General features: G+C 45.2%; 20 protein-coding genes and 3 long non-coding RNA genes across 69 annotated transcripts; 10 read left to right on the top strand and 13 right to left on the bottom strand.

Annotated features, from left to right (window-relative positions):
- Positions 1-4051: 4051 nt before the first annotated feature.
- Positions 4052-82122, bottom strand: CEP350 (centrosomal protein 350). 8 transcript variants are annotated; one of them, XM_064454506.1, is made up of 40 exons: positions 81904-82122; positions 73424-73517; positions 70910-70995; positions 69250-69293; positions 68190-68304; positions 67270-67402; positions 64130-64728; positions 63481-63591; positions 59951-60064; positions 56759-56902; positions 55304-55956; positions 54519-54640; positions 51933-52996; positions 50441-50594; positions 49084-49247; positions 47922-48111; positions 46151-46371; positions 45868-46031; positions 45049-45207; positions 44720-44851; positions 42495-42631; positions 42011-42130; positions 40089-40255; positions 39378-39574; positions 38645-38829; positions 37651-37738; positions 37126-37272; positions 36198-36355; positions 32535-32657; positions 28728-28927; positions 26915-27126; positions 25525-25669; positions 22236-22396; positions 21624-21763; positions 20784-20866; positions 18005-20088; positions 16618-17019; positions 16384-16530; positions 15111-15233; positions 4052-8064 (listed from the first exon to the last, which is right to left on the bottom strand). In XM_064454506.1, exons 3-40 carry the CDS (start codon positions 70983-70985, stop codon positions 7900-7902), a joined length of 9543 nt encoding a protein of 3180 aa, XP_064310576.1. In that variant the 5' UTR covers positions 70986-70995; positions 73424-73517; positions 81904-82122; the 3' UTR covers positions 4052-7899. The 8 variants fall into 8 exon arrangements, with proteins under 8 accessions (XP_064310576.1, XP_064310575.1, XP_064310578.1 ...); XM_064454505.1 differs by lacking the exon at positions 73424-73517; XM_064454508.1 differs by lacking the exon at positions 73424-73517 and having other exon boundaries at positions 40089-40252.
- A 4868-nt stretch (positions 82123-86990) lies between these two features.
- Positions 86991-99061, bottom strand: LOC135313898 (torsin-1A-interacting protein 1-like). The gene is made up of 6 exons (XM_064454504.1): positions 98780-99061; positions 98395-98463; positions 94477-94593; positions 93242-93298; positions 90638-90697; positions 86991-89570 (listed from the first exon to the last, which is right to left on the bottom strand). The coding sequence occupies exons 1-6, from the start codon at positions 98922-98924 to the stop codon at positions 88762-88764; spliced, it is 1257 nt and encodes a 418-aa protein (XP_064310574.1). The 5' UTR covers positions 98925-99061; the 3' UTR covers positions 86991-88761.
- A 4116-nt stretch (positions 99062-103177) lies between these two features.
- LOC104050968 (torsin-1A-interacting protein 2-like) lies at positions 103178-112422 on the top strand. 2 transcript variants are annotated; one of them, XM_064454503.1, is made up of 6 exons: positions 103178-103349; positions 104322-104516; positions 106211-106513; positions 106661-106981; positions 107391-107489; positions 108387-112422. In XM_064454503.1, the coding sequence occupies exons 2-6, from the start codon at positions 104483-104485 to the stop codon at positions 109151-109153; spliced, it is 1524 nt and encodes a 507-aa protein (XP_064310573.1). In that variant the 5' UTR covers positions 103178-103349; positions 104322-104482; the 3' UTR covers positions 109154-112422. The 2 variants fall into 2 exon arrangements, with proteins under 2 accessions (XP_064310573.1, XP_064310572.1); XM_064454502.1 differs by having other exon boundaries at positions 107391-107555.
- Positions 112423-118101: 5679 nt separating this feature from the next.
- Positions 118102-140437, top strand: LOC104044106 (ADAMTS-like protein 2). Of its 7 annotated transcripts, none has more exons than XM_064454499.1 (18): positions 118102-118246; positions 125197-125339; positions 127547-127622; positions 128132-128234; positions 129212-129357; positions 130080-130203; positions 131461-131541; positions 131983-132158; positions 132447-132873; positions 133496-133916; positions 134754-134860; positions 135047-135176; positions 135536-135749; positions 136377-136532; positions 136905-137075; positions 138782-138958; positions 139631-139775; positions 139899-140437. In XM_064454499.1, the coding sequence occupies exons 1-18, from the start codon at positions 118238-118240 to the stop codon at positions 140015-140017; spliced, it is 2925 nt and encodes a 974-aa protein (XP_064310569.1). In that variant the 5' UTR covers positions 118102-118237; the 3' UTR covers positions 140018-140437. The 7 variants fall into 7 exon arrangements, with proteins under 7 accessions (XP_064310569.1, XP_064310570.1, XP_064310571.1 ...); XM_064454500.1 differs by having other exon boundaries at positions 118103-118246; positions 125202-125339; XM_064454497.1 differs by lacking the exon at positions 118102-118246 and adding an exon at positions 118579-118905 and having other exon boundaries at positions 125202-125339; positions 132447-132762.
- Positions 140438-140619: 182 nt separating this feature from the next.
- LOC104044107 (protein FAM163A) lies at positions 140620-157188 on the bottom strand. 3 transcript variants are annotated; one of them, XM_064454493.1, is made up of 4 exons: positions 157147-157188; positions 145470-145566; positions 144396-144510; positions 140620-143681 (listed from the first exon to the last, which is right to left on the bottom strand). In XM_064454493.1, exons 3-4 carry the CDS (start codon positions 144486-144488, stop codon positions 143283-143285), a joined length of 492 nt encoding a protein of 163 aa, XP_064310563.1. In that variant the 5' UTR covers positions 144489-144510; positions 145470-145566; positions 157147-157188; the 3' UTR covers positions 140620-143282. The 3 variants fall into 3 exon arrangements, with proteins under 3 accessions (XP_064310563.1, XP_064310562.1, XP_064310564.1); XM_064454492.1 differs by having other exon boundaries at positions 156984-157184; XM_064454494.1 differs by lacking the exon at positions 145470-145566 and having other exon boundaries at positions 156984-157184.
- An 11670-nt stretch (positions 157189-168858) lies between these two features.
- Positions 168859-186551, bottom strand: TDRD5 (tudor domain containing 5). 3 transcript variants are annotated; one of them, XM_064454489.1, is made up of 11 exons: positions 186262-186551; positions 184781-185266; positions 183849-183976; positions 180224-180444; positions 179113-179319; positions 177469-177535; positions 176294-176494; positions 174902-175063; positions 172722-172868; positions 170135-170351; positions 168859-169309 (listed from the first exon to the last, which is right to left on the bottom strand). In XM_064454489.1, exons 1-11 carry the CDS (start codon positions 186491-186493, stop codon positions 169110-169112), a joined length of 2268 nt encoding a protein of 755 aa, XP_064310559.1. In that variant the 5' UTR covers positions 186494-186551; the 3' UTR covers positions 168859-169109. The 3 variants fall into 3 exon arrangements, with proteins under 3 accessions (XP_064310559.1, XP_064310560.1, XP_064310561.1); XM_064454490.1 differs by having other exon boundaries at positions 183849-183973; XM_064454491.1 differs by having other exon boundaries at positions 184835-185266.
- Positions 186552-189140: 2589 nt separating this feature from the next.
- On the top strand, positions 189141-198850 carry NPHS2 (NPHS2 stomatin family member, podocin). Its single transcript, XM_009510994.2, has 8 exons — positions 189141-189468; positions 191093-191196; positions 192109-192181; positions 192499-192581; positions 193385-193588; positions 194292-194347; positions 195162-195240; positions 195873-198850. The coding sequence occupies exons 1-8, from the start codon at positions 189192-189194 to the stop codon at positions 196149-196151; spliced, it is 1155 nt and encodes a 384-aa protein (XP_009509289.1). The 5' UTR covers positions 189141-189191; the 3' UTR covers positions 196152-198850.
- Positions 198851-199212: 362 nt separating this feature from the next.
- On the bottom strand, positions 199213-219389 carry AXDND1 (axonemal dynein light chain domain containing 1). The gene is given in 25 exon segments (XM_064454488.1): positions 199213-199549; positions 199869-200020; positions 200870-200961; positions 202151-202279; positions 202426-202652; positions 203413-203542; positions 204532-204628; positions 205231-205439; positions 206108-206201; positions 206782-206995; positions 209706-209940; positions 210395-210458; positions 211290-211456; positions 212028-212129; positions 212734-212854; positions 213502-213606; positions 214042-214182; positions 214690-214811; positions 215589-215694; positions 215817-215873; positions 216989-217074; positions 217419-217545; positions 218173-218273; positions 218594-218775; positions 219293-219389. Coding segments are annotated over 25 exon segments (3258 nt in total). The 3' UTR covers positions 199213-199448.
- Positions 219390-221874: 2485 nt separating this feature from the next.
- Positions 221875-254901, bottom strand: SOAT1 (sterol O-acyltransferase 1). 8 transcript variants are annotated; one of them, XM_064454480.1, is made up of 16 exons: positions 254793-254901; positions 249232-249364; positions 240958-241016; positions 235242-235390; positions 235088-235147; positions 234544-234651; positions 232521-232803; positions 231309-231387; positions 230524-230605; positions 229768-229813; positions 228485-228614; positions 227974-228071; positions 227401-227499; positions 226726-226861; positions 225227-225372; positions 221875-224421 (listed from the first exon to the last, which is right to left on the bottom strand). In XM_064454480.1, the coding sequence occupies exons 1-16, from the start codon at positions 254802-254804 to the stop codon at positions 224365-224367; spliced, it is 1677 nt and encodes a 558-aa protein (XP_064310550.1). In that variant the 5' UTR covers positions 254805-254901; the 3' UTR covers positions 221875-224364. The 8 variants fall into 8 exon arrangements, with proteins under 8 accessions (XP_064310550.1, XP_064310549.1, XP_064310551.1 ...); XM_064454479.1 differs by lacking the exon at positions 254793-254901 and adding an exon at positions 252686-252795; XM_064454481.1 differs by lacking the exon at positions 254793-254901 and adding an exon at positions 252670-252760.
- An 18006-nt stretch (positions 254902-272907) lies between these two features.
- Positions 272908-323265, top strand: ABL2 (ABL proto-oncogene 2, non-receptor tyrosine kinase). Of its 3 annotated transcripts, XM_064454475.1 has the most exons (12): positions 272908-273279; positions 306844-307014; positions 307785-308080; positions 308750-309022; positions 309792-309876; positions 311558-311735; positions 312341-312525; positions 312825-312977; positions 314189-314278; positions 315545-315718; positions 316363-316596; positions 316912-323265. In XM_064454475.1, the coding sequence occupies exons 1-12, from the start codon at positions 273096-273098 to the stop codon at positions 318060-318062; spliced, it is 3174 nt and encodes a 1057-aa protein (XP_064310545.1). In that variant the 5' UTR covers positions 272908-273095; the 3' UTR covers positions 318063-323265. The 3 variants fall into 3 exon arrangements, with proteins under 3 accessions (XP_064310545.1, XP_064310543.1, XP_064310544.1); XM_064454473.1 differs by having other exon boundaries at positions 316363-323265; XM_064454474.1 differs by lacking the exon at positions 272908-273279 and adding an exon at positions 302495-302744 and having other exon boundaries at positions 316363-323265.
- A 113-nt stretch (positions 323266-323378) lies between these two features.
- TOR3A (torsin family 3 member A) lies at positions 323379-331448 on the bottom strand. Its single transcript, XM_064454487.1, has 6 exons — positions 331023-331448; positions 330582-330695; positions 329576-329841; positions 328729-328904; positions 326174-326298; positions 323379-325671 (listed from the first exon to the last, which is right to left on the bottom strand). Exons 1-6 carry the CDS (start codon positions 331309-331311, stop codon positions 325424-325426), a joined length of 1218 nt encoding a protein of 405 aa, XP_064310557.1. The 5' UTR covers positions 331312-331448; the 3' UTR covers positions 323379-325423.
- Positions 331449-335679: 4231 nt separating this feature from the next.
- Positions 335680-362304, bottom strand: FAM20B (FAM20B glycosaminoglycan xylosylkinase). Of its 2 annotated transcripts, none has more exons than XM_064454485.1 (8): positions 362224-362304; positions 353915-354446; positions 351148-351234; positions 348579-348688; positions 346177-346348; positions 343239-343430; positions 341473-341532; positions 335680-339454 (listed from the first exon to the last, which is right to left on the bottom strand). In XM_064454485.1, the coding sequence occupies exons 2-8, from the start codon at positions 354289-354291 to the stop codon at positions 339223-339225; spliced, it is 1230 nt and encodes a 409-aa protein (XP_064310555.1). In that variant the 5' UTR covers positions 354292-354446; positions 362224-362304; the 3' UTR covers positions 335680-339222. The 2 variants fall into 2 exon arrangements, with proteins under 2 accessions (XP_064310555.1, XP_064310556.1); XM_064454486.1 differs by having other exon boundaries at positions 353915-354345; positions 362224-362285.
- Positions 362305-382560: 20256 nt separating this feature from the next.
- LOC135314068 (uncharacterized) lies at positions 382561-387871 on the bottom strand. Its single transcript, XR_010373551.1, has 3 exons — positions 387386-387871; positions 386569-386629; positions 382561-384411 (listed from the first exon to the last, which is right to left on the bottom strand). It is a non-coding gene; the product is annotated as an uncharacterized LOC135314068 (long non-coding RNA).
- A 2052-nt stretch (positions 387872-389923) lies between these two features.
- RALGPS2 (Ral GEF with PH domain and SH3 binding motif 2) lies at positions 389924-546980 on the bottom strand. Of its 9 annotated transcripts, none has more exons than XM_064454463.1 (21): positions 546956-546980; positions 494551-494682; positions 491248-491355; positions 481112-481162; positions 473991-474074; positions 465565-465654; positions 462146-462238; positions 457746-457872; positions 432019-432156; positions 430652-430742; positions 427870-427937; positions 427074-427209; positions 426097-426248; positions 421706-421747; positions 415554-415608; positions 411870-411947; positions 410202-410307; positions 407395-407487; positions 399927-400032; positions 398585-398676; positions 389924-396426 (listed from the first exon to the last, which is right to left on the bottom strand). In XM_064454463.1, exons 2-21 carry the CDS (start codon positions 494605-494607, stop codon positions 396397-396399), a joined length of 1797 nt encoding a protein of 598 aa, XP_064310533.1. In that variant the 5' UTR covers positions 494608-494682; positions 546956-546980; the 3' UTR covers positions 389924-396396. The 9 variants fall into 9 exon arrangements, with proteins under 9 accessions (XP_064310533.1, XP_064310538.1, XP_064310541.1 ...); XM_064454468.1 differs by lacking the exon at positions 546956-546980 and adding an exon at positions 521452-521703; XM_064454471.1 differs by lacking the exon at positions 546956-546980 and adding an exon at positions 521064-521228.
- On the top strand, positions 434903-454483 carry ANGPTL1 (angiopoietin like 1). Its single transcript, XM_009514055.2, has 5 exons — positions 434903-435093; positions 441816-442673; positions 447689-447882; positions 450166-450436; positions 451444-454483. Exons 2-5 carry the CDS (start codon positions 441848-441850, stop codon positions 451629-451631), a joined length of 1479 nt encoding a protein of 492 aa, XP_009512350.1. The 5' UTR covers positions 434903-435093; positions 441816-441847; the 3' UTR covers positions 451632-454483.
- A 12996-nt stretch (positions 546981-559976) lies between the features above and the next one.
- On the bottom strand, positions 559977-751724 carry RASAL2 (RAS protein activator like 2). 3 transcript variants are annotated; one of them, XM_064454460.1, is made up of 18 exons: positions 751327-751724; positions 664199-664326; positions 654995-655121; positions 615838-615944; positions 602537-602646; positions 592295-592448; positions 590622-590720; positions 589296-589850; positions 586775-586919; positions 583350-583494; positions 582210-582446; positions 581335-581536; positions 578421-578620; positions 576700-577561; positions 572210-572344; positions 570619-570821; positions 570037-570124; positions 559977-565256 (listed from the first exon to the last, which is right to left on the bottom strand). In XM_064454460.1, the coding sequence occupies exons 1-18, from the start codon at positions 751487-751489 to the stop codon at positions 565092-565094; spliced, it is 3825 nt and encodes a 1274-aa protein (XP_064310530.1). In that variant the 5' UTR covers positions 751490-751724; the 3' UTR covers positions 559977-565091. The 3 variants fall into 3 exon arrangements, with proteins under 3 accessions (XP_064310530.1, XP_064310531.1, XP_064310532.1); XM_064454461.1 differs by having other exon boundaries at positions 578421-578599; XM_064454462.1 differs by lacking the exon at positions 751327-751724 and adding an exon at positions 711543-711606.
- On the top strand, positions 625273-639159 carry LOC135314067 (uncharacterized). Its single transcript, XR_010373550.1, has 5 exons — positions 625273-626039; positions 626632-626840; positions 628807-628894; positions 632474-632625; positions 636219-639159. It is a non-coding gene; the product is annotated as an uncharacterized LOC135314067 (long non-coding RNA).
- An 11315-nt stretch (positions 751725-763039) lies between the features above and the next one.
- LOC104044992 (quinone oxidoreductase-like protein 2) lies at positions 763040-770881 on the top strand. The gene is given in 10 exon segments (XM_064455759.1): positions 763040-763114; positions 764512-764616; positions 768148-768233; positions 768235-768321; positions 768776-768884; positions 768886-769002; positions 769694-769728; positions 770350-770455; positions 770675-770735; positions 770823-770881. Coding segments are annotated over 10 exon segments (840 nt in total).
- A 10194-nt stretch (positions 770882-781075) lies between these two features.
- SEC16B (SEC16 homolog B, endoplasmic reticulum export factor) lies at positions 781076-801583 on the top strand. Of its 6 annotated transcripts, none has more exons than XM_064454453.1 (26): positions 781076-781179; positions 782192-782531; positions 783609-783715; positions 784285-784390; positions 784509-784623; positions 785362-785503; positions 785857-786014; positions 786615-786676; positions 787960-788095; positions 788636-788866; positions 789459-789556; positions 790245-790326; positions 790445-790562; positions 791181-791292; positions 791537-791642; positions 792202-792342; positions 795304-795417; positions 796132-796204; positions 798418-798669; positions 798950-799020; positions 799383-799526; positions 799712-799819; positions 800701-800782; positions 800910-801007; positions 801079-801171; positions 801463-801583. In XM_064454453.1, exons 2-26 carry the CDS (start codon positions 782263-782265, stop codon positions 801529-801531), a joined length of 3087 nt encoding a protein of 1028 aa, XP_064310523.1. In that variant the 5' UTR covers positions 781076-781179; positions 782192-782262; the 3' UTR covers positions 801532-801583. The 6 variants fall into 6 exon arrangements, with proteins under 6 accessions (XP_064310523.1, XP_064310526.1, XP_064310525.1 ...); XM_064454456.1 differs by having other exon boundaries at positions 799380-799526; positions 800949-801007; positions 801103-801171; XM_064454455.1 differs by having other exon boundaries at positions 799380-799526; positions 800949-801007.
- Positions 801584-838349: 36766 nt separating this feature from the next.
- On the top strand, positions 838350-925080 carry LOC135313895 (uncharacterized). The gene is made up of 20 exons (XR_010373389.1): positions 838350-838439; positions 839099-839172; positions 850665-850884; positions 854274-854411; positions 856082-856381; positions 863934-864019; positions 867655-867903; positions 868310-868533; positions 876454-876720; positions 879925-879982; positions 880416-880578; positions 881360-891350; positions 891466-893590; positions 894609-895057; positions 895230-895443; positions 895736-895909; positions 917151-917287; positions 917858-917996; positions 923600-924196; positions 924992-925080. It is a non-coding gene; the product is annotated as an uncharacterized LOC135313895 (long non-coding RNA).
- Positions 923429-937104, bottom strand: BRINP2 (BMP/retinoic acid inducible neural specific 2). 2 transcript variants are annotated; one of them, XM_064454457.1, is made up of 8 exons: positions 936765-937104; positions 929289-929659; positions 927546-927736; positions 927212-927402; positions 926711-926816; positions 926131-926367; positions 925695-925917; positions 923429-925415 (listed from the first exon to the last, which is right to left on the bottom strand). In XM_064454457.1, exons 2-8 carry the CDS (start codon positions 929591-929593, stop codon positions 924299-924301), a joined length of 2370 nt encoding a protein of 789 aa, XP_064310527.1. In that variant the 5' UTR covers positions 929594-929659; positions 936765-937104; the 3' UTR covers positions 923429-924298. The 2 variants fall into 2 exon arrangements, with proteins under 2 accessions (XP_064310527.1, XP_064310528.1); XM_064454458.1 differs by lacking the exon at positions 936765-937104 and having other exon boundaries at positions 929289-932221.
- A 2150-nt stretch (positions 937105-939254) lies between these two features.
- On the top strand, positions 939255-995893 carry ASTN1 (astrotactin 1). Of its 3 annotated transcripts, none has more exons than XM_064454449.1 (23): positions 939255-939596; positions 959704-959891; positions 962970-963363; positions 964144-964290; positions 964741-964848; positions 965927-966076; positions 966809-966976; positions 967173-967257; positions 974786-974860; positions 975381-975518; positions 975898-976048; positions 977343-977509; positions 977703-977897; positions 978223-978350; positions 980635-980739; positions 980913-981101; positions 984146-984414; positions 984645-984778; positions 985466-985617; positions 985962-986097; positions 986228-986328; positions 986947-987130; positions 994551-995893. In XM_064454449.1, exons 1-23 carry the CDS (start codon positions 939314-939316, stop codon positions 994645-994647), a joined length of 3744 nt encoding a protein of 1247 aa, XP_064310519.1. In that variant the 5' UTR covers positions 939255-939313; the 3' UTR covers positions 994648-995893. The 3 variants fall into 3 exon arrangements, with proteins under 3 accessions (XP_064310519.1, XP_064310518.1, XP_064310517.1); XM_064454448.1 differs by having other exon boundaries at positions 992137-994646; XM_064454447.1 differs by having other exon boundaries at positions 964117-964290; positions 992137-994646.
- A 3760-nt stretch (positions 995894-999653) lies between these two features.
- On the bottom strand, positions 999654-1094989 carry PAPPA2 (pappalysin 2). The gene is made up of 22 exons (XM_064454446.1): positions 1094494-1094989; positions 1088333-1089395; positions 1066287-1066432; positions 1059069-1059362; positions 1058093-1058285; positions 1056454-1056575; positions 1054070-1054562; positions 1053382-1053510; positions 1051633-1051724; positions 1051181-1051374; positions 1049854-1049991; positions 1046292-1046427; positions 1045840-1046056; positions 1035290-1035461; positions 1032802-1032979; positions 1030347-1030560; positions 1023581-1023749; positions 1022712-1022844; positions 1021462-1021571; positions 1018691-1018762; positions 1004489-1004587; positions 999654-1002499 (listed from the first exon to the last, which is right to left on the bottom strand). The coding sequence occupies exons 1-22, from the start codon at positions 1094987-1094989 to the stop codon at positions 1002425-1002427; spliced, it is 4935 nt and encodes a 1644-aa protein (XP_064310516.1). The 3' UTR covers positions 999654-1002424.
- Between the last annotated feature and the right edge of the window lie 16911 nt (positions 1094990-1111900).

Here is a 1111900-nt window from a genome sequence, read left to right as displayed (position 1 = left end):
GTGAAGGTTCAGGGGCAGGGAGATCCTGAAATGGACTTTCTTCCTTGAAAATTAACACGTTCCTACCTAATTGTGTGATTCCAGGAACTGACTCCAAGAAAAACATGCAACCAATGCAAGACTCATGATACAATCATGGCAACCCGGTCACCTGGCCCTGGCATTTTGAAGGCCATTCAGAGAAGTTTGCACCCAACTCCCCTATGAGCATCTCAGAAATACCAGTTGCAGAGGAGGCTCCATAGTTTTCTCATCTCTCGCCAGCCTTCACGAGATGAACTGATGAATTCAATGAAGCCCTCCTCAACCTGGAGCACAGCACCGCTTAAAGCGTGGTCCTTCTCTAAATAGAAGAAAAAGCTCAATTTCCCCAATTCACATCTCCAAACAGCCTCAGAGAGTGAGTTAAAATTGTGCCACCTGTTACCTCCCAGCTGGCTGAAGTCAGCTGGGACACTCCAATCCAGGTGGCACTTTTTCACTGGTGGCACCAGTCACACCTCTGCTGAGACATAGTTTCAGACCAGACCTTTGGCAGCACCTGCGTGATAAGCTTGCCAGCTTCCACAGCTTTGCCGAGACAGGTAATAATGCATGGAGTGGATGTAAACCCGAACTGCTTCCCACACCCTGCATCAGCTCTGCCGGGCTCACACGAAGACCAGGAAAGCCCCTCGTAGCCCCCACTGGTAGCTGGGAATTGCTGACTATGTGAGACAGGCTTGGTCGGATACACTAGATTTCTACCTTTCAAGCCCAACTAGCCTGTAATAACAATAGACGTAAAAGAAAATCCGGGGTGCATTCTCAGGATGTGATGAATGTGTTCACATAGTTTGTGTCTGCAGAGAGACTACAGCAGTACCAGCCCCTTTCTGCTATTCACCCTCTGCTGATTCATCCCCACTCGAAAGGATGGCAGCGACACAGCCCTTGCTCTTTTTGGAGGGACTGGGGGGGGAGCCGGGAGGGACTGGTGTCATCTTTGGTATGTCTGGGTAGGAAACATTTTACCTGCAAATTTAAGATCTACTTAAAGTCATAAATCATCACCGTGACCCCGGATCCACTAAGCAGATGTTTTCCACTCCAGCTCATCTGCCCAGCTTCCAGGAACAGATCGGGCCACACCGCCCAGATTTGCCACATCATTATTTAGCAGCTGGTTTAATTGCAGAGCATGAAACTGAGAATACCACATGGATGACAATGGAGCACTCCTCTCCTGCTGTGGCAGCAGTCCCGCAATATAAGCAAGGTCTCACCTGCCAAGGACTGGTGTGCCCAATTTCAGGTTCACCAAGCAGCACTGGCTCCATCGCCTCCGCAGAGCAATGCAGCCAGACATGGACACCGGACCAGGCTCCTTGGTGAGCTCCTTAAGTGGAGCAACATGAAAGGTAGGATACCCTGCAGCCTCCTTTGTTTTGCTGGAAGAAAATAAAATCTCTGGGACACCCCCCAGAACTGACGTTAATTCCGTCTCCAGCAAACACACAGACAAGACCCTAGTTTGAGTCAGCCTAGATTTCACGGGGTGGTGACAGACAAATCAGCCTCCAAGAGGAAGCCATGTGAAACCAACACTGGGGAGGGAACTCAGGTCTTGCAGAGCTAGAGCAAAGGGCTAGAAAACTAGAGCCAAGAGAGACATTCAGAGCAAGAACCAAGCAGACCTGCACCAGGCCATGCTCACGTAGCATGCTTGGCAGGCAAAAGGCGGCATCTCCCCGCTGTGCCCTTCTCCTGCCCAACCCTCACCCTCCGGAATGGAGCTGCTGCCCCCCAACAGCTCTATTCTCCTTTCCCCAAAACCTCTGCTGGATCTTACTGGGGAAGAGGCAGGAAGGCACAGGGCTGGGGCAACACATTTTGTTTGCTCTAGTTTCCAGACCTAGCAGGGTCCCTCCCCTGCAGGACCCGCATCCTGGAGAGCACCCTGTGTTTTCAAACTCCATTACATCTCATCCACATTCCTGCCCACCAACAGCCTGTGCTCTGGGCTGGGCGCCAGCGGCCAGCAGCCCCCCTCCTCTCCTTCCTGTGCGCTGAAGAGAGCTGCTGGCTTTCAGCAGCTCCCCACTGGCTCTTTTCTTCTTAGGGCTGTGTTAATGAGAGCTTGGACATTGCAGAAGCCCTTGTGCTAGGCAGGGCGCAGCAATATCTGGAGCAGAGTCAACATTTCAAGTGCTCCAGCACTCTGCCAGGCATTTTAGGACATGGGACAGCTGCAGCTGGCACCACCTCCCTAGGGAGGCACCTGGGAGCGGGTGGCACCAAAACAGTCCCACTCAGTCCAGCTGCCATAGGGAAGGTGGCTGCCTGCCATTGCCCAACCCGGGAGTTTCACCAGGTCCACGGGTGAAATGGCTGTTGAAGGCAACTGCGCTCTGAGGGTTCTGGGAAGAGTTGCAAAAACACCACCATAGAAAGTCAGTGCCAAAGTGAAGCAATGTAGACTTGCAAATGAGGAAATTAGAGCCTTCATCAAGCTGATTACTAGGCATCCTGGGCAAGGACAGCAGTAGCAATGCAGCAGTTTGCTGTGTCACTCGCCAGAGCGCTGTGGCAGTGTTCCCACTGCTCGAGCTGTTTTAAAGGGAAGCCAGTTCTTTAGCCAGAGAAGCACAAATCAATTTTTTTTTTCAACATGAAATGCACTCTAAGCCAATTCCAGGGACAGATGCTGATGGCTGCAAGTAGATCACTGTCCAAAAATACAGAACTCGCAGAGCAAAATCGCTGCAGGGCAAGGAAAGCAGTGACACAGATGCTCTCCTGCTGCTTGGTAATGAGAGCACAGAGGATGCAGCACCACTTTGTCTCGGCCCTTTGGACATCAAATGACCCACCGTCGCGCTTTGGCTGGTTCAACCTCCCAAGCTCAGAGGGCTGCAACGTGCTTCTCTGTCTGTACGAGGGCTGCGGATGGTGTTCCCAGCATGCTCCGCTGAGCACTACTCCTACCCCACCGCTGGCACCGCGGGACTGCAGCAAAGCTGCTTTCATAATTAAAGTCCGAGTGCAGCAAGTCTTCCTCCAGGACGAGATACCTCTGGCTAAGGAAAGGCAGAGCAAAGAACTGCTCAGCAGAGCGCAAAGCCCTGCAACGGTTTTGTTCACACAGGTCCCCCCTGGTTGATGCATACGCCTCTCCCAGGCAAAGAGCGGTGAGGAGCAGGCTGCCACACAGCATCCTCCAAGCTGGAAAGACCAACACTGAGTTTTGAAGACATCTGTAGTGAATGGAAAGCAAAGCCTTTTCTGCTGGGCTGTATGGTAGTAAACGTCACCAAACCACAGAGGAGGTACAGGACCAGCAGCGGCTGTAGGCGCTGAGGAGACTCAATAAACATACTTCGTCTTACACATTTCATGCTGCCACTCGTTCGCCACGTGCCCACAAACCTGTGGTTTGGCACCGCAGCTGTTCAGCCGTCCTCTTACAGAGCTCTGGGACCTTCCACATGTTAAAGTGGGCCTGTTTTTTTTTTTTTCTGGAAAGGAAACAGCAAAGATTTAGGAAAGTTCCACCGATACATAGTTTCCAGGGAACAACATTTGGCCCCTCAGTGAAGAAGCGATCGGCGCTGGTAACAGCGGCTATATATTTAGGAGACTAACTGAAGGATCCAAAACAAGGCTGAGGCTCTGAAGAATTTAATTCCAAGACTGTTGTTCAGCATAAAAGTAGCTTTCCCCCCCAAATGTTTTAAACAATGAGTTTTTAAAACCTATTTTAAATAAAAACATGCAAGGCGTAATTTTTCTCCCACAGATCATGAGGTGCACTCCTGCAATGATCACGCAATGCTATTTTTTGGTTTTGCTTTTATCAACACTCCACTTTAACAATAAAAATATTCTAATAATGTTATGATTATAATGAAGGCAACTCTAATGAGATTTTTGTGGACTGTGATTGGTATCCCAAGTACAGCATGAGACAGAAAGGGGAACGTACAAGGGACAAGTCTCCAGGACACCTTCAGAAGTAGCAACCATTTGGGTAATTATAAAGCTCAATTTTACAAAGAACCAGAAAACATGATTAATTTATAAATCAGTTTATTTACAGATTTTGTTCTCTTAAAGTACATTTCAGTTACCAAAGATATTTACACTGGTGTACACAGGGACCACCCTGGTTATTTTACAGCTCTTAATTACAAAATAAACCAAAACCAACCCACAAAACCCCTCCACATCCTTGAGTCTGTCTACTGTGCAAAGCCACTCTGGATGTGAACATTAGCTGAAACTGGGCCAAAAACCAAGTTATCAGGTTATTTACACATACACAGTAAATGCGTTTCTTTTCACCATCTCCACTATAGAGTACACAGGGAGATGGAGCCTTCCAAAAGGTGGCTTTGCAAACGTATATCAAAAGGCTCTGCAAAGTCAAGGAAAAAACTAGTAAATGCAAGTTAATTACAGTATTCCTCTTTCATCTGTATATATTTTTGCATTTAATGTTTAAATTACAAATAAGTTCAATAGTTTGCTTTTCTCCATTTTAGTTGATTTGTAAACACTTCAGATGCACTGAATACCTTCTAAGACTCAACTGTTCTCTGCTGAAAATTATTTTTCTAATATTCTTAAGGTAGCAAAGGGATATGAAAGTCAGAACTGCAGGCAGTTCCTTGCAGAATAGTCGCTTAAAAGGTCTCTATCACTGTGCTACTGAAGATCTTCTGCAGGTACACACTTATTCAAGTATTGCAAAAAGCTAAGGCCACTTTTTCAAGAAAGGAAAGTGAACAAGACGGGATTTTTCAATCCCTCATTCCACCTTGTGAGCAACAAGCCTTTTCTGAAAGGCAGAAGTACTGATATTCCACAGCTCGGCTCAGGGAGCGTCCTGCTGTGAGAGAGGTACTCGCGCTTCTTGTCCTCACAAGCCTGGGCTTTCCCACCTGGCACCGAGATCCTTCTCAAGAGGGAACTGCATCCCCCCAGTGATAACAGCCACTGCCCCAAGCAGCTTACGGGTCTCGGCCTTGAATCTTCTAATACAGTTGCACCAAGATAACCAGGACCCAGAGATGTAATCTTGTTCTTACAATGGGAAGGTTGGGGAGAGGATAGAAATAGAGAATTCAGCCTCTGCTTGTGAGGCTCCAGGCTTCCCCATACCTTCTCATTTCCAGCCACGACCCAGACAGACCACTGCTTCATCGCGGTAACCAGCAGTCCACAAGTACTCAACACCCTCGAGGTTTTGAGTTTACACTCGAAGTAACTCAACACACCTGAGGTACTGAGAAGATAATTCACATACGTTCAAGTCTTTTTAGGGTTGCTCCTAGCAAGGATTGCTACCAAAAATAAATGGTGACATTTGCAAAGGAATAAAGCCATTACTTAGACACAGCTTCCTTCTGCCCACACAGCTGTAAAAATAGGTGCTACTTCTGTTGAGGATACTAAACTAGTGCTATCCAAGCCAGCAAGACAACAGGCATACGATCTCCAATGGTCCTTGGTACGTTGGCAGGCCAACCTTCTCCCTGCTCAGGGATGCAGGGCAACCTTCTCAACACTGGCCATGGTATCTACACAGCAGAAACTAACTTAGTCTCTCTGATACTCCAGCTATGAATCTACGCTGCAGGTTTCCACCTTCTTTCCATAATTGCTACCTATAAAAATAGCAATCCTGGCTATTGAAGAAGGTACACCCAGGAAAGGGAATCTGAGGCGGTGACCCAATGAGTGACACCATGCTGGTTAAATGTAGCAGCTTTAGTTTGCTTCCATCTTAAGCGTTTGAGTGTTTCCTGGTTCAGCATCATGACATTTTATGTAGACAAGTGAATCACTTAGGAAAAAGAGCTGAACAATGCTCCATCAAGACCATCTGACTTCCAGCCAGCCAGAAGGGCCACTACTGCAGGACAGACACACATATGCCCATTGGAGGTGTTCCTATACACCATGACCTCCTCCTTGTTCTTCCACTCATTAAGCTCCCATGAATATGGCTCACCATTAACTCACAAGTGAGGTGCTGGCAATACTACATCTGAGAATTTGCATGGACTTCTGACAAAGCCAACATTTCCCAGCGCTGTCCCTGAAGAATTACCAGCTGCATGTCGTTGTGCAAAATGCAAATATTCCAATGATAGCTGTCAAAAAAAAAAAAGTGGAAAAGAGAAAACAAGATGGAGCAGTAGCAGAGGTATGCATAGCAGGAAGCCCAAGAACCAAGCAAATGAATGAAATGGTTGAGATCTCCCCACCATGCCTATTGTGGGCTGCAGCATCTTTGGGGTACCTTCAAGGTCTTCAGAGTGTCTTTCCACGCTCCAGTGTGTCTGAAAAATGTGACTCTCCTCTGGGTCTTGTCCCACGTTGGCAAACAGGGACATCCACTATTAAGGCATCAACATTTCGACCCCAAATTGTCTGTGTTCCTCCAAGAAAAACGCAAGAATGGGAGGGATGGGTTAGGAACGAGCGCTCAGCAGAAGGACGCTGCAGTTGAACCCAGCACTGAGTCAACCACTAACGGCTACCCATGGCCTAGAAGTTCTGGGAAAGGAAGGACACAGACGGCAGGAAGTTTCACATCATTTTTGAGCTCAGTCTCCTCAACTCTCCATTGTCTCTGAACCAGGTGTGGGCAAGGTCCATTCCTAGTTCTGCCTTTGCTTCCAGCCCCTGGTCACTGAGGTTTGGTGGTTCTTACCTTCCCCCCCCCGTATTGGTCTCAAGAAGCTGGAGGCTTTATGCAAAGAATACAGGGCTCTGGAAATTTCCAGAACAGATGCTTTCTCAAGTTCAGCTGTCACAGTGCAGCCAACTGCACAGGACACTCTCCTATAACCCACTTAATAAATTATCTGGAAATAAATAAAAAACCCACAAGCACAAAACATGCAGACAGTCAAGCACCAGACACCACTTTCTTTGGTGAATACACTCTGTTCTCTAAATTGTTCAAGTAACGCTTCTCCAATTTTTTAGGTGACAGTAAAGGGAGGAAGCTGAGAAATTGAAGGCCAAATTTTTGAAGGAAACATTTTCTACTCCTGCGTGCCTCATGCCTGAGAAAATCCTGAGTATCCATTATCTGGGAGGAAGTGGTGCTCCAGGAAAAGAAGTGCTACATGGTAGGAGGAAAGTTGTCCATGGGCTCATGTTTCACGCTTGACATTAGGCGGCCTTTATCTTGCTCCACCTCAGGACTGAAGCAAGTTACACAGGAAAAGCAGCAGGAATTCTTTACTTGAATGCAGAAAGCAACATCATGTAATTTCCCTGGACTGGCTGGCACCACACTTGGTACCACATCACAGAAGAAAGATGAAAACCAGCTTCACAGAGAAGGGAATTAAATGGGCTCTGGAGCAGAAGAAACTGATGCACATTGTTAGGGCTGCAGGAGAAGAGGTGTTAAGATTATAACACTGTTCAGTATGGTAAGTCTCCATTTACGACTGAAACCTGACCAAACCGTTTCTTCTCCAAATTACTCACATTACTAAAGACAAGTACTGATGGCTGACAACCACTCCAGCAAAGCAGCCAATACCCCAACTCAACCCAACCCTTTCAGAGCACAAGCTGAACACGTCAAAGCCCCAGGCTGGGGCCCCAGACAGCTGCTGACAGTTATGTGGCATAACTGTATTGGCACACGAACAGTCTTGAGCACACCACAGTACAGCCTTGAGTGAGGGATCAGCTTGTTCCAAACAATAAATCCGGTGTGAGGTCTCTAGTGGCAGCGGATGCAAATTCAGGTTCCTTTAATCACATCTGAACTGCCTTTAAACCCCACATGTGGAAGTCCAGCAGCAGCGCTTGCAGGGTGGAGCGTATGTCAGGAGTCAGAAAGGCCCATGACTCAGTGGTTACGCAGGTCTAAGTTTATTTTCAGTACTGTCAGACAAGCAGCAATCTCCGCTGTTTCTCATTTATCTGGTTCAGTACATCAACCGTGTCTCTGATCAAGGCCTCGAAGATCCCATCTGCCAACTGCATCTTTACACACAGTTCATCCTCATCATAGTTCACCCACTGTGCTTCTTCCTCATGAAGCTCCTGCACCTTGGAGGTTAGAAAGGAAAAGGCAAAACAAACATTACAATTCTGTTGCTCTAGGAAAATATCTCCTGCAAAGTTCTAGAGTCCAAAACAGTGTGCATATACCAACAACATTATCTCCCTTTGTAAGAGACTACAGGAAATGCTTGGAATAGCAAAATGAGCACAGATCTCTTTGAACCAGGCTATTTCACTGTATGAATGTTTTCTACCTTTCACTGTAGTATCCATTTTAAAGGATTTCATACTCCTGCACAAGTTTCTCACTTGAAAGAACTCAGCTAATGGGATATTCTTGGCCAACAGCAGAAGCTTCATTAAAAAAAAAAGTCCCTAATTGTGGATTTGCAAGAAGCTGATTCCACGCAGCTTAAACTGGTAAGAAATCATGCAAAGGCCTTGAACAGGGGAAGGAGAGAAAGAAGAGACTTTACTGCAGTTCAGTTTATTTGTATAAGAACTAGAAAACCTAAAGGAAATAACTAACTTTTCCAATTCTTCTGTATAGGAAGATAAAATGCTAGCATGTGTTGAATGGTAGTATTACAACCCATTTGCACAGAATAATCCATGCTTTGTTGGGTTTCACAGCATTATTACAAATGGAATTTTGTACCATTACATATAAAAGAGTAAGTCAAAGAGTATTTATTTCCTTCTGTTCCTAAATTGTTAACAAAACCCTGTTTTACTAATCATCACTGGCAAATAGGTATTTTAGTAACAGACAGAAATATATTTGATTTTATTCAGCAAATCAAGTCTTATTGAGAGTCTCTCCAAATTGGACATCTCCTGTTAAACTTGTTAAAAATTTGTCTAACTGACCAGTTCAGTATTACAGATACATCCTAACAAAGCTCAAACTTTTGCAAAAAGGAGTGGGTGCAAACATCACTCATTTAAAATGACAAAGAAAACCTGCTGAAAGCTCTTTCTCTGCTCAGCTTTAGCAGAAAGCTCCTCTGACCATAAATCCTACACTCTGAATTCAAAATACATTTATACTGTCCACATAGACAAGTGGGCCAGACACCTAGACACTGCCAAAGCAAGGTTAAAACATACTGAAAATCCACTAATCCAGCATCGCTATGTTCCCGTGCCGTGATCTAAAGAATGCAAGAGCTATAGCCCCAACACCCCCTTCTCCCTCTTTCGCCTGAAGCTAAACCGCCCAGAAAGTTTTCCGTTTTGAAGGTGACAGCTGCTGCAGCATAATGATGATTCAATAACCCAAACACAGTGTGAAGCCCAAGAACAGGCTGCTGTGGGGACCCCAGGGAACCGGCGCCGCTTCAGGGTTTGTAGCCATTCATAAGGCTTCAGTTATACATGGCGTTTCAGTCTGACAGCTCCTTTCTTCCTCCCTCAAGAGAGCTTGGGGAAAGGGGCAGGGATCTCATCCTGCAAACAGCTTTGGAGGAGTCCTGCTTACAAGCCTCTGCACTACCACAGCCAGCACTCTTATTTTCCATATGGCTGTCAAAGATGAGGTATTAATGGCTTCATTATGCTTCTAACTAATAAGGAAGCAGCAGCAATATTGGCAATCAAACTTAAAAGGAGAGTTACAGGTGAAAAATAATTTAAATTGAATGCTAACAAGCAGCAGATAGCTGGGTGTAAGTTTGTATGTGGGTGAATGTCTGGAACAGACTTCTGAACTCTCTCTCAAGCGGAAGCTTGCTCCCTGGAACCGATATGTGCTGGCTGTAAATTTTGATAAACCCTGGACTAGACAACAGCAGCATGTCCCAAATCCTCCCAGTCCTCCTATCAATAGAGAGGCATAAGATAGAAGCACCAATATGGAGGCTGATCATGTGTTGTGTGTCTGTGTCACAGTCTATTTAGATGAGGAAAAGCAAGAGATGGGGGTCATGAAAAGAAGAGGTGGTGCCAAAGATAAAGGTTCCCAAAAAGCAGATGTGGTCTGGGAAAGAAAACAGGGCCCAAAGGGCGGTGAAGATCCTGACTGGAGGAAAGATCCTGGAAATGGGTGAAGATCTTGGAGGTGAAGGAGGTAGGTGGAGACAAATGCCAGAGAATGCCCAGGGACCTTGACTGATGACATCAGAGACTGGTAACAGGGAGCAGCTGCACAATACCAACTGATGGGATTTTCTGCCTGACCCACCCAGGCCAGTAGCAGCTTCGCTGCTGGGAAGAAGTCGAGACCTAGTGAACGTAACACTGGGGGTGGAGGGAAGCAAGTGAGTAAAACAATCAAGCAGGTTAAAAGCTCTGATCTCACTGTCCCTTAAACAAACCCCAGTATCCAGATCCACACTAAGCTGCTCTTTATTCTGTCTCACCTGCAACAATGTGCTCCAGGAGGGGAGGGGAAAAATAAAATAAAATAAATTAGTCATGTGATAAAGAAACACAGGTAAATGGGACAGGACAAGGTAACTTGATCCACGCAGAGAAAGGCTGGATGTTAAATAGCAGCAGAAAGATCAAGAAAGAAAAACAGTATCGGTGATTCATTTTTCTCTTGCCTCTATCATTCCCCTCTTTCTCAGAGGCACAGTGCACAATTTCCTTTGGCATTAGGAGGATGTCCTTGAGCATACTTTTGGAAAACTAAGGGAATGTGCAATTTGCAGCTGCAGGCAAGTCTTGTTTATAGTGTATTCAGAACACATGTGGAAACTGCGGTGCGGCTTTGCAGCTCTAGCTGCAGACATCTAAGCCAAGGCGGTTGCAACTGCTTTGTCTGGGAAATGTTTGATCCATTTGTTGTATTATAACAAACTGCTTCTAAACAATGGAGACAGTTTGCTTATATTTGGGAACTATCGTGGCTTTCACAGAAGTGGGCTTTGCATTGTCTTCAGTACATGCACAGCATTTAAGTTCTTGGACATTCTCATGACAAAAGTAAAACTTTACATATTTGATACCAGGAAGTAAGCTCTCCATACCAGAGAGAAACTGCATTTGGGCAAAGTCAGGAAAAACACAGTTTTAATGAAATTGAATTCCATCCTACAGAAAAAGATAAATAGTGGCACAAGGCAGAAGGCCGTGTAGTATGGCTTTTGTGTGTTTTGTTTGGTCTTTTTTTTTTTTTTTAAACACTCAAAGAAAGAAGGGGACAAGCACACAAAAGAAAAATCAGGAGATAATGAGGTAGGATAATCCTGCTGGCCATCTAATAAATACCACAGTACCCAAAAGCAATGCTTAGAAGAATATAATCTGAAAGAAACTTTAGAAAGTAAATTAGTAAATTTTGATTTCTGCAGGTTCTCATTCAAAACCATGAATATCTGCAAAATAAACTACATTTAAGGAGTAACTCGATCACTTGGAGACTGAAAAGTACAGAAATCCAGAAATAAACTACTGCCTTGGAAGAATGCCAGAGGAGGAAGGCAGGCAGGTGCATTCTCACAGCCTTTCACTCTCAGAGTGCCTGGAAATCCTAAGATCCACGACTATGCATATGAGCAGGCTTCAGTTCTCTTACTGTTGCACTCCCCTTGGGTTTAGATCTCAGGCACCAGAGAAGCGGGCGTTCCAATCAAGCCAGCTTGATTGGAACAGCTTTGCTTTGTTGCAGAGTTCAAAACTGCATGGAGAGAAACATTCTAGCCCTGAAGGCAACAGGTCAGAAGATCAAGTACTTTTCAGCACTCGGTTGGCAGGTTTCTCAGGTGCAAAAGCTAAACACACAGGTTTGGCAGAATCCGGTAAGCTTTGCTTTGTGAAGCTCTGGACAAAAGAGAAGAGGGAGTGGCAGGGAAAGCAATGGCAGAATTTGTGCAAACAGATCAGCACAAGGAGTTTTGGCTGAAGACCCAAGTGGAAAAAAAAAAAAAAGGAGTGGAAACAGTCTATTGTTAGCACCTGAACTGAAATAAGGAGATATGAGGGTGCTTGCTGTAGTTTAAAAAGAGGTTTTGAAAGGTGCAGGCAGCCCTGATGTACTGAAATGTGGCACCTCGGTCTACGTGTACATTTGAGATTCTCCCACAGAGCACAGACAGCATACACGAAATAAAGGTGGCAACACAAAGGGACATGAGGAAAAGAAAGCAATCACCTAAACATTCCTTTAACTTGATTTTAAACAAAGTAGCTTTTCATAAACATGCACCTCCTGTACTCATTTACAGAAAGCCAAGATTTGCTGTAAATGTTAGTAACTGCAGCAACTATCCAGCAGATCAGAGATCTCTCTTAAGAAATCCCAATACAAATGCCTTCTGAGAACAGAGATGCCTGATCAAAGTTAACAGTGCTGCAAAAAAGGAGAAGAGGAAGATGTTTTTCTGTCACTGTCAGAAAAACATGGCTATCTATATTGGTGCCAATGCTGGAAAAGCACAGACAAAAGTGAAAAATGCAACTAAAGCTGCAGTGACTGGGGGAAGCAGCAAAGATCAAGGCAGAGCAAGGAGGCAAAGGACTAACCCATCCTGTTCTCCCCTTAATTCCCAGCAGGTGTGATGGCTGACTGCAGTCACCCATAGAACCCAGCATCACAGAGAGCACCAGTGCAGTACAGGCTGCTTCTGCTGTTATGCCTCTTCCCCACAAGGCTGAACCTCTGGTGAAGTCAAGAACCACTGGGAATTGGGTTTAGTATGATAAACCCAGAAGGACACATCCAGGGACAATGAGGGAGAGATTAAAATGGGCAGAATAGCTTGGCACTTGCTTCTGTGTCTTCAGAAGAAATAAAATGAAATTGAGCAAACAGCTGTGGCTCCTGGTTTTGAAGCCACCCAACTATCCAGGTACACAATGCCACTATTTGACAGTCATTACTAATACGCTGCAGAAGAAGGCATACAACAGAATCCCCTTCCTCTATATCAAAAACCCTCTCGCCCTTAGTCACGCCTAGCTCCTGGGTCAGCCAGCATTGGACAGTTGGATGCGTGCAATCCTCTCAAAGTCACTAAAAATACATAGTTGTCTCAACAGAAAACTATCAAAGGATGTTTTCATTTGAAGGTTAGTTTTACTTGAAGGGGAGACGAAGAAACTGGGAAGGACCTGTGCTCAAAGTTTAAATGCAAATAACAGAAGCCTAAGAATGTTTACCTCTGCTTTAAAAAGATCCTGTTTTATTTTAACAGTCTTTGCCCTTTATAACAGCAAAAGTATGTGGAGAATCGAACAGCTCATATGTACGCACATGACATCCCGTGCATAATGCAAGAGGCGTATATTGGCTGAGTCTTCACAAAAACTTGAACAAAGCATTTTCAACTCTAATTTCTAAAGAAGTTTCTACAGCAACTAAACCTACCAAAGTAGTCTTCACTCCTTTTTCAGGAAATTACTGTGTTGTACTACTTGAATACTCTTTAAACAAAATTTGGAAAACTCCAAAACTGACCTCTCAGTTTAGGGCTACACCGTGAGTTACTAGTGGACAGGCAGCAGATCTTGCACAGACCTGTATATCCACTTAAGACCTTGGATTTGCATTATCACAGAACTCATGGCCTTAAGCACAAGTTGGGAGGCTGACGAGGGCACAGAGAAAGCTCTCTAGATACTTCATGTTTTATTGAGATTTTAATAAAGCAAGGCAAGAGAAACTGAACACTATCTCCTCAGGTTTTCAGTTAGAAGTTTCCCTGATAGTGTCTCACATTACAGTATAAATTTGTTTGCAATGCCACTGAGACTACCCAATTCCTAAAGCATGGCATGCTGCAGTCTTCACAGAGTTATTTCTCAGGCTTCAGCTAATATTTTATTTCCATATTTTTGTGAGAACAAAATAAAATTAAACATTATTTATTAAGCCAAGTTTGTCAGAGCTCCATTAATCTTTGATGTCTGGGGCTGCATGTAAATCATAGACCAGATCATCTGAACTCCAAACTTGTTCCACCTAAAGCACTTTGGATGCCTTCACCTAGAACAATTTTTTCCAGTCAAGAATCTTTCTTTCCAGGTATGGTTCAAAGAAATTAGGAAATTGGTACACAAGCATAATGGTTGTACTATTAGTTCTCTCAGGGATTTTTGTGCATGCTCTAGCAGCCTCCATATCCCAGAAACAAGCGTATCCCAGAATCAAGCATACTAGGATATGCAGGTCCTATAGATAGATATTCTATTTACATACAATTAAAATTAAATCCCTGAGAAAAAGCCTGTGTTGGAAACCTGCCACTGATGGGCAATTAAAAGACCACACGACGATGACTCAAAGTTACTTATATGTATACGTGTGTGGAATCAATTTCAGGTATAATTAAGTGAAGCACAGTGTTAATGACGACTCATATTCCCAAGCAGAACCTTCACTATCATTATAGCCAATAAAGATGTTAATCATCCTGCAATACAAGCCAACAAATAACTTTCAAAAACTAATACACAGCCATACATGCTCTACCTTATGCAGTTTTAGCACTGAACTGCCTCTGCCCCAGTGGCAGCTGCATTCACTATTTTATGACAAGTACTACAGGAGCAGGAGTCCTACTCGTTGCTTAGCTTTGAGGAAACGCCTAGCTGTGGGTACCATCCGGCAGACAGGTTACCTTGTACTATGGATTATCATGTCCCACATACTGTCTCTTCAAAGTCTTTTGCTGTTCTAACCCAACAACTTCACTACCAGATTCGACTGAAAGGTTGCAGATCTGGTCTATTAAGTTCTCGGTATCACAGTCTCCAGTTAAACAATATTACTTTGAAATAAAAACATTTAAAGAAGAAAAACATACTCCTTTCCCAAATAAAAAGTTTACTTTCCTTTCAGTCAGGTATTTCAGTTTCATTCTGTAAATTCAATGTAAATTAAAAACTTTTGGGAGTGGGCAAATTTATACTCCAGTCAAATCAGTAGGCATGAATAAAGAATTCACTCAAGTCACCTTACTTCGCTGCCACTGGACTTCTGTTTTTGTCAGTAGGGTGCTCTCTAAAATTAAACACCTTCTATCAAAACCTCATACACACTTTGTATTCTTTAAACAGCATGACTGAACACTGAAAAATACAATCATATGTCACACTTCAGTCTGGTGGACAGTATCTGACATGATTGCTTATTTTCATCCACTGACCAGTATATGATCCACTCGGTCTCGTTTCTTCCGCCCAAATTTCATCATCTTCTGCCAGTCTGTTTTGTGATTAGGCTCCTTCCTCAGGCTGAACAACTTCAGTACTTCAGCTGCAATGAAGCTCTACAGAACAGTAAAGGCAAGATTTATCACATTTGAGCTAAGAAATTAAATGTATGCACACAGTACCTACCCTAAAATGTCACATTACAGAATGTGTAATGGTTTTCTGTTTAGCTAAGAGACATATGGTGTATGCAAGAAAGTTACAGTGAAAATCTCTAAGGCAGCATTACACAGGTAGAACAATTATTAAATCCAGAAGAGGAGCAGGAGGGGGAAGGAAATTACATTGCTGCTGTAACAATCTTGAGAACAGAAACTTTCCATTAAACAGTATGACAATTCATTTTATGAGAGGATATTAAAGAAAATCAGGGTTGGAGTTTGGTGTCCTTGTCCTGTACCCCTGCTCTCCCCTGCCACATGCTTTTGAAAGTCCTTTCAACTAAGTGATATAGATACAGCATGTTAACTGTCTAGAAAAGATAGAAATAGTATCTTCAGCAGGTTAGTCAAAAGACAAACCACCCCCCAAATTTCAGAAGAAACAGCACAGGTGGAAATCTTCATTTGTGTCCTGAGGAGCTGTATGGAAGGTTCTTTGTTGCGTGCTTTTGGGGAGACAAGTTTTTTTGCCCAAGTGTCCAGCCCTGCAAGTTTACCCTAGGTCCAGTCAGGCTCTAGCTTTTTGGGGTTTTGTACTTTCTTGAGCACTACCACTAATAACAAGATACTTCCTCCGGCTTGCCTAATACAACAATGTCCTCACCAGTCAAATTCTGGGTCCCTCTGGGCAACTCCCACTGTACTCAGTGAGGTTGACAGAGGTGTGTCTGAGTAAAAAAATCCAACTCATCCCATTTGGCCTGACCCTACCATTGGACCCATCATGCCAATATACCCACACAGAGTTCCACTGAAATATGCTAAAGCAGCAGTCTGTCAGCATATCAATTTTGTATGACAAGGTCATCCTGGCAGTTCTGCACAGAGGACTGAGGTTTAAAAAGCAACTAGTACCAGCCAAAAGGACAGGGAGGCAAATCTGTTGAGTATGAAAGGACCATTTTGACACACTCCCTTTCAGGTTTGTAATCTCATTTCTCTTCTCACCTCATCCCTTGCTGGTTATACCTGTTAAGATCTTTAACACTCGGGCAAGTGCCAATATAATATTTTTCATCTCAGTTTCCCTGCACGACATCCCTACCTTGATTTCATCCAGATCATTTGGATCTTTTACTCGGCGAAAGTAAGCAGATGCGATCCTACATGGTTTCATCCAAATAGGCTGATTTAGATTAGGATCCTCAGCGAAGATTTCCCCAAAGATCTCTCTTGTTAAATCAAATACCACCTTAACAAAGAAAGAGGTAGAAGTTAAGGCTTCTGTTGTTCACGGTAAACATTAGAAGGGCAAGAACAAAATGCTTGAAGACTGTACCTTTTTATAAACCTGCTTGTTTATCATGTCTGTGTCCTGCTCTTTGAGGGTACTACTTAGATCTGTATGAAGGCTGAAACTTTGAAGATCATGACCTAGCTCTTTCAGTTTCCAGAGTTCCTCAGCTGCTGCGTGCACCATGCCTTCCACCTCCACTGCAGTGTGAGGCACTGCCAAAGGCTCCTCACACGGCTTTGTCGGCACTTTCTGTGGTTCCACCTTGGGCAGCACTGCTGGTTCCTCAGCTTGCTTCTGCTGGACCTTATGGGAACTCAGGCCATAGTCCTCATCAAACCAGTCTTGATCATCTCCCAGCACACTCAGGAGCTCCCGATTGAGCTCCAGCTCTGCCAGTCTCTTGGCAAGTTCTTCCTGACCGCTGGCACCAAACACTGGACTCTCCTGTGAATTAAGAGCCACAGAGTAAATATAAAAGTGATGTCACGCTGTTGTCTAACTCAACTTATATTTGTAAATGCTCTACTGATGTAATCAGCAATATATGCACAAATACTCTAGAAAAAAAATTAAATAGCCCACAGTAAAACTAGAAAGGTTTTGATTCAGATACCTGGGGTTTCTACCACTCCTGATGAATGCTTTCAGAGGGTTCCTATAGAGCTTAAAAGACTGTGCACCCTGCCCACTGTCTGTCCTAATGTTTAACTGTCTATGAAAGGCTGAGTGGTTTAAAAACCGATAGCATGACATACAACTTTTCAGCACTTACCAGCAGTCTCAAATCTAAATCAACAGCCTCAAAAGCTTTTAGCAGGTGATGGCTGTTCTAGTGACTGAGCAGTGAAATGGGCTGAAGCTTTCTGTGATGATAATATATTGAGATCAATGGCAAAGCAGACCGGTTTACTGGGATCTTCAGCAGAACTGCCAAGTCCTAGATCTGTATTATTAATGGTTGTTCTGGGGAAGCTTGAACTTCCACTACTCATTATACATTAGTTCAGTGGATAGAGCAGTCTGACACCCCAATGACCTCCACAACAACTAATTATATTTGAGGTTGATTATTTAATAACAAGAATAGGCAGAAGTAAGTTTAGAGTCTATAGTTTTTTGCCATTTTTAGAACAAAAACTGAGTGTAAGGATTAAATACAAATTGAACATGTAAGCAGAATGCAACCTAAACAAAGTATTTTCACTTTCATGTGCCAAAATGTGTCTTTTGGCCTGTAGGGCTACAAAAATAAGCTGTGAACTGGGATACACAAGAACATACATGTAGAAGACATACATACAGGCAATCTCCACATCACCTAACAGAACTTGGGAGAAAACAAACTGGTGCCACACAGCATTCCCAAGATTCAATCATCATCAAAGGAACAAGTGACTCTTAAAATCAGCACAAGATGTCTGTTACTCACTGGTCTGGGACACATGTCTGGAGAGGAAAGTTCTTCTCTTTCTTCTTCAAGATCAGAACTTAGAAAAAAGTTATTCAGTCCGTCTGGAATGTGCTTTTCTTCCTGCTGGGATGGGGCACTAGATTCCTCCTTCACATCACAGTGCTCCTGGTTGCTGAGCTGGATTTTCTCATTCCTAACCTTCTTTATTTGCTGTAACTGACTGACCGTGTCTTTCACAAAATCTTTAAGTAGACTGTCAGTCAGCAAACTGACCTTTTCCAGTTGGTCTTTTGACTTTTCTTCCTCTCTAAGAGGTAGTCTAAGCTGGGCTTCTAACTGGTTCTTTTCTTTTGTCAGCAAATCCAGAAGCGGAGTTGCAGGCTTCTCCGCAACTCCAGGAGAGAGATCATCTACCTTTTCAGCACACTCTTCCCCCAGTGTCTTCTGCCTCTCCAGCTTTTCAGAAAGGAAATCTGAGATGTCATCCAACTGAACAGTGGAAATCTCATCCACAACACCAGAAATGAGAGGAGCAAGGCTGGCCTCCTCTTTTACAGCATGCTTCAGATAATCCACCACTGACTGGTCTTGGGCAAGTGATTCAGTAGCCACAGAAATCTCCTTTATGCTCTTTGCTTTAGAAGACAACTCCTCATCAACCCTTCCCCCAGATGAGGCTTCTGAAACAGCTGTGTCTACAGGAGCTTTACCCTGGGAATTGCTCTCTGTTGCATCTCTGCTCTGGCTTTCATTGTCTTTGCCAGATTTGGAACTTCCTCTGTCTTTCTGCTCAGCTTTTTGTTGCTTCTCCAGTCTATCATCAAAGAATGAGTCTTCATCCTCGTTTGTGTCTAAATGGCTATCAATACTTTCTGTAATGTGAGAGATTTTTTGAGGAGGAGCAAAAATACCATGCTTTTCTTTGCAATCAAAATATTTAATACCATCATAAGTTCCATTATTGTTCCCTTCAGGTTTATCCAACTCCACACCAGCCCAAAACCCTTTGGCAAACTTAGTCAGACCTTTGAATCTCAATGTTCCAGGTTGGACTTTACTCACAAGTACTCTATCACCAAGGTTAAAATTTGGCAAACTATCCGTTTCTTCTGTGATCGAAACAGAGGCCCACAATCGTGATTCGGTAGGGGCCAGTTCTTGCTCCACATCTCTGCGTTCAGTATTTCTTATAAGTTCTGTTGGGGACTTAAGTTCCAATAACTTCTCTGAATGCATGCTGCCAGAGAGAGAGAAAGACCTGTCACTGAGGAATTCACTGATTTCGCCATCACTACCAAGGCTGGTGGATCGACTTCTGCTGGTTTGGGTGTGCTGTGAGCGCTCTGTCAGTGACTGAGCATCCCCGTTAGGAGAGAGAAGAGATGCTTCAAAGTCACCTTTGTAGCATTCCCCAGGAAGTGTTTCTTCAACTGATGCCTGTTTCCTGGAGGAGGATCCCTCAAAGTCTTCAAGATATGATGGCTCTTTTTGACTAAAGAGTTGTTCTGAAAGCAGATAACCTTTTTCCTCTGCTGATTTGCTCAGTTTGCGAGAAGGCTCTTCTACACTTCGGCCAGTTATAGGATCTTTATCTGCCAGCCTCTGTTCTAAAATTTCTTCCGTACCATGAAGACTTTCCACAGCCAAAGCAAAGAGATCCTTCTGAGAGTGTTTGTTTTCAGAACAGAGGACTTTCTTCTCAACGATTTCCAGTGAGCTCTCCTGTTCTTTATCTAATGTCAACAAAACATCAGAACTCTCTAAAGGCTTAACATGAGAACCATCAATCTCGTATTCCTCTGATTTTATGTATACCGAGTCTTCCTGAATCTCAGATTTATGACTGAAGGCAGCCTCATCATTGGATGCGTTTACCATATTGTTCATTGACCCATGGAATATCCTGCTAATGTCTTTCAGATCTTTGAGAAGAGAGGATGAGGGTACATTATCTAAGGAGTCACCAGATCCTGCTCTGGAATTCCTTGGTGACATTAAAACAGAGGAAAGCATTCCAGAAGGTTCTTCTGCATGAAGATCTGTCACAGCCACCTTCTTGGTGTGCACAGACACAGATCTCTCAGTTCTTGATGACAGAGCATCTCGAAGGAAAATAAAAAGTGAATTACAGCAAATTGTACAGCTTACATTGTTTTACTGAAAACTGTAACCATAGGCAACAAAATTAACATCAAGGTTTCTATGCTAAAAGAAGATACAAACTTGGAAATATATATTCCTAGCTATCCTATGAACACGGGCAACACTTTCAGTTCCAGGGGTTCTAACACTTTCTTGCCAATTCTGTTCCCGTACCAATATTTCATAATGCCACATAATACTGAGCTCTAGGTAAGGGCTCAGTTATTTGTTTGCAAGCTGTAAATTTAACCAAGATTAGAATGGCAGGTAATGATTAGATAATGATCAAGAGCAAAACATTGAAAAGTACCAAAAACCCCCCTATTCCTAAACTCTTCATTATTTTTGGTTTCCTTACTTTCCTCAAGTGATAAAGGAACAAGAAACAAAAGAAAGGAAAAAGGTTGTCACTTAATTATGGATTTACACAAACCTCAGCAAGAGTAAAACTAAATACTGAATAGGCAGGAAACACTGAAAGCAGAAGCCTACTCAGTAAAAATAGTAAAAAACATAGCTCGATAATTATGGTTTTATGAAGTCTGCATCCTCTCTTAAAACCTCTTATTGAACGAAGAAAGGAAAGGTTAAAGAATTTTAAAACAGTCAGTCTTCAATATCTTCACCTGTAGTACAGATTCTTCCAGTTACCTACCTGCATGCTCTGAAATGGATTCCAAAGATGCTCTGGATCTCTCTGATTCAGCCAGCAATTTCCAGTTTTTAGCTGTCTCAGGCCTAAAGTTAAAAAAAATCAAATTGCATGAATCATGGTTACACCAGAGTGTGTTGTTTTGTGTTTTTTAAGTAGATAAAAAATGGCAATACAAGCATCTATAATTATAATACCACACCAGCGATAACAAACAGTTTGCTTCGTCAACACATTGTGACCTTAGAAAACAGGAATGGGGACAGAGAGGAGAATTTGGCAAGTCCTGGAAAGTAATTTTTAAAAAGACTAATCAAACTTTAAGCCTTTTTTGCAGCCAAAACAAGAGAAGAAGAAAATAACTTTTTTTTTTTTAAATGCACTAAAATTGCACCATCTGCTGGAGCAAATGGAACACTTAAAAATACAGTAGGAAGTGAAGAAATCAGCTGAATTCTCTACCTTTTAAAACCTAAGATCTAAACCACATTTAAGCTGCAAAGATGAATGATGTGCCTCACACAGTGCAGCAGGCATAACGAGTGACCAAAATGGGAAAAAATTCCTCCAGGTCTGTAATCCATACAACCATTTGGCACAATTCTTTCACAATTGAAGATTATTGTTCAGAAAGAACCTCAAAATAGGACCTGAAAGGCTGGGCAGGACAAAAGTGAGATGCATACAGTTACAGGGACAGTACATCTTTATCTGTTTTGGGTCTGCCACTGTCCAGTGCGTTAAGGAAGAGCAGTTACCAGCTTTCACTGCACTCGTGGTTTCTGATAAATCAGTATTCACTGCCGTTTCAGCATAATCTCTAAAAGAAGAAATGCCAGTTACCTATGGAGTGGTGGTGCCTTGATCTTAGGTTTTTCAGCAGCAGCTGAGGATGGAGTTTTAATCTGAGGTTTGGCTGTGGGTGATGCCTCCAGGTCTTGGCTCAGCTCTGCTTCAGTCTTCTTGATAAACTCATCATACGACTGCACATGGAAAACAGTTACGGCTGTTAGTCTACTAAGCTACAACTACAATTCAGCAATCAAAACCTATTAAATGAATAAAGAACACACTTGGTTTCTCTGTAAAGTGATCTATTTAATTTCCTAAAGCTCTACAGTTGTGAATCCTAGAAATTTTAATATTTCACTTTCAAAAACAAATTACGTCGGCATCACTCTTTAATCCAAGCCAGGATACTAATGTGTATAAGCCCCTGAACACTGCTAGTAATCCATTAAAGATTTAAAGATTTAAAAGGGAATAGCATTTTTGCCTCAAGGCTCTGGTTCATTACTGCAAACCGTTAAATAGCCAGAACACAGTCCTACTTCTATCAAAATAATGTGTCTTTCACAGCTGTTGACACAATATTCTGCCAACAGCATCCATACTATAATGATTTATCCAAGGCTAACGATCTTTTACTTCACCCTTCTTCCTATTTTTCCTAACCTCCAGTTGTTTGATCAAACTGGCTTCCTGGGCCTTCAGTCTCTCTTTTTGTCTTTTTTTCTGTTCCTTTTTCAGCTGGTAAACCACAGACTTCCTTTTCCGTAGTTCATCCTTCAGGGCCCTGATTCTTCCTTCGATGTCACTTTGATCAGATGTGGTTTCTGAAAAGGTTTAGTTTTAGTCTTTGTGAGCTTGCACCTCACAAAACAGTTCTACACAAAGCAACAGACAGTCTTTTATTTATGCCAACATTATATACATTTGTATCCATATATATCATATATTTGTATTATGATATACAATTCATACAAATTATCGTCCAGGTAAAAGATCAAATAATTTAATGTCAGCATGTTAATCTTAACATCATAAGACTCAAAGTGGGATCTCAGATTTACCACACAACTATGTAACATGAAAAAATGTTGCATCTTATTTAATTTAGAAGAGAAAGGCTCTGATACATACAGTTACTTGTTCACATCAACTGCCCATGTTTATGCTACTACCTCATTAGCTGCTTATCACGTCAACTGTTGCAGAAGTTAACTTTTTTCTGACATACTTAAAAATATGACAACTCAAAGATACATACAAAAAAATATTCTGAAGTATTTGTTTACAATCACAATATACAGCTTCAAGTTACAGGGTACACTTCATTGATGAGAATTTCACTTGGAACAGAGGACTCCAAAAAAAGTTTAGGTTTCTGGCCAGTTCAGATTTTCTGCCACATAGACTAAATACATCTATGAAATGGAGAGCTGACTGGTCAACAGTTGGAAGGAAAGTCAATCTGAAAAATGCAGAGATTTCCACTATTGTCAGGCCTCAGGATGACAATTTATTCAGGGTGAATGGGGGTAGTGTTGAGCTTAGATACATGGTGGACTACTCAATAATAGCTCATACAAAACTACCTGGCATATCTTTGCTCCAAGTTCAGTTTTACAGACCCTCCTATGATGCCATTACTGACTGCAGCTATCTTCCACCTCAACAATTTTTTTCTTAACCATTATCCTTAATAATTTTAGTAAGATCTCCTCCATTGCTCTCCATCCCTAGAACTCCCTGCAACTTGTTCTTCCAGTCCTCCTGATGTTGTACTACCTCTTTTCCATTGGGACACCGTCCTCAGATACTTAGATCCATTCTCTGCATGATAACCCCATTCTACCAGTAACTCTGCTTCTTTCGTTTTTTCTGCTGTAGCAAACTCTTAGTCTCTCAGACCTCTCAAGACTCTATAGAGAGACTGCCTTAAGTGTCTCATTACTTATTCTTCTCCACCCACCTGATTACATCCACTTGTTTCTTGTTTTAAATGTATACCAACATAGTGCAAAACAACATCCTTGTCCCAGATTGGTGCTGCCACAATTAGGCATCAAAAACTTTTCTTTTCTGAAGTCAAGAAACCACCATAATGAAGGATTTCATCATCAACAACAGTCAGTAAATACAATCAAACTACTGTATTCTTTTTCCATTAACAACTGTCGTTAATCACTTAGAGAGTTAAACCTCCCCCCGCAAAAAAAAAAACAAACAAAAAACAACAAACCAAAAAAACCCAAAAACCCACACACAAAAAACCCCACCCAAACAGCCCAAAAGGGATGGAATTGCACTTGCTAATCAGGAGTACTTCATGATGGCACTGTAACTAACAACTCCTCCCGAATAGTAAGTGACTACTACGTAATTATAGCTTTTCTTGATCAACTCATAAGGGAAAGATCTGCACATGCCTTCATCCTTGACAATCTTGTCTACGCATGCATTGGACTTACGTAGCAATGACTTCATTACTACTCAGCAGCTTGGAAGATTTGTCTCTTTACACTGGAATGATTTATTGTGAAACCAGCACCATCCTGATCAACTTCCCACCTCTTATACCTTTCTTCAGCATTGGACAACAAAGATTACAAATACTTTATTTTTAAAAAAGCTTGTTTTAATGATCACTGTTGCCTACTCTACTTTTCATAATGGCTTCCTCATGTGGTTTCTCAGTCAGAGCTTGAAAGTAACTTTATCAAGCTGCCGAATTCTTCCCTGTGTTGCAAGCTGCCTCTGGACAGAATCCCAATACAAATTACTCAGTGCAAATACCTAGGTGCTATGTATTCATTTTCTCTATCCAGCAGGAGAATAACTGCCTCGAAATTACTGTGTTTCTATTGCACTTACATATATATTAACAAAAAAACCAAACACAAAAGATTATGCTCGCTACATCAAGCGCCACAAAGAGCGGATGCGCACACGTGGCAGTAAGTTATCTGTCAATCACAACCAGCAGCCAGCACATACAACAGAACCACCTAATTCTTTTTCCACTAAAGACTTACTGATCATTTAGGGAATTAAAAAAAAAAAGCAGGAAAACGCTATCTCATTTGCTAATAGGTATTTTATTATGAGATATCAACTGCACTGTGGAATACAAGATGTTTTAGAGAATAAAAGCACAGGAAGGTTCAAAACAGACTTTGCAGCCTAACAGAGCCGATGATGGTGACCCACTGAATGGTGGCTCTGGAAGTCCTGCAATCCACATGACGAACAGACTGTGAGAGCACACCAGGGAAAGAACTGCTCTGTACCAGTTCACTTCTAGTATTCTCTCCCTCAGCATTTACTGGTAGACAGCTTGGATACTGGATAAAAAACCTGCGATAAAGAGTCCCCATAGTAGAACTTGTATTTTATAGCTCAAAATGCAATCTTTGCCTATTTTACTGCACACAGTTCAAATCCTCCTCCAAAAATAAAAACAAATGTCCTGAAGTATCCATTCATTCTGCGCATGCCAGCGCAGAACCAACAGGCTCGCTCATACTGCCATAACAACAGAGCTAAACTACTTCTGGAGCCAGGCTGTGTTCAGAAGGAGCATGATCATGTTCATATGCTGCTCAACCATATTTTGCTTTCTTACAACATGAAGGGTGGAGGAGTGTCACCAGCTAACTTGGTATTTTTAAATTCTAGGACTACCTTAACTATTGACTCTTACCTTCTTCACACCTGTTCACAGGAACCTGCACTGCTTTCTAAAAGAAGAGATAATATATAGACCTTCTTACATTAAGACCTTCTTACGCTGAAGCGATCCAATTACATAATGGGAAAATACTCCCATAAAACCCCAAACCTTGGCAATTTCCAGGTATTTCTCTCTGCCTCCACACATCTATATCTGCATTTCAAGTTTACTTGTTAAAAGAAAAAGCTTTGAAAAAGCAGTTTAAACCCAAGCAGATATTACACGTACCTGACTGCGTCATAGATAAGGATTCATCAGACCAGTTGTAAGATATCTGATGAGACTTCACAGGTGAACGTAGCTGTCCTCCAGTTCTATGGCTGCCTTTGCTGGAATCTTGCTTTGATACAGATATGCTGCTTTTGGGAGGAGACTATGGGAAAAGGACAAATAAGCAATTACTTGTAAAGGTCAGCTTGAAAGTAGGAGATCATTGTCATCAGGCATGAGTTACAAGGAAAGAGCAGCATGACTAGAGAACACCTCATAAGCAGTGGTACCTATCCAGCCATCTTAAGACAACTTTAATCTCAGTTTGCTAGACAACAAAACAAAAATACCAAGAGCAGCAATAACTGACTGCTTGCTTTGAGCTTAGATTTCAGTAAACCTGCTTAGACTAGTCTATTACTACCTAAGTGAACTGACATGGTTCTGACTCACAGGTGTTCAATACAGTTTATGTAATCTTACTTGGTAACAACCACGGCAATAAGAACCCATACTAAATATATCTGTGAAAGCAGAAGGACCATTTCATGTAAGAGGTGTAAGATGCCATTCTAAATCAAGAAAACAGAGCACTCTTTCTCTGTAGCCAGGCAAAAAATTCTAAGAGCAAATATTCTTCCAAAATGCTCTTACTGCTGCAACATTATACCACAAACCTTTAACACACCCTGAACACAACCTCTAGCACATATTAGACATTATACCTTGCTATCTTCTCAAACTTTCCAATAAAGTATTTGTAATAATTCTAGGTGAGCAGCTCTTTTACCCCACAGACACTGTATTTTTGGTCTCACTGAGCACAGGGCAAAGTTATCAGGATGAAACTTACCAAAATTATGAACCAAGAAGAAATAACAGTTGGAATAGAATAAGTCAGAATTCACTAGCAAGCAGACAATCTGAAACCCAAAGCATTGTGCGTGGTGTTACAGCTCTGCTCTTCATCCTATAGCTATACTTTGGGATACATTACTTGTGAGTAAAGCAGAGTGGAAAAACAGAGCATAGCTTCCATGGCCTCAAAGAATTTATACAATGGTAACAAGCTAGCCTACAGCTAATTCACACTTGTAAACTGGGTCAGTGTTCCACCACTTAATACTGCATACCTACGTGACATACGCAAAACATTTTGCAAGACTACCCACAAGTTTAAAAATATCTGAACTCTGTGCTGAAGCAATTTTTCCACAAGACTTCAAAGACCATATCTGATCTCAATGTTTACTCGCAGTAATATAAAATGGTATTGCAAACATAGCGAATAGTTTAATCTCTGCTTTGACAACTAGGTTGGCTATACTTACTACTCCGATAGCCTTTTACAAAGGTAGGAATATATATGTGTGTGTGTGTATATATATAGCATAAAAAGCTCACTCACAAGTTTGCTAGGTGAGGTAGAGGACTTAAACTCTTCAGAATAAACCACTTCTTCATTAGTTATATTCTGATCTGGGCTTTCTGGCTGTCCATGGCCCATAGTCTCCGATGGGACAGACTCAGCAGCTAGACTGCCAAGATCTTCTGGGATAGAGCTTTCACTGTTCAGATGAGAGCAAGAAGGCACTGGAGACTCCTCTTCACTAGCTGTTTCTGAGATCAAATAACGAGAGAAAAAAACCAAAGTGCCTAAGAACATGCACTGTCTTATATGTCTTCAGAGATACTTCTGCCTGTATATAAAGTAGTAACTGCTACCAACACATGTCAAATTGATAAGTGTTATTTCACTCACCTAGACAACAAGGATGGAATATTTAGCAAGAACAAGCATGTTTACCAGAGAACTATCATTTAAGACTACCAAACGTTCTTAGTGATTGCTGAATGTCTAAAAATAAAAGGGTTTTCAGGATATTCTAACGTTTTCCAGACAACACACTCCAAAAAGATCATTAGGGAAACCTGTCCTTCCAGTTGACCATACAACAGCAGGAGTCACTATTAGTCTAAAGAAGTCATGAAGAAGCATATAATCTGCAAGCCAGATCTTGAATTTAAAACTGATTGCTTCCTTTACAGTAGTTGCAGAACACATTTTGATGCTATGATTTCATCATGAGTCTCTCAGCTGGCAACAAGTAAAATAATAAGTTGGGATTTCAATATTCCTGTATACTAAATTCTGCAGGAGTCACAGGATTACTGAAGCAGCCATGGATAACTATTCAATATTTGAGCAAAGGCTGGGGAGAACTTCTAAAGCAGGGCTGTGCTCTGATGCTTACTGGTAGATATAATTAATAGAAAGCAAGTGCGTTTTCTCATCTGTTGATGAGAATTCAGCATTCATGCTGAATTTTTGTTCATTGGAACTTACTGACTCGTACACATATAATCTTTAAAATGTCTTACAATGCCTAAAATCCACATGATTATTTTCAGTAACAAGTGTAACAGAGCATAATTCTGAATTCCCTTTGCACAGTCAAAGGTCATGCTGCCTGCTTTCAGCAAAGTGGGAAAAAAAGGAAAATTGATTATTTCTAGAACAATCCCTAAAGTTTCATTATTTTCTCCCACTGCAATCCAGTTCTCTGTGCTTCATGCTGAAAGTATGGTTCACTTAAGACAAACGAGCAAAGCTGTAGCTCCCAAAATCTGGGAACTTATTTTTCCTCATGATAGGATAATTTATACCAATTACATCCTAGCACAGTTCAGCACAGTTGCAGATTTCAAACAGTTATACTGCACTAACAACAGAGGGAATTAAAAAATGGTTTTGATTTTCTGAAAACACAGACAAGGGGAAAGCAGCCCCTGATAAGAGCCATCCTCGCCAACAGTAACAAGGCTAACAGGATAGATACTCAAACAGTGCTATAGGGGAAAACTGTTTTAACAGAGTAAATTCAGAAAACGATCAGCAAAAGATCATGCAGTATTTTTGTTCTGAAAGACAGAAATATAGTGTAACTGTATTTAGAAACGTCTGATGGGCCTATGCTGCACTGTTCATTTGAGAAGATACACAGCAAAAGAGGAATACACATTTAACTAAGGTGTAGAAAGGCTAACAAGGCAACAGAAGGCAGTAAAGAGTGCAGAAATTGAGGTCCTAAGAGTGTCCAGAGAAGGACCACCACCACCGAAACATCAAAAAAGGAAGAAAGGGCAAACCTAAGCAATCATTGTGTCAAATTATGCTTTACTCTTGTCGTTTGCATAACTTCCCCCCCTCTTCCTATTACCTTTGGGCTCAGTTCTCTGATCCCCCAGGTCTTTCTTGGCTATTTTGGTTTTGAGCAGCTCTTTGTCCCAGGCAGCTAGAGCCTGCTTTTCTATTTGCCGTATTTCTGCTTCCTCTGCATCCAGGCGGCGTTTCCACTCCAACAGCTCTTCAGCATGTTGTCGACGCTGCATCAGCTTCTGTTCTCGCTTAGTTAGGAACCTGACAGACAGAGCATGAGACAATGGGAAAACAGCAAGCCACACTGAGAGGTCCCAACACCCAGGTGCTCTGTTGCCACAAATCCCAGAATTATAGCTGTTCAAATTGTTTTCTAGGATAGCACCCACGCTAACTGCTATCTCCCAAACTTCTGATGTGCTGCTGAAAAAAACCCAAACAACTAGATGAGGTTTTTTCTTTGCAGTAAGTAAAGGCTACAACATACTGTAAACATACTGCTTACATTTTAAAGATCTTCAACATCATTAAAAGTGCTGCTAACTATTCACTAAAATGAACAAGTTCCCAATTTCAGGACGTAGAAAGTACCTGTGGTATTAAACTGGAACCCTCAAGAAAGCAGTATGAAAAAATTAACCTTTCTTTTTGGTAATCCCAATGACAGAAAAACTGTAACCCCAGCTGCTCCACAGTTCTTTCCAAATACGTAATTATAAGAGAAGGTTATTGTGTATTAATAGTTCTCCTGAATTACTAGAATTTTTATCCTCATCCTTTAAGCATCATCTCTATGGATTGCCACACTTAGAATGTTAATTGTCAGCTGACAGCATCAAGCGAGAAAGGATGCAGGACTGTTTTTCCAAGCTACTAACAAATCTGCCTACTAATTTAAGAGTAGACAAAAAGTAAAGCTCATTTTGAAAATGAGCCTTTTTTTTTCCCTTTCTGACAAAGATCTCTTAAGTGATCCATGAAACCCCAGAAATGGGAAATTCTTTGACAACTTCATAGGTATGAATGTTTGTGTACACATACTAGTTCTCTTTGCCAGCTCTTGAACATTATCTCTCACCTTATTTCTAAAAATTGAAGTAACCAAGACCACAGCATTTAACCTTTAAGATAGTAAATGGAAGCAAGTTGAACATCAATTGCACACTACTTCCTCTGACAAGTCAAGTCCATAGAAGAGTGTACAGCAATCCATTCATCTCCTACACCGAAATTTTTAAGGTATCACAGAATCAATCTGTAGAAAATACATGGTTTGCCAGCTGGAGCAAGAGTTCGTCACTGGTACAGAATGTGTGGTGCCTAAAAAGGCAGCCTTCAAAGACTTGTGATATTTTGCTTTGCCAATGCCTTTGTAATTTGTAATTTTTAAGCCATCCCAAGGACTTAGCATCAAAGTTTTTAAGCTGCAAAGCAGATAATAATTTCATTTTTGCTTTTTAAGCTCCCGTGTTTCAAAAAACCCTTTTATTTACAGAGACTGTAATGACCAGCTGGCTAATCTGCAGGTCTCGCCTGCTAAGGGACATTTCTTGTTTGCTCACTTAGTTCTCATTCTGTTGCCTGGGAAACTGAGCTGGCAGTTGATCAGAAAGGTTAGGATTCAGATAAGTCCTTCTCTAAGACAGATTCAGATAAGGTAGACAAGTTATGATGTGAAGATAAAAAGTTTCAGAAGCCAGTAAGGTATGCCCACAATCTTCTTTCCTACGGTCAAAACAAAAGCAGGTGAAAAACAGAAGCACCTCAGTCTCTGGAACACATGCCACCTTCAAGCTGATGGATTCCACAGTTTTGTGCATTAGTTTATCACTTTCTATAGACAAACGTTAAACATTGTCTGCTCTTAGGCAAACCCAACAGATTAATATAATTAACAAACTAGACTTCCAACAGTAATTGCATTACGAACATGACATGAACAGTCATGCTTATGTTGTCCTTCACCAGCACTATCAGATTTATCAACTCTTACTGAAAGATACACACCAGTTCCAATTAGTCTAGTAGATCATGTATTTGGAACTCGTTACGGAGATCATTATTACATGACCTCAGTGCAAAGGACAACTTTTTCTTCTTCCTTCACCTGCTGTTTGATTTCATGAGAATGTCTGAATCTTCACAGTTTACTGCATCTTGAGGGTGGCAAGTCCAGTTGAAATAAAAATGGAAGAGAAAGGCTGAAATAAATGGATTCAAAAGATTACAACTCCTTAAAAGCAGATGACAAATGAATTAACCCAGAATACCACAAACAGAAGAAGAATTAACTAACTGACCATGAAACAGATCACCACACAATGACTACTTAATAAGCAAGGTAAGTCAAAAGAAGTGATGGGTGAGAAACAGGGTTTCAATGTACAGGAAGAGGATGACTAAAGCAGCATGGCTAAAGATGCGGACCTTTTTATAACCCTGGGGTTTAAAAGGTCAGAGCCACAAGGTAGCATACCTGCTGCCTTAATATTTACTACAGTCTAGAGGGTTCCAGTTGCAACACCACGGGTACATATTTATCCTCAAAAGCAGGGGTGCCTTCACAGAAAAAAAAAATATGCAAAAACACACCTGGCATCTATGAAACTGGAAATATGGGAGAGCAAAGAAGAAGCAGCATTCAGATTACACCAGCATGATTTTAGAGTCTAACTATTTCTATGGTGCTAACATCATACATTTTATCCATCCATTCCAAATTATCACCGGAAGCATTAACCCAGTGCACTAACCTGTACCGGTACATTTATAACCAAGGTATATCGACTTTAAGCCCAAAGTAGACAGTTTCAGCAGCTATTCTGTTGTGACCAGACACATAGACCAGAATCATCTAATGGTTTGGGTTCAAAGGGATCATCTAGTCCCACCACCCTATCATGGGCTGGGACACCTTTCACTAGATCAGTTGGTTCAAAACCCCATCCAGCCTGACCCTGAACACTTCCAGGGATGGGGCATCCACAACTTCTCTGGGCAGCCTGTTCCAGTGTCTCACCATCTTCATCTAAATCTTAATCATCTTTATCTACATCTGCTCTCTCTTAGCCTAAAACTGCTACCCCTGGGCCTGTCACTACAGGCCCTGGTAAAAAGTCTCTCTCCACTTTCCTTACAAGCCTACTTTACATATTGAAAAGCTGCAATAACACCTCCCCAGAGCCTTCTCTTCCCTAGGCTGACTAACCCTCAACTCTCTCAGCCTTTCTTCATAGGATAGGTATCCCAGCCCTCTGATCATTTTTTGTGGTCCTCCTCTGGACCCACTCTAACAGGTCCATGTCTTTCTTGTACTGGGGACCCCAGAACTCGATGCAGTACTCCAGGTGGGGTCCCCTGAGAGCAGAATAGAGGGGAAGCATCACCTTCCTTCACCTGCTGGCCACGCTTTTGACGCAGCCCAGGATACAGCTGGCTTTCTGGGCTGCAAGTGCACATTGCCAGCTCATATCCTACTTTTTGTCCACCAGCATCCCCAAGTCCTTCTCTGTAGGGTTGTTCTCAATCCATTCATCCCTCAGGCTGTATTGATACTGGGGATTGCCCTGACCCAGATGCTGGACTTGTTGACCTTCATGAGGTTCACACTGGCCCACTCCTCAAGCCTGTCAAGGTCTCTCTGGACAGCATCCCCCCCCTCTAGGGAATCAGCTGCACCACTCAGCTTGCTGTTGCCCACAAACTTGCTGAGGGTGCACCCAATCCCACTGCCTATGTTATTAATAAAGGTCTGGAAACAGCAAGGGAAGAGTCAAAAACGTTCACTGATTAAGAACCTCTTCATTTTCTAGGGCTGAACAGAGCATGCTCTATCAAAGAGTCTATCACTTGAGAAAGATACAGTTACCTGACCAATTGGTTGTAGATATACAGCTGGAATTTGGGGTGGAGGTTGGGAAAACAGACACTGAGAGAGGCCCAGTGGTGAGACGTAAAGACAGAGAAGAAGTAGTGAACAGGAGAGCAGTGTCTACAAAATAAGGAGGAAGAGTTTAAAACTAGAGATAGCAAAAAAGGCAGAAAGAACGAGAAAAGGATAGCATCTAGTAAAGAACTTTAAAATTAATTGCATTTAACATTGTATAGTTATTACCCAACATCTGAAGTTGAAAAACTATACACTGTTATGCACAAGGTAACAGCACACATACACTTAGAGCACTTCATTTCCTGTTAATTAAAGGCAAGCTACTTTCACACTGCTGTATTTTTCTTTAAACTTTGGAAGTTTTATTACTTTGATGCAGACTTCCACGTGCATTGGTTAATATAACTCAACCTGAACTTTTAGCAACTCCTGCTATTCTAACTGTCAATAGAGTATATTATTAGCATTAAATGGCATGCTGGTTTTGTGATATGAACAGCTTTCCTAGCCTGAAACCTTAAACACGTTTTCATTCACCTGCCAAAACCTCAGTAAAATTACTGCTCAAAAAGGTAAGCACCAGTGAAGGGGGAAGAAAAAAAAAGAGATTACATATATTTTTAAAACATGAGCAATTCCAGGAGAAGTTTGAGATATACCTGTGATTCAACCTCTAGCTGCTATTTTGATTTTTTCACAACAAAGTGCAGACTTGGTCCCAGAATATTCACGTATCGCCTCCTTCATTTGACTACTAACTGCAGAAAAATCATGCCTATTGTTTAAAAAAAAACTCCATAAACTTACAGCTGATCTTAAAATGGTACTTCCTAATGAATTACCATTTTAAGCTAATTCCTCCTGAATCATCGTATTTATAGAAAAATATCATGCTCCGTATAGCTCTATCAACTACAATGCAAAGTAAGAAGCATTATTAAGGAAAAGCAAAAGAAAATGAGCATTTAATCAGTACTTCTATTGCACAGATTATCATTAAAGTGCATATGCAAGGAAAGCAAGGGGAAAGTGGTTAATTCTCTTTGACAGAGCATGCTCCTGTTCACATGCAGGCCACACAGATTGATCAACTGAAACAAACAGAACTACTCTTTCATTCCCCTTTTAGCAGAAGAGAAATATTAAAGCTGCCTCATAAGTAAAAAAGCCAAAAGAATTTTCTCTTTGCTAAGGAGTATAGCAAATCCAGCATAGCAGGGTTTCCTAATTCCTTTTCCAGTTTCTTTGCATTTGTCATTCAGCTGCTTTTGTTTTGCAGTATCTCGCCATCTGAGTGATTCCCTTCAAATAGCAGCTTCCTAGCATTACACCCCAAACCAAAGGTCTTACTCTATTATGTTAATAACGTTCTTATGCGTTCACAGATAAGGACATTAAAAAAAACCCCAAGTTGGCACTGTTTTTCAATCAATAAGCACCGTTATCGTTATCAAAATACCTGCAGATGGTGTGCAAAAATTATACAACTAGGAAGATAGAGTTCTAGAGAATCATTTATGTTTACAGAAAATACTACTTCCTTTAAACATATATAGCAGCCCAAGATAAAACCACCAAAACAAAACACATGACCAAATACATTACATCACACAATTCCCACTTGTTCCTCCTAAAAGCAATTAAAGTATCTTTAAGGGTAAAACATACCTTGTATCTACTACTATCCCTTGTAATAGTAAGAACAATTACTTATTAATATGTAATTCTTTCTGTAATCATAAGTGTTGTTTAGAAATGAAGGCACTTTGAAAAAAATAAGATTTCGAAACCAATATTGACAAGAACACTACTTGGTAAAAGAAAGTATAGGAAGTCTTGAATACAAAAGTGTATTTGTCATCTCATAGTATTAATACAAGCTCAAAATTCACATGCTGTAACTTGGTTTTGTAACACTATTATCACTATTTGACCTTTTGCATGCCAAATCTCTGGTGAAAAAAATAAAGACCCTATTTTTAACAACAACAAAAAAAGGACTAGAAGAAAAATCTTGTTTTCTTGAAACCTGAGAAGTCAACATGGCCTACAGAGCACATCCTTTTCAAGTCCCCATCTTATGCCATTTACCAACCTCAAAACATACTTTGAGAAAGAGTTTGCAGCTATAATGATAGGGTGGTTTTCACATGACTTGGAATGCCACGAGTTTAGTCTTGGTAATATGACATTTCAAAAACTTGAAATCGTTTGTGATTTTGACTCTTCAATTTACCAGATCCTACCAGAAGAGTATGAACAAAATAGCAATCAATTCAGGCTAGAATATGAAGGCCATGTAACTAGAATATGGTTTTGGTTTTTTCATACTTACACCAAGTCCTCACTTACTACTACTGTTTATCTTCATCATGTACAAATACATGCAAGCATGGCAAATGTGCTTCTAAAATGATTGCAAGCAAATATGATGCTAAGAAGTCACAGACAGCTTGCCTTTACAAATGGCAGTGCTTGCTTTTTGATGTTTAATCTAGCTGTGTTAGGAGTCTCAAGAGAGAAAACATTACAAAGATCACCCATATGGACTAAAATATAGTGACCTACCTTGGTTATAAGTTAAAAAATAGTTTAAGCAAAGACTATTCCTTGTGGTAACTGGCAGAGGGCAGACTTTTAATGGGTTAGTCTCAAATAAGAATTTAAGGTTTCAAACTAAAAAGGACATGCTAGTGAAGCATTTGGGATGTTTAATACGGACAAAATAATTCCTACACTGAAAAGATGCAGAAAAAAATTTTGATTCAAAACAATTTAACAGGTGAAATCAACAGATTCAGTCTTAGTTTTCACACCCAGGAACTGCATATATACTTCATTATTTCCTTTTAAGACTAACTTATGGAGCACACAGGAGGAAAAGAAAGGCCTTATTAACTGCCTGTCTTCTCAAGTCACACACACAGAACTTCCATTAATTAAGAAAATACTTACCAAATTAATCCCCAGCTGATTTTAATGCAATTAGAATTGAAACTCAGCAGCTGAATAATAAGGCAGAAAAGAAACCACATGCCCGACAAGCTCAATGACTTTCTGTGAGCCAGATGTCACTCAGTTACTAGTTTTTGCATAAGACTATTCCTATTTATAACTTATATTTCAATTCAAGATAAAAATTGGTACTGTAATTTCAGAGTCTCACTCCCTATATTTTTTCCCTCTAAAATAAAAGGGGAGATACAAAATACAGGCACCACTTTGACTGCATGTCTCTCATTGCAAGAGGAACCCTGACAAAATGTACCATGAAGCTGGAGCCCATCCAAGTTCCTTGTATGCACAAACATCAAAATCTCTTGAACTGATGTGCTTTTACTGACTCTACCAAGTACAAAGAACATTAAAACAAATCTTCTACAATAAAACCTTGCCAACTAACAGTGTTTGAACCTCGGTATTCATGCAAGAATTGTAGCCTTTAAAATATTATAATCAAAGATTAATATAGTTCTATTAATGCTTCCAATCAGCTATTTTTCAGGCAACTTGGACCGAAGTGTATGTGATATCAATACCTCTGTAATTTTTAATGGCCATTTTTAGTGCAGACAGTGGCCAAACCAACTCGTTCTATTAAAATAGTAAACTTTTGTATAAGAAAAAAAAAAAATTAGTTACTTTTCATCCATTCTGCTGCGCATTTTTTTAAGTTTCTGCATAATGCTACTAGTCTCACTGCTGGAGATTGAGATTGGGGAAGGGCTGCGTGTTTCTGCATCAGTTGGAAGAGGGCTAGAACCATTGCTCTGCTTGATGTCATCCTCACTGTGAAGTTCCTGCAATTAAGTGTTAAACAAAACAAAAAACCAACATTGAAAGTAGGAAAAGTTATTCTACCACCTTTTTAAAAATTGTGTTAATTTAGGTTATTTCTCCCAAGAGCACATCAAAGACTACTTCAGATAAGTCCGTCCACCTGCAGATTTGACTGAATTTTCCAACTTCCTGTTTATTTGACACAGTTTTTAGTACACCCTTTTTCTCCATGATTTCTTCCCTAACTGTATCTAGAACAAAAACCCCACCACAATTCAGTTACCCAAACAGGAAACCAACCCTTATTATTCTACTACTATTAAACCTGTGTTTCTTCAAAATTTGGTACAGGGGCAGACAGTTATCAAAACCCCTTTTGCTCTCTCATAAAGCTGATGCAAGAAACAGTGTAAATACACTAACACACACACAAAGCAGCAAGTGTTGGGTTTAGTGCTTACATTTAGTAGTTTGGGATCTGACAAATAACACAAAATCAGCATCAAAAGACCTGATACTCCCAAAGTCATTACTTAAGCTTGAGAATTAACAATCACCACCTACTGCCCAGTTGAAACAAAACATAACTTCTCCAAATGCATTTCCTTAAATAATGCTTTAAAGAAATTAAACATAAAATTGCTGAGATAAAGATAAGACCACTTGAGGCATACAAAACTTCCAAGTGATAGAGCCAATTTAATAGCTTTCCATTCCTGTAGACATTGAAGTCAAATACCAGCTGCATGGCCAAAGAGGGAAGACTCCAGCTTCTCTACTGCACACTTACCAGCTTGTTTTCTCCTGCACACTTTAGTTTTTCCTGCAGTTTCATTGTAGTCTGACGGATTCGTTCTATTTCCGCCTGCTGTTTAAGGATCAGTTGTCTCTCCTTCCGAGCAGCCTTGTTAGCCTCTTGAAGACGCTTAATTTCTGCCTTTTACATATAAAAGATTAAGCATAAGAACCGTGACAGCTCTCAAGAACACATTTTAAAATCTGCCACAGTGTCCATGCTGTGCGTTTAAAATTACTGAAATTAGATGATGAAGTAACTAGCCTGAACTTCCGCAGCGAACAACAGAAGATCAATTAATACATCTAAGTCTCACCCAGTGAGATTACTGATACAGAAGGATCCTTTTAAAACAATGTGTTAAATACTGCAAATAGAACTTATTGGTAAGAAACACTGCTAGCTTCCTGTCCAAAAGTCTGGTATAGAGTTTTCTCAACTCTTAGCTTTTACAGTGTCTGAAACATTTAATGGCTATATAGGAGTTTCAACAGGATTTTCCTAAAGGGCATCAGTTACCTTCTCCTGCTGTAATCTCAACAGCAGACCACGCTGCCTCTTTCGAATAGGAGGCATTTTATCATCCTCTCCCTTGTCTCTCAAATGCCTGCAAATAGATTGGAAGAAAGGATTAAATAAGAAAAAAAGTGTGCAACAATGACCCTTTTACTCTTCAAAGTGAAAAAAAAAGGTTTTTTTTCCTAACCTGCAGAAGAGTATATGCCCGTACTTAACCACTAGAATTCTCTATAGTGGAATATTTTGTACTGTTTAGTCAAAGACACACACAGTCAAAAGGCCACTGCAGTAATATGAGATCTCACATGAATCGGCATAAGTTCTGCAGAGGTAGCATGCTCACCATTTGAGAAAGACAAAAGAAAGGACACTTGGGTGACTACCTCACAGTCCTTCATCAAACCCACAATGATAAGCAGTTGGAAGAAAGCATCTGGTGAACAATGGTACAGAGTGACCATAGAAAAGTATTATCGATTAAATCTGGCCACCACTGTTTAGTAGCACCACGAAGTACTTCAAGTGGCATTCCAGAACAAAGCATACGTTAGGCTGGAAAGAAATCATTAAGGACAACACATATCCAGATTCACAAAATTTGGCCTGAGTCAACTAAAATGACCTCAGGTAGACATCAAGCATATGAAGTTCTAGCTGTTTGACAGTTTTATACATTCTTGATTTATAACTTGTAATTTTTGGGAACTACCTTCTCTGACCAACAACAAACATCTGATGTTCTACTGTTTCAATGAAATTCTCTTTTACCAAACCCCATTCAACGTAAACATCAAAGCACGCTTACAAACTGGGTTCTGTTCCTTCCAAGTGACAGTAACATTTGTATAGATTATGGATGTCAGAAGACTTGTTCAACCATTGATACTTAAGGGAGGGGTGGGGTGGAAGAAAAATCTTACATTAAAAAAAATAAATCAAGTAAAGTATAAGAAAATGATCAGTCAGCAACAGTATAGATTCAGAGCTGTCTTACTTCTTTTGGTGTTCCAGCCAAGCTAATTCAGCCTTGGTCTTCTCTTTCAGAGCTTTCTCCCGGAGCCGAAGCAGCGAGGACTGATGAGCTGCTCGCATTTCCTCCTCTTTCATGTACTGTCTTACCATCTCCATGGTAAATTTAGAGAAACTATCTTGCCCCCCTGAGAACGGCATGCTTAGCTCCTGGAAGGCAGGACAGATTTGGCATGATTTGATAATACAGACATTCCAAGTCTTTTTTCAGTTACAAAGTGCGTGTGTGTCATCAGAGATACACACACAAAAAGAGCTATAAGAAGGGAAGCTGTTTTTTCTCTCTGAGCTTTGTGCAGACCAGCTTTTTCTGCCCTGGCTGCATGACAGTTTTGGGATGTCCTCTCTTGGGCCAGAGAGATGAAGCATCCTCTCTGTACTTCCCAGCTGTGCATAGGCATAGTAGGAAGACTTAATCCACTGGGTTTTTATAACCTACATCAAAAAGTCACTCCTCTTCTCCAAAGCCACAAGAGAACAGGTAGAGACCTGGATGGACAGTTCCATAAGTCACCGCACTTGTTCAACAGTGACATACAGCATGATTCATACAACTCTGTTTTGAGATGCTCAAGGAACCACAAGGAGGAAAAGAACCCTAAAGTTTGCGAACATGGCTAAGAATGGCTCCCTTGAAGCTCATCAGCTTAACCATCTCAGTTCAGTCAATTTACCTTTACTATGGTTGTCGGACCCACCTTGATAGATGACAGAGCTGTTTTTTCTGGGGATACTTCCTCATCAGAATCATCACGATTACCCCGTTTCTTCTCCAAGTTATTTCTGCGATGACTCTCAGAAGGCAACAAAGACCGAAAAGACTTTTCCTCAATCTCATCCTCTGTCATAGACTCATCAAATTTCAAGGAATACTCTGTTGCAACAGAAGCAGAATCTGAGGGAGAAATCAGAGAAGTGGTTTGATGCTCAGGTATGTTCCACAAAGGCAGCTTTACTCTGTCTCATCTCAATAATGTTAGGGGGGCAGGGAAGACAGGGAGATAATTAATTAGGAAAAACAGGTGTTTAGAAAAGAGTGACCTTGCATTAGGTCATGAAATACTGTTGTCTAGCTTAAAAAGGTGTAACAGACTTCTGTACAGAGGTATACTGGGGCTGCTGAAACATTTGGTGTTCAGCCTGCATATTCAGCAAGTGAACATTTGGCTACAGCTAGCACAGCAGAAAGCTGAATGGCCCACAGACTCCACCATTCTGATGCGCAGAATTTCAAAGGTTCCCACCTCACCATGCCATCCTCTGTTACCTCTTGAGAGGCTATCAATTCACCTGGGGCTCAGCTTTCTTCACACATAATCTCTCATTTATTTCTGAAACTAATTCTGAAACAGAGCCCCCCTCCCCTCTTACCACCCTCAGATTCATCATACACATATAGTACAGCAAACCTTTTTCATCTGGCAGTGATAAAATACTATCACTCGGCAAGGAATCATCCACACCAGTTTGAGCCTGCTCTTCAATACTGCTAGTTATCTTTTCACGACGGGAAAGCTTTTTCTCATTCTCCTTAGAAGATGGAACTGAAGGACTCTCTTGGCGGCTGCTGGTACTACTACGTTATCAAGAGATAATGCTTTTAAAAATTATTTTGCACATTTCAAAATATTTATATTACATTACTACTGTACATAACCATGACTAACATCCTCACAACAACCGACACGCAGAGGGTTTGGTTTTGTTTCTGAAATGCAGTTTGGCTACTTTAAAATTCCAAACCTCATCAAGCTGCTGACTGACAGTGGAACTTGTTGTTTTTAATCTACCTTAGAATGCAAGTGGTTTGTAGGTATGCACACCCTCTACCTGGAAATGAGTACTGGTAATAAAACATTGCAAACATCTCTCCTTACAGTTTTTAAAAGGAGGAGCAAGATAGCGATATGTTTTAAATTAGAAGAACTACTGAGGACAAAATCATTCCAGTTGGTCAAGATCAGAGAAGGGCTGTGACAAATTTCATGGGACCTAACTAGATCAGGTAGGTGAACAGGAAACAAAACACCTAAAATCCAGTATTCCACACAAACTAGATAGCAAGAAGTAACACCAGAAATGAGTCAAATCTAAACCTCAAGCAAGCAGCACTCCAGGCACTTCATGTAAAATCTCAAGCCAGTGCAAAGCAGCAGTGAAAAAACCCCAAACCCTAACAAAATGGCCCGATATACAGAGAGAATAGAAAGTAATGCACATTCCAGAGTAGGCAGTTCTACAGGTCCCTGCGCTGCATTTCCAGAACATATGCTCCAGCCTATGTTCTAGTCCATTTCAAAAATCACACGGAGCAAAATGAGAAGGGCACAAAATGCAAATATTTAGGACAGTGAAAAAGACTCAGATAAACAGAGACTTGAAGTGACTTTTTGGTTACACACATGATGCAACAGAAGTATGCAAGTAGGCTGCAGAACAGAAATCAGAATTATCTCAGCTCAACAATTTGTGAAGATATTTCATCCAACCAAAGTCAAGGCCACATCCAAGTTCTGGACACCTGCAAGGACAGAAGATCCCACAGCCTCCCAATACTCCTAGTCCAGTGTTTGACCATTCTCACAGGGAGCATTTTTTTTTCCTCAGTGATTTTCCCCTTTCTGCAATCTGTCACTGTTGCCTTTTGTCATCTCATTGTGCACCTCCAAGAAAAGTCTAGCCTTATGTTACCTAATAACCCATCTTTAAGATACTGCAACTAGATTCTTGCCAACTAGATTCCTGCCCCCTTAGCCTTCTCTTTCCTAGGTTAAGTTAGCTCAGCTCCTTCAGTGTCTTCTTTATATCACATACTCAGCCTCCTAACCATCTTGGTGGTTCACTGCTAGATGTGTGTCTATATGTTAACGTCTTCTCTTTACGAAGGAGCCCAAAAATGGCCACTGTATTACAGATAGAGTCTCACAAGAGCTGAACAGAGGGGAATAACCATTTCCCTTCACCTGCTTGCTAGACTCTTGCTAATTTAACTGAATGAGAAAGCAGATGTGGAAATCAATTACTCTTAAGTTATGAAACAGAAAAGCGTCCAATTAGAGCAAATACAGCAGATTCAAAACTGATTATATTAACACACAGCATACTATTACACTGTGGATCACAGTGTAGTACGATTTTTAATTAAAGGCAAAGTGAAGTCTGGGAGGCATGAAAACCTTCAAGCTCTGGAATATAAGACAGGTTTACCTGTTGAAGGTTAATACTGACTTTCCCTCTTTGTAAAAAAAATATTGAAGGAAATATCTTGATACTGCTTTGTACTTCAGTTCTTATTTACAGGAAAAAAATGCTGTGTAATCTAAACTCTTACCTTTGATCATGAACCTTTGATCTTGAGGACTCTGAATAACTATCAAACATTGGTGAGTATGTCTGTTTTGAGTCACCTGTCTCCTCTTTACCTTGTGATACGGCACCAGACTCACATTTTCTGAGAAAGAGAAGCATTTTGGGTAAATCTGCTTTGTCTGAAACCAAAGAGCAATAAAATTTTCACAAGATTTCATCAGTTTACTACAAGTAGTAACAGCTAAAATTTGTGAAAAGATCACTTAAAGCTTAGACTAGTTAAATCATCCCACAAAACATTTAGACCATCTTTTTCTACTCTTTTATATAGAGCTTCTCAGAACCAGTTAATGTCACCTTTGGCATACACTATTAAGGGCATAAAGATGGAATCTAATTCTTCTTCTTAAATACTCACTCATCATGACATCTTCAAATTTTCTTCAACAGCAAAACCTAACATATCTTATTTCCCCCTTCCCTAGATGTGAAACATTAGGCAAAACCTGGTTGTATCAGTTCGGGTCCTCAGTTGTTTCATGAACTCTGAATGATGCTGCCGCTGGTGATCAAACAAGGTGCCGACTGGAGCAGCTGGAGCACTGACTGTATCGGAGATCTGGGTTCGTGCTAACTCTGTCATCTGAGTATAATAAAAAACAAAGGAATACAATGAGCTTATCACCATCAAAATGTTTTTGAAAGAAAATAGTCACTCTCACAGGCAATTTACTGATTAAACAAATGTGTAAGACATGGATTTAAGATGGTTTGTAATGACATACATGTCAATTTTGGTTGTAGGAGGCACATATTGCTCTGTAAATATATATCCTTTAATTTATGCAGAGTGGAATTTTTGATATGAAACCACAGACATGCAAGATACTACTTATCATATCATTCTAATCAACTTAACCAAACTCTGATCAGTAGAATGATCCCCACATAACAACACATTCCAGACCCACCATTACGATTAATTAAAAAAAAGAAAACACCACCCAAAAAACAACAAACAAACAAAAACCCCAAAAAACCCCACAAATGCCAGAAATTGTGTGGGTTTTTTTCACTTGAAAGTACATGTTCCCCAAAGAGCAAGAAATATTCTTTCCACTCCAAAGGACACAACAGGTTTAAGTTCCAATATCATGAAAACTGCCATGTCTAAAACTGGCAGCATTAAAATCAACAGATAGCCATAAATTATCCTTTTTAATGTATGGTAGTCACTGTGTACCAGACTAGAAGCAGAAACTTCTTCAGAAATCAAAGCAGATAACACTGGTTTTTAGAAACTTTAGAATTTGGATTGTCTGTATAGATCACCCACTATTTTATCCTTCATTAGTACGACAGTCAACTCTAAGCAAACCAACTTGTATAGCAGCATGCTATAGTATCTCTTTTCCATAAGATAAACTTCTAATTGAAAGCAATGCAGAAAATTAACTCCATTCCTTTATACATAAGAAATTACAGTGTACAACCAAAAATATTTCCAGCATATTGGTGACCGGCATTTCCATTGCTGCATTCCAGTTAAAATAAACAGTTGTTCAACGGATTATCAGGAGTCACTTGTGAACATGGATGGAAAAGCTACTCTGCTAGCCCATCATCACTGACCAGGCTGACCCCATTGGCCTTTCCACTAGCAGCTCTTACTCTTGGACTTCAAACTTAAAGCAAGAGAAGAGATTAAAATCCTACACCAACTAAAAGCTGTCTCTGTTTCATCTACCTTGTTTCTTAATTGGTTTCCACCCACTTTGGCTCTATAAACTACAAATGTTTCTTTGTCCTTATCCAAGACTTCACTACCTACTATCAACAACCACTGCTTGCATCTCAAATGACTGAGCTTTTCTGCTCCTTTAACCTAACCCATTCTTGTCTATTCAAAATTTATTTAAACTTCACATATTTGGCAAAGCCCCAAACAAGTATATCAATATTACTCTACAGTTCCATTACCCATCATAAAAAGAGCCTTGCTGAGCACCAACATGTGCATAAGCTGTAAAAAAAGTTATGTTCATACTCATCAGCCTTCTGCACTCCATCCCATAACCTTAATCCACAGTCGTTGCGATTGCTAAACTATGAAGAAGCAAAAGGATTTTTTTGGTTACTGTGTTTCTTACCTATGTGTGAAACAACTGCTACATGTTGGGAACAAGTATAAAAACTGATAAACTGATAAAAATTCTGTATGCCACAAGAAGAATGAAGAGACTCAGAAAACTTCAAACTCTGTATCAAGTTAAAAGCTCTGCTGATGATCCTCACTCCTCCTTTTTTAGAAGTATTTGTTTTATTTGTTAGTCTCCTACCTTCAGAAGTAAGCAAATAGCAATTTCCCAGCTCTTCTAATTTAATTTGCATATGAAACAGATACACTCCATCAGGGACTGATCCTGTAACTCTAACAAATTAAAGTTGTTGTGTTCACTGTCATCAATCTACCCTGAAAGAACAAAAACTTCTTAACAGTTCATTAGGTGGAAGATCATAAGACTAGTGAACAGGGATTTAAGGCTGCCAACTGACTTCTAGGTAATGATGCCAGAAAAGCCCTTTTAAAGTCCTATCATTTGTCATGCTATGAAGGTGAAGAAGTAGCACTGAGAGTGACATTCAACAGAAAATAACCTAGAGGCAAAAAAAAAATATTCAAAATAATACTGAAATAAGAATAGCTTTTGCCTTTCAATCAGGACCTCACCTCACGGATCTGGTGAGCTGCGTCTGTAGCAAGAAGTGCAGTTTCCACCTGCTTGGCTGCAGCCTTGCATGGGGTCTCTTGTACAGCCTCCTGCCGTGACTGGACCAGATGCTGCAGTGACTCTGCATGGACCTACACAGAAAACACAGCCAGTTCAGCTCTTCAAAGTTTTCTGGCTGTAAGTAGTACAGTTTTATTTCTTAAAATCTGGGGGAAAAAAGTTTGAAATTAAGCCCAAGGGCGGGGTTTCTACTATGTTAAACCCCTTCACCATTTCTGTATGTTCACAGCTTCAAATTAAGGATATTCGTAGGCACGGATTTACTTACAGCATTTTGCCTCTTACACACTCCACATTTTTTGAAGGGCAGCATTACCTGAGCTGCCTTCTGCCTTGCCTGGTCCAGTTGTCTCTGACTTTCTAATGCTTCTTGTTCAGCCTTGATTTTCAAAAGAGCAAAGTCCCGTTCGTGGCGCTGCTGCTGTGCCTAGAGATTAGGAAAACAAGTTTTAATCATGCAAATTAAATGTGAAGACCTTTTTTGCTTTAGCCACTGGCTGCAACTACCTCTGAAAGACCTAGATCTATTCTACTGGTGGTGCCTCTTCTGCTAAAGTAAAATTTTCAGCCTACCAACTGACACCCTCCGTTTTTAAGTAGAGAGCAGACAATGTGCATTCCCCATACTCTTCCACCAGTGTAAAAAGAGGATTTAGGAGACCAATTAATTCAAGAAACTAGAACAAGCAGTCTCGCCAACATAAGGGAATTTCAACCAAAAATATCCTTTTCATGGAATAAGACAAATGATCCAGCCTGAACAACTACACTGCATGGCATTAGGACCTGACGTCAAACCCAGTAAATAATCAAGTTTTTGTTTTACTGAAGTACACATCCAAAGCAGTGATTCCAGCTAATGGTATACTCACGGCACATATTCTACAGTCACCATTTCCTTGATGTCAACTTAAAATAAGAAAGATAAGACATTAATCCTAAAAAAATGGACATTATCAGTGAGACTCCTTCATGCCATTACAATTTCTCTGCATTCCTTCCAAAAGCATAACTCACCCTAATTTGATTAATTTTCTTGCACGATAAAAAAAAAGAAGGTTAAGACAAGGCAGTACTTTTCCATTACCTTTAGAATCTGAGCCAAAGAAACGCTCTCTTGCTGGGCAAGTGATATGCCTCGCACTCGTTCTACATCTGAAAGCTGTCGCACAGACTCCTCAATGGCACTAAGGTAGTTCAATTCTGCCGCTAAACGATGCTGAAGACCAGCAGGGGAGAAGCGCATACATCCTGCAGGATAAGACTTACTAGTCAACCTCCACAGACTTTAGTGCCCCACATCAAAATATAAAGGAAAAAAAAGCCCAACCCCACTCTGGGATTAGTATGGTTTTAACAACAAAACTTACCGCTTGATGAGGCTGCTCCTGCTACAGACCTACTAGTTCCCAGACTCAGGTCAGGAAAGGTTACGTTAGGCTTCAGCCCTGATGCTGTACTTCCAGAAAAGCCAGCAGGCGACTTGACTCTTTCTCCTGTACTGCCTATAGAATCAAACTGCAACATTTTTTGGGAACCGGGAGATGGGGAAGAAGTTGGTGTCTTCTGGGATCTTCCCTTGTCTGAGAAGCTGACAGTGAAACAAAAAAAGAAACAAGTCACTATTCTCCTAAGTCCAGCCATTTGATAAGACAATAAAGCAATAACCTAGTTCTTCCATTTATATACAGCAAACAGATCCACAGAAGACAGAGTCTTTTATGGTTTGCACAGGCACAGTCTGCCTTCAGCACATGGCCTCATGAGATGGGCTTTGTACCTATATCTCAGTTTTGGATTAAGTTTCTTGAGCGCCCCATTTTTCCCCCCAAGTATTAAACCTAGCTAGCACACACACAAATTTAACATAGTATCTACATGTTCTACATGGCCAGACAAGCAGTTTCAATGCCTCCTGTTAGGAACCTGGCATGAGAAAGTCAGGATGCACTCGCCTGCATGTGCATTTACCCATCGTTTTGAGAGTCTGAGAGAAGAACTTTGTTTTACTCACAAGAAATTAGGCTAATATTTTGATATCCGAATATGATGAACAGTATTTTTAAAAAGTAAACAGGTTACTAGCAGCATATGGATGCAACTGAATGTCATAAGCCACTGCCCTGAGTCTCAGCCTCGTGCATCAAAATGCAATGAAATGCTTGAAAGCCAAAACTAAATTTGAACAGTTAGTAAAATACTACAGTAACATTTCTTAAGAGAAAGTTAAAGACATCTCTTTCCAAACATACAGAAAATTATGCAGACACTTCTTAAATTTACTATTCCAATTTTATTAAACCAAAAACGATTAACAATGTCTGCTTTAATCCCTTAGGAAGGTGTTCTGCTTTACTTGGCACATCTTAGGAGGTCACAGGACATTTCAAACCCAATATTGCATATCAGTGAAAGTCACCAATGTAAGTCAGTATCCCAGAACCATTCTATACCCACAGAGAATGAGTGAAAGGCCATTCATATTATTTGTTGCTTTTTAGAAAAAGTACGGTGAAAACTAAGCTGAGTGTATTTCATAACTATCTTCATTGCACAATCAGCAGAAAATAGACTGCATTCATAGGTAGACATACAGAGGATGCAAAAGGGAAAGTAATTTTTCTTTTCCTCTACACTCTTCTCTGAGGTGCAGTGCATCTCTCAAAAAACATCAGCTCAGAGCTGGACAGGCTTATGAGTATTAGCTGTACACGAGCCTAGCCAAAAATGTCTGTGGGTCCTACTGAAGAGAGCAAGATGACTGCACAGGTTCCTGGCTATTTTTTATTCTCCTCCACTTCTTACAGAGCGTTGTAGAAACAGAAAATGAAAATTGTGTTTCAATGCTTAAGGTACTAAACCTGACAGGACACCTATATTGGCCAGTTATCTTTAAAAAACCAGAGGGGTCATTTGGGAAGAAATCACTGTTTTGTATTTTCTCTTACTACAGCCATCTACTTTAGTCTTTCATATTTAAAATACAGGGGAAGACATCTTCTGCATGCCCATATTATTAACATTTGATAATTTCTGTTACTTTCCTTTTGCATATCCAAAGACACGGCCATTTTTGATGACGTGCCATAATACTACCAAGCTTAGCTATATTTGCATACAGTCTTATAATGTTCATGTTACCTCATCAGGGAGTGTCCAGACAAGTTTTCCAGGGTGCTGTCTGTATCTGCGTTCTGCTCATGATCTTTACTAGAAATTCTGCTAGTCGATAAGGATTTCTTTGCCTGTTGGGATCCCCAGTCTAATTCAGATAGCATTTTATCTTCTTCCACAGGAAAGTGGTGAGAACTTGCATTGAAAGAGTCCAACCCTAGAAAGCAACAATTGCCAAAAGTTTATGTTTGGTGTTCTATGTATGAATATCTTACCATCAAGAGCCCCAAAACAAATAATTGAGAACTTTTTTCCCCAATTAAAGATGCCTTTGAGTCAGAAGTCAATAAATCCAACACGCAAGAACCGTAAAATTGGCAGCTTCCTAAAGGAGTTTAAGTTCTCTTCTGCATACCGTGTCAACCGCCAACAAAACTGTCACTCAGCTTTCCTTTCAGCTCAATATCGGTTTAAATAAAAGTACACATTTGACTCTTTGATACTGATAATTAGAATAAAGCCTAGCTTCTTTTGGGTAAGGTAGAGAATTCTGAAAAAAATAGGAAGAGAGGTAATTTAGAATGCCCAATCCTATTTTTCTCAAGCTTTCACTGTTTTAAACCTAGCTTCTTCTTATGTTATTCACTGCTTATACAGTAAGAGTGTACCAAATCTAAAGTTTCTTCATGCTTTTGTAATGTATAAATTACTGTAGGAAGAAGTGTATTCATTAATTTGTGCACTTATGAAAACTGTATCTGTGATTCAAAAATTAAGCATACAGGCAAACTCGTCACCTTCATAAAGGTGGCCATAACTCTGACTTCTCAGCAGCCCATTGGAACTTCCTCAGTACAGAATCTGAGGATAGTTCCCACACGATATTAAAATTAACTCATTTGTTATAAGGCTGGTTTAGGAAAGGAAAGTTTTTGAATGCTGTTAACATCCTAGTGCTCATTTAATTTTAGATTACTGTATTTCAAATGTCAGAAAATAGAGCCAAAAAGAACTTAGGAAGGAATCACCGGAGGAATAAATAAATCATTCTATCGGTATTAGAACATAGTTTTCAGGTATGTAGAAAGACTGCAATTTTCATAACAAGAAAAACCTAAAACTTCCTTAAAAAACCAAACCAAAGAACTCCCAAACAAACCAAAACCCTACAGTCAAGTACTGCACTTACGTTCCTTTTTCCCTCTCTTTTTAGAGGAAGCAGATGAGCGAGAAGATGCTGCAGACCGTGGTCCAGATGAATGCTGAGAAGCGAGCTCTACGGATCGAGGTTCACGGGGAGACTTCCTACTCAGAATTTCTTCCTGAATGCTTGAATTACTGCTGCCAGCAATACTAAAAAGGAACACACCGACAATGATTAACTAAGGACTTCCAACTCCCGCATTACACTGTGTGCAAGAAATCCACCACACTTCAAATTAGAGACAGATGGCTAAAACTGCACTAATTAGCCCATCTTGAAAAGCATTGATTTTGAGATTAAAAACTATGACAGCTAAGACACTAGGAAGTTTGACATGATATTGAACATATTGAAACATACTTCCAATAATAGGAAACAGTAAAAGATGGATAACAACCACCCTTTCTGATGCTAACTCTGAAGTGCTATTTGACTACAGACTCAAACAACATGACTCCAAATATGACTGCATTTTAGATAATCTCCGGGCATACAGATATCAATCAATATGAGCAATTTTCAACAAAAGATTTCAAAAGATTTGCAAAAAAGAGGGTAATGCATCATATACCAATAGAAGACCTCTCAAGAAGTTTAATCAGAAAGAACCATTTTTTGCAGCCAACATTTTCAGCATGCGAAGTGCCTTTTACCTTCCTGTCTTCTGAGGTAAAGTATCACCAGCATTAAAACAGTATTTGTGGCCATCCCCAAGGTGCCCAAAAGATGTAAATATATCTCATTACAAAAAAAACAAAGGGTCTTAGGAAATTCAAGAAGCCATATGAATTCTGTAGTAACATGGAGAGCCTAGGATTCAGACTCTTCACATTTTAGTCTGAATAAAAGGTTTTAAAAGTTCTTACGGACAATTTATATATCCATTACTAAGCATTATTGAATCCTTACAGAAAGCAATGAAAGGCTTTTTACAGAATTTTGAAGTACTGAAGGTATTTTAACACTTTCAAATGTCTTGTCTTTTTTCTAAATTACAAGGACCAACCAACTGAGCATTATAGCAGCCATACAAGTTGGAGAACTAATTTTCACCTGACTACAAAGGGTAAGAACCTTGCCTAAAGCTACCTGCCAGATTAAAGAACAAAAATTAGGGAACAGGAATACTTCACTCTAATCTCTATGTCTTAATCATGCTAGTTGCTATATTAACTGCAAGGTCCTAAGGAAAGATCTCATCACTTTGACAAGCATTACAATACAGCATAACAGAAGAGACGTGCTGCTGATAATACAGCATATTATGAAACAAATTTTGCATTAACTATTTGCTCTCGAATTCTGTAGTTTGATTTTTACAAGAAATCTAACACACAGTTACCTGAGGTCATGTGCAATCTTTTTGTCTGTTAAAGTGCCACTTCCCTGCGATGATGCAAAATCATCTTCATAAGAAACCACGCTCTCTGGAGGGCTCATGGCAGGGAGTAAAGGACGCAGAATGGCAGCCCCTCCATTCGACCTTTCATCAAACACTAAAGTGTGGACAAAGGGGAAAGACAAAAATAATATCAAATGCAACGGGTAAACAGGCAATAAAACTGTAGAAATTAAAATGCTCCCAACCATGAGTTACAGAGACTTCCTTTCAAATATAAAAACATCAGGAGAACAATAGTATAGCCACCCCATAGCAGCTGTAACACAACATAGCAAGCACAGTCTTCCTCTTCTGGTAAATTATTGAATACTCTTTCATTAACACACTCCAGCCAAAACATTCCTGAAGAGCACAGCGCTTGAGTAGAGCCATCTGCACAAAATTTAAATGCAATCATCTTTAAGGGGTATAAAATGAGAGGAAAAAAGAACGAAGAAAAACCACAAGATAAAAATTAAGTTCTCAGAAATCATTCCTCCTCAAAATGAGGAACTCAAGGCAAAAGAAACAGTACTCCTAAAATGAAGAATAAAATTTGTATTAAAAATTGAAAATCAAATGAAGCATCCTGCATGACTGTAAAGCAAACCCTTGTAAAGCACGCCCTAAGACACTAACACTTGAAATGGGCTTGTCTAAACAAGAGACTCTTCCTATTGATATATCAAAATCTTACCTTCTCAAAATCAAATAATGTTACACGGGTTTTAATTGTCACACTACTTTGATAGAGTATTGAGTAACTCACATGAGCAAACACGCAAAAGGGAAGTCCATATCATTCATTCACTGAAGTTACATGTTTCTAATAATATAGTAAAGCTGTATTATTCTTGCATAGCAAGATCTCAGGATATACACAAGCACTGACGTTTATGCCATGAAGTGTTGCATAAAGCATGCATTTCATCCTTCTGCCTTAACTGAAACAGGAATGATGTGTTATTACAGATGATCTGGAGCACATATATAGTAGGAGGATGCACATTCCAATCCAGAGGATCTGATCTCCATGGTGGAGGGAACCATTTCAAAACACACTCTGGGCAATTTAGATTTAGTATGCAATTTTGGAATCAATAAATGTAAACTTTACATTCACAATTCTGTAAATATGGGTGTCCTTAATACATGTTACCCAACATATAAATTAGTTACCAATCTAGAAATACAGAGCAATCTAGTACAAAAAATTATCTTCTTCCAGCCCAAAAGTGTGGGGTTTTTTATATTTTTTTTTTCTTAGACAAAAAGGCAAAAGAAGAGGAAGAAATAATTTATCACCCAAAAGTACGGTAAGAAACCCTTACACAGATTCACATTTGAGACATCTAAAAGCACATTCCTTACCTGTCAAGTATAAAGTGTAAGGAGTAGTAAGACTGGGAAAATAGTAGTTCACAAGAGCTTTGAGAAATTTTTCCATTTTTACCTTTTCCATGAAGCTGATAACTTTTTGCAAAGATGTTGATGACACTGTGGGGACTTCCCTTCGTCAGTTCCTCCCACGGCCCCTTGCTGTGCGCACCACTTGTCTGAGTGAAAAGTGGCAAATACTTCTCAGCTTCTTTCTGGAACTCCTTTATGGGCTCAAAAGCATTTCTCTCCCGAATGCAGAAATCCTTCTCTTTTAATGTCTCCAGCACCTTCAGTGGCAATTGTTTGTGCTGGCCTCCCTCCTCTTCAGAGAGGCTTCCGTCACTCAGGAGAGGCCCTTCACTGATGGAGTCAATACTGGACTCGCGAGGAATTACAGCTTTGGTCAGAGTGTAAGCCTGGTTTTCACGCCCTGGGGAGTCAGTCTGTCTCTTAGATAAAAGTCCTAGTATCCCCTCATGCCTGTTGGGAGCAGGGGACCTCATTCCAAGGCTGACTGCAGCAGTATGAGGCCTGATCGTCTCAGGGAGCTTTTTAAATTCACTAAGGTTGCCTACCCCAGGAAGGTTGTTGTCAAAGGCTGTATGAGACACACAGGTACCCAACATCTTTTGAATTCTGGCTGAAAAAGCATCTTCGTTTTCCTCTCTCACAGGAGGACTCACAGCCTTTGCCCATCGCCCATCATCCTTGTTTTCTTGCATAAGTTCATGGTCTGAGTTCCACATGGTACCATAACTGATACCAGCTCCAGCCAGCTTTTTGGCTTCACTTTCAATCCTGCTAGAAAGGGAAGCAGCTGTAGCTTTCAAAGCTTCAATCCGATCTAATTTGCTCTTATATTGGTTAGCACTAGGTTTTACTAAGAGATTTTGTTGCGCAGCAGGTGAATTCAGGTATGGCTGAGGCACCAATGTCAGTAATCCTACAGGTGCAACATGGCTCCTCCTGCCTGCCAACATCATGTCACATTCCTTTGACAAAAGGTCCATCTGCTCCAGATTCCAGTGTTGGGAGCAAGGGCCTCCATTTGAGCCCATGAGAGCTTGCGGGTGAGAGAGCTGAACTCTTGGGCTCAACCTGTCTGGCTGTACCCACGGAGGCTCCATCAAATCACTCCTGAAACAAAAAGTCAACATTTTAGTTGATGACTGATACAAGTACTGTCATTTTAGATGAAAGTAGTGTTGCCACAAATTTATTTTTCAGGAAGAAATATTTTTTTGTGGAATCAGAGGGGCAGGAAATGGAACAGTAAATAGTTACAGAATGTTATTTTGAAAACCCAAACAACACAGCACCTTCCAAATTTGAAATGCCGTTTATGGTGTACTGTGTGCTTTAGAGTTGTAACAAGCTGACTGCTTTCATCATCATCTGTAAGTCTTTTCCAAAAGTCTCCTGACTTCAAAAGGGAGGAAACAACTTCCCCACACCCCTCCCCCTTGGTATTTCTTAGCCCCAGCCTTCGACCTCCAGTTGAACCCAGCCCATGTTTCACTGGAGCTGTCACTTAGGGTAGGCATGAAGAACACTTGGAGAAAACGAGGACTGCAAATAAAAGGGCATTTAAAGTTCTGTAACACATCTTTTTTATTTCTAGATAGCTCCCATTTCCATGACAGGAGCTCTGTAGAGACCCTCCTTTGCTAATATCTCTTGCACATATACTAAGCACTAGGAAACCTGGAAAGTTCCTTACTAAGAAAGAAAAAGCTTCTCTGCTTACTATAAGGCTCTCCCAAATAACTTACACAGTCCTTTAAGTCTCATCTCTCCCCTACTATTAGTACTTAAATTTCTTCCCTTATGATGTTACACTAACAATATTTATTACCATACAGTTTAGCAGCCTATTCTATACACATACTACACAGATTTCCTAGTGCTTCCTTTAACTTTTCTAGAAAGGAAACAGGTCTCATTGGATTTACAAAGTCTGTGTGGATTTGACCACGTTAAGGTACAGATAATGAAGCAAGTATATATTTAAGAAGCAGACATTCATTATGTAATTAAAAATGAAGACACACTTGCACAACAGGGATACTAAGGATATGCAAGAAACTTTATGATTTTCATTTGCTTAAATATAAGTGTTTGGTTAGGCACCTTGACTTACAGTAAGAAAAACTTTGATAATACACTGAACAATTAAGAATGGGGAAAGCAGCATGAAAGGAAATAGGGGAAGGCTAGTTCCAAGCAGAAGCAGAGGTTTGTGGTACTTTAGAGACAGTAACTCAAGGCCTGAATCGAAGACAATAGATGAAATAGAAACACTGAACAAATCAAATAAGAAAAATCAACAGACATTCATATGATCAGCTTCTCTTGCCCGACGGCAATGGCAGAGGAAATATAGTCTCCCAATATGAAATGCACATCACCTTGATGTCAGCAAAAAATTAACAGCAACCAACATTCACTTTATTTATTTACAGATTCACTAAATACCCATAGCCAATATTTTCACATGCTTCCCTACATCCACTTCCTCTTTACTGTGAGGAATGTTACAATTGCCATAAGGACAATTACTCTAGCTAGAACATGAACTTAAGAGCCTAGTCTATTTTCACCTCTCAGAGATGAATACTAGAGTATTTTTCTCTCTCTCAAAAGGCACACAATGGCTCACCTCAGTAACGGCTGCTGTGGTTCTGAAAGTGACATGTCACTACTTGAAGATGCACTAGGAGGACGCTCTTGAGCTTTGTTTTCTTTGTCGGATTCCCCAGATGGTTGATAACCAGGTCTGGGCTAGAAATGAAGACAACCAGAAAAATACATTTTCAAAACTCTGCAGGCATTTAGAAGCTCTTGTCTCATTAAAATTGAAAAAGCTTACATTTGTCAGTGTAGTATCACATCTTTCCTACCACACAAAGACATTAAAAAAAACATGACATTTAAGTTTTTGTCTCAGCAGAATGTACTGGGGAAAAAAGCTTTGCTCACATACTGAATTAGTTCCACCAAACATATAAATTGATATTAGTCTTTTATCATATATTAATCTTCTTTCATATTCAGTTTCTGATTAGCAAAACAAACTCACTGCTGGTGAAGTTTGTCCACTGACTGAAAGCAACTTCAGACAAAGCTCTTCAATGCACAGTTTGATGTTTACAGTTTTCTTAAGAGCCAACTTTTATAGCTGCTGTTAGCTAATATCCAGAATTCTGCTTCTATTTATAATAGAAAGATGATTTCCATTCACCTTTCTAGTAGGCTTTGCTATGCTGAAAAGTAGCCACTAGCAAGGAGGCTCCAGATCAAAACCACTATCTTTAAGCAACAGCTACACAGTTTTCTTTGTATCCTTCTTAACTGATAACCAGACCAAGTCTTGACCTTCCTAAACATATGACCTCCCATTCCGGCAAACAACTGCAACACATTAAGTTAGTGAATCAGCTATACCTGTGTTTCCTGCACTGTAGGCTGCTGAGGTGGCTCTTCTAAAAATGCACGTTCCAGCAATAGCTTAGAATAGGTTTCCTGTAACCGTTTGGTAGCTGAAGGCTCAGGAGGAGGCACATTCTTCACTTTAGTAAAAGCCTCCTTCTGCTTTCTGTAGAGCTCTTGGAGTCTTTTGTTCTTCTGTTCTGTTGCCTCCTTTTGTGCTTTCTTCTCTTCATTCTGCTTCTTCTTCCTCTCCTCTTGCTGCCTGATGATATATTGACGAACCTCATCTGTATCATAGTGACGTTTCTTAGAGATCACCTGAGGCTCCTCACTGGCAGCTATCTTGTCTGGTTTCCTTTTGGTTGGACTGTGGCTCCTGGCATTTTGAGTAGGCAAAACAGATTTCTGACTCTGTTTTTCCACATCTCTCTCCTGCTTCGTACTCATGGAATCCAACTGCAAGTCATCAAGAATTCCACGTATCTCCACAGGCAGGAAGTCCTTATTTACAGAGGCATGATCTTGGTTATCATCTGGAAGAGCAGCTTCCAGTTTCTTCAGATTATTCTCAGACCGTACTTTACTTCTTGACCTTTCAGAACTTCTTGAAGAGGTTTTATGGGTAACATCCAGTCTAGAATCTGAACCTGTCCTTCCAATACAGCCTGCTAAAGAATAAGACTTGTCAAATATTTCAGGTAAAAATAAAATTTGGGAAATTACATGCCATCACTGAAACAGCTGCAAAACTGAGGATGAGGGAGGAGTGCAGATCTCACTGTAAACATTCTTTTGCTTCACACAGTGTCATAGTCTGACACTGAGCTCACACCCTTTATACTCTTACAAGCCTCACAGGCATAAGCAGAACAGCAGCTACCACCATCCCTTACTTGCACTGTCTGAGATTCTGGATAAATTCTGAAAAGGGCTGGTGGAGGAATCAGTGAAGATTTATGATGCACATGGATGATGTTATATAGTGTCTGGAAGGATCACAATGCCTATAAAACAGGGATGCCCAACCATAGCTTACGTATTACATGCAGCACATCTAGAAAATTCATCTGGCCTGTGGACCACTGCTAGCCATTCCTTTCCCCACTAGCTTCAAGAGGCAGAGACAGATTATAGATGCTCCATATTTTTGGCTGCAACCTATGTCCCATCTTTTCCAGAGCTCCTGAGAACCTTTGCAGCATATACTGCCCCTCAAGTCACATACGTAGGGCATGCTTCCCATGACACCAAGAAAAGTTCGTACTCCACCCAGGAAGAGAGGTTATGCATCCCAACCATGGATGTGAGCAAAATTCTCCCCACTCGAATCCCAAGTTAAGAATAGGAGTTATTTTCTTAAGAAACAGATTACATTCTATCTTGGAAGTCTGCTTTATTCTGCAGACATGCAGTGTTATACAATAAATTAAGTAAAATGAAAAAAGTCCAGTGATAAAAAGTACAACTTACCAGACTTGGCAGCTCGCTCTCGTCCTGTTCTGTCACTAGATACAGCTCTTCTGTCCTGTTCTATTCTGGGAGCTGGACCCAGTATCTTTTTTACTAGCTTTTGTCCCTCCCGCCAGGAGGATGTGCTTATTACATAGTTTCCACCTGCACAATAAGTAATAAAAGTCAAACACTAGATGGATTTTCCAATGTATCAAAAATAAGTATTTATTGCAACCATTCATCATTGCTATACCATTTAGTTCTGCATAAGTGGTACAGCTGCAGTTACACACGCGAGTCATAAGTGATATACCATGAAGACACTCGATAGCTGACTTGCCCAACTACCAGTGCTTAACGACCACACATAACGCAACATAAAACCCCAAAACATACTGTAGCACATTAATGCCCTACAAAAATTGATTTAACAAAGAAGAAAGGGTATATGGGTCTAAAACATACAAGCAAATGTTACTGGGGAGAGGAGAAATATTTGCGGAGGGCTGAAAAGAAGCTGTTCATCTCCACTTAAATAAGGAAAATAAAAAAATTAAAGGCTTTAAAATGTTGTAATAAGAAAATAAAGGTGGGGGATAAAAACCAATTCACCTTCATATTAAAAGAATATTAGCTAATACTCTAGAAAAAAACCTAGAGATTTTTACAGATAATTAAAAGTTGAGATAGGTGTCTTGTCAGGAGTTTAAAAAAATATACTAAGCAGCAGGTGTTCTGTGCCAATGCTAATTCACTGTCCTCTAGCTGGGATTTCTGTGCCATGACTGAGAATAGTTAATATAAACCCTATTAGTTGATACTTAATTCAAGAAGAGACTACCTTGCAGGTTACAAACCCAATCAAAATGTTCTTAGCATTATTTTACCATCCTACATATAATTAAATGATGAAAACTGGGTACAGTGGCATCTTTACCTAATATTGTTTAGATTAAATGCTAAGTTTATTCAACTCACCTTTCATCCCACTAACTTCCAATATTTTTTATTTTTTTTTTAAATAAGGACCATGAAGAGCTTTGGAGAAAAGCATCATATAAAAAAGTAAAGTAGTAATTCAGACTGTTTAGCAGTATCTTATTGCTAGAAAATTACCTAACTTGAAAACGCAATTTGCAGTTGATTTCTAACCATTCAATTTCAGGTTCTACCTCTGACAGCGCTGCCTAAGCACACCCAGACACTGTAGCATGCAAACAACACAGCCAAACAAAAAGGGATCGTGGTCTGGGCCCAATCAGGCTTTGAAGACATGATACCAAAGCAATTTTAAGTGAAACCTAGGGCAGCAGACCAATAGCGTTTTGGCAATCCCAGTCCTCAGTTCCCACTCTCCCTATCTTTTTTTTTTGTTTGTTTTAAACCAGGAGGAGGAAACCCGTTCAGTCAGAAGTCTGTATCCCACTATTCATTCATTTACTAACAGTACTCCTTGATTCCATTGTAAATTATCCAAGTATTTTATAAATCTGTCACTTGAAACGTGTCACTACAAGCCTCTTTGAAACACACGTATCAGCCAAAGACGTTCTCTTGCCAAACTCACTGTTCTCAATTACTTCTGTGTGCATCTAAAAAGGCAGTGTAAAGTCTTATCTTCCATTTCAAGTCAGCTGTTTGAACTGAAACATGCTAACGGAGCAGAACATGAGCTGTGGCTATTTATAGCCTTGGCTATGTTAAGCAGTTTCTTATTGCAATGACTGGAAGTGGGCAGACCATCATGGATATGCCGCTTAGATCCGGTTCTTCTCCTCTAGGTATTTCAGGCCATCATTCTCCTCACATTTAATCAATTATGGAGAACAATCATTGCCATTAAAACTTGCAACAATCTATGTGCTCCTCCCTCACTTGGAACCGTCACAAATATGTAAGTTAGGTAATTACAGTTCCTTATGCATGAATTGATCAGGATAGGAAGGTGCAAATCCATACTTATAACTTACTTTTTTTTAAGTACTAGCATTCATTACCACAAAATATTCACATGCAGCTTTGTGATTTACAGCATGCAGAAGCACATATTCGGTCTCTAAAAAACCCTTTGTAATAATTTTTTAAAGCAGCTTTTTTTTCTTCAAAGTGTTTACTGATTATAGGTCACTGTACATAAGGAGAAAACTTAAAAGGTGCAAGAGATGCTTAACCTCACATGTATTTAAAGAAAAAATTTGCTCTGTAGTGTGCTTGCAGTCGTAACTACTTACTTTGTATGAAAATTAAAGCCAAATACGAAGAAGATGTGGAAGTCTTCCTAATTGTTTTGCTATACACAACATCAAAGATTAACATTATTGGAAAAGTAAGAAGCACTGACAGAATTCCACATGTAGTTAATTTCATTTTCTACTATAAGGCACTTCTCTACAGTAACCTGGTCATATCATCATCTTCAAAATCTTCAATTTTATTTAATAGACAGTGGAAATGTCAGACAGCAGTGAATATAAAAATGTCTTAATTGGTAAAAGAAATAAACATTCCTTTATAAATATCAAGACTTGTAAGGCTTGTCAGGGAACATGTTTTTACATTCTTTCACTAACTGAAAAAGCCCTGAATGGGTCAAGCACTTAAGGTGCAGGACAGCAACAACCTGACACAGGACGTAGAAGAATGAGAGGCAGAAGGATATCACGTTCTCTGCCTTCCCGCTGTGAAATCATACAAAAGAACAGCTTTCACTGCAGTCCCTCCTCACAGATGACAGCAATTTGGCAAGTCCCGCTGGTGCTGATTTTAATATCACCTCCACTCCTCCTCTCAGCATTATTCACTGAGCTGTAGGTCAGGCACTAACCAACTTCAACACAAACAAAACAGAAGCAGGATCCAGAAGAGTGCTATGGCTACTTTTTGTCTGTATTGGCCTGATAGACACCTAAGGATACCCACGCTCCCCCCCAAGAAACACAGACTCTTCAGCAGTTTCCATAAGGTGCGCATAGCAAGTGCAAAGGCAGAAAATTAAAATAAACGAAAACAAGCACACACAGCCAACCAATCAATAACAAAAACACACACATCCCCAATGCAGCATACAGTCTACAAACACACAAAAGCAGCATTGTTGCACATCTGAGAAGACTTTGAAAGCAATAAGCTTTAATTTTTCTTTATTTCTTGAGAAAAAACTCATCTCTGAAGAACATGCGACAGTCTTCCCTCTACAGTAGAGCTAGTCACCTTGTTTGGACTCTGGACTTGACAACCGTGTCAGTTTTTGCACTTTCCGCACTGGTCTGGTTGCTTTTTTCTCTTTGTTTCTCTCACTAGGTTTTCCTTTCACTGTTGAATCCTCTAAAAACAAATAAAAGCGATTAAGTGATATCCCACAGGAAAGAACACAGAATAACAAGCTTGCTTCAATATGTACATTGAAAAACCGGAACTCAGAGAAACACAATAAAATTCACTTACTCTTCCAGATTATATACTGAGATCAATTACCCTCAGTCCAGCATTTTAAAATCCTCATAGCACAAAAATTTTGAATCACGTGCTGTTTACCTATGCACTGGAGCATGGCAAAGCCACAGCAACGCCATAATAGATCTCTACAAAGTTCATTTTTAAAGAAATATTGACAGTTTGACAGGAACAATTGTTGGTTCTCTTCTACTATATATATTACCTTTTACAGCATTCGTGTTCCACAAAAAGATGTAGTTCCTTCCTGCCTGAAGCACACGGGCTGCTGCTTCCACATTAACGCATGACAGCACATCTACTGTTGCCTCCATGCTGGAGCATGAAAGACAGGATACCCGTGTGCTCTACTGTCTGCAAAACGTGTCGCAGAATTCACCCAGTGATGCAGAACTATTCTGTATCACATAAGCCCTCATTTACAACACAATTAGGTTTTAGGCTTTAGAGATGCCAGGAACACTCACCAAAGATCAAGTCATATTTTACCACATCTTCACATTAGGGCAAACAAAAGGAAACCTGAGATGTGGCTCAATCACCACCCCAGAGAGTGAGCTTCCCAGCTCCCTAAGGTACAAAGCAGAGACAATCATTGCCCAAGAAGGACAGGAAAGCTGTATACTCAGTCTCAGCAGTCTACACTGGACATTTTCAAAGATTTGTTAAAGCGCTTTAGTTTACATGCCTCGAAGACGTTATTTGCTTAATCCCAAAAGTGAACTGTAGATAAGGAACTCCACAGCCGCTATTACCTGTTTTCTTGTTCCTCTTCTATAAAGAACATGATCAGGCAACCTAAAACAACCAGAATGCAACCCCCTCCATTGATAGATCCGAAGCTTTATTTTGATGCCAATACTAACTTTTACAGCCCTTAATTTCAGCTGAATCCATTCTCTGATGGATGCCCATACAAAGTATCAGAGACAGAACAACAGGTCTCTGACTGTTGGAACGGAATTTTAAGAGTCTTTCTTCCCCTTAATATCCTTTCCTTACAAATTTCCCAGTTGTTATTGAGGCTGACAACGAGCACAGGGAAGACAGAAACAATGCATCAAATACCAGAGGCCTCAGTGACTGTATTTGCAGAAATCTAGTTTGCCACCTCACCTCTTTCAGTGGCAAACAGTTTCTTCCTGATACCAGGAAACTGCAGGCTGCTTCCGCTCACTCTATTCGTATTACAGCAATTCCGTTATTGTAACGCCAATCCTAAACATCTTTAAGACAGAATTACTGGAAGCTTGGGGTCCACACAATATCCTTTAGCCAAACTGTTAAACCAAGATAAAGATATTCTGTATGGTCTACACTTACATGTAAAAAGCTCGCTGTAGTGAAGAACAATGTTTCTGCAGATATTAGAGATCTTATAGCTTATTTTAGCACTAGAGAGCATGGAACAGTTTTGATACAACTGACTGTACACACCCAAAACTCCATATGCTCTAACTTTAATACAGGATTAACACATGGATAGATAACCTGACAACCTAAAAATATATTTACAGTATATTTTATGTGCAGCACTAGCATGTGATTACTTGGAATCAGCTATTCAATATAACCTTTTCAGGTCAGAAAGGAGACTCGTTCCACAACAGCTGTTCTATGCAGGTCATCGGGACAGGCGTACAGCTGAACACACACACAGCTCCCTCCTTCTGTAGGCAGAAGCCCACTGAACACATGATCCAAACGCCTTTTTAACTGGCCCTACCTCTTCAACGAAAGTTTTCAAAAATATGGATTTCTATAGAGGCCTCATGAATCATTCATATTATGCTTCTCAAAACAAAAAATGCTAGTGTAGATGAAAAGTCTTCAGAGATTTGGCATTAAATGCACGGACCAATGCTGACGAGTATTTGCAGAACAATTTTATTGAAAAGAAGCTGCTCTCCTTTCTGAACTTTTTCTGGAGTGATTCCAGAAAAATTCCTCAGTGTCTTGTCAAGCTGTACAAGTAAAAGAAACTAATGATTTCCATACCAGCCACTACACTATCAACATACAAAGAGGTTTACAATCTCATCACATTTCCTCCAGTCTTAAATGTTTTGACCAATGAGAACTGTTATTTTTAATATGTGATAAACAAACTCTTAAGCTGCAAAAATAGAGGTTCTCAGGGATTTTATACCTTCCATCCCCTTCTTTCTTATTCATCTGATCTCTTCCCCCTCCCCCAACCCAGTCAGTCAGAAGTAATTCAACTTTACAGCACTCCACTGTAACCAGCCTAGCAGATCAAAAAGCACACTTGGGCATCCTACCCTGTACCACCCAGAGAAAAGAGCTGCCAATGGTACTGCAGTTCTTCAGAGTGAAAAAATAATAAAGATTGAGTCTCAGAGCAGTACGTTTGAAAAAATAAAGCATATATTACAGTTTTGGTATTTTAGCAGCATAACTATCAAGCAAATATACAGGATCTTTTATCATCTTTGTTCATATTTTTAAGAATCAGAATATTGTGTTGCTAAATGAGTCCATCACATGAGAGACATTTTCCCCCCCATGTTGACATTTTGCAACAATGATATTTAATGTTTTTCAAAAGACCATTAAGTAAAGAGGAATGAGTAGCAGTTTTCTAAGTTTTTAGCATTCAACATTCTCTCCTACGCTTTCATGTGGAATAAATCCCAAAGGTAAAGTTCTGTTAATTTACCACTGCAAAGGTACACAGTTCCCACTCCCATATCCTATCCAAGCCTTACAATAACCATGGTAAAAGAGCAGCAGAGAAAATAAAATCTAGATTATTAAAAAGTTTCTTAAAACTTCTTCTGGTGTACCTGTTCTCCCACCCCTCAGGGAATCCAGGGAAGAACGCTAAAAAAAGTCCTTGTATACAAACCTCTGGGACATAAATTTCTCTAAGAACTTCAAGACTTGGATTATCCTGATACAAAGCACTAAACTTCTACAAGTTCAGAGATATTAAACCAACCTAATGCCATATAATCTCACCTCCACCACACATACCTGAAGGCATACCGCTTTTACTGCAGGCTACCTACTGCATATTAAACAAGCATTCCCAGAGACTTGCCACAGCAGATGCCCCTCATCCCCCCTTTAACTACCTATACGTTCCAACTAAACCACTAACAATTCCCAAAGCAGCTTCAGGACTGACAATTTGTTAACACCAATATATTTAGCACTCATTCTTTCGATTTTTTGTTTCAATGACTTTGTAGACTTGTACAAAACAAATTTCTCTGCCTCTTAGAGAAGGTTGTGTGGGTTAACCCATTCAGTGTGTGTCTCACCTGTTAAGTGGAGTGCTATCTCTCTATACAGCTCTCGACTAATGTGAAATTCATTCTCATGCCAGATCTTTCCATCTGGAGTGCGAATCTTTGTTTCGGCAGGATTGAAACCTGAAAGTAAACAATTTAAGACTTTAAAATAATGATATAAAGTGTAAATAAAGCTTTTTCAGAGTGGAAGGGGTGGGAAACTGCCAAGTAAGAAAGGAACTACTTGAATTTCTAATGCTAAATTAGAAGAAAGCAATATATCAGTCTGCCACTTGCTCACAGTTGAAAAACAGCGGACTGGATGAAGAAAAGATTATTAAAAATGTGAAATGCTTTCTCAATCAACACAATGTTACTAACCTCTGGGACCGCAAAAAAAAGAAGCTTATTGTATAACTGTTTGGGTTTCTTTTGATTTTCTTTTTTATAGTAGTTTGTAAGAAGAGAGAGGAAGAATTTCAAAAGAATCCACAATTCTGTAAATTGGCAATAAATTTTTTGTTTCTTGTCCATATCTGTGATCAAGCCATGCTATCCACTCCTGTATTGCCCAAACACAGCTATGAGTCACATTCATGCTTTGACATGTTGCTCAGTGAACTGAACCCTGCTTCTTCACCACATATAACCAACCGGGAGGGATTCTGTACCTCCATACCTCTGTATGATGGAGCAGCAGGTGCAGCTGCCACTTTCCTGACTTTGGGAGTCACCGCATTCTCTATGTTTGTGATCACGACAGGTTGCTCAGCATATCCCACGTGCTGCCGTCTGCCACCTAGCTCTTCAGAATGCTCCCACTGCTTTCGAATCCGCTCCTTCAGCTTCTCCAACTTTGCATCATGTTGCCGCCGTTTCAAGATTTCCAGCCTATGAGCACTAGAAGTACTTGTGGCAGAAGGGGAAGACACTTTCAGTTCACTGTCCTGGGATGCATTACTCTGAGGAGTTTTAGTGCTACTCTCATCTCCTCTGGAGCCAGGAGTTTTTTCCTCTTCCAATCTTGGAGCTGTTGCAACCTTAAGAAATGCCTCATTATTGTGCAAGGCATCAATTGCTGGTCGGTCATTTAAATACCTAACAACAGTCTCATCTGCAGCAGAAGAACATGGGCTTTCAAAATCTCTGCTGTGTAGATCCCGTTCATCTTGGTCATGTATCATAAGGCCTGTTATTTCAGTCTTCCCTTCTGCTTCGCCAAAGTCCAAACTAGAGAGCAGTTGCTTGGCCTCAAGTTGGCTAGAATTGTATGTATCCCTGATGTAATAGAAGGAAAAAGAAAATCACCATCAGAAACACAACCGTAGGACCTTCCAACTCAGCAATCAGCATGTTCATTAACTAAAAAAACGACTTCTTATGCCTTGTCTCCACTTTGAAGGCAAGTTCTTTTGAACTTTGATCACTGATCACCGTATATTTAATAGTGCAAGTCTGACAAAACTGAAAGAGGTTTCTGTTCAAAATTTAACTTTCTGCGCTCTCTAGCTGAACAGGACTATATAGTAAGTTGAGGAGTTGAAACTAGGGCATGTTGAAAAATAAGCAAGCAGTAGTGTCACCCTTTCATTTAAAAAGAAAAGCTTTAAATAAAAAAAGTCTAAAACTTAAATGAGAAGCATCATAAAATATGTTCTGTAAAACAAAGCAATGCACACATGCACAGTTCCTGGAGCACATATTCATTAGCTGAGAAAACAAACTGCACCCAACCCCCTGCCCTGTATTTTAGCATTAGAAAGGTAAGACCCTGTCAAGAACTTCAGAGTAAACTGCCTATATTGCAACAAATGTCACACACATGCCTGTCATCATACAGTGCAGTAATCGTTACCAATCAACATAAAAGTTGAGTGGTTTAATTGTACAGAATTTTACCAGAACTATATATAAATATACACACACAAATTAATTGTCTACTCAGCGCTTGTCAGGCCACACCTGGAGTACTGTGTACAGTTCTGGTCCCCGCTATACAAAAAGGATGTGGACAGGCTGGAAGGGGTCCAGAGAAGGGCCACCGAGATGCTCAAAGGACTGGGAAGCCTGCCATATGAGGACAGGCTGGGAGAACTGGGTTTGTTCGGCCTTGAGAAAAGGAGGCTTAGAGGGGATCTCATCCCCATGTACCAGTACTTAAGGGGCAGCTACAAAGAAGATGGAGACTCTCTTTTCACAAGGAGTCCCATGGAGAGGACAAGGGGGAATGGACACAAGTTGCTCTTGGGGAGATTCCGATTGGACACCAGAGGGAAATTTTTCACACTGAGGACAGTCACCATTGGAATAATCTCCCCAGGGAAGTGGTTGACTCGGCCACGTTGGACACCTTTAAGAGTCGTCTGGACAGGGTGCTGGGCCATCTTGTCTAGACTGTGCTCTTCCTAGAAAGGTTGGACTAGATGATCCCCAAGGTCCCTTCCACCCTGTGGTTCTGTGATTCTACCCGTTATTCTGTTTTTTGTTGTCTTACGCACACTTTAAGCATAGGCTACAGGCTGCTCTTAGAGAAGGACTAATGTGTTAATGCACTAGCTCTGATATTAATCCCCAAATGAAGTCCCCCCAATGTCATACAGTCTTCTGACTGTAAGAAAGCTCTTATTTTCAATTTAATATAATGGCATGAGTCTAGCTGCTCTCATTTTCTTCCTTTCCCTGAAGTCTGTCAAATTTACTACATGTTTTTTAAAAACTAGTAACTGATGTATGTAAGTTATTCCAGATAGGGTAGACAACAGAGCTGTTTGATTAACAAAGCTGACCCAAGATTACACAGCTGATCCAAATCAGCCTCCCATGCAACAAGGAAGAATCACCTCACAGCTAACAGAAGAAGCAGAAAAGGAGACCAAAACTTAGATGTTAGGATAACAATTATTAATAAAGATGTAGTGGTATAAAAACAAACAAACAAAAAACCAACTCTACCCTAATCAGTCAACAGCAATTTGACTTCACTGGGAGAACATTCAGAAAAAAATGCAAAGTATGTGTTAGAACCCAATAAAAAAACCTACTAAAAACTATTACCAACAGAACAAAGCTACTCATTGGGATAAGACCTGTGCAAAGGACACACACTGCTTATAAAATAAGGAACTGAAGAAGGTATAGTAAGGGTATTCTAGGCTCTGGTATTTCAGCAAGTTGTAACTAGTTTATTTCTGCTGCAGGTTCTCTTCCTTTCTGAAAGCTTTTGAGGTATCTTATATTCACTACAGTACTTAACTTAGGCTATGAAAAACAGGCTTTACACATTTTCCTCCATTCCTCACACCCCACCGTGTCCTACAGTCTGGAATGTTCTGTGCTACTTTTTCTCCTTTGTACAGCTGTTCTTATTTGGGTTTCTCTCACACACAAAAACTGAATGCATCTTTAGTACTAAATGTTCTTGCTCTACACTGTCTTATGGTAATACATTTGGGAACATGCTGAAGAACTAATGAAGCAAAGTTGGAAAAGCATGAAGAAATACTCTTTTTGGTCCTTATTACTGAAACTAAATACCTATCAAACCTATCAGGTCACTCCCACAGGCCACAGCCACACCAACTGGATGATCTGGCCCCATTTCAACACATTTGACTTTAAACTCATATCCACTGAACAAAAAATAAATTTGTAACCTTTTTTAGGAAAGGAAGACCGTATTATCCAATACCACATGTTGCTCATTTGGGTGGGTGAGGGGAGGAAGCAAATCAATTTTTGAGGAGTTGCCAGAAACATCATTATAGCTTAATTCTGATCTTAGCATATTCTTCTTTCATAGTCAACTGTCCCAGCACTGACCTGTATGAAGCCAATGGCTCACGAAATTCCACACGATTGCTTTTTTTCACATTGCTTTCAAGAGTGGTTGCTCGAAGAGGGCTGCGTGAGGACTTCTCCTTGCTGGATTTGTTTTGGCTGGAGGACCGGGAAGCTGAAGCAGAAACCAAAGAACCCTCTATGTACCTATCTCTCCAGAAAGAGAAGGTTCTTGGTGGTGAAAGATTAAGAGCACAGTTTTTCTTGTATTTAAGCAGCACTACAAAATTGCATTTGAAGTACTCCCTCTCTTTTTCAACAAGCTGATTTCAACAACCAGGAGCAAGGTGGTAAGTGCTTGAAACTGATTATATTTAAAGAGAGAGGTAATAATGCTTAAACATTAATTTTCCAACCTAAATTATTCTATAAGTGATTAAATCTGTGAAAGTTGACTGTGTTGCCACTAGAGGTCGATCTGTCTGTTCTTCTCCAGTGCCACACTACCAGAATGCTCTAAATAGTTACTATTTAAAACAGGGGCTTACTTCTTATAAACAAATGCTCTCCTTAAATGAAATAAAGGCAGCATCAGATTTAGCATTCTATCAGGGCGTAACAGTCAAACAAACATTAAAAATTATAAACAGCTGGTCCAGTGTAAGCATAGGCATATACAATTGTTATCCAAAATCCCCACCAAAACACAATATCAGAATGGGATAAGCACTGCTCGCTCACAGCCAGGAAGTCCTGTCACTCCCTCTAGCCAGGTGACTATGATAGCACGCTTTCTTTCCTAAGCTGAGGGAAGAACACATTATTAATTAAACTCTAATTGCCCAGGAGAAATTAAAGATCATTAGCAGGAGACAACTTGGGGGCAGAGAGGAGAAATCAAGTTTTCCCAGAATGCAGTGGCTTTATGCTGCCTTACATGCTCTGTCCTCATCAATACATACCCTTCCTGCTTATTTTCCTGCTAGCACTAGCAGACGACTTCTTGGCATCCATGACAGAATCGAATACAGCTGTGCTGGTGGGAGCTATTTCCAATTTGTTCTCTATATGACGTAGCTAGAATTTGAAGAGAATGCAAATTAGAATATTGTTTTCAATTTTTAAGCTACAGGTTTTTTCCCCTAACATGACAAATTTTTCAACATTTTCATAAAGAATAAAACTGCAGGCAAAAGCAACTTCACAAGGCTCATGTTGCAAAACTGTATAGCCTTATGGCCAGAAACTACATAAGATTATTAAGATTTGTTTAAAAAGATTATCTAAATTAGGTTTTGTTGCATAGTTTTGTTTCCATAAGCAGGCTGTTGCGAAGAAATTAATAACATATAATTCAGAGTCTTAATGGTTGGCCAGAATGAAATATTAATTCTACTTGGAATAAATTCTACAATACTTTATTCAAAATGGAGCATGATACAAGATTAAACATGTAAAACCCCACAATGATGCTCAACTATTTAAAAAAAAAAAAAAAAAAGAGGGACACAGCGTTGGAAAGAAATGAATTCCCCAAAAAACCCAAGCTGTTTGGTTTCACTGAAGCCAGGATTTAGAAGCTAGTGTGATATTTTAAGCACCTAAGTTATGCTCCCACAGAAAGACAGCAATTTCAGTGCTCAAAGATGGAAAATTATGAAATACATTGTGTTGTCCTAATTTCTGACTGGTTTGGGTAAGCAGGGGAGAGCTATTATTCAAGATTTCAGAAAAATGAAAAGTTGCCACTTTAGTAAACAGAAAGGTAATATTACACTCATGAATTAGCAGGAATTACTATACTCAAGACTAAGCTTACTGTGGCAAAAATTTCTGGTATTGTGTGTGGAGAACATTTTCCAAGATACAACAATGTTCAACACGCATGTACTCCAACCACTTGCCCTATTTTTAACTTGTTTAACAGACAATCACTGAGCAAAACACTTTGGTTAAAGCTTTTGTAGCCGTTAACTGATTTAAAAGGGTTAAGAAAAAAAAAAGAAAAAAACCAGTACTTACCGCAGCCTTAGTCTGAGAAAAAGTAGCCCATGCTGCAGTTAGATCTTACAAGGCAGAAACAAAGAAATAAATTTCTCATTAGTACATGGAAAACAATGAAATAAAATGTTGCTTCAAAATAATTTTCATGGGCTCACGGATCAAGTTCTTTTAATGACTCCATTCCAGCCTGTAAATCTCCTCTACGAGAGGCTGTTATCGGTCAAGACTCACCTTAATAGAGCAATAAAATATTTAATGTAAAATTTAATGAGTTCACTGAGTTAAGTTGAATGCATTATTACACTTGCAATCAAATCTACCATACGTTATAAAAGGCATTTAGAAGATAAAATAAAGCTGGTTATCTACCCCAACACAAACATCTTACATTTTTCCATTACGCTACAGTTTTAACTGCTTTTTTTCCCCTTCTGTTGTCTTTTCCAGTAAACTAAGCATGAATACATGGTCACTGAAAGACTCTACTCAAAAAACAAGCTTTGCACACGTGAACTTTTGAAGAGTAATCTTTTTGAACTGTATACCCTACAAACAAAATAGAAGCAATGTTTGCGAAGAACAAGTAGGAGGCACTCATCAGCTTCAGCCTTTCAATACAAACAGACAGCACGTGCTTTACGCGCAATCCAGTTCAGTAGGATGCAGTAGTATTTTCCTCCAAAAATATTTACTTCCTCAGTTTCCCCCTCTTCTGGTTTCTAGTGGTTTTCTTCTAATCTAATGGTTTATACAATGCAGCATACAAAACCTTAATGTGTGTCAGAACTATGGAGAGTAGTGGTATTAGTTAAAAAAAATATAATCTTTTTCTTATCGTACAAAAGCTGCCAATTTAATTTCAGGTAAGATGCAACAACACAAAGGAAGAGGTTTAAGGAAGTAACATAGAAACAACTTTGTTTTGACTTCAAGAGATGGTGCTTCATGTCTACAGAACACCTCAGTTTCACAAGGTACATAACTTTAAAAGAAGCAGAACATATCGCAGGAAACAATCAGCAATAATCTCCTCTTACAGATAAAATAATAATCTGTCTCTACTTTTAAAATCACTTCTGTAGTCCAGTTTTGTCATAGTGGAGAGCATAAGACTGATCTTGAACCACACACTTAACATGCAACTCAGCTGCTCTACAGACTAAAGCCTTCTTCCTCTCAGGGGTGTATTGTAATCCCCCCCCCCCCCTTTCCTAAATTACAGAGCAACCATGACAGTAAAAAGCTAACAGAATTTCTCCAGTTCAGGGAGACAGAAGTGCTGTAAGTCATCTTAGTGGTGATGTACTGCCTTATTCAAGAGTTTTTAGCTCCTCATCACTTTGGAACTGAGCAAGAGTCAGGACCAACTGCCCCTCTCGCACTTCTTTCAAGAGTCCTGTTCCTGTATTGTTCCACCTCTATGGCATTCAGAAAAATCTGTCTCTGTGCCGTCTTGGCAACCATATCAAATGCTGGCAATTCCTAATGCAGATCAGCAAATACTCTGCAGATCAGAGTAGAAAACTGCTATCTCTTCAGAAAGGAAGCCATACTACACATGGTCTTAGCTTCCAAACTGAGGCAAGAGAATGCTTTGTATAAAAGCTCTCCAAAGTTTTGAACAACTCATGATAAAACTTCTTCCAAAACAAGACAATAAAACAGAAAAAATCCATACCTCTGGTAGAATCCTTGTTTTGGTTATGCCTCGGATTTTGTAGAGGCACCTCATCTGACTTGTTGCTCCACATCATGTCAATTTATCTTAAAAAAAAACCAACTCATGTCAGAATCAGAGAGATATAAAGTAAGGACAAATGTATCTTATGCTAGAGAACATAACCTTATTGCTATGATGAATGTTCACCTCATACGGTGATTTCAAACTCACACCATGAACAAAATCAGAAAATCAGCACCAAATCTCAAATGCGTTTACAGCTTCCAGTTGTTCAAAAACCACGTAATTCTGTGGATAAAGAGGGGTTTGCTTCTGTTCTTGTTTTATTTGCTACAAAGAAGAGTGGACTTGATAAAAGGAAACCCAGACGTCACGCAATTTAGATCATATTAGCAAGTGTTCCAGCAAGTCTGAAGATGACCACACTGAAACAATGCACGTGAAGTAACAGAGGGTAACAGAGGCTGTACTACGTGACTTGAACCTATAAAGTTTGGCAAAAACACCTAATTCTGCCAATGACAGGTTAATGTGTCACCTATCTCTGTTAAAGGAAAAGGCAGAACAGAACTGCACAGCAGGACACTACAGCCAGGAAAAAAAAGACAAGGCAGGAGCTGCTGCTGCTTTCCAGTGAATCTAAAAAAGCATGAACCCCTCTGAGTAATAAACAAGGTAGCCACTATGACCAGAGGAGTTTTTAATAAGAAGAAGAAAAAACAAAAAAGCTACTCAATCAGGAAAGACAATTTCTAAAAGAAAAGGCAGGTAATTCATGCAAATAGTTACTTCTCATTACTTTCACTGCAAAAGATGGGCTGTCATAGGTAAATCTGTAACAGACTTTAAAGTGCTATATAAGGAAAAAATTAAGTTTAAGAGATCTAAGAGGAGCTTATTCAGCCAACAAGAACTCTGATTAGTCAGTACTGCCGCTGCCCTCTCACCAAGCACCTCCTGTCTGGTGGCATGTGCTTACTGAACTGTCTTCACAGCAGACAAGAGGGCATTTCCATTATGGAAAGAAAAAATTAGGTGACCACAGAATTCATACAAGAAGTTCTGGACCTCTGAAAGAGTCACAAAGGCACATTTTCCTCTCTCTTCTCTCATGCATTCCCAGATACATTTTTTTCTTATTTTCTTAACTTCTGAAAATTTCTTTTGCTTTCACTTCCCTACATAGTGTGCCACATAAAAGGGCATTCACATACAAAGTTCATTCTTCTGATAAAAGGTGACCAAACATTCCACTAAATTAATACTGTGTACTACTTACTGGAAGAGATCATTGCCTGTATATTTTGTGATGAGGATTTTAAGGATACTTACAGAGACCAACAGTGAAGTTCAGTTGTATACGTTGTATTTATGGCAGTAAGTTATCCCACAAAACTGTTCTTATACCCCAAGAAAGACTATCAATAATAAGAACACAGGTCTTCAAAAGACCTTTAGTTCTGCCTGTCTTTAAAGCAGCCAAATAAATGTTAGAGTGTGGTAAAGTTATGTGAGCTTATACTCGTGGGTACAGAAACACACATACACACACATTGGTGAAGTCTGCAATAATGCAGAAATTCTAGGAAGAAGTGGGGGTGTTTTGTTTTGTTTTTTAAGTATCTAGTTATGGGCAGAGAGCCAAGTGAAGTTAGAAAACCCTGCTTCTAGGACAGGTGCTGCAGAACTCATTCATGCAGAACTGCAGCTTTGTGCCTCACATCATTCGTGCAGTAAACCATAAGGCTGCCCTGCCCTGGAAATCATCTAACTGACCTTCTCCATCACTGGGGCAAAGAGCTGTTTTGCTAGAAAAGTAGAAAACAAGTATTAATAAAAATGGGGGAATTTTCCATACAGAACCAATTTTGAGGGCTGCTGGAAACATTGTATCATACCATTATCAGTTTCTTGCCCAAACATAAACGTAAAAAGATCTACTCAATATGTAAATTTAGCATAAGAGAACTTCTGGACAAGCAACCATTCTTAAGGGATTAAGTATCCCTCTTCATGTAACTGCTTAGGATTTAGTCTTACCATCAGAATTACTAGCATAGATCAAAGAATTTATGGACTCGAATTGTTCCCATTATTATACACACACAAATCTATATGGTTTATTTTATGATGCTCCCAAAAACATAGTATTGTAATATACTATAGGTACTCCTTAACTCTCTACAAAAAGTACCAGATCAATTAAAAAGCTTTGAAATTGCTTGTTATACCTTTCATCCTAACAGTCAAATAAAAGCTGTCAGTCCTTTACCTGAGCTGAACGGAACACAAGTCAGACAAACGGTGAACACACTTTTGAGAACACCTTTGTTCTACTAATAACTCACAGATGTTTGCTGATGATCACTAACGGTCAGTAATTCTGTCTCAATGCCTTGGTTCAAAAGCACATGACACCCCTCTGTAAAAGGGCCCCCCAACCTCTCCTCCTTTCTGTACAAGCTGTGAAGTAATCACAAAACATCCTGCTTTATTTCTCCCAAGGAATACCTGCAGTGCTGGCTCCACGTGTACGATACGACTTACTGGCTTCAGTGCAGCCAGCTGAGATCCACCAAGCAGTTTTGCTTAACTTGGGTTGCTGCTGTTTGAAAAAAAAGACATGAAGAACTGAGAATTCTGGAGCTGTCTACAGTTTCAGGAAGCCAACATGGCAGTAGCTTTCAGTCATGATGCCATCTTCATAACTATAAGAGTTTGGGGTTTAGATGTGTCCCCCTCCCTCCTTTGGAAGGGTGGGAGAAATTCATCAGCTTTTCAGAACCTACTTACAAATCATGTTGATTCCCACCAACCTTTGAATTCATACAGATTAACAGAATAACTTCTTTCTATTGTCACAGCTTACATTAATAAGCAGCACCCTACAAAAACCAAGTGCTTGTATAATTCAATACCATGTCTCTACAAGAAGTTAAACCAGACAGAGAAGGCACTTCAATGCTATCAAGAGTACAGATAGGGGGTGGGGGAGAAAACAAAAAATAAAATCAAAACCACAGGTGACATGTCTGTTTACAGGATTTACATGCAGGGTAGTGGACCAGTTAAACATGAAAATAAAGTGAAATTAATATTGCCTAGAAAATACTACCACACTAAAAATATATGCAAAAAGAAGTTTAAATTATATTTGAAAACACATCAACACAAAAGTTGTCTTGACATCGCATGAACAACTTTACGAAGAAACACATTGCAAAGATTACATTCCAAAATGACTGCTTCAAAAAGATTTTTTTTTTTTGCTAAACTAAATGATCTCACACTATTCAATTCAGAGGTTAAAGGAAAGCGGGGACAAAAAGCAGCTCAACAGATTAAATGCCAAAGAACAACTGAGGAGACAGCAGAGATGGCAAAAGGTTATCTGCAGGTTGCATTAGGCTACAAGGATCTTAAAAGTTTGTTGAAAAAAGGTGAAGGTCTGCAGAATCAGCAGAACTGACCTCCTGGTTATTTGGTTGTTCACTAGGAGACAGATATCCTACATAGGTTCATTAAAGGCCGGTCTGCCAAGCCTTATCTTGGGTGAACAGTTAAAATACAGACACCACTCTGTTCCAACATTTCAATCCCATGTCAAATGCCCATCTCATCCTCTACTCATTTTTCCGAGACAAAAAAAAAAGTACACAAGAGAAGGCACAGCAGAACTGATGGAGATGAGGACCAAAGTGTAAACTACCATGAAAAGGATATACTCCAAACTCCTGAAAGAACCAGGGACACACCCCCACCCCACACTCTTCCACAAACACTGTTCCCATGGAAAGACACTGAAAAGGACCAACAGATCTGAAAGCACACAAGAAGACACCAGAAAGGAGGAAATGGAAACTAAGAGAAAAACACTGCCAAATAGAAAAAGATGAGAAACAAGCACTAAATTTACTACCAAACATACCAAGGATGACATTGAAAGGTAAGAGAGATAACAAAATAATAAGTCAACATGGTAAGGACAGCATTATGAAAGGAGCAGGAGATACCAAAGTCAAATTTGCTTAGGAAAGGTACACAAAAACGTCAAGAGATAAAAAACAGGGCTGGAATAAGAGAAATAAAAGTGGTGAGAGAAGCAAGATATAAAAAGGAAGAGAATGGAGAAAGACAGGAAGGAGATAAAAATTTAATGAACTTTTGAAGAATCAGTAGAGAGAGCAGCAAAAAGGAAGAAATGAAACTGGTAAATGGGTCCAATTGTCAAGTTTTTCAAGCACCCTCAATATAATTTTTTTCTTAGCAGTACAACCTTGATAAGAAGAGGAAAGAGGAAACTCAGAAGTCATGGCACTGAAACAAGGAAACAGGAGAGGAAACTGAATCATACAGATTCAGAGAAGGCAGAGAATGTAAGCAAGAGATTGCCCACTGTTATTTTCACTATTGTTTAGTGGTTATGCAAAAAACCCCAAAAACTAGTATGCACAGGGAACAGTATTCCTCAAGACCTTGTTTCTTGTAAAAACACAGGGATACCAAATGAAGAGGAAAATATGAAGCTTTGCTAAGAGTAAGGAGAGAAACAAATTTAATATTGACTTCTATGGGATATTCTTAAATGTTTAATCTCCAAAGTGGCAGATATTGCTACAAATTGGGTATATAGCACACGAGGTCAGCAATTCACACAGCTTAAGCTACAATAAGACTGCAGTGCCAATAAAAGAAGCCAACTTTTCCTTTCTTTATGCCTTGGTCTCTCTTGCCTTATTCAGGTAGAAAGTCAATGGGATTATGTAGTAAAGCAAAGTGGACTGGGAATCCAGTAAAGTCTGAAAGTAGCTTTTTTGTTCTTTTTGCTTTCTTAGTTTCAGTTATGTCATACCATAAGCTACAACCTCTGCACAAGCAGGAGGAGAAGGAATGGAAGAATCGGGGAACAGCTGGATCAGTCCCAGTCCTGTATTAGCTGCTGTCATGTATCGTAATCTACAATCTACAGTTTTTCCCCAAGACCAAATGCTTGAGGTTGCTATTGCCTTTACCTCGAGGAGCGTGGGACTGAGGGAAATGAGAACCATTCCCATCACCTTCTTACAAGTGTAGGTACCAATGGAGCTCAAGGGCACCACGGGAGTCTATACACCCTGCTCCAGCACATCCCACTGCACCGATGCTGTGCACCGCACAGACCACTTGTCCATGGGGGAAAATGGGCACAGAGACAAATAGAAGGTTTTAGGGATGTTTTTTCCTGTTTACAAAAGTATTTTAAGTTTCCATGTACAAATAAATGAAAGTTGACTTCTGAATCCTAAAGACCCTGTGGAGCTCCTGTCTGTGCAGCTACAGTTCTGCATTACTGTCAATAAAGGACACACACAGGTGGACAGACACAATCAGACCTAGTTGAGCAAACTATTTTTCTGAGTCAGCCCACTGAAAGTGATGGAATTTCTATTTAAAGATGCCAGAAACACTTTCCATGTCTCCTCAAATACCACAGAATACAATTAATCATGATACGCTTGAGTCTAGAATACAAATACCTTTAACTACTAATTTTTCTGGAAAATGAGCTTTTACCATATTGCATTATCCCATTTAAATTAGAGCTAAAACTCTCTACGATACATTGATCTAAGACTTTATTTGATTATGTTTATGGACTTTTAAAATGTTTTCTGATACAAGAGTAACATACTTTTGGGTTTTTTTGCCTCAACATATTTTGAGAAAACTTTGTCTCTCAAAGCAATTAGATGCAGGTGATTTACTGACCTTCCTCAGGACTGAGGACAAGTTCCAGCACAACACACAAAATGCACGACGTACTTGTCAAAATAGCGCCACGCCTCCAGAATCTATAGCAACTCTGCAGAGTCGCACAGGTCCTCCCCACCTTCTTACAATGCTCATTTATATAATAAGCCTTCAAATGAAATGTATTTCAGGGGCAAAGGTTCTGAAAGGGACTTAATATTCAAAATCCAAGTACAAGTCCAACCGTACAATGCTTCACAGATGCAAACTTCATCTTAATACCTCTCCACCGTATTATCTCTAGTCTGTAATCTCTGCTTTGTGCCTCCAAAATTATTTTGGCTACAAAGTTGGGGATTTTTCTTCTCATGATTTTTAAGTGGTGCTAAGCTAAAGAGTCAATGGGTTCAAACTATTCAGAATGCCTTTACAAGAAGTTTTGCTGGTATTTAATCTGACTGGCTGCTAATACTATTCGACTTAGAAATATTTTACTGGTCTAGATTGCACTGCAACCCGTCAGCAAGGCTGTACGTAATGTCAATGGACACAATTATGTAAAGCTGACACAAGGAAAAACTGGAAGTAACAAACACCAACAATGCCAAAGGAGCTTGTGGATGCTAGCTGCTCTGAACAAGCAAAGTTTTAGATAATACTCAGTATTCTGTGTTGTAGTGCAAACAGTAAATATACCAGAAGGACTCACATTCCAACTCTGGAAAATAATAATTAAAACAAAAAACAAGCTTCAAAAGTAAAAGAAACATACCAATAAGTTTTTATCTGTCTCAAGCTAGAAAAACATACAAAAGCTTTTAGGGATGTAAAGGAAGTAAAAAGAAATGAACAATCAAGATACACACTTACAGACAGAAAAGCAGTAAAGAATTACAAAGCACATGTCACTACCTCTAACTGTTAACCAGGAAGATAAATTATATCAACAGTCACACATCCATCAAATGTCAGAAAATATAGTAGAAAAATACCAATATGTTTCATGAGCTATAAGATTAAGCCACTGGCATCAGTCAGCTACTAAGTTTGCATCCACACTATAGTGAAGATATTTCTATAAATGAAACATTACTGAATCTGATTCTCTCCAACTATACGCTGAGGATGGACATTTACAATACGCTTTTGCTATGAAAAGCCACAGCAACTTGCAAAAGTGTCTCTGCTTCATCACAAGTGATATAGAAGTGATGAAAACAACCCTGGCACTAAAAAATGGATTAGCGGTTTTACTGAAAGGAAAATGCATTGAATGTCTTACTCTGGTGCATCGCATGCTAGGAGGTACTCTGAGGAAATCTATTGACATGAACATTGTGACAGCTAGCATAACTCGCTTCATTGTTCATAAAGAAATCAGAGCACAAAGGCACAGAGAATGTGTCCATTTATTACAGAGATGCACATGAGGGTTTGCCGATCCATTCAGAAGTTCTGTGGTTTTTTGGTTTGGTTGGGGTTCTTTTTTGGTTTGTGTTTTTTTTTTTTTTTTTTTTGGTTTTTTTGTTTTTTTTACTTCAAAGAGCTTTGCATTTATGACCGAAAAGAAAATAAGCAACACACCCTAGTTTCAAAAACAAATAAAATACTCTGCATTTATTTCCTTGGCCTTCAAAAGTTCACTCGTTCCATCTCCAGTTACTAGAAACTGCACATTAGAAGATTTAAATTCTTGCAGCCCTTAATAAATCAATTCAGCAGAATATGCTCAAATTCTTCAACAAGTCCTGCCTTCGAAAGGCTAGCATCCGCTATCCTTCACCTCCCAAGGAACACTCCACTCTGAGGGAGTCGTCTTAGAATTCCCAAGCAATCCCCTGTGCCAAGTACTAGAACCAGACCTGCCAATTTTGAGAGTTTAAGACAACAGCTTTCAACTGCTCAATACCACCAAGGACATACAAGCAGAACAGCAACTTCATCTGCAGCTGTGTCAACTGCAGACTGATCACTATTTTCTTTCAAAGCAGAATAAAGTGCATTAAAACTTCAGGGAAAACATTCCAAATGTCACTTTCTTAAGTTTGATGCCTTTTCTCTGAAATTGCATTCAGAAGTAGTGTCTGAAAAATGTCTCAATAACAACATGAGATGTCAAAAAAACACCACCCTAACCCCCATGACAATCTGAACAGTGACCATCAGCACTGCCTCTGACCTGGCATTGCAGAGACTGGTACCACGACTCTGCTGAGAAGACTTTTTCTTGAACTAGCTAAAACCATCAAGAAAATATTTTCTCATATTTAAATAATTCCATCCCATTAAAATCTTTAAGTGCCTAAACCCTAAATGCAGATTTTTCTGACAATTCCACCTGATGTATTTTGCTGTTAGCAAACATAACACATCATGTTAATGACTGGAAAATATCAGAGCAAAATATAACTTTTTTTTCTTTGAACTTTTACACTCTTTTGCCATGGATCGGACTTAGTATAAAATTCTGCCCTCAGTGAGGCGTGTTCTTATGAAGCCAAAACACAGCCAGAATTTCTGTTAGCTTTCACTAAGTTTCAATTGACCTAGTATAATTGATTAGTTCATTTATTTGCTCTATTCTTTCACCAGTATATTGACAAAAGTTTCAGACTTATGCATACAATTAATTTTGTTCCCAATCAAGTAGTCGATTAAAGTCTATTATATCATTAGCACAATGATACACATACATCTTCCAAGCACTTACATCTATGGATAAATTTTACACTCAGACATTCTGATCCAGCCACATGCCTAATATATTAACTGTACTGGGAAAGCTTCCTCTGCACTCAGCTGACAAAACCCTTCTGTTACTGTTATTATACCACTATACTTGTTCTCATATTAACACAGCTTATATTGGTTCAAATAGCATGAATTACATCAGTTAAAGTACATCGGTAGGACAGTTCAAACAGCACTGCTGTACTGACAAAAAAGTCACACTCTCGATACAAATTTCTAAGGTAGAGTTGAGCAGGTTTAGCAACTTGACAGTGATGAAGGAACGCATATAATCCTCCCTAGTAACCTCACCACTCCTCTGTGATAGATGCAGTGCTCATCCAACTGCGTCACGAGCCAGTTCAACTCACTAACCCAGCAGAAAATTGTTCCGTGTTTTTTGGTTTTGTGGGTTTTTTTGTTGTTGTTGTTGGGTTAGTTTTCTACCAGTTTATCAAACTGAATCAGGTTGCTGCGTGGTCAATGCCAGAACTGGTCAAAGTAGGGGAAGCGAAGCAGCAGCACAGCATCATGCTTGCTCACCATACATTGTGCAGCTTCACCTCACTGCCATAGATATGGCAATACAAAATAGATCTAGCACTATGTGCCCTAACGCACCTGATTTCAAACACATGCCTAACTTTAAGGATCTTAATAAGACTACATCCTCATCTGGACACATTGAAGTCAATGAGACTAATCGTACTACTTTATCCACAGGTGCGGATAAAGCATAACTTTCTTTGCAGAAACCAGCAGCATGTCTGGTAGAGGGGTGCAAGGAGGTGCAGAAAGTTCATTCTACCCGAGTCAACAAAACCTTTGGAGTAGAAGTGGCAATTCCAAGATTAGATTCTTATCCATTTAAAGGCATGCTTATAATATGGTGGTACAAATTGCTGATAGTTATTTCAAACCATGAAAGACACGATCCACATTGCAACTGTTGTATCTGTCAAGTCTTCCCAGTGTTACAGCAGCATACTTCAGGTATGCACCAAAGCTTAGCAAAACAAATCCACGCATACAAAATGTTTTATAGTTTTAAAATCATGTTCTTTCAGTTGCCACCACACCTAGCCTAGGGAGTCTACCAGAAGATTTATACCAATCAGCAATGCAATTTCCACAGTACCCTGGCCCCATGCAGAAATGTGTCATTACAACATAATTTATGTTGTTCTATTCAGTGGATGCAGCATACCTTTGTCTAAGATAGCGTCACTCACAGAAACTGAAGCCTTCAACAGTTTACAGTGTTTGCATGGCCACACCCTCAGTTGCATTTAATTATCTACAGCATTACCTAATGAAACTGTTGTAGCAACCAGAACTATATGGAAGAGCGAGCAGTTCATATAACTCAGCCTGTCTACGCAGACAGTCGCAACACACTCTGACCTTGCATGCAACGCAATGATCAAGAACCCGACCATCTACAGCTCCTCACACGTTTGTCCAACAAGTACTAGGCTTTTGGTCACCGTACAGTCTCCTGAACAAGTTTTCAAGCCTGTATGCTCTGTAGCCCTGTGGAGTAGTTTAAGATGACCAAAATGCATAATTGAACAGTCAAGTTTTAAGTTTTCAAGTACAAGACACTGTAGCATTCATCTACTCAATGAAGCTATTTGACCCATAAGCCTCTACATGCACATACATACACAGTGTGCCAGGAGATGCCTGGGTGCTGAGATGCAGCTTATATCCAAGGAGAGAAAGCGATTAAGTATCCCGGGAAAACTACATCAACAGTAGGCATTATACCACAGAAAACCACATCCGCAGGAAAAAAGCCACAGTCATGCTAGTATAAAAACCTTTATGCCACCAACAGCCAAACTGAATGGTACCAAGGAAGTCGGGGCAGATGTCACCCAGGGATGCAAGAAGCACTCAAGCAGGGAGACAGCGAGAGCTCCCCGTCCTACTCCTCCTCTCCCAGCCCCAGCAAGCCACAGCCCAGGGTCTGGAACCCCACACGACAGCCACAAGCAGAGCCTACATTTAACCTTTAAAAGGGCCGTCCGAAGCCCGGCTCCGCAGAGCGGGGCGGTTCCCGAGAGGAGCGGGGCCCAGCTGAGCCCGCCCCGGCCGGCGGACAGCGAGCCGCAGCCAGCACAGCTTCACAGAAAAACCCGGTTTCGGCGGTTTTCCCCATACAAGGCGAAAAGACAACAGTGAAACTAGAGTTCCCTACTCTCCCTCCGCTACCCCAATACAATAAGCAGTAGTAAAACAAATGAAAACTAGAAGAAAAAGAGACTTAACGGTAAAGCGGCGGCGGTCGGAGCCCGGCAGAGGCCGGGCCAAGTGACAGCCGGCAGCGCCGCCCGCCCGCCGGCACTCCGGGCCCCGGCCGGGCCCGCCGGGCCCCCGCAGCGGCCAGAGCCGGCCCCCGCCGCCGGCCCCGCCCCGGCTCCACCTCGTTCGGCGCCCCGGCCCTCGGCGGGACGGCAGCAGCCAGCGGCGCCGGACCCAGCGCGGCCTGGGGCGGCGGCGCGGGGCCGCTCCCGGCGCCTCCTCACCTGGTGGCGGCAGCGGCGGCGGCGGCGGCGGCAATCGAAGCCTGCCGCCCCCGAGGCAGGTCGCGGCACATCCCGCAGAAAGTAGAGAGAACAGCGGCGGGAGGTGGCAGCGGCGCCTCGAGCTCGGCTCCGCTGCCCGCCGGCTCGCAGCCCCCTCAGCGGCGCCAGCCCGCCGCCATTACCGGCCAGAGACTGACACGGAGCGGCGGCGGCGGCGGCGCGGGGCAGGGCGGGAGCAACCGGCCAAATCTCGCGAGAACCGGGCCGCCGCGGACCTTTCCAACATGGCTTCCCTTTCCCCACCGCCCTGAGCCTCAGCCTCGCCAGCGGCCATGTTGTGCGGTTCTCACCCGAGGCGGCCCCGCAGCCCGCCTACCTTGCCGAAGCCGTGCTGAGGCGAGGAGCGGAGCCCGGCGCGCCCCGGTCCCGCGCTGCAGGTGCACCCCAGGCGGCGGGAAGGGCTGAGGGCGGCGCCGGCCGAACGCACCTTTCATGGTGCCCCGAAGCCCACGCAGCCCGGCCCCGGGCGAGGCAGCCGCCGGCGGCTCCCGGCCTCGGGGCGGAGGCGGCTAGGCCTCCCACCGCCTCCCCGGTCACCCCACCGGCCCGGGGGGGGCCAAGCCCTCACGGTCGTCTGGGCGCCAGGCCCGCCCTCAACTTCAGAAAAACCTCCAATATTTTCCTCGAAGCTTCCCCCCCCGGTTGTGCAGGCTTGACTCGCCGGTTCAGGCCACATGCAAATCGTGTAAAAATGACGAGCTGCGGCAGGGCTTTCGCTTTTGATGCGAGAACAGGACTTGGCAATGCTTATTAAATCACCGCTGCAAAGCAGTGCCAACGCTGATGCTGGCATTCCTGAAGCGGCTCCAGTCGAAACTAGGGCACCTTTTTTTTTAGTCATTTGTATTCATAGCTAAGTCACCTTAATAAAAATATTCTAATCTTTTTTGCAAAATGAAAGAGGCTCTGATTACAGGCTCCCAGTTGCCATATTTAAGTTTAAATAAACACCATTTGCAAAACTTCACAGAGCTGACTTGAGTACCACCGATTTGCTTCACTTTTAACAGTCATCATAAAGACGGAAGAGCTTGTTAGTGTACTATCTTCTACTGCATAGATTCCACATAGACTGCGTTAATACCACCCATGTTTCAAAAATAGGTCTGTTATCCAGCTGTAACAAAATTATTTTCACTGAAGAAGGAAAGTTATAATAGGAAAAAAGAAATTCTTCCTACAGTTATTTTTGGGAATGTGTCTTTCAGACCTTTTCTACAACTTCACCAGAGTCTGGTTTTCAGTCATTAGCATGATTGCTTCACTACAGATGCCAAATTTCTTGGGGAAGCACGGGGGTAGAGAGTTATCTACCCCAACCACTAAAGGATAACTAAAACTACTGGAGCTTTTTCTTTTTTCTTAACTAGAAAGGATTCAATTATTTTTAGATAGCCCCTCCTCTTGTGAATGGTCAACATTTTGCATATAAATTATGCCAATATGGGAACACCACACAAAAACACCCTAAACGCTGAGAGACCATTACAACTGTGAACCTTAGGCAATGCAGAACTTAATCATGTCACAATTACAGGATACCCATTTAACCTTAATTTGGCTCCTTTACATACACAAACTAATTACAGAGTGTATTTTCCAGCGTAAGCATACCTCCTTTGAAACAAGAGGTAAGCTTGAGATGTCAGTGGTTAAACCTTTGAAAAGGATTTTATTTTGCCAGATGAGGGAAAAAGTACATGAACATCGAAAGATGAGCACAGCTCCAATGGGAAAAAGCAGTAAGTAATGCCTAATTCCCTCCTGAGTCCTCAAAGAGCAAACCTGTTCCTGCCAAACGCAGGACAAGACTGTTAATAATAATGATGACAATTTCAGTCAATGAAAACAATATTACTACAGTGTATGGGAGCCCTGATCGCAGACTAGGGCAAATTAAATTATTACATTCCCTGTCATCACCTAGTGTTTGCTTAAATTTACTGCTTAATATTGCTGGATTGGCAACCTATTTAAATTATTCAGCACTTTTGTAATGCACTACCTCTTTAATTATGCTTTTAAACATAGTTTCTCTTTTCTGCTTGGAAACAGTTAATCTAGTTTCATGCTCCTTCTCATCTTCAGGCAAACAAGGCATCACATTAGGATTTTCTCAAACATGAAAATCATTTGTTTTCAGTCAGCCAGATAAAATTAAAGGGCAATGTTTGTCTACTGTTTTTGCTTCTATATGCCTTCTATTCGCCTTCTATTCATTCTCTGTATCCGTCAGTGGAACTTAACTGTAAAACTTCAGATTACTTTTTCAAAGATTCCCTACCAACGGGCATAAAGCTCTGACAGGCAAACGCCACACGAAAAGAGAAGAGAAAGATACTCTTATCGAAAATAAAATAATATTGTAAAATTCTCTAAGATTAAAAATAAAGAAGTTGTTTACCTGCAAACAGACACAGCTGAGAGAAAAGGAAGAATTGAACACACTCCAGTTTGATGAACTGCTCGCTAAATTGCAAAGCAATGGAGATAACCACAGCAAGCACTGCCCGAGCACTAAAAGTGGTAGATGGAAACAGATAGTAAGTTAAAACTAAAGAGCCACAATCTCATCTTACACCAACTTGGCTATTGCAGCTTTAAGAGAGAGGTTTGGAAAGTTTTCCACTCCATACTACTCTTGCACACCCCATCTAAAATTAGAAAGGGGCAGCTGGCTATTGCAGCCGAAAGGCTGGAGCCCCCCCAGACTCCCTCCCCCCTTGCCTTGACTGACGTGGCTCCCAAGAGCCATGGAGGAATTTGGGGAAGGGTGCTTCCACCTGTTGGACACGGAATAAGGTTGTTCAGGCATTCAATTATAAATCCAACTGTCAGGAGCTGACAATAAAACAGGACACAGGACAGCTGTGAGGACTATAGGAACACCCCCCCCCCCCCATTTTGCAGTTTGTCTTACAGCAGAAACAATGCATGAAAAATTGTTCTCTGCATGGTTTTGGCTTATAAAATAGAAGGAATCACTTCAAATTTATTCTCATAGCTTTCCAACTGTACTACAGGGTCTTAGCACAGAATCTGGCAAGTTGTTCATGTATCATTACACACCTCCAAAATCAGATATTTTTTTTTCCTAAATACAGCATACTGCCAATTGCACTGCAGACAGTGCACATAGCTGCATTCAGTACAGAAAATACTTTTAAAATACTTTTATGCCTACCTTCACATGGAGCTCACTTTGCCTTCCGCACTCAGTTTGAGCCAAATCGATCATTAGCTCAAAACATTTTTCAAAAAAGAGTGTATGAAAACTATAGTTTTTTTTTAAATCTGTGGAAAATGAACAAATGCTTTGTTGGTGTGAAAAAAATGGGGGGGGGGGGAATAGTCCTTTTAATGAACCTACTTAGCATGCTCAAAACTCCACTGCTCAGTGCAACGTGACTCAGGGCAGGGCAAGAGAGACAAAGTAACAACGGCAGGGCTGCGCATTGTTCTGTGTCTCTTTTACAACATCCCCTGCTGAAGGCAATAATGGGTATTGCCTTTGAGCACCTGGAGGATGGCAACAGCAGGAGTAGCAGAAGAGTGGCCACACTCCACCTTCCACCTGGGCTGGCTACCTGCAAGGGGGCTCCCACCAGCTGCAGGCATCCCTCTGCTCGCAATCCAAGGAGCAGTTTGCGTTTTCCAGTCCAATTTGCAGATTGCTGGAAATTTTTTCCATCAATTGGTGTGTGGCTGGTTCTGTTCTCCAAAGACAGTGTTCTGCCCAAAGTCTGTATGCTGTAAACTCGTAGAACAAGAAACATCCTCTTCTCAGTCCCAAGGCCAGACTTTGCATCTTTACTCTATATAAGCACATTTTTGCTGTCACAGACTATTTAATTTGCTGAGCTGCTGACAGTTAGGGACAGTTCAACTTCAGAAGTGAGATTGCTCTAGAAGCCAAAGCATTTTACAGTTGGAAAACATCAAATGGCTACGTTTGCTTCAGGCAATTAAATAATTATACAAGGAGGATAGTTATCAGTTGCCTATGAGCAACACAGACAGACATTACTCTTCACCTCTGCCTGAGGAGGAGTTACTTAATGAGATCTTCATTAAGTACCTGTGGATATTTAATGAGAGCCTTTTAAGGACAAAGCCACACAGAGCTATGAAAAGGACCTACTTCTTCAACACCAGGAACAGTCTTATAATCCCAAACCTTCCCCTCCTCCAGAAGAGGCTACTGTGTAGAGCATCTTGCTTTTGATTTATTTTTCCAGACTAAGCAACACACCATATATTTGGAAATAAACCTCATTTTTGCAAGTTAAAGCAAAACAAAAAGAAGTGATTCTCCGTTGTCTGGCACATTAAGCAGAACATTAAGTCTTCAGTTTCCAGGCACCTTCCTATTTTGTCTTGAAACAGGGTAACATAGCTCTTTAATACCCTATAGTTTTAGAAACAGAAAATAACCTGGTTTACATATGTTTTATTAGTATAAGTATAAAATTATGACAGGAAAGCAGGAGATTCAAGTCTTTTCTGGGGCTGCTAATTCTGCTAAATACATATTTTTTCCTAAGCTAGTTTCTAGTAGGACTGTTCCTCCAGTCAGTTCACAGTGCACTACTTTGCAACAGTAAAGATACAGGAACACGCAGCTAGGAGTGGAACAAGAATTAAGTCATCCCTTCTGTCAGCTGCTGACTCTTGTGTCATCCTAATGAAACAAGTGAACCATTTCTTATCATTAGTTCCAGCTGAAATCAGAACTGCAGAATAATACAAGAACACCAAGTAAAAGACAATTCAAAGCTATCATAATTTCCTGTAACACACTGTGGCACAACACAATTGTGCCCTGGTAAGAGAAAACCCCTGATATTACCAAATACATGCATTTGCATCCCAGCATCTGTCACCCCACTCAAGTTTCTTAGAAGTTCTAAATTTTGGAAAAGGTTGTATTTTAGGCATCTGTATTTGGTCAAAGGTAAAAGGAACAATCTTAAACATGTAAAAAAAGTCTGACCACTTAAAATTCAATGGGCAAATATTAAAACAGCTTATAAAACAAACAAGTAAATTTATTTTTAATGAGTACTAAAATAGTTTACATAATATACAAACAAATATGCTATCAGGAGACACTCAGAAATAAGTCACAGTTGGTTGTTTTTTTTTTAAAATTGTCCAGTGAAATGTCCAAAATGTAAATGCCATCTTTTCCTTCCTGAGCTATTCTTAAACACCCAGAACAGAAGCACTTCCATGTCTTTTTACTGTTTACATTTCTTCCCATTAAAATAAAAAGCACTATACATTGCTGCTCTCAGTGGTTAGAACAAATCCACCTCTGTTTTAAGTGTCCACAGGTCTGTCTCTCTCAAACTGTGCTCTTTTATATGCTCCAGGTGATTTTGGTCCACTCCATGTAACACCCCAAACCTTTGCTTGCGCAAAGAAGCCAGAAGCTCCAGCACCTCAAGAGGTTTTCCTGGTTAAGAGGACTTTTTGCAACAGGACAGCTCAAGGGGCTTGTGAATAAGGATAGGTCCAAGAATCACTAATCTCTCAGCTGTTACAAGAACACAACCTGTTTATTTGAGGGCAGCCTTCACTCGATAAAACCAAATGCACATGGACCAATAGTTCAAGAGTGTACACAAACAGCAATGACATGGAAGTGCTGCAATTCTCTTTTTTTAAAAAAAAACAAAACACAAAATACAATAGAAACAAATACACATTTTTAGTCTGGTGTGAGGGATTCTTGGCATGAGGCACACTAAAAAGTATTTTTAAAACACTCATTGCAAATCTGTTCTTCACTAGAAGCTTATATATCAAACAGCAGGTTATATGCAAACAAACGAAGAAAGGCTATTTTAATAGGATACCAAATATGACAAATAAATACATTCTCTTGATGCAAAAATAATTATCTGATTAAAATGAGAAATAACCTATGCCTTCCTACACTTCTGTTCAGAAAGGAGATGCAACAGGTACTTAGTACACACAGAGCTGACATTTTATAATTTCTCCCCAAATTTTAAGACTTGCAGAAATTTGACAAAGAGCAGAGAATTCTTGGAAGCAGTGAGGCAGAGAGGTGCTGAGGGATTATTTAACTGCCATCAGTACTACTAAGGTTAAGCAATACATTGTACCTCAGCTGTTCTCATTCTCCACAACTGTTGGGGCAGGCTCGTTTAAGAAATAAATGGTTGCTGAAAGGTTCTCTACAAGTTACAAATCTTTCAAGCAATTTTGCCACTTCTAGAGGTTGCCAGAGACAGATGACATCTATGTTGTGATCAGATGGATCAAGAAAAAGCTTGTGCTTATACCCACATCACTTTAGCATAATTTTCAGTTTATGTTTTTTTCTTATGTTAGAAGAAAAGTAAGCAATTCTGGCAGATGAAGGTGATGTTTTTGCATTCTATTACCTTGTCAAATACAATACCAGCTTTATGCACCACCTGAAAAGGGTCCTCATAGCAAAGCCAATAGTGCACCCAGACAGCTTCAGAAGCAGATGAGTGGTTCTGCACTAGTGGATGCTTACTTCCAGCTTCAGGACACCAAGCCTGAATAAGTCACTGAACACAACTTACAAACAACCAGGAAGTTCATTGCTTACATTCTGTAGTTAATTTAGAGAAGTCCCAGTTACTTTTGCAGAAACAACCTGACAGCTGGTAGAATATCTTTGCACAGAAAGGACTGTATGCTGCTTGAGCTTAGCAGCTGCAGTAAGTTCTTCCCTGTTCAGCCACTGTAACAAACATTTTCTGTCTTCCTCCTTTCCCGAGTCGTCTCCAATAACTTTTATGTGCATCCCTCCACAGGAAGGCCCTTTTCAGGCCAAATAGGCAACACAAGATGAGATATACGGCTCCACAGTCCACTCAGCTTATCTGTGTCCATGCTATTATAAGAACTAGGAACATCTGGACTGGTAAACTTTGCCCAGAGGAAATCCCGGACTTTCTCCTCAACTTCTTGTAAGGTGATGCTCTTTCTCAGCGACTGCTCATCCAGGAGAACTGTCAGCAGAAGAGCCACATCCTTAAATGCTGCATTTTCATGGTCACAGTACTTGTAAAAGATTAAGGTGGAGCCTGCAGGCAGTAACTCAAATCGATGCACCACTGCTACCTTCTTGCCTTCTCTGAACCCAGAGCTGAGCTCATTATCTACCTCCAGCTTGACAGTGTCACTATCCATTATGGCTTTGTCTGCCCCATTAATTTTGATTGTAGTAGCATTCTGGGAGAAGGCAAAAGCATCAGCAATCTCGTTACTTAGGCACCTCAGCGCTTTCTCAGCTTCTTGGCCAGCTGTGAACAGTAAGATGGCTGGCTCCAAATGCAGATGGGAAGCATTAAGGTGTTTCTCAAGGAAGACATGGGTTCTCTTCCACAGACTGGGGTCCTGACTTTGGTACGTATTTTTTATTTTCTTCATCTGGGCCCGAAACACTTGCAGAATTTGAGTATCTCTACTTGACAAAGTTGTATCCCAAAGACTTGGTATTCCACTCAACAGGACATAAAACAATGACAGACAAGACACAATTAACAGAACCAGTAACACAGTCCAGCTCTTGTGAAATCCACTCTGCGATTTACCATCATCTACAAAAAGGAGGAGCAAACAGGTAGAAAATATTTTAAAAGGAATCAGAAGTCAACAAGTGAGGGGGAAATAAGAGGAGACAGTAGAATTCAATGTACTCATCCCACTCTCAAGCTACTGGTACAGTAGTTGAAGAGCAAAAAAGACAACGTTCTAGTTAAAAAAAAAAACACACCAACTTTGAACTTCTGTAGTAACTTACTGAAGTAACAGCATTAAAAAGGACATTTTTACACATTTCCAGATTGACTAAGAAATCAGACATTCTTTTGAAAAAGGAGCTCTTCCAAAAGTTCATCAACACTCCACTCTATTTAATCAAATCCAAACTAAAAGCTTAAAATGGTTCTGAAAAAGGTCCAGCTTTTTCCTGCATTTAGGGTCTGCATAAAAAGCCCTGTACAAAACCTAGCATCACTAGAATGGTTTCTGTTTTGTTATTTCTCCTCTCTATTCCCATACGGGTAAAAATACTTTCTGCAGCAGTATTTGCATCTCAAACACTATCAGAAAACATCTGTGGTCTTTGGATCTGTCAGCTTCACAAAGAGCACAGACACCAAACAGTGCACAAGAAGCATATACAGTATCAGATATTTTGATTTGATTTTCTATTTGAAGAGTTAAATTAACACTTGTTTGACCTACTGCAAGGGTAAGGCTTGATTCTGTTCCCAGTCGAATTAGTGACAAAGTATACCAACCTCCCTGAAAACAAAAACAAACTGTATACCTTATGCTGCCTTTCTATACCTGAACTTTAATCAGGACAGCAGCACAACAGCTCTTAAATAAGAACATGGCTAAACCTGCCTCAGTTGTAATCTTGTAGCAAATCTTGTAAACACTACAGATGGAAGACCTTAAATTCAGGTGGAAATGCTACCTATTATATAAGACCCTTCCTTCCTTTGGGCTGAAAGCACATGCCCTAGCGAGCAAGTCATCTGTTCTGGCAAGGACCATCAGTTTAACACCAGCTACCAGGAAATCTAATACTTGAACTGGCATGAAAACGGTTAAATGGAACACATGAGTGAAACAGAAGTGAAAGCAGAAGTCTTACTTTTGGCCAAAGGCTGTGACAGCTTCCCTATACTGGGCTGATCTCGAGATTTACTTCTGCCTGTTAAGACATTAAGAAAGAAATATGAGAAAAATACTTAGGCAATAATTATAATCAATCTTCCAGCAGGGAGTTTAGCAGGGAGTTGAAACGACCAAACTGCAGTATTTTTATTGGAAAAGCTGTTCTTAGTTATACTTTTACATACAAACTTCTAGAAAGCTTACAGGAAGGTTAACAAAGCACCCTTGCACAACACCTTGAAGTGAACACAGTCTGCTAAGCAGGAGCAAAGGCAAGGCTGTGACCTCATCCCAGGCAGGGCTGTATCAAGTATGGGGCTTTCTGTTCTTTTCTGCATCATTCACCCTCCTATGCTCAAGCAAGGTTAGTCTTGAGCAAGGAAAATGACTCCTCCACCACTATTACTAGCCTGAGAAGTCCCATTCAACTGGCAGACCAACTCTCCATCAATGCTCTTTGCCAAATGTCAGTTCTTAAGACATCTTGACAATCTAGCATAAAAAGCACAAGTCCCAAACCTATCAAAAACCACCCCCAAAGATTTTAACTCTTGAAAAGTTATGCACATAAAGCCAGAGGCATTTCAAGTATAAGACAGATTTAATGATCTGTTATTTTCTGCACAAGGATCCAATGCCCCAATTAAGTTTCCTGATTCTGCTCAGGAATTTGAGGGACAAAAATGGAAGCTCACTTAACACACTTATTAGGAAAACAACATAATGCAATCTGTAAGTAGCAAAAGGAAGGCTATATGTTAAAGGCATAGTCTCATATTCCCTCTTGATCTACGTTGGGTCAGAGGCTTCATCAGCAGTCAGTTTCTTGGCATGAATTATACTTTTAAAGCAAAATGCAAGCTTTCAACATCAAAATATACTTTTAGTCTATTTATTTAAATGGGCTCAGACAGCAAAGTACAAGGGACATTGTTCATAACACTCTGTTATGGATAACTTTCCCAAGAGACCAGTATGAATATATACAGTGCAATTATTGGTCAGCATGTTTTCTGCATTTAGTCAGTTAATTAAAAAGACACAAGGATTTCTGACTCCTTGTGAATTACAGCAACTGGTTCAAAGCTGAAGGCTCTTTAATAACCAAATCAGGATACTGTCAGTGACACTATTGAGAATAAATTGAAAAAACACACCCTACAGTAGTTATTTAAGAACACTGAAATAAATTCTATAACCTTGTTTCTGTATGAACGTAATCTCAGAAGGTGCTAAAAGCAGCTCTGGTTTAAGCCAGAGCTTAACTGGTTTAATGAGCTATTCTATTCTGTAATTTCAACCCCTCCGCCCTGATGGGGGCACAGATGTGGAACTTGTAACTGGCTAAGCTTATATAAGTCTTCTAATAGTTAACAGATCAAAATCACCTCAATTCTGCAATATTTTACAATGTAGCCTTGTTTGCAGAGACTAGGTTTCACATTTAGGAGACAGCTGTGATTCATACCCTAAAGGAAAAGGTATTTCAATAAGTATTCTAAAAAACAGATCCTACCCTACCTAAGAATCTTGCCTTACTTACAACACAATTTGCATGAAGGCCAAGCAAATTATTTGTCTTGCCTAACTCAAAAGGCATAACTCCTGCAGACACCTTAGAGCTTTCAGAGTTTCAAGTGATTTTCTGAAGTTCTTCACCCAACACACAACTGGTCACTCCTGCAGCACCTATTACCTCTGGCACAGGAAAGAAAAAAGTACAAGACTGGCAAGAACTCCCTGCATCAATTCATTTTTCAAAGGCACTTCACAGATGAGCAGCTACAAGATGAGCTTTTCTTCCAGCAGGCACTGTGGTTTCCAAAAAAAAAAAACCAACCCTGAAAGACCCCCCCAGGTTCTCCAGATTGAATTCTGATTTACAAGAATTTGTTTACCTATATGTGTTCAGGATAGAAACAAGAGCCAAGACATTAAGAACAGAAGGCTAGTAAGAATTCAGAACATTTTTTTCCCCTCTCTTTCAAGTACTCTTCGAAGAGGGAAGAAAAAAAACCCAAACCAACAAATCCACACAACCAAAGATAAAAATCTGAAACAGAAGGGATCGGTCATTAGGTGAACAGACTGGAGTTTGCCAGCAAAGAAAAATGCTGCTCCTCTCCAGGAGTACAAGACAACTAATTCAATCATAGCAGGCCACCATTACTCAGGGAAAGGCTAGAAAGGAAGGTGATGCTTACAAACTCATCTAACATTCACTGCTACCAAAAGCAAAGGCTTTGCTCCCTTCCTCAGCTCACCCCCACAATGCTACTAGTACATGTTCTGCACTTACTGACTGTCCCATGAGCCAACTCCATTTCCTAACCCAGTCAAAAAAGGCAAAAGAAAAAGTGGGTCACTTTCTGTGGTCAGCAAGTTGAATAACCTCATAGAAGGGCTCTGGCATGTGCTGCCTTCTTCAGCTTCCATTTGGATCTGCCTCCTGGGCCCCTTTCCACCTTCCCAGACAGGGTGTCCCAGGGCTCAACAAAAAACATAAGCAGAGGAAAGGGAAAGAATTCTGTAATTTTCACTTAATTACAGGGAAAGACTAGGTAACTATTTTCAAGCTTACTCTGTGATGTAGTGGAGCAGTGATCTTGATTTTTCTCAAGGAAGTCAACCTTTCTCTCTGAAACCAAAGCACAAATGAAAGAACTTGGTTAACACATCAGTGGTCAGAATAAGACAGACAAGCTGTATGTGCTTTTAGCTCTATGAAATCTTCAAAGGTTATTTCGCAAGGAATATATGCTGTGCTTCCAAACCAAGCCTGTGCCATGTGACAGCTGCTCAGACCCCCCGTAGATGCGGAAAGCTACTATTATCCAATAGAAAGGGCTTAATCTGGCCCTTCACCCTGCTTTTCCCAGTATGACACAAAGTTACCCTTCCTATTTTTTCTTTAGAAAGAGTAATGATGCAATAACAATAAAATGCAAAGAATGGGAAATTAACAGCTTTAATTGATTGCTAATGGAGGGTACCAGATTTGTCACTTCTGAAACAAAAACTATTCAGCAGGAGGGAAAACTGAAAACAAACAGTGTAAAGCCACCACCTTAACACCACTGCTATCAGACCAGGGGGACTCCAGCAAATGTGGGCTTCATCTTAGCTGCCTTACCAAAACACCTGCACGTGCTCCTGTGAAACAGCAGGCTGACACAGAGGTGTTCTTACATAGTGTATACATTTGGACATATTCAAACCACCTGTAGTAACATAACTACCTTCTGATGGGCTAAAAAGTATCCCATATTTTCTTCCTCATATTTCCCTATTCCTTCTGTAACACACAGAGAAAAACCTCTCGAGCAACAAACAGAAAAAGTGCTCCCTCCCCTTGAGATCACTTGGTATAGTCAGCTTTCCCCTACTAAAGTCAGAAGTAACTCATCTTTTTAGAAAAATAACAGTTTTGTTTTGCTTTGCCTGAGGCAATTAAAGATCCACTCTCATAATAGTTTTTGAAGCAGGTATGATATTACTCATCATATTGTTTTGCTTTTCAAGGAAACAGATGTGCTTTTCAAAAAAACAGGTTATGTATTTATCAAAGTTTAAAACTGCACTTTCCTGAACTTCAAGGTTTTAGGCCCAAGATGACTGTCATACTACAATCAGTTTTAATTTAAGTCATGGGCAGGAGCAACCCCTGAAATTTTTTTTTTAAACTTGTTCATCTATTCAGATTTCAACTCAACAACTCCCCCTTTTTTAATAGAACTGAAAGAATGTCATTTTAGCACATTTAAGCAACCATTTGTTACAACATGGAAAAGGTTCTGATAAAACTAGTGCCATTACCTTTTAACGGTGTACAAATGTTTGGTTGATGCCCTGCTGGTTTCTTGGGTTCACCACTGTCATAAGCCTTTGTTTTTTCCTTTATTGGACTCTCTTGAAAGTAAATCGAAGAACTGCCTGTCAGGAAGGGGGGGGGGGGGGGAAGAGGATTGATGTAGGCACAGCATCAGTTGTCCTCACAACACCACAAAACCAAAGGACCAAGACACCATTTCAGAACATACACGATCAAAATCAGTGATTTTCAAGTTCTGATCTCCCAAGAGTAACTTTCTTAAAATGTAACCAAATGTGACCAAGACTTGAAAAGCTTATGGTAAATAAATCTGAGTTCACTACAAATATAGCTGCCTACACCACCACGTGCTTTTTTATTAGGGGTCTTTGGCTTAAAGACACTTAAACCCCACCCCCGACATCAAGACACCAAATGCTAACAGCCAAGAAATGCCTTACACTAAAGGGCTTCAGTGTAAAATAGTAAATACACAAGCACAGGAGCAAAGAAATTTTTTCCCACAGCTTTGGGCGCACAACTTACAAACAATAATTGTGCTCTCTTCCATAGCATTAGGCAGAGGGGAAGAGAGAGAAGCAAATACAGAATGTAAGTCCCCTCTTTATGTGAGTCCAAGCCATTCTTTAGGTGGGTCTCTTTCTCTATTAACCATAAGGGCAATCGAGGCACCTATGCTCCTAACTTAATCCCCTCAGGCAGCTGGGAAGAACCTAAATCAACACCTGTAGGTTGTTTGCTAAATTACACTGTCATTCAGAAGCTGAAACCCAAGTTAGTTCATGTTACTAACTCAAAGGAATAAAGCCCCATAAGATGACAGGAGTCACAGAGCAAAGGCCGGGGCTGGAAAGCCAGTCAAAAGCAGAACAGAGCAGGAGAGGTTTGAACAGATAAAGTGCAACCACATGGTCACCCAGATTCAAGGAGGGGGAAAAAAGTTCAGGTACAGAAAGAAATCTGGAGTACAGCTACAGTAGAGGCCTGACACACCAATCAACCTGAAGGGCATAAACAGAGGAAACAGCAAAGGGAAGAATATAATTGGTGAAACTTTTGCTCCATAACATTCACACTAGGCCCTTTTACTCTTAACAGTACTGGGTTCTCCCTGGATTTAATGTGTTTCTATAGCTCTTTTACCATATGCACAAGGGCAACACACAGCTTGCCACCTAGTGTTTATTAATTTCATTTCAAGAAAAGAGAACAGCCCTCTTCTACTATGTTCTGCATATTAGAAATATTCTAATATGTTCTGCCTAATAGCAGGTCTGTGTATGTGAAACATACAAAGGAGAAAAAACAACAAAAACAAAAACCAACCCAAAACACAAACAAGGGGGAAAACTAAGTTTTAAACTGAGATATTAAGTCACAGATACAACAGTAAAGTATTTGAACATAGTGCATGGGATACTATATTTTCAAAACAATCTTAAAAACCTGTTCAACAGTTGATTTCTCACCAAGATAAGAGTGAAGAAGCTCACCAAATAACGAGACTCTCAGGAGTGCCAAACAACATAGCCATATTTCACTATGTACTGAGGTTTTGCAAAGGAAAATCTCACTAGCAGCAGTGGCTGGTAATCACAAGACCAAAAATATCTAAGAATCTAAAGAGATGGACTGCTACTCATGCAGTCCATACTTTTTAATTCCTCTCCTTCTTTGCATCAATCAGTACTCTGTCTCTCAAAACGTTCTTAAAAGTTGTTGTAAAAAGGAAAGATGTAAACATATACAACTTCATTTATGACATGAAGACAGCTTATGCATCAGCACCTTCTGTAACGGGGTATTACCAACAGACAGGAAGAGACACACACACGTGAGCAGACAGCACACAGGGTACCCCCTAGAGAAAAAAATCAACTCCCCCTTTATGAAGTTTAACTTTCCTAAATATATATATATATAAACATAAATTCCAGTCCAGACATGCCTGTTCTTCCCTAACAAGGCCTTAAGCCTCCTATCCAAAGGATCATTCCTGCCTCCCAGGAAGCTAGCGAGGATTTTCCAATCCACCTTAAATCTGCTAGCCAGCCACCTTCTGCACGATCACCTGCCAAGAGAGAGTGATTTTCTTACTATCGCCATTTCATACATCCATTTAACCAAAGGGATTAGAAATCTGCAAGTTCATAAACTACAGTTTTATAAACAAAAATATAAAGCCACTAGTTTAATGTGGTGGAACTTGTTCTTTTATGTCTAGTACGTATCCCTGCGGGTTCAATCTTTTTCGACACAGAGATAAACCTGCGACACATCTGCTGCAATGTTCCACAGCAGCTACAGTCAGCAAAAACTTGAGCACCAAGAACACCTAGTGCCTGCATTTAACTCATACAGTAATACATGCTGCTTGCATATTTTAAGACAACTTCAACGGATACTGCTTTAGCTCACTGATCTAGAAGACGCCTGATTCGAGGCAGGGGTTGTAGGCAATTAAAGCTTTTTAGCTCCAGAAGCAAGTTGCCTAATCTCTATCTAAAACCTCTAAGCAGAAGCCAAAAACCAGTTTCTCAAGTTGTGGTTTTCCTTCCATTCTGCTCTTAGGGAAGCATAACAATTATGTCCTTACAAAAATCCACGCTGCTTGTCCCGCTGCCTCACAGACCCTGCATTCCCCCTGGTCTGCCCTAAACTCTGCAGAAAAAAAATCAATACTGTAAAGCTACAGGTGGGAGGACCGTATGGGGGGGGGAAATGACTCCTTCACTCCTGTATAAAGCATCACGGCCTCTTAACATCATACTATTATGCCTGTTGTGACTTTAATAAAAAACCCCCGTTAAGAGCTCAGGAAGGTGGGGGAAGGCATTCGTTCTCCCTCCAACCTCATTTTTAGAGATTAACAAAAAAAATCCTCAGCTGTATCTCCTAAAGCAGCCCAGTCACATTTAAAATATTAAACCTGTTAGTACCCTGTTAGCCATCATTTGGTTAACTCCCATAGCTTCTTTTCACAGATAAACCTTTGTACTTTTCCACAGAAATACTCACAACACCTCTCTTCCTCCCTTAAGATAAGTTTTTTCCATGCTTCCTGGAAATTCTGCTTCTGAAGCATAATACTGGCAGCCCTTTTTAAGGGCCATGCCCTGCAGTTGCAACAAGAGCTTGGTGACAGTCCTGTCGCAAGAATACAGACGGGAATGGAGAATAGTCTCAGGCTAGCCCAAATCATCCATGTGGAAATTGCCACATACTAATAATGCTTACAGTCCAACTCAGAATAGACAACACTAAAAGGGAAGGAAATACAGACAATTTGCTTGCAGTTTTCTGATGGAACGACAGGCTAAAGCCACAGGACTGTACTACACAAAGTAAGCATCTCTCAAATTTTGCGAGGAATACAATTTTCATCAGCTAAAGAAACAAGAAGGTAGCACACAGAGCTAACACAACAGCGTCCAAACGCAAGTACCAACACACACTTGGTGCTTCAGATAAAGGACAGGCAAGGCCCAACTATGCACGTGCTCACCAGCAATGCTCCTCGCTGTACAAAGCAGTCTTACAGCAATCTATTTGTGTGGCTCATGATGCTTTATTTAAATTCAGCCTTGAAAAACCAAGCAGTGTTAGTAAAACCAGATATTCCCCATTTGAATGCTGTGACAAAACAGTATTTCAAGTGATGTGCTGGGTAAAACAGCCACCTAAGGACTTCAGCGCACTCTACATGCACCAATCCTTCTGGAAGGCAGCAAAGTGCTCCCTGCCTCTTCTGTACGGAATAAAAACCACAGCAGGACTTCCTCACCTGTACGCCAGAGCCACGGTAGGAGCTAAATCCCAACAAACTCTGTTTCCTCTGGTCTCATGCATTGCAGCGCCTTTGCAAGTGGCGCGCAAAGCAACCTCACTGAATTAAAACCCACCTGCCGATCTACATGCTTTTATAGGGGGTCGAGTCAAGGAGTCCGGATTCCCAAAGTGATGCTCGTCTCCTGAAACGAGAAACAGGTGAAGGGCGTGGGCAAGGCGGGGGGGGGGGGGGGCTCTCTTGAGGCCTAACAGCCTTCCAGAAGCCCCAAACACCCCTTTCAAGCTCAGTGGGCCCGCCGAGGTGTTTCCAGCGAGAGTGCCCAGGAGCGATCCCCCCGCCCCGGGCTGCCCCTGCCTCCCCGCCCCGCAGGCAGGGCGGCAGTGGGAACGGAGAGGGCGAGGCTGCCCGCCCGCCCCTCTTCGCGCCGCCCCACCGCACCCTCAACCGCGGGATCCACCACCGGGCGCTGCGCGCGCGCGCCCGCCCGCCCCGCTCACCCTCCAACGCCCCTCCGGGACCGGGCTCGGCCGCGGCCTCCGCCTCGGCCTCCTCCTCCCGCGCCGCCGCCAAACGGGGGCTCTTCCGCCTGCGCTTCAGCTCGGTGGCGTCCGGCGGAGCCTGAGCGTCGTTCCCCCCCGCCATCCTGCTCGCTGCCCCGGCCGCCCGACGCCACCCCGGCTGACCGCTGCCGCCCCTCCACGCTGGCCTGAAGCTGCCGCCTTCCTGCGGCGAGGGCGGCCCCACCAGCCTCACTTCCCGCTGCGGGGCGGGCCCGCCGGCCGCCGCTTCCGACTGGGGTGGGGGAAGCGCCGCGGCGTCACGTGGCGCCGCAGCCGCCCGCCATGAGCGCCCTGCCCGCTCGGGCCGCCCCGCCGTGAGGGAGCGGGGCTGGGGCCCGCCGCCGCCGCCAGCCCGAGAGGAGGCCGGGCCCGGCGAGCGCTCCGGGCGGGACCGCGCGGGGCAGGGTGTCTCTCCCCCACCTGAGGGGCCGGGGTGTTTTTACCGAAAAGCGGGTTCGTTTGCCCGTTGCGCAAAACGCTAAACTTCCCCACCCGAGCGGAGGTCTCGCGTTAATTCTTGCGCAGAGGTGAAGGCCGGTTGGTAACTCCGCAAGGCGCCGAGACCCTACAAGGCATTGATGCAGTTAAATGTGTCAGTCACAGCTAATACTCACACCCCTCCGCTAATAATCGGTTTCCGTGTCACTTCACCTTAAAGGTACAGCTCCCGTTAAATTTACCACACGTGTCCAGAGAGTGAGGGGCTTATTTGAGTGGGGGGGTTTCAGGCCTATGGACGTGATTTTGAGTATTATGAGGGTAGTTCACCTAAAGGACACTTTGTTCTTACCGACATCCCGATTAGTTGTTCTCCTTGACTATATACTTTATCACCCAGTTCTCCGCATCTTTTGAGGCGGGTTGTTGGCTTTTATCAGTTTCTCTGTTCTTCAAGGATATAGTGATAAAACAAATGCTTCCCTATCTCTCAGCTCCCTTCTCTGGCTGCCACATTCTGTTTTGCCAAGCTGACATGGTTTGTTGTTATTACATAGAAGAAAATTCCATTTTTCCTTGGGATTTCAGGGGCTCAGGCAGCCTTGGGTGACCCCCTGGGTGCTGCCTCCTCCAAGCCCGGTGGGAAGGAGTGCTGCCTGCTCCCAGTGAAAAGCACCCATGCTGTATGGTTGCTATTTACTGTAACGGAGTATGCACGAGGGTTGCATTTGAAACTATTCCATGCTTGTGTATGCCTGGTTTTCCCCTCTTCCAACAGCAGACATGTTTTGTAACCGCTGCACAGATGCTTACCAGGGCAGCCAACAGTTCAGAAGCACTTTGGAAACACCTTGCTAAGCAAACAGAGGTCCTTTTACAAATTCTAAATGATTTCTACATACTGAAAAAGGATCAAGGCAGACGATACCGATGTCCGTAATAAACCTGATGGCAGTATCTTAACTTGCAATGCCCCTGAATGCATGTGCTCACATTTCTGACATTGTTTGTTTTGCAAGCTTGTAAATGGGGCAGGTGCATACATCTTCCATGCACCCAAACAAGAAGGCTGGGTGGGGAAGTGCCATTCAGTCTTCACTTCTGCAACTGTCTTGTCTGTACATCTATTTCAAAATATAATAGATTTTAATGCTATAGTAGCATATAGCATTATGTATACTGTGCTACCCTGTAAATGTTCCAGTTTCATCTAGAAGCAAGTGAATATTTGTGAGAGAAATCATGCATACCTCCTTCTGTACTAGCCATAGAGTAAATACTGCCATTCTTTTCAGATGTAAAAGCAGGACACAGATGTTGAGCAACGTTTTCTAAAGCAAAAATAAAAGAGGATGTAACAAACACCACATCAGGAGATTTCAAAGTACAGCTGAACCATCCATGCGGTTCAAGTCAAGTAGAAAAAGGTCTGCCAGCAACTGGCTCATGATTTCTGACCGGGCAGAACTACAGCTACAGCTGGTATCACTTTATTTGCAAGTTTCCAAAGCAAGTTACTAAATGATTACCTTATGTATATATTTACATAGCATGTCCTTTGTTACTCACCTAGTCACTGTTGGTTTTTCTGTGGATTGAGAGAAAGTGCTATTCCTATTTAAATAAAACCCTCCTTCGAACTTGAGTTAAAGAAAAAGACCAGATTTTTAAAGTTACTGTTCTACATCCCAGCTCATAGCATTTGTGAGCACTGAAGGAAGAAGAGCAAGGTTACACAACCTCAGCATGCTTCTTTTGTAACACTTTTGTGATGGTGGGTGACTCCATGTCCTAAACTGACCACTTAATTCTCCTGCCAAACTGCTTTTTGGGTTCTCAGCCTGCACAGGCTGAAGGTACTCCCTGATTTTGTCAGGCATTCGCCTCTTTCCCTTGCTGAGCTGGAGTTCTGCCACCGGTTTCAGGACACTTGTGCTTCCGTGGAGAGGGTGGTCCCTCTGCCCACACCTGAGTGCCTCCCATGGTGAAGGGACTGGCTGCTTGTAGGGAGAGAGGGATGTAAAATACTTTGATTTTCATGAAGCCCTTGACACCTAGAGCTCCTGTCTGCTTTGGCCACTATGGCTCTTCCTTACTTATGGCTAGAAGCAGAGCAAATCAAATCCGCCTTTGGCCAGGATGCAAGATGGATGTCAACCACGAGCAGGGCCCTTGGGGAGAGATCTTACCCTCTGTAGATTAGCCACCCAGACTCCTTCCTTCCCGCTTTGCCATTGTCCCCGGTTTTACAGCCTCTACTGCACCCAGTGAGAGGTTGGCCATGATAAAAGAATGTGCTGAATCTGCCAGGGAGGGAGGTGGACTCTGTCCCCTCCCTGCACCAGCAGGGTGGCTCTGCAGGTCACTGAGGAAGCCGCTGCCTTTCCACACTGCTAGAGAGGAGGTGCAACCCTGCTGTTGCTGCCCACGCACACCTCATGCCTTCTCACCCTCCTGACATGAACAGAGTCTGTATTGATACTTGTGCACATGCTCACCCCTTGTGTAGCGTGATGCACGTGTCTCAAAGCTGAGCAGTTTCAATACGGTCAAGGGATGGATGCAAAGCTGGCTATAGGGCAGGGGGCAGCTCATGGAGGCCTGGGGAGAGGCAGAGAGGAAGCAGGGCACTCTCTGGCCAGTCTTGCCCAGGGGGCACAAACAGGGCAGCAAACACAGCCCCTTTCGGCTTTGGCACCCATCCCCAGTGGGACAGTGCTGGGTGCTGCGGGAGCATGAGGAGAACAGAGCACAGGATGGGGCTGGGATCATGTGCTTCCCCTAAATGGCATCTCCCATTGCCAGGTACAGCCCTGCCTGGTCCTGAACTAACTGTTTATGGGCCTGCTGTCCACAAATGAGACTCAGCCTGTTTTGAACCTTCTGACACTCTGCCTCCATGGTCCCCATCCAGAAAGGTCCAGGAATTTCCTGCACACAGCATAAAGTAGTACTTTCTTCTGCCCACCCTGACCCAACCTCCTACCTGTTTTACAAGTGTCTCAAGTCCTAGTATTGGGGGATTTGGTGAACAACAGCTCCACATCAGTCAAATTCCCCCCTTCACCCTTCTGGTATCCAAACTGAGGCGTCCCAACTATTTAGTCTCTATTCCCTACAGGCACCATTTCAGTTGCCTTTCCCTGTGCTTCATTTCAGCCATTTGCCGCTGGGGTCCTCTGGGGATGTCAGTGCAAAGGCAGCAAGCTGACTTTGAGGGGAGGTTGCAGCCTCTGTGCTGCTGCTCCTTGCACTGATGCCTTTCTCTGGGGCATGTCTCCTGGGCAGGGGGGAATAGGGAAGGGCATTGGACCATACCTGTCCCCTGTGCAGCCACAGGAAGGCACAGCATCATTTTTTGGAAAATCATTGCCCAAATGAGGACAGGAACAGCTACACACACTCTCTCTGACCTTCCACCTGTTGCAGTCTCTGGACCATGCTGAAAGGGGAGCACTGGGGGGCTCCCCTTTCCTTGCCCTCCAGGTTGATGCTTAAAGACACTCCATTTCACAGCCCGCAGCTCCCCAGCCTCCCTGCATTTGCACAACAGGCGATTTCAAGAGTTGGGTCTTCTGGCTATGTGTTCAGGTTGTTTTTCCTGTGGTACTTTTCATCTTCATATATCTATTCTCAAAACAGTTCCCTCCTCACAATCATTTAGTTGTTTAAATCTGCAATGCTGTTACTTAACTCAGGAAACCCCCAGTCATCCAGTCTGCCTGAATGAAACCGCACAACTGCGGAGTTTCAGAAATACAACCAAAAACGAAGTTACCATTTCCTGAATGCTCCTGAGAATGACTGCTCTTCACTGGGGAAAAGCCGTCCACCTTTGGCGAGAAGGAGGGAAGGAAAACTACACCTCCCAGCAGCCCGCCGGGCGCCTGTGGAAGGGCAGAGTTCACTGTCACGTTGACAGTGGAGGATTAAGGCTGTGCTTTGGGGGCACAGGCTGTCCTGCTACAAGCAGAGCCAAAGGGCCTCTGGGAAGGACAAGCGGAGGGGCCAGCGCTGGGGCCTCTGATTCACTTCGCTGCCCCGTCTGGCTCCAAACCTCCAAGCCTGGGTAAGTGTCTGACTCTGCAAACCACTTTGTTCCTCTGACTTCCTTCTTCTCCCAAAGCGCCACCAGCGGGAACAGTACGGAGAGGGGAGGGACGAGAGCTGGGCGGCAGAGCGTGGCAATTATACCCCCCTGCACCACCAAATCTTGTATTTAGCAAGAAAACTCAGCTGTAGAGATAGTGCGGGTGGGGGAAGGCACCCCCCTATGCTAGAAGAACTGCTGTGAAGGCTGAGCTTGAGATTTTTGTATGGAAATCTGCACCAGACACTCTCCAGCAGGGAGTTTTCGATGCCGCCTAGTTATGCGCGGGCAGGCGTTGCCCTTGTGAAAGCCATCGACTTTCTCTGATTACACCAGTGAGCCTAGCTCCGTCCTATGCAGCCATCCGGTCCCAAAGCGCTTTAGCAGAGGAGACAGTTGTTGGGGGGGTGTAGAAGAGTCAGGCTGTGGCTCCAGGTTCACAACATCTGGCCAAGGCACTGCTCGGCCCCCTCATATGGGCACGAAGTCGGGTGGGGGTAACGTTGCTGCACAGGGCCTGGGCAGTGTTTCTGCCAGCAGCTTCGCCTTGCAGCACCATCATCTCCCGAGCCAAGACACTGGAGGCAGGAAGGTGAGGTGGAGTAGGCTCCTTGCTCTATGTCAACCTGGCTATGAGATACAAGGTGCCCGCAAGCACATGGGGCAGCCTGCCTCCAGGTTTGCCGTCTTGGAGCACAGCCGAATCTATCCAGATCCATCCAGATGAGAAACCAGTGCCTCACCCCGCTAGCTTGTCCCAAGAAAACTGTGGTTTGCTTTAGCCCTTGGACTGCTTGTAGCCTGCCAGGAAGCAAAATAGCTAATAGCCCTTGGGCTGAAGGTTCATAGTTATCAGTGACATCCCTCCATTTTCATACCACCTTAGTAAGCATGGAGGGAGGAGCCTCATTCTCCGCCATGAATCACTGCTCCTGTGTTTGTGCTTATCAGGGTTATGGGCATTTGGTTGTAATTCCTGAGGCCAAGATGGTATGGTGTCTGTGAGGAGGCTTGGTCAGCCACTTGAAGAGCGGCGAGATACAGCTTCTTATGACCAAAGGAGAAGGTGAAACAAAACAGTGCAGAAGCCAGAGCTCCAGGGGAGAGAGAATATGGAAGAGAATCCAAGCATGTATCTGTCTGGAGGTAAGTGAATCCTACACTTACTCCGTCTACTAGGAAAATCCCTTTGCAAGAAGTTTTCAACAGTGACATGAGAAATCTAAGCAAAAAAAAAAAAAAAAAGCCTCTTTTCTAGGCCAAGAAAAGGAAGTTGATATATTTTCTTGGAGGGTAAAAGATTAACCAGTTGCTTTCACTTTTGGATTCCCATAGGCAACAGGTTTAGACTCTGTGTCCAGGCTGGCAGCACAAGGAAGGCTAAAGATGGAGCTCCAGACTGGGGGCCTTTCTTCCCTCCATCCCAGTGCTTCCCATCTACAGATGCTTAAATAATAAGCCAGTTTCCCACCACCTATGGAGGTGGGAAGGGCAGGGCAAGGAGTACTGTTTGTGCCCAGCTTGAATAGCAGGATACCTCCAGGTTCCTCATATTTCAGTTTTTAATGTGTATTTACAATCTCCAGATGCCTTGTTATGGCTACTACGTGTGAGTGTTTCAGTGACACTGTGGTGCTATAACCAGCTCAGATCTGTCCTAGGTGGTCAGAAGTGTTCCCATAATACTCAGCAACAGGAATGTAAAAATCATTCTCCAAAGGATGGCATGTTCTGACAAGTGCAGCTTTTCCTCTGCTTTCCAATTAGTAGGGAATTCATTGCCATTTTTATCAGTCTTTATTCTGATTTAAGCATAATCATTTCTATGATATTGTAGTGCTTGATCATTCATAAGCAATTTTTCACAAATAGCACCTGAAATTCGAGCTGCACCGTTTGGTTTTATAAGATTCAGAATATGTTGCAAACGGTTGTGTTCAGCCTCAGATTTCTCTATTGAATTATGCTCCAGTGAGTGTTTGTTTTTCATTATACATTGCCGTAGCTCTTTGGGAGAGCAGCTCCAGTACAGGAGCAGAGAAGGAGCACAAGCAGAGCTAATATTTGTGTTCAGGCAGATGCTTGAAGTGTTCCGGCCAGTGCTCAACATCAGCCTTAGAAATTCTTCAAATCCATCAGCTTAATTTACCAACCTAGGAAAACACACTATCTGTGGAAGATGTGGTAACATATCCTACCACTTAATGAAAGAATTGACTGCCCACCCCACGGAGAACAGTGTGGGACATAGGCTGAGATAGAGTTAACTTTCCTTATAGCACCTGTACAGTGCTGTGATTTGGGTTTGTGGTTTAAAAAAAAAGTGTTGATAACACAGCAGTGTTTTGGCTATGGCTGAACAGTGCTGCACAGCATCAAGGATTTCTCTTTTCCCCCCTGCCTCTCCCCCCACCAAGCAAATAATCTGGGGTGGGCAGAAGATTGGGCGGGGACCCAAGGTGAGCAAAGGGATATTGCACACAGTGTAATATCATGCTCAGCTACAAGAACTAGGGTACAGGAAGAAAGGGAGAGGGTGTTGGCTTCCAAAGTGGCCATTGCTTGGAGACTGGGCTGGCATCAGCCCGCTTGTAGGGCATGGTGAGTGATTGCCTGTGCATCACTTGTGACTCCCCCCCATTTCCTTCACCTATTCAGCTGTCTTGATCTCGACCCATGAGTTTTCTCACTTTTGGTCACCCTATTCTCTCTCCCCCATCTCACTGGGGGTAGATGTTTCTGAAATGCAAGAACTGGGAGTTTTACAGGGTGGTGGTAAAGCACTAGGTATTCTTGACTCCTGTATGGCTAGCTGAGCTTGTGAACTCTGATCCCAACAGCTGGGCCGGCCCAAGATGAGGCGGAGAGCACAGCTGAGCATCCTGTGCACCAAGAGCCCACCCAAGAGACACTTGAGCACCAAGTGAAAAGCAGGCAGCCTGAGACCTCCTGCAAACCAGAGGAGGACTCTTTGGTGTGTGAATCAGCAACTACCGATGGAGGAGAGACAACACCATCAGATTCAGCTGGCCCCACAGTAGAGGAGGTGGCTCCCCAAGAAACTGAAGTATCACTGGACGAATCTGGGAAGACAAGAGATGGGGTCTCAGAAGGATGCCTGGAAGAAGACAACTTGGGTCAAGGTGAGTCTCTCCCCTTCTGTGTGTACAGCATTTCCAAAATGAAGATAAGCTGGGCCTTTGCTTAGAGGAGGCAGAGCAGGAGAAAGGGTTATTGGTTCTTGTGCTGAAAAAGATTAAGTGTAGGTCTGCGAATTTTATTCCTTGCAGCCAGCCTGGCTCATGATAAAATGGATGGCAAAGGAGACAGCCTTGTCCACCAGGAAACATGGAAGGACCAGGAGACAAGCAAGCAATGTGAAAGCTCCTACACAGCAGAGGAAGATGCTTCATCAAGAAGCAAGTCACTGAACTCTGACAGTAAAGAGACACATTCGGACGTGACTGCCACAGAAGATGTCACCAGGAGTCTCTTGGCAGAGAAGAGCACCAGTGCCCCTCTCCAAGACTGGGAGCCACAAGAGCACATAGGGCAAGAAGCACAGGAGAGCGGGTCCCAAGGCACATTAAGGAACAGACATGGGACCAAAGGTGAGCTGGTGGCTGCACACTGCTGCTCTTCCACCATGAACATGCCTACACTTTCCATAGGAATTAGAAAGATGGCATGGTGAGCTCTCCAGTGCTTGCTGCCAGTTTTCCAGAGTTGAGCTGGAAAGAAGGTATAAGAAATTAACTGGCTGCTCTCTTCCCCTCTCCTTTGGCTACTGTCCTGCTTTGAAAGGCATGAAACCACGCTGCACTCTGCATCATCTTTCTCCTTCCCCTGCCCCAAAAGCAGGGGGAGCCAAGACTCACAGCAGTATTAACCCAAAGCAGTATTCGCTTCTAACGCTTTCTCTCAGCTGGGAGCTCCAGACAGCTCTGTTGCTTTTCTTACTACAGCCCAACTTACCTGTTCCTTCAATGTTGAGCAGCACATTTCTTTCTCTTATTATAGGGCACACAGCCTCAAAGCCAGAGGCTCAGTGCTGCTTGCAGAATGTCACCACACAAAACACAGACCAGGAGAAGGCCAAAGTGTCCCTCTTGCTGAAAGGTGAGGAAAAGAATCTTCCCTCGTGCGTTACTCGTCGACCAGAAGTCATTGATCCTCCAGGAACAAGTAATGAAGCACATTTAATTATTCTTCTCTCTCAGGACCTTTCACAGCCTTTTCTGAGGGTTTGAGGGAAAAAAACATCCCCTTAAAAATAGGCTCAGTTTGAGCCTATAGTAGCAGCTTTCCCTCCAGCTCTCCAGACTCAAAAGCAGGCACATCATGTTCAGCATGCCAGGAGTACCCTGCCATGTCCTGGGAGGTCTGACGCTCCTACGCTGATAGTCCCCCTTCCCAGTTCCCCTTTCTGTCATGGGGCCCCAAGCAGGAACCATCATGGTGATCTGCACCATGCATTTCTCCTGATAGAAAGACACCCTGCTTTGCCATGGAGAGGGATGGAAGCAGTCTGGACCATGCTGTCCTCCTTTTCTGGGTAGAAGCATGGTAGCCTTTGTCCACCCAGCATAACTAGGACGAAGGCAGCAAACAGGACACCTTAGCTGGGTCAGACACCTCCATATGTAGGGGTCTGTGCTCCAATGGCCACAAACCTTAAAGAAAACAGAGCAGAGGGAAAAGAAGAAAGCTTGTAGCCAGCTGCAATTTCCTCAGGAAATTTTGCATTGCAACCACAAAGCTGTAGCCTTGCCTCTGTATCTGGAGCTGTAGTACCCCTGGCTGGTGTGTGAGAGCATGGGTCTGACAACATGGGGCAAGCAGCCTTTCACCATTCCTGCACCCACAGACAGCATGCCAACCTGAACCACTTTCCTGGGGTAGTGGGGAAGGTCTGGGAGGGGGAAAAAGCCCTTATAGCTACTTTCCAGCATACCACTGCAGGTCACTTGGGTCTGACTTCTGTTCCCCATCTCGGGTCTCTCCGCTGTTGAACAGGGCTTGTCGTCGTGAGCCTTGTGTTGCTTTGCTTCTGCCTATTCTGCTTCGGCAACCCAAACTCCAAGTCCCAGCAAGCCCCCAAGAACCCCACGGTGGAGGCCTTTCTGTCCCAGTTCAACCAGCTGCAGGACAGGTTTCCGGGGCAGAGTCCCCACCTGTGGCTTCGTGGGCGCAAGTTCCTGCAGAAGCACCTCAATGCGTCTCACCACACACAGCCGGCCATCATCATCTTCACAGCTGCCCGCAAGGGTGAGCGGACCTTGCGATGCCTTAGTGCCCGCGTGGCTGACACCTACTCAGCTGCCCTGCATGCCAGCATGGTCCAGATCGATGGCTTGGATATATCCAGGCTCCAGAGTGATGAGGCCAAGCTGGAGGTGGACTCAGAGCTGAGCTCAGCTTTCCAGGGTGGGGGCCGTGCTGCAGTGATACACCGCTTCGAGTTGCTGCCGGCAGGGGCCACCCTCATCTTCTACAAATATTGTGACCACGAAAGTGCTGCTTTCAAGGATGTGGCCCTGCTGCTGACCGTGCTGCTGGAGGAGGAGATGCTGGAGACCCACATTAGCCTCCAGCAGGTGGAAGAGAGGGTCCGTGACTTCCTCTGGGCCAAGTTCATCAACACCAGGACCCCCAGCTCCTACAACCACATGGACTCAGACAAGCTGAGTGGGCTGTGGAGCCGCATCTCCCACCTGGTCCTACCGATCCACCCAGTGCAAACCATCGAGAAGGGGGGCTGCCATACCCACACCAAACCTTAGGGTCAAAAGATGCCAGAGTCCCTGGAAGGGTTGGAAAGATGGTCCTAGCTGGCTCCGGTGCAGGCAGAGGCACAACCAGTGCTATTTCTCTTCAATTTGTTTCCCATACCTTCCTGCAAAGAATTGGACAGGTACAAATCGATCCAGGCCATTTGGCCAGCTGAGTCCTGGAAGTGATAGATCACATACTTCCTTCTGGCAAATGGAAAGACCAGGCATTTTAGACTGCTAATTGCACAGGAGGACAAGGCTGTGTGGGCAGGCAGGAGGGAAGACAAGACTTTGCAGGTAGTGTTTCTATCAGGAAATAAACAAATAACGTACACAACGATTACAGCAGAAAGATATTTCAACTCAGTAGCTCTTTCATTTCTCCCTGCCCTTCAGTTTGCTAATATTGTATATATCAGTCTCACAATGTACTTCATATAGAAGGTTTTTCTCTCTTTGCAGAGAGCCGCTGGAACACAGGAAGGATAAATTCCACAAAGCCCAACATTTTGAAGGCACGTTTCAAAAAGAAACCCAGTTTGCTAGTCAAAGATTTGACCAGTCAGTTCTGATAGAGTCCCACTTGCACAGACTGAATGACACCCAGCAAAGACCAGATCCTAAATATAGGATGTTAAAATAAACCTGCAATTCAGAAATCAATTAAAACACCAATCACAAGAAAATTCAGGCTGTCAGCACTCAAAACAGTGCACTAAAGGGGGGGATCACTTGAGGGGATCTCATATGCCAGAGAATAAGCTCCAAAGACAGAGAGCAATGAAAGAGAAACCACCTTATTGTCACTCTGATAGTGTGATGCCTCAAGGGATTGCACAGGTGAAAGAATGAGTAATACAGTTTAAATTAATGCTCTCTCTCTCAAAAAATAAGTCTAACTTCAATTGCATTGCCACCACAAGGCTATGAGTATCTCTTTGGGCTGATGCATCAGCTTTGGTCCTACACAATAGATCGTGCTTCCCCCAGATCTCTGAACTGTGTGTAGGGCCTGCCTGCCTCTTCCCCACCTAACTTTTATTGATGAATGTAGAGGTTAACATTGATATCTATTTCATACCACTTAGGGCAGCACACCAGGTCCTTGCCTTCCAAAGGTACATATGCCTCCCTGCCAACCAGCTGGTGCCCTGAGATGTGCTAAAGCAACTAGGACCAGAGCTGAGATTAGCAGGTAAAGACAGTGTCTCTGGTGTTCACACTAAAAATCCTCAACAAAGCAGGCTGGTTTCTTACCATGCCTCCTCTTCTGCATCCCAGGAAGAGAAATCTGAGCCCTGGAAACACTGTGGTGCCCCTACATACTGCATTTCTACAGATGCTCTGGGGCAAGGCAGCCAACTCAGGGAACACCTGAGGGGTGGGTGCAGGTTATAGCATTTGTAATAAGCCTACAGTCAGCCCCAGGTGTCAGTCCCTTGTGCCTACAGTGCTGCTTGCTGGAGAAGGAGCAGCTGTAGCAGAGCATGGCTTATTTCCATATAAGCAGCATAGACTGGGGCCTTGCAGACCCAGGCTCTGTATCTGAAAAAGACACAAGTCAAGAACACTACAGTGTTTTTACAAGCAGCACATCTGAGTGCTCCTTTCAGCAACTGGACAGGGTCTCCTGCCAACAGTGCCTTGCTGCCCTGCCCTGCCGATGGCTCAGCGGAGGCACAGCCCTGTACCCTAAAACCACAGCCTGTCTCTTCTTTCCTCCTGCCGTGTGCCTTGACCTGTCTCAGAAGATTTGTGGCCATTACCTGGAGGAGGTGACAAATTGAAGGAAGATGAGGGGGTTATTTATTCATGTTCTAACCAAAGAACAAATTTTTTGGTTGGCTGGGGACATGAAGACAAGACCACAGGGGTTTTAACTGTGATACACACTGGCCTAGATGTGAGAATTACCTGCTGAAGCCCAGTATCAGCAGGGCAGCCCAGGGCATAGTTTTGTACAAGATACAGGTTGCTTCCTCCCCTCCCTCCTTTTTATTGCTATACACTACATTGGTAACAGAAAACACTGTTTCTGTTCTGTGCGGTTCAGTATGGGCATTGATGTAAGCATCAGCAGAACACCATATATTGGTAGCTGGGCATGAGTGGGGCTCCCCTGGGCTCAGTGTTGGGGCCAGTCTTGTTTAATATCTTTATCAATGATCTGGATGAGGGGATCGAGTGCACCCTTGGTAAGTTTGCAGATGACACTAAGTTGGGTGGGAGTGTTGATCTGTTCGAGGATAGGAAGGCTCTGCAGAGGGACCTGGACAGGCCGGATCGATGGGCCAAGGCCAATTGTATGAAGTTTAACAAGGCCAAGTGCCAAGTCCTACACTTGGGTCACAACAGCCCCATGCAATGCCACAGGCTTGGTGAAGAATGGCTGGAAAGCTGCCCGGCAGAGAAGAACCTGGGGGTGTTGGTTGACAGCCGGCTGAACGTGAGCCAGCAGTGTGCCCAGGTGGCCAAGACAGCCACCAGCACCCTGGCTTTTATCAGGAATAGCGTGGCCAGCAGAAGCAGGGAAGTGATCATACCCCTGTACTTGGCACTGGTGAGGCTGCACCTTGAATATTGTGTTCAGTTTTGGGCCCCTCACTACAAGAAGGACACTGAGGTGCTGGAGCGTGTCCAGAGAAGGGCAATGAAGCTGGTGAGGGGTCTGGAGAACAAGTCTGATGAGGAGATGTTGAGGGAACTGGGGTTGTTTAGCCTGGAGGAGGCTGAGGGGAGACCTTATCACTCTCTACAACTACCTGAAAGGAGGTTGTAGTGAGGTGGGTGTTGGTGTCTTCTCCCAAGTTACTAGCGATAGGATGAGATAAAATGGCCTCAAGCTGTGTCAGGGGAGGTTTAGATTGGATATTAGGAAAAATTTCTTTACTGAAAGAGTGGTCAGACATTGGAACAGGCTGCCCAGAGAGGTGGTAGAGTTGCCATCCCTGGAGGTATTTAAAAGATGTGTAGACGTGGCACTTCAGGGCATGGTTTAGGAGACATGGTGGTGTTGGGCTGATGGTTGGACTTGATGATCCTAGAGGTCTTTCCAACCTTAAAGATTCTATGATTCTATTATTAATCATGTTATGGCCATATCTTAAGGGAAAACTGTATTTTAATGTTATCTTGCTCTCGGTTTTATGTACTGTGTTTGTAATGCATAGCCAAGGTGTGCAAAGGCGCTTGCATGCTGCTTGGGCATGTTGCTGTAAGCATCATCCACCTAAGCTGTTCTAATAAAGAGATATTTTTATGACTTCTTGAAGACAAAATATGTGCTTGCTTCTAAAACAAGACTTCTATTTAAAAATAAATAATGAGATTATGAAAGAAATCAGCAAAGTCTTCAAAGTGAGACTGGAGTCTTACCATATTCTGTTGGGGTTTTTTTTTCTAGTAATTTTCAGTTGATTAAGCAAAAGAGATCATTGATTTGGACAAAGTTTTATTTAGGTCAGGGCTGTAGTTGGGCAAACAAAGTGAATATTTGCTTTTTCCACAAAAACTCCAACCAACCTTTTTCTCAGTTGTTTGGGGCAAACAGTTGCAGCTTTTCAGCTAAGGCAAAACTGAAAACAAACTCCCAAACAGCTGCTGAATTCAACACAGGCTGAAACATACTAAGGTTTGCATAATACTTCATGATAATAATTAAAACGAAATCCACTGACAACTGAAATATTTTAGAAATACAGAAAGCAAATACTTCTAATTTCAACACCCTTGATCAGATCAGTTCCACCCAATGTTACACCACCTCAGCACACACAAATTTTTGATTTGTGGTGAATTATTTTGCCCAGTGAGAGGGTTGGAAAAAAAGAGGTTTTACCCTCTGGATTATTTCCAGATTATTGGAATAATCTTAAGAAACAAGAAGATCCAGAAATTATTCTGGATTTTCTTCAATCTCTGTCCAGACCCTGGCAACCTAAAAACTAATAACATTTGCATCTGTTTTCAAATAAATGTTCATGTGACCAATTGTCAAAAGTAAACATCACTCATATCCTGTTGTCTGATGCGAAAGGATAAGATTTGGTCCTAGCCCAAAGATTCAGATGCAAATCCAGTGTCACCAAGTGCAGTGATTTCTGGGTGCCAAGACCAGGCTGCTTTTTCAGTGTTGCACATGAATTCAAAAGTGATTCCAAAGGGAGCAGCTGAATGAGCTCCAAGACCGTCTCCAGGCAGAAAGATACAGCAGTGATTCTCCCTTAAATGATGTGCTCACCGTGATTTGTGTTGGTAAATAACATCATTGTCCTTGTACCTGCTCTAAAAACCAGGTTGAACCAAGAGTGGGAGAGGTGCCTTCTGTTGAAGAGAGGCAGGGAAACCAGGACAGGCAAGTCCAGAGGCTGTTCAGCAGTGACAGCACCTCTCTGTAAACTCTGGGGCAAAATCTGCAGCCCGTTCAGAGAATGGATCTTTAATATGTACCAAGCAAGAGCATCCTGCGAGAGTCCCTGAAATGGCCAAGCAGTACTTCCCCTGAAAGGAAAGTGAGAGACATCGACGCAGAGGTGCCAGGCTGACCTCCCCACCTGCCGCCAGGCTGAACCTTCCCACCCACCATGCTAAGACGCACCATTTCCACACCATCCCCTTCCTAGGGACACTTTGGGGGGGGCAGTGGGACCCCCAGCAAGGTCCTTCAGCTGGTTTCTCCCAGCTAGCAGTTTGGGTTCCCTGCTTCTTCACAGACTGATAGTTAATTCAGAAACACGCTGTGCTCCGGCGTGTGCTTCCCCAGGGCAGGGTGCTGGCATGGGTGCAGCATGTGCAGAGGGAGACCGTCGGGTGACACAAAGGACGTGGGGCACAGCCAAGGGTGGAGGCACTTGTGGCAGCTTCAGAGGAACTAAAGCTCCCCCTTCCCTCCGGCTCTCTGACAGCAGCAACAGGTCAGCACAAGACCAGGACGGAGCGCGACACAGTCCAGCTCTACACCATCTGAGGTAAACGAATTTATTCCTCCTGGGCACCACATCCACCTGTGCTAAGGGCAGCTCTTCCCTTCAACTGTCCTCCACATGCCTAGTTCATAATCTCTCCAGGACCATCCCTTCCTGCACACACACACATTCCCCAAGCATGCAAGGCCATGGGTTTGGCTGGAGCTTATCAGTTGCTTGCTCTTATGTCAATGCTAAAGCTAAATTATTTTTCAAGTCCTCATCTGAAAAAAAAAAAAAAATTATTCTACTTGGCCTGTCGAAGAATGCATCCCCCTCTGCAACTATCTTTCCTTTTTTTTGCAGTCCTCCTCTCTGCAGCAGTAGTTCTGCAGGGAAGGATGTGCTGCCACAAGGTGCTCAAGAACCCTAAAAATTACCTTGAAAATTACATAGCAGCTCTGCTGAGGGGCAAAACCAGTTCCAGAAGGCCAGTCTGGACTGCTTTGCCACAAAATAAGCACTGATTACATGTGTGAGAGTGCCACTGCCTTGTGAGCTGACAGAAACTCATCATCCCCAGCGTTTAAAGGTGAGTGGCTCAGCTGGCACTGCATGGCCTTGGCTTGCTATCCTGCTCTGCCTTCAGCATCCCTGTCCCTGCGACAGGCACATTGTGCCACAGCTCTTTTACCCCTTTGCATGAGTGCGCAATAAAGCACGAAGAAGGCAGAATGCAAAGAGACAGGTAGTGAACCCAGCTAAGCCACGTTTCTCCTGTTGAGCTTTAACCTCTGGGAGCTTGTCCACAGCTTAACTCTCCTGCAGCTCCGCACATGGGCAGGCTCCACCGCTGCAGGGCTGGTCCCTCGGGGGTCACTTTTAGGCCTACAAAACCTCCATTGTAAGAGAGATTTGCAGATATTGGGAGCTTAAGATGTTTTTTTTTTTTATTTCCCCCCTTCGCCTCCCCAGGGAAGCAGCCATACAATGGATTGCACAAAGGAGCTTGGCCTCAGCCTGTGGGATGTGGATCCAAGAGCCTGCAATGAAAAGGCTCAAAGAATACAGCTTGCAAGTGTGTTCCCAGCACAGGGAGGAGGCAAAGCCATAAGCAGACCTCCCACTGGCCTCTCCCTGCTTTGGCTGGACTGTGCAGTTATGCTCAGTCTGAGCAGGGGGCTCTGCAGATCCCTCGTGAGGGCACTCGAGAGCTGAAGATCCTCTCAAAGCCAGAGCAGAGGCAGAAGCATGGTTCGACAGGAGAGATGGAAACAGCCTCCCCACAGCACACCTACTTTGAGGTCTGCTCCATCCTCTGCCCCAGCAGCCCAGGGACCACTTAGACATCTCCAGGAAGCAGTTTCAGGTCATGGTGATCTCCATGGAGGAGCAAACCTGGCCTTTTCCCACAATTACAGCATGAGCTGAATGAAGCCACTGTTTTCTCGATGTTAACAGAGCTGAACTCTTGGAGCTGCTCAGAAGGACCAGCCATTTCCCTGGTCAGACCTTGTATCTGCAGAGTGGAGCCTTGGACCCCACAGGTTCCTCCTCACAGGGAGAGCAAAGTCCAGTTGCTGTTTCTGCTCCCAGGGGGCATCTGTGCTGGGGCAAGCATCAGGTAAAGCCAACTGAGTTACAGGGACTGTTCAGCCAGAGGGATGGACTAAAAACCAAGTGCAACGTCCTGCAAGACTGCTATCAAAGACAGGCTCCCTCCAGCAGCTTGGTCAATGGGAGGAAAACACACACATACACAGAGAAATGAAGAGGTGTCCAAAGACCTTTACACTCCAGGCCAGTCTCTCACATGCATTTTTCTAAACTCTCAGCCTCTATAATTACAATCCCAGGACTTTCCCCACAGGAAAATGGCTGTCACCTGTGGCAACTGCAAATGAGTTGTGAGCAGAATAAATGCCTTCAGGTCATGTTAGAGGATGATCTACTCCAGTCATGCAGGACCTGCTGCAACAGCAGCCACAAACACTGGTCCTCCTCACCAGAAACAATGCCCTTTGATTGCCCTCCTGACTATGTCTGGAAGCTTTTTGGAGAAACAGTTGGCCAAGACAAGAGGTTGAAATCCTAGGCAACGTCCAGAGGGCAGGGGATGAGTGCAAATCATTTCCCCTAAGCAGCCCATGTGTCTAAACTTGGCTGGCACCTACAGTGAAAAATGCTGGCTGGCCCCAGCTCAATTCTTGTTATGGAGCAACTGTTAGGATGAAACCACATGGTCCTGGTCTCGGGTGCTATTAAAGAAGAGATCCTCAACATCTGTGAATCTTTTAAACATTCCCTGGTGGTAATACAGACCTACTTGCTGTCAATAGTGCACGTGAAACTGGGAAGCAACTGGGGAAAAGCACCTTGTAATGGTAGAGCTGAATGCAAAACCGCAAAGGGCTGCTGCACGTGCAGAGCTCAGCCTGCTCATGCACATAATGCAGCCCACAGCAGAACGAGTTGGCTCAGTTAGAAATCAGCAACTTTACTTTATGGTCTAAGTAAAGACAGTAGGAAAAAAAAATACAAATTGTGAGAGATGGATTACAAACAGTTACAAGACTGGAGGCTGGTTGTGGTGGCTGGCGATGGTTTTATTAGCAAATTGCTCCCACATTGACTGAGAGTATTCAAAATCTCCTCTGAACAAGGAAACAACCACACTGCTTAAACTCGGGGTGTAAAATGGCAAGCAGATTTTAACATTGCCTTGCTGGCTTCCACACATCACTTGTTTTAGCCCTGTGACGAGAAGGTGCTCGGGAGTTGTGCTTGTGGGATGAGAGCAGGACTAGCAAGAAAGGTCAGGACAGAGGGGCCCTGGAGGGGAGAGCATCACAGGCCACCTGGATTTGCCCCGTCATGCTCCCGTAGCTCCTCTCTGCACTGAGTGGCACTCAACAGCCTGCTTCTGCCTCCCAGCGTTCCTGCTCAGATGCTGGTTTTGAGGGGGTCTGAAGAAGATCAGGCACACTGAAACTGGTGTGAGACCCACACTGCTACCCACTCCCTCACTCAAATGGAGCCAGCCCCCTTTTTTTCATACACACAGCCTCTCCCCCACCTTTGTGCCTCTCTGCAGCTTTGCTTATCTGCAGGGCAGGAGCTGGCTCCAGAGGAACATTACACAGGGCTGCAGCGGGGCAGGAAAGCCAAGAAGCTTTTTTTCACCCCTGCTTTTGTAGAAGGCAGCTCATGGCACAACCATGCTGTCAGCGTTCCTCCTCACGCTCATTTTCTCTGGATGGGTCAGAAGCAGGTCGCCCCCTCCTCCCCTCACTCCCAGTCTTCTAGCAAACCGCTTTGATCAGGGGTCCCCAGTCGCTCCCCCTGCTGACACCCCTCCATCATTCCTCTCCCTTGGTGGGGGAGAGGCAGAGGACTCCGATCCCTTCCCACACTAATGACAGCACATCTGGCAGGCAGAAACCACTGATCCCCAGACGCCCGCCCCAGGCGGGAGACACCTGATGCCATTTTTGCACAGCCTCTGTCCACAGCTTACAGCAGCCGGCTCCCAGGAGGGCCGAGGTGTGCTGGCACAGAGACACAGCGTCTTGCCAAAAGCTTCCTTCTGATCGCAAGCACAGCAAGGGGGGATCCAGAAAGGAGGGGGGAAGGTATCAGCAGGCAAATTCATTCCTCTTAGGTTGTGCAGTTGACTACCTCAGGATGTCAGCCTGAAAGCAGATCCGAAGATGAAGATGGACAGATTTCTTTAGCCTGGAAGGTCTCAGAGAACTCGTGGGGGCTTCTGAGGTGCCATTGCATCTCCTGAGAAGGCCTCAAGCAGGGAGCAGAGTGCTGTGAGTAGGTTCAAGCAGTGCGATTTTGCAGTGCGCTTTTGTGGAGTTACTGCATAAAGATGGGACACAAGAACCAAGGTGGTGGAGAACAGCTTTCACATGAGACTTAAGCTGGGCTTTGGAATGTGACTTAACAGACTGTGGCGGAGAACGGGGCCTCCGGGCAACAGTGTCCTCTTAGTAAGGAGCAGGTCATCAGGCTTGCTCACCATGCAGGCACGTTTCAGGTACCACACCAGCAAGAGCAGCTCTCCGTGGGCGATGTCTCCCTCCCACCTGTTCCAGCACAGAGCACACACACTGCCCTCCAGCCCGAGCAGGGCCAAAGGGATGCTCCAAGAACCAGAGCTTGCCCAGAAAGGGCAGGAAAGATGAGTCGGGTGGGGAATGGTTTTTGTGCAGGAGGAAATGAAGGGAGGGCTTGGCTTGGGAGCAAGGGGTTTGCGTGGGACAGGGGGTCCCCGGGTGTCCGAGGCCGCGGGTGGCTCGGCAGGGACTGCTTGCTGCCTCAGTCGCTGCCCCGGGACACTGCGAGGGGCGCCGAACCAGCTCCAAAAAGCGGTAAGAGAAATCCACGAAGGGCCGGGCGGTGGGACCGGCCGCAGGCAGGGCGGTGCGAGGGGGCAGAGCTCGGGCTGCAGCTCGCAGGCGAGACGCGGGGCCGAGCCCTGGGGCGGCGGGGCCTGAGGAGCGCCCGGCCCCCCCGCCATCCCACCCCACCCCACCCCACCCCACCCCATCCCATCCCATCCCCATCCCCCGCCGAGCGGCCGCGCCGCGGGTCGCCGCCCGCCACCCGGCAGGTTGTAAAGTCATTAACTCCCTCAGCCATGCCGGCCCGCGCTCCGGCAGCGGTTGCTCCCGCTACCACCGCTGGTGGGCCGCCTCGCCGCCTCGGCTGCAGCAGCGGCGGCAGCAGGAGCGGCAGCAGGAGCAACAGCAGCAGCAGCGCGGCATGGCCGCCGCTCCCCGCCTCCGCCTCCTCCTCCTCCTCCTCCTCCTCCTCAGCGCGGCCGCCGCCGCCCCCCTCGGCGCTAAGGTAAGCGGCGGCGGGTGGGCCCGCGGCGGCGGAGCCTCCCCTCACTCCCTCCTTCCTTCCTTCCTTCCTTCCCTCCCTCCCCTCAGGGAGCAGCGGCGGGGCCGGGGCCAGGAGGGGCGCTCCGGGGCCGGCCGCGGTCGCCGTCGCGGTCCTGGTCGCCCCGGGCCTGGGGCAGGGAGAGGGCGGCCCGGCCCGTGCGGGGGAGCGGGAGGGCTTCTAGTTCCTGCAGGGGATAGCCGGGGATTGGGGGGTCCCCCCCGCTGCCCTCCCTCAGTCTGGAGGTGCGTGAGAAGGGGGGTTTGTCGCGCCTTCCCCCAGATTCACCCCGAGGAGCCGACGCTTTGCCCGCTCCCTGGCGGCCTGGCACTAACAAAAGGCCGGCGGGGGGCGAGGGCGCCTGAGGAGGCTTCCCAGCATCACCAGAGGGACCGTGTGGGAGCAGGGCCTTTCCCAGGCTGGGGCTTTGCCCGGGGCTGCCCCCCGCGTTCATCCCTGGCAGAGGGTTGGCTCCAGTTTTGGGCTGAAAACAGATTTTGCTCTTCCCTCTCCCTCCCACCACCCCAGGCATGGGTTTAGGCGGCTGCTTTCTCTGCTAACAGTGGGGTGCATGTCTGGGCATTGGAGCCCCACGCTCCCCTCACCTCTGCTCTCCTCCACAAAACCTCCTCAGCCTGGCCTTCCTCATGGCACTTGTTTCACAGCAGCGACGAAACCTCTCTGCCAGTCCCCCTTCTCCTTCCCAAGGCCCAGCCTGGAAAAATTGCCCTGTTATTGTGCAGGAGAGGCAGAGATTCCAGCTTTGCAGGGCGCCTGCTGTGCCCCTGCCTTCACGGGTCACTGCATGCATTGTGGCTCAGCACTCCGGTTTCCCTGAGGGGAACCTAGCCAGATTTCGTTGCTGCTAAACGGATTCTGTTCTGCTAAAGGAAGAGGGTTTGGGGTTGTGTTTCCCACTCCCTCACCCCAGACTCCATGGCTGGTGTGAAGCAATCTCACATGAGCATTAAATGCAGAGAAGACGAGACACCGCAGCTTTGCGGACAACCCAGGTTTGAGGAGCAGCAGTGTCTCCTGTTCTGGGGTTGTCATAGTTTTAAAGCTCACATGTCTCATTTCCACTTTGTTTTTACCTTCATACACATCCGCAGCGGATGGGTATGGAATAGGCAGCCTGTTCTGTTTACCCCTTAACTGTAGGACTAAATCAGAGAGAAGTTTCAGGGAGAGCAAGCCAGGTCAAGTTAAACAGATGTGAAGTCCTTCATTTAGGACTGACCTGGATGGACTCCTCCATCAACATATGTACACAAGCCTTGGTTGCTCATGGTTCTCCCTGCCCCCAGCAGCTGAGTTTGTATAGCATCTAAGACGAGGACATCTGGGGCTGGGAAGAGAGCTGCTCAGCCCTTCCCAGGACAAATGCGCACCAGTACTCTTGCCATCTCTGCCCTGAGCACTCGCTTACTCCAGGAGATCCCTGCAGAGCACTCTGCTGAAGGAGTGCGTGGTGCGATATGGCCTGGCAGACGTGGTGGCTAGTATTGATTGGTATCTCTGGTGCAAGACAGCACACGGATGGTCATTAGGGGATTAACCTGCCATTCCTCTTGCTATCCTGTTTTCTATATACAACATGATTATACAAAGAGTGTCATAGAAAGCCTCAATCCATAGACATGGTAAGCAAATTCTACCTGGGGCTAGCTGCATTTAATGCCTGATAATAGAGATGCCTCTCACACACACTGCCTGTTACTCCCTTCTTCCCCTTCATGGATTTCCATCCTTTCTACTGTTTTGCCCCAGAATAAGTGCATTATCCCACTTGAAGGGAGTGACCTAACTGACCTGGATTGAGTATTTAGTAACGATGTACGGCACTTGCCTGTGGACTTTCTGTCATGGCAGGATTACGAATAGTACTTGGTAGTTCTCTGCTGGCTTCTGTTCACTGGTTTTCTAATTTGCTTCTCATCTGTTCCTCATTATATGTCCAGATTTCTGTTACTTGTCTGCCACAATATCACATCTTTAGCAAGGTACCATTTTTCCCCAGATTAGCGTTCTTCCTGATCCCTTAAAAATCAGTTCTACATTGCTCCTTTTACCTCAGGATTCCTTCCCCTCATCGAAAACTGCTTCTCAAATATCTTTTTTCAACTTTTCTAAGGAAGACAGGGTCTTGCATCTGCTTCCAACAGTGAATCTCTCATACAAACTACCCAAATAAGATAAAACAATGACAGGATGAGAAATAGCTTTGCACAAACACCAGTTCTTTTGTAAAACATTGGGGCGTAATTGCAAATGCTATTGTTTTTTTTTCACGGCTGTGGTAGAGTCTGTCACCACAGCTTGAGTCAGAGAATGACACAGGGAGCCCAAACCAGGGGAGCTAAGCATGGTCATTCATTTCCAGATAATAATCTGATGTCCTTTCCAAGCATTAAGACATCTGAAGGTACTTAGTATTTCAGTAAGTAGAGCGGTTTGCTGTAGAGACAAGCCCTTAAGTAAAGGGATCGTGGAAGTTTTTCATAGAGGACATGCAGTTAATGGCCTCAGAGAAGGTCTGTGAAGAATTTGTTTCATTTTCAGCTGCTGTTTCTAGTATCTTATAAGCTCAGGCAGGGTTGAGCGGAACAGTTTACAACAGCTACTGTGCCCTTCAGTGCTGGGCCAGCCCTTGAGGCATGCCAGGCTGCAATGGAGAGCCTTCCCCACCCAAGCTTCTCTATTAAGAGAACTAAACAGGCATGCTTGTGGTCTTCCCAGACAGCTTTTTTACAGGGCCCCAGGCTCTAATGAATCTCAAGATTAGGCACAACAATAAGCAACACAAGAGAATAGGCCACTGACACAGTAATTGCAGTTATTCCCGGATTTCTGGGAAACCCAGCATAGCTCAGAGCTGATCCAGAGCATGACAGAGAGTCAGCAGAGAATTTTATCCCTTTCAGCTCTTCAGAAAGACCGCCTGGAAATCCGATAGGATGTCAGTCCAGGCCCACACGTCTTTCAGGGCTGAAGCATTTTGTTCATGGCAGCTTTTGTTTGGCAGGAGGAAGAGGGGAAGCAGCTGCTGGGTCTCTGGTTAGACAGAAAAAGCTTTTCAATGATGCTGGCTTAGAGACTGATGTTTCTGGCATTGATATTGGCAATTCTAGAGGCAGATATTTTATCCCTTGCAGGTTGGGGTTCAAAGCTCTGGTCCCCTCAACAAGGGGATGGGAGGGCAACCCTCACCTGCTCAGTTGCACAGCCTCCAGCATAAGTGCAGAGACACAGAAATAACTTGGTTAGCCTCAGAGAGGAAGAACTGCAGCTGTATAATCACCGGGTGCCAAGCCACAAATGCCTCAGGGAAAATTCTTGCGGAGAGCACCTGACTGAACTGGAATATGGTCTATCTTTTCTATGGATGTAAATTTTCGGCCTTATATTCCCCATCACCTAAGGAATCGTACCTGACCCTCTTACCTCCTTTAGGCAGAGCCCTCACTGAAGCCCAGCCAGAGGCAGCCTTATAAAGACTGGACCTGCGTGCACCTCCTGGTCCGGTGTTTCTAGCCTACTGTGTTTCTGTGGTTCTGCAGCAGAGTGCAAGTTAGAGCAGCTACAGCATCTCCCATAATTAGGAGAGTGCAACAGAGTTGTTGTAAAGCCCCTTTGATTTCTCCTTCTGCAAGGAGGAGGTGGGGGGCGGGTGGTTCACTCAGCCGGAAAGTAACTCTTGGGATTTGCTGAGGGACTTGGGAAACTAAAGCTAGGAGCTAATCTAATCTGGGGTCTGTCCCACAGTCCTTAATTTATTATCTGGAAGTTTGGAAAAGGCAAGTATCTCTAATTAAAAACAAGAACCATTCGTGTGTCATGATAAATGCAGATTTATTTCTGACAATATAATAAATTCAGCACAGATTGGAACCAGCTGCCCCAGCTCTAAGTACCTGAGGTTTCCCCTCCGCATCACCAGGCCTAGGACTCAGATGCAGTCATGCAGTCTCACTGGCCAAGGGGACAGCTCAGCATTGTCCTTGCTTACACAAGGAAAGAAATGCTTCTTGGCAAGGATAGGCAAGGGAGCTTGGTTATGGAAAAACCTGAGAGCCAAATCAATCTACTTAAAAAGTGATTGATTCCTCCAGTGCAGAGAGGAAGCAGAAACAGGGCTTATGGATATAGGGGAACACATTTCATTAAAAATAGTTTCTTTGACTAGCATCCTTCAGTAAATCTTCATTTGGGCTCCTGTCATTCCTGAAAGTCATAGTGCAGAGAGGAATCCTATTCTAACTGAAAGGCACACAAAGGTAGAGACGCTGATCTTCTCCAAACCTCAACTCTGCCGCCACATGCCAAGTCCTGCATCCAGGCAAAACACCCAAAAGCAGTAACCCTGAAAAGGAGCCTGCAGCTCTCTGCCACTCCAAGTCCACAAAGTCTGTTTCATATCCAGGGATAGGTCAGTAGAACAGGCTATTTCACTTCTCTTCGCCTGTTTCCGTTCTGCCCCGTCTCACCTATTTGGATTGTAAGATCTCTGGAGGAAGACTACCTTGCAGGTTACAGCAACACAGAATTTTATTGCCACCAGGGGAAAAGCTATATAAACATTGCAGCTTTTGGTCCACATACCTTCCCTCCAGGCAGTCCATGCACCCCATGTAACTACTCTGTGAAGTGGTAAGACACCAACTTTGATTATTACCCCAGCTATGGGAGAATCTGTATTGTGCTGAGCTCTCCACACAGACACCAGGTAAATCATTGGCATTCTCCTTCCCGACAGTTGAGAAGAACTTTTCCTCCGCAGGCCTTGAGATGCTTATCACAGAGAAGCAGAGAAGGGGTCAGGGAAAGATTTTAGCTGAAAATACCTTACAGTAAGAGACTTTTGGTTTCTTTCCTTTGTAAATGTGGAAGCTACAGTGACCATTTCAATTTACAGCCTGATAATATACAGTCAGACCAAAGTTCTCATAGGAAATAGGCTGAGATGATAATTTGGAAGAAGAGAAGGTATTTTTGAAAACAAGTCTGTTTCTTTTAAATTTCATTTTTCTCTTGAGCAACTCAGCTGCTGGCCACAGCATTTGGTCCCTGTCAGGCAAGTCAAGTCCAGATAGAACATCTACATACAGCAAAGAGTTTTGTGGTATTGTTTTCGAAGTTGACTATTGTAATCACTAGAGAGTAAAGCATCAGGTAATGGTGCTTTTTGGCAGCAGAGTAGGTTACTTTCAACACGCTCTGGCTATCACCAAGAAGAGGCACTATGCACATTTCGACCATGCTAAGTTACAACTTTAAAACATTTGCATAAAACCAGCTGCATCTCTTCTGCCCAGAGGATGTTCTGTTGGCAGACGCTGTAGAAATGACAAGTTCTCGGGCAGGAATTACACTACAAGATGAATAACGCTTTGGCTTTATTGCACCATGAAAGAGCATAAAGCCAAGAGACAGTCAACCAAAATAGTGAACAGAGCATGTTTAGTGATGAGCAAACCCTGCTGACTTTTCTTTCACATCCATCAATTATGCTTTGTAGGTTGGTTCTTTGCAACAGGACTATCGGCCACTGCCTCAAAGCAGCATGTTTTGCTAATAGTAGCACTGATACAACTTCCCTGAGCACTTACTTTAACATAGCAGACTTAACACACACACAAATTATTAATTTTCTTCTACTAATACTGAAACACTCTCAGCATTTTCAGCTGGATAAATCCTTTCCAGTCCCTGTCTTGTGTTAAACTCATTGCTGCATTTAACACTACTCACAGCTGTATTTCAGTAAACAGCAAATTAATTCCTGCATGGGCTAGTTTGCCAAAGTCCCTGGGAGCTTTCAGGCCATGAGACACTAAACAGGAAAATATTGCAAGAGAAAAAAAAAAAAACGCAGCTAAAACACAGAATCCCTTGCCTGCTGGGAATTGTGGGGGCACAGCCAACAGCAGCCTGCTGCACTGACCGCACTGGGGCCAAAGAAGCTCATGTCACACATGTCCAGCCCAACAGCATTCTCTACATCATGTCATGAGATCTTGGAGGCATCCTCCTTCCCATGCATAGCTCAGTCTTGGAAGGAAATTTGAATTTTGAGATGTGTAAGCCTGCTGTGACCCTGCAGGGGCCTGATCCTGCCACGGTTGTCCCAGTGCTGCCCGTTTAGAAAGCATCCAAGTGACGTTCTCCCTGGGGGAGCTGCCTTTAGAAGGCCCTTTTCTGCACAGGGTGGTGGGGAGCCAGGTTCTCCAGCTAACCGTACTCTGTTTCTGTCAGGACAGTAGTGAGGCAGCAGATGGAGCTGGCCCCTGGGATGAAGAAGTCACCAAGTGGTGGGGAGAGTGGAGCTCCTGGTCCACCTGCTCCCGGTCCTGCGGGGGAGGTGTGATGTCCCGCGAGAGGCACTGCTTGCAACAGAGGTAAGTCATGTCCCAGCCTGCACCCTTGGCTGGGCCTCAAGCACCAGAGGGGAAACGGGGTGCCCCTGACCTGCGTTTTTGGGCCAAACCTCCTGGGTTTGCACAGTCGTCCATTCTCTTTTCTGCAGCCTCTCGGAAAGGAAGGCGGCTGTTGCCTGCGGGGTAGGTGGTGAACAGGCAGTGGTGGGGAGGGCTGACAAGGGAGAAGCATGCTGCATTGGGCAGGCAACAGGTCCTCTAAACATGCCACTCACTCAGCCTGGCTCATCCTATGGGGAGCAAGAGCTTGGTCCTCTCTTGGGGTCTGTGAAAGAGTTGAAGATGATAGGGTTGTGGGCTGGAGGAGACTAGCTCTATTCCTCTTTTCTTTCACAAACCCTCGCTTACTGTGGCTGCTTTGACACACCTAACGCTGATTTGTAGCCAGTTCCTGTGCTAAGGCTGTGGGTACATATTCCCAGACACCTTCTGGGGACTTGATTTACTCCTGGCAGCAGCCAGCTCAGCCATGTCTCAGCAATTTCCCCTCTTTATTCCCTGCAGAGCTTGCAAGTCTTTTTCCCTTCTGTCATTTATCTGGCTGTCACCTGACAGCATCTCCATTTGTCCCCTACAGCCACATTTGTCCTCTACAGCTGCTACAGTCCTGGTATTGGTTGGACAGGGTTTGTGGGAGTGGGGAGAGGTGGGGAACTGCAGCTGCCTGAACTCCTGATGCCCCCTCCGGGTCACCTTGCCACCAAGCCCTCCTCCTCCTCGGGCACCTCACTAGCCTGCTACTCTAGGCTCCTGAGATGTTAATGAGAGCTGGCATCCTGCAGCACGGCAAGCCCACAGGGGCTGCCCACTCCACACTCGGCTCCTTTCCCTTCTGCGTGAATGCACTACTGAGTGGAGGAAGTTCAGACTAGGGCCCCCACCTGCTCTCACTCCTGCAGCAGAAAACTTTTATGTGGGCTGGTTGGCAGCACGACGAGGGTCCAGAAGTGCTGCAGTACCTTCCATCTGGACATGGCTTTCCCACTAACCTGGCTTGCCAATGCCTCTGCTGCTACTCCTCCTCCCCAGCACACTGTGGCTATCATGGGAGAGCAGTGGGAAACAGGACAGGAGGGAGCCTGGGCTGCCCTACACTCCTGCTCAGCCAGAGGAGCCCTTTTGCCCTTTGCCTGCTGCCAGAAGAGAGATTTTTATCTCTATTTGGCATATGCTCCATGTTTGACTCCACAGCTGGGGAAGGGAGGGCTTTGCTGTGGCATTTTACTCCAGGGTTCAAGTCTGAATTAAAAAAAAAAAAAGCCCAACATAAAACCCAGCCAAAAGGTTTCTGCAGCTTTAAGGAGAACAGCTTAAGTGTGAGCCAAGTATGCCCACAGTACAATTTCTGCCTGAGTCTGCAGGCAGCCTCTGCTTCAGCTGGAAGGAATGGCAGTTTTCAAGCCTTTTGGTACAAATTTAGGCTTTGCCTACTTCATGAAAAGCATTGCTCTGCAGTACCTCTAGCCAGTCCAGCCTGAATATGCCTACAGGGCTCTTCGTTACACAGTGCATCTTATGTTCCCAATGCTGTTAACGCATTGTCTGCTGCTGTTCTTTACGCAGACCACATTGCCTTAATCTGCAGCCTCAGCCATTCTCCCTGTGTCTTCCCAGCTTTCAAGATGAGTCAAGGACTCCAGTATCCCCTGGATAACTCCTGCTGGCCAGAGCTAAAGCATTGTGTTGAAAAATTCCCATGGCTTTGGTCCATCACCTGCACCAAGCCTTTCTTGGCAATCTTTTAAGGTGGCCAGTCCCCATGAGAGGTGCCATCTCCCTGCCTGCTGCACAGTGAATCCTGAAATTGACTCCCCTGGTTACAGCAAATCCTGGGAGCCTCCATGGGAGCGATGGTTCATCAGGGTCTATGGTCCTTTTGTCACATCAACCCTTTTGGAGCTCAGAGGTGAAGGGACATAGTGGTGGTGATACTGCGGTTGCTCCCCATCTGCTCAACCTGCCCCAAAACAAGAGTAGTTTAAAATCACAGTCCGCCTAAAAGCACTGAAAATGTGTTTCAGAGATGTTGCCTAGTCTAGATCCAGAAAGCTTTGGTCCAATAAAACGCCTGCCTTGTTTCTTCCTATTAAGTCAGGCCTGACTTCTCTGTCATCCTCAATACCTTAGTACTTCACAGACCTCCAGCTCATTTTCTTTCTGCTTTACAGGCTCCAGATGCCCCAGGGAACAGACAGCACCGTGTGTCTTGGTGAAGCCAAGCACTACCAACTGTGCCAGCAGCAGGTGAAAACCACTTCAAGTACCCACTGGTCCTTACTGGGGGATGTGGGCCTTAGGGGGTCACATCTGGAGCTGCAAGAGCACCAGCACTCAGGGTGTGACTGGTCTGTCAGAGGAGTGCAGACAAGGGGTATGATCCACTCCTGGGGTGGCTGATGGTATGCCTTTGAAGAGGTGGGACATGGGCTCTACTCTCTGGGACTGAGAGGTGGGGGAAGAGGATATAAAAACATATTTGCTGTGGGTTGGAGGGAGGGACAAAGTTTTTCCGGTATGCTTTTCCCTTCACTGGAAGTAATTTTTGCAGGACTGTTAAATACAACTGTCTGAGGGGCCCTTGGCTATGGAGGTCTGGCCTTTCTGCCTGTATTATGGCACCTCAAAGTCCATCACTGATTCCTTCCAGGGTGGACAGGGCATTTTCATCCTCCAAGGATGCATCAAGGACAAGCAGGTGTCACAACCACGGCTGTGATGTAGGGAGCTTTTGATCACATTTATTCCCTCCATAGCCCTGCCCATCCAACACAGCAAGCTTCAAACAGCAGCAATGCTCCAGCTTCAATGCCAAAGCCTTTGGGAAGCGCTACTACCACTGGATGCCCCTCTATCCAGGTGGGTTTTCATAGCTTCACACAGAAGATCAGGGTGGGAAAACACCCACAGATTCTCCTCAGACACAGGAGAAGGGGAAGGTCCCAGGGGACAAGGGATGGATGTTCCTGGCTGGTCTGGAAGTGCTTCCCTATGCTCCCTGCTTCGGAGAAATCATTCCCTGTCTCTTCACATAACTACTCCACCCAGCCAGGCCTCCTCTCTCACCACACTGCTCCTGTTTTGGATCCTACATCAGCAAGCACTGGTGGGCAGACAGGACACAGGCTTTTCTGAGTTGTCTTGGCTAACCAGCAGTCATCTTGGCAGAGTGGGTGTTCACGCTCTTTGTGCCTTCTACCATTTTTGGCTGCCTCTGTCACTCAGTGTGCTTCCCACTGGGTTGGTGATGGTTTGTTCTGAGCAGGATGCCCATCGGTTTCCTCCACAGGCGAGACAAATTGCTTCACATGGGTTGCTAGGTGGCCCTTGAGGCCCAGATTCAGCTTGCCTGAGATATTACCCTCTTTCTGGACCCACTTGTTTTTCTCTTTCCATTAGCTGTCAAGGGGACATAGAACATCTGCATCTCTAGCTTCAGTTGCTCAGCTGGATGGGGTGTAGCTGGCCAACAGCCCCACACAGTCGGTACTCCTCTTACAGGTCTTGCTCTTGTGTATTTATGTGTGGCCTGGGATCTGGTGATAGAGATTCCCATGTCTGGCACAGGGAATGGCACTGCAAAGGGGAGAGGGTGTGGCAAGGAGGAGTGTTTACCAGCAAGAAGCATTTCTACTAGGCACGGTTCCCAGCTGCAGCCTTATACCATGTCCCCTTTACTACTACAAAACCTGTAGCCTTGGAGCCTCGTCTCAGGCGGCAAGAACATCCAAGGTGATATCAAACCATCAGTTGGGATAAGGGGAAAGTCCCCTTCCTCACTGCCTACCTCTAAGCTCCTTGATCTGTCTGGTGACTCTCTGCCTCTGTCCCTTCAGATGACTACACCATTATCTCCAACAAACCATGTGACCTCCAATGCACCACCCGGAATGGAGAGAGGCAGCTGATGGCCCGAGCACAGGATGGTACCTCCTGCAAGGACAGGACCTATCAAGGGGTCTGCATCAATGGGAAGTGTGAGGTGAGACTCCAGGAGGAAGTAGTACAGAAACGGAGAGTGTAAGTGCATGGCTGGACCTCCTAGTCATCACAAGGCCAGGGGTCCCAGCAAGGAATTGCAACTGAGGCCTGGCGTGCAGTAATTACCTTCACTCTTGAGTGCCTGTTGGCTAGAGGAGAGCAGAGAATTTCACACAAAGGGAATTATATACATCCACATGTTCCCACGGAGTGACAGCACTTTCTTCCCAGCTGAGAGAAGACTCAAATTGCAGGTTTGTTTACATAGTCATAAAAAAAAAAAGTCTTTGATTTGATTTTTCACCTCATACAGCAGGGATGAAGGGTGGCTCTATATAGTGTAACAGGAGTGCCTTTCAAGCTCAGAAAGACCTGCCCATTGATGCAGCATCTCCTGGAGGGTGATGATGTATATCACTACTTCAGGGAGAAGGATTGGCTTAAATACAGAGATAGAAGGAACTGAAACAGCTTACCCAATTCTTACTCCATTCACCTGCACGCACAAGTCCCTGCCCTGGGTTCAGGAGCACAGTGTAGATGGTTACAAGTTCACAGATGAATTTGTGCTGTTGATGTATTCATTCATTATTCCACTCCTAGCTAAGCTATATCCCCACCTAGAACCTCACCAAAAGAACGTGATAGCATTTCCTTGAAAAGTCCCTGACCTGTGTAGAAAAGCTGGCCCCAGGAAACCCTCTTTTCTTTTATTCTTTGCAGCCAGTTGGGTGCGATGGGAGGCTGTACTCACCCCGGACGATGGACAGATGCAGGGTGTGTGGAGGGGACGGCAGCACTTGCCACCGTGTCTCGGGCAGCTTCCGAAAGGCAATCTCACAGATAGGTACTCCCTGCTACCACAGTCCGGAGACTTCACCTGCTACTTCTTACAACCAGCTGGCATGAAGGGTGACTGGCTTGAATGCGAGTAGAGTTTCCTAGCTGCTTGGTAAAAAGAGCTGAAGAGTACCACCCCTGCTTAAATGCCTGTATTTTGCCCTTTTCACTTAATCATCAGAGGAAATTGGCTTGATGTGCTGTATATTAGGCTGGTAAGGTTTCCCTTCACCTCTTTACAATAGGAAGCAGCTGGGGATCTATTTGTTCCCATTGATTTTGGCATCTTGCCCACCTCAGATAATGTGAAGAGATCAATGAACCATCTTTTATTTGTGCTACATGTTCATTTGAAACTTAAACTCCTATGATGAGGGTCACAGCATTTTTTTCAGCCTGCACTTAGTCTCCTGCTTTCCCTAGTGCTGTGGCTGGCACAGCTGAGGGACAGTCCCTCTGAAACTGGGCTGAGAGTCATTCCTTGCAACCTCATGGCCCATTCCTCCACCCACAGGACGAATAGACTGTGGTATGCTTATTAGTAATTAACTAACTGTGGTTTGAGGATGCTTTGGAACATCATTTCACATTGTTGTTTCACTAGTCTGCTTCACTCTCTACAGACACCAGATTAGAAAAGCACTCGTCCCTTTCCAGAGCAATGGTGCTCTGGAGCTAACCCCAATGGTGCTAACCCCTCTAGCAGTACAGATACAGTTTTGGCTTCCTCTTCCAGTCCATATAAAATCTTACAGAATAGACAAGACCTGCATTTCTAGCAGGAAGGACAAGCTGCCAAACCATGTAATTTAGGAGCCTTATTTCCTCTCCCTTTAAAGGTCAATTTTTATGCTACTCCTCAGACAAATTCTGTTGAGTCAGGAGCTGAGGAGACCTACGATCTTTTCCATCCTCTGTTCAGCATCAGCCCTGATTGCTAGTAAGCTTTTTCTTTGCTCTTGCCAGGAAGAGCGTGAGAGCACATTCGTTCACACACCTAAAGCCAGGCTGTTTTACTTGTGCAGTTCCTTCCTGAGTCCAAACCCAGCAGTGATCAAACTGAGCCTTAGAGACCTGAAGGGGTCAGAGGGGACCTGGGATTAGAGCTCACAGACTGGCACAACATGCATTTATGTCCTTAGCGCCCTGCCCCTGAAGGACGGCGCTGCCCTCCTACATACACACTTATCCCACGAGCTGCTTTTCCTACTAGACCTTTTTATTCTGTCCTCAGGGTTTCCTCACCCTCTGTTCTGTTCCTCAGGTTACGTGTTCATCACCAACATCCCTGCTGGGGCCACAGACATCCTCATCATTGAGCGCAGGAAAACGGAAAACATCCTAGGTAAGCAGAGGAACCAGATGGGTATAGAGGTCCCAGTTCAGCTGCCTGTGAGGTGGGAGGAGGGCTCTGTGCACTCCCGCCTGTGCTGTGAGAGAGCTATATGTGAGCATTTCCTCCAGGGTAGCACGGGGCACTTAATCTCTCCATAAACCAAGGCTACTACTTCTCCAGCAGCCAGCGGCAGGAGGGACATTTGGAAACCAAGCTCACTAGGGTCAGTCCCTGCTGTGAAGACATTTGTGCTCTTGCTGGAGAGGGAAATGAAAGGAGCAGGCATTGAATACTGTTGATCTGACCTGTTGTGGAAGATAAACACAGGAGCACCTGCAGGTTTTTTTCTAGTGGGCTTTTCTCAGTCATGAGCGGTTTGCTCTCCTCAGTGCCAGTGCAGCCCTGGTGTTCAGCATGAGTATCACATTTATTGCTTTTCTCTCTCTGAAGCACTCGCAGATGAATCTGGGCATTTCTTCTTCAACGGCAACTCCGCCATTGACAACCCCCAGAACTTCAGGGTAGCTGGCACGATCTTCAAGTACCGGCGGCCCTCAAGCCTCAACTCAGATGGGCTGGAGTATATCATAGCTCACGGGCCCACTAACCAGTCTCTGAATGCCATGGTATGTGAGGAGCTAGCTTTAGGCTTTCCTGTCTTGCCTGTCCCAAAATTGTGAGCCTTCCTCCAACAAAGGGAATATTAATCTGGTTCCCAAGCCATACCTGAGTGTGTAGGTGCCTGAGGGAGCCAGATATTGTCTTGGGGGCGGGGGGGCTGTTCCTCTTGCATTTATCTGGATTCTATCTTTTCTTAACATCCATGACAAAATGGATGTGGATAGAAGAGGTCTCTGGGAAATACATATCCTTAAAAAAAAAATGGTTTTGTTTTCTTGCCCTGTTTCCTCCAGTACTATAACTTTAATGGGAAAATGCCACACATAACTTATGACTACACTGTACCACGGACACCACCTCTCCGAACTGCAGCCCCTGCAGTAGACAGGCCTGTCTATCATCACCTATCAGAGACCATCCAGAGCCATCCCATTCCAGCCAACTCAAGAGCTCCCCAGGACTTCAATGCCACATGGCTCTCCCTGATGCCAGATGACACCAGTGAACAGCTTCCTCTAAGAGAAGGGCATGAAGATTTAGGCTTTGGTCACCCGCACTTCTTCCAGACCAACTCCACCAGTCAGACTCAGGACTGGGGCTGGGAACAAGGTGAAGAGAAAGAGAAGTATGGCTTCCAGCTAAGACAGGTCTACCATGCAAACACAGCAGGAGAGGCAGAGGAGGAGGAAGCAGCAGCAATTGGTGAAGAAACAGAGTTGGGTTGGTTGCTTTATTTTTCCTTCTCTCCCATTTTATTCATTGAAAGCAGACATCCTACATTCATTGTCTTTAAATCTAAGGTGGCTTTACCGTCAGAGCAGACAGGAGGGAAAGATGATTAATAGCAGGGTGGAGACTGTCAGGGAGCAGCGAGGGCCAGTAGCTCCATAAGGGAAGGGTTGCTGGGAAAGGGTGGCCACAATACAGATCAAGCAGTGCCCTGTCAGGCAGGGCATTCCCATGGCATCTGAGCTTGGCAGGCAGGCCAGTGACAGCAATAGGTCCTAGCAACCGTCCAGTGATCATCAGGTGAAAGCAAGGTGACAAGTCAAATCTGAGGTCAATATGGGAAAGCCAGACAATAGTTCCAGGACAAAGTACACCTGCAGCATTGCTCAGGGCAGGTCTGAAGGCCCAGGCCTGAGCTTAAATGGAGTTCCTGAGCAATGGGCAGAGAGTGTGTGTGAGAGGTTGGTCAGGACTATTAAGACCTGTTGGTGCACCCTGGTGGCAATTTATGATTTTGAGGCCAAATATGCAACGGTTTTTGCCTTGTTAGATACCACCTGCTGAAGTAGAAGCCATCCAAGATAATTAAAGCATCCTTGTTTTTTCCTTCCAGCTCTCAGGTTCAATCAGATTTCCATCAGCACAGCTGTACCCTACAGCATGAGGAAATCCGAGCTCTCAGAGAACAGCCACATAGCATCCTCCAGGCTTCATCTCTTCAGGCGTCTGTGTCACCGAGACCCACACAACACTGCCTTCTGTAGGGAGCTGCAGCACCTGGCAGCCAGGCTGGCCCTGAGGAACTCTACAGCAGGACTGTGGACCAAGACAGTTGCCCGGTGGCCACAGGGCCTCCACAAAGCACTGGCCCATAAGAACTCACTGGAGGACTTGAAGGTGGAAGCATTTGCTGGGAGTCAGGGGGAAGCAGCCAACTACAGCATGACGGCATCTCTGGAGAGCCCCCTGCTAGGTGCCAGCCCAACCGTGGACATCAGCCAGGCAGAGCCTCTGCAAGCCCCTGGCACTGAAAGGTGGCACTTAATTTCCTGGGCAAAACAGGAGCGTGATTAGCTGGGGAGGGAGGGTCAAGCCAATCCTCTGGTAGTCTCACTGCCGTCCTTGATCTCCACATTCTCGAATGTCCGTCCATGCAGCTGCTGTAGATGCTTGACCAATGGTGTGTTCTCCAAAGACTGATTGCACAACTGGCCTGACCAGAGCTCCCAGAATGTATTGCCTCCCCACCCCTGCCTCAAAGGGATCCATTTAAATGGGTTCTGAAGAACCTGGGGTGCCAACACTAATGTGATTGTAAAGAAGGCCGGGAGTCTATAGCATGTCACATACCTCACATTTACCAGCACATCATACCCCTTCTGTCCCATTCTGGGCACACATGCCTCTGTAACTTCAGTAACCATTTGGCAGGAAAACGAGGGCCAACTTTTAAACGTTTCTGGCAGGCCACATGTGAACTATCCCACCACATTATATGGTAAGGGGGACCTTGCCTGAGCTCCCCTTTTCAACCTAATGTCATACCCCTCAAGGTGATAGCATGAACTGAGGCTGAGGGCACCTGCATGTTTGAAAGAACACGAAATAGACAAGTCTCACAATGAACGATGCCTCCGCTCAGACGATGTTGATCCATGGCTTTTCACAGCCTTGCTAGTTGAATTCAGGAGGTGCATCAAGGCTTTACATGCTCTGTTCATCAGTGGTCCGTCTTGCCCAAGGTGGGGGAGACTGAGAATGGAAACATGGGGTTTCTTCCCATCTTCAGAGACAGTGAGGAGGAAATTCACTATATTTTATGTTTGCAGCAATTTTTCATTTTTAGCTCACACCACCTCCTTTTTCCACAGCAATGAGTTTGTTGTGAGCCCCGTGGGCCATGACGACATTAGCTTGGCTGACATGTATCGGTGGAAAGTCTCGGCTTATGCCCCCTGCAGCTCCACGTGCACTTCAGGTAGGTTTGGCATCAGGTGACTTTTCATCTGAGGTCCTTTTTAGCTGTTGATGGAGAGAATACTGATATTTTTTAAAATGGCAGGTAGAGTTTCAGATGCAGTGAGCAGTCCAGTAATATAATCATGGTGGGAGTAGGCTTTTAGATCTGATCGAGCCTGACCAAGAGAGGGTCTTGATTGCCCAGCAGGTATCAGCACCTCCTATGCGATGTGTGTCCGGTACGACGGAGTGGAAGTGGATGAAGCATACTGTGATGCCCTAACCCGACCAGAACCTACTCATGAATTTTGCACAGGGAGAGATTGCCAGCCTAGGTGAGTGGAAATTACATCACCTGTCCATGAGGACAACATATCTTTGTAAGGATCATTTTCTGCTGAAAGTATACAGCCATTTCTGGGCTGGAGGATACACTTCAACAGCTAAGCCCTTGTATCCCCTTGTAAGCAAAAAGAGGGAAGGAATTTGCTGCCAAAATTGCCTGCTAAGGGCAAAGTTGGCTTTCAAGGCCAGCATCGCTTTAACACAGACATATACATGACGAGCAGATTCATAGTGGCAGCTACTGGGTGAGGGAATCCCAGGCACGCAGGCACTTGCCAGCCACCCCTTGTCGCTTGTCCCCCTTACCTGGGTTTTCCTTTGTGCTTTCTCCTGGGGACTGCCCATGGAGGTGGGAGACCAGCCGGTGGAGCGAATGCTCCAGAACCTGTGGTGAGGGCTATCAGTACCGCACTGTGCGCTGCTGGAAGATGCTGGCTCCAGGCTTTGACAGCTCCGTTTATGATGACCTCTGTGAGTCAGCTGGGCTGGCCAGGCCCATGGAGAGGAAAGCCTGCAAGAACAAAGCCTGTGGGCCCCAGTGGGAGCTCTCCGAGTGGTCCGAGGTAGGCAGCAGGGGAGCTTTGCTCCCAGAGGTAAGCAGGCGGGGCTGGGCTGGGGCCTGGAGGAAGGTGGCTGGCAGATGTTGGGTGCTGAGGAAGCCCCTCACCAGCTGCATCCTGGGGAGCCAAGGACTGCCTTTACCCACTGCTCTGCTGTTCTGGCGCTGCCCAGTGAACAAAGACCATTGCAAAAGATTTTTTCTAAGGTCACTTCTCAAGGGGGACATTGAACAAATGAAGGCAAGCACCTGTCAGCAAGAGGCTTTGCCTCCTTCTTTCCAGGGATTTAACTAAGGGCAGATGGCAAACAGCATGGAGACATAGAGGAGCTAAAACCCTTTGACTGATTTCCCACAGTCTGCTTGGGACTGGGACAGTGGAGCTGCCCAGTGACTTTGCATAGCAGTCCAGGCCTCAGCATCCTGGAGCATTGGAGCTCTAGGACCCAAAGTAATCAAGCAGCAGAGACAGAGATAGACCCACCTTTTTCTGTCCCTGCTGGGGCCCTTACCCTCTCCCCTAGTGCAGCAGGAGGAAAATGGGAGAAGGCATAGCTGCCTCCCTCACCTCTGCTTGCCCCCTTGTTCTCTGCTTCTGAGCCCTGGGGCTGACTCTGTATGGCTATTGCAGTGCTTGGCCCAGTGTGGCATGCAGGGGATGATGAAACGGGAGGTGCGCTGCTCAGTGGAAGCAGCCCTCTGCGATGAGTCCCGGAAGCCCAGCAGTGAGAAAGTGTGCACAGGCCCACCCTGCGACCGCCACTGGACTGCTTCGGATTGGGGCCCGGTGAGTCCAGAGGGTCTGTTTCTCCTTGAACCCAATGCTGGGGGTGCAGGGTTGGTGGGAGGGAGCAGGTGGGCAGTCATGCTCCTGCTCTCTTTTGGCTTTCTTCTGGCAGAGGTTAAACTAAAGAAACTAGAATAATCTCTATTGTTGCCTCTGCATGCTGTAAATTTTCACCAGCTGTGATGTGAGCTCTGTTCAATAATCTGGCAAGCTCACAGCCTCTGACCAGATGTACCTCTAAAGACCCTTGGGATCCAGTGCCACAGTCTCAGTCGCATGTCTAGGCTCAGGTCTCCTGGCACCACCAACCCTGACCTGACTCCTCCACCTTTCTGCTTTCTAATGTGTCTAAATGCTCTTTATTCCTCCAAGTGCTCAGGTTCGTGTGGTGAGGGACGCATGAGCCGCTTCATCACATGTCGCAACCTGGAGGGCAAAGTGATCTCTGACTCGCAGTGTGACCCAACCACCAAGCCCCTAGCTGTCCATCCATGTGGTGACAAGAACTGCCCCGCACACTGGGTGGAGCAGGAGTGGGACCAGGTAAAGCCAAGCCCAGCCCTGTGTCCTCAGCCCTCCTTCCCACCCCATATTGCACAGGAGATGGTGGGAACCTGGCTCCCTTGGTGGAGCAAGGTTGTGTGGTGCAACCTCCCACCGAAGAGCTGTACCCTCACGCTTGCTGCTTCCAGAGAGAGGGAAGGGCAATAAATACCCCGGCTTGTCCCCTACCGTACCTTAAAGACCATCCCAAAGTTTGTGGCATTTGCTGCCTTCCCAGGGACCTCCTTTGGAGGGCAGCAATGTCCTAATGAAACTGCCCTTTTCCACCTCTGGCTTCCAGCCGGCAGTTGCAGACACCTCAGCAGAGCTCTTTGTCCAGAATCTGCACTCAGCCCCTCAAGATTTTGGTCCCACCACTAAAGAGGAAGCCCCCCAAAAACCAGCTCTGACAAGTAATAGCCAGAAGTAAACCTGAACCCAATCCCTGCTCTGGAAGTCACATCCAGGCCATGACTGTACTTGTTTCAGGACTTACAGTCCAGTGAACGTGGTCCAGGTGCCCTGTTCTACCAAGCAATCAGTCTCTCCCAGTCTACTTACACCCCTCTGTTACTCAAGGCCTAGGGACTCTGGGCTTCCTGTTACAAGGTGGTCCAAATCTCAGAGCACCGGGAAGGAACACATTGAATCAGCTGTGGGGTTTGGGCTTTGTCTTCATCTTCAACAAAACAGTGATTCATTAAAAAAGCACAAAGGAAGAAGATTTCTAGGAAACCAGAGAAGCAGCCAAGGCCTCTCCCCGCCAACCGTAGCTAAACGTCTGTTCTCATTTTACTATCGTTTATAGCTGTTGACTACATTCAGCCAAGTCTCCCTCCAGCACTGGTAATGAGCATGAACTGGTTAAACCTAGGAACCTATGGCAGTCCCATAACCCTGTCCTGCTCTGGCATATGGTGTAGGTCACAAACAATTCTGCAGTGCAGTTTTTCAGCTGTGTCCAGGTTATTAAACTCACCTGAACTCAGAGAGACCAGCTAAGCTTCCCACCTTTGCCTGTGCCAGCTTCTTTGCCTTTGCTATGTTCTGTTGGCTGATCAGCTCTGAGTTCACAGGGTGGCTAAGGGCAGATGCAAGCCAGCTGTGCTGGCTCTGCTGTGGTGAAGAAGGGCACAAAGCAGTGAAATCTCAAACTGGCAACTGCCTCCATGGGCATCAGGGAGCAGAGCTGAGCTAGAATCAGACCCTGCCTCCTGCTGTTTCTCTTGGTGGTGTCCTGAGAGAGTGAGAGCTCCCAGCTAAGCTTTGGGCTCAGCAGTACTTGTCCATGCAAAGCACCTGCAGTGCACCAGTTTGGGCCCACGCAAAGCTTGTCAGTACTCCAAGCTGTAGGTTGCTACACAAATACGCTACATGGTTAGATACACATAAAATAAGACAGAAACAGCCTCCAGTAGTCTTACCTTGGCTGCTCCAGGTCCCTTGTGGTAGCTGCTGTCAAGGCCAGCCAAGGTGAATTAAGCATCCCCTGTGCTGACTAACCACCGATTACCAGCTCCTCTCCTCGCTCCCTAAGAAATTCATCTTTGCAGACACCCATTGCGCCTGTGACCTGGGCAGCACTGCCTCTGTTAGACTGGTGTTAGCACACGCATTAAAGACCTTGCTTGTGAGCAGATGCCATCTTGATGCTCTGGAGGTGATGAGCATCGTTTGTTTCCTGGCTTTTATGTTCTCTTTCCCAGTGTGATGCCAGCTGTGGGCGAGGGATAAAGACCCGTGTTGTCTTGTGTGCGGGCCTGGAGAACGGTGTGTACAGGGAGTACCCTGAGAAGCGCTGTGAGGCCTCTCAGAAACCTGAGGAGCAAGCTGCCTGTTTCAAGAGGCCATGCTCAACGTGGTTCACCACCTCCTGGTCTCAGGTAGGGCTCGGGGTGGTGGGGAAGAGGGAGAGGAGACCTCATAACCCTGGTTGGTGGAGGATGACCTGCACTGAGGACTTCTAGCAGCCTGTTCTGCTAAGGGCTCCGTTAGGTCTGGATGGGACCATGAGCTCTGCTCTTCCACAGACCAGGCAGCAGGTGGAAGGACTGGCACACAGGAGCTGGGGAAAACCCTGGAGCTTGTGGATTATTGCCTCAAGCAAGAGCACGTGCCACACTGCAGGCAATACAGCTGTGTCTCCTCCTCTGCCAGGAGGCAACATTCTGTCTTTCCCTGCTTTCCCTTGATTTTAAGTGGTAAGCATTTAGGGAATGGGAGGACAGGGGAAGCTGGGCCTGGCTCGCAGCAGCCATTTCCTCCAGCTTCTATCACAGCATCAACACTCAAAGCAAAAACAATTCTGAATCGCATTAAAGCGACGAAAGCAAACTCCTCCTTTGCTCTGCCCCAACCCTGGCTCAGGGAGGCTCTCCTCCAGCAACAAAAGGGGAGCATAAGTTTGAGATAAGTATGGGATTTTACCCAAACCGCCTCAAGAATAGTCTCCAAAGCAGGGACCGGGAGGCCTCTCTGGAGGAACGAACTTGGGAACTATAGAAAAATTAAAAAATGCCTCTCACGACCCCTTTCCTCTCTCTTGATCCTGACAGTGCAGCAAGACATGTGGTGCTGGTGTGCGACTGCGAGAGGTGAAGTGTTACCAGGGCGAAGTGCTGGCTCAGGGCTGTGACCCCATGTCCAAACCAGAAGCCAGGCAGACATGCCAACTCCAGCTGTGCCCCACAGAGGCACCAGGTAAATCTGGCAGGGCAAAGAGGGAGAGGAGCCCTTGGGAGCCCTTTCCTCTGTCCAGCTCTCTGCTGAGGAAGCACATCTATCTCCTTTTTAACCCCTTCTGTGGATGCTTCTGCTCCCCAGAAGAAGACTGTGAAGACAAAGCGGCAGCCAACTGCGTGCTGGTGCTGAAGGTGAAGCTGTGCTCTCACTGGTACTACAGGAAGGCTTGCTGCCGGTCCTGTCGGCTCAAGTCACCCTGACTGCTGCCAGCCATACTTCCCTTCCAAGTTCAGGGGCAAGAGCCCCCTTGAGCCAGACTTTACCACTTGAAGCCACCCCATTTGGCTTGGCTGTGGAGCCAGTCCCTGTAGACCAGCCTGCTCAGTGAGGAAGGATTCCTAGGACTTAGTCATCACTGTTCCCTCTCCACCAAGAGGATTTTACACAAGATAAGCCATCAGTTCCTAGAAAGCTACTGAGAAGTGAGTTGGGAAAGCCTGTTCGTGCTGTCGTCATCTCTGAAGAGCTCTAGTAGGAGGCGGCAGGGCGCAGAGGCCAGCCCGCAGCAGGGCACAGCTGACAGCAGCCAGCTCTCTGGCCTGCCCTGCAGGTTGTTCTAATATAAGGGTAATTTCCAAAACACACTGAAAAATTCTGTGTCACAATAAAGAGCTAAACTGTAAAACTATGGTTTTGGGATGCGTGTATCTAGGCCAGAGGCAGGGAGGAAGAAGGACACAAGAGGAGGGAAACTAGGAGCAGGAAGGGTGAGGAAGAAAAGTCCTTGCGCCAGTGCAGCTTCCAGGCAGCACCGGACAAACCCCGTTTGGTGTTGCCTGCCAAAGAACAGAAACCACTCCGGTTTTGTATTTCAAAGTCCTCGTTTATTTCTGACATTGTATTTGGACCCGTAGCTGAGCAACAAAGAGGATAATAACAGGAGGAATCTGAAGTGGAAAATATCTGAGATCCCTGCCCCTACGCTGTCCTATTTCTCCACCATCCCCAAAACCTGAAAACCCACAGTTGCATCTCCCACATTTCCAGCCCTTTCAGACTCACCCAGTTCACTGTAGCCATGCCAGGCCCAGGGTGTTGTGTTGGCTGTGGGGATAACCCTCGTCTTGGCCATCCAGCTACTCTGGAACTGCCTCGCCAGCCTCGGAACCGTGTTAGCAGGCACCAGCTCACACTTAATTTGCATGTGATGACGATGGCGATGTGGTTGCCTTCCTTTCACCAGAAGGGTGACCCATGGAAGCAAAAGCCCCGTGTTATTCCCACCCTCTGGAGGTCACGGCCCAGCACGTGCTGCTGTTGCGGTGGGAAGCCTCGCTGTATGCCAAGAGGTAGAGTTGGATGTCGGGAGCTGCCATGCCTGTGAGCTGGCTCTGCACCCTTCGAGGGGACGGTATTGCAGGGCCATCTGGCAGAGCCGTGCAGGCAGCAGCCCGTGGATTGCGCTGGGACATATTCTTGCGGCTCCCAGCAGGATGGAGACCTAGCTGAGCAGATGCTCTAGTGGGAAAGGATGGGCTTTACTGAGTTAGTTTGCCAAGATTTTTTTCCAGTTAGAGCCTGTATTTTCAGGGAGGAGTACTGGCTGGATGGGAAGCAGTAAGAGCTACAGACTATTGGCCAGTGGGATCCAGAGCACTTTCCTGCTGCTAAATTTCATCTTCCCTCCTGCCTGCCCTTACTGTGAGAGGACATTTTAAAACCTGCTAGCGCTATTTGGAGAATGGAAGGAGACTCTAAAAAGAGATGCAGCTAGACTGAGTCTCAGGATAATGGAAATGCAATGTCTTTCTGGGCCAGAGGTGGAGGAGACAGTGCGCGATGTTTGCTCAAAAGGCTGTGTACAATGCAGGTCGGGGCAAGGCGTTTGGTTACAAGGACCATCACCACATTTGTTGTTCATCTGGCTCCTTTACTTGGGATAGTTTTTGCAGAGGTGCCAGGGCACCAGCAGGTCCAAAGTGTAAATTAGCCTTTTGCCTGATAATGTAGATATCTGAGGCTCACGTAGCATGCACTTCCATGATGAGACCTACTTTTTCTGTGCATGAACGGGGAGGTTAAGTCCAAATCCTGTGAGCAGCAGAATTGTTTCTAAATTGCGGTGGTGGAAGGAAAAAAAAAACCAAACCCCACTCACATTTCTGAGCGGTTGTACCCTATATTGCAAAGGCATGGCAAGCAGTTCCTGCCATTGCCTCCAACAGCATCCGCATGGCTGCAGGGATCGTTGCTGTCTGGGTCTCTCCTCCCTGCCATGAATGGGAAGTGCTCAGCTGAGCGGTCCTGCACCGGTTGCTATGGAAGTGCCCATGAATGATGGCGATGTCCTTTTAGTAATTTTTCACCTAATTTGATTTATGGAGGAAGAAGGAACTTTCCCACATTCATTTTTGCAGAAAGGCAGAGTCACTGGCTGTCATTATCAGCTGCAGAACTGGTAAACCCACGTTCAGGTCTTGCATCTTCTTCTTCCAGAAGCAAAAGTGGGAGGACCCCAATCACCTGCACATCACCCTCCCATGGGAGGTCGTGAGCCCCACAAAGGAGGAGACACAACCCGGTGGTCTCTGCTGTTGCTGTCAAAAGCAAAAGCCATCCTAAAGCCAACCTTTGGCTGGCTGTCTGGAGCTGTCAGGGGGGCTGGGTAGGGCTTTGAAAGCTGGAGGTGACCAAAACTGCAGTTCTTTAGGGAGGCAATCCTTCCCATAAGTAAAATCTTGCCATTATTATGGGTCCAAGTTAAAATTGCTCCTAAGAAAGCTTGTGAAGAGTAGAAGAGGTGGGGGCTTCAGCCACAGAAGACTCAGCCTGTGCCCATTTGGGTGGGTGAGCAGTTTTGCAAGCAACTTTGCCTCCCCCAGCGGTGATCTAAATTAATGGCTTGAACTTCTTCAGCATGTGCAAAGACAGAAGCAGGTGGGGGCCGGTGTCCTATCCTACACTCGAACACAAAAGCTAACTTCTAGCGGCAACTAACGCAGTACGAGGGGAGCAGGATGATCTGGATCTTCCCTTCTTTGCTTTCCTGTTGCCGAGGAGCACTGCCATTCCCAGCTCAGCAGTGGGATTTGCTGGAGGCAGCAGCTTGTGGGTGGTCGTGCGTTGCTCTGTGTGCCGGAGGCATTGCCTCAGGTGGCTGCGTGGGGACAACCAGAGGCCTTGCTCGGGGCTCGGGGAGTCGGGGGAGCCTGGGGTAATTAAATTAGGTTGTACTGTACATAGCCCTCGTTAGACAAGTCCCTTCAGGAGATAGAGTAGAATAATAATGACACTTATGATGGGTTCGGAGGCGGCCAGTTTAACATCGCCCTTCGAGGTCTCTCTTGTCTTCTCGCCCGTAAAGCTTAGCCGTGCCGGGCGGTTCAGCAGGAGGACTGTGCTGGTCTCGAGCTGGGCTTATGGGGTCCTCTCTGCGCAACCCCCCCCCCCACCAAAGAGAAGCAAAAAGCCCCTTCCCTCGAGCAGGCGCCGTCTGGAGACACCCTGTGCTAGTGGCAATGGTGACTACACCTCCGTGCTGATAGCCCGCGGGTTCGGGAAGCTCTCCCGGAGGAGGCTGTGGCGGCTCACCGGGTAGCTTTGCAGGGTGGCCATGTTGATGGGCGGCCCCATCTCCTTGTAGCACGCGGGGGTGTAGGTGACCCTCTCGCCCCCGTTGCGCACCATGTCGGCAGTCCGGATGTAAAAGGGGGAGCCGTAGGGGGAGCAGGTCGGGCAGTAGTTGTGAGCCCCGTGCTGGTTGAGCTCGCTGGGGGCGGGCGCGGGGCTGCCCTGGCCATCCACCATGCGGGAGTTGCAGGCATTGCATGTGCCGAGGTGCGAGTGCATGGGAAGGTCAGGCTCTTCCTCTTCCTCCTCCTCCTCCTCTTCCTCATCGGAGTCATCTTTCTTGCAGCAATAATACTGTGCAAAAGGGAAAGGGTTACATTAGGGGGAGTGAGCAGCCAGTTGGCAGATTCGGCTTCACAGACAGCCCTGCCACATCCCTGCTCCCCTCATCCCGCTGCCAGAGAAAGCCTCCACCAACCTCCTGCTGCTCCACTTCATCGGTACCTGGGTCCCACAAGGCAACAGAAGCAGGACAAAACCTGGCCAGGACCTGAGCGTGCAGCAGGAGGCACCTGCCAGGGAACTCGTCCTCTCCCCTCCCAGCGAGGTTTGCAAGGGTACTGCACAGTATTTTACTGTGCCAGTTGAAAGCTCCTCCAAGTAACCGCTGTGCTTTTCATCACATGGGTGCTGCTGCATGGCACAGGCTTCACATTAACTTTTAAAGAGCAGGAGGTTGTAGCTAGCTGTTGTTGAAAGCCTCCTCACTTAATTTACAGAGGAAAAACCAAAAAAACCCCATCCCCATCTGGTATTGCATACCCAGCTAATCCTGCACCTAAATTAGCAAGCGCTGCAGATCCTCAAAAGCCTTAGGGGAGTCCCCCTGCGCCAGGAGGAGGAAAGAATGTAACTCTGCAGCACCTGGGGGAAAAGAGGGTTTCAACTCGCTGCCCATCATGGGCAAGAAAGCCCCCACCGAGCCCTCTCCTGCAGCAGCAGTTCAGCCCACAGAGCAGCGACGCTGCTGGGGTTTGTGGCAAGATGGGGGACGGCCACAGTGCTCACCTGTAGCCTACAGTAGCAGAGCACGGCAATGATGCACAGTAGGATCACCGTCGCTAGGATTCCCCCGGTGATAACAACAGTTCCCGCTGTCATCCGACCAATTCTCCATCAAACTCTGAAAGACAGGGCCACATGGACACGCGTCAGCCCAGGACATGAAAATCACCTACCACAGCTTCATCATCACAGCACAGACGTGACACCCATGAGGCATCCCAAACTAGTGCATCTCTGTTCCTCCCTCTCCAACTGGAAAACTATCACCCAATATTATTCTCCTCCTCTTAGCGAAAGGACACCTAAGATGCAGCACCGTGTTCCCTCACTGCAATCGCTGCCTCCGGCTTGGGGTCTTTGGAAAACACACCGTGGTCCACCCGCAGAGCCTCCCCCTTGCTGAGCCAAAAGGGCTGATTTACACCCTCCCAGCAGAAAATACAGCTTCTGCTTCAAAACACAGAAGCAAACCTGGGTTCCCACCAGGAAAAGCCAAAAGGGAGCCTTTGAACTCTGCAACTGTGGCAGTGTGAGCCCAAAAAATGCACCCCAGCTGCCTGCTGGGCACCGATGGGTCTAACTTGGGCTTGGCATGAGCCAAGCAGCCCCCCCCCACCGTCCCCGAGCCACAGGACCTGGGGACTACTTATGTTCAGTGACGGAGGCGTTGGACCTGGAAGGAGCAGAGGGAGAGGTTAGCCATGTCCTGCCAGCACCCCTCCCGCACGCTTCCCTGCTTCCTGAGAATTTGCCTTGATTTGGAACCTGCAGGAAGCCCTGCTTCATGTCCTGCATCCCACAGGGATGTGCCTGTGCCCCTGGGAGAAGCTTGGAGAAATACTCCGCAGGGCAAGGCTGTGCTATCAGCGGCTCATGAATCATACAGCTGCGCAGGACAAAGGCCTGGCTTAGTCAGCACTTGGCCTTTTCTTCTTTAAAACTAATTTTGGAGGAGGCAGATGCATCATCTTGCAAGTGGACGATGTCTTATGTGCCACTGGGGAAGGGGCTTTCCCCTCCATCCCCCCCAGGGCAGGTGAGCCCCAGCCGTCCCCCCACCACCCCGTGGGCACCTACCGGGAAAAGGACAGGCAGGGTGTCACAGTCACGCCGGCCCCAGGGCAGTCGGCTGGGTCAGGCAGCACTGCATGGCCATGGGGAGTTGCCAGCGGCCCTGGGAGGGAGGACAAGGAGGAAAACTCACCACCATCAGCTCGTCCCCCCACCGAAGGGGGCTGACCCGTGCCCCCATCCCTGCTGATGCCACCTCTGTCCTAAGGAAGGGCTAAATAAACTGCTTTTTTTGGGAGACCGGCAGGAAAGATGGGTGCTGCAAAGGTGGGTAAACCCAAACCGCCAGGAAAGGACAATCCCATGCCTAAAACCTCCAATTTCAGCAAAAGCGAGAGACTTGCACCCAAGAAGTGGGTGCACCCTTTGCCCCCATCACCCCCACCCTCCAGCGATGCCTGGCACAACCGCATTTCATTACCAGCCCCCGCGTCCCTGTGTGCCTTGTCCAGAGCAAGGCTAATTGATAGGGCCCAAGTGCCAGCCAGTTGCAGCCGAGGAGATCTAATTACCTGCTCACCACGCAGCCCTAATTGACAGAGAGAGGTGGCAGCTTCCAGATGAGACCTGCCCAACCCTGCCCCAGCCCTCCTCTGCTGCATGTGCCAGCAGGCACCGCAGGGACAGCCCTTTCCCAAAACAGTCACCCACCCTTCTCACTCTGCTGCATGATTTGCAGGATGCTGCCTGCCACAAATAGATTTTCAGCTCTTGGAAGGTTCCCATGTGAAGCCAAAAGGCAGGCATGCATTGGATTTCCTCCTTGAGCAGCTTTCACACACGAAACAAAGGGGAAAAAAAAACCCTGAGGAATCAATAGGTCCATAACCCAGCTAATATCTCCATCTGTCAGGAGACCCGACGCAGAGCTAATAATAGACCCCAACACACTCAGCTCCTGTGCCCTGTTACCAAACTGCTCCCTGAAACACTGCCAAGAGTGAGGAGCGCTGGGGACAGTGGGGGACACACAGAGAAGCCTTTGATGGAGTTATCACCTCCCCAGGTGCCATCCTTAACAGGGAAAAGCTGACAGAGGGTGGCTGGAAAAGGCAAATGTTGACCTTCGATGACCCCTGAGAGGGATGCACTGTGAGCCGGGCGGTGATGGATGATACATGCAGCTGTTTGCATCCAGAAAACTTCATTTAATGGGAGCTGTGATCTGATTTAGAGCTCAGAAAGCAGCATCCAATTAGCCTGAGGTTTGGAACAAGCAGGCGGCCTCGGAGAATGACCCTGGGCTGGGAGGGACCGGCCCTGGGGACCCTTTGGTCACCTCCAAGTCCCACTGGTGCTGCCTCGAGGACAGCTGGACTTCAACGTGCCCCATCTCCAGCATTCCCACTTCTGAGGATGCTGGTATCAGTGTTTCACCAGCCCTGCTTCGGAGCCAGGCTCCTGCTTATTAAGATAGAGACTGTTAAAAAAAAAAAGGGCAAAATTTAAAACAAACCGGAAGCGAAGTGCTGCCTTTCCTCATCTCTTTGAAGGTGATGCTTTCAGAGAGGAGGAAGTTTCTTACCCTCCTCCCCTCACAAATCCTACACACCAGCAGCCTAGCAGTTCATTTTCTGCCCCGTTTCTGCCTATAAACAGCCTTCCCTAGCCCATGGCTCTCTTTTGCAGGGATGCAGAAGGGGATGTTATGCTTTTCAGGGAAGGAGCAAGAGCCCCAATCTCAGTAATAATTGAGGTCTTGGGAATTATAAGGTAAATATTCCCAGAAAGGGGCAAGGCATCTACAGCAGCCTCTTCCAGCCCTTGCAGAGGCCATACAACAGCCCCAGCAGCCCCATCCCTGCCATTGGGGACCAGCCCATCCTCAGTTTCCATCCACTCCCCTCAAGCACATCCCTGCCTGCCGGGAAAGGGGCATTCTGGGCTCAGCTTCCCCCAGGCTCAGGTACTGCACAGCCCCACCACCCCATCCCAACAAAAAGCCATACATTTTTACGGGTCCCCTAAAAGCCTCAGGCTGCACTGTGAGCCGAGCCGAGCCCCGCAGCTCCCGCTCCCACAGCGGGATGGGACGCAGAGGCGTCGCAGGGGGATGCACAAGCCAAACTCGCTGGGGCACAGCCCATTTCTCCTTCTGGCTTAAACAGGGAGTTGAGAGTTGTTTAAACACTTAAATAGCCCACGCTGAGCAGATGCGCTGGTGCTTGCCGCTCACCTGCTCCTGGGCAGCTCAGAAGAGGGAACTATGACCCAAGGGCGGGCATGGGGACCCTCCGGTGCACAAACCATTGCCAAATAAAATCAGGGTTTATATGAGAGGGGCTGCATTACCTTCATGCCCCTCACTGGCTTTCAGGAAGCAATTCATGATGCTAGGCAGTGGTGTCACGCTGCCCCAGGTGGGGATGGGAGCAGGTGGAGGGAGGGTCCCTGGCTGTATCGAACTCCTCCAGGCAGGCGTACAAAACCGCTTGCTGCAGAGATACATTTTCTTTAATTGATGTCGCCTCACAGTGCAAAGTTATGGCCTGAAAAGTGGCTCTGGAAACGAGCAGCATCAGAGGCTTCTGTATTTATTCTTCTTCAATGACGTCCATAGCATATTTGCATGGTTTGCAAGTTGATGGTGAGGTTTTTGCCAGCCACCAGCACTCTCAGCCCAGCTGAGAAAGTCCCACCCTTCCTCTCCCAGCATGTCCCACCAGCCCCGAGCTCACCCCGCTAACCAACAAGGGTTGAGCACTAACACGGGACATCGGAGCAGGTTTTAGGCTCGGGCAGAGCACAGCTATTTGCTGTAAGCATCATGCCGAACTGCGCCGGTGAGTTGTGCCCCAGCCTGGGCTCTGCTCTCCCAGTTTTGCTCTGCAGCTGACGGGCTAATTCAATGAAATGTCTGCCTGGTAAATTAGCCTGGCCGCTGCCTTACCAGAATCATTTCCCAGGGCCTAATTGGAAGAAAACAGCATCAGGGGCTGCCTTTTCAAAACAGATTATGGCAGCAAACAACAGGGCAGCTCCCAGACGGCTGCAGCCTGCCCCACACGGGCTCAGCCCGGTGGGATTCAGGTGGATTAACCCACAGTTGCAACCCTTGGTGAAGCGGGGGAGGACACAGCAGCGCAGCCCCCTCCCCCGCCACGGAGCAGGACGGGTGCACAGGGAGGGCCTAGGCCCTGCAGACTCGTTGCATGTCAGATGGTCTGCGCTGCAAGGCTTAAGGGGACAAGCTGAGACACGGGGGAGCGGAATCGAGGAGACCTCCCCCCTGAAATGAGGCAAGCCCAAATGAAATTTCACCCAAAGAATGATGGCAACGTGGGATGCAAGAGGATGCGGGCGGCTGCACCCAACCGACAGCCCCCAGCAGCCCCGCTCTGGCCCCAGCACTTGTCCCCAGGCTTCTCGCTCAGGTCCCAGACCAGTGGGTCACGCTGAAGCCTTTAAACTCTTAATTAAGGGATCCACGGGGGTTGCCAGGGAGCTGAACCTGCCACCCGCCCTAGGCCCTGCGAACACTGGAGGAGTCTCACATTGCTGTTTTAATTTACCCTTGCACATAAACATGCTTAAGCCGCATCATTTTGGGGGGTCCAGGATGGGGCCAGTCCATTCTGACTTTTGATTTGCTGTTAATACATATATTAAGGAAAAAGCATCTTTAAGGCATAAAAATTGCCCGTTGCACTGGGCAACTGGAGCAACCCTGCTCACTCCTGCAGCAAAAACATCCCTGGGAGCGGTGCTGGGCTCCGTGTCTGGTTCTGCCCAAGTTATATTTGTGTTTGAACCAGTCTACAGACAGGAATCACAGCGGCGATTGGGAAAACTTTCATTTCAGCCTACTACAGAGACCACCAAGGTGGGCTTTCCCAGCAGAAAGGGTGCTTTTTGTGACCTGTTTCCTACCCAAAGCTTTTTCATGCTGTGACCTCGTTGGTGCCTTGAGCTGCGCGGGGTTTGGCCCATCAGTTTTGCAAGGGAAACTGCAGCCAACACTCAGCTCCTTGCTCCCGGACACCGCAAGGACAGCTAGGTCGCAGAGGTGACACCATCCAGCAGCTGAGGCTCCAGCGATTTGCAATCAATCGCCAAAACTGAAAACCCCATGCCCTGCTGCAAGCCTGCTCTTGCTTTCCCTCCACCACCTGCACCAGCTCCCCAGGGCTCCCCACCACCCTCTCCCAGACCCACTCCTCCCCAGCTGAGGGATGGGAATCACAGAATCACAGAATCCCAGGCTGGAAGGGACCTCGGGGATCATCTAGTCCAACCTTAAACCCAGTACCAACAACGTTTTGAAACCAGCTCTTTTCTTGCAAAAGCTTTGTGGAAAAGGCAAGATATTAACTGCAATTAACAAAAATCAAACCGCTTCAAGGGTGGAAGCTGCCAGCCAGACCCCAGCTCCTTCAGTCTTCGCAGGTGGGTGCGAAGGGCTGCGCTCCTGCTGCTAACACCACGCTCCCAACCCACTGAGCCCAGATCTGCTCTCCACCTTCTTGCCAACCCAGGTTTGCCTCCTCCCACACCAGGCCTCATCCTGCCCTGTGGGAGCCCCAGAGACTTTCTCCACTGGTGGCAATTGCCTTTACAACCACATAGGACCAAGCATCCCTCTCCGACCTCCGGCAGCACCAGGCATACGAAGCCTCGGCACATCTGTGGGATGGCACATCTGCAGGCCCAGGGAGACCTCCCAGCACTTCACACACTTCTGCAGGAAGGGTGGCTTTGCAGCCTGCAATGTCTCAGGTGTAGATTACACCAGTATCTCCTTACTTGGGCAGCTCATCTGCCCTTTATGCCCTTAAGTGACTATTCAGATCCTGTCTCACCTGCCTGCATGGATTAACTGGAGCCATGTGTAGGGACAGAGGGACATGGAAGGGACTGTCACCCCATCCTGTACCCCCAAACACACACATCAACATGATACTGCAAAGCTCATGGCATGGCTGGGGCTGCACCTGTATCTAGGCAAGTCCCTATGTAATTACACCCCCTTTGCAGCCCCTCCTCATTGCAGGATGGCTTAAAACCCGGGGCAGGAAAATGACACCTCCCTCCTCACCCCCCTTCACATCTCCTACCCTCTGTGTTTGCTCGGCTGGCTACGGAACAACTGAGCCCAGGAGCCATGGCGAGTGGATGCAGCCCTGGGAAGGGGCAACGTGCAGCCCCGGACACGGAGAATGCATCAGACATGGGCAGCCCACAGTGGGATGTGGGATGGAAATGTCCCTAGCCTGACCCACATGGCTCATCTCCTGCCACTGTGGCTGGGGTCCCTCCCAGGGCTGCTCCCGGCAAAAGCCACAGCTGAGGCCAGGCAAATGTGCCCGGGAAACACTCCATCGCGGTCCCAAACTAAGCAGGGACAAAACTGGTGGCATCAAGCTGTCACACAGAGAACGGCTTTTGAGATTATCCCCCAGGTCGGATCCCCATGGGCACCATCTTCAGTATCCCTGCCGCAGGCATCAACCCTCCCAGCACCCAAACATCCCCCTGTGATGAACAGCTGCCGCAGCAGCACCCACACCGGGAGCAGAGTGAGGCCGTGGAGAGCCAGAATGCTGGGTGTGCCCCGGGTGAGACTGACCCTTGCCAAAAAGCCAGAGCATTTCACCACACACGAGTGCTAAAGGTTCAGGACCGTGCCTGTGGCCACAGGCAGTGGAGAGCCAGAGCCCAGGCTGGATCCTGCCGTACTGTGGATCCCTGGAGGACACAGCCCCAGAGAGCAAGGACTTAGGTCTGATTTGCACCCCACATTGCCCCTAAATCCCCTGCCAGAGCAGTGCCCGAGTGTTTACAATGTACAGCACAAGAGATGGATCCTTGTGAGCATAGAAAGGAGTGGGGAGGATTATTTGCTTCCACCCCGATCACCACCCTTGGTGTTTGCACAAGCTCATTGCACCAGTGTAGGCATCCCACGGCTGATTTAACCCTGTGGTAAAGCACCAACACAGCACGGGTATTTCCCCTCACCAGCCAGCATTCCCAGCACTTGCCCAGGCAAAGGTGAGAAGGCACCAACAGAGCAAAGCGGAGCAGCAGGACCTCTTTAAAAGCTCTCAGCCTCCAGTCATTCCACACTGAGACTCATGACAGAGGAAGGTCCAGGTGATGGATCAGGATCCTGCAGCCTGGAGACGCTCCCCAGCAGCGTGACGAAGCCAGCCTCCCTTCGAGGATGCTCTGTTGTTCATTCCCAGCCCTGGGAGGGTATTTCTCCAGCACCCTTCCAAGACAAAACCTCCACCTCCTCACCTTCACCACTGATTTTCACACCAGCAGGCTCTTCCCCTCAAGGCAGGGGGACAGAGACCTCGGCCGGATCCCTCAGTCTCCCAGGAGTTACAAATACACCACGTAGAGATAAAATCTTCTCCTCAATTTGATTTTCTTGCTGCTCTACCACAGGAAGGTGTGCGCTCTGCTCTCCAGAGGGGCTAATCGCACCAGGGAACACAGGGACATCAAATGTACCTTCACCCCAGGCTTGAATTGGAAGAGGAGGATCAATCCCAGCAGCTGCACTGTGCAACAGTCTGGAGCACCCCCAACAAGATCCAACTGAGCACAGCAGCAAGTTCCCACTAAAGGTTTTTTTTCATTAAGTCAATTTCTCTCTCTTTGAAACAACCCCCAGAACAGCTTGTCCTCCAGGCACCGCCTTGGTACCCCCCTCCTTGCCCTGGACATTGGTGCTCTCTCACCCTTTCCACCTCATTTCCATCAGTCCCATGAAAATCCTCTGCTCAATTCCCACCTGGATCTGCCCTTGCTGCCTTGTCCCCGTTCCTCCCAGCCTGACATATGAAACAACTTGTGCAAAACCTTTCTGTGTAGCAGCAAGCTCTGCTCCCGAAAGCAAAGCCTGGGGGAAAAGCTCTGGCTGAGGCTGGAGCCTCTGTAATCCCATGGGCTTCAGCTCCCCCCGGCATGGCATGCTCAGGTAATGCTGTCTGAGTTGCGCCGGGAGGGATCTGTTGTGCTTTGACGTCACCCAGTTTATTTGTTTTGCTAAAATAATTTATAAAATAATTTCTCCTGCTCAACTCCTGGTTTTAACTCTTGCCCTCCCACAGCCTGGATAACACTGTGGGGCCAGTGGCTGAAATGGTGACTGGGTGTCTGAGGGACACTGCTCCCCAGGGACATGCAGGGGACATATCCCTGTGTCCTGCCAGCATCTGGCCTCCCACCTGCCAGTGTGTGTGCCAGCAAGACAGCCACCGCGGAGGGATTAAGTTAGCAAAGGCATCATTAGGGGTAACTGGACCGTTTACCAGTTGGGTGGAGTGAAGGAAGATGAGCCTTGTGTCTGCCCACGAGGAGAGGGGCCACCATCCCCCTTGGCTCATGAGCTCTCTTTGAATCCCATTTACAGCTAGGAAAACTATGCGTATGTCTGTCAGTGATGCACCACACTTTCCCTTTCATATTTCAGTGTCACCTCACATTCATCTCCCTCCTGCCATGGGACTGACTGAGATGTCCCCCAGCTGCCCACCAGATCCAGATATGGGTTAAAAAGGACACAGCCATCAGCAACTTTAACAAACCAGGAGCTGAAAACCGGGGGTGGTTACACCTCTGCCCACTTCTAGCCAGGCAGGTGCCCTTCAGCATCAGGGAGCAGATAACCCTCAGACCACCGCTCCTCCAAAAACACCCAACCCTAGGGCTGGTTATAATTTAATCCCACTCCCGCAGTAGCTGCAAACCTGCACGGTGCTTGGGAAACATCTGTTTTTTCATGGGCAGAAGAGATGGAGGGTGGTGTGGCCCAGTCCTGGGGAGGAGGGCGCAGGGAAGCGCAGCCTCTTCCTGTGCATGACGCAAGACCTGCTGCTCCGACTGTCAGCATCCCCCCGGCATGTTCGCTTGGAGTAGAAACAGAGATTTATTTTAATGACTCATTAAAGCCTAATTGCATTCAGGCAGCAATACAGAAAGAGGAGCCTCCCACGTGCGGCAGTACTACAGTCAGGAGGACTCTCAAAGCCTCCCCGAAAGCGCAAGGCAGACAGACTGTCTCTTTTTGGTGGGGCCAGACAGCAGGGCCAGGTGCTGGCTCTGGAGCAGTGTGGCATCGTGGTCAGGATCCAAAAAAACAACCCAGAAGTCTCTGTTCTTCTTTTCATTTGCCTCCATCTGCCCGACACGATGGCCACAGCCAGCTGCTCGTCCCTGAGCTCCAGGGAGGAGGCACGACCTGCCCTGGAGCTTGGATGCCCATCTCCAGAGCCTCAGGCCAGCGGCTATTTCAGGAGGTGGCCAGCTCCTAGCCTTAAGGACATGTGGGCTTTTAACTCCTCTGTGCTTTTAAGGACCCCGTAGCGGGCGTGGGGAGCTCAGCAGGGTGGGATTTGTGTGGGAGCCACTTCGCGTCACCCCAGCAGGGAGCCGGGCATGGCACAGGGGAGGCAAGAGCTGCTGCTCCCATCTCAGAAGCACCCTGGGTGGGGGCAACAAGGTGGTCCTGCTAAAAACCAGCCAGCTTGGAGATGAACCAGCCAAACCCCCGCCACCTGCAGTCCAGGTATCCCCTTGCCACTGACGCCAGCCATGAGCTCCGGGGTCTGCTTCCTCCATTTTTTAACGTGCCCTAGCTGGCTCTGCCCGCATAGCTCGTCCTTCCCATTGGGATGCAGACCCAGTGACAGCCCTGTCACCCATGGGGGCAGGAACTTACAGCCGCCCTGACCCCCAGGGATCCCCATCCCTGTCGTGCATGCTGGGCACTGGGGGTTATGACCTCGCTGGCGACCGCTGCTTCTCCCTGGTGTCGTTCCACCAAAGGTGGCAGAGATCTGGCCCCATTTACTCCTGCCACTTTCGGTAGCACTCAGCCCTCCTGCTAATTGCTTCAATTAGCAGGGGGAAATGTTTTTTTCAAAGATTTCACTGCCTCACTCCTCATGTTGCCTTCAGTCCCGAGCTGAGCAGTTGTAAAACCCTGCCACCGGGGATGTGTTGTGTGAGCACATCTCCCCTGCCAGTGGGTCTGGGCAGGGAAGCCTGTCCCATCCTTCTCCACCTGCACAGCCAGTGTGAATCAGTCTTTGTCAAACTGCAGCTTTCTCCTCCCAGAAAGCTGTCCCACTCAGGCACGAGAAAGCCACAGGCCCCCTTTCCCACTCCGCAGTTCAGGTGCCTGCAGTACCCACAACAATCCCCACCCGGTGCCGCGGGAGGACAGCCCGTCCGGGGACAGCCACCCATGGGATGGGCACAGGTCCCCAGCCACAGCTCTCCTTTCCAAGCCAATGGCAATTCACCCCTCCGGGACAGCCCATGCGGCGAGATCCTGGGCTGCAGCCTGCAGGCTCCGCAGAGCCAGGGAAAGCTGGAGCCGCATGTTGCTCCGGGCCAGCACAGGGGCACAGCACCTGATCCCAGCTCCGCTGTTTGGGGTAAATGCAAGCAGAGTCAGTCCAGGACCAGGTCCTGGAGAGACTTTCCATAAAGAAAATCTCACCCACAGATGCTTTACGGGACCATTCACACTCCTTTTACCTACTGCATCCCAGGTGGGGTGAGGAGGCACAATGCAGCCAGGCACGGATGGGTTGGCTCTGCAGAGCTAAACTCTCTGCTGATTTCACACCAGCTTTTTTTTTTTGTATTTGATTTATCACACACTGGAATACAGGCTTAGCCATTGCTCAAGGTGCTCCACCACACCCAGCCCGCGCTGCCCAGTCAGGCAGGAGCAGGGCTGGCTGGGATGGTCACGCACACACCATCACACGTGCCCAGAGAGAAGGAAAAACCACCATGAACTCTCTTAAAGTCTCCTGCAAATGAAGTGTGAAATGCGCTTTCAAGAAAACAAGGGTAACGGAGCCTCAATAAATATTTTATCTTGGTGGGAAAGCAGCGACAGGGAAGGTCAGGCGGGCAGAGACACCAGGAGGGATGAGGAGGTGTGGGGATGGAGGCTGGAGAGGGAGAAGAGGGAAGCAGCTGAGGCAGGGAACCACAGAACAGCACAGCCTGACCTTATTTCTGCTTGCCGCTTGCCCTGAGGGCTACCGGGTTTGAGGCATCACCACAAAGCAGACCCCAGAAAGGGGAGCAGCTCCTGTGCTTCTGTTCATACCCACGGCTAAGGTGGGTGATCCTGCTCCAGCCAGGAGCTGAGCTCCTCCAAACACCCCATCCTAACAACTCCCCAGCCGAAGGCAGCTGCCTGGGCCTCCCGTTGGATCGTGCACCCAAAATGCTGCCATGCAAAATGGCTGGAGGATGCTCAGCATTTCTCTGGAGAGGAGGGTTTGCTGAGTGGAAAATCCTCTGCACCCGATTCCAGCCCATTAAGGACCTTTTGGGCTGGAGCAGAGCGGGGCCAGGCTGCCTCATGTAAGCAGGGCTCTGGAGCCAGCTGCCCTGAAGCCTGCAGTTGAGCTGAAATCCTGTGCTTTGGAAAAGAGACAGGAGAGGATCTCACATCCCGGTGGAGATGGCACTGGAATGGGATCGGACTCACTGATCTGATGGCCTACTGCCACTGTTCCCTCTTGCCTTTTCAACAAGTGAAAAAGCCCTTTCTCCCCCCCATCCTTGGCAAAGCCCAGGCCAGAGCCCATCTGATCCTACAAGGGCGACACCGAATACCAACCAGCAGCCCCAGTACACCCAGTGCCCCAAAACGGCATCACAGGAAAACTGCACCTCGGACAAGCAAGGGGCAAGGCTGGGGGAGATAAAAAAAAAGCCCCAGTAATACCACCTCTGTCGGGGTGGAATATTCCACCACACCTTAGAAAATCTCTCTGCTGGAGAGACAATCAATAGCACACAAACAAAATCCAGCTGAAAACACTAAATGTTTCCGCATGCTCTTTCGGAGGGAGTAAAATCCTCCAGGATAGTCTTAGGAGAAAACAAAAGCCAGGCGAATAACTCTAGCGTAGGTCTCCTTTAATTACTGCAGCATGGTGAGAGATAAAACAGAGAGCATTCGGAATAAATGAAAGGATATGATTTCCTCCACTTCAGCAAAGGCAGCCACCATTTCTGCGGAGAGGTTTGGTAGCGAGGTTGGGGGTTTGTCAGGCTGTCACGTCCTTGCTGAGTGGCAAGGCTTTGGGCTCCAGCCAGGGAGCAAGAGGCTGAGCCCTGGGCTTGGGACTTCTAAAACTTCACCTGGCTGCAAAGAAGTAGGGTTTAGAGATGGGCAAACTCAGCCCTACCCACCCAAGCAGCCAGAAGAGTTAACGGTGACTTAAAAAACCCAGCTCAACTCAAAGTTGGACCACATAACCCTGAAGAAATAAGTCAGGACTTTACAGGGAACCACAGCCCTGGAGCTTCGCCCGGACGAGGCCGTGGTGCAGGGACTGGGCGCAGCCCCGGGATGCTGGGAGCGGGGTACTAGGAGCACCCCACCCGGGCACCCCAGCCCCCCCACCGCCCGTCCCCCTCTTCCCACGGCAGTCTCAAATGTAAGCGAAAGCTTTTCCCTTGCCCCGACCCCTCCGCACAGCTGCGGTGCCCGGGGAGGGGCGGGGAGAGGGCAGCGGGATGCCCGAGCCGTACCTGGGCGCCCGGGCCGGGCAGGAGCGGGCAGCGGTGCGGGCAGCAGCGGAGCCGGGTCCGGCAGCACCGGGGGCGCGGGGAGGAAGGAGAGGACCGGAGCAGGAGGAGGATAACGATAATAATAATAACAACGCTAATAACAAATAATACGAAGAGGAATCACCAGAGCGGGAGAGCCGAGGCGGGTCCGGCCGGCGGGGCTGGAGGCGAGCGGGGAGGGGTTTGCCCGGGGGCCGGAGCCCCCGCCCCCGCCCCGCCCCCGCCCCGCGCCCGCCCCGCCCCCGGCCCCGCCCCTGGCCCCGCCCCCGGCCCCGCCCCGCGCCCGAGGTGGGCTGCGGGGGGGCGCAGCCGCGGGTTTGCCCCCCGAAAATCCTCTGCAGGGGAGCCGGGTCACGGCCCCCCCGGGCCCCGGGTGCCTGCCCCACGGTGGCGAAAAGGGGAGCACACCCACGCAGCCTCCCCCCAGCCTACACCCCAGGGCCTGCAGCTGTCCCCGGGGGACCACGCACTGGCAGCAACCCCAGGGCACCCCCAAAGCCAAGCCCTGCAGCACCCCTGGGCACCCCAAACCCACCCCCGCAGCCTGCCAAGCACGCCAGCCCTGTCAGTGTCGCCGGTGCTGCCACGACCGCTGCCTCGGCCCTGTGCCGGGGGTCTGAAGGCTCTGGCTGGATCCATCCCGCCATGTCCCACGTAATGACACCCTTCTGGCCGCCAGCACAGGCTGGGGTCTGGTGCTGCAAACAGCCAGGAGAAAAACCCATCATGTGGCTGCGAGAGGGATGAGACGGAGCACGGGGGAGAATGCCAAGCCTACCCGCTATTTTTCAGACAAGATTACCCCTCTCCCCAGGAATCTCTGTAAAACAGAGCCGACTTTTAGCATACATCAGCTTCCCAGCATGAGGCCGGCTGCACTACGGCGCTGCCTGCTCTGCCAGAATCTTGTCCCATCATTGCATGGCCCCAAGCACATGCTGGCACTGGGGAGACACGAATGAATGCACATGGAAAGGTGTTGCCCCAGGAAGTGTTTCCAGCTGCTGGGAAGCTTTGAAGCTCCAAACCAAGAGTTTAAACTGGAGAAGGTACAGCTTGCAGCAGGCATTGCCTTTGGAAGCAGAGAGCCGCTCGCCTCTGCAAGGTGTGATAAAGATGATTGAATCTCATGCCTTGCACCGCGAGCTGACCGCTGCAAGCATGAGGATTACTGTGTGGGGAGAACATGTGTTGGCCTGTTTCTCTCTGACTTCGGTATCTACGGGGCATAAGAGCCACTGCAAGGCAGTGCAGTTTGTTGCGATTAAAGCAAGACCTCTGCTACAGGGAGTCAATTGAACCCTCCTGTGCCTCAGTTTCTCCATTTTTAAGTAAGGGACACCACCAATAGTTTTCCTCCCTGTAGAGCAATCTCTAAAGCTGGGGAGAAACACCACTCACCTTCTCCTCGCGCACCCTCGCTGTCAGTCAGGGCATCCTGTTGGCCATGGATTGCTCTCACCGTTACTCCAGCCCAGCCCTCACAGCTTCTCGTTCCCGGTGCCAGGAGCCTGATGCGCTGATTTCTCCCCAGGATCCAGCAGCAGAGCTGAGCCGGGAGGAAATAAACGCTCCTTTGGATGCAAACAGCTTTGTGCCTTTAGCAAAAGGGCAGGATGAATTATGAAATGCAAAGGCAAGATAAGTGGATCCTGTCACAGCACTTACCCTCCGTGCCGCAGGATCTAAGCGCCTGCTGGCTGCGCGGCGCACACGTACACCCGCACACAGCCCGGGCCGGGAGGGAAGCCTCCCTATTCCCCCACCAGTAAAGAAATCTGCATTACTGACTCCAGAACATCAGAGGGCTGGTAAATAGAGAGAAGCATCGAGCGAGAAAAGTGAGCACGCGGATTATTTCTGCGCAGGGTAGTAGAGACGCATTTTCCCTTAGCTGGGCTTCAGAGCTGCAGGAGGGATGTGAATTAGAGACATCCAGGCGAGCACAGAGGATGATGAGGAGGAGAAGGCCAGGAGAAGTGAGAAAGTAATTTCCTGGGCTGCTCTGGGCAGGATGCGAGAAGGTGATGACAGCCCAGGATGCAGGGAGAGCCACTTCTCCCCTTAGAAAGCGTTGCCAGGGCCATGGGAAGCATTATTACAGCTAATTCAGGAACTGACATTTTGCTGTTTCCATGAATGGATGTGGAAAAGAGTTTCTTTGGGATTAAGGAGTCACTTGGCTAATGCTGGGTTGAGATTGCCCAGATCTGGATTGTGCTCCTCCATCGCCCCCGCGGCTCTGGCCCAAAGCAGGCAGAAGATCACGACAGAGTGAATGCGAAACAGCATCGCCCTGACGAGCAGGGTTATCAGCTTGCGTGATTTCACTGCCAGCCTCATTTTTTCCCCCCAAGCCATGTTTCCTACTGTTGTGTCATTATTTTTTAAAGCACCACACGGGTCACCAAACAGAACACAAAAGGTGGGATTCCCGCCTCCATAGTGGTGGGGAAAACTCAGAAACGGGAGCGCCAGATGCTCCACAGCAGGGAAGAAAATTAAACCCAAAGTTGTTCTTTTCAGTCGACGTGGTTTTAAATAAAACACACGGCTGGGGAAGCCCAGCTGGCGTGTTTGGAGTGCTTGGGGTTAGTGCTGCTGGTAAATCGAGCAGCCGTTTGATCCAAAATAATTTTTAAGTTCTTATTTCAGTTTGTTTTGGGGCAAGGAAAACACAAAGCACCTGCAAAGCATCCCTGCCTGGCCAGCACCTGCCACCTCCCGGGGCACCTCACGCAGCGCGGCGCGGCTCAGCCTGCTCACGCGCCGGGTGCACAGGTACCCTGGCAATACAGGGATCGTAAACCTGCCAGAATCTACCCTCTGCAGCCCTCAGACATTGCAGCACCCACATGCACAACTGACTTTAAAGCTTATAAGTATTGCAGCTAAACTCATATCAGCCTGAGAATCTCGTGTGAGTTTTATGAGATTCCTTCTTCCCAGCGCTGAAAAGGATTTTACTGACTTGTTTTAAAACAAAACCATAAAATACTTCTATTCCCTTCTGGTTTTCCTCTCTTGTAAAAAATCTAAGCCCACAGACTTCACCGCTGCACGGTGATACTTCACTCACTTATTTGTTAGGACGTGCTGTTGGCAGCATGAGCAACAGCTTAATAATGCAGCGAAACCTTGTTTAGGTCCTTCTCCGGCGATATCGGCACATGCAAACCCTGCAAGACTTCCATGTGCGTGCACACACAGCCAGAGCCGCGCTGCAGTGATGCGGAGCGTGCCTGAAGCCCGGTGCTTGGAGTGCCCTTGCGTTATTACACCTTACACCCATGCACTTCAGCACATCAATAATTTCCTTCCTGTTCAGGCAAATGTTTCCACTGGCCCAAAACGCTGATGCCGGAGGATGCTCAGGAGCTGAAACCGCGGCTGCTGGCATGGGAATTTATTTTGTTCTATGCTGGATCTTGCTTTTATTTTCATTTTTAGCAGAGCCCGGGGCAGCTGTATCAATCAGAAAAAGCCTGACAGTGCAAAATGCCATCCCTGCCAGCGTCCAGCCTGCTCCTCGTGGGTTTGAAGCTATCTCCCTGCCTTGTGCAGTCCAGACAACTGGGCTGTAAATGTGGGCATTAGCCCATGGAGAGAACCTTGGGAGTCAGCCAGAGCAACCTTCAGCCCTCCTGTGCTTCTGGTGGGGGGGTAGGAGCATGCACAGAGCTGGTTACAGCACTTCAGAGTGATGCTGCGATGCCCTGATAGCACCTTCTTTCCTCCCAGCATGGCCCTGGGAGCACATTGCTGTAGCCTCCCAAGCCTGCCTGCTCCCTGGGGAGGGCTCTGGGAAGCACAGAGTTAATACACAGCTTTCCCCTCTGCAGCACATTCCTGGCCAGATGTGGATTAGTCATTATACACCTCAGTGGGTTCACTTTTGCCTGCACAAGCACTGGGAAACAAGCCCAGTTGCACAAGAAACACACAGCCTGAGCTGCCCAGCAGTCCCCACCTCTCCCTGTTACCCCAGCAGTGCATCGAGGGACGTGCCCATCATGCAACTCAACGTATCCAGGGATTGCACGTGCATCAGCATCACATCTCATGACAACACAGCTGTGCACCCCCAAATTTGGTATATTTAGGGGAGTGCAGTGCCAGTGGGGTGGAGCAGAGACCTAGCGTTGTGCCTGCACCCCATTTAATGAGGTGGATGGTTGGTTTCCCCCTGGGAGCTGATCAAGGGAGGTCATGCTCCCAAAAAAGGATCCTTCTCCATCACGTGACCACCTGCAAGCTCCAGCCTGGGCAGTGAGGGCCAGGGCTGCCCCCACTGCACAGGAGACACGCGGGGGACACAGGGCTACCTGCCTCAGTGGCATCTGTCTCTGCACTGGAGGAGAGGCAGAATGAGCCTTGGGTAATGTCTTTAGGCAAGAGTTATGCTGTCTCCTTCCCAAACAAAGATAAATGTCATTAAAGCTCAGCCCTTGTGTATTTTACATCCAGAGATTCAATGATGTTCCCCCAGGGAGGTGGGGTGGTGGTTTACAGCTTTGGGCTGCAATTAGGCAGCAGTGTAGTATTAACCCATTGCATTCCCAGAGCATCAGCCTGGGAGAGCAAGAGCCATTTCGACTTCTGTCCTGGAGCTGGCTCAGTAACCCCATCCCTGGGTCATGGGAGGCAGCAGGAGAACCCAAGGGCACTGAGATGCAGCACTTGAAGCTACTGAGGCGAAATCTGTGCAGCCCTTGGGGTGCGCAAGGCTCATACATCCCTGTCACCAAGGGGCCCTCGCAGCTGTTGGCAGCATGAGCAATGGCACGTGCAGAGCAAGGCACCCAGAAAGCATCCCGGCTGCCTGGTATTCACACAGCAGGCTCTCCCAGCTCTGGGCCAGGGCTGCTTTTTCTGATTTGTGAGCTACTTAAAGTCACATTTGGAACAGTCTGGGGAGGGTTGGGTTTTTTTTCCACCCCGTGCTGTGATTTTTTAAAGTGCCCGGTTAAGGAGCCATTGGCTGCTCACCATCTCAGTTATTTTCCTTAATTAGTGGCAAATGTGCAACATGGAGATTTATCTGTGTGCTCCTACACCCTGCCAGGGGCTGTGGGTGCACTTTACCTTACCCCAAGATAGTCAAGATATGGGGAAAAATCCCATGTCACATTTGGACTGTTCAGCTAAAAACTGGGATGTTTGCCCTGAGCTGGGTGAACACATCCCTCCAGGTTCATCCTCCCTGGCAGACACAGGGTGTAAAGGGAGCAGGCTCCATTGTAGGAGGTCTGGGGAGGTTTGCAGTAAAAAGTGGGGAAAAGGGTCAACATTTGGAGCAAAACTACCAGCTGTATCTGCTGGGATGGCTCTGAGAATGGAGAAATTTAAAAAACCCCTGCGGAGAGGCAGGATTTTACCAAGCCAACATGGGGGTCCCACGACATAAGTGCTGCCGCTCTACCCCTCACTAGCAGCTGCAGCACTGCCATGAGCTGCCTCTTTCCCTCTGCCCTCCCACAAACACAAAACCTAAATATTTGATGCAGCCAAGCAGCTATTCCCAGCACAGGGAAGGAAATGCTGCGCCATGCGAGCAACCCGGGGCTCTCCAGCAAGGAAATAAGCCCTTGGGTGTTTCACCCTGCTTTGGTTCCCATGGAAAAGTCCCCCGTTAGGCAAGAGGTGATGCTGCTTGGCTTGTGAGGGGACTGGGGACTTCCTCAGGGCAGCGCAGTGCATCGATCGGCTGAGGGGTCTCTCTGCCTGCCAAGCCGCAGCCCTGCTTGGCTTGGCAGAGGCTCATTGATCACCATGGGCACGGCAGCAGCATTGGGTTTGTAGGGAAAACATGCCCTGCGGGACTTGCGGTTCATGTGGCTCTAAGTGGAACCAACTCCAGGCATGGGGATAAGCCCACTGAGGCCCACTGTTCCCAGGGGGAGTTTGGGTGATGCTCAGGGGAGTGGGAAGGAAGGACAGACAGAGCAGAAAGTTAACTCCTTCCAGCCAAGTGTGACCTTGCCACACGTACACTGACCACTTCTCGGGGCTCATGGTAACGCAAGCTCCATGGTTCAGTCAGAGCATCCTCCCAGGGATCAGCCTTGGGCCACTGATGTGGCATGGCAGCATGGGGCAAACCCACAGGGATGAAGCCAGGCTCATGTGCCAGAGAAAAGCTCAGGAGCCACCAGCGAGGGGCAGGGTGTGCAGAGATGCTAACCCGACCCTGACTGGCACCAGCAGCCCTAAGCCCCTGCACGGGGCAGGGCTGAAGACCTCCACTGTGGGGGCAGCCCCATGAAAGTTTTTTTCCCCTCCTTCTGCAGCAGAGCCCTCTCCAGCCTCCCTGGCTGCACAGAAGCCTTTCAAAGCCACGCTCCAGCCATAATCAACACGGCAGAGCCTGCCAAGCCCTGGCACTGGTGGCCAAGGGCAGCTCTCCTTGGGCACAGCTGGCAGAGAGGTCAGGGAAAATTGAGGCATTACCCTGATGATCACCCATCTAGCCCCCAGGCGCCTTTAGGGCTCCAGCTCTCTGTATTCACATCCTCCCTGCCCTTCTTCATGCTCTCATCATACATCAGCTCCTTCCCAGGCAGATGCAAGCCCATGGGCAGATGGGGCTGCAAAGCTGCTGTGAACAAGCTCAGGAGAGCAACAACAAGCCAGGCTGGTCCTAGGGCAGCTCCCAGCCTCCCTGCAGTACATGTGTGCCTGGAAGCACTGGCACCCTAGAAATCCTGGGAAGTGCTCACATGTTATCAGTGGCCAGGGTAGGGATGAGTGACAGCACCTTCCCCTCCCCTTGCCAAGCCGTGCAGCCCATTTTGTGAGGCTGGGAAGGATGCTCAGCCCCAGTTTCTGGCCCATTATCTCCCCTTCCTGCAACCACCTTCTCCGGCTGCTTTACCTCCCACTGACGCAGTGGGAGCCGCATGCAGCAGCGCAGGGAGGGATGCCCAGCTGCACGCAGCACGAACATGGCCACACATGCTGTGATGGGAACAGGAGGAGGTCATGAGTGGGTTACTGAAATGCAGCCATGTTCCTGGCACAGAGAGGAGTGTGATCTGAGACTGCAGTGCCAAAAGGTTTTCAAACATCCTCAATGCCTGGGGAATGGCACTTGCTGCCACCCAAATTCCTCTCCACTTGGCTCCCAAAGTGACCAGACCACCAAAATAAGCCCATCTTACACCTTCTCGCAGACCCCTGATGGTTGGAAGTGCTGGAGAGGGCAGCGGGACTGCAACAGCCCCTAAAGCATCCCTGCCTCCCCAGCCCCTGCCCGCCCCAGTGTAGCCCAGGCTTGTCCTCATTTCAGGCTGGGCAAGCAGCAGCCCAGCCCCAGAGGTAGCGAGATGATGCCAAACCTCCTAATGGAGCTTGACAGCAGTGGGATTAAAAGCACAAGTGAGATCACAACCCCTCTGCAATAAGCTTCTGCCTTGGAAGAGCTCAACCAGAAAAGAAACCTCCTGGCAGTGGGGATGGGGCGAGGAGCTTGCACACACGCAGGATAAGGGTGGCAGGGGCTGGGGAGACCCTCACCTGTCCCGAGCCCTCCTTGCTTGCCCTGCCAACCCATCATCAATAGGAAGGAGCCAATCTCCCAGCCCTGCAGCACCAGTTAAAGGTTTCACCAGCAACAGCCTCAATTCCAACTGGTCCCTATGGGTTGGTACTTCTACTGCCCTAAACTTTGGATGTAGAGCAGCCCACACCATCCACTGCTCACCCCTTCTTCTTACTGCCTCTGAGCTAAAGGCATCACCCCTTCTCCCTCTCCTTTGGTCACTGTGCCTGGAGCAGTGCCACTGAAGCTATTAACACCACACAAGCAGCTGGGTCCAAGCTGGAGATGGGAGGACTCACTTGGTCACTGGTGGGTGCTCAGCAGGACACCCACAGCCCCTACTTCTGCAGGACAGGGTGCACACAGACCCTCACAGCTGGCACCAAGGCCCATCTGCCCCAGAGCACAGCCCTGGTTTCACTAAAAGGCAGTGCTGACCACATTTCGCACCTGAAGGATGCTCCAGCAGCACCGCTCCTGTAGGCCCCCTTCATCCTCCTTCCCACAAGCAGGAATATCACAGCATCTCCCCCAAACAGGCCTTTTCTGGGATGAAGTCAGGGTTAGATTGTACTAACAATCCCACAGGTGGCCTCTGAGTCACCCTCCAAAAAGCCAGCAAGGCACAGGCACCATCCCCACGCCTGCTCATCCGAAACCCAGTGGCGAGAGGCTGCTCTCCACCCAGCAGTCATTTGCTCCCAGGAAAGTGTAGGGGAAGGTGGGGCTTTCTATTGCAAGAAAAAGGGAGCCACTCCAGGGACCAGGGCATGCGCTCATGAGTGGTGCGAAGAGCTGATGGGCTTTGGCACAGTGCTGAATAGCTAGCTCCAGCTCCAGCCCTTGTTTTGCAGTGACCTGTACCAAGAATTGGCTTTTTCCTTTTTCTTGCCAAATGGAGAGAAAATGAAATCCTTCCAGGTCAGAGGAAAGAAAAGCATTTACTCATGGGTCAAGTGAAACTATCTGATGCAGGGTTGAGTGCACTTTTATCCTCCCCAAATCAGGAAAAGATTCAATTTCCATCTGAAAAAACATCTAAAAATAAAAAGACAAAGGGTTTTTTAATGTCAGAAGCACTCGAATTTGGTTTTTAAGCCCAAATGACTTGCTGTATTGAACCACACTGTGCAAAGCACAGGTCGAAGCACAGAGGGGTGGGGTGGGGGTGGGCTGAAGCAACGATCTGGAAAATTCCAACCACACTGCGATAGCACCAGCTGCAGCGGCAGTAGCTGCCGCAGGGGCCAGCCCAGGGCCCCCCGTGTCCCCGACATGCAGTTCGGGTACCCCAGCCTCAGCTCCTGCCAAGCCCGGCTGCGCGCCAGGGTGCCAGGCGGGAGGTGTTTAGCCACCTCTGCAGCACTTTGTTCACCCAAAGCGAGCTGTCGCTTTCCAGCCTCCTCCCTGCCAGCCAAATGCTTCCTGACAGCCCATTTAAGACTCAAAGCACCCGATTACCACCACGGCCACAGAGCTGCTCAGAGACGCTGCGAGAAACTCTTCCATAAACATCCCCCCCTACCAGAGCATCTCTCCTTACTCTTCCCAGACCTACCCACGCCCAGGGGGCACCAGGGTCCTTCTTGAGCTGATCCAGTCCTGGCTCTGTTCTCACGTGCATGGCCTCGGGTGAGAGGCCCCCACGTTTCCATCTCTGGAATGCCAGCACCTGCTTCCCACAACCCCCGCCCGCCCCAGCTCCATCCACCTGGCAGGGCTGACCCCAGACCCCACACATCACACGAGTCCATTAGCAAGTCCCCAGAGCACACACCTCACTGGCGTTTTGCTTAACCCCAGCTTTTAGGGAAAGCTGCGGAGCTGTGCTGCTGTTCAATTTTTAATTTGCTCTAAACTTTTTGGTCTTCTCCCCTGGGGACTCCCAGTCGATAACCTCTGCTGGCAGCATGGCTGCCCCATAGCTATGGGGAGGGTGGAAAGTGGGGGGCAGAGGAGAGGAAAATAGCTGCAGTCTAAGATGCTCTCCTTTGGAGGAGGCGAGACCCTTTGCATGCACACCCCAGGACAAGGGGCACCCACACCGGCTGCTCCGGTGGAAGGGCCCCCAGTGACCCATGGAGATGCTCCTCAAGGAGGATGGGGGGACCCCCAGCCCCTCCAGCCCTGCCACCTGCAGGGACAGGGATGTCACAGAGCAGGACATCTTCCTCTTTCACATCAGACACCTCCCAGCCTCACTGATGCCTGGCACAGCCACCTCCTTCCCCACAGCAGGAACGCCCTGGAGCAGTGACGCGAGTACAGCATCGCTTTTCAGTCCCAGAGGCGTCTTTCTCTTTTTCCACTGCCTTAAGCAACAAATGTACAAACAGGGACCTGCTGGGCATGAGAGACATGACCTGAGCCGCTCTGGGAAGATCAGCCCAGGCCACCCTGGAGCAGGGCAGCAGCTGCGGCTGGGTTTTCTGCCCCTCAGGTGCTGGGTGGGGAGGTCCAGGCTCAGGGTTAAGGCTCAGTTCTTCACACACCTTCCATCTTGATTGAAAGGATATGGAAAACACGCACTTGCAGACAACATGTGATTAGTGAAAACTCACAGCAAAAAAAAAAAAAGTATCCTGACCAGTTAAGCATCAGGAAAGGTACATGTGATCGCAGCAAAGCCCCGTATCCCACCTCCAACAGGTACCCAGGGAGAGAGTGCAAAAAGGGTGATGTCCAGTGCTAATAGTCCAGAATATGCTCCCTCCCTCCGAAAACTGGCAGATTAGGGAGCTCCCAGGTCACAGGGGATGCCTTGATACTGCTTAACACTTGCTGGCCCGCTCTCACGCCACCTGCTCCCTTTCTGCACACATGTAAGCTCCCAGTGTCCACACACCCCACTTCCAGACCCCCACAGCATCTCCCCATCCCCAATTTCCCAGGACAGCCCATGCCGAGCAGCAGTGGGACTCATCCCCAAAAGCCCCCAGTTACCCCTCCGGGCAGCCATGGGCCCCGCCGTGCCCCAGGCAGGGAGCAGGGACAGAGACAGCCCCACCTGGGCATGGGGCTACTGCCCTCCCAGCAGGGTCTTCCTCAGCTCCTCACCCTCCCAGATCCCCAGAGGAGTTTTAGGCCGAAGGGAGCCAAGCCGCTGAGAGCTGGCCTCGGCTGCCACCTAGCAGTGACCCAGCAGCTGTGGGGACAGGATGACAGCTCCTCCAGCCAGGGGAGGACGTGGGTGGCTCCTCAGAACACCCCACCCCAGCCCCAGTTCTCACCTCCCTCAAACCAAAGGGGACCTCTGCCGCAGAGAGGGCGGTGTCAGAGACACACACTGCGTTGCCCAGACAGCTCGAAGCGAGCTCAGCTCTGTTTCAGCCACTCCCCGCACCAGGTGACAAATACATGCGATGCAACCCCCCGGCTTGAACAGGGCACTAGAGAAGTCACGCAACCTCTGAACCCCACCGCAGGGCTGTCCAGCCTCTGCTTAAGCCACAGCTCCTCACCTCTCTGCTTCCATCTCCTCCGCTAGCTTTCCAGTCGGTCGTTTCCTAATGACCCCCAGATTTTCTTTCTTTCTACATTTTTTAGTGCTTTCACATCCAAAAACACTTCTAAAGGCTGAAATTAAAACAAAAGTCATAGAATCATAGAATGGTTTGGGTTGGAAGAGAGCTTTAAAGATCATCTAGCCCAATCAAAATACTTATGCTGGGCTTTTATCCATTCCAACATTGATGTTAAACCCTACCTTGAGCTCCGTTCGGTGGTTTGCAGTGAAGCATACCTCTGGCATGTTTGCAGGTCAGCAGAGCGGCCCTCAAAGTCTCTGAAGACCTGAGGAACAGTCTAGCCACCAGCAACCCAGCTGAATGCCAGCACTCATTGCCAGGGCACTTCTATTTTCACAGCTTTTCTGTGCAATAACAAATTCAAGCCCAAGAAGATTTCCTGACACAGGAACGGAGCTACATAAACATGGCCAATGTCAAGCTTTCTGTCACTGGATTCTTCATAGATCTCATTCCACACCTGTTACATGGGATCCCTGACGCTTCATATGCATGGCATCCTAATTCATCAACAAATCAGAGTGTCTTCTTCTTGGGGAAGGAGATTTCTTTTCGCAAGTTACCAGCACTTAACACAGACTGAGGCCTGAGCTGGGATACAACCACCTCTCCTAACAGCAAGGAGCATGTAGGGCATCCATGGTGTTAAAAACCAAAAACATCTCCCCACGCGATGTCAAAACTGCTCGTGCACTGAGGGCAGGAGGGGTAGGTAGCCGTTTTCCCTCTCCTAAACTTAAAGGACATATAACACAACGTGACACATTGATGTTCTCCCAAACCATTACATTAAAGAGCAATAAATCAGTACAACGCCAAAACAACAAAACCAAACTATTTTCCTGGGAGTAAAAGCAGCATTTGTCACGCACACTGGACACGTCTGAGAATATGTCAGACTTCAAGTTTTTCAAGGGATTAAACATTTCTGAACAAAGAAAATGACAGCATGGTCATACAGAGGGCATTTGCTGCTCTCAGCAGCCTTCCTTGGCATCTGCTCCAGCTTCTCCCCTCTTCTCACACCTTCTTTCTCAGGCTGGGGAGCCACTGGAAGTAGTCACTGGAAGTGGCTAAGCGTGCAGCTGCCAACACCGCAGGCAGCGCGGTAGGAGGGACATACAGTTTCTGAGGTGGCCCTTGGTCAGACAGCTCAACAGCACTGCACGGGCCAACGGCAAGGCTCCCGGGAAGGCCTTTATTCTTCATTTTCTCTTCACCTGCGTAAGGAGGGACACAGAAAAGAAAGATGGTATCTATATTGGCAACTCTAAGAGCTCCAGTTTAGACTGAAATCCCTTTTGCGTGGCCCTTACCAGGTCATGGCAAGCAGAGTTCCTACTGTACACCTATTTGATGAGCCCAGTCAGCCAGCCTCTCTCCCTCCCCTCCCAGTGCTCACTCCCCTCTTCCCAGAGGTGGGAAATCAGCTGTGCATTGAGTAGCTCCTGTCTAGAGAACTGGGTCTCCACTCCAGACAGAGGGCAGACAGCTCTGTTTCGAGGCACAAAATGGTGCTGTCTTTGGCAAGTCAATATACCTCCAATACTGGGCAACTCTTGTAGGGGTGTTGTAAATCCTTTCATCGTTTGAAAGATGGAAGACGAACACCCACACGGGGACCTTGCAAGGTTAAAAAAAAAAATGCTTTTGTCCCTTACAGTTGGGAGATTGAGAGACTCTCAGTATGAAATGAACACAGGCTAACGTAGAGAGTGGAGAAACAGAGACTTCTGCATGAAAGCAGCAGAAGGTCTAGAAAAGACAAGAAAAATCACCAGAGAGAGAAATAACCCTCAATTCCTTTGTTCCCATTAAACATTTAGAAAACCATTTTGCTGGACAAAGGTCAAACCGATGCACTGCATCCAGCCATTTGTTATTGTCACATCTCCATCCTGCAGGAATATCAACATTTTCAACTGTTCTAGCAAAGAAGCAGCTCCAGTCCTAGGACACCCAATAACGACTGCAAGACTCATTGCACAGTAACAGACTGCTCAGTTTTCTGCCGTGTTAAATTTTACTGACAAATCTATTCGTACTGTTATGGTTGTCCGGCATAAACGGTATTGCCATAAGTAGAACAGAGGGATGTACAGCTTCACGAAGTTGGGCCTTGTTGGAAAATCTTTCTATTTGATCAGAGTCATCTTGGTTCGTTTCCGCTGGTTGCTTGGAGTAGATAAAGGAGGTGTACAAATCTTCCACTGACTTGAATAAGACAGCAGGCATTGAGGACTCTCCAAGAGAATGAGGTGTCTGCAAATGTATATAAAAAGCTCAGGAGAGGGTGTGATTAGTGCACACTCAGTTCATTAGCTGCCCTGATCTTTATTATCTCTCAAAGTCCACAAAGAACTGGAATGTCAGCAACTGGATGATTAAAAAAAACAACAAACACAAAACCAAACAAACTACTAGTTACTCACAACCTTGGCCAAAGGGCAGCTTGTCCTGCACAGCAAGCTGAAAAGAGTGACAGATTATTACAAGATACAAATCACCATGTCTTAGCAAAAAATTAACAGCTGGCTCATCTCACAGCAGCCCCACACAGAACAAATGATAGCAATGATAGAGGGAGTTTCTGCAAGGGAGTGGGAATCAAGTTGTAGGAAGTCCCTCTGCATTTTTGCTTAAGAATACAAATTAAACTTAAGTTCCAGGGATGATGACTAGGGACTAGAGTCAAATTTGTATTTGTTAATTCAGCATGGAGGGGAAAAATAGTGAAACAACAGACAAGCAGCAGTTCACCTTGCCCAACCATAGCTGTTCAAAAATCAGGTGCTTGCTCTCTATGCTTCTTCTGTTGTCAAGGCAGCAGAAGGAAGGCATCCATCTTCAGAAGGGGTGAATCACCATCCAGAGGTGCTTCACCCACTGGTGTGTTCATAGGATTAGCCCAGATTTAAGCAGTTTAAACTGGACCCCACAAGGGGACCATGAAGCACTCCTGAAGCAGCAGAAATTCAGTGCTGACAGGATGCCAGCCCAGAATAATTTGAATGACAGGCATCACTGAGTCCAATTAACTAGCTACTCAGCCTGATACCACCAGCCCACTGAAAACCTCTGCCTAACATGCAGCAAAAACCAGAGTGTTAGGACAACAAAAAGAACAAGGTTAGAAGATTATTATTATCTCCTCTTGCAACCCACACTATCCTTGTTGGGGGACAGGCAGTGTCACTGCCACTCCAGGGCAAAGCAGAAACAGGGTGCAAGGGTGGACACTAGAAACGTCCGTTAGCGCTTGGAAAACCTGGGATGGAAATAATTAAAAAAGGGACGGTTCAGTTTACAGAAGAGGCAAATGAGACAGGATATCCTAGAGAGTGCTGTGAGGGGCAAGTAGTAAGGTAGTATCTACTCTTCCTCCTGATTCACACAATTAAGACCACCACCACTGAAAAGGAAAACATGAGCAGTAAACACTGGAAAGGAGGGAATATCACTTCATGATGCTCTAAGTGCCACAAAACACTGAGGTCAAGAGATGAGCAGGAATCAGAGAAAGGAAATCTTCCTGTCTGCCCTCATAACTAGCTGAATGATGCATTTTCCACCCCCCACTCCACCCCCCTTATGTCTATGGGCAGGATTATTTTTCATCCCACAGTCTTCCTTAATAGAATTCTTGTCACTTCTTATAAAGACTGTGACAGAGATCACAGCCAGGGACAGAAGATGTGCCCAGGACTTCTCTGATTGAGTTAGGAAATTCCTGTGCTTTGAAACTCAGGTAGCTTAATACTTGCAGGGGAGCATTTAAGTCAGCTCACAAGGACCCTGTTGCTCTCTACCCACCTGCCTCCATTACATTATACTTTCTCCCCATACTTGCTACCACAAACCTTCCTCTTCTCTTATTCCCTCAAGATCCTTTTCCCCAGCTTGCTTTCTATCCATCCCCTTCAGGTAACATCCCCTAGAGTCACCAGTTCTTCCAGCTTTCCTCCTCAGCCTTCTAGAAGGGGCTTTGTCTCAGCCACTATCAACCTCCAGATGTGCAAAGAGCTGTGGTTGTCCAAAACCTTGTAGGCACGCTCCCATTTCCAGATTTGCAATTTCCAGCTCTGTGGCTCAACAAATCCTGAGCGAATCCAGAGCGGAGCATTTGCAAAATGCCATGCTGCAGGCCCTGTTAGATTCATCATTAATCACTATTTAAGAAGCAAACTCACACCACCAGTGCCATGTAATGCCTCAAATCACAGCCCAAAACCCAACCCTCCAAACTCACTCTCCTAACTTGGGAAGAGAGGCCTGCGTGATCTAGAGTAGCCCCACAATCACTCCCTCTTACTCCCAGTAACCCTCAGGACCATGAATAGAGGGGAAGTAGAGGAGTGAAGAAGAGCCAGGTTTGATTTATAAAGTGCTGAAAACATCAGTCTTGTTTCCACAATACCTTGATAGGCCAGTGGAGGATGAATGTATCATCAATAACACCAGAAACTACAGCAAAGAGGGAAACGTACAGCTCTGAGCCCATGCTAATAGCCAGTCATTATTTCTCTGTCAGTCACCATAAAAAAAAATATGTCAAAGCCAAAAGGTTATTCAAATAATCTAAAAACAAGAACAACCCCTCCCAAAGGCAGTAGCTGAGAAAAATGCCCGTACCTTAACCGCTGCCATTATCTCTGCAAGAGTTTCATTTGTATCCTCCAGTGCATGTTCAGGGTCTTGGTCTGTTGTTCTTGGGACACTTACTTCATCCGAAAGTGGCTGCACATCATCCTGTGTCTCCTCAGCAGAGAGATGCCATTGCTAAGGAGATGGACAAAGCAGGAAAAGGTACAGCCAATGTCGGTAAAAGCAAGCAGGATGCACTGGAGCACATTACAGGGCAATCACACGACACCACTCAGAGGTTAACTGAGAGAGAAATGCAAAGGAGCTTTTCTATTCCGCTCAGAAGTTTTAACATTTCTATCTGGAGAGGTTTGGGCTACTTGGAAAGGACAGAAGGAACACGGGAAGGACAGGAAATAATGTGAACAAGAAACTAACTGCCACTTTTACCTTCTCTCCTCTACAGTGAAACTTATCACTTGGAAAGTACAGTTCTATTCAAGCGATGTTTTCTGATTATTGTTTGCTGCCTTCTGAGAAGTTTTACCGTGAAGAAGTGTCCTAACGTGGCAGAGCTGATAGAACGGTGTCCAGCATTTTTGCACTTAAGGGTCAGGGGACGGGGACAGGGATGGGATGGGACAACAGGGTGCTGTTAATACTGACAAGGCATATCTAAGATTGGACAATGCAAAGGGAGTTCCCCATTGCTTAAGAGGAGTTTTCAGAAAATGCTAGCTAAGCAGTAACAAGTGTCATATTAGACACATTTCATTCCATTTCAAAACATTTTGAGTAATTTTATAATTGACATTGTTGATCATGTTAGTGATGCACCAAGGAAAAGAAGGAATAGTTTTGGGCAGCTAAACAGAACAGCAGAGAAGAAAGCGCTTAAAGTCTTATGCAAAGAGAGATCTAAAGGACTGCAATTTCTGGAAAAGGATTCTAAGACCCTTGAAATCAAACAGGAGAAAACATGAATGCATTTACATTCCTCTAGTCTCCAAAATGCCAGCTATGTCTGACACTTACACACATGGATCTTGCTATAGTTAACCAGATTTTTCCATAAAAATCACAATAAGCTCAGATTTGCAGAGTCTATGTCACACTAATTTCTTCCAAAAACATAAAGATGCTGGTTTGAGACCTTCAGTTCAGACAATGTATTGACAGTGCAACGCCATCAATATCCAAGATACACAGCTTATAGAGAGTTTCTCTAGCACAAAAACACCGTTGGCTAAAAAAAATCCTAGGTAAAATGACTGCTTTACGAGTTATTACCATTACACTAGCTTCCACTTTTATTTCAGAGGAATGTCAGAAAAACAGCCCTGGAGCAGGCCCACTGCTGAACACTTTAACAACTGACATTTACTTGAAAGGTGCTTTGATCCCTGTAATAAAACGCATCATGAAAATACTACATTTAAATAACACGGAAGAGTAGAGACAGTCACCTGTAGGCAAGCATTCCTGGTATTTCTAACGGTACTACATTAGATTGCGCTCAAGACCTGGGTTTTGTTACCTGCTTAACCCCTCTGTTCATCAATTTCTCTATCTGTTAAATAGCAAAGGCCTCCTCTTTTTAACATGCTCTGAAATCAAAGGAGTAAAACAGTATTCAGATCTGGATATCACTCACCTTTAGAGATATCTTTTTAATAAAACTGTAGTTGTGTACAACCTTACCCCCTGCCACAATCAGGATTGCAAATTCCTTCCTTTCAGATAAGCTTAGAATGAGCAAGACCCTCAATGCAAATAATACACCACTAGTTCCTCCGGTCTTTTCCCACATTTAAATGATACCCCAAGTTACTACACATCTCCAGAGATGAGAGTGGAAACCACACCACTTCTTGGCTCCTGGGGATACAAAAACATGAAAATGCTAAACCAAACTGATCTCAAGAATCTGGTACGGGTCAGCGTTCTCAGAGTCTATTCTCTCTCTAACCGGAAAATTATGGTGCATACAGGAAGTTAGAGAAATCACTGAACACACAGACTCTCTGAAGTCTGCAAAGGGATCAGAGGACAAGCAGCTGGAGATGTATTTATGGTCCACATGTAGTTGTTTTTATATTATGGTTCTGCTTGCTTTTTATAAACAAAAAAAACCCCAAACCCACAAACCAAACTCCACAAAAAACTGCATGGGGTTAGAATAATACACATCTACCAATGCCTGGAGCTAACTGCAGTCAAACTCCCACCTGATCGCACAGTTCATCTCCATCCAGTTTTGAGCTTGCTGTTTCACCATCTGCATCTAGGGATTCCTGCTGCAAGCAACGGTCTGGCTCCAACAGTTCAGCATTCTCCTGCTTTCCACTGGGCTGAACATACAAGGCTGAAGGATTCAGTTCCCTGAATCCCTAGGAACAAACAAAAAACCCACCCCACTACAGTCAAGAAAAAACCATGTTGTAAATACCACAAAGAATAAAAAGGATTCAGCAAATTTCTAATAGGTTTACACCACCCATAAGTTAGCTCCAAATTCTTGCAGAAATTGTCTTACTATGAAAATCAACTCCCCTCCCTCCAGCAACAAAATTACTCAGCAATGCTCCTCTCCCCCCAAAATTGGGCATACACATGCAAAAATACAATCGTAGGATCTATCCTGCCAACACGTTCGGCATCTATTGAATAAAACAACAGATACAAGTACTCTGGGCTGTAAAGCCTGACTTTCTGCTGAGATATAAAATCATGCGGTACCTTTCTAAGGGTTTACATAGTCACACAGTGCTTACTGAAACTGAGCTGAGACATGCAGTTAAATGACATAGATGGGCCTACACCATAAATGCTCTCTGCACTGGCTTCCAACTTTTATGTCTGTCCAAGGCTCAATGTACAATCTACCATGGTTAGGCTGTCCAACCTTGCACATTTCACTGGCAAAGTAAGAGACTTTTTAAAACAAGACCATTTCTGTGATTCAGCTTAATGGCATAACCAATCTTTAATGCCTAGAGCAGAGAAGGCCAAAATAATTTAACTGTCCTGTTCCTCACTCAACTGCCGCCACCGCTGTGTAGCACTATTTTAAGTCAGACAATAAAATCTAATCCACTTGCTGTCAGTAATTGTTTGGATGAAGCAGCAGCCTCAACTTATGACTCACAAAACTTGCTGGAATTAACAATGGGTAGGGAAGTAACAAACATATCTCTTAACAACCTCTGAATTCCCTTTCAGTTTGGCCTTATGCTCAGAACATCTATAGCTATTTCACTTTTCCATGTTATTTATACAAGATGTGTGTCAGCTCCAGATGAATCTGCAATACTAACAAGCTAATCAATTTTTTAAAAAATCAAAGCCTTCTAATCCACTGTTAGAAGACAGGATGAAAATAATTCCTTCTACTAAACCAGAACATCTCTGCTGTATCATCAGATTCCACTTTAACCAAAAAGCAAACTCTCACCACAGAGTTAGACACTGCAGGATGCAGTCACAAAATGGTAAAGCAAGGAATACCAATTTTGCTCTTCACAAAACTACTTGCTTCAAGCTAAAGATCCTCCCATCCCAGGCACCCAACTGATCCCTTTGCTGCCCTTCCTTTTAGCAGCACATGCCTTCCTCCTCACCTGGGAAGGAATGTTCTCTCCACAGACCTCAGCACATCCCCCATCCCTCAAAACAGAGTGGAAGTAGATATCCTCCTCAGTGGATGTGTCGCACAGGAAGAGATGCAAAATGCCATTCACATATTCATCCACGATGCCCACAAGTAGCTTGGAACCACACAGCTTCTTGAATAGGAGAGTTGCTGCATTGGACCACATACCCTGAAGAAGAAACAAGAATATAAAATTGCTATAAACAGATCAACATCCACCGCCTGAGACTTTCCCTTGTGGACACTTGTCAAAAAGGCAATTAAGCTGGGTCAGCCTAGGGGCAAATACAGGAAAGTCAGGCAGACAAGCTTCCCAGCATTGAACTATTTCTAACTACCCCAAAGCCTGCACTGGGCATGCCCTTTCTCCCTAAATACATACTTCCAAAGATGGCTCAATGGCATTCATGAATTCACCAGTGATTTTATCACAATTGCATAAAATACAGTTGTTTGGGGTTTTTTTTGTTGTTTTGTTTTTTTAATTCCTGCAATCGTGTGATTATAAATGTTACTAGTATCAAAAGTTTTTAAGAAGCTACTAAGCCTCACCACAATGCAAACTGTGATTCTTAAACCCTCAAAAAACCAGAGGAAATAACTTTTTAAAAATATTGTCTTTACAACACAGAAGAAGCAACTCTGCTCACATGCTTTTCTTCAGAGATTATATTTCTCAGGCTTCTTGACCAAGAGGTTTCCCAGCACAGAGGCAATTTCATGTGACCTCTATAACCCTTTGGCTATGGTGATTGCATCAAACCGATTCATTTAAAGTTCCATCACAGGAGAAATTTTTAAAACAGAAGGCTGGACCTACCAAGGCTTCAGAAGGACTCTGGAGAACTACTGGCAGGGAAAGAAACAAATTTGCTCGTTCGCTTAACAGTAGCTATCTGTTTCTGCAACAATATAAGCAAGAATACTCTGTTCATAAGGAAAATGGACAGCAGAAAGGTGATCACTTGCAGAGAGAGACTTACACAGTGATACTGTGCTGAACTTAACAGCAGCAATACTGCTGTAAACATTAGTGGGACCTGCATTAATCCAAATGTTTGCCCTTATCAGGTGAAAAAGCCAACCTATACTTGGCAGCTCTCATACATACGTCAATAAATAAAACTGCACGTGAACACATACCTCCACAGGTTTTACCCACGCCAAGGAACATGGGATGGCCTGAGCAGGGAGCTTCAAGTAGCACCATCTGCAATACAAAACAAAGCCATTACAGAAAAAACAGAGCAAAGCCAGGCAGAAGAGCAGAACTTCCTCCTCTTCTGAATTTTAAAATCATCTTGGGAACAGAGAGGCATGTATTGGATTTTGCACTTATGAATGAAACCCAACAGCAGCTTTGGAAAACACTCCGTATCCAGAGAATGGGCACAGCAGAAACACCAATAACAACTGGTGCTTTATGCCTTCCCTTGCCCAAGCATCTTCCCATCATAAACCCTTATGATTACAAAGTTATGGACAGAGGGCAATGACTTTTGAAGCAAAGCATGCCAGTGGCCAGGCATGAATAGAGGCAAATGAGAGGGCAGAAGCAAATATGAGAAAGGTACTGAATTGGAGAGGAGAACGAGTACCTCTGACACTGCAAACCCATCCCACTTGGACTGAAATCCATTCAGGAGGATGTTTAGATCCATTCACAGAACCCAGGAAAGAGGATTAAGGAGCTTGCCCCAAAGTGACAGAAAGTGGTGAGAGAAAAGACTGAGGAACGAAGGCAGAAACAGGAAAGGCTTTGGCCCAGTCACCGCAAGGGAGCGATGAACAGGGTTGATGAGCAATGGGCCTGGAGTGATCAGCAAAACAGGTCTTAATGTCACCTCAAGCATTAGCATGTAAGCAAGGAAGTGCCTGCAAGGCACCATTAGTGGAATAAAAACCCAGATTCCTTCTAGGAAATCTGCATGCTGGGAAGCCTTTCTGAAGAAAGACAGGCCAGTCAGCCTCACCTTGATCCCTGGGAAGGCGATGGAACAACTAACCCTGTGAACCATTTCCAGGCACATGAAGGACAAGAAGGCAACTGGGAGTAGTCAGCATAGATTCACCAAGTCATGCTTAACCAACCTGACAGCGTTCTATGATGAAACGACCAGCCTGCTAGGTCAGGGGGAGAGCAGTGGGTATCCATTTACTTTGACTTCGGTCAGATTTTTGACACTGTGTCCTGTATGATTCTCATAGATAAGCTAATGAAGTATGGGCTGGATGAGCAGTGAGGTAGATCAAGAACTGGCTGAAGGGCAAGGCCCACAGAGTGGTGATTTGTGGTAGAAGGTCTAGTTGGAGACCAGGAAGTAGCAGTGTAGCCCAGGGTTCATACTGCATCTAATACTGTTCAACATCTTCATTAATGATCTGGATGATGGAGGACAGTATGAAAGTGGGAGGAGTGGCTGATACACCAGAGGGTCATGCTGCCATCCAGAGGGACCTTGACAGGATAGAGAAATGGGCAGACAGGAACCTCACTGAGTTCAACGGTGTCCTGCACTTGGGGAGGAGCAACACCATGCACCAGTACACGTTGGGGGCCGACTGGCTGGAAAGGAGCACTTTTACTGTGAGGGCGACTAAGCACTGGAACAGGTTACCCAGAGAGGTTGTGGAATCTCCATCCTTGGGGACATTCAAAAGCCATCTGGACATGGTCCTGGGCAGCCTGTTCTAGATGGCCCAGGGTAGTCGGACAGGATGACCTCCAGAGGGCTCTTCCAACCTCAACTATTCTGTGATTCTGTCACCCAAGTGTAATTTACTTACTTGAGGAATCTCAGCCAAGACTTCCGGACAATTTCGAGGTTTCCATAATCTGGGTAGAAGACCTCTACTTCTTGGTCATTGATCACACGGTGGATGATAACACGGTACCACCATTTCGAGACCGTTACACAGCAAAGTTGTCCAGGCTGTACTGAAGACTCAGGCATGATATAACGATCAGAAACAAGTTTATTTGAGTAACAGTGTCTGCAAAAGATCATAATGAAAAACTGCTTGGTAGGATGCAGGAGATGAACAAAGAGAAATACACAGGGTTTCAGGAGAAACCTGATTTCTCAAATTTCCCTATGACGTGAATTTTCAGGTGTTGTTTTAATAGATGCTTTACATGTCTGTTCTGCTACACTTAAACTGAAATTACAATAAAAAATGCAAACCCAAACTTTTAACATTAGGATGATATTCTTGGGGTCCAACAAAAAGTTAATTAATGGGGATTAATCAGGCTAAATAGTCATTCCGGTCATTAATGTTTAACATTACCTTGACATGTCAGTGCTTCTTATGATCCAGATTCTGGAGTACTGGATCATATACACAGTATCTGTCTGCAGAGTCTGTAATCACACTTACATGTGCCCCGCGGACATCAACCATTTACTTTGACACACAATTAACAGCAATTGTATCATTGTCGTGGTGGAATAGAATCCCAAATGCATAACGTAACCGACACAAACAAAGCCACCGATGGGGCTCTGCTTTCAAATGTAGGTATGACAAAGCCCTATTACCTGTCACTTTTTGATAAGTGTTGGATATGGAAATAAAAGCCTTAACTGATCACAACAGCAACAGTAGCGCAGACAACAGAGAGGTGCAAAGGAATCCTAAAGTTCCTTTCCATAACCTTTCCAGGCTTTTAAAGTTTAAGACTGTCTAAGACACAGACAAACAATCACGAATTGTTATTAAACGTACTTCTTGCTTGCTAGTTAAAAGGAATGGGTAAGCATTATAAACAAGTGTTTCAGTACAGCACCAGCATCTCTGTATCAAGTAATCAAGCCAACAGCTGGGTGCCCTGTTCCCTCAGGACAAACACACACACAATGGGTAGTAGTACTGAATCAGCATAGCATGTTCTCACCTCATCTCAATCATCATATCCTGCAGTTTATCGGATGTTTCCCTGCTACAGATGTGAATGTAGAACTGGCTAGGAGAGACAATGAATTCCACAAAGACTCCCACCAAGCATCTTCTCTCCAGTGGTGGTAAACTGCAAAGGCTTCTGTCCTGAACAGCATCTGGGGGGATTTCTGGAGTCATTATCAACTTGTCTAGTAGGGACTGCTCCAAATCGTGAGGCTACAAAGGGATAAGAGGAAGGTGGCACTCAGATGTCTCATCATGCACTGAACACACATGACTGGCCTTTCTGTTAAGGTAAAAAATTAGTTCTGCTTTCCTGGGGACCTGTGAATTACTAAATAACAGAGAATCCCAACAAATTGTGCAAACTTGGATTAAAACTTTCACTGTGAAGGAGGCATTTATTTTCACACTCTCTCCCTTCTTTCTTTCTTTCTTCCCTCCAGTCTAAAGAGGGGTGCAAAAAACCATACCTTGTTCATATTCTTGCAAGGAATAAAGGAGAGGAATTGAAGTCATGTCACATATTTAGACAAAAGTATTGAATGGCTATTGTGAAAAAAGTAGAACAAAACATAAACCCACACACAAAAATCCAAATTAAACACAATACACCTGTTTGTTGGATTTCACCCAAAAGATGCTATTTCCATGTTTCATGACCATGAAAGAGTACGTGACTGAAGCAGGGAAAGTATCTGGAAATTATTCAAAAGAGACAGAAGGCACAAATGTATCTCACTTTCACACTAGAGCTACTTCCCCAAGGATAAAAACAAACAAAACCAACAAATTCTGTTCTCTTTTCACTGTAAACAAACCTGTACGAGTGAGTTGTCAGCACAGCTTACGATTTTGCAGTATTCTTTTAACTGCTGTAAACATTATTTTGCTTGAACTAGTTGTTCTGGTTTTGGCTGGGATAGAGTTAAATTTCTTCCTAGTAGCTGGTAGAGTGCTGTGGTTTGGATTTAGTGTGAGAAAAATGTTGATACCACACTGATATTTTAGTTGTTGCTAAGTAGTGCTTGCCCTAGTTCAGGACTTTCTCAGCTTACCAGGCTCTGCCGGGTGCACGAGAAGCTGGGACAGGCCACAGCCAAGATAGCTGATCTAAACTGGCCAAAGTGATATTCCACACCATATGGCATCATGCCCAGTATATAAGATGGGGGGAGTTGGCCAGGAAGGGACTGCTGCTCGGGAGCAGGCTGGGCATTGGTCAGTGGGTGGTGAGCAGCTGCATTATGCCTCACTTATTTTGTGTATTCTTTTATGATTATTATTATTTCCCCTTCCTTTTCTGTCCTATTACGCTGTCTTTACCTCAACCCATGAATTTTACTTTTGTTTCCTCCAATTCTCCCCCCCATCCCACTGGGGTGGCAGGATGAGCGAATGGCCGAGTGGTGTTTAACTGCCTGTCGGGTTAAACTACAGCACTAGTGCGGATGGGAACCTTGATCAGACATCATTTACTTTCACTGCCTCAAGAGCTTGCCTTTGTGCCAGCAAACAGCACTCCTCCAACGATCAGATGTCAAAATTATTTCAATTTTACTCATCGTGAATATGCTACAAGTTACCACTGCATTATACATCATTCAATGTATGGGAAATTTGCCTTCCAGCACATACCCCATTGCTTGTCTGGCTAAATTCAGCTGCAAACAATAGGGTTTTGCAATACTGGCTCTTTTAACCATTTTTTTAAAGAAGCAGATGACAGTCTCTCCCTCTGCAGACTGAGCAAGGGCTAATGCCCTTGAATTTTTTTTTAGTTAAAAATGTCAACTAAAACATTGAGTTAAACAATGAGTTAACATTTTTGAGTTAAAGAGCAACTGAGGGAGTTCTTGCCTGAGCAGCAGCACCACCACCTCCAAAAACCCCTCACATTTTATATATTTCCTCAAAGAAGTGCCTGTGAATAGCCGCATTTCTAAAGGACAGGTTTGCTTCCAGAATGCTCTTCGTATCATACTGTTAAGGGCACGCGTGATCTTTGTAACCTAGCTCACATGCTGGCTGTGACAACAGACATTTCTGTGAAAGACACAGAAGATGTTTACTTAAAAACATATTTTACAAAAGAGCAACAAAATCATAAAAAGATAAATCAACAGAACACAGGGTAAAACCAGGCTTAAAAGAGCTATGGCTTGCAAGACTGGCTAACTCCTTGCTCTAAGCTGGACTGGCAGCTGCTGGACAGTGATGTGGATGGCACCTTTCCTTCTCCTCCGGGTGTCAATAAAAGCTGCTGAGAGCAACAGCTCTATACACTTTACCCTTCTCAGGGCCAAGCAGATTGACTCGTCCCTCATTTGTCCTTTAGGCTATTAGGCTCTCACAACTGGACACTTTGATACCTTGCAGCAGGGTGGGGATTGGGTTGCAAATTTCCCCTCTACCGCACAGCATCCTGATGAACAAGTGTTCGTTGCACATGCAAAGTAACACATTCCAACCTGCTCTCCTCCCTTTAGGGATTTTTTAAAAACAAAACGTCAAACTTGATGTTTCATGAGGAATACTCGTTGTACAAACGTCTTCCAAGACTTATCCTGGTAGTATCTTTAAACAGGTTCCCTTTGTGATACGTAAGAACAAAAATCTAACTTGAGGTTGGGATTACCAGGACCACACCCCCGTTTTAATGCTTCCCACAAGCCGACTTTCTTTGATCTAGGGGAATTCCCTGTGAACTTCACACCAAACTACAATTTCTTTAAAGGATCAGAACAGCCTGCCAAAAATCTCTAAATGGTATGATTTCTGAAGTGCTGCACAAAGTCCAACTCATAGTCCTAGGCTTCCAAGTTCATCAGTGCACAAAACATCAAATTCAGGAACAATTTCTGGGACCGTTTCCCTACCTACGTGCTCCAACCATACAGTTGTGTACAGCCACAAGACAAGTTTGGCAGACAAAATAACTCTCAGTAGGAGGATTTTTCCTGAGAAAAGTAAGGCCTAAAGATGTTCAAAGGAAAAAAAAAATAAAAAATGAGGGGACACACATCTCCCAATCAGGTTTGGTAGTTCAGAGCTTCTGTACTGCTCTTCTCCATCTCTTTCTAGAAATACAATGCTAAACAAATAAATCAAAATTTTCAAAGTCCAACCAAATAGTAGAGTTGAGGCAGCAGGAATCAAGATCTCTGAGGACCATTCCTCAGCTCTGTTACACAGCTGCTTGACACTTAGACCCTGCCTACTGCAGCAGGGGAAATTCCACGCAGCTCATCTGAGAACAAAGTTATTAAAGTCCAATTACAAGTAAGTACACCAAAAGGTATCACCGCTTTTATCAGGGAGCGAGATCATGCTTAACTGACTCCAGATGATCTGCAACATAGATCTCAAGACCCAAAAGAGACAAGAAAAAAACCTAGCCTGGACAGCATATAAAGCTATTTACCAGGTCAGTATGAGTCTGGTCACCTCCACACTCATCTAGAACAGGTACAAGAATTTTTAGAAGCAGCACCAACAACAGAAACTCAACAGAAACAAAAGCAGTAAGAAGAGTACCACGCTCCCCTCCCCGTCCGTGTGTCGTCCCCCCCCCCCAATATAACATGGTAAAGCTACAGATCACTCATCCAGCCATTTACTTGTTTGGGGCCATCATCCAAATGTACTGCTCGTGCTTCCACTGGCTCTGACTTCTCTTTTGCTATAAGGTGGAAGCTCTCTGTCTCATAGGTGGGTTCCAAAGGAGGCATCTCAACTACAGGTGCTGCTGTAAAGACAACAATTTGGTTGTTATTCTTTATTGGACTAACGCAGTGTTACATATTAAGCAGAAAGAGAAGACATCTGAAAAATCAAAGTCTGAAAACACTGGTGCTGTTTTCCTCATCTTTTGAGGATTCACTTGAAAGACATCCTTCACTGTTATTAATACATTTTAAAAAAAACCAAACCAAACAACACTTGCTCTTGTAAGTGTGCTAAGGGTTAAATCAATTGCTAGAACGATGCTAAAATGATTTTTTTCTCAGAAAAGTCAGGAATTTAGCAGAAAATATGTGATTTTCTGCCTTCTCTCATAGCTGTTATGGGAACACTGAGGACATCTGCAGTCTCTAGTGTTTTCTTTTGTGGAATGTCGTAGCTGTGCCTTTCAGACTAGTGCTAAACCTTCAATCTCAAAAAGCGCATCAGAAAGGCTTTACCAGCCTGCAGAGCAGATGTTGAGATCCTTCTAGTTTTGTTATCTATTGCCTGGAACAACTACAAATTCCAGTCTTGCACACATATTCAGAAAGTCTGTATTTTGAAAGGTCTAAACATGTCTTCCTTCACCTCACAACAAAGAAAGGTGGCAACCTGTAGAAAACTTCCCATTAAGCTCTCTGCTACCAAGGCAACTCCCTTGTGACACCTGCTTCTGCGCACCCTACAGCCCCTTTGTGCTAAAACCTAGGGGAAGCAGGACTACTACAGTGACTAGAAATGCAGCAATATCCACCTGAAACACAGTTGCTTGGCCACAGCAGATGCAAGAGCTATGTGCTTTCAGTTAAATAACACAACGCCTCACCTCGCGGCACCTCTTCCTGCACCTCACCTCGCGGCACCTCTTCCTGCACCTCACCTCGCGGCACCTCTTCCTGCACCTCACCTCGCGGCACCTCTTCCTTCTCTATCTCACTTGCCAGGTACTTCTTCAGGGTCAGCAAGGAACCTGCTTTTGTCTGCTCAACTGCAATGATATCAGACACACTTCTGAGGACTTCAAACATGGAGAAAAATCCATATTGCGTGTATTGGAACGCCCGTCCAAAGCGTCTGAAGAAGGCCTTATCAAAGTCCAAGAGCAGAAGTGGTGAGGAACTCAGCAGATCCTGCAGCTCATCCTTGACTGTTGCTGGCAGGACAGGAGCCCTGCCCCTCTGTGGGAAACTCTGTGGATTCTTAGATGGAGAAGCAGCATCTGCCTTCACAGCAGAACTCTTCCGTGCCCTAGCACTTCTCCGCTGTCTGGCAACCAGTTTGGCAATCGATTTGGTGGTCTCATCTGCAATGGCTACGACAGAAAGAAATAAACTATTAGACTACAAAACAGCGAACCATTAAAAGCTCTACAAAAAGCTCCTTTCCTTTCTTTCCCCTTCCCCCACCCTTTTCAGAGGAAGGTGTCTCCTTCAAAAGCAATCACACTAAATTGTGGCTGATTTCCAGCATGGCAACCACTGTTTCTCTCCTTTGCAACTTGGACTGAACCAGATTTAACAGCCAACAAACAATCTGCACCCTCATTCCTATAAATCTAGATCCAGGTAGGAAGGCAAGTCAAATTCTTGGACACAGGATCAAAACAGAAAACCCAGCTGCTGCGAGTTTTGTTGGGAAAACATTAAATAGCTCATTGCTCCTCTCAGCCAGAATCAAAGGAAATCCCCACTATAGAGCACCCACCCGCCCAGGCAAGGTCTTCCCTGGAGAGTAGCCCAGGTCTCTTCCATGCTTCTAAGCAACTTTTTCTCGTCTTACTATGGGACTCTAAAAAAAAAAATTTCATCCTTCCCAATCAACTTTTTGCAGTTATCATTTTTTTGTCCTCAGCTCTTCCCCAAAGAAACGGAAAATGAAAATGGTTCTTCAATACAGACTAAACTTCCCATGGTGTCAGGTAGGGGAAACACCGACAACTTCCCCCAAGAGGCCCCATCCCTGGTTTTGGCTCCTGCTGTAGTCTGCATTTACAGCAAAAGTGAAGCTTACCAGTTCTAGTGTACCCATAAGAAATGTACTACAGTTTCTAAACTAAGTGGAGAATGCAAAATGTACGAAGATAACTAGAAGCCTATATGATTTTCCAAGAAGAGTACAAAAGCATGAAAAGGCAGATCAAAATGCAAAAGGAAACATCAAAGACAAGAATTCAAACAGAGCTATATGTGAAAAAGAATAACAGAGATATGCAACCTAGAGCTCAGGAATTCATCCCTGCTCTGGAGCATCACTTCATGCTAGTATGTGGTCCCAAAGAACTCCACCCATAAAGAAACAAAACCTCACCTTTCAGGACAAAAGTGCCTTTCTCGTAAGGACAGACTCTGACAACTTCAGGCATATCTGCCACCAGCTCCAAGGTGGATCGGAAACCCAGGTCACGTAGAGGAAGAGGTTTGCCAATCATGGCCATGTACTCCTGCTCCAGCTCGTCTGGGGTTAAGCCCTCTTTGGCAGGCATTAGCAGCGATCTCACCTCTTTCTTCAGCACCTCCATAAGCTGCACCTGCTTTGACATGTCTGCACTAAAGGGGAAACAAAAGCAAGCAAAAACTACTCTCACCACAGGTGCTCAAACACAGCAGCAGACTTTTTACCACTTAGCAAGTAAAATCTGGTGCAGGGAGAGGGCAGCAAGCCAACACCAACAGCCACTACCTACCAACCCCTGTATTTCTCTGCCTGCACCCCTGGTGCTGCCACCCTTTGGCATCCACTGTCCCAGCTAAGATCATGTCTCCTCCCGCATTCACTGCCTGTCCCCATGTGATCAAAGCCCCTATAAGTATTATGTCCCCCAGAGTATAGTGCACCCCTAAACTCTGCCCCAGGGACTGCCCTCTATAAACTTTGCCACTCCAGAGATCCCTGCATCCCTAAACCCCTGCCTGAGGATCTCCCACACCCCATGGGCTCGCTGCCCCTCACAGAGACCCCCCCACACACACCCCATGAGCTTGCTTCCCCTCACAGAGATCCCTGCACCCCTAAACCCCAGCCCGGGGACCCCCTCCTCACACAGAGCCCCCACCCGCACCCACCACGCCATCCCTCCGCCACACGCACGAGCCGCCCTCCCCGCCCCTTCTACGCCTGCGCGCTCCCTTTCCCGCCCTTCCGGGGCGCGAGGGCGGGGCGGGCGGTCAGGTCGCCCCCTAGCGGGCGGAGGGGGCCGCCGCCGCAGTTCCCCGCAGCGCTCGCCCCGCGGCGGGCAGGGCCGGGCCGGGCCGGGCCGGGCCGGGGGACCTGGCGCTGCCGCCCCGGGGAGGCAGCCTGGCCTTTGGGACCCACCCCCGGGGGCTGCACCAGGCTGCTGCCCCTGCCTTCCCATCGGGAAAAACGTTAGGTGTGCTTCCCGTCTGACAGGAAAAGTTAGCGTGCTGCGAAAGAGCCACAGACAAAAACCGATCAATTCCTTTAAGTAGCCTTGTATTTTTTAGTCCCATCTGAGAAGAAAATCCACAGCAGAGACGCTGAGTGACTTTCCCAAGGCCAAAGAGCGCAGTGATCTAGGTTGCAATGGCAGTCATTTGAGAAACCTCAACAGTGCGGTTGATTTCGGCACGAGGATACGTTTCAATACAACAGGGGGGGACAGAATTTGGGACAGCAAAGGTTGCAAATCCATTAGCACATGCTCTCAAAGCATCGCCCCTGTCCCAAGGCAGCAGCCAAAAACATCCCCTGGGGACAGAGGAATCGGGACCCACTGGTTGAATTAAACATCAGACAAAACCAGGAAGTTTTGGGTTTGTAGTTGTTAAATATGCCATGGTGTTTCTGACAAGAAATCAACCAGAGCCTGTGCTGCCCAGCCAAAACCAGACCAGAGCCACCATTTACTGCTGCTGCTTCAAACATCACCTTCCCTTTCAGCAGCTGGAGACCATCTCCCCCTGCCCCATGCCAGCTGAGCAATAAACAAAAAGTAAAAAAGGTCTCTGGAGGTCTTCCAAGCCAAATACAGACACTGTATGAATTTTTTAATTATGGCCCATTTCCACCCAGCTTTCCTCCTCTGCCAGTAACCCTCTCCATCCATCGCTTCCCTGGTGACCTGCTGACAAGGCACCCAGCATGATGGAGCAGAGAAAGTAGGGAGCTGGTGTTCCTGCCCTCCCTGCCTGCAATATCCTCACTCTGGGTGGGCCACAAGTCTCTAATAAAATAGGAATCCATGAAAAAACAAGAGCAGCACCTCCCTGGCCATCTTCCCAGCTCTCTCCAGCTGCTCCTCCACACCAGAGGCTGGAATCCCTGAGCTCAGCACTGCCCCAATTGCCAGGGAAGTCACTGCTTTTTGTTCCAGCCTTGTCTTGCTGTAGTATGATTTCTAGCCAGGTGCTGGTTTCTTTAATACAGCCAGTGACTTAAAACAATTTAAAAGTGTTTCTTGCAGAGGTTTCCATAGATGTCACCACAGGCTCTGTGGCACAAAAAGAAAAAGCTCCTATGTTTGCTTTGCCATGCTACTGCTGTGGAAAACTAGGAAGGCGGTTAGGCACAAACTCTTTTATCAATTTTGATTCAACAGCTCTAACCCTGCAATGGCCTCCATGCTTTGCATCCATTCGGGAAAGTTCACAGCTGAACTGGGACCAGCTAATTTCCCCCCCTGCTAAAATGTGAGGTGACCTTCACATTTCGCTGCCTACATCCCTCCACTGTGCCAGCCAAAGGGTTTCAAAGGAACAGAACAGCATCAGGTGCTACTTACACAGCCATTCTCCACAACAACCCCTCCAAACACCACTGAATAAGCTACCGGTCTCATGAGTGAAGGTTTTTCAGTCTGGTGTTTATTGCTTTGGGCCACTTTCACCATGTGTCTTTGGAGCCACATGTCTGACTTTTAGGTTGCTTTTCAACAGCTTTGCAGAAAACATCTATTAAAAATCATTTGAGTACTTATGATTGTTTTGTATTTCCAAAAGCAGGAAGGACAAACAGAATGTCCTCCTGGTGTCCACCCTGTCCATGCCTAACCTTCCTTCCCTTCTCCACAGCAGTGTGCGATGAGAGCAGAGCAGCTGCGAAACAGCTTGCTCATTTCACTGTCCATTATGTCTGACACGCCTATGATAAACTTGAAACAAGACTTCTTGATCTGACACCTCCCCTTCTCTCACCCCCTGCCTGGTTTTCCTGCCTGAAGCAATAAATTCAAGCATGAATTCATCCAACTCCTACAGGCAGCTGCATGCTCCTCAGCAGAGATGAGGATGGATAAGAGGTCTCGGAGCTCTTCCAGAGAGTCTCATAGGAGACGCAAGGAGTCCCCAGCTACACAGAGCAAACAAGAGAAGAGGGAGAGCAGCAGAGAAGCTGGCAAAAGAAGGGGAGACACAAAGCAGGAGAAGGCAAAGGAGATCAAGAGCACCGCAGGGACTGACGGCAAGGTGCACACGTCCACAGTGGTGGACGTGGACGATGTGATATCTGATGAAGAAATGGAGGCAATGGCATTGCTGGACAGCGAGCAGCAGGAGGAAGGTATGGCTTATGGAAGGGAAGGGGCTGGAAAGCTATGGGTTCTCCGACCCTGTATGGTCACAGTATGACTCTGCTCTCTGCATGGTGAGTGTCACCACACCCGCCTTGCACTGACGTGGTTACCCTCAGGACAGGATATGGGAGGCTCCAGCCAGCCTCCTGGCCAGCTTCTGCAGTACTGCAGGCTGATCAGCACTGTCTAGCAAAGCAATGACCTTTGCAACAAGCAGTTACATCCCCAGTATCCTTCATGCTTCAGCTCACTGCTCCCCAGTTCTGTTCATGCCCTACTCTCTTCCTTTTCTCACTTGCCCTTCTTTAGGTGGATGAAGTTAGCCTCAATGCCAGTTTACAGCCCAAAGAACTGCACTGCAGGAAGAACTGTGCTTGAGGTGCACACTCGTAGCTCTCCTCCCAGACAACCTTTGAGAGCAGCTCGTCTCCAGGCCACACATTAGGCAGATTCCCAGCCTGCTGTGATAAGAGGGAGAACTGTGAGTCTTTTGGCAAGATGGCTGGGCCTCTTTGGACCCAGCATCACCACAGGCATCGCAGATGTGTATTACAGGAGACAGCATCACTTTTCCACTTCCATGCCAGCAGATTTGCTGCCGTAGAGTGACACAAAGGTTCAGACTTGCTCCTGTCTCTCTAATTTTTCATAACTGCCTCTTTCTGCCTCCATTACAGGAATCCCAGCAAATGAGGGATATTGTGGAGCTAGAGTGATCACGCAGGTTCTTGGGGTCTGAACCTCCCTCAGGACCTGGTGGCTGTGCAGAGAGCTCCACAGGCAAAGGGGCAGGGATGGAAGGGATTAAAAATTGGAGGGATGCACGGATGCTAACTTCACTGCTAGAAAACGTGGTCTACTCTCTGGGCCTAGATAGACCCAGAAAGAATTTATCTATTTGCATGCCATACCTGCAGATTTTCCCTCAGACAGGATCATGACAAAGGGCAGCTGGATCAAGATGACCCACATGCACTCTGGGGAGATAGGTAATAGTCATCTGGGGATGACCACCCTAGTCAGCTTCCAGCACCATGGTGTGACTGCTGTAGAGTACAGGGAGATTTCAGCAGCACCAGTGGCTTGGTTCCAGGGTATTAGGGAGCTGGGATGCGACTAAAATCCTATTCGAAAAGGACCTGAGATACTCTGATAGGGAAGGGCACTTCAGGCTGTGCATGTTGAAAGCTACCTCCTATTTACAATCTTTCTCTTAACCATTAGCTTATCTTTCCAGATAAGCTTCTGGGATCCCAGCTCAGCCACGAGTTTCCCATTCCAAGCCTTTCAACGCTGCTTGGTAGCTGCAGGTCTTCAGGGTAAAGGCTGCTCTCTAGTCAAGGCACTATGGAGAAGCATGGCTCAATTTCTGACAGTAAGGCAGAGACTATCAGTCTCTGCTTTACTGCTATGTCAGTCTATCCTAGCAGCTCCTGGCCACCTGGGGCAGGGAGTATTCCTCAACCCAGCTCCAGGGAGAGCCAAATGGTTGACATACACCAGGTCTAGGCAAAGGGCAACACTGAAGCTGATCTGTGCAGGCGCTTGCCAGGCTATCAGTATTTTGGGAGCAGTCCTATCCTAACTCTGTCATGTCTGATTTCTTCCTAGGTGTAAAGTCTCCAGGTCTGGGCATCTGTGAGTGGCTTCTGACCATCTTGTCCTTCCTTTTCATCATAATGACCTTCCCTATTTCTATCTGGTTCTGCATGAAGGTGAGAATAGTCTTGGGGCCTCTCTAGGTTTAGTATTTGGTGTCTGGTGTGGATGTAACTCACTGGTTCAGCATGTGTCAGACATGAGCGTAAAGATTTTTTGGTCTAAGGCCCTATTTACACTTCTTCAACTCATCATTAATTTTGACTTACCCTTTACCACATGTTGCTGCAGCAGAGAGGTACACGGGTCCAACCACTGCCTATCAAACACTCCTGATGCAATATCAGCAGGCAGGAGCTTAGGTTCCTCTTTTTTAAAACAAATTCCAAGTCTATTCACTTTCAAACATAACCCTCAGCCTACCCAGCCCAGAGATGGCTGCATTGCAGCAGCAGTATAAATAGGTTCCGAATTTAAAATTTTAAAAGATTGATCTCCTAGTTAATAGCAGTTTCCCTTTTACTCCCCTTTTCTCAGATTTATAGCATGGCTACAAGTAGGCCTATTTTGATTCCTACTTCGCAGGAAATTTCACATGTACCTCATTCTCAACACGAGTGTCAGTATTATGGCTCAGATCTTACACATGTGAGCACATACACACATGGTTCCCTTGGAGGGAAACAACCAACATGGAAAATTTTAGCTCAGGGTTCAAGTCTGGCCAGGCTATAAGGAAGCAGAATTCTGGCCTCATCCTTGGAAACCCCGGGCAGGTCTTACATGGGCTGCTCTCACCAAATCTGAGGCTGTCAGAGGGCTGCTCATACACAATGCCAGCCAGCAGTTCTGGGCAGGTTCTCCACTAGGGTAAAGGGACTCAGTGACAGGTGATACCACGAGCTCATACCTGCTGAAGTTCTCCCTTTGCAGGGCTTTCCCAGAACAGACTTCCTCCTGTACCAGTGAGGCCCCTTTCCCCAGTCCTACGCCTTCCACTCCTGCCTAGCTTTTATTTCCCTCTGCAGGTAGTGCGGGAGTATGAGAGAGCCATCGTTTTCAGACTCGGGCATCTCCTTCCTGGCAGAGCCAGAGGGCCTGGTAAGGTGTTTAGTGAGCTTCCCCCAGCCATGTTGCTCCTCTTCTTCATGCTCTACCAAAGTTCACATGTTGGTGCTCTTCAAGCAGGCAAAGCTAGACAGGAGATGGGATGTCTTGGCTCCCTTCCTCTTAAAGGCCACTTGGGAAAAGCCATTAGAAGATGGCTTTTACCATCACAGAAGCAGCCTCAGAATTTGAGCCTATGTATTGCTGTTCCTTTGTAGTTCTGCATGCCAACCCCCCCCTGTTCTCCAGAGCAGGAAAGGTAATTGCTATAGTTCTGATAATCACCAGCTGCCTTTCTCTTCCTCCCACAGGCCTTTTCTTTTTCCTTCCCTGTCTGGACACATATCACAAGATAGACCTCCGCCTCAAAACCCTAGAGATCCCCTTCCATCAGGTATGGCTGACACCCCCTCTCTATATTAATTTTTTTATCTCTTTAACATTACATCTTATGCTTCCAGCTTTCATCTCCACATACAACATTTTGAAAAAACATCTCAAAGTAATCCTAACGCCTCAGAGGATGGAAGGCCAAAAATTCACCATAGTGAATTTTCTTCTTTTTTTTTAAACTACTGCTTTTAATCCCATGCAATTTGACATCCTTTAGTGGTAACAAACACCCATAGGGATTGGGGGGCCAAAGATACCGGACAGGTTTTTTTACCCACCACGCTGAGGAGCACATGCAGCAGGGACAGCTGAACCATTGCTTCTAACCCTTGAACCTGCAACCCCCCTAGCCACAGCCCCTCTTGTCATTTTGGGATGTGTTGTCTGTGCTGCTGCCTTGCCAGTGGGACTGTCCCTGTCTGGCAGCACCTCCAGTCTCAGCCCCATGGTATATAGCAAATCCTCTGATGATACAATAACCGAGCACACACCTGCGGACACAGCCTATGCTCTCAGAACAGGAATAGACTAGGCAGCAATGGGCAGGGAAACACAGCATAGGATGATGACCTACTCACAGTCCCGAGCTCAGCAGCTGTACGGAGGAGACAGACACAAAGATGCTGCTCAGGGAACCGAAATCCAGAGGTTACATAGTTTGCCCAAGGTCAGTCAGTAACAGAGGTGGAAGCTACAAAGACTTAACCATCCATCTAGTCTTTGTCATTCTCTTAATTGTGTGCTTTTCTGTGCTACTTAGAGTTGTCAGAACCAGCTCCATCTCCACTAATGTCTTCTGCTTAGGTGGTGACCAAAGACATGGTTACCTTGGAGATAGATGCCATCTGCTACTACCGGTTGGAGAATGCCTCTCTCCTCCTCACCACCCTGACCAGTATCTCCAGTTCCATCCAGCTGCTAGTGCAGACCACCACAAAGCGCCTCCTGGCACATCGAGCTTTCTCTGAACTTCTCTTGGAGAGGAAGAGCATCAGCCAGGAGATAAAGGTGCTTTCACAGAGGGGAGACAGCAGAGCAAGGGGTGAACTGAGGCTCCACAAAGCAGCTCAGGTGATCAGTCCCTCAAAATCACAGACACTGGTTTGCAGAAGGGTACAATAACAACACGCATCTCCACAGAAAAAATTGGAGATATTTGTTTGTCTTTTTGACTCAGATCACTTTAGGGGAAGGATATACAATGTGGGCCCCACAGGCGGTCGTGGTGAGTAGCAGACAGTATGGTGTGAGGAGCATGAAGGAACTGCTTTAGACCAGCTTCATCAGTGCTTTGTGATACCCCAGCTTCACCCCAGAGAGGAAATGTATTCTGCAGCCTGAGTGAGTTGCCATAAACCCAGTATACATGGGATCTCCAGCAGCAGTACGTGTATCACGGCCACAGAGAACATGATGATACCAGTCAGGAACTGCATGTCTCCTATGGAACCAAACTGGTTCCACACTTGAACTGGTATGGACTAGTTAAATCATACTAAACCTGTTGGGCAAACACAAATCAGAAGCAAAGTGAGGGAAGTAATTTTACTTCTGGGGGCCTCACACAATAGCACACAAAACTAATAAATCTGCCTTACAGTCCTGCAGTTAACTGCCTTGAATTAATGTCCCTGCACTGTCTTAGTCCCTGTAAGGGGCCCAGGGCAGGGCTGGTGCTCTCCACATGCTCTAAAAATATTCCTCTTCACAGGTGGCTTTGGATGCAGTCACAGGCTGCTGGGGAATCAAAGTGGAGAGAACAGAAATGTAGGTAGGAAATGCTGGTAGAGGGGGCTTCCCTGGCCCTTTGCACATACCTGTTCTGCCCTGCTCACTGGTGCCCGCTCCTCCTCCTGCTTTGCCTTTGGCTCTCTCCCTGCAGCTATTCTGCAGTGGGTAGAGCCTCACCCTTTGCCTTCTTGTCTCCCCTGCCCCTTTCAGTCTCTGCCTCATGTAAAACTTCCACATGTGAAGACTGCTTGCTCCTGCACTGACAGCCAGGGCAGGATCCTTAATTGGGGTCTCATCACCATTTCACCACTGCTGCAGGCAGAATTTGCACCTAATTCTGGTAGCCCAAGAGGTGCAGCAGGCACCAAACCCTCTCTGCCCCACTCTAGATCAAAGCACTGGTTGGGATGGGCTCATCACTCAGAAGCCCATGCAGAAAGGTGGGACATGCATATCATGTAGAGGGCCATGGAAGAGAACGCCAAGCAGTGAATGAGTAAATCTATGAACAGAAGGAAATTCCTGTGCCTGTCTTGAGAGCAGACTCCCAGGGGATTCTCTGATGTCTCACAAAGAGTAAGCTTAGACTTAAGGCTCAGAGAAGAGGGCTCTCTGCTGCCCAGTGATCATGCAAGCCTGGTCATTAGAAAACCAGCCCAGAAAAGGAGGCTGGGAATGGCGGTAGAAGGCTAAAGTGAGACACACAAAGGAGGGCACCCAGGGAGCAAAGAACGTGAGTGAACAGCTCTGCAGAGACTGACTGATGAGCCCATTCCAAGCCTCAGACTGACCATCCAGTGCTGCCAGGAGAGCCCAGAGTCCAGCTAATCCTCGTCCCTTACTACCATAGCAACAACGTGCAGCTGCCTGCTGAAGTCCGGCAGTCCCTGGCTGTGGAAGCGGAGGCCCAGAGACAGGCCAAAGTGCGGGTATGCCAACTCCAAATACCTCCCATCTCCTTCCAAAGCATTCCTCCTTCCCTTCCCACCCCTGGTTTGAGGTCCCTGGGACATGCCACACTAGAGTACCGCTCTGGGAAGATATGTCTCCTTTAATTCCTGTTCAAGAGCTGTGTCTATCAAGGGGAGTTGCAGCAAGAGTCCAGCCCAGCCCAGTGGAGTGCCAGATCTGGTACCTGGCCTACAGGTAGGACAGGAAGACACATAAAGAAACCTGGGGTTATCCCTGGGCCCTGTCAGGTACCCTGCACTTTGCTCAGCCCACGCTGGTCTCCATCCCTTGCACTGAGCTGCTGAAGAGCCTGGGTAAGGTTGGTGTCCAGCACCCCTCCCACAAGCCTAGCCTAGGATCTACCCTCTGCTGTGCCTTTGCAGCCCAATTGTGAGCACCGATAGGCCCAGTAAAAACAAGTTAGACATGAGCTCCTAAACTTTTGGGAGCATCAGGAGGTCTAGTATATGCTGTGATCTTCAGACAACAAGAATGTTATAATTACATTGGCCGTGGGAATTTCATGGTGGCAACCTCCCTCTGTAACAAACAGTCCACATCCCCTTACTCCCAGCCTCACAGAAGCCTTCTTTATTCCCCTGCTTGGTAGGTGATTGCTGCTGAGGGGGAAAAGGCTGCTTCTGAGTCCCTGCGGATGGCAGCTGAGATCCTGTCCGGTGCCCCTGCGGCCGCTCAGCTCCGTTACCTCCATGCGCTGCACTCCCTTACTGCAGAGAAACCTGCTGCTTTCATCTTGCCCTTGCCTTTGGATGCCATGAACCTGGTCCCTCCAGCTACCCACAGTCCTCCGGCCGTAAGCAGCCTCCTCACAGACACCACAGAGCTCCCAGAAATACTAAAAGACAAGAAGGACTCACCCATGCTCTAACAGCTGTCCCAGAAATGCTTGCCACATTGCCCCTGCTCAGCCCTGCTCAGAGAAGAGCAAGAACATTCATCTATCTGCAGCCCACCAGCAGGTCCTGGTCTGGAGGCAGGAGGGAAGGCAGCCCAGGCCTGTAATATAAAGTTAATTGTACACAGAAGAAGCCTCTGCTTGTTTTTGGAAAGGGAGACGATTTGGAGCACAAGGAACAGGGCTGGCACGTGTGTGAGCAGGGGACTGAGGGAAGAGGGGTGTTGTCGCTTCCACTTCACAGGGCCAGATGCACCTTGACAGACACCCTTGGGCCTGGCCTCGGGTCTGATCCCTCCCACCCCCTCACCTTGGCAGGAAGGACAAACTAGCCCCTACGTACTTAAATGCCCCCATCCCCAAACTGGCCAGCCGGGCAGGTAGGTGTGGGAGCCCAACGGTCAGTGGGGGACAGGAAGGGGCTCAGCACTCTTGCAGGTTGAGGGGTGCCGCCAGTCTGATTCTCCTGCGGTGAGGGAACGAGCTGGGTCCTATGGCATAGTCCTGGATGTGGGTTTTCAGTCGCCACCCCTGCGCAGGTACATACATGCAGAGGCAGCTAAGGTGTTTAGCCCTTGTTCTAGAACAGGAGGAAAAGGGAGAAAAAAAGGGCAGCCTTTAAGGCTTGGCACTTCCCTGCAAGGCTGTGCAGAGGAAAGGCAGGCTGTGCTGCTGCTTGCTTCCACTGGGGGGTGATGCAGGACAAGGTCTGAGCTTGTGGGCATCTAAACCTTTTAGGGGTGATCCGTTTAACCAACTCCCACCGAGCTGACACGGGGGAATCCAGCACTGCTGGGGAAGAGCCACCTGAGGGCCTTAACAGGAACACTTTTGCCTGCTGCAGCTGCTTTGGTAACCTCCACACACAGGGAAGGAACAGAGGAAGTCCTCAAAACTTCTATAACCCTCAAAACTCCTGTATTACCTTCCCTGCCAAAAGCTATTTGAAAAAGCGGGAACCTACAGATACTGCAATCCTTTCCCTTGGCAAAGATATGGAGCACTGCCAAAGGAAATAGCGCTGCTCTCGGTTTCTCTGACCCTGGTGCCCTTTGGGTGGACATCAGCTCTGCTCCTGCCCTTTTACCCGACCCGCAGCGTCTCCCCTTGCCTCAAAGCAGACCTCTGTTGCACAGCTGTTCCCAGGCCCAACGTTCTGCTGCTGGTGGCCTGTAGAGGCCAAAATAGAGGGCACGTTGTGGCCCTCCTCTTAATTGCCCACATGGTAGTTAGCCATCATGCATGTGCCTAGCAGGGGTCACTTGCTCTTGCATTTTCACTCAATTTATTCAGTCCCGCTTTGCCTGCTGGTAACAGTCACGCACATTGGCACATATCATCAGTAACTCTTCTGTTAAATGCAGCTATGTCACGAGGGCAGCCTGTGGGTCCTGGCTTAATACTGCTGCAAAGGACAAGGATCCTGCTTTTACTAAGTACCACATATTCTGTATTTAATCAGTGCCTTCAGCTCCATGGAGATTCCTTCTCAACACCCAGTGCTCCCATAATACTCACTCTACAAGTATTTGCTGGCCTTTTTACAGCAAGGGCACCTGGCAAACCCGCCCTCTTAACAAGTGGCTGCGAAGTAGAAAAAATCTACTTGTGAACTTCTTGGTGATCACATGAACATCCAAGCTCCAGGCTTACCCTCACATCCAAACCATTCTGCCACTGCAACCCTCTCAGGAGAGGGTGGCAGGATGGCTGTGGCTCCTGCTTGTGTGTCTGTAAGAGATCTCAGCAGTGATCCACTCATGGAAAACTGTCTCTGGGAAGTGGAACAGCTTTGTAATCTTCCACTGGCAAACATGAGCTGCGTAGTTACTTCTCTAAGGTCTGTTGTAGTTGTTTCTCATGCTACTGGAATAGGGCCCTGTTTCCTAACCTAGGGCAAAAGGTTAGGAAAGACAGTGAGCTGCAGATGATCCTTTCTCTGAACACTTCTCTGGCTGAATTTCTAACTCCATGTACGATGATCCATCCAGACCAAGATTCCTTGGCACATCAAGGACCAACACCTCTACAAGTAATGTCTGAAAGGAACAACACTTAGCCTGAGAAATGACTGTCAAGAAACATGCAGCGCTATGCCACGGCACACATATTAGCCTATTTGCACTCATATCTGCAGAAGTCAGGCATAGCTTTTTCAAATGTGTAACTTTTCTGCACTTACAGAAGAGGCAAACTGTAGCTAAGAGCATCCTCTGTTCCAAACAGCATGCCTTGTTCCAGCAGGATCTTCCTTCTTTTCAATATACAGAGCTGGCATACACTTGTCATTTTACCTTCAGAAGATATTGCATTCAAAAGCCTTGCAGAAGGAAAACATAATATTAAAATGTACTTCAGGATTAGTGATATATGATGCTACCAAAATAGAATTTACTCCGAGGGAGTTGGCTGGGGTTGTCTGAGCTGACGCGATCCCTGACAGTTTTACTGCCTGCTCTTCCAAGCTGACACTGGGTCAGCTTGCGGAGTCATGCCAAACCCAAGCAGCTCTGCTGGCCTTGCCAAGCTTTATAACTATACAGACTGCGCTGGGCTGGGGACCCGACAGAGGCAGAGTCCTGGGTGGCTACCCACTGGGCAGTTTGGCCTCTTGAGCTGGCAGCAATTTAAGAAAGGCCTTTCAGAATCCTGCACAGCATCTGGCTGCTCCATGCTTTCTGAAGGAAGGACAAAACCTTCAAAAGAAAAAGATTCAAAGATGAACAAAAATTTTTCCATAAAATTTCTGTATGATTCTTTCCTAAGCTGGTAACTGGATCATCTGAAGCCCAGAGGATGAAGGCGGTACCCATTATCAGATACACAAGCAGGCCATGCTGGCACTGAGAAAAAAAACCAAACCCTTGAAACAAGAAGAAAGAGGTGCAAATGACTTACTTGCATGATCTGACAGGGATGAGGCAGGATGAGATAGGAGTGGCAAGAAGGTATTGATGAACGCAAACAGGAGGCAAGCACATGGCTAGGGGAGGGGAGGAGGGCACACAGGCAGGAGAGATGGGGGTAGGAGAAAGTCAAAGTAGCAATGGTATTTCAAGGAAGACAAGGCATAAAGATATTAGAGCTGTGGGAAGTAGCAGAGAACAAGCAAGACAGAGGTGGAAGTGAGAGAGCCAGCTAGAACAACAGCATAAATGCTGAGGTGGCACACAGAGATGTCAGGTTAGTGGATGAGGAGTAAGGCAGTGGATGAGGCGTGAGATGCTACTATGAATGGGCACTAAGAAACTACTCAGGCATTGCTGTTCTTTAATATTTGCTTTTCCTCAATCCCTTGGACTGGCTAGAGTTAGAAGTTTTGGGACTTGAGCAGGGCCCGACTTCTGAGATGTCTTCTTGGAAATATTTTTCTGAAAGAAAAAACAACAAACCAAAGCTATTAAAAATACTGCAGGAGTAAAAATGTACTCAGGGTATCACATTCTTAACAAAAAATTTAGCCTCTCCTTCTGCTCTGATATGAAAGAGATAGGACACACCGAAGGACTAAGGGAAGAAATTTTAATTCCCATTCTCTCTCCTTCTCCACATCTTGTATCTCTTGACAAAACCCTAGATTGTGCCCAGGAGGAGAGGGTCCTGCACTAAATGGGAGATGAGTGAGGCGTCCTTGAAGATTGCTTTCCTCTCTGAGTCTAGGAGAGAGTTCAGAATATTGATTCTCTTTACCCTGCCCTTCTTTGTGCATTGCTTCTGGGGTGACTTTGCCCTCTTTCTCCAGCTCACACTCCAGCTCTTTGATTCTCTGCAGAGCTTCTTCCAGCTTCTCTTCAAGACTTTCAGATCTTTTCTCTGCATTCTGAGCACGGATCTCTGTTTCTCTGAAACACAGAAGTAAAGATGATGCCAAAACCTGAAATATAAGCAGCTGTTGGCAGGATACCTAAAAAAGATTTAGAAAGCTGAAGTGTTCAGTAGGATTAACTGACTATAAAACACATTCATAGTTTCAGACAAGGGCATTGTTAAAAGATCTGTAAACGACTTTGTGGTACATCTGTGTAAACCATGCAAATTGAATTAATTTGAAAACTCAGTGTTTGCTAGTAAAGGGTGAGATGCTGATCTTCATTGTGCCAGGATAAATATGGAGCACAGTCAATTCTATTAGCAAGGCTAATGAGATGGGCTTACCCTGAATAAGCAAGCTCACAGACAAAACAAGAAGTATGAGGGAATGTAACTCAGAGTGCCTAGGCCTGCTTAAGCATGGGAGAAGTCACTACCAAACACAAACCTTAATGTGGTTCTGCACAGAGCCACTTGGGCATCCATTCATTGTGTTCCCTGCACTTAGGCGCAACACTGTTTGCCCACCACGCTCCTGAGCACTAGCAGTCCCTGACAGGGCTCAGCTGCGCTCACATAGCACCCTGTAAGTGCTACTAGGTCCTGAAGCATTAAGAAGTCTGGCAGAAAACCATCATGAGTACCTCTGCAATGTACCTCATGAGTACACAAAATGGAAAATCTGCAGACAGACAAAGGAGAGCTGACATGGGTCGTGTCTTCAGCTAACATAAGTCACAGTCAATGGCCCAAGACAATCGGAATGGAAGGAAACCAAAAATTAAGCCAACAGATATTGGATGAAACAGAACCTTGTCAGAGGGCAGAACAGCCCCTTGCCTGGGACAGAACCCTGCCCGGCCCATGCCTCCAGTACTCACAGGAGCTGCGCTTGCAGATGTTCCAGCACTGCCAGAGCTTCAAACTCTTTCTGAGAAAAGGGAGTCGACCACTTGGTGGCAGTCATCTCCCTCTGGTTGGGGAAGAGCAAAACCTCCTGTAAGTGAACGTGAAACCAACAGTGCAGCATTTCATCTGCAGCATGTGCTTAGTTTGGTGCTGGTGTCTCAGTGCACAGTCACAACACACACGAGAGCTCAGTATCAGCAAAATGTGTAAAATCGGGCTAGTTCAGGCACTGAACTGATCTTGGAATAAAAATATACTAAAATACTTTCCTGACTCAGACATGAAACTCTCACTGGGTCATAGCCTTGGGTGGCTGGTGCATTCATTGGGTTACAGAGGTTGGACATGGCTGTAGCCTGACCAGGAGTGAAAGAAACAACAAAACAATATTCAGAAAACAGAAAGAGGCAGCTCCTCACAGGGTCCAACAGGCATAAGTCAGTTTTCTTCATCTGAAGACAACCAGGGTTTTTCTGTAAAAGCAACTGTTAAAAGGCTCCTACTCTAAGCTTTGGGAGGTAACTGTGATTTCCAAGGATTCATTTCTGTAAAACAGAAGGACCATAAAGAAACGTTCCTGCATCTCCCACTGCCACTCTGCACTACCTGCCCACCTCTAAAGTGTGAAGGGCAAGGCACACTCAGCAGTGCAGCACACTTAAGGAGTGGGACCATCCAGCGACAGTTTGCTAAAGATCCACAGATCCTCTAGGCTCCACTCTAGATGACTGACTGGCTAGGGACAAACTGGAAAAGGCAGGCCCTTATGACTTCTGAAGAGCAACTTTACAAAAAAGTACCATCGCAAAGGCAAGTGGAGAAAATGAGGACCTAGGAGGCCAAAACAACCTGAACTTCTTGCTTCCCTGTTGTTGTGGGATCTCCCTGAATCTCTGAACACTCTTCAACTCCTACCATGTGTTCAGCACCATTTCACCATTTTCCCCATCCCAGTCTCTGCAGATAACCCTTATTCAGACCGCACACATCACCTATTACTGGTCCCACAAAAGTCTCAGGGCCACGGCAGTAATGCATAGGTCAGGAGTACAAATTGCAGCTGTGGTAACCGTGCTAACAATTATTTAAAGTTGCAAGAAGAGAGGAATCAGAGAGAACACCAGCACCTTCCACTGCCCCAGAAGATCTGACACAAGTGTTAAACAGGGTCTCAGAGTCTGAGTAGACAGCTAAAACCCAGCTCTAAATCTCTGCCAACAGGCTAAAAGCATTGGTGTAGTGGAGACTCCTACCCCTGTAACTGAAACGATGTCTGACTTCAGAGACTTGAGGTGGATGTTGGAGTCATGCCCCACATATCTGATCATGTCTGCAGTAGCTTCATTTTCCTCAGTCAGATAATCCATACCAGCACCTGGCTGCTGCTGAGAGAAAAGGAACAAGAAATAGGAGACGCCACTAGCCGAGTGGCATTCAAGGCAGTAAAGCCATGTTTCACAGTGCATACACTAAGCAATAAATAAAAAGGCCCTGCTTGAAAGTAGCATATTGCCGCTACTACAGTCACCTGCATAATAGTAATTTCCTCCTTTACTTCTAATGTTTCTTCCTCTGTTATGGGTTTCCTACAGGTGTTGGCATCTTCAGCTTCAAGCTTTTCCTGAGTTGAAGAAATGATACTGTCCTTAAGCTTAAGCTTCAACTGCAATTCCTGTAAGGCACCATAAGGATGGGTTTACTAGCACGCTCTCTTTGCCCATCCAAATAACCTAGGCAAAGCTAACTGGTCTCTGACTTTCTCTTGTACATATTTAGACTTGCACACCAGCCACCTAGGAGGTCCTGAGTATTAATCTATTTCAAATCACAAATGAGTATGCTAATTACTGAACATTACATAAGCAGGACCCACTGTGGCATACTTGCTTTGTATAGGCCATGGCACAGAGAAAAAGAGGGGCAGCCTGTGAGCTACAGCACTGGCTGTACACAAAGCCATGAACATTACCACTTTGCCTGGGGGTTGAGTTCAGAACTGACGCAAACAAATTGTTCAAGACAATAAATCTAAATCCATTTCCTCATCATGTGAATTTAGCCTGTTTCATACGAAATTAGGCCAATGCTACTCCAACCATCTATAAAACGCATCTAATTGACACAGGCAGCCTGTGATGAGATACCCATCTAGCCACATAAGGAATTAAACTAGAAGTCAGCCTGATCTTCTGGGCAAGGCAACCACCGGCATTCCAGCCAAAGTCCACCCCAATGGGTGGGGCAAAAGCTATCACACGCTATGCGGAACTGATCTACCAGTGGGGTAAAATCTCCTGTCTCCACTGAAGCTCTGGTTTTTGCCTCAGACATGCCCTCCCAAGAAGCACTGTGATTTTTAACCAGTTTACAATCATAACACCTCATAGTTCTAGCTGCCGCTTTGAGTGCAGGGAGGTCTCCATGTGAAACCTTCCCTTAGATGGAACTGCAGCGGCTTCCCTAAGGAAAAGTTTTGAAGCAGACCTTAATTCAGCATGGTTCAACCCAGAACAGCAAATGCAATCTGTGTATACCTCTGATCCAAAGAGATTTCTCAGTTCTTCTAAATCCAGAAAGGAGACCGGAGTGCCTTTCATCTCTGAAAGGAGAAGGCTACACACTTGAATCCAATTACAGCACTCAGTCTGGGAAGACATAACAGAAAATGATTATTCAGGGATTACTGAACAGAAAAAAAAAATAGCTGTTATCATATTCAGTCTATCAAGTAATTCTACCTTTCTGTCTTTATTTATAAGAAGGGGCCTACCTGGACCCTTCCATCCTTACCCTACAAGGCAAAAGGAAGACACATTTCTCCAAGCTTTCAGACATGGCATCTGTCACCAGCTAATCACTCCCACCAATTAAATCCTTCAACACACTCCTCCTCAGGCCAGCACAGAACATCTGTCACAGCCACTGCCCCAGCCCACGTGGGTAGAAATGAGTGTAAATCCCAGGAGTTAATTTTTCACTGACTAAGGTAATGCAGAACAGAAGAATGAGTATTTTCAATCCCTGCAGAGAATCTTCTTACACTCCTTGAAGCAACGCCATTTGCCCTGTGCTCAAAGGAGCCCTGGGCTTTCAGGAAAGGTCTACCTCTTGCATTCCTAAAGCACAGGCAAAGCTCAGCTAAACACTGGCAATGACAGTGGTGACAATTAAGAGCTTTACATGCAAGTGTAGAATAAGGAGGCAACAGGTAGGTCAGCTGACTGCTAAAAGTTTCAACTGCATTTGTATAAAGGTATATTGCACCAAGCACCTCCAGGAACTCTTAAGTATCACTCAAGTCTGGATGTAGGTGGCTCTGACAAGCTTTGAACCAGAGGCAAACCTACTGCCACTCAAATGGAGTAAATCTCACAGGACAGTCCTGTGAGATTTGTTCATTTGTACCCCAAAACAGGGAAAGGAAGATATGAACATGACTTGACTCAGGTTTATCTGCTTTCCAGGACTGCAGAGTCAGTAGGGAACTTGGGGGTATAACAGGGCAACCCACTGGAGTAGCAGGAGTCTTCCTCCTCCTTGAAACCCTCACATACATTTTTGTCTACCTTTTACAAAGTAAATGCAGTCTCATCTACCCCAGATCTAGTCAGCTGGAAACACAGGCACCTTTTACCTTGATCTTATTCAGCTCCTCCAGGTCAAAATCAGCTTCTAAATCTGTCTCTGACCGTTTCTTTTGAACAATCGCATTGACAATCTCGTGGCAGCAGCTGCAAAGATGCAGAATGTCATCAGCCCTACAGGAGTGCCCTCAAATACCTAGAATCACAGAGCCATTTAGGTTGGAAAGGACCCTTCAGTCAGGAGCCAGTTGCTATCAGCAAGGTACAGGAGCTATCTGTAGACCTCTGCACTAGAGAAGTCCCCAGAGGAGCAATCCTCACCAGTCCTGCTCACACAATGACCCCCCAGACAGCTTGTCCATGCCTGTGCTGTACTAACCCACAGAGGATGTGTGAGCACAGATAATGAATCAGGTGGAGGCTTTGCTCCAGATGACCTGGACTGCAGACTTGCTGCCTGTACTGCCCTTACTTCCTATGGAGGTCATCCTCAGAAGCGTGGGCAGAGCCCACTGCAATCACAGATGCCAGCATGTTTTATAGCAGTACTAAGTATAAAGCAGGCACTGCCACCATTCTATTTGGGTGTTCCTGTCTTATTAGGCTCCCTACAAATTCAGGTAAGGCCTATTTAGGACCTGGGAAAAGATCCAAGGACACCCAAATTGATTGTATCTGTCAATACGAACACTACACATTTTTTTCTTGAGAAAACCCCCTTAGATTAAATTGAAAACCTCTGCTGATACCTGACTATAGAACCAGAAAGTCTGGCCATCTCTGCAACCAGCTCTTCAGCTTCATGCTGCAGCTTACAAGCCCCCATAAGTCTAAGTTTCTCATCCATCTCTGTGCCTGGCTCTTGCCGCTGGGGACACTCCCAGGATGAGCGGTCTGCTGTCATGTGCCTCAGCAAATTCACCAGCCACAGGGTCAGGTTTCTGTGCAGTTCAGTCACCTGCACAAAACATTAGAGCAAATCTAAACCAGTAATAAATGACTGGTCTTGCCAAGTAGACTTACAAGAAGTGCACTGACTTCAGACAATGTCCTACCTAATTTACAAACTGACCTGATGACATAAGCATTTATTTTTACCATTTAAACTCCCATATTCACTCCAAATGCATCTTTTCCTCCTATGGATCTAGCCTTCTCCCAGTTCTTGTTTAGGATCACATGCTGCTTATCAGCCATGTGGCACTCTGTCATGTCCAGAATTCAGTGGGAAACCAAAAATCACACATCACACATACAGAACATTTAAAAAATGCATAGTGAGAGCCTCTATTCTCAATACTGGGAGAAAGAAGTAAAACTACAGAGAGCTAGCAGCCACAACAGCTCTCTGAACAGGAAATATCAACATTATTCCAGAGGAAATGCTTGCTAAAGATGAAACAATAAAATTGTTCTCATGCACTGTATAGGAGACCTTTCAGCTATTTTTAGAGGAGTTCTGCTCTGCTCCTTTGGCTGGAAGACAAAAGCCACAACTCAGCTCAAAAGTGTCAAAAGAGAAGCAAGCATTCCTCACAACTGTGCTCTGGCCAGATGGAAATTAAAGGAAAGACTGAATACTAGATATAGTGCTCTTACCCCTAGCAGTTTCAGGCTTACACTTACTTTTTCATTAAGATGTGTGATGTTCTTCTCAACCTCATTATTCATGGACAAAACCCATCGCTGAATCATCTGAAAAAATTCTCTAGGTACCACCCTGAAAAAAAAACCAAATCCAGAAACAAAGTAACCTCTAGTGCACCAGACCCCAGGATCTCCTGTCTCAAAGACACTTTTTACTTCCCAACTCAAGGAAGACAACGTATTTTAGTACACCATATGCTGGAAACATGACACAGGCTTTTTTGCTAATGCTATAGTTGTGGGCAAACTTGGCATTTGCTAGTCTTTTACATATACATCATGCATGTGCTCCGCAAATGATTTATTTCTTGATGATATTTATCAAAGGCAATGGAGCACCATGAGACGAACATGCCCCCACAAATCTGACTGTAATCACATTTTCGTTTTTCTTCAAATGTCAAGATTTCCAAACCGGGTGGCAGTTCTGAGGGAGGTGGTGATGCTCCAGGAGCGATACTGAAGCCACCAACTGTTTCCACAGATATTGCCAAATCAAAGCAAATGAAAGGCAGTCGCCAATCATCTTAACGCTTCAGCTGATCATTTATCCCACTGCACCAGTGCTCCCACAAAAGAACATTTCCCTTTTCATATGAGTGTTGTTTAACACACAAGGCCAGCCCAGACACAATCAACACCTCTGTCCTTACGGGAAGTGTGGTTTCTTATCACTCTCAGCTTCATGCAACTCGCTGGAGCCTATGCTGCTCATCACTGCATCCACCTGGGCCAGCCACACAGGAATCTTGTGGTAAAATGCCTGCAGCTCAGCTTTGTGCATGTCAGAACCTCTCTTCAGCTTTTGCACCTTGAATAACCAATCTTCCATACTGTTCACCAAGACTGTCAAAAACCTAGCTGTGCCTGTGGGCAAAGAAATATGAACCTTTAATTTAAATTCAGCCAATAAAACCAAAGCTGAGTTCAAAGAGGGATGTCAAGAGGGATGAACAGCCTATGTGGGAACTGTCTGTACTTAGGACTAAAAATGAGCTGTTTAGTAAGCACTGAATTCAAAGCAACCTGAAAGAAATTTGGCTTGATTTGAAGCCCTGACTGTCCTTCTTGACAGATTTGGCTCCCTCATTGCATAAAGGCTTAATATCACTCTTTTTAAAACGGCTTTGTAGTTACAATCCAATTCTTCAAAGATGCAGGTGATATGATATGCACAATTGCATAAAATGCCTGGACAGGGTAGGAAATTACTTGTGCATTCCCTCCTCTGGCACACACTGATGGATATTCTCTGTTTCTCGGGGAAATGCTTGAAATGTAACAATGCTTGCTTTTGATATTCAGTGTTTAAACTTTCTATAAATCCTGGTGAGGTCCTGGCCTCCATGACATCTTGTAGCAATGATAGCATGTTAAGCACATGGTGGCAATGACAGGTTTTTTAATATTTCAATGATTTTGATGCATGGCTCGGTTTCCCCACTGTATGGCTGTGTGGTAGAACTGGTTAACCTCTCCTCTGTACTGGGAGAAGTGCAATGAAGCACTGTTGGGATGTCCAGACTGGTAACAAATGGAGGAGGCTCCCCTCTGCAGGGTGGAGCCTTTCAGAGCACACGATAGGAGTTCCACAACCAGGCATTAGTTTTTAATGACCAGGAGGCCAAGGAGAAGTGGTAGGAACAATATTGTTTACATTTTCCTGCCATACGCCATCAGCTTAAAAGGAAAGACGAGGAAGGTCCCAGGAGGGCATGGAATGAGGGAGAACAGTCACTTCTGATCACTTACGTGTAAATTTGGCCATATTAGCCCTTACTGACCCTATTAGCCCTTACACAGTATTCTGGATCCTTATTAAGTAGCAGCTTGCTTTGGGAAGGCTGTCTGTGCCATTGCATTTGTCTTATAAACTTAATCAAGTCCCCAGCAAAAGAGAATACCTAACTGGAGCTTACTGGCGAGGTCACTCTAGTCCCAAGTGCCAATTTCAGAGTCAAAACCATCTTATTCTCACAAAAACAGACACAGTGAAGGCTTTAAGAGGTGATCAAGGAAGACTGAATAAAAGCAAAGACCTTGAGGCAAACCTATAGATTTCATAAAAGTCCTCTCATATATTTTCTAAAACAATCTCATATCTCATTTGTTCTCTCTGCATGTCTAATCCTTGTCATCAAATATTGAATCCTTTGTATTTCAGACACATGCTGCTTGAGATCGGGTAATCAGACTTCAGAAGACAAACACTTCAGGCAACTGAGAGCCACTGCCTTACACGACAAAATTACCGTGTTCTCAGTATTGTCTTTTAATTATTCTTTATAATCTCTTTTGTTTTCACTGTTTCTTGCCAAAAAGCCAATGTAAAGAGAAAAGATACCTTGTCTTTTCTACTGAAAAGCCATTACATTGTAAATTACATGTAAAAATGAATCCAAGCCACTCAAAATATGCTGCCTTGTATGGATCAAGAGAATACCTTTCCTGTGGCCCAGTTCCCAAAGCCTTTGTTACAATAAGCAAAAATCCCCTTTTCTGGACTTCACTGGCTGAAACAGTTTTGGATGAGGTATCTGTGCTGTGCTGCCTAGCCCTTTGTTCAGACCACAACTAAATATCAAGACTTCTGATAATCTGCTGATAACTTTTTGCCGTACTGGTGTCTGGCCAATTATGGCCCTGTTCCTCCTTCTTTCTCTCACTTTCTAATGAGAACTACCAAGAATACTTAATTCCTTTTGCTGTCTCTTAGGATGGCCAGGCTTACCATTCTATCTCATCTCCTTTAGTAGGCTGAAATATAACATGTTTCATAAGATAATGTAGGCAAAAGCACAGGATAACCCTGAGTGAAAGAACAACGTGACAGTATGAGAAGTAGCTTAGCAAACACGAGTAGCAGTTCCTGACAGCACATGTTCAGTTTAGTTTTAGTCTGCTAAAAGGAAATAAGATGATTAAAAAAAAAAAAAACACTGGAGAGGAAACAGTTCTGAAATCAGAAATGAGTCAAGCTCTTGCAGAGACAAAGGTTGAAAAGGTTAGTTGCAAATTACCCAACATATGTTTGTTGCCTTACACAGGACATGGTAACTTTATATGAGCAAGGAAAACATTTATTTACATACTTTATTATCAAGATCATTCAATATCTAGATTAAGATAGCTTTGTGTTAATGATAAAGTAATAAAGTATTACCCTCTGAGACAGTGTTACCTGGCTGGTGATCTCCAAAGCGATGTTTTACTTTACATTTTAAACATTCATTCTTTCCTTTGACATTTATTTTCTTTTCCATGCATTATCTACATAATCACAAAGTGCCCACACTCCCTCTGAACATAACACGTGACTTCCCTGTGTCATATCTGCATTGCATGTTCCTTGCACTGTATCACATTTAAAATTTCAGATATTCTTTCTACATGTGACTGCAAGTCACATTGTTTGGAGTTTATCCCTTCAATGTTCTTGGTTCCCAGCACATATCTGGGGGTCATACTTTAGCTTTGGAAGAAGCCAGTAGAGATTTTGTCAGCTGGTCCTGTATTATCTCCTACTTTCCTGGCATCCCCAAGGAAAACCTAAACTGCAAAACTGGTCATGCCTTACCATTATTCCCACTTATCCTTATATTGTATTGCTGGTAGAGTTCACACGCTGTTTGGTTTATTTCTTCCAGGGCAGCGTGCTGTGGAGGCAATGCTCCAGCAAAGTCCCTGTGTCGATTCAGCAGTGTTTGTCCCAGCTCCATCCAGTGCTCCTGCAGGCTGGCAGTGCTCCTGAGACTTTCAGCCTTTCTTAGTTGCACCTCCCCTCCGTACTGCTCTAGGTCTTCTTTTAGCATCTGAAAGAAAAGTAGCAAGCTTGCCGTGCCCCCAGAGTTGGACCACCCCTTGGCAGCAATAGAAAGGTGATGGAAATCAGGTAAAAGGAAGTGTGAGGAATCCATGAACGTAAAGATATCATGGCGAGTAGATAGCACAGTAAGTTGGAAACTTATCCGTGACAATTCTGAGGGCTTCTGTGGATTAATATCATTTATCAGTCACCAGAGCTGTAGGTCAGACAGTGCTCAAACACACAACTACGTTTAATGCACTGGCTGAACTACGGTATTGGTCAACTATAACTTCTCATGTGTAGACTCTTAGCTAAAGCTTCAGCACAAAAGATTTGAACTGATGTGTTTTCGTTCACATTTCTGATGGGCATAGATGCTCACCATGTCTCAGCTAACACACGGTAATTTGCTGAGCAGATACCACTCGATAATATGTACAACCCAAAAAAAATCTTACATTTATTAAGTTCTTGACATCCTGTAGGATTTCGTCCTGTAGCTTTTCATTCATCAGAGAGGAGCTAAAGCAGAGGAAAAGAAGGGGTGAGAGGAAAAACTCCTTTACTAGCCAAGGTAAAACCAAGAATCAAGGTATATACTCTACACATACCGAGTCTGTGATAAAAATTGTAACTTGAAAGAGAAGTAAAAAACACAAGGCCCTACTCAGAGATTTTTGTTCTCTCACGCAACATGATACAAACACTGGGTGTCAGTGAAGAAAATAAGTTACTTCCAGCAAAGACGAAAATTAAATTCAAGCAAGCACATATTGAAAATTCAGAGATGATTATTAACTCAATGATTGAAATCTATAAAGTGTTCTGTTGTTAATGTACACACTATGTATGTGTCTGCATTTTGTACCTGCATTTATGCTTTGTTTTATTTAACATCTCACAATGAACTAAAAGGCCTGCAAAATATAATCACCTTAACATACAAAATGACTTTGGATTTGAAACATCATGTGTCTCAGAGTCTCATTTTGTATCTGTACATGAAAGAATTGAACAGTCTATTAAAGCATTAATGCATGCCCGTTCAAGGTAAAATGAATCAACTAAATAGAAGAATTCTTTTATAGTAATGAGAGCTGCAAAATGGACACTCTGGTTCGCAGCAGGAGGGTACAATCCTTGCTCCATTGAAACCAACCACAAACACACAGCATCACATTACTGTTATAGACCTGATTATCAAAATAAATGCATCAAGCAGAAAAGCAGAGCAGTAAGAGACGTGCAAATTGCACCAAATCTCACTGCACCTGAGAGTCCAGTGAGACCTACTGGCACAAGAAAAAGGTTGAGGAAGTTGACTGCTACCCCTGGTCCCTCTGGGCCACTCACAAGTCACTGCTATGGAAGTACTGAAACCGCTTGTTGAGGCTGCTGCAGACAATTTGCAGTTTTCTTTGGCTAGACTCCTCGAAACACTCTATTTCCGCTCCAACACAACTCAACCTCTCCGTGAACTGCTCGATCTCTTCCTGCAGATCAGCCAGGTCTTCTGTGTCCTGCAAGCAGTGGGCAAGAGAGTGGGATAAGGGACTGTTGTGACTGTTTTGATCCAAGTTGGAGAAATTCTCCCTTTGCCCTAGCTATTTTGAGATACACTTGTATCGGAGATCTGGGAAACGTCTGTAATTCCACAGCACAGCCCTCACAAAACCTTTGACACAGGACTAGGGTGGCTCACCTCCCCAGGCATGCCAGAACTGAGTGCTTGACTCCTTGCTGCTTATATGCTACTGAGATAGCATGCAGCCCTATACACAAGGGCAAAATTACACTAGGCTGGATACGATTTGGTTTTATTGAGAAGGAATGGGGAGAGGGAATAAAGCTACAAAGAAAAAGGAGAAACGGGAAAAATAAAAGTTTGAGGTAGAGAAGAGGGGACATGGAGTAATGAGAGAAAAGCAGGGAGTGAACTCATTCAAATTTTAATGCTTGTTTGAAATTAGACCAACACTTGAAAGTTCAAATAACAGCCAAAGTACTGAATGATTTACTGAGAACTGTAGAGCTACATAAACCACGCATGCAAACACTTTGAACAGGTGCCCATCACAGGCAGGTCCTTACCTTTGAGGCCAAGAGGATGGTGAAATGCTTGAGAATGTTGGTCAGTGACTTTCCACTAACATAGAGCCTGTGAACCAATGTGAGCTGGTTTCTGTCTACTATCTGAAAAAAAACATTATTATTTGCACTGTTTTCTTCCGAGAGGACTGACAGCTGACATTAACATGGGACCTTTACCATCAGTGAAATGGAGCTCAAAGACTTGAGTCTGCTTTCCTTACAAATAAATTTCTCATCTCCCAGACAGCCCCAGAAGTCCTGCTAACAGATTTTAAACTTGAATAGGATAAAGTAGGATATTGCAAACAAGGGAGACACACAAACAAGAAAGCACAGAATTAACCAAGAATGATGTTTTTTGAGGATCTGTGAGGAATCTGGGTACAAAATTCTAAAGTATGAGGAATAGAAAACTTTAGTTAAACCCATATCTGAATGGAAATATTAATCTCACAGAAGATCTTCCTGCACAGAACCTGGCAATCCATACCAAACATGCTGTGTGAATTTACTGGTTTCCATTTGAAAAAACCCACACGTGAAATACAACAGACCTCAGGAAATGAGGTCAGGGCACGTATGAGGTATGTTACTACCCAATCGTATTGAACAAAAGTGTTCTTTGAGATGAAATCTGCCCTTGGAACAAGACTGCTGGCTATGATGGCTTATACCTTGCAATGCATGACTTATCTCCCACACCTACCTTCAGAGCCAGGTCACATGCAGCTGAGCTCCAAACGTCTCTTTCTTGTGCTAGCAGCAGAATTTGCTCTTCCAGTCGTCTCCTCTGTAACTTGTATAACTCCCGATATTCTTCCAAAAGGCTAGAAGAAGGGAAAGTCAATGAAATATGTTCACCTGTGTTTCTCATTCATGTTTACTGTTGTTCTCCCAATTCCTAAAGCTTTTCTTAGACACTTCCTCTTCCTTCCTCCTTCCTCAGTCACCTCCCACATGGCCTGTAAATTCACAGGTCCTTTTCCCCAAGCCCCTACAACACCTTTCTGTTGATATGTCCATTGCGACTTATATTCAGCATGAATACAAGTATCTGTAAGTGAATTTCTGTGCCTGAGCACCACAACTCTGATACCTAAGAAATCAGGGATTTAGGTGGTGGGTATCTGAAGATTCCCACAGAATCTCTTAGAAGCTCTTAGAAGTTCAGAGCTGCAGGCTCTGCTAGACTATGAAGAGCTCAGCAGCTGTGAACGTGGGGTGAAGAAAAGGGAATGCCAGCACCTGAGCAACAAATGCAACTCTCGTGACATAAAACTAGAAGTGTTTTGAACAGCTTTTGATCCTTTTGAGGGGTTTAGCATTTACAGCAAAATAATAGCATCTGTCATAAACAACCAAGCTCTCTTCCCCAGAAGGAAATCATCCCTCACCTCTTCTTCCCAACAACCCCAAGAGAATGAAACCAGCGTGCTGCAGAAATCTCCCAATGTCAACTTTGAAAACAACTTACTTTGCATTTGCCTTAGCCTCCTGCATGCCTGTAACTAGCTCCTCTTGAGCGTTTTCTGCTTCTTTGGTCACCTTGTGGTCATGCTCTTGTACCTTGTACAGCTCGCTGAAACAGCAGGGAACAGACTTAAAGCAACTTAGCCCAACCCAAAGGTCTCTACTCTGGCAGACGCAGACTGGCAGGCCCTATGCTATCGTGCAGGGCTCTCTTCCTGGAACACAATCATTTCACTGTAGGGGTGAAAGGCATCTCAAAGACCTCCTCGACCCATGCACACATGTTGCTCCAACAGCCCCCTTTTGCAGTTCCCCACCAATGAACCTCCAGCGTGCTAAGGAAAGGAGGTGGCTTTGGCATTATTTGGCACTAAAAGGGTGCAGTGAGAGTGTGAGGAGGCTCCAGTGTGGTCTCTGTAGCTCTGCTTCAAATCATAACACTATCTTCCTTCTCCTATGGGAGGAAGATTAGAAACCCAAATGAAAGCAACAGACTAAGCCTAGGGCATTGAGGTAATTTCTTAGGATCAGGCAGGATTCAGACCTGGCCAGCTGTTCAACAGATTCTTTAAAATAGAGTAGTTGTTCTGTAATATGTCTGTCAACCAACTGCTGTGCCATCATTTTTTTGTAGAGAGTCTTCATCTGTTCAGGAATCCGCTCCAGGAGACCCACGTACCTCTGCCTGCAGCAAAAGGAGTAAAAATGCGTGTTTCCCTGAGAGTACAGATCTCTCTTACCCCCCCTGAAGACCCTTTCCTTTCACTGCACAGAGGCTATCTAGAAGGCAATCTTTTGAGTGTTTGGATTGAGGATTTTAAACACTCTGGAACAATTTAATTGCTACAAATAATGGTAATCTGAGCATGGGAACACTGGCCATGAGGGAAGTACCAGCTAGTCTATGTGTGAAAACTTCCACTGAATGTCACCCCAGTAAGGAGCCCACACTGTCAACTGTGGTGACAGTGCCACCAACTTCAGCCTCCAGGTTACCTAACAGAGGCTCATTAGCCCCAGTTGTTAATTAGGCAGGGAAATCCTATTTAATTCCTGGCATCAGACCCCATGCCAATTATATCATGACAGGCTAGCTTTGCTGGGCAAGGGCATTAGGAACAATCTGCAATAGCTAATGCTGCTTCCGGAAGGACACTGCCATAAATCAAGAGGGGGATTGGCTAATGATGACCTGAGCTTTGAAAGCAGCTGTCCTCTCTCCACACAGTCCACGCTGACCTGCCGAATCAGCTCATGGAAAACGATGTTGTAGATGTTCTGCTCTGCCTTCATCAGCTCCAGCAAGTTGTGCAGCTGGCAAAACAGGTGAGAAAAGTCACAGTCTTGCAGAGCCTGACCAGCCTGCTCCTTCAACCACAGAGGTTAGCACAGATCTCTCATTTCTTCTGAAGGATATTTCCCTTTGAGGACAAAATACTACTAAAAGTATAAAGGAGAAGGGAAAGATCCATCCTCCATGCATTCACATGTTTGTTTTCAAATATGTTATGCACTGTCCTGGCTACCCTCCCATCAACATCCATGGGAGCTTCTCTGCTAACTCCATCTGGAGTTCCTGATGAGGCAATGCTCTACGTTTTTCAAAAATCCTCTCCACCACCATGAAAGAATAACAGAAAACAAGGCCAAGCAAGGTACAAATGTTCTTTGGCATCTGCTTTTTAGGTGTATGAAGGTTTCCAAAGGCCCATTTTGTAACACAGCAGCCTATCTCCCAGTGAAGAGATGAGACTGCTACTTCCTTCATTTCTCCATAGTAATAATGCCAAATGCATTATTATTTCTGGCATTTTTGCCAGAAACATAACTTCCTACACCAGCAAGCTAACTGTTTGTTCTCTGTGGATCAGATGAAGAGAAGCTCAGGAGAAGAAACCCCTGGTTATTACAGCACATACAGACAGCTGCCTTGGGCAGAAGCTAGCTGCTAGGAGGTAGTTTAGGCACAGCAGGGATGAACACTGGGGAAAACAGGATGTTATTTAAGCACAGCAGGGATGAACACTGGGGAAAACAGGATGTTATTTTTCTGGTACAAGGAAGTTATCTGGGCACAAGCAAGTTATTCACCTGTGAAGGTCCTGTTACTCTGATTAGCTTGTCTACTCCAGCTTTTTCCAACATGCTGTCCATCACCTCCATCAGCTGGATGACCTCTAACCTCCCAGAAGGTTTTCTGACAGACAAGAAAAAGGCACATCATTAGTCTGTATAGCATGTTATGATATTTTCTCAGAAAATGAAATTCAAACACCTGGGTATTTTTCCAACAACAACTTCATGCAGGGTAGTACTTACATGGATGGGAACAGCCGTAGTTTCTTTTCACGGTCTTCAAGCAGCGTTGTGTATTTACTGAAACAAAACACAATCATTAGAACTTGATTACAAGGCAATTCTTCCAGTGCTAGCTACAGGATCCTACTCCCTCCTTAAATCTCCTTGTCCCACGTATAAGGTGATGAAAGTTGGAGAAGCAGAGAAGGGTCTACAGGGTTGCTCTTCAGTGGGAGCATCTAGAGGCTAATGTGAGAATTGGACCTTCTGTAGCTTTTCCCCCAGCTAGAGCTCCTTCTTCTTGCCACTAACACCACAAATCTTGTAGGAACCTTCTCCCTTTAAGACCTCTCACGGTACTTGGCTAAGAAGTGACCAATGGGTTTAAAAGTTACAGGTGGGGCCAGAAGAGCACCACATATCCACATCACATCCACCCAGAGACTGATCACAGGAGACCATTGAAATAAAACAGTGTTCTGATACATCATGTTGGCAAAGAATTCATGAGGATTTCACTCCTGATCTCAGTATTTTAATCCTTGAACGATGAGAAAGAATGTGCTTTTAATTTAGTAAGTTGTCTGGAGAGACCGTGAGTGTGTGTGTGTGTGTCTCAGTAGCCTTTTCTGGGCAAGGCTTGGTAAATTAATTTCAAATCTGACAGCCTGAAAAAAAAATGCAAACAAACAAACAAAATCCTCAGGCTGATCAGATTCAAGATGCTAGCAGGTCTATACAAGCATAAAGTGAGAGTAAGACCTACCCAAAGCCTGCATATAGCTTTCTGCTATATGGCAGAAAGCAATTCCAAAAGAAAAACAGATAAATTAATTTTAAAAAAAAAAAGTCAGCAGCAAAAACTTCCAAAAGTTGCCTTAAGGGATCAAACCGGACTTCAGCTTCTACATTCATGTCCAACTACTGAACCCTGCCTGAGAAGCAGTACTAGTGTACAGGAAATTCTCCCTCAGCCACCCCTAAGCAGCAGGGACAAAGAAAAGGAGGGTCACCTACTCTGCAGGGTTAACTATTGCCTGGTCATTAGCATGAGGTTTGAACAACCTCCCTTTTATAGTCTCCCCTTCCCAACAGCAAGGGGTGTATTTGGGCAGCATCCTCAGCCTCTCATCGCTTTATCCCCCCGCTCTGAACAGTTGGGGACAAACCCTTGTAAACCAGGGAGCACTCACTCATCAAAGTACTTCAAGGGCAAAACTCCCCTGTTCTTCACGATGTGAAATTCCTTGGGAACCAGACTATCTGCTAGGGTTGCTCGCTAGGGATGGAAAAGAGAGAGAGCACAAAACATCAGCACAAGAGATGTGAACACACTCGCAGTTCCTTCCCAAAGAGGATGCGGGTCTGGCAGCCAGGAGAGGGAAGCTTTTCACACTGCTTTTCTCCTTCCCACTCCATGCATCCAGAGCCCAACAGAAGCCATCTATGTCTGAAAGCAGATCAAAACAACTAACATTGAACTGTGGCACGGGAGCTGGGGGGCTGGAGTTGCAAGGAGAGCTGGTGAGTTTTAGGAGCAGGGTAACATCAGGGGACGTGTATGAGGACGTCCCTTCTCCCAGCTAGTGATAAACAGAAAAACACCTGAACAGCAGCACTCACAGGAGCACGTGGGACCATACCACAGCTCCCTCTCCGGTCCCGACAATTCTTAGTAGAAGGGCTTCTACCAGTCATTGCTTTCTTCGCCTCGTGCCCAGTCACAATGTCACACAGGTAAGAGACATCCCTGAAACAGAGGGAAAGAGCTTGTACACTGACACACCCCAAAGGCAACCCACTGTTCCCATGCTGCCAGCCTAAGCCACGTGCATGTTTGTTCTGCTCAGCCTGAGGCCAGGCTTATGGCCAGGACTCCCTCCCCTGGGCCACAAAAGACTGATGAGATCATGTTTTTTGGGCAGATTAACCTCACATTGCCTATCCATTTTTCACATTTGCTGCCAATGCCCTATCACATACTTATCCAATGTCTGATAAAGAGCAAAACATTTTTCACTTCCTAGCACCGTTCAGCATCGCTTATTTACAAAGAAGTGTAAAGCTATTCCCTGCTAAGTCCGTTAAAGCCAGAGAGCTTCTTTTCTTAATCGTGGATCACAGAGCATCCCTGTGAGCCCAGCATCTTTTGGAAGGATAGTTCCAAGAATTGCTTATTTAGCAACTAATTTATTTATTGTTCCCTCAAATCTCTCCAGCCCAAACTTGGATGGGGCAGCTGGACCATTCATCCAGCCACGTGAGGCTGCACAGCCACCTACCATAAAAAAAAAAGACGAAGGGAGACATCTAGCTCTGCGTTCCCAGCTCTAACGTCTTTCCATTGCCCTCGGCTCCTTATCCCTTCTTTGCTTACCTGCCAGCGCCCGTCAAACTGACAGGGTGGTCTGTCAGGTGTCTGAACTTGCTCCGACGATTAGGATAATGCCAAAGCCGATCTGGGGTTTGCAGGCAGCCCTGCAGACAAGGCACACGTGGCTGTCACGTCTCAGCAAGAAATGTGCCAAGGAGCAGGAGAGGTCAAGGTGGTCTGTCTAAACAAACTCAGTGTCATTATTTCCCTCTTGGGCCTAAAGAAACCGGTGGACAAAACGTCCTCGGCAAGGGCTTCACAGCAGCACCAGGGTGCAAACACATTTTGCAGGGACTGGAAGGCAGCTCTTTGGAATTTATCTTACGAGGTCAGCAAACTTTCCTTTTGCGCAGGGAATGAACATGTGCCCCCAGTGAAGAGACGATTCTGGGCAGAGAAGAGCAGGAGATGGAAACACACTCACCCTGAAGCCCATTGGGATTTTGATGGTTTGTGGGGACCGTAAGTACTCTGGGCTGTAAAGAGAACTGCTGGCACAGGTCAGGCTTCGGAAAACCTCTTCTGGAACACAGTTATGCTCCAGGGAGTAAGAAACAGGCCTGATGCGGTCAAGCATCCTTGAAGTACCCCTCAGCTTGGGGATCTCTAGAAAAGAGCATGTCAGAACCACTTCAACATTTATTCTGTTTGTGAAAGCAAGCAAAACCGATGGTAAAATACAGGGCTGAGAAGAACAGCATGTCTTACCCCAAAAAGGTTCAACTCTCTCTAATCCCTTACCCCAAAGCAGGATCAACTACCTAAAACATAGGCAGCTAATCCCATTTTTAATAGTTACTAGATCTTCTGTGAAACCTAGAACAAGAGTTTCCTTCTAGCTGTGGGAGATAAAGCACTGGTTGCAGGACTGCACCAAGTTATCAGGTGCACAAACACTAAGGGATGCCCTAAACAACTAAAGATTGCGTGTTTCTGTAAAGCCATTTCCCTTCTTGTGGATTGCTAGCAGTCAGCTTTCTGCAAAGATACGAATACCCTAAAACACCAGCAATTACCCAAATAAAGGCAAAACTTAATGCATAGAAGCAACCTGCTGTTAAAGGGAAGCTGGAAGGATGGAGGGTCAGGTGTCCAACCCCTGCCACCTCCAGCCCAGCCCTACCTGACCGCTCCTCGCCCATCGAGCCTGCCCGCAAGGCACTGCTCGTTGTCCTTCCACTGGCTTTTGGTCCAGGAACCAGCGCTCCAGCTGAGGGCATGGTGAGCAATTTATTTTAATGCTTGGCCAAGGAAATGTGCAGTAATGAATGATCTAGAAACAGAATTAAGCCCATAGTTGTACTTCACAGCTTTAACAGGGTTTTTTTGTTATCCTTTATTGTGAACCCCCGCCGCCTTATGCCCGACACTAGGTACATCCGTTAGGAAAAAGACTCCTGATGCTTTGCTACATCCTCCATAGGGGTCCTTGTTTTTCCATCTACAAACCACACTAAGAACTGCTTCTTTTATACATTTAACTGGGCCAGAGATTTAATTCTACTTGAATTTCTCCAATTATTAATCTTAACTTTTTCTTCTTAGCAATATCCTACTAGTGAAGAAACCCCCCACGTTTCCATTAGTTTCCTAATCTCCATGAGTTCTCTTGCAAAGCCTTTCCCCCCCACTAGCCTTGCCAGGATATATTGTTCTGTATAAATGCTCCTGTTATTAAAACTTTTTGACTTCCTTTCAGCTGGATCCCTCTGTACTGCAGTTTCTAATTAGGTTAACTACATTTCTTTGCCTTCAGGTACATGTTTGTGGGTGTAGGTATAATCTAGGAGTAATCTTGCCAGGTAGTTTCATCTTGCTGCATAAATGGTTTCTTGGAGGAAAGAAAAAAAGTTTGCTAGAAACTGACAGAAGAAAACTTTCTCCTGCCCCATAACAGCTGTTTGGCAGTACATGATATTCCCACCAGAAAGGATGGGAAGATTAATGACATGGTTCTACAGTTTAAGGACACTGACAAGACTTTAGAGCATGTGCTACACAGGCAGAAAGTAACACATTAAGTTCTTGGCACACAAACCCTTTTCAGGCCCAACATAAAGGCAGAAATTGCCAACATGACATACATTTGGCAGTGGCTCCAATTTAATATGGATTAAATGGGGAGAGGTTAGAAACTGGTACATTCCAAAAGCTATCAACTCCTTTCCCGTGTGCCTCTCCAGCACTTCCAGGGACGTCCTTTCCCCTAGCAGAGATGTGATGGCAGATACACCACTTACAAACCCTCCAATGGTCCTTCTCAGCTGGCTCAGCATTTGGCTGCCAGCACCCTATCCCATCCACACCCAACGTCTGATAAAGCGCAAAACATTTTCCACTTCCCAGCCTGGGCACAGGCAGCCTGAGGCCAGGCAGCACCCATGGCTTGCAGGCCCCAAGGCAGGCCAGCTCCCCTCTACCCCAGGGCCCCCCCAAACCTGCAAAGCGTTACCTGCCGGGCAGCTCCGCCCTGGCTCCATCGCCACAGAAACACAGCGCTCTCCCTGCATTCTAGAAGGTGCATGCCCTCCCTCCCTCGCCCAAGGCTCTGACCCACATCATCTCCCCACAGCAGCTGCCGTCCCAGGAGGGCGGCCCCACATACCTTACCCAGCCCCACTCCCCTTTGCCCTCCTGCAACACCCTCTCCCCCCTCAACCCAAATCAGGAGACTCAGAGAAGAAACAGGCCAAGGCAATTTTTTTTTCTTCCCCTAATAGCAAAATATATTTCAACTGCTATAATCCAGTAGATTATAAACGGCTCTTCTGTGTGACAGAACATGGTACAGGTTGCATACATGGGACGGCTGGTGCCAGGGCCTGAGCACACAGCAGCGTGCGGCGGATGTTGGGCCATTCTGCTCCTGCCACAGGTGAGAGGGCAGCAATGGCTTCTTGGCCCTGGTTGCAGGCACAGGGAGAAGAGACGAGGCTGCACTCAGCTGGCTTGGAGGCACTGTGGGAGCCAGTTCATTCCCCTGATGCCACAGAGCGCAGGGGCTTGCTCACAGCTCGGGCCAGATCGCCATCCTTCCAGCCCAGCTACATTCAGAAGGTGGGAGCTCAAACAGTTCAGTTTTCCTTTAGTGGGTGGACTGATTCCCATCAACCATGCCACTTCACATTAGAAGAACACATGAGGATTTCCCCTCCTCCCGCTGCAGTGTGTAGCAGGTGCCTCCCTCAGACTGTCATCACAGGACAGCATACAGTCAGCAGCTCAGATGCAGGACTGCTTCACCTCTGAAGGCTGGAAGCTAAATACCCCAACAGAAAGGACGTACTAGGCATGAAAACTCAGCACAGCTTCAGTCTTCCTGAGAACAAACTGTTATCTGCATGAAAACCGGGACACGTTTCACCATATTAATACTGATTTTTGTGATGTTATTGAGCAAAGAACTGCAGCTGTACTGGCCGCCACTCAAAAGCTGGAGGCTTTCCTCGAAGCTGAGGGAGTTCGCGTGGAAGCAAGCTGCACAACTCTCAGGTTGGAAAAGACCACAGAAAACAGTATATACTATTACTAAGAACTTGTAAAGGGCAGGTTGTCAATCGTAGCATCCTCATTATTGACCAGAATGCCATATTGCTAGCTCTGGCACTCACAGCCTAAGAAAACTCAGATAAACATGATATAACTGACTTTAGTTAAACAAGCAACGTGCAAAAGAGTTCATATTTCCCTTCCAGTACTCTTGAGAAAAATGAGAATAAGCTCACATTCAAAAGCAATTTTTTAAAAAAAAAAAACACCAAACCAAAAAACCCCATGAAACAAAGTAATCCCAGTTGTTAATGCCCTGACAAGGCTAAAAACCTCAACCTGTCAAAAACTAAGACTAGTTCTGACAGCTTAGTGTCCCTTTCTGGTTGCCCTTTGCTTGCCAGATGCTCAAGCCCTCAGGCTTCAAACACCGAGGACACTGGCACAGTAACTGCTGAGTGTCTTTATGAGGAATACGACAGTGCCAGCTGCGAGCGAAACACCAAAACATGGCACGAAGTGTCATATTTCATCTCCTTTTGAGAACACTGAGACAAGCAAGACCAGACACAGGCATCAAGATAAGAAATCAAGTCCCTAATACCTCACGCCTGATCCGGGTGCAGTTTATGTCTGTACGTAAGTGTTTTGAGCACCACAGCTGAGAAGTACTGGACTGAATTTCATCCTACACTAAGGAGGTGGCAAAACTGTTTGGCCAAAGGGTGGGGGTTTTTTTGTTTCTTTTTTTTAAAACAGAAGCTTAGTTGCTCCAGCACTTCTGTCCCTGCCTCCCATAAAAACATATGGTGAAAGATTTAGGATCAGTCAAACTGAATGAGGATAAAGTAACCCATTGCATTGTCAGGATTTTATACACTAATACTGTCAAGTTTGAGTATACACATGAACCCCTTCCTCTGAAATTAACCCAACTGTTTCAACAAACAAGTTCTAGCAGGGGATATTTTCAGGAGAGCCGCATACACAAACACTGTATTTGGCAAATTTGACCTGACACAATGTCCTTATTGAAGAGTGGGATTCCTTCTTACAGAAGGCTGAAAACCTGGAAGAGTTTAACTATTGCCTAGCTTTCATGGAATTACTTTTGACTCAGGTTAGTAAAAACAGGAGCCGAAAAGATAGTCTTAAGTGGATTGGGAAACAAGTCCATCAACAGTCCCAATACTGCTGGCTGGTATCAAACGCCTAGACTGTGGGTCAGGGAGGAAAAAGCTGGTACCAAAAAGTGCCAGTAAAGAACATTTGAGTAACAAAAATCTCTGTGACTGAAGTTAGGTACCTCCACCAGGCTACCCTCCCTCTTCAATAATGGCAGCTGCAGTTCCAGTAAAACTGGAGATACACCCACCCAGATACTACATAAGTTCCCTTTCGTGCTTCACATCTGACAGAACAAGGAAACTGAAGGGACTAAGCCTAATTAATAGATATTGGAAGACCAAATTCACATTGCGCTTCTCCCTTTAGCAGTGTGTATGGGAGGGCTTCCTGAAGAGGGAGGATGGGGAGGGCAATACTCAGGAAACTGATCTTCACCTGAAGGCCCCACTGACATCAGAGCTGACACAGGCATATAAAAAAGCAGCTCTGGCTCCAGCCACAGTGTCACCCCTCATTTCCCACCAATGGCATTAGAAGCTGCTATAATACACGTCAGCAAGAGGCACCAAGATGTGCTGGCACGTTGAACTGGATGTAGCCATTTCAGATGAGAATGTGCTGGGTACTTGTGAGGTTGATTGCATTTTCTAACAGTTGGGTCATACTATTTCACATCTTTTGCATTAAAGAAAGCCTTAACAATTTGCATACCTTAAAGCACCTGCCAAATTAAAGCAGAAACTCTTTTCCAAGTTAATTGTGTTAAAAATTGATTATCTGGAGCAAGAGAAAGGAAGAGCTACAAGAAACAAACTATTCTGAAGTTGCAAGTGCCTTCAGAGAACAAAAATGCTGTAAGTCAGCTGGGAACTTAATGAATACAGAGGAAAAAAAAATTTTCAGTGTAAAGAGACCCCACATACTGTGTCCTGCTTCTGAACCTGATTCTCCAATGCAACCGCAAGTAAACTGACAATCCCCTCTCCCTCTGCCCATTAAAAAAACAAACTAGGCAGCCAAAATACATAGAATGCAGTTCAAAGCCATCCAGGAATACTCTGGCTACTTTTCAGAGCAAGAAGGCAAATATTCCCATTGCTCTGCCACTTGTCCTTGTCATAGTAGCAGACAGGATCACAAAGAACAGAAGTTTTGTAGACATTCCATTACCAAAAGGGAGAAAAAAGATTGCAAAGGGATGGTTAAGGAAGATGGACGGACACCAACAATGGGCTACTAGCAAATCTAACTAGACTATCTATTGTCCAGAAGAGCAGCAGCTTGGGGGAATCCCTGGCTGAGTAGGATTCCCATAGACTCCACCTTCAGCTCAAAGTTTTGCTGGCATGGAAATGGCTCAAAGTAGGACAGCACGTGGTAGATGCTCCCTATGAGGCCTGTGGCAATCCAGGTCAACTGGTTTGCCTCAGTAATGTTTAAAAAAATTAGTTTCTCCCCAATAATCAGGAGGCACAACTTCCCTTAGAAAAAGTCCATAGTGAGTTAGGTCATTGGTCCAAATACTTGGAGGACAACTCTGATCTTCTGCCATGATGACATGGCCAGAGTATACACTTCTTATATCTTCATGTGACATGACCATGAGCGTGGTTTTAAGTAGTCCAGGAACGTGGGCTGCAAAACACAGAGGCAGCAAGTTAGTCACAGGTCAACAGCACAAGCTGTGGTGTGGTCTGCTGAAGTCAAAATTCCTGAACAGGAAAGATCAAACTGCATTTTCACATCCTGCAACCCTATTTTTATCCTTACTAAACAGTGTGTGGAAGCGTAGCTAGTCACAAGCTGTTTGCCTGCCATCTGTTTTAACCCTAGTTCTGACACATGAGCTAAATGCTGTGTCTAGTAGCCTATTGTATCAAGAAGCCAGTAATTTATGATGGCAAACTCTTAACTGAGGAGAATAAAATTTAAAACAGAGTTTTCCTGAGGTTAAAGCTGAAGCCAACTGGCACAGCAAGAAGTTTTATGTAGAAGAGAAAGCAGCACCAACAAAACCCTGGTTGGTTATAGGCAACCAATACTCCCAGCCACTCTAGCCTGGAGAAGGCACAATAGGCTCGGTTTTTGTGGGCCTCCTAGAACAGTTTCCTGACCTCATTAGCCAAGTGCTGCAGTTCCATTCGCACAGCCTGACTGGCCTACCGTACTCTCAAGTAGTGGCTTACATCCTCAGATATGTAGGAAAAACACCCTCAGTTTCAAGTAGTGGAATACAATCAGTATAGGAAGAGCACTAAAGAAAGCACTTTTGTTAGAAAAAGCTTTCCTAGATTCTCTACAGTTTGAGACTAAATAACTCCTAATGAACAGCACACTGCCAGAAAGGCTCATACCATTTAACACATGCCCTGTCCTCACAGCAGGAAAGGACAGGCCACTCACATGGTCAGTTATCACACAGGAAAGGTCAGTCACTCACATTTTCCATGGGGCAGTACTGGCGGGCATACCACTCCTGGCTATAGAGGCAAATGATGACACCTTGGCCCAGAAAGAGGGATGTCCACATGATCACATTCCAGATGGGCCCTTTCCGACGGTCATTAAGGATGAAGTTGAAGACCACTGGAAAACGGTAAAACAAGAAGCATCATTCAGAAACAAATTTGGGGTTAAAGAATCAAAGACCAACTGATTTCACTGGATCTTTCCCTCTTTTCACTTAATCTCTGGAGCAAAAAGCCTGCTCCGTAAGGTCAGTACAGTGCAAGAAAATCTGATTATGGATCACAGAATCATTAAGGTTGGAAAAGACCTCTAGGATCATCAAGTCCAACTGTCAACCCAACACCCCCATGCCTCCTAAACCATGCCCTCAAGTGCCACATCTACACGTTTTCTGAACACCTCCAGGGATGGTGACACTACCACCTCTCTGGGCAGCCTGTTCCAATGCCTGACCCCTCTTTCAGAAAGGATCTTCTTTCCTAATACCCAATCTAAACCTCCCCTGATGCAACTTGAGGCCATTTCCTCTTGTCCTATCACTTTTTACTTGGGAGAAGATACCAACACCCACCTTGCTACAACCCCCTTTCAGGTAGTTGTAGAGAGCGATAAGGTCTCCTCCCCTCAGCCTCCTCTTCTCCGGACTGAACAACCCCAGTTCCCTCAGCCACACCTCATCAGACTTGTTCACCAGACCCTTCACCAGCTTCATTGCCCTTCTCTGGACACACTCCAGCACCTCAATGTCCTTCTTGTACTGAGGGGCCCAAAACTGAACAAAATGCTTGGCATTTGCTTTGCATATAGAGCATATATCCATATGCTTGGTAGTAGAGCAAATACAAAGCCATCTGATTCTGGCTTTTACTTCCAATAAGTTTGCCAACAAGCTGGCCCAGCTGTATGCCTCTGGGGATCAATATTGTTCACGTTAGGCTGGTGAGTAAGACATGCTGGCAGAGGTGGCCTAGAGTTTATTAGAGCCCTCTAACTCATTCTAACTCAAAACCCAAAATGAAATGCAAGAGCTCTAACTTCTAAATGGGATTTCTTCCTCACTGCAGTAGCAAAGTAACACTTTTCTTACCGTATGACTTTAAAGAGGAAGACTTCCAACCTGCTGACAAACGTCAATTTGACTAAGGCTTGGCAAAGAGGAGGCAGTGCTATTAAAGTATGTACAGTGTCACATGAAGAGCAGTATATCATATATAGCTCTCTTCCTCTCCATCAATACCTTGTTCATCTAAGTCCCAAGTTTGCAGACCCAGTGTGTGTATCTATCTACTTAACTGCATAAATCCGTTCAAAGTTTGGACCCACAATTCCAGCACTTGGACAAGAAACAGTTCTGTGTGTTAGTGCCTATAGAATAACTAGCATCATTATCAGAAAGGCAAAGCATGGTGGTTTTAAAAAAAGCCACAAAACCCACAACCCCCACTCTCATAGTCTCTTCTGGGAACTTACTTCCAAAGCCTGTGAACAGGAAAAAGAGAACGGGATAGAAGTAGCCAAAGCAGACGCTCAGAACATATTCATGCACAGCAGCTGATACTGTGAAGACAGATAGCATAGCTGCTGCTTTGAACTTCTTACCAAAAAACTGGAAGAGAGAAGAATACCAAATATTATAAGCTATTCTACTGTGGTTTTAGTTTGGCTGTTTCAACATTGTTTTGGGGTTGGTGGTGGTTTGGGTTTTTTGTTTTGTTTTGTTCTTTTTAAACCCGAGCTACAAAGGGCCCCCTCTGGCCAAGAGGCATACATGAAATGCTAAGTGCTTTACAGAGTACCTTGGATTTTAGGTGTTTTTATTCAGGCATGTTTCTGGTCTCCTGCATAAGTACTCAGGCTGAGCCCACTCATGAAATATCTACCATAGCTTATCAAAATAGTGCAACATTGAGTTCAGACTGTTGAGTCAAACCTTACACTCTTATGTCTCAGACCTACATTTTGCATGCATTAAGGACTTGGAAATGAGCAATAAATCCTAAAAAGCACAGTGGCTACCCACAACAGCTGAGACGAGACTTTTTTTGCTTCTCAGTGAACAGTGATGCTGCATCTTGACAAATGTACTGTCTTGGTTGGTGGTTAAATGTTTAATTAACAAAAAGTATACATCTGCTTGTTACTCACCCAAAGGAAGTCCCTGTAGGCATAGTAATACAGCCAGTCATGTACTACCACATTCCAGGTTCGGTAGTAGTTTGCATAGGAAGTGGAGTTCCACCAGTCCTGAAAGCACAGTTGAAAGAGTATAAATCTAATTAAGCATAAAACATTCTGCAGGTCTGTTGGATATTAAGTTGAAAAACATTGATCAGAACAAGACCAAGCTAATATAACAAGTTGCACCATGAAATAATGCATTCCACTGCACTTTCAACATTCTATTCTGTATATCAAAGTCTGCTTTTATCCCAGACTGCAGTGGCTGAGCTAATAAAAGAATAAAAAGAGTGATAACAGAGCTATTGGGTAGGTCTGGTAGCTGGTTCTGGTTTTGCACCCGGTATATTACCTTAAACAATTCAGATGGCCTAGTAGAAATCAGATCTGTTCTACAGCACAGCAACAAACAAGCCCTAAACCCTGTGGATGCTTTCCTTGGTAAAGAGTCTTCAGTTTCCTCCTTTCATTTTCATCAGGAAAATGAATTTTAGAAGCTTTATAAAACTTGCTTTATAAACTCTAACTCCTGCTTCTTACCTTGTAGAACATCCTATCTGCAAAGCGCAGCATCTCAGCAAATGCGTTAAGCCAACAGTGAAGGAACGCAAAGAAAACCAGGAAGAGAATCAGTACACCTAGAAACAAGGGAAATTCGACTAGTTTTTGCAGTGTTTTCTCTCAGCTATAAGCAAGAGCACGTAATGCAGTCAAGACCGTTCTTACAGGCACTGACACAGATGAGCTTTATGCCACCTATACAAAAAAGTAGAAGCATTTCAGCTTCTCGCTACACCAGGTCATGCTTACTCCAGAGGGCAACAACAAGATTGCCACAGAGCCTAGAACTTGACTTTGAAGACAGTTAAACTCAAATCCAAGCTTCTATTTTGTGCTGCTGACTCTGAAGTTTAATGCCATAATGCTGCAGCCTGCCCACAAGACTTCCTTTGCTGACCTTTGCCTATCACAAATGCATCTCACATGAAGCACTACCCCTCCCTTCAGCACCTTCCATAAAGATATAGTCACTCAAGAATCTGGGTCTTACCTGGCAGAATGGAATTGAAGATGCAGAGGACCAGCCCTCGAAGATTGAACGTTTCTTGACTACTGTTGCGAAACAGTGGAATGCAGAGTCTCACAAAGATGTAGTAGGCATAGAAAAGTGAACCGAGCACCTGGAACAAAAAAAAAAGTCTGACTCCATAACAGAAATGCATAACTAACACATTACCACTTGACAGCCTTACAAGAGGAACAGCAGCTGCCAACACAAGTCAAAATCATTCATTTTTACATTGCTGCTAATAAACATCCCTAAGGGTCCAGGCAAAAAGTAAACCACAGCCATCTCCATAGCACACTGACAGCCAGGAGCAAAATCAGCTTGTCTTTTCTACTACAGCAGCTGTAAGTTTCTCCAAGTCCTACTAACTCTTAAGTTATGACAAGAATGTGTCAATACCAAAGCAAGTGGTGAAAGTATCCTGTGATCTAGCTCTAAGACAAGTGCAGAAACAATTGAAAAATACTTACTGGAGTTAAACCTAATATTAAAGCTCACTTTTCTTTTGTCTCAAAGGAGGTATTTACAGGCCAAGTCATGTCAGGCCTTCTCTGGCTCATGAACCCATGTTCTGGAAGTTCAGGTCAAAATGCAAGTCACTACTTTAAATACTTTGACTACTGTAAGGCAGATGGGTGCTTTGTCACTCACTTTCATCAAAGAATAAGGACCCAAAGGCCTCATTTCATGCTTCATTTTCTTTTCTTTTTTTTTGTTTTTGTTTGTTTTGCTTTTTAAAACACAAATGCATTGTGTGACAGTGAAAGTTTCAATCATGCAAAGCCATTACTTGGAATCACATCCACAAGAAGCAATTGAAGCTTATGTCCAGACAAATGTGAAGATCAGGTCAACCTTGAGCTGAAATAAGCACTGAAGTTTTGCACTCCAGACCTCATTATTTCAAAATTGGTCTGAATATCTGCAGAGAGGTAGCTGTGCCAGTGCATTACAATATCGCATCAGTGTAAAGAAAGTTGGCCAGAGCACAGATACTGTGCTCCCCACACACCATGCAGCTTTTTTTTTCTTTTTGTGTGGATGAAGCCTTAAGGCTTCTTTAAGATTTTTTTTTTTTCCTTCTTTGACACAACCATTATCACAGCAACATCACTGCTTTTTTTTTTTTTTTAAGTATGAGAAAGTATTCTTTTCTGGTAAGCCCACACCAAGTAAACAGTGATTTAATGCCAAAGGGAGAACTGTTTGCAACACAGTTTAAATGATCTCTGAAAGTGCATTCTTCAGAAAGCTGCACTACTCACCTGTGCAAACTTGGTAGCTACATAGCCCCATCTTATTGTGGGATTCCTAGGAAAAAGAACACATGATATCATATCTGAATAGGACTTCAGAGCAGCAATAACCTCCCTTCCGTTACAGACTTTACTGACCTATACTCTGAAAAAAAACCAAGAAAAAACCATTTTTGAATTCCAGAGTTCCTAATGTCCTGACATCCAACTGATGTCTGCCCAAATTGCTGGTTCCTCACTTTAACTACAGCAGGACAACTAAGGCAATTCCATAAATGGAAAAGTATCTGGAGGGCAGCATTATGCAATTACGTAGGCGGTGAAGGTCTGCCCGATAGTCATTGCTGACTTGACACTGTCAAAGTGCAACCCAGCAAAGTACAGAAACATTTGGGAGTTCCCAGTTTTAAAGGCTTCAGCCTACGTCCTCAAACCCGAGAGGCAGGGCTGCTTATTAGCACCACACAAAACCACACACAAGCCAACCGCGGGAATTGCGTGTCACTAGATATTCAGTAGCAAGTTCTTCATTTGTTTCACTTCAAGTGCACTTCCCAAAGAAATGCAACCAGAACTGTAAAGTCAAACACCATTAGCATTAAAGTGAGTTTTCACAACCAAGTCGTGCTCTTGCCAGGTTACTGACTTAACCGCATCTTTATGAAAGCTCTACCTCGTAAATTTGATAGAACACATTCAGGGATGCTTAATGTTGGCTTCAGTTTTTAGACTACTTTAATATTCTATTAGTGTTGCTCACATTACCTGGGATAGTTGTCTCTGTAGATGAGGGTGGGAGCAAAGAGGAAGTACAGGTATTGAGAAATTCTGGGAATAGGTACTGTGCCTGGAAGAGCAGGAGATAAAAAAAAGAACACTCTGCAATCTTCCTGCTTACTGAAAGTTCAGTTTCCCCAGTAGTTTTTCACAACATACAACCCTTATAACCTCAAAAAAATATCAGTCTGGAACTAAAGGTATGGGATTTGCAGAGAATAAAACAAACTAGACTTATCAGATGGAATGGTCCTGCGTGTCCCCCCTGAAACATAGTTAACAAGTGAGGGTGACTAACAGGTGGTGCAGTGCTAACACCTTGATCTCACATTTTCTTTCCTCCTAGGGAAGGTGAAGCTGTAAGGCCTGTATCAACATGTGGGTTCACGTTCAGCTCTGGCATGCCCTGCTGAAAGAGCTTCTGTGCTTCTACAATTGCTGTCATTTCAGCTAGAGCACTGAACTGAGGGTATGCAGGCAGCCTCTACACACTTTTTCCTCCTAAAAGCAGAAATAAGGGATCCTGTTGAAGCAAGACTTCAGACACAGAGATGACTTTGACCTGAACAACAGTCTAGCTCATTGCCTATTACCAAATGAAAAGGTTCAGGCTGAAATTATGATGCAGAAGGCCAGCCTAGAGCCTCATCACCTGCCCATCCAAAGTCACCTACTCAAATCCTCTCCAATTCATAAGGGCAGCTCAAAACAATGGAGGGACAACAAGAGCCAGTTATGCATTGCTATCAGAAAAAGTAGGGCAAGTTACTCACTGGACTTGTCCTTTACAGAGGACAGGACTCTGGGGACATTCTCCCGGACAAATGAATGAGCCTTCATAACAAGACGAACCTGTACGACAGAGCGTGTATCAGTTTAATATTGTCAGTTTCTCAACTTCCCAATAAAGGTTGGATTAAGCATTTTAAGGCAACACCGTCAGATCTTGGTTTCTCTCCTATTTACCCCTTTTACAAGGAAAGGGCCGCTTCTTCCGCCCACAAGCCTGTTCAACTGACTGGAATTTAAAACACTGCAAGGTGAGACATGCAGTAACAATCATGACTCTGGAAAGTCTCATTTACACTCACAGGACCACAGCATACACAAGGACTCCAAATCACACCAGTAAGTCACTAACCAATTAACATTAACAGCAAAGTTGAAGAAAAAAAACCAACCCCCAAACCAAACAAAAACCATAAATCTCCACCCTATCCATTTCAATAGGCCAGTATGCTTCAAAGTCTTGAAACTGACTCCTTGAAGCTAGCTGTGTTCTACTGTAATTACCACTACATTTGAATAAGGTGGTGCCACACATAGATAGTCCCTGAAGGACCAACAGCAGGGCTAATCCAAAGTTAATTCTTAAGCCTACACTCTCATCTCTGACCATCCTTGTTTGAACATATGGTCTGACCAGTCCTCCACACCCTTGCACTCTTCCCCCCCTTCCCCTGAAAAAGAAAATTCAGCTTTCAGTAAAGTTCTGAATACCAAAGACAGTTGCTTCTTGGGAACAGAAAGGGAAACAGGAACCACTTGTTGACTATGTACTTGGTGGGGGTGTTTTTTTTTTTTTAAAAAAAAAAAATCAAAAAGAATGTTACAGCTTCCTCTGAACTACGGCTCAACAGGTTTTTAAAATTGGTTTTAAGCATTTAGCATCCAGAAGACAAGTAGAACTAAATGGAATTTCAGCCTTGAAGTATGTTCAAAAAAAAAAAATAAACACAGTAAAATCTTAAATACAGGGTAAAAAAACCCAAAGTGGTTTCCAGGTCAAAAATGAAGTTTACTATCTGCTTCTTCTCATTAGCCTTGCTGCACATAAGTCTGTCTTCAAGTCAAAGACAAACTCCATCCACAGCCCTGGCTTAATTTAATGAATAAAAAGCACCAGTTGACTCCTTAGGAAAAAGGACTATTTCCATTTTGCAAACAACATTTGACATATTCAAAGATACTGGGTAGGGACCTACCTGTTCCAGTATTACAATAAAACGTGAAGCCGGAGGCAGTGCATACGATACAGCAACATAGGTTGGTCCAAATCCAAGCCCAGCTGTTTGGAAAAGTGTGAACAAAATCCCATAGAAAAGAGAGCGGAGTACTCTATGGGAGGAACTGCAGTAGCCTTGGGCCCACCAGACAAAAAGATTGTATGGAATAGTAACTGTGGCACAGAACATGCACAGCCAGGTACAGAAGACGACTGGGAACTTTCCAAAAACAAAGACCAAGAGATCAAATCCTAGGACCAGCCTAGAAGGAACAAGGAAAGAGACAACATTCAGTGTCTATTGTTTCCTCCTGTACCCTCCACTAAGAGGCTACAAGATGCAAAGCTTCCAGACCACAACTGTTTGACAGTCTAGATGTGACTGTGGCAATTTTCCGCTCAGAAAGAGGGCTGCCTGTGGCAGATTTAAGTCAACATCCACAAGCACATCAGAAAGTAAGAGATGAAGGACTCATGCCATCAGTGCTGCCAGGCACAGCTTACCTTCAAATCCCACAGGACTTAAGCACATCTTTAAGATCAGCATGTGCTTTAAGAGTACACTCAAGCTCATCCCTGCTAAGAACAAGCACGTGACTAAATGATCCACTGCTGAAACAGGGACCAAAAAGGCTTTCAGTGAACACTCCCAAGACATCATCACTATTATGTTAAGAATCAGTTCTTCCCAGGAGTTTAAGACCTAAAGAGGCTTTTTTCCCAACTCTATAGGCGTGAGGTATTTTAACTTATAGCACACAAACCTAATTTAATTATGCTTTGTAAAAGCTGTAGGCATTCCACATGGACTTAGTTTAGAAGTCATGCAAAAGACTTAGGGTCATTAGATGGTCGGCCCAAAATGTCCACACGGTATGTACCAGGTACTTTATTTCATTAATCAAGCTTAAGACATAAGGACATAAACAAAAGGATGTTCAACCTTACTGGCTATCCAGGCCACCAGAGCTTACTCCTACGCATAAGCAGCTCTTCTAAACCAAGGTCAAAGGAAAGGAAGTACAGACTACACTAACACGATTTATTTGTTCTCTTGTGGAGGCTCAATCGCAAACTGGATCCAAATCCTCAGACCTAGCTGAGAACATAGAAATGATATTTTTTATTTTAAAGTAATCAGAGAATGCAGCCCTATTAGTTGATTTTAGAGGTAAATACCTATTCTCCCCCAGCATTCACACACTATTAAGTTAGGAACAGCTAAACAATATTCACTAGTGCAGGAGCCTTTTCTTACACCTAGACAAGAGGGACAATGATTATAATCAAGATACAGCTCTAGTTTTGTACACTGATGATAGAATAATCAGCAAGATAAACATGTAATCCTACTTGTGTACATAGGATACAGCTTGCCAAAAAGGTACTATTTAAAGTAACAAGCAAGTGTGAGGAAAGCTGTCTTTCACAACCTTGATCAGAGCCAGCTACCTGCAAAGCACAGTCCTTAACACAGGCTGTGCCAATATACTTGAGATTTTTTCCCTAGGAAAACCTTTTTATTTAAGCACCAGTACAGTGTTCCAAAAGTGTAATTTTTAAACACAGGAAGGACTGCTGAAGTATTTAAAGTTTTTCTAAACACAGTCCTCCTTCAAGCAACACAAGCAGCTGAAAGCTGCTGTTTCATTAAATATACTCAACTGGAGCAGTCTGCATTCAGTGATGACCCCTCCCTTTTGCCAGCATTGTAATGAACTTAAGCACATCAGGCTGAACTGTGCCAGCCATAATTCTCATGGAACACACCAATCTCTAGGTTTTCCCTAACATCTAGCTATCTGATTTGAAATGACTGTATCCCCTCAATAGGAATTCCAGCATAAATTTTAAGTATGTCAAGTTTAAAACCCCCTTTCCAACAGCCTCCAAAGGAAGGAATCCACCTTCTTTCTGAACAATTCTGCAGTTTCATGTAGTTTTGGTGCTTTGAAAACAAGCATTTCCCAGCCCTGGTCCCTATCTTTCCAAAGCATTCTTACCTTCCTTCATCAATGAAATCTACTAAAAGTGTGCTGAGGATGAAGACAATAAGAAGAGCGATGAACATGTGGTAGATCGTCCTGATGTGGCTCACTTCAAACAGCTCACTAAGGGAGAAATTCAAATGCTATCAGGCCATTTGTATAGCATCTCACACGTCTAGTATGTTAGCTTTCAGAGTGTTTCACAGTAAGGTAAGACAACATCACTGCCGCCCCAATTCAAAAGACTGTAGTTAATGCACAATTTGGGTGCCAGCCTACACAGACACTTCCTAGGTTTATCCTCTGGCAGAGGAAAATTAGCCATTACCTTAGAGGTACTTAGAAGACTGTAATTGAGGTTTACATTTGGAAGCCAGCAAGCTGTAGTAGAGATGTTTTAAAAAGAATCAGAGAAGCTTAAACAGATTAGTCCCCTGGCGTTTGAACATAAGACCGCAGGTGGTGGTGGGGAGAACACCTCAAAGCAAAGGCTAGTTAAGTTTGCTATCAAGGGTATTTGCAGTCAATTTCATGGAAAACGTGAAGTTAAGTTACTCACTCCAAGAGGGACCTTCTGGCAGTAAAGATCTTCCCATGTTCTGGAGGGGCTCTCAAGCTCCTGCAAATGCAGAGGAGAATGTTTGAGACAAGAAAGGAAACAAGGCTTCCAGGAAACATAACCTTGTTATAGGGACAGCTTAAAACTGACTTACTTGGCTTTGTGTAGTTCCTTCTCTGAGCAGGAAGCTGGGAAGAGAGAGGCTGAAGATGAGGAGTCCAGGAGCACTGACTTTGCTACCAAACTGTTCACAAACTCTGTGAAGTGACTGTCCACTTCCTTCATGAAAGCTGGTTTCAGTTGCTGATAGAGTAAAAACAGACCAGAAAATTGTTTAACACTCTGGATACATTTTCATAAAATACTTTTATTCCTTTTTATCCCAAAGCAGGACAGAGCAAGGCATCAAGAAAATATTCCTGTACCATCTGCCAACAGTTAGAGCCAACTTGGACAAGACCAGGGGCTTGTCCTGACCTATTCAAACACCTCACGCCAGGGGACTTTGAAAAATGTTTATCTTCTCTATCAGATGCAACACAGAGGAGCAAAGTAAACATACCAATCTTCACACATATGTCTGGAGTGGCAGGTACTTCACGTATTTTACAGTGCCAAGAAGGCTGAGCTAAACTTTACACATGAGCCCCAGAAACATTTCTCAATTTTAACTAGAGTTACACCCTTAGCATACACAACAAGTACAACAAGATTTACTTTTTCACTCATCTAGTGGTATTAAGGGAAGAAACGGACCTTTCCATGCTTGTGGCTAAGCAATCACTACTGATGTTTTCATGCATTAACGCAGAAGCTATCTCAGTGATATGGGTGCAGGAAGGACAAAATTTACCTTTCCGCTGCTACCACCGTTTGGATGAAAACATTCATGTACCACCAAAAATACAGAACGCCCAGAGAGTTTTCACTAAAGCAACAAAACAGGGTAACATTGCTAAGCATTAAGACTGAACAGTGAGAGAGACAAAACTGGTAGGCAGGAAGACTGACATTTAAGAATTCAGGGGTCAAATATCTAAGTTGAAACTTCTATGCTCCCTTTTCTTCAGACAACTTTATACAGGTTATCTTCTCTATCACAGCCAGTTGTGACAAAGTTGCACCATTTTTAGTCTAATCATATTTTTCTTCTCATTTTATTAGGAAAAGGCAACTTCTGAAGCACTGATTTACTAGAGACCTTAACTTCTAAGGGTGCATGAAAAACCACTGATGAGCATCTCCCTTCTCTACCATCTTTTTGGAAAAATGCACTGATACAGTGGAGAGGAAAAAAAAAAGATAATCAGTTGTGGATAAAGCATAGGCCGCCCTGGCCAGAGATTGCTTGCTTCACCTGATAGAGAATTTCTTTTCTAAAAGGGAAAACATTACTTAACCCTCCAATAATAAGTTATCTAGACAAGGACTATAATTGATGTTCAAAAGGCAGACTGTAAAACTAGCGTGTTTAATTCATTCCTGTGTTTTCCAGTCTACAATATAGTTGGATCTGCTATTTAGCCTCATAAAATTAACTTTCAAAGACCTGATCTCCCACACCCCACACAGAGTTTTAAAAACTAGATGCATTTAGAAGAAACAGAAAAATAAAATGTTCAGAGTCACTTATTTCTGCAGAAAGTGCTACACTGAGCTCTGGATAGCTCTTTGCTGTGGTGTAAATTCTCTTACTCTTTGCATGGAGAGAGGATCCTGAGATTTGCACAGCAGGATAAGTGTTATTCTTATGACTAGAAAAAAAGCAGGCAAAATGAATCCCCCTCAAGGAAAGAGAAAGGCAACATGCATTCACTGTATTACAGTGAGAACTCTGGGAATCTAAAGATCCTAAGATCCCTTGCTCTTCAGAAGACAGTGATTTGTGAGACTTCTGAGGATTCAATTCCATAATATCAAGTCCTCAGACACCAAATGGTTTTCCCAATACTTGAGCCTAGTGATGAAGCATGGCTGAGAGCTAAGTCCCAAGTTCCTGAATCATAAGCCTTTCTAGAATGCTCTGCCAGACAGCGATCATCTTCAGGACAAGAGACAGGCAAGTTTCAAAAAATTACTTAAAATCCAATTGCATACTGTGTTTTGTTCTTTTTATTCAAGTGTCTATTGGCAACATTAATCCTGGGCAAAAGGATGGTCAGACTTTTAAATTTTGCTTCCAGATTCAAGGCCCAAGCCTTCTTACATGATAATTTCATATTATTTCATCTAGTCTTCCTACTGATGAGATGCTTAAGAAATACATGTGTTGCCCCCATCACCTTCAGAATTCCTGACTGCTACCTACTTTCCAATCTTTGAGGCTGAAAAGTAGCAAAACTGAGAAATCCATTTTCAAGGAGGGAAAGGAAGAGCCTGGAAGTTGTGCAGATGAATGATGCTTCCTCAAAACGGAATTTGTGACACTTAAGCTTGTTTGTCAGTGGGTGTTTATGTTTCAGTGACTAACTATTAAGCTAAAGGAAGCTGAAAGCAGCATTGTTTTTGCTAAAAAGGAACAGCCACAAGGTATAAGAAAAGAAGGAAAAGCCAGAGACTGAAACAGGATCTGTTAGCTCTAAGCTGCAGCAGTGAAATGTTTGCCTCTTACACAGACCTCTTTCCACAGCTATGTTTTAAGGAGTCTATTTCTACTGGCAGACACTTGTCATCCATGATATAACCTTCATTTTCCAAGCACACTTGGATTGATTTTATACAGTAGATCACGTAAAAAACTAAGCTAAAAAGCCCTCTTTAGAAGTAAAATTTGTAGGCTAACTAAGTGTATCAATAGATGATGTATTCTTACAAAATGCTACTGTCTGATGCAACAACAGCCAATAAGTAAATTTAACTCTCTGGCAGGAAAAACAAGACAATCTGAAATGAGACCACATAAACCCAGAAGACCTTGAGGTCAGGATGTATCAGAACTCTACATTCCTCCTGTCTCATAGTGGTCTGATCAGAGAGATCTCTTGAAACAAACTGCGGCAGGAGAAGGAGCAGATTAATATTTAACTTAAAACATTTTCCTCCTATTTGGCAGCTGCCAGTATAGAGTAAACAAGCTTCACCAGTACTTAATGAAACAGAAGCTCTCGGGAGCTGGCTACTCTTAGATACTGCTTTTCTGGGAGGCAGAGAAGAGGATTGTCTCTGCAAGAGACGTGGACTTGTTCCTTTAAAAACAGGAGGGGAAAAAACTCCCCCACCAAAACCACCAAGTACTTTGGAACTACAACCTGTAACAGAACACGCTGGTCCCTCTGGCACAGTCTCCTTTTACAATACAGATGCACATATCCCTACCAAAACAAATCAAATAGAAATTCCTGCTCCTCTTGGAGTGCTCAAATTTCCATGCCAAACAAAGCACTACTCATTCCTACTAAAACCCTGTCTTTTCTTTTCTTTAAAGTCTCTCCCCTTTTTTCAGCCTAATCTCCTCTCAGCAAGAGTTTAACAGATATTATTTCCTTGAACCACCTCTTCCTTTTAGTTAGCAGTCTGCTGAGATTGCCTCCTCCTAGTACAACCCTCCAGGGTCAATAACAATACACGCACATGTTTGAATTGGGAGAGTAGGGCATGGGTTCTTGTTAGTCTAAATAAAATACAACCGAAGTACAGATCCTACCATAACTGTAATTCTGTACAACAAAACTGCACAACATATTGTGCTATATTAGCAACTACTACTACTGGAGCAATCTACTCGAGCAGCTGCCAGAATAACTGTTTGTGCTCAATAAGTCAAGTACATTCCACCCAGTCACCAAAGAAATGAAACTTGAGAATGCACCTCCCACCAGCCTATATGTCACTATGACAGGGCATGGATACATAAATGGCCTCGGCGTAGCTTCCCCCAATAGAGAGCACTTAACCAAGAGTTTCCTGAAGTATGCTTGAAGTCTCAGATGAGGAACTGGGTAGATCCACTCAGCTGTCACCATTAATTTTTTAAAAAAAAGCATCAGATCATTATAAAACCAAAAAGGAGGGCAAGTATGAAAAGAATGCTGTGCCACAAAAAGCAGAAGCTGCTGGCCAATAATTGATGAGAAGTCAGAGAAAGTTGAGGGAAGCAACCCTGTAGCTTACTTATAAAGAGAAAGTTGCAAAAGTTACCCGGCATTTTACTCATTCTAACATATTTAGTAATTTCAGTCACTGGAACATGACCACATCCAGCCCCAATGAAGTGACAGAACACACCATTCTCAGCACAGTTCAGGAATAACAAAGGACTAGATTTTCAGACTGGACTGCATGCGCATGAAGGCATCCTACACGTGATTAACACCTAGCACCTACAAATACTATTTAAATCAGTGGGAGCTGTCAGTGACCAGCACTTTTCAGAAGACAAGCATCTGTCTAGACCTCAGATACCTATCACCTCAAAAGGTAAACTGCAATCCAAGCTTCTGCTCAGTGGTTCACACAAAAGGGCAAGGCACTCCAGGAATTCTCAGGAATTCTGCAGTAGATGGAGGTTTTTACTTACAGCTGCTATTGTAGCTTTAAGTTTGCAAGCTGCCTAACTCAGGGTTTAAAACCTGAAGTCCCCATGTTCTGGGAGAAACCAGTAACTGAAGCGCCACTGCTGGTCATCTTCAATTCTCTTTGTTGGTCAGAAGTCACTTTGTCTACAAACCAGTGTGTCTCAAAGCTGGTAGCCAGAAAAAATTAGAAAAAAGACATTCCTGAAGAAAGAAAACCAGGATCATTATGTCCCCTTGCAGCCAAGTAGTGTACCCTGGAACTTACAAAGCTACGCACGCTTAACAGTCAAAGCTTTCTCATACAAGCATCTGTTGCCAATGCAGTGATTTGCAGTGACTGTTTTGTCTGCAGAGAAAAAGATGTGAGGCTTGCTCTGTCATGTCCTCAGTAAGAATCATTCTGAGAAAACAACGTATGAAATAAAATTCAAAGCTGACTATCCCTCTAATATGCTGAATTTTAGGAGTTTCAGCACAAAAAGCAGTACACCCTTTGCAAAAGACATTTAAACACACTTTAGTTATAGCTGTTTTAAATTACACATCACCTTTTTAAGCAGGAAAATATCTCGAAGTTGCAAGATATTTCTCTGTCTGGCAAGTACCCACTCCCTAATATTCACATAAGGGTGGCACAATTAGATTACTTCATCTTTACCATGGAATTCTCTGCAATAAAATGAAGCAAGAGTACAGGACAATTTGCCCTGAAGAACATGCGTGCTACAAAATAATGGTTACAAGGAGGGTACAGTTCATTGTTAGCTAACTTCATTTAATTTGGGCATAAATCACCTTAACATAACCTAAGACAATGGCAGCTCACAAAGACGCAGACTGTTAGAAATACCCAGTGCTATTTCCTCTGAGGATATTGCTCACTGACAAAAGGAGTGGGACCGGGGCTCAGGAAGGTCATCTCCACAGCCAGGGCAACAGAAGCTGCAGGATACAGGCTACACGCTGCCCTTTACTCAATGGGTAACAGGACACAGAGCATTTCAAAGACTAGCTATGCAAGTAGGCTAGCTAACAATCACACTGCCAAAAGTTACTGCTGAGGGAAGTTCCATTTTATTTACAGGCCTCAAAGTTCATTCTTATCTTTGGACTTCAACCTATTGGTGTCACATAAGCAGAACAGCATTTGATAATACTACCTCTCTTCTGACTTTGCAGAAGAAGAGAAGAAGAGAAGACGAGGAGGAGGAGAGAAAGAGGGCTGTATAAAAGTCACTGCACGCAAGCTAGGACTGAAGACTGATATTTGTGTTCCAGGACTAGTGACTCTCCAAAACAAATTCAGGGTCAATTTTCCCACTCCTCCCCATAAGCAAGCATTAAGAGTATATTTACCTCAGCTTCTGCTATTAGCTGCATTTTCCTCGTTATTGCATGGTCAACATCAACCCGGCCTAAGGAAAGAAAGCAAAATATTTAACATTTGCATTTTCAGTGATGCAAGCTGCATGTCTGAAAACACAGAAAGCACAACATACAGTAGCTTAGTCACTGATTTTTCAATAGTGCTTCTGTCTTCTAATAAGATCCCAGTAAGTTCAAAACTAAGCTGCAGGGAATTCATAAGCTATGGCCAAGTATTTTAAACAGCCATTTAGGATCACAGCGCTATAAGGCAGTTGACAGCTGATAACATGCTGGATTTTTGAAAGTTTCATTTTCTATCAGCAACTCAGCAAATCTTCCCAAGGTCCCTAAACATATTCAGCCTTGAAACAGCAATTAGAACAACCCTTAGAAGGTCACATCCCAGTGTGCTGATCTTTTATCAGAGTTTTATCTTACGCAGAGTGAACTAGATGTAAGAATAGGTTGTCTGGAGGTCTCTACATTGCTGATAGACAAGGCAGCCAAATCATGACTATCTGTAAAATACTGTAACCAGCTCTGAAGACAGGCTAAATGGCAAGTTGGAACGTTATCCTGTGTTCAAACCTGGTTACTCCCACTCCTTTCATCCCCCCAGAAGTGCTAGATATCAGTCTGATGTTTCATCGCTTAAGCAAACAGTCAGGTCTAACCATGCCATGAATATCATCTGACTTTTATCATTACTAATACCATTGGCTAGTAAGTAAAGCCTCAGATATCACTTTTCTTTTGCATGAAGAACTATACGCATTTGAGATGTCTCTATTACATCATGAGGAACAACACACACAAATCAGACATTTCAGACTAGCTGAGTTTTAAGACAAGGTTTGTCTGCAATGGTTGTAGTGTACTGGCAAGCCAGCTGGTGTTTCACTTCGCCAATAAGAATCACAACACAGAAGACAGTTACTTAAAACAGAGTCTTGCACATGAAGGAAAAGCAAGATTAAGGCAGTAACATCCACCTCCCTAAAATACTACTTGAGTGAAAAAGATAGCAACAAACTTTGCCTTGAGCATGTCCTGTGGCAATTATAGCTACACCAGTACGTTACACAATAACACATCACTAAACACAACTACTTTCATGTTCAGTTTTAAGACAACACTACCACTTTGAGAAGAAAAGGATACTGAACTGATTCTTTAGTAACTTTCCAGTGAATCATGAGATAACAGATTTGCTGTAGAGTAGCCAGTGTTGTGCTGCTGCATGATGAGAAGACAAATTCACAGCAATATCACAGTTCACAATGCAGCCTCCTTGTCTTGTCCTCCTTGTATGTGCACAGCCTGTGCACCCAACTGCAGTGTTTTGTTTTATTAGAATCAAGTTCTTCTGCGATGCACACTAGTCTGAAGGTGCTCTTATGAGCAACCAGTTGTAAGAAATTTAGATAGACCTGCTTCAGAGATGACTCCATCTCCAATACTGGAGAAGAATTAAGTGGAACAAGAGACTATCTTTAATGAAGCTATGAAGCTATGCTCAGTTGTCAGCATTAATTTCTCCCACTGCCCCAATCAATCAGGAAGTTTTGGGTTTTTTTTCTGTAAAAACTGCTACACAAGCTACAGACTTAAGAAGAGACCAGCAACAACAGCCCATTACTTGGCAGTCTTATAATGCAACAACAAACAAGGATACTGCTTAACACCATGAATTTTTGGATGCATGCAAAGATCCATTTTTGCAAAAATAGAATTCCTGGTTGCTAAGCATCTCACCTCCAAGACAAGGAAAACTACCTCAGCATTTAAGCTTATCACACTGTTACACTTGCTAAACAGCAGCAGTTTGGAAAACAATTTGAGAGAAGAGTGTAAGATACCACTAGAGTCCCTTGTCCCACTCAGCTTGTGCACTTTGCAAGTCTCAGATGGATTCCCCCCCAGTAAGTTAAAAATAAAACCAAAAACCAAACCAAGTTATTCCACAAGCAGAACTGTATCCCCTTCATATCATCTAAACGGCTCTACTCCCTCGCTGTGCCACTCTATAGCAGTATTACTAGCCCTCTCGCCCATTACTACTACGCTAAGAATCACTTTGTGCTTACCTGCTGGAAAACAGACCAGACAGAGCTGTTCAACTCAAAGCACAACTAACCTTCCCTGAAGAAAGGTAAGAATTTGTCTCTCTTGTCCAGCTGCCAGTCTTGAAGACTCATCAAGTTTGCTTGAAGCATCCAACACAGCCAAAGAGGACAGAACACCCAAGACTTAAGGGATTGCACTATTTCCTTTGTAAACTAAGCTAAAAATAATGACCGCTGCTTTGACCATATATTTCCTGTCAGATCTTGCATTTGAAGTGTCAGTTATAACAATTACCCAGGAGCTTTGGAAATAAAACCCCCTTTCTGACTTAAAAGGGCTTTTAAGATGAATATAGTTTTACAGGTACCTAATGTACAGCTTCAATGATTGCACAGGAAAGGAGGCCAGTCTCTCACCTGATGACGTTCCAATTGCAAAATTGTATGCAGTGTCCCTCCTACCACTTTATTCACCCACACACCAACTTATATGCACAGACTAGACTAGAAACACAGTATCTTTTAAAAGGCTTTATATTCAACACCCCCGTGTCTTTAGTATATGCACCTCATAAAAAAAGTAGAACCACACATAAGCTTGTTGCTTCTTTTCCAGAACAGCGTCTCCTGTAGAAGAAAACCCACCCCAAATTAACAACTCATTCTGTGGTGTTGCAATGCCCCATAAACTCAAGCTGCATCGCAATGCAGATACAAAAACTCATCATCTTCTTGAATCACTCATCTTCTGTTGTGCAAGCTGCTACTTAAGGTTCTGTGAGGTCATTCAAGACGAGAATCATCACGTGATTTTGAGTTTAGAAGGAACTGAACACTGCTGAAAAGTCTAAATCCTCATTTTCCTTTGAGACTAAAAATGAAGACTGGAACCCCCTGTATCACTTTGGGATTGCAACATACAAAATGGACAAAAATGGACTCAAGGCTGCACAATACAAGCAACCACACCGTAGCATTTAAAACAGGATTGGAATCACCTTAAGAAAATGAGAAATACATTTAAAGTCATAAGGAAGAAAATCTTTGAAGGCTAGTACAAAATAGTAACAGTTTCACAGAAGGCTGAAGTAGGGTTTGCTTTGAAAGAGGTTTTCTCACAGGGAGAAGTTTTAACTTAATGGGCCTCGTGTTCCCCTCCCATCAGCAAAGACAGTGAGAAGATCTTTATCTAGCTAACCACTTGTCTTGGGCCTGTAGAAACTGATCTTCGTAGGATGTGACACCTCTGCACAGCTCAAACTCAAAGCAGGTCCAGAAATCAGAAGGGGGGGAAAAAATTGAGCAATGTAAATGTAAGCTTTCTTTCCATAGGAAGCCAGGCTAATTAAAGATCACCTGAAGATTGAGAAAGTTTCTTATTGTTGAAAGCTTGAGCAACTTAAGTTTCACAAAAGATTTACCACGTGCCTTTCTTAAATGATCTCATTGTCCCTTTTTCAACCTACTCTTGCACATGTTACAGATAAGTGACACTTGAGACTATTAGAGAAGCGCCCCACTCACGTGATCTGTTAGCACTGCAGCTTAGGATCCAACAAAAACAGCTTCTATGTAAGTAAGACACTAGCCAGCACACCAAGCAAGCTCTCAAAAATTAACTGTGTTAAAAAGCATTCATTTTATTTAACCACTACAGTCTGGAATTACCACCAATGGCACAAGTGGGAATAAGTCATTTGAGTAAAGCTGTGGCTTGCATGCAGTGTTACAGTTCCAGACAGTAGTGACTTCACCAGCCACAGAAGCTGCCCGCAGCCCAGCACTCAGACAATTGTCACTCAAACTGTTCCTGCATTGTGGCAATAAGCTTATTATTGAGCAGTTAGAACAACCCAGGGAGACTATTGCTATCTAAATCTTGAATTATTTCAGTTCATTACCGTAGTTACTTCAAAAAGGAAAAAAACCCAAAAGGACACTTCTTGGAACAAGCAAGCACACCACTCACAGTTCAGAGGCATTTTCCCCTAATGATGTCAGGATCTGTTTAACTTCAGGATCTTCATGGAAAGTCAGATACAAACTGTACCCAATACTGCCCTTCCCTAAAAGAGTTTAAATATATTATCTTCCTTATTTCTTGATCAGACAACTTACCACTCAAGAGGTTAAAGCAACATAGGCAGAAGGATTTCCTGTTACTGTTGGATACCTGGATTCAAACATCTTTAGAAACAGTGGAGATGTTAACCGAGGAGCAGCAATGTTAAAGCCAACCTAGTACAAGGCTATTGGAAAGAGGGGAAGCCTTCAATATCTGGTACAATACAACATATGTTAATTTGATGCTAATAAGCCTTATTATGACTTATGATAATTTATTTGGCCACTCAGCAGACAGAGGCATGTTATGACTAGATTGCTCCCAGGGCTCAGCTGATCTGCTAAAAGAACACACAGGCCATAGGTCACTGCACTGCAGCTGGGCAAAGAATTCAGTTAAAGCCATTTTGACAGGGACATGGGACCCAAACAGCCTTTTCACTAGCAGGAGGAAACATCAGCATTCTGTGTCATACGAGCATGTCCACAGGGTCTCCCACAGGAAACTGCTGAACCTTCACCAAACCCATGGGCTGCAAAACATGAGAGTGCCTAGAATTACCAGAATCTACATAGTCTCAGACAAAAGAGCTCTGCTTAATCCATCTTCCTGTAACACATTCAAGAAACTCAGTTCAAGCATCTTAGCCCCAAATTCATTAATCTGTAAGAAACAGCATCTTGACACTTGGTGCTGTAAGTCAGACTGCACACCCTAAAGCTTTCCAAATTGCTCCCTGTTTTAGAGCTCCCTCCTCCCACATCTATCATGTCTAGGCACACACAATTCATGCATTTCATGAACTATTGCACTGAGAATGATCAATTGTAACCTCTTCATTGGAAGATAACAACCTCTTTGTAAGACCAGCATTACCAAGCAGGCTTACTCATAACAAACAAAGATGTGCCACATAGCTTGTTTGCAGATCAGTTGCTTGAGACACTTCTAATCCTTTTCTGATTTCTGAGGAAACAAGGGCAGGCTCCACAAGCATCAGTTTACTGTTTGGAATGGTCTAATCTCAGCATTTGAGAGGCACTCAGATATGCACCTAAGAGCCATGTTCTCTCTAACCGTTTAAGATTTGCCCATCCAGTTTCTATTACACTCACTCCAGGTTAAGTTTTCCTGCAACTGGTACTGCCTGACATCAATATCCTATTAAGCAGAACAGTTTTATATTTATGTATCTCCATGCATTTATGTTTCTCCTTTGCTGAAAACATAGGAGACTACTCTTATTAAGGAAGACCAGCTTTTGACAGGGGACTACTGCTGCCTAGGTCACCTATCGACTCTATGCCAGGGCCAAATTAGTTGTTCAGTTATGGCATTGGAGCCAATTCAAGATGAGGTGACATATAAGACTGAAGTTCAGCTACCCTGTCAAAGTGAAATTACAGGCTGAATGATTACAAGATACAAACGCATCCAGGGACAGAATTCTTCTGGCAATCTCAAAGCTATGAAGATTTCCACCTAAGTATAAATTTGGGGGTACCTCAGTACAAACTATTCAGTCTTAGAACTCAGCAAGCAATGAGAGAGTTTTCAGCAGCACTGATGAGGCAAGAAAAAAACCCTAAACTACACAAATGGAAGAGTCAGACCTAACGTAGCTTTACAGCCAATATACAGGTTAAAATTATTCCTCTGATCAAGTTTAGATCAACCAAAGCATTTGAGTTTTAAGAAAGAAAGGATTAATGGCCTAGATGTTTCTGTAGAAAGTTCACACACTTCTGGGAACAAGTCCTGGACACATTAACTCTTAACTTAAAAAGGCAATGGTGTTTGCTCATCAGGGAGGATCAAGACTGGGAAACCACATTAGCAACTTAGTTTTTCTACAAAAATAATGGCTACAAAGACACTACATATATACTTGCATAGGAGATACTACCTTGACCTGGCTAGAATCCCCTGACTGCAATAAGCATGCATCTTGTCTGAAACTCTCCACAAAAATCAGAGTTAAGATGCTACTGCATACAGATCTGCAGGATGTTGCAGATCATCAGCTTCACGCTGCCTTTATACACATCAGGACAAATGCCTTTGTCCTTAGAAACAGCTGTTCCGAAGTGAATGGCTAGGACAAAAGAAAGCCAGAAAAGTCTATGGCTACTGCTTTTGAGAAATTCTTCCGCTTCAGCTGTGCCTTCACAGAAAGCCCTACCTACTTACACAAGTATGCTGTACTACATGAAGAGGCCACTATCTCGAACATGTGAGCACGTCAGCTTTGTAAAGCTTCAACCTTTGTGCTACAGAGATACTGATCTAACCCCACTGTACAGAGGAATTCCTGACCAGAGGGATGCATCTTCCTCCTGGGCCTATGATGTGGTCAGGTATCAGACTTGTGCCTCCTGCCTCCCTGTGGCATTCCTGTTGTCCCCATCACTCTGCTGAGCAAAGAGTCTGAAAAAGCTGGTAACATTTAAAGTCTCTGTGACACTTCTGCTGAACTGGCAGCAACCCTGGAAGGTAAGAGGCACCTAATCTTAACCAGGTTTTCTCCCAGCTGTACTTGCTGTCCTTCACTGCAGTTTGTGCTGTATTAAAACACATTGCATTGTTCTAAGCCAACCCACCAAGTACATGTACATGCATGAAAGGTCAGTACACTTACAAGAGATCTACCCCAGAATGTTTACTTGCTACACACCCACATCATCTCACCTGCAGTGACATTATGCCACATCTCTGAGATATTAAAATGAAAGACTTTTAAGGACAAGTACACCTACCTATCAAGCACTACTTATCACAGCTGTATTATTCTTTACCCACAAGCTTGCAAGAACTCAGATTCATGCATAACAGTTAAGGTGCTTCCACAGATAGAAAGGTAGAAGTCTGCTTCTAAACCCAACATAACTGTTTTCCAGTAGCCATCAGTTCCTTGCAGCATTAATGGAACAGTCCCATTTGATTAATTAAAATGATGCTTACAGCTTAAAATACCAGTTCTCTAAGGAGTTTGTGGGACAGCTCTCTCTCCAACTTAATTTTTGCAAGAAGAAATCTGACTTGTCCTAAACTTAAATTTGCTCCAACTCCCAACTCATTTGAAAGTAGTACTATGAAATACCGAAAATGTTGAGAAGCATACCAGTAAGAATTATCTCCTTGAGTCACTGGCAACAGGGTTTTGGAACTTATACTCACATAGCACATTGTGATAAACTAGTTTAGCTTTTTGGTTATTCTGTCTCACAAAGAGAAAAAGAAACAAGCTGCAATTTCATCGCTAACCTTCTTATCACTGGGCTGGAATGTGGCACAGCATAACCCAGGAGTCTGTGACAGTGTCCACAGAGTCCACAAGCAACACCGCTCAAGCTGCCACACAATTGTCCCTGCAAATCAAGGGACAGGACATATGCAGCAGTGACCCTTCCACAAAGCCAACTATAAGCCACATTACTTTTAAGGTGACTACAATATAAATGAATATAAACTCAACTGTTTATTGCTCTGTGACCCCTTCTAAGGCAGCCAAGGTTGAGACTAGATAGAAGGGAGCTGTTCTGACACTGAGAGCACCCCACAGGAGCAAAGAATGGTTCTCTGTGGCATCCTACCTCCATCTGCCTGTCAGTAGGGATATACCAGCTTAGCCTGGTATGTTAGAGACCATTTTGTTCAATCTTGAGGAAGCCACATACTTAAAGCTTAAAAAAAAAAAAAGGAGAGAAGATGAAGTCCCCATAAAAAGCATTTACCAGGATCCTTGAGGTCCCTTCCAACCTGGTATTCTATACTCAATATATTCAATACTCAAAATTGCTATCAAGATGCATTTACACCCTTTGCAGCATTAAAGCCGCCCCTCCTCGTCATATACATTTCTCCTATAACAATTAATCACTTCATTCACTCTTGACCTCTGTAAGCACTGCAGTACACAGCCTCTGAGGGAAAGTTCTGCAGGACAGCACTCCAAACAACCTAAACCTGAAGAAGTACAGCTGGTACACAGGGAGCTCCACCTTGGCAGCCCTTCTATGAGCAGAAAAACTGAAATGAAAGAGCAAAGAGGCAAGAGCCATGAGCTAGAAAGGACACCTTAGAGGAGATCACATGCCAGGGATGCAATTATCCCAAATGAAAGAGTCTCACCATTGCTTGAGTTTTGAAATGACCTCTCGCTCTCAGGTCTCCTCTGCTTCTCTTCATTCTCAGGGGTCTTGCAGGTTGCAGTGGAGCCAGACTGGCGTTTTCTTACACAGTCTTCACCTGCCATTGTTCCTGGCTAGACCAGAAAAGGACAGCAGATAATTAACAGCAAAAGAAACTAATTTACTCTTTACATTGTTCAAATGTACATAGCCTTCTTTACACTGAAGTTAGACTTTCTTCCTGCCATTATGAATTCAGAGCAAGAGTAGGGTAAGCTAACCACATGCTTGTAAATAGTTACTCACTGTGGATCACACTTCCTCTCCCTTACTACAAGCAGTAAAGGAACAAAGTAACCAAGGAAGTTCCACCCACCCCCACCTCCAGTATCTCCCCACTGCTCCTTAAGCCTTTGTGAAATCTTTAAAAGGCCAAAAAAGCCCTTGCAAAGGCTTTCCAACAGTCAGTTGGACAGCAAAATTTGTCTTCCAAGAGACCTGGCAGGTTTGCTTCGCAGAATCACCCGCATTATTTTGCCTGAGCCAAACCCTTTCCTGTGAAGTTTTCAGTGCTTACTGAAAAAGCAGCTTCCTCAATAGATCCTTGTACTCTGCCTGGCCAGGCAACAGTTGCATTGCAAACCACGGAAGAACAGGAAGAGAGAATCAGGTTTGAGCCACGCCAGATTCAGTGACAAAGGTCACTGCTGAGGACATAGCTGCTAGCAGGGAACACCTGAAGCACCACAGCTAGGCTGAAAGCAGAAAATTTTCAATAAAAAGAGGGAAAGGGTATTCTAATATGGTCACAAGGTGACATTCCAGCATGCTTTCCAGAAAATTCAGCTCAAGAAGCTCTCAGAGATGTAGCTACAACTAGGAACAATGTTAAGAACTGGACCTCCGGGAAACCACACAGGCATGCATGTAGCCACACTTTCAAACTAACGCTTCTCCTTTTTGATATATTTTTTTTTTCACCTTGGCACAAACGCTTAAATAGACGTGTTTTGTTGCTAGCGAACAGAAAACATGCACCAGCACAAATGAGCTGTTAGACAAAGGCAAGGAAAATTCATATATTTGTAAAAAAGCGAGGAAGGCAGAACCTAGTTATTTCAGAATGGATTTCCTCAGAATACTGAGGCTGGCACTTCTGCAAAAGGGAAATAAAATTTATGATCAGATGTTTTCAGGACTCAGCACCCTGTGTTTGTCCCTCTAGTAGAACAGTCTCCCATTCTCCTTTCGGCCATCACAGCATACAGGGGAAAAAGCCCTTTCTGCAACACCAAACAACAAATCATTAATTCAATCACCATTTCTTACAGCACTGCCTCCCTTAGCTCCATCTCAAGAGATCACAGCCGGGTCTACAAGCTATAAAACAAAGACCATAAAAATAAACTTCCCAGCTGGCTTTATACAACTTCTGATAGCTCACACTATCATCATTTACATAATACAAAAAGCATTTACATGAAGAACAGAAAGAACCAGGTTAGACTACGGTAAATATTCCTACAGTGACTATGCTCACTGGCACAGAGAGGTAGCTAGCAGGACATATCCACTTCTACCAGCTCTCTACAACTACTGCTGCAACCCTCCCGAGTGCCCCTCTCACCTTTAAGGACAAATCGGTCATCATCATGAAGACATTACTCTTTCCACCTCCCAGCCTTCCCACAAGGTTCCCAGTACAGACACAGCCACATGATGGGAGCATGAGAGGAACAAAGGATCGTTTTGTCCACCTGGGGCTTACAACCAGGTGGAGATCCTGGACAGGCACACATTTCCATCTTTCTGCTCTTACACAAGAGGACATGTCCAAAACCCTATCGAAGGCAAAGAACGGATCACTCTGATCACACAATAGGGTCTACAGAGCAATGGAGGGAAAAAATCAAGCTGCCGTATGAATTCGTGCACTAACTAGTTACTCCCTGGGCCACTAGCAAGTCTCTCCACTGCCTTCTGGTGCAAGTTTAGCTGTTCTTGTGAGCCACATCTGTCCTTCAAGGGGCAGGTTTTCCACATCTAACAGAGGACCACAAGTTAATTCTTTTCCCAGTATACCTTTCACCTTCTTAAAGAGATAAAGAAGGCACTGCTTCCTTTCAGTGCAGAGCAGTTACAGTATCTGACTGAAAGGCTAACAGAAAGGAGTTATTAGAGTTGCAGGATGGAGGAAGGAAAGATCAGGTGTGGGAGAAAAAAAGTTAAAGCCAATAACTTAGAAGAGTTATTCAATTCAGATAGGCTAAGTGATCACAACCAAGCCTTTTTCACACAAAGCAAGACATGCTGGGGCAAATCTATAAAACCAACCATTTGCCTAGTCTAGTTTCCGTATAGATGAGAGGTATAACATTACAGTACCAAAGCAACTAGCAGCACATTGGTGCATAAAGAGGGCATCAGACCTTCCGTCTAACCTCTGCTAGATGCAGATCAATCACAACACAGTTTGCCAGTATAACTCCAAACGGCTCACCGTCCCTTTCACAGAAGGAAATCGCTCCTCACAACTAGTAAACAGTCACTCCATTCACGCCACTCTGTGCACCTGCAAGACATCTGGAATCACAAATGCGTCCCATTACCAGATTTCCCAGCAGAAACGCCTTGATTTGTGGTACAGTACTGTGAAAGGTCTCGGAAACCTTGAGTTTCACCATCTTTCCTTTCAAAACATCGGTAATTGTAAGCATGCCCTAGGAGAAAAGCAACACCCTACAGGAAGTACATCTTTGCATTTCAAAAAGCTTGGTAGCACAATGAGGGCGCATCGACTACCTCCAGTACCACTTATGCTAAACCTTATCGCAAACACCTTTCAGACCTCCAAGGATTTCCTTCGGCCCTTGGGCATAAGACTAACTAGCAGCCCCAGTGTGCTACATGCTCGCTATCAGCGGAGGTCCTCACGAAGTGGGCAGTTACCAGAACAAAGTTAAGGTCATTCCACAGCTCACCCGCAACGCGCAAAACACTCAGCGGGAAAAAAAAAAAAAAAAAAGACAGGACCGAAACCTGCAGGTAACAATGGAAACTGCTTAAAGCGCTGCCGAGGCTCCGAGCACCCCCCAGACCGTGAGGCCAGCTCCCTTCTCCACCAACTCCCTGGAAGCGAGCGGGGCAGCGTTACGCGGCGGTGCCAGCGCTGTCAGCAGCGAAGACCCGCCCCCCCAGCCCCAGTCCCAGCCCGGGGGCGCCCGGAGGCCTGCGGAGCGCTGTCCCCCGCCCCCGAGCCGCACGGCCCTGCGACGGGGCTCCGGGCACAGCTGTCCCCGCGCACCCTCAGCAGCGCCGCGCCGGGGACGGACGCCGGTACCGCTATAGGCGGAACGGGCCTAAAGCCGGCGGCGGGACGGAGCCGACCCGCTCCGGCGGAGCCGGCCGGGTCGGGGGCCGAGGGAAGGGCCGCCCTCACCCCGCGGGAGCGTCACCTCAGGGCAACTGAGCTGCTCTCCTCCTCCTCGCGCGCGCGCCGGCTCCCCAGAGCCGCTTCCCGCCTCCGCCGCGCACCAGGGCCTCCTCCCGGGGCTCGCGCACGTCACCGCGCAGAGGGAGGGGGGAGCAGCGACGCCGCCGCCCATTGGCCGGGAGGCGTTCCGCGGGGGCGGGGGCGGCGGGGGAGGCGGCACGTGAGGCGCACGTGGGGCGCGCGCCCTCCCCTTCGCCCCCCCTTTCCCCCCTCCCTTCCCAGTTTCCCGCCTTTCCCCTGCGTCCCCCCGCCTTCCCTGTTAGGCGTCGTGGCGGGAAGGGGTCGCTGGCCGCAGCCTTACCGTGGTCCTCTTAAGTCCTTTAAGTACAGCGGAGGGAGAGGTGCAAGGTGCTGGGTGGGCTCGGTCAGCACCCACCGGCCGGCCTGCCCATCTCCCCCTCCCGGCACAAGAAAAACTTATTTCAAGGAGCTGGGAGGACACAGAAGTCAAGGCTGGGAGGCCTGGGGGACCTGGTGGCTTTATCTGTCCTTGGCCTTGGGAAGGAATGCTGGGTTGCTCAACAAGCGCTGTGCCTGGGCTTCGGTACAAACATACATCCTCCCCAGTGAGGTTCTTCCAAATGGTTTTATGGGAGTGAGGACAAATATTTTTAAAGGGAAGTAAAAATGGAGTGCCTGGTGACTCGAGAAGCACCCCTCCCTCTCAAGAAGTGGGGGTTTTGTGGCAAGGGGGTGTCCACCCTCACACGTTTTGCCCTGGGGAGCATGAGCTGCAGCTCACCAGGAAGGGGGGGGTGCTGAGAAGGGGGCCTGGCTGGAGTGGTTTCGTTCCAGTCCCAGCCTGTACTCCAGAGGGTCAAAAACTGGGTGAAAGGCTGGGGTTTGCACCCTTGCTTTCTCTCTTTCTGCAGATAGATGCAGGCTCGTGACAGACGGTGAGTCACAGGAACACGTCACCAGCAAACAAACTCTAGTAACCTCTCAGTAGCTGTATTTCACCGTGTAAATGGGAAAGTTTTTCCAAAGTCAGGAGAACTAAGCCACTAATTTCCTACCGGCAAGTACATGTCTTTCCTTCTCATGACTTCAGGTCTGTTCTATGCACAATACATACTCAGGCGCACCTTGAAAGGTTGTACCAAACCAAGGTACGAAGCTACCATGAGGTATTAAAACATTTCTATCACATTTCACCTTATCAGACGTGCTAATAAAGCAAATTTGTTTTCACTAACACACGCCTGAGACACAGTCTTTTAAATGTGTAAGTCTGCTGGAACTATTCAGAAGTTGTTTTAAATAATCTGTGGGGACTTGGAGCAGAGCCACTGAGTGGAAAATTCTGAAACAGATTTAGTTTGCAATGTGTGTTCACACTATTACCCCATCACCCATCCTTCATGCTGCTTAATAGGAAAACTTTTGTAAAAATTAAAAGAAAAAAATAAAAAAACCTGTCATTGCTGAAATGCAAATAGCTGCATAGGAATAGCTGCACCAGGAATTTTTACATAACTTTGCCCCTATTCTTAAGAAGTTTATTTTAACACAATGCTGCTTAGAGATACTCTCAAGTCAGGCTATACACAATCACTGGTGACCTCAGGCTGAAAATGCTGTGCTAGCTATTTACACTGAAGTGTCGTCTGGTGCCGGTGCCAGCGCCAGCTGGGTGAGCAAGTGGAAAAGCGAAAAATAAAAAAAACCCAAACCCCAAACAACAACAACAATAATCCCTTCCAAAAGTTTCCTGAAGGTTAATAAATTGTTGATGAAACTGTTTCAACAGATTAGTAAAATCCTAACTCTGGTGGTAGGAAATGAGATACCTTTAACAGAAAGACAGGTGCATGTAACCTTCAGAGCTAGTCAGTTTGCTTTTCTTATTTTGCCCTACAGAGGCGGTGGTTAGGTGCCACCAGATTTTTTAGCACCTCTTGAGAAATCTCCCAGGCCAAATCAGCACAGTGTCATGGGCACCTAGCTCCCTCCCTGGTCTCTCCCTCTCCCCCTAGCAGACCTGTTTCCCAGCCTACCTTCCCCTCCGTTTAGAGGCTGTTTACCTGCAGCTGACCCAGGGTGAAAGGCAATGTGACCACTCGTGTTACCTTTCCTCCCATCCTTTACAGAAGAAATTGGAAGAAGGCATTTCCACCTCTGCTTCCTGCCACTCGCACCCATCGTCTGCTGTCTTCACCAGTCCAAACTGCTGCAGTCTTTCATCAGCTACATCGACTCTGCTTCTCACCACGGTGCTTACAATCTTGATTTTCTGGAGTGTTTCACATTAACCCTATGGATTGCATCGCTGGGTGATTGCCTAACCACAACTGGTCCTGAGCACTCCTGGCTGAATTGCTGCATGGTCGTTGCCATTTGTTGACAACAGAACCTGTGGCCCTGACACCCCAACCTTTTGATTAAGCTTCACTTGCTGTCACCTACCCACTTCCAGGCAGCAACTTGATTTCTGCAGCACCGCTTTTTTTCCCCCCTTTCTTTTTCTCTATCCCGCCCCAGGCAGTCTGCATAACAATTTACAGATCTCTCCTGCACATTATGTACCATCACTTTGATGGCTGCAGACATGCGTGACACAGTCGTGGCTGTCTGAGCCTGCCTTATGCCTATCAGCTCAGGGGGAGCGTAAAGAAAACCCTTTGCTGTTAGGGCACACGTGCTGCCCAGGGAGGAAGATACACATCCTAACGATGGGTGGTGGGGTCTGTGCAGACCAGGTGAGGCACTGGGGAGGCAGCAGCATGGCCTGTACTGGCCAGTGTCATGGAGAGGTGGGGACGGCAGGGGAGGCCAGGCAGAGGGTTGGGGCTCTCGCAACCCCTCTATAAAATCTGTGCCTGGTCCTGTTCCTTCCCATCACTTTTGGCACTGCTGCAAAATAGATGTGATTAACGCTGCCTACTTTTCATTCTGTGTAACTTTATTTTCTATTTTAAGATTTTTGGTGTCAGTCAGCACAGGGAATAAGTAGCTGTGGCTGTTTCTAATGCCTGCATTTATTGACCAGGATGATTAATTCCTTTAAAACGTCTATCTGGACTTTAAAGTCAGTCCCCCAAGAGCCTCAATACTTTCACATATTTCAGTAAAGTGTAGTATGTCCTATGATAAGCTGTTTAAATGTACGGTTTATAATTTCCCATTATACCTGCACAATAGCAATATCCTAACGTATAAATGAAAGAGCTCCCTCAAGTGGTTAAAATATATTGATACATGTTTCACTTAAATTTTTCCTTTACAAAAAACAGCCATCAAAATGACAGTCATGTGAGATCTGTAACTTAAAGCTGGTTATAAATGTAGCAATGAATGAGCTTCCATTTTTGCATAACCAGAAAAAATGGTGTGGATGTAAGACTTGAGGCCAAAACTCAAGCAAGTGAAAAGAAACTGTAGAGGACTTCAGCCTGATCTGATAATGCATGACTGAACTGTGGCAAAAAACCTGAAAACTAGCTCCACCAGATATCACATTGTTAAGGATGCCTGAAGTGTTTATAAATCATAAAGACTGCTTTTTTAAAAACTCTGGTTCAAGTTTTCATCGTTCCTGCTATCATGATGTCAAGATTTTGCATGTCATTACCCTTGCTCCTCTTTACTTTGTGTGAGGCGTAGAGTTTTCAAAATATTTTGTGAAAGAGATGCAGATCAGCAAACTTCAGAGGAAAGACAGAAGCAGCAGGAATTAAACTCAGGCTTCAGCAAGCAATTCCTCACACACTTGCTTTCCAGGCAATGAGGTTGCTAGTTTTGCTGGCAGAGGAAACAGTTGGAAAGAAACAAACCACATCTCTCTCGGCAGAGGGCAGTGGTATTCTTACTCAAACATCCCATCACGTTTTGCTACTGAACTGAAATCATCCTTTAAAAACAAAAAAAGGTGAAGCCCTACTGCCAGCCACCAGGTTGCTGGCTTCCTCTCCAAGCTCAGAAATTCAAGTGTTGAGCTTCTTGCCACGACAAGCCGGAGGTGCAACAGCTGACTTAATTGCTGTGATTCCATTGCTGAAAAGTGAAACTTGCATTATTTTTTGAGGAGCAGATAACTTTTCCTTTCCCTACCATGTTGAAGTAATAGAATTAATCTTGCCAGCTGGGCTGGTGTAATAGTTGGGTCTTTGTTTAAATTGAGGAGGTTATTTATTCAGTATATTTAAAAAGGAGAAGATCCTTCTAATCTGGCTAAACATCAGATCATGGAAAGGTATTGAATCTGTATAGGTATAACTACTGTCTAACCCTGCTAAACTGAACTGTGTTTTCTGAAACTATTCTTTACCCTCTGCGACATACCAGCTTTCTCTTTCTGTTAGGCTCAAAAAGAATTTCACCTGGGTCCCAACCACATTATATATTATCATCATTCTCCTTGTGTCACCAGCTCAAACCAGTCCCAGATTTATTTTGCATCATATTCTGCTGCTTATTAAAATTGCATGAAAATATTGAACTGCCTCAATGAGAGGGTCTCTGCAGTTGTTTCAGCAGAAACACATGACATTAAATATGCAGTCAGCTCTGGAGGAGTGACTTCAGGGAGATTAGTTCCAGAACAAACAGGTTTAGATTACTAGTATTGACTCTCCTGCTTATAAGGGCTTTCTAAATATTTTTGTGGAAATGCAGCACTGAACTTGGCCAGCGACTCCTTCCCGTTCCCACGGTAGCAACTGTACAGGTTCCTTGTGACTCCACAGATTGCCAGCTGTGTTACACAGCTGGGACCCTTCCTTGTGAAGGTAAGACACAGCAGGTGGAAGAACAGACATTTTACACATAGGTTAATGACTGCTTATTACTCTGTAGTAGTAATCTCTTCCTCTCCATATTTCATAAAAATGTGCATCCTTTCTCTTTTTCCTAAGTAAACACAAAATAGTTTGCTGTTGCTCTCTCCACTGCTGCTAAGGTGCTTAGGTGGAAAAAACAATGTAAGCCAGCATTTTCTACCATTTCGTTGTCTCCCATTTATTTCTTACAGTATAAAAGCCCTGACTGCTGATGGACATGGAAGGGAATTAGTGCTTGTGGAATGACTGGTCCAGGATGATTCCCAGGACAGTTGTTTGCTGGTAATCATACAGTCCTACCGATTCTGTACTTTGCAAAGTGCAGGCTACGGGCCCTAATATCTTTCTATGTGCAGTAACCAATCTTTTCACTTTTCTAATGTGGGAGATTTCCATGGCTTTCTCCACTCCCCAGTTGTAGAAACAGCATGTTCTTATGGCAGAGCTTTCATACACGAGCTGTTAATATATATATATATATATAGTAATCTTTTAGAATGTCTTCAAGAAAAACATTATGAGGCTGTGGGAAAGGTATTGGCCTTGAAAGGTGTGGGAAAAAAAACATTGAGGTGCTATGGTGAGAACAGATCAGCCTCTCTGAAGGAGAATGAGATCCTTAAGGTCATCAAGGAGAGGTCTTACGGAGAAACGTGACATAGGCAGCCAGTGTGCTTGCACGACACATGGGGAACACATGTGCACACAGGAGCATCGAAATGGCAGCTAGAATCATAATGCCAAAAGTGGTTGGTCTTTGTAATGAAAGACCCCAAAAAAATACGAGGACATGGGGAAAAATAATCCCCATCAAAATCAGGACACATTTCTCAGAAGTGAACAAATACCTTCATAAAGCCATGGAAGATTGACTCTCCATTGTAAACTAAGAAAGAATACATGTTTTCAGCTTTCAGTGTCAGGCATCTCCTCTTTTTCACCTTGCCTTAATCTCTGCAGAGATAGATGACATCTACTGAAAGTAGTCCCAAGCAGGTGACATTTCTAAATCTTCCCAGCAGCTATTTTGTTGTTTCCATGGCAATGATGCAGCACGTCCTGCTGCTTTCCCTTCTGTGAGAGCCTTTCCCAAGCTTGATATGGACTGACAACACCATGCGTTTGTAGCTCCCCTGCCAAAAACTTCCCTCTTCTCTGCTCAAGGCCATTCCCATCTGTTCCTTTCTGCTTCTCCCTGATTTTGGAAACACCTGGCTAGAGAGGGAATCCATCCATGTGTTCTTCTCTTCTCTGCCGCAGTGATTCAGGACCACTGCTGGTTATACAAGTTGAGAGACTGGAGAGGGCAGTGGCTTCCAACCTTCCTGCCTTGGAAAGAAGTTTTGGGTGATGGTAAGGGAGAACACTGTAGGGGCCAGGAGCATAAACAAAGCAGAAAGAAAGAAAATCCAGATTTCTGTCTAGTCTCCCAAAAGAATCGGTCTGAAACTTGGCACCTCTGGCCATAGCAACAAGTAGAGCAGTAAAGAATGTACAGCCTTGGTACAATGCAGTGCTTATTGCAGGAGATGACAAGCGTGAAGGAACACTTCCAAAACCCTGAACTGAGATAGATCTATGTCACAGCTGAGTCTCTGGCAGCTCTCAAGAGCATTTCACTGAAAGTGAAAAAAATAAAAGTCAGAGTTACAAAGCTGAAAGAGGAGCTTTTGCTATCAGCTGAGGCCTAGCAAAACCGGGAGTTTATAATGGAACTATGCTGGGAGGTGAAGCAATCTGCAGGCTTTGCTGCAGTTGATCTGCATTGGGCTGAGTTGATGTGGTTACAAAAACATCTTTGTGCTCAGCACTATTCCGTTGTTGGCCTAGTGCCTTGAGGCTTACATGCTTTGGAAATATGGATGAGGAGATGAAAACTTGAGCTTGTTTAAAGGATTTAAATCTGAAGATGGCAGGCCCAGGAGAGGGATTCTGAGTTCAGGCATGCAGGTCATGCAAGAGAGGTCTTGTCTTCACTAGCAAGTTAACATGAAATATAGTAAAAGTGTTCCTGTTAGTTCAACTCTTGCCCACACAAAAAAATTCCCTCATTGCATAAAGTGGCTGAAGAAACATGAATTGACAAACCAACCAGGGAACGGGGTAAACCTTGAGTGCATTCACTTCATCATTTATCACTGACACTTCTCTACAGTGGGGACCCGCATTAGTACCATCAAAACAACCAGCAGTGCTCGCTCCCAACAGTTTTTCCACTTGTGCTTTCCTTACCCACTGCTCGCTCCCTTGCTTCCTATTCATGAGCTTATTCACCCAGCTGCAAAAGGCTTCCAGTGCCCACAACAACAATCGTCCATCTTCAGCATGGAAGTATTTGTTTTATTATTTTAAATTGTGTCTAACAAGGCCTCATTTTACTGTTGCCTGCTGATCAGACACCAAGTTACGGGAGAATCACTGGCATGTTGCTACTGTAGTCTGTGATTTTAGGAGGAAGGATCCAGGCTGAAAGCTTTCTGGTGACATTCCAAGTAAGCTGTCATGAGGAGAGAATCCAACGCGCAAGACCTCAGTGCTGAGGGAAAATCAGAGGGTTTCATCTACTTGGAGGAAAAGTGTAGAACTATAAATGCTAACTCAGTAACTCCCCAGGAATGAGCATGTGCCGTGCTGAGACTGAATGCATCATTCGTGAATCCCTGAGGCCGGATGTCTATTTCAGACTGCACAGTATAACAGCTCCAGGGGACGTGCAAACAGAGGATGCTGATAATTTCAGTTTCTGCTTCCCTGTGAGGCAAAAAACAGAAGTGCTCTGAAGCTCTTTCCCAGGAATGCAGAAGTAATGTTTTCCAGGGCCATCGAAAGCAAAGGAAGATAGGTGTGTTCTCTGCAAACTGGGAGAAAGGGAAACAGAATAATCGGCTGCCATGGCTGCCAAAGGAGTCTCTTAGCTGATCATGCAAGCTTTGTGGACTGAAGCTATAGAACTGGTCCCTTGCAGAAGAGATGTTGGGGAGGGATGTGAAGTTGGCTCAGGTAGACGGAAATCTCAGAAGCACGTACAATCCATAGTGGATTCATGCCATATCAGTGTCTCCCCTAGCAGCACAGATTATTCATGTGCCTAGTATGTCTGCCCTTTATCACAAGCAACCCTTGGGAAAAACTTCCAAGACAGATGACTCAAGGTAATTTTGTAGTGTGATTGCATCCTAAGAAAGAGTAGACAAAAAGGGAAAGGCAGACAGCCAGGCGGTCTCTACCACGCTGAGGTCAAATTCCCCTTTCTGTCACTCTCGGGTGTGAGAAAGTTGAGGACAACACAGAGAGGTAACAGACATACTCCCGTGTCTGCTGGCAGAGACGGACAAGGCACCAGGCAGACTTCAACATACGCTTGTGTGAGCACAACAATATAATCTCTGACTATCAGAAAGAAGATGCCCGGGTTTCACTCCTAAATATCTCAGCTTCTCTGCATAGTTCGGATTGCACAGTAAATGCCTCAGCTGTATGAAATGTGCTTTTGGCTCTGGGGAGGTATTATTTCAGGTTGGCTGCAGCTGGGAGTACGTAGCATGACTTCAGGCCTCATTAGAGGCACACTTGAAAAGTTTTCTGCACAAACATCAGGGGAAGAAAGGTTTTCTTAAGAATAACAGGCTTATGCAGTTGTCCTATGTGTGTGGGGAAGGGAGTGTCTCTTCGCAGGCCCCAGCTGTCTTTTACCTCCCTGTAACTTTTGAGCCTGTCGGACAATTTTATACAAATAGAGGGTCCAGAAATATTCAGTTCCTATGAGTTTTGTGAAAAATTCAGCCTAGTTAGAGGACGGAGTCTTAATTAATGCTCTGAATGGAGGAAACCTGCAGATGAACTCAACTTTTATTAGAATAAGAATTTAGGTTGAATCCAGGGATCACTGGAGCCCAGCTAGTCCAGTCTCCTGCTCAAAGCACAGCCAGCTTCAAAGTTAGATGAAGCTGCTCAGTGCCTCATTTTGAAAACCTCCGAGGTGTCAGTGAATCCACTTTGGGCGTCAGCATCACAAAACAAATGTATCAAGTACAACTCCTTTGGCTCTGCTGATCAGAGAATAAATTTTCCTCTCTTTTAAAGAAGGCTTAGAAGCAGCAGCTGATGGTAAAGCCTGCAGTAACGATCCCCACACCAGGTAGTCCATAGGACTCTGCTTATGTTAAATACATTTAACCAGCAGCTAGTACTTTGTTTTGGCATTCTGTGTTAGTTAATTATTACAAGTACAAAGGTCAGACTCAGAGACACAAGGCTTTTTATATCTCATTGTTCCATTTACCAGAAGCTGCAAGGGAAGAGCGCTGCTCTGTATGAGTGGGAACTGCAGGCTACGTATCCAGCCTGACAACCTAATGAGAACAAGTCATTCATTAACAGAAGACTTGCTGCTAGGCAAACACACACAGCTGGTATGGGAGAAGAATTTGGATGTGAAATGAGACAGCATAGTTGTTTTTTTATAAGACGTTTCCTACTTCAGCAAGTTTACTGTCTAAATAAAGACCACACAAAACACATTAAGAGCCTGATCAGAGAAAGACTTGGGCTTATGTCTTCTCTGAAAGGTTTGGTAATGACAAGAGAGGCAGAATTTGCAAAGAGAATGGAAATATTTGCATGTTTAACAGAAAGAACAAGTTTTAAATTTAAGTGAGATTTGATTACAAATATATACGCTGCTCTCTTGGGTACCGGCCTATTCTGTGCACACACACATACATCTGCATACACAGAAACATCTTACAAAACCCTGATGCCTTCTCCTTCTTTAGTTGTGCGATTACATTTTTCTTTAGAGAAGTTTCATGCTACTGAGCATTTTTTTAAGAAATAACATTAAAGCTGGAAGCTGAAAAGCATGGCTATTTAATACTATCTAACTGCGTGAGGAAGGAACACAATGTCATTTGAAAGATAATCACTTACAATTCTTGCATAATTAAGTAAAGAAGCCTGCCAAGGAAGAATCTATCCAGACTTTCGAGAATGAAAAAATAACAATATTTTAGACCAAACTTTGACTTTTAAAAGTGATTTAATTATTTAGGAGCATTGCATAGAGCATGGCACCATTCATGGCCAGGGCACGTGGGCATTTACCAAAACGGTCCAGAGGAAGGATGGATCTCTGCCATCCTAAATTTATCACATAGAGCACCAGTCCTGCAAGAAGTTGTACCATCAGGCTTCCTTACAAGATCAAAGACTAAATTCAGAAGTTTGTACAACTCAAAACAATACTGGGAGTGCAATCACTGAGAGATTTATTATTGTAACAAGGACGATTTTGGAAGACACAGCTTTCAGTATAATTTAGAAAAGGGAAGTGAAGGCGCTGGGACCTCACTGGCTGGCAAAGTATTCTGAGCATGAGTGACAGTGTGAGGAGGGAAGAAGACAGAGGTGAAGGAGGTATAGGGGGAAACTAACACATGAAGCAAAGAGCATGGAGAGGAAGCACCACTATGTCCAAAGCCTTAATGGTCTTTTCCAACCTAAATGATTCTATGATTCTAATTCTAATTTATTTTAGCTGCACATCTTAGAAAAACAAGATAAGGATTTTTTTTTCTTCTGGCTAATGAAGGCTTTATTTTGTTTTGGACTATCATGGTGGTTATTCTAATCCAAATACAGTACAGTAGTCATCAAAGGAATCTAAGGTGGGATGAGGTTGGTCTCAGGGGCATTGATGGAGGTACTGCAGTATAGTATTGTGCTCTGAAGCATTTGCTATCCCTTAGCTAACTGTCAGCTCTCTGACTACAAACCTCTCAGGGACAGAAAACAGAAAACACAGGAAGAAAAGCTTCCATCTGCAAACTAGAGAACCCCCCTGCTGTCCAGTGAGCTAGTAAGATTTCAAATTAGGAACCAAAAAAATTAGGCTCCTAGACATGAATTAATGCAACCCTAGAACTCTGGTGGCAAAATGCTCATATTGACCCACCTGCAGATGAATGCCTAAAAGCCTGAATCACCACCAGTGCTGTCAAGGGACCTCATATTACCTCAGCAAATGTACTTTATCAGTGATCATACTGTTCAAGCTGAGTACTAATTTGTAATTCCCAGCAGATGCAGAGACTTGTCATCATTTTTGTTTGGTAGAGGCAATGTTTTCCATGGAAAAAGGCAAACAACCAACATTCTTAATGTTCTTACTAGCATACCCTTCTACGACCTCTTGTGCCTTAAACAGATGCTTGGAAAGGACAGTGCAGCCGTAGTACTTATAGAAATATATCAGATAGGAAAACAATTCCTGAAGAGTCCTATAATCTGCTTATTCCGTGTCTCCCTACCTCTGGCTTTACTCTGATGGAGGCTGTGAAAAGGTTATGGCTTATACCATGATGGGAATAGCTCTTGCAAAACCTCAGCACGGTTAATGTGTGTTGTTTAGAATTAATAGATATGTACGCAAGGGCTGGCCACATAGTTATGATCCGTGAGGGTGGTTAGTTACACAGTATACCTAACACAAAAACATGGGACCAAATAAAAGAATTGGGATGCCTAAGATGGTGTAGTGAGCTGGCTGTCTCCACACACACAGACACACTAATCTTTTTTTTAGAATACACACAAAATCATATAGGTTGGAAAAGTCCTTTAAGATCATTGAGTCCAACCATAAACCTAACACTGCCAGTTCACCACTAAACCACGTCCCTAAGTACTACATCTAAACATCTTTTAAATACCTCCAGGGATGATGATTCAATCACTTCCCTGGGCAGCCTGTTCTAATCCCTGACAACCCATTCAGTGAAGTAATATTTCCTAATACCCAATCTAAACCTCCCCTCGTGCAGCTTGAGGCCATTTCCTCTCGTCCTATCACTCATTACCTGGGAGAAGAGACCAACCCCCACCTCACTACAACCCCCTTTCAGGTAGCTGTAGAGAGCAATAAGGTCTCCCCTCAGCCTCCTTTTTCCAAACTAAACAACCCCAGCTCCCTCAGCTGCTCCTCATCAGACTTGTTCTCCAGACCCTTCACCAGCTTCGTTGCCCTTCTTTGCACACGCTCCAGCAACTCAGTGTCCTTCTTGTATTGAGGGGCGCAAAACAACACAGCATTTGAGGTGCGGCCTCACCAGTGCCAAGTACAGGGGTACGATCACTCCCCTGCTTCTGCTGGCCACACTATTCCTGATACAAGCCAGGATGCTGGTGGCCTTCTTGGCCACCTGGGCACACTGCTGGTTCATACTCAGCCAGGTGTCAACCTCCAGGTCCTTCTCTGCCAGGCAGCTTTCCAGCCACTCTTCCCCAAGCCTGTAGTGTTGCATGGGGCTGTTGTGACTGAAGTGCAAGACCTGACACTTGGCCTTGTTGAACCTCATACAACTGGCCATGGCCCATCGATCCGGCCTGTCCATGTCCCTCTGCAGAGCCTTCCTACCCTCAAGCAGATCAACACTCCCGCACAACCTGGTGTCATCTGCAAACTGACTGAGGGTTCACATGATCTCCTCATCCAGATCATTGATAAAGATATTAAACAGAACCAGACCCAAAACTAAGCCCTGGGGAACACCACTTGTGACCAGTCATCAAGTGGATTTAGCTCTGTTCACCACAACTCTTTGGGCCTGGCCATCCAGCCAGTGTTTTACCCAACGAAGAGTACACCTGTCCAAGCCATGAGCAGCCAGGAGAATGCTGTGGGAAACAGTTCCAAAGGCTTTACTAAAGTCTAGGTAGACAATATCCACAGCCTTTCCCTCATCCACTAAGTGGGTGACCTTGTCATAGAAGGAGATCAGGTTAGTTAAGCAGGACCTGCCTTTCCTAAACCCATGCTGACTGGGCCTGATCACCTGGTTGCCCTGTACATGCCGCATGATGGCACTCAAGGTGATCTGCTCCATAACCTTCCCCAGCACCGAGGTCAGACTGACAGGCCTGTAGATCCCTGATCCTCCTTCCAGCCCTTCTTGTAGAGGGGCGCCACATTTGCTAGCCTCCAGTCAACTGGGACCTCCCCAGTTAGCCAGGACTGCTGATAAACGACGGCATGCAGCTTCGTGAGCACTTCTACGAATTCCTTTAGTACTCTCGGGTGGATCCCATCCGACCCCACAGACTTGTGTGTGTCTAGGTGGTGTAGCAGGTCACTAACCATTTCCCCTTGGATTATGGGGGCTCCATTCTGCTCCCTGCCCTGTCTTCCAGGTGAGGGGGCTGGGTACCCAGAGAACAACTGGTCTTACTATTAAAGACTGAGGCAAAGAAGGCATTAAGCACCTCAGCCTTTTCCTCATCCTTTGTCACTATGTTTCCTCCCACATCTAATAAAGGCTGGATATTCTCCTTAGCTCTCCTTTTGCTGCTAATGTATTTATAGAAGTATTTTTTATTGTCTTTTACGGCAGTAGCCAGATTAAGCTCTAGCTGGACTTCGGCCCTTCTGATTTTCTCCCTGCATAACCTTGCTGCACCTTTGTAGTCCTCCTGACTTGCCTGCCCCTTCTTCCAAAGGTCATAAACTCTCCCTTTTTTTCTGAGTTTCAGCCAAAGCACTCTGTTCAGCCAGCCACTCATCTTCTGCGCTGGCTCGTCTTTTGGTACATGGGGACAGCCTGCTCTTGTGTCTTTAAGACTTCCTCCTTGAACAATGTCCAGCCTTCCTGGACTCCTTTGCCCTTCAGGACTGCCTCCCAGGGGACTCTGTCAATCAGTCTGTCAACAGGCCAAAGTCTGCCTTCTGGAAGTCCCAGGCGGCAGTTCTGCTAACCCCTCTCCTTACTTCTCCGAGAATCAAAAACTCTATCATTTCATGATTGCTATGCCCAAGATGGCCTCCAACCACCACATCACGGTATAGAGGACATCACCACAGTATAGAGGACTGTTTCCTGATACAAATGTTAGATGTGCCAACCAGGAATGAGGCACTGCTGGACTTGCTATTCACAAACCGAGAAAGCCTGCTTTGTAATATCTCAGTTAGTGATAGCCTTGGCTGCAGTGATCATAATAATGTGGAGTTTGGGATCCTGCTGAGTGTGCTGAAGGTCAGCTCTAAGACAAGGGTTCTGGATTTTAGAAGAGCAAACTTCAGCTCGCTCAGGGCTCAGTTGGGAGGGATTCCATGGGAAGCTTCCATGGAAGACAAAGGAGCTGGTGAGTGCTGGGAATTCTTCAAGAACTCTATCTTGGAAGCACAAAGCCGATTTATCCCCTACACAGGAAAGGGAAGTAAGCGGAGCAAGAGGCTCCCATGGCTCAACCATGACCTCCTGGGTCTACTCAAATCCAAAAGGGAAGCATACCAGAGACAGAGAAGTGGAGGATTATCCATTGAGAGCTACAAGGGCATTGACAGAGTGTGCAGAGATGCAGTTAGAAAAGCAAAAGTCCAACTTGAAACTGGCTGTAGACATGAAAAATAACAAGAAAGGTTTCTTCAGACATGTCAACCATAAGCAGAAACAGAAGGAAAACATAGGCCCACTGTTAAACAGAAAAGGAGAGTCAATCACCAATGATGCTGAAAAGGCAGAGGTCCTCAACACCTTCTTCGCCGCTGTGTTTACCAACACTGTTGGGTCCCAGGCTTTGGGAACAAAATTGCCAGTTGATCCAAACATAGACCCACCATCAGTGAAGGAAGAGTTAGTACATGAATTATTATGGGAGCTTGACCCCTACAAATCAATGGGCCCTGACACCATCCACCCAAGGGTGTTGAGAGAGCTGGCTGATGTCATTGCAAGGCCACTTTCCATAATCTTCAAGAAGTCATGGAGAACGGTGTATGTCCCAGAGGACTGGAGGAAGGCAAATGTTACCCCTATCTACAAGAAAGGCTCGAGGGACGATCTGGGTAAGTATAGGCCCAGCAGCCTTACTTCAGTCCCTGGGAAAGTTATGGAACGAATCCTCCTGGGAGCCATCACAAGTCAAATGAAGCACATGATAGGGAAAAGCCAACTTGGCTTCACTAAAGGCAGATTGTGCTTGACAAACCTGGTAGCCTTCTATGACAAAGTGACATGCCTGGTTGACAAGGGGTGGGCAGTGGACATTGTCTACCTGGACTTCTCCAAGGCCTTTGATACGGTCCCCCACAGCCTCCTCCTGGAGAAATTAATGCGTTATGGCCTAGACATGTGGTCTGCAGTGGGTGGGGAACTGGCTGACAGGCCACACCCAAAGGGTGATGATATCTATATAAGTTAATATCTTTGTAAGTGATCTGGATAACGGCATCAAGTGTAGCCTGATGAAGTTTGCTGATGACACCAAGTTGAGCAAGGAACTAGACACTCCAGAAGGGAGAGCTGCTCTGCAGGAAGATCTGGAAGATTGGGCCAGCAAGAACCTTATGAAGTTCAACAAGGAGAATTGTAAGGTCTTGCACCTGGGAAAACATAATCCGGGAGTGCAGCACAGGCTGGGATCCACCTGGCTGGAAAGCAGCTCTGTGGAAAGGGACCTGGGGGTCCTGGTGGACAGGAAGCTCAATATGAGTGAACAGTGTGCTGCTGCGGCCAAGAAGGCCAACAGGATGCTGGGTTGCATCAAAAAGGGCATCACCAGCAGAGATAAAGAAGTCATTATCCCACTCTACTCAGGGCTTGTCAGGCCACACCTGGAGTACTGTGTACAGTTCTGGTCCCCTCTATACAAAAAGGATGTGGACAGGCTGGAAGGGGTCCAGAGAAGGGCCACCAAGATGATCAGAGGACTGGGAAGCCTGGGAGGCCTGGGAAACCTGTGATTCTGTGACTCTGTGATTCTGTGATCACCCACAAGTCCTTCTCTGTTCGAGAACAACATGCCCAGCAGGGTGCCTTCCCTAGTTGTCTCCCTCATCAGCTGTGCCTGGAAGTTATCTTCCACACACTCCAGGCACCTCCTAGACTGTTTCCTCTCCGCTGTATTGTATTTCCAACATACATCAGGTAGATTGAAGTCCCCCCCAAAGACAAGGGCTAGCAATAGTGAGATTCTCCCAGCTGCTTGTAGAATAATTCATCTGCCTCTTCATCCTGGTCAGGTGACCTGTAACGGACTCCCACCATGATATCTGCCTTGTTGGCCTTCCCTGATTCTTACCCATAAACACTCAATCCTATTGTCCTATCATTAAGCTGTAGAAAATCCAAACACTCCCTAACATACAGAGCTACCCCCACCGCCTCTCCTGCCTTGCCTATCCCTCCTGAAGAGTTTATAACCATCCATTGCAGCACTCCAGTTGTGTGAGTCATCCCGCTGTGTTGCTGTGATGGCAACTATATCATAGTTTTCCTGATGTACAATGACTTCTAGCTCCTCCTGTTTATTGCCTGTGCTGCGTGCATTGGGGTAGAGGTACTTCCGCTGGGCTGTCGTCTGTGTCACCTTCTTAGAGGAACACCCCTTAATTCCTTTGTGGTGTTTCTACTACAACAATGTACATCTGGGCCCTTTCCTCCCTCTGCACAGAGCCCTTTGTTTGCTCACTCTCCTGGTAGGTGTCAATGGTTAGACTAGTAGCTGGCAGTGTCAGAAGAGTGGTTTGAGTGAGGATAATGCTGAAGCAGCATCAAAGAGATAAAAGGTTGGTCGCAGTGAGGAACCCCAATTTGTGTTTGGGGGAGGGTGTGGGTGTGGAGTCTTTATTTTAGCTATGGTGGAAGGAAGAACAGTTATTAACAGAGGAAATTTCATCTGTCAAGGGCTGCATGTGAACTCTTCTGTGCTGCTGGGAAAAATCTGCTAGAAAACCATACTTCCCCAGAAAGCTTTTATGTTCCTAGACTCTCATTGAAAAGGCATGTGAGTGCCCCAAGCTATCTTGCATGCGCTGTACGTAAATACTAATTTAAATCATAGTAATGATTCGAAATAACTTTTAAGACACCACTGAAACACTACCTATTGTGCCATGGAAGATCTGTGCAGACAGTACATTTTAAGAGCTGTCAGTCTGAGTGAAAGGGTGAGTGCTTGTACGTGTTGCACATTTTAATGTTTATTGCAGAGTAACTAACCTTGTGTCACAAAGCCTTTATCAGATTTTTAAATCTTTTTTTTTTTTTTAATGTCTTTCCCCAGAACCCGTCCATTAAGGCTCAGAGATGGTTGCCTGGTTTTCATGCAGGTGAAGTCCGGGGTGTTACAGGGATGCAGAGCAGTAATGCCACGGGCCATCTAGTGGACATTACAGATTGCCTTTGGAGACATCCCAAGTGAATTACAGCTGTCCCGAGCTCCACAACTTGTTCTGGTATTGCAATAGGAGTATAAAAATCCTGACATGTTATGCACACGTATCCGTTGCTCTTGAGAACTCAGGCATGTTTTTCTTAACAAATACCTTAACTAATACTATCTGTGTCCTAAATACCAGCCAAATGTTTAAGACAAATCTGTTTCTCTGTGTAGCTTTGATACACAGAAGGTATATGAGCTGGAAGAAGAGCAAAGGTTACTCCTAGAATTAATTTTCAAGCCACCAATAGAGTACTGCTAGTTAATTTTTCCTAAGTTACAAAGAGAAACTGCCCAGTTGACTCAACACTTACTTAGGCTCAGGAGTCTCCAATTTGTCCACAGGCTGCTTCTGGCACAGAACCCGTACTTCAGGCAGATGACAGTAGCACGCTCGTGACATGTAATGCTGAGCACGTAAGCCTGCTCAGCCAGCACTTATTTGATTGCATGATTTTTGGAGCACACTGTGGATGCAGAGCAATGCATTGTCAGTGCTTAGAGGAAACTTCAAGAAATGGATATACAGTGAATATTTAAAGTCAGTTCAGAAGTGATTCTAGAAATATCCATTTCTAGTCAGGCACATTACTGTAACCTCAATGCTGCCGTTGTTCCTTGGTCCTTTTTATCCCTGACTGCAACAGCTCATGAGATGGCAGATTGACTGGAGGCCCAAAATCGCCAGGAGGACAGTAACTGTTGCTATTGCCTCATCATTGCACGGTGCCAGACCTCTTTAAAAGAAATTACCTTCTGAGAAACAACCTCTTCCTGATACTACGTGAGGCTGATAACATCACAGCTGGTAATAATAGGTAGCATTGATACAGATTTTACCTCTTCAAAGCACTTTGTAACCTTTGTATGGTTAATAAACAGGACACTCTGTGGAGTAAATACTTATTAGTCCCTGTTTTAACAGTAAGGGACAGTGTGGCTCAGTGTCATTGGTGACTCATTAGCACAGAGTTATTTTCAGTTTGGGGAGTTTCTTCTTTAAATCTCCATTGCTCTTCTAGGAGGCACTCTAGAAGGGTGGTCACCAGCCAGGGCTCTGCATCCCCTGTTTATATGATACCATATAAACAACGTTGTTGCAAGGACCAAGTGGGGTACAGCCTGAGGGTAGGGCTTGTTTAGTACACTGTCCACAACCAAAAATGGCTGGGGCACTGGTTTTGAAGCTTTTTTAATAGGGTACAGAATGATCTTAAAATATTATTATATGACAGCAAACGGTAACCATGCTGCAGCCCTCTTCACCTTGCAACAGGCCTTTTTAGAAAGCCCCTGCCTGACTCCATCCCCAGTTAACATGCTTCTGTGTGTCAGACAAGTTCTGTGCAGTTGGACATTAACATAACCCACAACGAGCTGCTAGACGTGCGCAAGCTGCTGGTATGGAGAATGTGGGATTTCATGAGATCTGAGAAATAAGAACAGTGTTTAAACGCAATTCTCCCCCGTGCACTTATGAGTAAGTGTCTCTTGACATTGACATCTTCTTTTAAAATGGTAATGGCCTTCCTCTGGATAGCTCTTTAGGATCAGCAAGCAAAAGGCATTAGGAAAGAAGACGACTATTTCTGTTGATTTTTAAAGAGTAGTTTTATCCTGCATGGCAACTGCAAATGGCATGAGGGAGTTCTGTGTTTGTTGTCTCTCTACAGTCTCCAGAGAACATATATTTTGTTTACAAGGCAAACCATTTATAAATGCCAAACCCTACAAATTCTAGCTGGAATGAGACCAGGAAATATCCCCAGTGGAGGGTTTACCCATGTGGCCCAGTGCTGCCCAAGAGTGTCCATCCTGTAAAGACACCCTCTGCTCACAGACACATAACCGTGCCCGTACAAGGTCCCGGACTTGGTATTGTGTACCCTGTGCTACCCCAGATGTTCCCAGTGCTATTTTGAGAACTGTTTTGTTGTGTTATTAGCAAGTCTGTCTGTCATTCCTGATCTCCCCAATGTACTTAGTCCATTAATTTGATGACTTAAGGCATTTCTGGCTTCACATGCTCCTTACTCCTATTTACACCGGCCTGTGTCAGAGTACACACCAGCTCAGCTGGATGAGCCACTCCTATTTTAGGCAGAATTATTATTGCAGCATGGCACCGTTTAAGCACCTGTGACAGTATGGATAGCATTTTGGTAGCACCTCATGGCCCCAGGAAGGTAGAATATCTTAGAATTCCTGTTGCTAGGAATTCCATGCAAGAAAGCTGACTTCAATGGAGGTCAGAGAGCTCCTCCTCCTCACCTTCCCACCCCAGGACAGCCACACAGAGGTTGGTCCAGCCACAGGTTGCTGTGGCTCCTTGGAAGCTGGCTAGCTGAGCGTCACCAAGCCGATTTGTCATTGTCACATCTGAGATGAGCTGCATTGTGGCTCACCCACGATGAGGGAACATTGCCACAGCATTGCTGAAATACAAGCTAGCTTGGAGAGCAAACCAAGTGCCTAGGTCCTCTAAACTACAAGAAGCATCGATATCTTTCAGGATGAAACATCCTCCCTTCTGCTTTGGAGAGCCTTATGCTAATATTGCAGAAGCTGAAAGAAGACAGGTTACCAATTAGTTACAGAAGAGAGCGTATGTTCAGCCAACCGATGACAAGGTGCTGCTGCCAACTAGGTGCCACCAACGCGCCTGATGTTATTCATACAGCCGTGCCTTCCTCCACACCCTCGGCCAGGAGAGCAAGAGGTGGAGGAAGGCAGATCCTGGTGGGAGCCCACCCAGGCAGCCCACCCGTGGCCCAGGAAGCCACGAGGAGGAGGTGATGCATGCCACTTGGGACAGGCCCACCACGGCTCCCTTCTGCAGCCGGGTACGTGGCCCTGGCTTCACACCTCACACCCTCCCGGGTCTGCAGGCGAACCAGCCTGGCGTGTCGTGGGGCGGAGGTGCAGGTCTGCCATGTTGGGGCCATGGCCTTCACCTGGGTCCCCCACGCTTGGCCTCAAGCCGCGGCCATGGCGGGAGGACCCTCCGCAGGCGCAATCCGGCCGGTAACTCGGGCCTGGCCCCTCAGCGCACGGCCGGCCGCGTTGCCCCGCGGGGTGCCCGTCCCGCCATGCCCACGCTGCCCGTGTGACCGTGCCGGGGGCGGGGTGGGCGGCCTCCCTGGGAGGACCGGAGGTGGCTGCGGGAGCCGCTCCGTCCCCTCTCTCCCGGCGCTCTGTGGTTTAAGATGGCGGCGGGGGCTGAGGGGGCGAGTCCGTGAGTCCCAGGCCGGAGCGCCGCGGGGGCGGCGGGAGCCGCCAGGCCGGGCCGGGCCGCGGGGAGGAGGAGGAGCGGGAGGGCCGCCTGCCGGGCCAGGGAGCGGCGGTATGTGAGCGCGGGCCGCGGCCGGCAGCGCGGCGATGGGGCAGCAGGTGGGCCGCGTCGGGGAGGCGGGCGCCGGGCTCCAGCACCAGCCGCCGCCTCAGCAGCAGCAGCAGCAGCCGCGGGGGCTGCGGGGGAGCAGCGCGGCCAGGCCGGCGGGACGCCGGCGGGAGGCGGCCGGCCGCACCGCCGAGGGAGGCTTCAATATCTTCACCCAGCACGGTGAGGGGCCGGGCCGGCGGGGGGGGGAGGGGGGCGGCCGTGGCGCCTGCCGGAGGGTCGGGGTTGGGGGCTCGGGGGGAAGGGGCAAGTCCGCTCTGCTTCCCCTCCTCCTTTTGTTGTCGTTGGTTTAACTGGGGAAGGAGAGGGGAGAGCGGGGCAGTCCCCGCCGCCACGTCCCGGGGGATGCTTGCCCTGGCCTCGGCCCGGAGCCTGGCAGCGAGCTCGGGGCCGGAGAAACTTACCCCGGAGCTTGGGGACGGCGACTGCCCGCCGCCCCCCGCCCGAGCGAGGTGGCATCGCCGGGAATCCAAACTTGCGGTGCTTGGTAGCTGTCACGGCAGCGGTTCCTAGCTCTGCTTTTGTTTACAAAGGTAAACGTTACATGCGCTTTGTCTTTACTGAGCGCTTATAACCTGCCCTTCTAGATCTACAAGTCTCTAGCTGTATAGCTCCTGACGGAGCAAACGGCTTTGTTTTGATGGGGGGTATATGAGCTGCCATCTGATTCTCAGTTGAAGTTTTTGCCTGTCCGCTGCTATTCTTACTGCTGTAAACTGATACCGGAAACGTTTAATGCAACACGATTAGTTTCTGTAGTCTCTCTTAGGAGGAGCCCACAACTTCAAATCCCCCTTTGCAACTATGTTTTTTTATTTATTATATCTATTTGGCAACATCTTAATATAACGTGCAAGTTTTGGAAGGTATGATTGGCTGAAACCTGTCTACATTGACAAGCATGTTGAGAATAGATGCCTGGATCTATCTCTAATCCTAAAGAACCGAATCTGCTATGGAGAGCCCAGCTGGTTTGGCTTTTGGTGGAGGGAGATGTCAGTGCTTATAGAGCAAGGCTGCTTCTGACAATACGTATTTTCTTTTGCTCAATAGAACGAGCATAGGCAAAAAAATTAAGGAACATGCAACTAGCAGTCTAAATGTAAATATCATCTGCTGTGACTGCTGACACATAAGTATCTATCAAAACAAGAACGCAGCACTAAATCTGGTTCTTAAAATCTCAGTGTTCTCACAGCTTTTGAGTTCAGGGAGCAGAATCAACTTTAAAACCAAAACAGAACTTTGTGCTTGCTGAAGCACCTGACCCCGCTATTACTAAAATTAAAACTAAGGATTACAATTCTATTGCGTCTTTCAACGATGGTATCATCAACTTCATATTTTACTTTGTTGTCTTTGTATTTTTGTGCTTTAAAAGGCACTTTGGCAGAAACGTGACTATAAAATAGACTAATACTGTAAATCTACGATGTTAAGAGCAGCTCTCAGAAGTTAGGCACATACCCCACTTCTTTCAGTATGCTGAAGTCCATGTCTTTAGCAGCAGAGCAAAATTACTGCATAGATTGCTAAGTGTGACTTAGCAGGCAAGAGCACTCCTGCTAATGACAAACTGTCTGTCTTTCAGCACCTCGGTACCAGGATGACTGTTTGGTTCTTGCTCTTACAAAGCAAGGACAGAAAGGACGTTTGTGGGAAGTCCGGTACAGCACGTGGGGACATGTAGTTACTTCAGAATAACAAAGCTGAGACTGGCTCAAGCACATCTTTTAATTTATTGCTGCCTGTTTTAGTGGTATTTTAGTTCAGCATTCTGAACAAGTCCTTCTAGCTCCTCCCTCTGCCCTACTAAATTTTAAAGGTAGAAGGTAGGCAGAATTATTTACAAGTAGCGGCAAGGAAATGGAGATAAAAAGCTTCCCTAAGCATGCATACATGCCAAATAGACAAATTATGTGCTCTGCCAGCCCTTCTGCTCTGTCTTCCCTAGACACAGAAACAAGAATGAGCCTGGAAAGCCAACACACTCTGAATAAAACTGTTCAGTGGCATATAAAAAGAGCATTTCTCTGTGATAAGAGGAATTGTGCCTTTTAAAGTAATTACTACTTATATTGCTTAGGTTATCTGCTTCAATGCGAAGTTAATGAATATAATTTTACTTACGTTTTTCTTGCTTCTGTTATTTTTTTTTGAAGTCTGTAACGGAAAATTGAAAATAAGATACAGCTTTTTATTCTTCTAGATTATGTAAAAGGGGTGGGGTTTTTTGGCAACCCAAGGCAGGCTTCAAACTCCCATCCCATCTTGGTGAATACCTCAGCCGTGTTAAATTGTTCCCCAAGTCTATGCACATTTTGCTAGAAATGAGTGAACACCTCATTATTAATAATCCATAGCAGATACTAGTCAAAGTTGGGTATCTGTTTAAATAATAGTCTTGGGCAATAACCGAAGATTTTTGTCATGCTCCTGAATCAGGAGTTCACTTGCTTTCTCAGGGAAATTGTGTTCTTGTGATCCTGACGCCTTGTCTGAGGGATTTTTTCTTCTCTCAACCTCTATTCTTATTTTTCATTCGCTGACCTTGTTCTCTTGTTTTACTTAACCTGGCTTTCTGCTAGCTTTCTTTAAGTGCTACCCTGCTTTTGCTGTGGTTGCTGGTACTACTGCTTGATCCACATTTCTTTTTTCTAGTCATTTCTTTCTCAACCTGACCCTTCCATCTTGTCTTCAGGGTAAGTATTCACAGTGTTTGAAAAGTGATGGAAAAAGCACAGGATTATGGGCTAGCACTCTTGGACTGAGTGCTTGGATGAGCCAGGATTATCTACCCTTCTTGGCTTTCCTTGATGCATTCATTAGTGTGAGGAAGACAACCTGTTGAGTGGTGCTAGACCCTTACAGGTATAAATCTCTGCCTCAGCTCATGTTGGCAGGTTTCATACTATACTGTGCCAGGAGCAAGGTACTAAGTACTTTTGCCAAAGTTCATTTTGAGGGGTTGCTTCTTCTGGGTTGTTGATTAAAAGGATGGAAGTAAACAATGTTGTCAGCCTCAGACCTATTTTGCTACAGGATTTTGAAGAACAGGTTGTGTCAAATCAATAAAGTGTAAAATCTCTTATGCTAGGCTACCAAAAACCTGAGACAAGAACATTTTTACACAACTAATTTGAGTAGTAATTGCCCTTGAAAAATCAATAGATTGAGTTGAACCTGTTTGTCCCAAGCATGTTTGCTGCCTTAGAGTTGTGTAGGAGAAGCATTTACAGGCATACAGACACTACCTACTTCAGGATGTATATTTGGAAGAAGCAAGGATTTTGAAGAAGTTTTCTGCTTTATGGAAAGAACTATTGTTCCTGCTCTTCAGTCATGAGAACAGAGAACTGCACTCCCAGGGCCTTCAGGTGATCATAGTATTGAATTCTGTGAGCGCTGCTGTATAGTTGAGTAGAAAAGTCCTAAGCAAGCTGATATACTGTTGTGATTTGTTAGCTGTGAAGCAGTGTTCTCCAAGATGCAAAAGATAGTTGTGGATTTTGCAGCCTTTTGCAATTCAGAGTGCCCATTGCGAGCATTCCTAGTTTGTAATCTGTGATTTATAAAAGCAAGCAATGGATCATCAAGCACGTTGGTTGCTAGTAATGTACGAGAAAGGAAGGGTGTAAACAGAAGGATTATACAAACACTGGTGTTCCTGTGTACACTGCCTGAGAATTAACTAGTACCACAGGGCCAACAACTCAGGAGGGAGAAGCTGTAGTGAATGGTAGTTACGATCAAATTCTTAACAGTTCAGTGCAACCAGAAAAGATAAGTAGTACTTATTGCCATTACAGACTGAGATTGCTTTCCCTTTCAGAGAAGGAACAGGGGAGAAAACAGGGAAGCAGGTTATCTCCTTATCGTTTCAATAGTTTGTTTGAGGGAAGGGGTACAACTGGCGACAACCAACAACTTCCAAGTTGCATAGGCTCTGCTCGGCTCCTCGTATGACCTTTGAACAGTGACATGCTCTAATTTTCTTTCTGAAGAGCAGTGATAACTGCCTACTGTACCAAGATATTCTGTGGAATGGTGTTAGCATGCTTTTCATCTCCAAAAAGACTTGCTGAGTGTTGTAGAAAACATACTGCAGGAAAATCAGATTATTTAAATCCTGGTGAGGAAGCCTTTGCAATACCTGTTTGCAATACTGCTACAGTTGCCTTGGTGATATATTTTGGGGTTGCAGAAGGCTCTGCCATGCTTGAGCTTTTGATCCAGCAGGCGCAGGACATTTGTTCCCTGTTTTGTTTTCTAGAGGAGGAGTATAGCAACCTTTTACTGTGTGCATCAAGGTCAGGCAAGATAAGCCTATACTTTTAAAAATAAAATTATCATTAAAGCTCCCCTAAGGCAGTTAGAGTGCTATGCCACATGATAAAAGCGTCCTAAAATAGGAAGAAGCATAAATAACACTATCCCTTTGAAATTCAGTGAAACTGAAGGGCTGGCTACAGGAAAATGGAAAGAAGGAGAGAAAATAGGGTCAGTTTAACAACCGTACTTTGTGGGCTGCCTAAAATGTCCTTTATTTTTCATCCCAGTGAAGTGCAGCGAGCTCGGGCCAGAGCTACTTGCCCGCAGACTTTCCTGTCAGTAAATGCCCTGTGCAGATGGAATATAATCACTGTATTCAGTGCCTCACGCTTTGTACTGGAAATCAGAAATCTTGTGGGACCGTAATGTATAAATAACTCTCAACTAATTATTTGGGGAATAAAGGATGGTTCAGCTAAGCGTCTAGAGGAACACCTCCTGTAGAACATGAAATTGTAGGCGTGTTCCCTGTTGCATCATTCTTCATGTATCTAAATTATTTGTGCAGATTCAGTTGCATTCAATACTCATTTTATACCGTGTCTTATGTTGGGATTTTTGCACACTGTATTTCACAAATGAGAGGACTCCACCAGCTCGATGGAAGGGACAATATAACACAGACTACCGATCCGTTATAATTCCTGGCATATGTGTATTTCCTATGTGCTTTTCACATAGATGGGGAACATAGTCTGAAGGAGGTAAGACCAAAATGAAGTTACTTCAAAACATGTTAGTCAGAACTAACTTAAAAATCAAATTTCAAAGCCCAGACAGATCTCTGATTCTCAGTTCTCCACATGTAGCAGATGGTGTGGTACAAGTTGTTCTAGCAATATTTCACAAACTTGCCATTGCTTGCGAGTGCAATGTTTTGCGAAAGAAATTTGTGGGAATTTTTTTTGGAAATAGGGACACAGCCAAGTGAACAAATTGGTGGAAAGTGAACATGTAATCTATTGGACACAAAAACAAATTGTCACAAATGGCTTAAATCATCTTTTTTAATATAGTGGGACTGTCAGCTCACATAACTAGAGTTGGAAAATAGTTTGACTGTCTCCTAGAGATGCTGTAGCAGGGTTGGCTTCAGGAATATTTTATGGCTGGTACTGATTACAGATTCTAGGACAGATCATACCGGTGTTCAGGAGAAGTGTCCTGTTCTGTGACTCACTCAGTTCAGCATATGTCATGTTTGTTTGCTCTTCAAGCAGGCCAGTCCTTGCTGAAGTCTAATACTTTTTAGATCTTTGTTTTATAGGTAAAGCTAGATGGTCATTAGCGTGATTTATTCTAGCCCATTTTCCTTAGTTGTCACAACTTAATGTTTCCGGTATACTTACCATCCATAAACTGTCTTCTAAATATTGCTGACAGCTGACTAGTTCACACTCATAAGAAACTATGTTAAAATCCAATTAATATGAAGCAAGAAACAGCAGTTTATACTTATTCCAGTAGGGATGCATGTGAAAGTTATTAAAAGTAACACAGTTAGGTTTTGTTTAATGACTTGCCAAGTTCATTTTCACCTGGTTGTATTTCAAAAAGCCTAGCATGGATGACCACAGACTAAAGCCTCACTTCTGTTATAACTGTTTCAGAATCTGATATCTAAATCACTGCTTGCCAAACGGTTAGTAGTTCTTTCAACGTGTAATTATGAATGATGCAAAGCTTCGTAGGTGTAGTGCAAATGGCCCTTGACTGGCTTTCCTGTATGCCTACTGCAAATTAGGCATGTAAATTCCTTCTTAACAGCATTCAGAAGAGTATTTGCTGGTAAAGAAATATTTCTCTTAGTTGTTAGGACCAGCAGCAGTTTCTGTTTTCCTCAGTACAGCAGGAAAGAAACAAACACTTGCACTGAGTGGGGTAACACAGTTGACTTTTTGGGTCCGAATTAATGGTTCTCTCACCGTTACTGCATCATCCCTGACATTTCTCTGCTTTTGTGGTTGTGAAATACTTTATTTTAAAGGCTGATCTTGGTATTATTCATAGAGATTATTCTCTCTAGAATAAGTGACAGTTACAAAACCATTGAGGCTTCCTGTTGGTAAGACTGTAAACCACAACAACAAAGCTTAGTTATATTGCCCATATCTGCATAGGAAGTTTCATGTGCTTTGCGGGCTTTCTGTAAAGGCATGCGTATCTCCCAGTACGATTGCTTATCTGCAACTGTGTATAAATTAACTTTTTAATAGGTGGCTTTCAGTATCAGGTAAATCAGCACAGAATTTCAAAAAACAGTCCCAAAACAGGTTTGCCTTTTTTGATGGAGTTGACAAAGATGCACAGAAATACTGCACTAAGAATTGAATTGGTTTTATTTCAATCTTCTAGTACTCTTTAAAGGTATTTAAACATATTTCTTTTAAGACTGAACTTTTTCAAGATATTCCTTTCCTCTTCTGCCCTTCTCCCCCAAATATTGTCCTTAGGATCTTAATCTTACTAGGATACTTCCATTAAAAATAATCACGTGTTAATAAACTTGGAGCTTGACTTATGTTGTTTTGCAAGTATTCTATGACAAAAGTGATGTGAGAATTGGAACTACAATTATGTAAGAAAAGTAGCTCTTCAGTGAAGGAAAACTCCTTTTCTCTTGGACACTTCTACATCTCCTCATCCTTTATTTTAATAATGTTACTGATTTGGATTTTGGACTCTTTCCTGCTTTGTTTGATGGGTTTTGTTGTTGTTATTTAATACTAAAGTGAAACTGAAGTAGCTTCTTGTTACAAGCTATATATGGCATTTCCTGCCGCTGGTGGGGTCATATTAGGAAGTAAATTCAAGGATCGGAGGATGAGAACATTCTGGATTTGTCACCCTCTGGACCTGCCAGTCTATTTCTCCTTCATTTCTGCTACAATAATCCCAACAGCAAAGCACCAAGCATGTTTCTGCTGTTCCTCTTTGTTGTCATCTCAGCTAAGACATGTAGAATGGGCAACTATGGAGAAGAGTATCTCCAGAAAGACAGATAATGCTGGAGAGGAAAGAATGGGAATAAGGAGTGGAAAAAGAGAAAAGGGTAAAATAAGACCTTGCAGCTTCTCCGTAATAGTGCATTTCAATATACTGGAGATTTTATTTTGACTGTTCAGCTTTGGAGATAATGTTTTAAAATACAGTCTTGGGTATATGTGATAATTGTTGAATGACATAGGTGGGCCTTCTAAACTGATGTATGGTAAGTTTGAAGTTGATTAATCACTGATGTCCCTGTAATGATGGGCAGCATATCGGTTGGGGGGTTTCCCCACATAGAATAGAATAGACCATTTCAGTTTGAAGGGAGCGACAAAGATCTTCTAGTCCAACTGCCTGACCAATTCAGGGCTGACATAACTGATAACTGATACCAGGCACAAAAAGATGAGGAGTTCCAAGCTCCTGGTGCACAATCAAATGCTAATTTGCAGGACTGTTTTGGGAAGGAAAAACCCATGAACAAGATCTCCTCCTCCTTTCTTACCAGAGGTAGAATCAGGTACAACTGAATAGTGAAGACATGTATACACTCTTTAGAGTTCCTATGTGGGATTTACAATGGGTTGGCATAAGATACCAATAATCACTTTTGTTGCAGGTTAAGTGTGCTCAGCACCACGGCTGATTTTGAAACAGGTGTCAGTCTTGCTTCTGGTCAAAAGACATACCAGTATTGGCTGTTATGGTGGCAGTATGTAGCATAGGTTATGAAGTGTTCCTCTTTTTCAGGTTCTGTGTTCCCATGCTTTTTGGAAAAGTTGACTGTAGAGAGTAGTGTGCCTGCACAGTAGACACACCAAAACATTCAGGAATTGCAAAGTGAAGAAACACTTCCTCATCACAAATCTGTCTACACTCCAATATGGCTTAGCCTAGAAGCCTGTTTAAATATTGTCATATCCAAGTAGACCAGTATTACCTCCTACATTTACCTTAAACATCAAGGGTCTAAAAGGTGTTTGCAGAGCATGGATCTGTTTTCTAGACAAAAACCAAAAAAACATTTGTACATTCTAATCTTATAGCCCCTGGATTGTCAAGATAACCCTTCAAACCCAAGCTGGAGTGTTAATTACTATAATGAGGGCTTTTTTAGTTTACAGGGTCAACTCAGTTTCTCAAGATTCTTTCAAAGCCTTTGCTGCTCAGGGTTCATTTTGTTAACCAGCAGTGTTATGGAGTTAACAAGACTGTTCAGTTTTACTGCTGCTATTCAAAAACCTGTGGGAGGCTGTGCAACTGATGAGAATATCAATTTTGTGTTGCTGCTTGGAAAAGCCAAGAGCAGAAGTAGGGGCAAAGTACAGCTATACTAATATCTCTGAAATTTACTTAATAATAGAAGAAAACTGGAAAAATTATGTAGACAAGCTTGAAGGGATTTTAAAAGAAATAATTTTAAAGTGTGATTTCTGGTCCAGCAATATAATATGTCAGAACTTGGTAATTAATGAAACTATGGTGACTGTTTAGCAATAAAAAAGTCTGTTTATGCAAACTTTTAAAAAATTGACACAAGTTATGTCATCTAGGAAGAGTGAAATGGACTCTCAGATATCTAAATAACCTGAAGATCTTTTGAAATAGTTAGCATAACTTCTTTCCTCCATTAAGTCACTGGGTCCAGCAGATCTCAAGCTTACACTGGCCCAAGCTGGATTGTGTAAGCATGGATTTTACTCACTGTTTGTGTTTAATGCAGTTTTTTCTTAGAACACAGATTTTAGTTGCAAAGCTTTCTTTACATCTGCTGCTCACTTCAGTACAAGTGAAAGGAAAAAAAGCGTCATTTGTCTGAAGCTGATCTGTGGTTCCTTTTCTCCTATAAGTTTTTTCATCTTTTCATCTACAAACCAGCAAATAAACACTTTCAGTCTAATAGTTGGCAGCACTTGGGCTCAGAATTAATATACTAAAGTTAAAATAGCAAGTTTTTCAAACTTTAAATTGCTGAATGTCCTACATGTGCTCTTTAGAATATTATTGGTATTAATAGAGTTGAGTCTCGGTAAAATAACTCTTAGAATGGCACCTTGATCAAAGCATGAAGGCTGTGGTACAGGCAAGACCTGCTCTGAAATTTGTTTCTTTGATCCTTTTGTGGTGATATCACTCGATTCTGGTTTGTTTTCAAACCTGCTTTTTTTTACTGACTGGATTGGCGTCAATTAAGGCACGATGAGCTTTATAATTGATGGCAGTAACATAGATAAATAACGAGAGCCAGTCTCTGCAGGCCCTGGAGAATTCCTGAGCGTTCTCCTGACTGGGAAGATGAGTGGGGTTTCTGTAGGTTTTATCTTCTGTTTTTTGAGGCCGGGAGACGTATACAGCTTGGGCAAGGATGAACACTGCTTTTGCAGTTGATATCAGTGTGAAACATATGCCCAGTAGAGCACAGCAAAATACTTTTCCAGTCATAAATTGTATGCATGTTTTTCAGGATATTTGTTGGGTTTACTTAATTTTGATTTATGCCTTTTTTTTAAATTCCAAGGGTAAACAGAGAAAGCAGAGGTACTTTATTAGATTAAAAAGGCTTTGTCTAGAGAAGATCCTTAGAATAAATAGACAAATGGTATATACTGTCTTGCAGTGCTAGTATTTCAAATTATATTTAGTTTTTTTCTTCAAGATCTCAGACTGTGGATATTAAGATTTGCAGCATAGCTATGAGGAAGGAGCTGATTTTTCATGTTAGAAAACACACATCTATTTTTTTGAGTAATCTAATACATTTCAGTGATATGAACTATAAAACAACTAGCCAACTTCTCAGTTTTTTCGAGGGGTGCCTTAGATGGCTTAGGATTGATGTGCAAAATCAGTAGATGCTTAAATGATGATTTGAGTAGCCTGCTACAGCTATCCTGTGAAACAGAAGGCTAGCAGGTTTAGTTCTTGTTTTGTCATAACAGTACTAAATCTGCTTTGCCGGATTGTTTCTTTGTTTTGGTTGGTTGGTTTTTTTCCTGGTTTTAGGTTGTCATAATCAAATATATTTAATTTCTTTAGGGGTAAAATATTTAAAGAGGGGACTGCCCTCTAAATCAGTCATTTAATTGCATGATATTTCCTGCACTTTAGCACCTAGTTGGAAGTACATATATGCTTTGAGAAGTTGAAATAGGCCACAGGCTTAAGTCTGTCAAAGTTAAGCTTGTCTGTAGTCTTATACAGACGTTCTAATTTTTTCTTATTTTGATGCAAGTTTGTATAGCTTCCATCTATTTTTTGTCAAATGGTTAAGCTAAATTTGAATAAGGTCCTTGGTACGTGTCTTTCCATCAACACAGAAGCTTGTGCAATGACTTTTTTTGTGTGCCTTGTTAGTGTTTCTGCTAAATAAAATGTTTTTATCATTTTAGGAGTTGCTTGCAAAGCATATAACTGCTTATAGGTGCAGCCTAGCTCTAGAATAATGTGTAGCTGGCCTTTCGGTACCTGCTCAGCCACAGGTGGATGTCTTTACTCACTTGCATTGTGGGCTATGGAAACTGGAGTGCCTTAAGGCAGCTTAATTATAGGCTGTTCAGACTCAGGTGAGCTGTGCTAGTTTTCCTGCTTTACGCATGGGGGAATGGTTTCCCCAGGTGCTGATTATTAGCATGTTTTCTGTTGTGCATCAGCTGTTACAGAACTACGCCGCAGCTGATATGTGTGAGGCTTTGCCAGTAAGTATTTTGTTCCTCAACAAGAGCAGCACTTGACTACAAGGAACTTCTTAGCCAGCCTTTCCACTTTCTTTAGCCTTCCCCTCTCCACACAAAGATCACCTTGTTATGTTCGAGCACGGAAGCAGGCTTTGAAACACGCACTGCGTTGTCATTGGGGAGCAGATGAGTATGAAGGAGCACAGCCTCATGCTGGGCAGAACTGCCACATTAGCTGAGGAGCCTGGGCAGCACGCAGGAGCCTGGGTAGATTCTGAAGTAAGAAAGAAGATCGAAGGATCAATTGCAGCTGCTTACGGAGAACATGATTTTCCAGCCTACCACGAGAGGGTGCTATAATGCTTTGAACTAATTTATCCATTGCTAAAAGGTTTTTATGTTAGGAACAGTGGAGGGGTTTTTTTCAACATTACTGAGCTACAGTGAAGAGTGTTTTAAGTAACTGCTGGTTTATGAAAGCAGGCAAGATCCACAGGGCAAAAGGAAGATGTAGCTGTCTTAAAATTTAAGGGAATAAATTTTTTGCAAATAAAAGATAAAAACCAATATTTTGCTTTTGCCTTTAAGAGCTGAACTCCCTTTTTAGTTTTTTCGTTTCTCTTGGGCTCTATCCTAGATAACTTCCTCTGCCAGTAAGAGAGGTTTTCCGACTTGTTTATGTATAAGTATGCAGGCAACCGTTTGTGTATGAGAAGACATTAAGTCTGATACTTCCGCTAGGTAATGTGAGCCCTTAAATTAAGAGTAATTTCTTAGTGCTTCTGTGCACTTCTTATCTGTAAAATGGCAATAATGCTTGCTTGTTTTATGGAGATGTTTAGACTTTTGCATAAACAAACACAGAAAAGCTGTCTGCAGGCTAAATGTTCGGTCATGCTTTTTTTTTTTTGTCTCATCCTGTAGGCTGTTAGAGAAACATGTTTGTTGTGGTTCTAGCTTGTACTTCAAAACACTTGTGGCATGATAATAGGTCTGAAAGAAGGTTAGTGTTTGTGGTGTGTGACTTGCCTTGAAATGGAAGCTCAAAGTGCTGTGCTTGCTGAATGTTATCTATCAAGCTTCCATAAAGAGGCTGAAGTTACAGTGAATTACCAACAGAGAGAGGGCTTTAGTATACCGTGTTTGGCTGTTTAGCAACAGAAACAAAAAAAGTGAATTGCAGTAAGCATTCATGCAGTTGGGTTGTTGACTGGGAGACAGGATCTGTGCAAAGAGATCCGCAGCCTGGTGTGTAGGGTTTAGGTATGTAATTACAAAACAAAAAAGATCACCTGACACTACTGGGGTGTCCGTCATTGCTCAGCCATGGGGTAGTTGTTACACTGAATTGGAATACATGTGTGTTTTTATAGAATTTGCTCATCATTCGCTTTAATACTAGTCAGTGAAAGGCCACATTGAAAGAAACACATTAATCAGTCCTAAAACAGACCACTAGAAAGGAGATATGAAAATCTGTTTAAAGTACAACCAAGACAGGCTTCCTGTTTTGCATACTAGCATGTAAAAGCAAATGCATGACTTCTGGGTATGTGGTACCTGTCCTTTTTTTCTCCCCTGCGCTTTCCTAATTTCTTACAAAGTTAAGATCTTATGTGCGTTTCAGGCCTTGTCATCTGACTTTGTTACATTCACCCATCCATTATTTCCTCTTACAGAAGGATTAAAATACTCTTAATCACACAGTTACCCTTGTGCTCCACCCTCTGAGCCCACAGGGAGGTGAGCTTGTAGTTTTTGAAACCATAAAAGCTATTCTAGAAGCAACATCTTGGTTTAATAGAAAAGCAGCTTTAGTATATAGAATAAACTGCTCTGGTACAGCTGTGCTTCATATCACCAAACTGAAGGTTACCCTTCCAGGATTGCTCTTATGCTTTTAGAAATTAGATAATGATCCTGTGTGCTGAGAAGTGTCATTCCATGGTGAATACCATGTGAAATGAGGTTGTCCGAAGCTTGAAGGGAAACAGGACTGAATATCTAGGAATTGGTGCTGGTGACAAATTGGGAAGAACTATTCCCTTTCCTATGAGCATTTAGCATTCTTACTCAGCTGCCTGTATCTTTGAGCCATATCCAGTCTGAAAATGAGACAGGTAAAATCACAGCAGAGCAGCTTAGTCTAGTCTTTCTATTATTCTGTTCCTTTGCTATGTAACATTCAACCCTGTACTATGGGGATCTTCTATTATATGCTGCTGTTCTGCTTTTCCTTGCTTTAAGTCTACTTTCTGTCCCTGCAGTTCCTTTCTGTGTTGTTCAATGTACACAACCTTCTGTTTCGTTTGTGCTTTTTATCCTTCCCGTTGTTTGCATAACTTAATTTGCCTGGGTTTTTCCTCATGTTTTCTTTGCTTTAAATAGGTCCTCTTCCTTCTTGCCCTGTTAGTACAGTGTCTTCCTATGGGACTCTGTTCTTGGTGAAACAGTTTGTTCCCCAGTTTCTTGCCTTTGCTGACAAAGGATGTCAGCTTTAATATCACAATGCAGACATGCAGGAATTGAGGAAAATGGCTTCTCACCATGAAGGTACCATCTTTGTTTAAATATTAAAAAAATGATATATTGTCATGAGTAAAAATCCCTGCAGTTAAGAAAACTATAGTCCAATAGCCAATGCTGTTTAGTTAGCTACTTTTCCCCGGCTGGTAGAATAGTAAGTTTATAAAAGGAAGACAATGTTTTATCGTACTGATAAGCGAGAGGCATTAGTACACAAGATGGCTTATGCAACAGGTCTTTAGCAGAGCAACAAAGGCAGCACCATTTGCACAGGACCATGCTTTCTTTTCCAAGTTTGACTGTAGATGTTTTCTGTTGTGCTTGGCCCTATGACAGATTTTCTTCCCTTTTTTGATGCTTGAACTTAAAGCTATTTATTTTAATCCTCCTTCATTAGTGTGAGGAAGTATAGCAGACTTTGTTTAGCTAATATCAGTAGTTGAGACAGTAGCTGTTTTCAACGTGTTGTATGTCCTTGTATTGAAAGTGTTACTCATTAGTTAGATATGGTAAGAATTTTGTAACAAAAGCTCTGAGTATTGCACTTTAGGGAAGGATGGCTGATCAACGCCAGCTTGAGTCCTGCTCTGCCATAACTTTCAGTCTGATAGGTAGCAAACAACTGTTTCTTTGCTTTAGACCTTCTTCTGCATAGTACAAATTTTACCCTACTCAGTAGGACTGTCAAGAGAATAAAATATCAAAACTGTGAGGCACTCTAGATATCAAGTGCTACAAAAATATCCCATGTAGTATCAAGTCATAATATTAGCATGCCCTGACTGAGAATGTTCTGTAGGCTGTGAATTTTATGCATGCAAGGAAAAGCATTTACTGCTAGTGAAGGGTACAGCATGGTTAGCACTAGTGCAGGTAGTCACCCATGAAACAGGTAGGGCCTCAGCAGAAGCCTGAAATCTGATATGTTTTCTTTCTCTTCTTAAATTACTAACAAAGTGTTTCAGCAAAAATTGTGGATCTTATTGTTTAGTTGTAGACATCTGAGCAGGCTGGATGGTTACCTGCTAGAGGGTTTGGAAATAAATCTTGCTAGAATTCATATCCTAATTAGAGAAATATCGTTGCATCTCGTCAAAAGTCTGGAGAACAATTCAACCTCCAGAGAGCAATTATCTAGATCTAGAAAAACTTCACTTGTTGTGATGAGATACTCACGCTGCTGTTTCCTGACAGCCTCTTGTGTAAAAGAATAGGCACATCACTGGATGACATGTGTTCACTCTCAACTCTATGTTAGCACTCATGCAATTTTAAATCTGAAAAAATATGACTGTGCATCTCAGGCCTGGTCTCTGAGGAGGAATCCTGAGTCCTTTCAGCAGCATGCCTCTGAAGACAGCTGCGCAGTTAGCATTCATGTCTGCCAGGGTCTGTGCTCTCCACAATGATCCCCACCTCAGATCTCCAGTCAAAAACAGGAGATGAATCTCAACAGCTGCAGAAGGCTCACTTTGTGAATTGTGAATTAGGGTAAGGAGTTATTTGAAGTGTTTCTTTTCATAAGTCTCTAATGATGGTTGTAAGGGCTACATATCCCCATTCAAGTTGTCAAGATAATGCTAACCTCTATAGAGGTGGAGCTCTGGTGGTCTGAGCCCGTGCAGGTGCCATGTCCCTCTAAATGTAAATAATGCTCATATAGACCATAGTGTTTTTCTGTACTGTACCAGTGTGCTCTCGGTTATTCTTCCCCTTTTCCACTGCCCAGGTTGCATCTTTTTTTGCGTATGCTGATTTTTCCCTTGAGAGTAGGCTACCGCCCTTATGTGATATACTGCTTTCATAACATTGGCAAAGCGCCCAATAAAACTGGTTTGAGACCTCCACACCCAGACCTGAATATTTTTCCTCCCCAGTTTAAAGGAACAACCTGCATCTAATGTATTTGTCTTAGATTACAGCAGCCACCTTCATGTATTAAGAACAAAGCCAAGATTGTCGGTTTCCCCATAATTATATTGTACCTGTCATTATGGAGGAAGCCCTGCCCTTTCTTTAGAAGTAATATCATTAGATTCCATATATTTTAATTGGGTGCGTCATTTAGTTTCAGTCCTGCTGCTAGAGCATACATCTATTGTGTCTCATGTGATTTCCCCTTAATGGGGCCAACAGTAGTAGTACTGGTAGTATGAAGTCAGTTATAAATAATCTGTCTACAATATTCACAATACATAATTTCCAAAAGATTCACCAGGAATTTTCAGAGTAAGAATACTTGCATTAATTTTTTTCTGTGATGGAGAGGGTTATAAATTGATCTAGGACATACCTGATCTTGAAGTATTTTACAGGATATAGCCTGTTTGTATCCTGGTCATCTGAATTACAATATGATAAAGCTAAACTGATGAAAACTTGTCAAAAGAGAAGCTTGTCCCCATCAACACCGTGCTCCTACTTTACCACTACTGGTTCTCATCTAGCGCTGTGGTGAGCCAGGCCAGGGAGCTAAACCGAGGGAAAACTCTGCAGTGCTGGCTTGGTTTCCTGACCCACCTTACTGCATGTCAGGTGAACACAGGTGTGAGCATGTGGGAAGCAGCAAAGGAGGGAGCTGGGAGCAGGGGAAACAACCACCAATCTGGCAGCAGCTGCCTGCTGGCTTCACTTAAGCACATGGTCAGTCACACCCTCAAAACCTTAGCAAAATACTTCAGTGGTTTTGTGTCTTGTGCCTGGGGGAGGGCTTTGATGAATCCAGTTTAGGATTACTTAAAAAAAAAAAAAACAACAACTGATAGGCTATATGCAGACACTTAGCATTGTATCTCTTTAGCAAGGCTGCTATCTGAAGTGAGCCCCTGAAATTTGTCCTTTTAAAATATTTGAAATTTACAGTTGAGTTAACTCAGATGCTTAAAGAGTCAAAGGCACTATCTGTTCATAAAAAGGTTACTTCCCCAAGTTTCTAAGAATAGAATCACCTCTTGCCTGGTTTAAGGGTGTGTCTTTTTAATATGAATTTTACTTCAGTGCTCACTGAGTTCTTGGCCTTAATGGCTTTCTACCATGCTACACATTATGCCTTGAATGAAAAACTGATTGTCACCCAGTGCCCATGAAGAGCAGCTCTTCACTGCTGTCATTGCGTTGGTAAGACTGACAGCTAAAGGAGAAAGCTGGCTGTCCTTCAAGCTGAACTAGGTGTGAACTTAATCCATTAGTTATCCAACTTTATTCAACCAATATTTCTGCCAAAAGAGTCTTAAGTTCTGTGAATAAATCTGTTAGTCTAGTTTCTCTAGTAATTAGGAATTGAGTTCTTACATTGGTTATCTGCTGCATTTTAATTGGACCCAATTCTCAATATAGATGTTTTACTAAACAGTCGTACTTGACATTACTAATAAGAATACGCCAACCTAGATTAGTCAGTCCTTTTGAGGGTTGATTCTGGTTTTGTGTTTGAACATGAGAATTTGATGTTTGCCATTACTCAGCTTTTCCAGCTTCAGAACCTGAGATGTGACCCTGCATGTTTAATTGACTGGTCTTTTTAGTTTTAAAAAAAAAAAAAAAATCATACTCTGTGCAGGTCTCTGCTGGATATTCTCCAGAGTCTCATCTTTTGTATTTCAGTCATTGTTTTATGTGCTGTTTGTGGGTGCTTCACTTGGTCTTTGTGGGTGCTTCAGAGGTTTTCCCTTTTTTGGAGCACAGGCAATCTGTGACGAAAGCATGATCTTAAGAGGTGTTTGCCCCAGAATCTCTGCTGATACTTCATGCAGGAGCTTCAGCATCCTTGCCAGAGAATCTTAAATGTACTGGGTGCTTCCAGGTTTCTAAATTTCAGCTCTTGTTTCAGTTTTTCAGGGTTTGACCGTGCACCGTGCAGGCTTTATAAAAATTTAACATTGTTATGCTTGTATGGTTTATTTTAGATTGTAAGAGACTTAGATCTCAAAGCAATAATATCTCCATATAAACATCTTCCCTTGCCTCACTTCCCTCACTGTTTTTGACAGTTTTGTCATCTGCTCAGTTCTATAACCTGTCCAGGAAGTTGTTACTTCTAAGCAGCACGTAGTTATATTGGCTTTAAGTGCTTAAAGTAGCTTGAAAGCAATGGGAAAACTGTTTCTGGCAATGATGCAGATGAGCAGGAAACATTATTCCTTCTAAAGACCCTTCAAATAACTTTCAGATATTAATTAGCTTCTGATCCTATGAAGTCTTTCTAAGCTGAAAGACCATTTGAAGCCTACCTTGTACAGCAGCTTTCACTCTAAAGTTAATTGTATCTGCTTCTGGATGCTCTGTTGCTTTCCAAATAGCAATTCATGAGCTAGGGAATGTCTTGTAGTTTACATCAAGGGTACTTTTTCAAATAAATTTGAGGGTTAAGTAGCATGTCACAACAGCATGGAATTCCACTAGAGAAATGCCCTAAACCGCTGGGGTTTGGTAGCATCTCAAGAAGCTGGCAGTAGTTGACTATCTTGCAGTAGTGCTGAAAAAAAAGGTATCCGTAAGGGTGGGATGGATACTGCTTTCAGCAAGGGCTTCTCTACGCAATGTGATAAATGTTCTGCTGTCTACTGCATTGAGGAGAGTTACAGTTATTTTGAAAACATTTAAATACCGGATTGCTATAGGTAACTGCTGTAAATAGAAATGTAAATGAAAAATCTTCTCCCAAGCTACTAAAAGCCAGAGCTGCTTTAGTTTCCAGTATCTGGACAAAAGGCAGAAGAGAGCATTCTGCCCCTTTGTTTTAAGAGGCTAAGTCAGAACTGAGTACAAGTTCATCATGCTTTTGGTTACTCAAGTATCTGATTTGGAATAAGTTTGTACTGTAAGAGGCTCCAGAGAGAGAATGATTTTGACAGGAGCATTTGCAGGGCTGCCTGTTGTCTTGGAATATCCGACTTCATGATAGCACCTGGTGTGCTGGTATCAGCCTACTAGTGAGCCCTGGTCCCAAAGGAAGCACTTAGTGTGGCTGGTACTTGAGGGGATACAATATAGCCCTGTGTAATCCAAGCAGTCAGCTGTCCTTTGGACCTATATAGACCAGCAACAACTGGGAATGTTTTTCTGTGGAGCGGGAAGAAGAAATGAGGTGGAACTCTGTTGAGTGGGGGGGTGGGGGGTGTTGGGGAGGGAAGATCTTAAATTAACAAGATAAAGGGATCTTTCTTGGCCTTTCAAACCAGAAGATGGGGGGATGTTGCAAGCAAGTTCCCTTCTGGATGGCACAGTTAGACTTTGGTCTCAATCTCAGTTCAAAATTTACATTTCATAAAACACTCCAAAATTAAGAAGCAGTTTTACATACCTCCTTCAAAGCAAGCTGTGTGGCACAACTGGCAAAAATCTTGCTGTGAAACTGAATGCAGCTAATGTTCTTTTGTCAGAGATCTGATTTTCTAGTTTAGGTTAAGTCATCTTGCTTTTCATCGATGTCCCCATTCTTTGATTGATGGTGATGGCAAAATACAGATATCGTTCTTCCTGTGGGGTGCAGGTACTCCTATGAGCTATGTTGTGGCTTGATTTCTTTGATTTGCACGACTTAGTTGTATTTTTTTGTCTTGTTTGTGCATGTCGTGTATCAATGATAGCTTGTATCAACTTGAATGGCAGTTTGTTTGCATTTCTACTTGTCACTGCTACCATTGCTGCAGATGTAAAAACTCTTTATCAGTGCCACAAAAGGCAAGGTATTATTGATGCATCCTCCCTGTTCGTGATGTGCTGTTACTATCTACAGTAAAAGGCACAAAAACTGATGTTGTAGATGGATGCAATTTAGGAACTAACCAGTACTTTACAGAGGGAGAGGAAATGAACTGCTGAGTGAGCTGTACTGTTAGACCTCCCACTGGGAATTTCCAGCCCTTTCCCTCTTCCTTCCTTCCTCAGAATATATATAGTAAATAGAGTAAATTAAGCACTGAGGGAGGTGGCACCCGAAGGCAGCAGCAGTAATAGAGGCTAGAGTAGCCTTCAGTTAAAAACAGCTGACAATATACTGACCAATCCTCTGAGCATCCTAGTTGTACCGCCACAAATACTGGCAGCAGGAGAGATGTCTCAGACAGCTATGCCAATATTAAGTGGGAGGAAGGATCCTTAAATAATTAGCAGTGGGTCTTATTCCCTGACTCTGTCAACATTGAGTTGTTGTTTCACCTCTGAACAGGAGAAATTAGTCAAGTAATTGTGTGGCAAGTAAATGACAAAATGAATTTTTTTTTCTGCTTTTTCTAGTTGATGGACCTGTTTTAGAAGGCAGCAGGTACTTTCCGTGTCATTTTGCATTTCTATTCAAAAACCTCTGAGCAACAGATGAAAATAAGAACAAAAGAGGAATAGATTTGGTTAAAGTCAGGGGAGTAGCACTCAGTTGAACTTCATCACTGAAGCAGTCCAAAAGAACACTTGTGTATATTTTGGTTTTAGAGCATCTGCATTTTGAGGGGGGCAAAGGCAGCATTAGCCCCTTCCCTGCTCATTGTTAATCTTAACATGCTTTTAAGTTACTGTGCATAATCCAGTCTTGAAAAGCTATATTATAAGAGTAAGGCAAGCTTACATGGTCTGTCTCTTCTAATTCCAGGCGAATCAAAGGTTTTGTGGTACCAATTCAATAAAATGGGATTTCATTTAGTTAGGATTGCCTCAAAACCCTTTATGATCCTAGAAGAATCTAATCAACTGCTTTCCTCTTCCATGCTTCCCCAGCAAAAGGAGGGAATGCTTGCAGTGTTATAGAAAAACAAACTGTTAGTGTTCAGGTTAGCAATGTAAATTGGCAACAGATCTTGGCTTTTGTGGGGATTTGTCTTTTGACAAATTATTAGATAAATCTGGAACTGCAGCTGCCTCTATTATGATGTTTATTTGTCTGTAGATCAGATTCTGTCCTTGCTGGCCTAATTTAAGGTTAATCAAAGCATTTTCCATGCAGTTTCTGTTTTTTGAAGTGGTGATCTTTAACCTCACTAAAAGATTTGGCCTAATGTTTCTGGGGAATTAAGTCACTCATTTCCATGCTGTTGTACTTTGCTTTGCTTTACTGCTCTGAAAACAAAGTAGTAGGAAAAAAACCATAATCTACAGGATATTTCTGCTCTGTTTGCATCCAGGCACATTCAAATTTCCCATCTCCTGCAGTATTTCTCTCTGGAGCCAATTATACCTTCTTTAACCAGTCTTCTAGTTCAGCAGCTTCCCTTGCAAAGTCATTTTTGTCGTCTTTTATTAAAATGCTCCTCACCATAGAAGTATCTGATGACTTAACCAGATCATACACTGTACTAAGCACTGATTATAGTATATAACTTGCTGGAACACATTAATGTTTTTGTTTACTGAGAAGGTGCTAGAAATGAAGCAGTTATCAAATAGTAATAAAGAAAATGTCTTTTCCTCAACTTCCTGACTTTTCTTCAGTTCACCTGTTTTTAATTAAAGCTATCAGACTATGACAAATGATGTGAGGAGGAAGAAAGCAAATAGCAAGATTGGTAGCAATATTAAGTTATTCAGGTCAGTAGAGACAAAAGCTGACCGGAAAATTGCAGGAGGTTGCTAGCTGAAGAAGTGGTACAAGATTCAGTGTAAACATCTACACAGGAATGTTTCTAGCTTCACACATGAGGTATTTAGCTCTGAGCTGACTACTACAACAATAGAAATAAATCTTTGAGCTGTAATAAGACAGTATTGTGGCAACATTTAGAATTATAGTCCACAAAGCAGAGCCTTAGGAATAGAATAATATGTAGTTCTGCCACTGTACAAAGCTATGGTTTGAATACTGCATGTAATTCTGATCTGGTTATCTGGAGGGGTGTATGGCAGAGCTAGAAAAAACTCAGAGGAGGACTGTTTAAAGGTGACCAAAGACGACAATATCAGACTGCCTAAGACAAACTCTTCAGCCTGGAAGAGAGGTGGCTGAGGTAGAGTAAGATAAAGGACATTAAAAGTCACAAGTGGCAGGGGAAGCTCCAATGGGTAGTGATTGATCAGAATTTGTCACTGTATAGACTGAGGATCATCAAATGCAACCAGCAGATGTGTTCAAAACAAGAGCCTGTTCTTTGTTCTACAACATGCAGGTGAGCTATTGATAACATTGCAGTGGGATATTGTGTGATGCATTTAGTTTGCATTACTTCAGAGAGCTACCGGACAAAATAACGGAAGCCTGTTAGGAGGTTTAACTACAACAACGCCAGCTCTGGCTCAGAAAGACCTTTAGCTGCAACGTGTTGGAAGCTTGGAAAGTATTCTGGAATAATATAATTACCTTTTCCCCAGTCAACTTCTGTTGGCAATGGTAACAGCAGGATGCTGGGCTGTAAGTGACCCAGTATGGTGGTTGTTACCTGCCTGAAGAATCCCAGTTGTCAGCTAGCTGACTTGCTTTTGACATCCTTAAGTGTTCTGCTAAATCTGAGAGGCAGGACTTGTTTTTCCTATCATACTTCCATTAAATGTTCTACAGTTTTGATATCAACAATCAAGGAGCATTTGTACTTCTGAAAAAGAAAAAATAATCTCAATCCCTAACTTTACAGTAGATGCTATCACTATAGTAGCGGACGTACATAAAATGCATGTTTGTATTTTAGCTGTATAAAAATCCTTCAAGTTGAATGTATTGGGTAGCCTTACCTCTCTTCAATTAATTACTTTTAAAAGTTTTCTTTCATTATTCTGTCCAAAAATCAGACCTACCGAATAGTATCCATCACAAACCTACTAAATCATATAAGCATTTTCAATCCAGGTCCACTTCAGATATGAATAATCTTTGTCTATTCATTTACAGCTATCCTTCTTTGTAATAAAATTGATTTTATCACTACACCAGCAAGTCAAACACTGACTTTTTTGTAGCTTTGATTACTTCTAGGGGTATTGAACTTGCTCAGTCTTTACTGTAGTTTCTTTTCCTTCAAAGCTGTATTAATTCTTCCATAACCCAGAAGACACTTTTGGAAAATCCTATTTCAGTGAGTGCATTCTTGTCTTAATACTGGACTTGGACACATGAGGGCTAAACACTGCTGTTAGTAGATTTGAAAAAGCAAATGTAGTGACACAGCCTGAAATTGCAAAGCTGTCAGCACTGGGCTAGGAATTCTCCTTCTGCTGAGGCTGGGGTTTGTATTACCCTGGTTATTTAGCAGCTGTTCAAAGCAGCACTGGTGAATGGACTCCCTTGTCTGGTCAGCAGAGCCAATTAGAAGTGTCTGGATTTCACCAACGGGAAGTGGCACAGCAGCCAGTAACTAAGTTCAATGCGATGGATGTGTTTCTCTGACTTCATACGTGCATGTTTGCACTGCTCCCCACAAAAGTGAATCAGCCCATAGGGCTGAGAAGGAGCAAGGCAACTAAGACTCCCTCAGCCAGGGCTCAGCTGCATGTCAGACTCTGGGGATCTCCTGACAAGCATCCACATTATGATTTTTCCCTGGTTCTGAAGTTAACAAGACAGCATGCAATTTTTGGGCAAGTATTTATGCTAAAGCTTGGCTTTTCTTGGAGGAAAGGAAATGCTGGTTTATTTTCTAAGACAATTATATTTCAAAGGAGGCAAGATCACAGGAATATTTTAGTCAAATGAAATAAATATTTTAAAAAGGAAAACCTTTCTTTGTTCAAGAGAAGAAAATGGCTGTGGACAATGGCTTGACAGCATATTGGTTGCTGACAAATGAGGTTGACAGTTTTGTGATTTATTTTTAGCTAGAGAATTTTTAAAACAGAAGTACTGTGCAGCTTTGGCAGTTGCTGCATATTCAGTGTGGGTGGATGGAACTGAGAAGCGCATCTGTGCTAACAAGCGTATTGGGATTGCATTAAAAAAATTAAACTCATGTACTGGAAACTGAAGCTGTATCAGCTCACCTGGGGAGCTCTGCCCTCCGAATATCCTCCAAAAGGTAAGCAGTGCTGCCCGTCCAAGGCACTTGTAAAAATAATTACTTGGGCCTCAAGTTGTGACATCACCTCAAATTTGGTCTGTTAGACTGATGTTTTCTTTCACTCCTGAGATTACAGGTCAGCAAGTTAGGCTCTACCCTCTCCTTCCAAGTTTTCCCTCTGACTAGGAAGGCTAAAAATATATTTCAAAAAGCCAGCTGAGAAAGAGTTTAATGTGGTCATTGTTCCACGTGCTGAGTCTAAGGAGGGTACCTAATACTCTAGGACTTCTAAGAAGATGTAATTATGTCACTTGAAAAGCAGCTTGGACTTCTCTGTCATGTTAACTCTAAGTTCTGATCAGTTAGTGCTTTATATCTGCAAAATAAACCTCTCACCAGCTAGGCTTCGTTAGTGTAGATATTCCTGGCTTGCTTCGGGGTCGGTTGAGCCATGAGTTTTCTAGTATTCTTTCTGCAGAAGAGCCCTTGCTGCAAATGTTTGTCTTAACACTGTGTGAGTAGCTATTAGTCTGATTTGCTTAGAAGTAGATAATATCTTGACTTTGATCTGGCCAGTATTATGACTCCTCAGGAATTCTGCTGCAGTGAGGTGTAATCCACATTAAGCAACTTCTCTACCACAGAACTGATTAAAAAAACAAAAGCTAAATGACTTGCTGTAAGCTGTCAATGTTTGGCCATCCCACCTTTCGTGGAGAAGGACTGGGTGACCTAATCCTCCTTGCCCTTCATACTGGAAAGGTTTACTGGAACTTACCACGAGAGAAGCATGTCAAGTAGACTTGTGATCTAAATGTATACAGTTTCCCAGTTATCTTTGAAATCCAGGTGTCCCTTCATAGGGAAAGGAGTGCTAAAACTGTTATTGCAGGAGTAGTTACTGGCCACTATAGGCAGGATTCAGAGGAACAAAGATTGGATCTTCAGCACCTCAGTACTCAATGGAAAGAGGTATGTAATACAGAGCATCTGAAGTTGGTGGTCTCTCTGCTTGTTTCTAGATAGCAGCAATCGCAAAGCTGACTAGCTTTAAGGAGCTAAAAAAATCCATAGTAGTAAAAGTAACAAACACTTTAATGCAATAGTGAGGATTTTGCGAAGAGGTTGCATTTGTAGCTTTTTGTTCTGAAATCCTTTTTGTATGTAATTTTAATTGCATTAAAATCTTTCTCTTCAGGAAAGTGTATTTCTTATTATCTGTTGTGCTGGTGGGTTTTGGTTCCTCACCCAGAGGCACGTTTAAAGAAGTCAGGTTCATACTTTGCGTGGATTGTGGTGTTTCTGACCATTCCCAGTACCTGTAACAGGAAACATCCATTGCACCTTTTAATAACTGTCAAGTCAGCTCTCCTGTGCTCAAGAGTTCCTCACCCTAAAGTGTTTTTGAAATGCATCTAAAAACCCACATCATTTTGCTAGCTTCATTTATCCCAGGATCACTTTCCTGTCAAAGTTCTGTGAGGACAGAAAATCTTAGAGGTAATGAGAGCCAGCCTGTTAAGTTAGCAGCATCTGTACTGAAGGTGATCAATACTTCATCTACTTCAAAATTCTGTCTTAAGGCAGCAGTGCTACCAAAAGCTTCAGTAGAAGGTTTGGTCACTTACAGCCTATAGAGCTGTTCATCTGTGAAGAGATTTATACATATTGCACTGAATGAATGGGGATTTTTCAAAGGAATGCTTTGGACCTTAAGCTTGATTTATTTCCTTCTGGGTTCTGTAGCAAAACGATAATTCTTTACCAGAGGAAAAAAACCAGGGAAGTGCTGCATTAGGTTGATACTGGGGAAATTGTATACCTATCTCGCTGACATCTGAGCAAGGAAAGGGGCTGAGGGACACCTCTGAATGTTTGACAGCATTAATAACAAAGGAAGAGGGTAATTGGAACCAGTGAAAAAGGAGATGGGCAGTTCCTTCTATGAATATCAGTTTGTTTTAATCTTGACATAGATAACCTCTGTCTACCTGAACATGACAGATGTCTTGAATTCTTCATACACTGGTGTAACTAGTCAAGATCAATCTGACTCTCTGCCAATTACAATTCATTGACACCAAAAACCCAAGCCTTGTCTTCCTGTGGATTTTTTATCAAGCTAGCCAAAAAGCATGTCTTGTAGGTGAAGACCCACCACTTTAACCATGAAATAAGTGTAGGGGAATACCTCATGCAGCATTTTGTCATGTTGAAGAATAAATCTGCATTTAAGAGGTGAACTGTATGGAGAACTTTTAGGTTTCTCCATATATTTCTCTCTGTGATACCAAAGATCACTTTTATTAGCCTTCTCTATTTCAGATATATTCTGATAATTGAGGCAAGACAGTGCTACTAGCCTAGCTTGAAACATTTGTCTTTGTATGATATGAGCTGTTCATGATGCAATTATGTCACTGACTCTGAAGTCTCGTCCCATTCTGTGTCTCCCAGCCTGGTACCATAAATAGAAACCTATTCCTTGCCCATCCCAAGTTCTGGGCTTGGAGCTGTATTTCTTGGCTTTATTCAGTGGGTTGTTTGCAATACTTAAACCGTGCACCACTCTGTGGGAGGCCCAAAGACTAACTACAGATCTGTGCTTAGCTCAAGCAAACCATGTTATTAAGAGTCTGGTTGCTTGCAGGAGAGGAACACCTAGGAATGGCATTTAGTTAGGTTGCCTGCATTTTACTAAAGCCATATGTGAACTGTCTGAACCCTTTTAAACTGGTGTTTTCCATGGCCACATGTATGTCAGCAGAAAGACTAGGTGGTCCATTTAGGTAAGGGCTGAAGTCTGTTCTAGGGTAAAAAAAGTTCATAGGTCTGCTTCTGTGTTACCACATTATTAGACAGCGGGAACTTGGCCTGCTCTGTATTGGTTTGCTTTTTAGTATGTAGTTTGCCTAGAGTATTTTTGGTTAGTAGGAAGTGCCGAGATTTGGCTTCAGAAACAGCTACTGTAGAACTTGATACTATGCCAATCGTGTCAGCAAACTCAGAAACCCGCTTGCTGCTGCATTATCAATTTTGTTTCCTTGTATTCATTAAGGCAGAAATCCTCCCACTAACAAGCTGGTTAAAGAGCCTGAAGTCAAGTGATGTAAAGTGTACGTTTTGAAGATGCAGTGGAAAATACCAGTTATACTAGTAGTTGTTAGTTACTTGATGGTCTACTTTCTATGCTCTAAGTCGACCAATACCTATTCTTTGGTAGTCTTAAAAGCAAGCATATAAAATGAGTCTGTAAACTAGCATCATGGATATTTATACTGGTATTTAGTTTGAAAACACAAAGTGAAAATAAAGTGAAAGATGTGGCATGTGCACGGTCCTTGGTGGCCTTGTATTCAAGTGTCCCTCTGTGAAGGAGAGGCAGGTGAGAAGCCAGAAGACACAACACTGTGTGTGAATATACATGTACACCCATGCATATATACGCTCTATGTTTTTTGATGTAAAATGTTAGGATATTAGATTGAGACTGTATGCAGTAACCAGTATTTACCCTATAACCCTTTCTTTGTCTCTCTTCCTTCCATTGACTAACCTTGGTCTGCTGCCAACACCACCAAACCCTTTTCAGAGCTGTACTGCTATTTACACATTCTTTTGTTTGAGACATTGACAGTTGGTTCATAAATTCAGAGTACAGTGATTTTTTTAGAAGATCCCTGTACTATACACTTCAATGTAGCGTAATCAGCAAGATTTCCTTATATTCAACTTTTTCCCACTACTTGAACTGGAGAAATACTTCTAAATGGATAATTTAAGTTGTACAGGAAGGGTAACTGCTCTCAGGAAACAGCTTTGAAGGGCGCTACAGGGAACGGTCTAAAGAGCTGGGAAGAGCTGCTGTGCCTGAAAGGTGACTACTTCTTCCACTGAGGAAGCTGTGTATACCAGAATGAAGATTTCATATTGTGCACTTACTGTGAAGGGAATAGGAACAGGATGCAGATGTGGTGGATGTGGATGTCAAGGTGATGGCCGATAGTGTAAAATAACTATCTAGGAAAATCAGTTGTAAAAGAAATAATGCTGTCCAGAAGACAGAAAGATGCCTGATTTTTATTCTGCCTGGGTGTGTTTGACAGGACCTTATGAACAGCTACACACTGTGCAGGGACACCCTGGGTCCTTCCCACCAAGAAACACCTACAGGAGGGTGGCTGAAGGGTGCAGGGACAGAGTGGCCCTGTTACAGGAAGCTTACAGCCAAAATGGTACTTGCCCATAATGCCAATGCTGGCTTGATGCACATCAGGAGCTCATAGCAGACCAGACAGCCCTTAGGCTTTGGTTAAGGATACTCTTCTGACAGAGGCTAAAATTGAGAGGTTCAATAGATATATTTATAAGTTACATTTTTAATCCAACCTAACTTTCTGTTAATCCTTTGTGCTAGAGATACCAATTACTGATCTGTTGTATTTTAATTAACACCTAAATTGGTTATTAACTTTAACTATTACAGCTAAGACTAATTTAATCACAAATCCATATATAGTGTGCCATTTCCTGCTGCTATTTCAGACCAACCTCAAAAGGTTTGTCACAATGCTCATGCACATGTTTCTGAGGCTGTGCTCTCTTTGCCTACAAAGTCTGCTTATTTTTTGGCTATCAATAGATACACAAAGGTTAGTACAAATACCAGTGTAATGAAGAGTACTCAGAGCACATAAGAGAGGGGAGAAAACAATAAACTGCAAGAAGGAAAAGAAAAAAGGGGGGGAAGAGATAAAGCCTAGGAGCTTGTATGTAAAGGTATCTAAACCTGTAACTACTAAGCGGCATGCTGCAGATTCACCAAGCTTATTATTGTAGGAGGAAGTAAGGAGGTCACCCACTTGTCAGAAATTTAGGAAGACAACAGTATGCAGGTATTCCAAGGTATTTTCTTTGGTTATTTTTTCCACATATATTAGCTGGTGATGGTGGCGGAAATAAGTCATGTCACAGGCCATACGCAGAAAAGCAACTCCTCATCACCACAGCATATCCACAATTTTATGTAGTGTTTTTCCACATCCACAGCTTTACAGAACACAAACATTTGGAATAAGCCAGGTTGCTCATTTCTTACCTTTAGCCTGATCTGAGTCCTCATCATGAGGGGCAGCTGCCTTTCTCACAGAAAGGTGGAGTTCATGGGTTATAGAAATGCTGCTTTTTTTCCCCTTGGTGGGCTGCAACAGCTCTTCTCCCCCTACAAATGGCCAAACCACTTACTTCCCCTTCCCTGCTCCCTTTTATACCCCCCTGCAGGCCCACCACCCTCCCAGGTGTGAGACTGCCATGGTGATGGGTTGTTCTTTAACCCTTCCTTGTCCACATGTTAGGAGGAGCCTGTCCTGCTACAGCTTTTGCTAGAAAATTAGGGCTTTTAAAGAATTCATCCAACATACCTTATGTTCTTTTGAGAGGTAATTTGATGGTGCCCTTCCAGAGAGCTGTCCTGAGTCCTACTAAATTAGCAAATATGCAGCTCAAACTGGGTGTACTGTACTGCCCTTGCTTTCTCTTTCTGAAATCTTGAAATGTTCAAGAGTGTTTACTTGCTCAGTGCTTGTACATCTCTTAGATGTGTATTTTCACTAACATAGTTTCCTGTGATTCATGTAAATAATGCTCCAGTAATGGTATATGGAGTGGAAAAATGAATCAATCTGGGCGGTCCCCTTAATGGGTGATCTGTTTCATAATTTGTACAAAGGAATTTCTCCAAGGAAACTGTTTGCTTTCTTCCCAAACACTTTGTTGCCCAACTCTTAGGGGAACAAAACTGTCTTTATAGCTCATCTCAAAATTGTTTCAACTTGCAGTCCAGTCCCCACATCCTCTGTTTGTTCAGCGTTCCCTGGGAAGCTCCACCCTCACTTCCAGCTAATAACCACGTTAAGCCGCAGCTTGATTTTCCCAGTTTCTCCATCGCCCGCTCGGCAGCACTTGCTTTTTCATTGGCCAGCAGTCTTACAAGCAGTGATCACCTGCACGTGGTGGAGTTTGTGCTGGCAGTGGCAGCCCAGGACTTCTTGTGTCAAGCAGCCTTTTCTGCTTGCTGGGAAGCACAGCATGATTGTGGGGACAGTCCGCTTCCAGTCTAGCAGCTATGGCAAAGAGAGCAAGCTGTTCTGTTGCCTTGGTGAGGAAGCCTCTGAGCCTGGCGTGAGTTTCACAGGTATGATGCTCAGGCATGTAATGCTGTGCTATCCCTTTCCTGTATTTCTCCAGGTGCTTCAAGGAGGATGTTGGGTCCTTTTAAGTCTTTGTCTTGTAGTACGAGACCAGCCACAGACAGGACTGAGGTTGCCCACTTTTGAGGTGTGGCTGTGGGAGGTGGGGTTGTTTAGTCTGGAGAAGAGGAGGCTGAGGGGAGACCTTATTGCTCTCTACAACTACCTGGAAGGCTGTAGCAAGGTGGGGGTCAGTCTCTTCTCCCAAGTAACAAGTGATAGGATGAGAGGAAATGGCCTCAAGCTGTACCAGGGGAGGTTTAGATTGGGTATTAGGAAAAACTTCTTTTCTGAAAGAGCTCTCAGGCATTGGAACAGGCTGCCCAGAGAGGTGGTGGAGTCACCATCCCTGGAGGCATTCAAAAATCGAGTAGACGAAGCACTTGAAGGCATGTTTTAGGTTGACGGTTGGATTTGAAGATCCTAGAGGTCTTTTCCAACCTTAATGATTCTGTAATTCCATTATTTTATCTGGGTTTTAGGATTATTGAAATGCTTTATTGTTACGAGCAGTTACACAGGTAGTATTTCAGAAATAGAGATCACTTCAGCACTTGATGTGACTCTAAAATTTAAGATTTAGCATATACTACCTCCTGCTCCTGGACCGAAGAGATTGGTAATTGCAGTGTTGGCAGCACAGAGTGGGGGACAAAACACCCCTTACATGTTGGCGGAATAGGAAAAGCATTCATATCCGGAGAGAAGCAAATTGTATTGTGGGAATAAAGAAAAGGAAGGAGATGGATGAAGCATAATCTCCTTGCATGACCGTGTATTACTTGTACACCAAATGATGATGTAAGTTTTCCATTGTATAGGAAATGAAAGTGGTAATATATGATTTATGGTTGGCTTTTAAAAGGAGCTGATATAAAACAGAGTTTCCCAGCTCATTTCCTTACTTATAGTGTGAATGGAGTTTTCAACCTCTTCAGTTGGAGGGGTATCATTTGTGATATGCTTTGGTTACCCTAGTTTCCTTGATGAGGTCTAGGCGATCACCATGTTTCACAGACCTTCCATATCCTTATATACTGGATGGTATAGATCCCACGCTGTATTGAGCAGCATAGGTTATTATGTAATAATAACCTGCAGTAGGTACTCTTATACCCTGGTAAATTCCCGTTTAGTAGATATTGGGTAACCTTTACAGTTACTTAAGCATCAAAATCACTCTAAAAAGGAAAGTGAATGAAGTTAGTGAGACATGAACTCTTAAAAGCATTTGATTGTTAGGTAATGTGATTTTTCGGTAAGCACTGTAGCTAAGTGATTGAAGCTCCTCATCAAACATTAACTTCTGTTGGCTTCTTTTGTACATGAAGTGGGTGTTAAGAACATGTGCCAGCCTCCCAGGCATTCCCAAGGAAGTGGTAGTAGTCCCACATCTTTTGAGTCCTTGCTGGCAATCCAGCACAGCACCACAAATGGTTTCATGTGGGCAGAGCTGCTCAGCACTAAGCAGCAGGTGGCATTTCTGCTGGTTTTGTCTTGGCTAAAGTGCCTGCTGCTGGGTTCAGTGTGGGCAGGCTTAGCAGGTCATAGGACCTGCTGCAGCAGCTCTGAAGCTGAGCTGATACTAGGCTGCTGTAGGCTTACCCATCAAGTGCATGGTTAAGTGCTTAACTCTGTGCTGTCTGTTAAGTAGGGGTTGGATGCCCAGTTCATGAGCTTTTCTGGCTTGAGAAAGAAACTTAAAGTATGCTTTGATTTAGAACAAATGCTTTTATTTTTGTTTAAAGCCTTTCACATTTTGGTAGATACCTAGTTGAAAGTAAGAAGTTATTTAAACACCGTAACGATATTTTGGAGCCGGAAGTTCTGATATTTTTTTGAAACTGCCTACTTTTGTGTTTGCTCCTTAGCAGAGATGCGTAAGTCAGATTTCTCGTATAGCACATTTGCTGAGTGACTTTGCTTAAGGCACCAAAACAGTCTAACACAAGTCACTGTATGAGTGTAAAGAGTGTATTATTTCATTAAATATCTATTTTTACTCCATAAAGAGAGATGGATTTAGGAATTGGTTTTCTTTCCTGGTGCTTAGCAACTGGACATGCATATGCACATACCCAGTCCTAAAAAAATTACAGTGGGATGTTGGCAGCCATGCTGTCATGTGGGCAGCTGAGCAGACATTGGGATTTCCTCTCTTTTCCATGATAGCACCCAGTCTGATGGGTTAGTATATTGGAAAGCTAATTGCAGTTGATAGTTAGGAATAAGAAGTGCATGTAAATGTTGTATCTGCAGATAATGAAATCAAAGAAGTGATGTTTTGGTAGCTTAATCTCTAGTCACTTCTGTTCTTGCTAGGAGAACCTTGATAGGGTGCCTCTTTGGCAAGGCTTGGGAGGTGATCTGCTTGGGTAAGTAACTGCAAGATGAGCAGCTTATGCAAGCAGTATAACTCAGAATGATTACCAGAAATGCAGTCAAAACCCACTTAGCTACACGTTTAAAAACAAAACAGAACAAACCTCAACCGTTTACTTTCTCATGTACCTACAATAAAGTAAAAAAATTGCAGGTAGGTGCTGGGAACCCCCCTATGTCCTAATTGTCCAGGCTTGAGCTCTGTCCTGTGACACAGATTTGGGATATGTTTGCCTATTACTTGGCACAGGCCTCTTCCTGTTTTGTGTCTCGCTGACTTCCCAGTTTTCCTGTCCTGTATTGCATCTGAGCTCTTTGTTCTCTTTTAAAGTGCCTTATAGAGCTAGCTCTTGCTCACAAATGTAAATCTCTTGGGAGTGTGGGGAGAGGGGTAGTATATACACACGTTCTGTGGCAGTGGTCTGCTTGAAAACGTCCTGAGCCTGGCTTCTCAGCATCTCAGAAATGGGCCAAAGCAAGACTGTCAAGTGAAGAAAGCATCAAACTTCTTAATGAGGGTTTTTTGTGTTTGGGGCATTTAATTAAATCTTTTTACAGTGAATTTCCATACGCAAGTTCCACAAGAGAAGTTGGAAATACATATTGGGACAGGAACTTACATCAGTTGTGCCACCAGAGAAAATATTTGTATCTTTACATCTTCAATTTTTTTGCCCCCTTGAGCAGCCCACGTGTATGAAACTACATCATCGCTCTCTTTCTTGTCGTAATATTGGAATTTATTCTGCTACATATTCCTGGAAAACCTCGCTATGGATTAGAAAGCCAATGATGGTCTTGGCATAGCACTACCATGAAGCGTTCAGACAGTTTGCCTTTTGCAACAGTTCTTTCCAAAACCCTGAATATTTGGATTGCTTTTATTGCTTTTTTGTTGTTGTTGTTGTCTGTAAAACAAATCTGATTCTTCCCCCCCCCCCCCCCCCCCCCCCCGCCTTGTACTATTAAGTTTGCATCAGTTGTCCTTTGAAATAGCAGAACAGAACTGCCTGGTTATTCAGAAATACTGCTGCTAAATACCTAGCATCACCCTTACTACTTTCTGCCCCTGTCAGTTTTCCACCTTTTTTTTACACAGACTTGAAACATATCACAAACCATCATCATTCCAGCTAATTCCTACTTGGTTTCTGTCCCAACCAATAAATCTCGTGTCATAATTCAGTCTGTCTTACCTGTATTTGTAATGTTGGTTTCAGGTCCAGGCTGATCTTCAGCCACAGAAAGAGTAAAGACATAAAACATAACATTTCAGCATTTAAATGTTTCCTTCACTACTTCATATTTTTTTAAAAAGTGCTTTTAATTTCTCCCCTATTTTTCCATCTGTGAATGCCTAAATACTTCAAAATAGAGGTGTATATAAATAGAAATATCTAATAAATAGAATTTTTATATACACAGCTTGCTACTTGGTATATAGGAAGCTAATGTCCTTCTCCAGCCCCCTTTAGAAGTAAACTATAGAATCAAGAGTCAGCAAAGTGTGTATTGAAAACCATCGATCTAAGATGTGCAGGTGTGGTGTTCCCTTTCTGTAAAGAGCATGTTGTGCAGCAGGAGCTTCGCTCTGCTGTGTGTCAGGTTTTGATCTCTTTACAATTGTACACAAAGTAATTTCCTCTTCTGCTCTTTCTTCAGAGGCCCTTCACCGCCCCTATGGTTGTGATGTTGAACCCCAGGCACTGAATGAAGCCATCAGATGGAGCTCCAAGGAGAACCTGCTTGGAGCCACTGAGAGCGATCCCAATCTCTTTGTTGCACTTTACGATTTTGTAGCAAGTGGTGACAACACGCTCAGCATCACCAAAGGTAAGGCTCAGAATCGCAGACCAGCTACTAGGCTGAAAACTTAGTAACTGGAAATAGGAAGCAGAATCTTTCTCTGGATAGGAATAAGAATGAGTGCAGTTAGAGAAGATTATTCTGTAAACTGGTGATTACAAGCAGACGGTCTCTCTCTCACTTGTGTTGGAGAGACACCTGCTGGACAGTTCTCCTAGTACAGACACAGCTTTGCATAACACTGCCGAGCAGTCTAGCCCAGCTAGAGTTGTTCGTGTTCGAGGCTCCCCAAATCACCGGCTCATTGAGACACCTATTTTAGGGATGGGTAGAGGAAAACCTTTACATTATTGCTGACAACATAATTCAGCACTTTCAACTGGGGCAAAATCAAGAATTTCACAGAGATTTTTCTATTTCTGTTCAGTACATATATCAGAATACGACCTGCTGCAGACCTCTTTTAAATCACGTGCCATTTAAGGCTTCAAGAAGGAGACAAACCTCATCCCTCCAAGAAAAAAAAAGCCTTCCTCATCTAAAAAGCTGGACTACAGGAAGCCTTTTGAGTTCATCAACCACACTGCAGTAAATTAGGGAACAGTATCCTAGGTATTCTGTCTGAAGCTTTACTTCATAAATATTTTATCTATAGCAGTTTAGTTACAAGATTACTGCTGCAGATTTTTATTGTTAAGCTACAAACTCAGGCTTAGTCAGCTGATGGTGAGTGTCTCCCTTAATGAGACCCAACAGATTACACTGTGCTTATTTTGCTTTCTTCTTTCTGGTCACAGGTGAGAAGTTGCGAGTCCTGGGTTACAACCAGAATGGTGAATGGAGTGAGGTACGTTCGAAGAATGGGCAGGGCTGGGTACCAAGCAACTACATCACACCAGTGAACAGCCTGGAAAAGCATTCGTGGTACCATGGGCCGGTGTCACGCAGTGCAGCAGAGTATCTGTTGAGCAGTCTCATCAATGGCAGCTTCCTGGTTCGTGAAAGCGAGAGCAGCCCAGGGCAGCTGTCCATCTCGCTCAGGTACGAAGGACGTGTTTACCACTACAGGATCAATACCACCTCAGATGGAAAGGTAAGGATCTCTGGATAATGCTGTGGGGAAAGGAAATAGAATGTTAATTAAGAGGTGGTACAGAATCTCAAGTTGCACACTGTTAAGAGAGGGTGTTTCTCTCAGAGAAAACAGGTCCACTGGTTGATTAATATAAAAAAAAAGATGTATGCCAAGAGCTAGGTGGTAACTCACCAAACACCGCTTTGGAAGAAGTGCAGATGGTACGTATCCTGCCTGAAAACAGCTGAAAAGAAAGCAAAGCAGTTGTGGTTTGATGTGGTGGTATCTTTCCATTGGTCTGCTTAGAACAAGCAGAGCTTTAGCAAGTCGGTAGTTTTGATCAGCATTTAGGAACCTTGATCAAACAGCAGTACAATGTGTTGAGTGATGCAGAAACTCGCCTTGTGCTTGGCTACAAGAATTCCGGTTTCTAGTCCTGTAAAACAGGAGGCAGGAAACAGCACTGCTTTCAAGTGCTAGCTTATATCTAGCTGCCTTCTGCAGGTAAAACTCCCACAGATTAATGTTCGTTCACCCAACAATATGAGAACAAATACTCTGAAGCCTGGTTCCCTTACCTTACTACTTCTTTTTTTGTGGTGGTTTTTTTACTGTGTCTGTTTTCTAGTGTTATTCGAAGCTTCTAGCTGCCTTCATTTAAGCAGATTCTGGGTTCATTCTTGACAGGTGTATGTGACAGCAGAAAGCCGTTTCAGCACACTAGCAGAGCTAGTACACCATCACTCAACAGTAGCAGACGGACTGGTGACAACTTTGCATTACCCAGCACCCAAGTGCAATAAGCCCACTGTCTATGGAGTGTCCCCCATCCACGACAAGTGGGAGATGGAGCGGACTGATATCACCATGAAGCACAAACTTGGGGGAGGGCAGTATGGCGAGGTGTATGTTGGTGTCTGGAAGAAATACAATCTCACGGTTGCTGTGAAAACATTAAAGGTGAGTTTTCAGATTGTTGCGTGCTGTTCATTTGGTCACCGTTTATGATAAGGGTAAGGAAATTGTAAGGTTCTTAGTTATACCACCTAATGTTATGAATATCAGAAAATGGAGTGTGCAGATCTGCATAAGATCTATGCTTGAGAGTAGTTTTGCAGAACAGTCAGCTTATCAGACTTGTACCAGTGCATGTGGCTTAGCAAGCTCCTCCAGGAACCGTGTGTCCAAGTCAGATCTGTAGAAGTGGTTACCAAGTCCACTTCCCTTCCCTTAGAAAGCTGTGGAAGCATTAAGAAATTAAAGGTGTTGGAAATATCCTCTACAACTCCTGAAAAAATTTCAGCTTCTCTGTTTATCCTTCTTTTCAAAGCCATCTTTTTTTCAACATTAGCAGCTACAATTCTATGTACCCGCTACGTACAGGAGCTTTCAATCTTAATTTTTATAGCTAGGCAGGGGGACTAAGTCAGTGACCCTGGGAGTCTTCCTCTCACCAGCCACAACTGCTTTGGTAGCCACAATAGGTACCAAACAAGAAAGCCTAGCGCTTTCTGGGCACTGCAGACCTGTCACTTGGCCACGCTGCAGGCCAGCCAGGCAGCTTTTCCGGGGTGTTTTGGTTTTTTTTGCTTTCTTGCTTTGGTAAAAGCCAAAACAGCAGAATAGAGCTAAGAATGCCATCATTTATATTCAGCTTGGATATGTGGTGTTCAGCAGACCTTGGTCGTGAAGATAAATTTGCCCTTCTTTTGCCCCTCTGTTTATCTAGGAAGATACCATGGAGGTGGAAGAGTTCTTGAAAGAAGCTGCTGTGATGAAGGAGATCAAGCACCCAAATCTAGTGCAGTTGTTAGGTTAGTGAAATGCCTTGCTATTTCTGTTCTTACTTGAGTTTCCGCCAAAGTGAAATAAGTCTTGTTTAAAAGCAGTAGCAGATTTTCTGCATTTATATAACTTTTTGAATCAGGTCAGGTTCAGGGGCAGTATTTTTGACAGCTTACTCCTTTATGTAGTATTGGAGCTAAGAGACACTAATTTTAAATAAAACATCGAATATAGTAATTTACATTCGTAGAGAACTTTGCCATTGAGGCACAACTATGCATTATATAAAAGTTTGCAATATCAGCCTCCTGTTAGGTTGTACCCTTGGCTTAAACATGCTCCAGGGTTCAGTTATAAGGGTCAAGTTCATTTTCTGCTGTGTTAAATCAGATTTACAAAATTATTTTCCATGACTTATTTTTCTGATAGAACAGAGCAAAAATATAAGAGAATTTAAAGTAAAAGAAAAAAATATATTGGAAGCACAACAAATTCTATTCTTCATTCTTCTCAAATCAGAGACATCTGTAGAAAAATCAGTCCATAATTAAGCAGAAGACAATGAGATCACTGCTGTTGTAAAGGACCCTGATTATCACCAAATAAGTACATGAGATCAAGGCAGTGGAGATGCAAGTCAGATCAAACAGCACATGGATGGAAGAAATCACAGGCTTTACAGACTGGCTGTGCTCTGTTTGTCTCACTGGCAAATGCATGATATGATGATCACTATTAAATAGTCTGCATAGCTGTTAATTCTACATCTACAAAGATTCTTAAGGAAATACTCCAAACCTTCACTGGTGTTTAATTGTCTTTGGACTTTTGCTGCTTTCAGGAGCAAAGCTGTCAAGCCAAGCCTAGGATGAAAGGAGAAATGTGAAGAATGTGAAGGCTTTTAATAATGGCAACTATTCTGTACCCATTTAAACAACGGGCACAGATTAAATGTCTGTCCAGCCCTGTCTGGTTCCAGGAGTAGAGTCTAAAAGATTTCTCATCAGAGATGCATTTTCGCTCTTTCTGATGTGCAGTGTAATTGTGTTTCATTCCTGTATATGTGTAACGGTATAAACAGGCATTCAGCAGTGCTGCAGTGGGAGCTGCAGAGATTCGACATGACTATCCTGTTGCCTTCCTCCTCCGCTAATACATACTCTGTACATAATTGCAATGACTGTAGCAAGTAGTCATCTGAGGAATGTGTGAGAATGCTGCTTTAGGAGCAGGTCCCACCGTGCTGATCACTTACCCAGCTAGCACACATGGGAGTGCTTCACATTACTCTGTAGTGACATTTCAGTCTGAAAATCTTGCCAGTTGACAGGTACCCACTTCCAGTTGGCCACTCTTTAGCTTTATGAAGGAGGAGAGGGGAAGAAAAGCAAATCATATTTGTTCAAAATAATTCCTATTACATTCTATAACTCTCCGAAGAACAGAACTACTCCTTTATGTATATTACATAGGAATAGCAGTGATAGACATGTTCCTCTCTGTCCGTGAAGTGGATAGACAGATAAATAGACAGAAGCACTGAATTTTAAGTTGGGCTGCATTGGTCTGGGTCTTGTAGATGGAAGTCTTCACTTTCCAGAGAAACACTCATCGGTACAAAACACGACAAATGGATATTAAATCAGGAATAGTGGTAAGCTAGGGAAGAAAGGGAAGCTTTATTCACATGCTCCCTCCTCCTCACATTAGGTGTTTGTACCCTGGAGCCACCCTTTTACATTGTGACAGAATACATGCCGTATGGGAACCTGCTAGACTATTTACGGGAATGCAACCGGGAAGAAGTAAGTGCAGTTGTGCTACTCTACATGGCCACACAGATCTCCTCTGCTATGGAGTACCTGGAGAAGAAGAACTTCATTCACAGGTGGGTAGAATCCCATTGAGCTAGTACAATCTCAGGTTTGAATGGTCACCAGCATGATGGCCCAGGAGTTCTTCCTTTTGGGGATGTTTCTTCCAGATTTAGGTTTCACACTGGGTTATCCATTGGCTATTTGGGTTTCAATACTTTCTTGCAATTCCTTCTCTCCATAACTTTCATACCAGACTTAAAATTGTGTGTCTGACTGCCTGACAGCTATGAAAATCGGTGTTGTCCTGTTCTGATGTACACCCTTTGTGCAAGTCATTGTCAACCACAATGTCCTATTTTAATCCAGTCAGATAAAGCCGTGCCATAAAGCTGTTACCGCTGTGTGATGAGCTGCTGATCTCATCCTATTCTTAGGAAATGTAAACATCCATAAAACCTGCTATCGTTACTGGAAATTTAATAAAATTTAAAGAATGAACGCTCATCCTGACTTGCCATATTCCTCCTAAGAGAAAATTCAGTTAGTGTCTGACACTGTTCAGAGCAAAGCTCATATGACTTTTATCTGCTGTGTAAAGAGAGTGCAACCAGAAGACTATATTCAGAAGCCCTGCTCATGCTCCAGTAAAGGAATATGCTTTTTTTCCTTTTTACAGGGACCTGGCAGCACGGAACTGCTTAGTTGGAGAAAATCACGTAGTGAAGGTGGCTGACTTTGGCTTAAGTCGACTTATGACTGGAGATACTTACACAGCTCATGCTGGAGCCAAGTTCCCAATCAAATGGACTGCTCCTGAGAGCCTGGCCTATAACACCTTTTCAATCAAATCAGATGTGTGGGGTAAGAAAACCCACTTCAGTGGTCTGTTCTGTTTCATTTTGTTTTTCTTTGCCAGCCTAGACAGTAACTTGCTTTCTGGTTTGGCCAGAAACACCTGGGGAGGAGACAGACAGCCACATGCCAGGCCACAGCATCATGCATCAATGGCATTTTTAGCATGTCATGTCTTCACCTAGACTGGCCTAAAATATCTGCAAGAAAGAGATGTTGCCTCAAGCTGCAGTACAGGTCATAGTTAAAGAGCAACACAAGAAGAGGGCAGACTTATGACCAGGAATTTTGTTTTTCTCCTTTTTCAGCCTTTGGGGTGCTGTTATGGGAAATTGCTACCTATGGGATGTCACCATACCCAGGCATTGACCTCTCTCAGGTGTATGATCTGCTGGAAAAGGGCTATCGGATGGAACAGCCCGAGGGGTGCCCTCCAAAGGTTTATGAACTGATGAGGGCATGTGAGTATCTTCTTCTAGTTTGGGGGACAAAGACTGGGAGGGGAGGGAGAAATCTGTAGTAACTCTGAAGTCCTTGCTTCTTATGCGCTATTTTGTTAGCTAATGTGGAAAAGGCCCCGTCACCTGAGATCTACCTGGTTACTGATGCAAAATGAGGCTGGTGTCTAGGGAACAAGAATTCACTTTCTAAAACTGTCATCTCTTAGTACAGCTAGATAGCACTTTGGCAAATTTTACTGGTGTTTTGTCAGTAGGACTCTTACTGTGGAATCACCAGACTAGAAAGAAATTTAGTTCTCTGCAAATGCAGCACCTGTGCAGGAGACACATAGTTGACAAGGTTGCACAAAATGCATCCTCCAAGCACACCACGAAAAGCTCCCTAATGCTCCATTACAAATTGAAAATCTACTAATAAAAGGCCAAAAGATACAGTGGGCTACAGGAAGAGAACAACAGAGTTCAAGAGCATTGCCAATCTCTTTCAGTACTGCAAGAGCAGAGAATATATTGGGCAAAAGGCTGAAGATCCTAGGGAGCAAAGCAGGTTGTGCTGTTGCGCCAGGTAAGCAGCTCTGAGCAGAGAGACCCTGTCAGTGTGACCAGGGTGGGAGGAGACTCCTTGGTGCTAACTCAGGCAATCTGTGTGGTCTTCACTGTACAAGATGGACAAACCAGGGCTTAAGAGGCCATTCTACAGCCTATCTCCAGCGATGCCTGATCCCCATCATGTCAAAGAAAGTCAGGGTGAACTTCAGTTATAAAACAAAGATGATGGGTAATGATGAATGATATTGCTTCAAAAAGCCTTCAGAAAGCTGATGGAAGCCCAGAAGTTACACAGTTATCTGTGACTGGGCTAGATGCATTCAGTCCAAACAGCCAGGGTAGCAAACATGGAATTCTCCTTCCCCAAAAAATTCAGAAGGAGGGCTAGGGAGATGAGAAAAAAACTGTGGAGTTGGCAGAGAGCTGGATTTTTAGAATTGCTTCCTTCATCTCAAGATCCGTTTGTTAGGATACGGTAGGGTGACTGACTGCTGCTCTGAATTAACATCTGTGACTGACTCCAAAGCCTGTTTAATAGTATGGGATCAGAGTCTGACTACAGTTGAGAAAGCTTAGGTATTTTCTGTCTACTTGAACAGAATAAAAATTTATCTACTACCCATTTCAGGCACTGAGACTTACTCTGCTTTCTCACATTGCAGGCTGGAAGTGGAACCCACCAGACCGACCTTCCTTTGCTGAGACCCACCAGGCTTTTGAAACCATGTTCCATGACTCGAGCATCTCAGAGGGTGAGAGCCCCTGTTGCTTTATTTCTGAAACAGCACTGGAGGTTATCCCACAGAGTGCTGTGTCTTGTGGACGGGCCCTTAAGGCTCATGTGCTACCAGTAGAGGCTGTGGTGAAGCTTCAACCCTTACTTAATTTCTTAACCATAAGTGGGTAAATACGTTCTCTTACTTCCTGCACAAATACTAATAACCTTTAGACATATACCCATGCAGGGGATGGGACAGCATAATTTTATTTGAGCACTAAGATGCCAAAGAGCTAATGTAAAGAATATTTTCTCCTCTATTAGAGGAAGCCTCTTGTTTTCTGGACTGAAGAGTAAGGAATAGAGTGATACTGAGAGAGGGAAAAAGATGTATGCATATCACAGTCCCTTGCTGACTGCAGCAGTTAGATCATGGAATATTTTTCTACCACCCTTCATTTTTAAAAAGTGTGCCTTAAATCTCTGGATTTTCTACTCAGCTACTTCTAGGAATGAATCTGTGCAACGCAACTTTCAAATATAATCAACTATGTAATAAATACTGGTGAGAAGTGTGATACTAGACAGCACACAAGCAGAAATGTCTTCTGAATTTTTTAATTAAATACAAAGCTGATCCATCCACTTCCCTACTGCAGAAAAAAATGCCAGGGAGAATCTGTAATAGATACATCAAGTGGCCTGTGCAAATGCCAACCTGGGTGTGGCCAGGAGGTTGTGGGTTTTTTCCTGGTTTTTTTTGTTTGGTTTTGTTGGTTTGTTTCAATTGCATACCTTGGGTTGATGTTGGGAAGGAAACATGCAGTCGTCATTTCTAATAGGGAGGTGCAGTGCTTTGCCTCAAGTAAGGCAGCTTAGATCCAGATCCAGAGAGTACACAACTTTTGGGGGATGCCAGGAGCATGAACTGTGGAGGTACCTTAATTAAAAACAGAGGCAAATGCATTCAGTGCTGGCTTTAGACCTTCAGCAACCCTTAACCCAGCAGAGCGCTAGATTCATACTAGACCTCTTGTACAGATCCTACCACTGGGTTTTTTTGCTCAATTTATAAAGATGTAAATAAGTTTGAAAGCATTTTGAAAAACATCTTACCCTGAATACATCTAGACTTGAGCAAAAACTAAATCCATAAACTGTGTATTTCTCAGTTAAGTATCTCTTCTTGTCAGAGTTTGCAGTAAAGACCCAGATTTTCTTTTCTTCTTCCTCTGTTGGTCTTTGTTCCAACTTTTCTCTTTTTGGGTTTGGTTCCCCCCCTTCCCCGCCCCCCTTACAGAGGTAGCAGAGGAGCTTGGAAGAACAGCCTCCTCCTCATCTATAGTTCCTTACTTGCCCCGGTTACCCATGCTTCCCTCCAAGACTAGAACACTGAAGAAACAGGCAGAGAACAAGGAGAACATTGAAGGAACACAAGATGCTGCAGAGCACTCAGCTTCCAGCTCAGCACCAGGTATGGGCACTGGGACAGTGGCAGTGAGGCCATGTATTCTGGGATAGGCTTGTTGCTGGTGTAAATTGCCAGAGAAACAGAAGAAAACAGAACAGTGTGACATGGGAAGGTGCTTTGCACTGCTATGTCATTAGGGCTGTTGGCCACCTCAGAGGCCAGTTACTTACTAGCAAATAGAAAACACTGCAGCTTGTTCAATGTTCTTTTAGTAAATTGCATTGTAATTTTTTCTTTTACATCTAGCTTTGCTGCTTTTTTTATAAATGACAGCTTCAAAACCGAAGTTGACAACACAAAAGACTTTCTTTTATACTTGCGGTATTGGGGGAAGGAGGAAAAAACTACAGGAAGGGAATAAGAAACTGAAACTAAAAGGGCAACTTCACTTTTTCCTGAGCCTGCTCCTAAGTGCCCTTCTCAGTATAGACAACAGACAAGTGACGCATGCAGAAGTGGGGCGGGGGGGGAAGATCAAAATCAGGCCAACCTCACACAGAAATAATAGTGCTGACTTCCTCTCTCGATCTATCTCTGCAGAACCTGGGCAGCTAAATATGCCAGGCCTATAGAGCCCACTGCAGGATAGATGGGAAGGTGGAAATGGAAATTGATTTTGCAGATTCACACTTGCATCTTCTGTCTAGGTTTTATCAGAAGCACACAGCCAACAAGTGGGTCTCCCGCACTGCCTCGCAAGCAGAGGGACAAGTCACCCAGCAGCCTGTTGGAGGATGCCAAAGAGACCACTTTCACCAGGGACAGAAAAGGTGGCTTCTTCAGCTCATTTATGAAGAAGAGGAATGCTCCCACACCTCCCAAGCGCAGCAGTTCCTTCCGAGAGATGGAGAATCAGCCCCATAAGAAATACGAGCTGACGGGTAATTTTTCATCTGTTGCTTCCTTGCAGCATGTGGACGGGTTCTCTTTTGCTCCCACACAGCAGGACGCGAGCCTGGCGCCACCCAAGTGCTATGGTGGGGGCTTTGTGCAGAGGACCTTCTACAACGATGATGGCACTGGTACCAGCAGTGGTGGGGGCGTAAGCACTGGTGGTGGGTGGTCGGGCATCACTGGTTTCTTTACACCACGCTTGATTAAAAAGACACTGGGTTTACGAGCAGGAAAACCCACTGGCAATGAAGAAGCTTCAAAGCCTTTTCCAAGGTCAAACTCTACATCTTCCATGTCCTCAGGGCTTCCAGAGCAGGATAGGATGGCAATGACCCTTCCCAGAAATTCCCAGAGGTCAAAAATCCAGCTGGAACGGACAGTGTCCACCTCCTCTCAACCTGATGAGAACACAGGGAGGGCCAATGACCTGCTTCCCAAAAGGTTTGAAGAAGGCCCTGCTTTGACCAGAGAGAGACCAAAAGCAAAACTCTTGCCAAGGGGTGCCACAGCACTCCCTTTCCGAACCGCCTCTGGATCAGAAGAAAAGGAGGGTCCAGGGCTAGCAGCAGCTCCTAAGGTCAAAGAGAAAAACAGTGGCCCACGGCAAGGGGCCCTTGAGGATGGTGAGAGACCGGGGTGGTCGTCTCCAGTAAAGGCTGCAGCAATACTTCCAACCACTCATAACCACAAAGTGCCAGTCCTAATCTCACCCACTCTAAAACACACTCCAGCAGACGTGCAGCTCATTGGCACAGACTCTCAGGGTAATAAATTTAAGCTCTTATCTGAGCATCAGGTCACTTCTTCTGGCGACAGGGACCGGCCCAGACGGGTAAAACCAAAGTGTGCTCCACCTCCACCACCAGTGATGAGGCTCCTACAACAGCCAGCTGCCTGCTCAGATGCAGCAGAAGAGTTGAGCAATGTGGCGGGAGCGCAGCACGGACTGGAATCGAGCGAAGGGAGTAAGAAGGCAGCAGCAGCAGCAGCAGCACCTGTTGGTGGAAAATCTGGGAGGCCCGTGATGCCTCCACCTCAAGTGCCTCTGTCATCGTCTTCCACCTCCCCAGTGAAAATGGCCAACGGCACGGCTGGCGCAAAAGTAGCACTAAGAAAGACCAAACAGGCAGCTGAGAAAATCTCTGCAGACAAAATCAGCAAGGAAGCACTGCTGGAGTGCGCAGATCTTCTCTCGAGTGCCATTGCCGAGCCGACACCAAACAGCCAGCTGGTGGACACAGGGCACCAGCTGTTGGATTACTGCTCAGGCTACGTGGACTGCATCCCGCATACACGCAACAAATTTGCCTTCCGGGAAGCCGTGAGCAAACTGGAACTCAGCCTGCAGGAACTGCAGGTGTCCTCAACAGCTGCTAGCATCCCTGGGGCAAACCCCGTCCTTAATAACTTATTGTCATGTGTCCAAGAAATCAGCGATGTGGTGCAAAGGTAGCTACTGTCGATCTGGGTAAGAGAAATACGTACGGGGAGGGGGGGGGGCGGACTTTTTTTCTGTACTGATGCTTTCAAAAGGAAAGACTGATACTTGAGTATGTGAAGTACCTCAGATCACTGAGTTCTCCTCACGTTTACAGGTTCATCTCAAAAAAAATGGGGATGGAGAGGGTAGATTAAAGCTGTAAGGGGCAGAACATCAAGTATTTGTCCCTACCTAGTCAGTCTGATCTGCTTGGTATGGCAAGGGAAGGAAGTTCCTTGCTCCTCCCTTGGAGAGGCAGGAGAACCGATAGCAGGTTCTTGCCCTGGGAAGGATGGTTTGATGTGTGATAGCTGGAGTACTGGAGTGGCTGCAGGCCACTTGGCTGTACAGATCCTCCCCTGTCTGCACTAACGCATGCTTTGGCCTCCTGACAAGGCAAAGGAAAGGCACTGGGGCTCCGTTGGTACCAACTGCTGAGCAGCCTGAGCTGGAGTAGCTCTGAATGGGGAGGTCGCAGGAAAGGTCTAATGCACTGACAGTATTCAGAGCTGCTGGAGGTGGATGCACTAGCCCAGATGGCTTACTTCCACAGCGCTGTTGCTGCTGTAATGAGAACTGCAAAATTGGTTAATATATGAAACTCTCCCTTTTTCCTCCTGTCCACCTCATCCACCACATGTTCTCATCTTTGTTGTATCGGAAGCGTCAGGGATGCTGGGCAGACTTACCACTGGAATACCCCCTTCCCCACCACACAGCCTTCACTCAGTTGTTACCTATTTCTAGTGGTCTAGCACGGGTGCTGCTTGATGGTCTTTTGTGAGTAGTTTGGGGCTCTTGCACAACTTGCCAATGTTGTTATTGGGGTGGGTGGGTGTGGTTTTGTTTGGGTGGTTTTGTTTTTTGTTTGGGTTTTTTGTTTCTGTTTTTGTTTTTTAAGCTCTAGATTGATTTTAACTTGTTACCAGGTTGACTCCCCAATTCAGTTTCATCACCTTGAGGACCCATGGTAGGTAAGGCAGAGCTACCACCACCCCTGGCTGTCCTCCACATTCCTTTAGCAGTCACAGCACTGCAGGGCCAGCTGGAGAGCCAGAAAGTACAGCCTCACCCGCCCACCACATGCCCTCACACCTGCAGGATTGCCTGGACCAGTCCCTGCTCTTGGCATAACACTAACACTTCACGCTGACGGCTTCCCAGGATTTGTTCTAGTGCTTACTGGTCTCACAGGCTTTTAGCTTCCCTGCATATGAAGGTGACTAGGTATGTCAGCGCATGGGGGGAATTGCAGCCATGTTTGTTTTTTTTTTTTATTCCTGTATTTTAAAGGCTAGACCAGAATCTCGTGCTGTGGCATGGGGAACATGCACATACACTGTGCGCTCCTCTGCCTAAGATGTGACAAGCGTTACAGCTCTGCCTACCAGGGCTCCTGCTGGGTTATGGTCTCTGATGCCTAGTGACAATCCCAGAATGAAAGCAGTCATATGGTTGAAGTTGTCTTCTTTGGTCCTAGTGCTGTTTGTAGACTGTTGTGGCCTCAAAAAGCTGGTCTTCTGCGTATATGCACAACTCCCTGGGAGGTAAATGTACTGACAAGTAGGAAGACCTCAACTAACTGTTGGCTTGAGAGAAGAAAACAGGCCCGCTACCTGGCTCCAAATACACCTTACCCTGCATGCTGCTGCTCACTTCACTCTGTTGGTGATGGTAGAGGATCTGGCTTGCTTTGCACCTTAAATCTTTTATTTTTGGCTAAAATGCTTTTTTAACTTGTTTTTAAAGCGTTTTTGTGCTGCTTTTAGTTTGAGCATTTAGAGTTGAGCTGGGGCACAAGTGTGAATTTAGGAGGAGGGCACTTCCATTTCTGTCTAGAAGCATTGCCCTGTTGGTGCTTGGAAGTAGGCTGGGCCATCTCAGTGAGTTTTTTCCATGGAGCACAGTGAGACACTGACCTGAAAAAAATCTTTAGAAATGGGCTGGTGGCTGAGAATTCTCTTTTTGTTACTGGTCTATGGTAAACAAAGTTGTGTCACAATGCATGAACGGGCACCAGTGGAGCAGACAGTGAGCTATGCTGTCCTGGTAAGCAGGGGGAAAAAAAAAGCAACCCCTCCACCCCAACTGATGAGTGTTAAAGTGAATTAGTTACACCTGTGAGTCAGTTTTACTCCACTGAGCTAGACCTAAGTGGAGACACACAAAAGTACAGCATGGGTTACTCATCCTGACTTAGCAGTACCAAGCCCAAAGCCTGCTGTCTAGGACTGCAATAGGATGTGCAGCTTGCCCAGGCTCTCCGGCAGCCCTCGGGTCAGCTCTTTCGTAGCCGTGCTCAGCCATAAGGCAGAGTATCAAACTGTTATCTGCTAGACTTTACTGAGGGATTTTGTGGTTTACCTTATCTCTTTCAGTCATCTTTACTGAAGGTGTGCATCACTGCACACCAAACTAACTGCCTTTGGAAAGATGACCTGCAAAGGGAAGAACACGTGTGGTATTGCTTCATGTGGCCTTTTAAACAATCAAAAGGTGTATGGGAGCTTTCTTCAGGGCAGAAAGGCAGGTCTTGTTTGCCCTGGCAGACAATCGTGTGATTTCATCATTGTACTACTCCTCAGCCTAGGACGAGTGGGCTGACACTGAAGTGATTCTCAGGACAAAGGTATTTTAACCAGACAATTTTAAGGAACTTAGTCCAGTTCTAATAAGTACTTTGAAAAATAAGCCTTTTTCTGTTCCTGAATGCCAGTGTCCCAGAAAAGCTCCAGCAAACAATAGCATAGATGGACTAGCAAACAATTCCTGGAATTTCTAACTACTAAACCTCCCCTCTTTCAGCCATTTCTGAAGAAACTAACTGTGTCCTAGCAAAGGACTGGCTCCCCTCCCTTGGTCATCCCTGTGTCCTTTCTGATGCCACCTGGTTTCTCCTCTGCCATGGCAGAGGTAGTGGGCAGGGGGACAGGGCAGTGAGCAGTAAATCTGCTTTTAGAGAGCCACAGACTGGCTGAGGCTGGAGGGAGCCCCTCTGGAGGGGCTGGCTGGTCCAGCCCCTGGCTCAAGCAGTGCCACCTGCAGCCGCCGCCCAAGGCTGCATCCAGAGAGTTTTTGCATATCTCCAAGGATGGAGACTCCACAACCGCTGTGGGCAACACAGAAGCCCCTTCAGTTTTGATGACTTGCTCCAGTGGAGGGAAAACACAGAATAGCAGAATTCTGGGATTTGCCAGTCATCACTTCTATGGACAGCGTTTTCTCTGCTTGTACCTCTTGTCTTACATCGTAGGTAGGTGATGGCAGAGGTAGCGCTGACTGACACTGGTTTTTTTCCCCTAAATAGGAGGTTGTGGAATTGCTTCTGCTGCCCAATGGTGTTTTATTCCAAAACTGGAATTCTCCCCTGCCCGCTGGCAGGCTAGCAAAAGGATGGGAGCTGGGAAAGCTGCTTCTGATGTAAATCACTGTTCATTGTTCTTCCTTCCACAGCCACACTCCTAAAATTGTTGCTGGTCCTTTTCCCCTTTGCTAGGTTTGGCCTTCTGTTCGGCCTTAAAGGCCTCCACCGTAGCAGCTTCTCTGCTTTCAGCCTTGCACAGCGTGTGCAAAGTAACGCAAGGATGGTGAAGCCCTGTTATTTGTCCCAGTGAAGAGCGCTTCTTGCTCCACTGTTCAGGGCAGGGACGAGGCATAAACGCCTGTTTTGTTTCCTTTCCTCAACACTGTGAGACAGCCTTGTGGGGTGAGGATGCAATTGCAGCCGGGCGCTCTCGCTTGCACTAGTATGGGCTAGAATTTGCAGTGGTCTTTGCAACAGGGGATGGCATCATGTAGGGCCTGGTAATGCCAAGCACAAAGCATGCGCTCACATGAGTGACTTGATGTGGGGCACTTTCTCTTCCTAGCTACTGTGGGGAATTAGCTGACTCACAGGTGCAATTCTGTTTCCTTCCTGCACTGTACACCCTTTTTAACCCCAGAACTGGTGCACTCTGCTGTCTGACCGGCAGCACTTGATTTAATCATATATTTCATTAGTGCGGGTAGAGGTGAAGCTGAGTTAAGAGTCTGGCTCTTGGGGCTGTGTCAAATTTAGCCACTGGGAAAGTGGAATTGAATGGAGCAGCGTTGCTGATGCAGAACGCAGTGGGGAAGGGGGGTGTTTCTGTCCCCGTCCTCCTCATACAAGACACTTCTGAGCACCACCGGCCTGGTGTCAGTGAGACGGCCAAACACACACGTTGACATCCGTCAGGTGCGCTTACGCGAGAGTGTTACAGCGCACCGCTCGCTCTCCGTGGGCGGCAGAACTAAACCCCACAGCGTGGGGCAGTGGCTGCACCAAAACTCTGTGTTACAAGAGCAGCCCCTCCCCAAAAGGCAGCAGGCGTGTGAGCAGGTAGGACAGGTTACGCTCTGCAGTCATAAATCCAGACCCTGCTGTCTGTACCGCTTACCTAAGGCAGGCTTCCCCAGCAGCTGAGGTGCTCTGCGTTTTGCTTGTCAGTGCACTTGGGCAGCAGCAGCTGTGACAAGCACTGACGAATCCAGAAGATCTTTTTTTGTAAATGTAACAGGCTGCCGTCTTCTCTTTTAAAACACTCGGCCCAGCCCTGCTGCTGATCAGTAACTGGCAGGAAAACCGAAGGGTAGCAACTACAGCACGCTCGGAAACCTCCCGCTGCAGAGCCCAGCACCGACTAGCACGGGTGGGCGCTGGGGTCACCCTCCGGTTGCCTGTAGTGTAGAACAAAACCTTCCGCCTGTTCCCTGGAAGTAGGAGATAAGAGGTTATGGGACACCCGACTTACTTATACCTACACAATAAGAAGCGTCTGTACCAAAGGAGGTCGTTCTTCCGAACGTGTCTGTTGGGCACGGGAGGTGAAGCCCGATCGGCTCGGCGTCGGCACGCTGTTTGTATCAGTAGTGAACTCGTTGAGGGCAGGAATGGATTAAAATGAAACACATTAATCACCAATCACTCTACCAGTGTTGTCAACTGTTTTTGTTTTTAATTGTTATTGTAATATATTTTGGTTGTTTTTCTAATTTAATTCTCTCACTATTGTCTGACTGTGAACTGCAAACAGTGTTAAACTTGATGTAAATAAGGTCCTTTGAAGGGCCTCTTTGCCTGTCGTTCCACAAAGTTTTGCCAATTTGCATTTTGTTTTAAATAAAGGTTGCAATATTTTATTGGCAAAAAAAATCCCCTTGAGTGTGTGCTGCCTTTTTTTCCCCCCTTAAGGAATAGTCAAAGCTGCTCAGTAGTAACCTGAAGTTTGTTATTTGGGTGGAAAAGACAAGACGATTACAAACCTGTTAAAAAGAAAAATATTTTAATTCTGCCAGATTGCAAAGAAAAGCAGACTCTTTATTTATGCCCTTAAAATTAAACTTAACTTTGCCGTGGAGTGGTCAGAGGAAACTGGTTCTTGCTGTTGGGGTTGCATAAGCAAGCACTTAATTCTCAAACATACACAAGCCTGACCTGGCAGCGCGCAGGCCTTCCATCATCAGTTTGACATTGCCCTCATCGGGAACACCACCACCTCCTTCTTCAGCAAGGCCTGCATAACGTGCCAACGCCACCCCAGCCCCGCACTGGTGAAACGGCTGCCAGACTGACTCCCGCCCACCCCAAGCAGCCTCGGTTTAACCCGGACAGCTGAGGAGTCTTTTACATTTTTTGGGAAAAAAAAAAAAAAATCATAGGTTATCCTGGCCTAGACAACTAACCTTCAGCTAACTAACAACTTTCTGCCCAGGTTATAGAACACAAGCCGAGTTGTGTCCTCCGTGGGGCTTGCAGCCGCCCTTCCCCAGCTGCCTCCCTGGGCGGAGCGCCCGCTGCTCTCTCCCAGGCTGACGCTTCAGTCCTGACACTCGTGATTACAAGATTATCCACAAACCAAGTCTGAGAACTTCCAGGTAACCTCGCACACTGGCACAGGCCCTGAGGTCCAGTCTAGAGCCAACAGGTAAGTTTAAACTAACTTTGCATCAGTGGAGCAGTAAGAAAGCAGCTGGCTCGCCTTCCTGCCTTGGCCCGTGAAGCCTTGCTAGCCAACAGTCAGCGTGCCCGGGCAGGGAACTGCGGGCTCAAAGTCTGCAGGGGGGTAAGCGTGTCTGGTCAATCTTTTCCCAGAGGTTGCGCTGCTCATCGCCGGCACCGCTGAGAGGTTCAAAGCTTAAAATAGATCAAAGGTCTGCACACGGGTTGAGGGCCCAGGGAGCTCAGCCCTGTCCTTGGCATGTGCTGGTTCACCTCATCACCCAGCCCAGCAGTGCTGGAAGGGAGTTTTGACCTAGAGGTCACAAAGCGATTCCCATAATGCTGTTGAAATTTTTTGGTCCTGCTGTAACATACTTATCACCTGGCAAGTACCCAGACAGCAAACAGCCCCGTAGCATAGTAATGCTGATACCAGCAAAAAAAAAACAACAACCCACAGCATTCAACAGCCGGTGGGGGGGCAGGGGGGAGCTGCCAGGAAAAAAAAAAGTACCCAAAGCTCACTGGGTCCGTGAAAACCTGAATTCAACTGCAGTCGGTTCCTTCAGCCACCATCCTGCTCAACTGCCCTTTGCCCTTGAAAGGGGAATTAGTCTCCCCTTTTTCTTCATTTTGCAATGAAGCAAACAAGCTTTTCACCAAACTGGTTAGAAAAAGAATTTCAGCACAAGCTTGCCTCATCCCTGCAGCTGCTTCCATACAACGAAAGGCTCTAACAAGAGAGGGGCACGCCAAAGCGAGAGGCTATGGCTTCGACATCGCCAGAGGCGAGGATTCAGCCATTTTCCTATGCAAGGGCCTCCCTGCACAAACTGCGATCCTGGCACGTGTGGCCCTGCGCAGCAGAGGCCTTGAGAGTGCAGGACAGCAGCGGGGGGCGGGGGGGGGACACCAACAACTCCAGCTAAACAGGTCTGTGCAGTTTGAAAGCTTGTAAAGTGACAGCGAAAACTGGGGACGGGGATGAGGACGTGGCTTCTGCTGGACTGTCTCACCAGGGCCAGTGTGTCCAAGGCCCTCCTTGCATGCTAACAAACCAAGGACTCAACATCCCTGCTCACGTCAAACAAAGCACCTGTCAGCACAACCTAATTGCTACAACCTGCTAGAGGAAGGGACTTAAACACCAGACAGAGTTAAAACGCAGCCAAGCGCAGGCTGTCCTCGTGTCCCAGGCGTACGGCTGGGCAGGGTGCGCCTCCTTCCCTGCAAACAGCCCTTGGAGTAACAAAGCGTTGTCTCTGTCCCTGTGCAAGTGCACGGCTGGGCAACCTGCTTGCCTGAGCTTGTGCAAGGAGCAGCTCCTAGTGTGCAGAACCACCTTCACCACTGGTGTAGTCCCACCTGGTGTTCAGGGAAGGAAGTAATTGATGCGCTGGGATACAGATTTACAGCCCTGTGCAGAGAAAAGCTTCTCCTCTTTGGGGACAAACACCATCATCCTGGCCACCTCATCGAGGGCTGCCTCAGTGTACGGAAGTCCACGGGCCAGGAAAGCATCCCGCGCACAGAGCTTCACGTGTGGGTACTCCAGGGGCAGGAATGGCACAAAGAAATCAATGAGGTTCTCTTCGAGGAGGTGGCTGCGGGCATAATTCTCTGCACCAAAAAGCAAGATAAAACAAACTTCAGAAGCTTCATCTGAGCGCAGGCATCCCTCTGCAAGGCAAGGCTTGTCTTTCTGAGGGGGCTGTCTTGGCTCATCCATCCGGATGCGGTGGGACGCGCACCCTCCCACTGGTAAAGAGCTGGCCAGCACTCAGTCTGAACACGTCACCACAGCTTGCCCACCTCAGGCCAAGGGGAGCCTGAATCCCCAGAGAAGCCTTGACATCCCCGCAGAGTGTTAGGCTGCCTCTTGCAACCTGGCCGTTTTCAGGGCCAAAGGGGCAAGGCAGAGTCAGAGCTTAAGTAGATGAAGGAAGGGGCTCACGTTTCAAATAACCCCAGGGTGGGTCTTGGAATAAAGGCTTGTCCTGCGGCGCATACACTTGTGCCGCAGAAGGTGCATGGTGCTGGGTAAGTGGGGCCCTGAGCTGGCAGAGGGGCAGGCTTGCGGGCCCCCTGCCCGCAGCATCCTGGGAGCAAGCCCAGCCCTTACCTGCAGGCTCCTGCAGCTCCAGCTGCAGCCGCTGCTCCAGGAACTCCATGGAGATCTCCTCCCGTGCCCGGCCGGCTCGCCAGAAGTCCAGGGCTACCTCATTGATGGCGTTGCCACCGAGATTGCTGCAGATAGAAGGGAAGTCACTCAGCCGTGCCCCCAGAGATGAACTGCTGACAGCTGCCAGCAGCCTCCCCTACAGACAGGCCGCAGCAATTATTAGCAACGAAGGATTTATGGTGTAGGATCATCACCTGAAACATGGGCAGAGGAACCAGCTTTCCTCCCAGAGAGCCCCTTTCTATAGGCATCTATGCAGCTATCTTCCATCTTGCCAGCCCAGACCCTGAGGCAGCTGCTTTCTCTCCCAGGGCAGGACCGGGAGCCAGCAGAATCCTCCCATGTCCATCAGTCCCATCCTGGCTTGGATGCCCATTGACCTCGCAGGTATCCCTTGGCCCCACACCAGACTCTTAACAAGCCATCCCTGAAAATCCAAGTTGGAGGGCAGAGCATATGGCAGGGGTCACACTAGAAGTAAAGGTCCAGGGCAGGGATTCAAGTGGCAGCCCAGGGCTTGGCAAAGCATCCTCTGCCCGAGGGACGAGGCAGCGCAGTTCCTGTGCAAGTACTCCTCTGGACACCCACTGTGGGGGCAGCTCCATGGTGGGGGACGTGAGGTCCTGACAGCCATCGAGGCTCCCAGGGCAGCCCTCACCTGGAAAGGCAGTTCAAGGCCAGGCAGCCCCCGCATGCTGGTGAGGGGTTTGCAACAGCCTGAGACAAGACCCCCCCCCATCCCCAAGTGCCATGGTGATACTGGGAACCAGCTGGCTGCAGGGCTTCTGTAGGGGGGAGACAGAGAGGCACTGTGAGACACAGATCTTGCACCTGTCTTTCCTCCCATGTCAGAGGCTCTGGACCCATTCCCCAAATGGAGGGGAGGCAAAATTAAAAAGCCACCACTATTTCCCCTCTACTCCCTTGCGGGGGGAAACAGCTTGTACTGATCCTGCTCCCACCCAGACCACGGGAGAAACAGCCCCTTCTGACTGAGGACAGCCAGCCAGTCCCACCCCATCCCCATCACACAAACCTGGCTGAAGCTGCAGGACCAGGGGAGGTTTAGGTTGGATAGTTTCAACTATATAGTTTAGTTTCAGGGGAGGTTTAGGCTGCATATTAGGAAAAGGTTCTTCACTCAGAGGGTGGTGGAGCACTGGAACAGGCTCCCCAGGGAGGCAGTCACGGCACCAAGCCTGACAGTATTCAAGAAGCACTTGGACAACACCCTCAGATACATGGTGTGAATTTGGGGCTGTCCTGTGCAGGGACAGGAGTTGGACATGATGATCCTTGTGGGTGCCTTCCAGCTCAGGCCAGTGTCCAAAGGAGCCCTGGGGCAGAGCCAGCCCTCCTGCCACAGGTCTGTGTCACACTGCCATGGGGTATGATGAAACCCCCAGGATTACACACTGCTGCTGTTCAGGGCACCCTGCTCCCCTGTGCTTGGACACGAAGGGGCTGACGTCGCCCTCCCAACACCTGCACAGCTTGCCAGGTAGGACACGAGGTCAGCTCAGCGCAGCTGGCAGCACGTCCACCCTGCCCCGAGCAACGAGGGAGAATATGCCCCCTCCACCATGGCTCCTGCCAGAGGACCAGACAGGTAGGACTGAAATGCCACAAGCACCCAGCAGAGATACAGGTCTTCCACTGGCAGAGGAACTTTCCTGGTGAACTACCAAGCTTGGATGAACAACAATCGCCTGGATGGTGGGAGATGGAGAACAAATGCTCTGCCCACCTCCAGCCTGTGGGAACACCTCCTGCCAGAGCCAAGCAGAAGGCTGTAAATGCAAAATTGAAGGGGGCCCAAGATGCTTGTCTCTCCTTGGCATTTCTCACTGGCTACTTCAGGCACATGCCTACGTCACACCTTGGTTTTGAGATGTCCTACTTGTCCCCCAGGGTGTGTCCCACCCAGGCCTGGGTCAGGGACAGCACTGGGGTGCACACAAGCCAAACACCTTTCTCCCTGCAGATTGGAAAGGAACTAACCTCCAATGACTAAGCCACAGGGCGAGCTGATGCCAGGATCAGCCCTCACAGCACAGCAGATGGATGGCACCTCAGCCTGCAGCCACGTGAAGCAGCGAGAACTCTCCACTCCCGCTCCCAACTAGCAGTGCCACTTCATTACAAGGGGTCCCCACCAAGACCTGCAGCCCCAGCTTTGTTCCCTGGAGTACGGGATCTCCCTGCTCAGCCATCCAGGGTGCAGGGTGACACCACGCTAGCTCTGACTCTCGCTTGTTCCTCGTTTCAAAGTCTAGACACTGGCTCAGGTGTCCCAGCTAAGCTGGACCTCAGCTCCTCCTGCAAGTGCCCAGGGAGGATGCCCAGCATCAATAAGCAAAACTAAGCATGGAGGCAACTGCCACCTAGATATCTCTTTCCCCTCCTCTGCAGCCTGAGCCCCTCGTATCACACACCTCAGGGGATAAATTCTATTGCTCTGTTCCTCCCCATCCCTTTGGGGGCCCAGAAATCACCTGAGGAAGAGGAAGATGGATCTTCGATAATCCGCCTGGCCCTTATTGTCATAGCGAGCCATGAAAGGCTTGATGGCATCCAGGAGGCTGAAATGAAGTTTCTCTGCCTCATCAAAGATGAACAGGGACTGCTTGCAGAGCTGCACAGTCTCGCTTATCTGCTTCTTCAGCTGAGCCTGCAGAGCGGCAGGGAGGAGTGTGAGAAGCCCAGCAGCAGTCACTGCCGCCAGGAGATCGTGCAGGGGCTGAGCCTGGATGCGGTGGGTTAACCCTAGCTGGCAGCTAAGCACTGCACAGCCACTTGCTCATTCCCTCCCACCCAGCGGGACAGGGCAGAGAACAGGAAGAGCAAAAGCAAGTAAACGTGTGGGTCAAGACATATATAGTTTAATAAGCGAAGGAAAGAAGAAGAAAGAAAGAAAACCAAGCAAGTCGTGCAAAGGCAATCACTCACACCTACCACTGATGCCCAGCCAGTCTCTGAGTAATGGATTCCTACCCCAAAATCCCCTCCCCTCAGTTTTTATTGCTGAGCACGACATTAAATGGCATGGAATATCCCTTTGGTCAGTTGGGGTCAGCTGCCTGGTGTCCCCCCTCCTCCCCCAGCTTCTTGAGCACACCCAGCCTACTGACTGCAGGGGCAGAGCAGGAAAAAGAGAAAGCTTTGAGGCTGTGCAAGCGCTGCTCAGCACTAGCCAAAACACTGGTGTTTTATCAACACTGTTCTACTCACAAATCCAAAACACAGTACCCTACCGGCTGCTGTGAAGAAAACAGACTCTATCCCAGTCACACCCAGCACGCCCAACCACCCCTGCAGCAAAACCGTGTTGTTGGGTCTCACCTTGTACGAGTCCATGTACTTGTGATGGGGGAAGTGGAAGAGCGAGATGAACACCCTGACACACTTGCTCTTCAGCCCATCCCGGTACAGGTGACTGGCCAGCATCCGGGCCACAAAGTTCTTGCCTGTGCCGGACCAGCCATGGAAGGAGAGGACCAGAGCCTTCTGTGGCTGCGGGCTCTGCAGAAACCCTTGCACCGCCTGGACGACAATTTCTTTGGCCAAGTGCTGCCCATGGAGCTGCTTGTTGAGGTCCGCTTCTAGCCCTGCAGGAAACAGAGAGCAAGAGCTCAGCTTTAACTTGCAAGCCCAGCTGCTGCTCCTGCTGCAGGTGGGAATAAGAGGGGACGACGTGGCAGGGCACGAAGCCCACTCAGCCCCGCTGGTGGGGCTGCCTGTCTGCGAGGAGTCTGAAGTGGCATTAAAGGCACAGGGTTAACGAGGCAGGCTACCAGGACCCTGCCTGCATCAGCCACTGACTGCAAAAAGTCACAGATCTTCCACTGACTCCTTTTTCCCTTGGGGAAGCGGAGGGAATACTCGACGACTGTGGAGGACGCTGAAGCCCACAGGCCCTCACAAGTTCCCAGCAGCGAGTATGGATACCAGAAGCCTCAGGGCCAGCAAAGCACAATGGCACCTGCACGGGGCTTACATGCTCTTGGTGCACCCTCCCAACCTGGGGCTGGATACTGGGCCAGTTTGGATCACACCGCATACGGCTGAGAGTTACGGGATGAAGGCAGGGCTTGTGGCAAACCAGAGCAGATACACTGTACGGTAAGGAGCAAACTCTTTTGTGGTCTCAGAGCTACAAATGAATAACGGGAAACAGGACTTAGCTCAGCACCCTGCCCAGAAACGCCCTTAACTTACATAATTTGCTAAAAAACACTTTTTAAAAAAGAAAAAAAACCAACAACAAACAAACAACAAAAGAGACAAGAGGGAGAGGCAGCAGAAGCAAGCACTGCTCGGGGTCTCCCAAGTACAGAACAGCACCTACCCGTGATATTGTTGACTATCCTGCAGTCTCCTGTCTTGCAGCACTTGCCGAAGCTGCAGTACCAGGCAGAGAGGATCTCCAGGTAATCCTGGCCCACCAGGGGCAAGCTCCAGCCTAGAAAAGGCAGCAGTCTGATCAGAGACTTGCCAGCAAATGTCTTTTTTGCGGTTTGTACGGCCACTCGGCTGGGCGCAGTTAAGGGCAGCCCCCTGCCAGGCGCGGGGGGGGGAGGCAGCACCCGCCTCACGCAGGCACAGAGACCCGCGCCTGTAGCAACCCGGGGGACGCTGGGTGAGCCGGGAGGCGCCCAGGGCAGCGGCCCTCAGGAAGGGCATCCACAGGGGCCGGGGGCACAGACCCTGTGCCGGGGGACGCGGGGTGTTCGGACCCGCTGCTGTTCCTGGGATACGGGAGAGGGAGGGAAAGGAGTGAGGTGCTTACCTGGGCCGGGGCTGGACTCTTCCTCCTCCTTCTCCCCTTCGCAGCCCTCTTGCCACACCTTGCACGCCAGGTACTGCCAACACTGCTTGGAGAGAGCACCCACAGCTCCCAAGTGCTTCTTCACAGCTTCATACCTCGCCCTGCCCCACGGTCCCCGCTCTGCCGCAGAGCCCTGCTCCTCTTCCCAGGGCCTCCGTGGCACCCCTTGGCCCCCCGAGCCCCCCAGCAGCAGCAGCAGCAGGAGGCAGCAGGCCAGCCCCAGGCGGGCCGGGAGCCTGCCCTGGCCCATGGCGGCGGGCTGGGTATCCCCGGCGGGGCGGGAGCGCGCCCTGCCGCGCGCCCGCGGGCTCCCGGCCTCCCTTAAACCGCCCGAGCTGTGACCTCACTTCCCGGCCGCCTGCAATGGGAGCCGCCCCACGCCGGGCACGGCCGCGCGCCCGCCTGCCCCCCGTCCCACGCGCTGGGGCGCTGCCGGCCTCCCCTGCGCCCCAGAGCTGGCCTTGACACGGCTCCGGCCAGCGCCGCGCTGCAAAGCCCCACCCCGTTCCCGAAAAGAGGCACCGGGCACCCGCCCAGCCTTTGTTCTGCGCAAAACCTGGACCCCGTCCTCCCCCCAGGTCCTGCCGACCCTCACGGGGAGGGGCGGCGAGCGGCTCCCCCTCCAGCCGGGCTGCAGAGGTGCCCAAGGCAGCTCCCCGGCACCGCCCCCAGCCTGCTCCCACAGACCTGCGCCGCCGCGGCCCTCCCCCTGGCTTCCATGCTGCAGCACCAGCAACAAATGCCCGGGCAAGGCAAATAAATAATCTGGTCTTTAGGCAGCCCAGTGGCCCGGCTGCAGTTTTGCCGCCACAAATGCAAGACACGTTGGCGGTTGTTGTTCATCAGGGTCATTTTCCAGGAGACGCAAAAATAACAGGCATGAACAAGGGAGCAGGAGGTGGTGAGTCAGACCGGCAGCACAGGGAGCTGTCAGAGGTGTACTTGCTGCCTGCTGTGCTACGAGTTAAATGTAGTAAGTAGATCAAAGCTGCAGGAGAAATGGTTTTGTTGCTAGCTCTGGGACTGGCTTGCTGTGTGACACCAGATGTGTGTCATTCCTCATCTGCCCCAAGAAGCGTTGCTGCCTACTTTGACATCTGGGCATCTTCATACATCTTGGTACATCCAAACGGTAACGTGGGTAGGGTGGGCTCCACTCAAGCAGCCAGGAAAAAAGATTAAGACCAGCGCAGAACTACCATGAAATCACATACGAGAACTGAGGTACAACTCGTGACCACCACTAAGCTCACCACCACCAAGCGGTTTTCTCCAACAAGCTGTAAAACCCCTCCTGTACGGGGGAGCACCAAGCACAGCCATCGGGGCTGGCTGCCCCTGCTTTCGCTGGAGATTCTAGGACCCCACGCAAAGCCTGGCTTTGATTTTTGGAAACAGGTACACGTCGACCCTCCAAAGCACAACTGGTAAGTGCTGCTGCCCTAAGTACACACTCAGCTGCGCCTGGGAGAAGAAAAGTGAACAAGCCCCATATAACTTGCATTTCACCTTAAGCTGTACCCACTGCTGGCTTACTCTAAGACACTAACACCTCTACAAGTTACTGAGCATCAGGACAAGTCCTCCCACAACTTACCCTAACCGAGACAAGGCCAAGATGATGTGGACATGGAAAGGATGTCAAGGTTATCCCACATGCTCAGAAAAATAAAAATAAGAAGGACACTAAATGCAATTCATCCAGCCGGGCAATTCACTCGTTCAGGTGGATGGGGAGCAGGACCCAGCACAGCCAAGGCGTGGAGTAGAGCATATCACCATCTACAGGTGGATACATATATTACACATCGGCCTTAAAGATACTGGTATTAACATAGTTGCCCCCTCCAGCTTCAAAAATAATCAGCGAGGCTAAAATCTTACCAGCTGCAATAACTTAAACAGGACTAAAACCTGTGTGAATTAAAAAAAGATCAATTAAAAACCGAACTCACTGTAGCCTTTGCAAATTCAAGTGCTATCAGCCTTTCTGAAAACTAGGTGGAGAATCTGAATTGAAGCATTTGTACATATCTATAAAAAATTCATAGCTGTAACATTCAAACTCTACCCTCCCAGGGATAAGTGCTTTAGCTGAAGAGAGCTCATCAAAAGGGACAGACTTAATAAAAAATAGATGCTTCCATGTTCCAAAGAAAAAAAGTTTGAGAAAGCAAATTCTGAAAGATGAAACAACTGACTCTCCACCACCACACCCGCTCCACGGTACTATGGCATCATTCCTGCGACATCAGCTTCGCACAAACACGGCACATCACAAGAGCTAGAGGGGAAAATAAAGCAGCTGTTTAATAATCTGCCAAACTATACCTGCTCTGAGGTTAGCAAGACACTGAAGTGGGGAGAAACAAAGAAGGGGGGGGGGGAAGTCCCCCCAAATAATTCAATTCCCTTTGCAGGACCCCAGGGAAGAACCTATCCCCAGGAACTAGAAGGGAAGCTGCAGGAGACTGGAGGAGATCCTAGCGCCCTACACTGACAACTCGCTCGTACGGGGCTTTGGAAGGCTGGGGCTCGGAAGCACAGCAGTCAACGCCCCAGTACAGCTTGCTGGGATTATACCCCCCTCCTTTTATTTGCTTCCCCTGCTTCTTCCCAAACTCTTGCTATATTATTTGCTAATCTTCAACCCACAGTCCTGCAGGAAGAGGTAGCTGCAGGGATCTGCGTGGCCCCAGGGATGAACTAGGATGCACATTTTTTCACCTCACGGCTGGTTATTCCAAACGAGTCCTGGTGAGCAGCAGCTGCCTGATTGAAAACCCATGACCTCGGCTCCAGTCAGGTCTTACAGCGAAGGCATCATCTAAAAAGGAAGAAAACCCACCACCACTAAAATGTGGTTACGCCTGGCTTATTCAGCACCCCTAACACCACTTGGTACCAGCAAATACTCGGAGAGAACCCTGCAAAGTCAGGATTTTATACGGCAGGCTGTATCTGCTTGACAGAAAAATGTCATGCATCTGTCCTGTCTTGGTCTTTCCAGTTTCCACACAGCAATTCCTTCTGCACATCCACAGATGAACTCTGACAGAAGGCAGGAGGAGAGTCTCCCTCCAGAGCTCAGTATAACACAGCTATGGATTAGATCACTAAATAAAAGGAAAATCTGGAGTAAAGGCTATAAGGGGAGTCCTTTGCCCTCCTTCCTTTAGTTTTTTCACCCCACAAAGGCTTATCCCCAGTCTCTTCAAAATATTGAGAGACTCCACAAAGGAAAAAACAACAGAACAGCAGTCCCACCCTTGGGACAGATAAACTATGACCTCCTTTTATTTCTAATTTTTAGAATCAATAACACTTTGTAGGGAAGAAATTTGAAAGGCACTCAGGGTAAGTGCTAATTTTCAAAACCCTTTGGTCCTCCATAGGCTCAAAGTTGTTTCTGTTCATTCTTCTGTAAAATTATGTTCATTACATAATCAAGAACTTTTAAAATCTTCCAGTTATATGAATTCTCACCCTGTTACTAAGGCCAACCACTCCAAAATTACATCGCAGTAATACAACAAAGCGCTTGTGAAAACAGCTCTCAATACTAGCTATTTCAGCCTTTCAAAACTTAAAAGCATCTGTGATTTCTGCAAGTTGTTGAACTGCTTATACACAGGCAAGAATCCTGTCCTGCTCCCTGAGCAAACTGGCACCCCAAAAATAGAGATGGAGGGTATGAAAAAATTACTGTCACCACACTATGCTAGGAGACAAAAAAAATCCCAGAGCTTCCTCCCCCCCAGAGCCCCAAAAATAAAACCCCCAAAACCAGTTCTTACAGAATTCAGCAACGCTGGAGTCCAAAGTTTGAAATGAGAAACCCTAGTTTAAAAAAAAGCAGACGCCTTTGGTCGTTTTGCAACACCACGCTGATGCTACAGGCCCGGCCAAAGATCATTCCCGCATTCCCAGAAGCAGCACAGTGACCGGGTGGCTTTGTGGTGTCTCGTCCCCAGGAGTCGCATGGGGGTTGGCAGCAGCTCTCAGTGGCTTCCTTGGCTTCCAGACGCCTGGCATTCAGAACTGTAAGCATCACCTCCTACCTCTGAAAAACCTCACTGCAGTGTGTTATTAAGAGAACAAGCTCCGACAGAAGCAGATTAAATCCCCATGCTCTGTGGAAACAGATTTTGATGGCTGTTTACTTGCCCAGTCTCATAAAAGGGCTTCAGTGAAAGCCTAGAAAGGCCAGCCATCGACACCTGCCAGCTCTACATACATCTCTCGCCAGCTCATTACCTATCCCCTGCTCCCTGTAACACAGCCAACCTAACGGGACACAACGGAGGAATCAGCCTCGGTGCTTGGCGGATGCTGGGCCTTGGGATGCGCTTTCAAAAGCTGACTGAAGACCACTTAAAACTAGGCGCGTTGTTCTTTTGTATCACTTCGGGACACTTCTTGAAACACATCCTTCCTTACCAACAAGGCTCTGGCAAACAACCTGCACATTTGGCCCCATTCTTGGAAATACGTGACTGGAATAAATGCTGTTGATAACTGTTAGTGAAGAAATAACCGTGAAACATCAGTAGCAAAACACACTAAACATTCAGCCCACCACATGTTGGAACAAGAGAGACAGACGGGGAAGAAAGACTTAAACAATCCATCAATGTTGCTTTATTAAAATCTTTATTCACACAATGTCGCTTTATGTGGAATCTGACCCTGGGGGATACAAGTAGAAAGTCATGATTGCATTCTGTTTTCTTATTAGCAACCTCCATTTGTGCAGCTGCTCCCAGGGGCAATCCTCTGACAGCTCCAGGAGGGGTGCCTGTTTCAAGCACCTTGCTCCAGCTGCCACAGCAAATAAATTACCTTCTTAATAAATTAGTATTTTTCAGTTGAAGTTTGTTTGGCATGACACGCTCCAGTTCATTAGCTGCTGGAAGAGGAGCTGACTTCAGTGGCTCCTCCAGCCCAACTGCTGACTTAGGATGGAGGAGATAAATAGCAGATGGCTGATGATGCTCTCTTTTTTAATTAGTTCTTGATTTCTGTGCTTCAAGCACTCTGATATTACTAGTATCCACAACACAACCATTTTGTAACATCTGGAGCCAGCGAATTACAGTGTGCACGGTGAACAAGAATTAGAAGGTGTCATGAAAACCTCATCGACAGAGCACAGCACCTGCCTCACAAATGATGCTATTTTTCAGAAATTCAAGCTGACCCTGTTTGCATGTGGGTGCTGCTTCTTAATCTCCTTTGCAATGGCTACAATTTGAAATTTCTCAGGGTTCTGTATTCAGGCAAAACAATCACTGCCAAAACGCCAGAGATAATCACAAGGCCAAAATCAGATCTTCCTGATTTTGGGTAAAACAGGAATTTATTCTTCTTTCCTGCTGCAGAACACCAAGCTCCAGTGGCATTTACAGTGACCAGAAGTGTCAACGTGACAAAAAAAAAAAAAAGAAGAAAAAACCACCACCATTTCTTGCTTCCTCCTAATGATGATGCTGGACTTCACACCCTTTGTTTACAATTAAACCAATACAGTACTTTTAAATCTTTGACATTCATACCGGGGAAATACTTACCCCAGGTTCCACCTTATGGCAAAAGCTTCAGCTTAGAGCCCCAGGAACAAGCAATACATAAGCCCTGAACACTAATTTCATAAGGACAGAAAGACTTTTTTTGGAATCCATTATTAAATCCAATCTAAATTATCAGGAGCGAACAAATATAAATCAAAACTTCAAATTTAGGTAGATCCTTCCCAAAATATTAAGTGCTCATGATTAAGCTCAAAGAGAAGAACATGCTTTTGAAATTGCTGCAGACCACTACCATTTGCTTCACTGTCTCCCCTTTGCATAAATCACTTTCAATTTCCTGGGAAACGGTTTATGCCAAAATGCCTCAGTATGAATCTATTCTGCTTTAGAATAAAAGCGTTCGCTACCCACCTAACTGTTGCCCAGGGTACCTCCCAACACTGTCTCACTCAAGCACCGAAACCTGACAGCGAGCCAAGCAACAGGCCAGCTCAGCCAGCGAGGGAGCAGGGCCATCCCTGCCTGGCTCCTGCCCACGCTCACCGTCACCCAAGCACACTCGCTTCTGCCCTAAAAGAACCTGCAAGGCACAATCCTCGCTGTGGGTTAAACTCACCAAAGCACCCTGGCTTCTGAAGCATGTGTTGTATTACCAAGTACAGCAATAAACAGGCACTAGCTTAACACCAGTGTCCTAAAAGCTGGCTGTGTGTTACAGTCCTGATTAGTAACACCAATAAATAACTCCACATCCCATCCTGACTGTGCGGCGGGACTGTGATGTGGCCAAGAGATCTAGAAGGACATAAAATTAAATTCCAGGTAAACAGTTGTATTCTACTTTCAAGATACTCTGCTCAGGCAATGACAAAATAAAACTACATTTTAAAAATAAACTCTCTCACTAATCACCTCTTTGATCAGGTACGGCAGCAGGTGCAAGAGTAGGAAACAGCTTTTTATCTGCCTGCCACACTACTGCAGAGCTAGAAAGATTTTGAGACACAAATCAAGGAATAGGTCTTAAACTGACATTTTGCTGCTCACAAGTTCAATAATACGCAGTCACTTTGGGAAGTGAACTCTTACCTTACTTCTAAGGACCACGCTGTCTGAACTGAAAAATTGATGCAAACCTGTTAAATTTGGAAATGTAATGACAAAGCTGTTTCCCTTCTGGAGACACAGATGCAGACCTACCACAAGTGTGACAAGTTTTAGGGCCGCAAGCTCACCCACAGTGCAGGCTGATGCAGTGCTGAAGGACGACAGGACTAGCACAAGATGAGTGCTACAAGTCTGCCCTGAAAAGCTCGCTTGCACCGACTCACCCCATCTACAGCAAAACCATTAGGAGTGAGCACCCCATCCCCAATGTCAGAACATTACAGTGGGGGTTGTTGCAGGAAGCAGCTGGGGAAGGCGGAAAACTTACTGGAAGTGCTCAGAGCTCAGCCACAAGCCAGCCCAGGGAGACAGTGGGACTGAAAAACTGCTGGTGTTCCACAAAACAGCAGCACTGAGCTGTAATTACAACATTGAGCAGCAAGAAGCTCCCTCCATATGAGAGGATGAGGAAAGACCACAGCTCAGGGTTCTCTCTACTCTTTGGGGCCTTGCCCACGGCTGTTGGTTGCTGGGGAAGTCCAGCAATACACCTCACTTTTGCCAGTGCAACACGCCCAGATTCCCCACATTCAGCAGGACATACAGTAAGCAGTGTGCCCTCGCTAAACGGAACCTGCTTCCAAGGACAGATTCTGTCCCCCTCCTCGGCTACAATGACAATTTGGTTAATATGGACAGAAGACTGCAAGGATATTTCCTCTACTCAGACCTTGTCAGATTCCTTATAAATGCAAAACAGTGACAGGACACATGGAAACTTTAACCCCTTAACTACCAAGTGCTGTATAACCACCCTGACCTCCCCTAAATCTCCAACCCTGTGGATAAATCGATAGGGCTTCAGCAAAAACACTGAAGCATTATCATATGAGGCAAACCCTGCTCCCAGCTTTTTATCGAGGAAAGGACAACTGAGCAGCAGAGGTCCCCTCTCCCATCCCTAATGGCATTCAGAAGAACATCCCACCCCCGGGGGGGTGGCACAACTCTTCAGTCTAATAATTATTTTATTCACCACTTCCTCTTTCTCTAAAGAAGCAGTAAAATGCCTAACCAGCTCACAGCTGATTATGTACAACCCTGAATCAGACAAAAACTCCCAAGAGTATACGTGGGGAAGAGAAGGGGAGAGGATTGTACTGTTCATCTCCATTTGTCCCCTCTAGATTCAGTCCACAAATTAGTGTCTGTATTCCACGCGCTTCCACCAACACCAAGAGCCATTGTTATCCAGTGCAATGTCCACTGCCGGCAATGGACACACCACAATGGCCAAGATGCGACTACGGGTACTGAGCCGTCCAAAGCTCCAACTTCCCATCTCTCACTGCTGTCAGCCCAAGGTAAAAGCCAGCGTCACCTCTGTTTCTCTGGCTCGGAAGCTTTCCTGTTCATTTCAGTCCATCTTGGCCACAGCCCTTCCAAACTGATTGTGCTGTTTTTCTATCACTTTTTTGTTTGTTTGTTTTTAAAAAAGGAGTTTCATCTGTGTTCCATTATAATTACAAATGAGACAGTGTCATCCTGTCTTCCACCAGCACAACATCTGGCCCAAACTGGTCCGTGCATTGCTTCACTGTAGCCAGAATGCTGAGAAGCCGCTGGTCTAGGGCATCCAGATGAGGGTCAGAAAGCACTGGTGAGATGGGGTCATGCGACATTGCAGTTTTTAAGGCAGACTTCAGCACTCCATTCTTCAGGTAATTGAGTCTGTTCCAGGTAGAAACCCGGACGCTGCAGAAGAAAGAAACAAAGACATCATCATACCACTGTCCAGCTAAAGTCCCATCAGCAATACCAAAAGCCAACCTCTTGAGGGAGCCTGTTACATCATTGTTGCTGTACACTTCTGTGGGAGAACTTATCTTGGGCCGCACATCTCCGGGACACAGGGCTCTACCCACCCTGGGGACAGTGATGCACAGACATCAATATGATGGATGCAAAATGTCCGTTTATTTAACTGCGTCACACGCTTATATAGCTCTTGTGCTTCCTGTTCCTGCCACTCCTATGGGGAGGAGTCTATCTTTCCGTCACAGCGCGTGATCTTCTGGTCGCCGATGCCTGTCTGTTTCCCTACACATCATGATTTTATTTAAACAGAAATGAGTCTTATTACAGAAGTGGTTGTGGCATGGGGGGTCCAGGTATAACTGCATTATATGCAATATCTAAGTGAAACTTGGAAACTAAAGGCGAAGAAGGAAGAATCTAATGTGGTATAATTCTTACGTTACACAGGAACGCTTTCAACTGCTAGCATGGAACTTCTTCAGCCCTGAGGCTTCCCAGACAGTTTGAAAAGGAAAGAAAATTAACAGTTTGGCTGTTAATTCAGAAACAAACTGACATCACCTCAGGAAGAGCATCCCTGACCAACAATTAATCACAAAGGACACAAGTTAGTCGACTGAACTTCCACAGAAAGTGAACACAGCAATGATCTTTCTGGTTCATTGGCCATTGAACCTGTTCACATCAGCCCGTCTAAACTGCCCTGTTCTGTGAAGTCTCTTGGGATTCTCCCCAAATTTTTGTGTTTTAGCACCACTGGTCTAAACTCTTGACTTGTGATGGCCTCCAAAGACACCAGCAACATTGCTGTAACAAACTATAGTTAAACCAATTGTACCTATGATGACTTATATGGCATTCACCTGGTATCAGAAAGAAAGGATACGTGAAAAGCGGGAAACTGGCACATCTCTTACATAGGTAAACTTCTCTTCTGGTTGCATTTGGGAGAATCTAGATGAAAAAGACTCCTAAAGATCCTCATGAAACAGGAAATCAAAAATGGGTTTAAAAACAATGTAGGAAAACTAAAGAATTTGAAAATAATTTACTTCAGTTGTTCTCTATATGGATTCTGCAAGAATCTTGCAGAATGTAGGCCAGGTGTGCTATGGCATGCATACAGCCTTGCTTAGCACTAGCAGGGGGTGAGAGCTCAGGCCTTCTGCGATGTTCCCAGGTTTCACAGGCCCCAAGGAATGTGGGAGACAGAACCCTCCAAGGACAAGCTCAAGGAACTCTCAACTAGATGTTTAATTTGGAAAGTTTAAAGGCGTTAATGTTATCTTGAAGTAACAAATGCAGGAAACTGATGTAACAGTATTTTTCTTCCTGGTACTCTTATCTATTTGCTAATGAGAAGTAGCAATGGCCTGGTGAGAAAGTGGCCACAGAAATCAGAAACCAACAAGTCACAGCCTCTAAAAACAAAACAAACAAAAACACAGCTCACAAGGCCAAAGCAGAAACAAAATCCTGCAAAAACCCTACAAACTTCACTTTGAAAGAAGCACCCTGAGCAGCGCTGTATCTTGTTTAGACAGAATATTTGGAAACAAAGGTAGTTAAATTTGCAAGACACGTTAAGTCCTTAGCTTCTGTCAGGGAGAACTCAAACTGTGATGTGAACTTCTATTCAGCAGAAGCTGGAAGCAGACAGCTGCAGATGCAAAGTACCTGTCATACTGACTAAGGATAGACTTGAACCAGTGACCTCGAGGTGGGACTACTTCCAACCGCCTACCATCTGATTTACTACCTTAATAAAAATGTACTTCTCAGCTTCTTGAGCAGTGACAATGCATCAAACGAACATAGTATCCAAAAAAAAGAAAGTGCGATGTACCTGAGTGAACATTTTCAGGTTGCCAGAAGGCTTCAAACTTAATTACATTGCACACCTAAGGGCAGCAATTGCATATGAAAAGTGAACAAGATCCCTGCATTTCACTTACATGCAGCACTGATAAAGAGGAGCCAAGATGCTTCTTTCATCCAGGGCAGGGTTTCCAAAGCTGAAAAGCGAAATTAAAACCAAGTGAACCAGTTGAACTCCTAATGTTGTTCTCAACATCAACAGATTTGTAAAGAATTAAAAAAAAAAAAAAATCAATACTAGGCAATTTCATGCTCCAACGGCTCAAATCATTTAAATTACAATAAAAGCAGGCCATGTCCAATTGCAGCTATAACTCTCAACAGCATCAGCTAACATACCAGATAAACGGAAGCAACACCAGCATACCTAGTTTTTTATCACACCAAGGCACCTTAGAAACAAATTTCAGAGGAGTTTAGAAATTAAGCTCATCTTGCAAAGCAGGGGAAAGGAATAATTGGTATTCTGGACGTAGAGAGCAGGAGCATGGCCTGTCTGACACAGCTGGACAGGGCATGAACAAAACAACAGCCACATGCTGGTTTAGATGGCCAAGCTCAGGTCAACAGTCCAACAAAACACGGTGATCAACTTTTAACATTTCATGATCACACTTTCTAAGGGAAGCCTGCCAAAAGGATTTCATAGTATTTCAAGCCTCACCTAAACATGTGCTTTTAAATTTTTTTTTTTAAATAGTTTCACGCCCCTCGTAGTACCATTTTCAACAAAGAACTTGCCCTTCAATAAAGGTAACTTACTCTAGGAGTCTGGCATTACTCTGCTCAAGTAATTCTGTTATCAGTAGCTTTAAGACTGGAATAAGCTCCCCAGGGAAGTGGTCACGGCACCAAGGAGCATCTGGACGATGCTCTTAGTCATATGGTTTAGTTTTGGGTAGTTCTGCAAAGAGCAGGGAGTTAGAATTGACGATCCTTGTGGGTCCCTTACAACTTGAGATGTTCTGTGATTCTATAAAAAAACAGTCCCCCTATCCCTTATCTCAAAGGAGCTGAAAGAACTTTACTTAAGCTTTCAAGAAAACAATTTACTTCCGGGCCTGCAAATTGTAGAGCAAATTGTTATAATTAAACAAGACCATATCTTCAATAGGATTTTTATCTTAAACTATACCAGCCAACATACAAAAACTATAGCAAAGACAGAACAACTCACATTTTAAACACATGTGCTTAGTAATAAAGTCTGGCCTCAAGAAGGACTTCTCATCAACCTCTCTCAGTTACCACATGCTTCATTTTTGCTTTGATAATAGTTAACGTCCACACTCAGGACATCATCCTATTTTGCTCTCAGTATCAGTTTTATCTCAATTTTAAACTTTTAACCTTTTAAAGCCAGAGCAGACAGATCCAGAAGGCAGGGAATGCCAAATTACTCAGAGACACATTTTGAAAAGATCTACTTTTACTGTGGCACTCACTAATACTCACTAGTACATAAAAAAATCTGAAGGTTTTAATCTTTCATTAATTAAAAGCAGAAAAGGAAGAGGCTTTTCTGGGGATAGGAGGAGACATACAAACAAACCTTTGAAAGTTGCTTGGGGAAAAAAGGTCATACTGTACTAATTTAGGCATTTCTGTAGTTTGAGTGAGACTTTGCCCAAGGCAGTCACAGTATCTAGAGCACAGAGTAAGCACTACGGCCTTTGAAGGGCCCTAATATTTGGTGAGTGATTTCTGATAAGAAGGAAAGCTTTGGATTTTTAGCACAAAAGCTATTAATGAAAAAAATAGTGAGAAAAAACAGAGAGATACAGAGCAGATAAATGTATACCCTTGTGCTCACCCACTGCCTGGCCACCAGGATTTCTGTTACCTTTTGGCATTATCCAAGAGAATGAGCATGCTGGCTCCTTCATCATCCTGGAAACTCTCATAGTGATGCCGGTCAGCATTCCCAATCAAATAGTCAAATATGGCAGTATCAATGATATCAAGGAGACGGGGGCCCGAGTCATAGGGTGAAGTCTTCTTCACAGCATCACAGTAGCTTTCATCATACTCCCACCTGTGGGCCATCAAGAGAAAACAAATCAAATCTTTGCACACCAACAATCAAATCTTTGCACATCACCACTGCACACCAACGGTATTTATTGCTGCCCCTTTATTCACTTATGAGTGCGTAAAGAAAAAGTGAGCACAGCAGTCAAGGCTATACAAAGAAGAAACAGCTAGACAAAAGTGTTTTATTAAAAAAGTAAATCCTGTACTAACACCCAAGTATATGGAAGAAGCTGTAGTTTCAGTGCCAGGTTACACGTCATCTTCCTACAGAAAACAAGGTCAGAGTTTGCTTCCTCATTGCTCAGAATTCAGCAGTGGTCAGGCTGCCTCACAGCAAGATTGCCACTGTGACTCGCCTCCCTTAATTTCCTAGTGAAGGACTTCAAGTACTGTGTCTGTATGCATAGCCGTGACTGGCTTCCATCAGTCTTGCTTTCCAGTGATCCTCTTCATTTTTTCTTTCTAATGCAAATAACCTCATGACAGTTAGTAATGACCTCTTCTGTCCTGAAAAGGGCCTCTTATGTGTTCATTCTCCTTCGCTCACAATTGTCTCTTTTCTCCCCACTTTCCTTTCACAGCCTCTCAACTTCTTCTCCAACGGCAAGATTTCAAGCTTCCCTCTTCTCTCCTTCTACATATAACCTAGGCATGTACTCGTGGCCTTATAACACAGATATCATGTCTCAGTTCTCCAAAACTAGGATTTTAAATTTTCTCGTTTTCTTACATTTACAGTTTTCAAAGCTATTCACCACCACCACTAAAAACAGCCAAATCTCTGGTGTATCCTTTCCATCTGTCAACCTAAACAATAAGTACATCTGTAACATCTTCCTTGTAACATCTGAAACAATCCTTCGCAAAATAGCAGTTAAGTTGGAAATGCCTTAAACCATCTGTGAACTGGAGTCAGAAATGGACGAAACAAGCTAGAGACTCACTGACATGCTCAAAAATGCAGGAAGTCATAAAAGCAGGGAGAAGATCAGACTGGCACAGCTGTCACATACCCCACCTCATCTTCTAGAGGTCTGGAACCTAAGCTCCCAATATCGTGGTCTTTCCTCCAGTTATCCAAATCAGGGTGGCCAAAATTTTATCTTCTCAGTGTTTTTGTTAACACACCACACACACTCCTCAAATGCTGTCTCTAGCTCCCTCTTTCTTTTGCACTGAGGTCCAACTCACATTTAACCTACAGCACAAACCCACAAGGCAAAAGTCTCAGAACACACTCCTCCTTGTACTGGATACATGTCTTTTATTCTACATCTCTCTCTCCCTCACGTGTTTCCCTTTCCTGCATTTTACTTTAGGTCAGTACTTAATCTCCTTGCAACAATTTTCCAGACTACTATGCTCTCTCTTCTCATTTTTCATTCACTCTTTCAAGATAGACCTTTCTCCAACATTTATTTCTGATCATTTATATTGTATTAGCATAGGACTTTGAAGGTCAGGGATTTTATCTATTACACGTCCATTAAAAATTACGTACGCTAATGTGATTACATGAATTATGTTCAAAAGGTCAACTCAGGACAGAGTAGAAGCAGCTAGATTGGGAAAAAAATTCCTACGGAGTTATTTTCCATAATTACCAGACACAGAAAAAGGAGAGCATGACATCTAGAATGTTTAATTCTCCCGATACTCTCAAAGTGAAAAGAGCAACATGACAAGGTGCTAAACAACAGAACCATGCAACCCCATCAGAATGAGGCAAGAGCAAGTAAGTTTAAAATACAGCAAATATCAAATCGGCATAGGTATCAGGGTAAACTCCGGTATAAGCAGGCAGGTTATGATGAAAAACAGCCTCTCAAAAAAAGAAACACCTCCAAGAAATTAAGTCGATTAATTACTGCAATTTACCGTGTACAAAATACAGCTCATTTTGACCTGCTAAAAAGGAGATAACATCTGCTGCTTAAAAAATCAAACTGTATATTTAATACTCTAAAACAATTCAGTGAAGCCTTTGGATGATATTCCTTCTGAGAACAATCACATCATTGGAAATCAATGGATATTTTAGATCAAGGACTAAAAATATCTTTCTAATCACCTGCCCAGGACAGAGACTTCGAAAAATTTACTAAGCTCAAAACCATCTGCTCTGGTCATATCAAACACATCTCCAACCCAAATAGTTGGATACGTCACCTCTATTGTACAAGCTTGCCAGATCCCATGTTTGTCCTTCTCTGAAAGCATTCTTTAGATGCTGTGCACAGTCACCAAATACTGATGGTATGCAAAGCAAAGAGAACTTTTTGGTGCCTACCTACATAAGCTAAACCAGCTCCACAACTTTTTACAACAAACTACAAAGACCATGAAATCAGGTCTGGCAGAAAACAGCACGGGGTTGCCATATTTTAGTGGGCCACAGAGAGGCACAGTGTCAAAAGAAGGTCTAGCAGCACAAGAGAAGAGTTTTGGTTTGCCCAGGGCCAAGATTTTCAGAGCTTGGAGTGATTGTATGGTAGAGTTATGCTCCAGGCAAGAAGTAGTTTTCTACAGAGCTTAGTATCATTGCGGAAAACAACAAAGATTTCTTTCTTGCTTACTTTAATTTAAATCTCATCCTAGAATTCCTGACTTCTAATGTCATAACAAGAAAGCTGTCAGCAAAACTCCAGGTTTTGAGAACACTTGCTCCTTAATTAGCCACTGTATTGCAAGGGTAATCCTAGTACAAATTATCATGTATAAAGAATAATCCTATCATGTTCTCATACCTGGCAAGTTTGCCTTCACGGTAAGTCCTACCCCATGGATGCCGATGCTTCTGAAGAGGCCAGACATCTGGTAGCCACAGGGTCACTGACCCCTCCATAACGTCCCCATCTGCACAGGCTGGTTCTGTTTCCCGACAGTAGTAGCACTTCCCATAGAAGCAAGTGTTATTACCTTTAAAAAAATTAAAAAACCCCAAAGAGCTATCAAAAGAGCAGAAATTAATCCAACGGGTGCCAACTGAAATTCAGGAGCATACTGTTGCAGCAGAGCCTTCCCTGCAATAGGATTTCACTGCACTTGACCTCATGCTTCCCATCTCAGAGGCAGAGGCTCGAGAGACTAAACAGACATCTATTCATGCAAAGCAACATTAAAGACTAATATTCAAAGGAGAGAGTAATTATATTTTCTGATGGTTTTATCACACAGAGTTAATACAACATTGCACTATCAACAAGGTTTTGTGATCCCCTCCTAGTCCTTAGGACCTTGGTCTTGCAACCTGAGCACTCCTTGTTTTTTAAATTTCACACTTCATGTGTCAGATTTCTCACTTTTTTTAAAAGTTGACCAAAAAGAGACAAGTGAAAAAAGACTGAGCAGAACTCAGGATGGATTTGGAGCCCTGAGACCTGCCACCATCTCAGTTACTTGAGCTGACTGAGCAGAGGAAACACAAACAAGCTGTCATTCTTATATGACCTAGGAATGCAGATCTGTCAAAAGTTTCACGCATGTCTTCTGACAGGAGAGGAACAACGGAACCCTGCAGTCTTTAGTCCATTAAGGCCTATATATCTGTAGCATACAGTGATCTACATGACCTAGATTAATATTTTCAGGTTAACCTTTTCTATTTCACCCTTACAACATGCCTTTGCTTGACTCTTGCCAAGTTAATTGCAGTTCCATATTCACAGATGTTCTTCCAAAACATTCTTCACCTACGTTTCACTTCCTTGTGATTCCACTCATTCCCTGTCCTTTCTTCTTTCAGCCCTATATCCAACATCCTCCCCAAACCAGGCCCACCTCACTGACTGATGTATTTTTCATTTTCCATCCTTACACCATGAGCCCAAATCCCACATCACAATTCTTAGCCAGCCAGCACTCCTTTGCAGTCCTCTATCCAGACCCAGCCCCTGTGCTCCTAGTATCCCAGTTAGACAACCTGAGGACATCAGAGAGATGATCACTTACAACACAGAGCTTGCAGCAGACCAGATCTCCTATTTGTATGAAAAGCCCTGCAAATCCCTCTTCCTATCCATGGCCTGCAGCAGGTCTAGCAAGAGACAGAATTCTCTGAGATTCTAGCTGCAACTCTAGCAAATCCGCACTGAGTATGCATGAATTATCTTTTCTTCAAAACCTCAGAAACTTCGTCAAATTTGGGTTGATAAGATCCTTCTCCCCACATCCACCCATTTCTTTGGTTCATGCTCTGCAAAACAGGTAGTTCTAAGGAAAGGCAATGAAAATTTCTGGAGCCATACTTTTCAAGTCAGCATTTCTGCTAGAAAACTTCTTAGTTATCTTGGCTGAAATTAGAAAAAGTAAAGTCTGTCTGAGGCAGACACCTATTCTGAATGCAAAAAGAGTTTGGCAAGGCAGAGCTACTCTCATCTGAAAGTTACACCTTGTAACTGAAAGTGTAAGGTGAACTTAATAGGTGAGACTACCAGCAGTGCTTGTAATAGAAATATACACAGGCACATATATTTATCAGCTGTAATGAACAACCATCTCTAGAGCCTTCTTATTAGTGAAAAAAAAAGATTAATAATTGGATATTTTATGAAAGCCTGAAGGAGTTAAGGCTGCAGCATAAGACATTTCTTGGTGCTTAATGACCACCTGGTAGGAGTTCTCATTAATAATTCCCATTAAGTGCCCTTCACAGCATTATTACTGTAAACAACATACGGAAGTTCTGACACATTTAGTTATGAATGCTCAGCAGACTCTGATGTAGCACAAACAACATCTAATACCAACCAATGCATCAGCTCTATAAATAATCCCAAATCACCACTGTGTTCCTGTTAAATACAATTCAATTTTTTTTCCTTTCAGGTCTAATCACAGACTTCTCTAACCACCTCTGATAGCAAATAGAAAATTCTTACTAAAGAATAAAGAAAATCCCATCTGTAACAGCAGCATGAGGGAACACAGAGAAATCAGAGAGGAAAAACTGCTTGGAGAACATCAAGCCCTCCTCCCCTGCCAAGTGGGGTTATACAAGCATTACAATCCCTCTTGGCACAGAGATAGACTTACCAGCTTCCTGTATCATAGTTAACTGTTATATAACTGTGTCAGATTCCCATGGCTCTTTTTCCCCATTAAACATGTTTTTCTTTACTTCGCTGCACAATCCCTGGAATCCACTTACCCACAGTCATGAAGGTACCCAAAAGCTGCTCTGTGGCTACTGGTTTGATCTCTGTACGTAGATTCACAAACCTGCCGACCACCAGTGGAGCTCGTCGGAAACCCAGAATTCTGATTTGGGGTGAAAAAAACGACATGAGAATTTGCAACAGGCAGCAGTTCTAAATTACAAGAAAAAACACAGTCTCTGTGCCATTGTCTGAAATTGAGATGACTGAGACCAAAGAATAAAGCTGGAACCCTGCAGCAACCTCCTCTTCTCCACAGCAAGGTAAGGAAACTCATTTTTCTGAAGAGCCTGGATGTTCAACTTGCTTTATATGCCAACAGTGACACTCCTTTATTAGAGCATTTGCAGCTGAGCAACACAGGATGTACCATGCTCCAACTCTCAGAAATCAGACCTCATACCAGAAATATCCATCATCTGTCTTGTATACAGGCTGAAGCAGTAACCACGTAGCCTTTGGGCTGGTCACCTGGAAAGATCACTTAACATTTTAATAGATGGTAATTCCCACAAATTGTAAGTTTAAGTCCAATTCAATTATACTTGAAATTAAACAATCTAAGAGTTATTTTGTTTGGCATGAGGGGGTAGAGAGAATGGTGGAACGAAACTGAATGTGCCTGAAGTGTCAGGAAAAAAAAAGACAGTAGGGAAGAATAATTGTAAAACTTAGTGTCAAAAGATCCAGGTTCCACTCCCGTGTCTGCCACAGCCTTTGCTCTGTGACCACAAATGACTTGGGTATTTGTAATGGAATTTTAAAAGCGCTTATAGGAGGAGTACAAACATCAGTACAATGTCAGCCCCAACTCTCTTAATGTACTTTTGATACCCTTTTGGTAGTCTTTGCATTTCCAGAAGAGACTGCCCCTTCTGAAAAAGGGACAATCTATATTCCAGAGAGATACTGGAAGAGTCACTCAAACAGCTGCAAAGTATTTGTTTTAGATATTCAACAAGTAAGTCCCCTTCCATAGGTATAAAATACCTCTAAGAAAGGGCAACACAAAATGTCTGCCTGAACAAATCCTGTATGGATAAAGACAAAATTCATAGCCAATACAGACAGTTATGCAGAGCTTGAGAAAATGCAGGCATTCCGAGTAAATAAGCACAGAGCCTAGGATCTGGAAAACCTGTCCGTGTATTTTCAGGCCTCCAGCTGAAAGGCCAGTATCCTGGATAGCACAACCTCCCCATTACTGGTAAACACACAATATTTTTCAGGTCCTTCTTGAAACAATGGCATCCTCAGGCAAAATATGTAATTGTCACCACTCAAAACAAAGGTGCACGCTAAAGTTATGTGGGCAGGAGGCTTCTGCTAGGTGTTCTTGAAGAACACAGAAGTGCACAGCCACAAAGAGAGGAGAAAGGCCAGAGAAACAAGCACCAAAACACAGCCAAAGAAAAAGCAAAGAGCTAAGAAAGAGGGGTTTGGACACTGGAAAAAGGCTTTGAATTTTTGCTTAACCATGTTTGAGCATTGCTTTTTCAGGTAAGCACAAGCCTGCATTTTTCTTGAAAGCAGAAATGGACAACAGACATCTGGCTACATCTCTTTTTTAAATTTATTTTGTCTTAAAATACCCTGATTTTGGCCCACTACCTAAAGATTGGAACAGCAGCAATGGATATTACACAACTAGTTCTACCCAACTAAAATTAGTAATTCACGTTACTTGTGCAATGAGTTCCACAGCTGAATTAGGACTAACATATCTTTTACCACCTATGAATTCAGTCAGTGATGAGCCTCTTATTTATGTACTAGGAAAGGAGGACTAAAACCTCAGTTTATGTTCAACCATTCAACACTCTGTTGTATTTGTCCCTCCTTATTCCCTTTCCCAAGATTTTAAGACTCTTCATAAAAGAATTTTTCACATCTTTAATTATCCTCAGAGATCTTCTCCAAAGTGTCAACATAGTCCTCTTACAATGAGGAAACCAAGACTGTGCTCATTTATTCTAGATGAAACTGCACTTTTCACTCCTGTTTCAGAACTACCAACATTCAGTGTTTGATAATTTCTGTCCCAGTCTTTGCATGTCCCACAAAGTTGGGTTTGTTGTTTTTTTTTTTCCTGGTAATTGCACCTCCAGCTCAGGTCCACAAAACCACTTGGACACCCCTGAATAGAATTACTATATGAAGAGCTGTCTTTCCTGTAGGATGTAATGATTTATAGTTAGTCTAGACATTAGACTTAACTTTTTAGCATACTGGACATCAACTCAGCACATACATGCAGCATTTCAGACTCTTCCACAGGATTTGGCTAAGCTTTTTGTTACATATACTATGAAATATCAGTGGTTTCAGTGCTCATTCTCCCTTTCAGATTTCTTAAACAAATCTTAAATGTTAGACAGATCTTCAAAATGAAGTTTCACAAAAAAAGCTAATAATTTTTATTTTTGGCATCAATGTGATATGTTGGCCAGTTTAGAAATAGCTCACATCTGAGTCGTAGTCTTCAAGGGACCCCATTTTTCCCCAACCGTGAAAAATCATTTACCAGAGACAATAAAACCAGGTAACCCAATAGTTCCATACCTATCCAAGTGAAAGGCTGCCACTTCTGCGTTGTGTCTGTCATAGCCAGCATATGGTTCTCCTTCCACTACATAATCCCTGGCATATCTGTAATTGAAATAAGTCAAATAAAGTGATTCATGCGGGATTCCCGTCAACTCTGCTGTTCAGAGTACAAGTGCAATAACAGTGCTACGTTAAATGGACTCTGGGTCACTTTCAAAATGATTGCCAGTGGGAGAGGGAAAAAATTATTAATGAGATTAAATAGCGTACAGACTGCTGAGGTTGTAAATAAGGACAAAAGGTCAGTAACGTACAGTGGTTTCAAGATCTTGGGAAGTGGTGGCCATTCAAACTAATGAGTTTTAATTCAACCATATGCCAAGTCACATCTAATAACAGAGAGCACAGACCCAGCTACAGAACAGGGGAGTACTTATAATGGGAAGCAGCAACTCCACAAACGATTTCAGGGTTAGAATGCATTGTAGATTAACATGAAAATACAATCTGATATTGTGGAAGAAATGCCAAATGCAATCTTTTGTAGCTAGAAGATCAGCAAGCATGAACCTGAGAACAATACTAGATATAAAACCTCCCTTTATTCTGGTGGAGAAAAGACATAATGAACAGCAAGAAATAGAAATTAGATGCTCATTAGAACAACAATGGCATATTTTTGTGAAGCAGTGGGCTTTTTTATTTAATAGATGTTACTTAAATAGTCAAAACAAAAACAAATTTCTGAGATTCATGACATTTGAATCAGGTCTAGATACTGCTTAAGAAGCATGCTTCAGATGAGCATAAAATACCACAATCGATACCAAGAAAATGGGTGAAATGCAATACATTTTCAAATAAAGCAAGGCCAAATTAGATTAGCTATCTTCTCATTTCCATCTATATATCAAATTATGTAAACTGGATTATTTCCAACAGCCTTGGGGTTCAAGCAGTAGGAGCGACAGTGTGAGAGAAGTTCTTTGTGCTCAAACTCTGAAGTCTGAACCCTGCTCAGAGAAGATCTGGGGCCAGACAACAGTCCATTTCATCAGTCTCAGCAAATACTTTAGCTTCTCAGCAAGGCAGGTCAACCAGTGCAGGATGGTATGGAGTTTTTGGGAGGAGGATTTGGCAGATTCCTGCCAAATGGGAACGTACTCTAAATAAGTATCTTATTTCACATATACCACTGGCATGTGATGGTAGCAACTATTAATCATTAATAACTCAGGCTGGATTTCAAGTAGTCTTGAAATAAGATAACTAATCCTCAGAACACATCCTTCGAGTCAGGCCTTTTGAAAATATGGTCACCTTTTGAAAGCTGCAGAGCTAAAACTTATTGGTAAAACACAACCAACTTCTTGCTTCCATGTACAGTGGGCATCTAGTTCTTTCCTGAGCAAAGGTAGCAAACCAAGAGAATTCATTCTTCCCCAACCAGTAACTAAAATGGTTTGTAGCAGTAATTTTCACGTGCCTTTCAGGTCAAAAGCTAGACTATCTTGCAATGACAGAACAGGACTCTGCCTACAAGCCTAGCTATTCAGCAGTCACAAACAGAACACAAGTCTACCAGTATGGCTAGGGCCATACTGTCTAGCACTCCTATAAACAGTCCCAGCTGCACGTGTCCTTGATGGAGCATAGTCACTGTGTTCGCCTGCACAGACATTCCATTATGGGAATGTAATTTAATGCTTGGTGAAATGCATTACAGCGCTCACTTATACAAAAAGCACTATAGAAATGCCACGTCTTGTTACTGCATTTATTGGACGAGCCTCCTGCTGTGCCACCAAGACTTCTGTGTGAAAAGTTCACACTGTTTAAACAGAGCCCAGCCCCACAGTGAAGTTCCAGCCAGACCAGTAATTGACCATACAGAAACAGGGCTGTGAATTCAAGAAGTGGAGGGCAGATCTTTTTTTCTCATTCTCTAATCATTCATTAACATAACAGAAAAACTTCACGCTTGCTCAACCCAATATCCTTTGGAAAGAGATGTACTCATTCCGGGATGACAACACTACATCTGCAGCACACTTCCATAAAACACAGCTGCCTCACTGTTTTTTACATCTATCTTTCTTCTCCTTTTCCCTGAAGGCAAACAGTTCAAAAAGATTTACAGACGTGCACAAGACTCTTCATAAATGTTCAATCATGTCAAATTTCCCTGTGGATCACCGTAAGCAAAGACCATACCAAGGAAGTATCACGACCCACCCATTCTTACATTGCTCCTTCAGTATTCACTGTTGGCAGACAGGAAACTCAGGAGCTTTCACTCTGACCTACCAAGCCATTTTTACAGTCTTCACAGAGCTACACCAGACACCCAGACCTACTTGTAAGACCACTGTCAACTTTCACTCCTTCCCTGTTCTTGAACTGCATTCTCTCATGGCAGTTTGACATGACCCTTACTCAGAAAATGTAGGCAAGACTTGTCTCTGCACTGCCAGAACCTCCTCTTCCACAATCAGGAAGATACTGCTCAGAAACACCAGGTTTAACCAACATTCCCTCAGGATTGAACACAGTGATTATTCCTTTCACCTAAAGACAGGCTGTTTCGAGCATCAAAGCTATACAGCCTGAGAGACAGTTGGCACAGCAACCTAATGTTACTAGGGGACCAGCAAGGCTCTATACTGTCCGCCTCATAAATAAAAAATTTACGTGTAAATTTAACTTAAACATTAATGCATGGAGGTAAAAAAAAAAAGTATATAAAGCAGTTATTAATTCAGTCATTGAAAGTAATATTTACCTCTTGGGTTTGAAGACAACTTTCTGCCCTCCTTCAAGTATTAGCAAAGCTTTCAGTTGGGTCCCTTTGTAACCCACATCAGCTTTCACTATCTTCTTTGTTGTCATGGCATGCATAACAGCCCCTAGCTCAGGCGTCTCCTCAGGATACACCTCCCGGGGCACCACCCATTGGGCTGCAATTTCCCAAGGAGACTGCAACGTATGGTCAAGTCGGGGGTCCAGTTCTACATGGAGGCTTGCCATCATACGGTGAAAGGCGCGCTGGTCCTCCCGGTTGGCAGCTGAGGTGTCCAAGTTGTCAATGAGGAAAACTTTTGTGAAAATGAAGATGACAAGGAGGATGGCCAACAGCACAACTCGCTGCTTTAGCTTCATGGTGACCTTCAACCCTTCTCCCCTGACTCTTTCCTTCCAAGCGTTACAGGAAGTCTGTTGGAGATCAGGGTGAGGAAGGGGATGTTAGTTAGTGAATTTCATTCATAACTTGCATTGTGAAAGAGGTATTGCCACTGAAGCATCTCCTGGTACCCCTAAAAATAAACAAAACACAAACTTAAACTGCATTCCTGCAGATCCCACCAAACTCAAAATCAAGTTTATTCTTAGAACATAAGTCTGCATTTATGTGCACTCATACCCTAAAGCCCAAACGTTTCTGTTAAAACACATGGGGTTTGCTGTCTTCCTGTGGCCTTTGGGTGAGCTGCACAAAAAGGAAAATAGCCTGATAGCATCTCTACACAGCCGGAATCATCACAGCTGCAACTACCATGGGCAAGACTTTTGCAGAGAATTGTAGTTTAAGGCTCCAATTTCAAAATCACTTTTCCATTAGTAAGAGAACCCACAATGTCTGGTTTCCTAAGGATTTGTCCCTCAAGAGAGAGTTCCCAGGTAGATTTCCTGGCATCTGACAACCAGTGAGACCAGCTGCACAGCCTAGTTTCCTGAAGGTACGAGGCATAAGGACAGAATAGACTTAATTCGTTTATTGCCTTTCATTTGCTGCCACTATAATTTACCAATCTTTTTCCATTCTTTAAAAAAAAAAAAAAAAGCAAAAAAAAAGGGCCCCACCTGTACTTCCTTGTGGTTAACTATGCATCTTCCGCAGTCAACTGTAAAACCAGTGACCACAAAAATATACAGGATATCTGTAAATCTCAACACCAAATTAACAAGAAGAAAAGCCCCAAAACACTAATACTGCCTCTTCTCAGAAACCTTACCTACAACACAGTTAAAGCCACATCTGTGTTTCCATATTCACAATGGGCTGCAGGACATGTCTCATGCCTCCACAAGTCTTTGCCAGTAGAGTGTTTAGAGTGTTAGCGTATAAGGACCACATAACACACAGTTAATCAACTGTATTTCAATCATGAGAACAGAAATTATGTTCATATTAGTTGAATGTAGTCAAAACCCAAACGGACATGGATACTAAGGCACACCTCTGAGGAATGCTCAGAGCCAACAGAGATTTCTCTTTGCACAAGCTGTGCTAATCATGGAAACCACAAATGACATCCTGAGCTGTGGTAGGACTAATATAGAAAAGCCTTTTCATGTGATTTAACAATAAGCGTATAAACCAGTCATTATTAATCATGTCACTGGAAAAACAAGCTGCACAGGGTAAGTTAATTTACCAGCAGCAACGAAAGGGCAGCCAGACTATGACTTGCTGGCCAAACACAGATCACAGCCATCTTCAGTGTCATGTGGACACCATGCCCTGCCTGCAAAGGTCACAGGGAGGTACAGTAGTTCTGAGGGGCCTGAGCATATCCTTGAGGTATATCCCCATCAAAGATTAAGGCCATGGCAAACAGCAGATGGCAGTAAGGCACATCCTTTGCACAAGTCATCAGTGCAGAATCAGGTTTGGCACAATGTAAGAGTACTAGTATAAAAGCACATGCAAGCCCAAGAATGATTCCACAGAACCTTAAATTTACATTAGGTCTATAGCAGACCCATCCTACCACCCAGCTATATGGCTCTCCCACCTTCCCGTGTGTCAGTGTTAGTCTTCATACAAGCCAGCTGCAAGGTGGTTCAATGATCCAGGTTGCCAACCCACCCAAACTTTAACCACCTTCTTTGGTTTGTGTGTAAACCCCCTACCAGAGAGACAATGGAAGGCAGCACAGCAGCTCCAACGGTGGGAGAAGCCCTATCAAGTATCTACAGAGGGGCACCTTAAGTTACTCAAGTCTGCACTGTCACCTAAAGAATAGCCCTGCCCTCCACCTACTTCCCATCTTCATGCAATGAACTCCATGAAAGACTGGATCAGCATTAAAGCCTGAACATTTTTATTTATTAATTTCTGGCTTCAGCACTCCTTCCCCCAAATCTAGTTTCCTCTGTAGTTTCACAAGTGTCTGAGGAGGGCACACCACGAGGCCAAGAACAAGTGTTTCTCCTGGCAGCCGCACTATTCATCATATGTGCAAGCAAAACTATGGCCCAGGCCAGCCCAAAAACTAAGCAGCCGAACCACTTGGAAACAGTCCCAAAGAGCCCACCAAGAGGAGGAAGGAAATTCATTAACAAGCTGCCACACCTTTCTATTTTCAAAGTCACTCTTTTCAGCAGAGCAACCAAGCTGAGCACCACTCAACTTCAGGTGACATACTCTGATGATACAGAAGCATGGCTTTTAGCCCCACTGACCATTTGAATTTTTTTGCCATCATTACCCCGCCTCAGGAGACAGCTCAGTTCAGTTTGGCTCTTCCCAAGTTACACCTTTTGCCTCTTAAACACTTCCTATAAAAACCTGTCTGCTGAAGCAGGAAAGAAAGTGAAAGTCTCCTAATGACAATGAGTTAAAACTGAGATGTGAACAAGTGGTTTAACGTTGACAGCAACCACTTAAAGCAATATAAAAACCCCATGTAACGTAGAGTGAAAGAAGGCTACCAAGTCGCAGGGATGCCTCGAACTAGTACTATGGTCCCACATTAACGATGTAATACTGATTTTAATCTACTGGAAAATAAGTGCTTGTGCTAGTAGTGAAAGACAACAAATCACATGTCTATATGGAAATTAAAACATATTATTGTTCATCTCTGTTCTGTTTAGGCAGCCTGTATTTCTCCAAGGAGCATGTCAATCTGCACATTACACACTGCAAGCATGAGAATGAGCAGCACAGACAAGATGCACCTGACCTGAAAGCCCTCATTCCTGCAAACACAGAGTCACCCAGGAGAGCACTAAATAATAATACTATTCTTAAAGCTAAGAAAGCAAGCAAAGCAGATCAGGCTGTAACTGTATCCTCTCATTGTAACTTTATAATTTCACTTCTTTAAAACTAGTAATGCTAAATCATTTGAACATTGCTATTATCAAGATCCACTTTCATACATTTTTAAAATCCATTAGAGTTTGTAAGAAGTTACACAGAACACAGTTCATTTCAGAACAGTTACTCATTATGATATATGTATACATGCACACATATATTTTAAGAAAGCTTCAAAGCCCACTGCTGGCCAACTAAAGCACAGGACAGAAATGTTTCATACCTTTGGAGCTCAAGGTAGGCACTCGCTCTCCTAGACTGATTTTCAGGAATGCTAAGTTTCTCTAGGGGTATTCTTTTTTGCAAGAGAGAAGAGAATACAACTCGAGCCACTGCTTAAATTAAGGGTCATTTACTTAGTTTATCTTTTGTGACAGCTTTGAAACTAATTTTGCCTGAAAACCTCCAACTACGTAGATAGAATTTAAAAAAAAAAAATTGCTATAAGACAGTCCAGTAATTCCCTTAACTGAACGACCAATCCTCACCAAACATTTCTCCTGAGGTTACACAATTATTCCCAACACCCCAACTAAACCCCTACCCACCTGATTTTGCTCTCTGTAGCCTTAAGAAGGTGAGTCGGCTCTGACTTTTTACTGACATCTGCCAAAATGAGTCATCAGCTGCTTTTCTCCAACCAACAAGACACCCTGAGGTTGCTATGAAAACGATTTAACACATGAGCTGCAGAGCCTGCACATTACTCCTTAGGTGCCAACATTATGCTCCTCGCTGTACGAGCCAACAAAAATGAACCCCTTCATGAAGAAGTTTACTGTGGAGATCAAGAACTTAAGCTTTATTATTTTAAATTGAAGATGGCAAGAGTGTTGAGGTGTTCTAAAAAAGTGTTTACCCAGTTTTGGAAGAAGTTAATTTGAAGAAAAGGACAAGGCTTTGAAAAAGACTTGAATTAGAAAAGCGGATTATAAAAGCTCAGGAAGCGTGTATCTGGTCCTAGAATGCATACAGAGATGGGAAAGGTGGCCACAGAGACAAATGAAACAGTAACTAACTAAATAATTTTAAAATAATTAAAAAGGGGAAACTAGGGTGAGTTGTGAGCAGAACTCTGTGGAACAAAGGGCAAAAGGGTCTAGGACAATGAGAAAAGTAAATCCAAGGATAATCTCAGGAGACCCGAAACGCAAATAATTACGGAAACTGTCGGGAGGAGAGGATAAGGCGAGGGTCTTCATGCTTCACAAAAAGGGGCAAGGGACAGAGGAGCCACTTATTTCTGCATAACAGTTGTGGGAATATGGGATGCAGAAAACGATGCTCTTTGAACCAGAAGGCATCACAGAAGGAAAAACCCAAATGAAGTTTTCAGAACTCAAACACGTGTTAAGCCTCCAACCAGAGCTAATGTGATGCAGTGACAGAGCCATCCCTGTATACCTACAGTCCCAGAGCAACACACATTCATTCCCTCCTGCTGTTGGGCAGCAGCCACTGATCCCTTACCAAGTGTTTTGGTTTCATTTTTTTAAAAATTTTTTTCTTCCTGAGTTCCTGCTTAGCATTATCTCCAGCTACCATTACTAAACAGAAGACAAAATCCAAAGAATTTTGTTGCTTTACCACCCAAATTCCATCTCAGCGTTACAGAAGTACAGAAAACCATGCCTCCCTCTACCATTTTACCATACCCCTGATCAACAAGGAAAACAAAATACTCAGAAAAAAACAACCACATCAGTGTTTTAACAGTGCAGTCAACTGGCAAGTTTGCTTAAGAAATGCTTCTTGTTTTTCACTACCTGTTCAGGATATTTTCTGATGAATTTGTCTCTCCTTACAGCCAGGTCTGTATTCTCAGCAAGTAACACGTCTTCCAATTCAATATCCAAGTAACAGTGTCTTCTAAATATCACAGTGGGGCCACTGTGCACACAGACGCCTGAACTAAAGCATGCCCAGTGGCACCAAATACCAACATCATGCCACTTTACTCCCAGTTCTAAAAGCAGCATGAAACTCTCCCTGCTACAAACAGCAGCAAATCACAGCCACTGTAAGCGGCCTACAAAGTTAGCAGAGGAGCACATCTCAGAAAACAATTTTTATTTGTCACAAGACCAACACTATGTCACATACCATAATCTTATTTTTACAACGTAAAGCTAGAAAGCTGCTATCTCAAAAATACACATGTACAACGTACAAGGATTTTGTTACGCTCTAAATGACAAATAAGGTCTGAGGGCAGGCAAAGGTTTGGTCTGTCAGCACAAGGAGACACACACAAAAAATCATAGCTCAAACAGATGCCAATCTGAAATAAATATGGTTAAATATACTCTACCTCCTGTTTTAAATGCAAGTTTTCTGTTCCTAAATACGCTATGTCTTTTGGGATCTCCTATGAAAAGGTCTTTAAAAGTTCTCCAGTAAATCCCAGAAAATTGAAAAAACAGTGTATACAGTAGTGACATTTTCCTCTTCCTAAAATGTACTTCAGTCTCACCAGATCAATCATTCTTCCTATCCTCCCCTCTCTGGCCAACTCCTCGGTAGCTCACACTTTCCCTCTCTGCATAAGCCTTGTTATTTCAGCTTTCACAGGCAGGCTCCCACAGACCTTTGCCTAGATTTTTCAGACTTATTCTGTCACTTCCACTCTCTGTATCCTGCCTGGCTTGTGCATGACTTTAGCAATCCAGTGCACAAGGCTTCACACGTATTTACTTGTCTGCTGTTTCTCCACCTCTTTTTCTGTTAAAGCCCCCACTCTCTATAGGCAAAATCTTTGCGACAATCTATCCTCAAACTTTCCACGTGCCCAACTGCATCCCTAGTTGAGGGCTGCAGTGTAAATAGAAAAACTGCAAGCGTTTTAACCACTGCATTATCTATACCTGCAACTGTTAAAGTCAATAACTACCTGATATATTCTCACACTTCTGAGAGAAATGAAGTAATTTCGTCTACCTGTCTGTCCACCTTGTCCCTTTATGTTCCTCAGCAACTTTAGAATCCGTTACCTACAGTTCTGCCAAATTTGTCAGAATACATCCACGAGCTTTACTAGAAGAGCTGGCCAGATAGAGAACAGAAGCCTCAAGAAGCCAAGGACAACTTGGTGTGTATCCTCAGCCTTCACCAGCGGCCAGCCTGCTGCTCAGCAAACAGGAACACCCAACTGAGCTGGCTGCACAAATAAAGACGGGGCAGATCAGGACACAGACAGCACCTGGGGACCGAGGGCAGTAGGAGACAGGCAGGAGTTGCTACAGTAGGATGCAGAAAACAAGCCCCTAGGAAACCAGGCTTCATTAATTCTCCTCACAGAACAACTTTCCTTCGAGCACGGTTTCCTATGGAAACAAAGTTTATATAATCACGCTTCTCACTGGTAAGCTTTAGAACCCTTGGCTAATTTCAAACGCATCTAAGAGAACAGTAGATGTTCTGAAGGCAGAGTTTACGTGTTTATTGGGAATTGGCAGCTGGCGAGCACTGAGGGAAAGGCTGCAGCGCTAGCTCAACAGTTGTCTGTTCGCCTCGGCCATCTGGGCAACCAGTGTGCGCACAGCTGGTACACGGAGGGAGCTGGGAACACTGTACGAGAAGGACAGAATTGAAAGTACTGTAAAGCAGAACAGTACAGGACATGGGCAGGAGCCGAGAGTACCGAAGCAGAGGGTGCTGGGACCTGCTCAGAAAACGTGCCAGTTTCACGGCTAAGGGAACAACTCTCCCTCACCCCCATCCCAGTTACTGAAGTTCCACCTGACCATCACGGGTAGATACACAACAACGTGAGTCAGAAATGTTTTAGGGAGCCTAGTCCAGCTCGGAAGTGAAGTCAAAGCAGCAAGAAAAGCCTGTAGTTTTTCTTCTCGACTTGATGTTCTTATGTTTATTCAGTTCATACCTAAGATAGGCACCAAAATTTTGACGCGGGTCTCTATACCCATCTAATATTTAGTGACAATGAGCCTACCTCTGCTATAAGATAGTGCCAATTGCTTTCCCTTACTCCCAAGAAGAGAGGCAGCTGACAACCAACCAGAGGAAGAGAGATTTTGGTATCAGTACTGAGCTGCCAACTTCGTTAACATACGAGAAAACAAAATCCACTTCACACACTGAGATTTTCTACCGCAAATGGAGACAAATCTTCTTGAGACTAAGTCAGTCAGACTTAAAGACGTTAAGAGGTATGTGGAGTCATTTTCAAATTAAAATAAGACCATGGTATTAACACCCTGCTCTGTAATCAGTACTGGATGGGATCTACACACGCGGAATTCACTGCAAGACTAGAGTCTATGTTCTACAGTTTTTTCCATTTGCTCAGACCCTAAAGCACGCCTGTGTATTGTGGCCTCAACTAGCGAAAACTGAAACAGCTGCACTGCTTGCGCACATCTGCATCCAGAAAGATGCACATCTGTACCCAGAGAGGATTTAAAGAGAGATGTCCTTTAAAAACAGTTAAACCCAGAGCTTTGACAACTGCGAGCGGCGATTCTGCTCGGCGACGCGCGCCGCATCTTTCACAACCTGACAACGACCTTCGCTTCTTCCTCCTCCTCCTCTTCACCCCCCTCCCGCGGGCCGCTCGGCGGGAGGCCGGGCGGCGCCAGGCCCGGGCCCGGCAGAGCAGCCGCGCACCTGCGCGGGGGTGGCGCGCCCCCAGCCAACGGTCGTAACGGTCATAACGGCTCCTCCCTACCTCCCTCCCTCCCTCCCCCCCCCCGTGAGGCTCCTCAGCCGGCACCCAGCCCCGGTGGCGGCAGGCGCCCGACCCCCACCGGCGAGCAGGCCCGGCCCCGCCGCTGTGCCGAGGAGCGGGGCCCACCGGCCGCCCCGTCCGCCCGGCCGGTGCCGGTGCCCCGGGCAGGGCAGGGCAAGGCGGCCGGGGCGCGCCCGCCCCTCAGGTGCCACCGCTCCGCAGGCAGGGGCGGGAGTCACCTCCCCCCGCCGCCCACACCGCCCTCTCCCGTCTCCGCTCCGCGCCCGGCCGCGCTCACCCGCCCCGCGGCCCCCGCTCCATGGCCCCGGCCGCCGCCGCTGCCGCCAGCCCCCGCCACCTCCCCAACATGGTGCCGCCCGGCACCCCGCCCCCGCCCCGCGGCCAATGAGCGCCCGCCCCACCTACCCCGCTCCACTCGGCGGCCAATCAGCCGGCCGCCTTCCCCTCGCCAACCGAACGCGGCGTGCCCTCCCATAGGTCGGCTCCTAGCGCTGTCCGCCTCTAATAGGAGGGGCACAGGGAGCACCGCCTCCGGCCGGCCAATGGGGTGGCAACGGGAGTTAACCCCGTCCTGCGCGGCAGGGAGCGGGGCTGGTCGCGTTCTCGTGCGCCGGGGGAGGGCCCGGACGTTTTAGGGTGAAATCAAAGGAAAGGGGCATATTTTAAATATATTAAAAATGCTGAGCTGTGACACCATGCACGGGATGCTGTGGCAAAGATTCCTACAATATTCAGAGATATTTAGAAAATATACAACCCTATTATATATTAATTTATTATAATAGGACTAAATATATTATGTTACACACTACTAGGACTATCTTTAGCCCTAAACAATATACCTCCTTTAAAAATGTATCTATGACCATGCTATCACAAGTAACATGTTAATTTTTCCCCCTATGTTTACACATTCCTAATTAAAAAAAATAACGCTCAAATGTTGATTTAATTTAGCAGGCGTCACTCAAAGTTTGGCAGCAAAGGGGCAGCTGGTGCAACGCCGACCTACCTCAGCAGGAGTCAGCACCGAACAGCGCAGAAATGTCTCGGAAAAATATGGCAGCAAGGAAGGCAGGGGAGCGGGGGGTTGGTGGGGCACGGCTGTTCTGGGCACACGCACCACCCGGGGCACGCAGGCACCGTACATGTTACACACCTATAGCCTATACATCCTGTTCCTCCATGGCTCCTTGCTATCCAGAACACTTTCTCCATCAGCTCTGCTCCACTTGCTGTTCCTGATAATTTTTTATTCATTTTGCTCACTGTATTTCCACTTATTCCCGGAATCAGTCCTGCAAACCATGGAGGATCACTCCCTCCCTTTTTTCAGACCTTTTGAGGGCACTTCCTGTAGTTCTTCCCCAACCCAGTACCCACCATCCAGGTCTCCCTCAATTGCATCTTGCTTTTTATTGCACAAGTTGTTGCTCAAGACTAAACACTACTGTTTTTCTTTCTTTACATGGGGAAAAGGAAGGAGTCCCATGCATATGTTCTTGGGAGACGGTCTGCTATACAAACCAGTCCCTACCCTTCAGTGAGACAAGTGAAAGAAGCAGGTCTGAAAGCCAAGTCAGAAATGGGGAGCACCAAATCTCAGTTACCAGGGCAATGAGAAATAGTACACGATTTCCATCTCAGAAGTTCACGGTGGAGGAAGCGGACTGCTACAGGGCAGCTCCATCCCTCAGCTCTCCTGCTCTGTGCTGTGAGGGAAGGAGTTCACCCTTGGGCACAGTGCGACTGCAGACATGGGATCGGCTGTCAGGAAAGGGGGGAGCTTGTGAGAAATGCACTGCGGTTAAAATCCTGATCCGGCTGGCTTCCACTGACTCCTTCCTAAGCCAAAGGTGCTGGAAAGCAAGCAATCCCTTGCAGAGAGACAGACAAAATTTGGCAGGGAATTTTTCATCTTGCACATGGATCTAGTCTTTCCGATGCAGGGCTTCCCAGATTTGTTTGGTGCCATGCATCCTAACCACTATTTTTCTTACCATTGGGTCGCTTTACTTTATAAACGTATGCAATACCTTCAGGTACTTTAAGACTGCAACAAATACTGCATTTGCAGACGGGCCTGTCTGAAGTGGAAAATAAATACACTTATTTCCAGGAATTTTTCCCTCCCCTCCTCCATTTTGAAGCCTAGGAATGAAAACCTTTTTTAAAGGGACTTTTTAAAACCTCTTTGAAAAAAAAATCATACCTAGTACTTTATGACTTCTGGCTCCAAGCTTCCAAGCGTCACAAGCAAACTTCTTCACAGACATCCAAACACGGGATACTTTTCTTGTGCAATGTTACTGCTAGAGGGAAAGATACTTTAATATATATACGTATTAACAGCTCAGTTTCATTGTTATGGACTGCATCTCTGCTAACTCCTCACTGAATTAAAATTTTAAACCCAACTACAATTATGGTTTTCATTATTAATTAGCACATTAATATTTAAGTCCTGATCTTTTGACTACAGCTATAGAAACATTATGAAGTGGCCAAGTGGATTAGGTCATGGATAAGCCATGGAGCTGGGGATGGTGGATGGCAGAGGGACCAGGAGGAGACAGGGTCATGATGGGCCATCATCTTCTGAAGCTGACAGGCAGAAGAGCTCCCTTCTCCCTTGCCAAGGAGACAGCAGAATCCAGGAAGATCAACAAATAGAGCTGGTAGAGCTGGGACTGCCTACAAAATCTATAGGTCACAGGAACAAGGGCTGTCTCAGGCTGGAGAACAAGGTCTGACTGGGGAATAGCAGTCACAGGACCATCTCAAAAGCTGGGGCTGGTGTGGGAAGGAAGCCAGATAAGTTGTTAAATAATTCTATCTGCTCCAGGAAAATCTCTGCATGCTCAGGAGGAGAAAGCTTTAAATCAAGATACACAGTGTCACCAGATGCTGTACAGATCTTCCTATTCAAAGAGGTGTGTGATCCTGGCAACAGACTGAAATCAGATTTATACAATACAAAAGAAATTCTCAAGTCAAGAACACCACTTAGACCCAGTGGTGCATGTTAAGTGTTGCTTTACAGAAGATATCTATGTAAAATAAAAGTATGTGCCAATGGAAACAATAAGCTAAAGTTACAGGAATCATTTCAGACAGGGTCAGGTATCAAGTGCAGGCCCTCAGATGGAAACTCTCCAACTAAATAGGTGCTACCCCCAACTCTGTATTTCCCCCTGCTAGGCAGTGGTAAAAAGAACAGGTATCAATGCCTTGGCTTACCTCTGGAGAGGCATTCTTGGATATTGTGAAACAGGAACAGCAAAAGAACCTGAAATAGCAGGACCAGCTCAATGCTCATGAGACAGAGCCCAGGGAAGGATGGGGCAGGCTGGTTCAGGAGCACTTATGTGCACAGGGTCTTATCCATCTTGCCAGGGTTGACTGCAGCTCATCGTGTTAGTATGGTCATTAATGCAACCTGGTGGCCATCCTCCCCACGCCCTCCTATGGTGCTACCCACAGGCAAAAGGAAGGACCACAAGGTCATTGTTCAGTGAAAAGATACCACAAGAAAGCTTTCATCATGACTAGTAAGTCGCAAAGGGGTCCCACAGTATATGGTCAAAAAGGCCAGATACTTAGTACTGGGATCAGATGGATGGGATCTGGGCTTTGGACAATGTACAAAGCATGCAGGAGTCTCCTGAGCAAGCAAGAAAAGCAACCATGACACTTGACGACTCAGTCAAGGTGACCTAATCAGTTGACAGAAGGTTTGCTGGCACCGACAGCGCAGGGAGGCCGGGCAGGGCTTGCTCCTCTCTCCTGGACCTGTCCAGAGGTAAGGACGGGATGCTGCTTTGGGGAAAATTTCTGATGCTCCTCAAAAGCCAGTGAAGCTCAAACTGCTTGCTGCATACAACAGTGTGCCTAAATTAACACGTTGTCCTTGCTTGTGGTGTCCGAACTGTACCAGATTCATGCTAAGATGACCAAATTTTTTCCAGCTGAGAAGTTCTGCATTACCACTCCCTCATACGCTTCAGGGGAAAAAAGAAAAGGGAGGAAGAAAAACCCAGCTTCAAACAGGGTTGGTTTGTGTAGGTGCTTTGAGCTACCTTGGGTGCTTTTGCCTGAAGCAGATGAGGAAATGCACACCCCAGCTGCTCCCCAGACAATACTGGGAAGAAGAGTTACAGTAAGAAATGGCATGTGTTAGTATTTTAATTGAGCACCACACCCTGAAGCATGAAGTTAAAGCAGCTACACTAGAGATTAAAGATCTTTTTATAGTAAGGAGTGTCAGGCTTATTTATACAATTAGACTGTAATTTTTATAATTAAATATTGAGGATTTTTTTTTCTCCAAAACTTTGTGTTTACTCGAAAAGACAAAAGCATATGTTTAACATTTAACTTCCTTAATTGCTTTTAAATGTCACTGCAAATTAAACAATGATTATTTGCAGTAAGATTGACAAGCAGCACTAAGACATCACCTCTCCACCTGAGCAGGAAGGCTGGTATGGGAATAGCACCACAATACAAATTTGCATCGCACAAGCTGATTTTATGCTCCCTGCCTCCCCGCTGGCACCTCTGCGTGTGTGCGCGTGCGTACCTTCGACAGCCCTGTGCCTGCTTCTGCCTGTTTTCCTGCATGGCAGGTGCAGAACCCCAGCCTCGTCCCCCGGTGGAGCGGCAGCCAGCTCGCTATAAATCAAACCTCCTCCTGGTGAGGGAAAAGAGTCCTGGTCCCTTGGAAGAACAAAACAAAGCACGTCGAAGCCCAGATTTTGGCTGGGGGGGTTCCCGCGGAGCACAACTACCACCCTCTGCGTCCTTCCCACCAGAGGCTGCGCTGGGAGAAGAGAGAACTCGGGGATCAATACAATCTCATCAGAGCTGCACGCACACCAAAAGCCTGACAACAGCACCGGAGTGGCCATTTCAAATTTATCAGCTGAGTCACTGCAAAAACAAAATCCAGGGAGTTAGAGGTGGTTTTCTGTGCTATCCTGCTCTGCATGAAAGGAATGAAAGATACAATTTTTTTTTTTTTTGACTCTGAGAGCTTTTAAATTAAACTGCAAGCCTTGTTTGGTTGTTTCATGAAGCGTCAGTGGCCAAAATCAGTTTTTACAAGGTAGAATATGGTGAATAAAACCTGTGTGTGTTTTCAGCCTTGTTTAAAATACATGGGGGCATCAGCACAGCCTGTGAAAAAGAAAGCAGGAAGAGGGGCTGCCGAGCTTGGAAAACAAACTCCCAAAGTGAGATGGTGCCAAAGAAAAGGAGCAATACCTACAGTACAGAGATTTTTACCTTTCTCACTAGAAATAATAGACGTGTTAGAGATACGGAATTAAAACAACCATATTCTCAAGCTTCTCATAACAAGTCAAACCCCCTTCAACTGAGAGGTTGAAACAAGTCACTGTGCCACAATAATGCCAGCCAGGCTTTTGTACACCTTTCTTCTTCTCTTGTATGTGTGTATTGGTCTGTAATAATTCAAGATGTATAAATCATAAATAGCTGACTTTAGAGCAAACCAAGTCATACAGAGGCTCTTATGATTCTTCCTATCACTTTTTCAGGCTGTCAGCAAAGTCTCACGGATATTTTATCTGTGTGACTGTTTTATCCGCTTTCCAGTATTAAAGTCCTTCATTCTTCACATGAGCCTTCTGAAAGCGTGCTCAGCCATTCTGAGAGAGGTCAGAGCAAGGATCCTAAACACAGGCTTGAGAACTGACCTGGGGAACTTTTCTTTTAAGTTAAACATGACCCCAACTTGGCTGCTTACATGACAGCTATGGTTCTAGGGCTGAAAAAGAGTTGCTTTCATGAAAAAGGCTTCCTGTTCCTCTCCTGGTGAGACGGGGCATCACCCATACTTACCTAACCTTTATTTAAAAGGAGTGATTGATGCTGTTTGTCCTCCACGGTTATGGGTTGAAATACTTCCTTACATATACACTCTCGACAGTTTCTCTTCAGGGCTGTAAGGCAACTGCTGCAGCATATGGGGTGAGTTTATCTCTCGCCTTGCGTTCAGAAGGCGGCCACAGCACCATTCTGTGGCTGTAAATTTAGGAGACAACCAAAAGGAAATACACCTCTGAACGGCAGCCCTTGCAGCCAGAGTCGGCTTGGCAGAGGGGGAGCACACATTACCCCATCTGCAGCTGGCAGGGCTGTGGATACTGTGTCTGGAGTACAACCAGGAGGGGTTTGGGGAGGAGGGGACAGGAAGAGAGCAAGCTCAGCCACTTTAGGGCTAGGTTATTCACATGTTGAGTCTTTAATCCTATTTCCATGAGTGTTTCCAGTCTTGGAATCTAGATCCATCTGTAAGAACTTTTCAAGTGTCTAGAAATACTTTTAATCTCAAAGCTTTTTACAAACAGACATGCTGGGTCTGCACAGAAGTCCCTTCCCCGATGGCTGAGATAGGGCTCCTGCTTGAAAACAAAGCAACTTCTTGGCCAGCTTACTGCTCCCCCACAAAGCAGCTTTGCATAGCGTATTAAATATTGATCTCAGCAGAGATGAAAGTATGGAGCTTGAGGGAGGGTTGAGACGGCTAGTTAGCTAAGTAAAACCGCACTGCAATTTGGCCACAGTCCTGAAATATCCATTATTTTGAGAAGTGAGATGGTACCTTTAAAGCCCTTGATGCACTAGACCTTGAACTTCCTCTAGGGTGGAAGCCATCTCCAAAGATAGGGTGAGGGTCCAACATGAAGGCTGATCAACCAACGTAATTTCTTCAGTGGAAAAATGATTTCTGAGCACAGTGTAACACTAACTGTATCCAACTTTGCTGACCCACAACACCAGATATCAGCTTCTCCTTACAAACAGCTCTAGCAACCATTGAGTTATATATGACAACTCATTTCTTCTGCATATTCTGTCCTCGCTCAGCCCAATCTGGCTCAGAAACAGTTTTCCCTTCTGCAGACAATGCAAGCATAAAAGAATTAAGCATGTTATCATCCTTGGAGAAAATTAGACTAGGCAATTCGCGAGGTGAACAGTGCACTTCCAGCGCAGGTTCACTGTGTTTCAGATAGTGTATGAGAAACAGGAGTGCTGTCAGGCTGCCACCGGCTCCCACGCAATGCCTGGCTGCACCCAGGAGCCTCCTTGATAACCATCCTTTTATATCTGATCTTTAACCCTGCATGTGAACGGGGATCCTGTGCTCAACTGGAGTGAAAAGGGAAACGTATCTCTCTTCAGTTTGGATGCTCCCTGCCCAGAAATAAACACAGAATATAAACACAGTAAGGCATCTCAAGACACAGTCCTAAGAGCCAGTCAACTAAGTGACTAGCAGCAAGAACAAGCAAAACACAAAGCTGTTGCTCTGCACACTCAAAATGTACATTTACAATCTGACAAACCTTTTTGCTCTTGCACTTTGAAACAATACTCCAGACTGGAAGGAAAATGATTAGTGTGCCAACTTCACCTGGAGCAGCTCCCTCCAATGGGTCTAGCTGCGCAGAAGCAAGTGCTTTAGGAATTGCTTGTAGATTGTAGAATTGGGACTCTTGTAGGATATTCTTCATCATCCTCTTTCTGGCAAATAAGCTTTTATGGGTTTAGCTGCAAGATTTAGAAAAAAAGAATTATTTCTAATATAAAATACATAAAGGATTTTTATTTTTAAATTGGACTTAGAAAAAGAGTAAACTTTTCACTGGAAAAATTAAATTTTTCTCTAAAAGATGACATGAAGGAACCTAATTACTGGCCTACAGTAACAGGAACAAGGATCAGGAAGACCCGCAGGCTGTTCCTCCACACGTCTCCACAGGGTGTCAGTGTTATTTCAAATTTGGGTCATTTTACACCGGACTCAGACTTAATTTTCTCACCACGTTATGAGCCTGGCTCCTCAGAGAGCTGCTGCCACCACAGCCTGCTTGTTCCAGAGCTCCCCCTTTCCTTCCACTGCCAGTATTAAAATGAAATTTCTTAAAACAGGAAGACAAACACATAGTCATGGTGGTCTGGGGACAATGGGAGGATTTCAGAGAGATTTGAAACACGGCTGACATTCACCACTCCAAATCTGCTACCAGTTTGCTGGCGGGATTCCCAGTTCCTGGTGGGTGATGATCTTTCAGCGGGTGATGATCTTTCAGCAGGTGATCCAGAGCTCCAAGGGCTTTCCTTGACAGATACACAGCTGCAGCCATGAGCATCTCTGGCACTCCAAGAGTGCTGCAACCCATTCAGTGTTTTAAAGCTGTTTGAGAGCTGACTCTGAGGCAGAATAAAGCTGTTTAAGTTGACCCTTGCCAAAAATCATTTTCCAGACACGTTACTAATATGGCTGTGCTGAAACAAGGTCCCACTGTACTCTGGCAGCTGTGGCAGATGTGTGGTGAGAGACACAATATCCCCACCGACCCGTGTACTCCAGGTGACCGCACAAGCCAGCTTCAGTTCTTCTGCAGGGGCTCTGCTAGGATGCGCTCCGAGCCAGCACTCCCATTCTTAGTTTTCTTCAGCTTCCGTTGGTCCAGCCTACCTTCTACAATAGTTCCACTCATACAATAGCTCCCCTTCTAAACTGTAATTTTGGGAGAGTTATTGGAGGCAGACCACAGCTGTATGTCCAACAGGGATGAATCCTGGGTCAGGAAGTTTCTACAATTATTAACGGCTCAGCATTTCAGTTTTTATCATATTATTCTGAAATGGGGCATCTCTTACTGATACTAAGGCATCATCCCAAAAAACTTTTCCTGAAAGCAATACTCAAGAACATGCTTGTATCAGGACAGGCAACAAACAGGCAGAATATTGTGTGCTTATCCCTGCAGAGCTAAGGGCATGCTCTGCCTTACATATTAGGCTATAGTTCAACAAACAGTAGTGCTTTTCAGCAGAACCACCAATTTAAGTTGCCCCTGCCATGCTTCTCACTATTTATCCTCCCATCCCTATGGCAGCCTTTCAGTTGTGCCAAAACAATAGCCTGTAAGGCCGTACAGTAAAATGAATTGCAGAATTGACCTCGATTAGAAGTAATCCAGAAACAAAGTAAGTACATCTTTAACCCAGAATAATTATCCCATCTAATTCATCAACTGGCTGCACAGTAGTTGTGCTACCAGGAGCAAGCATGGGAGGAGCGGTGGATGGGAAGGAGGTGCTGGACATTCAAACCAGTGCTGTTGACAACAGCGATGTTCAGTCTATACCCGAGGAGTTTGACCTGCATTAGAGTAACAAAGACATGGAACCCCAGATCTCCCAAAATACCTAGGGATCCAATTTCCCATAGATTTCAGGGTTTTCATGTTTCTCCTACACAAGCAACCAGCTTATTCTCTCCAATGAATCTGTCCCAAGCTCTGCAAGCAGACAAGCTCAGAGTCTGGGATCAGGCAGCTGGACTCCTAATCTCCAAGCTGATACTTACTTCACAAGCTCTGCAGCTCTCAGATTCATTCACAAGATTCCAGTTAATCAGAAGCTGGCTGGTGGTTCCTCTGCTCAGTGGCCAGCCGCCTTTGCTGTAGCCCTTTTCAGACTTTTCTATAGGATGACCACTACCTCTACTAAATTATGCTACTTTTTCAACTCGAAGGAAGCCAGAGGCGCTGGGATGTGACGGTGGCAGGTCACACAAGGGGATAAGGACCTTGCGTTGGACAGGTGACCTGCTGGAAGGCCAGGCTCTGGGACCAATGCCAACTATTTCCAGCACAGAAACGGGTGAGGAGGATATTTCCTCTAGTCGCAGTTCTCAAGGGGATAGTGAGGAAGATCACTTGCCCCAAAGAAACTCCAGAACAAGAGAGCATCTTGCAGACCTTCACCAGGACTCCAGAGCAGTCGTTGCACTACAGGTTGTTTCTAGCTGGACTAAGACAGCTGGCTCTTTCTGCTTTCCTGTACCACAGCTGAGCAGGGCACCAGGCAGGCTACCAGCCTCACAGCAAGCCCTGCTGCTACTCAAAGCTACCTGGTGGTCTGCAGAACGTAAAAAGATTTTGGAACAGCTGCACTAGATGATGGTAGAGAAGGAATATTGACTGAGACCGCTGTGGCTATTTTTTAAGTCTTATAAAAAAGAAACATCACGGCAGCTGTTTAGTATGGTTTTTGAAAATTCAAATATTGACAGAAGGAAGTTTTCCAAAGGATGCCAGCAGCTTTTGCAGCAACCCCAGTAGTAGAAACACACTGTGGCGTCAGATGTGGGCTGTAGCGTAGACCAAACCCACAAGCTCCACACAGGCAGGAGAACTACCAGCTGAGCAACAGCAGCACTTCACCCTGCTGGAAGATGTTTGACTGTGCACTGGAGCAGGGGGGTGGCGAGGGTCGGAGGGTGGAAGGGAGAGGCTAAAGTGCCCTGAGGAACTACAATCGCACTTGCCAAATTCTGCATTTTACTGGGAAAGGGAGAGAGTGACTTCACTTTTTACCTCTCCTTCCCCGCTTCCCCTGCCCCAAACAGACAGATGTGGCTTTGCAAGAAATTAATTACAGATGGAGACTAAAAAAGGGGGAAAACCCCCCCCCCCCCCAATCCTCAACCACAAGACTTTTTCCTCTGCAGACGAGGATGGATGGGGCGACCTGGGAAAAGCTGCATATGGAAAACCCATTACAGATGTGAGGTTTGGAGAATAAGGCTGAGGGACAATTTGAGAGTTGTAAATTTTAAGTTTGGGGGGGAGTATAAATGCACTGCTTAGCAACAAGAAACAAATAGGAAACAAGAAGCCTCACGAGAGAGACACTTAAATATTTTAGAATCCCTATTTGAGGTGAAGACTACATTACCAGAGACCTGAGGGGCTGATATTCTCAACAGCTAGAGTCAAGGTAGAAAGGAAACGAGGACTTAAATACATTGCTGTGTGGAAATGAGATTCAAGTTATTTTGGGAAAAAAAATAGTTATTTGTTTGTTCCCACACATATTTTGCACGGCGTGTTCCTGATAAGATCACAATACACAGAATATCTTTAAGCACTTAGCTACCCAGGAAAGGTTTCTCATAATGTGTTCAAATATATGCAGGGAGGCTGCTTTACTGGGGTGTAAAATCATTGCTACCATATGTCTGACCCTCGCTACATGGTCCAATGCCTTTTTATGCTGCTTCATAAATCTTCTCCTAAAATTCCTGACATCTCAAAGGGTGGCAGGGGCCTCCATCTCAAGGGAGAGAAGGGTGAAGAAGAACGGATCACCTGGAAACAAATGCTGAATGTTATACACTATTTCTTCGCCATGCAAAGGCAAGGACAAAGGAGAAGGGAAGAAAAAAAAGAAGTTACCAGCTTTGGAAGGTCACATGTTACTGCTTTTGCTTTTTCTGATCCATTGAAACACTAGAAATACAAAGTAAAGCAAAGCACAAAGCTTCCAAATAAGCCTGAAACCAAAGCCTCACCTTCTGCAGCAAAAGACTAAAGGGAATTTATTAAAGATTAAAAGAGAAATTCACAAGAAACCAAAACTCCCTTCAATACCTCTTTTTCTTCTGAAGACCCTGTAAAAGTAGTTCTTCAAATACATACATACACACATATATGCACGCACACATTTATATGTAAAGAAGTAAGCATTAGGTAGTCCTCTGCCTTATTATGGCATTAAGCCATGCTGGGGTATGCTGGTAGGAGCATGCTCTGATCCTCTCCTGCCCCACTGAACATGAATCATTCTCTCTCTTTCACAAGGGAGGTCCACAACAGCAGAGTTCAGAAATAACCCAGAGATTCCCATTTTGTTTTGCTCCTTGAGCTAAAAGGGATGCTCCAGGCCATGGGTTGGTGGTTTGTGGTTTTTTTCCCACCTCTTTTTTTTTTTTCCCCCATCTGAAAAAAACCCAAACCAGAAAACAAGCCCAAAACCAAACCCGAGCAAATAAGCACAACCAAATAACTCCTGAAATAACTAAAGATTACATGAGTTAAAATCAGTAGGGAAGTTTCTTGGCAGCTTAGAACTTCAGGCCAATAAACCCAGCTGTATGGATATATACTTTACCTTCAAAATTAATGAAAAAAATAGAAACATAATGGACACGACTTGTTTAGTCTAATGGCCAGAAATTGAGAGCAAACACCACTTAGAGAAAAGTCATTCTGATGTAGAACAAAATAGTTCATCACTTGTGCAGTTCTCATGTGGAGGACTAGAAGAGTTTTATAATTCTCTAGAAAGGGAAGGCAGAAAATGCAGCATCAAAGAGAACAGAAAATTTTTTTCCTAGAAATTTATGGAATTGCAGTCTTTAGTATACTAATAAAACCAGTTCCAAGTTAAAAAAACAAAGTCTCTAGGGAATTTGGATAATGATTATTCTTTACTTCAATACAAGTTAGAACAAGTCCTGGAAGGGCTGCCCTGGGTCACTGCCTCCTGTACTCTTGCAGCCCTGGGATCACATAATTCTTTTAAGGAGTGCACCTGGCTTTGTTTGCTGCTCAAAAAAGGTGAAGTAACAACATATAGGCCACCTGAAGCTGAAAATGTGAAGAGCTAACATGACAAGTATCAATAAATGTTGAAGGTCTATCAGAATATTACAAGCTAAGGCTACCTTTAAAAATGAGGGAGAAAGGTATTTCTATATAGATCCTCAGCGGTTTTATAAGTAGCACTACATCAGCTGAAACTACCAGATGCAAATACCATGGACAAGACTCAAAGAACCAAATTCAGCTGTGGTTAATCTTCTAGGATTAAGAGATGTTCATAATCCAACCAAATACCATTTTGCAGGTGTGCTACGAAGACGGTGTAAATCAGAACACAGTGTCTGCTGCTATATATCTGTACACCTGCCTGAAAGCCAACACTAAGCTGTTCCTGGAAGACAGGCTTTTGGGAAATGGCTTGATCTTTGGCCAAGAGTCATGTAAAAAAAAAACTCATATAGGAAAGATTTCAGGGAGATAGTTTTAGCTTGGACTGAGACAGGAGGGGAGAACATAAGCTGGCTGAGGGTAGAAACATAGTGTGTTGAAGGTACATGAGCTCGCATTGTTCCTCTTTCCCATCTCCCCAGTCTAAACCCATACCAGCAGGACTACCAAGACTTCTTTCCTCCACTGTCCTTGCAAGAAGTGTTTTTGCTTTACAGGCTAAAGTAGTGAAGGAGCATCTTTCTAGTCCCTGAAATAAAGACTAGGTTATTAAATCACCCACATCTCTTGTTTACCACAGTAAATTTGAGCAGAAGAAAATGCCTACTAAAATAAAAACCAAACCCCAAACAAAACAAAACCCCAACCCCAAAAACCCAATCACTTGGTTGATCAGCACCAGCAGATGACCTTAATACACAAGGCCCTAGCAGCTCCCAGTAGTTTTTTCTACAGTCAGTTAAAACTATTTGACAAGATGGTAAATACATACCAGAAACTGATAGTCTCATCTAGGCACAGACTCCCTGCTGCTGCTAATGCTAATAACGCCACTAATCCAGGGTAACATTAGCTGGAAAGTTTTAGAGTTCCCTCAGATGGCCAGGGGTATAGATTTCTAGGATTAAAAAAAAGGCAAGAAAACCTGGAATCTTACACAAAAAAAAAAAAAGCCCTATCATTTCCTATATTTTCCTCTCTGCAACATTCACACGGGTCTCCACTGCACAACGCAAGAAAACAAAATAAAACAGCAGCTCATTATTCCACCTTTGCCAGCTGCTTTTCCTTGTGATGAAGGTTCTTTTTTCCATAACATTCCCATCACAGACGCATTGCGAGCCTGGCCTGCTGCAGCACCGCCGCCCAGCCTGGCTTGCCTTTTTTTTTTGGGGGGGTGGGGGAAGAGAGGGGCATAGAGGAGGCATAGTGAGAAATGAGCCTCACTTTGTTGGATTCTCTCCTGGATAAAGGTAGGAACTCCTACCAAACCCCACGCACTTGGGGCCAAAAGCATTCCCCGGCCAACGATGTGACACCAGGTCACTTGACACAGGGAGCTTAACAAAAAGGGAAAAAAAAAACCTGCAGAGTTTACTCGTGCTCTTGAGTGAAAACAGGTTGCTAAAAATTGCACTCGAATTAAAGAGCATTATAGTGTGGAAACTGAAATCTCATCAGATATTCCACTGGAAAACAGAAGGAGCGGCTTCTCCAAGCGCAAGCCAGCGCTGCTGCTCTTGGAGAGCGAGAGGGAGCGAGCAGCCAAGGGGCTGGACAGGCTGGCCCAGCTGAACAAGCCTCACTTTTTTGGATGCTGCTGAAACTTGCCACTGTTGCTGAAACCCTGGCTTTGATATGCACTTCACACAGAGGAGATAGATGTGGGGCAGGGGAGATGACAGGGAACAGGGAGCACAGAGATAGGGAGGGAAAGGGGCCGCTCTGTTCCAGAAACCCCTGCCTACCCCATCCCTTGTGAAAAGGCTCCTTCAGCCAGACCTATCTGTCAGTCTCCGATCTACCTTTCAAGATTATGATGCTCTTTGATTTTATTCATTCCTGCTGGAGGTTTTGCTTAAATATAAACAGCAGAGCAGTTCAGCAGGAATTAAAAAAATACAAATAAAAGAAATACGAAATTCCCCAAACCTCCAGGCACATTTTAAAACACATTAAAAAAGACACAACAGTAACAGCTTCATACATACCACAGCTGCAGTGATTTGGAGCAAAAGTAAGGAACTTTGAATGTGCTAGTGTTTTGTTTTAAAATATGGCTTAAAGACTTCATATTCAGGCAGGAGCCCTCTACAACACCGAGATCTCCCCTTCTTCCCCCTGAAGGAGAGTGAGAAATTCAGCGATTCCCACTTTCCCACCTTTATTTCTGCTCCTCCATCTCCTCCACGTGCTGGGCAGGCTGGACTCCAGGAGACCAGAGGCTTTTGTGAGGTCCCCAGGACTCCAGGAAACACAGGCAGCTTTACCTTAGGATTTACAACCAGTAGGTAAAGAACAACTCAAGAGGCATTTTATTACTTGTGATGAGGGACTATCAAAGAAGCCACAGGGTACTTTGTCAACTGCTTGGTGTTGTTTCTTTAGTTCTTATTGGCAGCGGTCTTGGTTATTGCTCTATTTTTCTTTCCCCTCCCACTCACTTATCTTTCATCTTACAGCCCCCAATATTGACTTAATAGCAATGCACTATATGTTGGAAATTAATCCACACAAACGCTGAAGAAATTAGAGCTGCTAAAGAAAAAAGGCAGCAGCTCAAGCTCCTGACACACACAGGCCAAGATACTAGTCCAGCACTTTATCAGAGCACTGGTTGTGAAGACAGAAAATGAAACTGTGGTCTGGAACTTCAGGGCTCCCAGTAATCCTGAGCCAAGGATACTCGGCTCAGTAGCACCTCTTTTTGATTTTGCCCTGTCAGCACAAGGGCTACAGTGAGGCAAAACAGGAACCAGAGACAGAACTCTTCAGTTGACCAACACACAATTGAGAAGCTCCCCCATAAAAGATAAGGATGACCACAAGCCTATGAGCTGTGCTCCTTTTTAACCTTAACCCAGATGCTTTTCCACTTCCTCTGTTCAGAACAGGAAAGTGTACTGCCATTGCCTGAAGTCAGCTCTGCCAGTCTCTCGAGCTACCAGTAAAGGCAGAAGGCTCTTTTGCACGGATTTTGACATTTTTATTTTCTGGTTGGAAACGTGGTCAAAAGATAAACAGCTTTTCCTTCCGTAAGCACAGGGCTTTAATAACACGTCCCACCTTGCAATTAACAGCAATGCCTTGGTTTCGTGACTCTTTTGACATGAAGAATGGAACCAGATAGCCACTCAAACAGCATGTAGAAACTGTATGTATTTACCGTATTCTTGTCCTCCTAGCATTTCTCAAATACCACCCAAAATAAAAGCTCAGACTTGCACTGTGAGTGGCACGTGTACAATCTCTGTGAAAGACAAAGCAATTTGCCGGTTTAAGAAACACAAGTGGAGATCTACTGACACTCATTTGCACTATGTGCAAGTAAAAGAGCCCAAACCAGGGCAGCTATGTTTTATAGCATCACAAATGTCAACAGAGATGGACTAGCTGCTTGTGTAACCTAAACAAGAATGAAGAGAGGTGGTAAACGCTGTTAATCTATGCTGGAGGATTTACAAGCAAATAAACCTCTATTAATCTTTCCTGGATTGTAGGTACAGATGTTTTAGTTTTTGTAACACTATTTCAAGCTAGATCCAGATGTAGTAAATCAAGATGTAATGCTCATTAAATATTTTTTTAAAAAAGCACATTTATTCCATCCCTTCAGCATTCCAAGCAGTTCAGCAGGGCCGAGCACCCACCCTCTGCAGGGAGCGCAGATAGCATGCTTGACCCTGGCAACTACTCATGGTTCAAGCAGCAGATCTCTTTGTAAATGGCTCCTCCTCGAGCCAAGACAGACTAGCGTGTCTCTGAAACAGGAGGCACTGGCGTACATAAAATACACCCACCCCAGAAAGAGCAGATGATAACCATAATTATTGGACCATGTATGCAGTTCTTTTTAGGATGAGATTGTTTTTTCTTTCTCTCTCTCTCTCTCCATTGAGAGGTACGAGGCATTCTGGATACGAAAACTGAATTTGAAAAGGTACTAACAATTTTTCTTAAGTTTTTTTGGTAAGGTTTATCTTCACCAAGAATTCTTCATGTATATGAAATTCCTATTCACTATTTGTAGTGACCGTTCAATTCTATACAGCCCGCTATATAAATGATCAGTTAAGCCTAAGTAAAAATCCACCTTGTTTTTCCAATCCCACCATTTCTCTTGTATTTACTGCTGTTTATTTTTTGTTTTGCAGTGCCTCTTCTTGGCCTTAAAACTGTATTAACTCGCTACTACAATCCTTTCTATTACCAATTTTTTTAAAAAGAAATACTTATGCTTTTATGTAATAAAACATGAAAAAACCTGAAAGATAGAAAACTGCAGTCCAATGTAAATCATGAAAGGACACTGATAATAAATGAACCTTATTCATGCCAGATAAAGCAACAAATCCTTATTTAACACACCAAATAATTTATCCTTAGCCAGAGAGACACTCGGTCTGACATTCAAACAGCCGTCTTTGTATGCACAGAGAAGCTGCCAAGTCTCCATACTTGAATGATCTCATAGACTCTGGGAAAAAAAAAAAAAAAGAAAAACAAAAAAATTTTACCCTACTAGCTAAATACACAGGGGCATAAAATGATCGACTTTAAAGCATTTTAGTGGTTTTGGTCCTAGTACAGATCTGTAGACAAGCTTTAGGAAATATGACCACAAAGTCACAGAAAAATAAAAGACCTAAGTGAAACCTCCTTTAACTTTTCTCACCTACAATAGTACTGTATCAATGAAGAATAAACACCCCTAAGTTTGTACTGCTGTTCTCTCCCCTGCACATACCAAGCATAAGTCGTACTTGTTTTACAAACAAGGAAAAGGTACATAACAGGTTACAACCACTCTTGAAGAAGGTAAAGTGTAAAGGCAGAAATGTTTTTCTCTGAACTATCAGGAAAAAAAGTGATCGGTTTTCATCTTATGATGCCTTTCCCCTTTGGTGTCAGTAAAGCATTGCTTGCCTAGAAGGGAAAGGAGAACAGGGGACGACACGGATACACGCGAACAAGAGAACATTGATCCATGTGCTGCTACCTAGGAGAAATACCTGTGTGCAACCCAGTTGGCTTGGGCTTAGTAGTGAGCACAGATAGTTACTGAGCACAGCTTGGTTCCCAGCTGTGTACACTGGACCTGATCCTCTAACTTGGGTAAATTTCCGTAGTTCAATTAGGCTGTGAACGATGACAATTTTACCAGCTGGAGACTGGTTACATTTGGGGTTTCTAAAAACATTGCGGTGCCTTTCATCATGCGACTGCACATGTGAAACCAACTTTGAAAGAGCACATGAGGGTACATCTTATTCTGCTCAGATGAGACAAAGCCAAGCAGAAATCTCAGGTTTAAATAGCCACTGATAGGTTTGGATTTCTCCTTTGCCAGTTGCTAGGTCAGAACGGGCTGAATTTCCAAAGGTGCCGCATACTCAAACTCCCAGTTGACAAGAGAGAGACTCAAACAGCCCATTATACCACCGAAAATTATGTTCCTTGAAGTGTTAAGCCAGGCACCAAATATGCATAACCAATCTTAAAAAAACAGGCATTAAGTCACTTGCTTTGCCTCACATAATGCATAAAATGCACAACATGGGAAAATAACAAGGAATATTACGGAGAGATGATGTGAGTTTTCTTGAAGCTTTACACACTGTTATCTACCCTTTACCTAAGTATTTCACCATAGTGTTTCACTGCCACTTTTCTTAAATGAGGAAAGCAACATCAAATGCAAGAATCGGCTCAGAAACTCTGTCTCAGCATCCCTCACTCCACCTCAGCATCTCCGTACAGCTCCCATGTGGCGAAGTCTCCAGCATTTCACAAGATTCCTCTACTAAACTGAAATAGCACCGCTACTGCCGCGTTTTGTGTGTTTGAGTGTGCAGAGTATAATCTCAGCACTGTTTGTCTATGTGTGGGGACTAACCAGCTGAGCCATGTATGTATGGACCGAGCCATGCTGGGCTATCGTGCCCTGCTGCACACCTGCAGGTAGTTCACACTCAGCATACAGCTCAGGAATCTCTCTCCCTAGTCCTCTCTGCATAAATCAAGCAGCAGGCAGGCTCAGAAACATGACGAATACATTGGCTAGAAGATCTCCTGCTGTAAAGACACAGGGAGGAAGGGGGATACTAAACTAACCTTGCCTTGGATGGAAAAGCAGCTGGAATTTAATGTTCTTGGAAGCCAGCCCTGGCTGTTCAGACATGGATCTGTCAGGGAAGTCCCCAGCGGAGGCATTGCTCATTCTCCAAAACTAAAATGTCAAGAGAAAGCACTGGAAATCATTAAGCACTCCGTTCAACATTTCTTGAACAATCTCAGGCCAGGGGTGGGGGAGGGAAGCCTCCTGACCACAAAAAACCCAGAAACAAATTCCCAGTGTTAATACAAAACAGAGGGGGATCATCAGGAATCCGAAGCAAGGTTTTGCTTAATCGCGTCAGTCTGAAGTGATATAACATCAAGCCAGCCTTAAAAAAAAGACAAGGAAGAAAGCAGAAAAATAAGAAAATAATAATAAACAACTGTATTTGGCCTGAGTCTTTAGGGACTTCATCATTACAACCCACCTTCTGCCACTGCCCTGCACCAGCTACACCACCCACACACGGTGAACTGTGCTTGGTCATCATGAACTCAAAGTGGAAGAGAAAATGGTGATCAAATAGAAGGCAGCAAAGAAAGCCTTCCCCTGGAAGGGAGCTAGCAGATCCCACAAAAGCTATATCTCACTGGCACAAACCCCATTTGGGAGTACATCACTACTTCCTAGAGTTCAAATTAAGAAAAAAGGGAGGTTGTTTTGCCATCTGCTACGAAAGTGTAGCTCTAGAAAAGGCACGTATGAGTTGTAATCCTGCACCAATTTAGACACACATACCAACTGGCTATTATGGAAATACGTTTTGGAGTTTGTACTTCCCAGCCCTTCCAGGGTGAAGGAAGCTTTTCTTACAGATGTGCCTCTCCTCCAAATACTTCACTAGTGAGATACCTTCTAAATCACTGACAGAAAGGCATAAGCTGTACTGAATTTTGATCCCATGCTGTCAAAATACACACCATGGGAACCACCACCTTTCAGTAGAAATATAAATGACTAAGTCATGCCCTTTGAGATAACTGAAAACCCATTGGCCGTTTTTGCAAAAACAGAGGCAACTTGGTAGTGGCAGGTTAAACGGGACGGGTTTTTTTTTTGTTTGTTTGACAGCAGAAAGATTTGTATGTCCTAACAAAATAAGGTTCTGTATTTTATGAGTTGGGTAAACTGGTTGCTTACTGTTGACTGATCCAATAGGTTCCAGAAACGATTTCTCTTTTTCTGTATGATCTGTAAAGCATTTGGCAAACCCTTTTGGATGAAAGCTGTATCAAGGAAAAAAAACCAAAACACTATTGTACTCAACTGAAGTGTGAAATTCTCAGGAATCAACAGAGAAAGTGCTCCATATTAGCTATACTTGATTTTTTTCTCCCAGTTAGGATTAGTAACATTTCTTACAATGCTGGAAAACACAGGTAACATTTTCCTGAACGGTCCTTACTGAGGACCACTGCACGTTGATGGAGCATTTAGTCTCACAGCAACAGAAAAATGGACTATCCTATTCCCTGAATGCCTGGAGAGGTTCTGCCTAAAGAGCTACCACAGGGCAGATGGAAGGGTCAGGTTTTGAAGCAGGCTAGAAGAAGAGTGCCTCTACCCAACACTCTGCTGAAAAGCTCATCAAGACAGAGCACAAGGTGAACCCAGTAGCTGCTGCTACGGAGCATCAGATGGGGACCTAAAGGATCCCCAAAAGCAGTCCTGAGGGTAGCCTGGCACATCCGTGTGACTTCTTTGAGGGCTGGGGAAAGAAACAAGAGTAGCAGAAGTCTGAGGCACAAGAGAGGATTTACCAAATCGTTTATACACAAGTATTAATGGACACATTCCGGCAGAAAAGATGTTGTTCTAAAAAACCCAAAACAAACAAAAAACCAGAACAAACCCCACCAACAAAACCAACCCACAAACACATACCACCCCCCACCACCCCCCCGAAAAACCCAAAGACCCAAAACCAACCAACCAAAAAAAAAAAAAAAAATCAACAAGATGAGAAACAGCCTTTGTGCATTGGCATGAGACACCTCTTCCCAGAACGGGCTTCCAAGCAGAAACAAACCACATTTATTCCAATATCTAGCAGCGTACATTGGATTTAAATTGACAGAATGAAAAAAAAGTTTTATCCTCCCACAAGCTGACTGGTATAGCAATTTTCATCTAAAGCAGCAGCAGATCACCAAGATAAACATATTCACAGGGGTTTCCTGTCAAAAGTCACTCTAATACAAACATTTTTTACTGGGAGAAAAAGCTCACTAGTGACATCAGCAGAACACTATTTCCATTTAAAATTAAGAGTGTGGCAACTTCAGTTTTAATGGAAATTAAAGTGTGCTGGCACTGTCAGCTAACTGAAAAGCCACTTGAGGGTTTTGTTTAATTTTTAATTTAAAAAAAAAAAAAGACAACTTTGGAACGGGACGTACTGTCAATACTTTTACAGATCCAATCCCACTTTCCGTGTGTGCTAATGGAAGCCTTACAGTTCTCGATTCACATGACTTAAATTCAGGTTACCACAAGAAATGTGTTCTAACTTCAATCTTTAGCCTGATCTTTTAGGGAAAATTAAAAGAATATTTTTCTGTAGCTTATAATTACTTACATACAAAATATTTGTTTATTCGTTGTTCTGATTAATCTTCTAATACTAACAAAGGAACCAAAGCCCATTTTTGGAGGAGTTGCATCAGTTAACCTTGCATTTTCAGAGTAATGAGATCCCCACAATTTAAATTAAGACAAACAGAGGCTCATAGGTATTTGAAATGTTCAGACATCATAACTTGAAAATTTTCACCTCACAAACTTGAATTTCGGTTGAAGGCATAACCTAAGTAAATTCTGGGTTTACCCCGAGAGCTCCCAGAAAGTGGCAGATTTCAGTAAGAGTTGCACCATTCTAGCCAGGCATACTTGTCCCTGCAGTACAATTGGACTTCAAATTAGTATTTTGTACCACTTACAAACTAGAACTAATATGATATTTCAAAAAGTACCTTTAGAGGATGACTTCTTAAATATTTAACAGTGAGACTGACACTGCAGCCACCCGAGTAGTAGCATTTCTTTCATGATAGGATTAATCCCCACAAAAAGCTCACAGTTCGGGTCTTGCTCCCCACTGTTCCTCTGAGAAGCTGTAACAGAAACTTTCCCGCCTTGATGGTGTGAAACCTGTCTTTTATTTATAGCCAGTTTATGCACATTTGTTCATGTGACAATCTTCTCTTACTTCAGATGTTTCTTTTCCATTTCTTTTGTTCCACAACACGGGTAAAAGGAGCCTCAAGTTTCACAATATGGGAATAATACATTTTTGAAATAATAAAGTGAATTAGGAAGTAGATTTAAAACAGGAACATAACCTTAAAATATGGAGTGTCGGGTGCCTAAATAGCTCTTTAAAATGAACCATGAGAAATGAAAATTCATCTAGTTACCAACATTCAAAACAGCAATGACTTAATCCAATTGGTTATTTCCTTGCAAGCAGCATATTTTTCCTTTAATCTAGCTGCCTATTACATTTTCGTTGCATATCCTTGACACTGAAGGATCAAATACTGGGTTGATATCATCAGAGCATTCAATGTCATTATCTAACTAGAAATGACAGGCAGAACAATATATTAAAGAATTCATGCTTAATTGAAGAACTTGATGAGCTCAAGGTGAACCAGTCTGATGCATCACAAAAACCTCCTTTGGAAGATCTTTGTACACGCACAGCAGAAGGAGAAAACCCACTGTATTTGCTCGTTTACATTCAGCACTGAAAAAGAAGCAACACAAAGGCAACACAAAGCAGTGAATTATAGAAAATAATAAATGTATAAGCCTTGCAGGATTTGTTACCTCCTTTTACTCTTGAAAAGGACCAGCATATGGGGATGAATTAAGAGGTTTGTGTACTTTCCTTTTCACACTTGGACCTAATCAATCATTTTTTCCTTGCCTTTTTCATTTGAAGAAACTGTCGCACTTATGTTTTCCCTGGCCACTTTTATGAAAACAAAATGGCAAGAGGACCAGTGGCTTACCCCTTCTGAGACTGGCAGAAGACTTAAGAGGAGCAGTAGGCTATCTCACAGTCATCCAAATGCATTATTAATGTTAAGTAAACCACTTCTTGGGAGCATTACCTGATGTGCTATTGGAAAGTCTTCAGCTCAGTAAGCTTCGTCTAGAGACTATTTTCTTATAGTGGTTTTGATATTATAAGCTTCTCTGAGTACAAGAGATCGTTCTGTCTGCATGGAGTCCCACTGAAATCCCTGGGGCTCTGCTTCCGCATACACCCATCTACAGCCCTGGCAGTACCAGAATTTAAATGATTTAGCTTGCCCAACATTTTTCTTGGTCTGACTGTCTGAGAGACACGGCCAGGCCACTGACAGGCTTTACCTCCACACATCATCAGTGTCAAAAACTATGATTTATTTCAGGATAACGGATATACTTTTGCCAGAAACACTGGAGCAGATGTACTCTGACAAGTTCTTGCTTGATTATTATATGCATTTATGGCCCATTGGAAAGTGCACTGGATATAATCTCAGCAGAGCTAGCTTAATCTCCAGCTTGGAACTATTACTGTTGCACACTGAACACAAAACCTACTACTTCTCTGCTGTGCCTCAGTTTCTCCATCTCTGGCACAAGGACAGTATGATACCATTTTCCTCTGTAAGGTGCCGAGAGCAAATGATGCATCCCATGGTAAAAGCAGACACATTAACTGCTTGGCGATATTAAGAATTGGGAAGCAAGGCATCACCACACTCTTGAGGAACAGCTTCCCCTGAAATCTTAGCACCATCAAGTTACTTAATTTGACAGCTCTCATTCACCCACATATGATTGGAAGAACAGCAGCACAAGGAATATGATTTAAGCAAGATGTTGTTTAGTAAATATTTATCAGATACCATAGTAGCAAGCATGATATGTGTCTGTATAATGGCTAGCAGATATTCTCAGATAACCAAATAGCTAATACATTTATCCTGAAATAGTTTCCTTATTTCAACACCTCACAAATTAGATGCAAAGCTGTGTGCAATAACCTTATGTGTAGACATTACATGAAGTATTTTGACTCCTAAAAATAAGTAATAATATACAGATGTCTCTGACGAGATGTAAACCAAGATTTAGCGCATAGCCCGGGGCATATTTCACACTGGCTCTGACTTGGTGTGTTCATGCCGCATTGGTTCTGCTCTTTATCATCTTACATGCACAGCTACAACCCCTTTTTGAAAAACATTCTTTCTAGAACAAGGACTGTAAGCACCACATCTCCCCTCTCTCTGTCCACTCCCCAAAAACACTTAAGGATTTATAAAAAAAGCAAGCTTAATTCAAAAGGGCTTTATGTACAACCTTGCTTCCAGCTGACAGTCACAAAACTCTCCTACAGCTTTGGTGGCGTAGAGGACAGCAGGCGAGACACATCAGGAGTGGATTCTTATTTCTCTATAGCTGTGGTATTCAGAGACTGCTAGAAGCAAGACTCGAGGTTAAATTAAAACTGACCAAGTATATGGAGAACATAATCCTTATTTTCTATCTGGCACTTTTCTAGCGAGTGTCAAAGAGGTTCGGTACAAAAGAATGCCAGATGTGCTGCTGAACATGGTCTCTCCAAGCCATTACGTCTGATACATTTCAGGGCATGCTACATGGTGGCTATGAAGTATCTCGATGTATATGACTCCTCACAAATGTACAAAAAAGACTGGATCCTTTCTGGAAGGACCAATTCAACTGCTATCCAGTCTTTAAGAGACTCATTCTGCAATGGAAGGTGGGGCTGTTGAGCACTCCCATGTAATTCCTTGGGCTATCAAGCAAAGGCTTCTGGGTCAAAACAAGATTAGAAATGGCACCAGTATGTGTTACTTTTTTATTTATTATTTAATCTTACCTGAAAAGTCCCTACAGCTCCCAGCTGTGCTGCTTGCGGGCCTGTTCGGTAATCCAGATTGCTGAAATAGTCAACATTAAAAATTAAGCTTCTGGAGGAGGGTTATTTTAAACATACTTTTCAACGCATCTCAAATGTTATTATCAGAAATGCCTTAATTTTTAAATAACATATATTTTGATGGACTACATCAAGGAAACTAAGAGATTAGCGGAAATATTTTCATTATTACAGAGCCATCATCATATTGGATGAAATTAAGATGAAACTATAAAGTTTTCAATACATAAACCAGCCATTAAGTGTCAGAACCTTGCTAAAAGTTTACTCCTCAGCTGCACACTGTAGGGTTACTCTTTCCTCTGAAGCCTCTGATACAGGTATCAGGGACAGGGTATTAGAACAAAAGCAGCACTGGTGTAACATAGATCTTGTACTGACAGGGAACTGATTACCGAGGTGGAAGTGACTTGGGTTTATAATAATTGCCTATGCACAGTATTTTGGATACGTAGCACAAGTCAAAAGTTTGTAAAATTCTTGCTAATACCTAATATCCCCAAATCAAGAAATATAATAGATCACAATTATCCCATTTAGACTGTCTTGTTTTGATTAAATGTTAGATACATGTTTATACTCATTAAAGAGCATACTGCTGTTTCAGCATTGGGAACACTGAATTTGCATGTTCTTTTCCCACTTGTACCACATAATGCTACTGAGCTATTCACAATACCATAAATTTTTCTCTAAGCCACTGCTCTGGGATTGCTCCTGTATGAGGCAACGGCTCCCTCTTCTCACGCTCACTCACTGTATTTCCATACATCTTCGCCCACAGAATGAGCTGCTTTCTATATTCCAGTCAGTTGTTCCAAAACATTAAAGAAATTCTGCAGTCAGGTAGCGAGCAACGCAAGCCAGTTTACCCTTGGCTGTAACGTGGATCTTCAACAAGCAATGAATTATTTAAATGTTTAGCTATATTATTTGATCTTAAAACAGTTCAGCTCCTCATCCCTTTTTCCATAATGGAAGTGAAACATTTTCCTACCTGAAAAGAAAATGAAACATATATTAGCACTTTGCTGCTGGCTGTATTCTTGTGTGAGGTCTCTCTTCAGCTTAAAAAATGGCTCGGATTCATTTTGTGTTTTGCTACATGTGAAAACAAAACCTACTTTTTTAACCTAAAAAGATAAGCTCTCATTTTTCCCTTTGCAGATCTCCTTTGAGCAGGTCCTTTTGTATGTTTCAGAATAAAAATTGCAACAGCTTATAGGCTGGAACTTTTCGCCAAGTCCCTGACATGCTCTATCACGTTATACACATTACATACAAACTACTGCTTTTAAAGAGCAAGAAAAAGGCATTTAGTAAAGGCTAGTTTTGCACAGCAGCAACTAACAGTCTCTTGTACCAGTTCAGGGAGACAAGCAGAAGGTTTTACTTTGGATCTGTATTTTGTCCTTAAGTACTATACTGAACTGAAAATGGGGAACTTGAAGAGGAAAATACCAGTGCAAAGATAAATATTACCTATGTTAGGATGCATGTTTCAGTAATAATGCTCAGTTTAAGTGAAAACTAATAAAAAGTATTACTTACAAGTTAGAAGCATGGATTCAGTCTTCTGTACTCAATTTATTTGCTCTTACAAAAAACATATCTCCTCACCATTCAATCGAGGCTTACAGTTCATGCCAAAACGATATCCTTTGCTTACATCTGGATATCATCCGCTTACATTTTTGTTGCTTAACATTCTCACTTATAAAAACTAAGCCTAATACAAAAAGGCAAAATATCATCTCCTCTTTTCAGCTTATTTCACGCATTGTGGTTTGGTTTCTCTGTTTCTCCCACAGAGGCGAAGCCCCTCTCTCCCCCTGCTCTTGTTCCTTCACATGCGAAAAGAAAAAATACAAAGATGAAGTTACAAAACCAAGGCAGTAGTTCATACTTCTTCCAATCTCAAAAGGAACATTCAGTTGATGGACTCACTAGCACACCCACATTGAATATCAGTCCAGTTGGGAAGCAAGGAAGATATTAAGTGCCTTTACCCCACCTGTCTTCTTCCTCCATGGAGTGGAGGCCCTCTCCTGTAAGCAGCAGTCCAAGAGACAAGAATGTAAGAAAAGAGGCCAAAGGATTCCAGACATGTGCCTTGACTGGGGGGAGGGGGAGAAAAAAGCATCAAAGACTCTTGCTAACAGGCACTGCAGAAAGATGCTATAGCCCTTCAGTATTTAAAGGCAAAAAAGTGTATGAGAGAGGGAAGTCACAGCTAAATGATGGAGCTAACAGAGGAGAGTGCCAGGCTTAGAACCACTAGCATTGCTGTAGAGAGAGATGCAGCTGAAACGGGAGAAAAAGCCTTTTCTGAGGAGAGGTATCTGAATCAAGAATCACTTTACTCTCTCTGTGCCTCTCCGCTTGCAGTCTCGGGCTTCTGCCTGAGAGCAGGGAGCCAGCATTCGAGCTAATGAAGCAGCTCATCAGAAAATCTGTTTGCCAGAAACTGATGAGTATCAAAAAGAGCATTGAAAAGGAATAAGAAAATGAAAATAGAAATGACCACCTAATTAATTCTGTGTTTCTTTTTCCACTATTGAGCACAAAGCATTTCCTCAAACTCTGTGATCTGGAAATAAGAAAAAGGGTGTGTGTGTGTAATAAAAATCTACTTCATTCCTCCTCTCTTTCTAAATACATATGAAACGAATTGTTCCATTAAGGAGGGGGTAAAAAAAACCAACCAACCAAACACACACAACAAAACCAAAACAAAACAAAAAAAAAAAGAGAAGGGGGCCCAATGCTCCCAATCTGACAAGCATTTCTCAAGCCGACCCCAAAGCACTTCCCAGTGAGGCCTGTATGATCCTGTTCAGAAAGGCTTAACAGAATTCAAAAGGCACAGAAAGTAGAGAAGCAACACCAAACAAAAAGCTAACGCAGTACAAGGCTTTGCATGCTATTAATTCTTTCTTCATTTTTAGTTTATCCTCCATCTAGTTGCTCCTTTAGTTAGGAACCAATCTGCCAACAGAAAAGAAGTCTGATAAACTACCATGGAGAGAAAAACACATTATTTAACAGAATGATCTCTGAAACCAACCTTAAGTCTATTCAACGAACTGTATTTTCCTGCTAGTTCTTGGATTTCTTTTGTACCAACAGAGAATGGTATATTTACATGCTCCATTTCAGAGGTTCACTGAAGAGAGCTACTAAAATTCCAGCAGATCTCAGCATCATTCTGAAAGAGTCATTTCCCATGTTGCAAAACCTGGCTGCAGTATCAATGCAGTTTTTTAATGAGAAATTAAAACTTCAGACACAGGCGATCTTTTAAATCATTTATTTCAGTAGGAAAGATTTTTGAAACCTGTACTTGAATTCATGTAAACTAGCTTATGCAAACACACAATTTTCACACACACACACACAGAGAATAAAGTATTTAAAAAGTTGAAGAAAAAGGCTAGGGGACAGCTGAACTGCACATCACTCAATGAGATCATAGTGCAATCACTACCATTATAATGCCTCACGCCAGCAGGGAATATTAAAAATGGCTTGTGTTTACTGCATGACAATCCCGATGCCCCTTCCAGTGATGGTTGGTCCTTACAGGATTCTTATAAAACATATATATGATTTCCTGGTGCTTTTCACACTTCAGTACAGTAGTATTTGAATGGATATGCTCCATACCCACAGGAGACAGAAGTGCCTGAAAACAAGGCACCCTAGAACCCTTTCTTTCAACATGTAGTTAATAAATTTATACACTGCTTTTCAGTTTTATCTGTGAACAGCTTTGGAATGGTAAGAAATACCTTCAGGAAACACATGTGAAGGTGAGAACCTACCCAAATAAAGAGAAATAATATGCTAATCAAACACACAGAGGGAACAGAATATTTGACACTTTAGTCATTCAAGAGCAAGATCAGGCTAACAGCCATAACCACGCTGAGATCTGCAGGAACTTCCATTTCATTACACCTTTTTTCTTAGCACATAATGTCAAGAAAACTTGCCAGCTCTGTTCTGCAACAGGCATGGCTAAGCTAAGTAATTTCTCTTTTCTCCTTTAACCTAACCCTTCTATTGTCTTTGAAGATTCTTAGAAAGCATAAGATTAATTTTCAAATTATCCTTCCCGTCTTTTCCAACATCTGAATTTATAAACACTATAGTAAACCTGCTATGTTTTTATAAGGATGTATTCCAGGAAAACAAATATTTAATTGCTTAAGAACAACACATTCTTTCTTTCATTTCCCCTTCCAAGGCTTATAAAGTCTTGCTACTAAAACAATCTCGTAGCAGTTGTTTCAGTGAAGGACAGTACTTTCTCCACAGTGTTGGCACCAGAAGTACAATATATAAAACTGAGTTTACAGAATATTCAGAAAAAGTAAGATTTATCCAAGCCTTCTCTTTCCACAAACAGTTTTTTCCTGTAGTGTTTATTTTACATTAGCAAAAAGCTTGTAAGAAATAAATCTTCTCCTAAGAATGCTCTTCAATGTTTAAATCAAAATAGGAAAGAGGAAAGCAAGATCCTTTCTAATAATGCAGGCTCTTAAGTTCATGTGGTCTAGACCATGACTTGGACTATACTTTTCAATCCCCCCACTCCAAATCTATTTAGAGACATACCAAAATAAAAACAAATTAATTCTGAAGAAGTCTGAGCTAGTTCTGTTAAAAGCTGAACAAGCCCAAGCTACCAAATACCACTACATTCTTCCTAAAAAGAGGCTATTCAAATACAGAAAAAAACCCCAAACAAAACTAAAGCAACTCAAGCCACAACCATTTTACATTGACCAAAACAACCAATTTCTGCAGAAATGCAATGACTGTAAGGAATGTTACCCCTTGGAACATCAAGGACACAGTAAGCAAGTCTGCCATTATGGTACTCTCAGCACTGAAATAAAGGAATTGGTCTTCAAGTTAATAATAAGGCACTGACAAAAGTCCTCCTTAAACCCAAGCACTCACCCTCTTGATGCATTACAAATTAGAACGATGGTTTTAAAAAAAAGGATAACCCCTACAAACAAATTCAATGTCCACTCGTATGGATTCTTTTAATGACAACTTTCCCAAGCCAAATCAGCCTAGGCATAAGCCACTTGGAGAAAAATTAAACCAAAAGGGCAATATTTAAATAACAAAACTTTTAATATTTGTCCTTGTCGGGAGAATAAGCAATTAACTGATGTGATTTAGTACCAGCCCTGGTGTCCTGATGCTTTCAACAGGCAGCATACTACAGCCCGCCATGGAAGAGATTGAAACTCCAATGCTGGTGAGTTGGCATACCAAAAGGAAAAAAAGAAAAAGGACAAAGAATGAAGAAGAATGCCACTGACAGAGCCAGAAGAAACAAATTCCTGTGATTTATCTTGTCCTAATTTGGACAAGATTTGCTACAGTTACCAAAATTACAAGATAAATTCGCCCTTTATCGAAAGGGACCTCACCTCCTCGGGTGCCTTAGCAGCACAAAAAACTGCGATTAATTCTGCTGGGAGGGAAAGCATTTGCTTTTAACATTTGTTATGTCTCATACTAATAGAGGAGGACTATTACTGAAAATGTATAAATGCAAATGGAGGAGGCTGATGTTACAAGAAAAATTAGATTAATTTACTTCCAGTGAGAAAAAAGATAGCTAATAAAATCCTGCAGTGATTTTTTAATGCTTTCTTTTGCTCCCAATATGTTTTCAAATATGCATAATTCTATAAACGCTTTTCTTGGTAAAAGCTCAAGTGCTCTGCAGTTGCATTTTGAGGAGGAAAGGTAATCAGCTGATTCCCAAAAGAGACACCGACTCCTCAAGCAGGAGGCTAAAACATCTGCATAACTAGGGGGCTGCTTAATATGCTGCAGAGTTGACAAATAATGTGTGTCATTACAGTATTTTCCTTTTTCAGATCTTTCTTAAGTAGGATTGATTTTCACAGTAATTTAAAAGAGCTAACAGCAACACAGTTTTAAGGCTGGGTGCTAAAACTCATTCATTAAGTATTTATGTGTATTCATTTAGTATTTGCAGTTTTAATGCCTATAACTTGCACATAAATACTTAATGAATCATAATAGCCTGAGTAATATTCCTGTGGCATGAAACGTCTGCAAAATGAAATATGTGTCTGGTATGAGCTATGTTTACTCAAAGTATCAGAATTTTTCAAAACTAAATCTCCTTATTTGCTTGCTAAGAACACTGGAATAGAAGTCAGGTTTGAAAAACCTAGCTGCAAGTAGTATGGGTTAAGTTAGAAAGATAAAAGTTCGAAGAGTTTAACAATATAGCTACTCAACACTGCAATGTTCTGTATTTCCAATGCACCGCACCAATTTCATAAACCAGACATTCCCCGTTGTTCAATCCTTCCCCAGACTGTTAGTTTAGCTAACAAAGTGGTCAGCAGTCAGCAGGTGATTAACATTTACATGTGAAGTCTTGCTATGAAGATCTACTCTAAATACTTTTTGCTCATATGCCTCCAACACAGGGAACTGTAAGGGACATCTTTAGTTTCAAAATCAAAATATTAAGAAATAAAGGGACAAATATTAGCTGAACTATTTTAGCAGTTATTAACAAGATAAAGAATTAGAGCAATTCATTAAAAATAAAAGTCAGAGAAACTGCCAACTACCTGAAGTAGCCCGGATGACAGTCTTACCTGAATACTATGAGCTTGTTGCTGTCCTTGTTTTCTCAGCACTGATTTTAATGATTTTAACCCTTTTTTTAAAAAACAAAACAAAACCCCCCACATTACTATGCTCTTTACAGTGTTTTTGACTTGACTGAGGCTTTCCAAAGCTTTGCTGCGGCAGCTTTCCCTCAGGGAACACAACCACCACCTCTTTCTGAGCACCATTTATCTCAAAATAGATAACATTTCAGTATTTCTCTGTTGCCCTGTAGGACTAATGTGGCTAAAGAGAAGGCAAACCATGGGAAAGTACTGAACTACTCACGGTAACAAGTGCCAATAATGTTTTCCGTGTTGTCATTAATGACTTCACTTATTCTGGCTACACATTTTAAGAAACTCCTCCCACAATATTCAATCTCTCCCACAAAAAACAGCATATCTGAGGGTAGAAAAAGAAGGAAGAGTAGGAGGCCTAAGAACCATGAAAGTTGGTAACAGCAACAATTCACTAAATGATGATTTGTGAATCGTCTTCCCCACCCTCTTCCTACCATAAAAACCTATCTCAAAACAGCTAGAAAAACACACACACAAAAAATAATAAATGACACCTTCTGACCTGGTTCTGTCTTTAGCAAAGCTGTGTGATGTTAGGCTGTGGCTCCCAGTTGCATGTTTCCTTTCACTAACAGAAGAACAGATAGAGTTATGCTGCAATGAACCTATAATAGCTTATTTAAAAATTCAAAATCCACAGGCTAATCCACAATGCTTAAAAAAAGTACACACATTGTTAAAAACCACTTAGTTGTTGAGAAAAAAACACACGTTAAGTAATTTTTAAAATAAAATTTAAAAAGACCCTAAAACTAAGGTTGTGCAAGTCTACTACAGTAACACTGCTGCCTATGAAGATGTCTTTACTATACATCAACATGGGTAAACCTGGGAGATGTGCAAATTGAAGAGGGACTCAGCACAAGCAACCCCTTCCCAAAACACATGACTTCAGGATCAGAACAGACTATTAATTCCCCATCAAAACAGAAAAAAAAAAAGTTGCAAAGGGACACAAATACCCACAGTACTTGTAGTGTAACTCTGACAGAAGCATCCTTCTGTTTTCTTTCTGCCAAGGGCCAATTCACAAGAACAATTCTTGGAAACAAACCAGCCTATTACACTTTCCATCACCAAGTGGTTGGGGTTTGTGTGGTTTTTTTTTTGTTGTTGTTGTGGGGTTTGGTCATTTTTTGTTTGTTTGTTTGGGGTTTTGTTTTTCGGTTTTTGTTTTTTTTTTTTTTTTTTACTGTGAGATCAGATTATCCTTTTTTGCCCGCCCTTCCCTCCCCATTTCCCCCCCAAAATCAGAAATCAATTATTTCCATTGAGAGATTAATTTGACTCTGGAAAAAACCCAAGAAGTTAATTTATAGGCTTCTACTCAGATGCAATAAACAAACCGGTACATTTTCAAAATAATAACTACTAGTAGAAACCTTTATTAGATAGTCAGAGAACTCTGCCACAGACTGGTAGGTAGCTTGTTTCTTTTTAAAAAGGATTATTCATGGTGGAATCTGCAAGCGTATTTACGGCCACTAAACCACAACGTCAATGGAACAGTTACTACTTTTTCACAGACTTCAAAGTTCTGATATCGGACTCATATTTTGGACAATGTTTCCTTGCTTTACAAAGATCGTATTTTTTAAGATTGAAGAAAGACTAGTCGTTTAGGAAACTATATCTAGGTGACATCAAGGAAACGCAAATAAAGCAAGAATCAAAGTCTTCAGCATAAAACACACATATAAAGCATGGCTCCTGTTTTACAATCATAATGTTTTTTTTCTGTGAGTAATTTCAGTGACCAAGAATTATTCCTGTCAAGGATGGAATTTTGGTAGTGTCACGCCTTTTCTCTCCTTCGGTTATCCTACCTTCTAATAAATTAATTTTTACCTGAAGCTCAAAAGAGCTTCTGTATGTAAGGTCTGCTTTAGGCCATGTTATCAATACCACAAAATGTCAACTATTTTGACCCAGACACATACTAAAATCAATTATTGCCAAATGAGAACATGAAAGCTTGAAATTGTGCCTCTACCTTTTTAAAATTTAGATCGTAAGTGATATTATGAAACACCATACACTAACAGTGGTCCCTAACTGATAATTAACAGATACCCAGAGAAGTAAAATGTCTCAGTGAGCTATACCCAGGCACTGGGTTTTTTGTCATTCAACCTTTGCATGTAGGAGAGTGACAGGTGTAGAAACAAATGGGAAGAAAACACTCAGTTCTGACCCAACAGTGCTTTCAGTTTTGTCTCTTCCACGCATACCCACCCACCAACCACCCAAAACACATGAACTACGTTTTTAACCAGGAATTAGGTAACAATGTACCAAAAAGATTTTTGGTGTGTAAGTGCTCAGCCTTTGTGCCACTTGTTGGGAATATGGCTCCCATACAGTACTAATGTTTGCAAGCTTACTGATATTTTAACACTTGGAGTTGTTACATTTCTTATACTTGTAGGTCTGAGAGAAATAACATTGCTCCAGGCTAAGTGTGCCTGGGACAAGCTCCCATCGAGAACTCCTGGTATAGTCTAAACAACATCTCTAGAACGTGTAGTACCTCTTTTACCTGGTTCATACACAGCTTTTGATACAACTCTTAAATACCAGTTTACTTGTTTTCTTAAGAGTGCCTAAAAAGGTGAGTTATTTTCAAAATTAGTATAAAGTTAAAAGAAACTCAAACTAGCTACAATCTATTTAACTCAAGCACAGCACCGCCAGAAGTTTCACACACACTATTTGGTGTTTCGTGTTGTTCTTCCTTTCACTCTTTAAGGCAGTGGTTTCCACAGGTCAGTTCAGAGAATATAACGAAGCATGGTCCACGGCAATTCATGTTGCAACTCCATTTTTAGTTTGGGGGACTCTACTCCCCAGCCATTAGTGTTTTTGTTCAGGGCTCCAGCGTTCAGAGATTGAGTTGACAGGCTCCGTTCTGGCACAGAATACAGCTGGCACGTTTTTCATCAGGACCTTATTCTCAATTATGAGATGGTTCAAATTGTTCTTTTGTTTGTTTTGAATTAGCCTATTATTCAAAGGTCATCAAGTTGGCAGGAACCTGAAAACAAAAATATAAATGATAGCAGATTTTACTTTGGGTAGTAGCTACTTATATTCCACTGTTTCACAGACTAGCTACCTGTTTAAATGCACATCATTAACACTTGCTGCATTATAAAAAAAGTGGAGGAGGAATGCAACTATCATTCAGTGGTACAAATATACTTAGAGCTATAGAAAACCCCAGGTATAACCAAAATATTAACCTGCTGCATGGTTTGTAATTTTATTATATGGCCGTAGATCTTATTAGCTTTGATAACATTTGAGATTTAAGTTGTCAGCAAAACAACCTTAACATGATAAATCTTAGCACCAAACTACACAAGCAGAACCTTCTCACTTGAGTCCCAGCTAGAGAATTCTTGGCACACAGGTCAGTGATTGATGTAGGCCCTCTAGTATTTTTAAGACTAATTTAAAAAAATGAGGCATAAACACTTGCCTCAGCTTTTCCCATAGGAAACCTGAATGCCTGCTGCAGACATCACTCCCTTTCATGAAGATTAAAGCTAGTATGCATTACCTTAGTTGATATCCCCTTTTTCTCCCGATCAAGAATTTACCTGACAGCAACATCTCCTGTTTACTCAGGTTATTAAGGAGCCATCACAATCCTGATGACTGTCAATAAATAACCGGTTTGGTCAGATTTGAAGCAAGCATTTCTTGCTTTGCATTTACTATCTACCTGTAGAAGCAAGAATGATCAACTGGGCTAAAGTTCCACCATTAAAATTAAAAATAATCTCTATTAAAATAGTTCACAATATTAGTCAAGTGGGTAGGTGCGTATACTCTATTGAAAGCACACTTAAACATCCAGTCTTTCTTAAGCAGTCATACTGTTAACAAGCAAACAAGATCTTTCATTTTAAACAGTACCATAAGGCACTCCTCTAGGGAGAGCACTGCTCAGGAGTCTAATCATGATCAAGAGAAAACATTTACAGCATCTTTTTTTTTTACCGATTTGGTAAACCAACTTTTGTAACCTAATGTTTGTGGGAAGCACTGCTGCTTCTATGGGAGCAACTATGCTGCAAGAACCGATATAGTACAACTACAATGTGCCAGAAAACAGAAAATATACAACAGATTATGGTAGCAGGGGTTTTGGCCTTTTAGTGGCAGGTTTTTTTTCATTAATGCTCCCCTCCTTTTTTACTTTTAAAATCTCCTACACTTACCTTCATTTTGCTGTCATATTTTCCACAGGAGGCCCCACCAAGATCCTTAGGCCTGCTGCTTTTGCACAAGCTAGGGGCTGAATGCTTTAAGCAAGTTTGCATTAAACAGTATTGTTAATCCTTATTGAATAAAAGCTGTTCTCAGAGGGCAGTTTTCAGGCTTGCCTGGAAGTGACCACTTCCTTCCAAACTCTTTGCCACTATTTGCTACTCTTCCCACATTCTCCAGCCAGGAACACAATTTCCTCTGCTTTGTACTGTCTCAAATACTTTCAAGGGAGCTTCTGCAGCCCTCCTTACTCCTCAGATTTCTCTTGGAAGCAGAACTGAACAAGAAAGCACAGACTGATCTGGAAAGGCCCTTTTGTTTCCCTTGAAATTCAGCAGTACTTTGGGAACTCCGTAAACCAACATGCAAAGGAAAAGGGAGAGTTCAGGACGACACAAGTGGTAACTTAAAAGCATTTTGCTGATGTAAAAGGTCAGTAAGAATTTATAAGGGAACAGAACTCAAGAGTGGTTGGAGTAGTCTTATTTTCCCTTATGATTCATGGAAAACTCTACTTGTGCTTTCGAAGTCTGCCAAATGTACCCAGGAATAAATTTTTTAAAAATACATTTTAGAAATACATACAAACAACATGCATGCCTTTTTAAAATGGTCAATGATAAAAATACTGCCATTTAGACAGATACTTTAGAGCATTCCTTCCATTTCCCCAGTTTCTTTAAATTAGCCTCAAGATAGCCCAAAATCTTTCTTCATTGCCAGAGAAGCTCTGGGGACTTGTTTACAAAAGGGACAAACGGGACAGCTAAGCCAAATCAATAAGCATGTGAAATCGATGTACAGGCTCTTCAGAGTAGATTGCTCTTCATACAAAGCAATCAGTTACAGTGTGGTCGAAGATCTATCAGTTCTGACCTCTTAACAGCTCATATTCCTTTTCAACATCTTGCTCTCACCTGTTGTCTGTTGCTTTGGCAGGCAGCACTCAGATGTTTAAACCAGAGCATTGCATTCATTTTGTTTCCAGCTTGAAATTTATATGAATTTCCTATGTGAGAAAGGTAGAGGAAAAAAATTATAAAGAAACACAAACAATACTATATACTTAAATCCCACCCATCCTCAAATAACTCCTGATTAAAATGTTATGAGAAGACTTAATAAGCAGAAGGTTCATATAACTTTACACTTTGTCTGGCATAGGTGCAACTTAATTGTTTGATCTAGTGTGAGAGAAGTTTCAGCTTGCCTGTCTTCCTTTCCAACAGTCTAGATTTCAACTAACACCAGTGTCAACTTGGAAAGAAAAAAACATTTCTCAGAACCCTACAAAAAATGTGTTTTTTCATTGCCATTATTGCAACTTGTTTATAACAGCATTTCATAATTTTTAATGAAGTGCAAGATCATGCTGGAATGCACTCTAGAAAGCTATATTTGAAAATATTCGAAAATTGTTCCTAAACATATGATACATTTCAGACTAGTATTTTCAGTGTCTGGTGCTATACAGGGCTTGCTTGGGTTCAGAAAGGCCAGACATTACAAAGACATTTCAGGTTGCTGTTGTTGAGTTTAAGCTGATAAGCATTCATAATTTACACCATGTATCAGTGGTGCTAGAATAGATGCTCAGAAATAAAATGTACTAAGACTTGAAGCAGACAAAGCAATAAATAATGTTAAGCTCCTTTATCAGAACTTCTAATGATGCTCTTTCTGCACAGTTTGAAGTGCTAGGGAAAAGTAAGAATTTCTTCACAGCTTAAACTGAACCCAGGGTGCTACATTGGGGTAATGGAAATCAAGGCTTCTCTGCAAAACAGTGAAGATCCCCAAGGTTTGTTTTTTTTTCCTGGTAACACAGCTACATTTGAACAGATGGTTTGGTTTGGGTTTTGTTTTTTTCATTTGGAGAGGAGAGGGGACTAGTGAAGCACCTAGTGTTAGCTGAATGTTGAACTTTTTTTTTCATTGTTGCTTATTACATTTTCACATATGTGAAAAAGCCTCTGAGTGGTCTAAATATAGTTTAAAAGAATGCAGATGAATACTTCCAATAAAAATCACAACTGGAGTTGTTAGGAGTTTGGAGAGTTCTTAGAACTCAATGAAGACTAAGGATTCTCCACAGACAACTGTTCCCACAGCATTCTAAAGGCAAACATGGTATGTTGGAGAGCAGCTGAATACGTGAAAGGTAACATCCAACCAACTTTAGTTAGTTGCTTATGAATACCTCAGCAAGCAAATGTTTATTCTGGGAACCACTGCACTCTTGGTGTTAGCATTGCTTACCCTTCTCAGAATCAGTCAATAAGAAGAGATCTGGATGCTCAGGGTCATCTGCCATCATCACCATCCAGCCCACCACTGACACATTCTTACTCGGTGTGGATTTGAACTGAAAATACAAGCAGATATATAAAGTAAAACAAGAAGCTTCAGTCAGACTCACTGCACAGAACAAGTATTTGAAAGGGAAGTCCTTAGTGTCACTGTTAAAGACTCAGAATAACTTCGAGAGAAGCACAGCACTTAAAAAGTAAGGAAGTTTATATGGAGTTAATGAAAACAGAACTTACCACAATGAAAGGTATTAAAAACTAATTGAAAGGAATATCAATCCCCCAAAACATGTCAACAGACATCTAAACTGCACTGTTTGTATACAATAGCATTCCTCACATTAATGCAAATGTATGTATACTATAGTTTAAAAAAAGTGCATTAACAAATGCAAAGCTAATCCCTCCACTGTTCACAAACAGAAGAATTAAACTTGTCTGTGCCCTGATTATTCAAAGTTAACATGCATTAATTATTAAAGTAGTCTGTAATTACACATAACATGAGTCCTATGGACAAGGTAGCACAACTGTGTAATTAAATATGACTTGATGACCTGATGAATGAGATGGATCAATAATAGACTCAATAAACAAATGTGCAGAACATAATGTGCTCATTTATTGACAAGATGTTTAAAATGATGGGGTTTTCCTATTCAGGGTGTTACTCACACCTTGACATATAACTTCGGCCTCTTCTAAGCACAATGCCCATCTCCACTATACTAGCCCCCTCTCCTGACAGCTCCTTAGTCCCAGTCTCCTTTTCATTCACCTGGTCAGCATTATTTTCTACTTCTCAGGCTTCTCCTCTCAGTTCCAGGCTACTTGCGCATTAAGTCCAACTCATTTCCACACCAGAAGCTTCTTTCTCCCCGGTCTCCTTGCTCATTTATTAGTAGACCCTCACAATTCACCTCTCATTACTTGCTCAGGCAGTCCCATTCACTCCCCAATACCGAATTCAGTTTCTCTCACGTCTTTAGCTGCCTTATCTCCTCTTCCCACATTCATGGGTCCAACACAGACTTTTTTTCAGTCAATCCTAGCACTCTTACACTCTGCAGTGCTTTGCCTCACTTCTCTCCCCAGAAGGTCCAGCTGGTCCTTAGCGGATGCGTCTTCCTCCTGTCTTGTGAAATCCTTATTCTAACCTTTTTATTAGCACACTAATTTTGACCTCTCTAATTACATTATTAGAAACAATAATGCTAAAACAATCTCAGGGATGTTTTGAGTCATTAAAATTAATATATAGTTCTGGAATATTTTTATTCTTCATACTAATGCCACATAGCAGATTTACAACATTAAGCATCAAATTTTTTTTTTGTTTTATTTTAGAAATATTACTTCACCATGACAAATCTAGAACTGTCGTTCAGCAAAAGGAAGCGTTACTGCTAGTAAGTTTGAGAGTATCACAAGCAAAGTAAGAGTTTATAAGAATAGTCTCTATATGGGAATATAATTACTTTTAAAATAAATTCCAGTGCAAGTCTAATGTCAGTGATTCTAATCTATGCCATAGAATAACTGGAGACTGTGAATGTCCAGATAAGTTTATCTGTATGGGACTTTTGTAACAGGCTACATTTTAATCCTCAGTTTAAAACACATTAGAACTTTAAATGAACAAATGTTAGACCAATATTTGAAGCAAAAAGTATTTTAACCAAGTTCAAAACAATTTAAAAGTTCAGTCTTTCTGTATCTTATAAACTTTTGAACGCATCATCTGTGTACTGCTTTCTTTATGTTGCTATAGTTACACTTGCGGGAACCATTCCATCTCAAGGTCCTACCAGTCATGTTCAGCTGACATTTGTGTCATGTCAGTGGAAATATAAAAGCTTAGAAACATTGAAGGGATGCTTGTACAGATAGCTTAACCATAAAAGTGATGATCACTGTTCTTAGGAAAGACCTGCCTGCCAAACTTCAAAATGGATGCCCCTTCTTTTTGATATTACTATGGATAAAACTGTGGGAAAAGACCGTTCCTCATTAAACTTGTAGAACCACCCATACTAAAGTTAAGTAACTCTACTGCCTTTGGGAGGTGGACAGATTTGGTAACACCTCATAAGAGGAAGTAAATTATAAAGCTCTATCGAACAACACTTCCTTAGAGTAAGGGCTCAATAACACAATGTCTTTCCATACAGAAACTAAAATGTCTTTGAAGATTCCAATCAGTAATGAAAAATGTTAAGGAATTTTATCTGAAAGAAGGAATAAAGACAGGGGAAAGGAATAAAACATGGATATAGCTCATGAGTTCTTAACAAAAAAAGTGATACATTCAGGACTTGCTATGGACCCTCTAAAGACATTGCCTTGAAAAACAAGATGACACAATTTACACTTAAAAGGGACCTACAAAATGCAAACTTCAAGTAGTCCTACAAAGCATTAATAGGTCATTTTCACAGAGGTGGAAATTTGAGTCACAAACCAGTTTTAATAAGTTACAGATCAACAATGTACCTCTTGAACTGCACTAATTTCTAGAGTTCCATGAAAATATCACATTTGCACTTTCCTGTCTTAGTTACATATCATAACAATAGGTATACAATATATGAAATTACCATGCAATCAAAACTGCTAGAGCTCACTCTTTTTTTTTGTTTTGTTTTATTCAAAACAATTAATCATGATACTCCTCCAAAAAGTAAAAAGCTCCACACAGGAAAGTGTTTCCTGCCAGCATCAATCCGTCATCACTTGAAACACATGTCAGTTTTCCATCCCTGTGCACGGCTGGATTTGTATTCCATGTTTACACAGTCCCCCAGGGCAGTTCGTTCTCCACTGATGCATAGAGCTTTGCTAACAGCAAGTCTGCTTTGTTAACATGAAGGGAATGAAAGCTTCATTGTAATTTAATGTTCCTGGTTCCTCTTTGCTTTTTTCATACAGGGCACTGGAATGACACTCATTGTACACATAGAAAACTACACAGCTCTGGTCCTAGGCTTCACATAACTGCATTCTTTTGTTGTTGTTCGAGCTCAAAGGCATTTATGCATAAATCTTGAATCAAAAACTCTGCATTAATCTGAACAGACTTTTCACTCCAACCTTTTGGCACCTACAAATCTCCTCCTCCTCATCTCCTGTTGAGACTTTACAACTTCCTGATATTCAAATACTTTTCTTGGTGGGTGAACATACTTCCCAGAATGACAGCATTCTTTATCAGGGTATTTCAGGGGAAGTGAGCAACACCTACCAAGTTTTCTAGTGCCAATAAATGGGTCTAATCCTGAATATAACATGCAATGGAAGGCTTGGAATGAAGAAGCATTCATGATCAAGCATGAAGGCTTAAAAAGTCTCTTTTGCTTTTCCAAGTACGTACAAACATGGAGAAGACTCTTGTGAATGCTATGTTGTCACAGAAATTGGCAGGATTTTTCCAGCCCGATCACTACTAACAGTTTTTTATGGCTCTACTCACATTTTTTCAGGGCTAATACTTCCTTTAAGACTAATTTTAATTTGGCTATTTTTACTACTGTCCTTTTCTAAAGGTGTGCAATAGTTTTGTCACAGAAGCTTGCTTGTGGGCACCATTTCAGCATGTGAGGTAAAACCTTAAGCAATCTACACACATTCCTCTCAGATTCTCCTGTATCACATCTCCAGGCTCTGACGTTCACACGCTCGTCATAGACAATTTTTCATTACTCCAGTAATAGTGGAAACCTGTTCACTATTTAAAATACAAAGCTCAATATATTTAGTAGTTTTTGTTAGTAGATGCAGCACAAGACATTTTGTCACATCCAGTTATCTACAGCATTGTCTTCCTTTGGACTAGATTAACACCTAGAATACACACTATACTGGATGCACCCCTTTGTCTTTGACCATAGGAATGAGAAGAAGAGCTGGCTTGCCCATGTCTAAAGGGAGGGGATTTCTTGCCCTTTTTGCTGGATTACACTGGGATTTTTATGAGCTTATTTTCCAAAGAGGTTGACTATTATAAGCCTATAAGAGCTTCCATTGTCAGTGTATTCCAAGTCCTCAATCTCAGCTGCCTGAAGCAATAGCTGAGAACAGTCAAAAGCATGCCCATAATCGAGACACATTTACCATGAGAGCTCTAGCCAGGAAACTTTATATAGCAGACTAACATTTTCATTGCCAGCGTTCCTTTGCATGTCACAGAGGCCTTGAAAAGGAAGCTGAAGAGACAGATTTTCACATGGCTCCAGAAGATGCCTGGAATATTTTACCAAGGTAAATCTCAAATGTATCAACCTTTTGAAGAAGAAACTTCCTTCAAAGTCGACAACATTGTCCTTTTTATCCACTCAATCTGGACAGTAACCAAACAAAACCTAGATCTAGCATCAAATCTCTTTACTTTGTAGAATAGACCTCTTAGGAATTTAACTGGACAGTATTTGTACAGTGAACACATACTTGTGCCCTAGCTGTCTACAGATGGTGACCATCTAAAGTTTATTCTCTTGATTAACTTACTTTCTGGAAATGCAACCAAATCTGAATTGAAGCACGACACTTGACAAATCATCTTTACAGACTCCAGAACAAAAGGTGAGACTTTCTACAATAACCCTGTAGTGAAATGGATGGAAATCTAAGCCATCAACGGCTAGGCTAGAAGTGCAACACACGTAGAATAGCTGAACAAAGTTACTGACCACCTATTATTAGGCTGTTTAATAAACTGGAGCATCTCCGCCTAATCTCCCAAACTCAGTCTTGCACAGCAGTTACCAGGTTATCTTCCACCTTAATTTCAACATAAGGATTATATGCTGTGTTTTAATAACCTTTGGAGCACAAGTATGCATGCATTCACTGTGAACTATTTGTTTACATAGAAGGCAATCCAAACTGTAGCTAACAGTATTACATTATTGCAATCATGACTGCACCTGGGAAACCACATCACAGACCTGAGCTTCCTAACACGTTTTGCATCCACAAACAGAACAAAATGTGTTTGCTGCCCTGACAAGCTAAAAGCAAGACATCAGCTGTGTACAGTCAAATCCAAGGTTGTGCTGGATAATTCAGTCCAATTCCAGAGAGGCAACTGTTAAAAAAAGTAAATATGCTCTAGCAGTCATTGCTTTTTAGTACCGCTCCTCCATCTCTGTTTTCTGGGAATTGCCTTGCTCAAACTCCACTCAGTATTCGCAAGCCATAATGCTGGCGGTCTTCTGATGAGTAACCCTGCCAGCATTATAGATCGAATGTCTCCTAGCCTCTATCTGCAAACTTCTGGCACATCCTTGCACAAATAAACGTGAGGACATAAGGACGCAAAGCAGATTTTTAGCTTCTTAGGCACTAGTCTGATCACTAGTAGTTTAGTTGTTGTAGATACCACAACACATCAGTAATTTGGGGAATATTAGAAGTCAATTCAATAGGTTCAGAAACTAATTTTTGAAAGAGCATTCTAAATGGATATGACTGCATTTCAAGACAAAAGTAGAGGCTTTTGCAGCAACAGAGACTCAAGAGGATCAGATACCAGACTTGAACGTTTACATCTGTTACCTTTTAACTCCATTTAATTTTCCTAAAGGAAGGGCAAGACCATTTAAATGATTAAAATTGTTATTCTGAAAGCAGCATATAAGCAAATGGACCACATAAAAATTCAATATACTTAATTTCCAAACAATGAAATTACCAGCTATGAATTTTTCTAAGTTCTCAAAACCTGTATGTTATTGAGATTGTTTTAAATGGTAAAGTCTTCTATCATTCAGTACTTTGACAGACAGTGGACGAAAGCAACTTACAAATGCATATTCTGTTCTTAGAAGAAAACAAAACGCAATTTCGGCATAAAGCTGAAAGGCATCTCATCAGTAACAGGAACCTAAAGTCTGATATTACAAAAAATTTCTATTCCACTTCTCAATGTTTCCAGAAAAAACAAGCAATTAATGTTAGTGACATAATACCAGCACAAATTCTCTCTTGGTTCTTTTTCTTTTGTTTCAGTTTAGAAGTCTGCTCTTTCCAACTCCCTGTACTTTTAATGAGACAGACTCCTTCCATAAGGTTTCACTGATCTCAGAGGCAAATGCATCCGAACACATAGACTTCTCTAAAGACATCCAGGAGACATGATGCTTAGCTAACAGGCCTTTGGTCTGGGCTAGTATTGTCTTAACTGGCAAGACAAAATAAGTAGCATCTGTTTCTGTTTCCAGCCCAGCCCTACTAGCTTTGGACGCTCAGGTGATGGATGATGGCAAAGAAACTATGCAAATATTTCTGCAAGTAATTAGCTATTATTAAACTACTTTGAGTAATAGAATACTGTTTCATAATGAACTACTTTCAATAAAACTGGAAATACTGAATTTTTATACATTAAGACAACATTACACATGAACTTTCCACACAGAAAATTCAAATATCCACGAGTCTACTAATCAGAAGAAATCTTAGGCTTCAAATCTCCAGCCTCTGACAAAAACATTAGAATAAGAAAACAGTATTTTGTACCAGAAAGAAATAAGATATTCCCATTACACGAATTCTAGAAACATCTTAGTTTGTAAAGTTACATATGCTTTATGCAAAACAAATGTTTTTTTCAGTGACCGTTGTCAAAAATTAAACTGCAACACTGGCCAAGGCAACTAAAAGTAATGGTTCAGAGTAGTGGATGAACTCAGAAAAAGTTCTGAGTATCTCAAATTTTACCCAGTTTCTTAACAGAATCTCTGTCGGCATCCTCTTCCGTTATAATTAACCAGTGAAAACAGGAACCACGCACATCACAACATCCCCAGAACATCTACAGAAAATCCTTTTACTACTTCCCCACACGAGCGAACTATTTTTAGCTTCTTTCAAATAAAGTTGCAGCTAATAACAGCAAAGCCAGTGTCGTATGATATGCTAGCTCTCTGCTTAATATATGAAGTGTTTTGTGCTCTGTTGTAGTTAATGGATTGTAGGATTGAAGAGAAAAAAGAGCAGTCTAATTCTACCTCATATATGAAATTGGTATCTGTTTATCATCATATATAGTGACTTCTCCGTCTTTCCCCATCAATGCTTGTTTGCATTTCAAGTAGCAACAAATTGCCGCAAGACTCAGATAATCAAAAAATGTTACTTCTACCTTAGAAAAGCAGACAGACCCAATGACATAGCTTCCTTCCCTATAGACCAACACATTCAAAGAGACCATGGCATATGCAAAGCAGATGTTCTTGGTGTAGCATAGAAACATGCATGATTTTTCCATTAGGGCATATCCATGTGAAATGACTGACCAACTGGAAGACAGGACAGTGGTGACTTGAAATCATGCAAGTCCTGAATTATTTCAGTGTTTACATCAGGAAAACACTTTTTAATTTTGGCAGAGGATACTGGATTATGCCTGTTTTACATACATGTTTTCTCTCTGTAGCCTTCAGAGATTTTGCAGCATAGTAAAAGAGTTGGGTTCCACACAGTGCCACCCAGTATTTTGTCCAAGATGCGACCTACAGAGAAAAGAGGAAAAAACCCACAAGTACAATGGATAAGTGAAATGTTTCATAATATTGAGCTGTAAAATAGCATCATCATCCTGCAAGAACATGACAGCATTAACTGTCCAGCCAAACCATCAGCAATGTTTCCAAAGCTGCTCCTTCTAGTGATTCATGAAGGCCTATGAATGCATTAAAAAAAATAAATCTAGAAAACAAAGAATGTGTTCTTTCCTCACTAATCTGAGTTTTCTGCATCTAACTCTATACTTTCTGCAACCTTTACTGAATGCTCCATTGAGTTATAGTTCACAGAATCCCAGGTTGGAAGGGACCTCAGGGATCATCTAGTCCCACCCTTCTGGGAAGAGCACAGTCTAGACAAGATGGCCCAGCACCCTGCCCAGGCGACTCTTGAAGGTGTCCAACGTGGCTGAGTCAACCACTTCCCTGGGGAGATTATTCCAATGGTTGACTGTCCTCAGTGTGAAAAATTTTCGTCTGGTGTCCAGTCGGAATCTCCCCAAGAGCAACTTGTGTCCATTCCCCCTTGTCCCCTCCATGGGACTCCTTGTGAAAAGAGAGTCTCCATCTTCTTTGTAGCTGCCCCTTAAGTACTGGGACATGGGGATGAGATCCCCTCTAAGCCTCCTTTTCTCAAGGCCGAACAAACCCAGTTCTCCCAGCTTGTCCTCATATGACGGGCTTCCTCATCCTTTGAGCATCTTGGTGGCCCTTCTCTGGACCCCTTCCAGCCTGTCCACATCCTTTTTGTATAGCGGGGACCAGAACTGTACACAGTACTCCAGGTGTGGCCTGACAAGCACTGAGTAGAGTGGGATAATGACTTCTTTATCTCTGGTGGTGATGCCCTTTTTGATGCAACCCAGCATCCTGTTGGCCTTCTTGGCCGCAGCAGCACACTGTTCACTCATGTTGAGCTTCCTGTCCACCAGGACCCCCAGGTCCCTTTCCACAGAGCTGCTCTCCAGCCAGGTGGATCCCAGCCTGTGCTGCACTCCCGGATTATGTTTTCCCAGGTGCATGACCTTACACTTCTTGTTGAGCTTCATAAGGTTCTTGCTGGCCCAATCTTCCAGATCTTCCTGCAGAGCAGCTCTCCCTTCTGGAGTGTCTAGTTCCTTGCTCAACTTGGTGTCATCAGCAAACTTCATCAGGCTACACTTGACACCATTATCCAGATCACTTAAAGATACTGAATAACATTGGGCCCAATATCGATCCCTGGGGGACCCCACTAGTGACAGGTTGCCAGTTTGAAAAAGAGCTATTTACCACCACCCTTTGGGTGCGGCCTGTCAGCCAGTTCCCCACCCACTGCACAGACCACTTGCCTGGGCCATAACGCATTAATTTCTCCAGGAGGAGGCTGTGGGGGCCGTATCAAAGGCCTTGGAGAAGTCCAGGTAGACAATGTCCACCGCCCGCCCCATGTCAACTAGGCGAGTCACTTTGTCGTAGAAGGCCACCGGGTTTGTCAAGCACAATCTGCCCTTAGTGAAGCCATGTTGGCTCTTCCCAATCACGTGCTTTATTTGACTTGTGATGGCCCCCAGGAGGATTCGTTCCATAACTTTCCCAGGGATTGAAGTAAGACTGGTCCTATAATTACCCAGATCCTCCCTCAAGCCTTTCTTGTAGATAGGGGTAACATTTGCCTTCCTCCAGTCCTCTGGGACATCCACCGTTCTCCATGACGACTTGAAGATTACGGAAAGTGGCCTTGCAATGATGTCAGCCAGCTCTCTCAACACCCTCGGGTGGATGGCGTCAGGGCCCATTGATGTGTAGGGGTCAAGCTCCCATAATAATTCACGTGCTAACTCTTCCTTCACTGATGGTGGGTCTATGTTTGGATCAACTGGTAATTTTGTTCCCAAAGCCTGGGACCCAACAGTGTTGGTAAAGACAGAGGTGAAGAAGGTGTTGAGGACCCCTGCTTTTTCAGCATTGTTGGTGACTGACCCTCCTCTTTAACAGTGGGCCTGTGTTTTCCTTCTGTTTCTGCTTGTGGTTCACATACCTGAAGAACCCTTTGTTATTTTTGACATCTACGGCTAGTTTCAATTCGAGCTGCGCTTTTGCTTTTCTAACTGCATCTCTGCATGCTCTGGCAATGCCCTTGTAGTTCTCAACGGATAATGCTCCACTTCTCCGTCTCTGGTATGCTTCCCTTTTGGATTTGAGTAGACCCAGGAGGTCATGGTTGAGCCAAGGGGGCCTCTTGCTCCACTTCCTTCCCTTTCCTTTATAGGGGATAAACTGGTTTAGTTGTCCCTTCTCTTTTCCAGTTTATGTACTGCCATAAGGTATCCCCCATTGTCATGAATATGTATTTGTATTTATAATTCATAATCAAGCATTTGCAATGCAAATGCTAAGGGTTATGAGCTGTTGATAAATTGTTAGGATCCACCTACTGTTCAGGAAGACAAAATATGCTCCTCTCTTTTAAAGTTATCAGTAATTGTAAATAATTTTATGTAGCATTACACTTCTCTTCTACTCCCTAGATTACGGGTATAGCCTTATAAACTAAATGAATCCACCAGACAGCAGAATGCGAACTCTAGCAGTGACCATAAACTTTAATCAGCAAGACAGGGGAGATCTCAGGCACTTGAAATAATTGCACAATGGACATTTTATAGTATTAATAACTGAGCAAGGGAAGAAGGTGAGAAAGTGAATTAAAGAAAACTTACGGTAGGTTTTTTGCCTTCTTTCAACAAAGTCTTCCTCCTGAGAACACCTTGAATAGTAACTGCTCCTGGATACAAATGAACAGCCAAATCTTCAGATTCTAGGGAGCTGAAAGGAGCATGTGAAGATTTGTGTGAAAAAATATTTTTCCTAAAGTAATTTTCCAATCATTACCACATACTAATGCAAACATCTGTGTTTTAATTCAGAAATGTCAGCTTTTTATTTATGGGACTTCATTGTGGAAAAATACTTAGGCTGTTACAAGGAATTGCTGTTGTGGAATTTACACTCAAGCAAAAGTTATCAGAAAAATTAATTAGCCAAGCAGGTAATCCTTAATTAAAAAAATTTAAAACTCAAGACAACTGAAATACAAGAACAATTAATTTCGAAAAGCAAACATTTGAAGTACATTCATATATTTGCTGTCTGTGTTAAAACCTCTCCTTCAGCCGTTGCAAGAAAGATTGTATTTTTTGTTAGAAACACTGGAATCATTAGCACATCAAAACTGAAGCATAGCTCAAACATGCACAATCTTTAAAATATCTGAAAGCAAAAAGAGTGGGCAGGAGCAGTAATAAAGAGTAGAAACCCGAACCATAGCTTTAAGGTGTTTTAATGCATCTGGTGCTCTACTAATCATCTAATCTACGTAGAATCTAAGAGCAATGGGCCAAAACAAATGCCAGCTGCAGCACTGTAAAAAGAAGACTTAGCTTTATTAAAATTATGAAGCTGACTGGCTTACAAAAAATTTTCAATCAGAAAAAGATTACAACAGGAATAATTTCAGTAAGGGTCAATCGGAGCATATAACTAAATTGCTGAACACAGCAGCTTTCTAGAAAAGCCAAGAAATTGAATAGCACATGAAACTTGTTTTGAAGTAAGCCAGGATTTGCTGTTTCATTCATCCTAACATTCATGAACATTCAAAGTAAACTGGAAATCTAGCCAACATTTTCATTGCAGCACCTACTGAAGATGATGGTATGGAGACAATTTTGGACATTGATAGATATGAACATGAGTTTAATTCAGTGAGAAAATGCTTGCTTAACATGATAAGTTTCATAGTTAACAGCCATCTCTTTCCCAACTGCAGTGCCACACAGCTGGAGGCAGAATTTTTATTTTTAATTAAGCAGAATAATCAGTTATATTACTCTGTCAGCTTGCAAATAATACCATATATAATAAATTGGGGCCAATTTTAATGTGTTACTCATTTCAGCCATATCCCTGATTTCAGGGAATAGGGGAAAAGAAATTTAATACACAACTGCCAGCAAAGAAAACATCTTAAATGTCATCCATTAGCACAAGAAGCAGCTTTGTTGTCCAGGTGAGAACTACCAACACTGCTACACAGTGGCAGGCAGTTAGACAGCTACCTCTGGTAAAACATCTTTTAGCTTTGATGTAAAGATCCAATGATTCAGAATTTGGATTTGCAGACCAGAATGAACAAGAACCCTTATAGTGATACAGATTATGTCATAGAAGAGGAAAGCTTTAAGTCTGAAGAAAAAGGTCTCTACCTTTATTTTGACACATAAGTTAGAAAGATAACATCAGAAAACACCCACTTAATTATTAAACCAAACCAAATCACCAACACCAGAGGGAAAGTTTGACACCTCTGTGTGCAGTGGGGATTGTACCTGCTGGCCTTCATGCGGCCTCGATAGCCATTTCGTGACACTCTTGTCCCCGGACCGAGAGAATGGTACAACCTGTTCCTGTTGGATTCCATTATAAATTGTATGTATTACATATACTTTTATTCACACAAACAGCATGACTGCTAAAACAGCATAGTTTTTTTTTTTTGTGTGCATATCACAGAGCCACTTCTTCCACATAGGAAACAGAGGATAATTTTATTTAGAAAAATGCATGCAGGGGTAGACACCACGGATTTTTATTTCATAAGATGTTCCCTTTGTCAGAACTTGTAATACTTAAGTGTTTTATTGACACCAAAGAATAATACATTTTGAAAGCAAAGTCCGCATTTAGTTCTTCGAGATTAAATCACTGTAAAGGAACCATATTAATAAAACTTGTCTTAAATTCTGACTGCAGATGTTACAGTAAAAAATGGTTTCAGCTTCTATGAGTATGCACACACACAAGCTGTTGGGCTGAAAGGAATCAAAAATACTATCAAAATATGCCTGACACTGTTTAAAATACTGTTGTATTAAGTTACATTGAAATAAGCGAAGCAATATCTCAATTCTCCAGTTCATACAAGCTTTAAACTTTACCTATAAGCTTCACATTTTAAAGTCCTTAATCTAATCTATACTGTTATCTCTAGCCAGGACTTGTGTTCTAGACCTGCCTTTTGAATATTGCTTTGCTTCACTGAACCTTATTTTTCTGGATCAGATCCCTAAATTGACTGAATTCCATTTAAGTCAACAGAAGTATAGGCACTTTGTCCTCACCTACTATTTTTTAATCAATTTTTCTTGTTTTATTACGCTGAAAGATTGAAAATCAGCTCTAATTCTGTAGAAGCAGGCAGTTAATACAAGCCTATGAAAATTTTACAGGCAAAATCTCCTACCTAGTATAAATCTAATAATCTGTCACCTGTGAGAGGGGCTTTGCATAAGCTGGAAAGCTGCTTAGATATGGACAGGGTAGTATTTCTCAGAATGGGAAACCTAAACAAGTAGCTTTGTCATGTTTCTGTCTGAACTCAGAATGGCACACAGCAGGCAAACAAAACAGGCTTGAAAAAGATCAGTAAAGGTCAACAGCATTAAACAAAAAGGGGGGGGGGGGGCTATTTGGTTCTTAATTTTTTTTTTTTTTTTAAAACCAGCTCAAACTATTGCCTTTGCTGCAAGAAGAATTATCAAAAAGATACTAATGAATTAACATCCACTAATCTATCCCAGAATTTGCCATTTGTTTTTCAAAATAAGATATATTTAAATTTATGACTATTTAAAAAATACATTCAAAATATAGACAAATAAAACAATTAATATGGACAGAAGCCTGTCATATGAGCTGTATATTTGTGTGTACATATATTTTGCATGCAAATGAAATACATTTTCTTCTTACCTTTAAGCTTATTTTTTTGCATAAGGATGCTATCACTCATGGATTCAAGTAATTTCAGGGAAATCTATTCAGAGACACTCAGGATGACAACCAATGAGACTGATCTGCCACTTAGTATACTGCCCTTAACATGTAACTGTCTGGGCTTGGAATAAAGTCCTTCAAGTAATTTTGATTAGCCTAAAGGGACACTGCAGTGCTCTTTCTCAAGTTTCAGACTAAGTTTCTGTCTCACTTAAAAACAATCAGTAACTCCAGTTCTTATCGCTTCTGCGTTTCCCAGTTACAAACAATAGGAGGGACAGGAAAATCAAGAATATATTACAATTCCTTCTGTTACCTGAGGAATCTGTGCGTGCAGTATCTTACTTCTTCCTGTTAGGCTTACGATGCAGATTTAAGCCCTCCTACCCAAAGATCCTGTTCCGAAATCACTAGGAAATGTTGTATTCTCACTCACACTGCATAGGAAGTAGTCATTAATAACACTAGACGTACCTCAATGTTGCCAGGAGCTGTTAATTCCAGACAACTAATGCTTCTCACTCTCATACGAATGGAAATTTACTGTACAGATCAGAACTAGAGAGACACCCTGTCCAGTTATCTTAAATTTTGACATTTGCATGCCAGTGTATTACCTATTAAATTAGAAAATGAGCTTCGTCATCTTATAAACCGAGGAACAGACACAAGGTTGCTGCGTATCTCTAGGTATTTCACCCATGACGTTTTCAATGTCTGTAAGAAACCAAATCCCTCTCCCTGGTAGCAGGCAAGAGAACTCACCCTGGAAAACACGCAACTTCGGACAGAGTTCTCAAGGAGCTCTCAGGAGAGAAGAAAGTACTGAAGGCAAGTGGAATTTGGAGGAGGAAGAGCAATCTTCAGACGTAATTGACATGGAACAAACCTTTCAAGTGGGGGGAGTCTGAGTCTGGGCCAGTCAGTTCTCATTAGGACAGGGATGAAAAACCTCTGCTATGTCTCAGAAGTCCATGCAACAATTCTGGAGACTGTTACCGTAAGCTTATGCCTGAACCTTACTAAAATTTTTAGGTTTCTTATGCTACTCAGGGTAAAACCACTCACTTCACCATATTTTGTCTAAGGCTTTTCCAAATAACTTTTTAGCTTTGAGAAATAACCTCAACTTGATTAATTCCATAAGGCACCAGGGAAAGAAAAGCAAGAAAACCTTTTGAATCTTGCAGGTTGTATCACACAGCACATACAAGTTAACGAGTTTCCTTCTGACCTGATTTTCCTTCTATGCTCATGTGGCATGTTCTTATTGCTCACCTAATGGAATCATGAGGGCATTTCCTTATGTATGCCATCATATTTATAGCATGAAATATCAAGGAGCTCAACTTTGGAGCGATTTTTTAAGATTTCTTCCAAAAAGTAACACAGAACAACTATTTCAATGAATTCAAGCAGAATATAAGATTTGTAGTAAGAGTTCCGAACTATAAAGAGAAAGTTCTTTGACAAAATTTCTACAAAATGTGACTTGAAAGCATGGCAGAAAATTTCATCCATGGCAACTCTGAAGCTGACATATTACCTGAAATTGAGTTATAGAAGCAAACTATGCACTGTATTGTGCATCTTAGCTGTGGGAAGATGAAATTTCTACCTTTTACTATATAAAACTACAGCCATTGGTGTTTTTCTACATTCTCAAATACAACATGGGAAAGGGCTGAAGTGGTCAATGTCACCTGAGTATTTGTGGGTACTGAGTAAGGAGCAAGATGTTAATTCTGGACCACAAAATCAGACACTAGCAAGGGGCATTTTTGTGTTTTCCCACATAACACAGGGGCAAACAACAAAGAAGTGAAGAGCAGATGAGACAGAACAGGTGACAATGTCAATGACAAGAAAAAAGGGACCAAGAATGGATGAAATATCTCAGGGAAAGTGCAAATGAAAAATAGATAGGTCACATGAATAGCATACACAGGATATACAAATATATGAAACCAGAAAAATCATTTGGGGTTTAATGGTACTCTGGTTGATCTATTTAGAAGAATATGTGCAATGAGTAAGCACCTAATTAGACAAAAGCCCTGTTAACTACTAGTGAGCAGAGGGTACTTCTCTGCTGCTTTAACAGATCAAACGAACTTAGACACGTGGAAGATCTCTAGATCACTAAAATAAAGCATCACTTCCAGGACTGAGTGAGAGATTTTAAGTAGCAGTGTCTGAACAGAGAAATACAGGTTTTGAGAGGTGGTTTTTCTTACCTTTCAAATGCTGGCCAGGAAGTCTCTTCGCTGAGTTCAGAGCCATCACTGCTACCTTGAAAAAGATAAGAATGATTGATACTTTATTTAATCACCTACAAACCATCTATTTCAATTATGCCTGTTTCTCCTCAGCATATTTAAGATTAAATGTATGAAAAATATTTCACTAAAATGCTACAATGAAAATACTTTGTGATTTGCTTCAGGAACTTCACATAAACCGAGGTAGAGATCTGAAGGGACAGGGTCTAGGTGCACATTAAGAAGTTGAAGAAAAGAAATATTAATAAATGGGAAAGGCATTTTCAAAATTTGAATAACACCCTAAAAGCAGATTTGTCTGATTAACACAACAAGCATTTAAAAATAAAGGTCACTTAGTTAAATAATTCCTTATGAAATCATACGTAGTCATGACACAGAGTTGCAGTAGTCCCAACTCATTGCTGAATCTCTAATACATTAGAAGGCTTTGCTGATTTGAAAAGTCTTAACCAACTTTTTAAAGCTATCTCCCACTTAATATATCAGATCACAACAGTACTTTTCCCTTCTGTGCTTCACAAAATAATCCAATATTACTGACAGTATTTTATTTTAAATACTGGAAGTAGAGGAAAAACACAAAATCCAAATATCTGATGCATCCACTCATGGCAGGCCCATAAACACCGTACTAATCTTACAATTATAGTAAATCCCACCAGCCTGAAAGTCAGTATTTAAATACAGACATGAGGTAGTGTTATCAGTAATGCTGTTAAAAATCAGTAAATACATATCAGTATAGAAATACTGTTAACAGAACTCAATAACTTCACTATAAACACTGTTCAAGCTGTTGTCTTGCTAGGTCTTCACCTTTCAGACCAAACCAGCTACCACCCTTGTCCTCCACTTCAAGCCGACATGGGGGGGTTTGGAGCCAAATCCTTAACTCCCCAGTTTCAGCCTAATTCACTGCTTATAGCCCACCTTTTGGCACACTAGCTTGACAGCTTGTTTGCCCTGCCTCCTAAATACCCCTATATAAAAGGAAGAATTGATTTTCAGGCAAACTTAAAAAAACAAAATGAACCAACTAAATCTGAATCAATGCACCTTACTTAAAGGTTCCTACAGAGAAACAGAGGCTGAAAATGGGAACAAGTTCCCTGTAATTTTATATAGAAAGTCAGCAGGGAACAGTGGTGCCCTGAAGAATAAAGCTAATCTGTACAACAGTAAGTCTAGATATCCACTGAGTGAGCACAGAATAAAGATGGAGGCAATAAAAATTCACACGCAGCAGGGGGAATTCCAGCCAAGAGCCACGAAAATCTCAGCACAGACTGAAGCGCGCTCTGTTTAAAATCCAAGAGAAAATACATGCCTTTATCCGCCAGCCAGTTCAATTTAGATGCTACTTTTCTGAACATTAGCTCAACATCCTCATATTAACATGATCTCTAACCAATACTGGATGATTTAATCTCAGCTTATCCTGCACTTTTCCTAAAGGAAGGTCCTAAACTGGTTCACACTAACATTACAGTAAAAGGGACTTGTATAGTGGAAGAAGCTGAGAGACATAAAAGCTATGTTCTGGTGGAGCTACTGGCTCCTAAGCTAGGCATAAAAGTCTGCAAGAAGGGGAGCACAATACGCAACAGGTGACTCATTATTTTCTAGAAGTGTCTAAGATTTTAGTACCTAATATTCTCAGATCATTGATTCTTAACCATTCATCTGCTTAAAAGGTTATATCAGCAGGCAGCTTGTCCATAAAAGAAAGTACAGTTACTTATACTTCTGTGACTTATGCTTTGTCTGTAGCTGTGAGGACAACATATCAAAGAACCAGTTACTACAGTTGAGTAAGTGTTCTTCCTTCAAGTGGCTGTCTGCACCAATTTAATCTATCAGCAGTCATTCTGGTGCCACAATGCAGGCGAGTAAAAAGTGACTACAAAAATAATCAGAAGTTCTGTTCAGCACAGTTTACATCTGACCTGCACCATGGAAAAGTAAGAGAATCTGTGGGCTGAACACCACATTGTCCTAAACACTTTTATATAGGATACCACCAGACAGATCATGAAGTATCCCAGGCAAAACTGGAGTCACCAGTCGGAGCAACCTGGCCAGATGGAGCCTGCTGTTATGGTAGCAGTTTGCAAAATCCCAAAACAAAGCTTATCGTTGGAAGAAACAAATGTCAATATTTTTAGCAATTTCTACATCCACACTACAGTGAAAAGCTCAATGATTTATTTCATCCAAATAAAAACACAGCTGCACTCTCTGTAAGGCAATAAACAAAGTCACTTAGAATGAACAAGTAACATGGTTTGGGGATGAAGAGACAGAATCAGATGTCAGAATTCAGAGACAACTTTAAGCAGGTATTTTGGGTAAGATGTCCCAGCTGACTGTCTTTGAGGAAGACTGTTTACAGTAGAATATCTTATCTTACAGCAAGATCTTAAAGTACTGTAATCCTTTTAGCAGGTGAAATGACAGTTAGAAAGGTAGGTTTCAAGTATAATGATTTCTCAGGAAAGGGAATCCAGTATCCTGGGCTGCTGTGAAGACAAGACAGAGTTTCTTGAGCCATCTATCACCACGGAGCACAAATGAGAGAATGGTATGAATAGGAAGTGAATAACTGATGCTACCACCAGGTGCACTCACATCAAACTAAGGCACAGAATGCATTATACTAAGCAAATTTAATTGTCCAGTATGTCAGTTCCCAGACTGTTTCTAAGAAGGCCTGATCCAGACCCGTCCAGAGTTCTCCTATTTGTTTCTATAAGTTGGCCTACTGATGCATTTTGTAATAATTCTGACTCAAAGGGATCTTCGGAGGTCATCTGGTCCAACATTCTAGTCAAAACAAACATAACTTGGTGACCAGATTGCTGAGGGCCTCATCTAGTCATGTTCTTCAAGGAGGCAGAGCCTACAGTCTCTGAGCATCCTGTTACTGTGTTTCACAACTTGCAAGTGACAAAAGTTTTCCTTGCACATAACTGGAATTTTCCTTAACGCTACATGGGGCAGTCTGTCCTGCAAAATGGTGCGGTAATTCTTCTTTACCATAGTCACCCAGCCAACACTGAAGTTATTAGGGACACTCAGAATCTTATTTATTTCCTTATTACTGCATAGATTTAGCTTTATTGTAACAAGAAGTGCAACGTTAATATGACTAGAGCTCCACTTGATTGAGGCCTACGCGATAGAAACCCACATAATTAGAATCCCTAACAATACTGTATTATTAAGTAATTTAATATTTAAAGTAGGCCAATACATTAAAATTTTACCTGAAATTATATTTTGATGACAGCTATATTAGCTTTGCTAAGGAAGTTATATTTAAAACATTGTACTAAGTACTCTACAGAAAGATTTTAAAAGCTAGTGCTTCTTTTTAGAAATGCAAAATAATCTAGAGCAAAAGAGCCAAAAAGTCATCTTTCAGAAAGAGATAATCCCTGTTACAGTATTGGTAGAGTTACAAAAATTAAATGAATTTGGGGGATTCATAAACAAAAAGTTTCATTAAAAAAGTTTAATACAGAAATTTCCAATTACACTTTTAAAAGCGATGTTATTTTGGAAAAAGTGAGCCAAACATCACAGCTATTGATTTAACATTTATATTGATGCCTACACAGGTTTTAAAAAATTGTAATAGAAACCTGGAAAAGGTTGAATTTTAGCCTTTGACTAGTTCTCTAACATCTATATAGATCATCTCTAACAGGATATTTTTAGTTTCTAAAAAAATCTAGGAGATTTTTTGCACAACAAAAGTTCTGATACTAACAAAACCACCTTTTCTGAAAAGCAGAAGAATATACATTACACCCCTTCCTCCAAAACAAAAGAAAGGTGAAAGGAACTGTTTAACTTAAGTTAGATGTCTAGCCAAATTCTGTTTCAACATTAAGTATGCTATTTGACTGCCACCTCAACTGGAAATATTTCATTCATTCAGTACATTAAAAATATCACCTTCTTAAATTCTTCTCAAGTATGTACTCAATATTTGAGTTTTTCCAACGACCTCAAACAGGTCTTCAGGTTAAGCTTAATAACAAATCATAGGTGGTGTAAGTCCTTTCTATTAAGTAATGATCTACACAAGTTTTGGCTTTATGACACAAACCACTATCTTCCTAGTTTTCTTTACCGCTAATAAAATTTAAATTTTCTTGTACAGGATTAGAAAAAATCAGAGTAATGTTTATCTTTACTACTTAACATGAAGGCTTTTTCCTATCTTAGGAATAACAGCAATTGGCAATTTTAATTTTTTTTTTTGCGAACTGTGTTCATGATTATCTGAGAAGTTTCAGGACTGTTTACACAGAGCTCTAGTACTGCAGCTGAATACAGACATGAATTTTCTGTTTGCATTTGTAGATGTGCATATACATATGTCTACCCTATGGCCACACAAACAGTGCCAGGCTAGGTTCCCAGTTATGTGGTAGGGAATGCCTATACCATTGCATACCCATTACCCCCTGGTCACGGCATCCACTCATTGCTGAAAGTCTGAGGATATTGAACATTTAACACAGGCTTCCTTTATCCAGAAGTTAGTCCCCAAAGTTATACAGGTGTTAATATAAACAAACCAACCCCAAAGAGTTTAAAAAGTATTCAGACCAAAAATTCTTTCCCCTTCTCAAATCTGTAACTGACACTCTCTTGGCTCCAGTTACGCAGTGTTTCCAGAGCTCTAGTCACTATAGCTGGTGACTGACCTAATAGAGCTTGAAATTCGAACGCTGAAACACAAAAAATTGGTCAAGAGGCCTGAACATCAATTGCTGTAGCACAACACAGCCCAGCTAACATGACGGAGATGGACTCCATGCCCTAAAAGTTATGGTCTGCCTTGTTCAGTCTAGGACCATACTGAAAATCCTCATATATATTTAACTCATTTATTAGCATTTAACTATTGTACAGTAAAGTTTAAATAGCTCAACTTCAGCTTGCTAGTTAGCCAAGTAAGAATGTTGTGAAGACTGGCAAATGACTCAAGCAATGTGATGCCAGAAAATTGACACAAACTGTTAATACCATCACTGATAACGGGTTTCATAATGAAAAACTAACAAAAGCAAATAACCAAATGGATAAAGATGGGACATAAAGAGGGGGTTTGTACAACTGCATTAATTGCAAAACACAGAGCGCATGCCTTGGACCAAACAACACTAATAAGGATAGGGGAAGAAATGGGGTGCCATAGAACTCCTGTATATCCCTTCTCTCAAATCCAGACACCTACATATGCATTTTTAACTTAAAGTATTATACAGCCTTTATATTAACCCTATAACTAATAAAGTAGTAGTTTACAATAGCAAAACTGGGTATAGACATTTAGGGCAAGAGACAGGCATCTATACACTCATTTAAATGAAATACTGAAAACAAACAAACCATATTCCTTCTGCCTGAAACCTTACCCGAACTTTGATCTTCTGATGCAGGTGGCTGATGACTCAGAGTCTTAAACACCTGAACAATATACTACAGGGTAAGGAATCAAACAAACATTGGCTGTGTAGAGTTCTTCCCTACTGTATAGGCTGCCAAAAACCTGGAAGTAAATACATACACTGTATACCTACACCTATACTTCATTTATTTAAAGAGAAATATAATCCCTTGTAGAATTCAAGTACTTCAAGATGGTGACTTAACATTTCAATGAATTCCTCTATTAATATTCTTGTATGCATTTTATGCCAGTTTAGGTTTGAAAATGTACTGTTCTTACAAATGCACTTTCTCACATTAATTCACACTGATTTGAAATACCTTTCTTTGACTCTGCAGCATTAATTTCTCTGATTGCATTAGAATAAAGGCTCAAGTTATCCTCAAGTGATTAGAACAGACAAATGAAAGCAAATGTTTAAGAGCCTTAGTTTTTCCAAAGCTTTTACCCATATCATTGTAGATTAGGAAAAATAAGTTGAAAAAAAGAAATAGTTTGACAAAGAAAACACTTCAAAGTTAGAACTGACTTTGCATCCAACACTGCTACAAACACAATCCATAAATGTGTTTTCTTTGAATTTTTAAATACCTAAAATTACATTCTCAATTTCAGCCAAGTATTTCTGCGTTCATACCTTGACATCTATTCTTCAGTGGTATACAGGTGGGACTGCACCCTTAAAAAAAGAAAATAAAGGCCTCCTAAGCAAAATTACCTTGCATCCCATACATTAGGTGCTGTAAGAGAAGAAAAGCCACACAGAAGCAATATATGAAGAGAGGGGTGTATTTTACCCTGTTCCTTTACCTCTACATAATTGTTTGGACAACTAGCCATCGTAAACAAATTCAGCTTCAGAAGAGAAATTCAGTAAAGCAGCTGAGCCAAATCATAAGAAATGGTGGAAATCTAAAACTCCTGAGAACATTTATGAAGTGAGCTGAACATCGCTACAAAAATACTTGAGAGTACACTTAAGCAAGGAACAAGTCCTTAAAAAGTACAAGAAAATCAGGAAATATCAGAAAATCATGTATTCTTAAAGAAATTCTTATGAATAAAAGGAAGTTTCATGCTATTTCTGAGTGGAGCCATGATCTAGTAAAAGCATCCTAATTTAATCCTGCTTTTAGGTGAGGAGGTGACAGCAGGCAAATACATGCAGGAGAACATCTGGCAAGAGTATGCAGATGGTTCCTTCAACCCAGCCAAGAGCAATGCTTAGACCTCAGAAGGGCAAGCTCACTCTTTTGAAAGAGTGTATACAGTGACCTCATCAAAACAGAGGGATCACAGAACAAAACTATCTTGTAGCTTTAAGGCTTACTGATAGCAAATAGTGGGGGTTTTCAATGAATTTTCACTGCAAAGTAAAAGCATCTACCTCAATTTACTAAAAGCAGATATTCTGGATTGCCAGCATAAACCAGACATTTCCAGCAGTATTCATCTGTCTGTGTTTTCACGTGTTATGTCAAAAGTCCCTTTGCAGTCAACATAAATAAAGTGGGGCTTTAAGGACACAAGTCATAGCCTCTTTTTAGCCACCAATCTAGGAATGAGATGAATCATATCCCTTAAGATCTTAATTCTCTATGTGATTATCAAGAGCTCCAAATGACTAAGATGCAGCTAAGTTATGAATGTCTAAAACTTAGAAGAGACCATTTCCTCTTGTTACATTCCTGAATTCAAGAGAATATTTCACTTCTCATATTGTATATATAACTGGTCAAGTGTTTAATTCCTTCCAATTAGGAGAGCCTTGGCACTGTTGGAAAAAGATTTCTCACTTTCGTTCAGATAACAAGCACCCATGTTACGAAGTAAAATGGCATTAGAACCAGATGCACATCTCCCCTACTCTAGCATAATATACGACCTCCTGCTGAACATGATCTCATAGTTTTAGGAACAAGAACTGTTTTGACCCAAGGATGAGAAATTAATGCAAACCAGGGCTTTTTTTTTTAATTCTAGGTTTTTGCAGAGTGAGTTGAAGGTACACAATCAGCCTCCAGACCCTGAAATTAAGAAAATAATCTGATAAAGATCTCTGACCACAGCTGTCATATTACAGATATGCCTATTTTCAGGAAATCCCATACCTGGGTCGCTTTCTGCATTGCTGCTGCTTTAGGAATCATTCAGTGCAAAGAAAAATACCCACTTAGTGTACCTTTCATATCTGAAAGATGAATTACATTGATGCAAAAATTTTAGTATGGCATGCACCATTCTCAGAACGGTGCATCAGCACAACACAATCAAAATTGTCCATCATCACTTGAATGTGTGCTTTTAGTTTAGAGAGACATGCACTGCTGGATTTTCTGCTCAGATTTAGCATGCTTATATGCAGAACAGAATTTCATCCAGCCATGAATCTCAAACCTAGTGACACACTAACTGATCTCTATCACAGATTGATAGCTTCTATCACAGGGGTAGCTGAAGAAATCCAAGTGGAAGAGTCCTGATGTATCTGAAGAAGTTGGTGTGTTCACCCGTGGAAAAAGAAACAAAGACTAATCTGCTGAATCTTCATAACATGCCTATAAATTGCTTTACTGAATTATAAGTGGACTACAGTAATCTGTTAACAGCAAAGGCAACTCAGACACGAGGCCTGACAGAAAAAATTGCACAAACTCACATGCTTTATCGATATAGCTAAAGCACTGTAACAGTACAGTACTGCATGCAAACATCCTGTAAATGTAACTGTTGTTATATTGCTGCTTTCTTGATATTTGATGCAGAGGCAGATTATATCAGATCCTCCAATATGAAAGCATTGGGAAGGTCTGAACCCCTCTCAAAACATGAGTGTGATTTAAAATAGTATTGCAGTTGTCTTTAAGGTCACATTCAAGGTGCTGGCATATCAGAAACACTGTCTCTGTTTTGAAGAGGGATCATTTATCAAAAAAGAAGTCCTATATATGTTTAGATCTAAAAAAAGGTAGTCCTGTTGCTACAGTAACAGGTTTAAATCCACATTTATGGGCAAGGTAAGGAATAACACTCTTTTCAGCACACATATTCAGAAGAAGTTTTCTTGACCGTCGTTTGAAGTTGTGTTGTAGAATACTGTAAACCTCCTCTCTGCTGCAGTGACTGTACTATTTCCAAGTACTGAGTAAACAGGCTACTTCAAACATGATGGAGGAATTTAGCAGCTTCAATCAACTTCCTCAAATCCTGCTGAAGCAGCAGCACAGAATGCCAGAAAACTTACATTTCCAAGAATTCTTCAGTAAAAGATACTGCAAGCCTCCAGCACTTACTTTCTTCCTCCATATGTATTTCTAGCACCTCTACTAATCTTGTGTCATTGAAACTTTCATGATCAAAAAGCACAAAAAATAACAATTATGCTAGACTGTCAAAACAGTGATTAAAGTATCTGAGTATGGGGATGCTGGAGGTGGAGAAGAATTGGGAGAAGGGAAGCTCTAACCACAAATGCTCATCTTAAAATACATAGGGTTGCTATTTTACAAATTATTTATAAAAGTCTTCTAAAGTGGTAATTTTGTTCCAACTTGTAAGGGTGACTGCCTCCCATTGACAAGGTCATGCCTGAGCTACACAAGACAACAGAGTTTAACAATTCAGAGATGAGACAAAGTATGAAAACCCTGTATTCTCCAAAATGTCTAGGTGGTGACTGGTTCTTAATTGTACCTCAAAAAACTGGTTGTCTGCTCTGGCAAACCTTCCCCAATAGGCTCTAGTGGTGGTAAATAAATAATTTACCCTGGAAAAAAAGGATCAACTGCTGAGCAGTTTCTTAGATATTTATATAGAAAACATCAGTAAAAAACTGCACTGAGAAAAGGGTAAAGCTACATCTCAAAGGTGACAGAACTTTGGTTCTCCTGTACTGTACAACCCCTGAGAACGCAAGCTGTCTGTATGCTGATGAGAAGTACCATTCTGGCTGGATGATTTTGAAATGGCAAACTTTGCCACAGGAGAGAACCTGCAGAAAACAGGGACAGGCAATGCACATTTAATAGTGGAAACTGTCTGATATGAACAGGTTCAAACTACTTTGGTCTAAGCCAGTTCCACAGATCTATTTACTAACATAATTTTTCTAAATTACTGCCTCTAAATATTTGACTTTTTCCACATGAAAAATATATTTAATGTTTGCTCAGTATATGGCCTTCTCCTCAAGAGACATGGACAGCTCCTGAAAACAGCATAATACGAAACCACGTGACCATGTTTCTCTCCGCAAAGGCTAAAAAGCAGAATTGTTTTTTGAAATTAAGTTACCCAAAGAAATGTGTAACCCTACAAAAATCTTTTATTACCATAAAAGCATAAAAACTGAAGACTGTTGAATTATATCAAGCTAACAATTTTGAGAAAAAGTACTGTGATAGAGGTTCCTTTTCTCAACCCTTGCTGCAGTCAGGTGGATCTGAGAGGCACTTGCCCTGCCCTCCCTCAACTTTAAGGATGTTTGCTTAACAGGAAAAGAGCAACTGCTGTCACATAAGAAACTCAGGAAGCAGAAGTTTTCAAAAAGAATACCCTAAATATTTGAAGAATAATAACTTGCCAAAATTAAGTAGACTCTGACATTTTGAAGTATCTGAAAGTTAAGTTGCTATTTACTCCTGACAGAAGTCAGGAGTATTTAGAAATTTTGCTCTTAAAGACTGTCAGCAATTTACAGTTCTCAGTGTCAATTTGATATGCATTTTAAATGGAAATCCTGCCACAAGACATTTTTAATTTGGATTTTAATTTTAAAATGGTGCCCTGCACTTCCCTCCACCCCCTTCACGGAAGAGGACGAGTATCAGAGGCTGTATCAATAAAGGGGATTAAAAAAACTGCCGCCTTTATAATTTGTCAGTTCATGCTGTATAAATTACACCACCCTTCATCTATATTTCTCAAATTTATTCTAAAATAGAATTGGTATTTTAGCATAGTACTGCCAACTAATCATGTTAAAATCTTTAAGACCACATACTGCATGGGTACATTTACAGTTCCTACCTATTGAAATTCCACTAGAAAGGGTGGAACTTTCTGCCTGCCCTCGGGATGGGACATGAGGTTCCATGACGCTGTCATCCAGTAGATGCCTTGGTCCTGCGTTGGGGAACGTTGCGCTTTTAAATTCAGCTGTATTCATTTTGTGTATGAAACTAAAAATGAGCAAGGATAAAACTGTTATAACATTATTTTAGATACATTTCAAAAGTTGTTGCTTTAACATCCTAAAGGATTGCATGCAGTGTGTTCCGAATACAAAACTAAATCTTGGCTCAAGTCACAAGCAATTGGGCACAAACTATGACACGTGTAGGAATTGCTAGTCTTAAAACTGCACAGCACTTGAAGCAAAAAGAAAGTCAGGAATACTTTAAAAATTATATTCAGTATCCTAAGATATTTTTGTCTTACTAAAACACACAATTCAACTTTAGAATTGCATTCTAGCTCACTAAAGGTAAACTTACACAATATAAGTCAAGAGATGAATTACTGAACAGCTACAACCTTGCATTTTTAAAAGATGACAAGGGAATTGATGATATAACAATTAAGATATTAATTAGAAGTACACCTATTAGAAAAAACCTGAAGCCATTACTATACAAAGTTTTATGAAAGCCTACAAAGGAGATCTCCCTACAAAAATACCAATAAAGCAATTATTTCAGTTTGAATTTGAAAGAATTACACTGGCATTGAGTTGCTGTAACTGAGAGTTTTGTATTCCACAAGAACCTATTTTGATTAACTCATTGGCTATTCTTATCACCATAACAGCTGCAGTGTCTTCCTATCAACTAATTCTCTTGGGTTGGGACGCTACCATTATAGTTCTGAGCTTGCTCTCTTGCCACAAATTGGTCTCTAAGTGAAGTATTGTGTAGAAATCATGCTACTTTTTAAAAGCAAAGCTTTTGTATTGAAAGATGATACATCACAAAGCTTAGAATTTTCAGGTTAAATAAAATGCTGACTTGTATCCCAGACTGTGACACTTCCTATGTCCATGCTGTATCAGGTTCCTAGGAGAAGGAGGTGTTGGTGGTAGCAAGGCTCCTTCAGCTGCAACATTTTTCCGTCCACTTTGTGGAGATGCTCCAACTTCAGAGCCTGGGAACAAAAAAATGACATTATTCCCGAGTAGCTTTAGAAATACTGTCACAGGGTTACTTCTCAGAAAATTGTTGAGGAGTTGCACAAAACTTCCTAACCCAATTCGTAAGAGATAGCCTGTAATAAAACTCATCGATATACTGATAATTTAAAAAAAAACCCTGTACTTTAGGGTTTTTTACATAGGATTAAAAATAAGCACCATCTAGTTACAAGTATTTGGTAAGCCCTGAAGGTTGCTGCATTAAGCTATATTGGCATTAAACAGGTCCCACTGATTCTATGTTTTAACACTCCTGCCTTCTACCACTTTTGGCATTGATCAAAAATAATGTTCGGTTTTGGAAGCATATTATACCATGACAAGTTTAGATGAAAGCCCTTCTGTCTAGACGCAACAAAGAATGAATATTTAATAGCTCTTCACCCCAGATGACACTGACAAGTTAGTGCCACAATACATACAGGAGCCTAAAAAACTGACTCAATTCCTTGAAAGAATTTCTTTACAGATCACCTTTAGACTTTTTATTACAAATATACAGTGTTTATACTTCACACTTTTTTATTAGCCTCAGGCAAATATTTTCGACATTTGCAACTCAAAAATAATGCATTTGACAACCTCAAGTCTTCTCACATTTATTAAGCATTTACCTACTAAATCTTCTCTGGAAGCAGCAGAATGGGGGGTGCTGGTCCCTGGTTCTATCTTTAATGAAAGTCTGCATTAAAGAAGCATTAAAAATTACTTTAGGAGGAAATAGAACCACATAAAAGTAAGTTTTTGAAAAATTATTTTTTAAAATTTACAACTGAAAGCTGCCTGTTTCTGTAATTGCAAGAAACACTATAAAATTAATACAAACCATGCATAGTTATCTTTAGCACACATTATTTCCAAACTTTTTAAATTTTTTTTTTTCACACGGGAAAAACCCTAGTACTGCAACAGGGCTCAGGATTCAAGAAATTACGTGCTAGGGCATCATGCAATAAATGAGTCTATTGTTTTGGTTCATATAGACCAGGCCAGGTTTGCAATACCATGCTGAAGAAGGACTAGACTCAAGAGCAAAACCTTGGCTACAGCACAGCCCTGCAACCTCCTCGGCATCACGGAGCCTGATACAGCTGGCACAGCCAGCCACAAGCAGCCAAACAGCCGCTAGCTGCTAGCTGCACCCCCTGCGAGCAAAAGCTCAACATAAGCTGTTAACAAGGTGAGGCAGAGTCACACTGTGGAAAGAGCAGGGGAAGAGGCCATTGCTCTGCGTTGGCACCACCCTCCAGGGAAAACATAGCCACACGTACGCCAGGACCTACATGGCCCAGGGACTGCTAGCAGATACATGAAACCCAGCGACGACACCACTACTCTAGCATAAAAAAAAAAGGGAAGAATAAAAAGTATAAAACAGCTCCCCGCACCTTGGTTAAAATATTGATACTTACTACACTTCATATTTTAAATTTTTCTATAAAGTACAGCAGTGTGCCGGGCCAAGCCTTTTGTCTTCACTGGTCTAAAAGCCAAAACCTTCCTTTTGCGTTTTGGAAAATACATTATCAATTTGACTGCATCCATAATTCAAGCTTTTTCTGTAACAGGCACTTTTAATGCCATTTCCAACAGCACCCCAAAGAGGGCAGACTCCAAGAGCAGAGAACTCCAGGAACACCAAACATATCTTGTCCACACACAGTTTGCAGAACTAGAATCTTTGAAATTAGCAGGGTTGGAAAAGCATCTATTCATTTTGGGGAGAAGAAGTTCAAAGTTTGACAGCTCCTCTCCCTCCCATCCCCAGACAGTTTAGTAATGATTCATTACCATTTTTAAAATTTATTTTTTTTAAATAAAATCCTTTAGGAAGAAAAAAACCATGTATCCAAGTTACAATGGCTGTTCTCTTCAACCTTTTTGCAGACATCTTAGGGGATAAAAGGTAATAGTCACATACAGTAAGAATAGTTCTTCAAAATACACTCCTCCATAAAAAATTCACTTTGGAGACATACAAAACCCACAGGTGTAAAAACAGACTTTCTGAATAGCAAACGTTTTCTGCATTTCATGCAATTGTCTCCATTCATTTCCCTGCTATCAAAGCGTGGGTTGTACAGGATGAAGAGACTGTAGCTCCTTCAGCAGTGAAACTCCCCACTATAGTAGCGAGTCCTATCTAACAAAGGCGGAGGAAGGTGGTGCGTTGAATTCATTAAAACAATATGCCACTAAGAAGCAGACGCTGCAGCTGATAAACTTGGGTTTGGGGGTTGGGTGGTGGTTTTTTTTTTTTTTTCCTTCCTTCAGATGTTGACCACAGAGCTTCACCCTCAGTGATAAGCAAGCAACACTTTCAGAATCAGGCCATAGAACATTTCAGCAAAAAGGTAAAGCAGGATGCTTGCATATGAACACGCAGAGAATATTTTACAAATCAAAGATTTTTAACATGTGAAGGAAAGCCAAGTGTCTGAGCTCTTGTTAACTGTTCTTTGACATAAACTGAAGGGTCCCCCTTTGCTGCCTTTTAGTAAATCCAAGTTAGGGCTACTAAATAGTAAACTGTATCTGTTCCTCTAGGGTGCGTACCCCTGTCACCGTTTGAATGTAGCAACCAATTCAACACAACTGAGGTGACAACTTCCCAGACAGGCAGGATGGGAATGGGTGTGGAACCTCCTCAAGGAAGTCAGCCAGTGAACAAAAACTTTCTTCACATGCAACAGGTTTGCTTTAGGTTTTTTCCTATCCTCGGGGCATGTTCCCATATCTTCCCAGAGGTTTCCATGCCCTGGTTTTGCTGGACGCCAAATCACTAAATACAGTAATAGTCTTTTAATTAAGGAAGTAGAAACCTCTGTTCTGGGTGGTATGCTGGGAAGAATAGGCAGGGACACAGATAAACAATATCTTGCCTCTCAAAAACCAAGTGTTTACATTTTACTCACACTGTATAATCTTATCAAAAAGAAAACTATAAAATGAAAGTGAAATATATATTAAAGTGAAAGCCTTAAGTCACCCTCAGCAATAACTTGGGAGTGGATGCACAGATGACCTTGTTCTGATGAAAAATGACATTAGCTATCTCCAGTCCTGGGATCCATTGACTGAGCAGTGTTACATGTGAGCCAGAAGTACAGAGTCTTCATTAGCGAACATTCAAATTGGTCTGCAGATCAACTCAGACCAAACAGACCTGAAAGCTCAGGCTTGACGCAGTCAGGCATCGAAAAGGAAGGAGGGATGCCATCCAGCATGCTGAAAATTGTCTTGAGCACAGGACCCTACTGTAACCTCAGCACTTGCAACTGGTGCATCTGAGACACATAATCCCCTGATGCAAGTGCAATCTTAAAAGTGACAGGCTTTGTGTTATAAAAGTTATTTTGTAATGAGATACACTCAGTTGTAGTATTGCATACTTACTTGTAATTGTCATCTTCTACAAACTTTTGTAGTTCTTCTATGTACTGAACCGAGTTTAGATATTTTTGGACATGAGGCAACAGAGGAATATCTGGAGAACAGATGACATTAATTACCACTGTACCATTAATTGCTAAGCAAAGTTATTTTCCAGAAATTATTTAAACAGAATAAAATCTCTTGCCGTTTTATGTGATATGGAAGTACAAACTACAGTCCCTACTGATGCTGATATTCGTCTTTCATAGCAATTCTCACCCGTTGAGCTGACATTCCCCACACCCATAATACCAGGTATGTATCCCCCTAGAGCAGCTCTGCTTATCACAGCTTGTATCAGGGGAAAATGAGACTGCCCCCTGGTCAAACTGAAGCCCAAAACCGGGAACCTGGAGGGTTGTATCAGACTCCTTCACAGCTTACATTCTTACTATATTGAGCTTTCAGTGAATCACAGAATCCCAGGTTGGAAGGGACCTCAGGGATCATCTAGTCCAACCTTTCTAGGAGGAGCAGAGTCTAGACAAGATGGCCCAGCACCCTGCCCAGGCGACTCTTGAAGGTGTCCAACGTGGCTGAGTCAACCACTTCCCTGAGGAGATTATTCCAATGGTTGACTGTCCTCAGTGTGAAAAATTTCCCTCTCATGTCCAATCGGAATCTCCCCAACTACAACTTGTGTCCATTCCCCCTTGTCCTCTCCATGTGACTCCGTGTAAAAAGGGAGTCTCCATCTTCTTTGTAGCTGCCCCTTAAGTACTGGTACATGGTGATGAGATCCCCTCTGAGCCTCCTCTTCTCAAGGCTGAACAAGCCACAATCCTGTGCTAATTCACATTCCACCATCACAAATACAGCCTTACAACTTTACTAGAACTTGAAGTGGAATATGAGGGAGACCACCTTTGAATAAAAAGTACATTTGATCTATGAACAGAACTGTAAATGCCCAAAAGACAAGTGGAAAATATTTTATTAGCTCCAGTGAAAGTGCTATTCCAAAATCAATCCTATTATGTGTAAAATTTGTAGTCATAAGATTATGAAACACAGGGGTACAAGTTTATAACGTACCAGTAAAACTACTGTTAAGTACAGGGTATTCCTCATTTTTCATCAGAAAATATGTGCTGAAAAAATATGCGATGTAAGAAAAGGGCCATTTTATTCTGTCTCCTCATGCTGATGCTCTGTCATAACCAACGATACCAGAGTAAACTTAGACTTTTGGCTGAGAGGGTGAGGGAGAGTGTTAATGGCATTCAAATGGGTTGGGCCTTACTTACACTGATTGCATTATAGAAGACAAATATCAAAGCTTTTAAAGTTGTTCTCTTTAATACTGCAATATTTATACACTAGCTTACCATATTCACATGACTGCTGTAAGTCTGAAATAATTCGAAGAATGTTGTTCATTAAATTTGTTCTTTGCTCGCTTTCCAGAATGCTCCCTGTTGATGGGTAGGCAGAGTCAATATACGTCAAGTCTGACAGATAAATACCTGAATAAGATTAAAACGAAAAGTTTCTTTCTTTAGTGTCTCCCATTTAGCAGAAAAAACCTCACAAACAGTATTTTGAAGAATTTTTGCTTTCACTGAGTAACATAAATGCAGGTTGATGACAGCATTGCCTCAGAACATTGTTTTGGGTTTACCTTGGAAATCATTTTGACAAGACTTTCAAGAGCCTTCATACCGCAGAGTAAAACAGTAATAATGCTTGGACTTACAGGAAAGTACAGCACCGTGCCACACTTGTCTGGGATCAAATCTGCACTGTCCTCAATTACTTAATCCTTAGTTTCGTCAACCTTACCTCGGCTCTTTTCTCAGATGCTGGGGGTAGGAGTAGAGCTAGGTTTTTGTGTACAAGCTTTTGCTCTCCGTACAAGTCACAGTGGAAGGCAGAGAGGATCCTTCCCCCCTGCATTACACTAGGCACATACTAGGTGGCTTTGTCTTTAACAGTGTTGTTATTTCTAAATCTAGAAGTAATTACAAGGACATGCACAACTACTCATTAACCTAATCTTCTGCTGTACCACCAATTCCCTTGACAAATATAAAGCATACTAAACACACAATGCTAGGACACATGACCAAAATCACTAATGACTTCCTAAAGTCTACTACTACTTTCCTCCAATTTAACAATTGGAAAACACGTATTATCTATAACTCTTCAAACTCAACTTGGAGAAACATGGGAAAATAAACTGGGCAAAGACTGCACTCAGGTTGAAATGTGGTATGAATCCTGCAGTTCATATTAATCGCAACTCCAAAGATCCAAGAGCCTTATAGATAAATCTCCAAGTCTAACTTGCTTTCGTCCTCACCACCACTGTAACCTTACTGGTCTTTCAATCCCTTGATCATGTAGAGAGGAGAATCCTCCTCCTTACATACTATTACTGTAGATAAACCACTTGTTTTAATTCTAAATTCAACTCAATTTCTTGAACTTCACCCAAAGACTAATCATTTTTCTCTCAACTAAATGAAACATATCCTGACCAGCTCTGCTATTAAAAGGAATTGGTCTTCATCCCCTGCATCTTCCACAATATATCTAAACAAAAAAAAAACCAAAACACAAACTTAAATGTTTTTAAGAAACTTATTTCAGTAACAGGAAATTTCTAAAATTACATATTGCTTCACTCTCAGCCTTGTATAACCAGAATCATAACAAGAAGTTTGGCTTTACAGGTGGAAGACTATTAACACAACCTCACAAGAACAGCAGTTGTGTTTGTATAGCACCTAACCAGTACAGTCCTCAAATGTGAGTTGGGAAACTCTGGGCATCACTCCAAAATCAACACATACACACGCGTGTGCGCACACACACAGAAACAAATTAAAATACTTGTGGTTGAAAGGTGACATATAAAAAAATGTATGAAAAGGTATTACACATGACCTGGTATACTACTACATTTCTCAGTTTTCTATTCTGCTTGGATCAGCTATTAAAAAATAAAGAAGATAATCAGAAATATTAGATAGCAAATCATTATAAATATTACTATCTAGACTGCATAAGCTATCCTGAACCTGACTTTGCTAAGTAATGTGCAAACACGCCTTAAAAATCCCAAACCTGCTTGGTCTTCCACAGAAAGTGAATCATGCTTACTAATTATAATTAAGGAAATTCACTATGAACCAACAGTTGCAATATTATGCATGATTTTATAAGCCAATGTATTTGTAAGGTTATCCTTCTGAATGATTTAGTCAATTAAGCACTGATTTTTTTTTCTTTTAGCTAAATCAAGAGCTCTTCTGTAGAGAGCTAGTCTCTAAACTTATTCAAGGAATTTCTATGAAGCCTAAAATAATTTTGAAAGCGTACTCAGGTAATTCTCTTTCAAATGTAACTGTCACATCCTTTGCGAAGAAACTGAAAAGATCAATGAAAGCAAACTGAATGCACTTAGGTGCTGGTTGACTATTGACAGAACTGAAACCAGTATTCTGCATTCCTCACAGGGCATAATGTTACTTCTAACACCAGTCAGATGTTATCAAATATTCTGATACCTACCCAAAACCATCACACACACTGTTTTAACATTTTCCACATGTATCGGAGACTTCATGTGCTTAAAAACTGGAACTGTTTTTTATTAAGTGAACGTCAAGAATTGAATGCGACATTCTGTTGAACATTCTTCTAGACTATAAGTGGTTCATTTTTCCTGTTGTATCCAGCCAGGCTGCCCCTTTTATTCCCAGCAACACAAATCGAGTTTTATCAGCCTGAAAGAATCTTTCTTCTTAATGAAGCCCAGTACTGTAATAACTTGAAAGGCATCTTTAGGCAGCGTAGTAAAAATGTTTGATTTGTAATTGCCTGCTGAACTCTTGCACAGTCTGTTGCCATATGGTACCCTCCCTTCTACTGGCAAACAATCTTTCCTTGTTCATAACTTCTCAGCCTCCCTACCCCCTCCTTTTCTGGAGGGTATGGATAGGAAATCCGAAGGAGGAGTTTCTTCTGCTCTCAGTGTGTTTGCGGTGACATCATAGGTGGGCTGAACATCTAAGTCGAGTGTGTGTTTGTTTAAAAAAAACTGTCCAGGAGTGATGTATATGAAATCTGGGTCAGCTGTAGCTGGTTAGTGCACTTCTGCATGTGAGAGTAAAACACTGCAGTTTCTAAAAACATTTCTTTCTCTCTTCTGGAATAAAACATACTGGAGCATTACTTTTCTTTTTTTAATGATTAGTTTAGCTTGGTTATCGTATGGAGAAACCCAATTCCTCAGTACAGCTTGGATCTAACAGAGAAAGACAAAAGCAGTTTTCAACTCCAACTGCAGATTAACAATCCACAAGCATCGGGTAATATAGAAAGAAAAAGCCACTTGGCCTCTGGATTTTCCGACTACCACAGAAGCAAAACAGCTGGAAGATTTTTTCCCCTTGGTAAGTTTTAAAGTTATTCTTACTTGCAAGTCTAATTTTGAGCTATTTGCTAATTCTACATACAACTACCATTCATGTACAATTGTGAATAGACAAATCTCTCTCAGTCTGAGAAAGCTTTGACAACTACAATATAAAACTCACTTTTGTGGCATTTGTTAGACTTTGGAAACTTGGAAAGAACTAAAAAGAACTCTGCACTAGAGCAGAGACTAACTCATTCCAGTTGTAAGGATGAACAAGTTTCAGTTGTTTAGCTGTAAATCTTCTGTAGATTTTGTTACACACAGTTACAGAAAATTAGTACTACCACATTCTTTGCTAAGCATGTAATTTGAGTGTAGTAAGCATATTAATCTGAAATTCTGATCCTACCAAAAAGAAAAAGCCAAAAATCCTATCAACTTCAGGAAAGCTGGATTTCACCCAACGCCAGAGAATAGACCTAGTATTACTAGGACTAGAAAATGGATACCTCAATAAAACCACTGTAAAAAATCCCAAGTAAATCAATGCACATCTGTAAGTAGCAATCGTTGTATATAGTTTCAACTAATTTTTTTTGATTTGTGGTGCTTCTGAGCAGTAGAAATAGTCTGAGTTGTACAACCAAGAAACCTGAGTCATACATCGATTCAAAATATCAAGTTTGTAGCACAAATAATGGTGCAGCTGAAAATCCAAAGACATTGCTGCAACAAGCAACTAATCCCTTCCTTTAACAGTTTGTGGAATGATGAGTAAGTTAATTGTACTTCAACTCAGCAGCAGTTTGTTTCTAAATAAAGACTCATTTTAAAAACAAAATGCATCATACAAGGCAACACTATGTTAAGTCGAAAATAGAGTGTTTTGTTACAGTTCTTTAGGGGGGGGACAGGGAAGGGGAAGGATGCAGTGCAAGTCAAGGATTAAACCAAGAAAGCTGTTTACAAACAGAAGATGAAAGTACAGATAAAAAAAGAAAATACTTGCTAATACATAATTTTCTAATTTTGCCTTTCTTCATGCTGACTTGGAAATTAAAATACAGTAAATAACCCAGAACAATGGAAAAAAAATTAAGTTACACATTTGTATTCACAAACTCTCAGAAATGTCTGACACATTAAGAGAGAATGAAGGGGGTGATGCTAAAAGAAGAGACAAAGGGTTACAGAAAGCAAACTTAATTAAGGTTTAGGAGCTATGGGAGGAAAAAAGAGTCTGAAGCAGTCTTGACAAAAAAGAAAGATGGAGCCTTTCCAAGTTCTTGAGCCCTTTTTCTTACTATCCTTTTATGCTTCTTTACATATTGAAGAGAACGATCTAAACAACAACAAAACCCCGCATCTGAAGCCTGCATTGTATGCTTTGGACACCAGTCCCCATTCATTCATGATTTGCCAAGGTTTTGATTTACACTGCTTAGAACAATTCCTAAATCTTTCACAAATGAGAACAGCTGAGCCAATAGTTTTGCAATAATAAATTGGCTATGTGAAAGTTTTAACTCTCTTTTACTGTCTTCCAACTTTAGAGTTCAAATTTTTAAATGTTTAAACAAATAACAGACTACTAATATTATGCTGGTGCCACAAGAATGATCTGATGTATGATAGAAAAATATGCTGTTTAAAATCTTAAAGGAATTCACTTTGAAGAGTGGAAATCTGAATCTTTAAACTTCTGCCAGTACATACATAGCTTTATCAGCAGGTTTTCACTATTGTTTTGCTGAGGTTAGTTAGTTTTTTGTTATATGCCCTATTAGTCTGGTCCTTAAAATTTACACACCAATGAATGAAACAGAACTTCCTACAGCAAACATGGCAAGATGCTTCATGTCTTCAGTATGTGTTTTACAGAGAATTCTGGACCCCCTAAATAACACATTTCCGAACCCAGATGCACCACTCCATTGTGCCTGCCTGTTAAAATGGTGCAAACAATGGCTGCAAACAAATGTAAAGGAATCCTCACAAAGAAAATTCACCAAAGAGTCTGGAAGTGTTATGATATTTTGCTGTGTTTTCAGAATATCTAGCATGACAAGATTTATAAATCTATTCTGCAGAGAATTTCTAAGAATCTATCATTTTCAGAAGTGACACATTTCAATGACTGCTTCAAAACCCCCTGCAGATTTTTAGGCTGCCTTTTCTAAAAGTAATCAGATTCCTGTTAATCTCAGAGAAGTAGAATTCTGTGACTCAATACATCATGTATCTGACTGACAAAACGAGAACATATTCCTGGATCCCAGTCAATACAATTGAAAGTAAGCCTGGTGTTTCAGCAAAGGCAGAGTGACTTACTGGGAAAGCCCTTATTTATACAGGGGAAAGTAGCTTACAGAAGTACACAGATACATCAAAAAAACATGTGAACACTTCTATAATAAGAAGCGTTTCCCTCACACCAGTATTACTTCTAGTGTCATGGACCCAGTTTTAAGCTAAAAAGAACAAAAATCCCCACTTTTTCTGAGAGGAGAATATAAATGGTTTTATTAATGTTAGCTGCTTAGAGAAAGCTCAATAGAAAAAGAAATAGGTGTAACATCAATAACAGAGCTTTCAGATTAACTGGTATCATGTTCAGAGGATTTTCATTCTCAGTATTAGTTTACTTCCTCAGAAAAACCTGTCTGTTTCTCTTCCTGTTTTACGTATTTATAAATGGAAGTTGATAAGAGAGGGCACCACTGTATTTATCATTTGACCATATTATTTTACTAAACATTCTGAATAAAGATATGTACTGATACTGCGCTTTGCACACTAAGGGAATCCTATATTCACATTTACCTGCAGCACTTCCCTTACATTCAGTCGTAACAACCTACACTGCCCAGGGAGAAGCAGTCTTCGTCAGCTGTGAAAGAACAGATTCTAATTTGTGTTGTGGGTCTCCAAGTTTTACATCCTGCTGATCATGAGAGTCAGAGCAGTACAAAGAACAAATAGTATGCTGTGTAGAAAGTTAAAAAATGCCAAATATATACTAGCTTCCACACATCCCTGCAACTCTAATATTTTAAGGGATATGATATTTGGGGGCGGGGGGTGTGTGTGTAACAGCCCATGTTACAGTACTTTCTCAGTGAAAGCTAAAAATACTAGTTACTGGTTTATTTTGCTCTTTTGAATTGGAATTTTGTGCCTTTAAACACTTTTAAAAAGTAATAAATCAAGAACTAGTTTTGGAAACAAGTTAGGTTTTTTTGCATGGGAATCAGTCTGGAAAAAGAAAGAAACCAGAAGAGGAATGGTATTAGATGTAAAATGGGACTGAAGCCCTATCCACAGCTCTGAGTATTTCTGACAAGATGATGAAGTTTATGTTGCTATGAATAGTTGCATGTTTTCTTCTGCAGAGGCAATGAAACATCAGCATGCCAGAACATACGTAATGCCACTTCTACAGAAATCTGAGACTCAAAACTGGGTGATACAGAAACACGACAGAACCAAGTGACAGTCTATTCTAATTTAAAAATCATGAGTTCATAAAGAGTTAAATAACATATTTTAGAGCAATAGTATCTGTAATCATGATCTCCCTCTCTTGCTTATTTTCCAATGTCTGCATTCAGGTATTTCAGCAGCTCCAGTCACTACAAGCAACTCTAGGCTTGCAATAAGTGTTTGAGACTGTGGTTCTGTATAAACTGATCCCTGAGCCCCAACTGCTTTATCTCATAGCAGTTATGACACTACCTAAACATCAAAACCTGGGAATCTGTGACATAATGTGCCCAATTAAAAAAAAAAAAAAAACAACAAACAAAAAAACCAACAACACAAAACCCAAAACCAAACACTCAAACTACTTCCCAACTTTAGTATTTGTCCTTTCTAGGTCTTAACACATTAGGCTATCTTTCTGTGATATTTTGGGTAAACAGTTTATATTTTTTTAAGCTGCTTGCCCAGAACATCAGGAAATTTCTGAAACAGTATTTTCATTTCCTTCTAAGCCAATTAAAACTCCAGGTAAATATCTTACTCAGAACCTATTCTTGTATAACAAGTTAGGCATTAAGCTTCTCAAACATTCCAAGCACCATCATAAGACATTTAATTTTTCAACAGCAAAATTTCCATGGAAGCATATATGTTTCCCTACCAGGTAGATTCTCAGAAGGAACTGATCCATGCTTATCTGAATGTCTCAGTTTAATACAAGACATTTGAATGATTTTGAAGTTCTAGGGCATAATCTTATGCAGCTGTTGCATTTGGTTATGCTATATTAGATCATTTAATTCATTTTATCGTATGACAGCACAGAGATACAGAACTTCTAACCTGAACACATAAGCACAAAATGTTCAAAATGAACACATACAATATTAGAAGAAATGCAGAAAGCAGGCTGCAGCAGAATAAATGGTCAGAAAGCTGGATGCACTGCAAAATGTTTGGTTTTGAAAGATCCATTCAAGTTTTAATGTATTTCAGGGGGAAAAATGTGCTGCTGTGGGGAAAAACCCCAACCATTCATTATTTAAGTAACTGTAGAGGGTCTTTAAAAAATACCGAGAACTAAAGTGTTATTCACCTTTTTGGACTATGAAGTAGCTATTATATACTGTGAAAATAGTAAAATACTGGACTTGTACTATGGCTTCATCCTTAACCATATGCCATGAAGTCACTTTCCCTGCATCTGTGAACACTGAACAAGAAGTATCAAAAAATAATTTTGGAGATGGGAAGGGGTTTCAAGCTTCAGCCAATTAGTTCAGCTCATCCCTGTCAAGTTAAAAAAACCACATACAGCCCCGTTTCCCATGTGTTTACCATGATTCATGTGAAAATTTAACCTAATGAACTCCCAACTACACAGTTCAAGTGATTAATATTTTAAATGTCTAAAATTACCAAAGAAAAATACACAATTAGCTCTGGAGAAAAGTGATACCTTTTTAAAAAAAAAAAAAGGCAAAAGTTACACCTTCAGCAGAGAAACATTAACAAAACTTTTAACCAAGTTCTGTTTCTGGAAAAATATTTCTTAGTAGATACCAAAATACTTATTACTACATAGTAACAGTGAAACATGAAGAAATAAGTTTATATTTGAAAACTTTCTCAAACTTTTATGTATTCCCTCTTCTTATGTAGGTTAAGAAAGGATTTCAGTCTGTGTTAGAAAGCAAGTGTTTTCTTCCCTCCCAGAAGCAGGGCTCACAGGACAACTGTCAACCAAAAAAAAAAAGTTTTGTAGGCAATAGTGGAACATTTGATCAAGATTCCTAGATACAATTCCTGCATGGTTTGAAGTTAGTAACCACTGCTCTTAGTGAAGCCAAAAAAATTAAGGACTTGATACACTTACTCTGAGGTTGAGCAGATGTCATCTGCAGCAATAGTATTAAAGCCAGTAACAGAAGTGGGAGAAATGACCCGAAACAAAAGTCATCATCTGTAAATGTGAATATAAAGGAAGCAGCACTGTTCTGCTTCTCCTTCAGGGTGACTGTTTCAGGATTGCCAAATGCACTTGAACTTGGCAGGAAAAGCATGAAAATTATGAACTTTCTCCGGTTTTACTTTATTTCTCTTCGTAACTATGCAAAGGTCACTGTACAAGACCTTGTACAACTACTAACAGTAGTCTGGAAAGGAAAGCCAGATCAACAGCTGAGATAACACAGAAGAATGATCTACTTGACAAAGCAAATAAAGCATGAAAAATGAGGGGGTTTCTACGATTTAAGTGCTACCTTTGTGTACCATCTCAAATATTTAAAAAATAAAGTTAAAAACCTCAGGTCTCTATAAAAACATTCCTGGATCTTTATCACTGCATTTTATTTTTTTACACAAAGTTAACAGAAATACATTATCTTCTTTAAAAGGTGTATGAAACACTTCAGTATGGTACTTATATTGATTATGCACCCAATACTTTAGTGTTATTTGGATAAAAATGTTCTCAAAGATACAAAAACAGTGTGGCAAAAATTTTAAATGTTCACCTCAAAAGGCAACTAAGTAGGGACACAAATGCAGAGCAAACAGCATTACAGGCTTTCCTCACAAATGTAAAGTTACTTGAATACATCATTTTCAATGTTTAAGACAACTATGTTATGCTAACCTCCTGCCTAACACTAATGTCCAGAAAGTGTTTGATAGGTCTGTATTTTTCAAGTCTACTATTTCTGTATATACACAAATCTAAAAAAATATATGTGTGTATCTATGAATAGGTGTGTATATAGTATTTAACAAGTTACACATCCATACATACACCTATAAAAAGCTAAAAGAGGACCAGAAAGGCTTATATAACCCGAAGTCCAAAATTGATATAAATATTTCTGAAAACACTGTCAGCCATCACTGTCTCCCTGTTTCCCTTCCATGAAAATATTCTGTAAGCACTCTATGTCCTGTAACCTTATGCATTTAAATGCAGTAAGTACATATCTAAGCAGTCAAATTTATAATGAAAGCATAATACATAATCTAAGCAGAACATTGGTTTTGAAAGTTTAATCTATTGCAACAACTTTTCTACTAAATCCAATACCTAAATGTTAAAGTTTGCCGCTCAAAATAGAAAGCTGTTCTTTGAAGCTAATCTAATGGAACCTAACTTCAAGTAACAGATTCCAAAGACTTGTCTCCATACATGTAAACATGGCTAACCCATCATTTTCGGTAGTTTAAGCAGCACAGAAGCCTTAGTTATAGGTCTAATTATTTTCTTTTCTATCTGTTCAATAGTCTCTTCTGACAGTCATCATACCTGCTTCAAAATGAAGATACTTAAATGGACTTTGGGTGTACTATTGTTCCTGCTGTTGTCTATTGGGCGCTGTACAGAACAATCTACGCCTAATAAAACATCCCAACGGAGGCACTCCCGTTCAGCAGACAGTGGAGAGGAAGGGAAAAAATGCGGTTACACATTTTTGGTCCCAGAACAAAAAATCACAGGACCAATTTGTGTGAATACTAATGGACCAGGTACGGGTAACAGAAAAGATGAAGTCACAAGAATGGACATAGAGAACTTGAAGGATGTGCTGTCCAAGCAAAAGCGGGAGATTGACATTTTGCAATTGGTAGTGGATGTAGATGGAAACATTGTGAATGAAGTAAAATTACTGAGGAAAGAAAGTCGCAACATGAACTCTCGGGTCACCCAGCTCTATATGCAACTCTTACATGAAATAATTCGAAAGCGTGATAACTCACTTGAGCTTTCCCAACTGGAAAACAAAGTCCTTAATGTTACAACAGAAATGTTGAAGATGGCAACAAAATATAAGGAGCTTGAAGTAAAATATGCAGCACTAACTGATCTTGTAAATAATCAGTCTGTGACTATCTCGCTGCTGGAAGAGCAGTGCTTGAGAATCTTCTCAAGACAGGACACCCATGGCTCTCCACCTCTTGTTCAAGTCGTACCACAGCACATTCCCAACAGCCAGCCCTACACTCCCGTTCTTCTGGGAGGTAATGAGATACAGCGAGACCCAGGTTACCCTAGAGACAGAGATGTAAAACCACCACCTGATCCAGCTACTTCTCCTACAAAGAGTCCTTTCAGAGTACCACCACTGGCTTTAATTAATGAGGGTGAGTTACCTCTCACTATCTAACCTGAGATTTCTCTATTTCAGAGGGAAACTGTCCTAGCTACAGAAATAGAATGAAGAATTTAAAAGTATCTGGTACAGTTAGCCCTTGCTCCTGATTCTCATTTCCACACCCCACCCCACCAAGCAAAGCTTTAGTTTGCCAAATAGTCTAATATTTAAGCTATAGCTGCATACGACAAATTTGTTGAAATAGTTCATACTCAAATTCAGTCTGAAGAATTTACACCTTTGAGTCACAGAGCATTGGGGTTTCTGACTCCAGCTGGGTTTGAGTTATGGAAATGAAAATTCAACATTAGCATACACTTTCTAGTATTTAGCCCTGTTTCTTTGAAGATGCCTACTAGCTACATATTACAGTAACCAGCAATGGTGAATAAGAGAAGCTAATTAATCTTAAATACAGGAAGTAATTTGAAGTAGTTGTCCTTTGTACTTCCACATATGCATTTGCCAGAAGTGAATCGTGCTAGAAGAATTTTGCTCCTTCTGTTCTGAGCTGCTTTAAAATGAACATCTAAATGCACCATCACAGCCACGCAATAAGTCTCTGGTTGAAATATTCAAGAGAGTAAGATAAGTTTGAAGGGATAATTGAATCAAGGCTGGATCCAATCAGATGCACTCAGCTTTGAAAATTTAAAATGAGTAACTACATTCCCAGTAATCTGATGTCAGCAGGGGATGGCAAGTTAAACTACTTCCATAAATATTATGAAAATACATTCAGAAGACTGTATCACATCTTCATGTATTACATTCTTCAGGTCATTAGATAAATTAATTTATCACTAGAAACAAAACTAGTGACAAGCAAACTACCTACCTGTGATCTGCCCTGAATGCTATCATGATTCTCACTTTATTAAAATTTTTACAGAATTGCAATTTAAAAACCCCAATGATTCAGAAAAACAAGTTTTTCTCAGACATCCAATCTTGCTTGATCACATCAAGTGCTTGCTCTTGGCTTCTGTTAGATTGCACAGCAAAAGGGGTTGGTTGGGTTTTGGGTTTGGTTTTGGTTGGTTTTTTTTTTCCTTTCAAATTGCCTTTAGTCATAGTTGGAAGTTCAGCTTGGTTCCTAAGATGAAGATGAATGTTTATTTGTGACTGTTCTACAGCATTACAAACAACTAGTTGCTGATGTAGAGAACAACTGTTTTTATTCATGGTCTGCAGAAAACTCAGGCACAAACCCAAGTAAAACGCCAGATGTCATGAGAATTTAAATCGCACATCATGACACAAAGGAAACAGCTAATATAAAATCATTACGTTAATGTCTGGTCAGACAGCAAAAGTATAATTCTAAAAAACTGCCATTTCCTGCTTCCCAGAAAACCCATGCTTCAAGGTTTTGTTACAAATGCATCTTTTTCTCTCTCAATATATGCTTGCTGTACATACAAAATTTAAGTAATAGCACTAAATATTTTCCTCTAAATTCTCTACCATGGTTTTCACTAACCCCTTTACCCCTAAAAGTTCAGAGTTTGAATCAATTTTTGCAAGGGAACACAAAGAAATCTTTGGAGATTTATTTTAACGTTATTCAACTTCCCTTATTTGATATTAGATTCTTGAGTTTGAAGTTTAAGTGTTTCTTACAGTGCCTTGGGAAAATGAGGGTCGAGAATTACTACAACAGGTAAAACAACAATCAAAACCAAAACTTCTGAATTGCAACACAGTGCCCAGTTATTATCTCTGAGGTAAACATATTTAACGGTGCACAGAACCAAAATTGTCTGTCATAGAAAAATGAACTTTCCAGTTAAAAGATTATGACTATTTATAATGCATAAAAAACAATAAAAACAAAACATTCCCATTTAGAAACAGGCCCGTCAAAGACTTGATTACGACAGAATAAACAACTGAACAAACAAGTAGGAGCTTTCTCCTACTCCATCTGAAGAAATTGTACCTAACACACACTTGCACACAGCAAAAGCTTACAGAAGGGTCAATATGCATCTTCACTTTGTGCATGGAAAGTAAAATTCAAAAATCTGTGGGGAAGCAAAGGATAAGATCTTATTTTCAGAAGAGTATTTTGGTTAATTTGCATAAGAAATACTGTAAAAATTGAGAGGAATAATAGTCTTATGAATTACAGTTTTCACAATTATCTTAATCCTTGGAATAATAACCAGTGTCCTCAAATTTTGCTGCCACTATGTTGCAAAAAGTAACTTCAAGTAGAAAGAGTACACGCACACACAATCCGCTCTGCTGCTGCTACCTCTCAGTTAACAATCTAACTTTTTTTTTTTTTAATATATGCCCAATTTTATTTTGGAATTTTCCTCTACTATTGCCCAGGAAATTCTCTATATGAAGCTTAAACAGCATAGCTTCTACATCATACACTCAAGATGCTATTTGGCATCTTAAAATAGGATTCAGCCATCACTTTATTAAGCTTCCAACTTAAAATATTTCGTTGCTTTCCTTCTCTACTACATCTGATTTACATTAGAATGTGATCTGTACTAAGTCATGTCTAAAACATAATTTTAGAAGTGACATATTTAACATGTCATCCTCTCAGAGTATTTCTAACTTACAACTAATTGTCTCAGCAACTTAGTGCACACAACTGTTACAAAAGACTAGGTATGCCTGAGATACTTATTCCTTACATAGATAACAACATTTTAAACAGAATACTTATGCTTTTTCCATTAGCCAGAGAGCCTCCACTCACACCAGCACTGTGGAGAGTCTTACACTGTTTCACAGATCTCAGCATTTCCACTGAACAAGAAATAGATCAGTTCTTACATACGAACTTCAAATAATTACATATAACAAAGGATTTACTTCTCAAAAAAGATTCAAGGCTATACACCAAAAGTTATGGGAGTTGTTGGATTTCCTTGCACTAGGAGCAGAAGTCTGTTACTTCTACTACAACATTAACTTATGATAAGCACATAGACAAATCTGAGCATCAGAGCAGACAAGTTGCATCCTGTGGCCTTAATGCCAGCTCAACTTCAGAAGTGATCAAAGTGTATTATATGAACAGAGTAGCACAATTCTGTCTGCCTTAAAAGCTACTTAAAATCACTCCAAACATCTGCTTGGATCTCTTATGGAAAAGTGAGTCCTCAAGTCCTCCTCCAGTAGAGATCACATGAAATAATACAAAGCAGATCTAATGGAGTTGAAATACTCAACATTACAAATACTACTACTTGTCCGTTTACACTTTTTCTAATGCAATAATCACTTTACAGCAATACTTCTAGAACAACCTCCCTGTTCTGTTATACAGTGCCCTAATTTACTTTAAGCAACTGAAGGAAAGGGAATGAGACCCAATGTAGCCCAGGAAATTATTACCCACTGGACAAACTTTGCAAAGTCCACATTGAGTGTCTAAATTTTAACTGTGAACAAGAGAAAAAGCACTTGTATACCAAAGCTACAGTATTTATTTCCTAAGCTACTAAAGCATGCACTGCAAGAACGACAAAAACATCACTGAGCACTGACAGTAGCGTATGCAGCAGTACTTACAATGATGGCTCAATGTCTGCAGCATTCTTGGTAGCACTGTCACATCCAGAAGCTCAAAGTAGTCACCTTCATTAGATACACAAGCTTTTTGTACTCTAATTAATATGAAATGCTTTACAGATTTCTTGCTAATTACAAACTTATCCAACTGGCAGCTACTACTTTAAGATCTAAAAAAAGAGCAGCTTTCAATTTGCTTTTGTCACGCAACCTTAACCTGCAATGAAGGTCTCTCTCACTCGACCTCTACTTTTGATTAAAGAATAACCTCAACAACACTCTTTTATGCTTCCTTGAACATTAGCTTCTTCTGTGACTGATGAGTTTTCTCTGAACTTCCAAGCAGCTTTGAGAAAATGAGCCTTATAAAAGAAGAGGAAAGCTGTAGGTAGTTTATTTTCACATTTACAGAGTCTGAGTTTTCAAATACATTTAGGGCATCCACCACTAACTAGCCATCAGAATGTATCCTGCTTTTCATTATTAAATAACCAGTTTCTCTTTAAATCCAGTGAAGTAATGACACATGAACATAAATCCTTTGAGAAAGTAGAAAATAAAAATGTTACCAAAAATTGAAATGCAAACTAGGCGAAGTTTTCAGAGAAATCTAAGCTGCATGCTGCTTAGAGAATAGATGCTCTTCTGTAAGCAGCATTTGTAAAACTATTCACACGATCTAGAATAGACCTTTCAAGCAGCACTGTCAACAGCAACAGCATTTTTATAGAATCACAGCCCTGAAAACAAGTATGTGAACCCTTTTAGCTGCTCAAAAATCCTCCACTGCTCGCATATTTTCTTCATCAGTATCCATGTATCACACCAGGATGACACACAAAACTCAGATTCCTATCCACAGTTAACAGGCTGATCCCAGAGCTGAGCAAGTACATAAAGGCAAAACAGTTACAAAGTATAGGAATGCTCTTTCACTAAATTCCACATCCATAGACTTTGGCAGTAAATATTTCTTAGAGCAGCTCTCAAACCATGTATTCAGGTGTGGGTGTGGGTTGTTTGGTGTCTTGTGTTTGTCTCGTTTTGTTTTAAATTTCCACCAGTTTCAAATGGGTGCACTAGGACAATGAAGTAAATTGACATCTGCCTTTGGTAAAAGTGGTACAGGAAAAAATACTTAATGAAAATCATAATGCGCTTGAGTATGAAGAGTCAGAGTATAAAACTTTGACAAGGTAGACAAAGTTAAAAATTCGGTGTTGGTAACTGAAGTCTATTATCTGTTCAGCAAAGTGAAGTTTTTTTAAACAAAAATATATATAGGATATTAACATGTTTATTCATACCTATATCCACACACAATTAACCCAAGACAGTAACTTTTTACACTGATTTCCATGGTAGTTTTACCTTCACTGAACTACTGACTTTCCATTACCATTAGAACAATGTGGACTGCATAGCCAAACCTGAATGCTTACTGTATTTCTTTTCAAAAAGGTCCATTCAAAGACTGCCAACAAGCCAAGGAAGCTGGGCATTCCAACAGTGGGATTTATATGATCAAATCTGAAAATAGTAATGAGCCGATGCAACTATGGTGTGAGAACAGCCTGGACCCTGGGGGATGGGCAGTTATTCAGAAGAGGACAGATGGATCTGTCAACTTTTTCAGGAACTGGGACAGTTACAAGGTAAATCCTGGAATACAGAGGATCAGCTGCCTCACTTCAGTGTGGCAGTGACATTATCTATTGCAATCAAGAAGGTGTGAACATTTTTCAGTGCAGTTCTTCATTGCAAACGGTTGTACTCAGTGATAAACACCAAGGAATTGGAGATAGATAGCTGCTGAAGTTAGGCAGTAAAATTCATTTTACAAACAAAAATAATTTGAAAGAATGGTCATCCCTCAGAGGCAAAGACGGTTCAGTGGGAATGCCCTATTTCACTCAATACATTACTTCGTATGAACTAACTTTTTGTCTGAAATAGCCTGCAATTGTCATGCACAAAACAGCAACTGGGGAGACACATTATTCTAGATAGTGACTGGGAAGTCATTGACCACAAAGAGCTAACTAAACACATGCTTCCTATTAACACACTTGAAAGGCTTAATTCTCTCCCTTATGAATAAGCAATCTCAGCCAGTGGAATTACTCATTTAAGCACATTAATACATTTGCAGGATCAGGGCCTCAACTTAAAAACATTCCTAATAATGAATTCAAGGAAATAATTTCTAGCTTTAAAATATGTAGGGCTGAATATGTAGGGCTGGTGAAGGGAAACACATACTGGTGTTACTGTGATATAATGTGCTAGTAGGCAAAATATGTAGGATGACAAACACATGCTGCTTTGGAGTAATTACATGCTAGACAGGAAATTTGAAAATCCACTTGGTTGGGTTTTTTTAATAATCGTGCCGACTCTGTACATACAGGACAGTTCTAAAACTGCCATGTGCATTTTATCTGAAGAGATAACTGAGCCACATTTAACTTAATTAGTAATCTAAAAAGAGTATCATATATACAAAGAAAATTACAAACGATTACTATGAGGATTTTCACTTTTTGCATTCTTGGAATTTAATAATATTAACGTTAATCATCCCTTAGTAACCGTCATTCAAAGTCTTTACTTCTCAGAAAAGTGGGTGGTTGGTTTTTGGGTTGGTTTTTTCTTTGGTTTGGGTTTTTTGGGTTTGGTGGGTTTTGTTTGTTTGGGGTTGTTTTTTTTTCCCTTTTTTTTTAGTATGTTTAAGGTAGAATGTCTTACATAGTAACCATAAACTTTTTGAACATAATGCAAAGAAAATATAAAAGAGTATACAAATAGTATTTAATAATGGATCAATCTTGGACAAGACCTAACCCCCAAGAGATTTCTCATTAAATTGCAGTGGCTGAATTTTAATTTAGTCTAACCACCCAGCTTCAAGTACTTGAAGGTGCACCTCTGCGACTGGCCTTAAACTAAAGGCTGCACCACTGACAGATGTCTCCCAAACCCACATTTTTACTTTTCCAGTCTCTGTGTGGCTGCACAGCTACAATGTTGACACAAGGGAAGTTTTGCAAATGTGGCCATAAGCCAGGAGAAAAGCACTGCTACCATTTTTGGCAACAGCAAGATGAACTTAAGCCACTTGTGGAACTGCAGCTTGAGTTAGGAGCCTAGACTGTTTATCTACTGGAGAGAGACTTCCCCAGAAAGCGATTCGAAGCAGGAAATCAGCTATAGACCCTGCATAATCAATAGCCTAAGGAGGAGAGTAGAAAGACCTCAGAAACCAGGAAGCGTAACAGATAGCTGCTCTGGGTGATGTAACTTCCTTAGCTGCAACGTCAAATGTTGACAACACTGGGTTACTCAGGGACAGGAGACAGCAGACATGAAATATCACTTCACAGCTACCATGCTGGTAGTCTGTGATTTGAAAGGAAAGATGTCTTTGTATTTAATTTCTAATAGATCTAGTAAAGAGCACAGATGAGTTATGTGTTTAAATTTACAGTAAAACACTAGTTGCATGAAAAAGCCAAGACAAAGTTACTACCTTGAACACTGAGACTGTTGATCCATAAATACCTTTTCCCACCTGGAAATATATCCCCTTAAATTTCATTATTCATGTATTCCTACAGATCCCCTTAGCTTTATCAAGAAATATATTGTTTCAGTTTCCCTAGTCTCTCTCCCTTTATCTTAAAAAAAGCACATGACAAAGCAGATAGTTTTGCCACCTTCACTGATTCTGGTAGTACCTCATGCACCTAGCAGTCCAGCTGAGTAAACAGCTAAGTGCAGCAAAATAAAGCATTTAAATGCATGGGTTGAGCAGTCATTCAGAAGCTTAAAGGCTTTCAGTACACAGGTTCCACTGATTTATAATACTCCTGCTGAAGAGTGTTTTTACAAACAACAAAAACTATGCTAAAATCACCTTCTGATCTTCTTTTGTACAGAAAGGATTTGGAAACATTGATGGAGAGTATTGGCTGGGACTAGAAAATATTTACATGCTTACCAATCAGGATAATTACAGACTCTTGATTGAGTTAGAGGACTGGAGCAATAAGAAAGTCTATGCAGAATACAGCAGTTTCCGTCTGGAGCCCGAAAGCGAATTCTACAGGCTACGCTTAGGAACATACCAAGGAAACGCAGGTGATTCCATGATATGGCATAATGGAAAGCAATTTACAACACTGGACAGAGACAGGGATATGTATTCAGGTAAGGAAACTAGTATGTACTTAAAAAGTGAATACAGTTGATTCTATTAGTGATACCACCTTTAAAAAAAGAATATAGTACAAAAAAGTATGTAAATGCAGACTAACTACTCTACTGAAAGATGTTTCAAATCGGTAATGATAAAAATCACACTGACAGGGCCCCTGCACCATTCAGAAATTCAAATTCTAATACCTTCATTGCATGCACGCTGGAGGCAAGCTTTATATTTAGCTCAATGACATCCTTATCACTTGCATGTGATTCTCTGCAGTCAGAATACCCATCCAGGTGATGTCTCAGAGAAGTGCTGGGGCCACATAACAATCACCATGAACTAAAGCCTCTCAGCATGAAAGGAACTGCAATTGTGCACAGGCTTAGTTATGTACCAATACTTGAGAAATGGGCAGATCACTTGGTTTGTTCTCCTTAAAGGGCACTTTTTTGTTCACTTCCACACTCGTCTTCCAGCTTTCTCGTTAAAGACTTAGCAGTAAAAGAAAGGTTGGGGAGTGCACTACTTCAACTGCTTTTTCTCAGCTGTCAATAACCATAAATCTGGACAAATCTTGCACACTCCTAAAACAAGCCTGGTAAAATAAATACACAAGTTACAAGCAACTCTTTGTGGAACTGTGGCTCTGCGTGCTGCTCGGGACTGTATCAACTCACATTGCTTCCACTGAATTATTTCTAAACAGTACATAATCCGAGTTCCTTCAACATTAGCTCATGGACAAGCACTGCTGGTAGTCTGAGAAGAGCTGATCTCCTTAGTTTTCAGCTGTCACACTAAATACTGTGTCAATAATCCCCCCTCCAGGCAATGGTTGCTATTAGAACAGAATTTATAATTCAGGTGGAAGCAGTGATTGATACAACCACAACAGGCTATGAAGTGCTACCAAGTTCCCTCTAAGAATAAGCCAGAACATGAAAACATTTGCTAATCTCCATTTCAGCTCTTTAATGTTGAAGTTCACCTATTTCCTTCTGTTCCACAGGAAACTGTGCTCACTTTCACAAAGGCGGCTGGTGGTACAACGCATGTGCCCATTCTAACCTTAACGGGGTGTGGTACAGAGGAGGCCACTACAGGAGCAAGTATCAGGATGGAATATTTTGGGCTGAGTACCGGGGAGGTTCCTACTCCTTGAAAGCAGTTCAAATGATGATCAGACCTATAGACTGAGGAAGAGAATCCCACAGTGCTCAAGTGATCACGTATAAACTTCTCAGCGCTTGAGTTCCAGAAAAATAAAATATTACTTTTTAATCATTATTTTGCACAATCTGCCCCTGCAAAAAGCAGATCTACAGTCTTCCTGTCTTTTTTCCCCCTGTTGTGTTCCCCCCATTTTTTAGAATCCTTTTCTACTGTGACAGACGGTGTTTTTTTAAACACATAATCACAAAAGCAGATGTTTGTGCTTGCAAAGCATATTGCTCTTTGATCAAGTCCAACATACTTTATGTAAACAGTCATTAAAGCTGGTAAAAAATTCCAGATCTATGACAAGATATAAGCTTTTTCACTTAAAAAGCTTATGCTTCTTCAGGTTAGCTCAACCCTTAAATGTAAATATGTGAAATGACATTGTCTTGCTTTAATGTGAAAATTGATTAGTTATTTAACAATTTATTTAAAAATGTTGGTATTACTTTCAAAGAAAATCTGCCTTCACATTACTGTTTACAATTTACTCCAAGAAGCCACACAAAAAGTTGAAGACATTCTAACTTTGCCAGCAGAGAGGTTTTTGCAACAAATAATTATTTCAAAATGAAGTGGTGAATTAAATATAAAATATAACATTTCTTAGTGGTGTAGAGAATTCCTTAAGATCTGCATATCCTACCTTCCGTAAAACACACAGACAAAATGTTCCTAAGAGAAAAAAAATAATTGTATGAAACAATTTATAAAGTCCAGACAACCAAATTGCTCAGTACTTTTTTTTACTTTCTACCTCCGTATTCAAACATACTAATTAGAAATATTTCTTGATATTTTGAACTGACAAAATGAAAAGTCCTGATTTTAAAATCAGGACTCAACACTTGAAGACCCCTCCCCTGCTCCAGTTAGGAGTTATGAGGTCTGAACAAGTGTTGACATGTACAATTTAGAAAAGGACCAAGTCTCTGAGTATTTTAAGTTTTCCTCCAACACAGCTTTCTGCTGACATAGTAAACCCAACATTACAAATCAGCTCTCTTCCTGTCACCCCAAATGTGGACTGCTCTTATGGCACACACATTTCCCTTCCCCTACATGTATACAACTTTGATATTGTCAATATTAATTTTTTTACCTTCTGGATATCTGACTTCCACTGGAATTCATAGGTAATTTAAGAAATTAATTAGAAAATACTTTTCCAACCTTTAACAAATGCTATAAAACACACTCCATCAAAACATCAAAACAAAACTCCATCAAAACAAGATCCCTCCAAAATGGGAAACAACAAAATGTTCACTTTAGGTACCACAGTCTCGGAAACTAAAGCTTTCTTCGTAGTATGTAAAATTATTTAATAATTATACTTAGCCATACAAGTTAGCTGATTTAATTAGATATGACACAAAAACGAAATACGCTGTTCTGAACTGTAACCAATGTATTTATTTGGCATCTCATATGTCCCTTCAGGATTTTAAGGAACTTTGCCCCTATTAAACATAAGCCCTAACAGCTAAAAGAAAAATCTAATATTGTTGTGTTTAATTAGTCAAAATCAATTGCTATGCAATACCTCATTTGTAGTTCAAAGGAGAGAAAATAGCATTCCACTTTCAAAACACATTCTCTGGAGTAGATAAAGCTTCAATGATAATATATTGCTGCAAGGGTGTTTTAGTTAAATCTTTGGTCAAAGATCAAAGCCAACAAGTTTCAAAAATATTTAATTGGGGTTGGTGGGGTGGGGGAACAGGGAGGAAATCACTCCCAGCATGTTCCATCCCCAAAACCCAAGAATTTTAACTGACACAAATATTTAAGATTACAATTCTGTAATTGTTCTTCATATAAGAAATATCATACAGACCTCATTGAGTGTTCTAGAAAATGCTTGTTAATAGCAAACGCTTAAAATTCAGACTATCTACAGCCTATTATTTTTTCCCCTGTGGTAGCTGGATAGAAGAGCAGTTCAGGTAAATTTAAAAGCCGAAAATGCTCTCCAAAATGTCCCTTTAATGAACACTTCCGACAGCTTTAGTTCATTCATCCGACAGATTTCCTCTTTGGAGGAGACCTTACTTTACCACAAGAAACTCTTGCCTGCTAAAAAAGTGTTTATTCAGTGCAGTCAGAGAAAGGTGTACTTTGCCAAAACCCCTAAGTAAAATTAGCTTGCACTCAGCCTTTAAATTAAATCTTGTATATTATACATCTAAAAAGTGAGTAATCCCCAACTTAAAGCTGCAGGATGACATTAACTAAACATTACTACAAAGTATACGCAGAAAGCTCAGATGGTACAAAAGCCGTGCTCTGAAAGGAAAGAATTTTAAGTTTCCAATTTAAGATTACAAGGAAGGAAAGCATAGCGTCTCTTTTTCAGGTTGGTTCATACACTATACAATAATTTACCACTTTCAAATGCTGTCAAAAACTGTCAGATGTTAGCTTTGGTGCTGAATTTTTGAAGTAGGGTAAATGGCTTTAAGAGTACAATGTTTTTTCTCACACTTTTTAAAAAAAACAGGTTTTCAAAAGAGGCTGTAGCATCCCTCAAGCTTATTACACTGGACATTCAGAAGCGGTCTGTCTGTGAAGGATATAGCTTTCACCATTCCTGTACTATCAGTCCAAATTTAACCAACAGACCTTGCAAAAGTTTGACCTATACTAAGCCTGAAACACGGTTTTCACATATATTTCCCAAGTCCATTGCAAGCATTATCACTGAAGTAGCTGAATATTCATCACATGAATACTTCAACCTGTTTTCAGCTTTCCCATTCCTGAAAGACAGCTATAAAAATATTTCACAAGGTAGTACTGCTTACTTAAATAAAAATCTTACTTCTCAAGATATGGCTCAATTGTTTCATTGTGCGATCTCAAATTAATTAGAGCTCCATGATAAGACTCCCTCTAAGAATGGGTTTTTATTTTAAGGAAAATTATAACATCACATATACAGCATCCATTTCTTTTGGCTACTTTAGTTGGCCAGGTGATGCAACAGTGATGACGTATCTCATCACGTAATGAGGACCTAATGCTGAGCATTTTTATTGGTGTTGCACGGCTCTTAACACTCACGGTGCTACTAAGTCCACACTGATGATGTGCTCCTCTCACTTGTATTTCTACAACTCTGGAATCACATCACACTTACTGCTGCAAGGAACTGAAAAATATTTTTATTTTTGCCCCCCTAGTTAAAAGTAGAATGACATCTTTCTTATCCACAGTGAAAAGAAAACAAACTGTACTTATGTGGCTCCACTTCCATTGCAAAGACTACACAAAAATGCATGTAAGCTTTATCTTACAATGCTAAGGCGGTCTTAAAAAACCCTCCACACACACATTTGATATTTGGTTGCATAAGGGCAAAACTTGTAACCTCTGAAGGGCAAAACATTCATCCTTGGAATCACAGCTGAAATTCCTTTATATGCTCACTTTCCCTACGACCTTCCAACACAGCGTCCTTCACAATCAATGCCAATATTTCTCCGGAGGGGATTTGCAACGTCAAACATAACTGCTGGGCACACTTGGCTCCCTGCACTCTTCTGAAGAGCATGTTAGGGGAGCACGGCAACTGCAGGATCTTTGCACCAGCAGTGAAGAGAGCCCCACCTCACACCTCCTTTTTCCACGAGAGGAAACGGACCTTATGATTAAACACCCTCCCGGGTACATGCCATGATCACACCTTTAAGCAGCAGACTTTTAGGTAGACTTTTGTGCGCAATTTAAACCAGGAGCAGCATTACTCCTGTACATGATTTTATACCAGAAGTAACGGAAAAAGATCCTTTCAGGAATTATAACCTACAGCTGGTAAGCTTAAAACAGTAAGTAAAACAAGCAACTTACTTCTGTTCCATATGACTCTTACATTAGTAAAAATGCCTCGGGAAGGACATTTTAGAAATGGTACTCCTGCAAATCTACTCAGGTCTTACTGGAGATTAAAGCTTTGATCCAATGAGAAAAAGCTGGATCTATCTTGGAAGATGGGCTGTTGTGTCCAATTTCTTGTAACTGTAGTTTCACAGCAATTTTGTTCTTTTTGCCACATATTTAAACCTTAAAAAATTAATTTCTCCTTTGGATAATTAAAAAAAGTTTTGAGGACACTCTTCATGTCATTAGTAAGAATTGATATTTTATGAAACCAGGCCACAACACATTCTTTAACTATGGTGGGTCACAGCAAAAGGCATTTCTTTGTTTCTAAGCAGAACAGAAATATACATTTCACTCCAGTAAATTGTCAAGTCAAGCCCGAAGCTTATTCTAATGTAAAAATTAGACAGAAGATTACTAATGTATTAGAGGAAAACATCTCTAACTGAACACATCTTAAAACATTGTTTTCCAATGTTTCACTTTTTTTTAAATATACACTTGCATGTAGTAAGGCATTATTTTTCAAGAGTCAGATAAATACACCAAAGCAGTAATACAGCAGTATTAGAAGACCATAATGACAAGGGTCAGAGTATCATGAGATTTTAAGAAATCTGACAGCAAGTTGGCTTGGAACTTCTATGATCAGCAAGAACACAATTTGAGCCTACCTTCATGTTCAAATCATGGCATATAGCTAAAAAGCATCTGGAAAGCTAGAAACTGCATTTCAGAACCATATACAGTGTGTATACACTATATGTGTACATACGATGGGAATGCTACAAAAATTACCTGTTTAATCACATTACATTATGCTTGGCTTCTTTGCCCCTTTTAATTCAGGCCCAGTTTTATTAGCTATGTCAACAAACAGGGCAGTGCATGGTAGTATGCCACACCTGCACTTCAGACAAAATACACTCCTCCCAATTCTTCCATTTTAGACACAAGCAGTTACCAACATCGGAAATCCAGGAAATTAACAGCTATTTCAATCATGTTGGAACTGGTGGATGTTTCTGGGAGGGATGTATCAGAGAAGTAAAAAATGAACACAGAATGAAGAATTCTATAGGACTACTTGCCACGAAAACTGTTTCTCCACAGCAGAGTATTTTTTTCATATTTAAATATAAAGCATTTAGATTCAGCCAATTTCACATAACCTTAATATATGAATTTTAGATGCATCATTCTAGATTCTAACATAATTTATGGTATCGTTGCTCATATCAAGCTATAAAGCAACTGAAATAGTATTGCGACTGACACAGATCACAGCATAATAACGACTGTCAAGTTATTAACCTTGAAAAAGTTAATAGCCCACCTGACTAAAAGTAGTATCAAACTTCAGGAACAAAAAGATTACAGTTTAATGAGCCTTAGTGACCACAGGAGGTCATCTTGAATTTAGGTGTAATAGCAACTTGTATCTGCAAAAATATCAACTACTTTTTCTGGAGAAGGAAAAACTTCGGTAAATGTTGCCTTAATTTTACATGACTACCAACATCTTAAGATATCAAAGAAAAGCTACATTATTAGTGTGCTTTTTTAACTTTAAACAAACTAAACAGAAATATTAAGTAACACTAGACCAGCTTAGCAACAAAAAAACCACATATTGAACTCATTTATCTAGTTTTCAGATACACAGGAATATAATTTACTCATAATTATTCCATAAAGCTGCGTCAGTCATGCTAACCCAACTTCTCTTGTCACTTTAGTTTAATCAAATGCAGCAATATCTCCAGATTTTAACATATTCCCAACCCTAAGATCTACATTTATTTATCTCAGAGGTTGGTGATTTATAGTGTCTCATAAATTAAAAGCCATCATTACTGTAACAGTCAAGTATTTAGCTCTAAGAGTGCTAGCAGGCGTAACAGTTTAAGTACTTCTCCAGAAGTCAATCAGTGTATCTATACAACATATGGGAAAATAATTTCCTAGAAAATTGATACTGTATGTAAAATCTTAAGTGTGAGGTTTAATAGGTTTTTTTTTTTCTGAAGCTAGTGAAGTTATTTCTTGCTAAATACAGAGTATCCAGAATCAATTAGTGATTACAGGTTCTCTACTGAGGTACTGAAATAGGTTCATGAATACTTAAGATGGTGGTGTTTAGTTTGTGTAATTACTGGAGAAGCATGTTTGTCATCAGCATTTCCCAATAGAAATACTTCAGCTTACCTAAATAGGGAATACAAGGAGTCATCTTCAAGCTGCTGATATAGTCTCTAAGCCTTTTGTAATTATCTTCTTTACTCATAACATACTCCAGCTTTTCAAAGGTGGCTTTATCCTTGCGACTCAGTAACTAGGGAAAAAAAAAAAGAACAAGAAAAGAAGCCAAAACCATATGAGCATTAAGTTTGATCACTATGATTTCTTTTACCCTTAAAAGCATGTATTTCTACCACCCCCATCCCCCCGCCCCTTTGTTGTTGTTGTTGGTTTGTTTTCAAATACAACTGCTTCACAATTACAGTATTTACTCCTTAAGGATGAGTACTTGGAGAGCTTAGAGAAAAGTAGCTATTTTGGCTGTTAAATTTAAACTACCCACTCAAAAAATCAGCCAGGTATAGACTTTGGTGTCCTGGGGGATCCTTCTGAAATAATACAAGTTTTCAAAAGACTAATCTAGCTAACGCACACCACACTTCCACATGCTGTCCACTTCTACAGCATTTCAAACCAGTAGTTTATTCATAATTCACTAATTATCCATAAGTTAACATTTCTTTTTCTGATATATTGACAGATTTTATGCTAATCCAGCTTCACAAAAACCCAAATTCCAACATATGTTCTTATTCTTGAATTGAGGGCTATCTCAACAAATTACTCTTCAAAGAGTAAAACAGTACCATTAAGATCTGATAAGTACCTTTAAAGTACAATTTTTAAAACAATGAATGCAGATATACACCTATCCATGTACTTGAAGGTCTGAAAAAGAGTAAGGATTTCATCCATTTTCTGCTACAGAAGGCATTATGAACTTGAATACAGGCTCTGTATATTGTTCTGCCAACTAGCAATTTTACTGGCCTTAATATTACAGGAACGTCCACTCTGAATACAGAATTTAAGTCATGATCTCCTTCATTGTCCATTCCTCCTCCCTCCTGCCCCCCCTTTGACAGAACTAATAGCAACTAGGCTCTCTTTGTAAGATTGGGATGGTAAGTTATTTTTGAAACATCTAGCTGAACTACTGCTGCAAAACCACATTAAAGGCTTAATTTCAATTCAGAGCCAGAATTTAAAGGGTATAAGATGTTCCCATTGCACATTTTGGCAGAAGACTCAGTGTTCTAGTCCCAGTCACAGTTTTTCTCCTATAAGTTACCCAGTAGTGCAAAAATTAGAAAGGTAAGATCACTAGATTTTTATGCATACCCCCTTTTCTCATTTGGTTAAAGATCAACCTATGTCAACACAATACAAGTGGAATGTCCCCTCTGTAAAGCTGTAAATTCACTACTGAAATAACTGTTCTTTTTACTTATATTTCCTATATCCTAGTCTTCATTAAGATAGCTGACACACCACCAAACTGAACACTGGCTTTCAGAAGAAAGTCACTTATAAAAAGTTAATTGTTTCCCAAGACATACTGATCTCTGACATTCCAGCAGTTAATTTACATCTTTAACTGGAGTTCCAACATTCGGATGAACAGCATCTCATGCTGATGGAAACTGCAGACATCTGCCAGTTCCAGGACAAGGAAACAGTGCATAACTTCTTTCCAACCACAGGAACATAACATTTATCTTTTGAAGTTTATCTCCTCAAAGATGGTTCCAGTTTAATCAGACTAGATTAGCTTGCCTTTAGTAATACTCTAAAATATTCTGCTGCAATTTGGTGCCTGGAAGGCTTTTGGCAGTTTTGAAGACTGGAAGGTAAGACAAGACTAGCAGATATAGCAATGGCCTAAACCCAAGCTTGAATTAAATGCATTTTCCTCAAAACATGCTGATTTGCAATCTTATTCAAGTCTGATATATCATTTCAGGCTCTTTGAATCATCTCTAAACAAGCTGATCCTGTATGTCTTGCCCTTGTGCTCATGGTGCAACTCCCACCATGTCTTCACTTCCTGCATTCATGTAGGAAAGTACAGAGAACCTGACAATATTAAAAGTGTTTCTGTGAGGACAAGTAAGGAACCAGCTGTTACTTCTCCAGTTCTGGAGCTGCTTCTTTTTCTAAGTAATTTTTATTCCTCTGTCTCTTAGGCTCAAATGATGCAAAGAACAGTAAAGATATGTACATATGCAGAGACAACAAAAGCTAAGGCTGATAGTTTACAGTAGCAGGGAAGGATTCAGAGCCTTCCAGACTGCTCTTTGCTTTCTAACTTTAGTATGCCAGCACTGAAAACAAACTTTTTGAAATGCAAGAAAGGAGACATGAGGTTTCAGGGTGCTGGCAGGGTGAGGCAGGATTTACTCACCTAACTTCAAATATCTAATGATTACTTGTGTACATTGCCCAAGCCCTAGCTGGTCATCTGGAGTTCCTTTACATTAAATGGAAAGAAACAGAATATTCTCTTCTATGTACTTTCTTGGAAAGGTGCACAATTCTGTTCAAGTTTTGAACAGGGCAAATCACACATTAGAAGCATTTACTGTTCTCCAGTGTGTGCAGGCAGTGAGTGAGACAAATTTCAGACATATTCAGACATACCGTCAGAAGACATGAATTTCATCTTTTTTAGGAACATTAGATTACCAAGCAAATATTTAATGGCTCCTTTCAACTCTAGATTCCAACCTTATAAGGTGACCTTTTTTTTTTTTTTTAAGGGAGTGAATATACTTGCGGTTCTTTTCCTAACTTCGTAAGTCGGATTGATTGCGGGTTGCTACAAACTATCTCAAACAGAGAACAAATCCTTCCTTACTGAAGGTTTTGGAAGGTTACTGTAAAACTTACTCAAATGACTTGGTGACTCAAATAATGGCTTGGTGTGCCTTTTCACATCTTTCCTGCTTTCGAGATACAGAAAGCCAAAGGCTTAAAATTACTTCAGGAATTTATGAACTGAACTTTCAAGAGAAAGACATCCAAAGCAGTTTGCAGTGCAGAATGCTAAGAGCTATCCTGCAGCTTGAATTTGCAAAGGCTTATATAGGATGATGAAAGGCTTTGACTTGCTTGGGACTGTATTAGAAATTAAACACCTGCAGAAATGTGGGAGAAGTTACCTGGCATTCCAGAGGTTGGAAGGGGGACAAACTTTAAAAACTGGTATATACGCCAACAGCACACAAATAATCACCATACGTGCAAAACAGGACTTCTGGTTGACCACGCAGGAAAAGAAACTGGGAATTCCTAGTTCTGAATGACATAGTTATGGTATAACTAATATGGCTATATTAAATGTCAACTACAGCCTTATATTGTTTTGAGTCATGCACCAAAAAAAAAATAATCAATTTGGCATCACAGTTATAAACACTGTTGAGGCATCAGTTCATCAACATGACAAAACTAGCAAAACAACAGTTCTCCTCAAGATCATTTTGAAGTATTAACTTCATTAAGACTTCCTTAGAGAGATTTTTGGTATTTTGAAATGATTTCTTACTTAATTGTGCATTTGCAACACATGCACGGAATTCTAGATTAGTAGCTCAGCAGGAGTGAATTATATTCCATTTTGATAACATTTATCAACTGAACAACATTATCATCATTCAGTTATCAAAGAAACTTTTTCTAACATGAGAGGATGTGCTGAAATGTCTTCAGTGAAAGTTTCTAGCTCTTTTTTTAATCATCTATTTATATGGATCCTCGCATAGGAGTTATTTCAGTCACCTGATTATTTCTAGCACACTTAATGTCACAGTTCACTTGTTTACACAGCTGGGTAACTACACAATAAGGCTGAAACAAGCATGGTATTTCCTCAGCTCTGAAGTATCAACGAGCAAAAGTCATTCCTAATGTTCTTCTGATCAAGGATACAACTACAGAAAAATAATATTAATTCCAGTCAAGAAACAGATGTAAAATAAAAATGTTTCCAAAAGCCATTCTTTCATAGCTGTACAAAAGCAGACCTACAAATATACTGTGTAATGCAGTTATAACTATGAAAATAATTCTGAAAACTCTTGAGAAAAATTGCTAGATATAGTTATCAGTCAGAGAAACTACAAATCTCTTTATGGAAACTGAATCAAGAGTTTCTGGACATCTGTTCTCCATAGCAAAAAAAAATCCAACAGTATAAACCCCTGAATGATTAAAGTATGACCCACTTTGGCATTTATAATTTTCCAGCAACTAAATACAGAATAGCTTCTGGCCAAATTAGAAGCCTCTGCATTTAGTAGAATCTGCAGGGAACCATTTTTCAAAGGAAAATAATTCTATGCCAGAATGGAAAAGAAACTCACAAGAAACCATAGACTTAAGAGGCACTAGAAACATTATGTACGCAGTACAGGAAGATTAAAAGTATCTGTAATAATTATTGCATCCTTGAAAACAAGCTACAGAATATTGTATTTCACCTAAGAATAAATTAAAACCCCTTCATTGCCCTGCTGCTCACTTACCGCCCACGTTTTAGTCAGCCTGAAGATCGGAGCACTCTGGAGGCCTGACACAACTGCCATAAGAGCATGCAGATTATTCAGTTCATACAGTTTCTGAGGGCAAAAATATATACAATAAACAACATTCCAAGTGCTGTCAATAATGAATATAGAATAAATAGCAATCTAAAAGAAATCCTGCATTTTCCAAAATGAAGAGTTAATTACAGTGAACTGCTGTGCACCCGTACCACTTTTTGGCACCTCCTGATTTTTCATTACTGCATCTTTACAGTTTTGGATTAGACTACACTAGCTGTTTCATAGCCCAGAGAGAGTCCTTAAAAAAACCAACCAACAAAAAAAAAACCACCACAAAACCAAAACCTATATGCGCATACATCTTGGGACGCATAACTGAGTGCCAGAAGTTTTCTGACATTCAAACCCCACAAATTCCTTTCATAGCATTCAACAGAATTTTCAAACTTAACATGCCGAAAAGGATAACCCAATTGTGAATGATGTAGTCATGGCAGTTTTTAATATTGTAAATGTATTTGGCACCGCAGGTTTATGAAGCTGCCAAGGCTGCAAAGCACGCAAAAATATTGTTGCGGGATGAAATCAAGCAGGTAAATATCAAAAGTCACATACCTGGATTACTCCCCTCACTGAAAGACAATTTTTGGGGTGTAACAACTAAAAGTAACTACTGGAAAGGAACAATGAAATCAAAACTGAACACAGAAGACACCAGGGTAAAAGAATTTTCTTAAGAACTCTACAGAACACCGCACATAAGTGCATTGCCTTACATATTTGGAATTTCCTTCCCCTTTCTTTCTCTCTGTCTCCAAAACCATTAATCTGCCTTGGCCAATTTACTAGTGGTACTACTGTCACAAAAGCTTAAAAATGATCCATAAGAAAACGCCATTTCTTCGGCTCTTCTGCAATATCAATTATTCTGATAGCTATGAGCTGAGCACCCAGAGATTTGAACTACATTCGGGCATTTTTCGTAAAGTGCACAAAACCTGAGGTTTCACCCCTAACAAAGACTTTGATAAAGCGAAATGGATACTTAATCACAGTACTGCAAATCCTGTTTAACCCATTTGGAAAATTCTCCAAGGTAGGTTAGGATTCCAGCCAGAAACATGATACAATAATATAAGGGACCCTTACTATTCAAGAAATGGTGGAAATCATCTTTTCTACCTGAAACTCAGCTTACCCAAGTTTTCTTGATTAAGAGGCCATTCATGAGATAATAGGACAAAAAAGTTAGTCTAACTTGATTCTGAATAAATGCTGAATATCAGAGGAGACCTTATATTTGGAAGACCAAAAGTGCAAGGATAGATTTTGGCTAATAGTTTTGGAACAGGGCAAATGATTCTCTCTCGACTTCACACATTGCCAGAAAACTAACAGCTTCTTATGGAACAAAGTCCTCATAGGTATTACTCAGAAATGGCACATTTAATGCTACTAGGTCACCCTAGTAGCAATTTCAATCTGGGTGCCCAGGACCCTACATTTCCAGCACATCTACTGACAAAAGAGAGCCCTCCCATACCTACTGAAGAAGTGTTTCTCTCTCCTAATCCTCTTTTGGGAGGATTCGTTACCAGTTGTGTGTAAAGGGCAATTGGTATTTTGTGGGGTGAGGGTGGATATTTGTCATATACTATAGTCCTACTATTCTTCCAAACAGTACTGCTGGAGTTTGTCCCTGCACTTATGCAACAACCCAAATGACAGCGTAGCTGATCAAAAATGAAAAAAGGGCTTTTGCAGCTGCTGCCAGCATTGGAACGGAAGTCAGAACCAATAAGGATAACCTGGGAACCTCGGGCGAATGCAACTATTAAGTCAAATTAGTTCACGCATAATGAAATACAGCATGAGATACCGTTAAAGGACTGCTAGCTATACAATAGACAGCTGTCAGCACGAAGAATTCACTGTAGATTGGATTTACAGCTTATCTGAAGAAAAGATAATTAGCGTAACCAAGAGGCACCAAGCTGCTTTGATAACAGCTTTGGTGTAAACAGAAAATCCTTCAAATGGCACTAACTGCAGCAACTTCATGTTAGCAGCTATATCTAAGCAAAGCCAAAATAATACATAAAGTAAATTAACAGATATAAAAACCATGTGAAATATAGTTTCTTGCTTTTTGTAATTGTGGTCTTTACAACTCATAGATAAGCAAAGCTCAGCTAATTGTCAGAGCACATAACTGTCTCAAAACCAGCAGCATTTCAGCAGACACTGCTGTCTGCACTCCACTAATGATATCGGGCATGTTCTGTGATATTGGGCATGTGCTGTGCCCAAAGCAGAGCCTACACCACCCAGCACTGGCAAGTCCCATCCAAGCACCAACCAAACCTGACCCCACTTGGCTTCCAACATGGGTTCTGCACTATGACGACATGGGTTAACCTCCCTCCTTCTACAGACGGACATAAAACACAAGGCAAATTTTTTATGTTTGTATTTCAAAAAAGAACTGATTTTTGAAGATACATGAGATGAAGATACATTAACTCACCAGATATCAAGGGATATTTGAGAGAGATCCTCACAATTTATTTAGTCAAATCCCGTAGAAGTAAAATACTACTTCATTAAAAAGATCCATATCAAGACAAGGAAGGGATTTGCAAAATGAATACCAAGGTAATTAACAAGAATTTTGCTTATTTTTTGCAGGTAGCCTGAGGCAGTCACAGAACTTAGCTGTAGCAATGGCCAGCCACCTCCTGACAGCAAAAACTTTAAAAGGTCCCTCTCTTCACACTACAATAAAAAAGCTTAGTTCTGTTTGAAGGGCCAGGGCTCTGGTTCATCTACACATAAGTCAAGGTTTGCCGACCCTTTTCTTACAAATGTCAGTCTGAAAGGCTTGCAGGAAGATATCACAGGATGAAAGCTCTAAAATATTTTCTGAGGTCAGGTATATTTTTGAAACAGTATTTATTAGGTTGATATTCATGCCACAATTGGAATAAGAAATAACACATCCTTTTCTTCCAATAGTAAAGGCAAACAAACTGTTTTTATTCTGACTATTGCTGTTTGAACTGATTCTACACACAGTGCTTTGCTTTAACCAACATTAGAAAACACATCCAGTAAATTATATTGTCTAATAAACCAGATATGAAATAAGACATCTTTGCATTTCCTTAGTTAAGCTATTTTTTCGTAAACAAAGGCTTCCATTTCAGGCCTTTGGTCTGTCACTATTTCTGACAACTTTGTTACACACAGAAGTCGAACAGCTGTTCATGTCAACAGATACAACCACAGCTAAATCAGGTATCAGATAAATATTTACCCATGTATATTTTTGAACTGACCAACTTAAGCATAAAAACTTTCATCATGGTGAATCCCCCATCCCCAATCCAAATTCTTACCTTTGCAGTTTTAATATAGTGGCTCAAAACCTCAGCTCTTATTTTTAAAGTTTGTGCATGTAGGATCTCTCTAACAACCCAAAAGCTTACCTAAAAAGAAATAAAAGCCTTTTTTAAAATACAGAGCTTCAACATTACACTTTTAGTAGTTTCATTTCATGAGTAATATATTAAAAGTCTCACCGCATTCAACATCCATCTATAAAACTGAATATATACTAGAAGATGCAAATGCTTATACTATAAAATCCCAACCAGTATAAGCCAGATACTAACAAAAAACTTTCTTTGAAGTGTTTTTCTCTGTTGTTCTGCTCATTCTTACGCAAAATACCTTCTACTATTACATGATGAAGCAGTTGATTAAATCAAATTAATAAATCCAACTTATATTTAATTTATCTTGTTACTCTCTTCACCTTCCCCATTTCATAACTCGTAGCCATGCGCTCCAGTATTTTGTTGGAGGGCGCAAGTTCTGGTGCCTGCTTTTCTCAGTAAGTGTGTGGGTGGCTAGAACCTGTCTTTGTAAAAATCTGTCACATCAGTTAGTTGCATATGAAGACACTGGAAGCTGATTTTCTAACGAGAAAAACCCTTCTGGTGCCAGCACACCTCAAAAAAAACCCAGCAGAATCAGTCATGTACAATCTATGCAGACAGACTCAGTTTCAGGCTAAGTTTGAGGATGAGATCTCACAGACACAAAGCCAATTACAAAACTCTCAAACTTCAAAACAAAATTCTCCCAAGAAAATAAAATAGTGATGAAATGTTGAGTCTCTACAAAAGTAGAGGAGTATAAAAACTAAAATTGAGTTTCATCCTTTGATTTCACTTTTCCACACCTTCAAAGCTGCACTATCCAATTCTCAGATGAGTTGAACAGCTTCCACTACAGTTCACTGACATTTCCAAATTTTCAACACCTCAGAATAAAAATAATAATCAGATTGATATCACCTGAACAAAACTGGAATAAAAGGTAGGAATCTTCTGCTATAACCTAGAACTTATACTTTGTACTTTTATTGCTGGCTATGCCAATTACTGCTAACGTACAGCATGCTGCCATACTAATTTGTTAAGTTTTATAAGACAGACCTCGCTGTTGCATAAAAATCGCTGTTATATTCATTATGGCATGAAGGATGGCTGCTGCATTTTGTAGTTACATGAATGCCTCATAAAAGCTATACTTTGAAAGTGTTTTGTTAACATGTCTAAATTCCCGTCTTTTCTCTCCCCTGCTCCCCCCACGCCCTCTGCCCTCATATACTTTAGCACAAAGAATGATAGAAAATAAACACCTTAATGAGTGTAATAAAACAGGAGCAAAGAATTAGCAAATGGTAACAAACACTGTAGCTTTTATTCATGTATTCACAAGTTAGGAAAAAATGAATGATTAGCCAGATACAGTGTGACCGCTATTTACAGAACTACTGAAAATAATAGTGTATGAAGAAATGTATGCTTTCATACATAAACATCTTTCAACCATTCTGCCGTGATTTTTAAGAGTGATGCTGAACTACATCTTGTAAACTATCACTGCGCATATATTCAGGTTCCTGCCTAAAATTTCAGTTTAAAAAACCCTGAAATATCCTGTTTATCCTGTTTCACTTTGTACAGTGACAGCTCTTTGTGCAGAATAGCACAAGAAGATCCGCACATGCAAAGTTATTACATTTTCAGTGAAGTTAGAGTGACTTGATGAGAACTGACATGTCAAAACACAACAGCTCTTTGGAACTGGAAAATGGAAGAACTAAAAAACAGCACGAAAAAAGCCACAAATGTCTTGCATAACAGCTGCTTTCCTTTGGTCTGTTTGTCTAAGGCTGTATTAGCCAGGAAAGAAATAGCCACAGAGCTCAGGGTTTTTTTGTGGTGGTTTGTGTTTTTTTTCTTTTTTCTTTTTAAAAAAGAGAATCTCTCCAGGTAAACTGTGTTACCCTGATAAAAAGTGGTTCTGAGCAAACAGCATTACTATAAAATGCGTGAGTACTGAATATATAAATACTAAAGTATTTTACAGTACTTCAAAATATTGTCAAAAAGTTAAACCTCAGTTTGATGCTCTGTTGTAGTTACACAGCTTGAGGAATCCAGTTTTCCCTTGACTGATGAACGAGTTTCTAAGGAGATGCCTTCCCTTTGAAGATCAATGAAATTTTAAAATTTAACATAGATTTTCATTTCAAAGAATCAGGTAGGGATAACACATGTATTGCTGTGCCTTAAAATTCCAAACCTCTTTGTTCTCAAGTTAACAGAGTGTCAATGAAATAGGAGACTGCTTGTGGCAGGCCAGACCATTAAACACTTGCTCAAAATACAGAGCGATTCTCAAGCACCATCATCTAATGTATTCCAAATATTAAAACCTAAACAATTTAAGTAAACCCTTGTGTTCCAATAGGCCACTTTTTTATATTATCCAGGTTCATTCTTCACGTAAATCATACATACTTGTTCCATATATATTTTGTGGTTATTTTGCTTCAAGTCCTCTCTCACTGCATTTAAATATTATTTCTGACACTGTCCCACTAATATTGATCAGGTAGATGACCCACAGCCTTTGGGCAACAATGCCTTTGCTACCAGTTCAAGACAGCATTTAACCCTTGACATATATTTGGGTATATTCTTCCCTATTAAGGTCAACCTAGAAAAACAAGCTTAACTTTTGAACATATCTTTTTTTGAATTACAGCATAAGCTTTTAAACTCCCCCATGTTTGCCTTATGTGAAACACTAATTTTGTTATACTGGGCTTTTAACTTCACAGTCAGTTCCAAAACTAATTGTGCTTTCTGTGCTAATTAGTAGATAGGCATATTCAAGACACTCCTTTTACTGGAGTTTCTGGATCATTCTTTCAAATACCTGTTAAAAACATTCTGATATGCTACACAACAGGCACGTAATGTAAAACAGACAGTAGCGACCTTGCATCATTACAGCTAAGGTAGAATCCCTGCCTTTTTTTTGTTTTGCTTCCAAAGGAAGCAGACTAATTTCTTCCCCAACCCATTTTTTAATTTCTGATGACCCCAGTAAAATTTTACTATCACACTTCACTGCAACTCAGCAACACTACAATATTCAAGACAAACTTCCTTTCCTACATAATGTTTGCATTTGGTTAAAAACAAAAACAACCGCCCCACCAAACACAGTTTCAGAGAGTTAGTAAAACAAAACTTGCCTTTCAAGTGTGATCTTTTGCTTTAACATTGTTCCAATGTATTGAACCTAGTGGACAAGTTTCTGTAATGTTTTAAGCTCCATGGCAGCACAGTTCCACTCCCATTTAAATAAAAACCTCAAAAAAAGAGGGTTTTTAATACAGATAATTTTATAACCAGGAGAGCAACTGTTACCTTTATATGAACTACAAAATGTTTTTGTGTCAATCCCTAACAGCAATCTCCAAAAATACACTTCTCCCACTTGTTTGAAATTTATGATAAACACTTATTTTCAAAAGGCAGAGAACAATGGGTTAGTAAGTAGGCAAACTTGATTTTGCACTGACAGATTTAGCAGTTACAGCAGTAGTATGCAAGTATACATTCAGCTTTCGGAAGAACGCTGAAAAAGGCAGAGATCAGAGTTTTAAAAAATTATGTAAAGAAATAACATCTTTAAACCAATACTTAATAGTAGATGTGTAGATCTATACAGTACCACGTAGCAATGTATTCTTCAAGAATAAAAGAATCCTGGCATGGAATGATGCATTTGATTTCGCTTCCCTGAACTCGATCTGTTTTTACAGGCACCACATATAATTATCACATAACTAATGCTGGAAATGCACTACTTCATTCTCAGTGGGCTGCAATCAACTGCACATAATCGTTACTGTTTCCAAAATGCTATCAGCAGATCAATTTGCCATGAAGCAGCTGTTAGTGATTTAATATTCTCTTTACTTACAAAAAGAGAGCTGTTCATGGTTTTCTTTTGGCACATTGAGGGAAAATGGAAAGACAGATGTATAATGCATAATTTAAACCCAGTGAAATTTCAGAGGTTAACAGAAGTTTGATGAAATGTATTAATGCCTGATAAAGCCAAAAGTCACAATGATTTTCCCCAATTAGTTATCTTGGGGGTGTCAAATACTTAGACCTAAGTAAATGGGGCAGGTGCCTAACGGGAACTACACTCTGCTGAGCAAGCATCTAGGGTAAGAACTAGATGCCGAGAAGGCAAACCAGGCAAGGAAGGTGAAAACTGCCAACTCCACCATGCCTTCTTATTCCCAGCTGCCGCTGCCTATCCCATAGGAATTCTTGGATTTCATTGCTCATGAAAGGATGGTGAACAGAAATACAACATTACTATTGGAATGAATGAGCCCTCTGCAACGAGACATTTGGAACCATAGGCCCACACCACATCAAAAGTTATCCAAAGTACTGTCTCATTAAGTCAAAAGTTGAGGTACTGACGTGAATAATAGGAACCTGTGGCTGAAACAATACTTGCCCCTCTTTCCTCCCCTCTCTACTCCCACTGTACTTCAAAAGTAAGACTGATGACTTTCCTTGGTGCCATAATAAAGGCTGATGCAAACTTCTTGGAAGAGCTTCTTGCAAATGGTATGTCCCTCAGCCACCAAAGCTGCATGCAGCAGTTGCCGAAAAAATTGGTTAGAGGCAAACCCACCCAGCATCTGAGCAGATGTTACAGTTGGACTTGTTTCCTCTTTATTACCTATTTTTGACTCTTCAAGGGAGCATTTCTCTTACAGGCCACTACAACTTCTATATCAATGTTTTTCAAATGACACCTTATAGGGAGCAGAAACAACTGAGGAAAAAGAAATATGAAAGAAGACCTAGAAATGCCTTCAAATCTTTTGGCTTTAAATACAATCCAAGAGACAGCCTAAGCACTGCAATATCTGAATGTGATGGGGCTGTAAATGTGAAAACCAAAGAGAAGCTACTTGTCCCGTTCCAGGTCATTTAATGGTGAATTGCAATGGCTTCAAGTACTTACTGGCTGCCTGATATAAAAAGACCTTTTTTCATTTCTTTGGAGATAATCAATGGAGTAGAGCCTCAAACTAGCCTGTCCCGATTACACTGATGAATCCACAAAACTCACTGACACAGCAAAGACATGCTCTAGATTTCGCCACTGTTATTGTTTCAAGGTTGTCCCAAGGACAACTCAGATTACTGGCAGTGCTTTTCTTTTACACATTAAAACCAGCAATAACAGGCATCTAAAAAAAGGGAATGTTCTGTAACAGCCAATGCAACATCTGAAGCCCCATAGGGAAATGAAAGCCAGGGACAGATCCTGTCAGTTGGGTTCTTCACTGGAGCTTAAATACAACAGAAAACAAAATTTTCAAGACACTAGGAAGGCTCTTAAATCATTGGCAAAGGTGTTATCAGTGAAGGAACCTGCCAGCTGACAGAGGAACACAACCAACTTTTATGGCTGTAGAGAAAGCACACGAATGAGTGAGGCTTAATTACAAATGTAAACCTTATGGCAGGAAAATGTGCAGGTATATTTGTATACATACCACTATATGGAATGGCTACATAGTGACTTCTGAAAAGAACCATAAACCCCTGTCATGGCATCAATCTTAAAGCTAATACATTCTGTTTCTATGTTTATTGCCTTTCTGGTGTTCCCCAAAAATAAGGTGCAGAAGTGGAGAGTTCATAAATAAGTTTTAGTCCCTTTCCAACCACATCTTTTCTAATAAGACCTTCAGATGCAAAGCCAAAGGGAAGAGAGGGGGAAGAGAAACAGTACAAGAAGTTCTATATACAGCTGCTCAAAGCCAGTGTGCTGCATTTTATTCAAGGTTTTCCTTTACCATACTGAAAAAAAATTAAATGGTGACATAGTCTTTTAGTCCATTGAAACATTGAACAAACTCAAAGACAGGTGACTCTCAAAGGTCTATAGTAAGTTTTGTAATTCCTTCCAGATTGACCTGCCTTTCAATCAAAAACAACAGTTACTTGAAACAAGTGAAGCATAGTAGAAAAAAGAAAATTAGGACAGATGAAGCAGCCAGTGACTATTAACAACTATCTAACATGCACTCTGGGGTAATGAAAATAGTTAGGCGCCCTTCAGCAGCTAGAAATGCTTTCCAGTGAAACAGGACTACCAACTATTATGAAGAAATATATTACTAAAAGGCAGGTATTTCTAGCATCTTATTCTCCTTACTGCCTTTGTTGTATGCATATAGCCAGTTTTGTATGGATTTTGATAAAAACCTAAGTTTAAACAAAAACAAGAATAACACCCATTAATTAAGAATCCAGTGAACAGATTTGATAAGCATCCCACAGAGATAGAAAAATATCCTTTAAAAAAATTTAAATCGAAAATGGTCACAAAACCAAAAAGTCATTAGGATGAATAAGAAGGGGAGACTTAAGATAGGATTACAATAAACTAATGGGATTTTGCCAGGATGATGAAATTTTTGTATGTTCATCTAAAAATATTGTATTTAGAATTTTTAAACACTATTTAACAATAAAGTTACCATTTTAGCAACATTCAGGGTCTTTAATAGCTACTATTTAAGTACAGGTATCTCCTCCTGGTTCTGGCCAGCTGTACAAGACAAACCTTCCTTCCCTCTGTCCTTAACATATTTTACAGGTTAGATATTTTTCAACAGTGGTTCTGTAATGACAAACGGTTAGTTTGCAGACAGCCAATTGCTTACGCCCATGACAAGGTTTCCTCTCCTTTTTTGCTACTAACCATATTTTACCAGTTCTTTAATAAGTCTGAAGTTTATTTTCTCTTCAGCCAATTCCTGCAGTTCTTTAGTACATTATACAATAACAAATGAGAAGTGAGGTCTTCGATGAAGTACACTGCCTAACACAGCCCTTACTACAAAATAATTTTGTTTGTGGAGGTTTGTTTTGGTTTGTTTTTTTTTAAGCAACAGCTTACATGAATAAACAAGACAGGAACAGGCTTCTTAGAGAGGTGGCCGATGCCCTGAGCCTGTCAGTGTTTAGGAGGCATTTGGACAATGCCCTTAATGAAATACTTTAACTTTTGGTCAGCCCTGATTTGGTCAGGCAGTTGGACTAGGTGATCACTGTAAGTCACTTCCAACTGAAACTGTCTATTCCATTTTAAGACAGCAAACGTTGGAATCATTGGCATATCAGTGGTATTAGTGTAAAAAATACTAGTGCAGAAGTAGCCTCAGGCAGGATATATAGTCCAATAAAGAAGCAACTTCAAAAGCTTGATTGGGAATATTTTAAACTAAATGCTACCAAAAAAAACAAACCAGGAAAACAAAACCCCAACCCAAACCACCCAGATTTCAATAGATGATATGGTCACAAGAAGTCTGCGGTATAACATTTTCTCTTCAGTCAAGAGAATCAGGCTAGTGTCTAAAACTTATGCCCAGGCAAGCATTTCAGCCATTAGAAGGTTAAGAAATATTCTAGAAGTTGTCAATGAGAAGTAATAGTATTTGGTCATATCATGAATCTGAGCAATAATGAGGAGCGAGAAAGTACACAGCAACTGATAGGAAAAAAAACCTGAAAAGGTTAGAGGTTTGGTGTGGTTTTAGATGGTAACAGAGATGTCTGTAGATCTGAGACTGGGTACAGAATATAGATCTGGAATAGAGCTTGTAAGTTTGAGACATTATTAAACATTTACAAGAGGAGAGATGAGGGTAACAATTACTTAATCTGAAACACAAAATACTGCATTACGTAAAAAAAGCATTGCAGTTTTGAGACTTGGATGGCTTACTATATAGCTGGAGTCCTACAGCTTTAGTTGTGGAGAAAGCCAAAATTCTGATCTTATTTTAAAAGTTGATTTGACACAGAGATATTTTTAAGTAAGAAAACCATAAAGTTTTGTACAGTAAAAAGTGTTTGGAATTTTTCATTTGCCCAGAATCACTTTTAAAAAAGGTAACCATACTGACAAAAGGCATATATTTCTAGGCACAAAAACATCTATGTGGAACAAGAGTCACTCAGCTAACACAGAAAGAAGTTACATTTAATTACTACTCCAGAAATCCTGTACTGTGAGCCTTTAACATATAATTATGATTCTGTCATTATGTAAATGACAGCCAGCATGGGGGGGTGGGGGTGTGTGTGTGTGTGTGGAATAATCCACTTAATATTTTCCTGTTTCATCAATAAGTGCTATTTAAAACAAAACCACAGCTACTTCTTCAGTACTGTTCTGGTCTTTCTGTATATCCTGAAGATAAGGAATTCTTTATAGCAGATACTTTAAGTTTTAAAGCAATCAAGCTGTGATCAGTAATAAAAGTGATGTGCCAGAACACTTAATTCCCCTGACTTTTTAAATATGTACAAGTAATGACATTGGAAGAAAAAAAAAAACTCACGTGATTGAATCTTCTGGTGAAAGCAACAGCATTTGGTGCAGAACTGTATTTCTCTTTTTTATTCCAGCCACAGCTTGCCAGCTCCTGGGAGAACAAGGATGAAAATTGATTTTTTTTAAATTAGTGCATAACACATGTTCAGAGCCAAAAGCATATAGAAGAGACAAATCTCAAAAGTTACAAAATAACAGAGCAATAATACATTGAAGTAATATAGTTACACTTTTTCTGAATTATTTTTCTGAATTACTGAGGTTCCACAAGTGTAATTGGCGAATGGTTTTGAATTATTACATTTTTACAATTCCTCTTTTGTTCAATTAGGGATTTTTTAAAAATTCAGCTCTTATTAGAAATCAGTGAAATAATTCAAGATCCATTTTGTTATCACAGAAAATCCTGCTTTAAGTGTGAATCTGAGCTAGCAAGAGCAGCATGTTCTTTTGCTTTTTAATTGCTGAGAAGAAACACCTCATTAACTCAATCTAGCCATGTCCCATTATTTTAACTTGGCATATTGTGTTAAAGAAATATCCAAATCATCATCTTTTGCAGCAACAATACAAGAAACATTATTTCAAGTTTTCCCTTCCAAAGGACACAATTTTAAGCTGAACAACACTCAGCACTTAAACAATTAGTTTTGTGGAGTAAAAGGGAGCAAGGGGACCCGCTTAAAAGATTAAAAAAACCAAAACAAAGAAAACCTCACAACATAGGGTGACTTAAGTACAGGAACTAAGAACTGTAGGCCTCAGCAATCTAACAAATTACTTGTAAAGCCTGAAAAAGCATTACTTTGTAACTACAAAGTTACAATGCCTCTTTGTAAAACTTAATCAGCAGTTGGGCAACATCTTCCTTGTTATTTACTACCACTTAATTTCAATAAAGCAGTTTTAATTAAAATAATAAAAAACTAGATGTACCAAAATAAGCTCTTCTATTCATATACAAAAGCATAAAGAATAGGTGCAAATATATACAGAACACAACCTATTCCACAGTGCTACCAAGAAAAATAATCAATACAGAGACAGCTTAATTATTTAAGTGGCATATAGCAAAGTGCAGCCTTCATTTTTATTTATTCCTGCTTTCTTTCCACATCTTTGCCCCCCAGTTTAAGGAGGACAGGGAACTGCTCGAGCAAGTCCAGTGGAGAGCTACCAAGATGATCAGGGGACTGGAGCATTTCCCTTGTGAGGAAAGGCTGAGAGACCTGGGTTTCTTCAACCTGGAGAAGAAAAGACTATGGGGGGATCTCATCAATGCTTATAAATATCTGAAGGGGGGGTGTCAAGAGGATGGGACTGGACTCTCTTCAGTGGTGCCCAACGACACGACAAGGGGCAATGGGCACAAGTTGGAACACAGGAAATTCCAGCTCAACACGAGAAAGAAACTTCTTTCCTGTGAGGGTGACAGAGCAGCGGAACAGGCTGCCCAGAGAGGCTGTGGAGTCTCCTTCCCTGGAGACATCCAAAACCCGCCTGAACGCGTTCTTGTGCCCCCTGCTCTGGGTGTGCCTGCTCAAGTGGGGGATTGGAGAAGATGATCTCCAGAGGTCCCTTCCAACCCCAACCATTCTGTGATCTTCCATTCTGAAGCACTCTTGGTTTTATCAGCACATTGGAAACTACTTACTGAAACCAGAATCACACTACACATCCAGCTACCATATAACTTAGGTAAGATGACTCAATGTTTGTGCCACTTCAGACAGCCATAGTTTTAAAGAATTTGGTATCTGGATATTCTAAGCTCTAAAGTTTTCTAGTTTTTTTTACTGAGGAACTTCTTAAGGTCTTTTCAACCTATGCCCCAAAACTACTGAAGAGTCTTCATGCCAGTTATGAGAGACCTTGAATTCTTCCACTTGAAGTTTGTGGCATGCTGGTATTTGTCAGAGAAGACAGACTCTTCCATCCACAGACACTGGAAAGAATGTGGGGTGTCCAGCTTTGCATTTAGAGCCATTCCTTCAAATTTCACTGAGAAGTTCTGCCACCTAAACCCTCCCTGGAAAATGCCAGCATGTTCAGCATAGGAAAGCTCACGCCTATCTCCTTATACCTGCACTTCAATAACTAAGCACAAGACAACGACGCAGCCCTCAGATATCCCTGTTGCAAAGGGGAGCGGACTGTTGGAAAAGGAAGCCATCCAACAGACTCTTGCTTACGTTCTCTATCCCTCAGCATCTCTCAGTGCTGCAGTTTCCATTGGAATAATAATCACACCACTGCACTTGGGAGAATACAAGGTGATTCAACCTTACTGGCAGCTGATGACTACACTTCCTTAACAGCAGAAAAAAAAATTAATTGCCACCTCAGGTTTAGAGAAAGTGTGGAAATTTCTTAGGAGTTCAGGGCATGTACTAATTGAATTCTCATCACTGAGAAGAAAAACAATGACAATTCAGGCAGAAGTTACCCATTGCCCTGGCACTGTACGTTTAGGGCAATTGTATAGAACCGGCTTAGCTAGCACTGAGTTTTGTGGCACTGATGTGATTAGCCACAGAAATGGTGATTCCTACTTAAAAATTACTGAGAATCTTTAGATGGTATTAAGTAACAGTATTAACGTTAAGGTCAAATTTATATTTACACATTCAAAATCAGAGGTCTCTTTTCAGTTGGGCACAGAAGCAAGGTTTGACTCTTAGACCGTGAACCATATATATGCATATATATATATATATTTACTCATATATATACTCATTTCTTCACTAAAGAGGCTGTGCTGCCTATTCCATTACGCTAATTCAGGCATGCTTCTTTGGTCTTCCTCTAGAATTGCACTTTTTCCACCACAATTTTCAAACCCAAGGTATTCACAAGGATTATTTCTGTAGTCTGCCAGTCAACTCAAGCACAGGAGCTACAGAATTACAACTACCAATTACTTATTTTGTGTAAGTTATTTCAAATGAGGTGCAAGACTGAAATATTTAGGATCAAGAATACAAAAGCTGAACTTTCTTCATAGCTCATTTTGGTCTTCATTCCTTTTTGAATCTGTAGAATTTTATTTTCCTTAGCAAAATAATACAGACACTTAAATTATAACCTGTACTGCATGGCAGAAAGAGACTGTGCTTCTCATTAAATCTTTATATAAGGGTCAAAGTAAAAGTTTCAAAAATAGGAGGGGAGAAAGAGCAAGGATTAATAGTGGAACCATTATACAACCTTAGAACAAGTAGAGATGAATATTCAATAAGTGAACTTTTTTTTTTCCCCACTGCCTAGCCTAGAGAAGCAGAGAGGATAACGAAGTTAAAGACAATATCCCAGTAAAAGATTTTCAATGTGAGCACATATGGGTAAATAATTTTGAAGAATGTATTAAAATATGTAAAATAAGTAATCAGACTTTCCAGTAAAAGCAAGTTAATGTGTTCTGCAAGGGGACATCTGGCATTTAGTTAATGTTAACGTATCTCCTGGCAGCACAACCAAGCAAGTCTACGACTACCTTTTTGCTTTATAGCCACTTCTCTATAAAGCCACAACCACTACAAGGAAGAAGAAAAACAAACACTAAACACACCACTTGTAATTCATGGGGAATAGATGGAAATCCTATTGACTTGGGGAACTCCATCCATTTTCGTTTCCTAAAAACGAAAATGCAAATCAGCTGCTTTCAAAACAGACAGAAGTTTATGTAGCAGAGGTGTGTTCTTTATTATCTTCATTTCTTATACTGCAGCCCACTAATTATTCATTAACAAAGAAACAGTAACTCCATCTACTTTCTTTTCTCAGAAGTAATTTGCAGGCATTTTTAATGATGAAGAAAGGCAGTTTCCAGTATCACTTGGAGTGATACAGTCTGCTTAAAACTCAGGCAGAGGATCATGTCACTATATACTATGTAAGCTATGGTAACTGTTCAAGTCCATGCTTCTGGCTCATGCTAAATGTAAAGTGATCCACTGTACCTTAATCCTGAATTATGGGGGCTACACTAACCTCTCTGCCCTTTTTCTCCTAAGAGCATGAAACAGGACATTGTGGGTGATGCATAGGAACTCTAGCACACACATGCACCCATGGTATCTGTAGGAAATTTGAATATAGGCAGAGAAAATTATATATATTTGTACAGATAGAGACACAAGGCTGTAGAAGTACATGTGTGCTATGAGTATGTTCACTGCTTTTGATGCTAAAAGAAAAATTGCTATGTATTGCTGTAAAAAGTGTTATTCAGCTCTGGTTTTTGTTAGGATAACCAAGATAAAATCCTGATGTTGCTTTAAAAAAAAAATACTTTAAGAAAAGATTTTAACACAATGAAAAGATGCAACACAACAATTTAGACCAGCAAGAAAAAATGATATTTAAAGAATACCGCTCACATACCCTAAAGATGGTGAAAATTAATCTCTGGTTGTTTTAAAAATTAAGCATCTTGGAATACAACTTTCAGAACCATTATTTGGCAAAACCAAATGAAAACACATTAAAGGCTAAAAATACTAATTCATATATCTTTCTACAAAGATTGGGAAGCAGACAGAGTTTCACAGCCTGTATAACAAAGATTTGCTGGTCAATTATCACAATCTATAATAAAAACACAGTTTTTAAATCTTGGCACACTGGGAAAGATGTAGCTCACCATAGGCCATCATGCATGCAGGTGAGAGCTGTGAAATTTGATTCTAAATAGAGTATCTACTAGCACTGACATAGAAAACCCCGAATTCTATCAATGCCTTTTAGTCACTCATTAAAGCCTCAGTTTAGAAGCCGTTTTATACAGGTGAAATCAGCTCAACATAATTTTGTTTCCTAATTACAAATTCAACAATGCTTGAGTGCACACAGCAAGGGATGGGTAAAGATTTACTAGTTGAATCAATATATGGATATGGTACAGAGTCTGGTAGATACTTCAAAGAAACTTCCAAACCTACAACACTTCATTAATCTGCTGTCAAGAGTTTGCTAAAGGTCTAAGTGTTCCATGTCTGTTCTCCCCTTCTGCAAAACTGGAGGAAAGCATTTTAATTCTGTCTAGCTTCTTCTGACCTGAGAATTAATCTGTGTGCCCCTTTGCCATAGGGGATTAACACAATTTAGAGGGACATCAGACAAGATGACAGACCTCTCTACCTGTGAAGGAGCACTGATGGACAGATTATACTTGCACACTGTCAGTGCCTTCAACTGCTTTTGCAGAAACACTTGACAAGTGTCAAAACAGCTACACTTTCTTACATGGATATTTTCCAGTGAAGGCACCACGTGATTTTTCCTTATGCAGTACATACAGAATTCTTACAAGGAATTACTTTCTAGATATATTCACCTACTCTCTCACAGTTTTTCTTTTAGATAAGTTTCACTATTTTATTCTGGTTTTCCCTTTTATGGTTTACAATAATGAGTTAGAACAGCCAAAATTAAATGTACTTTCTTGACGTTTCTTCTCCTCTCCCAGAGGCTTTCTGTAGGTCCGCTTACACAACAAAATCTGAGATACAAGAGGTAGCACGAAAAGAGAAACAAATTATGAGTAATGGAGTATTGGATCACTGCCACTATATCTAACTTGCTTGCTTCCTTGTGCTTGTTACATAGTTGACTGCTCTTCCTGTGCAGTGCTGAAAGCAGATTGCAAAGAATAAACTACCATCAAGCTCAAGCAGGAGAATCTCTTTATCAGCAGATCATTAGGAAGAGTCCTAACTAGTTAAATTGGTGTCTTTGATTTATCAATATCCAGTACTTTGAAGCTCAGTGTAACTAGAGATGAGGAATTGCATAAAAGTACCCAGAGCTTATTCAACTTCAACACTTGGGGGCAGAGGGGAACCCTACATAGCAGTAATGCTTAACATTAGAAAAAGAAGTACACACACACAGATACGAGGAAAATATTTAGAAGAAGGAGATAAAAGGGTAAAACACTTTAAAGTTTTGGAAAAGGGCTTTAAAAAAAAAGATATATTAGAAGATCAGGATAAACATTCTGCCAACCAAAGGGATTCTAAGAATGCCTGGGGGAGGAAAAAAAAAAGCCAGACAGATCAAATGGGAAGCTCTTTGAAGGATTTAAATGAACCAAACAAAGAACCCAATCAAGAACCCCACACAAATCCATATGGGCTGGGAAATAGCTTGCTGAAATCATGAAAAGCTACATTGTGACAACATTTTCAAGTACAGATCAAAAGGAAGCCTTCAAAAAATTTGTGGGTATGCAAATGATGAAATCAATAATCACAACGAAGAGATTCAGCAGGTTGAAGCAAAATATTCTTCAGCATGCCACAAGAGTGACATGACAAAAGCCTGCTACCGATAAAATAAGCTTATGATAGTCTAAAGGTGACCAATGAGCTGAAAAGAGACTTCCATGCTACTGATAAAGTGGACAATAAACTGAAAAATAAACCTTCAAAAGTGCAAAAAAGTGCCCATAGGAAAATGCTAACTGTACAGAAATAAGGATAAATAAATTCATCATTCATTATAGCCACTGTGAAGATTCTGAAAACATCAGTTCAAGTCAGGCTGCAATCAGAAAGGAATATGGCATTATATGAGAAACAAAACAGGGAACATAAGTCATCAATGTATTGTATGTAATTTATATAACTGTATAACTGTATGTAATTGTAATAATGGTATGTAATGTATATAAGTCATCAAAGTATTATCCCAGTATATCCACAGATCACACCCATCCTGAATACAAGGTGCCATTACAGCCATTTTTCTTTTTCCAGAAAAAAAGATATGAACTAGTTAGGTAAACAGGTCAGGATGAGGTAAGGCATGAGGTATCAGGAGCTGAAACCTAAAGCATTATGATCTGAATAGTCAAATCAAGATGTTTATCATTCAGAAACAGTAAAACCCAGACACTTCATCTGTAGCACTAGCTGAACATATTTGAATACCAATACTTCATTCCCCAAATAAACTATTAGTTCCAGATATTTCTGTGTTATAAAACCACCTGTTTCAGGACTATATGAACTGGGACAAAAATGAAGATTTATTGACATACTTACATTTTGCAACTCCAGAATTTATATGCTGGCATAACATTTTTTCATTTAAATTTGAAAACAAAACCAATGAACTACTTACCTCTGGCTGAATTGCTTTAAATACAGGGACATCCATTAATGTTATCTGACCCTGAAATTACAAAAAAATTTAATTTTGTAAGTTAAGCTCAAAATTAACCTTGCATTCCATTACATTGCTGTGCTGTATGAGAACTGTATTTGTTCTGTTTCCTTTTATTACTTTACTTTCATTTTGTAGCTAATTTCAGAGGTTTCGGCTCCTACCATGGAGCTGTCCTTCAAAACCAGATAATAAGTGCTCCAAACTTTACATTTAATAAAATAAACTAATCATGAGAAATTATTCCCAGAAGCAAAACCCTGCAGTTATGTATGCAAGTCAGAGTTTGACCTTGGGAACACTACATAAGAAGCTATCCAAGCATACAAGGAGCTAACTTGAGTTGCTCAGGGGCAGTTTCTTGTCAAACTCTGAATCTTAGTCTAGGTGTTACACAGATCTATTGAAACATCCCTAAAACTTTTCAAATAAATACTTGAACCATATTTGAATAACTAAGCTAAGTAACTGTTCGTTGCACAGCAAGAGTTAAAAATAAATACAGCCATCTCACTTCCAGCAAGTCAGAACCAATAAGTAAATTTTCATTCTGGGATGTCTGTTTAGCTTTGAAAAGGGTAAAGAAGAATTCACAGAGCCAGAGACCAGATATTGCATTTTGAAACATATTCACAGAGCCTTCTTTTAGGCATACAATTTAGGATTGCTGTCTGCCTATGTGTCCAAGCAAAGAGAGACTATCTCTTTCAAAGAGTATATAAGTAGCCCAGAAATACCAGTGCCGTCTGAGTTAAACATCAGAAATATCCTTTGAACAGTGAATCCAGAAACCTTGTTCTGTTTCCTCAGATGTAAGCTGCATAGCTTTATTCCCATTTCCTTGACAACGGCGGTTCCCCCTTTTATACACTCTATGGTACACACTGACAGCTTTGTGACCCTCACAAATTGCTATTTCCATTGAATGCCATCGTTCGACAGCAAAATAGCTTCTCAGATAAAGTCAACCTTGCAGAAAAATTTTAGCTGGGATAGTCGAGTTGCAAGAAAGCAGGTGCAAAGCGATGTGCCTGCTCTAATGAGAAAACTTGTCATGTGTTTTGCCAAAAGTAACCACACTACATTTTGTAGCAGATCTCCATAACCTCTAAATCTACTTTTAGGTATGAATTCCAGCTATCAAATGTGACCATAAAAAAGTTATATAAATCTCTCCCAGTTTCTGTAACTGACACACTGGACACAATCATCTGGTATTTTGCAGTACAACATCACAGAAGTAACAAAGCCCTTCATGAGTTTGCTTTTTACAAACTTCCGTTCCTGGCCTCTGCTTTAGTTGGCTGCTCCTTCTTCCACAGTGGCATTTTAAAGCTATATTAGATTTTTCTAGTCTTGGGCTAAAGTGAGATTAAATCAGACCAATTTGACTGAATCCACACTCTCAGCTACAAACAAGATCATACACGTTCACCAATGTGCACATCTGAACACTTTTGTAGCAGTAAATCCTGTAGAAACTTTTCATAAAGACATTCTTGATCCTGTACCATAAGTATGCTTGCATGTGGTATAAGGCATATTATTTGTACCTACCATTTGTTAATATCCATAAACTATTTAAATAAATGCCAGTTTACAAATGTACCCCCAAACTACCATTTAAAAATGTGGTTTAACAACCAACCGATCAGCTGCAGCATCTGTTACCTGGGTAAGCAAATACAGCTTCATCTTGACAATTTAATAGTATGCCCTCTTATCTGATATATCTACTTATAAGGCTCTTTTGAGGAAACAAATAGGCAAGGTATATCTTTACTGGGGGGCAGGGAAAGACACTCTACAAGTAGGGGGAACAAGATTTTTCTCCAAAAGCATGATATTTAAGAAATGGGCATGGAAAATCTGGCTAACTAATTTCTAGAGTTAAAACGGATTCGAAGCTAATGATCAAGATGCATTCAGAGAACACTTATCCTAAAAGGAGTTGATAAACTTTTAAGTAGGATTTAGAAATAAATATATAAACTTATGTAAGATAAATTGAGAATGCCTAAGAAAAGGACTTCCCTGCGAGGGCAGTACTTATCTAAATACTGCACAGAATGTCTGTACCACTCCATAGGACAAACCTGCCTGGTATTTGGGGGGTGTGCTATTTCTGAACTTCCCGCTCACTAGGAAAGAGCAAATCTATCCCAGTTCTGTAAATCATCTAACCACGTATCCATGGCTGTGCAGGCACAAACACCAAGGAATTACACTTTCTTACCTGCAGAGACCACTCAAGAGACACAGGGACAGAAGGAAAGTGTAGATTAATTTCTCTCACCTGATCCAGTCCTGACCATAGAGCAGCCACACCTTACAGGAAGAGTTAACTCTTCTTTTTGATTTCTAAAGTGAAGAACCCAGTCTCTAGTCTGTAGTTTGTCTGCTGAAGTATACCAAGCTTTCTCAGAAATGTATCATTTTAGGTAAATATGTGGCTGATGGACTGTATCACTATGCTTCTCAATAAAGGAATGAATTAGAAAACTGGTTGGGGTGGGGAAGGTGAAACCAAGAGAACGGGCACTTCAATAAAATTTGAAATTAAGGTGTATTAAAACATCCTTACAAAAGACCCAAGCATTTCAACAGTTATTAACATTTCACTGCAAATCCTCCTCACTAAAACAAGATTACAACAGTACAATAAAAATGAACCAGAAATCTGATTCTTTGTTCACATAAAAGAGAGAATGCTTAAAAATAAGTGTTGCCTTTCTTCCCATCCCTGCAGAATTTGTCCACTTAACCTGAACTGCCTTCGCTAAATTAGACTATTTACTGGCTTCAGTATTGACTCCTAAACAAACGATTACCTTCGGACAGCATCACCACCCAATAGTTATGAAACAGAGTATTATTCTTCACATCAGAATTCACATATCAAAAAAAGCACACATTTTTAATGGGGATATTAAATGGGTATATTAACATTGAAAAACCACACAAATGCCACAGTTCAAGATTACCATACCTTACTAAAGAGATTTGAAATTGCTACTAAGTACATTACAATATTTTAAAAAAGCAAGTCTGGGAACTAAAATACTCTTAAGTTTTAACAAAGAAACTTCTTCCATCTCGTATCATATTGATATTAGGCTGATTTTTTTCCCCATTTGGTTCACACATTGTGGTCTTTTCACTAAAAGCAGTATAAATCTTCAGTAACACTGTATCATATTACCACTTTTTGAAGAAACACCGCTTATTGAGGCTCCTTTCTTAGAGAGCTTGCAGTTTCCATTAAAAGTTTCAACACACTAAAAATTGTGCACAATTCAGAAGGGGCAGGCGGCTGATAGCTGAATACCTATGCTGATGGATAAGAATCCATTTGAGTTTGTAGATATGTCAGTGGACCTCACATAGGACTTTAAAAGTACCTTCGACAAAACAGATTTTTTTAAACATTAACTTATTCATAAGTCTAACTTAACTGAATTTTTACCCCTTTAAAGGTGCTTACTCACTACTAAGTCAGAAATAAAGCAAACTGAAAGGCTAGCATCCTAATCAACAGCATTTGAAGTGAAAAAATTTTGAAAATAAATTATGATATTTACATTAGATGCTCAACTGACAACAACAAGAAACTTCTACCATGACCAAATCAAGGGGAATTTAAACACCAATAAACAAAGCTACTAGTTTGGTTTCTGCAGTGAAAGAGTGTCCTGGTTTCAGCTGGGATAGAGTTAAATTTCTTTGTAGTAGCTAGTGTGGGGCTATGTTTTGGATTTGTGCTGGAAACAGCGGTGATAATGTGGAGATGTTTTAGTTGTTGCTAAGTAGTGCTTACACTGGTCAAGGGCTTTCAGCTCCCCGTGCTTTGCCGGGTGCACAGAAACTGGGAGGGGACACAGCGGGACAGCTGACCCCAACTGACCAAAGGGATATTCCATACCATATGATGTCATGCTCAGTATATAAAGCTGGGGGAATACAATGCACTAACTTTTCTCTTTCCAGCTCCTTAACCCAGCCAATACAAATTCCTGGATAGCTCTCTCTTCTAAATGTGGTTTAATGTTTTAATATTCAAACCCAAAACTAAGTGTTCACCTCAATTTGTTACATGAAGCAAGCCAACCATAACCTGTTTTTTGAATTGTCAGCTGCACAGATTAAAAAATTAATTATGTGTGCAATACAAAACTGAACTTATTCTTACTTATAATTTTAATAAGCATTCTAATTACACAAAGATTAGAAAAACTATATTTTGTGCCTTTCCAGAAGCGATGTGTCTATCAAGTTCATTTATATATTAAAGTACTACTTCATTGCCGAGGCAATGGAAGAGCTGAATGGAATTTTGCGTTTATGTTTGCCCTAGATTCTAGATAACAATTCTAGAATACGTTAGAAAGGTATGTTTTTAATGTATGACTAACACACTTTCCAATTCTCAACCACTTGAAGAGCCCTACAGGAGAAAACCATCTTCAAGTATCGTGAATGCTCAGCTCACAATTCACATACTGGAATGGTAGTTGGAAGATAATTCTTTCCCCCGTACAGCCATGGGAGCTTTTGCATGTAGCAGGAAGACCTTGCCTGCAGACAGTCCCCAACAGCCGAGTTTTAAAATATTTTAGCTCTCCTGGGTGCTGAAATGCTGGACTTGTTAACAATTAAGTACTTCAGAATACTGAAATTATTACCACACAGCTTCATATACATATAAAGAGATTTACCCCCCTCTCAGGGAGATCTGTCAGGCCAGAACTTTTATATTCAGATGATCAAGAACTACATTTCAGTATTCTACTGCTTTGAGGAATATGGAAAAGCTCAATGAAATGAAATTTTAAAATAATCCCTAATTCCTTCTCTTTTCTGTAAGTACATATGGATTACCTTCCTTCCATAAAAACCTGTAATTTAAGACCTTCTAGTTGCAGTTAACACCACTGCATTGAGCTCCTCTCCACACTCCTACATGAAAGTTCCCATTTGATCTGGGCTATAATCCCACCTTTCTAGTCCCTAAACCTTCTCAAGCATGAACTCCTATCAGGCTGCTTGCTGTATGTACTACAAGTTTTCCTGCCATGTACCTACTGTAAGGGCAGTGCACTTCCCACAGAGCTCCTGGACACAGACTCTCAGCATGAAAAGAAAAACTAAGTTTCTGTCTGAGATGAAAAAATTTCAAATGTCTACATTTTGGTTATTGAAGAATACTGCCATATTCTGATTTTCCTTGAAGCCGTGTTGGTTCAAGCAGCACTTCATAAATTGTTCCTTAATCTGAATTTTTAGAAGGAATTATATTTAAGCCTTCCAACTTGGCTTAGCGCTGTCTCTCCGGGCTGCCAGAATACTTTTCCTCACTGAAAAAATAGCTAAGCCTCTGTTAAGCACTGCATCAGTAGGAGAGTAATTCTGCTGTCCAAAATGAACACTGGGGGATTGAAGTTCCTGTGTTGAAACTCTACTTGTTTTCTTACAAAGTCCACTCCAAACACTTTTATCATTAATAGTTCCTCCACGAGCTATATTAAAGTTGCTTCTCCTTGCTCTCATTGGGAACATACTTATTCTTTAATATTCTTCTGTAAAATAAAGCTAACAGGAACACATACAAGCAGAAGTCCTTTTTTATCAAAAGCTCCTAGGGCCCAGTACTTCACTTGATTCAAACTGCTCTCAGATGCAGCAGACAGACTTGCCTCATACTCCCTAATCCACCGACAACCAGCCTCAGGAGAGGCCAAAACCAACACTGCTGCCAGGAACCGCGTAGCACAACTCACACCAGTAGCTGCACAGGAACTCACAAAGGGGACTGTGAATCTGCCAGAGTCCTGAACAAGACAGAAAGTTCTCCTGGGGGGAATCTTGGGCCAGTTTAAGTTATTTCTGTTCTGTTCAAAGGGGCAAAAAAAAAAGAGTTTGTTGAGCCCCACACATCTCAAAACCTATTTCTGCACTTCTATGACACACACAAAATGCAGTTCCAGAACTCTTGGGACCTGCTTCCTTTACAAAATACACTCTTGTGTTCTCTCTTCAGATACAGATAAGTTGATATTTAACTGTTGCAAGAACACCTCGGAGAAAAATTCCTTGTTTTGTCTAAACATTTAAAAAAATAAACTTGCAATATTTTTTTTCCCCAGCATCCATTTGACAAACTTAACTGGAATCAAAAAGAAATACACATACATCTTCATGTGACCTTACTTCATAATGCTTTCAGAGACCAAGGCAAAGAATAAAGAATCCTTCTTGATAACCTGGGGGGGGCGGGGGGGGGGAAGCGCTGGATTTATACAGCTGCGCTTCCCTTAATTCTACCTCAAATATTTACACCACTGTGGGTAAGTTGAAGTATAAAATGGAAAAATGAGTCAAAAAGTAATAAACAGTCAAATAATTAAACAGTAGCAGCCTAAGGAATAAGAATTTACTGTAAAGCAAAAAATAAATATTTCTTCAACCTGAGGTTCGCCAGCATCTTAATTTGGAGCTCATGTCCCCAAGAATTTTCCTTTTTTTCCTTCAGTCTTACCAGTTCCCCCTTTCTACTGCCACTGCACCATTAACATATCCCTCCCCCACAAATTGTGCCCTGTACGCTCGAAACCACACTTCTCCCTTCAACAAAAATGGACAGCATTCACTGTAACTGTGCCTACCCTGTACACACACAGCGGCTCCATCGGCAGGGCCAGACACCAGTGGGTAATCCTGGCACCAACTTGTTTTGTGGCTTTTCGCTGTTTAATAAAGAAGTGAGCAGTGATCAGCCTAAAAGCAGGTATTTAAAACAGAGACAGTCTCCTTATTAGTTACAGCTAGAAAGCTGTCTGTAGAATCCTTAGCAGAAAATAAACGTGTCCTACTTCATACTCATTGAATAGGACTCTTTTTCCCCCCAATTTATGAAATGTGCATGCATTCAATGCGCCCCCAGGAAACTGTTTTTGTAAGCTGCTGGGGGTATAAAGCAAACTGTAGATTTGCAACAGCAGCAGCTGTGCCTGAAGATCTCACCTGTTTCAGCTGTAACTTGGCCTTTTCTAAAGCGGCCTTCAACCTTACAAACAACTTGCAACACCCAGTTAGTAACAACAGTAAAACAGGACTATTACACATATATTACAGTAATAATTTCCATTACTGTTCAATTAGACCCCTTGAAGGCCTGGCGTACTTTTGCTAGAACGTTAGTATGAGACTGAACAAAGGGCCATTACATGAAATAGCAAACCGACTGTGCATTCAGGATAACATTAGACGACTGCCAACGGGAAGAACACGGAAATAAAATCACAAAAAATATTTATGCTTGGGCTTCTCTTTGACTTGGTAGGCAGTTCTTGAAAACACAGGATTACAAGCAATAGCTTTTGTAGTCCTACTTTTCTCTTACCCACTAACTGACTAAACAGATCAAGTTTTGAAATAACAGTGATGTCTCTAACACAGCGGGAGCTGAAAAGACATCTGTCTCATATTGGTACTGAAACCACTAGCATGAATCTTATCAACCATATCTCTCAATTATCTTTCAGACTTTTTGCTCCTCTTTCTCCAGCATAATCATAATTGTCCCATTCCCACACAATGACCTGTTTTGATCAAAATGCAACTTATCATGTAAGGCAGAGGATGAGACTTCCCAATGCTGATGTTGACTTTATCAGTTAACTCTCATCTTTATGCTACCCATGCACTGGAATTCTTTTTCATCCAAGCCAAGGTTTCCTAGCCATTAATTAGACAGCTGTCTAACTAGCTCTTGTGCAGCAACTTGTTTTTATTGCTGTTTTACTGGCTTTATCACATTATCTTTTCTCTCCCATGGATAAGGTATGTACACAGCCCACAACTTCCTTCCTCATTTTACCACTTACAAAAAAAAACCGAACACCTTTCTTTTAAAACAGTATTTGTTCTGCAGTTGGTAATAGAATTCAGCCTTCACTAAGTCACACATGACAGTAGTCTGCACTGCATCCATTCTACATGAGCTATCACTAAACTAGAAGTCTTCTCAGACTTTGAAAAAGCAACTGGTAGCATATCCATATCAAGTTTGAGACATATATCCACTACTATAATGAAAACATTACTAACACAGGTTTACATCTCATCAGTGCTGGTATCCTCAAGAGCTTGGCCATACTGCATTGCTCTGCTAGTCTTCACGTTAATACTGAAATCCACATGAAGATTTTATACTTCTCTGTTACAGTAGGACTAAAACCAGGAGGAACAAGGAAATGGCTAATAAAATAAAAACAAGCATAAAGCTCAAAGGTACTTTTCCTCCAAGGTACCTACATTTTTGGCAAATTTACTTATTTCTACAGCAAGAATGACCAGAAAAAGACAGCATTCAAAGCAAGCAAGCCCTACTGGAAAAGCAGATAAACTTGCCTGGGGAAACAAACATTAAGGAAGAAGTGTAACTGCATACAGAAACATTGAAAAAGAAATTAATCATAACCTTGCCAAAGGGCTGAACATTGACTACCATCAATTTTGCTCAATTGTTCAGAATTCTATCTACAAGACATTTCAGATCCATTTATAGTAAATGAAATCTGATATGAAGAACTAGATGCTTTAAAAGGGAGAAGGCTAAGAGTAAAGATGTCTTCTCTTGGGGAATTGAGAAAACAGCAAAATTATACTAGGTAGTATAAACTAAAAATACAACCACAGGTTCATAATTGTAATGTGAAATGCTTAGTTAAAAGATTCCTGTTTGTGAGTGAAATTCTACCCCGTTTGAGGCATAACACGCTAACAGTAAAAGCACTGGATTTTAATACATTTTTATCTAGCCAAGATTTACTAAACAGGTAACATTTAGAACACCCATGAAGGTAAAAGGTTTCTGCACATGAGAGATGAAGGATTATACAATAGAGAACAGCAGGCAAAAAAGATTATGAAATGCAATACAAGACAAAGCACCTTTGTATATTTTGCTGTCCAAGTGAGTGACAGCAACTCCACAGAGACTATGTGATCTGCTCTGCTGCTCAACAGCATCGACCTCTGGCTAAATAGCAGTGCCATTCAAAGGAACCTGTAGCTATTCTGGCCTGAAGGCGTAATTCCACTTGAATACATGCCCCTAGCCCCAAATTCCCTAAGTACTTAGATTTCCTTCATGTAGAGAAATCACAAGACAAAACTCATCGGATAGCCAGCCCCAAAAATATCTTCCCATGAAAAGTAGGTGATTCATTGACCAACTGCCCCTGACAACAGAGCAAGGAAGAGGCCCTAAACATGACTTGATCCTCAGTCAGGAATAAAACCCATTAACTATCCAAGAAGAATTTAATGTCTAAGTACCCCTTCATAATCCAGATGCTTTAAATTTTCAGTGTGCTCATTAAAATTAATGGCTAAATTGATAATTAGTTGAAATAGCTATTAATGATTAAAAAACCAGAACTTAATAGGAATATTTTGTGATATATACTACCATGTATCAATAATCTCCCCAGGACAAATCATGAATCTCATCACTTGAATTATAAATGTAGTAAGAGCAATAGTTTGTTAGCAATCCTTCTAGTAGCACACTTGAAACTCTCAGAGAGGGTCCATCTCTTTTCAACCTCTACAAGTAGAGTAAAAAAAAAAACACACCAAAACACCCCAATGTTTTGGTTAAACATTTTTACTCATTTGTTCTTGATCCTGCAGGACATCCAACTCATTATTCTGTACCATTGCGCCTGAAAGTACACCACTCCCTAGATGTAAGAATTAGAGTTAAAAATCAAAACACCTCCAGAAAAAACAAGTACAGATCAAGTATATTCTTGCAATTAAAACATGCATGTCGGAATTAAGCTGCATCACACAGATTTAAGAATTTTTTGTCTATGATACATAAGAACGTGAAAAATGCCTGAAAGATATAGCCCAAAAAGATCACTTAACATTAAGCAGAACATTAATGAAGAACTATAGTGCAGGATCCATTTTTTAAACCCATAAATGACAGAAGTTAGGCAAAACCAAAAAGAAATGGAGTAGCAGAGGAAAAGCTGCCAAGATGACTCACACACAAAGTAACAAAAATTACTTGAATTGCTTACCGCATATTCTTCTGGTGTAACCTTTAGAACATCAAATACCACTGCATCAAAGCTCTTCTTCAGTTCAGCTGAACCTTTTTCACTCAAGGATTCAGAGCTGCTACTCTTCTGCAGAAACAAACAAAAAACACTGACAATATATTGGTTCTCTCCTCTCTGTTTTTTTTTTTTTACGCTCCCAAAAAGCAAAATTTCTGTTCAAACATCACTGTTGACAGAATTTTTCTATTGGGCAAATTATCAGTTAAAAGCCATTCATTGAACATACTTTCTCCTGACAAAGACTGCTAAAATCAGAGACACTCAAACCGATTTCAATGGATTTCAAATTAGTTCCTCAGAACATAAAAGTTACATTTCATGTATATATACTTAAAGTATACATGTATAATTAAATTCCAATTTTGTTGACAGGAAAGGTAATAACACCACCACCACAGTCCCACTGAATTTCAAACAGAAGAAACACCACTATGGTGCTGAAAAAGACAAGGACTGCCCCAAAAGAAGTTAACAAAGAACAGTACCAATCTCCTCCTGTTTCTCTTAGAAGCATTAGAACTTATAATTACACTGTGAGCTACATATGCATTTCTGTTGAAGACAGCATAAACAATTTTAGTTTGGTTTTTTTAAATGCTAGTAATTAATATTTGCAAAAAAAATACTAGATCCTGAAATATTATTCCATTATTATCTACAACGTAAAGTTTAGCTTCCCTGAAAAATGCAGGTATGGTGCAAAAATTAACACTTTGTATGAAATTAACACTTCCTATTGGTTTCATACGTCTCTGTTGTGAGTAATAGATGCAAACGTATTTTCATTGTCATAAAATACGTGAAAACAATGCATCTGTGCCATGGATAATCACTTTCTCTAGTACGTAGATATAAACCCACATTCTGTTCAGTTGTTACAAGAAAGGTTTTTTCACATTGAGACTGAGATGTCACATCCAGATGTATGCATCACAGCTGAACGCCAGGCATACTTATTTCAGAACTCTGCATACAGCACGCAATCACTTTGCTGTCCCACACTCTCCTCTGAAGACCTGGAAGGCTATGCATGTTTCCTGCTTCTTAGTTTCTTCTCGCTTTCAAAAACCTGGCATAAAGCAAACTCTCAACTAAGAAACAAGAAATGAGACGAGACATGTGGACAAAACCATCACGAAGAACCACAGTTACTACAGTCAATAACTGTACTGCATTTAACGCTTTTTCAGCAAACAATACGTTTGCCTGTAGTACAGTATGACACCTACGTGCTTCAGCAACAGCACAGCCTTGAGGTAAGCCCTGACAGAGCTCCCACAACAGTTCCACTAATACTTTGGAGAGATTTGAGAAAACAAAACTAGTATTGGTGCAGAAAGTTTATTCTCACCATTGCTGGGAGCTCCAGCTCAGCTGTGGCAAGACACACTGAGCACAAAGCAAGACCTGCCTAGTCTTATGCTTGAGACTGATGTATCCTTAAGCACTCTATCCTAACCACCATCACAGGGGGATACCTCCTAGAAAGCTGAAAAGATTCGACTTTGGCCCACATAATGAAGGCACTTTCTGACAGTCTGTGTAATTTTACTGCTAATGTTGAAAGTTTTCAAGATCATGGATATGGGTCACAGACACAACAGGCACATGAACAACTACTTCACCAGATCACTTCTGGTGGAAGCCAAATTTCAGCACTGTTCCGCTGTACTTTCAGTAACACCTGCATCATGTCTGCTGATGCCAAGGCAGGAGCAGAGATAGCACATGGTCACTGATGCTGCAAAATAGTTCTACTGTACTAATGTCTTCTCCTGAAAACCTAACAAAGCAGTATTTTAGGGCTACATTATGTAATTTTACTTTGGCTTCCCACTCACAGAAACATGAACATTTAAACTCCTTGAGAATTCAGTCAGCTGACGTAAACTCTTGTCCATTTTTAAGCACTTGTTATAAGGATGTATAAAGAAAATACATGCTCATTTAATAATCACGTCTCATTTAAGTTACTTTCTTCTAACAGTACCATCTCTCCAAAAAAACTAACTTTGGAAACACCTCCAAAAACTCCAAACCAGACAGGCATTTTCAGTTACTAACATACTTACAGAAACATTTCACTTACACATCCTCCCTCCTCCTGGCTAGCTGACATAGAGAAAAAAACACACCACTTGCTGAAAGCAGATTCATGTAACTTTGCCAAAATATATTTTACTCAGTTTTAATCAGACACCATGCAAATGTTCAATACTATATTGTTGAGTAAAAAGAGAGCTTTCCCCTAAGGAAATTTTTCAGTTGTATGCCAACCAATGGTCAATCAATGATTCATAATACAATGATAATGGAAGTACAAGAATCCATATAAAAACAAACAATGGTCTTGGAGATTGTCAGGATTTAAACAAGAAATCTGGCATTAGTCCTTGGCAGTTCCCTTCATCCCAGTACTACAAGGCATTAAAAAAAAAAAACACCAACAAAAATTTGAAGAGGGAGTGATTTCCAAGAGTTTAGGGGAAAAAAAGAAAACAACCAAAACAGTGTAAAACCAACCAGGTCCTGCAAACCCTCCAACACTGCTAAGAATTTAGGAATCAGTTACACTTTAACAGTTCCCCACATAATCCCAGCAAAAAGAACTCAAGAAGTTTGGTACTAACTTCACCCACCCCGTCTTTTCCTTAACAAGTAGATGGCAAACGGAAAACTATATTAACTTCAAAATAAGAGGCATCAGCACAGGAGGTCAATCTCCATTGCTTGGCTGATACACACGCTCTTAACTCATGAGCTGTTCACTTCTAGAGGGCAGTAACTGGTGGGCAGGAGGGGGACCTGTATTAATGCCTGAATATCATTCAAGAGACAAAGTGAACAACTTATTTCAGCACTACTGCGTCAGACCGCCCCTTGACACACACACACAAGTACCTGTCAAAGAAGGGAACATTTCCCACAGGCTTTGCCAGCCAAGCTTATTGCGCTAAGGGCATCTATTATTGTTAAAACTTGAAAAGAAAAGCTTCTTTGTCTAGATGTGATGAAAGAGAACATAAGAGAGGCAGCTTTGGCTACAGCAAGGCTGTAAATCCTAGCTCATGCTTTATTTCGATATACAAAGGTCAGAACTTCAAGTTATTCATATCTAAACTGGGGCATATGAAACCAACCCATAGAACAAGAATCTGCTGCACCAGATCTGTTACAAGAACAACTTTCATGCTGGTGCATTTTTAAAAATTGAGTACTTATGGACTTAGGTATCCAGTAACTGAGTTTTGCAACCCTTACCTCTGAAGCAGTAGCTGCAATATTAACACTGCTTGACTGTCCGTTCATTAGGTCCATACTGCCCACACCATTAATCTTCAGCCCCGCATTTACAGCAGCAGGATCATCTCCAAGGCAACTGGATAACCATTCCTACAAAGAGCAAAAAAGAATCAGAAGCCATTTTATTCACATTTTAAACAAAATACGTGTCTAAAATCCATAACAAAAATAAAGTACTTTCAAAATGGCTACACCACTGAGGTCCAAACTTTAGATTCAAACACATATTCTAAAGTTACCTACTTAAAAACGACATAAACAACTGAAAGTTCCATTGCAATCCATTACTTACTGGTAGTATAGACTTCCTTTTTGGTACTATTTTCTATATACCAGGTGTCAATATGTAAATGTATGTATGAACCCTAAGTTAAAGTTAGGCCTACAACATTAGTTCATGTATTATTGTTTTCCTTTGATTACCAGCTTTAAAAAGTATATTCCAGATGTTAACTCTATTAGATAACTTTTAAAAGAAGTTATCCAATTATTTCTTATCTTATATGCCTATTCACCAGCTTCAAGTCAGAACTACCACATTAAAAGCAATTTAAGAGTACACATGGAATTTATACTTCCTCCACAAATCACCCGTACTATTGTTTAGTCAAAAAACCCCACACCCAAACTGAAAACAAACAAAAAACCAAACCAACCACACACATGAAAACTCCACATACTAACTTTTAATGCATCCTTGCAAGAATACTATTACTTTTCATTTCTAGAGATAAAAGGCTGCAAAGAAATTGAAACCTTTGGCATCCGGTACAAAAACAGTAAGACTACCCTATACTGGTGTTACAGAGAGAGTAAAAACTAGTTTGGGCTTAAATTTCATAAGATGTTAGTGCCCTCTAGTGTGAAAACGATTATAAATCAGTTTTCATAGGTCTATGTTTATAACAAGCATGACTGTTTTCTGAAGTTATTATTTATGAAATTCACTTTAGGTTTATAGTTTAACTCAGAACTATTACATTGTCTGAAATATAAATGGAGAAGGTAAGTGACAGGTAACAGAGTAATACCACATAAGAGTATTACAGATCTCATACTTAAGACCTCTGTGTAATGAAATAAACAAAATAAACTAATCAAAAAAGCTCCATCTCCAAGTGATCTAAAAACATACATCAGATAAGCCTGGAAGGCAAGAGACTGCAACATCTAAATAAGATACCCTTAAAAAAAAGAAGTAACTTCAAAGCATAATTATAGGAATGCAATACAGAAAGGAAGGCAACCGAATGGGAGCCACACTGCAAATTTCAGTCAAACACTATAGCTCCTACATATTTTTGGGTATTAGTAGTCCCCATCTGAACTACACTGAGCTGTACTTCTGCAGTTCAGAACAGCCATCCACATTCTATCCTTTTTTTTAACTGATGGGACCGTCTCCTTCACAGGACAGAAGATGCTACATTTCACTTTAACATTATATTCCCAGTCCATACGCTACAATTAAAATTGTGTTTCCTTCACTAAAACCACCTTACTGCACTTAGATTTTAGCTGGTATTATACTAGCAGACCATACGAAGGGAAAAATACCTCCTCTTCAGCTTGTGAGTGTCACTGCTGTCCTGTCCTTTCCTTTCTCAATTACCCTTCAGATTATCTTGTGTGGAATATTTCCACATGGTCAACTCCCCAATGCCTCTTTTCTAGAGACTTTTTATTTACTGAACTGAAAAACAAGGAAATAAAACTGTAACTGATGTGTCATAATTTTCATTATTTAGTGACATTAGAGGACAGAGGTGTCACATCTCCAAAACCAGTTTCAGGGCCTCCACATGTTCAAAATGGTACACTTGTCCCAATTTAGTCTTACTCTATGCTGAAAAAACCTACTGTTTAAAAATTTGTGTTTTTTAACCACTGTAATTATAAGGAAAATTGGCACTTGGCACAATTCCATCACTATATGGCCTGTAAATGTATCATACAAAGCCAATCTTAATTGGAAGGTTATACATTTGACCCTTGTCCTACATACACTTCAGTTGTTCCTTTACCCAAACTAACGGGGGGGGGCGCAACAAGTGGGAGAATTAGGGAAGAAGTGTTTCTGACCAAGGAAAAGTGAAAACTGAAGTTTATGGGGTTTTTTGGTGGTTTGGGTTTTTTTTTTTTGCTTTGGTTTGGGATTTTTTGTGGGTTTGGGGTTTTTTTGTGGAGGGATGTGGGTGATGCTATTTTTAAAAAGTATGCATATCACGAAAGATAAACAAGAGTGAACTATTTCCTCTATAAGCAACAGGGTTAAAGACGAGTTTCCTAATGTCTCACACAACCCACAGGCCCTAGCATCTTCCCCCCACCCCATTTCCTAATGCACTCTCTCAAGCCTTACCCTTGGTCCTTTAACATAACAGCTCCAATTTGCTACCTGTTTCCTAAACTATTATGAGTTTTGTTTGCATCTGCCCACCCATTCTGAGTACCAGACAGGTTCTTATTCCTGTGCTGTCTGAGCACAGCACAAGCTCATTCACCTAACAGCAGGCTAAATGGGATCGGTGAGCCTGGCAACCCTGTGGTAGACTTTCCACCTTAGAGGACTGTACCCGGAGGGTACAGCAGTGGTGCACACTGATCCGGCTTTTCCTTTTCTGGGTAGAAACTGTGATGAGAACTGCAACTACTCTGTCCCTTAGTCAAATACAGTTGAAACCAGCCACCATGCTGAGACAAGACTCCAAGGAAGCACATAATATGTTGGGTTTTTTTTTTTAAATAAATAGAAAATCACTTAGAAAAACCCTGCTGCAAAGGAAATGAAGATTACAAAATATAACGTCTGCCAGTGAGGCCGTATCATAACAAAGCTGTCCACCCAATGTTAATTTTGTACCTACTGCTGCATTAAAATAGTATGTTTGACCACATTTATAATTTTTCCCACTTTGTGGAGATACAGTAAGGGGCAGAATGCTATAAACTCGCATTTATCAACTGTAAAGTTCCAGAATTTGCAACATATTTTAAATGTACTTTTGAAAGCTGCATGAGACATGAGAACATCACCACTCCCATAACAATGAAAAGTCACAGCAGCCCTTTTGGCCAGTGTATCATTTAAGACAAATATTGAAAAAATCTTAACACTGGAATAATTAAATTATTTGCTTGCTGTGCTACCCTTCTGCTCAACACCAAAAGAAGTAATAAACAGCAATATCAGAAAGCGATCAACAGCAGAGCTGTTCAGAACACCACAGCTGGATACATGAAATAACTGTCCTCACTACTGCAGTAGTGAGTCACACAGTTTTCACTGCATACCCTGTATATCCAATTACAAAAACTGAATTATATAGAATTCAAACTTCCAGTCTGTTTCTCCTCTTCAATTTAATAAATGCCTTTGTGCTCAGAAACGCATTAGATGTGGAATTGAAAGTGCTTTATATGACGCATAAAATACTTAAGCATACATTTATGCCAACCTGAAGCCTGAACACACTATATGGTATCTTCTTACCTCTTCATGCCAAGCATATTGTACAGTAAAAAGCAAACTAAGAATAGTGATAAAAAGATCATCATACCCAAAGAATGAAAATGTCTAGTCTAAGCTGATTCTCCCGTCTTCAACAAGTGACTTTTCCTGCAAATTCACCCAAGGCTGTATTCGATGATCATTCCATTACAGTGACTGACCTATAAACCCCCAAAATGGAAGGCAGTTCCATGAAGATGAGCAAGGGCAACATGCCCATGAAGCTCCGAATACTGCAGGGTGTTACTGACCACAGCTGTTGCAAAGAAGCTGTCTTTATCTCAGCACAAAGGGGACCAGAGGGTGGCCTTTGTTTTAGATAAACAGCTATGTCAGTTGAGCAGATCATCTGACTATTACAGTTGAGTGAATCAGCTAGTGGTGTAAATGTTTCTCCCTGAGTTCATTAAAAAAGTGGATGTCTCCCTCAGTTAGCTAGAGCAGCATGGGGGGAGTGAGTACATGGCTCGGCCCAACACAGAGTACAAAAATTAAACTACTCACAAAGGAATTTCAAAGACAGCAACAGGCTTGAGCTGTCTTCAACCCATGTATGCCTTCCTGGTGACTGGGGACACCCAACATCGTGACAGTGAGCATATTCTAGAGGTCAGTAACAAGGATCACATTGGTACTGCATATTGCAAATACTGTATTTTGCTCCATTTAACTTGCATTTGTATTGTGATTTCAGTATATTTTCTATCACTCTGCTAAATCAGAAATCCTCTGTAACATCAACTAACTTCAAATAGTAAATCTAATATTAAACATTACACCCTCCATGTGTGGAATATCTCAAGAACCTGGTCAGAGAGTATTGGACTCTGACAAGTGCTTAACAGGACACCTAAGCCTGACTCCCTTCCGCAGCAGAATCCAGGGATATTCTTGTCTCAGCTTAGGTCAAACACCATCCCAAAAATATACTGTACAAACAGCATTTTAAAACCCTAAAATTGCATTTAAAACTTTTTGTCCAAAACAGTACAGAAGCTTTGAGGAAACATAGCCCCAGTACAATTTTACAAATGGCTCAAGAGTCAGGATGACCAAGATTCTCTTTGTTCGTATTCATAATGTCAGTACAAAATGTCAGTTGTTTTGATCACAGATCCCCACAAAGAAAACACAAGTGCCTTGCATGGATTAATCATCAACTATGAATGCAAAGCCACGACCAAATACTTTGGGGACTAAAGCACTGTAAGAACCAAAAGACCAGTTCCAGATTCAACCAACCTGAGCTCCTGATCTTGTGGAAACTCTCATTGGTATTTGACAAACAGTACAGAAAAAACTATTTCTTTCTGTATAAGGAACAGAAGTGTATTGGGCTTCACTGAATCTTCACTCCCCCATGCATCGTACAGGCTAGCTAGATTCAACTATTCCATGCCAGACCTCAAGACACTTCAGTGAAGTCTTGGAGCCACTGACTGAATTCTAATTCCGGATCTGAGCCCTTTGATTCTTAAAAGTATTTCTTTTCTAGCACTGCTTGGCACTTCCTAAATTAACATTGCTTCTAACCACTGAACACAAGGCATAAGGTTCAGTGAAACAGAAATTCAAGTTCTTCAAGCAACTGTGACATTTGCCTAATATGCACCAAGTCGGATCCTTCTGTCTGGAAGTACTTTGTGGAATCACTTCTGTATCTTGGAAGTGCCACTGCCCTTTTGATCAGAAATTGTTAAACACAAAAATAGGCCAATTAATCTACAGCTCCTTACCATAAAGGACTACAAGAAAGAGCCTTTTGCACACTGTAATTCCCACCTTACATGAAGAACGCAAAAATGTTTCTTGTTTTGGATGTTAGGTTCTTGCGCGCTTCCCCCTCTCTGTGGTTTGAGATAGTATCTCTCTGCTAAAAATTCACAACAATATGGCCAGAGTAAATTCAACAATACTGAGAACATGGTAACGTTAAGATGCTGACATTTGAATGCATTCTCCAGGTACTTTTCCCTGAATCTTTAGAAGGCATACGGTTATGAAATACCCTTTATTCTGATTCTGGGTTTTTGGTTTTTTAGATTAATAGAATATGCATTACACTTCCCATAAGATCACTATAGAGATGTTGTGAGACTCACTTCGGTAATGTGTTGCACCTCGAGCAGGTGGGGATACAGGAAATTCTGCTGACCCAAGGCCCAGCACAGACGCCTCACACACCGAGCACGCCTCTTGCTGGTCTGTGGCAGGTGAAGTTCCAGATGTCCTGCTGTACAGCAGCACTGTACTGACCCCAGCTGCATACAAGCTGCCACACACCCAAGCTAACGTTTGGAAGTGGTTCAACACGTCCCGGGGGCACACAGGTGCCAAGGAAGGTTAAGTAAGGAAGACAAAGTGCCCTACCACCAACATATACAAGTACTCATGCCATCTGCCACCAGGGTAAGGGGCTGATCACACTCACAGTTCTTCCCTGCAGTTTGGTGCATGTGCACCTCAATATGCCTAGAAGACCTCTGTACCTAAGGATGGTGTTAGCAAAAGAACATACTACCCAATACTAAAGAAAAAAAAATATCACTTATTTGCCAGGCTGCATGTTGTCTGTTCTGCAACAGGAAAGATTTGTGAAGCAGCACAAAGCTGCACGGTGATAACAAGAGTCATTACAATACTGTAGTGGGGAAAAAAATCCAAGGTACTCTGAGCAGACCACCAGGTTTTTAATGCTCCTAACTTAAAGGGAAATGCATTGCCTCCTTCTCTTGCCCAGAAGCCACTGTTCTTTATTAACTACTTCTCATCAGAACCTCTCAGAGTCCACAGGAGCTATATACAGATAGTAAAACTAGAAACATGTCTAAAGATAGGAAAAAAGTTTGTCTGAAAGGCAAAAAGCAGGGATAACTGCTAAAAAGCCAAACCAACACACATTAAAAAATACAAAACCCACATCTCACATCCAGACAAAACCCACCACACGCAAAAGCATCATAATTAAGCAAAAACTCAGCAAGGAATTGGCAACAAGGCAAACAATGTTCATCCAACTACAGAAGACGACTTTCTCAAGTCAAACCAAATTGCACCTTCCAAACAATATTCTTCAGTTTTACACCCAGCAAATCAAAAAACCCAACTAGGTTACTGCACTGTAAGAATAAAGATAATGTGTACATCATTAAAAAAGAAAAATGAAAGCCACCTGAACACCTGCTTTAATTCAGTTTTCAGTAAGCATGATAATATTAAGAGGTAATGTAAAATAGCAAAACTGATAAAAACAGAAGCTTCCAAAATACAGATTAAATAAAAGCACAAGTAACTTAAATTTCCTGCAGGAGGATGGGTTTATATTATCACTGAAGTTAATCAAATCCCAGGCCTAAATTTTCGCATACTACAAAGTCTCCAATCAGAAGCATGAATCCTGGCAAATCACTTGATAAGCTGCCACTAGCAAAGACTGAGATAAGAGAAGACATGCATGGGGTAGAGGAAAACAGATAGAAGAACATAATATTAGTTTAAGAAGAGATTACTGACAGTTACTAAATATGCAACACCAGTACAAATGTTAGAAGGATAAAACATTTGGAAAGACAGGAAAGCAACATAATACAGGACAAATAAAACTACCTAATGGACAGAAGAATGAAAAAATGCAAGTTAGTCAAATTAAAGGATCATTTGGGTTGATCCTGTAGAATTTCTGCTGCAAATTTCAGCTTATCAGATGGAAACAACTGATACCAATGTTGAAAGCATGAAGCAGGCACATGAGATCAAGGTGTCTGCTTTAGTTATGGACAAATCTCTCAAAATATTTCACAAGAGACCTTCATCCTGTACTCTATGCAGCTCTGGTCACCTGGCTTCCAAAAGATTTTTGAACAAAATATACGCAGAGAAGGGCTTCCAGGTTCCCCGAAAACTCCACTGCAAAAAAGGAGACCTCAGCTTGCTTATGCCAACAAACAGAATTCTGCACAAGGATACACTTGCCATGTTTAAATATCAGAAGGACAAATAAGGAGTTTGAATAAGATGTAAATTTGTGCTCAAAATCAGAGTACAGCAGTTGGGTCCTGTAATGGCTTCCGTAAAACAGAACTAAAAGCTAAAAAACCAGACTCCTTCCTGAGAGAAATCGTGTCATATGGCACCTGCACTGTCAGTATAGCTAACCCAGTAACAGACTCCTTTTTCCATTTGTTTGATTAGTCCTGCTGCAAACTCAAAGCACTTCTGTACTCATACAACTCAACCACTCAAAGTTATGTCACACATCCACTCTTTCCCTAAGCATCTGTTGCACAACAGTCACAGTAGTACCAGCTGTTTAAGCTCCAAGACAGGTGAAATTAGAATCCACAGAATAACAAGTAGAACAAAAACCCATGTTATTAGGTTTGACAAGTAAGCTTTTAAACGAAGCTCTTTTTTAATTTAATATGGTCCTTGATTTAGATTCTCTTATCCTAGAAAAGGCTTCACCTGGACAAACAATTAAGGGAAATTATTATTCTTTTTTAAGACAACACTACCCACAGAGCACTATATGTGCACTCACGTTCTGGACAACAAAATCATTTATTGCTGCTTTTATGCACCTCATTCTCCGGCTTCGGGTGGGAAGGGAGAGAGAGGAAAAAGAGAGATAACATTAAGGCAATACATAGTAAGGCTCTGTCTTATTCACATCTTTCTCAGTTTCCAGCTATCAAGATACCTTCTTTACGGTGCTCCAGTACCCGGTGCTCTCCTCTAATCTCAAGAACTGGTACAACATGTAGCTTCCATTTCCTCAGATGAGATAAAGAAAAAACCTCAAAAATCCAGGAGAATATCCTTCTCCAGGACACAAGCTACTTGTTTACCAAATCCTATTACAGAAATCAAACTATTAGCTCAGTTTGTAATCAACTTGCAAAAACAATGAAAGAAGTTCTGCTCAAAATTTAAGTTTTTTAAAATCAATTACACAGAAATAGGAAGGAGATCCTTACCATTCTGTCTTCCACCACTCAAAAGCCAGCTACACTCATTGGACTGACTCAGAGCCAAGAGTTAACTGGTAGACACCGTAGCACAAGGCAACAAACTTTAGCACTAGCACGGGTACACAGCTGCAAGCAGTAGCAGATCCTGGCCCTCACACAATGCGGGCATGAATCAAGCAGAAGGGAAGAATCATTGCAGGCAACAAATGCAGTAAGCCAAAAATGTGGGCATGTGTACGTGCTATTTCAGCTTAGCCTGGGGTGGCAAGAGGTTTACTTTCTTCCAACAAAAGATGTCTCCAGCAGAGTTTGAGTTGAAAGACAAAAATGTAGGTTCATTAAGTAAATAACTGCACAAAGGCTGAAGAAGCTTCTGTTCACAAACTGCTTACAAATTATCAGGTTCCCAGAGCTTCTTTCTTCAGAGATCACCTACAAGTCTCTATTCTGTTTCGTAGTTCTTTAGAAAGGACATTGCACAGAACAACGTTTTATTCCTTTGGATCTGGCAATTATTTCACAGTCGCTGTCAGAATGGACTGAACATCTGAAGTTACAATGTATGGTTTGTTTTTCCTCCCATACACCAAAACAGTAAGTATTAGGGAACCAAATTATTTTAGCACAGGAAGTAAGTATATCAAGTATAATAAGGTTTTGCCCTCCTCAGTCTCCCTCTCCAGAATTCAAGCCTACTGACAGTTTAGCCTGTTTGAGCAACATTTCTTCGGGTATCTGAAAAAGAAATCCAGGCTTGCTTAGTCAGGAACAGGAAGAGGATCCCACCTTGCCCCAAATACACAAAACATGAGAAATCATAACCTAAAGACATTTTTGAAAGAGCAACTACTGATATTTATTTCGATGAATAAGAAGTAAAGAGAGAAGAAAATAAATAGGAATGATTTAAACTAGAAGCAGATACTTTTAATTAATTAGGCAATTCTTTAACATTATAACCTTTCCACAACTGGCTTTTCCAAGACTCCCACCACATGGCTATGTAGCTATCAGTTTTGTTTGCAAACAAGAGTAGTAGTAAATGATTGACGTCATGTTTATTAACTGATGCTCAGTTTGCAAAATATCTTTGTTATAGGTTAGGTGTGCAGGCAGGGTATTGGTGGAACTCACAAAGGAAGAATACATCTGTGGACAACATTCTGAACAGAGAAGTCATACTTCAGGAGCATGGAACAGTGCAGTACTGAATGCTGCTAGCATGAACTTCAGGATCCAAATATTCGTTTCAGAGTTACTCAGATCCACAGTTTTGCTTTTTTTCTGGATAATGCAACCACCACATGAATAGGGAAGAATTATAGACTGTACATCAGCAAAAGTATCACAAGACGCTCACTGTGAAAAGTCTCCAGAAGTTGCCTTTTATATTTAGTTTTATGGTTTTTAATTTTTTTAATGTTGCTGTATTTAAAACAAAAATTCTAGCAGAGGACAAACTTGAAGAAAAATCATAACCATCTACAAACGGACCCATGTGTGTGGCATACCTTCTCTTGGAGTAGAAAAACTACTTCACAGGAAAAAGCTTTACAAAAAATATTTAAATAAAATTTTATGTGCAACTGCACACTTGCAAGTTATGAAACAGAGATGACAACTGACAGCATGAGCTTTGTTACTGTCAATGGGCTACAGGAACTCTGTCACCAATCACCACAAAAGCACATACAAGAAAAACCAGTGATAAAAACTGAGGGTCTAGACTGAATATTCTTTGTAAACCTAAACTTCACATGTGGATGTAAAGAAAATTCAAATATCCATGCAAGCCATTGAATACACTTCTGTAGGCATTAAGCACTAGAGTCAAAATCAAAAACAAGATTATCAAAACATATTAGGATAGATTTTTAACGAGCAAGAAATGACGAAGTACCAGCTGTTGCTGAGTAACAGCTTCCAAATCCACAGAATTAGAGACTCGGTACATACACCTGCCTCACCTGCACACTCTTCGTACAGTAAGGCAACGAAGGTTTACATTTAGGAAAAAGGCAGCAAAACTCCTCCCACACAGTATGCCTCACTTTACCGTTCATTAAGAACAAAATACGGTTGAGAGATCATTTTACTGTTGTTTTTCAAAAGCCATTAGGAGACAGTGAGGACCTTCTGCAACAAGACGATATTTTAGTGTTTTAAAATTCAGCTTTGAGAGAGATGAGTACAGTCCTTGTCAATAACACCTGCGATGACAACATTTCAACCATGTTCTCTATAATAATTCTTTTTTTAACATCATTCATCAATACGGAAGTTTGCACTGTTGCTATAGAAGTGGCACTAACAGGAAAAATATCTAACAGCATATGAATTGCCTATATTTGGTATGATGACTGTTATGTGGAACTACAATAGACATTTAGGGAAGAGAACTGGATTTCCTGCCTGTGCCACTATCCCGTGTTTGACTTGACACACTCCCATAAACAGAGTATCCGACTTCTATAAGCAAACCGGTTTGTTATCCACTCAAGCATCCACATCTTTCCCACATTCCTAACTCCCTTTGGAAGGGCCTCAGGAAATCAGGCGACTAATTAGCGAGCAGGTAAAGACCCAAATACCAATAGTTTAATATTAAATACTTTTCTTCACCCAAGACCAGTCAATAACTGCTGACCACCAAAGCATCTGCCTAATAAAACATGATACAGAATCTGAGCAAATCCAAGTTAATTCACACAAATCCAGGACTCAAGCCAAATGGATGTTGGGACCTTATTTTAAATGTTTAAGAACAACCAGATAAATCCACAGAGGATTTGTCAGCTGGCCCAACCAGGTGTCAATGACCTACTCAAAGCACCTGAAATTGGAGACTACGCATATATTTACTTCAACTGAAATAATTTAGAGTGAACATTTTCATGAAGGAGGACAGCATATTTTTAAGATGGTATCAGACTTTTTTCTTGTTATCAAAACAGAAACTTAGAGGATATTGCAGGGAAATCTCGTCTCTTTAGATACTTAAGGCAGACAGGAATTTATTTGAAGGCCTGGAACCTTACAACTTGAGCATTAACAACAACAGCTGAATCACCAGGAAAACCTAAATGCGATTTCAGGTAAATGGACAGCATAAATGAGAGCCCTGCTGGAGCTATTTCTAAGCCATCTATCTACATTATTGATGAAAGGATCTGCTCCAAAGAAGGAATAACATAATAAATATCTACAGAGCTTGTAGAACTTGTATAACTGATGTGGAATGCAATGTTTTCCAGAAGACATCAAAAAGATAATGAGATGTAGCACAAGCATCAATGTGAAGAGCATAGGTGGCAAAGCATGAGAATCAACTATGCAAAAACATTTGTATACCTCTACCGGTAGTAAAGGCAAGCCTCAAGTTCTTGCTACAAAATAGGAAGAGAGACAAACTGCACAGGAAAGGTTAATGATAAAAATTCTTTACAGCACACATGGCAACTTTAAACTATCCAGGGACCAAGGAAATCAAATAATTTCTCAATTTACTTCCTAACGAGGTAGAGGCATGCTATTTTGTCCGTGAGCCATGCTTCAAATGAGGAATGCAAAAATCACTAACTGCTAAACAGGTGCATATACCCTTTCGCTCTACACTGGGTTAAGTAGCAATATGATCAACAGGCCAGGAAAGGAGAACACAAACCTGGACACAGTTTACTGGCATTCAAGAAGTTAAGAGACAAGATGCACGTGTACGCACAATGCTGATTGCATGGTTTGATAGACACAGAAAGGCTGTAAACACTTAAGCCAAGTGAGAACAGCTAAACATGCTCAAAGCAGGGGCAAGCATCTTCTAGATCTCACGGAAAGCATGAGGAATCCTGCAATTTTCATATGCCTCTAAGAGCATGGCAACTGCTGACAGAATAACAGCATTTGCTGATCTTTTGACAATTTAGGAGTCAAGTCCAGCTCTTTTTTTTTTTTCCTTTAACTAAAATTCTTAAGGCAGCAATACAGGACATGACAGGGTCTCAAAGAAGTGTTGTATTTTCATTTAGGTGAGGTGAAGAATTAGCTTTCATTTGTTTGTGGAGAATGGCTACTCTCGGTTGCCACAAAGTCCACCCCCACAAAGATTCCAGTATGCCTTCAATACAGTCTGTCAAGCAGGATTTTGAAGATTATTCCAGCACTATGAACTCAGCACAGTAAGTTCACAAGTGATATCCTATCCAAATTCTATTTGGATATTTGAGATATTCAGTGGGTCACTTAATAATTATTACTCAAACATATCCTTCAGCTTATGCAGTGCAGCTGTGTCCATTGCTGCCAAATCAATGGATGAATGCATTAAAAATTTATTTAAGTGCAGAGATGTGCAAGCTGAAAACTTGGGTCCAAGAGCAATGACAGAGAGAGAGCCTGTACACAGAATAGTTTTGACAGAGGTTTGGAGAAGAATGGTGTTTTGAATGTAAATCCACTGTCTTACAGCAGATAACAGTATTTCTTCTTAAGGAAATCATGCTGTTGAACAGTTCATTTAGCTAAAAAGAAAATTACATTCATCTTTGTGTTAATCTTTTAACTGATACAAAGTAAATCTAGAATGCTATAATGCAAGAAAGTCCACACCATGAGATGGCAGGTGTCTCAGCTAGGAACACAAAAAACATTATTATGTGACCATTAAGTGATGTTAAACATACCATTAAAAAGCTCACAGAATGGCACCTTCCAGAAAAATCCACTATAAACGGCTACTTCAGTTAGTACAAACAGCTGAAGTCTCTCATCTTAGCACACTGATGAGAAAACGCTTTGCTTTCCTTTCTAGGATGACCAAAACCATCACAGTGCTAAAACAAAGGAGTAGTGCAAATCTTGGGGAAGTCACACTTAGAACAAAAGCTAAGGATCCTCAGATCCTAAAACACCTACCAGGTAAGTTTTTCTGTTCTCTTGCAGGAAGTTCTGGCAGAAAGCCTTGCAGGAGTTCTGTCCTAAATTTTTTTCATAATTTTTTTCCCCTTCTACAGAGAGGGGATCTTCTGACCCAGACTAATCAATAGCACTGGCTTACTCTTAAGCAGCCAGGAGTAGCCATTCTCGACTAACAAATGAAAGCTAGTTCTTCACCTCATCTAAATGAAAATACAACACTTCTTTGAGACCCTGTCATGCCCTGTATTGTTGCCTTAAGAATTTTAGTTTAAAAAAATGCAGCCACCCAAATAAATACACAGCTTGGCCAAAACAAGCTTTTTTGCTGTCACACAAGATTCACCTTGAGCAGGAGGAAAACACATGAAAAGAAAAACCATGACTAATACAAAGAACTGAAAGGTTCAGAGTTTTTAAATATTTGAAATCAATAGCCTAAGTTACAATTTGGACAAGGATTTGATACTGCTTCATCATTACTGACATTAAACCATCCTTGTCCTGGAGGTACAAGGAAATCTGTCACCATAAGAAATTAAGTGGACGCTGCACACCAAACATGGAGTAGCCTTGCTTGAAATTACAAAAAAAAAGCCCAGGGAAGAAGAAAAAGCTGTGCTGGGAAACAAACTGAGCTGGGAGAGCTGGACAGGGAACCCAGTTGCCAGCAGGACGTTTTATTGCCCTGCAGAGGCAGATCACAGCCCATAGGCTGCCAGGTGGAGAACCCTGTTGTGCAGAATCACGTGCATTTTTAATGCCCATTTATTGTGAGTTTAAGACAAGTTACCTTATCACTGCAATACTGCAGCACAGAATTAATTTGATTCCTGGTTCAGAAACTGAGTACTTTACCTTGCAGTATTTTCAAACAGTTCTACTAATAAACTGTCTTTGCCATGCCCTGAGCAACGGTGTGGACTAGATGACCCCCAGGTGTCCCCCCCTAAAGTATTCTGAATCTGTACTTTAAAGAAAACAAAAGGCATTAACAATCTAATTAAAACAGTGTGTTAGATTCAGAGAAAAAAGTAGTATATCCAAATATTGTGACCAAGCAGAATCAAACCACACAATCTACTTCATTTTTTGCTTTCTCGATGATGTGAATTTTATGTAAATTTTTTCGATTCCAAAGAGTGTGGATAAACATCATGTTCAAACAGATCTCAGCTTTTTTCATATTTGATTCTCCCCTTATTTCCTTCTAGGAAGATCTGGTAAAATTTGGCTTCAAGCCTCCAACAAAAAAATTTTACTTCAAAATAAGTACAAAGAATATCCTGCAGAACAGTCACAGAAAGCTCTTTTTAAACGCATCACTTCAAGCAATCAACTCATGGCATGGGTACATTCGCCTAGCTAGGAAAAGCAGCACTGTGGTGGATATTCAGCTGGCCCAGATGATGTTATTCATGTGGCTTCTCCCCTCCAACATTAACAAGCACCAGAGGTAGATCACAGCCCATTTTGTCCTTCCTGAAAAACCACCAGAGACAAGACTGCCAACATGCATTCACAAGTTCAGAGGTGAGAACACCTGTAGACCCCAGAACAAGAAATGAAGTGTACTGGTGATGGAAGGCCACAATCCAGGAGAGGTCCCAGCTTTTCTTTCCTATTCATGTTGTGAGATAAGAGTCCAATGCGCAAGTAACAGCAGATCAGATGGGTATCATGGAGGGGCAGAAGCAAAGACAGAGAACACAGCCCTATCTGCACCCACTTATCCTAGCCCTGCTATGTGTTTGACAAGACGTTTCACTGTGTTTTGATACTCAGTGATACTGTAACACTTCATGGTGTCACCACAGTGAGAGATTCAACTGGAATTTGGAAAATCTGAACTACAAATAATTAGATGAAAGAAAAATACATTAATAAATTCTTTCACCATTGAAAAAATGTATTTTAACTAAGTTCAGATGTTTTAGTGTTGTCTCAAAGCCAAGATCATCCGTGTTAGTGAATAGTTAAAAAAAAAACAAAAAAAAGAAAAACCACATGAATTAGTAATTCATTTCCCCATTCTATACAACCAGGAAGTGAGTTGCCTCTTACCTGCTAAATGAATGGCTGAAAAAGCCAATACATTGCCTGCACTTTGAAAATACTTTCATTTTCTATTAGTTTCATATTCAGCTTGCCAAGTTGGGGGGGTCCATTTTGGTCAGGAATGTTATTTACACATAAAGGAGAGCCTGCCACATCACAAGTAGAGTATTGGTACCTTACTGCTGAAGTATCACTGAAGTCACTAGCCACAACATGGTTAGTGTTATTTTGGCAGGTGGTACGCTTCTGAAACAGCTTTATCACTTAAAAGCCAAGAGACTTTAATAAGCTACACAAAACTTATCTTCCGCTGCCTCCAAGACAACACAAAAAAAAATCCTCAGTGAAAACAGCAAACGTAGCTACCAATTTAAATGCAATCTTCATATAGTGATTTACAAGATCTTTCCAATATAAGAATCTAGTTTTTCATAAACAGAGTAGGGCTTTCCAGCTGAGCTGCATGTGGCTAGTAAACACTGTAAATCTGACAAAGCTATCAAATAGCAGGCAGTGGGGCCACTCTACCACAGAGACTGCCACGTAAGCCAGCTCCCTCACTGAGGAATGAAGCAAACAACATCATTCACTCTGGGACCCAAATGTATGCTCAATCCATCCCCATCCCCAAAAAAAGAACACAATTTGCAAATGGCATCTCCAACCTAAGCAAGACTGGTTTCTCTTCCAAGATGTTATTTCTTATTTTGAGGATCGTTATGCTAAAAAGCATCAGCCTCCTCTGCATTAGAGAAGACGCCAATTATGAATTCCAAAAGATTGCGCTTTTCTTCCTGTAAGCAAAGCACTTCTACCAACATTAGGAGAACCATAAATACAGAAAAAGCCGCAAATACTGAGCAGCTAGACTGATAAGATCATAGAAATGCACCCTATTGCCCTAGGGAAAAAAGATATCAGATTCCATTAATGACCTGGAACGTAATAGGGAAAGATGACACCAGAGAATGAGACCAGCAACAAAAACTTCAGTTGACGAAGCCCATCATTTCTCCTCATCTTCCCTCCCTCACTCCAACAAGTAAAATCAAGAAGATAACTATGACATTCAGTACCAGTCCACACAGAAACCTGACACCTTAAAGCAACACAGAAACTCCAGCACATCCCAAGACAGTAAGTAAACTCTGTCTGTTTTTTCCTTTTCCCTGGAGAAATCTCTCTTCTGTCCATGTCCTTTAGCAGCTTTACTGCCTGATTCTGTTTTCCAATTAAGACTATCACTTCAAGGAGAGAGGAATAAAAAGTATGTAAAACCATGGATTTTTTTTTCTAAGTCATGAAAATAGGAGCTAGTTTTTTGAAAAAAAAAAAAAACAACAAACAAGTTACAACAGAAATAATTACTTAAAACCCTCAACTTCTCTACAATATCTTTGTTTACAAATAAAGGAGGGATTTAACAAAAGTTGTCTTGCTAAACTACTGCACCCACATCTTTCATCTTAGCTACTTGCATTATTTATTAAACAAGCTTCCCTGTTGAGCAGTATCACCTAACATAGGGTAACTAGATTTCTATGTCTATCTAACTTAGCATAACACAAATAAGACACCTCTGAATTATCATATCACTATATAGATCTGCACAATGGATTTCACATTTTCCGAAGTTATCCTTCATAAAAGGCTTTTTGGCCACAGCAATACACCTTCAATTAATGTCTTTATTGTCTTATAACTAAGCTATAAAATTCGGATTAAGAATTATTCCTCAACAAAACTGTGTCAGGCCTCAAATCATTACTTTGGACTTAAAACAAGCACATGCTCTAAGCTTCCACACTCATGGACATTTCTGTTTTCTGCCATAAGCTAAGTGAACTGAACAGGGAAGGCACACAATTTCACAGGACAAAAAGCCCCCAAGATTTTTACCAAGTTTCTCTAAATGCCCTGGCATAACATCACCTTAAATATTTTAAAACTTGCCATCGTACATGCAAAAAATAATTTGGAAATATGTAACAACAAATAACGTGGATAGTTGTTCTCCTTCTCCTAGTCATACAGCATTTGTTACCGAAAAGAGAAGACACTAAAGCAGTTCTGACTGCTAGTCTCTAACCGAATTTTTAGACATCTCTAACAAACCGAAGTCCCAGAAAGCTAGCCAGAGTACTTCTTTTAGAAGTTAAATTACCTTATCTGAAACATGAACTAGGTCCTATTGAAGAAGCCTATCCACCACTAAGACAGCTTCAGGAGAGAGTCAAGATTGACTTTTCAGAAGTATTAAAACACAAGTCACAGCATGAAATGCAGGTTGAGTTCAGTCATCACACAGACCCTATCCACATTAAAAAAAATGCATCAGCAAGTTAATTAAGTACAAGGGCAAGCCATTACATGCAGACACTGAGGAAGCACTATCTGCAAGCAGGTCCTAAAGCACGCTATCTGCTTATGAAAAGCTGCCATTCCTCAAAGGTAAAACAGTACTGTACCTCAAAAGTAGTTTTTCCACTTCTTTAATATCACTTTAATATGCCTTCAACTTCATAAAAAATTGTGCATCCAGCACCCACCTCAAGTGAAAACAGTATCAAGCTTGCCTTTTTCGTTTTATCTCCTGACTACAATTTGGTTAATGTGATTTTCCTCCCTAACTGCCTTCTGGGTGGACACTTTGAACATTTTTTTAATAGGTATTGCCATTATAGCTAAGCAACTTCCACCAATAAAATAACTTTCTGCCAGCAGAGCTAGATCTAGACAAGGGCTTTATGCAGTATGGAGGGAAAAAAAAAAAACACAACACACAAAACACCAAAGAATCACAGTTTCACAATGCGATTAGATTTGGTACATTTGTAATGATGACCTTGTCCAACGTAACACAATACTTACTGGCTTAAAGTACCATTAAAAATTACCTATTACCACAACTGGAAATGCTGTACGCTAGGCTGGATCAGAAAGTTTTTACCCACTAGTAAGGAGAAAAGCACTTCTAGCAAGGCATATATATCACTAAGAACATCAACATCTATTATCAAAGAGTTACCTGGCAAAATCTGTTCAAAATAGGCCCAGACTAGGAGGAGGAAAAAAAGTTTAGAAGAAATTATGTATCATCAGTAGGGCAATCAGCCAGCACAGGGTGGCTAACCAAGCACTTTTCAAACCAGAAGTAGCAAAAACGTTTCTACTACAGAGGGACATTTGCTATTATCATATAAATAAAATGGAAAACAGTTTCATTAGAAACATCACACTTGACACCATCCATGCATGGCATAGTCAAAAGTCATAATAATAATAAAGCCCTATACCCAAGTAATGTTTAACCTGCAAGGCCCAGGTTTTATCTGCCCTAACAAACATCTCAAGTTTCAGGCTGCTCACTGCCCTCGACATTCATCATTCACAGAAGCACTGGGTTAGTGTGTAGCTGAGAGGAAACCTCACTAAGCCTTTGGTAATTTTGCACTCTGAGCTACAGAAGATACTTGAAGATCACATCAACTGCATGGAAGGACTGAAGTCAATAGATTCTACTCTTATAGATTATTCCTTTCTAAAATGTCTGTTGGTGTATTTCCATAAAAGTTTGATCAATAAGAATAGCACAATTATTTAAAGGTACTTACCAGACAAGCCTGACAACTATTGCCCAAACAAATTGGTCAGTCTAAGAATACATGACTATTATTCCAAAAATAAATGAGATAGCTGCCACTACTCAGGTATACATACCAATAAAGCACATGGGAAAACTGGCTGGTAAACAAAGACAAGGCTGTTGGCAGAGCACTCTGGACTCACTAGCCACAGCCACACAGTTCAGGTGCCCTTTAACCACACAGAGAAAGTTAATTATGTGACAGAGTAGGAGAGGAAATACAAGGATTATGAGTCATCCACTTAACTATATGCTTTATCAATGCACCTCATGATATTAGAGTTACTAATTAGCAACAGCACAAAAGTTATGCATTAAGGGGAGAGAGAGTAGTCCAAATCTTTGGGCCTTTTTTTGTTTTATAGTTTTGGCACTTCAAACAATTTATGTGCATTTTGAAATCCAAAACATACACTTAAACTATGCAACGCCACCAGCATTCTAACACAGCACATGACTAAGTTGACTGCAGATGCCTTTGGAATTCAAGTACTTCACAGGTTTCTGGATTAGTTTTTGCTTGATCAGACAAACAGCTGTATTAGCAAGTTTCCAGTAACACCATCACCATTCCCAACTCACTCCACCAGCCTATTGTAAAAGGTGCAACGACTTCAGTTTAGCTCTATGGAAAAGGCATTTTCAGAAGTGTCACAAGGATCCCGTAATACCTCAAATATTTCTCCATGAAATCTGAAACAAAGAAGTTTTCCCCAAGTTTTCAGACCTGCAAACCCAGCTAGGGACTCAAGATAGCATTGAGCTTATGCTCTAATGCCAGAAGTCTGCACTCCACAAGCTCAGCTATAACAAAAGGAACAACTGATCCACTTAATTTCAGCCAATTCATGGGAACTCCAATTTTGTACTCGCCAGTCATCTCCACCACTTTTTCCATTCCTTTCTCTGCCATGACATCACTGCAAGATTTTGTATGGCTGAAGAATAAACAGTTTGGGAGGACTATCAAAATGAAAAATAAGGCAAGGCGGGGGGAAAACCCGAAAACAAAAGTGTTAATTTCTTAGCCGCATATGTTCCCTGATGCAATTCACTCTACTAGTATCTCTGCCAGAACAGTGTGAAAAGCAAGCAGTGAATAAATAAGCTGCCCCACTGCATGTGGGATCACAACCTAATTCAATTACAAACCAATTTAAGTTAGTTACAACTGTGGAGGACCCCAACATTATCAAACAAGTAACGGAACTTAACAGCAATTAGAAGATCAAAATAACAACTTGGCAGTAAACCAAGAGGACTAGAAATACAAGCTTCTAGAGAGTTAATAAATTTCAGTTTTACATGGAACTAACAAGTCACAAGTCCACCTGTGCTCACGTGCCTCTTCAGATCCAAATTCAGGCATGAAGCTTACAAAGAAAAACTTGTAAATTGAAACTTTCAGCTTTTCATTGGAGGCTTCTGCCTGCCTATACATTCACCTGAAAAGGCTGAATCACAGCAGAAAATGTGCTTTGTACTAGTCCTGTTTATTCACTTATTGGTCCAACTCCAGATGCTGTGACATCATACCACTTATTCTAAATCTAAATGAAAATATAATACTATAGTTTAGTCAATTATCCCAAACCCTGGGCACCTTAATAATGTGATAAAAGCAATCCAATTTACAAACTGCATTAAGATTTCTTTTTCAGGATCTCTGCCAGTTTTATCTAGCCACTATTATCTAAAATAGACACCTTCAACTTTTAAAAAAGATCAATACTCTTCTTCCCCAGCGTGATCAATCTGAGCCCATCTCAATGAGCAGAGCAAATTCCATAGTCTCAAAGCTGTCCCTTAATGAATAATGAGGGAGGCACAAATCAAAGAGCTTTTAATGCCACACTGCTACAGCAATGGCCAGGGAGTTGATAGCCAGTCCTAAGTCACTTCAGACTTCATTGATTGCTGCCAATACCACAACTCCATTAGCGGAAAAAGAAGTAACACGTACATATCCCAAAGCATCAGTGCCACTGACTGCCATTGAGACGGCTCCAAAGCCAGCAAAACCTTCTGCACCACATTTTCCCTCCAAATTACTTGAAAACAGAGTTACAGCACGAAAGCCAGCATATCTCAAACTCCTCCTCTGCAGCCCCATTATGCATTTCTTCTCTGCCACTCTGAGCACTTCAGTCCTCCAGCAGGACAACCTATGGGCATACAGTCCAAGCAGTGTAAGTGGAAAGATTGATGACCTCAAAGAAATTACTAGATCGGGCTAACCACTTTTCAGCAGAAGACCCCATAGCAAGCTTAACGATCAGTCTCCCTCTCTGCCACGTCTGCTTATCCCTGGACATGCAGTGTTCATCTTTAACTCACCTAGGCGCCCCCCAAGTTATATTTCATTGCTTACACTATGAACAACTGTAAATCAAAAACCAATGGGACGAGGGGCAGAGGCCACTTCCAGCCAAATTCTAGTCAGCTCTAATCAGGTTAGGAAGTCTCAATCTTCTAGACAAAGATTTAGAAAACTGATTTTACTGCTTCAGTATGATTGCTAACAACAACTAATAAAGTAGAGTCACCAGAGGGCACTAACACTTCTACCTAATGGCAAATGCACTCCTTCAATTAGGAAGGCTGATAATTACATCCACATCATCATGTATACTTTATCTGGACTGAACTTCAGCCAGCTTGTTCTAATCCATGTTCAAATCTCAATGACACAGTGATGAGGCGCTGAGCTACATTAACTGTTGTGGTCACACCTGCAATACATGGGGGAGACTGTAAGTCTCCCCAGACAAACCAGACAGCACAGGGCAGGCACATGCCTCTCCCACTTCACTTGCAACCTAAAGCTTACATTGCCTGTGAAACATATTTGTATGCATACGTATAAATGAAATTCTGAAACAGGCATAGAGAATAGGTCACAAGTCCGACACCTTGAAGGAACAAAATAAATAACTATTCTTAAAGAGTCTGCACCAAGATGAACCCTACTGTATGGGACTGCAAGCAATATCTGCCTCCAAGAAAAAAAAAGGTAGGGGGTCTTCAATTTAACCCTCAAGCAGCAACAGATGCATTGCCCTCTCAAATTTGGCATCAAATCAAGTGCCATGTTACATGCTTAATCTCTTAAGAAGGCGGCTGCTCTTTACCATTGAGAAATAAGCAGGTTTTTAAACCACAAATATGATGCATACGAGGGGCTGACAAGAGCATTTCTTGACATTCTGTCCAAGCAGCTTTTGGGCCTCTTGCTGTCAGGCACAGAGGCACACTGTGGCACACCCAGAGATTTTCTGGGGCAGGAAACACCCAATACAGTCAAAGAGCCAAAACACAGCCTGACCGGTGCAGCCCTACAGAAATAAGAGCAAAGCTTCTGGGACCTGCAAGGTACACAGCTTTACCCCCCCGCAGCATTACTGCCCTGCAGTTCTACCTAAACTGTCGTTCTTGTAGTCAGGACTGTAAGTCAACACAGCTGGGAAAGGAAAAGGGAATCCTATCTTTATTTATGGAAAGGCACACAATAAGCATGGAGGCCATCACTTCTCTGCACCGAAGTTACAGCCATGGAGAAAGTTACACCACCAATAAAGCTGGGACAGCAACAATTCCGAGAGCATTCTCAAGGCATCCCCATGGGTTCAAGGAAGACACCATTTGTGCCATGTGACAGCCTACAACCCATCTGGAAGCCTGTAGGGAGTTTTGAAAACACCAGCTGTAAGCATACTCAAGAGTGCCACACCTCAGAACAGCAAGCCCAAGAGAGTAAAGACTAACCTTTTATGCACGTCAGGAACATTGTATTTTAAAATGCTTAGTACTGGCCCACTAGATTTCCCAATATTTTATTTGTTATAAGATTCAGTGAACAGGTCACTGTTTTAGACAAATTCTCCTATAAATAGAATCACAGTCAGGAAACAGTCACCCTCTTCCTCAGCCAGCAAGCAGAATCAATGACCATCATTTACACCAAGCTAACTTTTTTGTAAGTCCCAGCAAAAAGCTCCAACGTTCAGAACATACCATGCTGCTGAATACATCCTCCCCTTCTGTGACTTTGGGCCACCCTCTCTTTCCCCCCCCGCCCCACTACCTTCTCCACTTTACTCAGGTCCTCCTGGCTGCACAGAGCAGCTGCCTCCAGCTTAGCCCAGTGACGGGACTGCCACCGCAGCAGCAAGAGTTGCAAGAGCTCTTCTGTTTGACAGCCACAACGGCCTTGCTCCAGCTTTCATTTCAGATGTCCCCTTTCTGCTTGGCAGAATGCTGGGTGATACCAGCTTGCCCACAAGAAGGATTCCAATGCCATTTCCCCTGGAGTCCTATGAGGCCTTTAAGGATCTTTGTAAAGGAAGAAGAGTTGCAGTCACACATCCACACGTTCTAGGGGACTGAGCATACAGAGCATCTACTTAAAACACCCAACTAACACCAAGGCTCTCTTGCCTCAGCAGTCTTTTAAGGTGATTAGCTCATAGTCAAAACGTGAAGCCCACAAAGCTTCTGTTCATGCTATAAATACTATGCACACATGAATATTAAAAGATGATTTCTATTGCAGCAGTTCCAGGTATTTAAACATAAAAGTTATTAACAGATGTTTTCTCATTATCTTGAAAATTAATTTTTAGAGTATCTGTTCTAACAAGGGCTGTAAAACAACACGCAGATCAGAAATACACCATGCCTTTGATGCCTTATACTTCAACAAAATGCACCCGATTACACTCCCCACCCTTAAAGGAAGTTTTCAACTCAGCTTTATTTACTGAATGAAAGGAGGAGCCCAAATGACTCAGCTCCAAGCAAATATGAAGGAAAAGATTAATCCTTAATCTCAATTTAAAAAAAAATAGGGGAAGAGAATGTTGAAGATGGAGGTGTGTCCTTATCAATACAAATCTTTGAATATTAAAAGACATGTCAAGCAGAACATTAGCACGCTAAGACTTCATTAGCTTTCTAAGTCTTAAACATATTTACTACAAATAGCCAATTTTAAAATCAAATTTTACACAAGTAACTGAAGTTAAGGAGTTAGCACTGTTATCTTCATTCTTGTTCACTGGTGCTGAGCAGCATCAAGATCAACAAAACACACAAACATTGGGATATTCAATCTACATAGTCACCAGCAAGATACACAAGTTTGGAAGATAGAGGATGTCTCCAAAAATTGTGCACAAAGGCAGGTTTCAGAGGAGAAAAAAACCCAAACACCCAAACAACAAAATGACAGTAAACAGGGTAACTATACAAGAAGGGTTGTTTTTTTTTCCTCAGACTGAGGAATCAAACATTTCTCACCAAAACCCAGCAAAATAAATTACAAAGTACAGTATTTCACAAGGGGACTAAGAGACTCCAAGTGACTGCTGTACATCTTCCACTTGTATTTGCAAGTGACTGCTCATCCCCCATCTCAGCCATGCCACAACCAGCATTTCAGTGCAGGATACATCTCCAGCCTTGCTGGGAGGAATATTTAATTTCAGACTAGCAGGAGTGCTTCTTTACATACAGTCCAAACTCTAAATACAGATGTCACCAGAGGGCACTCTTTCAGTTCAAGTGACCCAGCTTTAGCAAACTTCTGAGCAAGACTGCAGACAGCCCACATGCAGGGATGCACAGAGGCTGTGCAAAGCAGTAAGAGTTTTGCTTCTGCAAGAGATTTCCCTTAAAAAAAAGAGCCACCAAATGCAAACAAAATTTAATTATTTATCCCAGAAACGTGAAATATTTTTCATAGTAACCAGAGGCACTGCTAGTAGAGATCACAAGCAATTATCAACTGTTATACTGTGGTACTTGATGGTACCAGTTCACTGAAGCAGTTCTGGCACCTGTGAGGATTGTATCAATTTACAGAAGCAGGGCCCAAGCCAGTACAACTCATACAGAGGCAACTATGTCAACCCTCTAGCTGCATTATCATAGACACTAAACCTTACAATAATACATGAAAAAAAATAGATCTATGTTGTCAAAAGAAAGCTCTGGGAAACAACATATTTCTCTACTCCTCACTGCACTGTATTTGATGTTGTTTTAAGCAGGTCACAAATGAAACCATTTGCATGAAGATAATACAGAAGTATCAGCAGTGTCAGTAGTTTTCAACCTTTGGTCCATGTATCATTTCTAATGGCCTGCTGAGACCTAATAAAGATAAAAAAACCTGGTCAGTGGAAGTTCATTAAACAAAAATATACACAACCACCAAAAAACACGACAGATCTATATATCAAAAAGGTCACACGTCACCGATGTGAATACAAAGTTAAGCCCATTCTGCTTAGAAACAAAACACCACCACAACACTACTAAAATCAAGTCAGCTGCAGAGGCAGGCAGTGATAAGGAAAAGATGAAAATAATAATTGTGCATCCTATGACATTTTCCAGTCCTGAGAGAAACTCAAAACCCAGAGGCCTATGAAACACTTGATTGCCTGCTTATCCACCTATCCCATTTGAAAAGAAATAGCCCTCATCTCTTCTAGTTATCCGTGTTAGTAAAGCCCCTTAGTTTAGCACAGGAACAGAAGGGGGGCAGAGGAATAAGACCGGTGTAAAGGCACGTTTTGTGCACATAGGGATCTCTCAAATAGACAAATGTATCCACAGAATTCTACCAGGCCAGTAACTACTATTTAAACACACAGGGACAAATTACTTGAAACTATTACCTATCATCACCACTCATCCTGGTTTAAAATATCTCTATATAACGGCTTTTCCAGCATCTGCTGCCAGGAAAGAAACATGCCAAACACTCCCAATGTCAAACAAACATCATCTATTTGCCTACCCTCTAAAGCAGATCCCCGACTACCACAAGGCAACGCACTCCTTGTGAACTTACCCCCGTCCATATAAAAGAAGCGCTATGGCGTCTCGGTACCCTGAACAGCCCTCCCAGCCCACGCGTGTGCTCTGCCCAGCCGCCCGACACCTCATGTCACGATAACCTGGCCCCACTCGAGGTGAGGTGGGGCTGAGTGGAGAGCGGTATCTCACGGCCACCGCCACCCTGCTCCCTGGCCTCCCTCAGGCCCCACCGCCCGTGACCCGCGCGGGATCGCCGCTCTGCCCATCCCCACACACACGCAAACAACCCCCTCGCCCGCTCTGCGGCTCCTCCCCCGTGCGTGGCCTCTCTAGAGAGCGAAGGGGGCGGCTCCCCCCCACCCGCACCCAGGCCACAGCGCGCCCTCCAGCCCCTCTCGCAGGCAGCGGGGCGGGGGACACACGGCCAGAGGCGCGCTCCGGCCCCGCTCCACAACCACGCATCCCTCCATCTTGCGGCAAGGCCGGCGGGGCGGGAGGGACATGGACCCCCAGCAGCGCTGTCGCCCCACCCGCACACACAGACGCGCACCCCACGCACACTGACGCGGCGGGGAGAGATCGCTACCGAGCCGCCGGCCCGCGTCGGGGGGACAGCGCCCCGTCCCCCGCCGCCACCCCCCCAACGCGTGTGGAGGCGGACGACAGGTGGGCGGCGGAGCCCGCGGCTCCGTAAGCGACCAGCGGCGGGTGGGGGCCGGGACCCTCCCCGGATCTGGGAGGGGACCGCCCGCCTCCAATCCCGGGCCGGCAGCCCGCCGGAGCCGGGGTGCCGGCCGGGGTTAAGCCTCCTTTCTCTCCTCCTCGGACAATAAACCCCGGCGCTGCTCCCCACGAAGGCGGCCGCCGGTCGGCGCGGCTCCCTCCTTCCTCCTCCTCCTCCTCATCCTCCTCCTCCTCCCCGCGACAGCCCAGCTCACCTGCGAGAGGGGAGCGGATGGATGGATGGATGGATGGATGGATGATGAGCGGGGGCGGGCGAGGACGGGGAAGCCTCTCCGGCTGCTGGAGGGGCTGCGGGGCTCCCCGCGGTCGCTCGGCGCCTCTCCTCGCCTGCGGGCTGCGCTGGTGCGGGGGAGCCGGCAGCGCCGCCACACGCGCGCGCGCACACACACGCACTTACTTACACACACATACACACACGCGCGCGCGTGGGGAACTGGGGGGGGAAGGGGGGGGGGGGGTGTGCGCGTCGCCACCCGCGCATGCGCGCCGAAGCCCCTCGGCCCGCCTCCTCGCTAGGCGTGGACTGCGCAAGCGCCGCCCAAGAGGGTGTGGCGGCCCGGCCGCGCGCGGGGTTGCCGTAGTGACCAGGGGCGCGCAGGGCTGCCTCGTTCTGATGAGCATCCCTCTCCCCCCCTCCCCTCAGCCCGGCGCCGCGCTCGGCTCCAAAAAAAAAAAATCCCCAAAAGAGCATTACACTCCTAAGAAATTAATTCCTTTAGAAGGAGCACAGTGCAAGGACCTTCTAGATGTTTCTCTGCTCCCACAATCGTTGGGAAATGATTAGCTTACAAGAGGAAAGCAGGGCCTTCAAGGCGTTTGCATCATGTCAGGAGTGAAAGCTCTAAGAAAACCACCATGTTTTGCAAGAATTGCCATCAAGTCGCAAGAGTTGGCAGCGCTGCTGTCATGGAGACAGGACTTGGCTTTGCCCACTTTTCCATTTACACGCCCTGCCAGGGAGGCTCCTGCCTGAGTAAGTTATCACAATAATTAATAGCTAGCATTTAGACATATTCAGAATGCTTCACAAACAATACCTGATCTCATTAACTTGTGAATTGACTTGTTCTCATCCTGTTACAGAATTAAGACAGTTACTGCTTCCTTCACATCCTTGGGAGATGGAGTCAGTAATTTGTTCGTATACCGGATAACCCATTGCTGCCGTCCAATAGAGCCACCAGCTATTCATAACACCTGATTTTTAATAGAGTTGCACACTGGTGAGAATATAGGTAGCAGGATCCAGAGCGTATTTGAGAGGTCCGGATTAAACAAGTACAGCAGGCTGGAAAGATGGTAACAGCTTTTAAAACTGTGACAGGAAAATAAGGTGGGAAGGATTTGAGACACTAGGCAAAAGTTCAACAGTAAAGCAGAAAGGCATTACCTTTAGGTACAGCACTGTTTTCCCAATTCTAATATAGCTTCATGCCTAGAAAGAGAACATTCTTTCCCCTGTTTTTTTTTTTACCATGGTAATCTGGCATAGCGTCAAACTTATTGTGAGTTCAACATGATGAAATGAAAGGAAAACAGAATGCCAAATGACATTCTTCTGCAAGGTTTTCAGCAGGGGTGTCACTGAACGGAAAAGATGTTTCACCAATTTTTGGACCACAACAACTTTTAACACAGAAATAAGAAAAGGTTATAGGAAGGAGAATAGGAAATCTAAAAAAAAAAAAAAAAAAAAAAAAAAGGAAGTAAAGACATCTCAGAAGGGGGAAGCAAAAGGAAGTTTTTTGTAAGCTGTTCTCCCTTACTAAAGCAGGAGACAAACTACTTCATCTCAGAAAACAAGCTTCTCCACATTAGTGAAGTGGTGGATATAGAGGTTAGGTGACAAATTTTGAAAAACATTTCACAGTTTTCTCTCATTAGATGCTTCCAGAAAAATAGTGGGTTGCGAGGAAGAAGCAGTGTCATGGACCAAAAACTGAGAGAGACAAAACAGCAGAACATATGGTCATTCATAATCGTGGTGAAAAGCCAAGAGAGTCAGGCATTTTTAAGATTTTGTGATAGGTCATATGAGGTAAATACCCTTAAAATAATCCCCAAAAATGGCTGTACAGAAGGAGACAACATTTGTAGAAGACAAAATTACTCACAATTGTGGGGCAGATGGTGAACCATCTCAGAGTGACCCAACAGTGTAGGAAGACAATACAGTGACAAATTCTATACTGATAAATAGTCATCAATACAAGGCAGTACAAAGTGGAGGAAAGAAATATGGTTATATGTTGTAGAGAGGTCTAAAACAAAGGTTTAAGAAATATGCAGGCAGCCTAGGCAATAGTTTGGTAGAAATCTGTCCTCAGCATATGAACACAGTCATGCATGCAACATGTCAAGATATGGAATGGAGAAAACCAGAAAATGTTGGACGTCTTGCTATCACTTAATCTCAAAAAGAGTCTTAAAGAATGCGTGGGAAGGAAAATGTACATTAGACTGTGAAACTGAAATGCCCAATTCCACTTAAGTGCTGAAATGCCATGGTTTTACTGTAGAGCCCCATGTTTAGTTGCTTTTCCCCTATGATTCCAAAATCTTTTCCAAGCTACCACGTTCCAATATTAAGCTGCCCAGTCTATACATGTAGCTGATGTTCCTTACTATTTTATAGGCACAGAATTTCCCCATTATACTAAGTATTGCATTTAAAATTAATTATTAGTTGAATATTGCAGCTGTGGTGTTAAATATTCAAATCACAGGCAGCATCAAAAAGAAAGGAAATGACTAGATGAAAACATGGTTGGTTATAACGAAGAAAGCCACTGTCAAAAGTAACAGGAAAACACTGTCACTTGTGACTGGCAGACAGCAAGGTAATGGGTGCAGAGGGCAAACCTGAACAAACAAACAAACAAACGAAACTGAAACCTGAATGTGGCTGAATATTTTACAGCCCACAGGACATCACATTTGCCATCACCACTTTAACCTGGGAGGACAAATTTAGAAATGGTATTTGTCTATCCATCCTGCAGATAAGTGTTCTTCTGAATAATTCGTTACTGTGAATCTCAGAAGCTGTTTCTCAGACACGCTTGTCCCGAATTTGATTAGCAAGGACTACGTATATAATTTGCTGTCCAGCAAAGAAGCTACACTTCTCTGCAAGAGTGTAACTAGCCACACACTACACGGAAACCCCTCAGACTACATAGGATATAGGTTTTCTTTTTGAAAGCACCAGCTTGCATCTTCAGCTTTATCTACCAACTGAGGGGATGGAAATGTATCCGTATATTTCTAATTTCACAGATCAAAAATATTTTTCCATTGGGCAACATAAAATGTGTGTGCTTCCATACACAAACTGTAATAAGTTTGCAGGAGCAGCCGTAATGAAATGTTGAGATTGCAATCTGAAGCACTTGCTATTGTAAAATCTAAGTCTATAAAAATGCCAGCAGTGTACAATCACTGTTTATTATACTTTCATTAACAAAAGATAGCATAAGCATTTAAGATTAAAAAATTTATAACGTAAGTGACTTTAATGTAATCACTTTGTATAGGTGGTAGTACAAATTATTCTAAAAATTCTAAGGAAAAAAGGAGTAGTGTTTGATGATGAATGATCATACTGTGCTGCATACAAAGCCCTGGGATTAAAACTATATATTAATATGAAATTAAATTATTTTTGTTGCCTTTCAGCCAAGCTTCCTGAGCGCTGCAGAAAGACGCTTCTCAATCTTGTTTTGGTAACTAATGATTTGAAAGAGTATAGCTTACATTTTGGCACCTAGTTAGCACTTCATTAATTACTAATTGCCTGCATCAAGCAAAGTTCTTCTCACATCACCCGAATCTATAAAGAGTTATCATAAAAAGTGATTAGTTAAAATCAGTTTGATATGAGATGTCCCAACCGGGTGGGACTGCTAAAGCATAGAGTTCCCTAAGGAATGAGAATACAGTAGAAAATATTTTATTTATATAACCTGCAAGTGCTAATCTCTATTCTTATCCTTTGACTAATTCACCCCATGAGTCTTGCTACACTTAATTCACACAGTACCTCAGGGTGAGAGACACGAAAGAAATTTAAAGTATTGCTAAATTTACTTGTCCATGTATGAGAATAAAGTTGCATATTTTTTTGTTGAAACTGTGTAATCATGTCTCAAGACTGCATCACAATGCTGAAGCACAGTTGTGGTACCTGCCCGCAAAATTTTGTTATTTCCTGATTTTGGAGTGCTTACCTGTAGAGGTCTGACTTTCTAAATGCAGTGCTTTACATTGTGCAATTAATATCTAGGTTCTAGGAAGGTAAGTAGTCTGTGACGTTTACTCCTACATATTCCTACTTTTTTGATCTGTGACTCCCTCTGGTATCCTTGCCCTTGATATAGGTAAAACAGGGGTCAGAACCTGATAAATATAATATTGCTGTAACTATAACCATCTTCCCCTTTCCTTTTGGAGGATGTTTATGCTTAATACGTGATGCACACATATTGTATTTCACCCTTTAATAAGGAGGACAAGCTTCCTGCTTCAATCATAACAAAATGGAATCTTCAGTTGGTTCAATTAAACTTGAAACTAAGCATAAAAAATATTCTAATGGATAAAAACATCTGTACCAGAGAAATCTAGTTCAAGTAGGCACTAGGCACCCTACATGTTTAGAGTTTACAGCTGGAGGAGGAAAATGTTACAAGAACACTGTACTGAAGCATGGATGTGTGCTTCACAGCTGCCCTAATTCAGTATGTTCAACTGATGTGCTAATATGTGCTCCTAAAGGTATCGTGATTAATGCTAGAACGCCTCCTCAGCTATACACTACTTGCTTCTCAGTTCCAACAGTAACGAAGGAATCAGTTGGAATGATAACAATATAATAGCAGTCTGAACTGGTTCTGGGTTTTTCTTAATATTTTTAAGATCACAATTCACCCAAACATCCATGTAAATATATAGAGAGAGATGTAAATAAAGTCCGTGTGTATACGCACACACACCTTAAGAGGACTTCCTCTTTACATCTGCAAAGCTTTGTTTTCCCAGGGTCAACAAAGGTTCTTCCACATGTGTCAGCAGCAAGGAAGTTGTGCACGGATAACGTGTTATTTCCTCACTGTCTCTCAGGCAGCCCACAGATTTTTCCACATGAAGAGAATGCTGTTCTTTACTGCATTGCCTTCCTACGCTCCAGATGTACGAAAGGCAGAAGAATGCTTTGTGTTAAAGCCCCGAGAGGAGCCGTTTGCGACAGGGACAATGCTGATGATAGTACCGGGGAGGGAGCTATAGGCAAAGAATGGATTGGCAGCAGAGGCTGAATACAGATGTCCTCCTTTTTCTGCTTTCCCAGTATCCCTGCACATCACAGGAGACAGTACGTCATTCAAAACAGTACTTGTAAACTGCTTAATAGAAAGCAAACACCATTTTTTATGTTGTATAAATATCTATCTACACATTTTCCATAAAGAATGGAGATGCTGGGATGCCTACCTGATTTATGCACAGTATGGAAGTAGCACAAACATGATGATTTACAACAGGTTTTAATGACCGTCTGAAGGGGAAAGATCCCAAATATGGACAACAGCAACTGTTAATTGAAACTAGTAATATTTCATCTATGTAAACAAAGTAATGATCACGTCTGCCACAAGACTTCAAGAGATTTATCTTCCAGGCTCCCTAATATGGTTACATCTGTCCCCTGCTTAAATCCTATGTTCTTGCCATCTGCTTCAACACGCTTTTTTCAACCTTAAGCAGTGATTAAACAGCTACTTGGAGAAGAAAATAAGTCTTTTTCAATTTTTGAGCAAAATGTTTAACAACCAGAAAAAAGTTAAAATTCAGAACTACACCCCTCTTGGCTCTCCATTGTTTCTGTGGTATGAAACGTTATTAGTGAGATGCTCAACTTAAATTTCAAGGATCTTTACATTTGACCATACACCAGGGAACATTGCACCCCCAGATTCAATGTAGTTTCATTATAGAGTGTGATAAACTGGGAGAAGATTAAGTCAATACCATTCAGTTAATCAGTCAAATTGTCATTAAGAGGTAATGTTATAAGGGCAGATCAGGAAGCGTTCTGCTTTAAAATGAAGGAAACTTCCTAGAATTCTTTAGTTGCCCCGTGGGAAGCTTAGGCAGTTATGCTCCTTTGAGATGAGCTGCGTGTTTACCTCTCCACGTCTGGACATGGAGGAGGGGGAAGGACAGAGCCAAAGCTTGCTCTCTTTTCTGTACGAGGAGAAGCAAAGAAGAGCAATTTGGCAGTTCCTGTGCTCCTGCCTTCTGGGCAAGACTATAACCTGCCTGGTCGTCATGTGGGTCACATAAATTAGGGAAGCTCTTTACGCTGCATCCATCATCCACTGTAGTCACAGAACGGTCAGTCACAATCCATCCCTTAGTGCTTATTAGAAGCCTTGAAATCCTTGACAGGTTTTAGGGATGTCCTGAGCATTTTGTTACTTGTTATGGTAGAGGTACAGTGCAATGACAATACTTCCATAAACATAATAAACATTTACCTCATCCATTCTCTAGGAGTTTCCTCAAAATGTTTTTTGCTTTTCTTTTTTTAGACTGTTTCTTCCTCCTATATAGAAGAAATTATGGATTTCGCCTCATCATTCCCCTGAGCTTCACAGGAAGTAACTGGACTTGGAACCTATGCTTTTTAGCCTTTGCTCTTTCGGCTGGTTTACTATGCATCTGCTTTGCCCTGCCATTATAACTGCTACTGCTTGCAAAGATGGGAAACCAGGGTTTTTTGCACTCTTTGTAAAACATTGTGAAGTATTTTCAGAAATAGTGCAGAACAAAGCAAATCTATGCCTTTTTTTGTTTTATCCACAGCTAATAATCCTTGTCTGAAAATCTAAGAGTATAATGTCTGCTAGTATAAATAGGTGCAGCTCCACTGAAGGCCTTGCCATCCGTTACTGAAGAGCTTTCCTATGAAGGATGTGGATAGTCAGATGGTTCAGCTTTAGATTTAATAAATAACATTGCTTAAATTACTAAAATAGGTTGGTTTATAGCCAGTGTTTTCAGAATCATTTATGTAAGTGTCTTGGGAATACTTTTGGGATAAGCAGAGCAGCAAGCCATCATCTTCTGTAGTCTACACGTCTTGCTCTGGAAGTCTCACCTGCTGGTAATCTCTCTGGTAGGATGCTACTGCATGTAAGGTGGCATGTCAGGAGCTGGAGTTAGATGGAATAAGTATTCTGATCTTATGTTCCATACCTGCTTAAATGAAAATTGGGAAGCCAATTTATAACATAGTTTTAGTTACTCATTTTCAAGTGAATAAAAAAGGTAGAGATGCTGTCTCAGGTACACCGTGCTTTCCACGTACTGCATTTTTTCCTGCGTCTCTCAAGCATTATCAGGATGGTCGAGTTCAGTTATAGAGACAGGACAGCTAGAAAACGCCAAATGTTAGGATGTAGCAAACACTATTCAAGATCATTTACATTATAAGAAAAAGGCAAAACAACATTTAGAAAAACATCTACATAAGGTTTCAACATTCTCTACTAGAACTGAGAAACCCCTGCATGAAATTAATCCAGGTTTCTTGATCCAAATTCTCTCTTAAGATGTGAAACAGTTTTCATACAGTATTCAGTATAAATTAGTGTGGGGAATGTAGAGACTTTTCAAAATTTCATTTTAAACGGAAAATATAATCTCAACATTTTCACAGCCCTATAGTACGCTGCTGAAAAATCACTTTAGCTTTCATCAGAATAGCTTTTTTTAAATGAAGAAAGAAAAAAACCCAATAGATATATTTTTAAAGTAAATAACAAGTCTGCATGGAGGCAAGGCCTGTTTCTTGAGAAAAACCATCTGACATTCAGTACTTAGGACTGGAAGGTCTAGTGTTTATAACTGTGTCTCAGCTGGAGACAGCTGTTGAACTTCTGAAATTTTGAAGAGGTTTTTCCTGTATACTCTGGACAGGCTTCAAAGTACATTCAGCAAGCAAATCCTGAAAATACAGCGGGTGTATTTTAGTGAGTTTTCACCTAAACTTTTACTGCAGTCTGATTCATTCTGTGGCCAAAACTGACACCTATAAGCTAATTTTCATTTGCATATCATTCTTTCCCACAGATATGCTTGGGAAGTTGTTATTTAAAGATTGAAATCTGAGTCTTACAAATCTAAACCAGATACATGCTAAATCTGTGAGAGGATGAATTCCCCCTTTCCAGGGTTTTCTTTTATCTTTCAAAAGAGGAGCCATGTATCATGAGGACAAGGAATGCAGTCGTGATTCTAGTCTACAAAGAGAGCTTCTGACTGTTGGGATGAAGTTTGTGGTTAATACTTTCTATAAATATGTAGTGGTAAATTCTAGAAAAGGTAAAAACATTAGAAGTAAGCACTCAACACTGCTAAAATCCAAAAGTTTGTTGCTTCACAGTGTCCTCTCCAGCTACTGCTGTATACCAGATAATACCAGTAAAAACACATACTTGAGACTCGGAGGAGTATTACACCTTGCAAAATGACTTATCCATTATAAATTATCCTTTGAGACTTTAATGAGAAAATACTATGCCACTGATTGTTCTAACTGAAGGTAGAATTGGAGTATTTTAGTCTATACTACAGTTTATGACATTGCTTTTGCCCACACACTACCTGAACACTTCTCAGCACATTACAAAGAGCAACTAAAATTGGACAGATTTATTGTTTTGTTCTCTCCCTGGAGAAGTGTAAACAAGCTACATTGTTTTGCTACGCTTTCTGTTTCAGATATATCTGCAGATACTTTTAGTTTTCACTAGAGAAGAAAAAATTGAAGAGGTACATATTGAACTTGAGTCAGAAGTTAGAGAATTTCCCAATGGTCTTTAATTCTTACAGTAACCCACCCTAAGGTCTCACCCTGGCTGCCCCGTCCCTTGCACAGATGAAATGGACCTATATAGCAGCAAGCTCCTTTGTGTCTAATGAGGATGGTACATTTTGCTTCCAGGACAGAGGTTCTCATATAGAAATACTGAGCTTAGATCACTGAGTAACCTCAGCTAAGGACTAAGACTTTGCACATGATGTAATACTCTGCAGAGGGGCAATGCAGAGAAAGTTTGATGTGCTCCTCGTTGCTTACTTTGCCCATGTCATGTCTGTCTTTTTAAACAGTTGGCATTTAAAAGCTACTATTCATTACAATGTTACTTGTCCTAAGGAACAGTCCCCACTCTCTCAGCCTGATAATTGACAAGATAAGGTTCAAATCTCCCTTTCAGGAAGAAGACTGCCAGAATCGAGTGCAATGTTTTACTTGGGATTCCCAAATACTTATACACACATGATAATTTGTGAACCCTGGATAGCATTTGACTACCGATTAGCCAACAGGTCTAGGAACAGATGGGTAAAGGGATGAGGTTTGGAGCTGTCCGTGCAGGTCAAGGCGTGATGTTGAGGACAAGAAGAGGTACCAGAAAACAGAGCGCAAGTGCCAAGACAGGGATACTACTTTGGTGAGTGTGTTTGTGTAACGATTGGGGAATAAAGGCAAAGGAACGAGAGATGCCTTCACCTGCATGGAAACTACTACAGTTGCTCGCAGCAGGAGAATCATGACTTCTGCACACTATCTGAGCAAACTGAATTTGGGAGCCTCTGTCTAAATCAACAGCAGCTCAGGTGGGTTTTATGGAGATAAAAGAAATATGATGAAATGCAGAATTGGTGGTGGGACCGGATTTTAGAAGATGGACTTGAAATCAAGTGATTAGCTCAGTTATGGGCATATTCCAACAAAAGTGGAATTGGACACTATCACTATATAACTAAACAAAGCATATGGAAAACACAGAATATATGGTAGTATCTTCAGCAATAGATCCTTAGCTTAAATACTATTTTGCATTTTGGCTTCTGGCTTAAAAAAAAATATAAAAAATAAGAGAGGATTAGGAAGAAGAACCTAGAAGAACCACAAGAGAAGACTGCAAAACAAGAGCAACTAAAAATAGTGTGTTTAAGTGTTTTGACCTACAGATGAGAATTTTCAACAAATATCTTATCTGCATTATCATCATTGCCCAGTGAAACCAGTAGACCAATGCACTCATAGGTATATAAATTTATAGACTGTGACAATTTTTACTCCAAAGACTGAAAAGTGCACAATGTTTTCAACAGCATACAATATTACAGCTCTCCTGTAGCAGCAAAGTGTGCTTGCTGAGGGCGAGGCAGCACCAAGGCCTTCAGACAGAATTTACTCCTCAGCCTGGCACACCGTCACAATTCCCTCAGTCTGGGCCGTGCTCTCCCAGCTCCAGCTTTGCTGTGCTCTCCACAAGTAAGGGTGGGAGCACAGCTCCCAGAACGACCGCTGCTCCTGTGGCAGCTTCCCAGCTTGACTGAGGCCAGCAGTTGGGTGAAGACTTCTGTCCTACCTCTTGGGAAGAGCGGGGCTAGGCAGTGCGAGTCCTAAGGAAAGCTCTCTGCACTTTTACATGGCAGGGAGGCTTACCAGAGGCTGGGAAGCAAATGAATCACATCTTGCACCCTGTCACATACCATGAGAAAGAGAAAACACTTTGTCAAATGAAGAGACAATAGAAGTTTGCATTAACTCTCTTTAGATGTATATTAATGCATTGTACCACTTTGGCTCTGGAACTCTGTGCTACAGAACAAATAGTTCAGCAAATGAAACAAAAAGCTTAGAAGATTGTTTTTAAGGATTAGACATGTACCTGTGTAATAAGCATATGCTGACAGGGAGAAGAACTCCAAGCATTAGTGTCAGTGATGCTTCACAGCACAAACTGATCATTGGCTAGTGAAATTTCCTTTATATATGCATAAAGTTCAGATACCTTACGCCTTCCACTGTAGCATTTAATATAGGCTACTGTTGGAGGTAGAGAGGGTCCTCAAGACAAACAGGCCTCGGTTCTACTCTTTGGGGTTTTTGTTTTATTATCAGTTATTTATAATATATTATTAAAAAGCCAATTTTGTACCAATTTTGTTTTGAGGCAGAGGGAACAAGCATGTGCATAAGTGAAATTTATGTCACCGTGTATTTGGAAAAAGAACATTAAGAAAGGATCTTAAGAAGAAGGTCTTCTGTTTTTCCCTTGTATCCTCTAAGCCTGTTTGAGTTAAGTGCTTATGCTTTGGATTCATACAGGTAGGAAACATCTTTCAAGGCTTTTCCATTTCAATTTAATCAATCTCTTCTGTTGGTTTCTTTCTATTAAGTAACTGGAGACAGGTATTTAAACCAATTGCTGCACAATAAGCCATGAGAGAAGGCAGCAGGTTGGATGGATGCTTATAAAGCAGGAGGTTTGAAGTATACTGACAAGATATTACCCAGTTTACAGCTCTTATCTGTCAAAAGCAGCAGAACAGAATGAGGGCAACTAGACTTTCGAGCTGGTCTACTGACCTGTAAGAATAAAGGCAGTAAAAATGCCAGTGTGTGATAAAGCAAGTAACACTTGCAAAACAGTAACAGAATATGCATAATAGCTCAAGAAACATCCTTAGGAAAAAAAAAACAATTAACTTCATACTTCTGTTTTTATTAGGAAAAACACAGAAGGAGAGACCCCTCAGCAGCTGTGTGGAATAGAGCTAGCTTTTCAGGAAAATACACAGGGCCAGATCTTGCCTCTTACTTCTCCACATGTTTTTTGCTCTTCAGGCCTGTGGAAATATGCCAGGAAAAATTAATCGGCAGAGGACAGTATTATCTCTTCTGCATAGTTCCCATGTAGTGTCTCAGAGAAAGACCATGCAGCTAGGGAGCTGGCTGGAAAAGCTGCCTGTCTGGGGAAAACTGTCCTTGACTCCCACAGATCCCAGAGGACATGCCAGATTTCAGTGGGACATCTCTTTTTTGTTGATCTGAGATGATCTGAAGATTTCCTTCACTGAGATTTCCTTCTACAGATGAAGAGCAGGGGCTGATTTGGGTGTCAGGGTTTTTACATACTGTGAAAGTTCTGGGCAGAAAGACGAATGCTGATACAACGAGGGCTTTCTTAAACTGAGAAGTACTGATGGGTTGCTGAGTGAATGCTAGGTCATTAAGTCTGCAGCTGCCTCAGAAATAGTGTAGAAGAGGATTTGATCTTGGAAAAAGGAAACAGGGACAGTGGCTCGCTCCCACACAATGCACTCCCTCCCCTACCACTTACATCCACCCTGCCTTTCATTTTAAGAGTTTCCAGGCTCTTGGTACCCAGGGAGGACGAATGATGTCTTTAAAAGTAGCTGATCCCACACTTTAGTATATTATGAACATAAAGCTATGTTCATCAGCTATGAGCCTGCTGATTTACAGAAGAAATATCAAACGAACAATCATCTTTTCCGTTTCCCATTAAGTAATGCACACCCTTCTCCTTCTTGTCCAGTGTAAAATCCCACAAATGAGGAAAAAAACATTCTGGAGTTTGCATTGATAAATTACTTAAAATGCCTTTCTAGTTGGGGTCTAACAGGCACGTAGAAGGGTCATAGCCTTCATGTCCTCAGCCCCTTGGGTCCTCGGGAGAATTCTCAATCACTTCCATTAAGTGCCATCGGAGTCCTCTCCCCTCCTCCATCATTTCCTGCTCCCTTTGCCATCTATTTACCATTCCTGCAGCACGGCTCACTGAGAAACTGTTCTGCCTTAGCTCCCTCCCATATGGCTATGCCCTAATCCCCGCCTCCCACACACATTCACGCGAAGAGGGGAGAAACTACAGATGTGGAAGAAATGCTTCACTGAGCAGCAGTGTCTGCTATCCAGATTATGTCTGGCAACTAAAAGGTGCAAAAGAATCATGGTAAACAGCTTTCCTCCCCATTCCTTGCAACATCCGCAGAGATCCCAAGCATCCTGAATTGGCAAAGAAAGATTTCTTTGGTGAAGTCTTAGAATTGGGAGACAACTTGCAGTCACCTATCCTCTCCACTTACAATCTCAAGGTATTTTCCACAGGATTTTAAATTATTATTTTTGCTCCCTTTTCTTCTGTTTGGTCAAAAGAAATATCAACTGTGGAATTTACTGAAGAATGAGGGAAGTTAGGAAAAAAAAAATCATCAAAATTGAATCAGGTTTGGGAGTCTAACTTTTGGAAAAGAGCCCTGCCCCATCTGTTTACACTGAAGCTTTTTTTTTTTTGCGTCCTAAGAAAGCCCATCAAGAAACACACCATTTGTCAGGTGCTTGTGATAGACGACTGTCAGCTCACTGCCTAGCAAATCACTCACACCGCGCAGGGATATCCTGGCATTACAGACACTGTCACCTCTCATTGCCTAATACTTGCCTTGATGCTGCCTCACTTGCTAACAACATGTTACATCAGGTTCTTCACTTGGGAAATACCGAGCTGCCCTTCTGAGTCATCTGGCCCAATGAGCTCACCTAATGATGCCAAGAGGAAAGGCAATATAATGGTTTATCTAGGTAATAGATTTACTATTCTACAGAAGTCACAATGTATTTACACAAGATTTTAAGTTAAGTAGAAACTCAGCATCGGTGTAGCGTGAACATCAGGCTCCTTGAAATGTCAGTAGGCATTTAAAAACTTATTTCTCAAAACCAGTTAGTGATTCCTTGTGAAAGAAAGCTATAGTCTTTCAACTAGTGAAAAAACCAAGCCTACAAATAAAAAACTTTTGCTTTACCCACACAGCAGCAGCTTTGTAGTGTGATCTGGTGATTAAATGAGGTGAATAACATTTAGACTCGAGCTCCTGAGTAGGAAGTCTGAGGTGCCAGCCTCATCAGTAACAGCAAGTCACAGAGGGGATTTGGGGCCTCAAATGACTGTCAGATGCTATTGATGGTCATCTTGCAGGTCACGGCTTCCCACTCCCAGGGCATTTAGTTCTCCAGAACTTCTGCTGTAATATAGTACAATAGGAGGAGCAAAACTGAGGATCAGAATCCTGTGTTACTAAAAACGTTTAAGAACACATAAGAAAACCTTTACTTGAACCCAGGAAATAACAGGAGATCTCAGAGCTCACAAGAATGCCAATCTGTCAGGTGAAGGTCTTTGAAAAACCCACTGTGCTGTTTTCAGCACAGCTGTGTTAGGGCCTTTTATCCCCAGAATACAAGCATCTGCAAGAGATCTGTGATTGTGACAAACAGCTAATGCTTTTTTACTTAGGTCAAGAGTTTTGAGCCACAGGCTTTAATATAATACTGAAAAGATGACTTTAGTAAAAAGCATACTAAGTGAAATAGACGTCTTCCCTCAAATGCCTCCTTCACTAACCATGAAAATCAAGAAATATACTCTAAGCTTGTGGATTTAAGTATGTATACAACTTGGAATTTTCTCAGTGCATCTACATTTTTAATTGACTACACATTTCTATACAACTGTATGGGAAACAGGCAAAAATACAGAACCTTTCGAAAATGCAAGTCTTAACACAGACCGCACCCAGGGGTGGTATTGCATACAAAAAATGGAAACCGAAACCTCCAGTTAAATGAGTCTGATGGAAAAAAAAGAAAAGCATCACAGAGAGTTAAAAATGATAAATTATTGTGGCGGTAGGGTAGTCCTGACACGCAGGAGGTGAGTCCGTTCAGAGCGGAAGAGCCTAGCAATCCCTGAAACCTCTCTGCTCTTCACCTCCACCACAAGCACGGTAGTTTTGCTGTTACAGAACAACTGGCTCCACATACATATCAGACAATTGAATAAAGAGGGAAACAAATTAAGTTAATGCCTGCAAAGTTCTATACAGGACTCTCAGACGTGATCAATAACTTTTCCTCAACAGAAAATTAAAACTCCTCCCAAAGAACCCACAAAATAATTCTCTGAATTTTCTGCTAGTTTGTGCATTGGGAAGAGTATCGGTAGTGATCAGGATATAACATATCTCTAACCAAGACACAAATCTTGCACATTGGAGTTGAAGACTGTCTGAAATACGTTCCTTCATCGTAGCCAACATCCTGTATACTGCAATGGGACATGGAAAGCTGAATACATGTTTAGGAAGCCAGAATCTAAAGAAGCTCAGTTGGAAGGAATCTTCCTCTCCATTAATTCTTTCGGAATTCCCCAAATATGTGCATAAATTCTTATTTATTTTTCTCAATAAGCTGTCTTTAATGCAATTATTCTGATGAATGCCATGTGCACAAATAGATTTCCCATGGGAAAATCCTGTTATTGAAAATTATAACTTTTGTATTAATCGGTACAATAAAAAAAGGTTAGTCAGTGAAGGTGGTTTAATCTAATCAATTTCATTTAAGTTTGTAACAAGGCAAGTGCAGATGCTTGGCTAGTTATCATGTCTCAGCTGAGGCTATGGTAACAGTTTAAAAAAACACTAACAGGACCCTTGGGAGTATAACTCTGGAAATCAATACCCTAATTCCGTTAGAAAATGTACATAAATACTTTCTGATCAAAAAATAAAAATAAAGGCAAATTATATAAGAATTTTCATTTTCAAACAAAGAAACTTGCGATGATGCTATTTTTATCAGTGTGACCCTTCATTTGCCTCAGAAAGGTTGCAATAAGAACCAAAACACTGTCAGTAGTGCATACCTTACAGCATTTCATGTACTTGCTGCATTAGCATCTCTGTAAACTTACTTCTGCATCACTTTCCTGAAGCTTCCTTATCCCAGATTAAGTTAAAAGCATTTGAAGGGATGCAGGAAATTATTACAGTAAGTGTGATTGTTACACTTAACTACGTAATAAATGTAGTAGCACCTGTTTTTTAGTCTTTGGAGTGTGCTGCACTTAATACTTCAGCTACCTGCTTTTTTATTGCAATACTTCTAGTTCTAGACAGAAACTCATGTTAATTGTTGCATCTGTCTCTCACTGTAAGTATATTCCTATAAATGGCAGTTGCATGGTATGTATTGCAGCACTTCTGGAAGGCACACGCGGACGTACGCATCACCATTTGCAGTTCACTCTAAGCCAGCACCAACATGTTATTTTTCATCAGCTTTATTTTCAACTAGGGATTCAGTGATACAAATAAGGGAGGCAGACATACTTGAAACACTCAAATAAACGCTGAAGAATTATCTATGAAAATGCATAATCATTTGCCAAAAAATAAATGCAGACGGTACTTGGCCTCTAAACAACAAAACTGGCCCACAGGTCATTCATCATTGTGCAGAACTAATTAGTTTTCCAATTCCATAAAAGTTGATAGTTTTTGAGCTTGTTAGTTAAAGGGGCCGTCAGAGTTGGTACGTCTCAAATCTGGCCCAGCAACTGCATTTCAGTGGGCAGCCCATCATGCTGTCCCTTCAGCCTCCCTCTCCTCTCTGCTCTGACGAGCTGGCTGGGCACTGAGGAAGAATTTTCTGCCTGAAAACCCTTGGCATTGCAGTGCCTTGCTGCTGAGTGAAATCAGAGCACGGCAAAGTCCAGTGGCAGCTCAGCATGCTTGTCTAGACGCCCCAGGCTCATCACCCAGAACCTGCCGTGCTGCCCAGTCTATCCCCACAGAGGGCAGATAGGCCTCCCAGCGACTACTTGATTCCTTGTGTCCCAGACAGCAGATAGGAGCCAAGGAGCAAATTAAAGTTGCTTTAGCTGCAGTGGCCCCAGGGGACCTGCAGAATGCAGCAGTGCTCCAGCCGTGGCCTTTTCACTGCCTGCCCTTTCCTGTGTCGGAGGAGAAATTAGGGTAGTTCCCAGCTGTCTCCACAGCTGTACCCCCTCCAGGGCTCTCCTGACACCTGGGAAATCCTTTATAGCCAAACAGCTTTAGAACTGCTTGGCTTTGTCCTGTAATACTAGAGGGTCTCAGGGCAGGATTACCCCTGCTGAGCTCCACTTCCCATATCTTGTCTTTGCATGCACTAGCTGCAAAGCTGGCAGAAGTGGAAATGGAAAACATCCACTCATGCCGACAAAGAATCAAGGCTGGGATATCTGCTGTGGTCTGGAGAGCAATGTGACTCTACTTATGCCTGACACGGGAATGACAGCCCCGGCCTGCACTAAAATGCTGGGCTGGTGACAAAGCTTTATTCCTGGGCACAAGCTAATGTGTAAACACCAAGCTTTGGAGGCAGGTCTGGCCTTAAATGCAGGCCCAGACCTGCACTTGGCAGAGTGTAAACCCAGCAACATGACTTCAGCAGGGTCAGGACGTGGCCATTAAGACTACAAAAAAACCCAAACTGTAAAAATACCTGGCAACCTCTGGCTTCTTATTTTAGTGCTACCAAAAAGCAAGAGGCGGTACGTGTCTTTGACAGCTTTTGCAGCTTTTGTTTTGTGAAGCTGTAAAATTTTCAAAGATTTCCACAAAATGGTATCAGGGAAGTGGAATATTAATCTCCTTAAGTCACGCAACAGTAAGGACCCATACTCCTTGCAGTTTTACCAAGTAAGCTCACATTTGAAGTCTAGTGCCCTTGTCTGCTCCGATTGCTAACACAGCTAACCGTTCAAAGGTGGAAGGAATTTCCTCCTGGTTTCATCTTCCAACCTCTGAGTCCCCATATAGGTTACTATTCTTCATCTAGCTCAGGTTTCAGAGATAATTGACTCTTAAAGATTTCCCAGGATCCATTCAGTTCTTGAAGTATCCACGCAATTGGGACTCCGCTGTGTTTAACTTACGGCGAAGGGTACAGGGTGGATTTTGTACTATGTGGGTCACTCCTGTGAGTTCTCCTGTTTGGATTAACCCAGATTTCAGTGATTGCTTGCTTATTATAGAGAAAAATAAGTGCACTCATGAATAATAGTAAAAAAAAGTTCCCTTATCTACTTTCTCCTGTATTTTTAAATCAAAATAAAAGCTTCACGAAGTTCAGATTCAAATAGCTGCCATATATAAAAAACAGAAAAATGCCAAAGCATCTCTAAACCTGATCCAGAAGTGGTCTTCCCTGGAGTTTCGTCCATGACCGCTCGGCTCAAAGTCATGACAGGTGGTGGATCTGATGGTTTCAGACAGTGGATAATCTCTAACTCTTAGATGCACAAGGATTTCTTAATTGCATAAATCTTTTTTGAAAAATAAACTATAAATGTTTTTTTAAAATGTTAGATGAAACAAAGCAACGAAGAAGGAGGTAGAGAATCATAACACAGCAAGATTAGGCCTTTTAGATGACCTTAAAGCTGTATAGTAATACCAGAGCTTGGACCCAGCTGTATTGTGTTAGCCCCTTCTTAACTCTGCTAGGCAACTGCAATTACAAATAGCCATAGAAGCTGTGTCGATGCTCAAGGAACTAACTGGATTTTTGTTTCGCAAAAAAGGATATTGGTTTGGCTAGCCCTGTGTTTGCTGCGCACTCTGATCTGGGACCATTGCTTACAGGAGACAAAATTAATTTCAGATAAAAGTCGCATAACCTGAAAAAGTCTGTGTTTGTCGAGAGGAATTATCAGTTCACTAATGTGAAGTGAACAATTTGCCATTAACTATTTGCTGGATTTTTTTACATTTTAAAAACACGTGAACCGAGCGCGCTTGTTTATCCAACTCGAGGTAACGCCAGCAGTCACCTCCTCAATGTAAGAGGTCTCAACGGCTGGCTGCGTGCCCTTTATGTGACGGAGAGAAGTCTGACACCAGAAAAATATCACAGGAGAGATGAAAGAGGAATTTGATAGGATGGGTTATCTAGAAGTAATGAGGCTTTAGGGTGGATAATACCTCCGTACAATTTTCTCATTTATAGAAGCTAATGTGCAATTTTAAAAGCATACATTTATGTTATGCCTAGAGCCATATCTTGTAACTACTCACTTTTTCACCTTTCTTAATAAAAAGGGTTGAAGTCGCCAGGGATGTTTAAAGTATCCCCGATGCCACATTTCCTCTTGACTCAGATCCTGCCACACACAGACATAAGGACAAAGTGTTACCGCGACCACAAGCTGGACACGGCTAAGAACAGAGCACATTTGGTGGCTGCAGCAATTCCATACAGAAGTATTTAATGAGAACTAAGAGAGCTACAGTGTTCCTGGTCAAAAATACATAGTAGTGTATGAGGGCAGAATGTAGGGGTAGCTAAGCAGAGGGAAAAAGTTTTATTTGCAATGGAAGTAAAAAAAAAAAAGATCATAAGACATGGAAAGGGATCGGTACAAGGGCTCCGTGTCCTGCCTGCCAAAAGCAAGCAATCTGCAGTAATGCATTGCACTAACTACGAATTGGAAAGGAATTTAAGACCAAAAGCTCTGCTTATGGTAGATAACATTTTTTCTTGGGTATCCTAAAATGTTTACAAAGTAGAAGAGTGGGAAAAAATGCTTTATAACCATGTAAATAAATGAACAGGAACAAACTGAAATGGAGCTACTGTAATGGTATGCAGAGTAATTATATAAAGGGTATAAAAATATTACTGGGGGGCCTACTTTAAAACAAAAGAAGCCCTAATACCCTTTCAAATGTGAGAATGTGGCAAGCCACACGCCTAAGAGCAGATGTACCTCCACAGGATTTATAACAGCAGAACAAAAAGTCCCATATGTGCTCAGGTTAAAAAGCACTCCCCAGATAAAAATGATCGAACTGCTATACAAACCTGTCTACAGAAGAGGACGCAGAAGGTAATCCTGAGGAATTTGATTAAGTGCTTAAGAGCCTATAATGCATTCAGGAAGTAATACAGTACATTATTACAGGTACCAGTGTATTTATGTATTATGTAAACCCTGTCGGCACAGGAATTTGACCTAAGGTTGACCAGATGCTAAAATGAGACTTTATTAAGACAATATTGATTTTGACTGGGTGAATTAACTTTTTGGTTCCTGTAATAAAATATATTAAAAATGTTCATAGTTCTGCTACAACAAAAACAGATGGTACCGAGTGGTCCTTCACAGGACCGGTTGAGAGTACTGATATTTCTAGCTAATGAGTCGTTCTGGTACATCCTTCTTGACAGAGAAGCTATAAAGGTTGTACTCACAACTCCCTTTCTAGAAACTTAAAGAAGGCTTCTCAGAATCATAAACTGCATACAATAGTACCGAAATAACGGTATGGTTTGAAAAATAAAACCAACCCTAAGATCTCTATCAATGTAAGCACACACGTGTTGGGAACCATCCAGCAGGATTCCTGCCCACCAGCATCTATGTGAAACTGAGGTTTCTATAACGTAGAACACTTCCAACTGTTCAGAAGAAATGAGGCTGTAAAATCACATATCAGCTGTGAAATACAGGAACTTCTAATGCATTATGCTTCCCTATAGCAAAATCCAAAAGCTGCAGGAAAAGATGTTTTTTTAGAGATATGACTCAACACTATTATATCTTTCCAGAACACAAAGTAATATGACAAACTAAAATATGAACTATAAAATGACTCAAGCTTATCCGAGTCTGGGAAAATAACTCCTGATGTGGTTGTGGATTGTGCCATGTTAGGTGATGGGGCAGAGGGAAAACCCTCCATGATGTGCTTTTTTTAACTCCAGGAAAAACATCCCCTCCCCTCTAAGGGAAAGATGATAGGAGCTGGCCTTCCTTCTTAACTCGGTCGGCCTCCACACTCCGTTTGCATTTGAGATAACCAGAGATAGTTACAGTCGTTGTGCCAGCCTCTTTTTATCTAAAGAATAAAATCTTACTACACTGGTACCTCTCCCAACACCAGCCTGTGTTTGGCTAAATATTTGCCCTGCATGCACTTAAATACGTACAAACATCTCATTGCTGGGATGCTTTGGGACGAAAAAAATGTGACTCATCAACCCCTGAGGTCCATAAAAACAAATGCAGCTGATCAGAGATGAGTCTACTGTGTCCTGTAAGGTCGTCCCAACCACTTTTCCAGAGAGAGGGATGCTGCTTTTGTTGTAGAGATGAATGCAGAGTGAGGAAGGCACGTGGCTTCTTTTTTGGTAATAAGTGGTTTGGTAATATGCGGTTTGATGGCTTATTTTTCAGACCGCAACAGCCCCTCTTGCCACAGAGCTCGAAAGGAACAGTTGCAAAGGGCCTCGAGCTATCCAGGAAAAAAAATATCACATATGGCAGAGCAATTAATTGGCTGCTATACACACACTGTACCACTATATACTGGAAAGTAATGGAGCAGTTTGATTTAAGAACATAGGTGTTTAATTGTAGAAGCTGTCTTTCCTTGGATAGAATTGTAACTACATATTTTTACAAATGGAAGTTTCGCTTTTTAACGTTATTACTGTTGAGAGATGCAAAACATACACACCCTATGTTGCAACTCTCCTTTTCGACTCGCCTTCAGATTTTAAATAGTATTCTTAAGTGTAAACAATAATAATGCTCAGCTGAAAGCCATTTTAAAGACCCATGATCCACATTGTCATCCTGGAGGGAGGTGGGGGAATTAAAAACCGAGAGAGAAATATTCCAGGAATAAAAGCTACAGCAGAAAAGACAGCACACAGAGCACAGCTCTCCAGCTCTTTTCAGAGCTGTACCTGTCATAAGCCTATTCACTTGTATATCAGCACTAACTAGCTGTAGCGCTAACGTGCCCTTGTGTCTCACTTATTTTCTTTTTCTTCAGTACTGAAAGCACAGAAAGATAAGTTTTGAAAAACAGTGGTTTAGGATGTTGGCTCTGGAAAATTTCTACCAGAAACTAAACAAATCCATGCCAGAACACAGCCCCGTGGAACGACAGTACCTCTCAGCCAAAAGGAGAAAATAAAGACGACCCTTCAAATCGCGGCAGATCGGCTGCCGATCTGCAGTTACCCGCAGACCAATTGACACTCCTGAGGAGTGTTTGTGGAAAGTGTCAGCGATCTGTCAGGCCCAGAGCAATTGTGTAATAAAGCTCATCTCTTACGGGTACCTACTTGTGTTGCATAGCTAGGCAGAGAGAGCATTTTCTGCTGCTAAAAATACTTCCTTCCCTTCTCTAAAATGACAAAAGCGTAACTTTGCCTGACCTATTTTTCGTCCTTATTCATTCTGTGGAAATCTTGCAAAATTGACACCTAATTTCCAGGTGCTGTTGCTTAGCTCCCTAAATTATTAATGAGTGTAATAATTATCCCTTTTCATCATCACATGGGACAGGGAATAGATGCAAAGATTACGATCGTATTGCCACCCTCAGACCCCAGCATGTTTATGGTATCAGAAGATCCCTCAATCGGTTTCAATCAATAAGCTGTATTATAACATGCGTTTATGTCATGGTCTAATGATGTATTATGCTGGTCTACTCTAATTATATCAGCAGAGACCCAGGGTAGAGCAGAAAAAGTACAGCAAAATATGGACCAAAATCAGGGATGTCTGACTTGTTTAGTGTGTTCAAGAGTGGTGCCAGGTAGAGCCAGAAGTGGTCAGTGGTTGGCGTCAGTGTGTGCTGGTTCTGGCATGGGCTTACAAAGAAGAGAAGAAATGAGAGGAGCAGAGAGGAGGCGAGACTGCTGTTGGGGTGTATCATGGAACTAGTGAATAACAGAAAAACTTCAGACATCTTGAAAATGTTCAGAATTATTTCAGAAGTGAAAACAAGGGATATTTCCATGCCACAGTCACTTCACAGCTGTACCTGTACCAGCAAAGCTGTGTCAGCAGGGCTTCCTATTCACAAGGTGGCCAACAGGAAGAGCTTTTCTGCCATACTAGCTGTCCCATCTCTCAAGGACAATGACTGACATCCTTCTGGCTGAGTTGACTGAAGATGTTCTGCTTCACAGCTGTCCATCAGCATCTGCCAGCTGTGAGTTACTGTCCCACAGCTGGGCCCACAAAAGAAGTCCCATGGGCACTTTCTCATGCTTTGGACAAAGGTGGATGCGTTAGCACTAACCACTTTCATCAGCACTTTAAATCACTCAGTGGACCTTGCCTGATGCAGGCTACGGTACAATCTCCTCTGCCCACACATAAAGGAGGCCGCAGCCTCCAGGAGAAGAGTGATAACAAGCTGCAAGAGGAGAGCAGGATCTTCCATGGTTACAGCTGTTTGCAGTGTGAATGTCTCTTCATGGCCTGAACACCATAAATCAAGGTAACAAAAGCACGTGCTGGTTAACAGTGGTACATCTACACCTATAACTTTTTCTGGCCCAGCCATGTCAGCAGACCTTCGCAGTAGTACAGCTTGAAGCCACGGCCCCTGCTGGATTCAGCTGTACATGATGAAAATATTTCTGCTCTCAGAGCCCTGAGGCATGGAGATGTTTGGCCACCATAGCTAAATCCAGTGGGGATCATTAAATGGAGCTCCAGACCGCCAAGATTCACATCTTGGGAAGCTCAGCTTGCTAGTGTTATAAGCTGCTTGTCTAGGTGGGGATCTATGGCTCGCACAGAACAGAGGCACAGCCCACCGTGCCACCTTTGCTGTGCATCGGCCACCCTTCCAGGAGAGGGGCAGAGAGGATGGGGCGAGGGGGTAGAAAGTCTTAAAACACCATTGCACAAATGGCTAGACTTCAAGAGATTAGGCTCTGGTCTGAGCCAGCTGTGGGAAAACAGGGCAGTTAGCAAAACACTGAGAAGAGAAATCAGGGTGAGATAAGGGGAGTCTGGTTGCAGGTGGAAAACAGGGAACTGGAGCCCAGCTAAGCCGGATGGGACAAAGAACAAGAAATGGGCACCAAGTGATCTGGACAACTGCTTTCACCCTCCTGCTGCCCTGGCCATCTGCTGGGGGGGTGCTTTCAAAACAAGTGCTGTTTTTCTTATGCCTGTCCTGATCCAAGCTCCCATGTTGTCCCTTATGGATCCGGTCCTGTCACTCAAAATCATTTAGAGCAGAAAAGCTGAATTAAGAAACAAAGAAAACTTATTAACACACACATTCTTCACCCTGGTAAGTTTCTTTCAGCTGTATTTTCCCTTCACTTATTCAGGTCAGAGTCTTCTGGCTGGTTTATTACAGACATTTACAGACAACAGTGATTTTATGTGACTGTCTGACTGCGTTACAAATTCATCACAAGTCCTGGCTGTCTGACATTTTAGGTCCAAACAACCACACACTGTTGGAGAACCCCCACCCCGCATGAAATACATTCACTGACCTCCCCTTCCAGAAGAATGAGGTAATGAGTATAATGAGCTCTCCAAATCGATCTGTAAACAGCCTGATTCATAATTTTTCTTTACGGAAGAGAAGTTATGAGAGGAGCAGTTTGGACAAAAAGGGCTTCAGCTCCACCCAGTGGTAACGAAAAGATTTCCAAACCATTCCTGTGGCCAGGCAGGTACACGACACTGGGATTTTTTTTTGAAGCTGAGGCACTAGAGATCATCTGCTTGGTCGCTGCTGTGTTACAGCTTGAGCTGTTACGGGTCTGAACACAACAGGGTTATTTCCTTAGCAGCCTCTGCCATCAAAAGCCAGGGGTTAATCGTTACTCTGAGGTTATATCCATCAGCCGTCACTATCCTCTTTGGTATTTGCAAATTTTGAACATTTCACTAACCATCTTCCAAATAACCAGCTGGCTGGGCAGAGCACCATAACCTCGTCTCTCTCTGCAGTGACTTAGGGAGCAGTTAAGGTGTAAAACTTCTCTTTTCTATTCCCTACACCTGCCTTTTAACCATATTTTTTTTTTACTTCTCTAATGAGGCACCACTTTCTAACATAACTCTTGAAGCTCCTTTTAGAATTGGGGCTGCTTTTAAGAAAGTTTTTCTTGTCCAAGTTTTCCAGAACAGAACAACTCTTGTAACGAGCTTTACAGTTTGAATGACAGGGACCTTGAGAAACTGAAAGCCAGCTCCAGCTCTGTAGGTTGGCCAATAATTAAATAGTTCACATCTGACCTACTTAATGCTCAAATACACATCAGCAAATCTCAGGCTCTAAAGCACAAATCTGTGACAAGTGAGGGTCAGGCAGGTACCATCACCTCACTCACCCCAAAAACCCCCTCAACATCACGATCAGCTGGACGCATTCTGCTTTTTAGGTGGCACTGAAACACCACTCTGTGACTCTCTGGGGAGCAGCTTCCGGATTAGAAGGGCTCAAGTCCTGTGCACAACTGTAAAGTGTTAGAAACCTTTGTTCTGTTTCTCATCACTGTTCCTGTCCTTCCTACCTGCCCCAGGTGCTGCTTCTTAAGTTTTTGGAAGGCGTGTCTCATTTTTGCCTCTTTATTACCCCAGGTCAGTATCATTATTGTGGTTATATTTCCATTTCAAAGTATTGAGCCTGTAGTATTTGTCAATGGGCTTTAAGATTATAATTAGATGCAGTGCCTCATTTTCAGCTAAATAGTCCAAAACATGTGCAAAGTCTGAAATATATTTTAAACCAATGTGTGCTGCATGTAAGCAAAAGTCTTTTTTTCCTGATTAAAACCTTCCAGACCTATTCACTTCAAGCATTCCCTTGTGCGTCTTCTCTCTCACCTACGTACAGAGGCCCATATTTATTTTGATTTTAATAATATTTTCCACCACAAAACCGGTACAGTATTTTTAGCTATTGAACTATAGTGTAGTGCATTCATTAATTAAGGTTTGAAAATCATACACAAACAACATGAAAAAAATTCAGCCAGCCTTTCTTCTCCCACACAAAATCTAACTTGTAAAACCAGTATTTCACATTTTATAGCAGCTATTTAATTTTTCAGCTCATCAGTGACAAAACCAGATAAAGCTAGTTTTACATGCAATAACAATTTGTACAATGCCTTGAGTAAAGCACTACTATGGTGTTACTTACAGGAGAAAGGGAAGTAGCCAGTTCAGGCAGGCTGTAGTACTCATGCATTAACGTCAGTCTCTGAAGTGGCAGGAAGGTGGAGAAAAGGAGGGTTGTGCAGGACAGGTGAAACGAGGCTTCCTGAGGGAGCCTAAAAGAGAAGGTTGTGCTCCGGCTGCAGCCGCACCCCCCCATCCCCACGTAGCTTCTGCTACCAGAAGCACCACAGGGAAGAGGGACAACTGCCTTGATTTGACTTCAGTGGGCATTTTATCATCAAAATAACTCCAAATTTGATCCTTTGCTGGCAAAGATCTGTAGTGCCAAGGGAGTTTGGGAATGCTGCCCTTTGAAACAACACTCGATTGTCAAAGAAATCCATTTTCTTTGGCTAAGCAGCCAGACTGCTTCAGCCCTCACGCTTGCGCTCTGAGGCCCTGCCTTGCGTAGTGAGGACATGTCGCTAGACAAGCTGCTTTCCCTTCTAACAGCTACGTTCATGCACGCAATAGAGCCAAGCGAGTTAGCTCAGGTGTACCCTTCCCAGGCAATTCGGTACACCTTCTTTTGAACATCTGCCCCAGCTGAATCCAATAACCAGCAGCTTGGGTGTGACTCCCAACACCTGACCAAACGTGGGGAGCCAGGCAAGCGGCTGCTAGAATATGGCTTGGGGGAATCGAATGTGTGCCTTCTCACTGATCTCTCCCTTCTTCTGCATAATTTAGAGAGGCAGCATCCCTAACCCTAACCTTTCTCTGCTGATACAATCAATTGCCCATCAATCTGGGGATAAAGAAAAACCAAGATCACTTTCTGCATGTTAATCAGATGCCTTGAGTGTTCCCTGAGCAAAGCCAGCATCTCTGGTGAAATGTAACCCCGTTCTCCCTCAAGCTGTGACCATCTCCCTGCCTTTTAAGTAGTGCTATTGGTGGTTTAGGAGATTCTTGTCAATTTAGAGCATTTTTACGATGTGAAAGTTTATTTTTATGGAAGGTTGTTTTTCCCCCCGCCCCACATTGTGTAGGGAAAACAAAGCCTGTCAGAGATACGGCAGGCAAATTTCTAAGCAAAAGGATTCTTCTTACAGCCAGAACAGTTGTTATTTCAGCCCTCCCTTTTCTATGTCATATAGCAAAGCCAGAAGATAAGTATTTTTGGTTTTGCCCTTCTGTCACTAGCACGAGCACCTTGTGTCTGGCCTTTGATTAAATCTTTGGCCAAACACAGCCTGATGACACAGCTCCAAATATTCCTTTAAGACTCAGGAGAATTTTCAGGGAGAAAAAGCCATTCAGAGCCCCTCACCTTCCAAAGATGTCCAGAACCACAGTTCATATTTCACTGAAGTTCTATCAGGTAGATTAAACGCTGGATAGAAACAAGCATCAAGCTGCCAAGCAGATTACTATTAGACCACAACAGACAAAGAAGAAGAAAAAACAAACAACGAACAAACCCTCTGGCTTTTACCTAAGTAAAGCTGAGGGGCAGAAATGCTTTGATATTTTCATGAAACATTAACCTTCAAACATAATTACTACAGGCACTGAGGTCACACCTGAAGGCTGCACTGTTGGGGAGAATTGCTGTAAAACTGGCCTGCGGGGCAAGAACGTGGCAGGTAAACAAAAGTAATGTCTGTGCAGAGATAATGGGATACAGGTCAGTGCATAAAAAGCGTAGCTTTAGGGGATGGAAATGCTGTTACTGACAGGAGATTTTTGCCACTTTCCACATACCAGCAAAGGTGACACCGACTTGTTTGACATTGCACGAACAGTAATCTTTGAACAGAGGCACTACTGAAGCATAATAAACTGGATGGGGGAGCACATCAGTGCTGTCCCCGCTTAAATCTTGTTGTAATGTTGAAACCATTTTAATATCTGAAAAACATAATTAAGCTAGATTTACTCTGAACAGTTAAACATCTACATTATACCTTGAGATGTGAGATAAAAGGAGCAGTTGTCTCAGTCTTTGCAAGGTTTCCAGTCCTATCTTGCAGATCCACAAGTTAAGGAAGAAACAAGAGCTAAGCATCCAGAATCTTGTGTGGTTATGGGCTCCCCATCTCCTGTCTGTATTATCTGGTATCTGAGGCTGCGTGCTGTTTCTTCTGAAAATACAACTTGGGGGAGGACTAGACAGGACAATGGAAGCTAAAAATCACCTTTGGGTGGCTCTGATTTCTGGTCCACTGTGTTATTTATTGTGATACCCTTCACAATGCTGGTACACTTCCATGCGCCTGAGAGTGATTTCTCCTTCTTCAAGTGTCTGGGGTAGAAAGATCTATTTCAAGTCCCTGCACTTCACTACTCAGCCTGACCTTTAAAATGACTGTCCTTGCTCAAAAGTGTCCATTAGGTGTGTGCAAATATAAAAGATGGAATTGTTAAAGCTCACGTTTCAGGGAATGCAAGTATGAGAGAGGTGGAAGGGGGCCAGCTCTGTTTGGGGTGTGATTTACAGAAGCAACTGATCTGGAAGATCCCAGTGTTGGCAGGCACAGGAGAAACGGTACAGAACAAGTTCTGAACTGCAGCAACTTCCACCAGAGCTCTTCTTGGCCTTCCAACCTTTTTTTACCTGTGATAAATGTTGGGGTGCGAGTCAGGGATTAAGGGCTGCTGCACTTCATATAAAGCAAGGAAAGCTGAGAGATACGAGAGCACCTCCTCCAAAAACAAGCCTTAGGCCAGGCCGCAGGGCCTGACACAGGGGCTTTAGCTTGTAGCTGAGATGTCTGAGGGCATGGATGCAGCACTGGACAAATGAAAGCGTCAGGAAATACTGACTTGCTGTGCAGTCTTGAGCAGGTCACACTGCCTCCTTGACTGAGTTTCTCCCACTGTAAAACAGAAGCAATGAGGCTGGCTAAAGCTCCTTCCCCGATTATCTGGTGAATACGCTGCTCTGGAAACAGGAAGGCAATATGAGCACACAGAACTGCTTTTAGCATTTTAGAGGTAACATTGCAAAACCAGCTTTTTCCGATACTCCATTGAACTAGCATAAGAGATTTCTGCTCGTGACAGCCAAAGCTGTGCGTTCAAGGCTGCAAAGACAGTGTGGTATCACTCTGGATTTGCCCACGTCATCTCAGAACTCTGCGTGCTCTGATGACTACGATAAATTCGTGCTTTAAAACCACTAATGCTTCAGTCAGAGCTGAGCTCTGGGGATTTTACAGCACTATTCTTGTCTGCCTTCATCTCTGCAGGGGGCTCTTCTGGCTCCAGAGATCTGTGCTTGACAAGAGAGGCACCAGCAAGAAAGACTGCGACTCAGGAAGGCGCACGTCTTACCTAATTTCTCACCACCACAGTTCGCAGCATACAACCACAAACAAAAATTTTGCCTCTGTGTTGATTTTCTGTTCCTGGCAAACTGGGTGCCTTGGGAGGGAGGGAGTGAATATACCACGTTCCCAAGTGGATGTCAGCGTGTTGTAGCTTAGCATGAAGTAAAGGGAAGCCTCACGTAACCTCTGCTGGGAACACGCTACTAAAATCGTCAGAGACAGATACGCTTCCTCTGTTCAGGATTGGATCTGACCTTCCTGCCTAGCACATGTTTTGGACTGAGCTGCAAAGGCCAAGCTTCACAGGCTGCTGCCCTCTTTGAATAACGCACTGAAATGTGCAGATGACGTTCCCTGGGCAGTCAGCACCCTCCAAAATGTTGCCTGAGGTGGCGCAAAAACTGTCTCTTTTCAGCCCTGTTTCCAGAGAGCAAATAAAGCAGCCCATGTGACCACACAGTCCATTCTCCTCAGGATTTCTGCTGATTTGGAGCACATGGGAGAAAATAAAATATCTGATATGGGTAACAGATTATTTCTGTCCCTGCAAAGGAGATGCAAATCACATAGTGTTCCCATGGCTCCAGTATGGCTTGCATGGTTGCATGCAGAACAGCCTTGCTATGTCTACTGTTTGGCTGGCTGATAGGCCAGCTGGGATTCCATCGTGCATTTCTACACAGTGAATCATTAATTATAACATCCAAACCATAACATCACAGTTGTCTTACTCTATCTACTTTCAGTAGTTTCCTTCCTTTTCACCCACCCGAATCCTTGTTTTTACCCCAGCCCGTGAGGTCATTTAGTTAATTTTGCAAGATATTCCAGTCCTCCCATGTTTGAAGATGGCTCCCAGATTTGCACCCTAAGCACTTTTGTTAGCACATTCCTGCTGTTCATCCTGACATCCAAAGAAACACTGAACAAGGTCTCGAAACTGCAGTTTGTGTTTCAGCACAATTTCCTACTCTCCTTTTCAAACAGATTCTTACTCACCTCCCAGTCTGGCAGCAATCTTCTGATCTCCATTTTAAGCAACAACTTTCCATGTGTTATCCAGTATTTGGCCAAAGCTCCAGTAGCAAGATCTACTGCATAGCCCTTACGGGGAATGTCCCCAGCTTCCGAACAAGAGATATTTCCGCCCCTCATTCACAGAAACACGTGCTCTTTTACTCATAGTCTCAACATTTGACCTCGTTTGCTGGGCTGAAAATTTGTCATAGGAAAGCAGGTTACATGGTGAAGAACCTTCAGAACTATGGTGTGTGGAGGCTACAGACACAAATATTATCACCTCTTCTACTGCTCAATTCTTGAAAATTTTTTCCTGAGTTCCAGAGTGATGGCCCTAAGGGCCCAGCAGATGAGGTAGGCTTTCTCAAAGCAAAAGCGGAAGAATTTGGATTTATCACTGGTTTATTAATGTGGATCCTTCGCATTATTATCTCAGTTGCTCAGATCTGCAGTCTTGGTTTAGAGTCAGTCAAAGCAAGAGAAGTCAATGTAGGCCAAGAGTTAACGGTAAAAAACCCAAACCCAAACGTATAGCCCAGCATTTACAAAGCATTATAGAAATCCAACGCTCCTTAAGTATGACTTCAAGCTGCATCAGGGGAGGTTTAGATTGGCTATTAGGAAAAATGTCTTTACTGAAAGAGTGGTCAGGCATCGGAACAGGCTGCCCAGGGAGGTGGGGGGGTCACCATCCCTGGAGGTGTTCAAAAAACATGTAGATGTGGCACTTCAGGGCATGGTTTAGGAGGCCTGGGGGTGTTGGGTTGGCTGTTGGACCTCATGATCTCAGAGATCTTTTCCAACCTTAATAATTCTATGATTCTGCCCGCTACTCGTGCACTGAACAGCAAACCCTAATGTTTTTTATTACAGCTGTGTGAAGGTGGGAGGGATGAAGTGGAGCAGATCAGGGAAAGCAGCTGCCTACATTGCACTAGGACAACATGCTCCTGTGTGGAAGGGCACAGGAGCCACTTACCAAACCTGGAGAATTGTGGTGGGATCTAGGCATAGCTAGATGCCTGATCCGTGTCTGCAAGAAAGGAGTATACAAAGCAGCCTGCATAAGTATGTTGTGTCCCCAGGACAAGTGCTGTTACACTCGTGGATCAGCTCTCCAGCCCTGCAAGCGTGCCCGGGAGGTGCGGGATCATCCAGGAGACCATCTAAACAGACATTTTCAAGCCCACTCAAAATTCTTTCCCAGCAATATGAAGCAGGGGTTAAAGACTGCTGCTGCCTTCCCTGTGGCCTGCAGTGGTATGGTGTTTTACTGCATTTGGATATGGGGCTTCGGGATTGGGAAGATCTGCAAGAATCACCTTCCCTCGTCTCCCAACAGCAAGAAAATACTTCTTCCTAAGATACCCACTCTCTATGCAGTTTTTCTAGAAGATCTGGTAGCAAGTTTGTTCTTTGTCCAGATGCACCACTGGGAAGCTCTGCTTCTTCGGATCTTTTTCCCCAACAGCTTCCTACATCTCCTGTTCATGTTTTTTCATTTGTCCTTATTCCTAGGATATCTCCTCAAACATCGCTGAAGAGCTTGGGAGTAGAAGCCAAGTAGGAGGAAAGTAATGGGAAAAGGGAGGTCAGCTGGGATATTGGATATCTCTTGACTCCTAAATAGCCTGAGTTCAGAGCAACTGGAAACCACAGCATGATGTGGTTGTGTCTGACAGCCCAAGAGCAATCCTTCACCACACCACGGTTCCTACTAGATGGACTTCCCCTATGCAAAGGCCTGCTGCTGCTGTGGGCTTTTTTGCTCTCTGTAAGAGCAAGGATTGAAATGCCCTTTAATTCTCAGCATGGTTTGTCCAACTCATCCACGCCAATATGAGGAAAGCCTATTATTATTGCTATGTGCGCACTCCTCATTTTAAGCTATTTATTTACATCAGTGCATTATTGCACAGCTATTAATCATTAGCTGATTCTTCCTAATAAATATAACTTCTGTAAGAGAGGAATATTTCAGACCAGTCTGTGGGTGGGAAGGAGAGATTTGTTATTTAGCTAGTCAGCATCTGCTTTGTTCTCCGTTTACGTTCCTAGTACTTCAGTAGGACATAAATTAGAGAGCAGTGTGTGTGGGAAGTCTACGTGGACTTTGTCACCATGACAGATCTTGATGTGGTCTCAGAGAGGATGGGAGTGAGTTAGCAGGGATGGCCTAAGGCTTTTGGAAAGATGAGCATTTCACTGACAACAGTTTTAAGCGTAGTGAAATGCAAATGTTATCCCTGAACTGGTTTGCTGATAAGGCTTGCAGCTCTAGTAGCATCTGCACAAGTGTATTTGCCCAAGATACTCAACATACTTGTTTATTGTGCTGATAAGGGAGCAGCGGTTAAAGAAACACTTGTGGCAACGAGTGTGTTCATGTCATGCATGTGTAGGATCCATTTATCAAATTCATTCCAGACTCACTCTAGTAGAGGCCCTTCTGATAGCTGTGGCCCTTGTAAGTCAAAAAAATGCAGTGGAACCTGGAGAAATGAAAAAAGAATGGCCTTACAGTTCCGTACCAGTGTGGTACGTACTCAGGCAGCCACTTACACATGTATTAAAAAGCCTAAAATGAAATTAAAAGCTTGCAGGTTATCTGTGGAGTCTTGACAATGAAAATGCCAATCCTCACATGGAGGAACTACAGTTAGGTTGAAATAACAACTGCAAGACTCCTGACTCACCGAATTTTCTCCCTCCAACTGCTGGGGTGACCTTTCCCGTGGGGAAGGCAGCCAGCTTGCCACACACTGGGCTGGGGCCAGCTGAAGGTTAAGCAGTTTCCACATTGTTGGACTCCTCCGTGTTCGTTAATCAGCTGGCGCAAGACCTTTAGGCTGCTATTCCGACGAGTCCACCAGAATGGGCTCCTTACAATGAAGTGCATCCCATCTTTGACCAAAGTCAACTGCAAAGGTTGTACTGGAAGGTATAAAAACTTATTTGTCAATATAAATTTTCAAACTATTTAGTTGCATCCTGCTTTGTGTTTGTGGGGTCAGGACCCAAAGTACTAACTTGCTGATGCCGCAAGGACTGCGGGACAATAAGCCCTTTTACCTTTATGCCAAATAGCGTAATGAACACATCTGGAACAAAAGCTGCTTTTATTGTTCAGGATCAGGAAGAGGCTACGTTAGCATTTATTTCCCCAACCCGGAAGGGCACGTATCATCAGGGAGCATGAGTGTGACGTATAATCCACAGGCCTGTCCTAGTTAGAGAGAATAAATCTGTATCAGCGTAGTCCTGCATCTGGGTGAACTGCAGGGCAGGGTGGGAATACAGGAAAGCTGCATGGAGCGAGATCAGCAAGGAAATGCTCAGCCAAGTCTTAGTCTCTGGAACAGTTTGATTTAAAACAGCCAAACACTCAGGATACTTAAATCCATCTGAAACCAGATGCCTGGGTATTTTTGAACCAAGGGCTATGCGAGCTCCTTGGTAGCACAAATCTCAGTGGTGCTTTGGGCCCGGGCTCTTTTCTGACCTTTTGTCTTTGAAGACAAGAGCTGCTGCCTGAGACAAGCAGACACCCGGGCACCCTCAGCACAGCGTGGTGAGGGCCCTGCCCGCAGCTGCCGGTGCAGGCACCCTGAGGGTCCCCAGGTGACGGGGCATACCTGACCCTGTCAGCTCGTTTCTATTCCAGGCAGCCACAAACTGCTCTTGCTTCTTCACCCAGGTCCTTTACTCCTCCTCTCAGTGTCGCTGTGCCCGACCGCAGCCTCTTGCTGCGGGCGCAGGCAGCGGAGGAGCATGGCATCTGGGAGGGAGGTGGCTCTGCCAAGGCAGCTCATTCCTGACCCGCAGCAGCGCAGCCGCTCCTCTCCGGGCCCAGCAGGCAGATCCGCAGCTGTGCTACCCGCCGAAGCTGCGTGGTGTCCCTCACGCAGGTCTGGGACTGCCACCCAGCTGCTTTTAGGAATGGCTGTAATCTGCGCCCACGGTCCCAGCAGTTAGTGGCTAACGAGATAATGTCAGTAGTTCCAAATGGCACTTGAAAAGCCGCTGTCAGCACCGTTCCTGTAAATGGCTCTTTCTACCCAGGATTTCTGATCTCTGAGATAACCAATGTTCGCTCTTCACAGACTCCTCTGGTGCTGACACATTTCAGGAGCTAAGACAGGCGTCCCAGCTAACACTCAGCCTCTGTCCCTGACCAGAATAGGAAACGCTTTGCATACAGGTGGGACCATTAATGCCTGTGATATTACACTAACTCTCTAGAGGACAGTCATTACGGCAAAAAACCCAGTCTAGCCCTTCAGGAAAATTTCCTAGCAGCTGTCAGACCACCAACGCATTGGCAGACGCCTCATAAAACCACAACAGCCGGGACTGAGCAGAGCATTCCTGTGCACGCACTAGTGAACTGCGAGAGAGACCCAGTATACCGCCTCCGAGGTCTTTCCGTCTGTCCCTTTTAGGCACACAGCTTATTCCAGCATCGCAGTTGTCAAGTCAGCAGTTGGGGCAGACGGACTCTCGGTTTTAAGCTTCCTATTTTGCCAAAGCCACAACCTGGCATCTGCCTGCAGGGAAGGTATTTCTTTCAAGAAAAAAAACAACAAAACAAACAAACAAAAAAAAAAACCAACCCAAAAAAACTCACAAAAAAACCCCCACCCCACGGCAAAAAAAAAAAATTTACTGAGGGAGCAGCAATCTCTCTGCCCTTCAGTCAACCCCAGAGGAGAGGCTATGTATTTTATTAGCTTTTTTAGTCTTACTGGTTGCTGTAGCGATGACTTTCTAAATGCACCCCTGTAGAGCACAGGTCCTGGTGTAGCAGGGAGCTACCATTCACAGTTCCCCAAGATGGAGGGAAATCTGAAAGGTGGTGCTCTGCTTAATCCCAATTACGAGAGTCTTGATCAGTTCTGAGTTCTTCAGTGATTCCTGATCCTTAAAAACATCCAACAATATAAAATACAATTTTGCAGTGGCTTCTGGTACTAACAGGGAAAGGGAAGTCAGTCCTCCTCTTTCATTGCCTTTTCCCACCAGGGAAGTCCTAAAACCTGAAAGGAGTCCTTTGTAAGTGCTGGAGGAACTAGTGCACGCTGAGGCGATACTGGAGAGCAAAGCTTTGAACAGCGGAACACAGACGGTGTAACCACACCTGAGGTAAAGGCAAAGAGGGACACACATCCTAGGTATGAGCTTAAGGGCAAAGCCCCGTGTCCAAAGGTGCTGGATGCTCCCACGCATTTCAGCTAGTTCAGGGGCTGAGGTGAACTCTCTGTGATGAGAACTGAAATGCGCCCCACACCTTTTCAAGGCCTTTACAACGTAGGTTTCTAAGGGCCATCCCTAGTTAAGTGTCCCCGATAAGGACAACTCCTTCCAGAGAAAATGCTGGCTCTGCAAAACGATTTTCTGCACAGAAGTCAGCTGCTGAGGGCGCACAGGGTGTCCCAGTCGGGCTACCTGCCAGAGCAGGGGTGCGGCGCCTGCGGCTCTGCCAGGGAAGGTTTGCCCTCTAAGAAAGAAAGGGGAAAACAGCAGCCAGCGAAATCATCCTCCCTCCTTCCAAATGCCAGGCCCCAGATCAGGTGCGGCTGACCCAAACGCCCAGCCACGCTACTTCTACACAGACCTTTCTATGGAGACAAAACCAGCTTCTCCGGATGGAAACTGCTTCTGCAGATGCTGCTTCCCGGGGGGCAATAGCTGGTTGTTCCCCCCGTCTTGCCCAGGGCTCACAGAAGTGTCTTAACCGCTAGTGAGCCCCTGCCACCCCGCTATCCACGCTGCGCTCCTGTACTGGGGGTCTTGCTCGACCTTCTCTTTTGTGTATCTCCCAAAGAGATGAACCTTTCCTTCTGCCTCGGCGGAGACAAAGAAGGGGCCTCACATCAGGGGCAGCACTGCTGCTGAGCCTCCAGCCAGGGGTTTGCATGGGTGCTAGGCTCTTTCAAGGCAACCGTCTCCCAGGCAGGTATCTACCACAGCTTTTCTGTGACAGCTTCCTTCCCCCGAAAGTTCAGCTTACACCTATAAATGCAAAGCCAACACTTTTGCACAGACGGCCACCTCTGTGAGCCTTCTGGTGGTTAGCAAGTTCCACGCTGGTGTTGCACGTACTCCGAGGAGGAACCGTCCCTTTGAGATACCGCACTCTGCGTGGTACTCTGCGCTCATTTGGTTATGTCCATTAGTATTATTTACTTGTAAATATACCGGGCCCGTGATTCTGAATAGGGATTTTCTCTTGTGTGACAGTGAGGACCAGGAGAATATAAACCAGTAGTTAACTTTGGCAGGCAAGATGTAGCTCCCATCCATAGAACAGCCACTCCTACAGAAATAATTCATAAACTGATAGTTTCAGGTGGGGTCCAGCATGGCACCTGCATGTTGCCTGACTTGCGTAAGCTAAGTGAAGGGAGAGAAGTGACAAAGGAGGGGAGTGAATAAATGCAGCCTGCAACTTTGCCGTAGCTCTTCCTCCTCACCAAGCACTGTAGGGACTGCTCCCAACATCTGCGTCCTGCTGCAGGTAGAAGCCCGGACAGCAGAGAACAGGGAGCAAGGTGCCATCAGCTCTGTGCAGACCACATTTCATTCCACATTAGCTTCTGTCATCACCATATCATCCTTCTCTGCTGGTGTCCACACTGGGCGTTTGTCCCTCACGATCCTTCTCTCCCCAGTCGTAGCATGGCTGCCCGTAGGGTCACATTACAGCGCGAAAGCTGCAAGAACCCAGAGGGTGTGGGGAACATCTATGCCGAGTGCCCTGCTCCTGGCAGCTACCCCGAAGTCTGCAGCACTGGCAATATTTTCTGTTTCAGTCAAGGCTGCTCTGCTACCGAGCTGGGCTAAGTGGGTCTACTGCAAAGTGGGTTCAGGTCCACAGGACTCACGTTTCCAGTCGCATCAGCGGGTTTACGCGTTCCACGGAGCTGAGTAAGGACAAGGTATTCATACTCGCTGCAGAAGAACCGATGGGGAGGCAGGTTTCATGCCTACAACCAAGATATTTGATCTACCTCTCACAGCAAAAAGCAGGAATTTAATACATCTTCTGGAGACATGAGGATATTTAATCTGTGGGAGCAGAAGAAAGGTGAAGGACAGCAACGTGAGATGGGTACTAGTAAGAGCAAGGACTCTCTTCTCATGAGACTTGTGTCTCAGCATAAGCAAATTGGTATTCCACCTGCTAACGGATTTAAGCAGCAGCTGCTGCTTACTTAAAGCAGCAGCACACATTCTTGCACATAGGAAATCACACTTGCATCCTTTGGGCAGGAGGACCCTTGGAGGGGAGCTTCTCCAAAGCAACTTCCCATCTGGAGCAGGTGAACTGCAAGAGCGATGAGGACAGGCTCCAAGGCCCTGCGTGCTTTGTCCAGAATGGCTGGAAAAGGGACAAGAATTTGCATGTTCACATAGAGGTGTTTTACACGGTGGAAGTAAGGAGCACATCCAAGGTAAAGCGGAATTCCACATCCTCAGCAGGATAGAACACCGGAGTATCAGTTGCTGTGGGACAGTCACAGACAAGCCCAGACTTCCCACAGCTGTAACTGCATTATCCCAGTGCCATCCTAACTGGCATTTGTGCAATCCTGCTGCTCTACCTCACCTTCCTCCCTCTGCTTCACTCAGCACGCCCTCCGGCTGTCTCCTCCTTCCCCCCAGCCCCGCTTTCCCCTGCCCATCCCTCTCCCACTTATATCCCCCCCCCGCCTCCTTCCCAAAACTGTGACAGCAAACATGACACTGGGGACGGGACACAGGTGTGGGAATTCACAGATCCACCTTCAGAGGCACCATTTGCCCTGCCCTCCTGCCCAGAAGCATCAGGCACCCGCTGTTTTGGGTTCTGTATGAACATGCAGGAAGGCAACTCCTGGCATGAAAATCTTACAGCCTAAGCGAGAACAAGGCAGAACACGCAGGGGACTTGAACAGAACAAAGCGCAGGGCCAGGGCGGAGGCACACTGTAATGACTGCAAGTTTGCCGTGTGTATTTTGCAGGCTTCAAAGCTGGGGGAAAAAAAAAGACTTTTAGCAAAACATCCCCTTGAGTGCAGATCTTACATTCATAAGTCCAATATGAAAGGTTTTCCCACTCATTATATAAACCTGTAAACAAATATTCCTCTGTATGTCCATGCCTCAAACACCGCACCTTCAGGCTGGTGCATGAGAACCTGTAAACGAGGAATTGACTGAACAAGAAAACTGGGCTGATTGCATTCTCCGGTTCAGTGTGAAAGGAATAAACACATTAATTAATGCAAAGTAACTCTCTTTTCACGCTCAAGATGTGGTTACTATTATCCAAAAAAATCCCATGCCTGAAAGAAGCAGAGAGCAATTCTCTGCATCTCCACAGCTTGTCGCTCTCTCACTTCACAACGCCAGACATTTCCCAGCGAGCGGACAGAGCACAGGGAGGCAGAGGTCTGCGACGCAGCCCTGGGACCTGGGCTGGACACCCCAGCAAAACACCCAGCCCCAGAAACACGGGAAAGGAATTAATTCTGCTGCTCTGCTCTGCCACGGAGCCCTTCGGTTTACCCAGGTAGCTCCAGGTGTCAAATGGGAGCTGCTTGGTCCCAACCACGAAGTTACACCACCCACGTCTCCCTCCACCCTCTGAAGTTACACAAAATAGGCACAACCTGAGAGCAGAAAGAGCAGAATTTTACATCAGCATAGGTTTAGTGAGTCCAAACTGTTTAAAGTTAAAGTTTATTTGTATTCTTTGTAGGAATATCAATAAAAGACCTCAAATGTATCTATATCTGTACATATTACAAGAACCTTCAAAAATTATTCACAGAACAAAAATAAATCTTCTTTAGAACAAACCCAGGCAATGAAATGCAGAAATGGATCTCAGAGACCGAACAGTCCAGTGCTACTAGCATAAAAATACGGCTTGAAAAACAAGTTTATTACTTTTTAAGGTGTACTTTGTTGAAATAAAAAATAAATTATTTAGAGCTATCATTGTAAAACAGTTCTGTGTAGTAACACTCTTATTAAGGCCCTTGAGACAGAAAATCTATTTTTACAGGTAGGATTCCTGGCGGGCATGATCTGTAACGACACGCTCGCTCTCATGGGAGTTAACTTACTGTGGAGAAGGGGATACCTAAAGGCATCAGCCTAAATCTAACCCTTTTTGCTCTGTCACCCTCGGCCAGGTACCTGTGGCTGACCGCGCTCATCGCTGATGCAAATACATTTAACGGTGCGACTCAGACAGGAATTGTTCTCCAGGAACGACACGGATATTTTTGCAGAACACCAACAGAATTCATACATACACGGTGACCTTCGTGGATAAGTACTGCCGACACATTCCGTGGGCACTGCTGTAAAACTGACGGGCTTCCATCATTGAGTTTACAGACAGAGTTAAAAGCTGGTGGGTTTAAGCAAGCATTAAAACATGAAATTAATATATCACGGTAAAGAGAAAAAGCTTAAGCCAACCCAAAGCAATCACAAGAACATAAAATAAAACCCATTTCTTGGATGACTTATTAGATGGGTACAGAATTCATTACTGGTTACACCTCATATTCTCTAATTAGAAAATATACACATCCCTTTCCACGCTCCTCTAGATCCCCCAGCTTGGAGTTATTCCACCGGAGAGGAATGTTGCAGAATGTGTAGCTGTAAGAATCTGTGCTTTTACACATAGCTGCCCATTTCTAACGCACCAGGGAAATAACAGTTGGTAATTCCTGGATGTGAAATCTATTTCCCTTAAAAAAAAAAAGGTCTGAATTCCTACAGTTGCAAAGAACGGGCACTTAGAGGTTGCCACTCCTGGGCCGCGCTCCCTCTCTGCTCCGCGTCGTTCCAGTCGCCTCTGCTCTCCACACACCCTGCAGGCAGCACACACAACGTGGCAAAAGGCCACAGGGCTACACAGCGCTGCTCCGTTTCCCTGCCCCACCGTGCTGGCTGTGAGCCTTTACTGAGAACTCGGAGGCCCGGGTGGCTTTGTGGTTTGGGAAGAATCATCCTAGAACAGTACTGAGGGACGTGGCCAGCAGGGACTGAGACACCAGGATGGGCAACTTCTCCATTTCAGTCTTAGGAACACAGGAGCATTACTCCTACAGGCTATTAAATTCTTCCTGCGCTACTTCAGCTGTTTCCAAATGAGAGCAGCCGTTGCTTGCAACAGCATTAGACACAGCCTGATGCATTTGCTGAAAGTATGACCCAAAACCTAACGCTTGTAACGCTCATCATCAGACTTCGCACTATTTACTTTTTCTCTCTCAGATGCAGAAACCCACTGGCTACTAGTCTTTAAACCAAATGTGACTGGGCCCAGTTAGGGCTCTCGCTCCAAAATAGACAGGCCTTTTGGCTGCCCCATGGTTTAGCGCCACTTGGATTTTGTCAGACTGGACAAAATAGAAGCTGGCATTTTCACATATTGTTGGTTGAAGCGGCTTAAAATTTCTCTAGAAAGCTGCTTGGTAACAAACGAGGAGAGACAGCTGCCTGCAGAACACAGGAGCGTAAGGCTCTGTTCTGCGGCTAATCAATTTCAGTCCTGCAGCGTTGTGAGTCTGCAACCTTCACCCGCTTCTGGGTCAAGAGGCAGCGTCCCCTCTAGAGCGGGAGATGGTGGAGTACACTTTGCACCTTAGGGCAGAAACTGAAATAGAAGAGAAACAGCCAGCCTAGCAACAAGCTGCGAGGATGACACTGATGGGTCAGATTCTTCTGGAACAGCAACTTTTCCTAGTCTACAAGCTTAAGAAACACAGAGCAGAACGTACTTTATTAGGGTGACACATCGCTGAAGACCTCACCACAATGTATCAGCCTTGGGGCAGGTATCATTTCCCCTCTAAAAATCAGGGCTGAAATGCTGCCTGTATTGCATTTCTCCACAGAAACCAAAGGGGACGCCTCGGAGTCTTTGGCATCAAACCACACAGCCCAGCCAGTGATCTTTGATAAATTACCAGAAAGCTGGGGAGCTCTGGTGAAATGTGTTTCCCAAATTAACACTGGGCTGAACAGTACCAGAATGATGTATCTGCTTCTGCCTTTATTCCTGTGACCACTTGCTCTCACGCCTCAGTCACAGAACGCCCAGACTATCTGCGCTGTGCCATAAGCGAGCAATGCAGTGCCCGTCTGAGAAGGCTACTTTTGGGAAGAACTGCCCCACGATGCAGCTGTGTAATTACAGTCCATAGCAAAGGGGAGACGTAGATCCCACAAAAATACTCAACAAAAAGGGGTTTGCAAAGGTTTCTTGTAAAAGAGAGCTACTCACAGGACAGATTAATACAAACTCGACAGGCTGCCTATGGCTGTGATGCATGAAGGAAAAGGAAAGAAGAAGGAACTTAAAGGCACAGTCTGAGGAAGAAAATGTCAAAGGTCAGCAATGACCCAGAGCTGGAAGACGGTTTGGAAAGTATCGGAAAGAACTGGCTACTGAGCAAACGCAGAGCACAACCCCAGGCGCGTCAGGCAGTGCTGACCTGGCTACGATATGCCAAGCACAAGGGGGATGCTCCCTGGCCTGTAGTACCAAGTCACATTCAAGCAGCCAGAGAAGCTTTGATCTGAAAGAGCTAAGCATTAAATATAAAACCCAACTCGGTGCAGCAAATCTCCTCTAGACGTAAATAAACAGCCAAGGCCTTGCTATGAGAGATTCATACAGATTTTCCTTGTATAACCTAGCCTGCAGGAGACACGGTCTCTGTATTTATGTATAGTTAGTAACGTAACTTACTTGTGTGATGACGCTTAGCTGCAGTATCGTAACACAATAATCAAGCAGAGCAGTTAAGGTACTGCGCTCTGTCACAAGCTGCATTTGCCCACAGAGGTGAGCGCAATTAATTTCCAAAGAACAAACAAACTTGACAGCAGACAATGAATCTGGGTCCTCGGTATTGCCAATCCCTCACCTTCAAGGCAACATGGGTCACTTTCAAGAAGTCAAGAAATCGGCTTAGAAAGGCCTACATTTTTAGTATGTGGTACAATTTTAGAGACTGAGGAACTAGGGCCAGGAAGGCTGATCAGATCACCAGCTCTGACTTTCTCCATGTCCCAGGCTCTACGATTTCAGCCAGGTACCCCCGCAGCCACCTCATGAACTTGTTCCTAGTTGCAGCTTGAACCACTTGCTAAACACACCCCACAGCCAGGCACCCTCTCAAGGTGTTGCCCCGTTCTGAAGTCAACTTTTCCAATTTACACAACCAGTTTGAATGGCTAATCATGCTCACTGTTGTTAGTACTTCTGAAATTCAAAATTTCAATTGCTGTTGCAATAGCATTATTCACTTTGAGGGTTTGGAGGCTGAAATGTATACCAAAAAGTGAAAGTGAAGATTTGCATGCTATTACTTGACTCTCAAATCTGGCACTTCAAAAAAACCTCTCAGACTAAATGTTGTGGCATTTGATGAAATCATCAGAATTGGTAATCCTGTGTCATTTATTGTTGATCTTCTACAGTTTGTGAATGTCATTATCCTCCACAAGAAGGTCACTTTGTAACTATCTAACACATTTGCATACAGCCTGTAAGGATGCTTCTGCGAAATGGAAGTGGAAGTAACAGGAGGTGAAAGTTTAGTCAAAAGTCCCGAAGAAAAAACTGATCCGTACAGAACTTCAAAAAAACCCTTTAAAGTATCTGGAGAAAGGCAAATTTCAGTGGAAATGGAAGATCTTTTAACCCAAATGTGCCGAAATCATCTTTCATTGGAACTAGACTGGCTAAGCTAGTGGCTGAAATAGCGAAATTGAATGAAAGCTAAAATATAGAAATCCTCCAAGAAAAAGGAAATTTTGCGCTTGGAAGTCCACCTTGCTGGGCACGGGCACCCTTCGGTTAGCCCCTTCCCCAGAGCATTAACCTGACCGGTCCTGATGGAGCGCAGAGAATGAATTCAGGGTACCACCGCGTGGTGGAGACTGGATAGAAATTTAAAAAAAAAAAAAAAGTATTTACAGGTCTGTAAATTCTCAAAACAGAAAATATAAAACTGCATTACAACTGGGGTAAAAAAGAAAGAATCCTACCTTGAAAACCTGCAGATTCCCTCTGTTTGATGGGAAGCCTGACTGTGTGCAAATGCAAGGAAACAAGCTTGCTGCTCCAAGCTTTTACCTTGTTCAAGAAGACTGAAATTTTTTTGCTGGAGTCCTACTGAAAGTAGGTACAGGATCCAGCGAGAGCCAGTTTCCTTGCTAAAATCTTTGCTACTGAGCTTGCATTCAGTTAAGAACAGCTAGAGAAGAGGGGAATAAAACCAGCAGATGAGTTTTCTTATAGAATTCATTTCACTACTATTTCACTCCATTCATGTACTTGTATCAGTCAGCCTGATATATACAGCTGCTGTCTAATGCAACCCACTGCTCATCTCTCTCTCACCCACAACACACATGCACTCACACTCCCCTCTTCCTCCTCCAAGGACTGCAGTGCTTTCAACAAGAGAAAAAAATAATAATAATAATAAAAATAGCAATAATTAAAAAAATCTACAGTATTCACTTCCTTTTGGTATATTACATCAGCATTTTCTGTACATGACCCAAGAGCTCCCTCTATTTACACAGTGATATGGAAGGACTTGTTCTTGGGAGCCCGGTTCTCCTGGCCTTGAGTGGGGAATTAAAGCCCACCTTTCAGAGTTCTTCTTTCTCTTTTCCATTTTATTAGCAGCATTATGTAAACCTGTAAGGGGAAGGGGGGGCTTTTTTCTTTTTTTGAAGGTTTCTCGAGTCTGCTCCCTCTTGCCCTTCTGGGGAGATGGCCGGCAGCATCTGCCCAGTTAGCAGCTGCTGTTTTTGAATTCACCATTCTCCGTGATGGAAAGCTTGGTGGGATTGGTGGGGGAGATGCCATTGCGGACTTGCATGCTGTAGCGCTCCTTCACCTGCGTCAGGGCACTCATCAGCCGCGTGTTGGCAGAGTCCAGGGACACGATCCGCTTCTCCTGCAACAAACACCCCACAAAGTCAGAGCTCCTTCACAAATGAAATGCCTTTGCCCCACAAGCCTGCTTTATGGGGAACTTCCAGGACCTGGGGCTGTGACAGTGTCTTCAGACGGTTTCTAGGCAGAGGCAGCTTGGCTAACATTCTCTGGTGAGATGGGATGTCTGCCTCTTTCTGTTTTCTTGGGGTAACATGGCCCCTGCGTGCCATGGGCTTCTCACAGGCCATCTGGCCCTCCTGGCCTTTTTGTGTGATGGAAGGTGACAGTGAGTCAAAGTTACATTGCTGAACTGATCGAGTCATGGTGGCTTTATCCAGACAGCCTCCAACTGAGGCAGATGGAAATGCAGTATTTTGCCATGGCGGGGTGGGGGAAGGTGTTGGTGTTAGTAACAACAATAGCCAATTTAATTTTTAAAAAAATATGTTAGAAAAACAGAAACAGGCAGCAGAAAATAAAAGTGGGTGAGGTTTCATCCGGCAGAGAAAAGTGCAAGTGGTATCTAACGGCCATTGTCTCGGTATTTTGGATGGAGTGTGCTCAGAATAAACTCATGGTATGCTTGAAATAAATTAAAAAAAAGCAGATAATGGCAGCCTGCAGTCACCAGCAGGAGTGAGGGTGCAACAGCAACATAGAGAAGAAGCAGCCAGAAGCTAAAACTAAGGGGTTATTTGAGGTGAAGGGGAAGAGGGCAGTGTGGGTGGAGGGGGAGATGCCATTGACAGAACACAAAGAACGAACACTGAACACACTGCTCCTAGACCCATTCCAGCTCAGAGGGGATCCCAGGCTCTGCCGAATCCAGGGTTCCTACATCCCGGTTTTGATTCTTCTGGCACAGAAAAGTGCTAGCCTTCACTTTTAGCAGAAAGCTAAGGGGTGTGTACTAAATTTATAAAAAAATAAAAAACCCCATCAACAAGACCCAGCCTACTAACATCTAGAGTATCTGCAGCGGGATAAAGCACTGGAGGGTCAAGCCAAAGTGTTGGTAGCACAAGTAGAGATGACAATTTTCATCTTCCCTCAAAAAAAAAAAAAAATGCAGCCACACAAAGCAGCAACAGGGACAGCAAAAGGTAGCTACGCTCTCTGTGCTACCAGCTGACTGGCTTCTCTTTTTTCTCTGAGAAGGCAAAACATCTAATTTACTGGAATGAAAAAAGCTACATGCAGGAACTCTTCCCAGTCCAGCCCATTGAGAAACAAAATGGAAGGAAAAATGATGCACAGAAGGCACAAACAGTAAGGGATAGTTCAGACATACTGCTCAGGAGACCTTAGTGCTACAACAGCCCCTTGAGATTTTGATCCCAGCACATCAGCTGCGTGGTAGATCAGTAATCAAGTAATGTTTGCTTTTCTCAGTGGGCTTCCCCACAGGGGTAAGCGTTAGGGTGCAAAAACAAAGCAGGATTTAAGTACTGCTTGTATTATGGCCCTGAAGAGACTGAAGGTCTGTATAGCAGAGCAAATGGAGGAGGAGGCACGAGAAACCAACAGCAAGGCAGGCTACAGCCTGCCCTAGCGCTTGCCCTGATCCAGTCAGCATAAGTGAGGAGAACAGACAACAGAGGAGTTGGAGGCCTTAGCCTTTCCTCCCATGCCGAAATAAATCCTGCAAAACACAACTGCCTGAGCAGAAATGTGTTCTTCTGCAAGTTAAAGCTCCTCCTCCTTGGACTAAATTTCATCTGGAATCTATACTTTAGAATAAAAATTTATTTCCAAAGAATATAACTTTCCAAAGTGTTAAAAATGAAAGGCTGGTTATTTTCTGGCACTGATGAGTGCTCACTATGCCAGGTGCAAAACAGCTGGAAACCTACACTCGGAAAATCAATCTTAAAAGCAGGAGCTCAGTGAGTAGAGGCATCTTCTCACTCAAAGGAAAACAGAATCTAACGAACATGTCCTTAATACATGTGAATTGGGCACAGGGAGTCAGAGGAGCTGGAATGGGTAGGAGGTCAGTGTGCTGGGCCAGGACTGGGTACTGCTCAGCTAGAGAACTGATTGGGTTTACTTGCCTGTTTGAATTATCTCATCCCCATTTATGACCTGTAATTTAACACAGTGGAGATGTCACTTGCAATAGCAACTGGGCTAGTACTCTTTGCAGCTCCGCTGCTCCAAGGAGAGAGTTTAGCCAGACCTAGCCTCTGCTCAGTCAGGGAGGCCCAGAGGCAGCCTCTGGAACCCCAGCGCACGCGAGGCGCTGCCCAGAGCCGGCGCGGACGGCATGTGTACTGAGAACAAGGCTTGTCCTCGTGCATCGGTGCAGCGTTGGGTGCTGCACCTGACCACAAGGCAAAAGAGCAAATCCTCAAGAGCATCTTGTGGTGATGTAACTAAGCACAAGAAGCCGGGTTACTGCTGTTTCCTAGCAGCCATTTAACTCTCCGAACAGGCGTGGTAAGCCAGGTTCCAACTCCACTCCACAAATCTCACATAAAAAAGACCTTTTCTTTTCTAGTCACTGCTATATCCCTTTGCCAAATCAATCACAGACTAAGAAAAAATCTTCCAAGCGCAACTTAGAGGAATTGCTACAGAACCCAGCAAAAACTTGGGCTCCTCTGGTGCATCTGTTCTGAATCTTTCGTCAGTTTCCTCTTCTGCTCAGGTACGCACGAAAGGGCAGTGACCACTAAGCTTCCCCCATGAACTGGCTGGCAATGAAGCAGTTTAGGTTTGCTGGTGGCCTTGCTTGCCCGAGCAGCTACCAGCGCTTCAGAAGAAAAAAAGCGTCAGATTAAAAGCGGAATCAAAAACGCTACTGTTTTGCTTTTTCAACAATTTGCACTGCAGGTGATAAATGGATGGGTCATTTGATCCAAGTGGGATCAAGGACCACACCTTTGGGTTTTAAGCTGTCTCAAGTCAGCAGCAGTCCCCTCCACCAGCTGGTGACACTGAGGGATCGGACTGGTCCACCCTCCGCCTTGCCAGTCCATCCCCTCACACCGAGGCTGAGTGCCTACTGGCACAGACATGTAACAAAGGGAAGGGCAAGTTTCTTATTCAGTCACAATCTCTCAAATGCTCCCCTCCAAAAAAATCATTTTTATGAGTTTGCTCAGTGCCCCTTTCACCTTCTTGAGGCAGATGAAAAAGGCATCACCTCCTTCAAAAACCAGGCTGCTGTTTGGATGAGCTGCCATTCCATCAGCGTGTAACAGCAAGATGCCCTATTGCGCCTATCTGCAAAAAATGGCCCAGCACGTTCAACTTCTACTCCAGCTTCCACTTGCCATACCCCTTGATCAGATTGGAGGCTGCTGTACTGTTCCCCCATCACCAAGAAAATAAAAAAAATATACATTCCTGTTCATTCTCCGGCACTGCACTCTCCCGCTTCGCATTCTGAGTGCAAGTCCTCACAGAAAGGATTTAATTTTGAGCTTCATCTAGAAAGGGTGACTACACTGGCGTCTCCATGTAGAGCATCTTGCACAATAACTAGGAACTATATATGGTGCAATTCCAGTAGGATTTTCTTTTTATTCTGCAAGTCTAGGTAACAGAAGTGCCAAGTTATTGTACATAGCAATTTACTTGGATTAGATGGCACAGATCCAAAAATCCAGCTTTCATGAACAGTCTTTCTGAAGAACTGTGGGAAAATGGGCAGAGGCAGCAGGGAAAACAGAACTTCTCAAATTATCAGAAAGACGACTGTTATAAATATTTTCCTAGAGTTTCCAAGCTTTTAAAAACACAGCTTTTTTTTTTTACTTTGTATTTTCCCTACAGTGCCACGTGAGCTCAAACATTTCTGTTACTGCTAGCCATTGGACAGGAAAAAACATGGCCAGGGTATGCCCTTTTGTGCTCCCTTATGCCTATATTCTAATACACCAGTAGCATCTTTAACGATGTTCAACTTGAGCTCCCCCTCTGCCACTCTTTGCGTAGGGTAACAACTTTCTGAAATAACTTGGGTTACTCCTGAAACAGGTAATCTTCTTAATATTATCTATTAAGGGAAGTTCACAGTTGTAACTACTGAAAAGCCCAGAAGCAGGGAAGACGTCCTCCAAATGCAGGTATCACAAACATAACACGGCAGGCAGATATCAAACCAGTCTCAGGTTCTGTTGTACAAGCTTTGCTCTCTGGGATCAGCACAGACACAGAAGAAACAGCTGAAATGATCCCACACAACACACCCACATGCAGTGCCCACTGGGTCCCACCTTCCACAGCTAACTTGTGTTGACTGAGGCAGGCACCGCGGGTTTGTGGCAAACTGGGCATTTCTCCAGGACTGACATGGACAGTCAGATGGGGTGAAATGCCACGTAAGACATTATACAGGGCAATGCTCCATTGCAAGCATTCTCTTTTCTGGACTCGAACGTTCAAAGCCATGCTTCTAGCTTGCATAGCTGAGATGCATGCACATGGCAGTTAAGCTATGCTGGTATGAGGCACAGCTCTTCCAGAGTTCCCAGGCCCACACTTGGAAAAATGCCTACACAATGCGCCGCTATTCCTTTACCCCCTTGGGATCTCACAGAGTAGAAAAGGTTTTGGAGAAGCGATCGGTCCTGTGATTTGTTGGCAGGCTTTCTCAAAGCCTACTGTCAGACAGTACTGTCTTTATTAATTAAAAAACCCAATTCTCTCCTAGAAGGCAGTAAGTCACACGTGCAACACCATGGGCCAATACTGGCTTGGGAGCTACATAACAATGCTGGGGCTGGAGTACAGGGGAAAATAGTGGATTCTACACACAGAACACTTGGTCTTGGAGATCCTGAGCTCCTTACCTGTGCATCAATAATTTTCTGCTTTGCATCGATGACAGCTTGCATCTCTGCATGATCCTTCTTCAGCTCCTCTTCAACTGCCATGAGTCTGATGAGCAAAAAGAGGTACAAATTAGGACAGTTTAATACTATTCCAGAGTGTTTCAGGTACTCTGGCCTGTTGGTTTGACTTCTCTGAATGTCCTGGCTCTGCAGCAGAAGAATTCTGCTGCAATCAGAAATGCTTCCCTATCTGTCTGACATGCCCAGTTGCCTAACCTTGTTATTCTCAAAACGCACATTGCCAAAAATGCAACTACACTGAAAAACTACTGCCTTGAGGACAGATTCCAAAGCAAGACAACCAGTTTTAAGTCCAACAGACACCATGGTTAAAAATTCCTAAATCTTCTCCCTCACTCTGCTGGCAATCTGAGGCAAGTTTCCACACCTGCAACCCTGTTTCTTTATCTCTAAGGCAGGATGCTGTCAGTCCAGAGATGTCAAGAAGTCCATGCAACTACCTTCTTCATTGTCCAGGAGAACACATGACGCAGGGGGAGCTGCTCATCCTACACAGTCCCAAGCTTTCCAAAGCCTCACCTGCTGATGATACTTTTCATCTGGCTGTCCTTCTCTTCCTGTTGCCTGCGCAGTCTCTCCTCACTATCTTCCAGCCTAGACTTGTACTCCATCAGCAGCTTCTGCATTTGCTGCTCTTGCACCAGGAGCCGCCGCTCATACTCCTCCAGCCGGCGACTTGACACCTTCAGGCGCTCCTTCAGCTTCGCTATCTCTTGTTCATACTGCAGGTGGAAGGAAAGAAGGAAAGAACCAGATGAAAAGAAAAAAAGGAAGGCATCAGATCATTATCATCTTCTGCTGCTGTTCAGAGAAGGAAATTTTTTTTTTCATGAAAATAAATAGATAGAAGTAGAGGAAATGACAAGCAAACAGCTGTGGGCAACCACAGACAGGGAGCACGTAGGGTCCCATTGAGCATTAAGCTACTCCCACACTGTAGGATGTCATTCTGTAGCACAACTTCAGCAGTCAGAGGGCTCTGACATGGCTCCTCAGCCCTGACCGGTAACATCCCCAGTTACTCCAGACTCAAGCAGTTCCCAGACAGAGGCTGCTAAAAGTGCTCAACTGTAAAAATGTCCTGGGGCTACCAAAGTTAAAAAATGGATCAGTATGGGACCCAAATAACTCATTCTTCAGGACCTAATCAAGGCATGAAGCCACATGTGAAGGCAGAGCAAATAATTCACTACAGAACAGAGCCTGTAAGTTTACTTGGCTGAGGTCGTCTTCTACTTATGTCTCTGTGGACAATCACTTCTGCAATAGTGCAAAGAATCTCAACATATTCCACTTTGTTTTGGGTTCATTCTCCTTTCCTAAAAATCCTATGTTCATGCTTCTTGTCCACCAAACGTTCTCCCTGCTCCCTGCCTTCTCAAAATACTAAATCTCTTACTAAACTTCATCACCATAGCAGCATATAGATGTAACTGTATTTGGAAAAATGGTACCTACTCCTGAAAATAAATATGTTGGTTTTTTTTTAAAAAAAAAAAAAAATCACAGACATTTCTGTGTAACCCAGCAACACTGTACCACCTAGATGACAGGCATTTGGCTCACGTGAAGCCCAAGACAAAATTTGAATGCAGCTACTGATCAAGTTCAAATTGTATTTACAGAGCCTTTTACAGCCACTTAGCATGTCCTAAGCTACACTCAGTCAGGTTAACAATAGTGATTTTTTTTTTTTTAATGGAGTCTAATGATCACTCAAATGTTTTGCAAGCACAGAAAAATGGCAGTATGCTGTAACTACATTGTTGTAATAAAAAATCACGACTTGAGCAGGATCCGATACACTGAGGCAGCGTGACTCACGATGCACGCAAGTGCCACGTACCAGCCTGTAATGTACAAAGTCTCAGCTGTGCAGGCTGCACCCATTTGACGTGCTACAGCCCGTATGTGGGTTAATCCCTAGTACGGGATACTGTGCTACAGATATGTGTGACAGCATGTACAGCAGGAGGTTATGCTAATACAGCCTGTGTTTGAAAGCATGACTCTGTCAAAGCAGTGCCTGAAAGCCGTTCTGAACTCGGCTGCGGGGTGGACAGGACTCATTGTCAGCTCTTGAGTCAGCTGCATACAGAATAAAATCTACCTTCTCAGCATGCTTGACTTCATCTGGATTCTGCTCTGCGTCCTCCTCCACTTCTTCATACTGTCCGTTATTGAGAACCCACGCAGCTGTCCTTTCCACTGGTGACATCGTGGCAGAGTCTACAGGCGACTGAACCTGGAGCAGAGACACCTGTAAGCACTTATCAGAGAAACTACAAACAAATCAGGTCTCAACCCCAGTTTATTTGGAGGAGAAAAATGACCATGAATCTGTCAGCCTCAAAAGATCCCCAAAACCTCTCTTGCAGAGATACTTCATCCTCCCTTGACTTTGGGCCCGCAGCACGCACTTGAGTGCCTCTAAAACCAATGTACTTGAGAAATTTTTCTTTCTCGCAAAGTGAGCTTCTCTATAGAAAAATTCTTGTTTCCAAATCCTGTTCACTTCCACCTCTCCTCTTTGCCAGATTTTCAGTCAGGCTTTCTCAACCTGTGAATTCTCTCACAAAGAAAACAGAGCGATGAAGCTTTGCTTGCAGCCTGTTCAGGTAAGACATGTTGCTTTCTCCAGGGTGCTGCGGAGCTTAACTTGGGAGCTTAACTTTCTCAGCCAGGCAGCAGACAGACTTTGCAATGGAGAATGGGGCTGCATGGCCTGGATACCTGGATACAGCACAGCAATACGGAAGTGGCAAAGAGGTATAACATTATCACTGTGGTGCCTATCAGATTTAGCATATACACCCAGATGAGGCTGTGAAAGGAAGTCAGGGCCAGCAGTGCTTGCTGGAACTGTAAAGCATCAGCAGAGGCCGTCCTTTTTAAGGGCATCCCAAAAGCAAGCCAAGAAAAGAAACACGAAACTTTCCACCCGGCTGGGGAAAATATGACTTCCTACAAATTCCAAGCAATTTTCATGGACAAAGACAAGTTTATAAGCACAGGAATTAGCATAATTACCCTTGAAAGAGCAACACTGTCTTAATTTTTTGAGAAATGCAGATGATCGACTTTGCTGCCTCCCCCCAACTGTAGCTTCTTTTTGAGCTCAAGCAGCTCTTCAGCTCACTGCCTCGTTTCAGTATTGTGCCAAACTGAAATGTGCTGCATGGCAGGGCGATTTTACAGTCTCAGTTTTTGCAAGAAGCTCTTTATGGGAGAGTAACAGCTCCTTTACATGAGTCCAGTGAGGGATCATGTCACCCTCCCTTTCTGTTTCTCTTGTTCACGAGGACAGGGCTGGTGAGTGCTGCACACATCCTATGCCAGCTCTGGCCAGAGGATCTGCCTGCAACGGCTCAGCTGTCCTGAGCAGCAATGAACACTCCAGCACTGGAAGAAGCCCCAACAGGATGGGTACAAAGGCAAAGGAGAGGAGTAGGAATTAGGCAAAAATCCCTGGATTTAGGCAGAGTTCTTTTTGCTAGAAGGAAGTCTTCACAGCAGAAAGGCTAACAGCCCCTTTCAAGTGCAGTGTGACAACCTGGCAAAGCTCTTTAGATTTTTTGATGGTATTTGCTGTGAGGCAGCCATGGCAAGGGAGGCTATGAACTGTGTGCGGCTCTGCCACAAACAGGCTCTTCTCGGAGGTGAATACTTTGGCTCTAGGAATTGCTGGAGGGATTACGAACAGCTACGGATGAACAGTGGCACCGTTCACTGGAGTTATGGAGGACTAAAGTAGCAGAAGGGTGACTATAAACTACATCACCAGCCTTGTAACAGACTGCTGATCAATAGCAAACCTTGCCAAACAACCTTGCAAGCTGTAGGACAGAATATTTTCAGCTGCCAAACTCAGAAAGCCTACAAAGACCAAGTGGATGGCAAGCACTTCACACGCTAATGGGTTATGAGTTATACTCCAACAAAGGGGAACAAAGAGAAAGCCTGCTAGTAACGTGTATTAATTCCCCTCTTTGCCTCTCTTCCAGAAGAACACACTGACATTTCTGTTCCCACCTACCTACTAAATGGAAATGGAAGGCAAAAAGTGACCTCTCCCAGCAAACAAAGGGCCTAGCTCTATATTCAGAAACAAATGGGACTTGTAGAGAACAGAGTCTAATAATTATAACGCCCACAAAGCATGCCTAGAAAGAACAAGCCCAGAAAGAACATGCCCAACTTCTCTTTTCCCTTTTTCTTTTAAAAATAAGAACAGAATTCCACAACACGATTTGCAATTAAAAGGATGCAATGGAATTTGCCTGAGAAAAATTCTGGCCACTTGATTTGGCACACTTCAAGACATTTCTCAAGGGTGGGGGGAAGGAAAGAACAAATTGATTTTTGTGAATAAAGTACGAGCAAGTATTCTAATTAATTCAGTGAAAACAATTAGTATGGAAAGTAGAGTAGAAAAATAAGTAGATGCACATCACCTACAAGAGGAGGGAAGGAGACTGCCCTGAAGCCAGTCACAGTCGCAGGCATCTATGAAGCTGAATGTAAAAAGGAACTGGAGAAGAGGGAAGTCTGAGACGTCACTTTGCTGCTAAACAAGCAAAGGTAACTGATTTACTTGGGGGCAGTCGGGTAGTTAGCAATTTCAGATAAGAAAAGCCAGAGGTTTGCAAACAGCTAACTGAATATTTCTTGTAAAGACACACAGGGCAGAAGCTGCCCAGGTAAGGTGTATGCAAAGACAGGAGACGCAGCACCTGTACTTTCTCCTCCTTATCCTAACACCTTCAAAGTCAAGCCTTCTTTGCGTATTTGTGCAGGCACTTCCCACAAGAAGCCCTGAGGAAAGGCACAAGCTCCCCGGGGATTTCGGCTAGGACACTGCACAGAGCCATGCAATAAAACTCAGCAGATTATACAATACAGGTTCACGCTGGATGCCTGAGAACAGCAAAGGGAGTTTATCCTTCAAATTTATCCTTGTTACTGGCCTAAAAATTTCCTACCACCTCCACACTAGGCTTCGTTGTATTCAATATACTTTACCTATCAACGCCTCTGCGCCCAAACGTAAAACACACGCTCCAAAGGAGGACACAAACATATGCACTTCAAACAAGATGTAATTGCTTTTTTTGGTATTACTAACTTGGCATAATAGTCTTTGCTTTGTGATTCAGTGTTTCTGATCTCCTTGTACTTTAATGAACTGGAGGTATCAAAGTAGTTTTGAAGCCCTGATTGCTCCTGGCTTCCCAGGCATCATCCAGATCTTCCTCCTTTTGACCGTAACATTCAGCAGTTTGCCAAGAAAGCTACACCTACACGCATACAAGGAAAACCTTTGGCAGAGCAGGGGCTCATGCTGGCAACTAAATTCCTCTGCCAGCTCTACCTTACAAGCCCAAAACCTTCCCACTGAGTAACCATGTTTCCACCAGCGCTGTTGCCAACTGGGCTACAGCAGCGAGGAGGACCATAACCTCCTGCTCCTTGCGGATGTAGCTTCACTGGCAGCTTGGTGCAGTCTCAGCCTCAGGGACTGCAACTTTCTGGAGTGAAAGTCCTCACTCGTGCCTGTGTGCAGACCTTTCTAGAAGGTCCTGTGGGAAGCAGGAGCTTAAAAAAAAATTCCTTCAATACTAGGAAAGGTATTGAAATCAAACATGACCATGTTTGCCCTCACAGTGACCACAGAGGAGAACACTTAACCCCAAGGAATAGCGCCGGTCTTGCCTTCAAGAGCCTCACCCTGCCCAGCTGATAAGTCTGTATGCCTTAATATGACATTCTGAAAAACAATCACCTTCGCTCTGACCTGCAGATCAAGACACTTCCTACCTTTGCTGTAGTGCCAAGCATTTAAATACTTATTTTCTCTTTAACATTAAACTACTTTAGGAAAAGATTTTCATACGCAGCAAATCACAACAGGATTTTTTTTTTTTTTAAGGTAAAGGAATGTTGGCTGTTTGACAGGAAAATCTTAATTTACAGATGCCTCTTAACAACTGATGAAGTGCATTAGAAGTTGGTACATATAAGGACTCCTTTCCAGAAAGTGTTTCCATTATTCATAGTTTGGGATGATTAATGAAAAAGCAGTATTTATTTGGAGACCAGCAATAGATTGTTGCACCATCGTGAAATATAGATTTCTCCACACTTAGGACAACTGTACTTACTTATTATTTTGGCAGCAGTTTATTAGATGATATTTTATCTTTGTTTATTTCTCTGGTTTTAGGTAGCTATGCTTTTAAATTAGCACCACAGGGCAAAAGCATTCTCACGTGGCAATCTTAACTACAATTTGGAAAAAGGTTCTTCTTTTTATTCAGGGAAATTTTCAAGTTTTGTTTCTTTCAGCAGGCTTGCTCTAAATGTAAAACTTTTTTTTAAATTTAGTACAAAAGTGTCCAAAAATAACGGACAAGCTAGCCTTGCCAAGCTTGTAAGGGTAACAAGCACGACTATTCCTTACACTTGCTACTGACCACCTGCTTAAGTGCCAGTACTCTTGATTCAACTCAATTCAACTCAAAGGTCAAAAAGCTTTGAAGGTCAATGCAGCAATCAGCTAAACATCAAAGCAGAAAGCACCTGGAAAAAGGCTTTTCTTACCTGCTGCGTTTGTTGCCTCTGAATTGCCCTCACCTTTGGGACAGGGCTCTCTCTAGAGGACGAGGACTGCTGCCGGGACCGGCTCCCGTTCTGAATGGGTTCAGTCACCATGGCCCCTGACACCCCCGACATGCTGCCCGTGCTCCGCACCGAAGCGCTGTGTGGCAAGGACTGCGGTGCTTTGGCCCTGGCGCCCAGCCCGGCGTGGTCCATTTTGCGGATCTGTGCTTGGCTGCTGCTGTTCTGCCGGGGCAGTGCAATGGGGACATGTTTGTCCGGGACCGTGTGTCGCCGGGAGAAGTCCTCGCTCTGTGTGCTGCGCTTGGTGAAGTCCTCCATGCTGCTGTTGCTGGGTCCGCTAAGTTTGAAGTCTTCACTGTTGCTTCGGCTCCGGGAGCTGGCAGTGCTCAGATTCTCCAGGCTGGAGTCCACAGAGGCCTTCGGCATTGGCGGGGTCGGGTTGTTGAGATGGTAAACCGGGTTCTGGAACGACAGAGGCTGGAGGCTGCCCTGTTGGTTCAAAGCTGGGTGCAGAGGCCTTCGCACCTGGGGAGCACTCTGGGGTGTGCTCTGAGTTTCCCACAGCTGTTTGATGTTTGCCACCTGGGTGATAGAGAGCTGGCTGCCGGCCAAGCGCAAAGGCACATCGTGCATCATAGAAACATGGTCACTGTGAGCTGTGTGGGGATCCTGGAGGTCCATGAGGGAGATGCTACGTCCATTGGGCAAGATGCTTTCCCTTTCATCCTTATCTGAGTAAGTCATGCTCTGGGTGGATGCCTGCTGAACCAACAGTAAGGTCTTGCCCCTGAAATACTCATCTACGTTTTCCTGGGTTGGAGACTTCAGCTTATGCAAGTCACTGTGGGGTGGAAAGGAATTTGGTTAATTTTTCACCAGCCAAGACCATGAGAAATCTGTCCCAGAGAAGTCTTTCTACCTCATTTAACCTCCTCCCCTCATACAAAAGCTTCAAGGAACTAGATTTCCTTTTATGAGCTCTCTGTGTTCAAGTTAGGACACATTCTTCCTTAATTACCACTTATCTTTGAGAATTACATTTGATTCAAGAAGTGCTTCATCTCTATTTTTTTCACCAGTGAAATGCAAACCGTTCCCAAACTTGTGCAAAGGCTCCTGTAGATCTAGATGTAAGCTCCAAGGGCAGGCACTTCCAACGTGACAAAACTGGCCCTCCCATCTGACAGCACAGAAACTACTCAGAGACCACAGTATCGCAGCTCTTCGGCACTTCTGCCATGTCACAGCTTTTTGCTTCAGATTAACAGCTATTACAGTGTGAGAAGTGCTGAACTAAACAGGAGGGACTATTTTTGCTATTCCACCAGTAACAAGTTCCACCTACAGCCCAGTTTCTCCATTAGCAGTAAATAAGCAGCCCGCTCACCAGAAGGAAGCATTATGGCTGACTATGCATCCGGTCACTCAGACCGGCAATAAATTACAAAACCGGTTTTGAGCAGCTGAAGTCATTGATTCCTAGAGACATATCTGAGTCCTGGATAAGTCAAAAGCTTCCTGTCTCCAGTGCCACCTTGTGCACCCTCTTACTGGGACTGTGTATTCTCCGTGACAGGGGCCCAGCTCCCCGCTCCTACAGCTGGCCCGGGCAGACAGTTCGGGTATCGAAGCACTCAGCTGTTAACAGGCTTAACAACCCCCTTAGCCACATCTTCCCTTGAGCTCTGGCTGTTACATACCCATCAGTGGGGTCCTCAAATATCTTCTGAAGCCCTGAGGAGAGACTGCCACTGACGTTTGGACTAGAGCTGTGCTCAGTGAAACGCCTCAGCTGCTGCTGTATTGGTGTTGGGTTGGTCATTGATTTGGTGATATCGGCAAGAATACGAGGAAGAGGTCCCAGTTTTGCCACGGTCGCCTGTAGGAAGGAATTTTCACCCTAATTGGACAACAAGCACCGCGACATCCGCCAGTTTTTTTGATAACGATGCACAGAGGCGGAGGGGTGGAGGTGGAAGGAAGGAGGGTGGGTGGTTGTGTGCGGGTGTGCCAGGACCGTAATGCAGTGTTACGGAGCAGCGTAACCACGGCGACGAGATGGATGGAGGAGACGAAACGGGGTGCAGCAGACATTGAGGAAAGAAAAGGAAATAGAAAAGAAATTAGGATTGACCCCCAAAAATAAAAATCATGCTCAATAAAACAAAACTATTGCCATTCCAATGCAAAACTATCATGCAAAGCAAACTAAGTCCAGGGTGGGTGAGGTCAAAGTGAAAACTATGGTATCTACTCATTAAAGGACATTCACAGGCTACAGATTCAGCTAGTGGGAGGAATTTTCCAGGCAAAGGGTGTCATGTGGTAAAGGAAATGCATGCCAACAGACAAGGGGATGCGGCATTCAGGGGGATCATGAGAGAACTGCAAGGGTTGAGGGAGATGGGGAAAGGGAAGGTTTTCATTTTATAAGCCTTTTGCTTTTGGCATCCTACAATGATGCCATCTTCTGTAGCACCCTGTTATCAAAAACTAAGGCGTTCTTCCCTACTTAAAAGTGAAAAATAACTGCATGAAAACATCAACGAACCCAACATTATCACATCAGCCTGGGATTAAATGTGTAGCTGCTTGTTCAATTACATGTTAGCTCAGTGTTGGCCAGGCCTAGGATAAGAGCAGCTGACCTTCCAGCAAGGAAGGCTGCTGCTCATTCAGGCTCTCTATCTTTCTCCCCTCTTTGGGTGGCTGCTGGTTATATCGTCTACAGGGCATCTTCAGTCTCATGGGACTGCAGGAAGAAGGAGTGCTGGAGGTTTATAATAAAGTAAAACTCTGCTACAAAGATAATATTCTTTTCAAAGATATCCTTATTTTTCCTGTAAATGGGTATTCAGTCAGTTTGGCTCCAGAGAAAGGTGTCTTTACAGATGCTTTTGTATAGCACTCCTTCTGTGCCTATTAAAATCTCTGAGGTGACTTCTCTCATCATTTCCCAGTCATTATGTACGGTAAAGCAGTATTTGCAATGTAACTTTACCTCTTAATTCTCTTTTTAGCAAACCCCTATACCAGTTCCCAAGGACCTGTTAGTATAGATCCATGCGTCTAACCTACAGAAAGCGCAAAGCAGATCTGCTTTGATGGTTTATCCAGATCTGGCTCCTCCCTTTCCTCGCTGCCCGAGACATTTATGACTGTTGCATTCAGAGAGCAGCTCACAGTAAGTAACACCAAGTCCGAAGATCCATTTTTGAGCTTCTAAAGATTGGAGCTGGGTTTCTCTTGACCTAATGCCTGACCAGCTGGAGGGAGATGGCAGTGTCCCTGCGCTGCTGGGTTTACCCCAATTTGTAGAAATGGAGGATCCATTTTTTTGGGTGCTCACTTTGCCTGTTTTCCTGAGGCTGCTGAACTGTCTTTATAGCTGACTTTGCTGCCTGTGACATTTTGAATGTACACTGTGTGCATGTATGAGGGAAACAGAAAAAACAAGATCATAAATTGGAACCAAACTAAGATTAACTAAGATTAATATATATTGCCTTTTGAGTCAAGGACATTTCAATTTACTGTGATGCAACAAGCTCAGTTTTTTGTTTTCTATTTTAAATAATGTACTGTGAGAAAACAGATACCCAAACAAATAACTATTTTGGCAAACCTTAATGCAATAAAAATATTAAGAGTGCACTGCAATTCACCTCACCTCTCTGGTTTCAAAAGAAAGAACAATATAAATGGAATACGGACAAAATAATGCAACTCTAAAAGCTGAAATATGGAACAGTTCCAAGCTCTTGCAAAAAAGATAATGAGACACAGCTCAGCTTTTCTGGGTCTTATCAACTACCTTTGCTATCAAGCTTTTAATGATTTTGGATCCCGCAAAGCCACATAGCCAAGGAACAGCAAACTACTGCCTTTTCTCCTTTTATAGCTAAATGGAAGCTATGCTTATTGTTGGCGATGTCTATTGCGATCAGCAGAACAGGATCTGGATGATGTGTATGACCCCAGCACAATACATGGCAGAAAGCATCCTGCTTTTGTTACAGGATAAACCTGAGAGTGGATCCAGGTTTTTACAAGGCACCCTCTTGTATACTAAAAACTAATCCAAAGACTACAGAAAGGAGAACATCTCAGCAGGCTTTGGATGAGGTCTTTAATGAGAACAGTTCTGCCTGGCCAACACATTACTCCATCAGAACTGGGCAGGGTAGGGCCTGGTGTGCAGCAAAACACCTCCATTAGCATCGAAAAGGGCACTGCAACATTTTCATTTTCTGTCCAAACACCCTCCCTTTTTTCCTGCTCACTTATGAGAAAGGACCGGCTACTCAGGGAATTCCAGGTCTACTTTTAAAGGCTGCCCTCTTCATCATTTAACACCCGTCCTTACTTAAAGCTCAGCAAAGTGTTTGCACTACTGCTGAAGCCCAAACCACTTCACATGCCCTGCTTTAGGTCCTGATCTGAAATCACAGAAAGAACAATTGTGAAATACCACTATCAAACATTCCTCCCAAAAGCTGTTGAATAAGTTCTCCCCAAAGCAGGCTTCAGCTGCTCCCTTGAGGTTTCCTAATGTTTACTGTTGCTACGATACAATCGCCGGATTCACCCTCCTGGGCCTCTGACCTGCTTTACCTTATCAAGCTGGGACACAACCTCCCATAAGAGGGAATGCAAAACTGAGAGCTCTCTGCCCAGGTCGATGTAGCCCTCAAATCCAGGCATGTTTGAGATGGTATCTGGATTAGAGATCTCCAAGAGAAAACGCTTCATTCCTCCCCATTCATGTTCCAGAAAATCATTCATGAAGGCCATATACTCTTCCTTATTACCAAATCTGCAAGAAAGGGGGTGGGGGGAAACCCAGTCAATAACCACACAAAATACAGAGTACTAGTCCTTAAAGACAATTACTTAAATGCTTAACTTTAGACCTGCCTTTCTGAAGATTTGGTCTGGGACAAAAGCAAATTGACAATTCAAGAGATTCACTGCTTTCTTGGACTTAAATACTAGTAATTCACTGTTCATATTATGATCAAGGGCTCAACACACCTCTCCCCACCTCCCTCCCACAGACACCCTTCCTCTTCTTCCCATGCCCTTTGTACCATTCAGCTGGGAATTATGGAGGAAGAAAGGAGGAAAATCATGATCCTTGGTGGGAACAGGCTTTTTTCTTTTGAAATGGCATACACACTGACGTGCTAATGCATGACTCTTCTTGGTTTTGTACTGTGTCCCCTCTACTGAATTCAACACAGGCAAAATCTGCATGTGAAAAGGAGAATTCATCTAGCCCAGCGCTGAGGTATCTCAAGGGGAACAGCCTTCACATGTAAGTGAGAAGTTTCCTCCTTTTCTAAAGCTGACGTCAATTTGACAGAGAATCAGCTGCTTGCAAACATGACTACCAAGCAGGACTCTCCGTGCTCCATAGTAACCTACTTGCACAGTAACTGACTTGCACCCCTAGAGGCACAGATTTCTGTTTTATTGCCACCACCTACTTAGCAAAATTGGCGAGATTCTGAATGACTTTAGCAATAAGTGTGAGTGTGCGAGATGTCCGGTCATCAGGATACTCCTGCATGAGGCTAAAGAGGCTGGGGGACATGATAGCGGGGCACAGGAAGCGAAGGAAGAGGGAGGCACTGATCAAGCGTTCACTGATGTCCTGCTTGCCCCTGCTCAGGCACTGCTGCTTCCAAGATGCAAACACCTCCTTCAGCTCACGAGGGAACACGCTGAAAAACAATAAACCAGGAAATCAAATTGCATGGGCAACGAGATGCAACAAGTCGAACTGGTGACCAATCACCTGAAATAATTGTCTGTGAGAAAACATCATCGGCTCTTTTTTCCCCCCCTTTTCTCTCTCTAGGCTAGGAAACATCATTAGGCATCTATTCTTAGATCCCCATTTAATCTGGTGATACTTCAGTAGTCTTCAAAGCATCCCTTGTTCATATATGTTAAGTGAAGCCGTTTTCAGACATGCTGATTTGCAAGCTAAGAACTACTTATCCATCGCTACCCTGGAGCAACCAGGGTGTTAGAACATTAAAAACAAACTGAACCAAGCTGGACTCATCTCCATAACTGAAATTTTTATTTTGATTGTTAAGCTCTCTCAATATTTAGCACATGCTTCATCCTGAAGCAGAAAGGCCATTCTTCTTTCACTACTACTCAGAAGCAGAGATTAACGGAAATCTCTCTGCCAACGTTTCCTCCCTGTGATTTCCTGTTCAATTCTACAGATCTAAAGGGTCTGAAAGTTTTCCATACACATCAAAACTTTCAGCTTTTTCTTCCAAGTTCAAGCTAAGCTGTTATCTTCTCACTTTATTCCCTTTTGATTCAGTCACAGCTCAGTATGTGTTCCCTTGGCAGAGTATTTCAGCAGAAGCTCCTGTCAGGTATGGTGTGTGGGACTGGAACCCCTCAATTTGGGCACAAGTTCCACCTGTAATATGGTGTCACACGTAGGAAGGCAGTGAGGAAAGGAAACGAAGGTAGTCTCAGAAGACAGATGGGTCTATGCTATTTCCCAGTACAACTGCTGTTTTCTCATCTTCAGAGGAGGAATGGGGCACCCTCTAAGCAAATGACCTACTGGGGGGAGAAGGGGAGGGGAGATGCCTCACCAGTAAGAATTGATAATCTTGCAGAAGGCCAGCTCACAACACATTTTCAGGTTGCTCTGATGATCTGTTAATTCACTGGATGAACATTTGCTGGGATCCACTTCACAGTTCTCATCTGACTCATACAAAGCCTTGATAAACTCCCCTGGACAAAGGGAAGAGGATGACAAACCAGGGTAGTTACATGAAAAGCCTCCTTGACACACCTTTAAATCCTGCTTATGCCTTTCCTTGGCAACTGCCTCTTCTGCTCCCTGGGTCTGCAATACAGCCTCCAGACACCAGATGTTGGGAACACGACTCCTCCCAGCTCTTTCAGAACAGAGCACTTGCCATAGAGATCAGACAGCTGGTGCTCTGATGCTTCAGCCTCCTGTGCCCTCACTGCCCCCAAATATAGGTGCAGTAACAGGATGGCTTCTCTTATAAACCCCGCAGACACTTCACTTATAGCCTAAAGAATAGAATTTGACTTTGTATTGAAATTGTATTATCAACTATAAAATTATCCAGTCTCAGAAATGAAGCTGTGCTATTTGTCGTCATAATTTTCCCAAGAAATGCACTTGACAATGCTATTTATTTTTATTCTTTTTAAATTTGCCCTTTTTTTTTTTTAATTTTAAAAAGTGCCACCTTGCTCTTGAATAAGAGTAATACCCCAGTGCCAGCTAGAGACTGCTAATTTTCTCAACCTCTTTTATCAACACCTTACGACATTTTTATAGCTTGCATCTTTCAAAATCCTCTGCGTTTCTGTCACCCTTCTCTTAGGGCATCACAACAGGAACTGGACACATACAAAACTGGATGAAGTTTCCTTTGTTTGACATATTGGAATGCACTACTTACTAGTTTTTCTCCTAAATATGCTAGTAGACCAAGTGATGTTTAAACTGTTTTTGTTCAGTAGGAAAACTCTCATTTAATGATTCAATGTCTTTCAAGTTCATCTCCTCAGATCATCTTGCTGGCTCTGAGCTAACACCACACGGCTTGTTTGTGCAAAAGGGTTTTGGTTTTTTTGTCTTTGTTTTCATAAAATCTCTCAAACACCTCCCACCACCCTCCCCAAATCTCAAGCCAGCAGCGTTCTTGCAAGCAAAGCAGGCAGCACATTTTCTTAATGTTGGCGGGTTCCGCCCCCGCCCCCCACTGAGGGGATCTAGATCACTTACTTGCAAAACTCTCAGCATCACTTCTGTTGAGCCAATTCTGGTTTAACTGTTGTTTACTGGATAATATTTTTTTTTTCCCCTTAAATACATTTGAAACTTACTCTTTGCGGTCCACAAGACCCTGCCTTAATCATATATTAAGATGCTCTTACAGATGTATTAAATAGCTAACGCCAAGAGTAATGTTGTTAATCCTTTCAAAGAACATGGCATCTGAGCAAAATCACATTTAAAACTTGACAAAGAATGAGATGGGTATATTGTCATGAGCAACCTTGCCCTGAGCTACAGACAAGCTGGATGACCTTAGGGGGATTTTCTATCTCTCATGCCTATGATTTACAATCTTATCACTCAGCACCAATGCTCTAAATGATTTATTAGAAGTCATTAATTTTACAATATTTTTATGTAATTACTGCACATTAAGGGGCTTGCAGTCATATGTAATATACTGGTCCCACAGCTGATCATTCAGTCTGCTGAAAAGTACAACACAAAGTAATACGCTGCTCATTTCTCCACACCAGGAAAGAGCCTAGGACTGTGACTTACGCTCAGTGGTTCCACCCATGAGAATAAGACTACCAGAACAGGCTCATTACACTTAAGAAATGGCCAAAATGCATATAATCACAGACCTGAGTGTACTGACCCTTGGAGAACTAATTTAGCCAACCATCTCCTTGACGACTTGCCAGTGTCTGGGACTGCTGAGGACAATTGAGACTGCTGGGAAAGCAAGCTGCTTTTTCTCTTTTTTTGGTGAAAGGATGTGGTGTGGGACTTGGCTTTGGCCTGATCTTGTTTCTCTAGTATCAATTTCCAAAGCTTTCTTCATCCAAGAAACAACAGGGGGATGGGTGGCTCAGTGTGCAATCTTGGGTAAGAAAGATTGTGCAGAGTTGGTCAAACCTAGCTGTAGCAAGGCTGTGAGTTTCTTTGGAAGAAAGCAAGCACATTTTGGTCCTCTTTATTGCAATATTAGTTGCATGGACAGTAATTCCCAAGGCAGTGGCTTATTACTGGAGCAGAACCTTTTGGTGGAGAGGGAACAGTAAATACAGTTACCAGAATTCACCCTGCCATGTAACCATGGGCATTAAGACCCTGCCAGGGGAATGGAGTAGAACATCACAGGTTGGCCAGGCAGTTTTAATAACGTGGTGAATGAAGAGCACTTTGGATAAACACAAACAGGAGGCTCCCTGGACGCTCTGCATCTTGATCTCCTGCCCTGTGCTGCTCGGCAGCCCTGCAGTCCCATTCCCTCCAGCCATGTTTGTTTAAGGATTTTTGTAGGGGCAAGGTATCAGTTTAAAAGGTTAACAAGAATGTTTATGAATTAATTGCTCCATGGCAAAGGTAAGGGCTGAGCAAGTCCAAGGGGCACTCTGGAACATGCCAGCATTAACAACAGTTGCAGCTGAAGCACCTGAAGTTTTCTTGTACTGCCTGCATTCAACTCAAGCGCAAGGGTGGGCACCTCACACTTAACACTCGTTAACACCATAGCTAACATTTGCTATTAACTGCCACAGCAAGTGAAAGAGACTGACGGGGGATGCCCCAGCAATATGCCCCTGTGGATAAGAACTTGGGTCATCATCCAGATACCCCTGGGTATACCTAACCCCCTAGGGTGGTGACACTTTGGCCTGAAGTGATTGCAGGAGCTTCTTTAACGTAAAATAAGATTAGTGAAATATATGCTTCATGTTCATAAGCCTTTCTGAAATCTTCACCTAACTGTATCGCACATGATACCAGATTCACTCCTGACACCACAACACAAGGTATTGGTCTCAATTTCCTCTGTTAAACTTTGTGACAAAATCCCTTTTTTAAAGCCTGTTCCTATATGAGACGGATCAATCACTGTAGCCCACAACTCCACTGCAGTGTTATACCTCTTTGTCACAACTAGAGACACAAAAGAAGGTTACCCAGAAAAACATAATGTGGTGATACAAACTTTAAAAGGGATTCAGCTATATCAAATCAAGTTTGCCTTTCCTTGGCTGCTACTCCTGCAGGCACCGAAGAGCATCTCCCTCTGTGTGGAGGAAGGGCATCAAGAGTAAGACAGCATATAGTTTGCTATCTTGATACTGGACACCTGTGTTCAGTGCTGAGGCAATTCCTTCCCACCCTACATTCCTAGGTGCACGAGGCTTCAGTCATGTTGCAAACAGTTCAGGGTTAGCCTCTGCAATGCAAACAAGTGACAGACAGGCACTTTCTTACCTAGTGCATCGTGAAGGTACTTCTGCCCTACCAACTTCAGGTATTCCTCAATTGCTTTGGTAGCAAGCGTGTTCTCCCTGAAGATCAAGACATCATGCTCCCCACAACGATCTACCTCAGACATCACCAAATCTGTCAAGAAGTCCTGAAGAAAAAGGTCAAATGGCAAGAGGTTATTTTAACCAGACTCAGTCGTGCCAGGCTAACTGCAGAAGCCAAGAAGGAAGGATAAACAGAGAAGCCAGAGGATTACTGAAATAATTGCCAAGCTTAGGAGAAGGGGTGCAGATGCTGCAATGTAGTATGGGCCAGAGAAATAGCTAGGGCTCCTCTTGGTTTTATTATATTTATATATGTAATAGATCACAAATTATAAAGGGAGAAGCAGAAGTCTCTAAAAGAAAACCTTTGCAGCCAAGTTTGTGTTTTCAGTTTAGAACCTGAACAGAAACCCTCACCAGTTTGTTTATCAGTGAGTTTGTCTGCTGAAAGAATCAGTGTTATTACATTCACCTTTTAATACTGAATATTACATAGAAACTTGGATTTAAAAGTCCAAGATGGAAGTTAGGCACAAGTTCTTACAGCTTGGTGAAATTTCAATAAGAAGAATGGCTTATATCAGTTGTATTCACAAACCAAAAGTGGTTCAGGATTTGGGAAAAAAGGTAACATACTTGCTGTGGATCTATATGACTTAACTTGAACTGTATTCAAATGCCCAGACAGGAACTATCAGCAAGTCCTGATACAGTGAATAACCTCTTGATACAGGGTCTAATTCTACAGTAATACTTATTTCCTGAAGTGATAACTTTGTGTGAGTCAAGGGTACTCAGCATTTCACAAGAAATACTCAGCATTTTGCAAGATCCAATTTCAGCCACTGTCAAGCTCTCCAGGACAGGAAGCATATTTCTCTCTCTGTTTTTTTTAAGCTGTTCCAAAAAATAAGTAAAAAACCCCACCCAAACCAAAACACCACCACGAATTAGGGCTGAGTGATAACTGTGATTTGCTGGTTCTGCTGCAAACAGCAACATCCTCCGAACAATTCAAAGAGTGCTGTAGTAAGGTTTCATAACCCCATTAACTAGGGGAGCCGTAATGCACTGCTAGCATATGAGTGTAAAATACACAGAATAAATTATGTAGGATAAATATAAATCAAAAATACATTTAATACTCTTAGTTTTCAATCCATTATTGCTGTTTCTTTTTCAGCAAAAGCTGAGAGAATTATTTTCCTCTGGTGCAAACTGGGAAGATCCAGCTGCATCACCACCAACATAATGTGACCTGGAAACTTACCCTCTTTGCAGCTTTAGGTTATGGCAGCCTAAGCTGCTCAATGGTTCCAGTAAACAGAGGTTCAAAGGTTCAGGCACTAAGAAGGCAAAGTTACAACGCTAATTTATCTACCTGTTGCAGCTAGCACTGCAGGAATCCAGAGCCTGCTTCCCAGCAGGATTTCAACACAACCCTACAGGAGCTACCCCAGCTACCAGCTCCTCTTGGTCAGACAAGCAACTTGGTAAGGAATGAGTTCCTATCACACACTGTCACAGAGCACCAGCCTTTCAGAGACATACATCCAGGGGAGAACAGCAGAGAGCGGCCTATGATTATGCAAACATAAAAGGACCTTTTGGGAGCAGTTAAATTAGGATGTCCCTTGGATGCTGCTTATGGCCATCCTTCCATGTATCCCCAACCCTCTAACTTGTGTTTGGTCGTGCTTAACTTGCTCTAGCTGGCATTACTGGAAGAAGATGGCTACAGCTTGGTACTACTCACACATCCACTTGGCAGGCAGCATCCAGATAAATCAATGCTTGTTAATGCTTCTCAGAATTTCCCGGCACCTACAGGATATTCTCCCACAATCTATTAGAAGAAACTGAGGCTCACTCCAATTTCTGCCTCACAGAGAACCACCAGTGTGCACCCAGAAGTCCTAATAACATCCTTGGGGCAGGTGGGATTACCATTAACTGAGTATAGATTCTCCAAATGGCTGTTCAAACACTGACCAAATCAATGTTAGCATTGATTAGCTGACTTAGCACTGAATCAACAATGGCACCCTGCTGTTCATTGTATCAGAGGCTTATTTATAGAATTCTCCAGTTTACTAATCTCTTGCTTACTTATCTCTTGTCCTGTATCGTGATTTTAGAAATACAGAAAAGGTTCCTGAACACTCAAGTGCAGGTCTTAACTTTTCAGAATAACATAAGTTATATAGTCCTCCTGCTTATACTTTGTACCCAGCACCTTTAATCTTTGTATCAACTCTTAATCATTGCTGGCATCGTGCCTATCTGCATGCCTTCCTGGTAGATGCAATTGCTCAAGTCTTTTCAAATACTTTTGAGACCCTTTCCCCAGTCTTACTACATCAGGCACCTTATGCTGTGCTTATGGTCATGCCAGCCCAGGCTTCCTACTTTCTAGCTGAAAAGATATCACCTATGAGCAGCGAGAGGAAGTTGTTTTGGCAGAAGCTGCCTGTTCTTACCTTAGCTCTCCCAGTGCTCTGGAGAATGTGCACCAAAGCACAAGCCATCTCTTCCTTATTCCTTACGCTGATCACAGGTTCCAGCACAGAGCACAGCATAGTGTAGTTGCTGGTAACAAACTCTGCAAATTCTTTGTATTGCTCCATAGGCAAGATGGTGATGGTCTGATAACGGGACTTTATCCGAATGGAAGGTCCCCCCGACTTCCCTTTGTTGGGTGTAGGTGTGCTGACTGGGTACCATTTTTCCACAAACTGGCGACCGGTTACACTGGCCATGGGAATGTTGACCAGGCCCACGTAATTGTTCTTGTCCTTTTTCTTCTTCTTCTCCACATCCTTGTAGATGTGAACTGTGATGCTGTGAAGAGGTGGGAGACCGTAGAACTCAAAGTGCTCTCCCCAGAAAATGTTGTCTGCTTTTGTTTTGCTGGTGGTGCGGGCGAAAAGAGTGTCATCAAGGCACAGCTCACAGAAGTATTTCTTCTTGGGGGCCAGGTCCTTTGCCTCAATGATCCAGAGACGGAGCACATTTTCAGCTCGACGGCAGTTGTCCTGTGCAGAAAAGAGAGCTCAGCTTTGATTCAGAATCTCCAAAAACTGAACATTTCTGTCTTCTAGAGCAGCAGCAAAGGGCTGCCTTTTATATGCAAGGCAGGGACATAATCAGAATTCAGAATCAGAATCTCTAGAAAATCTGACATTTTCTAAAGTAGGGGCAAAGGGATGTCTTTTGTACGTCAATGGTAGGGACTAGAATATTTTTCTTCTAAAAAAACCCGTATTTGAAATGGTTTAGAAAACAAACACTCTGCACAGGAGCCCCTCAAAAGCACTAGACTGGCATGGTACGCTGCATTGTTTGCTCTTGTGAATAACTAAGAGCACTGTTAGCCTGTCCCTCGAAGGTGGTATGCCAGCTATGGAGGTGACTTATCAGATATTTCCAGCTGATCAATAGCTTGACCCCCTTCTCACTCTGGCTCAAACTCCTTCCCCCCCAACAGTAAAAGATGAAACCTCTGAAGCCGTGTCCTCAGAAGGGTATTCTGAGGTGCATGGTATCAGCAATCCAGTCTGAAACATAATAAGCAGACACTGGAGCAGGGATCGGGAAGCACGCCGACATGTATTTATTCATTAAAGGTTTGACCTCCTGCACTCACTAGAATAGTACGCAGCAGCTTTTGATACACTGATGAGCAGACTTCTCCCCAGACTAAATTAATTGCGCATGCATCTGTGGGAAGCCCTGGTACACTGGACTAAAATCCAATCATATCACCTCCATTCCCTCAGTAATCTTATTTCCGCAGTTTCTATTACCTTATTTGGCTGTACTGTTCTGCGTAGGTTTTCCATCCACTTGTCCCTCTCTGCTGCAGAGGAACAGCTGAAGCATTTACTGCCACTGGAGTAGGTTACCTGGAACACATAAGTGACAGGCTGAGTTCAGGCAAGCCTAGGAGACATATGAGAGGCTGCAAAAAGCACGGAAGAAGATAAGCAATACTTGAGCAACAAAGTAAATATGAAAAAGGCAGGAAAACAATATGGAAGCCTAGAAGACAGAGGTTGAAAGGCCCACAAAATGTAGAGAGAAAACAAAAAGTCCGTTCAAATTAATATAAAACTAAAGAAACATATGAGGAGCACCAGAGGCTCCTCTTAAAGACTTTTAAACAAGGCTTTAATCAAACAGTTAATTTTTTTAAAAAAACCCACTTGTTAATTGATCCAGAGCTATTAAACACTTGCAGTTTTCCCCATTAAGTCCCAGAGGCAGACAATTTGGTTATTAAGAGCGTAAAGACAGACAGAACTAACAACTTATTAATAAATGGCAACACACACTGGAAATGGTGTCTTCAGTAAATACAAAATATTTCCAAGGGTCCGTATATATAGCAACAGCCTAAAACAAACCGAAGGAGTTGTGTTCTAATCTGGCCCCGACACTCAATGCCATACACAACTCTGCTTTCACACAGGAGAGAACCACCTCAGTTCCTTTCATTTTTACATGGCCTGACAAGCTTCATTTTACTCTTGCCATTCATTTGTGCACACAATTAAAAAGCAGTTTGAGGCAACAGCCTCAGAGTTAAGGTGTTGCCAGTTTTTTCATTCAACTCCCCAAACCTAAGCAAGCTGGAAAGTGCTTCCAACCAGAAGAATAAGACTGAAGTGAACAGGAAGAGTTCCTGGATACATCCTGAGGGAGAAGGGCCTGATATGCTGTTTTTCTGCCAGAGCAGTTTTCCAGGTTGTAAACAGATCTTTGTTCCAGAAGTTCAGACACATCTGACTAATCCTGCTGAAGACAGACTGTCACCCGCCCCTGCCACGAAGGATTACGATGGCCTTAAGACGCATCCAAATAGCACACACGAATATGCTGTTGGTCCTGCAAGGTAAGGGCTGTGCTCACACAGACGGCTTCTGTCTGAAGCAAAGCTAGGAGCCATGTGGTGCTGTGCTGCAGCCTCTGCTGAAACAGCAAGAGGATCTTTGCATCCTGCTCCATGGTGCAACGGGCACGTCCGCAGCTACTGAAGCTTCCTTTAGCAATTGGCAAACAGGCTGAGCTAATGGAAGGGGGCTCTGCCTGGAAATCACATTTCTCCGTTACGGTATCTTCCCTAAATTTAATTTTAGGTGAATTTGGAGAGGATGAACACACAGCTTATGAACAATAGTATGTTTCAACCATACACTTGCATGCAAACTACAAACACTTAGATACTTACAAAAATTAAAGAGATTTTTCAACTTGAAGATGTGGTAATTGAAAAAGATTTCTCTCCATTGAGTAATTGATGCCATTAGCCTCATGGACTTTAAAACCGCCTGCTGGTTAGACAGCCCCCACCCAAACCTCAGGATAGCAGCGGCTGCTGATCTGTTCTCCAATTACAAAGTCACAGAACAGCGTACTGCAAGGGTTCAGACTGACTGACAGCATATAATCGGCTGCGTGTTTGGAGAGTGTTCTTTACCTCAAAGCAGAAGTCTTGTCCAAGGATACTGCTGTGAAGTGGTTTGACAAAGACTTTTTCTTCTGACCCGAGATCCAGGGCCTCCACAGCACTGCCAGGGCTCAGTAAAGACTCATGGGAACGGGACTCTTTCAGCTTTGGCAATCCACGTGACCTGTAGGAAAAGACGGGGGAAAGGAAACATTATTTTTCTCACAACTACCAAAAGAGTTGGCAAGATCCCTGAGAAAGCTGCAACCTGTTCTGAATAAACATCAACAACTTCTACAATTAGTCTGTAAAACTTATGAAAATAACATGAGGCCAGTAATCCCAGAGTCCTAAGGAAATATCCACCTACACAAGCCCAGGAAGTCCATTTCCACTGACCTAGAAATAGTAGGTGCTGAGCCACCAGTGAAAGAACAGCAAACCAAAAAGTTCAGAACTTAATTGCTGAAATTTAAAGAAACCTCACAGATAGGTTTGGATATATTACTGAAAATATTTACTACTATCTAGATAACTAGATAAATGTTGGGTATTAACAGCAAAAAGCACACCGATCTCTAAATCTCTAAACCAATGCAGAACGATAGCTGCTCTCATTACAGCAGATGATCCCCTTGACAATACACTTGATTTTTCTTAACATACAAAGCCTTTACACTAAAGTCAAATATACAAATTATCTCACTTCACAGTGCTCAAGTCAGTTACCTACATTTAAATTTTACATTTTCTTCTTCAGCTGTTTCTTCCAGTTTCAACAGTTTCTAGTTTTTTTGATAGCTCCATTCTCTTTTAACTTCCCCTCACTAAGACATACTGCTTCTCTTTTTCAGTTGACTGGCCTGTAAATCCCCGAGCTCTACCAGAGCTGGCGCCTCCCAAATTCACAGCACCTCTTTATCGAGGCAGTCTTCTCTTTGTCCCTACCAGTTCTTGAACACTTCTCAAAGACACACCCCTCCCTCCACTATGCCGTAGCTTTTTGCAACCAGCAGCAACACTACAAAATGCGTTCTTACGCTTTCTGTATTCTCCCAATTCGATTTAATGCTACATTTGTGCACAGTAGGGAGCTCTGCTGTCAAACAGCACTGTCAAATGTCCTCAATTTATAGGTCACTGGCTTCACCTGTGCTCCTTCTAACTCCAAACTGACACCTGGACTACAAGCTTCTACAATGAAGTCATATGATACTTTAGGCACATCTAGCATTTCTACGTCAAAAGGTAAACACTATGTGCGCACACGTTGTATTTTTCCCATAGTGGAACTCAGTCAAAGCCTTCACAGATGACCAACAAGGAGGAAGAGCACAAAGTCCCAGCTTAGCAGAAAACAAGCTGTTTACCTGGCAGGTCTAGATTTTGTTAAGGTACCAAAGCTCATGCTGGTCCCTATACCTGTTCGGTGATCCATGAAAGCATGTCCATAAATATGGCTGCACATCCAGCAAGTGTGACTAAGCACAAGGAACAGATGTGAAAGTAGAAAGGCATCAATTGTCTATACATTATGCGGAGAAAAGCAATACTCTGAAACGATGCTTTCTCACCTGTGTTTACCCTCACAGTACTTCCTCTTGCATTTGATTACCAGTATCAAAGCTCAGTATCAAATGGCAAATGTTTAAAGAATGTATTTATGGAGGACTGAGAAGCACTGCTACTTGTACGGCTTCCTTAATTTTGAAAAATAAGCAGTTTTTCTATACCTCCCTCACATATCTTATGCAAAAAAAAACCAAAAACCAAACCAAAAAATCCTCATATTTTGTAACCTTAGCAAAATAAAATCCCTCCTACCTTTGAACAATCCTACGGGGAAATAGAAAGGAAAAAAAAATCTGGAAAAGATGTCTTCAGTACTTCTAAGGCTGCTTAACAAAAACTTGGTATCAAGAAGGATACATGTAAAACACCAAGCAGAGTTCATCTGACTGTTCTTTTGTACAAAATGAAATGCTGAAGGTATTCTAGTAGATTCACGTATGATAAGATTTATTAAACAGTAAGGAAGAACTTTGTTCCCATTTAATATACTGAATGACCTAAGTGCAGGCAGCAAAAACCTTTCATCAGAGGGATATTACAAAGAAACTGATTTCAAATGCAAAACAGCAGCACTGGTACAAATGTGTTGGCTGCACTGTGCATGCTTTGTTATAACAGGTTACAACAGCAGCTGTACCAACGCAAACCTAAAACCTCAGCCATGTATAATTGAACACTTGCTGCAGTTAAGGTAGGGCAAGTCTAAAATAAACACACCACAATACACCACTTTAATATAATCTCTGCAAAACCCTCTCTAATTTCTCCTCTCAAGAAAGCACTGCTGAGGTCACTTGGCTTCTGTCTCCATCCCAAACTCTCAGCAATTCCAGTCCTAACAAAGCACTTTGGTGCATGATGCAGGGGAGCTGGCCAAGAGCCTGCAGCCGACTCCCGCCTTAGCTCCTTGTAACAGAAGGAAAGCATGGAATGGTCACAAAAGGGGGGGAAAAGAGGGGAAAGAAAAATAATTACCAAGTAAAGGAGAAAGAAAAAGAGATTTTACAAATCCCAGTTAAGCGGAGGCTGCACGTAGAGTAAGAGAAATCAAGCACACCTACATGAAACAATTGTACAGCCACTTAGCCGTGCATCCCCAAATCATAGCGGTGCCACATGTCTCAGCCCTTCCTTTTAAACTTCGCTCTCTGGGCTACATCTCAGACAATAAGTCCTGCCGGGAGAGGAAGAAAGGCACAAAAATCCAGGAGGAAATCTTCCTCAAGCCTTAGGTTACAAATTTCAGACGAGCATCATGCCAGGCAGATATGCTGGGCCAAGGCAAGAAGAAAAGCCACAGCCGCACCGGTAAAGAAGTCTCTCTCCTTGTCGGCTCTGCTCCCATTAGGCCCTGCGGGTGACACGAAGAGGCTCCTGGGTGCCTGTTGCCATGGTGTGGTCTCCTGTAAGGGGATTAGGGGGGGCCGGCACAGGCAGCAGGCGCGGGGAGGCCACTCCGCAGATGTGGCAAAGGTGACCTTTCCAGAAAGAAAGAAGTCCTTCCTCTTCCTTTCCTACAAGTTTAATGAGACCCAGACATTAAATGCAGCGGGAGAGAGCGAGGCATCTTCCAAGAATGCTTCTGAACCACCCTTGGGGACAGGTTGAGGGCAAAGGCAGGTACACACAACAATTCTACTCCATGCTGCCGCATCCCATCTTGCAAGTTAAATCTTTAAGTAGCACCTATTCTGTTTCATTGGTCTTCTAATTAGTTAGCTTTGAACATTGTTTTATTGCAGATCAGCTGGAGCACAGTTAGTTTTGTTGACTCAGGGTCCTAGGGCAGAGGAACTTCTATCTGTTCGAGCAACCCCTTGAAGTTACCAAATTTAAAACAGCTCAATAAACTGATTAAGTGGCTTAGAAATGGCACTTTGTCTTCCGTAAACACCACAGCAATGTTGTAAAGTTGTTGGTTAGATGCTACAGCATGTATTTACAAACACAAGTACATGCATTTGTAAGCACCATGGTATATACCATGGTATATATTTCATCTATTGATAGACATGCAAAGCAAGTAATCAACTTGTGCCTAAATCAGCAGCATCCCAATCAATATAGGCAATAATTATACAGAAAAAATAATTCTCTGCTGCTTTAAAGCCTCGCCCGATATTCTGAAGCTGTAAGTAACAATGAAAGAAAATTGCCTGCTGGCTTCTCCTTTGCATAGATGCCACTAACTTACTTCCCAACGTCCAGCAGAGGGGCTGGATTAACAGGTTCTGTCCTCTGTTAGGTAGGAGGCTACTGGTAAAATGCGTATTGCTTAGTCTCTGGTAGGAGAGAAGTAATCCCAGAGAAGCAGATTACTGTAAACAGAAGATCGAGCATGCAAAAGGTGGGGGAAGGGTTGTTTGTACAAATCTGTTAAACAGCTCCATTAACAACACAAATCCTGGTTTAAATTACAATTAACCTCCAATGATCAACTTTCTTCCTGCTGCTTTTTCTATCTACTACTGCACACAGCAAAAAGATTGTGAAGGAACGACAGAATTCAGGGCACGTAGTTACCAACAGCACCAAACAATTCTTACATAGGTATTCTCCGTAACTGCTTTCCAATAGGAAAAGCAGGTGGAGGAGCATGTCAGGAAATATTTGAAACTTCTCACCTCTTTTCACGTGCTTTGGAGTACTGGTCTTCAGAGCTGCATAATTTCCTTCTAAATCAGAGCCCAGCCAATGCCCCAAACCACTGACCTGGCTGCAGCATGTGACTGCTACCAAAAAAGATCTCTTCAACAACACCATCTTGCTGGCCCAACCCCAAACTGACCCTCTCTCCTTGAACACCATAATTCAGTTATTTTCCACTGTAGGAAGGTCTTGATCGTAAAGCCGGGAACTAGAGACGCCTGGCTTTCAGTGGCTGCCCATGGCACGCAGCAGCCTATTAGTCGATTTATAATCTACTGTCTGTAAGGCATGTAGGATAAAGGGTTAAAATCCTAATTGCTCTGGTTATGAAGCTCTCCTGCTGATTTTGACCTATTTAAAATCCAACCTACAAAGCACAAGAGACACTCAATTACTGAGCTTACCAGGGAGAACACTATATTTGCTTGGAAAACAAGCCTGCGGACACAAATAATCCAAAAGATAAAAAATAAATGCATGGAAATGAAGTATCAAGGAACAGAATCCCATAATCTGTTTCCTTTACCAAACTGGCATGAAGGCAAAGAATTCTGAAGAGATTTTTTTGTTCAGCCCAAGCACGCAGCTAAAGCCATGTCTCCACTGGTCTTAAGCGAAACTGTATGTCTGCATGCTTCAAATAATTCCAGCACAATACCCATGTGTTTAGAGACACTCCCCAAGATCAGAAAGTTGAATTCAATACTTAGCCACTCGCAAAGTCACAGGAGAGAGCTTGGACTGTAATGCAGTGAACTTTCTGCTCAGCGCTGCTATTCGAAATCCCAGCCCTGCTGAACCGGACCCAAACGTCGGCAACATCATCTGCAATACAGGTGCGCTCTACCTGCGCTGCAGCATCAAGTTTCCCCGCGCAAGTGTTCATTTTGTAGGCACCACACCCCGCTTCGTTTTCCAACTGCCAATTAGCAGAACATCCCATTACTTGGTCAACAATTCTACAAGTCTAACCAGTTTTGTTATTAATATTTTTTTTAAAATCAGAAACTTAGGGTAACTTATTTAGATGCAAGTTTTACTTAGGGGCAATTAAATGCTGGCTTTTTCTGAGCATATTGCTTTAGCCTTCCATTGAGATTCTGGTCTTTACTTGCAAGGCCCTACCCAAAGCCTCATTGTTTGAATCCTGGATTTGCAAAGCCCTCCCCTGCCTGCTCGCTCTCCCTACAGATCACAGCTTGTCTAACAGACACCTCATACCGTGCAGCCGAACAGGCTGCTGAATTTCACAGGGGTAGCATTCTCCTCACTCTACTGTAACCACAGTCTCTGCTATTAACGTTTCAAAATCTTTTGTTTTGCAGGACCAGAGATGCTTAACTAATTCAGTTTCATTTTACTGCTAAACAATTTATAGGTGAATGCTATGTGGAGGAGCCTGGGGTTTGCAGAAAAGCGTCAGCCATTAAGAAGTATGTTTTTATAAAGGGGTCAAGCGAGCCTGCAGATGGGACAGAGCAGTGTAGCCCAAAGGTGACAGCAGGCTTAATGATGAGATCTTGTTCAGTTTTCACTGAAAAACAAAACAGCTGCATGAGGATCGAAAAAACTTGTTGAAAGAAATATGTTCACCAGACCGGGCGTGAGATGCCTCTCTGGAAACAAACCACTCCTCCCCTTTCCCCATACTCCAATATGCAGATAGAAACAGATAGGCTGAATGAATACAAGCTCTGAGTGAGTTAAGCCTTAATAATGCATTGTGTAACAGATTTTTATCCTCACATCTAAATCAGGGTAAGAATCACCCTCCTCTTTTTTGAAAGCTGTGATTAAATTAGAATGAACGAATATGAAAAACATGGCAAAATCTGCTTCTATTATTTATATGATCTGTGCTATTTTCATACTGCAAAGAAACCAGGAGGGAGGAGCGAGAACTTACCGAAAGTAGAAAAAGCTGTCGTTTGAGCAGCGATACCGTTTCACCATGAACCCCAGAGCCATGGCTACCCGCTTCCCTGCAACGTGCTGGAGCCCATTCTGAGCAAGCACACAACGGATCCCATGCTCATCTACCACTATCTGATAATGCCATAAAATGACTTTTAGTAAAGCAGGAGGATTCCCACGTGGCAGTAAATCCCAACAGGGCAAAACCCTCCCAGCTGTCCGCAGAGCTTTACTGCAGTCACTGAGACCATATGCAGCCAGTCTCAACCATCTTCACTCCCTCACCATAAACAGAACTGGGGAGAGAACTGTCGTTCCGCTTGGAAAGACTTTCAAATTCCTGGCCGCAAACTGAAAATATTAATTTGGTCTCTCCTTTTCCTTAAGTCTTTTCTCATGATTTTTTACATATTTTATATATTACTGACACTGAGAAAATGTTAGAGACGAATGTGTGGCTTGAAGAGCTCAAAGAATGCAGTGGGAAACAGGCTAGAAAAGCTGTGAAAGATGATATGGTAACATGGTGCCAGATTGCCTCATGGCAAGAGCTGTCGATAACCTGGTGAGATGCCATACTGGCCACACGTCTGAAGAGCTTCATTCACATCTGGCGTGTGTCACAACTAAGCAGAGTCTAAGCGTTCTCATGTTAGTGCCTTGTGAAGACAAACCATGAGTTTTCAAGTAAAACAGACCGCCCAGCAAACAGCCTGAACCTGGAGTAATAGAAGTGATACTGACTCTCGAGAGGTTGTGGATTCATATAGGACACCTGGATGCTGACCCATGGTAGACTTGTTTCTGGGTGGGCACCGCAGCTCTCTCCTCTCCCCATCCACTAACCCAGTCACACTGGAATGAAGTTTAAAAGCCAGAAAAAGTATGTTGGCCAATGGCTTTCTGCTGAAACAGAAAATCTGATTACGAAAAAATCTGCAACTTATCTCCATCACCCTTTCCTACAGCATTCCTGAACCCTTTCTATTTTAAATCAGCTCTGAACAGACAGCATCCAGACTCTGCCACCATCTGGAACGGCATGCAGTGTTACAGTATCCCAAATCTTGATGTGCACCAGGAAAACTAATCATGAATTACTCCAGAATTCTGAAGATATTTATCTAGAAACATCTCCTGTTTCTTAACAGGACCCAAACACCTCAAAAACATGAGAAAAGCAACATGACAGCAGCCTCTATTTCCTTCTAATCCTTGCAGGGCTTTAATTTAAAAAGCCATATGATACTTTCTTTGAAGGCAGGGCTCTTGTATTTGTCAGAGCAAGAAAAGGTAGACACTATCAGGCAACCTAGCCCTGAAAACCTGTATAACACCATGACATCACCTAGCATCACCTGCTTAAAATGGGAAAGGGTTGACTCACCGGGGTAGGACAGGAAAGTTTTTACTGCAACAGATCAAGACTCATACAAAAAGCAGGGAGAGCAGAAGGTGAGAGAATGGCAATTCCCTCTCATGAATTAAGAGTCAGCTGCTATGTGTTACCTTCCTTCACGCAGAAACAGTTGTCCCTGATTTCACCCATTGGAAAAATCCCAAGCAACACCATAATTCTAAACACAAATCAACCATCCTAGCCTCCTCTTTCCTTCAGCCCATCTCCTCCCAGTATACTAATCTGTTCCTCATCTTCAGTGCTTCATTCCCACATGGTTTCCAAGTTGTTTTTCCTGCTATTCTACCCACCCATTGCATTTTTCGGGCACCCTTAGATACAGAGAGAAACATATGGGAGGGAAGGGAGAAATTATTGGCAAGTTTCACTTTAAAGTGGAACTGAATTTTCTTTATAGTTTTATTTATAAAATACCATCAGAAAAGTAATATCTCTAACCCTAAACTTTCAAAGTTGGTACATTCAATTGGTGCACCGTCTGATTGACCACAAATGCAAAGAGAACTCCATTAATCCTTCAATCTTTCCAACAAAAGGTAACTACAAGGTTGAGTAGTGCTGTTAAGTTCTTTTTGGAAAGAAAGCATATCAGCAATTTGTGACCCTCACCTGCAGCACGAGGCTTCAACCAGCTTGAGGTGAGGCTCATGCTTTTGAACAGCAATACTCATTTGTGCAAAGATTTATCTCCAAATAAGCTTCAGCTCAGCTTGCTTTCCACACAGCTTGGCTACTCTGAGATGATCTCCCTTGCCTCCAAACTGGGCCCTCTGTTCACTTCAGCACACATACCTCCGGAAGGAGGAAGGTCACATGGACTGGTTATTGAAAATGCTTTACTCCATTAGTAGCAAGCGACTGCATCAAGTCACAAAACCCCCAAAACGTTGTCCCATGTCCGGCCTTACAGACGCAAGATACATTGCTATAAGGCTACTGTAGCAGGCCAGACTAGGAGGGTAAGTAAAGAGCAACCACCGGCTTGTCCCTGTCTAACATCCTGCACATCATCGGCTTGCCAGGGCTCCGTCCCTAAAACCTCTGCCTTGACTCTGCCACTGGAACTTCTCAATTTATTTGCTCCTGGATCCTCCTTTTTAAATCCATGCCAAGGAGACCTGAGAGGACTGACAGAACAGACCAGCTATGCTCAATGCCATCACTGCACACATTGGATTTTATGCTTTGCAAGCAATCTGAGAAAATCCATGTTTCATTCAGGTCTAGTTAACAATTCATGCCCACACCAGCAGTGAGTAGAGGGGGATCTGGTTTTAAAGAGAAGGTGGCTTTGCTGTGTATAATATCACGTCCCAAACCAAAGCTGTGGGGATTAATTACAGCTAAATTTTTTGGCTTTCCCGGAACAACCCCATTTCCCTTACACTGCAAAAGGAAGCATTATCAGTCCACGTTCACCATGAGTACCAATTTAAGGAAAGACAAATACATTATTCACAGCAAGACATTTTTGCATTACAAAACTTCAAGCAAAGCTGGTTGCAAACAATGGTAAAAATAACAGGTATTTTATCACACTGCAGCGTTATTTAATATGCTTGTGCTCACTGAGTTGCTTTTTACAACCATCTTGCAACTCCCTGAAAATAGTGATTTATAACAAAACTTGACTCAAAACAGACTGAGTGGACACTACTATGACTACAGGAGCAACATCATTCATATCATTAGTCATATTTGGTAAGCAGCAGTCTTTTCTGTTAATGTTAGGATGTAACAAGACCTCTAACATCCGAAGCCTTACTATCTCCATGATTTTATGATGCTGCTTTTCAGATGGAGAAGACAGCACCGTTGATTAAAGCAGCACAGCATGAAAGATACAACTAATGAATTCAACTCAGCTAAAGGAGAAGGGAAAATGCACTAAACAATGTAAAATCTCAGAAGCCTGCCGTGGCCTTAAGTACAGGGCAACCTATTTTTCACTCAGTCTAGTTCTCCTGCTGGGCTACTGGGGAATGTAACACAGAGTAATGTTTAATGAAAACAGTCTAGAGACTTTACAAATAGTTAGGAAAAACTGTGTTTACAAGCTTTTGCTTGCCTCATATACAATTCATTCCCAGCCTAAATTGCCAGCCAGAAACTAAACAAGCAAGACCACACCAAGTGGGGCACTAAGATGGTCAGAAGTTACTGAGTTTTCCATATTCCTGAAAGAAAGGCCATCTGTTCATTGTAGTAATGCTGCAGTAACTATTCAATTGACTGACATTAGCAGGGATTCTTAAAGTACCTGAACTGCACCGTACGTCTCTGTGCTTCGCCAGTGCTAGCTGAACTGATCTGCCTGTACCGGCATGATCCCTCATACTGGCCTGCGGATAAGTATTGCATGCATCAAGGCAAATTTCTCTAAAGCTGACCAGTCCAGTGGTTTTGTATCGTGAAATTTGAAGCGTGCAGCTTATTTGAAACAGATGCAGAAAAGGGTAGTTGAATCCATATGCTTAACCTCAACTTTTCATCAGCTGTTAAAAGCTGTAAGTTTTCAGTCCTGTGTCAGTGGTACAGAGAATACTAAATAACTTCTAACATACTCCAGTCAGCCCAAAACCCATCCATCTGCCAGTTTAACAGTTAAATCCCCTTCCTTGCTCTCATTCTGTGAGTGCATATGCATACTGTGTGTAGATTTTGCAGAATGCCTCTGGATGAGGAGAGATCCTTTTGGGAGAATCACTGAACCCTACCTGTCATCAGCATTGCGGAGAGATGGGAGACGGAAACTTGTGTTCCTGTCCAGCTTTGACTGACTCTTTGTCCTCTTGATGGACCCTTTCAGACGTTTACTGAAGAAGCCCTAAAACAAGAAGTTGCAGAAGTGAAACACGGAAACTGATGCCAGTAATAAATCAATTAATGCACTGTCACTGAGTCCAAGCTCAGCAGTGATTCCTGGTGACGATTGCAGAACGTGCTGTACTGGGATTCCTCTCAGCCAGAAGAAAGGCAGGGCTAGACTGGTAATGACAGTTCCAGTATATGATAGCTTCAAATTGCAATAATTAGCACTGCTCACATTACAGGTGCATTTCAACAAATTCCAACTAATACAAGAGACCCAAACCCCCACAATTATAATTTAATAAGGAGTAGTCTTAGATATCAGTGTTTCTTCCTACCCCCCCTTTACACACCATGTTTTTAATTCTTGGTCAGATTAAGAGTACAAGATGTCTTTTATTATGATCTTCTAATGCACCCACAGTTGTTCCCAGGTTGTCCTTTTTTATTTTGATATAGCAGGTAAGCCTTATAGTAATTTGTAATTTCAATAGTCTCAATAGCCAGAATTTAAAATTTCAAAAGATTTCACATACTAGTGACTTTTGATACCAGTCCTGGTATTGCTTTGAAGCAAAACTCAACTCAAACAATCTACCTGTGATCTAAAAATACTAAACCTCCAAGTAACTCTTCTTATGAACTACAATTGTTCACCAAACAATTGCAGATGAAAGACATTGTTAGTTGGAGAGAGCCTCTGGGGATCATCTAGCCTGCCTCCTGCTCGATTTGGGTGTACTACCAGCACTAGGCCAGCCTAACTCTGATTTTGTCTAGCTAAGTCTCAAAAACCTTTGGTGACTGAGATTTTACCACCTCTCTGGGAAACTCAGTCCAGTGCTGCATTACCCTTCCAGTGAGAAAAAGTCTCCTTGTGTTCAACAGAAACCTCCCAAGCAACAGTTTGCAGCTGCTGCCTCATTATAGCATCTGCCACTACAGGGAAAAGTTTGGCTCCATCATCTTTGTAGCTCCCCTCTCTGTTGCAGCAGGCTGCCTTATATCATCCCATAGCCTTTTCCTTCCCAGATAAACAAGCCCTCAGCCTCTCCTCATAGTTCTCTCCTTGTACATAGTATCAAGAGCTACTGCTGTATTACCAGTAGCATAACATAAGTACATCTGACCACTGACATACAAAGGGGTGCTTGCATCTGTACGTGTGCAGAAATCACAGACATATTTCAACACCCACATTTTGATTTTCTCCTATAGCCCTTTAAATTACTTTGAGCATAATACGCATTTTAAATAAACCATATTGTGTCAAAATATTTCCAGGGCTTGCAGACATAGGTGCACATACATTCTTTGGCATGATCAAAGCACATACAGAGGTTCTTAATCCAGCAGGATTAAGCAACATTTTACTGGCCGAATCTGTTCTGCTCCTTCAGAGAACAGCTGCGCAGAGCCACTGTACCCCATGCACTGCTGTCAGGAGATTTACCAAATGTGAGTGAAACCACGCTTGTTAAGAATATTATAGATTGTTTATAGGTTGGTAGAATTTGCTCAAAGTGAATGTTCTTTTGGCGTGGACTGAACCAGTAGGTCTACAGCCTTACTTTAGTAAAGGTCTGGTGACAGTGATAGCCAGCTAGGGCCAGGCCTCTCTCCCACCATCTGTGTTTTGCTAGGACAGAAGTTGAGTACAGCTAATTTTGGACACATTCGCAAGGTAAGCCTCCACAAGCTTGTCTGGGACAGGTGACAGATGTTGCCCACAGCTGCCCCCTGTAATACTGAAATCAGCAAATTGGAGACAAACAAGGTCTCCTGTTCTCTCCCATGCAGAACACTGACAAAGCAAGTGTGTTTTATTTGTTCCATGTGACTCAGCCAGGCTGAAGTATGAGACTTGTTCATCTCTCAGGCTCAAGAATTAAGCCATCACAACACAAAACGACTTTATCTGTAATCTTTAGTCTGAAAAATCTTACATCTTTTTCACCTCTTCAGGAAAAAAATGATGTTTATCTATGATTGGACAGGGTGTTACATAATTTAATCCAGGCTCCCTTTCCCTGAAAAGGTGATCTTTTGAGGTCCCTTCCAACCTGTGCTTGCTCTATGATTCTACAGTATTCAAAGGAAAGGGCTATCAGCCTCCTCTCATCAGTGGCTGCCAGGTTAATTGTTGGAAAAGAAGCTGCTTCTGAACAGCAAAGCCCCCATTTGGTCAGGTGCAAGACATACACCGCAAGCATCTCGAAACCAATTTTCTAGTCTCAGATTTGGCTTTCTCTTCCCATACTTTCAGTGCTCCTTTTAAAACAAAATGTATCCTCTTCCTTTTAAACAAGTACACACTTCAGTTCCCCTCTACCATTCCTCATTCTGTTGTTCTTGGTCCCTTTAGATTCAGTTAGTCCCTCTTCTTCCACAAAATTCACTCCTGAATCCCAACTCTGCTTGAAACTGCACAATTCCCTTATCTGTAGACATTGGTAGGTGGGTTCTGTCCTCACACTCGTTCTCACTCTGCTTCTTTTGGTGAATGGCCAAGTGAGTCCTTGCTTAGCTGTCAAATGTTAAAAAAAAATATTCAACCAAATCCACAGTTCCTCAGGCCCACACCCATGACATCTTCAGCAAACACATACAGCAAGATGGCCTGTCTCCACTCTTCCACTGCGATTTGGATGGTGATATATTACTGAAAGCCTATCCATACCTGATGATGGCTGTAGGATCTTTCTAGCACATGCAGATCATCCTCTCCCAAATACTTGTGTAGGAAACAACCTGCTCACACACACCAGAGCCTGACACATGCCTGTCCATGGGCAGCACAGAGCAATTGGGATGCTCTGTGGGATGGTGCTACAGGGGACAAAGGAAGAGGAAACCTGTTCTCTGCATCTGAAGGGACTGCTACACTTTAGGCTGCCCTTCAATTTCTGAGGCTTGCCAGCCAGCAGGCTCCTCAGGGGTGAAAGCTGCTATATCTCCTGTAATAGGAAATAAAGTAGAAAAGAAAAGCCTTGATATCTAGATACTGCAACACCCTCTGCGCCCCAAATCTACATAGCGTGCTGCGGGAAAAGGTACTGTCAAAAGGGAAGCAGTGTTTTTAGCTGTGTGTGCCACTCAAACTCTACCCATGTTCCTGCACTTTTCTTGGTCTTGGTATTGAAAAAGTGCCTTTGGAAAAAAACCGTGATCAATACAGGCTCTTGGGCTTCTCTTGGGGCTAATTGCTGCAGTTCAAGCAGAGAACGCATAGCACTTTCAAAGGCACTTTCATATATTCTGACCTCTCAGCACAAAAGGTAACAAACCCAACTACACGGATTCAGATCTGGTGGACCCTGGCTTCATTCCAGTACCTCTCAAGCTACTCAGATTGCAAACACAAAAACCCGTGGTTTTTTCCCCTTAAGGGCAAGTAAGACAAAGCTGACCCAATTCAGCAGGGATCCAAAAGTATTTATATTGAATCATTCCAAATCCCACTCAGAAAGGGACCGTGAATATTCAGTTTTCTGTGCATGCACAAATTTAAATTAGCATTGCTTTAACATTAGTGAAATATGTTCTTGGTTTAATTGAACATAATCCATTCCGTAATGAAATAAATATGCTATCTGGGGTTGAATAAGGCTATCCAGAGTTGACTGTACCACAAAAAAAATAATATTAGGGTAAGAACATACTTAAGGATAAAAATTACTCAAACAAAGAGTGTACTTATTGGTCACCGTCAAAAGACCTGAAAACATTTGCAATATTTGCTCTCTGTACTTTGCCGGCAGTTCATGTAGGACCAGTGCTTACAGATGGACAACCTGGGAGCAGCATGAAAAATTCACTCATGCCAGAAGCGAGCAGAGCTTTTTGACTTCCATTTGCCAAAGAAAATACTTTTAAATACTGAATGCAGACATAAAAAAGATGTAGTGATGAAAAATAAACTTTTTCTGCAACAATACCACCTAATGGAAAGTTTTTTTTCCTCTTCCTTTACCTTCTTTAGAGAAAAAATCCCTGCCAATGCTAATAACTGTAGGTTGTACCATTAAAAATGCAAAAAACTCCTTACTTCTTATTGTCTATGTATTTCTCTTAAATACTTATTTCAACACAAAATACACTGCTTTTTCTTTCTTTTACCTAAATGTAACAAAGTGTCTGAGCTTTAAGAGTCATCATGGAACATTTTTTAAAAGTGGGAATTTTACTGCTTAGACACACACCCTCCAACAAAAAGACATAAATTTATTACCCAAACTGTCAGAAATTATGAGACTATGCTCTTAACAGAAAAAGTACAAAATATTTAGTAGGATAAATTAGCTAGGATGCAATCTGAAAAGATCAGTACTGTGTAAACATAGTGTTTTAAGGAGTCCAGAGAGAGAGTAACTGTAGAAGAATTGTGCCTTAATCCCTCAAGAGACAGATTGATAGTCCACACCTAATGCAGCAAAGCTTAGTACAAATTCCCCTCAGAGCCACAGGTTTAGGTGAACGGGCGGAGAGAGAGTACAAGCACACGCGCAATCAGGCCTGTGGTTCAGAGCAGGTTCACCATCCCAGCCAAAAGCATCAAACACTGGGGCAAGAAATCCAATGATACAACATCTAAAAATAGTTCAACCCCACTGAGAATTCTATTAATCTCATTTGGAAGTTAAGCAACTCATCTCTCTCACTCTGCCAAGAAGAAATTGCCACAGGAGAAGTGATAATTTCAGCAGGCTTTTGTAACTTCCCTCCATAGCTGCACAGGGAATGCATAGAAACTCTGACCCCCAAGTATTTTAAACTCAGGGATGGTGGTTGTTCAGGGCAGCTTTGGCTTTGGGAAATGCTCACTCCATGCCAGATGACAACTGTCTGCCTGTCCTTAATCTCAGGAGAACAGCACATGAACGCCCAACGTATTCAAAAACAGCCTGAGTATGGAGTACTCAACTCTTCGACTATTGCTCCCTGTAGACACACTGATTCTTCACTTTGGAGAGAACAGCCCATGCATAATAAATAACGATGGTCTTTGCTGTTTTGAAAGTGAAAGGTTAATTCAGCCATGAACTAATAAAACTATATATCTATTACATTAATTATCCATTGATAAAATGCAACATTATTAGTGGAAGTTTCAAAGCACAAAAACCAGGGTAAAATGGGTGACAATAAAGGTTTATCTTATATACAGTGCTGTGGTTTGCAGCTCTGCTACCTACGTGAGGTATTTCTGAGAACAAACACATTGGCTTTTGGAGGCTTGCAATGAACATCTATAATTCTCGATGAGGAGCACTAATGCATTATTAATAACAGCAGGTGGGTAACTTCATTTACAGAACGATGAGACTTGTTCTCTCTGAGGGGAAGGTTTGGATGTGTATAAAGATAACACCCGAGTGACTATGGGTGGCAGCGGAACTGCCTCCTGACTACCGTGCATTGTTAGCACACGAAGCATTTTATTTCTTAAGTTGCTTACAAGCAGCTATCTGGAAAAAAAATTGTAGCCAAGTGAAACGCTCTCCAGTGCCAGTAATGCTGTAAAGCTGTGGGAAGCAAAGAAGCAGGGGAAGATAGCCAGGTCATAAAACAGAAATATACACTAGCAGGATATTCCCGGGATTAGGAGCAAACATGGTGAAGTTTACAATCCCATGTAGACCAACAAAACCCCAGTGCAACTAGCAAGGAGGCAGAGAAGTTTGCTTATCAGCTCAGTAACACTTGTTATTAAAATATTAGCAGTGACTACCTTTGAAAAGACTCTCAGCCACTCACACAGTACAAAAGCAGATGAAAACAAATATGTGTACACCTTGGTGGTAATATAAAGAACAAGACAGTGATTACAACAGTCAAATTCCACCATCAACTCATCCCAAAAGCCTGGCACTATGTCACTGAAGAGGTAGTTTGTGCACTGGCAGAAAACAATGGAAAACATGTTTGGATGTATAAACAAAGGATAAAGCACAATAAAAGTGAAGTGGTATTAGGTAAATCTGCCATAGCTTTCACAGTAATGCACCGCTCTCTTCTGATATTCTCATCTCAGCAAGAAAACTAGAACAAAACTAAACTCCAGAAGTATAAACTGATTAAAGTCAGACAAGAGGGGGATTTACAAATGATATGTTTTAAAGACCAACTATTTATTTTAGAAACAAAAGCAAGAAGGGATTATAGATGTATAAAACAAATAGAACGGAAATTAACTAAGCTCCCTATGCACCCTGTTACATAAGAAAACCAAGGGGCAATTTAACGGGAGAGGCAGCACATTTAACTGATTGTCAGGAGACTTTTCTAATGCTATCTATAAATCAGCCCACAGAATTCTCTACCACAAGATATTATACAAATTTTTTTCAGCAAGATTAAAAAAGGATTATGTGTTTATATAAGGAATAACAACATATGTAGCTGCATTAGTCAGGTTTAAAAATAACAAGAGTGAGCAATTATCATGCTTCAGGACACAAGCTGATCAACAGCAAGGAACAGGAAGATATTCTTCCCCTGATGGGACAGCACTGCAGATTTGGCCAGGTAACAATTTCAACTTTCCAGTGAAAAATTGTCTATAGCCACAGGAGGGATGCAGAATAGGATGAAAAAGTTTAAGTGGCTAAACCATGACAAACAATAATAAGAAAACAAGGAAATGGAGAGGATACCGCAACAGGGATACCTTAATAATACAGCCATTAATACAATGTATCATAAGATTGCATGTACTCTGGGTGATATGCAGTCAAAAGTACTAAAGGAATCAAATCCCAAGTCACTGGAAATCATATTTAAAAATTCATGAAGAAACAAGAGCTACCAGATAGCTGGGGAGAGCTACGTCAGCTTTTCAGATCCCAGTTCAGCACGGTTTTTAGCATGGGTGTGACTGGGAGCAGAGCCTGGCTGCTGAGGCTGGCTGCCTTCATCGGAGCTGCCCACATCAGGCAGTAGCATGAGAAAAGAGCATCCTTAAAAGCCCATATCCAGGAATTAAGGAATAAAGGTCAGAAGTCTGTCTAGAGAACAACAAAACAACAGTGATAAACAATAAATATTATACGAATCAGGTCACCTGAGTCTACCAGGATGTTTAATCAAACAATGGTTTGTCAACACATTGGCTGCAGTTGGTGAAGTATGTGGAGAAGTGATGGTCTCGAACCTACCCCACCACATTTCAAGTGGCTGCATTTTTGTCTTTCCCTCATGTCAGGAAGGAGGCAATAACTTTCGTGATCCTGGCTCTTTAGTCCCCTGGCACACGGCCAGTAAAAGCAGCCCAAACTTCAGATAACCCTTTGATAATACAACACACATACTAATTAGAAAAATTAATGGAAGTGAACTCTGTCAAAGCTAGCAACACAAACCCGAGAACTGGCTGCAGGAATATCTAAGAAGAGTAATTACGACAAGTGATAAGGTATCAAGGTAGAAGAAAGGGTCCAATGGGATGTGGTGGGGATAGTGGCATGGCTGCTTCTGTTTAACATCTTTGTTAATGATCTGGAAGAAAAGTTAAACAGCACATTAATTACACTGAGCTATATTAAATTAGGAGGTTAAGCGAGGGCCAGGGAGGACAGAAATACTACAAAGGGTTGTGAGCAATTAGAAACTGATAACACACATTCCTGTGAACTTTAGTACCAGAACTTGGAGAATCAATTGAAGGGAATTAAAAACAGAAGAGCAAGAAAAGTGATAAAAGAGCCAGAAGGACTGATTTGCAGAGGATGCATTAATTAGACTCTGCATAACTTGACTAAGCCATGATTTGGATGTGAAGAACAGAATGAGTCGGTACACATTTAAATACTGTTAAGCCAAGGACGACTGGAATATGACCAGTGTTTAAAGCGATATACTTTCATAGTTCCCCTACATTAATTGCAGGGGAATTAGATGAAGTCAAGTTTACACCAAACACAAGAATAATGTTCCTGCTGTTGAGGTCTACCAGACGGTGTCATGGACTGGATATACTCATTATCTGACTCAACGCTAAAATTTGACCTAATGAACAAATCCACTGTGGCAGAATGATGTTGTGAAGGTTATAGAGCCTAAGAATGGTGTTACCACCAAAGACAGGCATGGATGAGAACTTGGTGAGCATCCTGGAGATAGCCAATCACCCATTTATGCCTTCCAACACAAAATCCACGGAATAATAGCCAGCACACCTAAGCCATCACATCACAGGCAAACGATAAAAAATTAAAGCAGAGTCAAACAAACATGTTGTGGTGAGAAAAGAGTGGAAAGTGGAAGAAAAAATGTTGATCTTACAATAGGGAGGACAGATTTTAGAACAGACAGTTTTTCATTAAGGATGCCACAACGCCTCACATTAATGTACATCAACAATTCCATCTCTGCATTGTTGCTGGTGCAGAATTAAAAATATGTATTTGTATGCCATCAGGTCACATGGCCAGAAAAGATTAGACTTGTCCTAACCCAGCAGCATGTCGGTAGCGGAGCAGCGCTCTGGAGAAGCAACAATCTTGCTGACTGCATAAAAGATGAGGCTGGGCAGCCACGAGATCTCATCAAGCTTTGACCTTCACTTAAGCTGGCTGCATTGTCTTCTGTTCCATTTAGCAGTACTCTTAAAGAGCAAAGAGGCAGACAATATTTCTTTAGATCCAATTGTACTCTCGACCAGAAACAAACCAAGGAAGGCAATCTGTAAGTACCAGTCTTCCCATCACATTCAGACAGGGTTCCTATAAAAATAATTTTCTTTACTTCAAAGATTGTGTTCTGGCTTTCCTATCTCATTTGCACCTCTTTCCCTTTTTCTTGTCTTTTTTCCCTAATAGCTAGCAGATATGGATGAATCATATGTTATTTATAATAACAACTCGCTAACAACCCTACCCCAAAGAAACAAAAATTGGAGAGCATAATGCGAGTCTGAAAAGGGGTTTAGCAATTCCTCTCTACTCTGCCAATAGAGGAGGTTTGAAGATTTTTATAATCTTATATTTACCCTGGTCCCTCAATTCCAATAGCCGAGAAATGAGAAAATATGGTAGCTTGCCGCAGTGCTACCGGGACAGTGCAACAGCAGGGAACGGGATGCACTGAGACTGAGACACTCTGCCAGGACATAGTGTGTGTGGGAAGGGAAAAGCTGGTTTCTCGCCCGCCTATGCGTCACGATGCCTACTTCTAGCCAGTTCCGTCTGCCTTCCTATTTGCTCAGTCAAATAATTATTAACAATATGACTCTTACTATATATGCGTATCTATAAAAGGCACACATCTGTCTATATGTAAGAAGACACACACTTCCTCACCTCAATTTTCCTACCTTTCGTGCCCTTCCGTTCTTTCTCAATATTCCTCCCAGATATGCTTGGAAATTGTCAAAGGGCAAGTAACACAACTGAACCTAGATGGAGACTAATGTTTTACCTGCAGACAATAATATTTGGAGAAACGGGGAAGAAAAAGAAAGGACAAGCACCAATGGTGCTTATCTCTGTGTGTATGCCTTCTGCTGTGCAATGTAAGCATCAGCAGAATCCACTTATCCCCCTTGGTGAGAGATAACCAGAACAAACATGTCCTACATGCCGGTCTGTGTAGTGGTTAGTCCTGAGAAAGAGTGTAAACTACTGAAATTCTACTTTTCAGAAAATAGTATGTCTTTTCCTCCAGTGCACGTGCAGGAGGTAGGAAGGCAAATTTCCTGAACTTTGCACGTCAGCCCCTTAAAAATAAATCCTTCATTGACCACTGCCACTGAAGAGACTACTTAAAAAATGTCTTGTCAAGGAAATGTTCGCTTAAAGGCCATTATGCTGTTATGAATCAAAATTCCAGATGCTAAACAAATGCCAATTAGTAGTATTAAAAAACCAGATGCCTTGTTCTGAGTGAGTACCACTGCCTGGCGTTTGAAAGGAAAAAAAACTGCACAGAACATGCTGGAAGCCACTGTCCTATTGAGAAGACAGCTTTTAAATAGCTTTCTGAGAGGCAAACTTAAAAAGCTGTAAAAGCAACTTATTATGAAAGTCTCAGCATAATTTTCCATCAGTATGGAAGAAGGTTAAGCTGTCCCCTGCCTTAAACTGCTTTCTGTTAGAAATCCAAGCAGTGAGTAGAAGAGGTATGGCACAGAGTCAGGTCCACAGAAAGAGTAACTGAGACAGCACTACATTGCGGCTGCCTATAGCCCTCTGACCGATACTGTAGGTGTCAATGTTTTAGAAAAACGATAACACAAGTTCTCTTAATCTCCTTTATATGTACAATAAATACCTGTCAAATAAAGATGACCTCACGCACACAAATTTAAAGCCATTATAGGCACCCCTTACATCCTTCATTTGAAGCTCTTCTCAGATCACTGATCTGAGATTTCCGTGAGACACACAAGTCATCTTACCTACTTCTGAGAGCTGGGAAATTCTTAATATAAATCAAAGGAAGAAACATGATTCTTCCCTATCTTATCATCCACCTATTAGACGTGTGCCAATCCACAAAGTTAACAGGGTATTTTATTTCTGTAGTTTTGGCTTGAGCTCATCTGTATTCTTAAGCAATCTGACTTCTAATTGCAGCTTGCGCTTTTAAACAGATCAGAAGTTGGCATGTTTTAAAACAGGGTGATCTCAGCCCCCACCTGCACTGCAACCTGTTAAGGAGTAACAGCATACAAATGGGTTATTCAGAGCAAAACCTACAAAGCCAGAAGCCTTTTCCTATCAGAAAGACAGGAGGGTGCATTATGCTCCTGGGTATACAGGTGGCCAGGCAGACAAAGCAGCATAATACCAGCTACACGTGGCACAAATAGCTTCTAGGTTTTTTTGCTGGTTTATGCCCAAGAAAGGCAGCCATGTACTGCGTCCTGAGCCTATTTGCCAGAGTCCTAAAAGCCCAATACACTGCCAAGGGAAATGAGAAACATTCTGCAAGGTTTTTGTTTTGAAAAGGAGCAGGAGCTAAGAAGTATTAGAGTACTATTAGAGAAACATTAAAACATTACTTAAAAGATAGGATCAACACTAAAAAACTACAAAAATGAGGAACAAAGAAAAAAGGAGCCATATAAAAGAAACGATACAGGTAGTAATCAAACACTTCTGATATGTAGCTTGTAGCTGTTAGACAAAGACTATGACAACACATGTATGCATCTACAGTCTAGGGCAATTACTTATAGATGAAGACACAGACGACAGAGAATTTCTTATAAATGAAGACAGGAAAAGGTAGAACTTTTGAAGGCTCTCAGAGTTCAGAAATCTTCCTGGAACTATGTGGACCACGGGCTCAGCATAAAAATCTCAGATATAACAGGATATTCTTGTCACAACTTCACATGCAACTAGACCAAGACCCTATTTTCCCCCCAAGTGCCACCCAGAAAACAGGTCACTGAAGTGACAGAGGACAGTTCATAGAATCACAGAATAGCTGAGGTGGGGAGGCACCTCTGGAGACTGTCTAGTCCAACCTCCCTGCTCAAAGCAGGGTAAACTAGAGCAAGATGCTTAGGACCATGTGTCCAGCCTGCTTTTGAATATATCTCCAAGGATGGAGACTCCGCAACCTCTCCAGGCAACCTGTTCCAGCGTTTGATCACCCTCAGAGCGAAAAAAGGTTTTTCTTACGTTTAAATGGAATTTCTTGAATTTCAGTTTGAGCTCACTGCCTCTTGTTCTCTTGTCTTTATTCCCTTCCATCAGGTATTTATACGCATTGCTAAGATTTCCCTCTGATCTTTCTCTTCTCAAGGCTAAGCAATATATTCTGCTTTAACTGCTACTTCAGATATTTTTTCAACTAGAGGAAAATGTGATTCATGGTCTTTCAACAGACATTAGAAGTTCAAGTTTTGTTCTGACAAGAAAGCATTTACAAAAGAAATATTCTTCACAATGAGGATAGTCAAACATCAGAACAGGTTGTCAAGCAAGGCCATGCAAACTGCATCCTTGGAGGTTTTCAACACCCTACTGGAAAATGCCCTGAGCAACCTCATAAAATTTGGTCCAGCTTTGAAGCAGGGGTAGATCAGAGACTTCTGAAGGTCCCTTCAAATCTATAGTATTCTATCACTCTGAAAAGGGACCAAGTATGGACACCTAGTATATTCACTGCTTCCTTGGTCCCCTTTTCAATTCCAATAAATCACATGCTTACAGGTTGCTTTAAACACCATATATTCCATATACTCTGACCAAACTCAATCTGGCTTATAATTTAAATAGCTCATTAAATCCTTGGCTTTTTTTTTTTTTTTAATTTTAAAAATGACACTATGTAGAATTTAATCAAAAAGCAAGTTTCACACACGTTCGGATCTAAAGTGAGCTAAGAAGTGTGCTTAAAAGGGATGAATGCTATCTAAAGCAAAGCAAGAACATATACACTAAGGTACAGAAATGGTACTCATGTCCAAAGAGAATATACAAAGAATCAATATTCACTAGATAATTCTCCTGGTTTTCCTCAGGTTTTAAAGTAGGCAGATTACTTGCCAAAAATAAAGAAGGTTATGAAAATATTTGCAATATTCAAGTTAGATATTTTAAAACATGAACAAATATTGTTAAAAAATTACCAAGCACCTCATTTTAACTCGAAGCATTTGCCCTCGCTCTAATAATAGAAAGGCCTTTGTGCTCTTGGATACGCTGACCAAAGACTGGCACAAGCAAGAAAATCCGGACTCTAGCTGAAAAAGCCTCATGCAGATTCACAGCCAACCGAACTCGCGACAAAAACTGAAGAGCTTAAGAGCAATTAACACACCTGCAGGTATTTCATCAGCCTCCAAGTAAATTATAAAGCCATTGCAATTTTCTATGTACTTTATTGGCATGAGGGAAAAATAACATGCTACCACCAAGCTTTAGCTTGGTGTTCCTTTAGGAACTTCTTCCTGTTCAAATTGAATATGTAAAGCAATCCCTGGCGGCAACTTCAAAAGTATTTATATAGGTCGCTGCCCACATTAACATTGATGTTTCACTATTTGCAACTTCAGATCAAACCAGGGAAAAGAAGCAAGTTACAGATCCACCAGAAATCTCATTGATAATACATGACAGTTAATAGCAATACCTCCTGGTCAACTAGAAATATTAACTAGTCTCTTTTTTTCAGAGCTATACACTGTGATATTTTAACCTCCTCCTCCTACTCAATGAGAAAAATTCCTCCTTTGCAGGAAAGGCACACTTACTGGCACTTTGAAAGGAGAAGTATTCGAAGTATCCATGGAGTTGGTTTTCTCAGAGGTGCTGGTCCCGGAGATGCTCCGTCTGCGAGGAGATCTCTCTGCTGGGACCTCTAAGGAAAAGAGGAAAAAGAAGGTGAATGGGTGCCGGGAGGTGGGGAATAGTCAGGTTTTATGCTCTATAGGACTGAAGCAAAGTTTCAAGCGCATTACTAAACTGATGAATTACACTCACCTATTTTTCTACATCTTTCTTACTTACTAAATTACAACTGCATTTCCACGGACAGATTCAAGGTTCTGAATCCGACTTGATTGTAGGCAATACGCAATTAAAATAAAAAATGCTGGTAAAGATCAATAGCTAAACATATTTAGTATTTTATTACTGTTTCTGAGATAGTATTCAGATAACTTTTTTTTTTTTTTTTTTAACATAAGCAATGCCGTAATTAACAGATAACTAAAATCAAGACACAGGAAAGCTCATTTTTAGTCACAGCTGAATGCAATTTCACAAAGGTCAAAGTTCGGTCTTATATGATCACACTACTTGCTCAAACCATGCAACCAGCAGAAGACGCCTAACTGCCCAGCTAATATGACATATATATCTCTGCAGATAAAAAAAAAAAATAGGTCAACTTCTCCTCATTCTGGCAACATGACCTTACTAAGATATGACTTTGGCATCTTAAATCCAGGCAGGCTGATCTGATGAGCACAAATATTCATAAAAAACGCACTTATATCTTTTTCTAGTACAAATACTAGAATAATAGCATAATAAAGTACACATAGTATTAACAATCTCTACACAAAAATACATATATACTGTACGTATATGCATTTTTATATATAGCTAGATACACATACATATACATACAGATACCTTTATCACAACTGCTGCCCATCTCCAGCTCAATTGCCAGACTTAAACGAATCCAGCTTCACAAAACACCTCCCAACATGGGGAGGGAAAAAATCACTTCTTAGCAGAAAGTCCATTGTTATCTTCTGAATCTTAAAGAAAAGGAGTAAGCCGTGACTCCAGACAGTGACATTCTGACTCCTGCCGTTTTCCTTTCAAGAGACAGATGCAGCTTAAACTTCCATTTCTGGCCGCCTGGCCCTGGGGATCCGTGCTACTTCCACTTAAGAGAAAGCTGGGTCTCTCCGTTCCCCCTCCCTTCCCACAGCTTGCAGAGAGCGAGCGAGCATGTGAAAAAGAAACACACAGGACTGCAGCTATTCAATCAATCGCTCCGACTGCACATCCTCATTAGTTACTTTCAGGCTATTAACAGACGCCCAACTGCCGGCTTCCCTCCGCTACAGAAAATTTCACTGTATATCCTGATTCACAGCAGCAAAAAAGGTTTACAGAGATAGACAGCCAGCTGGTGCCACGAGAGCAGTGTTCTCCTCAACATAACCGAAGAAAAAAATGCGAAAAGCCTTCTTCAGGGATAACATTACTTGTGATGCCTTTGCATACCGGATTTTGATTTCACCAGAGTTATAATACGTATCTCCCATGGATGCTTGAAGAACGACAAAATGGAGCACACTGAACGAGAGGCTAAGAAATCTGGACCCTGCAGTATTAGTGTCTCACACTGTAGATATTTATCTTTTAAAACACCAAACCGCTAACATTCAGCCTCTCAGTCTGCTTTTAACCATTGATGGGGAAAAAACTGCTAAGAGGGAGAACTGCCTCTTAAACTGGGCAAACAATTCTTAACACACAATGTAGCTACCATGGGAAAATGGGCAGGGCACAGCCGCTCGCTGCCGACCATGAGGACGATGCACAAGCCCTGCTTGCACCGACCAAGTAAATCATGGTCTGTCAAAGCTCGCAATAACTGCAATAGAGCAATACTGTTTTGGGGAGATTTCTTGTTCAGCTGATGAGCAGCATCGGGCATTTTTGCTTACAGCTAAGAAGGCATCACCTGTTCCAGTGCTGGAGGGTAAGCCCCTGTCAGGGCACCTTTAGAGAACAAAGCGCTTGGAGCAGGGCCAGTGCTAGACCAAGGTTTTTGAATAACGGTCAGTCCCACCGCCTCAGGAGCCTTTGCAGAGGTTGCTAGTTTTATCTGAAGATGCACTCTTCTATATCACCGCATCCTCCCCCTGCCTCTACGAAGGGAAACTTATTTTCTGCAGCACCTGTAAGTATTAACTCTCCCAGAGAGCGCTGTATTACGTAGGATTTTTACGATTGCTTCTGCTGTTCTCACTGTAAATGTAATGCAAGCAAATGGGAGTGATATATTCACTTGGAACCGGGGTCTAAGGCGAGCACCTTTTATTTTACATCAAATAGTAATGCGTAACGTAATAGGTTTGGCGTTCTCCACTTCTCAAACACAGGAAATCACATCAAAGCTGCTTCAGTCATTTAACACAGTCTGTTAACTTCGCTGAGTCATAAATGAAAGCAGGAGCCTGAATTCCCTGCTATTTTCAACAATAAGTTCTGCAGGAGGGACAGTTTAGGAAAAAGTTTAAGTTTAAACCAAATAGATTTGAAAAGCTACAACAAGGAACACGCCTGGCTCTCCCTGCCTTCCCTCTTCCCCCTACATCCACCCAGCAGAAATTCAAGCTCTCTGCAAACAAACCACTGAGATTCCATTGGTAAAATGAGTTTCTTCTGTTCTCAGACCAGCACAGAAGCATACCAAATGGGGAAAGGAAAATAAATATTCACAAGGTGCCTGCAATGAACTAAAAATAAAACTACCTTTCCCTCTCTTCTCCTTCCAAAAAACAAGAGCAAATGAACAACATGCTCAGTCTGCAGGAAAAAGACCATCTAGACATAGCAAAATTGACGAGATGTGTTAACTGGAAATCAAAAGCTAAAGCAACCTGCTATGATGCCTGTAGAACAGTATTTTTGCTGAGCTGTGTAAAAAAAAAAATCTATACTGTCACCACAAGGCAAAAAATTAAGACAGTTCCCTCCCTTGCTCCACAAGTAATGCTAGAGGCTACTCCTGCATAATCTTCACCTGCTGTAAAAATCAATGCACCTCTCATGGGCTTAGTATTAAATTACAACTGCTTTCTGCATTGCTCACACTCAGGGACCAAGACTACAGATAAATCACATTGTTTCTATGGATAAACAATATGAAGGCCTTTTCATCCAGTCTCAATTTCTGGGAAGGAAAAAAAACCCAACAAGGTAGACAGATGTTTCCCTTTTCAACCTTAAAAAAATAATTCATCAAACAAATGAGTTGTAAACATCCCTATGGGACACTTTTAGTTTAGCAACTCATAGATTGGTGATATGAAGTAATATTTATGCAAATAAATATTTACACATAGAAATAGTCAGTTACAAATTACCTGAGACAATTACTCATTAACAGCAGATGCCTCCGAAAAGGGAACTGCCCAAGGATACAATGAAGGTAGGTCTCTCTTCACATCTTTATATTGCGCCACTCTACCCTCTGCAACACCAAAGCTTGTTTTGTTGGCCAGAAGGCAGGTTTGGTAAGACAGGTGCCACTTACTACTATGAGTAGTGGTGATGATTGACCTCCTTTGAAGGTAACCATCTCGGGCACAGCGGCGTAGCCTCAATGACCTCCGGTCAGGATGCGGCTCTTGGACTCCATCTGAATTTCCTATTGCTGGGTGCTCTGGCCACTTGAAATCCGAAACCTTGCTGTTGTGGGAATTTGTATTCTACTGTGAAAAGCTTTTTCTCCCGGTGGAGGAAGTAAAGATGAAATGAACCTCCTGGCTTTGCAGGACAGTGCTTGCTACTCTATCTCCATTTTTCTGAATTAGAAATGGATTGGAGAAGGGCAGGAAAACCAATCAGGAACAAAGAAACATCCTCAGGTGTTACAGTGAAAAGAATTAAGTTACTGAACTTGCAAGCATGGCCACAGAAAGAAAGGTTACAGGAGTGTCCATGATTTTGCAAAGAGCAATGCAATGAAACTACTGCACGGTCTCAGTGGAACTTAAGTCAATACTGCGGCACCTTCCAGACTGGGCTTGTATCCTCCTAGGACTGGCAAGGCCATCTCCAGATCTGAGCTCCTGCTTATGAAGCCCGGGAGGTGACTCTAAAGCAGTCCCAAAGACCTACCTGGAGATGCAGAAAGGGGTACGTGCTGGCAAGCATAACTCTTGCCTGTCATTACTCCTGTGGGGCTGGTACTGGTCTCTGTCACAGCAAACGACAGATCAGACCACCTGCCCCAGGCTGGCAGGTCCTACATTTCTACAATAAAGTTCTCAGCCTGGTCACATTCTGCACACCAACCTTTTATCAAACCTGACTTCTAGCAGTTCATAATAACCAATCAATCAATTAAAAAATCACAATCAATAATCAAAGTCACAATTTTATCAGCTGTGTTTTTTAGCAGTTCATAATAACACATGGCTCTGCACTGACCAATTATCTGCTACAACATCCTTCACTCGGATGCGCAAGAAAGATTTGGATTTGTGAAAGGATACATTTACTATACATTGAAAAAAAATCGTACTACTGAAAAAAATTAATTAATATTTCCTTCCAAGACATAAATTATATTGAGGGGAAAAAAAAAACCATCCTCAAATTCATTCTCCAAATATCTTTATCTGATATCTTTGTATTGTCTTTACCAGGACGAAGGCTGGTGTATATTATCTACTGGTTACAAATATAAAAGAAAGATAATAAGATTGCAGGGATTGGGACTTCCTTTTGTTTTGTCTGCACACACCCTGATATGATGGTACCTTGGTCTGCAACTAGAGGGGATAGATAATACGATTAATAAAAAGAATCAATTAATTCTACCTCTCAAGTCTAGCTTAATTACAGGCATTTGGAAAACACAAAACCAGTTCAATACAACCAATTACCTACAAATACAACCAACTACTCCCAAAGACTGCCTCTCAGCTGCACTTGTATTAAAATGCCCCCAGCTGAAACAAAACCAAACCCCACCCAAATATTTTCACCCCCTTTATGTAGCTACCTTGGCACTCCCCGTGAGAAAATGGTAATTGCTGCTGGTCAGAGCATTAGCTAACCAACCAAACAATCCTGCAATTAGCCTCTTGTCTGAAGGAAGGATCAATAAGCTACACATACTATAACCCCTTGTTTTTTAAGCAAAATTTGTCATTGTTTTAAAGGTTGTAGTACTCATGCAGCAATAGTTACCACCGTGGACAAACAATCTAAATACTTACTTTTTATCTACACCATTTTAGAAATTCATCTGCCTGGACAGGTTATTATATATTTCAAATATTGTGCTGCCTTAGAGGCCTCTTACCAGGACGCAGCATGGCTAGACTAAGTACTGAACATGAACCATTTCTGTCGTAAAGCGTTTACAGTCTTAACTTGAAACAAGGCACTATTAGAGTGTGATAAACCCTACATGGGAGGCAGGAGGGAAGTAGTACATTAGGAAAATAAGACATGAAAATTAAGTAAGTTGCCCTTTATGGGCCTGTGGGCAATTATTTATTTTTAAAATAAACTTGTACTAAAGTAATTGTCCCCAGGTAAATAACTGACTCCTAGGGGGTGAAAATAAGAGAGTATCTTGAGGAAGGATTTGGGGAAAAGTAATCTTTGTTATTGAAGCTTTGTAAAAATGGGATAGGCGAACATTTCTCTCAAAAAGGAGAGACAGAAGAGACCCTAGTGAGGATGAAGCAACGTACTAGGAAAGGACTAAAGGATTTCAAGGCCTCCTTCAGCGTTATTTTCTACTCTCTCAAAAGGCCAATCAGTCTTATGGATTAACTACAAAACAAATACAGAATAAAAACCTGCAGAACTTGACTTTTTCTGTGACTTAGTATTTCTTCTACAAACACACTTAAAGAAATAACATACTCAAATCTAAGCCTGGAAGGGCTGGAGAACTTACGGGTTTGCTGCTGGTAGCTAGTTTTGGAAGATGTTATTCATAGATGTAACCACCAGTTGAGTGGTTTACTACAGAGACAAACCACCAGAGATTCAATATGTTTCACAGACAACAGGAACTACACTTTACAAAGTAAAGTGTACAAAGTAAAGGTACTACTTTACAAAGACAGTACACTAAAACTTTTAACTTGTAAGGCAGGAAAACAAACCAAACCAGAGATACTGCCTTTCTACTCTGCTACATTTTTATTAACTATTTTCATTGCAAGTTGCTGATCACCTACTACAGTGCATAATAATGAAGGTGCTTTTGACGCTGATGGTTTGGTCTCCTCCTATATGCATATATTAAAAAAAAAATTAGAAACCAACATACATATATGTGTCATTTTAGAAAACGTTTTATACGCGTGAGTGGATGTTCATCAAGTGGGAATATTAAGCTGGGCTGCTAATTCAAGTACTTCCATTCCAAATAAACTACTGCGTTGAGCCTATTAAAAAGGGAGTATCTAATCCACTTTTAGAGCTTTTTAAAAGTAAATAAGCATTTCAACATGTACAAAAATTCAACATACTCCAAGGCAGTTTATGATGTATCAGCACAGCATATACATGCAGTAACAGTATGGCATTCACAACTTCATGAAGACAGAAGAGACTATTTTTGTCTCATTGTCTCTTTAGGGTTGTTTCAGAGTGCTCATGTGACAGCACTAATGAGAAGGAGATCTTGCTGGGTGCAGTCACTATTTACTTATGGTTTCTTCTACCCTGGTGAAAATACATACCAGCTGACAAAATTAAAGACAGTAATAAAAAGCAGAAAGAGAGAAAGCATTAGGAGATATGTTAGAAGGAACAAGAAGAAATGTCTGAACAGCATCTTTCAGATGTATATTACCTAATGAAATAGGACGCCTTATATAAAAATAAATAAAATTGTCAATGTTTTATCTTGCAGTAAGCATTCTCTCTCATTTTGCTCACTTGGGGAGAAACCAGACTTGGGCCCAATTCAGACTGTCATAAAAATTTAACTGAATGCCTATGTAAGAAGCTTAGGGTAAAAGCAAACTCAAAAATCCCCATCTGATTTAAGTCCCAAAGTCTAAGTTCGCGTCCTGACTAAAATACATTATGCAAATTCTACAAGTTATAACTTAAAGGAAAAAAATGAAGTTTGCAGTGATAGCTTTTCTACACTTCTCAAGAGAACTAGACAGGTGGGAAAAACCCACAAGAAGATACATCAGAGAGAACAGAATCAAGTCACAGGATACTAAATGGCACAAGAGCTACGAAGCCTGGAAAGGGAAATACAAAGGAAACTGCAAAGCTCACTTGCTATAGAACTCCATCATCAAACAGCTGCTAGATACCAATTATGATCAAAAACTCTCCCAATCCATTAGCAGGGATTTTAAAAGAAGATACTGTGCTTTACTAGGGATTGAGTCGATCAGACAAGTCTTGCAAGATGATCCAGGTAAATATCAAAGATTTTTAATTTACAGACAGGTAATTCTGTTGGTGTTAGACACTTGCATTGTGCTGGCATATAAAAAAAGTATAATTGAATTAGTGCCTAGTTGAGAAGGTGCATAGCAAGCAACCCAAATGACAGTAAGTCACTCAAAAGACATTTAAGCTATTCATTCCTAAAGGACTTTACAGTCTGAAAGACAAGACCTAACATGCAAAGCAGATGAATACACAGAGGAGGCTGGAAGAAAGGGCAAGAATATCACAGGAGATGATAATTTCTGTTTCAAGTACTGACTCTCACAATTTCTTTTCGCAGAATGTTCTGAGGGAACTCTATGTGGCATTTACTGAGTACAACATCAGCTGTTATTAGACTGATGTGTTTGCTTTGAGGCGGAGGAACGAATCCTCCAGCTCTGCAAACCTGAGGCAGAAATGAAACAGATGCACGTCCCTAAACTGTTCAACGTATCCTCTGCGTGACATGCGCGGCCAAACAAAATTCGAAATAGTTGCCCCTTTTTAACCTCCTCATGCATCGGCCTCTAAAGCCTCCTCTAACGGTTGACTCTAGACACAGACATACAAATTGCCTGGACAACTGTGCCAACACAAAAGCAGACACAAGGAGCTACTGCACATGACCTGAAGATGCTGATGTCCTCGTTAGTTCCTAATGATCTTGGACTGCCCCTGCTAATTCAAATTACCTTGTGTTTGCTGCAGAGAGATTGCACACAAACAATTAACACAGATCAGCTGATGTGTGGTAACTTGTTCCCGCAATGTAATTTGTTTAGAGTTTTATGACTGAGACACACATTAGTATGATATCAATATTTATTATCCTCATTATTAAACAACAGCTTTGAGCCTCAGCTTTCAAAACCAATCTTTTTACTCTCTGCAAAAGGACTGTGAGTCGAGGCATCCTCTAAAAAGCGATCCTTTGCTCTGGTTATTAGGATATTCTCACAAGTGACTGGCTCCTGGATGCATCAAAGCTCGACCGCTCTTTCCTGTTCCTCTCAATGGGCCAGGAGGCTGCTTCACTACCTCTTGCTCACTATGGCAGGATTTTGCCCAGAGCAAGAAGAGTTATTGTTATGGACATACATACCAAAAAAAAAAAAAAAAAAAAAATCCCAATGTACTGTAGCCATCCGTGGGACATCACTGAACCTTAAATACATCCTAGAGTTAAGACATCATTTGGGAATTGGCATCTCTAAGATCAAACAAAAAAAGATAATTTAAGTACTTGGAGACAAAAAGTGCTACCTTAAATAGCTCAGCTTTGCAACACCCTTCAGACTCCAGCCTGAATAAATACTTCCTGGTGTTTCTGGGGTGAGATTTAGGAGACATCTTGAGGATCTCTTAGTCTGGAACAAAATGTGAACGCAGGCATATGTGTAAGGGGGGGAAAAAATGGCAGTCTCTGGACCGGTGTCCAGCCCATGCATACTCTTGTCCCCGTTCACGCCTGGTGTGATATTCCCAAAGAAGGCGCAGCATATAGTGACGAATTATTAGCAAACCGAAATAGACTCTGTGGGAGTCCCTTACTTTCCTGCCACATTCTGTGCTGTTCTGGACCTGCTAAGTACGAGAACTGCTTACCATACAGAGACTAGTGTAAATAAACGCCATACCAGGTACCTGCCTGGTCTGGACGGAGGACAACAAAACTGGCGGAAAAATAGCATCTGGATTAGCTGTCGCCTACTTGACTGACAGACAAAGACTGTATCTTGGAACAATCCCAAAAGATATTATAACACATACTATAAAAAACATTTTTTAAAAAAATGGAAAGGAAAAGGGGCACACATATCAAGCAGCCCGTCTGAGCAACTCAGTACCTGGAAATTATCAAAATAGAAAGAAAACAGATTGCATTCTGAGAACAACAGACACCATTAAGGAGAGAGAGAGAATGATTTGTAGAAACGGGACTAAAAGAACAAAACCAAATAACAACAGTTTTACATAGCAACAGCTCAAAGGGAAAGATGAAACAATAACCAGCTTCTATGTGTGAATTCTGTTTAAAACATTTTCAACTTCTTACTGGTATTTATGCTGGACTATAAATAATAGTTTCAGTTTTCTACCTGAATGCAGTTAAACTAATGTGTAAGTATCCAGAAACAGAGCACAGAGTTGTTTGATCGTGCTTCGTAGATTTAATTTCTAGGCTAGAGAAGTATCTGATCCAGTGGCTGAAATTTTTATTCTAAATGCATCTAAAGGTTTCTCTTAAGAAGAAAAACTTCAAGCAGTCTCCTGTGATTTATCCTACTACCATCACAGAGTTGAGAAGTTAAGTTGTAGGTAAGCTGACAGAAATGAGTGGAAGTAGGCTGAATACAGCGATCAGCTGGTCAAGTGGCACAGAGAAGAAAAACAAACCAGTAACACTGTTTAGTCCAGAAACGATTTCCTGCACGGCACATACCCATTTATAACTTGACCTTTGCCCAATGTGCTTGCCACTCTTTCAAACAGACTGTAACCAAGTTTAATTAACAATTGCATGCCACTTAAAAGCTTTTAAAAAGAAATAATGTCAGGTAACTGAAGGACTGAAGACATTAAGCACCAGTGAAAGTAGTAAAGGCTTCCCAGTAAAGTGTTAAAAAAAAAAAAAAAATACAGTTAGTACCCTACCGTACCAAGAAACGAGAGAAGGCTTTTCTCATCTTCTGTGCTGCTATCCAGCCATTCGGCCACATCACCAGGAGAAAGAAGACTCATTCTCCAGCCAGAAAACTTTTCCATACAGAAAACAGTAAGTGAACGAAGCAGGGTAGGAAGGGTGGGGAGGAGCTGATGGTCTTGGGATTCCAGTACTCCAGTTATTGTCTACACTGACAACATGAGAGCACGATCCTGCCCTGTTCTCTCAACCCTACATCTGACAGCCCATACTGACAAAGCAGGCATGGGTGGGAGCAGCAAGTGGGATCTGTACTTGTTGTCCCTTTGTGTCAGGTTTCAGTCCAAGCAGGAACAGAAAGGCGGCAAAAAAGGGGAGCAGGGGAAACCGAGATTTTAAATCCAAAAGAGGTAGCAGCTTATGATAGAATCAGTTTAAGTAAAAAGAAGAAATAGGTCTCAGTGCTGAAGGAGCTCAAATAAGTCAGCACAACAGCTTGTCAGCTCAGTGTAATATATCCCTACCATTCCTTATGGTGTTGGCTTTGTTTGTAGGCTCAGGTACTATGCTTTATGCTAAAAGAAAAACCAGCAAGCTTAGAGGCAATTTAAATACCCTCCCCACTAGTGAAGAGTCTACATTCCCCTGTTTACAAGCCCCTTCCTGCTCCCGCTATAACAGCATCCCAGCCTTTCTTACAATGAATTTGTTCATGCAATGGCAGGTTGATCAATCTGTGAATAGGAAGCTCCCACCCCTCCCTCTCCCCTCCTCCTGCATGGCGGCGGCATTGATCGGCAATAATGGAATCTGCTTCTGACTGCCAACAGCAGCATTAGAGAGGGGGGAACTGCTCCTCTTCATCAGCGCGAAGCAGCAGTCACAGCCCCGCTGGGCTTCAGCCTCGACTGCAACAGGGCAAACGAGAAAGAGGTAAGAAGAGAGCAGCATTCTTAGGGGTTCAAAGAAGTCATCAGCGCTAACGGTTGGTTATTTATTAAAAAAAAAAAAAAAGGATAAATGGGAAATAATTCTGCTCTGTCTAGACAGCAAGCCTGCTCTGCACAGCTTTGCAATGGAGACTTGTCATTGTGACTTTATGAGGGGTCACATTTAATTGTACAGGATTTATAGCATATGATTTATTCCACACAAAAGAGCATTTTACAGGTTTACACATGCACGAGCAGAGACGAATCCCAGTAAGTGAGGGACTCCTGGGCCCCACAAATCAAAATTGCCTTTGTCCTCAGGGAATGGAGCTGATGCTCTGATCAAACTGCACTCTTTAAAGAGACAGCTGTCTTTTGTTCACCATTTTTTGAACCTGTCTTTATTTTAAATAATTTATACAGTTGCCAATCCCTATTACAAACTAGGACAATTGCTGACCACTGATTAAAACCCAAGCCAAAACAGCAACAACAAAAAGCCATTAGATCAGCAAAGCGAAGAATTAGGTACCAACCAACAAATGAAGAAAAAAAGACCTATCAAGTCCCAGCAGGGAAGAACATTCCAATTACTAAGACAAACTGTAGCAAGTATTGTTTGTGCAGGACGGGTATTTTCATAAAACACCTGCCAAGCAGGGCAGATGCTATACAGAATTCACAATTAATGAGGGAACATGGGACAGAGAGTTCAGGAGTGAGATACCACAGCAGCATGGAAGACTTAGTCGGGCAGTCCTCCTGTTCACACTGAAAAAGTACATGCCTCCACCCCCAGAACGAACAGAGGGATAAAAAGCCAGAAGCATTTCCTATATAATATAAAATCCAACGATAGAAAGACATCAGATATATTTCCCACCTATGCAAAAAACAGCTGATATTTTTTACAAAATGAGCTTTTCCAACTAATTATACTGTGTGTGTGTGTGAGGATCGCATTTTGCCCAATTTCTACAAGTAGCATCTTTTCTTTAAGACTCTGCAGACTGATGATGTAAATCTACTTGCACTAAAAATGGAATTCAAGAACTATTAGAGAAAGGATTAGATAGCCATTTTCTTCTGATTGGTCAACATGAAGCAATTGTTTCAAAGAAAACTAAAAAGGAAGGAGGTGAAATTAATATGGTGCCCAAAACCACCTGACTGTCCTTCCATTAAAAACTGTTTTAATTTGCAATATTAACTATGAATTCCATAAATAATAGGTTCTAGAGAAAACAAAGTTAAGAGTATTGATTTCCCATGAATGCTTACCAATTTTGCATCCTTTCTAGGAGTACAGATTGCATACAGATCCTGTTTTCCTCCCTAGCTGCCTCATCTTGTATCATAATTTAGCTTTATTCATCCCTTTCAATGTATTATAATGTTCATGAAAAAAGGGAAAGTGTATTAAATATCAAATACAAAACTGGCTTATTGGAGTATTTTAAAATATGGGAACACTAAAAACTCTGTAAAAAACAGAGGCAGAACTGGCAAAGACTTCAGTCAGGAAGATGTAACTAGGAACTGAAACAGCATCGAAGTTTTTCATACGCAGACCTCTCCTGTGCATTAACATTCCTGGGGAAACCCACAGAGGAGAAAAAACCTGCATAAATACTTCCTTACTACTCACCTCCTTTTTGTGTGGTTTAACAGGACACAACATCATGCGGGAAGCTTGTCTGCAATGGACTGTCACAAGGTGGAGATACACATCAGAACAAAAGCACGAATTGAAAAGTCCTTGTAAGAAAGTAAGTCACGAACACACCCCCATTAGAAATCCAGGACATTTAAAGCCATAGGTAGATGTAAAGCCACCACTGACATTTAGAAACACCAAACCCATCAAATTTAAAGGTAGAAATAACAATTACAATCATCTAACCTGATAGGAAACCCCTTTAGAACATCACCCAGTAAATCTCACCCATTCTTTGCATTATTTCTAGTTGAATAAAGACACGTCTTCCAGAAAAAAAAGAGACATCCGATTGTAAATAGACACTGCAAAGAATAAAGAACCAGTCTGTTCCCTTGGTAAGCTGTTCCGACAGTTAACTCCACTTGTGCTTAGCAATTTGCTCCTTAGCTCCAAGAATGAATTTATCGAGCCTCATCTCCCGACCAGTGGGCACTTTCTGACATTTGTATGCTTTGACACTCTCCATTATCAAACTCTTGTATCAGAAATGTCCTCCCTGTTTACCTTTGAATACCTGGTTTCAAACAACCACTTCAAAACTATCTTGAAACTCCTCTGTAGCGTTGACTTTAGTTTTTAAACGTTTTGCTGTGCAAGAAAACCAGAGGCTAAACTTGCTCCACAATTGCAGGAGGGATGTAGTCCTGCTCTCCCACTAAAGCTTGCTACAGGCAGAAGAAACACTCTGAATAGCTTCTTAAATTTCTCTTTTTCCATCTTAAAGCATATCTTGTGCTCTAGAGCTTACCAAAAGCTTTCAAAAAGTCCTGTCCAATTTTTCCAGGACAGCCAGTTTTTGAAATAAGCTCTAAACAGGCATGAGAGGAATATTCAAAACATGACTAACTTATTTTCACGCTGTAAGACCTACCTACACCGGAAAACAGTTTGTTGAACCAATTCAAATTCAGATACAAATTGCTCTGTTGACCAGAGTGGAACTTTGCAAAATGTGAAAATATAGAAAGGTGGGAGAGATCAAAGTAGTAATAAAAAAAACCTCCAAAACCAGGAGTAAGAAGCAGCTAACCTCCACCTTGAGAGGCTGCTGTTTTCCAAAATTAGCACCAGTAGCCACACAGAACAGCAGGTGAAAACATGAGAAAACTCCTTCGACGTGTTTGGGTTCATCCCCCTCAACCCCAGATCCAAAAGCAGAGGAGTCCACCAAGGCTGAAAATTAAACCAAGCCCTTACGTTTTGGAACCTCTTATATAAACGAATTATTTAAAACTTGTATACATCCCCAACTGGTAATTCTTTGCATTACCATCAGCAAATGAGCTTCTGCTCCTTTCTGCAGTTGTCAGAAATGTCACCCTCCTACAGTTATGATTTTGAAACCTATGAAGCTAAGCAGCTTTGCCATCCCGTGGATTTAAAAATTCGCATTCTTGATAAGTGAAACTACACAGAAACATGAGTGCTCAGATTTTTCTACAGGAATTTTAGTAAACGATAATTCATAATATATGCAAATAATAGAGCACAGATGCTTTCTGATGCAGATGCTTTGTAAGCACAAAGTCGCGGTAGTATTATAAATCATAACGTATTAATGTTCCCTGCATGAGGCACTTACAAGAAGAGGAAAAATGGATCCTACTTGCACTAGGGACAGATTCTGACGGACTGATTGATGGATATTGCTATAGTCAGTAGATGATGTCTTCACAGCAATATACATCAGACATTGTGCATCCAAGTCATTCTTATTAAGATGTTTTACAGTTAATTTAGGAGCAAATAAAGACAGGTTATTTGCACACTTGAAAAATTAAAGGCTCCCTTCAGAACAGGGGCACAGTGGGTAGGGAGAGGGCAAATTTTTTCACAATAAACAGGCAGGCAGAGACATATAAAATAGATTGCCAAGGTTGCAGCACTAGTAAATCGACAAGAAACAATGAGCATCCACTTCTCCAACTCCTGGATCAATGTCATATATACCAGATAACACTACGCACCTCTACAATTGTCCATTAGGACACAGGAAAAATTATCTGAGTCATTTCGCCCTAGAAAAATATTAAGCGGTACTAATGTTCCAATCCCATTCAGTGCCACAACACAGAATAAGCAAGCTAGCTTGAAAATAAGTTTCCCAGACAACTAAAAACGTCGATTCTATATGCAAAAGGCTCTGTTTCCTGCATTAAATAATTTTAAATGCCTACCTATAATGAAAGTAATTTTGCTTAGAGAAGCGGTATTACCATATAATAGCCTTCTAACCATGCTATAATCTAGTTCAAGAGCGTCCGGGTAGACAAGGCCAAGTAACTCATTGCATATTATGGAATCACAGTAGAAGGATTCACAATTATTTTGTGACACGGATAATTTTTTGGCTTAAGCTACATAGGCAAAACCAGTGTGTATACCATGACACAATCCCATGAACAAGCTATGAGCAGCTGAACAGAACAATTCTACTGCAATATAAATCAATAGCAGATTTACGTCAGACATGAGAAGATGTGGATAGCCCTGCTGGAGCATACCAAAATACACAGAAAGCCCTTTTTATCTGGAAAAAATACAAAATTGATGGACACTTAAGTCTCTCGCTAAGCCAGTCCATTCTGTTGTGGGAAAATGAAACCACACTGATGAAGTACCAGCCCACATGTACACTTTATCATCTAGTATTTTATCCTTTCAGATTGCTTAATGAAGTGATTTTAGCACAGTCAGTGATCTTTAGCACTCACTCTCAACAGCTCTCATCCAGCTGAAGATGACAACCTCTATGCGCCACAGCGCTGATGCAGTATTATCTTTTACAAGGGCAATAGTTCCCCTTACTTTCCACTGCAAACACCACTATTCATCCAAATGCAGCTGAGATCAGAGACGTTAACCTAGCAGTTACTCAGGAGGGAGGCAGAGCACAGAATTTCCTAAATAACAATTGCTGGAGCAGTGAGGAATCCAGGGGCAGCAAAAGCTGGGCCTGCTGACAGTCTGTAAAGATAAATAGGGACAGAAAGGCTCAAATTGAAGGTGAGAAAAACAACAAGCCTTGAAGTTCTCTAGTACATAGCAATACAGGCAAGAGCTCCCTTGTACAAGTGACATTTTAAATAATGTCAGGAAGCTATTTCCACACTTCGTTTCGACAGGGCACTGGAGACAAACAGGTCAGCAACTGAAATGAAAATTTAACTAAACCCGAAGGGGCTAGCCTTTATAAAGCTCTTCCATGCCCACTGAGCCTCCCTAGCAAAATCATCTGGCTATTCATACTTCACCTTTATAGAAACCAAGCAGCAAGACCCTACCACAAACACTTCAAAAATGGCTAAATACATAAGTCTAGTCATGGGCCTTTCAGATAAATTCGCTTAAGTCAGTTCTCTTGGACACAAAGAACAACACCTAGCAGCACAGAAGTTGGCTTATACTTCCCTTGCAATATAAAGATACATCTAACTGCCTATATGAATCTAATCAATGCTTCAAAATCTTTCCCATGATAGCAAGGTATGTCTTAAGAGACCTCCCATTACATTGTGTTTCCTTGCTGCATGTGAACTATTTTGAGTATACACAGTATCTCAGAATTATAGACATGCTTTTCAGGGTAAAGAGAAAAAAGCTGACAAAAGCCTATGAAGCTACTTGCTAAGGAGCTGAATTTTAAACTACTTTTAAAACATGTCTTCAATTTTTCCGTAATATTTTCCTCCTGAACATTCTAACACAACATAAACAATGTGGCTTTTTTTAGAAGGCTGTTTGCCCCAGTTTCCTCTCTAGATCCAAGTATTGTGTTTTCCTGGCAAAACTGATGCAAGACTGTAATGCTTTAGGGGCTGGAGATGAATCCTTCATGCAGCTGACTGTACCTGCCCACAAAATTAAATTTTGCTGAGTCTAAGACTATACACCCCTATACTTTTTTCCTCCAGGATGTATCAATAAAGAGATGCTTGAGGAGAGCAAGGCTGGGAGTCAAACCATCAGCTGAAGAGCGAGTGAGACAGGTACCTGCACCCAGACCACAGAGAATGTCCAGCATTGTATAAGGAAAGAAACTTGGCTCTATCTAGAGGCTGAGACAGTAAGCACAGAAGAAACCATCATGCTGTTCACCTCAGCAAGAAAGATGCAATCTTAAATGATCTTCAAAAAATTACTGTAATTGAAGAATAGGCAAATTTTGGCTCTTGGGCATGTTAAACCTAAGTAAGCCAGTTCTAAAAATCAGAAGAACTAACAATAGCAAAGTTTTACTACTATAGGTCAAACCAGCCTGTTACTGTTGTCCACTTTCCCATGAAAAAACATATTGCCAGTGTTACAAAACAGTGACCTAACCAGAAGCGCTAAGAGCTCTGACCAAGTATTTCTGTTGGGGAGAACTGCTGGATTTTCAGAGCTTCACTGATGAAGCAGCCATAGGCTTTTTTCAGCATTTCCATACCAACTTAATTACATTTTGGTACTCAGTCCAACTTCAGGTATCCTCAGCATAGCCAAGGGATTTGGCTAGGTTTTGCTGCTAGCAGTGACTACTCTAAAAAAATTAAGCTAATTTAATTCCAAATTAGGGCCGAGACATTATTTACCAAGTCATCCACTCTGGAGTATCTTTCCAAACTGTGAGCCATATGCCTCATGTAAACAGACATCTTGTATTAAAGTATGAATACATCCAGCTATATATTTAATGAGCAGTGTGCAAAGGCTACTTAACTTCTGATGCTGGTATTCTTGTGATGACTTTTTTCCCTAGAGTGTGTTCATGAAGAATACCTTCTATACTCTTTCCTTCTGCCCAAAAACATTGCCTGTTCAAAACAAAGAGCAGGCTGAAAATGTCCTGAAAACATGGAGTTGTAAAAACAAAACAAACCCCACACTTTCCCAGATTTGCCAAGCACAAAGATTGATATGGAAGCCCTTGCTCAGCAACACTGTGAAAGTGGGAGCTTGAAATGAATCAAGTCTGAAGCACTTCAATTTAAAAAAGGATTTCTGAGCTAGCATCTTTGCTAGAAATGTTATTTTAGTTCTAAAGTTATTTAGCACTAGAAATGTTACTTTAATGTTAAGACTGAAAGAAAAATTAAGAAGCCCCGAGAGGTGCCAAACTTTCAAAATGGATGAAGAACATGAAAAAGATCAATATTCAGGGTCTGATCCCCTGACCACTAAGCCCAGTTATACTACCCGCTTCACAAGTCTGAAGATCCAGACCAGAAATCCAAGAGCTCTTCCATCTTTTAAAGTAGTATGGAAGAGGAATGGGGAGTGATTTTTTTGAGTTGGTACTGAAATCACCAGTGTGTCAAGTGATATCAGCATCACACTGTTTTTCTGAAAAAGAACTTCCAGGAAATTCAAACTTCAAATATACGTACAGCTTAAACATGAACAAGGCAAAAGTTAAGAATAAAGAACACTATTTTTGTAGAGCTACTGGAAGTAGCAAAAAAAACGATACAGAGCACAGCTTCCTGCCTTCTGTCCCCGAGACCTGCATCACCTAGTAGCAGTCATACAAAAAATCAACCTTTCCAAGCAAGGAAGTTTTGCTGGCTGTACTTCCAAGTCTCCCAGGTATTAAGAAGAAGAAGAAGAAGAAAAGGTAACTGCCCAGAAACCACAGTGCAGGCATGCAGTAAGCTGAAGCACCCGCTCCTCCCTGCCCTGTCTCTACAGGCACAAGTCCTGCTTAAGCAGTTCAGGTACAGCACCACTGCTGTTTTATAGATGGTCTTAAAGGCCCTTCAGATTTCATCTGTTCTAAATCATTATAAAGGAGGTTTATTAGAAAGACAGACAAGGAGAAGCCCTTAACATATGACAGATTTATCAGTAATTATATTGGAACACCATGGAAAAAGTATCTTTTAAAGAATTATTGCCAGTGCTTGTAACATAATTGATAGGGACAGGTACAGCACAAAGGGTTGGCAATCTGACAGGTTGTTACTGTCCTTGAGGACTCAACTACTTGATCCTTTGCACTTCAAGATGCTGCTGTGCTATGAATTGTCAGAAAGAGAAAACAAGCAGGCAGGTTTTTGGGGAGAGAGGGCACCTTGCACTAAGCTGTCCTCCAAGTTGCTATTGGGACAGGCAAAGCACTTCCCCATGAATGCTACCGTCAGATCTGGAAAAGGAAAACAATTTTTCTTGCTCACCCTGCAGGCCACATAGCTTCTACAACTCCTGTCTTCACAAGTGCTGAATTTTGCTCAAATTCAGAAAATGCAAGTGAAAATTATTGATTAAGGCAGTTTTGTTGGAATACTACCATCATTCATGTTGGTCGCTACTATTACTTTCTGACCTACTGCTTTTCCTCGGGCATATACTCTCAATGGGAGCAGGGAAAGAGCCAGGAATGATTTTTCTAGACTAAGTTCCTTGGATGACATTTCCAACAAGCAAACAAACGAAAGAACAAGTTAGGGAGGGTTGGGGTTTGGGTGGTGGTTTGTTTTTGTGTTGGTTTTTTTTTTGCCTTCTATGCCTAGACATGATCACATAGATAACAGAGAACTACAATTTTGAGAAAAACAGTTTCAGATGACGGAGAACTAAACGTCTTACCAGTCATTCTGCAACATTCTGGCACCACCAGAATGTGTAAGACCCACACAGATTGCTTCAAAGTATTTTGGGAAGCGATTCAACATGATCAATATGATACTCTACTGACCATATGATTTCCTAAGCTTCTGGTCAGATCATGTAGGAATTGCCACACCATCCCATCAACTTATTTACCCTCCTCCTACAAGGTTTAGTACAAGGTAACAGCTGTATGTAGCACTCCCACAAGTTCAGCTTGCTTGTTTTCAGCACAGACTAAATAAATACCGGTGATTCTTGCAGAGCAAGGTTGAGGGTGCTGTGCCAATAGGGAGCTTTACTCCGCCCTGAGGTCACTGCTTGCTCCCTTTGTATGTCAAGAAACCGCAGCTTTGCCGACATCATCAGGTGGGTGTTGAACTCTCCTTGATTGGCACAGACCAAAAAAAAGACTAATTCACAAAAACCTGCACCTCTAACACCAGATAACGAGACAGAACACCACCACCAAAATACTGTGCCTAGTAGCCTGAAAGCAGGCAGCTTACACTTACCAGGTATGCAGCAGAAAAGCAGGAGCATTCTGGAGAACGAGTGGTTATGACCAGCAATATGATTCCCTACCCCTGCCTATGAATCATGTGGTCTGCCTCCCGCTTACTACTCAGTTCCACCTGTGTTTATAGGAATACTATGTTAATCTCTATGTAAGCATCAAAATAAGGCAATTGCCAAAGCCCAAGGCCTTTCCAAACGCTAGAGATTAGAACAAGAAAGGCAGACAAGGAGGGTTTTTGTAATCTGTTTCCAAATTAGGGACCAGATTTAGTGGTGAAGCAAGGAAATACAGCAAGGTAAGAGACTGTATAGTTTAGGGAATTTTTACAAGGGCATGCCAAGTCCTCCATCTTGTGGACACGGGCTTAATTTCTGACTGACACAGTATCTTCAAGCTTCTTGGACACTCTGGCAAGAGTTCCCTTGGAGAATATAGCCGACATTTTAGAGTGACCCTAGGACAAACCAGGACAGGGCTTTAAGTGCATGAACGTTGTGAAAGCTGGCACTAGAATCATGTGGTAATTTGCACATTTGGCATTTTTCCTGTAGCCCTTTCTCCTGGAATCAAATGAATGTAGAGACAACTACAGCCTCTGTTCTAGAAAAAGGACCTGGCCTTCACAGTTTCAGTGCAACTGAGGTTGAAAACCTGACTGAAGCCTACTCCAAAAAGGATCAAAACAAGCAGGGAAATGAATGTAAAAACCAAATATTTTCAATCTCCTCTTTTCTAAGCCAGACTTGTGTTTTTGAATGCTTGTGGTTGGTGCCACTTTTGAAGGTTGCCTGGAGGCCTACTCTAAGCAAAAGCGTCAGCAGAGCTGTTTCAGTTCTCTGGCAGGCATCCATGTCACAACATTGCCCTCCTAAAGACTCTGCTGAGCGTGCTGCGCGGCATGGTGCAAGAGAAGAAAAATGCAATGTTGTCTGTCATCACTGCAGATCCACTGCCTGACTAAGGAGCAGCACTCTTCAGCTTTGGAAGGAAACTCTATACAGACTCATCACAGCTATTCGCAGCTGCCATCATCTGCTGAGATAACCAGCTATTAGACAACTCTGTAACTCAATTTTTGCAGTTATGTTTACCACAACAATTTCAGTACCATTTCCCATTAAATCCATAACCTATATAGTCAAAGTCTGTTGACCACTTAACATGTGGAGATGATACCGTTTAAACTGTAAGCACGGACTGTAGCTGCATCGTTTGCTTGCTGACTTCTTGTGCAGAGTTCCCTCTCCCTTACTAGATGCAGCCACCCATATATGTAGACAATTAAATGGAAGGGGATCATTACGTCTCCCTTCTGCCATTGGTCCGGTTTCAAATCCCACCATTATTAGCCCTCCTAAAAAACATTTGCTCTGTCTGATGCCAATTAGCCAAGAAATCTAGATAAAAGGAAGTATTCTCTTTGTTGAGAATTAAAGCTTTGAAAAAGTACGTACCTCTACAGGCTGGGAAACTAATCTGCCTCTTGCTGCTAACAAGCCATTTACAAATGCCATCCATACCCTGTATTTTGATGCATCACAGAATTCTCTGACTTCCAATATTATGTAGCTGGTGCAATACTTACTCCCAGATATCAGAAAATGGGAAGGAGCAGGTCAAGCCTCAGTATACCAGAACGCCCCTTCCTCCTGCTTGTATACAAATGAAGCTGATTTGTTCCCATGAGCTTTAAAGAGCCATGACAGATCTCTCTGACAGAAGTCACCTCAAGTATTTGTTACAATTACAGCATTTTCCCCTCACCACAGATTTTAGAGAGAGAAAAAATGAGAGCACCCATAGAGTGTCACATAAAGCCAGGCACAACATGAAGATTTTGCAAGAATATAAGTTGCTGCTCACGTCTGCCTTCCAGAACTCCCCAGTATTGTATTTTTAATTCACTACCCTATTAACATGTTAATCCTATGAAAAAGCCCCCAAAAGAGACAGGAAATTCTAAAGGCTACCTCCTGGTAACCACCCCAAAATCACCCAAATGAAACTTGGAAGGGACCAGGATCATGTTGCCTTGAATTTTTCTCATTAGTTTGCCAGAAGTTTGCTTGTTTTTGAAAGAAACACATATTTGTCCAAAAAAAGCTAAGGCAGAAGGTTTTCATTTTCTGATCATGTAATTCAAAAGCAGCTGCAGAACAACCTCATTGGTTCAGGCTAACAAAAACAGTGTCTCCAAGTTAGCAAATTACTATTCTTCCTGGTCTACAGATGAGGAGGAAAATGACTAAGAAGGACTTTGTAATCAGTACCTATTAAAGGCTGTTTCCAAGGTAGAAAAAATTTAACTCAGGAGTTTCCATTCCCAGTTTCCTTAGAAAACATTTATTGCTTTTGTAGCTACTAAAAATGCCTAACTATACCAAAACGCATGAAATTTAAATGCTTTGCAGCTTGCTATCTCTTAGGAATATATTTTAAGACAAAAGCTGCTAGAAAAGCAAGCAGTATTATTAAGGCAGTGCCCTTTATACTGTAAGGAAAACAAATCCTCTTGTTTTTATGAGCAACCTGTAGGATTCCCTGAACTGCTTTGATTTACCATCACTTGCTGGAGGACAGGAAGCATGATTGGCAATATCATATGCTGAAAACATCACGCAATGCCAGCCACAAGTAAACGCTGAAAAATATTCTCACAGTGTGCCCTTCAAGAATGATGTCTGGCCTTATCCAGAAATCCAACGTCATATAAAAATGTACTGACTTCTGTTAAGTAAGTAAAGGCTTTGAGGGAGACAGAGAAAAGTAAGCCTAATGATTTAAATAGCAATAAACTAGATTTTTTACTTTGAAAGCTATTACAAAAACTTGTTTCTCATCTTCGCATCCACGTTTGAATACTAACATGTAATTTCTGCATTAGTGAGCAGAAAAGTACCAATAACCCACTTTTCCATTCATCACATTAAATCCATGTAAATACCTCTTTAAAAACCTGTGTATAAATCTGAAATAACGAAGAAAAGGCTTGATATATACATGCAACATGGAAAAAAAACCCTTAAAGTTTCTAGTTGCTTTACGTCTAGTCACTTCAAATTTCCAGCAAAATACCTATGTGCCTCCTATCCAATCCCGCCTCACTAGAAATATTGCAGCAATACAGTCCCCTATTTGCATGGACCGTGCCAGGAGGGATCTCTCTCACCTGTGAACTGCATTCTGCGGTAATCCTAATACCTCTACCATGGTCCTGCCACCATGCCAACCAGAAAGCGGAGCCTCCGCACGCTTCTCTCCCGCGCTCTGTTTTCTCTGCCTCAGACGGGTTGGAATGCAGAAAAGCCAGAGCCGAAGCCCGTCAAGCGCAAGCCTCTCTGTTCAGCTCCTTGGCTCGAGTTGAACAATAGCCGCCCTTTGGTTGCTCGCCTTCCCTCTCAGCATATGGGATGCATGCCGTCCTCCCTGCAAATAGCGACATAATCTACCCGGGATGGGGAGACACTTCATTTTTCCTGTCCCAAGGGAGGGTGGGGGAGCTGAGAGACAGCGCAAGCACTCCTCAGGGTGGGGTGGAAGGGGGTGTGGGCAGGAGGAGACTCCTGTTAAGCAAAAACACGTCTGATGCTGAGAAAATTCAGGGATTTCAAGCAGCTGACTCCAAGTCTAAAATCAGCTACAGGGAAACTTAAGAGGCTGATATCACTGCATGTACTGTCTGGGCTACAAGAAGCCCGTCAAGATGGAAATGTGGTTTTGTCAGCTGAACAAGGAACTACATCTGAATGTGTCTGACAAAACTGCACTTTATTTGAAGATGTTTCCCCACTTCAAATATTTTACAGCTTAGGAAATACACAGTACCAAAAAAGCCCTGGAGACTCACTTAAACAAACAATGACCTTTCCCCCCCACTTTGTTTCCTGCACTGCCTTTTTTTTTTTTTTTTTTTTTAATTTTAAATTCAATCTAAGATCTATGGCTTTGAAAGTGAAATGGTAAAGTCTGATACCAAAGCCTTTTACTAAGCTCTGTTCTCTTTTATTTTAGAAGTGCTGCGAGCTGAACTTCCAGGTATAGCATTGCTCTAAAATAAAAAGACAAAAACTGCTTTTTAATGCACAGAAGCAAAAACCTACACGGTTTGGTTACTGCTGCCATCATAACGTCCCTTATACATTATAATGCCCCTGCATAGAATAGAGTGTCAAGTTGGATCAGCTTAAAAGTTGACGGTTTGATTCCCAGCAGATCCCACCTGCCAGCTGGGGACCAGAGCAGACAAGCACACACACAAGAGGAATGCAAAGTTGTTCAGCCTGTTGCTAAACAGGCTAAAGTTGCTCAAGAAGAGCTAAGAGGCTGCATGCTGTCTCCTACCTTCTGCAGTCCCTGAGAGAGACTCTGTGTGTGTGTGTTTCGGGGAGGGGGGGCGGGGGCACGTTAAACATACCTATTTTACTCCTATTTTGCTACTTGCTTGCAATACAATATTCTCCTCTGATTCAGCTCATTTTTCCTCTAATGCTACCCATCTCCTTTTTATTTGTTGGATTACCTAAGATGAGCTTCTGCACATTCTCTGAGGCAACAACCTCACACACCCTCAGTGTTTCCCCTGAAAGAAACAGGAGCTTTGGTCACCCTACCCCCTGCCAAGGTTCATGTGAGAAATCTGCGTGAAAAGCACAGCATAGCCCTTGGGAAAGAAACTTGTTGAATGAGTGCTTAAACAATACTGTGAAATAAATAACAGAAAATTATAATTGTTCCTTCGTCCTCTAAAGCCAATCGCTAAACTACACCCAAGGATCTTGCACCAAGATTAGCAGTGGAGCAGAACAGCAGCTCAAAAACCAGACACCCCCGAAAAAAACCCCTGTCACTAACAGCAGTATAACAAAATAAACAGTCCCTCTAAAAGACAAATTGATTTGACCTGCTGCTTAGAAATGCCTAATTACCGGAAACAGTAGGGCAAAACAGTCTTATGATCTTGGTTGAGCTAGATTCTGCAAAAAAGCAGTAACAGCTTATAAGCGATCGCAATCTCCTCTCTCACCACTCTTGCTGTGCAAAAAACCCAAACAGTATGGTAATTATATAGAACACTTAATTCCAGAGCACTGTACCAACTACATTTGCAGCACCACAGAAAAGCATCTCTCTCGCGGGTGGAGTAACATCAGACAATTCATGTATACCACAGGGCATGATAGAAAAGATGGAAAAAGCAAGGACTGGGACATTAAAGTTAGCCTGTACATCTCTTCAAAGAGTTCCTAGTGCTTTAATCAGCAAGAAAAAAGCCAGGATTTGCCTTTTTCTATTTTTCGCCTCTTTAAAAAAAAAGTTTGATTACATTTCTGTTTCGTTTCCATGTTTCGCTTTTTCATTTCACATCATTTAGGAATCCTCTGTTTTAAAATCAGGTTCAAACAGAAGGGTTAAAACTTCAGATCCAGCTCTGAAATAAGGCCATAATCTGCCTGTTTCTTCCAAAGATGCCATTTTTAGTGACTTGGGAAGCCTCAGTCTGGTATCTATTTTTGTCAGCCCTAAAACTTGCTGTACTAACCTCAGAATAAGATTTCTGAAATGCTGAAGGAGCTGTCCGACTGAGGCAAATACACCTGACTGAAGACTTGGGAAGAGATGGTGAAATAGGAAGATATTAAAGAAGAAAAAAAAAAAACAAACAAAAAACCAAAACCAAACACCACCACCCCCCGCCCCCCCGAAAACAAAAACAAAGAGAAAAAGAACACACACACACACAAAAAACCAAAAACCCAAACAAACAAAAAGCCAACACAAAAAAGAAACAAACAAACAAAACCTACAAAAAACCCCCAAACACCAAAAGGCAGGAAGGGGAAGGCAAACCATGCAAGTACTTTGAGTTATTCTAGAAATCTATCCAGTTTCAGGAGCATGAAATGCAGTTTGCAAAGTCTAAGAACAAAAGTTGTTTCCAGAAGACTGTGACACTGAATAAAGATTATCAAAAATACCCTGATAATATTACCTGCGCCTCACCACGTGACTTTTGTTCAAATAACCAACCTTCTGACAAATGTAAGATTCTACTTCTCATAAAAAAAGGCCTGTTGAGAAGGAAGAACAGGGGGTTGCCACCCAATAGCTCAAGAAAAATGTCAGTGCAATGAATTAACTAGTTCCTGGCCAGCTCTGCTGCCTCTGTTCAAACCAGGCACATTTACAGCTTCTGACTGGGACGTGGCTGCTGAAGAAACCTATCAGCAGAGCAGAAGCACTAAAGCAGAATAGATAAAAAGAAAATAACTGAGTTGGATTTATTTTTTTTAATCTAAATTTTAAATGTAAATCCATTTCTTTTAGTATAAATCATTTATAACTAAAGGCGAGATACCGACTTAGGGTCTATCTTCCTATGATCTATCTGAACTACCTAAAATTAGAAATATGTATAGGAACACTCAGCTAGCTGAAGATTTTTAAAATGCCAAATTATGCAGGGGGAGAAGCTACTAGAAAATTATTTGAATAAATGTTCTCTTCATATATCCAACATATTCCAGGTTAATTTATCTAAAAAAACCAGTTGCCTGTATTCAGCAAAGTTTCCATTACTTAGTCTTATGCAAAGGACTCAGAAATTAATTTCAAAGCTAAGAAACATCATTACATTTTCTAACATCTCAGAGCACTGATAGTCTGAATAAACTAAGTATAGCATCCTTAACAGGAAAAAGTACTCATTTCAGCTCACACCCTGTACTGATCACCGAAACAATGCAGAGGAAAGCGGCTCTTGCCCTACGTGCCCAGAAACGCCACCTGGAGCCTGGCCGCGGTTCCAGTGTGGGATGCTGGTGGCAAGGCTTTGGCAGTCAGCAGATCTCTGTGAGGAGGCATCGCAGCTGCCCCACACCAGTTTCAGCTGGTCCCAGCACGCAGTTGAGGGGTCAGGAATGAAGGCGTGAAGTTGGAAAAGGGGTGGGAGAAGGTGTTTTTTTAAGTTTTGTTCCTCCAAACTTATTTGAATTGGCAATAATTTAAATTAATAAGTCGAGCCTGGTTTGCCCGTGATGGTTGTTGTGTCCTGTTGAGGGGGGCGGAGAGTGGCTGGGTGGGCAGCCAGCAGCCGGCCAAGGTCAACCCACCACCACATGCTTTACCAGGAGCAGGAATAAAACATCTCTTCCAAAATCCAGAGTCTCTAAAATCCTACAAAAAATGTTCTTTAAACCTTTCCTGTTTGCTGCTGGGTGGAATGGTCAACACCTTACCCTCACTATCAAGGCAAGACCAGAGCACTAATCCAATGATGATCAAAAGCAACCAGCCCCTGGAGGCTCCATTAGGGTTTCCCAGCCTTTAGACCAGCAATCCCCAACATCACCTGCAGCCAAAGGGTAATGAAGGTGACTGCAAAAGCAACACATTCATTATTTGCATGACAGGGGTATCTCTGGGTCAGCAAAGTTGGTGCTCTAGACTTTCCTGCTACCGTTTGAGCGCGTATATGCCACATAACCGTGGGAAAAGACCATCGGTGAGGAAAAAGTGAGATGACTGGACTTTTCAGTGGTCAGATTCTCACCTAAACTATATCCAACTCGCTGAAAAATCAAGGTTGCTAGCCAAGGAAATATTTGCATTTCTACCTGAATTTTTTTTTTTTTTTAAAATAAAAGCAGAACCCCACTTCAATTCTTCAATGGGTAATGCACAAGATAAAGCAGTCTCAAATATGCATCAAGAATTATTAGCCCGTAGCCAAAAGCACTTTACTGGACACCAAGTTGAATCTTAATGGACACTAATCACTGCTAGAACATATAGCCCTCTCCATCTCCAACGCTTCTTTTGGGAATCGGGGATTTGCTTGCGACAAGGAGGTGCCCGTTAGAAGAGCTTCTGATGAACTCCAGCAGAGTTCAATAGCCCACTTTTCCTCTGTGGCTTTATTATTTTTCTTTTAAGTAAATTATCTCTGCTGTGCTGCTGAAACATTTTTGTCTATTTTGCAGATAAAAAAAAGCAGTTTTTATTCTTTCCTCCCCTTGTGCTATGAAAGAGTGATCATTTACAAAAGAGGTAGCAGGTTACCAAAATATCCAGTACATGCTTGAATAAGTCTAATTCAATATCTAAGCCACCTCATATATTATAAGCCTTCTTATTTATGCATCAGTAAAAAGCAGTTCACCCACAGGAGGTGTGTCACTGCCCCAGTGAAGTGTAAATATCACAAAATGGCACAGGAAATACCAAAAATTCCGCTTCTTTTATTTTTTAAAAACTCTGCTTGTCTTCTTTCCAGGGGTATCATGGAGATTAATTAGCTCATGTTCATAGACTGTTTTGAAGATGTAAGAATACTACTGCCTGATGGAAAACAAATCTCCTGAGGTCTTGCATGGAAAAACCCAATATATAACTGACAATGGATTTCTTGCCCCATTACAGCTTTCTTAGCAAGTTCTGCCATCCTCAACCAGAATTAATTATAAGGAAGAAAATGCCCCAAAACTTTGGATCCTAGAGCAACAATGACAAAAAGTCTTCAGCACTTTTTAAGCAGACATACAAAAGCCTTTCACTGAATACCTTCAAAGACATTTCAGTATGGGCAGCTCAGATGCATAGATGGAAACTTGCCAAAGGCCAAACCAAAAATACAAGGATTCACAGGTTTTCAGCACTCTAGAGATAAGACACAGGGCAGCTCACCGATTATTATAGTACAATAGCAGCCAACGCTGCTTGTCCATATTCACTTGCTATGAGGACATCCAACATACCATGACATGGAGAAAGTATGCTGAGGGAAAGGGGAGGTATGAGAGAAAAAAACCACTGGTCCAAACCTCCTAGAAACAACACAAAACCAAGAAAAAAAAAAAAAAGCAGAAGTAACAGTCCCAAGCTTCATTAAAATTATAAAATGTGATCTTTTTACTACTCAGCGCAGTGCACTTCTTTAAAACAAATCTTTTTCTTTAAAGTTCCCAGAAGCATCACTTGAATGGTCCTCCAGAAGGACTCCACATTTTTCCCCACTGTTTGTACAGGCCTGTCCATGAAATATCGCATGCGTGTTTTTCTCGTTTTGAAGTTTGGACTATAAAAAGATTGCAGAAACACATGAATGCTACAGAAGTAGATAAACTTGTAACACAATGTATGCATAGCTAGCATGAGATAGGGAACTTAAGGCTGTGCCTTGGACAGAAAAATGTGCAACCCTAATGAAATAGTTTTCGAAAGCAAGGCATGAGCCCTAACTACAATGCACAAAGACATACCAGAGGTAGTTCAAGTAACAGCAGCTGTAAGAATGTGAGAGCACAGACTTCAGCAGCAGCAGAAGTGGGTAGTAACACAAGCTCTTCTGAAAATCTTGCACAGCCCTTGTTCAAGTCTCTGCTGCCTTGGCTCCACTCTTACTGTACGTGCACTGGCAGATCAAAGCTAACACAGCAGCTTCATATTACACCCAAGCCACTATAACTCCAGGCTGCTACTAGGGGTGAGCGCCGAAGTGGAAACAATTTGGCTCTCCTACTGTCCTTAAGCAACATGCTCCTACCATCTCCTTTGTGTTGGAGCCACCACACGGCTGCAGGGTTATTTGGAACATCTACCAGATCAGATTCAAAGCTAACCCATCAACACAACATGTACGTGAACATGATTTTGCTGCGTGAAGTCCAATCGATTCAGCTGGCAAGCGTGCGATAGAACCAGCACCAAGGAGGGTGACAAAGCAGGAAGACAAGGGTGTGCACACTGCACACCCAAGCAGTGGAGAGAACTTTGTACGTTTAATTTCATACAAATGTCAAACTAGATGCACTTAATCCAATTTCATAAATATTTGCATTGTCAAGTATCAATTTATGCTAAAGCAATAAATTGATCAGCAACTAATTCCATAACTAATACCAAAGTCTGAACTAATTTAATTACATCAACATTTTTAAATTTAGCTCAACAGTTCAAACTAACTCTAGACAAGACTTAAGATAAGGAAACTCAGGCTGTAGGAAGGAAAGTTACTTTTCCATTAAATGTTAAGCTGGTTGTCACTGAGGGAAAAAAGGCAAGTATACTTGCTTGGGTGAAGTATAATTACTTTTTGCTACAAGATCAAACTACTATAAAAGAGAACCTACAAAACTTAACAATCCACAGTAAGTTCATGCATGATTTAAGGTAGATTTCTCTAAAGAATCTCATAAATAACTTTTTATTGTTGTGGTTGAGAAAACTAAGGAAAATGATAGCTTCCTTCATAATAAACTGAGGTTTGGTTAGAACACAGTCAACAAATCTGCCCCAGATGGTCCAAGTCCAAGAGCTACTAGTTCTTAGCAATTACCACATTGCGCAACATGCTCTACTTATAAAGTGTTCTTTATGCTCACGTAACAAAATCTTAAAATCTCTAAAGCGATTCTTTATGTGTGCTGGAAGTAGTGGGCAGGAATGTAATAATAAATTTCCAAGGGGGGAAAAAAACCCTAATGGATTATGTGTCAATACTAGAAAGTTAAGATTATGTGTTCATACCCGTGTCAATCACTACTCTAAAAAGGTTTAAGATCTAAACATATAAAATTTGCTTCATGACAAAACTTGGCCTTCAGCACAGATGATCTGTGTCCAAGAGAATAAAGTTTCAGCAGCATTCAGAACAAAACAAAATCCTTTGGCTTTGCTTGCATTATAGAAGAAGAAGAAGAAGATAGCAGCTTGGCAATTTGCTGTATACAAATAACTCCAATTGCCCAGGGGGAATGTCACTGAGATCCAGCCATCCGGTTTGGTACATCTAGCCTCCCTGGAGTCAGTTTTAGTTTCAAGCAGAGTTGTCCAAATTCTTCATCCTTCCACGGCAAGCAAATTGCACTGTACATAGTCCAAATTTCAGATTACTTCAGGGCTTTTCTCAGTTTCCTACCCACCCTCTTTTGTGGACGCATAAGATAGCAGGACACTTTTCACACAGTAGGTGTTTCCTAGTGTAGCCTTTTGGTTCTTTAACAATCCCCCAAAACAGCTGTGTTTCACAGGAGATTTTTAAAAATGCAACTGAAGTTTGCGTATATTTGCATTTTGGGTAGAACATGATGGGTAAACAATGTAATCTAAAGACAGTTAAAGTTTTAGAGTTTCAATTGATCTCAGCATAGCTACAGTCCCTACTAGTCGTACCCAACAGTCCCAGCACTAAGAGTCCATGACCCAACGCACTAGACAGTGAAGGAAGCAAAACAGTCTTTAGCAAAGCCTCGTTTGTGCTATTACGTGAGCGAAAGGCTTCAGAGCTCAGCTCACAAAACGCTCCCACACATGGGTTCTGGTAACACTGCCAGGTCAGGGCTGAAAGTCAGTGAAGAACAGAGCCGTGCAGCTGAACATGCACAGTACCTGCCCGCAGCCTACAGAAACACAGCCAGCTCTTCAGCCAACACCGAGCAGCGTGAAACCACACAAGTGCAGAACGGTGCTTTCTGCACTGATCTCATTAGAGTATCACCTTGCAGCTGTTGGGGACCTTTCAATTTAGATTTTTGGTACAAAGCAGTTTCAGATCAAAAAGAAAAAAAAATATCCCCAAACCACTCATTGGGGGCTGCTAAATTAAACAATAAAGGCAACGGACAGAAACACATCTGGTCCTTTAGACCCCTGGGTCTGCAGAGAGAAGGATGTGAATCTCTCTCTCATGTATATCGTAGATGTATAAAACACGCTTGTGCAAGCCCGAATCGGGCGAACCCAAAGAGCTGCAAACAAGTCAGCACATCTGAATACATCTTTCTGCCAGAGATACTGCTATACAACACACCCCTCAATTTGAGGGATGAAACCAAAGCCCTATTTTGCATCCCTGCCATGCATAATAGTTGACAGGAGATAGTTATTTTGCACATAGCAACATAGCGAAAAAGCAGACAGTGCTATTGGGAAAATGATTTCATCAAGACACATCATAAATCCCTACAGCTGAGATACAGGGAGAGAGCTATAAACTGCATTTTTTCATCCTCACTTTCTACAAGATATTGTTTGTAGGCAAAGTGGAGTGGTGGAAGGAGGGACAGCCCTCTTTTCAGCACACGGTTTTGTTAGAAGTTACAGGAACTCCATTATTTCAAATTCCTGCATCTTTCCTAAGTTAATCTTTACTGAATATGTAAAGATTGGTGCATTGCAGATTCTTTCATTGACCAGGTCACAACCAACCTTTCTTCTTCCGAAACAGACTGTCTCTCCCGCCAAAGTAGTAACCCTTTTCACCCTTTTCAGGTATTCATCCTAAACCTTAGTGCACAAGGATTTTAATTATGTGGTGAGCACAAAGTAAATCTATTTATTCTTTCATCACAAAGTACTCGTTCCAACTGGAATATACAGAAAGCAAGGCTCAGCTTTGATTTTTTTAGTTGCAAACAACCTTCTCTTAGAAACAGCAGTTATTGAAATAACCCTAGAAATCTTTTTAGCTAATGCCTGTTCTCTCCTGCCAAGTTTTTACCTGAAGGAAGAGCACGGGCTGTGTATTTTCTTGGTGCAATTATCCCCACGTAGGAGGGCTCAGTAGCAGCTTGCAGGAACTGTTGTAAGAGGTACACACCAGGCAGCACTGAAACCAGATGTCACTTAACTAATCTCTGTTGTTCACTCCATTTCCAAGCCCCTGGACATAACCTTTTAAAAGAGTACAGAGGCTGGATTTCTGCACAGCTAATGGGTCAACTGACAGCAATACAGTATGGATCTAGCACCAAAACAGATTGGTACTTCATTTTTGTCACTTCTTCCCCTGTGATCAGAGAATATTCTGAATTAAGTGCAAGTTTTACTGAAAAAATGAGCTTGAGGGAATGCAAAGGGGGTGATCACTAAGAAGAAAAATCTACCAACTGTGCATCTAAGCCAAACATTACAAGTACCTGTACCAAAATTCAAAACTGTACATGTAGTTCACCATAGTGCAGAAGGTATATTTTACTTATTAGCTCTAAAGTATACTCCTAAAGTTGTTTAGAGACCAATTTTAGCAGCCTCAGTCTTTCTGAAAAAGGTAGTGATAGCTGCAGTTGCTGTGAAACTCAGTCCTCTCATTTATGTGCTTAACTTGAAGAAATTCAGGTTTGAAAAAATCCAACTTGGGTGGCTTACCACCAAGCTAGAATTCCAGATTAGGTGCCCACTGTGTAACAGTTGTGTAATCAGGAAAGTAAGGGTGCCTAGTTTCCTATCTATTTGCATTTTAGTGCTGATCTCCCAACGCGAGCACACATTGCAATACTGTTTTAATCAGAAGTTGTCCAGTCTCTTTCCCATATGATCACCAGGCCATGCATTTTTATGAAAGTTGTAGGAACTTAGTACCCCTGAGACCTAACTCTCAAATTCAGTATTTGTTGGCTGAAAGACAAAGTATTGGAGAAAGAGGAGGAACACAGATACAGCATCAGTTTTATTTCATTCAAGTAACAGGCTGAAAACAATCAGAGAAGTCTCTGCACAAGACATGTTACAGTTGCTTTACAACAAGAGGGATACACACATGCTAGGAAAAGTAAGTCAAAAAAGGATAAAAAGTAAAACAGAGAACCAGTGAAACACTGGTTGCAAGGGTCCCCTGAAGATTATCTAGTCCTATTTTCCACCCAGAGCAAGGCCTTGCCAACACCCAGTAAGGTCAGCTGTGGCTTTGTCCAGCTGAGCCACTTTGAAGGATGAACTTTCTACAACCTTCCTGGACAACCTGTTCTAGTGCTGCACTACCCTCCTGGTGCCAAACTTTCCCTTAATCTCTCAGTCTGAATCTCCCGAAGTGCAACTTGTGGTCATTCCCCCTTGTTTTATCATCTACCACTATCGAGAAGGGTTTGGTTGCATTACTGCAAGCTCTCTTTCAAGTAGCCACAGACTATCACATCAACCCCTTAGCCTTTTTTTTGCCAGCCTAAACAAGCCCAGCTCTCTCAGCCTCTTTTCATGGGTCACATACTTCTGAACAAAATGACCTTGGCAGATCTCTGCTGGACTGTCACTAGATTCTTGACATCCTTCTTCAAGTGGCGGGCCCAACACGGGACCCAGTATCCCCAGTATGCCAGCAGTGCTGAGTACCAGGCATCAGCATGACTGCTCTTCCATTGCCACATCAGCGGTCGCAAAGGAAATCTTTACAGAGACGCTCAGAGAATGGCAACTCACCAGGGCACAGGAGGTTCCTCCCAAGGAGGAAGAATAGATGATAACAGTAGGTTGTAGAGATGCAACTGTACCAAAGGACAGGGAGAAGAGCTGCAGAGCTGAGATGGGAGTCAGCAGCTGAGTAACAGCTATTAATGCTATACCTAGAGAGCTAAGGCACTAAAGACCAGCTGGTTCTCTGATGAAGTGAAGGGGACTCCAGCACAATTTGGAAGATAAGCTAGGGAGCTATGCAAGTGTGAATAGATACTGACATGCAGTAGACACTGTTTATGCAAAGCTGATTACACAGAAGCTCCTGAAAGGTGTAAGGCTTGCTTACCCAGATTGTCCTCAGTCTTGGTGGCTATTTTCTCTCCAGCCAAGAAACTGGAATATATTTTCAGGGATGGGATAAAACAGGATGGGACAGGGTAGGGGGAAGCAGAGGGAAAAGGGGGAAGGCAGGGGGAAGCAGGGGGAAAAGGCAGAAAGCATGGGGAAAAGGCGGGAAAAGGGGGGAAAAGAAAAACAACAAGCTGCTGCTTTAATTGTGTGGCTCCAGACACTTCTGTCAGCAGCAAGGGTAGTTTAAGGAGTCCCTGCCTCCCTTCCTCTCACCTTTGGCTGCTCGTTTGTATTGTAGAACCAATCTACCAGAGCTCCTCATCTCCATGCCACGTTAATATTGTTTAGAGCAATTAGATCAGTGAAGGCAACAACCAGCAAGCATGGCAGCATCTAGTGTGGATAGAGGGTACAAACTATGTTTTCCCATTGATTAGACCAAGCGACTGGGTACAAAACAAAATTTCTCAGTGCTAGTGACTCAAGGTGAGGACAAAACAAAAATTTGCAAAGAGCATCTTTACCTCTGACCTGCTTTCAGCAATCTTTTCTCAAGAGCCTTCATATTCAGCAGTCATAGATGCAAGTGAGAAAAAACAGGGTTAACTCATTTCAACAAACGAAAGTCTTCATTTTATTCTCAGATGACTTCATCTCCAAATATAAAAAGAAAATCTATTTACATCAAGACTTGCCTTTCTAAGCATCAGAGAATCTCAAAAAACTCTCTCCCTGATGATGCTCTTTCCTAATAATTCAAAAATAAATTAAAAACCCATAAACCAAACCCCAAAGCATTTCCTCACTTTCAATCCCTCCTGACATTTTCACATATGCAGGCAAAAAATCTCTTACTAATTTCACAAAGATGTACCCAGATGCCAGAATCAAAACTTTTACTACATATTCTCCTTAACAACTCTCATTTAGTGAGAGCAGGTGGTGAGAAGGAAGCAGAGTAAGAAAGAAGATGATTATTTTGGGAAAGGAAGCAATAACTGTTACTAGTCTGTCAAACAGCATGAATGGTGGAAAACTGAATCATGCTTTTACTGTATGAATGGTTAATTCCAATATGCTATTATAAACAATGATCCTTTACAAAGGATGTAATCTCCCTAACAGGAAAAAAATACACCTGTTAGAAAAAGAGCAGCATCTGAAGCAGAAATGGAGGCAAGTACAAGAGATGGACCAGATTGGGTTCTCTCCACCTTGCCTCTTCCTATAACCATTTAGGTGCTGGTCTCCAGGGCCTATCACACAGTTTGTAACAGAATTAGCCCACTGAAAGTAATGCTTGAAAGAAGGAGGAAAGAGGCTGTCAAGCTGGAGTTAGGGAGAAATTACAGCTACATTTTTAGCTTCCCTGCATGGAAGCACCTCTGAATAAGTGCTGCCAAGATGAAATCCTAGCAAGTAAATTACATATTTAGAGTGTGCCTATTCACTCACTGAGAGGTATTACTACAATGATACAGATTATGTATCAAGGAAATTTCATGGCATATATTTAATGGATGGCTTGCTGACACAACTTTGTGTACAGTGTACCTTCCAGATAGGAATTAAGAATTTCAATATTAGAAACAACCTCTCCACTGTCTGCAAGCAGAGGACAAACTCCTAAGCTAGCAGTAGATGATGATTGTCCTCTGGAGTTACAGTTTTTAAATTCTTTTATGAGTTTTCACTGTTTAAGTAAGTCACTTTCTATCTTGTGTTTTATCTTTGTGTCCACCCCTCTGGCTCTCACTCGATGGTGACTACAGTGGTTTCTGCCTGCACAGAAGGGATGGCTCAGCTGCTCTTCTAGCAGCTGCTGAACCATCACAAATTACAGCTTACTGTACTGAAGTATGTGGAAATTGGTGTCTATCTTAGTACATGGGACTGTTAACCATGGTGGTTCAGCAGCTGCGTCACGAACAGCTGAGCCAACCCTGCAGCAAGGGTAAAAATGAAAGAGATGGTAAGAATGACTACAACAGCCCTTGGGTAAAGCACACTTGACTTAATGTTGACCTTTAGTGAGTTACCATTATCTCTTGCTTCAACTTCCCACCTGTAACGTGGGTAGTTTCTCTCCCACACACTTCCTAGGAATGGTGCTGCAAGGATGTGTGCACAGTGCTATAAAGAATGCCACAAAAAATTGCAGAATGGGTACTACTGCTGGTTATGCAGAGCCCCTGAAGAGCACAGTTCCAGTTGCTCCATTAACAAAAAGACTGAAGTTTCATACAAGGTGTAACTGTAGTGCTACAGGTGAAAAAGAGTTCCATCACTTGGCTTTCCATTTTTTAGAACAAACAAACAAATAAATTGCAAGAGCGATATGACAATCTTAGGGAAAAAAGCAAACGCCATTGCTACACCTTAACCTCTGCACTAGAGCCAGCCCTAAGGAGCTCATCTGCAAGTAGTAATTTCAGGTATCACCATAAGATGCAATGCCTGCTGTTACCATGTTATAAAATGATTCTGTAGGACAAGCTAGATATTCTTAACATCTCTGTGTAGCAATTTCTCTACTAGATATTTTAGCTCCCTCTGCTGCACTTTTCAGCTTTGGTGTCCATTCCAAAGCTATTTTAGTCCAGTTGTTATCTGTACTGTCAGTGATACATTCTGGTTGCCACCATTCGTTTCTTTCTCTTTGTAAAGTTCTTCAATAGTATTTTTCACTGGTTTGTCCTCTGGCTCAACTTCTTGACACAAAGCTGCTCTCTATCAACCCACTTTTTTCCATTAGCAGGAATTCTGTAATCATAAGAGACATTTCTAACCAGGATGTGAAAAAAGGGAACTACCTAGGGTGCTGCAATCAGACATTATATGTAACATTCTCTCCCACTTCCTCACAGTATGGACGTTGCTCAATTTTTCTCCAGCTCAGGCCTTTCTTCTCCCCCTCCCACTGCATGCCGACTTTCTTTAGCTACACACTTTGTGATGTCTATATTCACTACAGTTACAGCTCTCATATGGACAAGACCGTGTATATGAGTTTCTCCTGTATTTTTAATATATTCTTGTCAGGTGTACATCAAGTAGCACACTACAAGATGCCACATGCACAACACATAGTAATGCATATACCCAAATAACACAGTCACCTATTCTGTATGGCTAATATAAAAAAATTAAGATGGTTACCAGGTTTACAATGTAAATTAAAAAATGTAACACTGGGATTTCTGGCTATTCAGATGCTCAGTGAAATATAGAAATTCATCTACACGTTTTTGCACATGGTATAGAAAAAGAAGGCATTTAAATCCTACATTTTAACGGTCTTTCTAGCTTGCAAAGCTGCAAATAATACTCACTGACTAGCACAGGCTGGCTGCAATATGATTCTTCATTCATCCCACTAGCCACACACCTGGAGTCAGTAGTCTGCCTATAACACTGTGTAAATACGTTTAATACTGGTTTTACTTCTGAACAAGAATGAATATTTCTTCATCTGGCAAAACAAGAGGATCATTCAGAGCCGCATTTGAAATGCCACAAACAAATCCAGTAGGGGTTCTGTTTATGTTACTCATCCTCAAGTATTTTCCCTCCTAAATCCCCAACCTGCCCTGCTTCTTTTCAGACTTCTAATCCATGAATCAAACAAATCCAAAAAAAAAAAAGAACACTATCTGACTTCCTCAAATACGGGATAGTCAAGTAGTGGTATTGGCAAGCAAAAATAAATAAGTACTACAGTCGCAATGAGTTAATTAACTATCTAGAAGAGTGGGATTTTAATGACTTGTGTGCAATTTACTCAACAGAATAAAATTCTTTGGCATAAAAAGCAGCTGAGCCTGTGAAATGAAGAATACCTTACCTGCTCTCCACCTTTGATAACAATGTTATCAAGGCTTCTTTACTGTTTAGAGATGCATGTGACTTTTTTCCCCATAGCTTACCCTCCCCCGGGATTGATATTTTTTACAGCTGAACTAAGGAAGAATTACTCCTAGATCCTATTCAGCCTATGCCAAGGTTTCTTCCTGCATAGGTTGGGAATAGAAAGAAGAGTTGACTTGTGTGTGGTTGCTGCCTCCCTTCACTCTTCCTTTCATCTGGAAAGAGTTCAAATGATGCTCTTTACGCAACCACAGGTGGGATAGAATAAAGAGGGGGAAATGGGCCAAATCTGGACTTGGGAAACTACTGCATCAGAGCTTTTGTCTGTCGTTTTTAATACCTGCCCTTTCTTTTGCTTTTCCTACATTTCAACATGTATAATTACAGCCAACAGCAGCAGACACTTGGCTGGTTCTTTCAGAAACTGCACCCTGAATGGGCATGAGGTAAGTTATAGAAAAACCTCTTAGCCAGTACTTGTTATGAAAACATGAAGCAATGGAAATTCCAGAGAGACTCAAAGTGAGGTAAAACATAACCACATAACAGTTCTAAAAACCAACGGGAACGACGTACAGCTATCTGCAAAAGCTGCATTCGTATTGACCTGTGTTCAGCAGCTCTCAGTTGTAAATCCCAGGGCTGCCTAGTAACCGTTCAAACACAGCTAGAAACCTTCCTGTGTGCAGCAGCAGCCCAGCTTCTCTCGTACCCCATAACCACCTCACTGATGTTTGGATAAATCCTGGTGTTTGGAAGTTATTTTGCCAGCAGACATTTACAAACAACACCACGGTCACACAACCTCCACCACCACCTAGCTGCGATGCTACCCACCTCAGCAGGCTGCTTTGTAAGGATGCTGCCGGGGAAGAAGTGCTCTCTGATACGGCTTACAGCTATAAATTAAAATCAATTTGTTGTGGCCAAGGTTTTGACTTACCTAGTTTGGTGGCCCCCTCTGGCGGGTACTCGGGGAACTGGCCCTCGGAGGGGACGCTCACCGTCCGGCGCAGGCAGCGCCCTTTGGTAGCATCCGCCTGCGGCTCCTGGACCCCATCGATAGGCACCTGCGTAAAAAGCATGCCGACAGCTGTTAATCTGCCACTGGGCCACTCTGTTAATATGCCATCTTGATAAGAACTTAATTTTCTACTCATCTGGTAATAAATTTCAGACACAGTTCGGCATGCCCGGCCTTACCACGAAATTCCTGAGGCTCACCGAGAAGGCACTGCAGGGGTGAGGAGCATTCGTGCACGCCAGATGGGTGTGCAGCTCTGAGAGGGCTGCATGCAGGTGTGCAGCAACCTGCGCTCCAGAGGTATCAAGTCACAACACAGCCAAGCCATCTGACTAACAAGGCAATCCTGCCTTTCGAAACTGGTTCTCCAGTGCCGGACCCATTGCTACCCAGCCTTGCACGCTTCCATGCTGGGAGGGTCAGGCAGAGGCTGCTGATCAGAATGCTGCATGCGAAACTTTGAGATTACAAAAGTATTTTTGCAGTCTCAGCACATATTCAGTGATCAGCTACAGCATGTCAGAGAAAAACAGGACATTTGGCTTGTTGTATTGGGCACAATAGAGAAAGGAGATACCTTCTATGATTAAGTCAAACTCCTCCTAAAAGTGGGACCTCAGAAGGCTCTAAGAAAGGCTTGGGGTCCTTGTTATTTCATTGTAATAAAATTCTGTATGCTAATTCTCTTTAAAAGTACCAAATGTAGAAAGATCTTGTTTCTCTTCTGAAGTTTTGGCAGACCTTGACCCCTCAACAGTTTGTTTCCCCCTAACCTTGCCTTTTAAAACCTGCCTGGGTGACTACATTTTGCTAGAGAGGTGCTTATGCCGGAAAAGAAAAGTGGTAAATTGTGCTACCTATCACTACGCCTGCAGGGCGTTTAGACAACAGCCAAGAGCTCTAACAGAGCCTAAGGGACACAGCCTCTTTGCACAGCAGCAGGTATGTCTAGTAACAAGAAACAAGCCTGATGTACTCCTAATCCAACCCCCAAAACACATACAAAGGGATCTAGAAGGAGGAGAACCAAACTACTCTATGAATTACACACACACATTTGTGCATCCTGATTTTGTTTACGTGACTAGCACAGGTTAATTCAAGCATCAGTTACTTTGTGTATAGAAAAGCAGACAGACAAAACCTTCAGACAGCTACCTGCTTGCCAGAGCTGCAGCCTGCAGAAGATATCCTTCCAGCAGGTGAAAGGCCTTGCTTCCAGCAGGAGGAAAGCATCCTTCACTCTACCCTTCTGAAGAACACACACATTGTTCTGAAGAGGTTTGAAGGATAAAAGACAGCAAAGATCCTTCAAGCTGGTGGAAGCCTGGCCACCAACAATGGAGGCTGTTTGAGGAAAATGGATCTCCGGAACCAAGCTAAACAGGTTCTTGGCCCATGGTAACCATTGTTTCCTGGCTGAGTCACCGTCAAGGGGTGGGCACCTGGGGCCAGTACTGCCTTATGCAATATTTCTGGGCACCACATGCCCCAAAGGATTGGTACAGAGGGGAGCCAGAGGTGGGATGTGATGGTTGATTAACAAGTCCAGATAGTAGTTCCATGTCTCAACAAGAGGACACCCCAATTGGGGAACGAGGAATTCCCTGAGCCCGCCAGCTGGCCCGAGTTGCTCAGCCAAGGAAGCCATGCCCTGCTTCCTGCGAGCCTGTCTGATCATCATGGTTATGACCATGGTTTTGTAGGTCTTTGCATACTCGGATATTAAGTTTAGCTCAGTACTGGTGAATCACTGGATTTGCTGTTGTTTCAACCTGGATAATTGTGCTACGGAATGACTGCATTTCTTTGTAACAACCTGCATAATTGTAATCCTGACCTGTATTTGTCACCACAACATTATTTAGAGATAAATCATTTATCCTAAAGCTGTCAAGTCTGGTATCTGTTACCATGTGACGGACCTGTAACTTGGTGGGGCCACCTTAAGCCCTAATATTCAACAGTTGGAAGAAACTCCGGGGATAAGAGAGAGATGCAGCATCCAGGGGCTGGAGGCAGGCACAACCCCCCTCAGTGCCCAAAACATCTCAGCAGACTTTTGATGAGGACATTGGCTTCAACAGTACAACGGCAATACATGCAATATGGCAATTTATTCTCATACAGCTACATAAAAGACAGCTTGCAGCTAAAGGAACAGAAGCCCCTGTCGTATTTCCTGTGCTGCTTATCCTTCCAGATCTTCAATCATCTCTGAAAATTGAGTATTAATAGCAAACAAAAAGATATTATTCATTTGTACTGAAGGGTGTAGAAGATGTACAAGATACTGTACTATTTTAGAAACAGGCTGCACTACAATGGTTCTCACAAACGAGTTCTGGCATTTCCTGACTTTTAAGCACTTAGCATTCTCTTAAGGTCATTTTTTAATGCTATTTATTACTATGCTAGTCTATTTGTCTCCTTCAAACAGTGTTCATTTTTCAAAACAAGTTGCCCAAATCCCTAGGGTTATTCTGTTAGGGCTACTTTCTTTGCTGGAAGATTTTTACAGCAGCTCCCTTGCCGAACTATCTCCATGCAAAGGCACATTATGAAGTTAAGCAGAGACTAATTTTGTGGGTTTATACTACATTCATTCAATCAAGATCACATATTAAATTTTCAGTTTTTGTCTGGAGGCTCCATTTAGTTTTACTCCTTTCTAAACGCTCTTCTGCTCCACCACCTCTTCTGTCTCTCCTGATTTCCTTCAGAGTGTTTTTTGGTGGGATGACGGAAGCCGTGTTTGCCAGAACCGCTGTTGCCAGCCATACCACACACACGCTTCAGCACACCTTGAAAGCATCAAGCCACCACACTGTGCTGCTCCTTTCTCAGTGAGCTTGTTGCCCCTACGCCTAACTGCTAGCCCTATACCAATACAGCTCCTGCAGGGTAGATTTCCACACTATTAGATTTTTTTAACTGAGAAATTATTATAGTTCCTTTTCTTTCAAGCATACCTCTTTAGTATCTGTGTGTGCTTTTGGACATGAGATGACAGAAACACTCTTTCAATGCACTGACATGAAAAAAAAAGCGCTACCACTGCCCTGGAAACAGCGACAACAGCCAAGAGGACGCTACGGATGTACTGACTTGCTGCCGAGGGTAAGGAGGAGAATGGTGATCGAGGCCACGCTGTCCTTTGTGTCCTTGGGAAAAGCAAACAGGCTGCAGCACACCGGAGTCGGTGTCAAAAACAAATCTACTTCTGCATACCAGAGATAGGATTTATCTTCAAAGAGGAACCGAGCCATTAACAGGAAGACTGTCTGAGAGCTCAGGCCCTAATTCTGGGTCACTTAGCCTTTTGTACTTAACATTTGCCTGCAGTAGGAAAACACGGCTAGGCTGCACACTAAAGAGTTGATCAGGGTAGCTGCATTCATCTAGTGCAGTACAGTCCATGCCAGCAAAAGACTGCTTTTGTTAGTATATTTAGAGTGGCTTGAGAAAAACCCGATCCAGCTTATTTCACTCATTAATTCTATAAACTGTATAAGGAACAACATTTTAATGCAACATAGCTTGGTCTACACCAGACAATACACAAACAACCCACGATTTCATGGACAAGATCAATGTAGTATAGTAGCTAAAAAAGATCCCCCCTTAAGTCTGACTTATAAGCGCTGTGCTATTTTAAGTAACACTCCTCCAAAACCATAGTCTCAGACTGTATTTAAAAAAAAATTAAAAAACAGAACAAACTCCAAGACTGAGGGACCAGTATTTATTGCTTAGCATAAGATCAGCCTGCTCTTAAAAATACAGCATCATGAACATGTGAAATGATCTTGGTCAGCAATTCTGCATCCTGGAAGAGGATTGATCTGTTTCTAAACAGGTGTATCTGTGTAGGTCAAATGGATTCACAGATCAGGTGGCATGAAACACAAGCGATTGCACAACTTTAGACCATGTAAATACCAAGGTAGACATCCGCAATCTCCCCGACCCTCCTCCAGCCCCTGCCATTGCAGCAAGCACTTCAGCAAAGGATCAAAAAGAATGACAAAATCTTGCAGAGTCCAGACTCTAATGGCAATCTAGGCTTTCAGCTCTTTTTTTTTTCCCATCCAGTTTTGTTATCCTGTTCTTTGCCCTGCTGAGACTTCACCAGCCTGGGAATCGTTTGATCCTGAGACAACGTGCTGAAGCTGCTGGTTCAGGGCTAGACTCTGAGCAGGGTAACTCTGGGACATGAAGGTATGTAGGGACAGTCCAAATGCTGATAATTTTTCTAATCTTGACAATTTTGATCATTGGCCACATTTCACTGGCAAATTTCACAATTTAACGAGGATGGGCTCAGAGCTCAGACTCTAAACTCTTGAACAGCATCCCAGCACACCTGCCACTGGAACATGCTTTTTAGGTATAAAAAGCCTATATTTGGGATTTCTAGTAGTTTGATTATGAAGAGATTTCAGAATAAATAGGATAAAGAGCTTTAGAAGCATTTAATATCTCTTAAAGGCAAACTGAGCTAGGATCTTTAAAAAAAACAGTAGGAAAAAACATTTCTTTATCACAGATAGATTTTTCGAGAGTGGAAATACTGTTTCGACACAAAAACTTAAGAACTTGCAACCTCTTCTGAACTAATAGTCAGGAAGTTTGGAATCATGTCAACAAAACAGTTAAATAATTCATTTTAATTTTTACCTTCCTCCAGAAAGTTAGAAGCTGGCTCCATAGCACTGAGAGATGCCAACAGCCCTAAGAAGGGTGATAACTGTTCACTTGCATATGATTTTTTCCCCATAATTTGTGTCAGCTCTTGAGCAGGTAGCCACACTAAGGAGAGTCAAGAGACTATTTTATTATGAGTGGGTTCTGCTTTCACAAACTCCTGTTTACAGGTAAAACATATTTGCTGTAAGATGCCACCATGACAAGCCTTTTTGAGAAGGGCAGAGGGCATTTCTGAAGAACCTCCCATAGGGCCACATGCATTTGTGTTTGCTCTTGCTGTTTTCTCTTGGGAGCATCGCTGTCGCTCCACTACTGCTGTCAGTCACAGGAGACAGAAGAGTAGGAAAATACTTCAGAGATGTCCGGCTCCTGGCCTCTGTCACCAGCACCAATAAGTAGTAGATCTTGTCACAGTGAACATAGGTCTGTACTATCCTTTGCCCTTGATTAAAAACACCTCTAAATCCAAGAAGAAAGATGAGGTTTTGGGTGCAGGAAAAAGGAATAGTCTAACACAACGAAAAGTCTTTTTTGTCTTCATTTCCAGCTGAACACAAAAGTTACAAAGACTAACTAAAAAGCAGCCCCAAACCAGATGCAGCCATTTGTCACATCTCTTGTGGAAGTGCTGTGGAATGGATTATCGATCTGAAACTGCTCTTCATAAACACCACCTCATTCCCCTTCCCTGTTCAAATGGCACTGATTTTTGCAGACACTTTTACTGTGCCCTCACAGCTCTTATCCTATGGAACAGGTTTCACAAACGACAAAAATATCTACACCTTCCAAATAGTGGGGAAACTTCCTTGTAATAAAAATACCTGATTTGTCAGTGAATCAACCTAGACCTGTTCTCCTAGTCTCAGAAGATGCTGCTAGATATTACCGTACCATGATATGTTGTTGGAATTGCACATCTCCTGTCACTCATGACTCCTTATTTGCTAAGTCATCTCCCATGTCCCTACAAGGATGAATTTTCTTTCTACTTACTTTTTGGGCATCAATCTCTCCCTTCATTAATCATCTTCATTCTTCAGTCTCACCTATTTCCATTTTATAAAGTTGACAAGGTGTCAAATAATTAATATTTTTCTACACTACACAAGGTGAAGTGTCGACTTCAGACTATTTTTGTCTAAGTAATTACAAATATTTTTGGATCAAGTTATACCTCAAAATTTCTCTGATTTCCAACCTACTCCTGTGCTTGCACAGCACATAATCTCTCTTGCACATACTCTACCCAAACTGCATTGACAATAAATCCGTAGTGGTGGGATGTTACAGAGTTGTCTTACTACTCTATTCCTGTACTGTTCCCTCAGTCTTAAAAAAATCTGTGCAGTTCAAAATGCTGTATTTTAACAGCATTAACTGAACAAAACCAAACTTAGCATTACACCTGAAACAATTAAGACATGTTTCATTTTACCTGTTTGCATTTTGGGTATGTTTTCCTACTTTTGGGCTTTGACATACATACTTGCATGATGTTACAAAGTATTATAAACATCAAACATTTCTTTTCCCTTTCAATTTCACACAGGCTAAGCTTCTTGGGTTTTGATTCTGTGAAGTAACAAAGGAGATGCACAGAGAATAAAATGAGATGCTTCAGTCTTAACAGTTTTCAAATCACACCAGCCTCACGATGATGCAAGTGCTCCCTTTCAGCTGCAAGGGCACTCTGCTGTTAACATCTCTTCCTTCTTCCCCCACACCCACCCCCTCACTGATGGGTATCGTTCTGTCCCTCACATTGTTTCTAAGATCCTATTCAGCAGTCCAAAGAAATTCCCACCTACCCACTCTATCAGCAATTTCCAGGTTGAGAGCAGGTTTCCTCTCCATCTTCACCTTCCCGTTGCCTGTCTCACCTCATTTTGGGTTAACAAAAAACCTTCTCCAGCACCACCTTTCCAATAATTTTACTCTAAACATAATCTTCAATTTTCTTCCTTAAGTAACCTCCCTCTCCTCATTCACCTGGTCTTTTGCTTAAGCTCCCTGTACCTATCATCCCACCCATGGGCTTCTTTCGATTCCCCTCCTACATAGTTTTCTATCATTATCCTCTTCCCAAGCATCTCTCCCCATTGCTGCCTTAGGCCTTTTTTCACTCCTCTAGATCACATTTCATAAAGCCTCTTTCAATTCTGAAAGACTTGCCGAGTAAAATTTAACCAAGTCTCCTCCCCTTCTCTTTCTCATGAAAGCTACAAGGGATTCTTATAATTTTTCTGAAATAGAAGTAAGTGCAAATCCAGAGTAGCAGCTCTGTGTCTCTCCCAAATAGCAGTTCTATATGTTTTGTGTTTCTTTAAGGACTCATATGTACACTGCCATGTGTACAGACTCAGGAGCTAGATTAAAACAACCTTTTATTTTCCTACAGGGTACTCATGACTCTGTAAGGAGTTGCCTTCTTCCTTTCACTTACAGTAGTCCCAAATTACTTCAAAATCAGAATGGCAAATCTGACTCCAGCTACTAGCTTCTGACACGAATCGCATTATCAGCATGCAGAGTCACACCTGCACCAAAGGCATGTCTGCTTGGCCCATCTGCATGCAGCATTTCCCAAAACAAGTTATTTCTCATTGTGACAGTGCAGGCAGGCTCCTTTGAGAGCACACTGTGAAGATTTACTCTACTGCTCCATTTTTGGGGGTAACTGCTATATTTAGAACCCAGGCTCTGTATAGCCTGATGTTGAATTTCTCCAGCTTCTGACAAAAACCAGAGTGTATTTAAAGATAGCATATAATGACTTAATACACCAGTGATACATCAGGCTTCCCATATTTACTCCTCACAATCTACACAAAGGACTCATCTTACTCCCAGCAAAATGCTTTTAACTGTATGTGGTAGGAGAAATTAAGAACCCATAAGTGCATGATTACCACCTTCAGATAATTATTTATGATGTGAGCCACGGTTGTTTTCAGTTAGGTTTCTTTAATGAGACACATCCTTTTAGCCCAGCTGTGCTGGTACAGTACAGTTTTAGGAATAATTCTCACATGTCCTTGAGTTTCTTCAGGATATACTTTAATGCCTTAGGTGACAGTCCTGTCAGACTAGAAAAAGAATTACATAGTAAACAAACATCATGATATGGGCCTTCTATTTTCCCTGCGTTTGATCACCACTCCTACACATTAACATTGATGTTGTTCCCTTCTAATAACTCAAGTCCTTCTTTAAACCATTTCCTCCTACTCCCTCTATGCAAGGAAGTATTTCAGCCCTTGTAAATAAACCTGATTATAGCTGAAGATAAATGAAATTTAGTGCTACATCAGAAACAGGTCTTATACCCTCAGACTGTACACAGCCATACACAGAAGCTTCAAAAGAATCAAGAAAAATTCCCAAAATTCATGTCGTCTCCAAATACAGGAAACCATGGTATTAGACTCAAATTCACGGCATTTATATATAATAAAATCTAGTTCAGTAATCTGAAAACATTGCTATTTCATAGCTACTCCTGAAATATTTTTTTTAAATAGGGTAAATCTACAGCAGAATAATTAAACAAACAAAGCCAGGAGCATTATCAAATGCTTCTAAAGCTCATGTATTCATGGCAGCCTGTAGACATCAAATATCACAAGAAAAAACATATCATGGCACAGTCTAGGAGAAGGCATTTATCAGCATTTGTTTGTTCAGTGTTTCAATCAATTAAAACATGCCTATTCTTTATGCATATTGACAATACCTTCATGGCAAGGCCTGATGCCAAGTACTACATGCTATACACACACACAAACACACACACAGAGTAATCTTATAATTAAAGCAAAGATGTCTGCAATAGCTTTGAGCATCCATGCCAAAGGGCACCCAATCTTCCTTGCTGCATTTAGCAAGGGAGAGGACAAACCTTTGCTTCAAACAATTTACTTGTGACTGCAGCAAGGATGACTGCACAGCATGAAGCCTGCACACACCTTCTCTGCCCAGCACTCCAATAGGGACACAAACAAACCCCTTTTTCCCCTACCTTTATTTTGCTTTTACCTACCTTTATGTCTGCATTGATGTGAGGAAGTAGGTTTACATCTGTGGTGGCCTTAACTACCGTCAAAAGCAGCAATAACATAGGAAGATGTACTGGCAGACTTAAACGCAGGCTGTAAAACTCCAGCAGGGAGTTCTGGATGCGCAGAGTTTGCTGTCACCTCTTCCATTCAACTGGCATCTGCGCCAGCTGGATTATAACTGTGTGCACCATGCCATCCATACGTAGAATAGGTTAGCTCCCCTTTTCCCCCCTTTCACACATTATACTAAACTTGTGAACAAAATAAAGGGGAGATGGAAAAAGCTTCCTTCCTGTTTTACCAATAACGGCCGAAAGGTATATCCTGAGCAGCCAGCTTGAGCTTCTCTCACCTCTTTCTCCCTGTTGAGCAGCACCAGCTGGCTGTCTGTCAAGATGCAGTATTTCCTTTCCCATGTTGTCGTTTCAGTGTAGGGGGACTGGCCGCAGGACAGTCTGTGTGTAGGTGGTCCTTTCACATCTGCAAACAGAAAACCACAACGCCAGAATCATTAGCATGTATCATTAACCACCTTTTTGCTTTTGCAGTTCTGCAGCTAGATGTGAACCAAAACTGCAATTTGTACTTAGCAGTGCCTGTTTCAGCATATTAAAAGACAAAATGCTAATCCTGGGAGGCACCCATGTGGAACGCAACATAAGGTACGCTATGAATACTTATTTATGTATAGCATGACTTACTAAAATGGCAATACCTGAGGTGAATATAAATGTCTTTGTCACAGATTAAAATATAATCAAAAGAAAAGACCAAGAGCTCTCATGCAAACTTCATCTTCCCTTCGGCCCCTTCTCAAATGTGGTTAAATGGGTAGGGGCCTGAATGTACCCTAAATCTTAATAAAAGAATAGAGACATAGGAAGAAAAACAGGGATCAAGGAAGGCAGGCTTGAAGAAGGAAGGGAAAAATTCAAAGGAATGGGCATTTCATTGAGAAGGGTGTACTAGCATCTTTTTAGAGGGAAGCTCTTTGATTAAATTGTGACAAATAGGACTTTTCCAGCATTTTCATTTAGCCACAGCCACTCTAGTGACAAAAACTCAAACAAACAAACAAAAAAAAAACCCAAACCCAAAACAAATTGTTGTGGTTCAGCCCCAGTCAGCAACTAAACACCATGCAGCTGCTTGCTCGCTCCCCCCACCCCTGTGGGATGAGGGAGAGAATCGGAAGAGCAAAAGCAAAAAAACAAACTTTGGGTTGAGATGAGAACAGTATAATAAAAATAAAACAAATTAATAATAATAATAATAACAATAATGATAATATAATAAAAAGGAAAACGGAAAAAGGAAAAAACCAAAACCACAAATGATACAACCGCTCACCACCCGCTGACCGACACTGCCGGTCCCCAAGCCGCGATTGCTGCCTGCCTCCCCCGGCCAGCTCCTCCCAGTTAACAAACTGGGCATGACATTACATGATATGGAATATACCTTTGGCCAGTTTGAATCCGAACTCTTGGCTGTGCTGCCTCCCCTCCCGGCTTCTTGTGCACCCGGCAGAGCATGGAAAGCTGAAAACTCCTTGACTAGTACACGCACTACCCAGCAACAACTAAAACACCGGTGTGTTATCTACATTATTTTCATACTAAGTCCAAAGCACAGCACTATGCCAGCTGCAGTGAAGGAAATTAACTCTATCCCAGCTAAAACCATGACAGTATCCACCCCTTATTCCATACCATTTACATCATGCTTAGGTCCCATACTATCCAATAAAACTTCAATAACCCCTACCCGCCTTCTCATCCTTTAACAGAGTATACAGATCCCATTTATCATTCCCCTAGCCTATGGACCACCGCTGTAAAATGTCTGTGAAATGTCCATTGAGTTCATTTAGTCCATGACTTTGGGCTCCATCTATTGTACAAGTCTTTCAGGGCCGGAGAGACAGGGTGCGTGGTGTTGGATTGTTGCATGCTGAAGTCAGTCCTTGTTCTATCACCGCTGCATTGCTTGGTTCAATGGAAGTTCAATTTTTTTATTAATTTGGGAGATTCCCACCATGATACCATTGATATGGCATATAGCAACCAGAGTAGTGATGACATACAACATTGTATAGCAATTTACAGCATACCATTCAGTTCATTGGCTGTTTCGACCCAAAATCAAATCCCCTTGAGGCACACACTGGTGGCGGAGGTGACTGATAAACTCCGGGATTACGAAGCAAATCTCACTTCCTCACTCGTCTCTGCTGTTGAGAAACCGTCCGGCAGGTCCAGCAACTCAAAGAAGATATGTCCTACTCCCCGCTGGTATGGACCAGTATCTCAGCCAGTAGGAGTAAGCGTCCCTTTGCTCAAGAGAGAGGATACACACCACAAGGCACCCTATGCTTTTACCTGCGTGACCATGGAGAGGACATGAGCAAGTGGGATGGAAAACCTACCTCGACCCTAGAGGCACGGGTATGTGAGCTGCAAAGAAAAACAATCACTCAGGGGGTTCTTCCAGGAAAACTGTTGCTCCAGTTTCCAGTAAGCAATTCCCCAGACGGAGGAGTAGAAGTGCTGACTTTATTTCTGATCCTGATAGAGACATTTATGATTCGTATTTACAAGAAGTGAGTGACAAATACTATGATCAGGAAGAGAGGGGCCCTGCCTCCAGCCAGCTGGAGGAAAGGGATAACTGGGTTTACTGGACTGTGTGGATCTGATGGCCTGGCACATCCGACCCACAGGAGTATAAAGTTTTAGCAGACACCGGCACACAGTGCACCTTAATGCCATCAAACTATATAGGAGCAGAACTCATCAAGTATTGCTGGAGTGACAGGGGGATCCCAAGAACTAACTGTATTGGAGGCCGAAGCGAGCCTAACCAGGAATGAGTGGCAGAAGCACCCCATTGTGACTGGCCCAGAGGCTCCGTGCATCCTTGGCATAGACTACCTCAGGAGAGGGTATTTCAAGGACCCAAAAGGGTACAAGCAGGCTTTTGGTGTAGCTGCCTTGGAGACGGAGGAAATTAAACAGCTGTCTACCTTGCCTGGTCTCTTGAAGAACCCTTCTGTTGTGGGGTTGTTGAAGGTCAAAGACCCAAAACTAAAACACCTCCAAATCAAAACAAAATCCACTTACTTGGCTCCCAGTGATGAGCTTGTAAAATTTATTTTAAAATCACTTTCCCTTAAGTCTCTCAGGCTTGAGCTACATATCACATTGTGCCTCTCACTACTAAGAGGTTTTCTCCAAGACTGGGAAAGGAAAGCACATGAACAAGCACAGCAGACAGACTTCATTGCCAAGCAGCCAAGCCCAAAAGCAGAGAAAGCCTCTGAGCAGCAAGGTACACTGTCAGTGCTATGAGAAGACTGGGTGCAAAGAAGACCGCCCTAGGAATTCAAGTGTGCAGTCAATGTACAAAAAAATCTCTTTACAGGAGACAAAAATGCTATATGAATAATAGAAAAAGGAACGTATGCAACAGAGCCATGGGTACCACCACTTATACAAACGAGAAAGAGATGGCTTGAAACTGTTTTCTAAAAGTTTTGAGATTAAGTTCTTGTTGCTTTGCAACATTAAGTTTCAGTTTTATCTTGCACTCTAGTTTTATACAACTTTACTTCCATTGATCTCAAGATCAGCCATTGTCAATGTATACCCTGTATATTGCTGACGTCCCTGAACTACCACCAAAAATCACGATATTGTCGGGGGCTTTCTGCATAGCAGTCCAGGATCTCCTTCAACTATTTCAGGAGCCCATTAAGCAAAATCAGTGTTCAAAACCAAAGTGTTTTGTAATGCTGGCTTCCTTTTAGTACACATACTAACCCAATGCTTGCACAGAGCTAAGCACAAGATGCTTCTTGTAGCTTCTACCCAGCTTCACCACTAGAGGCCAGCGAATCCTCAAACTCCCAGCACCTTCCGAGCTGCAAGGAAGAGTCTAAGTCCGAACACAAGCATTAAAAGCTGAGTAATGTAACCCTCCAACCGACATCGCTCTTTGCAGACCCTGTGTGTGCCAAATCCCACCTAATTATTAAAAAAGCTGCAATGTCTTCATGCTCTATTCCTGCATATAATAGCAGCTTCGCCTCTGCATTGAAAGGAACATGCCAACTTCTAAAGCCAGAGAATGAACTTGAAAGACAGCTTTCAGTGCCGAATTCAATGTCACGTTGCATTTGGATTTTTTGACCATTCAGAAGAATGCTTGAAACAGCCAATCTGATGCCCCACTTAAAGCGGGGGGGGGGGGGGGGGGGGAAGAAGAACTCGTGACTCCTACTGCTCTGACCATTAAAAAAATGCACTTTTCCTCCCTTAATTTCAGATTAGATCATTCAGGGAACAAGCAGAGATTCAGAATCAGGCTCTACACTCATACCTCTTCTAACAAAGCTCAATTTTCAATAGTGACAAGCAAGACCTATGTATCTAGAAATTGCCCAAAACTCTACTTAGGCATAAATGTAATTACGGGAAACCAACGCAATCTCTGTGAAGCAAAAGTGCATTTGTGCAAAATCCTGGAGTACAACAGCCTCTTCACAAGTTATGTATTTGTCCTCCTTGCAGACACTAGCCCTCCAGGTAGATTTCTGGCACAACTTCAACTCACATTTATCATGGTGTACAACCAAAAACCTAACCAATTGTAAAATAAAACCACTGTTGCTCCTGCTTAGACCTCGGTTTCCCAAACAGCAGAACATGAACCCTAGGCGCACCTAAGCAAGAAAAACCTATGAGCAACAGGCTGACAGAGGGAAGACAACTGATGAGGATGAAGCCACAGGCTCCTTGCACAAGTACACTACAGAAATGTGAAGACCAGAGCTCTGTGGATCTTGCGCCTCTTGGGTAATGAAAGCACATGATACATCACTGAGGGCAAAAAAGGATGAAGGCATGTCTTGTCCTGCTCACGTGGGTGGGCTAGCAGCAAGAGAGTGCCTCCAGCTGCTATGCTGACTGATAACCAAGTCAACCACATATTGAAGTGACAGTAGACCTTCTCGTGGAAAAAAAAAAAAAAAACCAAACTGTTCTGGACTATTAGTTCCAACACAATCTACAGTCACGACTCGCCCAGCCCCAATTATAATTTCTACTAACTACAGGCCTTGGCAGGATACCATCCAACTGATCTATGGACTGCACAAAGGAATTAAAGAACAGAATGACTTCTTCCACTGCAATAACAACTCCAGGACTTAATTGAGTCATCAGGCACTGCGGGCCAGCCACAGCTCTGCTGCCAAGCGGGTTGGCTACGTCAGAACAGCTTTCCACAGGCTGCTGGCAAAGTAACATGCCATCTCAGTGTCTGGAGCTGTCAATCACCGCTAGAGAACACCACAGCATTAATATTTTGTGTTTGTATCGGTATCCTTTTGAACGCATCAGGACACAGCCCCACCATCCCTGTAGGCTGACCAAGCGCTCTCTTCAACAAAAAGGAGCAGTTGCAAGCTGGTTTTCCTGTGTATCAGATCCCATAACTTCAGTCCTCTCCCGAGGCTGATGCTGCAAGCCCTTTTCACAAACTAGACGGATGCTGAACACACATTATGAGAAAACTCACTGCAACAAAAATCACAGTGTAGCTTTGGTACATTTGTCCCACCTATTTAAATTATTTCTCAGCTAGCCCTCCTACATAGTTGACCTCTTTGGAGCCTCTCGCAACAGCTGTAACTTCAAAACTTATTCTGAAGTATGTTAGACTGAAGACTCTTTGGGACTTCACACAGTATCACATATACACTCGGTCGCTTCACAAACCCTGTTCTGCTTTCCAGTACTCTTCATCTTCAGTTTTCGTTTTACATTCTTGGCTCTAACTTTTCATGTGAATGTAATAAAACTCACCGACCTCTTCTACTAATGCTCCATAAAACTAATTTACCACTACTGTCTGAATCGCTATGGAAGTGAATAGCAAAAAGTCCATGTGTAACTAGGACCGCTTACACTTCTGGGTAAGACCGAAAGTCAGGGCTGCCCTTTCTCACTTTGGGGCTGCCATCTATCAGCTCATACAGGAAGGCTTGTGCTTTGGAGGGTAACTCACTGATGAATGCAATTTCAGACAGGAACTGGAGGAGAGATCAGGGAGGTGCATCTGAAAGCTCTGAGTTTGCAGGTGTTGCGTGTGGGATGGGCTTATGCAGCCACACACCTGAACATGCAAGTTCTGGTGACAGAAGTTTTTCTCTGGTCTGATGCAATCCTTTCCATTCTGCATCCTTACAATGAGGCATTCAAGCAAGCAGATCAGTTAGTCTACACACAGGATTAAAGGTCATGCCTTATGTGCCTTCAAATGCTAATATCAGTTAAGTAACAGCTTGGAAAAATCCCCTTTTTGGTACATCCTCCCCTGCTGAACCGAGAAGAGCATCACTGTCTGCCTGCCACGTCTGACATCGCTGAAGATTTGAAGCTGCACTGTTTTTCCTCGGGGCTCTGAAATGCCATTAGGCATGTTATAAATATCCACAAAGCTCCCTTTCTCTCAGCCAAATGACAACTTGTACCTTATTAACAACAGAGCTTATTTTAAAACGGGGGGGGGGGGGGGAAGGAATAGTTATGCCATAACCGCCTAACAACAACAAAAAAAGTGTTGACTGGTGCAGGGCGAGGGAACAAGGAAAGAAGCAGCCAGTGCCAAGTTGATCCCCACAGAAATGGTAAGACATTTTATGAAAACTGACGGCAGTTCAATAGTATTTAGGGAGTAGTACTAGTGCTATCAGATGGGAACATTTCTGAATCTTCCATTGCAAGTATGCAACAATTATTTTGTTTAAATTCCAAATGCACTCGCAAGTGGCAAATACTTTCCAAAAAGCAGGCAATGGGCAGGATCAGAAAATCATTTCCAAGAGATGACAGGGTCTTCAGTGTCATTTAGTCCCCAACAGCTCTTCTGCAAGCAGAAGGGCATCTTCTCGTTTTTTCTGAACTAGTGAAAAGTACAGAATTAGCAGAAATCAGGCCAACAAAACTACGTTAAAGGTAAAGTCATGCCTTCAGTTTCTTTGCCAAAAAGCACTCTCTACCTACCATCAATAAAAACACAAAATAAACCTCCATCCCGGTGATGACAAGAGCATCCCTGGCATGTGTCAAAGCTCCTTTTTTGAACCACGCTCTTCCTATGGTAGAATCAAGGGTTTACTGAAGTACTTGCCAAATTTTTGTCGACTTTATTAGGGTCCGTATTCCGTTCCTAGTATTTCCAGTAAGGAGCTGCCAAGCAGCTGAGTAACTAATATAGTGGCCAAGTTTGTATGCAGTTAGGATTTTTTTTCACCCCCTGAAGAGAGATTAGTAGAAGCCCTAACACCTTTTGACAACAGGTCTACTTGCCCAATGTCAATGTTTCCATGGCGTTTTATGTACCTACCATAGAGACGAGTCTCAGAACTTTAGGTAAGTGTTGTTATCTGAGAGCTTGTCAGTTCCCCAACCTACCCAGCTGTGCACTAGTACGCAGTCCAGTTCCAAAAATCATCAGTTTGAACCCTTATCGAGCCGTTGAATAGAAACTTCAAGCCTTACTATTGACATGAAGGTTCAAAGACAAATGGCAATTAAAAGTCCTTCACTAAATTTACACTCTCTCTAAAAGCTGGTGAAGCTCATGATTCAATGGAAAGATACAGCAGAAAGGGAAATACACTGTGTCTCTACATGTTTTGTTCGCCTAAACCTGCATCTTGTAATAAGGCAGGATTTCTGCAAAAGTCACTAATACGAGTGAAAATAAACAGTAATAGCACAGTTGTGTGACGTACAGCTGTGTGTATATATGCAACCATTTCAGACAGCTGTGTGATGTTCAGATGAAGATCTGCAGGATCTGGATTTAAAACAGAAGAGAACTCAAATGCCTTTGCCCTGAGAGCAGGCACAGGCATCAGAGCAACCCTGGCTCAGCTAAAAGGAGGACAATCTCTCAACATTTACACAGAGCAGACTACGACAGAGGTCACTTACTGAGGGTCTGCTAGGAAAAGCACAATCAAGACAACTTCCACTTTCTCTCATGCTGATATATATAGCTTTTGTTTACATTTCTTATTTCTCATACCAACTCCCAGCTGTACGCAATGGTTTGTGATCCAAGCTAGGACTGCAGAAAGGCACTCTCAGAAACAACCGTTCAAAGAAAACCTATCATGATGCACAAATTCACCTGGGAGAAGAAGGTTTGTCCAAGTCTGTATAGACAAACACCACAATGTCCTGACACAGAACATACAACGCTCATGACTAATTGTATAATACAATGAGGAAAATTCAGCACATACTGTGTGGTAACTCTGAGGCTCATGTGCTACAGAGAAAACATGATGCTCTTAGGGTTGATTAACTCTTCTCTGAATCACAGCACACTTAGAGATACGACCAGTACACGTTATAGAAATAAAACCATTAATCTTGCTATTTTATTTCAAATCACAGCATGGGCAATGACTGTAGGTTTTCTAGGAAGCTTCTTGTAGCTACTGTGACATGCAGCACAGCTCACTTGCCCTTCTAAATCACTGTGTGGCACAGCTCCACTCATTTAAGAGGTACCTACATTTTTGTGGTCAGCAACAGAACTCTCTGGTGAAGTTGGTGTCATTTTAAGCATAGAAAGGACGAGCAGATCCTTTGGGATGAGAGGCACGCTATTTATGTAGGATGTTATTACAGAAGTAAGAATCTAGTGTGAATTCTTTCTGTTATATTTAATAGCCATGCTCAACAAACTTCATTACACATGCAAACTAGCCCTCAGTTCAGCGGAATCCAGTTGCTCTCCTCCAGCAGCTGCAGGCAATGATAACCAAATTGTTCTATGGAAACCTAATATTGTGGGTAGGAGGTAAAGAAAGCTTAGTCAAACCGTCAGACTTCAGTGATCTCAAAAGCTCTCACGCCAACTGGTTACAGCCAAAAACACTACCTGGAAAATCCATTTTGCACAGAATCAAGCCATAAAAGGTTTAAGTAGGTGAAAATGGTATTTTAGAAGCTGGCAGAAGCCATGACCAGCACCATGACTTCCTCAGATTCCAAAGCATTTGGCACTGCAACACAAATTCTTCAAAAGACCTTTAATTTTTCTAGTATAGCCCAACCTTGCCAATCTAACATATTAACTTTCCACTATTCTTTTATTGAGTGGCAGGGATCAGGTACAGTCTAAAAACTGGTTTTCCATTATACCAGTGGAGAACCTCATGAGCCACAGAGGTTCCCATAAAAACTCTTCAGTCAGGTGCAGTTTTCATGCCCCGTACCCTCACAGAAAGATCACTGTGGCAATTTTTATGCTTATTGTGTGCGCTTTCATTTCCCTGCCATCACTATGCCAACTCTGGGTGAAGGAATCTTAAAATTTAGAGATAAGAAGTCTGAAGGTATCTGCTGCTCACTGCTTGGATACGGTTTTGAGGGTTTTTTCCCTCCTCTGAATGAGGACTGGAGCATGTCTTCTGCAAACAGGATAAGGGCACAGCTTTTTTCTACCAGTTCCTGGAAAGCTTTGTGAGATCTGTGTTGGGGTGGGAGTAGAGTCACCTTTCTGCTCTGTATTTCTCGCAGCAGTCTCATCTCCACACTGAGACCACAAGACTAACCTTTAAAGTTGGAAGAGTGGGCATCAATGTTTTGTCTACTAGGCCAGAGCTACCAGCCAGACTCTTGAAATTCCTACAGATCGTCTGCATAAAAAGTGTAAAGAGCAATGTTTATGTGGGAGAGGCTAAGCCTTCAGATGAATGAATACCTAATAGCCAGGCAATGGCTGTCCCCTTTGCAACCAGCAGGAGACAAAATACCAGATGCTACTGTTCAATGAACCTGGCATATCACAGAATGATGAGCTCTTGCTGCCTCTCCTTGTTGCTGACATCATTCTCACCCCTTCACTCCTTCCCTAGGAGAGACTTGGCTTGTTTGTACAAGACTGCTGGCAGTGAGCAAGGTACAGCAGGCTCACTTGCCCAGCTGAGCTCCCAGACGGCGCTGTGAATTTAGCTTGGTCACAAGACAGTACATCTGCCCTATACTCGCAACGTCACCACTTTGCCTATCAAAAGCTTAGTAGTTTTCACACCAACGGTGAGACTACAGTAGAGATCAGCCAAGATTTCCCCTCTCATTTCCCCATAACACATGCAATTCAAAAACCAAGCCTTTTGCAAAACCTGTGCTAACACATTTACCACCCTCAGCCTCCAATATTTACTAAAAGGGCTCAGTGTCCCCCGGTATCCAAGTGCTCTGTGGAACCTTGAGAGCACAAATTCAGTTAGGCCACAACCTTGCAAGCAGTTTCACCGAGATTTTCTTTTCAAAAGGGAGAATCATGGAGTTGTTCCAAAAAAGAAACCACAAGTCTTAAAATCTTACGAGTAGTTTAGTGAGCAGATGCTGAGTGTGCCAGCAGTCTTGAGCTTTCTTGCAAAGTCTTAAAAAAATGAGAGCTGAGGAGCTAGCAGCAGAAGCAAAAAATAGGGAGAAAGCTAAAATTGGCCTGGCTGGGTAATTCTGATTAGAAAGCAGAAAGTTTCACCAGCTCGCTGTCACCATGCAGCTTCTTTGAGCAAAAGGTGTGGGAGCTCTTAATAGCAGTTTAAAGCTGCCAATTAGCTTCAACTCCTCTAAGCTTCTTACACGTTGCATAGCCAATTGCTAAACTTACAAAGGGTAATTGATCCTCACTTGCCTCAGCTGCACCTCTCTCTCTGTCCTTGTTCTCATGGTCTGTACCCAGCCAGGTTCATGAGACACAGCATGAAAGATGTGTCTATCAGGAGACATCAGCACCTTCTTGAATGGATTGGTGCCAGCAACCTCAAATCATGCAATCATCTGTGCACTTCGTAGCTCAACAAGTGGAACTAGAAAACACAACCCAATCAAGGTGGGGACCTTACAAAACACACAGGTGTGCTTCACGCTCAGCCCAGCCTCCTGTGCGTGCCTGCAAACAAGCAGCTCATTGTGCAGCCTTGCGAAGCTCATGACATCACCAGAACAGAAGCTGCTGTCTGTGTAAAAACCAATTTGGTTCCCAGGATACCTAGGATTTCAAAGAACCTGCAGTTGCTCAAAGCCATCGCTGTGACCCTTCCCTACAATACTAAGCAGGTTTTCCTTCCTTCTTATTCAGTTCTTGTTCCCTGTCCAGGACCACTCATCTTTGCTCCTGAATATTAAGCACATCTTTTCTCTCACAGTTAAATTCCCACTTGGCCTACAAAACGCTTTGGAATCTCAAAACAGAAATGGTTATTACAAACCTGTAGAGAGGATTATAGAAGATTACATGCCCCTATTACATAGCTGCCAAGCTCTGAGAAGATTCTCGAGTGACACTTCTCCCCAAAGCAAGGAGAGGCTTTCATGAGAGGTTTAGGAAGCAGAAAATGGAGAATAGCAGAAAAGTTAATTATTCGTGGGAGAAAAAAAATCTGCCATTTTTCCTCTTAATTTATGCACGACCCTTTTCTTACCCAGCTCTATACCCTACCCCCTGTTCTTTTCTCCGCAATACTTGCCCTCACCAACCCCCAATCTCCATCTTACAGCCTCTTCAGCACCAAGCACCCAGACTAGGCTGTTCCCTCTTAATTCTTTATTCTTTGCAGCAGTGCAGGAAGAAGACTAGTGGGAAAGCATCCTGAGCTTAAAAAGGACCTTGGGCCAAGGCAGCTGTGAAAAACAAAACAAACCAAACAAACAAACAACACCAAAAAAACCCACAAAACAACTTAAAACCAAATGCTGCTCAGTTCCTGAACATTTTCTGGGTGCACAAAATAAACGTACTAGCGTACTTGCAGTCAAAGCTGAACACACATGTACCACAAGCAGCGCACGAACCTTTGAAAAAGCACCATTACCAAAGGTTCTGCCCCCACAGACCGCTTTACCCCCGACCCTTGCCAACAAAGCATCAACCAGCTGACGCTGATCTGTCACAGACAGTTTCAAGAGAGCAAGACCCTTTTGCTGCCTTCTGCCAGGTAAAGGGAGGGAGCTATGGGAAGAGCAAAGGTAGAGAAGCGTTTCTGTGGAGACAAGGACTAGCCACAGGAACAGACAAGGTGATGAGATAGTGACCACAACAAGGTCAAGAAGAACAACTGAAGAAAAACACACACACCATCTTTCAGGCTTTCAAGTGCAGTTTGAATTATACCACACAGGCCGTTTCTTTTAGAAGCTTTCATCTTTGGCTTTCCTTCAAGAAAACTGATACATTCATTGTCACTGATCTGAAATCTCAGCCCATACACTTAATTTCTCAGAGCAATGGCAGGATTGCTGAATTCCCCTCCCCTTAAACCTACCTCTACAGAAACTCAGCTGCTGTGGTTTGAAAAACAACCCTACCCATGTGTGGTGGTTTTCATGATGAGAGAGAATAAAAGAAAAATAAAGATTAAAATAAATCACATAGCTTTCAAAGTGATGTTCCCATCACTGCACAGCCTGTTGCTGTACTCTTTTAGCTATTTTCAACCTCAACAATTCTTGAAGCCTGAGTACACACGAGTGATTAGGGGCTTCTTCTGGGTTGGTTTTTTTCTGCCTCAACAGACTTTTGGGAAAAGAGAATATAGGAGTTCTGACCACTGCTGATGTCTCAGACAAGTTTATTTCCCTTGTCGAAGAGAGAGTTCGCAGGACACTAAAATCTACTACAATGATGTGCAATTTTTTTGCATATTATCCAGGTCATTCAGGCATATAGGCTAAACTTAGCTCTCTCATTTTAACCACTTAAAACAAATGACTTAGTAAGGGACCACCTCAAGGGATTAAAGTATAATGTAAACTAAGCCCTCCAGTACTCCCCATGCTATTTAAAAAGACCCGCTCTGCTTCCTTCTAGCATCTTCAAAAGGTTTTCAGACAAACCTGGAACCAGCTATTACACACTGGTTAGTTGATTTGACCTACTTAAAACCAAAACCCCACACAAAAGGACCAGAATGCTCCTCATTCCATTTTTCTCCCTAGCATCTGTAAAGTCTTCATGCATTTCAGTAATGCAATGCTAATACACAAAGGACTGGACTTTCTTCATCCTTTGAAGATGGTTCAGACACAAAACTTTAGAGCAAGGAAAGCGGATCTTACATAAATGCAATGGGGATTCTAAGCCATATTTAGATTTATGCAAAGAGATGTCTTATTGCAAATAATCTGAATCCCACATTTAATCCAGTACAGCGAGGTAACAACCTGTAATACCTCTTTTATCAGCTCTACTCTTTAACCTTTAGTTAAAGGTTATATGAGGTTAGTTTCCCTTTGTAATTTGACCCAGATATTGTACCTGTTCTTAGGGAGGAAAAGCTGGCTTCAGGAGAACAATCCACTTTGGTTAAGCACAAGGAGGTCACCACAAGTTTGGTCAAGGCAGGACACTGAGTTGCTGGCTCAGATGCCTTCTGACTCAGAGTGCTTTGGTCTCCTTATTGCCATATGATGTCAATATTTGCAAATCAAAGCTCAATTCTGTTCTGAAATTTCAGAATATAACAGACGATTTCTTTCTTCTTGCCTACTCTACATGATGTTGAGGGAAACTAACTGTGAAAGAAGGAAGCAACATGGGAGGAAATAACAGTGCCCGAGCAGTGAAGTTGCAAGTGCCAAGCTACCACTGTCAGGGGAAATCCATTCTTGTAGGCCAGCTTGGTTTGGACATCTTAGCCATGCTGAGATCAAGGCTCCCAAGATACCACCAAAACAGGTGGAGCAGGTTTACTATGCTTTTGGCAAACCTAAATAAGCATGATTAATGTATACTTTGATGATGGGTTAGCTAATTAAAAGGATCTGTAGCTAGGGTGCAGTATTTCAAGTATTCTTCAATGGGTTTTCCCTCTATTTAATGCATTTCCTTCTCCCCCCAGCAGGCTAGGCTATGAAGAATAAAGGCAAGCCCACATCCTCACCCCAAACACTCTCCACCCCAGAGCCCATGCCAACTTAGTTTTTCGTCCTCACTCCTGCTACATTCCCCCAAACCTGAAAAATATAAAGCTTGTGAGGACCAAATATTTCATTATTCACTATGCTTTTTTTTATCTGATTTATCTGATGTCTAGTGTTAACACCACAAATCCCCTAAGCACAAACATGCACTTGTTCCCAAATGTTTTTCCTGCCATATGTTTTGCAAACTGACATCATGAAGCCCCCACAGATAATCCAAACCCCCTTCTAGCAGAAGGGTAAAGCACAGGTGCTCATCTCCAAAATCCTAGAAGAAGAATAAATGATCCCAACAAGGATAAATAACCAGTGGAGAGAAAATGTCTTTCCTACAGCAATGCTAAACAGAAATTTATAGGTCACAACCTTGCAGGAACAGGCCTGATAACATCTAATTGGCAGTCCCGCTGTGCTACTGCATTTTGTAACAGTAAATCCAACCAGACCAGGAGGAAAGGGAGAGGGGAATCTTTATATAAATACAACAATTTTCATCCAGTTTGAAGAGATTTGCTTTATGTTACTGTTTCGTGGGGTTCCCCCCCAGTAGGAATAATCAATGCACACAAGTAATTTCATGAGTTATTACTGAAACTCATTTCACTTCTATTGGGAAACAATTTACAGGGGCAGCAGCAATTTTTATTAATTTATTTATTTTTAAATGGAAATACTAAGACTTCTGTTTGCCGCTAGAAGATGGGTGGAGAAGGTAAGGAAAGTTCACGTACCCAAGAGACTATTAACTAGAACCAACTCGGACAATACGTTTAAGAAGCATTTCCTTCCAGCTACTGTAGATAGCTGTCCTTAACATGCCTTTACTTAAGCAGCCAATTTTCCACCACTGAGTACAATGAGATTTCAAAACACACACGAAATCAGAGTATAAACAGACACAAACATCCACTTAGTGATATAACAAAAGAAAATACAGGGCAAAAACTCGAGCTTCTCTATTTTCTGCCCATTATAAAATATCTTGGCATTTTAAACATCCTCTGCTCCATCCTTCCCCTCCCCGGCCTTTTTTTAATTGACACTATTATCACAAAATACCCTGCTTATCTGTCTTTGCAATGGTGTTCTTGAACAAAAATTATTTCTGGGGTTAAGGGATAAATTCTACCCAATATTATCACACAGGGAATCGAGTTTCAGATTAAGCAAGCAGCAGCCGATAAAGCATGAATGAGGCTGCAGCAGCAGAGACAGCAGGAGGGAGTGGTGAATCAGGCAGAGCTAGTCCACGCTAGCAGTACAAAGCAGGAACGTTTAAAATACGTATGAAGATCCTGTCACAGACAGCAGAAATAACAAGCAGATGAGAGGCAGCACCAAAGAGTTAAAGATTAAGGAACAAATCCCTTCTATTTAAGAGTTTTAGTTTGTTAAAGACAGACTGTGCTGCTTGTACATGATTAGAGCAGGATGGTACCCTACCCCCTCACCTCTGACGAATGTAAAATTTATTTTTGTAAATCTCTGGCGATAAAAACCATACATGGCATCTTGTTAATTTCCTCCTTACTATGTAGTCTGCCAAAAACTTTAAGCTCTGCTTTTCTTGCCACATCTACAGACCAGTACTATTTTTTTTGCTCTCAGTGACTAATGATGATCATGCACATCCCTTGGCTTTGTAAAAGCCTCTTTTAACAACAGGATGAGAACTGACAATGATATCTTGGTACCTGGGACCAGTTTTGCTAGCCCTGAAGCAATTAAGACACAATGATTTAAAAAATATCTATTTTATCGTTCCCAAACTCTCATGTGATTATAATCCATTAAAATGCAAACTGGCTTGAATTTTATTTTATCCATCAGCGACCGCATTTCACTGTCCCTGGGCTATGACTGTGTCTTTGTGAATTCTCTGCACATAAGAGGAGTCAAGCTCTAGGTTTAGGAGCAATCTAGAAGACCCTGCTAAATATATATGTGTGTGATATTTTATAATGATCTCCATTTTTCATGTTGATTTACACTGATCATTGAAAAGTACATTCAGCTTCATGTTTGCTCATCTCTGAATAAACAAAGTAAAGGCTGTTGAGTAGCCAAAGACAAATGAGACATTACAGATGTAGACAAAACCTATCATCACTCTGAAAGCATTTCTCTTTGAAATTATATAGCCATGCAGAAGTTATTCAGAGCAGAGATTGCTATATGTGTTTTCAATTCAGCCTGGGACTGTTGGGGGCAGGGAGGGAGTCTTTTTTCCCTTTGCATACTTGGTGATTCAGAAACATGTGACGCAGTAAGGATGCTTTTCTTCCCCTTGCATTCTATAGTTTCCATTTCTCAGGATAGGTCTCCTTAGGTTCATATGTCTAAATTCATACACAGCACACCTACCTGGAGTTTCACCATTAAAATAAATGCATCTACATCCATTTGAACATGTGATTCCCCATCAAGCACAACCAAGTAAATAAAATACAGTCAGGGCACCAGCTGGGTTCATATTGCAGAGGAGTATTCCCTTCTCATCTGCAGACTTTGTCCCCTTTTGCCTCAGCAGAAAAAAAAATTGTTTCAGGAACACACAAGTCTGAAGTTAGAAATTTTAGTTTCCACAGTAACAGTAGGAAGGTGTCAGAAGCCTGGACACATATGCCGCACAGCACAGCTAGGCTGTTGTAGAGCTAACATCCACCAAATTCAAGATGCTGCATATGCACACAATAAATTGTTTTGGTTGCTGCACAAACACAAATTTCTCAATTAGTACATCTGAGCCATTCATATATTTTGTTAGAGTAACTCAAAACTCCTGCTCTACACATATAATTCCCCCCAGACAAACCCAATGGCATTTTACCATTATATTTAAGGGCCTTCACTTCTGTTCATAGACATGCATCATTCACAGAAAGCTCAGAAGAAACTCCACAATGAAGAAGGAAATAAGTTTATTTCCAGGAAAGAAGTCCTCCTCTTTTGCAGCTATTAGAGTATATCTAAGCAGGAGCTAATGACCTGTCATTATAACGAGCTCCTCAGGCAAGTTTTGTAGCAACCTGCAAAGAGCTCCCCGCTGCTGCGGATAAGCCAGCTAAAAACCACCTTGTTAGCAGAGCTAAAATAGTGGCTGCAGAAGTCACCTGTCTGTATGGGGGGGGAAACAAAGTCATTAGTAGTGCTGTATCAGATATAGGTAGACCCAAGAGCTACCCCAACCTGGAAGCGGCACCGGGCAGTGCCCGCTAAGCGGAGATGCCTGGTTATCAGCAGTGCAGGGCTGAGCATCTCAGCTCCCCAACCCTGGCTTTTGCTCTCTGGTGCCTAACGAGCACGTAGGAAGGCACCAGCCTGATTTTGGAGACCTATGAGATTTGTCTCTGCAGGACCAAGGTAAAGAAAATTTGCATCATCTTTTACTGACATACGTTGATTTGCTCTTTCCTTAATAATTACACACACTGCTATCCCACTGACTTCTCTAAGTACCAGTGTGACTAGCTGAGCCATTTCCTTGAGACTATGCATTAACAGCAAAAGAAATGTAAACCTCCCAATACCTAACCCCACAAAGCCACAAGGGCCTCACCTCCCACCCTAATCCACACTGGTAGAGTATTCAACACTTTCCTAGGTGCCCCATGCTTTCTACAAGTCTTCTGGATTAAAAGGCTTTTACTGACATGTGTCATCTCTAACATTGAGACACAGTAAATAAGAGTCAAATCTTCACGTGACAATGACACATGCAAGTGAGGGTGGAAGCCACAGTCACAAACCATGAAAACCAACGTCAAGACAAACGATTCAGCTCTGTCACAGCAGACTTGGAATGATTATCCCTTCCCCCCCCCCCCCCATTCCTTTTCAAAACTTCATCCTATTTTCTATAACAGTAACTCTCAGTACCATTTAGTACTACCTCAATAAAGGAAAGGACTGTCATTTCAAGACATTAGTGGCTTGAACCATGCTCATTTTAGCAAGCTACGGGAGGGCTGACAGGAAACCTACAGCCAACTACACTGCAGCCAGAAGCCTCCCTTTGCTAAGCATGCACTCAGCAACCCCAGTCTGAAAACACTAGCATCGTAGTATATTAAGCACGCAAGTCTTCATTGCTTGATAAAGCTCGCAGAGGAACTGGTTACTAACACAGGCTATTTATACAGCCAATATACTTGATTGGTATTGTTAAAAAAAAAAAAAGTGTTGCTTGAGTGGAGATGACTGTAGGCAATAGGGAGCTATTCAGGTCTGTGGATTTACCTTCTTTCCTTCACACGCAGCTCATCCACTCGCACTACCTGGAGAGGTGTCGCTGACAAAGCCTCTTCTCATATACAAGTGTAGCCAGAGCTAAAAGGAGTTATAAGGTAGCTGAAGACACACTGCAAGAACTTAAAAAGTTTGGCAGATTTTTCTGTAGTAATTTATCAAAACTGCTTGCCAAAGCATCTGTGTCACTACATGACTTTAGAGGAAAATTGCTCTTAAAAGTGGCTACATTAAAAGGGCTTTCATTTTTTTCTATGAAAATGCATTGTAAACCCATAGGAGTAAGTAGAAGAAAATATACAGCAACTTAGCTGAGGGCAAGCGAGATGCAGGTAGAACTAAGACCATATCATCACAGAAGTATGCAATAATCTCTGAAGATTTTCATGTTTTACTCAGGAATATTTCGAGTATGGGACGCAGGAAAACGCTTCTGTTCCTACGAAACACGCAAAACCAGCTAAAGTAAGACATAAAATCACAGAATCCCAGGTTGGAAGGAACCTCAGGGATCATCTAGTCCAACCTTTCTGGGAAGAGTAGAGTCTAGACAAGATGGCCCAGCACCCTGCCCAGACGACTCTTAGAGGTGTCCAACGTGGCTGAGCCAACCACTTCCCTGGGGAGATTATTCCAATGGTTGACTGTTCTCGCTGTGAAATGAATAAGCAGGTCTGCTTACAACGTACCATTGGACTTGGCACTGTACTTTCTTGCATTTCACTTTTTAGGAAGAGGGATTTGTCTGTGACGAGGGGAGATGGAGGACAAGAAGAATCAGAGTGCTTTGCAAAATAAACGCATCTCCAGAACTAGAAATCAAACCTCATACAAAGACAAGAAACTATTAAACCAACGCATAACTCTGATCCCCTAGGTCTCAAACCTATAGACAGCATCAGTACACCACTGTCAATAACCTGGATGATCTCTGCTTCAGTTTTCAGCCAAGTGGTTTTTGAGGACGCTCCTATACCAAATGCACGCATTAAAATGACCAGCATATTCCCCATAAAGAATAAAGACAGAGACTGCCTGCTCTCTAAAACATAAGCTTCTTTGAGAAACTAGCTATTTCAGTAAATTTTTTTCACCTTCTCTGTACAAAATATTTTTTTAACTTCACTTGAACAAGCAGTCCCATAACTTGTAAAAAGCTCTCTCGCCCACAGAAGACCAGATGTCTAGCTTCAGCTTTCCTCATAAGAAGAAGAAAACCATGCAGGGGACAGTTGGTTTCAGTGCTAACATGCCAAGAGTTTCATGCATTAGCCTGTTGTTTACATCAACAGCTTCCTTTAAACAAGTGATGTTTTACAGGATTATGAAGTATTTATTTCAGAAGATTCTAAAGAGTCTCTTGAGTAACTACTACAGAAAGCATAAGGCTAAATGATAATACAAGTTAATTAAAGCAAGCAATTGAGTAACTCTATAGCAAAACAATGATATAAATAAGGACACTGAGATAATCTCATACACATTTGTTTACTCCTAAAACTCGATGGCTTTGAGTCCTTAATCACACACTGTTAGCATTACAGATCTACACCATTCATTATTTGGAAAAAAATCTAAAGACCAAATACTTTCCTTTAGGTTTGTTTTCTTTTAAGGAAAAAAGGGTCAGTGTGCCTAGGAAGTGCTCATTGTGTAAGTATGCAGGCAATTTTCACCTCACACCAAGTTCCATCATGGGCAGCATTTGTGGATATGCTTTCCTGGAAATTCCAGGGTGCTTTGCCTGAAGAAAATTTTATGACAGCAGAATCTACCCTCTCACTACAGGCTCTAAATGTACACCTCTGCAAGAGTTACGGTTCCCATTTCCAGTGTCGAATAAGCTTAGCATGGACTGAGTCTTCTAGGATAGCTGAACCACTGGGTACAGTTCCCCTTTCTGCATGCTCCAACAGCTGTGCTTAGGTCTATCTTTAAGAATACAGAATCTTGAGAAAAATATAACACAGTTTCTTTCGTACTTCATAAGCCTGGGCTCGCTGAACCCTCAAGGGGAACAGCAAGGACTATCTGTGCTCCTGGACTGCGGTGTAGGCTGACATGCTGCAGACACCCCCTAGACCATGAGCATCTCCCACTGCCCTCCCAGGGATCCTGCCCCATTGGGCCTCACAGCTGAAGTTTCTCTTTCCAGAGACTCAACAGCTGAAATGTCAAGCTTTGCCAAAGACTCCAAATCCAACTGCTCCAGACATAGCTCCTCCTCTGGAAAGCAAGGACTGTTTTTCCTCCTCCAGCCACTTACTTTTGACCCTGTCTGGCCTGTTATCAAAGGAAAAGCTTCTCCCACCAAAACCCCAAAACTTTACCTCACCGGGAGCCCTTTCTCCTAATCCCTACAGTTTCGCTCTTTGGCTGCTTCTAAGAGAGCTGCATCTCTTGAAACCCCTACCTCCCTGCAAAGAAAATACAGGAGACAAGATGACTCAAGGATGCAATTACTCTCTCCTTAGATAATTCCCATGCAATAATATCTCATCACAGAATCACAGGTTGGAAGGGACCTCAGGAATCATCTAGTCCAACCTTTCTAGCAAGAGTAGACCAGTAGAGCAGATCTCAAGGTAATCACAGATAATACTCTTGCAAGCACCAGCTGTCAGCCTCCTCTGCGCAAGCAGCATAAAGCACAAGATCCCAACAGTCCCACAGATGCGGGCCACAAAAACCACCAGAAGCAACCTAGAATGCAAGACTCTGCCATTCACTTGCCATGATTTCATCAGTCAGAAAATAGCTCTTACAAATATAAATGTCCTCATTCATCCCACTGAATGCTAATTTTTGGATCCAGACAAAATGGTCTGAGGACTACAGAAATAAAAATCAACAATCAACACCGAAATAAGCACAACTACCTGCTTAGAGACACCCTTGGTTAAGTGTACTTAACACCAGATAAGCATAATTTTATTAGCTTGAGGTGTTATAGCTAATTATTTTGTGTTGTGTTCATAAATATTCAGCTGAATAGTATTAGCCTATTGTCCACATTAAACATTGCAACACTTGGGATGAACCAGGTATGGCCCACCAGCAAAATGAAATACTTCAGGGTACAGGGTGGCAGTGGGAGGGTGGGGGGGAGGTGTTTAAGTGATACTCAAAGATGTCAAATGCCAGAAACACTCCCCCGTGCATCCTCATCCCCCTGTAATTTTCAATATACCATGTAACACAATATTTACTACCACAAAGCCACACTACAGTTTAAAAAAAAGACAGATACTGGACTGCAAAATGTTATTTTCATAGTTACAACTCTACAAAAACTACAGTCATTTTAATGGAATATAGGGATTAGGTATAAGCAGCTACCTTGAATCTGTTCCGACAATTAAAGGTAACTGAGTTTTAACATTGAGACTCCACCTCGCAACAAAACACAGGGGATCACAGCAGAAGGTATATAAACTGACATGTGCACAGCACTTAAACACATGAATTACAGAATAAGCTTGATGGTGTAAAAGTTCCCTAATAAAAATCCCACCAAAAATAAACTAAAGAGCAAAAGAGATTTGGGGGTGGAGGAACATGAGTCAGTAGGACATCTAAAATGAGAGCGTGGTTTTAAAAACATGAAAATAGAAAAGCTGCTCCAATGAATAATAAACACTAAACTCCCATCTCAGACAGGAAGAAACAGTTTTGAATTTTCGGAATCACTGAAAGAAACTGACTGTGGAACGCGGCTTTAATTTGAGCTATAAATGTGAAGATACAAATCTCTAAGTTTGTATGGAAAGATATAAGAAATAGAATTTAATTAATCTAGATTGTAAAGGTATTAAAGAAGAGCATAGAGTTTGAATAATTTTAGTGAATTATAAAAAACCAAAATCAGTTTCAGAAAAGGATATAGAATATTCTCTCTCACTCTAGGCACAAAAAAACTCTACAAAGTGAATTAAAGCATGAAATCAAAATTAAAAGACTGAAGGAACATATCTCTATCCAGGTGAAGAAAGAGAAGCAAGTAATTCTGAAGAAGTGTCTTTATAAAAATTGTAACGAGAGAGTGACTGTGAAAGCTAAATGCATGCTAAATAAAAGAAATCAGTGTTTACCCTCTCCCTCCCCCAAACCAAACCAGAGATACCCAGGGAAGATACAGGTAACTGATTCTACTGAAGAATTATTTTGTCATCAATCTACAATTAAACTTGCACTGCCCTGAGATCCAGATAAGAAGCAACAGCGAAATAAATGTTATCTGAGAACTCTCTCACAACCCCATTAATGCTCAAGAGTGTTAAAGGGTCACTGGTAATACTCAGAAATAATAGAAAAAGGTACAGCAGCTCACCTACAACCCTTGGGTCCAAGGCTTTGTCTGCATCGCTCCTTCCTTATCTTGTTTCTACCAAAATCATGGTATGTTCACAATCAACAAGCTTATCAGAACGACACTTCTCCTTCCTCAAGCTGGTATATTTACTAGAAATTAAAATGTTCTTGGATTTCTCAAGTTATTATTTATTACTAAATATGAGTGCAATTCCTTTTACCTTGAGGCTTTACATATGCTAATTTAAATGCTGGTTCAAAGCGCCTGGCTCTAGAAGTTGTTAGAAGTCAGCACCTGTGCACCAAAAGCACTTCATTCAGACCCAAACCTGACCCAGGCTCCTCCTGTGAAGACCCATGCACCACACTGGGGAAGAGCTCTGCTCTTCCCACTGACCATCCACCCTGCCCATCTGCCCTCTTCCTCCTAAAACCCACGCTGTAGTGTGTTGCAGAAAGTACGCCACACGCGTTGGGGAGCCTCTGCATCTTGCCAAAGCTCTGGGTAGAGCCAAAGGAGGCAACTCTCACGAGGTTCAGCAACCTTTCATCACCGAAGAGGATGGGTGAGTCCATCCAGTAGAAATTCCTAAAGCCAAGAACTGATGAAGCAGTGTCTGAACATGCTTCCTAGACTATGAGACCAACTGGAAAATATTTATCCAGATCTTTTTTTCTTTTCTTTTTAAAATCTCATTCCCTCTTCAAGTTGCCAGAAAAACAACCAATCCTCTTCTGGCAGGTAACCATTTCTTGCAGAAGGGAACTGCTCTTCCCTAGGCTTACAAAGATCAGTAACAAACTCCACCAATTGCTACACAAACCCACGCAGACAACCCAGCCTCTGTGATTCTGGTGCAAAGATGAAGCAAAACACAAGAGGCCAGGCAAGTGTTGGAATGAACATAATCTTTTAAAAAGTTGATAATCCACAAGTATTTCAGAGGAAAGTGGAAATACTTTTAATGAAGTTGAGCCAGTGGAAGTAAAGGGCTTGGCTCCTTGGACAGGAGAGAGAGAAAGCATGCCTCCAGGTTCTCTTGGTTGAACTCCAAAGCATGCCTCTCCCACTGTGTATTTAACAACACAGAAAAGGTCTTCTTGGGTTTGGGTCATAGCAACAAGAATTTCTGTTCAAATAGATGTCTCCTGGGAGACTGCTGATCAAGCTCTTCCAAGTTAAACTGTTTGCATCCGCTGGAGAAACCCCATGTCTCACACCATTTCTTGGCTAGTAAAGCGTCTGGGCAGACCACAGAAATCAGTTGCCTGAGGATTCCCAAATTCTGCCTCTCTTGGGAGTGGAAACAGAGTCCACTCTCTGAAAATTTGATCACTTCTGAGTATCTATACTGCAGCTAAGAACATCATAGATGAGGTATTTGTCTTCAAGTTACTGCCCTCAGACCCAAGATCTAAACCTCAGGAGCTCACAAGCTTTCCCACTGTTTTATCAGGTCTCAACCTACAGTACTGTGTGGGGCAGGAGACTCTACCCAGCAGCTCCAGCTAACTCTGGCAAAAGCAGCTCTTCTTTAAGGAAAAATAAAACCAGTGACAAGCAATTAGCTGTCCTATGTCTGTATATGCATGCAGCAGCATGTCTTACTGGGTGAACTAGTTCTCTTAAACCTAAGCTGTTGTCTTCTTGAAGAACAGAGGCTGAACCTTTGAGAAGGCGAAGGCTGAAAAGAAACTCTACAGAGGTGTCCATCACACCAAAAGCTCTATGGTCTCGTGACAGCAGCCCAAACAGGGCCTCTTTCAGGCAATTTTGTGGGTGACTGTATCGAACTTATTTCCCCAAACCCCTTCCCAGCTACAACTTCCTCCCTCGAGAGAGTTCGACTTTTAATCCAGAGTCCCATTGTTTTTCTCTCAGTTCCTGTACTGTGACCCTCTTTGCAAAACCAGTTTTAGCAGGCTCAGACAGAGGTTTATCCAACCCCAAAGAGCCAGAAGGCTCTATTATTGTCCCATAACTGATATGAAGTATTTACTAAGTGTTGGCTTCTCACAAATAATCCTTTTCCTCTGTTTACTTTTCATGCTACTTAAAAGCAAAGCATCCCAATAACCTACTCAAGTGACAATACTTACAAATTATGAAAGAACCATTAGGTACTAAACTGCACCAGAACAGAGGAAAAGAAGGAACTACAGCATGCTCTGCCCTTCATATTTCAATCCAAAACACTTATATCACACAGCATAACTTCCCAATATAGTTTGCTGATGTATATTGGTGGGCAGAAGAGACCAAACAGAAAAAACCGTCCCAGTCCGCAATAGTAATTCAGTCTCCTGGGAGGTCTCAGCAACAATGGGAATGTGCAGTAGAAAGCTTTGTTTCTAATGTCAATGACTAGAGAGGAGAGAAAAAACCCAAACCAACCAACCCCTTAACAAGAAGCCTCCAAGGGGGGAGGGGGAAAGTAGTTCTATTACTTTTTTTTTCCCCATGTATTCCATGCAATTTAACAAGCATAATCAAGCAAAATTCCAACTGAGAAAGGTCTCCGAGAAATGCAAATCAGTGATGTAACTAGGTTTGAACAGATAGAGTCCTTCTTAGTTATTTCTTCTTTTTGGATATTTGTTTTTGTTTTAAAGCAATGTCACTGCTTCCAGTAGCAAACATATAAGCCCGTAAGGGACATTCCACTGCGACTGAAAGACTGAACACCCCTGTAGACAGGATATAGTCTTCTTTCACTACTGCTACTACTAAGCTGAGGTTTTTTGAATGCTGATGACTTGTCCAGCAGCCTCAACTGGATCCAGATGTTATCAGGCTTTTAATACGATAATCTGGAGGACTCTGAAAAGTGCTGAGGTTTTAGGGAGAAGGAATGTTTATTTTTGCTTTTATTACAAATTTAGAATTTGTTTAGTTGTTTTCTTTTCTAAAGCCTCATTACTTGTTTCAGGCTGGGTAGCCCACCAGAAAGTTACAGGAGAGACAGAGAACAGAAGGCAGATCTCTTCCCTTTCCCTGCCCACCCTCCCCCCTTTTTTTTTTTCCTGCATTATGAGTGGTGCTGTCAGCAGGGTAGATTTAAATGAAATCTTGGACTGGCATCTTGCTGACCTCAATCTCAGCTGGCTAAACCTTTGCAACACTGCTGTCCTTGGCGTCTACCAGTGAGCAGACATCAATTTAGCTGGTTGATTACAAAACTGTGAATCTGGTATGAGGAACTAGATCCCTTCCACTGTCTTAAACACTGTTTAGAAGACAGCTTAATTTCTCTCTCTTTCTAGTACTTCATTTACAGTAGCAGGCTTGATATGTCAGTCAGGGCAACAACACCTCAAAGGCTACCATGCTTGCAGGACTGCATACACCACACACAGAATGTACATTTAAGAGAGAAATGCTACTGCTTCCACCAGATGATACTTGTTTTAAGGGGACCTCCAAGTTTTTAAGCACACACCAAAACATCTCACACCACTTCCTTATCAGGAAAGGCCCTTTTTCAGTTGCTTTTTTAAAATCAAGATAGAATATCTGAGAGTTGTCAATGTCATGTTAACGAAACTAAGTTAAAAAACAGTTTAAACAACTATCATGTGTCCCAAAGAATGTCTCACTACACTCACCTGTCACACAAACAGAAGTAGAACAAAACAAAAATTAGTTCATTACCTGTACTCAAATCAATTTGATTGTCATCTGTCTTCCCTTCATTTACTGACTCACTGCCAGACTCCCATTTTCGATTCATTATCTTTGAAATGCCACTTGAGAGAGAGGAGAAAATGCCACGGATGAAATAGCCCTGATGTTCAGAGTCCACTGAATGCACAGCTTGTAGAAATGGCTTTGCATTCCTGCTTCCAACATGCGGCACAGGTTCGGACAGAGAGCGGCTGAAGGGAACCCGAGATGGTCTAGTCCTTGCCTGGAAAAGCGTCTCTGTTGGGTCTTTGCGGAGATCATCAGCACTGGTAGCATCCACGCTTGCAGAACTTTTGGCAAGACTTGGATCATTGCATTCCCCCTTCAGGCTGCACAAGCCCTCTCTTTTGCTTATCCTCCAGGGAAGCCGAGGATGTGTCTGCCACCTGTAAGCTCTGAGAGGTTTCTCTGGGTCAGAACTCATTTGTTTATTAACTTTCTTGCTTTTCATTTGGTGGTACCAATGATAGTCCCCCAAGGCAGCAGTGCCAGCGTCTTGTTCTGACAATGATCTTCTGAAGGTCCTGGGAGTGAGACTATAGTGCTTTTTAAAAGCACTCATTTTCCACCCCTTGTATTTCAGCTCTTAACATTCCTTGTTGCTTAATACTCACATAGCTGCAGTTCCTCGCTCACCGTTTTAAAGCCCCAGACACTTTGTTCACCACTGTGAACTGCAAGACAGCAGAGGTTCTTCGTGAAGATCTTGAGCATCAATCCCAGAACCAGGTATTTCTACATCTCAGCAAGAAGGACGTGCCCTCACCTATAGCAAGCCAACTTCTAACAGCACATGAAGCCTTGCTAAGCTTGCTGCTGCTTCCTGCGCTGTCACATTTCTGTACAAAGCTTTCAGGAAATGACTAAAAGAGCCCAGCCATGAAAACCCACAGTGGTGTTTTGCGCCAATCACACTTCACTTTTTTCAGTCTACATTAAAGATTTGGTTAAAAAAAAAAAAAAAAAAAAAAGAATGCGAAAGTACTTCATTCTAGTCACAGCAAAGTCTCAGGAAAGCATTAAAAAATTGCAATACTCAACTGAGAGTCATGCACAGTATGTTCTTCAGTTAGGCAGTAAAGTACATCAAACAGAGTAATATACGGCATAAAGATGATTCCTAGAGTTTACGTTTACCACAGATACGTTGTATCACTTAAAAATACCTCAGAGTTGCCTTTTAGAGAAAGGTAAAATAGGGAGATTCATCAGACTTGTGTGCTGGAAGCCCCAGAGAGGAAGGCAAAGGGGAGGAATGGAGTAAGGAGAAGAAATGCTGTAACTTCATGTAGCGAGAGTGTAAATACACAGAAGGGAAATAAGTAACGGGGAGGAGAAGAGGGACGGAGGGGGGTGTGGGTGGGACTTCACCAAACATAGACCAAAACAAAGGCAAGGTTTTGAGGCATGATCCTCTGGCAAACAGAACATGACAGCAGGCAGATTTTAATTCCTCACCACCACCACCTTTTCTTTTTTTGTTTTTTTTTTTTTTCAAAAACAGAATAGTGTTTTATTTTTATAAATCTAGTTGGAATAAGCAAGATGGAAAAATATAGTCCTATCTGTTTAACCAAGGAAAAAAAAAAGCCTTGCCTTCTCTACAATTTAAGAAACAGCTGACTATTTTAAAATCTCATAAAGAAAATATCCGTTGTTGAACTCAGATCATGCTTGCCAAGTTTTAGACCAGAACACTTAAATCTCAAGTCTACTCAAATCCCTGAAAATAGGGGGTTTATAATGGAAATGCTGACAGACCCTTGGCAATCAACTGACAATGAAAACTACTTCTCTGGTTAAATAAAATGATAATCTGGTCTGGCAGACCAATAAAGCTTAACTGACCCACTATGGGATCTCACTTTTAAGTTAGGCTGCATTCGTCAGCCAAAGTACATTCCCGTCAGTTGCAGATGCAAAAACTTCTTTACTTACGTGTATATATGGAAACGGATAACACTGTTCCCTAGAATAGGGATGGAGTTACCCAAAGAACCCCATCATGCAGAGAAGTAATGTTCTTATTCAGTAGCAAGTTACATTCTTCAATTAGAAGCAATAGGAGTGATCATCCCAAGTTGCCACGTTCAAGAAGTTACAGCAAATAACCCCAGACGCAAGAACAGCTCAGGCACTGCAATGCAAATTCTGCATCAAAAATAACGATGCTGACTCTCGTGCTTTGTAGGAAGTCATGCTGCTCAGAGCGCAAGTCTTAAATGATAAAATGTATCTAAACAAGAACTCTGCTACAATTTCCATCCAGAGCAAGGATCTCCTCAAGGAGGCACAAGGAGCAGTGAATACATGCAGAGACAGAAGTACTCCCATCGTGAAAATTACCAAATTCACCAGGAAAAAAGTTAGCTGGCTCTTGCCTTCTGTTTCTTGATCACAGGGGCTGCTGCTCACCCTTCGGTGCAGCCTATCTGGTCCCATGGACTTGCATGGGTTGTGTTCTTCTAAGTAATTCCTGACTTGACCCTCATCCACTGCTGGTAGATTTTTTCCCCCTTCTTGACACCTTTCACCAAGCACAGAGGCCTGTGAGTCCTCGTTTCTGAAGGCTGAGGCAATCACAGCATTGAGGACCCCAACTTTAACTGGGTTTGCTGTTACTAGATCACCCACCCCTTTCAGTGTCAGGTCCTCATTTTCCTCGTTGAGCCTTTTACTACTAATGTGGCGTGGCACTTTGAACAAATGCTTTGAATTAGCCAGTCTGGTAAAGTAGGCTTTATGGAACTTCAGAAATAAGTATAAATAAATGCGACAGACTATGATGTGGTTCACACTAATGGCATGAGCCATAATTGGCAGAGAAAACTGAGAATGTGAGGACGTTTCTGGTCAGCTCTGCAAGCCTTGCTTGTACAAGTTTCCGCTAGCACATCTACTTTTGGTTTGGGAGCAGAGAAGGGCAGGAGAGGACAGAAGACAGAGACAGACAGTGCAGTAGCTGAAGTCCTCCTGGGATTTGCTTGCTGTAGATTTCTACCATGCTTTCTAATTCCTGTTGAAACGTAACAACCGAGCTGAACGCTTATCACCTGCCGTATCAGAGGACTTGTATAACCAATGGGAATGACTCAACTCAGATAATATTACACCAGCTTTGTCAGTGTTACTCTGAAGCAGGGATTTAGCACAACAGCACTTTGGACAGAATGAAACCTCAGGTGATACCCTGCTCTTTGTACGAGGACAGAGATCATCACCAGGACTGCTCTCATCCTAGTTCCCTTTTTCACCACTATCCTGTGGACACCTGACTGCATGGAAAGACCATTTCATCTTCTTCCCAGTACAGCTTGCATTACATCAATCGCTGACTTCCACAGACCACCCATTTCAGCAAGGGAACACACAAAAAGATTAACCGTGTATCAAGTTACAGCATGAAACAATGTGCAAAACCAGTTATGGGTTAACTTCTGCTTAAAAATACTTTTATTGGTGTGGCCAGGGGTTGGACCACAGTTCTGTACAGAACTAACAATACAGAAAAAGACAAGCTCCAATAAGCACTCAACATGAAGCCCAGGAGCATCAAAGTCACAGTTTAGTTTAAGTTTGAATAATGTTAAGAAGGGTCTTTACTTTTGACTTCTGATTTCACTTTTGATTTCATGTTACCACTGCTCAGACAAACACATTTCGTGATCAAAGAAAACAGTTATCCAGCTGCCTTCACTTAGCTGAAATTTCACAGTGTACTCTACAGAGGGTAAAATGGTCTTTCTTGAAGTGCTTCTAAAAAGACATGCAAAGCCTACTTGTTTATTGGCATAAAATCACTGATATGCAAGTTTGCTTAGTCTACAAATAAAATAATTCTTTTAAATTGCTAACTTAAAAATTTCAGCCTGGGCTTTGAGTCAAACTGGACACTCTCTTCCTTACGCACATCATCAGTAGCAAAGATGATGCCCAAACAAACCCTTCGCTATACTCATCCAACGCTACCGAGTTAAAATTGGTCTCACTGGGCTACAGCATTTCTCATGTACATATAACACAAAAGGAAGTAATTCACATAGCAGAACTTTCTCCTTAATCTGCAATGCAGTTACTCACGTGAAAACTCAAGTCCTTTCAGACAGAAGTTTATCTTGGGAAGCGTTTACATGGTCTCACTATCACAAAGACATCAGCTTACAGCTGTGACTGCTAACATATTGGTTATGCGAGATCCCTAACCGTACAGAGCCACCCACTCAGCTGTCAGCAGGTAAAATAATTTCAGTGGAAGAAAGGAGCTTGTCAATTAACTTGAGAAAATCTGAAATATTTTCACTTATACCTCCTGTTTTTAATACCTAATGAATAAAAACATGATCTTCAGCTAGCAAATTTTCCTCAGAATAAGTTTTTTTTTGTAACATTTGTGGTTCATTGTGCCAAATCATTCATTTAGCTTTTTCAGAAAATTACTATTTTCTTCCTAACAATCCAGTCACTTAATCATCCAATTTGACATGTTTAACAGCACATATTTCACTCCTAGATATTTAAGTAATTTATGCACAAAATGCAGATTTGCTATGTTGGAATATAACTGTATTTCAGCTTTAGGTTTATATTGGGAAAACAATCTTTCTTAACTTTATAACAACATTTCACAGAAAACGTACACAAGCAGCATTACATTTTCACCGAGCATATGAAGATAATTCTTTGGCAACAGTCTCCTGTGTGGGCAGTCCGCTCTCTACCATTTGGCTTTCCAAAAAAACTACCCAGCTCCACTGAATGAAGCTTTAGAAATTCTTCAAAGTATCTGTTGCTCAATAAATACTACCAGCCAATTAAAAAAAAAAAACAAAAACAAAAAAAAAAAAAACAAAAAGGTAACAGCACAAAAAACAAACCCACCACATCATTCCCAAGCAGCTGGAGGGAGAACCTGTCTCTGATAATAAAAATTAATGCTTAATGCTCGCTCACTCTCTGAAAGCTATCTAGTGCTTGAGTAAAGGCACAACAACATGTAAAATTTTAGTTCACCTTTAGTGTAGCTTATATTGAGAAAAAGATGAATTGAAACCTCCCATGACTGAACTACTCCATTTTAAATTAGTTTTGGACCAAGTACAAACTTACCAGCTTCTCATTTTTTAAAACATTTGCCAAGACATGGAGGGGGAGGGGCGAAGAGTTAAGAAAACAACAAAAACCCCCCAAAACTGACACAAACCCCACACAACCACCAAAACCCATGACAAACCCTGAACGTTTATTCACACTTGGGTTTTCAAACAAGTCCTCTCTTCTAAATCATAAAGACAGCAGGTTAAGGAAACACAGCTTCTGAGAAGATCCCAGATTAAGTCCCCAACTACCAGCCATCAAATGAGGTTTTTGAACGTGCAGAAAAGTAAAACAAATTGCACCCTGTGTCTTCCCCACACAAACCAAAAGGGACGTAATCAGGCAGGGACTCCCAACTTTGCAGCCTAGCTCCCCCTTCGCTCCTTTCCCCTTCAAAACTGGCCCAATGCTCACCACACTGGAACAGTTCATGGAGGAGTAATTGATACATAAAGCAGAAACCATCACAAAAGTCTTCCAATTGACCCAACTTGATGTGTAGCCAAATAGCATAGATGAAAGATTTTTCCTTCCCTTTAAATTAGGGACCTTTCAAAATATTAAGTTTTGTTTATGCAAGGCTAAGTAATTAATGACCTAACATCCCCTTCCCATCTCCTATCACCAAGATGCATCTGTTTCCCCCTGCAACATTTCCTGCAGGTGGATATCACTTCTCCTCGGCTCAGTGCAGACCAGTGCACCTGACTTACTTCACTGCTTAATATTTAGTGCATGAAGTTGTGCAGAAGACAAATGAAATAGCACCTTAGAACCTGTTGCATTTGGGATTAAAGTGACTGAAAGAGCAAGGCTTGCTGGAGTTTGAAATCTGCATGGCTGAAACACAGATAACTTACCGAGCCCACATTAGACTTCCTGAGAGCAAAACTGCCACGTGTTTATCTGACAAGCTTTGAGCTGGCAACACGTGTCAGTGACCACACAGAAATCTCACCTGTCCCAGATAAATCAACAAGGGATGCTACTTCCACTATCACTATGCTGAGAATGAAATTAATCTATTAACCAGCTAAATGGTGATACCAGCACATTTAAATGCCAGAGAGCACCTCACTTCCCTGATCTAAATTTCTGTGCCAAGGCATGCAGTAACTGTTGTACCACCATTGCCCTATGTTTCCAAGCCTTTCACTATAGCCAAAGCTGCAGTGATGCAGACTGACTCAGCTCTGCATTTGTGGTGGTCTAGTTTCTGAAGGCAGGTACTGAAAAACTTCAATATGTCTGCCCTCTAATTCCATGGCAAAATTTCTACGAACTCCACTCTTGAAAGTCTCCTGGCTTAATTTTTCCATGCTGTTCCCATGATCTGCATGAGAAGCTGCTACAGCCCTGTCGACTGAGCAGAGAGACATAATATAAATTTATGAGATTCTGGGTTTTGGACGGATGCCAGGAAAGTTAGCAAGAAAACCCCATTTCAATACATCGCGAATTATCCTGTAGAACAGCGATGCCAGATTTTTATTTCACTAGCCATCTTTTGTTGTTGTTGTTGATGACAAAACACAGCTCATGCCACGTTTCAAGGGCCATAAAAACATACATTTAGAAGCTAGTCAAGCACGTGCAGTGGCTAAGCAAGCCCACACGCAGCTGCGAGCAACGCCACCCCCAGCCAGCCAAGAGTTTTAGCAACATGCACTGGTGCAAACAAACAAATGTATAACCTGAAGGTAAACACCCCGGCAACTACTGTGTAGCACGGAAAGTCCTAACAGTAAAAAGACCTGTTTCTAGTGAGTGGCGGCACTTGCCTGAGAAATTTATAGAGATTTAATGGTTTCTGTAAGGCAGGCACGCCCTCAGGCCTGACCTGCAACACAGCTGCTCCCGCAGGTCCGGCTCCTCGCGGGCTTACCACCATGCCGAGCTGTGAAGAGAGTGACACGCACAGAGGTTCAAGCTGGGAGGAAACCCTCTGGAGCCACAGATCACCAACTTGAGCCCCTGAAGAAAGACAAGTGCACTGACCTACTTCACTGACACCTTTTGCAAGACTGTCCTTCAACTATATAAATAAAAAACTGTTTATCCCCACTCTAACATCCACTTCATGATTACAGGTTGGGCTTGGTACCATCTGAAATATCATATGCAAGCTACTGATTTAGGTTTTTAATGACACTGTTTTTCAGCAGGCACAATTATCTTTCCATCTCCCCACTCCTTTTCCAACTGAAGTGTTTTGGATTTGGGGGGGAAGCCTTTTTCCTGCAATCTTAACGCAGGGTTTTGCCAGCACAACACAGCATTGACAGATGTGATCCCTGCGGGCATCAAACCAACGGCAGCTTAAACATTACTAAAAGAGGAAAAATAGTCATAGTATATAGGCATGTTGATGGATAAACATCTCAAAAATGGTCTTGGTAACTACACCCAAGTAGCAGGTGTATATATTCAGACTTTCCACCCTTCATTTTTATGTAATTGTAAAGGACCGCACCCTCAGTGCACACTGTTACAAAAATAAGACCTATCAACTCCAGTGTCCACCAAGGATATTAGAGTTGGGTTTATAATTTCATTCTATAATTTTTTTTAATTAATTGCTCTAACTCTGCTGCCCTTACTTTGTCCTGCTCTTCCCTAAATCAGAATGAATAAACTGAATTATTTCAGCAAACCCTTCATGCAATACTATCTTTGTAAATATATTTTAAATTGTAGTTTCTCTAACACTTGAACTGCTGCAGTAAAGCCAGCTAGCAGCAAAAGATAATGACCAACTAATTGACAATACTCTCCAATATCATTGCGTGTCAGTGTAGTATTACAGTATAAATAAGAAACAAACTTCAGCAACTTCCATAATTATAGTTCCTCCATTTACCATATAAACACCACAAGCCTTTTAATAGAAATACTCTGCCTCCTGTCATGGCTCCTACCCTGCATTAGTATTAAGTAGTAAGACTTCGCAGTAGCTTGGGCGGAAAGATGGGTAACAACAGAACATCAGCAGAGATGTTTGTTCAGTGCCAAGTGCCTGCCTGTTCTGGAGTATGGTTTACTTCTTAAAAATGCCATCAGGCAGGCTTGGGAGTTTCCATGGCCAAACTCGCAAGACTTAAAAAGTCCAGTCTGCAACAAGAAAGTGAACGATTACCCTACGCAAACAAAAATGTACTTCTGCTGTATCTAACACTTAAGACATCTGACACCTATGGAGTCTGTGCATGAACTGAAGGAACACCACAAAACAAATTTCATGTTTGAAATCACCAAAGACAAACTTGAGATCCTGGTTAGTTTTATATCCAGTCTGCACAGTGGTTCGTGACAGCTTTTATACCCAGCAGAGTTTCTGCCTGCTCGACCAGAGTACAAACAGCAATGGCTTGAGAACCTACGTACGTGACAGCATTAAAGCGTTAGCTGTGGAGATGGGCAGCAGAATGCAGGTATACAACCAACCAGGAGGAAGAATTCACAAATCCAGAATTATTTCAGGCTCTGAATTTAGGCAGTACAATTCCTTGTGCTATATGAGAACTAGCCTAACACCCACCTCATAGCCCCTCCAGAACATTGTACTAATATTAGCAAATTAAAACGCAACAACTGACAATAAATCAGTGACATGCAGGAGTTTAATATTAAACCTCCATCTAAATGTAAATGGATCATAGGAAGGAAAGACAAAACATGCCAGTATCTCAAAATGCCAACAGAAGTCTGGAACTAAAACATTTCATACCAGCTTGGAAAGAGGGTCTGTGTAAAATTCCAGTTGCTGTAGCACTGATTACTACACACTGCATGGAGAAAGTAGTAAAAGAAACAAACAAATGGGAAGGGAAAAAAAAAGTAAGGAAGGGGGAGGAAAAAATAGAGTAGTTATTAAATTAAATGACCTTCTAACCAGAAGAGTTCTTTCTCCACAGGTTGTCGGGAACAGTCTTGAATCAGTGCAAAAGCCAGGAGACAGGGACAGTGATGAAGTGTTAAAATGAAGACGTACCTTCTGCCAGGCAGCCCGAGCCAGTTGCGAGCCCAGCGCCAGGGCTGGAGGAGATTTCACAAGTGGCAACAGCATGCAGAGCCAAAAGATGAAGCAAGGTGACCTGCAGGCACCAAAACAGCACAAGACTGGGGGAAAGAAAGAAGCACACCTACTTTGACTAAATCAAAGTCTGTGTTTATAATTTAAAGAATGATTAAAGATGTCCAGTACAGGACTCTGCTTGTGATAATGCCACGTTATCCCTGACAGACAAACCTGCACAACCTAACACCAAGCCCGAATAGATAATTTAAATGAAACCTCTTAAAAGTTAATATTAAAATATGTCTGGTGGTAACTTGTACAAAAAAGGCTCTCCCAAAAAGATTAAGATACGGAATAATTTCAACCTTTCAAGAGAGGGGAAGGAGGGAGGGAGGTAAGCAACAGAATTTCTTTTTCAGAGACCATTTAGGGAACAAGTTTATGATACACGCACACACACCCTCACTACAGAACAAAAAAAACCAAAACCCAAACAAACCCTACAAAAAAAAACAAGAAAAAAAAAATCCCAGAAACCCCCCCCCAAAGAATTGAACATGAAAAAGGACTTGCACAAAGCATGAGTCATTACATCCCAGCGTCCCCAGACATTAAAACTGCCCTCCTGAGGCCTGCTGTCTGTGTGCCAGCTGGGCAGGGCGGCCAAAGCCCAGTCCTCAAACAACTGCACTCAACAGCGAGCCATGCCCACCACACAAGCACTTCGTTTCCTTTGTGTCTTTGTGTCTTTTCATTCATTATTACTGTACCAGAGACTATTTCTCTTTCAAGTTCCAAAATGACTTTGTTTTTTGTTTCATTAGGTGTGAACACTAGATTACCAGACGACAAAACTGCCTGTTTCTGAGGTCAATCCTTTCCAAATTGAGCGTGCGAAGTCCCATTTGTAAGTCTCTGCAAGCAGCACTTCCAATAGACAGCCACTGTTCACCAAGCTCTTTTAAAAAAATATTCTCAATTATTTCCACGGTAAAAATGGAAATTTTAACCAGAAGGTTTAACAGGACTAGAAAAAAAACCAACAGGCAAACAAACAAAACAAAAAAAATCACCACACAAAAAAAAAACCCACAAAACACCACAAACCTCCCAAACAAAACAAACAAACAAACAAAACCACACTGCATGCTCTCGGCTCACAGCAAAATCTACTTCAGCTGATATTTCTTAAATGCTTTTTATTTAAATCCTTGGATAGTTTCGGACAAGCGTCTCTAGGGTGCTACTATCACAGCCATCATACCTACAAAGAAACTAGCTTTCAGAAAGAATCCACTAATTATCCACAAAACAAATTACTGCCAGCCCTGCGAAATGACCTGCCAGCACCCAGCTGCGACCAAGGTCACGGGAGGCAGCAGTTTCAGTGAAGATACGTTTGTCCCACCTTCTCTTGATGTGCAATTATTGTCAAAAAGTTACTTAATTAGAACATTCTTCCTTGAACTACTCCATGAACATATTTCAAGGCCTTCATGTTTGCTTACTTCATCAATAAAAGGGAAAATGAGCTATTAATTGCTGTTTTTACCTTGACTACACCAGCACTGTCAGTAAACCGTGCTCCATCCTCACCAAGCGGTGCAGAACTTCTGTGAATAATGAAGTCCAACTCTGAAATTTTATCTTGAAGTTTCAAACCAACCTGCCAACAAGTCCGGAAGTATTTGCTCTAAATATAAAACACAAAGCCACTTTGGGTTTTATAAATACATAAGCAACCACCAAAGCTAGACCAAATTAATGAACATGTGTATTCTAATTCCAATAGACAGGACGGCACTCGTATGGCTTCACTTTGTCACTTCTTATAACCTATGCTTTATAAAAAAGTTTTACGTGTATGAAACACTCATATACCAGTTAGACATAAAATCAGGATGTAATCAAATCTCTACCGTATTATGTAGAAATCCCTCAGGACTTCAAGCTGCAAAACTGAATGTGAATAATTGCATCTATTTTCTAATAAAGACCATGTGCCTCAGGAGTCGAGTATGCAAGTTTTCAGGAGGTCTGCATCATATTTTTTGAGGCATATCTACTTCAAAAAAGCAATCCAGTTAAGCAGAGATAAACACACACACACACACACACATCAGTGACCGTGGTTAAACAATGCACCAATTATTGTGCTAAATGTTGCTGCCGGATCTAAATTTAGACTTTTAGGAAAAAACAATGGCATTTGAGTAGGAGACAGACTTCTCATATTTACTGTTTACCTAATTATCCAAATGAATGTGCAATTTGGCCTCTCTCCCCTTTTCAGGCTGCATGACCACTTTCCCACTCAGAGCCAAGAGAGCTCTGGCTGTTACTGGAAACGCAGCGTGATCCGGCACATTTGATGCTATGAGTGCACTTGGTGCAATTTCAAAGCTTGCATCACAGTTTGGGTATGTGCGCACTCTGCTTCCCCCAGACAGCCCCATGCCTGACAAAAGGCAGATAGGCACCGCAGGACTGAGTCACAGCTACAGAAACAGGGATTTTTTAAAAAAATATTTTTTTAAATGAAGGCATGAGGGATAGAACAAAAATCCCTTTCAAAACCCATTCTAAGTTTCCAACTTCGGGTGCCCAAGCAAGAAATAAGGGGAGGAGGGGGAATGAGGAAAAAGGAAGAGGAGAAAGTTCTTTTACCCAGGGTTATATTTTTAGACTATTACTAGCTTTATTCTGTCATTGTGCTACAGAAACTTGACCTGTGTGAATTAATGCAGCATTATCCTTTCTAATTTTTGCTAAGTCCATGCTGCAGTATTAACCTAATCTTCTTACATGGGACATGGCAGGGCATTTGCTCCCCCCACCCTGCTGTGGCTGATGCTTTTCCACCACAGATATTCCTGACTGCAACATATATCCAGCCATACATTCCCTCTTTCCCCAAACCACATAGGAACAAGAAGAATTCACCCCTTTTGTGTTAGGAAACAAAATCTACACACTGCGGACACTGAACCTGAAACCTTGATTTGTTTTGAAGCATACCAATGTAATGCGATTTATAACCATAACGTATGGGAAGGAAAACCACTCAAATGCTTTTTTTCCTTCTTGCTAAAAATACTTATGATGAAGTGCCTTTGCCCTTCTTGAGCTATTGATATTTATAAAAGAAAAGCTCAATTTTGCTGGGCAGGCCGAGCCTACAGGAGAGACATTGGCACCTGCTATTCCCTGCTCTATTTTAGTTTGTAACAGTTATGTAGCACATTTATTCTTATTGTTTCAAAACAGGTTAGAACTAACTTGTATTTTTTTTAACAAGTTTCTCTCCCCAGCTGTCATTGCTAAAGTTATTGTCAAACTATTCTTTTATTTCCTTTCTCCATGCCTGCATGGCACAGGCCAAGCCCATTTGCAGCTTCCCTCCCTAGATGTAAGTTGCCATGCATAGATCAATTATACAGAAGTACAATGCCTTACAGTAAAGAAATCATTTGGGAAAAAAAACCTAACATATGGAGCTCAACTTGTTTATAAATATCTTCAAAAAGTAGCCTGGAAACATTCCGCTCCGGGATGGCAATACACAAGGCAGAAGTGGTTGGGAGTGGCAGGGCAAGAGGCAGACAGAACAAGGATTTTTTTTTTTTTTTTTTTAAATCTTAAAGTTTTGTTTTCTTCTTTCAAAAAAAAACAAGAAAGGCCAGGAAATCCTCTCAATTTGGCATTCCCAACACCACCACATTAGACGAATACAAGGTCTTCACTTCCTGTTCCCTCCTCACTTCACAGCAAGCGAGGATGGAGCAGGATAATGCCAATGTCAGATCTCAAAGAAATGCTAGAGACAAAAAGCCCTGCAGGTCAACTCTGCATAAACTTGGTGCTATACTAGTTGTTTGGGTAACGTGCAACTTCTTATCCAATACTAATGCATCAATCTTTTTAACTATGAAAACCCAGATCAGGTCTAAGGGCCCTGAAGTTCCTCCTACACTTCTCATCTCTAAAACAAAGATGAGCTGGCCAGGCCTCCTGCAAAAGCCAATGAGGCTCTCCTCTTACCATCACCAGCTGGAAGAATTTTACGGTAGAGATGGTTAAAAAGGAAGGAATGATGGAAGGAAAAGATCCCAGAGCTCAGAACAACTCTCTCCCTACTTGCAACCCCGCTGTAGGGCGCAGGGGCAAAGGGGACAGGGATCCAGTTAGCTCTGCTCCTGCTCACACCAGGAGCAGGAAAAGTAGGAAAGGTGGCAAACCATACTTAAAAGTCTCCTTTCCAACCATACTTTGGGCTCCTGCTTCAGAGTGGGTCTGCCCTCCTGCATCCCAACAGCACAGCAATGCACAAATAGCTTCATGCTAAAAGGCTCTGGTGGCACAGGATTAACACACGATTTTGCGACTCGGGGACAAGACGCATGGTTTTACCATCATGCAGTTAGCATGATCTCCAGCAACATAGGCCAAAAATCAACCCCCTGTGTAGATACACATGTAGGGACATGAGGACAGCTGAAACCATAACAAAATCAAGCTCCTCCTCTCTGAAAAGCTGTCAAGTATATCAAGTCCTTCTTTTATCTTCTTGACTATCTAAAAAACTGACAGAATGAAACTTATTATTACTCCAGAATGAACTGGAGCAGAGGAAAAAGAAGGGGATAAATCAGAGCTTATCTTCTTAAAAAGTAAAGCCCTCAAGGAATATAATTTGCTGCAATTAAATATAAATAGACAATCCTCAAGATAAGCCTTAACAAATCACCTTAGGAGTTTAATAAGTTGTGGTTTGGTCGGGGGTGGGGGGGACTTTTCAATGCATGTATTAGTGTTTTAAACTGACCTGTCAAATCTACTTCTGAACTTCTCACAAGTGATGAACACAGGAGCCAGAATAGAAAGTGTGTAAGACAGGTTAGTTTTTAGGACCATTTTGATTACTTTTTTCAGTAAAAAGGTTTAGAATAGCTAATTCTTAAATTAGCAAGAAGTCTCAGGTCTCAGCTTGTATCACACATAACTTCACTGAACTTCTGCAGAGAGTGATATATTCATCTACCAGACACAGCGACGTCACCATGGGGAGTGTCCTGCCATCCAACTTTTTGACTCAGGCTCTCACAGATCACCAAGAAATTCTTGGTATCAAAGTGCTTGAAAAGAGCTGATAGCACTATAGATATTTGCTGTCCTACAGTAAAAACATCATTGCTTTTACACTTAAGACAGGTTTAATTGCTGATATTTAAAATAAGCCTTATACACTCTTTATATATATAAAAAGGTATCTTAACAAGGTCTCTTCTGAGGCTCTGTTTCCTGTGCCCAGAAGATATGAGCTCTTTTTTCCTGTATTTTCGTACTTGCTTTCCTCCATACACAGAAAGATGTTCCCCAACCAGCTGAGAAGAATGGTTTCTCAGAGCAGATACCATGATTCACTGTGTACTCACAACACAGGGCATAAGATCTCCCACACTCTCCCCCCAAAGCCCAACCATTTTGCAAACTTTCCGTGTGCCTAAATTAAGCATTTTTTTTTTGTCAAGTGAACAAAAGTTCACACTTTGTGCCAAACCACTAAACCACGTTCAAACCATAGAACATACATCCAATTTAGAATATCTTAGTGGTTTGGAAATTCAGGTACGCAGAGGCCGAGTTTGCAAAGTTGCAGCGGTCAGCTTGACAGAAGGAGGATTGTTAACCCTGTCAAGTCCAGAGAGAATCAACTTGATATTTACTTGGACATCCTGGATCGCAGAAGTACAAACACACACAAGCAAATCCAAAACGCATTGCTCGCACCAGGCTGCTGTTGTACCCTGCAGAAGCTCTGGCTATGAAGTGATCTTGTGGGAGCATTTCGTTGTTCTGAGCTGTTTAAAACCTTTCACATCGGTGACTGAAGGCAGTTTAAGGCAGCACATCCGAGGAAGCTGTAGTAGAGGTGGGAAGACAGACAAATACCTCTTATACTGACTTTGTTACTGAAATCAATCTACAGTGGAATTTTAAGTCTACAAAAATTTTCCAGAAATAGTGCAAGATTTATACAGACATGATTGCACATCAATTCCTTATGCAGAACCTTTTTGTCACATTCACTGGAAAAAGTTGGGTTTATTCCTGTCTTTCATTCTTCTACCCTACTGGGTTTTTTTCAGTTGCTTTTTCCACTTACTCTCTGCTCTGCTTTTCCCATGTAACAACTATCAAACACAACCATTAAATCATACAAGCTTTCCTATTGTATTCACAGTATTCTTTACAGCTGAATACTCCATATCCATTACAATCTATAGGGATATTAAGAGATTGCACATCACTCAAGTTAACAGGAGAGTTCAACCACCTGCACCTCTACTTTCAGTCCATTTTTGAAAGTCCTTCCTACAATCACAACTCTAGACTATCAAACGAATTACAGTTCATAGACTTAAGAACGCAAAAAAAAAAAATGTATTCCAACGCTAATTTAAAATTTTCTCTTTTTAACACTTTTTAAAGTTGGCAATGAGAGGAATATTAAAATACACCTTCAGCTCTGTTACCATTAAGATCTCTAAATTTTGTACTAGATAGTTAAGGGAATTTCTGAGTGAACTAAATGGTGGCAATTCCTGGGTAATCCCACCCAAGCTGGGGGCAGCAGGGAGGATGATCACAGCTCTCACATTCTTTTCCTATTATATGCAATATAATTAATTGCAAGGATTCCTAGTAAAATAACAGAAGCCAAACTACACTACTGGGAAAATTAAGCAGAATGAAAAACCAATGCAGCAATACAAAAGAGGTTAGTGACACACAACAGTTTCTTGCTAAAGAAAAAGGAGCAGTAAATGTATATTTAAAGCTCAGATATTTAGAGCCAGGAGTAAGAGGGGAAACATGACATAGAAACAAAGGGGAAAGGAAGAAAAGGAAGAAACATGTATTTATTATCAAGATCTTAACTTCAGGGATTCCAGAAGGAGTAAAGAAGCAGCAAAGAAATTCCACTGCAGCTGCTTCTGACATAGATAGGTGTAACGCTGCCATTACCTGGCCATACAAATTTGACGATGGATGCAGGGCTCTTGAAATCTGACAGCTAGAAAGCTGTAATTTAGCAAGTGTAGTTATTTTTGAGCACTCACTCAGGAAAAAGCTGGATTTAGCTCAGAGAAGAACTAGTCACTGCCTGTGATTGTCCCAGAAAGTAACTGGCAATATCAAAAGATTCATAGAGGGACTTTTAAAGCTTTAAAATCTACAGACACAAGCAGGAAATTAATGTTTGTACTACTTCTGACTAGCCTAATTTTAACTTTCAGCCCCAAAGCAAGTTTCAGCATTAACTGAACTCAAAGTTTAAATTCACTCTTCCTTCTACCTAAACTATCATCAAATTTTTTATCTCCTGTCAGGCTCTACAAAGACTGGAAATCTCATTTTCAAAACTAATTCTCTCCCTTATTGTTACCTGATAACAACCCTCAGGATTGCAAATTTAATCATGGTAACAGCAGAATATACTGACAAGTGAATCCAAATGCTTTAAGTGTTTACACCGTCAGCAATAATTGGTGTTTATTTACATAGTGGTAGTAGTGGAGAGCTGGTTAGCGGAAGGCAAAACAACTTCATGTCACGGCTCATATTACAACTACCCTCTGCGAAGTTAAGGTGGATAAACGCAGGGATATTAAAAAACTGATTATATTCCACAATTAAGATAATTTAACATGTATAATTTAAAAAAAAAAACTTTTCCATTCAGTGGCTTTTCTCTGGTACAGCTTAATTCACTTTGGAATTAATTCTCTGGAAAATGCCTATCGATCGCTAAAAAAAAAAAAAGCCTGTCCCAAAACAGTCAGGATATCTACAGCGTGTGATGGAGGGGAACACACAGATGTCCAAACTCAGAAATACCCATTGACAGAGTGCTCTGTCTATTGAACCCTCAAAGCAAAAACACAGAGAGGATACTAAAGAGTATTATTAGTCCAGTTCTTGAAGCTGGAAAATGTGGAACTCATAATTACCTTGTGGAGAATCTAAGCCCGAATCTATTGCAGAGCTAGAAAGGAAAGCCTGGTCTGCAGAATTGTCAGAGAATATGACTTGCACTCTGGGAATAAAGAAATACCCTATTTTGTCATGTCAGAAAGGGACTGCAAATTTACTTCCACAAAGAAAAGCGACTATGGAAAAATACAAGCAGCCTTGTTGCAGACCCTTGGTTATTTGTAGCGAAGAGGAGATACAGGGATATAAAGAACAGGGAAGATATTACTTTTAACATGAGGTATCTTCAGAGACAGTAATACTAAATGATTTATTACTAATTACAACTTTGCTTTTTAGAGGCTAAAATGTTCTCATTATTTCAAAAATTAAGAAGATATATTAAGTTCCCAGTTAGCAGAAATAGGAACCTATACACACTATTTAAGATTTTGCACTATACACTGCTCAATTTCCTCTCCCTACTGCAATTATCTGTCTCCAGAGGAAATGACACACACTATTCTGTGCTTAGCTAGGTTTATAAGAACAATGAATATAGAAGGTAATGCCACATTATTTTTAAACAGATTTTTAAGAACATTAAAAGACTTTCTGAAGACAGGATTCTGATGGCTCCATGACAGAAGAATACAGCATTACTAAATCCACATTAGACTTAGATGTATTACCAACACCTCTAATGCAAGTTTTTCATTAAGTGAGATGCTTCTGTTAGTAAATATGTTCTACAGCACGCTCACTTGAACTGGCAGCATAAATGTCACTGCACCCAGGTGATTAAATTAATACTGAAGCTCCCTTAGCCATGCCGTTCTGATATGACAGCTTAGCGTCTACTGGCTTGAAAATCTATGCTATTTTATGTATGGCCATTTACTGTAAAGGTCCCCGGTGCATCATCCTCAGCAGTGGCAGATACAAGATATTCCTCACGCTTAAAAAAAGTCCTCCAAGGTACCAGAGATTCCTGTTAGACTACCGTTATTTACGTGCCAAAGGAAAGTAATGTTAAGATGATGCAACCATTAAGGCTGTTACTTTTCTGCTATTTGAGAGCTTTGATGTGACAGCTTTCATTTAACAGCTTCTTGCATCCAACATCATCTTGCACAACCTTCAGATGATATGGCAGCATCGTTTGTGGTGATGCAGCTGAAATAATGGGTGTCATTGCAAACGTTAACTAAAAGGAAATGCAGCATATAGTTCGAAAACAAAGGATACTGCTTAGCTAAGTCATTCTTTCTAAGTTTTTACTACTTTGCTGTTCTTTAATGTGTTGAGTTTTCTATACAGTTTGTATTTTTATATTTTATAAGGCCGACAATGATGTTAAAGAAGAGCCTATTTCACTTGACTTAAATGTCTCTTCAGCTAGGGCATGGCTTCAGCTAATGTCAGTTTATCTCAAATCCAAAAAAAACCATTTGCATTTTCTCCTGCAGTCCAGAAGACAGGCAAATTAAACGTATTTTAAAAGTAAGAGGGATCTCAGGAGAGGAGATGAATACAATACAATTTGTTAAGCTGGCAAAATGCCATTTGCCTACTTTGACCTTGACTTTTTATAATCTTTTTGGTTTAAATAAAGATCAAAACCTTAGGATTTCACCACCACTTCAGGAAGGGTTCACAAGTTCTCTACCATAACCAACCTTAAACATATTTTTACAGAGGGATCATTAAAAAAACAACTGTCTCAAAGTGGAATGTAACTCTTGCTGAAATAGCCTCTGACCACGTCTATTCTTATGCAGAAGTCACTACTTAGAAGTCCCTTCTAAAGACAGATGTTCTTTCATTTAGTTCATTAATCCTGAAATCTCTGAAAGCTGCTGCAAGTTGTTGGTGGCTAAGCAAATATATAAATTTGGAACACGCAAACCCAAGATCACTTTCAGATATCCTGTAAGTAAATGTCTCCCTAGGAGCTAAGAATGAAAAAAAAGATTTTTTTCTAATGGCATGAGAAGAGTTAAATAAAGAACAGTGGTAGTCAGACACAGATCATACATCGTAAAGACAAAATGCTCATCAGCCTAGTTTGCTGCAGACTTTTCTTCTGCCAGAATTACATGTGGTAAGGTGTAGGTAGATCTATATTCTTGCTGCTCCCCATACTTTAAACACCGGAAAATAAATACTGCAAGGGTCCTTCATGCTTCTTTATAACGTTTCCTTCCTGTGCCATTTCTTTTTCCATCTGATCACTCACTGCAGTGTTCCTTTTATCCACTCACTATTATGAAAATCCTTGCAGTAGGCTGGGGTTATAGAACTGAGGTCTCAGCACCCTACCTCCCTAAATGAAGAAATCAAACTGGCTTCAAGCACACACCTCCGTGGGGCAGAACTGTATCTATACACCTTATCCAAACAGTTTTTCAATGGGTATGCCTCCTCTGGCATCACCCTCCCACCAGCTGCATTTCACATACCACTCCCCTAGCATCCTGAACTTCCTAACCTAATCCTGCAGGTATTTTAAAAACAACCTGCATTTAACACACATCCCCACAGTGTAAATGAGATTTAACTATAAAAAAAAACCTCTCCAGAGATTCTGAAATCATGCTGAAAGTTAAGCCAATGATTATTATATGTTTCCCTATTGGTTATGTTTCCCTCATCAAAGGCCTGTGCTTTCAAACATTGATGGGCTAAAACTTCTCTGAAGAAACCTGTGCAAGGTAAACGTATGATTTAGTCATTTAATATCTGCTAGACTTTTCTAAAAACCCTCTACATTAATTCTCAGACTGACTTTTTTTTTTCCTCAAGTGAAACTTCATCTGAATCATTCCAATCTCTTTATCTCTGAAGCAATGAAATATATTTATTTATTTATTTATTTTCACTCAGTTTCTTTTTGTAAAGACTGGTTAATTTGCCCAAAGTCCCAAGTTATTTCCAGAGAGAGCAGGGAGATCTCCTCAGTTTCCTATATTTGTCCCGCCACGCCTCTCAACGTAATCAAGGCGATTACTCAGTTTCTAGTGATACCTCTGTTTTTCCTAGAGGCAGAAATTCACGGTTTCTGAGAAGTCTTGAGCGAGCAAAGAGGGACTAGTAAGTTTGGGCTAGAAGGGAATAGCATTTGCCAACAAGGTCTCTCTCCCAGCAAAGGCCAAAGCAACTTTGCACATCCAGTCCATAACTTCTATGCAAGAGACAGTGCTTATGTCTCTGCCTGAACTGTCCCCTCCCCAAATTCATGCTCAGTTGCAGCCGTGGGAGAGATTAGCAGCAGCCAGTAACTCACATAAAAGTCCTACTTTCCAAGAACACCCTTTCATTAAAGTTTATACGTTGATAAAATTGGCACTTGCACAAACCTTGCCACAACAGCTCATATTGTGCCCTCCTGTCCTTATCAAACCCTAGCGCAGAGAGAAGTTGCTCTGCTTGAGGAGGGCTGCGTCAGTCTCTGATAACTCACCAAATCAGCCCTAATTAGCACAAGTTATTGAAGAGTCTTCACCCCTATTAAAGATTGATTCACTCAGATATGCCGCTGCAAAAATTGCTTCCTGCTGCGGCAGTTTATGATGTTTGCTTTGCAGAACAGCAGCATGAAAAAAGGACGCTTGCACCAGAAAGACACCAGGCTAATAAAATAAATTCCTGAAACTTGAGCCAGCCTCTTAAAAACACTCACCGGGTACACATATAATCACACTCCATAATTATTCTAATTTGCACAATTAAGAGCTGAATAAACACCATAAATTTAAATGAAAAACCCCAGGCACAGGCTGGTGCTGCTACTGGAATATTTTAAAATCCAAAATATGCAACACTGCTGATGACAATTTCTGTAGCCACTGCAAGAGAAGAGCACCTTACTGAAATCCAGTTAGGTACTTAAATCAGAAGAACAAAAATAAAGCAATAAAATTGTTTCTCCTACAGCTTACTAGCATTGTTTTCTTCTCAATCCCACCGTTCGGTACATTCACAACTGACACAACAGTCTGTTTGCTCCTGAAACGCCTGTCTCTTGCAAGCTCCCCACTCTCCCCAAAACCTCCCAAACTAAAAGCCATCCTACTTATATGGTCTGCTGAGGCAGAAATCCCGGGACAGGTTGAGGAGGACTTTAAAAGCAACCATGCCCCGTAACTATGGCATTTCTCTGGATAACCATCCTCTCTATGGACAAAGGTTTTGGCATTTCTTGACAACCATCTCACACTGGAAATGGAAGATGAAAATAACAACAATACTCAACAGCTCTCTGCCTGCTACCACATTTCTCCTCCTAGGCACCTAAACCAACACTTTATGATCAGTCATCATTGGGCAAGATGTTTCTCATACTCACCACTCAATGGCTTTGTCTGCACTAGCACCTTCCTCACCAGGCTTGCCATACCGGAATTTTTACCCGCGTTGTCTAAACCTGCTCAGGACCAAACCAGGTGGAAAAGTTAAAAAAAAACGCCTGCATCTAGTCTCTGCGTCTCTGCCGGCCCCGGCCCCTTCGCTTTTTCTACTGAGGCTGCACAGCGTCTGGATGAACAAGGCTGAAAACACACACACACGCGCGTGCACGCACAGGAAGCTTGGAACCAAATCAATATTAAACGGACCAACTTCCTTCTTCATGCTCCAGTATCTCTGCTGTAAACAAGCACTGCATATTAGCTAAGTGAAGCTGAAAAGTCCAGCAGAGAAGGACAAAAGAAGGGAGTGGCTCCAGCAAGGAATAACTATTTTAAATACACAAACATCTTCCCATCAGATTAAAACTAGCTTTTAAATTAGGCAAATTCTGAAGCCATTGTTGTGATAGAATAACTCAAGCAAACAGGAGACGCTGCTTCCTCCTCTGCAGAGGTCTCCTGGATTTCCAGTGCGAAGCGTCCGAATGCCTGGACGAAAGACCTGAGAACTGTTCATGTTGATCCGGGGACAGAAGGCAAAGAAGGGGGAGGCAGATGCAGAAACAAGCCCCAGAAGAGGCATTGCCAGCTACAACTCCTGCACCTTGCAGTGTAGGTGCCATGAACGAGCAGGGGAAGGATGCTAAGCTCATGTCTGGGTCAGAGCATGTGGCCAGGGCTACCAGCCCTGCCTCACAAGCAGCCACCAGCTCTCGGGAGCAAGTTCAGCTTGGCATGAGTGCATGTGTGTGCAGGGATTAGGCAGGAGTCCATCCTTTCTGAGAGTGTTTCATAAACAGGCCACTTGTGTTTTGAGAGATCTCCACCACACCCCACATACCTTCAGGTTCCTTTAGTCTTCAACAGGTTTTCTCCACCATTTGGGGGCATTTAACTCATGGCAGCTCCACCTCTGAGCAAACTGGAGAACACACCACCAGCATGCATTAGACATTCCACCAAACCCTTTCGCCCAGATCCAGAGGGCTCTAACATTTGCCTCATTGCTGGCAACAAACGCTCTCTTGACAGATAAAAGAGCAACCAGGTGAAGCTCTCCTGGCCCAAAATGCTCCAAAGGAAGACAATGATGGCCTTGACTGCTCCACTGAATCTCCAGCAGGCCCATGTCCTTGGCAGGCAGGGTGAGCAAGGGCAAGCAGAGGCCATGAGAGGTGGCAGCAGCCGCTTCTCCCTTTTGCTGCCCTCGCAGATGTCCTGCTGCAGACTGTGCCAAGCTGGGTGGCTCTGGAAAGCATCCTACCTGGTCTGCAGAGGGAGCGAGCCAGACACAGACCACTGCCCATCCTCTCCTGTTGCAACAGGCTGCAGCAGCAGCCCTCCAAACCTGCAAGTCTGCTACTATCAGGGAGGCCTGCTGCATCAAATCACCCCTGGAAGAAATGAAAAGGAAGGATGGACAGGGCAGCTTTCATCAGTCACCAAGGATCAGCCAAACGGTGACTATCCTCACCCTTGGCCAGGACACAGCCATAGCAACCTTTCTGCTCGCAGCAGCCCAGCTGCTGGAAAATGCAGTTCTGGTGGGCTTCTCCCCAGCCACCTATGGCAGGAAAGGCTGAGGTGCATGTGGCTTTGCGGCACTGGAAACTGTTCCTTATCTCTGAAAGTATACCAATGTTACAGTAGTTCTTGGTCTGGGATCTTCAGCAACCAGTATCTTTACTGACAATGCTAATGAAATAGTGCTTGACTACTGTGTGGTTTCTCAAACTAAGTTGCACAGTGGCCAGCACAAAAGGCTGAGTGAAGAGAAGCTGCAGCTTGGCAATACTTAGCCCCAAGATAATAAGAAGTGCCTGTCTGAAAAAGCTGCCATCTTACGCCTTTTCAGACAGATGTGTGTTATTTATCTTTCTATCAAAGACCACTTATCTCATAAAAGAGCTTTACTTCATCGAAGCTGAAACACTGAAAGATCTGCAACTATTCAACAAACGTCCTTTTTATTACTGCCTTGCAAAGTTGGCTACTAAAAGATCCCCCATTTTTCCTTACTCTCTTAATACAGCAACCACAGATTCCACAGTCCATCTCTTCCCCTTCTCTTTCCACCCTGTCTTTCAAGACAAACCAAATTCTCACAAAAGTAAAGTAAAATTAAATTGCTGCTACCCCTCAAGGCACGTAACTGTGAGATCAGGGGGCTGGGGTGGAAAAAGAGATAGAGCTACTCTTAAAATCAAACTTGACATGAATCTTCCTAGGGTACACGGGACAAATTTCACAACAACCCTCCACATAAGGGAGAGAAGTCCAATTACAGAGAAGCAGCGGAGCACAGGGCAAGCAGTGTGCAAGCCCAGTAGTCTTCTGCCAAAGGGCGGCTTCTTCTTGTTCCACTATCCAAGCTTAAAAAGCAACACTTCATTACAGAAGAACTGGACACAGTTTCAAACCTTCATTTCCATTTAACCAGAAACGACATGCTAGCATGTAGGAGTTTGACTGAGAAAGCATCCCTCCATGCTTGCGCCCCTTCGCTTGACCAGCAGCAGTAGTCCCATGCCCTGCCAGAAGTCTTCATCCAGACATTGGCTCACCTCTCAGTCTTCTCTCCCCACAGCCCCAAGATACTAAGCAGGGAATTGGTCAGGCAAGTTGCCGTTCTGGCAACCCCTGCTGATCTTTCAAGTGGGCCCTGTGATTAACCTCTAACGTGATGATTCAAAAAAAAAAAAAAAAAAAAAAAAAAAAAAAAAAAAGGCACCACAAACCCAACACCAATCAACCGTCTCCAACAACAAAACTGAGTCCACATCACTTGGACTTAAGACTGCCCCGCCACACAGATGTATACCACAGACATATTCCAAATTGCAGGACTGTGCCTGGACACTTATGTCCATATACATGAGCACATCCAGGGACAGTGCAGGACTATCGCCAACCTCTTGGGTAGCCCTTGAGAGGTCAGGAAGCTCACCTTTGACCAGCACCAACACCATGCAAGCCCCTTTTGGGAAACTGATCTGTACACAAGATAACTGTCTCCCATAGCATCCCCACAGGCAAGCTAAGGAAGTGTGGGTTGGATGAGTGGACAGTGAGGTGGATTAAGAACTGTCTCAACAACAGAACTCAGAGGGTCGTGATCAATGGAGCAGAGTCTGGATGGAGGCCTGTTACTAGTGGCGTCCACCAGGGGTCTGTGCTGGGTCCAGTCCTGTTCAACATATTCATCAATGTCCTGGGTGATGGGATAGAGTGTAACCTCAGCAAGTTTGCTGATGATACCACGCTGGGAGGAGTGGCTGATATGCCGGAAGGCCGTGCTGCCATCCAATGAGACCTGGACAGGCTGGAGAGCTGGGCTGAGGGGAACCTCATGAAGTTCAACAGAACAAGTGCAAGGTCCTGCACCTGGGGAGGAACAACCCCATGCACCAGTACACGTTGGGGGCTGAACTACCGGAAAGTGGCTCTGTTGAGAAGGACCTGGGAGTGCTGGTGGTCAACAAGCTGACCCTGAGCCAGCACTGTGCCCTTGTGGACAAGAAGGCCAACAGTATCCTGGGATGCATTAAATGGAGTGTGGCCAGCAGATTGAGAGAGGTTATCCTCTTCCTCCTCCTCTACTCTGCCCTGGTGAGACCACATCTGGAGTACTGCATCCAGTTCTGGGGCCCCCAGTTCAAGAAGAACAGGGAACTGCTTGAGCAAGTCCAGCAGAGAGCTACCAAGATGATCAGGGGGCTGCAGCATCTCCCTTATGAGGAAAGGCTGAGAGACCTGGGTTTGTTTAGCCTGGAGAAGAGAAGACTGAGGGGGGATTTCATTAATACCTATAAATATCTGAAGGGTGGGTGTCAGGATGATGGGACTAGGCTCTTTTCAGTAGAGCCCATTGCCCCTTGTCCTGTCATTGGGCACAAGCTGGAACATAGGAAGTTCCACCTCAATATGAGAAAAAACTCCTTTCCTGTGAGGGTGACAGAGCAGTGGCACAGGCTGCCCCGGGAGGTTGTGGAGTCTCCATCCCTGGAGACATTCAAAAGCCCCCTGGATGCATTCCTGTGCCCCCTGCTCAAGCAGGGGGGTTGGATAAGATGATCTCCAGAGGTCCCTTCCAACCCCTACCATTCTGTGATTTTCTGTGATTCTGTGATAACATGAAGTTCATGTAGTCCAATATCACAGCTAACTGCCTTAATACAAGTGTTTATGTGCACATCTACTGAAAGACATCCAGAATTTCATTGTTCAAGTGTAATGAAATCACTGCTACAGTACAAAACACAAATCATTTCTTTAATATGCGTCAACCAAAGAAGGCTTCACATTAACGCCCTCATCCCTGCCAAGTACTTGAAACAATTACCACATGAATATTAACAGGGGTTCCTCGGTAGGATGATGCGATTATCATGGGCAATCTCGGGAGATGCTGCAAGACACTGCACAATGCCTTGAATTTGTATCAATTTAAAGAGTGATTACTTGAGGCAGCAGAGGCTCCTCAGCCTGGTTATGGAGGGGGTTCCACATAATAAAAATAGCATACCCCGCGTTCAGACCGGTTGGGAGCAAGGGAAAGAAAACATTGCTGCTTCCACCAACTGCACTCTGAGGAGTCACAGGCCTTCATGTTTTCAGAAAGGGAAAAATATGATAGCAGCTCTGCTGCTTCTCACACCCCATTAGGAGAAAGATTGTCTTGAATGTGGTATCTAAGGTCACGTAAGAGGAGGAGTCTGGTCATTTTATCCCAGAAAACCTCTTCCAAGGGGTTAACAACACTGTAATATATGTAGACGGGAATAGGGAGACCAGAGAGCAGCACACAGGCTTCAGAGCAGCACAACCATGCTCAAACTCTTCCACTCCCTTTGATTTTCAACACCACCTCCCCAATATTAGGGGCTTTCACCTGTTACACACCAAATTTAATGGTGTATATTTTATACTTCCGTGGTGAAAGCTGATTACAGCTCCTCACCTGGTTCCAGAAATGCAAGGAGTCATGCAGCTTCCCAAGCTGAGCCTGCCCAAGTTTATGGCTCTCTTGGCAGCTAGGACTTTCAAACAATCTTCAGAAGTTTAATGCTTTAGTCTAAAGCTTCAAAAGCAGTTCCTTAAAACTGGGCATTTACCCTTTGTTTGCCATGTGGATTACGGAAAGATGTAGTAAAAGCTTGTTCCTAACAAAAAGATAAGATCAATCATATTTTTAATATTACATATAAAACCAGTACTCAGAATGTTTGTATCAATTAGAAATGTACTCAAAACCAGAGAAATTATAATTTTGGGTAACTAGGATCCTATGACATATCTTAAGTTTGGAATCTCATACATTTATGACATGTGATTCTGGATCAAGACAAAGACGGTGTTGTGATTTGAGGTCACATTTGTACTAAGGATCCACTAGCACCTCCAGTTTTACAGGCTTCACCAAAAAGGAAGGACATCCTCTCCCCACCCTTGAATACCTCTCCTTGTACAGACTCTTAAAAAAAAAAAAAGGGGGGGGGGGGGGGGGGGGGGGAAGAAAAGTTGACACCCAGCACAGTGACCTGATGTTTTCCATGCATTTGCCCTCTGATAAGCACACAAATGCCTTCTGCTGGGCGTTTTCCCTGTTAACCTTCCTGACCAAAAACATTATTGCTCAGAAGAAAACGGAACCTAATGCAGTAGGTAATGATACTAAATATAACAAATGAGTCAAATCACTTTGTTTCTCAGGCGTTCAACTTAACAAGTCATTTCAGAAGTTCAAAAACACAGTCCCTGTGCAGACCCTAAAAAAGCTGATCATGTCTCATTTCTAAGATTTTATTGTTCGGGTTTTTTTTTTTTTTTTAAGGGAAACTTATTCTTAAAACCAGAATTATTACAGAACTCTGTAAAACAGATGCAATTCTTTCTAAGAGCCATTACAATGAAAAAACTTCATCACCAGTGACCATCTAAAAAACATGATTACAACTGGCATAAGAGACAGGAGGTACAGAAAAAAAGCACGCAGGACAGGGAATATCCAGGAGACCACCGTGATTCCTTTCAGAGAGCTCCCGCCATAGGTTTGGCAATGAAGCCGTGGGATCATGGCATGCACTGGTCAGGCAAGACAGATTAAATTGGCTCAGATGGCCACGTCCAGGCACAAAGCTGAGTATGCAATGGGGGAGTCTGCTCCCCAACTCCGCCAACTCCAGCAGAAGGACAGGAAAAGTCCAAAGTGTTCAACCACCCTTGACAGCATAGTCTCAAGACTGGCAAAGTGACAAAGCCAGTGGGAGATGCTTCCCACTATGCAAAGGGCAGTGGGAGGCTGCTTTTGAAACAGAAACACACACACTTTCTAAAAAGAAGAGATTAAATATCTAAGAGCCAAGTCAATGGAGGAAATCAATGAAGCATTAATAGTTGTGATCATTCTCAAAGTATTTACACAGTCTGCATTCAAAGACTTTCTTTAAAAAAGAAAACCAGCAGCAACAACAAAAACAAACAAAAAACCAAAACCAACAAAAACCCCACAACCCCACAGACGAAAGATCTCCTGGATTGTATTTTTAATAAAAAAACACATTTACATGTTCATTTTTTAAAAAGTTTATCTCTACAGATATTCACCAATTCCCCACCTCCCACTCCTGCAAACTGTGTCCAATCTGGAAAAAGTCATCTAACCAAAAAATTGAACTTTTTTAAGCCTCTTCAGTACCACATCTCTCTGCACATTAACTAGGAGTCAAGACAGCCAGGGAAAAGGGCACTGAGCTACATGGGAGATTGCTATAAATTTGTCTCCAGAGACGGTCTTTATTTGGGAGAAGTATATTTATCTTCTGTGTCTAAATGCCAACAGCAGCTCCATGTCTCTGGTTTGCTTTAGCAAAATTTGAAACACAGGGAAATTCTCAGTAGCCGCAGGCATTATTAATGCTGCTGTGACTGATATGACAATAATGCTTTACAAAACATCTATAGCGGGGGGGTGGTGGGGTGGTGGTGTGTGGGGAGAACCATATACACTTCCAGAAATGTGCTGATAAAATGACATACTGTCTTCTTGAATCCAAGATGTCAAAAACAAGTGTGTCTAATAACTCTTGATAGGATGAAAAAACATTGTAAAAAGAATTTGGAAACATGGAGTCACCCTTTCCTGCATGCAGCATGAATTCTCTAAAACAGAGCAGAGCCCATTATTTCATCTACATTTTACTGTCTGCAATATTGTACTTTCCACAAGCAGCTCAGCAAGTTCTCAGTACAGGACTGAAGTTCATCTTCCCCTCAACAATCTGTTCACCATGGCTGTGGAGGTCTGAACACGTGTGGTACAGTCCTCGCTGAGGTTTCTAAGAGCTGTTTTGTCTCTTTTTTTCTTCCCCCACCCCAAACCTCAGGCTCCTTCCCCCAGACAGGTCTCCCTTTCTTCACCAGCAACCTACCTCCACTGGAAGAAGTCCCTTTCTCCCTGCAGCTTCTCTTACCCATGATTGCACGCTTCATAGTAAGAGAGGAGAAGGAAAAAAGAGGAGAGGAGGATGAAGCCAGGTCCTCCAATAGAGGGATGTGGAGGTCAAGTATGGTGAGTCTAGAAGGGGGTATCCCATGATGTCCTTAGAGAAGCAGTTGTTGGGAACCGCAGGGCAATCTCAGCAGCTACAGGCAGTCTGCTAATGCGTGCAAGTGCTTGTTCCACCTATGCACAAAACCTGCAAGGATTAGGCAAAAAAAATCCCCCCAAAATATAAGCTTTCACTGTGACAAGTGTTTCTCAGCTCTAGCACAACATCCTTGATGAACAAATTAGCTTTGTTGGAGTCTATCCAGTATTATAAGGCGCACTAAAAAAAAAAAAAGTCTGTGAAGAAGAGTGAGGTTTAGATTTTGTCAATGAAAGGTTTTGATAAGGGGAAAATTTGCAGATTGTTCTCTCCTCTCCCATTGCCCCCTGGGAGACAGACAATTTTCTGCATAAACGTGCAAGGAAAGACATGCTAAAGACTGCTTTGGAGCTGTAATTTGGGCTAGACAAAAAAGAAAAAGACAAGAAGCTAAATTCAGAAGATGGGAAATCTGAAATGAAAGATGAAAAAGAACTGCACAAATTATGCCATTACCAGTGAAGGGGGAAAGCCTTTGTGGCTGACACGCAGCCATATGCGCCAGCCTGGCAGATCTGAGAGCAAGGAGTTTTCAGCAGCCTAATTGCCTCTGTTAACTGTTGAGCGAATAACCCACAATCCAGACAAACAGGAAATTTATTGGAAACCAAATGAGAAACAGCCAGTGGTTCATTCTGCAGGTTAAGGTGTTTTTAAATGAAATGAACAACAAAGATTACAGCTTCCTAATCAAACCACATATTTAAAAGAAGCAAGGGAGGAAAGAATAGAAGGGGGAAGTCAGGGAGACTGAGGATGGGAAGCTAGAAAAGGATCAAATATCTACAACAGATTAAGTGAGGAGAAAACAGAAGAAATTACATTTTTTTTCTTTACATACTCTCCTGGTCCTCACGCAGGATTCTGCGGTCCTTAGCCCAGTGTAAACAGATGTACATGGCATCTCTCTAGAAAAATAATTTTGGGGTGCATATAGGAGTCAGAAGTGTATTTTTATAGCCCTATTCTCAGCACAGGGAGGAAATGCTGTCTGCACCTGCAGAACATCCATCTCACTACTGATCACTGTAACCACAGGACTGTTCCCAGTTCTTGCCACTGGCTCTGCTGGGAGGCAAGATTAATGATTTTTTTTTTTGTCAGCAACAATGCGCAAAAAAAAAAAAAAAGTAAGTGTCAGACCTCACCTTACCTTGTGCCCCTCATTTCAGAGGGGAATCTCCAGCCAAAGGGTACTAAAAAAGACAAAACAAGGGCTTCCTCACATACCTTACTTATTGGTGCTCTGCATAAACAGTGCATAATTCACTAGTATGCTAATAAATTACCTATTATACTGTAGGATATTGCCACATTCAACTAAAAAAATAGTGCTATTACTGTGTTAGTAAACTACCTTATCTTTATAAAAAACAAAACATGCAGTAAAATGAAAGTAACTGACAGTAATTGGAGCTTTGTCTAGTCTGCAAGGTAGAAGAGCCTCAAAGATACCCACCTGCATCATTCTCAGGTACCCTCAGTGACATCAAACTTACTCATTTGCAGCCTTATTGCTAATTCCTGAAGTCTGGAAGAGGGTTATGGCAGGTGTCAATATCTTCGGAGTAGGATGCAGACATAAATCTTTAACATAAAGGTTTTCTTTACCAAGAAGGTCAGCCAACCAAAACAACCATTTAAAAAATAATAAAACAACTTTCTCAATAGGTGACAATGTCTCCCTCTCATGTGTTTAAAATAATTCTCACAGCTCTTAAAATATTAAACAGTCCCCTGAGTCTTCAGGTCAAGTTCAAAAAATGCAAGAGGTACCAGCCCTTTTGCCTCCCCAGCTCCAACGCTTGTCACCTTTCCAGGCAACTACATCCTTGAGACAGCTCATGGCCACGGAGCAGCTTGCCTCCTTCGCAAGGAAAAGAGTGACCTCCATTCACCCACCAGCTGACTCAAGTTGCTCCTCAGTACTGGAGCATCCCTCTACCCTCCATCCCCAGAACTTCAATAAAAAGGACTACTAAGCTCTGCAGCCAGTAAAAGAGGGGAAAAAACTTCTGGTGGCAGCCAGCTGCGATACTGGTTTAGGCATATTATGAAACCGCTCCAGCACATAATAACCAGAACCGTGCTCAGGGTGTGGTCCACAAAAGGGACCTTGGGCTTGCAGGAGAGGACGGTGCGGAGCCACCCTCCTAGACCTGGAGCGACCATGCCAGCAGGAATTTGGGAGCATGAGAGAGGCTGGGCTCCTCGAGTCCTCCTCCAGGACAGCAGAAGAAACTGGCCAGTCTCTGCCTTTCTCCTCCTGGGATCTCCCTCTTCCCCTGCTGCAGACCAGACATTTTTAATCACTGTGACTACACACCAGATTGTACGCTTTTGCAGTTGGCAGACAGCTGCCAGAAACCCACTCTTAATCCCTAAATTTGAGCACATTCATAAGAACAACAGAAGAGTTCAGAACCACATGAGAATCTTGTAATTTGCTCTCTGAAATAACCCTAAAAGCCCATGGCAATCCCCACGCAAAGGAATGTGCTTTTCCTCAACAAAACCTCAAATGAGCATTTCAGTCCCATGCCATCATGGGAATCAAAACTGCCATTTTTGAAAAATTGTGAATTTATACATTGGCTGTGTGAAAGTCCAAATGCGTAGTTTAATGAAGCAATTGTCTTTCCTTTAGTGGAACAGAAAGGCAGTTGTTTTCAATTGTTTTGCACAACTCTTCGTCATCTGCTTTCCTGAAGAGATCTTTACATGAGCATACGCACACCTCTGCCATGGCACTTGTATTTTAGAGTAGGTGAGAGGAAAAAAGCTACAAGATATTGTAGCCCAAAAAAGCAAATCACATCTTCACACCAGATTCCAGCTGTGTTACTGAAAGAAAATTAGTGAATTTTCCCCTCCTATGTGCTTGTAGTCCTGCGCTTTTGCTTGAACTACGATTAGTAGCTACCTAGCAAGAAAACAACCCACTAACCTTTCTCTCTTTCCTCCTCTGCAAAAGTTTGTCTGGAGAGGGTGAAAGCATGAAGAAGGGGTAGCATTTATGAAAAAGATGCTCATTTTACTGAAGGAATGAGGAATACCTTTATGCATCAGCAACAGTTACCTTGTTTATTGAAGCAGAGTTGACTCGACCACTCATTGCTTTTGTGAGAGTGTAACTGTGAGTCAACAGTCGGCTGAAAAACATCAGGGTGTAGCTGAGTGTTTTGCCAAAGTTGCCCAAGTTTTAATAAGAGGGGGTAAGGCAGACTGACAAGCTGTTGGACCGCAACCAGTGGAAGCAATACACAGCTAAAAATTTACTGAAAGAGAAGCCTTACCCACAAGTGTAAAACAGCTCTGGGATACCATTTTCATGAAAGGCAAAAGGCACTTTGGACCCTCAAAGAATGGTTTCAAATGCTAATTCACCACTGATGGGTCAATAACCAGCTAGAAGAATTTCTGCAAAATGGTTTTTAGGGAGCAGGGGCAGGGCAAGTGAAACCCACAAAACATCTTGTGCATTCTCCAGAATCCTCCTTATTCTCCCGAATAAAGTACAAACTTAGAAGTTGAGTGAGGGGACAGTAGGGTTCGTCCCCTTGGCAGAGAGAGAAGAAAGAGCTTGGCCTCTAAGTGGCAGGTGCTGGAAACCTTTCTAATTCTCCCACGGACTGAAAAAGAGTGCAGGTAAAAGATATCATAAAGAACTTCACTATCAAAAGGATATGAATTTTGATACAAAAATCAGCAAGATGGCACACTGCTCCATGGGGGGGGGTGGGGGGGGGTAAGGAAGGGAAGCAGACAAATGAGACAGGATAAGATATACCATGAACTATACATAAAGGAAATGAGAGAGGAGGAAGTAGAGAGAGAATAAAGCTAGGCTGGTTGTTTTGGGTGTTGGGAGAAGAGATGAAATACAGGTAGTAGAATAAATGAAGTGTACATAACTGTTTCTTTCCTATAAAACCATATGGGACAAGATCATACAGGTATTTTTCATCTCAGCTAATAGCACGTATCCTCAGGCTAGTAAGCGCCAGGTATATTTTTCCAAAGACTTGAGGATATACTTGTATTAAAATTAAAAATAAAAGGGAATGCTCACTTAATCTGCTATGCAATCTGAATCCCAACTTATAAATGGCAGAGACTGGAGACAATGAGAAATTGCTAGATTACAGAGTCCTCTGCAATGCAGTTAGCAACAGCTGAGGGGTAAAGTTGGAAAAACACCAACGGACTTAAGACTGCCAAATTAAGTTTGCTTGCACAGTTGCTGCTCCTAAAAACCACAAAGCCTTTCTCTCGGTCTCCACACCACTTCATTCATACCGCTCCATAATGCTGAAACAGAACTAAAATCATAGAAAAAGCCTCAGAAAAAAATTCTGCCTCTAACACCGCCAGTCTTCCCTTGAGCAAACTGCAGGTACAGGTAAAGCCAGGTACAGCTTCATGTATGATGCTTCACTGAGGATTTTTGGTGAAGCCCTTTCCCAACACAGGTGGGAGTTAACTCATTACTCCGAGTGCCAACGACAGCAACACACACATCCCAGCAGGAGGGGCACTTCGGCTTACAGCAAAACGTGTAATTTCAAGTCAATGAAGTCATGACACAGGCAGGAAAATATTTTCCTACTATCTCACGGATAAATGGAACTTGCTAAAATTTATTAAAAGGTCTATTGGGAGCTACAAAATGGTTTCTTTGTTTTTTCAGAGCCGTAAACTCCTTGCCAAGCATGAAGGGTTGTCCTGCAATTCACAGAGAGCAAATGTAAAGCGATAATGTGCACTGAGCTACAGAAGCTACTCTGTCGGAGATCGGTAATTACATGAACGAACTGATCTATTAAGAGAGAGTCTAAATACAGCCCCCCAAGGGGCTACAACTCAATCAACGGTATTTTGAAAGGAAACGTTGTTATTGCAAGGGAACTCCAATGGCAGAAGGGAAAACTAGCCAGGTGGTTATCAGCAATGAGAAATCACCTACTTATGGAATAATAAATCATGCTATTTAAAACAAAAAATTACACTACAAAGAACTTCATTTCACACAGGCCGCATTTAGAAGTACATCAGTTAACTCTAATTTGCCTCTCTACAGCAGATTAGCAATAGAAATTCTCAGCTTGCATCTAAATCGAAGGGTTTCCCAGATGCGTTCGCGAAGTAAAAATCACAGCGGCTGCACTTAACAGTTTTATTGTTGTGAAAATGATTTTGACTTCAGAAGGCAGCTTCTCCTGGCATAGGGAAGATGTGTCAGCAAATTACTCAGACCAACAGCCCTTTGACACTTAACCCTACCAGCCATCCTCCTCCACACAGGGAGAATTACTACTGGAGTGCAGTGCATTTTGTAGAGCAAACTCAACCCAGGAGCCCTTTCTTAGACTACTCTGTTGTAGCCTAAAGAGTCATCCTTCGAAGACATACCTGTTCCTTGCTGTTTTCTTGTGTAAATGACAGTGTAAAACAGATATTTACCTTCTCAGGTCAAGCTTACCAAAATTAGTCACATAAAATATTTGCACGTTTTCTACAATTTCAGATCAATTCAATTTTATCTTGGCCCTACACGTAAAGGCCACAATTCTGGAGAAAGAGAAAATATTTGGGGAAATATTTAACTTTTCTAAAGAATATCACAATTTCTTCTTTTTATGAGTAGCCAGTATTTAGATATCGTCAATCTGTGCATGGCCATCATCCCTGTTTAAACACTCCATGGCACAACATACTGATCTTTCACAAATAGCAGTCCTACTTGCATCCTGGACATGTTACGGATCGCTCTGTTTTTCCAACAGTGGTTAGAAAAAAGGAAACGCTTCTCCATTACTCACCTCTCCCCATTACAACAGGGAGAAAGGAAAAAAGCACCCACCAGGAGCTGCTGAATCTATATTACATGCAATTCAACACAGGAAAAGCCCTTTAAGAAGGAGGAGAATTATTTGTGTGTAGCAGAGACCAAGAAGTGAAAGAGCAAACATGAGGAAGTCTCCACAGTCAGAGCTGTGACGCTGCATTCCTTGGAAATACTATCACTATTACCCCTCTCTTCGAGGGGTTAGGCAAAGCTGCAGCACTTGCGAAGAAGATGAACAAAAGGAAAAAGGGATAAAGAAATGAAGGTGCAGCAAACAGTAGTCAAAAACAAGATTACTCACAAAAAACTATCACAAAGAAACATGCTTTGTTGCCTGCTTTTTATTTTGCATCTTCCGCGTGCCTCTTGGCTTGTATTTGGTCAATGTTTGTTTTTTCTTTATAAAAAAAAGCTTGGACTGTGTCTACAAAAGTGTAATACTGTATGAGCGGTGAACAGCCACAGGCCAACAGTCAGCAACTTCCAACACAGCTGACGTTAGGGATTCCACAGACTATGGTCCTTTTGTTACCAGAGCCGAAAGACATCAAATATTTATCTCATTAGACTAGCACATGTTGCTCTAGTGTTTTTGTATTTTACATGGTCTAAGCTTTTAGTCTGAAACAGAGAGAAATTTTTTAAAAATTGTGGTTTTGTATTTCCAAAGGAGATGGAAGGCTCAAACGTTAGTCCACTGTGGTAAACAACCTGAAATGATTGCTCTGACAAGATGTTAATGTTCTAAAATTTTTATTCTCAGGTTTGTAGTGAAGCAGGACGCTGGAATTATAAATCAGGGTTTGGGTTTTTTTCAATCAACCATTTTTATCAGATTTGTTCCAAAAGAAAACACAGAGAAGACAGAAAAAACACATAAGAATCAGATATGAAAGAAGTAACAACAGGTCTTAAAGGGAAACCTCTTTATTTCCCACACTGAGCAATGCTGATTGTAAATAAAACCAAAAGTTTAAAAAAGAAAAATGTTGATATACACTGTCATGTGTTACTTGATGCGAACTGACATCAGTAAGAGATGTGCTGAAACGCCAAACACTGAGTCGGTGCTTGCAAAGCAGCAGCTAGCATTCCACTCGGTATTTTCAAGGCGGAAAAAACCACCCTAAAATCCCTTCCTTTCAAACACAATCAGTCTCTCCTAATTTTGTAAATAAAATTATAAACAAAGACCACTCCTTATGTTACTGAGGATGACCATCTTCACATGTAGTTATTTGGCACAAGGAAGCCACAATCATAAGTTATGCTTTTATTATGCATTATTTTCCTTTTATCTTCAGTTACCCTGCACCACCATCCAGGGTTCTTTGGGAGACTCCAAGATCCAAAGGACGATCTTATAGTCCATAAGGCTTTTTTCCTGCATAACACAAATCCTTAAGCTTTCAGCTAGTCATCCTTATGCCAACTCCCGCTATTTTGTTCAGTACACAGCACCTCTCCGAGAAGAACATACGTAATAAGCTTACACCAGACACGCTTTAGATGCCATACATGGGTCAAAGTCACAAAGCAGGACATGGGCATGCATGAGCATCTAGTCCACAAACCTTCTGGGACTACTGCCAGTTAAGAAATTATATTATTCAGCAAGGAACATTAAATCAGGCATACAGGAGGCCTTGTCTTGTTTGCTATTTAGGCACTAAATCCAGACTGGGCTTAATATGTAAGACTGAATCCTGCATGGCATTACCTTCATAAAGCGCATAAGGAAAATCCTGGCTTGAAAACTAAGAATCAAATTCAAGATAGTTGTCAGCATGAGTGTAAAACAATGAGGACGAGGAAGAGAAAGGGATACGAACATTTCTCTGCGGCTAAATATTGAGGCAACTGTCTAGGGAGTTTCTGCTCCGGTGAAATCCCTCTTCAGTGCAAAGGAACACTTCAAAGCTAAGCTAACACTCGCTGAAATTCTTCAATTAAATTGGAGCAGATACTTCGAAAACAGCTTCAAATTATAGAAATTGGCCCTGAAGGCATCTTGTAGAATTACTTTATCTAAATAATCAACAAAATAGTAAGACTGGAGAAAAAGTGACAAGAGCAGCACAAATACCCTACTTTTAAAAAACGACAAAACCCCACACTTTAGCCTTCAGAAGTCGCCCTTCTGCCTGCCATGAAACAATAGGACTCTGTTCTCGTCATACTCCTGACATGTTTTATTTCAACCACCACACCCAGTTCTGGGAAGGGCACTACGATAGCCACTGATTTGTTTGCAAGATAGTGCAAGGTAAAGTCAAAGTTAATGATCCCATATCCTGTTTAGTTCTTTATTTATTTGTTTCGCACTAGTAAACACGGAGATAAAATTTACTCATTTGCGTGCTAAAAGGGAAAGGGTGAAAGGACTAAGGTTGTGCTATATTAGCCACTGATTAAAAACAAAAATAACACCAAAAAAGAGCGTAGCAGAGCTCATGAATAGCGATGAGCAGCTACAGGCAAAAAAAAATGGAGCAGAGTCCCTTGGGATGCGTGAACAATCCGAGTTAACAGGGCAGAGGCTACGGCAGCCCAGGGAAACACCACAGCAGAGCTTCCACCACGCCGACTCACCCCCGCATCTCAGCCTTAATTGGCACAAGCTTCAAAGCGAGGATAAATTCTTTCCTCCACACATTCAAGCCCAACCTTTGCAAAATCTACAATTTACATGTTCCCTACTGAAGAAGAGTTATAAGTCAAAAATCAGATTTTTTTTTTTACATAGCTCTGGCGGTTGTTGGGCATAATACCTTGAGATTAATTTCACCAATGACCTAGATATGACAGATAAATTACACTGATGCAAATCCAGACTAAATCAAAATAAACCAGTCTATGCATAGGGGGGAGGGTGTATAATATATCTTTTAAGTTGTACATCACAAGGTACATCAGGTCGTTTACCTAGACCAAGGACCTGAAGAGGAAAAGGAGATAGCTTTTTAAAAAGTCTGTTGTGTGTTATGATCACCAAGCTGGCCACTCGGCTAGAACAATAAAAGGATTTCAGCCAAATGAGCATTACTTCCTCCAGGCTGTCTTTTAAAAATTAAACTCTGTAAAGATAACAGTCATGTTCAGACCTAATTATAGCAGAAACGTTGTAGTGGCTAAAAATGCTAAAAAGAGGTGGTGGGAAAGGAAGGAAGGTAGCTTAGTGGGAAAAAGGAAAACAAAAAAAAACAAAAAAAACCCCACAAACAAAAAAAAACCACACCAAAAAAACCCCAACAACCCAGAGAATGGCAAACCTGTCATGCGTCTGTCACGCTTAGCCTTCATGAAATGCTCGCAGTGAGATGGAAGGTAGGAAGCACGTAAGGTCTATGGACAGTGAAAGTCCCAAACCCTGAGAAACAAAGACAGACCGAAACCCCACAAATGCTGCGACATGCAAGAAACCAACAGAAGTCTGAGTAATGTGCAAATTAAGTGGAAAAATTTAAGAAAGCTTTTCACCCTGCTTTTTATCCTAGCTGACAGCACAAGGGGAGAACTATCTCGCTCCCACACTTGCGCCCAACTTCTCAAAGCCCAGCCTGGACAGAGGACAGGTACTATGCCATTTTATTTTATGCTAAAGAAGGCTGCCCTCAGCAGCGATTTTAGTAACAGAAGGAAGTAAATCATAAACCTGAAGAAATCCCAAAGCCAGCAAGGCCCATGAGGAAGAAGAGAGCATGCTGCCAGGCTCCCAAAGCAGCTGGTGTATGAAGCAGCTGAGGGAGAACCTAATTGTCACGTGTAATCTGCACTTGCGTTTCCTTGTCATATGATTTTCTTTCTAACCCTATAATCAGATGGTTAGCGGCTACTTTGACAGAACACATACTACCATTTCCTTCTATTCCTAAACTTTGGCTAGTAAACAGGTGATCTAACAAGGGCAGACTACTCATTTCTTTGGGAGTGGCAAATCAATGAATGGAGTAAAATTCACAACACTCTTTGCCCAGTACTAAAACCAGGGTTGGTACCTTTCCTCCTAGCATGACTGGCTGTGCCTCAGGAGGTGTCTTTGGGGAGCCACCTCCTGCCAGGATCAGCACGAGACAGAAGGGATGTGAGAGCAGTCCCTGACTCAGAAAACACCCCTTCACGGCAGCTGCTTGCACCATGCACATGTGCATGCCTGTGTACAGTGCTCTCACTGTCCAGAGAAAAATACAAGATGCCTCTAATTAATTAAGCTTTCCAGTGCAGCAGAGCATGTGCATAAACTCTGAGTTACAATGGTGACCTACAGTCTTCTCAAACCTACCAGAGGACCCAATGCAGGTTGTGCTGTTCAGGATGACACTGCTGGCCTGTACCTGGACGATGCAGAAGAATCTGGCAGTGAGAAAAGGCCACGGAAGTGACTGGTATCCCAAAAAAAAGAAAAAAAAGAGCTATTTTTTCCTGCACGTATAAGTGGCTGTGAATTAACAACTTCGCAAACCCACACAGACATTAACAACTGTCCTTATTTACAAGATTCCCCATAGTTGCTACAAGCCAGCAATAAAGTAGATATATAAGTACTGCAAAAATCACTGCAACAAGAAAAAGTCTCAGTAGAAAAGATACTGGAAAGCTACAGAAAAGGTTTCATGCTTATTCGTGCTAGTTACACAGTAGGATGATTCTTGCCCCTAATAATTGCAAAATCAGCTTGTAAATTGGAAAATAAAGTTCCACCATCTGTGAAATCAGCACAAATACCAAGGACTCTTCATCTTTCTCAAGCTGAAACGAAGTTCAGCTCCATGCTAGCTAGGTTAAAAAGCAGCAGGTTTGGTTCACTGAGGATGCCTAATCAAATGGTACAACATTCAAACAAATGTTTGTCCCCAAACTGAATCACATTATCATTTCTTATTCCACATGGAGGAAAAAACAATGCTCGAGAAAAGTGGGGAAAAGGAGCTGGCATAAGCATTTGGTCACCAAAAAAACAAACCTCAAAATTCAAACAGAAACCTCAAATTACGGAAAAAAAAATGTTTCTAAACATGTCCTTTTGCAAGGTAGAGCAGTGCTGGCTCTCCTCTGAGCCTGTAAGTCAACTTGCTCATTTGTTCCCTGCACTTTGCCTCAAACAGCAGGTGCAGCCAGGTGGACTATTGGTACAGGTCCCTGATAAAATGCCATTTATCTTTGCAAATACTAATATTCATCAACTCCTCCTGCAGATAAAACAATAAATGTTTGCTTCCACAGATGGAGGGAACATTATTTAAACCATGATACTATTCTAGCAAATCCGAGACAGATGGGCCAGGATTTGGGGACAACTGAAGTTGCTGTGTTTATGATAAGGGAATTAGAATGACAGAAAGCCTCTTGCTGGGAAATGTAGGGTCTGGTAGATTTGCATTTGCTTCATAAAGGCAGCGAATGCTCTACAAATACACTATTCAAGGTCAGTGAGCCAGAACAGTTTGGAGGTAGTGCGTCAGTCCGAGAAGTGGGCACACAGATTTCCAGGTAATCATTCTGCAAAGCATTGTTCAGAGAGTACAGCAGGTCACTGCAAGCAAACCTGACATAACTTTTTGACATATCTTGTTTATCTCTCAGTGTCAGGAAAATAAGAGATTTTGGGGAGAAGGAAGAAAGTGGGAAAGAAAATACCCAAATCTCTCAGATCACAAGAAAGAGAAGAAAGTATCCCAAGTTAAATTTGAAGAATATTGTTCTTTTGCATATTAATAGTGGTAGAGGGTTTGTGACCCACCTATACCAAGCAGACACGGAGCAATTAAAACTTTTCCATCTCATATAATCAAAACACTGTTCAAATGAAGACAGCATTAAAATATGTATCTCTAACTTGGGTACAGGTTACTATAGATGACTGCATTTTTATTAGCCAGCAAAGAAAGAGTCAAAGGTGTTAACAGAAAAGAGGACCTGGTACCCTGCGACCAAGGAAGCAAAATTTATCCAGTTCAGCAAATGCTGACAGAGCCATTACTCAGGCAAGGCTTCAGTTAAGTCACTACTAAAGTCTTGAGCCCCAACAGTGAACTGAAGGGCCCCCGCTCTCAGTTCATCTACCACAGCTGATGATACACTGCAGGGGGGAAGAAAAGAGGATAAAGGCAAGCTTGCATACACTTTTACTACAGAAAGTAGATGCACACAGGCTATATAAAGACGATGCTATAAAACGGGCATTTTTCTAATGAGCCTACATATTTTAATGATGCTATCTGAAAGAAGGATCAGATTAACAAGGCTGTAGGGCAAAAATGAAGACATGAAGAAACCAATCATACGTATATTAACTAAGGCGGCTGTCAAAACTTACTTAAAATATTTAACTGGACAAGTAAAACTACAGCAAAATTTAACCCAAATAACAAAGTTTATTGAACAGATCCTGTATGATTTCAGGCATGGCAGCAGATGCTGTGCATCTTCTTTCGATCACACTCTCAGTCTGCTCTCTAATTATGGAAGTTTAAAAACAGACACCAGTGATCGGATGCTTACTGAACTAATAGCAGGGTATTTTATTTTCCCGCTTAAGAAAAAGCTTTGAGCACAATAAAAAAATAATTCCTTTACACTCTGCCTATTTCTCACTTAAGCATCATCCTGCGAACCTCAGCCTGATGATAATAATAGCATCAGCGTTACCAAAGGTTTACAGTTTCCAAGAGGAAAGACAAAGAATTTTTAATATGTGGATGTATTTGCAGTAAATGGGGAAAAAGCTGAGATACTACAAATTGAAACTATGAGGACAGAAAAAGCAGACAGAAAAAGTCTGTGTTGCATAGCTTAAAATAAGCAAAAAAATATTGCTTCCTGATGGTCAATTTTCAAATCCACTCAGCTTGTGTCTTCATCGGCCACTGGTATTTCTCCAAATCGGGGAGCAGGGGGAACACATCTCTTTCCAACAGGAAATAAGGGTCAAAGGCACTGAAATCAAGAGCATAATATTTGAGATTGGGAAAAACACCCCATATTATTATTGGTATTCCAAAAAGTGACTTTTTAAAGCACATTCCTCAACTCAGAATGACAGCCACTGAGGCACATTAACACCATCCAGAGGGATGGAGTCAACAGGCAGCAGCTGCTTCCTACATCAATCGTTAGGAAACAGTAAGTTTAAAAGGCTGTAATATTTGTATGCATTTATGCCTTTACTGATTTTATATGACAAAATTATAACTAAAATAAAATGGAAAAACAATGAGAGCTCAAGTTTAGCAAAACAATCTTCTAAACTTGCTTTCTCCTGACTCTTACTGGTTGGTGTGATGTACCAGAAGTAAAGGAGCTTCTTCGTGTAATTATCGTGTCTCCTACTGCTTTATCTTTGTCTTCCCCATAAACACTTAAAAAATAAAAAAAAACAAAAAACAAAAAACCACCACCACAAAACCATAACACTGCTTAAAGTGCAAGAAGCACTTCATCTCTACAGCAAAACCTGTTTCTTCTGGTCTTATCAGTATTTTCATTAGAGGTGCTTTTAGCTCTTATCTTCCATCTTTACTGCTTGTATCCATGTTGACTTTGAAACACTTTTAAAGTGTGTATCAGTCACAGGCTTAAGGGTTGTTCTTTTTCTTCCCTTTTTTTTTTTTTTTTCAGAAGTTTCTTAGAAACAATTTCTTCCTGCAGCAATGAACCTGTTCCTCTTTGCATCAGGCTAGAATTCCAAAGCCTTTTTGTCTCTTCCTCATTTGCAAACAATCCTCTCCTGCCCCACCCCCATTTTTAAAATAGCACAGGTCTAGGAATACATAATTTCTTAGCAGACTGCCACTGAAAAGCCTGAAAACAGCAGTATTACTGTCACTTACCAGCAGCCAAGTAGAAGCTTCAAAAAAGAAAACAAAAGAAAAAAAATAATCAAAGCATATCTAGATTTTGCTGTCTGTCCTCAGTACTAATGGATATAATCACCGCAAAAGTGTCATACATTTTATCCATGCTTTATTTCTGTTACAGAGGTTTTGACTGGAGATTTTAACAATTATTAAATTCTTCTTCTGCAGTTTTCTTAGGTCAGTAAATTTAGCTACTGCACTAATGCATCTTATTTCAGAAAAGGTGTGCCCCCCCAAAAGCCCAAACTGCAGGCAACAGAAGGGCCAAATGAAGGAGGGGAGGGGGAGAAACTGAGGGTGGTAAAAAAAGACAGGTTAGAAATATCAGGTTTACACATTAGAATTCATGATTAAGCTAATATTTTGCTGGGAGATTTTAATTTGAATTCAAATGCTTATCTAGCTTTTCAGATCTCTGAACGAGTGCCACCTCCCTTCTACTTGCTGACAGCTAGCCTGGTAGAGCAGGAGACAAAAAAGAGACTCAAGGCAAGACAACAAATATTCAAAGCTACTGATGGGAAAGAAACCCAGGAAGCAGGAGCATTGAAAGAGATGGAATAATTGTGGACAACATACTGAGCATGAGATTGTGGAAAACCGAGCCAGTAACTGAGACAGGTTTTGGATGCAAACGAAGGATCCCAGCAGACATATGTTTTGACCACGCCTAGATCAGTACAATATTTTTTGGACAGTTCTAGAGAGTTGCTCACAAAGTGTGAGAGGGAAGAAAAGCAACAGCAGGGTAGTGAGCGGCAAGATTAAATCTACGTGGTGTGACAACCCGAAACTCCACCAGCTTCTAAGAAGCTTGAAGTAGTTTTGGGTTCTGCACAGACCCCTGATCCCTACCAATCTCCACGTTTTAATAGTGTCCTACTCCCACTTTCTAGATTCCCCCAAACCTTCAGTTGCACTAGTCAGCAAAACACCAGGCTTTACTTATTATTGTAGGCAAAGAACAAACATACCAAAGAAAACCCTACACAGTACAAGCCTTGTTTTCCAAGGTGTTGGATGCTAGCTAGAGCAGGTTATTTTTCAGACACTTGAAAGATTTAAACAGAATGAGATGTGATTTTTTTTTATTTACTATAAAATAAAATTCTAAATAAAAAAAGAAAGTATCAATATTCCCCAAGTATTTTGTGGAAACATCCCAACTGCTAGCATAAATGCACAGAGAGAAACTGCTGAAGCAGCATAACCTGGAATTAATTAAACTGGAAATACCTATAAGCATTCTTGTAAGCAGATCACGCATGGATGATGAGGATAAAGGCTGCTATAAAAGACTAGATCACTTACTGAAGTATTCAGCTGCTGAGGATATGAGGGAAGGAAAGGATATTATTAAAATGTTTATCATGGTAATACATAGAAATTAATTTGAAAAAATCAGCTCCCACTACACAAGCCTTATAATGAGCTTACAGCCTAAACACTGATGCTTTGTCAGATTAAGCACGCTTTACTTCCTTTGTATTTTATGATGCGATGTGGCTATATGCTTTTTTTTTTTTCTTTAAAAGACATCTCCTTCAATATTCTATTACCAGGGAAACAGGGCTAAGAGACAGAAGTGTCAGCCTTTGAAAGGCAACAGGATTTAAAAATGAACTGAGGGGAAGAAATGTCCAGTTATCTCTTAATACTAGACTGTTTTGTTTTCGTGTTCCCCCCCCCCCATAAGTTAATGCCATTTTACAGTTCAGAACTTGCTAGTGTTGGGTTACAGAGATAACGGGATTTACATGATCATGACAATTTTTAAAATACCACATCACTATTACTAAATTTTACTTGTCCTGCAGACAAGTCAAAGCAATTTTCTACTTGTCAAAGATGATAAATCAGTTGTCTGGTGACAATGACAGGTGGATTTGTCAAATCCCCCTTGAAGTACTTTGGTCTCTGCTTTCAGATGCCTATGAACTCCCGAGAGTGGAATAACACAATAGAATAAGGGAGGGATTACGAAGAGTTTAGATTTTTAGGGGTGCTGCCTACTTCCCCATCTTTCTTGGTATTTTGTTTCTGCTTTACCATTAAAGTCAGTGTACAGCATCCAGCTGCTGGGTTTTATTCTAGCACTTCACCCACAGAATTCCAGTTAAAAGCAGAACAGTTAAAAACACCCAAAACCACACACTGCATTTGACAATAAAGTATTTTTTGCTTACCAACTTGACTTTTCTTCAAGACAGGGCACACTTTAGGAAAGGTGAAATTAAACCCCATTCTTTCTACCCACTCTGTTTGCCACTATAAGGTGCTCAAAAGAAACAACCGGTATTTGAAGTGAGGGGAAAAAAGTGACAGCAAAGATGCATGAATGGAAGGTGCATACCTTGTGCCTACCAGCCAGAAAAACATCCATTTACTTACAATAAAGGTGGAAATGTTCCAGTGAAATACTTTAGGTACTGATGTTAAATAAGGTTGACAGGACATCTAACACAAATTGCTCCCTTTTTAGCCCTTTCTTCACAAAATAAATTAGAATGATGTCAATATACTGTTTGGCCTGTACTTCTAAGACAGATGAAATTGTGCTTAAAAAAGCCCATGCAGGTGTACTTCTAAGACAAAGACTAATTTGGAAAAATAACTAGCTACAGATAAAATGTACAAGAAATTAGAAAATGCAGAATAGGAAATGGTTTTTCCTACTACTCTCAGAAGTAAGACCGCTTGGGCACAGTGCTCCTCCAGCAGCGATTCCCCAGGGCTCTGCAGGGAACTTCCAATGCTCTTGATCCAAAGACCAGACAAACGCAAACAGCAGCTCATATTTAACCAGCAAATATGAAAAGATGAGAAGCCTCAAAGTGAAGCCCAGAGGCAGTGTTTCAAATTGAAGCCTCCTCCTGAGCAAGCGAGCCTGTTGGTGAGGCCTCTCCAGGCACCACTAGGCACCACCTCCTCCTCCAGACCTTTCACATAGACTTGGAAGTAGCAAGGTGGATCCTGGAGTTAAGTTTGGCCTCCAAGGCTTGCTCTGCTCCATCTCAAGGACGCTGCAGGTATGGCTTCCCTGGGTCTGGCAGGTACCTCGATTTCTATAAAGCTCAAAGAATTAGGAGAAGCAGCAAGAAATTGGTTTTCACCTTGCCATACATAACATGAGCTTTTTCACAACAAATACAAGGTAACTCCCTACTCACGAGCCTGCTCTTCTTCAGAAAACTTGAAAAGCTATGTTTTTGCATTTTATTTTCTCTCTCTCAGCACGGAATGTCAAAGAGCCTGCAGGTTTTGATGGACGATTAGCACTGGATTTGCTGTGTTCTAAGATAACATTTATACCATTCCTCTAAATTTCCACATTAAATCCTCAAGCCAGAAACACAGCATAAGGACATTTTTACATCATTTGGACAGCAAGGTAGGTCATACTTATTCCTGAGCTGTTTGAAAGCATGTACTTGCTCTTGCATGTTATGCTCAACATAGTAGTGTAAGGCACAAGCATTTCTGGCTGCTGACAAAGCCTGGACAAACCACCCGGCAGCAGCATACGATTCGCTGTAACCCCGGTTATCCAGGGGGCTGAGTCAGAGCTGTCTTTCCCCACTGTAAGCAGACAGGGTGGAAACGATGACAGTCTGTTTTAGAGACTACAAGATGAACTAAGACATTTGGTATTAGTGTAATGCAGACACAATTCTAATTCTAATAAAGTCATTTACTGGAGCTGCTAAGTGCAGCTGTTCTTCCCCTGTCTCCTGCCACCCACACTGTACTGCAAGCAGCAAGACTGAAGCTGAGGGTGAGGCAAAGAAACCATGTGGGAAAATGGAATAAATCATTTGCAAAACAGCTGGATGGTAAAAATGGTCAGCCCTTACGCCGGAGATCCTGCTGGTTTACATTACCATTAACTTGAATCTAATTGCTATCTGGGTAAGCAAGCTACATTTTAGAAGACACATGTAAATTAATCTGCAGTTATTTTCAAAGATAAGCTGTCACTGGAATAATACTTTTGCCAGAGAATCCGGAGCAGAGTTCCTCAAAGTTTTTAGAGGCAAAAACTTTTTTTTCCCCTGAAAGTACTGCAATTTCTGAAAAGTGTATTGAGGTTTTCTTCCTGGCATGAACCATTTATGTGCCTTTACACTCTTAATATTAGAGAGAGACAGTTATGAGCAGAACAGGAGATAACTCTTCAATTTTCAAAGCTGCTTCTAATTCAGGCTGCATTTGCACTATCAAGCGGGGGAAAAAGAAGAATCATACTATCCACTCTCTCCCCACTGTTGTCAAAGGAAAATTGAGCAAAGCATAGAGCAGCCAGTATCTCTTTCAATCCTGAGCCAACAGCATTCACGTTGCAACATGGGTTTGAAAATTACAAAAGGGGAAAAAAACGCAGAGGAACAATACCCACAATGGCTTGTCAGAATATTAGAGAGATTGCAGATTGTCAGAGCTCTGGAATTGGATACTGATAATTCATCAGAGGTCCTGCTCAGCTTCCAAGCATCAAAATGCACCTGCACGTGCTGGGGAATATATTTGCATTCATTGTTTCCTATCTGCTAATAAAGGGTAAGATTGGAGGGGTGAGTATCAAACTTAGTAGCTTTCCCTCACAGGTGCCAATGTTTCACCTGCCTTGCTGGACATTTCAACCAGAGAAAAAGAACATCCTATAAAAATAAAACTGCAAACCACTAAAACCTTTTATATTCCATGCCTCTGCACTAGCACGGCCTCTGCTACACAGAGCAGACAAAAACAGCACCACTCCCCTTTCACCTAATACCCTGCTGGCAAGAAATGTGGAGAAATAGCTGGTCCATCCAGCAATCTACAGGGTAACACAGCTTGCCACCACACTGCAGCTGGCATTCACAACATTTGCCGAATTCTTTATTTTCTCACCAGCCACGTGCAGTTCATTTAACCTCAGAGCCCTGGTAATGCTCAGTCCAATGCCTCAGCCTTCCCTTTTGAGGCAAGCAACTCAAATGCAGCTACTTTTAGCTATATGTGTAGCCCCTCAGTCTTCCAGCACTCCTTTTACAAACATACCTCCACCTCATGTTTATATCAGCACACGTGCCCCTGTCCAGTTAAACAGGAATCATAGCAACAAGGAAGGGAGTGAGGACTATTATTTGCAACAGTGGGCTACAAGAACTTTCTCCTCAAATGCCTTGCTACCTGCACCATCAATGAACATCTCTTGCTAGTTTAAGTTCTTCATTCATCTTCTGCTAAAGGTTTTCCTAAGAGGGTTAGAGGCACTGCACACCCAACACCAGGGGAGCGAAGACAAGTTCATCTCCGAGCCCTAATGGGAGCTGGACATCACCATTGTTGAAATTCCTTTGACATTTACACACACAGAGAAACTATTTCCCTCATGATTTTCTTTGCTGTTCCAAGCAAAAACTGGGCAGTTACAATTAATAACATGCTTGTTTTATAACAGAAACACACACACAAAAAAAAAAGAAAAAGACCGGCTAATCTTTGCTGGAAAGCAAAAAGCCATCCATCAAGGTTCCAGGAAAAGGACTGGTGTGGATTTTTTCTTTAGGGTAACCAGTGTTTATACCAACACAACACCCGAGTGAAATGGAGCAGGGGAGAAAAAGCAGCAAGTCTTATGAGATGATTACAAATGCTAACATCTGCTAAGCTACATCCACACTGTGAAATTACAAAAGTGAATTATTCTTTTCCAATGATATGTAATACCTTGATGTATTTATCCCTCCACAAGACTTAGCAAAAAGCTATGTATCTGCTGAAAACTGCACATCTGCATCACATTAACCAGTTTTTAAGTATCCCCACAAATAAGTAAGCATATATCTCATGCCCCGGATAAAAAAGCAAAAGCACCACTAATTGAAGAAAGATACAGCTAAGCCTTGAACTGAATCATTGCTAGTGGAAATTACAGAAAATCCCCACAAGGAAGAATGCAAAGGAAGAATACCCCAGAATGAGTAAAATGAGTAAGAACTGGGATGTTCCTTTAGCCAGCTGTGCAAGTGCTTAAGCAATAAGCACATGACATGCTGCTGGTCCCTTGCAAGGACAGGAGGCAAACGCAATGCCCTTCGAGTCACAGGGCTAACCAATTCAGTCATGAGTAATGAGAGCTCCAAGGAAATAGAGGCATTTCCTTCCCTTATCCTCCAGACACACACCTCCAGGGTCACAAAATGATTAACAACAGAGCTTAGTAAGGAAAGTACCTAAGAGTCACTTGTGTCATCTATCCTGGGTGTATGCAGAAGGCCGCGCAATCAGTCAGGTCCAAGCCTCCATCTACCAGTACTAAAAGCTGGCTAGTGTGCTTCCAACATTTCTCATGGAAGGCACTTCCTTTTGGAAGGGAATGAAAAAAAGCAACCTTCAAGCGGTGAACATAAAGTAGGTCACCAAGAAGCCACATCAATAAAGTCTGGAAACAAAACAGGGAGGGATACTGTGTCAGCTACAGAATCGAGTGGTTATTATAAATGGACATCAAAAGTACTGCTAGAACATTTCGACTGGTAAGCCATTTCATGGATGAAATATAAGTACACCTTAAGTGATGCACTATAGCTTTTCCTTTGTAAGTCTCCTGCAAAGCTACTACAGTTTTAAATATAATTGCATGCTTTTTAGACCTAACGCACGATAACCCTTCTGAACTCCAGCAACAGCAATCTTGACAGCAAAGATTTATGCTATTGGATATCAACCCCCCAAAACCCCTCACTCACCACAATTTTAAGCTTCATCCCGAAGTTATCTTAAAGCCATCTATGTACAGATTGATTTGTAAACAGATGTGGCGCTTATGTTCTACAACTGGACATATATGTCAGCCAAGAGATCTCACAGCATGGACAGTAGGCTAGCGGGCACCTCAGCTAATCCTTCAGAGCCGGCGAGCCTGCTGCCCAAGATCGTCAGCCTGAACACACAGAAAACTAAGGTCCGTTGGTCCACTCTCACCTTTCTTCCTAAAACATTAGTGAAACATCAAAGCTAATGTAATCCACAATCATAGCAAGTAGTTTCTCAGCAAGAAAGTAGTAGGTCAATTTAATTCTTGGCACTTGTTTATAGGAACACTTACCTACTCATATGGGAAACTACCTTAACTCCCTTTAGAGCACTTGATGCGACCTGGGCTGACGTGGTTTCAAACCCATTCGGAGAGAGAGTCGCAAGGAAAACAGTTACTACGTCTTGATAATAACAGCTCTTGCACTTCAGATTCTTCATATAGACAGGGCTTATATTTTTTAAAAATTGTTTAAGTCAGAATGTAGGGCTAAGGAGATAACCTCCTTATTTGCTTATGGATAATTCACAGTTGCTTAGTGGCTCATATATGTGAAAGTTGTATATGACTGGCTGCCTCCTCCTGCCGAGCACCAGGTTAAAGGCGCTCAGAGCGCTATTAAACCCAAATTACCTAAAATGGACAACTTGAGGTGAATGAAGCCAGGATCCAGATAACCTGGAGACACCAGGCTTGAGGTGAATGCTGCTCTCACACTAAACGTATGTTTACCATTGATAGCCATGCAGCGTTTTCAGGCAGTTTTCTATTTCCACCCTTTTCTATTTTTTAACACAGAAAAAGCAATGTGTTCTGACAAAGAAGTAGCAGAAAGCAAGTCCTGCCAGGATAGGGAAGATTAATGCCTTTTCATACCACTTAGCTGTTTAACTGTTATTACTGCATTCCTCTCAAATTTTTTTCCACCAAAGTTTCAGACATGTTTTCATTTCTACAGCATGCAAACTCCCCCTTTCCAGCGCTCGGCTGGAATCAAAAAAATATTTGTTTCTTTCTTATCATTCTTCTTTTCTCCTACACATTCATCATTTTGGTGAACAGAGGCTGTTTACTTCACATTCCCAACTTCCCTATTAGTAAGTTTAAAAAAAAAAATTAGAGCGGAAAATGCTTAACTTCCGTCTATAAAGCTTGTCTAGGCTTACAAAAAAAAAAGAGGCTTTCTTCCTTAATTTGATTTAATGGTTATAAATTGAGAAATTAGCAGCCACTGGAATCAAAGTGAGGACAGTTGAGTTTGAAGTGGCTCAGTTCGCACTGCTCTGCCACTACTTATAGATCTTGACATGAACAACCACAGGGGCTTCTTTAAGCAGAGGAGTCACCAGCTGAGGGCACATGAAGGAAAAGTGACATAAATATTTATGGCAAGACCATAAAACTTTTTTGCTACCTTACTATATGGGATATAAAACTCATTACCTCCAAGGAGTTTAAGCTATTTGAAAACTTCAGTGAGCAAGGCCTTAGCTAATGGAAGGACTAAGGAAGAGCCCCATGAAATCCATTCAACAGGGTGATTAATCACCCCACACCTCACTGACATCCTACACAAGCGCTGCCAGAAAGCAAGAAAGAGACCCCATAAGCCTATGCCGTCTAGAAGATAAATCTTCTCAAATCAAGTTTTAAAGGATATTGATTTTTTTTAAAAAATGTTTTTTTTAAACACCATATCCTTTCGCTATAGCTCTTTATTTCTGTTTTGGTGATAGCACTCCATTTTTCCTGATTTCTTATTTTCCAAAAGACCTATCAGCTATCCACCATCCTGAACAAAAAGATGGAAAATAATTGCAGAAATGTACCTCAAAATAGCAAATGCTCAGTATTATTTGATGAGGAAGTCTAATGATTTTCTAGCAAGTGTGAGCACACTGTGCTTTTGGTGTGTGATGTACATGTTCCAGTATACTCAAGCAAGCTCGGAAACCCAGCAATGGCAGAAGCTTGGCTGTATGGCCTGAGGTATAACCTCTAACATAAACGAAGATATTTTCAGGAAGCTTTTTGTCTCCTCTTCTTTCGTACTGCCTGCACTGCACTGTACTCCTGCACATCAAGATAAAATACCTAATACAGAAGACTATTATGGATCAGTCAACTCTCCCGGCAAAGCCAACAAAACAAAGGTGTTAGCCAGCAGCGCAGGGTCTCAAATGCCAAAGAAAGGATGTTAGAGCTTCAGGCGATTTAACCATTGCTCTATGGTTTTACGGTCTCAATCTGCAATATATCTTTCTCCCCTAGTCTACTCAAGCACCTGGCCCTGTCCACAAATTAGAAGATCAGCAGCAGCAGCTATCCAAACTCCTTCATACAAGCAGTCCAGCCTGCTATCACTGCAGTGAGACAAGCTGATTACATTTTGAAGGTCAGCAAAACTTTTACCTTTGGGTTTGGTTTTTTTTGTTTGGGTTTTTTTTGGGCGGGGGGGCACGTGGGAGGGAGTAAGCAGACATAACCACCTGAATTAAAGTTTTCCCTCTGAGAGCATCTTGCCTGCTGACCTACAGATCCAACAGCTAATAGGGTATTTGGGCAGATTATTAATAGTCACAAATGGATGCAAGTAAAGTAGCAGGCTTAAAGGTATCCCAAACCTGAAGCAGCACAACTCAAACTATGCAAGCAAAGCACTGTAGAGGTCTCAGGAGATCTCTCTTCTGTTGCCAAGTTTCTTGTATGCCCTTGGGCAAGTTATCTGACCTACTTGTGCCTTGTTTCTTCACCTTCCCAGCTCTCAGCAGCACTCTCAAATAAAACCATTAATGCTTTGGATGCACTCACATAGCAAAGAAATGAATGGTCCAAGTAAGTGAAACTGATCCTTCCTTCTTTTACCCCAATGGGCAGCACGGGAATTGCTAATAAAGCAGTCACCATTTGCCATGACAAAATGGTACACAAAACTGAAGCAAAGCAACCATTTAATTCCGTAAAGTGATTCAAAGCCTGGATTCAGCCCTCCCAGCCACTGCTACTTTCCACACATTTTCCTCAAACCTGAAATCCCTCATACTACACATTGTGCTGACTCGCACAGGATCTGTACCCTATCTTGTTGAGACGGGTATCAGTGTACTAAAGAGTCAGCTAAATGAGGGTGTGAATTACCTCTGCTTATCTCAAGCCAATCCACTGACTCAAGTAATGAGAAACTGAAGAAAGCAAGCAGGTTTTTAAGTCTGCCTGCCCTACAAGTGCCAACCATGAAAAAGAAATCCCTCCAGAGGTACCAATCCCATCCATAGTTCCTCCAAACCCGCCCTGGCAAAAGGAGATGTGTTTCCTAAGAGGAAAAAATGCAGTTACGCTGTTATATTCCATGTAGTCACTTTAAGTTCTTCTGTGAATGATATCCCAAAAAATGGACATCACATAAATTTCTAGTCTTTCCAACTTATTCAGGCTGAATATAAACACTGCTATTGTAAGGCTAGGGAACATCAGTCTTCTCGCAAGGGAGCTTGAAGCTGTTAAGGGTGCAAGTTGGCCCACTGCCATCCAGCGAGAGCTTATAGCCCCGCAGACCCCTTCTGCCTACTAAGAGCATTTCCTTCCTTTCCTTCTCACTTCCATGCCACTAAATACCTCGCAACTGATAAAACCACAAAGCTAGAGGTGCTGCATGCGGGCAATGCTAACTACTTCTCATCTGCTGAGATAATGCTCCCTCCAGTACTGGCCAACCCAGAAGTGCTCTGCTGGCTACCAGGCCTATGCAAAACCATCACTCGCAGGAGACAGGGCAGCGCAGCTCCAGACCTGCATTCCTCAAGCATTAAGCTTTGTCTAGAACACTGCTGAACTGTCTTTTGTACCTTTACAACAAAAAAACACCCTGAAAACAGACCTGACAAAACCTCTTCTCCTGAAGCCCCGGATCACAGTAGTAGGCATCCAATGTTCGTCATACATGGATAAAACCTAGGCAAAATGCTGCTTCTTTACTAGTTTCTCTGTCCTTATCAGAAACTTCACATCAAAATCCAAGTTCTCATCCTCTTTTCCAATATCCTATCTCCCAGTACCTTGCTTAAATTCCCTGCTACCCAGAGCATGAAAAGCACTCTCAGAATTAATGCTACAGTATCTATGGTCTACGTGAAAGAATTTTCTATGCCTTTGTCATGCCATCCAGACTGGGAATGGGACCGAGGTGAAGAGACTCTGCTGAACCCTTTGGACTGTTACATGAAAGCCTAACATTGGGAGGGGTTAAGTCTAAGAGATGGGTGATCATTTTTAGCTACAGGTTGCTAAACACTTCTCTTCCTCTCAACACAGTACTGATTTCCATTCCCACACCTCCTTGGAAGCAAGGACTAAACACACACAACCCCCTCCCATCTCATCATACTCTACCGTGTAATCCTCCATCCACTTCCAAATGCATTTGCCATTTTTCATCTTTGCTATTTCCTTTCTTCTTCAGTCCAGGCTACAAATTCCAAAAGGCAAGCAAAGCAGCCTGTCTGTAAAAAACCAAGCACATCTACCATGCAGTACTGCATAATAAAAAAAAAAAAAAGAATTATCTTAACACAGAGGAAAACAGGGCATTTTCAATTAAACCATTAATGTCCAAGAATGCAGACACAGCACTACAGGAAGGGAAAGGTGCCTGCAAGTTTTAATCAAGCCAGAAAGAGAGAAGCATACGCATTCTTATGCAAATCCACACCAGAAGCATTGCACATCTGCTGAAATGGGTGTCGTTTTCCCACAGTTTGCAGAATTAATGTGTTTAACTAAGTGCCTGCCAGTGCTTGCAGTGTAAGAGCTAATTTTTGATGGGGTATTCCCAGCTGTTAAAAAAAAAAAAAATCCCTTTAGATAATAAGGGACCTAAATCCAGGACTTGGTTTTACATTTACTTAGTGCAAGACCCCCTTTACCTCCAAGAGCTCATTACTTGCACTACTCCAACCTGCTTTATAATCAAAAATAATCCCAATTCTTGGATAAGAGCCTTTCTACAGTTTTGTGACCTTTTGAAACCCCATTAAAGAGAATTTACAAATGTTATTCCCTCCTGAACACTTTTATACAGGCTTTCTGAGATAGGGGGGTCAGAACACACACAGGACTTTATGAGAAGTCTGCAAACCAAAATGCAGTAATTTTTCTTTTCACTTGGTTGTTTTCGTTGCCGATACAAACTGCATTTCCACGATTACTATGTGCCTCTACAGAGGATTTAGAAAGAATTCAGATGAGAACTTAACTCCGTGACCTTGGGGCTAAGACGACGTATATACCAGAAAATGCTGAAATCTCAGCTTTTTTTATATAAAAATCCATAAGTATCAGTTGAAAGGAACCCATGATCTCATAATAAGTCAATGGGTCACAGTTATGCTCCTCTTATCTTCCCTTTTTTCCTACTGTTTAAAAATAGGAAACAGCACCACATGAAAATGTTCAGCCAGAGATAAATCGTGTGACTGAAATACCGGAGTCAGGAAACTGGTGTTTTAAAATAATGTCATCCTCATTTTCCCCAACACACTCTAGTATTGTTGATGCCTCCAAATATTTAAGTGACTTAATAAATTAGTAACCTAGGTAACACTTGCAACAACACAGCCAGCTGAAAGAGCCCAGCTAAAAACTCCAAAAAAAAATAATCAATTTACGTATAAATTAATGTCAATGTTCCTTAAAATGAGGAAGAGCAAACAGTTTTAACATCAAAGGGCTAATTCAGCAGTAAAGTTTGGGAGTAAAGCAACCAAGAAGAAAACAGGCTATATCCAGCCCTCAGCTGTACTCCACCACTGCAAATACACAGGAAAGCCAGCAGAGATTCAGTGGCTGCGGTAGCAGAGACAACTCATAATTCAGCCCCTACACACATGTAAGAATTCCCTGCAGTCAAAAAGAGCTATCAGAGGAGCTGTCAAACAGCAGGTATGAGCAGATCACCTGTAAGAGCACTTCAGTCGCTTCTTTTGCTACTTCCCTTGCTGGCAAGGGAAAGCGGTGTCTCTGCCCACAGCACACTTGTCCATTTTTAGTCTATAGCAAACAGTCGCTTAAAACCTTGTCTTTGATTAAACTCTATCTTTTACAATGGGGCACCAACTAGAAATCATTGCTATTTATCATCTTAACAAAATGAAAAAAAGCTTTATGCCTTCATTACTTAATGTTTGTAACGAATAGGCTGCCGCAGTACCTGAAGGCCACAATAAGGTCAGACACCGCTATCGCAGGCATTGTCCAAATACACTGGAAATTACATTTCCCAGCCCAACAAGGTTTATCTCCTTTTGTACCAACTTTCTAAGCGAGTTAAAAATAAACCTATTGATCAGAAGGGAAAGAAATGGTCATGAACACTGACCTTTTCTACTTTCCAACACAAGACTGACTGCCTGCACAGACATGCCATGCAGCTCTTCAGCTCCCTTCCAGCTTTCCAAGAGTCCCATTTGCACCTTCAGCTTATCTCACATTAAGTCCTTCACAACAGCAAACCGTCTCCTGCAATGAATCGCAGCTCTGTACACACTCAAATGCAGCATAGAAAGCCTAGCCCAGCTACACTACCTGCATGCATCTCAAGAAGAAAACTCTCTACAGCTAACAGTTGTCCCTCAACTATCAGACTGCCTCGCCGCTTCATTTTGTTACAAGGTTTTTTGGTTTTGTATTAAATACACCCTTCCCAGCTACCCCTTGTTATACAGCCTCCAGATTACTTTTTAACTGAGCTTCTAGAGAGGAGCGATAAGGCTCAGAAGTGGAGAGGACGCTATCCCCCAGCCTGTTTCGGGCAGCCTCGGGCATCCTTCAGCAGCTCCTGCACCACTGCAATGAAGATGCCGCCACCTGGTGGGATCTCCACCAGCTCGGGTGGAGGTCAGGGGGGCAGGCTGGACCTCGGGGAGGGGAGACTGTCCCCCGGGGAGAGTCGTGGCTTACACTCACCATCCTCCTGTGGACGTCTTGGAAAAATCTGGCCAGCAGCATGAGCAGACTGGAAGGAGAGGATGTACTGACAATGACAAGATGCTATTCGTTACCAAAGCCTGTTGGTGCTCATCCAAAGAGAGATGGTTTGGAAATAGATAGGCTTTGCATTTTTAGGTACAACTGCAAGCAGCGGGAGAAGGGGTGGGGCAGGGTGGGGGGGAAGGTAGCCATCAAGCTACCTACAAAGCCATAGCGAGGCAGGCTGTAAAGAACCAGAAAACTCTGAGAACAGAGTTGGAGTCATTGATGTAAGAGTTGAGCAAGGTAGACAACAGATTGCTGGAATGAGAAACTTGCAGAAATCGGGCCTTTGGACTGAATTTCACACAATTAGGAGATCCTTCCATTTAGTTATCAAGCCAAAGCTATTTTTAATCTCCACATGACACTATGTGCATTACCGTGGCTTCAGCCTTGAGCATGAGCCTAGTATTTTCTGAGGGCCAATACTTAAAAGCCTGGAACTCAGGTTTGAGACAGCCAAGAGATGCTCCTGTCTGGTTGCACAGGGTCTAGGGCTTTTTCTGGACTCAGAGCCAATGAAGCTCTGTCGGTAGATCAATATCCATGAAAAAGCATGGAGCCCTTCAAGTCTGTGTTTGAAGAGCCTTCTCTTTCTGCCAGAAGAAGGGGGGTGAGGAGGCTTATTCTGACAGTGAGGAATGTCTCCAGACTGCTCGCAGGATTAGAGGGCAAGGTCATGAAAATGTCCACGTCCAATCTACACTCGAGTTTGTACAACTACTATCGCCTTTTAGCACCACTGCTAAAGGAGAAAGCCCCACAACAGCTATGTCCAGTCACGGGATGAACAATCAAGAAAGAACAGCCTTTTTTCCCTACACTGTTTTCTACATATTTCAGCAACTCCTAGTTTGAAATTAATCATTTTAGCACACAAGCGTTTGCAGTGAGCTTAGAGCAGGCACACGAGAAACTAATTTGACAACCACCGTTACAGAAGTTTAAAACCTGTTTAGACACAGACTGTAAGTCAGGCAAAATCCAATTCTGCCCCCATCACATGCAACATTTAACATCAATGCTGCGATGCTAGCTTTATAATTCATTGCTACAAAATCCATGGATGTTCAGTCAGCCACACCAGGCAATATAATTGCCCTGTTTTCACAGTTAGCACTGAGAATGCTGTAAATTCAGTTATTCTCCTGTCTCCTCCCCCAAAAATCTCTTTCAAAGAGCAGAGAAAAAGACCTTGAAACACTGGTGGACGCTTTCAAAGGTCAGTTATCCCTTTTACAGAGAGAAAAAAAAAAAACCACCACCAAACACATAGCATTAATCCAGGCAAGATGATCTCTTCCCTCCTACCCATTACACACATGCCATGAGTCTGAAAGGAAGCCATCATCCAGAACACATGTTGATACATATTTTACAGAAGTGTTAGTTGTGTGTCAAAACTAGTTCTTGGAAACATCATCTAACAACACTCACGTGATTTGTGTTTCACGAGCAATTAAACCTATCACTCTGACAAGCAAAATTTGCTGTTCCTGTTCACTATTCAAACATGAGGTTAGAGGAAACTGACTACATTACATACTCTGTCCTTCAGTAAGGAAATAGTATTTCCATGGTTTGATAACGTCCTTGCTAATTCAGTTAACCAGAAGCTGTCGAACCTCTAGAACACAGAATGAGAAAACTACACTCGAACTACTGCAGTAACGCAGGAAATGCAAAAATAACCAGACTATTATTTAGATCTCATAGTGAAGTTAGACGAGACCTCAGTGTCACACTGAAATCACATCCCAGACATTGTAAAGTCCTACTATATTCACGTCACTGTCATACTGCTGGCAAGCCACAGAGACCAGTAATGACGGTACTTTACTACTAAATTCCTTTCTCTTGTGCTAACAGCCGAAGTTTTACAGGCACTGCAAACTGACCAGCTCCCCTCATGCCAGTAATTACCTCCTTGGATAGAGACAAAGTGGATGGCACAACACTGCAGAACAGAGATGTGCAGAAATCAACAGTCGTCCTTAAGCAGCTGCTGAACTCCTTTTCTTTAGAATAAGAGTTTCGATTACTTGAGCCACTGTTCAGTCAGTCACCTTTCATTTGGAACAACTCCCCAATGCAGCAGTCCACGTTCATAAAGACATGTGGAAAAGAGATGCTATGACATCAAAAGCTGCATTTCTTGCCACACTAGAAAATGCTTCTCCACTTTTCATATGTTAGATATTCCTTCCCTCCCCCAGCCATTCATGGTGAAATAATTAGTGTTAGTGTCCTCATTCTTTATCAGACAATACAGACAATAAGGCTAAGCTTTCTGCTCCTGCTTTCTTTTGCTATGCTACTATGGTTCCTCAAATAACTGTGCAAGGCTTTACTTTTAATCCTATAAATAACACTTGTCACTCATAGGTTTGTAACCCATATTTAGTTGTGCACAAACATGGCAGAGTTTCAGCTTGATTCATTGTCCGCAAACTTCTCCAGATGTGTTCATGCAAGAAAAAAAGGCTAATAAGCCGGAGAATACAAATACTAGCTAATCCGATTGCAGTTTCATAAGGAAGGAGAGAAGACACTACCACATTAGGGCGAGAGATAACGAGTTGTTTTTAAACACAGACTATGCATAATTAGTTATTGTCCTTGGGCTACAAGATGCATCTTTACATGCTTGAAGTCTATGCTGATTTTTATAGCCTGTGAGCTAGCTGCTCTGTCACAGGGAATTTTTTCCTATTTATCTACATGCTAGTGTCAGGCTACAAACACATCACAACATATGACGTGACTTTATCAACAAGCAATGTTTTTCGCTGTGGCTAATTTTGAAACCACATTCCTGCTTCCACTCACAGAAGATGTAACCTTGGGTAACAACCAGATAGGCTGGTGCCAGACATCCTCTTCTTAAGTGCATTCTCATTTTACCTTTGGAAAGTATTCTACACAAACAAACAATTTGAAGGCAATCTGCTTTCTTTGGAGCTCCCCCTGACAACAGAGAGATTTTTTTAGAAGGCTGCGCTTTACAGTCTCAGCATTAGACTAAGAGTAACAAAAGAAAGCCACGCAAGAAGCAGCCAGCTAGACACAGTGGAAACTACTAAAAATCCCAAACTTCTATTACAATTAATTGTGCTAAGTATAACTTTGCACATTGATGCACCAGACAGAAAGCAGACAGACAACCTCGTCCCACTGCACCAGCTTTTCAAGCTTCCAAAATAAACACAACAGACTGTGCTCTCCAGAAAACCTGCAGCCTGATCTTCCTCATTTGGTATGTGCAGAGGCTAACGCTGGTGGTACTCCCAATAATTAACGGCCATCAGCCAAGAAATTCAGCAGAGTTCTTGTAGATAACTTATTTATGTCATCTTTGTGTTTCAGGAATAATGCAACCAGTAACAGTTCAATGATATGGGCCACAGAGAGCATTTGCTTCTAGTTTTACAGACCAGTGAAAACCTGGAGAATCACTTTGGGATTCAGGCCAGGGGAAGAAGATGACGGGGACAACCAGCAGCATGGCAGGATCTGATGTAAACAGAACAGTAAATGAAGATCAGTAAAAGGAAGTGTTTTTATAGGTTCTTCATAATATTAGGCACGGTAACATAGTAACTATACGTTCAAACATCACAACCGCTGTCTTTTCAAGGATGGACGGTCAAATTTGTTACAGGAGGAAAAACGAGATGCTGTCTGCAGTGATCTTTACTCTGCAACGTGGGAGTAATTATCGTTAGATTACCAAGACAAACAAGAGGGAAAGACAAGGAAAAGATAAAACAGAATTTCCACTATTTAGGTGCTGATCGAGAGATTAAGCCTGACTGCATTTCAGCTGGGAGCCTAAACAAACCAGAGCCCGGTCACATAAATCAAGCTAATTTTAAAAGGTTACATACCAGGGAGAGTTTGAGAAAGAAGGGGAAACAACGCCGGGTCCTGCACCCTGGCCAAACTGCTAAAGATTTTTAACATCCTTTTTAGAAATAATAAAGGTGACAATCTAACAGACACCAGTAAGTCTGGGGCGCGGGGACCCCCGGTATCAGCACCTCCCAGGCCTTTAGTACCTCATTAATACCCACCAGAGCCGGCGCAGCCCCGCGTGCACTCGCATCCTGTACTTGACTCCCGGCGACACAAAAGGTTTAGATGCGGATCCCCGCCCGGTAACACCGCGGCATCCCCCCACCACCACCGCCCCGCGGGTGCGGGCCCCCGCTTAACGCCGGGGCACCCCGCATACCAGCCTGAGGGGGGACCGGCGGGAAAGGGGCTGCCGAGGGGAAGATACGGGGTGCGGCTGAACGCGGGGCTCCCGTCGCTGGGAAAACGGGCGGGGTGGGGGGGGGGGGGAGATTAAGGAGACTCGGGGAGCTTCGGCAGCAGGGGAAAGCGGGGTGTGTGTGTGGACAAAAAGTTCGGGCCGGGAAGTTTTCCGCCGCTCCCAACCTGCCGCCGCAGCCGGCAACGGGCCCCGGCCCGCTCGCCCCCCCCTCCCCGCCCGGCCCTGCGCGGGGCCCGGTCCCGGTCCCGCCGCCCCCCTCTCACCATAGACGCGGACCCAGCCCTGCTGCTGGCAGACCGACTCCAGCAGGACGCGGTCCAGAGAGCCGCCCGCCGCCTCCAGCTCCTCCGAACCCAGCTCCGGCTCCGCGAACGCCTCTGCCGCCCAGGCCGCCGGCTCGCCCGCCGCCGCGGGGGGCGCCTCCATGCTGAGGGACCGGGGGGGGGACGACGACGAGGCGCCGCCGCCCGGCCGGCCGCGCCGCGCCTCGTTTCGCCTCAGTGCGCGCCGCGGCGCGGCTCCATCCCTCCCTCCCTCCTTCCCTTTCCTTCCCTTCCCCGCCCCCTGCGTCAGCGCGGGAGGAGGCGGCGGCCGCTGCCCGCCCGCTCCAGCGCCCGGCGGCCCCGGCCCCGCCGCTCCCTCCGCGCCGGCGGCATCCCGGGCGAACAGGCGCGAGCAGTGGCGGGCCGAGCGCCCGGGGCAAGCGCTGGACGGCGGGGTTCGGCCAGGCCAGAGTAATCGCCCGCCGAGGCAGCGAGCCGAGACCCCTCCGTCCCTACCCTGAGGGAGAGGAGGGCGGCGGGAGATGGCGGGCAGCGCTGGGGCGGCCGCGGCCCTTCCTCTCTCTCAGGGGGTGCGGGTAGTGCTCCCCCCCGGGCCCCGCATCCCCACGCTGCGCCCGTCTACTGCTCGGGACTACGGAGGCTTCTTGTCGTGTCCCCCGAGGGGGTTTATCCCGGCCCCCGAGGGAGTTCAAAATGGCCCCCGGGGGGTTTCCCCTCAGGCCCGGCAGGAGCCAGCCCGCCAGGGGAGGCGGGAAAGGCGGCTGGGAGCGGAGCTTGTGGCTTGGCAGAAGCATCCCAAAGAAGTAAAAATGGGGATAAGCCCGCGGGGGGATCTGCGGGGGGGGTCTGTGCTGAATGCATCTCGCAGCGTCCCTCCCTCTGACCTGCTAGTAGCAAGACAGGAATCTGAAAATGATGGGTGTAGACTCAAAAAGCTGTACGAGATGGGGTTCCCCGGGTTTCTGGAGTGAAGACCTTTTGTCAGCGTTCACATCGCGCTTCAGGAGCATGCCTAGTCGAGTCCGTTAAATCTTTCATGCACTACACAGTCCCTTTCTTTCAGGCACATGGGAGGGAGGTGTGCTGGGGAGAAAAGAAGACAGCTAGCTTGATCATTTCATTTAGGGGATTGCGGGTTCATTTCCTGAATGCCTATTTGCTGATCACCCTGATTACACAAGGTTTTAATTTTCCCGTTGCTTAAAGTTCCCATTGCTTAAGGCGTATGTGCTTAAAAATCCAAAATAAAATGTCTGTAAGCATAGTGTGCGTCCCACAGTGTCTTTTAAATCACAGTATTGTAACTTGAATTTTCAGGGAGGGTGGGCAAAGCTTGCATCAGGTTCCTTCCCTGTAATCTCTTGGCCTCTCCATGACCAATATGAACTGGGTAAATTCATCCAAGCACGTAGATTCAGTGATTATCTCCATGGTGCACAGAGGATTTAGCTAATCAGCCATCTCCACATTTCTCACTGAAATCTAAAGCTTAGCACGGCTGTCTCTGTACACAACTTCTGCATTAGTATAAAGGGACTAACAATTTTTTCTTTATTGAAATAGCTGTCGAATTAGTGTGGACCTATAGCAGTTATACTGCCGTAGAGCTGCTTTAAACTACATACAGCTCCCCCACTTTCTGACCATGCTTTATGCCACCTTGTTTTATTTTGCACTACAACAGAATAAGCAGGTTCACATAGTGAGTTACTGCAGCTTGACTGAAGAGCAGTGACTTCCCTCTGAAAGAGCCATAACTCTCTAATCTCTGCAGCTTGGCAGGTTGTGATCAGCTGCCCAAACCTGAAGGTTTGTCTTAGGAGTTCCCACAAGTTCCTCTTGGGAGCTGGGGACTTGCAAAGTGGCAGCGAACGATGCCCTCCTGATCCAACTGGATTGGAGTACCCTCATACTGGTATAGTTGCGTCTGTGATGGAAGATGTATTAACTATTTCAATGGAGGAAAAAAAAGTCCTGCCAGCCCTATGATTAATTGATGAAACCTCATTTCCTGTGGGTTTGTGCCTCATCCTTCACTGAGAGCTTGACCTGAATAGTGCCCTACAATTGGCTCATTCTCCATCTGGTTGGGAGCCCTGTTTTCTGAAATGGGATGCGTTCGCATTGCAGTTTTTCCATTGTATGGTGGGAGTATGTGCCCTGCTGCAATTTCCAAGCTGAGTTTAAAAACAAAGAAACCTCCTTCTCCAAAATGTTTGGTTGTCTGGCGATTGGCAGGACTGGTGTAGCCCAGTTTCTTACAGATCCACACCTCAGCATAGGTCACCTGGTATCTAGTAGAGGGTGGACACCATCCATGGAAGGCTTGTAGGATTGCTCTGCTTTACCTTGATGCCAGTTTTCATTATTCCTGCAGGGATTTAATTAGCTCTTGGACCTTCATCCCTCTGTTTTCTTTGTTTGAAACAGACCAGTAAGTTCAATGCTTCTTGAGGTTGTAGGAGGTGAAACCCAGGATCAGGAGAAAAGAGAGATCCTGTAAGCTTGATGGTGTCAGCCTCAATTCTCTGGGAAATAAGGATTTTAAAATTACCCCTATAACCAATAAGAGTTAAACCAGGGTGCAGTCTGGCGAGGATTCCTCCTTCTACCACTGGGACAGGCACAGGGCGATTCTGCACAGTTCTGCACAGAGGCAGCACAGCAGGGACACCCGGTAACCTCTCTTTGTTCCTTCCCACCCAAAACAGGCTCTGCATCCTAATTTCCAAAGGACTGGGAGCTAAGAGCATGTGGGCTACTCCTTCCAGAGCAGGGATCGGCATAAACTGCCACAATAATATCGTAAAGCAGTAGGAAAACCAATTTTTCCCTCCTACATTTTTTCTGCCCTTGCTCGCTCCCACTACTGCTGATAATACGACAACATACGTATTCTCCAAGCTTATCACTTAGTGGTCACAATCGAATAAACTTTTCAAGGTTTTCCCCTCCTACTGTCCCTGCAGCCCCCTTCTCGCTGTCAGCCTCCCAGAGACTTCTCCATCCCTCACACAAATCTGGGGTCATTACCTGCCGCAGCTGCAGGGAGCTTGCACAAGCAGCGGCAGAGGGAAAAGGGGATGAAGCTGCACTGAGAAAGAGAAGAAGAGCTGGTGCGTTGCAAGGGAAGGATGTGGCTGCTGAGTTACTGCCAAGAGGGGAATAGTGGAGTTTTAAAAAGCTGCCACACAGTTCTGGGACAACAATTACACAGGGGCGGCGAGCAAGACACCAGCAACTGGTTCCCGTCAAGTGAGGACCAGTTGTATCTGCAAGTATGATGAAGCAAGGTCTGGAACAACTGGATAGTGAGGTTTCTGAAATTCACACGGTAGCAGAAAGCAAAATCCATTCTCCTGCCTTTATTTGTGGGGTTTGGTGCAATATAAACAATAATATAGAGCAGGGATGACTAAAATAGGAAGGCTGGTTTTGCAGGCATGACAGTAGCAAAAATAGACATATTTTATAAATAAAGATGTCTTGGAAACCAGAGACTCCCCAGTTTCATGCTCATCAACTCAGCTGTTCTGGCTGGGGTTCTGCTCCTCCAGTCGCGCACAGGGGATTTGTGCAAGCGTAAATGAGCAGTGATAGAAGCACATGCATGAAATTCCCTTTGTGTAAAGCAGCCCCATTAGTTGATCTACTCATGGCCGTCACGTTAACCCACAGGCTCTAGTTAAATTAGGGCTGGAGGTTTGCTCAGAATAGGTTAAGTCAAAGCATTTGATGGGAGCTGCATATGTATTTCCATTAAGCCAAAAATGGTAGAAGAAATTGAACTACATCAGTCTGGCTTGAGAAGATAAAGCTTTTGAGCTGACCTTCTTCCAGGAGAATGAATTTGCATCTTCAGGAGTGAGCAAGTCTCACTTCAGTGATCTTACCTCAAAAGAAAAGCAATAACAGAATGAGAAGAGACATGGAGGAGGGTGGTAAGGACAGTGGAAGTGATGTGATAGATACCAGATGAGGAGGAAAGACTAGAAAAATGAAGAGACTCCAGTTTGGAAGAACAAACCCTTGGGGCAAGTGAAGACACAGAAGTCTGAAGAGGTCAGAGAGGTCTGGTATGGACCTAGAATTATTTTTCCCTGTTCCTCATAGCACAAGAGTGAAGGAGCATGGAGAAAAATGTTCAGGAGTTGGGTCTAAAGCAGACAAAAGGAAGTACTTTTTCACACAACACATAATTACATTGTGGAACTTATTGCCACAGGATGTCATGGAGGCCAGAAGTATAAATGAATTCCAAAAAAAGGATTCGACAAATTCTTGCAACCTCCGGCTCAGGAAGTCTCTCAACTGCTGATTACCAGGAGCCAGGAGGGTATGCCGGAGGAAGGATCACTTTATACTCTCCCTCTTCCGATATCCCTTCCTAAGCATCTGCAGCTGGCCATGGCCAGGCGCTGGTTATTACCCAAGGTGAACATTTATTCTAAGCCAGCCTGGCAATGCTTATATCCTCCCGGTAACTCCCTATGGATGGAGCCTTAGGGACCAGATGCGTCTCCTGGCCAGCTACAGGACTGAACCCTAATTTTGTTACCTCCAGCCCAATGTGGTCCCAGTGAAGTCCATTGTGGCCACTCTGTGCTGATTTAGGCTGGTGTAATTGAGGCCAGATTGAGCCCTGAAACCTTCAGAGACACTCTTCCGTTTTCCCTGCCCTGGGATTAAGCACTGAAATCTCTGTGCTAAAACCCTCTTTGAACAGGGATGGCAGATAATGCACAAACTGATTAAAAAAAACCAGCACTGAGGAAAGTTAAATATTAAAGAGCCAAGGCCCACTTTTAACTGCTGCTGCCGTCCCTCCTTCATCTCATGCCAACTGCCTCCAGGATACATATGCTGACACTGAATTTCTACCTCACAAAAGCGGCCGCAGCATGGGCTTTAAACTCAGGCCGTTAATGCTGGGATAGGAAGCAGAAAAAAATAGAACAAAGGCAGTGAGGGGCTCCTCCAGCTTGCACCCACTCTGACCGTGCCCGATCAGTCCCTGCGGCATCGCAGGGTGGCTGCCCCGGCACCCCCTGCCCCAGCGAGGCATTTTCCTCCTCCATTGTTTCCTTTGATTTCCCAACATCAGTAGGTCTAAAATATTTTGCTGCCTGCTTAGCCCTGTTGTAACCAAGCTATAATTTTCTCTAGCAGAGAAGAGGGATTTTGGAGAAACATCTGGTCTCATTTCATCAGGATAACAGCTCTGTCTCTATTTATACACATGCCAGGATTGTTGTAGCTCTCAGCTGTTCTTCTCTTGACATCTCCTTTCAAGCCCCTGCGTCCCACTCCGTTGGGGCAGGCGGCGGGTCAAGGCCAGCATGCTGCAACGTGAAACAGAAACTGGTCCTAAAAATGGGGACTTGTGAGAACTTGTCCTCTCAACACTTGGCGCTCACTGTCTTTCAGGATTGTAACAATGTGCCTGGATGGACAGGGTGCTCCTGGCCTTCCATCCTGGTGGCGATAAAACAGGGAAAACATGTTCAACTGGGGATAGCAAGTTGCTCAGTAATCCCAGAGATTTTGCTGCTTTGGGGATCAGGCCTGCAATGAGCCAACCTCATTGGTCTGAACAAGCCGACCTCGATAGTCTGAATTTTCTTCTGAAATCACAACGTGGATTTTGGAGGAAAATTCAGACCATTGAGAAGAGACCGGCTGGCCCCGGCTCTTCTCTACAAGGTGTTAAGAAATAAGCTGTGACCCTGCAGAGACATGGGAGGGTCAGAGTCTCTGCTTGGGAAGGCGGCATGTCCTACTTAATTCACCACAGTGGGAAAAATCTGCTCTGCTGCTTCCACTCCAGCGCTCACAAGACATCACATCTCATTCGGCATGTTGAAAAAACCCTCAAGTCAAATGGCCAAGTACCTGGAAAATTACCAGACCGCACATTCAGCAGCACAAGTTGCAGTATAAAATGAACACTCATCTCCTGAATGATGATGGTGTGTAGGTCGGCATTAATCATCTCGAGAAAGTCTACTCCACTGCCCTGCTTTTCCCTCAAAGGGGTTGTTCCTCTCCTCCCATCCCAATCCACTTCTAGCCCTGCATGCCCCCAAAACACAGCTATTTTAGCATCACTCCCTCTCCTCGTTTCAGGAGATCTGGACTGTTTATTAATTATTTTCTGATACAGAGCTACAAAAGGAGGAGCCACTCGGAGGCACAGATTTTTGTAACCCAAATAAGACCAGCATTTTCAGGTGCTACTACTGATTGTGCTGAGGTTGCAAAATCCCTGGAGCTGAATTGAATTCCACCCTACGTTTGTACTGTCTGATGGGATCCTGCCCCTTCAATATGCTACTTCAAAATATTATTCTCAGCAGTGACCTGATGTTGGGTAGATCAATACCTGTTTACTCAGCTCGTGTCTAATTTTCATATGCACTTGGTAATCCACGTCTACCTGAATGCAACAGCAAGGGCCACTTGCTGCCTATTGCATGACCAGAGAGAAACATGCACCCTTCCTGAAACACCACCCTTTAGGAGCAACTCTTGAGGAAGGAAATATGACTCAGTCTTGGGAGAACATGGCCCAGATATAAACCCTGGTGATTCTGTGGACGCTTTGGGGTGGAGAGGTAACCATTTGAGCCCTTGTAAGCTCTTCACTTCCAGGAGTCTCCTGTTTGGGAAACTTTTTTTTCCCCCTCATTTAAGTCAGTCCCTTTGCAGCACATTGAGTATCTTTGCAAAACGTGTCGGAAGTGCACCAAACTGGCCGATTTCTCTCTAATTGCTGAGAAATGTTCTCTCACCCTGAGCAAAACTACTCAAAGGAGACTAAAGGAGCAGCCTGAGGTAACAACAGCTTATCCTGCCAATGGGATGCTCGTATGGTGAAATCTTTGTCTCTTTGTCTTTGTCCCATCCCCTTTATGAAAAGCAAATGTGAAGGCATGTGCAACGCTGACATTTCTTTCCCTCCCATGGAATTTGGGGAGGAAGGGAATGAAGAAAGGCTCATGCTGGAATACAAAGTTCTGATTTTGTATATCTTTTCTTTGGGCCCTGGGGTGTGAGGATTGGATGCAAAGCTTGAGGAATGGCTGAATGTGGCCTTGCTGCGGTAAATGAAGTCTGACTAAAGGCACTCACAAGTCGGTGCAGGGTCCTTGTTAAAGAAAGTAGAGGTTCCTCTCTCTCTGCTGGACATGCTCAAATCCTCTGCTCTGGCAACATGTCCCTCAACCTTGCACGTCAGGAATATCCAGATGCAAAAAAATCCTTCAGCTTGTCAAAGGCAGTCAGTTTTAAAGCCCAAATGACATTTTTTTCCTTTTTAAGAGTGGCTGCCTGTCTGTTGCTGCCCCTACTTTACAACAAAACAACCAGCCTCCAGCAACCTTCAGAACGGATCTGTAAAATTCTGCAACTGACTCTAACAAGCAAAGGCAAGACTGTGACAAAGTTGCTGGCCTTCTCTTCATGGGCTGGATCATCTTCAGGGAGTGCAGGACTGTAATTTAAAAATGTAGCCTTTGAACTGGTCCTTTTTTTGTGATAAAACTGGTCCCCAGGACATTGCGGAGGTGAGGACAGCAGATGCTGTGATGAGGCAGTGCAGAGGGGGCTGTAGGATGGACATGGGGCCAGTGAAAGGGTACATTTACTGGACTGTGCTCAGCCAAAAAGGTTTGGGTTTTATCTTTGGGCAAGAAATAAGGCCAACAAGGAAGGAATTATTTGTTTGCCCCCATTTTTCTTGTCAAACTCCAGGTTAGATGACTTGGCTTAAACTTTAAGAAAAGAATAATTACTACATTTATCTACATCTCTAGGAACACAGGCTTCTTCTTCTGGGCTGCTTATATTAATTTATCCAGCTTCTTTCTGCTATATTTTTGTTCTGTGTTGCCCAAACAGATGGGTTCCCTTCCTTTGCTATTGTGAGCAGACAGATGCAAATAAATAGGTGCTTCTGCTCTGTTGTGTGGTTACCTAGAGAGGCTGTTGTTTGCAAACAAAGGCTCTACCAGGACACAAATAGCCTAGTTTGGCGTAGCCTGGAGATGCACTTCATTAAAAATACTGCCGTGGGGTCCCCCATGCTGCCTTTCAATGTTTATTATTGGAGCCGAGTGCAGCTGCAGTGGCAGCATCCACCAAAGCAGAACTGATCAAGAGTGCTGTAAGATGCTGACATTTCAGAGGAAAGGAGGAGCAAAATGTATAAGCTCTCCTCCTCTCTAACCTATTGTCCCTTTAGATGCTTGAATAAATAAAGGAAAAAACATTGCTCTGGAGCACAGGGCAGCCATTTCATAGCAGCTCACACACATGGAAATGCAATGTCCAGCTTTCTCCCCTGTCCTGTGAGCAGACCCAGGCAGTTGGTACACATTACCATGCACCACAAATGGTAGCTGCTCATGGTTTTACAAGGGTTGGGTGCCAGTTTGGGGAATTTCCTCATGGACCACATGGAAGCAGGGACTGTACCTGCCAGCTCTCAAAGACAAGTCCAATCCTGCCTCCCACAGGGAGGGCACCTGCAAAGATGCTGGGATGGAGATGCATCTCTGCCTGTCACCTGTGAACCTCCTGGGAGCAGAGCCTGCCCCATGGGGTTGATGGCTGTGGTGGGTCCTGGTCCAGGACTAGGCATCATGGTGACAAGAATAAGATACCAGTGTAGCTGTTGTAGACTCAGTCCCTGTTAAAAATGCAGAGATCATTAAAGCTACCCGCCCATGCTTGTCCTTGTTCAAGCTGCATTTAAAACAAAATACAGGAATCCCAGAGCTGGGTCCCAGTATAAAAATACTGCCATTTGCTTTCTGCTTTTCCACAAATAAAACATGCATTGACAGTGGTGCCATCCGTACAGGAGGGGAGAGAGTCCTGAAGGTGCTGAGCAGGCAGGAACAACAGTCAGCAGCTGCAGCACAGGGAGAAGGCAAGCAGTATGGGATGGTACCATTTTTACAGTCCCTATTCTGCCCTTAATTATGAGCTTAAGTGATGGCTAATAAAGATGATCCAAAACAAATAAATTGAGCTGCTGCTCTAATTAAGCGGCTTTTGCTGCATGCAATGAGCCAGACCCATCTGTGTCATAGTTCAGCAGAAGCCAGGAGGGTTCCACGAGGGATTCATTTGAATTGCATCTGAACTGCTTCAAGGAGGAAAATGTAGTGCTGACCATCTTGTTTCCTACACTGCTAGCCAAGAAACACTGGTCTGTTCCCTAGACAGTCATCCTGGGCAGCAGCACAGACATTCACATCCATTTTATTTGATTGCATCTGCCTTTAGGGCAAGTACATTAATGTGAGACCTTCCATCGCTTATTGGAGGGAGGCTTGAAGCTGTTGGGAAACAGCAATTGTTTTTCTGGCCAGATAATAGTAAAACAATAACGCTTCATGGCTATGGCCCTGTTTTTTAACCAGGCCCATACAGCAGAGACAAGAAGCGATTACTGTTGGACATATGTTTATTTGATAGATGAAATGCGCTGACAGTCCCCTTGACAAATTGCAACAAAAGGCTTTTCAGATTATCTACTTTACCTCACAGGTAGGGGCTGATGCCTGGGAAGGGCAAATATGAAGGACAGCATGTACAGAGAGCCCACGCTGTGACTGCCCTACAGATATACAGCTTTAATTTCAGGACCCTGAACTTCCAAACTGCAGCTAACGCTCCTGCGAGCCTCTGCTCTCCAGACATGCAATGCCTGGTCATCTCTGCAGGTACAGACCAAAAGGTTCAGGGCTCCCTGGAGACCAGTGCAAATTTTTGCCTGAAAAATACTGAGCATCTGGGAGGTACATAGGATATTTTTCCTCTCTCCTCTGTATTATCTATGGAAGAGTGTAGTCTCAGCACTGTATCTTCTATGACTACAGCTGGTATTTTAAAATTAAAATCCACTTGCCCCAGAGAAGAGGCAGTATGAGATTCTTTTGCAGAACTCCAATGCAGGTTGTGTATGACGTCTTGTAACACCATGCCCCAGCATATCTGAAAATGGTACCGGTGTTCAGCTTGAACTGGCTCCCTTCTCCTTCATGTCACCATAACACACCAGGGCTAATAGTCAAGACCTTGGTAAGAAAGGCATTCTCTCCTTAAGAAATTAAGATACCATTTATTGGAGCTAATACTAGAAGGAAAAAGGAGGTGGTGGGAGCATAGAAAATCTCATGTCCATTCAGATGCGGGTCACTCAGTTGTGCAGCATCAGCTGGATCTCTATCAGGGCATGGCACCTGGCACAGATCCCACCCATCCACCCTGCAGGATTTTATTAGAAGAAACCAACTCTGTTCCTCATCCCAAGTGCCAAGCAAAAGCATGGTCACATGTGAATGTGCTGCTTCACTTGAAGATAAAGACAAGGACGTGCAGGTGGTGCAATCACCAGTGCCAACCAGGAGCTGCCTCTGATATGATTAGCCAGCAAATTTTACCCTGTGCCAAGGGATACATGCATGGCATGACATGAGCTGGACAGTCACATTGTACATGCAGCACAGCACCTTCACAGGTTAGCTGCTATGTGGACCAGTAACTGTTGGATGTACCATAGTCTTCCACTTAGGGTCACTACAGTAACAAATAGCCACACTGATTTCTCCAGACCCACATTTGTTGTCTTCTACTCCCTTCCCCGTATGCATTCCCATCTGCCTTCTGGACTGTAGAGTTATAAGATGTTTCAGCCCAAGAAGCACACTGTTTTCTCTGAAAATACTTCTCTCTGAAAATGGTATGCAAACAGCAATGCAGCTTCAGAGTGGGAGATCGCCTGAGGGGAAAGGATGAGCTGCGGGTTAAACCATGGGATGGAGAGTCAGCAGATCAGTGTTTCTCATCCCCTGGGCTCTGTGAGCTTTGACTCACTCTGTGACCCCTGCATGGTTCATGCATGTTCAGTTTCCCCATCTGGAAAACCAGCGTGATGACATTGCAACAGCAGCACATGGCCATTTATAGATGCTGGGAACCACCATGGATGCCTGCAAAGGCACGCTCTTTCATTAAAAAAAAAAAAGATAAAAATCAAACCTTCAGGATGCAAAATGCTCCTCTGCAAAGTTTTCTGCCAGTGTGGTTCACCAGAGCTGCAAAGATCTACTTAGATATTTAAATATTTACCCAGCATTTAAATATTTACCCAATATTGAAAGCATCAGTCAGCACTCAATGCCTGGTCCCCTGGGGTTGTACAGCCACATGGGCAGCTGTGCCCTGGGGAGCTGCATTGTAGGGCCAGACTGCCAGGGCCTGCAGCAACCCTGCTGCCTCCCCAAGGTGGGATGGGGCCTGGGGAGGAGGGGGGTGTCTGGACGGCCCTGAGGCACCCTTTCTTTTTTTCCCCTTCCCCTTTTCCCCATCCACTCCTCTCCCCCAGGCCTGCCTGTGGCTCAGCCCCAGGGCAAAGCTTCCTTCACTTCCCCTCGAGCCCAGCACTGAAGACCTTTGCTCCCACACCACCTTCCTGGAGCAACCCCAAGATCCTCCTTGGCTTTAGCTGGGAGTGGTTTATGAAACAGTGCCCTGGCAAGAACACAGTACAGTTTTACCTCCTGAATAAGTAAATTATTATTTATAATTTATATATATATAAGTATAGAAGAAAAGAATAAGTAGTAAAAACTGCATCTGTGTTTCAGGCTGGGCACCCTGCGACAAGCCTCCTGGAGAGGAGATGCATGGGGCTTCTGAGCTGGCAAAGCCCCTGGTCTTGCAGGATGTCCCATCCCCTCTTCTGCAGCTCCACCAGGTGTACCAATCGCTGCAAAGGCTTGTGGATCTGATGGATTGCCAAGAACAATCCAACGCCCTTATACTGGGGAAGTAAATCAAGTTGTGTTCCTCGAGGGAGCTTGTACCTGCCCTGCTCTATCCCCACGATCTGTTGTCCCTCTGCTCCCCTCTTTCAGCTCCAGCCTTCCTCTGCTTCAGCACCCTTTTCTCTTCAGATCTCTCCTGCTGTCCTGTCCCCTCTGCAAACACTACTGCCATTGCCAGGGTTTCATTAAGAGTACAGAGGCCACCAGTCCTCCACAGCGTCATGCACTGGAGAAGGCCCTACTCTGAGAATTTGACAGCATCTCCAGCTCCTCTCCACTTGCTCTCCCCTCTCCATTTGCCCTGAAACTCTCCACAACACAAGAGAGTGCTGCTTTTCATATTATCTGGACAATGCTTTACAACAACATAAGCCCTGCTTTCAAATCATCCCCTTTAACGCTACATTAGTAAGAATAGAGCTGTCTTTCCTCACCAGTACATCTCCAGGCTCTTTACAGATGAGAAGAGGGGTTTTGCCCCCACTTTACAAGCATGGACACTGGACTTAGACTGACTTGTGCAAGTTCTTGTGCAGAGAAGCAGCAGCAGAGCTGGAAGATGTCATAAGTCCCATCCCAGTGAAGTTGCCTAAGAACAGGACATACAAATAGACAAAGGTTACGTACAGGTTGCAAAAGGTAGAGAAGATAGAAGGAAAGAAGTTTAAATCCAAGATGCAAGGCAACATGATGTGCAGATCTCACCCCGCTTCCACTTGTCACTTCCAGTACCCGCCAGCCCATCCCAGCATACACTCAACCACGGCAGTGGGGTATTCAGTACATATTTGCCATGTCTTTGAAAGAGCAGAGCTCTGCAAAAGTGGTTTGGTGTGTATCATGTCCCTCATTCCCTCCCCTCTCTCCCCCCCAGTTATTTTTACTGGGGAAAGGCGATGACAAGCTTAAAATGCACAGGGCCTCATATACCTGCACCAAGGAGATAAAATCCACAGAAGTCTCCTGTAATGGTCGACATACACTGAAAGATTAAACACCCTGAACTGAAGCATAACACCAACTGTCCCAGCACAATAGCTGCTCCTCAATGCATGCTGTCCATTTCCCACCAGATCCCATGGGACAACATCCCAGGGGAGAATCCACACAGCTGTCCCTGGTTTTCTCTGGTTGATGCTGTGACCCTGTGTTTTACAGAGCACCAGTGTCTTTTGAGAGATGGGACAGCACAGTGGTTAGTGTGACAACTGGAGAGATCAGGATTTGGTTATTCAGACTCTGCTGCAGACTGAAGATAGTGTCTCTAAAACTCTTCTGCTGTTGTGGGACAGGAGGGGGTTAATGTTTGCCCCCTTCTCTCTTGCAGGTCCCAGTGGGTGTCCATTACTGCAGGTTAAATTTTGCTGGTATCTTGGCCTGCCAGAGATTGTATGAGGAAAACTGTGCTCTTCCCTCCACTCCTGGTGAGAAGGTGACTGATCTGCACAGAAAGTGTAGAGTGACAAACTAACATAGTAAATTTTCATTGGTTTAGGAGCAGAGGAGCAGCCCTGGGAAACAAAGGCCACTGCATGTGAAACAGAGGCTCACTTAAGGCAGCCCCTTGGAGCCAGCATGACCACCACATTTTAACATCCTCTCTGAAAATACTCATTGTAAAATATTCTGCGTTTTCAAGATAGTGTGCAAAGAGCACTCACAGAATCACAGAATGGTCGGGGTTGGAAGGGACCTCTGGAGATCATCTTGTCCAACCCCCCTGCTTGAGCAGGCACACCCAGAGCAGAGGGCACAGGACCACACCCAGGCAGGTTTTGGATGTATCCAGGGAAGGAGACTCCACAACCTCTCTGGGCAGCCTGTGCCACTGCTCTGTCACCCTCACAGGAAAGAAGATTTTTCTCATGTTTAGGTGGAACTTCCTATGTTCCAACTTGTGCCCCTTGTCCTGCCATTAGGCACCACTGAAAAGAGTCCAGTCCCATCCTCTTGACACCCACCCTTCAGATATTTATAGGTATTAATGAGATCCCCCCTCAGTCTTCTCCAGGCTAAACAAACCCAGGTCTCTCAGCCTTTCCTCATAAGGGAGATGCTGCGGCCCCCTGATCATCTTGGTAGCTCTCTGCTGGACTTGCTCAAGCAGTTCCCTGTTCTTCTTAAACTGGGGGCCCCAGAACTGGATGCAGTACTCCAGGTGTGGTCTCACTAGGACACAGTAGAGGGTACACAGTAGAGGGTAGATAACCTCCCTGGACCTGCTGGCCACACTCCTTTTAATCATGCTAACCTGGGGAGACCTACAGTAAATATTAAGCTTTCCCGAAAGCTAAGAAAACCAAAGCATAGAGAGGCTTTGGGTAGGGCTGCAATAATTCGCATAAGCCCAGGACAGCCTAGCATCGTGGGTAGGGGTGCCAGCCGGCCCCTGGGCAGACGTGCCACCCTGGGACCCTTCAGCCTGGCGTGGACACAGGGTCTGCTCCGGTCCTGAAGGCACATCCTCACCCGTTTCAAAAAAAACCCTCTGGCCCTCAGCCCCTGTGTTTTTCAATGCCCAGGCAACGTTTATGTAGTCCTTCTTGCACTAAGCCCTTCAGGCTGAGCCATCTCCTTTGGCTTTGCCCATCCAGGAGCGTTGTGTCTTGGGCCTTGATCGCATTTCTGAAGTCCAAGGGCATGAAACTGTCCCTTTTCCTCAGCAAAAATACATTATTATTCCCATGTGAAATAAATCCCTACCTAGTTAAGCAAGCGGTTGCTGTCTTCTGGGCCGATGCTGCCATCTTCTGCCCACCTGGTGCTTTACTGCCGAAAACTTCCCCAGCCCCTGGCCCAGGGACCTGCCCACATGCAAGGTAATAGAGAGGAAAAATGCAGGAATGTATAAATTTAGGAATGGTCTCATGGTCCCTCATCGGTCACCGTGGATGGAGATCCAGACGTGTGCCACGGGGTTGTCCTCTTCAAGCCTTTGCATCGTGGTTGTGGCTACAAGTGCTGCGCTCTGCTGGATGAAGGAGAAGGTATAGGCGCTGCATGAGGAATCACACTCAAAAGATGAAGGGGGTAAACATGTGCAGTTAATGCAATTGCTAAGTGGCCTTGAGCTTGAGCTGTTCACAGTTCTTCCTGAAAATGCAGGGAAAGAAAATGTTTAATTCAGAGAGAACAGCGGGACTGCACAATTTCTCTTCTAACACCCGTCCAGTAAGCGTTATTTTGGCAGGGATACAGAGTAATTGTTGTGACTGGCACTAAAGCTATGGTGGTGGCGTGAGTTGTTGATCAGAAGTTAAGGCTACAGAGCATTTGTTTTCTCAAAACTGGAAAAGACTTTTTCCTCTTTGTTCAGGACGTCAGGTCTGCCAGAGCTGCTGCTTGCAACCCTTTGATTACTTTTTTCCCTTCCCCTGGCACCATCCTTGGGGGAAGTTTTTACCAAACAGCAGGCTGTTAAAAACATGTAAAAACTGTTAAAACAGATCTTTTCACATAGCAGTCCCCTATGATGCCTCGCTGTGGGTTCAGCTCAGCAAAGCTTCAGCCCTACCCCTCCTTGGGATTGTGTTGCAGGTCTTTATATGCAGATGTTGTGGCAGATCCCTGAAGGTGTCCTACAAGGATGCAGTGGTATTGCTGATGACCTATGTCACAGTCTCACTGGTTCTGAACCGTAGGACACACCTTCAGCCAGGATAAGTGGCAGCAGTAGCTCAGAGGGCAATGCATGAAGCGTGACCCCAAATCTGTGCATTTCAGCTGTCAAAAATGGTGTGGCATCTTTTGTCTCTGTTGCACCCATCTGTATAAACTGGTGCAGATTATTTCAGGTTTGCATCCTGATTTTCCCTCCAAGAGGGGGGAGGGGAAGTGTGCAGATCCCATGGAGGTGAACATCACAGAACATCGAGGGAGGATGCAGCCGGTGAGCTATGTGGTCAGCAGCCCTGACCTGCTGAATTTCGACAGTATTACGTTGTCAGGGCCTGCAGAAAACACAGCTCTTATAAACTAATGCAGATACTGTGTCAATTTAAAACTGTTCAATGGGAACTTTCTAGAAAGAATTTGATGTTCCTGGTGAACCTGTTCAGCACTGAGAGGCTCTATAAACCAGAAGTTATGTGCAACAGTGAAGAATTCCCCAGTCCTGTTGCTGGGAAGCACCTTGAGCAAGCGATGTTGCAAAGCTGTCTCACTGAAGAAGAGCTTGCTGTCCATTTGCGTCTCTCCTGATGCTGCTCTAGGGCAGCAGCTCTGTTTTGGAGGAGCAGGGTTGTATTGGTCTGCCTTGGCCAGGGACCTGTAGTGGGGGATATCTAACTCACTGGATTTTCAGTAGCAACTGAAATGCTGAGTTCTCCGGTCTTCTGAAATACAGCAACATCACTAGACAAAGCCATAGAGATTAAGCAGCTTCCTGACATTCATGCAGACACACAAACATCAGAGGCAGGGACACCCTGCAGAAACCATGTCTACACCTTGATTCATGCAATCCTCCTCCCCCTGCCCCACAGCAGAGGCATCTGTTCCTGTCTGAACAGTACAGGAGTGACATTTTCTCTACAGCCAGGAGTTAATGTACTTCTGCTTGTAAAGCCATCCCACAAACATGGATCCTTGCTTAGCAGATCATTTCACTTTGCAACATCAAAGCTTTGTGCTGGGGCAGAGCCAGTGCCTTGGGTTCAGCTGAGCCGAGGGAGGGGAGAGACGTCCTTTCCAGAGAGGTACTCCTCAAATAGCTGCAGTACCCAGCATGTCCCTGGTTGCAGTGGGGATTCTTGTGGCCTTGAAACATTGTCCCCTTCAGAAATCAATTACATGTTTCTGCCATATACATATATGCATTTTAAGTATATATAAAGAGTCAGGCCTTTGGCTCTAACTTCCTGTTTGCTATAAATAAACAAACATACCTCCAGCCTGGGATGCTCTGTGTTTCTCTGAGCAGGGCAGCTTTCACACTGGGTGGTGGGTTTTCCTTTGGTCTCAGGTGGTAGTGGCAGCTGGAAGTGATCCCACATATGAGCTGGCTCTGATGAGTGGCACAAGCCACAGCATGAACTACAGCCAGAGCAGACAGAGAGGAGGTGAAGATGCTCACAAACAGCAGAGCAGTCGACATGGCTGTCAAAGCCATTACTGGGGACAACTTCAAGGCACCTCTGTAAAGTTGCACTGAAATAAAAGCCCTGCCTTGCTCTGCCATATGACAAACCCATGTGAGCACAGCTGATGCTGTTGACCCACTTCAAGGTTTTGCTGCCCATTGGGAAAAGGTTAAGTGAACTTGGTGGGCTCTGTTTGCAGAGATACAGCAAAGGGGAGGCTGTTTTAGGGTCTGGATGAAGCTGGTCACCTCCCAGGGGCAATGCCTGTGCTTAAGTCCCCTCTGCACAAGGGGAGGTGTGGGTGGGACAGGACCTTGGCTGGTTGCCATTTTTTTAGGGCTTTCAGTATGTTCTCTGAAAACCAACGCTAAATTACAACAGGCCAGAGTGTTTCATACCGGAAAGCTCAGCATCCACAGCTCTTCAGTCCTCCTCAGGATGCAAGTACTGCCTCAAGAAAAGGCATGATATCTCTGCTAGATCTGTCTTCTTCCCTCTCTCTTTTTGCAGGTTGGCATGGGAGGGTAGGATTGTGGTGATGGGTTTTACTAGAGGAAAAATCCCCTCAGTTCCCACTAACTTGATTCTTCTGCTGAATGTGTCTGCCATGGGAGCACAGTGAGTCAGCGTACCAGGAAGACGATTTCCCCATTTTTTCATCTACCTCCTCCATTCCCCAGTATTTCTGGGAGGGAAACATCCATCCCCACATTGAAGCAGTCTTCAAACTGGAAGAGGTTAGCGTGAAACAAATTCCTCAGGATTATTTTAGCAAAGCTTTTTTTTTTTGTAGATAGAATCATGGTTTTTTGTGCAGTCAGGACCCTGGCATAGAAGCCTCCAGAGTCCTGCTTCTCTAAGAAACAAAAATATTAACTCAAGAAATCCCATTTTCTCCTCACCCTTTTTAATCTTCTTTCATTAGGCTTGAGCCAGGGAGTCATTAACTCCTGGCTCAGTACTGCAAGGCCAGGATTGCAATGTGCTCTATGGCAAAGTTACATAAAATCACTCACTCCCATACCAAAGAGTTTGTGGTCTTAAAGAATAATGCTCTGGGATGACATTTTAGAAGTGGATTAGTGGATCCTGATGTGCCTTTATTTGCATTTTCCCCTGAGCAACTCTGAAGGTGTTCAAAACACTTTTTTCCCCTGACTTGACGGTATTTTAATCCTTAAATAATGGCTCAGCTCCTCAAAAATATTTATGTAGCCACCATCCAGCACACTCAGAGATGTAAGGCAGAGGAATACTGGTAGCTTGTCTGATTCTGAGTTATTTCAATCCCAGCAGTGGATCCCAGGGGTGGAAAGCACAGACTCAGATGCAGACTTCTCCCATGTGTCCTCATTCTGCCCCTTCCTTCCCTGCAAATCCCTGCCCTGATGGCCATCACCATAGATACCCAGGGCTTTGTGTTTGCAGGTAGACAAAGCCTTCAACCATGTGCTCCAGTGAAAGTCCTGTGAAAGGTCATCATCATCTCCATGAAGTAAATCACAGAATCACATAATGGTCAGGGTTGGAAGGGACATCTGGAGATCATCTTGTCCAACCCCCCTGCTTGAGCAGGCACACCCAGAGCAGAGGGCACAGGACCACACCCAGGCAGGTTTTGGATGTATCCAGGGAAGGAGACTCCACAACCTCTCTGGGCAGCCTGTGCCACTGCTCTGTCACCCTCACAGGAAAGAAGATTTTTCTCATGTTTAGGTGGAACTTCCTATGTTCCAACTCGTGCCCCTTGTCCTGCCATTAGGCACCACTGAAAAGAGTCCAGTCCCATCCTCTTGACACCCACCCTTCAGATATTTATAGGTATTAATGAGATCCCCCCTCAGTCTTCTCTTCTCCAGGCTAAACAAACCCAGGTCTCTCAGCCTTTCCTCACAAGGGAGATGCTGCGGCCCCCTGATCATCTTGGTAGCTCTCTGCTGGACTTGCTCGAGCAGTTCCCTGTCCTTAAACTGGGGGCCCCAGAACTGGATGCAGTACTCCAGGTGTGGTCTCACTAGGACACAGTAGAGGGGGAGGATAACCTCCCTGGACCTGCTGGCCACACTCCTTTTTATGTACCCCAGGATACCTGTTGGCCTTCTTGGCCACAAGGGCACATTGCTGGCTCAGGGTCAGCTTGTTGACCACCAGCACTCCCAGGTCCTTCTCAACAGAGCCACTTTCCAGCGGGTCAGTCCCCAGCGTGTACCAGTGCATGGGGTTGTTCTTCGCCAGGTGCAGGACCTTGCACTTGCTCTTGCTGAATTTCATGAGGTTCCCCTCAGCCCAGCTCTCCAGCCTGGCCAGGTCTCATTGGATGGCAGCACAGCCTTCTGGTGTATCAGCCACTCCTCCCAGCTCAGTATCATCAGCGAACTTGCTGAGGTTACGCTCTGTCCCTTCATCTAGGTCATTGATGAATATATTGACCATGGCTGGACGCAGCACAGACCCCTGGTGAATGCCACTAGTAACAGGCCTTCATCCAGACTCCGCTCTGTTGATCAGGATCCTCTGAGCTCTGCCCTTCAGCCAGTTAAATGTGCTGTTTCCCCAGAACTCAGCAAAGGAAGAGACTCTCCAAGCTCCTACCCCAACAGTGGGCAAGCCAAATGAGTCAGGGACACAACTTAGTTATGGTGGGTTAAGAAGTTGCTGCGTGTCAGATAAGCAGGGGTAGCTGTTGATGGCCACGTGCTTTTAGTCTGTCCCCTTTCTTAGCTTGGAAAGGCTCCTGCCAAGGCTTAGAGCTCTGCAGCCCAAGGGAGAAGGGGAACCTTTGAAGCAACTGCTCAGTTGTGTGGCTGATGCTTTGCTTCATGCCTTCACACAGCTCAGGGGACCCCATAGCTTTGTCAGGGATTTCTTGCATGTCTGTACTTGTGTGTTTTATGGTAAATGAGAGGATCCCCATCATAAAGCTTACCTTGTGAACGTCCTATATCACCACATCTGCAGGAACTATAAATTTGATCGGGTTGCCTGGCCTCCCAAAATCTTAAATAAATTTATACAGCACTAAAAAACCTGACCCAACAACATTTCTCAGTGGAAGAGTCGCATATATTGTCCAGATGTAAGCTGATTTCTTACACAGCTTGTCCAGTCCCATCAGTAAGCTATGGGACATTTTTCCCTTATTGACAACAGCCTAATATCTTGTGCTGGCTGTGGTTATGGAGCAGAGGTAAATAGCTGTTGTGGTTTAGCCCCAGTCAGCAGCCAAGCACCACGCAGCCGCTTGCTCGCTCCCCCCTGGTGGGACGGGGGAGAGAATTGGAAGAGTAAAAGTGAGGCAACTCATGGGTTGAGATAAAGACAGTTTATCAGGTAAAGCAAAAGCTGTGCATGGAAGCAAAGCAAAACAAGGAATTCATTCACTACTTCCCATGGGCAGGCAGGTGTTCAGCCATCCCCAGGAAAGCAGGGCTCCATCGCACATAACGGTTACTTGGGAAGACAAACGCCATTACTCCAAATGTCCCCCCTTCCTTCTTCTTCCCCCAGCTTTATACGCTGGACGTGACGTCATATGGTATGGAATATCCCTTTGGTCAGTTGGGGTCAGCTGTCCCGCTGTGTCCCCTCCCAGTTTCTTGTGCACCCGGCAGAGCACGGGGAGCTGAAAAAGTCCTTGACCAGTGTAAGCACTACTTGGCAACAACTAAAACATCTCCGCGTTATCACCACTGTTTCCAGCAAAAATCCAAAACATAGTCTCATACTAGCTACTATGAAGAAATTTAACTCTATCCCAGCTGAAACCAGGACAGTAGCTCATGTCCATCTTTTTACATAGTTTGAGCTGTACAAAGAACAACTGAGGCTAACTGGGGTCCCACCGATCCCCTTTTGGGAGCCACTGCCATAGGACATCAGAGCAATGCCCCACCAGGCATCTGATAAGCAGCTTGACAAAAGGTTTGATCTGAAATGAGGACCAAAGTGAGAAAGACATGGGTGGAGGCGTGAAGGTTTACATATATGTTTTGAACAGGGAATTAAGTCACTGGCCCATCCTGCGTCCAGCAGTGACCAGCAAGGAAGGGAGACTGCTCTCCTGCCTTTCCTCCCCCTTGCCCACCCACATTCCCTGTCATTTCTGCCTGGGGAGAAGGAATGTGCCCTTGATCCTTGTATCAGTCCAGCTTGTCCCAGGATGGACAATTACAGATACTGTTACCTTCATAAGCACCACTGCAAACAAAAGGAACCTGAAGCTCTGGTAACAAGCTGGCTATGCTCTTTGAAGCTTAGCAAGAGAGACTTGAACCACAATGGACCATGGAGACACAACAGTCAAACCATTTCATCTCACAATACTTAAATTTGTCTGTGCTGTGCCCTGCTGTTCCAGCATTGCGTAGACTCTAGCTACACAAGCTGCTTCCAATTACAAAGTGCTTCCTCTACTGCAATAACCCTCCCGGCTTGCTTAGCATGCCCTTATTACAGCAACAGCTCCAGTCCTGCTTTGCAGTGCCTAAGACCCTGGAGGAAGTTATTTAACTCTCATCCATCCTTTAAAAGCTTTGCAAATTCATCACATTATCCACAGCTTCTCATTGCAGAAGAAAAGAAGTGGGTTTTTTTTTAGTTTATTTCACTGGTAATAGTAGAAAATAGTCTATTGCAGCAAAGAATTTATCCAAATAAGCTGTGAGCTGTAGCTGTCCTATAGATAACATCCAGCTCATTTTAGTGTTCTGGAAGCACTCTGCAAGCATCCGCTACTGGAGCATCATTGTGCTTCAGGTAAACATGCTGCTTAAAGATAGCAGTCAGCAAAGACTACTGAACAATGGTTTTATTTTATATGTTCAAGCTGACCCCTAAATTGTTGACAACACCTGAAGTTAGTAGTCTGATGGTAATAAATTAGTTAGTCTGATGGTAGAAGAGCAGGACTCTTACCCTGTTACACCCACTGAGCTTCCAGCAGTGTTTAAGGACTTTAAATCATAGATTACGTGTAGGTTACTGCATTTATTAGGCTTCAATCATCATCCTTCTATCAGTTTGCTTTGTTGAAACAGTATCTTTAGTGTCTTCAGGTCACATCACAGGAATTCCACAATTCAGTTATAAACTATATATATATAAAAGCTAAAAAGATTGTTTTTAATTCTTTCTGACAGTACTTTAAAAATATTCTTTCTATTACAATAAGCCCTGAAGAAACAAGTCCCTTGCTATTAAGTGCTGCTTACCTCTGCTGCATCTTTTCTTGATCTTCCTTTTCCCAAGTAAGAGTGTCTTTAGGCCTTCAAAGACTCCCATGCGTTACAGCCTTCCCTCTTCAATAACATGGAAGCCTTTTAAAAACTTCTGCTCTTCACTCACAAATAGTTACTTTAGACAAAATGATAAGTATCTTTTTTTTTTTTTTAATCTCATGGCTGGAGAACACATTTCAAGCTTTGGCCTCCATTTCTTAGCCTAATACCTAGCTTAATCAACTGTTTCATTCTAGTGCTTGCTTCATCTTTATCAGCCAGCCCCGCAGCAGAAATGCACTCTTTCTTGCTCTGTCTCTCCATAAGCTCCTGCTGTGCCCCTCAGTGCCTTAATGAGCTTTAGTGGCCCTGACTGGCCTAACCTGAGCATCCCCACCCACGGGCCTGGGGACCTATATAAACTCAGCCTGAGGGCTTCATTTTTTTTTTTCTAAAATGTGTTGTGGAGATATCAATCTCTAGTTGAGTATAGCCAGACTAGCCTTAGACCCTACTGCTTCTGGACCCAGCCAAGCATATTTGACCTGGGTACTTTTCCTAGACCTAATTCTGACCTGTAGATTGATTTACCAGCTGGACTTTAGACCTACCTCATCCCTACAGAGGTACCTGATACCTGGACCCAGGGACTTTCAACACTCTTCCCTTTAGGTCCTCTAGTTCCTAGAAGAGGAAAAATCTCCTTTACTACTTGTTTTTATACCTTAGTGTTAGCAGATTTTTTTTTTTGTTTGTTCTTCTTGTGGAAGATCTTCCACCACCCAGGTGGTTCCTGTGTGACATCTTTCCTGAGGCAGCACTCTTTGGTTGTCCCAGTGTCTTCCCTTTGCAGCAGGAGCTGGGGTAGTGCTGAGCTTTCACTTGCCTTGGCTCTGAGAGGCCTGCTGCTCCTCTGCACCCATATCTGGGTGGTGGGAGGCACCCTTGGGACTTATTTCCCATGTGACTTTCTGCAACCTAGTCCTGGCACCCCACACTGAAGCTCTCAGGTGCTGTGAGAAGGTTGTGTATCCCACCCAGACTCCATTCAGCTGAGCTTATGGGTGTCAATAAGCTTGTCAGGTGCAGTGATGGGTATCTGCTACTGCTTGCTGAGTAATTTGTTATTGCCTTCTCCTGAATAGGTACTCGTCAGCCTCATGCTGGGGTAGCTGAGCAATTTGGGAAAGGAGCATGCTGTTGGCCAGGGTGTATCACAGCGCTGCTAGGTAGAGTTAAGTGAGGGGGAAAAAAATTGTGACTACCCACAGGGTGTTGCCTTTCTCAGGAACTGTGAAGGATTTCTTCAGCTCTTCAAAATGTCTGGAGTTTTAGTACTTACAATCAGCAAAAATTGGAGTGTGGAATATCAACAGAGCACAGCTTTCAAAAATTCATTTTCTTTTTCCTTTCAAGCTGACAATAGGATTTTAAGAAAAACTTTGAATAATGGATATACTTTTGAATAATGGATGTTTCACAGCTGAAGTCCCTTGACTTTTCTCTCTGTGCCTGAATGAGAAGCCTTTTAATTGCACAACACATGGAGAAGAGGTACAAAATGCTTTGTGTCTTGTGCTGCTGATTAACTGATGTGTATGCTCCCATTAAACTTTCAGAGATGGGTAAGTGTATCCCAGTCCGAAGCTGTACGTTATGCACGCTGGTTTTTTTATCAGCTAAGGACCTGGTATGAGATGTTTTGCTTTTTTCCTTGTCTGTGTCGTGCCTGCTCATAATTTTTCTCTTTTTTTTTTTTTGTGGGTTGTATCTTTCCAGCTCCTAGGGCATTGTTCCACATGAAGAGCTTGCACCTTATTCATGCTCTTGGCTCGTGCGTCATGGTTTGGGGTCACCTTGCAAAGTGAGCAAGCCCCCTGAGCTTAGACCACGGAACAAACTTTTAAATGGGGTTTTCCAAAATAGCAGTGCTTATCACAAGGTTTTTGCTGAGAGACGTTTTTATGGGGTGAAAGAGTTGCCCTTGTGTCTGTGCCAGGCTGGATGCTGTGCCGTGGTGTGATGGTGAATTTGCAACACATGGAGCAATTTGAAGCCCCTGTGAATTAGCTGTGTGGGATGTGGGGAGGGGAATTAGCAAGCACAGCAGTGGTATGGGTTCTTCCCTACTCTTTTTCTAGTATGCTGTTGTCTCCCTGGTGTTGGCTCTTCTCCAGGTTCATTCAGCTGTCATGAAAGTTTACCTGCTGCAGAAGGGACAAGACATGTCACTGTGGCCCTGAAAAATGTAAAGGGTGGGTTTGGAGTAATTTTTTTTTGTGTGCTCTATCTCTGTCCTCAGTTTTCCCAGTCCCTGGTGGCGTGCCCAGCACTTTAAATGAACCCAGATCGGCTCAGGTGAACAAAACCCTGCTGTGTTAGTACTTCTCTAACTTTTTGTCTGCACAAAAACCCCTTAAAGCAAGAAGCTATGATTCCATCAGCTCCCTGGTTTTCTTTCCAAGCGCAAATCCAGCCCAGGGACTGAGCCTCAATGCATAAACACTGCTGGAGCCTGGGTCTGTTCTGCTCCCAGCGCTCTGCATCCTGGCAGCGGGGGCCTGGAGGCTCAGCTTATATAGAGAAACCCTGTGAGTTTGGAACAGTTTTAACTGTTGCCATTAGACCATAGAAGTACCTATAGAGGCAGCTTATTGGGGTGGCACAGAGGATCCCCTGGGCTCCCTTGTATCATACTTTTCTCTTTCACTTAGAGGTTTTTGGTGATATTTGCCCCTGCACACCATGGGAGGCTGCTGGACAGATTTCTGGCTTTAAACAGAGATTGTTCTCTCCCAATTTTGCAGCTTCTTGCTTTAGAGGACAACAGCAATTTAGTTTTATTTTGCAAAATTTGACATGACTTGAGACTGTGATTTACTGGCCTTGAAGGATATGGTATATGTAACTGTGGAGGGCATAAGTGGCTTTTCATGGTAGAGGAGTCATAAATTGAGATGAAAAAAAATGAAGGAAACATTACTGTCTAACTTTACAAGGTAGCACTAAGAACAGGACACAGCAAAGCCATCTGTAACTGTCAAGGGTCTTTATTGTCCGTGATTGTGTGTAATAAAGCTCCTGAATGAGACCTATGGTCTCAAATAGGAAGGCAACCAACGTTCAAGTGCCTGAAAAGACACAAGATGGCAATCTTTTCAAAAGGACACTCTGGAGTATCTTGGGGCTAAAGATTTCCAAGCTATCAGCTTTCCTTGCTCTGGCATTTGCTGGAGACCCTGGGAAAGAATCTGGGTCCAGGTCTCTCCATCTGTGGCCACCAGTAAGGGAGTCTGAAGGTATGTGGGGTGAGGTGGAGATCTCTGAGGGCATCAGAACAAGCAGGGCTGGTAGCCCTGGCTCTGTGGTCTAATCCAGACGTGAGCTCAGCATCCCTCCCCTGCTTATTCATGGCACCTGTGCAACGAAATGGAGCAGCTGTAGCTGGTGATGTTTCTTCTGGGGCTTGTTTTGACATCTGCATACCCCTCTTTGCCTTCTGTCCCCTTCATATTTTCCAATAGACACAGATCCAGAGGGACATTTCATCTAGGAAAGATATTTCAGAGGAGGAGGAATAACCTCTTGTTTTTTTTCTTAATGCCACAAGAATAGCTTCAGAATTCATCTCACTTAAAAATTATTTTCCCTGGTTAAGCATGGGGTGGTGTGGGGCGGGTGAAGGAATTACCTCTGCTTGGTTTTCATTGTTTGCCTAGTGAATATTTCTAGGCCTCTTGGTTTTATATGTTAATTTTCAGCTTAAATGTTGTCATGCATTGCAATGTGGCAAGGCGATAGGGGCGATGTGACACTTTCCAGGCTGCTTGTGCTTGTTTTATCTGCAAATGGTTGAATTTGCAATGTGTAATGATCTCTGTAAGGCAGTTAGCAGCGAGATAAACATCAATTTTATGGCTGGGAAAACATAAGGGGTGTTGCACAGAAAAACAGGAGGACCTGAATACTGAAAGCGCTCTGACCTCCTCAGAATGGTTGGGTTTAGCTGGAGTGTCATCGCTGGCCTTTGTGCATCCCAATTCTTTCCTGTGGTGGGTCAAGCTGGGTGTGATACAGTGGCAGAGCCTGCCTCTCTGGGATGTAGGAACAGCACAGCCTTTCCTTTAGGGGTGGGGGATGCAAGTAGCAAGGACTTAGTATTCACAGCCAAGAGTTAAGAGGTTTTGCTGAAGTGGGAATGAAGGAAGGCAAAGACTTCAAAGTTTTTTGGGGCTTGCTTCTTAATAGGAGCTCCTGCAGGAGGGGGGAGTTACCTTTCTGTTGCAGCCAGAGCGGGGACTTGTACAGCACTTTGCACAGATATGCTTTGATTTCCAGAAATAATAGCTTTTTTCAGCTCTGCTTCTTCATTGGGTATGATATGGGGTGTAAAATGCCTTTTTTTTTTTAATTTGCTGTGTGCTGAATGCCTTTGGAATGCAATTAATATCCTTGCCTAAGTCTCAAAAAATTAATAGGCATGTCTGGATGTTGCTAAATGTGACTGTGTATGCGTGGGGTGGGGGTGGTGGGAGGAATGGCTCAGTCCCTCGAAGCTGGAAACAACCTAATGTGGGGAAAAGGTGCAAAACCATTGGTGAAAACTTAAGCACGCAAACCAGCTATGGGGAAATGTACAGTGCTATGCTGCCTGGATTAAATCCACATGATGGTGCTAATGCAGTGGCTGCAGGTGGGAGCAGTTGTGTCTCAGCTGCTTTGGGAGCCACCACCTTCCTCCCACTGGGATGTCCCCCAAATGCCACCCCAGCTGGAAGAGGGGCTCTTACCACTCCTTCCCTGTAAGCTTGGCAGGAGTCATCAAGCTAATTAGTTAACTAGCTGCCATTGAGACTGATTGAGGATGAGGGCTCTCCCCATGCTGGGGCAGGTGCTCAGCCTGCCCAGGAGCCCAAGCTCCTGGGTTTCCTGGGTTGTTTTAATTATCTTGATCTCTGTGTGACGTGTAGTATGCTGTCAAATGTCTTGAATGCTGGCAAAATGTTCAGGGCTGGTATTTTCACTCTAAAGAATATTTAAGATGAGTTTTCACATTTTATGTAGCTCATTTACTACTTGCATTTCTGCCATGCAGATGTGGTGTGAGATGAGCTGGTTTCAGTTTTTTCTTTTGACTGTAGTCAGCCCTTTCAAACTCCTCTGCGCTGTGAGATGATGCTTAAGATGTCTCCACAAAAAAAGCGTGTGTATATTTATATATCTCACATTTCTAGGGGGCTAAAGCTCAGAGATGAGCAAAGCTTTCTATTGATGCCATTAAAAAAAAAATCTCCTCTCAGAACAAATTAGAAACAATGTAAATCACCCAAAAATAGCTTCAGGTACTGTAGCCACCTGGATTTCTCCTCTTAGATTACAAAGATTTCTGATGAGGTTTTGCTAATTATTCTCACCTATTGGGTTTGGTGTGGCGGGGGCTGGCCCAAGTGTCCAGGGCTGGCTGTGAACAGAGCCCCAGCACATTGTGTAAACACCTGGAGGGCATGAAGAAAAATGTTTTCCACATAATCTTGTTACTGTGACAACAGCAGTGAAACCTTTTAAAGCAGAAAAACGATTTTTTAAAGTGATAGTGGTGTCCCTTCAGCTCTGTCTGACAAATGGTATCTGTGGCATGTGCTGCCTGCTTCGCAGTAGCCCTGTAAGCTCCATGGCAGTCCTGTGGCACAGAGCTTGAGTTTCGAAGAAAGCTACAAATGTTTTTAAAACAGAAATTTCTTGGCTAGAAGCAATATAGTTAAAGGGTTACCCTTTTCTTTCCGTCTTTATAGCCCATCTGGTCCTTTTATCTCTGTTTTTTCTTCCTTCGCTTTTCATTTCCCAGCTCCTTCCCCTGGCGCTCTCCTCTTCCAATGCACTCTTCTGCTTTTTCCTTTAAATTGGTGATCCTCAACTGTCCATTTTAACCAACGTTTGCTTGAAGCTTGATGTTGCCGGTAGTGTTTCCTGCATCCCTTTCCCTAGCATGGACCAGTACAGCATTTCCGTTAATCTCAAAGACAAGCATTACAAGTTGCGGCTGCTTTTATGCAAGTCAAGCTCCCAAGTCTTTCTCGCAACCCAGATCCACCCAGTTTGGCTGGAAACATCAGCCCAAGAAGCTGGGGCTGGTCTCAGTGTTTTCTTGTGCTGGCTGAACCCTTGCATGTTCCCAGTGTAAGTTTCTGTGGTTGCTGTAAAACAGGTTGGAAACATCTAGCAGTCACCTCTTGGCTAGAAACCTAAAATTATTAGCCAGCAGCCAAGTGGAAGTATGATATATATATATTTTTAGATTTTAAAATTAGCATCCTCATGGTCTCTAGGATTCCTTTCTAACTTTCCCAGAAGACCTGGCCTGTCCATAACAGACCTTTTACCTTATTCAGAGCCTCCCAAAGCTTTGAAGGGCAGCTGTGAAAAGGATAGGAGATACTTAATTTCATTCTGCTGAAGCAGCTTGGCAGCACAAAAAAAGTGCTTCCCTGGTTTGCATTTCTTCCAGTCGGCTCTTCGTACAGCTGAGTGCTAAGGATATTTTTTTATTTGAAACCTTGAATTCTGCAGAGATGGAGCGCTTATTTCTTAAGATCACCAGGGAAAATTTCTTAGTCCCAGTAGGGTGGAAATTTCAAAGCTATACTATATGTAGTCTTCCAACATCATTAAAATAGGGTTTTGCCTGACAGTGCCACCGTGGTGCAATGAATAAGATCCTGTCTGCAAATTCCAAATCAATTGGTGTTGCAGCATCACGGTGGACATAATTTGGAGGAAATTTCCCAGGGAAAGCCAGGGCTGTGAGGGTGTGGAAAAAAGCAAAGAAAGCAAAAAACAAAAAGCTGGTTTTCTGCTGGTTCCTCTGTGCTGCCCTCGGGCTGAAATCTGGCTGCTAGTGCTCAGCAAAGGGAGACTTTGGGGGTTAGGAAACAGTGCCTGCTTTCCCTGGCAAAGGGAGAGAAGATGGCACATAGCTGAGTGGAAGACACTGGCTTTTATATCTAGCTTTATATCTAGCTTGTACTGTGGTTTTCTATAATGCCATTTGCCTTAATTTACTCCTTTTTTTTGTTTTGTTTTGTTAAGGTGCCCGGAAGAGTTTGGGAGAGGGTGTCCAGGCAGGAAGCCCCTGCCACTTATAGAGTGAGGCCATTATTGCACTATAGGTACTTAGATGAGGCAATGCTGGGGTGGACCTTGGCTCCATCCTGCCCAAATTCTGCCTCAGGCAGTGGCTGGTGGGATGGATGTTATTTGCTCAAGCTGTGGCTGGGTCTCGATTAAACCAACAGCTCAGCCAGCAGGTTTTATTTATTATTATTTAGGAAGTGTGAGGATATATAGAGGAGGATACATATCTCATGGTATTTAAAAAAAAAAACCAAACAAAAACCAAACCAAAACAAAAAAAACCCCAAACCCACAGGAGAAATATCTGGCTTTTCTTGAACTTGGAGGGCTGTGTGCTCCATCTCTTGGGTGAGAGGAGGCACAGTGATGGAGAAGGTGACCCTCAGGGATGCAAACAGCAATGCAGATCCCCCTGGGAGCCAAGCAAGTGGCGGAGCAGGTTGGTCTGGGGTGGAGGAGCAAAGACTGCCCTTTGCCCTCCCTGTGGCGGCCGGCAGCCCATGTGGCAGTGGACTTTGGCAGCGGCACCCAGGGAGCGGAAGAAGGGCCCCAGCGGCCTCCGAGCAGGTGTGTGTGGCTGCTGCGGGGGGTGGATGGTGGTGGGGACCTCTGGCCGAAAATTAAGGGGGACCCTTGGTGGGACTAAAATGATGGGTGTCTGGATGCTTGTGCCTGGGGGCTATTTAGAGCAAGGGTTTAACCCTGATTTCACCTAGAAGGGGCACAAACCGAGCCACCTCTGTTCAGACCTGAGTGTGTCCCACCCCAGCCCTGAAATGACCTCAGAATGCCTTAAACTTTGAGTGAGAGCGGTCACAAGTGGCTCAGACAGCATCTGGCCTTCTGCCTGTGTCAGGAAGGTTTGTGAGCCTTTGCTGGGGCAGTTTGGGTACTGGTGCTGCAAGAGGAGATGTGGGGGGCTTGAGGGTGGCATCCCCCTGGCATCTAGGCCTTCACCCAGGCATGTTGCCCTGGGCTCTACTTAAGGTTTCCTCTTCTGTGTGGGACTATTATAAGTAAATCTGGTGTCTGCTTGAACTGCTATATTCTTGCTGGAGCTGGAAGGCAGGAGGAAATCCCTGTTTCCACCCCATCTCATAGCTCACATGAAAAATCTCCATTTCTCCCTGTCTCTTACCTGACTCATTTCTTTGAGAATAACTTTCCTTGTCCTGCTTGTAGCTTTGCCAATATTCCTTCCCCTACCATGTAAGAAATGAGGTTTCACTGCCTTGTCACAGAGGCAAAGCTGATTTGTCACCTGCCTGGGAAGGCTGTGAGCTGTGGTACGTTCAGGGCTTGCTGGGGGTGCAGGAGGGTGCTACCCCTTGCTCCATGAAGAGCTGGATACCTGTTGCTTTGAAAAATGGACCATTTCCTCGTGGTGTTTTGGGGGGAGCTTCAAGTTTAGGCAAGCGGGGAGGTAGCTTGTCCTTGCCTCTGGGCATTTTAGAAAGGATGGTGGGTTTCCAGCAGGCTCCAAAAGCAGAGAGCAGGTGGCAACAAGCTTTCCAGGGGGCTTTGAGGGGGATGAAAAGCCACTGATCAAATGCACCATGCTTTATCTTATTGCTTGCAGGCCACTAAAGCTGTTTGGGCTTAACCCTACCACACCCCAAAGCTGGAAAGGGTCTCACTGGCAAGCTTGTGATGGACCCCTGGGCCCCTGCCCAGCTGCCCCGCCCCTGGGAGAGGCAGGCAGCCCAGGGGGCATGGGGAGAGGCACACTGTGGCCCCCCACTTCAGCCCAGGGGTCAGCTGCTCCACATGGGACCCCCACCTCGGCCTGGATCCTGGGATGGGAGCCACCTCTCTGGCCACCCCTGGGATGAGGGCCAACACCCCCAGAGGGATGCCCGCAGACCAGCTTCCCAGACGGAGTACTATGAAAGCAGCTTCCCCAACAGACTACACTCCAGGTGAGAGCTACGTCGCTTTGCGATGCTCACACTGAGCCTCCTCCTTGTAAACCCTTTTAAAATAAGATTTGACCACTTCACTGCTCTCATAGGCTTGTAACATGTGTGCTGCCCTTGTCATGGCGTGGACAAAGTGGTGAGCAGCCACCAGTTGCAGGCTCAGAGAGGCAGTGCACGATTAGGTGATGTCCTATTAAAGCAGCCAGTGACTTCTATATTTAAGGCTGCATTGCAGTTTTGATTCCAATTTCTTACAGCTGTGACTTCTGCAGTTGCCATTTTACAAGCTTTGTCTCGGTCTGAGGTGCATTTTTCTTGAAGGTTTGATTAAATGCAATTCTTTTTTACCAAGTGCAAGGTGAACAATAAAAATACAAATGGTAATATAGTAGCAAAAGGGAGCTTGCAAGCTCAGCTGCTGAAACAGCGGAGGGTAGAAGGATAAAATGTAGGCTAGAGGATGCTCTAGGTGCTGAGAAAGACCTTTGAGTGCTCCAGCAAATTTGGGTTGATTTGCCTGAGTTATTGCCCTCTGAGTTATGGTGTGGATATGCAGGCATTTGTGCTGAGGTTGTGTGATGCTCACACCGGGGAGTGTTGCATGGGGCTGACCAAATCGCTGTGTAAATTGTAAAGGGTTAAGGTATGTGAGTGCTGGCTGGGTGGCTTGGGCTGTGCTCTGGCACAGAGGGAGACCTGCTGAGCTGTGCAGTGGACACGGCAGCTCCAGAGCTTGGTGGAGAAAATGTTTTTGAGGGACTTCTCCTAAAATGTGGATGAAGGTTGATCCCCATGACAAGTTCACACCATCAAGCTGAAATCTGGTATCTTCTGAAACCACAGTGCACGGCTTTTCCATAGATGGGGATCAGAAAGTATCCAAACCTCCTTCTGCTCCTTCCAGGTATGATGCTGGACCAGTTTCTGGCCCTGGTGCTACGCAGGGGACCTGTCTGTATTTCTGTCACCCTTTCCACCTTCAGAAGTCCCATCCAAGGCATGAGTCTAACCCTAGATGTGGTCCAGAACCTTCAGCGGTGCCCTTTCTCAGATTAAGTATGTTATGTTGCATTTCAGGCAAGGATATGAAGACCCTCGCTGGCAGTATCCAGCAGCCAGCTACGGGGATAACTACACCTACCAAAGCCACCAGCAGCAGCCGGTGACCTGGCAGGATAACAGAGGTACAGGCTTATCCTTTGGGTCTGGGGATGGAGGCAACTTGCTTGCAGGAGAAGAAGCCATGATTTCTCCAGAATGGGTGGTTCTCCCAGGGCCTGCACATCTCAAGGGCTTTTGCCTGCCGACATTCCTAGGCTGTCAGTGTTGTTCTCCCCATGCAGCACTGCCCTCATTTGGCATTTAGAAAAATGTGAGCAGGAACTAGGTGCACTGAAGGGAATGTTTGATTTTGATTTCCATGGCTAAAAACTTGTGTTATTCCTGGTTCCAGGCTGAACTCGATGCCGATGGTGCTGTGTGATCAGGGTGGCCAGGGCCTCAGTTTTGCTGTTTCTGGAGTTCTTGGGCTGAAGAAGGGGGAGGGGAGGGGGAGGAGGAAAAAAGAGGATAGGATATCACTGATGTATTGGCAAACGTATACAGGGCTTTATCATACCTCCAATGTGTCAGGCTAATTTGGAAGCAAATGGGGTGTGCATGGCGAATTGCCTGACTCATAGCTTTTCTTTTGCAACTTCATTGTGGCTTGTTGCTCTAGAGGGGCAATGCTAAATCTTTATTTTCTCTCTAGACCTGAGACAGGGAGAGCCTTATAGCAAGAGTACCAATTACCAGGACCAGCACTACTACAAGGGCTACCATCCGAACCTGGCCACAGCCCCCCTGGGGCAGGACAGGTAAAGGTGGGGAATCTGGACATCACTTGGTGCAATCATCTGCTGCAAAATTAGGGGATTTGTGGCTGGTCCTAGAATCTCTGACCTTCAGGATGTCTCCTTTTGCTCCTCTCTCCAGGACCCAGACCTATGGCTCCTGTGAGGACAGTTACATATCCACTGACAGGAGGGAGCGGGCAGGGGGAGAAACCCTCGGCAACGGTTCAGGGAAGGCTGGTGGCCAGCCCCGAGAGGTAACCTCAGGATGGGCAGATGTTGGAGGACAAAAGGCTTGGGGATCTCCCACAGATTTTGGAAGCAATCCATGTGTCCCTCCTCCTGAGGAGAAAAGGGCTGCTTTGTGATGTTGCACGCTGTGCTTAACAGTCTCTGGGGATTATTACAGTGAGTTGTTAGTATTTATGAACCCTGCACCTTCTGGGCTGTTTTTTCCCCAGGCATGGGGCTGTATACTCCCACACAGGGCCAAGAGCAGGACAGAAATCCAGGCTTGGTGGGATGCAGTTCTGCATCCTCACTAGGTAGCCAAAAGCTGTGTGTCATTGTCAGCTCTGTCCACCAAGTCCTGCTTCATCACACTTGTGTCCTGACTGCTGTATTTTGCCAAGAGCAAATTGGAAGATCAAATCAAACCTGCTGTGGTGATTTTGCTCCTGGGCAATGCTTTTCTGGGTTCTCAAGCCCTGTCTGCTGGCTGTGTTGGGGAGTCCATGTTAGGGCTAGGAAAGCTGTTGGGCTAGACCAGTGGCTGATGTAAATTATTTTAAAAGCCGTTGGGTATGACCAGGGTATGTGCCGTGATGAACCGAAGATGCTGAAGGGTGTGAGCTGCTCAGATGGAAATCGGCTCTGCTGAGCTTCTGCTGGGTACTTTCATGGAGCAGCAGAGCCTGTCCCACTGCCCTGAGAGCAGGAAAGCAGCAGTGTCCCTAGTTTCTGAGCCAGGTTTGTGTTTTCTCCCTTCCTTGCAGCCCTTGGGCCAGCCCAGCCTGCTTCTGCAGTACCGCGAGTCAGGGCTCAGCTCCAGCAGCTACGAGCTCAGCCAGTACATCCGTGATGGTGCCGACAACTATGAATCCATGCTTTCAGGGACCTGGAGCCCAGCACAAGCAGGTGAGGTGTGATGGGGCTCTGGCCCCACTGACAAGGTGGGAGCAAGGAAGTAAATGGCTGGTAGGAGGCTTGCTGTCTTGCATCTTGGTCCTTTCCTGGAGGAGGATGTGCAGGTACAAGGCATGACTGGGGGGCTGCAGGGTGGGTGGGTGCATGATCCAGTGGCTCTGCCCTGGTAGGTGCAGGAGCTGCCATGCATGCCTTTTGCTTTGGGGGACAGTTCTTGGAAAAGGTGGGTCAGTGGAGGATTACTTGAAATGGGGGGCCAGGTTGAGACCTGATCACATCTTCCATAGTGGAGGTGGTGTGGGGTCAGGGTGAGGGGACTCATGGCAGCCTGTGTGTCATTGCAGGGGGGCCCTTGGTGTCCACTCCAGCCCCGGTGGTACCCCTCAAGTTCTTGCTGCCACACGTGGGGGTGTGCTTTGGAGCCAGAGGCCAGCTGGTGCTGGTGTGTCCCCACCGTCCTACCGAGGGGCAGCTGGCCCACGTCGAGCTACACAGCCTGGAGGTATGACACAGCCCAGCACCCCAGACTGGCCTCGGTCGCCTTGCTGGAGTGGCCCCTTTTGCCCTGAGGAATGCAAACACCTTTTGTCATGCAAACAGCCTCCTTAGCAGCCTTCCCATTCCCTGCTGCTGTCTTATCTCCAACATGGACTCTTGAGTCTGCATCATGCCAGCCTGTGCCTGGGTGTTGCTTTGGGCCCTGCATCCTGCTCCTTCAGCTCTATGACCCTTGTTGTCTGTGAACTGTTCACAACGATCTCTTCTGATAGGGACAGATGTAGCCCATACCTTCTCACCTTTCTGAGGTGCTCCAATACAGAGGCCATATACATCCCCTGAGTCTACCATGGACTTTCAGTCTTCTATTTTGCCTCCCAAGGGAGGCAGATGCCATCTTAACAGGCATTTCTTTCCTGGACCTTAGCACTGGGGTCCATGTGATGGTTTAGGGTCTATGCTTTGGGGTTACCTTAAGCTAGCACAGAAAATGAGTTCACCAGCACTGTTGAACCTTCAGCCAAGGCAGTGACTTTCAGCATGCCCACCTGGGGCTGACCTTGATTGCTGAAGTCCAGCTGCTGAATTTGCTCTTGTGTTTTAGGTAATCCTTCAGGACATGAAAGAGCTGGAGGAGCTACAGGCCTTCCCAGGGCCCCTGGCCAGGTATGCTGCGCTGGCAGGTCCAGGAGCTGTGTCCTCCTGGCTGTGCTGGCATGGTTGACTTGCAAGCACCTCTCCTTTGGAAGGAGACATGAGCTCAAGGCAGACTTTAGGGTCCCACTGTTTTTGAGATCTACAAAGGCCAAGTCTAGGTTCAGACTGGGAGCCCAGCCCCTTTGCTGTTGTGTAGGTTGGATGGATTGTGGGGCAAGATTTTTCTAAATATTGATAGGGTGTGGGTTTAGTGTAGTTTGTATGTCTCACCTTATCTTGTACTCATGTCCCACAAAACTCATTTTTGGGAGACCTCTTTGGATGTCTAAAGCTTTGGGTCAACCTATGGTTTAGCTTGCCCTAAGGTTTTTGTCCCTTGAGACTGTTGAGCACAGCAGGGTCAGACCCAGTATGCACCTTCATCCAGTGTGAGCCTGGGAATGAATCAGGGTGTATTGCATCAGCATATGCATTGTCTCTGTATCCTACTGGTTACACCAGCATGTGTTCTGGTCACTCATAACAAAAGCAGGGAGAGGAAAGGAGTGTGCAAAAGGAGGAAAACAATTTGCTGAGGAAAACCATTTACTGAGCAAGAGCTGCATGTGCCCAGAAACTGGGTGGAAGACCTGGAGGTTACCACTTGTGCCAAAGGAGGCATATCTCCATATCCATATGATCTCTATATGATGTATTGGTGTGATTGCATCAGGATCAGCATTTCCATCCCCAGTGCCTCTCTCCTGGCTGGTTTTTCTCAGTCACCCTTTCTTTTCAATGGCCTGATTATTTTATTGTAAGACAGCAGTTCTGTCTGACTTGCACATAGCTTAAATGTTTCTGCTTATGTTTCAGACCCAAAGGGTTTATGTAGTCACAGGTGTGACTTTCTCCCTGCACTATGCCAGTTAAGTAAAGATACTGCCGATATGTGCGCCTACTCCTACAGCCTTGGACATCCATGGCTGTAACAACAGCACAGCAAAGCAAAACTGAGGTTCTTTGCAGATGGATGGATGAAAATAGCAGGAGGGCAGAGAGGGGCTTTGAGATGTACTCTGCATCCCTGAAACACATAAATCTTTAGAGAGTCATATAATGATAACATTTAAGCCCTTTTGTGCTCAGTGTGGACAATGTGGTATGTGGTCATTGGCACTGGGGATCTTCTCCACCTCTCACTTTGAATCTTTGGCATCCCCATTGGGGAAAGTGGGGACACTCTGAGTCTGAATGGTGTCCTAGGTTGCTTTGCCTTGGGTTTCTTTTGGTGTCTGTCTGTGCTGCTGTAGGGAAGATCTGCACAAGGTGGACGTGATGACATTTTGCCAGCAGAAGATAGCCACAAACTGTGATCTCTCAACACAGAGAGGCAGAGATTCAGCTCTTCTCTGGAAACTCCTGGTCCTCCTCTGCCAGCAGAATGGGGTAGGTGTCCTGTGGAAGGGGCCGACCCTTTTGACTTTAGAAGTGAGACAAGTTATGTGCCCTTTAGGTGCCTCTTGATGCAATTGCTATTTTCAGGGGGTGTGTACTCATTTCCATAGTACTATCAATCAATTTGATACTGCCTCAATATTTAGAGCAAATCCTTCTCTGTGACTGCTTTTCATCATTGTGAGCTACCAACAACCCAATGCTATAGCAACTGTGAAAGGGACTGGTGCCACCTTCACTGAGGAGCTGACACTTATGATCAAAAGGGGATTATTCCCTTACCCCAATGAAATCCACCCAATATAATCTGTGGCTGCTTGTTGGAAACAGACAAATAAGATCTTCAGAGTGAGTGCTGTGAATGTCTTGCTAGCTGTGCTGAATGTTTTTGTCCTCCAAAACTGTGTGCTGATTGCCAAGGCTGGTCTTGCTGGGGACATGTGCTAGGATGAGTGCTGGGCTGGCAGTGCCGTCAGCCTTTGCTCATGGGGCAGCCTCCACAGGCCTTGCTTCTCCCCTTCCCTTTCACAGTCCATGGTGGGCTCAGACACAGCTGAGCTGCTGATGCAAGACTGCAGGCACCAGGAGAAGTACAAGAGGCAAAACCCTGCAGCAAACCTTATTGGCCTGATGGATGATGAGTGGATGTCATGTCAGACGGGGACGCTGGACCTCATCACAGGGGAGGTCCCTCCTGTCGTGGAGACACAGGCACAGATAGTGGAGAAGTTCACCAAGCTCCTCTACTATGGCAGGAAGAAAGTAAGTGGTGACAGGATCCAGGACCCAGCACTGACTTTTTTCCTTGGCCCCTTTGGCCTCTTCAGGCAGGTTTTAAAGGGAAGAGTGGTCAAGAGGTGCCTTGTGGTTGTGGGATCAACCCTTCAAGTTGTGTTTGTACAACAGGACTTATGGCAGTGATTTCCCACCATTGGGCTGGGGCCCCAAGTGAAGACAAGGTGCAGAGGCTTTTACCAGCACTGCAGGTTTAGTTGCAGCTATGTGACCTCAAGGGATACCAAAGGCACAGGGAGAGAGGAGGGTTGGATGCAGAGAGACATGGGTGCCCAGGCTGGGATCCCACAGCGATGGCATTGAGAGCTAACAGGCAGCACAGACCTGGAAATCCAGGAAAGATAATATTGCTGTGAAGGTCCCAGTTCTTGTCATCATGCAAGGTAGAAAGATAAAGGGCCCTTTGTGAACATGGGAGAGTTTTTTGGAGGGTATTAGTTAAAGCCAGAGCAGTTATTGAGGTTCTTTGAGCTGGGTGATCAGAGCGTCTCCTGGCAGTGGAGGAGGGCAGGGAAGCAGAGTAAGTGCAAAGCCCTTTACTTTTTCACCTTGGCTGCAGGATGCTCTCGTCTGGGCCATGAGAAATCAACTGTGGGGCCATGCCCTCTTCCTCTCTAGCAAGATGGACCCTCGGACCTACAGCTGGGTGCTTAATGGGTAAGTCAGAGAACTGAAAGCAAGGCGTGATGCTCTGTGACTGGCTTTGCCAAGCCTGTTATCCCTTCTGGTGCCCTCAGCCCCAGTGCATTGAAAAATGAGTATTGATTTCAGCTGGGCCCCCTTTCAGAAGGGGCAAAGGGGAGAGGGAGCATCCATCTGGGTGGGCCTGAGTCCTTCAGTCTTCCTAATGGACAGGATAAACCAAGATGGGGCTGGAAAGCAGAAGGAAAGCCATTCCATGGAGATGTGGGTGGATTTATTCTGAGTCTTTGGCTTTGCCCTTGCTGCCCTAGCTAAGGCAGTCATTAGGGTAGGGGGAGCTGAGCCATCTTGACTGTGATCCAGCCTGGTCTGAACTGTTTATCCCACTCATATGAACACTTTCTGGTGGAATTAACATATTTCAGTCTGGATTGGGTTGATCCCTTCAGGGAGGGTTAAGCAGAAATTTTCTGTCTTGTGAACCCAAATCCTTTTAAGGAGGTTTTATCCAGCATTGTCCTGGAGATTTGTCTGCTCTGCAGGTAATGCAGATCATCAGCCTCATGGGCTGATGATCCTTTCTGCCTTCTTCAGAAAGCCTGTCAGGACACTGCTTTTCTGGGACATTTGGGATGTGCCCTTGAAGGTGAATGAGGGTTGGGGGTCCTGGCATGGCAGCCCTATCTCTGCTGTCTCCTCACAGGTTCACCAGCACGCTGGCTACCAATGACCCCCTGCAGACCCTCTTCCAGCTCATGTCAGGAAGGATCCCTCAGGCAGCACTGGTCTGTGAGCAAAACGCCTGGCCCCAGCATGTGTAGCCCTCTGCTGTCACCTGCCTGTGATGCCCACCTTGTGGTGACCTTCTCTGCTCACCTTCGCTTTCCTCTTTTCTCCCTCCAGTGCTGTGGGGATGCCACATGGGGAGACTGGAGACCCCACCTGGCTGCGATGCTGTCCAACAAGGTTGGAGACATGGCGCTGAACCACCAAGCCATCATCACCATGGGAGACACTCTGGGTGAGCTGAGGCCATTGTGAGCAGTTATGCTCCTGCTGTCTTGTAATAGTGGGTGGGCACCTGCACTGTCACCATGCATATCGATACTGGCATGGATGTGTGTTGGTGCTGAGAAGGGGTGTGCATGCCTGTACCCCCGGACCTGCAGCGCCTGTGTGGTGGCAGGGATGTGTTGATGCATGCCACTGCCCTTCATGCTGGCAGATGAGTTAGGCTCAGGCACACCCATTGGCTGCTCTTTTGGAGACACCGAGAGCAGCTGGACCCAGGGAGGGCATATGTAACTGCAGGGATTGAGACTTGCTCTGGGTGGCAGGAACTCTTGGGGATTTCATGCCAATAATGGCACCCTGCAGAGTTGAAGCTGGAGCTGGACCCTGCTCATGCTCTCCTGGTCCTACCACTGAAATGAAAAAAACTCCTAGGTACAGAAAGCAGCCATTGGGGAAAATGGACAAAAAGCAGGGAGAAGGGAGGGATCGGGATCTGTGTGGACAGGGAAGAAAAGTGGGGCGGTTGGGTTTGGGTTTTCGTGTGAGTTTGGGGGCCTCCAAAGCAATGCCTGAGCACACGGTGACCTCTCTCTCAGGACTAAGTGTCTTTTTTCCTCCCATCCAGCTGACAAGGGAGCAGTTGAAGCAGCTCATTTCTGCTACCTAATGGCAGATATTCCTTTCGGTTACTTTGGGGTGAAAGAAGACCGCATGGCTCTGCTGGGTAGCAGCCACCGGTGAGTGAGCTGAGGAGGTGTGATGGTCTTGCCAGAGTGGTGTGTCCCACCTTCCGATCCCCGGGATCTCACTTTTATGCAAAACCAATCCCTGACTCAGGGTTTTTACTGCTCTTAATGTGAGCTTTGCTCTGGGCCTCTCCAGCTGCAGGCTGGCACAGTGTGCCGCTGTGAGTCTGTGTATGGGCCTGTCTGGGGAGAGAGCTCTGCTTCTGCTTGCTGAATCTACTCCTCTCCTCTGCAGTCAGGCATTCACCCAGTTTGCCAGGACGGAGGTCATCCAGCGGATGGAAATCTTTGAGTACTGCCAGCAGCTACGACAGCCCAAATTCTTCCTGCTTCCCTTCCAGGTAGCAGAGATGTGCAAGTACATCTGGTGCAACACCTCAGACCTGCCCCAAAACATGCATCCATCCCTGTGAAGCCAGGGATTCAGGCTGCTCTCCAAGGCTCGTCCCCTCTCTGGGCTTTGGGAGTGATGGGGAGGCTGCCCTGGCTGAGGGGCTCTTCCAGGGCCAGGCTTTGGACAGGTTCGGGGGCATGGTGTGCTTAATTAATTGGTGCTTGCTCAGGTCTGGGTCCCCTCCTGCTCCCTGGGCAATGGATCAGCTTTTCGTATTGCAAATAAGCAGCCAGCCGCTGCTGTCTCAGGCACTGCGCAAATCGGCTGGATAAATGAAGATGGGGGGCTGGCCTCTTGACAGCACCACAGTTTGGGGAGTGTGGCTGGGCTGCCCCAGGGGATGGGCGGGGTGTTCCCAAGTTGCAGGTGACTTCTGGGTGATGAGACCCATGACCCAAGGTGCCCCGAGTCATGCTGGAATGATGTGCCAGCACCCAGGCAGAGGGGACTTACAGGCACGAGTGCCTCCTCAGTGACCTATGTCCATTCTGCTTCCCTCTCTTGAGGTGTACAAGCTCCTCTACGCCTCTCGCCTGGCTGACTATGGGCTCCCAGCCCAGGCCCTGCAATACTGTGAGCAGATTGCCACTGTGCTCCTGGGCCAGGACCCAACCACCCACCCTGTCCTGGCCCAGCAAGTGATGAAGGTGAGTCTCGTACCCCCCTGCATCCTTGGCAGTACGGTACACATTGAGGACCTGGTGTGTTGGGAGTCATCCTTGAGGTTTCCCCAGTGCAGCCCCGCCAGGGTTTGCTGCCTGGCATGTGCTGAGCACGACAAAGCCAAGACCTCTGCAGGGTCTCTAATACCCATGGATTTAGGGTAGAAAACAAAGGACTTGTGTTGGCTGCCAAGTAAAAGCAGAGTTATTTGGAAGCAAAGGATGTTTTCTATCCTGGAGGGGCTCCTTGAACTTCTAAATGAAACAGGCCTAAGAAGCTGAAGTGTGAGTGTTTGCCATTTCCCCTCCAGCACATCATCCCACGGTTACATTTACCTGCCAGGGGCTCTTTTGGGGTTACAGTGAACAGGAGCGTGTCCCAGCTTGTAGCCCTGAGTCCAGCTCCTCTGCTTCATGAGCAGGGTGCTGGGGCAGGGAGGGGAGAAGCAAAGTGTGCCAGGTCCTCCAAGCAGGTTGGGCTCTCAGGAGAGCAGGTCTGCCCACTCCATGTGCATTATTGGGGCATTGCCGAGGCTGCTCGAAGGCTTCCTCTATTGTGAAGGGGGCAAAAGCTGCAGTGCTGTGAGATGAGGGGCAGCAGGGATGCCTGTCTGAAGCAGGTGCTGTAGAACTTGCCTAAAACTCAGCTGGTGCAGCCCCTCCACCCCATCGTTGAAACATATTTACTGTCTAACAGCCTGTCAGATCTACCATTCTGCTGGGGATAATGCTTCTCCTGGGAGAAAACACTTTCATCTGAAAAACTAGTGCATTGTAGACACTCTTGTCTTTGATGTTTTATACTGTGTTACAAATTATGATACACATTAGTGTTTGATTAAGACTTCCCCTCTTTTGAAGCTGGGGACGATATACAACCAGGTGCTGGTTCATTAATATTGGATCAAAGTGCACATTGGCTTTTCGATTAAACATTCCCCCCGTTTAGGAGTAATCATGCTTATAATTTCCTCTTTCCTGCAATTGATTTAGGATGAACACATGTGTGTTGGCAAAGAGACGGGATGGTGGGGTCTGGTAGTGCAAGCTCCTGGCTGGGTTACTCTGCTTGTTGTGGCTGGCCCCTGTCCTGAGCCAGGTTCTGGCTGCATGGGTCGTGTCTCACTGTAACCTCCTGGAGGTGGGAAGTGTATTTTGTGCTGGTTTAGACTGTTTTGAGCAATTTTGGGAATAGGAAGAAACAGTTGATGGGAGCTGGTGTGGGGCAGGGGGTGGGAATAGCTGAGACACATGTGGCTGCAGAGGGTGGCTGAGCTGCAAAGTCACCTCTGGAAGGCTTTTGGTGGCCCTTGATGAGGCAGCCTTGTAGCAAAGCGTGGAGGATAAATAAGCATGAAGGAGCTGGGAGGGAGCTTGATAAATTCCCAATAAGTGGGTTGATATCAGTAAGAGAAAATACAGTAAAGGCTCAGATGAGGAGTAGTGCTTTGGGTGAGTGTCATCTCCCTTCATCCAGCGGTCTTAAAACTGGACCCTTGTCTAAGCAATTTGTCCAGAGTGATTTGGCTCTGCAGGGAGCCCTCTATCGCACCCTGGGCCAGTGGGTTGGGTCACCCCAGAAGATTCTCTTGTTCCATTGACAGTAGCTCAAGCCCCATGCCATTGAGACAGCTGCAGTCAGGGTGGCACGGACCCATCTCTTGCAGGAGAAATTAAACACACAGCAGTAATACTGCAGAGAGGGACCTGGGGGAGTTAGTGGAGCACGGAAAAAATGCTGAGCAGTAATGTAACAGGATGCTCTTGCAAAAAAAGGGGAAAAAATAATCCAATGTTATAATGTTATTCTGGGCTGTGAGAGCAAGAACGGCATGTGTGAGACAAGGAAGTGATAAATCCCCCCATGGTCAGGTCTCAGGGGTCTTGGCTGGGGCACTCTGCCCTGTTTGGGATGCTGCACTCGGAGACAGGGCCAAATTGGAGCAAGTGTAGAAAAGAAGAGCAGGGGTGATAAGAGATTGAGGGGAAAATTACCTCCAAAGAAGGCCTCAGGGTTATTTTTTTTCCAGGCGAGATATGCTGGGGGAGGAAGGGGTGTGGGGGGATGTGATAACAGCCCTCAGCATGCAGGAGGCTGCTTTTTCTGTGATGGTACCTGACTGTCCCCACAGCTTCTGTGGGAACAGGAATCAAGAGGCTTAATTTGCAGCAGGGAAGATTTCACTTAAATATTAAGAAAAAATCTTTAAGGACGCTAAGCATCAGGACAGGCCTGGGAGGCTATGAAATCTTCTCCTTGGAGATTTGTAAGTGCAAATCAGACAAACATAGGCTGCATGGGCTGGTGTGGGCAGACAGAATTTTCTTGAGCATTAGCAGATGGATCAGATATCAGAGGGTCCCTCCCAGCCCTGTATTCTTCTGTGTGGTTATTAGTGATGGTAATACTTGTTGCAAAGCTGGATGAAGAAGTGGCTGGGTGAGCCCTTAGCTCAAACCCTACTGACTCCCATCCACCCCTGTGGGGCAGGTGTGGGGCTGGTGCATAGCCCTGGGAGCTGCGCTGTTCCTACGGCTCCTGCTAGTGTGTCCTGCAAGCCCACTGGTGCCTCAGGCTGGCTGTCAAGTAGGATTAAAGGTGCTCCTTTACCTCTGAGGAGAAAAGGATGGTAATAGTTACCTGCCTCTCTGATGTGAGGAGCATCTTTGACATCCCTGTGGAGAAGGCTGAGATAGCCCTGCTGGGAGGCTCTCTGTGGGGCATGGGATGGGCCAGCAGCTCTCTGCAGCAATGCAGGAGAGGGAATAAATCTTGCACAAGAGGCTGGTGTTACTTTAACCCCCACATTTATTATGAAGTGCAGGTCTGGTGCTAGTTTGCCCCAGGCCTGTGTGCCTGGCTACGTGCAATTGCTGTAAGGGTTGGTCTCTCCTCTGTGGAGCTTAGATGTGTGACAAGCCCCATTGCCTTCCTTGGCTCCGCAGCTAGCTGAGCGGCTGAAGCTCTCTGATCCGCTGCTCCTGGAGATGCCGGAACAGGACCAGACGCTGGAGCCTGACTGGCTGGTAGAGCTCCGAGCCTGCTGCCAGGAGCAGGAGGTAAGGAGGAGGGGGATGCTGGAGGGCAGCTGGTCTGCATTGTAGTTTGCCTGTGGAAGCATCTTCCTCCTCTGCCCTGAATCCAAGGGGAGAGATATGGAGGTTCAAAGGCTGTTGTTAGCCGGGTGCCCTTCCCCTTGGCTTGTGAGCCCAGAGATGTGGTCTCTGCTGTTGGACCTGCAGCTTCAGCAGGAGCAGGGGGGTTACAACACCTGAGGGTGTGAGCAGCGAGGGCTGCAGAGCTTCTCATGGGGCAAAATGCTCCTTTTCTTGGCTCAAGGAGGGCAGTCAGGGGCTGGTGGGTGAAAGATGATCTTCTGTTGCGGTGAGGATATTGGAGGGGGCACTGGTAGGACATCACCTTGCAGATGTGTGCCCTCAGGTTCCTGTGGTCTGGTCCTTGGATTAATGCTCTTCATTGAGACTTTGTGTCTTTTGGTTTTGTGCCATTTTCTGTCTCCAATTTCCCCTCCTGCCTGCTCTCAGTAGGGCAGTGGTGCTGCAGCCCCCTTCGCTTGCTGGGAAAGAGCTGTGAGCGTGCTGGTATGGGTCTCACCTCTAACCTAGGCTTCTGCAGCTGAGGGTGGGGCATGAGCCCCAGACCCACAAACACCATGCTTTCCTTTACATTGGCTTCGTGGTTTCCTTAGTCTTTGCCTTGTGCCATCCCTCTTTCCATCTCTTTTATCATGTTTTTCCTCTGACTCCTTGCAGGTGGAAGATGACCTCCCTCCAGAGGTGGGACCTGCTCAGCCAGGGCTCTCCTGGGCTGCTGCATCGATGGCAGGTAAAGAAAATGAAGCAGCAGGTTGCAATCACTGCAGTGGGATTCTCCACATGTGGAGTTGTGCTGCCACAGGCTGGGAGGCAGCTCCCTGTTCCCCAGAGCACTTCTCAGCAGCTGCTCCTTGCTCCTTACATCCCCCCAGAGCTCAAAATTTTACTCCTGTCTGGATGCATCCCTCTGGCATGGGGCTGCCGGGGATAGGCTGCAGAGGGGTTGATGCTTGTGCCCTCCATCCAAAGCCTGAGTAATTTGGCCTAATTACTGCAGCCTCAGGAGTCCCTGTGGGCACCGTGGAAGGAGAAGGGGGGGGTGGGGCTGGACGAACCATGTGCCTCTTGGCTGAGCCTCAGGGGAGACAGCCCCATTCGCAGGCAGTCCTCTGAGGATGCAAACTGGAGCTGAACTAAGGGGATTTCACACTTGCAGAGCAAAAAGATTCAGGAAGGAGCTTGTCCTTCTGCATGCTGGGCTGCAGCATGCCTGTTGGTGAAGCCCCAGTGTTTCCCCTTCCTTGTTGCCTCTTTCATCCCTTTGCTTTGCCTCTCGGTGACCCCAAGAGTCCCCTGTAGTGACAGTCCACCCAGAGAGTCAAGAGACCTCAAGGTGAGGGACGTGAGCCTTCCCTGGGTGGCTGTCAAGAGAAGGGCTGGAGAGCTTTCCCTTCTTAGCTGGGCAGCATGTATATCAGAATGTCCCATCAAGGAGAAGTCGGGGCTGGTGACCCTTCAGTATTGCTTCACAGCCACCTTCATCAGCAGAATGCCCTGGCACAGCCCGCTGCTGCTCAGATCTAGCTTTCTGCTGGGAATGCTGGCACCAATGGGTGGAGAATAAAGGCTGGTGCAAACAGGATAAAACATGACAAGTTCCTCCAAGCCATTTCTTCCTATCAGCTTTCCTGCTGCCAATTTCTTCTTCAAAGAACTCTCCCAGTCAGTAAAAAGGATCGTCAATCCTGATTGCCTTCTGCTGCTGTCAGGGCTGAGGCAATGATCATCCTTCCCTGGAAAGAAGTCACAAGTATAGTGGGACAGCTTCTCTGAGCAGCAGTGTCTTCTCCACGTGGGTCTCTGCAGCTCACTTTCCCGATGCTTGGCCATTTTCTCCATCGAGAAGACCATCCAGAGCCACCATCTGAGGGACCTGCATGCAGAGAAAGCTGGCTTGGTGCTGACTTCATCCATCTTGGAAAGACAAAGCCTGAATCAAGGTGCCAAGCTGGGATCCACATGGTCACAGCAACCTCCCTCTCCATCCTTACAGCCTGGGCTGTCTTCCTGACTTCTTCCAGCTGAACTTGCCAGGCAGTGTGGAGTCAAGCATCCATCATCCTCCCTGTGGATCTCAACCATCTTGAGGCCATGCAGGAGCAGCTCATAAGTGCGAAGCCAATCCTGAGTGGGCTGGAGGCAATACCAGCAGGCAAAGCAAGGCTTTTGTAGCACCGCATCCAAGAGGTGCCATAGCCTGTCTCCAGGCTCAGAGCCATGGGGTCTGGGTCCTGCCTGGCCATGTCTCATGGCGATGGGAAAGAAACTTTCCAGTGCCCAGCACATTTCTGGTTGGAGGCTGCAGAGCTGGAACAGGCAGGACACGCACCTGGGACCAATGGTAGCGTGCTGCCTGCACTGTGTCTAACATCAGACAGAGAGCAACATGTGTCTGTGTGTGTCTTAAGTAAAACAAACCCCACTTGCTCAAGCTGCCTTTCAAACAAGCCCCAAATAAAACTGCCTAAAGCAAGAAACTCATTCATGGGCACTCCTGTGGAGCAGGAATGAAGGCTGCGGCTTCCTGGTGAATTTTCTTTCCTGCTTGGGGTGTGCAGCAGGAGTGGAAGAAAAAGCTGAAGGCCCCAGGCTCCTTTGAACAGCTGGGCACGTGCTGTTTTTGCTTGGTCTCTTTGCTTCCATAGCATTCCCCTTCTTTTGCAACCTCAGGCATATTCCTGGGAGGTTCCCCCGTCTTTCACAGCCCACCTTCCTTGAAGTCCCTGAAAGGTCCTTGCTGCCATGCCATGCCCTGCCTCCTCTCTTGCCTCCATGTAGTCCCCGGGGTCCCTCCTCACCCGCCTGGCTCCTGCTGATGTATAATAGAAAAGGGGAAAATTCAGTGCAACAGCCCAATGAAATTATAAACACTGGAGTAAACTCCTAAGGTGTGGGGTAGTTTTTTTGTTCGTGGTGTTTTTTCCTTTTTTTTTTTTTTTTTAGATGGAGGGCCTTACCATGAGCTTCCGCAGAGTGAAGGCTACCAGTATGACCAGTGGTACGAGGCCATGCCACCCCAGGGACCCATCTCCCATGAGGACGCGTCCCTCCAGCCTCCAGCCCCTGCTCAGGTCACAGCATCGCCACTGCTCGGTGTTCGGCAAGAGCTGCAAGCCCCCACACTTGGCCCAGAGCCGGCCACCCCTCTGGGAGGGGTTTTTGCTGAGCCCCCTCCACAGGTGGTGCCACCTGCAGGTACATGCTCCAGCCTTTTTTCTCTGCAAAAATGCCTGTCCCAGGTTAGTAGCAGTGGGATGGGGTGCCCCTCAGGGAAGTATGATCCCCTATGGCATATGTGTCACTTCAAACGCTGCTCCCTGCCACTGCTGCCTTCACCTAGCACCTTGTTTCCCTCCAACCTTGCCCAGATATGGAGCCACACTTGCCCTGGTGCTGTGTGTGCAAACTGTGTCCACCAGCGCTGGCTGCCCTGGGCAGGTCAAGCCCTGACTGTGTCCTTCCATCTGCTCTACAGGAGGAGCTGGGGAGCCCCAGGGTGCCCGATTCTCCCCAGAAGGGGTGCAGCCATCCCTCTCAGCAGAGCAGGTGAGTCAGAGGGGTCAGGAAGACCATCCCACCAGGGGCCCCAGGGGGATTTGGGACTCACTGGCTTATCCTTCCGTGCACTTAATTGGCATAGAAACCCACCATCATGGTGCCAGCTGTCCCCTCAGGGACCTGACAGGTAGGGTAGCCCTCTCCAGCCTTCTTCTATCTGTGGGACCATGGGCTGCCCACTGCACCCCGTCCCTGCTGCGGGTGCTATTCCTCCACACCTGCTGTGTAAGGGACGTGGGGTTTCCTATCTGTTAAGCCTGGCACAGAGGAGCGCCAGGGATGCTCTGATCCGGCTTGGGGTGGCTCCTCTGGGAATACCAAGCGGCAGGTCTGATCTCCAATGCCAGGAGGAGTTAAAGGAAAGGGCTCGGACCATCTCAGAGGGTTCCACCATCTCCTTGGATGATGACAGCCAGCCTTCCTCAGAGAGCGCAGATGAAGATGCTGCTGAAGATCCGGCACCAGCAGAGGTGGTGAAGCCGGGTGAGGATAAGGTGAGCATGCCAGAGTGACGTAAAGCCTTGTGCTCCGAGCTTGCCTGTCCCTGATGTCCACTGTGCCTGCCCTGACCTGGGCAAAATGGTGCCTGCTCCTGGCCAGTGTGGGGGACATCTGGGTGGCCGTGGCATCCTCTCCTTCCCACCTATTTCCATTGACTGTGACAACCTCTGTTTCCCAGAGCTCCGGATTCAGGTGGTTTGGCTGGTTTCGGTCGAAGCCCACCAAGGAAACACCTCCCAGAGCCATGCCTGAGGTGGCCCCAGACTCCCCCACTCTGGGACTGCAGGTAGGGAAAGAAAGGCTGTCCTGTCTCTGGGTGACACCTAGGGTTACAGCCATGGGGACAGGTGACACATCTCCCCCTTTACCCGCTATTTCTCCCTCCATCCTTGTGCAGGTGGCTGGGCCGTGCCATTGCACAGCTCTTTGTGGCTGTAGCCGCTCTGTGCGGGGACAGAGTGGAACCAGGAGCCCTTTTAGCCTGGAGGTGAATCCTTGATTAATAATAACTGTAAATTTATAAAGCCTCTTTGATCTGGGAAGTCCTCCAAGGACTTGGCAAACCCTGCGTGGATCACTTACCCTCCACCAGAGCAGAAAGCAGCAGCTGCAAGCGGCACCACTCAGGCAGATTTTAGGAGCTGATGGGAAGGAAAACCTCTTTAACTGGAAGTGCAGCAGAGACAGGGAAGCAGTCACGCGTGGTTATCCCAGTACTGGCCGAGTCCTCAGGGTGTCCTGTCCCTGACTGCAGGCTGATGGTGGGCTTGGAGGCAGATGTTGGAGTGAGATCCTCCCTGGAAGTTTCATCCTGGTTGAGAATGACCTACAGTCCCAGAGCAGGAAATTTTTGGATATTCTTCCAAAACTAGCAGATGAGGAAAAGAGGGGGACCCATGGAGCCTGGGGGCCCCTTATGCTGTACAGAGGCTTGGTGTCCAAGCTGCCTGCCTAATTCTGAGCTCTCCGGGTGGTATAGCTTTGTGAGGGGGGTTGCTTGCCCTGACCCTGTAGCTCCCCTTTAGCTTGGGTGCCTGTAGCTCTTGGGGTACCTCTTCAGGAGGATGGGTGTAGAGCGGTACCCCAAAAGTGTGGTGTGGTATCGGGTGCAGAGGCCTCCTTGCTGTGTAAGGAGCTTCTGATCTAAATGCGTGGATGTGATTTCAGGAACAGACATCGCCATCCCCACCTGATGCTCCGGTCGCAGCTGGGACAAGACCTTTGGCTCAGCCTCTCTCCCAAAACCCTGGTAAATGCTGCGTGGGTCCCCTCGCCCCTCTCCCTGTCAGCCTTTTAGAAGCTGCTCCTCTTAATTTTAAGGTGGTTTTTCTGGTGGTGGTTTTTTTGGTTTTTTTTTTCTTTGTGGCATGACCCAGGAGGAATGCAAGGTGAAAATATCTTTCCTGTTACTCCAGCGTCTGTTGGGATGAAAGGCTCGTGGGATGCAGGTAGTGGGGAGACAGCAGGAGAGCAGGTGAGGGGAGGAGAGAGGTGTATTTGTGTGTGATGGGGGGGGGGGTCTGAAATTGGGAGATGGCCATTAAGTTTCTTTGCCTTCACCCCTTCCAGCCCAGCTTCCATCAATCTACCCCACTGGTGGGGACAATCCCCCTCTTCAACCCTGCCCAGGTGTCTCAGGTGAGAGCATCCCCCTGGGCCGTTGCTGGATAGGGCAGGGGGTGGCTCCTGGCTTTTGGGGTGATGCCTGATTGCCTGCAATCTGCTACGGGCAGGGAATGTAGGGGATACCAGCCCTGGGTATGAGAGTTTGGGGTTTACAAGCAAATGATTTGGGGGGGGATAGTGATGGGGGGGTATGATGGAGGAGGGAAATGGGGGGAGGGATGCTTGTGGCCACATCCTGAGGCCAGTAGGGGTCCACATTTTGGGGTACATCCCTCCCTTACACCATCTCTCTCTGCTTCCCAGCTCTCTGCTGCCTCTCGACCGAACCAACCCAGGCTGTTTTCCCAACGGCGCTATCCCAACCCGCTGTGAGCTGGGGCGGGTGGAAATCAACAGTGGTGATCAGTTGTGTTTTTTAACCAAACTGGTGTTTGTGATTATTTTAGAAGGGGGTGGCAGAGCCTCTGCCACCAGTTTTGGGGTGTTGGGGGGGGGGAGTTTTAAGGTGATAATAACAGATAAGAAAAAAGTGTCCGGGGGAGAGTAGTCTGAATTGGGTTGTAGGGCGCTGCCCCACCTCACCCATTGGACTCAAGAGTAGCTGGCCGTGAGTCTGTCTCAAAGCACCGCGGGGCCACGAGCATCCACCGGAGTTTCTACACGCGTGGGGGTTGGAATCCCACACGCGAAACCTGCTCGGTTTCTCCTGCCCAGGACCGGCCCGATGACGCGGCGCCCCCCCTTGCTGGTGGCTCACCCGCCCACTCGCGGGCGGGGCTCTGCTAGAGCCGCGGGCGGCCCTTCCCTCAGACCTTCCCCGAGGCGGGGCGTGGGTGACGCGCACCCCGTGGGTGGCCTCGGCGGTGAGCTTCCCCCGGACGCACAACCTTGCAGCCTCATCGTTATATATAACGCTACTTCTCTCTCCACCTCTAGGTCAGGGTGAGCGGCCGGCGCTACCCAGCGTGCACTGCGCCGCATGCTAATTTAGAACCGCCCCTTCGTCGCGGTGGGGGTGTGTCGTCGGGGGTGTCCCCTCGCCGCCGCCTTGTGCGGAAGGTAACCCACGGCGTGGCGGCCACGCCGAGTGGGCTGTGGCTAGCCGGGCTGCGGGACCCGCGCCCACTCGTGACGGGCTGTGGGGCCAAGCCCTGTTTGTGGCGGGCTGCGGGGCTGGGGTCCCCACTGTGGCAGCGGGTGGAGCCAAGAACTGCTTGCAGCAGGCTGTGGGGCTGAAACCCACTCGTGACGGGCAGTGGGGGGCTAGGGCCCACTCGTGGCAGGCCGTTGTCCACTTGCGACAGGCTGGGGGACTGCAGACCTGCCTGTGACAGGCTGTGGGGCTGGGGCCCGCGCTGCCGGGGGAGCCTGGGGCTGGGCTGAGGGGACAGCGAACTTCTTGTGTAAGCTTGCACGTCTGGCAAATGTTTTGAGAAATAAATCTTGTGGTTTGGGATGACTCTTCAGACTTTTGGTTTCTGACTCGGCTTTTGATTCCCCTGAGGTTGTAAGGAGTCAGGTAGCAAAGTTTTTCCTGAAGTAGAGCATGCTGCAGATCCGTTTAGGAGAGGCAGCTCAGTGCGCAGCCGTGCATGTTGCGGGGCCAGGGGTTTCCTTGCTTGCGTGTGGCCTGTTGCGCTGCTCATAGTCTCAGGACCGTGGGGATACGGAGGTCAAGAGTCATGAAAGAACCGAGAGGCTGAATCTGCCTTGTCTGGTGCACAATGAAGGAGCTAAAGAAAGGAGAGGCTGTGGGTGATGGTGGTGGCTTCTTGCAGCAGGGAGGGTGGCTTGGTTTTGGTGATCTTCCATTAGCTTCTTTCTGTGGAAATGTAGAGGAAAGGCAGCTGCCTGCTTGGACTAGGAGGGCTGGAGGAGCTTATTTTTTGTTGTGTAGCTTTGGGTGTTTCAGAGGTAGTGAATATCCTGGGGAAACCAGGTGCCTGGGAAGTTTGCCTGTGAGTTGCTTTCTTGTGGCCTCCCAGTGAACTTGAGGTAAACTGGGACTAAGACTCCCTTTTTCCTTCCCCATCCTCTCCCGAGAGTACTGGGAATGTATTCATCTGATGCTAATTGTTACTCTGATTGATAGCAGCAATTAGGGCCTGTAATCTGAGATCAAGTCTCTGCTATGTGGAGTGTTGTAACTGCTGCCTGAGCTTGCTCGCTGCTAAATACCCTGAGCTGGGATGCTTCGAGGAAGCCCTGGAATACTCCCTAAATGCTACCAATTTATAGAGGGAGGTGAGTGTGTTCCCACTAAGCTGGGCTAGTTGTGGCCAAACCCACTGTGATTTATTTCAGAATTACACACCTGATCTGCTGGTGAGATGTCACCTCCTCGCTTCCCCGCCACATGGCAGTATCCTGCTGCCCAGCCTCTCCTGGGCAGGGTTGTCGAGAGGGCCCTGCCCAGGTTGCAGTTTGGGCACCCGCTTCCCAGATGCTTTCAGTCTCATGTGGGTTCTGCTGGGTATAGCAAGGCCATGCTCATTTAGAGCTGTTATTTATTAACAAGAAGTGCCGGGTGATGACCCTGTCTCTGTCCCTTCAGTTCCTGGTGACATCTGTGACACAGCTGGTCTTAAGAGGTCACTCATTTCCCCTTGCTTAATGATCTGCTGTAGAAAACAAGCTTTCATTGCTTGCTTGAGTGTCAATGGGACATGAATATTAATGAAACCTCGGTGGTCCTGTGGCGCTAACTGTCATGGCCCTGGAAGGCTCATCTGGAGCTGCCCGGCACTGCCGGGGAACTCCGTGATGGAGCGATAATAAAGTGTGTGTGAACTTTGCTCCGAGGCACTGCTCAGGACTTTGAATTTGCAGGCTCCTGGCACAGCAGCAGGAGATTGGCTTGACGTTTTCTAAAGCAACCTCTTGCACAGCAGCGTGAGTTTTAGCAGGGGAAGGACTCATGGGGACAGTTCGGATGCTGCAGGTGTGGGAGAGTCTGTTGGTTGCAAATTCAGGTGGCAAGCGGCCTGGTTAGTGGAACCTAATGTCCTCTGAGGCCCTGAGCTGGGCTTGGGGCGAGGGTAGATGCAACACAACATCTATTAAAATGGCCCCATTTGGTTGCTGGTACCAGCTGGGAATCACTGTAAGGAGTGGGATGACAGCTGTTACCTACTTACGATGGAAGAGCATAACTTTGAGTGTGCTGGAAGTGGGCTTTTGCTCCGTTAATCCAGGCAATCCTCTTCCAGCTTCTGCTACCCTGTGTGGAAAAGTTGGGGTAACAGCTGAGGTCTTGTTGACCTAAAGATTATCTTGGAGAGAGAACCCCAGGTTTCAGTCTCTTGCTCTGAAACCCTTATGTTCCCCCTGAAAGGAGAGCTCAGGGTCAAGCTGTGTGGGGTAGATGGTTGGTGACTCTTACTTTCTTATTGGTGGAGAAGAATCTGCTTCACTCATGGAATAAAGCAGACCTGACTTGCCCTGCTTTCTCTTAGAATGATATCTTCTTCCCCTCCTATCTGGGATGTTCCCTGGCCTTAGAGATCGCAGGGACCCTTCTGCAGGGATTTCTGCTGGATCAGGGCCTTAGGATTTTGGCGGTGTCTGGTTACAGTAGCGGGCATCTTCCCTCAAAACCTTTGTATAGCAGTCCCCGTAGGGATTGCCCCATTTCTGACCAGGTTTTTGCACCATGCTATATTGCTGTGCAGCCTCTTGCTACACAGAAAGACTGTTCCAAGTCCTCTGATCAAAAGGAGCATTACCTTTCCTGCAGATCCTGCCAGGTATGGTGCCGCTGAGCTCATTTAAGTTTAAAGAAAAATGGTGGGTGTTTTCTGTGTTGTGTCCAGGCTATGGCCATTACAGGCTGTCGTGTCTTAGTGTAGAAAGTCTGCCTGTGTTCTGTGAAGTTGTCACCTCTCCTTCATTTAACACTCAAGGATGAAGTGCAAAGGTGGGAGCTGATGGCTGTGTGTTGTTATCACAGTGTCCTGCAACCTCATTCAAACTGGCTTCCTTTTACAGTAAGTGAGGTATGAACAGATCAGGAGGCTGATCCTTCCCTCTTGCTCCCCAAAAGCTTGTGGAAGAGCTTGCCAGGAGCGTTGTGCGCCTGGGGAGCTGGCAATCAGTTCTGCAACCTGGTTAGCATGACCTGTGAGGGTTGTGGCAGAACTAAGAGGAAAAGGGATGTTTGCTGTGGTAGGATGACTAACAGGCTGCCTTTAGGAAGGATGCAGGAAGGTTTCATATCTCCTCATTGTTGCTCAGAAACACTGGAGATCCTTAGCCCCCTAATGATGGCTGGGAGGACTGACCTACAAAATCCTCTCGGAGCCTGTGCCCATGCACTAGTGTTTCTGGAGTCTAATCCACGTGAGTAAGAAGCAGGAGGGGCTGCTGTACCTGCAAGCCCCGAGAGACCTACGCCACTGTTCTTGGAGATTTGAAGTCCTGACTATTACCTCGAGGATGTGGATTATAGTCATGGAGGGGAAAAAAGTGAAAAAAATTTATTAGAGGGAGGCCTTTGGCAGTGTAGGGTAAAAGCATCACCTTTCTTGACATGTTTGTCTTGTGGGGAGATTGTATCTAGTAGTAGGATGAAGAGAAGTTGCATACTGTCTGGTGTTAATTACAAAGAGAAAACCGCATGAAAATCAAGTGAAATTGAATCCCACTGCATTTGATATTCCCAGAGTTGAAGGCCTCGGTGCATCTCATTAGTTTAAAAACCCTGATGGAGAGAGCTCAGCTTCGAACAGGAAATTGATATGACATTGAGACCTGGGAGAGGATTAGCTGCCTGCCTCTCAACTTGTCCAGAGGAGTTGGACATGTAAATGTTCCCACAGAACAGCTCCCTGTGAGAAGGCACGCCAGTTAATTAAGGCCCCTGGGGCCGCACAGTTGCAGTGAGGTAGGGGTAAGGTCTGTGCGCGTGGAAAGTCCTGACACTGTTCTCTGTGGTGGAAATACTGCATGGGCTATACAGACAGGCCCAAAGCTTTGGGTGTGTGGGCTCTACTTGGATGCTGGTAAAAGAGATGCTTTATTATACTTCTCAGTGGGCTTTGCAGGTGCTGGGTTAAGATTGAACTAAACAGGGTATGATGTTCTGGGCTAACATGTTGGCCTGCCTGGTGGAGGTGCCCACACAGGGTGCGTGGCTGGGAGGTGAATTTGGGTTTTGCCCACAGGTGGCTTGGGGACTGGCTTTTGTGCCAGAGTTTGGTTCTATTTGGGGATTCTGCAGAGATGCTGAGGGCCTAGAGCTCTGCGGATCTCTCATTTGGATGCCAAAACACATCTGGTTGCTGTGACCCAGTGTCTTTGCTCTAACAGTATGAAAATTGCAGCACCAAGGCAATGGCCTCGCTGTATACAGAAAGCTGCAACTGCCTTTTTTTTTTTTTTTTTCAAGTGCTTGAGGTGATAGGCAATATTTGCCAGTGAGTGAAGGCCATCAGATACACTGTGCCTACCAGTTTGTACCTGTGAGCCTATTTTGCTTTGAACCCTGCTGGGTTTACCCTTCTTATGAAGAGTTTTGTAATGCCTGTATGTGGACAGAAGCTATTTCCTATTTTCTCTTGCAAACACCGGCCATGCTGTGTGCAGGCTTAAGGCGAGGTGCTAACAATGAAGAATCCATGACTCCATGGCACACCAGAGTTTTCAGCAGTACTTTGCTCCTTTTGAAAATGAAATGTATTTGTGGGCTGACTGTAATCTGTGGCAGGTGGAGTTTGCAGACCATACTGATGACATTGTGCTTCTTGTGTACTTGAAGGGCAGTTTCTAGCTGGAACATTGCAGCCCCCAGGCAGGATTGCTGGAAGGAGGGCTGGTGGGACCCTTTGCTTCCAGTGGGGTGATGGAGGCTGTAGAAGCCTGCAGGGATCTGGCCATCAGCATGATGCTTCTGCTTTGGACAGAAATCCCTGCCCAAGTGGCCAGGAGGTGACGATCTCTGCATCCCTCTGGCACAGAGCCTCCCCAGGGGAAAATCTTGTCTCTTGTTGAAGCAGAGGCCTGTGGCAGGCTGTGTGGTTGTGTAGGGGCAGGCATCCTCCTCACCCATCCTCTGCCTGTGCATCTCTCAAGCCCTGCTTAAAATAAACAGACTTTCAGGTTCTCCATTGGAAGAAGAGCTCCAGGGGGGAGCCCCAGAGGAGCCCCTTGTCCCAGCACAGTGCATTGCTCATGCTGGCATTGCTGCTGGAGATTATGTTGGTGGGAGCAAGCTGTGCTTTATGTAACTTGATGGTGTTGCAGCTTCCGTCTGAGGATAGCCTAGATTGGGACTCACTAGCTTGGAAAAGACATAAGTGAGGAGGATGTGAGACCTATAAAATCACCCAAGAAGGTGATTAGGAGGCAATTTTTTGTTGTTTCCTGCAGGGCAAGAAGGCAGGGCTCCCCATCAAAAATAGCAGGCTGCAGCTTTAAACAAAACAGCATTACATGCTACATTTGGGGGGGAAGTAGTTCAATCCTGGAAACTTGTCCTGGGATGTTATGGAGGCCAAAAATATCAAACCTTTAAAAAGGAATTTGGCAATTTCATGGCAGATAACTCTTGACGATGGGCCTAAACACAGCCCTGGAGCGATTTACAGCCTGGGAGTTAGTAAGCACCAGGCTGCTAGGAGCTGGAGAAATGTCCTGGGAAAACAACTCCATGTTCCACCTTCTGTTCAGCTCTTTTCATTAGCATCAAGCTCGGTTGCTGTTGGAGACAGGAGGCTGAATTAGAGGAACCTATGGTATCTTGGCTGATGGCTGTCATGAGCGGACAAAGGCAGGTGAATGACCCTACTGTGCACCATCTGAAGGAAGACCCTTCTTTCTGGGAGGCTGCAATCGAAAGAGCTGTTTCAGGTCTAACACTGGCAATGCGTGTTCCTCAGTACAGGCAGATGCTTGAGTGACTTCTCCAGTGCCCACGCCTGCCTGTGCAGAAGTTGAGGCTGTGTTTAGGGGGTTGCTTGGTGACAGTTCTTCTGGGCAGGTTGAGGGAATTAAACAGTAAGTAGGATTAAGAAAAATGTATCAAAATATCAAGGATATGTGATACATATGTTTACATAATGAAGGAGAAGCTAATAAGTATTTGCAATCAATGTTCCTACCTGGAAGCTTTCTCTGAAAGCATTTCTGAAGCTGCTCAAACAACCTATTTATTTCCATCATTTTAACAACCTGTTTTCTCAAGGCAATTGTAATGACTTGCTTAAAGAGCTGTCTCCCCTCCTCCCCACCTACAACACACTCCATTTTACTAGGCTTTTGCTTGGTCTCTGGCTCTGTCCTGAGCTGCTGGGGCAGATTCTGGATCTAGTGATGGCTGGGCTCCTGCTCTGCTGGAGGTGTCAGCAGGGCAGGTGGACACCCTTGGGTAATGGTGAGTAGCTGGCTTATAATCACTCGTGTGGGGATCCATACCCAAAAGCCAGCACAGACATAGGGAGTCAGGAGCTGCCTTGATGCATGGCCTCTGTGTGTGTGTCACTTGAAAACACTTGTACCAGTTGGAGGAGCTCTTGGTTTGGGAGCAGGACAGTTCTTTTGCTGTCTTACTGAAGCAACGCTTCCCCCTCATGTGTCCTGAGGACCTGTAGGACACTGTTTTTCCTTAGTCACCCAACTGTTGTGCCTGGTTCTTTCAGTGCCTTGATAAGCTGCTGGATACATGCTGGCCCTTCTGGGGTAGGGAGAGATGCAGGTCCTGAACTGCTGCTTCCAGGACAGCTGGGCATCACGTAGGTGCGGATGACTTCTTTTGGGTGTCAGAGCAGTATTTCTTCCTCTTCATATACAGCAGTGTGGGTGTGGATAGCTGGTTCCCCGAGCAATTATGTGCTGCATTGAAGACTCTATGATTAGTTGCGGGTGGTGCAGAAATAGTCTAGATCACCCCAATACCAGTCCAGCGAAGCACAGCGTTGTCTTGGTCCTAGCACAAATGAATGTTGGCCTGTGCTTCTTCAAGGCAAGAGTTCTGGGGCTGCGGGGTGTAGTTTTAAAATGTTGCTGTCCCACCTCCCAGCCTGGGCACATCCCAGGACAGGGCTTGAAAGGTCAATCCAAAAAGTGGGGATGATCCCTGTCCATTAACAGTGGTAACTTACTCTTGGCTAGGGAAAGATGTCAGATGATGAGCAAAAGCTTCAGCTTCCAGAGCTCTTCCCCACATAGTTCTCGCAAGGATTTCAGTGCTCAGGCTGTGCTGCTGCTTTGCCTTTCCCTGAGGCCTGGGGAACTGGGAGCCATGTGGCTTGTGGTGTTCCCCTCTTCCCTGGGGTTATTCCCTGTCCCCCTCTGCGAGGATGTGTTTGGGCTCTGCTTTGTGGGATAACTAATAGGGCTGTCAGACCCCTTGTCCCAACAACCTGAGAAGATAAATAGTCCAACATGCGCAGCCGCCTTCGCAGGTCCTGAAGCCCCGGCAGGAACCAGCACCGTGACAGATGGGCTGACAAGCGGGGCTGACACAACTGGGTCAGCGTGAATGTCGAAGGGGTGGAAGCTGCCATCTCTATCTCCCCTCTGCTTGGCACCCCAGCGCCTCTGGGCCAGACGGTGGCCACTTATCACTACCTCCTTCAGTGACTGCTGTAAGCTGGTGGCACAAGAGCCTCGTCTAGAGGAAAGACACTAGTCATGGTCCTAACACTGCTCTGTGGAGCTGCCATCTGTTCTCTCCTTGGATGCTGCTGCCAGGGCAGCCTAGGAACATGACCCAGTGCTGATGCTCTGACAGATAAACATCTGGTTAGACTGTGCTCTAGACCGCTACCTTCCCAGCACACTGTAGTGCTGTTTTTCCTCCAAAAAGGTGAGCTTCTTCATGTATCTGCACGTAGAGCTATGTGTGTGTGTATATATATATATTTTTTTTCTGTTTTAGAGAGCTCCAGCTTCATGCTTTGTGGCTTGATGCCTCTTCCCATGCCTGGCCTCCTGCAGCCTTAGCACTGTGTGTGTCTCCTCTCTTGCCTGGAGCCAGCTTGTGTGCTGTGGGATGGGTTAGTTGTTTGGAGAGGACTGTGCAAATAATTGTATGAGTATCTCCTTTTGTGGATGTGTGAGGAAAATTTGGAAAGGCTGCTGTGAATGAGTCTTGTGAGCATCTTGGAGCAGTGAGCCGAGAGCCCTGAGCCAGGCTCACTGTGCAAAATCCATTAGCCACGAGCAGAGGTGCTTCTGGGCTCAGCATTCAGTACCTGTTACGGGTTGAATTAGTCCCTAATTTCTGTCCCTTACAGTTAAAATGACTCAGACATTTCTTTTTGAGATGGGGTATTGCTTCTGACTAAGTACCCCACAGCCATGGCTCTACTGACTATTAAATGCTTCTCAGAAATGCAGTGATCGTCTTGTCTCCGGGTCAGCGTAGGCTGGTGCTGTCACCTGTGTGTTGCTGTGGGGCTAGAAGAGGTGCCTGGCTTTGCTGTAGGAAAGCAAATGCAGAGACACATCTGAGGACTCAATGGCTGCAGGTTTAATAAGATCAATACCACCTCTGCAAAAGATTACATGGTATACTAGGCAGCAAATAGACCACTTCTGCTGGATTTGGAAACCATTTATAGAGTCTATTAGGGATGGTAAGGTAGAAGGGACATATCCGGAGCGAATTGCACAGATGAAGTAGTTGAGACTCCCACATTAACGGTTTTGCAGTCTATTAAATAGTGGAATTAAAAGCAAAATAAATGAGAAAGTTTTGTCCAAGAAGCTTTACCTGCAGCCACATCATCTGCCGGCATTGCAGAGCTAGGCTGTGGCACCCTTCTGGCTGTTTCTGCTGTCTGTAGAAAGGCTGAACCTCCTAAAGCCAAGACAATGGCTTGACTCTGCCTGAAGGTTGAAGCTTCACCATTGCAGAAAGAACAGAGGAGAAAAGAGCTGCCCAGAAGACGAGTGCTTGCTCCTGTATCCACTGGCCAGTGCTGCCCCTCTGAAGCCTTTAATGGCAGTGCAAGGGGGTGGCTGTCAGCCGCCTCTTATGGCAGAGAAGAGCCAGTCAAGGAGTGAGACCTGGGCAGGCTTGGAGACCCTCACTGCTCCCACCCAGCAGGTTGTTGGGTCTTCTACCCCACAGTTGGCAGGTCAAAAGGTGTCTGGTACTGTGGAGCGTTCCCTTTCCTCTGCTCCATCCCTTGTGCGGTGCCACGTGCTTTGCAGCCAGCATTAATGCTGCTCCCATAAATGGCCCACAGTGGGTAGGTTTGAGTTGAGGAGCAGCTTTATGGGAACAGACTCTCTAGGCCCAGGCTGCTCTGCTGGCCTTGTTTGAGCTGCCCTTGTGCTGCCATCACCTCCTGCAGTGTACCCTCGAAATAATTAACTCTAATAACACATGAGCAATAGCCTGCCTGGTCACCCTGCCTGCTCCCGGAGAGCAAGGCAGGGCGCTTGACTCCTATCATTTCTCTGGTGCTCTGTCCGGTCTCATTTGAAATGCCTTGCAGGATGAATTACAGTGCTCTAAGGGAATCTGCAAAATAGGATCACAGGCCAATTGAATCCATCTGCAAAGTACGGGAGGATGATATGTCACCCTACGGATGGATTTCCTCCCCCCCCCCCCCATTTCTTTTTATTTTAAAAGACTCTTGGACCTAGTAAGAACAACAAATTCTTAGGGAACAAGATGTTGTGTAACAGGGAGTTGGATCAGGCTGTGCTGACTGAAGGTAGGTGATGCAGAAGGGAAGTCAATGCTGAGGATGTACATGGCAGCAATTTTAAGGAAGCAAGGTAGGGATTCATATTGTGCTGCTCCCCAGTATGCTCCCTCTGAAAGCAGGATAATGTTATGTGAGTCTCTGGGAGTGTGCCATGGGGTAAAGTGTGCTGGGAGAGGCAGGAGTGGAAAACATTAACCGGCCATGGGAGGCTTTAGGGGCAGACAACCACCTGCCCAAGTCAGTAGAAGCAGCCTCTGTAGGAGCCATGCAGATGCTGTGACGCACATGGAGGTCTCGGGTACCCTGGAGCATCTCAGGCAGCTCTGCGTGCTGACATGGGGGCAGCTGAATTGAGCCCTTGGGTCAGAGGTGGCAGTTCCTGCCTGGTTGGCCTGGCAGTGCTCCCCAGGGAGCATGGCTGAGGTCACCCACCTTGGCTATTGGCCCTGGTGTGGGTGGACTGCGGAGGAGGGAGTTAACCCCTTTGCACTTTAGGTGGATTGAGGTTGGCCTGATGTTCGTTACCAAGCCTCTCTTCTCCTCCAGCTGGGATGCTCCAGCCATTGCCTGAGGGGGAAGGGAAATGAGTTAAACCCATCTTCAGACACGTTTGTATTGATTCTGTCACTTTCTTGCTGCTTGCTGACAGGTGATGGATGGCTCATAATGCGACCGGCACAGTACATTACGTTTCCCATCCAGGGACTCCTAAATCATTTCAAATTTTCACATTCCCTAATCAATATTTTATCAGTAGCAGAAGAAAGCGGAACGGACCCATTTCTCAAGAGGTAGAAGAGCGAGCGTGTGCGGATGTGCGCCTGCACATATATAGGCATGTGAGTTTGTACATTTATAATTGCAACTAAAGCACTGTTTGTACAACAATTATAAGACCTGAAACCATAAAAAATAAATACAGAATTAGGACCAGGAGTGTTGCTTATATTTAAGTGACTTCAAGATGAAGCAAATTAGAAATTTGAGTTTCTGATTTGAAGGTGGATTAATGGTTGGTGGGGTTGGAACTGCCAGTTGCTCCATGCTTAGGCAGGGTGCAGGGGGGGTCAAGGCAGATGAAAACATGCCTAGTTTTCAGGGGAGGAAATCAGATTTGCAGCCTCCTATAATGCAGTAAGGCACAGATCTGTCACCCGCTGCTGAAGCACTGACAGGGAAATGTCCCTAGTGAGCCTGTCTGGAGTTGGGGTATGTGGCCCAGGTAGTTGGTTGCGTGAAGTTTTAACTGATGAAACAGGGCATAGTGCTGCTTTCTTGGAATCTGAGTGTACTGGGCAGCAAGGGAACCTATTGCTACCATGGTATGCTGGCTCTGGCGGATGCTGGGATGCTGAAGGACTAGGTGGGAACGTGCTTGCAATCATGCATGCTTGAGCTAGTCCTGACCAAACATTGTGTGCCTTTTATGCCTCTGCTGGGGCTGGCTGTTGCACTAGGATGTGGTCTAGGACCAGGTGTGGTAGGACCTGGTGTAGTGGGGCTGAATGAGTCTAGAAAAGAAGTATTGGTGCTTTTTGGAGGAGGTGCAGGAGGGCTCTGTGATGTTAGGCTACTGTATGAAGCGGCTAGTTCCAGACTGAGACCCAGATTCAGTGATTTTGCATGTCCTCCACATTGAGCTACCTTCAGCAGCAGCTCCCAGTTCCTACCTAGCATCTGGCTTTCAGCCAGGCTTTGGGATGGAAGAGCTCAGGGAAGAATGGGGCTAGTTCCCCCTGCCATAGGAGGGGAGGCTGTCAGAAGTGGAGGCGGCACAGGGCTTCATTCCTTCCCCTGCAAGATGATCCTAGTGAGACAGCCAGGCAGGGAGGGCAGCAACATGCCTGTCTGCCCCAAAGATGGCTGCTTTCCTCAAATCCTCCCTGTGCTGGTGGTCCTGCACATGTGCTCTCTGCATCCCCTGACCTCTTCTGTTCACAAACCTCTCTCCATTGAATTACCTATTCCCTTAGACCTTTTTTTTATTCCCAGACTGGATGTTTTCCAAGTAAAAGATCTATTCTTAAGATGTTCCTCCCCCCGCCCCCTGCCCCCCTGAAATGAGCCTCCAAACAGCACAGATGTAAGGCTAAACATAACCCTCCTTGTTACTGTCACCTCTCTTCAGTGTTTGCCTGGGTGATCTGGTGTTGTCTTCACTTCTGAGTGTTGTTTCACAGCTTGGTTGTAGCTTGCTGCTGGAGTATGCAACACGGTGTAGCTTACAAGAGACCAGGGTTACTGGTCTTGGGAGTATGCAGCTGGGGCTCAAAAGTGGCACTTGCAAAACCCGTGCAGACTTTCTGGCCCCGTCCCAGGCTCTGTGGGGACCCTTACCCCTTTCAGCTAGTGTGGTGGCATAGGCTGCATAATAGAAGAGCCAGACTCTGCTGGTGGTGGTAGTTTGCGTAAGTGAAAACCTTTTGTTCATAGGAAAAACTTCTTACCTTTCTGTCCCAACCTCTGCACAACCTCTTTTACAGGGAGAAACACATGCTCTTTCCCAAGTGTGATAGCTGCTTCACCACTAGTGGAAAGGTATTACGCTACTACATTTTTGTACCAATAATTTTCTGTATATTCAGAGTTTTCAATGGGCTTACTCTCAGACTGGGTCCCAGCTGTGCGCTGCTGGGTGCCCATATGTAGGTGAGGTATGCTGCTGTACCCTTTCTCTCCCCATCATTCGCATGCTCTGCCTGGTTTGGCAGGGATGTGGAAGGCCTTTGTGTTGTGCTGGCTGGACTGCTCCTTCCCCCACAGGCATTATAAATAGTGGGAACCAGCCCTTGGGTCCCTGGTTGGTCATTGCAAAGGGATGCATGAAAAGTACTGATTTCCTTCTTCTGAAAGTCTGGGCTTAATCTGTTAGAGCAGGAACCCTTCTGATGGGCTCACATGAGAGTGCAGGGAGGTTACTCCAGACCACCAATCGGTGGCAGAGCCCACAAGTTTTCATCCTCCAGAAGTTAGAATAGCTTCTGTCTGCTTCATGCCCATCTGTGTAACTGGAGCAGAGTAGAGGAGGGGAAAGAAGCCATCAAGGTGCTTCCCAGAGAGACGAGGTATTTGTCATATAGCTGTCACCAGCCACTCGTCAAAGGAAACTTGGTCACTCAGACTACGTGCTGCCTTCTCTTTAATGTGCAGTAGCACGAATTGCCTTTTTTTCCCTGCATTGGTGTTAAGCTTTGCTTGTTCTGATGCTTTCTGAGGTTATGTCATGCATTTCACTTTGAGTGGGACAAGACCCAGACCTTGGTGCTTCACAGTTGCCACCTTTGCAATGCACGTATGAGTCCTGGTCAATAGCTGATCTAGACAACTGCTGCACTTGGCTGATAAACTCAGTCCTTCAGCAGAAGAGGTGAAGCCCATTGTATAGGCACAGACAGCCTTGAATACTGTTTCCCTGGATGAGAGATGTTCTGAAAAACTGTGCACTGGAGGGAAAAATGGGCCCTTAGCACCTGAAAAAGGTTGTTATGGAATTGTGTGTTGCAGCTTCCATCTTCATGGTTGCCGCACCTGGGAAAGAGGGGGAAAGCCTGGAAATTCTCTGCAAGCAGTACTGTGAAGTACAGCTCAAACAGGAGGGGATGGGATGAACTGACTCCCCAAAGGGCAGTACTTTTAACCCCTGATTTGTCCTTAGGATAAGGAATGTGTTCAACCCTGGAGCTCCAGGACACAGCTCCACCCTATATCTTGCATTCTTTAAAACATACTTAGGGGGTCTGGAGGGATCTCAGGTTAGAAGTGGGATTTATGTCCCTCAGGATGAAACCCTGTGGCAAAAAGAACTCAGCCAGCAGGGCCAGGATATCTTGCCTCTTGTGCAGTGGGAAAGAACTGTTTGTGGTGCTGCTGTAAGGACAGACCTCTGTTTTTCTGAGTTAGACCTGTTCTTTGCTGCGCTTGGGCAAGGAGCACATGGGCTGAAGACATCCAGAGAGCTCATAACAGAGCTTGCAGTTGCTGGCCTGACCACAGTATCTTGCAAGGAAGCGAATGTTGGGTAGCTTAGAAATGCAACACAATGGCTTTGTGTGGCTTTCAAATGAGCTGTGGTGGCATGAAGGGGAAATGCCCAGGCAGTTTTAATAGCTGGCTTAAGGGAAGTCACTTTCTTCATTTAGTCTTTGTTTAAAGTGGTCTGGGGAAGTGAAATTATCCTGCTTCATCTGGGTCTAAGTTGGATGCTGATAAGCAAAGAGCTGTTTTTTCCCTATGTTGTGGTTTAACCCATCAGGCAGCTAAATACCACACAACCATTTGCTCCAGTAAACCAAGGTTCATCGTTCTTCTGTGCTGTCTTTTTTTTTTTTCCCAAGTCTGGCAAAGAAAAGGCTAGGAGATGTTTTAGCATTTGAAGACCTCCATGTTTTAGGGTTTGTGTTGCCCCCAATCTTTTGATCATCCTGTGGATGAATGGGAAAACTGACCTCTGGTGGACATCTCTTCCAAGGCTGAAGCTTGTAAATATTTAACAGCTCCTTTTGGGGAAAGGGCTGGAGCTCTTTGAATCCAAACCTTTGTTAGAAATCAGATGAGGTGGGACAAGGGATAGAAGATCTGCTGTGGCCCTAACTGCATTCCTCCTACTCCCAGCATCCAAATAGGCTACCATGAATCTTGCATCCAACAGAATCACAAAATAGCTGAGGTTGGAGGGACCTCTAGAGATTGTCTAGTACAACCTGCCTGCTCAAAGCAGGGTCAGCTGAAGCAGTCTGCCCAGGACCACATCCAGTCAGCATTTGAATACCTCCAAGGGTGGAAGCTTCTCTAGGCAGCCTGTTAAGGTGTTACATGGCCCTTACAGTAAAAAAAGGTCTTGCATTTAAGTGGAATTTCTTGTATTTCAATTTATGCTTGTTACCACTGATAAGAACCTGGGTCTGTTGTGTTTATCCCCTCCTATAAGGTATTTATGCAAATGGACAAGATCGCCCTGAGCCTTGTCTTCTCTGGACTAAACAGTCCCAGCTCTCTCAGCCTCTACTTGTACGTTGGATGCCCCAAGCCCTTCATCGTCTTTGTGGCAAACACCTGGTCTATCACCCCTTCTTCTGTTTGGTATCATCTGCAGACTTGCTGAGAGTGCACTGTGTTGTGTCATCAAAGTCACTGATGAAGGTCATTAAGGGCCCTTTCCTCCTATCTTCCATTGTGAATTTTGCCAGGCAGCAAAGGAAGCTATAGGTGGACTTCAGAGTTACAAAGGTATACTTCCACTCAGGGGATGGAACCGGATCAGACCTCTCCAAGTTGTTATTCAGCCTCCCCATAAATCTGAGCAAACACTACTGTCTTGGTTTACCCTCTGAAGACTTTTCTCTTGTTCAGATGGAGTAGAAGCTGATTTTATTTTTTTAAAGCTATATTTAGATTCTGGTGCACAGGCACCCATATCCTACAGAAATACTGGCTTAGTGAGCTCTCTGGGGACCAAACGCAGTTCCTCGCTGTGCTTGTGTAATGGTCAAATCAAATGGGAGAGGTTTCTTTTGGCAGCAGAGTAACCACACAGAGGCACTGTGCTGCTTGCGCGCTGTAGTTTTGTTATCTTAAGAGCAGTCCCAGGCACTGCTGTTTTGTTCAGGGTCAGAGCTAGACTCTAATGAGCACCTCTTTCCCGAACACCTCAGCACCTGGGCTGCTGGGAGAGCTGTACAAAGGCCCTGGAGTGGGCTTGCTGGAGGTGGTTTGGGTTTGATAGTGTATTGCCGCTGGTGCAGTGCTGGGCAAGCCAGCTGCGCTCTCTGAGTGGAGTCCCTGTGTGTCTCTGCTCTCTGGTACTTCTGCTAGCTGTTACGGAGGATGTTGTATTTCTCTTGCCCTGGGCTATGAACAACTGGCTAGCCATTTATCTTCTTTCCTCTGAGGAAGGACAAGGGAGGGAGCGTAATGGTCCTTCCAAACATGCTTTACAACATAGAATATCTCTATCCAATATAGAACTGCCCTAATGGCCAGCTTTTACTCTTTCCAATACGTTTCAGGGGAGTTAAGCCCTGTGATGGTACTTGCCAGGAATATGAACTGTGGTATGTTAGCTTTAGGGGACTGTCCAGCCTGTGCTAGGCTGACAGGTAGCTTGAAGGGAAACTGGTCTAGTGGACAGGACTTAGATGGCCTATGGAAAACAGTGTGCTTAGGGTGAGCCAGCTGCCCCTGGAGGTGATGCTTCCAGCCAGCCACAGCCACGTGATAAATTAGAAGTGACACTAATCTAGCAAACCCCAGGCCAACACAGTTAGCACAGCTGATCATACCAAGTTATGAAGAGGAATGAAGTTAGCCTGGTTAGCATCCTTTAAGGGCTCTGGGGGGTTCCAGTCCCCAAACTTCTCAACTGCAGGTGGGTTTTAGAGGCACTCAGTTGGGCTGTTCCTTGGAGGGAGCTCAGAGCAGGTTTGATGCCCCACAGGGTGAGGCAGGCAAGGTCTCAGAAACCTTTCCCAGGACAAAATAGAGGGCTCTTGCCTTATGTAGCCCCTGTGGTGAAGAAGGAGATGCCTTTCAAGTTTCTTCCTCATTTGTTTTTCCCTTCTTATCTGCTATTTCTAGCTAGGGCTAGTTTTCTGCTTCTTAAGTTCAGATAAAGAAGACCCCCCCTGACAAACCTCAGTCCTTTCTTGTGTTACCATAGACCAAAGTAGTCTTGCTCTGGTGGCATTTGGTGGTCAATTATTTTGCAAAGCATTTTGGAGGGAAGTTGCCCAATCCTGTAACAGAGCAGCAAGAATTTCAGTGTGGCTAAGCAGCACTGTGTGACTCAACTTGTCCTCTAGGCCCTGAGAAATGTGTGAACAAGCTGCCAACAGCTGTGGTGGTGGGTGTGAAGGCCAGATCCCATTGCCTGCTTTGGGGTTCACGAATACTGTTTTCACCCTCCTAGGGCTTTCTATCGTGATGCTTTAGGGCCTGGTTTCTGACAGGGCTCTGCATCTTCCAGCTTGTGTCCAGCTCTCTTGCCTGCTTGGCTCCATCAGTGATGGCTGAGCATGAAGTCATGTTTGGACACTTCTCCATGTGCTGTGGCAATCATCTCCTTGGGTGAAGAGAACGGGTATAGCTCAAAATAACTAGGAGAGAGTACCTCTCCCTATCCCTTCCTCGTGATTATCTTCTCCAAATGCCCAAGATCTTTCCTCCTTGTTACTGCCAGCCACTGGAAGGACTAGAATCACTGGAGATGCCTCTTGCTGGGTAAGCATGAGTAGAAGAGGTGCTGTCTTTCGGAGGAGCTGTGGTGTTCACCTGCCTAGCTGGCTAAACTGCCCTCCATTTATAATCCACGTACAGCCATGGTATAAACCGGAGAGGTGGCATTTCATGTCTGCTGTACGGCAAGCGAGGTGATACAGGAGCAGCAGCTTGCCAACACAAGCGGCTGTTCTCTTCTGGAGAGCAACCCAAGTTAGAGCTGGCTGGCAAGCACAGTCCCATTTTGCTGCAGCTTCCAAGGGTTTGAAATTTTCCAGGTGGCATTTGAATGTAAAGGCTTCATAAGTAGTGAGTTGTTTTCCTTTTTTGGGGAGGAGGGGTGGGAAGGAAAAAGGCTAAAGGAATTGTGCTGTGCAGGTAGAGGTAAACAGCATAGAAGTTAAAGTCACCGGTGTCTTGAGACATGAGTTCAGGATACCAGACACCCAATTTTGAGTCCTTGCTCCATTTGATTTGGGGCGAACTTTAGCTTTTTCTCCCTGTGCTCGCAGCCTAGGGAACCTCTTATCTGATCTGTGCTGTTGGTCCCCTAATATTCCTCACCTCACTTTATGGATACATCGCCCTGAAAAAGGTTGGCAATATTGAAATAGCACTTTTAACTGTCTTTTTTGTGGTTGTGTTGTATTGTGACAGGTTTGGGTGTGATTATGGGAACTAGTAGGAGGATGCTAAGCAAATGCTATATGCTGTGATCAGGCAGGGGGAGGAAGAAGGATGGAAGGCTTTTATAAAACCATTGCTCTATGGGGAGAGTGTTTGCCTGAGACTTTTCCCAAGGGCTGGTGCTCAACATGCTGACAGCAGTCAGTCCATTCTGTGCTGCAGTTTTGGGATGGGTCCCAGGGGTTCAACTGTGATGAACCACTTGAAAGATTTGATTATACTTAGAAGTCTAGACTGGGACCCACCAGAGACAGGCATTGTCCTTTTTCTTTCCTTACTCTTTACACTTCCTTTAGAGAGGGCAGAATTTGTTGTCTGTATCATTAAGGAGGAGGACCGGGCCCTAGACGTACTTGGTAGTCCCCAAATCTTCCATGGCTGTGCAGCTACGTCAAGGGGGTGTGATGTGGTCCAGTCAGGGAGTTGCCTTGCACAGTCCTGCTTTTGCTGACACAATTCTTGCAGGGCATCACTCACATATCTCTATTGGTCAGGAATTAGATGAGCTATGGAGTTGACTTGTCTGCTTTTCACCATATCCCAGCACAGGGTGTCACCACCAGCCCAGGGCACATGGCTCATCCCTAGTGAGGGACAGTCTCATCAGAAGGATATCCTGCCCAGGTGACAATCCCCAGGGACTGCTTTGCAAAGACGAGCCACCTGCTCCCTTAAATTCCAACCGCGAGCTCGTTGGTGCCAAATCCCATTTGCATCACTGTGAAAAATGGTGAAATCATCATTAGGTGTTCACTAAAATACCCTAAATTTTGCAGAACATGAGGCATGAGTCAGGCATTGAAACCAGCATCCAAAGGAGGGAGGGAGTGGGGAGAGGCAGCAGGAGTGCTTATGAAATATTTTGTTTCACTGGCAAGAGGACAAGAAATAATTGGGCCCTAAATCAAGGAAATGGGAGAAAAGGAACAGCAAATCAAGGGAAATGGTGGAAAATTAGGTCTTAGTGTTGAGAAATGTGTACACATGATCACCTGGTGGTTCTGGCAGAAAGATATGCCCATAAATCTTTTCTTTTAACCTTTTCCCTGCTGCTTTAAGGGGAATAATGTTAAGTTTGCTGACCCTGTCCATCTTTTCTAGAGATGGCTAGGTTTGGCTTCCACCTGCCTGGTGCTGAGCACCTGCTGAGTGGCCTGAGCCCCCTTCAGAGCTGGTAAGGGAGATTCCAGGGCACCTGGACTCCTTGGGATAGTGTGGAAACTGTTAACTCCAAGAGAGGGTCCATCGTGCAGATCCACATCATGTCTGGGACAGGGTTGGGTGAATGGGGTGAACCACAGATATTCTTCTCTAGGTTTGTAGAGTGCATGTGTGTGTGTACAGGAATACCTTTGTGTTTATTTCAGCAGGAAAGGCTGGTGTGATCTGCTCCTCATACCCTGCAAATTGGTGCAGGTCTTGATTGCGAGGTGGACCTTAAGCTGCCGGGGAGAATGTCATGACAATATCTGGCCCTTACTGCAGACCATCAAAGCTTTCCCTGTCCAACTGCAATTGCAGCTGCATCCCCAACAGGACCCACTAATATAGTCTGTTAGGGATGTCTCCCTTCCAGACCTTCATGAGACCTAGAAGAGCAATGTGACCTGTAATGTCCTGCATGGAGGCCCAGGTACCTCCTTTCTATTCACCCCTGGGCACAGGACATCCCAGCAGGCTCTTCCAGCTGCAAACCTGTAATTATGCTGTTTTTTAAAAAAAATGCCCTTTAGGCCCTTCTTAAGGTCCCTGGCTTATTTTTCTTATAAAAATAATGAAATACAAAAATAAAGCTTTCCCTGTTTGCTTTCTCCCAGCCCTCCCTCCCACTGCACAGTGCTCATTAACTCCCCTAACGCTCGAGTCAGACGTGGCCTCCAGTTAAAAACAGCAACCGCCCTCATGCCTCGCCTGTTTCCCAGGAGCTGGCAGCCAGACAATAACACCAATGGGATCATCTTCATCAGAAGATGTCAGCCCCTCTGAAATTTAAGTAACTTGAACGTGGAGTTGGGGGGTGGAAAGAAAAAAAAAATCTGGAAAAAAGTAGATAGATCAGAGGAAAGCTGCTGTTCAGGAGAGGCTGCTGGAGGAGAAGCTGCTTCTGCCTGTCCCTGCTGGCTGCAGTTTTGGGTAGGTAGGAGTTTCTGCTCCTGGAATCACAGGTGATGTCAGTTATGTTGCTCCTTTTTTCCCCCCCTGGTTTGTAATATAACTGCTCTGATATCTGGGGTGAAAGTACTCTGTGAGAGTGGGGTGTTAAATTATTCTGTTGGAAATAAAAGTCTCAGCTGAAAGCTGTTTTAAAGTACCCAGCCTAGGCCATGTGGTTGTGGGTGGTTTGAAGGGCTTTATTAAGTAGATGAAAACATTGTCTCCTTCCTTGATATTTAGGCATAACAGGGGTTTCCAGAGATGTCTAGCACAAACACTGCTTCTGCAAAGCCTTTAACCTGATTTTGTTTGGCTGTTGGCCCATCCTGGTGGGAATTGGGTGTCAGCCCATCTCCCCTAGGACAGCCACCCAAGGAAGGCAAGCCCAAGCTCAGCATGTAAAGACTGAGGAGCTTGAGTTAGGGTGACTGTGGTGATCCCTGATTCCTGCTTGAAATGGCTGTGTGCCCTGGGCCAGGCTTCCCCATGGCACCCTGTGGGATGTTCCTGGAGGGGAGGAGAGCTATCACCCACTTCTGTGGTGCGTCCTTTTTGGGTGCCTGGGATGAGGGTCCTGAGCTGCGTGGAGGAAGGTCCTTCACTTCTGGCTGTCTGGGGAGCTCGGTCTGGTGTTACAGGTGGCCTTGGGGCTCAATGCTATTATGGATCCCCTTTCAAGATCTTGTATGTTGATCTTTTTTTAGTTACCATAGCTCCTAAATCTGCAATGGATCTAACATTTGTGCCAGCAGCAGCTGAGGGTATCGGTAGCTGTCGGGGGCCATTATGCAGAAATTCAAGTCTTGGCGAGCATACTGCATTGTAACAATCTCCAGCTGAAGACATGTCCAGGACATGTCAGGCAATGCTTGTCCTCTTTATCGTTTTCTGCCTTTTCAAATGTGGAAGGTGCTGGAAGATGCTGTTGTGTGGGATGTGTGTCCAGGCACAACAGCATATCTTTCTCTGCCTGCTTTTCCATCACCTCAGACTCTGCTTGTTTGTTTGCTGTTGTTGTGCCTGTATTTTTTTTCTTCCACCCCCTACTTCATTTCTAGCATAAAAAGTTATTTAGCTTGTGAGTGTGCAGTATCTTATTGTGCATGGAGAGCTGCAGCACAAAGGATTCCAGAGACAATCTTGTTTCCCCTGCCAGTGCAAGCCGCCCAACTAGATGATTCAGAAACACATCATCTGTGAGTCTTAAAAGGAATTATGCTCTGTTTGACTTCAGCTTAAAGCATGGGGAATGGGGGAGGGAGAAGCAGTTCAGGAGCCTGGTGAGCTTTATCAGACCACTGATGGTCCTGTGTCACATCTGCAGCCCAACCTGTACAGATATGTTAGTGGATGCCTGTGTTTGAGCTGGGGTTTCAATTTGCAGCTGGTCTGTAGATTAGCAATGGGCAGACTTTCCCCATGGGAAGCCCTGGCTTGCAAGGCATGGAGATGCCTCCCCAGGTAGGCTGCAGCTTTAGCACCGGAATGGCTGCCCTGGTGTTGTGTTGGCACTTGTTAGTCCCAATGTTCAGCAGGGCTCAGAAATCTGGATGCAAACCTCCTTAACCGAAGCTGTTCTGCTTTCCCACAGTGGTAGCTCTGAATAGTGCCGTGCCATAGGGATGAACTTGCTTTCTCAGAAGTAGCTGCAGGTTTTCTAATGCTCCCGTTGCCCAGAGATGTGTGTGTAGGTCCTTCTGAGATTGCCTTTGCAGGGACCCCAGGAGGCGTGTGGCCAGCCCAGGCACATGGTGGCTGTCAGGGGGCTGAAGTGCAAGCAGTGACTTCAGCACATGTTTGGCTTGTCCTGTCTCCCAGCACTGTTCAGGTAAGCCTGACTGAATGCTGTCTTGATGCTTGATGTTCCTCAGCTTCCAGAGCAGGAATGGGAGAAGCTCTGAGCTTGGGTTTGGCTGAGCAGTTTGATCAGTGGTGTGTCCTACAGGTTTGCTCTCCAGCTCAGTACAGCTGTGGTCTAACTGGGGCATAATGGGGTGTTTCTGACCTAGGAAACCTTTCAGATTTCACCTCTGGATCTGCACAGGCAGGAGGCTTGGTTAATCCCACCTCGCAAGCCATTCCATCCAGTCTTGTGAGACAAAGCATTTCCAAGCCCATGGATCAACCTCCCAGCTGAGATGTGCTCCATGTTACGTCAGGATTTGGGTGTCCTCTTCCATCTCTCCTTGGGTGGTGTTGGTGTTCAGTGCTGCACCAACTGGGAGAAGAGGAGGCATTCAAGCAAATGGCAGGGACAAGCAGCTTTAGAAAAACCCTGTGTTTGCAGAGTGCTGTTTCTTTTAACCTTTAAAGTCTCTGTTTCCTTTCAAAGCCTCCTGCTTTGATTTCCTGTGCACAGTTGTCATTCCGGCAGCCCCTGGAAGAAAGGAGACATGAGTGAGGGTTAAAGAACAGCTGCAGGAACATAATTAATGCTTTGCAACATTTCTGAAGGCCTTTAGCACCTTGCCGTGACCCAGTCTGTAACATCTGCGCATTGGCAGCAGCCAAGCTGTAATACTTCCCTCCTGCAAGTCCTGCTCAAAGCAACTGTCGCCTGCCCGAGGCGTGCAATCAGGGCAAAAACTTAACAAATCAGTACAGAAGGCAGGTTGCAACGCAGATGGCAGGTCCTTGGGTGCTGGGATTGGCAGTGGTAAGGGGCTTCCAGATGCTGATCCGTGTCACTGTCCCGGGGGAGGTGGAAAACCAGTGCTTTTGCAGATATTTGATAGGAGAAATAGGACATATCCAATCTGAGTGTAACACCACTCCCTTTACTACTTGTGTTCTTACCTACTGTCTGGATCTGGGCAGAAGCCAGTGCCCAAACCCTGCCTGGAGCTGTTGGGATGATTGTCTGCACAGCTGTCACCTACCCCAAGGGATGCCCCGTTTGGATCATGCTTTATCAAGGTCTGTCTTTTGCAGAACTCTTCCCTTTATGTAGCTAAAGGGCACCTCTGAGGCTTGCCACCCTTATTTTTATGCGAGCTGTAACTCAGTACAAAGATGATGTGTAAGTGACTCCCATTCCCGAGAACTCCAGCTAGTGTTTTCCTTTCAGTCCCGGAACACAAGTGACAGCTGCAGCTACCTTGGTGACCAAAGAGAAGATGAACGAAAACATTTTGGTTTTGAAGACTAACTTTTTTCTTCTTCCATATCTCCATTTTCCTCCCTGTTTCACTATAGCTAACCCTGCTGAGTTTCCGACCTTCAAAGCCCATTGCATCCAGCTGGGCAGGAGTGAGCTTGCCAAGGGGAAGTGTTTGTCCTTTGCTTTTTTGTTTTCTGAGAGGCCCATGAGAGTAATGCCAAGCAGCCCTAACCTTCACCTGACTGGAGTTCCCAGCTGCTGCTGTGTTAGTACAGCATCTCTGCCTGATACAAATTCAACTTGGTTCCTCATACCTGGAAATTTTATATGACAAATGATTCTCATTTCTGATTCTAGTCTCCCTTTGATGGACCAGACTGTCTGCTATCTGGGAAAGGATCGTCGATCTGAAAGGCCAGAAGGAAGCATTACATCTCTCTCCTCTGCCTCCTATTAACAGTGTGCCAGAGACACTAATCCAGCATTTGAATTTCAGCCAGGTAGCTGCAAGGGAGTATCTCGGCACCCTCCTCTGATGGACTATCCAGCATTGCTTCTCTTCATGCCTTCCCGTACTTCTCTTGCCTTTGGGCAGGAGGGGAGGTGTCACTGGAGAGAGGAACTTTCTTTGAAGAGAAATCTCTTGCTTCACGAGTCAGACGAGGATGTTTTGCTGCATTTCTGAAATTTCTTCCCTTCAGAAGGATATGTGGTTGGGTTTGCAATTGGCTCCCTCCTGGTAATAAAAACGTGGGGTTATTTCAGGGACAGCGGCTGGGGAATTAGGGCTGAGTTAACAGTATATTTTAACATCTCAGACATCTTTCTTTATGCAGCCTAAACAATGCATAAGCCACGATGTCCCCATAGCCTTGGTGAGCCCTACAAGCTGTATGGCCATCTAGGGCACCTCTGAGGCTTACCTCTGTTTTTGCAGAGTGTGTTTGATGTTGTGTCTATTGCTACATGCTTTTATGTGCTGTTTTCCTCGGTGAAGAGGAATACGGATTACTGCCTTGCTGAGACGCAGCTTGGCTATGCTTAGATTTCAGGTGTTGAATTATTTTTCCTTTGGCTGGTGTTTGAAAGGAGGTATTGCTGGGGTGGGTTTTTTGTTTGGTTTGGTTTTTTTGTTTGTTTGGGGTTTTTTGTGGGTTTTTTTTGTTGATTGGTTTGTATAGGGTTTTTTTCTGGTGGTGGTGCCTTAGGGTCCTAATTCATGAATAGCCCTTCTTTCTGGATGCTCTGCAAGTCACTTCTTCCTCACCTTACAATCAGGTTTTTTTAAGGGGACTGGAGGAAGCAATAGAGTATTATTTTAGTTTGGGATTTGCAGCTGAAATAGAATGTACCTTCTTCTGATGGTCAGTCCAGTATCAGGAATGTCCAGGCTATGCTGGTTGGAAAATGGTAATCAAGTTGCTACAGGCTGCATGAAGGTGAAAAGAAGAGAGCATAATCATGGGGGCGCAAAAGCTGAGATGACTCTGAAGATCTGGTATCAACAGCCAGGAGTATGGGAGGACCCTTTGGGCCCTGCAGTTATGCCAGAGCTGAAGTAGGTGAGAACAGGACCAGGTGCATCACTACCACTTGCTTTGTGACCAGGGATCCCCATAGCAGTTTATCCAGAAGCAATCTCTTCACACACAGAGAAAGAAGCTGGTCACCCTGCTGGCTCTCAGCTGGAGTCTCTGAAGTGGGTGGAAGCTGGAGGAGAGCATGTTTGCTGTGGCAGCAGGCGAGGACCAAAGCAGCCCCGTTTGTCAGCTCTCGGCAAGTGCCTGTGCCTGGTGACTGCAAATGCAGTGAGGGGTTGGGGATACGTGCTTGTGGCTCGTTGTGCTGCCTGGACTGGCAGCCGACTGTGCTGCTGCACCGTTTAATTCTCAGTGCAGGTCTTGCTGAAAGCCTTTGGGTTGCAGTGGAGGTCCCAGTCTCCAAACCACTGGAGCAGCCACTGAAGTGTGGGTACAGAAGAGACCTGCTGCCCTGCTGAGGGTCCAGTGCAAGGAATGGCCGAGCCTGTGGCAGCACTTTTCCAGGCATGTGTTTTGCCTGGGACTGGGATAGTACAGGGCCACTCTCTTTCCCTGTGTGTGAGCAAAGCTCTTCTCACACATGTGTGGCACTTTCTGCATGGGCTGTTCTCTGTGACAAGTAAGAACACGGCATGGTGACCAGAGAAGGGGTGCCAGCTCTGAAGGAAGGATGCTGGTATGGGAGATACGGTGCATGAGCCACCTGGGGCTCCCCCCTCATGGCTGCCTACACAGCCTGCTGCTTCCTTCAGCTGCCTGGGACAGGAGGGAGCAGCAACCAGCAAAAGCAACTTGCAGGATGTATACCATTGCAGTGGGGACAGCATGTGGCCTGGGACTGAGAGAGCACCCCAACCAGCCAGGCTGGGTCTGCAGCATCTTGAGCAATGAAGGGTCTTGAATAAGGAAAGAAATGGGATGCAGGAGAAAAAAAGGGCAGTGGATTATTAAGTTATACAAATTGGATTGCCATGGTTCCTGTTCTTGGTCTTATCTCCCTCAACTCCAAGACAGTGATTTTTAAAAGAAAATGAATGCCAAGATTGTATGTGGAACATATACAAAATCCCAAGAGTTTTGTTAGGAAGCTGTTCTTTTCTCCCAAGAATATACTTACTCTCTGTGCAAATGCATATGCTCTGGGCAAATCACCTTAAAGTTATTTTGTGGTGAAGACCCTTGAATACTGGTGCTTGAGGGACAACATATTTCATGTTTGCATCGGAATTTCTGATTGTATGGGGGGCAAAAAAACCACGTTGCCAGCCAATTCTTCTGAAGCAAGGAAGTGATACATTCCTCTCCTTTGCCTCCTGTTAAGTGTTTCTAGAGGCGCTGAGCTCCTGCGGTTCCCACTGACATGAGCAGGGCAAAGCAACTCTGAAAATTAGATGCAAGAGCTCTCCAAAGAGCCCAGCCCTCTGTTTGCTTTCTTGCTATTCCAGTTCATCCTGCAAGACCCCAGGAATGAGACCCGGCATGTTTGCTACATGCTGGCTTGCCTTAGGACCTCTTGTCTGCTGTATAGCCCTGTGCAGTGTGATACTCAAACCAGCAAGTCGCTGATCAGGCCAGATGATGGGGACCTGACCTGAGCACTATTGCTTTTGGGTGGTGGTCATCTCCCTTTGATTGCTAGGAATAAATCTCACAGGGGTTACAGGCAGAGATAAAAACATGAGCGAGACCCTGGCTGTGGGGTCAGAGTGAGTGTCTGAGGTATTGCTGGTGTGTTTGTTCACAGTCCTGTTGATGTGGCAGGGTGCAAAGGACTACTTAATCAAACTGGAGAAATAAGGTGCCACCTGGCTGTTTTTCAGTTGTCACCTGGTGATCAGACCAAGCAGCTGCTCTGACAGCCCCAAGCACTCACATGGTGGTGTTTGACAGTGAATTAAATAGCATGACCATGTTCTTTGCTCCTTTGCTCTAACAAATTGGGACTGAGTACTCAAAACCACCATTTACCTGTGTGTGGGAGGAGGAAAAACTGGGGTTGTAAAATAAAATGAAACAGACCAGTCAAGTAATTTAATTCTTAAATCTTGTCTCCCTTGGGCTAATCTCCTCCAAGCCATTCTTTGCTCAGGTCAACTGCTTTTAATTAGCAAGCTTCATTGATCAGGGCAGGAGTGGGAGCTGGTGGGTTGCTGTCCAGGTCTTTTTAATTTAGAGGCTTTTCTTTCCTGCTGGAGGGTTGGTATTACCCAGAGAGGAACCTGGCAAGAAGACCCTGGAATTGTTTGAAGGAGGCTGACCTGCGATCGCCTTTACTGCATCTCTTCTGGCAGTGTCAGGCATTGGATAATTTTCAAGTAGAGAAACGAGGGAGGGTAGGAAGAGAGAATTAGCCTGAAAGCAGATTGTGGTAATGCTGGGAATTACTGTATGTCTATAGTTGCATGCAGGGTTGGGTGTGTGTGGTTTTTGTCCTTCCTGGGAAAGACAAAAAAACCCAGGGATCTTTGCAAACAGCATCAGTCTCCCCAGCTTGGGAGGATACTCTTTCCCAGTCTGCTTTCTCAAACGGGGCTGTCCAGCCACATGAGGGAGTACCTTTATGAGAAGGAGAGTGGCAGATATCTGCTCCCTGCCTTGGGGAGGGATTAGCTGCAGTCTGACGAGGTAGAGGTTCCTACTACATGGGATGGGTCTCACCATGTTACTGTGCCTTTGGACAGGGATGGTGGTGCCAACTGGCTTCTCTGGTGTTTCCTTAGGAAACTGTCTGGTGCTTCTTTAGGAAGCAAGGCTAAAAAATGCAGCCCTAGACTGTCCCGCCCTCCTGAAGGAACATGCTTTACTCTTCCTCCCAGTAAATGGAAAACAACTCTATGCATGATACTAGTTCTTCCTTACTCCATTACCAGAAGTATTTGGACCTCTCTGTGTTGTGGATGCACACACTAAAAGGATGTGGATGCCCTGGCATCTCTGTTCTCCCCCAGATCCCCTTGTGGCATGGTTGTTCTGCCTTTTAGATGAATTCTGGCACTGTTAGTGGGTTGTGAGATGATTGTAGATGCAAATCTATGACTGTCGTTAGATGGTCACTGGGTGATTGCGCTCTCTGCCTACAGGCCTTTCGCAATTCATAGTTAAGGAAAATACATCTGATTAATTAATTAGCACAAATTTGCTATTTTATGTATTTGATCAACTAAGCCATGAAAGTTCTGAAATGCGGTTAAATCAAACAGAAAGGAAGTAGCTTTGTATCAAACTATTGAATTAATTTAATTATCTTATTGATTAAATCATCAAATAAACTTACAGCTCCTTTATCTGCTTTACTTAGCCATTTGGGAAAGCAACTGCCTTGTTCAGCTCTCAATCCCTGAAGCACCGGTCTCAATGCCAATGGCTGCCTTTATATTCTGGTCAGATAGCTGATCCCGCAGAGGTGATCTCTGGCTGAATCTCCCATGGAGAGCAAGACTCTGATGTCCATTATAGCTGTCAGCCAAAATTATATATATTTGGGTAAGAGGTGATCTCTCGCATACCTCCTCCAATGTGAATCACTGAGCCTGAGCTGGTGTTACACAGCTTGTTATGTTTCAAATTACAGGAGGAAAATGCTGGTGAGCCATGACTTTTCAGGGTTAAACATGCCACAGGAACACAAGCATGTCTCTTGCAGGCCAAGGGCTATATCAAGGGCTTTTGGATCTGGGGAGGTGTTCTTGAAATGTCTTATCTGGTATGCTGGATTGCTCTTTCTCTGCAACCGGCTTCCTATTTTTGTATCTTGAGGGTGAATTGTGTGAGTGGAAAGGTATTAGGTATTAATACTAACAAATACTAGCGTGGGCTAGCTTAGGGAGACCACCCCAAAGGACTGATGTTCTGCTGCAAGTAATTTTAACCAGTGGTTTTAGTTGCTCAGCTATTTAATGCATCAGACTGGTTAGCTGGCTGGAAGTTGCTTTCTTAGACCTGTTGATTATGAGACCCTGCCAATGGTCCTGCTTCTCGGTAGGTCACCAAAAGAGGGAGAGGGAACAGCTATTTCAAAAAGAAGGTATGTAAGGTAGAGCCTAGCAGCTGCAATGTGAAGCTGTAAAACATGGGCCTGACTTTAAGTCAGGGTCAGCTTCCCTTTGGAGTAATCTGGATCTTTAAGCAGGCAGCCAGCCAAGAGCTGGCTGTGATTAGTCAGAGCCATTATGATCTGTGAGTCCAATTCCGTTGACCCTGCAGGACTCACAGCTTGAAAACATTAAGAACTTGCCACAATTTGGTGCTAAAATTGTCATCAAGCCCCCCCCCCCCCCAATTTTCTCTTCCATAAGCAGGTGTGAGAAGCAGTTGCTGTCTCTGTGAGCAAATATTTAACTTGGTTTTAGGCTTTGAAGCAATGCTGAGCTCACGTAGGAACTGGCCAAAAGGTTGGGTCTTTTGAGAACGTCTCTCTTTTGGGCTCAGTTTCCTAACACAAATTCTCAGCCTGTCTCACGGGTCCTGTAGCCACCTCCCTGCTGGCTCATTGCTGATAAGCGATGCAATTTCATCCTTATCATTCCAGCTGACAGCAGTGAAGATGACTCATCCACGGCACTGTTATTGGAGTGTGAGTTTAGCCTCCAATTGTGCTGTGAAAAGAGAATAAGCAGGACAGGTTCACGAAGAGGGCTGTATTGTTCCTTCCAGCTTAGGATTGCTGTCTTGTGGCTCAGACACTAACAATATTGCTGGACTCTCTGAAATCTCACTCCTAACCTGCCTCAGTGGGGGAGAAGCGATAAAAACCAAGAGGCACAATCCAGGTTTGGCTTTGTGCTGTGCTCAAGCTTCTCCATGGTTCCTCCTTCTTCAGGAAACAGTCACTCCACAGGTGAGCCATGAAACGTGTCCACCGAACAAATTGAAAGAGACTGTCTCGGTAGGGGAGAGATTTGAATAACCTTGCACTTCTGTCAGTTTTGGGGGGGAGGTTTCCAGACTTCCTTGGATGCAGATTTCCCAGGGGTGAGTTTTTGTCCTGCATGTGATTTTTGCTTTTGGCAAGCTGCCCTTGGCGCTGCGTGTTGCTTGAGATGAAAAGCTGGAGCGAAGCATGTTCTTAACACTTAGGAAAGCAGCTCTGTTGTCAGATTCACCTTGAAATGCTGGCAAACAGCCGTGCAGGGGCCAGCGCCCGTGTTACCCTGCATTGTCAGGGCTACTGCATTGGCTGCAGATCATAGAGGTGAGGAAGACCATGGCCTCCTTTCCTGGTGGAGGCAGCAGTGGGAGATGAGTTGACTGAAGACACAAAGGAGGAAGTTTGGTTCCAGACTCAACTTCTGTCTGGTTCAGGATTTGAGATTGCACCCTGTGCTGGTGTCCCCTCTGTGACATACCAGTCATGCCTGGGCTGTCCCTGAGCAACACCATTACTCCTGGTTCTCTCCTGGAGAGCTGTCATGGTCACCCGTTGGTGTCAGCTGGTGGGACCTTCCTGTTACCTGTCAGGATTTGCCTTTCTCTGATGTTGTGACACACTAGATGCGTCCCTGGGCCCTTCACCATGGGGAGATACTTTCAGGTGGAGTGCCTAATCTCTAAGTACATGTGGATGGAGGTGGCTGAAGAAACATCTGGTTGAAAATGCAAGCAAGTCAGGTACTGTCAGAGCATCCTTGCTTTCCATAACTGTCATTAAGGTCAATATTTCTGTCTCTGTACCAGCAAAGGGATGATAGGTTGTTTATTCCAAACATCTGCAGGGTGAGGGAGATCTTTCTGCTGGAGAAGGTATCTCTGCAGCAGGCGTATGTCACTCTGCTGGTCCCTGGTGCAGTCCATTCAGTCGGTCTGGTGCCACCTCTCTGATTTATAACCCTGATGGTGCTATAGTACCCATGCAGCAGTGTCATGGGACCTCACTGTACAGACCATCTCCCCTTCTCCTCTGATGCCTTGCTTGCTTTGCATTGACAAATTTTAGGGGCCACTCCTGGAGATTCACATAAGGTTTAATGCTTCCTCATTGTCCTTCTCCTCCTTGCTTGCAGTATGCCTGAACAACGTGCATCTGACAGGTTGATCTGCCCCAAGAAGACCTCCTGTCTGTTCCCTATTGAACATCAAAATCCTCCCCTCTTTGTTCGTATCAACCAGTCAAGGTATGTGATGGGAATGCTCTGACCACTGGACCGTGTTGGTGCTCGAGCATTGCTATGCATGAATTGCAGGTGGGAGGGTGCCCCAGGGTGCTCGATGCCTTGACTTCCCCTGCGTGCCCAAATGTGGTATCAGGAGGATGAAGCAGGACTTTGCTCCCCTTTCTCATCAGTATTCTCTCACCCGAAAGCAAGCACTCCAGCCCAGCATTTGGTGTCGGTGCTGGCACTGTTTGTGATATCACATGTGGTAGTGCCTCTGAGCTGCTTGAGCCTGCAGCATGTCCCTCCTCCTTCCCTTCCTAGCCCTCCTTGGGCTGCTCACTTGCCTATATGGGGCCCTGGCTGTTCTGTCTGTGGAGGATGCTGAGGCTGGACTGCTTTTTTTTTTTGGCAGAACAACAATCTCTGCTTAGGTCAGCCGTAATTTAATCGAGTGGTACGAAGGATTTAGTGCACCTTGCAGATGGAAATTGCTTTGGGCTGGACAAAAGAAATACACATGCCATTTCCTTTTTCTTCTCTTGCAACGGCTTAGTCTGTGTTTGGTTTTTTTTTTCTTTCTTTCTTTCTCCTTCCCTTCCCCGCTCCATGACAAACAACTCAGAGGTAGTTTGCATCTCAGTATGTCTCAGGCATTACGAGGCTTCTTCCCTAGCAATGATGAATTCAGTGTATAAAGCCCAGAACCATGATTTCCCTCAGGGTCCCTTGTAATAATAATTTCTGTAAATAAAGGCTGGAATCAGGATCTCTGTTGTAATAGGATTTTGTTCGTGCAAGGGCTGGTAGCCGTGTCCCCCTGACACTGCCCTGTAATAGGATTGTGGGCTGTATCACAGCATTGCAAGCAGGCTGGGAGGGGCCGGGCCGGCACAGAGTACCCTTGCAGGGAGGGAGAAGGGTAGGACTCGCATTTGGGATGTGTTGGGAAGTTTTGCAGGCCATGAGCACAGAGCTGACAGGTACCTCTGATATCCCTCAAATTGCTGGATCTTGCCAGGCTGGTGAAATGTCTGGTACATATTCCTGGTGGGTTGCAGGGCTCTCTGCAAAGACCCCATGGCCAAGGTGAAGCCCTCGTTCCCTGTAAGGTGCCAGAGCCTGCCTGCCTTGGAGGAGAGGGAAGAGCCTGGGAGGATGGGGTCTGAGCTCACTACAGAGCGGTCATGCTGCTGCTGTAACTGCACTGATCTGCACGGAGAAATGCTTCAACCTCTTCATTCATCTCTGGACTTGCAGAACTTAAAATGCCATGCGCTGGCTACTGCAGTGACCCGCACCACGAACCAGCTGCCTTCCTGCGAAGCTCACATCTGTTAAATACACACCGTTGCTGAGAGAACAATTTGGCAGCCTCTTGAATGAAGGGTGCAAGAAAACGGTGCGCTAAATTACGCCTGCTTGGGAGAGAAGTGGGTAAGGAGGCATGTGTGATCACAAGCCTTTGGGGCTGTTATATTTTTTTCTCACCTGTTCTAGCAGTAAGAAGTGCATGAGGGAAGCACGTGTGTGTTCGCACGTTCACGCTGCTACCCCTGCTGGGTGCAATAATTCTTCCCGTGCTGGTGAATGGAGGCTGACAAACTTTTTTTCAGCAGGAGGACCAGTAGTTGTGCTGGAAGTGATGGGGATCTTGTGGCTGGGCTGCTGCATAGCATCATCACCATAGGATCCTGAGTCGCTGTGGGTGAAGGCAGGGTGTTTTGAGCATATACACCTCAGACACACTGCTAAATTAAGATTTCTAGTCTTGCACTGGCTGTGTCTCATACCAAAAGACTCGCATCCTGAATTGGTGCTGTACCAGTTAGGTGGGCTCAGCACCACCTGATGATGTGAAGAGAAGCCCAATTGTTTCTACGCTGTGGAGGTGAGAGGCTTTTCCCCAGGTGATCGTGATGGCAAAGGGCTGGTGCTGAGTTCGGTGTCGGCAGCAGTGAGTTGTGTTGTCTCAAAAATAACTGGGTGCCAAGACCGTTTGTCACCACCGCTTTGTGAAAGGTGTGCTGGCACTTCACATTCCTCCCTGGCATTGTGGGGAAGGCTCAAGTTAGCTCTGACAAAGCCTGCACACCATTCACAGTGTAATTAGCACCACAAGTCTTGCTAATTGCTGAGTGTTTTTTCTCTACCCCCTTCCTTTTCTTCAGTACAAAATTTCTCTAGTTATCTTGGGTTATCATCATGGTAGACAGCGTGCTAAGCCTGGATGCTCCTTCTGAGGGCTGGTGTCAGGAATAATTACTGCCGTAGTAAGCTGATCAGCCCTTCATTATTAGCTGCTGTTGTTGTTACCCGACATTGATTAGTAATTTGTAGCTGCCAGTGCTTTCCTCTGCCCTCAAAGCCGAGTGTTTGCTGGTGCCGCAGTGCTGTTCTGCCAAGGACAAATGAGCATCTCCCCCTTGCCACCCCCCTAGCACTTCCCTATCTGCACTTTGGTTTTTAAATATACAGTTTGTGGCTGGGAGAGCAGCACAAGCCCTGTCTGAATGCTGACTTTGCAGCTGAAAATTACTGAGGGTCCCAGCTGGCCACGATGATGGAAGATCTTGTGGTGAGTGACCCAGTGGTGGGACAATGTTTGTAATTTCAGGCTGAGTGCCTCACAGCGATGCCCTCACCCTCATCCCTTGGTCCTGCTGGCTAGAGAGGGCAGTAGAGATGCCAACATAAATATTAACTCACTCCAGAGCAGTTGGTGATGTTTGTAGATGGCTGCTCATGTACGTTCATGTCTGGGCTGGTGAAGTTAGGTTTAGACAAAGATGGCGTTTGGACTGGGGGAGAAGGAGAAAACACAGCTGTAGACCCTGTCCTGTTATGTGAGATGCTCAGGGCTGTTTTAAAGTAAGACTATTTAGTAACTTGCAACTGTAAATGCAGTGAGAAGGGTCGCTTCCCAGCCACTGAGCTGGGATGGCAGGGGGGTCCTTGCTCTGCAGAGGTGCCCTGTTTTGCAGTGCTGACTCCCTTTGCCCTCTCCCAGCTGCCGTGTCTGTCTCCTATGTGTTTTGACTGTTTCTCCCATGAGCTGCGTGTTGTTTGTCTGATCTGCTGATCTGTGGACCAGCTGTGTCCATCAAAGCAGGGTGAGGGAGCAGAAGGCAGGCTTGCAAGCCTGTGCTGGAGCTGGGAGGGAATTTTGGGGAAGGGATGCCTGAGGCAAGTGCCTTCCATGTGATCTGCATCCTGGCTGTGCCTTTTGCGCCAGCATGTTGCTGGCCCCCGCGTTGGCTCAGGTTCTCGGCAGCAAATCTTGTGAACAATTTGGGCCATCTGACATGGTCCATTGCAGAGCAGCATTCCAGGAAATGGTTAATCTACCCTGGGCAAGCATAATGTCACTGGCAGGGTAAGGGGGATTAGCTCTTCTCTGTGGATGCAGGATGGAGGAGGGCTTGGGCTGGCATGGTGCAGACCAGTCTCCCCACCCAGCTCCATGAGCAGTGCCACTGCTGCTGGGAGGCAGCATGTGCAATCACACCAATGTATGTAAATGTCCATCTGACACAGCAGGTATAAATCATGCATGGGCAGCCAGAGATGGCAGGGAATGCACCTCCTGTAACCCGTACTCTGACTAGCATCCTTGTGATGCCAGAGGGGTGGCAAGGGGCAAAGCTTGATGTCACTTCTTGGCACTCCAAGAGGATGTTATTCAAAGAGACGGTGACCTCTCCTGGCCTGCAGAGTGCTGCTGGGGACCTCCAGCCCCATGTCTGCGGCAAATCAAATGATGTGCTGCGGGAGAGAGGGTTGGGACTCACACATCCATCATCAACTTACTGACCATGGGGGAGAGGAAGAAAAAGCTGCCAGGAAGCTTCCCCTCCATCAGTCCTCAGAGGCGCCAGTAGCTTTAATCCTGGGGTGTCTTCTTACTCATCCATTAGTGGATACTAACCGCGGCTCCCTGCGCAAGCACCTTAATGGCTGCCTGGCCCGGACCAGCCCTAATTAAGGCTGAAGAGTGGTTTATTTTCAAAACCCCTGTTGAAATGTGTTTTTCTAGTCTCTTGCCTTCCCAGATGAGATTTCTGGGGCTCAGGGTGGGCAGTTTTTTTCTACTCTTCAGTAGTTCCAGTGATTCACCAGTTTAAAAATGTGAGAGGACTGTGGGATGTCCAATGAGACTGACTTTCTGATCAACACATTCAGGGGATTTTATTATCTTTTCTCTTCCTCCCCAGACAGCTCAAGCTCCGAGGTAGCTCAGGTAGAAAGCTGCAAACCGCAGAAATTAATCTTTGCTGACAAAAGCTTCCCGACTAAGCACTGGTCTGGATTTGAGGACGTGCTTCAAGTTGCAGATGGTTAGTGAGAAGGGCACTCCCAGGTGAGCTTGAAAAGGTGGAGGTAGTACCAGGATGTGTCCCACTACTGCAGCGGTGGATTGCAGCGGGGTGTGTACTCACCATCAGTCAGAGTTAAGGGTGTCTAGGCCACTTTCTGGGCATAACAATGACTGTGTTGTGGCATAGCCCTTGCTATTGTTGGGTACTTTTGGAGGATGAGACCAGAAGCCAAAGTGCCAGCCTGCAGATCTGCATCTTGCTTGCAGGCTGCTCTGTTGGGCTGAGAGTTTTCTTTATCTTGGAGGCTATGTGCTCCAGCCTCTGTCCTTTGTTGGTGCAAGCCAGTCTACAACCACTGACTTCAGTGCGCCACCCTCAGTTTACCTGAGATGAGGATGTTACCTTTGACCTCAGCTGAATTCCCTAGTGCATCCTCTTCCCTGCAGTCTGTCCAGGCCCTTGCTTTCCTTGCCTTGCTGATCCCCAGCTTCATGTCCAGCTTGCCTCTACTGCTAATGCCACTATCTCAGCTGCAAGAGCAATGCCGGGCCATGGCTGCTGGCTGCTATGTCATTGGAAAGGAGAGAGGCTGCCATGCTTTCCTTCTTTCTCATGCTTGTTTCAGTTCCCTTCGGGTCTTGAGCGAGAGTTTTCTCTGTACTTACATGGTCTTTGCTCTCTTGGCCTCCATGAGCACCTGTGGACCTTGCTCAGGCCCCTCCATCTTCCTCTGCTGTCCCTCAGGTTTTCTGGGGCTGGGATTCCCAGGATCTTTGGTGTAGGTGTGATCTCTGCAGCACTTAACGTGCCAGTGGAGGACACTGTGGGCAACCCCACGGGACACTTATTTGCTGCCTGAATCATACTCCTCTCTGGAGGACCTGCCTCTCTCTGCTGACCAGGACGTACTGGTTGATATGCCACTGCATGGCCTGACCTGCCTCTGGTCTTGTGGGATGGAGACAAAGCATTGTGTTGAGGGGCTGTTAAATTGGAGAGCAGCCTGGGCCAAAAAAAGCTGCTGGAGAATGTCTCTGCTGTGGAGCAAGAGCCTGGTCTAAAGGTGGGGTCTGCTGTGATCTGAGCCCGCCTTTACAGAGGACTTCAGTGGGTGGTTGGCACTTCCTTGTGTGCAGAAAAAGTTGGAGATCCACAGCTGAGCTGGATGCTCTCACACCCGTCTCCATTTCATGGACTCACTAGTAAGGCTCCACTGGTGTCTCCCCACAGGGCAGCCTGGTCACCTTGGGATGGTCTTCCCATGGGCATAGGGAAGATTCCCCAGCTCATGTCTCTCCAAGTGCATTGCTGAGAGCAAGGCAAGCCTTCAAATACAGCAAAGCAGGAGAGACAGTTACCTACACTCTGATCAAGTTCTTCCAAGACTCTTGGAGTCTGGCTCATGCTGCAATCCTACACCTCAGGTTCCCTGTCCCTGCTAACAGCTCTCTTCTGCACAGGTGCCTGGGGAGGGTGGAAATTCCTCCCAGGTTTTCCCAAGCCTGTCCACAAAGAAGGTAAGGAGCCTCTAGATGGCAATGTTTCTGTTCAGGAGGCCAGTGGCTGCTTTTCAGGCAAGCTGTACCGTTCCCTTTCATGCAGAGCTTTGAGGAAGCTCTGAGATTTACGCTGAGCTGAAGTGGACAGCTTAGTACCCTGCTGCCTCTTATCGCTTCCTCAGTGAAAGTGGCTTGGATTTTGTGACCTCAGGGGACCAGTGGTTTTAGCAGGTTGGACGGTAGTTTTCTGGCTGTCCTTCCCTCCACGTGATGAAATTGGCTTGGGTTTGATTGTTCCAACAACTGCCCATTGGTCCGGGACGTACTGGGGTTTCTGGAGGTGATAGGCGTCCTTTGCTGTGACTGGGAGATGCTGGTAAAGGGCTTGGTGTTAATGATGCTTAGCTTGTTTCCCACATGTGCCTGAGGATGCAGGCAGAGGACTCTGTTCCCTCTGATGCAGTCAGTGTGTGTGGAGGGCGCATGTGTGGAAATAGGGCCTTGCCATTTGGCTGGAGAGGAGCTGGGAGGTTAGGGAAGGAAAATGTTGCTGGAGAGAGGGCTGTAATTGTTCCTGTATGCTTAGAGCTGTCACTTGCTACCTCCTCCCTGTACCTAGCTCTGCTCAATGCCTGAGTGATTGGGATGCTGGACTAAATACCCTCTGCCTTTCCCAGGGCTTCTGCCATGACCCTGTATGGAAACCACACCTCAGAGACTGTGCCTGCTTTCCTGGATGCCAATGCAACAGGTACTTAATTTTTCCATCGCTGGCAAGGGAAGGAGGATGGAGAGAGGCTTGGAAGCCTACCTGGAGGCTGCCATTCCTCACAGACAGCTCCCGGGGGACTGAGCTTACTTGGCTTCTCCTGACCATGTTTTATCATGGGCTCAACCTGCTTGTGGTCAAGAGGAGGAGAGGAAGACTTGGAGAGGTGGGGATGTCTTTCTGCCTCTGGGCACTGTGAAATGCAGCACATGTAGACTGGGGTCCTGTAACTCTTCTGTCTTAACTGTTCTTGTGGGAGCTGGCAAGAAAATACAGCCCCTTGCCAAGGTCCCCAGAAAAGGTGAGCAGGGTGGAAAGCAAGCACCATGTTCAGCAAAGGTCTGAGCAAGACATCAGGCAACCCGTTTGTACACATTTTGTCTCCTTAGAGTTTTAGGAATCCAAGTATACCCTCAACTGTGGACCAGAAAGAGAGGCTAGGCACATATCTCGGTTGCACTTGTCTGGTGTGGTGATAACAGCTGACCTGGGATCCAGGGCTGTCTGCTTTCCAGTGGTGGTTTCAGCTAACTACTGCTGCTTCTGCTGAGGGAAGTGTTGAGGTGTGTGTGACAGTGTTTCTTACCCACATAAAGAGGGTGAGAGTAGCAAGTCCTGCTCCTGAAGCTGTCCATCTGTTCTTTCTCCCCTCTGCCTGCCTGGCCTCACTCTCCTGGCCCTGGCCCCTCAGCCAGGGCTGCTCATGCTCCTCTTTGCCAGTACTGCAGAGGAGCCTGGAGCCAGTCCTGGGTGGTGGAATGACACTGGTGCCAGAGAGTGTGAAGGGAGCATGGGGTATCAGGGGCTGCAGGAGATGCCAACTGATTCCTAGCTCTGCCACAGCAGAGGAAAAATCTTTCCTGCCTCCCTGTGCGTTGCTTCCCTCTGCATAAAACAGAGACAGTGATCCTTTTCATGCCTCGTTGAATTGATGCCAAAGGGGAGAGACTGGCTCCTCCTTGGTGTTTTTCCCCACAGCGTGGATAATAGTCTCTTTGGAGTTGGCATGCTCATGCCCAGGCTCTCCAATCCACCAAGAGACCTTGAACCCTGGCTTAACAGGCGCACGGTATCAGGGGTGGGCTGGCTGCCTCCCAGCCTCTCCATACACTCAAGGCCATGCAAGAGCTTGCTCTTGTCTCCAGCCTACGCAGACGCTTTCTCTGCCAGTCCTGCACCTGCAGCCCTGGGAAGACAGCTATAGTCATGCTGCAGCGGGCATGGACAATTGATTATAAGCGGTCGTAGATTACCTGGAGCAATGCTATTAAATTTAATACAGTTCTCCACTGGCTCTTGGGGCACAGCCTTGGGTTGTGTAACTGACATCTTGTTGCAAAGCATTTTGGGGACATCGCTAGGGGCGTGAGGCAAAGAGATTCAGCTGCAAAGCGGGAGAAGAAGATGAGTTTCTGTTGAGATTTATTTCCTGCCCAATAATTGCCCAGAAAAGCTGTGTAAACCTTCTCTGTTTGTGGAACAAATACTGCAAGAGTTACTGCTCTGACCTTTTTTTCTTTTCCACTGGACAATTGTCTGTGCCCTTGCTATTCAGAAGCCTTGATATGCCGTTGGCAGATTTATGTCTTGTTGAAACCCACCTCTTATTGCCTCTGAGTTGATTGGAAGAAAGGAAACTTGTTTGCTGAAAAATAAACCCACTGCCACACACCCTGCATGGCAAGCTGGGGTTGAAGTTTGAAACCAATTTGGAGCACTGACTTCTTTCCCTTGTCAGCTCCTTGTCTTCTGTCACTGTGTCATCTGTGAAAGGTGGGTGACCAGCTCTGAATAGAATCACCTCTGGATTTAGGCAGGAGTGAGATACCTTATGAGCAACCTATGCTGTGAAAGAAAGAGGCCACTTCTTGCGGTGGGCTTGATGCGTCTCGAGGGAAGGGCTGTTCAGTGTGCAAGTCCTGCCCTGGCTTAACAAAAGCTTGTGGCAAATCCCCATATGAACACACTTACAATTATTTGGCAGCTGCTAAATTTGGGAATAAATCCACTTTCCTTGGCAGAAATAGTAAATCAGATGAGGCAGATCCAGCAAGGGTTTGGGGTCCATTGCAAAATGCACTTAATTTGTGTGTGGTTCAGGGTTTGCCTATGCTGAAGAGGATCTGGTGTTAAAGCTCTCTGGACCAAACCTCTGAGTTGAAATCCCATCCTGGGTGAGATCCCAGCAGTTTGTTAGGGCTTTTTGTGGTCTTCATTGCTCTGTGAGCCTCTGATAGTGGTGCTAAGTGGCCCTCTGTATCAACACAGAGCTGATAAGCCAACAGGGTTGCATAGTAGCCAGACAGCCTGGAGAGATTGTACGAAGGAGGCCACTTAGAGTCATTGATCCTCCCCTTGGATGCCGCACAAGAGCAGATGCCACTTGCAAACCCAGCCTCAGCTCCTCATACATGTTGGGTGCCTGTGTGGTCCCTACATTTTCTGCATGCCATCACTACTGGGACTGTTTGGAGCCTGTGCCCACCTTCACCCTGCTGGCTCGCTGCCAGAAAACAGCCCTGTCCAACCAGATATGGTTCTGCCTCTAAGTTTTATTCTTGGTAATGTAGGATCTGTGATAGCTGGTAAATGTCAGCCCTCATTAGAAAAAATATCTCGTGGGTGTGTTTCTCCTTGCGTACAAACCTGTTGGAGGCTGCTGGTATTTCACCAAGAGTCTGAGTGGAGAATCAGGCCCATATGTATGTGTATATGCATGTATGTATGCATGCACTTCCTCCTGCAGATGACAGGAAAGCAGAGGGTGTGGGTTTTAATCTGTGTGTGTGTGGGCAGCTCTGCTGATGCTGTTTGTCAGCTGGAATCCCAGCACAGGGCTCTGCGGCATCAGCTGCGGCTTCCTTTTTGCCTTCTGTCACATTTGGAGGGAGGGAAGATGTAGCTGAGTCTTGCAATAGTAGGTCAAAACATACTGCAGCACTAAGGATCAGAGCAAAAGCTTTCTTGTACAAACACATGGTTTTATTCATCCTGTTATATTCTTTATCAAATGCTGACTTGCCTTTACAGAGCAGCTTTCAGCCCCAGTGAAATCAAGAGTCTCATTGGAAGGGAAGCTGGGCTAGTGACTGGAGTGGGTCACAGTAATGGAAGATGGGTGATCTGGACTTTTATTCCTGGCTCTGCTCTGGCTCTTGTCCTCCAGATCTTAAGAAATGAAGTGAAGACCTTAAGAAATGAAGTGCAGGGGCTGTTGCTGCATGTGTATGCAGCACGTAGTGTGGTGGCACCCCCAGAGCATCTCTGGCACAGCAAGGAATGCTAGTCATGACAATCACGCTGTGAACAAGGATTGTTATGCTACTGAAGTGTAGCTGTTTCTGGGTGGGTAGCAGTCTGGTTAGGGTACAACCTGGTCAGGGTGCTGGAGCGAGCTCTTTTATCCAGACAAAGCTCTGGCTGGGATTCTTCAACGTCCAGACATGTAGACAGCTTATTTTTAAGGTCTCATTTGAAAGATGTCAGCTCCCCCTCCCTACTCTTCCCCAGGCAGCGAGAGCAGAAAACTAAATTTATCTGCATTGGGACAGAGAGAGCTGGAGTAAACCAGCCAGGCACTGCTCCAGATCTGCTGGGTGGAACAACTGGCACAGAGCTGTCTGTCTGTCCGAGTCTGAGATGCTCGGGTGCTGCTGATGCTGAGGTGGCAGTGGCAACTACACAGTGTTTTCCATTCCAGCTCCTGGGTTTCAGAATTTACTGAAAAATTTGCCTGTGGGGGTGATGTTTTATCTGACTTGGTCCCTGGGTTAATTTATGTTTTTATACGTGAGGCAAAGCTGCCCCTCTGCCTTCTGAGAGAAAGGTGAGGAGCTACATTCCTTGCCTTCCTTCCTAAGCCCTTGTGAGCATCCTAGTGTGGAAACAGTGCTGGAGAAGAGGTTGAAGCACAGCCTGCAAAGAGCCCTTGTTGCTCAGGGACTTTTGAGTATCCTGTGGGTAGTGCATATGAATGGGAATTGCAAGGGACTCAATATTTTCAGCTTGAGCCTCACTTCCCACAGCTCTCTTCTTGGGGTCCTTATTGACTGATGCAGATTGATGGAAGGGAACAAAGGGCAGATATTTGAATGGGTGTACACTACAGTGGCTGCTGTGTGCCTGGATTAAAGAGAAGACTTCTCAGTGTTGAGTCCCTTCCTGGGGCCATCCGTGGGACACGGTGTGTCTGGGTGTATGGGCAGGTGGGGATGGGCTGGGATCTGTTTTTCCTTTTCACCTGCTCCTAAAACTGGAGCATCCGTCTCTGTTAGGCTGCTGCTAATGAGTGAGTTAAACAGCTTCTCCTTACTGGAAACTCTTTTCAGTCCAATTAAGATCTTGCAACATGTCAGTTGTGACAATAAAAGTGAATTAAGTCTCATTTCTCCTTTTTACGATGTTTATTAGAAGATGCGAATGCTCATTTAGAGGAGCTAATCACGGTTATTTATTTGTCAGTGATACCAAGAAGCCCCTGCTCAGGCTAGGGACCCATGGTGCCAGATGCTGCGTGTGCTCATGGAAGGAATGGCAGCCAGCCCTGGAGAATGGATTGCCCATGCAGGGAGAGCCCAGGCAAGGTAGGCAAACTCCCATGGCCATTCAGCCCCAGCTGCAGGACTTGCTGCTGCTTGGAGACAGTGGGAGCCATTAAAGCCAGTGGAGGTCTATCTCCACTGTGCTGCTCAGCAAAGATTGCTCCAAGCAGCAGCAGAATCTCTCCTCTGACCACTGCAATCCCTTTGTCTTCATCAGCTGGTTCCAGAATTGCTGGGGAGCATGCGTTGGGGAGACGGGTGGGCAGGCACATGGCACAGCTGCATATGCCTCTTACCCTGAGTAAGTCAGAGTAGAAGTGAAAACTGAAAGTTTAACTCTGGAGTAGGGCTTGGTGGGAAGGCTAGACTATGGCAAGAGGCATATCTGACAGTTCTGTGGGTCCCTTCTGTTTCAGATGGCATCTATTCCTCACCCCCGGGCCTTTGTTTGCAGGCAGAGAGGAGAATGCTTAATTCATCTTCCCTCTCAAGCTGTTTTCATTCAGTGTCTTGGCTAAGACTTAAAGCAAGCTCTTCCAGGGGTTTGGGCTGCTAGTCAAGATGCTTTCCAGCACATCTAACAGGTCAAAAGAGTTGTTATTTTATTGCTGTGAGGAACCCAGGCAGGAGGATGCACTAGAAAAGGCCTGTAGGAAAGTTCAGTGCATTAGCTTGTTTTCAAGGGGGGTTTGGTTTGTGATTTTCAAAACCAGTGAATTCCTTCCTTAACTGATACGCTTAAATGACACAGCAACGAGGAGCAGAAATCTCAGGCGATGGAGGCACAGGGACTAAGAAGCAGGCTCTGTGGCTCTAGCCTTGTGTCAACATGGGTTTGCGTTGCCTGAGGAGGACAGAAGTGGGGGACTTTGAAGATCATATTTGAGGTGAGAATAGGGAAAGTTGGGGTAGGTGAGGCTGCAGCAGGACATGCTGGCTCGCTACCTGACTCCCTTGGCAGGATCACCAGGCTGGGGTGAGCCGGCAGTAGCCAGTCCACAAGCTGGGCTCTTGCTTACTGCCACGTGAATAAAATGGACAAGGGCTCTGCTCTGTCCACCAACCCACATCGCCATGTTGCAGCAGGATGAATCTCTATCCATATCAGAGAGAAAGCATCATTCTTTCAGTCCCACAGCTGTTGATGTTTTGAAGTTAAGAAAACATTTAAATGAATAAAAAAAAAAGCCCAGCCCTAGCTTATCAAGGGAGCTTTTAATGAGCAGAAGGGGAGGGGGAACAGACACAGGAAGGGCAGCAGAGACTAACAGCCTGGCAGAGCACTTGTCATCTTGACAACACAATAAGTTTCAAACTGGGCTCACTCTTGACGTTTGCCTGAAGGTATATTTAACTAGTGCAGGAGATACTGGAGCAGAAATGTGCACCTTTGAGCCCAATGAAGCCTCAGTGGGGTTAGCTGGGTTTTGGAAGGGGGGAAATGGGCTCCAAATGGAAAATGTACGTCTTTCCCTCCCTCTCTGTCTGTGTGTAGCCAGACTGAAAGGTTGTGCTTGCAGCTTGGTGAGAGAGGAGGCTAATGAAGCGTGAACCAGCTGTGCTCAGTGGTGGCTCCCGTGCTATCTGCCACCAGCCTGCCTGCCTGCCTGCTTCTTCCTTTCATTCTTTCTGTATTTGCATGTTGTGTTTGACGAACAGAAATGTGGGCTTCTCTTTGAAGCAGGAGGGTTGGCAAACAAGCAGATAGAGAGGGAGCTCAAATTCTCCTTTCCCTGGGATAGGCTAAATGTTGGAGGATGTACGAGGCATCTGGGGGCGTTTTACAGTCTTTGAGACCTTGGGGCTGAATGGAGGCCCTGGGTTTTGCAGGTTCAGAGGGGCACAAAGAAGGGGTCTTTGAGTGTCTCCTAAGTCTGCCCAGAAATCCTTACAGATTTTTTTTTTTTCTTCAGTCCCTGACAGCAGGCCCTGATTTGGGGTGCTCTATGCTCTGGGGCCGCTGCTGCTCTGTATAGCATCCCTAGAGCTCCCAAAACAGACCTCCCTCAACCCCCCTCCAGTTCTCCTTGCTGGAGCAAGGCTTCCATCTCTCCTTGCCCAGGTACCCCTGATCTTCTCCCCACAGCCCCTGGCACTTACCTCCCTTTCTTCTCCCAAAATTCAATACTCCAGTCAAGCCCTTGCTCACTTTGTCACATACACTGTGCTGTGGGATTTCGGAAACTGAGACAGGAACTGTTTCCAGAAATCCTAAGATGGTGCCTACAGACCACATGCTTGTGTTGCATCTGCATTGCATGCAGACAGGAGTGGAAGAAGCGTACTCTCCCCAAACTCGCCTGCTACCAAAATAGGCCAGGCAGTCACAGGAGAGCAGGATGCTTTGTCTGGTGCTGTGTCGCAAGAAGTTTATGTGGCAGAGTGTAAGGCTGATCCATTGATATGGAATGCTGCTGAAAATGGATGTGTTGTTAGGTTTTTTGTAATAGTGAGTGTCTTCCTGGTTTTTCTGAGAAGGAGGCTCCCAACTAGGATGCAGAACAGGCTGCGCACGTGAGGTGGGGGTCGTGCGATGAGCCAGAGCATCTGCTGCCTTGGAGGGGTCTGACTGTCCTCCTGTGCTTTCATCACATCCCCAGGCATCTCATGGCACGTCACCTGTGTGCAAAGAAACATCTGAAAGGGTGTAAATGCAAATCTGTGTTTGTACTGGCACTGAAGAACAAAGCCAGCTGCCTTCTAAAATCAGTGATAGCAGGAGGAGATTGAAATACAGCATTAAAAACTGGAGTGGGGGCCCTGTCCAGGAGTTTTGTCTGGAAATGGGTGTCTGCAGCAGTTTGGGAATGGGCTAAAATCAGGGATGTTAGTCCACACTCGTCTCTTGCGGCAGTATGGTTTTATCTTCCTTTCCAGATTGGCTTTAAGATATGGGAAAGCGTTGACATTCTTCCCACAGGAGAGATTTGCTGAGGTCCTTAGCTGGTACAAATCAATCAAGCTCTAACTCACAAAGCACCCTATGGGGACACAACTTTGATAGGAACCTTCCCTCTGAAGTTTGATGCGTTTTCCTTTTCTTCCAGCCACATATTTGCCTCTTTTCATCATGAAAATAAAAACTGTGACAAAGTTTGGCATCATAGCCCAGGAGCTGGTCCCCACCTCCCTTGTCCCAACCTTCGTGTCTTCCATCAGAAAACCATGAGTCATCACCTCTTGGCTCTACCAGTGTTGTATTTTTTTTTTTTTCCCCTCCTCATCCCCCACACCCCATCTGGGGTGAAGAAGTGGGAAAGCAAATAGGAATAAATACCTCCAGCCATAAAAGTGAAATAAATCAATACCTCTTCTCTGAAGCCAGAGATGCTTAATAGGCAAGGATCACTGCCAGATTGTAAAAAATGTGTAGTGAGTGGCTGGGGCAAGTTTAACCCTTGGACATAAACAGCTGAGCAGTTTCTCTCACCTCTGAATTAAATAACTTTAACTGTGGAGGGCTGTGATTAATAGAGATGTGTCTGGTTGGGATGCACCCAGTATTTTGTGCCTGTGGATAATCTGGGCAATTGCCTGGGAGGAAGAAGTTGTTGCCAGGTCCCTTCTGCAGGCACAGAGATGGGACAGCTCTATTTATCGGTAAGGTAGCTCCCAGGTGTGGGGCTGAGCTCGTAAGACTTCAGTTACCCTTCCCAGAAATTAAGACTTTTCCAGCTCTCCACCCTGTCTTTCTGTGGTGGGAATGCAGAAGAGTAAAGCTAGGGCGAGGCAACCCTGTCTAAACAAACTTAGTATTGCCCATGCTGGGGAAGAGCTGAGGGAAATTCATGTCCCAGATGCCTGGGGCTTTCTCAGCATACTGGTGAGGGTACGTGAGTGTCACCATGCTGAGGGAATGAGAAGAACTGCCTTGGAGGGATAATCCATTTCAGGGGGATATGGGAAGTTTAGTCTGGTTTCTTTACAGGGTTGCTCCAAGATCCTGCTCTGGAAAGGCTTTGGTTATCCTGCCCAGCTCTCCAGCATGCGTTTCTTCTCTTCACCTGGCCAACAGAGCTGGAGGACAGAGTAAATCTGTGGCTCAAAGCTATGGTGAGGGAGGGCTAGGACTCCAGTCCCAGTCTCTAGGATTTTTTACATTTTTTTGTTTTCCTCCCAGGACAGCCCATCCCAGGACCTTCATAACTTTTTTTCCCTAAAGAGTATGAGACACCAGGATGACAAGATGCAGCCAAGGTTGGAGTAAATAGGATTGTAGTGAGATGTTCCTGGTGGTCTGGGGGAAGCGTTAGCACTGCTGTCAGCTAGTTTGGTGAGACTATATCAGGAATAATGGGGATGCCTGGCTGCTCTTTCTGAAGACCAACAGAGTCAAATGGGAGCAAGTATAAAGGAGCCCACAGGGAAATTCAAAGGCATGAAGATCCCATCACACTTAGAGTTTGGCTTCTACAAAAACAAGGCTGAGATACACTGCCTGTATATCAGAGCAGAAATAGTTGGTAGGGAGAAGATTATGTTGGCACAAGGACAGTTAGTTATGGGCTGGTCATGAACTTGGGAGGCTGGTGACAAGTAGAAGACTCCTCCCGCATGTTAGAGTGGAGAGGTGCTGGTCCCATCCAGTGGTCATAGGGCAGGGAAGTACCGTGACTGGTTTAAAGCGAAACTGAGCAGGAGTGATTATTTGATATAACTCTAACACTGCTTGGAGGCTGGATGCAGGTATGTGGGGTTTCTTGCTAGTCTTACTTATGACAGTCTGTGTGCCTTCTACTTGGGCTAGTAGCTCAAAGGTAGCCAAGGTATTTCAGAAGAGGATTAGGGTTAGTTTCCCACAAAGCCTTCCTACGCCTCTATAAGCTATTGGTTCTCCCAGCACACAGACTCGCACTCGGTTAAGTGCTGCCTGGCACACAGATGTTTTCCTCAACTATGGCAGAAGCCTTTTGCGGAGAAGAGCCACGTGATGGAAGTTAAGTTTGTATTTAGGAGATGGGGGTGTCTGGCACAGCTCTTAAAATGGTTTCTGTATGAAAGGAAGGCAGGCTGTACTGGGAAGGGTGATCCTGGAAACAGTAATTTGTTTTGATTTTTCCTCATGCTTAGAGCAAATTACATCTCTTTCTGACATACCTGTGGCAAGCAGAGGTTACGGGAGTTATTAAAGTAGCAATGGAAAAGGCTATTACAAACGGAGAGTATTGCCCTTGGTTGGGACAGAACAAGAAGGTCGAGGTCATGGTTGGTATAAAATGGGCAGAATCTGTCCCATCACTTGTGCCAGGTCGTCTTTACAGATAGGAGGGGAGAAGCCTGGGTGTTAGGCCAAAAAAAGGGATTTACTGACTCTTGACACCTTGCCCCTACCTCACTCTGCCGTCTGTCAAGGCTTGGCTTGAGAGGCAGCTCCCACTCCTTTCCACCAGACTCCAGGCTTTCCAGTTTGGACCTGAAAGTCCTTGTAGTTAAAGCAGGTGCAGTCACCGGTAGTTCTCCACACCTAAACCCACTTCTTGCTCTCAGCCCCTTGACCCCCTCAAATAGGTACAAAGGATAGACAATACCACCTGACCAAGGTCTGTAAGAGCCTGCTGCCTCCAGGGTTGAGTGAGGTGTTGTCCTGTAGACATCAGACATCTTCTGCATGGCATTGCATGTGTCATTCCTTTCTTGCACCCTCCTCCACCTCCAAACTTGGGAGAAAATACTCTTGGTGGTGCCTGGAGAGCTGTCTGTGAGAGTCAGGCTACAGAAGAGCTGGTGAATTGCTTTTCTGCCCAAGGTAAGCAAAGTGTTCCCAGTAGGGTAATCAATCTCCCCAAGAGCTCCCCCCACTGAAGGCAATCACCCTGACTTTATGGAGTGTGTAGTGTTTCCCCTGTAATGGCCATGAGTCTCCCTTCCCAGCCAGCAGCACGCAGCAGCTCACCTGGGGGATGGAGAGTGTATGTGTGTGTGTTTAGAGATGGTAAAATGCGTTGTGGAGGAAAGCTCTAGCCATTACATGTGCCAAAAGGAGAGCTCCCAGCACTTCAGCTTCCTTGGCATAACATCACAGCGGTGGGTAAATCCTGGAGAAATAAAATGAACCCGATCGAATTAGCCCAGGACCATGTGCAGGAGGTGGGGAACAATTTTAGTGTTTCGTCCTCTCTTGCAGTTACTGTGTCATTGCGGGTAATTTTTCAGCTTGCGGCAGTTGAAACCAGCAAGGAGTCCTTGTTGATTAATCCTAATAAGAGAGAGAGGCCCAGCTCTTTGATGGTCTAACAGTACCATGTAACTGTTGTTTTCGCTGAAATGGTAAGAAAAGGCACCAGCTGGCTTTTTGGGGTGCCCTTTTCTTCCTCCACAGACTTTCTGATGCTGTGCCTGAAGGCGCATAGGGTTTGGGGGAAGGATGCTCCCTGATGTCAGCTGGCATTGGGCTGGGTAGGCTCTGCCTTGAGGGCTCCCCTGGGGCAGAAGCTGTTGCCCCTGCTGGGATTTCTCTGGAGGCTGGGAAGTAGCTGCCAGGCGGGATCTGGCATGGGGGAAGGGAAAGACTTAGTTCCTTTCAGCATCTGCGGGTGGATTAAGTGGAGCGTTCCTTGTTAGCTAATTGAAACAGTCAAAATGTCAAATGAGGCATTTCAATAATAGTGATGTTAGGAGCTTTACGTTTTTATTTCTTTCCCTCTCTCTTTTGTATCGCGCCTTCAAGACGTAGGGACCTAAGTCCCTGCCTCTACAGAAACCCTCTTAAAGAGGGACTTCAGGGGGGATGGGGCAAGGACAGAAGCTGTTTTAATCCCTTCCAATTCCAACATTATTGTGTTTCAGCAAATATTTTGCAAAAGGATTTTCAGGCTGAACTTCAAACAGGCAAATGCCTCACACTCCAGTGACTCGGGGAGCTTTGCAAATTTAGAAAAGAAAATGAAGATTGTTTTAGCTGACATTTAAACCTCTTCTATTCTCTTTTCTCAGCCTGTCAGGAAGCTTCATACACTTCGGGTCAGACGCTCTTTCCCTGAAGAAGAAAAGGATATTTATAGCCAGGTAGAACCGTAACGGGGAAATCTCCAGGCTGCAGTACCTGTCAGATGAGTTTACTTATGGCCCCAATAGCAACAGCCAACCTGGAACCCACTACAGGGAAGTAAAAATGTGAGGGTCCAGCCCTGGGACACAGCAGGGTCTAACCCAGGTAATTGGGTCTATATCCTTGAGGGTTAAGGTAGGCTTGGCCAGAGCATGGTATTTTCTGGGCAAATGTTTTCCTTATGTCTCACTATGCTTTGTTGTCCTGAAACTTGGGGAGTGCCAGGGGGAAGTGATACAGAGAGATCTTGAAGTGTGGTCTGGACCATTCCTGTCCCTTGGGGAGGCAGGGAAGGGGTTAACTAGAGATGCTGAACCCAAAGGAAAATAGCTTATTACACAGAGAGGATGTGACTTGCTTGCCCTGGGTGGTTAGGGCCTCCTGAGGGGCTGATGGAGCATCTGGCTACAGGTCTTGGTTTCTCCTTGCTCCCTCTTAGCCAGGGCTGAAGCCAGGCCAGCAACACTGAGCAGTGAGCAGCTGTCTGGGCTGTGGTTGGAGCAATTTACTCCCAGGGATTAGAGTGATTGGGGTTTCTTAAGGTAAAGACAGCTTGAAAACAAAAAGTAGTGTGTCTGGGGACAGCAGAGCCCTGCTGCAACCTGCTCTTTTTGCTGAAAAAGCTGTGGGCAAAAGTTTTTGTCTGCACTTCACATCTGATCCACCACCGGTCTGGAAGGAGAAGAAGGGGCTGGGTGGCTCTGGTGCAGCCTCTGTCGAGCTCACTGTGTGTGGCTGGGGCTGGGGAGTGGGATTATGGTTGTCTTGTGAGGCCGATGGGGCTCCACAAGAGGTTTTGGTGTGAGCATTTCTGCAAACCGAGCCCTGGGGCTTGCTCTGAGGCCCCAGACATGACACTGAGGACATTTTGATGTAGTAGAAGGTAGCTGGAAGCTGGGTGATGGTTGGTGTCAGGCTAATGTAGTCCTGGGGCTGTTATTTCTGAGTGGTGTTGGCTCATCGGGATATAGTGTAGAAATCTCTGATGAGCCCAGACTTGACCTGGGAGCATATCCCATGGCACAGGTCCATGCCTTTCCTTTTGGCTGGCATGGGCCGATCTCCTTCTGTGTTTTCCCATGTATCCCTAGATTTTAAGGGAAAGAAATCCAGGTGCAGTGCCTGGAGAGTGAGCCATGATGTGGTCTGGCCAAGAGTCCTGGTTTAACCATAAGGGTGTGGGGACCCATTCTCCATGGAATGGGAGTGTAGGTGCCACTAAGAGCTGGGTGGAGTGCTGCAGGCACACTTTTCTTATAGCAAACCCTCCCGGAGTGAAGGAATAACAAAAACATTCTTACAGACCATATCTCATGGAGGTGAGACCTAGAGAGATCTTCCCTGGGGATTGCAGGCAACTCTCAGTTGATGTTGCTCCTCTGGACTGTGTAGAAGTGGAAGAGCCTAGGGCACTGTGCAGGATGATGTCCTGGGGGACATCAGGCTTGCTCTGGCCGTGCTGCTCACTCTGCTCCCATATCCCTTCTGATACCAGCCCTAGCAGTGCAGTCCTAGAGCTGAGCTGCCCAGGTTTTTCATGATCCCTGGAAAGGAAAGCAACAAATCTTGTACGCGGCAAACCCTCCACCATGGTTTTTCCTGCCATCTGCCCACCCTGGTGGATGTTAACAAGCTAGTAGATCTAGACCTGCTGTGCCTTGATAGAAAGATTTATTTTTAGGACCTTGATATTTAAAATGATCTGTTACAATTTCATGCTTAAATAACACTAAATAATGTTCCCTGTTTGCACAGTGTAATTGGAAGAGGCGAATAAACTAAACAAACCAGCTATGACTGAGCTTCCTTAGTATTTTCAAACTGAAACAAACAGTAAAAAACAAGAGCTTGGCCAATTTAACACTTTGGGGGTATTTTCTAGTTGGCATTCCACTTTTTCATTTTCACAGGCCAAGGAACACAAGAGTTTTTAAGAGCCAGTGGCCTCTTGCCAAAGAAAACTCAGTTGGTCTTAGATTGGAGAAAAAAAAAAGGGAAAAAAATTAAAAGTTAACTTATTTGGTTTTTAGGAACTGGCAGGTCTAATGACTCCGGAAATGCCATGGGATTTTATGCGAGTGCTGAAAAGACTTAGAAAATATTCAGCAAGTTCATTTAGGCTCCTTTCATGCTTCTCAAATCCTGAGGCTTCTTTATTGCTGCTTTATGTCAATTTGACACTGCTTGATTTCACTGTTGCTCTCAATTTTACTGCGATGTCATTGCCGTGCTCAGTGCAGAGTGGGTCCTGCACTGATCACATCTGTAACATCCCATGTAATCTGCATAGACTTTTAGATGATTGAATTAAAGCTTTTAGATTCAGATGACCCTACCTAGGGGTAAGAAGTTCAGGCCAAGCTGATGTTACCTATGTGCAAAGCCACAGGCATGTCGTTTAAGTGAAGAGATTTTGTGATTAGTCATGAATGTGTTGTGTTCCCTTCCGGAAAACTACCATCAGAGAAGGAATATAGCCCAGGCTTTTGAAGCTACTACATGTCAATTCATCAGTACATCTTTAGCTGGAGGGATCTCCTCCCATTAGAAGGGTGAGAGTAACTTTTCCCTCTATGTCCCTATGCTTAGACACCCCATGGAGCAATGCTCCTGAAGGTTTGGGCTGTGACACTGGTGGTGCTGAAACCCCTTAGCAGCCCTGCATCTTGCTCTCAGTTCCTCCCTTTCCTTCCAGTGCTCTGCCCTCCCTCCATCCTGCCTGTCTTGGGGGGAGCTGACTTCCCACCAGTGCCTCCTCTCCTTCCAGGCTAGCAAAGTCCTTCTCCCTCTTTTCCTCCCTCTGCTCCCCTCATCCCTCCACTCCACACAAGCCTTAGCTCTGTTTGTGCCCACATTAGCATTTCTGCTGACTGCAAGGATTGGTTTAATTTCATGGGTGTCATTTCCTTCAAGAAATCTCTCTCTGAGCAGCAGCCCGACGAATGCCTGATAAAACATATTTTCCTACAGTAATGATTTTATGGACCCATAAGTCATGAATTTATTATGATCTCAGCCCCTGCTGCTGATTGCTGTAAAATGCAAAGTAATTAACAGCAAGCGGTAGCAGCTATTCCCACCTGGTAGCGTGTTCTTGGGTACGCTGATGGGTTTGATTAAAGTAATGGCTAAAGTGTACAGCCCGGCTGTAAAATATTAGCATGATTAATGCAGTATCCTAAATAAGAAACAAAACTAATGGGCATGGCTTAAGGAATTAAATATATATATATATATATTCCTCTCCCTCCCTCTAGCTATTGTTCTGGCTCATTTATGCTTTCTTTTCTGTTAAATAATGTATGGGCTTGAGGGCCAGGGGGCAGGCTAGAGATGCATATTGCAGTTTCATAACATCTTAAGTGCTTGTGTTAATTTTTCACTCCTTCCTTCTCTTTCCCCTCAACCTGCCATCTCCCATCGGGTAGGGGGAGAAAGATAATCAAGTTTCCTGAACTTGGCCCGAAGTCAGATGTGATTTGATTTGGATTCAGACAGCCTGGGGAAGTGGCTCGGATGCAACTTGGAGAGTTGGACTCGGTTTCTGGCCTTGCAGAAGAGGAACCCTGATGCTGTGTTTGCATTCCCATGGTTGGGGGTGATCTCCGGTCTGCCTCAGCAGCCTGGAGCCTGTAAGTTTTTTGCACATGAAGAATAACCACGTCTATCCAGAAGCTGCAGTGCTTCCGCTGAGAAAAGAATGCTTTTTCTTTTCTTTTATCTGAACAGCTTAAGAAAACAGTGGCCAGAGTTGAGTGGAAAATTAGTGAAGATAAGGCTCAAGATACAATAACACATGTCAGATTTCTCTTCCCCCCAAAAAAAGCATGATATGTTGGGTTTCTGGCATTTTTCAATTGGAAAGATCAGAAATCACTTGGGTTCAGGGATGAGAATAAAATATAAAATAGGCTTATTATTTTGTAGGTGTTTGTCATGAAAAAACTTATTTGGAAATGGAGAAAACACCTGATTGAGGAAAAAAAAAGGTTTTTTTGACCTACACGTTTTGATCAGCTCTTCTCTTCTGATTTCTAAAGATGTATACACCAATGTCATCTAATTCCCTCTGATCTGCCTCTAAGTTTTCAGGTGTATTGATCTGCTCTAGTTTATGAAGCTACTGACTATTGGAAAGAAGAATTTATAAATAACTACAGAGAAATGGGCTTCCATATCACAGGAGTTCCAGCCGTGCTGCTTTTGTTTATCGCACAACACACATTTTTTTTTTGGAACTTTTCTTAACCAGGAGATTGCAAAAGGGAGCTCAGCATGCCAATGTCACCGAGAATTGTGTTGTATTGTATTGTGCAAATGGTGTTTGTCCCTCTTGGGATTGAGAGGTTTCTGGGTTTGTTTTTGTAGATAAGATATAAGCTCAGTAGTGGTTCTGCTAGTAAATACAAGTAGCCCCAAGCTCCAGAATATGTCTTGTTGGTCCCTCCAGTAATTTGACAAAGTATCCTTCCAGCAGCCTCCTGAAAGTACAACATGAACAATTTTGTTGAACTTTCAGTATCTGGAATAGTTGTAGCAAGGGCTCAGTTAATAACTGTGCACGTTGGCCAGCTCTCTGCCAATGTTGGCATGGGTTTTGGATGTCTCACCCATGTTCAGTGGTGGTGGAAACAGGAGCAGACGTGTTACCAGGAGGGTGAGAATTAAGTTCTTTCTCTAAAATTGCTACCACTGGAGTTGTGACCACCTTCTCTTGGGAAGGATATAGGAAACCTCAAAAAGATACAGACAGTGATGAAGGGTACAGGGGAGCTTCCACACAAGGAGAGATTAAGCAGATTGAAAGGTGTTGGTTGAGTAAAGAGGCAGCTGAGAGAGGTATTATCAAGCCACGTACAGTCTGGAGTGGAGTAGAAGAGGTGGTGCAAATGATTGTTTTCAGTGTCTTGTGATTCAAGTTCTGAGGCCTACCCAGTGAACTCATCAAGCAGAGGGTTTAAAGCAAATGAAGGGAAGCCCATTTTTCTGAAGTGCATAATTACATATGTATTTCACCGCCACGTGCTGCTGTGGAGTCCAAAAGAAGAGAGCAGATGTGAAGCAGGACTAGATCATCATGGAAAGCGGGTCCCAGGGGGATGCTAAACATAACCAAAGGGTTTGCAGCCAGAAGAGGGCCATGGATATCCCATCACTCATTTGCTTCCTCCTTCCTCCCCTCGGCAAGGCTTTGGCTGTGTTCTTCTGCCCGCTATATCCTCTTGTCTTGAAATGGGCTCAGGGGCTGAGCACTGGAGGATGTAACTGCTGCGGTTTGACTGACAGTGCTTTCTCTCCTCAGGGATGGATCTCCTCGGAGTGTTCTCCCACCATGTGAGACCTTGTGTACTGGGTGAATAAGCACAGGGCAAGTGATGAAATAAGGGCCGTGATGCTGCTGGGCTACATTGTGGTCCTGACAAGAAACATCTGGGCTTGGAGAGGTGGAGGACACCACAAGCCCATGAGGCTGAGGCCCAGCAGTGACCTCGAGAGGCAAGAGCCAAACGTGTGAACCTTATCCCAGCTACGAGACGTGGCAGTGCCGCAGCAAACACCAGTGTGTGAGGATGGTGCGTGATGGCTGGGCAAGGGAAGGCAGGTACTTTTCATCTCTCTTTTAGGTACTGTTTGAGTTGGCTGCCGCAGTCAGGCAGTGTGGCTGCGGGGTCATATTTGGAAGGTTTACTCAGCAGTGCACACATGTTAATGATGTTTGAGGAGTCGTTTCTGTGGGAGACCTGGGAGCCAGGCAGCTCTGCAAATCAGCCTATTAGTATTTTTAAAAGAAAACCTCCATCCTGTAGGAACTGCTTTGGCCTCTGGAGACGTGCCAGAACTATATCCCAGACTGCACCACATTCGTTTTGCCTATTAGATCTTTCCCAGTCTCCTTTTATCCACCCCTTTTCCTTCCCTCCTGGCTAGAACTTTCTATTGCTATTCTATCCAAAACACACTTTACCTATTGCCTTCTGTGCTTCTCTTGCCTGGAAGTTTGCACAAGGATAGGCTGGCGTTTATATAGGTTTTTTTCTCCTTTCTCCTTTTGGAGCTAATCACCCTGGTGAAATTGAGCTGTAATGCAGTTGGCAGTGGTCAGATTGAGCTGAATGTGTGTGCTCCAGCACATACTGATTCTTGTATCAAAAAAAATGAACACAGACAGCCGCAAAGTGAAGGAGATATTGCATGGCCTTGTTTAAAACACACTCTTGCAAAAGTGTGAGCAACCTGAACAAAAGCTGCCTGTCTCCTCTTTTGAGGTGGGTGAAAGAAGAAGTTATTGGGCTTGATATGTGCAGCGAGAGGGGGAGACCGCATTTCCCCACCTCCTCTCCCTGCCATCCACAGCCGTGCAGCAGGTAAAGGAGATTGTGTTTGGTGGGGAGGATTTATAGCTGTCGTGAGTCAGTCAGAGTGTCAGGGTAAATCAAGCCTGACATTTTTAACATCTTCCCCACACAAAGGGGGGGGCAAGGGGGAACGGAGGAAGCAATTGTAATTTTATGTCTATATCCTGCTTGACTAATCAAGGTGAGCAAGAGACATGCCAGCCAGAGGAGGTGTTTTCTTCTTGTTAGCTTGATCATTTCTTTGCTTTGGTTCCCTTCCTTTCCTTGACTACTGTAGCAATCTCCTCTATGGGGGAAGAAAGATCCAGCTGATCAGTGCTAGAGGCTTGTAGACAAATGGTTCTTGCGCCCCCAGACTGTCTCTTGTATTATGTCTCTAATCAGGTAAGTGAAAACTCATGGAAAAACACATTTTGGCAGAGGTTTGACTACTTTTGGCCCTGCCTCCTCGCTCCTATTCAGATGCCAGACCTACTGCTAGCCCTCAGATGGCACTGCTGTGGCGTACCATAGCCTCTCCTGGTACCCTCCTACCCTTCTCAGGAGCGCCTTGCTCAGGTTGGACCCGCCTACAGGTGAGCTATGGAGAGAAGGAATATCTGCATCATGAGGGGAAGCTAATTCCAGGGGAGTTACAGCAGCAGCATGGCTTAGGAGTTGTGCTTGGTATGCCTCTTGTCTTGCCTCAGGCATGTTGCTGCTGCAAAGCTTCCCCATGCCTTTTACCTTGCTGCCAGTGCAGGCTGCCTGCTCTTGTCCCAGGTAGGCTAATTCCCTCTGGTGAATAAGGAGAGGCAGAGAAGCAAAATAAATACCTATATAGCTGCCCATTCCTCACCCTTCCCATGCCAGAGTCCAGAGTATTCATGTAACATATCGAGAGCATCCTGGTTTTTGAATACTGGGATTAGCAGCGTACTCTACCGTTTGCTAGAAGTGGAGATCCAGTAGACTGGGATACCTCATGGCAGTGGAAAAGCCTTGTGCCCCAGGAATGGAGACTGGCAGCTTCAGTGTTGTCTTCTAGCCCATGGCACGGGGTGAATGAGGGGCAGCATGCGGAGTCCTAAGCTGGAGCTGTTGAGCAGCATTAAAAGCTGCACACTAGGTCCATGTGCCATCAACGCAGGGCAGCATCATTAAAATTCCTTGTGTGCACAAAAGTGGGCTAAGTGATCAGCAGAGGGCAGGGAGCCTCTGAGCTCCGTGGGCTCATGCTGATTTACACCAGCTGGGGAACTGGGCCAAATCTATCTCATTCAATGAATGATCATTCAATTTTTCTCTCTGCTGTCAAGCCCTTAAACAAAAGCCAATTGAAATCAATGGGGGACTTTCATCATTTTGAGGGTTATAGGCCTAAAAAATTGGATGCTTGGGGAAAAAGCAGGTAGGGGAAGAGAAAGGGAAGAAGGAATAAATGCTGCTGTAACATGGCTTACAACATAAACGGATGTGAGTGAGAAATGCTTTAGTTACGATTCTCTGGCAGCCACAATTCAGTGAAGCTGTACATGGAAATGTATACATTGAAGAGCATCCTTCGTTATGTAAACTGCTCTATGGGCACAAAGGGAGCCTGTCCCTCTGTGAATCCTTTCTCTGCATGTCCTATTTCTATATGTGATTAAGTTCTCTGCTCTCCCATTGCAGTTAGGGTTCTTATTAGTGGTAAGCACATGCTCCACGGGATAGCTGTTATGCAGAGAAATGCAGGAAGAAGTGCTGCCTTCTGCTCCCAGAAACCAGCGGGATTTTTTTTGCAGTAGCTGGAAGAGGGGGAGGTTGATATCTTGCCCAGCCTCTGGCTGTATTTTGATAAAATCCTTTGTCCAATGACTGCAAAGTATTTTGCAAGTATGGCAGGGTAAATCCCCTTCAGACAGGTATTATCTGGCCTATTTTTACAGCCGAGAATTTGCATCTAGGTGATGGTGCTGTCTTCACCTTGTGATCTCCTCGGCTGAATGAATATGTCAAGATCAGTCCTTTCAAATCCAGCCTCAGTTCGAACACAGCCCTCCAGTACATCTGGGTACAGTTAGATCCTTCCTACCTCAGCCTCCCAATCCGTATAACAGGTATGACAATCATCCTTTCCCCTGGGTAAACATTTCATTATGCGATACTGCTGAAGTACCTTGGAGGGGAGAAGACCTACAGATAAGTCTGCATTCTCATTTTGGCTATATTTGTGTGCGTGTTTTCTGCTTTAGCTGCCGTTCCCATGCTTTGCCTGCTCATTAGTTCTGCCTGAGTGCAGGACCTCTCCAAAAAATGCAGCGTTGGCAGTGGGCATGAATTCTTAACGACTCCTGTCTCTAATGACAATCCAGAGTAAGGCAGTCAGTTTGCTTGCTGAGAGAAGGAGAGGCAGACTAGACCGTAGCTCGCTGCTGCTTTCTCTCGTCGTGGGGTGAGTTTGCAAAATCACAGGAGGACCTGCAAAATATGCTCAGGTGTTGGCCTGCTTCTCATGCTGCAGGACGAATTTCTGGGGATGACAGATGGAAAGAGGTGCCTCTCAGTCTGTGGAAGGTGTTGAATTTGTTTTTAAAGCTCACTCTGACCTCCCTCTGCTGTTTTACCCAGGAGATCAAGAATAGATTTTGGCTTTTGAGCCAAAGCTGGAAATCCCGAACTTGACTTTCCCAGTGCCCTGTTATGCTGTCCAACTTAATGCAGAGAGAAAATACTAAACTGGTAAAAAACCCTGAACAAAACAGTACCGCAATCAATTTAAAGAAAAAAATGCCAAGCGTTCCATTACTGAACAGGAGAAAGACTTCTTTTAGTGGGAAGCCTAAAACTTAATTTTAGAGATGTTTTGTTGTCTTTTGTTTCTATTCTGTACTTGTATTCAAAGATTCCTCGACTTTTTGCAAATGCAGTTTTTAACATGTTAGCTTTTTCTTTCACAGACTCTTTGTATTTTGTTTAAAAAAGAAGGAAGTCTTGGCAGGTTAGAATAGGTTGCAAGGGAAAGGCAGGTGAATACTGCCTGGGTGCCATTACTTCTGTTTCATTTAATGGCAGGATTAAGAAAAAAGAAAGAAGGAAAAAGCATTTTAAATCTTGACAGTTCTTTGATTGTCGACTCTTAAAAGCCAAACCAGAGAAAATTACGATTTTTGGTTGTTGTGGTGAAATCCTGAATTTTCATTATGGTGGATGCCTGCTGAAATGTCATTTGGTGGAACTGTTTTGTTTCTGATAAAATCTCAACATGCACTGAGAAAATGTCAAGTTGATTCCAGGATGACTGCTCCCTCTTAGAGCTCTGGTTATTTCTTCTTATTTGTCTTTGTGTCTGCTTTCCACCTCCATTCTTGCTGATGCCTCTCTTCTACTCCTTTTCCACTAAAATTGCCACTATCGAGACAGTTTAAAAGATGATGAGGTCTTTCCTTCCTGGATGGACTAATTGGGGCTGAGACCTTTGTGATTCCCAGATCCATTGTCTCAGGCTAACCCAATTGCCTCTGTTTCACACATTGTTGGTAGCAAGTTTTCTTCGTTCAGCTCAGGGTAACTCCCTCCACTTCTTATATATGGAAAGGCAGATTCTGGCACTGGGATATTCCACATGGCTCATGGAGGTTGGTCGGGTAGGCTGGATCTCTACCTTTGTTGACTGGAGAATCATTCTGGCTTTGAAATAACTGAAGGTCAGCTGATCTGTGGCTCAGATCAGTTAAATAAGTAAATAAATAAATAAAAATGGTGGATGCCATTTGGGGAATCTTTGGAACCACAGGTTGATCTTTGATTTAGAGGAAAGGAAAGAGGAAGCTGGGAGGTATCTTGGGCTTTGCTTTCTGTCTCTGTCCCTTCTGTGTCCATGGCACCAGGGAAATGAACTGGTGTTCAGCCTAGTTCTGATAGACAAGCGCATGCTGAAACACTGGCATTTTGGACCTCCACTGGTGGTCTTGACATAGTAGTCTGAAGATCACATGGTCTCTGGAGTCTGGAGCTCTGTTCAGAGCTCTGGGGGAGCTTCTTCTACATGAAGCCTGTGACATGACCTTGGAGACATGGCCTGCCCATCCCTGGACCAGAACAGTGGAGCCACCACTGAACAAGACAAAGGCTTAGACAAGATACTCAGCCATCCCTGGCTGAAATGTTCAAGATCATAGTGGAAGTGGCTGGGGTCTGGCAAAGGTGCAGTACCTCCCTGATGCGAGCCACAGGTCCAACTCTGGGATGAAATATCTGTTTGTAATGAGGTCTTTGGGGATCTCTGCTCTGCATCTTGCTGGCAGGCAGTTCCCTTCTTGTCTGTGTACTTCCAGCCCCGTGAGAAGGCATGTTGATTCCACATTCCACTTGTTCTTGAGGGCGGCTTTTGAAATCCTGTCGAAATTATTCACGAGCCATGATTGGAGCCCACACTCAGAAACACTATTTGCATCCAGGGAGGATCTGATTATAATTGTCGCAGGGAAGTTTGAGACAGATTCTGTGTCAGCTTGAAATTTCTTGAGGATGCTTGTTGGGCAGGAGAACTGTGCAAGCACGATGTCCAGGGAAGGGTAATGAAAGGGACTGAGGGTGTCAGGCTTGGGTATGGAAATTACTTTTTCTTCAGAGATGAATATGGTAGGACTGCTTAGCTGGAGAAAGAGCAGAGCAGTAGAATCTAGAATTATCTGACTGATCTTCAGGGTACCACTGTCTTCTCCACCCTAAAGACTTGAGAAAGATGCATGTTTTGTTCAGGATGGTTGATTTAAATCACCTATTTTAATCATGATTTAAATCAACAAGCAGGAAATCTTGATTTAAAAAACACATTTTAATCTTGTATTTTAAAGTTCATTTCCTAATGAAACATAGTTTCTCATTGGTTGGCATAATTTGGTACTATTTTTGGCAAAGCAGAAGGGGACGCGACACCCATACATATTTATTGGCGCGACTGTATAGCTTAACATATATCTATTCCGATTTGGAACTTTTACATCTTTTTATTACATTGGAGAAATGGAAAACATGTAATTTCTGATTTATTAGACACAGCTTCTTTTTTTACACTTATCTTAAGCTATATGAGGACAAAAATTAAAATGCAATTAAAAATGCATGAAGAAAGCTTTTTTGAAAGTTTGTTGTTGGTATCACAGAGCAGAGGGCTGGAACGAGCCTCTGCAGATAATCTACTCCGTACGTTGGCGTTGAGGCAAGATCAATTACACCTTTCCCCTCTGCACAGGTGTTTGTTTAACCTTTCCATAGATGGCTCTGGTGAAAAATTCTGCAACTTCCCTGGTATCTGTTCTAGTGAGAAAGTTGGGTTTTTTTTAAAAAAATGTCTAAACTTAAGCTTTCTTTGCTCCAAGTTAAATTATTTCTTCTTCTCCTGCTGCTGTGAACACAGAGAACAATCGACTGCTGTCTTAATAACCTGCTAGCTACTGGAAGATTGTTATGCCTCCGTGCTTTAGTCTTCACTTTTTCTTTTTTTTTTTATTTCTCCTAGGCTGAATGAACCTAGTTCATTTAACCTTTTCTTGCTAGTTCTTCTTCCTAAACCTGTGACGGTTTTAATTCTTCTCCTTTGGACTGCCTCCTGCTTTTTCATGTCATTCTGCATCTGCAGTGAAATGACTTTGTGGATACTTCAAAAGGAGAAATTGCTTGCATGACGTGTAGGCAAACTGTGGAACTCATTGCTACGGGATACTGTGATGCTAAAGATTAAATAGGTTTGGAAAACACGTTTAAACAAAGTCATGAAAGATGTTCCTGAGCTGTGCATTGCTGGAGGGCCTTGTGAGATTGGGATAAGTGAGGTGCAGAGGGAGGAGGGGTGAAATGCTACTGCTCAGTCGTGTGGTTTCGTTGCTGGTTTTGGCATGCCGCTAGCCCTGTGGGAGTCATATTGCCACCGGTGCACTGCTCTGCATCCATGCTGTGCTATTGTGATTACCGGCGGCCCATCACACTGCTCTATTTCAGAGAAGCACTTGGATGTGCCTGTGCCTTCCTCCCCAGAGCCCCTCTTTGCAGCCTGTCCAGCTTCTGCCCTCCAACTAGCTGTGAAAACAGGGGCTGTCTCAGACTCTAGCACATTGGGAGTCAGAGCCTCAGAAAAGCTGGACAGCTGCAGGAAGTGCATGAATTTGCTGGCATTTGCGTGTTAACCAGAGGCTGTTGGAGTAACATTCTCCTCTATCCTATGGCAAATAGAAGTGTGGGGTGGTGATGGTAACTTCGCTGGAGCACTACGGTGGTTAATGCTATCCCAGCCAGGCTGTGCTTGTGCTGTAAACAGCCGTTGGGAAGCAAAGTCTCTCTCTTCACCAGAATGTACTGGATTCGACAACTCTCCTTTTATCTGTTCAGAAAGTGCTGAAGTGTTTCTAGCTGCTCTTCAAAAGCAATTCTGCACTGCCCAGAGGGGGCTGTAATTCACGTGGGGAGCCAGGAGAAAATTATGCTACTCATCTCAGCAGAAGTGTGTAAACCACTTAACTTCTGGCTTCTGCTCCTGAGTGAGATTTAAACATAAGGATAGAATGTGCTTACAAGGACTCTGTGGGTCACCAGTGGGGTAAAGGTACACTGGGAATCCATCACTTTGGAAAGGCAAGGTTTGAGGAGGGCACTGCTGTAGCATCTTCAAGGGTGTTCGAAAAGGTAATTGCAATCCTTGGCTTTCCTGTTTGCTGAGACCTCATGATGCTCAGTGGTTTTCATGAGAATGTCCTGTTATTGAAGGTCTTTGGAAGAGAACAGAGCCTTTTTACTCCCAACCATTCTTGGGCTTCCAAATCCCCTTTTCCTTTTCAGGTCACCTTGTGGAGGGGGAGCACTCTCGAGAAAGACCCTGCCTGGGTTTAACTCTGCTGAGGCCACTGGAGCACAACATGAATGGGGTAGGTCCACCATTCCTTGGGTAAGAATGAGGCCACTTCAGCTGGGATGTGGCTGCTGGTGGGCTGCGGATAAGCAAAGCAAAAAGCTGCTCGGCATCTTCCAAATGATGCTCCCAAGAGGATGACAGGTCTGGAAGGGGCTCATCGCACATATTGTATCCCTCATACCTCTTGAAAAATCTTTGCATTAAGAGATGTTTTTGTTTCAAGAAATAATAAAGCTGGGCAGCTTGCAAGCCGCGGGCTTGTGCTTGCCTTCTCCCTGGTGTTCTTGTGTTTGGCAGTGTCTTTGCTTTTGCTGAAGGAGCATGGATTTGTTTTTAACTCTTGCTGCTCTGTGAAAGTAGAGAGCATGCAGTGAAAGAATAGGTAGGCAGGAGGTGGGCACCAAAACCTGCTCCTCTTCTTTAATTTTGGGTGCTGAAGGTGATCAGAGCTTTTTATATAGACCTTTATCTGTTGGCAGCTTAATTAACTAATGGTTCCAGAAAGCTGTCTCAGAACAATTGATTTTATCCACTTCAGTATCGTTATCTCTGTCCTATTGGCACCCAGGCTGTTTTGCAGCCAGTTCTTGGGTGGTGAAAACTGGATGTGGTTGCCTTTCCGAACCCTGTTTTTTATCCATAGGTTTTTGGATTAGAGATTTTGAGAGAAAATAAAATCCTCTTTGTCTGTATCTGTGCGGGGAACACATGGCTGTAGCTGTAACAGCCTTAGTGTATGAATGGCGCAGGGCAAGGAAAACATGATCAGCATTGTTTCATTTCTGCCTTGCCTCACTGTCTCTGCTCCACACCTGACCTGAGGAGACATGTGAGAGCAATACAAGATGTTCAGCCCCTTGTCATGTTGTGTCGTTTCCTTGCCTGTGGCCTGAACCTAGGTCTTCTGGTTGCTAGTTCTTGCAATTTTACTGGTAGCCCTCCTGGTGCTACATGTCATGTTGAACTCCTGTGTTGTGGGAGCATGTGACAGAGAGAATCACAGCCCTTATTTTAATAAAACTTAATTCCCCTGCCTCCATAAAAATATCTATGTAAGAAGACACAGCTGAGCCCTCAGGTCTAGATATGAGAAGGTAGAGGGAAGGTCTCCCCTGGGGGTTGTGTGTGTGTGTGTGTATTTAAGCGCTTTCCTGGTGCGGGGATGTGGACTCCTGGGGGTCGTTGGATTCGCTGAGGCTGCTACAATGGGGATTGCTGGGGTAAACTGGGGTTTGAAGAGAATTTGAAGCTGGCTGTGGAAAAAAGATAAATGACCTGAGTCTTCCTCCTCCAACTTCATACTAGGTTGGGTTTTGCATCTTCTTTGCCAAGGGTAGAAGAGATTAATAATGGCAACTAGGGCCAGAGCAAACAGCTTTAAAACTTGATGCAGGTCCTCCCCCACTCCCATCCCTCCAGCTTTCCCAGACACCTGCTCGTTCCTCTTCCACCCACCCAGCACAGAGCCCAGCATTAACCCACTGGCTCATCACCTGGCCAGTTAAGCCATCCACCTCTGGTGCCTCTGTCTGTCCCCATGCCCTTCCTACAGCATCCATGTCCCTGTAGGCATCGTGGCACACTGGTTTTTGGAGCTAAGGGCAATTGGGTCAGCCCTTCCTGCCCATGGTGCTCTGTAGCAGAGGGAACTACTTATCTTTTTATTAGAGAGTGATAAAATAGGCCAGCACACATGGTGGCATCTTCATACAGATGAGCTGATGGTCCTTCAGGCATGGAAATGAGCTGAACCCTCCCCTCTGCCCCACAGACCCTGGGACATTTGAAGTTGACTTTGCCCCATGTTTTACACTGGCTTAGTATCTTAGTGGGTCCTTTTGGGCTGCTGGTGGTTAGGGGGATGATGTTGCTTTGTTTGAAACCCAGAAAGGGTTGATAAGTGAACTGGTTTGGCTTCCTACATGTCTAAGTGAGAGAACCCCAGAAATATAATGGGCCGCTCTCATGGGCAACAGCTCATGCCTGATATTTATAGACAAATGGTGCTTTGAAAAGACCCCATTTTTTAGCCTCTCCTGCTGTTCTCTGGCTAGGGCTGAGCCTTGCTGTTAACTAGGGAAATGCAGACATCTCTTCACAGCAAAGGCAAAAAATAAAACCCTTTTGCTTTCCTTCCCGTCTTGTCAGGAGCACCCTGCTGTTCCGCTCTGCTTTCTTCCCATCTACAAAGGGAGTGGATTCTCTCTCTCGGTTGTGCTTCTCACTAGAGGACTGGTTGCTGAGCATGTCCATGCAGCCATACTGTATCCCTTCAGCCAGCTTGTAATAGCAAGCAGAAAGAAAAGTGCAATGGTTTGGGAGAAAAGGGGAGTTTGGAAGACCTGGGGTTAAGTACTTCTTGTGCTTTGGATTTACTGTATAGCCTTGGAAAAGTCACTTCTGTGCATCTGCTCTCTACCTGTAAGTGTAGCCTCTGTCTGCATCCATGTGGCCTGGTTGACTTCTTTAGTATTAAATGGTGGTCATGTGTCACTTTTAACCATATTCCATCCACGGAGGAAAATGTGCGGGTGTTGAAACAAGGGTCACTTTGAAGCTGAGCCTCAGATGTCTGTGTTGCTCAGGTGCTTTCAGTAATATGACCCGTGGTTTATGTTACAGGCTGGAAATGCTGCAAAAGGCTAGTTTGAGCCCTGCTAGCTTTAATTGAGATCCAGCCTCTTACCAGTCCTTGCAAAATGAGCCTTGACACCCTGCATTATTGTGTTCTAGTGAAAATGTGTTTCTTAAGCTTTTTGGCTGTGCTTTGGATAGACATTTGTGGTCTGAGGTGTGCGTAATCTCTGTCACCAAAAGAATGGGGGCTCTGGCTCTGCAGGACTTGTTGGATGTGTGTCAGAACTCTGCTTTCATTTTCGGCTCTGGAAAATCACTGGCCATGCAAGGATCTCCGACGAGAAAATGTTTAAAAACTCAGAGGGACACTCCATGGTGAACCCATGGGAGAATCCATTTCCCAAGTCTCCTCCTGTCTGCAGGGACTATTAGGAAATTCATTTATTCTGCTCAAAGCCTGTAGGTTTATAAACATGGGCTCTTTTCTTCAGCTGAGTTGAAAGGAACAACTTCCATTTGATTTCCTTTGAGACTGGGGCTGGCTGTCTCTATTCCTCAGTTCAGGACTGTAGCAGTGGGGAGAAGAGGGGAGGGAGTCAGGAGAGCACTGAGAGGGTCTTGGTTTGTGCTGGGCTCAGAAAACCTGTGTTGTGGTGAAGATGAGTAGCAAATCTTGTGATTACATACCCAGCAAAACTTGTGCTGCTGCACAAGAATCCTTCCAGGAGGATTAGTCCTGTTAGAGCTCCTGCTGCAGCATCCCTGGTGTAGGTGGGTAGATGAAGAAGCGGCTGAGGACATGATTTGGCTCTTAGGCTTAGGCTGAACTACTTGGCTTTGGAAGGTGGGGACAAGGGGCAGCTTTCCCTGAGCTGGTACAACACCCAGAAGAACACACTGACATTTCTGGAGTCTCCAAATGTCACCAGTATATTGAAGATGGCTTTGGACTCATGACTGTGAGATGCTATCTCAAGGAAACCCTCAGTGCCTGAATGCAGATCTTGTTGCAGAGCTGCAGCTGGAGAAAACAGGTGGGCTGGCTTCTCCTTCTGGTTTTTTTTTTTTCAGTGCTATACTCAAGAAGATTCAAATATTCCTGGGACCAGTTCAGGACCGAGGCTTCTCAGTCACTCTGCAGCTGGTGGGGTCACTTTCACCTTGCAGAATGGATTGAAAGGCTTTTCACTGGAGCTCCTTGCCCTCCTGCACAAGGATTGAAAGGTTGTGCTCTTTGGCTTGTGAGACAGAATGACCGCAGTTGCTGCAAGAGAGCAGGAAATCATCTCTGTAAAGCTGTCCAGAAAGCCTTGAATTCAGGTACAAGCCTCATGTTTATAGGAACGTAAAAGGAACCATGGAAACTAAATATGGGTCAGAGCACCTGCAAGTAGAAAAATCAGAGGGATTGCAGAGTTACCATAATTTCTCTGCCTTTGGATTTGCTGTGCTGGTTTCAAACCTGGCTGGGATCCTAGGCTCTGAAGGAGTCTTTGGGATCCATATGAGGAAGGAATTTTCTGGGAAAGGCAGCAGGCAAAAGACCTTATCTAAATGCCTGTTCCATGAGGGTCACATGCTGCTCAGTTGTACGTGAGATGCTGCTGGCTGTGGTGTGCCTGTTGAGCCCCAAGGGAGGTCAGGTACCTGGAGAGGAGTGAAGAGCTTTACATGCATTGTTGACATGGAACTTAAACTTTGCTTCTCTCTCCTCACTTATCTACAGGATTACCCTGCATGGCTCTGCATGCCCTCCTGGGCCCTTAGCAAGGATTCAGCTGCTCTGCAGTCCTTAGCTTTATCACAGGAAACTTCTTCACCTAGCTGCTGCCAGCATGCTTTTGGCAACCCTGGGTGTCCTGTCAGCTGTTACAGGCCATTAAAGGATTTGTTTCTCTGTGTATGAAAAGGCTTAATTCAATTCTCATTCTCTCCTGGCATTCCTCAGAGGTGAGTGCGTCCCTTCGGCATGAATCCTCCAATGCTGCTAATTGACTTGAAAGTAGCTCGTGTCTCCTTGGAAATGTCACCCAGCCCTTTTCAAGTGCAATTCCAGGCAATCAGGATCAATACGTTTCTTTAGCTAAGGGTATTACCACATGACTGACAGCCCTGCGGCATTAGCTTATTCATATGGACTTCCAGATGCTCATTTTTCTTCCCTGTCTCAGCTCCAGTCCCAGTAAAGGGGGACAGAGCTTGGAGTGGAGCCATCTCCTGGGCTGTGTTTGTTCACAAAGCACAGGTGGGTACAGTGCTGGTTCTTCCATGCCACCCCCAAATCTATAGGGTGCTCTCGTCCCCTGCCTCCCAGGTGAAATCAAACTGCATCATCCCATCTACTTGTTCAGCGCATCAAGGCCTCGAGATATTTCAGAAAGGCAGGGGCTGAATTTTTCTGCCTGTGTTAATCAGTGCGGCGCTTCGTTTGATACATGAAAAGATGTCAGCATATTTTTCCAGTACTTTTGCACAAAGAATATTGTCAGTGTAATTCTCTCCTCAGATCCCTACCCTGTCACGCTCCTGGGGAGGCTGCAGTCTACAGCAGAGGACTTCACTTGCTTTCCTTGTCATGTGGTGATGCTGGGGTGGTTCCAGTGCCCAAAACATTTGGGTTTTCATTATATCTTTCAGCAAGTATACACTGTCCTGCTTTCTTGCCTCAGAAATGTGTGTGAATGTGTCTTCCCAGCAGCCCTGTGAGGAAGGGGAATGCTGCTCTCTGTACTTAGAAGTAGGGGGCTGAAAGCGCTGAATTTAGAGGAGCTTACAAATACACTTGAGGCAGTGCTTCTGCAAGTGAATTTGGTCCAGGCCGCAGTGCCCTCTGCTTTTCTTGCTTCCCTCTCTAATAAGGCTGTCATTTCTGATGCACCTGCACCACTCCTCTGGAGAGACCTTACATCCCTTCTGTACCCTAACTGTGCCTCTTTCCTTAGGTAGCAGAGGGGGACCTTGCCCCCCAGTTTAGGAAACACTGACTTGGGGGACTTAGGAGCAACAATTCAGAAGCACATCAAATAATATTTCAGCTTTTCAAAGGAAGAAACTGAGATGCTGAGAGACCAAGAGCCCTGTCCTGGGGAAGATGATGTTTCTCAGACACAATTCTTCTGGGTGCCTGCTGCCCTGCAGCTAGCAGCACTCCCAGCTCTTGAGATGAGCTGCTCCCTGTCATTGGCACAGGTTAGAGCTGCAAGGAAAAAACCTGAAGTTAGCTCCCAAGTGGCCAACATTAACATAGAGAGGAACAAGGTGTGCTGTGCTGTGGTACTGGGAAAACTTTGAGGGCTTCTCTGCCATGCTGTGAATTCGAGTGTCTCCCTTGCAGGGCTAGTGAAGGCACGTCATCTGCTGCCATCTGGGATTTGTAACTGCTGCTGAGGCAGAGGTGGGGAATCTCTGTCAGGGAGCTGCTGAGAGCACGTTCCCGAAAGGCACATCAAGAGATAAACAAGAAAACCTGGAAGTTTTAATCTGAGAGGCTGTCTGGATAACTGCAGGTGCTTCTGACTGAATTTTGTGTCCTCTGAAATTAGTCAGGAAGGAGTTAATGCACGTGCCCTATAAGACAGCCAGAACAAGTGCATCTGAAACTCCGGCAATCAGAGGCAAGCAACAATTATTAACGCCTCGGCATTTAATGTGGCAGATCGCTTACGCCCCCAGTTATATTGTGTGTTCAGTTCCAGAGCACTTGGAGTTGTCAGTCAGCAGGTCCATAGATCATGGCGACCTTAGCATCATGTCAAGGGGCTTCTCTCCATCAGGGATAATGAACATCTCCCACCAGTTTCTTCCCATCATTCATTTGAGATCCAGAAGTTCATCATGCAAATGACAAACAATGTTAATTTTCTGCAAATAATTCCTCCAGATGTCCACGGGATTCCAGCACTCCTTGCCCAGAACAGTAAAATATGTTTGTCTTCCTCCCTATAATTCATCACCAGGCCCACAAATCTCCCCAAACTCTCTATAAACAAAGCAGGAGGCAGAGCGCAGAGGATAATAGTTCACTGCAGATGTGTCTCACGGTCTCTCCATGATGCATGCAGGGAAACGAGTGGTAGAAGAGGTCAAGAAGTTTCTTCTCAGGTGAGCTGACTTTGACTGCACTTAGTCTTGCAGATACAGTGAGTGTGATGGTCTGAGCCAAGCCTTACACAAACACAAGTCAACGTGGGAGGAGAAGCTCAGGAGGAATATTTCTGTGCTGAAAATTTAAGTCTGGTCTTCAGGAATGGCTAGATCTGGAGTGAAACCTGCTACAAATTTTATCTACGTCACTAAGGGACTCTTAGTGACACTAAGGGATGCTTAGGCTTTACCATGAATCTGTATCAAGCTGTGTTTTCAGATGAGTACTGAGGCAAATAGGCAGAGTTTGGTTTCTCCAAGCCTCTTTCAGCTCCCTGAACTACAGATCCATCCAAAAATATTTGAAGAGCTCAAATCCAGGGAGGTTTGAACCACACAGCACAAGAAGTTTTGGCTTAGACAAATTTGAAGATGTGATGCAGGAATTAGCTCCAGCAAATATATCTGGAATAGGCCAGGCCCACGATGAGGAAGCCAACAAAATGTCTATATTTTTAACTCACACAAGAGGCCAGCAATCAGTTAGAACAAAAATACAAAAGGAGGATGGTGCAAATCCTTGGCTCCTGCCAGTGTCCCAGAGAATCCAAAGTTCAGGAGAGTTTGGGGGCAAACAGATTTGCCTCAGGCTTGAAGAGCTTCTCTACTTGTGATTTATGTGGTTGGAGATATATATTAATTTGGTTGGATATATAAAAATCTATATCTTTTTATTTGGTTGGAGATAATATATAGAGAATTTGGGGCGAGAGGGGAGGGGTGGGGAAGAGAAAGGTAAATATACGAATAGAAAACATGGGCATCCCAAAACTGTTCTCTGGCTGGTGAGAACACCCAACAGCATGGATGCCAACACAAAGCAGAAGCATGAAGTGCTTGAGTCAGATGCTTGGTCCTGAGTTACGCTGTGGAAATGGCTTAACCTGGAGACAGGACTGTCTCAGCACAGGTGAATGATGGGGCCACCAGCTAAGAGCAAGGCTTGCATGTGCCAGAGGAGAGAGCACCCAAGAATCCACGGGAGGTCCTCTGAAGGCATGAGGTCCCTCTTGCCAATGGCACAACTGAGCAGTGTGTGGTGGTGAGCCACTTAGAGTACAGCTTTGGACACCCTTGGAGCATCCTCTTGGCTTCAGCAGGGCTTTGCTTTGACAGGAGGGTGTTGCTCTGCACTGTGCAATCTGTTTGCCACAACCCTAGTAGACTTAGCTTTGCTGTGGCTTTTTCCTCTCCATTCCCCTGGCTCCTGCCAGTCCTCGAAGCACATACCCGCTCCCTCCCCTGCTGGCCTTTTCACACTGGAAGGATTTTTAAAGGTCCCTCTAAGTGGCAGCTGCTTGGTGGCTTTTTGGTTTTTTGGTGGTTTTTTTTTCTTATGATGAGTTGGAAATTAATTTATTTTTTGCTGGCATTGGACTATCTCTTCCCCGTGTCACAGCGCAGAATGAGCTTGTAACTCTCTTGACTGCCTCGTAGTTGAGTTATGGGGTCTTCTGTAGCATAGCCCAAAGGGTTTAATTTAACTGTGGCTGTTTTGAAGAAAGCAGTGGAGATCTGACAACTGTCTGGTGCTTTTACTGTCTATACACTTGGAAAGTTTTTCCTAATGTTTGACTGAAAGGTCCCTTGTTTTAAATTAAGCCTAGGATTTCTTGTCCTTTCCAAAACAGAGCTGGAAACAGTTGTTTTTCTTTTCCCCTTCCTTTTTCTTGTCTGAAGACTGTAACCATGTCTCCATCCTCTCTAGACAGAGCATCACAAATGCTTTCCACCTCGTCTTGCCAACCATCTCCTATAGATTTCCAGTTACTCAGTCACTGTTGTCTGTCTCCTTTGGACTGTCTCCAATTGTTCATACCGTCTTGGAGATCAGCATCCCAAACTGGACAACATGTTCCAGCTGACATCTTAACAGGGCAGAAGGCATGTGAGGATAATTTGGACCGCTTATGCATGACATCTTTTTGTGCTTTGATCCTGGTTGCCCTTGGCATGATCTTGAACCAGTTTTGGGGCAAGTGGGGTGAAATGTTTCAGTTACTGTCTAGGCCACCTGTTGTTGTCTCCTTGTCACTACATGTGGACACTAATAAGACCATCTGTTGCAGGAACCTGTGTCTCAAATCAGGGATGCTTGGGTGAGCTAACATGAAAGGACAAAAGATGCAGTCTGCTTGCAGGAACCAGAGCTTGTTAACCCCCCTGCAGATGCTCTCCATACAGGCTCCTTCATGAGGCTGTTTACAGCGTGGTTTAATATGTGTGCGATGCCTATTAATAAACAACCTGTGTTAAGTCCCACCTTAGCTGTTGTGCCATAGCTTTCCCAAGTGTCTGCTTGCAGCTGGATCAATGCCATGTGTGTTGCTTGTCTAGAGCCTGGAAGAGCCACCTGTTACTTGGATTTAACCCTTGTTGCTGAATGTGTTGGTGTGTCTCACCTCCCTATTGCTAGGACTAACATAACTGGCAAGTGGTCTGTTACCCTTGCTTCCCCAGGCTCCATGCTGTCAGCTCTCTGCCTACTGATAGCCTTTGACCTCTCCCAAGTACAGAGGCTAGCTGCATATCTGTGCTTTCCCAAAAATCAATTCTGGGGTGGCAGTGAGTGGGAAGAGTCATTTGCAAGCTCTGCCCGGACAGCCTCTCAGACCCACAGGGTCTGGGGTCAGTCCCTGGGCGTGACATGAGAGCTTTGCTGCCTGTTTAGCATTTCTTCCATATGGGAAGAAACTGGTGGGGTGGTGTCCGCTGGAGCACCCTTCTACTCATAGGGCTGTGGAGGAGCCATGAGGAGAGACAAGTCCATGCTCTCTCCTCTTCATTAGCTCTTCACCTTTTTGTAATTTCTCATTACAAGCATCAGCTGATCCCTATTTTCTTTATGCCCAGCCCTGTTTTGGTAATAACATCTTAGTGACACTCCTGGGGCTTTGTCCCTGGCAGGGCAGCACCTAATCCTGTAGTATTTGCTCAGTTGAATGGGTCACTGGTTTTACTGGACTTGTATGAATGATATACAGATTCAAGTGCAGTTCAGGGGCTGGGCTATGTCTTGGGCTGTTGCAAGAAGGTAATTATATTTCCTCCACCTTGACTTTGGGGTGTGGGGAGCAAAACCAAGCCTTGTAGTTGTGAGGCAGGATGGCAATAACAGTCATGAGCAGAAGAGGATTTGATCCCAGCCTGCCTGCTCATTAGCTAACCCAGCTGGAAGGGTGGGCAGGTCCAGCCAATGGCTTCAAAAGGTGAGTAGGAAACCTCAGCCTCCTGAGGGAAGGAGGGACTGAGGACCTGAGGTTGTCCTTCTGCTTTTCAGGATGGCTTAAAGTAGAGCATGGTTCTGACAAACCTTGAAGACCTAATGGTCTCCTAGGAGTGAGGATGGAAATGCAGATTTACTGCAATGTTCTGGTGCAACTCCTCAGGTGATGCTTGTATAAGTACAAGATGTGCTGCCTTTGAATTAAGCTCTATCTCAGTAGAAATGACCAAAGAGAACCTGTGAAATCCCTGGTGTTTCTCAGGAGTTTACCCCAAATGTGGAAGTAAATCAGTGTACCTGGCTTGTCTTGCCTTTACTGGAGTCTTGTAGGCAATTACCTATTTCTGGCTTCACTTGGACACTGTTTGCAGTCTAAATACTGACAAGTTCTGTGGGACAGCTCCCATCTCCACCTCAGACTTGTCTCCTGGAGTCAGGCAAGTAGATGAGACTCTTTCATCTAAGTGCTTTTTTTTAATCTTTCTGATCTGTGGAGGGACGCTGGCAGATATCATCTTGAAAGGTAAGGAAAATGGAGCCAACAATTTGTATTCCAGAAATCTCATTATTTTCCAACTAATATGCTGATTTTGGGTGCTGGGGTTTGGCAGTGGCACAAGGGTCATTGCTGAACAAAGCAGAAGCAGGTCCATCCTGGAGAAGCCTGCATGGATAAAATGTGCAGTTTTCTATACATAAATTCTCTGGGTCATGTCAGGAAGTGAGGCATTGTGGGTAATTTCCCTTCAACTCAGACTTGATGGTACATTTCACAAGAGGAAGAAAGTGTGTTTTAAGAAGTTACTTGATACTGATCTGTCCGGAGTGCTTTTCCCAGCCTGGATCTGGGGAGGGATTATCTCAGATTTTCATTTAGTTCTGAAATCCTGGGTATTGGTTTTATAAACTAAAACCTCTTCGCAGCAGGTTGCTTGTTCTGTCTTGTTGTTTTAGCTTGATGCAAAGGAAGGAATTTAAATTTTCTGAACGGATGGGGCCGGTGCCTCGCCAGGGTAAATCGGCATCGTTCAAATATTTAAAGGCAGATGCATCAATACTGGCAGCTGAGGATCTGGCTTACTTTGATTAAAATCTGATCAAGATTACTCAGCCTTACCAAGGGACTTGGATTACCAGTCTATAAAAAGAAGAGTAGGAGAGGACACTAAATATAAAAATCTTCCAATCAAGGACATGAAGCTAAACTCATTGCAAATTGAACAATAATGGAAACATCCTCCTTAAACAGGTGGAGGGCAGCAGGGCTTCCAGGTGGACACTGGGCTTGGAGCTAGGTCTGAGGTAGAACTATTGCTCTTGGGTTGCTCGTGGCCATGGCCCAGACTTTTAAAGGCAGATTTTTTTTTTTTCCAAAGGAGAACGTTGCTCATTAGAAAATCCCCAAGGGGGTGTTGCGGGAGGAGGTGTGGGTGACAAATCCTTTGGAAAATCCTTGCCTCTGCTTCCTCAGGAGGCCTGGGCTAGTGCCAAATCTCACTAGCAAAGAGGCGATTGAAGCTGAGGAACAGAAAATCAACTTTCTTCCAGATTTCAAAGCATGAAATGTGCATTTGTCTTTAGGGTTTCTTCAGTGGCTGAACTTCAACTCTCCCTTTCCATCACAGCATTTTTTCCCCAGTTCTTCATTCTTTCTAAAATGTAAAACATATAGCACAATAATATTTATTAAATGTGATTAGGCTTGACAGACAGTGACTGATAGGGATGCTGCACCAAGCCCTTTGCTTGCTGGGCGATGAGCAGTGGTGGCCTTTTTCATGAGTCTGTCAAACCACTCGGCATGTGTCTAGCTTTCCCAAGATTTCCTATGCATATGGTTCCTAAACTCAATAAAATCTGGTCTTCCCTGTGTTCCTGTGAAGTGGTGGTGTAGCTACTGGTAGGGCAGGCATACTTAGGTCCTAAGATAGGTGGCTTCTGAAGCCCCCAAACCCTATTTGGGGCAGATTTATCTCTCCTCTTAATGGAGCACACCAGCTCAATGGGCTTGCATGGATGGTAAGAACATCCCTTGGTGACTTTTGTTAAAGATGCCTGGAAGGAGATCTTCTATGGGGGTTGTGGGACTTGTGACTAGAGTGTCTTTTTGTATCCAAGACAGGCAATGGTGAACAAGATGCACAGTGAGCTAGCTGGTCTAGGAGTCTGTCCAGGGTTACTGGAAGAAGTTTTGACTATGTCAGAGGAGTCTGGGAGCCTGGACAGTGGGGCTGAGTGGCCTTAAAAATATTGGTGACTTAAACTGATGCATATAAAATTGCTGGAGGAAAGTCACAGGGGTTGTTGCGAGACCTCCTGGGCAATTATATACATGGATGGTCAGTGATATCGCCTGAATGCCCCAGCAGCAATGCCAGTCTGTCCAGTTTTCTTTAATCGGGATTAGGGTCAGATGAGGATAAAATTGTGTTTGAATAAGTATTAGTTAGCAAGTGCTTTCCCTTCCCCCTCCCCCCTAATATTGTTAATTTTCCTTGCAGTAACACATGCATCGTTCAGCTTCTGTTGCTCCATGTGTCGTGCTCTGTTACTCCATCTTGCTCAGAGCTGCAGAGCGGAGGAAACGCTGCCAAGGCTTTTTCTGGGAATTTGCTCTGGTCCTGCTACTTCCCTGGGAGTGCTCAACTGATGTGTTTCATTTTCTGGGGGAATAAAATGTCAGCTTCTGAATGGACTATCAGAGACCAAGGCAAGGACCAACTGCTCCTTTGTCTTTGTGGGCAGGTGCCCACACACACATAGCCACAGTAAGTTTTGGGCAATGACTCTTTGAGAGAGAAAAGCTGCTAAGCAGTAAATGTGATTTTTCTTGCCCTATTTTAAAAGATGTGAGACTGCTTAAGGCAGCCTTAGGATAAAGGTGCTTTCCTGCCCCACCCAATCCTTTCCCAGGTGCAAAAATGGAGGCTACAGGTGGCTGTGATACCCTGTGGAAGGGCACTCCTCTCTGTCTGAGATGCAATTGTATTTTCACATGGTCCGGGTGTTAAATGGTGTTAAAAAACATTGTTAATTGAAATGCATTGGTGAACACATTTTTAAAACACCTGCTTTCTTGTTGGAGACACGATTATACTTATCCAGACTAAACTGCTGCAGGGAAGGTAGAGGCTGGCTGGGCTGTTCATTTGTTAGCATAGGGTTGGATTTCTGATGACTCAGGAGGGAGCTTGGCTGCCCCTCAGCTATTTGCAGATCTGAAGATCGGTGGTACTGTGATTATGAACCAGGACTCTGTGTTGCATTGAGCAGAGCTGGAACCAAAATCCACCTCAGTCTCTAAGTGCGTATAAAAGCTGAGGGTTCCCAAGTACCAGGTTTGCACAGGGCACTTGGAGGCAAGTCCCAGAAAAATAATAAGGTGGATGCCAGGCATGGCATTCTTGCTGCTTGCCTCAGTTTCTTTCAGGCCACAGGAGGGAGCAGGGGGAGTTAAAAATTTCAAGCCTCTGTTTGAACCATCTGAAGCAGATTTGGAATGAGAGATGAATGTTGTGCAAAAACAGGGGCTTTACCACTGCAGGAGCTGGTGGTGCTGAGTATCTTATAGTTTCTCATAATTTATAATTACTTCCTGATCTGGAGTCTTCTATCAAACATCTTTGTACACAAAGCCTGAGGAATATTTGATGGGAAAGCCCCTCTTCTTGTGGGATGTGCCTGCAAGCCTTCTTTACCAGGTAACAGCAACTGCAGAGCTCCTGGTCAGCAGGGTAGGCCAGAAGTGCACAGGCACAGGACTGGTAAGCATTGTTCCCTAGTCTGTATAGCTCCATGACACACACCTATGCCTGGAGCACCCTGGGTTGCAGAGCCTGTGTGCTCACTCGATGTTTTTAACCTCAGCTCTGGGTGCAGTAGGTAGATTCGTTCTGTGCTCTGAGCTCCTGGGCTATGTTTGACCGTGGGTTTCCTCTTTCTGAGGTCTCTAAGAGTTGGAGAGGTCAGTTGCCCACACCCAGTTGTACCACTTGGTCCTTCTTGCCTTTCATTTACTTCCCTGCAAAAACAGGGTAAATGTAGTTTTGGCTCCTTTTTGCCCATCCCTAACAAATTTCCAGCCTGATGGCTGATTGCGGATCTTAAAGATGAGTTCCTACCAGCTTGATATAAGTAGTTGGCCAGGGAGAAGACTTTATCTTTGCCCCTCTTTGCTAAGGGAGTTAAATCCTTATCAGTCCAAGAGCATCTGTGTGTGAGAGAATGAGCAAGAGACAGATGTTATGAATGCCTACAGGGAAAACTGTACTTGGAGCCAGTTTCCTATTGCACCTTGGAGAATCCCCCTGTGATGTGTAACTCCATGGAAAATGGAAGTACTGCAGCTCTGCTACTGGATGAGCACTGTGTGAGACTTTTCTGTTGCTTTCTTTCACCTCAGCTTTTCATCAGAGGCTGGAAGCAGCGATGTGTGTGGTGTTGCTGGCCTGAGTCGGAGCAGAGAGCTCAGGGAGAGGAGTCTGGTGCTGGAGCAGAGGGTTGCAGCCTGCTTCCCAGGGGGTGAGGCTGTTTTAGCCTCTGGCTGGTTGATGGGGCAGCTTTCCCCTGCAGCAGCACTTGCTTTCCCTGGGCAATAGCCACTGTTTCTAGGGTGGATCTCTGGCTCACCACCCAGCTTCTTTACTGCCCTCTCCGCCTTCTGCAGAAAGGTGTTTAATCAAGGGTGTATCAAAATCTGTCTACACTGGTGTCAACAACCCAGCTTCAGGGACATTTTAAACAATTTTCTTTCCACACCCTGTAATGGATTTCATTGCCGAGGGGATGGGGAGCAGGGCAGCAAAGGTATTTTAATTACATCTGATTGTGGCATCTTGCAGGCTTGCCCTGTCAGTTGTTCTGGCACAGCACCATTTAGAGCCCACTTTTGCCGGCACAGGCATGTTAGCTGGAGGTTTACTGGTCACAGAGGAAATAATTGATATTTCACTCCTGACATATTCTTGGGGCTGTGTCTTCTCTCTCTCTGCTGCTTTTGTGGCACCAGCTTCTTCCACATTAGAGGAGTTCAATTCTTCCATAGCATGTTGCTTAGAAGCAGTAAAAAACACAGTCACCTGCCCTCTTGTGCAGGCATCATATCTGGGCAGAGCGGAGGTGCTTTGCTTGCTCTTGAGAGAACCTGCCTTACTGCAAGGGAGATGTCTGTTTGAACCCTTTCCCCAGCTCACAGCTTGGTTTCACAGCCTGTCAACATAAAAAGGGCTTTCCTTTTTCTCAGTCAAGCAGGGGAAGGTTGAAACACTGTCTCCAAGAAGACTATTTTGGGGAAGAAGGAGGGAACAAGACCGGGAGAGCTGCTAGCCTCGCTGTGCTGAAACACCCCGATCAGACCCATGGGGCTGGATCAGTGAGTAGACTAAGTCCTGGGACAAGCAGGAGTGTGGCAGGTGTGAGAAAGTACATTTCTGGAAACGCTGGCTCACCAAACAAGAGGTACTCCAGCTGGGTGTGTGTTGAAATGTCAGTAACTATTGTACCTTTACATGGCTTTAGGGGTATTTTCACTAGCACTCAAGGGTAGTGGTATCTGCAATGCTGCCTGCATATTTTCTGGAGCATTCAGCAGGTAGCAGCTCCCAGTGCCCATACTTTGACCTGCCTTTTCAAAGTGTTTAGCATGCAAAAGGCAGAAACTCTTTGAATCTAACCTGGGGTTTGGAAGAAGGAGGGTCTGAGGAGGAGGAGGGCAGAGTTCAGGTCATTTTTTTTTTTTGTATGACTACTAATATGCATTTAAATTCTTGCCTAACCTTTTGGTTCTGATTTAATAGGAAACTTAATCCTCAATATCCACAATTTTTCAGTGTTGGAATGTGTTTGTGTTCCTAACAACACTCATCTGTGTCATTTCCTCCTCTCAAAACATATAACCTCAGCTGCAGATTAGACAAGTGTTTTGTTTGTGATTCCTAGGTGCTCTCTACACTTGATGTATTGTCTTCCTACAGATGCAGGGCAAACTCTGCTCCTCCCTTCTGGCCTGGGTTGCAATGATGGATTAAGTAGGTAAGTAATAGAGTGGTAATGAGATAACCACTGACATCAAGCATTAACGTGGGAATAAAGGAAGTTACCATCCAGAACTAATGGCCTAAACTATCACTGGGTTGTAATTAATGAATGTGGTGGCTGAGATTTACAAGGATATTTTAGGATGCTGCTTGCATGCAGCTTTGGGTTTTACAGCTTGGTTGGAGAGAAATAAATTAATGCCAAGAACTTAATGAATGGGCAAAAGCTGTTCTTTGTCAGTTTGTAGTGCTCCTTTTGTGGAAGAGGCTAGACTGGCACACAGGGAGTATGTGTCCTTTCTTTACTTCAGGGAGATGGAAGTAGATAGGATGCTGTGGTGTCTGCCTCTGAGTCACTCAGTCTTTAGTGCCTAGTAGAGATGTTGCAAAGTATTTTGGAGGTTTTGTTTATTCTTCTGTTTTCTTAGGGCAGAATAGCAGGAGTTTTTGTGGAAACAGTACATTTGAAGTGAGCCCATGCAGCAGGCTGCAAGTTCGCTTGTATGTAGAAAAGATTGCTAGTGATGGGGATTCTCCAGCCAGGACCTCTGAATTGAGCAATGGCAAGCTGTCCAGTTTTGCCCCATGAAGGCAGGACATGTAGTCATCTTCTTGCAGCTGTGGCTCCTACATGTCACCCCCTCCCTTGCCCTGCAGTGTCGCTCTGGTGTCCCGTGTGATCCAATGACTGCCTGCACCTAGTGCGTGAGCCTCCTGGAGCAGGAGTTGAGGTATCCAAGCTGCATACATGCAGCATGCCCATGCTCGATGGGCCTTGCCTGGAGAGCTATCCCTCCCTGCTTGCGTAGCTTACTAGGCATGTGACCCTGCTAAACACTTCTCAGATGTATGAATAACACTTTTGAGGTGGTTGCTAGGCTTTTGCAGAAAACACAGCAGAGCAGTCAAAATTCTTTGTGTTAATTGGTAGGAATACTCCAGCCATCTCACTGGTGCCTCCCTCATCTTTCCATGGCAACACTCTCTCTACAGCAGCCAAGGTGCTTGTGGTTGGATATAGTGGAATTTTTTGAGCCCTCTGTCTTCCAAATAGCCCCTTGGAGCATGGAGGGAACATCTGTACTTTTAAAGTAAGGGCATCATGTGATACATCAAATAGCTTCCCTTGGTGTAACCATATTCCTTTTTTTTATGCTGTCAGAGACAGAAAACTTTGGAAACATGCCTGAATTGACCCCTTGCATTTCTTTGGAAAGAGCTGTTGCCCCTTTTTGTAACAGGGAGAGTCCTGAGTGTTTCTCTTCCCATGGCCTAAGCCATCACACCTTTCTGTGAGCTGGAGAAAGGAGAGGGATCACTGCTCACAGCATCTGGTGAGCAAATTGAAGGACAGTCGTCTTCTCTCTTGCAGAGCCCAGCCTGGGTGGAGCTGTGATATCTCCTTCAGGAAGCCAGGATGGTTGCTGGAAGGAGCTGGAGATGAGAAGAGGGAGAGTGGACAGGAGAGAGAAGGCTCAGGCATTGCATCATCCTCACCTTTGCTCCCTGCTGTGAATAAAAGTGTGTGGGACACACGAGACAGCACAAATAGGGCGTGGGCAGAGTTGGGCATTGCACAGCAGAGGGCTGGTGCAGAGGACAAGGCATCCTCGCTTCCTCCTCACCACCTCTCTGAAACATTTTCCATGTGTATTCTAGCACTGTTATCTCTTTCAGGACCTCTTTTACAGGCATTTTTAATGATTCCAGGGGAAAATGAGGCTCAGATGGCCAGTGACAAACCCAGCCCAAAGCTGCCCAGACTTGGGGAGGTTGCTGCTTTGCCTGGAAGCATTGCATTTCCTTGGTGTAGGTTCAGTAGTTGCCTTCGATGCTGAACAGGAGGAAGACATTTCCACCTGCTGGACCAGCACAAGCCAAGACCCAAACTGAACAAAGAATGGACAGTATATTCAGGGATATGTAAATCCTTCTCCTCCAGCCTTGGGAAGTTTATTGCCCTCAACAAAGTACACAGCATGGCTGTCATTCCTGAGGAGCCCAGGCAGGCCGTTATGTGACAAGGGAAAATTACCCAGGCTGTTCTCCAGAAGGCAAGTGAGCAGGAATTTTCCTCCGACTGGTTCAGGACAAAGTTAATGTAGGGAAAGCCATTAAAATTAATGCTGGTAAACAAGGATAAAAACCAGCAGGGCTGTAACAAAATTTGGACCAGATTGGTTTTCCCAGCTGTCACACTGCATGCTGTCTTCAAGGCAGCAGGCGGAGGGATGGGGTAAGCTGAGTTCAGAAAGCTCTTGTTAGAGGTGGCTGTTTGGTTGGGGTTAGGGGCACTGGGCTCCAGTGGCACTGGCTTTGTGGTCCAGCACTTTAACCCACTCAGGTCTTTTTCTGGGAAGCAGTGATGCTGTTTTGTCCGATGGTTGTTACATCTCATATCTATTAATGTAATGGTTATCTGCTCTCCTCCAGAGGCTGCCCTCAAAATCCAGGCCCTGCTCTAGGGCTCTGAGAATGTGTGGTTGCTGGCTGCAGGTGTTTTGTGTGAGCATGTTTGGGAGCTGATCTCAGGCCGCTGAGGCAGTGACTTACTCCAAGAAGCCGAATCTCGGAGTTCAGATGGAAAAGGTGCAAAGGGGCATGGTGATTTCCCTCTCCCTTTTGCCTGCTCCAATGTGAATGGGAACATGCTCAAGCTGGGTAGAGTGAGGATTATTGGGGATGTTGTCCACTGTACTGGGAGGAAGACTCAGGTTTGATGCCTTGTCTCATATTGGTGGTGGGTATGGGCTAAACAGGGCCCAGAGCATCCCAAGGAAAATGCCCTGGCACAGGAGCTGTGTGTTACTGCACTCTTCTAGGTAAATGGCTTTTTCCAACCCCACAGCATACTAGCATAAGCCAGTCAACTTCTCCAAAACTTCTGGCACCAGATATTTAACTGACTTGATGCTTTGGAATAGTTGGAATCTAGTATAATGAAGGCAAAATGTCTAGCCTCAGAACTGAAGTAATCGACCATATTTTCAAGTGACCACTGATTTGATGGTAGTGGTGAGAAGGGAGAGGTATGAAAGCAGTTAGCCACTTCCTTGTGGATCCCGAGAGACTTAGATAGTATGTTTGAAAAGAAATAAGGCAACAGTCTCATCTCTGAGCACAGCCATCTTCAGCATAGATGAACAACATAGGTGCCAACAGCCATAGAAAAATCCCCAGTACACCAGTCAGCGCGAATAACAGCAGAAGGATCCTTTGGTTCCTCAAGAGGTGTGTATACCTTGTATCTCCCTAGTAAGGCTGTGTTTGCTCAGATTTCAATGGTTTTGATGGCCCTGTCTTGGATGGTCGGGTTCTGTAGGTTGTGTTCTGGTGGAGTCTTTATGGAGCAACTTGCGAGTGAAGTGAAGTTGCTGAGATAAAATGCTGCAATGTCTGCAGCCAAGTGCAGGGAACTACAGCTGGATGTCTAAAGTCATCCTCATCAGAGAGGTGAGGGAAAGTCTGGGCAGATCAAGACTGATGCTGGAATGGAAAGCCATGTGGAGAGAGGCCCAACACACAAGTCGTCTTTTGGAGCCCTCATCCCTGGGGGAATCCACAGGCTGCCTCTATGAGGAGACATCAGCCTCTTTTCTCCAGTCAAACTGCCAGCAGGTTGCTGTCTCAGAGGTGTACTGCAGGTGAGGTGGGCAAACGTGGAGACCTTTCTTTTGTTTTTCATGAGACATCACCAAAGAATCAGGATGATAGAACTATTTTTGTGGAAGTGACTATGTGAAATATTTTTTTCATTCTGATTATTTGAAAACCAAAACTGTTCATGTGTTTTAAAATTTATGTCCCCTCCAGGTTGCTTGGCTTTGTTTAGTTTCTTATACTCTCTCCCTTATTCCTCAGAGGAAGCCATCCAGACCTAAACAGTGTGTTATTTCTTGAGGAAATGCAATCGTTTTCCAGTCAAGCTTAGGCTGGAAATACTTGTGGTGATTAATTTGTCTGAGAAATTTAAAAAAGCTTGGATGGAACAGAAATCAGGCTGGTTCAGGAGAAGCTTCCTTGTGTTTGAAGACCCACTTGAGTAGGGGAGTTGTTTCAAAAGTTTTTTTTATTGGAGAAAGAAATTGTTCTATAGGCTTTGTTTCGGAGACTTGGACTCAGCCATTCTTCTGTTGCCGCTTCTTGGATGGTTACAAGATCTGGAGGCTGACCATCCTGGTCCCAGCCTCCCATGCCTGCTGCATTGTAGAGCTGTGCCACCTCTCACAGAGTCCTACATCTTGATCCCTCTGCTCTCCAGGGTCACCACTTCTGCAGGGTGCAATGGAGGTAATGCCATCTTTGCCTTGACTGTACTTTGTACCAGAAGTCTTCCCCAAGAACGAGGATCATATGGGTGCAGAGCTGTCTTGAATACAGCAGGGACCTTCTGCTATTGCACAGTGAAGGGTCCAGGTCCCACATTCATCACTACAGTCTACTCAAGCTTCTTACCACCAAGAACATCTTTCTGAGGTTTCCCAACATCCAGCAAGGTTCTGAGCCAGACACTAGAAAGGCAGATGCAGTGGTACTAACCACAGCAAAGTCCCCTGCAGACTCTCTCTCTTTGGCCTTCAGTTTCCCCACCTATAAAACAAGCGTGTTTTAATGGTGTCCTCTTCGAGGCTTGGCTTTCTGTTTTGTCACACAAGGAGTTGTGGAAAACCACCAGGCAATGGCTAGAATCAGATGAGCTGGTCTGTCACGTCCCAAGAGCAATCATGGGTTTGAGGGGCTCTTCTTATTTCCATGGCATGTCCCAGAAGAAGCTTGATCGGAGGCACGGTGTATCATGGAAACAGGACTGTGCTGGAGAGGCGTGGGCAAAGGGGATACTTCAAATGGGACAGGAGTGGTGGTAAGTACCTATGTGTCTGGAAGGAAATACACCAAGAAGGGGCCTGGGTAGAGGAGATCACCTACTCCTGTTGCTGACTGCTCTGTGAGCTCCCAGCTCTGCTGTCTAGCACTGGCCAGATCCACAGTACAACTGCTCATCTCCAGTCCCTGCCTTCTCTGTGCCCCACATGCTGCTTCTCCTATAAATAGCCTGGTGGGAAGCAGAGCACAGAGCCACCACAGATGGCCCCCAGTTCCACATGTAGTCATGTGTGAGATCCCAGATAGGGGCTGTCAATTCCTTGCCTTGAGCCACCCGTGAAACCTCATTAAAAATGGTATCTTCTTCCTTAACCCCCATCACCCCCTCCCTTCCCACTTCAACTTGCCTGCATTCAAGCACCCTTATTAAACATGCACTTCTAAGCAAGGAGCGCTGACTTCCCCTTAATTGAGGCATAATAATTAGAGCATTAACACATTAGGAGGGTGAGACAGCATGTTTAGCTTTTGTGATTAATTATCTGAGGATTGTAATAAGTTGTTAAGACATTAATTACTCTGGCATGTTTATTGCTCTTTATTGCAGAACAGACACTTGGTAGCAGCAAGTGCTAGTGCATCTGGAAATACAGCAAGAAGGGGTCTGTAGGGAGGAGACCACCTACTAGCCCACAAAACAGTGAGCTGCTGGTGGTGGGGATAGAGTGGGGACATCCTCCTGGGTGGACCTTGGTAACCAAATCGGTTTATTTCTCTTCCATCTCCAGGAGGCCACAGATGGATAGAAGTGGTATCTGAGTCCCTTAGGACAATCTCGGACTTTGAAGGTCCTTTCTGATCTTTTAATCTGGATTTTCTCTTTCAAATAAAGTGTTTCCTTCACAATGGTTTGAGCTCCCCCTCATTTGGATCTTTGTGTTTCCACGCTAGTCAGTGTGACTCAGTCTCTGTCTGGATCTTACACAGAAGGCTGCCTGTATTAAAGACAGGCTAAAGTTCAGAGTGTCAGCACTGGTCAAGGAATGGACCAAAACTCCAGTGTCCTCCCTCACCCCTCCATTGGATGAATTTTATTCTGGAGAATTGGGAGGTAGGTTAGGGAGGGGTGTTGCTCTGGTGGCAGAAGATGTTTGGACTGCCATAGCCTGCTCTTTAGACAACAAGCTGCCCTGTGGCCCCCAGACAACTCGATGCTGATCAATCAGATTGGGTCTGATGGCAGAGTTCAGGCCTGGAGGATGAGTAGGACTTGTGTGCTCCTGAAACTCTGACAGGGAGAAAAGGCAGCCAAATCAGTGGGAAGATGTGGTGGGCCTGTTCCCAGCCTTCTGGTCTTCCCATGAAATACACACAGTGCCAGACCCTCCCCACCTCAACCTCCCTCTGCAGTTATCTGGGCTGAGGAGAACACAGGAGACACAGTGGCAGCCCCAACCACCATCATGGATAAAGAAACTTGGGAAGATGATAAAAAATGAGAAGGCGGAGAAGCTATGGGTGCAGTGTGTTGATATAGATTTGCTTTGGCACCCTTGGACCTGATGTTTATGGTTTTTAAGCTGTTGCTGTGTCCTTGTGTTATTACAACACGTGCTTGTGTCTTGGGGCAGCAACCGATGGATGCAAGGGGCAGGAGGGGGTCTTTCCCTGTTGCCTGTTGTTAGAGTTAAAATGTGTAATGATCCTGACCAGTCTCTGCCTCCCAGAACTGACCGGTGTCATGATCACTCAAATGTCTTGGTGGCAGGGGAGGCCAAATCCCTTCCCTGTGTGTCATCTGAAAGCGATCTGCTGCCTTCGGCCCCTGGAGCCCCTACCGGTCTCTCGCTAGTCCAGCCTGGATTTGGCATTCACTATTAGGTGCCTGCTTTCTGCGTTCATGGAAAGTGTCAGCCCAGCATTTCCTGCTCAGATCCTAGGGACAAAGCAGGTCATGACTTATGCGTTTTATCATTAAAAAGATAATTTCCTCTAGATGTGTGCAATAAGACAATGGCACTGACCTGTGATCCTGGCGTTGCACAGCATTAATGATTTCTCTTTGCAGGTAATAAGCAGCAAATGTACACATTTTGGGGAGATCTGAATTTTTTTTTCCTTTTAAGACTGCTGTCTTCCTAGGCCAGACTTAATTAGCAGACCTCATTATTTCCTCAAATGTAACTTGACTTCCATTGAATGAGAATTGTTCAGTGGATGGGGAGCAGCAGAGCAGTGCTGCAATATTCATATTGTTTTAATTGCAACATTAACATTTCATGCTGCTCTTGGCATACTTTCAGGTGCGGCCCTTTAGCTCAATGCAGTGCTGTGAAAGGTTGGATCAGAACAATTAGGATAGAGTGACTGGATTTCTGGATTTATTTTTTTTTTTAAAGGAATGCAAGCCTGGATTCAATCCCCATCATTCCTTTTGTTGGGCAGAACAGGGAGTCAAGCACCCCTGAAGTGTAAATCCTTTTTCTGGAATAAAGGATGTGCTGTAGTGCATGTTTAAATTCTCTCTTTGCAGAGCTGAAGCCCTGCAGGTACAAGTGATACGTGATCCACCGGGCTTGATGGCACCTCCTGGGACTTGACCTTTACTGGCTGAATTCAGAGAAGTCCCAAAATGCATCTGGTCAGCTGGACCAGCATCACATATGAGCTGGAGGAAAAAGGCTATTTCCCACTTCTCAATTACTTCCAGGGCTGTGGGATGCCTGAGGCTTGAAATGACACTCTGAACAGATAACGACTGGGTCAGTGCAGATCCTAAATGAGCACAGGGATTACCCTGCTCTGTCCCCAAACTGCATACGGGATTTGGCTTTCTTGCATCTGGGTCAGACAACACTGAAATGTTGGGCTCGGCCTTAGTAAGCTCTGGTCACCTTCGCTGCCTTGCCGTGTAACATATGCTTTCCGCTAATTGTTCCCGTACTGGAGAGTGGTGTTGAGTGACAGGAGTTCCTGGCAGGAATGACTCTGGGTTCCACGCTGGAACAGCCTAATGAGGGTCTCCTAATTGGGTCACTGAAAGGAGGTGAGCAAGGAAGGCCAGCCAGCAGCTTTAGTAAATGGCTTCTTGGAGTCACCCTCCGAAGGCTGTATTGCACTGTGTGACGTGTGAACCATTTAATTGACTTTAAAGGAGAACTAAGAGGCTGGTGTGTCCCCTTCAACCTTTAGGAGAAAGAGGAAGGGTTGCTGGGGATTGCTCTGTCCTGCCAGCTTCTTGCTGGCATTGGCTTGATGAGTGGGTCTAGTCTGCAGCAAGGGCCTGTGTGGAGGGGAACAAGCTCCCTTTTGCTTACAATAACAATTGCCACTAATGAGTCAACTGCTAATGGGTAGCTTGGTATGTAAGTGATACTGCTGTGAGCAACCCTGGCGGCTGCTCAGACTCTGGGCTGCCTTCCTGGCATTTGCTGGCAGCAGCCTGAAGATGAAACATCTTGCTGGAAGGCAAAATCTCTGTCCGTATCACAGAGAAGCAATGAAAGGGTTACCGGGGGTGAGGGAGCTGCTCTGCCCATCGCTGTTCCCCCTTGGAGCTGGGCATGTCTGTTCCATTTCAGGGAGCATCTGAACTCATCCAGAAGCCTGGGATGGTGGTTCAAGCTGGAAGTGCAGCAGGAGCTCGGCTTGGTCACTGAAGAATGGCAAGGGAAGAGCACACAGCCCATTTCCAGAGGCTTTCCAAAGGCTAAAATGACATCTTGGCTGATAGGAGAGCCAGCCAGCTAAGCACGCTCAAAACTTTCTCCCATTAGTACTGTGTGCAGTGGGATCCATGAAGCCTTGTTCCCTGTGGATATATAGCTTGCATTTGGATTCTCTGGTGTCTAGTAAGCTGTGTGTGCTGAATGGAACGTCTTCCCTTACCAGGATATTTATAGCATATCTCTCTCTCCCACGCAGATTGTCTGATGTCTAATAACGGATGATACACTACAGTTTGGAAGATGCTAATAATGTCTCTCCTCTGTTTGACAGTCTGTTCCCATGAAATTTATAGACTCTGACTGTCTCAGAGACCTCTGTCTCTCTGTCAGATCAGGTTGAAATCTGTTTGCAGTGTCAGAAGTTGCTGGGGAGTGGGCAGAGGACAGACTGATGCAGCAAGATCGCATATGCTTTGCACTTCTTAGGAAATTAGGCTGAAAATGTGCGCAGCTCTATTTCCTACAGATCTGGGGGGGCAGCTGTGGCTCAGATCACCAAATTGCAACTTGGGGAAAGCAAGCTGGTTGTGTGGGAGGAAGGCAATGAGCTCAGAGTCTACCCAGGAGAAGAACTGCTCTGCCCCCAGCCTTCTCTCACCGGCTGCCATGCTGTGGGCTCTTCAGGCACGTTCGAGCTGCCTGGGGCGATGAGCACAAGTGCAGAGTGTGGCCTCCTGTGGAAAACAGCCCCTGAGGACGATAAACGAGCAAGCCCCGAGCTCCTGGCTGGTGTGAAGAATTGCACGGCTAAAGGATAATGAATGTCACGGCAGGAGACAGAGCATTTCTTTGAGGCCATTCATCCCCTTTATCACCCTGCTAACAAGCCCCAGAGCGACTTCAGAGAGACTTCTCTGGAGCAGCTCCATCCCTCAGCCGTGCTGATGGCTGGGTGCTGGGGGTCAGGAATACATTTTGTGGCAGCAGTGCTCAGTGGGGAAACTACAGACCACTCCCGCACCCCCCAAGTTTGGGTGCCAATAGTAGGGACTGTGCAGTGACTCTGGCTTTGCTGGCATGGAGACTGTGCCCACCTTCGGGCCATGTGTTGTGCCACCTGAGAGATTCAGACATAAAAGCCAAGCATCCATCTTTTTTGAAGTACTTTTGGGCAGCGAGGGCCCTGCAGCTCCCTTAGGAGGATTGCTCTATCCTAATTCCTAGCTTGTCTAAGATTTAAGATTTATAAGATTTATACAAGACCCAACAGGACTTTGGGGCCGCCGGCACAGAGGTAACTTGGTTCTGCTTCACTTGCATCACAGCTGAGTCCGTGCATGTGTCTTGTGCGAGGAGGAAAGGGCAGGAGTGATGTGCTCTGCGCAAGAGCTAATAAAAGCTAATTCATCCCTTTGCTCCAAGACTGTAGGAAGCATTAGTGGCTGGCTGAGTGCATCCTCCACCGCGGCAGCATGCTGGGTGCCTCCGCCTTCCCTCTGGCTAGGAGCAAAGCATGTCCTCCTGTGGAGGGGAAGGCATCTCTGTCAGCAAGAGCTGCGCTGTCTATGACTGTGTCAACAGGCAGCCCAAAGTGCTGTCTGTAGCTGGCATCCCTCCTGGGAAGAAAAATGAGCCAAGTAACCTGGGCAGGTGGGCCTGGGAATGAGGATGGACATCCCTTGGATAATTTCCTGTGCTGGGCTTCAACTCTGAGCAAGTGCCTTTGCCTCTGCCCTGGGGCTCAGGCCACAGCTTGTGAGAGCAGAGAAAAGCACCGTCCCTGATTTGACCGGGACTATGGGAGGGCCCTAAAAGGGCTGCAGCCATTTGTGTCCAAATAGGTGGCCAAATAGGTTGGAATACCTTCAACAACCACCTTGTGTGCTCACCCGTGCACTGTGCATGCAGGTATGTGGTGTGCCACCCTGCGTGTTCACCTATCAGAGTCATCGTGTCTACGGCATGGTGCACAGTGGGTGAGAATTAAGTAGAGCTAATTGCCAGTAACTGGAAGTTTTTTATTTTCCCTTCTGTCTGTTTTCTTAATTTCTCTGTCATCTTCTTTTCTGGGTTTAGCTGTTGGAGGATGCTTTTTATGTGGTCCATGGTAAAGCACCCCACACCCAGTGCCAGTGGCAGGCAGGGCTGGGAGAAGAGAGTGAGAGGAGGAAAAGGGAAAGCAAACAGGAGAGGTTGTGTTGTCCTTGAGTGTCCTCAACAAATGCTGGTGGTTTTGTAGGGGCAAAAAAGGTGGAGAAAAGCTGTAACGCTTTGCAGGTAGAGCGTGCAGAGAGCACTGTGGTGGGTAATTGGGTTGTTCCCGTGAGGGTGGAAACAGCAGGAGAACAACAGTTGGTGGGGATGGTCTAGAGTGTGTTTGCAGAGCTGTGGTCCTGGAGCAGAGGAGAAAGACTGGTGTGTTATGGAGCCAGGCATCTCTTTGAGTGCGAGCAGCACAATAGCAAGAAGATTGTAATCCTAATTTTTTCTTTCCATTCTTTATCAGTACATTGCCAAGCATTCTAAAAGGAAGTTAACCCACAGATTGGAAATCTTCACATCTTGAGGCTTCAGAGACTAGTTCAAAGCCAAACAGAGGAACCAAGGCCACTGCCTGTTAGCGCCAAGGCCCCGTCACGTACTCTCCTCCTTGGCCCCAAATATTCTGCATTCCAGACCTTGGCCTTTCTCCCAGGCCCCTGCACTGACCAGACCGATGATGGGGAGCTCATTGGAGGCCAGTCATGTCCCACAGGGCAGCTGGAGAACACATTGCCTCCTGTGGCCACATGTGATCAGCTGGACTGCCTCTGGGAGGGTGGCACACTGGCATGCGAAATGGCCATTTGAAGTGGGGTTGAATTTATAGGGGTACACTCTGGTCCCAGTCTGTGAGGCCTCTGTTCCTGCCCCGCCCTCTCTCCATGTTACAAGAGGATTTCACTTACGATTTGGAAACATCTGGCTTTTTTTCTTCTTTTGCCAGCACCATTAAATGTGGAGTTAAAGGGAAACAAAATACATCACCTTCCTTGTGGGTTGCCACTCAGCCAAGAGTAACAGAGATTAGCCTTCAATCACACGGGGGCTGGAGCTGAAGGAAGCCTTCTCGAGGACACGCTGGAGAAACATTTTCATTAGTGGAGGAGAACCTGACAGAGATGAAGTGCCCCTTCACCTCAGCTGCCGGACCTCTCCCCTGCCTAGTGTTAACAGGGTGGGGGAATGCTAACAGAGGAGTTGGTGCCAGCTGCAACACTTTAAGTGCTGTCTGCATCCAGATGTGAGAAACAGCTGTGACAGAGCAAAGCAGCGCATTTATAGCCTGGTGGACGTGGCTTTAGTTTTTCCCTGCCTATCGCTGAGCACTCGCTGCTGGAAGCAAACTGGCTGTCAGTTGAACAGAGGAAATGGGTGTTAGGTGCAAGCCACGTACCTGTACGGGCATGCTAGCGTGGGCCAGAAAAAGATGTCCTTGGGGGATGATGTCCAAGGGTCCAGGAGGTATCATGGACCCTGCTTCCTGCAATGCATTTTGCAAATGTAACAGGATTGTCGCTGGGGTAGCAGAGGCTTTCTCTGCTCCATAGAAAGCTGTTCCACAGCCCATAGCCTGCTATCAGCAGGCATCTGTTCTTAGTCTGCATCCCCCCAGGGCAGCTGAGATGCCCAGGACTCACTTCTGCTATTGATGTCTCTGTTGTGCTGGAGAGACACACCCTGCACCCCAGCTGGGTGCCTGGCAAGGACCTGTCTGTCCTGGTTATTACTGGGAATTAGCTAGCAGGATCCCTGCAGCCAGTGTCTGCCAACCCCCACCTTGCCTCCCTGGGGCTGGCGTGCTCCTGACAATGGCAGGCTCCATTTCTTTCACTCACAGCTGAAGGATGCCTTGCCTGGTCCTATCTTGCAGGTTGGACGGAAATCGTTTTAATTTGTGTGGCACATTCCTTTGGGGGGGTGAGAAAAAAACCCAATAGAAACTCCAGCCATTCTGTGTATTTTTAGCTCTTTGTGAAGGACCATTAACATCTCTTTCTCTCTTTATTTTTTTTTTTTTTTAACTCCCTGAAGACTGTCCTCCCTTCGGGGCTGCGTGCAATGCTGATTAACATCACATTTCTGTGGTGAAGGTAAGCTGGTGCACAGCACTCCTCAAGACTCTGACTTGCAGGGAGTCTCATCTCCTTTCCTTGCTCTCTGGGTGCCCACCCGTGAGGGTTCTCAGGGGCAAAGCCCTATGAGAAGAGGCTCCCTGGCTGGGAGGGTGACAGGCTCAGACATGTTCATGTCTTCTGGGATGGGTTTTATCAGGAATGTGATCTGAGCTTCCTGAGAGGGAAGCCTGGCAGCCTGGGCATTGGTTTGGGACACAAAATCAGGTGGCTTCTGTTTTTGGAGTGTTCTCATGTTAAGGTACCTCTCACTTCCCCATTCTCCTTTTCAGAACTGAGAGCAATCAAAATTAGAGAAAAACCATGCTTTTGAGCTTTTTTTTCTCCTGAACCCTTCACCTGCCTTGTTTTACTTTTTTTCCTACAATCTCAGCTGGCTGAGTTTCAGTGCCAGCCTATTGAAAGGAAAAGTGTGTGCTGGCTTATGGAGGGAGAGAGACCTGAGACAGGATAAGTCTGGAGACAATGAGACTGGGAGGAGGTAAGTCAGCTGCTCTGATGCTTTTATTATGGAGCCAGGCTGCTGAGGAATGAATCTTTCTGAAACATATGTTGCTGGATAACATTTCTACCACGTTCTGGCAGTAACCTTCACCAAGCCTTGCTGTCCAGCCTTTTGGTTGCCTGTTCCTGGGGCAAGGGGAACAAATGTCAGTTGGAAATGCCACAGGCAGCAGGGCTTGATGGTGCTTGATGCACCTCTGATGAGTCTGAAGCCACCTGGACTTTGGCACCAGAAACTCTTCAGGCTACAGTGACGTCAGCTTACGGACACGTGTTGTTTTGCAAGGGAGGTGTTGTCTTCTTCATTTGTTTCTCATTTCAGAAATGAAGAGGATGCAACAGAGATCAAACGAAATCCTCCTTGGAGTTGTCCAGAGGATAGATAACAGTTCTGGAAAAGGAAGTCTGTTTGCTCGGTAACCTGGTGATGAGGTACTGGCTCTGCTTTGTGCAGAGTCTGGAAGCTAGGAGAGATTTGGGGTTAAAAAGAGGGCTGGGCACTGTTTGCCGCCTTCTCCACTCCTTTCATGTATCACTGTCAACTTAGATTTCACATCAGGAGGATGATGTTATGGCTGACGGTGACAATAGCAGAATGTCACTGGCATGGGTGAAATATTTCCCTCCGTGAGGGTACTTCCTTCCCTTCTCCTTGGCTTACATCAAAAACCGCTGGCTCCCACTGCCAAGCAGGGCATGCATACATGCTGCCCAAGGGACGATGTATGCTGTGCTGAGCATCACTTTTCTTGCTGTGTCCGTAAGCAGCTCTGTGTCACTGATGCCTCTTTACTGTGTGGGTGACCTGGGGCAGAGGGTGAACCCTGGTCACTGTCTGAGACAAATCAGGGCCATTGGGAGCCTCTGCGTTTGCCATCGTGGGGCACATTGCACAGAGTGGTCCTTTGCCATGTTGGCACCATTGTACCAGCAGGAGGTCTGTCAGGGATCTCAGAGCCCTGGGGGCCATCCATGCTCTTCAGGGGCCAGGCCTGAACTAAGTCAAGGTCTGAGGGGCAGATAAACATGTGTTAATGTTCTCCACAGGCTATCTCTCACCTCCTCTAAATGGGAGATAATCTCATAGAAGAGTGCCTGTGTCCACAACCCTGCAGCAGACCCTCTGCCAGCTTTCTGTCCTTGAGGGCCAGTTCAGGAAAGCCTTAGTGCTGTTCTGGGTCCAGCATTTGTTTTCCAGCTTGTTACAGAGGAAAGAATGAAGGTAGCTGCTGCTGCCAGGCCACACTAGAAAACAGAAGCAGGGGATGGGCCTCTTTTTGCACTTAAAGATCCAAGAGTTTAATTTGATTCTGGTTCTCTATTAGCCCAGCTCCTGTCTTGCATCTTTTCCAGCTGAAGCCTGAGCCTGTCTTCACTTTGTTTTTTTTTTTTCCTTTTTCCCTTTTTCCCTCACCTTATGAAAAATGGCTTTGCCATCTGCATCTGTCAGGAGTCCGCTGAGTTGGGTGTACGGCTCAGTGAATATACAAATGTGCGGTTGGATCGTGGCCCCCTCTGACAGGCCGGAGATGAATACCAAACATGCAGGGAGAAGTGCATTCCCTTCTTTTGTTGCTGCTGCCTCTGATGGTTGTTTTTCTTAGCCCAAGGAGGTGTGAGAATCGCCTTTGGGAGCAGTGCTTCCTTCTGCTCCTGTTCTGCCTTGCCAAGGTTCAGTTCTCTGCCATCCATCATCAGACGATTCCTCTCCTCGCTCCCACATCTCAGCTGCTGACAGGGATGCCAGGGAAGGGGTATCCATTTTACCCTGCTTTTTGCTACCAGCCTTTTCCCTCTCCCTTTCATATCTCACCTCCCAGGCCTGTTACAAGCCAATCGCCAAACTGAAGCTCAAGGAAACTTGCCTTCTCTTGCTAGTCTACATGCTTTTGGAGAGAGGTAAGGATGAGGTAGAGGGGAGGAGATTGTCTGACCTTACCCAAGTGGCTTAAAATGTAATTTGAATGGAAGATTTCAGCAGCGTTGTATGTGACTCCATGTATGATGTTCTGAAAGCACCCAAGCACCCTTGCACATCTTGGCCTCACTACGTCCTCATTCCCTGCTGTAGGTGACCAGCACTATGGGGCTTTGCAAGGAGAAATGCACCAGCTATGAGACGCTCAGATGCTATAACTCTGCAGGATAACCTGTGTACCCAAAAGATGATGACAACCTGCCTTGACACCCATGGATTTGCTCATCTCCTCCGGCCTCTTAGTTTCCTGCTGTCTGGTACATGAGCTGCTTCCCTGGCCTCGATGTATGAAGAAGCTTTCAGCCAGGTGAGCTCAGAGGAGCAGGCAGGCAGAAAATGAAATTAGTCTCTCTGTGCTATTGCCACAGCTATCCGGTCAAGAAGGGGAAGTTTCTGGGAGGGCGGACCCCTGCTTTGGCAGGAGGAGAGAGCAGGCAGCTTGAGCTGAGCTGGTTTTTTGACAAACAGATGGATGTTCAGCAGGGGCCCAGGAAAACCCTTTCGCTTCAGGCTAGCTGTGAGCCCTCCAAACCAAAGTGTTTTGCTGACACAAAAAAAGTGTCGCTCCATTGATGCTCAGCCTGAATTACCTCTTCCAGGGCCCTGATTCGGGGAGCAGCAACCATTCCCTCCTGCCACCAGCTCCTGGGAGGAGCCAGCTGCGTGCTTGCGACCAGGCAAGGATGCAGCAGGAGCTGTTAAGCAGCAAGAAGGGAGGAAGGCAAGCAATGGCAGATTCCTCTGGCGTCTCCACACTGCAGGGGTCTTGGCAAGTGAGCACTTGTCTGCTTTGAAAGCTCTTAGTGCTCCTGCAGGTGGGAGCCAATTTGTCTGCTTTCCTGCCCAGGTGCCATCTGTTTGTAGGATTGTCTGTGCGGTGGATGAACATGATGGGGATGGCAAAGGGAAGGGGCTGCAGGGGTGGGAGAGGTGAGCCGAAAACTTTCCTTGGGTAACTTCAGTGCTTCTGGCTGCCATTGCTCCCTCTATTCTGCATCACGGGAGGGAAACCACAGCCTATCATTTGCTGTTCCTGGAGCGTGATAGGGAGCCGAAACACCGCTAATAGCAAGCTATCATTTTAATGCTAATTTCCTACTGTTAGCTCAGGCTGGGGCAGGCTCAGCCTCGGTGGAGAGATGTATGGGGATTGTTCTGCACCTTGAGAAGGGACTTCCAGAGGGTAGATGATTAACCACCACTGGGAAAACTGGTAGCAGGCTCTGGGGTCAGCCTTGGGTGGATGTGGGAGGGAGGGAGAGGGATGCTTTGTTCCTAGTCATCTTCCTGTACAGATTTCTCAAGTGCTTCAGGCTTTGACTTGAATTTGGTGTTTGCTGGTTGTTGCCAGCCCTCAGTGCATTGTGACCAAGGGGATGCTCAGATTGCTGGCAGGGCTGCAGCATGTGGCATGGTTGTCCTTTTAAAAAAGGAACCGAGTTGGGTTGGGTTTAGCTACTGTCTTCTTGTGAGGAGGTCCCCAACTCAGGAGCCTGGATGTCCATGTTGGGCAATGGGCTTCAAAGCAGGGAAATTTTGAAGCTGTTCCTGAGGTACCCAAGAGCAAAAAAAAAGAAACTTCCCCTTTTGCCGTGGGAACAAGCTCAGCTGCTACTATCCCAGTCAAAAACAGCACATTAGACCATGGACTGCTTCATTTCATATGGAAGCATACATGGATACTTTTTAAGACCACTTAAAGGCCATTTTGCCATCTAGCAGAGAGGCAGTGGAGGGACAAAAGCAGCCATGATGAAGGGAACAGTAACTGGTTAAATGGCAAAGGGATGGGAAGCCAGGAGGGGACCATCCTGCCAGGAGGACGTTAACACAAACTTATATTAGCACAGCAGCTTTGGTTCCCAACTATTGGATCTGCCCAGGGGTGGAGCATGACTTACTGTTTTTAGGGAGCTATTTCCATCTGAAAAAATGGCTCCTATCTTTTCTAGAGCATTTTTCACACCTTGGGTGAAGAGAGAAAGAAAAGAGAGAGAGGCTACTTTTTCCCAGGTGAGGGGAATCAAACAAACTTTCCCTCAAGTAGCCGAGCAAGGAAGTCAGCATGTTATGTATTCCCAAGAATAATACAATTAGGTAGTCGAGGGAAAAAAACATAAAAACGTTGCTTTTCCCAGTTCAACACTCTGAATAGTGAGCTTGCAAGCTGGCAGGAGAGCTCCCAGGAGCGGCACCTGTGTACAGGAGGTGGACACAACAAGTGTCTCAGATGGGCCAATATCTGAAGCGATCTCTCTCTAATTTTCTACATCAGTGAGAACACAGCGCAGCACCATCAATCATAGTCATCCTCCCCTCAGAAGGCCACCTCCTGCCTTGCCATACTGCAGCGTTCCCCCTCCACTTCTGCCCTGGCTGGGGACCACAGGTGTCCCTGCCAGCAGCACCCGCAGGCACATTCTGTCCCAGGGGTTTTCTTCTTTGTCACATTTGAGCCTGCTTGTGTTTCTGCCTTTCTCTTTTCTCCACCCCCAGCACCTGTTCCTCACTGGTACTTTATTTCCAGATTGTGTCTCCCCTTCCTGGAGTCAGAAAAGGCCAAATATTCCTTTTATCCCCAATAAGGAGAAGGTGTGGGGCCACTTCTTCTGGGATAACAGCCCTTGCCAGCTGCCTGGAGAAGGGATGGGGGTGGTCTTGGTGTCTGTAGTACTCAGCTGGGGACGGGGAGGATGGACTTTACAGCTCCCTTTTGAGGCTGCTTCTGCAATAATGGCTATCAGGGTGTGTTCTGGGGATTGCTGGTTCCTTCACCCCAGCACTGGGCATGGAGCAGCTAACGGAGCCATCTTTCATGCTGGGCTGGTGGTACAATGCAGCAGCTCTTGGTCTCTCAGTTTCTCCCATTGTGAAGTCCTCTGCTCCTTCCAGGACCAGCTGTGTTCCCACCAGACCCAGGGGCATCTCTTTGGCAGGAGCACTGGTGGTGGCTGTCATCCTGAGCAGGCCCAGGCCAGATGCAGTCCTAAGCTGGCCAGAATGCTGGTGGGACACACAGCTGTGCTCTTGGCTGTTTCTTTTACTGTAGCATGGACATGGCTGGTGAGTTTGATGGCTTTTACTTCTCTATCTCTCTCCTGTGCTAGACTGGGTGCTCTTGCTCAATTGTGGTGGCTCTTGGACCTACCAAAGCCTGGCTAATTGATGGCAGCTTGCATGACACAAAAGCGGTGGTTTGCAGAGTCCCATTTCTGGTTCCATGGGGTCAAGCACCAGCTAGAACCAAGGACTGTGCTATTTCCTTGAGCACAGTTCTAGACAGAAGTATCTTCTGAATAAACCTGTGCAATAGCCACCTGCTTCTCAGCTTCTTATACCAGCTTCTGAGACCTGCCAAGGATCCTCGACCTCTCTTTCAGGCATGGTTTCCTGCATGTATCAACCCTGCTCCAGCATTGTGGAGCTATTGCTGGCTTCCATAATAGCTGCTTTGTTTACTTCCCAAATGCCTGCCCTTTCTGTAATGAGCTATAATTCATCCTGGTTTATACAGTGATCAGAGATACCTGGAGCAAGGAAGGTGTGTCATTAAACCACCTTGTAGGTTGCTCCCTGGACTGGGGTTGCTGATCTCCTGGAGATGTGAAACAGGGATGACAAGAGGGACAAGGGTGAAATGGGGAATAATTGCCTAGCAGGGTAAAAGGGGCTGACTGGGTTGGAAACTGCTGGGAGTTGACATGCAGGTACAGATGAATGGCTATAACAGGCAGACAGGGCAAAGGGATGAAAGATGTGTGGTTTGGGGTTTTTTTAAGCATCTGCTCTCTCTTTCTCTGCTTTGTACTTGTTTTTATAGAGGCTGCATGAGGAATACATTTTTTTCTTAGCAGCTTGGGAGTGGACAGTAATAAAGATTAATTTTTTAAATAATTCCTTGCATTATCTTTTAATTTTGTGTAGCAGGGTTTGACTTTTAAATCTGGAAATGAAGTTAACCGCTGACATGCTCATCATAGGAAGCAGCAGCTGAAGGAGCCGTGGAACTTGGTAAAGGTAGGAGAGGCCCCAAAGTTGAATCTGGAGTCCCAGCCTCTCCTGGGCTGGCCACAGTCTGTTCCCTGGCTGTAAGGTTCTGTTCAGGTCGGCAGCACTGGGCTGTATCTCTGTCCCAGGAAAACTCAGAGACATCTAATCCATACTCCAGCTCATAGTGTCCATTTTGCTTGCTTCCTTTGATAGTAATGATGAAGGTCGCCTGAGGAGGAAGGAGGGAAACCTGATGGCCCTGCTCTGCTGCTGTGTGTGATGCATCCTTGCTGATCTCCATCCAGGACAGTGTGGGCTGCTTGGATCAGGGCTGAGATGCATGTGATGGTGGGCACATGGGTTGTACAGACCAATTGGGATCTTCAGTGGTCTTGCTGGTGCTAGCAGGAGGTGATCACAGAACTGGGAGGAGATATTAGGAAGAAATAATAAGAGAGCAGTTGAAGGAGAAAGACATGAGGTAAGAGAGAGAAGTGACAATGCTGGGGATGTGATAGAGAGAGACTTGTGTCCCCTGCATCTGCACTCTCAATCCCAGCCTCCATGACACTCTGCTGGGCTTTAACCTGCTAGGAGACTGGCTTACAACGCAGCTGGGCTACCTTCACTGGGTGGGCTGAGCTTGTGTGACCTGAAGGGTACCCACAGCAAGAGGGCCACTGAAGCCGGGCAGGAGCGATGCCCAGCATGCAGAGATCCCAAACCCAGCTTACTTTGACCACTAACCTTATTTTTGTAGCTTGCTCTTCATCATAAGGCCATGCTGGCTGCTCGAGCTTGCTCTGAACTTCTGATCTCTCTGCAGAGCAAGTGGTGGAGGCAGAGGGCAGCTGTTATGGAGAACCAGCCAGTGCAGACAGAAGCAGTTTGGCTCACAGTGGTATGAAAGCAGCTGTAACTCGAGTGCCTGTTGTGGGGTTTGGGAAGGCAGAGGGGAAGCTGAGTGAAGGGGGGAGCACAGTGCGAGTGCTGACCATGTCCTGAAAAAGGCATTTAATGGATTACATCACTCCGGTGTTGGAACCAGGACTGGGATGAAGGTTTTTGGAGGTGTCTGGGTTGGGAAAGATCCAAATTGTGCATGGGGAGCACTCTGACCCAGACAGCCCCTGGCTCCCTCTGACAGATGCCATCTGGAGCAGGCTTTGTGCATGCCTGGGTGTCTGTGTGCTTTGGCAGCCCTCTGATGGCCAGCTCCACTGTGCTATCTCTCCTCGGAGTCCTTCTCTGCATGGTTGGAAGATCTGCTCTGCATCACAGCAGAGGGGCTCCAGGCTTGATCCAGCTTCACAGCTGCTCCCACATCTCCCCTCGCTCCTGAGAAGAAACGCACACCCCAGCCCATCCCCAGGTGTGAAGGTTGGTTGCCCCATGACAGGTCATCTGTGTTTGTTGACATTTTGCTGGGCAAAGCTGTCCCTGATGAGGTTTGAGTCTGTGGGCACAGTGCAGAGGGACGTGGGCAGATCTGCTTTTGGAGGCTGTGCAACTCCCTGGCACCAGGCATCATGCTTGCAGCAATAAACGTGGTTTGGGTTCTGTACTTTGGCAGCAGGCTGAGGCCTCGACCTGCTGGCTAGGTTTCATCTGACCTGGTCTGCTGGTGTCCAAGGGAGCGGCAAAAAGCTCTGGTGCATGTGGCTTGTGCATGTTTTGGGTGGGAAAACACATTCCTCGTCCGTCTTTTTAAGTTCTCCGTGTATTCAAGTCTTGCACAAAATAAGGACCCTGCCCTCTGCCAGCAGAATAAGACAGAAGTGCCTTATGGATGTTTCTTATCTCAGCGGGGAAACTGAGGCACAGAGATGTAGCTCGATGTCTGTACCACTAGCACCTCAGTCACACACACATCCATCCTTCTGTGTACAGGTGCCAGCCCCAGTGTCCCAACGTGCTACGAATTACCACAGAGCTGTGCTTTTCAGCCAAAAGAAGTATCACTTGCTAAAGTTACTGGGTGTCAGGAAAACTGGGGGGAAGTTCCTGATTGTCAGTGTCTGTCCAAAAGCAGAAAGCTCTCCTGTTGTGGTGAGTTCTTTTATTTTTTCTTCTGAAGTCATATAGAGAAAAATGGAAATAAAGAGCAGCAGGAAGAGAGCTGTTAAAAAGCTTAAAGCTGTCACAAGGCATTGGTTAGTTTATGTGCAGTGAAGTATACAAACAAGTTTTCAGCTTGTTGGTTGGAACCGAGGAGCAGGGGTTTTTTGTGTGATAAATATGTTTTATGGGTCTTTTATGGGATTTTTTAAAATGGCTGTCCCAATAAATTATTTACCAGGATAATAAAAGATCAAGGAAATTGGTCCAACAATATCGCTGAGCATCTAAATCCCAAACTTTTACTGGGGTGGAAGGACCCTTTGAATTCTCGTGGCCTTATAAAAGATGGTCTAGGCATGCTGTTTATCCACAGTGCTGTTCTTGAGGCCAGGTCCTCAGCCAGCCCCAGCACTCAGCTTATCTCCAGGAGGTCCTGGCGGCCTGACACCAGTTTTGAGGCCCTCAGCATCTATTCCTGGAGATTGATAGCGTTTCCCTCCACCACTGGCTTTCACAGCTGCAAATCTCTTGATAGCCTCTGACTCTTTATTTAAGTTTTCAAAAGGTCTCAGAAGCATAACGGTCCTTCCTGGTGTGAAATGGGAGGTAGAAATCACTTCTTAGAAATCGGCAAGGAGTTTGAAGAATGGCCTTAGCCCCTGCTGTACAGGCTGGAAAGGCTGCCATGTAGTTCTGGAGATAACAGGGACCTCATCCCACCCCAGATGTCTGGATGGGTACATTTCTCCTTGCTTGGTATCAACTGCTGCACAAGGGAAGGGCCAGGTTCTGCTCCCTGCTGGCCTCGTTTCCATGGCAGATGAGCCCAAAATAGCCTTTGCGGAGGTGAAATAAAAATATATGGTGTTCCAGCCACAGAGTCTATAAATACATCTTTTGGGGCATTGGACCAGGCTTTAAGAAGTTTGGTCACTCTCCCTTCCTGCTCCTCCTAAGGGGATGAAGGAAGGAAAGGGCTGGGGGTCCTACCAAGGGTCCTCGCATCAGGGCAGGGCAAATACTTGGATTGTATCCCAGACTTTCTATAGTTAAGTGGGGTTAGATTTAACCCCCAGTGCTGTTTAAAAGACATCCAGTTGTTAATGTGATGGCTTCTGTAAGGATTCTGGTTGAGAAAGACACATTCCTGTGCAGTAAGCTGCTCATAAATAAATTTAGATGGGATTTTAGAAGCAATTTCTGAGGCTTGAAAGAGATAGCTCTGGAGTGGCCTTCAAAAGGGATGGTGGGTGAGAAGGGACAGCTACTGTTTCAAGATAGCTGTCAATATTTATGGGAAGGATTATTGATTCAGAGCCTTTCCAGAGGGGAGATTCTTGGGTATCTGATGTGTTGAAGTGAGACTGGATTGATCTCTGTTCATGCTGTCTTTAGCTTATATTAATCCCATGCCTCAGGGCATCTGCTGTCCTCCACAGTGTCCAGGGAGGAATTCTCTTCTCCACTGATGCCTAATTTGGCTCCTGGGTTTGGTGGTGGTCCTGTCCCTCTCTGAGGCGGTGGAGAGTGGCCATAGCTGGAAACACATCTGGGGACAGGGAGGCATTTCTCTGGTCAGCCAACAGGGACCACAGGGCTTTATTTGGCTTCACTCCGCTGCCTGGAGGCTTCCTCAGAACTTACAATTTTCTGAAATAATTCCTCTGTTGTTACAAGGGCCTGGGAAATTCATGGAGCTGCTAATCTTCCTCACTTGCTTCCTGTGCCATGTTTGAGTGGTGGCTCTTCCTTGGGCTAGTCCTGCAGCCTGGGGCATGGCCATGTGTCCAGACCCTTTGGTCTAACAGAAGCACTGGAATGGAGATCCTGGGTAGCTCCTGGATGTCCTGAGCCACTCTTCTGAGCTGTCCTAAGCCTGGGGAGAGGGCAGGCAGTAAAAAGGAGACTTGCTCCCCTAATCTGGGAGCTGACTCAGCAGGAAGAGCCCCTTAGAGTCCATTCCCTTGGCTGATGGCTGCTGAAGTTTTGGGATGTGTTGGCTGCACCCCAGAGGATATGAGTGCTGGTGCCCTCTTCCGTCGTGCATCCGCAGTGAGTGGGCTAAAGCTGGGTTGAGGGCTCAAAGCCCACACATCATTAAGGTTCTAGCCTGGGAAAGGTTTAAACTAGAGCTGTGTATTTTAATGGGTGGTGTTTGCCGGGGTCAAGGCTGTGCGGTTGGGCTTTTCGACTGGCAGCTGGGTACTGGATTTCAGAGCAGGCTTTCCATTGCAGGGCGCAGAGGCTAATACAGCATCTGATGTTTGGCTTTAAAGAAAAAAGGACACATCTCTCCACACCCCTCTTATTAATTGTAAACATGTCCTGCCAGTTTGGGAATGGATGCCATAAATTTAAACAAAGATTGAGCCAGCATGGGACAGGCTTAAGAAGTCCAGATTATGTGTGTAAGCCAGGCTTAGCATCTCCTCCTGATTGCTCCATACTATGCAGCATGACTCCACTGACTTCGGTGGCTTTTCCTCCTGGCTCGCCTCCTTGTGATGGGAATTGGACTGCACGTAATTGAAAAGGATGGGGCATCTGCCAGCAGACTGCGAGTCACATTCCCCTTGGCAGCTTGAGCTTGCTGGTGGAGGACAGGGGATACAGGCTGGGGCAGACACCTGCATGGGGGGAGGCGAGCAGCCTTAGCATCACAGACATCCCAAATCCATCTCCATCTGAAGCTCTCTGGATGCAGCTCCCTGTTGCACAGGGGTTGCCCATGCCCAGAAGGGGACTGATGTCTCCAGCTGCTGTTGCATGAGCAGTAATTTGCTCTCATTTGTGATCTCCCCCTTGCTGGCACCAGGACAGACTTGAGAATAACTGCTGCTCTGAGCAGCTTTCTGAACCAAGGACTTGATCTTGAAAAGCATCCTGTGATCTGGCTGGCTGTTGCTGACCCTGGGCTTTGTGCCACCATGTCTCTCTGCTCAAGCATCAGTCAAGAGAAGCCGAGGGAGGTAAAAGGCTCCTGGGGTTTGCACGATCCCGAATGCTAACAAGAGCTCCGTGTACACCGATGTACGGCGGGCCTGGGTGTAAGGCCAGTGATCAAGACGGGAAGACATTGTAAATCCGGCACCTACAAAGATGTGGGGAACAAAGCGGGGCAGGATCTGCATTTCAAAGAGCATTGTTTCTGTAACCTTGCAGGGAGCGGAGGTGCCTGCCTGCCTGCTGCCAAGGCAGAGAGATGAAGCTGTTTGAACTATGGTCTCTGGGAGCCTGGAACCACCGGCTCCACATTCAGGGCATAGTTAAAGGAAAGCTTTATAACCCCGCACTAATTGCATGGCCCTGAGCCTAGGAGGTGGTGCCTCCTGGGCATGGCTCTGCTTAACATGGGCTGCATCAGGTGAAGATGTCTTGAAATCAGGCTTTGCTTTCGAGTGTACGTGGTTCCTCACCTGGCCACTAATGACAGAAATGTCCCTGCTGCTGAATCAGGGCTGGCCATGCCAGTGCTAGGAGGTCCTCCTAGGGAGAGCTAGGTCATACCTTAAAAAGCCCTTGGTCCAGGCATGAGAGGCAGCCATAAGAGTAGGAGGTGAAATAAAATCTAGTGTTGCTGAAATGATTTGGTTTTGTCTTCCAGTTATAGCAGCGATTGAGTTGGGAACGACTGGACAAAGCCAGAGCTCCAGCCTGGCCACAGTTGCTGGACAAGGTGGCCTCCTTCACTGCAAACGGCTTCCTTAAAAAGGATTGGGGTTGTGGGGTTTCTGGCTGTGAATTGGTTTTTTTGTTGGAAGGAGAAATTCTAGAGGGTAAATGGTTTTGGGCTGTGCAATACAATTTTCATTTCTCTGTGTTGGCCAACTTGGTGGGAGATGGGGCATCTCCTCCCCAGTGCTACTGGCTGCCATCTCACACCCAGAGCACCTGTTTCACTGGGAGAAGAGGGAGCATCAGCAAATCCCAATTTCTGAGTGACTCCAGCCTGCCCTGACTGGCATGGGTTTGTGACAGGCTCGGTTTGTGGATGTCCCCAGGTGACGGACAAGCAGACCTCCGTGTTCCTTGGCAGCCCTGCTGACATCCAGACCCTCAGAGCCCAGACTGGGAGCAGGATCCTGATTCCTGGCTTGTGTTGAAACCTTGCATGCATCAAAGGGCCTGGAAGGAGGGGCAGTTATAGGGGGAGATGCTTCCTCTAGGAGGCAAAACAAAATAGAGCAAGGTGGTGGCTGGAGATAGCAAATAAGACAGTTTGATGTCCCTCACCCCCACCACCAAATCGAGTGAGGAGCAAGGATGGTTTTTATGAAGAAAACTGTTCTGTGTTTGTCTAGGTCAGTCACCTCTCTGGGTCACCAGTGTGCAGTTATTTACATATCAGAGGGCATCATTAGGGCAAAAAAACAAAAAGAAAGAATAATCCTATCTGTGCCACTCAAAACACCTCAGTTCAGTTGGGCTGTGGTCCAGAAAAGCACTTAAGCGTGCATGAATGCCTCCCCGGGCAGCAGTGTGTGGCATCCCTGCCCTGGGCAGGTCAGCAGGGCCTTTGCTGTCGATGCCAGGAGCCAGGTGTCACAGCGAAGAGCCAGGGAGGACCTTGCTCTTGACCCCTGCCTTTACAGCATCCTCCTGAGATCCTCTGCAAGGTAGCCCCTCTTGGTGATTCCTGATTTGATTGTGGCTGAGCGTGGGCTGGAAAGGTACTATATTTTAATTTTTGCTCCTTAACTAAGTGACTCTGCCTATGAGAAATTGAAGGCTTCCGAAATGAGGACTTGCTCCTTCCTACTGGGATGACTGGAGGCCTGCAGGATTTTACCCTGAGGCAGAACATCTTTTTTCAGAAAAGCAGATAGTTTGGTATTGCTGGGATGTAAAAGCAGAGTCCTGTGGTCACAGGACCAGCCTTAGGCCGGTCTCACTTTCAAGGCTGCATTTACAGTCTTGCTTCTGGACCTATGGAGACCTCAAGCCCAGTTGCCAATACTGGTGTGGCTGTGGGACCTGCATGAGGCTCTCTTGGGAGCAGCAGAGCCCTTTATGTGCCTCTCCAAAATGCCCACATCAGCAGGAGGCTGGGGGTGGGATGGGAATCCTTCGTCTCAAAGGACTTCTACAGATGGCAGAAGAATGGTGAGCAGCCTCACAGCTGAGACCAGAGCTGGACCCAACGTGGTCACCACGGGGCTAGGCTGCCCCGCTCTGCTGTGACAGGGCACGTGGCTGAGGACTGATCCGACATAGGGGATCCCACCTCGTACTGTCTACTGGCGTGCAGGGCGTCACATTATCAGCATGCATTTACGCATTTGCTGTTTTACAAACCTTGGCTGGGTCATTAACGGAGGAAGGAAGTAAAAAAGCAAGGGCTTCAAATGGATCCCAATGGGATTCCCTGTAGCAATTAGCTTTATACTTGAAAACATATTTCCAATCTTTACTGCCTGCTCTCTGTATTTGAAATAATTTTCTATCCAATAAACCTTAGTAGCCCCCAAACATAATTTTAGTGATGCATTAATTAACAGCAAGGCAACCTGATGGTTCAAAAGCTGAGCAAAACCCAATGCATATATTAGGCAGCGAGGCAGTATTTCTGGGATGCTCACCAGGGCAGTGTGCAGATGCAAGTGCTTTATATAGGACATTACCTAAGGCCCGGATGGCCGGAGTGGAGGGCAGTCTAGGTTCTTGGTTGCTGATGGGCACCTTCTGCATTGGATAACCCTGCTGGAATTTGGGACATACATCTCTCTTGCGGAGCTTTTGTCTTTTAGTCCTTCATAAAGAATAATTTTGGCTAGGTTAGGCTTAGGAAGATCTCTAAACCTAAAAACCCCCCACTTAACATTCCTGGTGCCTTGTGGCAGGGAGTTTCAGGGGTTAGACATGTGCAATATATCCCCTGAGCTGTTGTGCAATCAGCCGCCTTCCCTTTGATTTATGTCCCTGTGGGTGCATTAACCAGCAGGGCTAGCTGAAAATCCCTGGTGACTCCTTACCCACAGCTCCCTTGGCAGTTATTCATGCTGGAGGGAAGCACAAGCCTTTTGGTGCCCAGTTACTTCTGGGGGTGCAAGCCCTTTGGTCAGAGCTTGTGAAGTCTCCTGGGCTGGGGAAGGCATCAGGGAGGGGGGGAATATGGATTCACTGCACCATGCAGAGCTGATGCATGTAAAGCTGGGCTCCCTTGAGCCCAGTTAACCCAGTCCCAGGTTGCTCTGTGACCTGCTCCCATCCAGCTTCTGCAGAGCATTAGCAAGGATGGGGGGGAGCATTGCCAAGGAAGCTGGATCTGCTTCTTGTGGGGCTTTACGCAGGTAGGTCTGGAGCCCACAGTGGACTGGTGGAGAACGATGCACTGGTGTGATACCTTCATCGGGTCTCAGCTTGCCACCTGGGAAATGCCAGCTAGTAGCTGGCAGTGACTGTGAGGATGGGGCCCCTGCCGGTTGCCACGACGAGGAGGCAACCAGAGCACTGATCCAGTCCTGCCTGGTCTCTGTGTGCGAGCTAAGCTTGTAATCTCCTACTTAACAAAAGATGGGAGGTAGCATTACAGGCTGCTGCCACTATCTGGGTTTTCAGCTATTGCAGGTTCATCCTGCTTTATCTGTTGCATGTGAAATATCCCATGTAAAACTACGCAAAGCTACTGTAATCCTTCCTAAAGCCACCTTGCCCTTCCGTGCGAATATTATATTAGATGATATGCTTATTAAACTCACTCAACAGAAGTTTTACTTCCAGCTGGTGGTGATAGTCTTGAAATGCCATTAAGGTAATAATTATATCACGTTGTCCTTGATCCAGCTTTGGGGTGGTAATTGTTCACACCTGCTGCTGGCTATTTAAACAATAGTAGAGGAAGGGGTAGGGTTGTGGCATAGTGGGTGGTGTGATCTCAGCTAGATAATGTGCTGGGCATGGGAGACCCATGCTGGCTCGCTGGGGATGCTTTGTCACTGCTCTTTGCCGCTCTACTAGTCCCAGTCAAAGCACTGCTCCCAGGCAATCCCAGAGCTCTACCAGCTATCCGCTAGGATGGTCTGAAAAAAGGAGAGAAGGCATAGGAGGTGTGGATGTGGGTCCTGGGACACCTCTTTGGCACCTGCTCTCTGCTAGAGGACCCTCCTGACCACATATGAATCAGTGTCTCTGTCTGGTGCTGGATGTTGGGTGGGAGGTTCCCTGTCCCTCCCTTGCACATCTGGGCTGTCCCCATGCCTTGGAGACAGTGATGGTGACGTTTAATTCCTTCATAAAGTGCCTTGAGTTCTGCTGGCAAACTGAGTGATGCAAACTTCACACTCAGAGGAGGAGAAAGGGAAGGGAAGTCTTTGAAATGAGGCTGCTGTGTCTCATTCTTCATATCCATGGTATTGTTGAATCTCCCTCTGGTTTGCCCGGTCTATGAAAAACAGCTGGTTGGCCAAACCCTTGTGCTGGAGGTAAGGGACAGAGCCACGGATGTCACTTTGCTCCTGGTTCCTCCACTCAAATATAAGGCCGAATTAACGTCAGTTATTTCTATGATACTTATATGGAACTTGCTCCTAGCAATTCCACTTAAATATTGGGGGGGTGGGAAGTTGCAATTTTAAATTTAGCAAAATTGCAATAGGTGGTTATTTTATGAGTCAAATGAACTCTATTTATCCTCCAGTCAAATGTAAGCCCACTGCTTATCACTCATCCCCCCGCATTCTGCCACAGCCCTACTGAGATGATCTGTTTACCTGTAAGCCCTGTGAGCCTAGAATGTATTGCTTCCTGGGTTATAATTGGATTTAGCAGAGATGAAAGCTTCCACTCACTTTGGTATTGAGTAAGAGCAGAGCACAACCTGACATCCTGGTCCAACAGAATTTGTAAGGCTAAAGACTCCAAAAACTTGTTGAAGTGTCTCCCTGGACGTCAATGGCCTTTACTTCTAGTGAAGAAATCAGTTCAGAATTTGCATGAAATGGGATTGCTGTGAGTGACTTTGGTTGCCAGCCTGCCAGCTGGAGCAGGAGGCATCCTCCTTCTGCTTTGGCCTCAGTGAGATACGAGGGAGTCTTCTATGCTGCTGGGCAGCTTGGAGAGGGATCCCACCTCTCCTGAACAACTGTGGAGGGAGCTGTGTGGTAGCACCTAGTGTTATGTAGAGGAGTTTGTGGTTCTTGAATGTTACAAAGGAGCCCCAGGAGGACATGGCAACCCAACCTGGCTGTACCCCTCCTTTCAAAGGTGGGATTTTAGTCTTCCAGAAGCCATGATGAGCTTGTTCATAGCAGCACTCCACCAAGGCTGGGTCTTGCTCTTGTGCTGTCTTGGAGCCGATGTCTGAGTGTGGACATGATCCCAACCACTATGAAGTCAGTAAGGATCATTGTCTCGTTGCTGGGAACTGGATCAGGAAATTACACCCTGGCCGGGGTGGGTGGTTATTGCCTTCCTGGAAAGTGTAAACCGGGAGTGACAAGCCAGGAGAGTTCCTTATGGCTATGGGATGAGGCAGCACTTCATTCCAGAAGTCAGTGTGAAATGCTGCATGCCCATTAGCTGGTATGAGTCTCTCTAGTCTGTAGCAGAAGAAAATGATCTAGTAACTGATTCCTGGTTGCAGCTGGCTGGACGGCCACTGAGATCATTTAAAGGGCATTCAGACCACCTTCCAGGTCCTCAAACCTCTCTAGCCCTGGTGGCTGCACAGCAGGTAAGGATCTCTAACCCCATCGTCAATGCCAGGTTGAAATGGTGGCACATGTCTTTGGGAACCTCTAGGTGGGCCCCAGCTCAGCCAAAAGAATTAGGTTTTGGGGCTTCGTGCCTTTGCTAATGTGTCCTGCTGTCTCCAAGGCTGAACCACCAGCTGAAGGTGATGATGTATGCTGACACAGAGGTAAACAGATGGGCATGCCATGGCCCTGGGCTCCAGTGCTGGGCATCCTGTCCTCTGCCTTCAGCTTCCCACCTCTCTGAACCGCTGGAGAGCAAGCTGCTGGCAGACGTCTATCATCAGTCATGGATGCGGAGTGATCAGCTGGGTTAGCATGACACTAATGTAAATTTAAATCCTTCTTTTGCTCTCTCCACTAGCAGCCCTGTATCTTCAGGAAGAAAGAGAATGGGAAACAACTTTTTTAATGAAGTAGAGCATTTAAATTCTCTTTATATTTAGTCCTATCTGGAGCTCTTTACCCAAATGAAGCAGAAAGCATTTACAGCTGTATTTTCCATCACACCAACCAAGGAATATATTCATTTGCAGTAACATGGCACTCAATGAAGTGGAAAATAAGCTCCCAAAATTGCACTCACTATGAAATGGTCTCAATAACTAGGAAAAGCAAGTTTGGATTCCACTGACCAGTCAATTTGGTTATGATAAAAATTAATTTGGTTGAACACCTGAGCTGTGGCAGAGTAGAGGCTTGGCCCTGAGATAGCTCTGCTTGGGACTGGGCTTGGGTCTGCCTCCTCTGCTGTAGCTCCCCCTGCTCCTGCTCTTGGCTTCATTTGCCCAGGAGACCTGGCTGAGACCCCAGTGCCTCCAAGGGCTGGCCATTGGCAGCACATGGATGCATGGCAGCTGATGCCCCATGCATCCTGCTCCACATCTGCCACATGGCCGCAGGAGAGGACAATGCCAGTGCCGTAGCAGTGCTGGCCCACAGAGGCAGCATCGCTGCCCGAGGCCACCATGCACAGGCCAGGCATACAGGAGTTCCCTGCGAGTGGCAGGCTGCGAGCAGAGGAGATGTAAACGGTTTCTCCTTCCTTCTGCAGCGACCCAAGGAAGACGTGAGCAGAGCATTAAGCAGGTACTGACTGAACACCAGTGGGGGGTTCTGCTAATTGCTTGTGATGTCTAGTCCAACTCCATCGGCACAAGCAACAATTGCTGCTGGAAATGCAATTAATAATTAAGCACCCGGCGCTGGCAGGTGTCAGCAGGAATCCGCGGGGCCTGGCATCCCCTGTGTTGACATCTCCCTCTGCCTGCTTGGGAGCAGGCAGCGCCAGGCAGGGTGCAGCCCTTTGCTGCCTGGATCAATACTCAGTGAGATGCAGATTCATGCCTTGAAGAAATAACTTGCTGGTGGTATTTCCACAGCACGGATGACGGCTGCCTGCCATCGGGGCTGTAAGCAGCGGGATAGGGGCCAAATGCTGCCTGCCCAGCCGTCGGGACCTGTGTGTAGTCCCCTGTTAGCATTGCAGAGGCTCTTCCCAGCTTGATCAGTCCCTGCCAAGGATGTTCTATGAGTGTTTTCCATCCTTGCTGTATAGACAGAGTGACTTTGGGTGGATACAGCTTGGCAGCGCTTCTACGCAGCATCGAAGACCAGGCGCGTCCCCCCCCTGGGGCTGGCACAGCCACCTCAGGGGTGACCCGGGTGGCTGGGCTGCAGGTGGCTGAGTAATGATGCCCTGTCCCAGAAAAGGAGGAGGCTGGCTCTGTCCCTGGGCAGCATGTCTCCCAGCTGGGGGTGATGGCACACAGCGGAGCCATCCCAGTCCTGGCTGGCAGAAAGCAGCACCTTGATGCGTTGAAATGTCTTGCTGAGATGTCCTCCTGGCTCACTGCAATCTCAGGACCCCCCCTGCATTCCCACTCGCAGGTCAGCCAGGATTGCTTTCACTTGCAGCTTCGGCTGCTGCTTGTGATGACTTACAGCCTTCTTCAAGCTGGCTTTTATTTTTAATTACATTTTGCCTCTGAAGATGGGCTGCTTTGCTGGTTCATTTTTTTCCCTGCTCTTTTTTTCTTTTCCCTTTTAAAGGCCAACAGACTTTAACCTCCTCGAGAAATTGCTTCGGCTTTTAGGAGGGTGCAGAGCCTTTTCCCTGCGTAGCAAAATGTTGATTTCCTACCACAGGGCTGAGTGATGGTGGTTCCCTTATTAAACTGCACTTAGAGGCAACGACTGTCAGGCAGGGATGGAGAGCTTCTCCGATAAGTTGGAGCTATTCATTATTAAATTATCTTAATTCACTTGAACATCTCATTTTCATTGAATTAGATGAAAAGTGCTCAAAGGCAGCTGCTGAGGCTGCCAGGAGCAGTGTGCAAATGTCACTGCTGTCCTTTCCACCTGCACCGGTCACATCTGACCCTTTCTATGGGCTGGTGGGGACCTCATGCCTGGGGTAAATCTCCTGGAGGTAACTGGGGAGTTGCACCAGCTGATGGCCTGACCTTGGTGATCTGGACTCACCAGCTTTGAGGGATCAACTCCACCGGGGAATAAGGTTGCGTGTCGCCAGGGCTGATCTCTACCAGCTTGGGAGGGGTGACCAAGGTGAGTGTTCCCAGCAAGTAGGGGCTGGCGTGATCACTGGTGGGAGAGAGGGCTGCCCCAGTATTTCAAAGGCTGCATGTCCTACTGGGCGGGCTGCAGTTGGGCTTGGCTGAGTTTTGCTTTAAGCATGGCTTAAAGGACCCTTGCAGGGTATGTGAGCTCACCCAGGATGCCCAAGAAGCTGTGCTGCTGGTGCAGGCAAGAAGCAGGCAGGTAGCATGAGGCAAGCAGCAGGGGCTTGGGCATAATGCATATCGCAGTACAGGCAGCAGTGAGCTGGCTTTGCCTGTGCCCATCTGAGGGCAAAGACAGTGTGTGGCATGGGGGCTTTTGTCACCTGCATCACAGTGAAATGGATGCAGGAGCTGCCTGGGGCTGACCAGGTCTCAGGCTGCCTAGAGGGGCTGCCTCTCAGTGTTGGGTTGTTTGGTCATCTTATCAATGGCAACAACCCTGTCCTTTTTCTGCCACCTAAGAAACAGCTTTCTCCTCCTGCCACTGCCCCTTCCCCACCTTCACCCCTTTTTATCACTGCCTTTTCAGGCCATGTTGCTGGGCACTCAAAAGCTGGGCATAAGGGCATGGCTTCCACTTAAACATGAAGCCAGCCTGACTCTGGGTGCTCTTGAGAAACATCAGTGATGGCACCAGCTCCCTGCCTGCCTATCCCTGCAGAGGGCTTTACCCCTGTTCCTGCTGCCCCCACCCTGCCTGGGCAGCAATGTATTCCCCCTCAGGGTAGCCACCAGCAGCATCAGGCCCGGCTTTAGCTTTAGCCCTCAGTTGCAGATGAGCTGTTGGATATTTTTGTGGGAGGATGCCATCTGGCTGCCTGATCTCTCCGCTTTCACCTTGGCATGAGTAGCTGGCACCCAGCCCCATCACTCAGTACTGAGCCAGGGGGCTGCTGTCTGGGCTTGCCAGCTCACAGCTCTTCAAGGGGTTTTGTGGAGCCCGAGCTGATTTAAAGCTGCCCTCTAGGAACAGGAGGCTTTTGTCTTGAGGCAAAAGACCTTGGACATAGCACACTGTGCCCGGGCATCACTGATCTCTGTCCCAGTCATATGTAAATATGCATCTTTCCCTAGGAGAGCTCAGAAGTAGGACACCTGGCTGCTACTCAACCCCAAATGCTTCAGGAGCAGCCTACAACCTCACTGGTCAGTGAAAATCCCTTTTCTTTGCAGCCCTGGGTGCCGTGAGGTCATTCATACCTTGTACCTGCAGCTACCATCTTGTTCCCAGTGAGGAACTGCTGGCCCCTTGGATCAGCTCCTCAACAACTGTTGCTTTTCCTTGCCAGTAAATCTCACCCGAAGAAGCTGCTTTGATCAATGAACTTGGATTTCAGCCTTCAGCCTTGATCAAGGCAGGGGGAGGGATGAGAGCTAGTACTCCCAGGCTCTTTGGGGACGGTCTAGAAAATGAAGCTCATTCTCCAAGAAATAACCTGCTTCAAAGTAAGAGGCGGTGCTGTCAGAATAAGAGTGAACCAGACAGGTGGAGGAGGAGGAGGAGGAGGAGGAAGGCTGCTGGGTTCCCAGGGCCCCAGCTGGGCTGGGCCACATTGGGTCTAGTGGGGACAGTGATGGTGTCATTGCTGTTGGGCTGGATAGCTGCTGCTGGGTGAGGGCAGGAAACTGTAGCTTGGGAGGTATGGTGGAGAGGGGGACCTACACCAACCCCTATGCTTAATTCTGCTGCAAACCTGATTTTCTCTGTGCATTAGCTCTTTGGCTCCCCCACCTTCTCCAGCCTTAGGGACCTGGGGTCAAGAAAGTTTTCAGAGCTGAGAAGGGGCTGTATTTCCTTCCTTGGGTCAGTTGTTTCCTCCCAGTCTTTAACTGGTGGAGATGGTGCTGCAGGTCAGGTGTTAGGGACCTGAGGACAGCTCTGGGACAGGAGCAGAGGGGGAAACAGCATCCCCTCCTTGCCAGCCATGGTCTGACCATTTAAGCTATAAGCTCTTTGTGTTGGATGGAGGGATGTATAGACACCACTCTAGGTTTGATCAGATCAGAGCTTCCTCTTAATGGTAGTTAATAGCGAGGAAGAAACATCCAGGGGCTCACTGGCTTTGTTTCCCCCACCAGTGTACAGAGGAATACTATATCCACAGCACCGGCAAGCATGGGCCCTTCCTCTGTGGGTTGCATTCCCCAGGAGGGGAGCAAAGGACCAAGCACGGATGCAGAACCTGGAGGTCCCCGTGAGCTCTGGCCAGAAATTGCCCTCCAGCACCAACATTGCAGACCTACTCATTCTTCTCCTCCGTTTCTGATCCTGTTCCCTCTTCTCCCTCTTCTCCCACTGTTACCTTCCTCAGGTGCGCACACACGCATGCACTCTCGCCTTTTGTTTCAGCTACAGATGGTAGGCAGAAAAACCAGCCAGCCAGATGTGTTTTTCATAGCTCCCAAGCCAGGCATAACTAAACATTTACATTTATTACCAATTAGAGGGGAAACAGACTGTAGTTTTATGTACTGTATGTGTCTGGATATATTTTTGTTTGTGACCTTACTTACACTCCCCCAGCAACTCAGTCTCTCTTGGTTAGGAGCAAAACCCTGGAAAGCATCCACGGCATCCCTCCCAGCATCCCATCTCTCTGCAGTTAGGAGATGACATGGATGCTGTAGCAGCCCCTGATGCTCTGTGGGCACCAGCCACTTTGCAAGTGGCTGCAGAAGGTCTGCACAGGGTGGTTTGCTCCAGGAGGATGCTGAGCATCCCTGGGGACACTGGTCTGTCAGTTGCCCTGGGGCAGGGATTGCCGTGCTGCCTGGTCTCCGGTGGGAGCTGTGTCCATTAACCCTGTGTACGGATTTCTACATGGCACACTGTCAATTTATGGCGCACGAGCACGCGAAGCCTGCAGCTGAGCCAACATCACAACAGCTTTTTAGTGATGATGCTTGAGCCAACAGCAAAATGCAAACAAAATCCATAACCGGCCTTCGGGCCTTGCTGAGAGTGGGAAAAGGGGTGGAATAAAATGTGTGTGGTGGCGGTGATGCCCCATGCCTGGTCGCTAAGGAACTGATGTCCTAATGAAGATTGGATCCTCTCTAGCAGTGCTCCAGCCCCAAGGTGGTCACCACAGTACAGTGCCATTGCACTGCTGCTTGCTCACCTCTGAGAGGGCAGCAGCTTAACCAGAGCTGGTTTGAGCTGCTGGAGCTCGGGACAGGGTTAGCATGTAACCAGCTAGCCTTGGACAGACTGATGGACTCCCAGCCATGTGGGGACATTCTATGGGGATACAGGGTTTGCTCTACTGGGACATTAGCTCTCAATTCTGCCTCAGGGCAATGGTTAAACTGCAAAGAAAAAAATCTCAGTCACCTTCTTCAGGCCACAATCCCCTCAGCAAGAGATGAAGGGAGAAATGTGTGATGAGGCCAGGACACATTGGATAAGTATTCTTTAAACGAGGCTGTCCCACATCCACCCTAATAGTGGGAATGTGCCCACCCAATGCAACCCCCACAGCAGCCCAGCAAGGGCTCCGCCTGTCCGCACCTCCCCCATCCTCCCCCCCCCACTCCCAGCAGGTACCTCAGCCATCGATTCAAGCTGCAACATCCCAATTCCTTCCTCGCTCCTGCTTTTTTCCCCAGAGGGTGCCCTGAACCCTCCAGCAATCATGTCTGAAGCTCACCTCTGGCTGCGATGCCTGGATCCTTGTGCCCACCTCTGCCGTTGCTCAGGCAACAACCTCTGGGTTGGATGCAGGGCTTTATTTCCCTCCTCTCTCCAGGATGCTGCTGCTGGGGAAGCATCCCAGGTATGGAGGGAAAGCCACGGGCAATGCCGTACAGTGGTTGTGTGTATCCCTCTGGCATCCCTGGGAGCAGCCAGAGTGATTTATCCATCATGGGGGGGGCTTTAGAAATGCAATATGTTATTAGCAGCTTATTAAACTGTTCAAACAGGTGATTAAGAGAGGGGCAGTGTTGCAGCATGGCATGGCAGCTGATGCAAATCAAAGCAGGGTGTGTGCGGGTTTTCTACCTGAGCAGGGAGAGCCGTGGCCTGTCATGGCCAGAGGGCCAAGGCTGGCTCTATGAGGCAAAGAAGAGGAATAAATAAAGCTGAGAAGCTGAAGCAGCAGGGTATGAAGGGCCGCAGTATTTTGGCAGAGCTATTAGAGAGCAGAAGGGACCAGCCCTGGGGTGGAAGTGGTTCAACCCAACCTCAGCCCATGGAGTACCTGTTACTTGTGGCCATCTCATGGGGGGCAGCATCCTGCCTTCATTTAGACGGGAGCCACCACGTACAGGCAGGACCGTGGGTGCCACAAGGCTTGGCCACAGCCTTTGGTCCCTTCTAGAAAGGAGCCAGCACAAGGACGGGGCTGTGTGGGGAACCTTTATCTGGCAAGGGCTGGAGAGGAGCAAGATGGGAGGTGCAGCATCTACAGTTTCATGCATGGATTTGTCCCATCTTCCTGCTAATCAGCAAATGCAGGTGATGGTTTACCTGGAGAGCTGGGTTTAAAAAATAATAATAATTATTTTACTTGTCCTTTAACTTTGCTGGAGCATGATAGGGTGGAGGCTCTTGGCAGCTGGAATGTTAAATGTTTTTCTACATGGTCTCTTGATTATTAATGGATTTTAGTACTTGACAAAGTAGAAATTAGGAGATAAAAGCTATTAGAAACTAATTTGGGTAATCACTGATTCTGTTCCCCCAGGAGCCTTTCTGAGAGCACTGCTCCCAACACCACTGCCAAGGCTCAGGAGAGAAGGAATCTCTTTTTGACTGAGTTTCATGGGCTTCGGGGGAGCTCCCTGATTTACGGCCAACGAGGAGATGGCTTGGATGGAACAGGCATGATCCCAGCATCGCTCTTCTCCCAGGAGCCTCCTGGGATTTATAGTATTTCACATCTTTGGACACTATTTGGGGTGGTTTATATGCTCTATTTTTTTACTGTTACATCAGTGAAACAACCATAGAAACTAGTTGGGGAAAACAACGTGGGAGATAAATCCTCGGTGGTGTAGGCTCTCATAGCAATGAAATAGGCTACAGGTGGAGAAAAAGGTCCCTGAGATCCTTTTCTCCTTCAATTCCCATCTCTTTGAGTGGATCAGTAATGCCAGGGGCAAGGAAAGGGCAAGCAACCATCACAGGGAATTGTATTAAGAGAAAGGGTGGAAGGTGGTGACTTACGTAGTAACGGCTGCTGATTTTGAGGCAGATCAGCTGGGAGAGTTTGTGTATCCTCATATGGAGCAGAGGCTGCCTGTAGGCTGGGAGAGCACTTTTTAAAATAATCTGACTAATCTCTCTCTTTTCTTTCTTACCATTTAGTTGGGCTCTGCTACTGGCACACATATTGGGAGAGAAAGGTCTGGCCTGCAGCTTTGTCTGAGTTTTTTCTTTTTATTTTTGCAGATCTTTGCCCTCCAGGGAGATCCCTCCAAAATTCACTGACTGTCTTAACCTCCAGTCCAGGAGCAGAGCCAAGAGGTCCCCTGGGAGCACTGTCCTGTGAGCAGCCAGGCTGGGGAGGGTCAGGGTCCGGCTCGATGAGGTAAGTCCTCCAGCTCAGCTCCGGGCTGTGAATCAGCAATGCCCCTGGCCCTGGCACTGCTGATTTACACTGGCTGCAGTCGCACCCCGGGGCAGGGCACCCGTATTTAATGGGTGGGGGTACCACTGCCAGCAGGAGCAGCTCCCAGCTGCAGGGAGGAGAAAGCAATTTGCCGTCGGTGTCCCCGCTCCCTTGCAAGTTTCTTTGCTTGCAGAATGGGATGCAGTGAAGATATGTTATTTGCTGGTCTTCAGGCTCTCCTTGAGAGCTGGGAGCAGCTGGGGGACACCCAAAGAGATCAAGGGCTGGTGCAGGCAGTGGATTGGGTGGATGAGATTATGGTTCTCCATCTTTGCTTATGGAGGAGTTGGTGTGGGAGGGAAGAAGGGAGCCAAAGAACTGGGACTGGAGCCTCCTGACGTCCCCACCAGCTTGAGTCATCCCAGCTCCTCACTAAGCTCCTGGGGGGGACACAGAAGGGTGGCTGGGACCTCTTCCTCATTCTTGGGCTGGCAGCAACCTCCCCCTGCCTCCTCCCTGCCTGCCCTTTGCAGCCTCTCCTGCCTTCTCCAGTGGCCACAGCAGGAGGCTGAGGAGGAAGGAGGAAGAAGCTGAGGTCATCATCATTTCAAGAGCCTGTTAATTGTTCCCCTATGCTCCCTAAGAAGTGGCCATTTACCACAGGGCCTGGAAATCCTCTCTGGAGAGAGAACCCCAGGGTGCGTGATGTGGGAGGATGAGAGTCCTCGATAGCTTTGAAACAGACGGCAGAAAGCTGGAGTAGGGAGGAAAAACCCAGCCCACTGTGGGCGAAGGGAGAAAATAGACCGAAACAGAGAGAAACTGAAAATGTGCTGAAGCAGCTGATGACAACCCAAACAGCAGGAGAAGGCTCCTGCCTGCCAATTAATGAGGCTGTGGCGCTAATTTGCCACCTTGACTGCACTTCTGAGCTTGTCAAGAGAAAGGGGGAGAAAAAAAAAAAGACAAGGCTGACAAAGAGATGGTGAGGTTTCGGCTTGCCTCTTGGCTACGCAAATGTCGCTGGGTTTTGGAGAGGCAGAGAGAAGCAAGGGGGGTGTGCGTGGCGATCCCCTCACCCATGAGCCTGCAGTGGGAAGGGGGACCACGACAAGTCTCCGTGGGCTTGTGTTGGCAGAGCAGCTCCAGGCCACAGCGCTACCAGGCCTGGGGATCCTGGTTTCCCAGGGATCACATCTCACGGTCTGCTTGGTTAGTTGGGAGAGTAAATGGCGAGCCCGTGTGCGCCCAGGAGCATCTCTGGTTCCTGCAGTGAAACCGTGTTGTAAGGAAAGAAGCTGGAGGAGCCTTGTGCCGGGGGCGGAGAGGTCCGCAGGCAGCTTGCCATTGCCTGCCTCCCTCAGAAACACTGTCAAACAGCAAAACAGCTCTGTTGGGCAGCTGCCTGGTGGTTCTGTGTGGCTAATGAAGCTGGAGGAGCCCTGAGCAAAATGCTCAGTGTGAAGCCTCCCACCAAGTGAAATGTCTGATTTCCACTTCTTGCCCATCCTACAGCCTGAACCAAGAGGGCAGAGATTGCGGGTTGAATTTCAAGTGAAATCTGCACCAGTGTGCTCTTTGCCTGCAAAGAAAAAGAGTCTGCCAGCAAAGCATGTTTTCTGGAGTCCCAGAGACCTCCTTCCTCCCCTGGGGATGTTTTACCACCTGTGCATCCTGTGTTCTTCTCCCAGGCTGACATAGGAGCAGCTGGGAGCTATGAGAGGGGAAACTGAAGCTGACTGGAGCAAGGATGAAGGCAGGAATGCAGATTTAGCCCTACTGCCTCTCTCCCTCCTGGCTTTTCATGGCTGTCCTTGCTACTTTGGCACAGCCTGATGTGGAGATGCTCTTGGCCATGAGGCCAAAGGCACCACCTTGCTCCAGCATGCAGGGCTGGAGGCTCAGCTGCTGCTGCAGAAAAGGGGTGAAAATGCAGGAGGGGAAAAAGAGTTTGATAGCTGGAGCTGTGAGCTGTTTGGTTCAGTTGTGGCTGATCACAGCCCATCACTGGCTGTCTCAAGGCTGGGAGATGGAGGTAGGACCAACCTGCACCTGGGAGCCATGAGCAGGGATGCTGGGGATAATCCCATCGGGCTGCCGGGACCGGGGGCAAAAGAGCCCAGCTTTTCCCTGGCCTCCTTTTCCCTGGCAGAGCTGCTAAATAAATGTGTCCAGAGGGGACCAAAGTGGCTGCAATCAAGCAAGTGAGAAGCTCAGCTCATTATTTAAGAGGCAGTGTTCTGCCTGTAAGAGAGGAGCTGTGTAAGGTATATAAATGCAGGGGCTTGCAAACCAGTGGACAGGTGAGGAGGGCCCCAAACATAGCTGTTTTTAAAATCTAATGAGTTTGGCACCAAATTACTGGTTTGGGGAGATCTGGCAGGGTGACACCCTGTTTTTTTACTTCCGGAGGACAGATCCTGCCAGCTCTTGTGCACGGCAGCGACTCTCCAGCCAGCCCGCTGGTGTCAGCATTGTTCTTTGCAGGGGAAAACACTACAAGGTAATCAAATGCTGACCCCCAGTTATTAACCTCATCTTCTTAATCACCTCCATGGAGTACCTTAATTGCTGAACAGGGATGGGAGGACCTGGCTGCTTCTACCCGAGATTAACATGCACACTGGCAGTCCCCTCCTGTCCATCCTGGGTGGGGGGGCAAGCACGCTGCTGCTGCTCTTTCTCTAACTCGCCCAATTACCCTGAAAAAAGGTGGAAGTGGTTCTTTCCTAAAATACAGCAATTTATCAGCAAAATTCAGGGAACCATCCCTGTATTTTCCTCCACTCGGTCAAAGTGGTGGTACAGCCCCATGTTGTGGGGAGCAGTGGCCAAGGATGTGCTCGGTGTTGCTGTCACTCCTTGACTGCTGGCCCCTGCGTTGCCTGATGGGGTGCTTTGCTGAGAAGGGGCCATGCCAGCTGCTGGGCTGGGAATGCCACGCACGGCCTTGTTCCTGATGGAAATCAGTGATTTGGGCCAAACTTGGTGCTTTTGGGCAATACAAGATGAAATCTTGCTAAGAGGCTGCAGGGAAGGGAGGCTCCAAGTGCAGCTCTGCCTGCCAGCCTGGGCAGCAACCATCAAGGAGCCACAAAGTTGATGGTGCATGCCTCCAGCTGCCTGCCTGCCCCTTTTCGCCTTTTTTATTTTTGCTTTAAATTGAACGTAAATGGCTTTCATCCACCTTCATTCCCACACATGGGACTGTTACTCGCAGGGCATCACATGCCTGCCTCTGGAACCAGCATCAGGGCGGAGAAGCCCGGGGTCAGCCCCCACATCAGGTGGAAGCTGCTCTACCATGTCTTGGCCAGTGGCTCCTTGAGAGGCTGCCAGATGTCCTGATGGCTCTTGCATTTGTGTTTGGGTGGCTTTAGGATGTGTGACCAGTTAAAGGTGCTGAAAAGTGTGGTAGGAAATGCTTTGTCCAGGGGAGACAGAGGATGGAGCTGAGGAATGTTAGCCTGATGCATGGCCCATGTGACAATGGGGAGAAGAAGTGATATGAAGTCCCAGAAAGATGTGTAACAGAAGCCGAAATGGTCTTTCTGGCCAGGAAGCCTCCAGGCAGCCCTGCCTGCTCAGGAGCAGGCAGCACTGCTGGCACTCCCACCTATACCATCCTCATCCCTGGGCAGATGTCTGCCAGCTTCCTCCAGGGAGCTGAGATGATGGCTTTGACTTCTTATTTCCTCCTGGTGTGTTTAATTGCCTGATATTTTTTCCCTGTAGGACTGGGAGACAAGGGAGGAGACATGGGCAAAGGAAGACAGATGTATGGAGAAGTCCAGGTGACAGATTGATGGATGCTATAACCACAATAGCCAGCCTGATGGATTGATAGATTAGACAGTGAATATAAATAGCAAGCATGGTTTATCTACCCCCATTTTATTTTCTTCTCACTTATCTCTTTATCTCTCCTGGTGTTATTTTCCTCCCACTTATCTCTTTACCCGTTCAACCCGAGGATGGAGAAGAGTGGGGAACAAGAGGGTAACCGAAGTGGGATGGATGAGTTCAGGTTACTACTGCTTTTGCAGCATCGAAGCAGACGAGTTTTGCCAGCCAGGGAGGATTAGGAAGTAGACTCAGATCTGCACACCGATACAATTTCCCCCCTGCCCCTTTTCCCTGCACCCTGTCCATCCCTTTTGCCTGCGCTCCCTGCTTTGGGGATGCCGCGGGTCAGCAAGTCGGCTCCTTCCTCTGTCTAGCCGGTCCTCAGCCAAGAAATTAGGGCAGCTGTTGAGCCAGTGAGCTCTGCTTGTCTGGATACCCAGCGCATCCACCCAACTGCCGGGCAGCACCGCTGCTTGATATTCTGGTCAGACACCAAGCGCGGCAGCAGCAGCACGAGGGAAGGAGGGAGGGAGCCTGGCTCTGCCGAGCTGTCAGGTGCCAGCTTGCCTGCCATTGCTGCCTGGCTCTTTGCCGTGGCTCGCCGAGCTGAGCTGAGCAGGCGCTGGAGACGCTGCCGGCTCCCCAGCAGTGGGGCTGCTGGAGATGCTGGCTTCAGGGAAACCTACTACCCCTTGATGCCTGCACTGGGTGTAGCAGAGGGAGGTGTCCAGGATGGGTTGCACCTGCTTTGGGCCCTTTCTAAGGGGGTGATGAATGAGAAGGCCTTGAAGAGGTCAATGAGGATACTAGAAGTATGGAGCAACTTACATATATGGACCAAGCAATGGAACTAGGACAGAGATCACTGTCATACCTGTCTATACAATTTTAATTGGCCAGGAAGAGTGGGTGTGGGTCAGGTATTCCCTGTCTCTTCCCATTACAGAGTTAAGGGACACCAAGTGAACCTTGCAAGGGCCATGCTTGGCACGCCCAAAGAGGTGGTGCATGCCACAGTGGGTGACTGAGCCGCAGCACTGCTCACCCTGGGGCACAGCGGATGTTTACATGGGACCAGGAGGTTAGACATAAGATGTGGCTGATGCCATGCAGGTCCTTCCCACCAGCTCAGGGATGTGTCACATCTGCTCTGGGTACCCTACAGGGAACAAAAGTGAGAGCTGGGGGAAGCAGGCAGGACCTGCCAGCTCCAGGTGTGGGCAGGATCCCTTCCTGCCTACAAGCATGTCTTATGGTCTTAATAGGCCACCTTGGAGGCCTGTCCCTCTGAGTTAATGAAGACGTGGACAGGAGACAGATGGCCAGCCCGTGCAGTGGCATCTCCCCTCCTCAGGAGGCTCGGCTAAAATCCAAAGAGCAGGATGGCATGGAGACACAGGGGAGACACGGTGGCTGTGCTTGTGCAGGAGCCTCCTCACCATCCCCTCCTGCTACGCAGCAAGGGAAAAGCCAGGGCCAGATATGACAGTAACTGTTTGGTTTTTTTTTTTTTTTTACCATGTTTTTGGTTGCTCTTTTGCTCAAAAAAGGCATTTTTAAAAAAATATATTAAACAGATATATTTTACTAAGATGTCTTTTGGCGGAAGCCACTGACAAGAAATGACCCCCCCCCCAGATAAATAGGCTTAAAAAAAAAACCCTCCCAAACAAATCAAATAATTAAATACATAAATAAAACATTTTTCTTCTTTCTTTTTCTTTCTTTTGTTTTAGGTTTCAGGGTTTTTTTTTGTAAGGAATTGTGGCCCAGAGGTCTCTGCTGGTGTCCATGATAGCAGCGTCCACAGGGCAGGTGCCAGGTTCTTCCCATACGAGGTGTGATGATGCCTAGACAGGCATGAAATGTGCGTGGAGAGGCACTGGGAGAGATCTGCTGCCTCTCAGAGGCCTGCAGCATGGTCCCCCACGTGCCGTGTGCGAGGGCATGGCCACAGGAAGGGTTGTGGGCAATGCGGAAGCGAACGCAGCGATAGAAACCACTCTTAAAAAGACTATAAAAGTTGGGGCACCAAGGAGACTGCCGCTGAAGGATCCTCACGGCGGGTTGAGCATCTGCTCCAGCGGGGCCAAAAGCTGCCTCTGACCAAGCCACATCCCCCGGCCATCGGCACATCACCCCAGCCACCGACACTCGAGCAAAAGCAGTGGTGCAGGGCAGCCATGCTGGCATCGTCCCTGCGCTCGGAGCCAGTCTGTGCTGCGTGAGCCATCCCTCCTCCATAGTCCCGTTGGCGTCCTCCATCTGCTCAAGCTCTGCATCTCTTTGGCTGGTCGCTGGGTGTACCATGGAAGCACGCGGTTGGCACTAAGGTAAGGCCTTGATTTAATTTTTTAGAATGGTTATTTCTCCCCCATCCTGGGGAATTCCTTTCTCCTGGCCCCCTCGCTCCAAGATCTGAGCAGCCCCAGCCGTTAGCTGCATAGTTTGCCCGTCTCCTGCTCTACCGCACTGGGCAGCTTGGCGTTGAAGGTCCTCAAGGAGGACTGGATCCTTGCCACCTCGTTGTTGGCCAACTTGAGTCTGTGGCGGAGCAAGCAAGTGAAGAGGTCAAGGCGGACTTTGCCAGGGGGTGACAACCTGTTCACCCGGTCCCTGATCTCCAACAGCTGGAGCATGGCTGAGTCCTGGGAGCCCTGGGTATAGGGGTAGTCCAGCTGAAGGATCAGGTCACGAATAGCATCTGGTTCAAAGGGCAGGCTGTAGCCAAAGACTTGCAAGCTGTTGATTTTCATGTAGCCCAGGTTCTTAGAGGGGTCTGCCATCTCCAAAGGTTCGTAGTAGATAGTCTCGTTGGAGTTGTTGTCCAGAGACTTGATGCGGCTCCGCAAGTAGACATGGACCGTTTCAAAGAAGGTCTTCCACTTGTTTCCCAAGGTGAGCGTCCAGTTTTGGCACTGGGCAGAGGCATCTACGTTAGTCCTTTCCCAGTCTGGGAAGCTGCCCTCATTGACAGGCATGAACCAGCTCTCTGAGTGGCTTCCTCCAAAGGGGTTGACATAGATGGCCATGACGGGCTCCAGAGTGCTGTTCTTGGTGAGGCAGATCTGCAGGGAGAGGGCCAACATCACATGAACCAGCCCGGGCTTGTACTTGTTGCTTTTCAGGGTCAAGAGCATGCGTTTCCTCCAGGAGGGGTCAAACCAGCTCCCAAGGCGCATGTCGTTGCTGATGAAGATGGAGTGCACCTCAATGCGGCTGTCCCGTTTCTGCAGGAGGTACTTGAGCTCCAAGTCCTGCAGATCCGTCTCCAGCCCCAGGTAGTGCTCCAGTGAGTCAGCCACCTCGGGGCGGCAGGAACCCTGGGTGAGCATGTAGCCATGGTTGCAGGTTCCACAGCGGGTGCTGTTGTCCTCGGCACAAGTGGCGCAGGCAGGCCCCTCGCCCAAGGCACACGGTATGGACCCCTGGCAGGACGGCTGGTCGGAGGGACATGTGCAGCTGTGGCTTTCTTCCAGGAAGATCCCAGGCATGGTGGTCTCACTGCAGTACAGGAGTGACTGAGCACGGCTCCACCAGTAGGGGAGGGACCTGGTAGAGAAGAGACAGAGGAGGAGAGTTGCTTACGTGGCATCTCTGCACATGTGACACGCTTTCCCTAGAGATGAAAGAACTGCCCACCTTGTGTTCATTTTTCTGCGCATCTCAGGGTGGCACAACTGCCCCTGCTGCCTGCTTACCCCTGGGCATCCCTCCAGCAAGATGGGAGCTCCTCCAGTCCCAGCCACGGGGAGGTGGGCCGCGGGTCAGCCCACACTGAGGCTCTGAGCAGCGTGCCCAGCACAGGACAGGGATGCTGTGGCACCCTACCTCTCCTTTGGCAGTTTGAAGCGAGGTTGCCGGTGGCAGCGTTTGCTGAGGTTGAAGAGCCGTCGGATGAGTCGGTGGGTTTTCCTGGAGAGCAGCTTCAGGCTGGTGCCCAGCTGCTGGTAGCGATGCTGGACATCCAGGTCCATGGCCCAGAAGTGGGAGATGGCTGTCCTGTTCAGGAATCGGTCCCCAGGGAGCCTCTTCACCAGGGCCTGAAACTCCTCTGCGGGGGAAGAGAGATTATGTCAGCAGACCCAGGAGGGCAGGCAGCAGAGGTGGGGGCTGGTGCCAACCTCTCTCCAACTGGGCTCTCAGGTCTTCATGGTGAGATGACTATCCTGTATCCTGCCCTGGAGCCCCCTGCCCAGCCTGGGCTGCTCCTAGGGGAGGGGCTGCAGGGATGGGGAAATGCTTGGTGGGGTCTGCCCAGCCTCACCTGACTCCTCGAACTGGCTGTGGTGGCTCTCCCAGGCTCGCTGGAGCTGGGCCAGGCTGCTCTCCAGTGCCTGGATGTCGACCTCGGGGCAGTTGCAGCGGGGGAAGGCAGGTTGGCACTGGCAGTGGCAGTCGCTCTGGCGGCACACCAGCTCCCCGGCCGAGCTGCAGGCGATGTAGCTGAGGGCGGCTGCCACGAACCGCTCCCGCAGGTAGGAGGGGAGCACCGTCTGCAGCCCTGCAAGTGGGAGGCAGCCCCAAGCACATCAGGGCACGCACAGAGCCCCTCGAAACATTGCCTGGGCAAGGAGGTAGCAAGCCTTCCCCACCCTTGCATGATTTTCATATCAATTTGCTGTGGAGCCAGTTGTCTGGGCTCTGCATTGATCTTGGCTCCTCTTGGCAGACGAGCACCAACCTCATCCTGCCCAGCTTTGACTGTTTTCATCCCCGCTTCTCCCCAGCCCTTAAATTAAAAGCAGCATGTCGAGCCAGCACCCTTGCCTGAAGCCGCCTCTGCACCCGCAAGCATCCCACAGTGGCACTTGTCCATCACCACGTCCCCACCAGCCTGGTCCTACCTTGGAGCTGCACTTTGTTCTCAGGGCTCTGCACCAGGACAGAGCTCACTGAGTCCAGGTTGTCATAGTTGCTGCAGCCAAGTGGCCCCGTCCGTGTTTCAGTCACCTAAGGGGGGGACCCACAAGTGGTCAGGGATGCAGAGGGGGACCCAAAGCACATGCCACCATGCCAAAAGTGCTGCAAATAACCCATGGCCATGATTGCCGTGTCCCATTCCCCATTGCAAGGCGATGCTTGGAGAGGAGAGAGCTAATTGCCTGCTAATTGGCTTGTTGACTGGCAGCAGCCGTGCCTGTAGCCCGCTGAAAAATGCGCCTTCATTAGCGTGCCCAATTTCCCATAAATAATGTGGATGTGCTAACTTTGCCTGCTCTCCTCCTCCATCTCCCCTCCCTGGGGTGTGATGCTGCTTTAGGGTCTCAGCCAGCTCTGGGGGGCTGCTGCGAGGCCCAGGGCCACTGTCTCCCTGCGCCGCCCTCTCCCTCGCACCCTTTGCCTACCTTGATGGCAGCTGTGGCGATCTGGATGTGGTGGAGCCGGCGCAGTGTGCTCTCCCGGTCAATGAAGTAGGAGGCTGCCAGCTGGTGCAGGGTCTCCAGTGAGACCCCTGAGCTGTTCCCAGCACCCCCGGCAGGCTCTGCCCTCCGGCTCAGCTTGCGCTTGTCCACAAAAATGGTCAGGGACTCTTCTCCTGGGGGGAACATGCAATGCTTTTTGGGTGACTGCTGGGCTCCCCCCATTCCCCTTCCTGGACGTGTTTCTCCTGCGGTGCTTAGTTTCCCACCCTCCCTCCTTTGCACGCTGCCTTGTGCGAGGGAAGCAAGCAGCACTCACCTCCCAGCGTGGCAGCAAGCAAGAAGTGGGTCCCATACTTTTTGATGAGGCTGTCGGTGATCTGTTGGGGGCTGGGCCGGCGTCCCAGCAGACGGATGTTGCGGATGAATTCAGGAGCCAGGGGAAGAGGCAGGCTGAAGAAGTCTTTCCTCTCCAAGGCCAAATTATTCACCTTCCAGCGAGCAAACTCTCTGTGGGAGGAGAGTGGCAGGGGGGAGAGGGTTCAAAGCCAGTCCAGCCATGCCACACGCACGCTCTCCCCACCACTGTCCCCAGTGTACACCTCAGGGCAGGGGATCAGTAGGTGGAAAAAATCCCGTTGGGACCATCCCAACCTCCCCGTCACCACGGCAGAGGTGAAGGGCCTGCTGCGTGCACTCGCCTACTATAGATTCAGCTGGAACGAAAGCATTGCCCTTCCCTAAACTATCGATGGCGATAATGAGCTACAAGCAGCGGAGATGCCTGACATTGATTAATCAGGCACCTCCGGCAGGCTTTAATCATAGCCCAGGGCAGGGCCAGAGCCTTTTCCAGGCTGCTGGGCTGGATGGGCCTCATCCATCCTCCATCCCCATCCCTACAGATCCGGGTGAAAATCCAACCTCTGGGGATTTCATGCTTCTAAGTATCTGTAGCATTTTATAGGAAGCTGGAGACGTTGGGATGTGGTGGGTCCCCTGGTGGCTGTGAATGTGTGTCCCCCCCATTGCCCCTCCCCCCCCCCGACATCGCTCAGCCCTTGGGGGGAGCTGCCAGCCTGCTGCCGCCTCAAACCACCAACAGCCCCATAAACAACCAGTGGCTGATTTCAGCCTAATCTTCAGCATTTTGCTCTAATTAAAACCAGGCAGCGGCTTTCAGACGGTTTCATTAGGGCTGGTTGGGAAAGGAGGGAAAGGAGGAGGAGGGAGGGAGGGATGGATGGGTGCAAAGCAGCTGAGGGGCTTGGTGGGTGCCAGGTTGCCTCCCATCATGATTTTTGGGCCCAGAAAGAGGGATGTTGGGACCAGGAGTAGAGCTGGCAGGGGTTGGGATGCTGCCTCTCCCCTTGCATTACACTGGGGCTTGGCACTAGTGAGGAGGGGAAGGGAAAAGGCCTCATTAGCAGGAGCTGACAGCCCCAGTTAGTACCAGGAGGTGGTGGAGTGGGTTTTCCATGCTGCCTGTCATGGGGTGGCCCTTTGCTGGGGTCAGTGGACCCCACAGCTGCCAAACCTGGTTCTTCACTGGCAAGAAACCCACTCCAGCATTGGCTCCCATGCATGTAGCATCCCACTGCTGCAGCCTGTGGGGTGATGGTGCTGGAAGCATGCCAGAGGGATCAGTCAGGGTGGTGCTTCATGAGCTCCAGCACCATCCCAGCCCCAGATGCTGGCAGTCCAGGCAAGCTCAGTAATTCTGCACAGAGATATCTTTGTGCACAGTAAAAGTATAAAGGAGCATCCCTCAGTGACTCCCACCATAAGGGCTGATCACATCTCAACCTGCACACCAAATCACTCCTGGCTCAAGCCAAATCATGACTGCAGCCCATCCCAGCTATGCCATGAGCATCTTGGAGGTCTGCTGCTATATTCCCTGGGAAAGCAGTATCTCATACACACCTACCTGCTCTCTCTCCCAACGGCCACTCTCCTCCCACACACGGGGGTCTGCTCTGCTGTGCCCCCCGCAGCCTCCCACACTGCAGCCCACTCCCAGAATGCCCGCTGAAGGGCTGGCCCCGGTGCTGCCTCTCACCTGTAGATCCTGTACCTGGTGGTAAAACCCTGCCGGTAGCGCTCCATGAAGTCCACGTACTCCTGGGCTCGGTAGAAGGGTCCACGGTCGGTGAGGAGCCAGTCGAGGGGTGCCCGGCCAGAGGAAGAGGAGGAGGAGGAGGAGGAGGAGGAAGGGGTCGAGGCGGCAGCATGCTGCTGGGGCACAGTGCCACCCGCCTCGCTGGCCACCCCCCAGCGGCAGCACGCGCTCAGGGCCAGGAGGGCCAGTGGCCACGGGAGCATCGGTGGGGGCCCGTCAGCACGCAGGAGGTCCTGCCGCCCCATCCTGCTGCCACCCAGCCGGCTTCTTCATTCTCTCAGCCCACGGTGATCCTCTGGGACAGCCCTGCCCTGCAACGGCACCGCACAAAGCGGGGAGCCTGTGAGGCCCATGGCACCGGGTGAGGTGCCAGGTGGGGCCAATTTGTCACGGACATAAACCAGGTGCAACCACAAGCTAAGGGAAGGTGGGGTTTGCTTTGGGGAGGCTGATGAAGGGAAAGTCATGCTCTGGGGTGAGCCATGCATTGGGCATGGATTGGTCATGCTGCAGGAGGTAAGAGTTTTTGGGGTTAGGGGTGCTAGCTGCTGCTGAAGTTAAATGCAAACCTGGCTAGTGGCTGTTTGAGAACTTTCTGGCTTTTTCTTTAGGTTTTTTCCCACCATGGATCAGCCTGGCAAGTCAAGCTTGCCACTATGGGGTGCCCATGTGGTGGGGACGGTGGGTTACCCCAGTGCCCTTAACTTTGGGGACCCCTATCATGAGCAGTTTGTTTTAATGGGGGCTAAAAATTAATGAGCATTGGGAACTGGAGAAAAAAGCTTCTCTAGGTACGGGTTGAGCTGCATGCAGTTGATGTTAGACCTTCCTTTGTGTCCTGCCAGTGGCTGAGATGATGGATGGATGGATGGATGGATGGATGGATGGATGGATGCCCACCCCAAGGCTGGCTGGGCTGATCACAGTGGTGGTTTGATAGCAATGAGCATTTATCTCAAGACAAGACCTTTCTGGTCTCAACTCAGTATGGCAGTATCTGTGGAAGCACAGGGGGAGCTTTGTTGGGATCAGCAGCCCTGGAGCCAGAGCCTGAATTTGCAAGTGATGGTAGCAGATGGGGAGCTGCAACGTCCAGCTGAGCCAGGGTGAGGCGAGGCATCCTGCTGGGCAGCAAGAGTTGTTTGCCTAAAAATAGGGCCCCCATCACTGCAGTGCTTCCAGGGAAGGTGATTTTTATTCCAGTAAGGTGGCTGGTTGGGGCCCAGTGCCCAGACATTCACCCCTGCAGAGCACACATCAGCCCCACACTCTCCCAAATGGGGCTTTGCCAGATGAATCATCGTGTTTTAATGTGGTTTTTTTTTCTCCCTCTCTTCTATTTTTAAATGCTTAAGGGTGTGCTTTGATTACACTTTCTCAGCTTCTCACTCAGCCCTCGAGGCCGGGGCCCTGTTAATTTTAAGCAAAAGCTGAGATTTTCACATCACCAGATTGGGGGTGCTGGGGCAGCTGGGCGGGCAGGAGCAGCAGGCAGGGTTTTTTCTGTCCTCCCTGCACTGTTTTTCCACATGTCACCCTGGTTTCTCCCAGCCTTGTAGGCACCTGCGTAATGCCCTGGTTGGTGCCTCCTGCTCCTGGCACACGGAGTTCCTCTCAGCCATGATGTGGCCAAATCCTGGCCCAAACAAACAGGCTCCCATACTGGGGTGGGCAGGGGTTTGGGGATCAGCAATATCAGGCTGGTTTCCTTGCTCTACACATCTTGGTTGGAGGGGGTGTCCCTGCCCCCTCTCCCCCCCAAATGTGAAGGGCCCCAGTGCTGGCTGCTCATAGAGCTGCTCATGTGCTGCCACTTGTGGGTGATAGCTGAGCAGCCAGGACACTTCAGCTGCTCTGAAATCCTCCCTGCCTGCTTTCTTGCACGCAGCCAAAGCTGAGCCAGGGGGGAGCAGGCAGCTGGGATGCTGTGGCTGTCCGAAGCAGGCAAGCATCTTGCTCTCTTCCTCAGGAATATCTGCAAATGCAATTAAAATTGAAGTGGCCTGAGGACCAAAGGAGCACACGAGGCTCAGGATTAAACCCCCGCTGCCCTGCAGCCATGGGTCCTGCTGCTGCGCTGTATGGGGTGACCCAGGGAGCCATGACAAGCTGCTGTGCCCAGAGGACAAGGTGGGAGCCAGGGCCTGGCAGCAAACACTATCAATGGTTTAGATGCTGACCATGGGCTAAGCCCCCTGTGACTTGGTCCCTCTCCCATATAGCAGTGAGGAGAGCAGCACTCCGGCTCTCCGCCAAGAAGCCGAGGTAAACGCACTCCTTGAACAGCATCTTTCTAAACCCTGCTCATGGAAATACATTGCTTGTAGCATTAAATATGGCTGTGCCAGCAAAACACCTTGCTTAAATAGCAGGTGTGCTAGGTAGCCTGCCTGTTGCACCATGAACCGGCTTGACACAGCTGATCTCCTCGTTGCCTGTCATTGCCTGTGGCTTTCAGGTGGCTCCTGACCACCCCGGCTGAGGTGGGGCTAGAGCAGGGGCTGCTCCCTGGCTGGGCCCCTCTCCCTCCACTGGGGTCTGTACAGCCAAGAGGATACTTTTCTACAAGCACTGGGGAGACTGGACTCATCCGTTGCCATTTCACACTACCACAAGCTAGTATGGATGGTCTTGCACCAGTCATTCTGCTGCCTCCCCCAAGGCTTTCCTGGTGTAAATCAGGAGGATGTGGGAACATCCTTCCTTTGATTCAAAGCACAAAGTGGATTTTCTAGGGAGGGGACATGAACGGGCAGAGCACTGTCTCTTCTAGAAAACCATCCTGGGTGCTAAGAGCTTCCCACCAGCACTGACCAGCCTCTTGCTGCCACCCCCACCACAGGGGGTGCCCCCCACCTGCCTTCACCAAGAGGGGCTCTCCGTGTTGTCCTACCCCTCCAAACCCTCTCTCCCACCTCCCCTCCCAGCACTGCAGCTCCAGGCAGCACACCTCCTCTGGGTGACCATCGTGGGTACTGATATTTAGGGAGCCACCTTGGGCCACCTCTTCCCTTAGGCTGTGGTCCCCATACCACCTAGAAACCATCTCAGCCTCCTCTGATACCTTCCCTGGGGAGCTTGTTCTGAGATTTAAGGCTAAGCATGGGATGTTTCCTTGTGGCTGTCTCATGTTTTACTGCAGAGCATCAAAAATAGTCAGAACTGGGTATTTCCAGCATTTGGCTGGTGCAAAATCAGCAAAGGTCCCTCATGGTGTACAGAGCCCCTTAAAGCAGCTCCTTGCTAAAGGAGCTCTTACACCTGCCTCCTATTTACACTGAGAGTGCTGGCACCTCTGAGCCCGGCTCTTGCCTGGGGACGGGTGCTGACGCACATGAGCAGCCTTGCCAACAGAAGCACCGAAGCAGGCAGGAACGGGCAAGCCACCGTGGGCAGGAGAGCCTGCGTGGGTGCTGTGTGGAGTTACATGGTGAGCTTATCCCCGAGGAGCAGCTTTCCTACACCATTGTTAGCTGGGCTAATTTATTTGCTCATATTGATCAGGGGTTATATAAAATAAGTACATGCAGAAATTGCTATAGCTCCATATAGTCTTTAGTCGACACAGCTGCATGGAGCAGGGGGAGGCTCTGGTTTTGCTGGGGGGCTGCTGCCATTGCTCTGCAGGGCTGGGGGCAATGCTTATCAGGGTACACCTCTGCCTGCTCACACCAGCATCTTCCTGGGATGCTGGGGAGAACAAAGCTCTTTGGAAACAAGTAACCCCCTTGACCTTACTACTAAAGCTGGAAATAACTTTCTAATCACTTTTCCTTGATCCAGAAAGAATGAAGGTTTGATGAGAAGCATCTGACTACTCTTTTTTTTATTTTGATTCGGGATTTTGCATCACAAGAGTTGGAAAACTGCCAGTTTGTTAATTTTTTTTTCCTTCCCCTTTCTATAAAAACCTTAAAGCAAAGGAAGAGTGCCAACGCAAATATCCATGGCAAACTTTCCCAGGACCACAACCTCCTTCCTGGCCAAGTCATCCTGATCTCATTGCAGCCCTCTGTGTCCACATTGCCTGAAGAACACCCTGGTGCCCCTCCGGTGCCGGCCAATGCACAGCCCAGACTATCACTCATCACAAGATGCATCTTAAAAATAGCTTGTTACAATTTCTAGAGGTGCCTTCCCATCCTTAGGCTTGAGATGGCAATAGGACTGTTTCTGCAGTGGGTGTCTTAATCCAAAATGGCTCGAGAGAGACAGGCAAAATGGTGCAAGGTGTGGATGGGGATGCTCAGGTGCCCACTCAGCAGCTTGAGTGAGCTGCAGAAGCCTTTGTCTACTACCCTTGGAGCTGGTGGTGACCACAGCAACATCCTGCAGAGTTATGCCGAGGCCCTGCTTTCTTCCATGCTGACAGCATCTCCAGAGCCATGCGATCCACCACGAATCAGGCAGAGTTTGTTAATTAAGACATTAGCTAATTGTCAGGGACATTAACATTGATTTCTGCCCTTTCATGCTGCAGGAGCAGATCTAAAGATACTTAAACTGGAAAGATTGCACTGGGGAGAGGCTGCAGTGGTTTGGGAGGGCTCTGCCCTGTGGCTGATGCTGTGTTTGCTGGGTGCCATGGGACTCCGGATGGACCGTGGCACTGCCCCCTGTAAATGCTGACCTGAAGCCCAGAGCAAAAGCAGTATCTGATGTCTGCGCCAAGCAGAGTGATACCTGTTGGTGGCAGAGCTGTGGTATGTGCCTAAGCCATGGGGGCTGGTCCCTGGGGCACTGCGGGAGCAAAGGCACATCCGTGTGGGAGCAGGGACTGATGCAGATGGGTCTTGAGATCCCTGCAGATGCCTTTTAGTGGAATGACCATCGTACTTAGTGACTAAGTCACCTTCTCATTAAACATGGAAAAGCTTTATCAGATTAAAGCCACTTGGAAGAGGTTAAATGCAGTTTAATTTCTGAAGTGGATTGACTCAGCTGAGCCATGCCTATGTGAATTCACACAGGCACCCAGGGCACCTCTTGCACTTGCACTCCCTGGGACAGACAATCCCAAAGGGCTCAATTCTGCAGGATGCTCAGCCCCTTGCTTCAGGGCCACTAAACTTGCTTGGGGCTTCATGGGACACAGCTCCCTTGCACCCAGCCCTGCCTCTCCCTTCCCGCACCACTGCCTCCTCTGCCCCTCCTGCCCTGTCGTGGTTTGCAATGAGCCGCTCTCAGTGCAGTGCATCATGCCGCCAGGCTTGTATCCGCACACTCCTGAGGAAGCACCAGGGCCTCATTGATCTGCTGGGGTAATTAAGAGAGTGAGCCAGGCACGGCCGGAATGACAGCAGCACAGTAATTGCTGGCAAAGTGGGCACGGCAGGGTGCTGTCAGCCACCTGGCACCCAGCCTGTGGCGACACGGCTCTGGGCAGCAAGCATGGGGACATCCACCTCAGAGCCTTCCATCCTTGTCCAAGCAGCAATGCTAAAGATCACAGTGGTAGCTGTGAACTGATTTTTCACTAGGCTCCTGCAAACCACCATCCACAGCCCATTCAGTCACTATTCCTAAGTGACTTGAAGTCACTGCCTTCCCCTGCCAGAGCTCATGAGACTGGTTTAAAAATCTGCAAGACTTGATGACTTGGATTCCTTTTATTAGCTTTTCTTCACATCCTTAAAAGCAAGACACTTGAAGATGAGAGTAAAGGAAAATAGCAGAAAATCCCAAGACTCAGGGAGCTAAGGATTTGCATAAGACATCAAATGAGATGAAACCTCGGCTGCCATCAGGGGAGATAGCAGCTGCATGCAGAGTGTTGCACCAGTGCCATGTGTTCTGCCCTCTGGCTTTGCTCACTCGAGACTTTCACACCCACAGGCAGAAAGCCTTTTAAAAGAGCAATGTGCAAAATAAAACTCCCCGCAGCACAAAGACCGCAGCAGCAGCACTGGCTTCCCCCGCTTTGTGCAGAGCTGTCAGCCAGAAGCATCCCTGCAGATGGGTCTCTGGGGCCAGGGAAGAGCATCCCTGCACACAAGAATGGGGAAAAGCATCCTGCAGCCCCCTTCCTGGAGGGGATGGGTCCGCCCCCTCCCCAGAAAGGAGCCTGCTGTCAGAGCAAGTAGATTACCAGCCTCATGCAGGAGCTGGAGGCAGTGCAAGGTGAGGACCACTCCCTCCCAGCCCTCCCTCGCCTTCACACAGGTGACATGTGTCACGGTTGGGCAGTGATGCACGGCAGTAGCTTAGCATTAGTCGTACGGTGTAAATAAGGCAGTGGGTGGCTGGTGCTGGGCAGAGAATCAGGAGATGGATTTGGGGTGCTGGAGTGTGACCACCCCCTTTCCCAGCACTCCACTGCTCCCCAGGTCTCAAAACTGTCACTGAACCCCTACCAAAGCCAGCTCTGCTTGGAAAAAGGGGACTCCTTGCAACACCTCCGGCGCTGGTACGGACCCTCCTGGCTGCTGACGGAGAGGGGACACTGACATCTGCCGGTGGGTCCCACCCGGCCCCGCAGCACCCGGGCTCACCCTGCCCGGCCCCGGGACCACAGCGAGGGGCAGCCCTGGTACCCACCAGCCCTGCTCAGGGCAGCCTCAGAGGGAAGCGGCATGCGGGTCCCCCTAAGAAAGGGCAGGACAGGGTGGACATCACTGTGCTGAGAGCTGGTGCTCTCGAGCCCGGTGCTTTAAAGATCCAGAGTTTCGTCTCCTACTGAAAGAAATCAGTGCTTAGTGAAGGGAATCGAGCCTCGCAGCTGGGAACCCCCTCTCCCAGAGGTGCCGGAGGCTGCTGTCACCAGCACCGCACTGGTAACCGCATGCAGCGTTCGAGGTGAGCAAACACCTTCCGACAGGTCGCCCACTCCTCACCCCGGCCTGCTGCTCCAGTGGGAGAGCCGGCGGCAGTGGGGCCCTGCGTTGCAGGATGGGGGACAGGACACCTCTCCTACTGATTTATATATGCCCAACAGTAAAGTATGCTTTTGAGCATTTCAGGGGGCATCTGCCCCGGTGCCTGGGGTCCCAGAGCATCACCTCACACCAGCACATCTCTTGGAGCAGGGCACGCTGCGCAACAGCAGCAGGTTTCCTGCCTTCCGGGCGTCTTGTTTACCCCGGCGGCCTGGCAGCACTCGGCTCCACCGGGCCGGTCGCAGCCCCCCGAACCTGCCGGGCCCCGCACTCGGGCACAGGGATGGCTCCCACCCGGGAAGGGCTCACTGCCTTCCTCCTATCCCCGTCCTCACCGGGGCGGCTACGAAGCGAGCCCGGGGCGGGGAGGCAACTTGGCCAAGGTCACCGAGCGAGCCGGCGGCGACCGAGCCGCGTCTGCACCGCCGCGCACGGCGGTGCCGGTATCTCCGCCGTGCGGGGCCGCGGCTCCCCCGCACCGCTCCTTCCCCTTCTCGCCCGCCCACCGGCGGATCCCGGGCCCCCGACCCCGCAGACTTACCCCAGGCTCCCGCTCAGCACCGGCGGGACACCGGCCACCTCTCTGTCCCGTCCCGTCCCTCTCCGCTCCGGCTCAGTGGCCCCGGGCCCTGTCCCGCCGCCGCCTCCCGGCCGCCCCGCCCCGCCTCATCGCCGGGCGGGCAGGCGGCCCTCGGCGGCCCCGCCAGCATCCCGCGCCCGCCGCCGCGATCGGGATCCCGCCTCCGCGATTGCGCTCGGTCTCGGACTCCCGCCGCCGCCGCCGCCGCCGGGTCCCGCCGCGCTCCGCGGGCGCCGCCGCCGCCGCCAGATAATATATTCAGGGGCGGCAGCCAATAAAAGGCTCCGCCGGCCTCCCCGCGCCTTGCCATTGGTGAAATCCGCCTGAGGGGCGGGGCGGCACGGCGCGGCGGGGGGACACGCGTGGACCGGGGGCGGCGGCGGCCCGTGGGCGCTCAGCCCGGCCACCGGCCCGCACAGCCGTCGGGGGGGGGCTTCCGAGCTCCGCCCGCCTTTCCCCTCCCTCCTTCCAGGCCCCGCAGCCGCGTGTCCCCGCGGAAGGGCCGCGTGGGTCCCCCCACGGCGGCAGTGCTGGGGCTGCTGCCTCGAAGGCCCGGTGGCGCGCTGGCACCGGCTTCTTTGGGACTTAAAAGGCATCCTGGTTGTGCCAAATTACACCATCAATACCAGTAAATGATTAACGAGGTTCTGGATGTGGATGTCATGTGTGGGGTGTTACCAGCGGTCGGCAGAAGGACGCCGGATTTACCGTTCTCTACCGCTTTCTTTTTAAATGTTTTATTTATCTGTACGTATCATTCACGCCTCCCGCCAAGCCTCTTGTTTGCTCCTCTTCATGCTCGGTTAGCTGTTAGTGGGCTACTGCTCCCAGGGATGCACCCTGTTCCCAAACAGGGGCTGAAAGGACATTCTTGGCGACGTCCGCTGAAAAAAAGCAATTGCTCTAATTTCTCCCCCCCCCCCCCCCAAGGTAAACGTTTCTTTTTAATGACTGTTTGCCCCCTGGTGAGAGAAGAGCAGTGAAAGAGCCTGGCAGAGGCGCTCCAAAGTCCCCCCGAAGGGAGGGCCATGCCCTGTCCAATAAAACATTTTTCCTGATTTTTTTTCCTGATTTTTTTTTCCTGATTTTTCCTGATTTTTAAATTTTTCTTCTGCCAGCAACTGCAGCCAACGAGTCCTGGCGGGGGATGCTGCTGCTGAAACATCCTTCCCAAGTAGCTGAAAACACCCACTGTTACACGTTTAGTGCTGGGCTCTGATTGCTGACAAGGCTGGTGTTGAAAATGGGTAATTTCTGGTGAGTATGGCTTTTCCTTCCAAAAATGTAGCGGGTAACTGGGAGAGTTATTATAAAACACAAACAGGTCTGGGGAAAGGCACCCGCTGTAGCTCCTCTGCTTGGTGTGCTTGGGGCACAGCAGTGTTCCCTCACGATGCCCACACTGAGGGGGCTTCACGGCTGGCATCAGTGCAGGAGAAATTAAGGGAAATCCCTGCAGCTGCCGCATGGGAAGGGGGAAGTAGCTGGGGGCGGGGGGGGGAACAACAACAAAACAAAAAAGCAAGATTTTTTAAAGTAACATGTATCTGCTGTGTGTGGTTTTCTTTGGAAGCGACAGGCAGGATGGAGCTGTGCCTTGCACAAGGAGCTGGTGTGGGGCTGGTGGGGTGGAAGCTCCACTTCCAGGGTGGTGAGGCCTCTGGACCTCTCTGCTCCGTGGGTGTCAGCTGGCAGGAGCCTCTGAGGAGGAAAACCAAACTGTCAGCCATGGGTTCCTCCTGCTGTCGGGTACTGGGGTGCAGCCTTTCATCCCACCCTGGGAGAGGAGAACATTTACCCTCAGAGCATTTTGGCTGCAGAACCACGGGTGCCTGCAGGAAGGTTTGGCAGCCAGGCGAGCCGTCAGCACTGCTTTGAGCTCACTTAGAGTGAAAATAAAAAGCATCCAGTGCAAAAAGGGGCAGCGGATTTGGAGTTGGTCCTTATTTTCCCAATAGTTTTTTTTTTTCCCAAAACACACAGGGTTGGGGCTTTGGAGGTCTGGGACATTGGAGGTCCATGTCTCCTCCGGACATTTTGGAGCTCTGGGGTTTCTGGAGGTCTGTGACTCCTGGGACTTTGTAGGTCCGTGACTTCTGGGATATTAGAGGTCTTTGATTTCTGGAGGTCGATGACTTCTCCTGGGGCCTTGGAGGTCCATGACTTCTGCTGGGATTTTGGAGGTCTGGGGCTTCGGAGGTCCGTGATTTCTCCTGGGGATGTGTATGTGTGTACCTGTAAGTTCTCAGTGCAGAAGGAGGCAAAGACAGCCGAGCTGGGCCGGGGAGCACAGACACCCTTCCCGCCACCGCATCGCTCCGCAGCCCTCCCGGTTTTCCAGGGATGCGGGAAAAAACGGGGGAGGCAGAGGAAGAGCGGCGGGGGGAGCCGCGCCGCGCCGCGCCGCGCCGCACGGGGAGGTGCCGGCCCCGCGTCCCCGCCCCTCGCCGCCGCCGCCGCCGCCGCCGCCCGCCCGGCCGGCGCTGGGAGCGCGGCGCGGGGGCTCCAACATGGCTTTGGCCGGTCTGTGCGCCCTCCTGGCCGGCTGCTGCCTGGCAGCGGGCAGCGGCCCCGCCGAGGCGGCGGCGGAGGCGGCGGCCAAGGAGCTGGAGTGTAAGCTGAAGAGCATCACGGTGTCGGCTCTGCCCTTCCTGCGGGAGAACGACCTCAGCATCATGCACGGCTCCTCGGCCGCCGAGCCCAAGCTGCTCTTTTCCGTACGTAACGATTTTCCCGGCGAGATGGTGGTGGTGGATGACCTGGAGAATACGGAGCTGCCTTACTTCGTGCTGGGTGAGCCTCCGGGCGGGCAGCGCCGGTACGCGGCGGGTCCCCTCCCCTCCCGGCAGCGGGCCCCGAGCATCGCCGGCTGCGGGGCTCCTCCCTGCGGCACCGCCGTGCAGGTACCCTGCAGTATCTCGGCCCCGCTGCCGGTTCGGCCCCGCTGCGGCGCCTCCCACAGCGCCGGGCTGGGTGCCGTGGAGATGCTGCAGGCCTGGGGTGCTGGGTGCATCCCCGGTCGTTGTCTGCGGGGCTCGTCTCCGGCTCAGTGCACGGCCACGGCGGCTTGTGCTGGCAGGAGGCCCGCATTCCGCTTCCAGCGTAGCTAGCTGGAGGTGAGGGCTTCTGCTTTGTCTGCCCCCAAGCACAGTCACTTTTCCTGCAGCCTGGTGGAAAAATTCTCTGGTGCCCAGCATTTCCCATGCTGCCTGTATGTGCTCTCTCCAGTACTCCTGCCCCCAGGTTTTAGGCTTTGGCCTGCTCACATGGTCCAGGTGGTTCCTGCCCGCTCTAGCCAGGCCTCTGCATTTCACCCACAGTGTGAGGCACATCTGCCCAAATCTGATGTGCTCCTTACGTTTTCATCCACCAAAAAAAGCCAACAATTTCCTCCTTTGTTTATGCTGGGATCAGAACAAGGCCTCTGCCACTTGTGCACAGGGACCTGTTTCCCTCTGCACCACCAGGAACAAGTGGCTGAGATTTTTAATTTTTAGTGGTATTTGTGCAGAACACCAGCTTCCCACCACTGCCTGCATGTAACCCCCCGCCCCAGGGCAAATGCCACTCTCACTTTCCTGGTAGCCCCATGGTGGCTGCACACACCTCCTGCAAGCCTTGCCCATCCGTCACTGCTCCCAGAGCACCTTGGGTGCCCTGTGAAGTCTTTTAAATGCCACCCTTGCCTGGATGTTGTCCCAAAAATGAGGCACTGACGTGTCACTTCACATGGCATTGCCCCTCTGTGTCACCCTTATGTGCAGGCAGACCATAACAGTGTCTCCAACCTGTTTTTTCTCCCCAGTGCTTCATCACCTCCCTGGCCCCCAGACCCTTCTGTGTGCAAAAAAAGCCCCTGGTCCTGGGTGCTGTGTGGGCTCGGGGCAGTGCTTGCTGCTGTATGGGCATCCCCCTTCTCCTGTCAGAAAGGCAGAGGCAGGCAGGGGGCTTTTGATGCCATGGGGGGCAGGGGCATGTGATGCAGAGGCACCCAGGGTTGATTTGCTGATGGCCAGGGACGATGTGGGGAGGGGGCACTGCTGCCGCCCGGTGGTCCCCCAGTCCAAGCCTTGTGCTGAGGGATGCTGTGGCAGAGGCTGGAGCGCGTTGCTGTGGCAACGAGGCGGCAGCGAGGCGGATGCAGGGGATGTACAGGCATGGCTGCCAGCCCCGCGCCGCCTTGATGCCCCAAAGGCGACACAGGCACTTGTCCCTTGCCCCCACTTGGACCAGTTGCCAGGGAGCTGGACCCCGGTGGGCCCAGGGCCGGGAATGCTGCTAGTGGGGAGGGGCTGGGCAGGCATGTATGGCTTTGATCAGGCAGGGGTTCCCGGGCGTGGGCCCTGGCTGCTACTGTGGGCATTTCCCCTGGGATTTTTCAAATCCATGAGGTGCCATATGCTGAGCACTGTGGGAAATGACCCACCCACCCTGACAACCCCCGCTGCACCCAGGGCTTGCACTCGTGATGCTGGGCAGGGGTTTGCTTTCACTTCTTTCTACTTATGGGCACTGGACAAATACAAAGATGGCTGGCCCCGTGTCAGCACACTCTGGTGTCCTGGTGGTGGCTGGGCTCTCTTGGGACATTGGTCCCCCAAGAGTCTGTGGATGCACAGGGCTGCACCAGCCCCTGGCATGCAGGGATTTGGGTTGTGGAGACACAGAGGTGATCCCGGTACCAGTTTCGCCATCTGGGATGCTGTAGCGGGGGGCTGGGCTGGCAGGACAGGGCACCTCAGGGGCTACCTGTTTGCCTGGATTTTGGCTTCGTGGCTCCTGGGAAATGTCATGTTACATCTCTTTCCCTCCCCTGAGAGAAGGACTTGCTTTGAAGCCAGCATGGCCTTTTTGCCATGTGGGGGTATTATTATTGTTGTTGTTGTGTTGCTTTGCCACTTTGCCATGTGTGGGAGTTGTTGTTGTTATTATTATGATATTATTATTATTATTACTATCATTATTAGCCTGGGGACTGCTTTTGCATGGCAGAAGCTCTGAAGTGCATAGAGGTCTGGCAAGAGCAAGACTTAGTAACTCAGAGGCTGCACTCTCAGGAGCCAGGGAGCCCCCAACCCAAGAAACCTGTGGGGCAGAGAGCATCACTGCTGGCGCTGCACACTCAGTGGGGATGTGGCCATGTCGGGTTGATGTGTGGTACCAGCGTTGGCAGCTGTTTGTGTTTCCACAAAGCTTGTGCATGGCTGGAGAGTGCATTTGAGCACCCTTCCAGGAACCTGGCTTCACGCAGGGCTGATTCCGCTGTCCCCAGCAAACTCCGGACTCATTAATTGTGCCCACCTTGTTGCATTTGAACGTACAATAATGTGCTGGAGTGGCGGGTAATCCCCATATCCATCTCTGTGCCTCTGAGCCAGGTTTGGTTCAGGGTGTCTCTACTGGGGAGGTAGGTGGGTGAGAAAGAATCTCTTTCTCCTGTTGGTGGTTTTTGGATCCAGGGCCTGTGTATGGGGAAGGGGTTCCCAAGGGGAGCGGAGCTGCCCTGCCAGCTGGCAGGGGCTTGGACCGGACCCCAGGGCGCTGCCCTCAGGCTGGGGAGGGCCTGGGTGTGGGCTCTGAGCACTGCGAGCACTGTGAAGAGCAGGCGGTGCTCCACAGGTTCTCCTGGCAGTGGCACCTTGTCTCTGCCACATAAGCTCTTGAGCAACTCACCTGAGGTTGCTTTGTGCCTCAGTTTCCCCATGAAGGTGGGAGGAGGCCATGCAGGATGGCGTGTGGGGAGGTGGCTGCGGCAGGATGGGACTGCGGCAGGGGAAGGGTGAAGGGAGCAGCTGGGAAAGGGTCAGAATTGGGGATTCCAAGGGTATCTGGGTATCATCCCCCTCTGGCCATGGCGTGCCCCTCAAAACACCCCTAAATAATTCAAGTGCTTTCAAGCTTGGCTGGTGTTTGTGGAGACCTGTGTGTGTGGTTTCCCCTGCCTTGGTGGCTCCTCCCTGCCATGGTGGCTGAGCCGGGCATCCCACCGATAGGCACATGGGTCCATGTTTTTATCCCCAGCTAGAGATGTGCTGGGGTCTTTGGAAAGCCACGTATGTTGCTTGCTAAAAATAGGGTGCTGGGGGTGTGTGTTAAACTGGGCACCACAAAAATGACTGTGACTCCCTACCCCTGATGAGATGCTTTGGTAACATAATCAACTTGATGATGAGCGCGGAGGTTGCGGGCATCCCCTCACTGCTGGTGGGTGGTGTGGCAGGGACTTTGATGGATCCCCTGGAGCCAAGCTTTGCCTGGGTTCGCCTGTGTCATTGGGATCGATGGGGACCTGGAGAATGTCTGCCTGACCTCAAGATCTGCAGGGGGTGATGGGAAAATAGTGTGTGGGGACTAGTATCCATCCCCTTCATGTGTTTGCTTCTCTCTGCTGTGGGTAGCGGTGAGCTGCGGCTCAGCTGGGGGACATGTGCTTGCTTTGGCTTGCCCTGATCTGCTGCCCTATGGCTTTAGTTTCATATTTATATTTACCTGAAAGGTTGAGGCATTGCTTATTTACTGCTCTACATGCACCAGTTTTGGGTCTCACCCCGCCTTGCAGCCATCCCAGTGCCAGAGTGCCAGGGTGTGTTGAGTGCGTTGGTACTCAGTCCTCCCAAATGTTGGGACCCTGTGGCTGCTCCCACCTTCCTTTGAAAGCAGAAGGATATTTTTGGGCTTACTAACCCTCGTTTACGGTGAGGGGATGCAGATGGACAGGGCTTTCAGCTGCTTCGTAGCTCCCTTTGCTAACGAATGGAGCGTGTTTTAATTGTGCTGGCCACCTTCTTGTGCACGTGCTGCCTTGCTGCCCGCATTTGCTCAGGAACAGCTCGGTGGCACGCGATCTGTTTGTGCATCGTCTTTCATGCTTGTAGCCATAAAATCCCACATGGTTTTATATGCATGACCTCAAAGGGACTCCAACATCGTGCCCCCTGTTTTGCTGTGAGGTTTTTTCCCACCTCCTAAATTTTTGGGAAGAGGTGAGGGCGTGGGAGCAGGAATGGGGCTGCTCGCTGGTGTATGCCAGGCTGCCTGCATTTAAAAACACCCAGTTTCATCATGTTTTAAATCAGGGGAACTTATATTTGAAATGCTCGCCTTTCATCTCGTTTTGTTTGTTGCATTAGTTGTATTTCTTCCTGAAGGGAGGCCAATTCTCACTGGTTGGTGGCCATTAAGAAATGCTAATTAGCAGCTCAATATTCTCTGTCCGCTAACCTTCACACCCTCTTCTTCCTTGCTGCTTGGCTCGGCAGCATCCAGCCGCATTTGATATGTCATTAACTGGATTCACACTCCTGAGGGCTGATAATTTTTTTGGGCCCTATCCTTCACAGGTTACAAGCCAGCAAGCAGAGGATTTATTAGCATCCTAGCTTTCCACGGCCCCTTGGGCTCAGCGGAGATTTGCAATGCAATTAAAAACTATGTGAAAGACAGCGTATTTGACTCCTTTGCCCAAGTAATGCACTAGATATTTGAAAACTGAAGTCTTGAAATGCATTTTTGTGCATAAAATGGACTGAAGGAATGAGAAAGTGGAGCTGATGGGTTGAACCCGTGCTTTCTGGGCATGGGATAATTCAAGATCTTGAATTACCGGATGGTTTCTTGTGTCCTGTTTTTTTTTTTTTTTTTTTTTCCCTGAGCGTGGAGGAGCTGAAGGAGCTTTTTCTGCCTCCTTTCTGGCTGGGTTTCCAGCCCAGCTGCCATGCTTTGAAACAGAGGCAGCGCAACCCCCTGACTTCCCCTGCTCCCCATCTCCCTCACGGGAGCCTTGGCAGCAGAGGATGGGAGAAGCTTCTTAACTTCAATGGCTTTAATAGATTATCATAAACTCAGGCCTTAATACAAGCTGTCATGATTTCAAATTATCTTACTTTTAAATTAAATAGATTCCTTTTTAAATACAAAATCAATTCTAATTTTTTAGAGGGGTGAGATTTTTCAAAGGCACCGATGAGTTGGGCATATTTAACTGCTCTTGAATATCTCCCTGAAATATCTAATCAATTTTTTGTGTTAAATCTCTGCTAAGCTTTTGACTGTGCTGGTGGATGTACTGGCCATGACTTCTTGGGTTAGTAACAGGGTGATAGCACTGGGGGTTGTGAGGATGCGAGACGGACTGCCACGGGGATGTGGGCTGCTGCTAATTGGGGTGGCGGGCTGCAGGCGCGCCTGCCCGTGCCAGCTCTCCTTCCAGGCTGCGCAGGGAGGTGGCGAGATGTGACACCCGTCAGCTCACATCCATGTCCCACTTGTCTCCCTGCCACCACAGACTGCGGGAGGGGATGTCCCCCCGCCGTCTGCCCTCGACCCCTGGCTCCTGAATGGCCCCAGAAGAGGGAAGCAGGAGCCAAGCAGCTGAAGGATTGCATTATCCTTCCCCACCCCCACCCCCCCCCCGCCCACTTCAGGCGAGAAGACCATTCCGCTGGGTTTTGGCTGGGGGTTGCTTGGCCCTGCTCCTCTCGTTGGGTCTGGGTGCTGGTTGTGGGTCCTGAAGCTGGTGGCACACAGGGCAGCTCTTTGGTCCCAGCTCTCCATGCTGGGAAAGGGGGTCTCAGGGTGTTGTGGTACTGGTTCCCAGCTCAACTTCATTTCCAGGTGAAACAAGGGCACCCCAATATCACCGCTGTAGGTTCGTTTCCCCATCACACGCCCCCATCCTGCAAGAGCAGGGCATAGCAGAGAGCTGCAGTGGGGCTGGTCCCACCGCGAGACCCACAGCATCGCTCCAGTGTGAACCTTGCACCTGGAAATAGGTGTAATGGTGAAATAATGGAGCAAATATTAAGAAATTCTTAAGTACCTAGAGAATAACTGAGTTAAATTATACCAGAGGAGCTCAATTGCCTTGCTTAGATTGATTGAATTACTAAATGAGCCTGACTAATGGAATGGAGTGGATATATTGGACTTTTACTCAAGATCCTGAAATAATTTCTCTAATAAGATTGTGAGCCATTAATTGAACTTGGCTTTGATCCTGGACACTGTCGCATGCACTGAAACCTGGCGGTATGATCTATGTTCCCATGTGCCTGGCCGAGGGGGTGGCCGCTAGCACCTCCCTGCCAGACGGCTTGGAGGGCGGCCAGGGGGTTCACCAGGGGGGCTGCCAACCCACCCACACCAGGATCTGTGGTGGGGAAGGGACCCCAAAACACCCCATCTCGGCAGCCCTCCTATCCATTGGCAAAACCCGCCCTGGCAGTGGGATGTGCTTAATTCCCTTCTGCTGCCAGCAGCTGATTTCCTGGCCAGGGTCCTAACCCCGGTTCCCATAACCATAGGGTGAATTTGAGATGGATGCTTTAAGATTTACAACTCCTGCAAATCCAGGGGTGCCACCTTCTTCCTATGCCTCCTGGAGTGGTTGGTGCTATTGGTGGGACATTGTCCGTAGCATCCAGAGCACTGCCAGCTGCCCAGTCTGTGGTGTGAAATGCTTCCCTCCTTATCGCTTTGCCGCCTCCTTTTTTCTCCATCAAACCTGGCCCATCACTGAGATCTCAGTGCTGCTGCACCTTCTTCTCCCTCTCATGCTTTGGTGCTTGCTTTTCACATCGGAGGTGCCCTCTTGGGTGCTGACCAGTGTGCCCCGAAGGGTGCCACCAATGCCTGGGGGATTGTAGAGCTTCCAGCAAAGCAGAGAGGGACCTGCTGAGGGGATGAATCCTGCCTTGGAGCATCTGGTGGGACAGGACAGGCTCATCTGATAGGGTTTGGGTGCAAATTGCTGGTGTGACCCCATTCCTGCCCTTGCTTTTGGCCATGCAATGTAAACCTGACCTCTCCACATCCCTTTTCCAGCTGAAGGATGGGACCAGAGTGGGTGAGGTGACCTGCTCAGCGCCACTGAAGCACTGAGTGTACACACCCCCCTCCATGCCTAGTCACACACTCTCAGCACCAGCCTCGGCTATGACCAGAGGCATTCCTTAAAACCCAGTGGTCGGGGTGGAAAATGCTGCAGGAAAGTGGGCAGCATTCCTCGGAGGAGCACAGGGTCCTCCATGGCCAAAGTGGGGGTGCCTGAGGCACATCCCCATCCTTATGGACACCTTGTCCCCATGCTGTGCCCATTAGCAACCTGCTCTCTTACTGGGAGTGGAGGTTTTGGGGTCATGGCGGATGTAGAGAGCTTCTTGTATATTTTTTCTTAACCAAGGGAAAAAAAAGCAAGAAGTAGGGATTTCATCTCTGGGAACCCGTTGCCACAGCAACCATGCATCCAGCCGGTTCCAGTGGCAGCGGGGCTGAGAGGGGATCTCACTGACCCAGAAAGCTGTGGGGGGAGCAGGCCATGGGGCTGCTTGGCATTTCAGCGGTTGGTATCAGGGTCTGGCAGCACCTGGCAGGGTGGGCAGGGGACTGGCGCTCAGCCGAGGGGGCTGCAAGGGCCTGGCTTCTTGTTTCAGCTGGATGTGCAAAGTAATGTATGTTCCTGGCTCCCTTTAATCACTCCCAGCCTTAATTTCTGAGACGACATCCTGGTAGGAATGCTCAGGCTTGCTGCTGTTTCTGTGCTGAGACCTGTCCCAGTTTCAGGGTCTGGGCCACCTGTGTGGGCACTTCTTGAAGGCCCTCAAAGATTTGCAGGCATGATTTACCCTCAGGAATTGGCTGTGGTTCACAAGGTGGAGGGCACCCCCCAGACAGCCGCACACCTCCCTGACGCCACTATCTCACCAATGCCCTGCTCTCCCCATGCTGGCGGCATTTGCTCCTGGGCTGCAGCCCATTTCCTACCTTTTTTTTTGTTGTTGTTTTTTAATGATTGCTTAGCCAGCTAAATGGAGGCTCTGAAATCATCTCTCTTGGAGTTTCACTGAGAGCGGTCCTTCAAATGAAGGAAATTTTGCCTGGCAGGATTAAGGCAGCATTTGGATGGTGATGGCTCTCTCATTTAAGACTGGTTCTCCTTTTACTTGCAAATTGCCAGGTTCTGGCTTCTCTGCAGCCAGACTGGCTGTGGTCGGCGGGTCACCCTGAACAGCAGCAGTCTGGAGACTGGGGTATTTGTCTAAAAAAGGGAAGATTTTTGTTTGCCATGTTCTGGCCACCCCACTATGGCTAAATGCAGAGAAAGGGCCTGGAGAAGAGCATCTTCCACTCCTGCATGCCACATTGGTATTTCTGATCCTGTTTTGCTACCCTGCAGTTGGGGGATATTTGGGGCAGATGCTCGCCCTGCGGCACTGGTGCTGGGCTCTTTGGGGTCTGTTTTGGGACACTGCCTAGGCTGACCCCATGCTTTGCTTTGCTGCGGGGCCTTGTTTGCCGGTGATGGGCATGGGCAGGGGTATGAGCCTGTCCCCTCCACCATGTCCTGTCTGCAGAGCCCGGGATCTGCTGAGGAACAGGCAGGGGCTGTTTTCACCATTTATAATTGAAGGAGGGGTAAAGGGTCCTTGAGACATCCTCTATCTGGTGGCAGCACATCAGTCAAAGAAGTTTGGGGTCCATGGCCTCAATGCAAAAGGAGGCACAGTCCCTTTCCTGGCCAGCTCTGAGGCATTTGAGTAATTAGGATGACTAACAAGTGTAGCACAGCAAGCAGCTCCAGGGGATGCAGACACCTGCTTTGCTCCTGTGGGGGGCTGATCCAGCTGAAAACCAACCTGGTGGAGGAAAGAAGTTGGAGAAGGGTTAGAGAAGGCAGCAGGACATGTTAAGGAGACCCTGCCCATGTTCTTACATGGACACATCATTTCTGCGTGGTCTGGTGAGGGCTGTGCTGCCTCAAGAGTGCTCCCCAAATTGGGTCCACAGTCCAAGTGAAACCACCGTCTGGCTGCTGGAGCCTTTTGGGATGGAGGTCTGCCTGGTGGGCAGGGGAAACCAGGCACAGGAAGGACCTTGACCTTGGTTTTTGGAGGACAACACCTCCTGTTCCTCTCTCCTGCACCCCTACCCTCCTCCCCTGCCAAAAACCTGGCCACGCTGTCACTGTCACAACACAGTGGCTGCCTGGGAAAGTAGATATTGGCAACCCCGAAATATCCTGGGGACAAGCTCTTGTGTGATGGGAGACAGTTACCATGGAAACCTCCTTCAAATAAAAATAAAAAAAAACCAAAAACAAAACCAACCAAAATTTAAAGCAGCCCTTGTAGCTCAGAGGAAATGTAGACCTTATTATGAGTTTTGGCAACCCCCTCTTTTTCTTTTATTTGTTCCAGGTAAAAGGTCCAGGAGACAAGGCAATTAATTTGAACATCCCAAGGGGAGCAAGAGAGGGAGGCCATGGTGCTGGGAACCTGCTGCCTAGGGCAGTGGGCTCCCAGTCCTCCCCAGTGCTGCTGCCTTGCAGCCACCAAATGCCCTCCCATAATGGGGTTTCTCCACCATGGATGAAGCAGCAGGGTGTTTTTTTAGAAGAGGTAACTTAGGGCTTAAAAAACTCTTCCTAGCTCCATAGGTGGAGGGGTGGGGGGAGTTTGGTGTAAACAAAGGGTTCAAGGTGCTGCAGGAGGAGTGAGGATATGGGAAATGACTACAGGGCACAGCTCCAGCATGGGGGTGGACAGCTCAGTGCAGATTGGGATGATTTGTCTACACGTGTGGCATCAGGAGGTAGTGCCCTTTCTCCTGCTGAGAGGGGTGGCTTTTTGGCAGGGGGACTCCTGTGGGGATCGGTTGAGCGGTGGGGAAGGGGAGATGCCTGGGAGAGGAGATATCGCTCTTCCAAATTTTCTTACCAGGATCATCTTGCAGCTGTGGCCACAGGGTCCCGGTGGGCCTAATTCCAGCTCAGGGTGGACTTTAAATTGCTGTGGTGCTCTCAGCTTGTCCACTCCCCTAATGATGTCCCCAGTGTCCGCAGCCACTGGGAAATCTGGAAATGTCAGGTTTGGACTGGAGAGTCCACTGTGCTTCCCTCTGCCCCGCGCCAGCCCAGAGGTCCTCTGGGCTCCGCTTTCCTGGTGGCTGTCTTGTTAGTGCAGAGCTATTTTCCCATCCCAGAGCTGCATCTCCCCAACCTTTTCTCTATTACTCAGCCAGAAATAGCTGTGGTCTGGCTTTCACCACTTTGGGAGAGCTCTGGAGGGGAGCAGTGGTGGGGCTCCATGGCCATTGCGCTGCTGCAGAGCTGCTGGCTTTCTTGCTGGCAAAAGGGATGAGCCAGGGAGTTTGTCTTTGCAGACATGACACATGTGGCCCAGGAATCTGGCGAGGGACGGAGGGGTTAGAAATGTCTCTGCCAGCCTGCGAGCAGGGAGCTGCAGGGGTCTTGTTCCAGCTCATGCCAAGGTGCAGCTTCAGCCAGGCTGGGACGTCACATGAAAGCCGAGGGATGTTAGGAGCCCTGATGGAGGGTACTGGCAGAGCCGCTTGCTGCAGGTGTGAGCTGCAGCATCCCTGGTGGCTTCTTGAAGCTGCTGTGCATGAAGCACAGTAAAGCACCCTTTGGAGCTAATCACCACAGGAATTAATGGCTGGTTTCACACCGGGTGGCAGCATCTGTGTCCTGGGAATAGGACTGCAGAGGCCATGGTGAGTTTCTGGCTGAGGAGGAGAGGAGGTGGCAGGCTGGCCTTGGCAACAGCCAGAGCCTGTGGGGATAAAGCAAAGATATGGCCATAAACACAGGAGTTTGCAGTTACCCAGCACTCAGAGTCTGGCAGGGATCTTTGCACTCAAGATACTGAAAATTCAGCTCACTCCTCTCCTTAATTTAATTTTGTTTACTTACAGAAATGCTGCTTATTTGCTAACATGCCATGCTGCTTCCCTTTGGCAGAGGAGGAGCAAGAGGCAGCAGTCCCTTGCTCAGAACCCTGCCTGTCATGGGAGTGCTGCCCTGGCTGGGGTGACCCTCAGCGCTTTGCTGGGCCAGAGCACCCCAGCTTCATCCCCTTTTTTCTGGCCATCCTAGATTTTAGCCCTAAGACTAAGAAAATAAGTTGGTTTTTCTCCTTTTTCCATGCAAACATGAGGGAACTTTCTGACTATGGTTATGACATTTGGGGTTTCCTTTTCTCTGCCAAGGGTACAAGCCCTGCCTGCAAAGACAAGCAGGTAAATACAGGCAGGGCTGTGCTGCCGTGCAATCACATTAAAGCTGATGGGTGCTGAAGCCAAAGAGCGGCGTTACATAATTTGGACTGCAATGCAGAAGTGCTTGCTTAATTTTTAATTATCCAATTGCCGCACGTACGTAGCACTCAACCTGGGAAGTGGGGTCGGCCTGTGCGCACGTGTGAGTGGGCCTGGCTGGCAAAGACGATGGGAAAGCCTTCCTTCGTGTTCCTGTTCTCCTGGTACAGCAGGAATAAATGTCTCCCCGTGGCACTGGCACACACAGCAGGAGCAGGGCTGAGCCATACTGGCTGGGAAGGATGCTCTGCAGCCACCCTGGGGACCAAGGGGTGTCCCATTGAGCAGTGGGAGAAGGGATGCAGGCCTGCAAAGGTCTTTGAAGTTTCTCTGGGTTGCAGTGTCAGATAAATGGAGCACACCGTGGTTGCTTTGCATCCAGATTTCCTGTAGCTGCTGGTAAAAGAGCCCCAAGTGCCTCCCAGGGTGGATTTGTTGGGATGTGGGAGAAACGGTGAAGGGACTGCCGTAGACCTCAGCTGTGAAGCACCATTTCGTCCCCTCCTATTCTCCCCCTCTTTCAAATCCCCACTCTGCACTTTCTGTCCTTCCTACAAAGGCAGACAGCTCAGAGCAGCTTAGGCTTCAAAGTTCCCAAAATAACAAAGGTTAAAATAAATTAAAAAAAAAAAAGAAAAGGAAAGAGTCACTGCAAGATCAAGTCAGTGCCCACTTGCAGCTGGGCTCAGACCTTCAATGTGGCCGCAAAGACCCCCCCGTGCTGTCTGTGGTTGGGCGTCTCAACACTTGGGCTCCCATCTTCATCCTGTTGAAGTCACAGGAAATGTGATAGTAGCCGGGATGAGACCATGGGTAATTGCATCCATTGAAAGTGACGGGGGGGTCTTGCTGCTTTTGCTGACCGTGGGAACAACCTGGAGAGGGTCTCTTGTGGAGAGGGTCATGGTAGCTGTGGTGATGGGCAGGTCCATGTGGGTGAGATGGGTGTCCCTGGGGCTGTGTCTTGCACCTGCTGGTCCTGTCCCCTGGCCAGGCAGGTCAGCAAACAGCTCCTCACAGGGAGGCTCTGTACTCAACACAGTGCTTTGTGCCTCTGCTGGTTCCGCTGATTTATATAGATCGTCAATATGACAATTATATACACCTGCAGATTTAATTACCTCCATTTTCGTCAGGCGGTGACAGATTTATGCCTCTATTCAGTTCCTGTAAATCTGAAACAGGCTTGACTAGACCCAAAAGTCCTCCCATTGATCACTGTGCACTGGCTGGTCTCTGGCCCTCTTGACAAGCTCTTCTTTCAAGAGTGATAAATTCAAGATGCACAGTCAACATTTCCCCTTCTACATCTTTCTTCCTTCTTTTTGTTTTTTCCCATTCTCCTTGTTATCTTTCAAAGCCCCTCTGCAAACTTGAAAATGGAGTTGAAATGGAGTAAGAGCTTCCAAGTACCGAAGAGTTTATGACATTAGGCTGCAACTGGCAGTAGCCCGTGCCTCCCTTCTCCATCCCAGTATGGGGTCACCGATAAGGATTGTCCTGCCCCAAGGCCAGCATCAGTCTCTCCAGGTGAGGTGGGAGGAAGAGGAGGACCACCTCTTGGAAAACCTCTTGGTCCCACTGTTGGCAGGAGAGCAGACAGGGTTATTTCAGTCTTGTTTCACCTCCTGGGAGAGCCACCCCCTCTCTCCCATGCCTCAAAGGACAGGCAGGTCCTGGCTCTCCCCCCAGGAGATAAGGAACAAGCGGCCATGCTCATTTCCTGTACTGAGCATGAGAATGCCAAAATAATGTCTAATTTACGTGACCTCTTGGCCTTGGCACAACAAGCACTTAAACAAATTAGTCTGCAGGAGCAGGCTGAAGTTTACCCTTGAAGTGAAGTCCATGTCATCACTGTAATGCATACCCTCTCCTCCCCTGCCTGTCCCACTACTGTCGCTGCCTGACCTCGCCTGTACGATATGCTCCAATGTCTTGCTAAGTGCCTGGCAGATGGGCTGGAGTGGCAAGCCATTACCTTCCCTGCCAGCCCACGATGGATATAAATAGCCCTTTACCTCCCAGTGAAAATTGCTGGCTGGCATGGAAAGCTGAAGGTAATCTTGGCAGGTGTCTTGGGTCGGTAGGGTCTGACAGCATGGTGGGCTGGGGTTTAGAGGTAGGGAGTTGCTGGCTGGGTGGTCAAGAGGCTATCTCAATGGGACAGAGCTGCCTTGGGGGTTGCTTCCCCCAGCGAGGCAGTGCCTGGAGGAGCAGAGGGTCTCAGCCACTCCTGAAAGGATGTGTTGATGCGGGATGCATCCTCAAAGGGTGGCCTGGGCAGCACCTAGCTGGGTGTGCAGTCACCCTCCATCCCCAAGATACTGGGCAGTGTCAAGGCCAGCACGTTTGTAGTCCCTCGGCATCTCCAGCATGGCAGGTAGCTGATACTTGGGAAGGGAAATGTAAAAAACACAGTGTGTATTGTGTGGCCCTTTCCTTACTGCTGAAGTCTGTGCTGCAGGGATTTCTCAAGCTGGGATTTGCCGCTGGGCTGTCTGGCTCAATAGCTGCTGGTCTTCCCTGAATTCAATTCTTTTCTGAATGCTTTCATAATTCATGGTGGATGAAACAGAGCCTTTTCTTTGTTTTTACACTCATAGTTCTTGCAAAGTGAGAAACAGTGTATAATCATTGTCTTTCCCACTGCTCCACTGGCTTCATGATTTTATAGGGTTTTATAATGTCCCTGCTCAGTGGTTTTCCTTGCTGAGGTGTCCTACTGCAGTTGGTTTCTCCTCTCCACAAAGCTGTTGTGACATCTCATCTTCCTTGTACCCCTCCTCCAAACCTTCCTAGCTCTGCCTCCTCCGTTATGAAATGGCTGACCTGAATAACCCTTGCAGGATTCGAGATCAGCTTGCTTTCACCAAAGTTGAATTTCACCTGCCCACTTCCTTGCCCACTTCCTTCCAGCACTTTGCAGCTTTAGCTTTCTGGAGACTAAATTTAGTGTTGGTGACCAACTTTGTCATTCACCTCCTCTTCCAGAGCATTTCTGAACAACACAGAGCTCCTGATAAAGAGCTCTGTGGGGCTTCTTGGTAACCTCCTTTCATTGTGAAAACTAACCTCTTTTTCCTCCCCAACCTGGTGGGCTTCAAGAGGCCTTTCCCCCTTATCCCAACCCCACTTTGGTGCTTTGGGAAACTTTGAGGCTGGATTTTGACAAGGTGTCTTTGAAATGAGTCCATCAAACTGGATCACCCTTATCTACTGGCTCACAGTGTTGAGTGACCCATATTTACCCACGCATCTACTGGTTCCTCTAACAAACTGTCCGGGGCAGAAGTAGGATTTACGGGTCTGTAGTTTCCATGATGCACAAGAGACTTTTTTAACAGATAGGGGTCTCCTCTGCCAAGTTCTGCTTCTCCAGTTGCTCACCCTTTCTGAGTGATAGCTAGTATGTTGGTGGAGTTCAGCAGCTGTCCTCCTCCACTCTTTGGAGGTGAGCACCATCTGGGCTGAGGGGTTCGTGCTCTCCATCTCACTGATTTGCAGGGAGGCAATTTAGCCAGGGCAGTAATTTTCCATGGCTGACTGGGAGCTTCTCTGTCATTTGGGCTTTTTCTGTGGACACCTGGGCTTTCTTCCGGAAGAGGTGATGTGATGGCATTGCAGGGTGGGATATGAGTTAGAAATGTGGTCCTTTCTGGGATTTAAATATCAACTTTGCATCTTGTAAGTTGTCACTCATCCTCTTTATTTTGCTTTTGCTCACTGTCATGGTGTGGAGCTTTGGTTTTGGTTTTTTGTTTTGTTTTGTTTTTCCTTTTTTTTTAAATGACCACATCCCCCCCGAGCGTTGGTCCAGGAGGTAGATTTGTCTGTCTTCCCACATCTCCTCTTTAGTTAACTGTTACGGCAGATAGGACTGAACTAACAAAACAGGAGTGAAAAATCAAACACCAGTGAATGTCCCAGCCTACTCGTCGCTGCCACATGCATTAGCCAAGTTTTTCCCAGTTTTTGGTCAAAATTGACAAATCCAGTGGAAAAATAACCTCAGAGGGGATTTCACACAGGTGCAGTTGGGCACGTCCTTGGGCCTGCAGGGAGGAGCGGGGCAATGGGGCACATTGCGTTGTAAGGTCAGCAGCTGCGGAGAAAACCCGGTCAACTCAGACCCATTAACGATGAATCAGTGTCCTTTGCTCTGCAAACAGCTGCGTGGCACAATGTCGCTCCCAGAGTGATGGAGGGCTTTGTTTTTAAAAGAAAGGGAGGAATTAGGGCCATAGTATATGCGGGACAAAAATCCCAGTTAAAGGCTAAAGTGTGGCTACAGCTTTGAAATATAGCTCTTTGATGACCTTCCCAAAAGCAAAGGCATCCTACATTTCAAGGATAAACCTGTTTAGCTGTCAGCCTTGCTACAACAGCTAATGGCTTCACGTGTACCAGCCCCACGTGCAGACATCATGGTGGGGTGATGTCTCTGACCTAGCCAGAGAGTGGCTCCAGATACAGCAGGTGCCTTTTCCTTGAGCCTTTAGGTTCTCCCATGTCTATGGGTCTTTTGGAAATTTTGGCCAGGGTGCCCTGTCCCATGAAGCAGGTTCCTAATAGATAAAGATTTGTGCTTGCTGGTATGGTAAAGCTGGATTGTCTTGAAAAGGGAGAACGACCTGCAGAATGAGCTGGTTTTCCTACTTGAGATTGGAGACAGGTAAAGAAGTGGAAATGGAGTCTGGATAGTCAGTGATGAATGTGTTTTTTTTTAAACAGGCCCATAAAAACATATTATCTCATGAAAGATGTGTCACTAAAATCTCATAAGTAAAAATGAGTTAAATATCAGGATATGCAGTTTGATATCTGAATTGACAGGAATCAAGGCCTGAAATCCCAATAGAGAGTGCAAGTGGCTCATGGTGGGAAGGTCTTCTGAGTTATTTTAGACATTGGAGATCCTTGGAAGAGTGCAAGGCCAGGGCTTGCTTTAGCTGAGTTAGAGCCCTTTAAAAGATGTGTGAGGTTTAGACACAGAAAAAAAGCCTTAGCTAATGGTGAACTTAAATAAAAACACAGTCAGGTTCCGGATGGAAAATAAGCCAGGTTTAAATGTTAACGAGGAAATATAGGTCCAAGTCAAAATCTGCACTCTGCTGTATGAAATGAGTCTGCAGAGACTGGCATTATGGCAGAGCTCATTTGACTAATCGGAGGCATCTATTAGTGCAAAACGCTTCCAAATAGAAAGGAAAATTGGTTTGCCAGGTTTTTTTTTTTCATCAAAATGCTGGTGTGCATTTTTAAGGAGAGTTGCTCTTTTTGTGTGCGATGATGCCAGGTCTCAGCAGGGGGATGAGGACACAGGAAGGGGTCCTTGTCAGCATTGGGCTCAGGGGTCATGGTTTCGACGTTGCACCAACTCGGGTGCAGAATTGTGCTGTGACTGAGGTGTTGCCTCCCAAAATTCAAGATGCAGAGGTGTTGCCTCCATAAGGACTGGATTTGCTTTGGGTGGGGTGGCTGTCACTAGGGAAATGAGGTCATTTGGGATGATCAGTAACAAAGCAGGTATAAATCCACCCATCTCCAGCAACTTCACCTGGACTTTTGTCCTATCCTCAGTTTGCTCCTCTACAACCTCTCATTTCCCCCTCCCTTCCCTTCCAGATGGTCTGGGAGGGGAGCAGCCACAGCCATTATGTTGAAAGCATCAGCCAGGGTCTTTGGAGGCTGCTGCTCCTGTAGATATGAAGGACCTGGGCCACGTTTGATACCAGGTGAAAGCGGCACAGCCTAATTAGTGGTCCCCTACTGTTATTAACCCCTGACTCAGGCAGGCTATTTTTTAACAGAGGTGCAAGAAGTTAATACTAGTGCTAATGGCTTCAAATCCAAGGCCTTAATGAAAGCCATGCAGGGACCAGGTCTATCATCAATATCTTTCAAACTTTGAACTTGAAATTATCCTCTCCCCCTGCCTTTTTTTTTTTTTTTCTGGCTTTCTGCCCACTTTCCCACCTCCTCTGGGGTCTCCTGGCCTTGTGGTATGACATGGCTGGCAGGGTTGGCACCTGCCAGCCCCCTGACAGAGCTGAGCTCCTCCGGCATCTAGATAAATCCAGTTGGCTACATGGGTCACTGCAGCATCTCCCACCAGGTGATGAGATGTCTGCTTGGAGAGCAAGACAAAGATAGAAGTGGAATGCATTGGACTGCAAAGAGATGCTGTGTTAGGGAGGAAGCTTGGTCTTGGTCTTCATCTTGTTTTGGTCTTGCTTGAACCAAACTCCAGGAGAACTTCATAGGCACAGGAAAGCATTTGTATGTATATTTTTTTCAAGTAGAAATGGAGTGGAATAGGGGCAGCTGGCGTTGCTGCTAAGACCCTTGAGGAGAGGAGGGGAAGGTCCAAGGATGAAGCTCACTCAGCCAGGTGCTGCCTCAAGAGTCTTTGCCCAGGGCAGGAGCAGAGATGGTGGACCCACCTTGTCCTGCAGTGTGATGGAAGGGTCATAGCCTGCAGGTTTGGGATGATGGTGTTTGATTTCTGGGGTGTTCTCCTCTGTTTCTAGAACTTCTGACTTGTGTGTGATGCAGCTGCGGGGTTGTGTCGTGATGTCTTGTGGGAGAGGATAATGCACTCAGGCTCTGTAGCTGGATTGTGCTGTTGTAAAACAGGAATCCATTTTTTATTGAAATACATTTTTCTTTTTAAAAATAAGCCTGTTTAAATAAATTTGAAATTATGACAACCTATTTTAAGGCTTAAATTTACTATAATCTATTAATCATTTAAATAACTTCCATCAAGGAGTCCTCCTCAAATATTAATGAGCTGAAGGGTGCTGCTTTTTCAATGATATGTCAGATCAGGGGGAAAACATCTTTAACTCTAGCTTTCTAAATGTCACAATGTCATATACTTAGGATCTATTATTTTCACTCTTTACAATGGAGCGAATGCTGGTATTTACATTTTTCCAAATGTCAGTACGTTGAGTTCCTGTTGCGCATAAAAACTCTTGCCTTAATTACTCCTAATTTCACGTTAGCAGGCAGGTGCGGGGAGAATATTTTCTTCCAGTTGAGCTAGTTCATTTGAAGTTGAGAAGCCGTGGGGAGTTGGGGAAGCAGGAAAGCTTGTTTTCTCCTTTCAGCCCATGAATAAAGACCAGGTGGGAGAGGAGGAGATCTGCTTTTTCAAACCCTCCTGGCTCCCAGAACTGGCTTTTCAAAGGGGATCTGTGTGCCTAAACACGCAGCTCAGTGTTTAGAGGGAATTTCAAAAGTGCTTCTGGCTTCCTAGATGCTTTAACTCCTCTCGATTTTGCTTCCCGGTGGCATTGAGGAGAGCTCAGCATCTCTCTGCTTGGGACACTTGAAGCACACTGATTACTACCAGAAATATAGCCCGTGCTGAGAAGAAACAATCTGCTAGTTCACTCGCTGCGGCTAATGTTTCTTTTGATTAATCAAATCAGTTTGGGAGGATGAACCTGGTTTCTGATGCAGATTCCCCCCCTCCCCCCGTAGCTAGCTCACTTAAGGCAGCCTAATGAAATTAATTAACAGTAAATTTTAAATGTTGTTTTTTGGCACTGTAATTGAATTCCAGTTTTCATTTGAAGGCAGCATGAAACAAGCAAAATAAAGATGACAATTTGCAAAGTGAGCCAGGCTCTTTCTCATTGTCATTAAAACACATGGCTACAAATGGAATGGAGTGGACGGGTCTGGCTGGACTGTTCCCATGGGACACAGACAGGACGGAAAGCTGCACCTTGCTGGGAAGCTTATCAGGTTTTTAATGGTCATTCCAACAAATGCAATTGAAGCTTACATCTTCAGGAAAAATAACTAACGGGCAAATGGCAGGCTTGAGCTGATGGCTGAGATCAAGGTGATCTGGTCTGAGATGGAGGTGGTCGTTTAAACAGTGCCCATTTCGCCTAGGGACGTGCTGGTGTCACCCCTCCTTTTGGTAAGCCCCAGCCATGGGATGTCCCTGAAATTTTGGAGTCAGCCAGGTGGATTTGGTTTGATTTGGCATTTACTGTCCTGTGGCACATGTTATGTCCCCGTCATCAGCTGCTCCTCCTGCTTGGGTGTCCTCTGCTGCTGTCACTCCTCAGGCCAGCTCTGTCCAGCTGTCCCAGGTCCCCAAACCCTAAAGGTACTTGAGGAAAGCCAGGTTGTTTGGGCAGAAGGTGCAGGTATGTCTGCAGATCTCAGGGCTGTGTCCTGTGTGGGAAGCTGCAAGTGGCCGGAGACTGAAAACCTCTGAATGCACCTCAATCAGAGCCAGAACTGCAGGTGTTATTGCAGCCATGTGAACATTTCTCCATTCATGAAGGACAGGGAAATATTTTCTGTTTGCAATAATTCAATGCCATGATCCCAATAACCCCATTACTGCTGCTGAGAATATGTCCTATATCCTCTGCTCCCCACAGCTGGAGCTGTGTTTAACATGAAGCATGTGGGTGGATCCTGGATGAATTAGGGCTGGGAGGATGCTGCTAGGCTCCCTGCCTCTGGCCTCAAGATGCTGTCAGTAAGTGCTCTGTCCCTGCACCACATCTGGATTTTTGGAGGGGCCAAATCTGGATAAAATCTGGATTTTACCCAGAAATATGATTTTACTCCACTTTAACCCTTCAGATTGTGGGTCGTGTAGGGGCAGCCATGGTGCTGGCAGGAGGTGACAAGAGGGAGCCTGCTGTGTGTGTCCTTTGGTCCCTCCACCCATTTTTTGGAAAGAGGTGAATGCCCTCTACCACGCCTCTCCTGTGCTGCGTTTCCTACGTGACCAGATTTGCTTTTGCAGAGATCTCAGGCAACACCGATGACATCCCACTGGTGCGCTGGCGGCAGCAGTGGCTGGAGAACGGCACGTTGCTCTTCCACATCCACCACCAAGATGGAGCCCCCAACCTTCCCGGCTTTGACCCCACAGATGAGCCCCAGACTGAGTCAGCAGAGGAGGAGCTGAGGATCCTCCACATCTCTGTCATGGTATGTGATCAGAAGGCAGCCCCCATTTAAGTGTTCAGAAACCTGCAGAAAATATAAGGGCTTTTGAAAAGCCATATATTTCCCCATCTGGCTCCAGCAGTCCTAGGACAGGCAACTGAGCCCACCTTCAGGGGCTGGTTAAGATGCCTGGACACCTCTCCGAACCATGCTGCATGCAGGGTGCTTTAACTTCAGGCTGCTTTAAACCTCTTCCTTAGTTTGCATCACTTTTCAAATACATTTGCAGGGGTGCCTTTGTCCCCGGCGTGGGGTGCTGGGCTTCGACAGTCTCAACAACCTTAACCCAGGGTTAATTCACATGGACAGTGTCAGGAGCCCTTTGCCCAGTGGATCATGCCCGGCGCCCACGGCTCTGGCGTGCAGCGGGTGTCATGGTGCCACTGGGCACTGTCACGACCACTTTTATCAGGACGGGAGGCCCATGGCTGTGGTTTTGCACTGTGCAGTGAGCAAGAGCATCCCATGCGCGGAGGTTGCACTGCTCTCCTCCCTGCAGAAAAACGGGGACAAAGTTTTGATGGCAGAGAAAGGAGGCTGAGACAGAGATCTGTGTGTTGGAGGTGGATCTGTGGTTTGTTTGGGTTTTTTTTCTTATGTTAGAAAAAATCTGAAGAATCTGACAATTTTTTGTGCCACTGGAAGATAATTAGCCTGAGACAATGTGTTGCCGAGGCTGCAAACAGGCTGTTTAATGGTGCCTACCCTAATGAGAGCGTCAATAGCTCTTCCAGATTGCAGCCCCAGGCCAGGTTTCTCCTCCATCATTTGTGCTTGATTAGTCTCGAGGAAAAAAAATAATCAGTGGCAAAGCCACCCCAAAAAAACACATTTTGGACCGTTTCCTTTTTTAAATTGTCTGTTCCTAGCTGCTCCGAGAGGGTGCATCACCTTAGGAGAGGCTGGCCCCACTCAGTCACGGTGGTCTTGATTTTCATGGGCATCACTGAATATCAGTGAATTGGTAGATGGAGACAGGAGTGCCTGAAACAAGGCTTATTATTGAGGTGATGAAAACGATGTCTGCAACTCATCAGTCTCATACCAAAATGTGTAAATACAGCTTGAATCCTCCCTCTCTCCCTTTTTCCCCATCACTCTTAGCTCCGCTCCAACGGCATCCTTACACCCTGACAAATAGAGGTTGGCTTTTGTGCCAGGAGTCAGGATCACGTGGAGTTTTCAAGGTTGATTTTCTTTCTTTCCCGTGTGGTTGCCAAGAGAGGAAGTGTGAGCGAGGGGCTGTATCCATCGTGACAGCAGTCCACACGTGGACTGTGCAAGAAGCGCTCCCGCGCCTGCCCCGCGCCGGGCTCCTCTCACAGCTGCCGTACAAGTGCTGGGTGGGGGAGGATGAAGGCAGAATGGGATTTCTGTGCTCCCATGGAGAGGAACAGGGATCTGAGTGGGTGCCCTGACCCCCTCCAGCTAGCACAGGGTGGAAGACACCTAGTGCTGGTTTTCCTCCTCCCTTTGGAGCCTCTTGAAATCTCAAGTGGCCACACGCTGCTTTTCCTCATGGATAGTTTGAGCTCTCAGACAATCAGGGCAGCAGAAATTTGGTTTCAATTAAATAGTAGGTCTTTTTTGAGAACCCACAGCGGCAGTCCTAAACAAATGGGCATCCACCTGACTCAAGCTCCAGCTTGGTCTCCCTTGTTTACCAGCACAAGTGTATGTGGGATATAATGTACATAAAAAAAGCCAGCAAAGAAAAGCCAGGACTGTCCTGGTATTAATCCCATGTGCTTGTCACCCCATCTGCAGGTGGACCCTTCCCCAGGGTGATAAAGAGCTGTGATGTGGGAGGCCACCTCTCGTGGGGATGGTGATAGCCCCCGCTTATTTATGGATCAGAGGAACTCAAAGGGATTTGAACATGATAGAGAATTGGGCCCTGACTTTACCACTAAAAAACCTCAGGATGAGCACAGCCAGGCATGAATCTAGTGCCAGTTTTCTGCCCTGGCAAGAGATTCCCATCCTCCTGGTTGCACACTCCTGGCCAGAGAGATGCTGCGTGCCAGCGGCCCCCTCTCCTTCACTGGACTGCTTGTCTCCTTAATCACTGGAGTTTCAGTTTTGTTTTTTTTTTTTTTAAAGAAATTTTGGAAAGAGGGCTGGGAGGGTGCATTGCAGCTCCATTACCCTGGGAATGAAAGAGGGTTAAACTGTAATGGCCATTAGAGCTCCTTTTCCAGCTGCTTCTCCTGCTTCTCATTCAATAATTCCCCTAATGTTTTGTCCTAACAGAGCAGATTATTACTATTATTTAATTTTTATTTTATAAAGATCACCTATTGCATAAAAAAGAGGAGGGGGGCTGGAGCTGTGGATGTTCATGGAGCTCTTAGCTGGCTCTGTGTGCTTTATTATTATTATTGTTGTTGTTTATTATTATTGTCAGGCTGGGCATAAAGGGCCCGCTTGGGCTTTCATCTTGCTGCCTCTGTCTGTGTGCAGTGACAATGTCTCTGCAGGAGGGTGACCCTGGGGACAGTGATGAGGTGGCAGAGCTGGGTGCAGTTTTGGGGTCCGTCCCTGTGTGGCAGGAGCTTTTTCAATCTCTTCACCCAGGCATTCCCCAAACAACGCTTCAGTCATCTGGCTGTCTTGAGCCTTGATCTCCTTTAATCTGTGCTGCAATTTCTGCAGGATACCCTGGGAAAATCTCCCAAGATTGAGAGTGACAGCACTGAAACTGGTTGGAAATGGGTCAGAAAAAGTTGCCCGTAGGAGAGTTTGCCTGGAATAAATCTGATCTCTGCTTTCAAAGACATGTTGCGGGAGAGCAAAACAAAACACACCCTGCTTTAAATGCTGCTTTTTCATGCCTCGGTGGTGACTTCAAAGCTGGTCCAGCTTGAGGCAGGCTTCAGCCAGGAGTGCTTAGCCAGCGCCGAGTGCTCCCTGTGCCAGCACCCTCTTATCAGCGTGACTGGGCTCCTCTCACCACTGCCTTTGCTTTGGCCACCCTGGAGTATCCCTGGTGCATTTGCATCCCTGGGGAACAGCTGGCCCTGGTCCCCAACTGAGCCCTGCTTATGTTTGTGCCCGCAGGGAGGGATGATCGCCCTGCTGCTCTCCATCCTCTGCCTGGTGATGATCCTCTACACCCGCCGGCGGTGGTGCAAGCGGCGTCGGGTGCCCCAGCCCCAGAAGAGTGCCAGCGCTGAGGCAGCCAACGAGATCCACTACATCCCCTCAGTGCTGATTGGGGGCCATGGGCGGGAGAGCCTGCGCAATGCCCGCGTGCAGGGCCACAACTCCAGCGGGACACTCAGCATCCGCGAGACCCCCATCCTGGATGGCTATGAGTATGACATCACTGACCTGCGGCACCACCTCCAGCGCGAGTGCATGAACGGTGGGGAGGACTTTGCCAGCCAGGTCACCCGCACCCTGGACTCACTGCAGGGCTGCAATGAGAAGGCCAGCATGGACCTCACACCAGGTGAGGATGGGATAGGGAAGCATGGACTGAGCTGGGTCCTTTCCACCTCATTTTCTCTCCAACATTCCACATTTTCCCTTAAGCATTTTCCCCATTTCTCTGGGTTTTCACTGCTTGTGAGGTGTTGGTGGCACTCTGAAGGCACTTCCATTGCTGGGAGACCTTGCAGTTCGTGCAGGGTGGTCGCCATTGAGTGGGACATGGCTCGGACAATCCAGGGTGGAGTTTTGAGGGCTCCCGAGCTTCCCCATAGGGACCACAAATTTCCCTTCTATATTGCAGGATTTCCACTATCTTTTTCAGCTGAGGATTTTTAGTAGCAACATTATACTTCCCATCAGTATGATTCAGAGTTAATGCTGTCTTCTGATCACTGGCAGGGATTCTTTGAGGCTTGTAACACACTTGCTTTTTGGCCATATTACCAGCTGAGACACCCAGCTGGAACATTCTCAACTGAGACATGGTTTGGGAAGACTATGGTGAGGTTCTGGAAGCTCTCCAGGCATTTTCTTTGCAGACCTGGGTATGCAGAAATGTCCTGAGAGGCTGGTTGTTAAATCTCAGCTTTTGGTAGGCTTGGAGGAGGTGCCAGTCTCTTTCAGGCTTTGAGGACCTCGGGATGGTGCATTGGGGCAGCTTGGTGCACTGGCCATGGCACCCTCGTTGCCTTATGTAGATGGTGAAGATGGATCCAAGGAAATCTTTCTCTTTCTTGCCTCCCTCCTTTTTTTAAATCTTTATCCACGAAAGATGTTGCCTTCAATTCTTCCTGCTCAGGGAGTGATAACGCCAAGCTGTCCCTGATGAACAAGTACAAGGACAACATCATTGCCACCAGCCCCGTGGACTCAAACCACCAGCAGGCCACGCTGCTGTCCCACACCTCCAGCAGCCAGCGCAAGAGGATCAACAACAAAGCACGAGGTAGGCACATCCCTGGGGCAGAGAGGGTGCTCTGGGCTTCCACCTACCCATGCTCTAGCCGTTCACTCCCTCCTGGGTTGGAGAAATAGGGCCAGCATTGGGTGAGAGCATGGAAATGAGCGTTTGGATTGGGGGAAGCAGGAAAAGCAGTGTCTGATAGGATGTAAATGATGTTGGGTTGGTTGGTTGCAAAGATGCAGAGGGTGTTGGCCATGGCAAATATTTTATGATACTGGCATGGCCATGGGGAAAAGTTACAAGGTAATGGGAACTGTGGCAGGGGGCATGGCTGGGTGGGGGGAAGGGGAGAAGATGCTGTCCCACTGCACCTGGCAGACAGGGCTCCTGGTCTTCAAGGCAAGGCTCGCCCTGAAGGAGTGATGTAGGATGTGGCTGCTTGGTTTGGCGTGTTGCCAGCCATGCTGTGACCACACTTGGTGTCCCCTGCAGCTGGCTCAGCATTCCTCAACCCCGAGGGGGACTCAGGGACAGAGGCAGACACTGATCCTCAGCTGACCTTCTACACGGATCCCTCGCGGAGCCGGAGGCGCAGCCGAGGTAGGTGCGGGCATGGAGGCGGGCAGCAAACTGTGGCGCCTCTTGCCTTGTTTGCCATAACCTCTCTGGATTCAGAGGCTTTCCATTGGCAAAAGATGGAAACCCAGACACAATCCAGGCTGCCGTGGGCAGGTGCCGGTCCCTGCTCCCACAGCAGGCTGCCGCTGCTCTCTGGTGGAGTTTCTCAGGAGAGGATGAAATATATTTTGATTGTTGGAGGCTTCTGCTGGGCTTTGGTGTGTATTAATGAGTGACATGCTTCAAAGGCTGGCCTGTGAGCTCCTGTGCTGCTGCTCAGCATAGTGGCACCGCAGGTTTGCTCTGGCACTGTGCATGTATGAGCTGGATGTGCAATGGAGGATGGAAACAGGCTTGGTCCTTGGGCAGGGGTCTCACCATGCACCATCCCTTTGGAGGTGGACATCCCCCTGGGGAGGACAGTTTGTATTTGTTTTCCCTCCTTCTCTGGACAGTGCCTTGTTTTTCTGGGAGTGGTGGGCCTGGGAGCCATCTCCTTTACCTCCAGCACCTGTGCTGGGAGGCCAGTTCAGGCTTTATCTATGCAGGGGGTAGCTCAGCCCCCCCAGCCAGCTTTTTCCACTCAGCTCTTCAGCTGAGAGATGAAAAGTCAAAAACCTGTGTGCCCTGAGCAGTTATGGCTCTCGGGTGCTTTTTCAAAGGCATCCAGGAGGCTGTCATCATGGCAAAATTAACTCAAGAGAAATGCTGAGAAGAAGGGGGTGGGGGGAAGGATGCTGTATTTACCTTTCTTCTCTTCAATGTCTCTGCTCTGCTTTAAAGTCCTATTTCTGCAAAGGTCTCGGTATGTGGCAGTGCAGGAGTGTGGGAGAGCCTGGGCTACAGGGGCTTGGATCTGCAGCAGGCAGGATAGAGAGGGTGCCGTGGCAAAGGCTGCTTCATGGTCTTGAAAATCCAAAGTGACTCTGCTTGATTGGATTGATGTTGGATTTCCAGGGGGCTGGGCAGGGTCTTTGCACCCTGAGATCCTCTGGCTGCACCCCAAGATCTACCTGGATCCCTTCGGTCTCAGATTTGACTGTGCTTTTGTGTTTTGCAGTGGGGTCCCCCCGGAGCCCGGTGAACAAGACCACGCTGACCCTCATCAGTGTGACAAGCTGTGTCATCAGCCTGGTGTGCTGCTCCCACATGAGCTGCCCCCTTGTTGTCAAGATCACCCTTCATGTCCCTGAGCACCTCATCGCTGATGGTGAGTGCACTGCGGTCCTATCCACCCCCTCCTGCACCACTCTGTGAGCTGTAATGGAGGGGAGGAGGGAAGGATGGGGAGGACAGATGCAGGATGGGTGGAGGTCAGAGGGGACAGGCATGGGATGAGGGTACCAGTGCAGGACAGAGGGGATGGGTGCAGGATGGAGGGGATGGGCACAGGACAGAGGGGACAGGTGCAGGACAGAGGTGGCTGTCATGGGATGGAGGTGGTGGATGCAGGATGGAGGGGACAGGTATAGGATGAAGGATACCAATGTGGGACACAGGAGATGGATGCTGGACAGAGGGAATGGGCACAGGACTGAGGGGGCCATTGTGGGTTGGAGAGGATGGGTGTGGGATGGATGTGGCCATTGTGGGGCAGAGAGGACAGGCGTAGCATGGAAGGGGCTCTCATGGGATGAAGAAGACAAGCATGGGATGGAGGGGGCCAGCACAGGGCAGAGGGGATGGGCACGGGACAGAGGAGTTCACTGTGGAAAAGAGGGACTGTTGTGGTATAGTGGGCACTGTCTTGGGATGGAGGGGATGGGCAGGGGATGGAGGGGACCATCATGAGATGGAGAGGACCATCAGAGGATGGAGGGGAGGAGCACAGGATGGAGGGGTCCATTATGGGATGGAGGGATCCATTACAGGATGCAGGGGACCATCATGGGATGGAGGGGATGGCAGCAGTCACCACTGCTGACTCCCCTCTCGGTGACAGGGAGCCGGTTCATCCTGCTGGAGGGGAGCCAGCTGGATGCCAGTGACTGGCTGAACCCTGCGCAGGTCGTCCTCTTCTCCCAGCAAAACTCCAGTGGGCCCTGGGCCCTGGACCTCTGCGCCCGGCGCCTCCTTGACCCCTGTGAGCACCAGTGTGACCCTGAGACCGGTAGGTGGTTAGGCAGCTGGGTGGGTTTGGGAGCTCACCTCTGCCTGCTCAACCTGGTTTTGGTGGGAAGATGCTTTCTTGCCTTGCTCCACGTGCACTAATGGAGCTGCTGGGTGCTCCAGGTGGCTGCAGGCTGGGTTCAGCAGGGATGCACATGGAAAGCCTTGTCCTCCCATGTCCCTCCTGCTCTCTGTAGGTGAGTGTCTCTGCTATGAAGGTTACATGAAGGACCCCGTGCATAAGCACCTCTGCATCCGAAATGAGTGGGGAACAAACCAGGGGTGAGTATGCCTGCTGCAGCATGCCCAGGCTTGGATCATCCGCGCACGAGCTGCTGGGCTTCAACAGCAGCATAGTAGGGCTGTGGCAAATCCTCTTTGGTGAAAAAGTTAGAGGCATCTCAGTCAGCGCATGGCTGGGCTCTGCAGCAGGTCTGCGGGAGGCAAGGATTTCTATTCTTTGAAATAATCTGAGGTGATGTAGAAGAGGCCATTATTAGGTTTCAGAGTAAACAACCCCATGAGAAGATCGAGGCGCTGCTCCTCTTCCCCTTGTGGGCACTCTCTTTGGCATCCTGGGAGTTTTGGTTTGGGTGTGCAAGGGGTTGGAGGAGGGCTGAGGTCAGGCTGCAGTCCCCAACAGAGGAAGGAGTCTGTGGGATGGGGTCGCCCCATTGAAAACTGGGCAAATTAGATGCTTCGATGCCATGGCCTGAGGGAACAAAGCAGTTGCTGTCTGCTCCACAGCTTTACAACCCTGGAAGTGCAAAGCAAAATTTTTCTGATGTTTTGGCAGCAATTTAGTGGGGGATCCTAAACATTCCCATCTCTCTTTGACCCTCTCTGTAACATGGGAGATGTTCCATGTGGTCCTTTATACTCATGGGTCTCTGATGTGCAGATGGGGACTTCCAGGGATGGTTGGAGGTAGTGTGCAGAAAGCCAAGACACACACAAAACCAGAGGCCCCATGTGCACCAGCACCTCCAACCCCCTTTTTCCTCTCCTCACCTCACTGTGCTGCAGCTGGATCTATGATGGCAGAGGCCATGCACATGGCAGGACGCCCTCTCTGAAGTCATTAGTCTTCACAGCGGGAAGAGAAAATCGTCCAAGTCTGGGCTTGGTGGCACGCAGGCCGTGCTGCTGCGCTGGAGGACGGCAGCCACAGGGGCCTGCCCATGCCAGCCGTCCCCAGCTATGTCCCTTTGAACTGGGGCCCAGGGAGAGCACCGCTGCTCTGTCTCCAACCCCCTCTCTGTGTTTTTAATTTTAAAAGCAATTTAGCAATTAAACCCAGTGTGGAGCACTGGCTGCAGGAACAAGGGCTGCTGCCATTGTGGGCGCCCTAAGCCAGGCTGGGGACAGGGCAATGCTCATGAGACAGGGGACCCCATGCTGGGGATGTGCTGAGTGGTGTGGTCAGGGTCCTGAAACCACCATGAGGTACCACTGCCAAGGTGGGAAAACACAGGCAGAAATACGGCTCCCTGCCCTGTTTGTCTCCAAGGGACAAGTGTCCGACAGGGATGTCCCCAGCTCCTCTGCGCCCATCTAATAAGAAGCACTGAGGGTTATTCCCCCTGCCAGGGACTTGCTCATTTTGGGATGTGTTTGGTTTAGTAGTGTCTCACAGTGGGTTGGAAAGAGCCCACAGCCATCCATGACCACTGATGGCTTTGGTGCCAGCCTGTGCCTTGATCAGAGCTACCAGCAGCATGCTGAACCCACCACCTTGCAAAAAGCAAGTGGGCAACTTTGTCCATTGAGGCAGGGAGTAAAAATGGATAAGCACAGGTGGAGAAATATTTGCTTCCTCCCCCTCTGCTTTTCTGTTGCTCCTGGGTGTGGGACTGCAGCTTCACACTTTTCTTCCCATGCACATTGCTCTTCTCTAGCTTCTTCCCAATCTAGCTGCTCCATCATCTAAGGGGAGAGGGGAGAAAAAGCTGCTCTGGGGGATTTGGGGCAGCTTTTTGGACCCAGCTTCATCCTGATATCCCCATGGGAGCCTTCTCCATGCTCATGCTTGAAATTCTGCCTTTACTCCTGCAGCAGTGTTCACACCTGGCTGGGATACATGTTGTCTTGGGTCTCTTTTTATATACTGAAATTGGCTATGATAAATCACACGCAGTGTTTCCAGCGTACTCTTCTGCTTGGGGCAGAGAAACCTTTTTCCTCATCCAGATCTCTTTTTCCTCAAGGTGCAACACAGCCCTGGGCCATGGTGGGGCCATCGAAGTCCTTCTGCCCTTCTCTGGCCTCTTGAGAAGGCTCCAATGCTGCAGTACTGGGGCTTTTTCAGCACTGCCCTTTGAGACCTCCTCTCCCAAGTTGTTTGAAACTGGGGCCATTTTGTATTTCTTCCTTGAACATGTCAGGTTTTTGTTTCAGAAAATGGTAGCAGCTGAAACCATGCTTAACTCAACCACCCCTGCCTGCAGCTTCACTATTTACAGGGGCTCTTGAAAGTGTGTCTACACTAAGCATTGTGATGCCGGGACCAGCTTGATGTTTAATGAGGATTTTTTTCTGTGCTGCGATCTGTTCCTGATGTCCAGGTGCTGCTTGGTGGAGCACTGCCTGCAAGGGCTTGTGATGGTGGAGGTCTCTTCTACCTGTCCAGGGTGTCCCTGTGAACCCATAGCCTCCACAGGGTCATGTCTGTAATGAACTCTCTTTGGTCCAGCAGAACCATCTTGTCAGAGCCCATTTAACTGAATAACTTGTAACTTTAACCTGGTGTTTACTTTTTTGGGGATGGAGGTTGAGCTGCCAGGCCACACTGTCTTTTGTTGCGCTCATCAGCTCACTACCACCTCTAGCAACAAGGTTGCCCACAGGCTTACCTGAAAGAGATATCTGCAAATCCTCTACTCTCTCCCCTTGTCTCAAGGCGAGATCAACTGTGCCTGAATAATTTCTGACCATTGTTTGTCTAATATGCTCCTAACCCCTTCAATATTGGAGTGATGTGTTGCAGCCGTGGGTAGTACAAGCTAGGCAGCCAGTCAGTCCCTGGAGAAGCCGCATCAGCTCTTAGCGAAGGGGAGGTGAGCCAACCAGGACCTGGGGGCTCTGCCAAATCCCTCAGCATGCTTGGGAGCAACGTGGTCTGGCTATGACCTCTTTTGTTTTCCTAGGGTGGTGTTTTTATCTGAAAACTTATTTCAAGCCTTTGGTTTAAATAGTTTTGCCATTGGTTTGGTTTTATTTACAGTGATTAGGGGCCGACTCAGTGTCTGTTCACTCAGCAGCATCTAATTTTGCTCATGAAGGTGAGCTCATCTGTGAACTTTATTGGCAATGGCAGTGAGACTTTATGTGTGTGTGTATTTTGGGTACCATGCTGAGATCCATGCTACCACAGTACATCCCTTACCCAAAGCATCCAGTCCGTAAATCAGTTTTTAAAAAAATAAGATCTTTTTGATCATGGGTAGCAGATACATTTGATTAGCTGCTTTTTTTTTTTTTTTTTTTGTGCTGCTCTTCAGCTGTTTTGAACAAATCTGGCTGGTGCTTTTTTGTGTTCACAGTCTGTGTTCCTACTTTGATATGCATTGTTAATTAGCTGGTTTTTGGCTCTTGCTCTAACGTTTCCTGGGTAGGATACAGTTTCTAGCAATACAACCAACCCTGCCTCGTCTTTGCTCATCAGACAAAATTCCTGCAGTTACTTCGTGGTATGACTCGAGCAAAAGACAAATCATCTCATTCTGTGTTTAATAAACTGTTACCTGCCCACATTTATACTCCTTCATCTCAGCCCTTAGATCATTCATGCGATGTCCCACGGCTTTTCCATCCCCATGTGCCCTGGGTGCCCTTTTCAGATACCCTGATGAGATTTAAGACAGTCTGCTTTTAAAGGGTCTTTATCAATGTGCCCCGTCAACTTGTAATGGGCTTCACCCTGTCATGGGGAGGTTTTAGGCCAGTTTAAGGCAATTTGGCAAATGTGTCTGGCTGGGCATGCTCATCTTCTTCTAGCAGTAGGCAAGTGGGGGCCACCCCAGCCTCCCTCCCATGCAGGGCAACTTATCCCTTTCTCCACCCCACAGCCTTGCAGCCTCTTTTTGCAGCACAGGACCCAAATTAGCCCATGGCCTGCTCACCCACCTCCCCTTTCCACGGTGCTTCTTCTCTTCTGCATGCAGTTACACCCTCCCTAGCTGTGCACCTGCTCTTCCTGTCCCATCCCTACGTACCATCCACTCCCCACCCACAGAGGAGCCGGGGACATGCTGAAGTGACAAAAACAGCACTTGTCCTGCTTAAAGTATTTTTTTTTCTCTTTTTTTCCCCAGCCGTTTTTCAATCCTTTTCCCCCCCTCTGCCTCTCTCCATCCCCTGCTGTGTGCCTCGGCTTTGCGAGCTTGAAGGATGGCCAGATTAAAAGCTCCTCTTTCTTTCAGATCCTTTCACCAAACCTCCCATCCGCCTCCTCTTCCCACCCCATTCTCCTCGCAGATTTACGGGCAACCCAGAGAAAAAGTGCCAGCATTAGCATTTTTAATAAAGAGCTGCTTGGAAGGGGGTGGGGAGCTGGGAAGGGGAGAGGCATCAGCAGCTGAAGCCAGAGCCAAGCTGTTGCAAAGCAAAGCGAAGTTGGGAAGGAGCTGGGATGGGTGTCGCTGGCAGGATAAGTCAGCAGCTCGGTGCTCATGTCACATCTGTTCTCTGCTCGCCACCCATCAGGGTGGTGTTGGGTCTTCGTGGGACCCCACTGTGGTCATTATGGGGAGCTGGTCTGGGGGCTGCAGAAGGGGTGTGAGCACTGTGGGAATGTTTCTGGGCTGTTTGCCCTGGGCTTAAATTCCTGAGCCGCCAGCAAAGGGATGTGGTGAGTGCCTTGGCCTGTGCTGCTCACTTCCAGCACACACTTGAGCTGGTGCTTTGCTATTGTAACAGGGTTTGGCATGGCTGTCCTTGTGCTGCTCACTAGGTGGAAACCCCCAGGAGCACTGGGGGTCAGGGAACCAGACACGAAGTCACCAATTTCAGTGCGTAACAGATGACCACCTTCACACTTACATGCAGCATCTTCTCAGTGCCCTCTCCTGCAGCCCGTCTGACCTCCCTACCAGCTTCCCTCAAGTAGCTGCTCTAGGTTATCTCATTGCAGCTGCATCCTGTGAGCACTGCCCTTTGATTCCTTATCCCACCCATCCTGTCTAGAAGAGCTTTGCAGGGAGCAAGGGCTGGCAGGAGTGCGGTTCTTGATGCTGGAAGTTAGTCTGGCTTCCTCCCCTTGTGGCTGCAATCTGAGTGTGGCCAGAGTCCTGTTGAGATGGGTCAGAGCATCACCAGCAGCACCAGGTCCAGAGGGCTTAGCTGATATTTTGGGACCTTCCACTCAAGCCTGGATATGGAGCAAAGTGTAGCTGATAGACCAGCTGGAAAAAAGCAAAGACGTTTGAAGATCATCCTGGGGATGCACTGGAAGTGCATTGGCCATAGGAACTTGCTGACTGCATGTGGGGAGAGTGCTGGTTCTCAGCTGCCCGGGTGATCCTCTGTTTTGTTGTTTCAGATACCTACCTGAGTGCCAAGGCTTGCAGGGAGCTGAGAGCTGTCATTTCTGGCCCATTTAATCCAACCTGATCAGGTGTAGAGCTGCTTCTGATCAGTCTCTTTCCTTTGTGAGCTCTGAAGACCATGCAACCAAAATACCTGCCAAGAGCGACAAAAACCAGAGCAGCGAGGCACCTACAGTGATCACGGAAAGCGGGGAGGGAGACAGCCGTGGGGGCACACACTTGCATGCATGGGAGAGGAAGGAGGGGGTGAAAAAGTGGCAGAGGCACAGGGAGCAGAAGGCAGTGATGGAGGAGGTGAGGTGTGTCTGCGGGAGGAGATCTCACCCCATCTTCTGCAGCCAAAGGCACAAAGGCACAAATCAGCAAGAGTGCATGGGCAGAAACATCAGCACTGAGCTCCTGGAGATGAGGTTGGATAAGTGGCTCTTGTTGAGCTGGAGGTCTTGTCCCAGGACTTCCCTGCAGAAGGTACTGCATCCTTGCAGGCAAAATGGTGCCTGGCAGCATTGGTTGTCCCCTGCCATGTAGCTAAAGGCTGAACCTTCCTTTTAATGGGCCTTTTTTGACCCCAAGTAGAGGCAAAGTAAGGCAGGCTGGGGACATGCCACAAGCTCCCTTCCTGGAGCATGGAAACCTCTTCCTTGGCTCACCATCATCATCACATGAATTTTAGCCACAGTTGGAAATTGCACCCTCGGTGGATGCAACCTGGTCTGGGTGCTGATTTCCATCTCGCAGGCAGGTCCAAGCCCTCTGTGTGTGTGTCCCGGATGTGTTGGCATTCATGGGCTGTGAGATGTGCTGTCTGGCAGAGGTCCGGCAGCTAGCACACCTCTGCAGCACCTGCCCTGGGGCTCAGCTCTGCTGCAAGGCAAGATGGGCTCTTCACAATTGCTTTTCCACCTGAGTCAATGGGGAACAATACCTTGCCTCTGCTTTTGTTCCCTGCCTGGCGTGCTCCTGAGAAGCAAGAATAAAACCCATCTGCGGGAGCACTGGAAGGCGGAGGCACGAAGCATTCAAGGCATCAGCGAGACAGGAACACATCACTTTCTGGCCAAAGCTGACCTCGTTCAGGGCAATCCAATCTGCAGGCTGAATGTAATCCCCTGCTCCCAGCTGACTGGATGGGAAAGTAGCATTGTATTCCAGCAAGGAAATAAGACGGCACACTGTAATCCTGCAATCAGGATTTTTTTTTTGTCCTTGCTGAAATAACTTCAGATTAGAAATTAAAGTGCTTGTGCAGGAGAGCTGTAATTGCCTCTGGAGAAAATCCCTGGGCTTGTCGGCAGCAAATGATCCTCTCACCCTGAATTTTAAGAGCAGCGATGTGAAGGGTTGGAAAAACTCTTTTGTTTCTCAGCTCTGAGGTCTTGCAAAGGGGATTTGGAGCTTAAGGGTTTGGGAGCAGGGTTTGTGTTGCCTGATTCAAAGCCCACCTCAGTCAGTTCTCTGTGCTTCCTCTTGCTCTGACTTGTCAGCCTCACTCTGCAGGTGATGCTCTGCCAGTGGGGCCATGCTGGCAGGGGATGCACATCCTGAGGTGTTCTGGTCACAGGTGTCCCACTGAAGGGCACTGGTTACTGAGTCTCAGTTGCACATCGCCCTGTGCTATCTAGGGTAACAGGGATGGAGGCGACGGGGCCATCAGCTCTCCAGCTTCCCGCTTGGCTCCAAACTTCCAGCTTGTCTTCCAGACCCCTTTGCAAAGTCCAGTGGGGGCTGAGGCTTCCTCATTTCCCCTCCTGAAACAATGAACCCTGGGGGAATAAGGCAGGTGGCGAAGCTGTGGGCCTAGGCCTGACATGCTCCCTTGCAAAAGCCTTGCAGAGAAAGAGTTCAGCTGCTTTTTGGGTTTTGATTTGGTTTTGGTTTGGTGGGTTTTTTTCAGTTCAATGGCTGTGACGCAAATCCCTAAAATGGAAGCTGGGCAGGTGGTACCTGAGCGCGCAGAAGCATGAGGCTCACAGATGCCAGTGGGTAGGGGGGATGGGAGCATGCTGTACCCCAAAATTAAGGATGTAATATGCCACCAACCCATTGGCAGGTTGGGCTGGGGTGAGGAGCTGATGTTGTAGGAACTCCAAAATTAAGATCTTGGATGTGGGGCTATTTTATCACCTTGTCCTTGATTGGTTTGAGCTAACTCATCCCAGGACCCCTCAGTGTGTGAGCTGGGGGCTAAACTGGGGAAGCATTTCAGGCTGTGAGGGGCGGTGGGGGCATGATGCTGGCATGATGCTCCTGGGTTTCTCTTCCAGGCCTTGGCCGTACACCATCTTCCAGCGGGGCTTCGACTTGGTGCTGGGCGAGCAGCCGTCCGACAAGATTTTTCGGTAAGCAGTAAAGGCAACCTGGTCAGCACATTTTGGGGCTCAAAAATACAATTCCGGACATAGAGGCAGGCCCCAGCTGGCAGGGCTGAGCATGGCTGTTTTGTGCCACCTCCTGGGGACACGCGAGCATGGCTGGGAAGGTCCTACTACACCTGCCGTGTGGGCTGCTGGATGCCCAGCAGCTAGTTCCTCCGCTCTATCCATGATGAGAGCGAAGTTTAGGCTTTGAAGGAGGATTTCTACCAAAAAGAGAAATGTCTGTCTTTTTTTAATTTTCTAAATTACTTGTGCTTTTGGGGGTCATTTGGGTGCATTGGACTTGATGATCTTAGAGGTCTTTTCCAACCTTAATGATTCTATGATTTGGAGGAGCCCCCCACTTCACTCTGCCCATCTGCCTTTACTCAGGCTGGCATCCCTGCAGGGCAGAGGGGAGGTTCAAGGGCTTGATTTTGGGTAGAGGCAGCCCTCCAGGATCAGCATTTTCCTCCATGCCAGCCTTTGCTGCTCTACCTGGCAGGTTCACCTACACCCTGGGAGAAGGCATGTGGCTGCCACTAAGTAAGAGCTTTGTTATCCCACCGGCCGAGCTGGCCATCAACCCCTCGGCCAAGTGCAAGACTGATATGACAGTGATGGAGGATGCAGTGGAGGTCAGGTGGGTGATATGGTGGGGCTAGGGCATTTAGGAGGCGTTTCAGCAGATAAACTGGTGGTGCATCTCAGGAGTGAGGGGACCAACCAGAAGAACGTGGGGCTTGATGAGAGCTGGGACCCCTGCCCCACCTTTTGCAGGTGGAGATTAGTATGGCCATTAACCTGCCCCTCTTTAGTGCTTGCAAAGCTGAACCTTTGGAGGTAGCTCTCAATATCTCAGTAGCTCCTGCATCCCTCTAAAAGCTTGGCTGCCATTCAGTTCGCTGTCAGCCCGAGGGAGACCTGAGCTCTGGAAAAACCCACACAGCAGCCACGGTTGTGTACGTGTTCGCAACCTCTCATCGGAGCAGTGACACACCTCCTCCCCCTCCTCCTCGCAGGGAAGAGCTGATGACCTCCTCCTCCTTCGACAGCCTGGAGGTTCTCCTGGACTCCTTCGGCCCTGTCCGTGACTGCTCCCGGGACAATGGGGGCTGCAGCAAGAACTTCCGCTGCATCTCGGACCGCAAGCTGGACTCGACGGGCTGCGTGGTGCGTGGCCCCCCAGGAACCTGCAAATCTCCTTTGGTGTGAGCAAGGAAGGGGAGGGCGGAAGGGGAAGGGCTGCATCCTTCCTCCCTTCCCATCACCTTGGGATGGATATTTTGGGGTTGGTTTTGCAGCGGGATGAGATATTTTCAGGCTGGCATCTCCTCCATCCCTGCCCTTGCTGCATGCATGCACGAGGGAGCAAGAGCCCATCTGCTTGATGGCTTTCTAGGAGGTCCCACATCACTCGTGTGTCCTCTGTCACCACCACAGATGCTTTGCTGTGCAGGGAAAGTGTGTGCCCTGAAACAGAGGGGTTTGTGGGGCTGGGGCGTCCTGCTGTGATGCCACGAGAGCTGAACATCAGGATGGGGAGGCTGTGAGCATGGGGCAGATGGTGGGTTTGGAAAGAGCAGCATTGCTTTTGTTGTCACCGGAGCTGGGTGTTGGTGGAGGACTGACATGGTTTAGCCCCAGTCAGCAACTAAGCACCACACAGCTGCTTGCTCACTCCTCCCACCCCAGTGGGGTTTGGGAGAGAATCAGAAGGGCCAAAGTAAAAAAACTTGTGGGTTGAGAACAGTTTCATAATTAAAATAAAACAGTAATAGCAATAATAATAACAATAATAAAAGGAAAATAATGAGAGAGAGAGGATAGAGAGGTGAAACCTTGGGAGGGGAAAAAAACCCCAAACAACAAGTGATGCAACTGCTTACCACTGCCAACTGACGCTGCTGGTCCCCAAGGCATGATCGCTGCTTCCTCTGGCCAACTCCCCCCAGTTAATATACTGGGTGTGATGTCATATGATATGGAATATTCCTTTGGTCAATTTGGATCAACCATCTTGGCTGTGCTGCCTCCCCTCCTGGCTTCTTGTGCACCCAGCAGAGCATGGGAGGCTGGAAAAGTCCTTGACTAGTATAAACACTACTTAGCAACAACTAAAAACATCAGTGTGTTATCAATATTATTCTCATACTAAGTCCAAAACAGAGCACCATACCAGCTACAGTGAAGAAAAATAACTCTATCCTAGTTAAAACCATGATGGGTGGCTTGGGGGGCTCCCACCCCTGGGGCTGCACTCCCCAGGGCTGTAAAGAGACTTCAGTGCAGGAGGAATATCTACAGCCATGGGCGGTGTTGCTCCCGTCTGTCCCACAACCCCTGAGCATGGCTTACGCTGTGATTTCCAACAGAGAGCAGTGCCAAAGCCTTTCCCTTTGCCTCAGTCCCAGTGCCAGATTTCTTCCTCAGGGGTTTAATCTCTTGCTTCCCTCACCCCTGGCAGTGCCCAACAGGACTGAGCCCCATGAAGGATGGCACAGGCTGCTATGACCGTCACATCGGCGTGGACTGCTCAGATGGCTTTAACGGGGGCTGCGAGCAGCTGTGCCTGCAGCAGATGGTCCCCCTGCCTGAGGAGCCCCTGCTCTACAACATCCTCATGTTCTGTGGGTAAGTAGTCCATCATCGCCCTGGCCACGAGGACATCCCCAGGTACTGCTGTACCTTGCTGCTGCCACCCTGAGCTCATAGGGTTGAGAGGGAGGGCCACCCCTGTTTGCAGTCCCTTCTGGGTTGGCCTGGTGGCCCCAGTCCCCACTGGTGGGGGCTGCTGCTGATGGTGGACCCCGTGCTGGCTTCCCAGGTGCATCGAGGACTACAAGCTAGGCACAGATGGGCGGTCGTGCCAGCTTATCTCAGAGTCGTGCCCTGAGGTGGGGGACTGCGGCGAGCCCCGCGAGCTGCCCATGAACCAGACGCTCTTTGGGGAGGTCTTCTATGGCTACAACAACCACTCCAAGGAGGTGGCTGCAGGGCAGGTGCTCAAAGGGACGTTCAGGTGAGTTGGGTGTGTGGGGAGGTGACCCCAGCAGGGTCAAAACTCTCCATCCTCTCCAAGAAGAAGGCATGGGAAGCAGCCTGGGGCTGGACCTTAGCAGACAGCCTGGTCTATCCACAGCTGGCCAAGCTTTGCTGGAGATGGAGCGGCTGGTGGGGAGGGTGCTTCTGAAACTTTCCATCGAGAGTAGATATCTTTGTAAACTTTGCCCAAAACAAAGGCTTGGTGCTGGTTGGCTTTTTGGGATGGGTCACCAGCTGGTGGCAATGACCCCAGGCAGTTCTCTGTCCTCCAGCCCTCCCCTCGTCTCTGCTATTACTTTCAGGCAGAACAACTTTGCCCGGGGTTTGGAGCAGCAGCTGCCGGATGGGCTGGTGGTGGCCACAGTGCCCCTGGAGAACCAGTGCCAAGAGGAGCTCTCTGACCCCACGCCCGACCCTGAGTTCCTCACCGGTGAGTGAGTCCAGCCAGACCTGCACCTCTCCCAACAGGACAGCAGCCAGAGTTCCTGGCTTTGGCACCTAACCCTCCCAGGAGATATACCTACTGTGGGATATATATAGTCTGCTTCAGCATCCCACACTCACCTGCAGCAGCAGCAGTGGTAAGAGGAAGGCATTAAAAATGAAGGAGAGGGAGAGACTGTAAATTAATTGTGTGGCATAAAAGGTCAAGTGTCCATTGGATATTTGGGATATTTGCAAAAAGGATGCTTTTTTTATTCAAGGCAAAAAAGTTTTCCAAATACCTTTCATTTGATTTCCAAATCAAAACCCCTTTGCCAGCCTAATGAAACATTCAAAACCTACCACAACCAACCCAAAATGTTTCAGTTTGTCCTGCCAGAGCATCATGGACCATGACCATCAGGGTTATCACGGATTCCTAGACAACCTTCGAGGATTTACCTTTCTTCCAACAAGTTGCCAGCACCCCTAAATAGCCTTTGTTTCCTTGGTGCTTGTTGCTGTTGGTTGAAACGGTCAAGGACACCAGGCAGCTACTAAATGATGGATGTGGATAGTAAGGTCTTTTAGAAGTTGTCTGCAGCGTGGTCTCATATGAGTCCTTGTGCATTCACTTCATTTGGCAGAGCTCCCAGGAGGGTTTTGGGGAGCACCTGTGGGCTGCAGCCACGGTCGGATGGGTGCTGGTTGCTCTGACAGGGGGCATGGCAATGTAGGTGTGTGTGCAGGCAGATGCAGGCAGGGAGGAGGGTGCCAGTAGGTCCCGGTAGGACTGAGCTACCCCAAGACATCTGTGTTGGTGAGTTGCCCCTGCAGCCGTGGGGATGCTCAGCCCTGCCTGGAGGTGCTGGAGGACCTCCATCTCCTTATGGGGCTCTGCTGCCCTTGATATGGTTACATGGATGTAAGGAAGGCATTGCCATTGTGGCCTCAGCATCATGGCAGGGATGGTGGGACTGGGACTCCACTAGCAATTACGCCAGGGAGACAGAAGCCAGTAAATTATCCTATTCATTTCCCACTGCTCTGCTGGCATTTTGTGGCTGATTAAGAAAAAAAAAAAGTAAAGAAGTAAAATCTTCTCTGCTTGTCAGTAAGCAGATCTGGATATTGCTGCGAATACATGAGCAGGGCTGCTGAGTAAGGAAGGGCTGTTTTTGCATAAACACTTTGCAGGGAAGAACAAGGCTTTGAAGCTGTTGGTAGCAGCCAGCACTGAAGCGAGAGAGGCGCTGGAAGGCAAAGGATCTTATTGTCCTTATCCTCTGTCTTCATTGCTTGTTACGGAGGGGGGCACGCCCGTTGTTATCCTCCAGAACTCCTGCTGTGTGGCTGTTTAGCAGCAGAGTTTGCTGCTTCACTGCCGAGCAGAGGTGTGCTGTGTTGACTATACGGCAGCAGCGTTGCGAGGGAGGAGGTGGCCGTGCCCTGGCATCCTGCTGCGGCACACCACAGGATGCTCTAGTCACCAAAATTAGAGCCATGAGCACCCTTCAATTGACTTTCTGGGGCTTTGTCTGGGCTCATTGGCCTCTCTGTCCCTCTGCTCATGGAAGCTGAGCTCCTATGTGCCTTGGCTCATGCCTTAGGCAGGACAAAGTGTCTGCCCAGTCCTGGTCTCCATAAATATCTGGCTCCCATAATGCATGGTTAAATGGTTAAAGAATGGGATGTCTTTGCCTGAAGAGGGAGAAGCCCCAGGTCCTGCTCAACTCCAGCATAGCCATAACATCCCAAGGGAGCAGCAGTATCAGCAGGCATGTGGTTTCCCCTGTACACCTGTGTACCACTCGGCTCAGTCCTGACCAAAAGGAACCCCAGGGCCTCTCAGTTGGCTGCACCCAGGCATATGTGGCATGACGGTGACCATTCCCAGGCCTGCAAACTGCTCATTAAAAAGCACAGCTCTCATTAGTGGAATAATTAGCACACCTGGGCATGTCTTGGGAGCCGGCGCCGGGAAGGAAGCAAGAGGGGATGCAGGGGGAGGCTCATTATCTTCCAATGCAGAGCCCCAGACAGCAGGATGAAATGAGCCCGTGTGTTTGCCTTCAAAGCCATGATTTTAATTGCCAGGGAGCAGCTGACCCTCAGCTCTGAATGCTTTGCCACCTCCCCAGGGGGACGTGGTGTGTGCGCTGTCCTTTCCCCTGGCTTCTTCCCACCCCTCTGGCTGTGTTGCCCCAGGCACAGCTCGGGGGCTGCAGCCATCCTCATGGTGAGGCATCCTTGGGCAGTGCTGCCGACCCCACCATGTCCTTTCTCCACAGGGATGGTGAACTTCAGCGAGGTGTCCGGGTACCCCCTCTTGCAGCACTGGAAGGTGCAGTCCATCATGTACCACGTCCGGCTCAACCAGCTGACCATCTCCCAGTGTAAGCGTGCAGGGCCAGGGGAAGAAGGGAAAAAGGGGTGGCATGAAGACACACAGCCTTCTTCTGGCGGGTGATGGGCTCAGAGGTTGGTTGCCTGTCCCAAGCCTGTTGGAGGGGTGGCAAGGGCTCGGGGTCCCCTGAGATTTGAGCAACTTCTCCTGTCTCCTCCGCAGCCTTCAGCAACGCACTTCACTCCCTGGATGGCGCCACCTCCCGTGGAGATTTCATGGCACTGCTGGACCAGTTTGGCAACCACTATATCCAAGAGGCAGTATACGGCTTTGAGGAGTCCTGCTCCATCTGGTATCCCAACAGGCAGGTCCAGCGGCAGCTCTGGCTGGAGTATGAGGACATCAGCAAAGGTAGGAGCTCCGCTTGTCCCCAGGAAGGGTCCCCATGAGAGTGGGAAGCTGGGTTTGCTTTCAGCATAGCAGAGAAAGCACTAGGCCTGTGTCAGGGCTGCATCCCATCTCATCCTCTTATTTACAGCCTGTTCTTGCACCCTTTGAAGCCAGCTGAAGGACTCCCATGGACTGCAGCAGGCATTAGTCCAGGCCAGAAAGGAAGATGAATACCCACATCCCCAGGGAGTTGAGAGACAAACGCACTAATCCCACCAAACCGCCCTGCCTGATTCTGGACTTAACTGTTATTTGTCTTTAATCCTGTTCCTTCCTTCCTTTTGTCTCCACTATATCTGTTTTCTTCCACTTGCATCCTGCGGCCAGACTTTACTCCCTCTAATGTGCTTTCTTCTCCCAGGCTCTCAGCACTGTGCTTTTACTATCTGGAGCCCAGTTGTGAACTGGGAGGTTCACTGTGGTGCGGAGGGCATCCAGCACTGCTGCATCCCCTCCAGAGCCCTCACTGCAGTGAGGTGTGACAGCTCCCCTGTGGAATGGGTTTGGACATGAGCTTTCCAAAAGCAGAGGGAGCCTAATGCCTGCCTGCTGCCAGATGTCACCAGGATCACAGCATCTCTTGTGCAGGCCTTTTCAAACCTACCTGCAGGCATTTTGCTGCCTGTGCTGAGGACATTGAGCTGACCACCCAGGCTTAGGCAGCAAAAAAGAAACAGCTCCCAAGCCCAGACACAGGGGATGCCGAGTGGAGTTGCTGCTTTTTAGGTGACTGTGGTTTGCTGCCCCCCTGCCCAGGAGCTCCGGGGTGCAGGCCATGTGAGCTTGGATCTCACAGGTACCATGACCACCACATCATTTCCATCATGAAGCTTCATAATTCTCAGTATTGACACTAGCCTACAGTGCTGCTTGTGCTGTGCCCTGGCGTGGAGACATTTGTTTTCTCTCCAGGGTTCTTGTATGGGAAAGGCTTCTTTCTGAGCCTGAGACTGGATCCGGTGGGCTCAGACCTCCTGGAGCTTGGACTTCTTCCCAAGTCCACCTGTGAGAGTGCAGACTCGTGGCTGTTTTGCTGCGAGCTGTCTCCAGATGTAGCATCTTTTGATTGCAAGTACTTTTTTTTCTCCTGCAATTTCCTCCTCTTTGATTTTCCTGTTTGGAGGCTTTTCAGGTCTGGCAGTCTCTTTCCACCCACAATATCCCATTTCGGTTTCACTCTGGCACCTGCCACTTTCCCTCCTTTGCTTTTTGTTTGCAAACGTCAGGAGCTGGATATCGATTGAGAAATTGCAAGAGACAAATCATTCCCTGGCTCCTCTGCTTCCCCTGGCGCCTGCTAAGCTACAATTCACAGCCAGCCCAAAGCGATCCATTTCCAGCTTGCTGGGGGAGTAGAGCAATGCTTATGTACCCCAGGTTTTGTTTAACAGCCTTATTTTCTTTGCAGGAGTCTCGAGGATAGGCTAGCACTGGCCCATTTCTCAGCAAACCCTTGCAATAGGAAGATCTTCCTATTGAGCCATGGACGTGCTCTCTAGTGGCTCCCTGCAGCAGTCAGCCCATACCAAGCCACTGCTGGTGATGCCCTGAGCCTGCCCCAGAGGTGAGGCTTTGCCTGGGCATCCTTCAGCTTCCTCTGACCCCACCAACCACCACCAGTGGTCCCTCTGGCCCCCTTTTCTTAGGTGTAGAGCCAGAGACATCCTTTGGCAGGGATTTTGGGTGAAAAGCACAGTTCCCCTGTGCAGCAAGGCTTGGAGCAGCGGGGTGATGTGAACCAGGGCACAGCAGTGATGGGCAAATCCTACCTTCTTGACTGCTGTGCCAGGACTTTTCCCCTTGTGTGAAAATATTTCCTGCTATGGGAACACTGTAGAAAAGCACACGGTCTGGCTTGCTGCCCCATGTGACAGGGTCATGGTGGCACCTGGCATCAGGCACCTTTGTGCAGAGCTGGGAAAAGCTCGACTGTAGCGATGCTTTCCTCCTGCAAATCTTTTTTTCTGAGCCGGTTGGGATGCAGCATTGCCTGAGGTTTGGCAGGGTAGGACCTGCAGATATTTCCACATATGCACAGGGCAGAGGATAAATGAGCCTTCAGCCTCATCACAGTCCAGCTGGGGGTCTGCAGTCCTGATGAATGTATCTGCCTCCATCTTACCATTTTCTTTTGCTTTGTGATGGTGCTTTGTAAACTAAGCCTTTAAGGAGAGACCCTATTTCCTTGCCCACTTCCGTCATGCCTCATGGCAGCGTAGAGACAGGAGAGCCAGGCTCAAGCCAGCTTCTGAAAGGGGACTGCTCCCCATCTCCCTTCCCCTGCATGGAGACCGAGTGCAGGAGCAGTGGAGGGGCTGGAGAGGGGCTTAGTGTCTTTGTAGCCATTTCAGGAGCTTTCTGGGCATCATGAGGCACTGACAAGTCTTCCCTGATCATTCTGAGCTCTTCAGTGCTGCTGGCTGCAGATCTTTGTGTAGGGTGTACCAAGGCAGCATTGCTGCTGTGCACCTTGGTCTGACACTCATCCTCTCTGGCCTCCAACATGCTCTGTCACATCAGCTTTGATGGAGGTCCTTGGGAACTGAGGGAGTTGAGCAAAGAAATCAGCTGTTAGGCCAGGAGGGCTTTTGCAGTGGAGTGGTTTGGCAGCAGGTTTTGGGGGGGCAGTGTGGGGTGAAGGTGCCCAGGCAGGTCCTTCATGAGTCTCCAGCTACACAAAGGAGGCTCCCTCTCGTGGGGACCTGCTGCAAGGGTGGTCTGTCCCAGTGACAGCCAAAGGGCTGGGGCTGGGGAAACAGAGGCACAGCGAGACAAAAGGACCTGCAATGGTAGAGGCCAGGTGGACTTTTCAGTCCTGATTCCTCCTCTGAAGACCAGTGAGCATATCATCCCTACAGAGCAAACGGGGAGCTCTTAAGGATACAGGGGGGCCTCTGGGCAGCACTGCCTCTCTCCTGGGTGGAAGGCAGGGCTCTAGTCCTTTCGTATCCCCTTATCAATGGCTTGGAGCCCACCTTGGTGCCCCTCTTTTCCCCCTTCCCCAGGCAACTCCCCCTCAGATGAGTCGGAGGAGCGTGAGCGGGACCCCAAGGTGCTCACCTTCCCCGAGTACATCGCCAGCCTCTCCGAGTCGGGCACAAAGCGCATGGCAGCCGGCGTGCGGATGGAGTGCCAGAGCCGAGGGCGCTGCCCCTCTTCCTGTCCCCTCTGCCATGTCACCTCCAGTCCTGATGTGCCAGCTGAGCCCATCCTGCTGGAGGTCACCAAAGCAGCCCCCATCTACGAGCTGGTCACCAACAACCAGACCCAGCGGGTGAGGAGCCACTGGCTGGGGGTGGTGGGGTGGGCATGGTGGGGGTGGCAGAACAGCATCGGGGTGGTCATTCCAGGCAGCTTTCCCTAGTAACGTCATGTCAAGCCAAGGCAGCCTTTGCCTGTTGGCCAGCCCTGCTCTCCTGGGTGGAGATAGATGAGCACTGACTCGAGTGGTGGTGGGATGGGAGGTCACCTGCCCAGGGCTCACTCCCTTCTCCTCTCTCCCAGCTCTTGCAGGAGGCCACCATGAGCTCACTGTGGTGCTCAGGCAGCGGGGACGTCATTGAGGACTGGTGCCGCTGTGACTCGAGTGCCTTTGGTGCTGATGGGCTGCCCACTTGTGCACCTCTCCCACACCCCATGTAGGTCTCCATGCATGCCCAGCCTGGTGTCTTGGTGTGATGGGTCTGGGAAGAGGCAGCAATGGCCAACAGCATGGTGGCAGGAGGTGGTGGGGCTGGGGTCGCTTTATGGGACAGGTCTGCAAGCGGATGGGGGACCTGGAAATCAGGCAGAGGGTGCAGAGATGCAGTGTCTATTCTAAATTCTGCTGAGGACTGGGGAACTGGTTTTGGATCCATCCTGGTAGAGCAACCCAGGGAAGGAGTCCTTTGGACCACCATGCCCAGAGCCAGGAGGGGTAGGAAAGGTGGAGTCAATTTTCTCCTGAGGTTGCTCTCTCCCATAGGTTAAATGCTTTGAAGCCCTTTTGATGTGGGAGAGTAATGCAAAAAATGGTCCCTACATAGTGCCGTACAGAAACCAACTCATTTCTCGTGCATTTGCATGTCGTCTGCACCACAGAGTAAGTGGCACTAGCAAACACGCACGCTGCCTTTTGCAGCAGCCATGGGGACTAGCTGTACAGGTTGTCCTCAGCATCTCTCCCATACTATGTGCCTCATCCTGGTGGTTTTGCTGCCTTTTTAAGGCATAGAGGAGCAGCAAGGCAGTGATGGACATGGGTGAGGGTGAGCATGGGTGGGTGGTGGGGACGGCCAGCAGACCTTGCTCTCCTGAGATGCTGACCAGCCGGCATTGCCCCCCAGCCTACGGCTCTCCACCGTTCATGAGCCCAGCAGTACACTGGTGGTGCTGGAGTGGGGGCACTCAGAGCCCCCAATTGGGGTGCAGATCGTCGACTACCTCCTTCGTCAAGAGAAAGTCACTGACAGAATGGACCACTCCAAGGTGGAGACAGGTGAGTGGGGACTCCATTGGTTCTTTCTGGGGAGGGTGGGATGGAGATGTTGGAGGAGAGCCTCTGCCTGCCTCTTTGCAAGGGCATGCTGCAACATATCCAGTATCCTGTGGAAGAGAAAGCAGCCCTTCTCCTGCCCACCATGCTGCAGAAGTGGCAGCTCCACGCCATGGTGATGAGCCTTGATGGAAAAGCAATGGGTCTGTCTCTGCATCAACCTCATGCATGAGCTTTGCTCCCCCCCAGCACCAGGCAGTGTGGTAGCAGGCACAGACCTCAGTGGCTCTCTACAGCCCCGGGGACACCTGTGTGCATCTATGGTGCCTCCTCCCCTCTCTCCCTAGAGACGGTGCTGAGCTTTGTGGACGACATCATCTCTGGCGCCAAGTCACCCTGTGCCATGCCGGCCCAAGTGCCTGACAGGCTCTCCTCCACCATCTCCCTCATTGTTCGCTGCTTGGAGCCTGACACCACCTACATGTGAGTCGCCTCCCCCATGCCATGCCCGTGGCAGCACTGTCTCCCTGACCATGGTGCTCCTGCCTGATGCTGCCTGTGTTTGCATTAAGTCTTGGGAGTCTAGACCTTCACCTTTTTCCTTCTTGGCCAGGTTCACGCTCTGGGGAGTTGATAACACAGGAAGACGCTCCAGGTCCAGTGACGTGACTGTCAAGACCCCCTGCCCTGTGGTAGACGACGTGAAAGCTCAAGGTGAGATGGAGGGAGCTGCTGGACTGTGATGCTTGGGACCAACAGCAGGGATTTCCCCCTTCCAGCATGACCCTGTGCATGTCTCATGTCCTGTCTATAACACCTCCTTCACCCATCGTGGCCCAGGTGCTGCCACATGGTGTTGAGGGTTAATGTGGAGGGTGGCAGGAGGCACACATCCTCTCTTCAAACAAGCACAGAGGCACTCTGTGCTGGTGGAGTGGTGGGAGGATGGGTGGAGGGGCAGGCATTCAGGACATACTAAAATAGCCAAGAAGACCTGCCTGTCTTGCCCAGAAAGCAACTGGTAGGTAGGTGGTGGCTGTGCTCAAGAAACTCCTTTTCATAAATAAATGGTATTTTGCTAATGGTACCTGATGACTCCACCTGTTTCTTTTCCTAATTGGACCAAACTGTGGGAACCTAACCTGGAGTGAGTCCGGGGAATGCCATCTATTCTGTTGCTCTTCCACTGGGACCTTGTCTTGCTATGATGTAAATCATAATTCAGGCGACAAATCTTTGGTCTTGGTTTCCCTAGAGCTGAGCTTTAGCCTGGTGGGCTTTATTCATGCTTTTCCTTGCACCCCACTGAATACCCCCTATTCTTCTGCCCAGAAATAGCAGACAAGATCTACAACCTCTTCAATGGATACACCAGCGGTAAGGAGCAGCAAACAGCCTACAACACTCTGTTGGACCTGGGTTCTCCCAGCCTGCACCGAGTCCTTTACCACTACAATCAGCACTATGAGAGCTTTGGGGAGTTCACCTGGCGCTGTGAAGATGAGCTGGGGCCCAGGTAGGATCAGGAGCTGAGTTGGCTAGGCAGGCAGGCCCACCCACCAACAGGCTTATCCCTCGTAGGTGTTGGTCACCAGGAAGGTGGCTTTCTAGCATATCACATGAATTTGATGATAGAGCTTAGAGTCTCACACTGGGGTTCCTGTTTTGCTGGATGTTGTGCATGTGTTTGGGGTCCAGCCATCTCCCTTGAAGGATCATAAGCAAGGTGGTAGATCACTGTCAAACCATCATCCCTGTCCATCCCACCAGCCCTGTATCTGTCTCTGGAGTTTTGCCTAGTACATTCATGCTATACAGCATGGAAAGGGGATGGGATTCTCTTTTTCCATCAGGAGCTGCTGCCACAGGCAAAAAGGCAGAAGGTCTTGGAAAAACAATGCACCTTTGAGGAATGGAAGTTGTTGTGGGTGAGAAGGGGAGGGAGTGTGGTCGGAGCACATTGCTAGAGAAGGGCCCCAGCCATTGATGGAGGGAAGAAGGTGCAAGGAGGTGGTTATACCTTCAAGCCTGCTGGAGAAGGTGACACAGAAGAGCTTTGTTGCAGAAGGTGCTGGATGAAGTGTGTGCAAACACATACACGTGCTGGGCCATACCAAGGTCAGACTTGGATTTCCTCCTTTTCCTGAGCTTTGGCTTGAGTTGAATGCATCGCTCTGTGTTGAACTCACTGTCACTTGTGGTCCAAAGCAGGCAGTGGATTGACCTTTGGTCTGAACTGCATGTGTTCCTTCCTTTTTGATCCATGTCTGTGGTTGTGTGGGATGATCTCAAGGACACAAGTGTTTTTGATGCCAAGGCAGTGCTGGGCTGCCATGGCAGGTTTTGGAGGAGGTTGCCCTGAGCTCTTCCTGGGTGAAACAGTCCTTTCATGCCTTAGTGAGCACTATGTCCTCTCCCCAGGCTCCTCCAGGTCACTGCAGTCCCTCCAGCTGCCTGGGGATGGGGTGCCTTGTGCCCCGGGCTTGCAGAGGCAGCCGGATGTTCCCTTCTCCCCATGTCCTTGGATGTCTGCTTTTGTCTGCACGGTTTCTCAGTAATGTGAATGTTTCCAATCAGTTTAGCAAGCTGGGCTGGGAGATTGTGTAGGCTGCAGTGATGTTTCATAGCATCTGGCCTCCAAAGAACCTGAGCCTTGAGCCCATCTGGAAATCAGGATTGCTTCAAATGTATGTCAGCAACAGCTCCTACCTATGAAATGCATGGCTTCCACTTTACCTCCTGTTCCACACCTCTTCTTGCTGGTCTCACCACTAGCTGCCTTCCAGCCCTGCTTCTCCAGGTTATCACTTTTGGATTTCTAGCAGAGGACTAGAGGTTCTCTGTGTACCTTCTCTGGCCTCCAAACATCTGCTAGGCAGTCAGAAAGACTCAGGAAATAGCTGGTGGCTGTCTTGCATTTAGTGTCTTAGGCATGTCTCCAGCTTCTGTGGGAAACTCTGAGGAGATCCTCCACTCCCTGGGGCAAATGTGGGGTTTTTCCTCTTTTCCCTTTTCCCATTCATGTTCGAAGAAATGCAAGGTCTTTGAGGCGCAGCCTTAAGGCTCAGTAGTGACATCCCAGCACGTGGAGTCTTGTTAAGGCTGAAGATACGACCAGCTGCTTTGCCCAGGGTTGCTTCATTCCCATGACACCAAGTGGGACTGGCAAGCTTGGACTTACGTCTCACCTTTGTCTTGAGCCCAGCTGTGGTGATGCCACTCTGTCTCCATTTCCAGATGTGAAATCCAGCCTCAGTTTGCACAGACTATCTGACATCTGTTGTGATGGTTCACATGAGTACATAAAATTCCTTACATGACAAACCGGAGTTGTCACACGGCCACTGCCATCACTGAGGCTGGTCATTGCTGTTGCTGCTCTTTGCCTCAGTGAGGAGAGCAAGGACCAGCCAGAACATGGGGTGGAAGCTGCCTCCTTGAGCACCACAAGGCAGAGGTGCATTGGCATGGAGCAAACAGAAATGCCACTGAATTGCCCAAATGTTACCATTTGCTGAGTGAATCTACAAGCCAGAGGGTTAATTCCACCCTCTGGAAATGCTGGAGTGCTTAGGATGGAATGACGCAAGTTGCTGATGAAGTGTTTGCAGCTCACGCTACTTGGAAAGAGACATTTAGGCAGCTGCAGTGGGTTCTGGTGATGAAAAATCTTGGAAAGCAGACCTCCTGTTTGATCGTGTGCGAAGGCGAAGGATCCAGACTGGTGGTGACAGGACAAATCACTTGCAGATGACATTATTTAGCCAGCAGACAGTGTTTGTTTGACTGTTGCTGATGCTCCTTTGAAGTTCAAGATGTGGACCCACGCGACTCACTCTGTCATGCCCCTCTTCCTCCATGTGGCCATTCTGACTTCTGACTCTGCTTGCTTGGGGTGTGCTTGCCTCCCTTCTCAGCAACGCTGGCTGCTAGACCGAAAGAAGTGAGGGTGTGGGCAGATAACTTGACTGGGGTTATGAAAGTGGGTCGCTCTGTCCCAGTCTGAAAATGGCTGCAGAAAGCCCTGGACCTTGCATAACAAGAAGAAATGGTGGAAAAGGCAAGTCATATTCCAGCAAGAAATAAGTGAAAGTAGGATTTGATGCAAAGTCTGGTGAAGTCTGGTGGTATCTATGGGCTTTGAGCAAAAATCTGTGGGATCATATTCAACATTCCAGTTAGGGTACCTGTGATGCTGAAAGAAGAGAGGCAGCTGCGGCACCTTGCCTAGGTGTCTAGGTGTGGGGCCCAAGACAAGTTAGAGGATGACTACCTTTTCACAGCTGGAAGACCTGGCAGCTTGGGTGGCTATCTCCCGGGTTAACGCCATGCTAAGTGCCTTCACTGCTCTGCTGTGCTCTGGATGTGAGCCCCAGGGCTGCAGGTGTCACATGGCTGCAGAGCTGGACAACTACTTGGTGGCACCAGACTGGCCCTTTGGAGCTGCAGCCACCTCTGTGATGGACCTCTTGAGGAAAGATAAGTTTGGCTCTGAGTGGGGCTGGGGTAAATTAGTTCCTCTCCAAGAAGCCCTCCCATGGTGCACCTGGCCTGGAGAAAGGTGTGGAGGGGTGGTGGATGTTCCTTCGTGGTTTGTACACATACCCTTGAGCTCTCAAACCAGCTACAACACGGCCATGTGCTCCACACACAACCGTGCTTATCCAAGTAAGAATGTCACAAAGAGGGTTTTTTTCCCTAGCATCCCAATTTGTGCCTCTGCTGCCTGTTCTGTGCTGAACAGGTGCTGAGTGAAAGTTACCAAAGGAATGTGTCTTCTTTTTCCTGTCTATACTAACCCACCAACTGACCTTGAAGCTGGCTAGGAAACTTATCCCAGCTCTTGAGACACTTAAGCTTTTGTCTGGGTTTCCAGTCACACGTGATACTCACCTTCAAGACACTTCATTTGAATCCATTGCCTCTACATTTGCCGGATTCTCTGGAGATCACCCAAAGTGCTAGAAAGTTTAAAATGAACTTAATGTGTTTTATCTGAACAAACTGGTTTTCTTAATAAAAGCACTAGAAGCACAGTTTTAAGAGGGAAAAGCATAAAAAGAAGAGAACACAATTTAGGTCATATTTGGTTAAGATACTCTGCGCTCTTCCAATATGTCATCCACATCAGGAGTTGGTAATTTAGTAGTTTCTTGCTACCAGAACAAGTCCCACCGAGGCTATGTTGCCTTGGGGAGCTGCGTGTCTGTCTTCTGCTGAAGACGGATTCCTCCTTTCCCCTGTCACCCGACCTCTCTGGAAGAGATTGTGGCTCTTTACAGAGCACTACTGCCATAACCTGCCTTTCCTTGTTTTATTCTCTGCAATTGGAAGGTGGAAAATGCACATGCAAAGAACTGGGGAGCTCTGCCACATGCCCTGTTCTTTCAGAGGTTTTTGGATCAAACCTGTGTTATATGCCTTAGTGTATTCCTTCTAGTTTGCACGCTGTCCTGTGGGACACATTTCCTAAACTGTTACTAAACATTACAAGTCACGTACCAGGAGTGTCATTCATTGTACTTATATCTTGTGATATTACATCTTATGAGGATCATAATTTTTACCTAACCTTCAGCCTTCCATACACACCCCTACAAGCCAGGCATGATATTTTGAGTGTTTTTTTTTTCCTAAATCTCCTTCATGCTCAGTGGTGCACAGTGCAATACTGTGCATTTCTTCTCCATTACGTCCCATTCAGCCACATGATAGCAAGGGAATGATGCTCCTGGCATGCCCACCTTTTCCCTGCCCTTCCTGCCATGTCACTGGAAGTCTCCTACACCAAACCATGAGTGATCAGCACAGTTCCCAAACATGCAACGCATTCATTTCATGGAGAGGACACACAGGGTGACACTGCCCTGGGCTGGCCACACATGTCATGCCTGACACCTTTTAGCATTTCTCCCCACTGCCTGTAGTGCTATTGGCTCTCGCTTTCCCATGCTGTCATATTTGGGGTCCAGTAGCTGCGGCAGTGACTGGTGATGCCATTTGAGTCATTGATGATGTCCATCCCAAGGGGTGCTGGGGGTTTCACAGCTACATCTGTGACTGTCCCCTCACTAAACTCTCAGCAAACCTGGCCTTGTTGTGGGGACAATATGGGGTGGAAGAAGGGGGGACATAGCAGGGAATTGTAAGGTGAGTCCCAAGACCAGCACAGCAGATCCAGCATCACCAAGGCGGCATGGGCATCTCTGACCCAGATGGGGGCTGTTCTCACACGCATTTAGGCTTGCAGTGCTGCCATGAGGCTGGTGTGTCCCCGCAGCCCTGCAGTCCCCCCTTGTCATGGCAGCATCAGGCTCCACTCAGCTGTTCTCCATGCTGCCTGACTCCAGCATTATCTATTCTCCCTCCTGGAGTGCCCACGATGTTCTTAACCCTTTTTGCTTTTCTCTCCTCATATGTTCCTCCTGCCTTCCCCACCATCCCCCCACGGTGTCTCCATCACGCACGCTGCCCCCTCACTGTCTGCCCCCTGGCATCTCCCCTTGCCCGCCCTCGCTGTAGGAAGGCTGGCCTCATCCTCTCGCAGCTGGGGGACCTCAGCAGCTGGTGCAACGGCCTCCTGCAAGAGCCCAAGATCAGCCTCCAGCGCTCATCCCTCAAGTACCTCGCCTGCCGCTACAGCGAGATTAAGCCCTATGGGCTCGACTGGTCAGAGCTCAGCCGGGACCTCAAGAAGACGTGCGAGGAGCAGACGCTGAGTGTCCTTTACAATGACTATGGTGACAAGGACTACTGAGGGTTGCGGGCGCCCACTCTCACACTGGCCTTCCCACGGGTGCTTGTGAGGGTTTTACACACAGACCGTGGTGGGTAGGGTGTCGCTGATGTTTCTGGAGGCAAAAATTTGGATTGGGAGTGAAAGCAGCTGCTCTGTGCAGGACTGATTCAGTATTAGTTTCTTCTTCAACTTGGCCAAAAGCCTTTCTAGTTAGAAGTCTTGTGGGATCCAGTTTTCTTGGTTTTGTTTTATTCATTTTGCCAAGAGGTTCCTTAGCATTGGTGGAGAGGGCAGGTTGGGAGGCCACAGCCCTCCCCTCCTGCCCCATCCCTACCCTGGCTGTGGGGGCCACCCCCAAGGGTGGGGGACACTGGTCACAGGAGAAATACAGTGACAGAGCCAAGATGGGAGAGCAGGTGATGCAAGGTTGGGAAAACAGAGGCAGGGCACGCAGGTCAGGTTGAGATGCTAATGGTTATGGCTGAGTAAAACAGCCACTGGATGGCCAAGAGGGCTGGGATTTTATTTTTTTTTTAATTTCAAAGTATAAGGTCTGGATGAGACTTGGCCAAGCGATGGTGCCATTGCAGGGCAAGGCTGGCATGGTGTCACCAGCTGGGGCAAGGAGAGAGGGGCATTGGTGAGCCTATCTCCTCAGGTTCTTCTGTCATGGTCAAAGCCCATGTCTGCTCCAAGATGTAGAGTCCTTCAGAGCAAAGGCAGCTTGGCCTCAGGGCCAGTGGTCAGCTGGACATTGTGAGCTTTCTTCTTGTGGGACCACAATCCTAGGAAGTGAATTTAAAAATCCATTCCATTACTTTTTTTTTAACCACCATAATAAAGACTTTGTAGCAATGTCAAACTACTGCTCAGGAGAGCTCCAGCCAAGACAGCAGCACCCAGATGGCATGGAGGAGGCTGCCTTCTGCACCAGCTGCCCTGTACCTGTGGTGTAGCCCAAGTTCTGCATGGCGAGGGGAACAGGGTGTAGCTTACCCTGACGTGGCAGTACAGGATGGTCCTGGAAGTCCTGGTCCCAGAGGGGGTTTGGTGACATGGAATCGTGGGCAGGCTTCTTGGAGTGTTGCCTGCCCATGTTCAGGCTCACATCTGCAGCTCTCACCAGTGACTTTTTTTATTAGAGAACTGGGGTTGTCCTGGGACACTGGGCTTGGTTCAGAGAAAATTGTTCTCCAAAACCCTGTTGCCACTGACAGTGTTGGAGGCAGCAAACAGCTTCCTTTTAGCTTCAGCTTCCAGCCTGGTTTGCAGAGGAGGCATCTCTGGACTTGCCAGCTGTGCACCTTTGATCTGGATTAGCCAGGATCCCTACAGTGGGATTTTTATGATGCCTCTTCAGAGAGAATTTTCCTTTTCATTTTTTCAGTCTTGGCAGGAGCAATCTTCAGCCTGTCTCTTATGATTTTCTGCCTCATTCCTCCTCCTACCTGCCAAGGACATGGTTTGAATATTTGCGTGGTGCTGAGAGGGAGGCAGCTGTGGTCCACAGCCAGTCACAGCCGACAGCACTGCAGTACAGTATTTGCTCGACAACAGTACAGCATCTTCCTGCAGGACCACACAGGGCTTTGTTTGTCCTTTCTTGTGGGCAGACCTCTCCTCCAGGGGCAGCTGGCTTGGACCGGCTTGCTGCTGGGACCAGCCACTAGCAGTCAGTATTACCTGGGCATCCCTGTGTCATTTCTGTAATGAATGTGTCTAGCAGGAGTCATCAGGCAAACGCCTACTCTTTGCAAGAAGGAAGTCTACGGGATTCTTTTGGTTTTTTTTCTCCCAAGTTTCTCTTATATTTTGGTGTGTCTGATGCTGCCAAGGACTTGGGGCTTAAAGCAAGACCAGTGCTCTCTCCATGTGCAGGTATATGTGGGCAGGTGACCCATACTGAGCCATTGCTCCTTTTCCTTTCAGCCACTGGCAGTCTTAACCAAGACACTTTGGTTTATCCTCTTGCTTCTCCCAGCGGATGCTGAGACAACTTTTAACTTCCAGCTGGGCAGCAGTCCAGGGATGGGCAAAGGGCACCTCCGCTCAACACCTCGGAGGGATGCTTGAACGAAGGCTGCTCTGGCCCAGACACAAGTTGGTTGCTAGCCAAGTAACACTGCTTACGTGGCCTTTATATGAAATGCAGACTGTTTTCATTTGGGTAGCAGACCTCTCTTTTATTGCTTACTAGGTGCAGCAGCAGGGACAGGAGCAGTGCAGACTGCCAGCCACTCGCTGTGATGCTGCCAGGAAAACCCTGGACACCCCATGTGTTCACACCTGCCTAAGTTACTTTTTCGTCCAGCCCCAAGATTTGTGCTGGGGCTCTGCAGATATTTCTGTTCTGCTTCTGTGCTCACATTTCAATGCCCTTGCATGGTCAACCAAAAGCCCGCAGCATCATCAGCTGGCTGGGCCAGACTGCTCCCTGAGCCCCAGCTTCCCCATGGGCTGGGAGGGGGACCACCCTGGAGGGCGAGGGGAAAGTCACACGTCCTGGTGCTTCGGTGGCACCCTTGCACAGTTGGATGGGACTTGGCATCCACATCCCATGATGGACCACCCAATCTGCTGGTGGGGCTCTGCTTGGTTGACCTCTGCAGCATTGCTGCATCTGCTGTGCTGGCAGGTCCTGCCAGCACAGCATGTCTGTAGGGCTATTTTCATGATGGCCCTGGCTTTGTGAAGGCTTCCTTCTTCGTTTCCTTGCTCTGGCTTTGCAATTCAGAATTTTGCCCAAACTTGGATTTTCTTGCCCAAATCCCTCAACTAACACATAAGCCCATCTCAGACAAATGCCAGCAGCCTACTATGGGGGCCCAGATAGGGGTGGGTTGGGGGTGGGTGGGTTGCAGCATGGCTGCAGACCTGTCCTTGGTGAGATGTGTATGGGGCTTGCTCACACAAAAGAGCTGTGGGTGAGCCCTGAGCTGTGCCCTTCCCTCCAGAGTTGACTTCATCCATGTCCACCACGGGGTCCTACTGTTGGGTCTGCACAGTATTTTCTCTCTTGGACGCCTGGGTCTTCCCATGCTGCCAGCCACACGAAAGCTGGAGAAGACACCATTTTCCATCCATTTCTGCAAACTCCCTCGTCCCCTGCCCTCTCTTCTTGTTTTATTTCTGAATTAATGAGCCATCATTCACCTGAGATGAACCTCTGGGTTGTTATCTTTTCTTTGCTGCACCCCTACCCCTGTAATAGCATTACTACCTTTTACTTGTTGTGGAGTTATTTAACATATAAAGATGGTTTGGTCCTTTTCTTTACAAAGATGGCTACAATTCATGTTCCTTGATGTTCTATTAAAACTCTAATGTAACGTTTTACTACTGTAGATTGAAAGTAGGGTGGTTTAGAGTGAGATAGCCATGTGGCAAGAAACACAAAACCCTTCCGGATTACTTAAAAAAAAGAGGTTTTAAACGACAGCAACAACAACAACAAAATATCATTGTAACACAATGTAAAACTCCAGATGACAATTTAACTGACTATTAAACGGAGCTGTTAGTAATCCGTGGCTCTGGCAAACTGGAGTGTTTGTTTATAGTTTTGATCCAGTTGATGTCATCTTTTGGTAGTGGATGAAACAATCCCAGCCTTTGAACTCAGGTGCATCTTCACACAAGTTTAGCATTAGCCTGTCTGCCCACTGGGTTAGCCAAGTGCCGAACCATTCAGTACACACAGCTGGAGCCATGTCCTGCACCTCTCCTCCTGCACCTCTCCTCAGGGCATGGGAAACTGTGGATGCCTGCAGGCACCGCCAGGTTTTGGGAGGAAGACTGCATTTATATACCCTCCGGGAGGGGCTCTCAGTCCTCATTTTGCAAACCTCCGTGGATGCTGGCAATCTGGGAGCAGAGTCAAAAAAAGCTCCTTTTAGCCTGTCTTTATAGGGCTTAAGGTGGATGCGATGATGCTGTCTGGTGGTCAACCATCTCCTGAGAACTTCCTGGTCTATCTGGCAGACTTTTGACAGAGAACTAACAGCATCAAGAACATTACTGTCCTATGAATGGTGCGAAAATCAGTGCCTAGGCAGAGGGGAGAGACACAAAGGATGCCTTGAAAGTCACTTACAGTGCAGTGTTGTGTCTAGTGCTCAGGCCATCAGCACTTGTAGTGGCTGGCCCCTTGGCCAAGCCCAGTGTGTATAGCCACCCACCCTGCCAGATGGGTGGGAGAGCAGGGGAGAGCTGGGGATTACTGCAGGCAGGCAGACAGGATGCCTGGGAGGACATGGGAGAAGGGGGATTTACGGGCTATAGCGCATGAATCCATAGGAAACCAGACTTCATTACATCTTGTGGAACAGTTTGATTTTTTTTTTCTCTTCCCACTGCTAAATAGCAGGAAAATAAGCTAAAAATACACACTCTACTTTCCTTCTGCTATTTTCCATGCAGTTAAGTGCTGTCGCTGCCACCAGCTCATTGCACAATAACCTGTGGCTCTGGAACAAGACATAAGGAGGAGGAAGAGAAGGAGGAGAAGAGGGGCTGCATGGCAGTGAGGCACACAGTCGCAAGCCTGAGCTGCTGTGTAAGAAGGTCTCAGCGCAGCTGTCTCATCACACCTTCACCAGAGCAAAATCTCCTTGGGGGTCATCTGGCTTGCAAGAGATGGGTGTTTGGAGAAAGACACCCCAAAAAGGAAGTGGACTGTAAAGGATGCATCACCAGCTGACACAAAATGGCAGCTTTTTAGGAAGGGTTTGGTAATGTGTGTGGACGTTAGAATGGTTGCCATTGACCAGCAGTCCCTATTCAACCTCAGAAAGCAAGTATCAGCAGGGATTTCTTCATTTCAGTGCATGCAGGAATAATGTGGCACTGCTGGGACCCTCACACAGGGTACCGTGTCCTACCCAGTCCTGGTGGCTGCCCTGTTTCTTAACGACTGACTGGGTTGTTTCCTCCACCATAACAGCTGACAAAATATTTCAGATCCAGTTTGTGTTGCTGAAAGAGCAACCACATGTCCCCCTCATCTTGGGGACACAGGGGTTGGTGTCTCTTGCCTTGAGGCTGGGTGTTTGGCAGAAAGGAGGGGACAGAATGGGAAACAGCTTGTCGCTTAGCTACTGCCATAGACAACTGCCCATTTTGATTTAAATGCAAGACCTACAACTGCGGCCCTGGTTATTTGGGGCTGTAGAGCCTCTTAATGTGCTGTCCTCTGTGGGAGAAAACCTAGCCCCTGTGGAAGTGCATGATTTGGGGACCTTTGCCCTAGAGAGGACATCTGATGTCACCAGGAGATGCTGTTCCTCCTCCAGGGAGCGATGAGAGAGTCCATGCAAAGACCAGAAGTGGAGGAAAGGCTGGTGCGGAGCAAAGGGAGGCACGTGGCTATCAGAGACAGCTGGAAGAGGAGGGAGCGGGTTTTAAAGACACAACAAAAAGATAACGAGGAGGGAGACTCAGGATGAGTTGGCTGTCCCCAGCAGTACACCCCCTTCAACTTCTGGGCACCTGACACCCTGGACATGGTGCAAGGGCTAGCACTGGAGGCAGTCCTGCCTGCAGCCCTGCCTGCATGTTCCCATGCACCCCCAGCTTCTCTGGCACAGACAGTCAGGACCGAGGGCTTGCCAGGGCTTTGCTTGCTTCCAACAGCAACACAAAACCAAAGCACCTCAGATTGTTTCAATCAAGGCTGGGTACATATGGCTCAGATTGCCAAGGGCACTCTGGCTGGAGTGAGGAGGGAGGGCTCTGCAATGCGCCCAGCTGCCCTGGGGCTGGTGGGGGCAGCTCCTTGTCCCCAGGTGCTCCCTGCTCACAGACACCAGGTGCCCCACACCGGGCACCCTGTGTTAGGGGTTTTCCTTCCATTTTCTCAGACCATCACTCCTCTCTGGGGCCCTTGATGTGCTCATGTCAGCCCTGCAGGAGGAAAACTGGGATTTCATTGTTTTCCGTGGCCTTGGCTTTGCCCCCACAGGGTCCAGTAGCCCCCTGGCCTCCAACCCACTGCAAGTGCTCGTGTTTTTCAATCCTTTCCAAATCTCTCCACTTGCTCAGCTGTGACTCACCTTCTCCACCATTTGCAAGCGAGGTGTGTGACAAAGGAAAGAGAAAGAGCTCCTAGCATGGCTTTGGCCTTTTCAAACCCTTCACTGATCTGTGAAACAGCAAAGGGGCTCCTTGAGGGATCTCCCTCTTGCCCCTATCTGGGAGGGGGAGAGGCTTGAAATGTCCCCAGATTGGTCCATCGGAAATGCAGCCTGGATTTTGTTAACTGCCATTTGTGCTTGCTTGTTCTGCTCTTGGAAGCCAACCTGACATTTTTCAGGGCCATTTTATTTGCTTAGTCGAAACTATCTTAAAAAATGGGGAAAAAAATACCCATAAGTATACACCAAAAAAAACCTGAACAGTGGAAAAGGTAGCAGTGGGAAGAAAAAAAGCCCAGTAATCCTCTTTCCCCAAAGTCTATAAAAAGCAGTATTTCCTCCCAGTAAATCACCCTGCAAGGCGCTGAGAAAGAGACCACAGGGCAGGCTGGTCCTGTTGCAGATGTGACCACTGCAGACCATCGTGGCTTGGTGGCTCCATGAGAGACCTGGCTGGCTGGGGGCCACTGGGAATTGGGAACTGCAACAGGGGAAGCCTTTTAGGGGAGAACCTTCATGCTGTCCCACCTTGTGCCACTTGGCATGATAGCCTTCCAGCTTGGGGGTGTGGCGGGACTTTCAAACCTGGCCCAGATGCTCCAGGTGACCCTGGTCTGGAGGGGATGTCCACATATAGCTGGTGACATGCAGGGCTGTGGCTGCAGCAGGCTCCATGGGACAGGCCACTTGATCAAATGCTGCAAATCCCATTTTCCAGAGGACCAAAAACACTGATTTGGCCAACTGGGCAGAGTGGAGCAGCTGTGGGCATCTTTGAAGTGAAGTCCTAACCCAGGAGGACCCCAAGGATGTCCCCTGCCTTAGTGACAAGGGATGTTTGTGGGATTTGAGGCTGTCCACGGGAGGGGATTCAGTACTATGGCATCATCTTGCCCTGGTCCCTGTGTCCTCACAGCTGGTGGCACAGCAAAAGCTGCCTGAGTGGCAGCCTTGAACAGGGAGAGCATTGTGGGGGATTCGGGGGGTGTCCCCAACCCAAAACCCGAAGGAGGTCTCCCACTGGGCTGGGACAGTGCTGGGAGGCAGCTGGGAGAGCCCATGGTTTGAGGCAGAGGAGAGTATGTGGGACCAAAGGTGCTGGCAGCAGCTGAACCACCTCCCTCCCTGACCCTGGCCCCTCCTTGGGTGAAGCAAGGAAGCAAAAGCGGTGGAGGATGACAAGATTATTTATTTTTTTTCATAGATTTTTATAAAAAATAATTATCAAATACAAAAAAATAAAAATAGCAGCAGCCTCCGTTGTGAATAAAACCCTAAAGGGGACAAAAACCGCTCAGTGTCGCTATAGAAGAACAATATTTCGGTACGTAGAAGCTATCCATGAGAAGTACAAATCTCCATGAGCCAAGCCAGCACCTCTGGTCACCCTACCCACTGGTGAGCAGGGACAAGCCATTGCTGAGACCAGGATTTTCATGCCAAAAAGGGTAAAAATTTGGCATCTAAACACATAGGCATCTAGGTAATGCTGACACCAGGCAGGGAAGGGTTTGGCATCACAAGATGCTGGGACTTGAAATTCTCCCATCTCCCTCTGAGTGTCACCCTCATCCCGCATCCCCAGCATCCCCACAGGTTGGGGGGGCTGCCGTGTCCACCCGCTCCTGCTGTGCCAAGACCCCTGAATATCCCCTTCCTTGAGCTGGTGGAGCAGGACGGGCTTTCAGATTGCACCTTCTGGGGCACACTGAGGCCAGAAGAGTCGAAAAGGGCTTTTTTAAAGACTTCCTTGGTTTTTTGGGGGTTTGTTTTTAATTGATAAATGGATTGCTGTCGAAAAAAATTACAGCTCTGCCAAACTGACAGTGTATTTGGCTGAAAACCCTGGGTGTTGGCACCTGTTCATGATGGGAACAGAAATGTCAGTGCATCCCTGCTGCAAGAGATGGGGTCCATTGTGCCCCCTGCATCCCTGCCTAGGCCAGGGCAGGCAGGAGGTGACGTGCCATGGGGTGATGGGCATACTTGGGATCAGGAAAGGGCTTAGAGAGGATAAGGAGTCTCCTGCCTGGACATTGGTGGGACGTCCAGGTGCCTCTGACCCTACTCCTATCCTCCAGCCCTATATAACTTTAGGAGATGCCTGACAAAAAAGGTGTGTTTGTGGTGGGGGAGCTAGCAAAAGCCAAAGGATGCCCTGAAAATCCCCGGTCTCTCCACACTGTGTCACCCTCTCTCCATCACTCTCATGCTGGAGAAACTGGCTTGGAGCCTGGCTCCACCAGCACAGTCTATGTGGGTAGAACGTAGCCGGGCAGCCTTGGGTTTCTTGGTCCCAGCCTGGGACTGTACCAGTGCACACCGGTGTGTCTGTGCTTATCCTCTGTGGTCCCTTCTCTGCTCCTCTCTTTCTATTCCTTTTCTCTGCCTCTTTGCAGCACAAAGCCATCAGCAATAACCCCAGCTGGAGCCAGGCACCTTCCCTAACTGCTGCCTCTATGGGGCTGGGTTGAGGCTGCCAAGATGAGCTTCTGGGCATCAACCATGCAGGAGGAAGTTTCTAGCTGGTCTTCTTTGGGGCTAGAAGTGAATCTGAAGGTTTTCACTTAGCGCCTACAGGAGTAAGAGACTTGTGAAAGTCTGACTGTATGTCCACCGTGATGGGCTCGGCCACAGAGATAGTAATAAGGAAAACCTCAATGGAAGATGATGATGCTCAAAGTCTTCTGACAGGTCTTTTGTGTCCTGTCTCTCCTTCCATTGCAGGGTCTGGTCTCCTCTGAGAACTGCTGACAACACTGTTGAAGCTCATGTTTGGAAACGGGACATGGGGAAAAAAAAGAAGGCCCACCTCATCATCCTTCATTCAGAGCATCACACAGCTACTCTGGGTTGCCCACTACAACTCTTGTCTAATTGGGTGCGCAGTAGCCAGGGGGAGCAAGGCAGAGAGGGACTGTTGCGTGTCTTTGCTCCTACTGACAACGCAGCGATCCCTATGGACATGTAACCCTTCACAGAGGGCTCTGAAATAATGGATGACAGGGGTCTGCAGTGCCCTTTTGGGCAGCAGTGCTCACTGAACCTGCTGTGCTTACCAGGGTTGTGCAAGGGCGCAGCAGAGTTTCTTCTCGACATCAAAATCCTGACCCAGGACCCTAAGCAGAGCAAGGCAAAGCACCAGCAAATCCCAAGGGCAAAACTTGGTGCCTGCAAGATGCTGAGAGCACCTTGAGGTTGCAGCCTGCCTGGGGAGCTCTTTCCTGGCGTGGCCAGGGTGTTTGGCTTCTCTCTCTGTCCTCCTTCCAGCTCCCTCTCAGCAAGGAAAGGGAAATTCCCTGCTCCTCCTGCCCTGACCTGTGCTTTTCCCAATGGTTTGTACTTCACAGCAGCATGGGTGTGTGACAAAGGGTATCCTTTCTCAGCTTCATCATGAGCAAAGAAAATATAATATATATTTATATATATTATATATATATGTATATATATTTATAATTAAGTTTAAATATTTGCAGAGAGATCACAACTACCTCGACCTTGCTAAAAGAAGCCTGTACAGCAGAGGGGGGTGAATAGTGACAAAATCCAGAGCAAAGACAGACAGCCAGATGCTGGACCACGACAAATGTCCATGGCAGCACCTGGGCTGTTGGCATGGAGCCCAGCCCAGTACGTGGCTGAGGTGGTACCGGACCCCTGGCTGAGCCCCTCGAGTGTGCACCAGGCCCCCATGTCTGGCTGGGTTTGGGAGGGAGCAACAACAGGGAGGGGACTGCCACGCACCTGCCCTCCCATGCCGCAGCCCACTAGCTGCTCGGTGGCCTCGACGCATCCCCTCTGTGCACAGTTGCCATCCCCCTGCCCAGCTCTTCCTTATGCCTCCTGCCCCCTCACACTCTGCCATTCCCCAGCGGCCCCTGTTGCTGCCCCTTCGCTCCTCTGGCGCTCGCCTGGCCGAGAGAGGCCCTTCATGGTGCCACTACTGGTTCTCCTCGGCTGCTGGGTCACGGCACGTGCATTCATCCTGGTCACAATCAGCAGCAAACGGGATCACCTGGGGGGACCGAAGGGAAATATAAGCATCTGCTTTGAAATGCCTGGCTTCTGGCACCCCTATGCCCCTGCAAGCCCTCTCCACCCTGGTATGAACAGACAGACACCTTGGGCTGCACCCTGACGTTGTTGTCATTGTTGGGACTGCCAAGGCTCCACAGTCACTGAGAATGGGCTTTGATACAAGCTGTCCCTGGCTGAGTTTTATTCTTAGGGTTTTCCTTTTTGTTAACTTGGGTTTCAAATTTTGCAACCAAGGGTAAGCTTGAGTCTTGTGCCCCAAATGTCAAACCCTGGGGAGAATTCTCCCCTGGTGAATGTGAGACATTTGGACTAGGGCTGACAGTGATGAGGCACCTCTAGATTTCAGTTTTACTGTGGTCCCTGTTAGAAGGCCCCCCTTGTCCATGTCTGAGGCCATGGACCTGTCCACCAAGCTACTCCTGGCTCTTCCAGGCTCAGCAAAGCATGAAGGTAGCATAGCCTCATCTTCTGTACCTCTGGGAGGAACTCAACCAAGCTCCCAGCTACAAAGGCTGGCCTCCACACTACCTGATATAGGAGCCAGGGTAGATGCCTACAGTTCTTGTGCATTATGGATTAAAGAAACCCAGGCAGGCTGGAGGCGGTGTGAACAGGAACAGCCTTGAGTGAGGCAGATGGTAGGTCCATCTAGGGCCACCCACAAGCTATTCTGCTTTGACATCCCATGCACGTAGAGAGGCTTATTGTACATTGCTTTCTCTACAACTGTATGTGGCCAAGCAAACTTATGTCCCCTTAGCTGGTGGCAGCAGAGCAAGGTGGGAGAGCACCAGCAGAACATCTGGCTCCCGGTTGACAGTTGCCCAGTCATGGGCCATGGGAGCCAAGAAAAGTTTCCTCCAGAGGTTTTATACACACCAGGCTCAGAGCCACAAGTTTTTCTTACTATGGAAGCACATTTGATTTTTCACAGCCTGGGCCAGTGACAGACTGGAGTGTTTTTTGGTGTTTAAACCCCCTATTTCTGCATCTGTCTTAACAAAAATGTGCTGGAGGCTTGTGCTGTGGGAGATCTGGGATCTGTGGGGAATACAAGCTGGGGCTGGGTCTCCTGAGAGCCATGGGACTGAATCCCCCCTGCCATCCACTGTAAACCCATCCTTTATTTTGGCCAGAGACCCAGATCTCTCAGTCCTCCTGAGAGCCATGCCTTGCTCCAAGATGTCATGATATTGCTGTGGAGGTTTCACTCATCACTTGGGTGTAAAGCCTTTTCTCTCCTATCTCAAATGGATCTTCCCAGGATTTTATTTTTCCTTTTCTCTGTGTGTGTATGTGTGATGAAAGGAAAAATGATTCAAGCTCCACAACAAAGATGAGAAGATCCAAATTCACATATTTTTGCAGTGAGAAATTATCTCATGCCCTATGATTTGTTTTGCTGTTGGATATACTTAGGAAGGATGGGCTGTGTGTGCTGGATAGCAAGTTAGGTGGGAGGGGAGGTTGTGATGGGAGTCAAAGAAGGGTCTATGCAACCCCAATGCCAAGTTGCTGCCTCTACACTATTACTCCCTCCTTCTGTCCCCAGGGGAGTTGGGAGGGAAAGACAGCCCATAGCAGATGCCAATGGACCATAGCAAAAATCCCCTGAGATTGCTCAATTATATGACAAGGTGACTTCTGACTCACCATGGGTAGCACAACATCCTATGGAAGTCATTTCTTTGAGACTTGTTTCCCAAAATGAGAGGGAATCCTGTGAACCTCAGTGGGAGCTGGGCTGAGCTTTCAGTCCTGCTGGCCAGAGTCCAAATCCCGCTGTTAAGCAGTGGGATGATATCTATCAGCTTCAGCTGGCTTCAGTTTAAAATCATGGGTTTGTTCTCCGTTCATGGGAGAATTGCATTGCAGGCTCGGTTCCATGGCCAGCAAAGCCAAAGAGCGTGGCTAGCAGTCACTTAATCCTAAATCCTGGCCAGTGCTGCAGAAGGTGCTCACTTACCTTCCTGGAGGACAGTGTGGAGGAGCAGCAGTCACCCCCGTCATACTGGCAGTATGCCCGGTTGTTGATGGTGTCGCACCAGCCGTCTGCTTGGAAGGGCTAGGCAGAGAAATGAGTCTTTGTTGAAAGGGTTATTAAAAAACATAAGGTTGCCCCCAAAAAGCAGAGATCCCAGGTCCTCAGCAAGGCCTCTGTGCACCTCTGATAAGGGCCAAGGCCCATTTCCACCATATACAACCCCGTCTTCAAAGCCAAAGGGCACAAGAAGACTGGTATTCCTGCTAGTGTGTATGGAGCAGTGGGTACTCAGATGGCAGCAGCTGCAGCTTGAGGATCAGGGAATTGTGTCAGGAAGAGAGAAGGAAAATCCACATCGCTAGAGGGCCCCAACCTGAATGCCACATGTCCCCATTCACATCTCACTCAGTGTTTCTCCACAGAGTCCATTGCCACCCAGCTAGGAGTCAGTTCACCACTTCATCTGCTCATCCACCTTCTCACACTACTCTTGCATATCTCCACTGTAATCCAGCTCTTTGCATGTTCACAGCTGCAGCAGGGCTCTGTGAGAAGCTGACCCAACACTCCTCTCTAACTGCCCTCCTCCCAAAGAGCTTGGGTCTGAAGTTGAGCTTGGTGACCTGGCTTGGGCAGCTAAGTATAGAGAGGCTGTTACAAGGATCGATAAAGCATCCTGCTAGAGGATCAAACTCAGGAAGGCAGGTGCTTTATCTCCCTTGGACTATGAGAAAGGTTCGGCAAGGTAAGGAGTCTCCCAGAAGTACTTGTGTTCAAGCCAACCCAAGCATTGGCAAGTGCTGGTTGCAAGGACTATGCCTTTTTCAGAATGCTTTTGCTCTGGCTCTGACCCCAAGGAACATGTCCCCAAATTCCTCTAGACTCCACTGGAGGTTCTAGCCCTGTCCACAGCACATGGCTCCACCAAACCTTGCCAGGTTGGACTACAAGGCAACTTATCTGGTGGCCAGCTGGGACAAACAGAAGGGATCTTCATTAAACACTAGCTCCCTGCAGGCAAAATACAACTCTGGACTGAGCAGAGAGGGCACCAGCCTACTGATGACCAGAGATATTGGCAATATGGCCACCTTCCAGTTTAAGTTTTGGCCATTTTCCTCCTCATTTCTCAACTTCATGGCACAAGTCTCAACCTCTGTAAGGAACTAACATGGTTGAACGGTGGAAGATTTCTCTTTTCATGGCACAGCCCATTGCCCTTTGCTGCACCATTGCCTCAGCCTGGACAACTGGGGATTTGCAGAGCCCAGATTGCCTTGGTGCAGCTTAGACAAATGCTCCATCTTTTACAAGCCGCCTTTACTTTCAGGCCTAACATGGAAACAGAAAGCTATCACAGCAGAATAGCTCTGTCCAGAAATGTTAAATGGCACAAGAAGCCATTCAGAAATCCATTTTATTGTTGTTTAGTTACATGAGTCATCTCATCAGAGAAGAGAAACTAGCAACTGGGGCTAAGAAGCAGCCAACTAGGGCTGAGAAACAATGCTGTGTGACTGGTGCAACCAAACAACGTGCATGTGAAGCACTTGCAATGAACTGTCAGGAACAATCTGCAGCCGAGGCTTATTTATCACAGATACACATCAGCACTGCCAAGAAACAACCAAATGTGCTAACAGAATGGAGATACCATTCATTAACCAAGTGATTAGTAACAAAATGCTTCTCCCAGTCCAGGCACTGTGATGGTAGCTACTGGCCCAGCAACCACAGCCAACCTCCAGGAGGACTGCTGTCATCAGAAAGGGCTCTTGGTGGAAACTTGCCACCACTTTGCTCATGGAAACAGCTGACCCTTGTCACTGGATCTGGTGGCCCTAAATGATAACTGGGCTTCAGAAAATACCCAGACCCAGCCTTTGATGGACACTCGTCCATAGCACCCCTAAACTGAATGACAGCCAGCTGAAAAACATCACTGCACCGCGATAGCCCTGCATCCACTGCGCTGAAGCCAACATGAAAGACTGGAGATAATGCCAATAATTCACATGAAAAAGCCATACCAAAACCAGGGAACTGATGTGGCTTTTTGTCATCATGACTCACAAGGAACAGAAATGGGCTCAACGCAGGCTAATGTCACTTAAGGAAGTAGCAGCAGGGATTATGGCAAGCCACTGAGTCTACCTGTGCCTTCAGTACTACAGTCCCTGGGCCAAATCCAGGCAGCCACAGAGAGATTGCATTTGCCTGGAAGATCTCACAGGAGAAGCAGAGAGAGAACACTACAACTGGGAAATTGAGGCACAGCTGCATTAGGTAGCTTACTCAAAACCAAGAAGGGATTTAGTTCCCATCACTGCTGTCACAAACCATGTCCAGAGGAGACCAGGGTGCAATTTGACCAAAGCAATAGGGTTAATACTGGTCTTCTGTTGAAAAGTATCAATGGGTCTTAAATGATGGTGATCAAAGAAGGTCTCTGAGCCACAAAAGCCATTTTGAGCACCAGAAATGTCAGGGCAGGTATGCTGGGGCTGGCCGGTGCAGGGATGCAGGCAGGGGACTGGCCAGGGCAATTGGCAGGGGAGAGCTCTTCTGGGTGTGATTTGCTTTTGCAGCCTTCTATGCAGTGGAGTTTTTTCTTGAGCTTTGCTCCGTATGTCATGACTCACTGGCAAAACAACACCCGCCGCTTCAGTAGTTTCCATACAGTTATGGGGGGGGGTTGCCCATCCCGGCTGCACAGGTCTGAAACAGTTCCCAGATCTTGCATGCAAGGTTGGGGGAGGACAGAGTCAGGGACAGGAATGGGAAGGAGAGGTTCTTAGTTTCTCTCTACACCTATTAGGGATAATTGCCCCCTCCTCTCAACCCGCTGGAGCCCATACCCCACCCTAAACAAATACAGGCTTCTATGGCAACACTTGTTGGGGAAACTTAACAACTCATGCTCCAAATTACATTGGAAAAACATATGAGGGGAAAATAAAAAATGACTAATTGGACTCGAGGCTCAAGAGAGCCAGGCACAGGGTTTGGGGACCGCTGTCCCTGCTCCTTGCCCAGCACCTGGAGAACACGGTGACTCCCAATGCTTTGCCTTGTCAAGGATTTCCAGCTGGTTTCATCTTTGCAAGCAGAAAGAGCAAAGTATGGTGCTGGTGGATCACCCTTGAGGGCACAGGCACCCTCATACTTGCATTGGTCTCATTTTGGTCTTGCAAGGATCACAGCAAGGAAGAACATGGCAATGCAACGACTAAGAGCAGATGCTGTGAGAGAGGAAAACCCATACAGACTGTGTCCAACCTGTGCTTGGGCCATGTGGCTCTAAGAAAGCAATGCCAGCAGTGGGAGAAGGGAGGTTTGCCCATGTTGGTGACTCGCAGAAACACCCAATGATGTTTTAAGATGCTGGCAGGAAAAAAACCCACACCAATGGCCAACTGTGCCATGCGAAGGCAATGAATGTGATCCAGGGAAATGGTCAGCTGGGTTTCATTTGCCAGAACATGCATCCTACAGCACAGAGGGAAAAAGGACTGGTTCAAATGGCTCAGATAAACGAGGAGAAAATGAATAAGGTAATTGCTGCAACCACTCTGTGCCATGTTAAGTGATAGGGAGCTGCTCAGCTAGGCAGCATGCCACCGAGGCAGCTAATGAGCCGGGCTGTGTCAGCGAATCTCCCTGCTTGTGCCATCCGTCTTCCTTGTTTATTCAGACAGAAGCTTCAGCAGGGCATGTGTTAGCACGTGGAGGTGCAGCATCTGGCACTGCTGGGCCAGAGCCCTGCGCTGCCAGCATAAAAATAGTAACCGCGAATCAAGTGCTTGGCAATTTCAATAGGCTAAAAAAACCACACAGTCTCAAAGCTGGGAATAGGCACAAATAAAAAGAGAAAAAATTAAGGTTTTTTTTTTAAAAAAAGAGCAAAAAATATTGCAGGCAAAGGAGGGATGTGAGAAAGGACTGGTTAGATCCTGCCACATCCCAGGCAGAAGCATCTCAGAGGGCTTGGTAGAGCCGTTTCTCTCAAGGCTGCCGAGACATGCTGTGCAGGGAGCAGCATTTGCGCACAGCATTTTTCCACCATCCCTGCAGAATCCCCCAGCGTCGGGGCTCAGCTGGTTGGCTCCCTCCCCAGAGCTGGCGTCCTGCCCAGCGGGGAGCCCCCAGTGCCATCAGGGAGTCGGGCAGGGTCCAGACACTTTTCTTCTAATCCACCTTATATGTGGGTTGATTCACTGCGAAAAAGTGCGAAAGGGTGCGATGGAGTGAGGGAAAGTCAGAGCACAAAGAATCAATCATAGATGCCATCAGTATTGTACATATTTTGCTGCTGTGTCATGGGCGCTTGATGAACGTTATTTCCCAGGAATGCAGGTTTTGCTCTGGTCGAGCAGACCTGAAGGCCCAGTACCTTGCTTTTGGCAATGACCTGTTCCAGATGCTTCAGAGGAAGGTGGAAAAAAAGAAAAAAAATCAGGATGCACCTGGCCAGTTGTGTAACCAAAGAGCTGAAAGGCTCTCCTGCACTGCCACTGGGATGGAAAGTGCTTGCAATTTCAATCTGCCCATAGCTAGAGAAAGCTCAGATCCCAGTTTCAGAGGATCAAGTCCAGCCTTAATAGCAAATTGTTTCCTCCGGCCTTTGGGAGGCTGCGCAGGTCCTGGGCTTTGCAACTGTGCTGATCCCATCCAAGGAGGGGGTGTAGTTTGCTTTCATGCTGCTTCTAAGTCAGCACAGATTTTGCTGTCCTTTTGTCCTTCCCTTTGGGTGTCGGTATTTTGGGCATCAACCTTGGACCCTGCATGCTGAGATGACCATATGTGACCCTGCAGCTGAGGAAGTACAGGTGTCTTTATCCTTTTCAGCTGTTGCTCTCAAAGCAGCCCCAGAGGAACAGGGGAACCATCATTTCACCAGGGGAGACAGGCAGGGACCAGCCCTGGAAAAGCTGCCCTGCTGTCAGACTCACACCTTGTGCATCAGCTTTACTGCTGTTAGCTCTGCTCTTGCAGTGGATGAGTCATTAGTAATGGAAAGATCAGTTGGAGGAGACAGGAGGGAGACAGCATAGCAGAGAGTCAGGGACAGGATGGGGTGATAAACCTCGGCTGGAGAAATGTCTCCCCTCACTGTACACATGGTCTTCCAGGAGCATGACGTTGCAGGGTCTTCAAGAGCAAACCCCCAAAGGCATCAGCATGTGCTCAGCACCAGAAACGAGGAAGCAGCAGTAGACAGGGTCAGGCTCTTACCTAGCACAGCTGGAAACCCCTGCCTATTTGGCAGCAGAGGACTGTCAGACCAAACCAGAGCTCACAGAGCCACGGGACATGTACCTTGAGCTGCTCCAGAGCTTGAGACCGCTGCAGCTTCAGGGGTCTAAGATGTGCAAGAGAAGCCACGTCCCAGGGAAAAGCCACTGCACTTGGCAGGGGGGAGCAGGCAGGGGTGCATGGGGAAAGGAAAGCACAAAGCAGCTGCAGCAGCCCTTGGCCAGGGATAGGCAGAGGGCAGCTTCTCCTTGCCGGATGCCTTTCCTTCCTTCCTTCTTTCCTTCCCACCTCAGCCACAAGCCAAGATGTTTCAGAAAGCTCTGGGAGGTCCCTGGGAAGACTTGAAGGGTACCCAAAGCCTTGTTAAAAGTCTGGTTCACGTAAAGCCCCTGTGCATCAACCAACCCAGCCTGGGGGAAATTCCCTCTCTCATCCCTATCCACACCCCTCCAACATCACTCCAAACCACCATTTCCCTACAGAAAACTGGGGCTGGTGTCAGTCCCTTCAGCCGCAGACGTGGCTAAAGCAATGCTATAGCACAGTGTCCTCAGGACACATCCCTTTCCTTGCATACACACACACTCACTCTGGTGAGGCAGAGAGCCCGGCCATTCTTGGCTCCCCCTGCTTGCCCAGGGAAGTTGACTGGGAATGCAGACTGTGGGAGGAAACGACAATGTTCATTGTTTGGATTAAATATTTTTCTTGGCCCTCTCTCTGTTGCAGTGTGTCTTTTATTTTTTTTTTTCTCCCCCCTTCAACACCCCAAGCACATTCACTTTCCCTCTGGCCTTCCTGAGGCTCTCCGGCATGCAAGGAGGAAATCAGCTCTAAAAAACACAGAGAGGGACAGAGAGGGAACAGGGCTGGCTTCTGTTCAAAAAGCTTTTTAGGATGCCTTGCTGCCCTGAGCCATTCCAAGCAGCAAGCGAGCGCTACCTGGCCCATTACAGCAAAGGAGGCAGGGCAAGCACCCCTCAGAGGAAGTGAGCTCTAGAAATTTGGGAAGAGGCACCTGGGACCAAGTGGCCTGAAGAAGAGAAACAAATGCATACAAACCCAGCACTTCATCCATTATTTTAATGTCTCCTAGTTCGTGTCCCCTGAGCTATTCCTGTGCTCCTTTCAAACCATGGCAGCTGTCCCCTGGGGCCACATGCCTGCAGGATGGCTTGCTAGGAGACATCATGGACTTGCTCCATCCCCTCAGACAAGGCTAGAAAGCAAAATGAAGCAGTGCCAGTTGTTTCTGAGCTTGCTGGTGTCCCTGTGCCACTAGTTCATCAGCTCAGTGTGCAGACTGCTTTTATCACAGCTCAGGTCTTCAGGAACATCTGCTCCAGCTCCAACATCCTTCTCTCCAGGCTTCACTAAGAAAACAGAGGCTTGTTGCTTGTGAAAGTACTCCACATACTCTAAGGAATGTTTCAAGGAAGGGGTAACAGGCTGGAAAGTGGCGTCCTGCTGTCTGGTTTCAGCCTGTATGCCATCACTTGTACTGCCATGCCCAAGGCAAGCAACAACCCACCTCCCAGCAGTCTTGGTATGCAGCTCTAGGTATTCTTCAGGACAAATGGGGTCCTTTGGACATGGGTTTACTGCAAACATCTGTGCCCTGTTTGAATCAGTCCAGACTGAGTTTGGACAGGATCGGTGTCTGAAGGGCTATGAAGAGAACAGAGGTTAGATTGATGCTTTGTCTCCAGCCTGAATGCTGCTGTAGATGGCCATATTGGGACAGCAGGTCCTCGCCTTAATGATGCCTGAAAATACTTCTGTGTCCCAGGCCAAGATTTGGTTTGGACACACTTCTGCTGCAGAAGTATGTGGCACTTTGGGCTACTGAAAGGGGATGTGTTTCTTCTCCCCTATCCTGCTCTGTGCCTTGCTCCTCAGGGAAGCTGTGTCTCAGCAGACAGTGATCTGGAAAGGGCTTTGCACAGTCCATGGGGACAAGAATAAAGAGAGGGATGGAAAGCTGGTGTAGATAAACACCACACCAGAGCAAATCTTTGCTTCAATAAAAACACCTCTGTATTCATGGCAGGGTCCTTAGCTTCATCCTTTCTATGACCTGATCTCAGTGCTAGCAGGGGAAGAAAACTAGCAGGAAAGAACAAGCAAAAGGGACCACAGGAAGATGCTGTGTGTCAGTAGTGCTCCTGGCAAGCAGGGTGGATCCCAGAGATGGGCCCCCAGCGATGACCAGGGCTGCTGTTGCACACACAAGAGAAGCCAGGGCTTCCTATGCCACAAGCACCGGCCTGCGATCCTGCCCTCAGCAGCTCGCCTGCTGCCATGGATTAGTTCTCCTGCCAAGCCATTTGTGCAAAATATGTTGCAGGATAGAACGGGTTATGGAAAACAAGCCCTGAAAACCACAAGGGCCTCCTGACCCACTTGTATCTGGTTTCTGCCAAGTTCTTGTTACAGATCTTAAACAGAAAGAAAAACAATGTATGAGGGATGAAGGAGCTGAAGGGGAATGAATATTCGTGTTGGAAGAGCAGTTGGCGGGGCTACACTTGGGGATGTTTGTTTATTATCAGAAGCAACTCATTGATTTTTATTTCAGCGGGTGCTTTCAGTAGCTTTCCACTTTCTCTGTGTCACTTGCTGCATGACTGTGACTCCTGGGAGAGGGGAAAGTGGGTTGTAGACAGGGATGGAGGGATGGCACCTGAGATGGAGAGGGGGCAGAAGTAGCCATATGTTGGGGTTTCCCAAGTGCAGGCCAGCCTGCACAGCCATGGGTTGGGGGAGCTGAGGCTGCTTCCACCTCTTTGCGTCTTCACCACCACTGGTATTGTGTCTGTGGACCTACTAGTGCCAAGTGTCTTTTGGGGTTCTGTAAGCCTGCAGGAAGGAGAGCTGCACCTGTCCTTGCACCAGGCTGGTGTGCGATCATTTTATTTCCCTCTGTTTGCTTTGTCTCTTAAGAAAATTAAGTTTCTACAGTCACTCTCCATGTGTGCAGGAGACAGAGACCTTCTCAGAGCTTAGGAAAAGTATGTCTCAACTGAGATTTTTGGAAGAGGAATAAATTTCTTTGGGCTCATCCCCTGAAAGGCTATATCCCATGCTATGCAGCCCATGTTGCTCATGCCAAGAGCAGCATGAAAACATACCCAGCAGGTATGTAGAGAGCTCACCATCTTGTGCTCCTCTCCCCAGCATAAAGGTCCTTGCCCTCAAAGGTCAGGGGCCAGGTCTGATCCAGAAGTGACCACTACCTGCAGTCCATGCTCCTTGTACTCCCCCACTATCTACACTTGCTGCATTAGTCATAGTGGAAGGTCTAGCCCTGCCTGGTCCTTTCAGTATCTGTGGACCGGACATCCACTAATTTGTTTAATCCCTTTTTGAACTTAAGATAATACTTGCCCCTGCAGCCTCACGTGGCAGCCAGTTTCAGAGTTGAGTGCTCACTCTGTCCAAAGTACTTTCCTTCACCTGTTTGAAACAGCCCCCTTTTGCCAGTCTCAGTGAGTGCTCCCCAATTCTGCATTCATTTTATCCAGCACCTCTGTGACTTGGCAAGCCTCCAGAAGTCTTCTGCTCTTCAAGTTGAAGAGTCCCAGCTGGTTTAGGGTCTCGTTGAAAAGCAGCTGTGGCATTGCCTTTATCATTTTGATTGATTTTTCTAGTTTAGCTGCACCCTCTTGACATGTGGAGACCAACATATCATGTACTTTCCAAAATTTGAATGTACCAGAATCTAGGGCAACTCATCAAGTCCTCTTTGGTTGCCTGGATCACATGGGCTCATAGGCTTTGGCAAGACTCTGGAAGGAATAGCAGTCACACGGTCTGCCTCTTGTCTGCTTACAAGAACAGCAGCCACATCCAGTAGGATTGTCTCCACATTTCCAAAGCCAGATGACAGACAGAAGAGTACAGACTGGATAAAGGTATCACGAAAGACTCCCACAGAAACAGGAGATCAGATAATGATGATGTGAGCATCACAAGAGGATGACTTTAAATTCTGGCCATGCTGAGGTACCTAGTTGCTCTAGAGAGTCTTCTTGGAAAAGCTGGGGTGCCTGTAGTCCTTATTGCCTTAAGCCCCAGGAGAGAAGAAAAGGATCTCTTTCCCAAAGTGGATCATCCCACCAGCATCATATTTCTGCCTGGCTTCCTGCACTGAGCTTTGCCATGGTACAAAATCAGAGCTCCTGGGTCTGGGAAGAGGGACAATCAAGGGGTCCCAGCCCCACTGATGGTGAGAAGCAGCCTGCAGCTGAACTCCAGCAGCAGTGCATCGCACCCTGTCTCACATCATGTTAAAGCACATCAAGACCCTGATTTTAGATGAGACTTCCCACCACCCCTATTGCATATGCCTTCAAAGGGGTTAATTCTGGCTGACAAATACTGGACACAAGCCACAGATGTGCCGAGCGAGGGTTTTGTGCATGTGGGTGGGAAGGGCCAACGGTCCATTGGGGTCCTTGACTACCTGTTGTACCAAGAGACTGGAGAACAACTTGCTACCACAAACACACTTCAATCCCTACCTCATCTTTTCCATTGTAATACTGCAGGAAAACCATAAAACAGGGAAAGCATTAGTGTTTTGTGATCATGATAACATGACCAGCAGCACGTGCAAGGGCAGCAATACCTTGTCCTCGTGTGGGGAAGACCTGAGAAATTCCCAGCAGCTCATGACAGCTTTCTGGTATGGCCCATCTTTACTCAGGGTGTGAAGCAGAAACCTGAAGCCAAAGTCTCTGCAAGTTCCCCCAGCATGCAGGCAGGGCAGCTCAGAGCAAAGCACAGTAAATCCAGCGTCAACCAGAGAAGGCACTGAGTCACATCAGGAAGGAACTGCTACCCTACAAGGCAGACCACAGCTGTTGTAGCTCTTGTCCAACTCCTACCATACCAGCATGAAGCTCTGCCTACTGGTGGTCTGTTCAAAGCACACTGCCTTAAATCCCTTACAATTAACCCTATGATACCTTCACGCAATGATGAAACAGAGCTGGAGCTGGGGGCAAATTCAGCATGTTGGACAACTTTGGGAGATAGAGGGGCACAGAGCTGGTGAGTTGCACAGACTAAGAGATGCTCTATACCAGCCAATATTGGCCATACTCATTAACGGACTGTTCCGGACCATGGTAGGAAGAGTCCAAGGTAGCAGCCTGGATCACTGTGCATGCTGTCACCTCCTCTGAAGTCAACAGCCTCACTTGGTCTTGAGCACAGGAGGAAGATAGCTAGGAGCTGGTCACTTTGGGGTGGCTTGGGAGAACTTGCCCTAGATGCTGCTAACACCTCCCTCCCAGCAGCCAAGCACACCACCAGGACCACAACCGCCTCCTCCCAAACCACACCAGGGAGGAGGGGTTTCTCTCCTTCATTCCCCTCTCCACCCAGCCCCAAGCCCCCTCCACTGCTGCCATCTGTTTTTCTACTGATGGCAGGGGATGAGATGTTCCGCTGGCCCTTGAGAGGCGAAGTGTGCTCAGTGCTAACTTGTATTCCTGACGGGCTCCTGGAAGGGTTTGCATCCCTCCCTCCTTTGCCCGCTGAGCTACGTGCCTCCGTGCTCCAGGGATAGGGAACTTGGCAAGGCACAGCGAGAGACCGGGAGGCAGATGGATGACCAGATTAATGGAAAGAGAAGGGAGGTGGGGAGAGAAGCAAGAGGGATGAGCAGGCAGGCTGATCCACTGCCAGCGTACAATAAAGATGAGTGAGAATCCCTCTAATGCCATTGCACAGTGACCTGAACTTTCCAATGTGAGGCAGGGTTCCAGCTGAGGCTGAGGAGGTTGAGCCTTGGCTACTACTGCCAAGCCCCAGCCCAAAGTGACTCCACCAGGGAGAGACAGTATAAGCAGCCAGGTGGCCTGGATTTCTCTTGTGTGTGGTTGATCCCCTCACTGAGGTGTCCAGATGAGAAAGCTTCCTCATCCAACACACGCTCAGCAATCAATGGAGAGATGACAACATCTCTGAGAGGTGACCGAGACCTGAGGTGACCTAGACAGTCCACTAGACGAGCATTTCACTGCCCAGTGGAGAGCAGAGTCTGGGCTCCTAAAAGAGGTGCCAACAGTGAGTGATTACTGTGAAATGATGAGGAACCTGGGACTAAGATGTCCCACAGACATGGCAAGTCAAGCTGAACAACGTCAAACCCAGCGGGGGCTATGTTCTGCAGGGGCAGAACATACCTTGTGCAGGTAAATGAAGTGGAGAACAAGAAGTGGGGGGACACACCACACAGGAAAGACAGGTTGCAGGTTATATTTAATCCCTACCTAACTCCTGCTGTTTTATGTCTCCGTATCCTGCAAAAGATTGGGTCCCAAGTGAAATGGTCTCCAAGAACTGCCGTGCTTTCAGTCACAAGGATGAAGGCAGGAGAGGAACAGGCACGAGTGTGGAAGCCAGCGCAGATGAAGCAGAAACACCAGTCAGCGCATTTTCTGTGGTCAAAGGAGGGAACCTGTAACACTTCCCTTCTTCCCAGTGGTAAGCAGCAGCTCCCAGAGTAACACCTTGAATGAGATACTTTTGGTAAGAGATATTCTTCACAGAAAGACAATGGCTACTATAAAAACACATGTGAAAAAATGTTGTCTAGGAAGGCTTGGCTTATCAGTCTGACCTTAAAAACCTGCAGCATCATAGAAGAAAACCTAATGAATAGTCAGAAACAGGTATGTTGGAAGTGAGGAGGAAGAGAACAGGGAGGAGGCAGCTGTGAGCTGTATCAAGGAGGAGAGCATGAGGGGGAGAGAATCTGAGGATGAACCTTCATTAGTGTTACAGTGAGAGACTGTGACCTTAAAAATAGGCTTGTGCTGATGAAATTGCTAATGAGGAAGAAGGCATTGCTCCACAGAGGAAGATCAGGATATTAGACAAATAGTTAGATGACCCAAAGGACTAGAAGGAGAAACAGGATGACGTTCACTTGTATAAAATTGAAGGGCAAGCTCTTGTACTCACGGTAAAACATCTGCTGTTAGCTTGGAGCTCATCAGTTGGCAACAAAGGAGGTAGAGAAAGATCTGGGTGTACTTGCTGACCTCGGGATATCTCTGAGCTGTCAGACAGATAGAACTGCAGAAATAACAGATATAGTCCTGGGTCCTATCAAAAGAGGTATTTCCAGCACAAGGAAGCTTTGTGTAGAGCTTTGGTGAGACTTCAGCTGGGAGAGTACATTCTGCTTGGTCATTCCTAATGAAAGATTAATTGAAACCAGAAACGGCATTAAAAAGTCTACAAGGGTGATGAAAAACATGGGCTTTCCATCTTCTGATAGGACACTGCAAGATTTTGGCTTGCTTAAGCTCCTGTATGCTAAGGTTCCTGTCTAGGATTGATTTCTAAGACTAAAAAGGGATGACAAGCACCCAAGAACAAAAAGAGGTCATGTTGGCTGTGAGCATGTTTGGGCTGCCAATGAGAAGACAGTGACTGTTACTGTGAGATGCTAGGACTTCATGTAATTGGTCTGTCTGTCTGTCTCTCTCTCTTTCTCTCACACACACGGAGAGGCATTTTTCATCATCCCCTGTGGGACCTCTTGCTGAAGACATAGACCCAAGGTGAGGTACAGGAACCATAGAGGAGGAAAGGCTGGGGTTGGTCTGGTGTACCTGAGCCTAAGGGAGCAACGTCACACCTGTGTTAGCTTTCTCTCACCTGAGCTGCACAGAAAGGGATGAAGGAACTCTTCACACCCCCTCTGTTTCTTTTTTGGAAGGACTCATTCCCAGAGAGCACAAGGAGCTATTCTCCCTTGCTAGGAGGAGAACCACAGATAGGATCATCACAACCATTTGGACTGTTCTTCCACATAAGCCCATCCTACTTCAAATACATTGCCCCAGAGCTGAGCTAGAAGAATTGGTTTAGAAAGAGCTGGAGTTCCCAAAATGCCAGAGGATCCATCACTAAGCTCTAGTACTCAACCATCAAACACCTTTCTAGCACACAACACGCCATGCCCCTATTCTTGCAGCCCATGCCTTGCACTAGAAACACACAACACAGCCATTGAGTTTGGGAAATAACTGCTGCACCTTCTGTTGACTTTAACGTTTCCTTCCTTGGGGACATGCACCCTGCAACATCGCCCTTTCTCGCACACTTCAGTCAACAAAGAGCTGAGCTAGGCAGAATATGTGAGCAAAAGCAATCGTTTGCATTGAAATGAGCACATAAAAAAATAAACAGCAAAACCCAAAGCTATTTTTGGTGTGCAAACTTCATTTACATTTTCTTTTTTTGGTAAAAATCCCAAATTTTTAGCATACAATATTCCAAAATACCCCCCCTTTTTCCTTTTATCATAATAACAACTAGTGCTTGACAAAGACTGCCTATTTTTAATTTCCTTTGTGAACTGACTCCAGGCTGCCTATGATTTTCTTCTGCCTGGTCATTATTCAAAGTGAAATGAGCAGCTAACCGATTTCTGCAAGGAATTCTTTGTCTGCAGATTCTTCAGGAGTGGTTTGTTTTGCATGTACAAGGCTGGAAATCCTAGCTGTTTTGGTTGGATGTGTGAGTCACGCAGGGCTTTTCTGGATCCACGTTACTCTAGAACTGTGGTTCTGGTTAAGGAAATATTCAGGCTTGGAGTCAGCATGTGCTTATTGGGGATACCCCTTGCCAGTGAAATCCTTTTGCTAGAACATTCTTCCCAGGCTAGCCAAGAAGAAACAGGCAAGGAAACAAATAGGTTATTCTGCAGCTCTTGTTCCCCAGCATCGGCCTGGCTGAGGGGGACTATACCCAAGGATGTTTGTTCTGCTCAGCCAGCAAGCCCTGGCCCAGCTTGGAGCAAACATGAAGTCAAAGCCATCCGGCTTTGTGCTGAAGTGAGTCTTCATTGCCAGGAGCTCTCCTCCAATGAGCTGACAGCTCATACTGGGAGCAGGGGGCTCTTACCTCGCAAGACTGGATGCAGTGAATGACAGAGGGGTCTGGATACCACTGCAGCCTGCCCGTACACACAATATGCTGAGGAGGGAAGAAGAAAAGAGCTGTTAGGCAAGGTGGCAGAGGGAGGGCAACAGCCATCAGTGCTCTCTGGAGGTAGAGATTCGCCCACAACACTGCATTACTCCGCAGTGCAGAACGGCAGAGGCACTCCCAGGATCCTCCCTGCACCTCTGCCCAGTGGGAAACCCTTCGAAGCCCATCAAACCCAAAGCAGCTGCACCTGCTTCACCAGTAAACCAGTGTACGCTGTTCAAGGCAGAGGCTAGATAGACACACACATGTCTGTGCAGATGTATATAGATACACAACAGAGAGGACAAAGGGAGATGGCAGGGACCATCAGAGAAGTGGATTTGGCTGGTAGTGCCACCTCACAGTGGGTGACTTGGCCACAAGCTGCTGCTGGGAGGAAGCCACCCAGCGCCATGACAGGCTGAGTCTGCCATCACCTCTCTGCATGATGCTGTATTCCTCAGCTTCTCACTTGTATGGAATGGGGGGCTCAGCCACTCATCACTTGGTGCCTGCATCAATTTGCTCATTGACCCCTGCTCAGGATCCGAGTCCTGGGAGGACTCACCTCCCTAGATCTGGCCTGAAGCAGATACACCAGACTCACGTTCACTTATGGGGCTAGGGCTGGTATTTGTGAGGCATGAACTCAGCTATTGCAGCCAACTGGACACAAGAGCGCGCTGTGAAGGGCTTGGTTTCATCATGCTGGAATGTGTTGTCCCGCTCATTCAGCGGGGGTTTGTGGGGAGCACTCATGATTACACAGGGGGAAGAAAAGCCCCACCACACATGCAATTTCCTCCTTGTAAAGCTCAGGCAGACTTTGAAATCTGAGGCCCCATAAAACAACGGCTGGCCTGTGAAAGTGTCCTAGAATGCCCTTCACAGTGCGGGAGTCACACAGAGGGGCACATACGTTTTCTCCCAGCCTCCCGTTTGAAACATGCAGCAGCAGGCAGACTGGCTCCAGCATTCCCAGGTGGCATGGCAGCTGGGGATGGGGCAGCTCTGCCCACACAGACCTGCTACAGGTACTTCTGCTGCATGTTCAGTTAAGACCATGATGGGGCTGGGGTAGGATGAGGTCCTGGCCATCCTGAGCCAGCGCAGGGAAGGCAGACCTGGAGGGAGCCACCATCAGATGGGGCAGATGTTGGGGATGCTGGCCAAGCTGTTCAATTCCTGCACAGCCCAGAGGATTTTGCATCCTACTGGGGTGGTTGTTGTGCAACTTGAATGGCATTTTAGCATTCTTATATTAGTATATTCATGTTCCAGGCTGGGAAATAAGGGCAGAGGGACAAACCTGCTTGGCTGCAGGATGCAATGCATCAGAGCTGAAAGCAAAACAAGACCATGCCCTTCCCAAGTGGCCTCTGCAGCTCCCTGTGTGGTTCAGCCCATCCTCTCCATCACCTCAGGAGCATGGCAGCTCCCAGGAATGGCAAGCTATTGGAGGCTTGGAGGAGCAAAGTAGGGAGCAGAGGCAGGAGCCGGGGCAGAGAGAAAAACAAGACAGTCCAGGGAGAGAGCTCCTGGCAAGGGGGAGCACCACTTCTTAAAATAACAACCCCCTCCCTCCTCCTCCTCTCTGCAAAATGCCTCCTTTGCACAAGAGCCTGCAGTGGTGGTGAAAGGGAAGCCGAACACCACTGCCTTGACGGGCCAAGCCTCAAAGGATCCCTCAAAGGCGAGGACTCCTTCCAAGGCTCGTGCTTAACCATCCCACATGCCCCGGGCGTCCTCACCCCCCGGCAGCGATCCGTCATGGGTCTGATTCAAGACGACATACAGTAGTATCCACAGGCATGATGCTGGGCCTCCTGTGGGTTCCCAGTAGGAGGGGAAAGTGTTTGGATGGGAGCGCTGGCTCCTGAGAAGATTGTTTGCTTTACTTTGTTCCACCTCCTTCCTTATGCATCTCATTTTTATTTTAAGAAATATTACCCCAGTGGAGCTGCTTTTTGGGAAAGTTGTGCTGTGAGGATCCAAACTATTTGAGCTATTTGAGCTGTTTTGCCTACAAAATGAGTAAGAGATGGGGAGGTGAAAGGCTCCCCCGTTCCAGCAGCAGAGGCAACCAGCTGGCCAGGGGGTGATGGCAGCTGGAGACATCTTTAAGCTGACAGTGTCCTGCCTCCTCCCTGGCAAGAAGATGCCTGCCTGGGTTGCATCTCTGCTGCCAGATAATTGGGGACCCAGGCTCATGCTGTGCCAGGGGTGGCTTTTGCTCTCCCCACACACTGGCTGACAACAGCAGCTTAGCAGGTTTAGGCATGCATCATGTCCTGAAACATCAGTGGGATTCCTGCATTTAACTTCAGTTATTGTGGTATCCTACCAGTCCTTGAAAACTGGCTTGGGAGCTGATAACTCATGCTGAACTTTGGTATGGGAGAGCAGGAGTGTGTACAGTAGCGTCTGCAGGGGAGGGAAGAGGAGGAAGAAGTAGTGGGAGGGAGGACCAACTCAGCACTAGAACCTGGTTATGGGGAGCAGCAGGTACCTCCAAAGCTTGCAGCCTGGGCAGCTACCTGGAGAGGGCCAGCAAGGATGAGCTCATTTATGCTGCTTGTCTTTCCAAGTCTTACCCTTCTTTACCCAAGGCAAAGAGATTTTGGTTAAAAAACACCAGATAAAGAGGAGTTCCCCTTTATACTGTCAGGGAACCACCTGCTAGAGGAATACACCTCCCCATTTACCTGGACTCTGGTGGGCTGCAAACGGTGATCCATAGTCTCAGCAGTCACGTTTTCGGGCAGTATGACAGGGTCACTGGGAGGTATGATACAGGAAGGTATGCACAGAGCACCTGCAGGAGGAGAGAGGAGCCTTGAGGGCTTTATCAGGAACCGGGCAATGATGTTTTACAGGAGGCTACCAGATCCAAATGTGTAGGCTCCTTACTGAGAGTAGGGGCAGACACAGAGAAGACATTTTACCTCCCAACCTAGGATGGCAATTCCTTCCCCAGATCCTGAATTGTGCAAGAGCGTACAGGAGTTGTGGCCATTTCCCTTCTCCCACATGAGGGGAAAATTGAACATGCCCCAAGAGACAGATTGAAGCCCTGATGGCAGGATATGGGATCCAGCATGAAAATAAGTCTGGCCTGACTACTATGGAATGTTTGTTGACATGTTAGGAAGCATCTTACACAGTTTTTCTATCATGTGAATTCCCACTGCCTTCCTTTGACCCAGGAAGAAAAAAGCTGCAAAAACTGCCTTGGAGAACCAGGTGGATCCCAGACCTAACCCCAGTCTTACACCAGGTCTGTCCATTGCTTAACCTTAGCAGGTCCTGCCCTTAGACTTGTCTCAGCCTGTTTTGATCAGACCTGGATGACAGCTGTGTTTGCTTCAGAGTGATATGGGCTTTGCTCGGGTGTCCTGTCCAGTGGGATGCCAGACAACATGCAACAACTGTGACTGAGCATTACAGCTTTTCCTAAAATCATAAGGTGACCAAGTCCTGGAGAAAGAAACGGGTGATGTGGTCCCTCATCTGGTGAAAGTGCCCTGTTACACACAATTGTCACTGCGGCTTTTACCTAGGACCTGCCACATTACCCCTGCAAAAATCAGCAGTAGTAACAAGTGGAGAGACCTCGGGGGCGGGGAGGGCATGGAGGGCTAGAGATTAGGAGAATTACTGCAAAGGACTGGGTTTGCCCTAAAGACCAGTCCCTGCTCCTTCTGAAAAGAGAGATGCTTACACTGGAACCAGCTTTAGCTTTGAGTCTTGAACATAAGTACAACCAAGGCATGCACAAGGTTAAAGCCACCCCCTGGCTCTGTATTTTGAAAGAGGATGGAGGAGAAAACAGGATTATTTTCATAGATTTAGTGGGGATCAGTACAAGAAGAAGAGTCACTGTGACCTTCAGCTCTCTGGGAGGGCTGAGTCAACATAAGGTTTGGTTTTCTGTTTAGCTTTCCTCTGCCCTCACCTATGCCGTGCCCCTGCTTGCACTTGTACTCCACGTAATTCAGCTCTGGGGGTGGTGGGCATGTGCCCCGTAAGCTCTGACACAGTTTGAACTCCTCTGTCCATAAGCCCTCCTTGGTGCAGACGATAGGAACCTACAAAGCAGAGGGAGAGCAGGCAGCGTTACTACCAGCAGCAGCAGGGCTCACCCTGTGTGACCACAGCCCAGCTCCAGGGGGAGCAAAATGCAAGAACCCCCCTCCTGCCAGTGAAATCCAGACAGAAGTTCTCTGGGGAAAGCTAGGTTGCAGCCATCTGGTCCAGCCTATGTATGCTTTGCACTACTGACCAGAAAGCAAATTGTTTTCCAGATATTGCTGGATCCCACTGGAGGGGAATCAATTGCATTTCTCTTCACAAGACGCTTCCAGCAGGTTAGGTGCAAAACCTGGGTGGAAGAGCATGGCAGGCAGCAGCTTCCTTCCCTAGGCAAGCCCTTGGGTTAACAAGCCTGCCCATCATCCCAGGCAAATGCATTCACAGCAGATTCCAAAATCCACTAGAAACCCTCTACTTTTGCTTTCTGACCCTTTTCACTCAAAACAAACAGGCTAGCTTAGGACTGCTGCTTTTTGGAAGGATCACCAGGGAGTGGGAGAGGATCCCCAGGCGGAGGTGCACCCTGTGCCATGTCTAGTATCCAGCAAGAAAAGCTTTGGGTTTGCAGGGCAGCTGCTGTTTGGCGATACAAGGGCATTTTGCATTTAGTCCTGGGGATGGACAAGTTGCCGTGGGTCCCCTCTGCACAGCGGCGCACAAAGAGCTCTGCTGTATTCAGGTGCTCTAAAGCACAATGCTTGGCCAATCTCTGCCTCCCCCCAAGTCACTCACCTGTTGTCCCTGCGGCTCACAGTTGAGGACACACTGGCTGTCCAGCTCAAAGCCCTGGGTGCAGTTGTACATGCCCTCGAAGACAGGAGGGGGTGGCTCACATACCACAGGGACACAGCGTCCCTCTTCCCACTGCCCACTCTCCAGGCACTGGACCTTCAGAAATTTCCTGGGGAAACACAGATGCCAGACTGGGCTGCAGCACCCCAAAGAAACGCCACCTTGGCTGTACCAAGCATCCCACAGTGGCAGGAGCAGACTAGACACATCTTTCCTGGAGCACAACCAAGCCCTCTATGTGGGGCTTTTCCATGCCATCCTACCCATTACCATGGGCAGGTCCTCCTGACGAGACAGCCCACACTCAATCTTTCCTTCCCCTTGGTGGGGGGGATCACACTGATATAGGAGCAATGCATGCTTTTTCCTTGCATTCATCACACCATTGCTCCCCGCCTCTTATGGTGCCCCATAACCATTCCCCTGCAGATCATGGGCTGCTTTGTCCCACTGCCAGTAGCTACATACTTTGCTGGATGGAATGAGCCTCCACCAGTAAAATCCTGCTGGCCTACACTCAGCTGCTCCTGAGGCTCCTTTTTGTACTCCAGCCAGATCTGTCAATCCCACTCTCACCAAGGGGCTGTCGTACCGCAGCAGACCAATACCATCCTGGGCTGCTAAAACAACCCAGGCACAAACTACTTGCCAAAAAAACAATGAAAAAGAAAGGAAGAAAATGTCCAGGAGTGGAGCCCACCCACTTTTCAGTCTCCTGTCTTTGGCAGCAATAGAGACACCACATGTTTTACATAGAGCCATCAAAACCCCACGAAGCATGGGGCTGGCTGGGGGCTGCTCTCCCAGAAGAGGACATGCCACCACAACCCCAGACTTTGACACACAGGTTTTGACAGCACTGATGGGCTTTATCTGAGCCAGTGGTGATTGCTAGGTCCTTAATGAGACATTTTTCCCCACCCCTCCCTGTCCCTCTTTACTAGACAGCCTGCTTCAGCTGCTCGCCCCTGCCTTCTCCCATCACTCATGCCAGCAGGCAGGACCCACGTGCCGCGCTATGGAGTTTATAGCATGCTGCTCATATGTGGAAGGGTGTTTTACTCGGTTAGAGAAAACCCTGGGGGGAGGCACTAAGTTGCCCCTTAGTTTTAAGTGGCAGCAGATATTGTGTGGGGCCACCCAGATGCCCCCTAACACACACTACAGGGTCACACAGCCCAGAGCAGCAAGGGGACCCCATCTGCACTCCACCACCAGACCTGGGGCAGGAGCTGGTGGCCATCCCCATGACATTTCTGCGAACTCCTGAATGGGAAATTTGAGAGCTTTTTGAAACATTCTCATATTTTTAAATATTTGCATCTCCTAGAGATTCCCCTTCTCCCTTCAGAAATCAGGAATCTGTTTTTCCTAAAGACTGTATAAGGGGGGCAGGGGATTCCTGCTGTGGTGAAGTCAGACTCCAGTAGGTAACATGGAGGCAGGCAGGGGAGTGGGTGGGATATGGCAGGTCCCCCAGCACAGAGCTTTGCACAAGTATCCCCACCAGACCATGCCGGGAGTGTGGGTGGCCAAGGTGTGAGCACCTGGGCAGCAAATGGTGCTGCAAAGTCACCCCAAGAGCAGTAGCCTTGAATTGACTAGAGAGAACTGCAACTATGTACTATTTTGGAAAGGTGGTGAAGAGGAGCAACTCTGGATCCCATTGTGGGCATCCTGTGGTTTCAGCCCATGCCTAATTTAACTTTCTTGGTTGCTCACCCTTTCTACTGGGATGACGATCACTGCCTTTTGAAGATGTCCCCAGCAGAACTTGCCTCCTCCCATGCCCATTTGAATGCTTTGCTTTGCCCACCTGTAAAGGTGAGTGAAGGCACATGCCGAGACACACTGATCTGTGGTGGATGTCCAGGTCCCCAGGTAGCATTTTCCCCTCTTGAATTGCCTGGCACACAGGGTGCGATCCAGCTGTACAACTTCCAAGGGAGTACACACCACAAGAGCTGCAGTTTGCACAGGTGCACGCTATGGTTCAGAGCCCCATCATCTTCACCAGGGTTCCTTGTCTTGATGTGGTGCTGGAGTGACCCCAGCAGGAGCTGGCACCATGCACAGCCTCTCCCACCTCTCCCCCCACCTGCACCCCCCTAGACCTGGGAGGAGAAACTGCCTTGCTCTGGAGGCTCACCTCCCTGGCAGCATCTGTGCTGGGGAACTTCAAACAGAGATAGCCTGGGCTGACCCCAGGGTAGAAAGTGGCATGAGGGACCACTGCTGCCCGCATGAAGTGAGCAGTTTATATTAAGGCACAGAGAAGGGAAGGGAGAGACTTAAAAAAAAAAAACAACCCCACAACCTCATAGCAGCTTGAAATTTCCAGACCCCCCAACTTCTTCTGATCTGGGTTAGCAGCATTTCTTGAGGATTAACAAGGAAGCCAGGAAAATTGGAGTCAAAGCTTTCCCCTCCAACCAGGCAAGCTGCTGCCTAATGGGTAGAGGAGGCACGGGAGAAGGCTGAGGCCAGTAAGGGATGCATCTGACGTGAAGGCATGAGTGCCTGCCCAGCTCCAGGAACTGAGCACGCAGGAGCCTGGCTGGGGTCCAGCTGCGTACTGGGATCCAGCTTGGGGGAACTAGGTCTGCTGTACAGGAACGGTGATAAATGAGTCTACAGCCTCATCTCCCATGGCAGGAGGCTGACAGCTTCAAAAAGAATAGGGGGGAAGCAGGGACATTTGCCAATAAATTGAAATAAAGCAACATTAGCTTCGTAGGACCTCTGCTGCTGTGCTCCAAATAGCCTGGGCAACCTGGGATGTAAATCTTCATCAGACACCTTAGACATGGAAGTGACACAGGAGTCTAGTTGACAGCCTGTGTTTTCCTTACCTGGATGCTTGGCTCCCTCATCTGCACGGGTGTTTGCCTTTTATCTGGAAGGGGCAGATGTGGGCAGAAGCAGCAAGCGCCCCACACCATTGCCCCACCAGAAATGTACAGTGGCCTGGTGCCCTGCTAAACTCCGATGCTCCCGGAGTTAGGCTGTCCTGCTTTGCATGCTGCAATCTTTCTGATACACTTCCAGCCCTGGGTCTGCTAACTCCTTCCAGTCCATTTTCTCGTCCACGTTCTCCTGCCTTCTTTCATGGTCTCCATAGCCTTTGAACAGGGACACGAGGCAAAGGGGCTGACAACTCCATGGAAGCTCATCAGGGGTCTGGGTTGTCTCATGGCTCCCTTGATCTCCAGTGAAAATGCAGACTGAGACTTTCAAAGCTACCTGAGAAGACCTGGGTGGCTGGTGGTTCTTTGCTTCATTCCCTCAAGCTAGCAGAAGGGGCTTAACCCCTCACAAAAGTAGCTTTGAGAAGCCAAAATCTCTTCTTTCCAAGGAATCATGCCACACTGGGCAAGTGAAACAACTGTTCTGAAGGGTCTAACTTTTTGGTCCCCAAACTGAGAGCATCCCCCCAGCATTAGAGTGCTTATCTAAAGGATGTCCTAGATATTACTATTGGAGAGCTGCTTCAGATAGCACTTTGTGGTGGAAGCAACAGCAGGGACCACTGCAGGGGTGATGCCCATTTTCCCTGAAGTATCTGTCCTCTGACTTTCAGGCCAGCTCTTTCAATGCTGCAGCCCTGGATGATGCCAAACATTGCTCATTTGCAGTTCATTGCTCTGTGCGATCCACATAGGTGGGTTGGTGATGCCATTGGACAGATGCTGCCCAAAACAGAGACGTCCCATCACAAAGCATAAATACATTTGTTAAGTTCCCCTCGTTACAGTTATTTTGGGGTTAGATGTGAAATAGCTTGGCAGCTGGAAACTAGGCTGTTATGTGGGTTCCTGAGGCTGAAAACAGATTTCCTTTAGGAAGAGTCAAAGATTTACCCTTCATGTCAGCATCATCAGTCATGGTCCTGCGAGCAGAAAGGCAGCAAATCTCTGGCAGGATCTTGATTATGCAATCAACATTTCTTTGAGGATCGTTTGTTGACAAGCAGTGATTTCTAAAGGGCCTTTCCTCACTTAGGTTAATAGATAATAGCATCTTCAAGACAACAGATTTCTTTATCCCCTTTCTTTTCCACATATGCTATGGGAAATTAATTTCAACTAAGATTGCAGGAGCCTTCTGGGTAACCTTACTGCCCCTACAGTAAAATTCAACTAAGGAAACAGAAGTGAGGGAATCATATGAGCATCTGTGTCAAGAGCATCTCATCTTGGACAGAGACAGCTGGATCCCAGCCACGGCTCAGGCCTGCATAAGATGGGCACCGTAGCCCTCCCACGTGATGAGCAAGGCCACAGGTTGGGTTCCTGGTCCAGCTGTAGCAGCCATGGTGTTTCACGAGGTGCATGAGAGAAGAATGGACTGCAGAAGGCTGACAAAAAAGCACCTAGTCAGGACGTGATGCTGAACCCTGGCTGGGTTGGGGTCCTGCTCGCTCACATTACAGCTTATCTGTTCCTGTCCATGGGAGGTCCACAGCCATCCCTGAAGGAAGGCGCCTACACGCAGCCCTTGAAGGAAATGACTAAGCTTCTTGTAACAGTGCTGTGAGAAGATAAGCATGTCTTTCACATAGTAGCAGAGTGGGCTGATCCCTGGGGTTGTCCCACAGACACCCAAAGATGCCTCTACAACTTCCCTGGAGAACAGTACAAGCCCCATAACTGTTGGTGAGGCCAACTGGGAGTTACACTCCTTCCGTTGTTCCCCTCTAAAAACATATGATTGCTGGAGCTAGAAGAATAATTTGAAGGGAGCCTGACTATATTTCTAAGGTTACGCTAGTTAGCTGCCATGGGAGGTCTTCAGTGTCAGCTGCGGATCATGCCTGACTTTTATCCAATATCTAGTACACATAAAGAATCTTGCTTTCTTATGCCCATCAACACCTGTATGACATTAAATCCTTTAGCAAGGCTGGTGCTTGCTGGATTGATGGACAACAGGGAGAAAATAGATCAAGAACTCAATTTGCTGAACCTAGAAAGAACCCAGCAAGACTTCAGAAAACCCCAAAAGCTGATGTCCGAGTCATCACCTGACACCCTACACCCTCACCAGCACATCAGCAAACTGCAACCCCCACCAGACCTGGCCCCTTCCAGAGCTCTCCATCACCTTCTCCAACAATTCATTTTCTCCAAAACTGGCCTGAACAAAGAAAGCAACCTCTCCCTCTGGCAGCTCCCATCCTCTTCCTTCCAGGGCTAAAACACCAGAAGGATTTCCAGCAATCCAGCAATTGACTGGCCCACTTACTAGCTAGTAGCTGCTACTCACTACGTGCCAAGGGGCTTGTACTCATGCTGAGTATACGTGCAGAGCTCCAGATGAGACATTACACCAACATTAACACTTCCAAGGAAAGGCTTTTGCTTTGAATCAGGCCACTCTCATAGAAGTTAATCTGCATGATAAGAAAACAATGAAGTTTCTGCTGCTATTAGTGTTTTTTTGCTTAACAGGATTGTACTCTACCATCAAAGATGTCAGACAAATTAGTAATAACGATAATAGCAAATGTGAAAATGCTATGTCAATATGCATTGACATAGCTCTGAAAATGTAAACCACTTTGCATGATCTTCCTTGACTTGTCTCACAGGCTGTTCAGACCCATAGGGAAGTTACACATCAGAGGAGCCTTGGGAACTGCCAGAGGGCATCCTTCTTACCAGCAGTTGCTGCAGTATGACTGAGATGGCCTAACTTTGCAAGCTGCATTGATCTGATTGTATGTCCAGTGCCTGAAATGCCACAGGCACGCAAACTGCTCTGCAGTTTGCAAGGCAGTCCATGTGATTGTAGCTATAATCATAATTTGCCTAACTCCCCTTGGCCCAAGAAATGCTCCTAACACTGCAAAAAGCTGTTTACAGAAACCACTTCCTTCATTACGAGGCAAGAAATCTGGCAACTGCTTCCCAGCACACAACAACCCTACCCCAAAGCAAAGTAGAGACGAAGTCTGCATCCAATTAAACTGGAAGGGGGCATTAAACAATTAGCACGTAATTACCTGATTTGGCTAGCATCAAGACTCTGAGGAGGACCCAGCCAGTGCCAGGAAATCTTTAGTGACCGTACCCAACAGGGGCTTCGGCTGGAGGTGTCACAGAAAAAATGCTGCTTCACCCCCGCAGCGTCACGATATTAGCTGAGTGCAGGATTAGTGAATCACCAGTATTTTTTCCCCCGAAGCATCGGGAAAAATCGTCTCCAACTGAAATGCCAATGCCTGAGATTAAATTTAGCCAAGACATGCAGGGGGTAAAATGTTAACCCTGACAAAAGGCAGTCATTCATTCTTACAACCCCCAGTGCCTTGATCCATGTTTTATCACTTTTAGGAAAGACAGCAGGTCCAGCATCTTATTACATCTAACTACCTGAGAGTCCACAATCACTTCTGTACATGCTTAATTTTCAGCAGCTGACAAGTATATTGAGGTGCCTAGGAAAACTCATGTGCTTTAGGTTAAGACACTTAAGGTACACATGCACACAACAGCAGCTTGTGTCTTGTTTTCCCTGCTTTCACCTAAACCAGGGGAACACCTCTGGTATCTCAAGAAACCTGCATGACCAGAGCAAGCTGCTCTGCTTTGTACCTATCAAATCTGCTCTTTAAGACTGCCAGCATACCATCACCTCCCCTCCCTGCTCACACTGGGAGAAGAGGAGGAAGGAAATGGTGATAACAGGTCTGCCACTGACTTACTTCTGAGGCTTCCCCGCTGCGTTCTCAGCCACGTGGTATCCAGGCTTGCACTTGTAGCGGCAGACAGAGCCCACGTCGTGGTTCCCCTCCAGGCACCGTGGGACCAGGAGCTTGGCATTGGCCACCACAGGCGGTGTGTCACACTCCAGCTTGCAGTAGGCTTCAGGGAGTGACCAGAGGCCATCCTCCAGGCAGGTCAGCCACTGATTTGTTCCTGACCCCAAAAGAGAAGCAGCATGTTGGGGTGACAGCTGACCCAGGGATGGAGTCCTGCTGAGGGAAGCTCAGAGCAACCAGCAAACATCCTTTTGTTACAGCAGATACTGATGCCAAAGTAGGCAACAAATATGAAAACATGGACTCCATTGCATGGTTGGTCAGGCTGGAGCAGAAACCAGATTCCTTGAATGAAGACAGAAGTGAGGAAGGGACAACTTCTAGGGAATGGATCTTGGTTCTGCAGATCTCCCCAAAACTTTCCCATAAACTTCCCCTCTCTGGTGATGCCTCAGAAGAGCCTTCAGTGGGCTGGGGCCTTTTGTGTATGACAGGTATCTGTCATACCTAGCCCAGCTCGTCTCCATTCTCCCCAGCTTTTTGCAGCTTGTCCTTACCTTCACTTACAAGTTGTCAATACCCTATGACCCTGTGTGCTACACATGCACCGCAAGTTGGAAAGCACCAGCAGGACAGATGTGGGAGCCTTAACTAGTGTGACTGGGAATTCAAACCACCAGTTACTAAAGGCTTGGGTTGAGTATTACAGCTCAACTCTCTGTTGTCCCTCTAGACAAAAGGGGGTTTGGTAGACCCAGATAATGGGTGGCCGAAACTACACAGCTCTGGGTGCCTGCGGTAAGTGTCCAGGACTGCATCACCCACATGGTGTAGATGATGGATGGTTCACTGGGAACTGCTGAGCAATTAAAAAAAGCTGGACTGGAGAGAATGGGACTCTTTCTACTGAGGGGTTTGGATCAGCAGGTTCCTGGTGCAGCCAGACTGGTCCATGCTCCCTTCAAACATTGTTCTTTTTATGGGATTGCTGCTCTGCCTATAACTGTTCTTGGAACAGGGACAAGACCATGCCTCCACGCAGTGCCTCCATTGGGTGGGCCTGCACTGCTGAGGGTCGCCCCCCGCCTCCAAACACCATGCAGCCGTGTCATCCTTTTTCTTGCCTATTCTTAGTATTCATTAGCCTTGAAAGCCTGCCCGTAAGGATGCAAGCCTTCGGGGAGAATGAGCATCAGGCACACCCCTGTATCAACAGCTCAGCTGAGTCGGCTAGACCTCTGCGAGTTTACCCACACGGCTTGACAGCCTTGGCTGAGCACCACCAGCTGTCATGTCAGCCCCTGGAAGTCACCCAGGGCGCTCCATCAAGGGGGCGCCTTCCCACTAAGGGAGCCCAGGGCAAACCTCCCATTGACTTCAGCAGGAACAAGAGGCCGCTATGAGTGAAAAATCAGATTAAAGCCCTGCCCTCAGCTGACCCACTGAAGGCAACAGGCATCAGTTCGGGCAGAATTTCGTCTGTCAAGTTGTCGTTTGCATGCTACCCTTTGATCAGCTCACACTGGGGATCTGCCGGCATCCCCCCTCATCATGAAATGAGACCTTAATTCCCTGCAGTTTTTGCTCCTTAGATTTAACTTTAAAAAAAAAAGAACCTAAATTATTTTCATACGTTTCAGCTATAAATGTCTCCATAAAATAGAGCACCCATTAAAATGATTTGTTGTATGTGATTGTTCAGAGCAGAGGCACTGGTGGAAACTCACATAAAGTCCCAGTGCTTGAAGCTGTCGGGGCAATTACCCCCAAAATCCCATGCAGCTCAACCTTGTATAGACAGGAACAGTAGCTCTCTTTCTCTTACTTGGCTTAAAAACATTCCTGCGGCTATTGATGGAGTCGGCAGAATAAAAGCCAGGCCATGGCATGTCTGGGGGACTGCTGTGTGTCTGGGTGGTGAACATCTCCCAAACTGTTCTGCAGCTGTGGGCATCAGTCTCTACAACTTTATACAGCCCCAGGACTCCTGAACCACACACTTTCCCACAGCCACTGAGCCACTTTTGGCTCTCTGAAGTCCTCTCTCTGTCTGTCCATGATGGCTGCCTGCACACTTTTTGCCTCCCTCATCCCCATAATGCTGGACTCTGCCAGACCTCACCAGCTATCATGAGAAGACATCCCTGAGGTGGATGGATAAAGGCTGCCAGCCCGGGGATGGGAGTCAGGAGGAATTATCCCCACACAGTGGTGTCCCTGCTCAAGGGGGATGGATGCCCACCATTTTAAGAGGTGTCTCAAGATCCCACCTGGCTGGGAGAAGCCATGATAACCAGGAAATTCAAAGTTGCAATACTCTCTTTGAACAGCCTGGGACAGGCATGAAAAGGTGACACCAAATAGGGAGTATTAAATCCCTCAGCACTTCAGACCATACCTTGAAGCTTGGCTGGGTGGATGCAGGAGAAGGAGCAGCTGTGCAGGTAGGTGGTCCCCTTGGGGCAGGAGAACTCGGCATAGTACACATGGGACTGGTCAGGGACACCGCAGTCAACAGGGTCACAAGTCACAGATCTGTCCCACTGCCCCGAGCTGCATGTTAGCACCACCTTCTGCTGTGGAGAAAACAAGGCTCTATCAGACCCCTGCAAGTGAACCTTAATCTACTGCTGTGCCAGCACAGCAGAGAGTGCTGACCCAGGTTTCAGGGCAAGGAGATCTTTCCCCCATTTTTCCTCCCCAGTGTGCCCTTTCTCCCTACTCTGGACACTGAGTCATGAAGCCCCTACCTGTTCATGGGGTGATGTTTGGAGTGTGAAAGCAGAGAATGGCCTTTGGGGTAACACACAAGCCACCTGCACAAGAGACCTTCCAATGCTTGATCTGTAAATGGTTGCCTCCAGAAAATGCTAGCTTCATGCACACTGTCTGAGCAGTGCCAGAACACACTAAGGGGAAGAAGGAAAATCCCTTCAAGATACACTACAAATTCCTGAGCTACAAGCTATTCCCAGCTCTGTGTGCTGCAATATTTTCCCCTACAGGATCAAGTCTTCTTCAGCCATTGATGGGCAGCTCTCCTGTTGATTGTTTTTCCCTAAATGCACTGATTGTCTCATGCCTCAGCCCACAGACCCCACTGAAATCAGAGGTTCATATAAACTCACAATTCCAAACTACACAGCCCCTCTCACACAGCTGGGGCACTGCATGAAAACCTAACTCCCAGTGGTCCCACCACTAAACAGGATCAACATGTGCCACAGACAGTGGTGGATGAGCAAACTGATCTAGTGAAAGATGTCCCTAGCCATGTCTGGGAGGTTGGACAGATAATCTTTTAAAGGTCTCTTCCAACCCAAACTGTTCTATGACTTTTGCTCCCAGGTGGCTAACCCCAGCCCAGCAGTCCTCAGGCAAGGGCTACAGACCAAAGAGGAGTCTTTCAATTGTTCCTGATGTCCTCCCACTGGCTGCATACAGCCATGCTGCTTGTACAGTCAAATGTGTGACCTGTCCACCCAGCTGACGTGTTTTGATTGAACCTGGATATGGTGGCTCTGAACGACATCACTAAACTTAAGTCTGGTACTTTTGGGTGCGCAGCAGGATCATGGTGTAACCAAACCAGGTGGAAAGGTTGCTCAGGGAAAGAGCTGTGAGCATTTTCCCAAAATGTCTCAAGATGTGTAGGGTCACACAGCCAAACCAGTAACATCACCTGGGGGCTCAGGGCAGGGCACCTGCAAGCTGCCATCTGCTGTGACAGCCACATGGCAAAGCTCTGTCCAGAAGTTTCCCATCTTGCTGCCAAATGCATGAAAACCATCACACAAAGCAGATTTACTTTGTGCAGTTTCATTTCAGAGGAGAACTGGAACATTTTGTTTTCCCTGGGCATGCCTTGTCACACAGACCTGTGAGGCCGTGTAATTAATAACCTCCCCGGTGACAAGGGGCCAAGTGGTGCATTCCTAGCTTCCCCATCCCACTTTCCAGTGCCCACCTCTCCTTCAGCAAACACAGATCACTGCAGCATGGGAAATCTGCCTGCCAGGCATCATGAGCACTTGCAACTCTCCAATGGGATGAGGGGTTCGTCCTGCTGACACGGCCTGACTCACCTCCATCTGTCTCCACCCTGTGCGAGTTCACACTCTTACTCAGGCTGGCACAGGGATCAGCTCAGCACTAAAGACTCCTGTTCCCCCTCCAGGAACAGCCTAAGGATGGGACGCACTGTGCCCATGACCCTGCCAAGGTGACTGCCCAGACCCGAGGAAGCTCAGCTTCCAAAGACATCAGTTCCAGGACTCCTTGGTCAATGGCTAAGAGCCGTGGTGGCTTGTGGCTTTTACAAGACATCCCTTAGCCCTCTGGAAAGCAGGACAAACTCTTTCATGATGACCTCTGTGCTTCCCTGCTGGCGTGGGCAGTGTTATTGCGATGCAACACAAAGGAAGAAAAGCTCTCGGCGCCGTTGGCTGCCTCTAAATATAGTTGCTCTGCAATTACTTCATTTTTCCCTGAGGTACTAACTTCAGCTTTAAGAGAGAAAATGTCCCAGGGATGTTTAACCCTCCCAGAAATGCCCATCTGGAGAACAGAAACATCTACCTATCTCTCTGTGGGAGTGCATCACCCTGGCTTGGGATATCCCTTGCAGCAGCTTCTGTGGTCTGCGGACAGCTAGGAGGACTGCAGCAAAGGAAGGCAAGAGGTCCCAAGAACAGGACCAGCAGCCACCAGCATGGAGGTCCAGCACCAGAGCCTCCACGGGGCTGAGGTTCACTGGAAGAGCAGAAAGGAAGTTGGGGCTGGAGGAACAAGGTGTCCTGGGGTCAACTCCAGCCACCTCGGGGCGGTTAAACCCTTCTTAACTAGCACTAGGCTGTGAGGTCACCCCCACCCTGAGGTCCACTCACCTGCACGGAGCCCAGGCTCTTCCCATTGCTGGAGCGGAGGACGAAGCCCTTTTCACAGGCGATAGCACATGCCATGTGCCTCGGGCCATCAGAGGTGCAGTCAAGGGTGGCAGTGTGAGCAAGCAGTGGCCGCATGCAGCTTCCCAATCCTGCACAGGCACCATGGACACAGCTATGGAGGAGAAGAGGGAAGGGATCAGCAAGCAGGTCCCAGGGCTCTCTCTGGGTAGCACCTGTGTGGGATGCTCAGTGGGTCACAGATGCCTACAGAGATGCACACCTATCCCTCAGTCCCAGATTCTTCCAGGCTTGAAGTCTCCTGACGATGGTGCCAGGAGGGTATTTTTTCCCAGCTCTGCCCCGGCTGGACCTCAGCCCAACCCCAGCTCACACCTCCCCACAGACCATCATGTCCTTCCAAGCTGATGAAAGGAGGCATGGCCCAGCAACACTACTTCCAAAATCTGTGCTCTCTGGTGGGTCTACTCCAGCTCCTCTGCCCCAGGGTGCACAGGCTGCATTGCAGAGCCTGCACACAGCCTAGCACCAAAGGGGCTGATGGTGCTTGGTGTAAGTGGACCAAGGGAGCAAGAGGAAGGAGATAATGGGGAGAGGGCAGGCAGATGACATATCCAGCATGGCCACAACTCCCATGGCCAAAGTGGGAAAGTTTATATCAGATGGTCCTATCAAGCAGCACTCCTGAATGAACATGGAACGAACAACAGTCATTGTAGCACCTTCCTGAGGGAGCAGCAAGGTGGTCTCTATCACATGACTAGTTCTCATCTCCAACATGTTCAAATCATGCTGGACACCAGAGAACTTGTGGCAAGAGACATCCTGAAACTGTGGTCTGGAAGTGCCATAGGGAGTACACCATTAGACTCATACGTGATTGCAGCCACTCATGTGTCCTCCTGTACGCAATCTGCTCACACATCTCAGGCATGAGTGTGTAGGGACAGACAATGGAGAGCAAGAGATCTGCACTTTATAAAGGCAACAAAGCCCAGACAGTAACATTGGGTGTTTTTCCTTCCTGGTAACTTTCGAATCGACACCTCAATTTCAGTCAGACTTAGCACAGAATAAGACAAGATTTGCAGCAACAGATAGTCAGGAAAAATAAAAAGATGAAGAGGCCTTTTTAAAACCTGTGCTGATAGAAGGGCGACAGCTATGTCATACCTTGTATTAGACATCAGAGAATCCACAGAGGATTCTCCAACTGCAAGGAAAGATTTAGCTGGAGAAGGAACCTCTGCAGATACTAGGGAACCATCCATGAGATGTTCTTCAAACTACACATAGTCCTCCCCAGGCCTGGCAGCAGAGTTGCCTGAGCTTCGTGTCCACACAGCCTGTGGTGGAAGGGAGAAGTTGAACATGCTGCAGCTGTCTCCTCCACCCCACTCTGGTCACCTTCCTGCTCTGCTTTGATGGTCTTCAGCAGCTCTGCTCCTCCCACAGGCTCACGCAGTGTTTCAAGCCTAAGCATGTTTCTATGTTGACATCAGGCTCTTTGGGATCAAAATCATCTCAACATGCACCTGTCCAGCTCTAGAGACTCAGCTGTGGCTACCAAGGTGAGATGCAGCTAAAAGGAAGAATTACCCTGCCTTGTGCACCACCTCAAGTTACAAGATATCCCAGTAAAGCTTGCATAGTGTCACCCATCCCTGGGAAATAAACAGCCCCCTCCTCACCACAGCAGCTTCCCACCAAGGACCAGCCATTTGGTACTGATTAATTAAGATTAAGCATCACAAACAGTCCCACAGCGAAGATGAATGCTGGACAGGGGGCTATAGTCTCCATCAGTGAAATGCAGCCAGTAGATTAATTACCTGGGATGGAATGGGGCCAAGACACAGGGTTGACATAACAGCTCCCACAGGGAAATGCCCTGGTTATCTGGCAGTCAAAGTTTATCTTTTACCAAGTGCAACAGAATAACAGCAGCCCTTCTGAAGCAAGGGCAGAGGTGCTGCAGCTTCAGGTGATAACTGAGGGCAGAAGGGAGGAAAGTGTACCCAAACACCTCCCCTCTGCTCCCTGCTTTGCACGGGCCTGTCAAGAGTTTTTGTGCACTGTGTTTCACCCAGGGGAGGCAGAGGTAGCCTTTGCCTCTTGCATTCACTCAATCTCTCCAGCCAAGGATGCACAGCTAAAAAGAAAAATAAAAATGGGGGGAGCGGGGAAGGAAAGGTGCCGACACGGACTTTAAGGGATGCAATGTGCTGCTGACTCTGGACAAGTCCACTGACCCAAAGACACAGTGGAAACCTGCAGGCCACTGCCCTGAAAGAGCCGGTGGGCACAGGAAGGGACCACAAAGGAGAACAAGAAGAAAGGGGCTGTTTTTTCAATGCAGACCTGTTTATGAAGTGAGAAATGGTTTCAGGGCAGCTGCTGCAAATTCTTTCACTAGCTTATATTTCCATTTGCTTCCTTTTTAAAGAATTTGTTTTATGAGCACAGCGTTTGTCAGGTCATTAGCTTCTGAGGGCATCTGGTACCAATTGTAGCCCTCTCCCCTCCCCTCCCGCAGTCACCTTCTCTGGGCAGTTGCTTTGCTCCCTGCCTGTGCCCCAGCACATGCACACACTCAAGCTCTCATCCCCAACTCCACCTCCCCATGATGGAGCTGCTGTCCTAATCCTTGCGTGTGTGTCTCTGCACATGCATGTGTGAAAGGGCATGAACTTCTCCTCCTTCCAGCCTTGCTTTTGCCTCCCATCCCCTTTCTCATCAGTCATGGACACGCAGGGAGCTGCAGCTGGTGTGCAGCATCCCTCCTTCCATGGACCTTGGTGCTTCATTCACACACCACAACAAGTCCGTATCCGCAGGTGTCTCATGGCACATGAGGATTATCCAGACAAGTCACAACCCACATGCTGGGAAGCAGGGCTGGGAGATGAGTGGTGGGTTCACCAAGTGGCTGTAGGCTACAGGGCAGCTGGACGGTCACAGCGGGATCCTAAGACTCCTAACTTCATCTGCTCATGAAGTTGTGTTGATTTTATGGAGCATGTGCTCACCACAGCGCTGGTTTGGACAGGGTGGTGGCACCTCTTGACACATCCAGCTGGGCCATGGGCTTGGCTGGAGCAGCTCTGCTGGCACTGCTGGAGAGAGAGCACATTGCCTGGGGCAGCCTCAGCAGTGGGGACAATGCTGTTGTTAACCAACAAGCAATGAAGCACTGATCCCTTTCAGGACTACTGGACAGGTTTTTGTTTTCCACCAGTTCAGAAACATAACCAGCAATGCTGGTATAAAGTAGATCAAGCGATCAGCAAGTTTCTTACTATATTATTATATATGCAAAATGTTATATAGATTATTTATACATAAGGTATTGATAATTATACATCATAATATAAAAAGCTTTCTTTTATGTACAACACACAATACACTCATGCAAACATTCTATATATGTATACAGATATATTTTAGAAATAATTGGCTTTCTCTTTGCCCCAAAAGATGACCAACGTATTGACATTCTGAGAAGCTGTTCTCATCCTACACGTTGCTTTGAAGCCTGGTGCTGCTATTCCGGACATGAAGAAGGGTGTATGTCACTAAAAGCTCTCTGATTTTCTCAAATATATCAGTAAACTTAAAAAAATGTTTATCATATCTTCCTACAAATTTTGCCTTGATTGCTTCTCCTTTAGCATTGTCAGCATCATCATGACTACCACTGCAATACTTAGGGCCAGGACACCCTTGAGTCTGACACCATACAAGTGCAGGACAAAAAAAAAGGAAAAAAAAAAAAAACCAACCCCTGCCATGTGGCCTGGCCCCATCGTGATCCACATGCCTTACCAGGGTTTGGGTAACGTGATGGAATAAATCATCGCTCCCAGCCGCTGGAACACCCTAACGAAGGCTGGACGAGGAAACGGTGTAGTTAGCCCAGTTCTGATCTCAGCATGAAGGAGCTCTTTCTCCTTTTCATGATAAATGAAATTCCTGTATTGCAGCTGCAAACTCCTGACATTTGGCCATTTCTGATTCAGGCCATATAAGATGTGGTACGAGCCAATATTTTTTTTTCTGCATGAAACATCCAAAAAAATTTCCATTTTTATCCTAGAATCTTTTGAAGCTCAAACTAATGATTTGTCAACAACATTTTCACAAAATACCAAGGTTTTTCTCCAAACGTATTCCACTTCGGCACCAGCCTGCATGATTATCTGGGCTCACCAATCCCATAACTCATACATCAAAGAAAGTTTTCGTTCTGGAAATTTGTGAAATTCTGCCTAGCGATGGGCCTAACTGCTCTCGAACGATAAGAGCATTGTCCTGAAATAGGACCAATTCTATAAATCAGAGCAAAACTTTTCCTTTGGGATCCTTCATCTTTCTATAATAAAAGCAGGAGGCAACCGCCAGCAATGGAGCACATTGATCCAGTGGTGACAATGCTGGTAGGGAGACATCATTTTGCTGTGACAAAACCCAAATTCTGAAAAGCTGAATTTTCCCATTTTACAGCAATTATTTCACAGAACCCAGAAAATACTGATAGATTTACCCAAGTCAAGCTAAGCCAAGCCAAATACAGTGCAGCTGCCTAAACTATAATAAATCATCCATAAATTGCTGTAGTATCTACCCAAGCTTTAAACCCAAAGATTGTTGCTAAAACAGCCCTTATCATCAAGCTCCAGCTCTAACAGAGGAAAATTATTACGAGTTCATCTCATGGTGCAAATTTTTTGGGGAGAGGGCATTATAGGGGATGTTGAGGGAAAGGTAAAGGCTTCAGCCAAATCTCCTGAAGTTAAAAGTAGTCACTACATGTACTCTGGTGGAGTCTGGATTGTAGCACTGAACATTAACGAGATAAAAGATGTTTACCCCAATGTGGTCTAGCAAAAGAAAATAACTAGGAAATGAGAAAAGGTGTTTTGGAAATACTTGGGAATTTCTCCCTTCAGGCATGTTTCTTGTGAAGGGGAAAGGTCTCACTTTTCCAGTAAATCTGACGGCAACCGTCCTTGTGGGAGCAGGCTACATGTACAGACCCAACGATGGTGATGCTTCCTGATTACGATCTTCATTGAGGTTGCCACCTCAAGAAAAGATATTTGCTTCTGTACGTGACTCCCAAAGAAACTTGGCAAAAAAATAACATCCGTGTGAGTCATCCGCTGTCATCTACCTCACAGGTAGAGAAAAAGGCACCAGTAAGATGTCAAATGACCTGTTGGCCCCTCCATAGCCATAGTGGCAAAGGCAGAAAAAGAAGCAAGAGCAGATCAATCTGAATATATTTCCAGACAGTTTCTGTCCATATTTTTTTTTTTTTTTGTTGCTTGCTACACCAAAATAGATTTATAGAAGCACAGAAAGTGAAGCTGAAGGGGTTGTCAACTTTGGTCTAGTCAGCTTCCCAACCCGAGGCAGAATGGATCATACCTTCATCGTTCCTGAGAAGAGTTGGCCTGACTCCTTCCTGAAAGTGGATGGCCCACCTGCCCATCGTAAGAGCAGCACACAGGTAGGATTTAGCTGCCAGTATTCGTCAAAGGTGCATATTCAGCTACCCCAAAGACCGCCTTTATCCTTATCTGATCCCTGTAGCAACATGCTGCACCTCATTTCTGCTGCTTCCTCTCTTGTCCAGAGGAATTCACTTCTGATCCACATCCACCACCAGGAAGGATGTAGAAATAGTGAAGAGATTTCAAAAGGGAGCTGCAAACAGAAGCCACCACTAGACTGCAAGACTTACACTATGAGATTTAAGAAGGGAAAAATATTCATCACGAGAGGAGATAGCAAGACGATCTGATCTCTCTGTACAGACACATACAAACCGAAATATCATGGCCTGGCAGGAGGTATTTAGACCTTTCTGACAAGGATGGGGCAAAAGCAACAACTTTCATCTTGAAATCAGAGGCAAATTCTCAGCAGAGAGGGTTACTACATATAATAGCTCAGCAGGGGAGACAGTGGACTCATCACCTCCCGCAGCCTGTAACATGTCATAAGAGAGCCTGATGAAGTTTCTGTGAAAAATGCTAGAACCTGCGTGTGACATTAGGAAAGGCAGGGCCAAAGGGTGACAGGCTGGCTGCAGCAGTACACTGAGGGCTCTGCAGGCAAGCCTCAGGGTCTCCCACAGTGCTTGTTCCCTTCTTCACTGGACGTGGGAAGGACACATAATGTCCACACTGGTAAGAGAATAAAGGAATCCAGATCAAGCTTCAGGGTTTCACTGGGAGCTGTGCCAGGACCAGGAAGGAAACGTGCCTTGCACCACACAGCTGCTCTGTGTTGTAATTCATCCTCCCTCGACGTATCAAGGGTTGGCCATACTTGGAGCAAGACTGGGTGGCCCCTTCCATCAGGTACCACCAAGCACCCTGTTTATAAGCTGTTCATTTGCTGTGTTTGACTCAAAATCAAGTTGGTGTTAGGAGACTTTTTATCTGGCTGAGACTGGTTCATCTCAGGGAAAGGCAGAAGATGCCTTGCGTGCCCTAAAAAAAGCATTAAATTGAAGAAGCTGACTTGGCTGCAGAGAGCAAATGGAATGGAGTGGCCCATAAAATGGTCCTTGCACCTCCAACGGTTTCCCTTGTCATCTTGCAGCTGGACAGTCAATCCACCAGTTGAAGTGAAGGATCAAGTCCCACAGTAGAGCCTTGGCTGCCACTGTCCATCAGCCAGTTGGTGACCCACAAGGGAAATGCCACAGGTCAACAGGCTTTGCTGCCAGAGATAAGGCACCTTGAGAGGTCTTAAGGGCAGAGCCAAAGGCCGAGGTAAGCCCATGCCCCAGGAAAGGTGTTGATTAGGATCCTGGGCTTTATTCTTAGAATCATAGAATCACATATGTTGGAACAGACCTTTAAGATAATCGAGTCCATCCATAAATGTAACACTGCCAAGTCCACAAGAAGCCATGGAAATAGATGCTTGAGGTCCTTCAGCTGGGATGGCTGATGTCTGCCATGTCCTGTTGCCTGGATGAGGCTTTCCTCCAGGCCAAGAGAGAGGATGTGTATGGTGCAGTTTAGGCACAACCTGCTCTGATAGGCCTCATGCTGCACCCAGGAGGCTGCGTTTGCCTGGGAGACGCTGGGGACAGATGTCCAGGCAATATGTGCTGTCCTCATGGCAGACAACAGACAACTCAATGCCAGCTGTACTGCGCACACCAAGAAGAGCCTGAGCAGACTCTACCTGGGAGGACAGGGTGGGGATGGAGGTACATCTTGACCTAAGAATGTCTCAGCCCATCAGGGTTGACCTCGGGATCCCAGCACAAGCATCCATCCACTTTGTGCAAGGTCTCTGACTCTGGAGCACCCTACCCAGAGGGAAGGAAAGGAAATACCAGCATCTCTACCCCAGGGTCCCCACAAATTTTCACACCAACACAGACAGAGTTCATAAATTAACCCTGCATAAATTTGGCACCTGGAAGAAAGAAAACAAACAAAATAAAACCTGCTTGGGAAATGGCCCTCCTCTCTGTGCTGGATAAAGTTTAGCAGCTGAAAATATGTAGAAAACCCTCTTCTCCATCTGATTTTCTCTCCCTGACACCTACTTTCCATATGAAAGGAGTCCAAACCAGACTCCCCTTGATACATTAAACCCACTTTTGGGGGAGCAGAGGAGGGCACTCACATGGGAAATAAAAACACAGTGCAGATTGCATTTTGTAGCACCTTTCCTGTTAACTCGCCAAGGCATTTCCCAGCATATACTAACATAAAATAAAACACACTAAAAATAAAACCAAGCTAAAAATAAACATAATGGAGGAAATGAACAATGTTCACCTGGTTCAGTATGTAGCCTGTACCAAGGAAAACAGGAGGGTCTGTGGCTCAGTTTTAAAATACGAAGAAAGGGATGAATGGTGGAAAGTTTGAGTTTCCTGGGTGGAAACTCGCTAAAAGTCTGATTTCTGCTTGACCTCATAAGGTTGTGATTGGATACAGAAATCAAAGAAGAGCCCTGAGCTGCTGGCAGAGACAGTAGAGAGGGGTTCCTGGTGCTGGTAACAAGGTGTGGGGGAGGGACACCGTGCTGCTTTGGTACGCAAGTGCTTTTCCAGCATTCAGTGCCACTAGCAGGTCTGAAAGCAGAAGGCAACACCTTTTTCAAAACAGGGATGTACTTTTCTAGCCTCAAACACCTGTTGCATCCTGACCTGGAGCTGGCTCATTTCATCAGCAAAAACATGATCTTTTTGTTTTCCCCAGCCTGCAAAGCACTTTGAGATCCTTCAAGATGAAAGATGCTACAGAAATACCAAGCCATCATGTATTTTGGCAACGAGCATTTCTAGACTGAAGTCAGGAAACCTTGTTTCTTTGTTGCTTTTGTTACTGTCCCTTTCTTGGGTTATTTTAGGAAAGCACTCACATGCATGTACTGTATATATGAGGCTGGGAGCATGCGAACAATCAGTTCTTTACAGGAACAACATAGATCTGTGATCTTTTACCATCAAATGTCTCTAAACCTCTTAAGATTTTATATTCCTGGATTTTTATAGGACATTTTTTCCTCAGACTCCACCTGCCTTATATGAAATGGATTATTAGGCCTTAAAAATAAAAATACTGCTGTTTTGCAGATAAAACAGATTTTTAAAATATAATAAGGGGGGAATACTAGGATGTTTCCTGACTTAACAGAGGCCAATCCTTTACTATTAGTGAGACTACTGGAGACTGTAAGCCTAACCCCACTCTAAATATTCAAGCCTTTTGTCCAGAAAAGCAATACTATAAATAGTGTTTCCCACTCTGAAAACTCCAGGGATCTGATTTACTCTGAGTGTGTAACCTGCAATTCAGCATACCACAGCTAAGCCAAGGCCACGGGGAGCCCACAGGATGACAGCAAGAGCAAGAAAAGATGCAAGGATCCTGTTGGGTCCTGCCATGCCCTCATGAAGAGGACAGCACGCAGCTCTGTGTGCTTTGGCCATACGGGAACTGGCTTGTGCTTCAACTATAATGAGACTTTTAAGAGAAAAACATCTACTTTCCTCTCTATTTGTTCCTATATGAGTTTCTCCCCATCCGGAGGTGATGCTCAGCTGCGTCCTGTCAGTCTATTGCTCCTTTCAGTCACTTCTGAGGGGGAGGGGAAGCTCTCAAGCAATGAGAATGTAAAATTATTTTAAAGGATGAGAAAACGTAATTGAAAAACCACATCAGTTGGCTGGGGTCTTAGAAGCATGTGTGTACGTAGCTGTAACAGCTACCAGGAGGAAACTGACTACATTTCAGGTGGACACTGATCCTTTAATGTACGGCTAAGAATAATATTTATATGCTGACTCACTAAGATTTATGTTTCTGTATAAATCATACGTACACTTACAAAAAAAAAAAAAACCAGAAAAAGTAAAAAGAAACTGCAGGATATTCATGGCTTCCAGAACTCTACATAAATCAATTGTACCATGATCCCACAAGCTTTTAGACAAACACATGCACACTCATTCATTATTGGGGATGTTTGTCCATCCAGGGCCATCAACAGAAGAAAAAAATGACAGTAGCAGCGACGCAATGACGTTACCCGAAGCCTTTCACTCCTAACACCCCCACAGCTCCAGCAAAGCTTGGACCTAAAAATCAGTATTCCCAGTGGTGCAGTTTGAGTAACTGGCTGAACCAGAGCCCTGGATTGGCACGCTTATAACTTCAGGGAGCCTGGGATTCGAAAGCAAAGTCAGACTTGGCAGGTCCGGCTGTCATCAGCCCCACTACCCCTCTCAGACAGAGCTGAGCACCATCCTTTTGTTTCTCCATGGACCCACACCTCTGCTTGGCACACTCTTTCTGCCTTGCTTATTTAGTCTATCTTGGACTAACGTCCTTCCCCGTCCCTTTGCCAGCATGACCCTTTCAGAAAGCAGCACTCATTCTGCAAACGCTGCCTCTCATTTGCTGCTTTACAAAGACAGGCAGATGCCTGTGAGCACCAAACATCAATAAATTAAAGTGCCATTGCTATTATTACTGTTATCACTGCATTACGACGGAGGCAGCATGAGACTTGGTGAGGAGCCTGGGATAGATGGTGAGCCAGCACAGGAAGGAGGAGGAGGAGATGGAGAGCTGCAACTGGGGAAGATTCATCCCCACCTCCTGCAGTGTGGGGAAGACTGGGATGGATGGAGACTGAGCTTGATAAAGCACATGCAGAAGAAGCCTACACTTCAGCTTCAGCAGCAACTCTCAGCAATAACATCTTAGCAGAGGAAGCTTGGTTTTCTCACCAGGGAACAGCCCCTTAATGCAGTTTTGTGCAGATGCACAGGCCAGGCACAAAATCTATTTTCCTGTTTTCCTCCCCACGGTGAGATAAGCAAACCAAGTCTCATTACAACTGAATTTTCCAACACCACTTCAAAAGCCACGTGAGAATAGTCATGAAACACTCAGTGAATAGATAAACACTCCAGAACTGAAGCACAAAGTCCCAGTGGAGAGAGGTACTCCAGGTACCTGTCAGGAAGTGCCTTGAGGAGACCATACCTATAGGGCTGGTGGCCATGTCCCTCCTCATGTTGTAGGAGGCAGGTGGTGGGGTGAAAGCCAGGCTGAGTTGATGTCCGCAAGGCCACAGCTGCGATGCCCACGAGTGGGGAAGAGAAGTTGAGCAGCACCGAACCAGCCCAGTGGGACGGGTCCTCCTGGCCATGGGTCACATTGATGACAAGCGGGTTGTGCTGACATGACAGCTCGTACATCCCTGCAAGATGGGGCAAAGAAAGAAGCCACTAGCTCAGCTCCAGGCATATTTTCTCTGCCTTTGATTTACCTCTTCTCCCCCACACATCCCAACAGACCATCTTGGGAAGCAGAAGATGTTGCAAGGGGGAACAGGGGACACCAGCACCCAACTCAGTGAGAGACAGCAGCAATGGTGGGGCTCCTAGTGTCTGTGCTGGTGGGTCCCTGTGTACCACAGCCTGTAGGATGCTCACCCAAGGAGTGGTTCAGCCCATCTACATCACTCAGCTGGACAGTCACCCTTGGCTTGCGCTGGTTGCTTGGGATGGTGCCATCAGAGGCCAGGAAGACCAGGAGGGAAGTGGGCACTGCAGGTCTCTCAAAGCACACCTAGGCAGGAGGGCAAGAGGGACCCTGAGAGCATGCATACCAAATACAGCCTTTCTGATCCCATATATACAAGAGGGAGAGAAAAAGGGAGCGTGGGGAGGGAGCAGGAGCAGGGTTAGGGGGTCAGAGACTGCAGATGTGCAGGGCAGCAAATGGATGGGAAAAGAGAAGAAGAAAGGAAGGAATGGTGCAGGACCACAGTCCTTTCCTTCCTGATTCCCCTCCCTTTCACTAGTCTTCCCCACATATACCAGTCCCGCCTTGCTATAAATTTATGGCATCTTCCCAGCTTCCACATTTCCTGCTCTTAAAAATGAGAAACACCTGACCAAGACCTGGATAACCCCTTTGCTGCCCTCCCTTCCCTAGGCTTCCAACTCCCACCCCACATGGTGCCAGTCGGGCAAGTGAGGCACCAGAGAGCACGGCTGCCAGCCCTGCCACTGAAATATTTCCATTTAAAAAGATAAAACTGAAAATAAACGCCCATTAAAAAACAGAACAAAACAAAACAAAACAAAAAACCAACAAACCAAAGAACAGCCCCAGTACCCAGAATGACTGCAAACTGTCCATCAGCCAACATGCAGAAAGATTTGTGGGAAGAAGTCCTGCCTGCTAGGAGAGCCGACAGCTCCCCACTTGTCTAGAGCCCCGAAGGCTACAGGAGGCAGCTAGGAAATATACAGCATCAATCATGGCAGGGCAGATGTTCTCTGGAAGTAAGAGGATAGAAATGTTTTTCTCCCCCACCCTGGTGCCCCCCACCCACTGCCGAGATGTGTTTTGATCAAGACCCAACCTATGGAGCGTTTTTGTTGAATGCTGGTGTGGAGGGAGCCCAGAAATACAAGGCAAAGGTGTATTTCAGAGGACAAGTCCTGGCTGGTCAGGCACAGCCCAAGGAGCAGACTGCAGAGCAGAGGGGACAACCACCCGATTTGTGACGGCAGCCCAGCCTTGGGCTGGTTCGTGCCACGCCAGGCATTGCTCATGCACGGGAGTGGGAGAAAACCTTGGGCTTCATCCCAGGGTTCCCGCCCTGCAAGGAGGTACTTGGCAGCAAACACCCCATGAGCAAGTCCCCAGTGCTGCCTACACACTACCTTGGCCAGGGCTTGCTCTCATGCAGGGCTGACCCTGCTGCAAGGAGTGGACCGGGGGGTTGAAGCTGCTCTCCCTTTTTTCTTTTTTTTTTTTTTTGTTTGATATATGCCCACTGTCTCCCCATCTGATCTTAGAAGCTAGTGACAGAAGAAAACAAGAAGGGAGGAAAGAAAGAAGAGCCAGCAGTGCTCAGAGCCTGCTCCAAGGAGCCCCCCAGGACAGAGCTGCAGCCAGTAAGCCCCAAAGAGCCAGCTGATTTTAACCCAGCCACCTGCTGCCCACTCCTCCAAGCATGGTTCCTCAGAGGAGAAGAGGTGGTTGAAGAAGTCAGGTGAGGCTTTCCTTGGACCATGCAGCTGCAGGTGAAGGGTTTAGTCTTTCCATTCCCACAGTGCATCTACTTGGAGGTGAAGGACACTGGCCCCAAGACAGACCAACAGCACCTGACTTGACTAACATCCTAATTTTTTTTTAATACGTGTTATGTGCCTGACCACAGCAGCCTATCTTATTCCTCCCTCTCTCTCTCTCTGTTTCATTTCCTGCGTATTACACATCTGATTTGCTTACAAGTGATTTTGATTTCTCTCCTCATCGGATATGTAAGAAACTAAGAACAAAGCATGGCTGGAGATCTGCGAATCATAACTACTCCCATCTGTAGACAGACCCAAGGTATGTGGTAGAAGCTTTGTTAGGTGGCCCATTCTTGCCTCCAGTGCCAGCCCACTTACAGTACGACCCAAACTTTCCCTCTCTTATTGGTGCCACCTCTTTAGAAACACCATAGAAAGCAATGCCTACCACCCAATGGGTTTTGTGGTGTGGCTTTAACCCAGGTGACACAGGTGCAACAGCTTTAAAATGGCCACGGGAGCTGGTGGCCACGAAACATGATACGCACATGGGTACATGTGCATGAACAGCACCATTCCTGTCCAGGCAGGCAGGTGTGCTAGGTAAATTGTCAACAAGACAAGTCTTTCCTAACCCAATATGTTACCAATCAGGCAAACTCTGTTAAAAAAAAAAAGAAAAAAGAAAAAAGAAAAAGGGCATATTTATTACTAGTCCATAAATAATTTTATGGGTGGAAAATAATAGCAGTCCTAGAGAGAGCACAGAGTCAGTAATGAAAGTCTTTAATATAAACATCCATAGAGGAACAGAACTGAGCACAAACTCCAACAAAACTGAAACATGCTTTAACCCCTGGTGAGAAGTGGAAAGCAAGCTTTCATCTAGGTAGGGCAGAGGGGGAGATTGCTGTTTTCTTGCTAGCAAAGGAAGAAAGAAGGTACATTTGTCATGGCCAGAAACTGAAGCTGGGAAGTAGGTTGTGAGCACACAGACAAGGAATAAAGAAAAAAAAAAACAGTTAAAGGAAATTCTTTGGAGAGTCAGAGGACTTCAGAGACAACAGCCATATTTATTGACTCAGGTTTGATGTTCACCAAGTTGTCTGAGCATCTTGGGAAGAGGTCCTCTCTAGACAATCTCAAGCAAAGCAGGGCAAAGTGCTCCTCAAACTGCAGACACAGCAGCACACCAGAACCCAGCTTTCCAGTAACACCAGGCAACAGCCACGAAACCTCTAAACAGTGTCTGTGGTCAGAAAATCACCACTGTAAAAATCACGTTGGCGTAACCTTCAGCTCTCCTCTGTCCTGCTCCTCTGCCTGCCGAGACAGAGAGGTTTGATCCACTAGATGCCCTCCCAAAGGCAGCCCAGCAATGGAGGTAGCCCCCAAGCCCCCATTAGGCTGCAGGACCAGCACCTTGGGCACAGAACTGCCTCCTTTGGTCTGAAGTGACCAGGGGGCAAGAGGACCTGCATGCCACAGCCAATTGCTGGGGGCAACCTGGAGTACGTGAGACCCCTCAGGATGGCAGAGTATATCCAGCTACTTTCTGTTGCTTTTCACAGCCATGGGGAACAAAGGCAAATTGGACTTTAAACAGAGCTTGTGCCCACCCTTTGCCAGTGTAATGGCACAGCCTGACTGCAGGGAATAGTCAAGAGCAAGTTGTTTCTCAGCCTCAACACATTTCTGTTGGGTCCTGGTTTCAGGCACAGCTGTTCTGGCAATCTGTACCAGGATGGGTTTGCTGTTCACAGTGTAAATGGGGCAACTACATAAGACCCAGCCACAGGCATTTGGGGTTTGAGAAGAGTTCAGTAGGATATGAAGTCCTATATGAGCAGTTTTTAGGAATGCTATAGCTCCTACAGGACAGAAGAGGATGGGTCTTTGTCACCAGAGTGGTGGGGCAATGACAAGCATATCTTTCTGTGCCTGACCACACATCCTCACTTACCTTGAGCCAAACTCCCTCATCGCCCAAGGGCACCCTCTCCTCATCTGGATCCTGAGCATTGTCTTGGCTGGGAGTGCAAGGGAACCAAGCAGCCAGTGAAAGATCCTTTGGCACATCATGAAGGTGGGATTTACATACCTGAAAGGAGAGATTTATTTCAACCCAGAAAGAAGCAAGGAAATTGAGAGAAAGAAACGGTACCTACAAAACATCAAGTAAGACTCAAACATAGAGAAGGATCCCAAGTTGGTTCCTAGCATGAAGACAATTAGGATGTGGGTTCCTGACCAGAAATGACATGTCACCACCCACACGTGCACAGGTGGCCTTTGCAAATTTGAGGTGCTGTAAATATGCCGTTTAAGCACCCCATGGTGTCTGCAGGGCTGAGTAAGAAATAATGAGCCATGCTGTGAGACAGTAAGTAAGACCACAGCCTTCTGATTTTGGCTGGACTGATGAGATCCAAAGGTGTGATTCATTTGCCTGAACACCAGTCTTCTGTGCCATTTGATGCCCTATGGTATCCCAGACATCCTCATAGGCTTGGCAGACAAAACCTGAGAGATACATGTGTCATTCTAGAGGAGCAGACACCTGATCCCAAGCCATCTCATTAGACATGTACATCTGGACAATTTAATCAAGCCGTAGGTCTTGAGAAGACTGTTCCTTATATGAGGTCAATAAAAATACATCTATAAAGAGCCAAATATGACCTCTCCACATATTTCTTGCCCTTCTTCAGCTTGCTAGGAAAGAACATACACACATCACGTTAACACCGATCAGGTGAAATCCCATCCTAGAACTCCAAGCCCCTCTCCAAAGCCCATAGAAAAGATGGGAATTCTCCCATCGATTTTTCCTTGGCTTCAGATCAGAGAGTTTGAGAGCAGCACAGATGCTGATATATGCATGATTTTATCCTTTCAGGCCCTGACTTTATAAGGTATTTGACTTTCAGGATTTTTTTAAACCTACAGTGGGACTACTCACATGCTCAAAGTTGTGAATTTAGCTGGCGGGATAGGGGTGGTCACTGTTTAGCAAACTGCATGGCTGGGGGAGGAGCTTCCTGCCTTGATGAAATACCCCTCCATGTACTGCAGTTCCTGGGCTAAGGGACTACTGAAAGAGGGGTATGAGAAACGCTCATGTCTTCTACTGGCTTCCTGCATGGAAATATAGTAATCAATGAACACTTCCAGAGCTGCTCTGAAGATTTTGGTTCTGCCTCAGTAGCCTCTTGCAGCAGTGGCTTCCCCCACTCTACTGCATGGGCTTTGCTAAAAAAGTCTCTTTTTTTGGCCATGCCTTCACTCACCTTCACAACAGGCTGTCCTGTGACCAAGGAAGCAGGGCAGGACTTCGCGTCCTGATGGGAGGCATAAGCTTTTGCTGCCCACAGATCCACGTACCCATCGGGTGTGTAGGGACCACAGTCCAGGACACTGCTTTTCTTCTCAAATGGCTCACACACGCCATCCCCATCATGCACGTAGCACAGGCTTGGTTCCCCTGCAAGGAGACCGGGGATGCCCTGTTTACAAAGCAGGCTCCAGGCACATACATCTGCTCCTGCCCCAGGAGCCATGCTGGCCATTTAGCCCTAGGATTTCACACCACAAGGGCCTAACAAGCTCCATGGATCACTCCAGCTGCAGATCTACTGTTTGTTGCAATGAGGTGCCTTGCACCCTGCTCTGAGGAGCAGCATGAATAACATACAGTTTTGACTCCTCCCTCAAAAGGGTGCCTCAATCTGTTTGGACTCACCGACACAGTTGAAGCCTTTCTCCCTTTTACACTTCCTGGAACAGCCATCTCCATCCAGCAAATCCCCATCATCGCATTCCTCTTCCAGGCTCCTAAGAGGACAACAGCCAGATGGGTTAACACTACCCTTGATTCAACATTCCTGTGCTTCTGCCCAGTCATGTGTGAGGACCCCATATCTTGGTTCCATTTCCACAGAAGCAGGGAGAAGAGGAAGGAACCACATGTGGAGTAAGGTAGAAGAGAGAAAACATATCTTGCCAGATATGAGCTGAAGAGGCTGAAAACATAGAACATGGGAGAAGGCATGACTGTACCGTGACTTTCTTGTAAGACCTGAGGCAAGAACTATGGAAGAAAATAAAGCTTTGTACAATGGAGGAAGTAGAGGACCAAACATCAGGAAGACATGCTGCTGGAGAAAGCATGTGTTGGAGAGGGCAAGAGGTTCTGATATGGGGCTGAAGTTTCAGCGGGAGCTGGAGAAGGGGAAGAAGGAGAAGGGAGAGAGAGAAGGTTAGCCCAAGAGGAAACAAGAATCAGCCCCTAGTTGATATGCACGGCATCTCATGAGGAAAAAAAGCCCATTGAGTTTCCTTGAAAAGGTTCTGTCCCTATACTGCAGAAAATAGACCTGATGAGAAAAGCTGGCAGAAATGCCTTGATTCATATCTATTCATTTGTGCAAAGTTATGTATGCCAAAACACAAGGGGCAAAAAAGCCCTACAGACATATGTCTTGTGATGCTCACCCACTTCCACCTTCATCTAATGTGAAAGATCCACTGTGTCCCATCTTCCTGTCTTTGGCTCATTGTTCCATACACGGTACAAAGGAAAAAAACTTTCATAGACAAAGATTCCTTCATGGCCTTCCCCACAACAGCTCAGGAACAAGAAAGCCTGCCAAAAGTCTCAGCTGCTATCTGCCCATTTCTGCTCCTCTCACTTTTCTATCAACTTTAACAATGGGGCCTAGTGTGGTTATTTGCTCTCCCGACCAAGTCTTCAGCTAGTATGAATTCATGCTAAAACCATACCAGATTACACCACTTTAGCAGCTAGCCCTGCTGTAAGCCTCTTTGCCTTGTTAGGTCTTGTATGATACCACAGTCCCTCTTGCACTTGCTTCAATTGTCCACTTCCCTCACACTTAAGAGAGATGTTTTCAAAGGAAAGTGATTCTGAGTAACCTGGAAGTTGAAGTCTGAAAAAGATAAAATATGGAAATTTGGCATATTTATCTCCAAACGGTGCAGGTGAACCATTGGAGTATCTCCATGTAGAGGTGGTGCATCCCTCATCATTTGGGGTCTCTATGCAGAGACCAGACAGCTCTCTAAAGACACCACACTGTGTGGGACTGCACTTACTGCAAAGCCTAATCCTGCAGGGCCACCACCCTATGCCCCGTGCAAAAGGTTATATCAGCCAGTCCCCCACTTTGGGGTCAGGCTTCATGACAGTTCGCTGAAGTGGACCAGAATCCAAGCACTTCAGTGAAACAAAGAGCATGTTTGGGTTGGACCCCTCATCCAGACCCTGCTTCTCAAAAAGGCCGTCTCCTTCTCCCATGCACATAGCATTTTACAAAACAAAAGCTCTATAGTCCAGTCTGCTGGAGGGATCCAGTGCAACATATTCAACCAAGTATCCATGGGTGGAGGACCAACCCGGTGCTTCCCTTTGGGACAGGATGACCAGGCAGCTTAAAGAACATCAGCTGAGAGCTTGAGTTTCTTGACTTACGTGGTCACCTTTCCATCACCACAGTAGGATGCTCCATGGACATGGATGAGCGGTGGGGAGGCTTCTCCTGAGGTTGTCCCAGAAACTGCCTGCACCTGGTAGTGGTACACCTGCCCAGGCGTAACTTCCCTGGAGGAACAGAGAGAACCTGAAGAAAGAGCAGGAGGAAACAGCCCATACATCTGCAACGGATTTGCTCACCACAGCTATAGAAGTCACATGTGTGTGCCCATGCAGCATCACAATTTGACATATGTCTTCGTACTCTAAACTGCCAGAGGCAGAGACTGTGGAAAGAAGGTCTCTGCCAGGTCATGCTTATTTCCCTAGGGTCTGAGCTGTGGAGAAGTGGCATTAACTTGAACAATCATTTTACTGGTTGTGTTGATGGGGAAAATGTTGCTGGATTTAACAAGGTCCTTCTTGTTAGCCTGGGCTCATGGGCAAGGGTCATGCTAGCATGGTGGGTCTGCAAGAGGCTTCCTCAGTGATGAATAAGGAATCCACTTATGGCATTGAACATTGTAATTCCCAGGGGGTGGGGAAAAAGAAAAAAAACCAACCCACCCACAGAAAACCAACCCACATAAGCAAAACCACTCAGGGATTCAAAGGCAGGACTTGAGGAGGTCATCAGAACTGTCCCAGCCACCCACTCAGCCTGCAATGGAGCAGCCTTGTCACTCACGTGTCCACGAACTGGCGGTGCATCTGTGCCGGCGCAGCGGGGGATCCATTTGCAAATGGGGGGTCGCGAAGGACTCGGTACTGGATCAGCTTGCAGGCAGAGCAGAGAGAGCTGTGGGGCATGGAGGTCAGCAGGGCTGTGTCTATCTCCATCCTCTCATCAAAGGTGTAGATTTTGACTCCGGACACCTTTTTAGGGATGTTGAGCTTCACGGTAAAAGGGACATCACAGAAGGTGTCCAGGGGGCCCAGATGGATGGACTCCCCCTGTTCTGTCAGGACTTCAATGTCAGACAGTGCCTTGGGAGAGCCCATGGAGAGGTATGTAGTCCAGAGGGTGAGGGAATCGGGGTAGACAGGGTGCAGGAAGCGCAGCTCCAGGATGCAGCCATCTGGCTGGGGGCATGGCACCGTCATGTTCATGTGATATAGGTGGAGCTCCGGACTCCAGGCCTGAAGGCTGGGCTCACAGGGCTGATCCACATCTGGGGGCCCTGGGCAGAAGGGACAAGGAGGAGGCTGATGAGAACCAGGGTACAGCTGACCTCACAGGGGACCCAGAGGGACAATCCTCCCTGCAGAGCCCCATACTGTGCTACATACCCTGTGCTACAGCTGCACACCCATGCAGTTTTGCACCCACTACAGGCATGTGCTATATCTGGTGACATCAGCCCTAACATCCTGGAAAGCAATAAGCACCACTAGTCTCCCAGCTCCTGGGTATGCATACAAGCACAAGGTTTGGCAGATCCGGTGTCTCACAGCCCTCTAAAACAGGGACAATGGTATCCATGCTGCAGCTGGTCAGAGTGCCAAGCTCTAGAGACAGCCTGGGCACAGCTGGGGAACATGAAGCTTGCTCTGTAGTCTGTCTCACGGGCACAGAAGGCTTGCCAAGGGCACTTTAATGCCAAATCCCTGTGGCTCCATGGGTTTGGACATAGGCTAAGCAGAGCAGAGACCAAAGCTTTCCACAGACACGTGCTGGAACAGGTCACAGGCAGGAAGGGACCAGGTCCAAAGCAGCTCTGGAAGGCTGTTCTTCAGCCAGAACCTCCAGGACCATGCCCAGGCTGATCTCGGAACCCCAGCCTGCCTCCCCAGTGGTGGATTAGCACTCAGTAAGAGAAACATAGCTTTGGGCTTTCAGTCTTAGAAAGCATCACTGGAATTCATCATCCAGTAGCAGAAATACCCTTGTCTTCATCAACCACTGCAAGCATTTCTTAGGGCCTAGCACCAACTCAAAGCCTGCATCCATTTAATATTAGTCTTCTAATAATCATAGAACCTGACTCTTTCACCAGGGCAAACATGCACTTGTGATAGCTGCAGGTCATGCATAGGAGAAAAAAAACAGTCAATAATTCCAGAAGCAGTTTTAATTTGCCAGTGAATCAAACTGACGGGGGAAACAGGAACCACTGACAATACATGAGCCAAGCTTTGATTTGTTTAGTATCACTGAATAAGCACAAATTTGATGATTTAAGTTGGTTTTTCCCCCCCTCTCAACTTGCAATGCTAGCAAGAGATACTTAGAGTTTTCAGACACAGAATCTCAGCTACATCCTAACACTCCTGTTCTCAAAGCATAGGCTACATCCCAAAGGTGTAATAATGTCTGAACTGCACTTTCTCTGCAACCACCCTGGCATATTTTCAGTCGACCTCAGTGGCTCAAATGTGAAGAAACACAGAACTGACAGATCCTCTGGCTCCATGTGGTTCAACAGCAGCATGTGCACTACATGAGATTATTTCACCTGGTCTCCCTAACTCCTCTGTTTTGCCCTTGGAGAAGTTGAGGCAGTATGAAAAGCCCAACGGCTCCTATGGCAGCTGCATGATCTTGAAAGCCACCACCATGCCCACAAGGTGGGTTTCTAAACAAACATTCTGATCTCAGCACAAGAGAATTTGTGACACCCTGCTGTTCACCTTACCAGTGAGGAGTTGCATCCAACCCAGATTGCCCAGGACTTGGTACAGACTCAGTGGGGCTGAGCAAGGAGCTCCTCTTGCTCCCTTTGGACAAGGCTGCATCAAAGCCTGTGAATACTCCTGAAGTTTCAGAATTTTAGATCTATGTTTTAAGACTTTCATTTTAATGAAATGCCCCTCCATTTTGACCAGTATCTCTCATTAACACCTTCCTGGGCAATGATTGGGGTTAATATCGGGGTATCAGATTGTCCAAAGCCAGCTGGCAGTTACCAGGTATCTTCTGGGCACCTAGAGTTCCTTCCTGCACTAAAAAGCCTCCCCAAAGAGGAGACATCTTACTCTCCAGAAGACAAAAAAAGCTTATTTTTCTTTTCCCAACAAGATGTCGTCTCTGTCTGGCAGATTCACAGCCAGGGGAAGAGAGGAGGTGTTTACCTTCTGCTTCTTCTGGGGTCCAGTAGCCAGAGGAATCACAGACCCGAGGGGAAGAAGCCTCATGCACATACTGATGGAAGGTGCCATCCTCTGCACAGTCATCACAGAGTGTGTCCTGCTCCCTGCAGGCAGAAGACAAAGGCATTGGCGTGTTTAATCATGACCAGTTAACTTTCCATCCACATTTGTCCAAGCAGGATCAGATGAGAAGTTGGAAAAGAAAAGCTAAGCTCTCAGGAAGCCCCGTGGCATATCATCCTGCTTTGTCAAAGACAGGAGAATAAGAGTGACCAGGGGACAAGCCAGATTTAATCCCTCCTCTTCTACAGGCTCTCTGGGTAGTTTTGGACAAGCCATTGAATCGCCTGTTCCCTACCCATGAAGCAGAGCTAACAGACTTCATGCTTCCCAGGGCAACACCTCTGCAGTTGGGTGGGTGCACTTGGGTTTATCTCTGCTAAAGCCCAGAGTCAGGTTTTTAGCTTTTGTCACTAGTGCAGTACCAGACAGTCAAAATAATGTCAGTTGGGTACCACTGTACTCTCTAGGAAAGAAAAAGAGACTTTTCTGTGATAAAGACCAGCCTGAGGCCCTTTCCTTGGCAAGTTTGTCACAGGGGATGCAGAACCCGCACCATAGACCAGCTCCTGACCCGATTATGAGCAAGAGCTAGGGATCGATCTGAAGACTCAGCACCTGCCTCCTAGACTGGTGATCTCCTGCTCCCAAACCACTCTGTTCCCCACCAAAGCAATTTGTTTGGATGACTCAAGGCCACACAGCACTCAGGGGCTCTCATGCCTGTGGGGCTAACTGGTACACACTCTCATTATCTCTGGGACAAAAGGCCTATGGTGGAGAGCATCAGTTCTCTGAAAAAGGCAGCAAACACTGACCCAGGGTTGTCCCAGCTGTCCTCAAACACTGTTTTCCTTTGAATTGCAAAATCTATGTGAAGTAGCTTTAAAACAATTTCAAGAGCTCTTTAACATTTGCTTATGGTCCCATAATAAAACCATAGACCTAAAACCTGGTGGAAACTGAAATGTTTTAGTAATAGGGGCTTCTGAATAGAGGCATTGGTGATGTACCAGTAGAGGCATTGGTGACTCCCCAGTGTTGGGGAGACAGAAGACAGCTCAGGGCAATGCACTGCTCACCAGCCAAACAACTCTGGTTCCTCAGCATCGTTTTTCTGGCTTGAAAAGTTTCCTGACTAACCCCCAGTTAGTTACACCATGAGTCCGTGACAGCAATGGGAATGAAACCCAGCTCTTGCGGTTCGAGCTCCCTGCCTTAACCACAAGGCTGCATTTCCTCCTGGTAAATGGCTATTTTATAGAGTAAGTGCTAAATGAAGCTCATTTTTCATTCTATGATTGCACTCTGGGGTTTTAGAATTGGCATTGCCTCCCAACACTTTTTGGCTTCCCCTCCGGCACCCCAACAGCAGAAGGCTTGCTGGAGAGCCCACACACCAGCTGGACCATCGCAGCAGCCCCGCTCTTGTGCCTGAGAGCTCTGCTGCAGACAACCAAGGGGGAAAGGGGATGGGGGGATCTGCACCACAGAGAGACCCTTGTCCCTTCTAGCAGGCTCCTGTGCAAGACCAAGACTATAGCAACAGCAGATCCCTTACCTCTCATGGATGACACCACTGATGGGAGGCAGCCAGTAGATGCTGAGGGAGTCCTGCGTCTGCCCTGTGACCATGGGAGGGATTGGGATGGGTGCAGGCTTCTTGCTCTGGCCCCAGCGCTGGTACACCAGGTCCAGGTAGCAATGCATCCGGGCCACTTGGTTGGGGGTGAAGGTATTGGTACAGTCATCATCTGGGGGAAGAGAGGCCAGGCTGAGGGTGGGAGGGATCGGCCAGTGAGGCACGGCAATGTACACCCTTCCTTATCTCCAAAGTGCTTTGGAAACCTCTAGAGAGACATGGAAGACACCAGAGTGTGGTGGCTCTCCTGCCTGGACTCTCTGGTGTCATGTGGCCCCAAAGCCACAAGATGGCACTGCCTCAGCAGCGCCACATTCCTGCACTTGTTCAGCACCAGCTCACACCAGCCCTAACGCCTGGGCAGTGCCACCATCCTCATGGGACTCGCAGTGGGTCAGCAGGGAGTGACAGAACTGATCTTCAGGCTTTGGTCCTCCTGGGTTGCCAGGAGGAACACACCAGCCCTCTGCGGTGTGCCTTTGGAAACCAAGCCAAAACGTCTCAACTTGAAGGTCCAAAATGATAATAGTAGAAGTAGTAGTATATAATAATAATTATTATTATTATTATTGCTTATTATTATAAGCAATAGTAATAATTAAGTTGCTTCAGGTCTGGAGAATAAAAGCACACCACCATGCACACAAGAACAGCCTTGATGCATGTCCAGTGACAGACTGGCAGGGAGGAGGGAGGGATGGAAACATCCTGCAGCAAGAAAGGGGCTGAAGCTACTGCAAGCACAGGCTGCAGCCCGCCACATCCCAACACACCAGGAGGGACCACATCAGTTAGAGAATGAGGGAAGGGACTACTGATGGAGGCAGAAGGGAGAGAAATCCAAGCTTCTAGCACAGGTGACACTTTAAAATTTCTAACAATTTTTACTCGTTACCTGTGTAACTCATGTAGTTGTTGAAGGGCGTTCCCGTGAAATGTGTCTGGCCACACGTGTCATTGGCAGGATCTGGATCCCGACAGAATTTACTCTTTGGGGTGGGAGCAGTATCAGCACAGAGGTCTCCCGTCTCCATAGATGGAGTTATCTCCCTGCAGGGATCATCACAAGATTCCCGCTCGCTCACTCCCTTAAAGACATGGTACAGCCCCAGGACATGTCCTACTTCATGGATCATGGTGTTCGTGTGGCCGTGCATACCATAATAAGCAGGGTTGAGGACAACTCCACCTAGAATGGCAAGTACAGAGAACATAATCTAGAGAAAGAGACAGCGGGCAGCTGCTGTTACTCACCTGTCCTAGGTAAAACTCCTCTCATTGTGCTTCCAGGTCACAAATGAGGTGCCAGATGGAGACCTGAAGATGGACATATTCACCCTCTTGTAGGATGGGAAGAAGGGTTCTTCGACCTCTTGGAGTGGAAAGGGGTGGGTAATTTTTCTTTGCCTTCTGATCACACTGCTTCCCCCAACATCTTCAATCATTTCAGCTACGATTTCCCTCTGTGTCTTTTCGCATGTTTATAATTCAGTGGCTGCTTTGGTTCATGCTTACATCTCCAAATGGGGTTTGGAGCCAGAGCACCAAATGAAGACATGCTGTGAGTCTACAGGTGTAATCTTTTGAACCAGAGGACAGGAGACCTTCCCTGGCCTAGACAGGTGGCTAAAGCATGTCAGCTCCCATGGCAGGTGAAGACAACAAGGTGCCTAGCAAAGACCTGGCACACTTGGCTGTACCAGCTAGAAGCCACCTTCAGCACAAGCCCGTATGAAGATTCAAATGCACTGCCTCTGGCCCCTACTGAGAAAACATCAATGATCCATTGCTTAAACCTCCAAACCAGATCCTAAGGGGTAAACTAAAATTCTCATGAGGTGCTGTTGCAATCCACTAAGCTTATACCACAAACCTGACCCAAATTCATTGTGTATTTTAGAGTGGGATTTTTCAAAATGCAGCTTCTGAAGATCCCTTCCCCTCCTTCAGAGGAGTTTGTGTGTGGGCAAGGTGCACCAAATGAACCAGGTGAGAACTTCCTCCACCCTCCACCCTCCCCCATCTCAGTCCTACTCCTCTTCACTGGGGTACCCCAGCCCCTTGGCTCAAAGAGGCACAAAGGGGCAGTTCATCTCCAAGCCAGTTTGGTGCCAGTTCAACTGTTAAACATGCTGGAGTATGGGTACAGACTAAATCACCCCAAAAATGCCCAGAGCTGCCAACTCATACTGATAGCACCAGCATGGAGCTCGATAGGGACCCATGATGATCCTGCCCTAAGCTGCCTCTTGGCTCTAAACAAGGTGCCTTTCCTCTCCTGCCCACTCACCTGCGATGGGAAGACAAAGGATCAATAATGCTGAGGGAAGTCAGGTGGAGTAGAGGATTCCCTTTGCTCACTGCCAACATCTCTAACTTCTGACCTGGGATGCACACCCTGTACTGACAACTCTGTACCACATCTGCTGGGAAACAGTCCACAGAAGATGCTCAAGAACAAAACTTACCTTTCTTCTCTGACCTCCTTTTATTTCTTTATTTTGCCTAAACAGAAATCTCTTTGGCAATTCTGCTTTTTTTCTCCCTTCTTTGAGGCTTTTCATTGGTCATTTCCTCCCCTTTCCTCTTCTCATTTCCTTGCTCCATCCACTTTTCCATGCTGCTTTATGGTGGAGAAGCAAGGGCTGGGGAATACCAGCAAGATGAGGGGGCAAAAAAAGCAGACTCCAGCGTGTGCCCAGGCTGACTCCAGGCCATACCTCCATGGCATGGGAAGCTGTTTTTACCCAACTACTTTTAACCCAGACAGCTTGGACGGCAGTGCAGTGAATAGTTGGCTCCTGCACAGCTTGCTCCCTTCTTTGCAGGGCCCTGGAGGATTTACTCTGCCAGCTACCTCACAGCAGAGCCTCTGCTACTGCATCTCTGCTGCTGATTTCTGCCCCTGCCAGCAAAGTTAAAATTGGCAGAGGGCCACCATGTGATTCTGTCTCCAGCCACAGCATAGACTGCTTGAAATCTGCTCCTGGATCAGCTCCGTGTGCTACTGGACTACCTCATGTCTTCAAGTACAGGGCATTCCTTCCAAGAGAGGGCTTTCCTGGCAGGACACCAGCAGGTCTGTGACTCTCTGGTGGAACCATGCTGGATGTACACTGGTTTGGGGCTGGAAAGGGGCCTTCAGAGATGCCCTGAGCAATTCTCTTGAGCCCAACAGGGTTGCAAGAGGGTGAAGAAATAAGGTAGCATCTTCTATGGAGCATCCTGCATGTGTGACTCATGGAAGGGCTGAGACACACCACTGACCTGTCAAGTAGCACCATTTCTTAGCTAAAAATTCATGTTTGTTGTTCTTCCTCCCCACAGTGTGGATCTTACGTCCAGGGCAACTTGGCTAGAGGCAAAGGATGGGCCACAGGGTAGTTGCATTCCCTTTCTCCCCAGCTGTAAAACACCACAGCAGAGAACATTGCATCCCATCAGTCAGCTCTTATCCTTTAGACTGAAGATGGGCCACAAGAAGGTACAGAGGTGTAAAAATCCTTTGGGGACCTTCATGTTGTGTCCAATTAATAACTAGGTTTTTGCAGGTCATACCCCTCTCAATTACCAGGCTGGTAAATGCTATAGATAGCAAAGGGCATCCCATTGATGGGGAAGCCAGTGTGCACACACACACAAAAAAGCTGCTTCTCATTTTAATAAAAACAGGGCATAAGAGAAGAGAGAACAGAAAGAAAAGGCATCTCTGCAGCCAAACCCAAGCCTGAGGAAGGCAGGGGGCTGCCTGCCCAAAGGTCTGAAAGGAGGAATGTGCATGCAGAAAGAAAAGAGTGTTCATAAACAAATAAATGAGATGTGAAAGCCCTGCACGCATCCTGTGGCACTAACCACAAGAAATGGGTCTGAGCACCAGGGGCATGGGAGGCCCTCTGACCAAGCATCACTCTTCCCAGCAGAAACCCAATGCTCTTCCCATGCAGGGGAATAAATGAGATTCCAGTACAGGGAGGGGGAAAACTGTCACAGGGGAGGGATGCCAAGGCTGGGATACCCTGTCCCTTCCCCTCCTCTCTGCTAGCTTCCCCTATCCCATTCCTCCCCACGCTCCACAAGGACAATCATATTTTTAGTACCTTTTGTTTTTTACAGCTAATTAGATGGCAGGATTAGAAACAGCATGAGAACGCTGTCTTCCTTCCAGAACATCCCTGTCACTCCATTCCCTGTCCCCACAGCTCCCTGATGAGCTGGGAGAGCTCCCAGCTTTGGACCAGGAAGTTGTAGGTTGTAGGTAAGATGTGGAAGTGTTCATAACAGCCCAAAAATACCAGCCTCCCCTTTCCTGCCTCTGGAAATCAGGCTTTCCTTCCTTCTCACCCCTGCCTTTTCCTGCCCTGGAAGATGGACTAAACTGGGCTTTAAGAAAACTCTCCCTCTCATGCCTGAAAGCCAGCCCAAGAAGGCCCCCAAGGTCAGCATTTACACAACCAAGATAAAAACTTCACTGTCACACCCTTGTGACATCAAGGGGGTCCACCACTCCAAAGCCAGTGATCCAGAGTCTTTGGACTTGCTTGCCCAACCAGGCAGATGAAGAGCTTCAGGTCTGGCCTCACAATATCCTCTCCCTCCAGATCAGGCCTACCAGCTACAGCTGCAGAGCTGGTGACATCCTCAGGGTCAAGCCTCAACTCTGCTCAGGCAACAAGAGGTGGCCAGTCCATCAGTACAGTGAATGATTAGCACTGGTGTGGACCCACCTAATCTTCACTCACACATCCCTTGGAAGCTCCCAGTCCCAGGATGTTGCCCTGCTTCTAGCCATGATCAACAGCAATGCTGAAGGACTCTGGTTCAAGCTAGCTCCCAAGAAGCCAACCTGTTCCTGGGTCAAGGCAGTTGTAGACAATGCATGCTCAAGCAAGCATGGGATCTTTAAACAGCAAACCACAAAGCTGAACCTGTATCACAGGGCCAGTCTTCCCCAAACACTGAATCATGGCATATAATGGAACAAACACATGACAGTTAGTCAGACAGGAAGATGGTCATTGCTTAAGTTACCTTTGATGGAATGGCTGGCCCTCCTTCAGGATCCGCTGACCTCAGCCAGATATATGAGCTGGCCTCAGCTTATATAACTGCAGAAAGTATTTATAACATCAAATATTCACAATTCCCTTGCCTTTCGACCATGTTTATGCAAATACAGTTCACATGCAGCTACGCATGGTGTTCAAAGCATCTGCATTATTACATTAGTAGGGTTTTTGAGGCAAGGCTTTCCACTATGGGAAGCTAAGTTTTTTTACAGGACAGGAGTTGACTCGTGTTTTAGAAGTAAATCTTTATAACTACAAGCTCTCAGAAAATTCATTCCAGACTCCAAGCAAGACCTCTGAATTTGAGAGGAACTCACTGTGATTATGGCGGAAAGACTGAGACAGACAGTATAGTTGGAGGGAACGGTGCAAACAGACCTGAGATCATTTACCTCTGCTTCTAGCTGGCTGCAAGTTGTCTCTGTCTAGGAGCTTCACAGCAGCTAAAATACTGCCTATAGAAGCATCATAGACCAATTCGCCCTCTTCAAGTCAATTATTAAGAGATAATTACTATCTCTTATGCTCCAATGAACACAGTTGCTGTTGATTCGTATTACTACTGGTCTAAAATGGTAAATATCATCCCCAAATCTTCAGGAAGGCTGCCTGAAATTCAAATTTACTCAGAAAAATAATCTGGAGGAGAGCAATAGATCTGTAAGTCATCAGCATAGGAATGGTGACTTAATTTCTGGTAGCCCAAAACAAGCACAGGTAAAGAGAAGGGGATGAAAAACAAAATTCACTGAAGACTTCCAGAAGGTGAAGACACCAACAGGAAGGTGAGGAGGACTCTTGAAAACACAGTCAAAGGTCAAGAAAGAATGGTTTCTAAGGAGTTCAAAGTCCACATGGCAGATTAAAAAACATATAGAGAAGAACTGTTGGAGAACAGTTTGGAAACAGTATGTTTAGTGAGTTTTAAGATGAGAGGAAGTGATAAAATAGAAGAAGGGAAGGCAGTTGGAGAGAAAAATCTCATAATACTGCTCGTGAAAACATCTAAGAAAGTCCAGTTCAGAGACACAAACAGAGCAAAATCTGACCAAGATTCTCTGGAGCCAAGAGGCAGGTTAGCTTCTTGGAGAAGTCAAGTCAAACTCAAGGAACCTATTTGATTCAGGAGGAGAACCAAAACATGAGAGGGTTCATACACATGTATGAAAAAATTAGTGTGGCATTTCTGCTCTATGTAAGCAGACAGTGGCATGGTGGGAGCAGGGCCCGTGTGCTGACCTTAATATTTTAAAGTCAGGATAGACAGGAGATTAGCAAGATTCAGTGCAAGGGAAGAGGTCTGTCTTCTTGGAGACAGACCCCTCCCTTGTGTGAAGACCTGTCTCTACCCCTGGTCACTGTTAGGTTCTTAAAGCTCAGGAATTTTTCTCAAACTACTGTTTACTCCTCCCAAGGTTTTCCTTGTTCTTTCCTCACTGCTTTACGTTCACATCTACTCAGATTCTCCAGTAGCCTCTAGTGAGAGGTTTTGTCAAAAGCCATATATTCATGATCTGCTTAGTCCTAAGTTTCTTCTGTGCTAGGCAATGTGCATGGTACAAAACACTTGATGATGTGGTGAAGCCTACTGTTTACAGAGAACAGAGTCTGCCACCCGCCCTCCCAAGCTCATTAAATCTAAAACCAAGGACAGTCTTGAACCAAAGTCTTCAGTCTGTGCCAGAGCCTCAGAGAAGTTCAGATTCAGCTTCATACTTCACAGCTTTGGCACCAGAGCCAAGACAACACCTCTTTTCCCCTGAACCTCCGCAGTAAAACCCTGTTCCAACATTTCCAGATGGTGCCACCTCTTGTGTTCCTGGCTGGACACAAACTCTGAGACCTCAGCTAAATGCAAGCTTTTGATGAAACCAGTCACCCTAATTACCCCTCCATACAACTCCTTGCAAGCCACTGGGAGGGGTCTGAAGAGAACATGTGTGGCTGAACTACTTGCTGTAGTAAGATGATTGTCAAGCTGAACCTTGGAAGTGATTTCTGGAAGCTGAAGGAATAAATTTCATGGAGATTTGCCTTCCTCAACAAGCAACTGTAGCAATATGCTATTGAAAAAACAGTCCTGAAACTCATTGAGGGAGGGGAAACTGGCAAAAAAGAACTTTAAAACAGGTCTTTAACAGCAGCGTAAAACTTTTAAGGGTGGGACATCACACGTGTAAAAGCAGAAGGTCTAGGTCTGCTACACAGGTGTCAGGACTAATTATTTCCAGTTACTTATTGAGAAACACTTTAGATGTTTTGACTGCAAAGTGTAAAAGGCTTTGCCAGAAAACTCCGACATTGAAGAGGTGGAGGGAGTGGCAGGAAAAAGAGACAGCAGAAATAGGAGAAAACACACAATACATTTACATTCTAGTGAAGCAGTTGCCATTTTGACAGTTTTTGTAGCCTGCCAAGGCTGATGACCTTAAGAGTCTGCCTTAGATCCACTGAAGCCAAAGAGAACCTTGCCTTCAGCAGGTAGCAAGCCAAGTTATAAAAGCATGGTTTAATTTGATAGTCATCCTCACATTTGCAGCTGGATTCGGAAGTGGCCAGTGCTCCCTGCCTGACCAGCTCTGCAGTCATTCAAATCTGGAGTCTTGGCTCTGACACCACCGACACTCCTGGTTTATCTGTCTGTCATTATGTGCTGCAAAGTGAAGTTCACCATTTCCAAAAACCTGGAAGATAGACCTGGAAGGTCCCAGAGAAGCCAAATGCAAGTCTAAACCCCTCTCCAGAGCCTGCACTGATAGTAAACCTGCAGCTCTTTCTCACTGCCTTCACCATTAAAAGCTTCTCATAACAGCCTGGAAGTCCCTTGTCAGGGTGTAACCCTGCCACCTTATGCACGAGGACATGGGGAACAGGCAGCTCCTTTACTTACAGCAGCATCTATTGGTACACTCAAAGCCTGTTATCATGACCTTCTTAATAAACATCCTCAATGTTGAGCCAATCCTGACTGTCTCTTTTTGCCAGGTCAACCAAGACAGAGGAAAACCAACAACCCTGAGACCCCATGAGTGGGGTAGCTCACTTACCCAGGTGACTAAGGGCCTCTTTATCCCATGGCCAAGTGGCAGCACCAGCCAACTCTTCCCTCACCGAACTGGCGAAGTAAACATTGAGGAAGTGGGAGCTGTTCAGCTGCAGTGCCTCCTTCAGCTCCTTCACACTCATGTACGCCCTGCAAGGACAAAAGAGGGGAGATAGTCAGCATAAACTTCAACAGAGCAAAGAGGAAAAGCAGGAGCCACCTGTAGATATCCTGGAAAGGGTGCAGTAGACCTAGAGACCCCATCCTCCATTCTCTGAAACCAACAGCATTTGCTAAAGCACAGAAAAATCCAGCAAGTTTCAACAGGATGACTCATGACACCATTAATTCTGCTCTGTAAGGTGCAAGTTCTGCTAATGAGGGGTTTGGGTGGGAGGCAGTCATGCAAATCTGAAGTTTTGCAAATTACAGTAGCTTTATTGATGAGTTCTACTCTTAAAAGAAGGTTTTCCAACAATGGGGACAGAAGAGACCCCAGAGAACAGGATAAAAGGAGAGAAAATGGGAGTAGAAATGAAGAGAGAAGAAAGGAAATGCAGAAGTCAGTCCTGCTGGGGAAGAGAAGGCGTTTGGCATCGGAAAAGTGGAATTTGATTGGGGGGGGAATGAGTTTTTGTGAGAAGAGAGGAAGGAATACAGAACTCCAGCTGATTCCATCAAGAGTTTTCTGGGGTTGTCTCTGATACAGGTGAGGGCAGGAATGGACATCAAACCTTATTCTTGGGAGCAGATAGGGTTTGCCAACTGGAGCCAAGAAGTCAATTCTCCAGTGTGTCTGGAGAAGTTCATGACCGTGGCCCTCTACTCTATCCTTTTCTCCAGGACAACCAGTATGAGGTGCATGGTAAGAACAAGGAGTGACTGCAGAGCACAGGCACATAACACATCAAGAAACATGCTACCTCACCCCCATCCCTGTGTATTGTATAAGAGAGAGCTTGAGTAAAGGATATCTCAGAATTTGCTCCAAGAAACCTCTCTTCCAGCTCTGCTCAAAACAGACCCTGGAGAAAAGTGCTGCCTGGGTCCCCCCAGCATTGAGCCAATAGCAGGGTCCTCTTCACATGAATCTGTCTCTCTGCATGTGATCTGAATCCTTTCCAACATGAGGTCTGGGATGTTTGCAGGAGCCAGGGCAGGGAAGCACAGGAGCTCCCAAAATAAGCTTGATGGGGAGAAAGGGACATCTCTGGAGACAGATCCATCAAAGGGCATGTTTAGTGGGGAAAGCCTCCTGACAACACTGCTGGCTGTCTCTCCTCCCATCTCCAGAGCTAGGAATAAAGAGTTGAAGGAACAGAAAAAATACTAGAATGGGGATATCCAAGACATCCATTTCTAAAGGGCATAGGAAGGTAATGGGCTGGGAGAGGCTGGTAGGCAATAGGCATTGCAGTAGAGCAGTGACACCCATGGGTATGTCTGGGTGTCCACAAAATGATCCTTACAACGTGGCATGTCTCACAGCACTTGGAGGAAAAAAAACCCAGCAGTCAGGAAATTTATGTTTCACTCTCCCCTCTGCATGATGGTTTCTGCAAAGGTCTACATTGCATTCACCAGTACACCAATAGGCCTGGAGTTGATCTTTAGGCAGTTTATGTTCTCAGCTGTATAAAATGATCAGGATCTAACTTAATAATAACAATAATAACAACAATAAGAATAGCAGTGGGATTGTAGGGCCTTGGGCTGTGCTGCATATGCCAGATACTCTTTTAAATCAAGTACTACCATTTCCACACTCAGTTCCATTAACCTCGTGGGCTGAGAGAGCATTAGAACAGGTAACCCTAGAAGATATTGTCTCTAAGACCTGACTCAAAGTCTTCAAAATCTGAGGACCCTGACCCACGGTTTGTGAAGCCATTAATTTAAGAGATTCTAAGCAGGGAAAACACTCATGGAAAGGCTTCAAATACATCACTGTTTGATGATGGAAATGCACCATTGTGGAAATATGACATAAGGATGACTAAACCTGCAGCATAAGGCCAACAGCAACATTAAGGTGGTGGAAAGCATTTCCATGCTTCCAGGAGCAATTGGCATCTTTGAGCTGCACAGAGAGGTTATGAAGGTAATGCAAGCAATTCTTTGTGGCACACCAGCTATATTTGAACAAGCAGCTTCTGTAAAAGTCATGTCCATTAGTGCATTCCACACCACAACATTGAATTATGGAAGGAAGAATGAAAAGCTGAGCATGGGCTAAGGGGAAAAAGGCATGTTCTCATCAGAGATATGAAGCGAGAAGGGAAGCCGATGAGAGATGTGCAAATACGCTGTTCAAGATGTCAAGATCCCTAATCAAGTTGTTATAACAGACTTGTTTAGAAAGAGAGAGTTTGCTACAGCAAATGGAAGAGAAGGAGGAAAATGTTAAAAAAATAGAGGAAGAGGATTCCAGAAGTAGACTAGAGCAGGATGGCATGTGGAGCAGAGCTCAGTAAACCCAAGGGTGGCGAATTCCCTGGATCTGAAATAGCAGAGACTTGGAGCAGCCATTGCTGACTTGGGAGGTGTTAGATAATAAGGATCTGCTCACTACCTCTCCCCTACCAGTCAGCCCCAATAGGGCACCCTGGGCTGGAGACATCTCACCCACCTTCCCAGCAACAAAGCAGCACCAAAACTTCAGTCACTTTAGAAAATCTTGGCTGGACTGTATAGCAGCATTTAATGGTGAGATAAGATGCCTAGCTTGCCTTCACCAGGCCCCAAAATCTCCCACCACAAAGCAGCATTCCCAGAACACTTTCCCCAGCCACATCAGCTTGCAGAGAGAAAACTCTCCCAATCGGAAATGGCAAATTAGGAGAACATGTCTTCTCTGTGATGTCTCGCCTGAGCATCCCAGACATGCGGCATGCTGACGCCATCCCTTCAACCCAACCAAGACGGGAGCAGGCTGGGAGGAATAGATAGAGAGAAGAATAAACAAACCTGAAGGACATATTTGTGGTGTGACTCGGAAGGAAGAAAAGCAAAAAAAATTCATAGAAATAGAGCATAACGGAAGGGAAACAGGGAGACAAAGACTCCTTCATGTACCAGAGCTGCTCGGGGGACACAGACTTAAAAATAACATTGATTCCTGACCTATGATATCTTGGAAAAATAGCCCCAAACCCTTCTAGGCTGTCCAAATTCTGAGAGCTGACATCAGCCCTATTCAGAGGGGTATTCCCGCCGCCCCTCTTCTGGAGACTTGATGTTTTTCTGGCTGTCGCCTGCCATTCCCTTGACACTAGCAACATTTTTTTGTCAACCCTTAATTATAAATAACTGTAATTTCCTCCATTGAGAGATTTGGATGGTTCATGGCTGTGTCATGGGTAGGGGGAGCTGTTTCAGCACTGAGAGATGTTCAGATAAATAGAGGAGAGGAAAGGACCCCGATTTCACTCACTGCAGCATGGAAAGTGCAAATATCATGCTGCTGGTGTCCCCAAAGACAGGACCAAGACCAAAACAACTCTAGAATGGGCAACTCCAATTCCCTTCAATCCACATTTCCCACTGGCATCCTTAGCTTAGACAAGGAGCATGTAACTGGCGTCTTCGCCTGTCGCTTACTGCCAAGGTCGTGATCCCCCTCTTCTTCGGCGCTTCTGTTATTTTCCCAGGAGGAAGGCAGAGCAGCCTTTGGTCTCCAAAAACAGCTTAAATGACAGCCCTCCCCTCTGCTCCCCAAATAGCTTCTCAATGCCTACAAGACCACAGTATTCCAAACTAGATGGTATTTACATCAGCATGGGCACTGTAAGCCAACACACAAACACAAGGAAGGCCAGAGGGACACATGAAGGCACAGCTATCAGCTAAGCAGCAAAAAATATCAACCCTAAAGAACAGGGCAGAGGATAGAAGAGAGATAGAAGAGCCACCAGGTTTTCCAGACTCAGAGCAAATGTTTTTCCAAGAACATTCAAAACTCATTGGTGAGCTGCTAGCTGCATGGTAATACCACCTTGACCTGAGGAGTATTTGCAACCCTGGGAGAGTAGAGCTTGCAAGAAGAGTATAAGCAAGAGCAGAGAGATATTAGGGACATGACAGCTATGGACTGCCATTATTAGAAATGAGCACAGGCATGAACACCATCTGAAATGATGGTATTTGAGCATGACAGTGCTGACCTGTGATGCTGTTGACTTAAAGTTCTGCTGAATGACAGTAGTTAACAGTCTGACTTTAAGTCAGGCTTAGTTATCACACTTTATACTGACTTACTTGTGGGACCCATGGTTGGCAGAAAGCAAGATGGGGAAGAAGCCTGGACCTTGTATCACTCTACAGCAGCACAGTGGAGCCACACAGACACTTGTGTGGTCCTGGTTCTGGGTTAGGATCACATGGCTCTGTATGGAACTGCATGATGTACTGTCATTGTGTGACATTTCAGGCTATCAAACAAAGGAAAAGATGAGGTACAGCAGCTTCAGTGACTGTGTCACTGTAGACTAGTGGAATCAGAGACTAATAACTGCAGGTCGAAAGGACCTCCATAGTTCATCCAATCTGACTCCTATGCTCAAAACAGGTCTAATTAAATCAGATGGCTCAAGACCATATCCAGCTGAGACCTGAACATGTCTGAAGACAGAGGTTTCACAATTTCTCTTGGCAACCTATTCCAGTATTTAACCACCCTCATGGTAAAAAAAGATTTCTTAATGTCTAATCTAACTTTCTCATGTTCCAACTTGTGTCCATTGCTTCCTGTCCTATCATCATTAACCTCTTCTCAGAGTCCTGCTCCATCTTCTCTGTGTCACCCCATCACACCAAACAGGAAAGCCATCAAACTACTACAGCTTTACATGGAAAACTATTACTGCACTAGACGTTACCACACTAAGGTCTAAAGACCCAAAGCTTCCTTTCTGATCAGCTGAAACATCATGGTCCACCCATGATCCCCAGGCCTCCCTGGAGAACACTCACATCCCTTCCTCATGCTTTTTCTTGGACAATTTTGCCCTAGCCATGGGGCAGACAGCATTTTTGTACTCACAGATATAAGTCAAGCTCTGGGTTGGCTTGGTCACAGAAGACAACTTGACATACTCTGGAAAGAGAGAGCTGTTGCTGCTTTTCCAGACAGCGATTTCTGGCAGCAACAATAGGACCACTGGTGGTGCACAGGTGGGAGAGAAGAGAGGATCTGCTAATCTATGGGGCTGTAAAATGGACAATCAAACTGTAACACAAGCCTGATGTGGTTTAAGGTGGGAGAAGAGGAGCAAGAGTGGCACTTTCTAGTGATAGCCATAACATAACAGGAAGTCTTGGGGCCATTAAAGTGACCATTACCACTGAAAGGCAAAAGATGGCATTTCCAAATAAAAAGCAAGGCCAGCATGTGCCCCATGGAGTACCATCAATCAAACTGAATTCTCTGGGTACTGCAAAGGATGCAGTGTGTAATGCCACAGGAATTCCACTGCAATTCAAAAATAGGAGTCTTTTCCCTGTAGACATTTCAGAGGGAATGTGGGAGTGAGGTTGGGTGGCAGTTGTCCAAGTGCCCTCCACAGACAGCTGGAAAATACTTGAGGCCCAGCCAGCTCCAGCTAACCATACAGCTTAATGAAGTCACAGGGGATTCCTGGCTCTGCTTTCATGTCCTTCACCCACCGCAAGGAAATTCCTCTTCCTAATCCCCTCCCCAGGCAGGGAGGCTCCCTTATTTCCCAAACCTCTGCTTGACAAACAAGGAATCCCTCAGACTTCCCAAAAATGAGCACGAGCCTGCCACTAACTTTTCTGCTGTTCTGTCAGCCTCAAGGCTGCAAAGGGTTAATGCAACACACAGCAACTTTGCTTCTGAGGCCAAAACCCCAGAGCCACAACTCAATCCATGAAGACAGGTGCTGAATCAAGTGGCATGACTATCTTCAGAGAACAGACTTTCTAAACTCTCCATATCATCAGTGAAGAGAGATGCTCCTCTAGATGGTGAGCCAAAGCAAGCATCTTCTGATTCACCCCTGCCAAAGGACTCCTCTCCTTGGTACTCTTTAGGGGTCTCTGCTTGCATATACGAATCTTCTTTACCAGAATTTGTGAACCCTCATCCCTGTTCCCAGCACATGAATTCCCAGATAATGCTCAGCTTTGCCTACATTCTGCCCTGCTGCAAGCAGACAAAACCAACTACCATGACATAAACAGGACATAGTACCATGTTGGCTCAGCACACAAGCCAAGATGGGATACTCGGTCTGCCTCCAGACTAGACTGATGGTGGTTCTCGTAGCTAGAGCTGCCTCACACTCTGGGTTTACCTGCCCTGAAATTTCTGGTTTTAATGCAGCTGGGGGGATGCTATATTTTTAGGCAAAAGTTTAAGTCCTTCTGTACTTGTTAAGACTACTTGCATCCCCATGACTGTGGTCTAGGAGCGCTGACTCCAGTCCAGCACTACGCTGGTACAGCACAAACATCCTTGCCAGCATCATGGCAACTTGACAAGGCAGCAACATCCAAACGACTCTCATCTGGACAGGCTTTGGTAACACAGCCAGACACAAAACACATGCAAGAGGTGAAAGAAAGGCTGAGGAACAGCCAGCTATTCCCCTGGGATCACAGGAAGCACAACACTGCTGGAATAATACCCTCTGTGGTGTTCAGGAGTCTCTCATCAGCTTCGCTAGGTGTTAGACTCCAGCCAAAGAGCATTTGAGTACACAGGGCACAAGGGCATAATGCACCTCTTAGACATGCCTGGAAAAACCCACCTCTGAGGCACTGACAGCATGAGTAGAACAGCTTGGGAAGCAGCCATTACTGGCAGCACCGCTTAAGAGACAGTTTAAAATTTGCATGAGTGGCCAAGTATCAAGATGTCAGAGGGTGACAGAGCAAAACACTCCTACATAAGGGCCTTCAAGACCAGGGGTTTCCCTTATGCATGAGCAATTCCTGTTGGATTCAGAAGTAACCCGCAGTCTCCATGTGGGAGGTAGATTTAGCTTTGGGAGTAAAGCCATAGCAGATGCTGCAGGGTCAGTGTTGCACTGGTAAAGCTGCAGATGGGATCAAAAAGACAAGTTGTGGTTCGAGGCTGTGACACTTCCATGTGGGGGAACAGACCAAGAAGGCTGCAGATCACTAGCACATGCCGACAAGCTCCCAGTTACATCAGACGGTAGTATGCAACTTCTTGAGGTCAGATTTGGGCAAGAAAGATAATAACATTAATGTTAGACCAGAAAGCCCTGCAGGGCATTTTGCCCTGAGATAGGCTAAAGAATAAGTGCTGCTAACAATGGCACGGCCTAGCTATTCCTGGAAGTGTTTGCTAAAAAGTTATTCACTAAATCATCGCTGCACCAGCCAAAGGCAATGCTATTTTAGACCTGGTTTTGGTAAGCAGTGTAGAAATTATGGAAGAGCTGATGAGAGAAAGAAAACTTGGCCTGAACTAATAATAAGTTGATTCATATTGATTTAAATGGAGGAATAAAGGCAGGTCTTAAACTAAGAATCGAAAAACAGGATGGACCAGCAGGCGCCACTGCATCCAAGATGCCAGGGACAATGGGTGAAATGGAAATTCCCTGAAATCAAGCTGACTACCCTGAAGACAAAAAAAAACAAAAGGCCCTTTTAGAAATAAGAGGAGCAGCAGAAGGAAGGAGCTGATCTGCTAAGCAGGGTAGATGGAGCTGAAGCTCAGCATAATTGAGATGCATCCCTGGACAAAATTAACGTATGGTCTCCACCTTTATTCAGGATTGCAAGGCAGAATTAGACTTTCTTTCCAGCAAGATACAGCAAGATTAAGGACATGGTACTGGAGCAGAGCTCAAGATGGGGGGGGGCGGGAAGGGGCAGCAGTTGGATGGGGGCTGAAGTGCCATCTGGGCAGGGTGAGAGGAAAGATGAAACACTGGGGAGGTGGCAGTGAGTCCCAACTCTGAATGGGGAGGGATGTAGCAATAGAGAACAAGGGGCAAAAAACAGGAGGGGAAGTGCAGAAATATAAATATTTCTAGATAAACAAAAAATCAGTGGATATAATACATTTCTAAGCAGGAGCCAGGGGAAATGCTACCCCAAATCCAGAACTGACCACAGAGCATATGACTGGAGAACTAATACAACACCTGCACTAGACGGGTGAAAAAATATCATGAGACAGGCTGATCTGATTGTCCTCTTTCTGACAGACCTTAAATCCACCTGCAAATTTCAGCAGACTTTCAGGTATAAAGGTCTCCATGCTATTACTTTCATCCTCCTACCCCATCTTTGGGAAAAAAAAAATGGCAATGCATAAACACAGGAACTGATGTAGATGTGATCACCCAAAGGTCAGTGAAGAACATGTCATGCCCTCTCTGGGCAAACTCTGAACACACTGCCAGGGATACCAAATTTTTAACCAGCTGTCTGCACCAACAGCTCCCAGACCCTGCTGGTGTGAAAGCAACAGAGGCATGCTGCACTTGCTGGCATTTCTCTTGAGAAGCAAGAATTGGGCATCAAGGACTTGTCTTTGCCTCTGGCACCACACCAGGGCACCTGACTTTAGGAAACCCACATCAATTCCTTCCCCCCAGCCTGCTCAGAGACTGTTGTTTTCTTTTCTGCAGCATACTGGTTTCCTCTCAGAATCTTGTTATAACAGTTGACAGCTTATATGCAGGGTGGGGAAGCAGGGACCGGTTTTAAGAGAGGTTGCACATGACACACTGGTATCCATGTTTTGGGGGTTGAACTGAACATGCTCCCCCACTAACTTGTGCTGAATACATGAGAGTAAACCTTGGGAGACCTTTACCCCCAGCTGTGCTCTTGCAGCATGGTGGACGCCCTTAGGACACTCATGCCGATGGGTGCAGATCCCCTAGCAGATTTTCTGACCTCTCCTTCCAAAACTGTCTTCAGATACAGCCTCCTCTTGTGACTTTTCACTGGAAGCTTTGCCAAATTTGGGGCTTCTCTTGGAGGATGCTAAAGCATCTGAATCATCAGCCCCAAGCCCCCAGGATTTCTGACCAGCACTGCAGGAGTGGGGAGCTCTCTCCACCGCTCCTCTGAAGGGACAGGGATGTTCAGTGGCTCTTCCTTCAGCACAGATTAATCACATGTGCATCAGATACTGGATCATTGGAAAACACTGATTTCATGATGTTTGCACCCTCAGGCCAAGGCTGGCTTACCACCTCACTTAGCTGCTAGCTGCCACACACATGATGGGCATCACAGCCTGTCTGAGGGCCTCTTGGGATGGCTCTACTGGGAATTCCCAGCAGAGAATGTGACTGTGTAGGTTTCCTGGCTATAACTGAAGTATACCACCACCAGCCCTAGTACATCTTAGGGGGAGGTGAAGTTTTTGAGGACCACTCATTTGGACCCAAGCACCAGCATTTTGTCCAATTTGTATTTCAGTTTCCCAAAACATCCGATTGTTGTGGCTACTTGATAGACCTATAGTCTCTCCTGATCTCCCAGAGGAGTCAATCCAGGACCAGCCAGCAACAATCCCAAAGGGTCCTGGTGTGTGACAGAGAAGCCATTACATTACGAACCCAGGAGAAAGCCACACATTTGCTCTCGGGATAGATGTCTACACTCTCCCCCAGGAACAGGAATGCAAGCATTCCCCTTTGCTAGCCTCAAATTAAATTCGTTTAAGAAAGAGGAGACCAATTCACCACATTGCCTCCTCCATTCCCAGCCCAAGTACATCATGACATTGCTGGATGGGAAGGGGCATCTTTCTGCAGTGGCCTCACAGAGGAGGCTTCTAGACATGGCCCCATAGTGCAGATATCATCCCCGAGCAAGAAAGGGCTTGGAGACATGGCAGCAGAAAGAGGAGCGCTGGGTCAGGATCAGGCATGCACAGCAGAGAAATCCACGGCTGCAGTGAAGATGATTGAAGGAGGCATGAAGGGAGACAAAAAAGGGAAGTGTGGCCTCTGGCTCGGCAGGGACTATCTGACCTCTCCTCCAAGGGGGCACAGCAGCTTTTGGCTGACGCCAGCAGCCAGCCCGCGTCCTGAGAGTTGTTGCTGTCTGGCAGAGACAGTAAGCAGCAAAGCCCTAATCAGAAAGGACAGCTGGATTGCAAATTTCCCTCCTCTGCTTCTCTGCCAAACCAAGATGGAGGATTCATCAAGCTGGGATCCCTTTCTCCTGCACTTCTGTTCCCTCATCCTCAATGCCTCCCCTGAGAACTGGAGGCTGCCCTCAGATGAGGCAACAGCCACACTGATGGGTGCCAGCCCTTTGGGTCACCTCCTGAGGTGGACCTCCCAGCACTATAAACCTCTATCACCAGTGCTCAGCAGGGACATGCAGGGTCTCTCTGCTCCACAGTACATTTTAGGACTGGCACAGCTCTTGCGTCCCACCAGCAACATTGCGGTGGGGATGCCCACTCTTCCCACCCCTTCTCCCCCACATTATCAAGCCCCTGGTAGATAGCCTTCCATCTCTTGAGTTATTTGTCACTCAGAGGCAACCTGCAGGGATCCCCTGCAGTCCCACCACATTCACAGCCCCACAGCCTGCTTTAGGGTCCACCATAACACCAAGAGCCCCAAAGGGCTTCCTTCCCAGGACAGAGACACAAGGACCTCATATTTGCAAGGTCATCGTCTCATCATCTTTCCTTATACAACCTCAGAAGTGTGACACCTTTGTATAATTCAATGTGGAAAACCCTGTGCTGCCAAGAACAGACCCACAAATTTAGCATTTCTTACAATACTTCAGCCCTAAAGCATCATTTGGTTCTGCCAAACAACCAAAGCCTGCACACACTTGCAAGTTAGTACAAAATATGTCAAATGTTTCCCAAAAAACTCCCACAGGAGCCTGGCTTTGAGCTTGTGTTAGTGCTACCAATTCACCCCGTGAACCTTCCTTTTTACCCCCTCAGGGAGGACAAATCCATGCAAGTCCCATAAACTTCCTGGCTTGTGTGACAATTCTTGTGTTGCTTAAGCATAATGGGCCATCAGCTTTCCCCTGGGATAAATTTGTCCTGGCAATCTGCGTTTTAGTGCTCTGCATCTTGGGGGAGTTGATAGCATTTGGGGTTTGTTTTAATGGGAGTTAGTAGCCATGATCAATTGTAGAAGCTCTATTTCCACGGAAATGGGTATTTAATAGATTTTTGAAAATGGTGGTTATTGACCCAATGGGCCTTAATGGCTTAAAAACCATCTGATTGTAGTACATAAGAGTAAATGCATATGATTTTCAAATGCATACTGGAATAGGTAGTAAAAAGCTTTTTAAATTGCAGGGACCTGGTCAATAGGGAGTTTCCATTTGCTTGTTTGGCCTTTCTATTTCTATCAGAGTGAATCATGGCCATCTCTTCCTCAGAGAGGCTTACCATTTCCTCATGTGTGAGATCATCTTAAAACACATGACCCATCTGAGACCCATCAAAGTATGGGGATGTCTTTCATTAGACCAGGCAGCAATGCAGAGTCAGGCTTTCAGAGCAGCTGGGCTCCCAGCTGCTCTCATGGTGGGAGCAGAGGACACATGGACCATCTCTCATCCTTTGTGGAACATGCACCGCCATTGTTCCCAGGGAGAGCTCCTTGGGAGCTGAAAAGCCACATGTGCCTCAGACTCCTGGGTTTAAACTCAGCTTACAGGCTCCCAGTTGACAATCCTATAGTGAAAGTCCCAGGCAGAAATCTTGGCTTATCTGGGGTTAACACATACCAAAAACATCAAAAGCCATGAACTCCAAAGTAATGTACTAATTACTGAGAAGTAATCCCGGAAGCAACGAACCGACTAAACCCTGATATTTATTTCATGGTGTCTTTGAGCACTGACTGAAGCTCCCCACGACCCCCTGCCAACTAAAGCATGTATTTAGGGTTATTGCCCTCATCAGCTCTCCAAGGTCTACAAAGGCTCAGCACAGGTTGCAGTTACTCCTCACCTTCGCCCATCACAGGGGCAGCTCCCCTATCCTGGCTGCCTTTTTTGCGAGCCTGCAGGAACAGAGATGCCCAAGATTGTTACCCATTTGAAACCAGTCTGTGGGTTCAGCCACTCCCAAAGCCATGCATGTGCAGGACAGCAAGGCTGGGTACATATCATTGCTGTAGAATAAGCCAGACAAAACCCAAGGACCTGAAAACTCCCAAATTTCAGAGGGGCATCTGTCCTCCCGCTCCCTCTTACCTTCCCCTTCCAAGCCCCAACAAAGAAGGAATTACAGAGTTGAGACCCACAGCCTGCTGCATCTCATTATCATCAGTGGAATAAGCAAAGGAGACAAATATTGCAGGTCACTGCCTGCTTCTATCCCGGTAAGGTGTTTCCCACTGCCATCCCCAAGCAAGTCCATAACACAGGGTTGACCTGCTTGCAGGAACACTCGCTTCCCTCCCAGAACCCCAAGATAATGCCAGGAAGGAGCAATGCTGCTGGCTAAGTACAGGCTCTGGGTACAAACCCCAAGGCTTGTGCATGCCTGGGTGATAGGAGCCTGCTGGTTTGGGCTTTCTACCTGCACCCAGCACTGACCCCTCACTCTCAGTGGGCATGAAAGAGGCTCAGACCATCATGGTGGCCTCTGAAAACACATTGTCATTCCCCCAGAGCACATGCCTCGCCATCTGCAAGAGCACAGACCTATCAGTGTACCTAGCAAGTCAGGAAGCTACTGCACATCTGCAGGAGCTGTAAGGAGAAGGGAGCTGTCATGAGGCATCATCCCTGAAAACAGGGAAATAGTAGTGTCTGGGGGGAGTTTATCTGAAAAATTCAAAAGAAACAGAGTTAAAGGTCCAGTTTTGAACCTTTTAGGGGAAGGAAGGGAGCCCTGCCAGGGAGAAAGGCAGCAAAGAAGCAGCTTAGGGAAGGAGGGGAGCCCAGCATTGCTCTGGGTGGCCAGGCTCCAAAGCCCAGTGCAGGCAGCATCCCCACTCCAGCACACACTGACACACTTTGGAGAGGCTCACTATCCACCACACAGGGTAAGCACTTGCCTTCTTTTGATAGTGTTGATGCTGGCTGGAGAGATGCTGGTGTTATACAGAACATGTGTGAGAGAGGACAAGTGAGAAGCGCCGGGGAAATGGAGAAATATGTTTGCAGCCCCTTGCGGTTTTGCGAGGCAGAACTCAACAGTGGCAAGTTATTCTAGAGCAGGCTCCAAGCTAAACAAAGCCAGGTATGGTTTACTTTCTGCCTGGATTGTTTGTTTCAAAGCAAAATAAACAATATCCCAGGCCAGGACTAAGTCTTACAGCACTTTTTCCTGTCTAAGGTTGCACAGATAAGCCCTGTCCCACCTAACCACAAGAGTAGATCTGTAAATCAGCTTTCTCTTACATTTTGCCTGCAGCAAAAATACAAAGCAACATTCCAGGTTTAGGAAGGTTTTAATGTCTCTGCAGAAGAGTCCATGTCCCCAGGAGCCTGAATTTCACTGCTAATTTCTACAGTGCAGTTCACAATCTGCTGAGGGAAGTCAGAGGGGATAACGCAGGTGGGTGTAGTGCTCCTGGCCTCCCCAGCACTGCATGGAATTCACATGGCTGAGCAGACCCTCAGGGCCAGGAGGCTCAGCAAAGCACCCCAGACAAAGTGGGGCTGCATAAATGAGAGCATCATTGGTTGCCTTGCATTTAGCCAGGACCGAGCAGCTTCATCTCCTTTCATTAAATGCCTCTCTTCCCCATCCAGGGACTAAGAGGCAGGAGGCGAGAGCCTCAGCCTCAATGGCAGTACCTCATTGCAGCACGACTTGGGGGCAAGATGTCTATGACTTCTATGCCTCAGTTTTCCCAGATACCCTTGCCCGCAGCACAGGCAGGTGTTCGCAAACACCTTAGAAGACATGATCTTTGCTGTGCCGGGTTTTCAAAGGAGCTTAGAGAAGTTGGGCACCCACATCCCACTGCTGTTCAATGGAAAGCAAGTGTCCAGCTTTTCACCAGTGCCTCCTCCTTTTCCCACCCATCTCCACAGTATCCTCCTCTGCAGGACAGGTCTCAGAGAGCTGGTGGGAAAGAGGGAGAGCTGTGGACTGGATGAGAATGGTGAAGATGACCCCTACAGCACATGTGGCAGTGAGGATGTGCCACACTAGTGCCTAAAGCCTGTCTCCAGCCAAAGAGCTAGGACAGATGCACATCAGAACCAACACCATCTTCAGCACCAGGTCTCAGGAGAGAGATTGTATGTGGAGCTCCGTGCTAAGACCAGGCGGGGCTGGAGAGAAACATGGACTAACATGTAACAGGAGGCAGCTTGGTCCCTTCCTGAAAGAGGGGCCAGACCACAAGCTGTTTTCTGCATGGGTGGAAGAGGCAGAGCCCCTTGCTTGAGGTCATCTCCAAAATCGGTTCTGGTGACCACCAGGTGACAAGCAAAAGTTAGTCTCTCTTCTTCATCCAGCCTCCCTGACTAGTAGGGCAGAAGAAAAGGAAACAGAGACACTGTCAGGCTGAGGAAGGATTTTTGATGATGTTTGGATGAGCCCACAGCAGGCTGAAATGCACTGCCTGCATCAGTGGGGCAGTACGGCCTTGCAGCAGAAGTCAGTGAAAGTGTGGCAGAAGACCAGGGTGCCACACTTCCAGTCTCTGGCCTGCCTCACCTGTTCAGACTGAAAACTCCTAGGCACTAGCAGAAGAAGGACCCTTTAACAGGGCTGACAACTGTGGACAAATTTGCTGAGCAGGGATGATGCTCCCAGGGGCATTAAGCTAACAGCTCCTAGTTCCTCTGCAAGGCAAACCACATAGCCCTGTGGTCAATAAACCCCACTCAGGCACTCTTCACCATTATGATAACATCCAGTCTTGCTCAAAGATCCAAAACTTTGCTACATTCATACTAACATTCTCACCAAAGGGCAAAAACCTGCATCCTTGATATTGGTCAGGAAAGAAATTGAGACAGGAAAAACCAGGAAAATAAATCTATTCAAGCCAAACATCCCCCCACTGCTTTTTTTAATCTATATATTAAAAACAAACAACAAAAAAAAAAACACCAAACAAACCAAAACAGGGAAAAACCAAGTCCCAAGCCTCCAACTTATTTTTAGGTCCAGGCAATTGGGTGTCCCAGCCAGAACGCGGCGCGCACAAGCCAGCATTCTAAAAATGCCTTCCTCACAGATATAAAAAGGATGCAAGATAATTTATTGGGGAAGTTTTGTAATGTAACAATCATACATTAACCACAAACAAACAAACAAAAAATAATCTGAGGCTGCCTTTGGTCCCCAGCACAGCCCTTGGCAGGCAACAGTCACAAAGGCTGAGCATCCTTGCCCTCCCCCAAAGCCTCCCAGCAAAGTCCTCTGCCTCACACTGTCTTGGTGGGTTTGGGCTCTGATGGACCCGTTCCCTCTTGCCCCATCACCCTCTGCAAAGGGGCAATTTGATTTCCTAAATAATGGTGGTGGCTGGCCAAGGAAAACTAAAAGCAGTATGTTCACTTAACGACTCCAATGGCTGTGGCTCAGCCTGCCAACCCAAACGCAGATTAAATCACCCCAGAGACCCCATCAATGGCAAGCTAATGGTATCCCACTAGATGGCTGCTGAGCTCCTCGCCGCCCTGCTGTTTGGGTTCCGGGGGGTCTTGCTAGCCTGGCCGGGGTCTCTGCTGGTGTTCTCTGCCCATGGGTAAGGGTACAATCGGACGAGGAGGAGCTCTGGGGAGGGCTGAGCATGAGGACAAAGAGTGACACACATACCCCCAGCCATCAGACACATGCTGTTCCTTCACAATTGACATCCCGATACAATCGGCCCCCCTTAAGTGAGCCCCCAGGACAGTGGTGTTTGCTAGAACAATAGCTCACATCTGGGACAGCTGTTTTCCCCGAAAGCACACAGGCTGCCTGCAGCCACTGGGCAGGGGTCCTCTCCCCTCATTCACACACAGGTCGTGTTCTCCCTCTCCCATGGAGACGTGGTCACCCCTGGGGGGACCTAGCAGTTTCCTCGAGGAACATGCTGTCTGGCAGCTCCATGCTTGAAGGAAGGCTTGCAGGAGTGAGTGAGACATCCTCTAATAGAGGCTTATTGGAAATTAACCCCCAAGCCTTCTACCTTGGGAAGGAAAAAAGGAAAAAAAAAAGTGCATTACTGAAGATTTTATTTCCTACTTTTAGCACCCCAAAACACATGGAAGATTTGAGCGCATCAGCAGTATGCTGCAGCTTGCTATACAAAGCAAGCTGCTTTAGCTAGTGCCAAAGCCAGAGGCTGGGAACCAGCCCTTGGACCTGGACACCTCTATACCCTCATGCTCCTCTTCCAGCCCTGCTTCTCTGCCCCTTGGGGTAACACAACAAAGCTCTGGTCCTTCCAAAAGCCACTCTGATATGGAGACCTCTGCTCTTTACCTTGCATGGTCCCCAATACCTTGCATGGTCCCTTGGACAGCTGCACCTTGCTGCCATCTCCCCCCTGGAAAGGAGTCACTTCCACAGTCCCACTGGCCTGATGCCACATTGGAGTGGCTGTGTCAGACCCTGGTCTTGCCGCATGTGCTTCCACCCCCTCTACCACTCCTGACCTTCTCCTTGTAGACCTCTCATCATCTGAGGTTACTGCCCACAGCTATATTTTCCTTTTATTTTTCAGTCCATGCTGGGAGAGATTATAATCTCTCCAGTGTACTTTGAGAAGGTCAAAAGCAGATTTGGGGTCTTTACCCCCAAGCTAGGGCTCTGGGTAAGCTGAGTCACCCAGAGGCACATTCTCCAAGCCCCATCATGAGCAAGCAGTTTGGTAGATATCTTGCCTGCCTGATATAATGGGCTCTACCAAGGACAATCCCTTCTCTCTTTGAGAAGTTTTGAAATCAGTAATCAATGGGAAAGCTCAAAGAGAGTGGGCTTTCCTACAAGGAACAAATAAGGTTTCGATGAGCTCAAATCCAACCACTCTCATGAAACTTTAAAGCATCCACCAAGAAACTGTCAGGCTCCAGCAAAAAGCCCTGTTTATTACTGAACAAGCTAAAAAGTCAGTGAACCCATTACTGCAAGCTTTGGTGTCTCCAAAGCACCCATCTCCTCACAACCATACTTACAAGCCCTGAGTCCAGCGCTTGAGGCTTGGCCCTTTGGAAACATCAGGTCAAAATTTGAGTATGGGCCAGTAGGACTCAAAGAGGTGCCAGAGGGAGCTAAAAAACAGCCAGAGCTCAGGTCCTGAGCAGGGGTGCCTCCTAACCATGCTTTCCTCACAGGAGCATCAGCCAAGCAAATGGTCCCTCCTACTCTACACTTCACAGGCAGTGAGTTCAATAGCTTGCATTGAATTGTTGTCTCCATCATCCTTCAAGTTACCAACCACCACAAGCAGCAAATGAAGGTGTCTGCAGACACCTATCATTTCCAGTTGAATCTATGCCCTGCAACAGCATTGGTTTTTCCCAAGGCTTATCAATTTGAAATAACAGTGCACACGCCCACCTTCTCAGAGAGTGAGAAGGATCTGCTAAGGTTTCCTGTAGCAAGGGAAAGCAGATGGAAAGTGAGCAGCTAATTTGAACATGATCTTACCATCTGGTTGGGGCTAAGGTCTGGGTGGGTCAGCTGTTGCCCCAAGACACCATCCTTACCTACCCTTCTCTCAGTTTTACACCTTTTATGCTATCAGTTCAACCACATTCAGCTCAACATCCCCTGACAATGGGCTGCTTAAGTGCCAAAGAATAGCTCAGAGTGATTCGTTCATTCTCAAGGGTTGTCCACAAGAGATATTCAATGATGTTAATATGGATCAGCTTTTGAAGACACCCCTTAAACAGCAGGAGGTTTCCAAGCAGCCTTAACTCAATTAACCGTCCTTCCCTTAGAATGGGAGGGTAGCTAAGTTTGCTTTGAAGTCCATCAAGTGTCCTGTTAATCAGACACACTTTAATATCACAGCTGTGGTCATCCCAGTGGAGGCCACCAAGAGGCTGGCTGGAGAGGCATCACCATTTTTCACGTCCTTTTGTCACTTTGGTTATTTTGGCCATTACTTTGGGTAGTGAGAGGAAAGGTCCAGCAGCTCTGCCTTCATCCGCTTTGCTCTGCAGACTCCCCTCCAGTTTTTCTTTTCACATTAACTGTGTCACACACCAGACTCTCATTGACTAACTGCCTGAGGGGGACCCTTGCTGAGTGTTAATTGCTGTTAATGAGCTGTTGCTGCTTTCCTTCCAAGAGCACCAATTAAAACTGCTCTCAGGCACTGCAAGATGTGTGTCTGCAGCAAATCAAGGCAAATTTTACTCTAGACCCTGGCATTGTACTGCCAGCAGCTCCTGGAAAAAGCCTTCAATCAGGATGAGAGTGGGTGGAGGATGAGAGCATATAGCTTTCCTGCCCTTGCCTGTTCCCCTGTTCTTCATATAGTGGGTCAGGGTGAATGAGAATCCTTGACTTGCTTCCTATGGCTCCTGTTGTGCTGCCTTGCAGGGATATCTATGCTCAGCTGTTCACCTGAGCTCTCACTCAAGTCTCCCTCCAGCCACAAGCACACAGTCCCACCAATGGGTTTTACATGTGGGTGGTGACCCAGCTGGCTCAGAGCACAGTGGGACTTGTCTTGTCCCCCATGCTATTAGAGGATGTGCAGGAAGTGCTCAGCAAGACGGCTTGATGGCCTGGCAATGAGCATAGCAATGCTGCCATCATTTCAGCATCACCCCCTACCCCAGAGCTGGGGGCAGCTCCTACTTCAGCTACAGTGGGGTCCATCCCCACGAGAGCTTTAGAATCCTCTTTCCAAACCACATTTCCCTCCCGTTAAGCATGGGCGGGAGTATATGCTAGCACCAAGTGTGGCCCTGGAAGTATACTGAGATGTCCACCAGCTAAGAAGCACTAGAGCTACTGCTGCTCCTAAGGCATCGCCCTCTGATTTGCCTTTCTCAAAACTGTAGCCTGAGGGAAGGAGATTTTAAATGAGGGATGTGCTGAGGTGGTAAAAGCTTTTGCATGAGTGCTTAAGGTCATGCAAGGCAAGACAAAGTATCGAGACCCTTCATCATGTAGACTGAATCTGTCTACAATGCTAGTAAGAGATTGCCCAGTGTCTCACTCTGACTTTCTCATTTGGGTTATTTTTGGCCATACTAAGAAACATTCACATCCAAACGACTCTTTGTGAGAGCCTTGAAATGAAATACAGTAGAGCTGATTTACTTCATGAATAAAGAACCCAAGATTTTTGTCTTACCACCTTCATCTGAAAGACTTGGGGAACACTGCCTTCAACAGGGTTTCCCTCTCCCCCAGCTCTCCCAAAGCCACAGCTCCCTCCTGGGCTCTGGCACGTGGTTCTCCAGCAGGTATGAAAAAGCACAGGCATCTCGGCAGAGCAGCAGCCAGCTCACTCGCTTGCTCTCCTCCAGTTACAGACCAAGAGCTGTTGTTCACATCGAAGCACCTGGCTCCTATTGTGCTGCCTTTCTGCAGTTTGTTAAATTTTATTTCACACTATTTCTCCCGTTTTGGCTTCCACCCTTAAAATCCTTCTGTAGTTTCCCCAGCTGCCCCACTCCTCATAAATGTTCATTTAAGTATAATACCTTATGAGCAAACCCAGAGGTACTCGGTCAGTGGGAGCTCTGCCTGAACAAAACCCCTTGGGCTAAGGTTGCCTGCTCATGTATCTTGGGATTCATCCACTGACTTTGGGGGAAAAACACCAACCTAGCCATGCCATTGGGCAAGCTCAAGCTCGCCTTGGCTTTTCCCAACCCCATACTACCAATTTCCTAGTGGTTTTCCTACAAACATATATATTCCTCCCCAGGAGCCAGGGTACCCTCAGTAGGGATGAACCCAGGGAGGGTGGATGTCCACCAGCATCTCTGAAGAAGCGGGTGAACGGCAGCTCAGAAGAGCTTAGCAGCAGCAGCAGAATTCAACTCACATTTCCCAAATGCCGGGCACACCGGATTTCATTTTTCAGAGCTTAGCCTACAAACAATCAATCTTGTCTTCTGCGCAGGCCAATGAGGTCTGCGGAAAGAAAATTGCAAAAGATTTGTTATTTCCCTAGTGTTCCCATTTTCCCATTCCTTTCCCACAGAAGCAAGGTTTTTGTTTTGTTTTGGTTTGGTTTTTTTTCTTTCCGAACTTTCAGGGGAAAATCCTGACAAATGGAAGCCCTGATTCATACCAGCAAAAATTTGGCCTTTTTTAATTTAAGGTGGAGCCCTTCTTGTCTGAGGATGAAAACATTTCTTTAACTGCACACAGAGGGCAAGGATCGAGCCTTTGCCCTGCTGGCACAAAGGCTGAGTGGCATTGGATGCTCATGGCCACCATAAGCAGAAAGCCATTGTGCAGGCAGGAGAGGCATCCTGCAGGCAGGAGAGCCACTCTTCTCCCGCATGCTCAGGAAAGCATTGCCCATGCTCGCTCACTGGGGTGGGAAACAAGGGGACAGGCAGGCACAGGGTCGTGATGGTGGCTGTCACCAAAGAGATTTCCAGGGATGGGAAAACATCTTCTGGCAGGGTGCTTAGGCAGAGGCAGGGTATGCCAGCTCCATGGCTGGAGGGATGCATTGGAAGGAAGGCTGCCCATCCTCCTCCAGTGTTTTCTCAGATGACTGAAGGGTATGCAAGAAAGGCTCAGGAAGGGAGGAAGGGAAGCACTGCTCCTCTCCTGCTGCCACCACCCAAGCAGAGATGCCTGCTTCCCTCCTCCCTGTGTGTCCCACCTGGGAAGCAGCAGAGGAAAGCAGGCTTGGAAAAAAAGGATTTATGGCCACAGCCTGCCTGCTCCCACAGCCCAGGGGAAAAAAAACTGTTGGAGAAAGAAGAAGATCAAAGGAGTAACGTGTCCCTAAAACCCTCCCTTGCAGCTTTTTTCCCCAGATGTTCCTATCTGCATTGTACCACTCCTGCTCCAGTGGGCACATCTGCCTGTCACCGGGAGTCAGCAGCAGGCAGTAAGCAATTTTCTCTGACACCGAGACAGAAACAGCTTAAAAAAAAAAAAAGAATAGCCATGACTTTTTTTTCCCTTCCCCATCTCCAGTCAGAAAGCACATTTGGCAGAGCCCCGAGCGCTGGAAGCCATCAGCAGGGCTGCTGGCCCTTCAGAGGCTGCAGGGAGGAGGGCAGATGTCCACAGGTTGCCGACCGCACCAAGGATACTGGTCCTGCTGCCCGGGGGACCCCCAATATGCGAGGGGGGTCTCCCTCTCCATCTCACCCAGCTGCTGCCTCCAAAGGGCCCTGGGGAGAGCAGGAGTCCCCTAACACGGTGCATTGATACTCCACAGAGCAATGTGGGTTTTGCAGGGCATTTTGCACCTGCAGCATGTCATAAAGGTATGCATGCTCCTCCAGCACTGAGCAGCCTCTGCCTGAAGAGGGGGGTTTGCTCCCCAACCACCATTTGGCTTCGAGGCCCAGGGTTTGATCAGTCCCTGTCTGTGCGCAGCCAAGGACATCTCCTCACAGGCATCACTCTGCAGGGCAAGATTCAGGGGGGCTCACGCATGCCAACCCACACTTTTCCAAATCCTGCCACTCACACCTAGCAGTGTCACCTCCTTCTCCCCACCCAGCACTCAGGCAAAGGCATACAAATTAAGAAATCAGGCTTTTAGACACTTCCAGGGAAGGTGGGGAAGGGGCAGCAATCCTCCCACTGCCTCCCATGCAGTGAGGTCAGAGAACTCCTCACCCTTTTCACGGGGCGGCTCTGCACTCCCCGGCATGCCTGCAGTCCTGCTGGCATGTCACCAGAGACCAGCAGCTCTGCGCTGGGAATCCCCATGAAGGGAGTTCCCCATCAACCCCTGCTCATTTTTTGGGGGAAAACAGTTAATGGCAGGGCATCACAGGTGGGTACCATCCTGTGCCATGGGATTTACTTGCTCTTAATGGCACAGCACCCCATCCCACAGGAAAACACCTGTGCACCTTCCCATGCAGGAAAATGGCCAGTCAGAGGCAACATCCAGGCACAGAGTGGGTGTCAGGGAGAGGGTACATCCCATCCCTTGACATGCCACCCCTCCCCATAAGTCCCACACCTACCGCTGGGGCGAGTCAGGGTCAAAGCAGGTCCTGGCCACATCCGTGGCCCGTGGGTCACAGCAGTCACCATCATCAAAATCATCCAACATGTTGTTGCACTCCATGTGGCAGATGCCATCACGGCGCTTCCAGGAGAAGCAGCGGCCGGGCCGGCGGCAGTCCCCGCCGTCGTAGCCGGTCAGGGGATGCTCACACTCGGGGTCACAGCGCTCATTGCCCACCTTGCTGGGCTCACAGCCCAGGAGGACAGCGCGGCGGCGCAGTGAGGAGTTGCGTACCTCCAGCAAGCTGAGCTGCCAGGAGATGTTGTAAGGTCGGAAAGCTTCACTCAGTGCCCGGTGCTGCCTCCAAACCTGCTCCCAGCTGACTGTTGGTCGCCCACCGCTGTCCTCTGCCAGGTTCACCACCCGGTACCGCACTGCCTTCCCACTCCGCAGTGGCCAGTGCTGGTTGTAGTGGGAGACCAGCTCCACGTTATCGCAGGCGGTCTGCCCGCAGGCAGGGGGGCCTAGTGGCCGCAGGACAGGGGATGGTGGGGATGGCAGCACCCGCTGCCGGGGGAAGGAACCCTCCCTAAAAGTCACCCAGTGCTCCTCTGGGGCAGTGAAGCCAGAAGCCAGAGCTAGCCCTGCTGCACCCCTGGCTGGACCCTCTAGAAAGGGACGCTGAAGATGGGGTTGGGACAGGGCTTCCCGCCACAGGGCCAGCCTGGCCAAATGTCCCCGGAAAGTGTGCGTGGTTCCCCAGGCATCTCCCCCCAGCAGCAGCGTGCGGCAGGAGGCCATGAAGGCGCTGTGCAGGGGTCCCCCCTGCCCACTGGCGCGGCCCACTCGTGCCCCATCCACATAGAGGGCCATCCACTGCCCATCATAGCTGGCGGCCAGGTGTGTCCATGCCTCAGGGTGGTAGCGGTGGTAGGCGGTCACTTCAGTGGCAGTGGCCGCCCGGTCCGTGCGGAGGGAGAAGAAGAAGCGGGCATCCTTCTTGCCACCGAGTTGCAGGGCGCGGATGCCCAGTGCCCAGCCCTTATCGCTGGCCGTGTGTGAGCAGTTGTCGAAGACACCTGCAGCAGGGACAGGGACAAGGATGGAGAGAGAGGAGAGCTGGTGAGGATTGGAGAGCATTGCCGCTGCTCCCTGGAGTATGAGCCAGGTCCTCAGCAGTGGGACAGCTCTTGACAGGGCTGTGGGGAGGCTCCCTCTGCCACTGCCATGGGTAAATGAAGGTAGCCAGAGGCTGGGCAACGGGTGCTGCACCGGGGTGACACCTCAGCCACCACCCAAAATAATTTGGACGAGCAGGTAGAGTAGCCAGGAGGAATGGCAGAGCCAGAGAGGTGGGATGGAGAGGGGAGGAAGAGCATGGACAGGAGGAAAGGCCAGAGGGAGGTGTTTCTGAGATGCTCTCATAGGAGCACTCCTGCAGGATAGGATTAGAGGCTAAGCTTTTTATCTGCGGGCCAAAGCTTTTAAGACTAGAGCACAGCAACCCAAAGCAAAACAGCCTCCTCCAGGGACTGCTTCCCCAACAGCTTCCAGGCAGATTTACAGCTTGCCTTTATGCTCCAGTTTTCCTCCTAGTCATGCATCCAGTGTGGACAGGCACGGGTCAGAGGGGGAAGATGGAGGGATGTGCTGCCTCCAACCAGGTGGGTGCACACCTTAGTCCTCAAAGCTCTCCCAAGCATTAATCCGTCCCCAGAAATAGCTTTGGGCTCAGCCTTTCCCTGTGCACCCAAGCGTGTTGCAAACCTATGTTTTAGGCTGGGGAAGATCTGGAGCTGTGCTGACTTCCCCCAAAACTCAGGCTGCTGAGTGCCCATGGTCACGATCCAGAGGCCTGCAGGCACTGAATGCCCTTGGGAATCAGTGCTAAGGCACTTAAATACTGGCAAGGGGAAATGGACCCGCTGCTTGAAATAAATGGTTCTGGGCTCCTAAATCACCACAGCTGGGATGTTCACAGGGTCACCAGCTGCAGTGAGCGAACCTGAGGGCACATTTTGAGCCCTACCAGTGTCATCATCTGGGAGCACCGACTCTCCCGCTCTCCACCCTAGCAAATTTCTTCCAGATGCAATGGTGCCCCAATGCTGCCAAAACCTGCTGCCCTGCCTAGAGGCCTTTTTTATGCGCCTGCTGCAATATTTCTTATGCTCCAGCCCACTTTTCTCCATGTCTCCTGGGGACACAGCAACGGTACAGGTTCTCCTGCTCCTCACAGTGCTGCTTCCATCACACGCACCACCTGCCCATCTCCATGGTGTCAAGGCATCGTGAGCCAAAACAAGGCACTGTTGCCTTGTCCCACTGCCTCACTTGTCCATGGGGATGCTCAGCATGACATTGTGGTGAAACTGTACCTGCCACTGGGATAGCAAAAAGGCCAGTGGAGAGAGGCAGAGGTGTAGAGGAGCACGAGCTCCAGGAGGAGCAGGACCTCCTGGATTTTATCCAGGGGATATGACTGAAGCCAGGTTACCATGACCCCACATCTCCCCTGCCAGCCATTGTAAACATGCTGTCTGCACGGCCTGCAAAGGTCACGGTCAAGCCCTGCTGCACCCCAGGAAGCTGCACTCCTCCCTCCATCCATCCCTTTCACTGAGGATGAGATGGGTTGTGGCCTCGGCTGTCCCACGGTCATAACCACCTCAGGCACGGATCCCTGCCACTGCTCACTACAAAGGCAGTCACGCACAAAGCCTCTGTGGGTGGATGGATTTTGGCCAACTCTTGTTTTCTGGTGGATTGTGAAAGGGAAGCATAAAGACAAGGGGAAGTTGAGACGGAGAAGCCAAGAAGCAGGAGGCAGGCAAAGGAGCCTTGCAGGCATGAGAAGGCAAAGCTGGAGAGTGCTTTTGGGCTGGGTGCTGGCTGAAAGGTGCTTAGACCTGCACACTTCAAAGCCATCTTCTAGTATTTGGTCCTCACCAGGGTCAAGGAGACATGGCTTGGTACCTCCTCTCTTTGGAAAATTCATGCATTTCACCTTGTAACAATTTAGAGCACTCCAAATTTGATTAAACACTAAGGCAAAACCAGGGCAAACAGCATCCGGGGTGGAACAACCTCCTGGGGTGAGTGTGAGCCAGCGACCTTACACACCCATGCTGGAGCCAAGCCTGGAAGTGCCTAACAATTTCAAAACTGGCCAAAAGAACATTAAGTGAGCCTAAAACCACATCTGGAGGCTTCATCAGAGGATGTAAGTAAGGCCAAGATCAGGTCTACAACAGGGGCTGGAAACCCACTAAGGCAGCAGCTGGTGCTTTCTAGATCTGGCCAGGGATGCCATCTCCACTGCAGCCACAGAGCGTGCAGGCAGAGCAGCACATCCCGCTGCCAGGAGCCACTGCAGAATGGTGAAGCAGAGCCATCCATCACCAGGTCCTAACATATCCAGAGGGCTCCCACAAGAAATCACCAGGGGACAAGTTGATGAACCCTGGAAGCCCCTTGGATTTGCCAGAGAACTTGGTATTTTGTCCTGGGGTGACCCATCAGAAAGGGAAAGAGCTGTTTGCAGAGGAGGTACAAGCCAATCAAGTCAGCACCCATAAGGGCAACTCTGCCTCTAATCCATCAGGTGGAAAAGGGGAAATGTAACCGGTTTTGTGGTGTTCATCAGTGCTTAGGGTGGTAACTTTGGAGTTTTAAACAAGAGTGGTTGTCAACAGTGCAAAAAAAACATGAAGAGAAAGTGTCTGCCAGGAAAGGTGTCTAATGGAGAAAAAGCCTCAAAAGAGATTAAGTGTGCCACTTTGTAAGGACCACTCTCAAAGCAGCATCTTCTCCCGCTGGGGCCAGGAGCTTTGCAGCTCAAGGAATAGTTTAGTCACACTTTGAGATTCAGGTACCGGGGGGAATTAGCTGCTGAAGCTCCTGAAACAGGCCAGGAGCATCCAGCTGTGCCATGACAGCAGCCAGCCTGAGAGGGTGGTCACCCTTGGGGCATGCAGTGGTGAGCAGCCTGGGGACCTGAGGAAGACACCTGGTCTTAGACACAGCAGAAGTTTGGGACTGGCTCTGGTGAGGGATCTTCTGACCCAGCAAAACCACCTTTGATCTGAGTAAAAACAAATCCCAGCCTGGCACCAGGGGAAATCCCCTTGGGGTTTACCAGAAGCAGAGCAGGCATGGATGGAGGGAATACAAAAAAGACAGAAAAATAAATTACATTGCATGAAAGGACTCTTATCTGCTGCCCAAAATGAGAAAGGCCACTCCCCTTCCCCAGCAGTGGCTGTAGCAGGGCACTGAGGTTATACACCAGCAGAAATCCCCCCATGCAAGAAGGGCTAAGAGGGACAAACAGCCCCATCCAGGATGGCCCTAAGGCAAAATGTGACACCTATGGGAAGAAAGCCTCAGCAGCTTAGCCTTCAATCCAGTCACACCAGTCAACAGGACAGCTTGCTTTGCCCAGACAGAGCTCAGCCTGGCCTTATTTCCCAGGCAGTGACGCTAGGAGATGCTCAGCCCAGCTTTCCTCCCTCCTTCCCTTGCACACGGACACCTGGAGCATCTCCAGCTCCTCCACAGCTTTGGACCACCTCACAGCTTGGTCCCCTCTCTACTGACAAGGCAGGAGCAGCAGACTGGAGGCAGACTTGGCACCTGCCAAAGGGCTGGCAGCTCCCTGAATCACCTGCTCGCATGAAACACCAGCCTGTCCCCCTTTGCCGCCCGCACACGGCCCCGCAGTCCCAGCTGCAGGGAGAGGGTGGGAAGAGGACAGTGACTCAGACAGCCGGAGGTGCCTAGGGCTGACTCAAACCCTGGAGCACGGAGTCGAGGGGATATTACCCGAGTGAGTGCCAGCGCTCACGGGCGGTGCTTTCAGCACTAACAACCGTCCCACCCTCTGCAAGGGAAAAAAGAAAGAAAGAAAAAAGAAAGAAAAAAAAAAACCCCGCTGGCTAGCTGGGAAAAGTAAAACCCAACACCTGCAGGCCAGACCTCCAGATGCAAACAGCTGTGCTGCCGATGCAATGTCTGGGAAGTGTGCTCCGTGCATCCCGAGCCGCTGCCTGCCGGAGGGGAGGCAGCAGGGACCACTCTGTGGTGGGAAGGTGGGCAGCGAAGTGAACGCCAGGTAGTTCCCCTGTACACGGCTGCTTTTCCTCTCTGCCACCCAGCCTTTATCCTGACCCTCCTACCCCTTTTGCAGCAAAGAGGTGGCTATAACCCCGACGAGCCGGGGAGATAAATTCATGAAAGGGGCCAGGTGGGTGAGCGAAGCAGATGGAGGAGTCAGTGAAGCGATGGCAAGTGGAGGGAGAGTTAGGATAGAGAGAGGGGTTTCCCTAGCCGGTCAGCACAGAAACACAGCAGCCCCCGCGGTCTCCTGAGAGGGATCCCATGGGAGCAGTACATCTTGATGCTGCCACTCACTGCGCTGTCCTGCCGTGCTTCTACCCTGCCACGAACGCCCGTCCCGGCATGGCCGCGTGAAGCACCGCTGCGGGAGGTGACATCTGCCCCGCTCCGTACCCCCCACGTGCCAGTCCCCTCTATCTCCCCAGGCTCTCCATCACCTGCCTATTTCTTAGCTTGGTGGGGCGAAGGGGTAAATCCCAGTAGAAAAACCATCCGGGGCCGCGCTCTGCCCCGGGGAGCCGCGCTGCAGAGCCCTCGGGGCCGGGAGCCCGCGGGGGATGCGGGAGCCGGGGCCGTGCGTGCGGCGCGGCTGCCACCGTGCGGCCGCCGGCCCCGGGGACCCGCCGGGACCCCGGCCGGGGCGGGCGGGGACCCGCGGCCGTTTAACCCGGCGGGGAGGCCCGGAAAGCCCCCGGAGATCCCGCAGCCCCGGGGAACGAGGAATGAGGGGTTAGGGGAGGTCGGGGGAACCGTGTCCCGCAAAGGGACCTTCCAGCTCCCGGCGGGAGGAGGGGAGAAACTAGAGAGGAGCCGGGGGAGGCCGGGCTGGAAGGACGGGTCGGGGGGGCGGGAAGGCAAAGAGAGGGGAGGAGATATTTTAGGGTTTGCTCTCAAGGGAAGGAGGAATATTTGACGCCTGGGGTGCTGACGAGACGGGTTGGGGCGCGGGGAGTCACCTGCCACGGCGGAGAAGGCAGGCGAGCCCCCCCCACCCCGGGGATTTCTGCGGGATCGGGTCCCCATCCCTCCCTGCCTGCCCGCCGGCGGGACGGGGTTTACCTGCGATGATGGCCGGGTTGCTCTGTCCGCCCTCCGCCTTCACCCACACCTCCAGGGTGAACTGCTCCCGCGGGATGTCGGGCAGCGCCTCCGGCCGCGCCGCCAGCTGCTCCCGGCCGCCGGAGAAGTACAGGGCGGGCAGCGGCCGCTGCCGGGGGGGGCTCGGCACCTGCGGCTCCCGGTCCCGCAGCCTCTCCCTCCGGACCTGGCCGTCCTCCTCGCCCCCCGGTCCCTCTCCGCCTCCCCCGGCTCCCCGCGGTCTCCGGCCCCGCGGTCGCCCGGAACCCGGCGGGGCTGCAGCGCCGAGCACCCCGTGCGCGCCGGGACCCTGCGGGTACAGCCCGTAGGGGTGATGCGGGGGGGCGGCGCGGCGGCTCGGGGTCTCCATCCCGCAATCGGGGACCGGCGGGGGGGCCGGGGGCCGGGGGTCCCCGCGGGCCAGGCTAAGCGCCGCCAGCAGCAGCAGCGCGGCCAGGGGGGCCCCGCCGCGCAGCATCCTCCTTGAGAACGAAGGAGGGGGGGGCGGCCCCGGGGGAGGGGGGCGCGCTCAGGGGGGCGGCGGGCGGCAGCGCCGGGGCATCCTCCCCCGGCCCCCGCCGCAGCCGCTGCCCCCAACTTTTCCCCTGCACCGCTCTCCTCCCCTCTGTTCCTGAGGGAGGAGGAGGAAGAGGAGGAGGAGGAGGAAGGAGGGAGAGAGCACCGCGGCGGGGACCCCCCTTCTGCCTGCAGCCAGGGTTCCCGGGGCACGGCAGCCCCTGCGCGGCTCTGCGCTGCCCGGCTCTGCCTGCGGGAGCGGGAGATGCGTTTGACGCCCTTATCTAGAAAGCCCCGAGGCGCTCCGCTCCCCCCCCCAAGGAGGGGTGTGGAGGGGGGGGGCTGCCTTATTTAAAGATGATTATGTCCAATCTAATAAACCCCGAGCGGAGCATCGCCCTCCCTTCCCTCCGCCCTCCCGGGCTCTGCCCAGGATGCTGGCGGGGAGGGGATGCGGAGAGGACCCAACGCCCCGTGGGTATGCGTCCCCTCCGCATCCCCTTCCCGCCCCCGTGGCTTTGGGGCAGCACCGGCAGCACCTGCCCTGTCCTGGGCTGCTCTTAGCTTTGCCCATCAGCCTTCCCTGCAGCCCCACTCGCTGCCTCTCTCATTCCTCTTCTTGGCAGTCCGACACTTAGTTTCTTTTCCCTTCTTTATTTTAATGGTTTGGAGTTTTTTATTTTTCTTTCTAAGTTGAAACGTGCCCGTGTTTTTTCTTGGTGTAGCTCAGGGTGTGATATCTGCCTGCCCACCTCACCTCCATCCTCCATTTCCACCACCTAGGGGGGAGGAAAGGAGGGGACACCCCCCTCAGCCCTCCCCCGGGAGGGGAGAAGTGATCTCAGGCTCAATGTGTGCGAAGAGACCCAGGGTCCCCCCTTAGCCAGAAATTTTGCTACTTTTTCTCTCTAGGTTTGTTTTTTTTTTCCCCTGCCCAAATAATGATCCCACGAGCAGAAAGGTGGGCTGGAGGCACCTTATCTGGGTGAGAGGAAAAAAGCCACATCCGAAAGCCAAAAAAACCCGCACCGAGGGAGCGGGAAGTGGTGGGAGACGCATCTCACCCACCACCCTGCCAGTGGATACAGCACTGGTGCTGCCAATGGAGAGCTGTTCAAAGCATATGAGTGAGAAAACAAGCCCCCAGATTTTCCTCTTCACTCCCAAGATGCTGTTGCACCAGCATGCGCCACAGGAGATGAGGAAAACTTCAGCATGGAGAGATTTTTTTTCTTTTCATTATTTTTTTTCTTTTTTCACTCCCAAGCACTATCTGTGGCGGTCAGTCTGAAGCAGGGTTGCCAGCGAAAGCTGGGAGGCCCCTTCCAGGGTACAGGCTTTCAAACCAGTGAGGCAGGAGGGAAGGGATTTAAGAACAAACAACAGGAGTTGGCTGTGTGGGGTTGGGGTTGGGTTGGGTTTTTTTGTCTTCTCAAGGTGGGAGGGTGACGGGAGGATGCTTTAGTGAGAGAGATAGAAAAAATCAGTGCTGAAAAAGATTGAGAGTTAGGAGGGGTGCTTCACTGACCCCCCCAGGAAGGGGGAAACTAGGTGTAAGCATGTGGACAGGTAAGGGCATGGCAAGGCTGGGCTGGAGGTGGCTCGAGAGGAAGGGAGGGCACACAAAGAGTGAACAAGGCCAGACAGAGCAGGGATGGCTCATACAAAGGAGCCCGAGAAGCTCCCAAGAAGCTGCCCTTTGGGGCATGAACAACCTCCAAGGATAACATGAGCACCCATCACTCACAGGGAGGAGGAGAGAAGAGGTTTGCAGCTTTCCTGTCTGCACTGAATGCACTGGTGCCTGTCCACTGGCAGTGGGGATATCGAGGTAACCCAGCTCAGCACTTGGCACTGGTGAGGTGGCCCAGCAAGAGTGTTGTCCTGGGGCCAATGCCAGCAAGCATTGCTTATAGTGCGTATTCATTCAGGAATGAACCAAGCTCCTGATAGCCCTGTCTACCAGGGCCTGATAAGAAAGAATCCCATGGGATGGCTTATTTTGAATGGTGGTGACCTTATTAAGTGGTTATTAATCATCTTGCCACACAACACCCTGCCCTACCCGGCCATCAGACCAGGTATTCCAAAGAAGCAAGAGCACGAGACCCTCAGCAGCATGTGCTGCCATACGAGAGGTCCAGCAGCGCTGCCTCCTTGGCGACAGCCTGGCTGGGATGAATCCAGCATCAGAGCAATAAAACCCTCCAAAAATGCACCCAAGTGAGGCCTCTATATATAGGCTCTGGCCCAGGCTAAGCCACTTGCTTGACAAAATGACACCCACAAATAGCTCTGCTGTCTGTTGGGCTGGTGTGGAGCAGGAGTGGCAAAGGAGTGAAAGCCCACCAAGGAGCCCCGTTTTTGGAGAGGAGATGGGTGAGAGCAGAGGAAGGCTCCCTGCCATGCCAAGTCCCAGGTCCCCCTGCCCTGCCTGCCCGAGCCCAAGCCTGGCCTGATTTAAGGAACCACTGGAGCAGGCAGCCGAGCACACAAATCATTACCTGTGCTGACTCCAGCACACTCTCCATCCACACACAGGTAGGCTCCCCTTGCAGCCACTGCCACGGTGGGGCCTGGAAGAGGCTGGTGAGGATGAGGAAGGCAGCACCATGGGGGCACCTCACCAGGCTGGGTCAGCATCTGGGGAGAAAAGATGCTGGGATGCTGTTCTCATCCCAGCACCACTGCCAGCTACAGACCAAATCCCTGTATTTTGGGTAGTTTTTCTCTGTTTTACCCCAAAAAAGGGGCAATTAGCTTGACCAATGTGATGATTTCATGGCATGTAAAGCAAAGGCTGGTCCCAGGGATAAGGCAAGGGACTCAAAGACGTCAGAGTGGTGGCAATGCAGTCTTGGCAAATTTTCTGTCTTTCTGGAAAGTGGGGTAGGCATTTGTTAGAGGTCCCAGCTCAGAGCCAGGCTGCCTTGGCCAAGGAATGCAATGGCCCTGCATCTTCCAGGGATTCCTGCATGCAGCATCTGGATGGAGATGCTCATCCTAGGCAGAGTCCAGCATCAGTTCAAATGCTCAGGAGTAAGAGAAAGGATCCTGGATGGGAGGCAGCAGGAGGACAAAGTGGTAGCACAGGGTAGGTTTGGCTGGATATCACTCATTCCTTCCCCACATGTTGTCCTTTCTGGCATGTCTCTGCTCATTGGACCCTCTGGGCTGCAGGTCTCTGCAGTTAGGTTTATTTGGGGCAGGGGGTAACTTAATCAGGCAGGCTGCCAGTGCTGGGCAGGAGCAGGGGGCCCACACTGAGCCACCGGCCAGGAGCCTCTGGAAGGAGACAGGGGGAAGGGGGGAGCCCCATCAAAGTAAGATGCTGAGCCGGGGCTGTGGGGTGACCCCAACATAGGAGCAGAGTTCCCAGTGTAGGCTTTGCCAACACTGGGGGAAGGTGAAAAGCATAATTTCAGCTGGATCAGAGGCCAAGCCATGTTTTTCTCCATGCCTGTCAAGAACCATAAACAAAAGCCTTCCTCTCCCTCCACTCCTCCTCAGGGAACCACCAGTGGTCTGGACATGGGAATAAAGGCTCTGGGAGAATCCAGCTTTTTTGTTCGTGGCCAGGCAGCTAAATCCTGCAAGTCCGACATAGCAAGCCTCAGCAATCAAAGCTGTGAGCGACAGCAACCCTGTTCAGGGCACAGCCCCAGCCCTCCCTCCTCTCCCTCAGAGTTTGCCTGCTTTTCATAAGCAGATCAGGAGACTGTTCAAACACGCAGGACCCCCGGGGGTCAGAGATTCTGGCCTCCCACACCAGAGGTTTGCCTGGGAACTCGCTGAGTTTCTTGCCTCTGGTAAGTCTTGAGATAAGCCCTGGTGTGTGGCCGCTGCCGGTGCCAGGACCAGCAGGAGTCCACAGCCATACACCAAAAATCCAGCAGTGAAACCTCCAGAGGCCTGTCTCGTGTGCTTAGCCCTGCAGCTGGGCACATCTTGTAATGGACAAGAGACAACCAGGGAGCCCTTCCACAGGATCTCTCGCCTCGATTCTCCAAGGTCTGATAAGAAGGCTGGGCTCCCCTCACCCTGTGATGACTACTTGGGTTTCCCCACGTTATTTGGTCCCATGAGTTTGGTGACAACAGCTTCTCCAAGCCCTTCTGCTGAATTCAGCTATACCCATCCCAAGAATTCAACAAGCTGTGTATACAACCTTAATTCCTTTGGCAACAGATCCAAGGAATGACCTTTAAATAATAGCAAAGAACAGCCAGCCAAGGATTTGTCTGCTCCATCATCCTCACACCTCACATCTGCCTCCCCACCTTTGCTCTGAACCATGCAGCCTGCAGACAGCAGGTGGCACCCCCACCGAAGCAGGGATGGCAGGAGTCCGTGGAGGAAGCCAACTAGTCAGGCAGGCTTCCGTGCATTAATTAAGGTGCTTTGAAGCTGGTTTGGTGCATCACCATCAGGTGTTGGGCTCGGAACAGCCTTGGATGTCACGCTGGAGCCCCGAGCTGCAGCAGAGCTGTGCTCTGAAGGGCTCTTGCAAGCCTTCAGTAAAAAACATTTACTTCCAGTTGGAAGGTGAGCATGATGCAGGTGCTCAGCAGCATGCTCACATCTCTACACAGGGAAGACATTCCCTATACAATAGCCTCCAGGGGTCTTTCTGCACCCTGGAGCTTTGTGCCTCACCAAGAACTTGCAGGTACTAAATTAAGACCATCCAGAGAACAGAGTATGACCTTTGCCAGATGGGTGTCTCAGATATTGAAAATTATTCCAACTGCTCACAAAAGGCAGGGACTTATCTGCATTTATGTAATGTGGCTCTTCCAGCAGCCATGGAAGAAAAGCATACCTGAAAAAGCAGGGGGAGAAAGGGAATCAGCCTTTCCCTTCCATTCTGCTGCTGTCATTGGGGAGTTTCAGTCCCATTAAGTCAGGATAGTTCAAGTGCATCTTCATATCCCAACTGGGTGGGGAGTGTCTGCCAAAGAGAGGAGAGGCATGATGCTGCATGGCTCCCATGCCAGCAGCAAAGGCAGGATCCTGGAGGAGGATGTGAGCTCCACAGGCACCCATGAGAGGAGCATATTGGTGCAAACACAGCAAGGACTGGCTTGGCCTTCCAAAATCCCACCCCAGCAAAGCCAAGGTCTGCTGGCAGGAGCTCCAGGAGACCACCATGCTCACAGCAGCTGTGGTGGTATATCCAGGTGGAATAATTACATGACCTTGCTGTGTTTTCACCATCCCCATGCCCACACTGACATCTGCTTGTTAGTCCCCTTTGGATGGGCCTCTCGCACAATAGCATCTCTTCCCTGGTTGAGTATGACTTTTCTTGCAGAAGTATAAGAGCAGTTACTTGTACAAACAAGCCTCACCATCTCCAGATAGCCTTTGTTCTGACTTTTGCATTTATATATACTTTCCACGTGTTGCTAGGCAGAAAAGCCCTTTGCTAGAGCCAGTCGATAAGACACAGTGAGTGTTCAATCTGGCACAGGTATCTGAAGGACAAGGGGAGAGGGAAAGGGCTTGTGCCACCCACCCCAGTGCAGTGGCTTTGCAAATGCAAAGCTTAGCAGCTCCTCAAAGTCCCATTTTAACATCTCTCCATCTGACCCGAGCCAGGGAACAGCTGCTGCAAGAAGAAAAGGAGCAGGAGTAAATGAGCATGTTGACTGGGGTGGAGGCAAAAGGGCTGTATTTATTAACTTTGCTGCCTGTATCCTCAAGGTAAAGTAGGAATTTTGGCACTGATAAGCACTGTGAATTAGAGGTGCCTCCCGAATACTGGTCCAAAACACACTGTCATTTTGACATCCTCTATCCTGCTCCCAGGCCAGCAGGGAAACCTGCTTCATAATTTGGCAGAGAGAATAAAAAGAAGTATGAAAGAGTCAGACTCAGCTCTTAAAAGCTGGATAGCAGGGTCTGAAGTATTTTGGGTTTGGACAAGTTCATCACAACAAGGAAACACCTCTGCCCTCCCCACTCATTTCTGAGAAAAAAGAGATAAAAATAGACTTGCCAGGAGATCCACAGGCAGAGCGGTGAGAGGAAGGACGCCACATGCCAGCTCCTGAGGCAGCTTGCAGCCTCCAGCTCACATCTGTGCCATGGACCTGCACCACCTGGTTCATTTGTGTCCCACCTCAGGGCAGGTTGGAGCCCTGATGAAAAGGTGGACAACAGGATAAGCACATACACATGCTTCTCAAGCAAGAGGAACAAGTGGTTATCCCAGGCTGGGTGAAATACAACTCCTTTGTCTTGCACCAAGAATTATCCAGCAAGTCTCCAGTTGCTTCTTAGCTTGGTTGCTGGATGTTGCCCGTGTGACTCTGTGACCTGTTTGGTTTTGCACCTGCATTGCTGGAGGTAACAGCAGTCCCGGGTGTGCAACCCCAGGTGTACAGACTCTCATGCCAGTGGCATCCTGGTACCTGTAAGTCTACACAAATAGTGGGAGGTGGAGGTACCAAAAGCATTGGCTCCCCCAGCCTTTTGCTGGAGGATTGGCACTGGGATGTACCCTGCCATATTGTGCTTTCTGTGCCAGTTAGCTGAAGCTCACATAAGCCCTTGAATCTTTGGCTTCATGCTCCTGAGTCCTCAGTTTTCATGGTGCAATGGTGCTGTGGTCATGGCCCGTCTCTCTGACCCAGCTCAGAGCACAGAGACATCTTCTGAGGATGTTTGGCACCTTTGCTCCTGAGATGTTTGTAGCACTTTCCACCTGATCCCAACCCTGGTGCCACCTCAAGTCCATTTCAATTCAGAGTGCTCACACTTACCACAACTGTTGAACAGAGGAAGGCAAGGCATGGGCATGAGAGCCTCAGACATGGCCAAGGTCCTTGCTGGCAAGGACCACCCCTTCCAAATCAGTGCCTCCCTGGGTGCTAAAATGCATCATTGTAGGCCCCTCTCATAGCCTACTGGCTCAGCCAGACCTAATTAGCTCTTCTAAGCTTCATCCCTAGGTCAGGTTTTCCCTTCAACCATTTCTGTGGCTTCTTTCAGGGCTGAAGATGCCTGAGTGATCCCTGGTGGGCCAGCAGTTACTCAGAGCCATCTCTGAACTCGTTCATGCACTGTCATCAGAGCTGGCCAGCAGCACTTCCAGCTTCTGCCAGCCTCACCGTGGTGGCAAGAAGCACAGGAAAAGAGTGGGAGTCCCAGTCCAGGGTGAGCCAGCAAGATCAGTAAGATCACTTTGGATGGGTACAGACCCAGCAGGCAAGGTCATTCCAGTCAAGCATGGAGATGAGAGGGGAGGGTGTCTGCTGGCATGCCCTTCCCATGCAAGCCTCCAGCTCCTGAACCCACTGCTCGAGTCTCTTGCAGCTGAATGTGCCCACCCAGTGAAGACCCCCCATCACCTCTTTCCTGCAGCCCGCATCACTGCACCCAATGCCGCAGCCCCACCAGCATCGCCCAGAGTGGTCCTTTCCCTCCTTACCTTCAGCATCCTTGAGCGTCACTCCTTGTCCAACAGACTCACCGGAGAGGTCAGTGGTTGGGTGCTGCCCCTAGCCAGAGCATGGATCCCCAGCATCACTGCAGGGGACTGTGGAGGAAAGTGCTGCTCCACAGACTAAAGGCAGCTGGGAAGAAGGAATATATCACAGAATCACACAGAATCACAGAGTCCCAGGTTGGAAGGGATCTCAGGGATCATCTAGTCCCACCCTTCTGGGAAGAGCACAGTCTAGACAAGATGGCCCAGCACCCTGTCCAGACGACTCTTGAAGGTGTGCAACGTGGCTGAGTCAACCACTTCCCTGGGGAGATTATTCCAATGGTTGACTGTCCTCACTGTGAAAAATTTCCCTCTCGTGTCCAGTCGGAATCTCCCCAAGAGCAACTTGTGTCCATTCCCCCTTGTCCTCTCCATGGGACTCCTTGTGAAAAGGGAGTCTCCATCTTCTTTGTAGCTACCCCTTAAGTACTGGTACATGGGGATGAGATCCCCTCTGAGCCTCCTTTTCTCAAGGCTGAACAAACCCAGTTCTCCCAGCCTATCCTCATATGGCAGCTTCCCAGTCCTTTGAGCATCTTGGTGGCCCTTCTCTGGACCCCTTCCAGCCTGTCCACATCCTTTTTTATTAGATCTTGCTAAGATATCGGCATGCTGGCACTTATGTGCCCCTTTTAGTTCAAGCTGGTTAGCAGTGCAGAAAACCTCAGGCCAAACACACCCAGCAAAATCCCTTAGTATAGATAGAGTTGTCCCCATAAGGGGCCATTTGGCATCATTGTTGTCCCCTGCCAGTTTGAGGGATTAAAACAAAAAGACCCTTTTGCTGGTACACAAGGCCCCCTGAGTCGGCTGCCTTGTTCCTGAGAAAGGTGGTTAAACTGTGCTGGGGAAAATGTGCTTTTCCACCTGCTGCTGCCCATGGGCTGAGATGCGGTGCTGGCTAGATGGGTTTTTTGGCTAACCCTCGGCCCTTGCAGCACTGGTTTCTCCTGCCAGGCTGCCAAAGCACCAACAGCAACCTTGGAGGCTGAGACGTGCCCCCACCCCACCACGAGGCCACCGTGAGCCCCATGGGATCTGGTGAAATGCTGCAGCAAGGGAAATCCTCAGGTGCCTACGCCCGAGGCAGGCAGCGGTCCAGGCACATGGCACACACCCAAGCATGCCAGCACAGCGGGGACCCCGGCACCCACCCGATCCCCGGCGAAGGCACTGCGGTTCTTGGTCTCCCCCCAGTGACCAGACCACATATAACAAAGCAGCAGGTCTGGCTCATGCACAGGAGGTTTCCAGCCCCACGAGCAGAGCTCCTGGCTCCCAGTATGGGTGTATTATTACCAGACAATTATACTAATAATTATTTCCCTAAATCCTACCCATGAGTGAAGCCCTCTTGCTGGTGTGGCAGCTTGCTTTTGCATTTTTTGGAAGCAAGACCCTATGTCCCCTCATACACCAGCACTAGAAATGTATATATTCATTCATTAAGGAGCACCAACACCACTGCAGCAAATGACCTGTCAACAGATTTACAGCAGGAAGTAAGTCACTGCTTCTGAGCCTGCACACTTAATATAATTAAAGTCCTCTGTTTGGAATTCATTGCTAATTAATATTCATGTTCTGTTCCCCATCTGCCATTCCCGCATTGCTTGTTCCTTCTGAGATTGATCAGAGGGTTATTAAGGCAACAAGCAGACAGAGAAGGAGGGGGGCAGCTGGTAGAAAGGGGTTGGATCAGCTTTTGATAGGGGAGCAGAACTGCATCCAGGACCCCAGCTGCTCTGGGAAGGGATGGCCAAAGCATCATCCTGGCTTGCTCCATTGCTGGGGGAAATTAAAGGGCTGGTGGGAGTGATGGATCAAGAGATAAATACCATTGGTTGGCTCCCAGAGTCTCTCCAGGCTTGCTTCAGCTCTCAGAGGAAGGTGAGAAGCATCTCTGGAGCCAGGCTGCCAAGGGCAAGCTGGCAGCTGGTGGTGTGAGTGAAGCTTAATTGAGATAGAACCTAATTGCCAGCTTTTGTGGTTTGGCATGGGGGAGCAGCCGTGGTAGCCCAGCACTGTGAACCAGACCCACCAGTGTGGTTATTTGGGGGTGGAGGCTCAGAGGAAGTTTCTGATGAAGCCATACTCACCTGGGCATATGTATGGAGGCCACAGATGTATGGGGTGTTGATGGGCACCAAGAACTTACCCCAGCCCAGTGCAGGGTACAAGAGGACATCTGCAGGGACACCCTGGTCAGCTGCTTTGGGCAGGCACAGCCCTTGCAGTGACAACACACCAGGTGCTCCTGTTAAAGCAGGTTGTGCGCTGCCGCTTGCCCTGGGTGGGCACTGAGAGCTTGTCCCATCCCTGCACAGGCTGGAGGTCTTGTTCCCTTCCCTGATCTGAAGCTGCTGTGGTATTTCCACACATCCTCGGCATGAATCCTGACAGGATCAGACAGCTACAGGAACAGCCACAACTCCTGTGCCAAAAATACTTTCAGCTGAAACCAGGCACACAATGTCCACCACTGTGGGTGAGAAAGATGTCCCCATGTCACAGGCTGAGAGTCTGAATGGTGCCAGCCTGCTGAGCACACAGGCTGCATTAGTAAATGCAGTGCTCTGCAGCATGAGGAGGCCAGGCTGCAGGCATGTCCCTGATGGTGGTCCTGTACCACCCTACCACCCCATCTCCAGATGCTGCAGATGTGTCCCTCATGCTGACCCTGTGTCACCCCATTGCCCCATCTCCAGGTGCTGAAGATGCCAGAGCTGAGCATCCTTTGAAATTAAAGGCACTTCATAGACTGCAAAGCCTCTAGAAGACCCTTGCTGCTCCCAGGATGCAACCCAGGATAACTGGTGGTCTGTGACTGGTGCAGACAGGTAGGCAGCTGGAAGGCAGGTCTTGCAGCCAGCTTCCCTCAGCAGGAGGACGCTGTCCCTCTCCCTTTTCTGGGCACCTCTTCTTCCCCTGGAAAGGTGGTACAGGGATGTGGCACCTCAGGATGGAGGTTCCCAAGGGACCAGAGGGACTGGGGCTCTCAGCCAAGCCCCGAGTGCTGTGTGACCCTGACTCTGTCGCAGGAGCGATATGAGTGGGGTTTCCTCAATTAATGAAGCCCATTTCAAACAGCTTTTATATCCTTAAACACAATCGTAGGGCTCAAATTGGAAGTATCCTGCTTGGAAAGCTGAGTCCTGCTGGCATCTCCTGTTTATATACGAACAATCAAAGTGATTTATTCATCTGCCTAAAGCACGGTTGCTCTTTGACCGTCCATCCATTATCCTTATCTATCTGTCCTAGTTAGGAGCCGAGCAATCCATCTTACCCAACCTAATGTATGCCAAATGACTCCGCAAGCTGCTGCACTCCAAGTGGGCTCTGCTGGGGCAGATGACACGGGCCTGGTTTTCAGCACTGCTAACACAATTGCATTGACGTCAACCGGAGCTACTTGCCATCACCCTTCTAGAAAATTAAAGCCTAGGACGGGCAGACCCGAGGCAGGTACTGAAGGGATCTGCAGTTGTAATCAGAACCGGATCTGCCACCAGGCTTGCCATGCAACAGATGGACCCTGTGCCATCAGTGTGCCAAGAGCCTGTTTAACCCAGAGAACTTCTTATTTCTCCTGATTAAATTGCAAAAGGGGACTGGCGGTGCAGTCCTGGGGCAGCATCTTTTTATTTGTGATTAAAAGATCATGCTGCTCCTGTGCCACATGAGCATGCAACAGGGGCAGCTGCACCCCAGGTCTCCAGCTGTCCCCACCTGGGATGTTGCAGAGGGGCAGTATACCTTCTGCAATCAGACCTCAGGGGGTGTTGCAGGCAATAGCAGGCCGCAGACCTCCTGTCTCACCGGGGAGAGAGGTTCCCCACCTTGTAGAAAGGGAGTAAGTGAAGCACCATGTGGATGCCCACTCCCTGGAAGAGTTCAAGGCCAGGTTGGATGGGGCTCTGAGCAACCTGATCTAGCGGAGTGTATCCCTGCCCATGGCAGGGGGGGTTGGAACTAGATGATCTTTAAGATCCCTTCCAAGCCAAACCGCTCTATGATCGATGATCTATGACCATGAGAAATGAGCTCAGAAAATGCATTGCCACTCCTCTTCTCATCTTTCATCAGGTACAAGCAGTTGTGACAGGTTTAAGGTGCCTGCAGGCCCCTTGTCTGCAGCAGGTGCATGCCCAGCAAGGAGAAATGGGTGTCTGCTCCCTGTCCCTCTGTCTGTCCCCATCCTGGGCTCTACGGGGACTGTTCAATCGTATGACCACGGATGTGAGAGTGCTAACGCTCAGTCATGCAGGAGACATGGAGGGTCTCCACCCCACAAGACAGGCAGCCTGGGGACAGGACAGCACTGGACCTCCGCACCACATGCACCACCATACTCTGGCATGGTGCTGTCTGCACCTCTGGTCAGCAAGTCAAGCAATCACTGCTGAAACTTTAGCTAAGGAAAACAAGGCTACAAGCTTAAATAAGCTGCAGTGGGCATTGTGCTCCTCCAAGGAAACTGGGAGAGGTTTGCAGCTGTTAGGAGTATGTTGCAGGTTGAGAGTATGGTCCCATCAAGAGACCTCCCTCACCAAATTTCACCTCCGCACAGGGTGTGACAGCTTTCCAAATGAGGTTTTGGAAGGGTGTTTGGCCACAGGCAAACAGAATGGTTTTCCTCTGGCTTTTCTCTTGGAAAAAGCTGACCCAGTTTGGCTGAAATTTTCCAGAGAAGTTCATGGTGAGGCAAATCCCTGGCAGACAATTTCTGCCTATATGTTTGCGTTTTGTCATTGTTCTAAGCAATGGGAAACATAGCCCTATAATGGGAAGTATTTGGTAACCTCAGTAACAAGCAGTGTTACCTACCTTGTCTACAATAAAATAATTAATTCTCATTAATTCACCTTCTTTGCCTTTGAAGAGGATTTCAAGGCTGGGAAGAAAAAGACAAAAAATGAGAAGAAAGCAATGGAATTAGCCAGCCCCCTCCAGACTTGAATTACTCCAGATCTGTGCAATGGTATCTGGCAGAGGAAGGAGAGGTGTTAAGTGCTGTGGTTAGGAGACCTCTAAGCTTAACTAATAAACAAGAAAAAGGTTCTTGCTTCTACCATCACTGGGCAGGACCTTCGATGGTCAGGTAATAGAAGCAGCTCCTGGGTCATGGAGGAAAAGCAGGCCGTGGTAGGAGTAGGGTGCCAGCACTTCTGAAAAACACAGTCGTGGAGAGGGAAAACCAGGTATTTTCATAATATGTGAGACACCTTTTCATCTGTGCAGAGTGGCCAAGCAATGCTCTTGCATCAGGATTATCCGCAGCATAGGTGAATGGTGTTTACAGCCTGTCTGAAAACAGGATTCACCACATTTTTGTGAGAGTCTGTTTTTGAAAGATTTCCAGCCTGAGCAATCAATGATGTTTGGATTATCCAGAGAAGCTCCAGGTAAGAATCTAAAATTTGGGAAACCATGCAGACCCAGACCCTCAAGACCATGCCCACAGCTGAGTACCAGGATGCACAGTTTGTACCCCCAGTTCTACAGCTACCTTGGTAGGTTGAAGTGAGACAGAACAACCTCCCCAACCATGCAACTTCACTGCTTTTGCTCTCATTGGACAGACACAGGTTCTGAGCATCACTGCTGCAGCACTCATGCAGTCCAAACCAGTGAGGCACCAAGAGGTTTTGAGCCGTGACCTGTTGTCTTCTGGAAATCCCTGGCTGCCAAAAGATCAGTCAGGTTCAACAAATTTAGTTTGCTGTAGTGTGGCATGACTCTATCTACAAGCCAGGGTGACTTCATAGCTGATGTGAGCATGGGGGCACTCACCACGTGCTTGGAGAAAAGTCCATAAGCCAAAGAGGTGCTTTTGTGCAGTGAAACTATTTTCACCGAGCTTAAGTCAAGCAATGAAATATTCATAGGACACTAAAGCAGTGGGCTCACTGGCTGCCTTCTTATGGGAATTCAATAATACTGGAGACAGCTTTAATTCAATATTCAAAAAGCCTCCTTCTGTTTCCCTCTCTCTATCCGTCTCCCTGTTGTCCCTTTGGGTTCAGAGATCTTTTCAGAAACCTCACTTTTATGTGCTGGATGCATTAGCAGAGAGAGAATAGAGGGCTGGACAGCAGAGAGGAGAAATGGGGAGTGGAGTGGGAGCACAAGGATGGGGACCACATGCAGGACAGCTAGGAATTTCTGGTCCCCAAGCTGCCTGGTGATGCTCAGCCGGATGGTCTGAGCCAATCCTTCCTAAAGGAACATCTACGTGGGTTTTTTGGGGCTGGACCCACACTTGTGCTCAGATATGGCTGGTTAGGAGTCAGCTATGTAGGAGTCCAAAAGCTATGTAACCATGGTTGCATGGTCCTGCACTCTCACCAATAGACCTGCGGAGAAACAGGCTGCCTGGCTGAGCCATGGTGTGATGCTAGCAGGACTGAGGCCATTTTTGACTTGGCATCTATCCTTAAAAAAAGAAAAAAAACCACCAACAAACAAACAGTGGAGATGGAACTTTTGTCCACCAGTGTGGACTGGAAATTGGGAGAGCTGGGCCTAGATGCTCAAGATGGGTAAAGCCCTGTGGCTCTAGTGACATGGGTGCTGTTCAGGTGGACATTCATCCTTACCTGGGGTGAGGACACAGATGCTGGCAGGGCTCTAATGAGCAATTTTGGTGCTCCCAGCTTGCCCTGCTGTTGCTACACCTCTCAATCCCTGTCCTAGAAGAGCAATACTGACATCCACATCCCCATTTCAGAGGAAGGACCAACCCATGAACCTCTTCCCAGAGGTCATGTTTTGGGTGGAATTGTACTGAGCTAACCCCCCAGAAGCCAATATTGACACACAGCTACCCCATGCCAGGAGATGGGCACTGCTTTGTGCTGCAGCTGGGCTAGAGGAAGATGTAGGTCTGCTGGTACGACCTTTCTGCCCATAATGGGGAGGGCTGATGCTCAGGCATGTGACCAAAGCTCCAAAACAGGAGACACCAAAGGGTATGAGCAGTGGGAGGTGGCTTTTCACACCAACAATGACACCATGAGGACAGGACGCCATGGGTGCTGAAGTTTCACACGATTCAGACAAATTCAGGGAAGTAAGTCCCCTGCGGTGACCCACTTGTCATCTGTAGCTTTGGATGGCAATGCTCTATACATGTTGCAGCAAAGGGGAGATTTAGAAGATCAACAGCTTTCCGAGCACTTAGCCGGTATTTTTTTCCCCTTTGTAGGATCCTTTCCCGGAGAGTATTTACAATCAAATTATTTACTCCACAATGGACTGGTTATTTGCTTTCTTCTGGCATCTCCCCGTCACGAATGCCCTCAAGCAGATCAGTTTCAACCTTCAGAAAATCTCTCTATTAGCATTTGATCTTGTCAAGCTCTTTTTATAGCCACTCTTAAAGCTAAATGGAAGCTGTTCGATGGCTATCGGCTGTGCTGGGGAGTGTGGGCAGATGCCAGTTAGAAGGGCAGAGCACAGTGCCCATGCAGGAGGCTCTAGAGCACCAATGATGGTACAAACAATGCACAAAAACTGGGATCATGTTCATGTGCTGGGGGGTGGATGGGGAGCTCTGTACTGCTCTGAGATACTCCCCATCTCCAAGGCCAGGTGGGAGCCCTTTAGAGAAAAGCAAGATGTTCCATCCACTGCAGGGAGGGTGGCTGGGTGTCAGCACCCTGGATTGGGGGCTGTGCTGGTGTTTCCTGCAAAAGGAGAGGGCGAGCAAGATGCCTGCAAGTCCTTTCTCACCTTCTGTAAGAGCCTGGCATTAATGAGGCCCCAGCCAAACTCCAGCAGGGACCTGACATGCTGCCTACCTTTCCTGCACTTTCCATGGCAGAAAAAGAGATTTCTTTTTTTCTTCCTTATTCTGCATCTCCAGGCCCGATGCTGATCATGCAAATGCAGTGAAAATACCATTTCTCCCTATTGATCCTCTATTGATTCTGGTTCCAGCTGTATTTGGAATTATTTTATTTTTTAAGACTTTCTGGCAAACCACCAGTCACAGAGATGACTGTTTTGAAGCAGATTTCCCTGTGCATTTGGAGCCATTGCAGGTCTCCCGATGGGGTCTCAGGAAACTCTCCCTCACCTCTCTGCTGGTGCCTCAGGTGCATTTCAGCCATATCACCCCATAACACTCACTTCATACCCTACCTGCCAACAGCCTGTGGCCTCTCTCTCCCCTTTGTGTCTTTAAGCCAGGTGGAACAGCTGGACCATGTCTCCCAAGGGGCACATGGACCACCTGCTTCTGGGGCATGTGACACTGCCTGGAGTCACCTGGTCCATGAAGATGAGTGGGGGTACGGTGCACGCAAAGGAAGCTCCCAAAAGACACTGCTGATGCACTCTCAAACAGGAATTTGATGGTGTCAGGCTCAAACTTTTCTCTGCCTGATGTAATATTTCAGATACAACATGGCAAGCTACAACACTATCGGAGATACAGCTATAGCGCCATAGCATCAGTGTGCATCCAGGCTGGAGGGGCGAGACAGGTATTCTATCTCATGGCAATATGTCACTGGAGGTTGGTATTTAGCTATTGGAAAACTAGAGGGTTTTTTTGTGACGAACAGAGATTATGAAACTTGGTTTTCTCTAGATTTTGAGTCTTATACACTGGGTCCCAGTTTTAGAGCTCCAAGCTAGGGTTTTTCAGTATTTATTGTGTTGGCTGTTTCATGACTATTCTTGATGAACACCAAAATATAAATGATGGAGCTCACAGACCATGTTGGGAGCTGAAAGCAGGGGCATACACTCATGTTTCAGTTGAGAAAGTAGGTTATAAAGCAGGTCTAAAGAAGGTTACACAGGAGGCGTGTGGCAGAGCAGTAATGCCCCCCACACCTTGCCTTGATCCCTTTCTTCTGAAGGACAGCTTGAAAAGCCTGACAGTCCCCCTTTGCCCAAAGCACCTATTGCACTATGGCTCTGGAGCCACTGATGGGTGAAGAACCAGCTCTACCCCTATGAAGCAACATGTGCCAGGGTGTCTGCATGATCCCAGCTGCTCCCAGCTTCTCCCTCGATGAATCCCCCCCAAGTGGAGCCACCCACAGACCAATAAGCCTCCCAAGAAGACCTCTGCGAGGAGTAACAGCACTGATGGATGCTGCCTGTCTGTGTGAATCATCTGCCAGTAGGTCACGAATTACTCACATGTGTCTGCTATCCTGAATTATTCCCTGATTCACACGGCAGCTTACGCAGGAGCTCCTTGATTAGATTCTTCAATATCAAATGCCCCTGCTCTTTGGCCTGACCTTCTCATCCACATAAGCCTCCGGGCCATAAACCATTCTTATCCAAAATCTTGACCTCATGTTTAATTTTATCTCTATTGACGTTAGCGGAGGTTAGTTAGGCTTGAGCACGCAC

Source organism: Phalacrocorax carbo, chromosome 6, assembly GCF_963921805.1.
Source record: "Phalacrocorax carbo chromosome 6, bPhaCar2.1, whole genome shotgun sequence".
Taxonomy (NCBI): Eukaryota; Metazoa; Chordata; class Aves; order Suliformes; family Phalacrocoracidae; genus Phalacrocorax; species Phalacrocorax carbo.
This window is presented reverse-complemented; position numbering and strand designations above follow the sequence as displayed.

Coding starts and splice junctions, on each gene's coding strand:
- CEP350 (XM_064454506.1), bottom strand. CDS start 70,985: ATGATGTGGAGCAACAAGTCAGATGAGGTGCCTCTACAAAATCCGAGG. Junction 54,641..55,303: donor CTACAGTGCAGGAAACACAG/GTATAGCTGATT, acceptor CTTCATTTCTAG/CCCAGACCTGGTTATCAACC. Junction 46,372..47,921: donor TCTGGACACTCCCTGATGAG/GTAACATGAACA, acceptor TTTCACTGTCAG/CTTCTCAGACAAGGGAAGAT.
- LOC135313898 (XM_064454504.1), bottom strand. CDS start 98,924: ATGGCGGGGGGGAACGACGCTCAGGCTCCGCCGGACGCCACCGAGCTG. Junction 94,594..98,394: donor AAAAGCATGTAGATCGGCAG/GTGGGTTTTAAT, acceptor CCTTCCTGACAG/GCAGTTCTTCGATTTACTTT. Junction 90,698..93,241: donor CTGCTCCACTACATCACAGA/GTAAGCTTGAAA, acceptor ATGTCTTAACAG/GCAGAAGTAAATCTCGAGAT.
- LOC104050968 (XM_064454502.1), top strand. CDS start 104,483: ATGGAAGAGAATCCAAGCATGTATCTGTCTGGAG. Junction 104,517..106,210: donor AAGCATGTATCTGTCTGGAG/GTAAGTGAATCC, acceptor TGATCCCAACAG/CTGGGCCGGCCCAAGATGAG. Junction 106,982..107,390: donor GAACAGACATGGGACCAAAG/GTGAGCTGGTGG, acceptor CTCTTATTATAG/GGCACACAGCCTCAAAGCCA.
- LOC104044106 (XM_064454495.1), top strand. CDS start 118,697: ATGCCGGCCCGCGCTCCGGCAGCGGTTGCTCCCGCTACCACCGCTGGT. Junction 130,204..131,460: donor AAAGGCAATCTCACAGATAG/GTACTCCCTGCT, acceptor TCTGTTCCTCAG/GTTACGTGTTCATCACCAAC. Junction 137,076..138,781: donor TGGAGCAGGAGTGGGACCAG/GTAAAGCCAAGC, acceptor TCTCTTTCCCAG/TGTGATGCCAGCTGTGGGCG.
- LOC104044107 (XM_064454493.1), bottom strand. CDS start 144,488: ATGACAGCGGGAACTGTTGTTATCACCGGGGGAATCCTAGCGACGGTG. Junction 143,682..144,395: donor TCTGCTACTGTAGGCTACAG/GTGAGCACTGTG, acceptor CCTTTTGCACAG/TATTATTGCTGCAAGAAAGA.
- TDRD5 (XM_064454489.1), bottom strand. CDS start 186,493: ATGTCAAAGCAGGTGCAGCTTATGGAGGTGCTGAAGAAAGAGGTGAGA. Junction 185,267..186,261: donor AGGCACTTTTGTCCTGAAAG/GTGAGGTTTTGT, acceptor TTTCTGTCGTAG/CCATTGCAGATGAGACCACC. Junction 172,869..174,901: donor GAGATGAACTGTGCGATCAG/GTGGGAGTTTGA, acceptor CCATCTCCTTAG/CAATGGCATCTCTCTGCTGA.
- NPHS2 (XM_009510994.2), top strand. CDS start 189,192: ATGAGGATGGATAAGAGGTCTCGGAGCTCTTCCAGAGAGTCTCATAGG. Junction 191,197..192,108: donor CTATCTGGTTCTGCATGAAG/GTGAGAATAGTC, acceptor TTCCCTCTGCAG/GTAGTGCGGGAGTATGAGAG. Junction 193,589..194,291: donor GCATCAGCCAGGAGATAAAG/GTGCTTTCACAG, acceptor TCCTCTTCACAG/GTGGCTTTGGATGCAGTCAC.
- SOAT1 (XM_064454480.1), bottom strand. Junction 241,017..249,231: donor ATTTCAAAACTCAAGCAATG/GTGAGACTCTTT, acceptor TTCTTTCCTTAG/GCCGGGTTGATGTTGACCAT. Junction 230,606..231,308: donor CTCTGTAAAGGACAAGTCCA/GTGAGTAACTTG, acceptor CTGCTCTTCCAG/GCACAGTACCTATTCCCAGA.
- ABL2 (XM_064454473.1), top strand. CDS start 273,096: ATGGGGCAGCAGGTGGGCCGCGTCGGGGAGGCGGGCGCCGGGCTCCAG. Junction 312,526..312,824: donor AATCAAATCAGATGTGTGGG/GTAAGAAAACCC, acceptor CTCCTTTTTCAG/CCTTTGGGGTGCTGTTATGG. Junction 312,978..314,188: donor TTATGAACTGATGAGGGCAT/GTGAGTATCTTC, acceptor CTCACATTGCAG/GCTGGAAGTGGAACCCACCA.
- TOR3A (XM_064454487.1), bottom strand. CDS start 331,311: ATGGGCCAGGGCAGGCTCCCGGCCCGCCTGGGGCTGGCCTGCTGCCTC. Junction 328,905..329,575: donor AGTACATGGACTCGTACAAG/GTGAGACCCAAC, acceptor GCCGCTCTGCAG/GCTCAGCTGAAGAAGCAGAT. Junction 326,299..328,728: donor TCCATCTTCCTCTTCCTCAG/GTGATTTCTGGG, acceptor TTCTATCTGCAG/CAATCTCGGTGGCAACGCCA.
- FAM20B (XM_064454485.1), bottom strand. CDS start 354,291: ATGAAGCTAAAGCAGCGAGTTGTGCTGTTGGCCATCCTCCTTGTCATC. Junction 351,235..353,914: donor GTTGTCTTCAAACCCAAGAG/GTAAATATTACT, acceptor TTTCAATTACAG/ATATGCCAGGGATTATGTAG. Junction 348,689..351,147: donor GCAGCCTTTCACTTGGATAG/GTATGGAACTAT, acceptor ACCCCAAATCAG/AATTCTGGGTTTCCGACGAG.
- ANGPTL1 (XM_009514055.2), top strand. CDS start 441,848: ATGAAGATACTTAAATGGACTTTGGGTGTACTATTGTTCCTGCTGTTG. Junction 442,674..447,688: donor ACTGGCTTTAATTAATGAGG/GTGAGTTACCTC, acceptor CTTTTCAAAAAG/GTCCATTCAAAGACTGCCAA. Junction 447,883..450,165: donor GGAACTGGGACAGTTACAAG/GTAAATCCTGGA, acceptor TCTTTTGTACAG/AAAGGATTTGGAAACATTGA.
- RALGPS2 (XM_064454463.1), bottom strand. CDS start 494,607: ATGGACCTAATGAACGGACAGTCAAGCAGTGTTAATATTGCAGCTACT. Junction 432,157..457,745: donor TCCTTGTATTCCCTATTTAG/GTAAGCTGAAGT, acceptor AATCTTATTCAG/GTATTTATCTGTCAGACTTG. Junction 427,210..427,869: donor TTCCAGAGAAGATTTAGTAG/GTAAATGCTTAA, acceptor TTTTGTTCCCAG/GCTCTGAAGTTGGAGCATCT.
- RASAL2 (XM_064454460.1), bottom strand. CDS start 751,489: ATGGAGGCGCCCCCCGCGGCGGCGGGCGAGCCGGCGGCCTGGGCGGCA. Junction 615,945..654,994: donor AGAGGGGGCCACCAAACTAG/GTAAGTCAAAAC, acceptor TCTTTTCCTTAG/AGGTCCCAGCAGAGAGATCT. Junction 586,920..589,295: donor AGAGCACTGGGAGAGCTAAG/GTAAGAACAGGC, acceptor CTTTTTCTTCAG/GACTTCTTGACAGATTTGGT.
- SEC16B (XM_064454451.1), top strand. CDS start 782,263: ATGGACCCCTGGGCCCCTGCCCAGCTGCCCCGCCCCTGGGAGAGGCAG. Junction 788,867..789,458: donor TCTACTATGGCAGGAAGAAA/GTAAGTGGTGAC, acceptor CCTTGGCTGCAG/GATGCTCTCGTCTGGGCCAT. Junction 799,820..800,700: donor CCCCCACTCTGGGACTGCAG/GTAGGGAAAGAA, acceptor ATGTGATTTCAG/GAACAGACATCGCCATCCCC.
- BRINP2 (XM_064454457.1), bottom strand. CDS start 929,593: ATGGGGCGGCAGGACCTCCTGCGTGCTGACGGGCCCCCACCGATGCTC. Junction 927,737..929,288: donor ACCAGGTACAGGATCTACAG/GTGAGAGGCAGC, acceptor CTCCTCCCACAG/AGAGTTTGCTCGCTGGAAGG. Junction 927,403..927,545: donor GCTTGCTGCCACGCTGGGAG/GTGAGTGCTGCT, acceptor TGTTCCCCCCAG/GAGAAGAGTCCCTGACCATT.
- ASTN1 (XM_064454447.1), top strand. CDS start 939,314: ATGGCTTTGGCCGGTCTGTGCGCCCTCCTGGCCGGCTGCTGCCTGGCA. Junction 974,861..975,380: donor CCGTCCGACAAGATTTTTCG/GTAAGCAGTAAA, acceptor TCTACCTGGCAG/GTTCACCTACACCCTGGGAG. Junction 985,618..985,961: donor CCACTCCAAGGTGGAGACAG/GTGAGTGGGGAC, acceptor CTCTCTCCCTAG/AGACGGTGCTGAGCTTTGTG.
- PAPPA2 (XM_064454446.1), bottom strand. CDS start 1,094,989: ATGCTGCGCGGCGGGGCCCCCCTGGCCGCGCTGCTGCTGCTGGCGGCG. Junction 1,053,511..1,054,069: donor CACCGCCAGTTCGTGGACAC/GTGAGTGACAAG, acceptor CTGTTCCTCCAG/GGAAGTTACGCCTGGGCAGG. Junction 1,030,561..1,032,801: donor CCACCCAGCCAAGCTTCAAG/GTATGGTCTGAA, acceptor TTTTGGGGTCAG/GAACAAATCAGTGGCTGACC.